General features: G+C 43.9%; 1 protein-coding gene across 1 annotated transcript; it reads right to left on the bottom strand.

Annotated features, from left to right (window-relative positions):
- Positions 1 to 32,667: 32,667 nt before the first annotated feature.
- TRIO (trio Rho guanine nucleotide exchange factor) lies at positions 32,668 to 828,858 on the bottom strand. The gene is given in 55 exon segments (XM_040431356.1): positions 32,668 to 33,735; positions 102,271 to 102,485; positions 102,994 to 103,197; positions 108,719 to 108,896; positions 120,226 to 120,312; positions 120,314 to 120,412; positions 140,975 to 141,016; positions 141,019 to 141,054; positions 143,854 to 143,904; positions 147,295 to 147,387; positions 152,736 to 152,825; positions 178,383 to 178,452; positions 188,754 to 188,857; positions 196,031 to 196,061; positions 196,063 to 196,095; positions 218,089 to 218,237; positions 230,234 to 230,326; positions 239,637 to 239,807; positions 271,744 to 272,030; positions 290,037 to 290,280; positions 320,926 to 321,022; positions 326,504 to 326,575; positions 328,403 to 328,545; positions 338,366 to 338,467; positions 341,380 to 341,570; positions 376,429 to 376,540; positions 395,758 to 395,862; positions 413,674 to 413,763; positions 425,097 to 425,166; positions 431,168 to 431,277; positions 463,047 to 463,113; positions 476,372 to 476,487; positions 481,700 to 481,894; positions 502,564 to 502,655; positions 502,658 to 502,685; positions 504,767 to 504,882; positions 512,322 to 512,436; positions 527,119 to 527,268; positions 534,630 to 534,821; positions 556,614 to 556,733; positions 565,013 to 565,179; positions 566,298 to 566,493; positions 573,140 to 573,314; positions 576,493 to 576,662; positions 599,086 to 599,277; positions 645,950 to 646,072; positions 649,067 to 649,297; positions 651,509 to 651,640; positions 654,046 to 654,237; positions 665,761 to 665,883; positions 711,314 to 711,826; positions 722,404 to 722,596; positions 774,416 to 774,530; positions 801,312 to 801,386; positions 828,356 to 828,858. Coding segments are annotated over 55 exon segments (7,560 nt in total). The 5' UTR covers positions 828,498 to 828,858; the 3' UTR covers positions 32,668 to 33,474.
- Positions 828,859 to 1,153,433: the final 324,575 nt, after the last annotated feature.

The raw sequence follows: 1,153,433 nt of genomic DNA on the forward strand, positions 1-1,153,433 counted from the left end.
TTCCATTCAGAATGCATTAGGGCAAAACGAATCCATTTTGGACCGCTTGTGAGAGCCCATGACGGACCTCACAAACGGAAAGCCAAAACGCGAGTATGAAAGTAGCCTAACTTATTGCTCTATGTTACCAATCCTGTCCTTTCTCTCCCTAATCTGTCACAAGAATTTAAAAGCTTTGGGACCCTTAGTAATTTCAAAGTCTTTAAAGTCTTTCATTGTTTGTCCAGTTATACAGATTTTAGTGAGGTGTTTAGGACCCTGGATGAATTCCCTTGGTTGGATAACTCATTGTGGGTTACATGTGACATCATGGGATTATATTCACCCATTCTTCAAGATAGGGTGCTATTAGCAGTAGAAGAATTACAGAAATAATGATGACCTTAACCACTTAAGGACCACAGGTTTATACCCCCCTAGTGACCAGGCCCTTTTTCCAAATCTGCACTCCACAATCTTTAGCGGTTTATTGCTCGGTCTTGCAACTTACCACCCAAATAAATTTTACCTCCTTTTCTCTCACTATAGAGCTTTCATTGGTGGTATTTCATTGCTGCTGACATTTTTACTTTTTTGTTATTAATCGAAATTTAACGATTTTTTTGCAAAAAAATGACATTTTTCACTTTCAGTTGTAAAATTTTGCAAAAAAAACGACATCCATATATACATTTTTCTCTAAATTTATTGTTCTACATGTCTTTGATAAAAAAAAAAATGGTTTGGGTTCTACAATGGCCAGGGCAGTACAAACACCCCCCAAATGACCCCATTTCGGAAAGTAGACACCCTAAGGTATTCGCTGATGGGCATAGTGAGTTCATAGAACTTTTTATTTTTTGTCAAAAGTTCGCGGAAAATGATGATTTTTATATTTTTTTTTCTTACAAAGTCTCATATCCCATTAACTTGTGACAAAAAATAAAAACTTCCATGAACTCACTATGCCCATCACGAAATACCTTGGGGTGTCTTCTTTCCAAAATGGGGTCACTTGTGGGGTAGTTATACTGCCCTGGCATTTTAGGGGCCCGAATGCATGAGAAGTAGTTTGAAATCAAAATCTGTAAAAAATGGCCGGTGAAATCCGAAAGGTGCTCTTTGGAATGTGGGCCCCTTTGCCCACCTAGGCTGCAAAAAAGTGTCACACATCTGGTATTGCCGTACTCAGGAGAAGTTGGGCAATGTGTTTTGGGGTGTCATTTACATATACCCATGCTGGGTGAGATAAATATCTCGGTCAAATGCCAACTTTGTATAAAAAAATGGGAAAAGTTGTCTTTTGCCAAGATATTTCTCTCACCCAGCATGGGTATATGTAAAATGACACCGCAAAACACATTGCCCAACTTCTCCTGAGTACGGTGATACCAGATGTGTGACACTTTTTTGCAGCCTAGGTGGGCAAAGGGCCTACATTCCAAGAGCACCTTTCGGATTTCACCGGCCATTTTTTACAGATTTTGATTTCAAACCACTTCTCACGCATTCGGGCCCCTAAAATGCCAGGGCAGTATAACTATCCCACAAGTGACCCCATTTTGGAAAGAAGACACCCCAAGGTATTTCGTGATGGGCATAGTGAGTTCATGGAAGTTTTTATTTTTTGTCACAAGTTAGTGGAATATGAGACTTTGTAAGAAAAAATCATAATTTTCCGCTAACTTGTGACAAAAAAAAAAAAATTCTAGGAACTCGCCATGCCCCTCACGGAATACCTTGGGGTGTCTTCTTTTCAAAATGGGGTCACTTGTGGGGTAGTTATACTGCCCTGGCATTCTAGTGGCCCTAGTGTGTGGTAAGTAGGTAAATGACCTGTGAAATCCTAAAGGTGCTTTTTGGAATGTGGGCCCCTTTGCCCACCTAGGCTGCAAAAAAGTGTCACACATGTGGTATCGCCGTATTCAGGAGAAGTTGGGCAATGTGTTTTGGGGTGTCTTTTTACATATACTCATGCTGGGTGAGAGAAATATCTCGGCAAAAGACAACTTTTCCCATTTTTTTATACAAAGTTGGCATTTGACCAAGATATTTATCTCACCCAGCATGGGTATATGTAAAATGACACCCCAAAACACAATTGCCCAACTTCTCCTGAGTACGGCGATACCAGATGTGTGACACTTTTTTGCAGCCTAGATGCGCAAAGGGGCCCACATTCCTTTTATGAGGGCATTTTTAGACATTTGGATCCCAGACTTCTTCTCACGCTTTAGGGCCCCTAAAATGCCAGGGCAGTATAAATACCCCACATGTGACCCCATTTTGGAAAGAAGACACCCCAAGGTATTCAATGAGGGGCATGGCGAGTTCATAGAATTTTTTTTTTTTTTGGCACAAGCTAGCGGAAATTGATATTTTTTTTTTTTTTCTCACAAAGTCTCCCTTTCCGCTAACTTGGGACAAAAATTTAAATCTTTCATGGACTCAATATGCCCCTCACGGAATACCTTGGGGTGTCTTCTTTCCGAAATGGGGTCACATGTGGGGTATTTATACTGCCCTGGCATTCTAGGGGCACTAAAGCGTGAGAAGAAGTCTGTAATATAAATGTCAAAATTTTTTTACGCATTTGGATTCCATGAGGGGTATGGTGAGTTCATGTGAGATTTAATTTTTTGACACAAGTTAGTGGAATATGAGACTTTGTAAGAAAAAAAAATAATAATTTCCGCTAACTTGGGCCAAAAAAATGTGTGAATGGAGCCTTACAGGGGGGTGATCAATGACAGGGGGGTGATCAATGACAGGGGGGTGATCAGAGAGTCTATATGGGGTGATCACCCCCCTGTCATTGATCACCCCCCTGTAAGGCTCCATTCAGATGTCCGTATGTGTTTTGCGGATCCGATCCATGTATCCGTGGATCCGTAAAAAACATACGGACATCTGAATAGAGCCTTACAGGGGGGTGATCAATGACAGGGGGGTGATCAATGACAGGGGGTGATCAGGGAGTCTATATGGGGTGATCACCCCCCTGTCATTGATCACCCCCCTATAAGGGTCCTTTCAGATGTCCGTATGTGTTTTGCGGATCCGATCCATGTATCCGTGGATCCGTAAAAAAACATACGGACATCTGAATGCAGGCCTTACAGGGGAGTGATCAATGACAGGGGGTGTGATCAATGACAGGGGGTTATCAGGGAGTCTATATGGGGTGATCACCCCCCTGTAAGGCTCCATTCAGACGTCTGTATGTGTTTTGCGGATCCGATCCATGTATCCGTGGATCCGTAAAAAACATACGGACATCTGAATGCAGCCTTACAGGGGAGTGATCAATGACAGGGGGGTGATCAGGGAGTCTATATGGGGTGATCACCCCCCTGTCATTGATCACCCCCCTATAAGGGTCCATTCAGATGTCCGTATGTGTTTTGCGGATCCGATCCATGTATCCGTGGATCCGTAAAAAACATACGGACATCTGAATGGAGCCTTACAGGGGAGTGATCAGGGAGTCTATATGGGGTGATCACCCCCTTGTAAGGCTCCATTCAGACGTCTGTATGTGTTTTGCGGATCCGATCCATGTATCCGTGGATCCATAAAAATCATGCAGACGTCTGAATGCAGCCTTACAGGGGAGTGATCAATGACAGGGGGGTGATCAATGACAGGGGGGGTGATCAGGGAGTCTATATGGGGTGATCACCCCCGTCATTGATCACCCCCCTGTAAGGCTCCATTCAGACGTCCGTATGTGTTTTGCGGATCCGATCCATGTATCAGTGATCCGTAAAAATCATGCAGACGTCTGAATGGAGCCTTACAAGGGGGGTGATCAATGACAGGGGGGTGATCAGGGAGTCTATATGGGGTGATCAGTGGATCATAAGGGTTAATAAGTGACAGGGGGGGTGTATTGTAGTGTAGTTTGGTGCTACTTTACTGAGCTGCCTGTGTCCTCTGGGGTCGATCCAAACAAAAGGGACCACCAGAGGGACCAGGTAGCAGGTATATTAGACTCTGTTATCAAACAGCGTCTAATATACCTGTTAGGGGTTAAAAAAATCACATCTCCAGCCTGCCAGCGAACGATCGCCGCTGGCAGGCTGGAGATCCACTCGCTTACCTTCCGATCCTGTGAACGCGCGTGCCTGTGTGCGCGCGTTCACAGGAAATCTCGGCTCACGCGAGATGACGCCAATCGGCGTTAGTGTGACCTGTTAGCGCCGCCGCGATGACACCTTTCGGCGTTAGCGTGGCGGGAAGTGGTTAAGGAGGTTATCCCATTACTAATGTCAGAAATGAAAATCCAACAGCACATGACAATCTGTTTCTATCAAAGCCCAGTACAGCACATGGATCCAGAGATGTCCCCATTCATTGCTCTACTAGAGTTATATCAAGCTGGCAGCTCAAAGGGAGTGTCTTTTCTACTGTAGCTAAGGGGGCATGTGCACAGCTCAGGAGGCAGTTGAAGGACAAAAATGAGTATGTGTGGTCGTTTCAGTGAGCAGGACAAAAAAGTAAAAACATTATTTTTGGTCAATAAGGATTTTTGTCCTATGGAGGTTATATGCTAGTACAGATATTATATACACTGCTCAAAAAAATAAAGGGAACACAAAAATAACACATCCTAGAATCTGAATTAATTAAATATCTTCTGAAATACTTTGTTCTTTACATAGTTGAATGTGCTGACAACAAAATCACACAAAATGAAAAAATGGAAATCAAATTTTTCAACCCATGGAGGTCTGGATTTGGAGTCACACTCAAAATTTAAGTGGAAAAACACACTACAGGCTGATCCAACTTTGATGTAATGTCCTTAAAACAAGTCAAAATGAGGCTCAGTAGTGTGTGTGGCCTCCACGTGCCTGTATGACCTCCCTACATACGCCTGTGCATGCTCCTGATGATTGTGGCGGGACGGTCTCCTGTGAGATCTCCTCCCAGACCTGGACTAAAGCATCTGCCAACTCCTGGACAGTCTGTGGTGCAATGTGACGTTGGTGGATAGAGCGAGACATGATGTCCCAGATGTGCTCAATTGGATTCAGGTCTGGGGAACGGGCGGGCCAGTCCATAGCAATCAATGCCTTCGTCTTGCAGAACTGCTGACACACTCTAGCCACATGAGGTCTAGCATTGTCTTGCATTAGGAGGAACCCAGGGCCAACCGCACCAGCATATGGTCTCACAAGGGGTCTGAGGATCTCATCTCGGTACCTAATGACAGTCAGGCTACCTCTGGCGAGCACATGGAGGGCTTTGCGGCCCTCCAAAGAAATGCCACCCCACACCATTACTGACCCAATGCCAAACCGGTCATGCTGGAGGATGTTGCAGGCAGCAGAACGTTCTCCACGGCGTCTCAAGACTCTGTTATGTCTGTCACATGTGCTCAGTGCGCCAGTGGCGAATTTGCCAATCTTGGTGTTCTCTGGCAAATGCCAAACGTCCTGCACGGTGTTGGGCTGTAAGCACAACCCCCACCTGTGGACGTCGGGCCCTCATATCACCCTCATGGAGTCTGTTTCTGACCGTTTGAGCAGACACATGCACATTTGTGGCCTGCTAGAGGTCATTTTGCAGGGCTCTGACAGTGCTCCTCCTGTTCCTCCTTGCACAAAGGCAGAGGTAGCGGTCCTGCTGCTGGGTTGTTGCCCTCCTACGGCCTCCTCCATGTCTCCTGATGTACTGGCCTGTCTCCTGGTAGTGCCTCCATGTTCTGGACACTATGCTGACAGACACAGCAAACCTTCTTGCCACAGCTCGCATTGATGTGCCATCCTGGATAAGCTGCACTACCTGAGCCACTTGTGTGGGTTGTATACTCCGTCTCATGCTACCACTAGAGTGAAAGCACCACCAGCATTCAAAAGTGACCAAAACATCAGCCAGGAAGCATAGGAACTGAGAAGTGGTCTGTGGTTACCACCTGCAGAACCACTCCTTTATTGGGGGTTTGTCTTGGTAATTGCCTATAATTTTCCACCTGTTGTCTATCCCATTTGCACATCAGCATGTGAAATTGATTGTCACTCAGTGTTGCTTCCTAAGTGGAACAGTTTGATTTCACAGAAGTGTGATTGACTTGGAGTTACATTGTGTTGTTTAAGTGTTCCCTTTATTTTTTTTGAGCAGTGTACATGACATCCTATTATACAGGTACAGATGTAGCATCGCTAGCGCTTCTTGTTTTCGCATATGGTTGCTAACTAATCGCGACTTCTGATTTTCACTCGGAACGAAAAGAACAGCAATACACAAGAAAGCCAGTAGATGGCAGTGCTAACTCTGCTTTCCTTGCACAGCCCGTAGAAGCGGCCTAATGCTCACAACACAACTCGCAGGAGTATCGTCCTGGTACAGGGGGGCACTGCTAGCACTCACACAAGGGGCTGACCATCGCAGGATCATATGGCAGGATCAAATGTAATAAAAATTTATGTGATGTGCAGTATCATTGGTTCCTGTAAATGGCCTTTGTATTCATATATTATATATTGCACACTATAGGATTTATAATATAGCACACGTACACAGCATACAATTGTTATAAAACCCTCAACTGGAAGAAGTATTCGGTCTCTAGGGGTTTTCAGCTTCTGAATGTAAAGAGTGACCTAATACTTTCACAGATGAGCGTTTTGTTACAATTGCATGCAATATACACAATCCTCTGTAAGCTAAGCACATCAGCGGCACAAGCCTCTCTCCTATTCTGAACGTTTGTTACAATATACAGTATCAGTCTGGAGTTACAAGTGCAGAACTTAAACTTAAATAAAATAAAAATTCCAACAGATGAAGCAGTGTTACATTTGTCAGACACAGGCAAAGCTGAGTAGGTCAGATGACATCAGATGAATGATATACTGCTAAATTACCCGATGTAGCAGAGTCAGAGGTTTTCAGATACAGCGTAGCAAATCCTCAGCTGTGAGTAAGTATTACATCTCTGTTTACAGTCAAAAGCTGAAAACCCTTAGAGACCTCATACTTGTCAGCTTTTCAATGTAAAGCAGAATGTAACAAGGAGTAGCAGATATCGCAAGTTATAACCTGGAAAAGATCTCTGCACTGCATCATCTCTGCTGTTCCAGGGATTATGTGCAAGTCATGGTATGACAGGGGGAATAAACATCTACACAACCGAGTAGGTAGAGTGTGATATATTATATATATATGCAGGACCGATATAGAGTGCGATATATTATATATATACAGGACCCATATAGAGTGTGATATATTTATATACAGGACCCATATAGAGTGTGATAACATATATACAGTACAGACCAAAAGTTTGGACACACCTCATTCAAAGAGTTTTCATTATTTTCATGACTCTGAAGGCATCAAAACTATGAATTAACACATGTGGAATTATATACATAACAAAACAAGTGTGAAACAACTGGAAAATATGTCATATTCTAGGTTCTTCAAAGTAGGCCACCTTTTTGCTTGGATTACTGCTTTGCACACTCTTGGCATTCTCTTGATGAGCTTCAAGAGGTAGTCCCCTGAAATGGTCTTCCAACAGTCTTGAAGGAGTTCCCAGAGATGCTTAGCACTTGTTGGCCCTTTTGCCTTTACTCTGCGGTCCAGCTCACCCCAAACCATCTCGATTGGGTTCAGGTCCGGTGACTGTGGAGGCCAGGTCATCTGGCGCAGCACCCCATCACTCTCCTTCATGGTCAAATAGCCATTACTTTCAAAGTTTTCCCAATTTTTCGGCTGACTGACTGACCTTCATTTCTTAACCACCTCCTGACCACCTAACGCACGGATGCGTCCTGGAGGCGGTCGATTCATTCCTCCTGGACGCATCCGTGCGTCATCTCGCGAGACGCGAGATTTCCTGTGTACGCGCGCACACAGGCGCACGCGTTCACAGGATCGGAAGGTAAGCGAGTGGATCTCCAGCCTGCCAGCGGCGATCGTTCGCTGGCAGGCTGTAGATGCGATTTTTTTAACCCCTAACAGGTATATTAGACGCTGTTTTGATAACAGCGTCTAATATACCTGCTACCTGGTCCTCTGGTGGTCCCTTTTGCTTGGATCGACCACCAGAGGACACAGGCAGCTCAGTAATAAGTAGCACCAAACACCACTACCAAACGGATCCACTGATACATGGATCGGATCCGCAAAACACATACGGACATCTGAACGGAGCCTTATAGGGGGGTGATCAATGACAGGGGGGTGATCACCCCATATAGACTCCCTGATCACCCCCCTGTCATTGATCACCCCCCGTCATTGATCACCCCCTCTGTAAGGCTCCATTCAAACGTCCGTATGTTTTTTACGGATCCACGGATACATGGATCGTGATCCGCAAAACACCATACGGACATCTGAATGGAGCCTTATAGGGGGGTGATCAATGACAGGGGGGTGATCACCCCATATAGACTCCCTGATCCCCCCCCTGTCATTGATCACCCCCTGTCATTGATCACCCCCCTGTAAGGCTCCATTCAGACTTTTTTTGGCCCAAGTTAGCAGAATTTTTTTTTTTTTCTTACAAAGTCTCATATTCCACTAACTTGTGTCAAAAAATAAAATCTCACATGAACTCACCATACCCCTCACGGAATCCAAATGTGTATAAATTTTTTAGACATTTATATTACAGACTTCTTCTCACGCTTTAGGGCCCCTAAAATGCCAGGGAGAATTTGTGAGAAAAAACAAACAAAAAAAATCAATTTCCGCCAAAAATAATAAAATTCTATGAACTCGCCATGCCCCCTCATGAATACCTTGGGGTGTCTTCTTATCAAAATGGGGTCACATGTGGGGTATTTATACTGCCCTGGCATTTTAGGGGCCCTAAAGCGTGAGAAGAGTCTGAGATCCAAATGTCCTAAAAATGCCCTCATAAAAGGAATGTGGGCCCTTTGCGCATCTAGGCTGCAAAAAGTGTCACACATCTGGTATCGCCGTACTCAGGAGATGTTGGGCAATGTGTTTTGGGTGTCATTTTACATATACCCATGCTGGGTGAGATAAATATCTTGGTCAAATGCCAACTTTGTATAAAAAATGGGGAGAAAAGTCTTTTGCGAGATATTTCTCTCACCCAGCATGAGTATATGTAAAAAGAGACCCCAAAAACACATTGCCCAACTTCTCCTGAGTACGGCGATACCCACATGTGTGACACTTTTTGCAGCCTAGGTGGGCAAAGGGGCCCACATTCCAAAGAGCACCTTTAGGATTTCACAGGTAATTTTTTACACATTTTTGATTTCAAACTACTTACCACACATTTAGGGGCCCCTAGAATGCACAGGGCAGTATAACTACCCCACAAGTGACCCCATTTTGGAAAGAAGACACCCAAGGTATTCCGTGAGAGGCATGGCGAGTCCCTAGATTTTTATTTTTTGTCACAAGTTAGCGGAAAATGATGATTTTTTTTTTGATTTTTTTTTCTTACAAAGTCTCATATTCCACTAACTTGTGACAAAAAATAAAAACTTCCATGAACTCACTATGCCCTCACGAAATACCTTGGGGTGTCTTCTTTCCAAAAATGGGGTCACGTGTGGGGTAGTTATACTGCCCTGGCTTTTAGGGGTCCGAATGCATGAGAAGTGGTTTGAATCAAATCTGTAAAAAATGGCCGGTGAAATCCGAAAGGTGCTCTTTGGAATGTAGGCCCTTTGCCCACCTAGGCTGCAAAAAAGTGTCACACATCTGTATCACCGTACTCAGCGAGAAGTTGGGCAATGTGTTTTGGGGTGTCTTTTTACATATACCCATGCTGGGTAAAAGAAATATCCTTGGCAAATGACAACTTTTCCATTTTTTATACAAAGTTGGCATTTGACCGAGATATTTATCTCAACCCAGCATGGGTATATGTAAAATGACACCCCCAATAAACATTGCCCAACTTTCTCCTGAGTACGGGCAATACCACATGTGTGACACTTTTTTTGCAGGACAGGTGGGCAAAGGGGCCCCATTCCAAAGAGCACCTTTCGGATTTCACCGGGCCCATTTTTTTACAGTTTTTGATTTCAAACGACTTCGCACGCATTTGGGCCCCTAAAATGCCAGGGCAGTATAACTACCCACAAATGACCCCATTTTGGAAAGAAGACACCCCAAGGTATTTCGTGATGGGCATAGTGAGTTCACTGGAAGTTTTTATTTTTTGTCACAAGTTAGTGGAATATGAGACTTTGTAAGAAAAAAAAAATCATCATTTTCCGCTAACTTGTGACAAAAAATAAAAAAGTTCTATGAATTCACTATGCCACATCAGCGAATACCTTAGGGTGTCTACTTTCCGAAATGGGGTCCATTTGTGGGGTGTTTGTACTGTCTGGCCATTGTAGAACCTCAGGAAACATGACAGGTGCTCAGAAAGTCAGAGCCGCTTCAAAAAGCGGAAATTCACATTTTTGTACCTTAGTTTGTAAACGCTATAACTTTTACCCAAACCATTTTTTATTTACCTAAACATTTTTTTTTTTATCAAAGACATTAGAACAATAAATTTAGAGAAAAAAATTATATTTGGATGTCGTTTTTTTTGCTAAATTTTACAACTGAAAGTGAAAAAATGTCATTTTTTTGCAAAAAAATCGTTTAAATTTCGATTAATAACAAAAAAAGTAAAATGTCAGCAGCAATGAAATACCACCAAATGAAAGCTCTATTAGTGAGAAGAAAAGGAGTAAAATTCATTTGGGTGGTAAGTTGCATGACCGAGCAATAAATGGTGAAAGTAGTGTAGTGCAGAAGTGTAAAAAGTGGTCTGGTCATTAAGGGTGTTTAAGCTAGGGGAGCTGAGGTGGTTAAAGTAATGATGGCCACTAGTTTTTCTTTACTTAGCTGCTTTTTTCTTGCTATAATACCAATTCTAACAGTCTATTCAGTAGGATTATCAGCTGTGTATCCACCTGACTTCTCCTCAACACAACTGATGGCCCCATCCTCATTTATAAGGCAAGAAATCCCACTTATTAAACCTGACAGGCACACCTGTGAAGTGAAAAACATTTCAGGGGACTACCTCTTGAAGCTCATCAAAAGAATGCCAAGAGGTGTGCAAAGCAGTAATCAAAGAAGAACCTAGATATGACATATTTTCAGTTGTTTCACACTTGTTTGTTATGTATATAATTCCACATGTGTTAATTCATAGTTTTGATGCCTTCAGTGTGAATCTACAATTTTCATAGTCATGAAATAAAGAAAAATCTTTGAATGAGAAGGTGTGTCCAAACTTTTGGTCTGTACTGTATATATATATATATATAGTGCAGACCAAAAGTTTGGACTCACCTTCTCATTCAAAGAGTTTTCTTTATTTTCACTACGACATACACGTTGGCTATTCACAATGCGATGTGCATATAATATATACCTGCTGCTCTGTTTTTTTTGTTGGTTGACATCGAACTATTGGAGGTTGTTGCTTGCAGGTATCGCTGTGTATGGCTACGATGGTGGGCATTGAAGCATTAGAGATCACTGCTTTTTAAACAATGTTACATTGAAGCATTGGAGACCGTTGTTTTTTAGAGATTGATTGTTACATTTACGCTCCTTCGGATGCAATTTTGTCTGCTTGATTGAACACAAGAATACAGAGAATCAAAAAGCACCAGTAACAAATAAACTGGAACTCTTGTGGATACCCATTACATGTGCTATATACTGTATACTATATACAACTGCTCAAAAAACGGGAAACGATTAACCACCTCCCGTCTGCCCGTTGACTATAAACATCCGGGAGGTGTTCTCTATTTCTGATGGACGTTCCAGAATGTACATTCAGAAAGTGACAGCTGCACGCTAATCAATGCAGCTGCTGATCGGGTTGCCCGCTGTCAGTGACAGCAGGGCAACCCAGAGAGAAGGCAGGGACAGTGCCCAGGTGTCCCTGCCTTCTAGATCGCTGCATACACCGCGCTCACCGAGCACTGTGTATGCAGAGCAGGAAGCGCTATGCGCTTCTGTTCCGGCCCGGCGGTCATGTGACCGCCGGGACCGGAGAGTGCAGGAGCTGTGTGAGGTCTTTAACAGACCTCGATCAGCCTGCTCTGAGGCTGTACAGCGCAGATTAATCTGTACAGCCTCTCTGGGGGGGTGTATTTCTCAACAGTGAAAAAAAAAAGAAAAAGTGAAGTAAATGTCCCCCAGAGGTCTTGTATGACCTTATGGGGGGACGAAAAGTGTAAAATAAAAATAAATAAAATAAGAGTGAAAAAATAAAATAGAGAACCCAAGATTGGCAAATTCGCCACTGGCGCCCTGTGCTCTTCACAGAATTGATGAAAGCAGGTTCACACTGAGCATATGTGACAGAGTTCTGGAAACGCCAAGGAGAACGTTTCTGCTGCCTGCAACATCCTCCAGCATGACCGGTTTGGCATTGGGTTAGTAATGGTGTGGGGTGGCATTTCTTCGGAGGGCCGCACAGCCCTCCATGTGCTCGCCAGAGGTAGCCTGACTGCCATTAGGTACCGAGATGAGATCCTCAGACCCCTGTGAGACCATATGCTGGTGCGGTTGGCCTGGGTTCCTCCTAATGCAAGACAATGCTAGACCTCATGTGGCTGAAGTGTGTCAGCAGTTCCTGCAAGACGAAGGCATTGATGCTATGGACTGGCCCGTCCGTTCCCCAGACCTGAATACCAAATGAGCACATCTGGGACATCATTGTCTCGCTCTATCCACCAACGTCACGTTTGCACCACAGACTGTCCAGGAGTTGGCAGATGCTTTAATCCAGGTCTGGGAAGAGATCCCTCAGGAGACCATCCGCCACCTCATCAGGAGCATGCACAGGCGTTGTAGGGAGGTCATACAAGCACGTGGATGCCACACACACTACTGAGCCTCATTTTGACTTGTTTTAAGGACATTACATCAAAGTTGGATCAGCCTGTAGTGTGTTTTTCCACTTTAATTTTGAGTGTGACTCCAAATCCAGACCTCCATGGGTTGAAAAATTTGATTTCCATTTTTTAATTTTTGTGCGATTTTGTTGTCAGCACATTCAACTATGTAAAGAACAAAGGTATTTCAGAAGAATATTTAATTAATTCAGATCTAGGATGTGTTTATTTTTGTGTTCCCTTTATTTTTTTGAGCAGTGTATATATATATATACACTGCTCAAAAAAATAAAGGGAACATTTAAACAACATAATGTAACTCCAAGTCAATCACACTTCTGTGAAATCAAGCTGTCCACTTAGGAAGCAACACTGAGTGACAATCAATTTCACATGCTGTTGTGCAAATGGGATAGACAACAGGTGGAAATTATAGGCAATTAGCAAGACACCCCCAATAAAGGAGTGGTTCTGCAGGTGGTAACCACAGACCACTTCTCAGTTCCTATGCTTCCTGGCTGATGTTTTGGTCACTTTTGAATGCTAGCGGTGCTTTCACTCTAGTGGTAGCATGAGACGGAGTCTACAACCCACACAAGTGGCTCAGGTAGTGCAGCTTATCCAGGATGGCACATCAATGCGAGCTGTGGCAAGAAGGTTTTGCTGTGTCTGTCAGCGTAGTGTCCAGAGCATGGAGGCGCTACCAGGAGACAGGCCAGTACATCAGGAGACGTGGAGGAGGCCGTAGGAGGGCAACAACCCAGCAGCAAGGACCGCTACCTCCGCCTTTGTGCAAGGAGAAACAGGAGGAGCACTGCCAGAGCCCTGCAAAATGACCTCCAGCAGGCCACAAATGTGCATGTGTCTGCTCAAACGGTCATAAACAGACTCCATGAGGGGTGATATGAGGGCCCGACGTCCACAGGTGGGGGTTGTGCTTACAGCTCAACACCGTGCGGACGTTTGGCATTTGCCCAGAGAACACCAAGATTGGCAAATTCGCCACTGGCGCCCTGTGCTCTTCACAGATGAAAGCAGGTTCACACGAGCACATGTGACAGATGTGTCTGGAGATGCCGTGGAGAACGTTCTGCTGCCTGCAACATCCTCCAGCATGACCGGTTTGGCATTGGGTCAGTAATGGTGTGGAGAGGCATTTCTTTGGAGGGCCGCACAGCCCTCCATGTGCTCGCCATAGGTAGCCTGACTGCCATTAGGTACCAAGATGAGATCCTCAGACCCCTTGTGAGACCATATGCTGGTGCGGTTGGCCCTAGGTTCCTCCTAATGCAAGACAATGCTAGACCTCATGTGGCTGGAGTGTGTCAGCAGTTCCTGCAAGACGAAGGCATTGATGCTAGGACTGGCCCGGCCCGTTCCCCAGACCTGAATCCAATTGAGCACATCTGGGACATCATGTCTCGCTCTATCCACCAACGTCACGTTGCACCACAGACTGTCCAGGAATTGGCAGATGCTTTAGTCCAGGTCTGGGTGGAGATCCCTCAGGAGACCGTCCGCCACCTCATCAGGAGCATGCACAGGCGTTGTAGGGAGGTCATACAGGCACGTGGAGGCCACACACACTACTGAGCCTTATTTGACTTGTTTTAAGGACATTACTTTAAAGTTGGATCAGCCTGTAGTGTGTTTTTCCACTTTAATTTTGAGTGCGACTCCAAATCCAGACCTCCATGGGTTAAAAAATTTGATTTCCATTTTTTTAAATTTTTGTGTGATTTTGTTGTCAGCACATTCAACTATGTAAAGAACAAAGTATTTCAGAAAAATATTTAAGTAATTCAGATCTAGGATGTGTTATTTTTGTGTTCCCTTTATTTTTTTGAGCAGTGTATTTTAATACTAAGTGATTGTGCATTCTACATTTCTACATCTGAAAACTAAACTATTCATTGCGGTATCTCGAATCCCTGCTGTGTCCTGTCACCCGTTGTATACTGTATGTGGATGATGTGGATCTAAAGATCAAGGATCAACAATAGCATAAAGTAAATACATCAGATATATTGCGGAGTGAACTTTAAGAGAGATCTCAAGAGGAAATATCTGTCAATTGATATGAGATTTGGAGCTTGATATTGATTTACCTTTGCCTTTTGTGTTTTCATCTGCAGTTTACCTAATTAGAACCAACTGGAGATTAACGCTATATACTGTAACTATATACTGAGAATACTAGATACTACTCAGTGTTCTCTCCAATTGAAGCCCACACTTAATATACACAAAACAGCATTGATTTAATCTTGAATCAATTGGGGAGAAGCACTGTGGATAGTAACAGTATATATTATAACGCTTATAATGTTTAATATGTCAGTGCATTTGTGTACAAACAACTAACTATCGCTCTTTGCGATATATATTTTATTGTGAAATCCACCAAGATATATACATTTTTATCTCTTTAGATTGTTTTGACTATTTTCATTATATAAAATTTTTAATTATTTTTTATTGAGATGTAACTGTATAGATTATTAATCAATTACATTTTATGCAAAGCCAGTAGAAGGTGTGCACACTCGATTTATAATTTTCTCTCTTTTCAGGACCCATATACTGTAGTGTGTGATATACACTGCTCAAAAAAAATAAAGTGAACACTTAAACAACACAATGTAACTCCAAGTCAATCACACTTCTGTGAAATCAAACTGTCCACTTAGGAAGCAACACTGAGTGACAATCAATTTCACATGCTGTTGTGCAAATGGGATAGACAACAGGTGGAAATTATAAGCAATTAGCAAGACACCCCCAATAAAGGAGTGGTTCTGGAGTGGTAACCACAGACCACTTCTCAGTTCCTATGCTTCCTGGCTGATGTTTTGGTCACTTTTGAATGCTGGCGGTGCTTTAGCTCTAGTGGTAGCATGAGACGGAGTCTACAACCCACACAAGTGGCTCAGGTAGTGCAGCTTATCCAGGATGGCACATCAATGCGAGCTGTGGCAAAAAGGTTTGCTGTGTCTGTCAGCGTAGTGTCCAGAGCATGTAGGCGCTACCAGGAGACAGGCCAGTACATCAGGAGACGTGGAGGAGGCCATAGGAGGGCAACAACCCAGCAGCAGGATCGCTACCTCCGCCTTTGTGCAAGGAGGAAAAGTAGGAGCACTGCCAGAACCCTGCAAAATGACCTCCAGCAGGCCACAAATGTGCATGTGTCTGCTCAAACGGTCAGAAGCAGACTCCATGAGGGTGATATGAGGGCCCGACGTCCACAGGTGGAGGTTGTGCTTACAGCCCAACACCGTGCAGGACGTTTGGCATTTGCCAGAGAACACCAAGATTGGCAAATTCGCCACTGGCGCCCTGTGCTCTTCACAGATGAAAGCAGGTTCACACCGAGCACATGTGACAGATGTGTCTGGAGATGCCGTGGAGAACGTTCTGCTGCCTGCAACATCCTCCAGCATGACCGGTTTGGCATTGGGTCAGTAATGGTGTGGGTGGCATTTCTTTGGAGGGACGCACAGCCCTCCATGTGCTCGCCAGAGGGTAGCCTTGACTGCCATTAGGTACCGAGATTGAGATCCTCAGACCCCTTGTGAGACCATATGCTGGTGCGGTTGGCCCTGGGTTCCTCCTAATGCAAGACAATGCTAGACCTCATGTGGCTGGAGTGTGTCAGCAGTTCCTGCAAGACGAAGGCATTGATGCTATGGACTGGCCCGCCCGTTCCCCAGACCTGAATCCAATGAGCACATCTGGGACATCATGTCTAGCTCTATCCACTAACGTCACGTTGCACCACAGACTGTCCAGGAGTTTGGCAGATGCTTTAGTCCAGGTTCTGGGAGGAGATCCCTCAGGAGACCGTCCGTCACCTCATCAAGAGCATGCACAGGCGTTGTAGGGGGGTTATACAGGCACGTGGAGGCCACACACACTACTGAGCCTCATTTTGACTTGTTTTAAGGACATTACATCAAAGTTGGATCAGCCTGTAGTGTGTTTTTCCACTTTAATTTTGAGTGTGACTCCAAATCCAGACCTCCATGGGTTAAAAATTTGATTTCCATTTTTAAATTTTTGTGTGATTTTGTTGTCAGCACATTCAACTATGTAAAGAACAAAGTATTTCAGAAGAATTTTTAATTAACTCAGATCTAGGATGTGTTATTTTTGTGTTCCCTTTATTTTTTTGAGCAGTGTATTATATATATGCAGGACCGATATAGAGTGTAATATATTATATATCTCTGGAACCAATACCCTGCACTGCCGCAGCGCTCATCTACCACAGCGATCCCCTATACTGGATATCCTGACATTACATAGCATACTGAGCATATCATGTCAGGCTTTTTATATAGCACTGTAGATCGATAGATATACAGAGATATAGATAGATAGATAGATAGATAGATGGCACTTGAGAACAGTGAGGGGACAAGTGCACTGAGGGGAGCAGGTTATGAAGAGATATGGGGACACTGGTGCAGTGGACAATATCATGTAGAAAATGGGGACACTGTGCAGTGGACGATATTATGTACAATATAGGCAGAGGTGGAAGGAGTCATACCAGGAATAGAAGGGCAGAGACTTATGGATCTAGGGAAGATCTGTGCTTGGAGGATCATGCAGAAATGGTCCTGCAGAAAAGGTGGCAGAATGGGTCAGAGATAGAGGGGATACTGGGAGGAGCAGTAGATAAAAATCTAGGATCAGCTATCAGAAATGTCGCAAGCGTTTAACTGCCTGTCCTACTATACCAGAGATGCCCAACCTGCGGGCCACGAAGCCGTGTCATGCGGCCCGCGCAGTAACAGGATGTTATCAGCGCAGGGCGCGCTGCGAACGGCACAGGCAGCAAAGCGATGCTGCCTGTGTCTTCAATCTCCCCGCCCAGCGCCGCCTCCTAGCTAATTTATTCACTTCACTTGCCTCTGTGAAATTGAAGAGAAGTGCCATAATCTCGCACAGGCGCACTGGCCTCTGCCAGTGCGCCTGTGCGAGATTACGGCGCTTCTCTTCAATTATACAGAGGCAAGTGCAGTGAATAAATTAGCTAGGAAGCTGCACTGGGTGGGGAGGAGATCTGTGGATGACACTGAGGGGGGGGGAATACCTGTGGATGACACTGAGGGGGGGTATCCGTGGATGACACCGAGGGGGGGATATCTGTGGATGACACAGAGGGGGGGATATCTGTGGATGACACTGAAGGTGGGATATCTGTGGATGACACTGAGGGGGATATCTGTGGATGACACTGAGGGGGATATATGTGGATGACACTGAGGGGGGATATGTTGTGGATGACACTGAGGGGGTGATCTGTGGATGACACTGAGGGGGGATCTGTGGATGACACTAAGGGGGGATCTGTGGATGACACTAAGGGGGGATCTGTGGATGACACTAAGGGGGGATCTATGGATGACACTGAGGGGGGATCTAGGGAGGGGTGTGGGGATATTCGGGTGGGAGGTCCTGGAGGGGTGTTTGGGTGGGAGCTCTGGAAGGGCTGGGAGGTCCGATAGGTATGTGGGGGTGGGAGATCTGGGAGGGGGGGCCCGTACATTTTTTTGCTATGAGGCCCAGTCATTTATAGCTACGCCCCTGATTGGCAAGATTGGGCGGGCACTGGAGCGATAGAGCGCCCTGCTGTAGGAGAAGCCGGCGGGAGATGAAAGGAGGAGGGGCCAGCTCCTGGTGGTGTCGGGCACACAGCTTCAAGCATGGCAGTGGAGGATCTGACTGAAGCCTAAAGACCAGACATCAAGGTAGACCTGCAGAAGGTGACAGCGCAGTATGTGATGTATACATGTGTGTAATGTACAGTACAGACCAAAAGTTTGGACACACCTTCTCATTCAAAGAGTTTTCTTTATTTTCATGACTATGAAAATTGTAGATTCACACTGAAGGCATCAAAACTATGAATTAACACATGTGGAATTATATACATAACAAACAAGTGTGAAACAACAGAAAATATGTCATATTCTAGGTTCTTCAAAGTAGCCACCTTTTGCTTTGATTACTGCTTTGCACACTCTTGGCATTCTCTTGATGAGCTTCAAGATGTAGTCCCCTGAAATGGTTTTCACTTCACAGGTGTGCCCTGTCAGGTTTAAATAAGTGGGATTTCTTGCCTTATAAATGGGGTTGGGACCATCAGTGGCGTTGAGGAGAAGTCAGGTGGATACACAGCTGATAGTCCCTACTAAATAGACTGTTAGAATTTGTATTATGGCAAGAAAAAAGCAGCTAAGTAAAGAAAAACTAGTGGCCATCATTACTTTATAAGAAATGAAAGTCAGTCAGTCAGCCGAAAAATTGGAAAACTTTGAAAGGTAAGGGCTATTTGACCATGACGGAGAGTGATGGGGTGCTGCGCCAGATGACCTGGCCTCCACAGTCACCGGACCTGAACCCAATCGAGATGGTTTGGGGTGAACTGGACCGCAGAGTGAAGGCAAAAGGGCCAACAAGTGCTAAGCATCTCTGGGAACTCCTTCAAGACTGTTGGAAGACCATTTCAGAGGATTACCTCTTGAAGCTCATCAAGAGAATGCCAAGAGTGTGCAAAGCAGTAATCAAAGCAACAGGTGGCTACTTTGAAGAATCTAGAATATGACATATTTTCAGTTGTTTCACACTTGTTTGTTATGTATATAATTCCACATGTGTTAATTCATAGTTTTGATGCCTTCATAGTCATGAAAATAAAGAAAACTCTTTGAATGAGAAGGTGTGTTCAAACTTTTGGTCTGTACTGTATGTAGTGCAGTGTGTGATCATCACATACTGCTCTACATACATTACACACATGTATACATCACATGCCCCCTCACAGTAATAATGCCAACATATGTGCCCTCTTCACAGATGTAATGCTCACACATGCCCCCTCACAGTAGTTATGCCCAGATATGTGCCCCCTCACAGTAATAATGCCAAGATATGTGCCCTCTTCACAGATGTAATGCTCACACATGCCCCCTCACAGTAGTTATGCCGATATGTGCCCCCTCACAGTAGTTATGCCCAGATATGTGCCATCTTCACAGTAGTTATGCCCTGATATGTGCCCTCCTCACAGTAGTTATGCCCTGATATGTGCCCTCCTCAGAGTAGTTATGCCCTGATATGTGCCCTCCTCACAGTAGTTATGCCCTGATATGTGCCCTCCTCACAGTAGTTATGCCCTGATATGTGCCCCCTCACAGTAGTTATACCCAGATATGTGCCCCCTCACAGTAGTTATGCCAGATATGTGCCCTCTTCACAGTAGTAATGCTCACTTGTGCCCCCTCACAGTAGTTATGCCCTGATATGTGCCCTCCTCACAGTAGTTATGCCAGATATGTGCCCCCTCACAGTAGTTATTCAAGATATGTGCCCATTTCACAGTAGTAATGCTCACACATGCCCCCTCACAGTGTTTGCATTTCTTTCTGGCAAAGCTACCTGGTTCCGGCCAGAGAAATTTATACCAAGTCTAGTGCGGCCCTCAGACGAAAAATGGTTGGGCACCACTGTACTATACTATAGCTCCATGCACCATCTGCTGGTGGTAAAACCACAAAAACTAGCAATTCTTTTACCACGATCTACTACCTAAGGGAATGCGATACTGCAACACGCTCACCCGATGTCCCTGGGAGCGCTAGCGATGCTACATCTGTATGTGGGAGACACCAGGGTCTCTGCCGGCGTGTGTCTCCAACATAAATAGTAACCCTTATAATTCAATTTTTATGTGATATTTTGGATCTTTCTATTTCTTTATTGGATTTGAAATTTAACAGGTGACAGGGATTTGGATTGGAACAGTGCATCTATGTATATAAAACCTGTAGTAGGCATTTCTTTTTTGCATGCTAGGCTACGGTAGCTGGCATCCTCGTTATGTCACAAGGAACTTACTAGTAGTAGAATATATCCAAGCTCGCAGGATTTGTATGGAGGAGAACGTTTTTGATGCAGAGTGAAAATATTATACAGAGATTATTTCAACGTGGTTATTGTAGGACCCACTTCAACAAGGCCTGATATATAGCTAAATCCAAAACTTTTCTAAAGAATTTATACAAGAAGGGAGAGTCACCCACAAGGATTCAGAGTTATGGTAATAAAGTCATGTTCATCATAGTATTGATTAGTGTTGAGCAAATCGAGCTTTGGATACAAGATCCTTAGTTGATTCACTCAAAGCTTTGTTTTAATGCTGTACTGTGACCCCTATGAAAACCAGCTTTTTTTCTGAGGAGGAAAGAGGGTAAATGCATGGGGAGCGCAGAGCAGAAAGATGCTCCTCCCTCTCCTTTCAAATATGAAGTTGGCACAGCCGTTACTACAGCGGATGATTTATGCTATAGGCACCACAGTGACTGATGAAAAGAAAAGTAATCCAGTTTCTGAATTGGCAGGTGTGAGGTTCATTGGAGTAGGACAGTTTGGTGGGTTTAGAGGATATGATAGGAATGTGGAGAACATCATAATCCATAATATGCTGCTGCAGGGGTCATGGAGAAAGCTTCTTCAGAAAATACGAGCTCAGCAGTGTGATTCCTTGTAGCCGTACTATACACTCATATTAGAATCAGGATTGCAGATCAACAAGCATGAATATCCAGCCTCACATAGAGTGCTTTTGCAAAGAGTCTCTGGTACAGATAGTATCTCCTGTGTATCAGCCATGCATAACTGGAGAGAGATGCTTAGAGAACAGTGAAGATCGATGCAGGGAAGGGGTCTGCCTAATTCCACAGAAAGTCAAATAAACTATGCAACTGTCAAGCAGGCTGCTGAAAAATATCAAATAATATGCTTACTCTATTGCTGGAAGTATTGATCCATCCAATAACAGTCCCTGGGACATAGTAAAGTCAGACAGAACCCAGGACAGCTGCTGATTGAGGGCATAGGGTACCTCCCCTGCCTCAGCAGCTCAGTGCTGATGCAACCTCTCTCTCTAAACTGTTTACATATTTGTACTTTCTGGAAATCATGGCATCGTTGCATAATTTGTGTGCTGTGTAGATAATCTTAGTACTGCAAAATCACTGTGTGTATTATCTGCCATCCCTGAATGCATTAACCTGTACTGTAACATCACTGCACATATGATCCCTGTGCTGCAACTTCATTGAGCTCATATTATTCCATTACTGTACCATGCAATGACATAACTGTGTGCATTAGCCCACTACTGTTATATCTGTATGGTGTATTACTCTGTTACTGTATTGTGGTGTTATCCATTCATGATATGTTGCTATCAGCAAATGTATAGTGTTGTTATTTAAAGTATGGTGTAGTCACGATATGGCAGGATTATTTAGTCACTGTATTTGTGATATTGTGGGTATAGGGCTTATTTTATGTATACAGAATCCAGATTACATAGTTAATACGGTTGAAAAAGACAAACGTTCAAGGGATAGGTGGGGATACGAATCCCAGAAAGAAGTGAGACTCAGATTTCTACACGTTTTCATAAGCAATTATGTTTTTTACTTTTAACCCCTTAGTGACCACCCATACGCCTTTTTACGGCGGTCACTAAGGGGCCAATTTTTTTTGCTATCTCTCTGATGGGTTTGTTTTGTTTTTTCAGCCTAATTATGGCTTGCTTCACTGATAGTGACAGCTCTTTGGATCTCATCTTGAGAGTTGACAGCAACAAATTCCAAATGCAAATAGCACACTTGAAATGAACTCTGGACCTTTTATCTGCTCATTGTAATTGGGATAATGAGGGAATAACACACACCTGGCCATGGAACCAATTGTCCCATTACTTTTGGTTCCTTAACAAGTGGGAGGCACATATGCAAACTGTTGTAATACCTACACCATTCACCTGATTTGGATGTTAAATGTTAGAATTGTGTCAATGTCCCAATATTTATGGACCTGACTGTATAAATATGGCCCTGGGTTTGCTAAGAGTCGTCTTCCAAGATCTTAAATGCTTTCTCTGTGGGATCCTTTAGGTGCTGTCTATAGTAATCCGCAAAAGATACGTGTTTTATCTAACACAACAGGAGGCTAGGAATTTCTACAATCACTGACTCTGCCTTCTTTAACCAAGGAGTAACCGAGAAGTTCTTAAAACTGGGTTCTCCAGTTATATAAAATTATTTTATTTAAGTAACCTAATTCAATAAGTGAAACTCATTATCTAGATTCATCACACACCGATGAATCTATTTCAAGCGTTTATTTCTTTTAAAGTAAATGATTATGGCTTATAGCAAACAAAAACCCAAAAGTCAGTTTCTCGGAAAATTAGAATATTGTAAAAAAGTTCAATATTGTAGACTCATAGCATCACTCTAATCAGCTAATCAACATAAAACACCTGCAAAGGTTTCCTAAGCTTTAAAATGATCCCTCAGTCTGGTTCAGTAGGCTACACCATCATGGAGAAGACTGATGACTTGACAGTTGTCCAAAACGCAGTAATTGACACTATCCACAAGGAGAGTAAGCCACAAAAGGTCACATCCTGCTGTATCCAAGCATTTTAATGGAAAGTTGAGTGGAAGGAAAAAGTGTAATAGAAAAAAAGTACACAAGCAAGCCTTGAAATGATTGTCATGAAAAGGTCATTTAAGAATTTGGAGAAGATTCACAAGGAGTGGACTGCGGCTGGAGTCATCACACAGAGATAGATCCAGGGCATGGACTACAACTGTCGCTTTCCTTGCGTCAAGCCATGCATTTCATTTGGCAATCAAGGACCCAGAGTCTGGAGGAAGAGTGGAGAGGAACACAACATCTGCTGGTGTGGTCCACTGTGTTATATTGGTCCAAAGTCAGCACAACTGTATACCTGGAAATTTTAGAGCACTTCATGCTTCCCTTTCTGGAGATTCAGATTTTACTGGTTTAATAACCAGAGTATCACTGTGCTTCATTGGCCAGCAGACTCACCTGACCAAAACTCCATACAGAATCTATGGGTTATTGTAAAAAAGAAGATGACAGACACCGGACGCAACAATGCAGATAAGCTGAAGGCTGCTATCAAAGCAACCTCAGCAGTGCCACAGGGTGATCTCCAAGCCACATGACATTTATGCAGTAATTCATGTAAAAAGAGCCCTGACCAAGTATTGAATGCGGGACATAATTTTCAGTAGGCTAACATTTCTGTATTAAAAATAATTTTAAAATTGGTCTTATAAAATATTGTAATTTTCTGAGATACTAACTTCTAGGCTTTCATTATCTGCAAGCCATAATCATTAAACATTAAAACAAATACATTTTATATCAATATTAAAATCATAATAAACATTAAAAAGAAATAAACACTTGAAATAAATCATTCAGTGTGTAATGAATCTAAACGAGTTTCACTTTTTGAAGTGAATTACCAAAATAAGATAAAAGTTTTCGATGTTATTCTAATTTATTGAAATGCACCTGTATCTTAAATAAACCAAGATGTAAAACTGCTAACCAAAGTATTGGTAGATCGCTTAGCGACTTACATGCCAGCTTTAGCGGACAAACTCCAGGTGGGTTGATAAAGTGAGATTGATGTTGCTGCATGTGATTAATGTAAGCAGGTCACTTCTATACCTTCTTGAATGGAATATATAGTAATCCCACACCACACGTAGGATCCATCCGCGTTTGGACTGACCTCTTACGGCTAAGGAAAGGTACAGGAGACAGGGATGCCCCCTTTCCCCCCTTATTATCTGATCTGACCCTGGCACCCATGGCGAGTTATTTAGATCGCAATTTATGTTCAGGAATCTCAGTGGGGAAAATGGCAGTCAAATTAGCACTCTTGGTAGATATAGTTATTCTTTTCATGGACAACCCACAGGCACATCTTCAGAAGATCTTTGAGTTGGTAACTCATGTTGGCAACATATCTGGATATTGGATAAATATAGCTAAAAAAAAAATAATATTTATATTATTTGGGTGTCAATATAGGTAGATCACTAGATGCACTTTACACACTAAATTATCTTCCACTAGTAAGATCCTTACTGAACTGAAAAATTTGCAACATTTACTCTGTATTTTCTTGGGTTGCTGTCACCTTATAAAAATGATTAGTTTCCCTAGACTGCTTTAGCCCTTAAAACAGTACTGCTCGTATTGAAACATACTGACACATCAAATTACAATCTGCTTTCACCATATTTATCTGGTCAGAGAAAAGACTGCGTATTGTGTTTAAAAAATGAATGTTGTGCAAACCAGAGGGAGGGGACGACGACTCAATTTTCCATGTATTAGAGGTATAATTTAACAAGGCTTTTCCACCATGTGGCAGATTAGTTACATGGTACAGATTTCTATTCAAACTTAAGGCTGCAAACGGAGTAGGTAGACTGGGATCTCACTGCCCTGTTTCACATGAGATACAGTACAGTCGTGGCCAAAAGTTTTGAGAATTACATAAATATTGGAAATTGGAAAAGTTGCTGCTTAAGTTTTTATAATAGCAATTTGCATATACTCCAGAATGTTATGAAGAGTGATCAGATGAATTGCATAGTCCTTCTTTGCCATGAAATTTAACTTAATCACAAAAAAACTTTCCACTGCATTTCATTGCTGTCATTAAAGGACCTGCTGAGATCATTTCAGTAATCGTCTTGTTAACTCAGGTGAGAATGTTGATGAGCACAAGGTTGGAGATCATTATGTCAGGCTGATTGGGTTAAAATGGCAGACTTGACATGTTAAAAGGAGGGTGATGCTTGAAATCATTGTTCTTCCATTGTTAACCATGGTGACCTGCAAAGAAACGCGTGCAGCCATCATTGCGTTGCATAAAAATGGCTTCACAGGCAAGGATATTGTGGCTACTAAGATTGCACCTCAATCAACAATTTATAGGATCATCAAGAACTTCAAGGAAAGATATTCAATTCTTGTTAAGAAGGCTTTAGGGCGTCCAAGAAAGTCCAGCAAGCGCCAGGATCATCTCCTAAAGAGGATTCAGCTGCGGGATCGGAGTGCCACCAGTGCAGAGCTTGCTCAGGATGGCAGCAGGCAGGTGTGAGCGCATCTGTATGCACAGTGAGGCGAAGACTTTTGGAAGATGGCCTGGTGTCAAGAAGGCCAGCAAAGAAGACACTTCTCTCCAAAAAAAAAACATCAGGGACAGATTGATCTTCTGCAGAAAGTATGGTGAATGGACTGCTGAGGACTGGGGCAAAGTCATATTCTCCGATGAAGCCTCTTTGCGATTGTTTGGGGCATCTGGAAAAAGGCTTGTCCGGAGAAGAAAAGGTGAGCGCTACCATCAGTCCTGTGTCATGCCAACAGTAAAGCATCCTGAGACCATTCATGTGTGGGGTTGCTTCTCATCCAAGGGAGTGGGCTCACTTAGAATTTTGCCCAAAAACACAGCCATGAATAAAGAATGGTACCAAAACACCCTCCAACAGCAACTTCTTTCAACAATCCAACAACAGTTTGGTGAAGAACAATGCATTTTCCAGCACGATGGAGCACCGTGCCATAAGGCAAAAGTGATAACTAAGTGGCTCGTTGACATTTTGGGTCCATGGCCTGGAAACTCCCCAGATCTTAATCCCATTGAGAACTTGTGGTCAATCCTCAAGAGGCGGGTGGACAAACAAAAACCTACTAATTCTGACAAACTCCAAGAAGTGATTATGAAAGAATGGGTTGCTATCAGTCAGGAATTGGCCCAGAAGTTGATTGAGAGCATGCCCAGTCGAATTGCAGAGGTCCTGAAAAAGAAGGGCCAACACTGCAAATACTGACTCTTTGCATAAATGTCATGTAATTGTCGATAAAAGCCTTTGAAACGTATGAAGTGCGTGTAATTATATTTCACTACATCACAGAAACAACTGAAACAAAGATCTAAAAGCAGTTTAGCAGCAAACTTTGTGAAAACTAATATTTTTGTCATTCTCAAAACTTTTGGCCACAACTGTATATTCCCTATCAGTGTGAAATATTCAGTTTTATTAAGATCCACGATAGTCAAGTGAAAGCAAATCAGTAAAGTGTTCAAGCTACTATTCTTAGTTACTGCAGGGTTATCCTGAGCATCCACAGGGTTGGACTAAAGGCTTTATTAGACAGACAGGTTGTCTGCCAGATGATCGCTATGGAGCATTCGTAGTAATGCTCATTTGCGATGATCTGGCAGTGTAATACTGTCGCTGATTAACATAGTAACATAGTTTATAAATAAGGCTGAAAAAAAGACATCTGTCCATCTAGTTCAGCCTGTTATCCTGCAAGTTTATCCAGAGGAAGGCAAAAAAACAAACTGTGAGGTAGAAGCCAATTTTTCCCACTATAGGGGAAAAAATTCTTCCCCACTGCAATCACAATAACACGACCCCTCTCTAGTAGCTATAGCCTGTAATATTATTACACTGCAGAAAAACATCCAGGCCCTTCCAGAACTCTTTTAGTGAACTCACCATCACCACCTCCTCAGACAGAGATTTCCATAGTCTCACTGCTCTTACCGTAAAGAATCCTCTTTATGTTTGTGTACAAACCTTCTTTCCTCCAGACGCAGAGGATGTCCCCTCGTCACAGTCACAGTGATAAATAGATGGTGGGAGAGATCTCTGTACTGACCCCTGATATATTTATACATAGTTATTAGATCTCCCCTAAGTCGTCTTTTTTCTGAAGTGAATAACCTTAATTTTGATAATCTTCAGGGTACTGTTGTCCACCCATTCCAGTTATTACTTTAGTTATCCTCCTCTGAACCCTCTCCAGCTCGGCTTTGCCTGCTTTGTTCACAGGAACTGTACACAGTACTCCATATGTGGTCTGACTAGTGATTTGTAAAGTGGTAGGACTATGTTCTCATCAGGGGCATGTATGCCCCTTTTGATGCAACCCATAATCTTATTGGCATTGGCTGTAGCTGCCTGACACTGGTTTCTACAGCTTAGTTTGCTATTCACTAAAAATTCCTAGATCCTTTTCCATGTCAGTGTTACCCAGTGTTTTACCATTTAGTATGTACGGGTGATTTGCATTATTCCTTCCCATGTGCATAACCTTACATTTATCAGTGTTAAATCTTATCTGCCACTTCTCTGCCCAAGCCTCCAATCTAGCCAGATCCCTCTGTAGTAGTATACTGTCCTCTTCCGTGTTAATTACTTTACACAGTTAAGTGTCATCTGCAAAAAAAAATATTTTACTGTGCAAACCTTCTACAAGATGATTAATAAATATATTGAAGAGAATAGGGCCCAAAACTGAACCCTGTGGTATCCCACCAGTGACTGTCACCTGTTCATCGGGCAACCCATATATTTCAAAAGGTTTAAAAATCACTGTTTGCCGTGGCAGATAATCCTGTGTAATCACGATCTGCTGCCAGCAAACAATATTTCAGTATAGGGAAGAGCGATGGCATAACGATCAATCCTCCCTATACTGAGGAGAAGATCGCTGCATGTAATAGCAGCAGTCTCCTCTGTTGACGAGCAGGCGATTGCCGGGAAGGATTGCTTCCCTCCTGACAATCGCCTGCCTAAGCTGGCTGTCTAATACAGCCTTAGGGAATTGATCTATTCCTGGCAGGAGAAAGGAATTAGGCAAGCCAAAGAGGTCATTAATATATTGAGGCTAACAGGTGGCTGCCTCCAGAGGAGATAAAAAGGATGTTTTACCCTGGAAGATAATTAGTTTCTCTATATTTTCAAGCAACACAGTTTCTGAAGGTCCAGAGCTATAAATCTAACTTAAAGGTGTTGTCTCATTATAAACAATGGGGGCATATAGCTAGGATATTGTCTTATAGGTGCTGGTCCCACCGCTGGGACCCGCACCTATATCGAGAATGGAGCCCTGCAAGGGGGCGGCTGCAGGATTCTGGTCGGGCCACCATCAAGCCGGCTCCCTATAGAAGTGAATGGGAGCGTACCGCGCTCCCATTCATTTCTATGGGGCCGACGGACATAGCCGAGCCAGCGCTATTTTCGCCGGCTCAATAGAAAATGAATGGAGGGCGGCTGCGAGTGCGCCCTGTTTTACTTGCCGGGCTCCGTTCTCAATATAGGTGTGTGTCCTAGCGTTGGGACCCGCACCTATAAGACAATGGGGGCATATCCTAGCAATATGCCCCCATTGTCCATGATGAGACAACCCCTTTAAGAAGCAACCACATATTCATTAAATAATATGATAGTCACTTTATGCGTGTTTGGGCCTATCTCCTAACTCTATAATGGTATGAGGAATACATTTTTAAATATTGTTCTGAAGAAGCTTTTTAAACCATGTCAAAAAAGGAATGGAGATCCAGATATTACAGAGTTGGGAGAGAGTACACAGAAACATTGTTGATGAAAGATGGAGAGAAACCTACTTCAAACTTATGCAATCAGCATTGTATGGTTTTAACCACTTCATGACTGAGTGATTTTCTGGGTTATTATTTTTTTCCATTTTTTTTATATTATCTGCCTTACTAGGGTGATAACTATTTTTATGTTCACAGAGCTGTATGAGGGCTAGTAAATTTCGTGGGACAAGTTTTACTTTCTAATGGCACCATATTATATTGCATAGGATGCAGTGGGTATGCTGGAAAAAAATTCCCACAATTCTGCTATAATTTTTATTTTCACAGCATTTTTTGTGGTACAAATGACGTTACTTTCATTTAGAGATTAGCAAATTTCAGGTTATGAAATTGGTTCAGACTTCGTTTACTGGTAAAAGGTGAATTGCGTTATGGATTCCGTTATCACGGACCATAACGCAATTCTATGATTGAATGCTTAATGGAATGCCTTTAGAGGCATTCCGTCATAATATAAGTCTATGGGCTGCAAAACTGATACGTCCCGTTTCAGTTATGCAGGACAGGACTCCCCTGCATAATGGAAACGGGCCGGATCCGTTTTGCAGCCCATAGACTTCTTTTAGGACAGAATGAATAACGAAATGCCTCTAATAAATTCAGTCATAGAATTGCATTATGGTCCGTGGTAACTGAATCCATAACGCAATTTACCTTTTACCAGTAAACGAAGAGTGAACGAATTTCAAAATATGAAATTCGCTCATTTCTAACTTCATTCTTTGAGTCAGAACACTTAAAAAAAAAATGAAAAACTATTTTTGGAGTGTGGATGAATTTTTTTAATCAGCCATTTAGATTTTTTTTTTTATCACTGTGTTCACCATATGGGATAAATATTTATTTTACGTACTTATATAGCGCTGCAATATTCACAATATACGTATCCTATCAGTATGTCTTTGGAGTGTGGGAGGAAACCGGAGTACCTAGAGGAAACCCATGCAAGCACAAGGAGAACATACAAACTCCAAACAGATGTTGTCCTTGGTTGGATTCGAACCTAGGACCCAATCACTGCAAGATGCCAGTGCTAACCAACGAGCCACCGTGCTGCCCTGAAATATGTTTATATTTTAATAGTACAGGCATTCTGGGACATGGTGATACTATGATCTTTAATTTTTTTATGCTCCATTCTGCTCTATAGAGTTGCCAGCAATAGCCGAGCATTTACACACACATGCTCCAGTCAAATATATGAGACTGCTGGAGATAGCGGAGTACGTCGCTATATTCAAATGGGGTGCACAGGCCCTTTTTTTTGGGATCAGCAGAAACCCAGTGGTTAGACCACCATTATTTGCATTACTCTTGTACTCTAAAAGCATGTGTGGATTATAATTGCATTGGAGGACAGCAATACTCTTATAATACCAGTGTTATGTCAATGAGGTTATGCCTGTACTGTGACATCATTGTCTTTATTATCTTTGTACTGTGACATTAACCCCTTGGCGACCCATGACGTACTACTACGTCAAGATGATCGGGCGGGCGTGCACAATCAATGCAGGGGCCCAGCAGTCACTGTTTACAGCGATGTCGTCGGATTAACCCCTTCTATATCGTGGTCAGTGCTGACCGCAACATAAACGGGGCTTGCCGAGTGTTTCGGCTCCCTCCCCATGGGGTCCGCGCACTGAAGTAACGGGGACCCGATGGCTGAGAAGGCAGTCTAATGCCTTACACAGGTACCGGGGCTTGCCTTCCACAGAGCCTATGATTTCCAGCCTTATTAGGCAGGGTCTCTTAGGCAACTGTGTACGCAGTGCTCACACACAATGCATTACTATACATGATGTATCAGACCCCCAAAAGCTGAATATAAATATATAAAAAAATAAACATCACCTAATTCACCACGGCCAATAAACGCCGTAATAAAAAAAATAAAATTATAAAAACTGTGCCAAAAAGCCATTTTTTTTCACCTGACATCACAAAAAGTGTAATACCAAGCAATCAAAAAGCTGTATGTACCCCAATGAAACAGTCAGCACATCCCGCAAAAAAAGAGCCCCTACCTAAGAAACGTCTGAAAAATAAAAAAAATGACTTTCAGAAAATGGAGATATAAAACATGATTTTATTTTCAAAAATGCTTATGTAAAACTGAAACAAAAAAGTACACGTTTGATATTGTCGCATCCGTAACCACTTGCTCTATAAAAATAGCACATTATCAAACCTCTAACATTGTAAAAAACTAAAAATAAAAACCTGTGCTTTTTTGTTATCTTGCCTCACAAAAAGCATAATATAGAGCAATTAAAAATCATATGAACCCCAAAATAGCACCAACTAAACTGTCACATTATCCCGTAGTTTCCAAAATGGGGTCACTTTTTGGGAGTTTCTACTGTAGGGGTGCATCAGGGGGTCTTCAAATGTGACATGATGTCTAAAAACCAGTCAAGCTAAATCTGCCCTCCAAAAACCATATGGTGCTCCTTTTCTTTTGAGCCCTGCAGTGTACCCATACAGCAATTTATGACCACATATGGGGAGTAAAATGGAAAATCTGCCAAATTGACATTTTGATATTTCATCACATTTTGCTTTAATTCTTGTGGAACACCTAAAGGGTTAAAGTTTGAACAATCAGTTTTGAATAACTTGAGGGGTGTAGTTTCTAAAATGGGGTCATTTATGGGTGGTTTCTATTATATAAGCCCCACAAAGTGACTTCATAACTGAACCGGTCCTTAAAAAGTGGGTTATGGAAATTTTCTTAAAACTTTTAAGAATAGTTTCAAAAATTATTAGGGATGGCCAACCTGCGGCTCTCCAGCAGTTGCAAAACTACAACTCCCAGCATGCCCAGTCTGCCTACAGCTATCAGCCTACAGCAGGTCATGGTGGGAGTTGTAGTTTTAAAACAGCTGGAGAGCCGCAGGTTGGCCAGTCATGTTATAAGCCTTCTAACATTCCCCAAAAATGGCATTTAAAAAAAATAATGCCAACATAAAGTGGACATATGGGAAATGTAAATGAATAACTATTTAATGAGGTATCACAATTTGCCTTAAAAACTGAGAAAATTAAATTTTTATAATTTTTATATATTTTTTAATATTTTGGATTTTTTTATTTTTATACATAAAGGTGACATCACTAACGTCATAAAGTACAATGTGTCACGAGAAAACACTCTCTGAATGGCTTGGACAAGTAAAAGCATTCCAGAGTTATTACCACATGTCACACAGTGACATGTCAGATTTGCAAAAAAAAAATGGCACGGTCCTTCAGGTGTAAATTATGGATTTTTTTATTTTATACATAAAGGTGACGTCACTAATATCATGAAGTACAATGTGTCACGAGAAAACAATCTCAGAATGGCTTGGATATGTAAAAGCATTCTAGAGTTATTGCCACATGTCACTCAGTGACATGTCAGATTTGCAAAAAAAAATAAAAAATGGCACGGTCCTTCAGGTGAAAAATGGCTCAAGAGGTTATTGGATAGGATGTCAATATTGTCACATCAAATATCAATTGACATCACTGTGTGCATTACACCTGTGCCTGTACTGTGACATCAATGTATTATTACTGTACTATGACATCACTATATTAATTATCCCTGTATTGTGACATCACTGTATGCCTGTATGCCCTAACCTTTTCTTAACATGCAGCTGAAAGTAGTTATGGTGGAATGGTGCCCGTTCCAAGTTTTTGCTATTGAGCAACATGGTTACATGTTACGTCCCTGTTGTTACAGCTTGATGGAGGCGCTAGTGCAGTGCCGAAATGCATTGTCTTACGATAAAACTTCAATAAACTGCATACAAACCTTTGTCCTTCATCCAACAGAGCACACTTTTTCTTCTAATGTATGTTCAGGAAAAACAAAACAAAAAAAACATTGGAAATTACACTACATTGTTACAACCCAATGACTTATGGGAGGGAGATGTCAGTGTATTGGGCTAGTTACTAGCCTTCCCCAAAAATAAATATTTGAAAAAAAATTACACACAGTTTTGTTTTGTTTTATTATAAAATTTAACTTTTAGTAATCCATTCATATTTGAGGCTCTGGATGAACATTTTGAAATATTTAAATAAATCTTATTTGCCTGTGTTATACAGCAAAGTCTGTGCAATTTTACAGAAACTAAAAAAAAAAAAGCTGAAAGAGACAAGATACAGCCTTAAGGTGCTTGTCCGTAATTTTTCTGAATATCTGAATAAAACAGGTGACTACCACTTATATACAGCATTCTTTTGCATTATCACTCATATACAGTATATATAAAACAATGACATTTATTGCTACCTGTATTACTCAAATACCCACTTCATTTTTCCATCAGGAATGTCACTGATGGTAGCACACGTGTGACCTAATACATAACTTGGGATCCATCCTTCAGCCGCAGGGCAGTCCTCAGTTGCAGCTCTGAATACCAGAAACATGTTTTGTTGATTACTTGCCAAAATTTGAACCACTTCTCCTTGGTAGACATTGATCTCATCCTCCTTCACTGCTGTGTAATCATGTGTCACCAGCATAGTTGAGATATTGCTACATCTACTTTCAGTCTGTCGGTAGAGAAGAGGAAAAGCAAACAAAAAAATGATGGTCAAAAATTATGAAAGGTCTGCATAGCACAAATACCAACGCTTTAACGATGAAGAATGCCGTTAGTGTTTTGTACATTAAAACAATGCCTCTACTTATTCATAATGTAAAACACTTTGCTCAGGTCTTGACGATCTCCACTGCACATTGAACACTAGCAAGAAAATATTGCCGTGGAACAATGCTCTAAGACAATAACAAAGATGGAAGACAACCCTTAGACATATACAAATGTTTACATTGGTTGTCACCTCGGCCACAGACAATTAGTTGGAATAATTAAAACATTTCTGCATGTTTCATAGAGTAAAGCTACGAAACGAAAATTTAAATCAGAAATAAAGAAGTGTTCTGTCTTCTTTCAAATTGTTAAAAATCTTTTTCAGCTCTTTGTTACATATTTGTTTCTCTTCCAAGGAAATTGCTCCCATTAGAGCAGGGCAACTTTTGGCACTCCAGCTGTTGTGAAACTCCCAGCTTGCACACTTGCTGGCTTCTCTTGTAACTCCCTGGGAGAAAGGCTGGGGTGTCTGAGGTTGCTTATCCCTGCATTAGTATTTCCATAAAGGTTTTCATTCATCTTTTCAGAATTCCGAAGATCAAGCTGCATACTTCATATTTTTTATATAGCGCCATCATATTCTGAAACATTGTACAAAGATTGTCATCATGCACATCATTTCCTGTCCCTAATGGGGCTCATAATCTAATTTCACATGTCAGGTGCAGTCTATTTTATTTAATATTTTTTAAACATAAGAAGCCAGTTTAACCTACCAGGAGTATTTGGATGAAACCGATAGAGAAATGAGAACATATTGCCTTTTTGTCATATCTGAAACCAAATCACTGGCGCTAATAGGGTGCACTATTGTTTTGGAGAGGGGGGGGCTAAATGAGCGTCATTTTCTGGGGTGTTTTAAGGGGACACAATCCCAAACAAAAGACAGATCTAGACAAATATAAAGGAGTCACTTGAACATTTCAAGCTACAGTATATAATATATATCTTGAAAGTCACAATAGACCTGGCTGCAATGTACTTCGTCCAGCAGCACACATTGGGAGGAGGGGATTATAAAGCTCTGCACTCAGTAATAATTCTAGCTCCAAAAAGTCTCAAAATAGGTCTTTTATTTGCTTAAAAAATGTTTACATATTTTGCATTTTTACTCAATTCACTCAAGTTTTGAAAAGTGGGTGTACTTAGCCTGACAAGCTTAATGTCATTTGAAGATAATGGAACAGCACTGCAGTAACCAAGCTCCCTCCACAACACAATGGACAGAACTTTGTAGTGTTCTGTGGACATCTGTGAATGACACACTGTAAGGCTGCTTTCACACAGTCAGTGTTTGGTCAGTGTTTTGCATCAGTGACTGTAAACATAAACCAGGTGTGTGTCAAAAATGACATGTACAAATATTTCCATTATACTTTATCTCTGTGTAGACTCCTCTCTTGGTTTTAGCTGATAATCACTAATGGAAATCACTGTCCAGAACATTTTTTTAACCTTCGAGTGAGTGCCATGCGATCTTCATATCTGCACACTGTTATACAAGGAGTTATGGCATTGGTGCTCCTGCAGTGTTCCTGCTCTCCAATGCACATAAAAAGGCAGTGGCCCAGCCTAAGGCCCCTTAGTGACTGCCGTAAAAAGGCATATTAGTGGGATTCATTTCTTGAGTAAGGACCATGGGGTCATGGAATAAGCTTAAGTGCCCAGATGTTTTTATCAAAGTTCTGGATATAAGGCTTTATTCACACGTCCGCAAATGGATCCGCATCGGTTCTGCAATTTTGCGGAACGTGTGCGGATCCATTCATTCTCTATGGGGACGGAATGGATGCGGAGAGCACGATATGTGCTCTCTGCATCCGCATTTCCAGAGTGCGCCCACGATCTTCTGGTCCGCAGCTCGGGAAAAAAAATAGAACATGTTCTATTCTTTAAATATAAAATAATGTCGCACTAGAATGAGGTGGGGATCCAACAGAGGTGCTCCCACTGACAGACAACACCCAGTCTGAAAAAGTAGAATAAATATAAAAATAAATATAAAAATATTGAGATATTGACCCCTTCCTTCCTGAGGAAGGGGTCAATATCTCAAATCCCCGAAACGCGTCTGGTGCGAATCCCCCCTTAAAGAAGGAAAGGACTGTGTAACTCCGGTGATCTGGACATTGCCATACGAAAAGGATTTGTTACATTTACCAACTGCGATACTAGAGACGCCGAGAACACGTGGGATACACAAACCCAATTGGCGCCATAATTCAAATCCAGAACAGCAGCCCTTGAGACCGGGATCTCACAAGTCAAGTGTGCCGAGTCGAGGGCTCATTGTCCAGCCAAAAGACTACCGGGTAAGATTACACTGATCCTATAGCGATCGCTTCTCTATCAAACACAGCGGGACGCCGCTGTATGCATTAGTAGCTTTTCTAATACTTACCGCAATCATTGAATAGCTAGATTGCTTTGAACTTTGGACAGTATACGCACATGTGTTGATACAAAGTTGCAGACGTACTGAATTGCAGCCTGTTACTCAATATTTTATATATATATCATTGTGTAATAAAGATCCCTTCACTTAAGAGAGTGCCCCACTTCCATTTTTATATGTTCTATTCTTGTCCGCAACTGCGGACAAGAATTGGCCTTTTTATGGGGGTGCCGGCCGGATGTATTGTGGATCCGCAATACACTACAAACGTGTGAATTGACCCTAACAGTTTATGGCAGTGATCAGAGCTTAGCAGTTGCCACTTGGGAGAAAACAAGGACAAATTTACTACCGCAAAGTTGTGTATCTGGGGTTTTTCAACTGTTTTCAGGGGTCAGTCATGCGCTACCCCAGTGGAAGGTGAGTGCAAGATTGAGTGAGTGGAATACCATCTTTACCAGGGATGGCCAACCTGCAGCTCTCCAGCTGTTGTAAAACTACAACTCCCACCATGCCCTGCTGTAGGCAGTGTGGGCATACTGGGAGTTGTAGTTTTGCAATAGCTGGAGAGCCTCAGGATGGCCATCGCTGCCCTATAGTCCCACCCAATGTGCTGTGAAGGTGTGCAAGTGATGACTGCCTAAATAAAAAGTTGTAAGTTTGACAGGGGTAAATGGCAATGATTTTTGTGTAAAAACCTGTTTAATACTGTACATATGTAAAGAGATTGTTATTGATACTGTATTTAAAGACAGTTTGTCAGCAGTGTTGACCATGCTAACACCACTAGGTGGGTTCTGGGGAGATTCGTACAAACATACCTTTTGAGGAGTTTTGGTTCTGGTACTATAGCTAAGTTTTTAATTTGAATCTAATACTCTATTTGTAACTAAACTTCTGTACTTAGAAAGTATGGCAAAAATGCTTTATACTCATGTACTGAGAAATTAAAAACTACAAGGACAGCTGAAGCAGACTACTGTTTTCAAACTTTATGAAAAAAAAAAAAAGGCTCTCTGGTCAACCGCTAATCAGAGGAATTTAAGAAAACAAGTTTGAACAAGACACTGCCTTGTTGATATGACTTCTAAATACCTTTTACTTCTTCATCCATTCTTTTTAAGTAGAACGTTAAAGTGCATTATTGAAGGATGCCAGTGTATTAGGCATACAGTAGCAAATGTTGGTCATAAACTTCCATTTTAAAATGAAATAAAAAAGACCTAAACTGTGTTTTATGGGATGCTTCTGTATAGAATACCATAGCTGACTAAGCCATCATATTGAGAGAAAAAACGAATAAAAACAAATACAAGCCAGATAGAGGTCTAAATGCAACTACTTTAGCCTGTCAGGTAAATGGTGGCCTATGGATAAGTTTGACATATACACTGGGAGCTTTCCCAGTGCAAATATCAAATGTACATTGCAAACGCAATGCATCATAAGCAATAGAAGATGTTTTCACCTTCAGTATTAACCCTTTCAACACTGAGCCAGTTTTCACCTTCCTACCCAGGCCATTTTTTTGCAAATCTGACATGTGGGACTTTATGTGGTAATAACTTTAAAACGCTTTTACTTATCCAGGCCATTCTGAGACAGTTTTTCGGCACATGTTGTACTTCATGACAGAGGTAAAATTGAGTAAAAAAATTTAATATTTATTTATAAAAAAAAATCCAAAATGTACTAAAAAGTTGAAAAAAATTAGCAAATTTAAAAATTTTTAATTTCTCTACTATTATAATAGATAGTAATAACTCCAAAAATAGTTATTACTTTACATTCTCCATATGTCTACTTCATGTTTAGATCATTTTGTGAATACCATTTTATTTTTTGGGGACGTTACAAGGCTTAGAAGTTTAGATGCAAATCTTTCAATTTTTCAGAAAATTTCCAAAACCCACTTTTTAAGGACCAGTTCAGGTCTAAAGTCACTTTGTGAGGCTTACATAATAGAAACCACCCCAAATAACCCCATTTTAGAAAATACACCCCTCAAGGTATTCAAAACTGATTTTAAAAACTTTGTTAACCCTTTAGGTGTTCCACAAGAATTAATGGAAAATGGATTAAATTTTCCATTTTAATCAATTTAACAAACCAAGGGTTAACAGCCAAACAATACTCAATATTTATTACCCTGATTCTGTATTTTTACAGAAACACACCATACACTGTGTGCAGAATTATTAGGCAAATGAGTATTTTGACCACATCATCCTCTTTATGCATGTTGTCTTACTCCAAGCTGTATAGGCTCGAAAGCCTACTACCAATTAAGCATATTAGGTGATGTGCATCTCTGTAATGAGAAGGGGTGTGGTCTAATGACATCAACACCCTATATCAGGTGTGCATAATTATTAGGCAACTTCCTTTCCTTTGGCAAAATGGGTCAAAAGAAGAACTTGACAGGCTCAGAAAAGTCAAAAATAGTGAGATATCTTGCAGAGGGATGCAGCACTCTTAAAATTGCAAAGCTTCTGAAGCGTGATCATCGAACAATCAAGCGTTTCATTCAAACTAGTCAACAGGGTCGCAAGAAGCGTGTGGAAAAACCAAGGCGCAAAATAACTGCCCATGAACTGAGAAAAGTCAAGCGTGCAGCTGCCAAGATGCCACTTGCCACCAGTTTGGCCATATTTCAGAGCTGCAACATCACTGGAGTGCCCAAAAGCACAAGGTGTGCAATACTCAGAGACATGGCCAAGGTAAGAAAGGCTGAAAGACGACCACCACTGAACAAGACACACAAGCTGAAACGTCAAGACTGGGCCAAGAAATATCTCAAGACTGATTTTCCTAAGGTTTTATGGACTGATGAAATGAGAGTGAATCTTGATGGGCCAGATGGATGGGCCCGTGGCTGGATTGGTAAAGGGCAGAGAGCTCCAGTCCGACTCAGACGCCAGCAAGGTGGAGGTGGAGTACTGGTTTGGGCTGGTATCATCAAAGATGAGCTTGTGGGGCCTTTTCGGGTTGAGGATGGAGTCAAGCTCAACTCCCAGTCCTACTGCCAGTTTCTTGAAGACACCTTCTTCAAGCAGTGGTACAGGAAGAAGTCTGCATCCTTTAAGAAAAACATGATTTTCATGCAGGACAATGCTCCATCACACGCGTCCAAGTACTCCACAGCGTGGCTGGCAAGAAAGGGTAGAAAAGAAGAAAATCTAATGACATGGCCTCCTTGTTCACCTGATCTGAACCCCGTTGAGAACCTGTGGTCCATCATCAAATGTGAGATTTACAAGGAGGGAAAACAGTACACCTCTCTGAACAGTGTCTGGGAGGCTGTGGTTGCTGCTGCACGCAATGTTGATGGTGAACAGATCAAAACACTGACAGAATCCATGGATGGCAGGCTTTTGAGTGTCCTTGCAAAGAAAGGTGGCTATATTGGTCACTGATTTGTTTTTGTTTTGTTTTTGAATGTCAGAAATGTATATTTGTGAATGTTGAGATGTTATATTGGTTTCACTGGTAAAAAGAAATAATTGAAATTGGTATATATTTGTTTTTTGTTAAGTTGCCTAATAATTATGCACAGTAATAGTCACCTGCACACACAGATATCCCCCTAAAATAGCTAAAACTAAAAACAAACTAAAAACTACTTCCAAAAATATTCAGCTTTGATATTAATGAGTTTTTTGGGTTCATTGAAAGCATGGTTGTTGTTCAATAATAAAATTAATCCTCAAAAATACAACTTGCCTAATAATTCGGCACTCCCTGTATGTGGTCGTAAAATGGTGTATAGGCACACGGCAGGGAGCAGAACGAAGGAACGCCATATGGTTTTTAGAGAGCCGATTTCATTGGGATAATTTTAAGCTGCCATGTCACATTTGAAGACCCCCTGATGCACCCCTAGAGTAAAAACCCCCTAAAAAGTGACTCCATTTTAGAAACTACGGGATAAGGTGGCAGTTTTGTTAGTACTATTTTAGGGTACATATGATTTTTGCTTGCTCTATATTACACTTTTTGTGAGCCAAGGTAACAAAAAATAGCTGCTTTGGCACCGTTTTTATTTTTTGTTATATACAGTGTTCATCTGACAGGTTAGATCATGCGGTATTTTATAGAGCAGGTTGTAACGGTAGCGACAATACTAAATATGACTACTTTTTTTGTTGATTGTTTCAGTTTTACATAATAAAAGATTTTTGAAAAAAATGATTTTTTATTGTCTCCATATTCTGAAAGCCATAGTTTTTTTTAAAATTTTGGGCGACTGTCTTATGTAGGGGTTCATTTTTTTTCGGTATGAGATGAAGGTTTGATTGGTAATATTTTAGGGTGCATATGACTTTTTTGATCGCTTGGTATTACACTTTTTGTGATGTAAGCTGACAAAAATGGCTTTTTTGACACACTTATTTTAATTTTTTTGGCGGTGTTCACCTGAGAAGTTCGGTCATGTGATATTTTTATACAGCAGGTTCTTATAGACGCGGCGATACCTAATATGTATACTTTTTTAAATTTATTTAAGTTTTACATATTAACAGCATTTTTAAAACAAAAAAAAAAAATGATGTTTTAGTGTCTCCATAATCTGAGAGCCATAGACTATTTTTTGGGCGATTGTCTTAGTTAGGAGCTCATTTGTTGCAGGATGAGATGACGGTTTGATTGGTATGATTTTGGGGTGTGTATGACTTTTTGATTGCTTGCTATTACACTTTTTGTGATATAAGGTGACCCAAAAATTTCTTTTTGACACTTTTTTTTACCGTGTTGTGTTCACCTGGGGGGTTAGATAATGTAATATTTTTATAGAGCCGGTCTGATCCTCTTTACAATGCATCACAATATTTCTGTATTGTGATGCATTGGCTGTAAGTGTATTTCAGACTGTATTACACTTCATCCAGCTTGCCTTTAAGATCCAGGGGGATGGATCTCATAGGCTGTCACAGAAGGCAGCCACGATACCTAAGGAAGTCATCAGGCTGCCTTCCCTGCCATCGGGTCCCCATTACAGCAGCGCAGGGACCCAATGGAAGTTCTCTGCCTCTGCACAGATCGCATGTGCTGCGGTCAACGCTGACCGCGGTACATCAAGGGTTAATGAAAACACCGGCGCATAGAGCAGGGGTCCGGCTATCAGTGACTGTCAGATCCCTGCCGCTGATCGGGCAGGCGCAGCTCCTGCACTCGCCCAATCAGCGTGCTGTAATAGTACTGCGCTGGGCGGCAAGTCACGTCCCGCTTCGCCGTACTATTACGTCGCTGGTCGGGAAGGGGTTGATATTGCTCAGGAACAACAATCAGATTTTAGCTTTTATTTTTCTACATGACTGAGAAAACAAAAGAAAATATCAAATATTTCCAAATAATATTACATAGTAACAGAATGTAAGGATGAAAAAAGACATCTGTCCATCCAGTTCGGCCTGTCATCCTGCAAGTTGAATCAGAGGAAGACAAAAGACCCCGTGAGGTAGAAGCCAATTTTCCCCACTTTAGGGGAAGAAATTCCTTCCTGACTCCAATCAATCAGAATAACTCCCTGGACCAACAATCCTTCTCCAGAAATCTAGTAACTATAACCTGTAATATTATTACACTCCAGAAATACATCCAGGTCCCTCTTTTTTAGGGAGCTCACCATCACCACCTCCTCAGGCAGAGAGTTCTATAGTCTAACTGCTCTTACCATAAAGAATCCTCTTCTATGTTTGTGTACAAACCTTCCTTCCTCTAGACGTAGTGGATGTCCCCTCATCAGAGTTCTGGGTATAAATAGATCAGTGATTGCTAACCTCCGGCACTCCAGATGTGGTGAGACTACAACTCCCAGCATGCTCCATTCATTTCTATAGAGTTCTGAAAACAGCAAAGCAATTGTACATCTTGGGAGTTGTAGTTTTACCACAGCTGGACTGTTGGAGGTTAGCCATAACAGATCATGTGAGAGATCTTTGTACTGTTTCTTGGTAGAGCTTTTGCTGTGAAATGTCATAAAAGTAAAAACACATATCCATATATATATCTATCTATCTATATATATATATATATCTATCTATATCTATATACACTGCTCAAAAAAATAAAGGGAACACTTAAACAACACAATGTAACTCCAAGTCAATCACACTTCTGTGAAATCAAACTGTCCACTTAGGAAGCAACACTGAGTGACAATCAATTTCACATGCTGTTATGCAAATGGGATAGACAACAGGTGGAAATTATAGGCAATTAGCAAGACACCCCCAATAAAGGAGTGGTTCTGCAGGTGGTGACCACAGACCATTTCTCAGTTCCTATGCTTCCTGGCTGATGTTTTGGTCACTTTTGAATGCTAGCGGTGCTTTCGCTCTAGTGGTAGCATGAGACGGAGTCTACAACCCACACAAGTGGCTCAGGTAGTGCAGCTTATCCTGGATGGCACATCAATGCGAGCTGTGGCAAAAAGGTTTGCTGTGTCTGTCAGCGTAGTGTCCAGAGCATGGAGGCGCTACCAGGAGACAGGCCAGTACATCAGGAGACGTGGAGGAGGCCATAGGAGGGCAACAACCCAGCAGCAGGACCGCTACCTCCGCCTTTGTGCAAGGAGGAACACGAGGAGCACTGCCAGAGCCCTGCAAAATGACCTCCAGCAAGCCACAAATGTGCATGTGTCTGCTCAAACGGTCAGAAACAGACTCCATGAGGGTGATATGAGGGCCCGACATCCACAGTTGGGGGTTGTGCTTACAGCCCAACACCGTGAAGGACGTTTGGCATTTGTCAGAGAACACCAAGATTGGCAAATTCGCCACTGTTGCCCTGTGCTCTTCACAGATGAAAGCAGGTTCACACTGAGCACATGTGATAGACGTGACAGTTTTGAGATGCCGTGGAGAATGTTCTGCTGCCTGCAACATCCTCCAGCATGACCGGTTTGGCATTGGGTCAGTAATGGTGTGGGGTAGCATTTCTTTGGAGGGCCGCACAGCCCTCCATGTGCTCGCCAGAGGTAGCCTGACTGCCATTAGGTACCGAGATGAGATCCTCAGACCCCTTGTGAGACCATATGCTGGTGCGGTTGGCCCTGGGTTCCTCCTAATGCAAGACAATGCTAGACCTCATGTGGCTGGAGTGTGTCAGCAGTTCCTGCAAGACGAAAGCATTGATGCTATGGACTGGCCCACCTGTTCCCCAGACCTGAATCCAATTGAGCACATCTGGGACATCATGTCTCGCTCTATCCACCAACGTCGCATTGCACCACAGACTGTCCAGGAGTTGGCAGATGCTTTAGTCCAGGTCTGTGAGGAGATCCCTCAGGAGACCGTCCGCCACCTCATCAGGAGCATGCACAGGCGTTGTAGGGAGGTCATACAGGCACGTGTAGGCCACACACACTACTGAGCCTCATTTTGACTTGTTTTAAGGACATTACATCAAAGTTGGCCTGTAGTGTGTTTTTCCACTTTAATTTTGAGTGTGACTCCAAATCCAGACCTCCATGGGTTGAAAAATTTGATTTCCATTTTTTTATTTTTGTGTGATTTTGTTGTCAGCACATTCAACTATGTAAAGAACAAAGTATTTCAGAAGAATATTTAATTAATTCAGATCTAGGATGTGTTATTTTTGTGTTCCCTTTATTTTTTTGAGCAGTGTGTGTATGTATATATATATATATATATATATATATATATATATATATATCTCTATCTATCTATCCATCTATATATATATATATATATATATATCTATCTATATCTATATATATATCTATAAAAACTAGCAGAAGGACCCGGCTTCGCACGGGTATATTTCAATTAAAGTTTTCGTGCGTTGTAAAGATATCGAAAGTTTTCCCATAACAGTGAACTCTACAGTACCTGTCCCTTTAACGTTGACCTCCACAGGGCCCGCCCCTTTAACATTGACCTCCACATTGGCCGCCCCTTTAGCATTGACCACCCTATTAACAGTGACCTTCATAGTGGCTGTCCCTTTAAAAGTGACCTTCACAGTGCCTGCCCCTTTAACAGTGACTTCCACAGTGCCCGCCCCTTTAAAAGTGAATTTTACAGTGACTGCCCCTTTAACAGTGACTTTCACAGTAAACGTCCCTTTAACAGTAACCTCTCCTTTAACAGTGACCGCCCCTTTAACCACTTCAGCCCCCAGTGCTTAAACACCCTGAAAGACCAGGCCACTTTTTACACTTCTGACCTACACTACTTTCACCGTTTATTGCTCGGTCATGCAACTTACCACCCAAATGAATTTTACCTCCTTTTCTTCTCACTAATAGAGCTTTCATTTGGTGGTATTTCATTGCTGCTGACATTTTTACTTTTTTTGTTATTAATCGAAATTTAACGATTTTTTTGCAAAAAAATGACATTTTTCACTTTCAGTTGTAAAATTTTGCAAAAAAAACGAGATCCATATAGAAATTCTGCTCTAAATTTATAGTTCTACATGTCTTTGATAAAAAAAAAATGTTTGGGTAAAAAAAAAATGGTTTGGGTAAAAGTTATAGCGTTTACAAACTATGGTACAAAAATATGAATTTCCGCTTTTTGAAGCAGCTCTGACTTTCTGAGCACCTGTCATGTTTCCTGAGGTTCTACAATGGCCAGACAGTACAAACACCCCACAAATGACCCCATTTCGGAAAGTACACACCCTAAGGTATTCGCTGATGGGCATAGTGAATTCATAGAACTTTTTATTTTTTGTCACAAGTTAGCGGAAAATGATGATTTATTTTTTTTTTTTTCTTACAAAGTCTCATATTCCACTAACTTGTGACAAAAAATAAAAACTTCTATGAACTCACTATGCCCATCACGAAATACCTTGGGGTCTCTTCTTTCCAAAATGGGGTCACTTGTGGGGTAGTTATACTGCCCTGGCATTCTAGGGGCCCAAATGTGTGGTAAGGAGTTTGAAATCAAATTCTGTAAAAAATGACGAGTGAAATCCGAAAGGTGTTCTTTGGAATGTGGGCCCCTTTGCCCACCTAGGCTGCAAAAAAGTGTCACACATCTGGTATCTCCGTACTCAGGAGAAGGTGGGGAATGTGTTTTGGGGTGTCTTTTTACATATACCCATGCTGGGTGAGATAAATATCTTGGTCAAATGCCAACTTTGTATAAAAAAATGGGAAAAGTTGTCTTTTGCCAAGATATTTCTCTCACCCAGCATGGGTATATGTAAAATGACACCCCAAAACACATTCCCCACCTTCTCCTGAGTACGGAGATACCAGATGTGTGACACTTTTTTGCAGCCTAGGTGGGCAAAGGGGCCCATATTCCAAAGAGCACCTTTCGGATTTCACAGGTCATTTTTTACAGAATTTGATTTCAAACTCCTTACCACACATTTGGGCCCCTAGAATGCCAGGGCAGTATAACTACCCCACAAGTGACCCCATTTTGGAAAGAAGACACCCCAAGGTATTCCGTGAGGGGCATGGCAAGTTCCTAGAATTTTTTATTTTTTGTCACAAGTTAGTGGAAAATGATGATTTTTTTTTTTTTTTTTTTTTTCATACAAAGTCTCATATTCCACTAACTTGTGACAAAAAATAAAAACTTCCATGAACTCACTATGCCCATCAGCGAATACCTTGGGGTCTCTTCTTTCCAAAATGGGGTCACATGTGGGGTAGTTATACTGCCCTGGCATTCTAGGGGCCCAAATGTGTGGTAAGGAGTTTGAAATCAAATTCTGTAAAAAATGACCTGTGAAATCCGAAAGGTGCTCTTTGGAATATAGGCCCCTTTGCCCACCTAGGCTGCAAAAAAGTGTCACACATCTGGTATTGCCGTACTCAGGAGAAGGTGGGGAATGTGTTTTGGGGTGTCATTTTACATATACCCATGCTGGGTGAGATAAATATCTTGGTCAAATGCCAACTTTGTATAAAAAAATGGGAAAAGTTGTCTTTTGCCAAGATATTTCTCTCACCCAGCATGGGTATATGTAAAATGACACCCCAAAACACATTCCCCAACTTCTCCTGAGTACGGCGATACCAGATGTGTGACACTTTTTTGCAGCCTAGATGCGCAAAGGTGCCCAAATTCCTTTTAGGAGGGCATTTTTAGACATTTGGATACCAGACTTCTTCTCACGCTTTGGGGCCCCTAGAATGCCAGGGCAGTATAAATACCCCACATGTGACCCCATTTTGGAAAGAAGACACCCCAAGGTATTCAATGAGGGGCATGGCGAGTTCATAGAAATTTTTTTTTTTTGGCACAAGTTAGCGGAAATTGATATTTTTAATTTTTTTCTCACAAAGTCTCCCGTTCCGCTAACTTGGGACAAAAATTTCAATCTTTCATGGACTCAATATGCCCCTCACGGAATACCTGGGGGTGTCTTCTTTCCGAAATGGGGTCACATGTGGGGTATTTATACTGCCCTGGCATTCTAGGGGCCCTAAAGTGTGAGAAGAAGTCTGGAATATAAATGTCTAAAAAATTTTACGCATTTGGATTCCGTGAGGGGTATGGGGAGTTCATGTGAGATTTTATTTTTTGACACAAGTTAGTGGAATATGAGACTTTGTAAGAAAAAAAAAAAATTATTCCGCTAACTTGGGCCAAAAAAATGTCTGAATGGAGCCTTACAGAGGGTGATCAATGACAGGGGGGTGATCAATGACAGGGGTGGTGATCAATGACAGGGGTGGTGATCAATGACAGGGGTGGTGATCAATGACAGGGGTGGTGATCAATGACAGGGGTGGTGATCAATGACAGGGGGAGTGATCAATGACAGGGGGAGTGATCAATGACAGGGGGAGTGATCAATGACAGGGGGAGTGATCAATGACAGGGGGAGTGATCAATGACAGGGGGAGTGATCAATGACAGGGGGGTGATCAATGACAGGGGGAGTGATCAATGACAGGGGGGGTGATCAATGACAGGGGGGGTGATCAATGACAGGGGGAGTGATCAATGACAGGGGGAGTGATCAATGACAGGGGGGGGTGATCAATGACAGGGGGGGTGATCAATGACAGGGGGGGTTATCAATGACAGGGGTGGTGATCAATGACAGGGGTGGTGATCAATGACAGGGGTGGTGATCAATGACAGGGGGGGTGATCAATGACAGGGGGGGTGATCAATGACAGGGGGGGTGATCAATGACAGGGGGGTTATCAATGACAGGGGGGTGATCAATGACAGGGGTGGTGATCAATGACAGGGGGGGGGTGATCAATGACAGGGGGGGTGATCAATGACAGGGGGGGGTGATCAATGACAGGGGGGTGATCAGGGAGTCTATATGGGGTGATCACCACAGACATTGATCATGCCCCTGTAAGGCTTCATTCAGACGTTCGGATGCGTTTTGCGGATCGGATCCATCTATCAGTGCATCCGTAAAAATCATGCGGACATCTGAATGGAGCTTTACAGGGGGGTGATCAGGGAGTCTATATGGGGTGATCACCACAGTCATTGATCATGCCCCTGTAAGGCTTCATTCAGACGTCCGGATGCGTTTTGCGGATCCGATCCATCTATCAGTGCATCCGTAAAAATCATGCGGACATCTGAATGGAGCTTTACAGGGGGGTAATCAATGACAGGGGGGTGATCACCACAGTCATTGATCATGCCCCTGTAAGGCTTCATTCAGACGTCCGGATGCGTTTTGCGGATCGGATCCATCTATCAGTGCATCCGTAAAAATCATGCGGACATCTGAATGGAGCTTTACAGGGGGGTGATCAGGGAGTCTATATGGGGTGATCACCACAGTCATTGATCATGCCCCTGTAAGGCTTCATTCAGACGTCCGGATGCGTTTTGCGGATCGGATCCATCTATCAGTGCATCCGTAAAAATCATGCGGACATCTGAATGGAGCTTTACAGGGGGGTGATCAGGGAGTCTATATGGGGTGATCACCACAGTCATTGATCATGCCCCTGTAAGGCTTTATTCAGACGTCCGGATGCGTTTTGCGGATCGGATCCATCTATCAGTGCATCCGTAAAAATCATGCGGACATCTGAATGGAGCTTTACAGGGGGGTAATCAATGACAGGTGGGTGATCAGGGAGTCTATATGGGGTGATCACCACAGTCATTGATCATGCCCCTGTAAGGCTTCATTCAGACGTCCGGATGCGTTTTGCGGATCCGATCCATCTATCAGTGCATCCGTAAAAATCATGCGGACATCTGAATGGAGCTTTACAGGGGGGTAATCAATGACAGGGGGGTAATCAATGACAGGGGGGTGATCAGGGAGTCTATATGGGGTGATCACCACAGTCATTGATCACGCCCCTGTAAGGCTTCATTCAGACGTCCGGATGCGTTTTGCGGATCCGATCCATCTATCATTGGATCCGTAAAAATCATGCGGACGTCTGAATGGAGCTTTACAGGGGGTTGGTCAATGACAGGGGGGTAATCAATGACAGGGGGGTGATCAGGGAGTCTATATGGGGTGATCAGGGGCTAATAAGTGACGGGGGGGGGTGTAGTGTAGTGTAGTGGTGCTTGGTGCTACTTTACTGAGCTACCTGTGTCCTCTGGTGGTCGATCCAAACAAAGGGGACCACCAGAGGACCAGGTAGCAGGTATATTAGACGCTGTTATCAAAACAGCGTCTAATATACATGTTAGGGGTTAAAAAAAACACATCTCCAGCCTGCCAGCGAACGATCGCCGCTGGCAGGCTGGAGATCAACTCACTTACCTTCCGTTCCTGTGAGCGCGCGCGCCTGTGTGCGCGCGTTCACAGGAAATCTCGGCCATCGCGAGATGACGCATATATGCGTGACTCTGCGCAGGGCTGCCACCTCCGGAACGCGATCCTGCGTTAGGCGGTCCGGAGGTGGTTAATAGTGACTTTCACATTGACCGCCCATTTAACAGTGACTTTCACAGTGACCTCTCCTTTAACAGTGACTTTCACAGGGACAGCCCATTTAACAGTGACTTTCACAGTAACCTTCACAGTGACCGCCCATTTAACAGTGACTTTCACAGTGGCTGCCCCTTTAAAAAAGTGACTTTTACAGTGACTACCCCTTTAACAGTGACTTTCACAGTGGCCGCCCCATTAACAGTAACCTCTCCTTTAACAGTGACTTTCACAAGGACCTCCCCTTTAACAGTGACCACCCCTTTAACAGTGACTTTCACAGTGATCGCCCCTTTAACAGTGACTTTCACAATGACCGCCCCTTTAACAGTGACTTTCAGTGACCGCCCCTTTAACAATGACTTTCACAGTGACAGCCCCTTTAGCAGTGACTCTCACAGTGACCGCCCCTTTAATAGTGACATTCACAGTGGCCACCCCTTTAACAGTGATTTTCACAGTGACCGCCCCTTTAACAGTGACCGCCCATTTAACAGTGACTTTCACAATGACCGCCCCTTTAACAGTGACTTTCACAGTGACAGCCCATTTAGCAGTGACTTTCACAGTGACCGCCCCTTTAATAGTGACATTCACAGTGGCCACCCCTTTAACAGTGATTTTTAGTGACCGCCCCTTTAACAGTGACTTTCAGAGTGACCGCCCCTTTAACAGTGACTTTCACAGTGACTGCACCTTTAACAGTAACCTCTCTTTTAACAGTGACTTTCACAGTGACTGCCCCGTTAACAGTAACCTCTCCTTTAACAGTGACTTTCACAGTGACCGCCCCTTTAACAGTGACTTTCACAGTGACCGCCATTTAACAGTGACCGCCCATTTAACAGTGACTTTCACAGTGACCGCCCCTTTAACAGTGATTTTCACAGTGCCTGCCCCTTTAACAGTAACCTCTCCTTTAATAGTGAGTTTCAGTGACTTTTACAGTGACTGCCCCTTTAACAGTGACTTTCACAGTGGCCGCCCCTTTATCAGTGACTTTCACAATGTCCGCCCCTTTAACAGTGACTTTGACAGTGACTGCCCCTTTAACAATGACTTTCAGGGACAGCCCCTTTAACAGTGGCAGCCCCTTTAGCAGTGACTTTCACAGTGACCGCCCCTTTAATAGTGACTTTCACAGTGGCCACCCCTTTAACAGTAACCTCTCCTTTAATAGTGACTTTAACAGTGGCCACCCCTTTAACACTGACCGCCCCTTTAACAGTGACTTTCACAGTGCCTGCCCCTTTAACAGGGACCTTCATAGCCCCTTTAATAACAGTGACCTCCACAGTGTCCGCCCATTTGATAAGTGTCCTCCACAGTGCCCGCCCATTTGATAACAATGACCTCCACAGTGCCCGCCCCTTTAAACAGTAAAGAAAAATGGCTGGGTTGTTATGGAAACCTGGAGTAAAACTGTGTTTATGGCAGTTGGGATTTTAAGAGAAAGACTTGCAGGCTTTTATTGGCTTATGAGGGTAATTTTTTGGGAATATCTCAGAAACGGTACGTCCTAGAGAGCTGAGACCCGGTCTAAAACCTTCCCGGACACCTGATGTACCTGTGTGCCAAACTTAGTGAAGATCGGTCCAGTCGTTTGGTAGCGCATAAAGAACGTCCAGACAGACCGACAGACAGAAACAAATTTTTATATATATAAGAGTCGAGTTTCTGTCTGTCTTTTTGTCTAGACGTCTGTCTGGACGTTCTTTATGCGAGACCAAACTACTGGACCGATCTTCACCAAATTTGGCACACAGGTACATCAGGTGTCCAGGAAGGACTCTAGGACGTGCCGGAGTGCTGAGGGAGAGCATGTGACCGTCTGATGTCCAATGCTGATGCTAGGCTCCGCCCCCCCTCCCCCTGCTCGCTCGCCTGCCTGCCGCCGGGATGTGTATGTTGCGGACGCCGATATCCACGACACTTGGATGGTGACTGCACCATCTCTGCTTGCTTGTCTACTTGCTGTTGTTGGATGCCGACGACTTGAGGGTGAGATTTCATCTGTGTGAGGAGCAGAGGGATCCAGCCTGGCTTTCGTTCCTGTGAGTTGAGTGAGGTTGGGACCTGGGGGACTGGACTGGTGCTGGAGAGGGCAAAACGTAAAATGACCTGTGAAGTCGTCTCTGCCTGCTGCTTGAAGTCTGCCTGAGAGCCAAGTTTGTAGAGGGAAGCCATTACCAGTGAGCAGTTGTTTAGAGGAGAGGAGTGGATGTTTTTCCGGATAAGTGGGATCCATCTCGTAATAGGGAAGCTGTGATACAGCCGCAGCGGCATGAGAGGGGTTGGAAGTCCTAAATTGGAAAATGGAGGCTGAGTGGACATTCAGCAGCTTTTGGTATATTTGTGGGGACTGAGTTGTCCCTTGTGAAGGAAAGTGAGAGAAGAGGGAAAGGAGGAAGAAAAAGGGGGTGAAGATATACAGATGGCTGTAGAGTATTGTATGTAGTGAACTGATCCATATATACTGATTTCGTACAGTCCTGATTCTGCCCTTAACCCTCTTTGGAATTTCACTTGTTGGATGAATCCCTTCTAACCCCTTGGACTAATTACGGACGAACCACTCCTAATCTCCTCTCTCAAGGCATTATGTTGGCACCTCTCATGCTGGTTTAACTATTGTGAACCTTTGGTTTCCCCGTTCCTCCCCCCTCGACCAAATAGATTCAGACTAAGGAACTGTCTCCGGAGGTGTCTTATTTGAATATCTGGAAAGATACTAACCATCTTGCTAACTGGACTCTCATTCGAACATCTGGAAATATACTAACCATTTGCTAACTGGACTCTCCCCCCCCCCTTTCTATAATATTGTTTGCCTTCGGCCGTACCGTTCCTGAGATATTCCCAAAAAATGGGGCGGTCACTGTGAAAGTCACTGTTAAAGGGAAGGTCACTGTGAAAGTCACTGTTAAAGGGAAGGTCACTGTGAAAGTCACTGTTAAAGGGAAGGTCACTGTGAAAGTCACTGTTAAAGGGACGGTCACTGTGAAAGTCACTGTTAAAGTCACTGTTAAAGGGGCGGTCACTGTGAAAGTCACTGTTAAAGGGGTGGTCACTGTGAAAGGGGCGGTCACTGTGAAAGTCACTTTTAAAAGGGTGGGCACTGTGGAGGTCTCTGTTAAAGGTGCGGGCACTGTGAAGGTCACTGCTAAAGGGGCGGCCACTGTGGAGGTCAATGTTATGAGGGAAACTGTCGATATCTTTTTAAGACACATGGAAACATAAAATGAAATAGATTAAATATACCCGTGCAAAGCTGGGTCCTTCTGCTTGTCTCATATATATAAAAAGGAGATTTTTTGTGAAACTCACCTGTAAAATATTTTTCTCGTCTTTTCCATTAGGGGACACAGACCATGGGTATAGCTTAGAGGTATTAGTAGGAGGGACACTATGCAAATATAAAAGAGCTCCTCCTCCTCGGGCTATACCCCCAGACTCCACCAGGAGGAACTCAGGCGTTGCAAAAGCAGTAGGAGAAGGAGACAAGAAAAAATAATGGAAGCCATCAGACCAAGCCCATGAGGGCCAACCATAACAGAACTGAACTGAAAACCCCTCCTGCCACAGGCAAAATGGGTGGGAGCTGTGTCCCCCAATGGAAAAGACAAGAAAAAGATTTTACAGGTGAGTTTCACAAAAAATCTCCTTTTCTCGTACTTTTTTCCATTGGGGGACACAGACCATGGGACGTCCTAAAGCAGTCCATGGGGTGGGAAAAAATATCAGCACCTCCAGGAGGAACGTCAAACTGTCAAACAGGAACCACAGCCTGCAAAACCCTGCGGCCAAAGACAGCATCAGCCGAAGCCAGCGAATGCAACTGATAAAACCTCGTAAAGGTATGTAAGGACGACCAGGAGGCCGCCTTACACAGCTGACACGCAGAGGCACGATTGCGCCTTGCCCTGGAAGCTCCCACCGCCCTAGTGGAGTGAGCTGTAATCCGAGCCGGGGGAACCTTACCACGAGCACGATAAGCCGGGGAGATAGCCGAGCGGATCCATCGCGCCACAGTGACCTTGGAGGCCGCCAGACCCTTACGAGGTATCTCGGAATCACAAAGAGCGAGTCTGAATGGCGGACGGAGGCGGTAGCTGTCAGATACACCCTAAGGGCCCGGACGACATCCAGGGAATGGAGAGCCCATTCCTTGGGGTTTGCCGGAGAAGGAAAAAAGGAAGGCAGAACAAGATCCTTGTTAAGGTGGAAGGGAGAGACTACCTTGGGCAAAAAGGAGGGAACCGGACGGAGCACAACCTTATCCTGGTGAAAAACCAGAAAAGGCTCCTGGCAGGAAAGTGCGGGCAGCTCCGACACCCGCCTGATGGAAGTTATGGCCACAAGGAAGACCACTTTCCAGGTGAGAAAAGTCAGGGAGACCTCTCTCAGAGGCTCGAAAGGGGCCGTCTGCAGAGCGTGCAGGACCAAATTGAGATCCCAAGGAGGCAAAGGGGGAACATACGGGGGAACCGAATGTGCCACCCCTTGAAGAAAAGTCCTCAAAAGGACCCATAAGAGCAAGGGACTTCTGAAAAAAGACGGCCAGAGCCGAAACCTGACCTTTCAGGGAGCTCAGCGACAGTCCCATCTCAAGCCAGGACTGAAGAAAAGAGAGCACCATAGGGATGGAAAAACGAAGGGGAGGGAACCCCGAGTTCTCACAAAAAGTCAGGAAGGCCTTCCAGGTACGATAGTAAATCCGGGAGGAAGCCGGCTTCCTCGCACTGATCATGGTTCTAATCACTGAATCCGAGAACCCCTTCTTCTTCAGGATGGCGGTTTCAACAGCCACGCCGTTAAACGAAGAGACCCTAAATTCCGGTGGAAGAGCGGGCCCTGAGACAGTAGATCCTCTCTGTCGGGAAGAGGCCATGGGGCGTCCGCCAGCATCCGAGCCACGTCTGAGAACCATGCACGGCGAGGCCACTCTGGGGCGATGAGAACGGTCGGAATCCCTTCCGCCTCGATCTTGCGTAGAACCTTCGGTAGCAGAGGAAGCGGGGGGAAGACATAGAGGAGGCCGAAGTCCTGCCATGGAGACACCAGCGCGTCCACCCCGTACGCCTTCGGATCCCGGGCGCGAGCTAGGAACACCGGGAGCTTGTTGTTGAGCCTGGACACCATCAAGTCCACATCCGGACGGCCCCATCTGTGGCAGACGTCTTCTAATACATCTGGATGCAGAGACCACTCGCCCGGATCCACCTTGTTGCGGCTTAGAAAGTCCGCTGTCCAGTTGTCTACTCCTGGAATGTATACCGCTGACAACACCGGGACGTGCGACTCCGCCCACAGCAGAATTTTCGTTACCTCCTGCATCACCATCCGGCTGCGGGTCCCGCCTTGATGGTTGATGTAAGCCACAGCCGTGGCATTGTCCGACTAAATCCTCACCGGGAGGCCCACAAGGAGAGGAGTCCAATGGGAGAGGGAGTGGAAAATCGTCCTCCGCTCCAGAATGTTGATCGGAAGGCGAGATTCCGCCGCCGACCAAACCTCCTGAACCGTGCGAGACTGGAGAACGCCGCCCCAACCTAGGAGGCTGGCATCGGTGGTGACGATCGTCCAGGAGAACAGGAGGAAAGATCTTCCCGACCTCAGGTTCATCGGGGACAGCCAGCAAGGGAGAGCTGCCCGAACCCGCTAAGACAGGCGGATGCGATCGTCCAAACCACGAGAGGTCTTGTCCCAGAGGGAAAGGATCTCCTGTTGCTACAAACGAGTGTGAAACTGGGCATATGGAACGGCCTCAAAAGAGGCTACCATAAGACCCAGGACCCGCATGCACTCTCGGATGGAAAGACACGGGAGCGCAGCAGGTGCGACACTGCCCACTGGATCTGGGAGGACTTGGAGACTGGAAGAAACACTCTGGCGGCCGAGGTATCCAAAACCATCCCCAGGAAGGATAGCTCCTGGGACGGGAGGAGAGAGGACTTTGGGAAATTTATCAGCCAGCCGAACTGTTCCAGAGTCTGAACAGTGATCCGGATGCTGTCCTCGGCCTGCGGAAGAGAGGGGGCCTTTATCAGGATATCGTCCAGGTAGGGCAGCAAAGGAATGCCCCTGGTACGAAGAAGCGCCATGAGCGGTGCCAGGATCTTTGTAAAGACCCGAGGGGCTGTCGCTAACCCGAAAGGAAGAGCGACAAACTGATAGTATCGACCACCAATGGCGAATCGCAGGAATCGTTGGTGAGATTCTGCGATCGGGACATGCAGATAGGCGTCCTGGATGTCCACGGACGCGAGGAACTCCCCTGGAAGAAGAGATACAATAACGGAGTGGAGGGAGTCTATTCAAAACATCCGCACCCGCAGAAACTTGTTGACCAGTTTTAGATCCAGGATCGGACGCACTGACCCTTCCTTCTTTGGGACCACGAACAGGTTTGAATAGAAACCTGTGCCCTGTTCCTCTGGGGGAACTGGGGTAATAACACCCCGGTCCAGAAGGGAGGAAACTGCCATCAAGAAGTCCGAGGCTCGGGCCGGATCCCCCGGAACGCGAGAAGGAAAAAAACGTTTCGGCGGTCTGGACGTGAATTCTATCTTGTAACCAGATGTTACAATTTCTAGAGCCCATGCGTCCTGAACATGAGCCCTCCAAACCCGCTGATGAGAGCAGGCGGCCCCCCACCATGAGGGGTGGGGGCGCCCCTTCATGCGGAAGACTGCTTGGGAGCAGCAGGTCGGGCTGACTGTGCCCTCGGGCGCCAGGAAGGCTGGGGCTTGAAGGAGGGTTTCTTGCGGGAGTCCTGTGACCCCCCAGCGGAGGCGGCAGGCGACGTCCTACTAGACGAGAAGCGGCGAAAGGACTGGTACCGGGAGCTGGAAGACCTGGTCCGAAAAGTGCGCTTGGACCTGGGTTGGGAAAGATGAGTGCTCTTGCCCCCGGTGGCGGCAGAGATGAACTCGTCCAGCTGAGCCCCAAAAAGCCTGGAACCCCCAAAGGGGAGATTAGTGAGGGAACGTCGGCGTCCCACACTTTTAACCAGACCTCTCTGCGCTGAATGACCGTGATGGCTGACATGCGGGCAAAGAGGGAAGCAATGTCCATGGAAGCTTCACAAAGGAACTTAGAAGCCTGAGACATCTGGAGAACCAAATCCAGTATGTCAGTAGACGCATCTTGTTCCGCCAGGTCTTGGTGGTGGCACTGTAACCACACCGAGAGAGCTCTGGCCACCCATGCTGAGGGAAGGGTAGGTCGCAGGGACGTGCCTGCCAGTGGAAAAAAAAAATGGACTTGGAAAGAGTCTATGCGTCTGTCTTCAGCGTCCTGCAAAGAGAAGCCGTCTAAGACAGGGAGGGCCGTATTCTTGGCTAGTCTGGCCACCGGGGGATCCACCTTAGGGGGAGAAGGCCACTTCTCCACACTGTCAGCAGGGAAAGGATAAAGTGTATCTATGCGCTTGGTGGCCGAGAACTTTTGATTAGGACGGTCCCAGGCCCTGGATATGACCGCGGAAAATTCCTCATGGACTGGAAACGCGGCAGCCTCCGGCTTCTTAGGCGGAAAAATCGCGAACTCCCGACTAGTGGAAGGAGGAGAATCCCCTTGGAGATTAAAGGTGTCTCGGACAGCCGCCACTAAGTCAGCCACCATGGTGGAGAGCTTAGGCGAGGGGTCCCGCTCCATGACCTCGTCCGAGCCGGACAATTCCCCTTCAGACTTGCGCTCCCTAGGGGGGGGGGGGGGTTTAAAGTCGTCCGAACGCGCCTCTAGGCGAGGGGGGGAAACGGAGTCATCCGAGGAGGGATGCTGCCGCTCACGCTGCCTCTTAGTAGTCAGGCGTCCTCTGTGGGAACCACTGAGAGGAGATGGAGTGGTTGGCGCCACAGGGTTTGAAAATGCCATACGTTCCATAAAGGACATGGCTGCCTTGGCGACTAAGGCCAAATCATTGGCCGCGCTGGACATGGCAGATGCCCAAGCGGGAACCGCAGGCTCCCCAGGGACAGGAGGGGGGCTGGACTGGGCAAGAGAAGTAGGAGAAGGATGATCCTGTCCAGGGGCAGGGCAGGAGGCACAAATACCAGAGACAGAAAGCGGCAGAAGACACCTCATACAGGACCCCATTGGGATCTGAGAAGAGGTCTTGGCCGACTGAGAGGAGGACTTGGCAGATTTAAGGGGGACCCCAGGCTTAGGCATGATGGCCGCCACAACCGGAATAGCAAGAAAAAAGGAGCTAACAAGTCCTACCACTCAGTCAATAGCACCGACATCCACCGGAGGAGCAGAGAGCAGCTCAGAAGCTTCTCAGGAAGCAGGAGAGAAAACGCCAGAGCGAAGCGCGAGGCTCTGCCCCCAGGACGCGTCATAGAGGCGCGGAAAAAAAAGCGTGCAAGCTCCTTATGAAAAAAGACGTCCGGTGCCGGGGGTTAATAAAGGTGTCCTCGGCCTCCAGTGGATGACCCCAGTGTCGGCGGCCCTTAGAATAAACGGGGGGCCCGCCGCTGGACGGGAGCTGCTGAGAGAAAAAACTCCGCCCCAAAACAGGGTCGAAGTTACAGGCATCGGCGATGATAACAGTGAGAAGGATCCCAGCAGGAGCAAGGGCCATCTCTATCCTGGTATAGTGCCTCCAAATGCCCTCATAGAGAAACATTCATCTCCCAGCACTCAGTCAGCCCATCCATTCCCTCATGAGAAAGTTGATCAGCCAGCCACCACCACATCCCATAGGAAGGGAGGGGGGCGAGGTAAGAGGGGAAGCCATACTTATCTGCTCTTGCAGTCTTCTCCCTCTATTCTGTACCAGCAGGGCTCACCTCTTCAGACATCTGACTCATCGGAGTACAGTGCTCTGGATGGAGGGCAGCAGTAGGTGACCCAGGAGCTGGTGGGATGCCGGAGCTAACAGGTCGAGCCCGGATCCACTTATCTTCTTGGGGGAACATGGAGGCAGCCAGGCAACGTTCAACAGACGGCGGCGGGCACTCCACAGGGGACCAGGAAGGCGCAATGCCGACCTGTGACCCCCTCTAGAAGGAAAATAATAAAAGGGAGTAGAATCAATAAGTGTCAACTTCCTTCACCAGACACTAAGCAAAGACTGAGTTCCTCCTGGTGGAGTCTGGGGGTATAGCCCGAGGAGGAGGAGCTCTTTTAAAGCTATACCCATGGTCTGTGTCCCCCAATGGAAAAAAGTACGAGAAAATGAGTTTCTGTCCGTCTGTCTGTCTAGACGTCTGTCTGGATGTTCTTTATGCGTGACCAAACGACTAGACCGATCATCACCAAATTTGGCACACAGGTACATCAGGTGTCTGGGAAGGTTTTAGACCGGTTTTAGTCTCAGCTCTCTAGGACATACCATTCCTGAGATATTCCCAAAAAATGACCCACATTAGGCAATACAAAATTAAACTAATAGGGTGGCTCACTCCCTATGTCTCTGGATAGGTGCTAAAACCCAGAGATTGAATCACCCTGTTCAATAAATATAGATAAATACAATAACACTGGTGGGCTAGCACTCAGAACATCATGGAGCTAACAATGTGGATAAAGCTATCAATATTTAATGCTGAAACAATGGAAATAATACACACAATAAAATACAATGCAATACCAAAAAATTGCGATTAATATGGCATTGAGGTTTCGGAAGCAAGAAAATCGAGGTATTGTCCTTATTTCCGCATCTGATGATTCCACTACTTTCGTAACAACCTATATATAGCAGCTGATTCGATAACGGCCTATATGTATCGGCTCATGCAAGCTATGATCTAGCGTTGCGATTTTTGTTCGAATTGTCTCAGAACCGTAGGCTAGAAGGATTCATAGCCGCCATAAAGTGTCAATGTGCGGGTAATAAAGTCTTGCTCACTGAGCACCAGGGTGGATTTGATTTAAATCAAAATGATTTAAATCACAATTTAAATCACTAGTCAGTAAGGCTTGATTTAAATCAGTTTTCTACATAAAGACTAATTCTTGCTGGTATAACTTATAATATGCAAGTAGATGAAGATTTAAACAACTTTTCATATTAGTTTGATTAGGTTGATTCTGCATTCATAGGTTTGTAGAAGTTAGGATTAAGGTATTTTTCTCAACTCTGTTCACGTTATAACATTTTTGCTGTGAAGAAGAGGCATGTGATCTCTGCTGAGTCAAATTCAGTTTTGAGAACTGCAAAAGTAAACCAAGCATCTGTGATAATATCTTGTAGGCAGAGAAACTGCCCAATAATCTTACACAAACCTCTGGAAGAGCATGACATTGTGAATGGATTAATGGAATTTATTTACCAAAAAAATTACACATATAGAAACATAGAATGTGTCGGCAGATAAGAACCATTCGGCCCATCTAGTCTGCCCAATATACTGAGTACTATGGATAGCCCCTGGCCCTATCTTATATGAAGGATGGCCTTATGCCTATCCCATGCATGCTTAAACTCCTTCACTGTATTTGCAGCTACCACTTCTGCAGGAAGGCTATTCCATGCATCCACTACTCTCTCAGTAAAGTAATACTTCCTGATATTACTTTTAAACCTTTGCCCCTCTAATTTAAAACTATGTCCTCTTGTAGCAGTTTTTCTTCTTTTAAATATTCTCTCCTCTTTTACCTTGTTGATTCCCTTTATGTATTTAAAAGTTTCTATCATATCCCCTCTGTCTCGTCTTTCTTCCAAGCTATACATGTTAAGGTCCTTTAATCTTTCCTGGTAAGTTTTATCCTGCAATCCATGTACTAGTTTAGTAGCTCTTCTCTGAACTCTCTCCAAAGTATCAATTTCCTTCTGGAGATATGGTCACCAGTACTGTGCACAATACTCCAAATGAGGTCTCACTAGTGCTCTGTAGAGCGGCATGAGCACCTCCCTCTTTCTACTAGTAATGCCTCTCCCTATACACCCAAGCATTCTGCTAGCATTTCCTGCTGCTCTATGACATTGTCTGCCTACCTTTAAGTCTTCTGAAATAATGACCCCTAAATCCCTTTCCTCAGATACTGAGGTTAGGACCGTATCACTGATTTTATATTCTGCTCTTGGGTTTTTATGCCCCAGGTGCATTATCTTGCACTTATCAACATAAAATTTTAGTTGCCAGATTTTTGACCATTCCTCTAGTTTTCATAAATCCTTTTCCATTTGGTGTATCCCTCCAGGAACATTAACCCTGTTACAAATCTTTGTGTCATCAGCAAAAAGACACACCTTACCATCGAGGCCTTCTGCAATATATATTAAACAATATGGGTCCCAGAACAGATCCCTGAGTTACCCCACTGGTAACAAGACCATGGTCTGAATATACTCCATTGACTACAACCCTCTGTTGTCTGTCCCTCAGCCACTGCCTAATCCATTCAACAATATGGGAGTCTACGTACAGCCTTATTCTACATAATTAAAAAACGAATCTTTATTTCATGATGGAATAACCTTTGGATGGTAATATATTTTCCTCAAAAAGCATTTTATATAAAAAAAATCCGATTTAAATAAAAAAATAAAAATTTTTTGATTGTTTTTAAAAAAATAATAGATTTTTATCCACCCTGCTGAGCACTCACCCCACCTAACATGCGGTCTTCACGCTGGCTGGTGTGCGTTCGATGTGCACAAACTTGAAGACGGTCTATGACCTGTGATGGGATCCGGCTGGCGTGTAGTTGTTCAAACCGCTCTGTGTGTGGCTCCGTATGTAATTCCCGCGAGAACTTGGATGTGAAATCACGGGCCGAATTTCTTCTCAAGTAATATTACAGTATTGCTGAGAGATCGTTTCATAAATAGCTGCACTCGTTCAAACAGTTTTCTCAATCGCATGGCTATGCTTAATGGAGTCTTTCAAAGCATCAGTATATCCTCAGACGCGTTTCGAGGTCTTACTGACCTCTTCCTCAGTGGTTATACTCCATATGCCTAGACTCCTTTATTTATACTCTGTTCAGTAGTAGACAAATCCTGGAAAAACAGATCTCAAAGCAAAACGATGGTGGAAGATAAATCCTGGAGAAACGGATTTCAAAAGGGATAAAATCGATCCAATACGATTTTAGTGCGATTCTTTCGATGCAATTTTTTTCACAGATGTGTTTTTATGGTTAAAACTTCTAGATTGGAAAAACAATTCATTTCAATGTTCTAAAAGTTCATTCTCATTCCTTGATCATTCCAAAATGAATAAACAATACAATTTTAAATGAACGACACAGTGTAAAAAAAATACCTAAATGAATAAATTAAAATTTGTAAACATAAATGTGGGGATATGAGATCTCTGTAGCAGATAATAGACAAAATACACTTCTTCCTAAAGTGTCTTCCAGATGTATTAGGATTATCTGTTGGTGCTACAGAGATCTCATATCCCCACATTTATGTTTACAAATTTAAATTTATTCATTTAGATTTTTTTTTACACTGTGTCGTTCATTTAAAATCGTATTGTTTATTCATTTTGGAATGATCAAGGAATGAGAATGAACTTTTAGAACATTGAAATGAATAGTTTTTCCAATCTAGCAGTTTTAACCATAAAAACACATCTTTGAAAAAAATCGCATCGAAAATCGCATCAAAAGAATCACACTAAAATCGTATTGGATCGATTTTATCCCATTGAAATCAGTTTCTCCAGGATTTATCTTCCACCAACGTTTTGCTTTGAGATGTTTTTCCAGGATTTGTCTACTACTGAACAGAGTATAAATAAAGGAGTCTAGGAATATGGAGTATAACCATTGAGGAAGAGGTCAGTAAGACCTCGAAACGCGTCTGGAGATATACTGATGCTTTGAAAGACTCCATTAAGCATGGCCATGCGATTGAGAAACTGTTTGAACGAGTGCAGCGATTTATGAAACGATCTCTCAGCTATACTCGAATATTACGTAAGAAGAAATTCGGCCCGTGATTTCACATCCAAGTTCTCGCGGGAATTACATACGGAGCCACACACAGAGCGGTTTGAACAACTACACGCCAGCCGAATCTCAACACAGGTCATAGACCTGCTTCAAGTTTGTGCACATCGAAAGCACACCAGCCAGCGTGAAAACTGCATGTTAGGTGGGGTGAGTGCTCAGTGAGCAAGACTTTATTACCCGCACGTTGACACTTTATGGCGGCTATGAATCCTTCTAGCCTACAGTTCTGAGACAATTCGAACAAAAATCGCAACGCTTGATCATAGCTGTTCATAGGTTGATCATAGGTTGTTACGAAAGTAGTGGAATCATCAGATGCGTAAATAAGGACAATACCTAGATTTTCTTGCTTCCGAAACATCAATGCGATTATTTCAATGATTTTTTAATGATTATTTTAATACGATTTTATTGCTATTGTGCCATATTAATCGCGATTTTTTGGTATTGCATTGTATTTTATTGTGTGTATTATTTCCATTGTTGCAGCATTAAATATTGATAGCTTTATCCACATTGTTAGCTCCATGATGTTCTGATTGCTAGCCCACCAGTGTTATTGTATTAGCCAATACAAGCCGGCAAGTCTTTCTCTTCAAATCCCAACTGCTATAAACACTGTTTTACTCCAGGTTTCCATAACAACCCATCCATTTTTCTTTACTGATTAAAGGGGCGGGCACTGTGGAGGTCACTGTTTTTAAAGGTGAGGGCACAGTGGAGGTCACTGTTATTAAATGGGTGGTCATTGTGAAAGTCATTGTTAAAGGGGCGGTCACTGTTAATGGTGCGGCCACTGTGAAAGTCACTGTTAAAGGGGCGGTCATTGTGAAAATCACTGTTAAAGGGGCAAGCACTGTGAAGGTCAGTGTTAAAGGGGGGGCCACTATGAAGGCCACTGTTAAGGGGGTGGTCAATGCTAAAGGGGCGGTCATTAAATGGGCAGGCACTGTGGAGGTCACTGTTGAAGGGGTAGGCACTGTGAAGGTCATTGTTAAAGTGGCGGGCATTGTGAAGGTTGATGTTAAAGGGGCGGCCACTTTGGTGGTCAATGTTAAAGGGGCGAGCACTGTGGAGGTCATTGTTAAAGGGGCGGGTACTGTAGAGGTCACTGTCATGGGGGATACTGTCGATATCTTTTTACGACACACGGAAATGTAAAATGCAATAGATTAAATATACCCGTGCGAAGCCGGTTCCTTCTGCTAGACTCATATATATATATAAAAATGAGTTTCAGTCTGTCTGTCTAAACGTCTGTCTGGACGTTCTTTATGCGCCAAACAACTGGACCGATCTTCACCAAATTTAGCATACAGGTACATCAAGCGTCCAGGAAGGTTTTAGACCGGGTCTCAGCTCTCTAGGACTTACCGTTCCTGAGATATTCCCAAAAAATGACCAGCATTAGCCAATAGAAGCCAGCAAGCCTTTCACTTAAATCTGAACTGCCATTTACACGGTCACATGTCCCTTATTAGCCCATAGAAGCTCGCAGGTCCTACTCCAGGTTGCCATAACAACTGATCACAGGTTTTAGCAGATCGCAGGTCCTTAAATATTCAGTCATATGACGGCACAACTACACTGCTACGTGTATGGGGGCAGGGGCCACTATTAAATGGAAGGCCGCTGGGGAGTTCACTGTTAAAGGGGCGGGCACCGTGGAGTTCACTGTTAAAGGGGCGGGCACCGTGGAGGTCACTGTTAAAGAGGCAGGTACTGTGGAGGGCACTATTAAAGGGACGGGCAATGTAGAGGTCACTGTTAAAGGGTCAGTCACTGCTAAAAAGGCGGACATTGTGGAGGTCACTGTTAAAGGGGCGGACATTGTGGAGGTCACTGTTAAAGGGCGGCCACTATGAAGGTCAATGTTAAAGGGGTGGTCAATGTTAAAGGGGCAGGAACTGTGGAGGTCACTGATAAAGGGGTGGTCAATGTTAAAGGGGCGGGCACTGTGGAGGTCACTGTTATAGGGGCGGGCACTGTGGAGGTCACTGTTAAAGGGACGGGCACTGCAAAGGTCACTGTTAAAGGGGTGGGCACTGTGGAAGTCACTGTTAAAGGGGTGTTCAATGTTAAAGGGGCAGATACTGTGGAGGTCACTGTTAAAGGGGCGGCACTGTGGAGGTCACTGTTAAAGGGGCGAGCACTGTGGAAGTCATTGTTAAAGGGGAGGGCACTTAAAGGGATGGGCAATGTAGAGGTCACTGTTAAAGGGGCAGGCACTGTGGAGGTCACTATTAAAAGGGCGAGCACTGTGGAGGTTACTGTTAAAAGGGCGGGTACTGTGAAAGTCACTGTTAAAGAGGTAAGTACTGTGAAAGTCACTGTTAAAGAGGTAAGCGCTGTGAAGTTCAGGGGCGGCCACTATTAAAGGGGTGGTCAATGTTAAAGGGGCAGGCACTGCGGAGGTCACTGATAAAGGGGTGGGTACTGTGGAAGTCACTGTTAAAGGGGCGTGCACAGTGGAAGTCACTGTTAAAGGGGCGGCCACTATGAAGGTAGGTCACTGTTAAAGGGGTGGTAAATGTTAAATGGACTGGCACTGTGGAGGTCACTGTTAAAGGGGTGGGCACTGTGGAAGTCACTGTTAAAGGGGTAAGCACTGTGAAGTTCAGTGTTAAACGGACGGCCACTATTAAAATGGTCAATGTTAAAGGGGCAGATACTTTGGAGGTCACTGTTAAAGGGGTGGTCAATGTTAAAGGGGCGAACACTGTGGAGGTGACTGTTAAATGGGTTGTCAACGTTAAAGGGGCAGGTACTGTGGAGGTCACTATTAAAGGGGCGGACACTGTGGAGGTCATTATTAAAGGGGTGGGCACTGTGGAAGTCTCTGTTAAAGGGGTGGGTACAGTGGAGGTCAATGTTAAAGGGGCGGCCACTATGATGGTCACTGTGAAAGGGGTGGTAAATGTTAAAGGGGCGGGAACTTTGGAAGTCATTGTTAAAAGGGCGGCCAATATGAAGGTCAATGTTAAAGGGGTGGTCAATGTTAAAGGAGCGGGCATTGTGGAGGTCACTGTTAAAGGGGCGGGCACTGTAAAGGTCACTGTTAAAGGGGCAGTCACTGTGGAAGTCACTGTTAAAGGGGTGGGCACTGTGGGGCTCACTGTTAAACCGGCGGGCACTGTGAAGGTTACTGTTAAAGGGGCGGACACTGTAGGTCACTATTAAAGGGGCGGGCACTGTAAAGGACGTTGTTAAAGGGGCAGGCACTGTGGAGGTCACTGCTAAAGGGGCAGCTACTGTGGAGGTCAATGTTAAAGGGGCGGGCACTGTGGAGGTCATTGTTAAAGGGGCGGGTACTGTAAAGGTCACTGTTATGGGGATACTGTAGATATCTTTTTACGACACATGGAAACATGAAATGAAACAGATTAAATATACCCGGGCGAAGCCGGGTCCTTCTGCTAGTCTCTTATCTCTTATATATATAAAAATGAGTTTCTGTCTGTCTGTCTAGACGTCTGTCTGGACGTTCTTTATGTGCGACCAAACGACTGGACCGATCTTCACCAAATTTGGCACACAGGTACATTAGGTGTCCGGGAAGTTTTCAGACCGGGTCTCAGCGCTCTAGGATTTACCGTTTCTGAGATATTCCCAAAAAATGACCTGCATTAGCCAATAGAAGCCAGCAAGCCTTTCACTTAAATCTGAACTGCCATTTTCATGGTCACATGTCCCTTATTAGCCCATAGAAGCTCGCAGGTCCTACTCCAGGTTGCCATATCAACTGATCACAGGTTTTAGCAGTTCGCAGGTCCTTAAATATTTAGTCATATGACTTATAATGGCACAACTACACTGCTACATGCATGGGGGCAGGGGCCGCTATTAAATGGACGGTCGCTGTGAAGTTCACTGTTGAAGGAACAGGCACTGTGCAGGTCATTGTTAAAGGGGCGGGTACTGTAGAGGTCACTGTTATGCGGGAAACTGTTGATATCTTTTTACGACACATGGATAAAATGAAATACATGAAATATACCTGTGCGAAGATGGGTCCTTCTGCTAGTCTCATATATATAAAAATTAGTTTCTGTCTGTTCTTTAAGAATGACCAAACGACTGGACCAATCTGCATCAAATTTGGCACACAAGTACATCAGGTGTCCGGGAAGGTTTTAGACCGGGTCCCAGCTTCTGAGATATTCATAAAAAATGCACATATGGTACATCACATAACCCTTTTCAGCTAATAGAAGCTCGCAGGCCCTTAGTCTCGAGATACACACAGCTTTACACCAGGTTTTGATAACAATCCAGCCTTTTTTTTACTGTTGTGGGTCACCTTTAAAGGGACAGGGCACTGTGGATGACACTGTTAAAGGAGCGGAGTGCTGTGGAGGTCACATTTAAGGGGGCAGGCTGCTGTGGAGTAACAGTTAAGGGGACAGTCCGCTATGGAGGTCAGTGTTAAAGGGCAGAGTACTGTAGAGGTCACTGTTAAGGGGGCGAGTTATTGTGGGAATCACTGTTAAGGAGATGGGGTACTGTTAAAGGGGCAGGGTCACTGTGGAGGTAACTGTTAAGGGGGCAGTGCCACTGTGGAGGTTACTGTTAAGGGGCAGACACTGTGAAGATCAGTGTTAAAGGGGCAGGATGTGTAGAGGTCATTGTTAAAGCAGCAACCGCTCTGGGGCTCATTGTTAAGGCAGCGGGGTACTGTGGCAGTCACTGTTAAAGAGGCGGGAGCTGTGGAGGTCTCTGTTAAGGGGCAGGGAACGGTGGGGGGCAGAGTTAAGGGGGCAGTCCACTATGGAGGTCAGTGTTAAGGGGCAAGGTGGTATAGAGGTCACTGTTAATGGGGCAGGGTGTTATGAGATCACATTATAAGCTAATGGAGCTCTATGGAGGTCACTTAAGGGGGTAGTTATTGTGGAAATCACTGTTAAGGAGATGGGGTACAGTATAGGTCACTAATAAAATGGCAGAGGTTACAGTTAACGGGGCAGGGGACTCCGCAGGTCACTATTAAAGGGGCAGCTGCTGTGGAGGTCACTGTTAAAGGGACGGGTGCTGTGGATATTACTGTTAAGGGGGTAGACCACTGTGGAGGTCATTGATAAAGGGGCAGGCACTGTGGAGAACACCGTTAAGGCGGTAGGGCACTGTGGAGGCCAATATTAAAGGGGCAGCTGCTGTGGAGGTCACTGTTAAGGCAGCGGGGTACCGTGAAGTCACTGTTAAGGGAGCGGGGTACTGCGGAAGTCACTGTTAAAGGGGCAGGATGCTGTAGAGGTCACTGTGATGGAGAACACTGTGGATATCTTTTAAACTCACAAACATTAAATAAAATACATGAAATATACCCGTGTGAAGCCGGGTCCTTCTGCTAGTTCATTATAAAAAATAAATAAAAATAGTTTAAAAAGTCCTTTCTTTACTTATGTCCTTATTTATCCTGGATAAATTATAACAACAATTATTGAGATAGGAATATGTTCTTGTTGGACCAATATATATATATATTATATACACACACACACACACATATAATAGCCATGTACACTGCTCAAAAAAATTAAGGGAACACTTAAACAACACAATGTAACTCCAAGTCAATCACACTGTCCACTTAGGAAGCAACACTGAGTGACAATCAATTTTACATGCTGTTGTGCAAATGGGATAGACAACAGGTGGAAATTATAGGCAATTAGCAAGACACCCTCAATAAAGGAGTGGTTCTGCAGGTGGTGACCACAGACCACTTCTCAGTTCCTATGCTTCCTAGCTGATGTTTTGATCACTTTTGAATGCTGCCGGTGCTTTCACTCTAGTGGTAGCATGAGACGGAGTCTACAACCCACACAAGTGGCTCAGGTAGTGCAGCTTATCCAGAATGGCACATCAATGCGAGCTGTGGCAACACAAACGGTCAGAAACAGACTCCATGAGGGCGATATGAGGGCCCGACGTCCACAGGTGGGGGTTGTGCTTACAGCCCAACACCGTGCAGGACGTTTGGCATTTGCCAGAGAGCACCAAGATTGGCAAATTTGCCACTGGCGCCCTGTGCTCTTCATAGATGAAAGCAGGTTCACACTGAGCACATGTGACAGACGTGACAGAGTCTGGAGACGCCGTGGAGAACGTTCTGCTGCCTGCAACATCCTCCAGCATGACCGGTTTGGCATTGGGTCAGTAATGGTGTGGGGTGGCATTTCTTTGGAGGGCCGCACAGCCCTCCATTTGCTCGCCAGAGGTAGCCTGACTGCCATTAGGTACCGAGATGAGATCCTCAGACCCCTTGTGAGACCATATGCTGGTGCGGTTGGCCCTGGGTTCCTCCTAATGCAAGACAATGCTAGACCTCATGTGGCTGGAATGTGTCAGCAGTTCCTGCAAGACGAAGGCATTGATGCTATGGACTGGCCCGCCCGTTCCCCAGACCTGAATCCAATTGAGCACATCTGGGACATCATGTCTCACTCTATCCACCAACGTCACGTTGCACCACAGACTGTCCAGGAGTTGGCAGATGCTTTAGTCCAGGTCTGGGAGGAGATCCCTCAGGAGACCGTCCGCCACCTCATCAGGAGCATGCACAGGCATTGTAGGGAGGTCATACAGGCACGTGTAGGCCACACACACTACTGAGCCTCATTTTGACTTGTTTTAAGGACATTACATCAAAGTTGGATCAGCCTGTAGTGTGTTTTTCCACTTTAATTTTGAGTGTGACTCCAAATCCAGACCTCCATGGTTTGAAAAATTTGATTTCCATTTTTTTTTGTGTGATTTTGTTGTCAGCACATTCAACTATGTAAAGAACAAAGTATTTCAGAAGAATATTTAATTAACTCAGATCTAGGATGTGTTATTTTTGTGTTCCCTTTATTTTTTTGAGCAGTGTATAATAGATTAAATAGATTTTTACCACCCCGCATATAACAAGTCCACTTGTTCAGTGTTGTAAGCGCTTGTAGATAATTCAGCGTTCATCTCGGGTTACAGAGGCCCATGAGCTGTAAAATAGCAGACTAACCATGGAAGGCCAGCTCTCAGCCGCACTGGTGAGCGCTGAATCGTGAAGTCGGTCTCTGACCGCTCGCTAGAGCTGGCAAGTTGCTCCCCTCCGTCCTGTATGTGAAGGACTTGTACACTAGGTCCTAGTATTATGGTGGTCTCGTGTCTTTCCAAATAATTATTGATCTTCAAGCAGGCAAGACGCTCTTTGGTGTTCCCAACTCCTTCCTCCGTGGCTGTATTAATTATTGTTCACGTCCATGTTCTTATAAATCATGAAATGGAACCATGTTTGGTAATTTATAATAGCTGGCAATTTTGTTAAAGACTGATTTCTGCATCATAGGGCATCTTTCATATCCCCAATAGATAATATACCTTGTGTTTCAATGGCATCTTTCATCTCTACATTTAGTTTTTTTGTATAGATTGAATGATGATCGTCTGCATCCAATTTTCTTGCGCTTTACATGTATTTTTTCACTATCAATGCGTTTTTTGCATTTTACCTGCAAATCATATCATCCATACAATTGATGATTTCTTGTTATTTTTTTCTTATACAAAACATATGTATAAACTTACAATAAAAGAAAATATAGAAAAATACATACAAAATAACAAACCATCTCACTTGGTGGATTCATTGATGCATCAATTTAAATTTGGATTCTTTTGGTGGTTCTATTTATATCCATTCCTTACAGCCTCAATTTCCTCTACATCTATTAAAGGGACACGGTCACCTGGATTTCCCTTATTGAGCTATTAACATCACCACATCACATCAGCATTTCCGGGGTGAGCGAATCTGGCGCATGCACACTTTGTTCTGTGAGGCCAATGCCAGGACACCGCGCGGGCGCTAACCTGTGTATTCACGGCGCATGCGTGAGATGTCGGGCGCAACAAACACATTACGCCGGCGATGAGCAGTTAATAAATTAGCAGTGGGGCGGTGCTGGGCTCCGAGATAATGGGCGGGGCTGGGCTCCAACGGCCATAGGACAGGCCCTTGGGCTCCTTATCGAGGTAATTAACATATGATTAAAGCTATTTTCTACACAAATGAAAAAGACACAGGGCAGTAATACTAGTATATTTTAATGTAAATCGTGGAGACTGACGTGGTGATGTTAATGGCTCATTAAAGTGAAATCCAGGGGACAGTGTCCCTTTAATTTAGCATTTTTTTATTTTTACTTTTTTTTATCTTGTTTTATATTTCTTATCTGTTTCTTTTCAGGTATAAAACCTCTGAACATATTCAGGGTGAAAGCCTTCCATTGAGGGGACATCAGAGTGCTAGTAATCAGCCTGACTCCGATGTCCTGCCAGTGGAGGGTACTTTGTATTTTTATGTATTTTCTTTTATTGTAAGTTTTTACATGTTTGCATATGTAGGACAAATCAAATGCATATATGTATGGATAATACTATATGATTGACGACAGACAGGGCCGTGTAGTTCGTATAGATGATGCAAAAAATGCATCTATAGCGACAAAACGCATGTAAAACGCAAGAAAAAAGCATGTAGATTATAATTTAATCTATATAAAAAATAAAATGTAGAGATGAAAGTTGCCATTGAAACACAAGGTATATTAAATATTGGGGATATGAATGATGCCCTATTAAGGTAGAAATTAGCCTTTAACAAAATCCATACCAGCTACTATAAATTACCAAACATGGATCCATTTCATGATTTGGACTGAAGAAACCAAAGAATAACATGGACAATAATTAATACAGCCACTGAGGAAGGAGTTGGGAACACCAAAGCGCATCTAGCCTGCTTGAGGATCAATAATTATTCATAAAGACACAAGACCACCATAATACTAGGACCTAGTGTACAAGTCCTTCATATACTGGACGGAGGGGAGCGACTTGCCAGTTCTAGAGATCAACACGTGCGGAGAGCACGCTGAGTGAGCGGTCACAGACAGACTTCGCGAATCAGCGCTCACCAATGTGGCTCAGAGCTGGCCCCCACGGTCAGTCTGCTATTTACAGGCCGAACTGGATGGACAGATGTCTTTTTTTTGGCCTTATAAACTATGTTTCTATATATTTAACACTGAACAAGTGGACTTGCTATATGCGGGGTGGCAAGAACCTATTTAAAGAAAATCAGAAATAACGTTATGTAGCTGACTGACATTAGCGATGGGCTAATGTCAGCAGTACATAAAAGTATGCTTTATAACTCCCTGCCTGCCGCCGTTCTCTTAAAATAAACACTTTAAATATGCTAATCAGCCTCTAGGTGCTATAAGGGCGTTGCTTCAGCACCTAGAGGCTCGGTCTACTCACCCTTTGGCACGCCCAGGTCCAGTTGATTGACTGGTGAGTTCTCCTCTTCGTCCAGTAAATCCTGCGCCATCCCGTTTAGTATTCGGCGCAGGCACAGTGAGTGAAGGACGCACTCGGAGCGCTTCCTTCACTCACTGTGCTGAATACTAAACGGGACGGAGCCTGCGCAGTGAGTGAAGCCAGTGCAGGCGCAGTGAGGGAGGCCGGCAGCAGGAGCGCATCCTTCACTCACTGCGCCGAATACTAAACAGGACGGCGCAGGCGCGGGATTTACTGGACGAAGAGAACTCGCCAGTCAATCAACTGGACCTGGGCAGGCAGAGAACGGCGGCAGGCAGAGACTTAGAAAGCATACTGTTATGTACTGCTGACATTAGCCCATCGCTAATTTCAGTCAGCTACATAACGTTATTTCTCATGACAGAAACCCATTAATCTATTATACATGGCTATTATATGTGTATATATATATATATATATATATATATATATATATAGTTAAGGCTGACATGTCAGCCTGCATTTGTGGGAGGGGCGGAGGTGCCTTTAAATAGCTAGGGCACGCGTCCCTCCTTGCCCGTGAGCTATCTGTGCAAGGAGGAGTTACTGCTGTTTTTTCCCGCCACCCGTAAGTATGCTGGGGCCGCTGCTCCCTTCAACTGACAGGCTGCTCCGTAGTGCTGCAGCCGAACGCACAGGTAACATGGCTGCCCCCCTTTTTTCCCTAGGTTCAGGCTTGCCGGTCCCCTGCCTACTGCCCCCGGTACCTGGCCACCGTCGGCTTCCCTCAGCGCTGCCCGCCTGGGTTCTGTGGCTGAGCCGGGTGTCGGATCCCACACCAGACCGTCTCCCCCATCGCTGCGTCCCTCGGTCTCCTGCGCAAGTCCCGCGATACTTCGGCACCTCCTCCCTGCATCTGCCCGGTCAGCGTGTCCAACTTTGTTCCTCTTTCTCCTGCTGCCGCTCAGCGTCCCCACAGGGTGGCAGCATGGAGACAACTCGATAAAGTTAATAAAAAAAAAAAAAAGAGCAAGCAGGACAACCATAGCTTACCCTAGGTTGTCTGTTAAAGTCCAAAAAAAATAAATTGCTCCTTTGTTTTTCCAGGGTCATTCTTCAGGTACTGTCTAGTCATTCTACTTCGGTGCGCACCTCTTTTTCACAGTACACTTCCCTCCACGGTTAAGTCACGTCATAATCACCAGCTGTCACTTTCTTTTTCAGGTCCACACAGGTAAGCGCTCACATTCCGGTCTGCACCAGCACAAAAAAAAATTTAAAAAAATAATAAAATGTCCACTATTTACTTCAGGGTCGTCCGACCTTTAATTCTGTCATCATTTCTCACTCCAACAGTATGTCCCATCTATCGGACCACGAGGATTCCTTATCCATCCCTGACTCTTCCGCTTCCGCCCACGGCAGCACCATGTCACTCAGGAGTTGGACCATTCCAAGATTAATCAAAGAGCTCAACAGCCGAGGGATTTGTTACCCTGTGTCGGCTCGGAAGGCGGAGCTATACCGACTCCTGGTGTCCGAGCCCACGGCCCCTCCAGCGGATCAAGTGCCCATGTCAACGATTCAGCTTTCATTGGCACAGTTGCATGCCATGATCAATAATATTGCCACTTCCGTCTCGGATATGCAGGCCAGACTGGTTACGGTAGAATCCAGAGGGCTGTCACCTTGTCCCTCCATCCCTCCGGTTCCATTGGTCACTGCTTCGCATTCCCATTCCCCAGGTAGGGCTTCATTCACACCTGAGGTAGCTCCGGCACACTTTGTCCCAGATAACATTAGAAGGGATATTCTAGACGGCAGGGACGTAAATTTAGCTAGCAATCTCATTGCTACCCATGACACCATCGACAATAGGACCATCGCGTGCGGCGACGTTTCCATCACTCTAAAAGCCAGGGACGTCCGCCTTAACAAAAAATTATGCATCCCCAAATTTGTCCTGGCCTTCAGCTTATTTAGGGACATCATCTGCTCCGCCTGCCCTGGAAGACGGGAGGAACTGGACACCTACCTGTACAGGGTCACGGATCTGGGCCACACGTATGGCGGCCACGCCTTCTATGATTATCATCGCTCGTTTTCGGCCAAGGCGGCCGCCACTCTGGCCCAGTTCCACCACACCACCAAGTGGGCATCCATGGACATGGAGCTCTTTTGTCGCCATTTTGCGGGTCTCAAGGCACCAGCTTGTGCGTCGTGCAATTCCATCCTCCACTCGTCAGATTGGTGCCCCAACGTGGTCCCTCCTGTCTCCCAGGGCAGGTTCCTTCCCAGCGCCTCCAGTTTCACACAAAGACCCACTCCATCCACCGACAAATTAGGCCGCCCCATAGTTTTCCTGGGTAATAGTCAATTGTGCAACAATTACAATTTGGCCATATGTAATTATAATAAATGTCGAGCCCTGCACATTTGCTCTGGTTGCTTTAGAGCCCACCCCATCACAACTTGCCCTCAGCGTTCCTCCAGGACCTCCTGACTAGTCGGAGTCAACGTACATCTCCTGGCAACTCTCCTACACAACCATCCCAATACCTGTTTTGTTCAGTTTCTCACAGTAGGGTTTTCAGAGGGTTTTCATACGGGTCTGGTCGCACTTCCCCAATCCACCTGGGAGGGTCCCAACCTCCTCTCAGCAGCCAAGGATACCGACTCGGTAGGAGGCCTCATACAATCGGAGCTGGAGAAGGGATTCCTCATAGGGCCATTTTCCACTGTCCCCTTCGATTCTTGGAGGGTCAGCCCTATCGGCATTGTGGCAAAAAAGTTCTCAAATAAAAAACGTCTCATTTATGATCTTTCTGCGCCTCATGGTTCCGTCATCCCGAGTTTAAATTCTCTGATCCCCTCCGAAGAGTTCTCCATGAGGTATTCCTCAGTGGATGAAGCCATACAACTCATTCTCCAGGTGGGCAGAGGGGCTTGGCTATCCAAGGCGAATATCGCAGACGCGTTCAAATTGCTCCCCATTCACCCGCAGCTCTGGAGGTGGTATGGCATCAAATGGCAAAATCTTTATTATTTTGCTAGCCATCTGTCCTTTGGATCCAAGAGCAGCCCCTGGCTGTTTGATCAATTCGCGCAGGCTCTGCATTGGATTCTAGTCAACTGCTGCGATTGCCCACTGGTCATCCATTACCTGGATGATTTCCTGTTGGTTGAATCCCCAGGTATCAGACCCAGCAAGCTCAGGTCCCTTCTCCGGGTCTTCTCTGTGCTCAATGTTCCCGTCGCCTCTTCAAAGGTAGAAGGCCCTTCGACGGTAATTACCTTTCTAGGGATAGTCTTGGACTCCGTTAAAATACAAGCTAGGCTTCCGGAGGAGAAGCTTGCCAAAATCCGGGAAGAGATCTCCAAGGCAGCAGGCTCCAGGCGTTTCACTAAAGTTGAGTTACAATCTTTGCTGGGTATGTTGAACTTTGCTACTAGGATCATGCCGCAGGGCAGAGCTTTCACCTCCCGGTTGCTACAGCTGCTTCCATCAGCCCCCGAGCAGGATAGTCTCATCTGCTTAGACAGCCAAGCGATCGCGGATTTAGAAATGTGGGACACGTTCCTCGACAGCTGGAACGGTGTCTCCATGTTTGTCCCACTATGGGGTCCCACATCAGCCACGATCTTCACGGACGCCGCAGCCTCTGCAGGTTACGCAGCAATCAGCGGGAATCAGTGGTTCGCTGGTCCCTGGCCCCCAGAGGTGTCTTCTGCGCAGCAAGCTTTAAAATCTTCCCCTTTACTAGAGGTGTACCCCATTGTAGCGGCGGCTCAAGTTTGGGGCACTCAATGGGCCAATTCATCGGTAGTTTTCGTCACGGATAATCAGGCGGTGGTAGACATAATCGCCAAAGGCAGATCGAAATCTCCATTCATCATGTCATTTGTCCGTAGGTTGGTCTGGCTTTCCATCCGTCACAATTTTCATGTCACTTGCAGGCATATCCAGGGTAAACAAAATATCGCCGCAGATGCCTTGTCACGATTTCGTTTTCATGATTTTTTCCAGGCAATGCCGGAGGCGGACCAAGTGGGTCTTTCCCCTCCTGCGTTCCAAACTCTGATCTTGGATTAAAATCGTTCATTGATTCAGCAAAAAGTCTGGTGAGAAATTCTTTATCGGTCAACACGTCCAGAAACTATAGAACAGGCTGGAATGTGTTCCACAAGTTCACGCTCCTTCACCCAAGATATGATACCGGCAAGACGGCGTACATCATAGCTTTCTTGGCATACTGCCATTTGGAGCTCAAACTGTCCTACAACTCCATAAAGCTATACCTGGCCGGGGTACAGCATTTCCTCTCATTAGAAGATCCGGACTGTAGGTCGATTTTCCTGTCACAGCCGATAAAAGCCACCCTTAGGGGCATTCAAAAAAGTAGCAGGGGTCCAAGCTCTCAGACAGCCGGTGTCAGGAGAGCTCTTCAGGAAGTTATCCACCTCCCTAGATGGTAATCCTTTTGGGCTCCTTGCTAGTACCGTGGTCAAAGCGGCCATGTACCTCAGCTTTTATGTTTTTTTGTGGCCAGGGGAATTCACCAGCTCCTCTGCTAAAGCCAAAGGCTTAACTAGGGGCCAGCTGGTCCGGCAGGGAGACCAGTTCATCCTGTACCTCGCTTCATCTAAGACATCTCAAGTCGGTCCACCAGTGGGGATCAGGTACTTCCCCACTTTCAACGAATGGTGCCCGGTCCAGGTCCTCCAGCAGCTCCTGGCGGTGTTGGGCGATTCGGCCCGAGACAGCCTGTTGCTTCCCTTTAAAGTCAGATCCATCACGTCATCCCAATTCATTTCACACATCCGTTCCCTAGTGGCGGGTTTAGGTCATGATCCAAAAACCATTTCGGGGCATTCCTTCCGCATTGGGGCTGCATCCGCAGCATCAAAGCATAATGTCCCAGCTCACATCATCCAAAAAATGGGTCGCTGGCACTCTGTATGCTACGGGCGCTACATTCCGAATCCACACCGGGAGATATCCAAGGCCTTCTGTAGTCTGGTTTTATGACGTTCTGCATGTACAATAAACTCCCTTTTCTACACTACCTGGCTTGTTCTTTGCCCCCTTATAGGCCTACCCGTGTTCATGGCTAAGGGCACACCACCAGCCATTAAGTTCAGGTATAAGGTAAGTAAACAGGGCAGGCCTGTCCCCCTCTTCTACTCAAGGTCTTCGCATCCGCAGCCGTGACCACAAATATATATATATATAGAAATTGGTCCAACAAAGAACATATTCCTATCTCAAGGATTTTTGTTATAATTTATCCAGTATAAATACGGATATAAGACAAGAAAGGACTTTTTAAACTATTTTTATAATGACTATGGATATGTGATTTAGTTTTTATGACATTTTACAGCAAGGGTATAACTGATAGTTTATAATAAATCTAATTCCAATTTTTAGCTTGTAGTGTGTGAATCCAGGAGGTGGTGTGCCTACTAACATTTTTCTTGCACATTTAATATCTGGCAGTGGGTTAGCGAGTTAGCAGACCACCCCCTGTGAATCCACAACCTTAGAAGAAGGGTGAGCCACTGAATATTAATAATATTTATGATTAGTAACGTGGCAGGACTATGTTCTCATCACGGGCAGGTATGCCCCTTTTGATGAAACCCATTATCTTATTGGCCTTGGCAGCAGCTGCCTGACACTGCTTTTTGAAGCTTAGTTTGCTGTTCACTAAAATTCCTAAGTCCTTTTCCATGTCAGTGTTACCCAGTGTTTTACCATTTAGTATGTATGGGTAACTTGCATTATACCTTCCAACCTTACATTTATCAGTGTTAAAGGAAATGTGTCACCGATTTTTTTCTGCCAGTTAAAACCAGATAGTGACACACATCCTTTTTTTCCTCTCTTTTTATTCTCTGATTGCAGATTTTTAAATTCTATTTTCCGAACAGGATTATGGGGGCTGCCATCTTATCTGAGCTTTTCTTAACAGCATTTGAAAAGCAATAGGAAAATTGCTTTACGATAGCCTCATGGTTTATAGACACAATGGTCAGGAGGGGACCACATTGACTTCTATAGGAGCATTTTCAAGGAAAGTACAAATATGTACAAATATTTATGTACAAATAGATAAGCTTTCACAATCACCTATTGTGAATGGTACATCCTGTCTTATCTGCCATACTAATCCTGCCTGTAATGATATTCCCTCTGTGTATAGATAATCAGGTAACTGTAGTAAAGTAATTTCCAGGTAACTGTAGTAAAGTAATTTGTACAGACCAAGTAGCGCCTCTTATTAGGCTTAGTGGCCAGTGAGAAAACTTGACATAGAAAACAAAAAATAACCATAAAAATGAATTAAAAAATATGTTAAACATAAAAATGTCATTTAAGCAAAAGGTCCTTTTCTGATGACACATTTCCTTTAAACCTCATCTGCCACTTATCTGCCCAAGCCCAAGTGTTAATTACTTTACACAATTTTGTGTCATCTGCAAAACTTTATATTTTACTGTGCAGCTCCTCTGCAAGATAATTAATACATATATTGAAGAGAATAGGGCCCAATACTGACCCCTGAGGTACCCCACTAGTGACATTGACCCAATGAGTGTCTACCTTTAATACCCACTCTGTTTTCTATCACTTAGCCAGTTACTTGCCCACATACACACATTTTCCCCCAGTCCAAGCATTCTCATTTTATATACTAACCTTTTATGTGGCACAGTATCAAATGCTTTGGAGAAGTCCAGATATATGACATCCACTGACTCACCCCTGTCCAGTCTAGAACTTTCCTCCTCATAAAAACGAATTAGTTTGACAGGACCAGTCCCTCGTGAAACCATGCTAATACGGCATTATATGTTTCTTTTCACTGATGTACTCCCGGATAGCATCTCTTAGAAAACCTTCAGTTTACCCACAACAGATGTTAGACATACTGGCCTACAGTTTCCAGGCTCTGTTTTTGACCCCTTTTTGAATATTGGCACCACATTGGCCATGTGCCAATCCTGTGGAACACTACTTGTCAATATAGATTCCTTATATACCACAAATAAGGGTCTGCCTTATGAAATTAATTATCTTAGGATACAGGGGTGTATGCCATCTGGACCTGGTGATGGGGAGTTTGCTTTTTAATTCTGCATTTCATCTGATGGTTCATTTTCCTCAGTAAATACAGTGTTAAAACTTATTACGGATTGTCTGTCTTGTATTCTAATTAATCACTCCACTTATAATTGTAGCACAAACACAAGATAACCAGTAAAAAATAGTGTGGTGTTATGTACGTCAACCCCAAATACTGAAAAAACAAAAATGCATTACATAAAAAATCCTAAAAAGGAAATACTGACAGCATGCGAGACACAGGCCTAAAGTCCTAAAAAGGAAAAAAGAGAGACCAGAGTGGTGATATCAATGGTACCTGGACATACGATTCAACGAAACGTACATCGGGGTACTATTGATGCCATCACCATGGTCTGTATTTTTCCTTTTAGGCCTATATCTGACATGCTGTTAGATTTTGTTATTATTATGCTGGTAAGCTCACTTGGGCTTATTTATTTTATTGTCATTTAATGGGATATTGATATAGATGCAGATCACTTTTGATCTGTTAGTTATTTTGTTTTGCTTTTTGTACTTTTACACATATGTTATGCCACTCCAAATACCAATTATAAATAGGTGAATTTTATTTCACTATCAATAATTATATTTATCACAGGAGAGTTGGTAGTAGGAAATGCATATGACAGTTGTTTATGTCCAATACTGTGGGAGTCCTTTTACAGTTTCTACAGGGGTCTGAATAAATGAAAGATGAGCTCTGATTGGTTGCTATGGATAGCTAAGGGCTCTTTCACACCTGCGTTCTTTTCTTCCGGCATAGAGTTCCGTCGTCGGGGCACTATGCCAGAAGAATCCTGATCAGTTTTATCCTAATGCATTCTGAATGGAGTGAAATCCGTTCAGGATGCATCAGGATGTCTTCAGTTCCGGAACGGAACGTTTTTTGGCCGTAGAAAATGCCGCAGCATGCTGCGCTTTTTGCTCCGGCCAAAAATCCTGAAGACTTGCCGCAAGGCCGGATCCGGAATTAATGCCCATTGAAAGGCATTGATTCGGATCCGGCCTTAAGCTAAACGTCGTTTCGGCGCATTGCCGGATCCGACGTTTAGCTTTTTCTGAATGGTTACCATGGTTGCCGGGACGCTAAAGTCCTGGCAGCCATGGTAAAGTGTAGCGGGGAGCGGGGGAGCAGCATACTTACCGTCCGTGCGGCTCCCGGGGCGCTCCAGAGTGACGTCAGGGCGCCCCAAGCGCATGGATCACGTGATCGCATGGCACGTCATCCATGCGCATGGGGCGCTCTGACGTCATTCGGGAGCCGCGTGGACTGTAAGTATACCGCTCCCCTGCTCCCCGCTCCTACTATGGCAACCAGGACTTTAATAGCGTCCTGGCTGCCATAGTAACACTGAAAGCATTTTGAAGACGGATCCGTCTTCAAATGCTTTCAGTACACTTGCGTTTTTCCGGATCCGGCGTGTAATTCCGGCAAGTGGACAACGCAATTTTGAAAGAGGCCTTAGACAGATTTACTATCAGGCAGTTTGTTTTGGAGATATTGGAGACAGGCTACTTTTTCGTGGGCCACCCTGTATAAATATGTACTAATAAAAAAAAGCATCAATATTTTGTACCAATTGTGTGCAGTGTTTTTCTTTTAGCTTTTGGGGTTGATTCCTATTAATCAGGCTTAAAGGGATTGTCCACGGGATATCCCATCGATATCTGATTGGTGGGGGTCCAACACCCTGAACCCCCACCGATCAGTTGTTTAAGAGTAGCTCTGAAAGTACCTGAACTACACAGCCCTGTCTATTGTGCATCTACTCTGAAACAGTTTATTGAAGGAGGTGCAGGGTGTCAGAACCTCGTTGTTAAGATACTGATGATATATCCTGATCAAAGATCAAAGGAGTGGACAAACCCTTTAATAATGGACAGGAGAGAATGGGTTAAGGAGTTAGCCCTGTCATGGCTAAGCTCTTTCTGCATTGCGATATAGCAAACAGGTCTAGTATATCTAGCTAAGCTCTCTTCTGATCTGTCTCCCTACACTGGCTGTTTTCACCCTGTCATTGCCTTCTTTTTCAGACATTTATTCAAAGCAGTCCGTACTATGGGGAGAACAGTACTGTGTACTATCTGTTGCTCAGACCTGACTGATCTGGCTAGATACTCAGCTGATAAAGCTACCTCTCATGTACTGACTGTTCCTGCCACTAATATGCAGAATTCTCTTGTATTGAATGCAACATTTTTCTGTGTCCATGCTGGTCATGGGAGGATCTTCAGAGTTATTACACCATTTAATAATTTTCCTCTGGTTGATAAAAAATGTATACAGCAGACTCTGTCCTGCCATTACTATACTAGCAGGGCAGCTCTGTCTAAAGTACAGTATATTGTTAAGACCAGTATACATACTGTACAGTTCAGTGATCACATTGACATATGATAAAGTCAGTACACTGCAAAGTGTGAATGTATAGGTATGTATGATATATGTATGATGTGTGCACATGTTAAGTTAGGGGCTAAAAGACAGGGCCATATCATGTTCATGTGTGTAAAATTACTGCATATAGGTTACAGAAATGGATTTGTAATCCCCGCGACCCAAATTCATCCCTTCTATACAGATATGTCAAAGCCAACCATTCTTTTACATACACTACAGATATTTGGCTTTCGGGTGAAATTTATGTAAAAAGTTCACTCTATAGTGATATTACATCATGGAAGTAGGGCAATTAAGTATAAGCATGCAATGTTGATTTCCTCATCTCAAACAATTTATTGAAACAAAAGGCAACATCAGTGGTGGGTATAACCCCCACAAAAAATGTCAATGTCTCAAAAACGTGTAATGTGGCCTTGAGCATCAATAACAGCTTAACAACGACATCTTATGCTGTTAACAAGTCGACTTATTGTCTGCTGAGGCATGGCATCCCACTCTTCTTGAAGGGCACCCCTCAGGTCATTGAGGTTCTGGGGTACAGAGTTATGAGCCTCTGCACAGGATCTGATCTAATAGGTTTTAAATGGGATTCAGGTCTGGAGAAAGTGCAGGCCACTCAACTTGAGGTACTCCAGTCTCCAGCGGCCATTTCCTAATGAAGCGATCTTGAAGAGCTGGCGCATTGTTATCTATGAAGATGAAATTAGGCCTATGTTGTTCATGCAGAGGCACAAGGACTGGATTAATGAGGTTATTCAAGTAGTATGGGGTTGTCACTGTACTATTCACAAAGTGTAGGGCAGTTCTGTATTGACTAGACACACCTACCCACACTGTAACACCACCACCAAAGGCTCATCTGGTGACAAAAGTGGCTGATGCATAGTGCTCTCCTTGACGTCTCCAACATCGTTGGTGGCCATCATTTCTTCTCAGCATTCATTAGTGTACAGCACTGAGGCCCACTGGTCCCTCGTCCAGCGTAGATGCTCCCTGGCCCATTCAAGACGTTGACACCTGTGGTCAGGTACCCTTGCAGGTTGTCTACCACGCAGACCACACTGATGTAAACAGTTTTGAATGGTCTGACGTGACACTTTGTTACCTCTCACCTCCCTTAAATGTGCCTGGACTTGTGTGGCATTCCTCACAATGAAGCGGTCATCAGTGTGGGATGTGGTCAAAGGACGTCCACTTCTATGCCTTTCTTTGACTCTTCCAGTCTCTCTGTATTTCTTATGCAACCTGCTGATGACACACTAAGCTCAGTGGCCACTTCTGTCTCAGAACATCCTGCTTGAAGTCTCACAGTGGCGAGGTACTGCTGATCAATTGTTAGGTGTCATCTTGGTCTCATGATGTCAAAATGTGAACAGCATGATGAGGAGTACTGTTTAAATACCAATTGAACCAGGAAACTTGTTGGGCGATTCATGGATCAGACATCTGAATTTTGCTGTTAAGCTTCTTGTTAGAGAACAGCAAGTTGTGCAAAAAGTACTGAAACATTGAATAGTTGGACATGGGCATTCAAATGTTTAGAGAAGGTCACATTAAGTTCACCTGTAAAGGTTAGAGTGCATTTTAGGTTCATTCTGAAATTTCACTCACAAGCCAAAGCCAAATATCCCTAACTTTTTGTGAGCAGTGTAGATGGACCTGCTTATTAAGAGTGGGTAATGTTATTTTGTCACTAGGCTGTTTATCCTCTTGCCCACTATGGTTGCACCGATGTCCATCATTCCTACAGGGCAATATAAACCATGATGTATTGAGGTATAATACTATTGCTTTGTATACTTATATGTGTTATTGGTCATCCTATTATTATTCATCATGTTGATTATTGGGAGCAGTATTTACAAGAAATATGAACAGTATGATATTTGCTGATTTAAGCCTAACAGTTTTGCTGTCCACATTTTCAGTATCTATTATGCCCCTTTTTGCAGAAGCACTGGGTACAGATCTCCACCTCTTGGCAACAGTCACCACATCCTTAATGAAACATCAAACTTGTGGAACTGTGGCACTAAAGCTGAATCAACTTCTTGAAATTTGTTGAATTTTTCAAAAAATTCTATTTGTGGCCAGATTGATTGTATATGAATAAAATATTCTCCAACAGGCCTGAAAAATGGAATATGACACTCTGAGGTCTCCCAGAAATCCGATTACTTTTTAAAATATCTTTTCATTATCTCTTATTACTTTTTAAAGAATTTGTGCTCTCTCTCCCACCCTTTTAAGCTCTTTATTGCATGAGAGTATGAATATGTTATTCATACTACAAAACATCTAAAAATTATTCCTTGTGGGCAGATAGTGTTTAAATACACAGTGCTATTGGGAGAAACTGTGGCTTGTTGGATCCTAGTGTCCAGAAATTATGCCTTAATGGGGGCAAATCCCTGCCCTTGTTTATACACACACATGTTAATATCAGAAGAAACAGTGGCTAGTTCTACACAAGCGTACAAAAATTTAGTGTGGATGTTGAAAGGATAAGCAGTGTAGGGGTAATAGTGGCAGCAAGAGTAGTGCCAGCAGTAGAAGCACAGAAAGGAACAGACAAGGCACAAAGTAATGTACTTGTGGTTGGGTTGTGGTAGTAATACTAGTGGCTGTATAGTGGAAAGTGGCAGCAAAGGGATTAGCAGAAGGGAGGAGCACCTGAGGCAGTGGCGGCAGCAGCCATAACATATGGAACATGATGGTAGGCAGGAAGACAGTGCATACATCAGGCGGAGATGTGTGGAAATCGTCAAGGATCCATGTTTCATTTATTTTGACAAAACGGATGTTATGTGCGCTGAAAACCCTAAAAAAGGTGACAGTGGAGACTAGACAAGACAGTACAGAGAAAGCAAACTGAGCCAGTTCTGGCCACTCTTCCAATCTGTCAGCCTAGAAATCCATGGGGTCAGGGAACATGGTGTGTGTCAGAGTAAGGCCACAGTCCAGGTAGTACTGTTACCAATTCAGTACATCTCTGTTTGCTGATTTGCATTAGCTTAGTGCGGCACATGAAAAAACTGCTTCATCAAGTTGATAATACAGGGTGGGCCATTTATATGGATACACCTTAATAAAATGGGAATGGTTGGTGATATTAACTTCCTGTTTGTGGCACATTAGTATATGTGAAGGGGGAAACTTTTCAAGATGGGTGGTGACCATGGCGGCCATTTTGAAGTAGGCCATTTTGAATCCAACTTTGTTTTTTTCAATAGGAAGAGGGTCATGTGACACATCAAACTTATTGGGAATTTCACATGTTCAATGTGCTGCCCATTGTGTTGGATTGTCAATTCAACCCTCTTCTCCCGCTCTTCACACACTGATAGCAACACCGCAGGAGAAATGCTAGCACAGGCTTCCAGTATCCGTAGTTTCAGGTGCTGCACATCTCGTATCTTCACAGCATAGACAATTGCCTTCAGATGACCCCAAAAATAAAAGTCTAAGGGGGTCAGATCGGGAGACCTTGGGGGCCATTCAACTGGCCCACGACGACCAATGCACTTTCCAGGAAACTGTTCATCTAGGAATGCTCGGACCCGACACCCATAATGTGGTGGTGCACCATCTTGCTGGAAAAACTCAGGGAACGTGCCAGCTTCAGTGCATAAAGAGGGAAACACATCATCATGTAGCAATTTCGCATATCCAGTGGCCTTGAGGTTTCCATTGATGAAGAATGGCCCCACTATCTTTGTACCCCATATACCACACCATACCATCAATGGTGCAGCACCTGAAACTACGGATACTGGAAGCCTGTGCTAGCATTTCTCCTGCGGTGTTGCTATCAGTGTGTGAAGAGTGGGAGAAGAGGGTTGCATTGACAATCCAACACAATGGGCAGCACATTGAACACATTTTATAAGTGATCAGAAACTTGTAAATAACTCATGAAAGAATAAAGTTACGTTAAAACCAAGCACATCATTGTTTTTCGTGTGAAATTCCCAATAAGTTTGATGTGTCACATGACCCTCTTCCTATTGAAAAAAACAAAAGTTGGATTCAAAACGGCCGACTTCAAAATGGCCGCCATGGTCACCACCCATCTTGAAAAGTTTCCCCCCTCACATATACTAATGTGCCACAAAAAGGAAGTTAATATCACCAACCATTCCCATTTTGATAAGGTGTATCCATATAAATGGCCCACCCTGTAGTAGCAGAGATGGTGGGAGGTGTGTGATTTGGCAGAGGCGCAGAGGGGCCAGACAAGCGGGAGGCAGGTATCTGCTTGCTGAAAGCTGTGGTAAGCTATGTACACAGTGTGTCCAACTAATAAAGCAATTTGGCCTCCCTTCCAGTAACAGGAAGACATTCCTCCAATTTGCATTGATAGGGAGGATCTAAAACCATGGCTTGATGGTAAGGATATGCCTGTCATTACGTAAGCAAGCATTCTTACAGCTTACCATTCTCACCAGCATGCCAAAGTGCTCAATTCTTTCTGGCTCCTCCCCCTATTGGGACAATTGATCATCATGGCTAGTGTCATCATCAGCCTTGATCTTCTGCACAATCGGCTTCTCCTCCTTTTCCTCTTCCTCCTCCAGTAGTAGCTCCTTATCCTCAATTTTCTAGGGAGGGAGAGGGGGTGCAAACAATGCTCTGACCTACTTTTGTTGAAGATAGGAGGATGTCCATGGAGTAGGATGTGGAGGAGGCTGATAAGCACCTAGTGTGGGAACCAAACCGACGCAAACATGAAGATGTCAATAGGACCTGGCTTCACTGCTGCAGCAAAAAACATCGATCCAGCGTGCCGTGAAAGACATGTACACCAACAGCTGCTCTAGGTGTCCACGTGGCACGCACCTTGCCGACAATTGCAAGGAGCGACCCACATATTACGCCACGTGACAGTAAAAAGCAGAGATGTCTTTTTTTTTTTTTAAATAATACCAGCTAGGTATCTTCTAGCGAGGCTCATTGCATGCCATTAGTTCCCTAAAGGCAGCAGAATTGACTAAGTGGTACGCCAGCAACCGCACTGCCGGTAACTTAGGTGGAAGTTAAAGTGTGCCTAAATCTTTAATTAAACTTAAGAAATTATTTTTTAAATGCGCTAAAATAATTTTTGCAATAAACATTTTTTTTTTTACTTTTTCTTGAACTTCCTCCTTATGGCAGTCCAACTCTGAAGCTGATGTTTCTCACACAACTCACTCATCAACAGGTAGAATCTCTTGGAGTATCTTCCATAGTGTGTGGGGTTTTGTTTCCTATTCTTAGGAATATGAAGGTGTCCCACTAGCAGGGGGCAGTGAAAGGAGAGATGATGCAAGAGAAAGGCTTTACTGGCAACGCAAAAAGAAGGAGCAGGAGGTATGCTATGACTCCTGGCTCCAAGGTACGATGTCAGACTCAGAGATGACCTGAACATTATGTTGCTGTGACTGTAGAGGAGGAGTGAGCCATCCAGTCCACAATGTCATCTTCATTAATGTGGCACCTATCAGAAGCCAGGTCGAACTGTGGCCTACTAGAGGCCAGGTGGCTGGTGCTGCTACTACTCACATTCTGCTGCTGATGAGGCATAGGTCTTTTGTTTTCCACTCTTCCATTTACCAGACATTTTGTTATGAAGCCTATACAGTGGGGCAAAAAAGTATTTAGTCAGCCACCAATTGTGCAAGTTCTCCCACTTAAAAAGGTGATAGAGGCCTGTAATTTTCATCATAGGTACACTTCAACTATGAGAGACAGAATGGGAAGGGGGGGGGGGGGGGGGGAAGAATACAGGAAATCACATTGTAGGATTTCTAATGAATTAATTGGTAAATTCCTCGGTAAAATAAGTATTTGGTCACCTACAAACAAGCAAGATTTCTGGCTCTCTCACAGACCTGTACCTTCTTCTTTAACCACCTCAGCCCCCAGTGCTTAAACACCCTGAAAGACCAGGCCACTTTTTACACTTCTGACCTACACTACTTTCACCGTTTATTGCTCGGTCATGCAACTTACCACCCAAATGAATTTTACCTCCTTTTCTTCTCACTAATAGAGCTTTCATTTGGTGGTATTTCATTGCTGCTGACATTTTTACTTTTTTTGTTATTAATCGAAATTTAACGATTTTTTTGCAAAAAAATGACATTTTTCACTTTCAGTTGTAAAATTTTGCAAAAAAAAACGAGATCCATATATAAATTTTGCTCTAAATTTATTGTTCTACATGTCTTTGATAAAAAAAAAATGTTTGGGTAAAAAAAAAAATGGTTTGGGTAAAAGTTATAGCGTTTACAAACTATGGTACAAAAATGTGAATTTCCGCTTTTTGAAGCAGCTCTGACTTTCTGAGCACCTGTAATGTTTCCTGAGGTTCTACAATGGCCAGACAGTACAAACACCCCACAAATGACCCCATTTCGGAAAGTACACACCCTAAGGTATTCGCTGATGGGCATAGTGAGTTCATAGAACTTTTTATTTTTTGTCACAAGTTAGTGGAAAATGATGATTTTTTTTTTTTCTTACAAAGTCTCATATTCCACTAACTTGTGACAAAAAATAAAAAGTTCTATGAACTCACTATGCCCATCACGAAATACCTTGGGGTCTCTTCTTTCCAAAATGGGGTCACTTGTGGGGTAGTTAGACTGCCCTGGCATTCTAGGGGCCCAAATGTGTGGTAAGGAGTTTGAAATCAAATTCTGTAAAAAATGACCAGTGAAATCCGAAAGGTGCTCTTTGGAATATGGGCCCCTTTGCCCACCTAGGCTGCAAAAAAGTGTCACACATCTGGTATCTCTGTATTCAGGAGAAGTTGAGGAATGTGTTTTGGGGTGTCTTTTTACATATACCCATGCTGGGTGAGATAAATATCTTGGTCAAATGCCAACTTTGTATAAAAAAATGGGAAAAGTTGTCTTTTTCCAAGATATTTCTCTCACCCAGCATGGGTATATGTAAAATGACACCCCAAAACACATATCCCAACTTCTCCTGAGTACGGAGATACCAGATGTGTGACACTTTTTTGCAGCCTAGGTGGGCAAAGGGGCCCATATTCCAAAGAGCAACTTTCGGATTTCACTGGTCATTTTTTACAGAATTTGATTTCAAACTCCTTACCACACATTTGGGCCCCTAGAATGCCAGGGCAGTATAACTACCCCTCAAGTGACCCCATTTTGGAAAGAAGAGACCCCAAGGTATTTGCTGATGGGCATAGTGAGTTCATAGAACTTTTTATTTTTTGTCACAAGTTAGTGGAATATGAGACTTTGTATGAAAAAAAAATAAAAAATAAAAATCATCATTTTCCACTAATTTGTGACAAAAAATAAAAAATTCTAGGAACTCGCCATGCCCCTCACGGAATACCTTGGGGTGTCTTCTTTCCAAAATGGGGTCACTTGTGGGGTAGTTATACTGCCCTGGCATTCTAGGGGCCCAAATGTGTGGTAAGGTGTTTGAAATCAAATTCTGTAAAAAATGGCCAGTGAAATCCGAAAGGTGCTCTTTGGAATATGGGCCCCTTTGCCCACCTAGGCTGCAGAAAAGTGTCACACATCTGGTATCTCCGTACTCAGGAGAAGTTGGGGAATGTGTTTTGGGGTGTCATTTTACATATACCCATGCTGGGTGAGAGAAATATCTTGGCAAAAGACAACTTTTCCCATTTTTTTTTATACAAAGTTGGCATTTGACCAAGATATTTATCTCACCCAGCATGGGTATATGTAAAAAGACACCCCAAAACACATTCCTCAACTTCTCCTGAATACAGAGATACCAGATGTGTGACACTTTTTTGCAGCCTAGGTGGGCAAAGGGGCCCATATTCCAAAGAGCACCTTTCGGATTTCACTGGTCATTTTTTACAGAATTTGATTTCAAACTCCTTACCACACATTTGGGCCCCTAGAATGCCAGGGCAGTATAACTACCCCACAAGTGACCCCATTTTGGAAAGAAGACACCACAAGGTATTCGCTGATGGGCATAGTGAGTTCATGGAAGTTTTTATTTTTTGTCACAAGTTAGTGGAATATGAGACTTTGTATGAAAAAAAAAAATCATCATTTTCCACTAACTTGTGACAAAAAATAAAAAATTCTAGGAACTCGCCATGCCCCTCACGGAATACCTTGGGGTGTCTTCTTTCCAAAATGGGGTCACTTGTGGGGTAGTTATACTGCCCTGGCATTTTCCAGGGGCCCTAATGTGTGGTAAGTAGGTAAATGACCTGTGAAATCCGAAAGGTGCTCTTTGGAATATGGGCCCCTTTGCCCACCTAGGCTGCAAAAAAGTGTCACACATCTGGTATCTCCGTACTCAGGAGAAGTTGGGAAATGTGTTTTGTGGTGTCATTTTACATATACCCATGCTGGGTGAGAGAAATATCTTGGCAAAAGACAACTTTTCCCATTTTTTTAAACAAAGTTGGCATTTGACCAAGATATTTATCTCACCCAGCATGGGTATATGCGAAATGACACCCCAAAACACATTCCCCAACTTCTCCTGAGTACGGCGATACCAGATGTGTGACACTTTTTTGCAGCCTAGATGCGCAAAGGGGCCCAAATTCCTTTTAGGAGGGTATTTTTAGACATTTGGATACCAGACTTCTTCTCACGCTTTGGGGCCCCTAGAATGCCAGGGCAGTATAAATACCCCACATGTGACCCCATTTTGGAAAGAAGACACCCCAAGGTATTCAATGAGGGGCATGGCGAGTTCATAGAATTTTTTTTTTTTTGGCACAAGTTAGCGGAAATTGATATTTTTTATTTTTTTCTCACAAAGTCTCCCTTTCCGCTAACTTGGGACAAAAATTTCAATCTTTCATGGACTCAATATGCCCCTCACGGAATACCTGGGGGTGTCTTCTTTCCGAAATGGGGTCACATGTGGGGTATTTATACTGCCCTGGCATTCTAGGGGCCCTAAAGCGTGAGAAGAAGTCTGGAATATAAATGTCTAAAAAATTTTACGCATTTGGATTCCGTGAGGGGTATGGTGAGTTCATGTGAGATTTTATTTTTTGACACAAGTTAGTGGAATATGAGACTTTGTAAGAAAAAAAAATAATAATTCCGCTAACTTGGGCCAAAAAAATGTCTGAATAAAGCCTTACAGAGGGGTGATCAATGACAGGGGGGTGATCAATGACAGGGGTGGTGATCAATGACAGGGGTGGTGATCAGAGAGTCTATATGGGGTGATCACCCCCCTGTCATTGATCACCATGACTCTATTCAGATGTCCGTATGTGTTTTGCGGATCCGATCCATGTATCCGTGGATCCGTAAAAATCATACGGACATCTGAATGCAGCATGACAGGGGGAGGGGATCAATGACAGGGAGGTGATAAGGGAGTCTATATGGGGTGATCATCCCCCCTGGAAGGCTCCAGGGAGACGCCTGTATGTGTTTTGCGGATCCGATCCATCTATCAGTGGATCCGTAAAAATCATGCGGACATCTGAATGGAGCTTTACAGGGGGTTGATCAATGACAGGGGGGTAATCAATGACAGGGGGGTGATCAGGGAGTCTATATGGGGTGATAACCACAGTCATTGATCACGCCCCTGTAAGGCTTCATTCAGACGTCCGTATGCGTTTTGCGGATCCGATCCATCTATCAGTGGATCCGTAAAAATCATGCGGACATCTGAATGGAGCTTTACAGGGGGTTGATCAATGACAGGGGGGTAATCAATGACAGGGGGGTGATCAGGGAGTCTATATGGGGTGATAACCACAGTCATTGATCACGCCCCTGTAAGGCTTCATTCAGACGTCCGTATGCGTTTTGCGGATCCGATCCATCTATCAGTGGATCCGTAAAAATCATGCGGACATCTGAATGGAGCTTTACAGGGGGTTGATCAATGACAGGGGGGTGATCAGGGAGTCTATATGGGGTGATAACCACAGTCATTGATCAAGCCCCTGTAAGGCTTCATTCAGACGTCCGTATGCGTTTTGCGGATCCGATCCATCTATCAGTGGATCCGTAAAAATCATGCGGACATCTGAATGGAGCTTTACAGGGGGTTGATCAATGACAGGGGTGTAATCAATGACAGGGGGGTGATCAGGGAGTCTATATGGGGTGATAACCACAGTCATTGATCACGCCCCTGTAAGGCTTCATTCAGACGTCCGTATGCGTTTTGCGGATCCGATCCATCTATCAGTGGGTCCGTAAAAATCATGCGGACATCTGAATGGAGCTTTACAGGGGGTTGATCAATGACAGGGGGGGTAATCAATGACAGGGGAGTGATCAGGGAGTCTATATGGGGTGATCAGGGGTGATCAAGGGTGAATAAGGGGTTAATAAGTGACAGGGGGGGGGGTGTAGTGTAGTGGTGCTTGGTGCAACATATTTACTGAGCTACCTGTGTCCTCTGGTGGTCGATCCAAACAAAGGGGACCACCAGAGGACCAGGTAGCAGGTATATTAGACGCTGTTATCAAAACAGCGTCTAATATACCTGTTAGGGGTTAAAAAAAAAACACATCTCCAGCCTGCCAGCGAACGATCAACTCTCTTACCTTCCGTTCCTGTGAACGGGCGCGCCTGTGTGCGCGCGTTCACAGGAAATCTCGGGTCTCGCGAGAGGACGCGCCGGCGCGTCCACCCAGAAGAGCAGGGCCGCCGCAAAGACGCAATCCTGCGTACGGCGGTCCTGAGGAGGTTAAGAGGCTCCTCTGTCCTCCACTCTGTATTAATGGCACCTGTTTTAACTTGTTATCAGTATAAAAAGACACCTGTCCACAACCTCAAACAGTCACACTCCAAACTCCACTATGGCCAAGATCAAAGAGCTGTCGAAGGGCACCAGAAACAAAATTGTAGACCTGCACCAGGCTGGATAGACTGAATCTATAATAGGCAAGCAGCCTGGTGTGAAGAAATCAACTGTGGGAGCAATTATTAGAAAATGGAAGACATACAAGACCACGGATAATCTCCCTCGATCTGAGGCTCCACGCAAGATCTCACCCCGTGGGGTCAAAATGATCACAAGAACGGTGAGCAAATATCCCAGAACCACATGGGGGGACCTAGTGAATGACCTGCAGAGAGCTGGGACCAAAGTAACAAAGGCTACCATCAGTAACACACTACGCCGCCAGGGACTCAAATCCTGCAGTGCCAGACGTGTCCCCCTGCTTAAGCCAGTACATGTTCGGGCCTGTCTAAAGTTTGCTAGAGAGCATTTGGATGATCCAGAAGAGGATTGAGAAAATGTCATATGGTCAGATGAAACCAAAGTAGAACTTTTTGGTAAAAACTCAACTCCTCGAATGCTGAGTTACATCCAAAGAACACCAAACGTACTGTGAAGCATGGGGGTGGAAACATCATGCTTTGGGGCTGTTTTTCTGCAAAGGGACCAGGACGACTGATCCATGTAAAGGAAAGAATGAATGGGGCCATGTATCGTGAGATTTTGAGTGAAAACCTCCTTTCATCAGTAAGGGCATTCAAGATGAAACGTGGCTGGGTCTTCCAGCATGACAATGATCCCAAACAGTAGTAAAAATACTAACACTCTAAAAACTGTGTACACATATATTTGCATTGGGGTATATTGTGTTCGATCCTATTGGGAAGTTAGATAATGACTGCAATATCAATGTTCAGTCTCTTTGTATGTTATTATTGCTGCCTGTGATCGCCACCCACAGTATAAAGTAAAGGTATGCTTATGTCTCGATATGGCAAATGTCATGCATCAATGCAGCCCCTTGGGGCAGAGTACATTACCCCTCTTGAACTTGCTGATCAAAGGATTTCTATACAGCGGTACGACACACATCGGCGTCCCGAGCGGTCAATAGGTCTCAGCGCGGCGTCCCACGTGACCAAAGCTGCGTCCTACGTGAAAGGTACGGCTCTTCAGGGAACTGCTAGATGCGCTCACTCTCCAAGTCCGGACTGTATGCTTTATTCTCACAACTTGAGTCCTGGTGGCTACCTATTAATAACGGCACCTTGGATTTTTATTGCAGATGATTGTTGCTGTCATAAACCGGATGCGTTTCGGGGATCAAGCCCCTTCCTCAGCGGTGATGACAGCTACTATGTTGACTTCTCTTTATATACCCTTCCTTTATCCCATCCGGGAATTCTGGGATTTCAGCTACAATAGAATCCCGATATGGATCATTTCTCCGGGTAAATTATCTACTCATATACAGTACAGACCAAAAGTTTGGACACACCTTCTCATTCAAAGAGTTTTCTTTATTTTCATGACTATGAAGGCATCAAAACTATGAATTAACACATGTGGAAATATATACATAACAAACAAGTGTGAAACAACTGAAAATATGTCATATTCTAGGTTCTTCAAAGTAGCCACCTTTTGCTTTGATTACTGCTTTGCACACTCTTGGCATTCTCTTGATGAGCTTCAAGAGGTAGTCACCTGAAATGGTCTTCCAACAGTCTTGAAGGAGTTCCCAGAGATGCTTAGCACTTGTTGACCCTTTTGCCTTCACTCTGCGGTCCAGCTCACTCCAAACCATCTCGATTGGGTTCAGGTCCGGTGACTGTGGAGGCCAGGTCATCTGGCGCAGCACCCCATCACTCTCCTCCATGGTCACATAGCCCTTACTTTCAAAGTTTTCCCAATTTTTCGGCTGACTGACTGACCTTCATTTCTTAAAGTAATGATGGCCACTCGTTTTTCTTTACTTAGCTGCTTTTTTCTTGCCATAATACAAATTCTAACAGTCTATTCAGTAGGACTATCAGCTGTGTCTAAATTATGGCAAATTCTCTCTTTCCACCTCAAAACCTCTTTCGTATCTGGAAAGAGTTCTATTTCTTTCCTCAGAGTGGAAATCTGGTCCGCTAACTGTTCTGTCATTTGGGATCTCCTGGTAATCACCAACTGAATCAGAGCTTGGGATTGTGTTTGTAGGAACAGATCCCACTCTTTTTGGAAATTTTCATCCACCAAATCAGAGGCTGGGTTTTTTGTGAGACTCAGTCCTCTGGGGATGATACCTTTACACAGATACTGATTCAGTGCCATAATTTCCCATTTATTGCGCAGTTGTTTTTGCAATAACTTTTCCAGTTCTCTGAAGGTGTCCTCTCTGGTTTTGCCCACATGTGTAGGGTTCTCATCCAATATATCAAACGAAAAAGATTGTATCTTTTTATATTTGGTGTCTAGATGTTCCCAGATATCCATTGGGAAAGAGACGGGGAGCTCAACTGGGGGTGAAGAAGGCAAAGAGTATAGTGGTATACAGCGGCTCACCCATGTATTTTTTATATGGCAGCGTGATCGGGAATTATTAGATATGTTTTTAATAGATATTAATTTGAACAGGAATTTGAGGTTTACCCCAGATATTAGAGATAGAGAGGCCACATTTCTGGACATCAATTTAAAGATTGAGGGGCATCAAATAATTTGCAGCACCCACTTCAAAATGGTCACCAGGAACAGTTACATCAGGTTCTCTAGCTGCCATCTACCTAGGTGGATTACTAATATACCAACCAGCCAGTTCAGAAGGTTGAAGCGTAATTGTACGCAGAGCGACCAGTTTGAAGTGGAGGCTTCAACATTAAGGGATCAGTTTCTGGAGAAGGAATATCCACCCACAATCATTATGGAGGCTATAGACAAAGTAAGGGGAATGGAAAGGGAGTCTTTCTTTAGAGAAAAAGATGCCATAGAACAAAAGGAAATCCTGAGACTCATACCATTTCATTCACAATATAAGCAGGTAGAAAGAATAGTCAGAAAATACTGGCATTTTCTACTAGAGGATAAATGTTTGGGCCCCTTTCTCACAGAATCCCCCCAAATAACATATACTAAAGCCAATAATCTGGCATCAAAGATAGCTCCCACTATTAAACAACCAAGGACAACAACGGGTTCACAGTGGTTGACAGCAAAAGGGTTTTTCAGATGTGGGAGATGTCTAAACTGCAAAAATACTTCCTTCCCCAAAAAAACTTTAAAGGTGAAATCTACCCAGAATGATTTTGAGATAGAGATTAGGGAAACTCTAACGTGCGATTCCCAAAATGTGATTTACCTCCTAGAATGCCCGTGCCGTAAGCAATATGTAGGCAGGACAAAAAGACCTCTGAAGAAGAGAGTGAGGGAGCACGTTTTGAAGATATTGAAGGGAGATGAATTACATTTACTCTCCAAACACTTCAAGATCTTTCATAATTGTGATCCAACCTCTCTTCGGTTTATGGCCATAGAAAGGGTATATCATTCAAAAAGAGGAGGGAACCCCATCATCCGTATGTCCAGGCAGGAGTCTCGTAGAATATTCGAATTTGATACGCTGGCCCCAAAAGGGTTAAATGCAGAATTAGAGTTATTTGGGTTCCTATGATCACCTGAATATGGACGAACCCATGGGGGGCTGTCCGGTGGAGACAGGGGATACAAGTCAGGCTGTTTTCCAGCACTTGGATCCCTTCTCCCCGCCTGACCGCCCCTCCGATACTTCTATGCAATATACATCTGTGCAATATACTTCTATGCAACATACTCTTGTGCAATTTTCCTGATTATTAAGATTTGTCATGTGTTTTTAATGGTTTTTATCTATTAGTTGGGCTATATTATATGATTTAGAAAAAAATCGCATAAAAAACGCACAGATAACGCAACTGCGTTTTTTATCACATCATGCGTTTTTTGTGCCATTATACCTTTTTTTGGAGGATCTATATGGGTATGAAGTTTGATTGCTGTTTAGTGAAGAATTGCAGAAAACGCACATGCGGTATTAACTATACATGGAGGACCCCAGAGCATTTTCTATAAATCTGGAAATTGATGCAGTGGAGTCACTGCAAGTTGGATTTAATGTATACCGCCCCTCCGATACTTCTGTGCAATATACTTCTATGCAACATACTCTTGTGCAATTTCCCTGATTATTAAGATTTGTCATGTGTTTTTAATGGTGTTTATCTATTAGTTGGGCTATATTATATGATTTAGAAAAAAGGATCTATATGGGTATGAAGTTTGATTGCTGTTCAGTGAAGATTTGCAGAAAACGCACGTGCGGTATTAACTATATATGGAGGGCCCCAGAGCATTTTCTGTAAATCTGGAAATTGATGCAGTGGAGTCACTGCAAGTTGGATTTAATTAATACCGTAGGTAAGATTGATTACGATATATATGAGTAGATCATTTACCCGGAGAAATGATCCATATCGGGATTCTATTGTAGCTGAAATCCCAGAATTCCCGGATGGGATAAAGGAAGGGTTTATAAAGAGAAGTGAACATAGTAGCTGTCATCACCGCTGAGGAAGGGGCTTGATCCCCGAAATGCGTCCGGTTTAAGAGAGCAACAATCATCTGCAATAAAAATCCAAGGTGCCGTTATTAATAGGCAGCCACCAGGACTCAAGTTGTGCGAATAAAGCATACAGTCCGGACTTGGAGAGTGAGCGCATCTAGCAGTTCCCTGAAGAACCGTACCTTTCACGTAGGTCGCAGCTTTGGTCACGTGGGACGCCGCGTTGAGACCTATTGACCGCCCGGGACGCCGATGTGTGTCGAACTTGCTGATCAAAGGATTTCTATACGGCGGTACAAGAGGGGTAATGTACTCTGCCCCAAGGGGCTGCATTGATGCATGACATTTGCCATATTGAGACATAAGCATACCTTTACTTTATACTGTGGGTGGTGATCACAGGCAGCAATAATAACATACAAAGAGACTGAACATTGATATTGCACTCAAATGGGTTCATTGACACCCTGTCTGATGTTGTCAGATAATTGACTTAACGAAAACGTTTGACCTCTGTCATTGACAACAAAGGGTATATAACAAAGTATTGAGATGAACTTTTGTTATTGACCAAATACTTATTTTCCACCATAATTTGCAAATAAATTCTTTAAAAATCAGACTGTGATTTTCTCAAATTTTTTTTTCTCATTATTTCTCTCATAGTTGAGGTATACCTATAATGAAAATTACAGGCCTCCCTCATGTTTTTAAGTGGGAGAACTTGCAAAATTGGTGGCTGACTAAATACTTTTTTTCCCCACTGTAAATTAAAAGTCACGGATTTCCCATAAAGTCACTGGCTTGGTACACAGATTATTAAACAGTACTAGCAAGCGTCTTTCAGACAATTTAAAGACAAAAGGTACAAAGAGGCATGTGTTCTACAAATACACTGCACACTGGTGTTGACAATTTATTTTGCCAATAACAAACTGTATATTACAGTAATAGAATGCACTCACTAACAGGTATAAAAAGGCAATTTTTGCAGTAAGATGTCTTTGAACTACATGGTATAGTTCAGTAATAGAATGCATTCACTTAGATGGGTATAAAAACACAATTTTGCAGTAAAATGTGTTTAAGCTACATGATATATTGCAGTTATAGATAATATTCACTAAAACTTTTATAACAATGAGGTTTTTACAGTAAAACGTGCAGTAATACAACATACACTTTTTTTTATTGTGTTTACTATATACAGTATGTATGTTGTATGAAACGTAGAAACTAAAAAAAAAATTAAAAAAATAATAAAAAAAAAAATTGCTGTTCATACCGAAAAATATGAGTTTCTTGCAGTATTTTGTAATTCAAAACTAGTTGCCTGGAAGCTGCATGAAACAACTGACGCAATGACCAGTCCCCTCCCCCTCTTTATATGCTTTTCTTGATTAAGCCCTAAAATATACCCAAATTATATCTCCCTATACTCTTCTTAGTGTGTCCATATCACACTAGATTAGTGGCTTGTGTTTGTACTAGTTTTTTGTCAGACACTGCCACAACACATCCTTTTAGGTCGCAAGTTGAGCACAGAATGGCTTCCTATGACGTTCTCAGCAAAAGAATCTTCCTGAATCCTGCCCACACACACTTCCTCTCAGGGTCATCTGATACTCCATCTTCTTCCTCCCTCCTGGTTTTCCCTGGAAATTCTCACAGTAAAGTGGTGCTGGGTGCTGGTTTTAGGCAATTCATCTGAAAGGAATCGCCAAAACTTTGGATTCTTTTGGTGGATGAATTTTGTGAAATTTGTAACATATCTGATTTGTTAAGAATCGATTCGGTTATTTCTAATTGACAACAAAATAAAGAAAAAACTTGGATTCCTAACATTTCTGCTGATATATGGGACAGATTTAAAGGAGCTCGTATGACGTCTGCCTTCCCTTCATTGGTTACCTGCTCGCTGTCGAAACCGCAGTGGTGAGAAGGTATAATTACAACTAGGCTGCCCCATTCCCTTCAGTGGGATGACTCCTTCCCATTCAAGTGAATAGGAAGAACACAACCCATATAAGTCATTGGGATTGCCGAGACAGTTGCGGTGGCGAGCAGGGGAACGGAATGAACAGAAGGCAGCGTTCGTATGAGTGCTGCCTTCCCTTCAGTGGTTGCCTGCTTACCATCACAATTGCAGTGGTGAACAGGTGTAATTACATCTCAGCCATCCCATTCACTTCAATAGGATGGCCCCTTGCTATTCATTTGAACAGGAAAGAGCCATCTCATAGAAGTGAATGGGGAAGCTTAGCTATAGTTACACCTGCTCACCGCTGTGGCTGCGACGGCAAAAAGGTACGTGTAGAGGGAAGTGGTATTATGCAAATATATGTCTTCTGATTATATATATATATATATATATATATATATATATATATAGGCCCTGCATGGCCAGTATGGGCCCAGGCCTGTGGATATGTGTATATAGAGATGGGTGTATGCCCCTTATATTGCACACATCTGTATATACATATATGTATGTGTATATGGCCTGGTATTGTACAGGGAGTGCAGAATTATTAGGCAAATGAGTATTTTGACCACATCATCCTCTTTATGCATGTTGTCTTACTCCAAGCTGTATAGGCTCGAAAGCCTACTACCAATTAAGCATATTAGGTGATGTGCATCTCTGTAATGAGAAGGGGTGTGGTCTAATGACATTAACACCCTATATTAGGTGTGCATAATTATTAGGCAACTTCCTTTCCTTTGGCAAAATGGGTCAAAAGAAGGACTTGACAGGCTCAGAAAAGTCAAAAATAGTGAGATATCTTGCAGAGGGATGCAGCACTCTTAAAATTCCAAAGCTTCTGAAGCGTGATCATCGAACAATCAAGCGTTTCATTCAAAATAGTCAACAGGGTCGCAAGAAGCGTGTGGAAAAACCAAGGCGCAAAATAACTGCCCATGAACTGAGAAAAGTCAAGCGTGCAGCTGCCAAGATGCCACTTGCCACCAGTTTGGCCATATTTCAGAGCTGAAACATCACTGGAGTGCCCAAAAGCACAAGGTGTGAAATACTCAGAGACATGGCCAAGGTAAGAAAGGCTGAAAGACGACCACCACTGAACAAGACATACAAGCTGAAACGTCAAGACTGGGCCAAGAAATATCTCAAGACTGATTTTTCTAAGGTTTTATGGACTGATGAAATGAGAGTGAGTCTTGATGGGCCAGATGGATGGGCCCGTGGCTGGATTGGTAAAGGGCAGAGAGCTCCAGTCCGACTCAGACGCCAGCAAGGTGGAGGTGGAGTACTGGTTTGGGCTGGTATCATCAAAGATGAGCTTGTGGGGCCTTTTCGGGTTGAGGATGGAGTCAAGCTCAACTCCCAGTCCTACTGCCAGTTTCTGGAAGACACCTTCTTCAAGCAGTGGTACAGGAAGAAGTCTGCATCCTTCAAGAAAAACATGATTTTCATGCAGGACAATGCTCCATCACACGCGTCCAAGTACTCCACAGCGTGGCTGGCAAGAAAGGGTAGAAAAGAAGAAAATCTAATGACATGGCCTCCTTGTTCACCTGATCTGAACCCCGTTGAGAACCTGTGGTCCATCATCAAATGTGAGATTTACAAGGAGGGAAAACAGTACACCTCTCTGAACAGTGTCTGGGAGGCTGTGGTTGCTGCTGCACGCAATGTTGATGGTGAACAGATCAAAACACTGACAGAATCCATGGATGGCAGGCTTTTGAGTGTCCTTGCAAAGAAAGGTGGCTATATTGGTCACTGATTTGTTTTTGTTTTGTTTTTGAACGTCAGAAATGTATATTTGTGAATGTTGAGATGTTATATTGGTTTCACTGGTAAAAATAAATAATTGAAATGGGTATATATTTGTTTTTGTTAAGTTGCCTAATAATTATGAACAGTAATAGTCACCTGCACACACAGATATCCCCCTAAAATAGCTAAAACTAAAAACAAACTAAAAACTACTTCCAAAAATATTCAGCTTTGATATTAATGAGTTTTTTAGGTTCATTGAGAACATGGTTGTTGTTCAATAATAAAATTAATCCTCAAAAATACAACTTGCCTAATAATTCTGCACTCCCTGTATGTGTATATATAGATGTGTGCGTATGCCCTTATATTTATGCACATGTCTGTGTATTATGTGTATGTTTATATGTGTGTATATATATATATATATATATATATATATATATATATACACACATATATATATATACATATACACACACACATACCCCAAATTATCTATATGTATGTATATGTACTTATGTGAACCTAAATGCGTCTAGATGGTACATATGTACCCCAGGTTTGTGTGTGTGTGTATATATATGTATATAGATATGCGCCAAGTATCTATATTAATATATATACTTCTATACACTTAGATTCCCCCCAGTTCCAGGTGCCCCATGGCTGAGGAGAGTCCGACAACTGGACAATTATGTCCAGTTTCGGCCACTTCAAAGGACAAAGAATGAATTTAGATCCTCTGTCCTTTGATAAAATCAGTGGCAAGGCCGGATGTGTTCTGCACTACAAAGGCGGGGGAACAAAGAGCTCCCCCCTCCCCTGTAGGTCGCGTATCTCCGATGCTGTAATTACAGCAGCAGGAGGTATGCGGGCGCTTCACAGGCGGAAGATTCAAAACATCTCCCGCCTGGAAGCGCGCGCGAGAGATTCCAATCATCCTCCGTGCCTGGAAGCGCGCGGTTTAAATAACCCGGCAGCGCTCTACTCAAGGCAGAAACCCGGTCACCCCCCCAGAAGAAAGAGAGCGCAGGCAGCCATGTGCTGGGCTGCGCTAGGAGAGGGAAAGCGCACTCTGCGCTGAAGATCCCCCCATTGAAAAAGGGCAGGCAGCGCTGGGGGAAGGAAGAGACGAGCAGCATTAAACTTGGATGGCTAAGAAACCCCTATACCACTAACGCATTATTCCATTAGCCCTTTATCCCACAGCCACCAATCCCATTACCCAGTCCACTCCCCTGCCATTTACTGCTGTGACTATTCCTGCCATAGCCCTGCTAATCCCTGCCCTGCAGAGCATTAACCCCTGTAATCCCCAGCAATCCCTGCATTAGCCATTGCCCTGTGTTAACTGACCAACCCTGGGTTAACCCCTTCGGTAATCAACCCTTGCAGTGCCGGATTGTGTTAATCCCCATAGGGACAGTGTGTAGCCAGTTGGGTGGGAGCTGCTGCTGCTATTGTTTAAGTGAGTGTATTGTATAGATAGTTTGTGGGGTGGAATTGTATTGTATTGTGAGTAGTGTAGTTAGGATTGTGTTTACTGTACTGTGGTGCGTGTGTTTATATGTATATATATTTATAACCATTGATATATAAATATATATAGATATAGCGTAATAGAATTTGTATTGTGTAATAAATATTTCTTTTTTCATAACATACAGTGTATACTCCTTCATTGTAGCAGTAAGTTGCACAGTTTCACACAGTCATCACTAGACGACTTACGCCTATTTATGATTATTATTAAAATTACTCACAATATCAATAATTAATATTTCCCTTAACAGTACGCAATGAAAAGAAGGCAGCACTCGTACAAGGGCTGCTGACCTTCCAAACTGCTGATTGGCGGGGATTCCGGGAGTCGGCCCCCTGCCTATCTGATATTGATGACCTATCCTAAATAAAGCAGACATATATGTAATATATGATACTGTAAATATTTTTGAAAAACAGGTCTACTTAAAATTGCACTTTGATACATGAACTTATATAAAAATGTATCACAATGACAAACTAAAATCAATAAATTAGTAGGAATAACAGTGTATATATCATGTGACCACATATGTAAAATAAAACAATAAAAGTGGTGTTTGCAAGCAGACTGAAGGAGAAAAAGAGAAAAAAAAAAACAGTAATCTAAATTGGTATTAACAGGCATCCAGGGGATGAACGAGGACAAGAGTCTATCATAGACTGGTGCAAGAAGAACAACAGGATGAAAGGAAGACACGGAGAGTTAATTACTTTAAAGCAGAAAAGCGCTTTAGAGCCAGAGGTTAGTATGGTGTAACCCAGTAGCATAGATTTTCAGAGGGCTTAAAAAAGGGATGGAGCTCAGCTCTTACCCCATTACTCTGAGTAGTTTGAATTTTCTGCTCACTCGTGGAGGAGCAGGTGCTGAGGCGATCTGAGTTCTTGATGTGTATGTGATGTCTTGGACCCTTGCGTTGCAGGAAATCACTGTTCCTGGGAAAAACACCAGAGCCTGGGATGCTAGCAGGATTTACTTGTACTGTGCTCCAAAAAGAGCCTTTATGAAGAGGGCTCCTGGTGATAGAAGCTTCCTTGCCAAAAGACAATGGAAAATTAGATGAAACATGACTGTTGATAGATGTTTTAGCACTGATAACCAGCTTCTACAGTTCACGGCAACTGCCACCCGGGTTTAATATCAATTAAATTTGCTAAACCATCATTCAACTTTTAAGCTGGTTTCACACATGCTGGTAGTGTGTCATGCCAAAAAATTGTACTATGGTGAATTGCAATGTGGTTATTTGCTACATGCTTTTTACAGGTTCAACATGTTTTACCATGTTTCACCAGGAAAACTCCATGGCCAATGATCACAGCAAAACGTAGCAATTTTTAGTAAAACAGATGTGCTGCTGCTGAATGGTAACTGGCTGTGCGACACACTAACGTTACATGTGTACCGAACCTTATTGGGGTTAATTAATTCATTATCACAAATAATTTTCTCTGCATTTGAAATAATGTTGGCTGTGTTGTTTGAATAGCTAAATAGATAGGAGAACTTAAAACAAAGGCACTATAAACGAACATACCTGATGATTTGTCTGTTTCAGACATAACAGAAGTGGAAACCAGAAGCGAAGAATAATGTCTGACTGGCTGGGGTATTCGAGATGGCCTCATTCTGCCAGAGATACCAATCCCCGTTGAATTTGTAAGACTAGTGGAATTGTTCCCACCGTTAAGATTGTTTCCATCAGTGTGGTGGTTGTGGTATTCAGCTGGAGACGCCAAGGCTAAAAAAAAAAAAAAATTACTACAATATAAAGCATATTGGGAAAACAAAGAACATTGCTATTGTTTTTTGGGTTTGTTCTCTAAAAACAACAAGACAACCTTTATTCTGCAGGTCAGTATCACTACAGTAATACATTTATAACGTTTATGTTTAACTAAAGGCCTCCTACCCAGTTAAGCCAGTACTCTCTGCTCTGCACTGATGAGAGGCAATCACCCCGAAACAGCTGTCTGCAGAGGAGGTGCTGGCTTATTTAATAACCAAGTCATGTCTCAAGGCTTATTTTAAGAGCTGAATATTTACTTATAGGATAGCTGCCTTACATCTGGTGGCATTAGAGGCAAAGTTTGTTAAGAGCTGAATATTGACTTATAGGATAGCTGCCTTACATCTGGTGGCATTCGAGGCAAAGCTTGTTAAGAGCTCATTTGCATTTCTTCTCTCCTGTCATACAAATGAAATGTGCACTGCAAAACCTCTTCAATTTGTAGAAAACTGTGTGCAGTTTTGACCATGCAGGAAAGCACCTATAGGCCATATGTACATGGCAGAAATACACTGATGAGCAAAAGGGTAAAAATGTTGTGAACTTTTGACTTTCAGGCTCCATATCTCACCATCCACTACAGCTTCGAATGCGAGATTACCATCATTTCACAGACAATCATCTTGGCTATCTCATACATAAATTGGACTGGCAACTATCTAGTGTATGATTAGTTATCCCTTTTCCTCATCAGTGTATTTCTGCCATGTAAATATGGCCTATGGGTGCTTTCCTGCATGGTCAAAACTGCACAGAGCTTTGTACAAATTGCAGAGGTTTTGCAGTGCTTATTTAAATATATTTAAAATATTTATTACCCTGTTTCTGTAGTTTACAGAAAAACCCCATTTGTGATCGTGAACTGCTGTATGGGCACAAGGCAGGGCGCAGTAGGAAAGGAGCGCCATGTGGTTTTTGGAGGGAAGATTTCACTGGGATCATTTTAAGCTGCCATGTCACATTTGAAGAACCCGTGATGCACCCCTAAAGTAGAAATTCCCTAAGAGTGACCCCATTTTGGAAACTATGGGATAAGGTGGCAGTTTTGTTGGTACTATTTTAGGGTACATCTGATTTTTGGTTGCTCTATATTACACTTTTTGTGAGGCTAGGTAACAAAAAATAGCTGTTTTGGCACAGTTTTTTTTGGGTTATTTACAAAGTTCATCTGACAGGTTAGATCATGTGCTATTTTCATAGAGCAGGTTGTTATGGACGTGACCATACCAAATATGACTTTTTTTTGGTTGTTTGTTTCAGTTTTACATAATAAAGCATTAAAAAAAAAAAAAAGTAAGATTTTTTTTAGTCTGCATATTCTGAAAGCCATAGTTTTTATTTATTTATTGGGCAACTGTCCTATGTTTTTTTTTTACGGTGTTCACCTGAGGGTTTAGGTCATATGATATTTTTATAGAGAAGGTCATTACAGACGCGGCGATACCTAATATGTCTACTTTTTTATTTAGTTTTTACATTTAACACAATAAAAGCATTTTTGAAACAAAAAAAATAATCATGTTTAAATGTCTCCATAGTCAGAGCCATATTTTTTTTTTTTTTTTTGGGTGATTGTCTTAGGTAGGGGCTCATTTCTTGTGCGATGAGTTAACTGTTAGATTGGTACTATTTTGGGGGGCATACGCCTTTTTGATCGCTTGGTGTTGCACTTTTAGTGAGGTAAGGCGACAAAAAAAAAATCTTGTTTTTTAGTACAGTTTTTTTTTGACGTTGTTCGTCTGAGGGGTTAGGTCATGTGATATTTTTATAGAGCTGGTCGTTACGGACGCGGCGATACCAAATATGTCTGTTTTTTATTTATTTTTTCCAATTTTGTGTTTTATTTGGAAAGGGGCTTTTTTTTTTTTACTTGAAACATAATTCTTTTTTATTATGGAAAACACTTTTTAAAATTTTTATTTTTGTCCCGCTCTGGGACTTCAACTTCTGGGGGTCTTATCCCTTCTGCAATGCATTACAATACATTGTGTATTGTAATGCATTGCATGTAAGCTTGTATGCTGACAACCTGCCTTTGAGACCCAGCCTAAGGGCTTAGGCCCTAGCTAGTTCACACGAACGTGTGTGATCCGTGGCCGTATTGCGGGCTGCAATACACGGCCACAGTTCCGTGTGCATTGCGCATCACGGATGCGGACCTATTCAATTCAATGGGTCCGCAAATAAAGAATCGCGAAACGGCCGCACGGGACGGGACCCCTCGGAAGCACTACGGAGTGCTTCCGTGGGGTTACATCCCGTACTTCCGTTCTGCAAAAAGATAGAACATGTCCTATCTTTTAGCGGAACGGGCGGATCGCGGACCCATTAAAGTGAATGGGTCCGCGATCCGATGCGGCTGACCTACTGCCGGCGATCGTGCATTGCGGCCCGCTATTTGCGGGCCGCAGCACGGGCACGGGTCACACAAGTTCGTGTGAACTCGGCCTAAGGCTGGATCTCACAGGCTTCCATAGAAGGGAAGCCCCGATGCCTATGTATGGAATTGGGCTGCCTTCTCTGCCATCAGGTCCCTGTCACTGCAGCGCAGGGAGCCGATGGGGAAGAGGAGGGCACGCGTACCCTCCGCAAACCCCTTGCATGCTGCGGTCAGCTTACACCGCGGCATACAAGAGGTTAATACTCCGGCATCGGTGTGTTCACTGATACTGGCATATGCAGCAGGGGTCCGGCTGTCAGTGACTGTCGGACCGCTGCCGCTGATCGGGCGCAGCACCTGCACCCGCCCGATTAGCCCGCCGTACATGTATGACGCTGGTCCTTAAGTCACGTCCACCAGCGCCGTACATGTATCGTGCAGGTCCTTAAGGGGTTAACATACTATCAGACCATTATATGATCAATGGCAATATTACTGGTAATATTAGTATTTGTATAGAGGTGAAATACTTTTGTATCTGGCGGAAAACTATACCTTTCCTTCGTGAGGGCCATGCCCAAGTAAAACTATAGTTGCTGGTAGGGCTACAGCTATCGACTATTTTTGTAATCGAGTATTCTATCTATTCTATCTATCTATTCTATCCAACGATTAATCAAGGACTCTAACAACAAAAAACTAATTAAAAGAACGTTTTTCTTTTTAAAAAAAAAACTCATTAGTCCCCCCGTGCCATCAGATGCCCCCCAGTGCCATCAGCTGCCCACATAGTGCAATCAGCTGCCCCCCCCAGAGCCATCAGCTTGCCCCCAGTGCGACCATTTCCCCCTTCTAGCCATGTCCCCAGTGCCAGTACTTACCTTTCCTGTAGGGGCGCCGCTCCACAGCTACTCCATCTTCTTCTCCGCACACTGCACTGTCGTCCTGACGTCACACAGCGTAGGGTCATAATGCGCGCTTACGTGCACTATGACCTGACGATGTGTCAGGATACAGTGCAGAGCGGTACGGGTTGGTGGGTGACCACGGAGCAGTAAGTAATAGCAAGCGCTTCATTCCTGCTCCGTGGTCAATTGACACAAATGAATCCTCAATGCGAAAAATTTGCATGGAGGATTTTTTTTGTGTCGAATTCCATCAAGTAATCGTTTCAGCCCTAGTTGCTGGATTGCATGGCACCATTTTATTAAGATACTGTATGTGGGCTGCTGGGGTGTGCGCGCCGGGGCTGCTATTTAGTTCCAGTACAGCCCGGTGGGAGGGGCTAGTTTTATAAAATAGCTGGGGATGAATGAAAAGGAAATACAGTTATAATGAAAATTACAGTTGGAGATCATGTTGGCAACCAAAACCTATATTGGAAGGAAGTGGTAGACTCTGTCTGTAGTCTCTGTTGAGGTGCCCAATTTAGATGTCAGCATAGCCTCTGTTATGTACATGGCAGGCACAGGGTGGTGCTGAATGGCCGTTTAAGTAATAAAAGGATGACTCGAGTCCACCAGAACGCTCTGTTTTTTGCTACTAGAGGGGAGGCCCAAGTGGGTCTCTCTCCTCTATTATGATGAACATATGCCCAAATAACAAATTTCAACAGGGATTGTCTTCATGAGGCAAACCTTTTCACATGCACTGAGCACTCATCACATTCGTAGTTAACCACTGCCCGTACACTGCTCTCTATGATTTCTTTTTTTTAAAGGGGTTGTCCCACAAAAAATATTCTACAGTTTTCAAACCAGCACCTGGATCTGAATACTTTTGTAATTGCATGTAATTAATAATTTACAATAGCCACTGTGTTACTGAATAAAATATATCTGTATAGCGCTGCCTGCCATTTGATTCTTTTCTTATTTCTTTGACCTGCTCACTGTGATGGCCGCACATGCTCAGTTTCATCTCTCAACCTCCTCCTGAGCTGTGATAGGGAGAGCTGAGACACACCCCCCTGAGCTGCAGCAGAAAAGACGCTCCCCTTGAGCTTTCAGCTTGATACATCTCTAGCAGAGCAATGAATGGGGAGATTACTGGATCCATGTGCAGTACAGGGCTGGTTCTAGCTTGGTTAGATAGAGATCGTTATGTCCTATATGATGTTTGATTTTCATTTTTTACATTAGTCATTGGATAACCCTTTAATCAACTATATAATTTTATTGAATAATCTGCATATTACAATACAAAATAAACAAGAAACGCACCCACCAAACATACCACCCCATCCCTTGGAATAGCCATAACAGAACTCAAAGAATGAACCATTACAAATATTAACCACTTCCTGCACCTGTAACAAGTCCTCTAAGTGCAGGAGGGATTTATGGAGCAGGCTCACAAGCTGATCCCACTCTATATGTGGCAGGTGCCAGCTGTGTAATATGAAAGCTATAACTCTAATCTAAATAATTTAACCCCCTACATGCCACGGTATATAGCAACCTCAGGATCTGAGGTGGTGTTAGAGGAAGGGTGCGGAAAAGGGTATAAACTTTGTTGCACATAGTCATTTAATTGGCACTCCATTGAATAAATCATGTAGGTAGGATGTGATTGAACTTATTTATTTTTTGTAACACCCTGGGGTGTCGGCCATGTGCTATGACATGGCGGACTCTGAGTCCCCCCGCCCATATTGTATGTGTAGGCAAGTGATGATTAATTGCTTTTTAATACTCTCTATGTGATTTGTATTTATTCACATTTACGTAAATATTCACATTAGCCTGCGTAAGCTTATTTATTCTCAAATCTTTTGAATTCAAGTTTAAACAATCACTTAATAAAAAGTGGACAACCCCTTTAAGGGATTATGGTGGAGATTTAGCAAACTGTTGTAAAGTAGAAATGGCTTAGTTGCCCATAGCAACCAATCAGATTTCACCTTTCACAGCTCCTTGGAAAATGAAAGGTGGAATCTGGTTGCTATGGGCAACAAAGCCAGTTCAACTTTACACCAGTTTGATAAATCTCCCCCTATGTTTTTATGCAGATTCCTGTGGAGCCAAATAAATAAACAACTCTCCTATTAGTTTGTCAGGGAATAGAAGCCATTGAACTTAAAATTGTTCTTACCATTCAGGAAGTTAAGCTGGTTGTCTAAGATTTTGTGTATTTCATGAATCCACAATTGTCTTACAGCAGGAGATGTAGAATTCAGAATATATCTTTCAGTAGACTCTCCAGATCTTGCCAACAGTGCAAACTTGCATGGATCACTATCAATACATTCTTCCAAGCAAAGACAACTCACCTGAAACAAAATATAGTTTAAGCAGAGGTAGGTTACTATAATTCACTAATGTGTGTCTTAAATTTGATTAACTAGTTCAATTGTCAGTATAGTAAATTAAATATTACAAGGTTTTTCCGACATTTTACTACTGATGACCTATCCTCTGGATAAGGCTACTTTCACACTAGCGTTCAGAGCGGGTCCGTCTGATGTTTCATCAGACGGATCCGCTCCTATAATGCAGACGTTTGTAGCCTGAACGGATCCGTCCAGACTTTACATTGAAAGTCAATGGGGGACGGATCCGTTTGAAGATTGAGCCATATAGTGTCATCTTCAAACGGATCCGTCCCCATTGACTTACATTGTAAGTCTGGACGGATCCGCTTGCCTCCGCACGGCCAGGCGGACACCCGAACGCTGCAAGCAGCGTTCGGGTGTCCGCCTGCTGAGCGGAGCGGAGGCTGAACGCTGCCAGACTGATGCATTCTGAGCGGATCCGCCTCCACTGAGAATGCATTAGGGCTGGACGGATGCGTTCGGGGCCGCTTGTGAGCCCCTTCAAACGGAGCTCACAAGCGGAGCCCCGAACGCTAGTGTGAAAGTAGCCTAAGTCATCATTATCTGATCGGTGGGGGTCCGACACCCGAGACCTCTGTCGATCAGCTGTTTGAGAAGGCACTGGCACTCCTGTGAGCGCTGTGGCCTTCTCCGTGCTTATCAAAGCTGTGCATTGTGTAGCGGATGTGCTTGGTATCGCAGCTCAGCCCCATTCACTTCAATGGGGATGAGCAATGCCTAGGCCACGTGACTTATGAACGTATTGTCACTGGTCTAGGAAAAGTTGTGGTGCTACCTTCTCAACCCACACCGATTAGATATTCATGACCTAACTAGAGGACCTTTAATGTTCTCCTTTTCTGACATATGCAGTAATGGTCTTCAGTAAATGGTATTTAGACCAGTAATGGTCTAAAATTCATATATAACAAAGAGGAACACTTCCAGAGATTAGTGCCACGCAATCCACAAATGCAAGTTAAAACTGTAGCATTCAAAGAAGAAGCTATATGTCAACATGACCAGAACTGCCAAAGCTCATTTAAAATAGACTGAGGCAAAACAGAAAACTGTTTGCTGGTCAGATGATTCAAACTTTTGGAAACCTCGAACGTCGTGTTTTGCGGACTTAAAAGGACAGGGAACATCCAGCTTGTTATTAGCACATAGTTCAAAAGTCTGCATCTCTGATGGTATGCAGTCACATTAGCGTGGGCTGTTTACACATATGGAAAGGCCATATCAATACTGAACAGTATATAGAGGTTTTAGAACAACTTGAGAGGACGTCTTCTTCATACCATTGTCTTGCTTAATATTTGTATATTTCAGCAAGACAACACTAAACCACATACTGAATCCATCACAACAGCATGGTTACACAGAAGAGTCCAGGTGCTGAAAAAGCCTGCCTGCAGTCCATACCTTTCACCAATAAAAAACATTTGGTCCATCATGAAACAAAAAATCTGGCAAAGACGACGCAGGACTGTTGAGCAGCTAGAATCCTACATCAGACAAGAATGAGACAACTGTCCTCTCCCAAAACTCCAGCAATTGGTCTCCTCACTTCCTAGACATTGCAGACTGTTGATAAAATATCACATGGCTGCCAAAAATTTCTAAATGAGTTATTTCATGAAATGGTAAAATGCCTCACTTTCAACATCTGATACAGTATGTGTTCTATGATCTATTATGAATAAAATATGGATCTATGAGATTAAATCGCTGGCGACACATTTTTTACTCAGCTGTCAACATTCATGGCACCCACCAGGAACTGGCCTTTGACATCAAAACATTATGATAATGGAAACTGTGCCAATTTATATGCCTAATTCATGAGCTATAACACTGACTTTGACCCGACGAACTTCCAAAATCATGGTCTCCATTTTACGGCACATTTCCTCTGAAGATGCTTCGACAGGTCGCCCTGAACGGGGTCATCTTCACTTGATTCCCTACTACATTTAAACTGCTTGGCCCAAAACTGTACTTGGTAGTAGGAAGGTGCATCATCATCATATACAGCAATCCTCCTTTCATGGATTTAGTTAAGATTCTTTTCTTCCTTTGTAGATAATTTAATCCCAGAACAAAGCTCCAAATCCCTCACTTTCTTTGTAGAACCACACAGTACTGTACTTGTCATCCTGTCACTTCCAGTGCTTTCATCAGACTGAATTGCTCTCAGCCTGCACAGACAAGCTCAGCTCTCTAAGGGTACTTTCACAATAGCGTTAAAGTTTTCCGGTATTGAGTTCTGTCATAGGGACTCAATACTGGAAAAAAACGTCATCAGTTTTATCCTAATGCATTCTAAATGGAAAGCAATCAGTTCAGTATGCATCAGGATGTCTTCCGTTCCGTCCCTTCTACGGTATTGGCCGGAGAAAACACTGCACCATGCTGCAGTATTTTCTCCGGCCCAAATTCCGGAACATTTGCCGGAATACCGGATCCGGCATTAATTTCCATTGAAATGTTTTAATGCCGGATCCGGTACCAAGTGTTCAAGAAATTGGCCCATTGCGCATCCGCAGACCTTTAAAATTAAATACTGGATCCATTTTTTCAGATGACACCGGAGAGACGGATCCGGTATTTCAATGTATTTGTCAGACGGATCCGCATACGGATCTGGAAACAAATGATCTACGTTTGCATGCGGATTTCTGGATCCGGCAGGCAGTTCCGGCAACGGAACTGCCTGCCGGATTATTCTAATGCTAGTGTGAAAGTACCCTAACACTGACAGAACATGCTGGGGTAGTTAAGTTATTGAACACTCATCTTTTTTTCTTTATTTTTATTTGTAAAATGGGGAATTTTAATATACAGTCAGGTCCATATGTATTTGTTCTGTACATTACCACAATGGATTTTGAACAAATCAATTCAGATGCAGTTGCAGTTCAGACTTTCAGCTTTCATTCAGTGGGTTGAACAAATGATTGCACAAAAATGTGAGGAACTAAAGCATTTTTTATACTCAATCCCTTCATTTCCAGGGCTAAAAAGTAATTGGACAAATTAAATAATTGTAAATAAAATGTTAATTTCTAATACTTGGTTGAAAACCCTTTGTTGGCAATGACTGCCTGAAGTCTTGAACTCATGGACATCATGATATAGCTAATGGGCTGTCCCTGATAACTTGAAACAAGAGCAGTCTCACCACAGGGCACTCGTCCTAAGAAGGGCGACTCGTCTGGAACCTTACCCTCAAATACTGGCCCTAATAAAACCCTATCCTATTCCCAACATGCATGTTTCGCTTATTCAAGACTCATCAGGGGAAATAGGAAAGTTGGGCAAAAAGAAACCCTGTAGCTCCTCTGGCTGGTCCTGCTCCTCCTCTCCTGTCACCTGTGTGTAAAAACCATCCATTTTGCTACACATTGCTTGTGCTCCAATGTCCTCCTTCAGTTCAGCCCCCACAGGGCTCACGCGGCCATGAGATCTAGGCACCATGTCTCCAGTCACCTGACCAGCCAGATTTACCAGCATCTGTTCCAGGACATGAAGCAGTGGAATGACAACGTTCATCCCGTAGCCCTGGAGACGGACAAATAACATGGCCTCCTCAAAGGGCCTGAGCAAACGGCAGGTGTCACACATGAGCTGCCATTGGCTGACATTGAAGTTACACAGGGGAGTACTCCTGTTCGCTTGAATCATCAAGAAATCGTTTATGGCCTTTCTCTGTTCGTATTGTCTGTCTAAGATATGGAGGGTGGAATTCCAACAGGTGGAAACGTTGCATATCATCCCATGTTGGGGGATGCCTGAGGGGCACTGTGAAATGTCCCCTGCAGTGGAGGCTGAGGACACGGTGGAGGATGATGAGGCAGAGGCGGACTATGTCGCAGGACCAACGGCGTGACAACGTGGAGGTGGAAGCCGCATCACCTGGCCAAGTTGCTGGTGTGACTGTGCAGGAACCACATTCACCCAGTGGGCCGTAAAGGACATGTATTGTCCCTGACCGTAGTGACAGCTTCACCTGTCAGCGCTGCCGTGCACTTTGGCAGACATCGACAGGCTCAAGGACTGGCCCACCTTCTGTTCTACATGTGTGTGCAGGGCTGGTACTGCCTTTTTGGCAAATAAATAATGGCTTGGGACTCTCCACCTCAGCTCGGCACAAGCCATCAGTTCTCTGAAAGAGTTCACCACGTGGAAAGGGAGGGACTGCAGCACCAGCAACTTGGACAGGAGCACATTCAGCTTCTGCGCCGTTGGATGATCGCATTCATAGTGTTGTCTCTTGGCAATCGCTTCGGTAACAATTGCTGACGGAATGACTGATGAGGAGTAGGAGGAGCAGGAGCATCGGGACCAGCAGATGATGGGAAGGATAGACAGCTCCCTTCGGCTGAGGTGGTGGAGCCTTGACTGCCTGAAACCGGGTGCATGCCACTGGGTGATGCAGCGGTTGCTTTAGCAGGCTGGACCACCACATCGGAGCCACGGTTGTCCCAGGCCACTTTATGGTGATGCTGCATATGTTGACCCAGGGCCGTGGTGTCAACATTGGAACCCTGGCGACGCTTCACCTTCTGCCCACAGATTCTACATATGGCCATGTTCACCTCCTCCGGCGCCTTAACAAAAAACTACCACACCGCCGAGTAGGTTATTTTACCCCCAACACTACGCACTGACTGACTGCTACCGCTGCTGCCTCCGTGAACCTGTGCACCGCTACTTCCTGGGCAGGTACGCTCCTGCAAAGTGGGTGGTCTACCTTGGGCATGATTGACTCCTGACCTCCCACCCTGCTGACTCCTGGCCACGCTAGCGACTTGCTGGCTCCGCTGCTGCCTCATGGGCAAGCTGCCACCCTCTCCTCCCGATGATTATGATGAAGCCCTTCGTCACCCAGCTCCCAAGTGCGATCAGCTACACCATCATCATCAAGTAATGTCTGCACGTCACTAATGTCCTCCTCAACCGTCTCTGGGTCAGGAGCCTGACTGCTCGCAACACTAGCTCCCACGCCACTCCCCTCATCACTACTTGGCCGCCTAATGGAGGAAGGGGCAGATGTCTCCTCCACATCTTGGTTGGCTAGTAGCTGCCGACTGTCTTCAAGTAGCTCGTCCTCACTGTAAGCTGAGCCCACAACATACAATACTTCTCTGGCTGAAGGAACAGAAAAGGACAGAGGCAGGTTGAGGACAGGTGAGGGCACAGGGCCTGCTCCGGGCCATGCCAACTAAGGGTTGTCTCTGACAAACACCGTTAAACAGCAAATATAGCACAGCACCGGTAAACAGCAATATATTTTTTCTTTTTCCACTAATACACGCCACAAAAGGCTTTACAACAGATAACTGCACCGCTGATCGTCAAATATATTTTTTATTTTACCACTAATACACGCCAAAAAGGGCTGTCACTTTCGCACTTCACCACACAACGGCTAATAAGCCATTTTTCCCACTAATACAAGGCAAAAAATGCTTTAGAACATATAACTACACCGCACAAAGGCAAATAAGACGCAGAAATATTTCCTTGTAATAAACCCTGTTAATGCCTGTATCAAACAGCACTTGCACCCTAATAAGAACGGTTTGCTGGAATTACAGAGCTGTATAATGGCAATTTGGGTCCCCAGTCAGTGCAGCAAGGTGTAATAGGATTGTTCCTAATACCCAGGCTGTAACCTCCCATACTGAGCCGTGTTCAACATAAATGTTGCGGAATGATTCCTCCCTATCCTTTCCTACACCTTGAATAATCTTTCCCTGAACTTGTAAATAGTTTTTTTTTTTTTTTGTTTTTTTTTAGCACAATGACGTTGTTTCTAACACTGTCCTAGCGCCTGCAGACATCTCTCCCTGCACTAAGTACACTGGTAAATGGCAGAATCTAAGATGGCTGCCGCCATTTATAGGGAGGGCTGTCTGGCTGCTGATTGGCTGCATGCATGGCATTGTGGGTGATCCCCGCCTTCCCAGAGTCCCTAACTCCATGTCCTCACACGTGTATCAGCCATTTTAGGAAAAAATTTTGATTCGTTACCACGAAGCGTGAGGAAATACGATATTTTTCTTGAAATTCGGATCGAATTCCACTTAGTCAGTTTCGATTCGCTCATAGATATACACTCACCTAAATAATTATTAGGAACACCATACTAATACGGTTTTGGACCCCCTTTTGCCTTCAGAACTGCCTTAATTCTACGTGGCATTGATTCAACAAGGTGCTGATAGCATTCTTTAGAAATGTTGGCCCATATTGATAGGATAGCATCTTGCAGTTGATGGAGATTTGAGGGATGCACATACAGGGCATGAAGCTACCGTTCCACCACATCCCAAAGATGCTCTATTGGGTTGAGATCTGGTGACTGTGCAACAGTCACCAGAACTCATTGGTCATGTTCAAGAAACCAATTTGAAATGATTCGAGCTTTGTGACATGGTGCATTATCCTGCTGGAAGTAGCCCATCAGAGGATGGATACATGTTCTCATTCTGTTTACGCCAAATTCTGACTTTACCATTTGAATGTCTCAACAGAAATCGAGACTCATCAGACCAGGCAACATTTTTCCGGTCTTCAACAGTCCAATTTTGGTGAGCTCGTGCAAATTGTAGCCTCTTTTTCCTATTTGTAGTGGAGATGAGTGGTACCCGGTGGGATCTTCTGCTGTGGTAGCCCATCCGCCTCAAGGTTGTGCGTGTTGTGGCTTCACAAATGCTTGCTGCATACCTCGGTTGTAACGAGTGGTTATTTTAGTCAACGTTGCTCTTCTATCAGCTTGAATCAGTCGGCCCATTCTCCTCTGACCTCTAGCATCCACAAGGCATTTTTGCCCACAGGACTGCCGCATACTGGATGTTTTTCCCTTTTCACACCATTCTTTGTAAACCCTAGAAATGGTTGTGCGTGAAAATCCCAGTAACTGAGCAGATTCTGATATACTCAGACCGGCCCATCTGGCACCAACAACCATGCCACGCTCAAAATTGCTTAATCACCTTTCTTTCCCATTCTGACATTCAGTTTGGAGTTCAGGAGATTGTCTTGACCAGGACCACACTCCTAAATGCATTGAAGCAACTGCCATGTGATTGGTTGACTAGATAATTGCATTAATGAGAAATAGAACAGGTGGTTCCTAATAATTCTTTAGGTGAGTGTATATATATTCCAAAAACACATTCACTGTCATTACATATAAAAAATAAAATGGTAGTTACACTGTAAAAATGTAACTGTCATTCAAAAAAGTGTTTCATATTTGCGAACATATCAAAACTTTTGGAAGGGATCCCTCATTCTCATTAGTAACATAGTACATAAGGCCAAAAAAAGACATTTGTCCATCAGTTCGGCCTGTTATCCTGCAAGTTGATCCAGAGGAAGGCAAAAAGAACCTGTGAGGTAGAAGTCCATTTTCCTCACTTTAGGGGAATAAAAAATTCCTTCCCGACTCCAATCAGGCAATCAGAATAACTCCCTGGATCAACGACCCCTCTCTAGTAGCTATAGCCTGTAATATTATTACACTCGAGAAATACATCCAGGCCCCTCTTGAATTCCTTTATTGTACTCACCATCACCACCTCCTCAGGCAGAGAGTTCCATAGTCTCACTGCTCTTACCGTAAAGAATTCTTTTCTATGTTTGTGTACAAACCTTCTTTCCTCCAAACGCAGAGGATGTCCCCTCGTCACAGTCACAGTCCTGGGGATAAATAGATGATGGGATAGATCTCTGTACTGACCCTGAAATATTTATACATAGTAATTAGATCTCCCCTCAGTCGTCTTTTTTCTAAGTGAATAACCCTAATTTTGATAATCTTTCAGGGTACTGTAGTTGCCCCATTCCAGTTATTACTTTAGTTGAAAGAAGCATAAGTGAAAAAAAGTGACTTGTTAAAAATACCTTTAATAAATAATCAAGTGGGTATAGGTATAAATATACCAACTGTGAAAAACTACGTTGGCCGAGATAACTCAGTAAGGGAGTAGCGGTCCCTTAGACAAAAAAACAAACATAATGACACCGTAAGCACAAAAGGTATAAAAATAGGTAAACAGAGAATAAAGGATAAATGATTACTTATAGCCCGGAGGTGCGGAGCTAAAAATAAGCACTAGCTACCCCTAGAGTCCCTAGAGGTCTGCTGTGCCCAGGGCAACCACCCCTAAGGGTGGAGGTTCCCTGTCCCCGTACCTAGTGCTAACCGGTCCCTGAAATCCCTAGTTACAAAAGTTCCAGGAAAAAAATATCCAGGAAAAAATATCTTTTAAAACAAATGACGAATAAATGGTGCTCTATATGGATGTGTGTCACCGTTATTCTCAGGCGAACATTAATCCGTTGGTCACTGTTTTGTTCCCAACAGAAAGGTGGTCACCAGTAAACCCTGACGCGTTTCACCCAATGCTAATTAGGCTCATCAGGGGGTACAATGAAGTATGGTACTTAGCTTTGCAACCGGATGTTTAAGACCAAGGTACTTTATTCCGCTGCTGGTCCCCAAGAGGAGGAAAAATGACCCTTTTTCCTGGAACTTTTGTAACTAGGGATTTCCAGGGACCGGTTAGCACTAGGTATGGGGACAGGGAACCTCCACCCTTAGGGGGTTGCCCTGGGCACAGCAGACCTCTAGGGACTCTAGGGTAGCTAGTGCTTATTTTTAGCTCCGCACCTCCGGGCTATAAGTAATCATTTATCCTTTATTCTCTGTTTACCTATTTTTATACCTTTTGTGCTTACGGTGTCATTATGTTTGTTTTTTTGTCTAAGGGACCGCTACTCCTTACTGAGTTATCTCGGCCAACGTAGTTTTTCACAGTTGGTATATTTATACCTATACCCACTTGATTTTTTATTAAAGGTATTTTTAACAAGTCACTTTTTTTCACTTATGCTTCTTTCTACAAAACTTTTGTGACAATTTATCTTATTATAAAATCTCTAATGCTGTAAATTTATTACTTTAGTTGCCCTCCTCTGGACCCTCTCTAGCTCTGCTATGTCTGCCTTGTTCACTGGAGCCTAGAACTGTACACAGTACTCCATGTGTGGTCTGACTAATGATTTGTAAAGTAGTAGGACTATGTCCTCATCACGGCATCTATGCCCCTTTTGATGCAACCCATTATCTTATTGGCCTTGGCAGCAGCTGCCTGACACTGTTTTTTGCAGCTTAGTTTGCTGTTTATTAAAATTCCTAGATCCTTTTCATGTCAGTGTTACCGAGTGTTTTACCATTTAGTATGTACTGGTGACTTGCATTATTCCTTCCCATGTGCATAACTTTACATTTGTCAGTGTTAAACCTCATCTGCCACTTATCTGCCCAAGCTCCAATCTATCCAGGTCCCTCTGTAGTAGTACTGTCCTCTTCAGTGTTAATTACTTTACACAGTTTAGTGTCATCTGCGAAATTGATATTTTACTATGCAAGTCTTCTACAAGATCATTAATAAATATATTGAAGAGAATAGGGCCCAATACTGACCGAGGTACTCCACTAGTGACAGTGCCCCAAACTGAGTATGTACCGTTAATAACCACCCTCTGTTTTCTATTATTGAGCCAGTTACTTACCCACTTACAGACGTTTTCTCCCAGTCCAAGCATTCTCATTTTATATACTAACCTTTTATCTGGTACAGTGTCAAATGCTTTGGAGAAGTCCAGATATACGACATCCATTGATTTGCCGCTGTCAAGTCTAGAACTTACCTCCTCATAGAAACTGATTAAATTAGTTTGGCATGACCGATCCCTCACGAACCCATGCTGATATGGCGTTATTTGCTTATTTTCCGTTAAGATGCTCTAAGATAGGATCTCTCAGAAAACCTTCAAACAGTTTACCCCACTGATAGCTAAAATGAAGAGGCAGCGTCACTAGGTATAGTGCTGTGTTTCCTTGCTAACTGTAGTCCCCCCGTCCTTTTAAAGGGCATCTGCCAGCAGATTTGGACCTATGAAAGTGGATGATTTGTTGCAGTGAAAAATATCATCACACCTAGCCTGTCAAAGTGCAGGAGACACAGCAGTTGCTCCTAGAGGCTAATTTGCATTATTTAAATATCATTTTTGTCAGCAGTACAAGCACATATTAACATGGGACCAACACAAATGCCTTCAGCTGCCACGTAAACATGCAACAGGTCAGCCAGTTTCATAGCTACAAATCTGCTGACAGATGCCCTTTAACAAATTTTACAGCAGGTATTTTGCATTTCGATACGTAGTGTATTCCAGACATTCACCAGATCCACATTAGTTAATCGTACAGAAAAAATTATTAATCTCTACAGAGAACTTGTTTCCACTGTTCTACAGTTTACTGGTGGCGTGCTGTTTACCAGTCAGCCTGACGCTTGGCATTGAGCAGGTGATCTTAGCCTCAACCATGGAAACACAAATCATAAAGCTCCTGTGCTCAGTAACTCTGCTGATGTCAATATCAGAGGTAGCTTGGAACTCTGCAGTGAGTGATGTAAGAGTCCTTTAGCACTTGGCGACCATGCACTGAAGACTGTGGCTGAGCCGTTGTCACACTGAGATAATTTCATTTCACAGTGATAACACAGTTGATTGAAGCCAAACAGATATTTCTTAAAACTGGCATGTGGCAAAGGTGGTATCCTTTCCTAGTGCAATGTTTAGGCTACTTTCAGATGAGCGAGTTCAATGCCAGAAACACGCTACATGTGTAAGCATGATTTTCCATTCTGACCTTTCCTTATCTGACAGTATCACACAGCATTATAATGATTTATAATGCTATGTGTCCCTGTCAGACCTGTATCTACTGTCATGGGCACACAGCATTATAAATTATAATGCTGTGTGATCCCATTGGAGAAGCAGAGTCAAAATGAAAAATCACGCTTACACATGCAGTGTGTTTCTAGCATTGAACTCGCTTCATCTGAAAGTAGCCTAAATGTTGCACTGGGAAAAGATGCCACCTTTGCCACAAGTCCGTTTTATGAATCTCTGTATTTCTCGCATTGAAATCACTCATCTGAGTCTGGCCTTAGAGTTCAATTTGACCCATACATCTACATAGATTTTGCCCAAGCTGGCAATTGCTCATACAAGTGTGGTCTGCTTTCTACAGTGCAGAATCAAAGCAAATTGGGAAAACTGTCAGGTCAGTTATTTGCACAATAGTTTCTCTAGGTACCTTAGCCAAAAGCCCTTGTTTTAATAGTGAGTCAAGTTGCAGGAAGGGTTAATATTGATTCATAAGTCTTTTTAAATTATCAAATGTGATATTACTTACCTTAATACTATTTTTAAATAAAAAGCTTGGTGTTGAAAAACCTCTTCTTTTATCTAAAGGCTCACTGAAGATAACTATTTGTTCAAAACAAAAAGACCCGTCTTTCTTTGCAGTGTAGTCCTGCATCTTGATTAGTGACAAGAAACATATCTTGAAGCAGAAGTTTTCCTTGAGCTACAATTTTGCCCTGTTTGAATAGGAACAGAAAATAATAGAAATTTGATTTAAAAAAAGTCACAACTTTTTAGGCAACATGTTTTTCTATTTGAATTTATGAAAAAAGAATAATATTAACACCTTATAACAAAAACACTAAAAAAAAAATCTCTGATCATACAAATATATTCTAAAACATATATAACAAAAGCTAGATTGTATTTACAGAAAAATAGAATTCAGCATCCATTAATCCAGCTCTTCTTTTCATAACAGTACTGTAATATAATAAGGAATTTCACAAGGGACTACTGGTCGGACCATAAACAGTATTGGAAAATTATTGTGGCAGATATTACAGATATGTCCTTCATTACTCTTCCTCTTGGCCCGAGATATTCCAAGATGAGTGGTATAAGACGACTAGCTGTAAAAAAGATTCTGTGTACTGTTACCAACAATGCCCAATTCTCGCTTTATAAGATGCACCCGATAAGACGCACCTAGGTTTTAGAGAAGGAAAATAGGAAAAAAATATTTTGAAACCAAAAGTTATACTAAAATATTAAATAAAATAACAGAGTAATATTTTACACTGTTATGGGAGATCGGTGTATAATGCATGTTATGCGACTATAATGCCCCTCATCCTAAAAAATACATCCATGTACTGCAGTACATTGGTGTATTCTTAAGAATGAGGGGGTTATAGTCCAGGGACTATACTGTAATTAGCTTGCGTTTATATTAAATATGACTGTAGCCCTCCTCATCCATAAGAATGCACCCATATACTGCAGTACATGGGTGCATTCTTATGGATAAGAGGGGTTATAGTTATTTTTAACACAGTTAATTTTTAGGTCAGCCCCTGAGCTGTCCCTCACCCAGGGTGCAGTGGAAAGCATAGGGTGACGGAAGCCAATAAAACTCCTTACTTCCTCCTAGGCGCTTATGGCCAGGCTAGAGGGAGAAAATAGCTTATTGACGGAGGTGGCAATTCCCGCCGGCTCTCCTCTTCTATGAAGCGGACCCAGTGGCAGCTGCTTATTAGGGACGTGCAGACTGGTGCATTCAGCTTCACTGAAGGATCAGGAGAAGGCTAAGTAAAAGCTACTGCAATACTGCTGCCAGCTTGATTTGGCGGTGTGTCTTATAAGCGAATAATACGGTAATCCAAAACAGTTCCCACGACAAAAGCTGACCATCTTACACCACCAAACTCAGAATAACACGAGTGAAGTGAAAAAACAAGGAAAGACACCTTAATAGGTTCTTTTTATTTTTTTTGGCACTATACAGATACATTTTATTGGATAACTCAGTGACTATACAAAAATTTTAATTACAAGCAATTACAAAAGTATTCAGATCCAGGTGCTGATTTGAAAACTGTAGAATACTTTTCACAGGACAACCCCATTTAAGTGTGCAAATGTAATTACAAAAATTCCAACTCTCACACGTGAGTGTACCTGACCTGACGTGTTGTTATGCGTCACTCACTATCAGGGCTCACCCAATAGCCCATATGTACAGGTCCGCCTCTGTTCCGCAATTCTGCGGAACCGATGCGGATCCATTCATTTCCATGGGGGCCGCAAAAGATGCTGACAGCACACCGCGTGCTGTCCGCATCCATAGTTCCCGTTCCGCAGCCCCGTAAATAGTATAGAGCAAGAATAGTAGAATAGGGATTTCTATATAGCGCTGGCCCTCTGCATTCCACAAAACACTTACGGCTGTCTGAATGAGCCCTTACACCGTAGTAGACTCTGTCCTACTGACCATTTGTTTCTAAAAGCAATGTAGAAAATGTATTACAAAAATTCCATGTAGCACAGACTAGCATGCCTGCCTTATCGTTTCTGCACCACAGCTGGCGAATATAGGGCAGTGGACGCCAATCGACCATTTATTTCTACAAAACTGTGGCTCTAGAACAGGTGGTACTGCCACTGACGATCCAGGCTCAAAAGCTATCAGGACTAGGGTAATGTCTGGTGCTGGTGGCAGAAATGTGAGTGTTGCTTGTGGTGGGTCTGTGAGTGTTCTTTAAGGCCTGTTCCCACTTGGATTGTGGTTACCATTAAAAAGAGAGGAATAAGCACAAGGAAAACTGTATAATACATTTTATTTTAAGGTTTCTGTGTAATTTTTGTAACTGTGAACAATGAACAATTGTAATTCAAAGTTGTTCTGACTAAAATAAAATGAAAGCACGGACAGTAGTTCAACAAATTATAGAGATGCAATTCAGAAAAAAAATACAGATTTGATATTTATTTAAAATATTCTTCAGGTTAAGGGTCCATTCACACGGTCCGTAGAATGTGGTCCGCACCCGTTCCGCAATTATCCGGAATGGGTGCGGACCAATTTATTCTCTATGGGGCAGGAATGGATGCGAACAGCACACCAGTGTGCTGGTTAAGAAGCCGTCCTGCACTCACTGTGTGCACGCCGCACGGGAAAGGAGCGGACCTCCAACGTGTCACCTTAAGGACCAGGCCATTTTTTGCAAATCTGACCAGTGTCACTTTATGTGTGAATAACTTTAAAACGCTTTTACTTATCCAAGCCATTCGGAGATTGTTTTTTCGTCACATATTGTACTTCATGACACTGGTAAAATGGAGTAAAAAAAATATCATTTTTATTAATAAAAAAATACAAAATTTACCAAAAATTTTGAACAATTAGCAAATTTCCAAGTTTCAATTTCTCTACTTCTATAATACATAGTAATACCTCCAAAAATGTTTGTAGCATTTTGGGAATGATATTTTATTTTTTGGGGATGTTACAAAGGCTTAGAAGTTTAGAAGCAAATCTTAAAATTTTTCTGAAATTTTCAAAAACCCACTTTTTAAGGACCAGTTCAGGTCTGAAGTCACTTTGTGAGGCTTACATAATAGAAACCATCCAAAAATAACCCCATTCTAGAAACTACACACCCCCTCAAGGTATTCAAAACTGATTTTACAAATCTTGTTAACCCTTTAGGTGTTCACAAAGAGTTAATGGCAAATGGAGATAAAATTTAAGAATTTTGTTTTTTTGGCACATTTTCCATTTTAATCTATTTTTTCAGTAACAAAGGAAAGGTTAACAGCCAAACAAAATGCTATATTTATTGCCCTGATTCTGTAGATTGCAGAAACACCCCATATGTGACCGTAAACTACTGTACGGGCACACGGTAGGGCGTAGAGGGAAAAGAGCGCCGTGTGGTTTTTTTTGAAGGCAGATTTTGCTGGACTGGTTTATTTACACCATGTCCCATTTGAAGGGACCCCATGATGCACCCCTAGAGTAAAAACTAAGGGTGGGCGATATGGCCTAAACTCTATATTGCGATATAATTTTAAGCATGTGCGATATGCGATATATATTGCGATATATTGTTTTCTATATTGGGGGAGGGGTTGTTTAAAACGTTTTTTTTTTTTTTTTTACTTTTTATTTAATAACTATTAGCCTCCTTAAGGGCTAGAACCCTTGTCTATTCACCCTAATAGAACTCTATTTAGGGGTGAATAGGACTTTACACTCTCCCTGCTGCCCTGTGCTTTGTGCACACAACAGCAGGGAGCTGACCATGGCAGCCAGCCTCTGATGTGCCCCCCCCGCCTCTGATGTGCCCCCCCCAGCCTCTGATGTGCCCCCTCAGCCTCTGATCTGCCCCCAGCCTCTGATCCGCCCCCTCTGGTAACTCAAACCCACCCCCCTCCCTCCCTAGTATTAATCATTGTGGCAGTGTGTGGGGGCACAGGTGTTCGGCGGACTTTGTCCTAACCTTACAGGAAAAAAACTAAATAAAAAAGTGGAAAACCCCAAAAAAGGCAAAAAAAAAGATTCAAACTCGCTGATCAGCCGTCTGAAGCTGATCAGCGGTGGGGTGGGCGATGCGCTAACAGTGCCGGCCATAGTCAGCTTACGCAAAAAAAATAAAGTGTGTGTAGGAGGGGGGGAAGGGGGGCAAGCTGCAGCACCCCGGGGGGGGGGGGGGGGGTCTAGGGTCACACAGACACCCGATCAGAGTGATGCAACAGTGAAACTTTTTTTTTCCCCTCCTAAACTTTCCCTGATATCCCTGCTAACCTAACCTTTCCCTAACATGTCCTAAAGTAGCTTTTAGTGCCAGATGGCACTGGGGGAGGGTCAGAAGATGTGCTGGGCAGAGATGGGGGTGCTGGGCACAGACCCGACGCCCTCTCTCCTCGCTCCCGGACACAGAATGGAGGAGGAGAGGAGACCTGGGGGAGTTAACCCCCGTCCGCCTGCGCAGCCAATAGGCAAGCGATCCTGAGAGGTGATGTCACCATTGCCTCTCAGGATCGCAGGATCTGCGCGGCTGTGATTGTAAATACACATGACGTACGTCATGTGTCCTTAAGTACCCCGGGCATCATGATGTACCGGTATGTCATGTGTCCCCCAACAGGTTAAAGATATATTATTTATTGTAATATTTTCTCAGTATGTCCTACAATCAGCCAGGATGTATGTCCTACACCTGTTGATTACCACCCGCTTTGGGCGTCTGACGTCGTGAGGGGCGGTGTAATGAACCACTTATATATGGCATGCATTTGTATTAGGAATTACCTGTTGATAAAAGCATGTTTGCCAAAACGCGTCCTGGCTGATTGTAGGACATACGTCCTGGCTGATTGTAGGACAGGCTGAGAAAATATTACAATAAAAGAATATATCTTTAAAGACACAGATGTTAAGCACACAGTGTGCTGTCCGCATCCGCGTTTCTGGAGCGCGGCCCCAAACTTCCGGTCCACGGCACCGTAAAAAAATAGAACATCTCCTATTCTTGTCCGCAATTACGGACACGAATAGGCAGTTTCTATGGGGGTGACGGCTGGGTGATTGCAGATCCGCAATACACTACGGGACGCGTAAATGGACCCGAATATATCAAGACTACACCTAAAATAAGGGACTGAATACATTTACAAACTGTGTACAACTTTTTCTACAAGGAAAAACTAATGGGATATTACTGACATGTTTATCCAATAAAAGAATTCAATTGGAAACAAACAATGTATTGTATAGCCAAGAATGAAAGAATGTTTGAGATCAAGTAAAATGTGTTTACACCTGTTTTTTTTAAATATGTTTTTATTACAGGGGTTTATCGGGACATAGATACTCAAGACCTATGCTCAGGATAAGTCATCAATATTAGATTGGTCCAGGGCAACACCCATACGTCAGGTGGGCGTATGTATAGAGATATATGTGTATCTGCCACTTTATTGATATATATGTACAGTACAGACCAAAAGTTTGGACACACCTTCTCATTCAAAGAGTTTTCTTTATTTTCATGACTATGAAAATTGTAGATTCACACTGAAAGGCATCAAAACTATGAATTAACACATGTGGAATTATATACATAACAAACAAGTGTGAAACAACTGAAATATGTCATTCTAGGTTCTTCAAAGTAGCCACCTTTTGCTTTGATCACTGCTTTGCACACTCTTAGCATTCTCTTGATGAGCTTCAAGAGGTAGTCCACTGAAATGGTTTTCACTTCACAGGTGTGCCCTGTCAGGTTTAATAAGTGGGATTTCTTGCCTTATAAATGGGGTTGGGACATCAGTTGCGTTGAGAAGAAGTCAGGTGGATACACAGCTCATAGTCCTACTGAATAGACTGTTAGAATTTGTATTATGGCAAGAAAAAGCAGCTAAGTAAAGAAAAACAAGTGGCCATCATTACTTTAAGAAATGAAGGTCAGTCAGTCAGCCGAAAAATTGGGAAAACTTTGAAAGTAAGGGCTATTTGACCATGAAGAAGAGTGATTGGGTGCTGCGCAGATGACCTGGCCTCCACAGTCACCGGACCTGAACCCAATCGAGATGGTTTGGGGTGAGCTGGACCGCAGAGTGAAGGCAAAAGGGCCAACAAGTGCTAAGCATCTCTGGGAACTCCTTCAAGACTGTTGGAAGACCATTTCAGGGGACAACCTCTTGAAGCTCATCAAGAGAATGCCAAGAGTGTGCAAAGCAGTAATCCAAGCAAAAAGGTGGCTACTTTGAAGAACCTAGAATATGACATATTTTCTGTTGTTTCACACTTGTTTGTTATGTATATAATTCCATGTGTTTAATTCATAGTTTTGATGCCTTCATAGTCATGAAATAAAGAAAACTCTTTGAATGAGAAGGTGTGTCCAAACTTTTGGTCTGTACTGTATACCTGTCCTTATATGGCCAATAGGGATATACACTGCGTGCAGAATTATTAGGCAAATGAGTATTTTGACCACATCATCCTCTTATGCATGTTGTCTTACTCCAAGCTGTATAGGCTCGAAAGCCTACTACCAATTAAGCATATTAGGTGATGTGCATCTCTGTAATGAGAAGGGGTGTGGTCTAATGACATCAACACCCTATAGTCAGGTGTGCATAATTATTAGGCACTTCCTTTCCTTTGGCAAAATGGGTCAAAAGAAGGACTTGACAGGCTCAGAAAAGTCAAAAATAGTGAGATATCTTGCAGAGGGATGCAGCACTCTTAAAATTGCTAAGCTTCTGAAGCGTGTCATCGAACAATCAAGCGTTTCCTTCAAAATAGTCAACAGGGTCGCAAGAAGCGTGTGGAAAAACCAAGGCGCAAAATAACTGCCCCATGAACTGAGAAAAGTCAAGCGTGCAGCTGCCAAGATGCCACTTGCCACCAGTTTGGCCATATTTCAGAGCTGCAACATCACTGGAGTGCCCAATAGCACAAGGTGTGCAATACTCAGAGACATGGCCAAGGAAGAAAGGCTGAAAGACGACCACCACTGAACAAGACACACAAGCTGAAACGTCAAGACTGGGCCAAGAAATATCTCAAGATCTGATTTTTTCTAAGGTTTTATGGACTGATGAAATGAGAGTGAGTCTTGATGGGCCAGATGGATGGGGCCCGTGGCTGGATTGGTAAAGGGCAGAGAGCTCCAGTCCGACTCAGACGCCAGCAAGGTGGAGGTGGAGTACTGGTTGGGCTGGTATCATCAAAGATGAGCTTGTGGGGCCTTTTCGGGATGAGATGGAGTCCAAGCTCAACTCCCAGTCCTACTGCCAGTTTCTGGAAGACACCTTCTTCAAGCAGTGGTACAGGAAGAAGTCTGCATCCTTCAAGAAAACATGATTTTCATGCAGGACAATGCTCCATCACACGCGTCCAAGTACTCCACAGCGTGGCTGGCTAGAAAGGGTATAAAAGAAGAAAATCTAATGACATGGCCTCCTTGTTCACCTGATCTGAACCCCATTGAGTACCTGTGGTCCATCATCAAATGTGAGATTTACAAGGAGGGAAAACAGTACACCTCTCTGAACAGTGTCTGGGAGGCTGTGTTGCTGCTGCACGCAATGTTGATGGTGAACAGATCAAAACACTGACAGAATCCATGGATGGCAGGCTTTTGAGTGTCCTTGCAAAGAAAGGTGGCTATATTGGTCACTGATTTGTTTTTGTTTTGTTTTTGAATGTCAGAAATGTATATTTGTGAATGTTGAGATGTTATATTGGTTTCACTGGTAAAAATAAATAATTGAAATAGGTATATATTTGTTTTTTGTTAAGTTGCCTAATAATTATGTACAGTAATAGTCACCTGCACACACAGATATCCCCCTAAAATAGCTAAAACTAAAAACAAACTAAAAACTACTTCCAAAAATATTCAGCTTTGATATTAATGAGTTTTTTGGGTTCATTGAGAACATGGTTGTTGTTCAATAATAAAATTATCCTCAAAAATACAACTTGCCTAATAATTCTGCACTCCCTGTATATTCCCTGTATGGACATATATATACTGGCCCTGTATTGCCAGTTGGGTCATATGGGTTCCCTGTATGTGGGCCCAGTATATGGGTGCATATGTGGCTTATATTCTGCCCATTTATGCCCCAGGTTTAATAATTATATATATATATATATATATATATATATATATATATATATAGCTATGCCCCAAGTATCTATATAGATACCAGTATATATATATACTTATATTATGCTGGCCAAAATATCCCCTATCATGGGTGCCCCCTCCCCTCCCTCTGTTTGTGGCATACCTCCAGTGCGGTAACTACAGCACCAGAGGTATGCACAGTCCTTAAATGCGCGTTGCAGGTGCGGTGACGTCATATCGCCGCGCCAGCCCATGTGTCCTTTCCTGCAGGCGTGCATTTAAATACCCCAGCGGCACTGCGCTCAGAGAGTTAATCACCCCCCATAGCCAGGAGAGCGCATGCAGCGCTCAGAAGTGGAAGACCCGGCCCCCCCCCACCTAAGAGAGAGCGCAGGCAGCGCTCAGCCATGCACATACCCGACCAGCCCAGCCCCAGACAGGAAGGAGGAAGAGGCTGTCAGCGCTCAGGAGAGAGGTGGAGGTGGCTGAGTCCAGAGGAGTTGAACCCCGAGCAGCCCAGAGGAGGAGAGCAGGAAAGCAGAATTGACGGAGCAGCTGAAGAGTGCCTGCAGCTGGTTAAGTATCGCTTTCCCTGCCCTACCTCCTCCTTTACCCCTGCTATTCCCCTGCCCAGCCATATTCACCCTGCATTTCCCTGTACCCCTGCTCCTTATTAACCCCTTCCTGCCATCCACCAATCCCTAACCCTGCAATAGCCCATTAACCCCTACAGCAGTAACCCCTTCACTGCTGCTGCCCTGGACTCCTGCTGCAGTAACTCCCAGCAGCAGATTAACCCCTGTACCCATGCCCTGTATATGTCCCTGGCCTGCATTGGGTTAACCCTTGCAGTGCCATAATTGTGTTATCCCCATAGGGACAGTGTGTAGCCAGGTGGGTGGGTTGCTGGTAATTACATGTTTATGTAAGTGTAATGTTTAGGTAGATTTGTGGGGTGGAATTGTGTATTATATTGTACTGTGTGTAGTATAGTTTAGGTTTGTATTGTGATTATTGTAGTGCTATTACGGTATAGTGGTGTGAGCGTCTATATGTATATATTTAAACCATTGACCTATAAATATATATAGATATAGCGTATTATTAGACTGTATACTTGCTATTGTGTAATAAATACTTTATTTCCATACATACAGTGTATACTCTTATTTGTAGCAGTAAGTCGCACGCAGTTAAGTGTAGTGTAAAGGCAATAGAGTTAGCTCCTTTTATAGTATAAATAGGCAGAGTCATCACTAGACGACTCACGCCTATTATGATTATTAATTATTGAGATTACCCAAAATATCAATAATTAATATCCCCTTTTTACAAACAGCCTTGGAAACTATAAAGTAGAGGAGGCAGAAGGTTCTATTAAATGCCACACAGCATCTATTTACTTGAGAGCTGAGCTGTAGTCCTCGTATGGCCACTGTACAATGGACACAGTCTTCTGCTTTGAGCTACGTTCACTGTATAGTTTCTCGTGCCTACCTGAGACATCTGATCTTTGAGGGTGCCAGCTGTTGGGCCCTACCAATGTGATATTATGAGGAATCACAGAAAACTCCTTTGAAAACACAAGGTGTTGTGCATTTTCATACGTATACAATATTATCTAATGACATTATAACCAAAATGAATGATCATTGCCTTTAAGAATAAAACCAGCCTGAACCAAAGTTCTATTATGTGGCTGAAGAGGCCAAGATGAGTTCATGACAAGTTCAGTTTATATAAAAAATAATTGCGAACATAAATGAACATTGTATTTAAAAGTTATTGCTAAGGATATGGGTTTATCTATGGGGAGTATACCAACTTCCTAAGACATGTCTGTCTGGAGGGAACAAGGTTGTTTCATGGATAAGCCATGACGTGATAAGGATTCATATCCTTGAGGCACACCTGCTGTATGAGGTTCAATTTCATAATTATATTATATGTATCTCTGCATGGTATATTTAGTTTACAACATATGTTAATCAATAATTCATATAATGTGTTATCTATGTGTAACAATGTATCGATTTATATATATATATATATATATGTTATACCATGTATTTATCATTTAGAAGGTATTGTAGAAGGTACAAAAACATTGAAGTTTATGTTAATTGAATTTCTGAGAAGAGTAAATGTTATTTCAAAACAATAGTTATTCATGGATGTAGATAAGTGAAATGTACAAGTTCCGATGCCAAGCATCAAAGCAGTTATATAAAATTTCATCAAGTCAACCTATATTTCAAAAAGATAGGAGAAGACAGCCAACTCCAACAAGTCCAGGATATAGGTAATTAAAAGTGTCAGGAAAAGACCTTCCTCGATGATCTATATTAAAAGGTCAAAAAGGGTCATGTGAAACGTATTATTAGATATTTAGTTTTAAATGCTTAAAAGTTGTGATGTTTTATCTGCAGTACCACAGTGCCATCTGGAGGCAGATGGACAATATTATATTATTACATTATTTGTTCTATGCCATATTAGGAGTTAACATGACATCATGGTGTTATTAGCATGCAAATACACCCACCTTACCTGATTGGGAATCCCTAATCTAAAGAGGATGATTCTTAGATAAGGGGGGGGGGGGGATAATTACTCGTGTACAGAGCGTTAGGGGAGATCCATAGGACATAGATCCATAGATACATATATCCATCCATCCATTCAATCAAAAAAAAAAAGAAAAAACTTTACCAGAAGAAACTTGGATTTATTTTTGGATTACTAGGAAAGTTCTTCAGAAACTGGTCCCATCTGAACTCTGTCTACCTTTGACCCGTAGACGTATATTTGTGTTTACTGCTCCTGATATTAATAAGATATTTCTCTTGGTATATAGCCAAGAGTTCCCATACTGTGGGAGAAATATAGTGTTAGGCGCCTCCATAATGCTGATTATTTTCTTAGCAAAGATGCATATTGTTAATGGGGAGATCTGACATTATTTGAAAAGAGGACTAAACCCTTGGAAAGTTATTTTCCATAGTCTGATTGCCGAGCTGAATATTTTATCATATTAATATCATATATTTTTGATTGGTCATAGGAAAACAGAGTCAAGGATAACAGTTATTTTCCTGTATAATCCATGTTTTATTGCTATAGCCTGTTTGATAAACAGAAGATCCTAAGTTTCTCTTGGTATAAGAGTCTGTTTGTTAAAAGTATGACACTGGTCGTCATAAATCACTAGTCACACTGTGCTGATCAGATAGGGGTGTGTTAACACCACCGTGTGGTACATTTTGGGTATTATTTTGTAACTTCATCATCGTTTGCAATTGTATTGATTTTTATATTCTTTGTTTTATAATAAATGATTATATATTATTGCATATACAATTGTCCCTTTGTTTCACTGCTTGCACAAATCAAATTAAGATACTTGACAAAAGAACTTAGAGGCTTGTTTATGTCCGCCCAAAGGATAATATAATTTTATGTTTTTTTTTTATCCTCTCTTTATATGAAGGATTCTTTATATAGAAGATATATGACAAAGGGAAGGGGGGGGGGAGGGATTTAACAAAACTGGTGTAAAGAAAAACTGGTTTTGTTGCCCATAGCAATCAATAGGATTCCACTTTTCTTTTTCAGAGCTCCTTGGAAAATGAAAGGCGGAATCTTGGCCGCTATAGCAAATAATCCAGTTTTCCTTTACATCAGTATAATGCTAATGTAATAATAAAACCAATCTGACGACCAGCAAATGCGGTGGAACAGACACACTTTGCGCAAGCCGTCACACCTCTGAACACCAATGAGGGGCTGGGGTACTCTTCACCTGCCTTCAGCAGGAAGGAGGACTTTGGCAGAGCCATTCCCAGGTGGCAGTAGCAGGGCGGCTGGGCACACCGGCTGCAGTTGGGCAAAACCCCAAAGTAAATACTGTGACACTATGCAATGGTCAATAGGGAAACAAGAGAATGGTCCGTAAATGTAAGCCATGGAACAAGAACCAGAAAACAACCAAAACCAAAGCCAGAGTCAATAACTAGAGAAACCATTCACCAGATAGCTTCAGATTCAGAACCAGGAAAGCAACTGAATAATCAGCATTAAGTGAGGGAAAAGACCAGGTTTAAATATCCCTCCACAGATCACCTGACACTGCTGAGGTCACACCCAATCTCCACCCCTCAGACCAGGGAAGCACAGGTGAGGGCTAACAGTGTGCAGAGGAAGGAAACTCCCACCACCACAGAGACATGACAACAGAGGTTCCCTGGCAACTGCTGATGACCAGCGTCAGCACTGGGAATGATGGCGTCCCGTCTCCCAGCAGTACCAAGATCCAGAGTGGATCTCAGAGAGTGACTGTTACGGTCTCTTTTATGACAGGGGTCAGAAGATCTAAGAGACTGGCTGCACATGATGTGATCTGACAGCCTCTTTGGTTTCACTTGTTTCTGTATTATTGCTGGTTATGATCACACACACCGCTTGTCTCAGGTGTAGCTTAAGTGGTCATTCCAATTCCTCTCTTTAGTCTGGTCTCACACATCATGCTATGTGGTTTGATAGCTCCTTTATGGTTGGGAAGTGCTGGTGTTTGGTTCTCCTCTGAGTTCCTGCTCGTCAGCATACTTCGGAGTTAAGTGTCTTTTCCCTATTTCTTGTTTGTTGTATTCCCTCGGTTTAGGGATTCATTAGGTGGTGACCTTTCCCTAGTTTCCAGGCCTAGTACCTTTTCCCTTCCCTCTTGTGTTCGGTGTGGAGTTTACTACCTACACCACTCCGTGCATGAGTAAAAAGCAAATCTTTACTAGCTCCGCCCTCTGGGGGAGACACCCCACTCCTCATGGCCCGCGAGGTGTGAGGGATGTCCGCCGAAGACCACCTGGGAGAAAGAGACCCATCTTCACGTAGTGACATGCTTCTGGTGAACTCTTGTCTCTCTCCCTGGCTGCCTGAGAATCAGTTTTCATAAATCTCCCGAAAGTTTGTCCATTTAAGGCTACTTTCACACTAGCGTTCTGCTGTCCGCTCGTGAGCTCCGTCCAGCCCTGATGCAGTCTGAATGGATGCGATCCGCTCAGACTGCATCAGTCTGGCGGCGTTCAGCCTCCGCTACGCTCGCCTCCGCACGGCCAGGCGGACAGCTGAACGCTGCTTGCAGCGTTCGGGGTGTCCGCCTGGCCGTGCGGAGGCGTGCGGATCCGTCCAGACTTACAATGTAAGTCAATGGGAACGGATCCGCTTGAAGATGACACCATATGGCTCAATCTTCAAGCGGATCCGTCCCCCATTGACTTTACATTGAAGTCTGAACGGATCCGCTCAGTGCTACTTTCGCACTTAGAAATTTTTCTAAGTTATTAATGCAGGACGGATCCGTCTGAACGGAGCCTCCGTCTGCATTAATATGATCGGATCCGTTCAGAACGATCCGATCAAGCGCTAGTGTGAAAGTAGCCTAATATATAACAAGAAGACAGGGCAGGGATCTGCAGGGATGGCACTGCATATGATTTACAGTAGAATATAGCAGGATGGAATCTTTCAATGTATGTAGGAAAATGACAAGAAGCTGATGGGGTTAGATTAGATCTTTAAAATCAAGAGGAAGACCCATTAAATGAGAAAAGTGATTAGTCTTCCAACAAGGCAAAAATGTGCTTTAATTTTGCCTTGAATTTCTGGAAATTACTGCACTATAAGGGTGAGTTACACAAACAGCTATTTTGGGGTCATTTTCTGCACTTTAGCAGTTTTAGGTGGCATTTCTTGCACATAAGGTTTTAGGTGCACTTTCTGTGGTAAAAACACAAACTCCAGATATTAACTGGAAATAAAAAAAAGCAAGATACACCACATTTTGTTTTTTACTTGCTACAGGAAATTTTTTGCTAATTAGGCGTCTTTTTTGGGGCCCCTGCATTATTTTTTTTAAAGTAGCAAGCTGAAGCCTTTAGTATTTTTCTGGTTTACATAGCTGTTAACGAAAAATGCTGCTAAAAAAGCACCAGAAAAGTGATTTTTTATGGCTCTTTTGGTGGTGGAAAACATGCCAAAACAAAATTCAAGGGGTTGTCCGCTTATTACTATTGACAACCTATCCTGAGGATAGGTCATCAATATCACATTGGCAACTGCGGTGGTGAGAAGGTGTATTTACAAGTATGGTGTCCCCATTACTTCTAAGGGAAGGCACCTTCCTAGTCACTTGAACAGACAAAAGCTGTCCTATAGAAGTGAATGGGGACACCATACCTGTAATTACACCTGCTCACCGCAGCAATTGCTGTGACGAGCAGGTAAACAGAGCAGAGTAAGGAGATCTTGCTTTCTCTTCAAAACAGCTGACCGTGGGGGGTACCAGGAGTTAGACCCCCGTTAAGCTGATATTGATGAGAGAGTACTGTAGCATACAGAACATAGAGAAAGTTAGGTAGCAATACAGTTGAGTAGAGAAAAGACTGGTCTAGAGGAAAATAAGTAGTAGGAGGTTGGTGGGATTAATCTTTTATGATTCTGAATTGCGTTTTAGGTTTAGTTTATGTATGTTTAAAATATGTAGTTCAGTCTTTTGGAGTACATGAAGAGAAAGTATTTTGGTGCGTTAAATAAAGTTTACTTCATCTCTGAAACTGAAGTAAATTAGGGGCACTGGCAAATGCTGATATGACAACCTCAATTTTAATCAAGGCTTGCTCTGCCCATAAAAGTGCGAACTTCTTGCCAAATAGATAAAGAGATCTACAGGTGAAAGAACGGCATGATAGTGTCAGCAGGATATACGGTAACTGGCAAATGCTGCCACTTTAGTCATTGTGTTCCCAATTAAAATCCCTTTATATTGGAGTGAATGTCCTATACAATGGTAGGTGGGGGGGGGGGGGGATGGGGTTCTAAAGACAAATTAAAAATGATGATTGATGAAAGACAGCCATATCAGGAACCTCCAAATATGGTAGGTTAATAGGTAGGCTATTTCTGCCATTAACCTCTTGGCTACATCTATTGTACATGTATAGCTCAGGAGCTTAACAGGTGCTATAGCCATTGGGTGACTACTGTGTTATAAAGCATACACCTACTGCCAGTGTTAGCGATCCAAGATAAATCGCTAACAGACATTTAACTCCTCAGACACCATAGTCATTTGTTAATTTAGACATCATTTGAACGGCCATTTGATGGGAGGGAGCTTCCCTTCGGTGACCGGCCACCACCTCTGGTAGTAGGAGATTGCATCATTAGGGGTAAAGATAGGAGCAATCTGTCACAAAGACCGGGTTTGTAAAACGATGTGTTGTCTGTTGCCCGAATTCGACATACCAGGGATCAGGCTAATGGATTACTGGGACAGACTGGTTAAGACCCAGTGGTCATAGTGCACACTGGCACCAATGACAAAGTTAGAGGTAGGTGGAGGACCTTAATGATTTCAGGGACAAAGGACTGCAATGAGCCACAGCAGAAAGGCAGCAGGAGATTAGGGGGTAAACAACTGACTCAAGAACTGGTGTAGGAAGGAGGGTTTGGCTTTCTGGAGAACTGGATGACTTCTCGGTTGGCTCTACCTTAAGGATGGGCTGTACCTCAATGGCGAAGGTGCGATGTTTTGGGGGAGAAGATGGTTAGAAGGTTGGAAGAGTGTTTAATCTAGGGACTGGGTGGGGGTTACTCCTTTATAGCAGGTGAAGATATTGCACATACTGTTCTGGGTCGAGGTAATGGAACTGGAGGTGGATAGAAGGAGGGACAAGAACAGTTCATAAGGAAAGATTTAAGGTTAAATGCACACGATCAGGATTGCATGCAGATTTTCCGGTGCAGAAAATCTGCACCGTAAGATCATGTACATAGTATACTATGAGAATTTGAAATTCTCACTGCACCAATTGATGCAGAATGACCGCACGGATTTGCCTGCGAACACCTGCGGATTTCAGTGCGGATTCTCTGCACATGAATCCTGAACATGTGCATGTACCCTTAGGTAAAAAATATCCAAAAATCTCTTAATTGTATGTATACTGATGCCAGAAGCTTGACCAATAAAATTGGTGAACTGGAATTAGTAATGTCTGAGGAGGACTGAGACATGGCTGGATAAATAGCTATGGCTGGGCAGTTTACATACTGGGCTACGGTCTGTTTAGAAGGGATTGTAAACACTGGGGAGGGGTTTGCCTTTATGTAAAGTACTGTCTAAGGGTCCATTCACACATCCGTGTGTGTTTTGCGGATCTACGGATCCGCAAAACACGGACAGCGGAAATGTGCGTTCCGCATTTAGCGGACCGCACATTGCCGGCACTAAGAGAATATGCCTATTCTTGTCCGCTATTGCGGACAAGAATAGGACATGTTCTATTTTTTTCAGGATCGGAATTGCGGACCCGGAAGTGCGGGTCCGCAATTCCGGATCGGGGCCGCACAATGTGCAGCCCCATAGAAATGTATGGGTCCGTAATTTCCGTTCTGCAAAATGCGGAATGGAATTGCGGATGTGTAAATGGAGCCTAAAGCACACATTGGGAAGATATAAGTGAGGGTAGTGAACATGTGAGTCATTGTGGGTAGACTTGTGAATGAATAGAAATGAAAAGGAGGCAAATACAAAAAGAAAGCATTTAAATTACTTAAGTAGTACGCACACAAAAAAAATGAATATATAAAGAAAAAAGTGGAGTATGTCAAAGACAGATAAAGGCAGCCAAGCGGGAGACAGAGTCCTCATTGCCAAAAAAAAATGTAAAACTAACCCAAAAACGTTCAATTATAAAAAATGGTAAAACGTTTAAACCTGAAAGTGTTGGCCCCTTAACCCCTCTATAGAACAGTTTTTTTTTTAGTTTTCATTTTCTAACCTATTTTCCTTGAGCCATAGCTTTTTTATATTTCCGTGTCACATAGCTGTATGAGGGCTGATTTTTGCGGGGCAAATTGTACTTTCTAAGGCTAGGTCTACACGACGACATCTCGAATGGATTTTCATTTTGCAGTGCGACACCATAGACTGCCATTATAAAAATTGTCGCGCGACATTAGTGCGACAAATGTCGTTGTGTAGACCTAGCCTAATGCCACCATTAATTATGGCATAAAATGTAGTGGGAATTGGAAAAAAAACGCAATTCCTCCACAGTTTCACGGGGTTTTTGTTCCCACAGCATTTTTGTTTACGGCAAACCCGACCCATGCGCTTCATTCTCTGGGTCAGTACGTTTACAACGATACCCATATGTATAGGTTCTTTATGTCTAAAATAGTGTAAAAATAAATGTAAAACTTTGAGTTTTTTTTTTTTTTTTTTTACTTTACCTTAGACCCCCCACCATTTTTTTTTTATACTTATGATACCATTTTGGAGTGTGTGTGACTTTTTGATCACATTTTATTACATTGTTTTTGGGTACGAGAAGCAATGAAAAAAATTGCCCATTTTGGACCCTTTTTTCCATTACGCCATACGCCGTATTGGAATTTTTTTCTATTTTAATAATATGGGTGTTTTCAGGTCGCGGTGATACCCATGATGTTTATATTTATTGTTATTTAGGTATTTATTTTTTTATTATATGGAAAGAGGGGCGATTTAAACTTATTCCATTAAACTCAATTTTGCTAATTGCTTATCCTGTGGCCTGCCATCTGGTGGCCAAAATAAGAATTGCAGTATGAACACTTTCAGCCTCATCAGTGAGGCTGAAAGTGTTCAGCGCAACTACTGATGCCCCAATTGGCCACACGGGCATCGGTAGTAAACTTCCGGGTTTTTGCGCATTTAGATGCCGTGGTAACGCATCTAAAGCATTAAATTACCGCGATAGGCACTATTGCCGGTCACGGTAATTAGCCGCAGGTCTCTGCTGTTTGAAACAGCAGAGATCTGCCGGCCATGGCGCCCGCTGCCACGTGCACGCCATGTTTACACATCGATCCAGTGCCGTATCAAACAGATTAAAGAGTGATGAGGGAGGAGTTGTAGAGGGGGATGAGGAGAAAGCAAAATTACTGTTCACTGAGGTAAGGGAAATGTCAGATGAAATGCAAATTGTCAAATAAACACCCCATTAAAAGTGGTCGTCAAACCCAGGAAGAAGTGCAAGCGGTGTCTTAAAAAGATTAAAATAGACATATCACCTTGTCCAGATCGCATACACCCTCCTGCATACTAAGAATTAAGTAATGTAATACACAGACCTTTATTTTTATATTTAAGAACTCTAATGACAGGCTCTGTTTCACAGGATTTGATTAGCAAACGTGGTGCCAATATTCAAAAAGGGGGTCAAAAATCTGAGTCTGGAAACTATAGGCCAGTAACATCTGTTGTGGGTTAACCTAACCGCTTGTAGTTTTCTAAGAGATGATATCCTGCAGTATCCCAATGAAAATACGTTTATAAGGCTGTGTCAGCATGGGTTTATGAAGGATCGATCCTGTGAAACTACAGTTTTTTTCGCCCTATAAGATGCACCGGCCCATAAGACGCATCTAAGTTTTTAGAGAAGGAATAGTAAGAAATAAATATTTTCCATTAAACCTCAGGTCAGACCAGCATTTAGACCCCCAATGTTAATCAGACCTCAGATCAGACCCCCAATGCCTCAGATCAGCGCCCCCGTCAGCCATTTTGCTCCCCCGTGTCGCCATCATGCTCCCCCATGTCAGCCATCAGTGCAAATCAAAATAAAAATACAAAAAATAACTTACCTCTCCTGCTCCTGGACGCCACCGCTCCTCACCACCAGCGCCCTCTCTTTTCTTCCTGGTTCTCGGCTGTCAGCTGTGAAGGCTGCACACAGTAAGGTCACATGGTGTGCAGCCCTGCACAGCAGACAGCCGGGTGGAGGACCAGGAAGCGGTGGATGGAAGCGCTTCATTAGTATCCCCCCACTTTGGGGGGAAAAAACAGTGTCTTATGGATGAAAAATACGGTAATTTAGATTAGTTTTTATGAGGAAGTTCTAGAATGAAACAGTGTTGAGTCAATAGAGTTCCTATATATTGACTTCTAAAAAAAAAAATTGATACTGTGCCTCATAAAAGGTTAGTATATAAAATGAAAATGCTTGGACTGGGAGAAAATGTCTGTATGTGGAAGTAACAGGCTCAGTGATAGAAAACATAGGGTGGTTATTAATAGTACAGTGGGTGACCGTCACAAGTTTAACCCTCTCACTAGACCATGGCTAAACATATGCAAGGAAACACAGTTGCAATACTGTCCAAATCATATCTTCACATAGACAAATTCCTAGAGACATAATGAGCAGCAATTTTCCTAGCGTATGTTTATCAAACTAGGCATACCAAAGATAAATACTAAACATTAAGCATTTTGGCCAATATTGAATTCTGGGGTTTCCCAAGGTTGAAACATCCAGGACTTGGAACCAGAGAAGCTGCTAAGTTCCTGATCATAAATAAAAAGTGGGGTTATCAAACATGGATTACGACAAAAGTGGTTTTAAAGAATTAGTTCCCTTTTATAAGATACTCCAAGCCATTTTCAGAAACACTGGAGGGGCTGAAGATAGGGAGTCTTATGTCAGAGGCATCCTCTCATTATTATTGTCAATTTGACATCACCATTTCATTCATGTAGACTTTTTGTCTGCAAACCAATTTTATCAACTAGAGGACTTATATCCAGGGATGTTTTAAATGGGTATGATTCACTGACTTAGGGTCATGCAGATGGCCGTTTTGCGGAACGGGAAACGTCATGGCCTCTATAGAACAGTCCTATCCTTGTCCGTAAACAGACAAGAATAGGACATGTTCTATCTTTTTGTGGGTGCCACGGAACGGACTATGGATGCGGAGAGCACACTGTGAGCTCTCCACATCTTTTTCAGCCCCATTGAAGTCAATGGGTCCGCATTTGACACCCACAAAATGCAGATAGGATGTGGGGGAAAAAAAATGTTTGTGGGCATGAGCCCTTAAAAGGGTTGTGCAGCAAGTTTAATATTAATGAACTATCCTTTGGATAGGTCATTATATCTGATTCGTTGGGGGTTATACACCCGGACCCCCACCGATCAGGTGTTTGACGAGGAGGTGGTGCTCCATGTGAGTGCTACTTCCAGTTCATTACACTGCCTGTCTTGAAAGTCTCGGCAGTTCACTTGAATGGTGTGAGTACTTGTGATTACAGGGGAGATGAGTGTAATGTAATGAAGAAGCAGCGCTCTCATGGAGCACTGCCTCCTCTCCAAACAGCTGGAAACAGTATTCTTAGGAACCCTTCTTCCCCATAACTGCCCTGATCATTGCACTGTATAAAGAAGCCTTAAGATATAACTCATAGCACTGGTGCCTTGCAAGCGCTGAGGTCCTAGGTTTGAATCTGACCAAGGATACCATCTGTATGGAGTTTGGATATTCTCCCTGGATTGCCTCACAAACTCCAAAGACATACTTATAGGGAACTTAGATTCTGAGCCCCCATTGGGGACAGTGTGATGCTAATGTCTGTAAAAGCGCTGCAGAATATGTCAGTGCTATATAAGTAAGCAAAAATAAACAAAATAGTAGTCATCAATTCAATTTTGCAGCAAAACCGAATTATTATTAAATACATGTCAATTTCTTGAGCTGCAAAACACCATCATAACAAAAAAACAAAATAACATTTAATGGCTTAATAAATAAATGTAATAACATTACCTCAAACCCTTGCAGTCGCCCAACATTCATCATGTCGTTACAAACCGTTTTAGTACAACACACATAACTTCAACAGCTTTCTGGTGGCAGAAAATAGGGAAAAAAACTGATTTCAATTATATTATATTTTTCAAGTGGACCTCCCTATATAAAGAGACAACCACTATTTTAAGCTAGAAACATTTTTGAATTGGTTGTCACATTCATTTAGCAACACAGCAGATATAGGAACAATGTAGCATTTAGTGACTGAAAAGCATAAAGATCTATTTAAAGGCTTCTTTCACACTGGCGTAGGCTGGTCGGGCAGGCTGTTCCATACTAACGTTTGCACGTGTGTGCTGCCGGAACAACATGCCGGACAAGCCCAACGCCAGTGTTAAAGAGCCTTAAATATGTGCACCTTAAATAGATTTTTAAGCATATATAAGTTTGATACTTCAATTTCCTTCTACAGTCGTGGCCAAAAGTTTTGAGAATTACATAAATATTGGAAATTGGAAAAGTTGCTGCTTAAATTTTTATAATAGCAATTTGCATATACTCCAGAATGTTATGAAGAGTGATCAGATGAATTGCATAGTCCTTCTTTGCCATGAAAATTAACTTAATCCCAAAAAAAACTTTCCACTGCATTTCATTGCTGTCATTAAAGGACCTGCTGAGATCATTTCAGTAATCGTCTTGTTAACTCAGGTGAGAATGTTGACGAGCACAAGGCTGGAGATCATTATGTCAGGCTGATTGGGTTAAAATGGCAGACTTGACATTTTAAAAGGAGGGCGATGCTTGAAATCATTGTTCTCTCCATTGTTAACCATGGTGACCTGCAAAGAAAACGCGTGCAGCCATCATTGCGTTGCATAAAAATGGCTTCACAGGCAAGGATATTGTGGCTACTAAGTTTGCACCTCAATCAACAATTTATAGGATCATCAAGAACTTCAAGAAAAGAGGTTCAATTCTTGTTAAGAAGGCTTCAGGGCGTCCAAGAAAGTCCAGCAAGCGCCAGGATCGTCTCCTAAAGAGGATTCAGCTGCGGGATCGGAGTGCCACCAGTGCAGAGCTTGCTCAGGAATGGCAGCAGGCAGGTGTGAGCGCATCTGCACGCACAGTGAGGCGAAAACTTTTGGAAGATGGCCTGGTGTCAAGAAGGGCAGCAAAGAAGCCACTTCTCTCCAAAAAAAACATCAGGGACAGATAGATCTTCTGCAGAAAGTTTGGGTGAATGGACTGCTGAGGACTGGGGCAAAGTTATATTCTCTGATGAAGCCCCTTTCCGATTGTTTGGGGCATCTGGAAAAAGGCTTGTCGGAGAGAAGAAAAAGTGAGCGCTACCATAAGTCCTGTGTCATGCCAACAGTAAAGCATCCTGAGACCATTCATGTGTGGGGTTGCTTCTCATCCAAGGGAGTGGCTCACTCACAATTTTGCCCAAAAACATAGCCATGAATAAAGACTGGTACCAAAACACCCTCCAACAGCAACTTCTTTCCAACAATCCACAACAGTTTGGTGAAGAACAATGCATTTTCCAGCACGATGGAGCACCGTGCCATAAGGCAAAAGTGATAACTAAGTGGCTCGGGGACCAAAACGTTGACATTTTGGTCCATGGCCTGGAAACTCCACAGATCTTAATCCCATTGAGAACTTGTAGTCAATCCTCAAGAGGCGGGTGGACAAACAAAAACCCACTAATTCTGACAACTCCAAGAAGTGATTATGAAAGAATGGGTTGCTATCAGTCAGGAATTGTCCCAGAAGTTGATTGAGAGCATGCCCATCGAATTGCAGAGGTCCTGAAAAAGAAGGGCCAACACTGCAAATACTGACTCTTTGCATAAATGTCATGCAATTGTCGATAAAAGCCTTTGAAACGTATGAAGTGCGCGTAATTATACATCACAGAAACAACTGAAACAAAGATCTAAAAGCAGTTTAGCAGCAAACTTTGTGAAAACTAATATTTGTGTCATTCACAAAACTTTTGGCCACGACTGTACATTCCATAGGTCCACAGTTTTACAGTATAAGGGCTTTTTCACATGAGCGAGCCTATTGCGGGGAATCTATGTGTGAGTTTGATCCTCCATTCTGGACTTGAAGGAGCGCACAGCATTATTATGATTTACAATGCTATGTTCCTCTGCTTGACCTTATATAAAGTTGTCACAATGATTCTGTAGTAGTAAGGTTAAACAGAGGCACAAAGCATTATAAATCATGATAAGGCCATATGCTCCCTGAAAGTCCAGATCTGAGGATCACGCTCACAAATAGAGTGTGATTCCTGCAATGGACTCACTCGTGTGAAACAACCCTTAGGCCTCATGCACACGGCCATAGTTTCGGCCTGCATCCGATCAGTTTTTTTAAGGATCAGATGTCGAAACATTCATCTCAATGGGGCTGAAAAAGATGCAAACAGCACACTGTCCTCCCCAGCAACCCCGATAAAAAATAGAACACGTTCTATTCTTGTCCGTTTTGTGGACAAGAATAGAACTTTTCTCTAGACGGGTGTTGAAGGAAGCGTGCTCTCGGCTAGGATCTGTGTTTTGCAGACCACAAAACACTTACGGCTGTGTGCATGAGGCCTTAGATGGCATTCCATGAAAGTTGCCTAAGTGTGAATTCAAAAGGCATTTACCATTTGAGGCAGACAGGAGTCAACTACAATTTTTTGAGAGAGTCCTAAATGTCTGTCAAGATATTTGTTTGGCTGATATGGTCTCCATGTGTTCATTTAGCATCCCATAATTTTATTATGAAGAGGCAGTTCAGATATAGGTTGTTTTAAGAGTTCTAATATGATGAATAAAAAACTTCATTAACAATATAGTTATAATCTGCAGAAAAGATTTGGAAAAAAATACCTCCAATTCTGCAACATTTACACAGGCTTTTTTTGAGTACTTCAGGAAATCCTACAAGAAGAATAAAAAGATCAATAATTTACAGTTTGAAACATCCGATATTAAACAGTAACAGGCTATTAAACAGTAACCGGCTCTGGTTACTGACACTTTTGGGGGGCTATTGTTACTGGCTAGTGAGGGGCAGGTGGGATTAGCCTCAGGGTGAGGGCAGTGGCGGCCATCTTAACTGAATAGTGAAATTGCAGTTTTATGCAGACTGGTTGCTAAGGGCTGAATCTTATTAAATATGGGTTAAGTCAGTCTAATAGTAACTGATTCTGGAATATCATGTTATTAGTAACTACATATATGAAAATTGAAATTAGGGTCTAAGTGTGACAGTTCTCCTTTAACAGATGCAGTACTAAATGTAGACATGTGTGGTATGTATGTATTTTTTCACATTCATACAGTTTTTTGCAAGTATTTCATTTGCACTAGGACTCTGCAAATCTGAAGCAAATTCGGAATTTAGGCCAATTATTGCAAAGTTGCATGACTGTGGTTGTGCGCATAAAGAGTAATTGAAGTTTTAAACAACTTTAAAAATGTTGGAAATGTCAATTTTTTTCAAATTCTGGTGATTTATTAAGATATATATTTTTCCGACCCATAAGACGCATATTCCCCACCCCCAAGTGTGTGGGGGAAAATTTCGTAGCACCTTGGCATCATGGAATCGCTCATTAGTACCAGAGGACCGGGAATCGGTGAAGCTCTGTAACTCACTACTTCCTGGTCCTCGGTTTGTGCTGTGGCTGCGCACAGCGTAAAGGCGCTCTGTGACCTCAAGCTGTGCGCGTCAGGTCACAGCACAGCCGACAGCAGGAGGAAGAAGATCGTTGGCGGCGAGGAGCGGCTGCGTCTGGAGCAGGAGAGGTAAGTGATTTTTTATTTTATGTGATATGAGGCATGGGGGGCTGACAATTAGCATGGGGGCTGATCTGAGGTCTGAATGGGGGAGGGTCTTATTTTGGGGCTCTTATCTGAGGTCTGATTGGAGTAATTCACATTGGGGTCTGAGCTGAGGTCTTATTAACATGGGGGTCTGACTGGCTGACAGATCTGATTGGTGGTCTGACCTGAGGTCTAATGAAATTTATTTTTATTGTCCTCCTCCAAAACCTAGATGCGTCTTATAGGGCGAAAAATACGGTACGTGTAATTTTTTACAATATCCTAGGTGTCTACTTTCAGATAGTACATGGCTATGGAGGTTAGTATAAAGGTACAAAATTGTCCCAAAAAATATATATAGAAAAGTCAGCTTTAAATGAATAAATGACGTGTTATACTGAATATATACACGGACCAAAAATATAAACGCAACACTTGCGGTTTTGCTCCCATTTTGCATGAGCTGAACTCAAAGATCTGAAACATTTTCTACATACACAAAAGACCCATTACTCTCAAATATTGTTCACAAAACCAGTCAGTCCATCTGTTGTGGCCACCATTTGCCTCACGCAGTACAACACATCTCCGTCGCATAGAGTTGATCAGGTTGTTGATTGTGACCTGTGGAATGTTGGTCCACTCCTCTTCAATAGCTGTGCAAAGTTGCAAAATATTGGCAGGAACTGGAACACGCTGTCGTATACGCCGATCCAGAGCATCCCAAACATGCTCAATGGGTGACATGTCCGTGAGTATGCTGGCCATGCAAGAACTGGGATGTTCAAGCTTTCAGGAATTGTGTACAGATCCTTGCAATATGGGGCCCTGAATTATCATGCTGCAACATGAGGTGATGGTCGTGGATGATGGCACAACAATGGGCCTCAGGATCTCGTCATGTATCTCTGTGCATTCAAAAGAAAATGTCGGACCGTCCTGAGGCCCACATTGTATGATTTTAAAATAATGAATTTGCATTTTATGGCATGAAATAAGTATTTGATCACCTACCAACCAGCAAGAATTCTCTCTCTCACACACCTGTTAGTTTTCTTTAAGAAGCCCTCCTACTCTGCACTCATTATCTGTATTAATTGCACCTGTTTGAACTCAATCGAAAATCTTTGGAGGGAGCTGAAACTCAATGTAGCCCAGCGAAAGCCCCGAAACCTGAAAGATCTGGAGAAGATCTGTATGGAGGAGTGGCCAAAATCCTGCTGCAGTGTGTGCAAACCTGGTCAAGGACTACAGGAAACATCGGACCTCTGTAATTTGCAAAGGTTTCTGTACCAAATATTAAGTTCTGTTTTTCTACTGTATAATATACTTATTTCATGCAATAAAATGCTAATAATTGTGATTTTATGGATTTTTTTTAATTCTGTCCCTCACAGTTGAAGTGTACCTACGATAAAAATTACAGACCTCTCCATTCTTTGTAGGTGGGAAAACTGGCAAAATCGCTAGTGTGTCAAATACTTATTTTCCCCACTGTATAGATTCAGTATAACTGGTCATTTATTCATTTAAATCTCTAACTTTTCTACTCTTAGTATTCATGTTGGTGGTTTTATGCAGTTACTGACATCTACCTCAGACACAATAGTGTACCTTCAATGTATGCAGGACAACGCAACTGCTACAGGGCCCGAGGGGAGAAGGGGTTCGGGGCTGAACTCCTATTATTGATGTGAAAACACTGAATTTGCATGCAGCCACCACTAAGGAAACAGTTTTCTACAGCTTCTATTTCAGTCATTGTTACTGCATAAATTCATATGAACTCCCCTAGTGGTGGCTGTAGGCAGTCAGCTTTGTAAAAGGTGGGAAGCAGATTTATTAATATATTTTATGCCAGTTGTCTTGTGTAAATACATCGAGGAATATGTTCCAGCTCCACTTTTTCCAACCTAGAAGTCACACATTACATTTTTTTTATTAAAATGTCTTCTGCTTAATTAAACTGATTGTAAATTTGTCCTAAATCCTGGGCGTTGTGGTTTGCATTCACGTTACCTGGGAAATTTTGATGCATGCATAATGGAAAATTGGTGGTGCAGAGGGCCATGCTAACTCTGACAGCTACAACAAAGTATGTACTTCCACGACACCTCATTAAACAGGTGAAATTAACGAATTGTAATATTACAATGTAAAAAAGTATAATTGCTGAGTTAGCTAAGTATATTTTGTGCAAAGTACATCTCCAATTATAAACTTCGCCCCTCAATAATCTATCCTTGTAAACCTTCTCCTAATACTTCCATTACCTCAAATGTGCAGTTTCTTTTATTCTCTCCCCGTACCCCCCAAAAAGAATAAGCATACTGCAATATGCATAATATTCTGTCACAGCCACAGGTGTCTGCTGTTTTAAATAGCAGAAACCTGGCAGCTATGATGTCTGCCTTCGCGCACCATCTTTGAAGACCGTTGAACATGTTACGGCGCTGGTTGTGAAGGTGTTAACCTCCAGAAACCATGGCATCAATTACTTACCTTTAACAGTAACTGATATTTCATTATTCTTTGTACAGGTTTATTTAGTAAATCTGTTAGCTGAAGTCGGTGGCCCAGCCGCTGTTTCAAGTCCTGAAAGGTGATAAAACATACACAAAAAATTAACACAATAATAAAAAATAAAAAAAAAGATTAAAAGTTTCTCAAAATCAATTAATTGACTAATCAACAGACAACTTTTTAAATAATAATTTAGTGTGGGGCCTTTTAAAGTGATTATCCATGACAAGTATTTACAGAGAGGTGATAAATATAGGAAGAAGCGACCCCTCTCTGAACGAAGCGATAGTGTGCAAGTTGTATACAGCTCTATTCACATCTATGGAACTGATAGGGCTATCAGTCACATATAGCAATCCCGTGAAATCATGCAAAACCTCCTTTCTGCTGTGTCAAAATCCTGTAACCATTAGCAGCAATGCATCCATGACACAATTACTGTGAGGGTTATTGTCTGTTAATCCTTAGAGTTAATCCTAAGAGCTCATTTGCATCCCTTTCTTCTCTAATGATCACACATAAGAAACTAATGGTGCCAGACAGATTCCATTGACTATAAAGTGAGTGGTCCCTTCAATATCAATTAGGGAGTCTGGCATTTTACCTGAAAAATAGTGCAGCATGCTGTGCTATTTTGTTTGGTGTTTGACAGAATCTGTGATAGAGACTTCGAATGGAACCTCCAATGCAGATGTGAATGAGCCCTTATTTACACTATAGCCATTATGAATATTAACTCCATAACAACCAGGACGAGATGCTCGTCCTAAAGGGCCAGTACTCTGCGCCCCAGGACGACATTCTCGTCCTATAATCCTTCTGTTCCCCCATGTGCGGTGCCGCAATCAGCGGCAGGAATCCGGCTGTTACTGACGGCAGGATCCCTGCTGCATCCACCAACATCGGTGATAACGTTCACACGCTCTGCAGTGGCGGGGACCCGATGGTTGCCATGGCAGCTGCAAGCCATTCCAAGGCCTTGGTGCCTCTGGCCTATAAGACCCAGTTCCCAGGCTGGGTCTCATAGGCAAACTACCATTGTATTACACTGTGTAATACACCGATAGTCAATGCAGTACAATACAGCTCTGCATTGAAACAGGGATCAGACCCTGTAAAGTTGAAGTCCCATACTGGGACAAAAATAAAAAAAAATTATTATAATATAATAAAAAGTGGAAAAAAAAGTGCTTTTAAAACCAAAAAATTTAAGTTTTAATAAAAAAAGCCCCTTTCCCATAAAAAGAGACATAAAATTGTTAAAAATATACACTGCTCAAAAAAATAAAGGGGAACACTTAAACAACACAATGTAACTCCAAGTCAATCACACTTCTGTGAAATCAAACTGTCCACTTAGGAAGCAACACTGAGTGACAATCAATTTCACATGCTGTTGTGCAAATGGGATAGACAACAGTGGAAATTATAGGCAATTAGCAAGACACCCCCCAATAAAGGAGTGGTTCTACAGGTGGTGACCACAGATCACTTCTCAGTTCCTATGCTTCCTGGCTGATGTATTTGGTCACTTTTGAATGCTGGCGGTGCTTTCATTCTAGTGGTAGCATGAGACGGAGTCTACAACCCACACAAGTGGCTCAGGTAGTGCAGCTTATCCAGGATGGCACATCAATGCGAGCTGTGGCAAGAAGGTTTGCTGTGTCTGTCAGCGTAGTGTCCAGAGCATGGAGGCGCTACCAGGAGACAGGCCAGTACATCAGGAGACGTGGAGGAGGCCGTAGGAGGGCAACAACCCAGCAGCAGGACCGCTACCCTCCGCCTTTGTGCAAGGAGGAACAGGAGGAGCACTGCCAGAGCCCTGCAAAATGACCTCCAGCAGGCCACACATGTGCATGTGTCTGCTCAAACGGTGAGAAACAGACTCCATGAGGGTGATATGAGGGCCCTACGTCCACAGGTGGGGGTTGTGCTTACAGCCCAACACCGTGCAGGACGTTTGGCATTTGCCAGAGGACACCAAGATTGGCAAATTCGCCACTGGCGCCCTGTGCTCTTCACAAATGAAAGCAGGTTCACACTGAGCACATGTGACAGACGTGACAGAGTCTTGAGACGCCGTGGAGAACGTTCTGCTGCCTGCAACATTCCTCCAGCATGACCAGTTTGGCATTGGGTCAGTAATGGTGTGGGGTGGCATTTCTTTGGAGGGGCCGCACAGCCCTCCATGTGCTCGCCAGAGGTAGCCTGACTGCCATTAGGTACCGAGATGAGATCCTCAGAACCCCTTGTGAGACCATATGCTGGTGCGGTTGGCCCTGGGTTCCTCCTAATGCAAGACAATGCTAGACCTCATGTGGCTGGAGTGCGTCAGCAGTTCCTGCAAGACGAAGGTATTGATGCTATGGACTGGCCCGCCCGTTCCCCAGACCTGAATCCAATTGTGCACATCTGGGACATCATGTCTCGCTCTATGCACCACAGACTGTCCAGGAGTTGGCAGATGCTTTACTCCAGGTCTGGGAGGAGATCCCTCAGGAGACCTTCCGCCACCTCATCAGGAGCATGCACAGGCATTGTAGGGAGGTCATACAGGCACGTGGAGGCCACACACACTACTGAGCCTCATTTTAACTTGTTTTAAGGACATACATCAGAGTTGGATCAGCTTGTAGTGTGTTTTTTCTACTTTCATTTTGAGTGTGACTCCAAATCCAGACCTCCATGGGTTGAAAAATTTGATTTCCATTCTTAATTTTTGTGTGATTTTGTTGTCAGCACATTCAACTATGTAAAGAACAAAGTATTTCAGAAGAATATTTAATTAATTCAGATCTAGGATGTGTTATTTTTGTGTTCCCTTTATTTTTTGAGCAGTGTAATATATAAAAAAAAAATGAAAAAAAAGACATTAGGTATCACCGCGTGCGTAACAACCTGCTCTATAAATATATCACATGATCCATCCCGTCGGTCAACACCGTTTAAAAAAATTACTAAAAACTGTGATTAAAAAAGCTATTTTTTGTCACGTACATCACAAAAAGTGTAATACCAAGCGATCAAAAGGTCATACACAGCCCAAAATCATACCAATCAAACAGTCATCTCAACCCGCAAAAAATTAGACCCCTACCTAGGACAATCGCACAAAAAAGAAAAAAATATGGCTCTCAGAATATGGAGACATAAACAATTTTTTGGTTTAAAAAATGATGTTAGTGTGTAAAAAATAAAAAAAAAGTAGACATATTAGGTATCGCCGCGTCCGTAACAACCTGCTCTATAAAATACCACATGACCAAACCCCTCAAGTGACCATAAAAAAGGTGTCAAAAAGCAATTTTTTGTTACATTACATCACAAAATGTGTAATACTAAGCGTTCAAAAGTCATATGCAACCCAAAAATGTACCAGTCATCTCACCCCGCAAAAAAATGAACCCTACCTAAGACAATTGCCCAAAAAAATAAATAAAATAGGACTCTCAGAATATGGAGATTTTTTTTTGGTTTAAAAAATGATGTTATTGTGTAAAACTTAAACAAAAAAAGTAACATATTAGGTATCGCCACATCCATAAGAACTGCTGTAAAGAAATATCACATGGTATAAAATAAAAACGGCATAAAAAAAAGCAATTTTTTGTCACCTTACATCACAAAAAGTGTAATACCAAGCCGATCAAAAAGTCATATGCACCCCAAAATAGTACCAATCAAACTGTCATCTTATACCGAAAAAAAAGAGCCCCTACATAAGACAATCGCCCAAAAAACAAAACAAAAAAAAACAAACCTATGGCTTTCAGAATATGGAGACACTAAAAAAAACATTTTTTCAAAAATGCTTTATTAATGTAAAATCGTAGTCATATTCTGGTATTGTCGCATCTGTAACAACCTGCTCTATAAAAAATACAACATGACCTAACCTGTCAGATGAACACTGTAACTGACAAAAAATAAAAACGGTACCAAAACAGCAATTTTTTTTGTTACCTTGTCTCACAAAAGTGAAATATAGAGCAACCAAAAATCTTGTACCCTAAAATAGTACCAACAACTGCCACCTTATGCTGTAGTTTCCAAAATGGGGTCTTTTTTGGAGTTTCTACTCTAGGGATGCATCAGGGGGTCCTTCAAATGTGACATGGCAACTTAAAATTATCCCAATGAATGCTGGCTTCCAAAAACCATATGGAGTCCTTTCCTTCTGCGCCCTGCCATGTGCCCGTACAGCAGTTTATGGGCTACATATGGGGGTGTTTTCTGTAAACTAAAGAACCAGGGTAATAAATATTGAGTTTTGTTTGGCTGTTAACCATTGCCTTGTTCCTGAAAAAAATGGATTAAAATGGGAAAAACTGGCAAAAAGTGAAATTCTGAAATGTCATCTCCATTTTACTTTAATTCTTGATTCTTGTGGAACACCTAAAGGTTTAACAAAGTTTATAAAATTAGTTTTGAATATCTTGCGGCGGACGAGGTACAGAAGGGCGGGCCAGAGGGCTGAAAGAGGTGTGTTTTTCTGGGCACATCGCCCAGTAATGCCGCCCCTGGGCACCCTCAGAAGCTCATTTGCATACGTTTAAAAAGTTTTATTTTTTTCACGACCTGGACGAGGGACACAGAAAACAAAGGTACCATTGTAATAAGGGTCAAAGAGTCTATAACCTGATCTGAGTGGTCTAAAATGCTCAGTTTAGGTGAAAGACTCCCTTTAAAGTTTATCACCACATAAAGTGAAACATGTCTGTCGATTTGCAAAAAATGGCCTGGTCTTTAAGGTGAAAAATGGCAAGGTTCTTAAGGGGTCAAAGGCGACCGTTCTCAGGCATTGTTCTGCCTGACAGGAGTCACGAGTCATCTCCCTGCTCTCATTGCCCATCTTGTTCTCCAAGATTTCCCCTCTGCGTTTCCCACACCACCCCTTTGTTTCCCGACGTCAGCACCAGCCGAGCGAAATCTCGCACCAGAGCAGAAGAGTTACATGCACTGCCACGAGAACAATGACACTGCACAGAGAACGCTTGAAGTCGAGTTGTATACACCTCCGCCCAGTGTATATGGTCTTATCGCAGCAGTGTATGGAAATCATTTCCGCCCGTGTGAGATTTCACTTGGCCAGCGCTGATCTCAGGAAACAACTGGACTGTCTGGGAGAACAAGATGGGTGTTAGAATAGGTAGATGACTCGTGACTCCCGTCAAGCAGAAAAACGCCCTGAAGATTTCATGAGTAGCTGGTCATGACGTCAGAGATATTTTCAAAGTTATTTCTTTACATGCAGACAATACTTTTGAGTATAGACAAACAGTTTAGGAATAACTGGAGGACGCTCAGTAAGAATATTTAATCAGCTCTGTATGTCAATCCTGATGACAGGTTCCCTTTAACAAATTGGTTGACAGTCCTGTAAAATCCTACCACACAGCACATTTCAATTTACAACTTACCTCAAAATAAGTGTCAATGTATTCTGAAACAATATGCTCAGAATTTGGCTTGTTTTGGCAGTAAACTATATACATATGTAATCTTCTTTCCTGTAACAAATAGAAAATAATAAAAAAAAAATGAAAATATTATGATCTCAGAAACCATAGTCTTGTCACTATTTAACTCTTTCCCTATCAAGGACATACCGGTATCTCTCATGTCCTAGCATGGTAGCACTTCAGTAGCCAAGGATTTCATAAGTCCTTGACTTCAATAGCTGGATTCTCAGGTTGTATAACAACTAGAGATAGCAGCCAGGACTTGTCTTAAAGCTGACAATCTATGTTTTAAAGGGAACCTGTCACCGGGATTTTGGGTATAGAGCTGAGGACATGGGTTGCTAGATGGCCGCTAGCACGTCCGCAATGTCGAGTCCCCATAGCTCTCTGTGTGCTTTTATTGTGTCAAAAAAACGATTTGATACATATGCAAATTAACCTGAGATGAGTCCTGTCCCTGACTCATCTCAGGGACAGGACTCATCTCAGGTTAATTTGCATATGTCTCAAATCTTTTTTTTTTACACAATAAAAGCACAGAGAGCTATGGGGACTGGATATTGCAGATGTGCTAGCGGCCTCTAGCAACCCATGTCCTCAGCTCTATGCACAAAATCCCGGTGACAGGTTCCCTTTAAGACAAGACCAAGATCGCTGCGGTACATCAGGTGTTATAGTGTTAGAAACTGGTCCCTGTGAGAGCTGCGTATACCTGTAGCTCTCATTCCTGGACCCAATTTCTAAAGGCTGCATCTTCCCGATATAGAGCAGCTAGTGCTGAAAACTTTTACAGCTTAGATTTTCAGCTTTAAAACTAGACCCTGGTCGCATCTCTAGGTGCTACACATTGTGCGATATGCCAGGATAAAGCAGCCCTTCCTTTCTTCAGCTGGCTGTGAGGAGGGGAGCAGGGCTAGTGGGGAACATGCCAACAGCTGCAGGAGGGAAGGAGAGATACAAATTATTTTCTCTTCCAGTCTACCTGTTCATAGTAGCTGGGGAAAGGGGGATGGACTTCTATGCATGTTATTAATCCCCCTTCTCCCATCAGAGGGGATACTTGTCACATATGGGGGAGCCTTTTACCATAAAAGGAGTGAGCAAAATGAGCACTTGCTTATCTAATCACCCATCTGCACATATAGAGCCAAATAAGGCTACTTTTACACTAGCGTTCGGGGCTCCGCTTGTGAGCTCCGTTTGAAGGGGCTCACAAGCAGCCCCGAACGCATCCGTACTGCCCCAATGCATTCGGAGTGGATGAGGATCTGCTCAGAATGCATCAGTCTGGGTCAGCGTTCAGCGTTCGGGTGTCCGCCTGGCCTTGCGGAGGCAAACGGATCCGTCCAGATTTACAATGGTAAATCAATAGGGACGGATCTGTTTGAAGATGACACCATATGGCACAATTTTCAAACGGATCCGTCCCCCATTGACTTTCAATGTAAAGTCTGGACGGATCCGTCTGAACTACTTTCACACTTAGAAATTTTTCTAAGCTATAATGCAGACGGATCCTTTCTGAACGGATCCAAATGTCTGCATTATAGGAGAGGATCCGTCTGTGCAGATACCAGACGGATGCGCTCTGGATCGCAAGTGTGAAAGTAGCCCTAAGTCTCAACAAACATCACAAACAGCAATAAAGTTTACCTTTTAAACAGTTCATGTATATCCTGTTCATATCAGATCTTTAGACAAAAATTTACATATCACTTTCCTCTACTGATACCTGTTGCACACAGGAATATAATATATTTCTGACAGATTGAAAAGATTTATCAGTCAGAAAATACACTTTTTGCTTACTGTAAGCAAAAATCTTTTTCAATTACCGCTTTTTTTTTGTTTTTTTACATTATTCAGCTTCTTTTCAGATGGGTGTAATATACAGTCTTTTTGTTCCCATATTGAGAACACCCAAACCTCCTGATGTTCATCATCATGTCAGAAGACACACAGTGTCCATAATTTGTGAGCAATAAAGCACCTATATTATACCCCTCTGAAAAGGAACCTTATTAATGTATTATATTAGGTTTAGGAATTTAGCATTTTTAATTAATAATTATATTTAATATATTATAATGTTATTAATATTTAGTAATTTATTAACTTTCATAGGAATTTAGAAGAGTTAAGAAATATTAATCACCAATACATTTAAATACATCATAAATACATTTTATTTTCTATGAGACTAAACAGTGATAAGCAAGGTGTTTCTATTAGTGACAGAAAATCAGTTCTCACATTTCTGTGTTCTCTCCTCTCATTCTGCTCCTTACTCTACGATCACACTAACGTCCAGCAGCCTGTTCCAACATAAGGTCCATTAATACGTCCATAGCGTGTTTGCGGATCCACAAAACACGGACAAACCGGCAGAGTGTTCCGCATTTTGCCTGCACTAATAGAATATGCCTATTCTGAACCGCAATTGTGGACAAGAATAGGACATGTTCTATTTTTTTCGGGAACGGAATTGCGGACCTGGTAGAAATGAATGGGTCCGCAATTTCCGTTCTGCAAAATGCAGAACAAAATTGCGGACGTGTGACTGGAACCTAAATTGCCGGAAGTAGTATTCGTCCAGCCGAACCCCGGAATTCATAATGAAGAGTCTGAATCACTGCGGATCCTAATCTAGTCAATGTGAGAAATGGTAAAATCTGGCTTGCTGTTCTCTGCTGATGACAGCATTAAACGGGTTGGCTAGGAATAAGTAACTTTTCACTGGTGCCAGCATCCTGCCTCTACTAGATACAATCATAATTACCTACTCCTGCCACTCTAGGCAATTTTACATATAAATATATATAAACAATAAAAGAATAAACATATCCGGTATCACCGAATCTGATATCACTGAGCCCCCCAGAAAAGTAGAGCAGTGATCAAAAGTTGTACATACCCCAAAAATGGTACCAATAAAAACAAGCACACCTCTGTAGACAAAAATATGAAAAATTTATGGCAATGCAAAGAAAATGTAAATTTTTTTTAAAAGTTTTTTTTTTAAAAGTAATTAAACAAAATAAAAACCATACAAATTTGGTATTGCCGCAATTGTATTGAGCCACAGAAAAAGGTCGTAATTTTTAGCGCAGATTGAACGCTGTAATGTCAAAACCTACAAAACCTTCCAATACAAGACATGGTAAATTTAATGGTGCCATTAAAAAAAACATGTGAATGGAAAAATAAAAAAGTTATGGCTATTGGAATGTGGTGAGGGGACCGGAAGATTGAAAAAGTGAAGACAGTGCAGAAGACCGGAGAGGCGTGGATCAGTATGAATCTTCTACTTGAGGGAGCAGGCTGCAGGCACATGCTTAAAAATCAATATTACCGGAAAACCTCTCTAAGGCACGCACTACGTATAGCAGCTGCACTGTTTATTTTATTTCCATTTAAACTTGCACATGCTTTTCTGCATTTCCATGACATACATATATAGCTTTTTGTGATTTTCTAACAAATTCCTAGATTTCTAACAATTATCAAGTGCATAACAGTGTTTTCAAGTTATTAAATGCATAGTGCGTTCTTGACTTACATACAGGAATTGCAGTTGGCAATTACGGGAGTGTAGACATGTACGGTATGTATGATCTCCTCACATCTTAGTTATTTTGCAGAATGTATTTATTTATCATAAGGACCGCAAGATTATGCATTTTAGGCACAAATTTTAATTTTCATCCAATTTTTGATCTAACCACTGCATGAAGGTGGTGGCATGTATTAATGATTAGGTTATATTTGTATGCATAGTATGCTCTGCACTCTCAGATAAATGATAATGTTGCAGCTGAGCTGGTTGCTCTGTATAGTATACATTTTGAATGCATCTGTGGATGATTTCCAAATATTGTATGGCTTGTGTGTTTTTAAGAAAACAAGCTGTTGATGTATACGTTTGTGGTATATAGGAGTTGTGCACACCATAATATATTACATTTACATTGTTTTTGTGTGTAAACTTCTGATTGGATGTGAGTTTTAGGTACATGTTTGTCAATGCATCTTTTAAATTATTCCGGTTTCACTAATTTATATGAAGGGGGACATGGTTGTCAACAGTACATCATGGCAACTGCAATCATCAGGCTATCTGCTTTCAGGAAAGATAGATTTTGGATGTGCACTTGTTTTTCAAGTAGGCAGAAGTTTGTGGCCTGTTGAACAACAGTCGAACAAATGTTCTTCTGGTGAACAATTTATTCACAGAGGCAGTCAAGAACATTTTAATTGGTATTGACGCTTACAGTTGTGATTACGATGGGCAAGTAACAGTCAACATAATTCTATAAATCACGTTTGCTATATAACTATTAACAATCTGTCAATCAAACTGTTAGGCCCCTTTCACACGGGCGAGATTTCCGCGCGGGTGGCAATGCGTAAGGTGAACGCATTGCACCCGCACTGAATCTGGACCCATTCATTTCCATGGGGCTGTGCAGATAAGCGGTGATTTTCACGCAGGCCACATAAAAGTGAATAGGGCTGCGTGAAAATCGCAAGCATCCGCAAGCAAGTACGGATGCGGTGCGATTTTCACACATTGTTTCTAGAGGCGATCAGGATAGAGACCCGATCATTATTATTTTCCCTTATAATATGGTTATAAGGGAAAATAATAGCATTCTTAATACAGAATGCATAGTACAATAGGGCTGGAGGGGTTAAAAAAATAATAATAAAAAATTTAACTCACCTTAATCCACTTGTTCGCGCAGCCCGGCTTCTCTTCTGTCTTTATTTTGCTGTGCACAGGAAAAGGACCTGTGGTGACGTCACTACGCTCATCAACATGGTCCGCCACAGATCCATCACCATGTAAAAGATATCATGTGATGGACCATGTGATGAACGCAGTGACATCATCAAAGGACCTATTCCTCAAACAAGAAGACAGAAGAGAAGCCGGGCTGCGCGAACAAGTGGATTAAGGCGAGTTAATTTATTTATTTTTTTTGAACCCCTCCAGCCCAATTGTACTATGCATTCTGTATTAAGAATGCTATTATTTTCCCTTATAACCATGTTATAAGGGAAAAATACAATCTACACAACACCGATCCCAAACTCTGTGAAGAAGTCCGGGTTCGGGTCTGGGTACCAAACATGCCGATTTTTCTCACGCGCATTGCAAAAAGCATTACAATGGGAAAAATCTCGCATTTCCCCGCGACGCACCCGCATCTTATCCGGGCCAAAAACATGACCGCCCGTGTGAAAGAGGCCTTAGACAAACATTTTAAACATGGTTTGACTTTTTTTTCCAGACAATGACTGTGTTAAGGTTGGCTAAAAGGATCATTCACTGTTAATTTCACCTAAACTTTCTTGATGTTTAAATCAAACTATGTTCATCAACTTTAGTGTAATCTTTGGGCACTTTAACATGGGTGATAATGAATGTGAGACTGATCGATCTTATCTGCTTGTCCACACTTCCATTTTTCACGGATGTGTGCTATCCACATTTTCCACAGACGGCACATATACCAACTGATTTATTTGTGTCTGTTCACACAAATGTATTATTTTACGAACTTGGTTCAGTAAAAAAAAAGTCACGGAGACATGCACTACTTTGGTCAGTGATGCAGACCAAACATGGATGGCATCCGTGGTGCATCTGTTTTTCATGGAAGACAGTTCGAAAATGCTCTTGAAATTAATTTTCAGCTGATTACAGTGGATGTCAGTGGCTTACGAATGACAAACAGAGGGTAACAGACACACGGACCCATCACAGATCCTCAAGAACATCTCCACGGATGATACACGGACGCCTTTTTCTTTTTTCCGGATGTGACACTGACACGGAAATGTGGATGCGGCCTTATGGTATAGACAGAAAATCTACATTGCAATGCAGTACCAGCAAAGTGAATAAGATATGCCCAATGTCATGCACACTGGCATATTTTCTATGTACGGAAACTGACCTGTGGTGTGGCTTTTAAACCCTTAGGAGTAGCCATAACTTTCTCCCGTTTTGCATTTTCGTCTTTCTCCCTGCCTTTCCATAGCCATTAACTTTTTATTTTTATTTTCAAATAGCCATATGAGGGATAAGTTATAATTTCTATTGGCACCATTTAACACTGCATATGATGTAGTAGGAAGCTGGAAAGAAATTCCAAATGGGGTGGAATTGGAAGAAAAAAAAATGCAATTCCACCACAGTTTTACGGGTTTTGTTTTTATGGTGTTCTCTATGTGGTAAAACTGACCTGTTACCTTCATTCTCCAGGTCAATACCATTACAATGATACCACATACAGTCGTATGCATAGTTTTTTCTCTTGTGTTTTAATACTGACATTTTTCTTTTTATTAACATATTCTAACCCCTATAAAAAAATATATATATTTGGGTCTACGGAGCTGTGTCAATGTTACCATTTTGATATCAATTGATACCAATTTTCATAAATTTTTTGGGTTCATAGGCCATTTTGAATTTTTTTTCCGTTAAGCCGTGGGGATAAGTATGGGATAAGTATTTTTATATTTTAATAGTATAGGTATTTCTGGCAAGGCTCCTTGCTGTACTCAAAGTTTCCATCCCCAGCTTATTTCAACATTCAATGGTGCTACACAGACAAGAAGAGGCCAATAGAACAGCTTGTTTTAAGCTATAATTTAATTTCTGCCTCCCTCCTGTAAGTGTAGACTCTTTGGACCACTCTGCTTTCCACTCAGTAAGCAGTGGTATGGTTCAACTTTCTGACTGCTCTATCCGACCTCCGTGGTAATTGTAGGCTCGACCTGAGTATAAGAGGCTCCGCACCAGTGTTCTTCTAAGCTAGTCTTTCCAAATAGCTGTAGGTCCAATGCTTTATATTCAACACAGGAGCCAGTTAGGTATCGTGCAGGAGTTTCCAAAATTTTTCACTGTAAAAAGCCCCTCTTGGCTTGGCTGAAGGGATGCTGACGACTTCATACTCTGCTGTTGGGCTTTTTCTCTCTCTCCCCTACAAATAAGTTGCCTGTATATCTGCAAGGAGAAGCTGTAAGACTTTCATACATACCACACGCAGGGCCGGTACAAGGCAGGGGCCGAAGGAGCGGGTGCCCTGGGCGCTACCATTTGCGGACAGGAGGGGGGCGCAGGTGAAGTGCCAGCAGTGTACAGCTTCACTGTCAGTGGCGTAACTACCAGGGAAGGAGGGGAAGCGGCTGCTTCGGGGCCCGGGCTGACAAGGGGCCCGGGAGCAGTGTCTCACACACACTTACTGTGTGTACATAATTTTACGTTTTCAGGCCGGCCCCACCCCCGAAAACAACACCTCCAAATCCCCTCCCCTTTACATTTGGTGCGGTCACATAGGGGCCGGGGCCCGCCCCCCTCCCATCCATCCTACTTCCCCATTCATTAACACAGGGCCTGCTTCGGCGGGCGACTCCGTCCATGATTATCTGCTGACTCGCTGCCTCTTCTGCCTGCATAGCGTGACACTTGCCAGAGAACAGTCGGCAGCACACTATGCAAATGAATCTCTTCAGGCAGCACAGTGGCAGCCCGCCCCCAAATGAAGTCCCTCCTCAAGGGGCGGGGAGGCTGGGAGAAGAAGCACAGCAGAGGGCGGAGGGGAGGCACAGCAGGCATGCACAGCACTCGTTTTTTCAGGTATGTGCCTGGCCCCCATGTTCCCCCCCTCCCCCCCTTGCCTGCTGCAGCTGCACCTGCACTAGTGCACAGTGGTTCTGGGGCCTCTCTGGGCATGAGGAAAGAGGAGGGCAGGGCAGAGTCAAAGTAGTTAACCCTTTCCTCCTCTCCCAGTCTGTCAAGTTCACAGACTAGGAGAGGAGGGGAGTAAGACCAGAACAGCAGCAGGCAAAGTTCTGAGTGTGCAGCCATGGCAGGCTGCAGCATGTAGCTGCCATCCCAAGTCCCACCAGCCTCCTATATAATAAAATGCATTCATCTGCTTTCTGTTATAGTACAGGAGGCTGGTAGATGCTGGGATCGCCACCTGGCAGCTGCATGTAGTTGCCAGGTAGCCAGATCACAACCTCTGCCCATGCTTCTCTGCCAGCCTCCTGTACTATAGCATGCGGGACATGGCAGCCTCCCCTCTCTGCCTCCGCTGCTCTGCCCATGTACTAGTGCTTATTATGGCACTCTCTTAAGTTACATATACACAAATGTGATGCCAGGATGGTTCTGGGCTGGCATTGGGTGCATGCATATGTGTGCCATAATAAGCACTAGTACATGGCAGAGCAGCGGAGGCAGAGAGGGGAGGCTGCCACGTACCGCATGCTATAGTACAGGAGGTGGCAGAGGAAGGAGTGGGCAGAGGTTGGGAGAAAGTTCCAATCACCCCTTTTCACAGTGTTTTAAATATAGGTAAATAAACATAAAAAAAAAAGCATTGCCATGTCCAAAAATTTCTTCACTATTAAAAATATAAAATAATTTTAATTCAAAAAGGGTACCAAAAAAAAACTACAATTCATCCACCTGAAAAAAAGCTTCAGCTCTTTAGGCAGAAATCTAAAAAAAGTTTTAGCTGTCAAAAAAATGGTGATACAAAGACAAAGAGGTTTTTTGAAAGGTTTATTTTAAGTAAGGGTCCATTCTCACGTCCGTTGTTCTGGGTCCGCATCCGTCCCACAATTTTGCGGAACAGGTGCAAACCCATTCATTTCAATAGGGCCGCAAAAGATGCGGACAGCACAGCCGTGTGCTGTCCGCATCCGTAGTTCCATTCTGCGGGCCCCTGCAAAATAAGATGGAACATTGGCCTATTCTTGTCTGCAATTGTGGACAAGAATAGGCATTTCTATCATAGGGAACTATCAAAATGCGAAACGCACGCAGCTGGTATCCGTGTTTTGCGGACATTTTGTGGACCGCAAAACACTTGCGGACGTCTGAATGGACCCTAAGGGAGGGGGGGCTCCTTTAAAAAATTTGCCTGTGGGGCCCAGTCAGTTCTAGTACGTCCCTGTTCACTGTACCACATTAGCCAAGCGCCAACTTGCTGTGCTGAGTGCGCTCCTGCAACCCGCCTACACCGTCACACCAGCCATGTCAGCGCTGCTCCTTCTCTCCCCCTATGAATTTTGTGCCGACTGCGCTCCTGGCTCGGGCTCCCTTTCCTCCTCTGCGTTTCCACCGCCCCCCCCCCCCCCATGGAGGATTTATTTGGTTGATACCACGGCGTGCGCCGTGTGACGTCACGCGGCTCACGCCGGAGGCGAGGTGTGTAGGTGAGAGAGGGAGGACTCGCGCTGCCCTACAGGGAGCTGTGTCGGCGCGTGAAGAACAAGCCACTAGGAGCCTGCCTTCACTAGCTGCTACTCCACACACAGACTGTAAAAAGTAAGAAAATAATGTAATACAAATAACAAACTAATTTTTTTCTTAAAAACGGGGGGGGGGGGGGGGGGCGCAGTTTGCCATCTTCGCCCCTGGGCACCAAATGGCCTTTCCCAGCCCTGACCACACGGGGCACATCTTAGAGAAGAAATGAGGAGAGAGAAACAGCCTAACACCATAAAGTATACCCTAAATGTGTATGTTGTTGGAAATAAATTGTGAACAGGTTATGTAATGTGCATTAACAGTGTGAATATATACCGTATAGCGTGTCAATGACACACACATCACCTATCCACTGGGGGTTAGTCTATTCTTAATACATTTGCAGTGGCTTGATTTTTTTATTTCAAAATTGGCATTAGAAAATAATGCATCAAAAAACAATCTTTGCACTATAATTCCTAAAAGAACCCCATACTCCTCACCAGACTACAGGAGGAAGCGAAAAAAACAAAAACAAACAACATTAAGACAATAAAGAAAAACATTATTCCAAAGCTCCCAATATTACAAACATCATTCTCATTCCCCCGGGGCGTATCTGATAGCATATAAACATTTATCACATTAAACAATCATATGGAATTGAATGCCACAGTACAGGCATTCACAGTTGGGACCTTTGTTAAAAAAAAGGCTTATACCTGTACAGAGGTATATACTGGTACCTTCCATCTTATGAAAAACTCCTGACATTTATGTGCAACAGAAGCCTTAACCACCTCAGCCCCCTAGCTTAAACTCACCCTGAAAGACCAGGCCACTTTTTACACTTCTGACCTACACTACTTTAAAACCGTTTATTGCTCGGTCATGCAACTTACCACCCAAATGAATTTTACCTCCTTTTCTTCTCACTAATAGAGCTTTCATTATGTGGTATTTTCATTGCTGCTGACTTTTTTACTTCTTTTGTATTAATCGAAATTTAACGATTTTTTTGCAAAAAAATGACATTTTTCCACTTTCAGTTGTAAAATTTTGGCAAAAAAAACGACATCCATATATAAATTTTGCTTCTAAATTTATTGTTCTACATGTCTTTGATAAAAAAAAAATGTTGGGTAAAATAAAAAATGGTTTGGTAAAAGTTATAGCGTTACAAACTATGGTACAAAAATGTGAATTTCCACTTTTTGAAGCAGCTCTGACTTTCTGAGCACCTGTCATGTTTCCTGAGGTTCTACAATGCCCAGGCAGTACAAACACCGGACAAATGACCCCATTTCGGAAAGTAGAACCCTAAGGTATTTGTTGATGGGCATAGTGAGTTCATAGAACTTTTTATTTTTGTCACAAGTTAGCGGAAAATGATGATTTTTTTTTTATTTTATTTTTTTTCTTACAAAGTTTCATTCCACTAACTTGTGACAAAAATAAAAACTTCCATGAACTCACTATGCCCATCAGCGAATACCTTGGGGTGTCTATCTTTCCAAAATGGGGTCACTTGTGGGGTAGTTATACTGCCCTGGCATTCTAGGGCCCAAATGTGTGGTAAGTAGTTTGAAATCAAAATCTGTAAAAAATGGCCGGTGAAATCCGAAAGGTGCTCTTTGGAATGGTGGGCCCCTTTGCCCACCTAGGCTGCAAAAAAGTGTCACACATCTGGTATCCCCGTACTCAGGAGAAGTTGGGCAATGTGTTTTGGGGTGTCATTTTACATTATACCCATGCTGGGTGAGATAAATATCTCGGTCAAATGCCAACTTTGTATAAAAAAAATGGGAAAAGTTGTCTTTTGCCAAGATATTTCTCTCACCCAGCATGGGTATATGTAAAAAGACACCCCAAAACACATTGCCCAACTTCTCCTGTGTACGGGGATACCAGATATGTGCACTTTATTTGCAGCTAGGTGGGCAAAGGGGCCACATTTCAAAGAGCACCTTTCGGATTTCACCGGCCATTTTTTACAGATTTTGATTTTAAACCACTTCTCACGCATTCGGCCCCTAAAATGCCAGGGCAGTATAACTACCCACAAGTGACCCCATTTTGGAAAGAAGACACCCCAAGGTATTTCGTGATGGGCATAGTGAGTTCATGGAAGTTTTTATTTTTTGTCACAAGTTAGTGGAATATGAGACTTTGTAAGGAAAAAAATAAATCATCATTTTCCGCTAACTTGTGACAAAAAAAAAAAATTTTTTAGGAACTCGCCATGCCCCTCACGGAATACCTTGGGGTGTCTTCTTTCCAAAATGGGGTCACTTGTGGGGTAGTTATACTGCCCTGGCATTCTAGGGGCCCTAATGTGTGGTAAGTAGGTAAATGACCTGTGAAATCCGAAAGGTGCTCTTTGGAATGTGGGCACCTTTGCCTACCTAGGCTGCAAAAAAGTGTCACACATGTGGTATCGCCGTATTCAGGAGAAGTTGGGCAATGTGTTTTGGGGTGTCATTTTACATATACCCATGCTGGGTGAGAGAAATATCTCGGCAAAAGACAACTTTACCCATTTTTTATACAAAGTTGGCATTTGACCAAGATATTTATCTCACCCAGCATGGGTATATGTAAAATGACACCACAAAACATATTCCCCAACTTCTCCTGAGTACGGCGATACCACATGTAAGACACTTTTTTGCAGCCTAGATGCGCAAAGGGGCCCAAATTCCTTTTAGGAGGGCATTTTTAGACATTTGGATCCCAGACTTCTTCTCACGCTTTAGGGCCCACTAAAATGCCAGGGCAGTATAATTACCCCACATGTGACCCCATTTTGGAAAGAAGACACCCCAAGATATTCAATGAGGGGCATGGCGAGTTCATAGAATTTTTTATTTTTTTGGCACAAGTTAGCGGAAATTGATATTTTTTTTTCTCACAAAGTCTCCATTTCCGCTACATTGGGACAAAAATTTCAATCTTTCATGGACTCAATATGCCCCTCACGGAATACCTTGGGGTGTCTTCTTTCCGAAATGGGGTCACATGTGGGGGTATTTATACTGCCCTGGCATTCTAGGGGCCCTAAAGCGTGAGAAGTCTGGAATATAAATGTCAAAAAATTTTTACGCATTTGGATTCCGTGAGGGTATGGTGAGTTCATGGTGAGATTTTATTTTTTGACACAAGTTAGTGGAATATAAGACTTTGTAAGAAAAAAAAAAATAATTTCCTGCTAACTTGGCCAAAAAAATGTCTGAATGGAGCCTTACAGGGGGGTGATCAATGACAGGGGGGTGATCAATGACAGGGGGGTGATCAGGGAGTCTATATGGGGGTATCACCCCCCTGTCATTGATCACCCCCCTGTAAGGCTGCATTCAGATGTCCGTATGATTTTTACGGATCCACTGATACATGGATCGGATCAGCAAAACCATACGGACATCTGAATGCAGCCTTACAGGGGGGTGATCAATGACGGGGGGGTGATCACCCCATATAGACTCCCTGATCACCCCCTGTCCATTGATCACCCCCCTGTAAGGCTGCATTCAGATGTCCGTATGATTTTTACGGATCCACTGATACATGGATCGGATCCGCAAAACACATACGGACATCTGAATGGAGCTTACAGGGGGGTGATCAATGACAGGGGGGTGATCAGGGAGTCTATATGGGGTGATCACCCCCCTGTCATTGATCACCCCCCTGTAAGGCTCCATTCAGATGTCCGTATGTGTTTGCGGATCCGATCCATGTATCAGTGGATCCGTAAAAATCATACGGACATCTGAATGCAGCCTTACAGGGGGGTGATCAATGACAGGGGGGGTGATCTATGACAGGGGGGTGATCAGGGAGTCTATATGGGGTGATCACCCCCGTCATTGATCACCCCCCTGTAAGGCTGCATTCAGATGTCCGTATGCGTTTTGCGGATCCGATCCATGTATCAGTGGATCCGTAAAAATCATACGGACATCTGAATGCAGCCTTACAGGGGGTGATCAATGACAGGGGGGGTGATCAGGGAGTCTATATGGGGGTGATCACCCCCGTCATTGATCACCCCCCTGTAAGGCTTGCATTCAGATGTCCGTATGCGTTTTGCAGATCCGATCCATCTATCAGTGATCCCGTAAAAATCATTACGGACGTCTGAATGGAGCTTTACAGGGGGGTGATCAATGACAGGGGGTGATCAGGGAGTCTATATGGGGTGATCAGGGGCTAATATAGGGGTTAATAAGTGACAGGGGGGGGGTGTAGTGTAGTGTGGTGCTACATATTGCTGAGCTACCTGTGTCCTCTGGTGGTCGATCCAAACAAAAGGGACGACCAGAGGGACCAGGGTAGCAGGTATAATTAGACGCTGTTACCAAAACAGCGTCTAATATACCTGTTAGGGGTTAAAAAATCGCATCTCCAGCCTGCCAGCGAACGATCACCGCTGGCAGGCATGGAGATCCACTCTCTTACCTTCCGATCCTGTGAACGCGCGCTCCTTCTCAGGAAATCTCGCGTCTCGCGAGATGACACACGGATGCGTCCAGGAGGAATGAATCAACCACCTTCCGGACGCATCCGTGCGTTAGGCGGTCGGGAGGTGGTTAAATGTGATGCGATCATAGTTTATTTTGTCAGCTTTTTTTCACACGAATTCAATTAAAGGGGTTGTCCAGGATATTTAAAATGTATCAATAGCAGGGGATGTGCTAAAGAAGTATTACTCACCTAAAAATCTGCCAGTACTTCTGCAATTGCCAATATAGTGATCTCTGTCTTCATTGAGAATTTGTCCCTACTGCATGTCCATGCAGAGGTCAATGACATTCATGTTGATTGGCTGCAGTCGTGATGGCCAGTGGTCACAATACAATCAATCCCAGACAGCAACAGAGACCAGAGGGAGCACTAGACTGTCAGCTTGGAATTTTCCAGGTAATACTTTTGTTGATATGCATTTTAACACATCCCTCACATTTTATTTTATTTTTATCAGATAATTCTTTATTATCAATTTTTCATCATTTTTTAACATCAATATGACATTGTTTATAGCAAGAGGCATGTACAGTATCAGTCATATATAAAATATACAATACACAACACATGACTACAAAAGATATGGCAGATATCCATACATAGAATCATGTAGAATATGCATCCTTAACATAAACCTTAAACCCCCCATCAAACGAGAGACCCTACAACCGCCGCCCCCCCACCCAGACCCTACAAGAGCAGGACATAAATATAGCAGCTTCTCCTCAACTCCACACTTGGTGTGTCGGCAACCGTAGTAATAATTCGCATAACTAACATCTAGCACTAGATTCAAATCACTTATTCGTCCATTCAGTATTAGCATATAATAGCCAACCTCCCATGCATCCATACCCCACTTCCATGTAGACTATACATCAGCCAGTATCTCAAGTACCCACCATGCACACCACTAACTGTGGACTCCCCCTTCTCTCTCCTCATTCTGAAACATACCTCAGACTTACAAGCAGTCTCCCCCCACGACACACTCAGCGAGCACACAGTGACTTCTCGTAAGCGCTAACCAGGGGCTACTACACCCAGAGTTATCAATCCAGCTGCCCCATATCGCCTCAAATTTAGACAGACATTTCTTTTCTGGTAAACTCCCCTTTCCAGGCAAATCACCACGTTCAATCTAGCAACGTACTCTGAGATATCAGGGGGCAGTGATTGGATCCATTTTGCTGCTAATGTTTTCCCTCGCCTGATACAACATTCTTCATATTCCAGTAACTATAACAGATTACAGATTATCCTCTGGCAGTAAGTCTAATATGCAAGTTTTGGGGTCTAACTTAAGCTTGGTACTATATATCTTATTTATAAGATGTAATACTGCCTTCCAGTAAGAAGTCAGCGTGGGGAATGACCACATCATATGACAACAGAACAGCCTCAGCACTTCCACACTTCGGACAAGCGGGCTATCCCTATAGCCTATTTTATGTAAAAACATCGGGGTCTTATAGACTCTGTGTATCAAGTACAAATGGGAAAGACGCGCAGCCTCACTAAGAGACAAAGTAGGGGTAAGTTCTATTGCCTCTGACCATTGCTCCATCCGTGATTTCGCCTAGGTCCCTTTCCCAGTGAAGCCTGCTTCTCAGTGGATACCCTTTAAGAAAGTCCTTCAATAGAGCGTGATATACCATAGAGATCGCTCCCTTTACTGATCCAGCAGCTACCACTGTACTCAGTGTTTGATTAGATTTGAACGTCACCGGAGCTATTTTGGATTGAGCTTCTAATGCTTGCCTGAGTTGCAGGTACCTATAAAACTGCGAAGAGGGCATCCCAAATTCAGAACACAGTTGTTGGTACTGTTTTAGAATCCCACCAGAGTAAATAAGACCTAAGTTCCATATCCCTTTATTATTCCACTGGGAGAATCCATTTAGGCCTTCCAATTCATGGAGCGCCGAATTATTCCATATAGGTGAGATGCTCAATAATCCCGCTATCCCCTAGGATATTCTTAGCCTTATCCCATACTTTCCTCATGAGTATCAGTATTGGAATGCGCCCCACTTCCAGCTTCACCTCTCCTTCAATAGCTGCCAGCGGAGGAGATCTATTTGACGCCCATCCATCAGCCGACCACTCTTCCCCACCTGGGTTCACCTATCACACCCCACCCCTTGAAGTGCTGCAATTGGGCCGACAGAAAGTATAGCATAGGATTAGGTAGAGCGAGACCCCAAGCATCCTTATTCCTCTGCAAGATTTTGTACCTTATTCTACCCCTATTGTTTTTCCATAAATCAAAATAACTGTTGTATCTTATGAATGTAATGCACAGGGATCCATAGCAGGGGAATTGTGCAGAATTATAGAGCAACTGAGGCATGAATATCATTTTCAGCAAGTTGCCTCTACCTACCAACGACAGAGGCAGTTTGTGCAGATGCCAATCTTGCTTTTGAACTTCCCTATCAGAGGTAATAGGTTAGTAGTAATATAGTCTGCAGGGTTCATTGATACTGTCCCTCCGAGGTATTTAAAGGAGCGCTCAGAGAAAGAATCAGAACGAGACGGCAGTCTGAGAAGATACCGGGAGAATCACGGACTTATCTCCAAGTTATACAAACGGAAAATGCAAATGTGATCGCACACTGCATCCAGCACTGCATCCAGCATTCTTAGGGAATATCACCGAGAGAACGCAGTGACACTCAAGCAATTGGTATATAAACTATTGTCTCTCTCCAATCACATTTTATACCTTGATTTATTCTATGAACTATACGTGATTTCATAATCTATTTAACTGAAAGATCAAGACATATGCACTTTATCCAGTGCTACCAGTGTGCATATTATCTGCGATTATTTTTTATATTCATTTATTTTATATTTATACTTTGGATTTTTATTGTATGTTTAGAATTGTGATTTTATATCAAATTGCTGTATTAAATTGCCACGTTCTGTGTGATCCACATAATTGAGTGCCAGTCTCTTACTATTTTTTTTAATAAACTTGTGTTTTATGTTGTTTGTGTGTTCACTTTCCCCTTTAAGTTGCTGTCTTCCCTTGTCTGGTTTTGGAAGGGTTAATTCCCTTCTCTGTTTGTGAACACTGGGTGTGTCTGAGTGTGGGTGTGGCTACTTTGGGCTATAAAGCCTTTCTGGAGACCAGATGCTGAGGGGTACTTCAGCCATGGTTGCTGGAGCATCCTCCTGGTTATTTACCATCTGCCAGTGTGGGCCACCCTTGTGGTCATTAGTTTATGTCACACATGATGTTATGAAGGTGTGTTTTTGGTATGCTTGTTTTATTGCAGCTTATGGTTCTGGGTTCCTGTGTGATGTGTGGTGTGTGCTGTGTCCGTGTGTGTCTTTGGACAGCAGCGCTTCTGCATGGGTTTCCCAGCGCTTCTGCATGGTTCCAGGCTTTGGTGTCGGTGGCAGGTAGGTGCTATACTTGTTGCATTTACCTGCCATTGCCATAAGTTGTTTATGTTTTCCCTTTATTGTACCCTGGTCTGTGAGACTTCCTGTTGCTCCGTGCCTAGGAGGAACAGGTAGTCTTACCCTGCATCCTAGTTGAGGCCACCCTGAGGGCTAGTAGAGACTTCAAGGTTCCGGAGTATGAGCCCTCCCACCATCTGGGTCGGCTCATACAGCTAGGAGTCAGGGTCAGAGTTAGGGATATGATAGGAGGTGACCTGCTCCCTGATCTCTGTCCCATGGCCTTGCAGCGACTAACATCTTCGTCATCGCACGGCTGAGGGTTTCCCCCATCCTCAGCCGTGACATATTTAACCCACTTCCAAGGTAATCAATAATGGTGAATGGTCAGATAGACTACGGAGGCAAGTACAAGATTCCCTATGTCAAGGATAAGGACCCTTGCTAAATCTATCTGGACAAGGAGCTATGTGATGCTGAGTAACATGAATACTGACCCGCTCAGGGTTTATGGTTCTCCAAATGTCACATAGATCCACCTCCGATATCAGTCGCGCCAGAGAAGTGGGAGTGTCAGTGTATGTCCCGATCCATTATGGGAATTTATCCAAGGAGCCATTAAGATACGTATTTGAAGTCTCCTACAATCAATATAGGGACTAGCGGGAATTTCGATGTAAAAGTAATAATCATTCTCATAACTTCAGCTGAATATGGGGGGGAAATATACACCGCCACTAAAATGATTCTGACGTGAAAAATATTGACAGTCTAAGCATATAAATCTCCCATCATCATCATCAATATATGATTCCTGGACAACAAACGGCACAGATCTATGCACTAAAATACTAACACCTCTGGCATGTGTGGAGTGTGTAGAATGAAATTCACACCACACCCATGCTTTATGTGCAAATGCGTTCTGTCAGCAGACAAGTGGGTCTCAGATAAACACACAATAGCTGGCTGTACATTTCTCAGGGCATGGAAGATAGCTGCACGTTTAGACGCCTGCGACATTCCTCTCACATTCCATGCTAGTATATTAACAGAAGATTAGATCCTGCCCCTATACCTCCCCCTCCCAACCCTCCCCAACTTCCCTGAACATTCTGCAAGTTATGAACCTATTAAAACAGGGTACACCATACACATACCAAAGTGAACCTAACCGTCATGGGTTAACAATAGAGACACAGGTAAGAGAGCAGTTGTCAATTGAGCATGGGCGCATCAACCTGGATATGCGAAAGGGCAGTCCCACCCACCCTCCTCCCACGACCTCATAATAACCCATACAGTGTGAAAAATAACCGACAAGAAGTCAGGATATTAAACCTCCCATCTTAGAAAAATATAGAATAGTCCCACAAAACTATGCCTAGCATTGTGGGGTGTCAATCAACAGACACAAGTAAAACAAGAACAGTCTCATCAAAAATATCACCGTCTCTTCAGGTGTTGTTGCCACGCCGATCATTTTCATGTGTGTCCAGCCACTGACATGCCTCAGCCGGATCTTCAAACATATGCGTGGATCCATTTGCCACCAACCCGAAGCTTTGCCGGGTACAACATGGAATAGGGCCACTGTAATGATCTCAAACGCTTCTTTACGTCCAAAAATTTCGCTCTCCGATTCTGTATTTCAGCAGAAAAGTCCGGAACATGAGAATGCGGCTGTCGCCAATTTAAATATCAGGGTATCCCTGGCTGCTTTAAGAATGGCGTCCCGGTCTCTGTAATGTAAGACCTTAATCAGGAGAGGTCTCAGAGGCGCCCCCGAGGCGGAGGGCGAAATGGCACCCTGTGCGCCCTTTGTATTGCAAAGAGTGGGGACAGCTTTTCTTTTCCAATTTGTGTCCACCAGCCATTTTTCCATAAACGAGGACTTGGGTCCGAGCCCTCAGTACGCTCCGGGATCCCAATAGATCGCACATTGTCTGTCGCAGACTGTTTTCCAGATTATCTGATTTCGATATGAGCAGGGACACGTTTTGTATAATACGCTGTAGATCCCTCTTAACAGGCGGTAGTTGGCCCTCCATGTCACTGACGCGACCCTCCAACTCCCCCACTCTTTCTTTAAATTGTCGTATGTCTTGTCTTATTAATAAGACTTTCCTCCTTGAGGCCTCCCATGTTAGCATTCAGGGACGTGAGGGCTGTGCTGCATTGCGCCACCATCTTATTAAACATCCGCAATAGTAGGCTCAGAAATGGGCTCCACTTCTGGCGGCAACTCCGGACCCACCTTTTGCCGTGCAACGGAGGCATAAGAGGCTGCTTCTAGGGGCTCCGCTCCCCTCACATCACCGGATACCCCATGCTTCAGCTTCGGTCATTCACTGTAGCAGCTGAGGTGTGGGCAAACTTCCCCAGCTTCATCGCTACATTGGACAGTTAGTAGCGTGTGCCGGCGCCATCTTGTTTGGACGGAGTGTCCGTGCCGCCGTCTCTGCACTCCTTCTCCCTCTGCTTCTGACGGGTCATAATGTGACCGAAGTGCTCCACCGCGTCCAGGGAGGCTTCTGGATAATGCCGGTCGTCACCGAGGCCAGGTAGGAGATGGGGTAAGCGATTAAGAGCAGGATTCTTTCCAGGAGCTCTGCTCCATGCGACTCTCTACATCGGCGGTTAGGCCACGCCCCCATCCTCCCATTTTTAAATGTACTGGACAAACCCTAGGTGTATAATCTGTGGAAGCCTGAGAATAGAATCCTATAAAAATCTGATGAGAAGTCTGATAAGGCACAGGCCTCTACATAACTTTGGTGTATCCACCACTGATCTAAATGTAAGCCAGCTTTCTTGCTAGCTTAAATTTAGACCATTTTCTATTCCTAAAGGTGTAGAAAATGCTAAATGAGACAGGCCTGCCCCCTTCCCCACCCATGCCACGCCCACTTTTTTTTTACATCTGGCAACAATGGGGAAAAGGCAATCTACGCTAGAAATGCGCATAATATAGGCGCATTTCTGATAGTAAATGACCCTCTAATTTTTCATAAAGAGACCAAATGGATTTCTACTTTAAAATTCATAAAAACTTTGTGTTTCAATGAATCCTTCTTCTTTATACCACTTATAATACATTGTGTCAGACCTTGTTGAGTTGCTACAGACAAAATTATATGCTTACATCACCATAATCTGCTAATTAACAGCCTCCTGTATAGCATGATTACCCAAGAGTGAATTTAGTATGTCAAGTCATTGCATTAGCCGCTATGCCCTTAATCCAAGCAATTCATGATACTATGTACCTAGCTGATGCCTATATTCTTGGTACTGAATCATTTTAACTAGATATGTCAGTTTTCACAAGTACACTACTATTGTGGGGTACGTACATCACAACAGCGCCTGTAACTAGGACCATGCCGGACACCAGTGTAGCACTGTTACTGTATGCCAATCTAGGTTAATCAATGATCTGAAATGATACTAAGTAGTGATACGGCAATGTTAAGGTCCGAGGCCCCATTCAAGTCAATGGGTCCGCAAAAAAATACGGAACGCACATGGAACACATCCGTATGTCATTCGTATTTTGTCGATACATACTGTAGAAATGCTATGCCCAGCCCATATTGCTCATGTGTTTGGTGATTAATAAGTTACCGTTTCCGATCTGCAAAAAAACTATCGCATATGGAAACCATACGGATAACGGAACGGAAGAGGACTTAAATCCCCAAAAAAAAACTTTGATACAGAACGGATCCGTGAAAAACAACTACGGTCATGTGCATGAGCCCTTATTCTGATTTCTACAAGTTAGGGTGAGTTCACATCCCCGTTTACCTTTCCTGTAAAAAAATGGATCCTGAATATCAGTTATGCACATCTGGCATCCGTTTGAGCCATTTCCATGTGAGATCCGTTAGACGGAAAAAAAGTCCTGCATGCCTTATTAGTACTGCCGTACTATCTTCAGTTACGGATACTTGCCATAATGACTGCACAACCAGCCATTAATGTGACCATATTACCTTATTATATATAGGTCAATAGCACTGATTATATATATATATATATATATATATATAAAGACTACACACCCCTGTTAAAATGTCAGGTTTCTGTGATGTAAAAAAATTAGACAAAGATAAATCATTTCAGAACTTTTTCCACCTTTAGGCCGTTGTTTTGGTCCGCATCCGAGCCGCCGTTTTGGCGGCTCGGATACGGACCCATTCACTTCAATGGGGCCGCAAAAGATGCGGACAGCACTCCGTGTGCTGTCCGCATCCGTTGCCCCGCTAAAAAAATATAACATGTCCAAGAAAATATGGCACAACATTGACATTACCAAGAACTGGACGTCCCTTCATAATTAATGAAAAGATGAGAAGAAAACTGGTCTGGGAGGCTACCAAGAGGCCTACAGCAACATTAAAGGAGCTGCAGGAATATCTGGCAAGTACTGGCTGTGTGGTACATGTGACAACAATCTCCCGTATTCTTCATATGTGACAACAATCTCCCGTATTCTTCATATGTCTGGGCTATGGGGTAGAGTGGCAAGACGAAAATCTTTTCTTACGAAGAAAAACATCCAAGCGAGGCTACATTTGGCAAAAACACATCTGAAGTCTCCCAAAAGCATGTGGGAAAAGGTGTTATGGTATGATGAAACCAAGGTCGAACTTTTTGGCCATAATTCCAAAAGATATGTTTGGTGCAAAAACAACACTGCACATCACCAAAAGAACACCATACCCACAATGAAGCATGGTGGTGGCAGCATCATGCTTTGGGGCTGTTTTTCTTCAGCTGGACCTGGGGCCTTAGTTAAGCTAGAAGGAATTATGAACAGTTCCAAATACCAGTCAATATTGGCACAAAACCTTCAGGCTTCTGCTAGAAAGCTGAACATGAAGAGGAACTTCATCTTTCAGCATGACAACGACCCAAAGCATACATCCAAATCAACAGAGGAATGGCTTCACCAGAAGAAAATTCAAGTTTTGGAATGGCCCAGCCAGAGCCCAGACCTGAATCCGATTGAAAATCTGTGGGGTGATCTGAAGAGGGCTGTTCACAGGAGATGTCCTCGCAATCTGACAGATTTGGAGTGTTTTTGCAAAGAAGAGTGGTCAAATCTTGGCAAGTCAAAATGTGCCATGCTGATAGACTCATACCCCAAAAGACTGAGTGTTGTGATAAAATCAAAAGGTGCTTCAACAAAGTATTAGTTTAACCCCTTTAGGACACAGCCTTATTTCACCTTAAGGACCAGGCCATTTTTTGCAAATCTGACCAGTGTCACTAAGTGGTGATAACTTTAAAACGCTTTGACTAATTATCCAGGCCATTCTGAGATTGTTTTTTCGTCACATATTATACTTCATGACACTGGTAAAATGAAGTAAAAAAAAATCATTTTATTTATAAAAAAAATACCAAATTTACCAAAAATGTGTAAAAAATAGCAAATTTCCAAGTTTCAATTTCTCTACTTCTATAATACATAGTAATACCTCCAAAAATAGTTATTACTTTACATTCCCTATATGCCTACTTCATATTTGGATCATTTTGGGAGCGTGTCATTGCCGTACTGTAAAGTGTGGTCTGGTAGAGGACGTCCCCACTCCAGTAATGCCTGACACTAGGTTTCTTGACTAGACCCATGTGCAGAACGAGGCCCCAAAACGTCCTCATCTCGGCTGCACTGACCGGGGTCCAGCCACCGGGCCTAGCCAAAAAGGAGCCCGGATGTTGAGCAACGAACTGTTGGGTGTACAGGTTTGTCTGATCCACCATCAGATTTACAAAGTAGTCACTGAAAAAAAGACTAAAATAGTCATATTCAGTGAAGCCCACTGTGGAAATCTGGATTCACGGGCTCAAATCGGTCTAAGGTACACCAGACAAGTTCACCGACAGGGGGCTCCGGTGGATTTAACTGGTGGGCCGGAAAACTAGTATGAGCCCCAGAGCTGCTCGTACTAGGTTGGGCCACAGGGTCCCTAGCATGGCGGACCCCTTGCTCCGCCTGGCGGCGTCTCCGCCGCCTTGGGGCTCATCATGATGATGAGGAGGACGATGATGACAACAGGAAAGTGGGGTCATCCTCGTTCTCACTGGGACTCTAGGACTCTGAGGTAAGCTGGGCGTATGCCGTCTCGGCCGAGAACATCCGGCGGGCCATAGGGGACTGTGTGCCTGTGCGTGTAAATCTTTATTCAGTGTGCGTGTGTGTGGGGGCACGGGTGTTCGCGATCTCCCCTTAAACCTAAAAGACAATAAAAAAAAAGGGGAAAAAATGTGAAAAATAAAAAATTAAAAATTCTAAAATCGCTGATCAACCGTCCAAAGTTGATCAGCGGTGGGGTGTGAGATGTGCTAACAGTGGCCGGACGCTTGCACCCCAAAAAAAGTTGGGGGGGGGGGGGGCAGGGGGGCAAGCTGCAAAACCCCTGGGGGGTCTAGGGTCACACAGCTTTGCTGTGGACCCCAGACACCCGATTTAGGGTGATGCAACAAAATTAGTTTTTTTTTCTTCTCACTAACTTTCCCTGAATATCCCTGCCTAAGGCCTAATGCACACGACCGTTGTTGTGTTCCGTGTCCGTTGTTCCGTTTTCCGTGATTTTCTGCGGACCCATTGACTTTCAATGGGTCCGTTGAAAACTCGGATAATGCACCGTTTCACATCCGCGTCCGTGATCCGTGTTTCCAGTCCGTCAAAAAAATATGACCTGTCCTATTTTTTTCGCGGACAACAGTTCGCGGACCCATTCAAGTCAATGGGTCCGTGAAAAAACACGGAGGCACACAAGATTGTCGTTTTACCCTTTTCATGTCTGGTGATCCTCCAAAAATCAAGGAAGACACACGGAAACAAAAACAAAAACTGATCACGGAACAACGGAACCCCATTTTGCGGACCGCGAAAAAATACTGTCACCATCACCTCTTAGGATCGCAGGATGGTGATTGGTGGTGTATTATCACACCACCGATCACCATCCTGTTCCGGATTATCGGGTCCCCAAAGACCCGAATAACCCGGAAACGCTGCGATCGCGACCCCCCGACGCATTTAGCCGTCATGTGTCCGGAAGAGGTTAAGGGTGTGCACACTTATGCAACTATATTATTTTATTTTTATATTTTTTCTTCCCTCTACCTAAAAGATTTCAGTTTGTTTTTCAATTAAGTTGTACAGTTTATAGGTCACAAATATTCCTAAGATAGAAAATGTAATTGAGATGGTTTCGAGGAATTACATAAATGAAAAAATATATGGAATATGTTTAGGGAAAAGCAATTATATAAAACAAAAGTGGGACACCTGGTTAAAGCATTATCCAGAAAAATAACGGATGGAGGAGCACTGATAAGGGCCGATCAACCTGAAGTCTCTGTTGTATGTACAGTTATATACAGTTAAGAATTACAGGTCATTTGAACCTGTAACAATTTGTAACAATTTATAACATTTTTATATGTTAAAAATGACAAAAGAAAGTTTGTAATAACAACAAAATGTTAAAATGTTTTGGTAGGTTAACTATATTCTACCTTCTTTTAAAAAAATATATATATCGACAAGATATGATATAAAATGTACCATAATGTGGGAACACTAATGTTATGCAAACAATAACATATAATGAATAATCCACATGTAATGTATATCATCTATGTTGGAATCGATGTCTACTTATGATATTTCAATAAAGATTATTCTAACTTAAAAAAAAAAAAAAAAAGTTCTGAAATGACTTATCTTTGTCTCATTTTTTTTACATCACAGAAACCTGACATTTTAACAGGGGTGTGTAGACTTTTTATATCCACTGTATATATAAATAATGTACAGTAGTTAGTTTGTTTATCAATAACCATGGCAATGGAAAAGCTTCCACCCTGTACAGGTCAATGACACCACGTCTGTTCCAATGGCTCATTGGTCCTATTGTGGCCAGGTGGACGATAGTACAGTGGTGCATCACAGGGCTGGAGGTTGGGGAATCAGCAGTCTAGCCTCTGTGTGGCTCTCAACATTGAGTTTATGATAAAGACTCCATGTCAATCGGTTCAAGTCAACAGAAAAGTCAGTAATATTAGCAGCCAATAGCATTTTTGAATCAGTGATATTTAAAATACAGAGGGCATATTATCGGTAGATGAGTCACAAGGCGATTCTCAGGGCATTTAGCACTAGTAAGTTATGATTCAGTAGTGCAAATTGAGTAATTGTTAAATACAATTATTGTAAAAGTAGTATACTGTACATGCAAGGAAAAAGTGGAGGACAGTTACTCATAGCAACCACATAGATGGCTGCTCACATCATTCATAGGCCCTCCCTCTACATGTTTAATCACAAATATTATAGTGAAATAGCTATACAGATTTTACACACTTACATGTTTCACAATTAAAGGTGCTAGCCGTTCTGGCTCTCCCAAACACTTCTGTAGTTCTCCCATAAAAAACCTGCAGGCAAGCAAAATATATTATTGGTGCCCAGTAAATAACTCAACATCATGAAATTTACCAGTTACTGTAATACAATACCTAGAAATTAGGAAACATTGTATATACATGTTCTTAAAGGTATATATATATATATATATACACACAGGTGAAACTTGAAAAATTTGAATATTGTGCGAAGTTCATTTATTTCAGTAATAAAACTTAAAAGGTGAAACTAACATATGAGATAGACTCATTACATGCAAAGTGAGATATTTCAAGCCTTTATTTGTTATAATTTGGATGATTATGACTTACAGCTTATGAAACCCCAAAGTCACACTTTTGAGGCACCCTTTGCTCAGGGGATATGGATTAGGCTACTTTCACACCTGTGTACGGGTGTCCGCTTGTGAGCTCTGTTTTGAAGGGGCTACACAAGTGGCCCCGAACGCATCCGTACTGCCCTAAAGCATTCTCAGAGGACGCGGATCCGCTCAGAATGCATCAGTCTGGCAGCGTTCAGCCTCCGCTCCGCTCAGCAAGCGGACACCTGACGCAGCTTGCAGCGTTCGGGTGTCCGCCTGGCCGTGCGGAGGCGAGCTGGATCCGTCCAGACTTACAATGGAAGTCAATGGGACGCATCCACTTGAAGATGACACAATATGGCTCAATCTTCAAATGGATCCGTCACCCATTGACTTTCAATTGTAAAGTCTGGACGGATCTGCTCAGGCTACTTTCACACTTAGAAATTTTTTTAAATTATAATGCAGACGGATCCGTTCTGAACGGATCCAACGTCTTGCATTATAGGAGCGGATCCGTCTGAGCAGACATCAGACAGACCCGCTCTGAACGGCAGTGTGAAAGTAGCCATAATTAGCTGACTAGAGTGTAACACCTTGAGCCTAGAATATTGAACCTTTTCACAAAACTCTAATTTTAAGCTGCATTAATGCAATTCCTTTTAATTTGCATTACTGAAATAAATGGACTTTTGCACGCTATTCAGTCTGGGAATTTAAAGGGAATCTGTCACCTTCAAACACCCCCCAAACTAAAAAGTGTGTAGTGTAAACGATGCAGAGTCAGATTATGTAATTTTTATCATTACACTCACTTTTATTCTGACACTGTGCTCCCACAAAACAGCTGTAAAATGAATTGAGGGGACTCCACCTTAAAGCAAACCTTTCACCTGGATTTCACTTAATAAACTATCAAAAGTACCTTATAGATCATCCTCATTGTGTTAGCACACGGTCTTGTCCCGCTTTTCTGTCATGTATATGCATGGAAAAATCGCTTTATAAAGTACTCTTCTCCAGCTCACCAAGTCACGGTAGAAGTCATGGGGGTAGCCCTTCCTCACTCCAGGCTGTAACTCCTCTGCCCTAACCCCGCCTCTAAGCAGTGTAACTTGACACCCGGCTCAGTCGCGGGACTGCGCTTGTACATGGCGGGCATGCGCCGTCGGACTCAAGCGCGATCCTGTAACTGAATCGCGCAGCGCCGTCCCCGATGCCTGCCTGTCTTCTCTCCCTCACGCGCGATTCATTTACAGGATCGCGCTTGAGTGCGACGGCGCATGCGCCGCCTGTACAAGCGCAGTCCGGCGACTGAGCCGGGTGTCAATTAGACTGCATAGAGGCGGGGTTAGGGCAGGGGAGTTACAGCCTGGAGTGAGGGAACGGGCTACCCCTTGACTTCTACCGTGACTTGTGGAGCTGGAGAAGAGTACTTTATAAAGCGATTTTTCCATGCATATACATGACAGAAAAGCGGGACAAGACCGTGTGCTAACACAATGAGGTGATCTATAAGGTACTTTTGATAGTTTATTAAGTGAAATCCAGGTGAAAGGTTCGCTTTAAGTCCTCTAAGTGATGTGCATGAGCTCAGGAGTTCTCGCAATACATTATACTACTGTACGAAAGAGCACAGTGTCAGAATGCGAGTGAATATTAAGATTAACCTCTTCTACTCCAAGCCAGTTTTCACCTTCCTGCCCAGGCCATTTTTTGCAAATCTGACATGTCATTTTATGTGGTAATAACTTTGGAACACTTCTACTTATCCAAACCATTCTGTTTTCTCGTAAAACATTGTACTTTATGACAATGGTATACTTGAATTTATATATTTCACCTTTATTTATAAAAAAAATCCCAAATTGACTAAAAATTTGGAAAAATTCAATTTTTTAAATTTGAATTTCTCTATTTTTTCATGCCTCATAAAACAGTTATTAGTCATCATTCCCCATATGTCTACTTTTTGTTGGCATCATTTTGTAAAAGGTCATTTAACTTTTTAACCTCCTCAGGACCGCCGTACGCAGGATTGCGTCTTTGCGGCGGTCCTGTTTCTCTGGGTGGACGCGCCGGTGCGTCCTCTCGCGAGACGCGAGATTTCGGGCATTGCCGGCCCGCGCACGCGCATCGCGGGCCGGCAAAAGTTAAAGAAGTATTTCGTCACCAGCCTGCCAGCCAATGATCGTTGCTGGCAGGCTGGCGATTTTCAAAAAATCAAATCAATTTTTTCACTATTATTGGCTGTTAGGTTTTAGGATAGTTTAGGCCCCTTGGTTAGGTAGTTTAGCGTCAGTTAGCGCCCAAGCCCACCGCAGTCACTGATTCGCTGATTAGCGTATCGCTAATCAGCATTTGTACTTTTATAGTATCTGTAAGTGATCAAAACTGATCACGGTCAGATCTATAATAGTATTAGTGTCACTTTAGTTCGCCCTCCACCCAAAACGCAGTGTTTGCCCGATCAGGCCTGATCGGTCGCCCACACGTGGTTCACCCACACCCGCCCCGCCGCAGTGCCAAAAACAAATTGTTTTTTGATCACTGCACAATCACTTTACACGCACTGCATTTGACCAAGATATTTATCTCACCCAGCATGGGTATATGTAAAATGACACCCCAAAACACATTGCCCAACTTCTCCTGAGTACGGCAATACCACATGTGTGACACTTTTTTGCAGCCTAGGTGGGCAAAGGGGCCCACATTCCAAAGAGCACCTTTCGGATTACACCGGCCATTTTTTACAGATTTTGATTTCAAACTACTTTGCACGCATTTGGGCCCCTAAAATGCCAGGGCAGTATAACTACCCCACAAGTGACCCCATTTTGGAAAGAAGACACCCCAAGGTAATTTCGTGATGGGCATAGTGAGTTCATGGAAATTTTTATTTTTTATCACAAGTTAGTAGAATATGAGACTTTGTAGAAAAAAAAGAAAAAAAAAAAACATTTTCCGCTAACTTGTGACACAAAAAAAAAAGTTCTATGAACTCACTATGCCCAACAGCGAATACCTTAGGGTGTCTACTGTCCGAAATGGGGTCAGAGCTGCTTCAAAAAGCGGAAATTCACATTTTTGTACCATAGTTTGTAAACGCTATAACTTTTACCCAAACATTTTTTTTTTATCAAAGACATGTAGAACAATAAATTTATCGAAAAATTTATATATGGATGTCGTTTTTTTTGCAAAATTTTACAACTGAAAGTGAAAAATTTCATTTTTTTGCAAAAAAATCTTTAAATTTGGATTAATAACAAAAAAAGTAAAAATGTCAGCAGCAATGAAATACTACCAAATGAAAGCTCTATTAGTGAGAAGAAAAGGAGGTAAAATTCATTTGGGTGGTAAGTTGCATGACCGAGCAATAAACGGTGAAAGTAGTGTAGGTCCGAAGTGTAAAAAGTGGCCTGGTCTTTCAGGGTGTTTAAGCTATAGGGGCTGAGGTGGTTAAGGACGTTAGAAAGCTTAGAATTTAGGAGGCAATTTTTCATACTTTCAAGAAAATTTCCAAAACCATTTTTTAAGCACCAATTAAGTTATAAAGTGATTTTGAGGGGCTTACGTAATGGAAACCACTCATATTTAAAACTTAAGTTACAAACTTTGTTTAACTTTGTTAAAGGAAAATGGAGGTGAGATGTAAACATTTAATTTTTCTTTTGGAGATTTTTCATTTTATTCCATTTTTTATTGCAACACAGCAAGTGTTAACAGCAAAACAAACCTCAATATGTATTACAATATGCATGATTTTGCAGTTTAAAGAAATATCCCATATTTGGTAGTAAACTGCTGTAGGGGCACATGGCAGTGGTCAGAAGGAAAGAAGCGCCATATCGTTTTTGGAGGCAGATTTTGCTACAATAGTTTATAAGCTCCATTTTGTATTTGAAGAGACTCAGACGTACCCCTACAGTGGAAACCCTCAAAAAGTAACCCATTTTGTAAACTACACCCCTCAAAGAAATTATTAAGGGGTGTACTGAGCACTTTGAACTCATAAGTGTTTTATGGAATTTAGAAACTCCTGGCTGTGAAAATGACAAGTTTAATTTCTTCCAATAAAATGCTGCTTTAGTCCCCAATTTTTCATTTTCACAAGGATTAACTGGAGAAAAAGCACCCCGTAATTTGTTACTCATTGTTTCCTGGATACAGCAACACCCCATATGTGGTGGTAAACTGCTGTGGGGGCACATGGCAAGAGTCAGAAGGGAAGGAGTGCCATATGTCTTTTGCAGCGCAGATTTTAAAAAAATGGTTTACGGGCGCAATCGTTTTTTCTTTTTTGAGCAACTGTCTTATGTGGCAGATGAGGTGATGTTTTCATTGATAACATTTTGGGTACATATGACTTTTTGATCACTTGATATTATGCATTTTGCAAGGCAAGGTGAGAGAAAAAAATAACTGTTCTGGCACAGTTTCTATTTATTTATTTTTATAGCATTCATCTGAAGGGGAATATCATGTGATATTTTAATAAAGCAGGTTATTACGGACGTGGCGATATCTAATAAGTATTATTTTTTGTTAAGTTTTACACAGTAAAAGCATTTTTGACAAGAAAAATACCTTGTTTTTGTGTTGCGATGTTCTGAGAGCCATATTTTTTTTCAGTTTTTGAGTGATTGTTTTAGGTAGGGTCTAATTTTTTGTGGGATTAAATGGCGGCATGATTGGTACCATTTTGGGATACATACAACTTTTTGATCACTTGTGAGACAAGATGACCAGAAAATGGCTGTTTTGGCACAGTTTTTATTATTTTATTTTTTTACAGCGTTCACCTGCCCTTCTAACACTGCTTCACACTTCCCGTCTTGGCTAGACTCACTGTAAATGTCAAGTAAAGCAGGCTTGGCCAATCACTGACTGACATAGAACACAAGGCTGGTGGCTGGCTAAGCAGGCCTGTCCTGGCATGAGTGTTAAAGGGAGTCTGTCACCTCTTTTTCACCAATATAACTAAGAGCACTGCCCCACAGAAGACTGCAGACACATTCCAAGCATACCTGTATGCACTGTGTGTCTGTATTCCATGTGCAGGAAAAGCACTTTAAGGGTCCATTCACACAACCGTTGTTTCTTTCCTGATCTGTTCCGTTTTTTGCGGAACAGATCTGGACCCATTCATTTTCAATGGGTCCTGAAAAAAAATCAGGACAAAAAATGGAACAGATCAGGAAAGAAACAACGGACGTGTGAATGGACCCTTATTCTGCTGGAAAACATCTAAGTGCCCAGCTCTGCTGCTCCAAGTGCCCAAAGCAAATCAGACTGAAGAGGGGAGGGCTGCTTTAGCTGCTCATATCTTAGGATTGGTACCATCTAGAAATATGTGCCTGACCTTGACTTTCAGCTGGGCACTTGGGAGATGTTTTCCAGCAGAATAAAAGTGCTTTTCCTGGACATAGAATACAGACACATAGTACACGCAGGTATGCTTGGAAAGCGTTTGCAATCTTCTATGGGGCAGTGTTGTTAGTTACAGTCAGGTCCATAAATATTGGGACATCAACAGAATGCTAACATTTTTGGCTCTATACACCACCACAATGGATTTGAAATGAAACAAACAAGATGTGCTTTAACTGCAGACTGTCAGCTTTAATTTGAGGGTATGTATATCCAAATCAGGTGAATGGTGTAGGAATTACAACAGTTTGCATATGTGCCTCCCACTTGTTAAGGGATCAAAAAGTAATGGGACAATTGGCTTGTCAGCTGTTCCATGGCCAGCTGTGTGTTATTCCCTCATTATCCCAATTACAATGAGCAGATAAAAGGTCCAGAGTTCATTTCAAGTGTGCTATTTGCATTTGGAATCTGTTGCTGTCAACTCTCAAGATGAGATCCAAAGAGCTGTCACTATCAGTGAAGCAAGTTATCATTAGGCTGAAAAAAAACACCAAAAAAACCATCAGAGATGGCAAAAACATTAGGCGCGGCCAAAACAACTGTTGCTCAGCAACACCCAAAAGACCACGGAAAACTGGATTCTTTCCCTGGTGAAGAAAACACCCTTCACAACAGTTGGCTAGATCAAGAACACTCTCCAGGAGGTAGGTGTATGTTTGTCAAAGTCAACAATCAAGAGAAGACTTCACCAGAGTGAATAGAGAGGGTTCACCACAAGATGGAAACCATTGATGAGCCTCAAAAACAGGAAGGCCAGATTAGAGTTTGCCAAACAACATCTAAAAAAAGCCTTCACAATTCTGGAACAACATCCTATGGACAGATGAGACCAATATCAACTTGTACCAGAGTGATGGGAAGAGAAGAGTATGGAGAAGCACACCAGTATGGAGAAGCACATGATCCTAAGCACACCACCTCATCAGTGAAGCATGGTGCTGGTAGTGACATGGCGTGGGCATGTATGGCTGCCAATAGAACTGGTTCTCTTGTATTTATTGATGATGTGACTGCTGACAAAAGCAGCAGGATGAATTCTGAAGTGTTTCGGGCAATATTATCTCCTCATATTCAGCCAAATGCTTCAGAACTCATTGGATGGCGCTTCACAGTGCAGATGGACAATGACCCAAAGCATACTGCAAAAGCTACCAAAGAGTTTTTTAAGGGAAAGAAGTGGAATCTTATGCAATGGCCAAGTCAATCACCTGACCTGAATCCGATTGAGCATGCATTTCACTTGCTGAAGACAAAACTGAAGGGAAAATACCCCAAGAACAAGCAGGAACTGAAGACAGTTGCAGTAGAGGCCTGGCAGAGCATCACCAGAGATGAAACCCAGCGTCTGGTGATGTCTATGCGTTCCAGACTTTAGGCTGTAATTGACTGCAAAGGATTTGCAACCAAGTATTAAAAAGTGAAAGTTTGATTTATGATTATTATTCTGTCCCGTTACTTTTGGTCCCTTAACAACTGTTGTAATTCCTACACTGTTCACCTGATTTGGATGTAAATACCCTCACATTAAAACAGACAGTCTGAAGTTAAAGCATATCTTGTTCGATTCATTTCAAATCCACTGTAGTGGTGTATAGAGCCAAAAATTTTAGAACTGTGTTGATGTCCCAATATTTATGGACCTGACTGTATATTGGTGAAAATGAAGTGACAGACTCCCTTTATGCTTGGGCAGGTAGTTGAGAGCAGAAATGGTAAAAGGTAATGTCAGGATTGGTGGAGGTGAGTATGTATGTTTCTAACCTTTTTTTTAATTATTTTTTTATTACCAATAATCTGCCCGAAACACCTCTTTAAAGGAGGTCTATCATCAGATTATGCTGCCGTGTTTAAGGTGCACTTTTCAAGAGGGCTAAAAAGTATAATGCAAATATATATATAATGCTATAATAGTTATACAGTCCATTAGTGTTCATGAAGCCCCACTATAAGCGTGTGTATACATATATATACAGTTGCAAGAAAAAGTATGTGAACCCTTTGGAATGATATGGATTTCTGCACAAATTGGTCATAAAATGTGATCCGATCTTCATCTAAGTCACAACAATAGACAATCACAGTCTGCTTAAACTAATAACACACAAAGAATTAAATGTTACCATGTTTTTATTGAACACACCATGTAAATATTCACAGTGTAGGTGGAAAAAGTATGTGAACCCCTAGACTAATGACATCTCCAAGAGCTAATTGGAGTGAGGTGTCAGCCAACTGGAGTCCAATCAATGAGATGAGATTGGAGGTGTTGGTTACAGCTGCCCTGCCCTATAACAAACACACACCAGTTCTGGGTTTGCTTTTCACAAGAAGCATTGCCTGATGTGAATGATGCCTCGCACAAAAGAGCTCTCAGAAGACCTACGATTAAGAATTGTTGACTTGCATAAAGCTGGAAAGGGTTATAAAAGTATCTCCAAAAGCCTCGCTGTTCATCAGTCCACGGTAAGACAAATTGTCTATAAATGTAGAAAGTTCAGCACTGCTGCTACTCTCCCTAGGAGTGGCCGTCCTGTAAAGATGACTGCAAGAGCACAGCGCAGACTGCTCAATGAGGTGAAGACGAATCCTAGAGTGTCCGCTAAAGACTTACAAAAGTCTCTGGCATATGCTAACAACCCTGTTAGCGAATCTACGATACGTAAAACACTAAACAAGAATGGATTTCATGGGAGGATACCACAGAGGAAGCCACTGCTGTCCAAAAATAACATTGCTGCACGTTTACAGTTTGCACAAGAGCACCTGGATGTTCCACAGCAATACTGGCAAAATATTCTGTGGACAGATGAAACCAAAGTTGAGTTGTTTGGAAGAAATACACAACACTATGTGTGGAGAAAAAGAGGCACAGCACACCAACATCAAAACCTCATCGCAACTGTGAAGTATGGTGGTGGGGGCATCATGGTTTGGGGCTGCTTTGCTGCGTCAGGGCCTGGACGGATTGTTATTATCGAAGGAAAACTGAATTCCCAAGTTTAATCAAGACATTTTGCAGGAGAACTTAAGGCCATCTGTCCACCATCTGAAGTTCAACAGAAGATTGGTGTTGCAACAGGACAACGACCAAAAGCATAGAAGTAAATCAACAACAGAATGGCTTAAACAGAAGAAAATACTCCTTCTGGAGTGGCCCAGTCAGAGTCCTAACCTCAGCCCGATTGAGATGCTGTGGCATGACCTCAAGAAAGCGATTCACACCAGACATCCCAAGAATATTGCTGAACTGAAACAGTTCTGTAAAGAGGAATGGTCAAGAATTACTCCTGACCGTTGTGCACGTCTGATCTGCAACTACAGGAAACGTTTGGTTGAAGTTATTGCTGCCAAAGAAGGTTCAACCAGTTATTAAATCCAAGGGTTCACATACTTTTTCCACCTGCACTGTGAATGTTTACATGGTGTGTTCAATAAAAACATGGTAACATTTAATTCTTTGTGTGTTATTAGTTTAAGCAGACTGTGATTGTCTATTGTTGTGACTTAGATGAAGATCAGATCACATTTTATGACCAATTTGTGCAGAAATCCATATCATTCCAAAGGGTTCACATACCTTTTCTTGCAACTGTATATATACACACACACACACATACATACAGGTAAGGTTTTTGTGGAGGTGCTGCCGATCACCAAGTAAATGAGCAAACACCCGTTCATCAGGTGAAAGCACTGTTAACAAAAACAATAAAATCATTGTTCTCGGGGTAGATAAGTCCTTAGTAAACAGGGATTTGCAGCAGTATGAATCTGTACGGAGATATGCGATCGCAGCAATCACTTGTCTCCATATATACATGAATATGTAACTCTTACCTCCTCTGACAAGCTGTTCACTCCTCATAATTGCCTGCAAAGCCAGGATGTGTAAAGGGACTTTAAAGGGGTTGTCCAGGATTAGAAAACCTGTCTGCTTTCTTCCAAAAACAGCATCACCCCTGTCCATGAGTTCTTCCTGGTACTGAAGCTCGGCTCCATTGGAGTCAACAGAGCAGAGATGCAATACTGCACACAACCTACGGACAGGAGTGATGTTTTTGGAAGAACCCCTGGAAAACCCCTTTCAGTACTCGCACATGGAATGAAAATAATTCAAAGTATTTCAGTGCTGCTTTAAGTGGTGACAGCAGGGAAATGGGAGGCAGTTTGAAAATACAAAATAGCAATTTGGAGTCATTATCTACACTATTATTGATGTAGTACTGCAGAATGTAATACTCCAAAATTGTAGTTGAAACAGTTGGCTTGAAAGGTGAGAAGTGTCCTACTTCTAGTAAAAAGCACAACTCTAGCATACAGCCTGCGAAAACGGGATAAATTCGCCACATCTTGTGACTGTCTGGTTTAAGTTTATCACACATTAGACAGAATTCTTAAACATGTGTCAATTTATTTTCAATAACGCAGGGCATACAATTCAATTGTCAACTGTTTTCTTTTACATCTGTAAACTGCGCAGATGTTCTGCTCATACCACAATCTTTCTTTGAGTTTAATCTGCAAATAGTAACAATAAAGAAGAGTAAAAAAAAAATATGTATCTATACATACTCTCTGTGCCAGTCATAAATTTGATGAATATTTCCAAATATCATTTTATCCTTTCCCTTCATGTCATCTGGAACACCATCCTCCTTCATGAGTGCCATATACCCCTGTAGCAGATTACAAAAACAAAATCAGGTTATATCCTTAAAATGCCAGTAATGGCTATACCACGATACCTCAAGTAATCCTGAAGGTTGTCTAAATTTGTATCTGTCTCAAAAGAACAATCATATCAGAAATGGGTAATTTTTAAACTGATTATTCATAGAAAACAATTTTGTTAGTCTTTCTGGCTTTTCTTAAAGTGGTTTTCCAGGAATTTTACACTGATGACCTCTGGATAGGTTATCAGTATCGGATCGCTGGAGGTCCGACAACCAGGACCCCCGCCAATCAAATGTTCAAGAAGTCACTGGTGCTCACAGTAGTGCCGCGGCCTTCTCTCTGCAAACCAAGCACAGCAACATACATTGAATAGCAGCTGAGGTGAATTGGGATGAGCAGTGCCTAGGCCAGGGCTGGCCAACCTGCGGCTCTCCAGCTGTTGTAAAACTACAACTCCCACCATTCCCTGCTGTAGGCTGATAGCTGTAGGCAGACTGGGCATGCTGGGAGTTGTAGTTTTGCAACAGCTGGAGAGCCGCAGGTTGGCCAGCCCTGGCCTAGGCCATGTAACCAACAAAAATGACGTCACAAGACTCGGGGAACGCTAAGAGAAGGCTGCAATGCCTTCTCAAACAGCTGATAGTCACGGGTCCCGGGATAGGTCATCAGTATAAAGCTCCCAGAAAACCCCTTTAATTTTGGCAGTACTACGCAATTATAAATTAAATAAACACTAAACACAGAATCCAAACAAAGAAAAAAAAAGTGAATCTTTTAAGAGGACCACCACAAAATGCAATGCATTTTGAAAGCACCATATTATAGAGCAGGAGAAGCTGAGCAGATTGATATATAGTTTTGTAGGAAAAGATTACGGTATGTAAAAACTGTAGCTTATACATTTATATCTTAGTGTTTTCCACTTCCTGTGAACAGCTATCGGTACAGGAGGGGGACGTGTGGTCTGATTTGACACTGGATCTTGTCACAAGAGGGCATAAAAGTGCTTTTCCTGTTGCCCTATAAAAAGGCTCTCAGGGGCTACATTTGGGTAGTGCACCTTTTGGAGAGATCATTGACTGCTAGACATGTCTCAAATACATTTTTCCCAGTTAACAGACTTTGAAAGGGTTTGTATCATTGACTAGAGAGAAGCAGGAAGGTAATTTCAATGAACTACATGCCTTCTAGGCAGTTCTGACCAATTGTAGCTGTTATGAGGTGTTAGAAGCGGTGGTTATGTGAGGGGGCACACACAAACTGTGAACAGGCTCTGGACAGCCCAGACAGACCACCAGTAGAGAGGATCATTTGCAGGATCTAGCGACCCAGCTACAACATCTGTGGGCAAATGTGCTGCAATATAACTAATAAACCTGTATGCCTCCAAGCCCTACAATATCTCATGTTATATACTGGCTAGAGGCAGCGTAACGGGTTACTAGAGCCTCCTTTCAACGGTACAGTTTTCTCTTTAAAAAGTATCATTTCGGTCTAATATTGTAATTACTAAGGGTACTTTCACACTTGCGTTTTTCTTTTCCGGCATAGAGTTCCGTCACAGGGGCTCAATACCAGAAAAGAACTGATCAGGCATATCCCCATGCATTCTGAATGGAGAGTAATCCGTTCAGTTTGCATCAGGATGTCTTCAGTTCAGTCGTTTTGACTGATCAGGCAAAAGATAAAACCGTAGCATAAAGACTGAAGACTTGCCTGAATGCCGGATCCGTCCTTCCGGTCTGCGCATGCGCAGACTGAAAAAAAGGTGAAAAAAATAAATGCCGGATTCGTTTTGCCGGATGACACCGGAAAGAGGGATCCGGCATTTCAATGCATTTTATCGACTGATCAGGCATTTTTAACACTGATAAGGATCCTGATCAGTCTTACTAATGCCATCAGTTGGCATAAGTTTTGCCTGATCCAGCAGGCAGTTACGGCGACGGAACTGCTTGCCGGATCTCTCTGCCGCAAGTGTGAAAGTACTTATATCATCATTACATTTTCACACAAAGTTTCATTTAATTCCAACTCCCCTTTGGTGGGTTATTTTTTTGGTCAATGAGAGTATATAGTATATACTCATAGTTATCTTGATACTAAATGTATTGTGTGGTGTATAGTGAGTGTATATTTCATGTGCGGCCTACATTATACCTCTGCAGAGTTTGCTACACTGCCTGTACAGGCTGCCTATTTCCAAATTTGTCTATTTATGTAGCGATAAAGACTAGGAATGAGCGAATTTCATATTTTGAAATTCGTTTTCGCTTCGTGTTCGGTATTTACTGAATTGCGTTATGAATTCCGTTACCACGGACCATAACGCAATTCCATGACTGAATGCATGACGGAATGCCTTTAGAGGCATTCAGTTATTCATTCTGTCATAATAGAAGTCTATGTCCTGCATCACGTCCTCTCCTGCCTAACGGAAACAGGACGGATCAGTTATCCAATCCGTAGACTTCTATTATGTCTCCAATGACAATGAATGGGGACAAAATTGAAGCGTTTTCCCCCGCTATTGAGACCCTATGACGGATCTGAATAGCAGAAAGCGAAAACACCGGTGTGGAAGTAGCCTTGGGCTACTTTCACACTCGCGTTTTGGGCGGATCCGTAATGGATCTGCAAAAACGGATACGTTACAATAATACAACCGCATGCATCCGTCATGAATAGATCAGATTGTATTATCTGTGCTAGATTTCGTCAGAGAAAACTGATCTGTCCCCATTGACGTAGATTGTGTGCCAGGACGGATCCATTTGACTCAGTTTCGTCAAGCGGAATGGAGACTGATCGGAGGCAAACTGATGCTTTCTGAGCGGATCCTTTTCCATTCAGAATGCATTAGGGCAAAACTGATCTGTTTTTGACAGCTTGTGAGATGCCATGACGGATTTCACAAACGGAAAGCCAAAACGCGAGTGTGAAAGTAGCCTTACTTGTTTTCATGGTTACTGCCACCCTGCAATCCATCAAGTGCTGTGCTAGCACACTAGAGGAAAAAGTCCAGCCTATGCGCACTCCCATGGTCCTGGCCACCAGAGAGTCTGGGGCTTTTACCTATAGTACGCAAGCACGACCACTGCCGCTGGATTGCTGGGTGGTTGTAACAATGGTTTTTATCACATCCACACAATGCTATCCTATGTAGGATGTCCATTGTGGTACTTGTGGTCCGCTGCAGGCATCCTCCATTGTATGCATTTTTTGCTGGGGATTGCCATTAGCACAACGGGCCACAAGTGCAGGATCTGCCCCCCCGGTATAGATGCACCACTGCATATGGGGTTGAGCACTTCCTGCTTTTTAATACCACGCCAATTTGTAGTTTGTATTTTGAGTTTTTGGAGGTGTAGGAAACGCCTAGTCGAATGTGCCCTCATTTCCATCCACAGGCAGCATTTCTGGTGCACATGTGAGGCCCGGGCTATATCAGCCAGTCTTGGGTGGGGCTCAGAGCTCTCTGCCTCCTCCCATTGTATGCATGGTCACATGCTGGAGGTTACTGAGAGATTGTTTTGAGTCGGACCTGGCGCACCTGTAATTCGCCCACTGGCTCCTGGTATTGCCCATACGGGCCCAGGTAGGTTTTATCGTTAGGTTCCCGAGCCTACTTGAGAAACCTTGGCGCGGTGCTCGGGCTCAGACATGTCCTCCAAGTAGGATATGTTGGCTAATTCTCAATTTTACACCAGTACGAGGGTTAGTAAGACCGCAGAGTGCACGTGTATTTGTTTTTGTTATGTTATTTTTACTGTTTATCACATCCACACAATTGCTATCCTGTGTAGGATGTCCATAGTGGTACTTGTGCTCCGCTGCAGGCATCCTACATTGTATGTCTTTTTGCTGGGGATTGCCATTAGCAACGGGCCACAAGTGCAGGATCTGCTCCCCCGGTATAGATGCACCACTGCATATGGGGTTGAGCACTTCCTGCTTTTTAATACCAGCCAATTTGTAGTTTGTGGCTGTAACAATGGAAACAAGGAGTGTATAAAGTGGAAAAAATGAATCCAGTCAGCAACGAAGCAATATAGATAACACACAGTAGTAAGTAGTAAGTGGCTTGGATAACTTTACAAAATTTACAAAAATGTATTTGCCAAGAATCTCAAATGTATTTAAAATGTATAGCATTAGCATCAGAATACTTTTTTGTACTTTATTTGGTTGCAGAGTGCTGTTGCAATGTAATTTTTTTCTTTGCGTTTCTAGCCATGGCAGAGAGCACCTGCGCATTGGGGTGTGCTGACTGACCCCCATTTTGTTTTTGCAGTTTGAACCAGAGGTGTGGCTGACTCTTCAGTCATGCACTCCTGATCAGTCTGTCAGCCCCATAGGCCGATTTTAATTAGTGTAAAAGCTAGTAGCCTGCTCTCCCTGCACTCACTGGAAGCCATATGCACAAGGAGAGGTATAGAGTGGACTCTCATTGCATTCATAATTTGGTACCAGGAGAGGTGTGGAGTGGCTTTAGCATGCATGTTGGTACCTGCATTCCCTGGATTTTATGGAGGCCATTTTGGCAAGAAAAATTATAAAAATCAGAGTGGGCCCAGCATGCATGTGTAACCTGCACACCCTGAATTTATGGTAAGCCGTTATGGCACATAACAGATAGAATTTAGTGTTAGGTTCCCATCTTAAAGGAACTCGCCTTGACGTGTGGCAGATGGGCCCAAATATTTTGTACAAAATGTATTTGCCAAGAATCTCAATGGCCCATGATAGACATTATGAAGAAAAGAATACTGCTGCACTGCATGTCTTCCTTTAGTAGTTATTTGGGTTTATTCACCAAGATAAATGCAATGTTTCGACTTTCTTCCTTTACTTGACAAAACCTTTGGTAGAAAGGTTGCATTTTATCTGGTGAATAAACCTGATAACTACTAAAGGAAGACACAGAGGTGCAGTGGTATTCTTCTCTTCATAACGTCCAACATTAAAGAAATACCAGCACAGGACGTTGCTGCCTACTTTGGCCTCAGGATCAACACTTGCACCTCATATTTTGAGGAAGATAAACTGTGAAAAGCAGCATTTCTGTTCTCCATTAAAAATTCTTAAAATAATAGAATTCAAATTAAACTGCCTAATGCCCTGTTGCTCGCTAAGTTTCAGAATGGAACCTAGCTCTGTGACTTAAAATGAATAGGAGTCCCAGGAGGCAGAGGCAGTATTCCCTCAGACTTCCAGAACTTTATGGTGACACAGACAATGCAGCTCTAGCTCTGAAAAAGAGCAATACAATTCTTGCATACTTTCATACTAAAATTGGAGGAGGTAAAATACCATTGGCCTATACCAGTACTCAGTAGCAACAAATTTGATAATATTTTGCAATCTGACCGGTTATTGATAACAAGTAAATGCCAATCAATGGCATAATTCTGAAGCATACTATATTTTTTAGTTGTTGCTTGGGTATAGTCTTCATATTTGAGAATTCTGTGCCAACTAGCACGGGGTATTAATGCTGTCCCCAGCTAGACCTAATCCTTGCAACAACTAGGAAACATCCCTGTAAGTAATTTATCTAGAACTACTGTAATTGTGGCTGGACAGTCTAAAAACGACTTCTTGGGTCTATGTAACAACATAATCTTCTATTGCAAATACCTAAACAAAATATAGATTCTAGGACTACATAGGGATTAAGTGTTGGTGCAAATTTTTGAACCAAAGCAATATTATATTATTATACATTTTTTTTTTATAAAAATGAATTAAAAAGGTCTTATATAGAAACTGTGGGGCCAGAGAGCTGGGATAGGTGATAACCTAAGTTAAGACAAGCCTCTAACCCCAACTAATCCTGTCCATACACATCCAATCCTGCCCAGTCCAATCTGAACCCCACATGATGAGGACCCCAAAAGTAGTGATGCCCCCTTGGTGTCCCCCAGCATAATAAAGGTGCTTGGTTTGATACCATAGTGCTGCTAATGAAGCCTCTATTGCAGAATCAGGATTAGATCTGATGGACAGCCATGTTAGTCTCTGGCAGGGATCTTATGTTGAAGCTCAGAAAGGGAGCTTAACTAAGGGATCAACAATCATATTGAAATGTATAGTGATGTTTTAGTGGTAGGGAGCTAGAATTTTAGTAATCGATTAAAAGGGTCATGATGTAATGGTGGGCTTTAGAAACTAGACCATAGTTGCAATAGTGATGGGTATCTTAGACATGAGCAATCAAAAGACTGTGACCGGAGACTTTATGCAGACACTGCCTTCTGCCCCTGCTGCTTTTCACTTCCATCTTAGGATACTTCACACTTGCGTTTTGTGCGGATCAGTCATGGACGGATCCATTCAGATAATACAACCGTCTGCATCCACTCAGAACGATCTGTTTGTATTATCTTTAACATAGCCAAGACTGATCCGTCTTCAACACCATTGAACGTCAATGGAGGACAGATCTGTTTTCTACTGTGCCAGAGAAAACGGATCCGACCCCATGACTTACATTGTGTATCAGAACAGATCCGTTTGGCTCAGTTTTATCAGACGGACACCAAAACGCTGCAAGCAGCGTTTGGGTGTCCGTCTCCAAGCAGAATGGAGACTGAACTGATGCAAACTGATGCATTCTGAGCGGATCTTTTTCAATGATAGATTGCAGTGAGGAGAAGTTGAATAGAACGGTGGTTATGTGGAGTGTCACTGAATTTAAAGTCAAAATGATGGAGAAATCAGAGTACAGCGTTTGGACATTTCCACTAGGCCCAAAAGACAATGAATGGAGCAGCAGTAGCATGTGTGACCAGCACTGCGTTCAATCTCCTCCTTACTGTTGTTGTGCAGTGGGGCTCAGGGATTCTCATTCTAGCGATTTGTGGGGCTATCGGTGGTGGGGCCTCAAGTTACTTACTATAATGCATCAGGTCCAGCTCCTCTATAATTTTTAAACAAGTTTACCTTGTTAAAAGTTCAATAACAGAAATTAACTAACAAAACGAAAACTGGTGGCAGCAGCAAACTGCAACTAGAACAGATTTTGGTCGGTTTTCGTAGGAAGGCTGAAATAAGAGCAGCTATTGTGTACTGCTGTGCCAGTTTTCAATATACACTTATATGTGGTATACTTCACTCTAGAAAAGTACTCAATACAAAAACAGCATAAAATGTAAAATTTGTTTTTAAATTACCTCAACAACATAACCAAGATCCTTACATAATCCGTTCTGTATCGACTAATTCCTGTAAAACATAACTGAAAAAATAATTTGATTGTAACTAACATTCATAAATTAAGAGCAGAATATAAAAAGTTAAAATTATATAAAATATACAAACCATTGACCTAGACGCATGGTATTAATTGTAACCATGTCTGAAAGTAAAGTCGTACAAAACATGTATCTACCAAATAAAAGCAACACAAAGGTCTAGTAATCTACAAGTTATAGCTAATGGACTATATTGTAGTGAAGATATGGTTAGGAAATAAGTTAAGATCGCTATGGGCCCTACCGCTGGGAGCCCCCAACAATGTCGAGATGGGGGGCCCATGTCCCCTGCAGCCCTCCTGAAATGAACCGAGTAGCCGTTGCACATGCATGCCACAGCTCCATTAATTTCTATGGAGATTCTGGAGATAGCCGAGTACAGCTCGCCACTACACTATCTCTGAAATGCTCACGGTGAAGAATGCAGTGGCCACACGCATGCCTGACTGCACACTCTGTTCATCTCAGGAGGGCTGCAGAGGTTATGGGGCACCCGTTTTTCGTGATCGGAAGAGGTCCCAGCAGTAGGAACCTCAACCGATCTAATAGTTACTACCTATCCTGTGTAGACTCCACATCCATATTTTTCAGTGTAGCCCACTGTTCTACACCCCACCAAGGACACTGTGGTAAGTAAAATGTGAGTACGGCCAGACATGGGATTCAGACGGTTCCCTCCGGTTCTCCAGATCTGGTTGTTAAAATTTCAGACGGATCGGAGAACCGTGTTACCGGCTGAATCCCGATCGGCGGGAGATGAGCGCTTGCACTGTGGGAGTGCTGATCTCCCTACATTCATCTTCAGGACGGCAATGCAGTTGAACACTGCAGCAGGGCAAGGGAGAGGCGTCTCCCTTCCCTATTCCTCTGATAGGCTGCAGACACTAGGCTGGAAGAGGCCTGCATCGCATCGCTGACAGTGTGGAGGTAAGTGTTTTTTTTCTTTTCTGTGGCGCGCTGGGGACATTGTTGGCACATGGGGGACACTATGGGGGCATTTACTGGGGCATTGCTGGCACATGGGGACACTATGGGGGCATCTACTGGCACATCCTTGGGGACACTATGGGGGGCATCTACTGGGGACATTGCTGGCACATGGTGGACACTAGGGGGGCATCAACTGGGGCAATTGCTGGCATATGGGGACACTATGGGGGGCATCTACTGGGGGCATTGCTGGAACATGGGGAACACTATGGAAGCATTGCTGGCACATCATGGGGGACACATTATACTGGCACATTATGGGGACACTATGGTGTTGGAGGGGGGGAGAACACTATGGAGGCATATTATATAGGCACATTATGAGGGCACTAAGAAGGGGCATTTATACTAGCACATTCTGGGGGACACTATGGCGGAATCTTATACTGACACATTCTGGGGGCACTATGGGGAAGAGGAGAGCAGCGCTATGTGGGCATTTACTAGGGATACTATATAGGGGTATTTTATACTTGCACACAATATAAGGACACTATGGGGACATTAGCTCAACTGGGGGCACTGAGGGAATTTTTTTGCACTGGCACACAGAACAGGAGCATTTTTGAGCTAGTGCTCATTATTATTATTGAAGGTGGCAGGTGAGTTGTTAAGAAGGTAGGAGGATGATGGAAAAGTAGGAACCTAAGATGTCTTGTCAAACTGCAGAGACGAGAGATGGGTGAAAAATCATCATGGCGGTCTGGTCTCAAAGGAGACGATGAAGAATGAGAAGGTCTGCATCAGAGAAGTCGTCACTTGATATAAGAGGTATGTGGCGCTGTATTCTGGCTAGCACAGAATATAATATGTATGCAAATAGGTCTTTAGTGATTAGGTAGCAAATGTATATAAAATGTATATGGTGTAGGTAAATCTACTGTAAGTGTAGCCTAGGTGTCATTTATATACTGTATGGTGTATATTGTATATGTGATTATGTGAGTGTAGTGTCTATATAGTCTGTTTATGTATGCATACCTCCCAACCATCCCAGATCTGGCATAACTACTATGTGGGGGGCACAATGGAGACTAAGCAAGGTTGGGACATGTACAGACAGACATTGGGAGGAGTTAGAGGTGTGGGCCAGCGCTGTGCGCTGTAAAAAAAAATAAAAAATTTGCGCGACACTGATAGTTTAGCTCTTTAGGCTTTTAAAAGTTTTGTGGTATGTGTGTGTAGTGTATACATAGTGTATTTATGTATGTGTACCATGTATATGGTGTATTTGTGTTTGCATATTTATGGAATAGTACAGTACAGACCAAAAGTTTGGACACACCTTCTCATTCAAAGAGTTTTCTTTATTTTCATGACTATGAAATTGTAGATTCACACTGAAGGCTCAAAACTATGATTAACACATTGGAATTATATACATAACAAACAAGTGTGAAACAACTGAAAATATGTCATATTCTAGGTTCTTCAAAGTAGCCACCTGTTTGCTTTGATTACTGCTTTGCACACTCTTGGCATTCTCTTGATGAGCTTCAAGAGGTAGTCCCCTGAAATGGTTTTCACTTCACAGGTGTGCCCTGTCAGGTTTAATAAGTGGGATTTCTTGCCTTATAAATGGGGTTGGGACCATCAGTTGCGTTGAGGAGAAGTCAGGTGGATGGATACACAGCTGATAGTCCTACTGAATAGACTGTTAGAATTTGTATTATGGCAAGAAAAAGCAGCTAAGTAAAGAAAAACAAGTGGCCATCATTACTTTAAGAAATTAAGGTCAGTCAGTCAATCAGCCGAAAAATTGGGGAAACTTTGAAAGTAAGGGCTATTTGACCATGAAGGAGAGTGATGGGGTGCTACGGCCAAATGACCTGGCCTCCACAGTCACCGACCTGAACCCAATCGAGATGGTTTGGGGTGAGCTGGATCGCAGAGTGAAGGCAAAGGGCCAAAAAGTGCTAAGCATCTCTGGGAACTCCTTCAAGACTGTTGGAAGACCATTTCAGGGGACTACCTCTTGAAGCTCATCAAGGGAATGGCAAGAGTGTGCAAAGCAGTAATCAAAGCAAAAGATGGCTACTTTGAAAACCTAGAATATGACATATTTTCAAGTTGTTTCATACTTGTTTGTTATGTATATAATTCCACATTGTTTAATTCATAGTTTTGATGCCTTCATACTCATGAAAATATAAGAAAACTCTTTGAATGAGAAGGTGTGTCCAAACTTTTGGTCTGTACTGTATATGTTAACATGTGTCATGACGCCGCATATCTGCCGTTGAGTAGGAAACCTGTTAAAAATTTGAATCCCACCCTGAGTACGGCAACCTGTTCAAAATAGGAGTAGTACACAGTCTGACATGAGAGTTTGCCACCCCAGTAACTCCACAGATTAGCTATTTCATAGTAACTCCAGTAATTACTATAATGGGAGCAGCACTGCGGTTACCACAATGGACACTGTGAAGTTCTGGCACTGCTACTCTGAAACTGAAGATCGGCGGGTGTGTGGTGTCAGAGCCCTCACTGATCACATACTGATAGCCTATAAGACATCAATATTAAAATCTTAAAATTTCATTTATCTTTTAAAGCAGCGGTCCCAACCGCCGGGCCGCGGCCCAGGACCGGGCTGTGGAGGATTGTTAAGCCGGCCGCGCGATCAGGGTAGTCTTACTCTGTACTAATGAAGCGCTTCCATTATGGAAGCGCTTCATTAGTACAGAAGGACCAGGGAGCGGTGAAATGATCTGTACTCACCGACTTCCTGGTCCTCGATAGCTCGGCTATCGGCTGGTTGCACAGGGCTGCGCACAGCGTGAGGTCGCTCTGTGACCTCAGCGCTGTGCGTGCCTTTATACACAGTACCAGCCGACAGCAGAATGAAGAGATCGCGATGGGTGACCAGGAGCAGGAGAGGTAAGTGTTTTTTTTTTATTTTATTTCATTTGCACTGGGTGGCTGACAAGAGGGGGCGTTATGGCTGACCAGAGGGGGCGTTATGGCCTGACCAGAGGGGGGCGTTATGGCTGACTCAGAGGGGGGCGTTATGGCTTGACCAGAGGGGGGGCGTTATGGCTGACCAGAGGGGGGCGTTATGGCTGACCAGAGGGGGGCGTTATGGCTGACATTGGGGGCTGATAGATGGCTAAAGGTCTGGGGGTTGATCTGAGCCATTTGGGGTCCTGATCTGAGGTCTGATTAACATTGGGGATCTGATTGCTGGTCTGACCTGAGGTGTAATGAAATATTTATTTTTCTTATTGTTCTCCTCTAAAACTAGGTGCATCTTATAGGGCGAAAAATACGGTATCGTGCAGCCGAGACCAGTGCAGCCGAGACCAGTGCAGCCGAGACCAGTGCAGCAGAGACCAGTGCAGCAGAGACCATAGTCAGTTTATATAGTCATTATATAGTGTTATATATTTTAATATGCACCTTGTGTTTTGTTATGCGCGTGAATCAGTCAGCCCCCCCCACCCCCTAAGCCCCGCCCAGAACCCCCGGCCCCCCCCCCCCCTAGTCCCTGGGAAAATTGTCTCGCATGAAACCGGTCCTTGGTGCAAAAAAGGTTGGGGACCACTGTTTTAAAGGGTTGACATTTTGGAGTCTTTTTAAAAATTACTATTTTAGCAGAGAGCCAGCTAATCAGAGACGATTCAGCACTGTAAGTAGTCCATAGAAACGTGTATAATCAAAATGAGACGCAGAGGAAGGAAGAAGCAGTCTAATAAGTTTAGTGAAGAAAGTTAAATGTATTCAACCATGTCTGAATGAGCAACAAGTTCTACTACTGAGCCATTTTTAAAGAAAAATTGCTCCACAGAAACATTGCTCATTTGAACTTACTGGAATGCAGATTCTTTCTTCTGCATGATAGTCTTGCATAGAGCTATGGTCTCAAGTTTTAATATTTAGGGATCACTGTGTGCAAACTCCCCTCTTTGAGGTGGCCACGAGTGCTTGGAGAGTACTACTTGCCAGCCTCTTACCATGTAATTATAGTCCATGTTGAATTGCACCGGTTTTGTGCAGAAAAGCATGAGTACAGCCAGGCCAAAGAGACTTGTACTAACTTTTGAATTCCTGGTCTAAATTCGTGCCATTTGGGATGTGTTAAATGTCTATGTGTATTGTAAAGGGTGGGGACATTGTATGTTTGAGTAAGCGATGTCTGTTCCATTGTCTCTCTGTGTGTATTGGCGATTGTCCTCTGTCCTGGAGACAACCGAGTTGTAATTCGATTGTCTCTCAGGACAGAGGGCAATGTGTATTCTCCTGCCTGTGTTGATTATGTTAACCATGGTGTACCATGATTATATCACAGGCCGAGGGGAGGAGTCTATGTGGGTTGTAACCTTTGTGTTAAGGGTTAATGTATGTTTTTTGTGGGTGTCTCCCTTGCATGGGAGCAGGGGATAAAAGCAATTGTATTTTTTCAATGTGAGACCTTCCAGTAAAGTATTTCTAGCATTCAGCTTGGGCTAATGTATAGACTTATTTGGCGATACCAGCGATAATAGAGATTTATTGCTCTGTGGATTATTTGGCTGTGCTATTTCAAGGGGAGAAGGGAATACTAGACGGTGACACGGATGATACCGTCACAACTGGTGGCAAGCAGCGGATTTTCCCTTCTTTTTCCCTGCATAGAGGATTCAAGGAAGGCACTAGTGTATGGTGCATGGAGGGCAACGCTGGCATTCGTGCAGCGACCCTGGCTTTGAAGGAGCTCAAGGACAGAGCTAGCTACCGGGCAGCGTTCCTATCCACAGCAACATGGAAGAGGAGTTTCGCTGGAGGTTGCAGCAGTACTTGGCCCAACAGGATGGGCCTGTATCAGAGGAGGGCATACTGGACTACAGAGATGCCACTCGAAAGGGGCTGTGGTATGACGCCTTGGAGGAGGTACAGCGGCAGCGGAGAGAGAGCCTTCCGGTGAGGAACAGAGGTTCCAGGTACTCGTGGCCCTGCGGTCACCCTTCCTAGGAAAGCAACCCTTGGCTGAGTGGGTGACAGAACTGTGGACCCTGATTTGGAGGGAGTTGTGGCTGGACAAAGCGTACCGGGCACTAAAGTGGTATGCCACCCAGCGCAACCCATGGATGACTAACCACTATCTGCCGGAGGGAGAGGATTATAATGGTCCGGGCTTACTGTGGGAAGCCTTTGATGAGGGCGATGACTTTGGATGCCCCACAGAATGTCGGTTCTGGGACATCCACGACATCAGGGAAACCGAGCTGGACCTTCCCCGAGCGGACGACCTTGGGCCAGACCTGATTCATCTAGTCACCATGGAGTGGGAGCTGAAGCAGAGCTACCGTCAACTGTCCAGCCTAGCTCAACCACCATCCCTCAGCCCAGAGGATTGCCTGGAAATTATACCCTCTTTTGCCCAACCGACCTCAGAGGTGAGCAACCTCATAGACTTGTCCTGGGAGGACCCACAGATGGCAGGTGGAGATGGGACCGAGGTCTCCCTACTAGCCCTACAGGGATGCTGGGCCGCCTGCCCAGATCTCCAGCGGCAGTGCATATCACAGGGAGAGGAGACAACCGATCTCTCTCCCCAGCGGCAACCTGAGTTCCAGGGGAGGAGAAGATGCCTGGGTCTCTCTGCCCTACAGCAACCAGAGTCCTGGGAGGAGAGGCAACCGGGCCTCACCTTCCAACAGCAGCCGGAGATACCGGGAAAAGGGGAACACAAGCCCCTCTGCACGGGCGCAGATGAGACTGCGGGCTCTGTGCCAGTCCTACAGGGATGCTTGATGGTCGGGTCCAGATCCCCAGCCATCTCCGCAGGGATACCAGGAGGAGGTAAGTGAGCCCTCGAGGGGCGTAGCTATAGGGGTGCAGAGGTAGCAGTCGCTACCGGGCCCAGGAGCCTAAGGGGCCCAAAGACCCTTGTGCCACATAAGAAGACACTGATATTATAGAAAGTGTATGCAAGTTACACCTCTGGCTGGACAGAAGAGGTTAGGTTAAGAATTTTTTATGGAGGAGGGGGGTGGGCAGTTTCAATTTTTGCCTCATGCAGCACGAAGGTTTGAGGGAAAGGGGGGCCCAAGCTGAACTCTTGCACCAGGGCCATGAGCCTTTAGCTACGCCCCTGGAGCCCTCCCTTCCCAGCTACTTCCCAACAGAGTTCTGGGGGGCAGGGGATGAGCCTGCGATGCCCACTGATCCCTCCAGCCGAGTTCTGTTGGTAGGGGATGAGCCCTGCGATGCATACTGATCCCTCCAACCGAGTTCTGGGGGCAGGGGATGAGCCTGCGATACCCACTGATCCCTCCAACCGAGTTCTGGGGGCAGGGGATGAGCCTGCGATGCCCACTAATCCCTCCGGCCGAGTTCTGTTGGCAGGGGATGAGCCTGCGATACCCACTGATCCCCTCCAACAGAGTTCTGGGGCAGGGGATGAGCTGCGATACCCACTGATCCCTCCAACCGAGTTCTGGGGGCAGGGGATGAGCCTGCGATACCCACTGATCCCTTCCCAGCGGAAGAGCTGGCATCCGGGCAGAGCGCCGCTAGCCTCTGCTCCACCGACCCCCCTTGTTACAGACTGGCTTGCACCCCACTCACCTCAGCAGAAGTGCTGGCATCAGGGCAGAGCGCCGCTAGCCTCTGCTCCACCGACCCCCTTGTTACAGGACTGGCTTGCACCCCCCTCGCCCCAGCAGAAGTGCTGGCATCAGTGCAGAACGCCGCTGGCCGCTGTTTCCCAAGTAGCCCCAGCGGTTTGCCCTAGCTGCACCAGGGAGACTGAGGATGCGGAAACTGTTTCACCACAACCTGGGACCTACAGACCAGTACAGTCCCTGGTGGGTGAGCTACCCTGTTAACTATTTACCGTGGGTGGGCAACTCTGCTAAAATGTTTCTTTGTGGGTGGGCTTCCCGACTAATCTAGGTACTGACCGTCAGGAGGTCAGATACCTGTTTAGTCTTAACCCCAAAGGGGAAGATATGTGACAAACTCCCCTCTTTTGTGTGGCCACGAGTGCTTGGAGAGGACTACTTGCCAGCCTCTTACCATGTGATTATGGTCCCAAGTTGAATGCACCGGTTTTGTGCAGAAAAGCCATGAGTACAGCCAGGCCAAAGAGACTTGTACTAACTTGAATTCCTGGTCTAATTTCGTGCCATTTTGGGATGTGTTAAATGTCTATGTGTATTGTAAAGGGTGGGACATTGTATGTTTGAGTAAGTGATGTCTGTTCCATTGTCTCTCTGTGTGTATTGGCGATTGTCCTCTGTCCTGGAGACAACAGAGTTGTAATTCGATTGTCTCTCAGGACAGAGAGCAATGTGTATTCTCCTGCCTGTGTTGATTATGTTAACCATGGTGGTACCATGATTATATCACAGCCGAGGGGAGGAATTTATGTGGGTTGTAAACTTTGTGTTATGGGTTAATGTATGTTTGTTGTGGGTGTCTCCCTTGCATGGGAGCAGGGGATAAAAGCAATTGTATTTTTTCAATGTGAGGCCTTCCAGTAAAGTATTTCTAGCATTCAGCTTGGGCTAATGTATAGACTTATTTGGCGATACCGGCGATTATAGCGATTTATTACTCTGTGGATTATTTGGCTGTGCTATTTCAAGGGGAGAAGGGAATACTAGACGGTGACACGGATGATACGTCACACACTGTATAGGGCATTTGCATTTGATATACTTAGTGCAACTGAAAGTAACGTAATTACATTATGCAATAGGGCATATTTGTCTTTGACTGCAGGAATTGACTCAAACTTCCCTTACTTTTTGCCAAATTGTACATGTCAAAAATTGTATTCCGGCGGCCTCTCAGCGTTGTGCTACCGTGCTGCCGCTAGAATTCCGCCCCGCCCCCATTATAGTCAATAGGGCCGGACTGGTAGTCCGAGGGCACGCGTGTAATAGCGGCAGGATGGATCCGACAGGCTGTTCACCCGCCGGAACAGCCTGCCGGAGGTCCGTGCCGCTAGTGTGAAACTAGCCTAAGTGTTCAGCGATTTCAGGAATACTAACCAGCAGCATTGATGTCAGTTATTTCAAAATGTTTTGAAAAATTGTTCTGTCTCACTTGAAATCTAGTAGATCCCCAGAGATTGACCTGTATCAATTTGCTTATCAATGAAATACAGTCACGGAGGACAATTACCACAAACATTACATATTGTACTATCTCACTTTGAGGATTGGATGATTGCTTTTTATTTATTGATTTTCGTTTATTGTTTAACAGTAAATCCCTTTAGGCTAGTTAAGAAGCTGGGTCTCTTGGTAGTTAGTCCATCTCTGTAAAAATGGATCTTAAAGGGGTTCGTAAAAGATGCACCCAATGCCCGGCCCTTCGTATATATTATACTTACCTGCTCTCTGGCATACGCGTTGCTCTGGATCCCTGCACGGCTGCCGCTGCATCTCCCCATCACGCGGAGCAAAACATCCGGCGATGGGGGAGAGGGGCAGGTCACGGCGGTGACCAGACTCAAAGGGGCTTAGACATTGGAAGGGGATCATTTAGAATTCGGATAACCTCTAAGTTTTTTTCTAACGGATAGTTTGCAGTCTGTGAAGGCAAATGGTGCCCATTGGGAACCGATAATAATCAATACAAGAGTCCCTGTGTAGCCCCTTTCTGTATTCACCATTCACTCGTGAAGTCTAATTCCTTGATCAAATTTGCAGATCATACCCACACTTGTGGGCTTGAAGCAGCATACAGGGATGAGGTGAGGCAGCTTATTAACCACCTGTTTTGCCCAGCTCGGGCAGTGGGAAAAGTAGCTAACTGGAGGGGGAGGGCTGCTTTAGATGCTGCTATATCCTGAATGGTAGCAGGGTAGAAACATGCAACTGGTCTTGTTTGAAAGCTGACAGTCCCATGCTTTCATACAAGACCAAAATGACAGTTAATGCAACAGAGGAGAAATCACTGTTAGCTACTTTTCCCACTGCTGGAGCTGGACTGGGGCAAAACAGTTAGGGGGTTAATTGGTGTCATGAGAACAATCTGGTGTGTAATGTCAAAAAGACAAAGGAAATGATTGTGGACTATAGAAAGCATAACAGCAACATCTTATTATAGAATACTTGAATACATAGTGGAGTACATTCAGGCAGGGTGTTTAACTACAGTGGTGTATAGGCATGGTAGGGAGGGTTGCCATATTACAGTAGAGTTCTGGCTTATGTAAGATACTACCTGTGGGTCTTGTCATGTTGTCTTAGGCTACTTTCACACCAGCATTTTTGCTGGATACGGAAGGAATTTAGCAAAAACTCTTTCGTTACTGATAATTCAACCATCGCATCTGTTATGAATGGATCTAGTTGTATAATCTTTACATAGCCAAGACGGATCAGTCAAACTCCATTGAAGTAAATGGGGGACAGGATCAGTTTTCTATTGTGTCAGAATTAAAGGTCCCAATTGATTTGCATTGCGGGTCATGCCGGATCAGTCTTGTTCCGTATCCCATGACGGAAAGAAACCCACAGATTTCTGCTGTTTGCTCTCCAGTATGGGAACACAACCAAACGCACGGAATGCATTTTGGAGCATTCATTCTGTTCATTTCCTTTTTGTTCCTATTGACAATAATGGGGATAAAATGGAAGCGTTTTTTTTCTGGTATTGAGGCCCTATGACGCATCTCATACCCGGAAAATAGAAACACTAGTGTGAAAATAGCCTTAGTCAGACATCTTGAATTTGCACCTCAGTTTAGCAAAGAGTTAAAGTGAAGAAATAGCTTGATTATTAAGTGAATAATTGTGATGTACTTTTGCTAAAAAAATTAATTAAAACATGTTTTCTTGATTTGGACTAGCTAGTTATGAAATCATTGAGTCTTCGTGACATATTTATGTACTCTACAAACACTTGATTATTGGACACTTGTCAGCTTCTTTAGTTATGGCAAACAAACACTTTCAAGGATAATGGAATCAGAGGCGATGGATCAAAGATTTAAAAATGCATTCGATATCAATTCTTATACGTGTTAGAAAAACTTTTAGCCAATTAACTATCATGAAGTATAAAGAGGCGTAAGGCTTGAGGATGTCACATAACATGAACTTTTAACCAGTCGAGAATGAAAAGTGTACATAGAGGCGTGACTTTTCTTACATATGGAGATCTTCTAATGTGGTCACAGAATATGAATATTAAGCTATTAATGATGTAATTTATGAAACACATTGATAAGTATAGACTTCGGTACACGGTGGAAAACTTTAATTATAATACTAATTATTCCTTTGTTCTCTGGGGTAAAAACATACAGTGTTTGGAGATATAAACCATGCACTGCCTTTTGCCACGCACTGTCAACTACCATAATCTGCCTGACTTTTATATTAATTTCAACATTGTCTTGCTGCTCTTGTAAACGTGAGAATCTTTCCAAGAAGTCATCTTAATAAGTCTCGTGTTGCTGCAAGCAACTTCCAACAGCTTACAGCTATCTAGTTTGCAACAGGATCTACTGTAATTGTGCCTCAATTAGATTGAAGATGCTTTACACTTGGTCAAAATGACATAACTTGCATCCGTTACCTGAGTTGGCAGAGCTAGGGTCACCAATGACAATACCATAATGCAGGTCCATCCTTCAACATGGTCTAATTGTACTCCTATGTAGCACAGCTGAGCGTCAAAGTGGCTTTGTGTACACCATTTTAAGGTTCTCCACTCAAGAACTTGTCAAACCATGTCTTTATGGACCTTAATGTGCACAGGGGTATAGTCCACCAAATAGACAATAGAAACTGCATTTCGGCAGGTAAATGTAGATATAGTGTCTTCAGGGCATGCCACAAACCCAGAATCATTTCAGAGTGTCAAATAACATGTTTTCACAGCTCCAGAGTCCAGTGTTGGTATGCATTAACAGCATTCCAACTAACCCCTGGCATTGTGTATGGTTATCTTGTGGACAGAAGTGGCAAATCAGAAATTTCACAAACAGACTTGAAAAGCAGGCATCCTATGATAATTGAAAACCAGAGACAAGGGTAGGTATGTAGGTTACCGTGCTCACTCTATACAGTCTCACTTGGTGGTGCTTGCAAGTAAAAAATGTGTCTGTTCCACAACATAGAATTAAAGGTGTCGTCCAAGTTAGTTTTTTGTTCTTTGTATCGTTCTAAGCAAATGTAAGGGGTTTTCAATTCACTTCCTCTACAGTAGCCCTGTTCTCCTAGTTTGCTGAGGGTCACATGACCTGTGATGTCCTCTTCATTCCCTGCTCTGACGATGTTCCATGCACAAGCCTGAGGGAGCAGGTCTACCTCTATGCATGGAATGTCATTGTGAAGGCTGTGCTGGTTGGAGCGACAGCCCACGCCCCCTCTTCTGCACCTCTTTAACCCCTTCTACCATCAGCAGAACAGACTGAGCAGCTGCAGGGTTTCCTCTTCTCAACGCACTAAGGAGATAAATGCTGTGCACAGGATCCTCACTCCCTCCTTACCCTGCAAATTTAGCACTGGCAAAGACTGCAGGAGTTCTCTCCTCTGTACTCTTCTGCTGGCTGCAAAGTGTCTGCAGAGAACTGCACAAGAACAGGTAGGGGGAGATCATGTGTGTATCAGAAATGTCATTGTACTGTACAGCTGGGACTTGTAGTCTCACACATACAACAGGAGTATACCAGCAGATAGAGCTGCAATTTTATTCACTCCCTTTGCAGAGCAGGAGGAGGGCAAAGGCAGTATTGGTTGACACCCACTAATCTTCATGAGGAAAACCTCAGATTGTTGTTTCAAGCCCTCACAGCAATGTAACTACATGTCAACAAAGGGCCAGAACAGAACTAGGAAAATGAGGAAATATATGTTTTGCCTAAAACTTGCTTTGTTTTTTTCCCACAACTTGCACAACCCCTTAGAAAGAAAAATGAAAGCTTTGGCACTTAAAGTAAAACCAACATTTTTTATTTCATTCTATTAAAATATATAGTACATAGTAGTGTCTGGACCTACACGTTTCAGATGAATCCAATCCTGCTTAGTCATGAACATATATGCTACCACAAGATTATAAATAGTAAGGGGCAGGTTTCTTCACTCCCCTCCAATACTAATCCATTGTTTGGATTGTTATTAAGTTATTTTAATGACTATTTATAATCTTGGGGTAGCATATAAATTTATGACCATGACTTAGGGTACTTTCACACTTGCGGCAGAGGATTCCGGCAGGCAGTTCCATCGCCGGAACTGCCTGTCGGTCCGGCAAAAAGTATGCAAACTGGTGGCATTTGTCAGACTGATCCGGATCAGTCTGACAAATGCATTGAAATGCCGGATCCATCTGACAAATGCATTGAAATGCCGGATCCATCTCAGGTGTCATCCGGAAAAACGGATCCAGTATAAAAAAAATGTGCAATTTTTTCGGTCTGTGCATGCGCAGACCGAAATGCCGGAACACTTAATGACGGATCCAGCACTAATACACTTCAATGTAAATTAATGCCGGATCCGGAATTCCGGCAAGTGTTCAGTCTTTTTGGCCGCAGAGAAAACTGCAGCATGTAGCAGCATTTTCTCCGTCCTGAAATGGCAAAAAGACTGAACTAAAGACATCCTGATGGGATTGCTCTCTATTCAGAATGCATCAGGATAAGGCCTCATGCACACGATCGTTCCATTTTTGGCGGTCCGCAAACCGCGGATCCGCAAAAAACGGAAGCCGCCCCGGTGCCTTCCGAAAATTGCGGAACGGGCGGCCCATTGTAGAAATGCCTATTCTTGTCTGCAAAACTGACAAGAATCGGCCAAGCTATATTTTTTTTGCGGGGAATGGAACGTTGCAACGGATGCGGACAGCACACGGAGTACTGTCCGCATCTTTTGCAGCCCCATTGAAGTGAATGGATCCGCACCCGAGCCGCAAAAAATGCGGCTCGGATGCGGACCACAACAACGGTCGTGTGCATGATGCCTAAAACTGATAAGTTCTTTTCCAGTATTGAGCCCCTAGGACGAAATAACGCTAGTGTGAAAGTACCCTAAGCAGGATTGTATTCCTTTGAAACACATAGGTCTAGACGTTACTATGTACTACATATTTTAAACGGGATGTAATAAAGAATGCTGGTTTTACTTTAGGAAGCCAAAGCTTCCATTTTTCTTTGATTCCTATGATAATGCCAAATTTAAAGCCACTGAGCTGTTTAGTACACCCTGTAATACTAACAATGCTATGGAGGTTAAAGAATGGCTATGCGCTTGATCTTATGCACCATTCTGCAATGTGTGTGGCTGAAATACCTGTACTCAATAATTGAGGGTGCTCGCACACACTTTATATATGAGTGCGTTAGGCCACTTTTAAGTCATGAAAATATAATAATGAGGAGAAACTTGAATGATGTAGTTGGATGGGTATACAGACTAAATTACACACAACTACATATATGTTCAGCACTTGTTTGTAGTAAAACAATATCTAGCTTTCAGAAATGTCACTTATTAAATCTATAATGGCTAATAAACTCCCATAACTAAAAGTTCGTTTGAGTGGCTGTATTGAGTGCCTGGTAGCTCAATAACAGAATCTAAAGATAATTTAAAGTTATAGCAAAACTTCTAACAGGGTTCTGATGCTGAACTATGTACTACATTCACACTACTACTGAAACAAAAGCCAACAAAAATGGGGGGATACCCCCACAGAAAATGTCAACGTCTCTATAACTTGTCATGTGGCATTCAGCATCAATTACAGTTTGACGACTATGTCTCATGCTGTTTACAAGTTGACTTTTATTGTCTGCTGAGGCATGGCATCCCACTCTTTTGAAGGGCGGCCCTCAGGTCATATAAAGTTCTGGGGTACGGTTACATCCTCTACACGGCGACTCAGCTGATCCCATAGGGATTTCAATGGGATTCAGTCCTGGAGAAAGTGCAGGCCCCTCCATTTGAGGTACCCCAGCCTCCAGCAGCCATTCCCTAATGATATGAGCCCCATGAAGATACAATTAGGCCTGTTCAGTATTGACTAGACACACCTGCCCACATTGTAACACCACCACCACCAAAGGCTTGTCTGGGGACAACAGTTAGCGCTCTCCTTGACGTTTCCAACAACGTTGGCAGCCATCATTTCTGGTAAACGTGAATCGACTCGACCAGCGTAGATGCTCCCTGGCCCATGCAAGACTATGACGCCTGTGCCTGGTGGTGTGTTCAGGTACCCTTACAAGTCGTCTAGCACGCAGACTGCGCTGATGTAAACAGTTTCGAATAGTCTGATGTGACACTTGGGTGGCTCTCACCTCCCTTAAATGTGCCTGGAGTTCTGTGGCATTCTTCATCCAGTTCCACGGGGCATTGTTCACAATGAAGCGGTCATCAGTGTGGGATATAGCCGAAGGACATCCACTTGTACGCCTTTCTGTTACTCTTCCATCTCTCTATATCTCTGTTGCAACCTGCTGATGACACTCTGACACTCTAAACTCAGTGGCCACTTCGGTCTGAGAACATCCTGCTTGAAGCCTCGCAATAGCAAGTTACTGTTGATCTTGGTTTCATGATGTCAAAATGTGAACAGTATGATGAAGAGGACTGTTTAACCCCTTAAGGACACATTACATACCGGTACGGCATGTTTCCCGAGTCCTTAAGGACACATGACGTACCCGGCGGGAGGTGATCGGAAAAAGGTGCCGGCTAAATGCGCGGGAGGTCCCGTGACACCCCCCCCCCCCCCCCCGTGTCGGCGATCACAGCAAGCAGCAGGTCAATTCAGACCTGAAGTTTGCTGCGCTTTCTGCAGTTTCTGATACGAAACTTTAATGTGCCGAAAATAGATTTTTCACCCCCCCCCCCTGCACCCCTGAAAGATTTTATGCTGGCGGGTGGTGCAGGGGGAGGTTGCAGGCGGTGCGGGAGGCGGGATCGCGATCCCCCGCCCGCCTCCTCTTGAATATTCATTGGCGTCCAGTGGGTATACCAGAGTGTCAGCACATTGCTGACACTCTGGTATAAACGGCTGACATCTGTGCTGTGATGTCAGCCGTTTAACCCTTTCCATACCGCGGTCCGTACGGACCGTGGTATGGAAGAGCAGAGGTTAACAGTCAGGGAGCTCCCTCCCTCTCCCATCGGGGGGCTGCTGTGCCTTTGCAGCCCCCAGACAGGATGGGGTCACAGAGGGAGCCCCACTCCTTAACCTTCCCCGTCTGCTCAGTTGTGGCCACAACTGAGCAGACGGGGAAGGTTCCCATGGCAACAGGACGTCTTCTCAGGCATCCTGCTGTCCATGGTGCTGAACAGATCTGTGCTAAAGGCATAGATCTGTTCAGACAAAGTGTAAGTAAAATACAGTACAATACACTATATAGTGTAGTGTACTGTATTATACAGACATCAGACCCACTGGATCTTCAAGAACCAAGTGGGTCTGGGTTAAAAAAAAATGTAAAAAAAAGTGAAAAAAGTAAAAAACAAACAAACACATTTATCACTGAATAAAAAAATAAAATAAAATACACTACACATATTAGGTATCGCCGCGTCCGTAACGACCTGATCAATAAAACGGTCATGTTACTTTCCCCGCACGGTGAACGCCATAAAAATAAAAAAATAAAAACTATGAGGAAATTGAAATTTTGCCCACCTTACTTCCCAAAAAAGGTAATAAAAGTGATAAAAAAATTTGCATGTACGCCAAAATAGTACCAATCAAACAGTCATCTCATCCCGCAAAAATCATACCCTACCCAAGATAATCGCCCAAAAACTGACAAAACTATGGCTCTTAGACTATGGAAACACTAAAACATGATTTTTTTTTGTTTCAAAAATGAAATCATTGTGTAAAACTTACATAAATAAAAAAAATTATATATATTAGGTATAGCCGTGTCCGTATCGACCGTCTCTATAAAAATATCACATGACCTAACCCCTCAGGTGTCCACCGTAAAAAAATAAAAATGGTGTAAAGAAAGCCATTTTTTGTCATCTTACGTCACAAAAAGTGTAATAGCAAGCGATCAAAAAGTCATATGCACCCCAAAATAGTGCCAATCAAACCGTCATCTCATCCCACAATAAATGAGACCCTAGCTAAGATAATCGCCCAAAAACTGAAAAAACTATGTCTCTCAGACTATAGAGACACTAAAACATGATTTTTTTTGTTTCAAAAATGAAATCATTGTGTAAAACTAATATAATAAATAAAAAAACTGTATACATATTAGGTATCGCCGCATCCGTGACAACCTGCTCTATAAAAATACCACATGATCTAACCTGTCAGATGAATGTTGTAAATAAAAAAAAAGGTGCCAAAAATCTATTTCTTGTTACCTTGCCTCACAAAAAATGTAATATAGAGCAACCAAAAATCATATGTACGCTGAACTAGTACCAACAAAACTGCCACCCTATCCCGTAGTTTCTAAAATGGGGTCACTTTTTTGGAGTCATGTCAAATGGGACATGGTGTCAAAAAAACCAGTCCAGCAAAATCTGCCTTCCAAAAACCGTATGGCATTCCTTTCCTTCTGCGCCCTGCCGTGTGCCCGTACAGCAGTTTACGACCACATATGGGGTGTTTCTGTAAACTACAGAATCAGAGCCATAAATATTGAGTTTTGTTTGGCTGTTAACCCTTGCTTTGTAACTGGAAGAAAAATATTAAAATGGAAAATCTGCCAAAAATGTGAAATTTTTAAATTGTATCTCTATTTTCCATTAAATCTTGTGCAACACCTAAAGGGTTAACAAAGTTTGTAAAATCAGTTTTGAATACCCTGAGGGGTGTAGTTTCTTAGATAAGGTCACTTTTATGGAGTTTATACTCTAGGGGTGCATCAGGGGGGCTTCAAATGGGACATGGTGTAAAAAAAAACAGTCCAGCAAAATCTGCCTTCCAAAAACCATACGGCGCACCTTTCCCTCTACGCCCTACTGTGTGCCAGTACAGTAGTTTACAGCCACATATCGGGTGTTTTTGCAAACTACAGAATCGAGGCAATAAATATAGCATTTTGTTTGGCTGTTAACTGGAAAAAATTTATTAAAATGGAAAATATGCCAAAAAATCTAAATTCAGAAATTTTATCACCATTTGCCATTAACTCTTGTGGAACACCTAAAGGGTTATCGACGTTTGTAAAATCAGTTTTGAATACCTTGAGGGGTGTAGTTTCTAGAATGGGGTCATTTTTGGGTGGTTTCTATTATGTAAGCCTCACAAAGTGACTTCAGACCTGAACTGGTCCATAAAAAGATTTGCTTCTAAACTTCTAAGCCTTGTAACATCCCCCAAAAATAAAATATCATTCCCAAATTAATCCAAACATGAAGTAGACATATGGGGAATGTAAAGTAATAACTATTTTTGGAGGTATTACTATGTATTATAGAAGTAGAGAAATTGAAACTTGGAAATTTGCAATTTTATACAAATTTATGGTAAATTTGGTATTTTTTTTTTATAAGAAAAAAAAAAAGAATTTTTTGGACTTCATTTTACCAGTGTCATGATGTACAATATGTGACGAAAAAACAATCTCAGAATGGCCTGGATAAGTCAAAGTGTTTTAAAGTTATCAGCACTTAAAGGGACACTGGTCAGATTTGCAAAAAATGGCCTGGTCCTTAAGGTGAAATAAGGCTGTGTCCTGAAGGGGTTAAATTCTAATTCTAATTGAACCTTTAGGATAGGCCTTATGCCTATCCCATGCATGCTTAAACTCCTTCACTGTATTTGCAGCTACCACTTCTGCAGGAAGGCTATTCCATGCATCCACTACTCTCTCAGTAAAGTAATACTTCCTGATATTACTTTTAAACCTTTGCCCCTCTAATTTAAAACTATGTCCTCTTGTAGCAGTTTTTCTTCTTTTAAATATTCTCTCCTCTTTTACCTTGTTGATTTCCTTTATGTATTTAAAAGTTTCTATCATATCCCCTCTGTCTCGTCTTTCTTCCAAGCTATACATGTTAAGGTCCTTTAATCTTTCCTGGTAAGTTTTATCCTGCAATCCATGTACCAGTTTAGTAGCTCTTCTCTGAACTCTCTCCAAAGTATCAATATCCTTCTGGAGATATGGTCTCCAGTACTGCGCACAATACTCCAAATGAGGTCTCACTAGTGCTCTGTAGAGCGGCATGAGCACCTCCCTCTTTCTACTGGTAATGCCTCTCCCTATACACCCAAGCATTCTGCTAGCATTTCCTGCTGCTCTATGACATTGTCTGCCTATCTTTAAGTCTTCTGAAATAATGACCCCTAAATCCCTTTCCTCAGATACTGAGGTTAGGACTGTATCACTGATTTTATATTCTGCTCTTGGGTTTTTACGCCCCAGGTGCATTATCTTGCACTTATCAACATTAAATTTTAGTTGCCAGATTTTTGACCATTCCTCTAGTTTTCCTAAATCCTTTTCCATTTGGTGTATCCCTCCAGGAACATCAACCCTGTTACAAATCTTTGTGTCATCAGCAAAAAGACACACCTTACCATCGAGGCCTTCTGCAATTTCGCTGATAAAGATATTTAACAGCAAGTTTTGCTAAAAGTATTGAAACATTGAACAGCTGGATATGTGCATTCAAAAGTTTAGAGAAGGTCACATTAAATTCACCTGTAAAGTTATATAAAAATAATCTAACATGGAAAAGGAATTGAAAATTTTAGTAAACATCAAACTAAGCTGTACAGTTGTGGCCAAAAGTTTTGAGAATTACATAAATATTGGAAATTGGAAAAGTTGCTGCTTAAGTTTTTATAATAGCAATTTGCATATACTCCAGAATGTTATGAAGAGTGATCAGATGAATTGCATAGTCCTTCTTTGCCATGAAAATTAACTTAATACCAAAAAACCTTTCCACTGCATTTCATTGCTGTCATTAAAGGACCTGCTGAGATCATTTCAGTAATCGTCTTGTTAACTCAGGTGAGAATGTTGACGAGCACAAGGCTGGAGATCATTATGTCAGGCTGATTGGGTTAAAATGGCAGACTTGACATGTTAAAAAGAGGGTGATGCTTGAAATCATTGTTCTTCCATTGTTAACCATGGTGACCTGCAAAGAAACACGTGCAGCCATCATTGCGTTGCATAAAAATGGCTTCACAGGCAAGGATATTGTGGCTACTAAGATTGCACCTCAATCAACAATTTATAGGATCATCAAGAACTTCAAGGAAAGAGGTTCAATTCTTGTTAAGAAGGCTTCAGGGCGTCCAAGAAAGTCCAGCAAGCGCCAGGATCGTCTCCTAAAGAGGATTCAGCTGCGGGATCGGAGTGCCATCAGGGCAGAGCTTGCTCAGGAATGGCAGCAGGCAGGTGTGAGCGCATCTGCACGCACAGTGAGGTGAAGACTTTTGGAAGATGGCCTGGTGTCAAGAAGGGCAGCAAAGAAGCCACTTCTCTCCAAAAAAAACATCAGGGACAGATTGATCTTCTGCAGAAAGTTTGGTGAATGGACTGCTGAGGACTGGGGCAAAGTCATATTCTCTGATGAAGCCTCTTTCCGATTGTTTGGGGCATCTGGAAAAAGGCTTGTCCGGATAAGAAAAGGTGAGCGCTACCATCAGTCCTGTGTCATGCCAACAGTAAAGCATCCTGAGACCATTCATGTGTGGGGTTGCTTCTCATCCAAGGGAGTGGGCTCACTCACAATTTTGGCCAAAAACACAGCCATGAATAAAGAATGGTACCAAAACACCCTCCAACAGCAACTTCTTCCAACAATCCAACAACAGTTTGGTGAAGAACAATGCATTTTCCAGCACGATGGAGCACCGTGCCATAAGGCAAAAGTGATAACTAAGTGGCTCGGGGACCAAAACGTTGACATTTTGGGTCCATGGCCTGGAAACTCCCCAGATCTTAATCCCATTGAGAACTTGTGGTCAATCCTCAAGAGGCGGGTGGACAAACAAAAACCCACTAATTCTGACAAACTCCAAGAAGTGATTATGAAAGAATGGGTTGCTATCAGTAAGGAATTGTCCCAGAAGTTGATTGAGAGCATGCCCAGTCGAATTGCAGAGGTCCTGAAAAAGAAGGGCCAACACTGCAAATACTGACTCTTTGCATAAATGTCATGTAATTGTCGATAAAAGCCTTTGAAACGTATGAAGTGCGTTTAATTATATTTCACTACATCACAGAAGCAACTGAAACAAAGATCTAAAAGCAGTTTAGCAGCAAACTTTGTGAAAACTAATATTTGTGTCATTCTCAAAACTTTTGGCCACGACTGTAGAAACAAGTGTCAGGTAGCTGCTGCCAAGGCCAATATGAAAATGGGTTGCATCAAAAGGGGCATAGATGCCCGTGATGAGAACATAGTCCTGCCACTTTACAAATCACTAGTCAGATGACACATGGAGTACTGTGTACAGTTCTGGGCTCCTATGAACAAGGCAGACATAGCAGAGCTGGAAAGAGTTCAGAGGAGGGCAACTAAAGTAATATGGGTGGACTACAGTACCCTGAAAGATTATCAAAATTAGGGTTATTCAGTTTAGAAAAAAAGACGACTGAGGGGAGATATAATAACTATGAATAGATACATCAGGGGTCAGTAGAGGGATCTCTCCCATCATCTTTTATACCCAGGACTTGGATTGTGATGAGGGGACATCCTCTGCGTCTAGAGGAAAGAAAGTTTGTACACAAACATAGAAGAGGATTCTTTACGGTAAGAGCAGTGAGACTATGTAACTCTCTGCCTGAGGAGGTGGTGATGGTGAATTCACTTGGAGTTCAAGAGGAGCCTGGATGTATTTCTGGAGTGTAATAATATTACAGGTTATAGTTACTAGAGATGGGTCATTGATCCAGGGAGTTATTTTGATTGCCTGATTGGAGTCGGGAAGGATTTTTTTTTTTTACATAAAGTGGGGAAAATTGGCTTCTACCTCACAGGGGTTTTTTGCCTTCCCCTGGATCAACTTGCAGGATAACAGGCTGAACTGGATGGACAGATGTCTTTTTTTAGGCCTTATAAACTATGTTACATTATATTCCTTACTGTCGTCTCTTTAGGGAACTAGACTTCTTTTCTTCAATCTCCTCAATTGGGGATGCTGAAGATTGTAGAGATGTATCTGAAGGATTAAAAGATGGACTGCTGCTGTCACCTTGGTCTACTTGAAGAAAACTTGGCCGGTCTTCCAAAGCCTGTAAAACGCCAATATTAAGTAAGATATTCAAGCATTTTGTATATTGGATTGTATACTGTACATTACTTCTACATTTCCACTGTACAGTTCTATATGATCCCTACCTCGATATTGCAGTTTGCTTTCTAAAAAAAGCCTACTACACATCACCATTCCACATGTTCCACCAAAGCACACAACCCTAACTGCAAGAATTTTGAGATAGATCTGTCACACATACCAATATTTTTCAATTATTTTCATTAGAAATGCTAGAAAAAATACATTGCATGGCTCCACAAATTTTAACTGACTTTATGGCAGTGCATTATAAAAATGGTGGTGTAGAATAAGGGCCCTTAACGACTTTTAGTTTTTGTGTTTTCATTTTTTAAAACCCTCTTATTCTGGAGTCATAAATTTTATATTTTTCTGTTCACATAGCCCTATACTGTTGCATACAATGCAGTGGGAAGTTGGAATAAAATTCCAAATGGGGTAAAATTGGTAAAAAAAAATATATATATATATATATTCCGCCACAGTTTTATGGGTTCTGTTTTTACTGTGTCCCCTATCTGGTAAAACTGACCTGTGCCCATCATTCTCTGGGTTAGTCCGATTACAGTGATACCATATTTGTATAGTTTTTTTGATACTGAAAAGAAAAAAAAAAAAAATTTGAACATTTTTTTTTTTTTTTATCGCAATATTTCTACGGACACCATTTTGTGGCGTGTATGACTGATGACTTTTTGTTACATTTTATGGGGAAGTGACGTGATGGAAAAAATGGCGAATTGGCCATTATGATTTTTTTCCCCCATTATGCTGATATGGGATAAATATATTTATGTTTTAATAGTACTGGTGTTTTTGCCTATGATTATTTTTTTAAGGTTATTTTACGTTTGGGTAAAGAGGGATGATTATATTTGTTTTTTATTTTTTATATTTTTAAGAACTTTTTATTCTTTGTTTTGGACTTCAAGGGCCCAATAACATGCAATTATAACGCTGCCATTTCTATTGAGTAATGGAATTTAGGGCTCATGTACATGAGCGTTGGATGTTTTGTGGTCTGCAACACACGGATACTGGATGTGTGCATTCCGTATTTTGCAGAATGGAAAGCCACTAATAAAACAGCCCTATTCTTGTCCGCAATGCGGACAATGATAGGACATGTTCTATTTTTTGCAGAACGAACATGCGGCCATCCGTTTTTCCCCATTGAAGTGAACAGTTCAGCATACAGGCGGAAAATAAAAAAAAAATAATTTCCGCGTGTATGAGCCCTTATACCAATGCACGTGAAAATTATTTATAATCCAATACCTTCGCCAATCTAAGCGAGGCGATAGTGTTCCACCCTGGGAGCATGTACTCCTAGGTGTGTGAGCTCTCATTTGAGGGGTTAAATACCTGCGATTAGCGTTAAAAGCAGCAGAAACCCTGAGGCTATGGTGCTCGCTGGGCTCGTGAACAAGCGCAATGACAATGCTGTTCACTGTGACACAAATGTACTGGCTGCTGTTGATGTGTTCCCATATATGCTGGTTACTTGTGTTGTGCGTGCTGGCTGAGGACTTCTGTAGGTGTGTGTGAACTGTTCCCTGTATTTGTTCATGCAACAAATTTTCCCTGATCTGTGTGTATGAACATTAAGGACCGCGCTGAACATGTATGGCGCAGCTGGACGTGACTTAAGGACCAGCGCCGTACATGTATGGCGCATGGTCCGCCTCGTGTTCGGGGAGGATCACTGGGGAATAGGGGCACCATGGCTGCTCTTACTGGTAGGCAGCCATGCTGGGTAAGGGCAACATGGTGCAGCACCGCCCCCCTGCAGCTCCAAGTGCTGCGATTGGCAGGTTAATGAAGACCGACACATTGCAGCGCTGGAAGCTGAAAAAAGCTACGGGGCGGGTCGGGAGTGGTTAGGGTGAGGTGACTGGTGCTGAACTGGTCAGCACTGGTCTCCACCAAGGTGAGGCAGGGGACACCGGTGTCTGGCGTCCCCCGCAAGCGCTGCGATTGGCTGAAACAACGCTCCAGCCAAAGGCAGTGCTATAGCTGCACAGGAAAGGGCTGAACCTCCCTACATGCAACCATTCTAGCTGGTGACTGCATGCAGAGAGGTTCTGTGCTGCTGTTGGCTTGCTGGAACTTGTGGTGCACAACCACTGCTATTTCACATTTTCTTGATGAAAGAAAAAGAACATCTGGAATTGCTGCACTGATTTTTTTTTTCATTTGCAGCTGTTCCAGATGCCTAAACCACCCTCCGTCACTGTCCCTTTCCGCCCCCCCATCCTTTTTTTTTTTTACAAATGCCATTTGGTCTGTGCGCTTTTTTTTTTTACTATTTTTCGGCTCTGCACCACTTTTTCTGCATGCGAGCTGTGACCGCCAAGTGCTGTTCAGTGCATACCTGCCTGATCAGCACCTGGGGATTATTCTTTGTGTTTTTTTTTCACATCTGTGTTGTTAGGTCTTTATATTAATAGCAACAAAAATATAAACGCAACACTTTCGGTTTTGCTCCCATTTTGCATGAGCTGAACTCAAAGATCTAAAACATTTTCTACATACACAAAAGACCCATTACTCTCAAATATTGTTCACAAATCTGTCTAAATCTGTTAGTGATAACTTCTCCTTTGCCAAGATAATCCACCCCACCTCAGTGTGGCATATCAAGGTGCTGATTAGACAGCATGAATATTGTACAGGTGTGCCTTAGACTGCCCACAATAAAAAGCCACTCTGAAATGTGCACAGTTTTGCCTTACTGGGGGAGGGGTCAGAAAACCAGTCAGTATCTGGTGTGGCCACCATTTGCCGCACGCATTGCAACACATCTCCGTCGCATAGAGTTGATCAGTTTGTTGATTGTGGCCTGTGGAATGTTGGTCCACTCCTCTTCAATAGCTGTGTGAAGTTGCAAAATATTGGCAGGAACTGGAACACGCTGACGTATATGCCGATCCAGAGCATCCCAAACATGCTCAATGGGTGACATGTCCGGTGAGTATGCTGGCCATGTAAGAACTGGGATGTTTTCAGCTTCCAGAAATTGTGTACAGATCCTTGCAATACGGGGCCGTGCTTTATCATGCTGCAACATGAAGTGATGGTCGTGGATGAATGGCACAACAATAGGACTCAGGATCTTGTCACGGTATCTCTGTGCATTCAAAATGCCATCAATAAAATGCACCTGTGTTCGTTGTCCATAACATACGCCTGCCCATATCATAACCCCACCACCACCATGGGCCACTCGATCCACAACATTGGCGTCAGAAAACAGCGCACCCACACAACGCCACACACAATGTCCGCCATCTGCCCTGAACAGTGAAAACCGTGACTCATCCGTGAACAGAACACCTCTCCAACGTGCCAGATGCCATCAAATGTGAGCATTTGCCCACTCAAGACGGTTACGACGACTAACCGCAGTCAGGTCCGGACCCCGATGAAGACGACAAGTATGCAGATGCGCTTCTCTGAGACGATTTCTGACAGTTTGTGCAGAAATTCTTTTGTTATACAAACCGATTGTTGCTGCAGTTCTCCGGGTGGCTGGTCTCAGATGATCATGGAGATGAACATGCTGAATGTGGAGGTCCAGGGCTGGTGTGGTGACACGTGGTCTGCGGTTTTGAGGCCAGTTGGATGTACTGACAAATTCTCTGAAACGCCTTTGGAGATGGCTTATGGCAGATAAATGAACATTCATTGCACGGGCAACAGCTCTGGTAGACATTGCTGCAGTCAGCATGCCAATTACACACTCCCACAAAAGTTGCAACATCTGTGGCATTGTGCTATGTGATCAAACTGCACATTTCAGAGTGGACTTTTATTGTGGGCAGTCTAGGGCACACCTGGGCAATATTCATGCTGTCTAATCGGCACCTTGATATGCCACACCTGTGAGGTGGGATGGATTATCTCTGCAAAGGAAAAGTGCTCACTAACACAGATTTAGACAGATTTGTGAACAATATTTGAGAGTAATGGGTCTTTTGTGTATGTAGAAAATGTTTCAGATCTTTGAGTTCAGCTCAAGAAAAATGGAAGCAAAACCAAGTGTTGCATTTATATTTTTGTTCAGTGTATATATAGAGTTCTATCATTCTCTCTCTCTCTCTCTCATATATATATATATATATATATATATATATATATATATATATATATATATATATACCACTTTAACACTGTAGTGAATTTTTATACTACAGTTTTTGCACACACGCATGATCTGTGTGCGTACGTGCGTGCAGAGCACCGATCAGTAGTGTGCTCATTTACATATGCACATTTTTGAGTTTTTCTTTTTTTTTGTGTGAAAAAAAGACCTGCAGTTAAGTGGTAGTTATATATATATATATATATATATATATATATTCTAATTTCAGTTAGTGTCGGCTTAGAATTTTGCACAAACGCATTATCTGCGTACGTGCATTTTGCAACCACTAAGCACCGATCAGTAGAATCCATTACTGATCACGTCTGCTCAGTTTGCACTGCTTTTTTTTTTTTTTTGTGCACCAAAAAAACTTTTTACAGACTTTTAAAAAAAAAAAAATTCTTCTAAATTTAATTTTTTATTTATTACAAGCCCCTTCATGTGTGAAAACACAACATAGACACCCCTCACACGAAATAAAGGTTTACACTAGTGTTGATCGAGCACCAAAGTGCTTGGGTGCTCGAGTAGGACACTTTGGGATGCTCGGGTGCTCTACAGAACACCAGAGCACAATGGAAGTCAATGGGAGAACCAGAGCGCCCCCTGCTCTGAAGAGGGGAGGGTGTCTGGTTCATATGAAAAGGTCAGAAATTGATGGAACGACCAACTGAAATGGTTCGGGAACAGAATGGGGAGGATGTCTGGATGCATCTTGGATTCCCAGGTCGCTGCTGGGAACGATGTTGTCCGAGTAGTACGCCACTTTTACAGACTGACAATAATACGCACCAAACCGAAGATAAAATCGATTTTAGAGGAAAAATTGTTAGGAAACATTCTTTCCTGTATATTTACTTGTATATAAAAGTGCAAGTGCTGCTAAAAATTACAAAAAAGAGGCACTCCAATACAACCTGTATATCACATAAAGGGGGGTCTCATTCACATTGTGGTACAATTGTTCAGGTAGTGGGACTCCTACACTCAAAGCCTATGCACTAAGGGAAAGGGCTGCCAAAAATTACAAGGAACCGGCACTCCAATACACCTTTATTACACATAAAGGAGGGCATCATACACACCCTTGAAAAATTATGATTGATGGCCTGCTGGTGACCCTCAAAAACATTAGGAGCAAGGGCCTGCTGGTGACCCTCTACAACATTAGGGGCGAGGACCTGCTGCTGATCTGACCATCTAAAACATTAGGGACGAGGGCCTCTGCTGATCTGACCATCTAAAACATTATGGGTGAGGGTCTGCTGCTGAGCTGACCCTCTAAAACATTAGGCGCAAGGGCAGCCTAATAAGCATGTTGATATGATGACGGTGGACGAGAAAAGGAAGATTGAACCATATACCCTTTTTTGTGGTGGAAGGGTTGCATGGGAATACAGTGTAATCAATACACCATAAAAGCCACATTTAAAGTATCTTTATGTTCAGCCGCTTTCCTCTGGTGGAGTAGATAAGTCAGGGGCAATACAGGCCTTGTTTATTTTGATAAGAGTCAACCTGTTAGCATTTTCAGTTGACAGGCGGATGGCGCTTATCAGTTATTATGCCCCCAGCAGCACTAAATACCCGCTCTGACAAAACGCTGACTGCAGGCCAGGCCAGCACCTCCAAGGCGTAGAACGCCAGTTCGTGCCACGTGTCCAACTTGGACACCCAATAGTTGTAAGGCACAGAGGGATCACTGAGGACGCTGACACGATCTGCTATGTACTCCTTTACCATCTTCCAAAACTTTTCCCTCCTTGTGACACTAGGCTGCGCATCAGGGTGAGGGTGCTGGCGGGGTGTCATGAAACTGTCCCAGGCCTTGAAGAGTGTTGCTCTGCCTCTGTTGGAACTGCTGTGTGTTCCCCTCGTCTCCCCTCCTCGGTTGCCCAAGGAACTACGTACTCTGTCGCCAGCGTTGTAAGCTGGAAATTTTTGGAACAATTTTTCCACAAGGACCTTCTGGTATTGCATCATTTTGCTAGAACTCTCCACCACGGGAATTAGAGATGAGAAATTCTCTTTTTAACGGGGGTCGAGAAGAGTGAACAACCAGTAATCGGTGTTGGCCAAAATGCGTATAACGCGAGGGTCACGGGAAAAGCAGCATTACATGGAGTCAGCCATGTGTGCCAGAGTCCCAACAGACAAGACATCGCTGTCCTCATCTGGAGGATGACTCCATCTCCTCATCCTCTTCGGCCCATCCACGCTGAACAGATGGAATAAACCTGCTATGGTACTACCCTCTGTAGTGGAGGCAACAGTCTCCTACTCCTCCTCCTCATCATTATCCAATTCACGCTGAGAAGACGAACTGAGGGTGGTCTGGCCATCACCCTGTGTACGGTCTTCCCCCATTTCCACCTCCTCCACATGCAAAGCGTCCACTTTCATTGTGAGCAGCAAGCGTTTCAGTACACACAGAAGAGGAAAGGCATCGCCGCTCACCATCTGTGTTGATTCCTGAAAGTTGCGTAAAACCTCATAGGTGTCAGACATCCATGCCCACTTGTCACTTGTGAAGAGCGGAAGCTGACTGGGAAGGCGACGACCATGTTGCAGCTGGTATTCCACTACTGCCCTCTCCTGCTCACAAAGCCTGGCCAACATGTGGAACGTGGAGTTCCAGCACGTTCTCCCGTCGCACAACAGTCGGTGAGCTGGCAATTTCAAGCGCTGCTGCAGCGTTGTCAGACTGGCAGCAGCTGTAGAGGACTTTCGGAAATGGGCACACACGCGGCGCACCTTCACCAGTAGCTCAGGCAAATTGGGGTAGGTTTTGAGAAACCGCTGAACAACTAAGTTGAACACATGGGCTAGGCATGGTATGTGTATGAGCTTGCCGAGCTCCAAAGCCGCCACCAACTTACGGCCATTATCAGACACATGCCTGGTTGTAGGTTGAGTGGCGAGAGCCACAGCTCAGTCTGGTCCCTTATACCCTGCCACAGCTCTGAAGCGGTGTGCTGTTTGTTACCTAAGCAAATTAGTTTCAGCACGGCCTGTTGCCGCTTCCCCACTACAGTGCTACACTGCTTCCAGCTACTGACTGATGGCTGACTGGTGCTGTAAGATGAGAATTCAGAGGTGGAAGTGGAGGAGAAGGTGGGTTGCAGCCACTAATGTAGGTGGTGGTGGAAATCCTGATGGAAGTAGGGCCCGCAATCCTTGGCGTCGGTAACACCTGTGCCATCCCAGGGTACGAATCGCTCCCGGCCTTCACGACATTCACCCAGTGTGCTGTCAGGGAAATTTAGCGTCCCTGGCCAAAAGAACTTGTCCATGTGTCAGTCGTTAAGTGTACCTTCCCAATAACTGCATTGGTCGAGACACGGGTGATGTTACGGGACTCATGCTGGTGTAAGGCGGGGACGACACACTAGGAAAAATAGTAACGAGGGACGGCCGCCGCCATCAGGTGGCGGAAAGCCTCAGTGTCCAAAAGCTTAAATAGCAACATTTCCAGGGCCAGCAATTTAGAAAGGTTCACATTTAGTGCTATGGCCTTTGGGTGGGTATTTGCGCTTTCGTTCAAAGGCCTGGGGTATGGACATATGTACACTGCGCTGGGACACAGAAATGGATGTGCTAGCTGATGGTGCTTGCGAAGGTCCGGGTGCAGGGCGGGAGGCATCCGGACCTGAATCTTAGACAGGGGATTAACCAGCACGTAACACAGGGGAAGAGAAGGCAGTGGTGTGACCTGCAGACACTGATTGTGGACCCAGGCGTTCGGCCCACCTATTAGGGTGCGTTGATGCCATGTGGCAGATCATGCTGGTGGTGGTGGTGAGGTTGCTAGTATTCACGCCCCTACTCATTTTGGCACGGCACAGGTTGCAAATGACAATTCTTTTATCGTTCGCACTTTCCTAAAAAAAAAGCGCCAGACGGCGGAACACCTACCCCATTGGCAAGGGAGATTGTCGCAAGGGGGTGCTCCGGGGAACAGTTGCGGGCCTGTTTGGTGTGGCCCGCCTTCTCCCTTTTGCCACCCCACTTCCTCTTCCAGACTGTTGCCAGTGCTGCGGATCCCTCCACTTCTGTACTGCTGTCCTCACTCGGCTTGCCACCTTCCCAGGTTGGGTCAGTGATTTCATCGTCCACCACCTCCTCTTCCACTTCCTCACTCTGGTCATCCTCCTGACTTGTTGCCCTAACAAAAACCTCACTTATTGACAACTGTGTCTCATCCTCATCATCAACCTTGTGAAACACTAATTGCCGTTCCCCACCGTCATCTTCTTCTGACTGTGAATGCTCAAGAGTCTGGGAATCAGTGCACAAGATCTCCTCATGTCCCTCTTCAAGCAGTCTTGGCAAGAGGCCTAAATCAAGGAATGGTGATGAAAAGAGCTCCTCGGAATATCCGCGTGTGGGATCACTTGTTTGTCAAGACTCTCCATGTTGGGAGGAAGGAGGATCAGGGTGAGGATTCTGTTGACCAGACTCCTTGCTACTGAGACTGGACTTTGTGAAAGACAGGGTGGTGCTTAACCGACTGGAAGCATTATCTGCTGCAATCCAACCGACCACCTGGTCGCACTGGTGTGACAGAGTGGTGTCCTGTGCTGCCCTGCAAACTGGGACATAAAGCTAGGTATCGTGGATGAGTTTGTTTCTTGTGCTCTGGCAGCAGGCACAGTTTCACCGCGCCCAGGGCCACGGCCTATACGTGCACCATCAGCAGCACGGCCACTTCCCTGTCCCTTAATGCTCACCTTGAGCATATTAAATGGTATATATTCTTGCCAGTATGTCACACGTACAGTAGCGCAGTTTTTGCAAGTGTATGCACAAATAAATTACATTGAATGTCATAGATTTTTAAGATGCGCAAACGTTATACAGGAAATGTAGCGCAGGTAATGTCGCTGTCAGCAGCGGCAAAACAATTGCGCTGATTGTCACAGCTGTTTAAGATGCGCAAATGTAACAGACCAGATGTAGCAGAGGTTGTGTCACTGTCAGCAGCGGCCAAACAATTGCACGCAATTTAGCGCAGGTTGCGCTAATAATATATATTGCAGTCAGATAAAACAATAGTCCTTAAAAGGACTTTTAGGTCTGTAACACCTTCTTAAACCCTGCAGCACTGTCCCTTCTGCTGCAGCTCGCCCTGACTAAGACTGAGCCGAACCACGTGTCATCAGGTGCTTATATAGCACCCGATGACGTGTTCCGGCCAGCCAATCGCTGTAATGCCAGTAACCAACATGGCTACGGCATTACAGTGAGTGCCAGTATTTCCCCGCACGTTTATTGGCTGCAAAGCAGCCAACAAACATGCGGGGAGGAGATGTGCCGAGCATCGTGATGCTCGAGTCAAAATGGTGTTCGGCAGAGCATGCTCACCCAACACTAGTTTACATATTAAACACATCACACCCCAATAAAATAAAAATGGCCCGTCCATCCCAACGCCATGCTTGCCTCCGATAAGAAGTCTGCCAGTGAGGGAGAAGAGGATGCCACTTTACTCTACTCCTCTACCCCCTCATCATTATCCGCTGATGATGCCCCAGGGTAGCAGCGGAGGCAGCCCCCCAGAGTGAATCCCTATGGAACCCACCCCCTAACTATTATCAGCCCCAAATTCTGGATTTTGAGGGCAGGTCCGGAATACAGATAGATAGTGCGGGCTTCTCTGAACTAGATTTTTTCAAAATCTTCTCTGAAGATATGGTAAATTTAATGGTGGCCCAAACCAATTTATACGCCAAACAATTTATTGATCAGAACCCTACATCGGCATACACTAGAACCCTAGGTTGGACCCCAGTAAGTGCAGCATAAATGATGCATTTTTGGGACTCATGCTGCATATAGGCATTGTAAAAAACAAAAATAAAAATTGGAGTTTGGACATTTTCTACCAGACTCCAAATTACAGTAAGACCATAACCAGGAAGAGATTTGAGTCCATTCGTAAATTCCTACACTACAACGACAATGCAGAGTGCCCGCCCCAAAATGACCCAACGTTTAACCGTCTGTTCAAGGTTAGGCCTGTCATTGACCACTTTAACACCAGGTTTGCTGAGGTGTACAACCCAGATAAAAATGTCTGTGTAGATGAGTCTATTACTTTTCAAAGGGAGGATTAGATTCCGCCAATACCTGCCTAGCCAACGGGCAATGTATGGTATAAAAATATACTAACTTTGTAAGAGTAGCTCTGGGTACACCAACAAGTTCCTCATTTACAAAGGGAAAGATTCCCAGATAGAACCCCCAGAATTCCCCCCCATCCTAGGAGTTAGTGGGAAGACTGTGTGGGACTTACTGCACCCACTGCTGGATAAGGGTTACCACCTCTATGTGGATAACTATTATACCAGCATACCCCTATTCATGTCCATAACTGCCAGAGGTACTGTGGCTTGCGGCAGAGTGCGCAAAAATCTGAGAAACCTCCCTAGATCCATGGGAGGGCAACACTGAGAATAGGTGAAAGTAGGGCTCTCCTCCATGAGAACATGCTGGTGGTTAAGTACAAGGACAAGAGGGATGTCCTTGTACTGACCACTATTTGCACTAACACCAGCTCCATTGCTCCTGTACGAGGTACCACAACCACTACCCCAAAACCAGTTTGTATCCTGGACTACAACAGGCACATGGGAGGGGTGGATCTTTCAGATCAACTTCTGAAGCCCTACAGTGCCACACGAAAAACAAAAGTGTGGTATAAAAAGCTGGCCGTACACATTGTACAGATGGCAATGTGTATGTACTATTTCAATTTTCAGGCCACACAGGAACTTTCCATCAGATCCAAGAGGTGGCTATCAAGGCCCTAATTTTTTAGTCAGGGCAAGGAGGGTCCCAGTACTTCTGGAAGGCATGGTGCCTGTGTTGTACCAGGGCAACATTTTCCAGGGCAAGTCGCCCAAACAGCAAGGAAGGGAAGGACCCAAAAAAGCTGCAGGGTGTGTCCCAAAAGGGGGATAAGGAAAGACACCATTTACCACTACGAAACCTGCCCTGAAAAACCTGGCCTGTGCATGCCGGAGTAGTTTAAAATCTACCACTCATCCATGGAGTATTAATTTAATTTCATCCATGATGTACCCTGTAATTTTACCTTCCATCTCTGATTTAGTCCGCATAGCTTCCACTTTTCACCAACCACTACATATTCATTTTCTGTGAAACACCTGTTAGGACAAAAGTGCCCTTTCCACCCCTTTAAATGATCGTAGGGGGGTGATCTTTCCAAAATGGGGTCACTTATTGGGGTTTTTCATTTCTGGGGACCTCAGGATTTTTTTTTATGCGACATGGCACCTAAAATCCATGTCTGCCAATTCAGGCCAGCCAAATTCACATTTAGCTGTTTGCCTGCTGTACGCACATATGTGGTGTTTCCTGAATGGGGAGAAAATGGGAAACACATACTGGGGTGCATTTTCTCCTTTAACCCCTTGTGAATTATTATTTTTTCAATAGGTCTTTATTAAACATTTTGAACCACTGTCTGTGCAGCCTTGAGTTTAGTAGCAGGATTTGAATTTTCTCTCTGTTCAGTCAGGCAGCTCCTTATCTCTGATCTCTTAAACATTCATTAAAGCTCAATTCCTATGTTACTGATAAATATTTGGCTTAAATAAGTGTTTATGACTTTTAGTAATTTACAGATGAGGTTTATTAGATGAAAAGTGAAAGTACCAGGTCACACAGCTAGACAAACAGTTAACCCTTTGTGAGAATGGCTCAATATTTTTAATAAGAAAAAAATTGAAAAAAAGGTATACCTAGCATTTAAGTATAATTTACCGTAATAAACTGGAACTTACCATTTTGCTTTTAACAAGTTCTTCTATAGCACTGACAAGTTCAGCGGCACTTGGAGTCTCAGAACTAGTTGGGCGTGCCAGCAATCTAGATGTCTGGGGAAAAAAAAACATTTAACACACCTTATTAGACAGTGCAGAAATAAACAACCACAAAAGTACAATAACTTTATTCGGGGGACACATAAAACCTAAAAATCCATGGAGCAAATTTTCTTTGCCCCAATTAAAGTTATTGGATTTTATTTCCAAATGCTGCATGCCTTCCACTTTTGCAGCTGACTTTGTACCTGGGAGCCAACCTTGCTCGTCTGTATACAGGGAGGATTGCGGGAACACCCGTGATTTTTCCGCGCGAGTGCAAAACATTGTAATGCGTTTTGCACTCGCGTGAGAAAAATCGCGCATGTTTGGTACCCAAACCAGAACTTCTTCACAGAAGTTCGGGCTTGGGATCAATGTTCTGTAGATTGTATTATTTTCCCTTATAACATGGTTTTAAGGGAAAATAATAGCATTCTGAATACAGAATGCAAAGTAAAATAGGGCTGGAGGGGTTAAAAAAATTAAATAAATTTAACTCACCTTAGTCCACTGGATCGCGATGCCGACATCTCCTTCTTCTGTCTCCTTTGTTGAATAGGACCTGTGGTGAGCATTAAATACAGTTACAGGACCTTTGATGACGTCACTCCGGTCATCACATGATCCATCACCATGGTAAAAGATCATGTGATGTACCATGTGATGACCGGAGTGACGTCATCAAAGGTCCTGTAACTGTATTTAATGCTCACCACAGGTCCTATTCAACAAAGGAAACAGAAGAAGGAGATGTCGGCATCGCGATCAAGTGTACTAAGGTGAGTTAAATTATTATTATTATTTTTTTAACCCCTCCAGCCCTATTTTACTTTGCATTCTGTATTCAGAATGCTATTATTTTCCCTTATAACCATGTTATAAGGGAAAATAATAATGATCGGGTCTCCATCCCGATCGTCTCCTAGCAACCGTGCGTGAAAATCGCACCGCATCCGCACTTGCTTGCGGATGCTTGCAATTTTCACGCAACCCCATTCACTTCTATGGGGCCTGCGTTGCGTGAAAAACACAGAATATAGAGCATGCTGCGATTTTCACGCAACGCATAAGTGATGCGTGAAAATCACCGCTCATCTGAACAGCCCCATAGAAATGAATGGGTCGGTATTCAGTGCGGGTGCAATGCAATCACCTCACGCATCGCATCCGCGCGGAATACTCGGGGCCTATAAGGAAGACTAGGTGAGCCGATCCACACACTGTTTGCTCATCTTATTTGTGGCACCTCTTACAAAAGTTAAAGGGGTTTAATACTTTAATACTGAAGACTTATCTTCAGAATATTCCATAAATATATGATTGGAGAAAGAGAGCAGAGTTGCAGTTACCAGCTCCATCCACTACAGAAATACAGCGGTGTAGTTTTGGTGTCAACCTCTAGCGCCAGAGCTACCGCAAAGCAGCTGGTCAGAGGGTGAATTTCCTGAGGATAGGCCATCAATATTAAAGCACAAGTAAAACCCCATTAAAAGAATTATTCAAAATGTTTTGGTCAGGCTGTATAATACATATAAATGTCAGAATACACGCATGAAAATACTATAATACGTTTGTGCTTAATATAAATTATTTCAATTATTTTACTACTGTTCTGAAAAAAAGAATTTGCTATAAAAATAGACATATTTAGACAATATTATGACCGAGTGTACCTAGTTGTATTTACACTTCAGAATCAGTATTGCTGAACAATATCCATACGACCACATAAACACAGCATAAACTAAAGAATATTCTTTTGGCATATGGCGGGCCAGGATGTGTTGGCATACCTTTTATCACTGTATAGGAATGCGTGGTCTAGTTAACTCTACTATAAACTCACAGTACCATGTCTTCTGTTTATTTAATGGGTGCTAAATGTGTTATCTAGGAATTTAATATTGATGGCCTATCCTCAGAATAGGTCATCAATATCAGAACATTGGGGGTCCAGCAGCCTCTTCAAAAAGCTGATCGGCAGGCATGCCAGGAGCTGGACCCCTGAGGATAGGACATCATTATCAAATTGCAAAATTAAAATCTAGACATATTTGATATTTCCACATCCATAATGAACCGCACTTCACAACTATCATGTAATGAATGCTGTAAAAAAATAAATAAAAAAAAAAAACAGAAATGCTGCTTTTTGCTTATTCGCCACAAAAAATTTAATAAAAGCAATCAAAAAGTGTTATATACCCCAAAATGATACCAATGAAAACTACAAGTCGAGCCACAAAAATCAAGCCCTCACGCCGCTCCATAGAAAGAAAATTAATAAAGTTATGGTCTTGGAAATGCGGCAATGCAAAAACATTTCCTTCTTTTTAGAAAAGTGTTTTTACTGTGCAAAAGTAGTTAAAGGGGTTGTCTCATCATAGACAATGGTGACATATCGCTAGGATATGCCCCCATTGCCTTATAGGTGCGGGACCCACAGCTGAGACCTGCACCTATATCGAGAATGGAGCCCCGCAAGGTGGTGGCTGGAGGACTCCGGTCTGGCCACCACCAAGCCGGCTCCCCATAGAAGTGAATGGGAGCGTACCGTGCATGCTCGGCTATTTTCGCCGGCACCATAAAAAATTAATGCAGGGCAGCTGCGCATGCGCCCTCCTTCACTTGCGGGGCTACGTTCTGGATATAGGTGCGGGTCCCAGTGGTGGGACCCGCACCTATAAGAGAATGGGGGCATATCCTAGCGATATGCCCCCATTGTCCATGATGAGACAACCCCTCTAAAAGTAAAATTAATTAATTACCCAGAAAGTAAAATTATTGTGTCATTTCTGTTGAAAAATGAAAGTCGCAAAACATATAATGTAAATAAACTAAGTGGCAGTATTGTTTTTTTTTTTTTTATCCATCTCCCTCCCATAAAGAGTTAATAAGAGTTATGTGCAGCTCAAAATGGCAGCATTAAAAAATAGAACTTTTCCCAAAAATTATAAGCCCTCGTTCGGCTACATAGAAGGAAAAATAAAGTTATAGCTCTTGGAAGAAGACAAAAATCGCTTGGTCATTAAGGCCCAAAACAGGTTGGTCATTAAGGCGTTAAGGGGAACTGAAGCCAGAAACAAAAAAAGAACAAGCAACACAAGATAATATCATTATGTCTTTGTTATTTGCTCGTTTTGTCAGATATTAAAATTGCAGACCATTTTGTCACACTAAATTATTATTGGAAGGAATCTCCTAGTTAGGCTACATGCACACGACAGTATGTGTTTTGCGGTCTGCAAATTGCGGATCCGCAAAAAAACAAACAACAAATGATGTCCATATGTCATCCTTTTTTTTTTTTTTCGGATCCATTGTAACAATGCCTATCCTTGTCCACAAATCGGACAAGAATAGGACATGTTCTATTTTTTTTTGCGGTGTGCTGTCTATTTTTTTTTTGCAGACCCATTGAAATGAATGGGTCCGCATCCTACCCGCAAAAAAAAAAAAACTGAACGGACACTGAACTTAGTAATAGTAAAAAATAGATATGGTAAACACCATATGGAACTATAACAGACTGCAGAATACTAAATCTACCAAGATAAATCCCCTACCCAAGGGATTGTAGTGAGTGAGAAATTGCCTGTTCTGACAGAAACCTTCCCCATCTGTCAGAAATCTATCAAAACTTCCTCTCTAGAGTAGTTATTACTCAAGTGCGTAAAGCTATGTTCACATTAAGTATTTTGGGTGCGGATTCTGTGCAAAATAATCTTAGCAAAAAACTTCCCCATTTATTTTCAATGGGGAATCTGTATGGTAAACCATGCAGGTGCACCTAGGGAGTCCCCCACTTTTTGCACATTATTAGAAAGATTTCTTTTTTGAGACATGCTTCCCCTGGACTAATGGTACATCTGCATTGGAAATCTACTGTCACATTTTTCGTCCCTTTTAAATGGATTGCTGAGATTGATAGAAATTATCTCTCTGCCCAGCTGAAAATTAGATCTGCCAGGGACTGAAGCGGCAATAATCTTGAACCCCCTTGTTGTCTTAGGAATAAGACAGTTGTCACGTGGTCTGATGGTACTTGAACATGCTACCCTTAGGAGGTGTTCTGCCTTCAGGAAGGTCTCTAGGACTGCCCTTAACTCAAAACAGGAAGTGCTGTTTTGAAGAGCCTTTCTGGACTGCAAATCTTAGGTGTGTTTGAATACTGCAAATATCGACACATGATAATTTGAGTCTCTTAAGTTCAATGTACATATTACCATTCACTAATTGACACGTTGGATTGTAGATTTTATTGATTCCATCCTAAATTTTTCGTGTTTCACCCACTGATTCAGGAAAAGTCCTGTTTTAAAAAAAATTAAGAATATGTTTGAAAAATGGCACATGAATCTCTCTTCTGGAGGGACTGGTTTGATGGCTTGGAGAAGTAGAAGCTTGTTGAGATCCTTCATAATGGCTGATTTTTGTTCTGGCCGACTGAATTCGGTAAAAGTGAATTTTCTTAGAGAATGACCTGTTATTTCGGTCCTGTAGCCTTCCTTTATTATCCTTAGGATCCAGGGACTGTCCGTAATTTATTTCCACTGTGGGAGAAAGGACTTCAATCTATCTCCAACACGAAGACAGTCATTGCTTATTCTGGGCCGAATTGGGATGAAGGAGAAAACCTCTGCCTTTACCTCCTTTCGGGTAACTCCACCTGCCAGACTTGCCTATTCCTCTGTATGCTTGCAGTTGATAACGGGGCTCAGGCTTCTGAAAGGGCTGTGTCTTCTTTGATTTCTCCTCTGGAAACCCCTTTTTTCTATCAGTTGCTTTCTATAATATAGTGTCCAGAACAGGTGCAAATACATAGGATCCAGAGAATGGTATAGTGCACAGCTTGCTTTTAGAAGGAATGTCTCCTGACCATGTCTTGAGCCTTAAAGCACGTCTAGTGGCATTAGAGATTACTTCGCTCGCTGCAAATTTGATGGATTCTGCAGAAGCATCCACAACAAAAGCTGTGGACATCTTCAAGAAGGGGATGGATTCCAGGACCCCTTCTCTGGATGTCTATAAGATGATAATCTAGTTGAGACAGCCATAAATATAAGGATCTGGCAACAGACTTAATATTGGTGTTAATTAAAACCGATGACGCTTCCCAGGATCTCTTCAGGAGGCCACCCATTTTACTATCCATGGCATCTTTAAGTGGTGAAGAGTCCTCAAAAGGTAATTAAGTTTTCTTGATTACCTTGGCAATAGGTATGTCTATTTTCGGTGTCTCAACCCATAATTTGGTGTTGTCCGTATTAAACATAGTAACATCGTTTATAAGGCTGAAAAAAAAACAGCTGTCCATTCAGTTCAGCCTGTTATCCTGGAAGTTGATCCAGAGAAAGGCTAAAAAAACAAACAAAAAAAAACACTGTGAGGTAGAAGCCAATTTTCCTCACTTTAGAGGAAAAAAATTCCTTCCCGACTCGAATCAGAATAACCCCCTGGATCAACAATCCTTCTCCAGAAATCTAGTAACTATAACCTGTAATATTATTACATGCCAGAAATACATCCAGGCCCCTCTTGAACGCTTTTAGTGAATTCACCATCACCACCTCCTCAGGCAGAGAGTTCCATAGTCTCACTGCTCTTACCGTAAAGAATCCTCTTCTATGTTTGTGTACAAACCTTCTTTCCTCCACACGCAGAGGATGTGCCCTTGTCACAGTCACAATCCTGGGGATAAATAGATGATGGGAGAGATCTCTGTACTGACCCCCTGATATATTTATTCATAGTTATTAGATCTCTCCTTAGTCGTCTTTTTCCTAAAGTGAATAACCCTAATTTTGATAATCTTTATGGGTACTGGAGTCCACCCATTCCAGTTATTACTTTAGTTGACCTTCTCTGAATCCTCTCCAGCTCTGCTATGTCTGTCTTGCTCATAGGAGCTCAGAACTGTACCCGGTACGCCATGTGTGGTCTGACTAGTAATTTGTAAAGTGGCAGGACTATGTTCTCATCACGGGCATCTATGCCCCTTTTGTGCAACCCATTATCTTATTGACCTTGGAAGCAGCTGCCTGACACTAGTTTCTGCAGCTTACTTTGATGTCCACTAAAATTCCCAAGTCCTTTTCCATGTCAGTTTTACCCAGTGTTTTACCATTTAATATGTACTGGTGACATGTATTTTTCCTTCCCATGTGCATACCATTTGTCAGTGTTAAACCTCATCTGTCACTTCTCTGCCCAAGCCTCCAATCTATCCAGATCCCTCTGTAGCAGTATACTGTCCTCTTCTGTATTTATTACTTTACACAGTTTATTGTCATCTGCAAAAATTAATATTTTACTGTGCAAGCCTTCTACAAGATCATTAAGATATTGAAGAGAATAGGGCCCAATACTGACCCCTGTGGTACCCCACTAGTGATGGTGACCCAATCTGAGTGTGTACAGTTAATAACCACCCTCTGTTAGGCTAAACGATTCCTGAATTCTCGGGACATGTGCAGTCTCTTCTTAGCATCTTTCCCCTCCTCCGTAATGAGGGTTTTAAGTTTTCATTTACATGGAAGAGTCGTTACCTTTCAGCCTTTAAGCCGCCAAACATCTCATCCTGGATAGAGCTGGGATGTGAAACCTTTTCTACATCCATGGTCTGACGGACCGCTGAAATAAGAGAATCCAGATCTTTTGAAGAAAAAAAGAACTTTTTCTCTTCTTCTGCTGAGCAAAAGGGATTTTCCTACTCCTCCTCTAGCTCCCCCTCAGACCTTGGTTGACTAACGGCTTCCAGATACGAATCTGAATCCATTTCTGTTCATGGTCTTTTCTGCTGACCTTGAGGGATGAATGGTTGCGGGATCATTTTTGGCACAGAAGACTGAACTTCGTCTCTAATCATCTTCTCAATTTCAGATAATAAAGACAGCTGTTCCTCTCATTATTTTGTCTATGTACAGCAATGCTCTAAGAGTAGGAATCTGACAACTTCTTAGAACAAGTTTAGCATCTTTTCCTTATTATTTTAGGTTCTGTAGGTGTCTTATGCACAATCCTTATCATCCTAAAAATACACAATGGGAAAAGAACCTGCTAGGTACCAAAACAACCATATATACATGATACAATGCTTGTGAGTAACACACATACATGACCCTGAGCAGGGAAGTCTGGCAACAAAGCTTCCCGACTAGAAACAGAACCTTCCATGTTGGCAAACCCTTTAGATCTACAACATACTATAGAAGCCTTAAATACGCCTACCTCCTTGCTGCTGCAATGCTCCTCCTCCAAATTTCTGGGGACTCTATCCTCCAGGTGTGTCAACTCATCCACAGAGGACTCTAGCATTGTTGCCATATCCATCTGAAAGGTTTCCGATTTCAGTGCCTGCACCTGCACCACTCAAAAGTGACGTAGTATGCAGATTATCCCCACAGGAAGAAAATGGAAAAGACATATGGAGCCCAGTGCCCCTCAGTGAATGCGAAGCAGCATCCGTAACCAGACCCAGCAGCCACAATGGGAAATGATAATGTCAGGGGACCCCAACCATGAAGGGTGGTAGCCGAGCACCAACAAAAGGGAAGGAAGGAGAGGTGAGGCTAATTTCGTGCTCATTCCCCAGCAGTCTACGTTTCTACTGATCCTGAACTGCAAAGGGAAAAGAAGAACACTGGAGGAAGGGAGGGGCTTTTTAACCTCTCTGCTTACTGTTCCTTTAGAGGTCAATAAGGACATCCTCCATGTGGTGCTTTCATGGGTGACATCCTGGAGAGAACCTTTGCTTTTTCATATCGTGCGGCAATTGTCCTGCCATGTGGACTTGGATATCCACAGCGCATCATTTTTTTGTGAGGTTCTTCTGTGTGGTTTTCACCCTTTTCAATGCAAAACAGAATCAAGTCTGCATCAAAAACTGCAAGTCACACATTTGGCACGAAAATGCACATTATCTGTGTGGACCTTCTGGTTGTAAACCTGCACCCTTGGTTGGTTTAGCTGGAAATCAGTAGCCTTTATGCCATGCTGGGGAGATTGTTGTACTACTATTGCTAGGGGCAGTCACCAAGTTTGACTTCCTGAGAGAAATCCTTTATCACAATTACATAGCGCTGCTTTTGGGGTTACCAGGAGACAGGTCCTCATGCCCACATATGGTGGACCTGACAAGTCGTATCCAAGTTCTGGTTCAAGGTATGTACTTTGGTTAGCTCTGTTATTGAGAAGAATCTCCTTCTGGTTTATTTTTAAGGAATAAACACCATGGTTGGTTTAGCTGGAAATCATAAGATCTTCAGATTAAGGATTTCAGTTCTCTGAAATGAATTAGTGGATCAAAGTTTGCTCACCTGGCATCCTTGTATTGATTATATTGGTATACTTGTCTGGAATATCTGATTTGAATATAAATCCTTGTCTCTTGATGTGTTTAAAATAATGAAACAATTATATTAATTAAATAATGTGTGGGACAAAAAGTGATGATAAATAGTGAAATCACCAAAAGTGACATGATTCAAAATGATTAAAAGTAAGTAAAAACCCCATATTGCACAATTCTAGAAGTACAGATGCCTCAATTACTGCTGACAATTCATGCTATATAATCTCATCAGATACATGCTAAATTAAGATTAAAAAGTCAACGATATATAACATGAATATAGACTATTCTACAAGAACAGGAAAAAATGGCCAAAATAAACCTAGGGGTATGAATACCACCATAAGTGATGTATTCTGAATAGAAACATAAAATCCAAAAGTAAAATACAAATTAAAAATTAAAAACACGGAGTATGCAGAACCAGGAAATCCCTACAGAAAGGATGAAAAGCCATAAGATTCATTCAAGCCATTTGGGCGCAGGGTGTTCAATATCCAATCTCTCTGGTAATTTTTTATTGGGTTTTCATTTATAGTGTATTTTACCATAGGCATATGTGTTATTTCTTTCATGGATATTATACACATGTAACTTTTTATGGTATACAAATAATTGTGGTTTGTGCATATTTTTGTTGGCTCATATTGGTTAAGTGATATAATGTATAAGCTGTGAAGAGTGCAGAAGCCCTTTGACAGAGTTTATGGTGTCAGCAGTCGGATGCCCGCTGATCTGATATTAATGACCTATCCTGACGATAGGCCCTCAATATAAAATTCTTGGACAACCACTCTAAATAATATTTTTTTTTTCTATAAAAAAATGCTCTCACCTGTGTGGGGTATATGTTATAGCAGTTTGAGCTACTACTGTTCAAATGTAAATTCAATGAAAAACATTTAAACTAAAAAACTACAAGACCATAACAATTTTTGTACTTGTGTGAAATACAGTAGTCTGAAATACCTTGTCATCCTGAGAATCACACTGAAGAAGACTATGTTGTTGAATAGCCATAGGAGGTGGCAAGGGAACGGCATCAGGCCCTTCCTCACTTTCTTCTTCTCCACAACTCTGCATGCCAGAGGATGATGATTTAGAAAGTGTGCCACTACTGAGCCCCTCATTTCGTACTCGCTATTGGGAAAAGAAAAAAAGGTAAATTATTTTGAGCTAGCTGGAAAATGTACATTATTGTTAAAACCTTCCCAATACACACACAGGTGGCTTTTTAAAGGACCATTAAATAAGGAATCTTGTATTGTTTGCTCTTACAATTCCAGACAATGAAAAATAAAATAGAAAAGCGGTAAATTTTCTTAGGCTGCAGTCATGTCTCCCCCCACCTCTAATGCTAGTGAATGTGAGTTAGTGGAGGAGGATGGGTTTAGGCTGCATAATTTTGTATACACAGTAAGCATGGCCATTTCTCTGGAATCTCCTAGTTAGAGTCTTAATACACCTGCAGATTATGCAGGCGATTGTTGGGAAGGAAGCATTTTTTCCTGGCAATCGCCTGCTTGCTAGCTGAGGAGACTGCTGCAGTGATCTTCTCCTCAGTATGGGAGGAGATCCCACTGTTTGCTGGCAGCAGAGTGCTGATTACACAGCACTATCTGACGCCGATAAACAAGGATTTTTAAACCTGCTAAAAGATTCTGATTACCCGATGAACGAACGTTTGCTCGTTCATCAGGTAATCGGCAGTAGTTTTAGACTGCTAGATCATCTCTAACAAGCATTCATTCAAACTCTTGTTAGCGATAATCTGAACGATTTTCCTCAGGTGAAATAGGGCCTTTACCAATTGTAAAAAAAACTGATTTAGTAACAGTAAGGGTCCAGTCACACGTACGTATGTGTTTTGCGGATCCGCAAAACACGGACACCGGTAATGTGTGTTCCGCATTTTGCGGACCGCACATCGCCGGCACTCTCACAGAAAATGCCTTTTCTTGTCCGCAATTGTGGTTAAGAATAGGACATGTTCTATTTTTTTTGCGGAATGGAAGTGCGGTTGCGCAAAAGCAGATGTGGACAGCACATTCCGGCCCCATTAAAAATGAATGGGTCTGCACCTGCGGAACGGATGCTGACCCATTTTGCGGACTTGTGAATGGACCCTAACAGTCAAGTAACCAGCAGTATATAGTGGCACCAGGTGCTGTACCTCACTACTGACTGTTCATGCCGGGACAGAAACAGTACACATAAACCATTCCCCCCATACTATATATAACATATAAAGTAGTGTTTGCATCCAATTGGGGCTTGATTACAGTTCTAAAGGGAAATCTACTTTTCTAAACTGAATAGCAAATCTGCCTTGTTTGAAGCTAAAGTACTCTGAAAAATGTATCGAAAGTGTGAAAACATGTCTCTTAAAAGGTACTGAGACGGAGGGTTAGTTCAAGGCCAGAATGAAGAAAAATAAAAAATAAAATTCTGGGAAGCGAAAACCGCATCGGGAAAAACTGTTCTCACACAAATTAAAAATGGATTTTCAAATCCTGTGATAAATTCTGAAGGAGGAAGGCTTCCTCACGTTAATCATAGTCTGAATCACTCCGTAAAATCACTATTCTTAGAACATTGGCTTCAATTGCCATTCCATTAAATGCAGAAAAGGTAAATTCTGGTGAAAAAGGGGGCCCTAAAAGAGCAGATCCTCCTAAAGCAGAAGATACCAATAGATCATGGGTGAACACAACGACCAGACAGTAGTACCACACTTGACGAGGCCAATCTGGAGCTACAAAAATCACGGGCAATTCCTTGGGAGAGGAAGAGGAGGGATCATAAAAAGACTTAGCTAGCGGATTGTAGGAGTGAGTGGTTTGAGATTCCTATTGAGGCTGGAAGTCATTAGAGCCACATCTGGCTGACTCCATTTGTCATAGATCTCCTGAAACACTTGGGGATGAAGAGCTCACTTGCTGCGGTCTATTCTATATGCTACTGAGGAAACCTGTGATCCAGTTGTCCATGCTGGGAATGCAAAGAGCCAACAATCCTGGAACATGTTGTTCTTCCCACTTGTGGATGTGACTCCAGGTTCCTGGTGATTGAGGCTAGGATCTAGATAGGGTGACCTACTTAAAGACTGGTTCAAAGACACAGAGAAAACGCTTGGCTCTATAATCCAGACATCTGATTGGAAGATAAGATTCTCCGTGAGACAATACTGCCTGGAGTGTCAGTTTCCAGACAATTCCTCTCCATCCATGGAGACTGGCATTTGATGTGAAAATCTACTAACAGAGGGGAACAAACGCTTAACCTACTGTCAACATTGGAGATGACATCCAGCATTGGATAGGGATGCTGGAGATGTCTCTCACCAGGTCAGAATTGATCACTGGAGAGGTCAGGTGTGGAAGTGGAATCAAGTAAAATGCCTTGATGGATGAGACGGTAAGACTGAGGACCCTCATGCACTGAAGGATAGGGGTTAGGAAAGTTGCAGAAAAGAGAGGACATTCTGCTGAAGCATTTATAGTTTCTCTAGTGGAAAAATCCTGTCCTGGTGAGTGTTGAAACACATCCCAAATTCTTTGCTGAGAGGGGATAAGGCAAGATTATGGCTGTCAAAGTCAAAAACCACAGCATGTTGTAGTTTTATTCCGGCCGCCTCCTGGCATGACGTCAAGGAGCAGTGTGACTTTCCCTTGTGAAGGCCTCTTTATGGCATTGCCTACGTGATCGCCAGACCAATCTATCGCTATCATCAGATACAAAAACTGGACTCATTAGGGATGGGGACCCGTCAGCTGATGGCAGCGGCTGAGTGACGCATGAGCTCCGCTTAGGAACCTTGTAAAAGGGGCTAGCAGCAGGTCTACTGGCTGAAGCTGTGCTCCTACGAGCTGTGGAAACATCATGCCTCGTGGCAAGCAGTGCCCCCCCCCCCCCTTACTTATCAAATCTTTCAGGAGAGGAAACATCTTCACACATTTCTCCTGTATACTTTTGAAGCGTTGCAGAGCTAAATATTATGCTATGGGAGATAAAACCATGGGTTACTTGCCAATAGAATTAAACAAATAGCAGTTAAACCTAAGATTACCTATTTAGAGGGAGGTTTTGTTGACCAGATTAAGAATCCTTGGGCTATTGCTGAGGCGTTTGCTTCATATTACTCGAGGTTGCATAATTTAAAAGATGATACTGCCACAGTTCAGCCTAGTTCCTAGTTACAGTGAATTTACCATCACATTCTGGCGACCAACTATCTATCCTCAATGTCCCAATTACTCTTCAGGAAATTGCACAGGTGATTAAATCGATTCTACTGTACTGTACATAAAGCCCCTGGCCAAGATGGGCTCCCTAGTGATTAATATAAGTTGTTTTCTATCACCTAACTCCCTATCAAACGTAATTCAGTTTTGGAAGGAAGCTGGCACCATTACTCCTGGTCAATTGACGACCACGATCACCACCCTAACCAAATCGGGGAAGCCAGAGAAATTTAGGCCCATAGCCTTAATGAATTGTGAACTTAAGCTATATGCAAAGCCGCTAGCCACACGTCTTCAATGAGCTGTGCTGGATCTGGTGGACTCGGACCTAGGTGGGATTTGTGGCTGGTAGATAGACTAGGGATGAGGCTCGGAGGATGATAGATCATCTTCACGTTATGCAGCTCCTCAAACGCCCCTGGTTCATTTCTTTCCCTCGATGATGAAAAAGCCTTTTACAGGATGCACTGTGGGTACATGGAAGCCCTGCTTCTTAAAGGGGTTCTGCAGTTTGTTTAAACTGATGATCTATCCTCTGGATAGATCATCAGCATCTGATCAGCGGGGGTCCGACACCCGGGACCCCCACCAATCAGCTGTTTGAGAAGGCAGCGGCGCTCCAGGAGCGCCGCGGCCTTCTTATTGTTTACTGCAGGCCCAGTGACATCATGACTAGTATCAACTGGCATGGGCGCGGCTGAACTCTGTTCACCTGAATGGAGCTTAGCCCCGCCCAGGCCAGCCGATACTAGTCATGACGTCACTGGGCCAGCGGTAAACAGTGAGAAGGCGGCGGAGCTCCTGGAGCACCGCTGCCTTCTCAAACAGCTGATCGGCGGGGGACATGGGTGTCGGACACTCGTCAATCAGATGCTGATCTATCCAGAGTATAGATCATCAGTTTAAACAAACTGCAGAACCCCTTTAAGTTTGGGTTCACAGGCTTCATTTTACAAGCTGTCATGGCACTGTACTCTAACCAGTCGGATAGAGTTTTGGCATCTGGTTTTCTATCCTCTCCCTTTGCCATTCGCAACGGGACTCCATAGGGATGTCCTTTGTCGCCTGTCCTCTTTGCTTTGGTGATGGAACCACTGGCTGAAGCCATACGGTCCAATCCAAATATTAGTGGGATTCGGGTAGGTTACGACTCATACCATTGGCTATATGCAGATGATCTGATCATCATCTAAGCCGGATAGGTCTTTTCCTTCTCTTATGAACGTCCTTGCTCATTTTTATCAAGTTTCTTGTTATAAAGTAAATGCCTCCAAGTCTCTTGCTTACCATTTTGTTGGATTCAGACTCTATTCAATGCCTGTCTGCTTTATATCCATTAGTGTGGTCCTCTTTCTTACCTGGGTATTACTCTTTGTTTTCCTACTGATTCCATGGCCTCAAAAAATATACATCTCATACTCAATCCCGAATTGTGCACAATTTCTAGATTGGCTGTATCTTGAAAAGCTCTCATTCACATTTGTAAAATGCTACTTTTACTGAGAATATTGTATAAACTACGTTGAATACCTCTACCAGTCTCGAAACCTCTGCTTGTAGATCTTCAAAATCTCCCCTTGTGGTTTATTTAGGTGGATAAATGCCAAAGAGCAGTGGTGGCGAACCTATGGCACGGATGCCAGAGGTGGCACTCAGAGCTCTCTCTGTGGGCACCCACACCCTGGAAAAAGTTTATGGCAATAGTGGCGAACCTATAGCGCGGGTGCCAGAGGCGGCACTCAGACCCCTTCTGTGGGCGCTCCCTCCCTGGAAAAAGTCTATGGTGTACCAATATGCCTTAGACTTTTCTTACCATTCATCAGCACAGGGTGCACTGAATGTAGGCATACTATTATAGCTTAATAATAACAAAGTACATAGAAAATATACTACAGTATATTAGACTGTAGTATTAAGGTTAACTTACCGTGTTGGCACTTTGCGATAAATAAGTGGGTTTTGGGTTGTAGTTTGGGCACTCGGTCTCTAAAACGTTTGCCATCACTGCCCTAGAGTCTCCAAGAAGTTATTATATTATTATATAACTTATTGATATCTTAAGAGAATGGATAGCTACTGTACCTCCTTTAAACAAAGGGGTACAGATCGAAGTCTCTATGGTAAGGGTGGGTTCCCTTAGACCAGTGAAGACTAACCTTTTTTGAGACAGAATGCCCAAACTGCAACCCAGAGCACACTTATTTATCACAACGTGCCAACACGGAAATTTTACCTGAATACTACAGTTAAATATGGTATATCTTTCATGTACTTTATCATTTATCAGCTCAGAGATCCCTGCTGATCTGTATAACGAGCAGTCTGAAGCACTAGGCGATTTCACTACAGTACAGAATGCTATAAAGCAGTGGTGCACAACTCGCGGCCAGAATGCGGCCCCCAGAAACAAATTTTGCGGCCCCCGTCCTGCTGGGCAGAAACACAGCTGATCGTGCGATCAGCTGTGTTTCTGCCTGAAGCGCCGCACGACGATGACACTGTAGCAGGAGCAGGTCGGGACCCCCCCGCTGGAAGTGATAGTGAAGGAGCAGAGGAGAAGGCAGAAGTGCTTTATCAGCGCTTCTACCTTCTCCTCAGATAGAGGAGCGCAGAGCTGCAGGGTCAGGAAACTCTGATCAGCTCTGCCTTCTACAAACTCCCACAGCAGGCTGGTTTCCCTTGTAACTGGGGCTCTTTTGGATGCCCCAGTTACAGTGGAAATAGTACAAAAAAAAGTATCTCATTGTCTTTTACTGACCTCTTGGGGACAAATTATGTGGAAAAAATAAGTAAAAAAAATAAAAATATTGAAAACTAAATAAAAAATATAATGAAATACAAATGAAATAAAAAAAGAAATACAATATTATGTGGCAAAATAAGAGTGTTCACTGTCCCCCAACAGTCTTTTTATGACCATTTGGGAAACATATTATGTGGCAAAAATATATTTTAAAAAATAGAGATTTCAAAAAAAAAAATTAAGAAAATATTCAAAAATAAAAAATAAAAGGGAATCTAAAAAAATACAAAAAAAAAGCAAAAAAAGGAAAAAGTGCCCCATTGTTCATTGTCCCCCAAAAGACTTATGACCTCTTGGGGGAAATATTATGTGGCAAAAATATATTTAAAAAAATAAGTAATACACCAATTATAAAAAAAATAATAATACAATATTAATAAAATACAAATAAATAATAAAAATAAAAAGGTGTAAATTTAAAAAAAGGGTCAGTGTCCCCCAAAGGTCTTTATATTAAAAATAAGTTAAAAAACAAACCAACAAAAAAAAACACACCAACCAAAACCATCAAGATTACCACCCCATTCACATGAAACTATACATATTATATAACAAAATGGCCTACACAAAATAGGGAACTAATTATGATAAATTATTTTGGTGTCAGTTTGCATATTTAATGAATAAGGAGTTATAGTTTGAAAAATAATACTTTTTAAGAATGTTTTGTACAATTTTCCCCAAATAAAACTACTAAAAAATAAATTATAAAGCCCTATGTGTCACGTAAAAAATTGTTGCAAAAATTATTTTGGTAGTTCAACAAATAAGGGCTCTTTCACACTTGCGTTGTTCTGTTCCGGCATAGAGTTCCGTTGTCGGGGCTCTATGCCGGAAGAATCTTGATCAGGATTATCCCCATGCATTCTGAATGGAGAGAAATCCGTTCAGGATGCATCAGGATGTCTTCAGTTCCGGAACGGAACGTTTTTTGGCCGGAGAAAATACCGCAGCATGCTGCGCTTTTTGCTCCGGTCAAAAATCCTGAACACTTGCCGCAAGGCCGGATCCGGAATTAATGCCCATTGAAAGGCATTAATCCGGATCCGGCCTTAAGCTAAACGTCGTTTCGGCGCATTACCGGATCTGACGTTTAGCTTTTTCTGAATGGTTACCATGGCTGCCAGGACACTAAAGTCCTGTTTGCCATGGTAAAGTGTAGTGGGGAGCGGGGGAGCAGTATACTTACCGTCCGTGCGGCTCCCGGGGCGCTTCAGAGTGACGTCAGGGCGCCCCACGCGCATGGATGACGTGATCGCATGGATCACGTCATCCATGCGCATGTGCCGCCCTGACGTCATTCTGGAGCGCCCCGGGAGCCGCACAGACGGTAAGTATACTGCTCCCCCGCTCCCTACTACTACTATGGCAACCAGGACTTTAATAGCGTCCTGGGTGCCATAGTAACACTGAACGCATTTTGAAGACGGATCCGTCTTCAAATGCTTTCAGTTCACTTGCGGTGTTACGGATCCGGCGGGCACTTCCGGCAAATGGAGGACACGACGGATCCGGACAACGCAAGTGTGAAAGGGGCCTAAGATAGTTACAGCCGTTTGAACCACTTATGCTAACTCACAAAAAAGTGTCTGGTCATTAAGGCCTTTTCAAGCCTGGTCATTTAAGGGTTAACCAATGAGCTCCTTCCCCACTAGTAACTAACTGGGGGTAGGAGGCAGTAATAACTAGTGACCACCGTCCTCTGCACTGAAGGAAAGTGCTTACTGGTTATTGCAGGGCCCGTATAATGGTAGGAGGCGGTAATTATCAGTGATCCCCGACCTCTGCAGTGAAGAAAAGAGCTTACTGGTTTTTGCAGGGCCCGTACAACGGTAGGAGGCGGTAATAATCAGCGAGCCCCGATGTAACGGGGCGCCGAAGGCGCACTCGGTCTCTCATCAGCCGCAGACCTGCTGCTTAGCTTCGGATCTGTGTTTGGCCTCGTTCCCAGGGCGGCTTTGCTGCTGGGAGGCTCCCTGCTCCTAGGTCTGCCTTGCGAGCCGAGCTGATCACTCAGTGCTCGACTTGTCTGTCGGTCATGTGATGCTGGTCACGTCACATGACCCTCACTCCCCACTATAAATACAGGCGGCCTGCTGGCTACAGGTGTCACCGCCAGACATCTGAGAAGCTCTGACAGACGTTCTTCAGAACCTCCTGCTTGAGGTTATTTTGTTTTGCTTTCGTATTGTCATCTTGTTTCCCTCTCTCAGCTGTCATCTAGTTGCACTGATTGCATCCCTTTAAATCCCCTCCCATACTGCATCACTTTGCGGTTTATACAACTTCCTGGAGTGTGTGCATGCTGGATGCTACAACTGATGCTTCTACAGATAAGTCTGTTCATTTATCTGTGTTTTCCTGTTTGCTTGATCCTAGGTGACCCTGACTCCCTTCGTATTAAAGAATCTATGAAAGGACACTGAGAACTACTAAGCTAAAAAATATTATTTTATTGAATATATGATTAAAAACATACAAGGAGATGACAGACAAATGCAAAAAGTGCAGTACAATCCTGGGAGAGTTTATGAAGTACAACAATGTGATAAGGTAAGTGACCTGAATGTAGGCGCCTATAAGTAGAAAAACTACTATATAAAATATATATTGAAAGGGTATTGTGACAAACTCCCCTCTTTTGAGGTTGCTACGAGTGCTTGGAAAGGACTACTTGCCAGCCTCTTACCATGCGATTACGGTCCCATGTAGTACAGCCAGGCCAAAGGGACTTGTACTAACTTTTGAATTCCTGGTCTAATTCGTGTCATTTTGGGATGTGTTAAATGTCTATGTGTATTGTAAAGGGTGGGACATTGTATGTTTGAGTAAGTGATGTCTGTTCCATTGTCTCGCTGTGTGTATTGGCGATTGTCCTCTGTCCTGGAGACAACCGAGTTGTAATTTGATTGTCTCTCAGGACAGAGGGCAATGTGTATTCTCCTGCCTGTGTTGATTATGTTAACCATGGTGTCTATGTGGGTTGTAACCTTTGTGTTATGGGTTAATGTATGTTTGTTGTGGGTGTCTCACTTGCATGGGAGCAGGGGATAAAAGCAATTGTATTTTTTCAATGTGAAGCCTTCCAGTAAAGTATTTCTAGCATTCAGCTTGGGCTAATGTATAGACTTATTTGGCGATACTAGCGATAATAGCGATCTATTGCTCTGTGGATTACTTGGCGGTGCTATTTCAAGGGGAGAAGGGAATACTAGACGGTGACACGGATGATACAGTCACAACTCCACTATTGATGAGAGTGCAAGTAGTAACATCAAATATAAAGTGCAAGTGCATGCTATAATATAAGCAAAAAAAGGAAGATGGCAACTCTCCAATGTGGGTCTTTTAAATATATATATATATACACATACACACACACACACACACACACTCACCTAAAGAATTATTAGGAACACCATACTAATACGGTGTTGGACCCCCTTTTGCCTTCAGAACTGCCTTAATTCTACGTGGCATTGATTCCACAAGGTGCTGATAGCATTCTTTAGAAATGTTGGCCCATATTGATAGGATAGCATCTTGCAGTTGATGGAGATTTGAGGGATGCACATCCAGGGCACGAAGCTCCCGTTCCACCACATCACAAAGATGCTCTATTGGGTTGAGATCTGGGGATTGTGGGGGCCATTTTAGTACAGTGAACTCATTGTCATGTTCAAGAAACCAATTTGAAATGATTCGAGCTTTGTGACATGGTGCATTATCCTGCTGGAAGTAGCCATCAGAGGATGGATACATGTTCTCATTCTGTTTAGGCCAAATTCGGACTCTACCATTTGAATGTCTCAACAGAAATCGAGACTCATCAGACCAGGCAACATTTTTCCAGTCTTCAACAGTCCAATTTTGGTGAGCTCGTGCAAATTGTAGCCTCTTTTTCCTATTTGTAGTGGAGATAAGTGGTACCGGTGGGGTCTTCTGCTGTTGTAGCCCATCCGCCTCAAGGTTGTGCGTGTTGTGGCTTCACAAATGCTTTGCTGCATACCTCGGTTGTAACGAGTGGTTATTTCAGTCAACGTTGCTTTTCTATCAGCTTGAATCAGTCGGCCCATTCTCCTCTGACCTCTAGCATCCACAAGGCATTTTTGCCCACAGGACTGCCGCATACTGGATGTTGATATATAAAGAGTATGGTGGCTCTCTATCGCCTTTCACTGTGGATGGGTGCTACTAAGCCTAATGACTCACCCAGTCAAATAAATTAAAAGTGTATATAGAAAGGCTGAGCACTCTCCCAATGGACCACAATACAGACCATTCAAAATTAATTATATTTATTACACCGATATATAGATCAGAAACTAAAAATACAACTTAAAAATATACAATAAAAAAATTATTTGAATAAAAAGCGTTCAAATAAAAAGCGTTCAAATAAAAAGCATTAATGATGGTATACAAAAGATTAATGTATGCAACCTGAATAATATGCTGATTGGAAGAAAAAAGGAGTCGATATCTATTCAATATGTTCAATATGAAAATAATTTTCGACCATAAGAAAATAAATGTTCGAATAAAAATAGGAACAAGTCATTTCCTTTCGGATAAATGTCCAGATTGGAATATGGTATTCGATATCAACTTGCAATAATAATGTCGATTAGATATTATTCAATCAATATTCCCTGTATGGCAATGCGAAAAGGAGGAACATTCACTCTTGCGAAATGCCGTCTGGCTATAGCTCACGGTGGCGTCCCACGTGGCTTATGGAGTCAGATTCGGCTGGTACCTGTTAATGATGATTCAACAGGAACAATGTGAACGGTGTAGCCCTCTGTATAAAGGTTCTTTAATAGGAGAGTCTTTAAATGCAGCTCTGTCACTTCAAGGGTTTAAATGTTCGCTATATGCCATATGAATCCATCAGGGTAAAAAGAAGTCGATTCCAGTAGTTGAAGTCAAAAACGTCCATCAGCTGATGTGCGGGTCTTTTGAAATAAGCCCCTTTTTATGGAGGATTTTGGGTATAAAAAGGGGCTTATTTCGTTTTGCGGGCTACCACTGAGGAAGGGGCGAGGAAAAGACCCCGAAACGCGTCTGGTTTCAAAAGACCCGCACATCAGCTGATGGACGTTTTTGACTTAAACTACTGGAATCGACTTCTTTTTACCCTGATGGATTCATATGGCATATAGCGAACATTTAAACCCTTGAAGTGACAGAGCTGCATTTAAAGACTCTCCTATTAAAGAACCTTTATACAGAGGGCTACACCGTTCACATTGTTCCTGTTGAATCATCATTAACAGGTACCAGCCGAATCTGACTCCATAAGCCACGTGGGACGCCACCGTGAGCTATAGCCAGACGGCATTTCGCAAGAGTGAATGTTCCTCCTTTTCGCATTGCCATACAGGGAATATTGATTGAATAATATCTAATCGACATTATTATTGCAAGTTCATATCGAATATTATATTCCAGTCTGGACATTTATTCGAAAGGAAAAAACTTGTTCCTATTCTTATTCGAACATTTATTTTCTTATGGTCGAAAATTATTTTCATATTGAACATATTGAATAGATATCGACTCCTTTTTTCTTCCAATCAGCATATTATTCAGGTTGCATACATTAATCTTTTGTATACCATCATTAATGCTTTTTATTTGAACGCTTTTTATTCAAATAATTTTTTTATTGTATATTTTTAAGTTGTATTTTTAGTTTCTGATCTATATATCGGTGTAATAAATATAATTAATTTTGAATGGTCTGTATTGTGGTCCATTGGGAGAGTGCTCAGCCTTTCTATATACGCATACTGGATGTTTTTCCCTTTTCACACCATTCTTTGTAAACCCTAGAAATGGTTGTGCGTGAAAATCCCAGTAACTGAGGAGATTGTGAAATACTCAGACCGGCCCGTCTGGCACCAACAACCTTGCCACGCTCAAAATTGCTTAAATCACCTTTCTTTCCCATTCTGACATTCAGTTTGGAGTTCAGGAGATTGTCTTGACCAGGACCACACCCCTAAATGCATTGAAGCAACTGCCATGTGATTGGTTGACTAGATAATTGCATTAATGAAAAATAGAACAAGTGTTCCTAATAATTCTTTATGTGAGTGTATATATATGTATATGTAAAGTAAAGTGCATGTGCAAGCTGAAAAAAGTAATGAAAAAAACATGACAAATGTTGATTCAAAAGGCAGAAACCGCAAAAAGATACATCAACCATGCGGTCTAAAAAGGCAAGGTCACATACTGTATATTAAAGGTAACGAATCCACAGGAAGACTGCACAACCCGACGCGCGTTTCGATTTGAAACCTTCCTCTGGGGGAATTACTTTTTTGCAGCTTGCACATGCACTTTACTGTTTGCTGTATCTGGCTGAATAGAGATATATATATATTTAAAAGACCCACATTGGAGAGTTGCCATCTTCCTTTTTTTGCTTATATTATAGCTTGCACTTTATATTTGATGTTACTACTTGCACTCTCATCAATAGTGGAAACCCTTTCAATATACATTTTATATAGTAGTTTTTCTACTTATAGGCGCCTACATTCAGGTCACTTACCTTATCACATTGTTGTACTTGATAAACTCTCCTAGGATTGTACTGCACTTTTTGCATTTGTCTGTCATCTCCTTGTATGTTTTTAATCATATATTCAATAAAATAATATTTTTTAGCTTAGTAGTTCTCAGTGTCCTTTCATAGGTTCTCTAGTTATTTTCTGAGTTAAGCTCTAGTTAGGGGCTTCATTGTTTCTTTAAGCTATTTCTTTGTAACCTATTTTTGTACTACTCCCTTCGTATTAAGTGTAGGGAGCCGGTGGTCGTGTCCCCTAACTATTATAGGGTGTTCAGGTTTCATACAGTCGAGGAACGAGGGTATGCAATTATCTACCATAGAGATTTTTGCATAGGCTGAGCAGTAAGGGAGAGAGCTAGGGCTGTTGCAGGGCTTACCCTTTGGTTCCTTAGTTTTGGATCAAGTCAGTCGGATCTTCATTTGTGTCTTCTAGTTTTCTGTAACACCTTCCGTGACAACAGGTTGCCTGCGATTTTCGTCCTATAGGCTGTGTACTTCATTGTTATTTAGCTACCTCTGGAATTGAACCTCGATCCGCCTCTTGACACCTCTCCTGCCTGCTCCCTGTACCTTGACGCTACCTCTCGAAATTTGACCTCGGCTTGTTTACGGATTTGTCTTTGCCTCTTCCCTTGTTCTGACGTGACCACCTGGACTGACCTCAGCTAGTTGACCCGCCTCGCCTTCCATTTTTGTTCTACCTCTTGTCCGCTTATTGTAACTTCTCAGTAGCTGTCCTCTTCCCTGCTGTCTCTTTCTCTCTGCTTGCACTTAGTAGTTTAGAGACTGTCGCCCAGTTGCGCTCCGTTACCTAGGGCGGGTGGTGCAAGTAGGCAGGGACAGGGGACCGGGTGCACCTCCGCTCTATCTTGATTCCCGTGACACCCGACCTCTGCAGTAAAGGAAAGTGCTTACTGGTTATTGCAGAGCTCCTATAACTGGGGGCAGGATGCAGTAATAATCAGTGAGTGCCAGTCTCTGCAGTAAAGGAAAGCGCTTACTGGTTATGCAGGGCCCCTATAACTGGGGGTAGGAGGCAGTAATAACCAGTGACCATCGTCCTCTGCACTGAAGGAAAGTGCTTACTGGTTATTGCAGGAGGCGGTAATAACCAGTGAGCACCATCCTCTGCAGTGAAGGAAAGCGCTTACTAGTTATTGCAGGGCTCCTATAACTGGGGGTAGGAGGCGGTAATAAACCAGTGACCACGTCCTCTGCACTGAAGGAAAGTACTTACTAGTTATTGTAGGGCTCCAATAACTCTGGGTAGGAGGCGGTAATAATCAGTGAGTGCCAGTCTCTGCAGTGAAGGAAAGTGCTTACTGGCTATTCAGCGCCCTTATAACTGGGGGTAGGAGGCAGTAATAACCAGTAACCACCGTCCTCTGCACTGAAGGAAAGTGCTAACTGGTTATTGCAGGGCTCCTATAACTGGGGGCAGGATGCAGTGAAGGAAAATGCTGATTTATGAATAGGAGGCAGGAAGGAAATGTCGTCACTTTTCCTGTAAAAATGATTTTTGACAAGTTCCTGCAGCATGGCCCCTGAAACAAAAGATTCATACTTAACTGCTCCCCTCTTCTGCGCTGCCTCCATCTTCCAGTCCCCGCACTGTTTACACCTGGCAGTGCATGGCCATGGTCACATGCACCTCTCCAGCTTACTGGTTATTGCAGGGCCCCTATAACGGTAGGAGGCGGTAAAAATCAGTGAGCCCCGATCTCACAGCAGTAGCCACGTCACTGCTGAAGCCAGTCATTGGCTGGAGAGGTGCATGTGACCATGGACATACACTGCCTAATGTAAACAACGCGGGGATCGGAAGATGGAGGCAGCGGGGGCAGTGCAGAGGACCAGAGCGGAGGGAGCAGGTAAGTTAACGCTTCAATTTAAGGGGCCATGCTGCAGCATAATATTCAGGATAATTTCTGGGAACCAGTGTTCATAGGAACGCTCATATGTTACATCTGGCCGGTATAATCGTGCCGCTGATCAGTCGATAAACAAGGAATCGCGCGTTTGATGGCTGATGTGCATATTTTATCAGGATGAAATGTTTACAATTATTGGCAGCACATCTCCCTGTGTAATCAGGAGTGTGCTACCGATAATCAATAGAACTAAATGAAGGAGGAATGACTGTGGTAGTGATCATTCCTCCCCAGTCACTTTACATTGGCTTGTGTAATAGGCCTATTCAAATGAGCGCAGATCAACATTTGTTTTTATTTGCAGCCCCTTTAAATAGAGCGATGTGACAATGCAGCCCTCAGACCAAAAAATGTTGTGCACTCCTGCAATAAAGAGCGTCTTATATATAATGGCAGTTTATAGATGTCGGGACAGGGCTTATTTAATGTATTTTTTTTATTTTACGCATTGTCTCCCCCGTTAGGACATACAAGACCCAGGAGCATTTTAACATTACAATTTTTTATTGCTGATTTTTTTTTCCATCTGGGGATGACATTAGCCGCAGTTACATGAGGAACACAGCCTCCCGAGCTTCACTGCAGAGCTGATATTGGTCTGCAGCATTTACCTGGCAATCATGTGATAGGGGAGGGGGAGGAGGTGGTGTAATGCCAGCTTTCTAATCTGTATACATGTACTCAGTGTTCGGAAAGTCAGGGACTAGGGTTGAGCGAACCCGAACTGTAAAGTTCAGGTTCGTACCAAACTTTAGGATTTTTGGAACCCGGTGATTTCTTGGCGCTTTTTGAAAGGCTGCAGAGCAGCCAATCAACAAGCGTTTAACTCTGTGCCCTTAGAAGCCATCACAGCCATGCCTACTAATGGCATGGCTGTGATTGGCCAGTGTAGCATGTGACCCAGCCTCTATATAAGCTGGAGTCACATAGCGCTGCACGTCACTCTGCTGTGCTTAGTGTAGGGAGAGGATGCTGCTGGTGATTTCAGGGAGAGAATAGGAGAGAATCTTTGCTCAAAAAGTGAATCTAACTCAGCGATTTACATACATTGTGTTGTGTGGGTGCAGGGCACAATTTTTTTATCCTGCCCTGAGCCCAGTGACCGAAAAAAATAAAAATACTTTTATAAGTCAGTTAGGTGGGCGGCGGCGGCGGCCATTTTATGCAAGCTCAGTACTGCATCTGAGCTTTTGGGACATTGAACATCACAATTTTTTTGGCAATTTACAACATCTGGATTAGTCAGTGTGCAATTTAAGCTAGAAATACAGCAATCATTTTCTGGGTTTTTAAAAACACACATTTTTGGCAAAAACCACTATTTTCCAGATCTGCAAGTGTTAAATTCAAGTTTAATACATACAGCTTTCATATTCTGTTACCAAAAAAACACATTTTTGGCAATAGACATCATCTGGATTAGTCAGAGTGCAATTTAACCACCTCCGGACCGCTGTACGCACAGACGCGTCCTGGAGGTGGTTGTTTAATTCCTCCTGGACGCGCCGGCGCGTCCTCTCGCGAGACGCGAGATTTCGGTCACAGCCGGCCCGCGCATGCGCATCGCGGGCCGGCAAAAGTTAAAGGACTATTGCATCAGCAACCTGCCAGCCAATGATCGCTGGCAGGTTGCTGATTTTTAAAAAATCGAATCACAAGCCAGATAACAGATCATATTAGTAAATATAATCTGTTATATGGCTTCTCTGCTCCTCTGCTGGTCCTTTTCGTCGGTTGGATCCAGCAGAGAAGCAGAGAAGCAGACATCACTGTGAGTACACACCAAACACTGCCCTTAGCCCCTGATCACCATCCATCACCCCCATCATCCAAATTAACCCCTTGATCGCCCCCTGTCAATCACTTAGTGAAAGACAAAAAGTGATCAGTGTAAACTGACACTTTTTTTTTTCACTAGTATTGGCTGTTAGGTTTTAGGGATAGTTTAGGCCCCTTGGTTAGGTAGTTAGCGTCAGTTAGCGCCCACCCCACCGCACCGCAGTCACTTTTATTCGCTGTTTAGCGTATCGCTAATCAGCATTTGTACTTTTATAGTATCTGTAAGTGATCAAAACTGATCACGGTCAGATCTATAATAGTATTAGTGTCACTTTAGTTCGCCCTCCACCCAAAACGCAGTGTTTGCCCGATCAGGCCTGATCGGTCGCCCACACGTGCGTTCACCCACGCCCGCCCCACCGCAGTGACAAAAAAATATTTTTTTTTGATCACTGCACATTCACTTTACACGCTCTGCGGCGATAAAAAAATCAGTTTTGATATTTTTTATCAACCGCAGCGGCCTCCGGTACTTCGCTAGCCTCCCCTTTGTAAGACAGGCTTGCTTTTTTTCTTGGGTAGTCTCAGGGAATACCCCTAAATTTAGTAGTCCAAATGTCAAACAGGGGGTATTCTTCTGAAGAGGCCTACAGGATTCTGACCCAGTCGGATGAGGAGTGGGAACCCTCATCTGACGAATCTAGCGGGTCAGAATATGAACCTGTAGAAAGCAGTGGCTCTCTGACCCAAAGTTCGGACGAAGAGGTTGAGGTCCTTGGCAGCACCAGGCGTACCCGGCCCCGTGTCGCTAGACCACAGGTTATGCAGGATCCGCTTCAAGAGCAGCAGAGTGGGGCTGTCGCTGCCGGATCACGTGGTGAGGCATACACCAGCAGCGCAGCCCTTCCTGGACCTAGTACCAGCACTGCCGTACAACATGGTGAAGTAGCGAGCACCAGAAGGGCAGTTGAAGCTGGTACGGTGGCACGTGCACTAGTTACCCCGTCGCAGCCACCGCACAGACAGGCCCGTAGAGCCCCTAGAATCCCTGAGGTGCTGGCAAACCCTGATTGGCAGTCACCAACTTCAGCCGCACCAGTAGTTCCCCCTTTCACCGCCCAGTCTGGAGTTCGGGTTGAGACGGCTCAGATCAGTACGGCCCTGGGATTTTTTGAGCTGTTCTTGACTGCGGAGCTCTTGGACTTAGTCGTGGCAGAGACCAACCAATATGCCACACAATTTATAACCGCAAACCCGGGAAGCTTTTATGCCCAGCCTTTCCGGTGGAAACCAGTCCAAGTTTCCGAACTTAAATTTTTTCTGGGCCTTCTCCTCAACATGGGCCTGACAAAAAAGCATGAATTGCGGTCATATTGGTCAACGCACCCAATTCATCACATGCCCATGTTCTCTGCTGCTATGTCCAGGACACGATTTGAGGCCATCCTGCGTTTCCTGCACTTTAGCGACAACACCACCTCCCGTCCCAGAGGCCACCCAGCTTTTGACCGGCTCCACAAAATTCGGCCCCTCATAGACCATTTCAACCAGAAATTTGCAGATTTGTATACCCCTGAGCAAAACATCTGCGTAGACGAGTCCCTAATACATTTTACCGGGCGCCTTGGCTTCAAACAATACATCCCAAGCAAGCGTGCCCGGTATGGGGTCAAATTGTATAAGCTCTGTGAAAGGGCCACAGGCTATACCCACAAATTTCGGATCTATGAGGGAAAAGATCAGACCCTGGAGCCGGTCGGTTGCCCTGACTACCTGGGGAGCAGTGGGAAGACAGTCTGGGACTTGGTGTCACCCTTATTCGGCAAGGGGTACCATCTTTATGTGGACAATTTTTACACAAGTGTGGCCCTCTTTAGGCATTTGTTTCTAGAACGGATTTGCGCCTGTGGCACCGCGCGAACTAGTCGCGTGGGCTTCCCCCAACGGCTTGTAACCACCCGTCTTGCAAGGGGGGAGAGGGCTGCCTTGTGTAACGAAGAACTGCTCGCGGTGAAATGGAGAGACAAGCGTGACGTTTACATGCTCTCCTCCATTCACGCAGACACGACAATACAAATTCAAAGGGCAACCCGTGTCATTGAAAAGCCCCTCTCAGTCCACGACTATAATTTGCTCATGGGAGGGGTGGACTTCAATGAGCAGATGTTGGCTCCCTATTTAGTTTCCCGCAGAACCAGACGCTGGTATAAGAAGGTGTCTGTATATTTAATTCAATTGGCGCTCTACAATAGTTTTGTTCTCTACAGTAAGGCTGGGAGAACACGATCCTTCCTCAAATTCCAGGAAGAGATCATCGAGAACCTCCTTTACCCAGGAGGTTCCGTGGCCCCATCCACCAGTGTAGTTAGCCGTCTACACGAGCGACATTTCCCCAGTGTCGTTGCTGGTACCTCAACCCAACCACCACCCCGAAAAAAATGTTGTGTCTGTAGCAGGAGTGGAATAAGGCGTGACACCCGCTATTTCTGTCCTGACTGTCCGGACCACCCTGCCCTATGCTTAGGAGAGTGTTTCCGGAAGTACCACACACAGGTACACCTAGCATAGGGATCACATCTCACCAGGACAGGCACACAGGGCTATTAGGGCCCTTTCTCTCACAGCTGCTGCAAACCTCTCCTTTCACCTGGGATAAAGTGCATAACGTACTTCGCCACATCTTTGGGCGATTTGCGCTTTGCACATTGTCCCATGGGGAAGGAGAGGTTTGTTCTATAAAGGTAAAAAAAAAAAAACTAAAAAAAAATTACCGGTAAGTAAAAAAGTTAAAAAAATTTAAAAAAGTTAATATGTTCTGTTCTAAAGTTAATAAAGTTATTGCTTTGCGGCCTGGTTTTTTCTTTTTTGTTTTGTTTTTTTTACCTTCCAGGTGGACCAACCGATCGACCAGCTGCAGCACTGATGTGCATTCGGACAGAAGCATTGCGCTGCTGTCAGATTACACGCAAGTCGGTGTATGCGGCGCTGCAAGACGAGATTTCTCCTCTGCAGTAAAAGATATGTTTGCCGAGGCATATGAGCTGAGGAGGTGGCGGTGTTCATATACTTTGGCAAACACTTTGTATATATAAAAAAAAAAATCCCGGCAATGATTTATTCACCCACATCGATTGATGTGAATGGAGAAATCTGGTTTGCCAGGGCATACGAGCTGAAGTGGGTATGGATGTTGGGCGGAGCTCCTATGTCCTGGCAGACGCCTTTCCCCTCCTTTTTCTTTTTTTGGCAGAGATTTTTTCATCCACATTGATCGATGCGAATGAAGAAATCTGTGCCGTTCATTTTTTTCTTTCAGCCCAGAGGCTGAACGGAAAAAAAAAATCTCCTTACCCGTATGCTCAATATAAGGAGAATAGCAGAAACTCCTAATGCTGGCCATTCATGTAATGATTGTGGAGACCCTCAAATGCCAGGGCAGTACAAACACCCCACAAATAACACCATTTTGGAAAGAAGACACCCCAAGGTATTCGCTGAGGGGCATATTGAGTCCATGAAAGATTGAAATTTTTGTCCCAAGTTAGCGGAAAGGGAGACTTTGTGAGAACAAAATCAAAAAAATCAATTTCCGCTAACTTGTGCCAAAAATTTTTTTTTTCAATGAACTCGCCATGCCCCTCATTGAATACCTTGGGGTGTCTTCTTTCCAAAATGGGGTCACATGTGGGGTATTTATACTGCCCTGGCATTTTAGGGGCCCCAAAGCGTGAGAAGAAGTCTGGTATCCAAATGTCTAAAAATGCCCTCCTAAAAGGAATTTGGGCACCTTTGCCCACCTAGGCTGCAAAAAAGTGTCACACATCTGGTATCTCCGTACTCAGGAGAAGTTGAGGAATGTGTTTTGGGGTGTCTTTTTACATATACCCATGCTGGGTGAGATAAATATCTTGGTCAAATGCCAACTTTGTATAAAAAAATGGGAAAAGTTGTCTTTTGCCAAGATATTTCTCTCACCCAGCATGGGTATATGTAAAATGACACGACAAAACACATTCCCCACCTTCTCCTGAGTACGGAGATACCAGATGTGTGACACTTTTTTGCAGCCTAGGTGGGCAAAGGGGCCCACATTCCAAAGAGCACCTTTCGGATTTCACAGGTCATTTACCTACTTACCACACATCAGGGCCCCTGTAAAATGCCAGGGCAGTATAACTACCCCACAAGTGACCCCATTTTGGAAAGAAGACACCCCAAGGTATTCCGTGAGGGGCATGGCAAGTTCCTAGAATTTTTAGTCACAAGTTAGTGGAAAATTATGATTTTTTATTTTTATTTTTTTTTCATACAAAGTCTCATATTCCACTAACTTGTGACAAAAAATAAAAACTTCCATGAACTCACTATGCCCATCAGCGAATACCTTGGGGTCTCTTCTTTCCAAAATGGGGTCACTTGTGGGGTAGTTATACTGCCCTGGCATTCTAGGGGCCCAAATGTGTGGTAAGGAGTTTGAAATCAAATTCTGTAAAAAATGACCTGTGAAATCCGAAAGGTGCTCTTTGTAATATGGGCCCCTTTGCCCACCTAGGCTGCAAAAAGTGTCACACATCTGGTATCTCCGTACTCAGGAGAAGGTGGGGAATGTGTTTTGGGGTGTCATTTTATATATACCCATGCTGGGTGAGAGAAATATCTTGGCAAAAGACAACTTTTCCCATTTTTTTATACAAAGTTGGCATTTGACCAAGATATTTATCTCACCCAGCATGGGTATATGTAAAAAGACACCCCAAAACACATTCCTCAACTTCTCCTGAGTACGGAGATACCAGATGTGTGACACTTTTTTGCAGCCTAGGTGGGCAAAGGGGCCCAAATTCCAAAGAGCACCTTTCGGATTTCACAGGTCATTTTTTACTGAATTTGATTTCAAACTCCTTACCACACATTTGGGCCCCTAGAATGCCAGGGCAGTATAACTACCCCACAAGTGACCCCATTTTGGAAAGAAGAGACCCCAAGGTATTCGCTGATGGGCATAGTGAGTTCATGAAAGTTTTTATTTTTTGTCACAAGTTAGTGGAATATGAGACTTTGTATGAAAAAAAAAAAAAAAAATCATCATTTTCCACTAACTTGTGACAAAAAATAAAAAATTCTAGGAACTCGCCATGCCCCTCACGGAATACCTTGGGGTGTCTTCTTTCCAAAATGGGGTCACTTGTGGGGTAGTTATACTGCCCTGGCATTCTAGGGGCCCAAATGTGTGGTAAGGAGTTTGAAATCAAATTCAGTAAAAAATGACCTGTGAAATCCGAAAGGTGCTCTTTGGAATATGGGCCCCTTTGCCCACCTAGGCTGCAAAAAAGTGTCACACATCTGGTATCTCTGTATTCAGGAGAAGTTGAGGAATGTGTTTTGGGGTGTCTTTTTACATATACCCATGCTGGGTGAGATAAATATCTTGGTCAAATGCCAACTTTGTATAAAAAAATGGGAAAAGTTGTCTTTTGCCAAGATATTTCTCTCACCCAGCATGGGTATATGTAAAATGACACCCCAAAACACATTCCCCACCTTCTCCTGAGTACGGAGATACCAGATGTGTGACACTTTTTTGCAGCCTAGGTGGGCAAAGGGGCCCATATTCCAAAGAGCACCTTTCGGATTTCACAGGTCATTTTTTACAGAATTTGATTTCAAACTCCTTACCACACATTTGGGCCCCTAGAATGCCAGGGCAGTATAACTACCCCACAAGTGACCCCATTTTGGAAAGAAGAGACCCCAAGGTATTCGCTGATGGGCATAGTGAGTTCATAGAACTTTTTATTTTTTGTCACAAGTTAGTGGAATATGAGACTTTGTAAGAAAAAAAAATAAAAAAATAAAAATCATCATTTTCAGCTAACTTGTGACAAAAAATAAAAAGTTCTATGAACTCACTATGCCCATCAGCGAATACCTTAGGGTGTGTACTTTCCGAAATGAGGTCATTTGTGGGGTGTTTGTACTGTCTGGGCATTGTAGAACCTCAGGAAACATGACAGGTGCTCAGAAAGTCAGAGCTGCTTCAAAAAGCGGAAATTCACATTTTTGTACCATAGTTTGTAAACGCTATAACTTTTACCCAAACCATTTTTTTTTTACCCAAACATTTTTTTTTTATCAAAGACATGTAGAACAATAAATTTAGAGCAAAATTTATATATGGATCTCGTTTTTTTTTGCAAAATTTTACAACTGAAAGTGAAAAATGTCATTTTTTTGCAAAAAAATCGTTAAATTTCGATTAATAACAAAAAAAGTAAAAATGTCAGCAGCAAAGAAATACCACCATATGAAAGCTCTATTAGTGAGAAGAAAAGGAGGTAAAATTCATTTGGGTGGTAAGTTGCATGACCGAGCAATAAACGGTGAAAGTAGTGTAGGTCAGAAGTGTAAAAAGTGGCCTGGTCTTTCAGGGTGTTTAAGCACTGGGGGCTGAGGTGGTTAAAGAGGACCTTTCACCGATTCTTACCCTATGAACTAACTATACAGATATGTAGAGCGGTGCCCGGGGATCTCACTGCACTTACTATTATCCCCGGGCGCCGCTCCGTTCTCCCGTTATGCCCTCCGGTATCTCCGCTCACTAAGTTATAGTAGGCGGAGATACCAGTCCCTAATTTATGGTAGGCGGAGTCTGCCCTAGCGCTGGCCAATAACAGCGCAGAGCTCACAGCCTGGGAGGTTATTTTCTCCCAGGCTGTGAGCTCTGCAATGCGATTGGCCAGCACTAGGGCAGACTCCGCCTACCATAACTTAGGGAACGGAGATACCGGAGGGCATAGCGGGAGAACGGAGCGGCGCCCGGGGATAATAGTAAGTGCAGAGAGATCCCCGGGCGCCGCTCCACATGTCTGTAAACTTAGTTCATAGGGTAAGAATCGGTGAAAGGTCCTCTTTAAGCTAGAAATACAGCCATCATTTTCTGGGTTTTTAAAAACACACTTTTTTGCCAGATTCCACTATTTTTTGCATTGCAGCATCAGCACGTGTGAAATTCCAGGGTTATAAACTGCCAAATTCAGTCATTAAACAAACACCCGTTTGGGCAAAAAAAAAATTGTTGGCAGCCTTTGCTGCAGATGTCATTGTGAGATACCGCCTTTACATACTGTCTTTCTATTCAGTTATTTGAAATAAAGCCATTTTGGGCACAATTCTTTGATAGCGTCCTAGTGTGGATCAGGGCGTGTGAAATTCTATTCAAGTATTTGAAACACAGACATTTTGGGCAAACACATTTAATTGCGGCCTAGTGTGGATCAGGGCGTGTGAGATACACCCTGTATATACAGGGGTATTATTCAGGTATTTGAAATACAGCCATATTGGGCAAACAAAATTAAAAGAAGGCCTAGTCTTGTTCAGGGCGTGTGAGATACACCCTTTAAATACAGGGGTTTGATTCTTTTATCAATAAAACACCTTTTTTTGTGCAAAATACACAATTTTTCAGGCCTTGCAGCATCTTGACGTTTGAAATTTCCGGGTTATATACTGCTGCCATATTCAGTTATTAAACAAAACCGTTTGGGCAAAAAAAAAAAATATTTGGCAGCCTTTGCTGCATATGTTATTGTGAGATACAGCCTTTACATAGTGTGGTTCTATTCAGATATTTGAAATACCGCCATTTGGTGCACAAATCTTTAATTGAGGCCTAGTGTGGGTCAGGCCGTGTGGGATACACCCTGTATATATAGGGCTTATATTCTTGTATTAATAAAACACCCTTTTTGGGGTAAAATACAAAATTTTTCAGGTCTTGCAGCATCAAGAAGTTTGAAATTCCAGGATTATATACTGCTGCCATATTCAGTTATTAAACAAACACCTGTTTGGACAAAAAAAGTTATTTGGCAGCCTTTGCTGCATATGTCATTGTGAGATGCACCCTTTATACATTTGGGTTATATTCAGATATTTGAAATACCGCCATTTGGTGCACAAATCTTTAATTGAGGCCTAGTCTGGTTCAGGGCGTGTGAGTTACACCCTTTAAATACAGGGGTTTGATTCAGGTATTTGAAATACAGCCATTTTGGGCAAACAAATTTAATTGAGGCCTAGTCTGGTTCAGGCCGTGTGAGATACACCCTTTAAATACAGGGGTTTGATTCAGGTATTTGAAATACAGCCATTTTGGGCAAACAAATTTAATTAAGGCCTAGTCTGGTTCAGGGCATGTGAGATACACCCTGTACATACTGTCGTTCTATTCTACTATTTAACACCCATTTAGCGCAAAATCCTAAATTTGACAAATATGAGGAGAGCGTCAAATAAGGGACGTGGCCCAGGTCGTGGTGCTGCTGGTGGAGCTCCTGTTGCAGGGAGAGGACGTGGTCGATCTGTGCCAGCTACACGCACAAGTGAAAACCCTTCCTCAGGTGCAAGTAGGCGACAGAACCTGCAGCGGTATTTGGTCGGGCCTAATGCGGCTCTACGAATAGAGGCCTGAACAAGTACAGGCGATAGAAGATTGGATTGCTGACAGTGGATCCAGTTCCTTCACATTGTCTCCCACCCAGTCTCCTGCTGAAAGACCACAGTTGGCACCTGCAGCTGATGTCCATCAGTCTTTCACCTCACCCCCTTGCAAATCAGCCAAGCAGTCTGAGCCCCAAGTCATGCAGCAGTCTCTTCTGCTTTTTGATGACTCTGTTAGCAGGGTTTCCCAGGGCCATCCACCTAGCCCTGCCCCAGAAGTGGAAGAGATTGAGTGCACCGCTGCCCAACCACTTATCTTTCAAGATGAGTACATGGGAGGACCACCGCAGCACGTCTCTGATGATGACGAAACACAGGTGCCAACTGCTGGGGCTTTCGAAAGTGTGCAGACCAACAAGGAAGGCAGGGGTGAAGACTGGGTGGAAGATGATGTGGAGGACGATGAGGTCCTCGACCCCACATGGAATCAAGGTCATGCGAGTGACCTATGTAGCTCGGAGGAAGAGGCGGTGGTCGCACAGAGCCACCAGCACAGCAGAAGAGGGAGCAGGGTGCAAAAGCGGAGCGGCCGTCCTCTAGACAGTACGCCTGCTACTGGCCACTGCAGCAATGGACCGAGCACAACAAAGCCAGCTCCAAGAAGTTCCCTGGCGTGGCAGTTCTTCAGACAATATGCTGACGACAAGAAACTAGTGGTTTGCACGCTGTGCAATCAGAGCCTGAAGCGAGGCATAAACGTTCTCAACCTGAGCACAACCTGCATGACCAGGCATTTAAGTGCTAAGCACGAGCTGCAGTGGAGTAGACACATCAAAAACCAAGAAAGGTCTCTGGCTCCTCCTGCTTCCTCTTCTGCTGCAGTCTCGGCCTCTTCATCCACCTCTGGAGTGACAGTGCGACCTGCCACCCCGCAAACAGAGGATCTTCCAGCAACACCACCACCTGGGTCACCAAGCATCTCCACAATGTCCCACAGAAGCGTTTAGCGCTCAATCTCCCAAACGCTGGAGAGAAAGAGGATGTACCCCCCTACCCACCAACGATCACTAGCCCTGAATGCCACCATTTCAAAATTACTGGCCTTTGAAATGCTGTCATTCCGTCTGGTGGAGACGGATAGTTTTAAAGGCCTTATGGCGGTGGCTGTCCCACAGTACATTGTGCCCAGCCGCCACTACTTTTCCAGGCGAGTCATCCCTTCTCTGCGCAACCAAGTGGGGGACAAAATCAGGTGTGCACTGTGCAACGCCATCTGTGGCAAGGTGCACCTCACTACGGATACGTGGACCAGTAAGTACGGTCAGGGACGTTCTATCTCCATAACAGCACACTGGGTAAATGCAGTGGTGGCTGGGCCTGAGGTGGATAGCAGCTTGGCGCATGTCCTTCCACCACCGAGGATTGCAGGGCGCTTCAGTTATCCTCATCATCTACCGGCTCCTCGTCTGGTCAGCGTAACACCTTCACTACCAACTTCAGGACAGCCAGGGGTAAACGACAGCAGGCTGTTTTAAAACTTCTGTTTGGGGGACAAACCCCACACCTCGCAGGAGCTGTGGACGGGCCTTGAACAACAGACCGATGAGTGGTTTGTGCCAGTGAGCCTCAAGCCTGGCATGGTGGTGTGCGATAATGGTCGAAATCTCATAGCAGCTCTTGGACTAGCCGGTTTGACGCACATCCCTTGCCTGACACATGTGCTGAATTTGGTGGTGCAGAGATTCCTTAAAAATTACCCCGATATGTCAGAGCTGCTGCATAAAGTGCGGGCTGTCTGTGCGCGCTTTCGGCGTTCTCATCCTGCTGCTGCTCGCCTGTCAGCGCTGCAGCGTAACTTCAGGTTCCCGCTCACCGCCTCATATGCGACGTGCCCACAAGGTGGAACTCCACCTTGCACATGCTGGCCAAACTGTGCGAGCAGCAGCAGGCGATAGTGGAGTTTCAGCTGCAGCACGCACGGGTGATTCGCTCGGCGGAACAGCACCACTTCACCACCAATGACTGGGCCTCCATGCGAGACCCGTGTTCCTTGTTGCGCTGTTTCGAGTACTCCACCAACATGGCCAGTGCCGATAACGCCGTTCTCAGTGTTACTATCCCACTTCTATGCCCTCTTGAAAAAACGCTCCTGGCGATGATGTGGCACAGGAGAAAGAGGGATCATTTCGTAGGGTTTCCGGCCATTCACAATTGGCTCCGAGGTTGGGTTCCTGCACCCACAAACCCAAGGTACACAATTGTCCAGCCAGAGCACAGTTCTGGAGGATGACAATTTTTGGGTGTGATGTACCACTGCTATACCTAGTAGACCGGTAAAAAAATAAAATTTTTATTGTCATTTACATTTTCAGGTGTATAGTACCACTGCTATACCTAGTAGACAGGCTAAACAAAAATAATAGTCAGTTACATTTTCAGTTGAAATTCACCAATTTTTGGGTGTGATGTACCACTGCTATACCTAGTAGACAGGTTAAAACAAAAAATTGTGGAGGAGGAGGAACCATGTTCACAGCAGGGTGGCACCCAGACCAGCTCATGGCCATCACTGGTGCGTGGCTGGGAGGATACAGAGGACACAGACGATACACCTCCCACAGAGGCCAGCTTTTCGTTGCCTCAGGGCAGCCTGGCACACATGAGTGATTACATACTGCAGTGTCTCCGCAACGACCGCCGAGTTGCCCACATTCTAACTTGTGCTGATTACTGGGTGGCCACGCTGCTGGATCCCCGTTACAAGGACAACGTGCCGTCCTTAAAGGGACACTGACAGGCCAAATCAGCATATTTAGTTATATATATGACATTACAGGTCTTATACAGTCTATTAAAAGCATCTAAGTATCCCCCCTGTCCACCTTATAAATACCGAAAAATAAAGTTTTATAACCTGCCTGTCTCGTCACCAATTCTTACCAAGGGGCGGCGTTTCATCTCAAAATGCGCCCAGCCAGCCGCTCCCAACTGCCGTTCTGAAGCCCCGCCCAGCTCATCAATATTCACTTCGCTGGGCGGCGGCTACAACTCTCCCCGACTCAAGTGCCCGGCGCATGCGCATAAAGCAGAGGCTGCATCGGCCTCGAAGACGCAGGCTGGGTGTGTACGCAGGCGCGATGTAACCACGGCGGGGCGCAGGCGCAGAAGATTAGACATGAACGATGCCAGGAGGATTCAATTGCCCATGCGCAGGATCGTGACTGGGGAGAGTTGTAGCCGCCGCCCAGCGAAGTGAATATTGATGAGCTGGGCGGGGCTTCAGAACGGCAGTTGGGAGCGGCTGGCTGGGCGCATTTTGAGATGAAACGCCGCCCCTTGGGCAGATTGGTGACGAGACAGGCAGGTTATAAAACTTTATTTTTCGGTAATTATAAGGTGGACAGGGGGGATACTTAGATGCTTTTAATAGACTGTATAAGACCTGTAATGTCATATATACACTCACCTAAAGAACTATTAGGAACATCTGTTCTATTTCTCATTAATGCAATTATCTAGTCAACCAATCACATGGCAGTTGCTTCAATGCATTTAGGGGGGTGGTCCTGGTCAAGACAATCTCCTGAACTCCAAACTGAATGTCAGAATGGGAAAGAAAGGTGATTTAAGCAATTTTGAGCGTGGCATGGTTGTTGGTGCCAGACGGGCCGGTCTGAGTATTTCACAATCTGCTCAGTTACTGGGATTTTCACGCACAACCATTTCTAGGGTTTACAAAGAATGGTGTGAAAAGGGAAAAACATCCAGTATGCGGCAGTCCTGTGGGCAAAAATGCCTTGTGGATGCTAGAGGTCAGAGGAGAATGGGCCGACTGATTCAAGCTGATAGAAGAGCAACGTTGACTGAAATAACCACTTGTTACAACCGAGGTATGCAGCAAAGCATTTGTGAAGCCACAACAAGCACAACCTTGAGGCGGATGGGCTACAACAGCATAAGACCCCATCGGGTACCACTCATCTCCACTACAAACAGGAAAAAGAGGCTACAATTTGCACGAGCTCACCAAAATTGGACTGTTTAAGACTGGAAAAAAGTTGCCTGGTCTGATGAGTCTCGATTTCTGTTGAGACATTCAAATGGTAGAGTCCGAATTTGGCGTAAACAGAATGAGAACATGTATCCATCCTCTGATGGCTACTTCCAGCAGGATAATGCACCATGTCACAAAGCTCGAATCATTTCAAATTGGTTTCTTGAACATGACAATGAGTTCACTGTACTAAAATGGCCCCCCACAGTCACCGGATCTCAACCCAATAGAGCATCTTTGGGATGTGGTGGAACGGGAGCTTCGTGCCCTGGATGTGCATCCCTCAAATCTCCATCAACTGCAAGATGCTATTCTATCAATATGGGCCAACATTTCTAAAGAATGATTTCAGCACCTTGTTGGATCAATGCCACGTAGAATTAAGGCAGTTCTGAAGGCAAAAGGGGGTCCAACACCGTATTAGTATGGTGTTCCTAATAATTCTTTAGGTGAGTGTATAACTAAATATGCTGATTTGGCCTGTCAGTGTCCCTTTAATTCCCTCACTGGAGCGTGATCGTAAGATGCGCGAGTACAAGCGCACGCTGGTAGACGCGCTGCTGGTGGCATTCCCACCTGACAGCGGGGGCACAGTGGAAGCACAAGGCGAAGGCAGAGGAAGAGGTGGCCAACGCAGCTGGGCACCGCCAGCACCTCAGAAGGCAGGGTTAGCATGGCCGAAATGTGGAAAAGCTTTGTCAGCACGCCACAACATCCAGCACCACCAGCTGATATGGAATATCTTAGCAGGAGGCAGCATTTCATGCCTACACGTACTGAATGACGGGTCTGCCCCCTTCAACTTCTGGGTATCCAAATTGGGCACATGGCCTGAGCTTGCCCTTTACGCCTTGGAGGTGCTGGCCTGCCCTGCAGCCAGTGTAGTATCTGAACGTGTGTTTAGCACGGCAAGGGGCGTCATCACAGACAAGCGCAGCCGCCTGTCCACAGCCAATGTGGACAAACTCACGTTAATTAAAATGCACCAGGCATGGATCCCTCAGGACTTGTCCATACCTTGTGCAGAATAGACATGTATACCGGCCCTAACCAGCCATTGTTATACTGCAGCGCAATTGCGCAGTTTCCCATTCTTGTATTTTGAATATTTCACACTCTTTTGGAGTGTACCCTAATTTAAAAAAATTAAATTAAAACTAAAAACCTGTGTTGGCTACCTCGTCCTCCTCCACCACCGCTTCCACCTACACCGCCTCCTCAAACTCCTACTCCATATGGAACTCCACCTCATAAATCAAATTTTTTATTTTTTATTTGTACGTATTTTATTTTATGTCATTTCACTACTTTGTCATTTACATTTTCAGGTGAAATTCACAAATTTTTGGGTGTATAGTACCACTGCTATACTTATTAGACAGGTTAACAAAAAATAAATAAAAAAATTGTCATTTACATTTTTAGGTGAAATTCACCAATTTTTGGGTGTGATGTACCCCTCATCTACCTAGTTGACAGCTTAATAAATTTCAATAATTTTCTTTAACATTTTCGGGTGACAAACAATTTTTTTCTGTCAAAGACCCCTGCTCTATCAAGTAGACAAGTTAATAAATTTCACAAATTTTTCTGTTACATTCTTGGGTTGACATTATACAATTTTAGACGTGAATAAACCCCTGCTCTGCATAGGTGACAGGGAATAAAATTTAATAAATTCTTCAGTAATTAATGCGCGCCACATCCTTTCATTCAATGCTTAAACTTTAAAAAGTTGTCACCCTTTTATGCTTTAATAATTTCTCCCATAATTAAACTCTATAATTTTAAATTTGAAAAAATGAATCCTCCCTTGGATGTGGTCTCTCTTTCTCATGCTCCCTCTCCGGCGTAGAACCCTGATTCCCCGCCACCCGTGATCACCATGGTAGGCGCAGAAAAGAACATCGAAAGTTGATAGAGCAGATATCCAATTGGATCGTGAACATCACGGGGAGGTGCGACATGGTGGGGCAGTAAGTTTGTCCACGCCTACACGAACTGACTGACAGGGGTCAGCCCCTGCAACTTCTGGGTCTCCAAATTGGTCACATGGCCTGAGCTTGCCCTTTACCCCTTGGAGGTGCTGGCCTGCCCTGCAGCCAGTGTATTGTCTGAATGTGTGTTTAGCACGACTGCAGGGGGTTATCACAGGTTAAATTTCCCAATGTTTTGGGGTGTACCCCAATTTAAAAAATAAAATTTAAAACAAAAAAACAGTGTAGGCTACCTACACCTCCACCACCACTTCCACCTACTCCATATGGACCTCGTCCTCCTAGATCAAGATTATAATTTTTACGTATTTTATGTTATTTAAAGTCATTTCCCTATCCACATTTGTTTGCAGAGCACTTGCCATGCTCTTAACCACATTTGATGCCATTTGCAGCCCTCTAGCCATTTCCATGACATTTTTACAGCCATTTTAGTGCTCAAAAGATCGGGTCCCCATTGACTTCAATAGGGTTCAGGTTCGGGGTCAAGTTCGGGTCCTTAACTCAAACTTTTTTCCAAACTTCAGCCGAACCCGAACATCCAGGTGTCCGCTCAACTCTATCAGGGACGGAAATAAAGCGGCTCTATGAGGAGAGTCTGGCTATCACTGACAACCAGCTGCACCATCAGCATGCTCTATATGATTTTCTGCCACTTTTGATGGTAACAATAGCACATCACACAGTGCTGTACTTGCTGACAAATCACACAAAGCTCAAAGGAACCAAATTAGAAATAAATGGGGTCTGCTGGGCACCAATTGGCTTTGAATGAAAATGGATAAGTCACAATGTCATGGTTTCTGTTTTAAAGGGAGGCGATTTGGCTAGTGTGAACAGAACTTAAATTGCACATTTAGAATTTTTTTCTTCCACCTGCTAGTTTCAGCACATGTTCATTTTCTTCAAACTTGCTTACTGTGCAGGTCGCAGGGGTGCTAGAGAGGTTTTGTGAGCTCTGATACAACTGGATATCTACACTATGCTGCCCCCTCTTACCCTCGAGTGATGTCAACAAAACAAAGAATGGGAAACTGCAGCTGCATCTTACTCCTGCTTTAGGTCTCCTATTTGCTCTATTAAAGGAGCAAAAACTGTGCACAAGTTTAGGAAATATGTGAACATTTAGACAGTCCTGCAGGAGGGAAAAGAGGACTGCATACAACAGTTGACATACAGTACACTAATTATATCAGTTCATGGTGTAAAATAGGAAACGTACCATCTATGCCAATTTACTAACCTCTTCAATGGTCTCATCTTGCGGTGTTGCTGCACTGTCATCAGAGTCCTTTTGATAGCTGGAATCTGTGTTTTTGCGCACATCTCTACTTTTTTTATGTTTATGAGCCATCTTTTTCACATGTCCATCAGCTTTTCCACTGCTAAGTCTCCTCACAGGGCTTGTTAGCCATTTCCTCAATGTGTTACCAGGTCGCTTAGGACCTGGTGAGCTTTGTGTATTCACCATATGTGGCTGTAATGAATTCAACGAAGCTGGAGGGCTAGCGTCATTAACAGAAATGGAGTCTATAGGAGTAAAAAAAAAAAATATATATATATATATTTTACAATTTTTAAAAACAGAAGGCATTTGAAATTAAACCTCATACATGGTAATGTCAAAATAGTTCACGAGCATGCAATGACCAACAACCCGTAACAGCAAATAGGACTGCTACATAACGCATAAGTGGTAATTAAATCTGCTAGTGGATACACAATATCATGTTTTAAATGCATTTGAATATAATTGTATTTTTTATTAATTCTGTTTAGTTTTCTGTTTCTGTATTAGAAGAGCAAAGCCTCATTCACACCCCGTCAGTGTTTCACGGACGTGTGCTGTACATGTTCTCCACAGACAGCACACGTCCCCATTAATTTTAATATGTGTATTCAGACATCAGTGTTTAAGCGCGGTCCGTGGGTCAGTTTTCAGCACGGATGCATGCTTAATTTTTCCGTGTTTACAAATTCATCACACTCATTATAGTCTATGGGTCAGTGAAAACCACTGATGCAACATGGATGCCATCCGCATTGCATCCGTGTTTCACGGATCATTAGGAAGAGATGCTTTGAAAATTATTTTTCAGCTGTTCAGTGTCAGTTAAACACAGATGTCACAAGGACAGCAAAAAACGGACGCACGGACCCAACACGGATCCTTCACAGATAGCTTCACGGATGCATCACTGACCACCTGCTCACGGATTTGAGCACTGAGAAGGCTTAACTTGACAGTAACAGAAGATAAGTGGGGAGTGTGTGTGTGTGGGCAACTGAGATAGGGCGGGGGTGGGAAGGTGATGAGGAGAAGAAACAGAGGGAGAGCTGAACAATTTGGACTTGAGATAGATATTGTTTTTTGAGGTCTATATATCAAAATACTGAGATATTAAACAGAATCTCACATTGAAAATGGAATCTGAGCTGCAGACAGCGGGATACAGAACAGGAGGAGCTGTGCAGACTGATATATAGTTTTCTGGGGAAAGATTTAGTAAAACTTGTATTTCATTCATTTAAATTCCTATACATTTTGGGCTTTGAAGTCAAGGAGGTGGTCCTATCAGTGCTTGACAGCTGTCAATCACTGACAGGACCGCCTCCTTGACTTCAAAGCCCAGAATTAACAGGAATTTAAATGTATAAATTACAAGTTTTGCTGAATCTTTCCCCATAAAATCATAGATCAATCTTCTCTATAACATGTTCTATAACAAGCTGCCTGCAGCTCAGACACCATGTTCAACTTGACAGGCTCCCTTTAATCCCTAATAATTGTCAGGCAAGGAAGGTCCCTAAAGGAGAGTTCCATCATCAACTAGTAGCTGATAAAGTGTAATCCTACATTTAAGGGTGCATTCACACGACCGTAAGTGTTTTGCGGTCCGCAAATTGTGGATCCGCAAAACACGGATACCGGCCATGTGCATTCTGCATTTTGCGGACCGCACATGGCCAGCGCTATAAAGAGAATGCCTATTCTTGTCCGCAACTGCGGACAAGAATAGGGCATGCTCCATATTTTTTGCGGGGCCGCAGAAAATAACAACGGATGCGGACAGCACACGGTGAGCTGTTCGCATCTTTTGCAGCCCCATTGAAATGAATGGGTCCGCACCAGTTCTAGAAAAATTGCGGAACGGATGCGGATCCATTTATACGGTTGTGTGAATGCACACTAAGGGTCCATTCACATGTCCACACTTTTGGTGCGGACCCATTCATTTTCAATGGGGATGGAAAAGATGCGGACAGCACACAGTGTGCTGTCCGCATCCGCATTTCCGGTCCGCGGCTCCGCAAAAAAATAGAACATGTCCTATTCTTGTCCGCAGCTGTGGACAAGAATAAGCACTTCTATTGGGGTGCCGGCCCGGTGTTTTGCGGATCCGCAAAACACTGCGGACGTGTGAATGGAGCATTAGACTGATTAAGAAGTTGGAATTTAAGGAGAACCCTCATGTCATTACAGTGTAATGTAACCATGGCCCACAGATTTTCACATGACAAATATGGTCAACGTGCTTGAATCATTGACAGGCTGATGGTGGGTCTTGTTTCAGCCATACAAGTGGGATCAAACATTTGGCTCCTGCCATCAGGTGTGTAAATAGTGATGTCTTTGATGATGTGAATGAGTTTGTTGAAATCCTAAAGTGACCAATTCTATGGTTGACTTAAAGTCTCTAAAACACACTGCCTGAATGTGTGATACTTTCGTCTGCCAGCAGGAAGTGGGCAGAGGGCAATGCCACCAGATATGTGATGGAGAAAACATTGCCGAGTTGCATCTCTGCTGTCAGAGTGGGCTAGCTGTACAGGAGTTCAAGTGTTCTATACTATCTAGTTAGGAGTTTTTAAAGATTCTCTTGGAGTTTGATGCACCTAGAGAAGGCATGGAAATGTGTCACAAAAAAATTATTTTTTTTAGTCTTGGATAGACTTCTCCCCAATTCCGATTCCCACAAAGTGAGGGATGGTTGGTTGAGAATTATTTGAGCAGTAAGTGGGAGTAGAGTGGCTAATTTATGTTTAGATGTTTTGTGGGTGAGAAACATCTTTTCAAACCAGGAAAGTTTTTTTAGTCACCTTCCCTAATTTTTGAGCAGGCTTTGGATTTGATGTACATCGAGGTAAGAGATTGGAAGGGAGGGAACTAGATTGTGGTTGTGGTTCTTGCTAAGGACTGTCTATGCTTCTGAAGAAGGGGATTCTATATACATTCCCCCGAAACGCATTGAGCTTGTTTATAATAAAGCACCTTATGTTTGGAAGTACCCCGGGTTATCATTCTTGTGGACGTGGTGGTTTTAACATACTACAGGCGATCTCGGCGAGGGTGTCAAGTGTCTTGAGTTTATCTTGTACACCCTCCTTCCTAGTGAAGTAAGTGACATATTCAATTCAACTGGCCTATGATGATTTTTTGTGTATGTCGTAGGGTTATAATTCGAATCATTGTGTATACCTTTTATGAGCTAAAAAATAAGATTGCTCTTTTTTTATACCAATTGTGCAGTTTTATTCTATTCACTTGGAAAACATACTGTGGCGCCCCATACACTTCTTGGTTTTATTGTTCAGACATACGGTCCACCATACCTGGTGAGTCTGTGCCACTCTTTTGGTTTTGTGGGTTGCAGCCTATCACCTCAACATCTTCATGATCTCTGCCTCTTTCAGGTGTTCCACTGGCACTCTTCCTTATCCCCTATCACCACTTGTCTTTCTATTCCACCACTATTCCCTTCCTATTTTTTTTTCCCCCCTCCTTTTGTGTCTCACTCCGTTTTTTGCTTTCTGTTCTTGAGGTAAGAGATTGGAAGGGAGGGAACTAGATTGTGGTTGTGTTCTTCGCCAAGGACTGAGTTAAGGTGCATTATCTGCAATTGCAATCCGGTTCCACAAATTACCAGATGTGTTAAGACTGCTGGTCTTATAGACAAGGCAAGAGAGAGACTAAAGTTAAGGGAGAGGGTGTGGGGAACACATTTAGTGAATTGGTGATATTAGCCCACGCAGTTAAAGAGTACCTGTCGCCACTCTTGACATGCCTGTTTTAATAGCCTCATGCATTCCCCATGTAATAACAATCCGGCCACATCTATTTTTATGGCTCTATTTTGTGCCATTCCTCTATTATTTCTACTAGAAGTTATGAATGAATTGCTAGCAGTCTGCAGTAAGAGTACAGAGGGGTGGTAACAAGTTAGGGGTGTGTCCCTGCACAGACTTACTCTATCCAATCAGTGCTTCCATTTTCAGACTGTGCAGGTACACCCCCCCAACTTGTTACCACCAGTTGGACATATTATAGGCCTCTGCCTGCTTAGAGATCCAAAGGAGTCTAAGGAATTCCTCTCTTAAATAAGCAACTTACAGCTTTACCTCCAAAATACCTTTGCTATAAGATGCCATATCCAGCTATCGTTGAAGATGAATGTCTTTGCAATAGGTTTCCACATCTATTCTCAAGAGTTTTTGAATGATAGGAATACAATATTGTCATATTGTTTCCCATCAAGAAAAAAATACTGCAAGGGATATGGGAGGAAAAAGATATCGATAGAATCTATAATTAAGAAGAAAAATAAGTTCCAGCAACATCTTCTAGATTCCCAACATACTGTGAGTTTTACAAGTGTGGAAACTTCACAAGACTCTTTGTTAATAACATCTGATGAACTAACGGATTTCACTGTCATATCATCTCATAAATCCAGAAATAAAAATCAGGAAAATAAAACACAACACAAAAATAAGAAAAGAGATGATAAGTATGGAAATCAAAGAGAAAGTGGAAATGATAGAAATAAATCTAAAAAACATAAAGCACTCAGTTTTGTTATGTATGATCTGAAACACATTACTGAGCAAGGGACTCAAGTTTGTCCCTATGACTGACCGATGTTTTCCATACAATCAAGAATGTGAATTAATTAGCTCGTTACCTAACAGTTATACTTTAGCTTAATAGCGAATGAATTTAATAATCAGGAGATACTGAATAAACAAGATGTAATGCATATTTCTCTATGGGATGATACAGTGGACATTAGGCCTTTGAATTTGACAGAAAAAAAATAACCACCTGATGTTGCAGGGTTTACACTTTGAGGCAGTTGAAGATGATGATAGTCTCAAAACCCAGTTTGCTATCCCAATCCAGACTTTTACCCCAGGAATTCCTGCTGCAGTTAGATAGAATTAAAAGTGAGTGCCATTTTAAGGACAATATGTCCATGGAGGAAAGGAAGGCACTACGGGAATTGAAGGAAAACTCTGATCCTATCGTAAGAAATGCGGACAAAGGGAGATTGTAGTTTTGCAAAATGGGGGTCTATACAAACAAGTCAATACAGATATAGTATGTTAAATGATACATTGCAGATCAGAATGTGACTCAACTAATGTTTGAGTAAATTATTACAAGAAGGGGTGACATTAGGTGTTCTGGACCAGAATACAGCAGATCATCTTTTAGATAAGTATCCAACCCCAATCTTTCAATCGCTCCCAAAAGGTCCACAAGAGTGTCCGTTCGCGCCCCCCCCCCCCCCCCCCCCATGAGAACCATTCTGGCAGGTATTGGAGGCCTTTGTGAAAATGGGTGTATGTCCGGGTTCAGCTCTGAACCGAGACAACCAGTTTAATTAAAGGAAAAACGGACCGACACTCGCTGTTAGTATATAATCTTTTGATTTATTGTCACATTCCAGTGACGCGTTTCGGCATACAATCTGCCTTTACCAAACTGATTGTATGCCGAAACGCGTCACTGGAATGTGACAATAAATCACATTATTATATACCAACAGCGAGTGCCGGTCCGTTTTTTCCTTTTATCTACATGGGACGCCTGCCCTGGAAAACGCGTACCGCCACTCTATTTCCCGCAGTGCCGATCGATATATTGTATACAGCCCCTTTAATGAGTGATTAGAATGTCTTTCTGCAATATTTGCAACTTGCAATTATAGAAAAGAGGTAAGGGGGAACACTATGCTACTGGCATCATCCACGATATGTGGTGAACAATATACTGTACTGTATGGAGAATTAATTAGAATTCACAGGAACTGTTCAGATGATGCATTTTTTAAGGTGCAATGTGGGAATGCAATTGAGAGCTTTAGAGAAGAGGATATTCAGAAAGTATTCTAAAAGGATGCTTTAAATAAGATAAAACAACTAAATAGGGTGGATTTAACTGAGGAAAATAATAAACAGAAGCTATTAAAAATAAGAATAGGAAAAATACATCAGATCAGGTTACATTTGTACCTACATATAGTCGTCAATTTGGACAAGTTAATAATTAAATGATTTACTGCCTGAAAAGGAACAGTATTAGTATTAGTCTTGCTTATATGGGATAATCAAACTCCTCTGTATATGTCCCCAGATTGTATAATCTATAGTATGACAAAGTAATACTTTCACACTGGAGCATATTGCTGTATACAAAAGGCGGGGAGGATGGAGGACTTACCACTCCTCACCAGTCACCTGCTCCCCGCCGCTCTAGCTCTGCTCAGTAGGCGTGGTTCCATCTAATTAAACAGCGGTTATTCACGGCCGCGCTATGGCCGATACAGCGCTGGTGGCTTGTACACTACCATTGCTACACGCCCACCATCAGAGGTGTACCTGGACCTGTGGATGACGCACTGTTATGGGGGACCTGTGGATGACGCACTGTTATGGGGGACCTGTGGATGACGCACTGTTATGGGGGACCTGTGGATGACGCACTGTTATGGGGGACCTGTGGATGACGGACACTGTTATGGGGGACCTGTGGATGACGCACTGTTATGGGGGACCTGTGGATGACGCACTGTTATGGGGGACCTGTGGATGACGCACTGTTATGGGGGACCTGTGGATGACGGACACTGTTATGGGGGACCTGTGGATGACGCACTGTTATGGGGGACCTGTGGATGACGCACTGTTATGGGGGACCTGTGGATGACGCACTGTTATGGGGGACCTGTGGATGACGCACTGTTATGGGGGACCTGTGGATGACGCACTGTTATGGGGGACCTGTGGATGACGCACTGTTATGGGGGACCTGTGGATGACGCACTGTTATGGGGGACCTGTGGATGACGCACTGTTATGGGGGACCTGTGGATGACGCACTGTTATGGGGGACCTGTGGATGACGCACTGTTATGGGGGACCTGTGGATGACGCACTGTTATGGGGGACCTGTGGATGACGCACTGTTATGGGGGACCTGTGGATGACGCACTGTTATGGGGGACCTGTGGATGACGCACTGTTATGGGGGACCTGTGGATGACGCACTGTTATGGGGGACCTGAGGATGACGCACTGTTATGGGGGACCTGTGGATGACGCACTGTTATGGGGGACCTGTGGATGACGCACTGTTATGGGGGACCTGTGGATGACGCACTGTTATGGGGGACCTGTGGATGACGCACTGTTATGGGGGACCTGTGGATGACGCACTGTTATGGGGGACCTGTGGATGACGCACTGTTATGGGGGACCTGTGGATGACGCACTGTTATGGGGGACCTGTGGATGACGCACTGTTATGGGGGACCTGTGGATGACGCACTGTTAGGGGGGACCTGTGGATGACGCACTGTTATGGGGGACCTGTGGATGACGCACTGTTATGGGGGACCTGTGGATGACGCACTGTTATGGGGGACCTGTGGATGACGCACTGTTATGGGGGACCTGTGGATGACGGACACTGTTATGGGGGACCTGTGGATGACGCACTGTTATGGGGGACCTGTGGATGACGCACTGTTATGGGGGACCTGTAGATGACGCACTGTTATGGGGGACCTGTGGATGACGCACTGTTATGGGGGACCTGTGGATGACGCACTGTTATGGGGGACCTGTGGATGACGCACTGTTATGGGGGACCTGTGGATGACGCACTGTTATGGGGGACCTGTGGATGACGCACTGTTATGGGGGATATGTGGATGACACTGTTATGGGGGACCTGTGGATGACGCACTGTTATGGGGGATATGTGGATGACACTGTTATGGGGGATATGTGGATGACACTGTTATGGGGGATATGTGGATGACACTGTTATGGGGGATATGTGGATGACACTGTTATGGGGATCTGTGGATGACACTGTTATGAGGGATTCTTTGGATGGCACTGTTATGAAGGATCTGTGGATGGCACTGTTATGGGGATCTGTGGATGGCACTGTTATGAAGGATCTGTGGATGGCACTGTTATGAAGGATCTGTGGATGGCACTGTTATGAAGGATCTGTGGATGGCACTGTTATGAAGGATCTGTGGATGGCACTGTTATGAAGGATCTGTGGATGGCACTGTTATGAAGGATCTGTGGATGGCACTGTTATGAAGGATCTGTGGATGGCACTGTTATGAAGGATCTGTGGATGGCACTGTTATGAAGGATCTGTGGATGGCACTGTTATGAGGGATTCCTTGGATGACACTGTTACGGGGGGGGGGGGGGGGGGGAATCTGTGGATGATGCACTGTTATGGGAGATGTGTGCTATGACACATAGAGCCATGAGGGGGGCCAGCATAAGATGCTATATGTGTGAATGGACACACATATAGCATATTATGCTGGTCCCCATCATGGCACTATGTGTCACAGCATTACTTTATTAATGCCCCCACATGTGTCCTAAACCGCGCACATAACTGTCTTTGTATGTAAAGTTTTTCTTTACTGCTGAAACAATCGCTCTCCTATTGATAAAATCACGAGCCTCTGTACTCACTATGAATGCACTGCAGCGAGCGGGCTGGCCTGAAGTCATGCGCCGGCCGGCCCGCTCGCTGCAGTGCATTCATATTGAGTACAGAGGCTGGTGATTTTATTAATAGGAGTTTATCAATAGGAGAGCGTTTGTTTCAGCAGTAAAGAAAGACTTTACATACAAAGACAGTTGTGTGTGTTAGGGGCCCGCCGCGACTTGCCTCCAGCCCCTCCCCGCACTGTAACTGATGCATCGCCGGCCACGCTGTGCAGCATAGCGCCCGGCGATACATCAGTGTCAGCCAGTGTCGATTATCGCAAGGGTTTATGTGCAAACCCAGTGTCGATTATCGTGATACGATTGCTTTGGCGATATATCGTGCAGGCCTATTATTTGCACAAGTAATGCCTTGAAAGTTTGTATGAGGAAAAACAAGAAAGCAGTTAATATATCAATGCTGTCAAGACACTTTAAAGAAGAACATGATTGTGATTTAACAGCTCTAGTTATATCAGGCATTGAAAGGGTGTTTAACTTTTCCAGAAGCAGTGATCTGAAAAGGAAATTCTCAATCAAGAATCCTATTGGACCTTTTTTCTGGAAAGTAGCGCAACCAGGGATCTCAATCACAGAAAAGATCTGATTTATGAATACTCATGTTTTTTCCCACTGTAAAATTCAGTTATACCTGTTAAGTGTTTGTGCTTTTATTTTTATATGCTTTTTTTTTTTAAATCAGGGATACATTAACCCCTTAAGGACCTAGGACGTACCGGTACGCCCTATTTCCCGAGTCCTTAAGGACCTAGGACGTACCGGTACGCCCTATTTCCCGAGTCCTTAAGGACCGAGGACGTACCGGTACGTCCTGACTTAAAATCGGAACTCCGGCGCCGCAGGGGTTAATCGGAACGGGATTTCGGCTGAAATCATTCAGCCGGCATCCCGTAACAATGCAGGGGGGGGTCATTTGACCCCCCCGTATCGGCGATCGCAGAAAACCGCAGGTCAATTCAGACCTGCGGTTTTCTGCGTTTCCGGTCCATTCGGGTGTCCTGTGACCCGATGAACCGGAAAAAGACTGCGATCGGTGGCGTAATTATACACCACCTATCGCAGTCCGAGGATTTGGAGAGGCGGTGCTGGCCCTGGTGCTGAATGCCGCTGTCCAGGGTGCTGATTGGTGCAGGGGAGAGAGGCGCGAGATTCAAACTTCCTGCGCTCCTCTCTCCCCTCCTCTTCCTGTCCAGCACCCTGACCGTGCAGCACCGTCCAGAACGAGCTCCTGTGTCCCCCTAATCGGCATCCATCACCCTCCTGCACCCATCGCCACCCAGGTAGGTTAGGGTCAGTGAGGGAGAGGCACCGTTAGGCAGGGAAAGAAGGGAAAAGTAAGTTAGAAAAAAAAAAAAAAAAGTACTTTTATTCCAAACTTCCAAACTTCCATCTAACCCTAACCCAGACCCCTCCTGCCACTTGCCCCCCCACCCACCCCCCACCAGCCACTTCCCCACCCCCCACCTGCCTCCCCCCCCCACCCACCCCCCACCAGCACCCCCCACCCCCCACTCACCACCACTTTTTTTTTTCTGCGTGCGCTGACTGGCCGGCACTTTTTAGCGTCCGTCCACTGTTAGCGCATCGCCCGCCCCACCACCCCACCGACCGCTGATCAGCGTTGTACCGCTGATCAGCAAGTTTTAACTTTTTTTTTTTCTAACACTTGCCCATTTTTTTGCCTGGACTTTTTAGTACGCGAACACCCGTTGCCCCCACACACACGCACATATAATAAAGTTTGCCACACACGCACACCTACACGCACACACACCCATGGCCCACCGGATGTTCTCGGCCGAGGAGGCATAGGCCCAGATTGCCTCCGACTCTGAGAGCCCCAGTGAGGATGAGGATGACCCCACATTCCTTTTGTCATCCGCATCCTCCTCATCATCATCTGATGACGATGAGCCACCAAGGCGGCGGAGACGCCGCCAGGCGGAGCCAGGGGCCCCACATGCTAGGGATCCTGTGGCCCACCCTAGTACGAGCCGCCCTGGGGTTCGTACTGGTTTCCCGGCCCACCAAATAAGTCCACCGGAGCCCCCTGCCGATGAACTTAGCTGGTGTCCCCCAGTGGACTTTGAGCCTGAGATTCCGGATTTTGCTGGCAATCCTGGAATCCAGATTCCCACAGTGGGGTTTACTGAAATAGACTATTTTAGTTTTTTTTTCAGTAACTCACTGGTGAATCTGATGGTGGAGCAGACGAATCTGTACGCCCAACAGTTCGTCGCTCAAAACCCAGGCTCAGTTTTGGCTAGACCCGGTGGCTGGACGCCGGTCAGTGCAGCCGAAATGAGGACATTTTGGGGCCTCGTGCTGCATATGGGTCTAGTCCAAAAACCCAGTGTCAGGCAATACTGGAGTGGGGACATACTCTACCAGACCCCACTGTACAGTATGGTCATGACACGTCACCGGTTTGAGGCCATCCGGAAATGTCTGCATTATTCCGATAATGCAGCATGTCCCCCCCGAAGTGATCCTGCCTATGACCGGCTGTATAAGATACGGCCGGTCATCGATCACTTTGGGGCCACATTTCAGCAGGCCTACGTACCTGGAAGGGAGGTCGCGGTTGATGAGTCTCTCGTTGCGTTCAAGGGGAGACTCAGTTTCCGCCAATACATTCCCACAAAGCGGGCGAGGTATGGCGTGAAGCTATACAAAATTTGTGAGAGTGCCTCAGGGTACACTTACAAATTTCGTGTGTACGAGGGGCGAGATTCCCGTATTGAACCCCCAGAATGTCCCCCCACTCTGGGTGTTAGCGGGAAACTCGTGTGGGACCTTATGTACCCACTGCTGGATAATGGTTACCACTTGTACGTGGATAACTTTTATACCAGCATTCCCTTGTTCAGGTCCCTTGCCGCCAGATCCACGTTCGCTTGTGGGACCGTGCGGAAAAATCAACGCGGCCTCCCTGCCTACCCCCTCCAGGTACCTATCCCCAGGGGTGAGACCCGTGCCCTTACCAGTGGAAACCTGTTGCTGGTCAGGTATAAGGACAAGAGGGATGTCCTTATGCTGTCCACAATCCACGGTAACGGCACCACCCCTGTCCCTGTGCGAGGTACCGCGGCAACGGTCCTCAAGCCCGATTGTATCGTCGACTACAATCGGTATATGGGAGGAGTTGATCTCTCTGATCAAGTCCTCACGCCATATAACGCCATGCGCAAAACCCGGGCATGGTACAAAAAAGTTGCGGTCTACTTGGTACAGGTTGCCATGTACAACTCTTTTGTACTATCCCGAAGCGCTGGCAGCACAGGGACATTCCTCCAGTTCTATGAGGCAGTCCTCAAAGACCTGATCTTTTCGGACCGGGAAAGAGCAGGCCGGAGTACCTCGGGAATTGGAGGCGCCCGGATCGTCCCTGGCCAACACTTTCCAGGTGTGGTCCCCCATACTGGAAAGAAGGGACGAACCCAAAAAAAGTGCAGAGTGTGTCACAAGAGGGGGATACGGAAGGACACCACTACTCAATGTGACACTTGCCCCGATCATCCGGGCCTCTGCATTATCAATTGCTTCAGGGAGTATCACACTTCCATGGAGTACTAAATTTTTATAATCCTCAACAGTCCACTAGAGAACATAAAACACTATGGCTCTCAGACTTTGGAGACACGGAAACAATTTTTCTTTCCCCAAAAAATATTAGTTTTAGAGCAGGCATCCTCAAACTGCGGCCCTCCAGATGTTGTAAAACTATAACTCCCAGCATGCCCAGACAACCTACAGCCATCAGCAGGGCATGGTGGGAATTGTAGTTTTACAATATCTGGAGGGCCGCAGTTTTAGGATGCCTGCTTAGTGTCTCCAAAGTCTGAGAGCCATACATATTGGGCATCGTCGCGTGCGTAAAAGTCGTCGCTATAAAAATAACTTTTGACCAAACGCCTCGGATGAACGGTGTTAAAAATATAAAATAAAAACTGTGCCAAAACACCAATTTTTGGGCAAAATTTCAATTTGAATCCATTTTGCCGGTAATAAAGCAAGGGTTAACAGCCAAACAAAACTAAATATTTATTGCCCCGATTCTGTAGTTTGCAGAAACACCCCATATGTGGTCGTAAATGGCTATATAGCCGCACGGCAGGGCATAGAACGAAGGGAACTCCATATGGTTTCTGGAAGGCAGATTTTGATGGACAGTTTTTTTTTTGACACCATGTCCCATTAGAAGCCCCCCCTGATGTAGCCTAGACTAGAAACTCCAAAAAAGTGACCCCATCTAAGAAACTACACCCCTCAAGGTATTCAAAAGTTACTTTACAAACTATGTTAACCCTTTAGGTGTTCCACAAAACCAAATAGTGAATGTAGAAACAATTTTAGAATTACATTTTTTTGTTACATTGCCTCAAAAAAGACTAATATAGAGCAACCAAAAATCAAATTTACCCCAAAAATAGTCCCAAAACAACAACCACCTTATCCCGTAGTTTCCTAGATGGGGTCACTTTTATGGAGTTTCTACTCTAGGGGTGCATCAGGGGGCTTGAAAGGGTACATGGTGTCAATAAACCAGTCCAGCAAAATCTGCCTTCCAAAAATGACGTTCCCCTTCTTCTATGTCCTGCCGTTTAGCCAAATAGTAGTTTACGACCACATATGGGGTGTTTTTGCAAACTACAGAATCAGGGCAACCCATTTTGAGTGTTGTTTGGCAGTTAACCCTTGTTTTACTCCTGGAAAAAATTGATTATATTGGAAAATTTTCCAAAAAATAGAAATTTCAAAATTGTTTCTCCATCTGCCATTAACTCTTGTGGAACACCTAAAGGGTTAACAAAGTTTGTAAACCCAGTTTTGAATACCTTGAGGGGTGTACTTTCTTAGATGGAGTCACTTTTTTGAAATTTCTATTCTAGGGGTGCAACAGGGGGCTTCAAATGGGACATGGTATAAACAAAACCAGTCCTGCCAAATCTGCCTTCCAAAACCCATATGGTGTTCCCCTCCTTCTATGTGCTACCGTTCGGCCAAACAGTAGTTTACGACCACATATGGGGTGTTTTTGCAAACTACAGAATCAGGGCAACCCATTTTGAGTGTTGTTTGGCAGTTAACCCTTGTTTTACTCCTGGAAAAAATTGATTATATTGGAAAATTTTCCAAAAAATAGAAATTTCAAAATTGTTTCTCCATCTGCCATTAACTCTTGTGGAACACCTAAAGGGTTAACAAAGTTTGTAAACCCAGTTTTGAATACCTTGAGGGGTGTACTTTCTTAGATGGAGTCACTTTTTTGAAATTTCTATTCTAGGGGTGCAACAGGGGGCTTCAAATGGGACATGGTATAAACAAAACCAGTCCTGCCAAATCTGCCTTCCAAAACCCATATGGTGTTCCCCTCCTTCTATGTGCTACCGTTCGGCCAAACAGTAGTTTACGACCACATATGGGGTGTTTTTGCAAACTACAGAATCAGGGCAACCCATTTTGAGTGTTGTTTGGCAGTTAACCCTTGTTTTACTCCTGGAAAAAATTGATTATATTGGAAAATTTTCCAAAAAATAGAAATTTCAAAATTGTTTCTCCATCTGCCATTAACTCTTGTGGAACACCTAAAGGGTTAACAAAGTTTGTAAACCCAGTTTTGAATACCTTGAGGGGTGTACTTTCTTAGATGGAGTCACTTTTTTGAAATTTCTATTCTAGGGGTGCAACAGGGGGCTTCAAATGGGACATGGTATAAACAAAACCAGTCCTGCCAAATCTGCCTTCCAAAACCCATATGGTGTTCCCCTCCTTCTATGTGCTACCGTTCGGCCAAACAGTAGTTTACGACCACATATGGGGTGTTTTTGCAAACTACAGAATCAGGGCAACCCATTTTGAGTGTTGTTTGGCAGTTAACCCTTGTTTTACTCCTGGAAAAAATTGATTATATTGGAAAATTTTCCAAAAAATAGAAATTTCAAAATTGTTTCTCCATCTGCCATTAACTCTTGTGGAACACCTAAAGGGTTAACAAAGTTTGTAAACCCAGTTTTGAATACCTTGAGGGGTGTACTTTCTTAGATGGAGTCACTTTTTTGAAATTTCTATTCTAGGGGTGCAACAGGGGGCTTCAAATGGGACATGGTATAAACAAAACCAGTCCTGCCAAATCTGCCTTCCAAAACCCATATGGTGTTCCCCTCCTTCTATGTGCTACCGTTCGGCCAAACAGTAGTTTACGACCACATATGGGGTGTTTTTGCAAACTACAGAATCAGGGCAACCCATTTTGAGTGTTGTTTGGCAGTTAACCCTTGTTTTACTCCTGGAAAAAATTGATTATATTGGAAAATTTTCCAAAAAATAGAAATTTCAAAATTGTTTCTCCATCTGCCATTAACTCTTGTGGAACACCTAAAGGGTTAACAAAGTTTGTAAACCCAGTTTTGAATACCTTGAGGGGTGTACTTTCTTAGATGGAGTCACTTTTTTGAAATTTCTATTCTAGGGGTGCAACAGGGGGCTTCAAATGGGACATGGTATAAACAAAACCAGTCCTGCCAAATCTGCCTTCCAAAACCCATATGGTGTTCCCCTCCTTCTATGTGCTACCGTTCGGCCAAACAGTAGTTTACGACCACATATGGGGTGTTTTTGCAAACTACAGAATCAGGGCAACCCATTTTGAGTGTTGTTTGGCAGTTAACCCTTGTTTTACTCCTGGAAAAAATTGATTATATTGGAAAATTTTCCAAAAAATAGAAATTTCAAAATTGTTTCTCCATCTGCCATTAACTCTTGTGGAACACCTAAAGGGTTAACAAAGTTTGTAAACCCAGTTTTGAATACCTTGAGGGGTGTACTTTCTTAGATGGAGTCACTTTTTTGAAATTTCTATTCTAGGGGTGCAACAGGGGGCTTCAAATGGGACATGGTATAAACAAAACCAGTCCTGCCAAATCTGCCTTCCAAAACCCATATGGTGTTCCCCTCCTTCTATGTGCTACCGTTCGGCCAAACAGTAGTTTACGACCACATATGGGGTGTTTTTGCAAACTACAGAATCAGGGCAACCCATTTTGAGTGTTGTTTGGCAGTTAACCCTTGTTTTACTCCTGGAAAAAATTGATTATATTGGAAAATTTTCCAAAAAATATAAATTTCAAAATTGTTTCTCCATCTGCCATTAACTCTTGTGGAACACCTAAAGGGTTAACAAAGTTTGAAAAAACAGTTTTGAATACCTTGAGGGGTGTAGTTTCTAGAATGGGGTCATTTTTGGGAGGTTTCTATTATCTAAGCCTCACAATATGACTTCAAACCTGAACTGGTCCATAAAAAGTGGGATTTTGAAGATTTCTGAAAATTTCAAAATTTGCTTCTAAACTTCTAAGCCTTGTAACATCCCCAAAAAATAAAATATCATTCCCAAAACAATTCAAGCATGAAGTAGACATATGGGGAATGTAAAGTCATCACAATTTTTGGGGGTATTACTATGTATTACAGAGGTAGAGAAACTGAAAATTTGAAATTTGCTAATTTTTCAAAATTTACGGTAAAAATTGTATTTTTTTATGCAAAAAAATTAACTTTTTTGACCCAATTTTAGCAGTGTCATGAAGTACAATATGTGACGAAAAAACAATCTCAGAACGGCCTGGGTAAGTCAAAGCGTTTTAAAGTTATGAGCACTTAAAGTGACACTGGTCAGATTTGCAAAAAATGGCCTGGTCCTTAAGGTGAAAATGAGCCTGGTCCTTAAGGTGAAAATGAGCCCGGTCCTTAAGGGGTTAAAGGGTTTCTATCACTTCGTTTCACCTATTTAGCTTTCAGACACTAGCGATCCGCCAGTGTCTGCTCTATCTAACCATCCTAATATAAGAGCTTATTGTCCTGCCGTTTAGCTAAAAAAATAACTTATATAGATATGCAAATGAGCCTCTAGGTGCTATGGGGGCGTGATTAGCACCTAGAGGCTCCGTCTACCTTAACAAACTGCCGCCGCCCAGCGCGTCCCTCCAGCCCGCCCATCTCCTCCGGAATGCGATGCTCCTCGTATTCGGCGCATGCGCAGTGAATGTCTGATCGCTTCCCTGCTCAGACATCTCCACTGCGCCTGCGCCGATGACGTCATAGTGCTCCGAGGAACAGGCGCAGTGGAGATGTCTGAGCAGGGAAGCGATCAAACATTCACTGCGCATGCGCGGAATACGAGGAGCATCGCATTCCGGAGGAGATGGGCGGGCTGGAGGGACGCGCTGGGCGGCGGCAGTTTGTTAAGGTAGACAGAGCCTCTAGGTGCTAATCACGCCCCCATAGCACCTAGAGGCTCATTTGCATATCTATATAAGTTATTTTTTTAGCTAAACGGCAGGACAATAAGCTCTTATATTAGGATGGTTAGATAGAGCAGACACTAGCGGATCGCTAGTGTCTATAAGCTAAATAGGTGAAACGAAGTGATAGAAACCCTTTAAGGAGTTATTTAATGTATGCAGTGGCACAGGGCGATTTAAATTAGGGTTACGGCTAGGAACCCTGTCAAGATATGATTAAGGCGCATAAAATGAGTTTACTGCACTGCTTATCGGACATGTGGCTATACATGTGAATGTTTTAAAAAGACGGTAATAAAAAGACGCTTTTAATTGGATGGTGGCTGGTGATGGAAGTTTGTTAACAAAGCTTTACACATGTGGCAGTCCAAAGCCTTCCCTCATTTTGCCCTTTCCTTTGATTTTGTGGAAAGTTATCCATAAGACGAACCAGCCATAAACAATATTGGGGACATAAAGATACGAACTGTGAGGTACTCTGAGCAGTTGCTGGGGGGCATTATTATGGTTCCGTTTTAGGGCTCTTTCACACCTGCGTTATTGTCTTCCGGCATAGAGTTCCGTCGTCGGGGCTCTATGCCGGAAAAATCCTGATCAGGATTATCCTAATGCATTCTGAATGGAGAGAAATCCGTTCAGGATGCATCAGGATGTCTTCAGTTCCGGAACGGAACGTTTTTTGGCCGGACAAAATACCGCAGCATGCTGCGCTTTTTGCTCCGGCCAAAAATCCGGAACACTTGCCGCAAGGCCGGATCCGGAATTAATGCCCATTGGAAGGCATTGATCCGGATCCGGCCTTAAGCTAAACGTCGTTTTGGCGCATTGCCGGAGCCGACATTTAGCTTTTTCTGAATGGTTACCAAGGCTGCCGGGACGCTAAAGTCCTGGCAGCCATGGTAAGTGTAGTGGGGAGCGGGGGAGCAGTGTACTTACCGTCCGTGCGGCTCCCCGGGCGCTCCAGAATGACGTCAGGGCGCCCCAAGCGCATGGATCACGTGATCGCATGGATCACGTCATCCATGCGCATGGGGCGCTCTGACGTCATTCTGGAGCGCCCGGGGAGCCGCACGGACTGTAAGTATACCGCTCCCCCGCTCCGGAAGTGCATGCCGGATCCCAACAACGCAAGTGTGAAAGAGGCCTTAGAGAATGGTTTCAAGAAGCAAACAAACATTTTATACAGTTTGGATAATAAGTAATTACAAGTGCAAATGTATACATTAAAACTGCATCCCTTGCATAAAAATAAGTAAACCTCAACTGTACAGTACAAACAGTGTGACGAGTGAAGTCCTCAGTAGCGCAATTTTTCTGCTTGTATGCATGCACAACAAATGTGGAATGCAAGTCTTTATTTTGCAAACCTGCCACTAATGTGTGTCTACTATGGACCACTTACCTTTATGATTAAATATCCCTTCCATTTCCATACTACTTCTTGAGTGGGCAATGCAGAGAGAACTACAAGGAACTAATCCTTCTGATGCTGGCGATTTGTCAGTTGTCCGGACTAAGCACCAGTCAGGTCTATCGTGCTGTCTCTCAAGAATCTCTACAGTTTGTCCTCGTCGCACTGTCAATTCATTTGTGTTGCATGCAGTAAAATCATGTATGACCACTGTCAATTCACAACCTCCTGAAAGCTGTAAATGAATACAGAGAATAGTTTAATTAAAACAGAGTTTAAGAAAAGCAATATAAAAAAACTTAACTTTCAAACAGGACACATTTTACAAAGTCTCTCTCAAGCTATTTTCACACCTAAACTCTGGATTATTTGGAACAGAGATTTACCAAAGTTGGCACACATGTAGCCATCACCCTGGAGATGTTCCATGTTAAGTTTGTTCTCACTACAGAGGAAATGTTCCAGGTCCCTAGGCAAGGGACAGGACTTTAGGCATGGCTCTCTGTGATTTTGTGGAACATTTACTGCTGTTTTCAAACATGCTCTCACTGAGACAAAACCCAGAGTTAGTGCTAGGGTCCTGGAGAGAAAAAGGCTGGGTATAGTCTGTTTGCCTTTACATATATAGCCCCTGCGGGTAAACTCCAGAAAATGTCTGGATTCCACTTTAAGTGTGAATTGGGCTATAGTAATTAAATTCAGTAAAGGGGTTATCCTCGAAAAAATCATTATCACATTGGGTGGGTGCAGGGACCTCCGCCGATCAGCTGCCTCAAGGAGCCACCGGTGTTCTGGGGAGCACGGTGGGCTCCAGGCAGCTTTCCAAGCACAGTGCCATACACTGTACAGCACTGACTTGAATGGGGCTGAGCTGCAACTAAGTCATGTGACCTATGGTCTCTTCTAACAGCTGATCTGTGGGGCTCCCAGGTATCGGACCCTTGAAGTTCTGATACTGAGGACCTATCCTGAGGATAGGTCATCAATATCTTTTTCCAGATAACCCCTTTAAGTATGGGGAGTAAGACACAGTCACTTGGATCCTTTTTCCAGGACCTGGTTTTATAGCATTTTTTTTATCGAACTTAAAAGGGGTTGTTTCAATTCAGCAAATAGGATTCATCTTGAAGACAAAGTTATTACAAAGCACTTACTAATGTAGTTATTGTCCATAGAGCCCCTTTGTTGGCTTGATTAATTTTTCCATCTATTATACACTTTGTTTCCATGGTTACAATTATCCAGCAATCTAGCAGCAGTGGCCGTACAGGCACAGTATAGGAAAAAGCAACAACCTCTCAGTGCTTTTTCCTGTAGTGTGCAAGCATGGCCACCACTGGTGGATTGCAGGGAGGTCATAACCATGAAAACGAGCAGTGTATAATTTGGTGGAGGAATGAATCAAGCCAGCAAAGGAGGCAATATGGACAATAACTACATTAGTAACTGTCTTGTAATAACTATGTACAGGATAAATGTCATTTGAGGAAGCGAGACAACCCCCTTAAATGGAAATGTTTCAATAATATTAGGAAAAAAACTGAAACATGACTCAGGTGAGAACACAGGAAATGAAGAGGAGAAAAATTAATGGATACAAATAAAATATATATTTCATCAGAGTTTCAGGTTCGGAGCTGAAGAGGCATCCAGTTCTGAGCAAAGCAAACATCGAACAGCTGCAGATTGTCGTGAAGAAAGCGTTCCTTCCCGACAGTCGGCTGCTCACTCAGTGAGGTAAAGCACTGCAGTGGGGTGACGTGCTGCATTTACTGCTCTTGATAAATAACCCGTCAGATGCTGTGGTCACAACTGATCATAGCATCTGAGGGGTTAAATGTCCATGATTGAAGATGGGGTGTAACACAGCAGTCACCCGCCAGCTATAGTGAGCTCCTACTGAGCAGGAGCTATCTTTAAAGACCTGACATGCACCGTACATACCCCACCAGATGTTGGGAAGGGGTAAAACATGTAGGACGTGAGGGTTAGAAAATTTGTATATTTTATTTTAATAGTACACACTGAACAGTCCATTTGGACCAGAGGATTTCAGTAATTTAACCTGAACACTGTTTGGGCTGGCAAATAAAGCCTGTATTACACCTGCTGATTTTTCACCAGATGATTGCTAAGGCACGTTCGTATGAACACTCAATAGCGATCATCTTGCAGTGTAATACTGACTCCAATTGCCCGATAAACAAGCAAACAATCGATCATCTGGCAATCCAAATATTTTGACATGCAAAAAAAAATATCATTTGACGGCTGCCGCTGGCAGTTCACTATACAGCATGGTAATGAGTGAAGGCATAGCGACCGCTCCTCCCCATGCCGAGGAGATCGCTACATGTAATAGCAGCGGTTTCCTCCGCTAGCGAGCAGGTGATTGCTGGGAAAGACAATTGTTAAAGATGTGTGAATTTTATTCTATATTTTTTGTATATCTAGGACTGTAATGAGTTAACTTTTTCTTCTCCAAGTGCCCGCCCACCCACCCCCCTCTTTGTTTCAAGACTGGAGAAGAGAGGGGGGGCAAAGAGCTGTGCTGTGGGAAGTGTCTGATTTCTTATCCTTGTACAGGTGTCCCAAGGGAGGCATATATAGAGTGTGGTGGAATGCGTAAGCCAATCATATGGCTTGATGATATGTATATATTATTCACTGCCTATAGAGAAGCACCTCTTTGAAGTGTCACATATGACGTATGCAGTATTATTGTTAGAATAGAAGCCATTACAAAATGGCGATGGTAGCCAGATGTTTACATTAGTTCACATTACTAAGTAGGGCCCAGTGCGCAGATGCCAGGGTGTTATCTCCTCTCTCTCATCTCTTCTTCCTTTTGACCAATGAAACATGTTTAAGCCTCAGTGAGGACTGGCCCTCTTCTGAAGATTGTATATTACGATTGACCCCATGTAATTAAAAGTTAGAGATTGCATTGACCATCTATGTGTCAGCGTCTAGTCTCTCAGCCACGCGTGGATATTAACCCCTTGATGTGAGGGGGGGGGATTAATTGATTTGGGCATCTTCATCAAATGGCGACCACGAAGGGGTCTCTGAGCGAAAGTAGCATCCAACAGATGACAAGAACGGGCCCCTGAGCTTGACGAACGGCAGAGGGGAAGAGGACTGCAACCTCAAAGAAAGGTGAGAAAACTTTTTATCTCATCTGCTTTCTGCTATTTTACTTTCGCCATGCTCAGATAGCTCAGTCTGCTGTGAGGTGGTACCGATGTAAGTATAGTAGTCGGCTGTAATGCTGAAAGCTTGGAGTCTATAGAACCAATAGTCTGAAATCATAGATCACTCTGGTGTGTATATGTTTTGTGTGTGTCTGTGATTTATGTGAGGAGTGAGTTGAGCACAGACGGTAAAACCACAGACAAAGGGAGGGGACAGTAACCTCCTGGTTTGGAAGGGGGCGCTGTAGCGCCGGGGTGTGGGACAAAGTAAACTCCGGCTGACCTGGCTAGGAAGACGCGTGGAGCCACATGACCCGAAAGGGAAGACAGCGGAGATATTCTCCACCTGACCTGACCCCAGGAAGACGCGACGGCGCCGCCTGAGACGTGCGGGGAGTCCCAGCTGACTAGTCAGACGTGATAGTCAGATTTGAGCCAACCAGAGGGGAGGGTGAATCCTTTATCTGTGGAGGAAAGAGGTTAAAGGTGCCTCTTTACTCCTCTGTTTTGTGTGTGTCAGTCTGAAATACTGCTATTGAAATGGGTCAGTCCCAGTATTATGAAGAAGGAGAAAATACAGCCCTTAGCTAGTATCGAGGGAAGAGGGAGATTATAGGATGTGATATTAAGAATTGAAAGTTAAAATGTGACAAAAAATGTTAGAGAAAGTGTGGCCCCTGTCAGAACTATTGGGTATAAATAAAGTCCATAAGTATAAGGCCTATATAAGATGTATGGACATGAGCCTAAAAGACAACCATTTTGTCTTATTTTAAAAGTGCAGGGTGAGTTCAGGATTTTAACTCAGAATTACTAACCTAAGATTAACAACCTGTACCAAAGTGTTTACCCAAGTCTGTTTTTGTGAGAAGGAGACGTCCCAAGGTCTGATGAAAAGTAATTGCCTAGATAAGACAATGTATTAGACATGTGCTGAGTCTTGATGATTTTTTGTGTATAGAAAGACTCTAATCTTTCTTTGGGGTTTTTATATTAAGCAATGTATGAGTGGAGTTTGATTTTTATATCATCAATTTAAATACGTATGCTGTATATATAAGAGTGTGGTCCTTATAGATATATTCAGTTTTAAGGTTAGAAATGAGGTACAGATTCCTCTGTCATTTTTAGAATTTCTCTCAGTATAAAAGACAAGTTAATTATTTCTTTCCTTGAAGTTTTCTTGAATGGAGAAATGTGGACACAGGTGATCATAAACAAACCCTGTCTTTTCCCAAGACAATGTCATGTGTATCTTGATTTAATTAGGTCTGGTCAAAAAATTAAGGGATATGCGAGGTGTTTGACTAAATACAAAAGTCATTGTCTATTCAAGATCTCCTCAAGGTTGTGTCTGAAACCTTAGTTAAAATGTAATGCTAGTAAATAAATGAGAGAAATAATAAGTGCCTCGATTTTTGTATGGAGTACTAGTGCCATCTAGTGTTAGGGTAACATAAAGATCTAGGGTGTATTTTCCCTAGAGGGAGGTTCTATTAATTATAAAGTGAGGTCACTAGTTAATGATAAAACTTGGCCAAGCCCTTTCTAAGAGAGGATAAAAAGATAGTATGGGCTGACAGATGGGGCTCTAGCTCTCTCTCTAACTATCATAAAGGGACGATCATCAGGAAACCATCAAAAGGGAGAAGACCAGGTCCAGCCCTAACCACCTTTTCAGTCATTGGGGGCAGCCATCTTAGAACCACTGAAACTGATTTCTGCTAGCTGACATTTTGGTATAGTATAACCTTACCTATATTTTATAGGATAATTAATATAATATATATATATATATATATATATAAAACAAGAAAGGACACCGCAGCACATCCGTAGGTGAAAAATAGTGGATCTTTATTCACCCTTGCGACGTTTCAGTCCACTTGCTGGGACTATTATCAAGGCTTGATAATAGTCCCAGCAAGTGGACTGAAACGTCGCAAAGGTGAATAAAGATCCACTATTTTTCACCTACGGATGTGCTGCGGTGTCCTTTCTTGTTTTATACTACACACCTTGGTAAGGTGTTCACACCGCTGGCACCCATCGTTTTGTTACAAGGAGTGCTGCCCTGATCCTACACAGTCTATATATATATATAGAAATAGAAAGGACGGGCAGCACTCCAAAATGTAAAATATAAAAAAACTTTATTTACCCCAGTGGGAAATGCGCGACGTTTCGGCTCCAAACCAGAACCTTTCTCAAGCTTTAAGAAAGGTTCTGGTTTGGAGCCGAAACGTCGCGCATTTCCCACTGGGGTAAATAAAGTTTTTTTATATTTTACATTTTGGAGTGCTGCCCATCCTTTCTATTTCTGTATTTTTGGATTGATCCATTTTGGGCCTGCTGCACCCACCAGCTTACATCTAGGACCGTGCTGCCATTGTTTTTTCATTTTTATATATATATATATATATATATATATATATATCTATATTCAATTAACCATACCTTGTGTATAGTATCTGTTTTGGAATAAGATTGGGGTGTACCTGCAGCATCATCCTGAAAATTAATCCAATACAGGGAGATTGAAAATATACTGGTGAAAACACGGTATTATCTCCAAGGAATTGAATTCAGTTCTAGACCGTTATGTTTGATTATATATATATATATATATATATATATATATATATATATATATATAAAAATATCTGTATAGATAAAAGATAAACCAGATTTGGGTTTAATCGGACATTTGTCGGCTGAGAGAAATCAAGTATTAAATTGATTTAAAATATAATTGAGGAATATCATTATAAGAAGGCATAATTGTGTAGATATATATTCTCAATTATCTTTGACTTTCTCACTATTTTGCATATCATTGATTGAATTTTATTATCACTAACTTTATTATATATATTATTTCGTACTAAAAATTGCATTAATAAATGACATATATATTTTGTCTGTAACTGGGTTTTGTCTTCAATTCAACGCAGATCACGAGCTTGTTTTAGCTTGATATTTATGATAATAAATTAGAATCTCCTTTATTATAGATTTTAATTTATTCACATAAATAATATAGACTGTCAATCGGAGACAGCATAAATATTCTGACACCCCGGACAGAAGGTCGCCCGGCTGGCAACAGGGATGAAAATCTGTAAGAAACTGTGAAGTTAGAGCTTACAGACTGTGGGCATCAGAACTCCTGTGATGTTGAAGGGGGGGGGTTCTAATGAGTGAGAAAACAGAGCAGTGTCAGGATGTTAATTGATGGCATTAGCAAGAAAGAGCCCCAGTGTCTGCAATCAGAAAGGCGCTTGTGTTAAATGTTCAGAAATGAACTGGTTAAGTTTTGTTACCCTAATGATATGTGTGTGTTTAAATAGGGAAGATCCTAAAAGATGGTCAGTTAATGGAAGTATTGTATCCAGTGTGAACTATAGAGATTCACTTTCCCCTGCCTTCAAACAGAAACATTCCTGAGATAAGAGGAGCGGGGAAAGGGGGGAGGGAATCATGGGGGCAGGGAATCATGCAGAGTAAGTGATCTGTAATATATTATACAAGACAAAGAATTGTTCAATAATTTTCTTTCTTCTTTCCCAAGCAGTGTACTGTGGGAATCCAGCTTTGAACAAAATGACTGTATGATTATAACATGCATATTGTCTTACAGCGACAAACCATCAGCAATTCTGGGTGTGGTGTGGCTATCTGTTTCCAGGAAAGCTGTGTTTGTCTGTGCTGCAAGTTTTGGGATGAAAACAGTGTGGCTGGGTTGGAAGACATAAATGATTCAGTGGAATGTGAATGGGTGTGGCTTTGAGTTGTAGTGGAGTTGAAAATGTGAAGACAAATGGATGCTTTTAGCAGAGCTGTGTGTGCAATTCAGTTTTTATGTATGAGGGCGTGGTTATGAGCTGTTGTGAAAATGAGTACATGAAAATATGAATGTGTATGGAGTACGGTATTTGTTTTTTTAAATAATATGCACATTGAAGATTTTATTTTCCTTAGAAGATTTTTGTTTTTTTTTATTGGTGCCAACAGTGTTGATTGAGCTGTACATTTATTTTTTTATTGAAGTCAATGAAAAGTTTCTTATGGTCCCTTTGTGTGTTCATGTCTGTATTGTCAGATCTGTTTGTTTCAATGTTTGAAGTTACGTGTTACATGTTAAGTGTTGTGCTAAACATCAGAGCTCTGTTCTAATGGACAGCTGGCACATTACTGACGGACAAAAGGAGGACCACAGCGTCCGACTGAAAGGGGTGGACTTAGATGACTCCGAGCGGAGGGAGGAGGATAGGGGTGGACGTTACAGACAACGACAGCCCTTTTGACCATCCCCTAGTTATAAGACACTCCCATGGAAGATGAGAAGTCCTGTTTTGTTTTCCAGTCTATTAATTCCGCGATAGGAAAAGTTGGATACTTCTGTAAGCCAAAATGCAGAGTAACATCAAGCAGCATTGGGTGGTTCAGTGGTGCCAATCATAGGTAGTGTTCCTTTGGCATTGCTTCAGCCCTGATGTCAAACACTTCATTGAAGTGAGGAAAAAGTAAGTCTGCCACCCTATGATGGGCCTGCAGAGTCTGTGGGACCCAGATCCCAGAAGAGAGAGTGTTGTGCTGTGTTTGGTACTCCTCGTCCACACCACACGAGAGGATTGTATTCTATGTTGACCATGCCCAGATCACTGTCCGTCCCCACAGACACCCATGTTTTTTTTGTCATAAAAAGAACACAAAGACAGGAAAGGGGGAGTTAGATCAAGATTAGGAAACAAGAAATCCAGTATCGGCTCTACTTTTAAACATTTTTAGCAGATTCATTCTGGCCCAATGATATCCCTCACTCAGTGTGATAAAGAAGTAGTCCTGTTTTTAAATGATACTGGAGCAGCCAAGACAGTTGTGCACAGCAAACATGGCCTCCCCTGATTTACTCCCCAAGGACACCAGTCTTTGGGTAGAAGTGGATGGGAAAGTAGTACGCTCCCTTTTCAACAGAAACCATCCATATTAGATTTGCCCTAACCAAGATGCGCTTGCCCGTTTGCTGGTCAGTGGTAAACACCCCTTGTTGCCTCCTGGTGCAGATTTGCTTGCAAAAGTACATGCTAGTATCTCATATCAGGAGGACGGCACTGTGAAGCTTACAGGTGCCCTCAACGACCAGGAACTTTGTTTGTTGGCCATTAGTGATAAAATTCCCTGGTCCATGTTTGTATCAGTACTCCCAGAAGCTGAGAAAAGCAAAACCACTCACCATTGGATGGTACATGATCTACATGACGTTAATGAAGCCACAGTTTCTAACACCCACATCGTGCCCAATACACACACCTTGTTGGCTCAGGTTCCCATTACCGCCACTCACTCCACTGTGATTGATTTGTCCTTTAGTCCCTACCGCCTCACAGATGATGTGGTAGATGCTTTTTATGCATAGAATGGCAATTTTGTGTTCCCCCACACTGGGCCTATCAGATTATTAAATTTAGATTGTATTGTTATGAAGTGAGTGGCCATGACTCAGCTGTCCTCACCCAACTGCATGGCCAGCAATAACGCCCCGTAGCATATTATTCAGCCAGACTTGATCCCGTGGCCAGAGGTGCCCCTTTCTGCATCAGAGCTGTAGTAGTTGTACTAGCTATGCTTGATGAAAGCTCTGAGATAGTTCTGAACCATAAAGTGATGGTGATATTACATCTATCCTGATGAATGTACAATCCAAATGATTGTTTTGTTGCCCGTTATTTGAGAATGAAGTGTTCCATTTTGTTGCCTGACAATGTTGTTCTCCAAAGGTGTAATACTTTGGACCTAGCCAACCTGTTGCCTCTGGATCAAGGGGGGGAGGGAAGAGTTAGGGCACCGCACTTTAAACTTTTCTTCCAGATTCAAAGGAAGAGGCTCCTGACTGTTTGCAGATGAGGTCACAAGAGGTAGTGGGATTTGGTAAATCAGCCATTAGGTAATCTACAGGGTGGGCCATTTATATGGATACACCTTAATAAAATGGGAATGGTTGGTGATATTAACTTCCTGTTTGTGGCACATTAGTATATGTGAGGGGGGAAACTTTTCAAGATGGTGGTGACCATTTTGATGTCAGCCATTTGAATCCAACTTTTGTTTTTTCAATATGAAGAGGGTCATGTGACACATCAAACTTAGTTGGGAATTTTACAAGAAAAACAATGGTGTGCTTGGTTTTAACGTAACTTTATTCTTTCATGAGTTATTTACAAGTTTCTGACCACTTATAAAATGTGTTCAATGTGCTGCCCATTGTGTTGGATTGTCAATGCAACCCTCTTCTCCCACTCTTCACACACTGATAGCAACACCGCAGGAGAAATGTTAGCACAGGCTTCGAGTATCCATAGTTTCAGGTGCTGCACATCTCGTATCTTCACAGCATAGACAATTGCCTTCAGATGACCCCAAAGATAAAAGTCTAAGGGGGTCACTGGATATGCGAAATTGCCACATGATGATGTGTTTCCCTCTTTATGCACTGAAGCTGGCACGTTCCATGAGTTTTTCCAGCAAGATGGTGCACCCACCACCACATTATGGGTGTCAGGTCCAAGCATTCCTAGATGAACAGTTTCCTGGAAAGTGGATTGGTAGTCGTGGGCCAGTTGAATGGCCCCAAGGTCTCCCGATCTGACCCCCTTAGACTTTTATCTTTGGGGTCATCTGAAGGCAATTGTCTATGCTGTGAAGATACGAGATGTGCAGCACCTGAAACTACGGATACTGGAAGCCTGTGCTGGCATTTCTCCTGCGGTGTTGCTATCAGTGTGTGAAGAGTGGGAGAAGAGGGTTGCATTGACAATCCAAAACAATGGGCAGCACATTGAACACATTTTATAAGTGGTCAGAAACTTGTAAATAACTCATGAAAGAATAAAGTTACGTTAAACCAGCACACCATGTTTTTCTTGTGAAATTCCCAATATGTTTCATGTGTCACATGACCCTCTTCCTATTGAAAAAACAAAAGTTGGATTCAAAATGGCCAACTTCAAAATGGCCGCCATGGTCACCACCCATCTTTAAAAGTTTCCCCCCTCACATATACTAATGTGCCACAAACAGGAAGTTAATATCACCAACCATTCCCATTTTATTAAGGTGTATCCATATAAATGGCCCACCCTGTAGATCATGTGCTCTTTGTGGATGGATCGAGGTATGGCCAGGATGGTAGGTACTACACAGGTTGGGCAGTGGTGATTACACGTGAACTACCACACATGTCGGCTCAAGAACTGGAGCTAAAAGACTCTGAAGATGGCTTGCAGATTGCAGATGGAAAAACAGCCAACATTACACTGATTCCAGGTGTGCTTTTGGATAGCCCATGACTATGGCCCATATGGAAAGCCAGAGACTCCTTGATCACTTCAGGTAAACCCATCAAAAATGGGGAAGCAAAGAGGTCTCTGATGGAAGCCCTCTTGTCACTAACATGAGAGGTGATGATAGCAACGAAAGGCCACTGTAAACAGATGCAGAGGAGGCAAAGGGGAGAGCCACGGCGGATCAGGCGGCAAAAATGGCTGCCAAATTACCTAAGCAGACCCCTGTCCTAAGTGGCCACAGTTCAGGTCTCTGAAATAACTCCTCCTGTCTCCCGAAAGTTCTTAAGACCTTACAGAACCAGATGGGGAAGGAGGAAAGGGACTGGGGATGGAAAAGGGGGGACTACAAATAAGAAGGGAAAAACTTTGCCTTCCCAGGTCCCTCTACTCCACGATGGCACAGGCAACCCATGGAGTGATGCACCAGACCAAAAACTGCTCTGTGTGATTAGTACGTAGCATATAGTACGCCCCAGGGTTCAGCACTGTAACAGTCAGACATACTCAAGGATAAATGGTTTGTGCCCAGAACAACGTGGGCAAGGTGGTTAAGGTACCCAAGAAACACGTCTTGCTTTTGTATCTGTTTCAACGTTTGCAGACTACCTTCAACTACACAAGGTGGGGCATGTATGAGTATGTATTGATATGTGATGACTTGTTTTCAGGATGGCCAAAACCGTACCCAAAGAAGTAAAGAAGATTATGGCCGAAGTTGTGTGCAGGTATGGGGTACTTTAGATCATTGAAAGTGACACAGGTGTTCACTTCACCTGTGAAGTGAACAGGAGATGATGAAGGTTTTGGGTGTAGGACAGGCCTTACATGCTTCGTACCATCCACAAAGCAGCAGTAGAGTAGGGAAAAGGAACTGAATGGGACACTAAGTTAAAAGATTCAAAAAGCCTTAATAGAGTGCCTGCTGGTAGCCCTCTTTTAGTAAGGTATACGCCTAACCCGTGAGACAGGCCTTTGTCCCTATAAGGTCCTTTTTGGGTCAGCCCCTAGGATAGGATTTTATTTCCCACAGCAGCTTCAGATGCAACATGGTTGTCTGGCAGATTATGTGATCAGCTTTGTACAAGCATTTGACTAAAGTACATTTTCAAGTTTAGCTCACTTACAGGTTTTGATAAAGTACCAGGAACCCTCCCAATTGTGTCTGGAGATTGGTGGTAGAAAAAGACACATTAGGAAAGTCCTAAAACCCTGGTTTGATGGTCCATTCCGAGTGTTGTTGACCACATGCACAGTGAAGCTCAAAGAAAAGCATAATTGGATTGATTTCAAGGAAGTGTTGAGACTGGTTTTCCCTTGTGTGACTGTTGATCATGACTCAAAAGAATATGGGAAAATTGTATGAAAACATCGATCCAGAAAATCAGGAGCATTGATGACCTCCAGTCCCCCCATATAATGTCAACGCCAGTTAGGGAAAGATCATCTGACTTCCCCGTGCTCAAATCCAGTGTCACGGGAGGTTGTTCGCTAGGAATGGCTTGTCGTGGAAGCTGGTGAAGAGGAGGCAGATTTTAATTAGTGTCAGTACATAGTCAGGCCTGCTCCACTTCACTCACTGAAACCATTGCACCAGGAGAGAGATAGTTTGTGGACTCTCACTGCAACCCTTGGTATCCATTGGCGGCGGTGATGCTGTGGAGTGGGCCTACTGTGTAACCTACACTCCCTGAAGTGTATGGTAGCCGTCATGGCGCCTAACAGGTAGAATTTAGCGTAGGAACCCGTCTAATAGAGATTGCCTTGACGTTCGGCAGACGGGCTCAGATTATTTTGTACAAAACGATTTGCCAAGTATCTCTCACTTATAGTGTAAGCACTTGTAATTTTTATGCAATTTTGTACTTTATATTGCAGTGAATTGTCGCATTGCATGTTCTCGTCTTTTCAGGAGGTGGAGCATTGGGACAGATGTTTAGGTTTAGGGAGAGAATGAAATTCAAGCGGGGACTGTTAAAGATGTGTGAATTTTATTCTATATTATTTTTGTATATCTAGGACTGTAATGAGTTAACTTTTTCTTCTCCAAGTGCCCACCCACCCCCCTCTTTGTTTCAAGACTGGAGAAGAGAGGGGGGGGGGGGGGGGCAAAGAGCTGTGCTGTGGGAAGTGTCTGATTTCTTATCCTTGTACAGGTGTCCCAAGGGAGGCATATATAGAGTGTGGTGGAATGCGTAAGCCAATCATATGGCTTGATGATATGTATATATTATTCACTGCCTATTGAGAAGCACCTCTTTGAAGTGTCACATATGACGTATGCAGTATTATTGTTAGAATAGAAGCCATTACAAAATGGCGATGGTAGCCAGATGTTTACATTAGTTCACATTCCAAAGTAGGGCCCAGTGCGCAGATGCCAGGGTGTTATCTCCTCTCTCTTATCTCTTCTTCCTTTTTGACCAATGAAACAATATTTAAGCCTCAGTAAGGACTGCCCTCTTCTGAAGATGTATATACGCTTACCCCATGTAATAAAAGTTACAGATTGCATTCACCATCTATGTGTCAGCGTCTAGTCTCTCAGCCACGCGTGGATATTAACCCCTAAGGGGGGGGGGGGGGTTTAATTGATTTGGAGCACCAGAGTGCATCTCAAATGCTCTGATTTAGGGAGTCTTCATCACAATCATCTGCCATATTGGGCTATCTAATACAGCCTTAAAAAAAATACTGTTTTACCCAAATGTTGTTTGGGTATTGTGGATGTAGGATGGATGGGAAGCGGGGAATGGGTGCTTCTGAGGCCTTTTTTTTAAGGCTACAATTGATAGGGGCAGGGGGGCCATAGGGGATGTGTTGACAGGCTGCAGGAAGGAGAAACTTCATATGTCCCTAGGGAAAGGGTAACATGGACATGTTAAAACTCCACCAACCATCAATCAGAGAGCATACTTGCTCTATGTCACATATGTGGACTCTTATTTTCACAAAAAAGGATAAAAAATAAATTAAAGTCCAGAGAACCCCTTTAATTCTAAGTCTACATAAAAAAAAAAAAAAGTAACAGGAGGGTTTTACCCATTTAAGAGAAAAGAGAACTTTAGGATTTCATTGGCAAACATTTGTGAAGTCTGATCAGTAGACAGACCTGGAAGTTTAATATGGGACAAAAAAAAGATGAGATTTCTTTCACAGATGGTTGATAAAACTAATAATTTAGAGATTATACAACTCATAAAAGCTGTCAAATTAGTGATTTTGTGATGGCAAAACATTTTATTACCTAGGTTATCAATATAGGAATAATTTTTTCTTCTTCTTAGGCTACTTTCACACTACCGTTCAGAGCGGGTCCGTCTGATGTCTGCTCAGACGGATCAGCTCCTATAATGCAGACGTTTGGATCCGTTCAGAACGGATCTGTCTGCATTACAGTTTAAAAAAATTTCTAAGTGTGAAAGTAGCCTGAACGGATCCGTCCAGACTGTACATTGAAAGTCAATGGGGGACGGATCCGTATGAAGATTGAGCCATATTGTGTCATCTTCAAACGGATCCGTCCCCATTGACTTACATTGTAAGTCTGGACGGATCCGCTTGCCTCCGCACGGCCAGGCGGACACCCGAACGCTGCAAGCAGCGTTCAGGTGTTCGCTTGCTGAGCGGAGGCTGAACGCTGCCAGACTGATGCATTCTGAGCGGATCCGCGTCCACTCAGAATGCATTAGGGCAGTACGGATGCATTCGGGGCCGCTTTTGAGCCCCTTCAACGGAGCTCACAAGCGGACACCCGAACGCAGGTGTGAAAGTAACCTTAGTCTTAGGCTATATTCAAGTCTGTATGTATTTTGTGGTCCATAATATACGCATACCGTCCATGTAACATAGTAACATAGTACACTGCTCAAAAAAATAAAGGGAACACAAAAATAACATACTAGATCTGAATTAATTAAATATTCTTCTGAAATACTTTGTTCGTTACATAGTTGAATGTGCTGACAACAAAATAACACAAAAATAAAAAAATGGAAATCAAATTTTTCAACCCATGGAGGTCTGGATTTGGAGTCACACTCAAAATTAAAGTCGAAAAACACACTACAGGCTGATCCAACTTTGATGTAATGTCCTTAAAACAAGTCAAAATGAGGCTCAGCCTGTGCATGCTCCTGATGAGGTGGCGGACAGTCTCCTGAGGGATCTCCTCCCAGACGTGGACTAAAGCATCTGCCAACTCCTGGACAGTCTGTGGTGCAACGTGACGTTGGTGGATAGAGTGAGACATGATGTCCCAGATGTGCTCAATTGGATTCAGGACTGGGGAACGGGCGGGCCAGTCCATAGCATCAATGCCTTCGTCTTGCAGGAACTGCTGACACACTCCAGCCACATGAGGTCTAGCATTGTCTTGCATTAGGAGGAACCCAGGGCCAACCGCACCAGCATATGGTCTCACAAGGGGTCTGAGGATCTCATCTCGGTACCTAATGGCAGTCAGGCTACCTCTGGCGAGCACATGGAGGGCTGTGCGGCCCTCCAAAGAAATGCCACCCCACACCATTACTGACCCAATGCCAAACCGGTCATGCTGGAGGATGTTGCAGGCAGCAGAACGTTCTGCACGGCGTCTCCAGACTCTGTCACGTCTGTCACATGTGCTCAGTGTGAACCTGCTTTCATCTGTGAAGAGCACAGGGCGCCAGCGGCGAATTTGCCAATCTTGGTGTTCTCTGGCAAATGCCAAACGTCCTGCACGGTGTTGGGCTGTAAGCACAACCCCCACCTGTGGACGTCGGGCCCTCATATCACCCTCATGGAGTCTGTTTCTGACCGTTTGAGCAGACACATGCACATTTGTGGCCTGCTGGAGGTCATTTTGCAGGGCTCTGACAGTGCTCCTCCTGTTCCTCCTTGCACCAAGGCGGAGGTAGCAGTCCTGCTGCTGGGTTGTTGCCCTCCTACAGCCTCCTCCACGTCTCCTGATGTACTGGCCTGTCTCCTGGTAGCGCCTCCATGCTCTAGAAACTACGCTGACAGACACAGCAAACCTTCTTGCCACAGCTCGCATTGATGTGCCATCCTGGATAAGCTGCACTAACCGAGCCACTTGTGTGGGTTGTAGACTCCGTCTCATGCTACCACTAGAGTGAAAGCACCGCCAGCATTCAAAAGTGACCAAAACATCAGCCAGGAAGCATAGGAACTGAGAAGTGGTCTGTGGTCACCACCTGGGAACCACTCCTTTATTGGGGGTGTCTTACTAATTACCTATAATTTCCACCTGTTGTCTATCCAATTTGCACAACAGCATGTGAAATTGATTGTCACTCAGTGTTGCTTCCTAAGTGGACAGTTTGATTTCACAGAAGTGTGATTGACTTGGAGTTACATTGTGTTGTTTAAGTGTTCCCTTTATTTTTTTGAGCAGTGTACATAAGGCCGAAAAAAGACATTTGTCCATCCAGTTCGGCCTGTCATCCTGCAAGTTGATCCAGAGGAAGGCAAAAAAAAAACTGTGAGGTAGAAGCCATGTGATGTCCATATTTTTTTACTTCAATGGGTCTGTGTTTCGCATTTGCGGCCAAGAATAAGACATATGGATGAGGACAGCACATGGATGATATCCATATGACTGTTCAGCAAATTATAAAACATTTCCTATCCGCAAATGCTGACCATGGACCCATTGATGGTATCCATATTTTGCGGAGCCGCGTTATGCGGACTGAAAAATACATATGGACTTGTGAATTTAGCCTTAAGCTGTTGGGCCAGAAGCCTAGATAAATGCACAGAAATGTATCTTCATACATTGTAGGAATGGTTAAACTGGGCTGCCAGAATAGATGGTAACTCAAAGAAAATATCTAAATTCTGAAGTTCCAGCAGATTTCTGAGATTCCTTGTTCTGGGAATCTAACTGGTAGATACGTTTACTGAAAGTCAATTGCCATGCCTCTTTCTATTGCCAATAGAAGAATATTTAATAGAGAGAGGTTTCTTAAGAAAACATAATGTGCATATTACAAATGTATCTGATACAGAATGAGAATTTAGGACAAAAAAAAGGACTTGAATTTGTCTTGGAGTGTCTATAAATTCCACATGTGACATAATTAAGTACAAGGGTAATATTTATACTTATCGGCCATATTTGTGTTAACAGTAGAATAGTCTGGCCAAGTAATTGTTTTCATTTTAATGTTTTGAACAAGATGCTGACCAGATCTTGCATCCAACAAAATGTCAATTCTATGAAGTATGAAGACTGGGAGGTTGGAATAAAACATATAGAGGGACATTTATGAAATTTGGTAAGCTAGTTTTCTGACATGAAAATGTTGCAAATGCTGGTGTATGTGATTTCGTGCACAACATTTTGGCCTCCTGCACCACCCCTATGCCACTTTCAAAAGTGCTGAGATTGAGGCCAAGTTTGCAGATTAGAGCAAAATTTAAAGTATAACTGTCGTATTTTTTATTTTTTTTGTATTGGATTGTGGTGATTATCATCACCTTGGTGGCCCTATTTCAACTTTTCACTGTGCATTCAATTACCCCTTAATTACACATTTTTGTTCCCTGTACTGGCTATTTTTACCTGTGCTTAAAGTAGGGTTGCTAGGCATGGTCTGTTCAGATAGACGGAGGATGCAGAAGCAGGCTGCGTGCAAGGTCAGATTACTGACAGTCAGGGACTGTAAGTAAATGATTAAAGCCAGGTCCTCCCCAGCAGCTGATAACAGTGTCTGGGCTGTGTGCACTTCTCCCTGTCCCTGCACTTGTCAGACGCTCCCTCACTCAGCAGAGCTGAACCAGCACACAACAGGGGAGGGAGATCTGCCATCTGCTCAGTGTATAAATGAAAACAACATGTGGTAAGAGGACCCTTTTGTGCTGCAGGAGATTAACCCTTTAGGTGGGGAGGGCTCTGGTTACTGACACTTTTGGGGGGCTATTGTTACTGGCTAGTGAGGGCAGGTGGGATTAGCCTCAGGGTGAGGGCAGTGGCGGCCATCTTAACTGAATAGTGAAATTGCAGTTTTATGCAGACTGGTTGCTAAGGGCTGAATCTTATTAAATATGGGGTAAGACAGTCTAATAGTAACTGATTCTGGAATATCATGTTATTAGTAACTACATACCGGTATATGAAAATTGAAATTAGGGTCTAAATGTTACAGTTATCCTTTATGTCTCATTTATCTTTTAAGACATTCACAAAAGTTGCAAAAATGTCACCCCACGTCAGGCAAGCCTCAGGCATACTTTAAAATGCAATATATAGGCATAAATCACATCACGCTTATCCCAAATTCATTATTATTGTACACCATTTCATAAATTAGGCTCAATGGCACAAACCAAAGACAGACTTAAAAATGACACAAAAAACACCACAAATGATAAATTCTTCCATAGTCCCACCTCACTGCTCTCAGATTAATAAGGAGGCAAGGGAAGGGGGCGAGAGGTCAGTTGAGAAATGTCAAATTTAACAGGGTCTGGTTAAGTTAATGTCTGTAGCATATTCATCTTCACAAAAACAAACTAAATGTACATGTTTCGAAAAGTGTTTTCTATGGGATTCTAACACTCTGTCTGGGATTCCGTCTACTGCTCATCAGGAAGCCATGACAGGCCCGGGAACTTTGCCAAGACCCCAGGCTGTCATGGCAACTGATTGAAGTCCTGTGGTTTTTAGCAGACAAAGTTAATATACTATACTTACTAATATATTGTGATTGTCCATGTTGCCTCCCTTGCTAGCATGATCAATTTTTCACATTATTCACGACTTATAATGTAATGAAAACTGAATCAAGCCAGCAAAGGAGGCAATATGTAATTTGCCAAAGTGAGACAACCCCTTTAATAGATTTTGCATTCTGCAGTCTGTATTACAGTTCCACATGATAGTAACACAAGATCCTGAAAGGTAAATCTGTCTGGCTATGGCACTATTTGGGAGTGTGCAGAGGGATTTATTTAAGTAGACTTAGGGGGTCATTTACTATACTGAAATATGCCTAAATTAGGCGCATTTCAGGTACAGATGGCAGTGCCACTATTAGTTGTGCAGCCATCTGCGACTGTCTTACATTTAGAACTGGCGTTGGATGCGCCAAAGTTTTGGAGAGGCCTGCCGCCAGCACAGGCCTTTATTAAGACCGGCATCTAAAACACCAGTCTTAATAATTGTGCCTCTTAGTTTTTAACTGTTTCTATTACAGCTCCACATTATCTGTTACCCACCTTTCCAGGGACTCTAAATAGTAAATAGGTCTAGCTTTACTACAGTATGGAGGACAAGTCTGAAGTATCAAACCTGCAAATATTCATAGAGCAACCCATCAGCGTTATTTATTTGCCTTTCTCTACTCCTATGGAATATGAGGTGGACATTTTTGGGGGTCATTGGTGGAGGGGGAAGGACATGAGACCGGAAGGTTCCATTTAAGCTTTTCTATACTGTATTCTAGCTCAGAAATTATGTAGTTGGCACTTTTATATTTGATTTTTGCATTTCTGAGGGCCTTTGTAGGTGGGGTAAACGGTCGTCTCATTTGCAGAGTGACAGGTGAGAGATCTGGATATGTATATGGTCAAATGATGCAAGTAGAGTTCCTATCCACTGAGCCTCTGACAGCAGCCTGGAATTTTATATTGTTGCAACATGTAAAGTCCTCTAGGTTTACTACTTTGTCAAAAGGCTGCTAACATTCCTCTTCAAATGTATACTGGGCATCAGAGAATTCACCTGCTTTTGTTTCTATATGGGAAGAATGGGCCCTTAAGCCATGGATATTGGAGTTATGATGTCAGCTTGTTCAGCAATGTCCTGCTCTTCTGCAGAAAACGCAGCATATTCCCCATATTCTTAGTCTTGAGACGTTTATTTACATTAGGGTGTGAAGCTTAAAGCCTCTTTGCGTATTTGGATGCGTTCAGTGAAACTCGCACCATTTTGCAAGCAAGTTCAGTCAGTTTTGTCTGCAACTGCATTCAGTGTTGCAGTTTTTTCTGCGCAGGTGAAATTAGTTTTGATGCGTTTTTCATGTGTGTGAAAAAAAAAAAAAACAGAAGCTTTACAAACAGCATCTCCTAGCACCCATCAGTGAAAATCCAGATGCAATGAGTTTTTCACTAAATCTATGGGGTCAGGACTGTGTGAAACACGCAGAATATAGAACATGCTGCGATCCTCATGCAACACAGAAATGATGCGTGAAAAAAATGCTCATGTACACAGACCCATTGAAATTAATGGGTCAGGATTCAGTGTGGGTACTATAGGTTTACTTCACGCATTGCACCCGTGCAGAAAACTCGCTCGTGTGAAAGGGGCCTAACAGTTATCAGTGGAGACTGACTGAGGGAGAACATATGTCCGTTTTTATTTGCAGGTCTTTTCCTGATGGGGAAGTTTAGCAGAGATGCTGCTGCAGCAGGGTTTCCCTCTCCTTTAGATTAATATCCACTGGTGTAAGGAGACACAGGGGGGCTCTTTGGGAGGAAAACTCGTTCCCAGGATGATATGGAGCTGGAAGAACTTAAAGGGGTTTCCAACACTTTTATATCTGATAAGTCGGGGTCTTACACCCGGGACCCTCGCCCCATGAGCTGTTTGAGCAGGAAGTGGCACTCTCAGTAGCACCATGGCCTTCTCTAGCTTTTCCTAGGCAGTATACACATACATATACACACACACACACACACACCTTTACCTTGGAGTGCTGCCTGCTTTTTGGATTATATATATATAGATACAGTACAGACCAAAAGTTTGGACACACCTTCTCATTCGAAGAGTTTTCTTTATTTTCATGACTATGAAATTTGTAGATTCCCACTGAAGGCATCAAAACTATGAATTAACACATGTGGATATACATAACAAACAAGTGTGAAACAACTGAAAATATGTCATATTCTAGGTTCTTCAAAGTAGCCACCTTTTGCTTTGATTACTGCTTTGCACACTCTTGGCATTCTCTTGATTAGCTTCAAGAGGTAGTCCCCTGAAATGGTTTACAGTTCACAGGTGTGCCCTGTCAGGTTTAATAAGTGGGATTTCTTGCCTTATAAATGGGGTTGGGACCATCAGTTGCATTGAGGAGAAGTCAGGTGGATACACAGCTGATAGTCCTACTGAATAGACTGTTAGAATTTGTTTTATGGCAAGAAAAAAGCAGTAAAGAAAAACGAGTGGCTATCATTACTTTAAGAAATGAAGGTCAGTCAGCCGAAAAATTGGGAAAACTTTGAAAGTAAGGGCTATTTGACCATGAAGGAGAGTGATGGGGTGCTGCGCCAGATGATCTGGCCTCCACAGTCACCGGACCTGAACCCAATCGAGATGGTTTGGGGTGAGCTGGACCGCAGAGTGAAGGCAAAAGGGCCAACAAGTGCTAAGCATCTCTGGGAACTCCTTCAAGACTGTTGGAAGACCATTTCAGGGGACTACCTCTTGAAGCTCATCAAGAGAATGCCAAGAGTGTGCAAAGCAGTAATCAAAGCAAAAGGTGGCTACTTTGAAGAACCTAGAATATGACATTTTCAGTTGTTTCACACTTGTTTGTTATGTATATAATTCCACATGTGTTAATTCACAGTTTTGATGCCTTCATAGTCATGAAAATAAAGAAAACTCTTTGAATGAGAAGGTGTGTCCAAACTTTTGGCCTGTACTGTATATACAAACATCGCGTCCACATGGGTGTATAATCTTTTTCCTATTTTCATCTAAAGCGCGGTTGTTTTGCTATATATATATATATATATATATATATATATATATATATATATACGTGCGTGTGTGTGTGTGTGTGTATATATATATATATATGGAAAAAAAGGTTTGGCAGCACTCCCTTCTGGTTCTTTACGAGGTGCAGGGTGCCCGCGGTGATCCCTCGATTCAGGACGGTAGGTAAATAATTAAAATCCGCAGCACTCCTTAAAAATAAATGTGCTCTTTATTCACACATATCAAAGTGACAACGTTTCGGTTCTCTCACAGAACCTTTCTCAAGTCAGGTGAAACAAAGTGCAATAGTGCCAGTATAAATACATGATAAGGTTACTATCAATTAAATAATTAACCAATACAAAAACATACACTCCCCTTTATGGGGATGTTACAAATGTACAGATTACCACCACATATCAGAGTGAATAAGGACTACACAAAATTCAGTCATATATGCCATGTCATAATAGCTGTGAGATTACAAACATTCCATAATCATAGTGCGTATGATAAAGTGCATAGTGCTATTAAAATCAAACATACAACTGTACCTAGAAGTTGAGGAGTGAACGAGGAGGATGGGCGTCTTAGTCCACGGAGACACACGCTGGTTCTGCGCGTTTATGTCTCACTACTGCGCATGTGTACACATTTTGTGCAGTCCTTATTCACTCTGATATGTGGTGGTAATCTGTAAATTTGTAACATCCCCATAAAGGGGAGTGTATGTTTTTGTATTGGTTAATTATTTAATTGATAGTAACCTTATCATGTATTTATACTGGCACTATTGCACTTTATGTTTCACCTGACTTGAGAAAGGTTCTGTGAGAGAACCGAAACGTTGTCACTTTGATATGTGTGAATAAAGACACATTTATTTTAAGGAGTGCTGAGGATTTTCATTATTTATATATATATATATATATATATATATATATATACACATACATACACACACATATTTATTTATACACAAAATATAACACAAGTGTTTAATATATTTATATACATTGCAGTCCGCAATGCATGGGCACTGACCGTATGTGTATATATATGTGTAGTATCTATATGTATGTGTGTGTGTGTATGTATTTTATGTCTAAGGGGTTCATTCACACATCCGTGTGTGTTTTGCGGATCCACGGATCCGCAAAACACGGAAAGCGGCAATGTGCGTTCCGCATTTTGCGGACCGCACATTGCAGGCTAAGAGAATAGGACATGCTCTATTTTTTTCAGGATCGGAATTGCGGACCCGGAAGTGCGGGTCCGCAATTCCGGATCGGGGCCGCAAGTCGTGCGGCCCCATAGAAATGTATGGGTCCGCAATTCAGTTCCGCAAAATGCGGAATGGAATTGCGGATGTGTGAATGGAGCCTAAGTATGTGTACATATAAATATATATATATATATATATATGAATATACATACACATGTATATATACATATTTATATACATATATTTACACGTGTGTGTGTGTGTGTGTATACATTGCAATGCATGGGCGCCGACAGTGTGTCAACTGTCTGCAGACATGAACCCATTCAATTAAATGGGGTCTGCAATCTGATTCCGACAGTACTTTTTCGCAGTGCGGAGGCACAGACAGAAAAAACCATGGATGCCGTCCATAGGTTTCCGATCTGTGCTTCCATTCCAGACCACACCGTATATTGCAGACCCCCTGTTCGCTGGCCACAATACAGGCACAGGCAGGCTATGGTCATGTGCATGAGGCCTAAAGCCATACCTCCTTTCCAGTATCCGGCAGGACAGTCCCGGATTTCAGTGGCGGTCCTGGTACGGGGGAGGTATGTCGAAAATGGATCAGTTTTGCCCTAATGCATTCTGAATGGAAAAGGATCCACTCAGAATGCATCGGTTGGCCTCCGATCAGTCACTATTCCGCTTTGGAGGCGGACACCAAAACGCTGTCTGCCTGATGAAACTGAGCCAAACGTGCCCAAGGCTACTTTCACACTTGTGTTTTTGCGGATCCGTCATGGATCTGCAAAAACGGTTCTGTTACCATAATATAACCGCATGCATCCGTCATAAACGGATCCATTTGTATTAGGTCTTCTATAACCATAACGGATCCATCTTGAACACCATTGAAAGTGAATGGGGGACGGATCCATTTTCTATTGTGCCAGAGAAAACTGATCCGTCTCCATTGACTTACATTGTGTGCCAGGACGGATCCGTTTTCTCTGGCACAATAGAAAATGGATCTGTCCCCCATTCACTTTCAATGGTGTTCAAGATGGATCTGTTATGGTTATAGAAGACCTAATACAAATGGATCCGTTTATGACGGATGCATGCGGTTATATTATGGTAACAGAACCGTTTTTGCAGATCCAGGACGGATCCGCAAAAACGCAAGTGTGAAAGTAGCCTTGGGCACGTAGTGTCCCTCTTCCTTCTATTCTAAAGTTAGGTATGATAAAGCACTGATGAAATGACACCTAATGTGCTGTTGTCACTATGGTATCACAAGTAGGCAGAGATGTCATGTGACTGCTCCCCTGGAGACGCTTTGCTGTGATGCATGCTGGGATTTTTACTTTTACTTTGCAGCTGCTCCGCCCACACTAGCCTCTCATTAATGGGAGCATGCTATGCCGAATGCAGTAGAAAAATGATATATATACAGTATATCTATCATGATACAAATTCCTCTTGGCTTAGTTATTGTCTGGGGCACTTTATTGTTTTATATACTTATGGATGTGCCAACCCCTTTAAGGGCCAGCAATTGAATACATGTACCGAGCTTAGATATGCACCGGGCTTCATCTATACTGTATATATGTATTGAGCAGAGATATATACCGGGCTCTGAGGCTACATCTCTTTATTTGTCCTGAGCCATGAATCAAATATATGTACCCAGCTTAATTATATACCGGGCTTCATCTATATATAAGTATTGAGGCAAAATATACAAACCGGATTCCCAAAAAGTTGGGACACTAACAAATTGTGAATATAAACTGAATGCAATGAGTGGAGATGCAAATGTCCAATATTTTATTGTAATAGAACGTAGATGACAGATCAAACGTTTAATCCGAGTAAATGTATCATTTTAAAGGAAAAATATGTTGCTTCAAAATTTCACGGTGTCAAGAAATCCCCAAAAAGTTGGGACAAGTAGCAATAAGAGGCTGGAAAAAGTAAATTTGAGCATAGCGAAGAGCTGGAAGACCAATTAACACTAATTAGGTCAATTGGCAACATGATTGGGGTATAAAAAGAGCTTCTCAGAGTGGCAGTGTCTCTCAGAAGCCAAGATGGGTAAGAGGATCACCAATTCCCACAATGTTGCGCAGAAAGATTGTGGAGCAATAATCAGAAAGGTGTTTACCCAGCGAAAAATTGCAAAGAGACTTTGCATCTATCATCATCAACTGTGCATAACATCATCCGAAGATTTAGAGAATCTGGAACAATCTCTGTGCGTAAGGGTCAAGGCCGTAAAACCATACTGGATGCCCGTAATCTCCGGGCCCTTAAACGACACTGCACCACAAACAGGAATGCTACTGTAAAGGAAATCACAGAATGGGCTCAGGAATACTTCCAGAAACCATTGTCAGTGAACACAATCCACCGTGCCATCCGCCGTTGCCAGCTGAAACTCTACAGTGCAAAGAAGAAGCCATTTCTAAGCAAGATCCACAAGCTCAGGCGTTTTCACTGGGCCAGGGATCATTTAAAATGGAGTGTGGCAAAATGGAAGACTGTTCTGTGGTCAGACGAGTCACGATTCAAAGTTCTTTTTGGAAATCTGGGACGCCATGTCATCCGGACCAAAGAGGACAAGGACAACCCAAGTTGTTATCAACGCTCAGTTCAGAACCTGCATCTCTGAGGTATGGGGTTGCATGAGTGCGTGTGGCATGGGCAGCTTGCATGTCTGGAAAGGCACCATCAATGCAGAAAAATATATTCAGGTTCTAGAACAACATATGCTCCCATCCAGACCTCATCTCTTTCAGGGAAGACCCTGCATTTTTCAACAAGATAATGCCAGACCACATTCTGCATCAATCACAACATCATGGCTGCGTAGGAGAAGGATCCGGGTACTGAAATGGCCAGTCTGCAGTCCAGATCTTTCACCTATAGTGAACATTTGGCGCATCATAAAGAGGAAGGTGCAACAAAGAAGGCCTAAGACGATTGAACAGTTAGAGGCCTGTATTAGACAAGAATGGGAGAGCATTCCTATTTCTAAACTTGAGAAACTGGTCTCCTCGGTCCCCAGACGTCTGTTGAGTGTTGTAAGAAGAAGGGGAGATGCCACACAGTGGTGAAAATGGCCTTGTCCCAACTTTTTGGGGATTTGTTGACACCATGAAATTCTGATTCAACATATTTTTCCCTTAAAATGGTACATTTTCTCAGTTTAAACTTTTGTTCCGTGATTTATGTTCTATTCTGAATAAAATATTAGAAGTTGGCACCTCCACATCATTGCATTCAGTTTTTATTCACGATTTGTATAGTGTCCCAACTTTTTTAGAATCCGGTTTGTATATACCGGGCTTTCAGGCTACACCTTTTTATTTGTCTTGAGCTATGAATCAAATATACCAGTATGTACCCTGCTTAATTATATACCGGGCTTAATTGATTGAGGCTTTCTTGACCATACCTCAGGTAATCTGGCACTGTATACATCTATACCTGAGGGTTTCTCCATTTGTCTTGCACCATCTATCATTTCTATGTGTATAGTTTTGAGTATTGATGTCAAACTATCAATAGATTGTCTCACGGATGCGTATTAACTGCCTATGGATTAACATCTACACGGTCTACTGGGTTATTACACATTTTTCTATCAGATTGGGAACTGTTACAATCAATGTTTGTTGAGTTTTAGTCCTGATCACGTGTATTGATTGGTGTGCGTGCAAATAGATGGTTCGGATATTTAATGTATTACCAACCAGATTTAACTGTATCGTTAGCTTTTTATGGTTTGTTAGTGTGTATTATTTTTTTGGACCAATTTGTTTAGTACTTTCACTTTTTGCCCCATTTTTTCCCCTGATGAACCAGTTACTGGGGAAACGCGTTTAGGGTATTGCGAGGGTGAGATAGGGCAAGGCACGGGACCACAGGCCACCCACCATCAGGGTGTTCCTGTGGTTGAGGCATTAGTTAGGGACATATTAGGGATTTTTTTCCCCCCCTAGCGCACATTACCCGCCCTCCCCTCTATCATGATCAATGTTTGTTACACTTTGGAGGTATATGAAGTGATTTCATATTAATGTGGTGATTAAAATTTAAGTTTTAATTCCTAGCTTTCTGTGACTCCTTTGATATATAGCAGGAATTTTCTACATGAGTATCTAATTAGTATTGAACATTCAAGTTAGTTTTTTTGCCAGATTCTACCAATCTCTACCTCATTAATATAACTGTCATCCTGATTCAATGTTATCTTTAATAGGCCCCTATGAAAAAAAATAATATTATTTTATTAACGATTTTAAAGAGGCATCCTTGGGGCACATATGTAGATATTTTATCCATCACCTACATAATATTCCTTTCATACTTAATGGAGGTATCTCTATAGTATATCATACATGCAGTTTTATTATCCCACTCAATATTCAAGCCCGCAGGCTGCAATGTACTCATGTTGTATAACCATTCCACTTCCCTTTTATTTATCTGTTTCACTGGATCCCCTCCTCTCCATTTTTTATGCACAACTTCTACACCCATAAATTTCAGACCTGCTGGATTTTTTTTATGCATTTGTTTAAAATGTGCAGGAACACAGTTTCTAAACCTTTTTTGATGTTTCTAATGTGTTCACTTATCTTTACTTTTAATTTTCTTATTGTTCTGTCCACATATTGGAGTTTACACGGGAACTCCAGAACATAAATAACTCCTATGAGAGAATATTATGTAGGTGATGGATAAAATATTTACATATGTCCCCTAAGGATAACACTATACTAATCGTTAATAAAATAATAAAAACATTTTTCATAGGGGCCTATTAAACATAACATTGAATCAGGATGACAATTATATTAATGAGGTAGGGATTGGCAAAATCTGGCGCTTGCCTTGGTATTGCCATTCTGGGCATGTATGCCTTTGTGAGTGGCATCTGTGCTCTCCCGGAGTACATCTGAAGAGAGGTAGGATCTATTAGAGGATATACGGTACACAGTGGAGGGTGCGCACGGGTATCTGTTTCTTCCTTTGGTTCAAGCTAGTCTTATGAATGACTGTATGTGCGGAAGGAATGAGATACATACCGTGATGTATCCCTCCTATTTTTCGTATACCAACTTCTGTAGTGAACATCGGACCGATTATTAGATGGAATACGGCGCTCCTCCGAGTGAAAGTTTAAATCTCGAGAGGATATAAATGCGTCTTAATATGCCATAGAAGGATATAAATTAGTTTTGTTGTAAGATGCCTAAACCTTAGTGTGTAAAGGAGATCCTGTATAAGATCCAAAAGGACAGACAGAGTAAACAAGCGTGCATTTCAATAACTGTTTTAGAGAATGAGCATTGTAAAGTTTTATATTTTTTTATATTTTTAGTTTTAAATATTCGCCGCTATTAATAAAATATAAGAGATTGTGGTTTAAAAAATATACAGAAATTGTTAAAATGCCAATAAGGTATCGATAACCAATCCTCGATCAACTGGGGGTTGGGAAGTAGATGCGAACATGTGATCAGTGTGATGGAGTAATAAATGCCACCCTAATGAAAGCAAAAAAGGTGATGCCCCAGACGAAGCAGGTAGCAAAACCTGCGTCGGGAAGGAATACTACTTTTTTTTTTTTATGTGCGATGTCAAAAAAACAGATTTTGTAAGTAGAATAAAATACTGAGAATCCTTTTACTTGCGGGTCTGCAAAAAACTTGTGGGAAAACTGCAGGTGCTGTCCAACCCTCCCGTGGACCCTGATGCAGCCATCATTAGTACAAAGGAAGAAACCTGTTTTCATCACTGAACACTACCGTTTGCCATTCGTACCTCCAATTGGCTCTCTGGTGGCACCAGTTCAGGCACTTAGATGAGAAATCTTTGACGAATAAGAAAGTGGAGTGCATGAATGAAATCCTGTCTCAAGTAGACTACTTTTTATGGTCCACATGGTCACTACAGGGGCTGCTGCAGAACTAATTCCTAATGTTGTCCTTGGAGATGGAGCAGCTATTCTTATATGGTAATCTTAGCATGCATCTGTATCTGTCTTGACCATAAAGAACCCTCTCTACATGTTGTGAGTGCCCTCCTCTGGCCATTGTTGACACTATTGATGTGCTACTCAACTCTAAGATTTGATGGGGGGGACCATCCAGCTTCTCGAAATCCCACTATTCGGACCTTTTCAATGTCCATTAATTGCATAAATGGTGCACCATAAAAGAGGAAAAACCGTGCAATCAGACAAAAGCAACAACAGTGATGTCAGACAAAAAAAAAAGTCTGAAGCATCTGTAGGGATGTAAGGTAAGAATCCTCGAACTTCGACCACTACACGCAACACCCTCCAGTACTGCCATAATGTAAAATAGACTTTTTATCTTGAAGGGGTTGTGCCATCTCATACATTAGGGGAACATCGCTAAGATATGTCCGAATGTCTGAGGTGGAACTGGTACCTATCTGTAAAATGGAGCCTGCAAACAGAAGGCGAGTGGACCATGCATGTGTGACCGCCCCCTATTCATTTCTATGGGATTGCCGAAAATAGCCAAGTGAGGTCACTGCTCCATGCACTTCTATGAGGCTGACCATTTTCGGCAGTTCCATAGAATTGAATGGAGTGCGACAACGCATGCACGGTCTGCTGTCCTTCTGTTTGCGGGCTCTGTTTTAGAGACGTCTGGGACCATACCCATCAGACATTGGGGGCATATCCTACCGATAAATATCATACATTGGGGGCATAACTCCTTTTAGGCATTCTTGTTCATTTTTCGGGAGTGTAGTAATGCAGAGTTATATTATAGTCCCAGTGTATTCAGGCTGTGCAGTGAATATGAAGGCAGAAACGAATCCAATGACAAACCTCTTCCTCTGCCCTCTTCCCCTGCATTCATACCAGTGTGTCATATAGCTCAATAGTACAACAGAGTCTGAGAGTTAATGAAGTGTGCAAAGGTTCTGCCTGTCCCCCACATTATCAGTAGCACCAAGACCTCAGTATACAAAAGTTCTAACCAGCCAGCCATCACTTACAGTACTCGTCAGACTCCCCTCCTCCACTGTGCACCTCCCACCATAAAGGTTTATATCACTAACCTTCTGTTGCTGTGTCTGAAGCATCTTGTATATGTTTGCGTGGCCGATCCTAAAACACCAGCGGTATCACAAACATTCTGGGGATACATTCCCAAAGGTAAAGACTGCAGAAAATCATAATTATGTGCGCACGGTGGCCATTTTGTTAAATGGCATCTATCAGCAGATTTGCACCTATTAAACTGGCTGACCTGTTACAAGTGCACTTGGCAGCTGAAGGTATCTGTGTTGGTTTCATGTTCATCTGTGCCCACAATACTGAGAAAATTTTTGTTTTTAAATATGTGCAAATGAGCCTCTAGGAGCAACGGGGACGTTGTCATTACACCTAGAGGTTCTGCTTTCTCTGCCACTGCTGCCCCCACTGAACTTTGATTGACAGGGTTAGGCGATAGATAGATAGATAGATAGATAGATAGATAGATAGATAGATAGATAGATAGATAGATAGATAGAGGGAAAAGATTGAGTAAAACTTGTACACATTTAAATCTCTGCCATTTCTGACTTCATTGTTCATATGGAAGATGTTATGAGTGATAACAGCATTCTATGTGTAGGTACGTATACAAAGAATGCTGTTGGTCACTGATAACATCTCTCCCATCAAGAAAGAAAAAATAGCAAATATTTATATGTATAAATTACAAGTTTTACTTAATCTTTCATTAAGGTAGCTAGTATGTACTACACCACAGAGGTTAAAAAGAGTGTCACCTACTTTTAGCATTCTAGACCGTTCATATCGCGTTATTGTACATTTACCCCTTATTTAAACAATATCTTTATTGTATATGTTAAACGTAGAGAAGCTGTAAAAAACAAGTTTGCAGTGATATAATTAGGTTTCGTAAGTGCCCTGCCCCTCGGCAATGTGACGGCCTAACCACTCCCATTGCAGTCCCCTGGCCCGCCCTGCAGGGCAGGCCATAGGACTGAAGAGGGAGTGGTTAGGCCGTCACATTGGCGTGGGGCCTGGGCACTTGCTGCCATAAAGCAACCCCTGAGCACTTGCGAGACCTAACTAACATATCGTTATAAACTAGTTTTTACAGCTTCTCTACCTGGGACAAATACAATAAAGATACTGTTTTAATGAGGGGGAACTGCGCAATAAAGCGATATGAGCGGTTTAGAACGCTAAAAGTAGGTGACAGACTCCCTTTAAGGCTGCTTCTTTGGATGGGCTTTATGGCACCCACCAAGTAATGCCACACAAAGTAACCTTCATTGTTTGCAGTGTGGAGCCCTTTGATTTCGACCAGCAGGTGAGTGTTGTAGTAAGGCTTATATAATTGCTTACCTTATCACTGTCTAATGTATTTTGTGATGTTCTGGATGCAATTGATATTGTATCAGGTTGACTGCCATCTCCTTGACTGTCAAAGTCTTCAGGATCTCTGCAATTCAGAAAATATTGGTATGTAACAGTCTGCTCAAAGATCTAGGAGCAGCCAAAAAACATTAATGAAACAATATGTTTTGAGTACATATCCCATCCTATTTAATAAAATCGCCCCAAGTGATTATATGCATATTGCTTTTGGTGACCTGACAAATATCCTGTTGAAACTTCTTTTCAGTAGACTATCCATATTGCAGAGACAAATGTCCTTCTAGATTTGTGGTATTCTCAAAGAAAAGGGTCAATTTTAATTATTGATCATTATGCGTGTGGTCATCTCCAGACCTTAGGTATAGTGTCTATAATATGAAATTCAAATTTTAGCTATTGTATTTTAAAAGCAGTGGAAACTAGTGGAAATGTGGCACTCTGTAACATACACAAAAGATTATTACTAGCCAGATAATAAAGGATGCTGGGTTTGGTCAGAAAATCAAACAGAAAGCTGATGAGAACAGAAAGGTATGCCTGTAAACATCTTGCCAGGATGCAGTGAAGTTGAGAAAATAGAAGGAAAGAGCTGACATGAAAAACGGGGCAAAAATATCCATGTTTCGAGTACTCTGGGCAGTAAAAAACAAGTTCACGAAGAAAACAGAGAAACTATTTAAAGAGGACCTTTCATCGGTCCAAACATTGTAAGATAAACAGCCAGATGGTTATGGTCAACTTAAAGAGGACCTTTCATCGTAAGATAACTATTGGGCTGTGTAGAGCGGCGCCCCAGGATCATACTGCACTTACTATTATTCCGGGGCGCCGCTCCGTTCTCCTGCTATGTCCCCCGATATTTTTGCTTATTTGGTTATACTGGGAGGACCCTGCCCTTTTTCTTCTGGGCATCTCTTTCTCCCAAGCTGTGAGCTCTGCGCTGCGATTGGCCAGCGCTACAGCCTGGGAGAAGGAGACGCCCAGGAGAAAAAGGGCAGGCTCCTCCCAGTTTAACCAACTCAGCGAAAATACCGGGGGACATAGCAGGAGAACGGAGCGGCGCCCCCGGAATAATAGTAAGTGCAGAAAGATCCTGGGGCACCGCTCTACACAGCCCGATAGTTATCTTACGATGAAAGGTCCTCTTTAAGTTGACCATAAACACTAGTTTAATATTCAAAATGTATAATTTAAACCAATACCAGGCAAATATTAATAACAAACATTTTAGTCAACCAATGACAGAATACCATTATATGATAAGAAGCTGGCCATCTATAAAATTTTTGTCAAAAAGTCGCTATTCCACAAAAGGTCTTTCTCTGAACTTGCTAATCTACGAAAGATCTTTCTCTGAATGTTCCCAGAAAAATCCTCTGACCTTTGCCCAAAGTCAGTGAAATACATGTACACATTTGAACTACTGGGACTGCCAACACCAACTAAAACTATTGCTGTGTCTGCAGTACAATCAACCACCATTCACCAGACAATTATTCAACACTTGTTGAACCAATATGTATGACTACAGTTACTATAAATCAACATTCTACCATAAATCGTCAGAGATAAAGATGAGATGAAGGTATGATTGACTTACAATTTTTGTGATTGCTTGATATTACACTTAGTGATGTAAGGTGACCAAAAAAATAGCTTTTTTGGTACAGGTTTTATTTTTATATTTTTACGTGGTTCACCTGTGGGGGAAGATCATGTGATATTCTTATAGAGCAGGTTGTTTGTCTACTTTTAAAAAAAAATATATATTTCAGTTTCACACAATAAAAGCAATTTTGAAAAAAATTATGTTTTTGTGTCTCCATTTCTGAAAGCCATAATTTTTAGGCGATTGTCTTATGTAGGGGATTTTTTTGTGGGATCAGATGACTGTTTGATTGGTACTATATTGGGGTACATACGATGTTTGGTATTACACTTTTTGCGATGTAAGGTGACAAAAATTTGTTGTTGTTTTTTTGGCACAGTTCTCATTAAAACATTTTTAAGGCATTCTTCTGACGGGGTGGATTATGTGATTTTTTTGAAAGTTTTTACAAACTTTATATGTGTTTTATTATGGGAAAGGTTTTGGGGGGTTGTGATCCCCTCTACAATACATCATGTATTGTAATGCATTGTCTGTCAGCGCCAGTGGCGGATTACAATAGGGACGTTCGGGTCGGCAGCCCCGGGCCCAGCGCCGACCCGAACGCCCACATACTGCCGGCCATGCTGACAGCGAGGAGGCTCCTTGGCTGGTGCAGTATATTACACAGAGTGACTGACAGACAGAGAGAGGAGCCCATCCCCCGGCCCCGCCCCCAACAGCAGGCTCCAGCACAGACATTGCCCGGAGCCTGACTCCTCCCACACATGTGACTGATCACATGATCATGACATCACGGAAGTTCCTTTAGCCTGCTAGCTGCTGCTTGTGCAGAGCTGTCATCCGGCTGTTCAGGGCTGTGTGTCAGGTAGGAGGCTGAGTACAGAGGCTGGTGATTTTCAATATCAATAGGAGTTTCAATAGGAGAGCGATTGTTTCAGCAGTAAAGAAAGACTTTGCATACAAAGACAGTTATGTGCGTGGTTTAGGACACGAGGGGACATTAATAAAGTAATGCTGTGACACATAGGGCCATGAGAGGGGCCAGCAAAATATGCTATATGTGTGTCATTCACACATATAGCATCTTATGCAGGCCCCCTCATGGCCCTATGTGTCATATCACACATCCCCTATAACAGTGCATCATCCATAGGTCCCCCATAACAGTGCCATCCACAGATCTCCATAACAGTGCCATCCACAGATCCCCCATAACAGTGCCATCCACAGATCCCCCATAACAGTGCCATCCACAGATCCCCTCCATAAGTGTCATCCACAGATCCCCTCCATAAAGTGCCATCCATAGATCCCCTCCTTAACAGTGCCATCCATAGATCCCCTCCATAACAGTGCTATCCACAGATCCCCCATAACAGTGCCATCCACAGATCCCCTCCATAACAGTGTCATCCATAGATCCCCTCCATAACAGTGTCATCCACAGATCCCCTCGATAACAGTGTCATCACAGATCCCCCATAACAGCGCCATCCACAGATCCCCCATAACACTGCAAATAGACCTCTACCACAAGTCCCTTAAAATATCGCATCGCATATCGTTATCGCATCCTGTTTGGGAAAAGCTGGTCTACTGTGATAATATAAACAATGGGGGTTCTACAAAAGAGCTATTGTGGGGCAAAATTCATATTTGTGTTTACACACGTGTTTTAAAATGAATGCTTTCGCCTTTTAAAAAACAAGTTAATAAGGACACAATGCTGTGGGGCTGGTATGCAACTTTTTCCAGGGCTGGTTTTTTATCCCCAGTCCGGCCCTGCGCATAGCTCCCTGTCCCGTCGCCTATCACCGCCATAGGCTTCAGGCCTAGTAGGCCTGAGGCCTATGCGGTAGTTAAATCCCGGCGCAGGCGTGCGTGATGACGTCATCACGCGCCTGTGTCGGGACACAGCACATTGACGTGTGCCTGCCTCATCCCGCCTTCGTCTGCGATCAAGTGCCTGGCCCTGGACGGTAAGTATTTAGCTTTTAATTTTTTTTTCCAATTTTAATATTTTTTATTTCATGTGCCTACTTTGGGGGACATGTGGGGGACGAGGCACAGAGGAGGACATATTAGGGAAGGGACCTCGAGTACATGGGAGGGGGAATGTGGGGCTGTGTGGGGCTAAATTTTTATGGGAGGGACTACTATGTGGGGGCAAATTATTATGGGAGCCGGACTACTATGTGGGGGCAAATTACTATATGGGGCAGTGTGAGGGCAAATTACTATGTGGGGGCAAATTACTATATGGGGCAGTGTGGGGGCAAATTACTATGTGGGGGCAAATTACTATGTGGGGGCAGTGTGGGGGCAAATTACTATGTGGGGGCAGTGTGGGGGCAAATTATTATGGGAGGGACTACTATGTGGGGGCAAATTACTATATGGGGGCAGTGTGGTGGAAACTATTGTGTGGGGTAATTACTATATGGGGCTGTGTGGGGCCAAATTATTATGGGAGGGACTACTATGTGGGGGAAACTATTGTGTGGGGACAGTGTGGGGGAAATTGCTATGTGGGGGGCAGTGTGGGGTAATTTCTATGTGGGGGGCAGTGTGGGGAAATTGCTATGTGGGGACAAATTACTATGTGGGGGAAACTATTGTGTGGGGGCAGTGTGGGGTAATTTCTATGTGGGGGCAGTGTAGTGGAAATTACTATGTGGGGGCAAATTACTATGTTGGGGCAAATTACTATGTGGGGGCAGTGTGGGGGGAAACTATTGTGTGGGGGTAATTTCTATGTGGGGGCAGTGTGGTGGAAATTACTATGTGGGGGCAGTGTGGGTGCAAATTACTATGTGGGGGCAAATTACTATGTGGGGGAAATTACTATGTAGGGGCAGTGTGGGGCAAATTACTGTGTGGGGTCAAAGTCCTATATGGGGCAGTTTGGGGGAAATTACTGTGTGGGGGCAAATTACAATGGGGGAATTACTATGTGGGGGCAGTGTGGTGGAAATTACTATATGGGGGTGTTGCTATTGGGGAGGCACTGTAGGGGCAATTCTATTATTTTTGGGGACACTATACAGGGATTATTACCTGGAGCACGATATAGGGTGTTATTATTACTGGGGGTCTCTAGGGGACATTATAATTGCTGTGGACACTATAGGGACATTTGGGGTAATTTATCAAACTGGTGTAAAGTAGAACTGGCTTAGTTGCCCATAGCAACCAATCAGATTCCACCTTTCATATTTGACAGCTCTTTTGGAAATCCAGTTCTACTTTACACCAGTTTGATAAATGACTCCAATTATGTCTATTAGGGTAACTATTTTTTCAGCAGTATAGTACCTTGGACATTGGGGGGCACAACGGGCACAGTATTGGGAGTGGCAGCAGGATGACGCTGTGGGGACACCAGGATGAGGAGGAATTGAGAAATCTAACGTGTCTGTTCTACAAACTGTAGAGACGAGATGCGGCTGAAAGAATTTGCCATGGTGGTCTGGGTCAAATGGAGGAGAAGAGGAAAGAGAAGGTCTACATGACAGGAGATGTCACTGGATGTAAGAGGTATGTGGTGCTGTATTCTCCTCCATGTCTTTTTTATTATAATTATATGTATTTTAAATTTGGCGACCAAATTTTTCAGTTTAGGACCCAATTTGGGGTATTTTTTTTTGGTCTGAAGATGTCATATGGCCTAAGAAGAGACTGTGGCGCTCATGAAGCACCGCAGCCTCTTCATACAAAAAAACCCACTAAACTAAAATGGGGGGGGGGGGGGGGGGGGGCAAGTTGGTTAGACAGCCCCGGGCCTATCATGCACTTAATCCGCCCCTGGTCAGCGCTACACTGAAGTTGCCTAGGAGACCCAGTCTGTCATTTATTATAAATATCTTTTGATAACTGAGGCCCACTATGACTAGATTAAAACAGTCTGTGATTTTCAAACCTTTTACCACATACATTTTGGTGCCTGTGCCAGAATGAAGGCCAGGTTCAAGGCTTCCCTCGCCTGTTTCTTCTCCCCTGCTGCACCTTAAAAAACATAGAACAGAAGAAAAAGTATGGTGAAGCATTTGTACACTGGAAATACGACACAATGGAAAACATGCCCAACCGCTTGTAATATCTACTACTCTTCCTTTAACAATTTTTTATTCCATATATCTTTCTGATAATGGATGTTGATATATTCCTAAAGAAAATATTAAACAAAATGTGCAAATGATAAAAAACTGATGTTAAGTTCAAAACAAAAAAATATATATGAAAACTGGTAGATGTTTTTTAGAATGGCCTTAAAGAGGACCTTTCATCTGGCAAAACATTGTGAACTAAGTGTCATGATCTGTACAGCAGCGCCCAGGGATCTCACTGCACTTACTATTATCCTTGGGCGCCGCTCCGTTCTCCTGCTATGCCCTCCAGTATCTTCAGGCACTTGGTTATAGTAGGCGGAGACTTAGGGCACTTGGTTATAGTAGGAGGAGACTACCCTTGTTCTCCTGGGCGTCTCCTTCTCCTAGGCTGTAGCGCTGGCCAATTGCAGTGCAGAGCTCAAAGCCTGGGAGAAAAAAAACCCAGGCTGTGAGCTCTGCGCTGCGATTGGCCAGCACTACAGCCTGGGAGAAGGAGACGCCCAGGAGAACAAGGGCAGTCTCCGCCTACTATAACCAAGTGACCGAACATACCAGAGGGCATAGCAGGAGAACGGATCGGCGCCCAGGGATAATAGTAAGTGCAGTGAGATCCCTGGGTGCCGATGTAAAGATCATGACACTTAGTTCAAAATGTTTTGCCAGATGAAAGGTCCTCTAAGGAGAACCTGGAACCCAAAAAAATGCACTGTAATCTGCAGGCAGCATGTCAGAGCAGGAGAAACTGAACAGACTGAACATTTTGTAGGAAAAGATTCAGTAATTTTTTTAATTTATACATTTAAATCTCAGTTGTACATAGGGGAGGTCATATCAGTGACTGATAGCATTCACTATGTGTGTGCACAAAGATAGCTGTCAGTCAGTGAGGGGGTGGTCTTAAAAGATTTACATTTATAAATTACAGGCTATACTGTATCTTTTCCACAAAACTATATACCAGTCTGCTCAGCTCTTGCTCTATAACATGCTGTCCACAGATTGCATTGCATTTCGTGGTGACAGGGTCTCTTTAACCCCTTAGTGACCACTAATACTCCTTTTTATTGACATAAACTAAGGGGGTTTAAGCTAAACAGATGGGTTTAATAAATCATTACATGTACCCAAAATGGTGCATTAAAAACAATAACTTGTCCTGCAGAAAATAAGCCCTCATACAGGTACATTGAGGAAAATACAAAAATAGTTATAGCTCTTGGAATGTGGTTTTGAAAAAAAAAAAAATCGGTGGTCACTAAGGAGCAGATGAAATACTGATTGGTCATCCCATAAAACATTTGTCTAGAAGCTATGTTAACATATGAACATGGACAAACCCCACCCCCAGAAATACAGAATAATTCCTGCTCTCTCATAGCAACAATCAACCAATCAAGTAATTACATTCAGATCACCACTGAATAGCGGTGAAAATATCAAATGCAGAAGACTAGCAGTCAAAATGTTCAAAAACCAGACGGTGACCATATAACGGATAAGAAATGGGATAAATTAGAATTGTATGTTTTTTTAACATTCCCCGTAACGTAATGGGTAGTTTTATTTATTTTCTTGGACTCTGCTACGAATCACTGCATTTGTAACAAGTGCCTGAATACAACTCTAAGCAGACATTTTTACACCAATTCTATTAACTTTACAATTTATTATGTTATTTAAACAAAACTATCTAGTTAATGTGCAAAAATATCTCAGCACCTACCGTCTAACAGATTTTTGTTTTGTTGATACTGTCTTGGGTATATGAATAGGTTCTTTCAAAGCACCTCTCAAGTGAATTGTTCTGTCTTGTATAACTTCTCGTATATGCTTAATCCAGTCTTGCTTGTTCTCAATACTGGAACCCTGAAAATAATGTAATAACTAAATAAGTTATCTAGCTTTTGAAACTTTAACAGACACCTATAGTGTCTTGTACTTGTTGAAAAAAACACCTTGCTCTATTCAGCGAATATCCCATAAGAAGGGGTCATGGGCACCACTGCAGCCAATGACTCAGTGGTGACATTTCCAATACTTTAGAAATCAAAGCAGCAATGTGCCATTTGAAGGACACGTCATTTGTTACAGCAGCACACGTGCCACCTCCCACCTAGAGTTTTAAAGGTCGGGGGACCAGAACAGGGAAGCAGAGAGAAGGAGACTATGATTTTCTCAACTCCACACTGCAGGAGTCTGCCTGTTAAGGTTGATCATGCTTATTAAAACAATACCAGGGAGTTATTCTGATTGCCTGATTGAAGTCGGGAAGGAATTTTTTCCCCCCCTAAAGTGAGGAAAATTGCCTTTTACCTCAGAGTTTGTTTTTGTTTTTTTGCCTTCCTCTGGATCAACTTGCAGGATAACACGCTGAACTGGATGGACAGATGTCTTTTTTTAGCCTTATAAACTATGTTACCTTACTTTTGTCTGTATGTTAAAGGGCTTCTGTCACCCCACTAAAGTCTTTTTTTTTTTTTTGGGCTCGTTAAATTACTTATATTGCGATATATGAAAATATAATGGTCTTACTTACTTTGATTCAGCAGTTTCTTCTAAAAACGAAGTTTTATAATATGTAAATTAGGTCTCTACCAGCAAGTAGGGCGGCTACTTGCTGGTAGCAGCTGCAGAAAACCGCCCCCTCGTCGTGTTGATTGACAGGGCAAGCCGAGATCTCCTCCTCCGGCCAGCCGTGTCGGCATTTCAAAAATCGCGCGCCTGTGTTCATTCGGCGCAGGTACTCTGAGATGAGGAGGCTCGCCTCCTCAGCACTCCCTCAGTGCGCCTGCGCCGATGACGTCTTCTATTTCGGTGATGTCATCGGCGCAGGTGCACTGAGGGAGTTCTGAGGAGGCGAGCCTCCTCATCTCAGAGCGCCTGCGCCGAATGAACACAGGCGCGCGATTTTTCAAATGCCTACAGGGCTGGCCGGAGGAGAAGATCCCAGCTGGCCCTGTCAATCAACACGACGAGGGGGCGGTTTTCTGCAGCTGCTACCAGCAAGTTAGCCGCCCTACTTGCTGGTAGAGACCTAATTTACATATTATAAAACTTTGTTTTTAGAAGAAACTGCTGAATCAAAGTAAGTAAGACCATTATATTTTCATATATCGCAGTATAAGTAATTTAACTAGCCCAAAAAAAAAAAAATGACTTTAGTGGGGTGACAGAAGCCCTTTAAACAGCTGCAGAGATATTGATGTTTTTATTCATATGCAAATTAAAACTTTGAAGCCCTGGGGACAGGGCTGAATCCTTGGCCGTCTCCTTGACTAAAAGGGCTATACATCAGCATGCTGAGGGCAAAGCCGTGTTCTAGCTTGCAAATGTAATATACACTATCTACTATAGCCTTACCATGTTGAGAATAGATGTTTTCTATGCTTAAAAAGCTAATCAATACTAATAGTTTATTCACAGGCACAATATAGGATTATAAAAACACCAGTAATTTATTCACTTTTAAAGTATAGAAAATTACTCTTCTTAATATGCTATACCCTGGAGGTAAGTGATCACCCTTGCATGTACAGTCGTGGCCAAAAGTTTTGAGAATAACACAAATATTAGTTTTCACAAAGTTTGCTGCTAAACTGCTTTTAGATCTTTGTTTCAGTTGTTTCTGTGATGTAGTGAAATATAATTACACGCACTTCATACGTTTCAAAGGCTTTTATCGACAATTACATGACATTTATGCAAAGAGTCAGTATTTGCAGGGTTGGCCCTTCTTTTTCAGGACCTCTGCAATTCGACTGGGCATGCTCTCAATCAACTTCTGGGCCAATTCCTGACTGATAGCAACCCATTCTTTAATAATCACTTCTTGGAGTTTGTCAGAATTAGTGGGTTTTTGTTTGTTCACCCGCCTCTTGAGGATTGACCGAAAGTTCTCAATGGGATTAAGATCTGGGGAGTTTCCAAGCCATGGACCCAAAATGTCAACGTTTTGGTCCCCGAGCCACTTAGTTATCACTTTTGCCTTATGGCACGGTGCTCCATCGTGCTGGAAAATGCATTGTTCTTCACCAAACTGTTGCTGGATTGTTGGAAGAAGTTGCTGTTGGAAGGTGTTTTGGTACCATTCTTTATTCATGGCTGTGTTTTTGGGCAAAATTGTGAGTGAGCCCACTCCCTTGGATGAGAAGCAACCCCACACATGAATGGTCTCAGGATGCTTTACTGTTGGCATGACACAGGACTGATGGTAGCGCTCACCTTCTCTTCTCCGGACAAGTCTTTTTCCAGATGCCCCAAACAATCGGAAAGAGGCTTCATCAGAGAATATGACTTTGCCCCAGTCCTCAGCAGTCCATTCACCATACTTTCTGCAGAAGATCAATCAAGTGGCTTCTTTGCTGGCCTTCTTGACACCAGGCCGTCTTCCAAAAGTCTTCGCCTCGCTGTGCGTGCAGATGCGCTCACACCTGCCTGCTGCCATTCCTGAGCAAGCTCTGCACTGGTGGCACTCCAATAGCGCAGCTGAATCCTCTTTAGGAGACTATCCTGGCAGTTGCTGGACTTTCTTCGACGCCCTGAAGCCTTCTTAACAAGAATTGAACCTCTTTCCTTGAAGTTCTTGATGATCCTATAAATTGTTGATTGAGGTGCAATCTTAGTAGCCACAATATCCTTGCCTGTGAAGCCATTTTTATGCAACGCAATGATAGCTGGACCCGTTTCTTTGCAGGTCACCATGGTTAACAATGGAAGAACAATGATTTCAAGCATCACCCTCCTTTTAACATGTCAAGTCTGCCATTTTAACCCAATCAGCCTGACATAATGATCTCCAGCCTTGTGCTCGTCAACATTCTCACCTGAGTTAACAAGACGATTACTGAAATGATCTCAGCAGGTCCTTTAATGACAGCAATGAAATGCAGTGGAAAGTTTTTTTGGGGATTAAGTTAATTTTCATGGTAAAAAAGGACTATGCAATTCATCTGATCACTCTTCATAACATTCTGGAGTATATGCAAATTGCTATTATAAAAACTTAAGCAGCAACTTTTCCGATTTGCAATATTTATGTAATTCTCAAAAGTTTTGGCCACGACTGTAGATGTTCGAAGTTGAAATCCCAGGAGAGACTTCTAGATTTTTTATTTCAGTAATATTTTTTTTCTCCCTCATTTAACCCATAACAAAGGCTAGAGCCAGGCTATAGAGTGGTTTTCTATACTAAGAAAGCTAATACATATTACTGGTTTCTTTATAATCATATATAGTGACTGCGAATAAACCAGTGATATGTATTTAGCTCATGCATCGCGAGATTACGGCACTGTAACTTTGTGAGCAAGGAGGAGATTCCTGGATGCAGGAGTGGCTGGGCTTCTTCACAGGGGGCGTGGCTGGGCTCCTTAACCATAAGTAACCACGCCTTGAGCACCTTACTTGGCTAATTTACATATCTATAAAATCATTTTTTAAACGAAATAAAACCACACAGAGCTATGGGACAGGTATATTGCGGACATGCTAGCGGAGATCTATCCGTGCATGTCTGCAGCTCTATAGGGTAAAACCAGGTGACAGATTCCCTTTAAGTTCTCTGGACATCAGGACAAAATTATGCAGAGTAAGGGTTATACCATGGTTTAGTCTCTGGAGGATCTGCTGACTTGAGGCTGGAAGTTACCTTGTCACTAGTAGGGGGCAGTATGTGTTGCTGTGTGGGTACTAGGTTTGGGCAATATCGAAAATATTCCCACGATAACGTTATTAAGAAATTTATCGCCATATGATATATATCGCGATAAATACCCGTTTAAATGAAAAATAAACACTTAGGGCCACAAGGAGACATTATACTGTATGGGGGCAGCCGCAAGGAAACATTATACTATATGGTCAAACAGGTTTTGAAGCCCCCTCCCCCCAGTATAATGATGTCTTGTGGCCATTGTTGCTCATGTATGGGGGACTCATGACGACTCATTATTCCCTAATGCCTGCTATTATAGATCAATGTGCAGACTGCAACTTGTAGCCAGGAAGGAAGGACCAAGCCACAGGGCTGCAGAAGACATAGACAGACATACCACCTTTATGTATGACACCCGGGCTGGTTCTATTCAATTCTATGTTTAGGATCTCGTCTCGCTCACTCCTTGCAGGCCAGGAGTCAGCCGAAGTGGCGAACTCGGGGAGTCGGAAAGACTTTTCAGTGTGCTCGCCTCAGCCGTTATCTGATTCCAACGTCAGTGGGCGGTAACATGAATATGGGAGCAAGGAGGAGCCGGTGGCGACCGCTACTGACACTAATGTGTTTGTGGGTACTGATATGCACAATGCAAGGGTGGGCGGACACATATTTAAAAGCGGTCAGCGCACATGTGACCAATCTTATGACGTCACAAAATACAGCTGTTATTCGGAAAACTGTGATATTGCTATATCGTGTGTTTCTTAATATTGAGGTATATCGCTGACACCGGTATATTGCTCAACCCTAGTGGGTACATCCATGTAGTAGATTGGAAAGGGTGCCAGCAGTGCAACTTGAAAGTTTCTGTCTTTACTGGAAGTTTCTGTCTTTTTATTGACATGTTATTATGCTTCGGATCAGAAATGGTACTGTCTCTAATATAGAACTGCAGCTTGCTCACAAACTATGCATGTGCAAGCAGATGATGTAGACTTAGGATTCCTTTGACTATTCTGCCACTGATTTACATGAGGAAAGTCTCTAGTAAACTCACTATAATCATTCCCCTAGTGAAATTAGTGGCATGTGGAATTCCAGTGAGCTTGATGCAAGGCATATGCCTTTAGATAAGTTATCGAATGTACCTTGAGAAATGAGAGGTCAAAGGAAAATCAATTTTGTAGCACTGTGAAACATGTCTGATAAACAAGAAACACTAAAGAATACAGGAAGTGTGCTCACAGAAGGGGAGGAGTTACCAGATGAATGACATAAAAACAACCATAGATAAGTTACACAAACCAAATAAAACAATGGCCACCAGATGGCAACAAAGTACACTAAGTAAGTGGTTAACAGACATAACACAATACAATTATGTACTTTATGGACTTTAAAGTGCACATAGTGAACGTGGCTCTGCCCACTGCTGGAGCTGTACCACCAGTTTAAGGAGTGTGAATTATGGTTGTCTGTTGTGCTGGAGCTCAAAAAAAAGGAGTAAGGAAAGACGAAATGCTAATCAACTGCATAGCAAAGTTCAAGTTCACAGTAAATACTACAGTATATTTTACAGTAGAATTTTTTTTCTGTACATGTTAAAAACACCAATTGAACCAAAGGAAGACCAGAAAAGCCTAGTACTATGGGCCGCCTTGGAGCCTAGGGCTCTTGGACACATGAGGGAAACAAAGGCTTGCCTATCTTGTACAAATTCACAGAAGAGTACAAGTTAAAGGGCTTCTGTCAGCCCACTAAACCGTTTTTTTTTTGCTTAATAATAACCCCTACACTGCGATTTATCCATACATAAGTAAAATAATAATTTTGGATCAGTAGAATTTGCTAAAACCCTATTTTAATAATATGTAAATTACCTTGCTACCAGCAAGTAGGGCGGCTACTTGCTGGTAGCAGCCGCATCCTCCGATGGTAATGACGCCCCCTCTGCTTGTTGATTGACAGGGCCAGCGGATGGGATCTTTCTCCGCTGGCCCTGCCTGTTTTCATTCAATATCTGGCACCTGCGCCGCGGCCGTACCTATCTTTAATCGGCGCAGGCGCACTGAGAGGCGGCCACTCACTCGGCCGCTTCATCCTCAATGCGCCTGCGCCGGGTGTAGATGTGACGTCATCGGCGCAGGCGAATTGAGGATGAAGCGGCCGAGTGTATTATTAAGCAAAAAAAAAAAAAACGGTTTAGTGGGCTGACCGAAGCCCTTTAATACCAAAAAAATAAAAAATATATAAATAGTTAATGCTAGCCATGATAGCTATAACAGAAAGGTATCAATACACAGGGCATTGTAGCTTGCTGAGAATTGGGCTGCATAGTCCTAGACTAGTCAAGAGTACCACCAGCTTACTGCTAAAACGGTCTACAATGGGCATATGAGGATCTAGAAGAAGGTGGCCTATTCTGATGAATCTTGTTTTCATTAGACCAGGAAATGGAGTTGCCAAGCTGATGGCACTATATAAATAATAATTATAACACTCATTGGGTCCTCACCAGCCTCTCGATCTGTCAACCTCATTTACCGTACTACAAATGAAAGCACTTTGACAGAAGCAAACGAAAAGAAATGTCTATCACTGTGAATCAGGTAAAAGCAGGATTTGTCTAGCCTTTAAAATTTTAAAATGCCCTTTCTTATTGGAGCAGTAATTTCCCTTGTTGGTAAGGAAAGTGTCCAGTTACTGCAGGACCTACTGAACTGACATCTCCCTTATTCTCCAACTCCCAACTTAATAAAAGGTGTTCAAGATCAGGACTATTGACCCCTGCCACTCTTCCATCTATCTCTATTTCTGTCACCCAGCTAGCTGTTTCACCTTGCAATACCTCAATGATTCCATCCCCACCCCTAAATGCCCCAATGAGTGCTTGCTTGATGAGCAGAAAATTTCTCTCTCCCTTAGAGGCATTGGCCACTTCAGAAGAATATTTCTGAAAAGGCCATACAGTGCATGCTGTGGCAGAATAAACCCACAGCATGCTTTTATGTCACCTAATTACTGTTAAGACATCCTCAGCTGTCCATCCGTTCCCTATGTAAATACTCCAGTTCCACAACCGCTGTGTCTCTGGTGGCGACAGTCACGTGATTTAATCACGTGAACACTTAGGCCTCATGCACACGACCGTTGTGTGCATACGTGGCCGTTGTGCCGTTTTCCTTCGCCGGACCAATTGACTTTCAATGGGTCAGTGGAAAAATCGGAAAATGCACCGTTTTGCAGCCGCATCCGTGATCCGTGTTTCCTGTCCGTCAAAAAAATAGGACCTGTCCTATTTTTTTGACGGACAACGGCTCACGGACCCATTCAAGTTAATGGGTCCGTGAAAGAACACGGATGCACACAAGATTGGCATCCGCGTCCGTGATCCGTGGCCGTAGGTTACTTTCATACAGACTGATCCGAAGATCTGTCTGCATAAAAGCTTTTTCAGAGATGAGTTTTCACTTCGTGAAAACTCATATCCGACAGTATATTCTAACACATAGGCGTTCCCATAGTGATGGGGACGCTTCTAGTTAGAATATACTACGAACTGTGTACATGACTGCCCCCTGCTGCCTGGCAGCACCCGATCTCTTACAGGGGGCAGTGATCCGCACAATTAACCCCTCAGGTGCTGCACCTGAGGGGTTAATTGTGCATATCATAGCCCCTTGTAAGAGATCAGGGGCTGCCAGGCAGCAGGGGGCAGACCCCCCTCCCTCCCCAGTTTGAATATCATTGTGGCCAGTGTGCGCCCCCTCCTCCCTCTATTGTAATATCATTGGTGGCCAGTGTGCGCCCCCCCCCGGCCCCCCTCTATTGTATTAATATCATTGGTGGCCAGTGTGCGGCCTCCCCTCTCCCCCCCCGATCATTGGTGGCCAGTGTGCGGCCTCCCCTCTCCCCCCGATCATTGGTGGCAGCGGAGATTCCGATCGGAGTCCCAGTTTAATCGCTCTGGGGCACCGATTGGTAACCATGGCAACCAGGACGCTACTGCAGGCCTGGTTGCCATGGTTACTTAGCAATATTACAATATTAGAAGCATCATACTTACCTGCTGGCTGCTGCGCTCTCTGTGTCCGGCCGGGAGCTCCTCCTACTGGTAAGTGACAGGTCTGTGCGGCGCATTGCTTAATGATCTGTCACTAACCAGTAGGAGGAGAACCCGGCCGGACACAGACAGCGCAGCAGCCAGCAGGTAAGTATGATGCTTCTAAAATTGTAATATTGCTAAGTAACCATGGCAACCAGGCCTGTAGTACCATCCTGGTTGCCATGGTTACCGATCGGAGCCCCAGCGCGATTAAACTGGGACTCCAATCAGAATCTCCGCTGCCACCAATGATCGGGGGGAGAGGGGAGGCCGCACACTGGCCACCAATGATATTACAATAGAGGGGGGGGCCGCACACTGGCCACCAATGATATTACAATAGAGGGAGGGAGGGGGGGGGGCCGCACACTGGCCACCAATGATATTCAAACTGGGGAGGGAGGGGGGTCTGCCCCCTGCTGCCTGGCAGCCCCTGATCTCTTACAGGGGGCTATGATACGCACAATTAACCCCCTCAGGTGCGGCACCTGAATGGTAATTGTGCTGATCACAGCCCCCTGTAAAAGATCGGGTGCTGCCAGGCAGCACGGCCAGGCGGACACCAAAACGACATTTTTTTTTCATGTCCGTGGATCCTCCAAAAATCAAGGAAGGCCCACGGACGAAAAAACGGTCACGGATCACGGAAAAACAGAACCCTTTTTTGCGGACTGCAAAAGAAAAACGGTCGTGTGCATGAGGCCTTACTCTGCTGTCCATGGCTACTGCATCTTTTTCTGCACAGACGCTGGATTGATTGCTGCCCTGCACCAGCATAGGAAAAGATGCAGTAGTGTTTTAAGTTTGGCGTCTAAAGTTCGGATTATCGAAGAATCGCGTTATGGATTCTAAATTACATTATGGTCCGTAGTAGCGGAATCCATAACGCGATTCTTCGATAACCAGAACCCAAACTTTAGACGCCGAAATTAAAACACAAGTTCGCTCAACACTAGTGGTGGCCAAAGCACTGCGATATTTACACAGGCAGCGGACATGTAGTGAGGAAATTCCAAACAGGAGTTCAGGTGCCAAAAAAGCACGCTGAAGCTTTATTCTGTCACACATTGCACTGTATGGCCATTTCAGAATTATTATACAGACGTAGCCAATCCCTTTTATCCCTTCAGGACCAGGCAATTTTTCATTTAAGCCTTTTTCATTTTTTCCTACACACCTTGATAAAGTCTACTATATTGAAAATCAGGAAAAAAAACATTATATTTTGGGTTTTGTTTTCACAACGTTCACTGCTTGCTGAAATGACATGATGACCGTATGCTGTGGGTCAGTATGAATACAGTGATACAAGATGTGTAGTTTTTTATTATATTTTACTACTGAAACCAATCATTTTCTATATTTCCATCTACAGAGCTGTGTGAGGGCTTGTCTTTTGGGGGCAAGCTGTAGTTTGGTACCATACAACATTTGATCACTTTTTATTCTATTTTCTTGTGAGGTTGAGGTGATCAAAAAATGTCATCAGCTTTTTTTTTTTGCTACATTTTAGGATACAGCAATTCAAATTATATTTATTTTTCTTATTTTTAGATGTGAAAGGGCTGCATTTGTTTTATACATCTGTGGGTTTTTAATTTTTTTAAGAACTTTATTTTTTAACTTTCATTTTTAGTCCCCTTAGATCCTTTAATCGCTTAGTATATGCTTGCACTCTATGGGATTTTTACAGGCTTCCTATTAAGCCATGTTAAAAGCCCAGCTGGCTCTTAGAATTCACAAGGACCATAAATATGTATGCCATGAAAATATCTTCAAACCAGTAGTGAAGATCTTGATCATCTTCAAACCAGTAGTAAAGCCTAAACAGAACACGAACAATTGCTCAAGTAAACCACTAGCTGAAGTTTACTTTGCAAACCTTCTAGTAATACAGAAAGCACAGAAGTGAACGTCACACAACTAACCTTGAGAACAATTTTGTTGTCCGATGATGGAGTCCTGCCAACCCAGAGTGCGAATTTACAAGGGTCACCTTCTACATGTTCTGTGACTCCTAATTCTGAAGTCTAAAAAAAATGTGTAAAAAATAAATAATTACTTAACTAAACATTTATTCATTCATTTGTCGGAGGTAGATGGTGGGCTGTCACTACCTTTTTTTCAAGGTTATTTTTTTTGTGCACAGATCCAGCGTTGTTGTTATTGGAAAGAGAGTTTACTTTCACGATACCTGAATAAAGTCACTGACAGGTCAATAGAGAATGTTTTTGCATGTTTGGAAACTGGGATTATGGGAATGAGGAGGTCCTTGCTGATCCCTTGCTCACTACAGAGGGTATGGAACAGGCTGAAGGAGATCCTTAAAGTCTCCGGTCCGTTTGGCTTCACCCCTCTGTGGGGGAACGGGGGGCTGGAGGAGTTCCTCAAAATTACAGATTTTGGTTATTGGTTACGAAAGGGCATCTATACGGTGTCTCACCTTTTTTATTTAGGACGGTTTAAATCACTTTTGGAATTCGGTTTTAATCAACATTCACTACTAGATATATTTATGTATGCACGTTTGAAACATGTATTTGAAGCCTCTAGGAATAGGGGCCGTATTTTTCCACGAGAGAATATTTTTTTTGATTATTGTGACGCCCAGAAGGTGAAAATATCTAGACTATATACTAAACTCCGAATAGCACTGGCAACTGTAACGCCTTTTAAAAGCCCAAGCAAATGGGAGCAAGAGTTGAATTGCCCTCCTTTGCAGTGGTCTACTATCTATAGGAGCGTGAGGAAGGCGACAGTCTCCAGTGCACATAGACTAATTCAATTTAAGATCCTCCATAGGTTGTATTACACGCCCAAAATCCAAGGGAAATTCCCCCAAAATAGGGGCCGGGACTGTTGCTGCCCTAAATGTGGATATGTTAATGCGGACTATGTCCATTTGCTTTGGAGTTGCAGTAAGATAAGAAAATATTGGGATGAGGTTTTCTTTGCTTTACAAAAGGAATCCTCAATGAACTACAACCCGGGGATCTTGATAGTGATCTTTGGTCACTATGGCTCAGAAATGGAAGTCCCCCCCCAGATTAGATGGATTTGGATGAGAGGTTTGATGGTGGCGAAGGCTATATTGGTGAAGTACTGGGGCTCTGTCTCTCAGCCCTCTTCTAGGAAGTAGGATCTTTACCTTCAACAAATTAAAATCTATGAGGATATTGAAAGGAAGCGGAGAGTGGCATGCAGGGCCACGTAGATATCTTTAATGTATGTATTGTCTGTTGTATTTGAATGAATTGAGGGGAACGACAGCCAATGGGGGGGGGGGGGGGGGGGGGGGGGAGGTTATAAGGATATTTATGATTGTTATACTATATACATTGATCTGTTTTGAACTGGTCTATGTACTAATTGTATGTCTTTTTCAAAAAAAATAAATAAATAAATAAAAAATAAAAAATAAAACATCTATTCATTTGTTTTCATTAGACACAACACATTATAGTTATAATAACAACTAAAGATTGATCAGAAAATTTAATTTCATAACTTTTTAGGTTTACATTTGCAGTAAAAGTTTTGGCAGGAGCTTTCATCGCAGACTCCAGCAAAAAAAAAGAAAAAAAAAAAGAAATGCTGCATGAAACAGCATTTTGTCCAGTAAAAAGCCAGAATCTACACTAGAAACCCGATGGACCCATTTAAGTCAAGGACATCTGTCAAGCGCCATTAGTGTCTAGCATATGTCTGATGTGCTCTTCTGCTTCTCTGTTCCTATATCAGAACAGAAAAAAATTCTTTTCACAATGAAGATGTGAAAGGGACCTAAAAGATACCTGTTTACCATTTTGAGTGATTAGCTGAAAAAAATCCACGCAAACAATCTAATTACTTAATAACTGAGCATGGAGTTATGGAAAGCGTATTTTTTTTTATGGGCTTAGAGGAATGACAGTTCAAATCACACAACATATAACGCGACATATGAATGCTTTATGTTTACACTAAAAGTCTTTGTGTACACCACATACTGAGACATATTTCAACCATAGGTTTTCATTGTATAAATTAAATATTAAAATTACACAGCTTGGAATACCTTTTAAAAAAAAAATTATGAGTGCGCACGTCACGTCCCTGTTTCCTATACAGGCAAAAAAAAATAAGAAAGAAGAGTACACTGACCACATGTCCTAGGAGAATTACTCAGTGCTCATGCTGAACATGTGATACCTTTTTATTGGTTAAAGAGGTCGAGTCTTTAAAAAATATTGTACATTACAATACTTTTGTAATTGCATGTAATTAAAAAATTTAGTATAGCTGCTTAGCTATTCAATAAAATATATCTGTATAGCGCCACCTGCTGTTTGTTCTTTTTATTATTTCTCCATACACCTCACTAAGGGGGTGGCATGTGCCTACTTTAAATCTTCAACTGCCACCAGCCATATCTCCTGTTAGAAGCTGTGACAGTTAGGCCTCCTGCACACGATTGTGTGCTTCCCGTTGCCGTAATGCGCACAAGCAGGGCTTATTAGGGTCTTCTAGGAATCTGAAGCTCTCTTATGCCCGAGAAACCCGGTGATCACATGATTGATGGGGTCAACAGAAGAGGCAGCTGTGCTATGCATGCAGCAGAGGAGAAAGTGAAGCTGTAATTAACTCAACCGGCACCTGCTAGAGTGCTGGAGCTTTAATCCGGCGCCGAACATGTATAGTGCTCCGGATTAAAGTCATGCTTAAAACATTTAAATACATGCTGACTGCATGAGGCATGGACAGTCAGCAAACATATACTGCAGTCGTGCAAGGGTTAAGAATACAAGATTTGTTACTTTTGACATGGGCCTACCTATTATTACAGTGTAAACAAAACTCTAATTGACTGGGAACATCGTTAACTCATGATCCAACTTAATAACGATAATAATGATAAATTAATAACTTTGCATTGTGCACTAAACAAAAAGGAGCTACTTACAAATAGTTTCATCTTGTAAATGTACTTGCTTCTTCCAGTGGAATCTTTCACCTCTTTGCTAAATACTAAAGACATCTCAAAGAGAAAAATATGTCTTTCTCTGCCTTTTCGTATTAATGTTTTAGGGTCCCACACTTGGAAAGAATCTTGCAAAATCAGTTCCCCCTGAGAATCAATGTTCTCCTCAAAACCTGAAAATGAAAACAGATAGAGGTTAAACTAAAATGGAGATAGCTAACTGTGGGATTGCAAACACAGATGACTAGCAATGTATGCTGTACATTTGTAGGGAAATATTTAGTTATCCAATCATTTCACATTTGTAAAAAAAAAATAGTGCACACAATTGACAGTTATTTGTTTTATTTTAAACCTTAAAAAAACCCAAAAAACACTTGACTACAAGTCAGCTTAAAGTTGTCGCCTGTTCCCGCCTCCCCATAATGAGTTTAATGAAAGCCCCTCAATTCCAGTGAAGAGGGTCCCATCCCTGCTGCTACCATCACTAATCGGCATGTGATCACAAAAAAGTAATTATATATTGATATATTGACATCAGTGTTCGGTCAGTGATTTTTCATCAGTGATTTTGAGCCAAAACCAGGTGCGGCTCTAAACACAGAACAGGAGCAGATCTTTCCCTTATACCTTATTTCTGTGAAGCCTCCACTGCTGGTTTTGGCTCACAATCACTGATGGAAATCACTGACCTAACACTAACGTGTGAATAAGGCTTAAAGGGGTTGTCCGGGATTGTGGACATTGCTGTAAGTGAACACCAAGCACATAGATATTACATACATTCCTGTCCTACCTTTGCCAGACTTTTCTGATGCCCCTTTTTCTTGTCATAAATTTTCTGCCGGAAGTGCCGCTTTTCAAAGATTCAGTGACGTACCGGGTCCCTTTCTGCAGAGCGAAGCGTCTGCTTCGGCTTCGCAGGGAGCCCAGTGACGTCACCGTCAGCCTCAGTGATTATGCAGAGCACACTGAGGGGCGGAAACTAGGCGGCAACACATTGCGCTAAGCCCCGCTCCTCTGGTACGGTGACGTCACCGGGTAGGACATATTCTTAGCAAGGAAGGAGGGACTGAGCCAGGAAGCATTTAGAGGTGTGACTAAGGGGGAGGAATACTTGCGGCAGGAGGCGGCATATGAATTAGGGGGGAAACTGCACGAAGGAGGAAACACACACTTAAAAGGTAAACAATCAGTGGGGGACTGTAGGAGCCCTGCTGAAGTGTAAAAATACCTAAAACATCTGGGGGGACCTTCAATCCGATATTAATAGTGATCTAACAGTTTTTCTGCAGAGCGAAGCGTCTGCTTCGGCTTCGCAGGGAGCCCAGTGACGTCACCGTCAGCCTCAGTGATTATGCAGAGCACACTGAGGGGCGGAAACTAGGCGGCAACACATTGCGCTAAGCCCCGCTCCTCTGGTACGGTGACGTCACCGGGTAGGACATATTCTTAGCAAGGAAGGAGGGACTGAGCCAGGAAGCATTTAGAGGTGTGACTAAGGGGGAGGAATACTTGCGGCAGGAGGCGGCATATGAATTAGGGGGGAAACTGCACGAAGGAGGAAACACACACTTGAAAGGTAAACAATCAGTGGGGGACTGTAGGAGCCCTGCTGAAGTGTAAAAATACCTAAAACATCTGGGGGGACCTTCAATCCGATATTAATAGTGATCTAACAGTTTTTTGTTTTTTTTAAATCTTGATCCCGGACAACCCCTTTAAGGCACTGTTCACATAGTCGCTTTTGACATGGTAATCTTGTAGTGGATTACACACCAAACAACCAACAGCAGCTGTGCAGGTGATATCTACCACTGAGAGGCAGCGTAGCCATTCATGAGACCGGTGGTTTATAACTGCGACCATGCCAAGAATGGACACCCAAATCTGTCCATCAAGATAACGGATACCACTTTTCAAAACCTTCCCAGGTGTTCGGTTTAGATACATTTTTCTATAACTGCCAATTTAGTTGACATCCTCTCTCTCACTATTATATATGAGCTGATAACCCCGATTATCATTTGTATACTATGCTGGGCCCTAGTTAACAATCAACCATCTCCCAAAATCCAAATCCCTGTAGAGAAAGAGAGAGGAATCTGACTTTTCTTGCCACTTTTTCAAAAATTTCAGCCCAGAAGATATTTATTTTTGAGCACCACCATAAAAGATGTAATAAATCTGTGTCAGGGACAGAACACCTTGGACATCGAGAGTTGTCTCTCCATTGTATATTTTCTAAGAATCTAAGGGAGTAATACACACCATGAACAATGTTAAATTAAACACTTCTTAAAAGAGGTTGTCTCAATTCAGCAAAAGTCATTTATCATGTAGAGAAAGTTATAACAAGGCTCTTACTAAAGTATTGTGATTGTCCATATTGCTTCCTTTGCTGGCTGGATTCATTTTTCCATCAAATTATACGCAGCTTGTTTCCATGCTTACGACCACCTTGCAATCCAGCAGCAGTGGTCCTGCTTGCAAACTACAGCAAAAAGCACTGGCCTCTCTGGTGGCCAGGACCGTGGGAGCACACATAGGTCAGCACTTTTTTCCAATAGTATGCAAGAATGTCCACCGGTGATGGATTGCAGGGTGGTCAAAACCATGGAAACGAGCAGAGTATAATGTGATGGAAAAATGAATATAGCCAGCAAAGGAGACAATATGGAAAATCATAATACAGGAGGCAGGGACCGCTAACATTAGCCTTGGACATCTGTTGTTTAAAACAGCAGAAAACCAGCGGCAACATAGCCCGCTGTGCTTGCAAATGGGCATCATTTTTAAAGATTGGACTTCTGCCAAACATGTAAGGTGTGGGTCAAGGAAAAGGTGAAAGATCCTCTCCTCGACCAGACCGCGGCAGAATCTAACGCATAATTAAACTGTTGCACAGTTACCATTCTAATCAGAGCAATTTTATCTACCCGTAATACACTGCTCAAAAACATAAAGGGAACACTTAAACAACACAATGTAACTCCAAGTCAATCACACTTCTGTGAAATCAAACTGTCCACTTAGGAAATAATACTGAGTGACAATCAATTTCACATGCTGTTGTGCAAATAGGATAGACAACAGGTGGAAATTATAGGCAATTAGCAAGACACCCCCAATAAAGGAGTGGTTCTGCAGGTGGTGACCACAGACCACTTCTCAGTTCCTATGCTTCCTGGCTGATGTTTTGGTCACTTTTGAATGCTGGCGGTGCTTTCCCACAAGTGGCTCAGGTAGTGCAGCTTATCCAGGATGGCACATCAATGCGAGCTGTGGCAAGAAGGTTTGCTGTGTCTGTCAGCGTAGTGTCCAGAGCATGGAGGTGCTACCAGGAGACAGGCCAGTACATCAGGAGACGTGGAGGAGGCCGTAGGAGGGCAACAACCCAGCAGCAGGACCGCTACCTCCGCCTTTGTGCAAGGAGGAACAGGAGGAGCACTGCCAGAGCCCTGCAAAATGACCTCCAGCAGGCCACAAATGTGCATGTGTCTGCTCAAACAGTCAGAAACAGACTCCATGAGGGTGATATGAGGGCCCGACGTCCACAGGTGGGGGTTGTGCTTACAGCCCAACACCGTGCAGGACGTTTGGCATTTGCCAGAGAACACCAAGATTGGCAAATTCGCCACTGGCGCCCTGTGCTCTTCACAGAGGAAAGCAGGTTCACACTGAGCACATGTGACAGACGTGACAGAGTCTGGAGACGCTGTGGAGAATTTTCTGCTGCCTGCAACATCCTCCAGAATGACCGGTTTGGCATTGGGTCAGTAATGCTGTGGGGTGGCATTTCTTTGGAGGGCCGCACAGCCCTCCATGTGCTCGCCAGAGGTAGCCTGACTGCCATTGGGTACCGAGATGAGATCCTCAGACCCCTTGTGAGACCATATGCTGGTGCGGTTGGCCCTGGGTTCCTCCTAATGCAAGACAATGCTAGACCTCATGTGGCTGGAGTGTGTCAGCAGTTCCTGCAAGACGAAGGCATTGATGCTATGGACTGGCCCGCCCGTTCCCCAGACCTGAATCCAATTGAGCACATCTGGGACATCATGTCTCGCTCTATCCACCAACGTCACGTTGCACCACAGACTGTCCAGGAGTTGGCAGATGCTTTAGTCCAGGTCTGGGAGGAGATCCCTCAGGAGACTGTCCGCCACCTCATCAGGAGCATGCACAGGCGTTGTAGGGAGGTCATACAGGCACGTGGAGGCCACACACACTACTGAGCCTCATTTTGACTTGTTTTAAGGACATTACATCAAAGTTGGATCAGCCTGTAGTGTGTTTTCCCACTTTAATTTTGAGTGTGACTCCAAATCCAGACATCCATGGGTTAAAAAATTTGATTTCCATTTTTTTATTTTTGTGTGATTTTGTTGTCAGCACATTCAACTATGTAAAGAACAAAGTATTTCAGAAGAATATTTAAAGGGTTTCTATCACTTGGTATCACATATTTAGGTGTCAGACACTAGCGATCCGCTAGTGTCTGCTCTAACAAACCATCCTTATATGATAGGTTTTGGGGCAGCCGTTTTGCTAAAATAACAACTTATATCTATATGCTAATGAGCCTCTAGGTGCTATGGGGGCGTCATTAGCACCTAGAGGCTCCGTCTACCTTCATAAACTGCCGCCGCCCAGCGCGTCCCTCCAGCCCGCCCATCTCCTGCTGAATGCGATCCTCTCCGTGCGCGTCTCTGTTCTGCGCATGCGCAGTGAATGTCTGACCGCTTCCCTGCTCAGACATCTCCACTGCGCCTGTTCCTCGGAGCACTATGATGTCATCGGCGCAGGCGCAGTGGAGATGTCTGAGCAGGGAAGCGGTCAGACATTCACTGCGCATGCGCAGAACAGAGACGCGCACGGAGAGGATCGCATTCAGCAGGAGATGGGCGGGCTGGAGGGACGCGCTGGGCGGCGGCAGTTTATGAAGGTAGACGGAGCCTCTAGGTGCTAATGACGCCCCCATAGCACCTAGAGGCTCATTAGCATATAGATATAAGTTCTTATTTTAGCAAAACGGCTGCCCCAAAACCTATCATATTAGGATGGTTTGTTAGAGCAGACACTAGCGGATCGCTAGTGTCTGACACCTAAATATGTGATACGAAGTGATAGAAACCCTTTAATTAATTCACAGCTAGGATGTGTAATTTTTGTGTTCCCTTTATTTTTTTGAGCAGTGTATATAACTATATTGATATAAGGCACTGTTCACACAGTGGCTTTTAACATAGGACTCTTGTACTGAATTATGCACCAAATAACACCCGCCAGCCATGCAGGTGATACTAAACATTATTCTCAGAGGCTGCCAAGTAGTTCAAGCAACCTGTTTATAGCAGCATCCGCCCCAGGAATGGTCTATTCTTGGCATGGTCGCAAGCTACAGTCCTAATCAAAAGTTTAAGACCACTTGAAAAATGGCAAAAAATCTCATTTTACATTGTTGGATCTAAACAAGGTTCCAAGTAGAGCTTCAACATACAACAAGAAGAAATGAGAGTGAGACAAAACATTTTTTGAGCATTCAATTAATTGAAAATAACGATTAAACTGAAACAGGCTGTTTTTCAGCTGATCCAAATTTTAGGACCACATGCCTTTAAAAGGCCAAATCTGTGCAAAGATGTGGATTCATTGTCATTTTCTGTCAGGTAGTCACACATTGTGATGGCAAAGGCAAAAAAACTCTCCCTATTTGAACGTGGTCAGGTTGTTGAACTGCATAAGCAGGGTCTCTCACAGCGCGCCATCGCTGCTGAGGTGGGACGCAGTAAGACAGTCATTTGGAATTTCTTAAATGATCCTGAGTGTTATGGAACAAAAAAGTCCCAAAAAAATTTCATCCGCACTAAGCCGGAGGATCCAGTTGGCTGTCCGTCAAGACACTGGACGATCCTCGACCCAAATTAAGGCCCTTACTGGTGCTGACTGCAGCCCCAAAACCATCAGACGCCATCTGAGACTGAAGGGCTTCAAAAACAAAAAACGTCTTCAAAGACCTCGTCTCCTTTAACGCAACAGAACTGCTTATTTAGACTTTGCAAGAGAGCACCAAACATGGGACATTCAAAGGTGGAAGAAAGTTTTATTCTCTGATGAGAAAAAATTTAACCTTGATGGTCCTGATGATTTCCAATGTTACTGGCATGACAAGCAGATCCCACCTGAGATGTTTTCTACGCGCCACAGTGGAGGGGGTGCCATAATGGTCTGGGATGCTTTTTCCTTCAGTGGAACAATGGAGCTTCAAGAAGTGCAGGGGCGGGGGCGTGGCCAACTGCCGTAATGGACGGCCGCATCTGAGTGAAGCTCCGGCTCCCGCCAACTATCCTGAGCCATCCTGATCCCCACATCTGCTGAAATTTGCCCCATCGAGCTTACCTAAACCAGCAGCCAGCGCTCTACCTCTGACATGAGCCCCAGCAAGGCACAGTTGGCGGCGGAGCGACTAAAGGAGTTTGCCAGGCAGGACTCCCAACATGGCGCCGCGGCTCCGTCTCCGACACGTGCGGCCAGCACCAGGAACCAGTCGTCACAACAGCCACTCACCGAGGCGGAGGCTGAACCTGAATTCACCCTGCAAGCCTCTCACCAGCAACTCATGGCAGCCATTACTGGGTGCCAGGTCTCCCTGACCGGGAAGATAGATGAGGTAAGGGTGGACCTGGGCCTATTACGCCAAGACGTGCAGCAGCTGCGCGAGCGGGTCCGAGTGACCGAGACCAGAGTATCAGACCTGGAGGATCTAACCAATCCCTTACCGGCAAGGATCACTGCAGTGGAGGCGTCTGTGGAGCTATTTCGCCAGAAATGTGACGACCTCGAGAACCGTGCGCGGCGCAATAATGTGCGCATCATTGGCATGCCTGAGCGGGCCGAGGGCCCAGATCCAGCGGTCTTCCTGGAGGGATGGTTCAAAGAGATATTTCCCAATGCTGCTTTCTCAGCTGCGTACACGGTGGAAAGGGCGCACCGGGTACCTGCCAGGCCGTTACCTCCTGGTGCCCCCCCAAGACCTCTACTAGCTCGCATGTTAAACTGGCGGGACAGAGATCTCATTCTGGCACAGGCCAGGGTCGCACAGAAGATATCATTAGGCTCTGCGAACATTTCACTGTATCCGGATTTTTCTGCTGACCTTCAAAAGAAACGTGCTACCTTTGTCTCTATCAAGCGACGCCTCTGGGAGCTGAACCTCAAATATTCCATGGCGTATCCTGCTCGCCTGAGAGTTGTAGATGGCGACAAGTCACTTTTCTTCTCCAATCCTGCCGAAGCGGAGGACTGGTTGGCTGTGAGACGCCGACGTTCCCCTCCCAGATGATTTGGCTTGCATCTGAAGCTCTTCATGGACATGCCTGAGAGATGAAAAAGTTGCTGCGTGGACTGTACCCTGCTTGCCCCTATACCTATACATGACTTTTACTTTATTGTTCCCCTATGCTTCTGCTTTCCAACAATGATCCAAGTCAGAGCTGGGTAAAGTATTAATTCATATGGTTAACTGGCCTCAGGGTCATTGAGGGCTAATTGCGGGCAGTTCCTCATGCCAAGTTTTCATATAATCAGCAGATATAACTTCAAATGGGGGAGCCAGCTACTCCACCTGCATTGGGTTTTCACCTATATTCACCGTGCAGGTCCCCCAAACACATGGCCACTTGTTCACATAGATGTGATTATGTTTACCCCCTGTTGGGGTGGTTTAGTGTATTTGCAATATTTTTCGCTATTGATGCAATGTCTAACAAGCAAGATGTGAGAGTCCTACACAGTGCACGTTATTCCTGCCTTGGTGAACCCCAGGAGAGGGGTGATTATCCTTGTGTCTTTACCTGGTGTTTATCATGGCGGGTTTAAGAGTGATGTCCTGGAACGTCAGAGGTTTAGGCGGACCTAGGAAACGAATGGCTGTGTTTTCACATATCCGCAGCTTCGTGCCGCATATCTTGGGTCTGCAGGAGACGCACCTCACCACGGACACAGGAGGGAGAGTTAGGAAACCATGGGTTCAGTGGGTGGAAAGTGCATATGGCAACTCGTATTCTAAAGGGGTGTCATTATTGATCCACAGGGCGGTCAGATGGGAACCTCATCACACGTCTGTTGACCCTGAGGGGAAGTTTGTTTTTGTATACGCCCACATTAATGGTATGCCTTATGTGATTCTAAACATGTACAATCCCCCCCCTGCCAATCTTTCCCTGCTACAGGCTGCGGCAGGATTTGCAGCACAGTTCCCGTCGGCCGGGGTGCTTGGCATGGGGGACCTCAACTTGACCTTAGACGCTGTGAAGGATAGGTTTTGCAACCCGTCCAATGACTCCTGCAGACGGACTCCGGGTAAAACTGCCTTGGCTCGCCTGTTAGATGAGCTTGGGTGGTTGGACATTTGGAGGGAGAGATACCCAGACAGAATTGAATTCTCTTGCTTCACTCCTTCTAGAGGAGCCTTATCTAGGATTGACTACCTCCTGGGCACCCCTGGCACCTTTATGGCTACTCGAGAGATACATTACGGATCCCAGGGTCCATCTGACCATGCACCTATAATGGCCTCAATCACTGATCCCTACTGTGCTGTCCGTGTGCCCAAACAACGCATACACCCGTTCTGGTTATCTTTAATGTCCCTGAATGATAGGATACCTGACCAACTCCATTCATTCCTCGCTGTTAACTCAGCTGACACTCATCCGGCCCTGTTATGGGAGACTCTGAAAGCCTTCCTGCGTGGGTGCCTTAAGTCATCCATCTCTTACATTAAGAAAATCACTCGCCGTAGGGAGGAGGACTTGGGCACGCAGTGCAGGAATGCAGAATCTGCATATGTCTTAGACCCCACTGAAGAGAATAGGAAGGATTGGATGATGAAGGGTAGACAGTACATGAACCACTTGCAAGAAAAAAGTGACCGTAGGATGCTTTTCATGCAGCAACAAACCTTTGAACAGGGCAGCAGGGTGGGGAAGGTGCTGGCGCAGGTAGTGAGGAGGAATAACATGTCTCCGCCAATATTACGCATTAGCGACAGGGAAGGGGAGGTGGTGTCTGAGCCTGAGGGTATCTTGGATCGGTTCAGGGAATTCTATCAAGACCTGTATGGCTCTCGTGCTCAGTATACCACACAGATACTAGAGGACTACCTTCAGGAGGTTTCCCACCCGCAACTGTCTGCTCTGGATAGGGAAATGCTGGATGGGGAATTCACCCTGGAAGAGGTAGAGGAGGCGATAGCGGGACTTAATTTAGGCAAAGCCCCCGGGCCAGACGGGATTCCATTGGAGGTGTATTCTAAATATAGGGATATTCTGGCACCACAGCTTCTGCGCATGTATAACGCCTCCCTGGATGCTGACGGTCTTCCAGAATCGTCGTACGAGGCCTCTATTGTAGTCTTGTTAAAACCTGACAAAGACCCTACAGAGTGTGGGTCGTACCGCCCTATATCGTTATTAAATCTAGACTACAAAATCCTCACAAAAATTCTGGCAAACAGATTGAACAGAGTAATATCGTCCATTATACATGAGAATCAATCTGGGTTTATCCCTGGTAGATCTACCTCCAGCAACATACGTAGGGCGCAGGTTATTGCTCAGCTGGGTTGCGCGGACAGGAGACTGTGGGCGTTGGCTGCGCTTGACACAGCCAAGGCGTTCGACTCTGTAGAGTGGCCTTATCTGAAACACGTCCTTGGATGTTTTGGTTTTGGTCCTAGTTTCATTAGGTGGGTCAATATCATTTATAAATCCCCATCCGCGAATATTCTGATCAATGGCTCTCTATCGTCAACGTTTGCACTATACAGGGGGACCAGGCAGGGATGTCCCTTGTCGCCTCTTTTGTTTGCGGTAGCTATCGAGCATTTAGCATTACGAATCAGGCAGGATAGTGTTTTTAAAGGCATAGCTATGGGAAATAGGGAGGATAGACTGGGCCTATATGCTGATGACCTCATTTTGTACATGGACTCAGTGGAGGTTACCTTGCCCCGAGCAATCACATTGATTGAGCAGTTTGGGGTCTTCTCTGGTCTATGCATAAATTGGGCAAAATCGGCCATAATGCCGCTATGGGCCGCAGAGTGGCCATCGGTATATCAGAATCTAATGGTAGTTGACAAATTCAAATACTTAGGAGTCAACATCACTAAAGACCCTGCCACCTCACATGACCTAAACACGAGCCCCTTGGTGTCATATTTCATAGATAAATTTAAGTCTTGGAATACCCTACCGTTGTCTATCATGGGACGCGTAAACCTAATCAAAATGATACTTCAGCCCAAAGCTTTGTACCTATTGGAACATGCGTGTGTACCCATACCACGCAAATTCTTCGATAAACTTCACTCTCTCATGGCAACATTTATATGGGGTAAGAACAGACGTAAATTGGCCGTGAAATCCTTACAGAGGAGCTGGGACGAGGGCGGGGCAGCCCTGCCGGATCTATTCTTGTATTTCCTTGCCGGCCAGTTGCGCTATTTGGTGCCATGGGTGACCCAGGATGTGCTTCCTAACTCAGAATATTACTTGCAGGAGTATTTGCACCTCTCCACCCTGTGGCCGGTTTTGGAGGGCCCGTTATCTCTAACAGGTCCACCCGTACTGATTCACAAGCTGGCGCATCAGGTGTGGAGGGCTGCAAAGATGCAGCAATACAGTGACTTACCAGATGATATACAACTATGGAACAACCCATTATTTCCACATTTGTTACACTGTGAAGGAGAGAGGATATGGAGAGGGTACGGTGTTTGCTATTTGAAAGATCTTTATGAGAATGGCATTCTGTTCTCTTTTACTCAGTTACAGACCACAGCGGGTGTCTTAAGGCCACACTTCTTTAGGTATTTGCAGTTGAGACACGCCCTTCAGGCCCAGATTAGAGATCTTAAAAGACAAGTATCTCAATATCCGCTCATTGGGGTCTTCAGAACACAAGGACCGAGGGGACTGATATCCGCCTTATATACACATCTGCTCAACCTTAAAATTTCAGCTTCTCCACTGAGTGCAGAATGTAAATGGAGAGGGAATATACCCACATTGACAGATGGTGAGTGGAGTGAGGCCCTTGAAGCTCCGATAACTGTATCCCCGTCCCTTACTAACAGATTGATTCAGTTATTTATTCTGCATAGGTGTTACCTCACCCCTACTAGGCTATATAAAATGGGTAGAAGATCACACACCGGATGCCATAGATGTGCTCAGTTGGGCGCGGATTTTTGGCACCTGATGTGGGACTGTAGTTACATTCAATCATTCTGGAGGGGGGTAGTGGAGCTCATTTCTTCCCTGATCCCAGATACTTTGGCGGTTTGCCCGAAGATTTGCGTCTTGGGAATTTTAGACGAGGATTCGAGACCACGCTACACACTCACCTTCATTAGGGAGGTCCTGTTTTTAGCCAGGAAAGCTATTGCTCTTAGGTGGATGGCGGACAGGCCACCCACGATCACTCAATGGAAGACCCTTGTTAATAAAATAATTCCCTTTGAGAAGATTATGTATTCCCGTAGAGGATGCTCACAGAAGCACCAAAAGATATGGGGACCCTGGTGCGACTCTCCTCTGACTGCCACGGCAGATCATCTGCACTCTATAACCTAATTGTCTCATCACGTTCTGTTACCTGCTGCGGCTATCCGGATCAATGTTCACTGTAGAGAATTAACCATGTGTCATCGTTTTTGGTATGGATGCTTACTGCTAAGTGCACTACTGATACGTCTTGACCATCAATGACTTAAATAGGACAACCTTTATTGCTGTATTACACCTAGGCATTGTGATGTGTAATTGATTGTACTTGAATGTGACTGTTTTATTGCATTTCTTGCTTGTTACTTTTCAATAAAGCGAGTTTAAAAAAAAAGAAGTGCAGGGGCGTCAAACGGCCGCTGGCTATGTCCAGATGTTGCAGAGAGCATTCCTCATAACTGAGGGCCCTCGCCTGTGTGGTTACGACTGGGTTTTTCAACGGGACAATGCTACAGTACACAATGCCCGCAGGACAAGGGACTTCTTGTCACTCTTTTGGCCCATCCTGCATGTTCCCCTGATCTAAATCCAATTGAGAACCTTTGGGGATGGATGGCAAGGGAAATTTACAAAAATGGACAACAGTTCCAGACAGTAGATGGCCTTCGTGCGGCCGTCTTCACCACTTGGAGAAATGTTCCCACTCACCTCATGGAAACGCTTGCCGAAACGAATTTTGGAAGTGATAAACAATAACGGCGGAGCTACTCATTACTGAGTTCATGTTTGGATATTGGATTTCTGTTTTGGGGGGGTTGTTTTTATTTGGAGGTGTGGTCCTAAACTTTTGATCAGCTGAAAAACAGCCTGTTTCAGTTTATTCATTGTTTTCATTAAATTGAATGCTCAAAAAATATTTTGTCTCACTCCCATTTCTTCTTGTTGCATGTTGAAGCTCTACTTAGAACCTTGTTAAGATCCAGCCATGCTAAATTTAATTTTTTCAATTTTTCAAGTGGTCTTAAACTTTTGATCAGGACTGTATAAACCACTGACTGAATGAACAAGCTGTGCAACCTGGGAGGCAAAGTCCACACGTGAATGACGACTATAGAAAAATGTATTATATACATTTATATATGTTAAGCTACTTTCACACTAGCGTTTTAGTTTTCCGGTATTGAGATCCGTCATAGGGGCTCAATACCGAAAAAAAAAACGCTTCAGTTTTGTCCCCATTCATTTTCAATGGGGACAAAATGGAACTGAACAGAATGTAATGCTCCAAAATGCATTCGGTTCCGTTTAGTTACGTTCCCATACCGGAGAACAAACCGAAATATGTTGTAGTTTGCTTTCAGACCTGGAAACATAGAAACATAGAATGTGTCGGCAGATAAGAACCATTAGGCCCATCTAGTCTGCCCAATATACTGAATACTATGGATAGCCCCCGGCCCTTATCTTATATGAAGGATGGCCTTATGCCCATCCCATGCATGCTTAAACCCCTTCACTGTATTTGCAGCTACCACTTCTGCAGGAAGGCTATTCCATGCATCCACTACTCTCTCAGTAAAGTAATACTTCCTTATATTACTTTTAAACCTTTGCCCCTCTAATTTAAAACTGTGTCCTCTTGTGGTAGTTTTTCTTCTTTTAAATATGCTCTCCTCCTTTACCGAGTTGATTCCCTTTATGTATTTAAAAGTTTCTATCATATCCCCTCTGTCTCTTCTTTCTTCCAAGCTATACATATTAAGGTCCTTTAACCTTTCCTGGTAAGTTTTATCCTGCAATGGAATGCAGAGCAAGACAGATCCGGAATGACCCCAATGCAAGTCAATGGGGACGGATCAGTTTTCTCTGACAAAAGAAAATTGATCCGTCCCCCATTGACTTTCAATAGAGTTCATGACGGATCCGTCTTGGCTATAGAAGAAATAATACAACCGGATCTGTTTATGACGTATGCATGCGGTTGTATAATAAGTAACGGAAGCGTTTTTGCTGAACCCTGCCGGATGAAGCAAAAACGCTAGTGTGAAAGTAGCCTTATGTAGTTCTGCAGATTTTTTTAACTTATATTAACCCTTTCAGGACCGGAGTTTTTTTTTTTCGTTTTGTGCTCTGAGCAAAAACTTTTTTATTTGTCTGTTCACATAGCCATATGAGGGCTTGATTTCTGCTGGACAAGTTGTACTTTTCAATGCCACCATTTATTATTGCATATGATGTAGTGGGATGCGAGAAAAAAATTTCAAATGGGGTAATATTACAAAAAAAAAACTAAACCAAACAATTCCACCACAGTTTTAAGTCTTTTTTTTAAATTTATTTACGACGTTCGATGTACGATAAAACTGACCAGTTACTTTTATTCTACAGGTCAGTACGAATCCGGCAATACTTTATATGTATAGTTTTTCTTGCATTTTGATAAAAAAGTGGACAAAAAAATCATTTAAAATTTTTTGTCGCCATACTTTGACCCCTACAACTTTTTTGTAATTATGTGAATGGAGCTGTATGGGGGCTCATTTTTTGCAGGGCGATCTAAACTTTTTATTGATACCATTCTGGGTTGTGCATGACTTTTTGATCACTTTTTATTAAACAATTTTGCAGAAAATGAAGCAACCAAAAACGGCGAATCGGCCATTTGGACGATTATTTCTGTTTTGCCGTTTGCCATATGGGCAAATATATTTTTATACTATGGGCGCTTTTGCATATCGTGACATCCATGATGTGTATTTTATTAAATTTTTTTATTTTTTTGGGGAAAAGGGGGGTAATTTGTTTGTTTTTTGTTTAAAAAATTTAACACTTTTTTTTATAGTTCTAATTGTGCAAAAGTCCATTTATTTCAGTAAGGCAAATTAAAAGGAATTGCATTAATGCAACTTAAAATTTGAATTTTGTGAAAAGGTTCAATATTCTAGGCTCAAAGTGTCACACTCTAGTCAGCTAATTAATCCATATCCCCTGAGCAAAGGGTACCTCAAAATTGTGACTTTGGAGTTTCATAAGCTGTAAGCAATAATCATCCAAATTATAACAAATAAATATCTCGCTTTTCATTTAATGAGTCTATATCATATGTTAATTTCACATTTTAAGTTGCATTACTGAAATAAATGAACTTCGCACGATATTCAAATTTTTCAAGTTTCACCTGTATAACATGCAATCATTAGTTATGCGAAATACTATGCAGCAGCCTCCTGTCATTAACAAAGACAGGGACTGCTGCACACATGCTTCGGCTCCTCCGATCGCCGCCTGGGGGAGCCAGAGCACCACCGGAAGCAAGCGCTTCCGGTGTTTCACGTGCTCAGATGCCATTTTCAGGATTTACCACAGCTAGTGTTGAGCGAACTTCTGTCTTAAGTTCGGCGTCTAAAGTTCGGCTTCCGGTTAGCGGAGGATCCCGATATGGATTCCGAATTCCGTTGTGGTCCGTGGTAGCGGTATCAATAATGGCCGATTATTGATTCCGCTACCACGGACCACATCGGAATTCGGAATCCATATCGGGATCCTCCGCTAACCGGAAGCCGAACTTTAGACGCCGAACTTAAAACAGAAGTTCGCTCAACACTAACCACAGCATCTGAGGGGTTAAATGTCCGCAATTGGCAATACTGCCGGTCGTGGACATGAGCCGTGGGTGTATGCTATAAATAGCAGGCGGCCACCCGCGGCTATGGCGCCCGAAGCGCTCAAGAGCGAGCGCCATCTTTAAAGACCCGTACATATATGGCGTTGGTCGTTAAGGGGTTAAAGAGGTTGACTGGGATTTAGACACTGATAGCCTATTCTCAGAATAGGTCATCAATATATGATCGTTGCAGGGTTGACTCCTGGCACACCTACTATTTAGCTGTTTAACTCCTTAAGGACACAGCCTTATTTCACCTTAAGGACCAGGCCATTTTTTGCAAATCTGACCAGTGTCACTTTAAGTGCTGAAAACTTTAAAATGCTTCGACTTATCCAGGCCATTCTGAGAATGTTTTTTCGTCACATAGTGTACTTCATGACACTGGTAAAATGAAGTAAAAAAATGTAATTTTTATTTATAAAAAAATTGCAAATTTACAAAAATTTTGAAAAAAATTGCAAATTTCCAAGTTTCAATTTCTCTACTTCTATACATAGTAACACCTCCAAAAATAGTTATTACTTTACATTCCCCATATGTCTACTTCATGTTTGGATCATTTTGGGAATGATATTTTATTTGTTGGGGATGTTACAAGGCTTAGAAGTTTAGAAACAAATCTTGAAATTTTCAAAAACCAAATTTTTAGGGACCAGTTCAGGTCTGAAGTCACTTTGTGAGGCTTACATAATAGAAAACACCCAAATATGACCTCATTCTAGAAACTACACCCATCAAGGTATTCAAAACTGATTTTACAAACGTCGTTAACCCTTTAGGTGTTCCACAAGAGTTAATGGCAAATGGTGATAAAATTTCAGAATTAAAATTTTTGGGCAAATTTTCCATTTGAATCCATTTTTTCCAGTAGCAAAGCAAAGGTTAACAGCGAAACAAAAGGATATATTTATTGCCCCGATTCTGTAGTTTGCAGAAACACCCCATATGTGGCCGTAAACTACTGTACGGGCACACAGTAGGGTGTAGAGGGAAAGGTGCGCCGTATGGTTTTTGGAAGGCAAATTTTGCTGGACTGGTTTATTATGTCCCATTTGAAGCCCCCGTGATGCACCGCTAGAGTAGAAACTCCATAAAAGTGACCCCATTCTGGAAACTACGGGATAAGGTGGCAGTTTTGTTGGGACTATTTTTAGGGTACATATGATTTTTGGTTTATCTATATTACATTTTTGTGAGGCAAGATTGCCAGAAATAAAAAATTCTGAAATTTCATCTCCATTTGCCAATAACTCTTGTGGAACACCTTGAGGGGTGTAGTTTCTTAGATGGGGTCGCTTTTATGGAGTTTTTACTCTAGGGGGGCATCAGGGGGGGCTTCAAATGGGACATGGTGCCAAAAAAAAAAAAAAAAATGCCATCAAAATCTGCCTTCCACAAACCATACGGCGATCCTTTCCTTCTGCGCCCTGCCGTTTGGTCATACAGAAGTGTACGACCACATATGGGGTGTTTCTGTAAACTGCAGTATGAGGGTAATAAATATTAAGTTTTGTTTGGCTGTTAACTGTTGCTTTGTTATTGGTAAAAAACGGATTAAAATGGAAATGTGACAGACTGAACCGTCACTGGGGCTGCTGGAGGAGCCTGAGGGCTAGCCTCCTTCCTACAGACTATGGACCGAGAACAATGGAGACCCCCTCAGACCTTTTGGGGTTACAAGGAACTATGTACCCTGATTTATGTGTGTAATTTATATGCCACTGCTGGTTCCATCCTGCTGCTGCCAGGAACGCTGTACGGATACTAGCGTTGTCCTCAATATACTCCACGAACGGTGTCTCCGAGCTGCTTCTCCTCACACTAGGACGCCATCCCATTGATGCCACCAATGTAACGAATCTCCTAGCACCCCGACCGGGTACCTCCGTTGATGGATGCTCCTAGTGCTTCCCGAGGACTCCAAGCACTCCACTCGACACTGTAAGCAAAATTTGCCCAAAAATTTTTTTTGGCCATTTTTTTTTTTTAACCGTGTTCATCTGAGGGGTTGGGGGTATATTTATAGAGCAGATTCTTACGGACCCGGCGATACCTAATATGTCTACTTTTTTTTATTTATTTAGGAATGTCCCTGTGTTGCCAGCGCTCTGGGACAGCACAAAAGAGTTGTACAAGGCAACCTGCACCAAGTAGACCGCACCATTTTTTTGTACCATGCCCGGGTTTTGCGCATCGCGTCATATGGCTTGAGGACTTGATCAGATCGATCAACTCCTCCCATATACCGATTGTAGTCGACGATACAATCGGGCTTGAGGACCGTTGCCGCGATACCTCACACAGGGACAGGGGTAATGCCGTTACCATGAATTGTGGACAGTACAAGAACGTCCCCTCTTGTCCTTATATCTGACCAGCAACAGGTTTCCACTGGTAAGGGCACAGGTCTCACCACGGGGTATAGGTACCTGGAGGGGGTGGGCAGGGAGGCCGCATTGATTTTTCCGCACGGTCCCACAAGCAGACGTGGATCTGGCGGATAAGGAATGGAACAAGGGGATACTAGTATAAAAGTTATCCACGTACAGGTGGTAACCCTTATCTAGCAGTGGGTGCATAAGGTCCCACACAATTTTCCCGCTAACACCCAGAGTGCGGGGACATTCTGGGGGTTGAATACGGGAATCTCGCCCCTCCTACACACGAAACTTGTAAGTGTACCCTGAGGCACTCTCACAAAGTTTGTACAGCTTCACACCATACCTCACCCGCTTAGAGGGAACATACTGGCGGAAAATGAGTCTCCCCTTGAACGCAATGAGAGACATCAACCGCGACCCATAGGCCTATACAAATTTGACCCCAAAGTGACCGATAACCTCCCTGATTTTCTACAGGCGGTCATAGGCAGGATCACCTCGGGGGGGGGGGGGGGGGGGGGGACATGCTGCATTATCTGAATAATGCAGGCATTTCCGGATGGCAGCAAACCGGGAGCGTGTCATGGCCGTACTGTAAAGTGGGGTCTGGTAGAGGACGTCCCCACTCCAGTAATGCCTGACACTAGGTTTCTTGACTAGGCCCATGTGCAGCACTAGGCCCATGTGCAGCACGAGGCACCAAAATGTCATCATCTCGGCTGCATTGACCGAGGCCCAGCCACCGGGCATAGCCAAAAAGGAGCCCGGGTGTTGAGCAACAAACTATTGGGCGTACAGGTTTGTTTGCTCCACCATTAGATTTACAAAGTGGTCACTGAAAAATACTAAAATAGTCATATTCAGTGAAGCCCACTGTGGAAATCTGGATTCCTGGTTGGCCTACAAAATCAGGAATCACGGGCTCAAATCGCTCTGGGGTAAACCAGACAAGTTCACCGGCAGGGGGCTCCGGTGGATTTAACTGGTGTGCCGGAAAATTAGTACGAGACAGAGAGCTGCTCGTACTAGGGTGGACCACAGGGTCCCTAGCATGGCGGTCCCCTTGGGGGCTCATCATCATCGCTAGATGATGAGGAGGACGCGGATGACAACAGGAAAGTGGGGTCATCCTCGTCCTCACTGGAACTCTCGGACTCTGAGGTAAACTGGGTGTATGCCTCCTCGTCCGAGAACATCTGGCGGGCCATAGGGGGGTGTGTGTGTATATGTTAAACTTTATTTGGTGAGCGTGTGTGTCGGGGCACGGGTGTTCGCGAACTCACCCCAAACAAACAAAAAAAATAAAAAATAAAAAAATTCAAAAATCGCTGATCCGAAGTTGATCAGCGGTGGGGTGTGCGATGCGCTAACAGTGGCCAGAAGCTAAGAGTGCCGGCCACAGTCAGCGTACGCAGGAAAAAAAAAACTTTTTAGGGCCCACAGGCAAGACCAGTACAAGTATTGTACTGAGTACGCATCAGAAAGGAAAAGGCCTTCCGTGATGACATTCCATCAACTGCTGAGGCCCAAAAGAAAGAAGCCACCTTCTGGGCAGAAAGACATAAAAAGAAGCCTGGAGAGGAGATCACGTGACATGGCTGAAGACATAAGAATCGTCAGGGCAGAGAAGAGCAAGTACTACTCTCACAATCTTCCTTTCACAGGTTACAGCTTGAAAGGCTCTTTAGGCTAGACTCAGACAATGGAGTTCAATTCGAGAAGCATGCTGCGTGCTTTCCCATTCTGACCTCTTCGCCTCTGACTGGTTCTCAAATTATAATGATTTAAGATACACTGCTCAAAAAAATAAAGGGAACACTTAAACAACACAATGCAACTCCAAGTCAATCACACTTCTGTGAAATCAAACTGTCCACTTAGGAAGCAACACTGAGTGACAATCAATTTCACATGCTGTTGTGCAAATGGGATAGACAACAGGTGGAAATTATAGGCAATTAGCAAGACACCCCCAATAAAGGAGTGGTTCTGCAGATGGTGACCACAGACTACTTCTCAGTTCCTATGCTTCCTGGCTGATGTTTTGGTCACTTTTGAATGCTGGCGGTGCTTTTACTCTAGTGGTAGCATGAGACGGAGTCTACAACCCACACAAATGGCTCAGGTAGTGCAGCTTATCCAGGATGGCACATCAATGCGAGCTGTGGCAAGAAGGTTTGCTGTGTCTGTCAGCGTAGTGTCCAGAGCATGGAGGCGCTACCAGGAGACAGGCCAGTACATCAGGAGACGTGGAGGAGGCCGTAGGAGGGCAACAACCCAGCAGCAGGACCGCTACCTCCGCCCTTTGTGCAAGGAGGAACAGGAGGAGCACTGCCATGAGCTCCAGCAGGCCACAAATGTGCATGTGTCTGCTCAAACGGTCAGAAACAGACTCCATGAGGGTGATATGAGGGCCCGACGTCCACAGGTGGGGGTTGTGCTTACAGCCCAACACCGTGCAGGACGTTTGGCATTTGACAGAGAACACCAAGATTGGCAAATTCTCCACTGGCGCCCTGTGCTCTTCACAGATGAAAGCAGGTTCACACTGAGCACATGTGACAGAGTCTGGAGACGCCGTGGAGAACGTTCTGCTGCCTGCAACATCCTCCAGCATGACCGGTTTGGCATTGGGTCAGTAATGGTGTGGGGTGGCATTTCTTTGGAGGGCCGCACAGCCCTCCATGTGCTCGCCAGAGGTAGCCTGACTGCCATTAGGTACCGAGATTAGATCCTCAGACCCCTTGTGAGACCATATGCTGGTGCGGTTGGGCCTGGGTTCCTCCTAATGCAAGACAATGCTAGACCTCATGTGGCTGGAGTATGTCAGCAGTTCCTGCAAGACGAAGGCATTGATGCTATGGACTGGCCTGCCCGTTCCCCAGACCTGAATCCAATTGAGCACATCTGGGACATTATGTCTCGCTCTATCCACCAACGTCACGTTGCACCACAGACTGTCCAGGAGTTGGCAGATGCTTTAGTCCAGGTCTGGGAGGAGATCCCTCAGGAGACCGTCCACCACCTCATCAGGAGCATGCACAGGCGTTGTAGGGAGGTCATACAGGCACGTGGAGGCCACACACACTACTGAGCCTCATTTTGACTTGTTTTAAGGACATTACATCAATGTGCTGGCAACAAAATCACATTTTTGTGTGATTTTGTTGTCAGCACATTCAACTATGTAAAGAACAAAGTATTTCAGAAGAATATTTAATTAACTCAGATCTAGGATGTGTTATTTTTGTGTTCCCTTTATTTTTTTTGAGCAGTGTATTATGTGTCCCTGCCAGACCTGTATCTACTGAATTGTTCTCACATAATGCTGTCAGTGTAATTCAGTAGATATAAGTCTGGCAGGGGCATGTAGCATTATAAGTTATTAGAATGCCTTGCGATCCTGTCAGAGGAGCAGAGCATGTCAAGCGTCAACAACATGCTATGAAGAGCTTTTAGTGAAGCTGAGGGGGCACAGGCAGAAGCAGTGATGTGTGCTCATGCCTGTACAGCATTCGCTGCAGCCCCTATTCCACCAGTTCCACAGTGTGAAAGTAAAGTGATTCTAAAGCACAATAGGCACCCAGGTCTTTGGGTGCCTCTTTGCCTAGTCAAACATAAAAATCTATTAACCCTTTCAGCTCAGAATTTCTATGTTTGAATTTCCATTTTTACTACCTGCTTTGCTGGATCCATAACTTATTATGTTTACATACTGTAGCTGCATTAGGGCTTTTTTTGTGGAACGAGTTGTACTTTGTATTGGCATCATTTAATATTGCATGTTGTTCGTCCATCGTTTTCGATGAGGACCTTGACATCTAATAGATAGATCTTCAGCCATTAGCAATGTATCATTAGGTGGCTAATAAAGCCTATGTTAGCATTAAATGTTTTGTTACATACTGAACAGACAAATAACGAGATTTTTGTATAACTTACCAGTAAAATCTCTTTCTCACTCTTCCTTGGGGGACACAGGAGACCATGGGTATAGCTCAGCTCCCTAGGAGGCATGACACTAAGTCAAAACTGTTAAGCCCCTCCTCCCGCAGCTATACCCTCAGCCTGGAGAGAGAGACAGCCAGTTGCGTGTCCAATTAGTGAGAAAAGGCAATGACCAACAATGTGGAACCAACCAGCCAACTACCCAAGGGGGTAAACCAAGTCTGTAACCGTGTATTAAAATCAAATGAATGGGTGGGTGCTGTGTCCCCCAAGGAAGAGCGATAAAGAGATTTTACTGGTAAGTTATACAAAAATCTAGTTTTCTCGCCCATTTTCCTTGGGGGACACAGGAGACCATGGGACGTTCGAAAGCAGTCCAAGAGGGGAGGGACCACAGCTCCAAGGCGAAGCACCCGTAGGCATCAAAGAACTGCCGCCTGCAAAAAACAGGGGCCCAAGGCAGCATCCGCAGATGCACGAGTATGCACCCTGTAGAACTTGGTAAAGGCATGCAAGAAAGACCAGTGGCCGCCGTGCACAAATGTTCGGCCGAAGCCCGATGTCTCTGGCCCAAGAGACACCGACCGCTCTGGTGGAATTAGCGGCGACACCGAAAGACGGAACCTTGCCCCTGGTGCGGTAACCTCAGCAATAGCCAATTGATGAAGCGGGCGAAAACCAACTTAGAGGCCAGCAACCCTATGCGCGGACCTGCCGTTACCACAAAAAGAGTCCGAGCGCTGAAAGGAGTCTGTGATCTCCAAGTAAATCTTCAAGACCCGAACAACGTTCAAGCAGCACAGTGTCCGTTCCCAGGGGTGGGAAGGGGAGGAGAGGACGATGGCCTCGTCGAGATGAAAGGCAGATACCACTGTCAGAAGGAAGGGACAGGATGGAGAACAGCCTTGTCGTGGGGAAGGACAGAAAGGCTTGTTACAAGGGAAAAAAAGGCCGCCAATTCAGACACCAGTCTGAGAGACATGATGGCCACAAGGAACAGGACCTACAGGACAGAGGAGTAGAGAGATCTTCTGTAACGGCTCGAAGGGGGAAGCTTGGAGCGCCGAGAGCACAGTATTTAGTTCCCAGGGCGGTACCGGGGGACGGTACAGAGGAACCAATGAGCCACCCCATGGAGGGGCCAGGGGACGCCGGAGGAGGATGGAAAGCGCCGACACTTGACCCTTCGAGGAACAGAGTCCCAGTCCCAGGCCGGACTGGAGAAAGGACCGAACCATGGGGGGAGAAAGGCTGAGTGGGGGAACGCCTAGCTTCCCACAGAACCGGCGGTAAGATTTACAAGACTGATAATAGACCCTGGACGAAGCACGTGATCAGGCGCAGACCAGTAGCACAGGCGGAAGAGTCCGGCAAAGCTGGTTCATCGGCCCACGAGCAACTCCGTCCCGTTGCCACCCGGAGAGGGGGAGCAAAAGATCGGACGGAAGGAACCGAAGGGGTCCATCCATTCCTTGAGGAAGTTTTATGGATAATAATTGACCAAAGAGTAGTCCTCAAGCAGAAACAACAGCAGGAAGGGATGAGGATGGCCTTGCTGTAGAACGCAATGCAGCTACCCCCAATACAACAAGATAGTAGTCGCGGAACAAAAAACGGCAGGTAAGGCAGAGACAACTAACCTCGAGATGTATAATTGAGGGCACCATCACTACCTCAGACCCGAGCGAACGGATTACCAGTACAGGGAGTGAGAGGCTATGGCCTACCAGTTAAGGGCCAATATGGCAAGGAATAGAAGGTAAGTGCCGGAAGCGCTACCGTTACCACTGTAGAGACCCAGATTCAAGCCTGGGGGTCAACTTACCAAGAAGGTAAGTTTACAGCAGGACCCCTGCCTAGAACGGAAAAACGCAATCTGCCACAAGCGTGAGGACAGAACGCGGTAGGTACGGTAAGTGGGCACACGGCCAATACAGCTTGTGTGAACGAGGGAGACGGTCCGAGGTCACAACAGGAACTCCGGAACAATCCAAGACAACAACCATACTCTCCAGAGGAGAGGGCTGTGAATTAACGGCCTCTGAAGCCTGACCAGGGCAGAAGTCACATCGGAGGGATATGCCCTGAGCAGGAGCCAAAACAGAGCTGGCGAGAAGCAGCAGTCGAGGCAGACGCCGGCATAACCCCTCCAACCGAAAGGAGGAGTGGGTAACAGGGTAGTCAGAGTAGGACAGCTCAAAAGCAGAACACCCGATACTCTGTGCGTCGCCCGGCTCACCGCCTCGCAGAAGGCGAACACCCTGAAGAATCCAAGGTGGAGGTCCCCCGGACCTGGCACAACCTAAGCACCCAAGAGAAGTTGGGTGACCCTCCAAAGGAGAGCGGCCCGAACCTGACAGCAGAGCGGCACTAAAGTGCAGAGGGCGCCCATAGGAAGGACTCATATCACACAACATCCGAAGAGGAGGGAATGGTAGTAGGCGGGGGAACCGTAGTCCCGCCAGAGCCAACGTAGAATTCGAAGGGGGCGCTGCAGACAGCCCTCTTGTCCATGAGACCGCTTGCGCAGGGAAACAAAGCAGCAGGAGGACAAAACGGGTACGCATCCAGGAGCCATGAACACTCCACAGGTGGAAGGGCCAACGAGCATGGTGGATACTGCCACAAGCGGAACCGCAAAATACTGTCCAAACCCGAGAATGAGCACCGCCTAGCTCCGTGCAGGCAGAGAGCAAGTAGACCACGTCCGGACCAGGTGGAAGAAGAATGATCTCTTCGGAGAAGAGTGTAAGGCGTGCGGCTAGTATTGTACCCCAAGAGAAACACGTATGTCGCGGAAGAAAGGGGGACATACATACGGTCAGCCCCGTAAGCAGTGAGAATGCCAACCCACCTACAGGATGAGAAGGCATATATGGCCCATACAATGCACAGAGCGCACATGAAAGTTCACCCACTGTAAATATTCACTCTGGGAAGGGGGGCCATCGACAGAGCTCCACAGTAGCTACAGAAGTGCAATATGCCGTCTGGAAGGGAGTCATGCACAAGACTAGTACAGTATGCGATGGAACGCAAGCAGACCGCCTAGAAAAAGGAGAATATGCACCTGGCAAACACTGCATTCGGCAAGAGTGTAAAGGCCCGCCTAAGAAGGGGGTGATGCCCAAGACCAGTACCGACTTCAGAGAAGTAGGGCATACCATATTCCGCCCAGAAGGAGGTCATGCACATGGCCGCACTGTATCCAGTAGGAACGCAGGAAGTCCGCCTAGGGAAGGGGGACATGCACATGGATACCATTGCATTAAGTGATAGTGCAATAATCCACCTAACACCATATCCTGTGAGAGTGCAACTACCCCGCCAATGGAAAGGGACATGCACGAGGCCAGCACAGCACGTACAAGGTCAGCCTTGTGTCCCTTGAGCGTGCAAAATTCCGCCTATGGAATGAGGGGCGGTCATGTACATGGCCAGCACCACATCCAGTGGGAGTGCAAGTATTCCACCCAGGGAAGGGGGTCATGCACATGGCCAGCAACGTATCCGGTGAGAGTGCAGTATTCCGCCTAAGGAAGGGGGTCACGCACGTGGTCAGCACCACATCTGGTGAGAGTGCAAGCACCCCGCTGATGGAAGGGGGTCGTGCACATGGCCAGCAACGTACCGGCGAGAGAACAACCACAGGCAGTGAGAGCGCATTATGCCACCTAAGGAAAGGAGGCATGCACATGGCCGGCATCGAATCCAGTGAGAGTGCATAATTCCGCCTATGGAAGGAGGTTGTGCACGTGGCCAGCACCTCCAGTGAAAATGCAGTATTCTGCCTATGGAAGGGGGGCATGCACATGGCAGGCAGCGGATCCAGTGAGAGTGCAGTATTCCGCCTATGGAAGGGGGGCATGCACATGGCCGGCAGCGGATCCCGTGAGAGTGCCCAAATTCCTCCTATGGAAGGAGGTCGTGTACATGGTTAGCACCGTAGCCGGTGAAAGTGCAATGTTCCGCCTAGGACGGGGGGTCATGCACAAGGCCAGTACCGTAACCGGTGAGGGTGCGGAATTCAGTCTGTAGAAATGGGTAATGCACCCGGCAGACACTGTACTCGGGGGGGGGGAGACTGCAAGATTCCACCCAGGGAAGGGGGCATGTACACTGCTCAAAAAAATAAAGGGAACACAAAAATAACACATCCTAGATCTGAATTAATTAAATATTCTTCTGAAATACTTTGTTCTTTACATAGTTGAATGTGCTGACAACAAAATCACACAAAAAAATAAAATAAAATGGAAATCAATTTTTTTAACCCATGGAGGTCTGGATTTGGAGTCACACTCAAAATTAAAGTGGAAAAACACACTACAGGCTGATCCAACTTTGATGTAATGTCCTTAAAACAAGTCAAAATGAGGCTCAGTAGTGTGTGTGGCCTCCACGTGCCTGTATGACCTCCCTACAACGCCTGTGCATGCTCCTGATGAGGTGGCGGACGGTCTCCTGAGGGATCTCCTCCCAGACCTGGACTAAAGCATCTGCCAACTCCTGGACAGTCTGTGGTGCAATGTGACTTTGGTGGGTAGAGCGAGACATGATGTCCCAGATGTGCTCAATTGGATTCAGGTCTGGGGAACGGGCGGGCCAGTCCATAGCATCAATGCCTTCGTCTTGCAGGAACTGCTGACACACTCCAGCCACATGAGGTCTAGCATTGTCTTGCATTAGGAGGAACACAGGGCCAACCGCACCAGCATATGGTCTCACAAGGGGTCTGAGGATCTCATCTCGGTACCTAATGGCAGTCAGGCTACCTCAGGCGAGCACATGGAGGGCTGTGCGGCCCTCCAAAGAAATGCCACCCCACACCATTACTGACTTAATGTCAAACCGGTCATGTTGGAGGATGTTGCAGGCAGCAGAACGTTCTCCACGGCGTCTCAAGACTCTGTCACTTCTGTCACATGTGCTCAGTGTGAACCTGCTTTCATCTGTGAAGAGCACAGGGCGCCAGTGGCGAATTTGCCAATCTTGGTGTTCTCTGGCAAATGCCAAACGTCCTGCACGGTGTTGGGCTGTAAGCACAACCCCCACCTGTAGACGTCGGGCCCTCATAGAGTCTGTTTCTGACCGTTTGAGCAGACACATGCACATTTGTGGCCTGCTAGGGCTCATTTTGCAGTGCTCCTCCTGTTCCTCCTTACACAAAGGCGGAGGTAGCGGTCCTGCTGCTGGGTTGTTGCCCTCCTACGGCCTCCTCCACGTCTCCTGATGTACTGGCCTGTCTCCTGGTAGTGCCACCATGCTCTGGACACTACGCTGACAGACACAGCAAACCTTCTTGCCACAGCTCGCATTGATGTGCCATCCTGGATAAGCTGCACTACCTGAGCCACTTGTGTGGGTTGTAGACTCCGTCTCATGCTACCACTAGAGTGAAAGCACCGCCAGCATTCAAAATTGACCAAATCATCAGCCAGGAAGCATAGGAACTGAGAAGTGGTCTGTGGTCACCACCTGCAGAACCACTCCTTTATTGGGGGTGTCTTGCTAATTGCCTATAATTTCCACCTGTTGTCTATCCCATTTGCACAACAGCATGTGAAATTGATTGTCACTCAGTGTTGCTTCCTAAGTGGACAGTTTGATTTCACAGAAGTGTGATTGACTTGGAGTTACATTGTGTTAAGTGTTCCCTTTATTTTTTTGAGCAGTGTACTTTGGCCAGTGCTGTGTGCGGGGAGCACAACATGCCGCCTATGGAAAGGAGGCATGCACATGGCCGGCATCGAATCCAGTGAGAGTGCATAATTCCGCCTATGGAAGGAGGTTGTGCACGTGGCCAGCACCTCCAGTGAAAATGCAGTATTCTGCCTATGGAAGGGGGGCATGCACATGGCAGGCAGCGGATCCAGTGAGAGTGCAGTATTCCGCCTATGGAAGGGGGGCATGCACATGGCCGGCAGCGGATCCCGTGAGAGTGCCCAAATTCCTCCTATGGAAGGAGGTCGTGTACATGGTTAGCACCGTAGCCGGTGAAAGTGCAATGTTCCGCCTAGGACGGGGGGTCATGCACAAGGCCAGTACCGTAACCGGTGAGGGTGCGGAATTCAGTCTGTAGAAATGGGTAATGCACCCGGCAGACACTGTACTCGGGGGGGGGGGGGGGGGGGGGGGGGGAGACTGCAAGATTCCACCCAGGGAAGGGGGCATGTACACTGCTCAAAAAAATAAAGGGAACACAAAAATAACACATCCTAGATCTGAATTAATTAAATATTCTTCTGAAATACTTTGTTCTTTACATAGTTGAATGTGCTGACAACAAAATCACACAAAAAAATAAAATAAAATGGAAATCAATTTTTTTAACCCATGGAGGTCTGGATTTGGAGTCACACTCAAAATTAAAGTGGAAAAACACACTACAGGCTGATCCAACTTTGATGTAATGTCCTTAAAACAAGTCAAAATGAGGCTCAGTAGTGTGTGTGGCCTCCACGTGCCTGTATGACCTCCCTACAACGCCTGTGCATGCTCCTGATGAGGTGGCGGACGGTCTCCTGAGGGATCTCCTCCCAGACCTGGACTAAAGCATCTGCCAACTCCTGGACAGTCTGTGGTGCAATGTGACTTTGGTGGGTAGAGCGAGACATGATGTCCCAGATGTGCTCAATTGGATTCAGATCTGGGGAACGGGCGGGCCAGTCCATAGCATCAATGCCTTCGTCTTGCAGGAACTGCTGACACACTCCAGCCACATGAGGTCTAGCATTGTCTTGCATTAGGAGGAACACAGGGCCAACCGCACCAGCATATGGTCTCACAAGGGGTCTGAGGATCTCATCTCGGTACCTAATGGCAGTCAGGCTACCTCAGGCGAGCACATGGAGGGCTGTGCGGCCCTCCAAAGAAATGCCACCCCACACCATTACTGACTTAATGTCAAACCGGTCATGTTGGAGGATGTTGCAGGCAGCAGAACGTTCTCCACGGCGTCTCAAGACTCTGTCACTTCTGTCACATGTGCTCAGTGTGAACCTGCTTTCATCTGTGAAGAGCACAGGGCGCCAGTGGCGAATTTGCCAATCTTGGTGTTCTCTGGCAAATGCCAAACGTCCTGCACGGTGTTGGGCTGTAAGCACAACCCCCACCTGTAGACGTCGGGCCCTCATAGAGTCTGTTTCTGACCGTTTGAGCAGACACATGCACATTTGTGGCCTGCTGGAGCTCATTTTGCAGTGCTCCTCCTGTTCCTCCTTACACAAAGGCGGAGGTAGCGGTCCTGCTGCTGGGTTGTTGCCCTCCTACGGCCTCCTCCACGTCTCCTGATGTACTGGCCTGTCTCCTGGTAGTGCCACCATGCTCTGGACACTACGCTGACAGACACAGCAAACCTTCTTGCCACAGCTCGCATTGATGTGCCATCCTGGATAAGCTGCACTACCTGAGCCACTTGTGTGGGTTGTAGACTCCGTCTCATGCTACCACTAGAGTGAAAGCACCGCCAGCATTCAAAATTGACCAAAACATCAGCCAGGAAGCATAGGAACTGAGAAGTGGTCTGTGGTCACCACCTGCAGAACCACTCCTTTATTGGGGGTGTCTTGCTAATTGCCTATAATTTCCACCTGTTGTCTATCCCATTTGCACAACAGCATGTGAAATTGATTGTCACTCAGTGTTGCTTCCTAAGTGGACAGTTTGATTTCACAGAAGTGTGATTGACTTGGAGTTACATTGTGTTAAGTGTTCCCTTTATTTTTTTGAGCAGTGTACTTTGGCCAGTGCTGTGTGCGGGGAGCACAACATGCCGCCTATGGAAAGGGGGGCATGCAACTGGCCAGCTCTACAGAGATCAGGCTGCAGCGTCCAGCGCAGCCCACAAGAATTCCATAGCGTACAACTTTGACACAAATTATATTTTTTTTTAAATGACACAGCCTGAGAGGCAGGAAGGGGCCACCATGCAGGCCCATGGAGATGGCCGGTACCTAAGGTGTTAACTGGGATACGGCCAGGGGGCGGCGCAGCGATCCCCTGGGGGAGGAGGAACCTCCAGGCGGGAAGAATTAGCGCCTGGGAGAAGTTCCCTCCCCCTGCAATTAAGGCCGGAACTGCGGCCTAGTAGGCTGCGAAGTCGGGGCATAAATTTGGTGCGCTCAGCCGACCGGGATGTACCAGCGGTCGACCCGGGCATGGAGAGCCCCGGAGCGGGGAAAAGCGTCCGCAAGTACATGCCGGCCGCGGGTGCCCACCCCGCAGGCCGGAAGAGTTAGGGGCCCGGAGAAGAAGAGCCGGAATTGAGGCCTTGTACGCCGCGAAGCCGGGGCCTAAATTTGTAGCGCCCGGCCGACAGGGAAGTACCGACGGTCGGCCGGGGCCAGGAGGGTCCCGGAGCGGCGCAAAGGCGTCCGCATGTACATGCCGGCCGCGGGAGCTCACCCCACGGCCGGAAGAGTCAGGCGACCGGGAGCTCGTGAATCCCCAAGCAGGGGCGGGCAGAGGAGGGTCTGGGGCAGCTCTCGGCCCTGCCGCAGGGAAAGGAGGCAGAGCGGCTATACCATGGCTGCGGCGGAGGAGCGGTGAGGTGACCGCCAATGTCCCAATGGAGGTAAAAGGCAGGAGGGAAGGAGAGGGGGGGCTTGTTTGCATGGATTGCAGCCCTTGCGACACCCCAGGAGTCAGCCTGCCCGAGTTAGCCCCCTGTTATCAGCCATTTCAGGTGAGAGTACTGAGGCCGGGGCCAGGGATGATTGTAGGACAGGAGACACCCAGGAGTCAGCCTGCCCAAGTATGGGAGTCAGTCACGCAGGAGACCGGGGTGGTGGTGGGGAGGGGGGACGTAGGGCTGGAGAAGCCACTCTCTCACCATCAGCCATCTTCACCCTCGGTACGTTCCAGCAGGGTCGCCCATTCAGCTACTGGCACCGTAGTGGCAGGACGCTGGAAAAGGGACTTGGCGTGCGGGCGACCCTTGCACTGGCAGGATGCAGGGGAGCTAGGCTGCCCTGGTCCACCTTGCCTTTTGTGGGGGAGGCAGCAGTGCGGGTGACCGGCACTGGCGCAGCTCAACCCCGGGAGAAACAGAGAGGTCTATTGCGTCTCTCTTGTTCCCGATGGTCTGGAAGAAAAATAGAAAAGTAAAAATCTAAATTTAAACAAGGAGAAAACAGCCCTGCAGAGCAGGGAGTGTCTTGCCACCTTAGACACTAAGCAAAAACTGGCTGTCTCTCTCTCCAGGCTGAGGGTATAGCTGCTGGAGGAGGGGCTTAACAGTTTTCACTTAGTGTCACGCCTCCTAGGGAGCTGAGCTATACCCAAGGTCTCCTGTGTCCCCCAAGGAAAATGGGCGAGAAATAAGTGTTTTTGTTTCAGCGCCTGCATTTGTAGCTTTGTGTTTACGAAGTGTACGCTTCTCCTGTGCTAGGATTGTCCTTCTGCATTCGTATGTCTGGCAACCCTGATGGATCATGTTGATATCCAGGGACTTGAGAGAGGCTTTCAGTGTATCTTTGTATCGCTTCTATTGCCCCCATGCGATCACTAACCCTGGGACAGCTCACCATGGAACATCTGTCCATGAATGTGATGGTCTGGCATCCTTACGACGTGGCCTGCCCAGCGCATCTGGGCTTTTATCAATAAGGTGTTAACTGATGATAATCCTGCTCTGTGGTGAATAGGAAAAAAATGCAATTCTGTAACAGTTCTATGGGTTTTGTTTTTATAGTGTTCCCTGTGAAGTAAAAGTCCTCTGGGCTTTTCATTCTCCAGGTTAATACAATTACAACGTTACCACATTTATATAGTTTTTCTTGTGTTTTTAGACTGAAAAAAATTTTTTTTGATCGCCAGAGGAGCAGAACGGGAAATCATGCTTACACACGGAGTTTGCTTGTCGCATTGAAATCACTCTTCGGAGTCTGGTCTCAAACTGCTGTGAGCTGCTACTGGTGGAATGTATGCTTGGGAGAGCTGCATTCCTGTTCCTCAGCCGCAGAATCCTCCAATATGGAAACAGGCAGCAATGGAAAGTTAAAAAGGAAAACGTTGCAAGCCTCTACAGCAGTGGTTCTCAACCTTTCTAAAGCCGTGACCCCTTAATACAGTTCCTCATGTTGTGGTGACCCCCAACCATTACATTTTTTTCCTTGCTACGTCATAACTAATTTTTCTACTGTTATGATGACCCACCAAAAACACGCACAGACACCAATACACCAAATGTTAATTCAAATACACAAGTATTCATTCATAACCACAGAACTTTAGCATAAATACAAAATATTTGTAAACCAAATAAATAACTTTAAAATAAATAATAAACAAATCCCCCCTAAAAAATAAATCAGTGGTGCGCACAGTACCCCTCAAATAAATAACTCAGTGGTGCTCACAGTACCCCCCCCCCCCAAAAAAAAAAATCAGTGGTGCTCAGGGTACTCCTCAAATAAATCAATCAATCAGTGGTGCTTCAAGTCCCCCCCAAATAAGGCTACTTTCACACTAGCGTTCGGGTGTCCGCTCGTGAGCTCCGTTTGAAGGGGCTCACAGGCGGCCCTGAACGCAACCGTCCAGCCCTAATGCATTCTCAGTGGACGCGGATCCGCTGAGAATGCATCAGTCTGCCAGCGTTCAGCCTCCGCTCCGCTCAGCGAGTGGACACCTGAACGCTGCTTGCAGCGTTCGGGTGTCCGCCTGGCCGTGCGGAGGCAAGCGGATCCGTCCAGACTTACAATAAAAGTCAATGGGGACGGATCCGCTTGAAGATGACACCATATGGCTCAATCTTCAAACGGATCTGTCCCCCATTGACTTTCAATGTAAAGTCTGGACGGATCCGTTCAGGCTACTTTCACACTTAGTTTTTTTTTTTTCAAACTATAATGCAGACGGATCAGTTCTGAACGGATACAAACATCTGCATTATAGGAGCGGATCCGTCTGAGCAGACATCAGACGGACCCGCTCTGAACGCTAGTGTGAAAGTAGCCTAAATAAATCAGAAGTGCTCAGGGTCCCCCAAATAAATAAATCAGCGGGGCTTCAGGTCTCCCCCAAATAAATAAATCAGCGGTGCTCAGGGTACCCCCAAATAAATAAATCAGCGGTGCATCAGGTTTCCCCCAAATAAATAAATCAATGGTGCTCAGGGTCCCCCAAATAAATAAATCAGAAGTGCTCAGGGTCCCCCAAATAAATAAATCAGCGGTGCTTCATGTCCCCCCAAATAAATTAAGCCTTGCTCAGCCAAATAACTAAAGCCAGGCTCAATTAAATCATTGGTGGCAGTGGTGCTCAGCGGCGGTGTCATTAACGAAAAAACTCGGACCTCAGCAGACAGGCGGCCCGACTAACCCGTCCAGACGTTAGGCTCCTTCAAGCACAGGCAGTGATAGGACATCACTTCATGTGCGCGAGGATAAGGGGCCGCTGCCGTTGTGCGGGCAACCCACAATAGGAAGCCTCAGGCGACTCCCCGGAAAGGGCCGATCGACCCCCAAAGGGGTCGCGACCCCTAGGTTGAGAGCTCTACAGAGTGCCCCTAGAAACTCTCTGTCCTGCCCAGTCATTGACTGGTCTTGTTGGAAAAAAAGGTGTTCAGGCTAAACATAGTGTGTTTACTAAGCTCTCAATAATATAATCCAACACTTACTAAATGTTGAGAAAAGGGGCATATAGCTCATACAGACATGTACTGCCGTGTATTTAAAACTTACTACATGTAAGATCCTGTTGTGGCACATGGTCACACTGCATAGAAATTGCATAAGACTTTTCTGACATGTCCTATGTACATTAGCAGCTATTGGCATGGCCCTTGTGTAATTAGCATGGTAATTTATGTGTTCTGCGTGCAGTTGCAGGACTAGGTTGGTACAGTGACAGCCTGATGTCGCACTGTGACAGGAAAGTGAAATAATAACAGCGCTCACATTAGTGCCATGTACTCACATGAAAAACCAGCTCCTTATGCACTCAGAATTATCTGGATTTAGAGACAGCAAGAAACACAAAGGTCATGTGTCTCTATAGCAAAAAATAAAAACATGAAAAACATAACTGCACACTATATACAAAAATATTGTGACACCTCTTAATCATTCAATTTAAAGGGACTCTGTCACCAGGTTTCACCCCTGTCAGCTAAACATATGCTGATGTTCAGGGCCTCATCAGGATTCCTAATGTGGGCTTCTAAATGTGATCCGTAGCCTTATTTTGCTAAAAAAACAGGTTTTACTAACCTGTCACTCAAAGAAATAAGGTGCCCAAGGGGATGTCAAGGGATGCAAGGTGCCGGCCGCACCCACCGCCGTTCGTGCCCAGCGCCGCCTTTCCAGACTTCTGCACCGCCTCCTAATCCTCTGTGCCGCCTGTCGCTCTCCCTCCATCCCCCCTGCTCCTGCTGCTGCTGCTGTAAGATCTCGCGCGGGCGCACAGGGCTCTGAGTGATGCGCCCATGCGGACTTCTCGATTTGGCTTCTTAAAGCGAAGTGCGCATGCGCCGGCACTTCGCTCAACCCAGGTATGACCTGCACTCTGGCGCCAGCCTCTCACAGCCCTGTGCGCACGCGCGATATCTTACAGGAGGAGGGGGGGAGGGAGAGCGAGAGGCGGCACAGAGGATTAGGAGGCGGTGCAGAAGTCTGGAAAGGCGGCGCTGGGCACGAACGGATTAGGAGGCGGTGCAGAAGTCTGGAAAGGCGGCGCTGGGCACGAACGGCGGTGGGTGCGGCCGGCACCTTGCATCCCTTGACATCCCCTTAGGCACCTTATTTCTTTGAGTGACAGGTTAGTAAAACCTGTTTTTTAGCAAAATAAGGCTACGGATCACATTTAGAAGCCCACATTAGGAATCCTGATGAGGCCCTGAACATCAGCATATGTTTAGCTGACAGGGGTGAAACCTGGTGACAGAATCCCTTTAAATGTTTCATTCAGTTCCATTACTGTAGTTATATATAATCAAGCACATAGACATGCAGGCCGCAGTTATAAACATTTGTGAAAAGATGGGTTGTTTTAAAGAATTCTAGTATTTTACCAAAATAGGAAGCAGACAAGTCAGTTAATGAAATGTCTTCTCTTCTAGATATTCCACTATAACTGTGAGTGTTATTATTGCAAAGTGGATGAGTTTAGGAACCACAGCAACTGAGCCATAAAGTGACAGACCATGGACAGTTACAGCGCTGGGGTCACCAAATGCATAGCGCATAAAAGTCGCCAACGCGCTGCTCAATAATTGCCCAAGTTCCAAACCTCCTCTGGTATGGATATCAGATAAAAAACAATTGTACACATGGAGCTTCATTAGCACTTAAACAATGAAGAGAAAGCAGCACTCATATGATTCAATATTGGTCTGATATTTGGTGACCTGTCCTGAGGATAAAAAAGTGCACAAACCCTTTAAATACGTGATTAAACAGTTTGAGTAGGTTTATACAGGATATTTGCACAAAAATGTCAATTGGTTGAAAACGGTAAACTCCCCCCCCTTTTATCAGCAAATAATGTCAGGATTCTATATTCATGTGGCTTTGATGGATGTTACCTTCTAGCATGCTAAGATGCATGGCATCATTTGCTCTTTTTGGAACACTCAGCATGACCTCTAAACCATCCTTAATTTCTCCTTTCCCTTCTTCACAACACGTCAAAAGCTCCTGAATTTGAAAAGAGAGAAAACAACTTTATTGAAATATACATGTGGGGGTAGTTTATGTTCATGATGCGGGGTGTACAAATGGTTTGATCATCAATTATCCCTCAGTTGCCAAGGGTCAACAACATGCTATGAAGAGCTTTTAGTGAAGCTGAGGGGGCACAGGCAGAAGCAGTGATGTGTGCTCATGGCTGTACAGCATTCGCTGCAGCCCCTATTCCACATGTCAGCAGTGTGAAAGTACAATAGGCACCCAGGTCTTTGGGTGCCTCTTTGCCTAGTCAAACATCAAAATCTATAAACCCTTTCAGCCCAGAAGATTTTCTATTTTTGAATTGCTGTTTTTTACTACCTGCTTTGCTGGATCCATAACATTTTATTTTTATGTTCACATACTGTAGCTGTATGAGGGCTTTATTTGTGGAACAAGTTGTACTTTCTATTGGCATTATTTAATATGGCATACAATGTAGTTGGAAGCGTGAAAAAAATTCCAAATGAGGTGAATGGGGAAAAAAAAAAAATGCAATTCTGTAACAGGAGGAGTTTGGTTTTTATAGTGTTCCATGTGAAGTAAATGTAACCTGTGCCCTTCATTCTCCAGGTTAGTACGATTGCAACGATGCCACATTTATATAGTAGTTTTTCTTGTGTTTTAATACTGAAAAATACGTTTTTGATCGCCATATTCTGACCCCCATAACTTTATAGTTACATCTACAGAGATGGGTGAGGGCTCATTTTTTGCATGGAATCTGTACTTTTTATTGATACCATTTTGGGGTGTGTATGTCTTTTTGATTACTTTTTGTTAGTTTTTTGGGGGGAGGTGAAACCATTAGAAAATTGTGAATTGGGCATTTCGATTTTTTTTCCATTACAGCTTGCTCCGTATGGGAAAAATACGCTTATATTTTAACAGTTCGGGCATTTTAGAAAGCAGCAATGTCTACAATCTTTATTTTTTGGGTTGATAAAATTTATTTATGGGGAAAGCAGGGGTGATTTTAATGTTTACATTGTTTATACTTAAAAAACTTTGCAGTTTAAAAAACACTGCAATTTATTGCAGATTCTCTATGTTCTAATGGAGACATCCAGGGCCCAGGAACACAGCACTTACCAAAAAGACACCTTAGATGCACAATTCTCCACGGTATCCGAGGGATTGTCTGATCACAGAAATTAGTTCCAGGTGTCTGCTATTTAAAACAGTTATAAAGCTTGTTGTACCTGTGAGCAGGCTCCATCTTTAAAGACCTGACATGTAAGGTGGCGGTCAGGAAGGGGAAATCCTGGTATTGATACTGAAGACCTATCCTCAGAATAGATTATCAATTTTAAAACAGCGGGGATCTGACTCCCAGGATCCCCACCGATGAGCTGTTATAAGAGGCTGTGGTGTTCCGTGAGCACTCAAGCCTCTTGTTAGACCACCGTACATTAGTCACATGGCCTATTTACAACTCAGTCCCATTCAGTGTACAGCTTTTTTTTTAATCAATTAAGAAAATGCTAAATGAATGAACAGGATAGAAATCTAAATCAAATCTATATTTGGGGTGACCACCCTTTGCCTTCAAAATGGCATAAATTATTCTAGGCACAGAGTTTTTGAAGAACTTGGCAGGAACATTGTCCCAGACATCCTGGAAAACTAACCACAGATCTTCTCTAAATGTAGACTTGAACAATTCCTTCTCTCCCTTCATGTAATCAGAGACAGACTTTATGTGGAAATCAAGGCTATGTGGGGGCCATATTATCATTTCCCAGATTTATTGTTGTTCTTTACACTGAAATTCTTAATGACATTGGCTGTATGTTTGAAGTCCTTGACCTGCTGCAGAATAAATCTGAAGACAATCTGACGCATCCCTGATGGTATTGTGTTATGAATAAATATCAGTTTTTTTTCAGCAGTGAGAACACCTTAATCCAAAACAAATCCACAAAACCATTTGCTGAAAAGCAGCCCCAAACATAGAGCAGCAGATGAAAGACACATCATGCTTATCTCAATTCGAAATTGGAAGATGTCTAGCAGTGCAATCAGCTCAGAACTGGCAAAAAACAGTGGGACCCAAGTACACCCCCTCCCCCACACCCCCCATATACAGTTAGGAAAAGTCTGGCCAAATGTGGTCTTCATGGAAGAATTGCAGCCAAAAGTCATACCTTCAAAGTACAAACAAGGCCAAGTGACTCAATTATGCACAAAAACATCAGAACTGTGCTGTAGAAAAATGGCAGCACATTTTCTGGCTGATGAGTCAAGCTTTTAAACATTTGGCTGTAACAGAAGGCAGTTTGTTTGGGGAAAGGCTGGAGAGTGGTACAGAAATGAGTTTCTGCAGGCAACAGTGAAGCATGGTGGAGGTTCCTTGCAAGTTTGGGGCTACATTTCAGCATATAAAAGGTGATTTGGTCAGGATTAAGGCTGTCCACAATTATGAGACTACAGGCAGATACGTATCCATCATTCAATACTATCAGGGAGGTCTGATTGGCTCCAAATTCATTCTGCTGCAGGGCAGTGACCCCAAACATACAACCAATATAACTGGGGCTTGTTTCGCATTTGCGCTGGACAGATCCGGGAACAGCTGCCAGATCTATCACGGTCACTCCCAGGATGCTGTCTGGCCCCATCAACTATAGTGGGGACCAGTGGAGCTTCAGCCGCAACCCGGAAAATATGCTGAGAAACAGCTGGATAAACGTATCATTCAGTGTGACCCTTTTCCCTGAATTCTTTGCAAAGACGATCCCGCTAGGGTTGGTATGAGGTAACTTTGGGCACAGCCCTCAGAATGGTCTGCAGTAAGCCTGCATCATGAGGGGCAGAGGATGCCATTCATATGTGAGAATATCTGCTCGCACAAATATCTCGACATAAAGACTAACAGAATTGCAAACTTCTTCAAATAGTCAAATTTCTCAGGAAGTGATGTCCAGCACATGACAAGGGACTGTGCATTCTGAATGAATGTTTCAAGTGATGTGCTCAGCATGTCATTGCCCCTCTGAATACGCATAAGGGACCAATATGTGGGCCCCACCAACCATACATACACTTACTGACAGTGGTGGGGGATGGCAACCCTGAAAATCTTTTAAAAACGACCACCCCACAGTCAGCAAGTGTATGATTAGTGGGGCCCCAAACATTGGTCGGTCACCCCCCCCTTCCCTCACAGTAACAATCAGTGCTCAGCAACCTTGCACTAATCACAAAAATATCTCGACCACCCACACAGAATAATCACATGCAGGCTCCATATCGTCCCCCTCTTCCAACAATCACATGCAGGCTAACCATCCTCGCCCACCCCCAAAGTACTTAGAAGCCATAGTCCCCACATCCCCCCAGCAATAACATGCAGGCTCACCATCGCTCACCATCCTCCCCCACATCCCAAAGTTGTTAAAAGTTTGCTCCTGATTGTCCCCAAATCCACCCAGCAATCACATGCAGGATAACCATCCAGCTCCATCATCAGTCACAATGCTCGTTTCCCCCATCATCAGTCACAATGCTCGTTTCCCCCATCATAAGTCACAATGCTCGTTTCCCCCATCATAAGTCACAATGCTTATTTCCCCCCATCATAAGTCACAATGCTTATTTCCCCCCATCTAGGGCTGCAGTAAACGATTATTTTAGAAATAGAGTATTCTATCGAATATTTTTTTACAATTAATCGAGTAATCTAATAAAAAAAATGAATTAATAAACTGTTTTCCTTTATAAAAACTCATCAGACCCCCTACCATCAGTCCCGAACACCCTTCGTTCCCCCCGTGCGATCAATCCAAGTGCATCATTTCCCCCAGTGCCATCAGCTCCACTCCCCCAGTGCCATCAGCTCTCCCCCACCCCAATGCATTCAAGCTCTCCCCCCTTGTGCCAGAAGCTCTGCCCCCTTGTGCTTTCTGACACCCGGAGTGCACAGCGTCATTGGTTGCTATGACGCTGTGCACTCCGGGCGCCCGGCCTTAGTCGCACCAACTTAACTTTCCAGCAGGGGCGCTGCCGACACTCCATGGTTCCGCGCTGCTCTGCGCCTAACGTCACACAGCGCGTCAGGTCACGGCGTGCGTATGTCAGAATGTCAGTGCAGCGCGGGACCATGGACGTGCTGTGGAGTGTCCGGAGGCCCCCTGCTGGAAAGGTGAGTATTCCGAGCGCAGTGAGAGACCACGGAGTGGAATTAATAGCAAGCGCTTCACTCCCGCTTCGTGGTCACGTGACGCAAACACATCAGTTTCCAAAAATTTGCGTTAAGGATTTTTTTTTGTGTCGTATTACTCTATTTAGTCGAGTACTTGTAGCAGCCCTACCCCCATTATAAGTCACAATGCTCATTCTTCCCACCTATCAGTCACAATGCTCGTTTACACCACCATTATTCACAATGCTAGTTTACACCACCATCATTCACAATGCTCATTTACACCACCATCATTCACAATGCTCATTTACACCACCATCATTCACAATGCTCATTTACACCACCATCATTCACAATGCTCATTTACACCACCATCATTCACAATGCTCATTTACACCACCATCAGTCACAACGCTAGTTTTCCCGATCATCCCCCCAATCTCACCATCCTCCTCCCCCCAACCCATCACATACTTTTAATCTGATTATGCCATATGCCTGTGCAGAGCAACAGTGGTATGCAGCCAGCCAGGTCATGAGGTAGTAGTCTGGTGGCTGGCACAATGGGAAGCATGGCACTATGGGTCTGTTTTGCACGTCTGAAGTTAGTAAAGGCACAGCACGGCACATTGTAGCACACAGCAGCATGGCAGTAAAATACGGCCTATGTGCCATTTTCGAAGCTATTGACTCCACTGTAGGCTACTAGTTTTTGAGCTTCTCGCCACTTCTAAGAAGTGTCAAGAGAAGGCTGGGGGTTAGCAGGAGTCAGGGGTGGGATTGGCCATAGACCTTAAAGGAAAATTTCCAGGTGAGCCTATGCCCAGGGGGCCGGCCAGTGGAAGTTTTTGGGGTTGTACTTTGTGCTGCTGGCAGTATTTTGTGATGGACTGTGGTATTTGGCTCTGTTGGGGTGGTATAATGTGCCACAATATGGTATTGCTGGCCCTGCCTTCCATCAATCTGGACCCAACTACAAAACAGGGCCACTTTTAGTGTATTTTCCAGGGCCACTTTAAGTTCCCAAATGGGGATTTGCATGGATATAGAATTGTCTATATGTTCAATGGGCAAATAATTAGATTTGCTATTTGACTTTTGTGACATCATCGGTGGTGATAATGTCAACACTTCCCATATAAATGTGCACTCACTGTTTGTATGTATGATTGACAAAACTGTGTTAAGCCCAAACAACACATCTGGAATAAAAAGGATCACTTAATTTGAATCTAGAAGTGCTGTCTCAATCTTGTAATACTGTGGATTATCCATTTGTTTGTTTGGATGCGTGCAACCATTTCCTGCCCACATAGAGTTCTGTAAGTTTCAAAGTTTGGTCTCTTAACGGGGCAGGGGCCTGCATGGCGCAAGTCCGGAGTCCCAATGTCAGACCAGTCAGAAGAGGAGTAGTAAAATGGTCTATGACCCTTCAGGGCTAGGAATCAGGCCTCAGCCTGGAATAGGCCGCTAGACATGTCACTGTGAGGCCACTGAAGTCACAGCCTTAAAGGTCTTCTGTCAGCCCACTAAACCGTTTTTTTTTTTTTTTTTGCTTAATAATAACCCCTACACTGCGATTTATCCATACATAAGTAAAATAATAATTTGGGTTCAGTAGAATTTGCTAAAACCCTATTTTTATAATATGTAAATTACCTTGCTACCAGCAAGTAGGGCGGCTACTTGCTGGTAGCAGCCGCATCCTCCGATGGTAATGACGCCCCCTCTGCTTGTTGATTGACAGGGCCAGCGGACGGGATCTTTCTCCGCTGGCCCTGCCTGTTTTCATTCAATATCTGGCGCCTGCGCCGCGGCCGTACCTATCTTCAATCGGCGCAGGCGCACTGAGAGGCGGCCACTCACTCGGCCGCTTCATCCTCAATGCGCCTGCGCCGGGTGTAGATGTGACGTCATCGGCGCAGGTGCATTGAGGATGAAGCGGCCGAGTGAGTGGCCGCCTCTCAGTGCGCCTGTGCCGATTGAAGATAGGTACGGCCGCGGCGCAGGCGCCAGATATTGAATGAAAACAGGCAGGGCCAGCGGAGAAAGATCCTGTTCCCTGGCCCTGTCAATCAACAAGCAGAGGGGGCGTCATTACCATCGGAGGATGCGGCTGCTACCGGCAAGTAGCCGCCCTACTTGCTGGTAGCAAGGTAATTTACATATTATAAAAATAGGGTTTTAGCAAATTCTACTGAACCAAAATTATTATTTTACTTATGTATGGATAAATCGCAGTGTAGGGGTTATTATTAAGCAAAAAAAAAAAAAAAAAAAACGGTTTAGTGGGCTGACAGAAGCCCTTTAAGAAGTGAAAAGGGCTGGGGTGGGATGGGGACTGTTGAAATGGAGGCCTGCTCATAGAAACAGAACAGGGGTGGGGGCCCTACTCAGTGGTTACCCTGGATAATGGGAAAGAGTGGGACAGGGTAAGAAAGAGTTACGGAACCCAAAAATACTCTTCACTTTGGCTCCCCCACGGTACGGTTACCCCATTAAGCGATTAGCACACAGTGGTGGTAGTACGCTGGTGGAAGGAGCAGACACAAATAAGGGGTGACCCCATGGCTGGCAGGCAACAAAGCAGCTGGGCTGATCTGTTTCACTTTGTCTTCTTGGAGGAGGGTGGAAAGAAAAGGAGGACCAACATTATTCGACCTTCCCTCTGGGATCAACAGAGAAGCACAGCTTTCCTTCAGCAGGGAAAACATCAGAAACAGTAAACTAAAAGAATAAAAGCAGAGAAAGCCCAGAATAAGCACAGAGGTGTGCTTTCTATGGACACTAAGCTAAAACTAATTAGCTCACCATCTGCAAGAGAGGTATAGCTGATAGGAGAAAATACTTTTCTGATTAATGTCTGTCTCAGTGGCAGTAGCTATGTCATGGTCTTCTGTGTCCTCAATAGCCTTTGTTTCAGAGTTTTTGAGAATACCTGTTGCTTGTGGGACATAAGAACTTTGCACATACCATCTATTTTTAAATAGTTTAAACCTCTGCTAGTAGGCAAGTTTTAGGCGCAAAATATGTTTTAAACCCTTCTAGCGATTTTCTGTTTTGTACTTCCTCCCTTCCCGAAGCCATATTTTTATTTATTTTTCTATTCGCATAGATGTATGAGGGCTTCTTTTCTGCAGGACAAGTATACTTTCTAATGGCACTATTTAATATTGCATATGATGTAGTGGGAAGCTAAAAGAAATTTCAAATGGGATGAAATTGGAAACAAATGCAATCCTGTGAATGTTTTCTGGGTTTCATTTCTTTTTTTTTTTTCCCTTTAAAGAGGACCTTTCATCTGAATCAAGTAAGTAAACTGAATATACATATATGGAGAGCGGCGCCCAGGGATCCCCCTGCACTTACTATTATCCCCGGGCGCCGCTCCGTTCTCCGGTTATAGGCTCCGGTAAAGTCACAGTTAGGCTCCACCCATTTGAGCCTGCCGGCGTCTCTTTCTCCTATGCTGTAGCGCTGGCCAATCGCAGCGCTCAGCTCTTAGCCATTGAGTGACTAGAGATGAGAGAAGTTATAAAAAATTTGATTCGGCTGCATCGCCGAATTTCACAAAGAAATTGTATTACCTGATCACAAATCGCATTCCATTGTATGTAGTAGGGTTGTTGCGGGTATCGAAATTTCGATACCCAATCGATATTTTTGTCCCGGTATCGATACTGGGATTTCCATTTTTTCAGTACTGGGCTGCGCAGTCTAGTATAACGGTACATGAGCACGCTCTCAGCAGCACAGGGGAGAAGGAAGCAGTCTCTCCCTCCCACCTGTTCTGCTGCCACCAATGAGAAGAGAGGGGCAGGCGTACTGCGCCACCAATGATAGGACTTTTCCTGGGTTCAGACTTTAAGTAGCAGGCTACATAGAGCGGCACCCAGAGATGTCCCAGCACTTACTATTATTCCGTTCGCCAGCTGTGCCCCATTACTGTCTACTGCTCCATATGCTAATTACTATTGGCGCAATTGGGAGGAGACATCAGCTTCTCTAGTGGGCGTTCCTTCTCCCTGCGCTGCGATTGGACAGCGCTACAGCAGGGAGAAGGAACGCCCAATAGAGAAGCTGATGTCTCCTCCCCATTGCTCCGAAAGTAGTAATTAGCATATGGAGCAGGAGACGGTAACTGGGGCATAGTGGACAAACGTAGCGGAATAATAGTAAGTGCTGGGACATCACTGGGCGCCGCTCTGTGTAGCCTGCTACTTAACCCCTTTAGGACACAGCCTTATTTCACCAGGCCATTTTTTGCAAATCTGACCAGTGTCACTAAGTGGTGATAACGCTTTGACTTATCCAGGCCATTCTGAGATTGTTTTTTCGTCACATATTGTAAAAAAAAATACCAAATTTACCAAAAATTTGTAGAAAATTGCAAATTTCCAAGTTTGAATTTCTCTACTTCTATAATACATGGTAATAACTCCAAAAAGAGTTATTACTTTGCATTCCCCATAAGTCTACTTCATTTTTGGATCATTTTGGGAATGATATGTTATTTTTTGGGGATGTTACAAGACTTTAGAAGTTTAGAAGTAAATCTTGAAATTTTAGGGACCAGTTCAGGTCTGAAGTCACTTTGTGAGGCTTACATAACAGAAACCACCCAAAAATGACTCCATTCTAGAAACAATAGTCGTGGCCAAAAGTTTTGAGAATGACACAAATATTAGTTTTCACAAAGATTGCTGCTAAACTGCTTTTAGATCTTTGTTTCAGTTGTTTCTGTGATGTAGTGAAATACACTGCTCAAAAAAATAAAGGGAACACTTAAAGAGGACCTTTCACCGATTCTTACCCTATGAACTAACTATACAGATATGTAGAGCGGCGCCCGGGGATCTCACTGCACTTACTATTATCCCCGGGCGCCGCTCCGTTCTCCCGTTATGCCCTCCGGTATCTCCGCTCACTAAGTTATAGTAGGCGGAGCTACCAGTCCCTAAGTTATGGTAGGCGGAGTCTGCCCTAGCGCTGGCCAATCGCAGCGCAGAGCTCACAGCCTGGGAGGTTATTTTCTCCCAGGCTGTGAGCTCTGCAATGCGATTGGCCAGCGCTAGGGCAGACTCCGCCTACCATAACTTAGGGAACGGAGATACCGGAGGACATAGCAGGAGAACGGAGCGGCGCCCGGGGATAATAGTAAGTGCAGGGAGATCCCCGAGCGCCGCTCCACATGTATGTATACTTAGTTCATAGGGTAAGAATCTGTGAAAGGTCCTCTTTAAACAACACAATGTAACTCCAAGTCAATCACACTTCTGTGAAATCAAACTGTCCACTGAGTGACAATCAATTTCACATGCTGTTGTGCAAATGGGATAGACAACAGGTGGAAATTATATGCAATTAGCAAGAAACCCCCAATAAAGGAGTGGTTCTGCAGGTGGTGACCACATACCACTTCTCAGTTCCTATGCTTCCTGGCTGATGTTTTGGTCACTTTTGAATGCTGGCGGTGCTTTCCCTCTAGTGGTAGCATGAGACGAAGTCTACAACCCACACAAGTGGCTCATTAGTGCAGCTTATCCAGGATGGCACATCAATGCGAGCTGTGGCAAAAAGGTTTGCTGTGTCTGTCAGCATAGTGTCCAGAGCATGGAGGCGCTACCAGGAGACAGGCCAGTACATCAGGAGACATGGAGGAGGCCGTAGGAGGGCAACAACCCAGCAGCAGGACCGCTACCTCCGCCTTTGTGCAAGCAGGAACAGGAGGAGCACTGCCAGAGCCCTCCAAAATGACCTCCAGCAGGCCACAAATGTGCATGTGTCTGCTCAAACGGTCAGAAACAGACTCCATGAGGGTGATATGAGGGCCCGACGTCCACAGGTGGGGGTTGTGCTTACAGCCCAACACCGTGCAGGACGTTTGGCATTTGCCAGAGAACACCAAGATTGGCAAATTGCCACAGGCGCCCTGTGCTCTTCACAGATGAAAGCAGGTTCACGCTGAGCACATGTGACAGACGTGACAGAGTCTGGAGACGCCATGGAGAACGTTCTGCTGCCTGCAACATCCTCCAGCATGACCGGTTTGGCATTGGGTCAGTAATGGTGTGGGGTGGCATTTCTTTGGAGGGCCACACAGCCCTCCATGTGCTCGCCACAGGTAGCTTGACTGCCATTAGGTACCGAGATGAGATCCTCAGACCCCTTGTGAGACCATATGCTGGTGCGGTTGGCCCTGGGTTCCTCCTAATGCAAGACAATGCTAGACCTCATGTGGCTGGAGTGTGTCAGCAGTTCCTGCAAGACGAAGGCATTGATGCTATGGACTGGCCCGCCCGTTCCCCAGACCTGAATCCAATTGAGCACATCTGGGACATCATGTCTCGCTCTATCCACCAACGTCACGTTGCACCACAGACTGTCCAGGAGTTGGCAGATGCTTTAGTCCAGGTCTGGGAGGAGATCCCTCAGGAGACCGTCCGCCACCTCATCAGGAGCATGCACAGGCGTTGTAGGGGGGGTCATACAGGCACGTGGAGGCCACACACACTACTGAGCCTCATTTTGACTTGTTTTAAGGACATTACATCAAAGTTGGATCAGCCTGTAGTGTGTTTTTCCACTTTAATTTTGAGTGTGACTCCAAATCCAGACCTCCATGGGTTGAAAAATTTTATTTCCATTTTTAAATTTTTGTGTGATTTTGTTGTCAGCACATTCAACTATGTAAAGAACAAAGTATTTCAGAAGAATATTTAATTAATTCAGATCTAGGATGTGTTATTTTTGTGTTCCCTTTATTTTTTTGAGCAGTGTATAATTACACGCACTTCTTACGTTTCAAAGGCTTTTAATCGACAATTACATGACATTTATGCAAAGAGTCAGTATTTGCAGTGTTGGCCCTTCTTTTTCAGGACCTCTGCAGTACGACTGGGCATGCTCTCAATCAACTTCTGGGCCAATTCCTGACTGATAGCAACCCATTCTTTCATAATCACTTCTTGGAGTTTGTCAGAATTAGTGGGTTTTTGTTTGTCCACCCACCTCTTGAGGATTGACCACAAGTTCTCAATGGGATTAAGATCTGGGGAGTTTCCAGGCCATGGACCCAAAATGTCAACGTTTTGGTCCCCGAGCCACTTAGTTATCACTTTTGCCTCATGGCACGGTGCTCCATCGTGCTAGAAAATGCATTGTTCTTCACCAAACTGTTGTTGGATTGTTGGAAGAAGTTGCTGTTGGAGGGTGTTTTGGTACCATTCTTTATTCATGGCTGTGTTTTTGGGCAAAATTGTGAGTGAGCCCACTCCCTTGGATGAGAAGCAACCCCACACATGAATGGTCTCAGGATCCTTTACTGTTGGCATGACACAGGACTGACCTTTTCTTCTCCTGACAAGCCTTTTTCCAGATGCCCCAAACAATCGGAAAGAGGCTTCATCGGAGAATATGACTTTGCCCCAGTCCTCAGCAGTCCATTCACCAAACTTTCTGCAGAAGATCAATCTGTCCCTGATGTTTTTTTTTTAGAGAGAAGTGGCTTCTTTGCTGCCCTTCTTGACACCAGGCCATCTTCCAAAAGTCTTCGCCTCACTGTGCGTGCAGATGCGCTCACACCTGCCTGCTGCCATTCCTGAGCAAGCTCTGCACTGGTGGCACTCCGATCCCGCAGCTGAATCATCTTTAGGAGACTATCCTGGCGCTTGCTGGACTTTCTTGGATGCCCTGAAGCCTTCTTAACAAGAATTGAACCTCTTTCCTCGAAGTTCTTGATGATCCTATAAATTGTTGATTGAGGTACAATCTTAGTAGCCACAATATCCTTGCCTGTGAAGCCATTTTTATGGAACGCAATGATGGCTGCACGCTTTTCTTTGCAGGTCACCATGGTTAACAATGGAAGAACAATGATTTCAAGCATCACCCTCCTTTTAACATGTCAAGTCTGCCATTTTAACCCAATCAGCCTGACATAATGATCTCCAGCCTTGTGCTCATCAACATTCTCACCTGAGGTAACAAGACGATTACTGAAATTATCTCAGCAAGTCCTTTAATGACAGCAAGTACATTTTCATGGCAAAGAAAGACTATGCAATTCATCTGATCACTCTTCATAACATTCTGGAGTATATGCAAATTGCTATTATAAAAAATTAAGCAGCAACTGTTCCAATTTCCAATATTTATGTAATTCTCAAAACTTTAGGCCACGACTGTACACCCCCTCAAGGCATTCAAAACTGATTTTACAAATGTCGTTAACCCTTTAGGTGTTCCACAAGAGTTAATGGCAAATGGAGATAACATTTCAGAATTTAAATTTTTGGGCAAATTTTCCATTTTAATAATTTTTTTCTAATAACAAAGCAAGGGTTAACAGCCAAACAAAATGCTATATTTATTGCCCCGATTCTGTAGTTTTTCAGAAACACCCCATATGCGGCCATAAACTACTGTACGGGCACACAGTAGCGCATAGAGGGAAAGGTGCGTCGTGTGGTTTTTGGAAGGCAGATTTTGCTGGACTAGTTTATTTACATCATGTCCCATTTGAAGCCCCCTTGATGCACCCCAACAGTAGAAACTCCATAAAAGTGACCCCATTTTGGAAACTACGGGATAAGGTGGCAGTTTTGTTGGGACTATTTTTAGGGTACATATGATTTTTGGTTTATCTATATTACATTTTTGTGAGGCAAGGTTACCAGAAATATAAATTTTGAAATTTCATCTCCATTTGCCAATAACTCTTGTGGAACATCTAAAGGGTTAACGACGTTTGTAAAATCCGTTTTGAATACCTTGAGGGGTGTAGTTTCTTAGATGGGGTCGCTTTTATGGAGTTTTTACTCTAGGGGTGCATCAGGGGGGGCTTCAAATGGGACATGGTGCTAAAAAAAAAAGGCCATAAAAATCTGCCTTCCAGAAACCATATGGCGTTCCTTTCCTTCTGCGCCCTGCCGTTTGGTCATACAGCAGTTTACGACCACATATGGGGTGTTTCTGTAAACTGCAGTATGAGGGTAATAAACATTAAGTTTTGTTTGGCTGTTAACCCTTGCTTTGTTATTGGAAAAAAACTGATTAAAATGGAAAATTTGCCAAAAAATTGCTTTTTTGGCACCGTTTTTATTTCATTTTTTTGACCGTGTTCATCTGAGGGTTTGGGGGGATTTTTATAGAGCAGATTCTTACGGACGCGGCGATACCTAATATGTTTATTTATGTTTTACACTATATTATCTTTTTATAAACAAAAAAAAGTAATTTTAGTATCTCCATAGTCTAAGAGTCTTTTTTTTTTTTAGTTTTCAGCCGATTATCTTATGTAGGGGCTCATTTTTTGCAGGATGAGAGGACGGTTTTATTAGCACTATTTTGGGGGGCATATGACTTTTTGATCGCTTGCTATTACAATTTTTGCTATTACAATTTTTGTGATGTAAGGTGACATGCTGCATTATCTGAATAATGCAGGCATTTCCGGATGGCCTCAAACCGGGAGCGTGTCATGGCCATACTGTAAAGTGGGGTCTGGTAGAGGACATCCCCACTCTAGTAATGCCTGACACTAGGTTTCTTGACTAGGCCCATGTGCAGCACGAGGCCCCAAAATGTCCTCATCTCGGCTGCACTGACTGGGGTCCAGCCACTGGGCCTAGCCAAAAATGAGCCCGGGTGTTGAGCAACGAACTGTTGGGCGTAGTGCTCCACCATCAGATTTACAAAGTGGTCACTGGAAAAAAAGACTAAAATAGTCATATTCAGTGAAGCCCATTGTGGAAATCTGGATTCTTGGTTGGCCTACAAAATCAGGAATCATGGGCTCAAATCGGTCTGGGGTATACCAGACAGGTTCACCGGCAGGGGGCTCTGGTGGATGTAACTGGTGGGCCGGAAAACTAGTACGAGCCCCAAAGCTGCTCGTACTAGGGTGGGCCACAGGATCCCTAGCAGGGCGGTCCCCTGGCCTCATCATCATCGCTAGATGATGGGGAGGATGCGGATGACAACAGGAAAGTGGGGTCACTATTAAAATAATTGGTGGCAGTGGCCACAGGGTTCCCTCCTCCTCGTTGGTGGCAGTGGTAGCTTCTGATTACCGCTTCTGGAGAATGAATTTTTTATTCTCCAGTTGGAGGCAGTGCCCCCCTTGTCTTTTGAGGGCATTTTACATGGAACAAATTTTCACCGTATTTTTTTTTTTATGGCCTATTTATATATTGGTATAGGTTTAATCATGTCCCCCCTTAGACATCTCTTCTGAAGACTAAATAAATTCAGTTCTTTTTATCTTTCTTCATAACTAAGACCTTCATGCCCCTTATCAGTTTAGTTGCTCTCCTCTGTACTTTTTCCAGCTGCAGTGCGTCCTTTCTATGGACTGGTGCCCAGAACTGAACTGCATATTCCAGATGAGACTCTTTGTAAAGTGGTAATATTACATCCTTGCTCTGCGAGTCCATGCCTCGTTTAATGCATGACAATATCCTGGTGGCCTTAGAAGCAGCTGATTGACATTGTATGCTGTTATTTAATCTACCATCTACAAGGACACACAAATCCTTTTATATAAGTGACTCTCCCAGTGTTACATCACCTAGGACATATGAAGCACAGAGATTATTACTACCAAAATGCATAACTTTACATTTATCCACATTGAACCTCATTTGCCAAGTTGATGCCCAATCACTCAGAGTGTTCAAGTCAGCTTGTAGTATATAGACATCTTCCATAGACTGTATAGTACTACATAGCTTGGTGTCATCTGCAAAAATAGAAATGGTGCTATTAAATCCCATACTCTATATCAGGCATGCTCAACCTGCGGCCCTCCAGCTGTTGCAAAACTACATCTCCCAGCATGCCTAAACAGCCTACAGCTATCAGCAGGGCATGGTGGGAGTTGTAGTTTTACAACAGCTGGAGGACCGCAGGTTGAGCATCCCTGCTCTATATCATTAATAAATAAATGAAATAATAGAGGGCCCAGCACTGAACCTTGGGGTACACCACTTATAACTCAGGACCATTCTGAATAGGAATCATTGACCACAACTCTGGACACGGTTCTTCAGACAGTTTTCAATCCAATTCCAAACTATACTTTCTAAGCCTATAGACCTTACTTTACCTATTAAACGTCTATGAGGGACAGTATCAAAAGCCTTCGCAAAATCCAAGAAACACTACCTCCACAGCCACCCCTCTGTCCAGGCTACTACTCACCTCCTCATAAAAACAAATCAGGTTAGTCTGACAACTTCTGTCCTTGGTAAACCCATGCTGGTTATCACTTATAATATTATTTATAGTCACATACTCCTGTATATAGTCCCTTAAGAGTCCTTCAAACATTTTTTTCCACAACAGAAGTTAAACTAACTAGTCTATAATTACCTGTGGAGGACCTTGATCCTTTTTTCAATATGGGCACCACGTTTGCCTTGCGACAATCACTTGGCACTGTACCAGTACCTAGAGAATCTTTACAAATTATAAACAGGGGCACAGCAATGACTGAACTGAGCTCTTTAAGCACTCTTGGGTGTAATCCATCTGGACCCAGAGCCTTGTTCACATTTACCTTATTTAATTTATCTTGGACCATATCTACAGTTAGCCAATTGAGAATATTACTGGATGTACTAACAGCCCCAGCACCACAGATATCAGCTTCTTTCTCTTCTTTTGTATAAACAGAGCTAATAAAAACATTTAGTAACTCTGCCTTTTCCTTATCTTCAGTGACTACCCCCCCCCCCCCATTACTATTATTTAGGAGACCTACCTGCTCAGACCTTGGTTTTTTAGCATTTATATATTTTAAAAAAAATTGGGGATTTGTTTTGCTCTGTTTTGCCACCTGCTGTTCGTTTTGCATTTTTGCTTATTTTATCTCCTTTTTACAGATTTTATTAAGACCTTTGTAATCTTCAAATGCTACAGCTGACCTCTCAGATTTGTATTTTTTAAATGCTCTCTTTTTGTCTTATTGCACTTTTATACAGTAGCTGTTAGCCATGGGGGTTTTAATTTTAGCCGTTTATACTTGTTACCTAAAGGGATACATTTTTTAGTGCAATTACTCAATGTGGATTTGAAGCTCTCCCATTTATCCTCTGTATTATTATGTGACAGTAGCTGCTCCCAGTCTATACCCTGAAATGCTGCCCTCAACCCAGGGAAATTAGCCTTTTTAAAATTCTGTGTCTTTGCTCTGCCTGACTAAGTTTGCTTCTTATAATTTAGGGAGAATATAATTATATTGTGGTCACTATTAGGTACCTAGTGTTTCTCGAACACTAACATTACCAACAAGCTCTGCATCATTAGAAATTACCAGGTCCAACAAATCATTGACCCTAGTGGGAGCTTCTACAAACTGGCCCATAAAGTGGTCCTGCAGCAAGTTGAGGAATTTTCTCCCCTTTGTGGTTGAGGCAGAATCATGACCCCAGTCAATATATGGGAAGTTAAAATCTCCCATTATAACCATTGTCCCAGCCTGTGCAGCCCACTCTATTTAGTTATACAGTTGCATTTCTATCTCCTCTGTGATGTTAGGGGGTCTATAGATTACACCAAGTATTATTTTTTCAGTGTTTATATCCCTTTGAACTTAGGTTGCCACATCCTCACCATCTGCACCCACAATTGCCTCTTTCACACTTGTCTTCAGATCAATTCTCACATACAGGCACACACCACCGCCTTTTCTTCTGGCCCGGTCTTTCCTAAATAGTGTAAAACCCTCAATATTTACAGCCCAGTCATGCGAAGAATCCAACCATGTCTCAGCCACACCAACTACATCTATGTGTTCTTCTAGTACCATAGCCTCCAGCTCCCCCATTTTTCTAGCTAGACTTCTGGCATTTGTGAAAATTCATTTTAAATTACTATTACCTGTAAAGTGAATATCTAGGATTTTTGGGTCACCTTGGTTGATGTTTGTATGTAACAGTTTCCTGTTACCAGCAGTTCTATTTTACATCGGTGTATAGTTCTGACCAGTCTTCTCCCTACTTTCCCCACTAACCCCAGCCCCCACTAAATCCCCACTGTCCTCTCCTATATCCCACACTCTATCTACCCCTTTATTAGTATGACCCCCCACGCTCCCCCAGATCCTAGTTTAAAAGCTCCTCCAGCCATCTAACCATTATTTTCCCCCAGGGTAGTTGCACCCTCCCCATTAAGGTGCAGCCCATCCCTAATGTAGAGCCTGTAACCGACAGAAGTCGGCCCAGTTCTCCATGAACCCAAACCCTTCCTTCCTGCACCAGCTTCTGAGACACTTATTTAACTGGTGATGCTCGTGGCTATGGTAGTATTTATGAAAACACTACCTTGGAGGTCCTGGAATTGAGGACCGCCGGGTCTTCCCCAGCCACATCCAGCAATCTGTCAATCTGATCCGCAATATGCCGAACCTGAGCACCTGGAAAACAACACACTGTTGGCATTCATGGTCTCGGCGACAGATGACCCTCTCTGTCCTCCTAATAATAGAGTCCCATACCACCAGCATCTGTCTAACCTTTGCTGCACTCCTTTTCCGATCCTTCCTGCAGGGGACATCTTCCTGGTTGCTAGGAGAAATGCTTTGCTGCAGTGTTGCTGGCCCTGGGCTTTCATCCCTAAAATCAGCCAAACAGGCATATTTACTAGGGTGCTCCAGCTCAGGACTAGCCTCCCTGGCGCTTTTCCCTCTACCCCTTGTTCCTACATTAACCCCACTGCCTACTTGATAGTCCTGATCTTGCCCTCCTCCTCCCACCTCCATTTCACTGACCCCAGTCAGTGCCTGCACAGTGAGGTCTAAGCCTCTCTCCAGGTCTGCAATGCCCCTAAGTATTTCAAGCTGCTTATTTAGATACAAGATCTGGGCTTCCAAATATGCAACATGATTGCATCTAGTGCAAATGTATTCACCCTCGAATGGCTCTACAAGGCATGCATACATTGCACAGGACACACACTTAGTAGCATTGTCCATGGAGCACATGTTTAGATGGGGATGAACAGTAACGAAGGAAAACAGTAAATACGAGTTAGAATTGGACCCTGTCTGCTGTAGTTGGAGGACTACCTAGAATCAAGCCAACAATACACAAGGAAAATCTATCACACCTTAGTTTCTTGCTCCTTGTCTTAAACTCCGGTTCTTTAAACTCCACTTATTAACAATCCCACTTAGGCTTCATACACACGACCGTTGTTGTGGTCCGCATCCGAGCCGCATTTTTTTTGCGGCTCGGGTGCGGACCCATTTACTTCAATGGGGCCGCAAAAGATGCAGACAGCACTCCGTGTGCTGTCCGCATCCGTCGTTCCGTTCCGTGGCCCCGCAAAAAGGACAAGAATAGGCATTTCTACAATGGGCCGCTCGTTCCACAAATTGAGGAAGCCCAGGTAGAGCGAGCTCAGGATGAGTTCAGTGGTGCAATTAATAGCACCTGGAAGCACAAACCACTCCCCTTAACCAGGTAAACAGCAGAGAAAAAAAATGGGTTTAAATGTCAGTACCAAAATGCAAGCACTTAACTCACAAGGACCTTTGCTATAAATTATATTCAGCTATTTGCAATCACTCCCCACAGAATCACACTGGCCACCAGCACTCCGGTTCATTAAACTCCACTTATTCACAAGCCCCTATAGTACAGCAAGCCCAGATAGAGCGAGGACAGGTCAACAATACACTAGCACCGCACAACCCATTATGTCTAGGTTTGTCTGACTGTAAAGGGAATGTTCTGCTTCAGCTTTGGATGAACACATTAGTCATATGTCATATGCTGAGCTTTTCGACAGTTGGTTTAGTTAGATTTTCAGGGAAAACTACCAGTACTCTACTGCCAAAGAAAGTGGAGTAACACTGATTGTAGAACCAGACTACAAACGTGGTTTTCTTGTAATGTGAAATCATTTTGGCAGCTGTGCACAGGAGTATGTAGAATATTTTTAATCTAGTCTGTTTCACAGTAATTTTAGATGCAATTAACGAATAAAAAATGGTTGAAAAAATACACACAGGTATGTCAAAACAAATAAAATAAGAGACAGAAAAACTGCCTTTAACAGAAAGCTGATATTTTGTTATCCGTTGCACTGGTTTGATAAGATAAGAAGAAATTGAGTTTGCCAATTCATGACGCTGCTGAATTTCCTGTGAAATATAAAAAAAAAAAAACGCAATTAAGGGAGAAAATGGAAAAAAAATTAATAAAAAAGACAGTTGCAAAAAAAAAAAATTGTGTATATGAAGGGCACTTAGTTCTCAGTTATGAAATTTTTCAACTACTTAAATAATGTCTACACTAAATTAGGGTTTCAGGAGCATAATTACCACCATAGTGGCTTGCTTGGCCCAGGTCGGGGCAGCAGCCAGGCAGTGCGGGGAGGATACACTTACAAACCGATTCCAAAAAAGTTGGACACTAAACAAATCGTGAATAAAAACTGAATGCATGATGTGGAGGTGCCAACTTCTAATATTTTATTCAGAATAGAACATAAATCACGGAACAAAAGTTTAAACTGAGAAAATGTACCCATTTTAAGGGAAAAATATGTTGAATCAGAATTTCATGGTGTCAACAAATCCCCAAAAAGTTGGAACAAGGCCATTTTCACCACTGTGTGGCATCTCCCCTTCTTCTTACAACACTCAACAGACGTCTGGGGACGAGGAGACCAGTTTCTCAAGTTTAGAAATAGGAATGCTCTCCCATTCTTGTCTAATACAGGCTCTAACTGTTTCAATCGTCTTGGGCCTTCTTTGTTGCACCTTCCTCTTTATGATGCGCCAAATGTTCTCTATAGGTGAAAAGATCTGCACTGCAGACTGGCCATTTCAGTATCCGGATCCTTCTCCTACACAGCCATGATAGTTGTGATTGATGCAGAATGTGGTCTGGCATTATCTTGTTGAAAAATGCAGGGTCTTCCTGAAAGAGATGACGTCTGGATGGAGCATATGTTGTTCTAGAACCTGAATATATTTTTCTGCATTGATGGTGCCTTTCCAGACATGCAAGCTGCCCATGCCACAGGCATCATGCAACCCCATACCATCAGAGATGCAGGCTTCTGACTGAGCGTTGATAAACAACTTGGGTTGTCCCTTGTCCTCTTTGTCCGGATGACATGGCGTCCCAGATTTCCAAAAAGAACTTCGAATCGTGACTCGTCTGACCACAGAACAGTCTTCCATTTAGCCACACCTCATTTTAAATGATCCCTGGCCCAGTGAAAAACGCCTGAGCTTGTGATCTTGCTTAGAAATGGCTTCTTCTTTGCACTGTAGAGTTTTCAGCTGGCAACGGCGGATGGCACGGTGGATTGTGTTCACTGACAATGGTTTCTGGAAGTATTCCTGAGCCCATTCTGTGATTTCTTTACAGTAGCATTCCTGTTTGTGGTGCAGTGTCGTTTAAGGGCCGAGATCACGGGCATCCAGTATGGTTTTTACGGCCTTGACCCTTACGCACAGAGATTGTTCCAGATTCTCTGGCACCTGGAGTTGGAACAATTTTAATCACTCAGCGACTACTAAACAACTTTAACCGCCTCCGAACCGGTCGATTCATTCCTACTGGACACATATACGCGTCCTCTCGTGAGACGCAAGATTTCCTGTGAACGAGCGCACACAGGGCGCGCGTTCACAGGATCGGAAGGTAAGCGAGTGGATCTCAAGCCTGCCAGCGGCGATCGTTCGCTGGCAGGCTGGAGATGCGATTTTTTTTAACCCCTAACAGGTATATTAGAGCTACTGTTTTGATAACAGCGTCTAATATACCTGCTACCTGGTCCTCTGGTGGTCCCTTTTGCTTGGATCGACCACCAGAGGACACAGGCAGCTCAGTAATAAGTAGCACCAAACACCACTACACTACACCCCCCCTGTCACTTATTAACCCCTTATTAACCCATATAGACTCCCTGATCACCCCCCTGTCATTGATCACCCCCCTGTAAGGCTCCATTCAGACGTCCGTATGTTTTTTACGGATCCACGGATACATGGATCGGATCCGCAAAACACATAACGACGTCTAAATGGAGCCTTACAGGGGGGTGATCAATGACGGGGGTGATCACCCATATAGACTCCCTTATACCACCCCCTGACATTGATCACCCCCTGTAAGGCTCATCAGATGTCCGTATGTTTTTTACGGATCCACGGATACATGGGTCAGATCCGCAAAACACATACAGACGTCTGACTGGAGCCTTACAGGGGGGTGATCACCCCATATAGACTCCCTGATCACCCCCCTGTCATTGATCACACCCCTGTAAGGCTCCATTCAGACGTCCGTATGTTTTTTACGGATGCACGGATTCATGGATCGGATCCGCAAAACACATACGGACGTCTGAATGGAGCCTTACAGGGGGGTGATCAATGACAGGGGGGTGATCACCCCATATAGACTCCTGGATTAGTAGAACTACAGGTAACAGCACTCCGCTAGTCAATTGCACAAAGATATAAGCAAACACTGAAAAAATAACTGCTTGGTGGCCATACTTACTGCAAATGCAGCTAGAAGCTCTTTGCGAATATAAATTGATCAAAAATATTTCGGGCCCATCTACCGTCGTCAAGGTCGCTTCTAATCAGATGGGTCCTACTCTAACATGCCTCTCCTGGGCTTACAGCTACAATCTATATAATCAATTATATTCGCAAAGAGCTTCTAGCTGCATTTGCAGTAAGTATGGCCACCAAGCAGTTATTTTTTTCAGTGTTTTGCTTATATCTTTGTGCAATTGACTAGCGGAGTGCTGTTACTGTAGTTCTACTAATCAAGTGTGTTTTAGCCAAGGTAGCGTGCACCTGCGTTCTCATATTCACTTATTGTGGAGGTGCTGGTTCGTTTATTTTTTCCCATTGTCACTGCCACTAGGGGAGTGGCTCCCCCTGGTGGTGAGATTGAACCGTGCACCCACCAGCCCATTTACCATGTGCTTTTAAATCAGATAGCTTTTACAGCTGCATTCTACCAGCCCATTACTGCAGGCTCACAGCCTGGAGAGGCATGCGTAGGATGCAGCTTGGTACTACTTTGCCCAGATTGTAGGCTGTAAGCCCAGGAGAGGCATGTTAGAGTAGGACCCATCTGATTACCCCTGTAAGGCTCCATTCAGACGTCCGTATGTTTTTTACGGATGCACGGATAAATGGATCGGATCCGCAAAACACATACGGACGTCTGAATGGAGCCTTACAGGGGGGTGATCAATGATAGGGAGGTGATCACCCCATATAGACTCCCTGATCACCCCCCTGTCATTGATCACCCCCCTGTAAGGCTCCATTCAGACATTTTTTTGGCCCAAGTTAGGCTACTTTCACACTAGCGTTCGGGTGTCCGCTCGAGCGCTCCGTTTGAAGGGGCTCACGAGCGGCCCCGAACGGATCCGTACTGTCCCAATGCATTCTGAGTGGATAAGGATCCGCTCAGAATGCATCAGTCTGGCAGCGTTCAGCCTCCGTTCCGCTCAGCAGGCGGACACCCGAACGCAGCTTGCAGCGTTTTGATGTCCGCCTGGCCGTGCGGAGGCGTGCGGATCCGTTCAGACTTACAATGGAAGTCAATGGAGACGGATCCGTCTGTCCTGGCTCCGCTTTGACACGGATCCGTTCGAAAACGTTCACGTCTCTGCGCATGCCCAGTAACTTCCTGTCCCTCCCCCTCATCGTCGGCCATTTTGGATTATCGACTTGGTGAGACTGGTAAGTATGAAGTTTTGTCTGTTTGTCTATCTTTCTTTTTTTACTATCTATCTATCTATCTCTCTATTTCTATGGTGGGGGGGCTGCTGGCACTTGGTAAGGGGTGTGTGTCTGGAACTGTGGGAGCCGCTGGCACTGGTGGTGTGGGCTGCCTTTATGGGGGGGCTTCTGTCACTGGGGCTTCTGTCACTGGGGGGGGGGGGCTGTGTGGCTGGAACTGGGGGGGGTCTGCTGGCAATGGTATGATGTGTGTGGCTGGAACTGTGCGGTGCTTCTGACATTGCGGCAGTGTTTGTGGCTGGAACTGTGCGGTGCTTCTGACATTGCGGCGGTGTTTGTGGCTGGAACTGTGCGGTGCTTCTGACATTGCGGCAGTGTTTGTGGCTGGAACTGTGCGGTGCTTCTGACATTGCGGCGGTGTTTGTGGCTGGAACTGTGCGGTGCTTCTGACATTGCGGCGGTGTTTGTGGCTGGAACTGTGCGGTGCTTCTGACATTGCGGCGGTGTTTGTGGCTGGAACTGTGCGGTGCTTCTGACATTGCGGCGGTGTTTGTGGCTGGAACTGTGCGGTGCTTCTGACATTGCGGCAGTGTTTGTGGCTGGAACTGTGCGGTGCTTCTGACATTGCGGCGGTGTTTGTGGCTGGAACTGTGCGGTGCTTCTGACATTGCGGCAGTGTTTGTGGCTGGAACTGTGCGGTGCTTCTGACATTGCGGCGGTGTTTGTGGCTGGAACTGTGCGGTGCTTCTGACATTGCGGCGGTGTTTGTGGCTGGAACTGTGCGGTGCTTCTGACATTGCGGCAGTGTTTGTGGCTGGAACGTGCGGTGCTTCTGACATTGCGGCGGTGTTTTGTGGCTGGAACTGTGCGGTGCTTCTGACATTGCGGCGTGTGTTTGTGGCTGGAACTGTGCGGTGCTTCTGACATTGCGGCGGTGTATGTGGCTGGAACTGTGCGGAGCTTCTGACATTGCGGCAGTGTGTGTGGCTGAACTGTGGAGCTGCTGGCATTGGGGGGGCTGAGGGCATTGTGGGGAAGGTTGTTTGGAACTGGGGGGCCTGATGTCATTGTGGGGTGCTGCTGTCTCTGGGGGTGTTTATGGCAGTTGGGGGGGGGGATCATGGCTTCCTGTCGGATTCATTTTTTTGTATCATTTTATTATTAGGGTCGTTCCCAAAAAAGAAAAAAAAAAAAAATTATCTGCGGTGGGCAAGCCCAGACCTATATTTTTAAAAGTAAGTAATTAAAAAACAAAAATTGTTGATATATGAGAAATAGTGCTCTACAAGTTTCCTTTAACGTATCTGCATTTTGTCTGGTATTCTGTTGCGTACAGATGTCATCAAAGAAGACATCCATAGACTGGAGTGACCCACCCAGAAGGCGCCGCCGCCGTATTCAGTGGCCGGTAAGTATATAATTAACACTTGGAGTTTTTACTGTTTGATTCCTTGCATTAATCAGTATGTGCTCTTATTATAGATTTCATCATCATCATCTGCGGAGGGCTCTCCAGCAATGGCCAGCTCACCTGCCGAATCGCCAGCGTCCAGGGGAGGTGGACCAAGCCCGGACCGGGGCTGTCAAGAAGTAAGTATATATATATATATATATATAGATATCGTAATTTTATATTTTTTTTTAAGTACAGTCTTCTAAAAAAAAAAATATTTGTTTTTAGCAATCTGCACCTAGAGCCGCCAGCGAGGATCCCCCAGTCGCCTCCAGAGTCCGCGGGAATGAGCGTGGCGGTCGTAGACGTGTAAGTATTGAATTAAGTAGTTTTAATTAGCATTTTGTATTAGGATTTACATGAAATTTTGTATTTCCTTTTTTCAGGTTCCGTAGGCTCCACCAGGGGAAGATGAGGAGTTCGGGGTTCCGAGCATAGATAACCTGCTCCTCTCCGACTGGTGGAGGCGCGTCCAGCATTATGGGAGCCACTCCGACCGCCACCACGCCGATCATCGTCTACCCAGCGGCTCTGGAGGGGACATCTCTGCTTCAGTTTTGAGACCTGGGGGGATCTAGATGCGGCGGCTCAGGAGAAATATTGGTAAGTAAAACAATATGTATTTTAATACTTTAAAATATTGTTCTTTTCTTCATCATGCTGATTTTAGGTTTTTATTGTTTTTTTCGATAGTCAAACTGGTTACAACGCGTGTTGGCGATCTATCCGGGACCGCTTCAGGAGGGATTACAACAAGGAGGTTCAGGCCCCGAGTGGCTCCGGAGGAACCTCAGGGGCCACCTACATCCATACGGCGGCCCTGGGTTCCTACGAAGGGCAATGGCACCGAAAAGGTAAATATTTATAACAACTGTTCAAAAAATAAATTGTAAAGGGGCTGTCTGAGACAGCGGAGCGTTTGGCTCCCCTGTTTTGGCCAGCCCCCCCCACAGTCAGATGGACAACTGTTCTCTCCGTCTGACTGTAAGGGGCTGTCTGAGACAGGGTAGCGTTTGGCTCTCCTGTTTTGGCCAGCCCCCCACAGTCAGATGGACAACTGTTCTCTCCGTCTGACTGTGAGGGGCTGTCTGAGACAGGGTAGCGTTTGGCTCTCCTGTTTGGCCAGCCCCCCACAGTCAGATGGACAACTGTCTCTCTCCGTCTGACTGTAAGGGGCTGTCTGAGACAGGGTAGCGTTTGGCTCCCCTGTTTTGGCCAGCCCCCCACAGTCAGATGGACAACTGTTCTCTCCGTCTGAATTTAAGGGGCTGTCTGAGACAGCGAGGCGTTTGGCTTCCCTGTTTGGCCAGCCCCCCACAGTCAGATGGACAACTGTTCTCTCCGTCTGAATTTAAGGGGCTGTCTGAGACAGCAGAGCGTTTTAGCTTCCCTGTTTTGGCCAGCCCCCTATGGTATACGGTAGACATAGCATAGAACAGTGTTTTCCCAACCAGTGTGCCTCCAGCTGTTGCAAAACTACAACTCCCAGCATGCCCGCACAGCCAAAGGCTGTCCGGCATGCTGGGAGTTGTAGTTTTGCAACAGCTGGAGGCACACTGGTTGGGAAACACTGGCATAGAACATGGATGTTTTATTTAGAGAACAATTCCTAACTTTCATTTTTTTTTTTTCTACAGAAGGGCCAGCAGCACTCGGGAGCCTGACCAACCTCCTGAGGCGGAACCGGAACGGATCGCCAGCGCCAGCCCTCCTGTCCCTCATGCACGGCTCAGGATAATCCGAGTCCCCTACCGGGTCCCTCCGCTCAACAGAGGGCTCTTAGGTTTTCGTCAAAATTTGAGAGCCCTGTGAGCAGGCAGAGATCCGGTAGGCCAAATCGAGCTGATTATGCAAACCTTGTAGAGGTCGTTTCCGACGCTCTAGAAGGTTTTGCCCAACATCAGATGGAGTTTGGTGCTGACTTGATTCGCCGCTGGGAGGGGGCGGAGTCGGCGTTTCAACGCAGCCCAAACTACCATTATGGGCTAAGCATGATCAGTTTGATGGACTCAATGACGCCCGAGCAGTTGCATGAGTACAAGATCATGCTAGAGAACGGGTCATGGGAAATCATGCACCGCCCCCAACCACCACCCCCACCTACCCCCCATCCCACACCTACCCCCCATCCCACACCTACCCCCATCCCACACGAGTGGCCAGTACCCCCTGCCAACCTTCCTCCCTTCCCACCCCCCCGAGCATGTGTTTCCTTCTGCTTCTTTTCTTTCTCCTGCCCCGTATTTTCCTCCTACTTCTTTTTCAAACTCCCTCCACCTCTACACATGCTCGGGCTCCTCCTCCTCAGACCTTCCTTTCTCCACACCCCGCAATTACGCCCTGCAATCCTTTCCTGTGGCCCGTAGTTTTACCTCAGTGGATCGCCAGGACAGGGGGGCTACCATTGCCAGCCCCCGACCATCAACCCCACGACAGTCCACCTCCCCTCACCGTTATGAACAATTGTAAATATAATTTTTGGTTATATTTATTTTATTTATTTTCTGTAAAAAAAATAAAAAAATGTTTATACTTTACTGCACTGTGTCTGTGTTTTATTGTCCTGTACAGGAACCTCGGCACTATAGCTGTGTTGAAATAAAACTACCCTAGTCTCACTACTGTGCGTTTATTATAACACCCTTGGTAGTTTTTATATCAAAACAGCATTAGTGCCAATGTCGTAAGATCCATTAAAACCTGACCATCAATATTGAGCTATCTTTTGGCTCTTTATTGATCGTAGACCCTATGATTGGCACATGAACAAGCAAATGCTTGTTCATTGTTCAATCTTGTGCCCTTTCATATGAGCCCTTGTGGGAGTCACGGTCCATGAGCATCAGGAATTCATTAATAAATTGTGAATTTAACGTTTAATGATTTCCCGATGACGCTAATATAACTAGTGTGATTACCACAAGGGACACGCAAGGGACATACAGTTTTTAAAGGGGTTATTCACATAGACAATGGGGGGATTTCACTTGAATATGTCCCCATTGTCTGATAGGTGTGGGTAAACATTGGTAGGACCCGCACCTATATCGAGAACGGAGAGGGGAGCACTGTTGCTGTAGGACACATTTCCCATGGTATGTCCACCACCAAGCGCTAATCCCCGCCTCTCACATAGAAGTGAATGGAGGGCGGCAGCGCAGTGCGACCTCATCTACTTTCTTGGCTTCGTTCTCAATATATGTGAGGGTACCAGCCGTGGGACCCGCACCTATAAGACAATGTAGGTATATCTTAAAGTGGTATGCCCCCATTGTATGAGATGAGAAAACCCCTTTAAGGCCTCTTGCACAGGACTGTATGCCCCAAGAGACATACGGTCCGTGAGCGGGCCATATGTCCCGTAGTGGCATTGATCGTGCGCACGAGAGCACACAGCATCATAGTGTACAATCATCCTGTGCAAGTTGAGCTGCCCGCGGGGATATAGTCTTGCACTAATAGATCATATGAGTGCGGGACAATAGCCCAGTTTGCGGCACAACATGGTCAGCATCATGATGCTCTGTACTCCTGTACGCACGATCAATGACGATCAGGGACATATGGCCCGCTAACGAACAATATACATCTTTAAGTGCATGTAGTCATGTACAAGAGTCCAAAAGGTGTGGTCCATTATCAAAGCCGGACCAGCTTTGGAACTTCAACAAGATAGCCCTGGAGAAATGTAGGAGCATTAAAACCCTATAGATCTGAATACATGAAGATGGAACCTAAAGATACTTTTCCTTCCAAAACGGATCCGCTAAACGGATGACAAAACGGAAACCAACGTGACAAACGGATCCGTAAAACAGACGGATCCGTACAAACGGATCCGTCTGAATGGCTTCCGTTTGGCTCCGTTTAGTCAGTTTATTGACGGATCCGTTTGAAATGCCCTTCAAACGGATCCGTCAAACGCTAGTGTGAAAGTAGCCTTAGCGGAAATAGTTTTTTTTTATTATTTTTTAGTTTTTTTTCTTACAAAGTCTCATATTCCACTAACTTGTGTCAAAAAATAAAATCTCACATGAACTCACCATACCCCTCACGGAATCCAAATGCATAAAATTTTTTAGACATTTATATTCCAGACTTCTTCACACGCTTTAGGGCTCCTAAAATGCCAGGGCAGTATAAATACCCCACATGTGACCCCATTTCGGAAAGTAGACACCCCAAGGTATTCGCTGAGGGGCATATTGAGTCCATGAAAGATTGAAATTTTTGTCCCAAGTTAGCGGAAAGGGAGACTTTGTGAGAAAAAACAAAAAAACAAAAAATCTATTTCCGCTAACTTGTGCCAAAAAATAAAAAATTCTATGAACTCGCCATGCCCCTCATTGAATACCTTGGGGTGTCTTCTTTCCAAAATGGGGTCACTTGTGGGGTAGTTATACTGCCCTGGCAATTTAGGGGCCCTAATGTGTGGGAAGTATTTTGAAATCAAAATGTGTAAAAAATGACCTGTGAAATCCTAAAGGTGCTCTTTGGAATGTGGGCCCCTTTGCCCACCTAGACTGCAAAAAAGTGTCACACATGTGGTATCACCGTACTCAGGAGAAGTTGGGCAATGTGTTTTGGGATGTCATTTTACATATACCCATGCTGGGTGAAAGAAATATCTCGGTCAAATGCCAACTTTGTATAAAAAAAAAAATGGGAAAAGTTGTCTTTTGCCGAGATATTTATCTCACCCAGCATGGGTATATGTAAAATGACACCCCAAAACACATTGCCCAACTTCTCCTGAGTACGGCGATACCAGATGTGTGACACTTTTTTGCAGCCTAGGTGGGCAAAGGGGCCCAAATTCCAAAGAGCACCTTTAGGATTTCACAGGTCATTTTTTACACATTTTGATTTCAAACTACTTACCACACATTAGGGCCCCTAGAATGCCAGGGCAGTATAACTACCCCACAAGTGACCCCATTTTGGAAAGAAGACACCCCAAGGTATTTCGTGATGGGCATAGTGAGTTCATGGAAGTTTTTATTTTTCGTCACAAGTTAGTGGAATATAAGACTTTGTAATAAAAAAAAATAAAAAAAATAAATAAAAATAAATCATCATTTTCCGCTAACTTGTGAATAAAAAATAAAAAGTTCTATGAACTCACTATGTCCATCAGCGAATACCTTAGGGTGTCTACTTTCCGAAATGGGGTTATTTGTGGGGTGTTTGTACTGTCTGGCCATTGTAGAACCTCAGGAAACATGACAGGTGCTCAGAAAGTCAGAGCTGCTTCAAAAAGCGGAAATTCACATTTTTGTACCATAGTTTGTAAACGCTATAACTTTTACCCAAACCATTTTTTTTTACCCAAACATTTTTTTTATCAAAGACATGTAGAACAATAAATTTAGAGAAGAATTTATATATGGATGTCGTTTTTAAAAAAAAAATAATTTACAACTGAAAGTGAAAAATGTCATTTTTTTTGCCAAAATTTTGTTCAATTTCGATTAATAACAAAAAAAGTAAAAATGGCAGCAGCAATGAAATACCACCAAATGAAAGCTCTATTAGTGAGAAGAAAAGGAGGTAAAATTCATTTGGGTGGTAAGTTGCATGACCGAGCAATAAACGGTGTAAGTAGTGTAGTGCAGAAGTGTAAAAAGTGGCCTGGTCATTAAGGGTGTTTAAGCTAGGGGAGCTGAGGTGGTTAAAGGGTACTATAACCTTTGGGGGGGGGGGGAAATAAAATAAACACAACACGAAGGGGCAGAAGCTTGTTCAGCTTTCATCTGCTGTGGTTGGCTTTTCTCAAGTGTAGAGTACAAATCCATAGAAAACTTATGTGATCCTTAATCCACACACTCGAAAAAACAAGCGGAGTCAATGAAAGACAAAGGGGCAAATCACTAAGCAGTGCTTCTACAACTTTGTTTTTCTTTCAAAGGTATAAATACCCTTTAAACATAACAGTACCCTGTTATCTCTTCAGCACCATTTACAAAAAGGTTGCTTGAGATTATATGTGCCGACACTGCTGGACCATATGAACCCAAGGGAAGGGACGTTACAGAACAGCTCTGATGGATTAACACTTTAGATGCCAACATGGCACCGAGGGGGTTACACAGCATGAGGGGGGCTACCTCTGTCACTCTATTGATGCCCTACCATGATTGCCAGGTGTCTATGGTTGTCATGGCAGCTACAGTCCTAAAAAAAAAAAAGCCAGCCATGATTATATATGTCTAATAGTCTATACTACACTGTGCGCAGAATTATTAGGCAAATAAGTATTTTGACCACATCATCCTCTTTATGCATGTTGTCTTACTCCAAGCTGTATAGGCTCGAAAGCCTACTACCAATTAAGCATATTAGGTGATGTGCATCTCTGTAATGAGAAGGGGTGTGGTCTAATGACATCAACACCCTATATCAGGTGTACATAATTATTAGGCAACTTCCTTTTCCCTTTGCAAAATGGGTCAAAAGAAGGACTTGACAGGCTCAGAAAAGTCAAAAAATAGTGAGATATCTTGCAGAGGGATGCAGCACTCTTAAAATTGCAAAGCTTCTGAAGCGTGATCATCGAACAATCAAGTGTTTCATTCAAAATAGCAACAGGGGTCGCAAGTAGCGTGTGGAAAAACCAAGGCGCAAAATAACTGCCCCATGAACTGAGAAAAGTCAAGCTTGCAGCTGCCAAGATGCCACTTGCCACCAGTTTGGCCATATTTCAGAGCTGCAACATCACTGGAGTGCCCAAAAGCACAAGGTGTGCAATACTCAGAGACATGGCCAAGGTAAGAAAGGCTGAAAGACGACCACCACTGAACAAGACACACAAGCTGAAACGTCAAGACTGGGCCAAGAAATATCTCAAGACTGATTTTTCTAAGGTTTTATGGACTGATGAAATGAGAGTGAGTCTTGATGGGCCAGATGGTTGGGCCCGTGGCTGGATTGGTAAAGGGCAGAGAGCTCCAGTCCGACTCAGACGCAGCAAGGTGGAGGTGGAGTACTGGTTTGGGATGGTATCATCAAAGATGAGCTAGTGGGGCCTTTTCGGGGTTGAGGATGGAGTCAAGCTCAACTCCCAGTCCTACTGCCAGTTTCTGGAAGACACCTTCTTCAAGCAGTGGTACAGGAAGAAGTCTGCATCCTTCAAGAAAAACATGATTTTCATGCAGGACAATGCTCCATCACACGCTTCCAAGTACTCCACAGTGTGGCTGGCAAGAAAGGGTAATAAAAGAAGAAAATCTAATGACATGGCCTCCTTGTTCACCTGATCTGAACCCCATTGAGAACCTGTGGTCCATCATCAAATGTGAGATTTAGAAGGAGGGAAAACAGTACACCTCTCTGAACAGTGTCTGGGAGGCTGTGGTTGCTGCTGCACGCAATGTTGATGGTGAACAGATCAAAACACTGACAGAATCCATGGATGGCAGGCTTTTGAGTGTCCTTGCAAAGAAAGGTGGCTATATTGGTCACTGATTTGTTTTTGTTTTGTTTTTGAATGTCAGAAATGTATATTTGTGAATGTTGAGATGTTATATTGGTTTCACTGGTAAAAATAAATAATTGAAATGGGTATATATTTGTTTTTTGTTAAGTTGCCTAATAATTATGTACAGTAATAGTCACCTGCACACACAGATATCCCCCTAAAATAGCTAAAACTAAAAACAACTAAAAACTACTTCCAAAAATATTCAGCTTTGATATTAATGAGTTTTTTGGGGTTCATTGAGAACATGGTTGTTGTTCAATAATAAAATTAATCCTCAAAAATACAACTTGCCTAATAATTCTGCACTCCCTGTAGAAACTAAAGACTATTATACTTAGTATACCAAAGAATTTTAAAGCATTACAGGAGATTGTGACGTCCCCTAATGGGACTAAGAAATAAGAGTTAAGGTTCTTGAAATGAGGCAACATAAGAACATTTTTCCATGAAATCTGCTATTATTGCACAGAAATAGTAAAAAAAAAAAAAGTATACAGGATAGGTCATCCGTATCTGATCATGGGGGAAGGTCTCGCACTCGGTACCCCGTCAATCAGTTCTCTGAAGGGGAGACAGTGCTCCATGTGAGCACTGCTTCCTCGTCATAACATTGCGCACCTCCCTTGAAGAGGCGGCGCAGTGTAATTACAAGTACTCGCTCCATTCAAGTGAATCGAGCGAGTACTTGTCATTACACTGCACTGTCGAGACTTCTTCCGAGACAACTAGAGCATGGTGGAGAAGATCAGCAGGGGTGCTGTGTCAGACCCCCGCTGATTGGATATTGATGACCTATCCTGAGGATAGGTCATCAATATATACTGCCTGCACAACCTCTTTCTAAGTTGCGAAAAATTTATATAAATAAAAAATACAAGTTTCAAGTTAAAGTGCACCCCTTTCCCTCCATCAAGCCATTTACTAATGTAAACAAAATGCTAGAAAAAAAAGAGGCTGTTTGAAAGCAACATTGCAAAGCCAATTCATCAAAATCTATGCCGCAAAACCCAAAAGGTAGTGTTTACCTTCTGTGCCCAAACAGCAACTTAGATCCACATTTATGGCATTTCCGTAACCAGTAGAGGTGTGGCATTTCTCAGATGGCACACACTGGGGACAACATATTGGGCACTGAAATGCCATATCTGTGGAAAATTCCCATTTTCATTTTGCATGGCTCGCTGCACATTAATTTCTGCAAAGCACCTGTGGCGTCAAAATGCTCACTCAACCCCATAATAAAAACTTTGAGGGGCGGAACTTCCAAAAAGGGGTCATTTCTCAGGTTCCATTTATTAATTCACCCCAGAACCTCTACAGTTGTCAGCACAATTAGTGTAATTCACCGGACTGGGCCACAAAATGCTCATGGTGGTCTTATTTCCGAATGTTGCAGTGTGCCCAAACAGCGGCTTGTGACCACCTAGGGCTGTGATGGCTAACCTCCGTCACTCCAGCTGTGGTAACACTACAACTCCCAAGATATACACTTGCTTGGCTGTTCTCAGGCCTCCACAGAAATTAATAGAGCAGGCTGGGAATCGTAGTTTCACCACAGCTGGAGTGCCGGAGGTTATCCATCACTGACCTAGGGGGCATTGTCACAGAGTGAACAAAAACCAGTCCAGCAAGATCTGCCCTCCAAGAACCATATGGTGCTTTTTCCCTTGTGAGCCCTGTGGTTTGTTTTACCACAGATACCTCGTAAAGTAGTTAATATTTGGCATAATTTTGTAAATATATTTTTTAGGATGTTAGAAGGCTTGGAATTTTAGAAGCAACTTTTCAAAAATATTTCAAAAACCAACTTTAAAAACCAGTTAAGTTCTGAAGTGACTTTTAGGGGCTTATATAATATAAAGCCAATTTTAGAGACCCCTTAAGGACCCTGCCATTTTTCACCTTAAGGACCAGGCCATTTTTTGCAAATCTGACATGTGTCACTTTATGTGCTGATAACTTTAAAACGCTTTTACTTATCCAAGCCATTCTGAGAATGTTTTCTCGTCACATATTGGACTTCATGTCAGCGGTAAATTTGATTAAAAATATTTCATTTTTATTCATAAAAAAATACAAAATTTACAAAAATTTGGAAAAATTCACAGTTTTCAAAATTTTAATTTCTCTGCTTTTAAAACAGGTTGTGATACCTCCTAAAATAGTTATTACTTTACATTTCCCATATGTCTACTTCATGTGTAGATCATTTTATAAATGCCATTTTCTTTTTTTGGGACGTTCGAAGGCTTAGAAGTTTAGAAGCAAATCTTGAAACTTTTCAGAAAATTTCCAAAACCCACTTTTTAAGGAACAGTTCAGGTCTAGAGTCACTTTGTGGGGCTTTCATAATAGAAACCACCCATAAATGGGATGAAATTTCAGAATTTCACTTTTTTGGCAGATTTCCCATTTTAATCCATTTTTTACAGTAACAAAGCAAGGGTTTACAGCAGTGTTCTCTCCAAGCTGTGCGGGTGAGCGGCCGTGCAGCAATTATTGTGCCCCCGCTCACAAGTTTAATAAGTCCGCTCAGTGCCCGCTCAGCCTGCTTGCAAAATGCCCACACTTGACGCTTTCTAAGCTAGACTCTGCCTGCTACATAGTATGCTGGGGAGTCTGGGGACAGACCTGGAGGGAATGCTGCTGCAGAACACAAGGGGTTAAACCACTGGCAGGAACACACCATCCCAGTGATAGTCTAACACTGGGATGGTGTGCTCCTGCAGGTGGTTGAACCCCTTGTGTTCTGCAGAAGCATGCCCTCCACCTATATACAGTCTACACCTATATACAGTCTACACGGTGTAGACTATACATAGGTGTAGCCTGTGCATAGGTATAGGCTGTATATAGGTATATCTATCTATCTATCTCATATCTATCTATCTTATAGTCAACAATAGGGACGCTCCCCAGATCTCATATGTACTATACACTGGAGCACTGCCTAAGCTCTACCATAAAGCCTAAAAACAATGTATCAATACAAAAAGTGGCTGGCTCACAGTATAGGTATATATTTAATAAACGCAATAAAATTATCTAAAAGCTAATACAATATATACAATCACATACCAAAATTATAAAAAATAAATCATTAAAAGAGTATGGTATATGGTCACGGTTTTACTCTTGGTATATTATTGCCCTTTGTGCCACTATGTGTCCGTAGCCGCCTTTTTAGATAGATATATATTGGAAAGGTTGTAAAGGTTAGTTTAAATGCCACCTGCCAATGGAGGAGCGCTGTAGACACAGGTATGATGGTTAGCTTAGATATACCAGCAGGCTTAGATATATCGCTTGCCATTAAGCTTGTATAGTCACCTACACTGTGGGTATAACATATAACTATATAACATATAATGTTATATATTGAACGGCATGGTGTATGGATTATAATGTATACTGTACAGCATGGTGTACGATTATACTGTATATTTTACTGTATGGTGTATGGCTTATAATGTATATTACACAGAATAGTGCAGGGATTATAATGTATTCTGTACCGCATGGTGCAGGGATTACTAATTGTATATTACACAGCATGGTGTAGGGGTTATACTGTACATTGTATAGCATGGTGTATGAACTACACTATATATTGTACGGCATGGTGTAGGGATTATACTGTATAATACACAGCATCGTGCAGGGATTATACTGTATTGTACGAGATGGTGCAGGGTTTACACTGTATGCTCTTTTAATGTGACATTGTCTTAGGTTTTACTATCACCCACTTTTGATGGTGCTGTGATTCCGTAGTTTACAGAAACACCCCATATGTGGTCGCTGAACTGCTGTACGGGCAACGGCAGGGCGCAGAAGGAAAAGATGCCGTATGGCTTTTGGAGGGCAGATTTCACTGGGATAATTTTACGTTGCCATGTCACATTTGAAGACCCCTGATGCACCCTAGAGTAGAAACTCCCCAATAAATTAACATTTTGGAAACTACGGGATAAGGTGGCAGTTTTGTAGGTACCATTTTAGGGTACATAGGATATTTGGTTGCTCTATATTACACTTTTTGTGTGGCAAAATAACAAACAATAGCTGTTTTGGCACCATTTTAGTTTTTGTTATTTACAATGTTCATCTGACAAGTTAGATCATGTGGTATTTTTACAGGTAATCCCCATATTATGAAAGCCATATTGTCTTTTTATTATTTTGGGCGACTGTCTTTATGTAGGTGCTCATTATTTTCGAGTATAGGATTGACGGTTTGATTGGTACTTTTTTAGGGTGCATATGACTTTCGGTCGCTTGGTTATTACACTTTTTGTGATGTAAGGTGACAAAAAAAAATAGCTTTTTTGACACACTTTTCATTTATTTTTATTGAGTTCACCTGAGGGTTTAGGTCATGTGATATTTTTTATACAGCCGGTTATTACGGACATGGCAATACCTAATATGTATACTTTTTTTTAATTTAAGTTTTACACAATAACAACATTTTTTTTTTTTTTTAAATCATTTTTTAGTGTCTCCATATTCTGAGAGCCATAGTTTTTTATTTTTGGGCGATTGTATTAGGTAGGTAGGGTCTCATTTTTTGTGGGATGAAATGATGCATATTGGATTTCGGGTGCATATGACTTTTGACTTGGGCTGCCTTCCCTGCCATTGGTTGCCCGACACAGCAGCGCAGGGACCCGATGGCCACCCCGCACCCGGAAGGATCCCTCACACTGCCGCGGTCAGCACTGACTGCGGCAGTGTGAGGGTTAATGTTAATTGTTTTCACAGATGCCAGCGCATAAAGCAGGAGTCCGGCTATCAGTGACTGCCGGGCCCCTGCAGCTCGATCAACCCACCGTACATGTACAGCGCTAGTCCTTAAGTCACGCCCACCAATGCCGTACATATACGGCGCGGGTCATTAAGGGGTTAAAGAGATTGTCTCACTTCATCAAATTGCATTTACCATGTAGACAAAGTGAATACAAGGCACTTACTAATGTATTGTGACTGTTCATATTGCCTCCTTTGCTGGCCTGAGTTGATTTTTCCATCCCAATTATAAACTGCTTGTATCCAGGGGTTATGACCACCCTGCAATCCATCAGCCATGGCCGCGCTTGAACACTTTCCTATATTGGGCGAGCACAGCCACTGCTGCTGGATTGCCCATTTAAGAACATTCAAAAGACATGAGGGTTGACTATAATATTTAAACATTTTATTTGATCTCGTTTATACCTTAAAAATAAATAACTAATCAAGTATAAGATTTTTATGAGAGAAATATTATTTGACAGTAATACATAGTTGCACTTACATCAAAATAAGATCCTGCTTGCTCCAAGATGAGTTGTGTGGAATCAGGTTTATTTTTGCAGTAAGACACATACATCTGAAATTTATCAGCCTGCAAAGAAACATCAGACATGGATTTACATTAGTTTCATTACATTTGTAAATATACAGTACAGACCAAAAGTTTGGACACACCTTCTCATTCAAAGAGTTTCTTTATTTTCATGACTATGAAAATTGTAGATTCACACTGAAGGCATCAAAACTATGAATTAACACATGTGGAATTATATACATAACAAACAAGTGTGAAACAACTGAAAATATGTCATATTCTAGGTTCTTCAAAGTAGCCACCTTTTGCTTTGATTACTGCTTTGCACACTCTTGGCATTCTCTTGATGAGCTTCAAGAGGTAGTCCCCTGAAATGGTTTTCACTTCACAGGTGTGCCCTGTCAGGTTTATTAAGTGGGATTTCTTGCCTTATAAGTGGGGTTGGGACCATCAGTAGCATTGAGGAGAAGTCAGGTAGATACACAGCTGATAGTCCTACTGAATAGACTGTTAGAATTTGTATTATGGCAAGAAAAAAGCAGCTAAGTAAAGAAAACGAGTGGCCATCATTACTTTAAATGAATAATGAAGGTCAGTCAGCCGAAAAATTGGGAAAACTTTGAAAGTAAGGGCTATTTGACCATGAAGGAGAGTGATGGGGTGCTGCGCCAGATGACCTGGCCTCCACAGTCACCGGACCTGAACCCAATCGAGATGGTTTGGGGTGAGCTGGACCGCAGAGTGAAGGCAAAAGGGCCAACAAGTGCTAAGCATCTCTGGGAACTCCTTCAAGACAGTTGGAAGACCATTTCAGGGGACTACCTCTTGAAGCTCATCAAGAGAATGCCAAGAGTGTGCAAAGCAGTAATCAAAGCAAAAGGTGGCTACTTTAGAATATTACATATTTTCAGTTGTTTCACACTTGTTTGTTATGTATATAATTCCACATGTGTCAATTCATAGTTTTGATGTAGAGAACAAGATGCAAAGATAAGCCGCACTCACCATTCGTGTTCACGCTTCTTTATTGCAGGGCATGTTGCGGGGGTAGACTCACATGGAGTATCAATCCACAGTGACGGCCGTTTCGCGGTAATGACCGCTTCCTCCGGCTGTTTGATCCACTCTGGGAATCAAGTGTGTGCTAGTTATAGCCTCATATGGGGGAGGGTCAGCTGACCCATCACTCAAACACCCTTGAGGCTACACCACCTGCACACACCTGAAACACAGGTGCATTGATACATTAGTGCAAGTTTAAGTTTTAAAAACAATACTGGACACAAATGAAACAATAGTTACAAAAAATGACACATAGTCTGCGAATAGTATCTACACACATGGAAGGGTACATAAATATAAATGGAAGGGATGCAAAAGTTAATGCAATAATATATAAATACAAAAACGTATAAATATACGTACAGTGACTAAAGATAATCTAAGGTGTATACATAGGAGAATCATATTTATATAGCGTCCTATTCAATGAATGCTGCCAAATCATTGCGTTCGTTTAAGCCTAAACAACCTGTGGCATCCGTTTTAATAATATACCGAGCTTCCTTTTGGAGCAGGGTGCGGTGTCTATCACCTCCCTGAACTGGTGGGGGGACATGTTCTAGGCCCGCAAATCGCAAGACATTTGCGTCTCCCCCATGTTGGCACCGTACATGCTCAATTAGGCGAGTACGTCCCTTGCCTGTTTTAATTGAGTTACGATGTTCTCGTACCCGCTCCATTAAGGATCTCTTGGTTTTTTCCTATATAGAAGGATCCACATACACAAATTAACACATAGACTACGTGCGTTCGTTCTGCAATTGATAAATTGATGCACACAGTGTTCCAGACCTCCAAAGAAAAAATGGCGGCCTCTAAACATGTATCCGCCACAGGGAGCAGTCACCACAGCGATGGTTGCCAACCGGCTTACCGAGTGACAACCAATCGTGCGGTTTTTGCTCGCTGTAACGGCTACGCACCAGAATGTCCCTAAACGTGCGACATCGTTTAAAGGCTAATATGGGTTTTGATCTGTGAATTCACCCAAATCATCCTCTGCCTTTAGGATTTCCCAGTTATTTAATATTGTTTTCTTTATATAGTCTGCCATAGGTCTATGCTTGAACACGAACACAAATCTGTCCTTCTCTGACACCACTGTCCCCACTCCCACTTTTTCTTTTCCTGCGTTTCATTAGTAATTGCTGTGTGTGGGTTTTAGCCCTCTCTAGGGCTGTATCTAACTGCTCTGGTGGATATCCGCGCTGGTTCAATCTGTTCCTCAGTTCATCCGCCTCGTCTCAGGAATATTGTATCCTGACTGTTAATACGTCTAAGTCTTATAAACTGTCCATAAGGGACTGCTTGGTTACGCTACGTGGATGATAGCTCTCATGGTGCAGCAGGGTATTTGTGGCAGTGGTTTGCCGATACCCTTCGGTATATAAGGCACCATCTTCTACAACAACACGAACGTCCAAGAACTTGATGGTCGCCCCCCCCCAAAATTGAGGGTGAACATCATGTTCATGTCGTTCGCGTCGTTAAGATGTGCCACAAATGCTCGCACTGCTCCTGTGTACCGACCACACCATGAAGATATCATCCACGTAGCGCAAAAACAGAGTATGTGACAGAGGAAGGGGTTAGATGTTGAGAATATATACCTATCTTCAAATCTGCCAGGAATATATTTGCAAAGGTACATGAGACAGGTGTCACCCATGGCGTTCCAAAGATTTGCCATATACCACAGGTCATTGAAGAGAAACGTATTGTTTTCCAAAATGAACAAAGTGATTCTTCTACAATTCACTGAACTGACAGTCCCTTCCCCAAATGTTCAATAAGTTCAAGAACTGCGTTTACACCTCCACGTTGTGGGGATTCGGGTTTGTAAAGATTAACCACATCCAGGGGACACCAAACTCCAACCCTCCTGCACTGGAGCCAAAGGGGCCAGGAGGAAGTCGTTGGTGTCACCGAGATACGATGGGAAACCTGAATAAAACAGGACGCAGTAACCAATCTAGGTACCTCGACAAGGGTTCAGTCACTGACCCAACCCCCCGCCACAATAGGACGCTCCCAGGGGATGGGCTCACGTGACTTGTGCACCTAGGGAGAAAATACTAAGAGGGTCTATTCGGAAAGGAAGGAAACAATTTGTCAATGGTAGATCCATCGGAGGACACCTGCCTCAATGATACCTCTGCAACAGGTCCACCAATTTGGACCTAATTTCGGGAATGGGATCAGAGAGTAATTTTTGTATGTCTCAAACCATCATTCAACTGTCTTTCCCGCCTCAGTGGCATAAAAATCACGTGAACTAACAACAACGTTACCACCCTTGTCCGCCGGCTTGATAATGAGGTCCCGAGTTACGCAGCATTGTATGGCATTGAGTTGCCTCTTATTCAAATTCTCCTCACCCTTTTGGATATATTAAGGCCTTTGTATCTCTCAGAATTCCTCTTATAAAATACATCAATTATCGAGCCGGCGGGCATAGGGGGGCAAAAAGAGGAATGGAATACCTCTCTGTGAAACTGCTATGTGGGGTGGGTGGTGCAGAGTCCGGGCTTAGATCCGTGTCTGCCATAAATTCCAGACAGGCTACTTCTTGTGCATTAAAGGGTTCAGAGATATTGTAACCCAGAGGATGTCCCCCCACCAGTTCAGGAGGGTGATAGACACCCGCACCCTGCTCCAAAAGGAAGCTCTGTATATTATTAAAACGGATGCCACAGGTTGTTTAGGCTTAAACGAACGCAATGATTTGGCAGCATTCATTGAATAGGACGCTATATAAATATGATTCTCCTATGTATACACCCTTAGATATCTTTAGTCACTGTACGTATATTTATACGTTTTTGTATTTATATATTATTGCATTAACTTTTGCATCCCTTCCATTTATATTTATGTACCTTCCATGTGTGTAGATACTATTCGCAGAACTATGTGTCATTTTTTGTAACTATTGTTTCATTTGTAGTCAGTATTGTTTTTAAACTTAAACTTGCACTAATGTATCAATGCACCTGTGTTTCAGGTGTGTGCAGTGGGTGTAGCCTCAAGGGTGTTTGAGTGATGGGTCAGCTGAACCCTCCCCCATATGAGGCTATAACTAGCACACACTTGATTCCACAGAGTGGATCAACAGCCGGAGGAAGCGGTCATACCGCGAAAAGGCCGTCACTGTGGATTGATACTCCATGTGAGTCTGCCCCCCGCAACATGCCCTGCAATAAAGAAGCGTGAACACGAATGGTGAGTGCAGCTTATCTTTGCATCTTGTTCTCTATTTCATTCTGTTCAAGCCCTGCACCCCGATTTCTTGGACGGTCGGATTAGGCCAGGATGGCGTTCCTTCAATTCCAGGTGGGAGGACGGTGCCCTCAGTACCTACTTGTTATGTGCTGTCATAGTTTTGATGCCTTCATAGTCATGAAAATAAAGAAAAACTCTTTGAATGAGAAGGTGTGTCCAAACTTTTGGTCTGTACTGTATATAAGTATATATAACTATATAGCAATATATATTAGTATCTGTATAACAACATTCAAAACCCGAATTTAAAAGGGGTCACATCATGGCAAAAAACTATTTATTAAAGAATAAGAACAGTTAAAAAACCTAGATTGTTTCAGTAATTTCACATGTGGCCAATAGAGTACCAAGTTAGGAATTTTTGGAGGCATGCTATCGAAAAAAAAATTTGGATTATTAAATGCTAATTATGTACACAAGGCCAACCCTTTTAAAAGGCATTGTCTTGTCTGATAATATACTAGTTATACAGTGCCTTAAGTATTCACACCACATTTTTTCATGTTACACCAACAATCTTAAATGTATTTTATTGGGATTTTATGTATAGAACAATACAAAGTAGCATGTACAGTTGTGTTCAAAATTATTCAACCCCCACTGAAATTGATTGTTTTAGGCCAGTTTGACATTGATTTTGATCATTTCAGTCATCTTGTTTACAATTAAATCAAAGAGGCACCTGTAAGGGTACTTTCACACTTGCGGCAGGACGATCCAACATGCTGTTCACCATGTCGGATCCGTCCTGCGGCCATTTTGCCGTAGTCCCCGGGCCCGCCGCCTCCGTCCCCATTGACTATAATGGGGACGAGGGGCGGAAGCTCCGGCGCAGCACAGGCGGTGCACGGCGAAAGCCGCCCGGACTAAAATTACTTTATGTCATAGCCACAGGACAGGATCCCGACATGGTAGACATGCATGTCGGAATCCGTCCTGCCGCGCAAGTAGTGCAAACTAGCCTAAGTCAGACAAATATAACATAACAATTTATAATGAAATAAGCACAATATGTCCTTTTCTGTGCTCACATCATTAATCAGGTTTTATATCAACCCCAAGTGACATTCAATCTTAGTACTAGTACAACATACCTTTTCCAGTTTTTAACAGCTTTTAAACGTGAAGCATAGCTGATACAAGCTGTCTTGCACGCGATCTACGGGTATCTTCGCCCCATTCTTCATGGGCAAAAAGCCTACAGTTCAGTCACATTCTTAGGCTTGTGCGCTGCAACTGCTTTCTTTAAGTTCCACCAGAGGTTCTCAATCGGATTTAAGTCTGGTGACTGCGATGGCCACTTCAAAATGTTCCAGCCTTTAATCTGCAACCATGCTCTAGTGGACTTAGAGGTATGCTTGGGATCATTGTCCTGTTGAAAGGTCCAACGTCTCCCAAGCCTCAGGTTTGTGACGGACTGCATCACATTTTCATCCAATATCTCCTGGTACTGAAGAGAATTCATGGTACCTTGCACACGCTGAAGCTTCCGTGTACCTGTAGAAGCAAAACAGCCCCAAAGCATGATTGATCCCCCGCCATGGCAGTAGGCAAGGTGTTCTTTTCTTCATAGGCTTGTTCTTCCTCCTCCAAACATAACGTTGATCCATGGGCCCAAACAGTTCTAATTTTGTTTCATCAGTCCACAGAACACTATCCCAAAACTTTTGTGGTTTGTCCACATGACTTTTGGCATACTGCAGTCAACTCTTATTCTTTGGAGACAGCAAGGGGGTGCGCCGGGGAGTTCTGGCATGGAGGCCTTCATTACGCAGTGTGCGCCTTATTGTCTGAGCTGAAACTTCAGTACCCACATCTGACAAATCTTTTTCCAGTTCCTCAGCAGTCACACGGGGACTTTTCTCCACTTTGCGCTTCAGGTAGCGCACAGCAGTCGAAGTCAGCATCTTCTTTCTGCCACGACCAGGTAGCGTTTCAACAGTGCCCCTTTGCCTTGATTTGCGAAATGATGCTTCCTATGGTGTCTCTTGGTATGTTTAACATCTTTGCAATCTTCTTATAGTCATTGCCCTTCCTGTGTAGAGAATCACCTCTTCTCTTGTCTTCCTGGACCATTCTCTTGACTTCACCATGTTTGTAAACACACCAGTAAATGTCTAGAAGGAGCTGAGTATCACATTCCTTTTAAATCTGCCTAATGGTGCTTATTATGCTTGATTGCTGCTCCTTGACATCCACAGGTGTTTCAATACCTGATCGAAAACACTTGAATGAACCTCTGTTCTTAAGAGTGGTAGTCTTTAAGGGGTTGAATAATTGTCGTCAATGAAGAAATAACAGAAAAAACATTTAATACTGTATTACAAAAACAATTGATGTCATTGTAGTTGCATTGGTTCTTTAAAAGTCCTTGTAAGATTTCATTCTGAACACAATTACAAATTTACACTAAATTCCCTAAAACCCTTTACAGCATTGGGGTTGAATAATTTTGAACAACAACTGTTATGTGTGAAGTGAAAAGAAAATTATATATGCATTTGTATTCAGCCCCCCTGAGTCAATACTTTATAGGACCACTTTTCACTGCAATTACAGCTGCAAGTCTTTTGGGGGTATGTCTCTACCAGCTTTGCATATCTAGAAACTTTTTTGAAAAAGAGCTCAAGCTCAGTCAGATTGGATGACGATCGTCTTTGAACAGCAAAGTCTTGCCACAGAATCTCAATGGGATTTAGGTCTGGACTTTGGGTCATTCTAACCATGGCCAGGAAAATGCTTTGATCTATACTATTCCATTGAAAGCTCAGGCTGTGTGTTTAGGGTCATTGTCCTGCTGGGAGGTGAACCTCTGACCCAGTCTCAAGTCTTTTGCAGCCACTACCAGGTTTACCTCCAGGATTGCACTGTATTTAACTTCATCCATCTTCTCATCAACTCTGACCAGCTACTCTGTCCCTCCTAAAGAAAAGCATCCCCACAGTATGATGCTGCCACCACCATGTTTCAAGGTGGGGATGATGTGCAGTGTTAATTTTTCACCACACATGGTGTTTTGCATTTAGGCCAAAATGCTCAACTTTGGTCCTCATCTGACCAAACTACCTCCTTCCAATGTTTTGCTGTGTCCCCTACATGGCTTGTGCAAACTACAATTGGGACTTCTTATGGCTTGCTTTCAAAAATGGCCAGGTCAGATTTCTGAAAGTACAAGAATAATAGTTGTCTTGTGGACAGATTCTCCCAACTGAGCTGTGGATCTCTGCAGCTCCTCAAGAGTGACCATGGGCCTCTTGGCTGCTTCTCTAATTAGTACTCTCCTTGCCTGTGATGTCCGTGAGATGTTCAGAGCTTGGGATATTTTTTATAACCCAACTTACATTTCACAACTTTATCCCTGACCTGTCTGGTGTGTTCCTAGGATTTCATGATGCCGTTTAATCACTAATGTTCACTAACAAACCAGTGAGGCCTTCACAGATCAGCTGTAGTTCTACTGAGAATAAATTGCACACAGGTGGACTATTTACTGATTGGGTGACTTCTGAAGGCAATTGGTCACACTGGATTTTATTTAGGGGTATCAGAGTACAGGGGGGCAAATACAAATGCATGCCATACTTTTCTGATTTTTATTAATTAAAAATGTTGAAAACCATGCATCCTTTTCTTTTCACTTCACAGATACTTGCTACTTCATGTTGGTCTATCAGATAAAATCACAATAAAATACATTTAAGTTGGTTGGTGTAAGTGTACTTTCACACTTGCGGCAGGACGGATCAGACATGCTGTTCACCATGTCGGATCCGTCCTTCCGCTATTTCATCGTGCTGCCGCTCCGTCCCCATTGACTATAATGGGGACGGGGCGGAGCTCCGGCGCAGCACGGCGAAAGCCGCCGGACTAAAAAGACCTGCATGTCCGACTTTTTAGTCCGGCGGCTTTCGCCGTGCACCGACGTGCTGCGCCGGAGCTCCGCCCCCGTCCCCATTAAAGTCAATGGGGACGGAGCGGCGGTCTGGCGGCACGGCGAAATACCGGAAGGATGGATCCGACATGGTGAACAGCATGTCGGATCCGTCCTGCCGCAAGTGTGAAAGTAGCCTAACAGGCAAAATGTGGAAAAGTTCAAGGGGTACAAATAATTTGACAAAGCACTGTACATTATGTGGCAGATGTACAATGTGAACAACCCAGGACAGAACATGGACATGCAGTCAGCCAGCAAGGAGGACGGAGTGGTGGGGAGCAGGTAAGAATTAATCTTCTATTTACGGAAACAGGCTGCTTTACATAAAAAAAATCTTTATTCCAAGAAAACAAGTTTAAAGGGGGTTGGCTTAAAGTAGCACTCTCACATGATTTTTTTATTCTCTGACCTGCTAGAAAGGTACATTATATAATCTGTAGTGAATGTAATCTTCTCATCAATAACTATTTGTGAGCTATCCCCCCCCTTCAAATTTTTAGCTGTCATGTGACCAACTCTGATCTCCAACTGACACAGGAAGTCCGTTACTTCTCTATTCATTCCTATTAGACTGACATTGAGGCTCCCATAGGATTACATAGGAAAACTGGCATCCTGTCCACATATAAGATGCTGTGTTATTTGTAAAGTTTGATTGCTAATGCTGACACAGCCGAGAGGCAGGAGGGAGAGGATAGCTCACAGACACTGGTAAGAAGATTACATTCACCACAGATTATATCATGAACCTTTCTAACAGGTCAGAAAAAAATAATAATAATTGCGGGAGTTCTCCTTTAAGTGTCTCTGGGAAAAAAGCCAAGACAGATGTGCACTTCCGAGTCTGTATTATTGGATATATGGGATTTGAGATATCGTAAATGCGTTGGAGGTTGCATCGATCTGTGGGAGTGGGTTACTGATTTTCTCGATTTTGGGAAAAAAATAAATCTGAGGCTGCCACTGAATGCCAATAATCAGTACGTAACCAGAGTGATAGCAACGCTGGTCTTATCAATATTAACTGCTGTGGCCGTATCTACACTCTACTGTAATTTACACCAAAATTTGGTATCTCATTTTAAATATTTATGAAGAAAATAAGCTAATAATGTTATAATCCCATGTGCCTCATTTGTCAAGTTGTGGCTTCACTCCTTCCCAAACATGCCATGTAAATATACAGCAGGTTGCAGAGGGCATTACAAAACTAAATATTTGTGTACTTCCTTTGCCGCTCAATTGCGTGGCACCTGGAACTATGGCTGCATTATCAAAGCGTTCACTAGTATGTAGCATGTTCGGGAAGTGAACCAAGAGCCAGTACTCAACCTCCCTGGTCTTCTTCCATGGGGCTGCGCTGCACTGTCCTGACTGTGTACAGTGTCAGGGTGTAGTGTGTGCACTATAACCTGACGCTGCACGCAGTCAGGTGACAGTGCAGCGCAGGGACAGAAAAAATCTGAGAGACACTGCAGGGGAGACCTCCAGACCTGGGAAGTCTGATCTGAGGTCTGATGGGGGTCTGCTCTGAGGTCTGATCTGATGTCCTCATATGGGGGTCTGATAGATATTTTTTTCCTCTTCTAAAACCTGTGGTGCGTCTTATCAAGCGAAAAATAGAGTAGTCCTCTCTACAAAAAAAAAAAAAGTCTATTTGAATGATTAGAATCAGGGATGAGCGAATAGACTTCGGATGAAACATCCGAAGTCGATTCGCATTCAATTTCGTTAGAATACTGTACGGAGCGGGAGCTCCGAACAGTATTCTAATGTTTTGGCTCCGATGAGCCGCAGTTATTACTTTGCGAAATCTCCTGAGACTTCGGGTAATAACTTAAAAAATCTACTGCAAAAAACCTTTCACGGAACTCGGGTTCGGTTCCAAGGTACCACCTTGGACCAAAACACCCCAGTCATGAAAAGGTTAAGATGTGCCATTTTGCATCAAAATTTTTATACAAATTTTTGATACAAAGTAAGCCAACTATAAAGTTACATAGTTAATACGGTTAAAAAAATACATACGTCCATCTAGATCAACCAAGGGATAGGTGTGGACGCGAATCCCAGAAGGAAGTGAGACTCAGATTTCTACATGTTTTCATAAGCATTAATGTCATTTACTTTTAAGAATTCGTCTAAACCCTTTTTGAAACTGTCCACTGTTCCTGCTGTGACCACGTCCTGAGGAAGTCTATTCCACAGATTCACAGTTCTCACAGTAAAGAAGCTTTGACGCTTCTGGAGACTGAACTTTTTCTTTTTTAGTCGGAGGCAGTGCCCCCTTGTCTTTTGAGCACATTTTACATGGAACAGCTTTTTGCCGTATTTTTTGTATGGCCCATTTATATACTTGTACAAGGTAATCATGTCCTCCCTTAGACGTCTCTTCTCAAGACTAAATAAATTTAATTCTTTTAATCTTTCTTCATAACCAAGACCCTCCATGCCTCTTATTTTAGTCGCTCTCCTCTGTACTTTTTCCAGCTGCAGTGCGTCCTTTCTATGGACTGGTGCCCAGAACTGGACTGCATATTCCAGGTGAGGCCGCACCAGCGCTTTGTAAAGTGGTAACATTACATCCCTGCCCTGCGAGTCCATGCCTCGTTTAATGCATGACAATATGATGAATCTAGTAGATTTTTTACACCTGCTTTGATTTTTTGGGGAACTGAGGAAGGAGATTGCATCACATTCCACCAAATACGATATATTACAATTTTATCTAAACACATACTAAATTGTGAAAAAAAATATATACATACAGGATAAGTCAATATCTGATGGCCGTCCAACTCCTGGCACCCCTGCTGATCAGCAGTTTGAAGAAGCCAAGGTGGTCTGATAAGCACTGCCGTCTCCTCATAGCATATCAAGCACAGCATCATTCATTGTGCTTGGTACTGCCGTTCATGTCCATTCACTTCAATGGGACTGAGCTGGACCTGGGCAACATGACCAATGAACCTAATGCTACTGGCCTAGGAAAAGGCAGCAGTGCTCACTGAAGTACAGGGGCCTCTTTAAACTCTTATCATATATTGATGACTATCCTGAAACTCCTTTATACCAGCAAATATGCAATCATCATCAGAAATTAATAAATTACCCAGGTGACAAAACAATGTCCCACATCTTCTGGCAATTGTTCATACTTTTCAAGCTCCTTAAGAAATACACTTTAAAATAAAAAAATAAAAAAATACATTAGCATCACGTTAACTTACAACATACTTTAAAATATTACTTTACAGTTGACTAAACATGTTAGATAAATATCAGACAATAACTGAATGTGTATGGAGGAGGATGGGCCATTCCCAGAAACCTGCTGTGGGGGAAAACAAGCATAAAGGACATTGTTTTCACCAAATAAAGGTACTTTCACACTAGCATTATTCTTTTCCGGTATAGAGTTCCGTTCTAGGGGCTCAATACTGGAAAAAAACGCTTCAGTTTTATCCTAATGCATTATGATTGGAGATGCATTCCGTTTCAGTATGCATCATGATGTACTTCAGTGCAGTCTCTTACAGGTATTTGGCTAGGATGAAAATATCTGCAGCATGCTGCAGTATTTTCTTCCCGGCAAAAATTCTGGACGTACGGACACTGCATATATTTCCACTGAAATGTAATTAATGCCGGATCCCGGTACAAAGTGTTCTGGCAAACTGATCCAGTTTCCCCGGGTCTGCCCATGCCAGCCGCAGACCTTATAACCCCTTAAGGACCGGGCTCATTTTCACCTTAAGACCTGGCCATTTTTTGCAAATCTGACCAGTGTCACTTTAAGTGCTCATAACTTTATAACGCTTTGACTTACCCAGGCCGTTCTGAGATAGTTTTTTCGTCAAATATTGTACTTCATGTCACTGCTAAATTGGGTCCAAAAGTTAGTTATTTTTTGCATAAAAAAATACAATTTTTACCAAACATTTTGAAAAATATGCAAAATTTCAAAGTTTCTGTTTCTCTACTTCTGTAATACATAGTAATACCCCCAAAAATTGTGATGACTTTACATACCCCAATGTCTACTTCATGTTTGTAGCATTTTGGGAATGATATTTTATTTTTTGGGGATGTTACAAGGCTTAGAAGTTTAGAAGCAAATTTTGAAATTTTCAGATAATCATTCAAAATTCCACTTTTTATGGACCAGTTCAGTTTGAAGTCATATTGTGAGGCTTAGATAATAGAAAACCTCTCAAAAATGACCCCCATTTCTAGAAAACTACACCCCTCAAGGTATTTCAAAACTGTTTTTTCAAACTTTATTTTCCAATATAATCAATTTTTTCCAGGAGTAAAACAAGGGTTAACTGCCAAACAACACTCAAAATGGGTTGCCCTGATTCTGTAGTTTGCAAAAACACCCCATATGTGGTCGTAAACTACTGTTTGGCCGAAAGGTAGCACATAGAAGGAGGGAAACACCATATGGGTTTTGGAAGGCAGATTTGGCAGGACTGGTTTTGTTTATACCATGTCCCATTTGAAGCCCCCTGTTGCACCCCCCCCCCAGAATAGAAATTTCAAAAGTGACTCCATCTAAGAAAGTAAACCCCATCAAGGTATTAAAAACTGGGTTTACTAACCTTGCTTAACCCTTTTAGGTGTTCCACAAGAGTTAATGGCAGATGGAGAAAACAATTTAGAAATTTCAATTTTTTGGAAGATTTTCCAATATAATCAATTTTTTCCAGGAGTAAAACAAGGGTTAACTGCCAACAATAACTCACAATTGGTTGCCCTGATTCTGTAGTTTGCAGAAAACACCCCAATGTGGTCATTAAAATACTATTTGGCTAAACGGCAGGACATAGAAGAAGGGGAACACCATATGGTTTTTGGAAGGCAGATTTGCTGGACTGGTTTATTTACACCATGTACCCTTTCAAGCCCCTGATGCAACCCTAGAGTAGAAACTCCATAAAAGTGACCCCATCTAGGAAACTACGGATAAGGTGGTGTTGTTTTGGGACTATTTTTGGGTAAATTTGATTTTTGGTTGCTCTATTTTACTCTTTTTTTGAGGCAAATGTAACAAAAAAATTAAATTCTAAAAATTGTTTCTACATTCGTGATTTAGTTTTGTGGAACACCTAAAGGATTAACATTAGTTTGTAAGTAACTTTTGAATACCTTGAGGGGTGTAGTTTCTTAGATGGGGTCACTTTTTTGGAGTTTCTAGTCTAGGCTACAATCAGGGGGGGGGCTTCTAATGGGACATGGTTGTAAAAAAAAAACACTGTCCATTCAAAATCTGCCTTCCAGAAACCGTATGGAGTTCCTTCGTTCTATGCCCTGCCCGTGTGGCTATATAGCCATTTACGAGCACATATGGGGTGTTTCTGCAAACTACAGAATCGGGGCAATAAATATTTAGTTTTGTTTGGCTGTTAACCCGTTGCTTATTTACAGCAAAATGGATTCAAATTGAAATTTTGCCAAAAATGTGTGTTTTGACACAGTTTTTATTTAATATTTTTAAACACCGTTCATCCGAGGCGTTTGGTCAAAAGTTATTTTTATAGCGACGACTTTTACGCACGCGACGGATGCCCAATATGTATGGCTCTCAGACTTTGGAAACACTAAGCAGGCATCCCTAAAACTGCGGCCCTCCAGATGTTTGTAAAACTACAATTCCAACCATGCCCTGCTGATGGCTGTAGGTTGTCAGGGGCATGCTGGGAGTTATAGTTTTACAACATCTGGAGGGCCGCAGTTTGAGGATGCACTGCACTAAAACTAATATTTTTTGGGGAAAGAAAAATTGTTCTCCGTGTCTCCAAAGTCTGAGAGCCATAGTGTTTTATGTTCTCTAGTGGACTGTTGGGGATTATAAAAATGTAGTACTTCCATGGAAGTGTGATACTCCCTGAGGGAGCAATTGATAATGCATGAGGCCCGGAATGATCGGGGGCAACGTGTCAAATTGAGGTAGTGGTGTCCTTCCGTATACCCCTCTTGTGGGACACACTCTGCACTTTTTTTGGGTTCGTCCCATTCGTTCCAGTATGGGTGGGACCACACCTGGAAAGTGTTGGCCAGGGACGATCAGGGCTGCCCTCCAGTTTCCCGGGAGGTACTCCGGCCTGCTCTTTCCCGGTACGAAAAGATCAGGGCCTTGAGGACTGCCTCATAGAACTGGAGAATATCACTGTGCTGCCAGCGCTTCGGGATAGTACAAAAGAGTTGTACATGGCAACAGTACCAAGTAGACCGTAACTTTTTTGTACCATGCCCGGGTTTTGCGCATGGCGTTTTTTTATGGCGTGAGGACTTTGATCAGGAGAGATCAACTCCTCCCATATACCGATTGTAGTCGACGATACAATCGGGCTGAGGACCCGTTGCCGCGGTACCTCGAACATGGACATGGGTGGTGCCGTTACCGTGGATTGTGGACAGCATAAGGACATCCCTCTTGTCCTTATACCTGACCAGCAACAGGTTCCACTGGTAAGGGCACGGGTCTCACCCCTGGGGATAGGTACCTGGAGGGGGTAGGCAGGGAGGCCGCGTTGATTTTTCCGCACGGTCCCACAAGCGAACGTGGATCTGGCGGCAAGGGACCTGAACAAGGGAATGCTGGTATAAAAGTTATCCACGTACAAGTGGTAACCATTATCCAGCAGTGGGTACATAAGGTCCCACACGAGTTTCCCGCTAACACCCAGAGTGGGGGGACATTCTGGGGGTTGAATACGGGAATCTCGCCCCTTGTACACACGAAATTTGTAAGTGTACCCTATAATTTTGTATAGCTTCACGTCATACCTCGCCCGCTTTGTGGGAATGTATTGGCGGAAACTGAGTCTCCCCTTGAACGCAACGAGAGACTCATCAACCGCGACCTACCTTCCAGGTACGTAGGCCTCCATGAATTTGGCCCCAAAGTGATCGATCACCGGCCGTATCTTATACAGCCGGTCATAGGCAGGATCACCTCTGGGTGGACATGCTGCATTATCGGAATAATGCAGACATTTCCGGATGGCACTTGACATTTCCGGATGCCACTTGCCCCCCCCCCCCTCCTTGGTGGGGGGGGCAAGTGGCAGGGGGGGGGGTCTGGGTTAGGGTTAGATGGATAGATGGAAGTTTGGAATAAAAGTACTTTTTCCTTTTTTTTTTTTCTAACTTACTTTTCCCTTCTTTCCCTGCCTAACGGTTGCCTCTCCCTCACTGACCCCTAACCTACCTGGGTGGCGATGGGTGCAGGAGGGTGATGTATGCCGATTAGGGGGGACGCAGGAGCTGGTGCTGGACGATGCTGCACGGTCAGGGTGCTGGACAGGAAGAGGAGGGGAGAGAGGAGCGCCAGGAAGTTTGAATCTCGCGCCTCTCTCCCCTGCACCAATCAGCACCCTGGACAGCGGCGTTCAGCACCAGGGCCAGCACCGCCTCTCCAAATCCTCGGACTGCGATAGGTGGTGAATAATTACGCCACCGATCGCAGTCTTTTTCCGGTTCATCGGGTCACAGGACACCCGAATGGACCGGAAACGCAGAAAACCGCAGGTCTGAATTGACCTGCGGTTTTCTGCGATCGCCGATAAGGGGGGGTCAAATGATTTCAGCCGGCGTCCCGTTCCGATTAACCCCCGCGGCGCCGGAATTCCGATTTTAAGTCAGGACGTACCGGTACGTCCTTGGTCCTTAAGGACTCGGGAAATAGGGCGTACCGGTACGTCCTATGTCCTTAAGGGGTTAAAAATGCGAAAAAAATAAATACCGTATCAGTTTTTCCGGATGACACCGGAGAGACGGATCCATCTAAAAATTATATCTGTTTGCATACGGATTTCTGGTTCCGGCAGGCAGTTCAGGCAACACACAACGCAAGTGTGAAAGTACCCTTAAAGGGCATTTGTCAGCAGATTTGTACCTGTGAAACTGGCTGACCTGTTACATGTGCACTTGGCAGCTAAAGGCATCTGTGTTGGTCCCAGGTTCATATGTGCCCGAATTGCTGAGAAAAATGTTATATATTTAATTATATATAAATAATGAGGGGACGTTGCTATTACTCCTAGAGGCTCAGCTCTCTCTGTAACTGCTGCGTCCTCTCCACTTTGATTTGCAGGGCCAAGTCTGATAATATTTACACTGCCTGGCCCTGACAAAGTGAGGAGGGCGCGACAGCTGCAGGGAATTTGGAGCCTCTAAGTGTAATGCATACATTAAACATAATTTTTGTCAGCAATGCAGGCACATATGAAGATGGCAACAACAAAAAATTAGCAGTGAGCCATGTGTGGATCTTGCTGTTGGAGCCACAATATGTATAGGTAGCCTTACAAGGGCCAGTTATCAAAATGATTGTTTCACTTATCCCTGATAATTTCATGTAAGGCCTAGTTCACACTTCAGTTATTTGATCAATGATTGTCACCAAACCCAGGTGCAGGTAAAAAACACAGAACTGTACCTTATCTCTGTGTAGGCTTCACTACTGGTTTTGGCTGATGGAAATAACTGTCCCTGTTCCCTGCGTCGCAGACGAAATCCCGTGCCTGCGCTGTTTACTTCTGTATTCGGCACAGGCACAGTAAGTGAAGGCCGCTCTCCTGCTGCTGGCTTCCTCACTGTGCCTGCGCCGACTACGTCACAGTGAGGAAGCCGGCATCAGGAGAGCGGCCTTCACTCACTGCGCATGCAGGTGACAGGTCCTCTTTAAACTCCTTCCCAGATTGACAGGCATTGGTTTATCGACTCATGGCTAAAATCCTTTTGGCATGATCTAGACATACCTCTGTGTGCTTTAGAATGCCAAACGTTTTGTGTTTAGGGTAGTTCTACATCTTGACTTTTTTGTTGAGATGTTAAGGTGATTTTCACATTAACACTACGCAGGAAAAATGTCCTGCCAATTTACTAATTTTGTCAATTTGATTAGTAACACCTGGATGCCAATAAGAGTGAAGTCATATGGGTGGGCTAAAACTGTGGTGGATGTATTTTTTATAATTGACTGTGAGATGGCCGCAAACTTCCAAAAGAAAATCTCTATCACTTGTCGCAGTAATTTGGCATGGCACCTACACAGTGTGCGGCGATGTCTCGCTCCAGTGCCTGGTTCCAGCCAACAGCAGTTCTTGCAAACAGATCAACGTGAAATGGTTTATGAATTACATTAAAAAGGTAGTAATCTTAAACAGTACTCACTTATTATGAAACTCATAAATGTCCTGCATGTTTCCAAAAATGATATGCTCTTTATTCACAATGCCAGGTGGAATTTCTTCAACTCCGCTAGTTATTTCCCACAAATAAGTCTGCAATACATCACAGAAAGAACAGAACTATTTACTAAGTCTTAGACAGATTGAGGTATTGCGGTACAGCCAAATGGGGTGAATTTACTGCAGCAAAATAGTAATGCGTTAGATGCATAATTATCTCAGATTTTGCCAGGTATGTGCCACAATATTCACCCTATGCATGGCAGTTATAAGTACTTAAAGGGGTTGTTCGGGGTGAAAGCTGAACCCGGACATACACATATTTTCACCCAGGCAGCCCTCTGATGTTAGCACTGGAGAATTTCATGCACCGATTCTCTCCCTTGCCCTGCGAAATAACACAATACAGCAGTGTGTTCGGTGGCGTCACCGGCTCTGATGGGCTGGCTTTAGCGCTGCCCTAGCCGTTTTACGACCATCAGTGCCGGTGACATCACTGGGCTCACTGCTGAGAGGAAGCCTCCGCCTCGCATCCCTAAGGAGTAACCGGTACGTCACCGGATCTCCTGAAAATGCCTTTGCCCTGCGCGATTCAGCGTAGGGCAAAGGAGAGCATCGGAGCATGAAATGCTCCAATGCTCTTGTCAGAGGGGATGCCTGGGTGAAAATATGGGTATGTCCGGGTTCGGCTCTGAACCCGGATAACCACTTTAATGCAAAACCTTTGCAGTCAAAAGTTTGGAACAATAATTTTGTAATATATCAATACAGAATTCAGAGCTCGATTTTTCTGGTATAGTCACAATTCCCCTGAACACAATTCTGTCTCCCTCAGGAACTTATTAAATACAGTTAACATGTTGAACTAAGCAATATGTAGTAAGCTGCTAAACTCCCCTTGAAAAAAGCACTTCAGCTTTATTTTTCCTTAACTAATCCCAATATGTTGACAATGTTACATGGGATAAGAAAGGTGTAGCGTCACGTCCTACTTTTTCTCTGAGAAAGTGGTCCAAAGGGAGGATCCGTACATTTGTAAGATCGGTGTCAAGGTATTGGCGCACACCCAGAAGTGGGTAATGTCAGCAGGTTGTGACATCTGAATACAGAAAAACCAGACAGACACTCCCAAGGGAGTCATTATTGAATTCAATGGCCCAATGGACTTAAAATGTACGGCAGGAAAGAAAAAAAAAAAAAAAAAAGGAGGTAATACTAGCATTAATTGATATATATAATGGCACAGTAGGAGTCTAACCATTAAAGGGGCTTTCCAGCACTTTTTAACTGATGACCTAACCAGAGGATAGCTAATCAGTATCTGATCAGTGGCGTCCAACACCCAGGACACCCACGGATCAGCTGTTTGAGAAGGTACTGACTGAATGTTTAATACTCACAAGAATCAGTGACAATCCCTGACTTCCATGTTAAGTCAACTGAAAGGAACAATATACTTAAGTTTGAGAGTCAGCACACTGTAATATGGTGAATTCACATTTAGCCAGCTACTGAGTAGAAAGGTAGTTCAGGATGAGGAATGGATTAATAAAAGATTGGCTGAGATGTGTGATAAATTCTTGGATTGGAGATACCCGAAACAGTTGATTCATAGAGGGTGAAAGTGCTAGATGGTTAAGAATTATTACGCAATGAATATAATGAGAGAAACGAACTGTAAATCCTGTTTGTCTATATTTTCCTATTTATGTAATTAAAGAATTGAGGGGTAATTGGCCTATTTTACAACAATATTTTAATCTAAACCTAATGTCCTACAGAAAGCAGAGGAACTTGAAGGATCATTTGGTATGAACTGATGATATGTCACATGGGATATTATGGGACTCCTACAATAATTGCAGCAAGATGTGGAAGGGTGATGTTTTTATCCGAAAATGGGAAAGATCACATTAAACAATTTTTTACCTATTAAGTTGATTTTGTAAATAATGTGTTGGAGTACCCTTGCGGGCTTTTATATATATAGGAGAGACCACACAAGAATGTAGAAATAGGTTGAACCAACATAAAAATTCTATACAGAGGAATATTATAGTAACAGTATAGTTACAATATCACTTGTTGTTACCTCTGGCAAAATGCCAAGCATACACAGTTGCAGCACTGGAGACAAACTAATACCATACAGTGTTGGTAAAGCTAAGTAAGTCCCTACAAAATCCCATAATAACTTGACACTCGAACATCACATGTATCAAAGGCAACCTGTCACCTACAAAACACGTATCAAAGTCTTTAGTGTGATTCTGATGCGCCTAATCCATGAAAAAAGACTTAATCCCTGGCCGGTGGTATATAAATTAGGATCTTGAAGTCAAAGGGGTAGCAGCTTTTTTGGTTGAAGTCAAGCTTGCCACGCTCTCCCTTTCCCACCTCTTAGCGTTTGTTTGATTGTTTGATGGCTCTTGTGTTCTTATGTTGGATTCTAGCCAAAAATCTCACATGTGTGCCACATTCCCCTTATGCCCAGGGATTAAAAGTCTTTTTTCATGGATTAGGTGCATCAGACAACAAGAATAAAAAGAACTTTAGAATCACAGTAAAGACTTCTGCAAGGTAATGCTGGCTGTTTAATACATGTTTTGTAGGTAGATAAAAGATTATCAGTCCATTGCTTTTCTGAGGGGGCCAAAATACAGTTTCCACGTTGCCCTAACCAGGAACAGAAATTTATGGTGATAGGTTACTAAGCTTTGGTAAAACAGGGAAATATGTCCACCAGGAATTACTATATTATCTACAAAAATGAAGAGTCAAGGGACCTTTCAGATAAGTGTGTCCTGTGCGGGAATCACAGTCAGTGTATGAGCTTGATTCTGAGTTATGGACACTGCTGGTTTCGCAGGAGCGCACACCATTATAAATGATTTATAATGCTACACGTATGCGTCTCTGCATAACCTTACTTTTACTGACAGCATTATTTCAGTACGATTCTATATCAGAAAAGTCATGCAGATACACACAGCATTATAAATCAGTATAATGCTGTGCACTCCTAGGAAAAGAGCAGTGTCCATAACGGTAATCACACTCATAGAGAATGATTCCCACACAGATAAAATAAAGAATGTAATAGATCAAATTCTCCATTAAGTTGATCAAAACTTTGATACCCTTCAAATATAATTGATTAATTCTGTTAATACTTTCCCGTTCCCATGTGGTGTAAGCCACGTGCAAGCAGGCATGTTAAACATAACTTTAATTTTGTTCCATACTTTTAAGAGCCGTAATAATGTTGGGATAGTCTTCGGTGCCTAGTAACAGATCAGTTTCCAGCGGGTGGTCTACCTCCTACCATAGAGTATAGGCAATCAACTTCCCCACCGGGCCCAGGGATTCTAAGGAAATTCAATCCTTTAATTGCTGGGCATGAGATGCCAGACAGCATAGCCATGGATTTACAACAACAAGGCCACCATTATCCTTACTCCTCTGTAGGGTTTCGATTGTAATACAAAGGATCAATTTATTCCAGATGAGGCTTCAAAAAGACATTGAATAAAAAATAAATAAAAAAAAAAACGACACCTTAAAACCCACACAGGGATGTTTTTCAAAATGTAAAGAATTTGGGGCGTAATGATCATTTTAAACAGATTAGTTCTTCCTATAAAGGAGGGCTAACTTATCTTTTCAGCACTTCTCCGCAACATAGGAGCTATATTAAGGTCAGCATAATCTACAGGTCGAGCCGAAACTTGCACACCCAAGTATTTAAATGTAGGCACAATATGATGTGGGATGGAGCGGGCCAAGAAAGAGAGGGTCAAAGGGTCCAGGGGCAAAAAATTAATTGATCCCAGTTTATACTGTAGATGATTCCGAATACATACGATAATTGGCCAAAAGGGTAATGACTGGGTCTAAGGATTGTCCAAAGCCACCCCAAAATAGCAGCATATCATCTGCATATAAAGCAATATGTTAAACAGAGCCTTAACCCCTTCAAGACCAAGCTAGTTTTCACCATAAGGACCAAGCCACATTTAGCAAATCTGTCATATTTCACTTTATGTGGTAATAACTCAGGAACGCTTACACTTATATAAGAGATTCTGAGATTGTTTTCTCGTGACATATTGTACTTCATGTTAGTGGTAAAGGAGTTAATATGTTTCACCTTTATTTATAAAAAATTCCAAAATTTACAGAAAATTTAGAAACATTCACAAAATTCTCTAACAGACAGTGGTAACTTACAAAATAGTTATTACTTTACATTTACCATATGTCTATGTCACGAGGGTGTCAAGAGCCACGCCTGACTCCGTTATACCCGGGGTCAGGAAGTCGCAGCGGGTGGCTGCGCGTTCTATGTCTAAAGACAGTGCTGTTTATTAATGGTAGCTTTCTGGGTTTGCCTTGCAAGCCTTTTTGGCTCACTCAGGGATCCGTAGCTTCTCCTCCTCAGCTGTTTCTTGTCCAGCAATCCCAACCTCCTTATATTCCCATCTCTCACTTCTCTGGTTGCCAGATATAGAGCTTCCTGCCTGGACTTCTATACTGAGCCACTGGAGCTGTGTGGCTGTGTTCCCTGGTTGTTGTTCCAGAACATTACCCTCCGGATCCCTGTTGGGCCTTCGTGGTCTGCTGTTGTCGCCCACCTGGGATTATATGTTTGTCTGTATTGTCTGTCCTCTCCTTGGTGTTTTCCTCTTCGTGTCAGTGGTGCGGACTAGTGATCCCACCGCCCCGTTCACTACATAGGGCTCATCTTAGGGAAAGCCAGGGTTTAGGCACGTGATCGGCGTACGGGTGACGAACCTGTCTAGGGACGTCAGGGCAGTCAGGTGCCAGCCGCAAGGTGAGTCAGGGGTCACCATCTTTCCCGCTCCCTTGGACAGGGCCTTCCCATTTCCCTCCCTTTGCGTGACGCCGGTCATTACAGTCTACTTCATGTTTGCATCATTTTGTAAATGTTATTTTATTTTTTTGCGATGTTAGAAGGCTTAGAAGTTTAGAAGCAAATTTTAAAAATTTTCAGAACATTTCCAAAACCCACTTTTTAAGGACCAGTTCATGTCTGAAGTCACTTTGTGAGGCTTATATAATAGAAACCACCCAAAAATGACCCCATTTTAGAAACTACACCCCTCAAAGTATCCAAAACTAATTTTTAAAACGCTTTTAACCCTTTAAGTGTTCCACCAGAATTAATGGAAAATGGAGGTGAATTTTTTAAATTTTACTTTTTTTGCAGATTTTTCCATTTAGAGCCATTTCTCCTGGAACCCAGCATGGGTTAACAGCAAAATAAACCTCAATATTTGTTACCCCGATTCTTAAGTTTACAGAAACACCCCATATGTGGTCATAAAATGCTATATGGAGGCACAGCGGGGCTCAGAATGAGAGGAACACTGTGTGGCTTTTGGAAGGCAGATTTCGCTGGAATAATTTTCATACACCCTGAAGCACCCCAACAGTGAAAGAACTCCCAAAGTGATCCTATTATGGAAAATACACCCCAAAGGAATTTTTCAAGGGGTGCACTGAGCACTTTGGCCCAATAGCCGTTTCATAGAATTTAGAAAGACTTGGCAGTGAAAATGAAACATTCCATATTTTACAAGAATATCTCGCTTTAGGCCCAAATTTGTCATTTTAACAAGGGGTATCAGGAGAAAATGCACCCCATAATCTGTTACCCATTTTCTCCTGAGTACGTCAACATGTGGTTGTAAAGTGCTGTATGAGCACACAGCAGGACTCAGAATGGGAGGAACACCGTGTGGCTTTTGGAAGGCAGATTTTGCTAGAACAATTTCCAGGCACCATGTCGCATTTGAAGACACTCTGAGGCACCCCAAAAGTGAAAACCGCAAAAACGAGGCTCTAGGGGTGCCAGAACATAAATGGAAATTGAAAAATTGCCTCATTTAAAAAAATGACACCTTTCAATGTATTCATCTAGGTGTATAATGGGAATTTTTAAGGTTTTTATTTAATTTTTATAAAAAATTTTGGGGGGAGCCATTATTGGATAAATGCTCAACTGAAAATGTCTAACCATGGATTAATTAAGAAATTAGTGAAATGGACTTAATGGATATCAGTGGAGGTGTGAAAAACTTGAAAGCACTCTCCAATGCAGAGGCCCGATTTAGAGGGGCAGGTCTGACAGTAGTGAGTGGTGTCTTTCATAATCCCTTCAACCCTTTCAGGACCAAGCCATTTTTCACCTTAAGGACCAGGCTATTTTTTTGCAAATCTGACCAGTGTCAGTTTATGTGTGAATAACTTTAAAACGCTTTTACTTATCCAGGCCGTTCTGAGATAGTTTTTTCGTCACATATTGTACTTCACGACACTGGTAAAATGGAGTAAAAAAAATTCATTTTTATATATAAAAAAATACCAAATTTACAAAAAAATTTGAAAAATTTGAAAATTTCAAAGTTTCAATTTCTCTACTCAAAAAATAGTTATTACTTTACATTCCCCATATGTCTACTTCATGTTTGGATCATTTTGGGAATGACATTTTATTTTTTGGGGACATTACAAGGCTTAGAAGTTTAGAAGCATTTTTCAGAAAATTTCCAAAACCCATTTTTTAAGGACCAGTTCAGGTCTGAAGTCACTTTGTGATGCTTACATAATTGAAACCACCCAAAAATTACCCCATTTTGGAAACTACACCCCTCAAGGTATTCAAAACTGATTTACAAACGTTGTCAACCCTTTAGGTATTCCACAGGAGTTATTGGCAAATGGAGATGAAATTTCAGAATTTCAATTTTTTTGCAAATTTACCATTTTAATCAATTTTTTCCAGTAACAAAGCAAGGGTTAACAGCCAAACAAAACTCATTATTTATGGCCCTGATTCATTAGTTTACAGAAACACCCCATATGTGGTAGTAAACTGCTGTACGGGCACACGGCAAGGAGCAGAAGGAAAGGAATACCATACGGTTTTTGAAAGGCAGATTTTGCAGGACTTGTTTTTTTGACACCATGTCCCATTTGAAGCCCCCCTGATGCACCCCTAGAGTAGAAACTCCCAAAAAGTGACCCCGTCTAAGCAACTACACCCCTCAAGGTATTCAAAACTGATTTTACAAACGTTGTTAACCCTTTAGGTGTTCCACAAGAATTAATGGAAAATAAAGATACAATTGCAAAATTTCACTTTTTTGGCAGATTTTCCATTTTTATATTTTTTTTTCCAGTTACAAAGCAAGGGTTAACAGCCAAACAAAACGCATTATTTATGGCCCTGATTCTGTGGTTTACAGAAACACCCCATATGTGGTCGCAAACTGCTGTACGGGCACACGGCAGGGCGCAGAAGGAAAGGTGCACCATATGGTTTCTGGAAGGCAGATTTTGCTGGATTGGTTTTTAGACACCATGTCCCATTTGAAGCCCCCTGATGCACCCCTAGGTTAGAAACTCCAAAAAAGTGGCCCCATTTTGGAAACTACGGGATAAGGTGGCAGTTTTGTTGGTACTACTTTAGGGTACATATGATTTTTGGTTGCTCTATATTACACTTTTTGTGAGGCAAAGTAACAAAAAATAGAAATTCTGAAATTTCATCTCCATTTGCCATTAACTATTGTGGAACACTAACAAAGTTAGTAAAATCAGTTTTGAATACCTTGAGGGGTGTAGTTTACAAAATGGGGTCACTTTTTGGAGTTACTACTCTAGGGGTGCATCGGGGGGGGCTTCAAATGGGACATGGTGTCAAAAAACCAGTCCAGCAAAAACTGCCTTCCAAAAACCATATGGCGCTCCTTTCCTTCTGCGCCCTGCCGTGTGGCCATACAGCAGTTTACGACCACATATGGGGCATTTCTATAAACTACAGAATCAGGGCAATAAATATTGAGTTTTGTTTGGCTGTTAACACTTGCTTTGTTACAGGAAAAAATGGATTAAAATGGAAAATTTGCCAAAAAATAGCTGTTTTGGCACGGTTTTTATTTTTTATTATTTACAACGTTTATCTGACAGGTTAGATCATGTGCTATTTTTATAGAGCAGGTTCTTACGGACGCGGCGATACCTAATATGTGTACTTTTTTTAAAATTTATTTAGGTATTACAATAATATCATTTTTGAAACAAAAAAAATCATGTTTTAGTGTCTCCATAGTCTGAGAGCCATAGTTTTTTTCAGTTTTTAGGCGATTGTCTAAGGTTGGGTATAATTTTTGCGGGATGAGATGACTGTTAGATTGGTACTATTTTGGGGTGCATATGACTTTTTGATAGCTTGCTATTACACTTTTTGTGATATAAGGTAACAAAAAAATAGCTTTTTTGACACCGTTATGTACTATGTTTATATTTAAAATTTTTTACAGTGTTCACCTGAGCGGTTAGGTCATGTGATATTTTTATAGAGCAGGTTCTTACGGACGTGACAATACCTAATATGTCTACCTTTTTTTTTATTTATCTAGGTTTTACACAATAATAATTTTGATACAAAAAAAAAATCATGTTTTAGTGTTTCCATAGTCTGAGAGCCATAGTTTTTTCAGTTTGTAGGCGATTGTATCATGTAGGGGCTCATTTTTTGCGGGATGAGGTGACGGTTTAATTAGTACTATTTCGGCGTACATGCGACTTTTTGGATCAATTTTATTACCTTTTTTGGGAAGTAAGGTGGGCAAAATTTCTATTTCCTCATAGTTTTTTTTATGGCGTTCACCGTGCGGGGAAAGTAACATGACTGTTTTATAGATCAGGTCGTTACGGACACGGCAATACCCAATATGTGTAGTGTATTAAATTTTTTTAATTTTTATTCAGTGATGTGTTTTTTTTTTCCTCTTTACTTTTTTCCCTTTTTGAACAATTTTCAGGCACCATGTCGCATTTGAAGACACTCTGAGGCACCCCAAAAGTGAAAACCGCAAAAACGAGGCTCTAGGGGTGCCAGAACATAAATGGAAATTGAAAAATTGCCTCATTTAAAAAAATGACACCTTTCAATGTATTCATCTAGGTGTATAATGGGAATTTTTAAGGTTTTTATTTAATTTTTATAAAAAAATTTGGGGGGAGCCATTATTGGATAAATGCTCAACTGAAAATGTCTAACCATGGATTAATTAAGAAATTAGTGAAATGGACTTAATGGATATCAGTGGAGGTGTGAAAAACTTGAAAGCACTCTCCAATGCAGAGGCCCGATTTAGAGGGGCAGGTCTGACAGTAGTGAGTGGTGTCTTTCATAATCCCTTCAACCCTTTCAGGACCAAGCCATTTTTCACCTTAAGGACCAGGCTATTTTTTTGCAAATCTGACCAGTGTCAGTTTATGTGTGAATAACTTTAAAACGCTTTTACTTATCCAGGCCGTTCTGAGATAGTTTTTTCGTCACATATTGTACTTCACGACACTGGTAAAATGGAGTAAAAAAAATTCATTTTTATATATAAAAAAAATACCAAATTTACAAAAAAATTTGAAAAATTTGAAAATTTCAAAGTTTCAATTTCTCTACTCAAAAAATAGTTATTACTTTACATTCCCCATATGTCTACTTCATGTTTGGATCATTTTGGGAATGACATTTTATTTTTTGGGGACATTACAAGGCTTAGAAGTTTAGAAGCATTTTTCAGAAAATTTCCAAAACCCATTTTTAAGGACCAGTTCAGGTCTGAAGTCACTTTGTGATGCTTACATAATTGAAACCACCCAAAAATTACCCCATTTTGGAAACTACACCCCTCAAGGTATTCAAAACTGATTTACAAACTTTGTCAACCCTTTAGGTATTCCACAGGAGTTATTGGCAAATGGAGATGAAATTTCAGAATTTCAATTTTTTGCAAATTTACCATTTTAATCAATTTTTTCCAGTAACAAAGCAAGGGTTAACAGCCAAACAAAACTCATTATTTATGGCCCTGATTCATTAGTTTACAGAAACACCCCATATGTGGTAGTAAACTGCTGTACGGGCACACGGCAAGGAGCAGAAGGAAAGGAATACCATACGGTTTTTGAAAGGCAGATTTTGCAGGACTTGTTTTTTTGACACCATGTCCCATTTGAAGCCCCCCTGATGCACCCCTAGAGTAGAAACTCCCAAAAAGTGACCCCGTCTAAGCAACTACACCCCTCAAGGTATTCAAAACTGATTTTACAAACGTTGTTAACCCTTTAGGTGTTCCACAAGAATTAATGGAAAATAAAGATACAATTGCAAAATTTCACTTTTTTGGCAGATTTTCCATTTTTATATTTTTTTTTCCAGTTACAAAGCAAGGGTTAACAGCCAAACAAAACGCATTATTTATGGCCCTGATTCTGTGGTTTACAGAAACACCCCATATGTGGTCGCAAACTGCTGTAAGGGCACACGGCAGGGCGCAGAAGGAAAGGTGCACCATATGGTTTCTGGAAGGCAGATTTTGCTGGATTGGTTTTTAGACACCATGTCCCATTTGAAGCCCCCTGATGCACCCCTAGGTTAGAAACTCCAAAAAAGTGGCCCCATTTTGGAAACTACGGGATAAGGTGGCAGTTTTGTTGGTACTACTTTAGGGTACATATGATTTTTGGTTGCTCTATATTACACTTTTTGTGAGGCAAAGTAACAAAAAATAGAAATTCTGAAATTTCATCTCCATTTGCCATTAACTATTGTGGAACACTAACAAAGTTAGTAAAATCAGTTTTGAATACCTTGAGGGGTGTAGTTTACAAAATGGGGTCACTTTTTGGAGTTACTACTCTAGGGGTGCATCGGGGGGGCTTCAAATGGGACATGGTGTCAAAAAACCAGTCCAGCAAAAACTGCCTTCCAAAAACCATATGGCGCTCCTTTCCTTCTGCGCCCTGCCGTGTGGCCATACAGCAGTTTACGACCACATATGGGGCATTTCTATAAACTACAGAATCAGGGCAATAAATATTGAGTTTTGTTTGGCTGTTAACCCTTGCTTTGTTACAGGAAAAAATGGATTAAAATGGAAAATTTGCCAAAAAATAGCTGTTTTGGCACGGTTTTTATTTTTTATTATTTACAACGTTTATCTGACAGGTTAGATCATGTGCTATTTTTATAGAGCAGGTTCTTACGGACGCGGCGATACCTAATATGTGTACTTTTTTTAAAATTTATTTAGGTATTACAATAATATCATTTTTGAAACAAAAAAAATCATGTTTTAGTGTCTCCATAGTCTGAGAGCCATAGTTTTTTTCAGTTTTTAGGCGATTGTCTAAGGTTGGGTATAATTTTTGCGGGATGAGATGACTGTTAGATTGGTACTATTTTGGGGTGCATATGACTTTTTGATAGCTTGCTATTACACTTTTTGTGATATAAGGTAACAAAAAAATAGCTTTTTTGACACCGTTATGTACTATGTTTATATTTAAAATTTTTTACAGTGTTCACCTGAGCGGTTAGGTCATGTGATATTTTTATAGAGCAGGTTCTTACGGACGTGACAATACCTAATATGTCTACCTTTTTTTTTATTTATCTAGGTTTTACACAATAATAATTTTGATACAAAAAAAAAAATCATGTTTTAGTGTTTCCATAGTCTGAGAGCCATAGTTTTTTCAGTTTGTAGGCGATTGTATCATGTAGGGGCTCATTTTTTGCGGGATGAGGTGACGGTTTAATTAGTACTATTTCGGCGTACATGCGACTTTTTGGATCAATTTTATTACCTTTTTTGGGAAGTAAGGTGGGCAAAATTTCTATTTCCTCATAGTTTTTTTTATGGCGTTCACCGTGCGGGGAAAGTAACATGACTGTTTTATAGATCAGGTCGTTACGGACACGGCGATACCCAATATGTGTAGTGTATTAAATTTTTTTAATTTTTATTCAGTGATGTGTTTTTTTTTTCCTCTTTACTTTTTTCCCTTTTTTTTGCATTTTTTTGACCCAGACCCACTTGGTTCTTGAAGATCCAGTGGGTCTGATGTCTGTATAATACAGAACAGTACACTATATAGTGTTTTGTACTGTATTTTACTTACACTTTGTCTGAACAGATCTATGCCTTTAGCACAGATCTGTTCAGCACCATGGACAGCAGGATGCCTGAGAAGGCGTCCTGTTGCCATGGGAACCTTCCGTGTCTGCCACAACTGAGCGGAAGAGGAAGGAGGGGGGCTGTCTGGGGGCTCCCTCCCTCTCCTATCGGGGGGCTGCAAAGGTACAGCAGCCCTCCGATGGGAGAGGGAGGGAGCTCCCTGACTGTTAACCTTTTCCATACAGCGGTCCGTACGGACCGCAGTATGGAAAGGGTTAAACGGCTGACATCGCAGCACAGATGTCAGCCATTTATACCAATGTCCTGACACTCTGGTAAACACAGTGGCCACCAATGATTATTCAAGAGGAGGCGGGTGGGGGATCGCGATCCCGCCTGCCGCACTGCCCGCAACACCCCCCTGCACCACCCGCCGGAATAAAATCATTCAGGGGTGCGGGGGGGGGGGGGGGGGGGTGTGAAATCTTTATTTTGGTAATTTTAAAGTTTCTGATCCCCGCGGATCAGAAACTGCAGAAAGCGCAGCAAACCATAGGTCTGAATTGACCTGTGGTTTGCAGCGATCCCCGATAGGGGGGTGGGGGGGGGGTGGGTGGGGGGGGTCACAGGACCCTTCCCTCGGCATTGACCCAAGGTGCCTGGCTGTGTGTAACAGCCGGGATCTCAGCGCTGTCACCATGTCTGCAGACATAGTGACAGTTTAATGCCATGACGTGTATACTCGCCATGGAGCGCTAAGTAGCAGTGCTCCATGACGAGTATACTCGTCATAGGTCGGGAAGGGGTTAACCGAGCAAACTCAACACCTTTTTTGGGGTCGACTTTTTTTTCTGTGGATGGGGGGGGGTTGGGGGTTTTACTCCAGGGAAATGCTGCCCACGTATTATTCTTGATACCCCAGAAGTACTGCTGCCCTCTCCTTCCTGAACGCCAAAAATCTATTTTTTTATTATTTTTTCCTGAAATTCCAAGAAGGTCCCCCCATGACCAGCTGTTCTGTGGATGACAAAGACCATTATATAGTGACACTTGGGTTAGGTACACAGAATTTTTTTTGTACCACACCTTAGATTTTCTTAAGGCACTGTAGGGCTGTAGTACCTGGTCTGAAAGATCCACTCCACCCATGAACTTGTTGTAATTCTGGATACACACAGGCTTGATGTTCTGCTCTGTGGTTCTTCAGACTGGGACTGGGGTGGACTGATCTGCATGGATGATAGTCAACACAACATCATCCCGTTTGTCCTTATATTTTAGCAGCATCAAATTTTCTGAGCAAACAGCCCTGCTTTCCCCTGTCTGATCTATAAAGGATTTAGGGAGCCCTTTTTTATTTCTTCTAATTTTGCCACATGTGCCTATGCCTCTGGCAGCAAGGCACTTCAGGAGAGGGACACTATTGTAAAAGTTGTCCAAATACAGATGGTATCCGTGGTCCAGCAGGAGGTGGACTAAATCCCATACTATCTTCCCACTTATACCCAGAATCGGGGGACAATCGGGTGGCTCAATTTTGGAATCTTTTCCCTCGTAAATACGAAAGCGCAGTGTATACCCAGATACACATTCACAGGCCTTATACAACTTCACACCATACCTAGCCTTTTTATTGGGCAGGTACTGGCAGAAATGTAATCAGCCTTTGAAGTGGACCAATGATTCATCCACTGAGAGACCTTTTTGGGGGGTATATACTTGACCAAAATTGGAATTGTAGTGGTCAACCACTGGCCTAATTTTAAAGAGTCTGTCATAACTGGGGTCGCTTGGGGGTGGGCATTCATTATTATTGCTGAAGTGTAGGAATCTTAGAAGAGCTTTGAAACGGGCCTGGGGCATGGCAAGACAGTGAAGAGGGGTGTGATAAAAAATATCTTTGTTCCAATACGAACGTATTATTGTTTTTTTTATAATGCCCATGCTTTGGAGAAGTGCCCAAAACCTTTGCATTTCAGTCGTGTTAGTAGGGGTCCATTTGCGGGGCCTTGAGAGATAACTGTCTGGATGGGAGGCAATAAATTGCTCTGCATATATATTTGTTTGTTCCACCATCAAGATAATTAGGTCATCAGTGAAGAATAATTTGAAAAAATTAATTTCACTGAAACCGGTTGTATCTACATTGATGCCTGGAGTGGCTGTAAATTAAGGCACCTGGGGCACAAAGTTATCTGCGGGGATCCATGAAGAGTCACTTGTACAGGGCTGCGACTGCGTACTACCCCTAGGACGCCTACGAGGGGGTTCATCATTAGATGAATTATCTGAGGAAGATGAAACAAAAAATGTCACTTAATCTCCACTGTTGGAGTCAGTGTCCTCAAAAAGTACAGCATATGCCTCTTCGGCAGTGAAAAGCCGTTTAGTCATTTTAAACTGTAAACTAACGTAGATTTTTTTGTCTTTTTATATATATATATATATATATATATATATATATATATTTTTATTTTTTTTTTAAATAGAACAGCAAACTAAAAGGGTTAATTACTCTTACCGGTAATTGAATTTTCCAAAAGCCTCCCCAACAGCCCTCAACAGGAGGGTGTCACCGCCCCAGGACAGGAAACAACACGGAAGCTTGAAGCTTAAAAGGCCTCCTCTCCTTACCTAAGTCAGTAAATAACAGAGTACACGGTAGAGATGCCAAACAAAAGATTTATATATTTATTCATATACAAACCACAAGACACAAGCCGTTGAGGAGGCTATTGGAAAATCCGATTACCGGTAAGGGAAATTAACCCTTTTCCTGGCGCCTCCCCAACGGCACTCAACAGGAGGATTATCAGAGGAATAAATCTAGAGGGGGGGGGGGACCACTGCAGAAAGGATTCTGCGTCCAAAAGAGAGGTCCTGGTTATGGACCACATCCAATTTATAATGTTTGAAGAAAGTCATCGGATTTGCCCATGCTGCTGCTCTACAGATCTGTTCGATAGAGACGGAGGCAGATTCAGCCCAAGAAGCTGACACGGCTCTTGTTGAATGGGCTTTAAGGCCTGCTGGAGGATCTTGATTCTGCTGAGTATAACATAAGGAGATAGTGACGCTGATCCATCTGGCAATTGAAGCTTTACTGGCTGCTTTACCTTTATTAGGTCCCTGGTACTGGAAAAGGAGATGGTCTGAATTCCTGAATTTATCAGAATATTTTAGGTAGGCCAGAATGCATCGTCTTACATCTAAGTTATGAAACTTTAGCTCTTGATCTGATGAAGGCTTGGCACAAAATGATGGTAAGGTAATTTCTAGGTTACAGTGGAAACTAGATACCACCTTTGGGAGAAAGGACGGGCAGTGCTTCAATATGATGCGATCGTCAAGAATCTACAGATAAGGAGAACGGCAGGAGAAAGCCTGGATTTCCCCAATTCTTCTGGCTGTAGTGATTGCAAGAAGGAAGGTAGTCTTCAGAGTCAGGAGCTTCCTCAATGGGCTCGAAAGGAGGATTCATCAAGACCGAGAGGACTAAATTTAAGTACCAAGGAGGGACAGAAGCACGGATAGTAGGAGAGTCTCTGATTGCCCCTTTACTGAAACGTTTGATTAAGGAGTGCTCCGATAACTTAGTGTCCAGGAAGACCCCTAGAGCCGTAATCTGGACTTTAAGAGTTGAAGGCTTGAGACCTTTCTCCAGGCCCGAAAATCTAGTATCTTGGGGATATTCTCTAAGGCTTCCTGGTGAATTTCATCTCCTGCAAACAATAAAAAGGCCTTCAAAGCCCTGAGGTATATTCTAGAGGTTATTTTCTTCCTGCTTTTCAATAAGGTGGATATTACAGTGTCAGAGAGACCTTTGTTCTTCAGACTTAAGCCTCATGCACACGACCGTTGTTGTTTTCCGTGATTTTCTGCGGACCCATTGACTTTCAATTGGTATGTTGAAAACTCGGATAATGCACCGTTTGTCATCCGCGTCCGTGATCCGTGTTTACAGTCCGTCAAAAAAATATGACCTATCCTATTTTTTTCACAGACAATGGTTCGCGGACCCATTCAAGTCAATGGATCCGTGAAAAAACACGGAGGCACACAAGATTGTCATTTGCGTCCGATTTTTTCCTATCATTTGCAAGGCAAACTTGACTTAGATTTTTTTTCACTTTCCTTCATGTCTGGTGATCCTCCGAAAATCAAGGAAGACACATGGAAATAAAAACGGAAACGGATCACGGAACAACGGAACCCCGTTTTGTGAACCGTGAAAAAATACTGTCGTGTGCATGAGACCTTAGCCGCTCAATTTCCAGGCAGTCAATCTCAGATGAGCGACCTTTGGATGAGGGATCGGGCCTTGGTGGAAGAGACCTGGACTCACAGGAAGGGTTCAGGATATTCTGGACGATAGACTCAGAAGCAGCGGAAACCATGCCCTTCTGGGCCAGTAAGGAGCAATCAAAATTATTTGTGCATTTTCTTCTACCACCTTCATCAAGGTCCTCGGAATCAGGCTGAAGGAAGGAAATGCGTACAGGAGTCCCTGAGGCCAAGGGCAAGACAGAGCGTCTAAGATATCCGGATGGTCCTGAGGAGATAGGGAACCGAACCGTGCCACTTTCCGATTGACTTTGTTTGCGAACAGGTCTATAATTGGCATGCCCCATTTCTCCGTGATCTGAAGAAATACCTTGGTGTTTAAGGACCATTCACCCTCTTTCAGAGTCTGCCTGCTGAGGTAGTCTGCTATTAAATTGTTGCTCCCTTTTAGGTGAACCGCCGTAAGAGAAAGCAGGTGGCTTTCTGCCCATAGAAATATTTTTCTTGTTATCGATGCCAGAGCTTTGTTTCGGGTACCGCCCCGTTTGATTAGATAGGCCACGGTGGTAGTATTGTCCGAAAAGACCTTTATGTGACCAAGAGGCCTTTTTGCTTGGAGTGCTAGAAGGACCTTGTGAACCGCTGTTAGATCTCTGAAATTTGAAGAGGCGTCTGCCATAGAATGGTCCCAGATGCCCTGAACTAGGGGTGGGCGATATGGCCTAAAATCTATATTGCGATATAATTTTAAGCATGTGCGATATGCGAAATATATCGCGATATATTGTTTTCTATATTTGAGGGGGGGTGGGATGTTTAACCCCTTAACCACCTCCCGTCCGCCCATAGGATATAAACGTCCTATGGGTGGATCTCTATTTCTGAACGCACGTTTTAAAACGTGCTAATCGTGCAGCTGCTGATCGGGTTGCCCGCTGTCAGTGACAGCAGGGCAACCCTTAGAGAAGGCAGGGACAGTTCCCAGGTGTCCCTGCCTTCTGGATCGCTGCATACACAGCGCTCACCGAGCGCTGTGTATGCAGAGCAGGAAGCGCTGTGTGAGGGGCCGGAGAGTGCAGGGGACAGGAGAGTGCAGGGGCTGTGTGAGGTCTTTCACAGACCTCGATCAGCCCTGCTCTGAGGCTGTACAGCGCAGAATTATGCTGTACAGCCTCTCTGCGGGGTGCATTTCTTCTGTAACTGGGGCTACTATGTCAGCCCCAGTTACAGGAGAAATCAACTGTGAAAAAAAAAAAAGAAAAAATGAAGCAAATGTCCCCCAGAGGTCTTGTATGACCTTATGGGGGACGAAAAGTGTAAAAAAAAAAAAAAAAAAAAAAAAAAAAAAGTCCCCAAGTAAGGAATAAAATATAAATGTTAAAAATAGAATAAAATAAAATAGACATATTTGGTATTGCCGCGTCCGTAAAAACCAGCTCTATAAAAATATCACATGACCTAAAAAAAAAAAAAAAACGGTGTCAAAACAAGCAATTTTTGTCACCTTACATCACAAAAGGTGCAACACCAAGTGATCAAAAACGCGTATGTCCCACAAAATGGTACCAATAAAACCGTCACCTCATCCCGCAAAAAATGAGCCCCTATATAAGAAAATCTCTCAAAAAATAAAAAAACTATAGCTCTTAGAACATGGAGACACTAAAACATCATTTTTTTGGTTTCAAAAATGCTATTATTGTGTTAAAGTGAAACAAATAAAAAAAAGTATACATATTAGGTATTGCCGCGTCCGTAAAAAACAGCTCTATAAAAATATCACATGAGCTAACCCCTCAGGTGAACACCGTAAAAAAAAAACTCAAAAAATAAAAAAAAACTATAGCTCTTAGAACATGGAGACACTAAAACATCATTTCTTTGGTTTCAAAAATGCTATTATTGTGTTAAAGTGAAACAAATAGAAAAAATTATACATATTAGGTATTGCCGCGTCCGTAAAAAACAGCTCTATAAAAATATCACATGAGCTAACCCCTCAGGTGAACACTGTAAAAAAAAAAAACTGTGTCAAAACAAGCAATTTTTGTCACCTTGCATCACAAAAGGTGCAACACCAAGTGATCAAAAACGCGTATGTCCCACAAAATGGTACCAAGAAAGAAAATCTCTCAAAAAATAAAAAAATATATAGCTCTCAGAACATGGACACATTAAAACAGAATTTTTTGTTTCAAAAATGCTATTATTGTGTAAAACTTTAATAAATGAGAAAAAGTATACATATTAGGTATCGCCACGTCCGTAACAATCTGCTCTATAAAAATGTCACTGGACCGGACCCCTCAGGTGAACGCTTAAAAAATAAATAAATAGAAACTGTGCTAAAACAACCAATTTTTTAGGCACCTTGCCCCATAAAGTGTTATAATGAATGATCAAAAAATCATATGTACCCAAAAATAGTACTAATAAAACTGGCAACTTATCCCCTAGTTTCCAAAATGGGGTCACTTCTTGGGAGTTTCTACTGTAAGGGTGCATCAGGGGGCTTCAAATGGGACATGGCATCTAAAAACCATGTGGAGTTCCTTTTCTTCTGCGCCCTGCCGTGTGCCCATACAGCAGTTTATGACCACATTTGGGGTGTTTCTGTAAACCGCAGAATCTGGGTAATAAATATTGAGTTTTGTTTGGCTGTTAACCATCGATGTGTTAAAGAAAAAATTGGATTAAAATGGAAAATATGCCAAAAAAGTGAAATTTAAAAATTTGATCTCCATTTTCCTTTAATTCTTGTGGAACGTCTAAAGGGTTAACAAAGTTTGTAAAATCGGTTTTGAATACCTTGAGGGGTGTAGTTTCTACAATGGGGTCATTTATGGGGGTATCCACTATGTAGGCCCCACAAAGTGACTTCAGACCTGAACTGGTCCTTAAAAAGTGGGTTTTGGCAATTTTCTTAAAAATTTGAAGAATTGCTTCTAAACTTCTACGCCTTCTAACATCCTAAAAAAATAAAATGACATTTCCAAAATGATGCCAACATAAAGTAGACATATGCGGAATGTTAAGTAAAAATTTTACGAGGTATCATTTTCTAAATTTCAATTTCTCTGCTTTTAAAACAGAAAGTGATACCTCATAAAATATTTATTATTTAACATTCCCCATATGTCTACTTTATGTTGGCATCATCTTGGAAATGTAATTTTATTTTTTTAGGACGTTAGAAGGCTTAGAAGTTTAGAAGCAATTCTTTAAATTTATAAGAAAATTGCCAAAACCCACTTTATAAGGACCAGTTCAGGTCTGAAGTCACTTTGTGGGGCCTACATAGTGGATACCCCCATAAATGACCCCATTGTAGAAACTACACCCCTCAAGGTATTCAAAACCGATTTTACAAACTTTGTTAACCCTTTAGGCGTTCCACAAGAATTAAAGGAAAATGGAGATCAAATTTTTAAATTTCACTTTTTTGGCAAATTTTCCATTTTAATCAATTTTTTTCTTTAACACATCGATGGTTAACAGCCAAACAAAACTCAATATTTATTACCCAGATTCTGCGGTTTACAGAAACACCCCACATGTGGTCATAAACTGCTGTATGGGCACACGGCAGGGCGCAGAAGAAAAGGAACTCCACATGGTTTTTAGATGCCATGTCCCATTTGAAGCCCCTTGATGCACCCTTACAGTAGAAACTCCCAAGAAGTGACCCCATTTTGGAAACTAGGGGATAAGGTGCCAGTTTTATTAGTACTATTTTCGGGTACATATGATTTTTTGATCATTCATTATAACACTTTATGGGGCAAGGTGACCAAAAAATTGGTTGTTTTAGCACAGTTTCTATTTATTTATTTTTACAGTGTTCACCTGAGGGGTTCAGTCAAGTGATATTTTTATAGAGCAGATTGTTACGGATGTGGCGATACCTAATATGTATACTTTTTCTCATTTATTAAAGTTTCACACAATAATAGCATTTTTGAAACAAAAAAATTATGTTTTAATGTGTCCATGTTCTGAGAGCTATAGTTTTTTTATTTTTTGAGAGATTTTCTTATGTAGGGGCTCATTTTTTGCGGGATGAGGTGACGGTTTTATTGGTACTATTTTGTGGGACATAGGCGTTTTTGATCACTTGGTGTTGCACCTTTTGTGATGCAAGGTGACAAAAATTGCTTGTTTTTTTACGGTGTTCACCCGAGGGGTTAGGTCATGTGATATTTTTATAGAGCTGGTTTTTACGGACGCGGCAATACCAAATATGTCTATTTTATTTTATTTTTTCTATTTTTAAATATTTTTTTTTATTCCTTACTTGGGAACTTTTTTTTTACATGTGAAACTTTATTTTATTTTATTTTTTCAACCCTTTATTTTTTTTATTTTATTTTACACTTTTTGTCCCCCATAAGGTCATACAAGACCTCTGGGGGACATTTGCTTGACTTTTTCTTTTTTTTTTTCACAGTTGATTTCTCCTGTAACTGGGGCTGACATAGTAGCCCCAGTTACAGGACAAATGCACCCCTATAGAGGCTGTACAGCAGCAATCCAGCGCTGTACAGCCTCAGAGCAGGGCTGATCGAGGTCTCTGAGAGACCTCACACAGCTCCTGCACTCTCCGGTCACGGCGGTCACATGACCGCCGGGCCGGAACAGGAAGCGCACAGCGAGTCAGTGCTGTGTCTGCAGCGATCTAGAAGGCAGGGACACCTGGGCACTGTCCCTGCCTCCTCTCAGGGTTGCCCTGCTGTCACTGACAGCGGGCAACCCGATCAGCAGCTGCACGATTAGCGTGCAGCTGCTATTTCTGAAAGGACGTTCTAAAATGTGCTTTCAGAAATAGACGTCCATCCATAGGACGTTTATATCCTATGGGCGGACGTGAAGCGGTTAAGGACTTGGCCATTTTTTGCAAATCTGACCAGTGTCACTTTAAGTGCTGATAACTTTAAAACGCTTTTACTTACCCAGGCTGTTCTGAGATAGTTTTTTCGTCACATATTGTACTTCATGACACTGCTAAAATTGGGTCAAAAAAGTAAATTTTTTTTGCATAAAAAAAATACCAAATTTACCAAAAATTTGGAAAAATTAGCAAATTTCAAGCTTTCAGTTTCTCTACTTCTGTAATACATAGTAATACCCTCAAAAATTGTGATGACTTTACATTCCCCATAAGTCTACTTCATGTTTGTAGCATTTTGGGAATGATATTCTATTTTTTGGGGATGTTACATAGCTTTAAATTTCAGAAATTTTCCAAATCCCCCTTTTTATGGACCAGTTCAGGTTTGAAGTCACTTTGTGAGGCTTACATAATAGAAACCATCCAAAAATGACCCCATTCTAGAAACTATACCCCTCAAGGTATTCAAAACAGTTTTTACAAACTTTGTTAACCCTTTAGGTCTTCCACAAGACTTCATGGCAAATGGACATAAAATGTAAGAATTTTGATTTTTTGGAACATTTTCCAATATAATCAATTTTTTCCAGGAAAAAAACAAGGGTTAACTGGCAAACAAAACTCAATATAGGTTGCCCTGATTCTGTAGTTTGCAGAAACACCCCATATGTGGTCGTAAACTACTGTTTGGCCAAATGGGAGGACATAGAAGGAGGGGAACGCCATATGGGTTTTGCAAGGCAAATTTTGCAGGACTGGTTTTGTTTATACCATGTCCCATTTGAAACCCCCCTTGCACCCCTAAAATAGAAATTCCAAAAAAGTGACTTCATCTAAGAAAGTACACCCCTCAAGGTATTCAAAACTGGGTTTACAAACTTTGTTAACCCTTTTTGTGTTCCACAAGAGTTAATGGCAGATGGACAAATAATTTAGAAATGTATATATTTTTTAAAATTTTCCATTTTAACCCTTACTTTATAACTGGAAAAAATGGGTTAACAGCCAAACAAAACTCAAAATGGGTTGCCCTGATTCTGTAGTTTGCAGAAAGACCCCATATGTGGTCGTAAACTACTATTTGGCTAAACGGCAAGACAAAGAAGAGGAACGCCATATGGGTTTTGGAAGGCAGATTTTGCTGGACTGGTTTATTTACACCATGTACCCTTTCAAGCCCCCTGATGCACCCCTAGAGTAGAAACTCCATAAAAGTGACCCCATCTAGGAAACTACGGGATACGGTGGTTGTTGTTTTGGGACTATTTTAGGGTAAATATGATTTTTGGTTGCTCTTTATTACACTTTTTTGAGGCAAGGTAACAAAAAATTTAAATTCTAAAATTGTTTCTACATTCGCTATTTAGTTTTGTGGAACACCTAAAGGGTTAACAAAGTTTGTAAAGTAACTTTACCTTGAGGGATGTAGTTTCTTAGATGGGATCACTTTTTTGGAGTTTCTAGTCTAGGCTACATCAGGGGGGGCTTCTAATGGGACATGGTGTAAATAAACCAGTCCATCAAAATCTGCCTTCCAGAAACCATATGGAGTTCCCTTCGTTCTATGCCCTGCCGTGTGGCTATATAGCCATTTACGACCACATATGGGGTGTTTCTGCAAACTACAGAATCAGGGCAATAAATATTTAGTTTTGTTTGGCTGTTAACCCTTGCTTTATCACCGTAAAAAAGGATTCAAATGGAAATTTTGCCAAAAAATGTGTGTTTTGGCACTGTTTTTATTTTATATTTTTAACGCTGTTCATCCAAGGGGTTTGGTCAAATGTTATTTTTATAGGGCAGATTCTTACGGACGCGGCGATACCTAATATGTCTACATTTTAAAATTTATTTTGATTTTACACTATATAATCATCATTTTAGGAACCCCCAAAAATATTTTAGTATCTCCATAGCCTGGGAGCTACAGGTTTTTTAGTTTTTTGTTGGGCGACTAATGTAGGGGCTAATTTTTTGCGGGATGAGATGGCGGTTTTATAGGCACTAATTGGGGGTGCATATCACATTTTGATCGCTCGCTATTACACTTTTTCTGATGTAAGGTGATAATTTTTTATTTTTTTTATGCTGTTCATCCGGGGGGGGGGGATTGGGTTAAATGTTATTTTTATAGAGACGATTTTTACACATGCGACGATGCCCAATATGTATGGCTCTCAGACTTTGGAGACACTAAGCAGGCATCCTAAAACTGCGGCCCTCCAGATGTTGTAAAACTACAATTCCCACCATGCCCTGCTGATGGCTGTATGTTGTCTGGGCATGCTGGGAGTTATAGTTTTACAACATCTGGAGGGCCGCAGTTTGAGGATGCCTGCACTAAAACTAATATTTTTTTGGGGGAAAAAAAATTGTTTCCGTGTTTCCAAAGTCTGAGACCCATAGTTTTTTATGTTCTCTAGGGGACTGTTGGGGATTATAAAAATGTAGTACTCCATGGAAGTGTGATACTCCCTGAAGCAATCGATAACGCAGAGGCCCGGATGATCGGGGCAAGTGTCACACTGAGTTGTGGTGTCCTTCCGTATGCCCCTCTTGTGACACACTCTGCATCTTTTTTGGGTTCGTCACTTCTTTCCAGTATGGGGGACCACACCTGGAAAATGTTGGCCAGCGACGATCCGGGCACCTCCAATTCCCAAGGTACTCCGGCCTGCTCTTTCCCGGTCCGAAAAGATCAGGTCTTTGAGGACTGCCTCATAGAATTGGAGGAATGTCCCTGTGCTGCCAGCGCTTCGGGATAGTACAAAAGAGTTGTACAAGGCAACCTGTACCAAGTAGACCGCAACTTTTTTGTACCATGCCCAGGTTTTGCGCATGGCATTATATGGCTTGAGGACTTGATCAGAGAGATCAACTCCTCCCATATACCGATTGTAGTCAACGATACAATCGGGGTTGAGGACCGTTGCCGCGGTACTTTGCACAGAGACGGGGGAGGTGCTGTTACCGTGGATTGTGGACAGCATAAGGACATCCCTCTTGTCCTTATACCTGACCAGCAACAGGTTTCCACTGGTAAGGGCACGGATCTCACCCCTGGGAATAGGTACCTGGAGGGGGTGGGCAGGGAGGCCGCGTTGATTTTTCCGCACGGTCCCACAAGCGAACGTGGATCTGGCGGCAATGGACTTGAACAAGGGAATGCTAGTATAAAAGTTATCCACGTATCTAGCAGTGGGTACATAAGGTCCCACACGAGTTTCCCGCTAACACCCAGAGTGGGGGGACATTCTGGGGGTTGAATAAGGGAATCTCACCCTCATACACACGAAATTTGTAAGTGTACCCTGAGGTACTCTCACAAATTTTGTATAGCTTCACGCCATACCTCGCCCGCTTTGTGGGAATGTATTGGCGGAAACTGAGTCTCCCCTTGAACACAACGAGAGACTTATCAACCCTTCCAGGTACGTAGGCCTGCTCAAATTTGGCCCCAAAGTGATCGATGACCGGCCGTATCTTATACAGACGGTCATGGGCAGGATCACCTCGGGGGGGACATGCTGCATTATCGGAATAATGCAGACATTTCCGGATGGCCTCAAACCGGGGACGTGTCATGACAACACTGTAGAGTGGGGTCTGGTAGAGGATGTCCCCACTCCAGTATTGCCTGACACTGGGTTTTTGCACTAGACCCATGTGCAGCACGAGGCCCCAAAATGTCCTCATCTCGGCTGCACCGGGTCTAGCCAAAAATGAGCCCGGGTGCTGACCAACGAACTGTTGGGCGTACAGGTTCGTCTGTTCCACCATCAGATTCACAAATGGGCTACTGAAAAAAAAACAAAAAAAGTCAATTTCAGTAAACCCCACTGTGGGAATCTGGATTCCTGGATTGCCAGCAAAATCCAGAATCTCGGGCTCAAAGTGGCAGGGGAAGGGGGGGGGTCTAGGGTCTGAAAGTTGAAAAAAAAGTTTAGATAAAAGTGCTTTTTTTTTTCCCTAACTTTCCCCTTCTATCCCTGCCTAACGGTGCCTCTCCCTCACTGACCCTAACCTACCTGGAGGGCGATGGGTGCAGGAGTGTGATGGATGACGATTAGGGGGACTCAAGAGCTGGTGCTGGACGGTGCTGCAGGGTGCTCGTGCAGAACAGGAAGAGGAGGGGAGAGAGGAGCGCAGGAAGTTTGAATCTCGCGCCTCTCTCCCCTGCACCAATCAGCACCCTGGACAGCAGCATTCAGCACCAGGGCCAGCACCGCCTCTTCAAATCTTCGTACTGCGATTGGTGGTGTATCACGCCACCGATCGCAGTCTTTTTCCGGTTCATTGGGTCACCGAAGACCCGAAAGGACCGGAAATGCAGCAAACTGCAGGCCTGAATTGACCTGAGGTTTTCTGCGATCGCCGATATGGGGGGGTCAAATGACCCCCCCCCGGCGTTGTTACAGGATGCAGGCTGAATGATTTCAGCCGGCATCCCGTTCCGATTAACCCCCGCGGTGCCGGAATCGCGATTTAAAGCCACGACGTACCGGTACGTCATAGGTCCTTAAGGACTCGGGAAACATGCCGTACCGGTACGTCATGCGTCCCTAAGGGGTTAAACTTTTTTTTTTTTTTACTTTTTATTTAATAACTATTAGCCTCCTTAAGGGCTAGAACCCTTGTCATATTCACCCTAATAGAGCTCTATTAGGGTGAATAGGACTTTACACTCTCCCTGCTGCCCTGTGCTTTGTGCACACAACAGCAGGGAGCTGACCATGGCAGCCAGCCCCTGATCCACCCCCCAGCCTCTCATGTGCCCCCCAGCCCCTCATGTGCCCCCCAGCCTCTCCCTCTTATCAGCCCCCTCTGGTAACTCAAACCCACCCCCCTCCCTCCCCAGTATTAATCATTGGTGGCAGTGGCCTCAGGGTCCCCATTCTCCCCCCCCCCCCCCCCCATCATTGGTGGCAGTGGGCAGTTCCGATCGGAGTCCCAGCAGTGTAATGCTGGGTCTCCGATCGGTTACCATGGCAGCCAGGAGTCACACTACTGAAGTCCTGACTGCTATGGTATGTTAGTGAGCAGCATTATACTCACGTGCGCCGTGGCCGCTCCTTCTTCTCATAGGTCTGTGTGGCGCATTGCTAATGTTATAAGTATTAGCAATGCGCCGCACAGACAGAAGAAGGAGCAACCGGCGGCCACGGCGCACGTGAGTATAATGATGCTCACTAACATACCATGGCAGCCAGGACTTCAGTAGCGTGACTCCTGGTTGCCATGGTACCCGATCGGAGCCCCAGCATTACACTGCTGGGACTCCGATTGGAACTGCCCACTGCACCCGACCTCTGACAGGACGCTGTGATCTGCGCGATTAACCCCTCAACTGAGGGGTTAATTGCGGCGGATCGCAGCGTGCAGTCATAGGGGCCGGGATATGGCCGGCACATTCCCCTCCTCCTCCTACTCTGTTCTTATTGGTGGCCAACGGCAGCCGCACACAGTGGGGAGGAAGGGACTCCCTCCTTCTCCACTGTGCCGGCTCAGAACATGGCGCGCGCCGAGAGCGCGATCATTCACTACCGCTCCGTGGTTATATCGCGGCCCGGCGATATAGGCAATATACAAAAAATCCATATCGTGGCACAAATTTATATCGCATATCGCCCAGCCCTACCCTGAACCACCAACAGTTGGGTATGACCTCCCTTGACTCGACTGCTGGCGTCTGTAGTGATCACAAGCTGATCTTCCTGACGCCAAAAGACTCCCATTTGAAGATTTTTTTTTTATTTTCCACCAGGCCAGAGAGTACTTCACATGGGGGGGAATAATGATTCTTTTGTCTAAGGTACCTTTCTCGCCGTTCCATGTATCCAGTAGGAAAGCCTGTAGAATTCTGGTGTGGCTTTGTGCCCACCTGACTGCAGGAATTGTTGCTGTTAGTGATCCCAATAAGGTCATGACGTCCCTGATGGTCGTGGTTCTTAAATCGCAGAAACGACTTACTTTCTGATACAGGGCTGTCTGCTTTTCTTCGGGGAGAAAGGACATTAGTGAGCGGGAGTCGAGAAGGACTCCTAAAAAAAACTTTCGCTGAGAAGGAGTGAAATCCAATTTTTTAAAATGTATTACCCATCCCAGATCTGTGAAGGTAGCCTGGACCAAATTTAGATGGGAGATGAGACGGTCTTCCGAGTCTGCTGCAATTAAAAAATCGTCCAGGTATGGGATGATTAAGATACCTTGTAGATGCAGATGAGCCGTTACTTCTGCAATAACTTTCGTAAAAATTCTTGGGGCCGATGCTAGGCCAAAGGGGAGAGCCTGAAACTGAAAATGACTGAGGTGGCCTCTTAAAAAGACTGCAATTCTGAGGAATTTTTGATGATTTTCGGATATGGGAACATGGTAATAGGCATCTTGCAGGTCCATCGTTACCATTTACCAAAATTGAGGAAGAAGATTTTCTGTCGATCTGATGGTTTCCATCTTGAACCTCATGTAGGTCAAGGATTTGTTTAGATTTTTCAGGTTTATGATTAGCCTGAAGGAACCGCCTGGTTTTTGGACCAAAAAAACTGGGGAATAAAATCCCTGTTGATGTTGGTGCTCTGGAACAGGAAGCATAACTTATTTTTGGATCAGGCTCATTATTTCGGGTTCCAGACACAGTTGTTCTTCTCTTCTGGGTAATGGACTGTTTATAACGAAATGCTGCGGTGGGTAAGAATTTAATTCTAGTATGAAACCTTCTTGAATGGAGGCAAGTATCCAAGGGCAGGTTCCGATTTATTCCCAGCTTGGGGCGAAACTTCTCAGTCTTGCCCCTACCTGACCTTTGGAGTCATTGGGAGGATTTGGATGATTTGTCTGGATTGAAAAGGAACCCCTTTCCTCTTCCTTTTGAAGCCTGCCATGTTCCTGAGGATTCTCTCCTTTTTTGGTCCCCTCTGGGCTTGTTTTGGGAACGAAAGGACCGTCTCTGGTGGAAATACTTTGGCTCTGAAGGGAAACCTTTTTTCTTGTCAGACGTTTTTTCCAATATGTCGTCCAGGACAGATCCGAAAAGTCTATCCCCCTCACAAGGGATTGAGCAAAGGCGATTTTTTGAACCTGTATCACCTGACCAGGATAGGAGCCATACAGCTCTGCGGGTGGCATTTGATATAGCTGCGGATCTTGCGGAAAGCTTTACAAAGTCAGCTAAAGCATCCGCTAGGAAATTTGAGGCTTGTTTGAGTACGGAGAGGGACGCCAGGATCTCTTCTCTGGGGGTGCCTGCGGCCAAATGATCGTCTAGTTGAGATAACCACACAGATAAGGATCTTACGGTACAGGTGGCTGAGATACTAGGCCTGAACATGGCTGTATTCGTCTCCCAGGCTCTTTTTAGCAGACTCTCGCAATTTTTATCCATCGGGTCCTGTAATAGACCCATGTCTTCAAATGGTAGTTAGGATTTCTTTGAAATTCGAGCCACAGGCACATAAATTTTGGGGGTTTTGTCCCAAAGGCTGGAATCAGACTCAGCAAATGGGTATTTTATTTTAAAGGAACCTGAAACAGGCATACGCTTTTCAGGGTCCTTCCACTCTCTGGATATGAGTGATTTTATATTAGTGTGCACTGGAAATACCTGCCTTTTCCTCTCCCCCAGAACTTGGAACATCTGGTCCTGTAAGGAAACACTTTCCTTGGTATCTTCCAGGTTCATAGTGGCTCTTATGGTTTTCAAGAGACCCTTGGTGTCCTCTGGGAAAAATAACAGCCTGCCCGATTCATCTTCTGAAGAGTCAGAATTATCACTGGAGGTAATCTCTCCCTCGTCTAACTCCGGCCCATAACAGGATACTAGAGATCTACGGGAAGTAGAGGCCTGGGGGGATGAAGGCGGCAGCCTGGATTCTACTGCTGCATTCACTTCTTCCTTAATAATATTGCGCATAGATCCCAGAATGGAAGGGGATTCTTCTGACACAATTTTCTCAGTACACTTTGAACATAATGATTTTTTGCCTTTAGAGACAAAGGATTTGCGGCACATTGCAAATTTTTTGCGGTTTGACTCCGACCCTGGTGCCTTGGCAATGGAGGTTTCTCTGCCCTAAGAGAAATCACAAGGGTTAAATGGCAATATAAGAGATTTCCTCCAGCACCAGGCACCCAGGGTGAAAGAGTATAATTCAGACATAGAGAGGAGGCTTACCGGGCTAAGGGCGACTGAGGCTGGATCCATTGGCCCAGACCTGGAACACCACAGGGAGGAAAACGCCAGGTTCCCGGTCTTTATTTGAATGCCGGCATCACGTGACGCTGTGCCGACGTCATCACGCATGCGCCGCCGCTCTGCAAATGGGAAAGTCTCACCGCCGGCCACAGGGAGACTCCGCCCCCAGACGCCACTGCTGACTCCTTGTTCCGCTTCAGGGACCAAGCGACTTGAGCCCGGGGCTGCCTTATAAGGAAAGGACTTAAGACGAGGATGGAGAAGGGAGGCCAATGCGTCCCCGAGGCCCCCTATCCCGTGCACAGTCCTCCCAGACTGAGGAAGAGACCAGACCGTGCACCAACGCTAGGTTCCTGGAACGAATCAGGAGGAGCTTCCGCGCGACCCGGGGACAGGAAACAACACTGACTTCGGTAAGGAGAGGAGGCCTTTTAAGCTTCAAGCTTCCGTGTTGTTTCCTGTCCTGGGGCGGGGACACACTCCTGTTGAGTGCCGTTGGGGAGGCGCCGGGAAAATACTGTATATCCTTTAGGAAAGGATAAAAACTCCCCGAGTCACTTGGAAATTATTGACAGGTGTCACAGGTAGCACAGATGGCTGGCGATGAGCCAAGAGTCTAGTATGGGGCACAGAGTAGTGCCAATATCCTTACTGGGGTAGAAAAGGGGCTAATTAATGTATTATTTTACAGTATTAGGTGGCACAAATCCACATGGGGCATAAGAGACTTATATTTTACAGAATGGTGCCACTCAAGCACAGGACACGAGTATATACACACAGGAGGATGGCACACCTATTATTGGACAGGACTAATCTCACTTAATGGGGCAAATCAGGCACAGAAGAGTGGCAAATCGGTACTGAAGGGGTTAATTATGTACGAAGCAGGGGATGAGGCACAGAACTGACTACAGATGACAGGCTGTTGATGAGGCACAGAACGGGATCTGTGTCACTGACTAGGGCACAGAAGCAGCTTTTTGGCACAAAAGGGGTTAATTCGATCTCGTAGGAATGTACAGCAGCTTTTCACACTCTTTCCTTCTCTGATCGCTTCCCTGACAAGAATTGGGACGATCAGAGAAGGCGAAGCACATAGTCCCTCCCTAACCCCCCCCTTACCTGCCCCGATGCGCTGCGATTGGTCCCTCTGCAGTATTGGACCAATCACAGCAATCGCGGGCGGGTCAGAGCTCCGATGCAGTTCCCGCCGGCGTCTCTGGTTGCCTAGCAACCCCAGCACGGCGGCTTCACTGAACCTTCAGCGCTTCGCTCCCTGCGCTGACAGAGAAAGCCGATCACGTACATGCACGTGGGGATGCAGTGAGGCACCACATTCCCCCACGTACATGTACGTGATGTTGCATGAAGGGGTTAACATACACCATTAAAATGTGTCAAAGCTCTAATTCGCCTAGCCAATGGCAAAAGCAGGGATAGAGGAAATTCTTGTCAGGTGTACCAACCCACAGAGAAAGAGTCTGATAATATGCCATTCATTCTGACCATGGCTCAGAGCCAAGTATACAGCAGCTTTGTCCAAGCCAAGTAATGAGGCCCAAATCCTATGCCCGTAACCAATGCCTATAAAAACTTCCATTCGATGCTGTTGAAAGCTTTTGCAGTTTGGAGTGAAAGAATGGCCAACAGTCAGAAGTATCGGGTCCCAATCTGTAAGTTTAAAGGGGTTGTCCAGCTTTTAAAGGGGTTATCCAATCATAGACAATGGGGGCCTATCGCTAGGATAGGCCCCCATTGTCTGATAGGTGCTGGTCCCACCGCTGGGACCCGCACCTACAAGCAGAACGGAGCGGAGAAACTTGAGGAGGGCGCACTGCGCATGCGCAGCCGCCCTCCATTAATTTCTATGGAGCCGCCGAAAATAGACGAGTGCTGGCTCGGCTATTTCCGTCGGCCCCAAATAAATGAATGGGAGCAGTGGCCGCGTATGCGCGGTGCGCTCACATTCACTTCAATGGGAGAAGAGGGGAGTTCCGCCTGGTGGTGGACAGACCCCGGGAAACACGGGGTCCTCCAGCCACAACTCTCCCCGGCTCCGTTCTCCTTGTAGGTGCGGGTCCCAGCGGTGGGACCCGCACCTATCAGACAATGAGGGCATATCCTAGCGATATGCCCCCATTGTCTAAGATGGGATAACCCCTTTAAGTGATGGACTATCTTCTGGACAGGCAATCAATAACCAATTGGCTGGGGTCTGGCAACCCGCACCTCAGCGATCAGCTATTCTATGTAGCGCAGACAAAGCACCCTCAACATTGTAGACACAGCTCAGTACTACAGCGCTGCACCCATTGAATTCAATGGGGAATCTGAGGAATGCAGTATCTTTAAGTCAAATTGGGTTCAGCTTGTCCATCTAGCCTTGATTCGGACACCATAGTACAATCTAATGAAATAAAAAGACTAAACATGAACAACAGCATGAAAATGGAAAGAAGAAATGTATAAGTTAAATATGACTGCATATAAAGTAACTTACATCCAAACATTCTCGCAGATCTCTGACATATGTCTTTTCTGTCTGAATAAGCTCAGCCATAATAAACCTTAAAGATGGAGAAAGACAAAAAATTAAAATAAATACCCAAATATTACCATCAAATCCCTGTCAATGTTATTTATTTTATACATTTACACAGACACATTATTATGGCCACTTTCTACTTTAGGCGTTGGCAGCGCATATCTCATGAAGGAAGTCAGGTGGTGGGAGCTGGCTTGGTGGGCACATAAGGTGGGCGATAGGCTTTTTGCATACATATATACCTCGTTGCTATTTGTATACTATATACATATTATTCAAGACGTTCATACATTGCGATTACATTCATCTAACATTGGAGGACATTTAGTCAAGGGGTACTCAGTTACAGTCAGAAGCTTTGTCATGTGTAGAGGTGAGCAGAAAAGGATAAAGGTCTTTTTGTATAAATCAAATGCAAAAACTTACAACTCAGGGATTGCTATGCCAATGGATAGCGTTTTCTGCACAAGAGTCAATGTTTGTTTCCATTGGATTTACAGTTTACAGTAAAAGTTATTATTGCATGTGACCTAGGCCTATACAAGCTCCCAGACAGGTCATTTTCCCTCCGCATTCCAAATGCAATCTAATTAAAGCTTCATCTCTGGAAAAGAATTTAGGGTTGTCATCATTCATCATTATACACTGCCCAATCAAAAATAAAGTCGCCACCAAAAGTAATTTGTTGGACCGCCTTTAGCTTTGATTACGGCACACATTCGCTGTGGCATTGTTTCGATAAGCTTCTGCAATGTCACAAGATTTATTTCCATCCAGTGTGGCATTAATTTTTCACCAAGATCTTGCATTGATGATAGTAGAGTCTGACTGCTGCGTAAACCCTTCTCCAGAACTCCCCAAAGATTCTCAATGGGGTTAAGGTCTGGACTCTGTGGTGGCCAATCCATGTGTGAAAATGATGTCTCATGCTCCCTGAACCACTCTTTCACAATTTGAGCCCGATGAATCCTGGCATTGCCATCTTGGAATATGCCCGTGCCATCAGGGAAGAAAAAAATCCATTGATGGAATAACCTGGTCATTCAGTATGTTCAGGTAGTCAGCTGACCTCATTCTTGGAGCACATACTGTTGCTGAACCTAGACCTGACCAGATGCAGCAACCCCAGATCATAGCACTGCCCCCAAAGGCTTGTACTGTAGGCACTAGGCTTGATGGGTGCATCACTTCATCTGCCTATCTTCTTACCCTGATGTCCTGCATGTCCGACTTTTTAGTCCGTGGCCTCTCACCGCAAACTGCCGTATTGCGGCAGAGCTCCACCCCGTCCCCATTATAGTCAATGGGGACGGAGCGGCGGTCCGGCGGCACGGCGAAACAGCGGAAGGACGGATCCGACAGGGTGAACAGCCTGTCGCAAGTGTGAAAGTAGCCTAAATCTGGACTCCTCAGACCACATGACCTTCTTCCATTGCTCCAGAGTCCAAACTTTATGCTCCCTAGCAAATTGAAGCCTTTTTTTCTGGTTTGCCTTACTGATTAGTGGTTTTCTTACGGCTACACAGCTGTTCAGTCCCAATGCCTTGAGTTCCCTTCGCATTGTGCGTGTGGAAATGCTCTTACTTTCATTAAACATAGCCCTGAGTTCTACTGTTTTTCTTCGATTTGATTTTAACGTTTAAGTGATCGCCGATCACCATCATTCAGGATTTTTTTCCCCGACACATTTCTTCCTCGAATACGATGGGTCCCAACTATCCTTCCAGTTTTTAATAATGCGTTGGACAGTCCTTAACCCAATTTTAGTAGCTTCTGCAATCTCCTTAGATTTTTTTTCTCTGCTTGATGCATGCCAATGATTTGACCCTTCTCAAACAGACTAACATCTTTTCCATGACCACAAGATGTGTCTTTCGACATGGTTATTTAAGAAATGAGAAGCAACTCATTGCACCAGTTGGGGTTAAAGAACTTATTGCCAGTTGAAAGATAATCGCACATGCAGTAATTATCCAATAGGAGGCTCATAGCTATTTTCTTAGTTAAATCCAGACAGGGACAGGCAGTGTATTTACCAACAACAGCTGCTGTTATGAATAAAAGGGAAGAGTCATAAAAGTTCCAAGACAGACTGATTATTGGCTCTTGGGCCAAGGGTGGCAGTATTTCTGATACTGTGCAGTTTGTGTGGACAAATGGCACCCACTACAAAAAAGTGATGTGGAAACTGCAGAGCACCACTTGCCACTGATGTAAGAGGTGAACGTTGGCTACAAAAGTGCACAAGGGTGGACTGACACACTACAGTGGAGCAGTTTCACTGTCAAAATGAACCAGGGGGCTACTAGACATGTGTCTAAAACAACAGTTTAGTGAACCCTACTGCGTACGGGGCTCTGAAGTAGACAGCAGAAAAGTCTTTGATTTTCGCAGCTGTATTGGAATTGGACCTCCGCTGACACATTTTCTGCTTCATCAAACGGATGGACATTGGCGTGTTAGGAGAGATAGAGCAAAGAACAAACACCCTACAACCATTGCTGGAATAACAAAAGCTGGTGGTGGCAGTGTTATGGTCTTGGAAACGCTTTCATGGTATTCTCTGAGCCCACTCATCTATGTGGAAGGACCTCTCAACCGATTTGGATATGAATCCATCTTTGCAGGTCATGTACACCAATACATGCCGAATATCTTCCATGGGGCAGATGGGATATTCTAACAAGACAATGAGACATGTCACATAGCTAGAAATGTCCGACACTGGTTGTAAGAGCATGACCAAGACTTCCAAGTACTACCCCCAATTCCCCAGAATAGAACCCAATTGAACATTTGTGGGACTACCTCGATTGTCATGTTCCCTCTATGAATCCTCCTCCAGCAGCTGGGGGATGCACTACAGTCAGCATGACAACCTACAAAAACCTTGCAAAGTCACTCCCAGCTCATCTAGCTGCTGTCCGTGCTGCATACAGTGGTTAGTCTGAATAATAGCTGGTGGTCATGATAATGTGACTTGACTGTGGTATATGGCGATTACAAATTCTGCAATGCTGTACAGAGATCACAGTTACTCACATCAGTCTCACTCCCACCCCATAGGTTGGGGATCACAACCTAAAAGTCTAATAACATAGTGCATGTATGTTTCCTTTGGGCATGTGGGAGAAAACTGGAGCACAAAGAGGAAACCCACAGGGAAAACACACAAACTCCATGCATATTTTGCTCTTAGGTCAAAACACACAATAATAAATGCAACATAAAAAATAAAAAAAACACACAGGATCTTCCAATTACCAATAGATCATTCTTAATCTACACATAACAGTTACATCACTACACTTTGTTGAACTGCGTCAGAGGCAGCTCTTACAGCAGGAGTGATACCAAATCATTAAGTATATTAGGGAACAACATTCAATGCCATTCTCTAATATGACAGCAACTGTAATTCAATCCCATTGGCAGCATGGTGGCTTAGTCAAGTGGTTAGCAATAATGCCTTGCTACACTGGGGTCCTGTGTTCCATCTAATGGCAACAGCTACCTGAAGTATGCATGTTCTCTCTATGCGAGTTTTCCTTCAAGTACTCCAGTTTCCCACAAACACAGTGATAGGCTAAATGTCCACCCATGAAAACGGTTTGTTAAATTACCGTATACTGTGAGCTCTGTTGAGGACAGGACTGATGTGAAAGATAATCTCTGTATAGCACCGCAGAATATGATGGTGCTATATAAGTACATTTTGAAAGAAAAAACGTTTATGCCAAGAACTAACAGATAATACAGCACAAATGTATGGGAAAATGTATGAAAAGAGTTAATAAAATATGTTAACAACAAATACAAAAATGCATGCACTAAAATGATTATCTTATACACAACAGCATACATTAGAAAATGATAGTGAGGGTCTACGGAGCCCTCGTAATAGATTTAGGCACATCTTACGCCAGTCCGTGTACCTGGAGTGAAATCTACTTCAGCCACTTAATGCAGTAGATGTAAAGAGTAATTTATGCCAGTTTCCAGGCCTAAATGTTCGTGAATTTGTCGTTTGTCGGGGCTGATGGCCCAGCCCCTGCCACTCAAATGGGTCGAGGGCAGCGTGAAAATACAGCATGTGATAAAATGTTGTTGCATGGCACTAAGAAGTCGGAAAACAGGGTCTTGCAACTTTTTTATGCCTCAAACTGGCATAAGCACTTCTAGTAAATGACCCTCCCTATACAAAAGTGTTCATTGTTTCTAATAGTATTTTGTAGCTAATGTTGCATAAATCAAATGCATGATGCAAAAACCATATAGCCACCTCTCCATTTTGTGTGAAGCAGTTTTCTCTTTTTCATTCTTGTTGAATTAGTGGTACATTTAAAGGGGTTTTCTTATTACAGCTAACCACTTTTATATTGCAGCTATTTTTGCCAGCAGTAGAAATGTTGTATTACATGGTGGACATTTATATGTCCACAAAAGTGGCTGTCCATTCTGACTTTTGGTCCTGGGCAGGACGAAATCTATGATGTTCATATGTCCCAATAGAGAATATGGACAGGGGTTGTGTATATGAAAGAACCCCATTAAAAGTAGCAGGGAAAGTGGGAGGACATGGTCTTGTCCAGATTTATCATCTTTAAGCCATAGTACAAAACCGCTACAAAAAGCATCTCTAACTTTGGAGGACCTGTCGCTCCTGTAATTCGCCCACTGGCCCCTGGTACTGCACATACGGCACAGGTAGGTTAGGGTTAGGTTTCGTGCAACCCGAGATACCTTGACGTGGTGCGCGGGCACCGGTATGTCCTTCATATAAGGATATATTGGCTAAAGTCTCATTTTAACATTAGTGTGAGGGTTTAGTCAGATTTTGTTGATTGCATCCACCACAGTAGTGCACCTATTCGCGTAAAAGTTTATTTCATATAGTCAATTACATCCACACATTTTGTTATCTGGTGTATGATGTTTTTGTGGCACTTGTGATCTGCTGCGAGCATCCTCCATTGCATTCATTTTTTGTCTGGGGATCGCCATTAGCAACAGACCACATGTGCAGGATTTGCTCCCCCGGGTATAGATGCATAACTGCATACAGAGTTGAGCATTTCCTGCTTTTGAGACCACATTATTTTATCATGTAGTTTGACCTGTCATATTCTGCATTTTAATTTTCCCTTATGGGGCTCATACAGGAAAACTGCATATTTACTGTCTAGTTTACTCTTTGTAATTTTGAGAACTCCCCTTAAAAGTACTGTCAAATGGGACAAAATGTTTAGTGCTCAGAATAGTAGGTAAAAAGAAAAGACTTGATAACACACCCTTACCAATTTTGGACCTTCTAACGATTACTGGGCTCTGCTGAGTTCACTTCCTAGTGCAAGCTTGATACACAGGTAATGGCAGGAGACCACTCACCAAATAACTGATGTGGCCAGTGATTTTATAACAAGACACGGAGGCTCATATTGCATCTCTTCCTTTACTAAATTCCATAGCAGCAAGAAGAGTAACCATGGTAACAAAGAAACACCCCAAAGGGTAACCCCTCCCACCAACCAGTCCATAGATAGGCCCTCCTCAGTGAACGCTTCTTCTTTCTTTGCTGCTCCATGGCAGATAAGTAGTCTGGGGTTATAATATCGTGTGGTTTTATATACTGCATTTTGTATTCTTCCCATTTTATTCTTTCCTTTTGTCTGGGTGGTCTCCCCCACCCCCTCTTTGCTGGGTTTGTTGGTTCCCCTTATTGTGTATTGTTTTATTCGTATATATATATATATATATATATATATATATATATATTTTTTTTTTTTTTTTTTTTTTTTTTTTATCAGTGGCCGCGTTCCCATTATTTCCGCCAAGCTCTTCCCCCTGCGGTATCTCCGCGGGCACCTTGGCCTTTCCCTCACCCCCCTTTTTCCCCACGCTCCGGTTTTCTTACAGCCTGGTCTTCCAGTTGCGTCCGAGATCTCGCGAGCCGCGAGATTTCGGGCGCCATCTTGGATTTTCTCAACCGCACTCGGGAGTTTCTTCCCGGGGCGGTGTTCTTCTTGGGGGCGGCGCCGATCTTTTCTACCTCTGATTGGCTCTTCGTGTGGGTGGGGGCGTGTCCCCCTGCATTTCGTGGACTCTCTCTCTCCTTACCGGTCGCCATTTTGTCCTTACCTGTGCTGCGGTTAGGTGTCCCTAACTCCCTAACTCCTGTTATCTTCTGGAGTGACTAACTCCTAACGGTCAGACAATGTCTCATCCTGCCCAGGATTCGATTCCCTCAGTGGTCAGTTCTCTGGTCCCCATAACCCAGAGATCTTCCCCTGCCCCGGGTGCTCTTGCTATGCCCCCTGCAGATGCCCAGGCTTTTGCTTTGCAGCAGTCAATATCCCAGGCCATTGCTTCTGCTATGGGATCTATGTCCTCTATAATCACTCAATCCATTTCTCAGGCCTTGATCCCTCTGGGCTCCCCCAGCTTTCCCCCACCTGCTGCTGCTGCCTCCAGAAACCCAGTTAATGATAGCGCAGTTCTATCACATGAGAGTGTGCCTAGCACACGCAAAAGAGCCTGTCCACGCCAGGCAGAAAAGTCGCGTCCGTGGAAGTCTGCTCGCACTCAGCACGAGCCTAGTTCTAACTCTGAAATTGAGTCTGATGAGGAGGCATTGAGTTACCACCTGGGTGGTTCAGATAATGAGATTGAGGGCGTTATGGTGGACCCTGATGTGGACCATGACGTCCCTTTGTCCCGGCCTTCTACTAGTGCGGCCACGGGTGCTGCCCCTTTAGGCGATGCTCCCCTTACTGATCCTACAGGGGAATCCCTATTTGATCCTGATAGTCTGCACCATCCTAGGTCTGCGGAGTGGATCCCCGCCCCACATGTGGCCCATTATCTAGAGGCCAGAATTAGAACACCCTTATGTAAAGAGACCCGTAACAAATTAAGGGCAGAATGCCCGCGCCCCGTGATACCTAATAAGGTATGTGAGACCCCTAATGTGGACCCTAAAATGGTTCAATTTCTAGCCAAGACAGGCTTTGACCCCCGCAGGGGCCTAGATTCGGCGCTTCGCGCTTGCCAAGATAAGCTCTTGGATATCTTAGGACCGCTTACTAAGATTTTTGATCTAGCAGAGTCGGCTAGGGCGGACGGCACGCAGATTGACCCAGAGGAGCTCAGGGGATGGGTGCAGCATGCTATCTGTATTGCAGGGAACGTAAAAACTTCCCTAGCGATTGAGAGGAGAAAGGCAATCCTCATGAAGATCGAGCCAAAACTGGCCAACATGGCATTATCTGAAGCCGGCAAGGATGCGCAGGGTCTCCTTTTTGGCGATTCATTTATCAAGGAGTTAGGTAAATTTGTGGGGGCCTTCACGGCCTTGGATAAGGCGCAATCGTCTATGCGCAAAGTCTTTCATGGTAGGGTCTCTACCAGGGCCGGCAGTACTAGGGGCCGACTGTCCGGCCGAGCGCACTTTCAGACCCGTAACACCGGTCGAGGTCCCTTTAACTAACGCCAAGCGTTTCAAGACCAGAGACAGCAGTCTTCTTTCTTCCCGTCCAGAGGCGCCTTCGGAAGGTCCAGAGGTTTCAGAGGAACTCCGGGTTCCCGACGTCCTTTTGTTAAGTCCTCAAACTCTCCCTCTGTCTTCTTCCCTTTGCATAGGGGGCAGGCTCCAACATTTTTTACATGCCTGGTCTCTCATCACCTCCGACCCGTGGGTCCTGTCCACCATCAGGGGTTTTCAGATCGAGCTTGTAGACGCCCCACTTTGTCTTCCTCCATCCAGGCCGCGGGAGTTCTCACTGGAGTCTCGCCAGCTCATAGACACAGAACTCATGTCCCTTCAGGAAAAGGGGACCATAGAAAGAGCCCCGTTTCCCCATGGGGGGGTTGTCAGCGACATTTTCCTAGTGGAAAAGAAAGGACGACAGTTTCGTCCGGTGATAAATCTAAAAAATCTAAACGTTTATGTGCGATACCGCCATTTCAAAATGCAGGGTATCCACCTTCTCAGTGACCTTCTCCTCCCGGGGGAGTGGATGGTTAAGCTCGACTTGAAAGATGCCTACCTCACGGTACCAGTTGCCAGGCAGTCCAGGGACCTACTTCGTTTTCTTTGGAGGGGGCAGATATGGCGTTTCACCTGCCTCCCGTTTGGCCTTTCCTCAGCTCCATGGTGCTTCACCAAGCTCATGAAGCCGGTGGTGTCATGGCTTTGAAGTCAGGGTGTCCGTTTGATAATTTACCTGGACGACATGCTACTCATTGCCCAGGATCCGCCCACTCTTCGGGCTCATCTGCGTTTGTCCGTCTCCCTTCTCACCGGCCTCGGTTTTGTGATCAATCAAGAGAAGTCTTGTCTTCAACCGTCGAGATCCATGGAATTCTTGGGGTTCAGAGTGGACTCCACGGCTCGCATTCGATGCCTTCCGTTGGCCAAGGTTCGGTCCATCCGCAAGGAGCTGCGTCACACTCTACGGCTTACTCAGGTTTCCCTACTGCACTTGGCCCGTATTTTGGGTCTCCTTTCTTCCTCGATTCAGGCAATTTTTCCGGCCCCGCTCCATTACCGGGCACTTCAAAGGCTCAAGATTGCTCACCTGCAGGCGGGTGCCTCCTACGCGGAGTCAGTGGTCCTGGATCAGGACACCAGAGACGAGCTGACGTGGTGGATTCACAATCTCGACGTGTGGAATGGCAAAGCCATCGTTGGTCCTCAGCCAGACATGGTTATAGAGTCGGACGCCAGCCTGCTGGGGTGGGGTGCTCGCTGCAACGGCATCTCCACCGGAGGTCCTTGGTCAACGTCGGAGTCATCTCTACACATCAACGCTTTGGAGCTTTTGGCGGGATCCTTCGCGATTCGAAGCTTCGCCAACGACAAAGTCAGTGCTTGCATACGGCTCAGGATGGACAATGTGTCAGCCGTGCGCTATGTGAACTCCATGGGCGGCACTCGTTCGGCGATGTTGACATATCTGGCGAAGGAGTTCTAGTCTTACTGTCTGGACAGAGGATTCACGGTTGTGGCAGAGTATATTCCAGGTCTTCTCAACGTCCACGCAGATTGGAGTTCTCGTTACATCTCGGACTTCAACGACTGGAGGTTGGAATCGACTGTGTTCTCCTCCATCGAATCCCTCTGGGGTCCCTTTTCCTTGGACCTGTTTGCTTCTCGATGGAACGCCCAGTTGGCCAGGTATTACAGTTGGAGGCCGGACCCTCAGTCGGAGGCGGTGGACGCACTTCTCCAGGATTGGTCAGGCACCCTCTCTTATGCTTTTCCACCCTTCGCTTTGATGCCCCGGGTGCTATCTCAGGTACGTTACCAAGCGGCGGAAATAGTTCTGGTGGCCCCCTTCTGGCATGCCCAGGTGTGGTTTCCCCAGCTTCTGGAACTGTTGATTGCGGACCCGTATCTTCTTCCGCCACTGCCGGATCTTCTTTTGGGCCCGATGGGTCAGCACCATCCCCTCTTGATGCAGGGCTCCAGACTAAAAAAAATATCAAGGAGCCATTGGCTCCGAACCTGAAAAATTTAGGAGCCAAATTGACATTTTTAGTCACCAAACTTAAAATACATATAATTATGGTATAATAAAAAATAAAAACACACATGTCTAGGGTTGTCACGATACCAAAATTTTGACTCTATACCATAAAGAATTGCGATACTCGATAAATAAAAATAAAAACACCAAAAAAATCCACGTGCATTCCAGATTTTATGGAACGTCTGGACCATAATAGAACAGTCCTAACCTAATTTTAGGGACAAGGTGACAAAAAAATGGCAAATTGCACGTTTTTTATTTTTTTTTATGTTACGGCGTTCACCGCATAGCAGATATTTTTAAATATTTTAATAGTTTGCACTTTTTCGGGTTTGGCAACATGTAATTTTTTTCTATTGTTTATATATTTTATATGTAAAATTGGGCAAGGGGGTGATTTACTATTTTGGGGTTTGTTTTTCTTTTTATTTAATAACTATTTCCCCCCCTTATGGGCTAGAACCTGGGATCTTTCATCCCTTGTCCTATTCACCCCAATAGAGATCTATCAGGGTGAATAGGACTTCATGGTAACTGATCGAAGGCCCAGGGCTCCGATCGGAACTGCCACTGCCACCAATGATTATAATACTTTGGGAGGGGGGGGGGGGGTTGGGGGCGCACTGCGCCACCAATGAATATAGTTCATGCTTAATACAAACGCAGGCTGCGCTACGGGTGCCAGCCATGTCCCATACCCGGCACCCAGCCTCTATGACTGCGCGTGCCTATCTGCCGCTATTAACCCGTCAGGTGAGAGTTAGGTAGGCGGGGGGATACTGGGCAGCAGCAGTAATTAGCAAGTGGCGAGGTGATCATCAGTCATCTCGGCACTTACTAATGTTAAGTATGTAAAGGGTTAATAGGAGCCCTGCGCTGGTCAAGACACTAAATATCTAGTGAACCATATATCTCTTTCAAAAGTCCGTGCTGAGTAGGAGGGGAGGTTATCTCCTCCTACTAAGCACGCACGGACTATTGAAAGAGATATGGTTCACTGGCTTTTTAGTGTCTTGACCAGCACGGGGCTCCTATTAACCCTTTTCTTCCCTTATTAAGATAATTTTTGTGAGCCCAGGCAGGGAGCTCACACGGAGCACCAGCAGCGGCCCCGTGAGTGTTATCAGGGTCGTAAAAACATAAGGAGTAGCCTTTAGCAGCGGCAGCGCAGGGGTGACTGTGACTGTTTGTGGAATGTTAGGTATGCACTGAAAAACTTCTCAAGCTAACCTGTTCTATGGAGCAGTCGGCATGGAGCGGCTCCCTGTTTTCATGACTGAAGAGCAAGCTGCTACTGTGTTCAGCGTGGGAGAATGGGGGTGGTGTGAGAGGAGCAGCCAATGGCAGGGCAGCCCGGGGATACTATGACCAATCAGCAGGCTCCTCACTAATAACAGAGCTCTGTACTGTGCAGAGCTTTGTTATTGGATTGCCGTCTGCCTGCTGTATAAAATCCCGTTCTTCTTAAAGCGGCAGAGCAGCGGAGGGTCTAGGCGCAAATGGCGACAAGACTACAAAGTCTTGTCGCCATTTTGCAATTCTAAGTCGCATTGGCGACCATTTTAGTCGCCATCTGGAGCCCTGTGATGGATGGCTCGCTTCGTCTTCTGGCGTGCAAGGTCTCGGGGGTCGCTGGGACATCGCTGGAATATCGGAGACAGCTAGATTTCTCCTGGAGAGTGCTTGGGCCCCCGATACTGGGGATCTTGGTCTCGCTGGTGCTTGGAACGGAACCTGGGTTCCGTTGCGGCTCCTGTAGAGGATGTTTTACAGTTTCTGTCCTCTCTTTTTGAGGACGGCAAGGCGTATCGTACTATTAATTTGTACAGGTCTGCTATTTCCTCCCGTCATCAGGGTTTCTCGGGTTGCCCGGCAGGTCAGCATCCACTGGTACGCCGTTTGCTCAAAGGTTCTAGTCTCTCTAGACCCCGATTCTCCTCTTTGTGGGATGTGTCTTTGGTCATTGACTTCCTTTCTCATTGGCCTCCTAATTCAGATCTTTCGCTACGCCAGCTTTCGGCGAAACTCTTCACTTTATTTTGCCTGGTGTCTTGTAAACGCGTTTCTGACTGCATCCCTGCGTCCCACGGACTCCACAACTCTTCATTTCCTTTCGCAGGCCTTTTGCACCAGTTACCAGTGTTACCCTGTCTCGCTGGGTCAAGTGGATTCAGTCTCTCGCGGGCATCGATACTTCTGTCTTCACGGCCCATTCTGTTCGGGGCGCTTCTGCCACGTCTATGGCAGTCTCGGGGGCCCATCTGGAGGATATTTTGAGACTAGCGGACTGGTCCAGGGCCTCTACGTTTAGGGATTTTTATTTTAGACCTGGTCCTCATGCCTTTTTGACGGTTATTTCTCCGCTTTGAACTTGTAATATGAGCCTCCGTGTCTTGTTAAAAAATTTAATGATTTTCCTAGTTTATGACGTAAAGTCATGATTTTATTAAAGACACGGAGGCGAGTATTGCCCTCCCGGGGGTTGTTGGGTTCCTGCTATTTTTTATTTTTGGACTGTGTATTGCTAGTTTTTATTTATGGTGTGATGTTTCCTTTTAGAATATGTAATTATATAAAAGTATATTTTGCAAATCCTTGCCACTGTCATGGTATTGTTTATTTTACTTGATTTTTTACTCTGAAATTACCACGCATTTTTTGTTCTCCATTTTCCCTTAGGTTGACTCCCCTGATCCTGGAGCATATCCATACAGTTCTATGCAGTCATGTTTCATGTCGATCTCCACAGTTTGGATCGGAGTTATGATTGTCTCCCGTTGGAGTGCACCAGTTTGAGAGGTTCCAGTGGCTCGTTGGAAGTCCGTTAGTGCTACAGTTGGACAAAGAAAGAGGAAGAGTTCACTGAGGAGGGCCTATTTATGGACTGGTTGGTGGGAGGGGTTACCCTATGGGGTGTTTCTTTATGTTACCATGGTTACTCTTCTTGCTGCTATGGAATTTAGTAAAGGAAGAGATGCAATACTCGCCTCTGTGTCTTTAATAAAATCATGACTTTACGTCATAAAACTAGGAAAATCATTCAATTAGCTAAATGGTCATCTCCTGCTATTTTCTTGGTGAGGCTGTTCTCTGAAGTCCCACAAAAACTCCATTACAGTGCGCAAATTCTCCAGGACTGGCGCAAACAGCACTATGAATGAAAATGGATACAAAGCTGCAGAACCATTCATCATGTACTTGTACAACCAAATCCTAAATGTGTTTCTGTCACCAATTTTGGGGGGTTTAATCAGGATAAAATTATGATATTTTACTTTGGGAGCACTCGGTTAAGTGATATTCTTTCATGGAGTTTTTGACGTCTTTTTTCCATTGTATACTAACAATGACCAACTGATAGGAGTGGGTACCAGAGATGGGACACCCACCTATCTAAAGAATGATGCTCGCACGATGACTATGCAATAATCTGGCCAATACAATCAAGACAGAGAGGGTGTACGAAACAGGTTTACAGATAACTAACTGAAAAGTATCATTACATTAAAGGGGTTATCAGAGATTAAAAAAATGTCTCCCATATGCCCGGGTCCCCTCACACTGAATATACTTACCTGGCTTCCCACGTTGCTCCTGGTCCCCGCACCGTCGCTTCTCCGCGTGCACAAATGAAAACATCCAGTATCAGGAAGGGATCCCCACCTGCCATTGGCTTTCATGGCAACAGACTCATTTACACAGGAGGGTACAGACAGAGATGTAAAACTGATAAAAGAATGAATATATTACTCTTTTCTACGAGCAGATTTCCTTTTTTCTTCATTAAGTTCATGTGTTGCATCTCGGAGCTTTACTTCACATCCTGGTGCAGTGCCTGGAATTATGTCTAACTGTAGACTTTTACTCTGCACAGAAAAATTGTGTGTAAACATAAATTGAAAATGACAAGTTTTATTTTGGGTTGTATTACTATAGAGGTCACAGAAAAAAAAAAGAATAAAACATTCAAGAAATATACCAAACCCTGAAAAACATTAACAACACAAATACATTTGATCCATAGTGCACACACAGCTATGTCTACAAGGTGTTCCCCAAAAAGCAACAATAAGCAGTTTAGGACAGACTTTTGCAGACGATGAACTTTCTCCTTCCTCCAGTCCTTTCCACCTACGGCTACAGAAAGGCTAGGTGCACGTACATGATCTCACACATTTAAAAGGAAATTAGGGAGAGGGGCAGGGCTTACACCTCCTGCACAATGAAATGCCTGCAACCTCCTACTCCATATATAGATCAGGAGTCTCTGCTCTCTGGATGACTCCATATATGTCGGCACTATGACTATGAGGGAGGAGATCCTCAGGCATTCTTTGGGATATCCCGGTATATTTAAAGGGGGTTTCCAAGATTTTTTTTTACTGATGACCTATGCTCTAGATCTGGGGTCAGCAACCTCCGGCACTCCAGGTGTTGTGAAATCATGCATACTAGCTTGGCTGTTCTCTGAAATCCCACAGAAGTGAAAGGAGCATACTGGGAGTTGTAGTTTCACAACAGCTGGAGTGCCGAAGGTTGCTGATCACTGCTCTAGATAGTACTAAGCAGAATAGATGGCAGCATGTCCTTCAAGGGTTCTTTCTTATGGACCCAATTAGAATAATGTACAAAAATTGCCACAGATAGTGCAACGTTTCGACTACAGTTAAGTCATAGTCTTTCTCAAGCATAATATAGAGTGAACCTTATTCTCATATATAGTATAAAAAACATCTCCCCTACATGGGATGCGTCCTGAGAGGCAGGGTCAGGGGAGAATGACATTTTTTGATCACGTGGTTGTGGTTGTGAGTTGGTCACATGATGAGAAGACGTCTGTGGAATACTGAAGAATAGAGATCAAGGGGTAGTATTAGGAATGAGAAATGCGCAGTTACATCCTGTGAACGTTGAATCCATGTGCGCGATGTTGGAGACCTTCAAAGATTGGCTATATGCCATGTTGATCACTTGTATGAGGTATTTGATTGGTGAATACACAGCTACGGTACTTGAGATTAAGTAATTACTGTATGTTGTGCAAATGATTGGTTATATGTGGTAGGGGAGGTGTTTTTTTTATATTATATGAGAACAAGGTTCACTCTATATTATGCTTGAGAAAGACTATGAAAGACATTGCACTATCTTTGGCAATTTTTGTACATTTTTATGAACTTAATTTGAATAAATACCCTTGAAGGACATGCTGCAGTCTATTCTACTTGGTACTGTATATAAAGCGACCGCTGGGGATCTATGGTTGATGACTGGCTGAGGTATTCGCGAGGGAGTCTAGAGGGAACATTGGTGCTGCTTTCACTTTATATTTCTACTATTCTATCCTCTAGATAGGCCTTCAGTATCTGATTGGTGGGGGTCCAACACCCAGGAACCCCATCGATAGGCTGTTTGAGAAGGCCTCCTGTGAGCGCTGCGGCCTTCTCTCTGCTTTTTATAGGCCTGAGATGACACATTCATGTGTCATGAGGCCTAGGAGCAGCTCAGCCCCATTCAAGTGAATGGGGCTGAGCTACAATACCAAGCACAGCCGCTATACAATGCACGGATCCCAGGTGTCAACCCCCACCGATCAGGTACTGATGACTTACCCAAAGGATAGGTCATCAGTAAAGAAAAATCCTACTACTTTTAAACCGTCACTGTGGGGTCTTAAACCCAAAACTTGTTATTTTTTGGGGTAACTTGTACAAGTGTCCTGTGAATTTATGTGTGCACCTATATCAATATAAGTTCAGCTTTGCCGTTATTGTTTAATCATCATGTTTCAAGACACAGAAACGCTAACATATCTGCCTGGCTAAGGTAATATTTAGGAATGAGAAGGGGCTTATTTCGGCCACAGCATCTAAGGCCATAGACTGGAAGAGGGAGAACGGGACTCTGTATTCGTTTTTTTTTTTCCCTTCCCTGGCACTGTGGTGGACATTACTAGGGAAAAACTAATATGGACATTATTGGGGGGTCATTGTGGGGGACATTACTGAGGGGCACTGTCGGGAATTTTATTGGGGACACTGAGTGGGCCATCAGTGGCAACAATATAGGGGGCACAAATGTACATAGCTACGGCTATTTGGGAATGAAAAGGATTTATTTAGGTAGACGTATTATTTAGTAGTCCCTAATACATCTCCAAATAACGTGTTACTCAGATTTTTAAAGACTATGAATGACAAATCTGTCTAGCTATGCTACAGTATGGAGAATATAAGACCAAACAAAAAAAAACACACATTTAATAAAAAGACCTTCTTTATTGTGTCATATCCAAAAAGACATACAATACATAAATATAGAAAATAGTAAATGAAAATCAGTGCAAATCAACCCTGTCAGAATGTAGTAGTTAGTAATATTGAATTATCCTAAACATCAATTTGTAATAGGGAAATGATCAGACCAAACTACTATCATAATAATCCGAAAATCTGGAAGGCCATCCTGATTTTCAGATTATTACGATAGTAGTTTGGTTTGATCATTTCCCTATTAGAAATTGATTGATTAAAGTGTTGGGGATTGGATTTTTGTACTACTTTTTAGTTAATATGGCACTGATGTTAGTGAGCGATTCAGTTTACATCTCTGTATTACTGGTTGAATATTCAATATTACTAACTATATATTTTTAAGTGAGATGGACTAATATAATACATGTGTACGTAGAGCTCGGTGGGGCTATCATTCTCACAGCGTTGATTTGCACTGCTTTTCATTTACTATATTTATGTATTTTATGTCTTTTTGGATATGACACATTTGTAGTTTTTGTAGTTAGGTCTTTTAGTTATGTTCCCACACATAATTTTTTATTTTATGGCTGTTTTTGTTTGGTTTTCTAGTATGAGGATATGTTACAAGGAATCTTACCTTGCTTTTCTTGGCTACTGACTAATGCTACTTTCACACTGGCGTTTTGGCTTTCCGTTTGTGAGATCCGTTCAGGGATCTCACAAGCGGTCCAAAATGAATAAATTTTGCCCTAATGCATCCTGAATGGAAAAGGATCCGCTCAGAATGCATTAGTTTGCCTCCGTTCAGTCTCCATTCTGCTTTGGAGGCGGACACCAAAACTCTGCTTGCAGCGTTTTGGTGTCCGTCTGACGAAACTGAGCCTAACGGATGCGTTCTGACACACAATGTAAGTCAATGGGGACGGATCCGTTTTCTATGACACAATCTGGCACAATAGAAAATGGATCCATCCTCCATTGACTTTCAATAGTGTTCAAGACAGATCCGTCTTGGCTATGTTAAAGATAATACAAACGGATCCGTTCTGAACGGTTGCATACGGTTGTATTATTTGAACGGATCCCTCTGTGCAGATCCATGACGGATCAGCACCAAACGCGAGTGTGAAAGTAGCCTAACAAATCCAGATAGATATTTTACAATACTGGGATTACCAATTCATATACAGGCTGATGTGGCATTCTGCAGTCTGGGAAAGCTGGCTAACAACCACTGAGGAGTGGTGATAGGATTATACTGGTTATATAAAATACACAGAGAGCTGCCTTGATATATTGTGTGAAGAAAACATGGTAGCAGCCTGAGAGAACAATCCACTGCTTTTCAAGTTTTTTTTCCTATGGTCTGCAATTGTGATATCTTACAAAACAAGAGTAAATAACAGACACATGAGGAGATTATATTAGGTTTACCATGATTTTTTTTTTTTATCGTAAAAGAAATGTGTCACCAAAAATGTTATCTGTCAGTTAAAACCAGATAGTAACACATCTCTTATTTTTTTTTTTAAACATTTTTGAACATGATTATGGGGGGGGCCATCTTGCCTGAGCTGTTCTTAAAAGGGAATTCCCATTGCAGACAATGGGGGCATATCCATTGTCTGATGAGCGCGGGTCTCACCTCTGGGACCCGCACTTACAAGGAGAACGGAGCGGGGAGAGCTGTGGCTGGAGGTTCCCGGATTTCGTGGGGTCCGTCCACCACCAAGCGCTGCTCCCATAGAAGTGAATGGTAGCACACCGCACACACGCGCGGCCCCTGTTCCCATTCATTTCTATGGGGCAGACAGAAATAGCCAAGCCAGTGCGCTCTCTGTTCATTTCCCTGCTCCGTTCTCATTGTAGGTGCGGGTCTCACCTCCTAGCGATATGCCCCCATTGACTGTGATGGGAATAACCCTTTAACATCATTTACAAAGCATTAACAAAAATGGCTTTATGGCAGCTCCATGGGCCATAGACACAATGGTCTGGAGTTGACCCTATTGACTTCAATGGGAGAGTTTTCTAGGCATGCTCTGTGACCGGTGAAGAGGACATTGTACAAGGAAAGAATAGACAAGATCTGACAATCACCTATTGTGAATGGTGGATCCTGACTTATCTATCCACAGAGTTGATATCATTACAGGCAGGATTACAATGAGTTAACTGCAGTAAAGTAATCTGTACAGACCAAGAAGTGGAGCCAATTATTAGACATAGTGGCCAGTGCAAAAGCTGCAGCATTTTTTGTTTTAGTTTAAATAAAAAAAATAAAAAATAAAAATCACCAAAAATTATTTTTATATATTTGAAACATAAAAAAGTGATTTAGACAGGAGGTCATTTTCTAATGACACATTCCCTTTAAGCAAATGTAGGGTTTGTCCAAGATCTTAAAGAAGGTTGTCCGGGCTTTTTCATATTGTTGACCTATCCTCAGGATAGGTCATCAATATCAGATCAGTGGGGGTCCAACACTTGACGATCAGCTGTTTGAGGAGACGGCGTGCATTGTGCGCATGTGCCATTTTCCTTCTCTCTTCCTGCTGCTGTAAGGGACAGCAGCGGTGAGCAGGAAGAGAGAATGGAGACTGCACATGTGCACGCCTTCTACTCCTAAAGCTGTTCAGAGGGGGTGCCGAGTGTCGGACCCCCTCTAATCTGATTCTGATAATCTATCCTGAGGGTAGGTCATCAATATGAAAAAGCCTAGTCAACCCCTTTAAATGATCTCAGCCATCCCCTTTAACTAATAAAAACAAAAACTAAATATCAGGTATCACAAATCTACTCTATTAACTTTAACGCTTACCGATTTGTTGGAGTCGTTATAAATTCCTAATGCTTTTTCTAAACTTGTACGGTACTTCTCCATTCGCACAGAGAAATCTCGATACCTTTTGTCCAGCACCGAAATACATTTTTTTATTTCTGACGAATGAGCATGCCCTTTCTCACAAAAGCCATCAGCAAGCTGTATCAATAATTTTACCCTTTCTTTAGTTTGCTAAAAAAAAGAGAAAAAATTAATTATTTTCACTTTTTGCTAAAAGAAAAAATAAACACTAGCTTTAAAAAGCCATTAACAGTACAATATGTCACATCATCAAGATACCTTCATTCAGAGTACAGGGATTTTAACATCCTGACTCCTTCAACATTGTCATGTACTCCTGATGAACTTCTGGTACAAGCACCAAAGACCAAACAGAAGATTAAGGCCTCATGCACACGGCCGTGTTCCGCGGCGAGTGTATTACTGTACAGCAGCGGTGGCATGAAGCGCACGGCGTCATAGCAACCAATGACGTCGTGCGCTCCTGCTGTCAGCAGAAATCCCGGCCGGGTTACCACGGACCGCTCTCGGCCGCGGAACACGGCCGTGTGCATGAGGCCTAACAAAGAAAAGCCATAATTCACTCCATAGACAGGCAGTGCGTGCAGGGAAAACCTTGCTGGCTTGGTTTTGGATGTCGCATGGACTGCAAAAAAAAGGGCACACAGACCAAACAAGAATTGTTTATGGACTTCTTCACGGATGAATGACTGACCATGGCACCTGAGTAAAATATTTATTGTAGGTGTAAAGGCAAACCTTAGGAGACTGTGATTGAGAGATATTTTACACATTAATAAATGGAAGCATTAGACCCAAATAATGTGGATACCAATACAGGATGAATTTTTATTTTATTTTTTCATTTTACATTTTAGAAGCCTTTTATTATCCATTTTACTTATTTTTATTTATTTTTTTACTATGTAATGTCTGCATATCTCAGTATGCAGGTGGCTCTTGACCATCAATGTCAGCACTGATCAACATGTCCTCCATGTGACAGCAGAAAGCCTGTGATGTATCTGCGACCTCAGATCTGTGAGAGGGCGGAAACTTCATTCACGCTCCAGTGTTATACACAGTCATACTCATTACTTTTAAAGCAGTGATTAGGACTTCTTGTGACATGGAGCTGTTATACAGCTTAATCTGCTATTAAAAGGAACCTGTCACCATTAAAACAGAAATTTATATGCAGGCTACATGTTAAAGGGAAGATTGATATATAGTTTTATGGGAAAAGATTCAGTATAACTTTTGTATTTTATTCATTTAAATTCCTGCTCACTCTGGGCTTTGAAGTCAAGGACATGGTCCTATCAGTGATTGACAGCCTTCTCTCTATGGAAGTTATTGACAGCTATCTCTGCATACACAGCCATAGAGAGAGCTGTCAATCACTGATAGGACCATGTCCTTGACTTCAAAGCCCAGAATGAGCAGGAGTTTAAATAAAATAAAATAAAATACAAGTTAGGGTCTATTCACACGTCCGTTGTTTCTTTCCTGATCTGTTCCGTTTTTTGCGGACCAGATCTGGACCCATTCATTTTCAATGAGTCCTGAAAAAAAATCAGACATTGAGCTGTCCGATTTTTTTCAGGACCCATTGAAAATGAATGGGTCCAGATCTGGTCCAGATCTGTTCCGCAAAAAACGGAACAGATCAGGAAAGAAACAACGGACGTGTGAATGGACCCTAAGTCTACTTTCAAGCTTAAAGGGTTTCTGTCATGGGAAAAATAGTTATGTAGCTAACTGACATTAGCGATGGGCTAATGTCGGCAGTACATAACAGTATGTTTGTTAAAGGGTTTCTACCACCAGAAATACTGTTATGTAGCTGACTGACAATAGTAATGCGCTAATGTCAGCACTACATAACAGTATGTTTTTTACATTTCTCCCTGCAGCCGTTTTGGTAAAAAAAAAAGCACTTTTATAATATGCTAATAAGCCTCTAGGTGCTATGTGGGCGTAAAATCAGCACCTAGAGGCTCCGTCTACTCACCCTTTATCCCGCCCAGGTCCTCTGTTCTGCCCGCCCCTCTTGAATGATGCCACTGTTCCCTGCGTCGCAGGCAAAATCCGGCACCTGCGCTGTTCACTTCTGTATTCGGCGCAGGCACAGTGAGTGAATGATGCGCTCCTGGTGCCGGATTCCTCACTGCGCCGACTACGACACAGTGAGAAAGCTGGCATCAGGAGAGCGGCCTTCACTCACTGCGCCTGTACCGAATACAGAAGTGAACAGCGCAGGGGCGGGATTTAGTCTGCGACGCAGGGAACAGTGACATCAATCAAGAGGAGCGGGGAGGGCAGAACAGGGGACATGGGCAGGATAAAGGGTGAGTAGACGGAGCCTCTAGGTGCCGATTCTATGCCCACATAGCACCTAGAGGCTCATTAGCATATTATAAAAGTGCTTTTTTTAAATTATTTAAACCAAAACGGCTGCAGGGAGAAAGGTAAAAAGCATACTGTTATGTAGTGCTGACATTAGCTAATGTCAGTCAGCTACATAACAGTAATTCTGGTGGTAGAAACCCTTTAATTCCCTGCCTGCCGCCGTTCTCTTAAAAAACTGACTTTTATAATATGTTAATGAAGCCTCTAGGTGCTATGAGGGCGTTGCTGCAGCACCTAGAGGCTCGTCTACTAGCCTTTTGGCACGCCCACGTCCACTTGATTGACGTCCTTCTCCGCATCGTCCTCATAATCCTGCGCCTGCGCTGTCAAGTTTAGTATTTGTCGCAGGCGCAGTGAATGAAGGATGCTCAGCTGCTGCAAGCTTCCTCACTGCGCCTGCACCAATTACGTCACAGGCCTCCCCGGCAGGCCTGCCTGGCAGTAGCCAAGCGTCCTTCACTCACTGCACCTGCGCCGAATACTAAACTGTTGAACAAAGTCCCTTTTAGAGACCCTCGGGATATTTTTATTAATGCAACAATGGTCTTTTGAGACCTAGAATCCCTATAGGGGTCCCTAACTAATGTTAAAATTATATCTTTATTGATTAATTGTTTAAAAGTTTATTTGCAAACACACACTCTAAAGAAGAAAACTCAATTTAAAATTATCAGTGTCTAGTGTTATATGGGATTATTCCGGTTGGAGCAGTGTAATTACATTCACAATTGTTTGGTGAGGGTCCCTTAATTGGTGTATCTCATCCTACCTTTTCATTAGGGTGGTATTCACACTGGTAGTTTATTAAGCTGGTTGTTATCATGTGTTCACATGCAAAGCACTAGTGGAGGTGTCACTCCTGCTGAGATTCTCTACTATTTTACCCCTGTATTCAAGGTGACCATACAGCTAACAATGTTGCTGTCCTTAAATTATTTGTAGCTACTTGTCTCTACTGCAGGGCTACCTCTAAATTCCTAGTCTCTCTCTCTGCTAATCTCCCTAACTCTCTCCCTCTACCAAGGCTATGCTAAGTCCTCTATTACTGTTCATGGAGGTCTCAGTAGCGCTGTGAATGCCAATTTCCCTCACTCTAACACTCTCTGCTACGCTGCTGCTGCCTCGTGCTTGTAACAATAAATCCCTGCTCCTAGACACTGTTTAAAAAGTATCACACTATACCACCCCTCCCGACATGTTTCGCCACATGCTGTGGCTTCGTCAGGGGATGTGGGGTATATGTGTGCGCGCGCTTACTATGACCTTTCTTTATGCTTTTACAGGTCCCGCCCACCTGTCAAGACTCTCACTTGCGACCAATCACAGTCGCTTCCTCCGGTCACCTCCACTGTGCGCGGACTGAACCCGTCCGCCGACGTATATCCTGTGCGCTCCCCTCTTCCTCCTCGTCACCTGTAACGCCAGGTAAACAAGGTATATTGCATGAATGAATGGGGGGGGGGATGTTGCGGTCTATCTATGACGAATGCGATCGTCACAAATCTCCACCCCTTCTACTCATCGCACCCCCTCCTCCTCCTCGGTCAAGCTTTAACCCATTCATGCCGCCCAGGCACGTCAGTCTGCCCATATAGTATATTATCCTACAGCTATTGTACATAATTCATCTCTGGGTAGGGACAAACGTCAAAGGGGGCAAGTGAGGTCACTTGTAGTTGGGGAGAGATCTAAAGACTTTTTTATTTTATTTTTTATCAGAGTTAACAGGGTATAGTCCATCCACCATACTTTATACTATTCCATGGAAGTGACACTATTGCTGGCTTCTATCGAAGTAACACTGTGGCTGGCTTCTTTTTTGGCTATGTGACTATCCTACGGTGGTGTGAATCTTTATTTAAACCGAGGTCTATAGTAGTGTTTCTTCTAGTTTGTTGTTTTACTATAATGTTTTTTACTTTTGGATTTTTATGCTTTCTTGTTGTGCTATGTTAGATTTAAATGAAGGCCGTATATGAAAAACCCTTATTTAGGCCTCCTGGACTCAGGGTCTGTAATTTGTATATCCATCTGGCCTCTTCCTGCAGAAGTTTAACATCTAAGTTACCTCTTCTTGGTCCCAGAGTTTTTTTCTCCAGTCCCCAGAATTTTAGAACCTCCAGATTTCCACCATGGGCATATGTTATATGCCTATATAGTGACGTGTCTTTGCCCGTATTTATGGCACTTATGTGACCAGATATTCTGCGCCTCAACTCCTGTGTGGTTTTGCCCACATATAATTTGGGACAATTGCATGAGGCGGTGTAAATAATGCCACTGCTCCGACAGTTGAAGAACTCTCTGATCACATGTTCACGTCCATCTATGGGGTTTTTAATTTTTTTTACTCTAGGTAAATATTTACAAAAGGTGCAACTTCCGCAAGGGAAAGAGCCAGTAATACTGGATTTTAACCAGCTCGTATTTATCATCTGTCTTTCAGGAAGGAAGCTATGAACAAGCTTATCCCTAAGATTTGGTCCTCTCCTATATGTGACGCTAGGATATGGTGGCAGTACAGCTCACAATTGTTCATCGCTGGTAAGTACCTTTCAATGCTTCTTTAGAATCTTCATCACCTGTTGATTGCCACAATCATAGGTCCCTATGCATCTAATCCTTTTGTCTTTTCCTTCTTTCCTCTGATTGGCTTTGTAGTCCTGAGATATTATTTCATCCCTATTTATGCTTTTGACACGGTTAAATGCCTTTTTTAGGCATTTACGTGGGTAACCCCTGCTCCTAAATCGATTATAGAGCTCATCAACCTCTTTCTTAAATGTCTCTTCCGTGGCGCAGTTCCTTCTGGCTCTGAAGTACTGCCCCACTGGTATTCCTTTCCTCAATGCCACTGGGTGCCAGCTCGTCCAGTGGAGAAGACTATTTGTTGAGGTGGGTTTTCGGAATATTTGTGTTAGGATTTGCCCATCCATGTCCTTCTGGATCAACAGATCCAAAAAACATATTTGACTAGGGTGGATTTCGAAAGTGAAGTGCATGCCTATTTCATTGTGGTTTAACCTATCAACAAAGGTGACGAACTCCCATTCCTCCCCCTCCCAAAATAACAGAACATGTACAATAGCTGTAGGATAATATACTATATGGGCAGACTGACGTGCCTGGGCGGCATGAATGGGTTAAAGCTTGACCGAGGAGGAGGAGGGGGTGCGATGAGTAGAAGGGGTGGAGATTTGTGATGATTGCATTCATCATAGATAGACCGCAACCCCCCCCCCCCCCCCATTCATTCATGCAATATACCTTGTTTACCTGGCGTTACAGGTGACGAGGAGGAAGAGGGGAGCGCACAGGATATACGTCGGCGGACGGGTTCAGTCCGCGCATAGTTGACCGGAGGAAGCGACTGTGATTGGTCGCAAGTGAGAGTCTTGACAGGTGGGCGGGACCTGTAAAAGCATAAAGGAAGGTCATAGTGAGCGTGCGCACACATATACCCCACATCCCCTGACTAAGCCACAGCATGTGGCGAAACATGTCGGGAGGGGTGGTATAGTGTGATACTTTTTAAACAGTGTCTAGGAGCAGGGATTTATTGTTACAAGCACGTGGCAGCAGCAGCGTAGCAGAGAGTGTTAGAGTGAGGGAAATTGGCATTCACAGCGCTACTGAGACCTCTATGAACAGTAATAGAGGACTTAGCATAGCCTTGGTAGAGGGAGAGAGTTAGGGAGATTAGCAGAGAGAGAGACTAGGGATTTAGAGGTAGCCCTGCAGTAGAGACAAGTAGCTACAAATAATTTAAGGACAGCAACATTGTTAGCTGTATGGTCACCTTGAATACAGGGGTAAAATAGTAGAGAATCTCAGCAGGAGTGACACCTCCACTAGTGCTTTGCATGTGAACACATGATAACAACCAGCTTAATAAACTACCAGTGTGAATACCACCCTAATGAAAAGGTAGGATGAGATACACCAATTAAGGGACCCTCACCAAACAATTGTGAATGTAATTACACTGCTCCAACCGGAATAATCCCATATAACACTAGACACTGATAATTTTAAATTGAGTTTTCTTCTTTAGAGTGTGTGTTTGCAAATAAACTTTTAAACAATTAATCAATAAAGATATAATTTTAACATTAGTTAGGGACCCCTATAGGGATTCTAGGTCTCAAAAGACCATTGTTGCATGAATACTAAACTGGACAGCGAAGGCATGGGATTATGAGGACGATGCGGAGAAGGAGGACATCAATCAAGTGGACATCGGCGTGCAAAAAGGCGAGTAGACCGAGCCTCTAGGTACTGCAGCAATGCCCACACAGCACCTAGAGGCTTCATTAGCATATTATAAAAGTCTGTTTTTTAAGAGAACGGCGGCAGGCAGGGAGTTAAACATACTATTATCTACTGCTGACATTAGCACATCGCTAATGAATGGGTCAGGATTCAGTGCGGGTGTTATGTGTTCACATCATGTATTGCACCCGTGCGAAAGGGGCTTTATACTGAATTTTTTCCCATAAAATTATACAATAACCTGCTTAGCTCCTCTATCTCTATAACCCGCTGCCTTCAGCACAAAACACCACGTTCAACGTGACAGGTTCCGTTTAAAGATAAGATTGCAAATTTATGCCACATCTGCATAGAGACATCAGTGGCTAGAACATACATCTATAAATTAGCATTAGAAAGGTGTTAAAGGGCTTCTGTCACCCCACTGCGCCGATCGCCTGCGCCGATGGCATCACCGAAATAGAAGACGTCATCGGCGCAGGCGCACTGAGGGAGTTCTGAGGAGACGAGCTTCCTCATCTCAGAGCGCCTGCGCCGATTCAACACAGGCGCACGATTTTTGAAACGCCGACAGGGCTGGCCGGAGGAGGAGATCCCGGCTGGCCCTGTCAATCAACAAGAGGAGGGGGCGGATTTCTGCAGCAGCTACCAGCAAGTAGACGCCCTACTTGCTGGTAGAGACCGAATTTGCATATGATAAAACTTCGTTTTTTGAATAAACTGCTGGATCAAAGTAAGGAACAGAATTATATTTTCATATATCGCTATATAACTAATTTAACTAGCCCAAAAAAAAAAAAAATCACTTTAGTGGGGTGACAGAAGCCCTTTAACCACCTCAGCCCCCAGTGCTTAAACACCCTGAAAGACCAGGCCACTTTTTACACTTCTGACCTACACTACTTTCGCCGTTTATTGCTCGGTCATGCAACTTACCACCCAAATGAATTTTACCTCCTTTTCTTCTCACTAATAGAGCTTTCATTTGGTGGTATTTCAATGCTGCTGACATTTTTACTTTTTTTGTTATTAATCGAAATTTAAAGATTTTTTTGCAAAAAAATGACATTTTTCACTTTCAGTTGTAAAATTTTGCAAAAAAAATGACATCCATATATAAATTTTGCTCTAAATTTATTGTTCTACATGTCTTTGATAAAAAAAAAATGTTTGGGTAAAAAAAAATGGTTTGGGTAAAAGTTATAGCGTTTACAAACTATGGTACAAAAATGTGAATTTCCGCTTTTTGAAGCAGCTCTGACTTTCTGAGCACCTGTCATGTTTCCTGAGGTTCTACAATGCCCAGACAGTACAAACACCCCACAAATGACCCCATTTCGGAAAGTACACACCCTAAGGTATTCGCTGATGGGCATAGTGAGTTCATAGAACTTTTTATTTTTTGTCACAAGTTAGAGGAAAATGATGATTTTTTTTTTTTTCTTACAAAGTCTCATATTCCACTAACTTGTGACAAAAAATAAAAAGTTCTATGAACTCACTATGCCCATCACGAAATACCTTGGGGTCTCTTTCCAAAATGGGGTCACTTGTGGGGTAGTTATACTGCCCTGGCATTCTAGGGGCCCAAATGTGTGGTAAGGAGTTTGAAATCAAATTCTGTAAAAAATGACCTGTGAAATCCGAAAGGTGCTCTTTGGAATATGGGCCCCTTTGCCCACCTAGGCTGCAAAAAAGTGTCACACATCTGGTATCTCTGTATTCAGGAGAAGTTGAGGAATGTGTTTTGGGGTGTCTTTTTACATATACCCATGCTGGATGAGATAAATATCTTGGTCAAATGCCAACTTTGTATAAAAAAATGGGAAAAGTTGTCTTTTGCCAAGATATTTCTCTCACCCAGCATGGGTATATGTAAAATGACACCCCAAAACACATTCCCCGCCTTCTCCTGAGTACGGAGATACCAGATGTGTGACACTTTTTTGCAGCCTAGGTGGGCAAAGGGGCCCATATTCCAAAGAGCACCTTTCGGATTTCACAGGTCATTTTTTACAGAATTTGATTTCAAACTCCTTACCACACATTTGGGCCCCTAGAATGCCAGGGCAGTATAACTACCCCACAAGTGACCCCATTTTGGAAAGAAGAGACCCCAAGGTATTCGCTGATGGGCATAGTGAGTTCATGGAAGTTTTTATTTTTTGTCACAAGTTAGTGGAATATGAGACTTTGTATGAAAAAAAAATAATAAATAAATAAATCATCATTTTCCACTAACTTGTGACAAAAAATAAAAAATTCTAGGAACTTGCCATGCCCCTCACGGAATACCTTGGGGTGTCTTCTTTCCAAAAAAGGGTCACTTGTGGGGTAGTTATACTGCCCTGGCATTTTCCAGGGGCCCTAATGTGTGGTAAGTAGGTAAATGACCTGTGAAATCCGAAAGGTGCTCTTTGGAATGTGGGCCCCTTTGCCCACCTAGGCTGCAAAAAAGTGTCACACATCTGGTATCTCCGTACTCAGGAGAAGGTTGGGAATGTGTTTTGTGGTGTCATTTTACATATACCCATGCTGGGTGAGAGAAATATCTTGGCAAAAGACAACTTTTCCCATTTTTTTATACAAAGTTGGCATTTGACCAAGATATTTATCTCACCCAGCATGGGTATATGTAAAAAGACACCCCAAAACACATTCCTCAACTTCTCCTGAATACAGAGATACCAGATGTGTGACACTTTTTTGCAGCCTAGGTGGGCAAAGGGGCCCAAATTCCTTTTAGGAGGGCATTTTTAGACATTTGGATACCAGACTTCTTCTCACACTTTGGGGCCCCTAAAATGCCAGGGCAGTATAAATACCCCACATGTGACCCCATTTTGGAAAGAAGACACCCCAAGGTATTCAATGAGGGGCATGGCGAGTTCATAGAAAAAAAAAAAATTTTGGCACAAGTTAGCGGAAATTGATTTTTTTGATTTTGTTCTCACAAAGTCTCCCTTTCCGCTAACTTGGGACAAAAATTTCAATCTTTCATGGACTCAATATGCCCCTCAGCGAATACCTTGGGGTGTCTTCTTTCCAAAATGGGGTCATTTGTGGGGTGTTTGTACTGCCCTGGCATTTGAGGGTCTCCGCAATCATTACATGTATGCCCAGCATTAGGAGTTTCTGCTATTCTCCTTATATTGAGCATACAGGTAATGAGATTTTTTTTTTCCGTTCAGCCTCTGGGCTGAAAGAAAAAAATGAACGGCACAGATTTCTTCATTCGCATCGATCAATGTGGATGAAAAAATCTCTGCCAACAAAAGAAAAAGGAGGGGAAAGGCGTCTGCCAGGACATAGGAGCTCCGCCCAACATCCATACCCACTTCAGCTCGTATGCCCTGGCAAACCCGATTTCTCCATTCACATCAATCGATGTGGATGAATAAATCATTGCCGGGATTTTTTTTTTTATATATATACAAAGTGTTTGCCAAAGTATATGAACACCGCCACCTCCTCAGCTCATATGCCTCGGCAAACATATCTTTTACTGAAGAGGAGAAATCTCATCTTGCAGCGCCGCATACACCAACTTGCGTGTAATCTGACAGCAGCGCAATGCTTCTGTCCGAATGCACATCAGTGCTGCAGCTAGTCGATCGGTTGGTCCACCTGGAAGGTAAAAAAAACAAAACAAAAAAGAAAAAACCAGGCCGCAAAGCAATAACTTTATTAACTTTAGAACAGAACATATTAACTTTTTTTTAAACTTTTTAAACTTTTTTACTTACCGGTAATTTTTTTTTTGTTTAGTTTTTTTTACCTTTATAGAACAAACCTCTCCTTCCCCATGGGACAATGTGCAAAGCGCAAATCGCCCAAAGATGTGGCGAAGTACGTTATGCACTTTATCCCAGGTGAAAGGAGAGGTTTGCAGCAGCTGTGAGTAAAAGGGCCCTAATAGCCCTGTGTGCCTGTCCTGTGAGATGCAATCCCTATGCTAGGTGTACCTGTGTGTGGTACTTCCGGAAACACTCACCTAAGCATAGGGCAGGGTGGTCAGGGCAGTCAGGACAGAAATAGCGGGTGTCACGCCTTATTCCACTCCTGCTACAGACACGACATTTTTTTCGGGGTGGCGGTTGGGTTGAGGTACCAGCAACGACACTGGGGAAATGTCGCTCGTGTAGACGGCTAACTACACTGGTGGATGGGGCCACGGAACCTCCTGGGTAAAGGAGGTTCGCGATGATCTCTTCCTGGAATTTGAGGAAGGATCCTGTTCTCCCAGCCTTACTGTAGAGAACAAAACTATTGTACAGCGCCAATTGAATTAAATATACAGACACCTTCCTATACCAGCGTCTGGTTCTGCGGGAAACTAAATAGGGAGCCAACATCTGGTCATTGAAGTCCACCCCTCCCATGAGCGCATTATAGTCGTGGACTGAGAGGGGCTTTTCAATGACACGGGTTGCCCTTTCAATTTGTATTGTCGTGTCTGCGTGAATGGAGGAGAGCATGTAAACGTCACGCTTGTCTCTCCATTTCACCGCTAGCAGTTCTTCGTTACACAAGGCAGCCCTCTCCCCCCTTGCAAGACGGGTGGTTACAAGCCGTTGGGGGAAGCCCACGCGACTAGTTCGTGCGGTGCCACAGGCGCAAATCCGTTCTAGAAACAAATGCCTAAAGAGGGCCACACTTGTGTAAAAATTGTCCACATAAAGATGGTACCCCTTGCCGAATAAGGGTGACACCAAGTCCCAGACTGTCTTCCCACTGCTCCCCAGGTAGTCAGGGCAACCGACCGGCTCCAGGGTCTGATCTTTTCCCTCATAGATCCGAAATTTGTGGGTATAGCCTGTGGCCCTTTCACAGAGCTTATACAATTTGACCCCATACCGGGCACGCTTGCTTGGGATGTATTGTTTGAAGCCAAGGCGCCCGGTAAAATGTATTAGGGACTCGTCTACGCAGATGTTTTGCTCAGGGGTATACAAATCTGCAAATTTCTGGTTAAAATGGTCTATGAGGGGCCGAATTTTGTAGAGCCGGTCAAAAGCTGGGTGGCCTCTGGGACGGGAGGTGGTGTTGTCGCTAAAATGCAGAAAACGCAGGATGGTCTCAAATCGTGTCCTGGACATAGCAGCAGAGAACATGGGCATGTGATGAATTGGGTTCGTGGACCAATATGACCGCAATTCATGTTTTTTTTGTCAGGCCCATGTTGAGGAGAAGGCCCAGAAAAATTTTAAGTTCGGAAACTTGGACTGGTTTCCACCGGAAAGGCTGGGCATAATAGCTTTCCGGGTTTGCGGTTATAAATTGTGTGGCATACTGGTTGGTCTCTGCCACGACTAAGTCCAAGAGCTCCGCAGTCAAGAACAGCTCAAAAAATCCCAGGGCCGAACCGATTTGAGCCGTCTCAACCCGAACTCCAGACTGGGCGGTGAAAGGGGGAACTACAGGTGCGGCTTAAGTTGGTGACTGCCAATCAGGGTTTGCCAGCACCTCAGGGACTCTAGGGGGTCTACGGGCCTGTCTGCGCGGTGGCTGCGACGGGGTAACTACTGCACGTGCCACCGTACCAGCTTCAACTGCCCTTCTGGTGCTCGCTACTTCACCATGTTGTACGGCAGTGCTGGTACTAGGTCCAGGAAGGGCTGCGCTGCTGGTGTATGCCTCACCAAGTGATCCGGCAGCGACAGCCCCACTCTGCTGCTCTTGAAGCGGATCCTGCGTAACCTGTGGTCTAGCGACACGGGGCCGGGTACGCCTGGTGCTGCCAGGGGACCTCCACCTCCTCGTCCGAACTTTGGGTCAGAGAGCCACTGCTTTCCACAGGTTCATATACTGTCCCGCTAGATTGGTCAGATGAGGGTTCCCACTCCTCATCCGACTGGGTCAGAATCCTGTAGGCCTCTTCAGAAGAATACCCCCTGTTTGACATTTTGGACTACTAAATTTAGGGGTATTCCCTGAGACTACCCAAGAAAAAAAGCAAACCTGTCTTACAAAGGGGAGGCTAGCGAAGTACCGGAGGCCGCTGCGGTTGATAAAAAATATCAAAACTGATTTTTTTTATCGCCGCAGTGCGTGTAAAGTGAATGTGCAGTGATCAAAAAATAATAATTTTTTGTCACTGCGGTGGGGCGGGTGTGGGTGAACGCACGTGTGGGCGACCGATCAGGCCTGATCGGGCAAACACTTCGTTTTGGGTGGAGGGCGAACTAAAGTGACACTAATACTATTATAGATCTGACCGTGATCAGTTTTGATCACTTACAGATACTATAAAAGTACAAATGCTGATTAGCGATACGCTAATCAGCGAATAAAAGTGACTGCGGTGCGGTGGGGTGGGCGCTAACTGACGCTAACTACCTAACCAAGGGGCCTAAACTATCCCTAAAACCTATCAGTCAATACCAGTGAAAAAAAAAAAAGTGACAGTTTACACTGATCACTTTTTTTCCTTTCACTAGTGATTGACAGGGGCGATCAAAGGGGTGATCAAAGGGTTAATTGGAGTGCAGGGGGGTGATCTGGGGCTAAGGTGTAGTGTTTGGTGTACTCACAGTTCAGTCTGCTCCTGTGCTGGATCCAACCGACGAAAAGGACCAGCACAGGAGCAGAGAAGCCATATAACAGATCATATTTACTAATATGATCTGTTATCTGGCTTGTGATTCGATTTTTTAAAAATCAGCAACCTGCCAGCGACGATCATTGGCTGGCAGGTTGCTGATGCAATTCTCCTCGAACTTTTGCCGGCCCGCGATGCGCATGCGCGGGCCGGCTGTGACCGAAATCTCGCGTCTCGCGAGAGGACGCGCCGGCGCGTCCACTCGGAATGAAACAACCACCTCCAGGACGCGTCTGTGCGTACAGCGGTCCGGAGGTGGTTAAATAACCTTGGCTATGAGCTGTGCGCTACGATTGGCCAGCGCTGCAGCAAGGGACAACCCTAATACAAAAACTCTGCCCCGTACAAAAGAGGGAGCTGCACACACCGGAGCCTATACCGGGCGAACGGAGCGGGGCCCAGACATACTAGTAAGTGCAGGGGGACCCCTGGGCGCCGCTCTGCCCACTGATATAGTTAGTTTTTAGACTAGTGAAAGGTCCTCTTTAAGGACACAGGGTGTACCTGTACGCCCTATGTAGTTCCGATCACTGCCGCACGGCGGGCGGTGATCGGAACAAGGTGCCTGCTCAAATCAAGGAAAAGGGACAAAAAAATAAAAAGAACTATGGCTCAGAATATGGAAACACTAAAACATCTTTTTTTTGTTTAAAAAAAAAGCTGTTATTGTGTAAAACTTAAGTAAATTTTAAAAAGTCAGTACCAAATAGTACCAAACTCACAGTCATCTCATCCCGCAAAAATCATGTCCTATTCAAGATAATCGCCCAAAAACTGAAAAAACTATGGCTCTCAGACTATGGAAACACTAAAACAAATCATTGTGTAAAACTTACATAAATAAAAAAAAGTATACATATTAGGTATCGCTGCGTCCGTAATAACCTGCTCTATAAAAATATCACATGACCTAACCCCTCAGATGAACACCGAAAAAAAAAAAAAAAAGGTGTAAAAGAAGCCATTTTTTGGTCACCTTACATCACAAAAAGTGTAATAGCAAGCAATCAAAAAGTCATACACCCCCCAAAATAGTGCCAATCAAACAGTCATCTCATCCCGCAAAAATCATACCCTACCCAAGATAATCGCCCAAAAACTGAAAAAAGGAGATTTTTTGCGAAAGTCACCTGTAAAATCTTTTTCTCGATTTTTCCATTGGGGGACACAGACCATGGGTATAGCTTAGAGGTATTAGTAGGAGGGACACTATGCAAATACAAGAGAGCTCCTCCTCCTCGGGCTATACCCCCCGACTCCACCAGGAGGAAATCAGGCGTTGTACAAGCAGTAGGAGAAGGAGCAAGAAAAATCATGGAACCATCGGACCAAGCCATAAGGTCCAACCACAAACAGAAACTGAACTGAAGACCCCTCCTGCAACAGGCAGAATGGGTGGGAGCTGTGTCCCCCAATGGAAAAGTCGAGAAAAAGATTTTACAGGTGAGTTTCACCAAAAATCTCCTTTTCTCGTACTTTTATCCATTGGGGGACACAGACCATGGGACCTCCTAAAGCAGTCCATGGGGTGGGAAAAAAAATCACAGCACCGCCAGGAGGAACGTCCAACAGTCAAACAGGAACCACAGCCTGCAAAACCCTGCGGCCAAAGACAGAATCAGCCGAAGCGAGTGAATACGACTGATAGAACTTCGTAAAGGCATGTAAGGATGACCAGGTGGCCGCCTTACACAGCTGAGATGCAGAGGTACGATCTCGCCTTGCCCAGGAAGCCCCCACCGCCCTAGCGGAGTGAGCGGTAATCCGAGCCGAGGGAACCCTACCACGAGCACGATAAGCCGCGGAAATAGCCAAGCGGATTCATCGCGCCACAGAGACCTTGGAGGCCGCCAGACCCCCACAAGGTCCCTCGGGAATCACAAGGAGGGAATCCGAACGGCGGACGGAAGCGGTAGCCGCGAGATACCCTTCAGGGCCCGTACGACATCCAGGGAAGGTAGAGCGCGTTCCATGTGGTTCGCCGGGGAAGGGCAAAAGGAGGGCAGAACAAGATTCCCGTTAAGGTGGAAGGGAGAGACCACCTTGGGCAAAAAGAAGGGAACCAGACGGAGCACAACCTTGTCCTGGAGAAAAAAGGCTCCTGGCGGAAAAGCAGTCAGCTCCGACACCTGTCTGATGGAAGTTATGACCACAAGGAAGACCACCTTCCAGGTGAGAAAAGTCAGGGAGACCTCTCTCAGAGCCTCGAAGGGGGGCCATCTGCAGAGCGCGCAGGACCAATTTAAGATCCCAAGGAGGCAACATACGGGGGAATCGAAAGTGCCACCCCCTGAAGAAAGGTCTTCACAGGACCCATAAGAGCAAGGGACTTCTGAAAGAAGACGGCCAGCTCCGAAACCTGACCTTTCAGGGAACTCAACGACAGTCCCATCTCAAGCCCGGACTGAAGAAAACGACAGCACCACCGGGATGGAAAAACAAAGGGGAGGGAACCCCGAGGTCTCACAAAAAGTCAGGAAGGCCTTCCAGGTACGATAGTAAATCCTGGAGGAAGCCGGCTTCCTCGCACTGATCGTGGTTCTAATCACTGAATCCGTGAACCCCCTCTACATCAGGATGGCGGGTCCAACAGCCACGCCGCTAAACGAAGAGGCAGTAAATTCCGGTGGAAGAGCGGGCCCTGAGAAAGTAGATCCCTTCTGTCGGGAAGAGGCCATAGGGCTTCCACCACCTCTGAGAACCACGCGAGGCCACTTTGGGGCGATAAGAACGGTCGGAATCCCTTCCGCCCTGATCTTGCATATGTAGTAGAAAGAGCGGAGGGAAGACATAGAGGAGACTGAAGTCCTGCCATGGAGACACCTTGTACGCCTTCGGATCCCGGGAGCGAATCAGGAACACCAGGAGCTTGTTGTTGAGCCTAGACGCCATCAAGTCCACATCCGGACGGCCCCATCTGTGGCAGATTTCTTCGAATACATCTGGATTCAGAGACCACATGCCTGGATCCACCTTGATGCGGCCTAGAAAGTCCGCTGTCCAGTTGCCCCCTCCTGGAATGTAAACTGCTGACGACACCGGAACATGCAACTCCGCCGACGTCAGAATTCTCGTCACCTCCTGCACCACCATCCGGCTGCGGATCCCGCCCTGATGGTTGATGTAGACCACAGTCGAGGCACTGTCCGATTGGATCCTCATCGGGAGGCCCGCAAGGAGAGAAGTCCAATGGGAGAGGGAGTGGAAAAAATTGCCCTCAGCTCCAGAATGTTGATCGGAAGGCGAGATTACGCCGCCAACCAAACCCTCTGAACCGTGCGAGACTGGAGAACGTCGCCCCAACCCAGGAGGCTGGCATCGGTGGTGATGATCGTCCAGGAGAATGGGAGAAAAGATCTACCCGAACTCAGTTCATCGGGGACAGCCACCAAGGGAGAGCTGCCCGAACCCGCTGAGACAAGCAGATGCTATCGTTCAGACCCCGAGAGGTCTCGTCCCAGAGGGAAAGGATCTCCTGTTGCCACATGGAGTGTGAAAACTGGGCATCTGGAACGGCCTCGAAAGAGGCTACCATAAGACCCAGGACCCGCATGCATTCCCGTATGGAGAGGCACGGGGAGCGCAACATATGCGACACTGCCCCTGGATCTGGGAGGACTTGAAGGCTGGCAGGAATACTCTGGCGGCCGAGGTGTCCAAAATCATCCCCCAGGAAGGAGAGCTTCTGGGACGGGAAGAGGCAGCTGTTTGGGAGATTTATCAGTCAGCCGAACTGTTCCAGAGTCTGAACAGTGATCCGGACGCTGTCCTCGGCCTGCGGTAGAGAGGGGGCCTTTATCAGGATATCGTCCCGATAGGGCAGCAAAGGAATGTCCCTGGTACGAAGAAGCGCCATGAGCGGTTCAGGACCTTGGAAAGGACCCGAGGGGTGGTCGCTACCCGAAGGAAGGGTGACAAACTGACAATGTCGACCCCCAATGGCGAAGCGCAGGAGGTGGTTGGCATCACAGGATTTGCAAATGCCCTATAATCCAAAAAGGACATGGCTCGTCCGAGCCGTCCTCATGGACCGGAAAGACAGCAGCCTCCGGTTTTTTGGGAGGAAAAAGGGCGAACTCTCTCCTAGTGGAAGGAGGAGAATCCCCTTGGAGATCAAAGGTGTCACGGACAGCCGCTACTAGATCAGCCACCATGGTGGAGAGCTTTGGCGGAAGATCCCTCTCCATGACCTCGTCCGAGCCGGACAATTCCCCTTCGGACCTGCGCTCCCTAGAGGGGGGAGAGGAGTCTGAGCAAGCTTCTAGCCGAGGGGGAGAAGCGGAGTCATCCGAGGAGGGATGCTGTCGCTCACGCTGCCTATTTGTAGTCAGGCGTCCTCTGCGGGAACCACTGTGAGGGGACGGAGTGGTTGGCGCCGCAGGATTGGAAACTGACATACGTTCCATAAAAGACATGGCTGCCTTGGCGAACAGGGCCAAATCAGCGGCCGCGCAGGACATGGCAGATGCCCAAGCGGGAGCCGCAGACTCCGCAGTGAACGGGGGGGGACTGGACAAGAGAAGGGGGAGAAGGGTGATTCTGTCCAGGAGAAGGGCAGGAGGCACAGGTACCAGTGACCGAAAGTGGGAGCAGACACTCCATACAGGACCCTATTGGGGTCTGAGAAGAGGTCTAACGGACTTAGGCTTAGGCATGATGATCCCTCACAAAAAGTGATGAAAAAACCTACCGCTCAGGTAACAGCGCAAGCACAAACCCAGAGAGGAGCGGGGGAGCAGCCGTTCAGTGAGAGAAGCCTCTCAGTAGCAGCAGGAAGGAGCCGGAGCGCCGATTAGGCTCCGCCCCAGGCTGCGATTAGGCTCCGCCCTCGGCCGCAGCAGCAAGGAGCCGAAGCGCTGATTAGGCTCCGCCCCCGGGCACGATTAGGCTCCGTCCCTCTGTCGCGCTCCGCTCTCCGTTTAAAGAAGATGAATAAAATGGCCCCCGGCGAGGCGGGGGAGTAACAAAGATATGGCATCCCCAGCAAGGGGGTTGTAAGGCCCAGAGAGAGCGGAGACCGGAGGGGGAAGTGCGCTGCCTGCAGAGAGTAGCCGCTTCATAGAAAATGATATGCTGCCAAAGAAAGCCGTAAGGAGCAGGAGCGTCAAGAGACGCCTGCCCAGCTAAGTGCCTCCAGACCCTTGCGCCCCAGACAGAACAAGCAATGACACCCAGATCCCCTTCACCCAGGAGGCGCATAGGTCTTTAGTGCAGAGGGAGGGAGGGGGACACAGAGGATGCAGCTTCATACTTATCTGCTCCTGCAGAACTTCTCCCTCGACTCCAGGACCAGCAGGGATGCACCTCTTCAGACTTCTGACTCCTTGCCCAGGAGAGCAGTGCTCTGGTGGAGGGTGGCAGCAGGTGACCCAGGAGCTGGTGGGATGCCGGAGCTAACAGGTCGAGCCCGGATCCACTTGCCTTCTTGGGGGGATAATGGAGGCAGCCTGGCAACGTCCCACAGACGGCGGCGGGCACTCCATGGGGGACCAGGAAGGCGCCATGCCGACCTGTGTCCCCATCTAAAAGAAAAATAACAAAAGGGAGACGAATCAAAAAAGTGTCAACCTCCTTCACCAGACACTAAGCAAAGACTGAGTTCCTCCTGGTGGAGTCTGGGGGTATAGCCCGAGGAGGAGGAGCTCTTTTGTATTTGCATAGTGTCCCTCCTACTAATACTTCTAAGCTATACCCATCGTCTGTGTCCCCCAATGGATAAAAGCACGAGAAAACTATGGCTCTCAGACTATGGAAACACTAAAACATGATTTTTTTTTTGTTTAAAAAATGAAATCATTGTGTAAAACTTACATAAATGAAAAAATAGTATACATATTAGGTATCGCCGCATCTGTGACAACCTGCTCTATAAAAATACTACATGATCTAACCTGATGAATGTTGTAAATAAAAAAAATTAAAACTGTGCCAAAACAGCTATTTCTTGTTACCTTGCCGCACAAAAAGTGTAATATAGAGCAACCAAAAATCATATGTACCCTAAACTAGTACCAACAAAACTGCCACCCTATCCCGTAGTTTCTAAAATGGGGTCACTTTTTGGAGTTTCTACTATAGGGTGCATCAGGGGGGCTTCAAATGGGACATGGGGTCAAAAAACCAGTCCAGCAAAATCTGCCTTCCAAAAACCGTATGGCATTCCTTTCCTTCTGCACCCTGCCGTGTGCCCATACAGCAGTTTACGGACACATATGGGATGTTTCTGTAAACTACAGAATCAGGGCCAAAAATATTGAGTTTTGTTTGGCTGTTAACGCTTACTTTGTAACTGGAAAAAAAATATTAAAATGGAAAATCTGCCAATTTTGAAATTGTCTCTCTATTTTCCATTAATTTTTGTGGAACACCTAAAGGGTTAACGACATTTGTAAAATCAGTTTTGAATACCTTGAGGGGTGTAGTTTCTAGAATGGAGTCACTTTGGGTGGTTTCTATTATGTAAGCCTCACAAAGTGACTTCAGACCTGAACTGGTCCTTAAAAAGTGGGTTTTTGAAAATTTCAGAAAAATTTCAAGATTTGCTTCTAAACTTCTAAGCCTTGTAACATTCCCAAAAAATAAAATATCATTCCCAAAATGATCCAAACATGAAGTAGACATATGGGGAATGAAAAGTAATAACTCTTTGGTGGTATTGTTGCATGTTTGAAAGGAGTTGCTTGAGGTAAGAAAATTATTGTTGATTTAGATGGGTACATTATGAATGCTTCCCTGTACAGTGTTTGTGCTACAGAAGCTTACGACAAGTTTGTTGCATAACAAGAGCCATCAACTATTTCTACTCATCTCCAAGATCTACAAACAAATAAAGAGGAAAGTGAAATATGTCTAAGAACAATTAGCACTAACAGCACCATACAACTTGCTTGTTATGGGCTGACTATTGACAAAATCATAGGCATTCTCAAAGCCAACCAGTATTATGCCATTAAATAGAACAACTTTCCATACAATTTGCATGAGAGAACTGCCTGTAAGATAGTTTGAGGATAAAGAGTACCCCCAGAGCCAATTCAGTGCCTGAAATGTCAAACGGCATAAGTGTGACCACTGACGCCAAGGATTGGCTGTAGAGGTCAGGTGAGAGATGCACATGATGTAAAGGTTGCAGTCCCAGCAGGGACCAGAGCACTGAAGCCTGACTGAACAGAATAAAGATTATAACTTATTTTTATATCACTGTCTACTGTTTGCCAACTTCCAGAGAACCCCTTTAAATAACTGTACAAATTATAGAATAAATATCAAGTATGGGTGTTACTACTTACTATTTGCTCTTTTGGTTGTACAAAACAAAAACTTGCAATAAAATTTGGACTGTATTTGAAAAACAAAACATTGAGCATGCATGCATCAGTTTATAGCTTACAGTAGGGATTTTAGTTAGGAGACTGCACAGGTAAAATAAAAAATAAAAATATGATCGTGATTGTAAGATGTTTATCTTACAATCACTATCATATTTTTATTTTTTTTTTATTAAGGACAATTTTCTGGGGGAGAGAAACAAACATAACATAACATTTATATGTACCTTGGCAGTAATTTGAAACTCTTCATGTTCTTTTAACAGCTCCTGAGTATGCTGTACAGTAGAACCTGTTGATGTATGAGTGGATAAATAAATTCACCACTGTCATGAATCCATTCAAGGGCCTAAAAATAGCAAAAATAATTTGTGTCAAATAATAAAGCGACTGAGAGACAGAATTAATATAGTGTTTGAATATTTGGGCAGTTAACAAGAGCTATATAAGAGATAAATGTGTGAGATTAGAATAGCTGTTTAAAACATACCTAATAGAAGAAAACATAAAATGTGGATTAACATCCAGCCATTATTGCCCTTAATTTTGTTTTTGCTTTTACACATTATGTCACAGTTTTACCCTGGTTTTTGAAATCTCCTGCATTGACCGTGAAGCCTGGTCATAAAATAAGACATATATTCCGGTTAGTCCATGCGTCTAGCAGAGTGCTGGCATTACCTAGCCTATAAGACTCATCGAACCGTTTAGGCCACTCTCCATAATGAGATATAAGATCCCCTGAATCCTGATCTAAGCCTCTCATCCAGTTAAGCCAGTGCCCTCTGCTCTGCACTGATGGGGACAACCAACCAGAAACAGCTGTCTGCAGATGGGGTGCTGGCTTAATTATTATCCAAAAAGGTTGAGAAATGACTTATAGGATAGCTACTTACATCTAGTGGAATTAGAGGGCAGAGCTTGCCAGGAAAACATTTGCATACCCTCTTTCCAGAAATCCCAGAGGAACATTGCCTGACTACATGGATAAAAAACAATTCATCATATTTCCCCCATCTTGCCTCAACCTCCCCCCCCCCCAACAGACCTATCTATCACGATCAATGGCTGCACACTCTCCCCGGTCAAACCAAGTCCGCTGCTTTGGAGTGACCTTGGATTCTGCCCTCTCCTTCAGACCGCACATTCAAGCCCTTTCCACCACCTGCCGCCTCCAACTCAAAAACATTTCCCGCATCTGTGCTTTCCTTAACTTTGAATCTGCGAAAATGCTTGTACATGCCCTCATCTCCCGCCTAGACTACTGCAACACTCCTCTGTGGCCTTCAATCTAGCACTCTCACACCCCTCCAATCTATCCTCAACTCTGCTGCCCGACTAATTCACCTCTCTCCTGTGCATCCCCCATACTCTGGAACTCGCTACCCCAACATATCAGACTTTCACCTACAGTGGAATCCTCAAAAGAAACCTGAAACCACCCACCTCTTCAGACAAGCCTACAACCAGTGACCCTGCTGCCTCTATACCGCCACGACCAACTTCACCCACACCTACTGTGTCCTTCTCCCATACCATGTAGATTGTAAGCCCTCACGGGCAGGGCCCTCTCTCCTTCTGTACCAGTTTGTAACTCGTCTTGTTTATGCTTAGTGCAATTGTCTGTATTATGTATGTATACCTCTTCTCATATGTACAGCGCTATGGAATGAATGACGCTTTAATAATAAATAATAATAATAATAATAATAATAATAATAATAATATGTAGTACCCCCTGAACCCTATCACTATACAAATCACTAATGAGACTGCGCATGGAATATATTATGCAGTTTTGGCACCATTGTATAAGAAAGCGAAAGCAGAGACTGAGAGGCAACCAAAAGTAATAAATAGAATGAACTACAGTATCCAGGAAGATTAGGGTTATTTTGTTTTCCCCCTTACGCTACCAGGGAAATAAATTCATATGTATCTCATTAAAGAAGATATCAAAATACATTTTAATGTGTAATAACGAGTCTTGTTTATTATTCTAGTCTCATTTATGCCAGAATACACTATATTTTGCATTAGATGGACATTTTGCAGATTCTACACAAACAGCAGTTAGCACTGTTGTCTTGCTGCACTTGGGTCCTGGAATAGTTTTTACCAACTACATATGCACCGCAATTTGAATGTTCTTCCTATGTTTGCATGGGTTTCCTCCGGCTGCCCTGGTGTTCTTACTCTCAAACCCTACTGTTGGATTAATTAGCTCCTAATTGTAGACAGAAACTGATACACATGGTGATGAGATGCAAACAGCACTGCAGAATATATTGGTGTTACACAAGCAACAGAGAATAAATAACGTGATATAAAAATACAATGCAACAATGTTAAGTAATTATATATAATTAAATGCCAATAAAATCAATTCCGCATTCAAAAAAAATGCATAAAAGACTGAGGACAGCAAACCTGTTTTGCACTTCTTTCAAATACTACATATTGTTGACAGTGGTCAAGTCGTCTTTTCCTTAGTGTCCAATAATGTAACACTCTATTTTCTCTTTGAAACAACTCATTTAAGATATCTGAAAAATATTAATTGTAGCAATATTATGACAATATACTGCATAAACAGCAAAAGAGCATAAATAATTATGCACATAAAATGGTCTACTCTCTTGCAGTACTGATATCTACTGCAGGCCACAATACTTCATGGAAAATAGTCATCGAGCAAATGCATACATTAATATTACACTAACTAGTGATGAGCGAAGTTCTAAAAAAATTCCATTTGGCTGCCTCGCCGATTTGAACAAAAAAAAAAAGTTTAAAAATTAGTCACGAAGCACATTTCTTTGTAAATAGCAGATACAATAAGCAACGGCGATTGCTCCACCACACATAATTTAACCTCTCAGATGCTGCTTTCATCGCTGATTGCGCCATCTGAGATGAATATTATCATTTTATGGGGTACTCCGTAAAACAAATAAATAAATAGTACTTACCTCATCCATTTCATTGTGAAGAAGCCGCCGCAGCCATCTTGCTTGATGATCTAGTGTGAAATCTCGAGTGCCAAGTGATGATGTCATACAGTGCACAAGATTTTGCATGGGATCTTCAAGCAAAATGGCCGCGGTGGCCCATTCACGCTCAAACGGATGAGGCAAGTGGCAGAACAAAGTGTGAAGAACTGAATGGATCGCAGATCCTGGACCAACTTTCCTCAATTGTGGAAAAAGGGTTACGAGATATATATATATAAAAAAAAAAAAATCTAAGAAAAAAAATATATAAATGCACCAAGCCCATCCTATGTCCTGCCACTAGCCACTATGGACTCCGCTTAGCCTGCAGTGATAACATCACGTCCATTTTTCAAATAACCTCCAAAGCCAATCACCGACCTCATCGGTCACTACAAGCTCAGAAAAACATTTAGAGGGTGAGTAAGGATTTTAGTTTTTTCCTGCTGTCCTTGCTGGGCTCCCACTTTTAAATATTCTTGTACCACCACTTTAAAGGGGTTCTCCGTCTTTTGATATTGATGACCTATCCTGAGGATAGGTCATCAATATCAGATCGGCTGATCAGTCAATCAGCTGTATGAGGAGAAGGCACTAAGTGTTCATCGTTCCATCTCTCTTCCTGCCGCTGCTTCTATGTCTATGGCTATGGCTAGGCAGCAGTGAGATAGGTCATCAATATTAAAAGCCTGGAGAACCCTTTTAAAGAGGGATTTCAGGATAAAAACATTGATGGCCTATCCTTAGTATAGACCATGAATATAGGATTGGTGGGGCTCCGACTCTCAGAACCCCCGCCAATCAGCTATTTGAAGTTGCCATGCTACTTGGGCAAATGAGACAAAGCTACAATACCAAGCACAGCTACAATTAAATATATGGCATGTAGTTGTAAGGAACAAAATAAAGAAGTGGTTGACCGATCGCTGTGGATTCTTTAAATAGATAATCAGCACAGGTGTCGAGAGCTGAACCCCCACCGACACTATAAAGACGGCCTTTCACCATCAATATTGCAATCTCAGAATAGCAGTTTAGGAAAAATAAATGTTTGAATCAGGATTTTCCCCAGACATATCACTTCTAATAAACCCTGTGGCCCCTATTATGGGGTTATGTCTTCTCGTAGTCTTCTTGATCCACTATTCTAAGACTACAGATAAAATACAGAAAGATGATGGATCAAAACAACCAAAGTAGGTGTGAATAGAGTCGTAGAAAAATAATGGATGTTGATGTTAAATTATATCTTCCATACATTATATGACTGCAATAGCCTGTGGTCAAAATAAAGCTAAACAGCTAATTGTGTGAACACAGTACCTGCTACTGCACCAACTTCATATACTAGAAATTAATTGTCTGCAATGTATACTAAAAGAGTTCAGGAGGGGCCTGGATGTATTTCTGGAGTGTAATAATATTACAGGCTATAGCTACTAGAGAGGGATCGTTGATCCAGGGAGTTTATTCTGATTGCCTGATTGGAGTCGGGAAGGAATTTTTCCCCCTAAAGTGGGGAAAAAATTGGCTTCTACCATCACTTTTTTTTTTTTTTGCCTTCCTCTGGATCAACTTGTAGGATAACAGGTTGAACTGGATGGACAGATATCTTTTTTTCAGCCTTGTAACCTATTTTACTATGTTACTTAATGGAGTTTCCTGGGGATATCTGATCAGTGGAGATCAAATGCTGGCACTACTGCTATCAGCTGTTTGAACAGCTGCAAAGCTTGACCTCTTCATTTCATAAACCAAGCACTGTGACTTACATTGTATGGTGATTGGTATTTCAGCTCAAACCAATTTACATGAATGGGGACTGGACTTGCAAAAAGGACATGTGACTTGATGCCACTTGGACCCAAGTGAACAGGCCACATTGCTCATCCAAGCCATAAGCAGGGGTGCCTAGAGTCGGACCCCAACAATCAGATATTGAGGACCTATTCCAAAGACAAGGCCATCAATATTTAATCCAGAAAAACCCTTTAAAGGGATTGCCCACTTTTGACAATCCACTTTGTTTAATGGGTCCCTTATTCATATGCTAATCAAAGCGTACTGTGTTCCAGACCCAGCAATAAGCTGTAATCAATGTGAAAACGTACAGAAAGTGTCACACTATGTACAGTCATTCCCTATTGACAACGGCAATAGATACATCCAGTTGTCAATGTATTCATAGATTTCTAGAATAAACAGCTGTGGCACAGCAAAATGCTCCAGAATTGTTACAGAAAATATATTGAAGGGTTTCTCCGGGTCATTTATAAAAATAAATAAAAATATGTTCTTTCTATTGACCTCTGGTAGGAAGATCGCTACTGTAGGTTAATACATACAAGTCCCTCGACCCACCAATGCCGCTTCCCTAATACACGCCCACAGGCTGAGGGCTGCTCCGTCCGGGTCACAAACAGATGTGTGCACTTCTTTCCTGTTCAGCTTCATAGCAGTAAATAGAGCTGAACAGGAAAAAAGTTGCACACATCTGGTTGGAACCTGGGCAGAAAAGCCTGCAGCCCGTGTCAGCACAACAGGGACAGTGGCATCGACAGAGCAAGAGACCGGTATGTATTATGATCTTACTTCCAAAGGGCATTAGAAAAGAACCGTTTTATAAAAAGCTGCAGAACCCCTTTAAAGGGAACCTGTAATGTTGAACATGGTGTCTGAGCTGCAGTCAGCATGTTATAGAGCAGGAGGAGCTGAGCAGATTGATGGCAACATTTTTCTGTAAACCTTGTATTTTATACATTGATATCCATGCTCATTCGGGGGCTTCGAAGTCAGGGAGGTGTGGTCCTATCATTGACTGACAGTCTTCCCCCCTATGGCTGTGCATATAGAGATGGTCCTATCAGTCACTGATAGGACCGTCTCCTTGACTTCAAGCCCAGAATAAGCAGGGATTTAAATGAATAAATACAAGTTAGGGCTACTTTCACACTGTCCGTTGGTGCGGATCCATTCAGATAATACAACCTTCTGCATCTGTTCAGAACGGATCAGTTTGATTATCTTTAACATAGCCAGACGTATCAGTCTTGAACACCACTGAAAAGTCAAATGAGGACGGATCAGTTTTCTATTGTGCCAGATTGTGTCAGTGAAAACGCATCCGTCCCCATTGACTTACATTGAGTGCCAGGATGGATCCGTTTGGCTCAGTTCATCAGACGGACACCAAAGCGCTGCAAGCATCGTTTGGGTGTCCGCGCCTCGAAAGCAAATGGAGACTGAACTGATGCAAACTGATGCATTCTGAGCAGATCCTTTTCATTCAGAATGCATTAGAATGCAAACTGATCCATTTTGGACGCTTGGAGAGCCCTGAACGGATCTCACAAACTGAAAGCCAAACGCGAGAGAAAAATCACCTTTAGAACCTAGCATTCCAAACATGAAAATGTTGGCTCTCAGCATGAAGGACCAAAACAGTGCTAGTTTTGAAAGGGTTACAACTGCTTTGAAACGCTTTATTTTTGGTTCTTTCCACTGAAATTAAATTTATATCTAAAAATGCCAGCATGAAGTGTTTTCATTGCCAAAGTTTGAGCTGGGCTCAATTTCACCCTGATAGTGGTGCCAAGGTTTCCCAAAGGCAGGACCAAAGCATTTTTGGAGATCCCAGTGACGTACCCGGGGCTCTCCTTGGGCTGCCAGGAACCCCGGTGACGTCACCCGGCACTGATGGGCGGGATTTAGCTCTGCCCTAGCCAGTAAAACGGCTAGGCAGGCTAATGCCCGCCCCTCAGAGCCGGTGACGTCACCGAACACGCTGCCGGGTGGAAGTTACACCGCCCACAGTGTGTTATTAAAAAGAAAAAGAGCCCTGCCCTGCGCGATTTAGTGTAGGGCAAGGGAGCGCATCGGAGCATGAGAAGCTCCGATGCTAGCCTCAGGGGGGCTGTCTGGGTGAAAATAAGGTTATGTCTGGGTTCAGCTCTGAACCTGGACAACCCCTTTAACGTCACACAGATTATTGCTGTAAAAAAAAGGTCTGGGAGGACCAAAATGTTGGAATACAGATGCATCTCAATAAATTAGAATATCATTAAAAAGTTAATTATTTCAGTAATTCAATTCAAAAAGTGAAACTTATATTATAGAGATTCATTAAACACAGAGTGATCTAGTTCAAGTGTTGTTTTAAAGGGTTTCTACCACCAGATTTTCACCTATTTAGCTGTCTGACGCCTACTTCTCTCCATCTCGGCCGAATTTTTTGCGCCTGCGCCGTGTGCTTCTGTATTCGGTGCAGGCGCAGTGACTGTCGAACTGCTCCCTGCGCCGTAATCGGCGCAGGCACAGGGAGCGGTCCGTGCGTGAGAATTCGGCCGAGATGGAGAGAAGTAGGCTGTCAATCTAGAGGAGAGGGGCGGGCTGGAACATGGCTAGGTACAGCAGACACTAGCAGATCGCTAGTGTCAGACAGCTAAATAGGTGAAAATCTGGTGGTAGAAACCCTTTAATGTTGATGATTATGGCTTATAGCTAATGAAAACCCCAAAAAGTCAGTATCTCCAAAAATTTGAATATTATATAAGACCAATTAAAAATTATTTTTAAATCAGAAATTTTGGCCTACTGAAAAGTATGTACAGTACACGCACTCAATATTTGGTCGGGGTTCCTTTTGCAGTGTGTTATGGCGGTGATCAGCCTGTGGGACCGCTGAGGTGTTATGGAAGTCCAAGTTGCTTTGATAGTAGCCTTCAGCTTATCTGCATTGTTGGGTCTTGTGTCTCTCATCTTTCTCTTGACAATAACCTATAGATTCTTTATGGGGTTTAAATCAGGCGGGTTTGCTGGTCAATCAAGTACAATGATACAGTGGTGCACTCCCAGAGTAAAGGAAAGACAGTATAGCCGTCTACCAGGAAATTTTAGAGCACTTCATCCTTTCCCTCTACTGACGAGCTTTATGGAGATGTTGATTTAATTTCCCAGCAAGACATGGCACCTGCCCACACTGCCACGGTATCACTATGCTTGATTGGCCAGACACTAGCCTGACTTAAACCCCTACGGGCTATTGTCAAGAGGAATATGAGAGACACCAGACCCAACAATGCAGACGAGCTGAAGCCCTATATTAAAGTAGCCTGGATTTCCAAAACACCTCAGCAGTGCCACAGGATGATCACCTCCATGCCATGCCACATTGAAGCAGTAATATGTGCAAAAATAAGTCCGACCAAATATTGAATTCATATACTGTACATGCTTTTCAGTAGGTCAACATTTCTATGTTAAATATCCAGTTCGGGCAGAAGGAGAAGGGGGGTGCCTGCTTTAGCTCCTCATATCACCTTACTGGTAGCAGCTAGAGACATGGGCCTGGTATTGTTTGAAAGCTGGCACTCCATAAAACATGGCTTTCATAAAAGACCAAAATGATAGCATTAGCAGATCATCAGCAGGAGATATAGCTGTTAGAAATCGAGACAGGAATAAAAAGCTTTTACTTTCACTTTCAGCTGCATTCACTGCCTCCCGATTTCTAACAGCGACATCTTCCCATGTACTAAGATTTTGGTATGGTTAAAAGCTTGGAATGCCTCCAATCCAGAGATATGAGCAGTTTAAGCAGCCCCCCCCTCCCCCATCTCCGTCTGGAGTAGGAGGGAGCAGCTATAGAGCTGACAGGAAGCAGGAGGAAAGGAAAAATAATAAAACCATATAGAAATGTCATTATCATGATTGTAGTGACTGACTTTTTTTTTTCATCTTTCTCCCTAAAATGATATAATAAAGTTATTTAACACACTATTAACCCCTCAAAAAGGTTCCTAAAAAAAAGACAACTCATTGCGCAAAATAAAAAAAAAAAATTTAATGGGAAATTAAAAAGTTATGACTGCTGAAACACAAAGGGGGAACATGTTACTGGTCCTAAAGATAAAATTAAATTATGCGAATAAGGGCTTAAAAATGCAATTGTGTCCCCTGAGTGTGCTGGCAAGAACTGCGTCCTCAATGTGACTGCGAGAAGTTTAAGGCTCCATTCACACTTCCGCAAAATGGGCCCGCATCCAGTCCGCAATTTTGCAGAACGGGTGAAGACCCATTCATTTTCAATGGGGCCAGAATGTGCTGTCCGCATCCGTGGATCCGCACTTCCGGATCCGCAATTCCGTTCCCGAAAAAAAAAATAGAACATGTCCTATTCTTGTCCACAATTGCAGACAAGAAAAGGCATTTTCTATAAGAGTGACGGCGATGTGCGGTCCACAAAATGCAGAACGCACATTGCCGGTGTCCGTGTTTTGCAAAAAACACACGGACGTGTGAATGGACCCTTAAAGAAATAAATGCATGAAATATGTCACTATGTATGTAATGAATCTATATAACATATGAGTTTCACTTTCTGAATTGAATTACTGAAATAAAAGTTTTTGATGAGATTCTATTCCATTATTGAAATGCACTTGTATTTTATAGGTGGTATAACTCCATGTGTTGAATCCATTTGGCAAATACAAAACAGTGGATCTGCAAATTATCATCTTGCATGGAAGAAAAGGTTCTGTGGTCTTATGCATAAGGCTTTAAGTGGGAGACAATGGCCACAATGCAAAAAACAAAACAAAAAACAAAACAAAAAAAAAACTATAAACCATGTGCTATACTTTATTTGTGGTGGTTCACTTTATAGGAATGAATACTCTGCGGCGCTTTCCTGTACAGTAAAAAGAAGGAATGCCGGAACATATCACAGTAACAAAGGACTATAAGGACACATTTTTGACCTCGGTCGGGTGAATCACGGATGTGGCACACTCCTCCATTTGGCACATGTGCCGGGAGTTTTGCACCAAATGCATTCAACTGATTGGGGTATTAACATAACCTAACTATTTTCCAAAAGATATAGTAAAAGAAATGGCATATATTTTTTTTAGAAGGAATTGCGTTATCAATATGAATAGCCCTGGAAAGTAAACACTAGCATAAACAAAGTCAATTGGAAGGAAACTTGCTTTTTACTTGTTGCTCCGGAGCTTTGACATGTGAAACCATCCCTGGCATGTTTACACTATTTCTGTGTAAGTATTTCAAAAAGACATCAGCGTTCCTTCGAGCCAAAGTGCAAGCCTAAAAAAAAAAAAAAAAAAACTGTCAGCATAATAAAACAGAGGTACTTAACCACTTAAGGACCACAGGTTTATACCCCCCTAAAGACCAGGCCCTTTTTTACAAATCGGCACACTCCACAACTTTAGCGGTTTATTGCTCGGTCATGCAACTTACCACCCAAATGAATTTTACCTACTTTTCTTCTCACTAATAGAGCTTTCATTTGGTGGTATTTCATTGCTGCTGACATTTTTACTTTTTTTGTTATTAATCGAAATTTAAAACGATTTTTTTTGCAAAAAAAATGACATTTTTCACTTTCAGTTGTAAAATTTTGCAAAAAAAAAAAAAACGAGATCCATATATAAATTTTGCTCTAAATTTATTGTTCTACATTGTCTTTGATAAAAAAAAATGTTTGGGTAAAAAAAAAATGGTTTGGGTAAAAGTTATAGCGTTTACAAACTATGGTACAAAAATGTGAATTTCCCGCTTTTTGAAGCAGCTCTGACTTTCTGAGCACCTGTCATGTTTCCTGAGGTTCTCCAATGGCCAGACAGTACAAACACCCCACAAATGACCCTCATTCGGAAAGTAGACACCCTAAGGTATTCGCTGATGGGCATAGTGAGTTCATAGAACTTTTAATTTTTTGTCACAAGTTAGCGAAAATGATGATTTTTATTATTATTTTTTTCTTACAAAGTCTCATATTCCACTAACTTGTGACAAAAAATATAAAGTTCTATGAACTCACTATGCCCATCACGAAATATCTTGGGTCTCTTCTTTCCAAAATGGGGTCACTTGTGGGTGTAGTTCTACTGCCCTGGCATTCTAGGGGCCCAATGTGTGGTAAGGAGTTTGAAAATCAAATTGCTGTAAAAAAATGACCAGTGAAATCCGAAGGTGCTCTTTGGATATATGGGCCCCCTTGCCCACCTAGGGCTGGCAAAAAGAGTTCACACATCTGTAGCTCTGTATTCAGGAGAAGTTGAGGAATGTGTTTTGGGGTGTCTTTTTACATATACCCATGCAGGGGGAGATAAATATCATGGTCAAATGCCAACTTTGTATAGAAAAATGGGAAAAGTTGTCATTTGCCAAGATATTTCCTCTCACCCAGCAAGGGTATATGTAAAATGACACCCCAAAACACATTCCCCAACTTCTCCTGAGTACGGAGATACCAGATGTGTGACACTTTTTGGCAGCCTAGGTGGGCAAAGGGCCCACATTCCAAAGAGTCACCTTTCGGATTTCACTGGTTATTTTTTACAGAATTTGATTTCAAACTCCTTACCACACAATTGGGCCCCCTAGAATGCCAGGGCAGTATAACTACCCCACAAGTGACCCCATTTGGAAAGAAGAGACCCCTAGGTATTCGCTGATGGCATAGTGAGTTCATGGAAGTTTTTATTTTTTTGTCACAAGTTAGTGTGAATATGAGACTTTGATTATAAAAAAATTTAAATAAAAAAAAATCATCATTTTCCACTAACATGTGACAAAAAATAAAAAATTCTAGGAACTCGCCATGCCCCTCACGGAATACCTTGGGGTGTCTTCTTTCCAAAATGGGGTCACTTGTGGGGTAGTTATACTGCCCTGGCAGTTTCCAGGGGCCCTAATGTGTGGTAAGTAGGTAAATGACCTGTGAAATCCGAAAGGTGCTCTTTGGAATATGGGCCCCTTTGCCCACCTAGGCTGCAAAAAAGTGTCACACATCTGGTATACCCATGCTGGGTGAGAGAAATATCTTGGCAAAAGACAACTTTTCCCATTTTTTTATACAAAGTTGGCATTTGACCAAGATATTTCTCTCACCCAGCATGGGTATATGTAAAATGACACCCCAAAACACATTCCCCAACTTCTCCTGAGTTACGGCGATACCAGATGTGTGACCACTTTTTTGCAGCCTAGATGCGCAAAAGGTGCCCAAATTCCTTTTAGGAGGGCATTTTAGACATTTGGATACCAGACTTCTTCTCATGCTTTGGGGCCCCTAGAATGCCAGGGCAGTATAAATACACAACATGTGACCCCATTTTGGAAAGAAGACACCCCAAGGTATTCAATGAGGGGCATGGCGAGTTCATAGAAATTTTGTTTTTTGGCACAAGTTAGGGGAAATTGATATTTTTTATTTTTTTCTCACAAAGTCTCCCTTTCTGCTAACTTGGAACAAAAATTTCAATCTTTCATGGACTCAATATGCCCCTCACGGAATACCCTGGGGGTGTCTTCTTTCCGAATTGGGGTCACATGTGGGGTATTTTATACTGCCCTGGCATTCTAGGGGCCCTAAAGCGTGAGAAGAAGTCTGGAATATAAATGTCTAAAAAAATTTACGCATTTGGATTCCGTGAGGGGTATGGTGAGTTCATGTGAGATTTTATTTTTTGACACAAGTTAGTGGAATATGAGACTTTGTAAGAAAAAAAAAACAAAAAAAAAAATCATTTTCCGCTAACTTGTGTCAAAAAATGTCTGAATGGAGCCTTACAGAGGGGTGATCAATGACAGGGGGGGTGATCAATGACAGGGGGGTGATCAATGACAGGGGGTGATCAATGACAGGGGGGTGATCAATGACAGGGGGGTGAGTCAATGACAGGGGGGTGATCAATGACAGGGGGGTGATCAGGGAGTCTATATGGGGTGATCACCCCCCTGTCATTGATCACCCCCCTATAAGGCTCCATTCAGATGTCCGTATGTGTTTTGCGGATCCGATCCATGTATCCGTGGATCCGTAAAAATCATACGGACATCTGAATGGAGCCTTACAGGGGCATGATCAATGACTGTGGGGGGTGATCAGGGAGTCTATATGGGGTGATCACCCCCCCTGGAAGGCTCCAGGGAGACGCCTGTATGTGTTTTGCGGATCCGATCCATCTATCAGTGGATCCGTAAAAATCATGCGGACGTCTGAATGGAGCTTTACAGGGGGGTGATCAATGACAGGGGGGGTAATCAATGACAGGGGGGTAATCAATGACAAGGGGGGTAATCAATGACAGGGGGGTGATCAGGGAGTCTATATGGGGTGATCACCACAGTCATTGATCATGCCCCTGTAAGGCTCCATTCAGATGTCCGTATGTGTTTTGCGGATCTGATCCATGTATCCGTGGATCCGTAAAAATCATACGGACATCTGAATGCAGCCTGACAGGGGGGGAGATCAATGACAGGGGGGTGATCAGGGAGTCTATATGGGGTGATCACCCCCCCTGGAAGGCTCCAGGGAGACGCCTGTATGTGTTTTGCGGATCCGATCCATCTATCAGTGGATCCGTAAAAATCATGCGGACGTCTGAATGGAGCTTTACAGGGGTGTGATCAATGACAGGGGTGTAATCAATGACAGGGGGTGATCAGGGAGTCTATATGGGGTGATCACCACAGTCATTGATCACGCCCCTGTAAGGCTCCATTCAGACGTCCGTGTGCGTTTTGCGGATCCGATCCATCTATCAGTGGATCCGTAAAAATCATACGGACATCTAAATGCAGCCTGACAGGGGGGGTGATCAATGACAGGGGGGTGATCAGGGAGTCTATATGGGGTGATCACCCCCCCTGGAAGGCTCCAGGGAGACGCCTGTATGTGTTTTGTGGATCCGATCCATCAGTGGATCCGTAAAAATCATGCGGACATCTGAATGGAGCTTTACAGGGGGTTGATCAATGACAGGGGGGTAATCAATGACAGGGGGGTGATCAGGGAGTCTATATGGGGTGATCACCACAGTCATTGATCACGCCCCTGTAAGGCTCCATTCAGACGTCCGTATGCGTTTTGCGGATCCGATCCATCTATCAGTGGATCCGTAAAAATCATGCGGACATCTGAACGGAGCTTTACAGGGGTGTGATCAATGACAGGGGGGTAATCAATGACAGGGGAGTGATCAGGGAGTCTATATGGGGTGAACAGGGGTGATCAGGGGCTAATAAGGGGTTAATAAGGGGGGGGGTGTAGTGTAGTGTAGTGGTGCTTGGTACTACTTTACTGAGCTACCTGTGTCCTCTGGTGGTCGATCCAAACAAAGGGGACCACCAGAGGACCAGGTAGCAGGTATATTAGACGCTGTTATCAAAACAGCGTCTAATATACCTGTTAGGGGTTAAAAAAAACACATCTACAGCCTGCCAGCGAACGATCGCCGCTGGCAGGCTGGAGATCAACTCTCTTACCTTCCGTTCCTGTGAGCGCGCGCGCCTGTGTGCGCGCGTTCACAGGAAATCTCGGCTCACGCGAGATGACGCCAATCGGCGTTAGTGTGACCTGGGAGCCCGGCAGAAATGACGCCTTTCGGCGTTAGCGTGACGGTAAGTGGTTAAATAAAACATCTAAACAAAATAAAAAAATAAAAATTGTAAAAGCATTTCCAGTATCTTATTGTCAGTGTAGGCCACCATTAAATGAATAAATGTTTTGTTTTTTGTTTTTTTGCTGTACTGCATTTGGGTGGGAAGAGGGGGAGCAGTGTCATTACATTATTCGATAATGCCTACAATCAAACTTATTTCAATCATAGTTAATAATAAATATGCATCTGGAAAATATGCAAAAATACCAGCTTAATTAGGGTACATTCACAAGACCATATGCATGTTACGGTCCACAAAATGCAGATTCCCAAAATACAGATGACATCCCTCCGTGCTGCATCTGTCTTTTTGGTCGTTTTTTTTGCGTGCCTATTAAGCTCAATGGGGCGGTGAACCACAATTTGCACCCAAGTATAAGAAATGTTCAGTCTTTTTGAAGAACAGACATATGGAAAGCACACATATGGTTTGTGTGCTTTCCACATCCACATGTTGGTTACCCAAAAGATAGAACATGCCCATACCTGGCCACACAATGCAGTTCAAGAACTCATTGAAGTAAATGGGTGTACAAAAAAAACTGATGCAACACGGACATCACATAGAAGTCATCAATATTTTTGGGATCTGCGTTTTGGGGACCACAAAATACACTGCTCAAAAAAATAAAGGGAACACAAAAATAACACATCCTAGATCTGAATTAATTAAATATTCTTCTGAAATACTTTGTTCTTTACGTAGTTGAATGTGCTGACAACAAAATCACACAAAAATTTAAAAATGGAAATCAAATTTTTCAACCCATGGAGGTCTGGATTTGGAGTCAAAATTAAAGTGGAAAAACACACTACAGGCTGATCCAACTTTGATGTAATATCCTTAAAACAAGTCAAAATGAGGCTCAGTAGTGTGTGTGGCCTCCACGTGCCTGTATGACCTCCCTACAACGCCTGTGCATGCTCCTGATGAGGTGGCGGACGGTCTCCTGAGGGATCTCCTCCCAGACCTGGACTAAAGCATCTGCCAACTCCTGGACAGTCTGTGGTGCAACGTGACGTTGGTGGATAGAGCGAGACATGATGTCCCAGATGTGCTCAATTGGATTCAGGTCTGGGGAACGGGCGGGCCAGTCCATAGCATCAATGCCTTCGTCTTGTAGGAACTGCTGACACACTCCAGCCACATGAGGTCTAGCATTGTCTTGCATTAGGAGGAACCCAGGGCCAACCGCACCAGCATATGGTCTCACAAGGGGTCTGAGGATTTCATCTCGGTACTTAATGGCAGTCAGGCTACCTCTGGCGAGCACATGGAGGGCTGTGCGGCCCTCCAAAGAAATGCCACCCCAGACCATTACTGACCCAATGCCAAACCGGTCATGCTGGAGGATGTTGGGCTGTAAGCACAACCCCCACCTGTGGACGTCGGGCCCTCATATCACCCTCATGGAGTCTGTTTCTGACCGTTGAGCAGACACATGCACATTTGTGGCCTGCTGGAGGTCATTTTGCAGGGCTCTGGCAGTGCTCCTCCTGTTCCTCCTTGCACAAAGGCGGAGGTAGCGGTCCTGCTGCTGGGTTGTTGCCCTCCTACGGCCTCCTCCACGTCTCCTGATGTACTGGCCTGTCTCCTGGTAGCGCCTCCATGCTCTGGACACTACGCTGACAGACACAGCAAACCTTCTTGCCACAGCTCGCATTGATGTGCCATCCTGGATAAGCTGCACTACCTGAGCCACTTGTGTGGGTTGTAGACTCCGTCTCATGCTACCACTAGAGTGAAAGCACCGCCAGCATTCAAAAGTGACCAAAACATCAGCCAGGAAGCATAGGAACTGAGAAGTAGTCTGTGGTCACCACCTGCAGAACCACTCCTTTATTGGGGGTGTCTTGCTAATTGCCTATAATTTCCACCTGTTGTCTATCCCATTTGCATAACAGCATGTGAAATTGATTGTCACTCAGTGTTGCTTCCTAAGTGGACAGTTTGATTTCACATTAGTGTGATTGACTTGGAGTTATATTGTGTTGTTTAAGTGTTCCCTTTATTTTTTTGAGCAGTGTACTACTACTGATGTTAGGAAAGCTACAGCAGGTCTCTTAAATTCCATGTACAAAGAAGCTGCAGGTGAGGCAGTAAAGTAGTCTTTCTTGGCTCACCTGTCTCTCCAACTCCTGTCAGCATGTCTATTTCTAGAAACCTTCACCTTTACCTCACTCAGCATGCCTCCTGAACTATTGCTCTTTATTATGAAGATTTATATATGCTCCCACATTGTGAGATGTTAGATATACATTCCTTTTTAGACTCTTACTGAATATCTGGAAGGCTTTTTTCATAACTACCATATTCTTTAGACTATAAGATACTGTTTTAAGAAAACAAGGCACACATCTTTTGCTTCCACATCCCCTAAAAGCTTGGTCAATGACTTGGCAGTGCACTGGTACTCTATGATCAGCAAAGGGTAGGAAGGGAAGTTTAATACAAGTACATAGAGGTAATTAAGGGCATGTTTAGCAGTAAATAATTTCTCACCCAGAGGTACACTACCCAAAAGTGGCCTCTGAGAGCCTTTGTATATCACCCTGAGAACTGGCGCCAACGTTCCCTGCAGGAATACATTTATTGGGAAAGCACTGGTGGGTGGTCATGTGATGGGGACTTTCAACCTGTCCCACAGGTGCTGTGTATTTAATAAGCAATCAAAAGATCACATGTTCTAAGTCTCCTTGTGAGACTAATAAATATTGTTAAACATATACTCTTAAGTACTGAAAAATTAAAACTAATAGTGTTATTAGGGGGGGAAACAAAAAATTTGTATTGTCATATTCATATTAACACATACTTCAAGATTATGAGGATGCATGCTACTCTGTAAAAAACAAGGCCCTTTTTGTTCTTCCTGCCTCCCAAAGATGATAAGTAGTGAAAACGTATGCACCACAAAATAGTACTTATGTCCACAATGCAGTGTATAATGTTCAAGTAGCCATGATGCTTCTTACTCTTGTCCCAGGGATTACAAAATTGCTTGACGCTGGGGAATAGCAGGAGCTACTGGATATTAACAGATATTAACAGATCAGCCCAGCATGAAGTCTCCAGAGTTTTAAGTCACGTAATTGGGGATAATGTGTCAGGGGAAATCCACAATTAAAAAAACAAAATTTATGTTAAAATGCCTCATAAAAAAGGTCTTGCGTGGACTTGTTCAGAGCAGAATGTCTAAAATAAAATAAAAATTTTAAAAAAGACAAAGAAATTGAAATGACGTCACTATTGGCCCACACAGTAGCTTCTAGTCCACCCCCATAATGACCCGTACTTTAAAATTATGAGACTATTAATACTGCACAATATGCAGTAATAGAAAAATGCCCATAACATAAAAAACATGTAGAACAAAAACAAGGAGTGCTCCATGTGAAGGTTGAAAAATAAAACTGGTACTGCACTCAGCTAGGGGTATTGTCCCAACTGCTGTTTTGGATCAGAACCATCAAGGCCCGGGCAAGCGTCAGAGGACATGTGGAAGGGATATGCAGAGAAACACAATACTAAACTGGCTCTGTAATCGAGGGGCAGAGGGGATTACATTCATGCATACTATTTCCCAAAAAATAGTAAGTAGGCCAATTAGTCTTTGAAAAGCATCGTTTACATTAGTGATGCTCATTTTGGAAGAAATGTACACTAAAGTAATCTGCCCCTTGATGAAAGTGCCAGTTCAGGACTGACTTGCTCTGCAACTCTCTTCCATGTAACAGAAAAGGGACATAAAAGGGGACACAATTTAAAAAGTAAGGTAAAAGTAAGAAAAAGTTTAAAGTTTAAAGAGGCAGGGCTTCAGACTAAAAAAAAAATATCAAGGCTCCTAACCTGAAAAATTTAGTCGCCAAATTTAAAATACATATAATTACAGTATAATTGGGGGGGGAGAGAAACTGTCTTACCTAGGGTTGTCACGATACCAAAATTTTGACTTGATTTCGATACCATAAAAAAGTATTGCGATACTCGATACCATGTGAAAAAATTAAAAACGCCCAAAGAATCTGCGTGCATTCCACATTTTATGGAACGTCTGGACCATAATAGAACAGTCCTAACCTAATTTTTGTCGGGACAAGGTGACAAAAAAAAATAAAAAAGGCAAATTGCCCGTTTTTTTTTTTTTTTTTTGTTACGGCGTTCACCACATAGGTGCCACTGCCACCAATGATTATAATACTTGGGGGGGTGCACTGCGCCACCAATGAATATAGTTTATGCCTCATATAAAGGCAGGCTGCGCTGCCGGCCATATCCCATACCCGGCACCCAGCCTCTATGACTGACCGCTGAGATCCGCCGCTATTCACCCCTCAGGTGCCACACCTGAGGGGTTGATAGCGGTGGATCGCGGGGCGCAGTCATAAAGGCTGGGTGCCGGGTATGGGATATGGCCGGCACCCGCAGCGCAGCCTGCGTTTGTATTAAGCATAAACTATATTCATTGGTGGCGCGGTGGCGCAGTGGCCACAGCCCCTCCCCTCCTCGTCAGCCCATTGGTGGCAGCGGCAGCAGCGGTGCAGGGGGGAGGGACTGCCTCCTTCTCCCCTGTGCTGTTGAGAAGAACATGGCACGCGCTGACAGCAGCACGTGCCATGTCAGTTTGTGAAAAAGCAGAGCAGCTGCGGGTCTAGGCGCAAACGGCGACAAGACTACAAAGTCTTGTCACCATTTAGCAATTCTAAGTCGCATTTGCAACCATTTTGGTCGCCATCTGGAGCCCTTAGAGGACCTTTCATGGGTCCAAACATTATAAACTAAGTATCAGGATATATAGGGCATAGTAAAGGGATCTAACTGCACTTACTATTTTTTCTGGGCGCCGCTCCGTTCGCCCGATGTGGCCCCCATTGTATTCTCCCGCCTGGTATGCTATCATGTGCAATCGCAGCAGAGAGCATCACAGTCAGGGAGAAAAAAACAACAACTCACCTTCTCCCTGGCTGTGACGCTCTGCGCTGTGATTGGACAGTGCTACGGCCAGAGAGAAGGAGACGCCCACGGAGAAAGACTCAGTCTCCTCCTCATTGCTCCGATGCAAAAATTTGCATACTGAGCGGGAGAATACAACGGGGGCCACAGTGGGAGAACGGAGCAGCGACCAGAAAAAATAGTAAGTGTACTATGCCCTACGTATCCTGATCGTTTATAATGTTTGGACCCACGAAAGGTCTTCTTTAAAAAGCGTGAAACGTAAATAATAAGCATTTTTCCTTTTTTTTTTACTTATTCCTAGGCAAAAACTAAATAAAGAATGCTAACAAAAATAAAGTCAAATAAAAAAAAAAAGCCATTGCTTTCAAGCCTGCATGCACTAAAAGTCAAAACTGTGACTGAGTAGCTAGATATGGATACAGACAGGCCTTACATAGGATGGATACGTTTAGGATTTTGTTGACTATTTGATGATAAGAGAGAGATCACTGAACATAAACTGGTATAATTAGTAACGTATCCAAAAATAATCTAAAAGTTCACTGCTTGTGCGGATACTAAAAAAGAAAATAATAAATCTTTATTGGTGATATGTATTAAAACCTTCACATGGGCAAAAGTACCCTTTGTATCCCAGGCTCTAGCCTCTAGAATGCTGTTAACCCTTTATTTTTGTTTGTCAGAAGTACTGTCATATCCATGCAATCATCCTGACTGGGTATTGTTCAGCATCTAGAGGTCTAGACAATTGTAGATCTTATTAGGACTATTCACTAGTTTCTAAATAAGTGTTGATCTAAATGTTGTTAGGTCATTTCTATCTAAATTGCTCAATGTGTTTCTCCAGCAACTGCTGGATCATCAGGAGCTCAAGATGTACTCAGCGACCAGCTCTTATTGTGTAGGATCAACAAACTGTGTCCAATAATGCCCCAATAAGAATATTGTTGCTATTTTGTGGACACACTGTATCAAATATTACAGATGCCCCAATAAGAAACAAATTTAGCCCCCTTTGGTGGTGTGATTTCGCAACCAAACTGCTGAAATAGGCATATGTGCGATAAGCGCGGTCGCTTCTGAGGGCGAGAGGCCACGCGTCTTATCGCATTATTTGCACGTGAAGCCCAAGCGCAAACCTTTTCTGATGCTGAGTGGCCGCACGCCTGGCACAGGAATGGCCATGACGCGCGCTCTCTCACGTAACGTTTAAAAAGTCCTACCCCGCCCATTGAGGAAAGCAGCCCAATCTTGCTGTAGAGGCATACCATACCAGGACCTATCTAACAGGCTGCAGACTGGCAGGGAACGGGTTACATACTTCTATTCCGGTTCTCCTGACCAGCCTCTACAGTAAGATTGGGTTGCTTTCCTCAATGGGCGGGGTAGAGGCTTTTTAAACGTTACGCGAGAGCACGCGCATCATGGCCATAACTGTGCTAGACACGCCACCACTCAGCATCAGAAGTGGTTTGCGCTTGGGATCCACGTGCAAATAACGCTAAAGGACATGCGGCCTCTCACCCTTCAGAAGCGACCGCGCTTATCGCACATATGCCTATTTCAGCAGTTTGGTTGTGACCTCACACCACCAGAGGGGGCCACATTTGATTCTTATTGGGCGCATCTGTAATTCCTAAAAAAAATGATAGAGTGTGTCCACATAATAGCCACAATATTTTCATTGGGGCATTATTGGACACAGTTTGTTGATCCTACACAATAAGAGCTGGTCGCTGAGTACATCTTGAGCTCCTGATGATCCAGCAGTTGCTGGAGAAACAAGTCGAGCAATTTAGATAGGAATGACCTAGCAACATTTAAAAACTAGTGAATAGCCCTAATAAGATCTACAATTGTCTAGACCTCTAGATGCTAAACAATACCCAGTCAGGATGATTGCATGGATATGACAGTCCTTCTGACAAACAAAAATAAAGGGTTAACAGCATTCTAGAGGCTAGAGCCTGGGATACAAAGGGTACTTTTGCCCATGTGAAGGTTTTAATACGTATCCCCAATAAAGATTTATTTTTATCTTTTTTAGTATCCGCACAAGCAGTGAACTTTTATTTGATAAGTATGATGAGGTGTGATACTTCTGTTACACTTGGTGGACCGTCTCTTCGTTAGGGGGTGGAGGGGATTGGGTGGGAATTTTGCGGCCTCGCTTAATGGCTCTGAATATCATATGTGCTGCTACAATATTACTTGTAATGAAGGAGTCCCTATTGTTTGTACAATTTTGAAAAAGGTGTTTAATAAAAAAAAAATGAAAAAACTGTGCCAGGGGAAAATGATTTGGCCTTGAACTGATTAGGCTGCATTCACATTTTCATTCTCTGCTTCCATTGTTCTGTACCTCAACCTATAAAAAGAACCTGTCCGTAGTCAAAATGTCTGTTTTAGGCTCCATTCACACGTCCGCAATTTCGTTCTGCATTTTGCGGAACGGAATTGCTGACCCATTCATTCCTATGGGGCAGCATGATGTGCTGCCCGGACACGGAATTGCGTATCCGCACTTCCGGGTCCGCACTTCCGTTCTGCAAAAAAATAGAACATGTCCTATTCTTGTCTGCAATTGCGGACAAAAACAGGCATATTCTATTAGTGTTGGCAATGTGCGGTCCACAAAATGCGGAACGCACATTGCCGCTTTCCGTTTTTTGCGGCTCCGTGTATCCGCAAAACATGTTGCGGACGTGTGAATGGAGCCTTAGTAAACATTTGTATTCTCCACAACACCATTTTTGAACACTATTACTTAGAAATTTTAATTCTGCAGTTCTATTATGTATACTAAAATGAAGAAATAAAGTGACAACTGGGTATTACCAGTTGGTGGTTTGCCCCTACATATTATGACTATGTCTAGTCAGTGCAGAGCTACATCCTTTACACTAGTTATTTATTAACACATTTGTAGGAACAATTACAGAGGGACAGCACACAATGCAGAGTTCTAAAAATATGCCACCAAATGACTTAAAGAGGACCTTTCACCGATTCTTACCCTATGAACTAACTATACAGATATGTAGAGCGGCGCCCGGGGATCTCACTGCACTTACTATTATCCCCAGGCGCCGCTCCGTTCTTCTGCTATGCCCTCCGGTATCTCCGCTCACTAAGTTATAGTAGGCGGAGATACCAGTCCCTAAGTTATGGTAGGCGGAGTCTGCCCTAGCGCTGGCCAATCGCAGCGCAGAGCTCACAGCCTGGGAGGTTATTTTCTCCCAGGCTGTGAGCTCTGCAATGCGATTGGCCAGCGCTAGGGCAGACTCCGCCTACCATAACTTAGAGAACGGAGATACCGGAGGGCACAGCAGGAGAACAGAGCGGCGCCCGGGGATAATAGTAAGTGCAGAGAGATCCCCCGGCGCCGCTCCACATGTCTGTATACTTAGTTCATAGGGTAAGAATCGGTGAAAAGGTCCTCTTTAACAGAGAATACAAATTTTTACTAAAACAGAAAAATCCAGGGAGCTGACATGCCGACATTAAGGCACCTTGCAGATGAGTGTGTGCGGATTAAGTCCGGATGCATTGCGTTCAGTGAAAAATGCGCGATTTCGCAAACAAAGTCATTCAGTTTCGTCTGCTATCATGTTCAGTTGTTATCGTGTGGGTGCAATGCGATTTAATGCGTTTTGCATGCGTGTGATAAATAACTGAAGGTATACAAACAACATCTCTTAGCAACCATCCGTGAAAAACGTATTGCATCCGCTCTTGCTTGCGGATGCGATTTTCACGCAGCTCCATTCACTTCTGCGATTTTCGTGCAACGCTATCCCCATAGAATATAGAACATTCTGCGATTTTCACGCAATGCACAAGTGATGCGTGAAAACCAACGCACATGTACACAGCCCCATTGAAGTGAATGGGTACAGATTCCGTGCAGGCACAATGCGTTCACATCACACATTGCACCCACGCGGAATACTCGCTCGTGTTAAAGCGGCCTAAAGGGGTATTCCGGTTATAACAAGTTATCCCCTATCCACCGGAGATAGGGACTGATGAGCAGGGGTCACGCATGCATGCCGGCGCTCCATTCAACTCTGTACTCTGCTATATCTGGAAGCACTACAAAGAGGAAACATGAGCACCTGTTTTAGTGATGATCTGGGGCCTCAGCGGTTGGACCTCCTGCCAATTAGCAACATATACCCTTAAGGCCTCATGCACACTGAAGTTTTTTTCTGCGGTCCACAAAAACGGTTTCCGTTGTTCCGTGATCCGTGTCCGTTTTTTTTTCCGTGGGTCTTCCTTGATTTTTGGAGGATCCACGGACATGAAAAATGAAAAAAAAATCTAAGTCAAGTTTGCCTTTGAAATGATAGGATAAAACGGTCACGGATCACGGACACGGACGCGGATGACAATCTTGTGTGCATCCGTGATTTTTCACGGACCCATTGACTTGAATGGGTCCGTGAACCGTTGTCCGTAAAAAAAAATAGGACAGGTTATATTTTTTTCACGGACTGGAAACACGGATCACGGACGCGGATGCCAAACGGTGCATTTTCCGATTTTTCCACTGACCCATTGAAAGTCAATGGGTCCGCGAAAAAAAAACGTAAAACGGAACAACGGCCGCGGATGCACACAACGGTCATGTGCATGAGGCCTAAGGCACATGACCATATGTATTTTGTGATCTGCAAAGAATACAGACGTCGTCTGTGTGCATTCCGTACTTTTACGGAACAGCTGGCTCCCAAAAGAACAGTACTATCCTTGACGGTAACGCGGACAATAATAGGACATGTTTTATTTTATTTGCAGAACAGAAATACGACCATACAGAAACGGCATGCACACAGAGTAATGTCTGTTTTTTTGCTGACCCATTGAAATGAATGGTTCCGGGGGAAAAAAATATAAAATAAACGGAACGGACACAGAAAGAAAATACGTTTGTGTGCATGTGGATAAGTTCTTGTAATGGGACGAACACCAGATCAGGCAAGATGTCCACCTCATAATGATGTACAGAAAACAGAAAGAATATGCAATAGCATCTAATATTCATACATATAAAATAGGTGCAATACAATTTAATATCAAAATAAGGGGGAAAAAAGTAGTATTAAGTAGAATCAAGATTTGATAAGTAACAATTCTTAATGGAAAACCGTTAAAGGAAAGGCAATTAAAATGTATTGATTGAAGTCTAAAATGAACATTTCATAAATACAAAAAGTTGAGTTAATTTTGGCTGCACATTTGACGACATTGCTGTGTGCTTTGTGGCTCTTTTGACATTTCAGTGCATTCTGTCAACAGAAGTCACGGGATTTTTCCAGTCTATGACCAATAGATGCTGTCAATGGGCCATACCTTTAGGAAGGCTTCTTTTTGTTCAAGATGCTTGCTAATCATTGGGGTGACATGATCAGTTTCTGAGTTTGGTCCAAGTTTATCAGCCCCTCCACACCAGTCTTCTTCTCTCTTATATTCCTGCTCTAAACTTTCAAGAACACTACAAACCTTACAAAAAACACAAAAAAAAAAGATTAAATAAATGCAACTTAAAATAGGTGTATGCTGCCTTAAGGCTACTTTCACACTAGCGTTTTTACTGCATCCGGCAGGGTTCAGCAAAAACGCTTCCGTTACTGATAATACAACCATCTGCATCCGTTATGAACAGATCCGGTTGTATTATCTGTAACACAGCCAAGACCAATCCGTCATGAACTCCATTGAAAGTCAATGGCGGATGGATCCGTTTCTATTGTGTCAGAGAAAACGGATCCGTCCCCATTGACTTGCACTGGGGGTCATGACAGATCCAGTCTTGCTTTGCATCCCAAAACAGAAAGCAAACCGCAGCATGCTGCGTTTGGCTCTCAGGTATGAGAACGGAATGCATTTTGGACCATTCAATTCTTTTCAGTTACATTTTTTCCCCATTGACAATGAATGGGGACAAAACAGAAGCATTTTTTTCCCGGTACTGAGACCCTATGATGGATCTCAATACCGGAAATTATTAATGCTAGTGTGAAAGTAGCCTAACGTGGTTGTGAAAGAATTGGGAGTTGTTTTTGCAAATCCCCCACTTATAACGGAATCATGACTTTGTTTTCCAGCATCGGCTCCGCGCTCCATCTCCTCCAGGCCAGTGATGCTCCGCTGTGCTCCGACAATGTCAACATCTGGTTTGACATCCCTGCAGCCAATCGCTGGCCACGGCAGAGACTGGATCGCCTTGCGTTGTGTGACCATTTTTCATGACGTAAGGGGAGCCGGTCACGGCCGCAGCCAGTGATTAGCTGCAGTGATGTCAAACCAGATGTTTACAGAGAGGGAGCCCAGGAGGAGCATCGCAGGCCCAGAGAAGAAGGAGTGGAAAGCTGGCTCCGGGAAGGCAAGTCATTGTTCCTTTACAGATCCGGCCATGTAAGGGGTTTTGCCAAACCCCATTCTTGTACAACACCTTTAAGGACTTTATTTTATGGGAACAAGAATAGTCCAATATGCATGGTGTCCTCTTGCCTCTTCCCAATGTTTGCTAGCAGGGAAAGATCACAATTGGGTATGTTGGATTTGAACTGCCTGATTTGGCCGCTTTTCAGCAAATATGCTGAGATTCGGTCAGAAGAAAACTGCAGCGGATCGCTGACACTTTTTATCTCGGCTTTTTCTAACTTAAGACCACCGTCAAAATCAGCTCTCAGTGCACAGGGGAGGTGATATCAGTGACTGACAACTATATGTGCATAGACAGTTACATATAGAATGCCATCAATAATTGATATGACCTCCCCGTGTACTGAGAGCTGCTCATGGGGGGGGGGGGCTATTCTTAAAGGGGTTCTGCAGTTTTTTTAAACTGATGATTTATCCTTTGGATAGATCATCAGCATCTGATCGGCGGGGGTCCGAGACCCGGGACCCCTGCCGATCAGCCGTTTGAGAAGGCAGTGGCCTTCTCGCTGTTTACCGCAGGCCCAGTGACGTACCGACTAGTATCAATGGCCTGGGCAGGGCTAAGCTCAAGTGAACAGAGCTTAGCCGCGCCCAGGCCATTGATACTAGTCGTGACGTTAGTGGGCCTGCGGTAAACAGCGAGAAGGCCGCGGCGCTACTACCAGCGCCGCTGCCTTCTTAAACAGCTGATCGGCAGGGGTCCCGGGTGTCGGACCCCTGCCGAACAAATTCTGGTGATCTATCTAGAAAATAGATCATTAGTTTAAAAAAAACTGCAGAACCCCTTTAAGTTAGAAACAGACAGCATATAAATGTATAAATTACAGGTTTTACTGAATCTTTATTGACAAAACTATATACCAATCCGCTCAGCTTCTCCTGCAATATAACATGGTGCTTGTAGAGTGCATTATGTGGTGACAGGCCCCATGCAGTAAATGATTGTTTAGGGACAATCATTAATATAAATCATATAGCCCTTATATAGTTTTCATTTGTGAGCAGCACATCTCCCGTTCAAACACATAAAAGATGTGATCAGTGTCAAGCCAATCGTCAAGTGTTCTTCGTTCCAAATCATTGGCTCACAAGAAAGGGTGCTATATTTTTTGTGCCATTTGGTCTAATCTGTACCCATATTATGCTCATTTGTGTGACAGATCCACTTTATGCTCTTTACACATTGCATTGTGCGTTGGCAGTCCAATGTTTCTGTCTGAGGGATATCTGGACAGAAACCTAGGGCACATGTTTTTAATGCATCCCAATGAGTGACTTGACACCCATAGACGCCCATGTTAAATAAATATACACTGCATGGTATACATTTTTTATTTACTGAATGTCTCTATATTGAATAGCATTTAATGTGTGCACCCAAAGCTTTCCCTACCACATACAGTAGATATAGAAAGTCTACACACCCCTGTTAAAATGTCAGGTTTCTGTGCTGTAAAAAAAAATTGACAAAGATAAATCATTTCAGAACTTTTTCCACCTTTAATGTGACCTATAAACTGTTCAACTTAATTGAAAAACAAACTGAAATCTTTTAGGTGGAGGAAAGAAAACAAAAAAAACTAAAATAATGTGGTTGCATAAGTGTGCACACCCTCTTATAACTGGGGATGTAGCTGTGTTCAGAATTAAGCAATCCCATTCAAAATCATGTTAAATAGGAGTCAGCATACACCTGCCATCATTTAAAGTGCCTCTGATTAACCCCAAATAAAGTTCAGCTGCTCTAGTTGGTCTTTCCTGAAATTTTCTTAGTCGCATCCCACAGCAAAAGCCATGGTCCACAGAGAACTTCCAAAACATCAGAGGGATCTCATTGTTAAAAGATATCAGTCAGGAGAAGGGTACAAAAGAATTTCCAAGGCATTAGATGTACCATGGAACACAGTGAAGACAGTCATCATCAAGTGGAGAAAATATGGCACAACAGTGACATTACCAAGAACTGGACGTCCCTCCAAAATTGATGAAAAGACGAGAAGAAAACTGGTCTGGGAGGCTACCAAGAGGCCTACAGCAACATTAAAGGAGCTGCAGTAATATCTGGCAAGTACTGGCTGTGTGGTACATGTGACAACAATCTCCCGTATTCTTCATATGTCTGGGCTATGGGGTAGAGTGGCAAGACGAAAGCCTTTTCTTATGAAGAAAAACATCCAAGCCAGGCTACATTTTGCAAAAACACATGAAGTCTCCCAAAAGCATGTGGGAAAAGGTGTTATGGTCTGATGAAATCAAGGTAGAACTTTTGGCCATAATTCAAAAAGATATGTTTGGTGCAAAAACAACACTGCACATCACCAAAAGAACACCATACCCACAGTGAAGCATGGTGGTGGCAGCATCATGCTTTGGGGCTGTTTTTCTTCAGCTGGAACTGGGGCCTTAGTTAAGCTAGAGGGAATTATAAACAGTTCCAAATACCAGTCAATATTGGCACAAAACCTTTAGGCTTCTGCTAGAAAGCTGAACATCTTTCAGCATGACAACGACCCAAAGCATACATCCAAATCAACAAAAGAATGGCGTCACCAGAAGAAGATTAACCCCTTAACGACCCATGACCAGAATGCTCGTCCTCAAACGCCGGCACTTAGCGCTCGAAGTCGTTCCTCTGCCCGCGTGCGACCCCCGGTCAGCAGCAGAGATCTGGTGGTTACTGACCGCCGGATCCCTGCTGCATCCACCAGCATCGGTGATAACGCCGATGCCAGTGGATTAACCCCTCATATGCCGCGGTCAGCGCTGACCGCGGCATATGGGAGGTTTGCGCTCCCTCACCTCATGCATCGGGTCCCCGCGCTGGGGCAGGGACTCGATGGTTGCCATGGCAGCCCCAAGCCATTCCAAGGCTTGGGGCCTGTCATGTACAGAAGCCTAAGAGGCCCAGCCACCAGGCTGGGTCTCCTAGGCAACGGTTAGCGTCTTACAGTGTAAGACACTAACAGTTCAATACAGCACAATACAGATGTATTGTGCTGTATTGAAACAAGGATCAGACCCTGTCCCATAGTGGGCCAAAAAATAAAGTGAAAAAAGAAGTTAATAAAATAAAAGTTTTATAAAAAAAAAATTAAGTTTCAAGTAAAAAAAAAAAAAAAGAAAAAGCGTCCTTTTCCAACAATAAAGTAAAAAAAAAAATTGTGAAAGAAAATAGGGAAAAGACATAGATATATTAGGTATCGTCGCGTCCGTATCGAACAGCTCTATAAATATATCACATGACCTAACCCCTCAGATGAACACCGTAAAAAATAAAAACTGTGCTAAATAAAAAAAAATAGTCACCTACATCACAAAAAGTACAACAGCAAGCGATCAAAAAGGCGTACGCCCACCAAAATAGTACCAATCTAACCGTCACCTCATCCTGCAAAAAATGAGGCCCTACTTGAGACAATCGCCCAAAATATAAAAAAAACTATGGCTCAGAATATGGAGACACTAAAACATCATTTTTTTTTGTTTTAAAAAAGCTGTTATTGTGTAAAACTTACATAAATAAATAAAGTATACATATTAGGTATCGCCGCGTCCGTATCGACCGGCTATATAAAAATATCACATGACCTAACCCCTCAGGTGAACACCGTAAAAAATAAAAAAAATAAAAACTGTGCTAAATAAACCATTTTTTGTCACCTTACATCACAAAAAGTGTAATAGCAAGCGATCAAAAAGTAATATGCACCCCAAAATAGTGCCAATTAAACCGTCATCTCATCCCGAAAAAAATCATACCGTACCCAAGATAATCGCCCCAAAACTGAAAAAAACTATGGCTCTCAGACTATGGAGACACTAAAACATGATTTAATTGTTTCAAAAATTAAATCATTGTGTAAAACTTACATAAATAAATAAAAAAGTATACATATAAGGTATCGCCGCGTCCGTGTTGACCGGCTCTATAGAAATATCACATGACCTAACCCCTCAGGTGAACACTGTAAAAAAAATTAAAATAAAAACTGTAAAAAAAAAGCAATTTTTGGTCATCTTACATCACAAAAAGTGTAATTGCAAGCAATCAAAAAGTCATATGCACCCCAAAATAGTGCCAGTCAGTCATCTCATCCCGCAAAAAATGAGACCCTACCTAACATAATCGCCCAAAAACTTAAAAAACTATGTCTCTCATACTATGGAGACACTAAAACATGATTTAATTGTTTCAAAAATGAAACATTGTGTAAAACTTACATAAATAAAAAAATTGTATACATATTAGGTATCGCCGCGTCCGTGACAACCTGCTCTATAAAAATACCACTAACATTCATATAACCTGTCAGATCAATGTTGTAAATAACAAAAAAAAAAAAAAAACGTTGCCAAAAAGCTATTTCTTGTTACCTTGCCTCACAAAAAGTGTAATATAGAGCAACCAAAAATCATACGTACCCTAAACTAGTACCAACAAAACTTCCACCCTATCCCGTAGTTTCTAAAATGGGGTCACTTTTTTGGAGTTTCTACTCTAGGGGTATTTTTTTATAAATAAAAATGAATTTTTTTGACTCCATTTTACCAGTGTCATGAAGTACAATATGTGACGAAAAAACAATCTCAGAATGGCTTGAATAAGTCAAAGCGTTTGAAAGTTATCACCACTTAAAGTGACACTGGTCAGATTTGCAAAAAATGGCCTGGTCCTGAAGGTGAAAATGAGCCAGGTCCTTAAGGGGTTAAAGTTTTGGAATGGCTCAGCCAGAGCCCAGACCTGAATCCAATTGAAAATCGGTGGGGTGATCTGAAGAGGGCTGTGCACAGGAGATGCCCTCGCAATCTGACAGATTTGGAGTGTTTTTGCAAAGAAGAGTGGGCAAATTATGCCAAGTCAAAATGTGCTATGATAGACTCATACCCCAAAAGACTGAGTGCTGTAATAAAATCAAAAGGTGCTTCAACAAAGTATTAGTTTAAGGGTGTGCACACTTATGCAACCATATTTAATTTTTACGTCCCTCTACCTAAAAGATTTCAGTTTGTTTTTCAATTGAGTTGTACAGTTTATAGGTCACATTAAAAGGTAGAAAAAGTTCTGAAATGATTTATCTTTGTCTCATTTTTTAACATCACAGAAACCTGACATATTAACAGGGGTGTGTAGACTTTTTATATCCCCTGTACATATACTAAATGAGCACCGCAGAAGCAGTGTAAAAAAAAAATAAACCCTATTTATTTCAATTCATTTATTTTCCATGGAAATAGGAAAAAACTATTCTTATAAATAATTGTTCCCTAAAAAGAAAGTCACATCTGTGGGATTGTAACAAAAATCCTTGTGATGTATGTTTATACAGTCCAGGAGTTTAAAGCACGGGCAACATTTTTTATGCACTGGACAACCCATTTAATATTGAAGCATATAATAAGAGAATTTAAGGGTACTTTCACACTAGCGTTTTTCTTTTCCACATAGAGTTCCGTCCTAAGTGGCTCTATACCGGAAAATAACTGATCAGTTTTATCCCCATGCATTCTGAATAGAGAGAAATCAGGATGTCTTCAGTTCAGTCACTGAACTGCGTTTTGGACGGAGGAAATATTCGGATCAGTACCTGGAATGCCGGATCCGGCATTAATTTACAGTGAAATGTATTCGTGCCGGGTCCAGCGTTAAAAATACTGCAATGCCAGATCCGTCCACCCGGAGAGACAGATCCGTTCTTGCAATGCATTTATAAGACGGATCAGCATCCGGATCAGTCTACAAATGCTGTCCGACGACGGAACTGCTTGCCGGATCACTCTGCCGCAAGTGTGAAAGTAGCCTTAGGCTACTTTCACACTTGCGGCAGTGTGATCCGGCGGGCAGTTCCGTCGTCGGAACTGCCCGCCGGATCCGCCGATCTGCCGCTGACTGAAAGCATTTATGAGACGGATCCGGGTGCGGATCCGTCTCACAAATGCATTGCAAGGACAGATCTGTCTCTCCGCTTGTCATGCGGACAGACGGATCCGTCTTGTACATTTATACCGATCTGCGCATGCCGGAACGACGGATCCGGCATTCCGGTATTCTGAATGCTAATTCACTCCTATGGGAAAAAATGCCGGAAAAAACGACTGAACTGAAGACATCCTGATGCAAACTGAACGGATTACTCTCCATTCAGAATGCATGGGGATATGCCTGATCAGTTCTTTTCCGGTATCGAGCCCCTGTGACGGAACTCTATGCCGGAATAGAACAACGCAAGTGTAAAAGTAGCCTTAGTGGTTTCAAACATACAGTTCTGTTTAGCCTCCACAAAACTAAAGAGAAAAGGCAAAACTATTTACTGGATTACTTTGTCAAAGAGGCATAGTAATTATCAGAAATTGACTACAATTGCCCTGTCAAGCCTCATTCTCTTCATACATACTAATTTAATTTTTTCAATACATACCTGTTCTGAAGTTTTATAAAAAGCTACTGAGGCATTTACTAGCTTCAAACGATCTTCCATCTTCAGCATTAACTGTTGCCAGTGTGAAGCTACTTTTTCTGCACAATCCCTAATCATTTCCATGTCATAATGATTGGCTTGAAGCATAGCCTCTGCTTTATGCTGGACCTGCAGCGCACTCTGGTGAGTTTTCTGAATTGAACAATGAAAAACATACGATTGTCATAATAAGACATAAAACATAAGCAACAGTTTAAGCTTCCATTGACTTTAAAATGCATTTCCATAAAATAAAATAAAAAATCAGACTAAACAAAGAAGTTAAAGGGGTTCTCCGGCCTAAACCTAAAATTGGGGCATAATACTAACCTGTGGAGGGAAGAATGTTGGTCTGGTACTTACCTTCCATAGCGCAGCCCGTTACAAGATCCCCCACCCTGTCACGTGACTGCTCCTGTCGGGCTTTCTGGTTTTCCGGGGAGTCTCAGTCTTCTCCTCTTCCTGTCTTGAGCAGGAGACGGATCGTCATGAATGACATCACTGCCTCCTGCAAAAGAAAGCTCCGGCCGGCCGTCCTCACTCACAATGCAAGTGCACCATGCAGAATGCTAACGCGCATGCGCAGGATTGCCAGCCGCTCTCTGCAGTGTACAGGCTTCTATGTGAAGCCTGTACTGACTCCTGCACAGCGCGATGTAAGCGCTGTGCAGGAGTGTTAGCATAGCGATCATCCACAGTGGCTGATCGCTATGTTGTGGATCTCACTGGGGGAACTGACTGGGGCATATTGGGGGGCACTGTAAATGGAAATGGAAGCACTGTAGATGGCACATGGGGTCACTGGAGCACTATTGATGGCACATGGGGGCACTGGATGTCACTGGAGCTCTATTGATGGCACATGGGGGCACTGGATGTCATGGGGAACTGTGGGGGGCACACTGGGTTGTTGTACCTTTTCATACGTAAATGCATTGATATCCAATTTATTCTAGTCAAGATGGATGTTCATTGCCTTTGAGAGCCATGCTCGACTATATTTACAATTTTGTATGTCTTGAGTAGGCCGAAGTAAGATCACACAAACGTTTCTACTTTTTAGTGTTATTCTTCTCATGAATGTACCAGTCTGAGAAGAATACTCCTTGTCCACTTATAAATTTATGACGGGAGATAAAGATAAGCTCTATGCAGCTGGTGATAATTACCTATACAATTAGGTATTTATTAATGAAGCAAAATATATAATATGTATGTATTCATTTAATGACCTTAAGTTAGTCGTTAGCATAAGACAATCAGTAGGATATACACACACACATATACATATATATATATATATATATATATATATATATATATATATAAATAAATAAATAACTTTATATTATATTGTTATATGTTATGAAGACAAAATGTATCCAGTATATTATATATATTTCTCATAAGGAAAATATTAGTCTCAAAAAGAGTGTCTGTAAAGATGTGTGTTTTGTAACAATCAATCACATCTTTGGTATGACAGGAGGTACTGATATCTCTGTGAGAAAACAAGGCCATTCATATTATTATAGTACATAAATCAACAATGTAAGAAACATTCAGAGAGACGCCTAGAGGTCTGTTTCTAATTGCTACAGGTGTCAGAATTAATCCCTATAGCTTTGAATTAAAGCTTTTAAGGTCAAATGTATAGAATACATTTTATTCAGACTTACATAAGTTAACCCTTTATACAATGATGCAAATAGCTTATACAGCAGTGCCACCTAGGTATCAGTAGGTGACATTACAACAGTAGCAAAAGTGCATTCTGAGTAAGGTTATGATGTCACATTTTTTATCAATGGTCACGCCCATCCGACAATGATTGGAAAGTTCCAAACTATGAAGATGTGTCTAACTGATAAGTTTGTGATCATAAACCATACACAGAGAGAGGAAAAGGAGAGAGGAAGGAGACAAGTAAAGCTCTCTAGAGGGCTCTATCAAGATGAAAGCCATGGTGAGATGCGCTATGATGGACCACCCAGCTTTCCTAGGAGCAGAAGTGAGATTCCTACTAGGACTTGGTAAGAGACACAGAAAATGATATTTCATTTTATTAAGACTAATTTGATAGTGTGGTTGAAATTATACCATCTAGATTGGCGAATAAATAAATAATTAAATGAATTGATTATCTCCATGTTGAGATGTAGTCTTAGGATATTGTGAGGCTCATTCTACCTGCAGAAGAATCATGACTCATAATTTAGCAAAGCATTAAATGATTGCATGTATATGTATATATGTATATATATATATATATATATATATATATATATATATATATATATAGAGAACATTCTTCACCAAGCTAAGTGATGGATTCCCACAGGAAAGACTTGTTTCAAGTCCTTCCCATTTAAGATATGATCTAGCAAAGATCCTAGATCCCTGTTATTTGTCTTAATATTTTAATATTCTTACCAAAGTCATATATGTGAAAATAGTCCAGGATGGGGCGGAAGGATACAGTTATCTCTTCTAAGTTATATCCTTGGATGGAACTGCCCATGCCTGAGGTCATGTGATGTGTAGTTGGTTAGAGGGGAAAAGAATGTATTTAGCATTCCATATTGATGTCTAGAATTAAAGGGCTTCTGTCAGCCCACTAAACGGTTTTTTTTTTGTTTTTTTTTGTTTAATAATAATCCCTATACTGCGAGCTCTGCATACATAAGTTAAATAATCATTTTGGTTCAGTAGAGTTTGATAAAAAGCTATTTTTAAAATATGTAAATTACCTTGCTGCCAGCAAGTAGGGCGGCTACTTGCTGGTAGCAGCCGCATCCTCCAATCCTAATGACGCCCCCTCCGCATTGTGATCGACAGGGCCAGGGAACGGAATCGTTCTCTGCTGGCCCTGCCTGTTTGCATTCAAAATCTGGCGCCTGCGCCGCGGCCGTACCTATCTTCAATCTGCGCGGGCGCACTGAGAGGCGTCCACTTGCTCGGCCGCCCCATCCTCAATGCGCCTGCGCCGATGACGTCACATCTACACCCGGCGCAGGCGCATTGAGGAGCGAGCGGCCGCCTCTCAGTGCGCCTGCGCAGATTGAAGATAGGTACGGCCGCGGCGCAGGCACCAGATATTGAATGCAAACAGGCAGGGCCAGCAGAGAACGATTCCGTTCACTGGCCCTGTCAATCACAATGCGGAGGGGGCGTCATTAGGATCGGAGGATGCGGCTGCTACCAGCAAGTAGCCGCCCTACTTGCTGGTAGCAAGGTAATTTACATATTTTAAAAATAGCTTTTTATCAAATTCTACTGAACCAAAATGATTATTTAACTTATTATTTAACCGTTTTTTTTTGTTTTGTTTACTAATAATCCCTACACTGCGAGCTCTGCATACATAAGTTAAATAATCATTTTGGTTCAGTAGAATTTGATAAAAAGCTATTTTTATAATATGTAAATTACCTTGCTACCAGCAAGTAGCCGCCCTACTTGCTGGTAGCAAGGTAATTTACATATTTTAAAAATAGCTTTTTATCAAATTCTACTGAACCAAAATGATTATTTAACTTATGTATGCAGAGCTCGCAGTGTAGGGATTATTAGTAAACAAAACAAAAAAAAAAACGGTTTAGTGGGCTGACAGAAGCCATTTAAGCTTGTAATGCTTTATATTAACGCTATATATATATATATATATATATTCATTTGCATGTATCAGTGTTTATTCACTTATATATGTTTATAACCTTGTAACCAATAAACCTGTTTATTATTGTATAATGCAGAACTACATGTTTATCATTAACGTCATCTCACGTCAAAAATAACTTATCTGAGGAAATAGTCAGACTCAGATGAGAATTGTATTGATTAGTTAGTCTACAATTCACAAGGTCATGATTTAAAAAAAAATTATGACAAAGTTTATCCAAATTATTTTTTTATGGTTAATTATTTTTATGACCATAATTAATAATTCTTAATTGAATTATTACCGGCACACTGGGTGGCACATGGGGCATACTGGGTGGCACTGTGGATGGGTCACTGTTAACAGGGGGCACTGCGGATGTCACTGTTAACAGGGGGCACTGCAGATGTCACTGTTAACAGGGGGCACTGCAGATGTCACTGTTAACAGGGGGCACTGCAGATGTCACTGTTAACAGGGGGCACTGCAGATGTCACTGTTAACAGGGGGCACTGCAGATGTCACTGTTAACAGGGGGCACTGCAGATGTCACTGTTAACAGGGGGCACTGCAGATGTCACTGTTAACAGGGGGCACTGCAGATGTCACTGTTAACAGGGGGCACTGCAGATGTCACTGTTAACAGGGGGCACTGCAGATGTCACTGTTAACAGGGGGCACTGCAGATGTCACTGTTAACAGGGGGCACTGCAGATGTCACTGTTAACAGGGGGCACTGCAGATGTCACTGTTAACAGGGGGCACTGCAGATGTCACTGTTAACAGGGGGCACTGCAGATGTCACTGTTAACAGGGGGCACTGCAGATGTCACTGTTAACAGGGGGCACTGCAGATGTCACTGTTAACAGGGGGCACTGCGGATGTCACTGTTATGGGGGCACCAGGAATCCATGTCACAATTTCCATGCCAACCGCGGCTCCCCGACCAGATAAGAAACTGGCTGTATCATACACTGCTCAAAAAAAATAAAGGGAACACTTAAACAACACAATGTAACTCCAAGTCAATCACACTTCTGTGAAATCAAACTGTCCACTTAGGAAGCAACACTGAGTGACAATCAATTTGACATGCTGTTGTGCAAATGGGATAGACAACAGGTGGAAATTATAGGCAATTAGCAAGACACCCCCAATAAAGGAGTGGTTCTGCAGGTGGTGACCACAGACCACTTCTCAGTTCCTATGCTTCCTGGCTGATGTTTTGGTCACTTTTGAATGCTGGCGGTGCTTTCACTCTAGTGGTAGCATGAGACGGAGTCTACAACCCACACAAGTGGCTCAGGTAGTGCAGCTTATCCAGGATGGCACATCAATGCGAGCTGTGGCAAGAAGGTTTGCTGTGTCTGTCAGCGTAGTGTCCAGAGCATGGAGGCGCTACCAGGAGACAGGCCAGTACATCAGGAGACGTGGAGGAGGCCGTAGGAGGGCAACAACCCAGCAGCAGGACCGTTACCTCCGCCTTTGTGCAAGGAGGAACAGGAGGAGCACTGCCAGAGCCCTGCAAAATGACCTCCAGCAGGCCACAAATGTGCATGTGTCTGCTCAAACGGTCAGAAACAGACTCCATGAGGGTGATATGAAGGCCGGACGTCCACAGGTGGGGGTTGTGCTTACAGCCCAACACCGTGCAGGACGTTTGGCATTTGCCAGAGAACACCAAGATTGGCAAATTCGCCACTGGCGCCCTGTGCTCTTCACAGATAAAAGCAGGTTCAAACTGAGCACATGTGATAGACGTGACAGAGTCTGGAGACGCCGTGGAGAACGTTCTGCTGTCTGCAACATCCTCCAGCATGACCGTTTTGGCATTGGGTCATTAATGGTGTGGGGTGGCATTTCTTTGGAGGGCCGCACAGCCCTCCATGTGCTCGCCAGAGGTAGCCTGACTGCCATTAGGTACCGAGATGAGATCCTCAGACCCCTTGTGAGACCATATGCTGGTGCGGTTGGCCCTGGGTTCCTCCTAATGCAAGACAATGCTAGACCTCATGTGGCTGGAGTGTGTCAGCAGTTCCTACAAGACGAAGGCATTGATGCTATGGACTGGCCCGCCCGTTCCCCAGACCTGAATCCAATTGAGCACATCTGGGACATCATGTCTCGCTCTATCCACCAACGTCACGTTGCACCACAGACTGTCCAGGAGTTGGCAGATGCTTTAGTCCAGGTCTGGGAGGAGATCCCTCAGGAGACCGTCCGCCACCTCATCAGGAGCATGCACAGGCGTTGTAGGGAGGTCATACAGGCACGTGGAGGCCACACACACTACTGAGCCTCATTTTGACTTGTTTTTAAGGACATTACATCAAAGTTGGATCAGCCTGTAGTGTGTTTTTTCCACTTTAATTTTGAGTGTGACTCCAAATCCAGACCTCCATGGGTTGAAAAATTTGATTTCCATTTTTTTATTTTTGTGTGATTTTGTTGTCAGCACATTCAACTATGTAAAGAACAAAGTATTTCAGAAGAATATTTAAATAATTCAGATCTAGGATGTGTTATTTTTGTGTTCCCTTTATTTTTTTGAGCAGTGTACATTACTGTCAAATCGTCAGTTCGGTCAGGAGAGTGTGGTCGGCCTGGCAGATCATGGTCTTATCTCTAGTGTATAACACATGCTGTCCCAAGATAAACCCTTCAGCAGTCAGGACCAAAAAATATAGGATTAGGCCTCATGCACAGGACCGTATCCGTTCTGCTTTCTCCAAGTAGCAAATCTGCTAAATGAGGACACTGCCTGTGTGAGATGTGCATTATTTTCCAGAGCCATTGAGTTCTATGGGTTTTAGATCTGCATTATGAGGACCAGAATAAGACACGTTCTATCTTTTGCTGTACTGATATATGGATGTGGAATGCACACTAGTGAAGTCCATGTGCTTTCCGCATCTGTATGTCAGTTCTGCAAAAAAAATAAAAAAAAATATTCTGGTCCTCATAATGCAGACCTGAAATCCACAGACAGTATCCTTATTTAGCAGATCTGCGTCTCGCAGACCGCAATATGGATACAGTAGTGTGCATAAAGATTTAGATACACAGCTCAGCAGGCTGTATCATGCAAAATGGGATTAGATACACAGCTCAGCAGACTATCATAGAAGATGGGATTAGATACACACTTCAGCAGATACACACTTCACACAGGATAGGATTAGATACAGATGTGTTTGCTGTTTATCCATGGTGAGGGCAAAGCCTATGGACAGTCAGTAATGGGATTTAGACACTGAGTGAGAAGTAGATTCATGTCTGGGTGTAGAAAGATGGACACAGGAGTTGTAGTGGGTGTAGCCGCTGCAGACAGAGCAGTATGGGGGGGCGTGGCCAGCCTGTGACTCATCTATGTGCAGTGCAGCTAGGCTTATGTATCAATAAAGTTATGTATTCAACAAAACAAGAAGGGGAGAAAGTAAACAGATCTGCCAGGATAATGTGATGTCTTCCAGGGGGAAGGAAAGCTCAGACATGAAAAACAGGTATTGGGGGCATATGTATGCATGGTGGGGGGTGTTAGGAGCACATAAAAATAATTTTGATTTTGGGACCGGACAAACTCAGGGTTATCTGACTTCAGCAATGTCATTTATCATATAGAGAAAGTTAATACAAGGCACTTTTGTTATTATCCATATTGCTTCCTTTGCTGGCTTCAATCATTTTCCCATTCTATTATTCACTGCTCGTTTCCATGGTTATGGCCTCCCTGCAGTAGTGGTCGTGCTTACACACTATAGGAAAAAGCACCATCCTCTCTGGTGATCGGGACCGTGGGAGTGCACATAGGCTGGTGCTTTTTCCTATATTGTGCAAGCATGACCAGCCTGCTGGATTGCAGGGTGGTCATAACCATGGAAACAAAGTATATAATGTGATGGAAAAATCAATCCTGCCAGCAAAGGAGGCAATATGGACAATGTCGGCAGATTATGCCACAAAAATAGCAACAGCTATCAAAGTATACAATGGACAGTTACAACATATTTTTGTGTTGTTTGGGCATTTGGAGGGGTAGTACCCTTAAAGGAAATCTGTCCCCACGATAACGGACTAATATCTGTAGTAATATATGAGTAGTACTGCACATATAGAGTCCATATCACCATTTTTTATTTTTTTTCCTATTGCCCCCCATTCCTCTGATGTCCACACTCAATGCATTGCTGAAAAACACTGTCCAAATGCTGTGTTGTGCCAACATAATGAAGAGGACTCATGCACAGCAGTCATGACAATGTAATTCAATGCACCGCTCTGTAGCCCCGCAAAAAAATTAGAACATGTCCTATTCTTGTCCGTTTTAGGCATTGTTACAACGGATCCGTAAAAAAAAAATATATAAAATAAAAATGAATGGATGGCATACTGATGTCATCCGTTTTGTTTTTGTTTATTAGGATCTGCAATTTGCGGACCGCAAAATACATACGGTCGTGTGCATGTAGCAGTAATGCAATTGAATGTTCTCTGAAAATCAAATTATTGTACAAAACATCTTTAAATTGCCATTTCAGGTGGCTTTTCAACACTATACCTGGGCATTATGTGACATGTAGCAAATTTTTTATTTCCCCTCTGAGAACTCCACCAGTTTTACCTGACTTAGGGTACTTTCACACTAGCGTTTTTTTATTTTCCGGCACCGAGTTCCGTCATAGGGGCTCAATACTGGAAAAGGACTGATCAGTTTTATGCCCATGCATTCTGAATGGAGAGTAAACCGTTCAGGATGCATCAGAATGTCTTCAGTTCAGTCACTGAACGGCGTTTTAGACGGAGGAAATACCGCAGCATGTATTCGTGTCAGATACGGCATTAAAAATACCGTAATGCCGGATCCATCCTTCCGGTTTGCGCAGACCGGTAAAAATGTGAAAAAAATATATTTAACTGATCCGTTTCTCCGGATGACATACGAAGAGACGAATCCGTTCTTGCAATGTAAATGCTTTCAGTTTGCATGCAGATTGCTGGATCCGGCAGGCAATTCCGGCAACAGAACTGCTTGCCGGATCACTCTGCCGCAAGTGTGAAAGTAGCCATAGTAGGAAGAAACTAGCTGATATGTTGTCTCCCATACACTACACACACACACACACACGAGGGAATTCTGCTCTTATATCACTTTGTAGCTCATTCTCAAAGGCAGCAGCAGGAAACATACTATATAGCACTACTGTTAATCCAGCATTGGGGAGAGGCAGAACACTTAGTAAATGCTGCAGCAGGATCTGTATGGGTTTGGCCGTCTCTTTTCAGGAGCAGCTACTCCACCTCTCTCCATAGGTTTCATCTAGAACCTGATCTCTCAGTAGGCTGCTAACACGTCTTTACAGACAGATTTCAGCAATAACCAAGAGTGAATGATTAGCACAAAAGAGACAAGGGAGCAGAGTAAAAGTCTGGTAAGTGGAAAAAGAGCAATTCTTCACATTATTATAACATCCCTTGTATTCATTTTAAAAACAACTTAAAAGCTTTGGGCATCTTTAGGTTTAGGAGGACCTGTCACCACAAAATGTGGAGCAATCTAAAGGCAGCATGTAATTGAGTAATAATTTATACATTTTACGCTGATTTTTCTGAACTCAGGCTAGGCTACTTTCACACTAGCGTTTTTTGCGGATCCGTCATGAATCTGCAAAAACGCTTCCGTTACAATAATACAACCGCATACATCTGTTATGAACGGATCCGGTTGTATTATGTCTTCTGTAGCCATGACGGATCAGTCTTGAACACCATTAAAAGTTAATGGGAGACGGATCCGTTTTCTATTGTGCCAGATTGTGTCAGAGAAAATAAATCTGTCCCCATTGACTTACATTGTGTGCCAGGACGGATCCGTTTGGCTCAGCCTCGTCAGGCGGACACCAAAACGCTGCAGGCAGCGTTTTGGTGTCGCCTCCAGAGCGAAATGGTGACTGAACGGAGACAAACTGATACATTCTGAGCGGATCCTTTTCCATTCAGAATGCATTAGGAAAAAAATTATCTGTTTTGGACCGCTTGTGAGAGCCCTGAACAGATCTCACAAACTGAAAGCCATATGCCAGTGTGAAAGTGGGCCATCATTAGTGATTGACAGCTATCTCTGTATATAATCCTGCACAGAATAGATGAGTAAACAACTAATATTTACCATATGTCTATATAAAATATAGACATATTGTATGACTAAACATGACATAAAATATAGACATTTTTCGCTTCCTAGAATGCATGGATAGAGATGCTGCCAGGTGTAACTTTTTTCAATTTTCAAATATCAAGTGAACAGAGCTTAGCCCCGCCCAGGCCATTGATACTAGTCGTGACGTTACTGGGCCTGCGGTAAACAGCGAGAAGGCTGCAGCGCTACTGCCAGCGCAGCTTCCTTCTCAAATACCCCCGCCGATCAGATATTTACTTTATCCACTTTAGATCGGCATCATTTTTTTAGGGACGTGAAAAGGCTTAGGCTGGGTTCACACGGGCATTGCGGGAAAATGTGCGGGTGCGTTGCAGGAACACCCGCGATTTTTCCGCGCGAGTGCAAAACATTGTAATGCGTTTTGCACGCGCGTGAGAAAAATCGCGCATGTTTGGTACCCAAACCCGAACTTCTTCACAGAAGTTCGGGCTTGGGATCGGTGTTCTGTAGATTGTATTATTTTCCCTTATAACATGGTTATAAGGGAAAATAATAGCATTCTGAATACAGAATGCAAAGTAAAATAGGGCTGGAGGGGTTAAGAAAAAGAAAAAATAATTTAAATCACCTTAGTCCATTTGATTGCGTAGCCGGCATCTCCTTCTGTCTCCTTTGTTGAATAGGACCTGTGGTGAGCATTAAGTACAGTTACAGGACCTTTGATGATGTCACTCCGGTCATCACATGATCCATCACCATGGTAAAAGATCATGTGACGTACCATGTGATGACCGGAGTGACGTCATCAAAGGTCCTGTAACTGTACTTAATGCTCACCACAGGTCCTATTCAACAAAGGAGACAGAAGGAGATGCCGGGCTACGCGAGCAAGTGGACTAAGGCGAGTTAAATAATTTTCTCGCCCAGTTTCCTTGGGGGACACAGAAGACCTTGGGTATAGCTCATCTCTCCAGGAGGCGTGACACTAAGTGAAAACTGTTAAGCCTCTCCTCCAGCAGCTATACCCTCAGCCTGGAGAGAGAGACTGCCAGTTTTTGCTTAGTGTCCAAGGAGGCAAGACACTCCCTGCTCTGCAGGGCTGTTTTCTCCTTGTTCAAATTTTGTTTAAATTTTTGATTTTTACTGTTTCCTTTTCTTTTTCTTTTTGTTCCAGACCATCAGGAACAACATAGACGCACTAGACCTCTCTGTTTCTCCCGGGGTTGAGCTGCGCCAGTGCCAGTCACCCGCACTGCTGCCTCCCCCACAGAAGGAAAGGTGGATCAGGGCAGCTTAGCTCCCCTACATCCCGCCAGCGCAAGGGTCGCCCGCACGCCAAGTTCCTCTTCCAGCATCCTGCCACTACGGTGCCAGTAGCTGAAGGGGCGACCCTGCTGGAACGGACCGAGGGTGAAGACGACTATGGTGAGAGATTGGCTTCTCCAGCCCTACGCCCCTTCCCCCCACCCTGGTCTCCTGCGTGCCTGACCCCCATACTGGGCCTCTGGACCCTTCTGTCCCTGCTAGACCTAGGCTGGGGTGGGGGGAAGGGGCGTAGGGCTGGAGAAGCCAATCTCTCACCATAGTCGTGGTGTGGGCACCCGCGGCCGGTATGTGCCGCTCCGTAGGCCCGGCCGGTACTTTAAATACTGTGCGGCCCCGGCTTCACGGCCTACTAGGCCGCAAAATTCAGGCCTCTGTGGAGGGGGCTGGAACTTCTCCAGGGGCGAATTCTTCCCGCCTGGAGGTTCCCCCGCCCGCAGAGGATCGCAGTGCCGCCCCCCAGGCCGGATCCCTGTTAACCCTTTGGGTACAGGCCGGCTTCCGATGGGCCTGTATGGCTGGCCCCCCCCCCCCTTTTTTTTCCTGCTTCTCAGAGGATCTGTGCCCCTGTAGGTGGCTCCCCTTTCTGCCTCAGTGAGGCTGTGTTATATAAAAAAAATTAAAATAATAATAATAAATTATTTATTATATATATGACTTGTGGGCTGCGCAGGACGCTGCAGCCTCATCTCAGAGTGCTGCCTGTATACATGCCCCCCTTCCATAGGCGGCATGGTGTCGCGCTCCCCGGCTGCGGCGCTGTCAGGGTCATTTTCCCCTTCTAGGCGGTTTCTTGCCCTCTCCGCGCTACGGCGCTGGTCAAGTGCATGCGGCCCTTTCTGTAGGCAACATTCGTCACCCTCTCCAGTTATGGTGCCTGCCATGTGCAGGACCCCCCTCCTGGGCGGGATACTGCACTCTCCCTAACTGCGGGTTGGCCTTGTGCATGATCCCCCTTTCATTGGCGGCCTACTGCAGTTTCTCCGGATACAATGCTGGCCATGTGCACGACCCCCTTCCATAGGTGGAACACGGCACTCTCACTGTATTCGCTGCCGGCCATGTGCGTGACCCCCTTCCATAGGCGGAACGCTACACTCTCACTGGATTCGTTGCCGATCATGTGCATGACCCCCTTTCTTAGGCGGAATACTGCACTCTCACCGGATACGGTGCTGGCCATGTGCACGACCCCCTTCCTTAGGCGGAACGCTGCACTCTCTCTGGATTCGCTGCCTGCCATAGGCATGACTCCCTTCTGTGGACGGCATTCGGCACTCTCACTGGATTCACTGCCAGCCATGTGCATGACCACCTTCCATAGGCGGTATGATGCACTCTCATTGGATTCACTGCTGGCCTTGGGCATGTCTCCTTCCCTGGTGGCGGCATACATACACTCCCTCGGTCAGTGGTTGTTCTCTCGCCGGTACGTTGTTGGCCATGTGCATGAACCCTATACATGGTGGGGTGCTTGCACTCTCTCTGGATCCGCTGCCGGCCATATGCATGACCCCTCTTCCGTAGGCGGTGTACGCACTCTAACTGGATTCGCTGCCGGCCATGGGCATGCCTCCTTCAGGTGACATACACACATTCTCACCGACTGCTCGCACTCTCCCTGGATGCGATGCTGGCCATGTGCATGACCCCCCCTCCCCCCCCTTCCTTTTCTGGGCGGCATACTACACTCTCACCGGATACGTTGCTGGCCTTGAGCATGGCTCTCTAACATGGGTGGAACGCTTGTGCTCCCATTGGATACGTTGCTGGCCTTGTGCGTGACCACTCCTCATTCCACGGGCGGAATTTTGCACGCTCACGAGATTCAAGGCTGTCCTTGTATGTGCTGTGCTGGACTTGCACATATTCCCCCTTCATTGGTGGAGTAGTTACACACTCACGAAATTTCGGTGTTGGGTGAATTGTTGTACACTCACTTAATGCTAGGAGAGCCCTGTGCATGTCCCCCTTTTCATTAGGTGGACCTCCTGCGTTCCTGCTGGATACTGTGTGGCCATGTGCATGGCGCCTTTCTGGGCGAAGTATGGTATGCCCTACTTCTCTGACGTAGGTACGGCCTTGGGCATCACCCCCTTTTTGGGGCGGGCCTTTGCACTCTTGCCGACTGCAGTTTGCCAGGTACATTTCCCCCCTTTCGGGGCGGTCAGTTTGCGTTCCATCGCATACCATACTAGTCTTGTGCATAACTCCTTTTCAGTTTGCACTTCCGTAGATACTGTGGCACTCTGTGGCTGGCCCTTCGGTTCCTGTCCGTTTGTCCTTCTGCTCCCCCACTCCGGGTGGATACGGGACAACTTTGCTCGGGGGCCGACGGGACCAGTTCTACCTGTGTTACTGGTCTGCGCCTGATCATTGGGTTTTCACCCGCTTGCCCAGGCGACTCAAGTGGGCTTGCTAGTGTTCGCTCCTGCCCGTGTTTCGTACAGTATCTGTTGTAGGACATAGGTTTTTACCTGGGGTTCTGTGGGAAGGTGGGCGTTTCCCCACTCTACCTTTCTCTCTCTATGGTTCTGTCTTTCTCCAGTCCAGCCTGGACCTGGGACTGGGACTCTGTCGCTTGACGTATTAGGTGTCAGCGCTGTCCTTCCTCTTTCAGCGTTCCCCGGCCCTCTGGGCCTGTCTGGACCTTCTTCCGTGGAGCGGCTCTTGGGTTCCTTTGTACTGCCCTCCGGTACCGCCCTGGGAACTACATACTGGGCTCTTGGCGCTCTAATCTTTCCCTTGGAGCCATTACAGAAGTTCTCTCTACTCCTTCTGTCCTGTACGGTTGTGTGTTTCTGTAGCCATCGTGTCTCTGACGGGTGCCTGAGTGGCGGCCCTTCTTGTTCCGAGCCTTCTGTCTTTCCCCAGGACAGGGCTGTTCTCCATTCCGTCTCTTCTTTCCTTCTGTAGGTGGTGTTTGTCTTTCATTTCATCGAGGCAGTCGTCCTCCCCTTCCCACCCCCGGGAACGGACACTTCACCGATTTGGACGTTGTTTGGGCCTTGCAGTTTTTACTTGGAGATCTCAGACTCTTGTCGACGTTCGGTCTCTTGTGTTTCCAGGAGGTCCGTGCAAAGGGTTGACGGCCTCCAGGGTGGCTTTCCTCCGCCTTCTCAGAGTGGCTATTGCTGTGGTTGCCGCACCAAGGGCAGGGTTCTGCCTTTGGTGTCACCATTCATTTCACCAGAGCTGTCGGTTCCTCCTGGGCCGGAGGCATTAGGCTTCGGCCATGCATTTGTGCAAGGCGGTCACTGTCTTCCTTGCACACCTTACCGAGTTCTACAGGGTGCATACTCGGGCTTCGGCGTATGCTGCCTAAAGCCGCCTGGTCTGCAGGTGGCTGTTTCTTGATGCCTTCGGGTGCTTCACCTTGGTGCTGTGGTCCCTCCCCTCTTGGACTGCTATTGAACGTCCCAAGGTCTTCTGTGTCCCCCAAGGAAACTGGGCGAGAAAACGAGATTTTTGTATAACTTACCAGTAAAATCTCTTTCTCGCTCTTTTCTTGGGGGACACAGCACCCACCCTTTCTTTGTTCTTCTCTGCACGGTTTCAGAGTTTGTTTTACTTGTTGGGTAGTTGGCTTGTTGGTTCCACATTGTTGGTCATTGACTTTTCTCACTACTTGGACACGCAACTGGCAGTCTCTCTCTCCAGGCTGAGGGTATAGCTGCTGGAGGAGGGGCTTAACAGTTTTCACTTAGTGTCACGCCTCCTAGGGAGATGAGCTATACCCAAGGTCTTCTGTGTCCCCCAAGGAAAGAGCGAGAAAGAGATTTTACTGGTAAATTATACAAAAATCTTGTTTTTTTATTTTTTTTTAACCCCTCCAGCCCTATTTTACTTTGCATTCTGTATTCAGAATGCTATTATTTTCCCTTATAACCATGTTATAAGGGAAAATAATAATGATCGGGTCTCCATCTCGATAGTCTAGCAACCGTGCGTGAAAATCGCACCGCATCCGCACTTGCTTGGGGCCTGCGTTGCGTGAAAAACGCAGAATATAGAGCATGCTGCCATTTTCACGCAACGCATAAGTGATGCGTGAAAATCACCGCTCATGTGAACAGCACCATAGAAATGAATGGGTCGGTATTCAGTGCGGGTGCAATGCGTTCACCTCATGCATCGCATCCGCGCGGAATACTCGCCCGTGTGAAAGGGGCCTTATAAATTTAGCAGCGGGGGGGGGGGGGGGGGGCGTGGCCAACTGCCGACATGAGAGCACGCGTTTGAGTGCAGCTCCGCTTACCCTCTGTAATTCTGCATCATCCTGACAAACTGCCGACTCCAGGCACAGAGTGGACGGTGTGTAAACGCAGGAGGAGACCCCGCACACTGACGATGGGGCCTAACAAAACACAGACTGCCGCGGAGAGGCTGAAAGAATTCGCCTGGTCTGAGGCCCAAAATCGCGCCGCGACCGCATCACCATCGCGCGCGGAGGTCACCCGTGGGCAGGCCGCTCAGCAGGCAGAGGCCGAGGAACCCACCGAGCCTGAATTTACTCTTAAGGCTGCCTATGATCAGCTCCTGGTGGCGATCTCATCATGCCAGTCATCGCTCACCAGGAAGCTGGAGGAGGTGAGGGTTGCCGTTAGCCTGCTCCGCCATGACATGCAGCAATTGCGGGATCGGGTCAAGACCACCGAGGACCGAGTATCTGCCCTGGAAGATCTGACCAGACCGATAGAAGAGAGAGTGTAAGACCTGGAGAGATCTGTGGGTCAGTGGCAACAGAAATGCGACAATCTGGAAAATAGATCGCGTCGCAATAATGTGAGGATCCTGGGCCTACCTGAGAAAGCTGAGGGCAGAGATCCAGCGGCATTCTTGGAGACTTGGTTCAAGGAACAGTTCCCTGAGGCACCCTTTACTCCTGCCTATGCAGTGGAGAGAGCCCATCGTGTTCAAGCCAGACAACCACCACCTGGGGCTCCCCCAAGACCACTTCTGGCGCGACTTTTGAATTGGAGGGATCGTGACCTCATTCTTAGCCAGGCCAGGAGAAAGCAAGATATCAGGCATGACAACGCAAGGGTCTCCCTTTTCCCGGATTTCTCGGCTGATCTCCAGAAGAGAAGGGCCACGTTTGTTGCGGTCAAACGCCGTCTCCGAGAGCTAAATTTACAGTACTCTATGGCTTACCCAGCTCGCCTAAGAGTAATAGATGGCGACAAAACAGTCTTCTTCAGCGACCCCAGGGAGGCTGAGGACTGGGCCTCGAGGATGGCTGCGCGTCCTCCCCCGCGCTGATTTGCTCATCGTCTACATAGCAAGTATTACCTGTCCCTTCATGTCTACCATGGGTGGGATTTGTTCAGAGACTCCCTGACTTTATTACGAGTTATAGAGGCTTTCTGCCATGTTATAAAAAGGCTGCGTCCTCTTGCTGGCCTCCGGAGAGGGGTCGCTCTGCCCTCAAGGGCTTCTATGATTTGACCTGTGGACGATATATTAACATGTCCCATTTTCTTAAGTTAATGTTGGCAGTTTTCATGATCTAGACGTAATGAGGGAAGGAGCATTACCTGTGTGGTATTAACAACCATCTACACCATACAGGTCCCTGAGTTTAGGACCACTCAGTTAGTCGGTCCTGCACCTGACACACTCAGGTTATTCATGTTATTGTTATAAGCTGTGTTATTGTATGTTCAAGTTTACTCGTATCAAGTATGGCCAAATTTCTACAACTTATTCACAGGGAGGCTGTTTTATTGGGGGGTTCAGGTGTCTGAACTGACGGTACACGTACTGTATGAGGGGTTATATGTCCTTGATTCAACAATAGTGTTATTATGGCCCCCTTGAGAGTCATGTCATGGAATGTCAGAGGTTTGGGAGACCCTAAAAAGAGGATTGCAGTATTCTCCCAGATTCAGTCCTTTAATCCTCATATATTGGGACTTCAGGAGACTCATCTCACCCCGGAAACGGGAAACAGGCTAAAAAAAAACCTGGGCCCAGCACTTATTTAGCGCCTGCGGTAGTTCACACTCCAGAGGAGTAGCACTCCTGTTTCATAGAAGCCTTAGGTGCGAGATTCATCACTCGGTGGTGGACCCAGGGGGTCAGTACATTTTCATATTTGCTCATATTGACGGTGTCCCCTATGTGATTGTCAATCTGTATAACTCACCCCCTGCATCTCTCTCCCTGCTGCAGGCAGTCGTGGGATTTATGACTCATTATCCCACTGCTCGCTTCCTGTGTATGGGAGACTTCAATCAGGTGATGAGTGAAGATATGGACAGATTTAGTGGCAGAGCTGACAGGGGTGGGATGGGAAGTGAAAGCACGACCCTTACTAGAATTTCTCAGGAGATGGGATGGATAGGTATATGGAGGGCTAGGAATCCACATACTAGAGAATATTCTTGCTTACACCCTCCAGAGGTGCTCTATCTAGAATAGACTATTTATTCAGCAATTCCATAGTATACACAGATTTGGAGGACATTCACCATGGACCGCAGGGACCCTCTGATCATGCCCCGGTGTTAGCTGAGCTGGCAATCTCTAACTCTCTTAGCTCTGGCAGTAAAATGCGTGTTCACCCTTTTTGGCTCACCTTATTTGGTTTAACCGACAGAGTCCCTGATCAACTGAAAGTGTTTTTTGAGGTCCAGAATGCCTCCACTGATCCCTTATTATTGTGGGAAACATTAAAGGCGTATCTCAGAGGTTGCCTTAAGTCCTCCATATCATATGTCAAGAGAGAAGCGCAGCGTAAAGAGGAAGATTTACACGCTAGTTGCAAGGTGGCAGAGAGGGCGTTTACAGAGTCCCCCACGGAGGAGCGCAGAGTGGAGTGGATGTCTAAAGGTAGACAATACATGTTGCACTTGGAAGAAAAGAGCAAGAGAAAACTTTTTTCCTTAAGCAGCAGGCGTTTGAGACAGGCAATCAGGCAGGGAAACTACTTGCGCATATAGAACGTGCCAATACTATGGCTCCACCAGTACTTCGCCTAAGAGAGACTGATGGACGCATTGTGGAGACGATTCAAGATATATTGAAGTGCTTCCATGTTTTTTATGCGGATCTATATAGGTCAGCGGCTAAATTACACAGAGCAGGAATTAGAATCATATTTTAGTGAAGTTTCCTACCCTAAATTAAACGAACTGGACAGGGGTATCATCGAGGAAGATATCACCTTGGAAGAGGTGGAAAGAGCTATTATGGACTTGCCAACAGGAAAGGCCCCTGGACCGGACGGCATCCCGGTGGAGGTGTATTCTAGGTATAAGGAGAGTTTGGGCCCACAGTTGCTGAAGCTGTATAGAGCTGCGCACTCCGGCGGATCACTGCCGGAATCGATGTACGATGCCTCCATCGTTGTGATTTTAAAACCCGGCAAGGATCCGCTGGACTGCGGATCTTATCGTCCAATCTCGCTTTTGAACTTGGACTATAAAATTCTGACTAGGATTTTAGCCAACAGATTGAACAAGGTGATAACGTCTGTGATACACACTGACCAATCTGGTTTTATGCCTGGGAGATCCACCTCGGACAATATCAGGAGAGTGCAAGTGATTGCGCAGGTGGGAGTTGCTGAGAAAGCGAGGTGGGCATTAGCCTCTCTAGACACGGCTAAAGCTTTTGACTCCCTAGAATGTCCCTTCTTAACAGCTGTGCTGAGGAGCTTTGGCTTTGGTCCCAATTTCATTAGCATACTCTAATAATCCCTCTGCACGTATTCAGCTTAATGGCTCATACTCTGAAAAGATTTCTCTACTTAGGGGTACGAGGCAGGGATGCCCGCTCTCGCCTCTTTTGTTCGCAATAGCGATAGAACACCTGGCAATAAGAATTAGACAGGATCCAATCTACACAGGGGTGTCTGCGGGAGGCAGAGAGGATAGAATAGGATTGTATGCGGATGACTTGATCCTGTTTATGTCTGATCCGGAAGCGTCCCTCCCGAGAGCGATTGAAGTCATTGCGTCCTTTGGGCGATATTCTGGACTGCACATAAACTGGGGCAAGTCTGCCATCATGCCTCTATGGGCAGACGACTGGCCGGATTGTCATTACAATTTGCCTGTAGTTGACAGGTTCAAATATCTAGGGGTAATGATCACCAAGGTACCGCAGCTCTCCTACACTTTGAATATTGAGCCCCTAGAAACAGTGTTTCAAGATAAAATAAAAACGTGGGAATCACACACATTGTCAGCTATGGGAAGACTGAACCTGGTGAAAATGGTTCTGTTACCCAAGGGTTTATACCTGTTGTCTCATGCCTGCACACCGATTCCCCGAGGATTCTTTAAGCGCATTCACGCTCTGATCACGGCCTTTGTCTGGGGTAGGTCCAGAAGGAAGCTCTCGCTCCCGGTTCTTCAAAGGTCAAAACTGCAGGAGGGTGCTGCCCTTCCTGACTTTTTTCTATACGTCATAACAAGTCAGTTGAGATTTTTGAGGTGCTGGGTCACTGAGGCTCCACGGCCCAATGCAGAATCTTATCTGTATGAACATCTGCAAGTATCTATGTTATGGCCCGTCCTAGAAGGCTCTGGTCATTTACAAAAGTGCACCCTTCCAATCCACAAATTAGCCCATCAGATATGGCAAGCGTCCAAGTTGAATACGTATAAAGATTTACCTAGTGAGATTCCCATATGGGACAACTGCATGTTTCCCCATTTATCACGGCTAGAAGGGGTGGCAGAGTGGAGGAGATATGGGATTCGAATATTGGGGGATATATATGAGGGAGGTCAGCTGATCACATTCTCACACATCCAAGACAGATTTCTGGTGCCACGCACCCTCTTCTACAGGTACCTCCAGCTGCGACATGCACTACAGGACCAATTTCGAGGTGGAAATAGATGCATATCTAAGTATCCTATCATTGGAGTTCTGAGATCCCAGGGTCCTAGAGGGATAGTATCAGCCCTCTACACACATTTGCTTGACTGTCGTATGCTGGTGACCCCGTTGGCTGTCGAGAGCAAGTGGAAGATGCTCATACCCTCTCTAACTGCTGATGAGTGGGAGGAGGCTTTAATAGCCCCAACTAGAGTGTCCCCCTCTATTAACAACAAGATGATTCAGCTCTTTATCCTACACTAATCTAACTCCCACTAGACTTCAAAAGATGGGTAGGATTGATCACTCCAGGTGCCATAGATGCAGTGCAGAGGGTGCTAATTTTTGGCACATGATCTGGGATTGCCCAATCATCCATCAGTATTGGGTATCGGTACTGGAGGTTCTCAAGGCTCCGGTCCCTCCGACATTGCAGCTGTGCCCTAAGATGTGCATTTTGGGTATAGTAGATGAGGAGTCTTGGTCACATTACCACAGAATTTTCTTAGAAAAAACACTGTTTCTAGCTAGGAAGGCGATTGCCCTGCGATGGATGGGAGATTCTCCCCCCTCAAAGGGACAATGGCTCTCCTTAGTAAATATTACGGTTTCCATGGAGAATATAGTCTATAAACATAGAGGATGCCCGCAAAAATTTGATAGGGTTTGGGGTGATTGGTGTTCATCTCCACTTACTCTGCATACTTTGCGCCAGCACTCGACAGCTGGCGATCCTTAAGGGTTCTCTTAACATATGAGGTGTTATCTGTTGGACAGTGCTGCATTCACTATTAACTGTTCATTTGAGTATGTAATGAGCCTGTATCGTTCTGTTTTATAATTGCATCATCTGTGCAATTATCATGTAAAACTCACATATGTGACTCCAGCTACTTGTTATATTAGCCTCTAAAAAGCATTGTATCTGCATTTCTGACTGGCCCCTGTGCGGGTAAATATGATGTCATGTGTGTGCCATACTTGTCTTATTCTCCTTTAATAAAACGAGTTTAAAGGGAACCTGTCACCAGTTTTATGGTGTCCTAAGGGCAACATAAATAAGTGACTGATTCTCATAGCACAATGCTGGGTCACTTTCTTTAATTGACCCAGTCAATCTGCCAACATCTTGTATTGAAAAGCTCCAGCTCATAATTATGAGTCATGAATATTCATGAGCTGCTGACTCTCCCCGCCCACCTGCTGCTGAATGACAGTTTGTTTCCATATGAACCAGCAGCAGGTGGGCAGGGGAGTGGCTATTGCTCTGAATTAAATATACGCTGGACTCAATGACATCACGCTGGACTCCAATCAGCTCATTAGCATGCGGCATCTTTGTGTGTATATTATGAGGTAACCATCTGTCACACCAGTAAGTGAATACATCTAAGGCACTTTTTTTTAGTTAATGATTGTATATAATTAGTTAGATTATAATCAAATATCCACATGACAGGTTCCCTTTAAAAAAAAAAATTTAGCAGCAGTTTTTCAAACTTCCACTGGTCTGCCTCAATTTTTGGCCGATTTTCAATTTTAAACCTTTTTTGGAACATAGGTGTTAACAGAGAACTAAAACTTAATATTTACTACCCTAATTGTAAAGCTTTTATAAATATCTCATAAGTGGTCATATTGTACTGAGCGACTCAAATAACAGCCTCAGAAATGGGAGGTGCAGCTTGTTGATTTTGGGAACTCCATTTCTAGGAATTTTTTTCAGGCACATGGTTCAGGTTTACAGAAGCCATGAAGTGGCAAAACATTAGAAACACCACTAAAAGTCCCCATTTTGAAAACGACACCCCCATTCAAAATAGTCAGAATTTTAAGCCAAGTAATTATATTTTTCCAATAAGTTTTAACAGGAAAAAAGCATCTCAAACTGTTACCCAATTTCTCAAGAGTATGGCAATACCCCATAGGAGGTTGTAAAGTGCTCTTTCAGAGGACATGAGCGATGCTTACCTCTATTGCATGTTGAAACTGCTCATGTTCCCTTTGGAGCTGCTCTGCCTCTTGCAGTGAACTGGCCGTTATCAGGCCAGCATTTAGCATGGATTCACCATTTCTGATCCAACCAAGAACCTGAAATATTTAAGTTGAAAACATTATATACTGTGGGAGATTTAGTAAGATAAATGTGTAACTCTGACACAAAAAGTGGCATATAATTTATTATTTTACAGTTTAGGTACCGGAATTAAATGGATTCGGTTTGAGTCCTAATGCATCATGAACAAATCTTTTTCCATTCAAAATGCATGTGTGAAACAGGCCTAACAACATAAACCATTTGTGGGGTGGATATTATTAGTTAGAGTCTGGTAAGGAAGAAACGTGCGTCTTAGGCTTCTTTCACATCACCGTTCAGCGGAACCTAAGGACCCCATAGACCAGGGGTACTTAACTAGTTTTATTAAAAAGTCCACATACCTGGGTCTGCAGTCAGGCAAAGGTCCGAGCTGAATGCCAATAGTTAAGATGAATGCCCCCATTAGTGCCCCCAGTAAGAATAATTCCCCACCTCCTCCATTTGTTTGCACCGCGGTGAACACTCTGCTGAGTGGAAGCTCAGGACAGGACCTGGGCTCCAGTGTGATCTCACAGATATTGTCCTGTACATCCAGTCAGCAGTGAGCGTTCCCCTACAGCACAAGCTAATGGAGGAGGTGAGCTCTTTTTTTTTTTTATTAACACAAGTGGTGGTGGAGGTAAATGCTGTACTAATGAGCGTCCCACAATGGAAGTGCTCATTAGTAACAGTACTTTCAGGAAAATACCGGCAATTAATATTGCCAGTAGAAAAAAAATTACCGCCACTGGCAGGGCCACTAAAATACCGGCCTTGCCGTTGAGATACTGGCTGGGTGGCAACTCGAGCCGCAGAACAGAAGTATGTATTTTTGTTCCACATCCAATCCCCATTATTGGTGGATTGGATGTGGACCCCTTCATTTCAATGGGGCCACAAAAGATGCACACAGTACATATTGTGCTCTCTGCATCTTTTGCGGCCCCATTGAAATGTAGGGGTCCGCATCCAATCCACCAATAATGGGGATTGGATGTGGAACAAAAATATCATGGTGTGAATGGAGCCTTATCTTTATGTCACCATTACAGAGAGACACACAGGCAAGATGGGAATATGCCACTGACACTGTGGAGTCCTTTCCTGCAGTCAGTTCCCGCCCTGTCTGTACCCCTCAGACATCACTCCCTCCCCCCCCCACCACCACAAACTGTGGACTTTATTCGATTGGTGGCAGTGGTGATGTCCAGCTTCATCTCCAGCATCATGTAAGTGCCCTTTGGAGTTTGAAGCTTCCTTATGTGCCGCTGCTGCAAAAGAGGAGGGACTGAGCGAGCCGAGGAAGACAGCTTCCTCCACGTGCAGGCGCTGGATGAAAGCGCTGAGAAAGACAAGTCCCGGTGCCTGCATGTGGAGGGACCTGTCTCCCTCAGCGTGCACCTCCCCTTCCATCCAGCTCCTGCATGGGGAGGAGCTTGTGCCCCAGCACTTTCCGGCGCACTAGCAGATTAGGAAGCACCCTAAAGAGCTGCTTCCTATGGAAGGGATGGCAGGGGTCCGGACAGCTGGTGTCCGTTAGTTGAGTACCCTGCCATAGACTATAATGGGGTCCGTTAGGCTTTCGCTCAAGAAGTTTTTTGAAGCGGAGACAAAAGTCCTGCATGCACTACTTTTGTCTCCACTCCAAAATCATCTGAGCGGAAACTTAAAAAACCCCATTATAGTCTATGGGGTCCTTAGGCTCCGTTCGGCTCAGTTATGTGCCGAATCTGTCCTTTCCGTTTCCTGCTCCTAAACGGAGCAGGAGAACAGAAAGGCTGAACGGTGATGTGAACGAAGCCTTAGACACATAGCAAGTTGTATTATATTTATCATACAGCATGGTACATTGTGACAAATTTGGGCAATTGCTGATTGCCTGGTCTAGTTTTATCTTTACAGGAGTTATGCCATGACTAATGTAAAAAATAAAAATCAGACGACATCATATAATACACAACAATCTTTTTCTAACAAATTATAACCAGTCCTGTATCTCACATAGATCCAGAGATATCTCCATTCATTGCTTTGATAGATTTATATTACTCTGGCAGCTCAAGGGGAGTGTCCATTCTGCCACAACACTCTCCCTATCACAACTCAGGAGGCAGTTGAAGCATGAAATTGAGCATGTGCGGCCATCTCAATGAGCAGGACAAAGAAATAAGAAAAACAAAAACAGCCGGTGGCGCAATAGCAATACATTTTAATGAATAACTCAATGGCAATGCAAAATTTTTAATTACATGCAATTAAAAAAGAAATTAGATCTAGGTGCTGGTTTGAAAACTGTAGAATATTTTTTGCAAGAGAATCCCTTTGAGACTATAATGTTTTACAAATGGAGAAGCATGTTGTAACAATAGATAAAATCATTTTTATGGTATGTAATGGGTAATAACATAGTTAAATTCTTGGCTAAGATGAATAAATCAATAGCATTAAACAAACTGGCCATGATTTCATACTGGAGCTGCATACGATCACAAATTATAGAAGTCGACAGAACTTAGGACCTGTCACTAGGAAAATATAGTGTAATTTATAAAAATACTCTATTTGTCCAATTAGGCACAAGGACTAAAGATGCCCATACACATGAGGAAAATAGTCAATACTGCTAAATTTGGTGGGCCCGATCAACTAGCTTATATGCAGACACATCTTTTGGGTATGCTGAAGTGAGATAAGCTGCTAGACACTTTCCTCTCTCCAATGAGAACACATGCACACTCAGGCTAAACTGAGCATGCATGTGTATAAGGAAGCTGAAAAGAATAGCTGTTGGACAAATGAGTTGATGTTTGTCTAATGCAGGTTTATGGGCACCTTAACACCTTAGGGACCGGGCTCATTTTCACCTTAAAGGGGTATTCCCATTTTAATGATCATATTTTATTTAATTATATAACCTCCAGGGAACATTTGGCTAAATATATTGTTTTAAAAAAAAAAAATACTGTTCGCTTTATATTTGAAGTCTCCAATTCGATTGTTTATTTTCGCTGCCCATGGATACGGCCACAGCTCGCCTGCCGCATCCATGGGCCGCGCTTGCGCAGAAGAACTCTGGGGATCCAGTGGCCGGCCTCCCTTGCAAGCGCGAACAAGCATGGCTCTGGACTTTTATATAAAATGGCTGCAGATAGAGGGTCTTGTTGTGACCATCAATCAGCAGCCATCTTATGGACAGTACCTCTATGTGGTGGAATGAGACAAATACCATATGTACTAAAGGGGTTGTCCCATGAAAAAGATTCTAAATTTTTCAAACCAGCACCTGGATAAGGGCTCTTTCACATGAGAGGATGCCGTGCGTGGAATCCACTGCGTGAATGACAGCCAAGGCCCGCTCTGGCCAGCAGAGACACGGAGCGTTAACTTGACGGATAATGCTCTGTGCCTCTCTTTACTACAAAATCACAGTGACAACTTTATCTCACCATGATTTTGTAGTAAAAAGATTGTGTGATAGGGAGAGCTGAGACACGCCCCCTTAGCTGCAGAAGAAAAGACACTCCCCTTGAAGTGTAAGCTTAATATAAATCTAGCAGAGCAATCTGAACAAGTAGTGTGGAGATATTTGGATCCATGTGAAAATAACCGCTTTAACTAATCGATCTTCTTGCCACAGGGCAGAAGGGCAATTTTAAAAAAAAAAAAAGAGAGAACCCCTTTAACCCCTTAAGAACTCAGCCCTATTTCACCTTAAGGACTTGGCCATTTTTTGCAAATCTGACCAGTGTCACTTTATGTGGTGATAACTTTAAAACGCTTTTACTTATCCAGGCCATTCTGAGATAGTTTTTTCATCACATATTGTACTTCATAACACTGGTAAAATGGAGTAAAAAAAAAAAAAAAACATTTTTATTTATAAAAAAATACCAAATTTACCAAAATTTTGCAAAAATTTGCAAATTTCCAAGTTTCAATTTCTCTACTTCTATAATACATAGTAATACCTCCAAAAATAGCTATTAGTTTACATTCCCCATATGTCTACTTCATGTTTGGATCATTTTGGGAATGCCATTTTATTTTTTGGGGACGTTACAAGGCTTAGAAGTTTAGATGCAAATCTTGAAAATTTTCAGAAATTTTCAAAAACCCACTTTTTAGGGACCAGTTCAGGTCTGAAGTCACTTTGCGAGGCTTACATAATAGAAACCACCCAAAAGTGACCCCATTCTAGAAACTACACCCCTCAAGGTATTCAAAACTGATTTTACAAACATTATTAACCCTTTAGGTGTTCCCCAAGGGTTGATGGCAAATGGAGATGAAATTTCAAAATGTAAATTTTTTGCCAAATTTTCCATTTTAATCAATTTTTTCCACTAACAAAGCAAGGGTTAACAGCCAAGCAAAACTATATTTATTGCCCTGACTCTGCGGTTTACAGAAACACCCGATGTGTGGTCGTACACCACTCTACGGCCCCACGTCAGGGCGTAGAGGGAAAGGAACGCCGTGTGGTTTTTGGAAGGCAGATTTCGCTGGACTGGTTTATTTACACCATGTCCCATTTGAAGCCCCCGATGCACCCCTAGAGTAGAAACTCCAAAAACGTGACCCCCATTTTGGAAACTACGGGATTAGGTGGCAGTTTTTTGGTACTATTTTAGGGTACATATGATTTTTGGTGTCTCTATATCAGTGTTTCCCAACCAGTGTGCCTCCAGCTGTTGCAAAACTACAACTCCCAGCATGCCTTTGGCTGTGCGGGCATGCTGGGAGGTGTAGTTTTGCAACAGCTGGAGGCACACTGGTTGGGAAACACTGCTCTATATTACACTTTTGCTCTATATTACATTGCTCTATATATAACACTTTTGCTCTATATTACATTGCTCTATATATAACACTTTTGCTCTATATTACATTGCTCTATATTACACTTTTTGTGAAGCAAAGTAACAAAAAATATCTCCATTTGCCATTGACTCTTGTGGAACACATAAAGGGTTAACAAAGTTTGTAAAAATCAGTTTTGAATACCTTGAGGGGTGTAGTTTCTTAAATGGGGTCACTTTTTGGAGTTTCTACTCTAGGGGTGCATCAGGGGGCTTCAAATAGGACATGGTGTCAAAAGAAAAGTCCAGCAAAAACTGCCTTCCAAAATCCATATGGCATTCCTTTCCTTCTGCGCCCTGCTGTGTGCCGGTACAGCTATTTACGACCACATATGGGGTGTTTCTGTAAACTAAAGAATCAGGGCAATAAATATTAAGTTTTGTTTGGCTGTTAACCCTTGCTTTGTTACGGGAAAAAATGGATTAAAATGGAAAATCTGCCAAAAAAGTTTTTATTTTTTATTATTTACAATGTTCATCTGACAGATTAGATCATGTACTATTTTTATAGAGCAGGTTGTTACAGACGCAGGGATACCTAATATGTTTACATTTTAAAATTTATTTAAGTTTTACACAAGAATATCATTTTTGAAAAAAAAATTATATCATTTTAGTGTTTTCATAGTCTGAGAGCCATAGTTTTTTTATTTTTTGGGCAATAGTCTTAGTTAGGGTCTCATATTTTGCAGGATGAGATGACTGGTTTAATGGTATTATTTTGGGGTGCATATACCTTTTTGATCGCTTGCCATTACACTTTTTGTGATGTAAGGTGACAAAATTATGGCTTTTTTTTACACCATTTTTTATTTTATTTTTACGTTGTTCACCTGAGGGGTTAGATCATGTGATATTTTTATAGAGCAGGTTCTTACGGACACGGCAATACCTAATATGTGTACCTTTTTCTATTTATTAAGGCTTTACACAATATCATTTTTTAAACCCAAAAAACTTGTTTTAGTGTCTCAATAGTCTGAGAGCAATATATTTTTTTATTTTTTGGGCCATTGTCTCATGTAGGGGCTCATTTTTTGCGGGATGAGACGACGGTTTGAATGGTACTATTTTGGCGTACATATGACTTTTTTGATCACTTTTTTTGGAAGTAAGGTGAGCAAAATTTCAATTTCTTCATAGTTTTTATTTTTTATGGCGTTCACCGTGCAGGGAATGTAACAAGACCGTTTTATAGATCGGCTCGTTACGAACTCGGTGATATATAACATGTGTAGGGAATTTTTTTAATTTTTAATCAAGGAAAAATGTTTTTTTTTTATTTTTACTTTTTTTAATTTTTACTTTTTTTTTTTTTTTTTACCCAGACCCACTTGGTTCTTGAAGATCCAGTGGGTCTGATGTCTGTATAATACAGTACAGTACACTATATAGTGTACAGCACTGTATTTCACTCACACTTTGTCTGAACAGATCTCTGCCTTTAGCACAGATCTGTTCAGCACCATGGACAGCAGGATGCCTGAGAAGGCGTCCTGTTGCCATGGGAACCTTCCCCGTCTGCCACAACTGAGCAGACGGGGAAGGGGAGGGAGGAGGGCTCCCTCCCTCTGTCACCCCATCTTGTCCGGGGGCTGCAAAGGCACAGCAGCCCCCTCCCTCTTCACCTCTTCCATACAGCAGTCCCTACAGACTGCGGCATGGAAGGGGTTAAAACGGCGGACATCTGCACAGATGTCTGCCATTTGAATCGGAGTGTCAGCAATGAGCTGACACTCTGATTCAACCGCTCGGCCATTCTGAAAATAAACAGGAGGGCGGGCGAAAGATCGCGCACCCGCCCCCCACACTGCCGCACGCCTCCCGCGCCGACCGCAAGGGATCAGAAACTTGCATAAGCGCTAAAAAACGCAGGTATGAATTGACCTGCGGTTTGTAGCGATCGGCAATGCGGGGGGGGGGGGGTGGTCACAGGGTGGCTGCTGAATGATTTCAACAGGCACCCTGTTCCGTGCGTCAGTGATCAAAACTACACAGGACGTACCGGTACGCCCTGGGTCCTTAAGGACTCGGGAAACGGGGCGTACCGGTATGCCCTAAGTCCCTAAGGGGTTAAAATTTACACCAAAATTTTACGTAAGTAATTACGTACAAATGTGGTCGAACTACAACTGTGCCAAGAAAAGTGTGACAAATTCCTACAAAGCAATATAGGACGTTGATATCTAGCTATTACAAGTATTTGGCTGCAGTTGTTACACACAACATATAAAGCAAACCTCTCACCATGAAAACGCAGTCTCATCTGCCAGCATAAGGTTACACAGCAAGATGAGCTGAGCAGACTTGATATATAGACTACCTGCATGTCATGGCTGCAGCCAACTACTGTCTGCTGATTACCTACCAGGATCAGAAATGTGCACGTAATCTGCAAAACAGCTGAATGACCAGAGGGGGCATCAGAGCGCCAGCGGATATTCCAAGTAAGTAACAAGCATTCCCATTTCTATCACAGCAATTTATTAATCTTAATGACACACCCCTTTAAAGAGGTTGTCTATGATTTCCATCTATATCTGATTGTCGGGGGTTTGATAACCCACACCCTCGCTGATCAGCTGTTACAGGATAGCCCCTGCACTGGAAATATAAAGCTCTGTCTACTTCTGTAGTGGATGGAGCTGGTTACTACCATTCACTGTAGCACTGCTCCCAGTTATGTCCTCTACACGAACTGTGCAGTTCTAGAGCTACCCTGAAACAGCTCATTGGTGGGGCTGCTTGAGTACAGGTCATCAATAACAAAATACTGGACAACCTCTATTCACTTGAACAGGAAATAGCTGTCCCATAGAAGTGAATGGGACGGCTGAGATATAATTACACCTTCTCACTGCTGCGGTTGTGACACGGAGCAGGTAAATAGTGAAGGAAAGGCTGTGCTCAATCTGATATTGATAACCCATCCTGAGGATAGGTCATCAATATTAAAAAAGCGGACAACCCCTTTAAGTCTGCATATGCAGACTGTATGTACATAACCAGTCTAAAGCTGTCCAAACTGTCAGCCAAACACCTGCTCATTTAACAGCTATTCTTTCTGACTCCCCAATACAAATACAAGCTTGGTTCAGCCAATTGTGTTCTGAATTGGGAGAGGGGAGTAAGCGGCTGCTAGATACCTCTGACATCAGCTTGCCTCATCTCCATGAACAAGCAGTTCGGGAGTAGAACATTATAACGCCAGAGTCCTTTCTAGTTTCCGACATCACCTGCTGGGGGAGAGTCAGGAGGCTCCATATTAACAAGCCGGCTGGTCCAGCTGACTTTATTGTAATAGGACTGGGCAACTTAAATCCAAGAACGTTCACCCACTTGCAAAATCCACTGCAGATGAATCTATAAAGTAATAATCTTTTAAATGTAATTGTAAAGTTAAATATTTTACTTCATTACTATAGGTGTTATACCTGTTTTACTTCAGCTTGAAGATGGCGAAGCTGAACACATTGCTCTAGATGTTTTCTGTGTTGCTCTGCTGACAGATCCAAATCCTGTTGTTTTTCATGCAGAAATTCAAGTAAATCTTGCACTCGTGTTGCCATATCCACATCTCTATCACAGAGAAGATCAACTCCTATACAAAAATGAACACAAAACAAGTATATAGCTGCACTATGGCCAGAGATTTGACAAAGTAACTACCGTAATTTTTCAAACCAGCATATTAATGACACTATTAGGGAATGTTGGAACAGTGCACTGTCTGAAAAATCTGAATGTGAAAAGCTGTACATACATAACATTTTCCTTAGGGCAGTCAACCACAATATCTCAACCATGCAGGCTGCAAACATATTGTGGAAAGTGAAGAAATATTTCAGATTTGTTTAAAAAAAAAAAAAAAACTTCCAGAATGCACGCTTAACTCAACTGTTCTTGAAACTCCCGTATAAGTAAAATGATTCTGGGAGTTGTAGTTTCAGAACAACTGGAGTGCCAGAGGTTGCTGATCCCTGGGCTAGAAGAACGTTAAACATAGAACATGCACACACAAAAAACAGACCTTGTCTGTATTGAGGTCCGCAAACCACAGATCCATAAAATACGGCCCCCTTCTGTGTGTAATCCAAGTTTTTCTCACTCCCATCACTAGATTAGACTATTCTTGTCTGCAATACAGACAAGAAGAGAACATGTTCTTTAATTTGAGGAGTGAACACTTGGATGCAGACAGCACATGGATGATATATTACGTTAAAGCAGCCCACCTTCAGCCGACTGTGATCTCCGCCTTTCTAAGCAGTTAGAAATGTGAACAAGTTGTTTTAAATCCGGCAAAATAAGGTTTAAAACAAGAACAGGACCGCAGTGCTAGTTGCTCCAAGAGAGCTACAGCCTTTAGAATTCACATTGGGAATGAAGCTGCAGGTATATACAGCTCTCACTGGGACATGTTTCTAATAACTGATACAAGGTGTCTAGAGCTGCAATCTTGTTCTCATTTTAAAGCTTAGATTGTCAGCTTTAAAACAAACCCTTGCTCACAACCATCAGTAGCAAGGGCGTGTGAGATACGTCCTTGGCTAATAAAGTGCCACCATGCAAATACATATAAGTTATATACTTAACAGGGAAAGGGTTAAAGAAAGACCTTGCCTATATGCTCTGCTAGGGCATAATGACATGATAGAATGAGCTCTACCCTTTTAGTGCTACAGCTGGATCCCAAAGATGTCACAAATGACTAAATACCTGAAGCTTGCACCTCATTGACATACTGTAGAAGTTCTTGTCCTTGGTGGATAACATCAAATGTCAGATTATTAATAGTTAGTGCTTTATCGGCATGGTGCTGTAACCGCTGCTCTGCGAGAGTGAGGTCCTCTGTGTCAAAGTTGTTCATTTGTAAATTAAGTTCTTCATTCCAGGATTCCAAGTCTGATATTATCTACAACACAGAAAGAGGGGAACGAGAAAAGGAAGGTGAAGTAATGTTCAATAAATGATTAAAGGGGTTATCCGAGCCTGGAAATCCCCCCCCCCTCCCCCATATACCCAGGCCCCTCACACTGATGCTACTTACTTGGCTACCCGCATGGTCGCCACAGTTCTCCCTATGCACGGATGAAAACATCCGGTGTCGGGGGCAGCCAATGGCAGGTGGTGATCACAGCTTGACACCCCAATCCCTCCCCCCAAAAACAACACCCCCCCCCCCCCAAAATATTATTATTTTTTTAAATAGAGAGTTGTGCCTCTTATGCCACCAGATGTAAAGTTAATGCTCCACCCTTTAAGCAGGCCCTAAGACATAATATAGGATAATAGTTAAGTACCTCATCTGCAGCCAGCTGTTTTGGGGTGATTGCCCCTAATCAGTACAGAGCAGAGAGAACTGGCTAAGGATACTTTCACACTGGCGTATCTGAGTCCGCTTGTGAGATCCGTTTAAGGGCTCTCACAAGTGGCTCCAAATGGATCCGTTCAGCCCCAATGCATTCTGAATGGATAAGGATCCGCTCAGAATGCATTAGTTGGGCTGCGTTCGGTCTCCGTTCCGCTTTGGATGCGGACACCAAAACGCTGCTTACAGCGTTTTGGTGCCCGCTTGACGATGCGGAGCCAAACGGATCTGTCCAGAAACACAATTGAAGTTAATGGGGACGGATCCGTTTGTACTGGCTCCGCTTTGAGACGGATCCGTTTCTAAACGTTCAGGTCTCTGCGCATGTCCAGTAGTTATCTTTCCCTCCCAGCATCGTCAGCCATCTTGGAGGAGCGACTTGCTGAACACTGGTAAGTATTGGAAGTTTGTCTGTCTTTATTTTTTTTCTATCTATCTATCTGGAATTGGGTGGGGCTCACTCTGGAGTGTCTTGTGAAGCAGAGTCCTGGTGAGGCTCTGTGTGAGTGGTCTCAGCCGGGTGGGCTGAGAGGCCACGAGGCTAGGCGATAGCCTGAACTTTGGGGGACGCGGTGACGCCTGTGAAACAAGGATCACGAGGCCAGAGTCGGGAGGACTACTGGGCCACAATCCCCCAAAAGGTATTGAAGTGTTCACTTCCCCTTAAAATTTTGCACATTTGTCAATTTTATATATATAATTTTTTTGGGGGTTAATTTTTGTTTTCTAAAAAATAAATATAAATATATATATATATATATATATATATATATATATATATATATATTTTACTTCACTGTGTCTGAGTTTTCATTGTCCTGTACAGGGGAACAGAAACCTTGGGCACTCCAGCTGCGGTGAAATTAAAACTACCCTAGTCTCACTACTGTGCGTTTATTATAACGCCCTTGATAGTCTATTTTTTATTTTTTTTAAACAGCATTAGTGCCAAAGGTGGCTGAACCATGAACATGACCATCAATAATGAGCTATCTTTTGGATCTTTATTGATCGTATACCCTCTGATTGGCACATAAACAAACAAATGCTTGTTCATTGCTCAATCGTGTGCCCTTTCATATGAGCCCTTGTGGGAATCACGGTCCATAAGCATCAAGAATTCATTAATAAATTGTAATTTTATAGTTTGATTAATGATTTCCCGATGATGCTCTGAAATAACTAGTGTGATTACCACAAGGGACACGCAAGGGACATACTGCGGTTAAGGCCTCTTGCACATGACTGTATGCCCTCCGTCAGCGGGCCATATGTCCCGTAGTAGCATTGATCGTGCGCACGGGAGTACACAGCATCATAGTTTATAATGATGCTGTGGAAGTCGGGTTGCCCGGGGGGTTATTGTCTAGCACTAATAGATCATATGAGTGCGGGACAATAGCCCAGTGTGCGGCACAACATGGACAGCATCATGATGCTATGTACTCCCGTACACACGATCAATGGCGATCCGGGACATATGGCCCGCTAACGAACATTATACATTTTTTAGTGCATATAGCCATGTACAAGAGTCCGAAAGGTGTGGTCCGTGATCATAGCTGAAACCGGACCGACTTGGAATTTCAACCAGACAGCCCCCAAGAGATTAGCAATGGAGCCTTTAACCCCTTAAGGACTCAGCCCTATTTCACCTTAAGGACTTGGCCATTTTTTGCAAATCTGACCAGTGTCACTTTAAGTGCTCATAACTTTAAAACGCTTTGACTTACCCAGGCCGGTCTGAGATTGTTTTTTCGTCACATATTGTACTTCATGACACTGCTAAAATTGGGTCAAAAAAGTTAATTTTTTTGCATAAAAAAATATAATTTTTACCCCAAAAATTTAAAAAAATAGCAAATTTCAAAGTTTCAGTTTCTCTACTTCTGTAATACATAGTAATACCCCCAAAAATGGTGATGACTTTACATTCCCCATATGTCTACTTCATGTTTGTAGCATTTTGGGAATGATATTTTATTTTTTGGGGATGTTACAAGGCTTAGAAGTTTAGAAGCAAATTTTGAAATTTTTCAGAAATCTTCAAAATCCCACTTTTTATGGACCAGTTCAGGTTTGAAGTCATATTGTGAGGCTTATATTGTGAGGCATTCTAGAAACTACACCCCTCAAGGTATTCAAAACTGTTTTTTCAAACTGTATTAACCCTTTAGGTCTTCCACAAGAGTTAATGGCAGATTGAGAAACAATTTTGAAATTTCTATTTTTTGGAAAATTTTCCAATATAATTAATTTTTTCCAGGAGTAAAACAAGGGTTAACTGCCAAACAAAACTCAAAATGGGTTGCCCTGATTCTGTAGTTTGCAGAAACACCCCATATGTGGTCGTAAACTACTGTTTGGCCAAACGGGAGCACATAGAAGGAGGGGAACACCATATGGGTTTTGAAAGGCAGATTTTGCAGGACTGGTTTTGTTTATACCATGTCCCATTTCAAGCCCCCTGTTGCACCCCTAGAATAGAATTTTTTTTAAAAAGTGACTCCATCTAAGAAAGTACACCCCTCAAGGTATTAAAAACTGGGTTTACAAACTTTGTTAACCCTTTAGGTGTTCCACAAGAGTTAATGGCAGATGGAGAAACAATTTTGAAATTTCTATTTTTTGGAAAATTTTCCATTTTAACCCTTACTTTATTACTGGAAAAAATGGGTTAACAGCCAAACAAAACTCAAAATGGGTTGCCCTGATTCTGCAGAAACACCCCATATGTGGTCATAAACTACTATTTGGCTAAACGGCAGGACATAGAAGAAGGGGAACGTCATATGGTTTTTGGAAGGCAGATTTTGCTGGACTGGTTTATTTACACCATGTACCCTTTCAAGCCCCCTGATGCACCCCTAGAGTAGAAACTCCATAAAAGTGACCACATCTAGGAAACTACGGGATAAGGTGGTTGTTGTTTTGGGACTATTTTAGGGGTAAATATGATTTTTGGTTGCTCTATATTACTCTTTTTTGAGGCAATGTAACAAAAAAAAATTTCTAAAATTGTTTCTACATTCGCTATTTAGTTTTGTGGAACACCTAAAGGGTTAACATAGTTTGTAAAGTAACTTTTGAATACCTTGAGGGGTGTAGTTTCTTAGATGGGGTCACTTTTTTGGAGTTTCTAGTCTAGGGGTGCATCAGGGGGCTTGAAAGGGACATGGTGTAAAAAAAAAAAAAACTGTCCATCAAAATCTGCCTTCCAGAAACCGTATGGAGTTCCCTTCGTTCTATGCCCTGCCGTGCGGCTATATAGCCATTTACGACCACATATGGGGTGTTTCTGCAAACTACAGAATCAGGGCCATAAAAATTGAGTTTTGCTTGGCTGTTAACCCTTGCTTTATTACCGGCAAAAAGGATTCAAATGGAAATTTTGCCCAAAAATGGGTGTTTTGGCACCGTTTTTTTTTTTTTATATTTTTAACACCGTTCATCCGAGGCGTTTGGTCAAAAGTTATTTTTATAGCGACGACTTTTACGCAAGCGACGATGCCCAATATGTATGGCTCTCAGACTTTGGAGACACTAAGCAGGCATCCTAAAAACTGCGGCCCTCCAGATGTTGTAAAACTACAATTCCCCCCATGCCCTGCTGATGGCTGTAGGTTGTCTGGGCATGCTGGGAGTTATATAGTTTTACAACATCTGGAGGGCCGCAGTTTGAGGATGCCTGCTCTAAAACTAATATTTTTTTGGGGAAAAAAAATTGTTTCCGTGTCTCCAAAGTCTGAGAGCCATAGTTTTTTATGTTCTCTAGTGGACTGTTGGGGATTATAAAAATTTAGTACTCCATGGAAGTGTGATACTCCCTGAAGCAATCGATAACGCAGAGGCCTGGATGATCGGGGCACGTGTCACACTGAGTGGTGGTGTCCTTCCGTATCCCCCTCTTGTGACACACTCTGCACTTTTTTTGGGTTCGTCCCTTCTTTCCAGTATGGGGGACCACACCTGGAAAGTGTTGGCCAGGGACGATCCAGGCGCCTCCAATTCCCAAGGACCTCCGGCCTGCTCTTTCCCGGTCTGAAAAGATCAGGTCTTTGAGGACTGCCTCATAGAACTGGAGGAATGTCCCTGTGCTGCCAGCGCTTCGGGATAGTACAAAAGAGTTGTACATGGCAACCTGTACCAAGTAGACCGCAACTTTTTTGTACCATGCCCGGGTTTTGCGCATGGCATTATATGGCTTGAGGACTTGATCAGAGAGATCAACTCCTCCCATATACCGATTGTAGTCGACGATACAATCGGGCTTGAGGACCGCTGCCGCGGTACCTCGCACAGGGACAGGGGTGGTGCTGTTACCGTGGATTGTGGACAGCATAAGGACATCCCTCTTGTCCTTATATCTGACCAGCAACAGGTTTCCACTGGTAAGTGCACGGGTCTCACCCCTGGGGATAGGTACCTGGAGGGGGTAGGCAGGGAGGCCGCGTTGATTTTTCCGCACGGTCCCACAAGCGAACGTGGATCTGGCGGCAAGAGACCTGAACAAGGGAATGCTGGTATAAAAGTTGTCCACGTACAAGTGGTAACCGTTAACCAGCAGTGGGTACATAAGGTCCCACACGAGTTTCCCGCTAACACCCAGAGTGGGGGGACATTCTGGGGGTTGAATACGGGAATCTCGCCCCTCGTACACACAAAATTTGTAAGTGTACCCTGAGGTACTCTCACAAATTTTGTATAGCTTCACGCCGTACCTCGCCCGCTTTGTGGGAATATATTGGCGGAAACTGAGTCTCCCCTTGAACGCAACGAGAGACTCATCAGCCACGACCTCCCTTCCAGGTACGTAGGCCTGTTCAAATTTGGCCCCAAAGTGATCGATGACCTGCCGTATCTTATACAGCCGGTCATAGGCAGGATTACCTCGGGGTGGACATGCTGCATTATCGGAATAATGCAGACATTTCCGGATGGCCTCAAACCGGGGACGTGTCATGGCCATACTGTACAGTGGGGTCTGGTATAGGACGTCCCCACTCCAGTATTGCCTGACACTGGTGGGGGGGGCGGGGGGGTCTGGGGTCTGATAGATGGATCAAAGAAAGTTTAGTGTAAAAGTTTTTTTTTTTTTTCCCTAACTAACTTTTCCCTTCTTTCCCTTCCTAACGGTGCCTCTCCCTCACTGACCCTAACCTACCTGGGTGGCGATGGGTGCAGGAGGGTGATGGATGGCGATTAGGGGGACGCAGGAGCTGGTGCTGAACGGTGCTGCACGGTCAGGGTGCTGGACAGGAAGAGAGGAGCGCAGGAAGTTTGAATCTCGCGCCTCTCTCCCCTGCACCAATCAGCACCCTGGACAGCAGTGTTCAGCACCAGGGCCAGCACCGCCTCTCCAAATCCTCGGACTGCGATAGGTGGTGTATAATTACGCCACCGATCGCAGTCTTTTTCCGGTTCATCGGGTCACAGGACACCCGAATGGACTGGAAACGCTGAATTGACCTGCGGTTTTCTGCGATCGTCGATACGGGGGGATCAAATGACCCCCCCCCCCCCCCCCCCCCCCTGCATTGTTACGGGATGCCGGCTGAATGATTTCAGCCGAAATCCCGTTCCGATTAACCCCCGCGGCGCCGGAATCGCAAATTAAAGCCATGACGTACCGGTACGTCATGGGTACTTAAGGATTCGGGACCCATGCCGTACCGGTACGTCCTAAGTCCTTAAGGGGTTAAATTCTTCAAAGCTAATGACAACCCTGGGGATCTGAAAACATGAAGTGGGGGGACACTTTGAGATGCTACTCAATACAAAACGGATCCACTAAACGGATGCAAAAAAAGAAATGTGACAAACGGATCCGCATTACAGACGGATTCATTTGTACGGATCCGTCTGAATGGCTTCCGTTCGTCTCCGTTTAGTCATTTTATTGACTGATCCGTTTCAAACGGATCTGTGAAACACCAGTGTGAAAGTAGCCTTAGCTGGGTGAGAGGCCTTTGTCAAGATTCGGGGTTACTATTTATCCTTATAAAAAGTACCTAGTATGCTAATTTGCATACCCTTTTGAAGTAATTTTGCAGTACCTCTGGTGCATCTGCAGTGAAGGTGTCAAAGCAGGAACAACCGCAATAAATCTTCACTGCGGTGGCGCATGTTCAAGATTACAGGGCAAGGCATCAGAACAGGGCAGAGCCAAGGAAAGAAGATAAAAACTCACATCAATTGCATCTCTCTCAAAAATTCGCAGCTGCAGGAAAAGTTCAAGTTTCACTTTTCTTTCTTGGAAAAGCTCCTCCATCTGCGATTGAGCTTCATCCAGTTGCTGAAGAACACTTTCAATGTGATTAATTGAGCTGTTGTGTGGGGTCTTATTACTGGAAATTGCAGAATCCCTAAAAAGAAAACAGAGGAAATAAAAGACTGTTTAGATTGTTTGGTCAACAGATTCCTAATAGTCAAATTCAATAAAAAAATATTAAAACAGAGGAGCACCACCTGCATCCCACTATGCCATTTTTTTTGCAAACCACAATCATAAGGTTGTAACTTTGACACTGCAATGGTTTCATTTTAAATAACTCAAAGGGACAATTCAAGCCTAGTGCAAAATAGGATTGGTATGTTCTCTTCGTTGCTTCTTTAATCCATGTGTCATGTACTGAATGGCTAGGCCCTGAGCTAGGCATAGCACAAAGTATGGCAATACCAGTTATTTAGAAAGGATGTGTGGCTATCCCCATTGTAATTTATGGGAGCTGTGAAATTACATTTCTGCAACTTCCAAAAACTACAATAGAGATGACCACATCCATGTCCAGTCACCTCGTATTCTCTTTCTGGAGTGAGCAGGGGACCCACATTCTCCCAATCAGTGGGAGTACCACAAGGGATCCTAACCTACTACCTTTTCACAAAATGTGCAGTTGAATTATACGCTGATGATATCCCTCTCCTCCCCCCATTCATCTCTAGTAGCTGCCCTATCCGTTATAGAAAGATTCGGCCGTATATCTTACTACAAAATGAATGAAAACAAATCCCAACTCCTACCCTTTAATATCCCTTCCCAACAAATATCTGAATTAAAGTCAAAATTTCCATTGGACTGGCAAACTATTCATATAAAATACCTGGGCATTAATCTAACATCTTCTATTGCCTTATTGTTTCAACATAACTACCTCCCTCTTTTAGATACCATCAAAAACTATATAGCTTCCTATGGTAAATTTGAAATCTCATGGGTAGGCCGTATTGCTACTTTTCAAATGATGACCCTACCTAAGCTTTTATTCATTTTCCGCACAGTCCCCATCAGAATACCTTCTCACTTCTGTTTGGGCAGGGAGGAAACCATGAATGTTCTCCTTCTCCCTAAACAAAGCTAAAAGGGATGGTGGACTGGGATTACCAAATTTGGCAAATTATTTCCTGGCAACACAGGTCAATCAGCTTTTTAGGTGGTGGGAGGGGGATACTTCCATTCCATGGATTCAAATGGAATCCTCCTTAGCCAAACCTTACTAATCGATTGTTTAAATCCTTCCCCAACTAAGCTCTCTAACATACCCTACTTTATAGACCCCATACAGACGGCAGCAGAGTCTGTTTAGACAGCACGATCTGCTGTCGACAAATGATGATTTAGGTGCCTGCACAAACAATCCAGTTACCCATCGAACAAGCGTTTCTCTTGTTCATTGTTACACCAGCAGATAATTGCTATCGAGCGTTCCTCAATCTGTGTAAAGAGCCCTTTATGCTTACGCCTGTCCCGGGTAAACAGCACACACTAGAGACTTATTGCACATTGTTTATATTCATTTTCTGCTGCTGACTGTACTTCTGACTGGAAAGGTGGGGTGGGTGGGTTTATGTTGTTTTACTTGTGTTTTTCAATGTAAAAATCAATAAAAAAAATATAGCTAATTAAAACCGTGGACGTGGTTAGCTATGTTAATGAGTTTTACTTGAGATTTATCACAGAGGCGTTCATCAGCTATCTCCCCATATTACAGGTTTCTTAAAATTTCCAATAAAGCTGTGATGTCTCCAGTAACCAAGCAAGGCACTTGCATTAAAACTCTGGAGGGAGGCTATTTGCCCGTTGAGGTAGTCATTTTCCATTTCTACTTAATCTCACCTATTAGAAATTTATGTCAAATACTGTAGACATACCTAAATATCATAATAGCTGTAGGACTAGATGAAGATGCTTTGATTAATGCATTGCATTAATCAGTGTAATGTGTAGTACTCTAATTGAGTCACTATGAGGGGGCTCTCTCTGCCTCAGTGATGGTCTGACTGAAAAGTTAGGCAAAATTGTTTGCCGTGGTCAAAGTCCCCCTCTTTGTATAGCAGCAACATAGTACAGTGTAATACACATGCGAAAGTACAATACACATTATAATCAAAATCAATACCCCAATATCTGAGTTAAGGGGTTGGCCAATTTCCCGGAACATTCCTCAAAATGCCACAAAGTTATGTATGCTCCGTACATGACTGCAGCTGTCCTAATGAGTCCCCGGGCTGCAAGATGACATCTGGTCCTGGATACCTGTAGCTCTGCACAGGCGATGAAAGGCAAATGGATACATCTGGCAAATACACAGATTTCCAGTTCTGCCACCTGTATCTGCACGTGCACTGGATGCGTCCATTTGCTGTTCAGCTCCTGTGTGGAATTACAGGTACCCGGTATCTTTCTTCAAATCCATCAGAGAACAAACTTTGTCAGAATGTCACATATAATTGGGGGGGTTGGAGGATCCTTTTTTTTTTATCCCTAAAAGAAGTAGGAAGATGAGCATTTGGTCATCTAATTACTTGTGTACATAATCAGATTCTGCGTTCAATGCTAAGGGCTAATTCACATGACCGTGCTTGGTCTGGGAAACACAATCTGTGTGTCGGCCGCATCTCCCAGACCAACCATAGCTCCCCTGACCAGAACAGACTGCATCATAGTGTTTTATAATACAATCAGTTCCATGTGGGTCTATTGTGCCATATTCACATAATCAAGGGGAGCTGTGGTTGGTCCAGGAGATGCAGCCGACACACAGACCGTGCTTACCGGACCAAGCAGGGTTGTGTGAAGAGAGTTTCTCTCATATACAATGTTTTATCATTGAAAGAAATTAATTGCCACATCTGTACTACAAATTTATCTGTCAAAAAAAAAAAAAAAAAAAAAAAAAAAAGGGTCATCTCCAACAAAAAAATTATAAAACAAAGTTTTCCCACAATAAACAAGCCCTCTGAGTTATGTCATTTGAATAATAAAAATGTTATATTCTTGAAAAACAGACAGAAAAACAAATTATATTGTGAAAAAAAGTGTTTTAAATGTGTCAGTTGTAGAACATGAACTTGATATCATTGTAATCTTACTGACCTACAGAAAAAAGTTACCTAGTGAATATCACAAAGTAAACGCTGAAAAAAAATATATATATCTAAATCGGGCACTGGAAACTAAAAAGTGTACAAAGCGGAAGCAGAAACCTCTGCACACTGTAATTTCAGGCATTTCTTCTATTGCAGATTTTGAATTTTACTTACCTTAATTGTTGGATAAGATCTTCACCTTCTTTAATTATATTGACTGTAAACTGGAGAGTTGTTTGCTGTTGCTGCCCAAACCTCTTTATTAAATCCTGAACAGCTTCCACCGACTCTGCATAGACATCATCCAGTAGTTCCTTTTGCAAATCCTCCATCCAGGTCCACAACTACAAGTGAATAAAAAGTATACAAATTTTTCTTCTAAATGAAATACTGATTTAAGAAAATTTGCCACTGAATACTTAAATCCCATCATGAATTCACTTAAAATATATTCTGTAGATGATAGGTGATTCTCAAACTTGTGAGGCACACCTCAGAAAGATCCCTACACAACAAACCAACTGGCAGGGATCGATTAAAGTGACGTTACAAGCAACTCCCCCTGCCCCTTCTGTCTCTCCTACTGAGTCTTCCTCATTCCATTTGAGGGTAGAATGTGGAAGGAGACAGTGCAGTTCATAAGAACAATAATGCACAGACCCCTCTAAAGTCAGTACTGGGTTGGTGCAGTGAGGCTGCATTTCTCCCCCATTTTCTTTTTTTTAGACAACTGGGGGAAAAAGAGAACAGAACATGGCAAATTATACTGGACTCCACAGAGGGGAAGCGTTATAGGCAGCAGCACGCACTCCAGACTGTCCACCAGTGTTGTCATCATTCATGAATGATGTAGTAAAGCAGGTAATGTTCTCCTGGCATTTGTTAAGCCCAGACAGTCCATTAGGCTGCTAGATAGGCAAGCGTGATTTGTCACTTCACAAAACACCTATCCACTTCTGCAGGGTCCAGTGGCGGCGTGCAATCTGACACTTGTCATTGTGGTTGGTTATACACTCACCTAAAGAATTATTAGGAACACCATACTAATACAGTGTTGGACCCCCTTTTGCCTTCAGAACTGCCTTAATTCTACGTGGCATTGATTCAACAAGGTGCTGATAGCATTCTTTAGAAATGTTGGCCCATATTGATAGGATAGCATCTTGCAGTTGATGGAGATTTGAGGGATGCACATCCAGGGCACGAAGCTCCCGTTCCACCACATCCCAAAGATTTTCTATTGGGTTGAGATCTGGTGACTGTGAGGGCCATTTTAGTACAGTGAACTCATTGTCATGTTCAAGAAACCAATTTGAAATGATTCGAGCTTTGTGACATGGTGCATTATCCTGCTGGAAGTAGCCATCAGAGGATGGATACATGTTCTCATTCTGTTTACGCCAAATTCGGACTCTACCATTTGAATGTCTCAACAGAAATCGAGACTCATCAGACCAGGCAACATTTTTCCAGTCTTCAACAGTCCAATTTTGGTGAGCTCGTGCAAATTGTAGCCTCTTTTTCCTATTTGTAGTGGAGATGAGTGGTACCCGGTGGGGTCTTCTGCTGTTGTAGCCCATCCGCCTCAAGGTTGTGCGTGTTGTGGCTTCACAAATGCTTTGCTGCATACCTCGGTTGTAACGAGTGGTTATTTCAGTCAACGTTGCTCTTCTATCAGCTTGAATCAGTCGGCCCATTCTCCTCTGACCTCTAGCATCCACAACGCATTTTCGCCCACAGGACTGCCGCATACTGGATGTTTTTCCCTTTTCACACCATTCTTTGTAAACCCTAGAAATGGTTGTGCGTGAAAATCCCAGTAACTGAGCAGATTGTGAAATACTCAGACCGGCCCGTCTGGCACCAACAACCATGCCACGCTCAAAATTGCTTAAATCACCTTTCTTTCCCATTCTGACATTCAGTTTGGAATTCAGGAGATTGTCTTGACCAGGACCACACCCCTAAATGCATTGAAGCAACTGCCTTGTGATTGGTTGACTAGATAATTGCATTAATGAGGAATAGAACAGGTGTTACTAATAATTCTTTAGGTGAGTGTATAAGGCTTGCATGCAAACCATACAAGCCCGAAATAAATACTGATCCAAATAGCAGCTGCATCCCAATGTATATTTCCTTTAGGTAGCTTTCTCCAAGGGTGTACATAGACCGCTCTCTCATTTAACTCTGTCTAACTATCGCTCCAGCTTTATAGGCATTGCTACCAAAGAATAAGATGTGTGTAGCTTTCTGAATGCTCAGTGTTTGTATAAACATCATGCACACGCTTGTATGCATTCACTATGACTGACGTAGTTTATTTTAAATTACTATTATAAAGATATAGAGTTACAACAATTACTATGGTTTTCACAGATATGCTCATGTAGTGGCTTACCTCATGTACATCTTCCTCATGCTTTATTTCAGTGTGGACTTTCCCAACCTGTTTTCCCCATGTACATAAATCTCTCTGGCTGTTTACATTCTGTATGGAGCACTGCCTGTTGCTGTATCCAATGAAACCCATGATGCACTTCTACTTTCTCAATACTTTCACTGATTAACCCTTTCATGACCAAGGGTCATTGATGCCCTAATGTCCAGGTCAAAATTTACAAATCTGACATGCGTCACTTTATGTGGTAATAGCTTTGGAACACTTTTACTTATCCAAACGATTCTGAGATTGTTTTCTCGTGACATATTGTACTTCATGATAGTCATATATTTCAGTCAATATATCTCACCTTTATTTATGAAAAAATCCAAAATGTACCCAAAATTTAGAAAAATTCACAATTTTCCAAATTTCAATTTCTCTGCTTCTAAAACAGAAAGTCATACCTAATAAAATATTTATTACTTAACATTTCCCATATGTCTACTTTATGTTGGCATCATTTTGGAAATGTCATTTTATTTTTTTAGGACGTTAGAAGGCTTAGAAGTTTAGAAGCAATTCTTAAAATTTTTAAGAAAATTTCCAAAACCCACTTTATAAGGACCAGTTCAGGTCTGAAGTCACTTTGTGGGGCCTACATAGTGGATACCCCCATAAATGACCCCATTGCAGAAACTACACCCCTAAAGTTACTCAAAACTGATTTTACAAACTTTTTTAACCCTTTAGGTGTTCCACAAGAATTAAAGGAAAATGGAGAAGAAATTTCTAAATTTCACATTTTTGGCAGATTTTCCATTTTATTGCATTTTTTTATTTAACACATTGAGGGTTAACAGCCAAACAAAACTCAAAATTTATTACCCTGATTCCGCGGTTTACAGAAACACCCCACATGTGGTCGTAAACTGCTGTACGGGCACACGGCAGGGCGCAGAAGGAAAGGAATGCCATACGGTTTTTGGAAGGCAGATTTTGCTGGATTGGTTTTCTGAACGCCATATGTTTTTTATTTTTCTGCCGATCGTCTTGTGCAGGGGCTCGTTTTTTGCAGAAAGTGTTGAGGTTTTAATTGGTACCATTTTTGGGTACATAGGATTTTTTGATCATTCATTATTACACTTTATAGGGCAAGGTGACCAAAAAATTGGCTGTTTTGGAACAGCTTTCATTTATTTATTTTTACAGCGTTCATCTGAGGAGTTAGGTCATGTGATAGTTTTATAGAGAAGATCGTTACGGACGTGGCAATACCTAATATGTATACTTTTTCTTATTTATTTAAGTTTTACACAATAATAGCATTTCTGAAACCAAAAAAATTATGTTTTAGTGTCTCCATAGTCTGAGAGCCATAGCTTTTATATTTTTTGGGCGATTGTCTTAAATAGGGTATCATGTTTTGCGGGATGAGGTGACGGTTTAATTGGTACTATTTTGGGGGTCATAAGCCTTTATCGCTTGCTGTTGCACTATTTGTGATGTAAGGTGACAAAAATAGCTTTTTTTGGCACAGTTTTTTTTTTTTTTTTTTTATAGTGTTTATCGGACTGGGTCTATCATGTGATATATTTATAGAGACGGTCGTTACGGACGCGGTGACACCTAATATGTGTATTTTATTTTTTCATTTTTTTTATAGGAAAAGGCAATTTCTTTTTTTAATTTACATATTTATTTATTTATTTTTCATTTTTATTATTTTCACTTTCCTTTTTTATCAAGTCCCTCTTGGATCATGAAGATCCAATGGGGCTGATGGCTGTACTATACTTTGCAATGCTCTTGCATTGCAAAGTATAATACTATTAGATGCCCTGTAGGTGGCAGCACCGGATGCCTTTGCCATGGCAACCGGACGCCTTTGCAAAGCATCCGGTTGCCATGGCAACCATCGGGCGCTATCAGCGCTGCAGCCCCGATGGTTCAGAGAGGGAGCTCCCTCCCTCTATTAACCCCATGGATGCTGTAACCGCGCTGACACTCGCAGCCCCGATGGTTCAGAGAGGGAGCTCCCTCCCTCTATTAACCCCATGGATGCTGCAACCGAGCTGACACTCGCTGCTGATGGCGGCGGCTTAGGAATGGAGCCGCCGCCATCACACACAGCGGGGGCACAGGATCGGGGGCAGCGCTGGATGGGAAGGGGGTACTGGGGTACGGCGGCTAACCTTGAGGGTGAGGGAGGCTGGGGCAGGAGGGGCGGGGAGACAGCATGGGGCGGATCGCATCAGGGAGGGACTACATGGATCGGGCGGGGGAACTACTGCATCAGGGGCAGGCGCGCACAGGGGGGTGTTGGAGGAGCACAGATCGGGGGGCACAGGAAGGGGGCACAGATTGGGGGCCACAGAGACACTACCTGATTTCAGGCTGTGATCTGCGGAGCACAGATCAGAGCCTGAAACCGGCATTTTTTCCACTGCCGCGATCCGATTGGTTAGTCTGCACAGACTAACAAATCGGATCGATTGTCGGCAAGGGGCCACTCTGATTGGTCCCTTGCCGACATTACTGCACTGTATGCTGTCCGTGACAGCAGCAGGGCAGGGGCAGAAGCTTTAATCAAAGCGCTTTGCAGCGCTTGGATTAAAGAACTGTCTTGACGTTTATAGACGTGATAGCTGCACGGGGCATGTGCAGCTATCACGTATATATACAGATTGCAGTCGGGAAAGGGTTAACAACAAACTAGGACACTGCTATAAAATTGTATACAAAATATTCTTTACTAACCCCTTCCCGACATATGATGTAATAGTATGTCATGGCGGCAAGTCACTTGCCGCATTTTGACGTACTATTACGTCATGGTGATCGGACGGGCAACGGACACCCCAAAACACATTCCCCAACTTCTCCTGAGTACGGCGATACCACATATGTGACACTTTTTTGCAGCCTAGGTGGGCAAAGGGGCCCACATTGCAAAGAGCACCTTTCAGATTTCACAGGGCATTTTTTACACATTTTGATTTCAAACTACTTCTCACGCATTAGGGCCCCTAAAATGCCAGGGCAGTATAACTACCCCACAAGTGACCCCATTTTGGAAAGAAGACACCCCAAGGTATTTCGTGATGGGCATAGTGAGTTCATGGAAGTTTTAATTTTTTGTCACAAGTTAGTGGAATATGAGACTTTGTAAGAAAAAAAAAAAAGAAAAAAAAATCATCATTTTCCGCTAACTTGTGACAAAAAATAAAAAATTCTAGGAACTCGCCATGCCCCTCACGGAATACCTTGAGGTGTCTTCTATCCAAAATGGGGTCACTTGTGGGGTAGTTATACTGCCCTGGCATTTTAGGGGCCCTAATGCGTGAGAAGTAGTTTGAAATCAAAATGTGTAAAAAATGCCCTGTGAAATCCGAAAGGTGCTCTTTGGAATGTGGGCCCATTTGCCCACCTAGGCTGCAAAAAAGTGTCACACATCTGGTATCGCCGTACTCAGAAGAAGTAGGGCAATGTGTTTTGGGGTGTCTTTTTACATATACCCATGCTGGGTGAGAGAAATATCTCGGCAAAAGACAACTTTTCCCATTTTTTTATACAAAGTTGGCATTTGACCAAGATATTTATCTCACCCAGCATGGGTATATGTAAAATGACACCACAAAACACATTCCCCAACTTCTCCTAAGTACGGCGATACCACATGTGTGACACTTTTTTGCAGCCTAGATGCGCAAAGGGGCCCAAATTCCTTTTAGGAGGGCATTTTTAGACATTTGGATCCCAGACTTCTTCTCACGCTTTAGGGCCCCTAAAATGCCAGGGCAGTATAAATACACCAAGTGACCCCATTTTGGAAAGAAGACACCCCAACGTATTCAATGCGGGGCATGGCGAGTTCATAGAAATATTTTTTTTTTGGCACAAGTTAGCGTTTCTTTTTTTTAGTTTTTTCTCACAAAGCCTCCCTTTCCGCTAACTTGGGACAAAAATTTCAATCTTTCATGGACTCAATATGCCCCTCAGCGAATACCTTGGGGTGTCTTCTTTCCAAAAGGGGGTCATTTGTGGGGTGTTTGTACTGCCCTGGCATTTGAGGGTCTCCGCAATCATTACATGTATGGCCAGCATTAGGAGTTTCTGCTATTCTCCTTATATTGAGCATACGGGTAATGAGATTATTTTTTTTTCGTTCAGCCTCTGGGCTGAAAGAAAAAATGAACGGCACAGATTTCTTCATTCGCATCGATCAATGTGGATGAAAAAATCTCTGCCAAAAAAAAGGAGGGGAAAGGAGCCAAACATCCAAACCCATTTAGCCCGTATGCCCTGGCAAACCAGATTTCTCCATTCACATCAATCGATGTGAATGAATAAATCATTGCCGGGATTTATTTTTTTTTTTTATATATATATATACAAAGTGTTTGCCAAAGTATATGAACACCGCCTCCCCCTCAGCTCATATGCCTCGGCAAACGTATCTTTTACTGCAGAGGAGAAATCTCGTCTTGCAGTGCCGCATACACCGACGTTTGTGTAATCTGACAGCAGCGCAATGCTTCTGTCAGAATGCACATCAGTCCTGCAGCTAGTCGATCGGTTGGACCACCTGGAAGGTTAAAAAAAAAAAAACAACAGGCCGCAACGCAATAAATTTATTAACTTTATAATAAAATTTGAACGGAACATATAAACTTTATTTTACTTTTTGAACAGAACGTTAACTTTTTTGCTTACCAGTGATTTTTTTTTTTTTTTTACCTTTATAGGACAAACCTCTCCTTCCCCATGGGAAAATGTGCAAAGCGCAAATCGCCCAAAGATGTGGCGAAGTACATTATGCACTTTGTCCCAGGTGAAAGGAGAGGTTTGCAGCAGCTGTGAGTGAAAGGGCCCGAATAGCCCTGTGTACCTGTCCTGTGAGATGAAATCCCTATGCTAAGTGTACCTGTATGTGGTACTTCCGGAAACACTCCCCTAAGCATAGGGCAGGGTGGTCAGGGCAGTCAGGACAGAAATAGCGGGTGTCACGCCTTATTCCACTCCTGCTACAGACACGACATCTTTTTCGGGGTGACGGTTGGGTTGAGGTACCAGCAACGACATTGGGGAAATGTCGCTCGTGTAGACGGCTCACTACACTGGTGGATGGGGCCACGGAACCTCCGAGATACAGGAGGTTCTCGATGATCTCTTCCTGAAATTTGAGGAAGGATCCTGTTCTCCCAGCCTTACTGTAGAGAACAAAACTATTATATGCAGCCAATTGAATCAAATATACAGACACCTTCTTATACCAGCGTCTGGTGCATCGGGAAACTAAATAAGGAGCAAAATCTGGTCATTGAAGTCCACCCCTCCCATGTGAAGGTTATAGTCGTGGACTGAGAGGGGCTTTTCAATGACACTGGTTGCCCGTTCTATTTGTATTGTGGTGTCTGCGTGAATGGAGGAGAGCATGTAAACGTCACAGCAGCCAATCTGTTAAAAAAACAAATGCCAGAAGAGGGGCACACTTGTGTAAAAATTGTGCACATAAAGATGGTACCCGGTGCCAAATAAGGGTGACACCAAGTCCAAGACTGTCTTCTCACTGCTCCCCAGGTAGTCAGGGCAACCGACCGGCTCCAGGGTCTGATCTTTACCCTCATAGATCCGAAATTTGTGGGTATAGCCTTGTGGCCCTTTCACAGAGCTTATACAATTTAACCCCATACCGGGCGCGCTTGCTTGGGATGTATTGTTTGAAGCCAAGGCGCCCGGTAAAATGTATAAGGAACTCGTCTACGCAGATGCTTTGCTCAAGGGAATACAAATCTGCAAATTTGTTGTTGAAGTGGTCTATGAGGGGCCGAATTTTGTGGAGCTGGTCAAAAGCTGGGTGGCCTCTGGGACGAGAGGTGCTGTTGTCGCTAAAGTGCAGGAAACGCAGGATGGTCTCAAATCGTGTCCTGGACATAGCAGCAGAGAACATGGGCATGTGATGAATTGGGTTCGTGGACCAATATGACCGCAATTCATGCTTTTTGGTTAGACCCATGTTGAGGAGAAGGCCCAGAAAAATGTTAATTTCGGAAACTTGGACTGGTTTCCACCAGAAAGGCTGAGCATAAAAGCTTCCCGGGTTGGCGGCTATAAATTGAGTGGCATACCGATTTGTTTCTGCCACGACTAAGTCCAAGAGCTCCGCAGTCAAGAACAGCTCAAAAAATCCCAGTGCCGAACCGATCTGAGCTGTCTCAACCCGAACTCCAGACTGGGCGGTGAAAGGGGGAACTACAGGTGCGGCTGAAGTTGGGGACTGCCAATCAGGGTTTGCCAGCACCTCAGGGACTCTAGGGGCTCTACGGGCCTGTCTGTGCGGTGGCTGCGACGGGGGAACTATTGCACGTGCCACCGTACCAGCTTCAACCGCCCTTCTGGTGCTCGCTACTTCACCATGTTGTACGGCAGTGCTGGTACTAGGTCCAGGATGGGCTGCGCTGCTGCTGTATGCCTCACCACATAATCAGACAGCGCCAGCCCCACTCTGCTGCCCTTGAAGCGAATCCTGCGCAACCTGTGGTCTAGCAACACGGGGCTGGGTACGCCTGGTGCTATCAGGGACCTCAACCTCCTCGTCTGAACTTTGGGTCAGACTGCCACTGCTTTCTACAGGTTCATATTCTGACCCGCTGAATTCGTCAGATGAGGGTTCCCATTCCTCATCCGACTGGGTCAGAAGCCTGTAGGCCTCTTCAGAAGAATACCCCCTGTTTGACATTTGGACTTCTAAATTTAGGGGGTATTCCCTGAGACTACCCAAGAAAAAAAAGCAAGCCTGTCTTACAAATGTGAGGCTAGCGAAGTACCGGAGGCCGCTGCGATTGATAAAAAAATATCAAAACAGATTTTTTTTTTTTTTCGCCGCAGAGCTTGTAAAGTGATTGTGCAAGGGATCAACAAAAATAAAAAATGTTGTCACTGCGGCGGGGCGGGCGTGGGTGAACGCACGTGTGGGCGACCGATCAGGCCTGATCGGGCAAACACTGCGTTTTGGGTGGAGGGCGAACTAAGGTGACACTAATACTATTATAGATCTGACTGTGATCAGTTTTGTTCACTTACAGATACTATAAAAGTACAAAAGATGACCCTTGAGCCGCTCCTGAGGACAATCCGACAGAACCCGAATATATCGGGACTCTCGGTGGAGGGTAAAGAATTTAAGATAGCGGCATATGCGGACGACCTGTTGTTTACTTTAACTAATCCCAAGACTTCCTTCGATATTAGATGGCGGAATTTCATACGTTTCATGGTCTCTCGAATCTGAAGATTAATTTTCAGAAATCAGAGGCCTTGAATGTCTCCCTCCCTGCCTGGCTCGTGGCCGACCTAGTGGCCTCCTTCCCTTTCAAGTGGGCTTCTGGGGCAGTGAAATACTTAGGTACATATATCCCCACAAATCTGAAAGAGGTATACCACAGAAACTTTATCCCTCTCCGGGAACGGATTAGGGAAGATCTTAAGTAGTGGTCGAAAGGACTGCACACATGGTTTGGAAGATGCGCCATTTTCAAAATGAATATTCTCCCACGAGTGTTGTACCTCTTTCAGACCCTCCCCATCAAACTACCCGCTAGCTTTTTTAACAAGATGCATGGAGACATATTTAGGTTTATTTGGGCAAAGGGTAGCCCGAGACTTGCCAGATCTCTCTTACACATACCGAGGGACAAAGGAGGGCTAGGAGTACCTGACTTACGTAAATACCACTCAGCTTCCCTGCTCCAGAGGATAGCGGATTGGTGTAGGCATTCACAGTTCAAGCAATGGGTATCAATTGAACAACTATGCTCAAACTACCCATTAGAGTTTCTGCCCTGGGTGGCTTTTAAACTACCTTCAGCCCTAGCTAATCATCCCACAATTGGACCCACTATCTCACAGTTCCATAGAATCAGAGATAATCCTCTGATCTCCCCCTCCCCCTCACCTTTATTTCCCATCTTGGGGAATCCCACTTTCCCAGCGGGATGCAAGGGCGGTCCGTTCCTGCAGTGGAGAACTAATGGTAGGTCCCGAGCTCCCTTCTTCAGAACCTCAGGCAGATGGCGCACTTATGACGAGATTCTAAGTATAACAGATCCCTGCTCTTTGGGCTTCTGGAGAGCTAGGCAATTGACGCACTTTCTTTCTTCTATTCCGACCTCCACGGGATATGACAGGGCTCTCACATCGTTTGAAAAAACCTGTGTTGGGGTAGGCACCTATAGACATTCCCTTTCTGAATGTTATCAGTCCTTGATAGCCCCTCGTCAGGACTACCTTCCACCGTTTGTGGCTAAATGGTCACAAGACCTAGGAGTTAACATCCCTCCCGACCACTGGTTAAAACTCTTCGTTCTACTGTACAAGTCATCCATAGCGAGTAGGTTCCAAGAGGCGGGCTACAAGATAATGTCCAGGTGGTACTATGTTCCAACTAGATTGCAGAAAATGTTCCCATCTGCGTCTCCTAATTGCTGGCGCTGTGACTCCGATATGGGCTCCATGCTACACATTTTCTGGGATTGCCCAAAAATTCGTCCTTTTTGGCAGTTAGTCCATAAGACCTTGTCTTCAATTTTCCGATTTACGATTCCACACACCCCTGGTTTCTTTTTATTATTTTTCTCGGATCTGCCAATGAGTGTTCTCCGGAAATCTTGTCTGTGCTCCCTGGTGATAGCGGCTAGGTCATGTATCCCCGCGAGGTGGAAGCTCTCGGTGCCTCCGACTATCAGTTTTTGGATCCAAAAGGTGGAGGAGATCCGGAGAATGGAGGAACTTACTTCACAGCTGAGAGCCAAGCATAAAGCCTTTCTTGATTCATGGGCCCCCTGGTTTTCTTTTCAGGAGTCTCAGGACCTTCTGGTCTAAGCTGCGGATTCTACTTTATACTTTTGATTCACCCCATATTCAGTACCCATCCCCCCCTCCCCCTTAGTGTCTATTGTCTGTGTGTATTGTCATCCTCCTACTGTTGTTATTGTCTAAAAACGGCTCTTCCTAGTCTGTGTCCATTTATGCACTTTACTTATACTGGTAATGTTGTTTTAATGCTAGGATTATGTTCTTATTTGGTTTTTCTTTTCTTAAGCCTGATATGGTTATGGGCCAGTCGAAAAGGGTCCTCGCTCCGACGAGGTTCCTTTCATTATACCACAAGTGCCATAAGATATTATTATGGGAATTGATGTATGATGGGATATCATTGATGTCCTATATGTCTGATACAAGGATTGTATTGTATGACTTTACTAATGCATAATTGGACTTTTGTATTTATTTAAATAAAGAATTAAAAAAAAAAAAAGTACAAAAGATGATTAGCGATACGCTAATCAGCGAATCAGTGACTGCGGTGCGGTGGGCTGGGCGCTAAACGATCGCTAACTACCTAACCAAGGGGCCTAAAACTATCCTAAAACTATCAGTCAAGGGGGCGGAGCCTAGCAGCAGAGCCGGATGCACGCACCCGTGTGAGCTCTGCAGAGGATCGCTGGTGTGCAGGCATATTAAAGCCATTTTATAGCCCCAACATGGGTAAATCTTCAAATGATAAAGCTAAAGAGACCCCTGGGACCGGCAAAACGCTGCCAGGCCAGGGAGATTTGGACCGATTCGTCAGAAAAGCGGGTCCCCAGAGTGTGAGGCGGGCGGACAAGATGGCGCTGAGGGCAGAAACGCCAGAGGCTTCAGACTCTGATGATGGAGAAGGCAGTGAAGCGGCTGCTCCTGCTGTTAAAGAGGACTTGCCTGTATCTAGGGCTTTTATGAGACAGCTTCTAGCGGAGGCGCTTGACCCACTGGTCCTGGAACTTAAAGAGCTGAAGCAGGATCTTAAGCAGCAAAACGAACGAGTGGAAGTGCTGGAAAATGCACAAGCGTCCAGAGTGGACTTTAGCACTGCAATCTCCCATAATATGGATCAGACACAGGCTCACCTGAACTCTCTATATAGCCAGCTTGAAGATCAGGACAACCGGGGCAGGCGGAATAACCTCAGACTTAGAGGTTTCCCGTAGTCCATACAAGCGGACGCCATTACGTCCACATTGGCGGACTTTTTCAAAAGCTTAACACAGGGGGGAGAGAACTTGGACTTCACATTAGAGAGAGCCCACAGGGCCCTGCGTCCACCGCCAGGACCATCTGAACCCCCAAGAGATATAGTGTGCAAACTGAATAGCTTCCAGACTAAAGAATGCATACTCAAAGCAGCATGATCTATGCCGCAGGTCTCTTTTGACGGTTCTACTATCCTGATATACCAGGACCTCTCACCGCTGACCCTGAGAAAGAGGAAAGCACTCAAGCCACTGCTAGATATATTGAGAGAGCGCAAGGTGACTTACCGCTGGCTGTACCCTTTTGGGTTGCTGATAAATTTCCCAGATAGGAAGATTACGGTCAGATCACCAGCAGACCTCAGGAGAATCTATGATAAGCTGGACATCACAGACCTGCAGATAGAGGACTGGAACCCAGTTCAAGAACTCACCCAGCTCCCAGCACTACCGTTGGTTACCCCCTGGACACCGGTAAGATTTGAGAAACGTCGTTCCTGCAGTCCTTCACTTGGAAAAGACTGAGTATAAAATGCACTAGTCTAAAGTTTAATAACTTATGTGCCTTATGTTGAATCTATAAAGCACTTTGGTTAGAATATTGCCTTTTAACCCATTTTCCATACCTGTGTTGCATTAGCTGCCTGCACACCCATTTAGATCCTCTAGGTGGCAGCCTACGCCCACGATTCTCATAACTACTCATGAGAACCACCAGTTGTTCCTATTAGGAACTATGTTGTTGCTGTTCTTGTTAGACAAAGTTTGTACTAATATGCTACCGATTGCACATATGAAACCCACACATGTTTCTGAGAATGCTGTAACAGTCAGGATACGTGCAACTTTTCAGATGCCGGTACCTTTTAGTTTTGTTATTAGCGACAGGATTGATTCAGTAATTTATATGCTAGATCTGCCTTTTTATTTTTATTTTATTAGCGGAGATGGGGAAATACTGAGATGTGAATGGCGGCAGTAAAAGCATGTTCATTTAATGTGAGAGGATGAACGCACCTACTAAAAAGGGTCAGATTTGTGCCTTAATGAGGAAGCAGAAAGTAGAAATTTTGCTTCTTCAAGAGACCCATTTCAGAACGAAACATGTGCCCAAACTGAGCCACACGACCTATAACCAATGGTTTCACAACACCTCACCAGCTTCTGCCTCCAAGAGGGTCAGTATAGCTTTCCACAGACATGTTCCCTTTGAGGTGCGGTCATCCCTTGTTGACGTAGAGGGAAGGTATATTTTTGTTAAAGGAGTAATAGGACAGCAGATCTATACATTTGGGAGTGTTTATGTACCAACTACAGCCCAGGCGGCCTGGTTGAGCAGCACTCTGGCACTACTCCAGGGGTTTGCAGAAGGCCCAATGATTTTAGGTGGAGACTTAAATGTGGCTTTTGCTCCAGAAATAGATACTTCCCTCGGGAGATCATTGATTCCACAAGCAGCGCTAAGATCCATCAGGAGAAATATCACCAACGTAGGACTAGTAGACAGCTGGAGAGCCCTTCATCCGGGACAAAAAGATTACACGTACTATTCACCGGCTCACAAATCCTACCAAAGGTTAGACTATGTCCTGGTGTCCACCTCACTGCTGCCTTGCTGCACTAAGGCGTCAATAGGCTCCATTTTATTGTCAGACCATGCACCAGATTTCATGAGTTTCCATCTACTCAATATCCCTAAAAGAGAAATGATTTGGAGACTAAATGAAACCCTCCTGCACACTCCGCAAAATGTGGAGAGCATAAGGGAGAAAATTGAAGAGTATTTTGCTCTCAATGACTCCCCAGAAATATCACCTGGAACGGTGTGGGAAGCGCATAAGGCAGTGGTGAGGGGACACTTAATCTCTCTTGGCTCGTATCTAAAAAAAAAACGTAGAGAGGCGGATATAGTTACAGAGCCAAATATCTAAGGCGGAGTCCTTACACCTGAGATACTAGGAAACCTTGACCTCCTTAGATCGCAAATGAAAAATCTGCTGAACTCTAGATCGGCAAAATTATTTTTGTCAGCCAAGTTTAAGTATTATGCCCATGGCGACAAGGCCTCTAAATTCATGCTGTCCCAACTGAAAAAACTTAAAGCCCTTGCATCCTCACATGTTAGCTGCCCAAATAACAATTATCCCTAAGGAAGGGAAGGATCCCTCATTATGCGCCAGTTATAGACCAATATTCTTGCTCAATACGGACCTAAAACTACTAGCTAAGTTGGTTTTGTGGGTGGCCGTGAGGGGAGAATGAATATAAGTCGCCTGATTAATATTATCCACCATGCTAACTCTACTTCCACTCCATTAGTTCTTCTCGGCACAGATGCCGAGAAGGCTTTTGATAGAGTGAATTGGTCTTTTATGTGTGCTGCACTGAAGACCTTTGCAATACCAGATAGCTTTATAACGGCAGTAATGGCTATGTACGGCAACCCAAGCGAAAGAGTCCTGGTGAATAACACACTTTCCCCCCCTTTCACAATTAGTAACGGCACTAGACAGGGCTGTCCCCTCTCCCCACTCCTTTTCATTCTGTCAGTGGAGCCATTATTACAAGCTGTACGGCAGGATCAAAGGATCCAGGGAGTGACCATAAAAGGGAGAACCCACTCTCTTGCTGCGTTTGCAGATGACCCCCTCTTCATGATCACGAATCCCAGAGAAGCTTTCCCAGCGATCCATACTCTATTGGACTACTATGGAGACCTATCAAACTTCAAAGTCAACCTCTCCAAATCGCAAGTTTTGAATGTTTCGCTGGATTCACAAACACAATCCCAGTTAGAACAGAGTACCCCTTTTGCCTGGTCTACTAGTAGTATCCCTTTCCTGGGTGTGAATATCACTTCCCGCTATTCAGACGTGTACGAGGAAAATTTTTAAAATATTCCACGAAAGTTTAAGGAACTTATGACATCATGGGACCTGCCGTTCACCTCCTGGTTCGGCCGGAGGACTTTAATCAAATCGATGATTCTCCCGAAGGTGCTCTACTATTTACAAGCACTGCCAATAGGTGTACCTAGAGCTTTCTTCTTGCAGCTAAAGGGAATACTGACGCGCTTCCTCTGGAGTAGTGCCAGACCTAGACTGCCCTACAGCCAAGTGATTAAGAACCAGAAATTAGGGGGTTTAGGTGTACCAGACTTTCTCCTCTATTACAAATCAATCCAGGGCTTAAGAGTTTTAGAATGGATACGTAATCCGCCAGAGAGGCTAGATGTGGGGTTAGAACAGGATTTAACGGTTATCCCATTGCGATCCCTAGCGTTACTTTCGAGCTAAAGACAGGAGACCATGAGACAGATAACCAACCCTCTTACACGCAATACCCTCAAAGTTTGGTTCGCGGATGTGTCCAAAAAATTGACATCAGAGCGAACCACGCCTTTATTACAGGTTAGAGATGTTTTGTGGGATTCCACCCCAGAGTTTAGGTCAACGATAGTTGAGGGGCCTAAGACGATTTCCACCCCGGTACACGATTTCATTTGTACCAGCCATGAGGGAGAGAATGCAGCCTTAGATTGTCTTCAGCTAGGGAATCTATCCTGTTTTCAGTATGCACACATTCTGAAAGCCACCTCAGGAACATTGCCTCAGTGCCAAACTGAACCCACCAGGTTTGAACAGATGGCCCTAGGAAGGAATGAGCCTAATAAAAAAAAAATCTTCAAAATCTACGCCTCACTACTTGAAACAGCCCAAACAACCACTCCCCCTTTTATTAAGAGCTGGGAGAAAGATCTGATTACTAAGTTCACGCCTGGCGAAATAAAATTATTGCTGTCTCAAACTAATAAAATATCTAGATGTGTACGCCTGCAAGAGAATTATTACAAAATGATTACTAGATGGTACTACACCCCGACGAGATTACATAGGATCTTTCCTTCCTCCCCATCGTAGTGCTGGAGATGTTTGGATGCTGAGGGTTCATTTGTTCACATTTGGTGGGACTGCCACTTACTGGCTCCCTTCTGGAGGGGAGTGTGTGACACTATTTCTAAGCTGCAAGGCGAAACTCTTCCACTTTTGCCACAGTATTGTCTTATAGGTCTAAAACCGACGACCTGTCATTCTCCTTATGCCAATCGTTTACACCAGCATCTTTTAGCAGTAGCTAGACTCCTTATAGCCTCAAACTGGAAGTCGACAATAGTGCGCAATATCCCGCACTGGCTGGCCCGTTGTGACCAGGTGTTCCGGATGGAGCAAATAGCCCATTGGGAGATCAACAATACCCCCATTTTTGAGAGGGTGTGGGGGCCTTGGAAGAAATTCTGTGACTTTACTTAAAAGATATAAAAATGATCACGAGTTGTTCTATCAAATTGTGCGTCCCCGCTCTTCATAGGAGGATGATGTGCGGACCTCCGCTATACTACATTATTCAGGCAGATTAAATCTAGAGGTATTACGCTTACTTTAGGTTTTCATTTAATGTCGCTTTTTGATGTTGATTTTGTTTTAATTGCTGTAAAACGAATGCAAAATTGTCCATGTAAATGTCGGAATCTTGACGTGCTATGTTTGGATACGACCCGATGTACTTTATATGTCTAAGATGATGACATCTTTCATTCTTTTTACAATAAAATATTTTACAAACTAAACTAAAACTATCAGTCAATACCAGTGAAAAAAAAAATGTGACAGTTTACACTGATCACTTTCACTAGGGCATTGACAGGGGCGTTAATTGGGGTGATGGGGGGGTGATCTGGGGCTAAGTGTAATGTTTGGTGGCTACTCACTGTGATGTGTGCTCCTCTGCTGGGACCAACCGACGAAAAGGACCAGCAGAGGAGCACAGAAGCCATTTAACACCTTATATTTATAAATATAAGGCGTTAGATGGCTTCTGATTTGATTTTTTGAAAATCGCCAGCCTGCCAGCAACGATCATTGGCTGGCAGGCTGGTGCCGAAATTGTTCTTTAACTTTTGCCGGCCCGCAATGCGCATGCGCGGGCCGGCTCAGACCGAATTCTCACGTCTCGCGAGATGACGCACGGATGCGTCCAGGAGGAATGAATCGACCGCCGCCAGGACGCATCCGTGCGTTAGGCGGTCGGTAAGCAGATAAATTAAAAAAATAAAAGTTTCAAGTAAAAAGAAAAAAACGCCCCTTTCTCCCAATTTCATATAAAAAAAAAAGGAAAAGACACACATCACAGCGTCCGTAACAACCAGCTCTATAAATATATCAAATGATCCATCCCGTCCGATAAACACCATACATTTTTTTTATGAAAACTGTGTCAAAAAAGCAATTTGTCACCTTCCATCACAAAAAGTGCAACACCAAGTGATCAAAAATATATATCTTCCCCACAATGGTACCAATAAAACTGTCAGCTCATCCCGCAAAAAATAAGCCACTACATAAGAAAATGACTCAAAATAAAAATAAAAACTATAGCTCTCACACAATGAAGACACTAAAATATGATTTATGTTTCTTTAAAAATGCTATTATTGTGTTAAAGTGAAATAAATTAATAAATAGACATTAGGTACTGCCACGTCTGTAACAACCTGCTCTATAAAAATACATCACATGACCTAACCGCTCAGGTGAACACCGTTAAAAAAAAAAAATACCAAAAAGCCATTTTTGTCACCTAACATCACATAAAGGGCAACGTCAAGCGATCAAAAAGGCCTACGCCCTCCCCAAAATAGTACCAAACAGTCACCTCATCCCGCAAAAAAATGAGACCCTAATTAAGACAACCGGTCAAAAAATAAAAAAAGCTATGGCTCTCAGACTTGTGTAAAACTTAAACAAATAAGAAAAAGTATACATATTAGGTATTGCCATGTCCGTAACGACCTGCTCTATAAAAATGTCTCAAACCCTCAGGTTAATGCTGTAAAAATAAGTAAATAAAAACTGTACCAAAACAACCAATGTCCCCATAAAGTGTAATAATGAATGATCAAAAAATCATATGTACCCAAAAATGGTACAAATAAAAAAAAAGTCAACTCTTCCTGCAAAAAATGAGCCCCTGCACAAGACTATCTTCAGAAAAATATAAAAATAAGGCGTTCAGAAAAGAGACACAAAAACAATTTTCTTTTCAAAAATGTTTTATTATGTAAAACTGAAACAAACAAAGAAAGTAGACTTATTTGATATCATTGCGTCCGTAACAACCTGATCTATAAAAATAGCACATGATCTAACCTGTCAGATGAAGGTTGTAAGAAATATAAACTGTGCCAAAACAGCCATTTTTTGGGTTACCTTGCCTCACAAAAAACTTAATATAGAGCAATTAAAAATCATATGTACCCCAAAATAGTACCAATAAAACTGGCACCTTATCCCCTAGTTTCCAAAATGGGATCACTTTTTGGGAGTTTCTACTGAAAGGGTGCATCAGGTGGGCTTCAAATGGGACATGGCAACTAAAAACCAGTCTGAATCAGCGTAATAAATATTGAGTTTTGTTTGGCTGTTAACCCTCGATGTGTTAAAGGAAAAAAAATTATTAAAATGGAAAATCTGCCAAAAACGTGATATTTAGAAATGTCATCTCCATTTTCCTTTAATTCTTGTGGAACACCTAGAGAGTTAAAGTTTGTAAAATCAGTTTTGAGGTGTGTAGTTTCTACAATGAGGTCATTTATGGGTTTCCACTATGTAAGGCCTCATGCACACGACCGTTGTTTTGGTCCGCATCCGAGCCGCAGTTTTTGCGGCTTGGATGCAGACCTATTCACTTCAATAGGGCCGTAAAAGATGCGGACAGCACTCAGTGTGCTGTCCGCATCCGTTGCTCCATCCCGTAGCCCCGCAAAAAAATACAACGTACTATTCTTGTCCGTTTTGCCGACATAAATAGGAATTTCTAGAATGGGCCGCCCGTTCCGCAAATTGCGGAAGGCACATGGGTGGCTTCCATTCCATCACAAAGTTACTTCAGACCTGAACTGGTCCTTAAAAAGTGGGTTTTTGATTATTTTTTTTTAAAATGTTAAGAATTGGTTCTAAAATTCTAAGCCTTCTAACATCCTAAAAAAATAAAATGACATTTACAAAATGATGCCAACATAAAGTAGACATATGGGAAATGTTAAGTAATAAATATTTTATGAGGCATCACTTTGTTTTAAAAACAGAGAAATAGACATTTTGAAAATTGCGAATTTTTCGAACTTTTTGTTAAATTTTGGATTTCTTTTATAAATAAAGGTGAAATATATTGACTAAAATGTACAATGTGTCACGAGAAAACAATCTCAGAATGGCTTGGATAAATAAAAGTGTTCCAAAGCTATTACCACATAAAGTGACATGTCAGATTTGCAAAAAAAAATGGCCGAGGGTGAAAACTGGCCCGGGGTAGAAGGGGTTAAATCAGTCAGCAGAGCAGCAGGGGAGACTAGTCTCCCCTGAGGAAGCACACGAGAAACACATGTTGGGGTGCTCTGCGTAGGTGCTTGTCCTTTGGTCTGTATACTGTGTTGTGTTTTTGCAGTACAACAGATGACAAGGACTGTCGTGGTCTCATGTGGTTTCGACTGTTGATATTATGTACTCATTTCTTTTATATTTAATAAAGAATATTTTGCATACAATTTTATAGCAGTGTGCTAGTTTGTTGTTTATCGTTGTTCTGTATATTAGGATTGCACCTGGTAATGTATATGTATTAGCCCTCTTTTTTATAGGTGTATTGACTTCTACTTTCTCAGTCACAGCCCCAGCACCATCCTAACAAGCCCAGGTAGTTTATATCTCTTTCGACCCAACTAGTTACATAGACACATTTCTATCACCGCCTGTTGATGCTTTGACACCCCTATGAACATAACATCCCAGGAAATAAGAAAGAGCTGCATGGACACTGCCATGTGACCACAGATCAGAATTGAAGATATGAACAATAAAGGTAAAAATACATTACAAAATGGTAGCTACCTTCATAAATAATTATTTTAAGGGTGTTAATGTAAAACCTCTAAGTTTACAAATACCATAGACACCTCAAACCCTTTCAGAAATGGGCCATTTTCCTTTTTTTTTTTTTTTACTCCCGGCCTACTGAAAGCCATAACTTTTTTATTTTTCAGTTAACATAACTGTATGAGGGCTTGTATTTGGTGGGACAAACTACTTGAAAATGGCATCATGCATACACTAAAGTGGGAAGCTGGAAAAAAAAAAAAAACAGTTCCCTTCATTATCTAGGTCAATATGATTACAGCAATACCATAATTTGTAAACTTCTTCTTGTGTTGTAATACTTAAAGAGGACCTTTAACCAGAATAAAACATCTAAACTAACTATACAGCCATGTAGAGCGGAGCCCAGGGATCCCCCTGCACTTACTGTTATACCTGGACGCAGCTCCGTTCGCCCGGTATAGCCTCCAGTATCTTCATAGTTAGACTCCACCCAGGGGAACCTGACGGCGTCTCTTTCTCCTATGCTGTAGCGCTGGCCAATCGCAGCGCTCAGCTCATAGCCTGAGAGTTTTTTTTTTCTCTCAAGCTATGAGCTGAGCGCTGCGATTGGCCAGCGCTACAGCATGGGAGAATAAGACGCCGTCAGGTTCCCCTGGGTGGAGCCTAACTATGAAAATACTGGAGGCTATAACGGGAGAACGGAGCGGCGCCCAGGTATAACAGTAAGTGCAGGGGGATCCCTGGGCGCAGCTCTACATGGCTGTATAGTTAGTTTAGATGTTTTATTCTGGTGAAAGGTCCTCTTTAAAAAGAAAAATGAAAACTTTGGAAAAAAAAAAATTTGCATCGCTATATTCCGACGCACATAGCTTTTTTTTTAGATTTACATCTACGGAGTTGAGGGCGATGTGTAGTTTTCAGTGCTTTTGTTATGTGTATGAGTGTTTGAATAATTTTTATGAAAAAATTGGTGGGGGGGTGGTAAAGGACAATGCCTATGATCTTTATTTTTTTATTGTTTAGTTTTATTATGCGTTCTTCATATCGCTTCTCCATTACACTGCAAAGAAGTATTATTGTAGTGCACGGGGGATTCGATAATTTCCTATGGAGACCTGCCACTTGCATAACTCTAGCTGTAATAGCCTGAGTCCCTTAAGAGAGACCCAGGCTATTACTGAGAACTTATGGCTTGCCCCATCTCCACGTGGAAAGGTGATCAGGTCTGGGAGCCTAGCACCGATTACAAACGTTAGCACTAGGTGTGTGGTGTTTAAAACAGCAAAAAAACTGGCAGCTATGGAACCCACTCTGCTTGTGAGCGGATGCCATCGTTAAAGACCTGACTTCCGCTGGACATTTACGGAGGGTGGTCAGGAAGGGGTTAAATGTAGTTTTCCACAATTCCTGACAATGAATCCTAGTACTAAGGACAGTTAGGAATACTACTGTGTGAAATGTCACATGTGACATCATTTGAGTTAATTGGAGATGTATCTGTGGCAGTATTTAAGAGCGGGTTCAGCTCGTGAATTCTCTCCATCCTATTCTCCCACACAATTGATGTATATTTACATGGAGTGGTTGGGAGAGTTTAAAATGTGCCATTGTTACCCCTGCCAAAAAAAACCTGTAAAAATGTCACTATTTTTTGCAGTTAATTAAGCCAACAAATTGGGGGGTGGTATAACTTCTTATAAATCAGGTCTGGCCAGAAGGGGGGAGGGTTTTCCAAAATTGGCCAACCCCTTTAACTTTACACTGTATTACACAGTATTCATAAATCTGCCCAACTGTGTCAGGAGCCTACATCCATAAAATATCTGACTATAGCCCTTTACATTGAAACAAGATAATGGTTAATTCAGGAACATCAATCAACCAAGTTGGTTCCTGGTGCTGGATTGATCATTGGTTTCATTTTTTCATCTCATTATACACTTCTCTCATCAATGGTTTGACCACCCTGCAATCCATCAGCGGTGGCCATGCTTGCACACTACAGGAAAAAGTGTTTACCTATGCACACACTTGTGGTCCTGGCCCTAGAGAGGCCACAGCTTTTTCCTATAGTGTACACACATGACCACTGCTGATGGATTGCAGGGTGGTCGTAACAAAGGAAATGAGAAGTGTATAATGAGATGGAAAATAAATCAAGCCAGCAAAATAAACAATATGAACAAAGTACATTAGTAAGTTCCTTGAATTAATTTCATCTACATAATACAAGCCATTTGCTGAAGTGAGACAATTTAAGTATTCCAGTCAGTGAAATATATATATATTCAAGATTTATCAGAATAGTGAACATTGCCCCTGCTACCAAAGGTGCAAAATGTCTAAGCAAAGCTAGGAGAAAAAGGGATAAACTTACCTCCTTAACATGTGAATGGAGTGATACCGACATATCCAACAAACCCTTTCTCTGTTCAACTCGTCGAACAAAGTCTTGGATTCGGTCTTCTAACTGATGAGCTGCCTGATAAATTTCTTCAGGGTCACACTCTCCTGTTTGTGCCAACTGTTCTGCAGCTTCCAATAACTTATCTGCATTAGTATAAGTATTCTGACCATGCAAAAAACAAAACAATAAAAGGTCAACAACAATTTTTTTTCACTTCCAAAGTAAAGTTAGTCATACACATTAAATGTATGTGAATTTATGAGAGTCACCATCCAATATGAAAGGGGACTCAATTCTCTGGCCAATATCAAGGGACATATATCAGATTTCAACTGTCCAATCCTTTTGTTTTCTGAGGTAAACCTCTGCTAGAGGAGTATAGCAGAAGTTTTCTCCCCCTCCCCAGTCACTACATATGCATGCTTGGCCGAGCATACTATATGGAAGTATAGGGAGAGAACTCTTATCTAATGCCTAAGGCCATCTTAAACTGGTTCTCAGGGAATGAATTAAAATGGCTGTCAGCAACCTGTCTTAGTATGAAAACAGGACTGGTTGCTGAGTAATACTGCATCGGAAGTATCACGTTCCTCCATCATTCTGTACATTTACAGCATAGCAATGCCGACACAAGTAGCAGGTGTCAGTTATCTAGCCATTATTAACCCTTTCTACCCGTTTCCACCTTTTTGCCCAGGTCATTTTTTGTAAATCGGACATGTGTCACTTTATGTGGTAATAACTTTGGAACACTTACTAATCCAGGCCATTCTGAGATTGTCTTCTCGTGACACACTGAACTTCATGACAGTGGTAAATTTTAATCAATATATTTTTCCTTTATTTATAAAAAAAAAAGCCCAAATTTACAAAAACTGGAAAAATTCACAATTTTCTAAATTTGAATTTCTCTACTTTTAAGGCCTCATGAACACAGCAATTGTGTGGCCGTTCCGTGCATTGGGGACCGCAACTTGAATGGGTTTGTGATCCGTTCACACTGCAAAAAAATAGAACATGTTATATTTTTTGGCTGTGCAGAGGCATGGACAGAAACACCACGGAAGCACTCTGTACTGCTTCCGTAGGGTTCCGTGCCTCCGTCCCACAGCACAGCTCCAGATTGCGGACCCATTCACAGCCGTGTGCAGGAGGCATAATAGAGATAGTAATGCCTCAAAATAGTCATCAATCATTCCCCATATGTATACTTAATGTTAGCATGATTTTGTAAATGTCATTTCATTTTCTTAGAACGTTACATAGCTTAGAAGTTTAGAAGCCATTTTTCAAATTTTCAACCAAATTTCCAAAACCATTTTTTTAAGCACCAATTCAGATATAATGTGATTTTGAGGGGCTTAGATAATGGGAAACAGCCCAAAAATTTCCCCATTTTAGAAACTACACCCCTCAAATGAATCAAAATCGATGCTACAAACTTGGTTAACCCTTTAGGTGTTCCACAAGAATTAAAGGAAAATGGAGACGAAATTTCAAAATTTCATTTTTATGCAATTTTTCATGTTAATTTTTTATTGCAACATAGCAAGGGTTAACAACAAAATAAACCTCAATATGCATTACTCCAATTCTGCAGTTTACAGAAATACCCCATATATGTTGGTAAACTACTCTATGGGCCGTGGTCAGAAGGAAAAGAGCGCCATAAGGATTTTGGAGGCAGATTTTGCTAGAATGGTTTTTAGGCACCATTTTGTATTTGAAGAAATACTGATGTACCCGTAACATTCGAAACCCTAAAAAAGTGACCCCATTTTGGAAACTACACCCTTCAAAGAATACAGTTAGGTCAATATATATTTGGACACATACACATTTTGTTTTTATTACCTGTTTACTAAAACATATTCAAGTTATAGTTCTATAATGGACATGGACAAAGTTCAGACTTTTTTTAGCTTTCATTTGAGGGTATCCACATTAAAATTGGATTAAGGGTTTTAGGAGTTTCAACTCCTTTACATGTGGCACCCTGTTTTTAAGGGAACAAAAGTAATTGGACAATTGACTAAAAGGCTGTTTCATGGGCAGGTGTGGGCAATTCTTTCACCATTTCATTCTCAATTAAGCACATAAAAGGCCTGGAGTTGTTTTGAGGTGTGGTGCTTGCATTTTAAAGATTTTGCTGAGAAGTAAACATGCGGTCAAAGGAGCTCTCCATGCAGGTAAAACAAGGCATCCTTCATCTGCAAAAACAGGAAAAAACCCATCCGAGAAATTGCTACACTATTTAGGAGTGCCAAAATCTACAGTTTGGTACATCCTGAGAAAGAAAGCACTGGTGATCTCAACAATGCAAAAAGACCTGGACGCCCATGGAAAAGAACAGTGGTGGATGATCGCAGAATAATTACCATGGTGAAGACAAACCCCTTCACAACAGCCAACCAAGTGAACAACACTCTCCAGGATATAGGCATATCAATATCCAAATCTACGATAAAGAGAAGACTGCATGAAAGTAAATACAGAGGGTTCACTGCACAGTGCAAGCCACTGATAAGCCTCAAGAATAAGAAGGCTAGATTGGACTTTGCTAAAAAAAAAACAACAAAAAAAAACAACATCTTAAAAAAACAGCACACCTCTGGAAGAACATTCTTTGGACAGATGAAACCAAGATCAAACTCTACCAGAATGATGGAAAGAAAAAAGTATGGTGAAGGCATGGTACAGCTCATGATCCAAACCATACCAAATCATCTGTAAAACACGGCAGAGGCAGTGTAATGGCTTGGGCATGCATGGCTGCCAGTGGCAATGGGTCCCTAGGGTTTTTTGATGACACAGGACAGAAGCAGCCGGATAAATTCTGGGGTTTTCGGAGACATACTGAGTGCTCAAATCCATACAAACTGATTGGTCGGCGTTTCATAATACAGATGCACAATGACCCAAAACATAAAGCCAAAGCAACGTAGGAGTTTATTAAAGCAAAGAAGTGCAATATTCTTGAATGGCCAAGTCAGTCACCTGATCTGAACCCAATAGAGCATGCATTTCACTTGTTACAGAATAAACCACAGACAGAAAGGCCCACAAACAAACAGCAACTGAAAACTGCTGCAGTAAAGGCCTGGCAATGCATTAAAAAGGAGGAAACAGCGTCTGGTGATGTCCATGAGTTCAAGACTCAGGCAGTCATTGCCAACAAAGGGTTTTCAACCAAGTATTAGAAATAAACATTTTATTTGCAATTTAATTTGCCCAATTACTTTTAAGCCCCTGAAATAAAGAGATTGAGTTTAAAAAAATGTTACTCACATTTTTATGCAATCATTTTGTTCAACCCACTGAATTAAAGCTGAAAGTCTGAACTTCAACTGCATCTGAATTGTTTTGTTCAAAATCCATTGTGGTAATGTACAGAACAAAAATTAGAAAAATGTTGTCTCTATCCAAATATATATGGACCTAACTGTATATTAAGGGGAGAACTGAGCGTTTTACAGAATTTGGAAACGCTTGGCTGTGAAAATAAAGAGTTAAATTTCTTCCAGTAAAATGCTGCTTTAGCCCCAAATTTTTCATTTTCACAAGGGGTAACAGGACAAAAAGCATAATTTGTTACCCATTTTCTACTAAATACAGCAACACCCCATATGTAGTGGTAAACTGCTGTGGGGGCACATGGCAAGATTCAGAACGAAAGGAGCGCCATATGGCTTCTGCAGCAAAAATTTTGATGAATTGGTTTGCGAGTGATTGTGTTATGTAGGGGCTAATTTTTTGCCGGATGAGGTGATGTTTTCATTGGTACCATTTTGAGGTACAGTACAAAAGACTTTTTGATCGCTTGGTGTTACACTTTTTGTGAGGCAAGGTGACAAAAAATGGCCGTTTTGGCATTATATATATTTTTTTTACTGCGTTCACTTGACGGGGTGGATCATGTGATATTTTTATAGAGCCGGTCGATACGGACGCGGCGATACCTAAAATGTCTACTTTTCTTTTTTTTACCTTTTTTTGATTACTTAATTATGGAAAAAACACTTTTTTTACTTGAATTTTTTTTTATTATGCCACACTTTATTTTAACTTTTTTTTTGTCTGATCCCCTCTCCAATGCATTACATCTGTATTATAATGCATTGGCTGTAAGTGTATTACCAGAGTAATACACTTACAGCCTTCCTGCCTGTGAGATCCAGGGGGCTGGAACTTACAGGCTAAAGCCTTATTCACACGCCCCCTCTTTCTGGGCGCAGAGGAGCCGCATCTGCTCCTGAAGGGGAGGATTGTTCCCCAAAACGCGTTGAGCCTTGGTACCCTGGAATTAAAGTGATTGATCAAAAGCTTGCTCGTCTCTGCTGCCATCAGTCTCTGCCACTCTACATGCGACCCTGGCCGGGGGGTTTAAAGTCACAGTTGTTACGAGCTTATCCTCGTGACTACCCCCCAGTGAAGTGAGTGCTTATTATAATTTTATGGCCTTTTTTTTATAGCGATTTTAATGTCTTTTACGACCTTTGTAAAGCCAAGGTGTCGTAAATCCTAGGTGGTCTGCCCCCCAGAAATCCTGGGTGACCTATAAAGGGCTTAAAGAAAGTGTGTGTTCTATCTAGTTTGCTGAGTTTCATTACTTTATGCCAGGCCTGAACAGTATTCCATAAAACAGGGAAATCAAGTATGTTAGGAGGATGTGTAGCTTTTGGTAGGTAAAGGAGTGCTAAAAAGGGAGATGTGGGGGAAATATTGTTTTTCCTTATCTACATTCACAAAATGTGTTTTACCTCGCATCCAAATCGATAACATATCGAAAGTTGGCAGCCAGGTTATATAGTGAAATGTCAGGGAAATTAAGACCTCACATTATCCGTTGCTGAAGTTTATAAAGGCTAATACAATTACAATTCCTCAAGGAAGAGCTCCAGATGAATCGTCTAAAAGTTTTCTGAAGAAGTTTGACGTCTGATGAGAGGAGCAGTAGGGGGAGAGTTTAAATTAGAGTAATTCAGGGATGGCCACCATTTTAAGTAGGTGACATCTGCCAAAGGAGGACAGTAAAATGATGCCAGGATTGAGTTAAAGGGAACCTGTCACCAAAAAAACGCTTACTTAGCTGTTAATAGTACCTTATAGTGCTGCATAGTAGTTTCCTAATGCACTTTTTCATCGTTTAGCCGCATCTAGCCTCCTTGAGAAATCGATGTTTTATTCAGCCGCTGCCCCCTGCTTCAAGTCAGGTTTGAAGTCAAGGGGGCAGCGGCCTAGGCGTCTCCAATGCTGCTCTCCCCGCCTCCCGCCGCCTTTATTGACAAGCCGGATCTCAGTGCCGGGACCGCGCTCACAGCCCGCATGCGCAGTAAAGGGCTGCTGTAGCGCGATCCCGGCTCCGGCTCGTACACTCAGCCGGCTTCAGTTTCGCTACTGCGCATGCGCCCGCCAGCCTTACATACTAGCACAGTTACAGAAGATGCCAGGCGCATGCGCAGTAGCGAAACTGAAGCCGGCTGAGTGTACGAGCCGGAGCCCGGAATCGTGCTACAGCAGCCCTTTACTGCGCATGCGGGCTGGGAGCGCGGTCCCGGCACTGAGATCCAGCTTGTCAATAAAGGCGGCGGGAGGCGGGGAGAGCAGTATTGGAGACGCCTAGGCCGCTGCCCCCTTGACTTCAAACCTGATTTGAAGCAGGGGGCAGCGGCTGAATAAAACATCGATTTCTCAAGGAGGCTAGATGCGGCTAAACGATGAAAAAGTGCATTAGGAAACTACTATGCAGCACTATAAGGTACTATTAACAGCTTAGTAAGCGTTTTTCTGGTGACAGGTTCCCTTTAAGGAAATGATTGAGGCAATAAGGGGACGGTAATTCAGTTTATATAGTTGGGCTGGGTTGGCTGCTAATTTAACCCCCAGATAAGTAAAGTTTTCGGGATGCCATTGAAATGGAAATGAGGTACCCCAATGTTTCCTGGCTGTGCGGAAGACTGCCTCTGATTTATGAAAGTTAACCTTGAATCCAGAAATAGCGCCAAAGGATGCTATAACTGACATTATCTCTGGTATTGCTTGACATGGGTTTGAGATGAATAATGACATCAGCAGAGGCCAGTAGTTTATTTTCAACTGAACCTGTATGAATACCACGGAATGGAGAGTTTGTAAAATTCTAATTAGGGGATCTAGTGCTAAATTAAACAGTAGAGGAGATGGTGGGCAACCTTGTCTCGTTCCTCTGCCTACTTTGAAGGAGGAGGAGCAAACAGAGTTCACCCAAATTGCAGAATAGGGATTATGGTACATCATCTGAACAGCAGTACAGAACAAAGGGCCAAAGTGTTTTAACCTAAGAATTTCCTTAAGATAATTCCAGGACACTCGATCGAAAGCCTTGTCCACATCTTGGCTGACTAGGATATTCTTAGTTTAGCGATGTACTCTGCTGGATGATATTGCCCCAACTGCCGTTCTAATGTTGTATGTGATGGATTTCCCTAACAAAAAAAAACAGTTTGTGAATGGTGTATAATATCAGAGAGAATGGTTTGAAGCCTGTTTGCCATTATTCTATTGAATATTTTAAAATCAGCATTTAAAAGCGATATAGGGCGGTAACACTACCAGTAGATTATCTTTATCTGGTTTTGGGATAACTGTTATGCATGCATCATTAATCCGTTGGGAAAAGTGGTGGAAAAAATAATGTGATTATGCAAGGAGTGTAAATGAGGGCTCAGTGTGCGACTTAGAGTTTCTGTCACCAGAATTAACCCTATTAAACTGGCTGACATTAGCGATGTGCTAATGTCAGCTGAACCTAAATAGCCTATTCATACTTTTATCTATGCCCCAGTTACTGCAGAAATATAACTTTTATAATATGCTAATTAGCTTCTAGGTGCAGGGGGGGGCGTTGCCCCTGCTTCTAGAGGCGCCATTCTTCCCCCTCTGGCCATGCCCTGCTACACTAGATTGACAGGGCCAGGGGCCTTAGAGAATTTGAGGGATTTTTATAGAGGCCTTAAAGGGGGTATTCTCATCTTAATGATCATACTGTATTTCATTAAGTATGTGCCAATGATCATTTTTGCCAATATAAACTATTATTAAATTTCTACCTTTCTAGGTCAAATATTGTGGATTGTACCCCAGTGTTTGATTTGGTCTTCCCTAGAAACGTCCACCTCCTCTGGAGCGAGTCCCTGGGCCGCGCTTGTGCATAAGCTCCTCTTCTTTCTTCTTGCCTGCCGCTCAGTCATCACATGAGCGCGCACCCCGATGCTCTGTATGCAGCGGACATAGAGGGAGAGAATGGTGGAGGCGGAGGGGAGCTGTCAGCCTTCAGCAGCGCAGCCCCGATCAGTGAATGGTGAGGAGAACAGGGCTGCGCTGCTGTGTTCAACTGTCCCGACCCCCCCCCCCCCTCCTGCTGTGGATAACTGGCCCGACCCCCTCCCTTACCTCTCTTTCAGTGCAGCTGATGTCAGCTGTTAACCCCTTCCAGGGATGGAGCTGCGAAGCTCTGTTACAGTGCCGACCCCCCTGCTGTGGATAACTGTCCCTACCCTCTTCCCCCCCTACTGTGGATAACTGTCCCTACCCCCTTCCCCCCCTGCTGTGGGTAACTGTCCCTACCCCCTACCCCCTTCCCCCCCCCCCCCCCCCTGCTGTGGATAACTGTTCCTAACCCCTTCCCCCCCCCCCCTGCTGTGGATAACTGTTCCTAACCCCTTCCCCCCCCCCCCCCCCCCCTGCTGTGGATAACTGTCCCAACCCCCTTCCCGCCCTGCTGTGGATAACTGTCCCTACCCCGTCCCCCCCCCCCTGCTGTGGATAACTGTCCCTACCCCGTTCCCCCCCCCTGCTGTGGATAACTGTCCCTACCCCGTTCCCCCCCCCTGCTGTGGATAACTGTCCCTACACCCTTCCCCCCCCCTGCTGTGGATAACTGTCCCTACCCCCTTCCCCCCCTGCTGTGGATAACTGTCCCTACCCCCTACCCCCTTCCCCCCCCCCCTGCTGTGGATAACTGTTCCTAACCCCTTCCCCCCCCCCCCCCCCCCCCTGCTGTGGATAACTGTTCCTAACCCCTTCCCCCCCCCCCCCCCCCTGCTGTGGATAACTGTCCCAACCCCCTTCCCGCCCTGTTGTGGATAACTGTCCCTACCCCCTTCCCCCCCCCTGCTGTGGATAACTGTCCCTACCCCGTTCCCCCCCCCTGCTGTGGATAACTGTCCCTACACCCTTCCCCCCCCCCCCTGCTGTGGATAACTGTCCCTACCCCCTCCCCCCCCCCTGCTGTGGATAACTGTCCCTACCCCCTTCCCCCCCCTGCTGTGGATAACTGTCCCTACCTTCCCCCTCCTGCTGTGGATAACTGTCCCCACCCCCCTCCCCCCTCCCCTCCTTCACAGGCATCCGGCTTGCCATGGCATAAAGGCAGTGCGGGGCGAGAGGCCGCCGTACGAAAAGTACTGCAGGTCCAACTTTTTCGTCCGGCGGCCTCTCACAGCGCACTGCCGTACTGCGCCGGAGCCCCACCCCCCTCCCATTATAGTCAATAGGGACGGAGAGGCGACACGGCTAAATAGCGGCAGGACGGATCCGGCAGGCTGTCCTGCCGCTAGTGTGAAAGTACCCTAAGGCCGAATGCACGCGGCCGAGAGCGGTCCGTGGTATGCCGGGCTGGATTCCTGTTCAGAGCAGGAGCGCACGGCGTCATTGGTTGCTATGACGCCGTGCGCTTCATGCCGCAGCTGCACTACAGTAATACACACGTATAGTGAATTACTGAAGTACAGTGGCAACATGAGGCGCACGGAGTCATAGCAACCAATGACGCCGTGCGCTCCTGCTCTGAACAGGAATCCAGCCCGGCATACCACGGACCGCTCTCGGCCGCGGAACACGGCGGTGTGCGTTCGGCCTAAGCCTAATCAGGCTCTTGCTGGGAAGAAAGGAGCCTGACCAGGCTAAGTGTAATATAAAATACACTGCAGTACACTATACAGTACTGCAGTGTATTATAGAGGCATCAGACCCATTGGATCTTCAAGAACCAAGTTGGTCTGAGTAAAAAAAAAAAATATGAAAAAAGTATTAAAGGGGTATTATCATCTGGGTAATCATGTTTCATGTTTCTGCTTTGGGGGCAGATGGGCGGCTATATGAGGCTAATGGGCGGCTTTGGGGGCTGATGGGCGGCTATATGAGGCAGATGGAGGCACTTGGGGGCAGATGGAGGCACTTGGGGGCTGGTGAAAGAGAAACCGATGTAGTAGAGCTGAATATGCGGCTGTTCTGACAGTGCTAGTTGAAGACAAAAACAGATGTAGCAGATCTGTATATGTGGCAGGTCAGCATCAATGCTGGTGAAAGAGAAACAGATGTAGCAGTGCTGAATATGCGGCTGTTCTGACACAGTGCTGGTTGAAGAGATAGACAGATGTAGCAGAGCTGTATATGAAGCTTTTCAGACACAGTGCTAGTGGGGGAGTAGAATAAAGATGTAGCAGGGCTGTATAGGAAGCCATTCAGCCAAAGTGATGTTAGGGGACTGGAGAAGACATATGTAGCTGAGCTGTATATGCATCTATAAAGATACATAGTGTGAGGTTTATACACAACTGGAGTACAGCTGTAATGGAAACAAATCTGCATCAGTGCTGGTGGGTGGGGGTTGGTCAAGCTTTTGGGCTAATGTATAATATGGAATTATAGTTTTTGATGCACAGAATGGGTTTGTAAAAGATCAGACAGAGATTTTCTCTGTAAAACTGCAGAACAGCCATGTGTTACTGTACACTGAGCTCACTTCACATGGCTCTCTGAGTGACCATTCCCCTCACAGACACTGCAGACTGATGAGTCATACTTTTCACATGAACTAGCAGTGTGATGTCATAAGGAGGCGTGGCCGGCCTTCACTCTAGCTGCCTAAGCCTGCCCAGCCTTAGCTGCAGAAAAACCAGGAAGTGACCAGCTTGCTGGCAGCAATTGAGAATGAAGTAGCAAGATGGGAATACCCCTTTAATTTCATTTTGACTAATAGGTGCGTTTAAAATTAGTCGATGATCATCTGTTAGGGTGGGAAGAAGGTTAGTATTAAGAAAACGGGACCCTGGAAATATGTCTTCTCAGGTAGCGGTATATAAAGATTCAAAGAAGGATTTCAATTGTTCCCCAATTTTCATAGGATGAGATATGAAGGAACACGTTTGTAGCTTTAATTTAGAAATTTTTGTGGCTGAACGAAAAGGTTTGGTGAGAGATGCTAACAGTCTGCACGCTTTATTACCGAACGGAAATATCTGTGGTTTTTCATAATTCACATCTAATAATGCTCGCTCATGAGCAACTGCTTCCGCCTCCACTTTAGCATTTAAATATTGTTGTTTTGTTTGAGGAGTATTGAGGAGTTTAAACATGCCTGAGTAAGGGTAGTCAATGAGGCCATCAACTTTTTTAGATTATGGGAGGCATAGGAAATAATCTGTCCTTGGATAACTGCCTTTTAGGCGGCCCAAAAAAGATTAATGTCTTCCCTATGTCTCTCATTGTCTGAGGTGTAATTCAACCAGAAACCAGTAAGCATGGATTTAAAATCTTCAGAGCGGAACAAGTAGGAAGGGAAACGCCATCTTTTGGAAAGAGGGATAAGCGTAGTTAGGGCCGATTCAAAAATGACAGGGGAATGGTCAGATCTAAAAATATCCATAATTCTAGATGATTTCAGAAGGTGAATAATAGTATGTGCCATCAACCAGTAATCAATTCTCGTATGAGAGTTGTAGACATAAGAGTAATGCGTGTAGTCAGAGTCTGTGGGGTTCAGTAATTGCCAAGGGTCTATCAGGTCAAAATGATCCATGAGCATTTGAATGGCGTTAGTGGCCATAGTGTGAGAAGGAGTACGCTGTTGAGATCTATCTAATAACATGTCATGAACTTCATTAAAGTCCCCTCCCACTATGACGTTATTTACATCCCAGCCGGCTATAGCTGTCAGCAGTGATGCAAAGAAGGCCCTATCGGAGGCATTAGGGGCATAAACATTTACTAAACTGTAGATTGTAACATAGTAACATAGTACATAAGTCCATCCAGTTCGGCCTGTTATCCTGCAAGTTGATCCAGAGGAAGGCAAAAAACCCTGTGAGGTAGAAGCCAATTTTCTCCACTTTAGGGGAATAAAAAATTCATTCCCGACTCCAATCATGCAATCAGAATAACTCCCTGGATCAACGACCCCTCTCTAGTAGCTATAGCCTGTAATATTATTAAGCTCCAGAAATACGTCCAGGCCCCTCTTGAATTCCTTTATTGTACTCACCATCACCACCTCCTCAGGCAGAGAGTTCCATAGTCTCACTGCTCTTACCGTAAAGAATCCTCTTCTATGTTTGTGTACAAACCTTCTTTCCTCCAGACGCAGAGGATGTCCCCTTGTCACAGTCACAGTCCTGGGGATAAATAGCTGATGGGATAGATCTCTGTACTGACCCCTGATATATTTATACATATTAATTAGATCTCCCCTCAGTCGTCTTTTTTCTAAAGTGAATAACCCTAATTTTGATAATCTTTCAGGGTACTGTAGTTGCCCCATTCCAGTTATTACTTTAGTTGCCCTCCTCTGAACCCACTCCAGCTCTGCTATGTCTGCCTTGTTTACAGGAGCCCAGAACTGTACACAGTACTCCATGTGTGGTCTGACTAGCGATTTGTAAAGTGGTAGGACTATGTTCATATCACGGGAATCTATGCCCCTTCTGATGCAACCCATTATCTTGTTGGCCTTGGCAGCAGCTACCTGACACTGGTTTTTGCTGCTTAGTTTGCTGTTTATTAAAATTCCTAGATCCTTTTCCATGTCAGTGTTACCGAGTGTTTTACCATTTAGTATGTACGGGTGAATTGCATTTTTCCTTCCCATGTGCATAACTTTACATTTATCAGTGTTAAATCTCATCTGCCACTTATCTGCCCAAACCTCCAATCTATCCAGATCCCTCTGTAGTAGTATACTGTCCTCATCAGTGTAAATTACTTTACACAGTTTAGTGTCATCTGCGAAAATTGATACTTTACTATGCAAGCCTTCTACAAGATCATTAATAAATATATTGAAGAGAATAGGGCATATATTGTACCTTCAATAATAACCCTGACCAGGATATACCTGCCCGCCAGGTCCTCGATAGTCTCCAATATTTCATGTTGAATAAGAGATCTAAACAAGATAGCTACACCTCTCATTTTACTATAGAAGGAAGCTTCAACGCAAGTTGGGAACCTTTTGTTACGTAAAGGAGGATTCCCTTTGACCCAGTGGGTTTCCTGTAAAAATACAATGTGTAATTTAAGCTTATGCAGATGATCCAATCCTTTTTTATGTTTTATTGGAGAATTAAGTCCATTAACATTCCAGGAACACCAAGTTAAGGTGGAAATGGTGGACGCAGTAACATTATTATTGCTCGCCATTTAACCAATACCAGCGAGTGGCCAAAAGTAATATAAATGCGATGAGTAAAAGAAGGAAGAGAACCTGTCCCAGCGAGCAGGCATTCCCCCCCCCCCCCCCCCCCCCCAGTGACTCACGAAGCTCCCCTAAGTGATACGCACAGTTATCCCCGCTATATAAAAATCCAAAGAACAACCAGTTGCCACCGTGCTGCTCGTCAACCCGTGACAGCAGCACTATGGTAACATGGAATAAAACATACTCTAATACAGACCCCATTACCGGAGTGCAGATTAGGTAGTCTGATCAAGAGAAACAAAATATCAACTAGAAACAAAAGTCCCTGGTGACTCAGCATTCAAGTAGGTGCTGTAGGAGAGGGCGAAGCTCGACTTGAAGCGTGAAGATAATCTAGGGCTCTCTGAGGGTCATTGAAGACCAATACTTAGTCTCCCATGGAAAATCGGAGTGTGGCAGGATATTGAAGAGCAAATCGGATCGATTTATCCAATAGTAGTTTGCAGACAGGGTTGAAGGCTCTTCATTTTTCTGCCACTGTTGAATAAGTCCTGGAATAGAAGGAGCTTGAATTGTTCATAGCTGACTGTGGGAGCTTGGAAAAAGGCTGTCATGAGTCAGATTTTATCCTGGTAGTTGAGGATTCCAAAAAATGACAGATCTTGGTTTTCAGGAGAAGTCAGCACGTGGGGGGCCAACTCTGTGAGCAAGTTCTAGCAGTATTTTATATGAGGCGTCCCCCAACTTGAGGTAGCCATTCGGATGTGAACCATAATAGTTTGTTGGGACGGACAGATTCATGAACTCTAATAAGGTGCAAAATATTGTGCCGGGACCGGTTTTCCAGGTCATCCACCTTATTATGCAAAGTGACAAGTAATTGCTCCTTTTCTTCTAATTGTTCGCAGCATGCGTGGACTGTATCCTCTAGATCAGAGACTCTGCTAACCTTCAGATAGACTAGGATTATGAGCAGTTACTTGAGAGACAATGAGGTCCAAGGAGGACTGAAAGGCCGCCAGCCTGGTACCATTAATAGATCAGAGATGGCTTGGGCTGTCGCCTTTGATGTATCCATAGAGGGGTCCTCAGACAGGTGACTTGGAGAGGATGGCGTTTGGCTGTGGGTTAGGGTTCGTGGACCCTTAGTAGTAGCTGTATTTTTCCCGACAAACTTATCCATGGTGCTACAAGATGGCGATGATTTGCTGTATCGGTCAAGCAATTTAAAGAGACTAGCGAAATCACTTTTTCGATTGTATTACATGAAAAAAAAACTAAACAAGAGTGTCCCAAACGGAGAGCATGGGTGCTGGACAAATAATGCTTATATCACATGTGGAAGAAAGTTCCTCTATACGAAGATCCAGTAAAAGGAGAGCAATCTTAGCCTGTATAGTGCCAGTAAAATGTGGGTAGTGAACTGCCCGTGGCTGTACAAAAGAGAATATATGATATAGATCAGAGACCAGTCCTGCAGCACTGCTGTAATAGTGAGTCTCGCAGACTGCACTTTATGGTTAATGGCACGTGATTAAAGGTGCGCCTGCTAGTATGATTTTTTTTATAGCAGCGGAGGGTGTGATTGTGCCTACTTCACACTTTTTTAATCCCACTCGGTTCTGAGTGTAACCAGAGGGAATTATTTGTTCTGTGGTGGGGAGAGAGCAGCAGCACTACACACCGGAAGCTGCGCTTGCCTCCACGAGGCATCGGCGGGCGAGTCAGTGCAGGCTGCCACGAGGTAGAAGGTCTCTGGGCTTCCAGGAATACAGGAGAGCCGGGCAGGTAAGTATCTGCCATTGTCCTACCCTTATCCAGTCCCCGTGCCACCGGTTGCGGTCAATGAGTGCGTGGGGCAATTTTCAGAGCAAGGAGACCAGAGCTCTGTTAAAATGAGACCATAGCGAAGCACCGCCTCCCGGAAGTCCCATTCATAATTTCTAGCAGGAATAGGGAATGGTACAACACAGGTATCCCAGGAGAGGTTAAAGGTAGTCTTTGAACCAGGAACAATGCATTGTAGGGCTATCTCAGCTGAACATATTGATAGCTTTCATTTAGTAATCCTTTGCTTTATTCTGGAAAACAAAATACTTTTGATCCATAAGCATATGCCATTAACTGCACCAAGCCACTCTGTGCACTCTTGCTTCTTCTGGAGACCCTTTTTCTTGGTTAACAAAATGACTATACAGAAACCTGGTCTTATCAATTAAGAAGAGGGGCTGATAGAGAAAGCATGAGGAAAAAGGGTTCAGAGTCTGACTGGGAGGTAAAAGTTGAGCTCACCCTACAATGCACTGTGCCTGCATTCACAGTGAATATCCTGGTGATCGTTTCCCTTTCATTTCCCCACCATCACTGATGACTATAAAGTGTCACAGCCCCAGAGTCTCCGCTCTCCCCTACAGCAGAGACACCAGGAAAGCCGGCAAGGGAACAATCAGAGTGGTGCCTTGCCGACAAGCGATCCGATTGGCTAGTCTCTGCAGACTAACCAATAGTAGCGCTTCATTGAAAAAAAAATTTAGGCTGTGATCTCCACACTGGTGATCGCAGCCTAAAATTGGGTAAGACCCCCTGTGTGCCGCCAGTGCCCCTATCTTTATGCCCCCTCAAAGCGAGGTCCTCTGTCCAGCTAGCGATGGCAGCGGCTCAGGAATGGATCCGCTGCCATCAGCAGAGTGTCAGCTGTAACTTACAGCTGACATTCTGCTGCAAAGGCAGAAATCGGTGCTGGCACCGATCTCGGCCGTTTAACCCCCATCGATGCCGCGGTCAGGAGCCTCCGGCGGCATCCATGGTGTTGAGAGGGAGGGAGCTCCCTCTCTATCATCAGGCTGCTGCTGCGATGGCAGCAGCCCAATGGTTGCCATGGCAACCAGACACCTTACAAAGGCGGATTGCAATGCACTGTATAGCCATCAGATCCAAATGGTTCTTGATAAAAAAAAAAAAAAGGAAAAAAAGGGTAAATAAAAATTTAAATAAAAAAAAAAAAACACAACTACACATAATTGGTATTGTCAAGTCCGTAACAAACTAACCTATAAAAGTGTCATGTAAGTAAGCCCACGGGGTGAACGCCATAAAAAATATTGTTAAAAACAATGACGGAATTGCTGTTTTTGTCACCTCACCACCACAAAAATATAAACAAGTGATCAAAAAAGTGACAAGTGATCAATGTACCTAAAAATGATACCAATAAAAACTACAGCCCGTTCCGCAAGAAAAAGAAAAATAGCCCTTACACAGCTATTTTTACTAAATAAATTAGACTTATGCTGTTATCCCACTGTTCTGGTATACAAAGATGGATCTGTGGATAACAGTGCATTGTACAGAAATACCAGTGAAGGTTTTTAGTTAGAGAAATTCCACCCACAGAAAGCTGTGACGCCTTTGGCTCAGCTAGTAAAGCATTTGCCTCTGATACAGAAAGTCCCTGGATCGAGACCTACCAGTGACTATGTGGATAAAAGTGCACAGGGGTGTTCTCAATTACTATAATGTTCAAGTCCCTAGTTATATGGAGGAATTACTTAATTTAATCCCTTTCCAACCACCGCTATACATTCTATGGGATCAGTGATCAAACAATTGCATATGTTAGAGTCCCCTAGGGTGACTCAAAATAAGTAAAAGTTTTTAAAACTATAAAAAAAAAATATAAAAATTGAAATCAAACCCTTTCTCCATATTAATAACAAAACTAAACAATAAAAAATAAAGATCATTGTTGTGCACAAAATGTCCGTACTATTGAAATATATGTATACAATTTTTTCCAGGGTCACCGAGTTCCCAATCCACCCCTGTGTCAATGTAAAATGGACAGTTACGATTCATTACAATATAATAGGTATTGTACTATAAGTAGTTAAAGTCCCAGCTGTGCGGTAAAAAAAATAAAAAAGGGTTTTATAAAAATAAACATTTTCAAGTAAAAGAAAAAAACAACAACAACTCATCAAGCCTGGTCGTATTGAAAATAAACTGGAAAGAAAATAAACACTTGGAATTGATGAATCCGTAATGACCTGCTCTATAAAAATATCACGTGATCTATTTCAATCAGGTGAACATTGTAAAAAAAATAATTATAAAATACAATGCCAAAAAAGCATATCAAGGGATCAAAAAGTGACATGTACCCCAAAATAGAACCAATGATAATGGCAACTCTGCTCAGTTGAGGGAAAACTTAAAAAAAAAAAAAAAAAAAAGATGGTTGTTAGAAAATGGCTGTACTGGCACCCCAGAGGCTGTTTGAAAGCAACATGGCGCCTGTAAACCAATCCATCAAAATCTGTTTTGCAAAACCCAAAAGGTGGACTTTCCCTTCTGAACCCTGCAGCATACCCAAACAGCAGTTTACATCCACATTTATGGCATTTTCATACCCATGCCTAACAATTTAAGGGGAATAGTGTGAGTCTCAGATGGCACAAGCTGGGCACAACATATTGGAAACTGAAATGCCACATTTGGAAAACTTTCCATTTTTATTTTGCACAATCCCCTGCTCATAAATTTCGGCAAAATACCTGTGGTATCTAAATGCTAACTCCACCCAATGACAAATAACTGAGGGGTGGAAATTCCAAAACTGGGTCACTACTCTGGGTTCCATTTATTATTTCACCCCAGAACCTCTACAGTTGTCAGCACAAGATGCGTAAATCACCACACTGGTGCTCAAATGCGTATGGGGCCCTTATACTCATGAGCTGTGTCCAAATTAGGGCCACATGTAGGGCGTTTATAAAAATCAGGAAGCACATAATAATAGGGCCTACTTTTCAGATAGGCACACGCTGGGCACAACATATTGGGCATTGAAATAGCAGATCTGTGGGGAAAATAATTTTCACTTTGCACTGCTCTGTAAAACACCTGTTGGGTCAAAATGCTCACTACACCCCTTGGTAAATACTGTGAGTGGTGTGGTTTCACTTCATGGGGGATTTTTTTTTTTTTTTTTTATTAACCTCAAAGCTTCTGCATTTGTTGGCCAGTGCTGTATAAATCATCAAACTACAGTAGGCCAGAAACGCACATGCACTTTCCCTTCTAAACCCTGCTGTGTTCGTCCATCAGCAGTATTGTTGTACTCGGGGGGGGGGGGGGGGGGGAAACTGTTTAATAAATTTTTTTTTTTTTTTTATAAAAAAATATCCAAATCTTTGGCGATTCCCAGGAGCACCATCAACTTTATCATAACCAAATGGGAAGAACATGGCACAACAGCAAACCTGCCAAGAAACGGCCGCCCACCAAAACGCACGGACCGGGTAAGGAAGGCATTAAATCAGAGAGGCAGCACAGAGACCTAAGGTAACCATGGAGGAGCTGCAGAGTTCCACAGCAGAGACTGGAGTATCTGTACATAGGATGACAATAAGCCGTACGCTCCATAGAGTTGGGCTTTATGGCAGAGTGGCCAGAAAAAAGCCATTACTTTCAGCTAAAAACAAAAAGGCACGTTGTGAGTTTGCGAAAAAAAAATGTGGGAGACTCACAAAATGTATGGAGGAAGGTGCTCTAGTCTGATAAGACTAAAATTGAACTTTTCGGCCAAAGAAAAGGCTATATCTGGCGAAAACCAAACACAACAAATCACCCAAAGAACACCATCCCCACAGTGAAACATGGTGGTGGCAGCATCATGCTGTGGGGATGTTTTTCAGCAGCTGGGACTGGGAAACTGGTCAGAGTTGAGGGAAAGATGGATGGTGCTAAATACAGGGATATTCTTTAGCAAAACCTGTACCACTCGGTGCGTGATTTGAGGCTACGACGGAGGTAGGGATGAGCGAACCCGAACTGTATAGTTCGGGTTTGTATCGAATTTTGGGGTGTCCGTGACACGGACCCGAACATTTTCGTAAAAGTCCGGGTTCGGTGTTCGGCGCTTTCTTGGCGCTTTTTGAAAGGCTGCAAAGCAGCCAATCAACAAGCGTCATACTACTTTCCCCAAGAGGCCATCACAGCCTTGCCTACTATTGGCATGGCTGTGATTGGCCAGTGCAGCATGTGACCCAGCCTCTATATAAGCTTGGGTCACGTTGCGCTGCACGTCACTCTGCTGATTCAAGCTTAGGGAGAGGTTGCAGCTGCGACGTTAGGGCGAGATTAGGCAGATTAACTCCTCCAAAAGACTTCATTCTGTGATCGATCTGCAGCTGTGGATCATTGAAGTGCTAATATTGACTTGCTCACTTTTTTGAGGCTGCCCAGAGCGTTTTTAGATCACTTTTTTTCTGGGGTGATCGGCGGCCATTTTGTGACTTGTGGTGCGCCAGCACAAGCTATCACCAAGTGTATTTAACCATCAATAGTGTGGTTATTTTGTGCTATATCCTACATCAGCTGCAGGCTGAGCCTGTGTCACCGAAGTGCATTTAACCATCAACAGTCTGGTTATTTTTTGGCCAAATACTACATCTGGTGCAGGCTGAGCCTGTGTCACCCAAGTGCATTTAACCATCAACAGTGTGTTTTTTTTTTGGCCATATACTACATCAGGGGCAAGTTGAGCCTGTCACCCAGCGCCTAAAAAATAGACCTGACATTTCTATTCAACCAAATCTGTAGTGTTTTAGCTGGTCAAGTTATTTGTAGTGACCGTAAAAGCAGACTTTTTGTTCTGGGTTGAAAAACTATTCCCAAATTTGCCATTCTCAAAATAACTCGTTTCTGGTATTTGAGGCCTACTTGAAATCTATCCCAAAAAGGATATCTTACATTGAAGGTGCTGATAGTGTCGTTCAGAAAAACCTAAGACACACGCTATCGTGCAGATAGAAGTCTGATTCTGTGATTAAACCTATACCTGTCACATAGCGCAAAAAAAAAACAGCCTGACATTTCTATTCAACCAAATCTGTAGTGTTTTAGCTGGTCAAGTTATTTGTAGTGACCGTAAAAGCAGACTTTTTGTTCTGGGTTGAAAAACTATTCCCAAATTTGCCATTCTCAAAATTGTGGTGAACGGGAACAATGAGGAAAACATCTAATAAGGGACGCAGATGCGGACGTGGACATGGTCGTGGTGGTGTTAGTAGACCCTCTGGTGCTGGGAGAGGATGTGGCCGTTCTGCCACAGCCACACGTCCTAGTGAACCAACTACCTCAGGTCCCAGTAGCCAGCAGAATTTACAGCGATATTTGGTGGGGCCCAATGTCATTCTAAGGATGGTAAGGCCTGAGCAGGTACAGGCATTAGTCAGTCAATTGGGTGGCCGACAGTGGATCCAGCACGTTCACATTATCTCCCACCCAGTCTTCTGCAGAAAGCGCACAGATGGCGCATGAAAACCAAGCCAATCGGTCTGTCACATCACCCCCATGCATATCAGGGAAACTGTCTGAGCCTCAAGTTATGCAGCAGTCTCTTATGCTGTTTGAAGACTCTGCTGCCAGGGTTTCCCAAGGGCATCCACCTAGCCCTTCCCCAGGGGTGGAAGAGATAGAATGCACTAACGCACAACCACTTATTTTTCCTGATGATGAGGACATGGGAATACCACCTCAGCACGTCTCTGATGATGACGAAACACAGGTGCCAACTGCTGCGTCTTTCTGCAGTGTGCAGAATGAACAGGAGGTCAGGGATCAAGACTGGGTGGAAGACGATGCAGGGGACGATGAGGTCCTAGACCCCACATGGAATGAAGGTCGTGCCACTGACTTTCACAGTTCGGAGGAAGAGGCAGTGGTGTGACCGAGCCAACAGCGTAGCAAAAGAGGGAGCAGTGGGCAAAATCAGAACACCCGCCGCCAAGAGACTCCGCCTGCTACTGACCGCCGCCATCTGGGACCGAGCACCCCAAAGGCAGCTTCAAGGAGTTCCCTGGCATGGCACTTCTTCAAACAATGTGCTGACAACAAGACCCGAGTGGTTTGCACGCTGTGCCATCAGAGCCTGAAGCGAGGCATTAACGTTCTGAACCTTAGCACAACCTGCATGACCAGGCACCTGCATGCAAAGCATGAACTGCAGTGGAGTAAACACCTTAAAAACAAGGAAGTCACTCAGGCTCCCCCTGCTACCTCTTCTGCTGCTGCCGCCTCGGCCTCTTCTGCTGCTGCCGCCGCCTCGGCCTCTTCTGCTGCTGCCGCCGCCTCGGCCTCTTCCTCTGGAGGAACGTTGGCACCTGCCGCCCAGCAAACATGGGATGTACCACCAACACCACCACCTGCGTCACCAAGCATCTCAACCATGTCACACGGCAGCGTTCAGCTCTCCATCTCACAAACATTTGAGAGAAAGCGTAAATTCCCACCTAGCCACCCTCGATCCCTGGCCCTGAATGCCAGCATTTCTAAACTACTGGCCTATGAAATGCTGTCATTTAGGCTGGTGGACACACACAGCTTCAAACAGCTCATGTCGCTTGCTGTCCCACAGTATGTTGTTCCCAGCCGCCACTACTTCTCCAAGAGAGCCGTGCCTTCCCTGCACAAACAAGTGTCCGATAAAATCAAGTGTGCACTGCGCAACGCCATCTGTGGCAAGGTCCACCTAACCACAGATACGTGGACCAGTAAGCACGCCAGGGACGCTATATCTCCCTAACTGCACACTGGGTAAATGTAGTGGCGGCTGGGCCCCAGGCGGAGAGCTGTTTGGCACACGTCCTTCCGCCAAGGATCGCAGGGCAACATTCTTTGCCTCCTGTCTCCTCCTCCTACTCAGCTTCCTCCTCCTCTTCTTCCACCTGCTCATCCAGTCAGCCACACACCTTCACCACCAACTTCAGCACAGCCCGGGGTAAACGTCAGCAGGCCATTCTGAAACTCATATGTTTGGGGGACAGGCCCCACACCGCACAGGAGTTGTGGCGGGGTAAAGAACAACAGACCGACGAGTGGTTGCTGCCGGTGAGCCTCAAGCCCGGCCTGGTGGTGTGCGATAATGGGCGAAATCTCGTTGCAGCTCTGGGACTAGCCGGTTTGACGCACATCCCTTGCCTGGCGCATGTGCTGAATTTGATGGTGCAGAAGTTCATTCGCAACTACCCCGACATGTCAGAGCTGCTGCATAAAGTGCGGGCCGTCTGTTCGCGCTTCCGGCGTTCACACCCTGCCGCTGCTCGCCTGTCTGCGCTACAGGGTAACTTCGGCCTTCCCGCTCACCGCCTCATATGCGACGTACCCACCAGGTGGAACTCCACCTTGCATATGCTGGACAGACTGTGCGAGCAGCAGCAGGCCATAGTGGAGTTTCAGCTGCACCATGCACGGGTCAGTCGCACTGCGGATCAGACACACTTCACCACCAATGACTGGGCCTCCATGCGAGACCTGTGTGCCCTGTTGCGTTGTTTCGAGTACTCCGCCAACATGACCAGTGGCGATGACGCCGTTATCAGCGTTACAATACCACTTCTATGTCTCCTTGAGAAAACACTTAGGGCGATGATGGAAGAGGAGGTGGCCCAGGAGGAAGAGGGGTCATTTTTAGCACTTTCAGGCCAGTCTCTTCGAAGTGACTCAGAGGGAGGTTTTTTGCAACACCAGAGGCCAGGTACAAATGTGGCCAGACAGGGCCCACTACTGGAGGACGAGGAGGACGAGGATGAAGCATGTTCACAGCGGGGTGGCACCCAAAGCAGCTCGGGCCCATCACTGGTGCGTGGCTGGGGGGAAACTCAGGGCGATGACGATACGCCTCCCACAGAGGACAGCTTGTCCTTACCTCTAGGCAGCCTGGCACACATGAGCGACTACATGCTGCAGTGCCTGCGCAACGACAGCAGAGTTGCCCACATTTTAACGTGTGCGGACTACTGGGTTGCCACCCTGCTGGATCCCCGGTACAAAGACAATGTGCCCACCTTACTTCCTACACTGGAGCGTGATAGGAAGATGCGCGAGTACAAGCGCACGTTGGTAGACGCGCTACTGAGAGCATTCCCAAATGTCACAGGGGAACCAGTGGAAGCCCAAGGCGAAGGCAGAGGAGGAGCAAGAGGTCGCCAACGCAGCTGTGTCACGCCCAGCTCCTCTGAGGGCAGGGTTAGCATGGCAGAGATGTGGAAAAGTTTTGTCAACACGCCACAGCTAAGTGCACCACCACCTGATACGGAACGTGTTAGCAGGAGGCAACATTTCACTAACATGGTGGAACAGTACCTGTGCACACCCCTCCACGTACTGACTGATGGTTCGGCCCCATTCAACTTCTGGGTCTCCAAATTGTCCACGTGGCCAGAGCTAGCCTTTTATGCCTTGAAGGTGCTGGCCTGCCCGGCGGCCAGCGTTTTGTCTGAACGTGTATTCAGCACGGCAGGGGGCGTCATTACAGACAAACGCAGCCGCCTGTCTACAGCCAATGTGGACAAGCTGACGTTCATAAAAATGAACCAGGCATGGATCCCACAGGACCTGTCCATCCCTTGTGCAGATTAGATATTAACTACCTCCCCTTAACAATATATTATTCTACTCCAGGGCACTTCCTCATTCAATACTATTTTTAATTTCATTTTACCATTATATTGCGGGGCAACCCAAAGTTGAATGAACCTCTCCTCTGTCTGGGTGCCGGGGCCTAAATGTGTGACAGTGGCCTGTTCCAGTGGTGGGTGACGTGAAGCCTGATTCTCTGCTATGACATGAAGACAGATTCTGCGCTGACATAAGGCCAGATTCTCTGTTACGGGACCTCTCTCCTCTGCCTGGGTCTAAATGTGTGACAGTGGCCTGTTCCAGTGGTGGGTGACGTGAAGCCTGATTCTCTGCTATGACATGAAGACAGATTCTGCGCTGACATAAGGCCAGATTCTCTGTTACGGGACCTCTCTCCTCTGCCTAGGTGCCTGGGCCTAAATATGTGACAGTGGCCTGTTCCAGTGGTGGGTGACGTGAAGCCTGATTCTCTGCTATGACATGAAGACAGATTCTGCGCTGACATAAGGCCAGATTCTCTGTTACGGGACCTCTCTCCTCTGCCTGGGTGCCTGGGCCTAAATGTGTGACAGTGGCCTGTTCCAGTGGTGGGTGACATGAAGCATGATTCTCTGCTATGACATGAAGACAGATTCTGTGCTGACATAAGGCCAGATTCTCTGTTACGGGACCTCTCTCCTCTGTCTGGGTGCCGGGGCCTAAATATGTGACAGTGGCCTCTTCCAGTGGTGGGTGACATGAAGCCAGATTCTCTGCTATGGCATGAAGAGACTGATTCTCTGCTGACATGAAGCCAGATTCTTTGCTATGGCATGAAGAGACTGATTCTCTGCTGACGTGAAGCCAGATTCTCTGCTATGGGACCTCTGTCCAATTGATATTGGGTCATTTTAATTTTTTTTATTTTTATTTTAATTCATTTTCCTATCCACATGTGTTTGCAGGGGATTTACCTACATGTTGCTGCCTTTTGCAGCCCTCTAGCTCTTTCCTGGGCTGTTTTACAGTCTTTTTAGTGCCCAAAAGTTTGGGTCCCCATTGACTTCAATGGGGTTCGGGACGAAGTTCGGTTCGGGTTCGGATCCCCAACCCGAACATTTCCGGGAAGTTCGGCCGAACTTCTCGTTCCCGAACATCCAGATGTTCGCTCAACTCTAGACGGAGGTTTACCTTCCAGCAGGACAATGACCCCAAACACACTGCTAAAGCAACACTTGAGTGGTTTAACCACCTCAGCCCCCATAGCTTAAACACCCTTAATGACCAGGCCACTTTTTACACTTCTGACCTACCCTACTTTCACCGTTTATTGCTCGGTCATGCAACTTACCACCCAAATGAATTTTACCTCCTTTTCTTCTCACTAATAGAGCTTTCATTTGGTGGTATTTCATTGCTGCTGACATTTTTACTTTTTTTGTTATTAATCGAAATTTAACGATTTTTTTGCAAAAAAATGACATTTTTCACTTTCAGTTGTAAAATTTTGCAAAAAAAACGACATCCATATATACATTTTTCTCTAAATTTATTGTTCTACATGTCTTTGATAAAAAAAAAATGTTTGGGTAAAAAAAATAAAATGATTTGGGTAAAAGTTATAGCGTTTACAAACTATGGTACAAAAATGTGAATTTCCGCTTTTTGAAGCAGCTCTGACTTTCTGAGCACCTGTCATGTTTCCTGAGGTTCTACAATGCCAGACAGTACAAACACCCCACAAATGACCCCATTTCTGAAAGTAGACACCCTAAGGTATTCGCTGATGGGCATAGTGAGTTCATAGAACTTTTTATATTTTGTCACAAGTCAGCGGAAAATGATGATTATTTTTTTTTTCTTACAAAAGTCTCATATTCCACTAACTTGTGACAAAAAATTAAAACTTCTATGAACTCACTATGCCCATCAGCGAATACCTTGGGGTGTCTTCTTTCCAAAATGGGGTCACTTGTGGGGTAGTTATACTGCCCTGGCATTCTAGGGGCCCAAATGTGTCATAAGTAGTTTGAAATCAAAATCTGTAAAAAATGGCCGGTGAAATCCGAAAGGTGCTCTTTGGAATGTGGGCCCCTTTGCCCACCTAGGCTGCAAAAAAGTGTCACACATGTGGTATCTCCGTACTCAGGAGAAGTTGGGCAATGTGTTTTGGGGTGTCATTTTACATATACCCATGCTGGGTGAGATAAATATCTTGGTCAAATGCCAACTTTGTATAAAAAAATGGGAAAAGTTGTCTTTTGCCAAGATATTTCTCTCACCCAGCATGGGTATATGTAAAATGACACCCCAAAACACATTGCCCAACTTCTCCTGAGTACGGTGATAGCAGATGTGTGACACTTTTTTGCAGCCTAGGTGGGCAAAGGGGCCCACATTCCCAAGAACACCTTTCGGATTTCACTGGCCATTTTTTACAGATTTTGATTTCAAATCATTTCTCACGCATTCGGCCCCTAAAATGCCAGGGCAGTATAACTACCCCACAAGTGACCCCATTTTGGAAAGAAGACACCCCAAGGTATTTCGTGATGGGCATAGTGAGTTCATGGAAGTTTTTATTTTTTGTCACAAGTTAGTGGAATATGAGACTTTGTAAGGGAAAAAAAAATAAATAATCATCATTTTCCGCTAACTTGTGACAAAAAATAAAAAATTCTAGGAACTCGCCATGCCCCTCACGGAATACCTTGGGTGTCTTTCCAAAATGGGGTCACTTGTGGGGTAGTTATACTGCCCTGGCATTTTCCAGGGGCCCTAATGTGTGGTAAGTAGGTAAATGACCTGTGAAATCCTAAAGGTGCTCTTTGGAATGTGGGCCCCTTTGCCCACCTAGGCTGCAAAAAAGTGTCACACATGTGGTATCGCCGTATTCAGGAGAAGTTGGGCAATGTGTTTTGGGGTGTCTTTTTACATATACTCATGCTGGGTGAGAGAAATATCTCGGCAAAAGACAACTTTTCCCATTTTTTATACAAAGTTGGCATTTGACCAAGATATTTATCTCACCCAGCATGGGTATATGTAAAATGACACCCCAAAACACATTGCCCAACTTCTCCTGAGTACGGCGATACCACGTGTGACACTTTTTTGCAGCCTAGATGCGCAAAGGGGCCCACATTCATTTTATGAGGGCATTTTTAGACATTTGGATCCCAGACTTCTTCTCACGCTTTAGGGCCCCTAGAATGCCAGGGCAGTATAAATACCCCACATGTGACCCCATTTTGGAAAGAAGACACCCCAAGGTATTCAATGAGGGGCATGGCGAGTTCATAGAATTATTTTTTTTTTTTGGCACAAGTTAGCGGAAATTGATATATATTTTTTTTCTCACAAAGTCTTCCTTTCCGCTAACTTGGGACAAAAATTTCAATCTTTCATGGACTCAATATGCCCCTCACGGAATACCTTGGGGTGTCTTCTTTCCGAAATGGGGTCACATGTGGGGTATTTATACTGCCCTGGCATTCTAGGGGCCCTAAAGCGTGAGAAGAAGTCTGGAATATAAATGTCAAAAAAAATTTACGCGTTTGGATTCCGTGAGGGGTATGGTGAGTTCATGTGAGATTTTATTTTTTGACACAAGTTAGTGGAATATGAGACTTTGGAAGAAAAAAAATTATAATTTCCGCTAACTTGGGCCAAAAAAATGTCTGAATGGAGCCTTACAGGGTGGTGATCAATGACAGGGGGGTGATCAGGGAGTCTATATGGGGTGATCACCCCCCTGTCATTGATCACCCCCCTATAAGGCTCCATTCAGATGTCCGTATGTGTTTTGCGGATCCGATCCATGTATCAGTGGATCCGTAAAAATCATACGGACATCTGAATGCAGCCTTACAGGGGGGTGATCAATGACAGGGGGGTGATCAGGGAGTCTATATGGGGTGATCACCCCCCTGTAAGGCTCCATTTAGATGTCCGTATGTGTTTTGCGGATCCGATCCTTGTATCAGTGGATCCGTAAAAATCATACGGACATCTGAATGCAGCCTTACAGGGGGGTGATCAATGACAGGGGGGTGATCAGGGAGTCTATATGGGGTGATCACCCCCGTCATTGATCACCCCCCTGTAAGGCTCCATTCAGACGTCCGTATGCGTTTTGCGGATCCGATCCATCTATTAGTGGATCCGTAAAAATCATACGGACATCTGAATAGAGCCTTACAGGGGGGTGATCAATGACAGGGGGGTGATCAATGACAGGGGGTTGATCAGGGAGTCTATATGGGGTGATCAGGGGTTCATAAGGGGTTAATAAGTGACAGGGGGGGGTGTAGTGTAGTGTAGTGGTGTTTGGTGCTACTTTACTTATCTACCTGTGTCCTCTGGTGGTCGATCCAAACAAAAGGGACCACCAGAGGACCAGGTAGCAGGTATATTAGACGCTGTTATCAAAACAGTGTCTAATATACCTGTTAGGGGTTAAAAAAATCACATCTCCAGCCTGCCAGCGAACGATCGCCGCTGGCAGGCTGGAGATCCACTCGCTTACCTTCCGATCCTGTGAACGCGCGCGCCTGTGTGCGCGCGTTCACAGGAAATCTTGCGTCTCGAGAGATGACGCATAGATGCGTGACTCTGCGCACGGCTGCCGCCTCCGGAACGCGATCCTGCGTTAGGCAGTCCGGAGGCGGTTAAGGGGAAACATGTAAATGTGTTGGAATGGCCTAGTCAATGCCCAGATCTCAATCCAATAGAAAATCTGTGGTCAGACTTAAAGATTGCTGTTCACAAGCGCAAACCATCCAACCTGAAGGAGCTGGAGCAGTTTTGCAAGGAGGAATGGGCAAAAATCCCAGTGGTAAGATGTGGCAAGCTCATAGAGACTTATCCAAAGCGACTTGGAGCTGTGATTGCCGCAAAAGGTGGCTCTACAAAGTATTGACTTTAGGGGGGTGAATAGTTATGCATATTGACTTTTTCTGTTATTTTGTCCTAGTTGTTGTTTGCTTCACAATATATATATAAAAAAATAAAATAAAAAAAAACATCTTTAAAGTTGTGGGCATGTTCTGTAAATTAAATCATGCAAATCCTCAAACAATCCATGTTAATTCCAGGTTGTGAGGCACCAAAATACGAAAAAAGTCAAGGGGGGGTGAATACTTTTGTAATGCACTGTATCAGGGTGGATTTGATTTAAATCAAAATGATTTAAATCACGATTTAAATCACTAGTCAGTAAGGCTTGATTTAAATCATAGTTTTCTACATAAAGACTAATTCTTTCTGGTATAACTTATAATATGCAAGTAGATGAAGATTTAAACAACTTTTCATATTAGTTTGATTCTGCATTCATAGGTTTGTAGAAGTTAGGATTAAGGTATTTTTCTCAACTCTGTTCATGTTATAACATTTTTGCTGTGAAGAAGAGGCATGTGATCTCTGCTGAGTCAAATTCAGTTTTGAGAACTGCAAAAGTAAACCAAGCATCTGTGATAATATCTTGTAGGCAGAGAAACTGCCCAATAATCTTACAAAAACCTCTGGAAGAGCATGACATTGTGGATGGATTAATGGAATTTATTTACCAAAAAAATTACACCCAAGCATTCTGCTAGCATTTCCCGCTGCTCTATGACATTGTCTGCCTACCTTTAAATCTTCTGAAATAATGATCCCTAAATCCCTTTCCTCAGGTACTGAGGTTAGGACTGTATCACTGATTTTATATTCTGCTCTTGGGTTTTTTACGCCCCAGGTGCATTATCTTGCACTTATCAACATTAAATTTTAGTTGCCAGATTTTTGACCATTCCTCTAGTTTTCCTAAATCCTTTTCCATTTGGTGTATCCCTCCAGGAACATCAACCCTGTTACAAATCTTTGTGTCATCAGAAAAAAGACACACCTTACCATCGAGGCCTTCTGCAATATATATTAAACAATATGGGTCCCAGAACAGATCCCTGAGGTACCCCACTGATAACAAGACCATGGTCTGAATATACTCCATTGACTACAACCCTCTGTTGTCTGTCCCTCAGCCACTGCCTAATCCATTCAACAATATGGGAGTCTACGTACAGCCTTATTCTACATAATTAAAAAACGAATCTTTATTTCATGATGGAATAACCTTTTGATGGTAATATATTTTCCTCAAAAACCATCTTATATATAAAAAAAATCTGATTTAAAATCAAAAAAATCAGAAAAAAAAAAAATCATTGATTTTTATCCACCCTGCACTGTATATACACATCCAACACGTGTGTGTGTGTGTGTGTGTATATATTATTATTTTTTAAACAAGTTGAAAAATCCAGCTTCCCATAAAAGGCGAAATTTATTTACTTGCGGTAAAAAATCCATGTACAGTCTACGCGTTTCGGACCCTCACATAATGGTCCTTCATCATGACATACACAAATAGAAATGCGCTCCCGTCTTTTATGGGCATGGGTTAAGCAAGAAGCAATTACATTATTCCATCACCTGCTCATCAAAAAGAAGCTCTACACACATGAAATGACAAACAAATCCAGGGATCCAAAAATCCAACTCACTAAAAAAAATTCATTTGTATTGGAGAACTAATTCATGTTTTTTATTCAGACCATTCGGTACACAACTTCCCAATTTAAACATCCAAAAAGCTGCTCTGCTTAATAACTTCTGTCTATGATCACCCCCTCTAATAGGGTAACAAACTCTTTCAACCCCTTGTCCCGCAAACGCTGCTGTATTGCCTTTGTCAATAGCGGCAAAATGTAAACTTGCCGCTGAAACATTGAGTGTATTAAAGTGGGGGATGTCAGATAGAGGTTTCCCAATTCTGACCTTGATCTGCTTTGTCCTACAATCCACATACTGCAAATGGCATTCCTTGCCTGTAATAACATATATTGCAAAGTCTGTATTGCAGTTTATATAATGTTGAATCACATGACTGCCACCATTCGCCGTAGAAGTAACGGTCTGGCTGACAGTCATGTGACTACAGCATATACATCTTTTGCTTCCACATTTATAATTACCCTTATACGTAAGCCAAGTAGATTGTTTTACAGTATGATCGTAAAATAGGCTAGGACTGATCTTTTGACCTATAGTGGGGGCTTTTCTCGGCACACATTTCACTCATGCCAGGACTATGTCGCTCCATTCTTTATCATAATTCAATATTGGTAAATACTGTTGAATGATTTTACAAACCTCTGCATATTCTTCACTGTATCCCGTAACAAAGGTAATAGACTTCCCTTTTTCTTACTAGTAAAAAAATACTAGTAAGAAAAAGGGAAAATCTATACGAAATAGTGAATACGCAGAGGTTTGTAAAATCATCCAACGGTATTTAGCCTATTTTACGATCATACTGTAAAACAACCTACTTGGCTTACATATAAGGGTAATTATAAATGTGGAAGCAAAAGATGTATATGCCGTAGTCCCATGACTGCCAGGCAGATTGATAACACGAACTACAGAAGCTTTTCCAGACTTTAGAATAAATCTTGGAAGCAACCTTTTTCCTGCTAGCTGCCATGGTGTTAATTATGGCGTCTGATAAACCCTTGGACCTCAATGTCACCCTTTCAGGTTCCAAGCCGCCAGATGTAATTTTTCCACCATGGGATGGTAGACCGGGCCCTGCGACAACAGATCCTGCCTCCAGGGAAGAATCCATAGGCTCTGAACTGAAAGGAGCTTTAGAAGAGGGAACCATGGCTTTTTCGGCAACAATGGAGCTATTAAAATCACATGGGCCTTGTCTAGGCGGATCTTTTTTAGCACCCTGGGAACTAGCTGAAGAGGAGGAAAGGAATATACCAGCTAAAAAGTCCCATTTTTGCAACAATGCATCTACTCCTATGTTTCCGTCGAAGGGGTTTAGGGAAAATAAATTTTCTAGCTTTGTGTTTTCTGCTGAGGCAAACAGATCCACTTGGGGAGTACCCCATAGGTTCATAATCTGGAAAAAGACCTGCTTTTCTAGGCTCTATTCCGTTGACCTCAGCGAAACCCTGCTTAAGAAATCTGCTCTTGTATTTAGGGACCCTTCCGCCCAGAAAAATATTTTTTCTGTCAACAGACTCAGCCCTACACTTCTTGTTTCCCCTTTATGGTTTAGGTAGGCAACCACCGTAGTGTTGTCTGTTCATATTTGAATGGCCTTTCCATTTATATTCTGGGAGAACGCCTTCAGAGCTTCCCAAACTGCGGACAATTCCCTAATTTGAAAAGATCCTTGGACCATTGTCCTTAAAAAGAGAGATGAGAGCAATGCGCTCCCCATACCCAGAGGCTTGCATCTGTCGTAATAACCTGCAGGTGCTCGGGATTCCAGGAATCATCAGATGGTCTGGACATTCCCACCACTGTAGGGACTGATTTACCCATAAAGGATTTGTAATTATTTCCTCTAATGAGTCCTGACTTCTGTTCCAACACCCTAGCAACCATTGTTGGAGTATCTGCGCATGAAACTGTGCCCATTCTACCGCCAGGATGCATGTGTTAACGTTCCCAGCAGCTTCATAGCCTCCCTGATTGTGCACTCTGAATGGCTTTTGAATTTTGACTCTTTCAGGATTATGCCGGTCATCTTCTGGGCCGGAAGAAAGGTTTTCTGGAGAGTGGAATCCAGACGGACCCCTAAAAAGGTTAAACTTTGGGATGGACAGGGGTTTGATTTTTTCCAATTTATTACCCAGCCTGTTTGATAAAATGTCTAACACGTTAGAAACAGATTGCTTTCTAGCTCTTCTTTTGAGCTTCCTAAGATTAGGAGATCGTCCAGGTAGGGAATTATTAAGATGTTCCACCTCCTTAAGTGAGCCACTACTTCTATCATTACTTTGGCAAACACCCTCGAAGCTGAGGTGATTCAAAAGGGGAGGACTTGGAACCAAAGTGATGCAGCTCTTTCCCCAGGAAGACTGCTATGTGGAGGAATTTTTTAGCTTTCTCGCATCCCGGAATATGGTAATACGCATCTTTCAAATCTATTGATGCTAAATAGTCTCCTTCTTTTAACAGGCTTATGGTGGATCTTATGGATTCCATCTTGAATTTCTCGTATTTTATGAATCTGTTCAAGCGCTTCAAGTTTATTATCAGATGGAATCCCCCATCTGGCTTTTTTACCAAAAAACTGTTGAAGAATAACCCTTTTTTTGCTGTAGGGGAGAGACCGAGACAATAGCTTTTGGAGCTAACAAATTCATAATACCTTCTTTAGTTTTTCCTGTAGAAGTGCTGATTTTTTAATTGGGGTTACTCTGAAGACGTTTATGGGTGGAGGAAGACTAAAGGAGATATCGTAACCCCTTGGGTTCACTGTAATTTCTTCCCATTCTTTTATGAAGAATCTTAGTCTTCCTCTTACCTGAAGCCTGGCGTCATTGTTTGGAAGTTTCCGCATTTTTGGGGTTGAACAAGAACTCTCTGCTACCACTATTCTGGCTTTTCCCCCTGGACCACTGACTGAAAGGAACTTCCTTTTTTAACTCTCCGAAAGGTATATTTCCTTTTATTTGTTTCTCGCGGGAAAGATTTTTTTTACAATCGGACGCCTTTTCAAGAATACTTTCCTGGCCAAACATCAGATTTCCATGAAAGGGCAAACTACATAGCTTCATCTTGGAAAAGAGGTCACCTGTCCAATATTTTAACCAAAGTGCCCGTCTGGCCACGACCGCTAACCCCGTAGTTCTTGCCGCTATCCTAACCGACTCTGCAGTGGAATCAGACAAGAAGTCGACTGCTTTTAAAAAAAAAAAAAAAAGAGGGAAAGAGTCTTTAAAGAAGTCATAAGGAGAACCTTCTTTTATAAGGGATTAGAACTGCAATAACCATCTTTTAAGGGATCTAGCAACGGACGTGGCGGCTAGATTTGGTTTGAACAGGGCTGCAGCAGACACCGAGGTTTTTTTCTAGACCTGAGTCTACTTTCTTATCCATGGGGTCTTTTAGGGACCCAATATCCTCAAAGGGAAGGACATTTGCACCTTTAACCAAATATTATAGTGACACATCTACTTTTGGGAATGAAGTTAATAAGGCCTCATCCTGTTCACTAAAGGGAAGGCAACGTCTAATAGTTTTTGGGATGAATAACTTCTTATCTGGAGTCTTCCATTCCCTTTTTATTAATTCATGCATGTTTTTGTGGACTTGAAAAACTTTTTCCTTTGTTCCAGCCCACTAAGCATCTGATCCTGGACAGACCTATGGACTCATCGAAAAGATCCATGGTCGCCTTGACCGTTTTGATTTAATTCTTTTGTATCCAAAAACATTTGAATTCAGTATCAGATCCAGAAATATCAACAGAGTCAAGACTTTCTGTATCTGAGGACGAGAAACTAGAGTCAACCATTTTAGGTTCCCTATGTTTTGAGGTAGTTGGATCGGGAATAGCCATAGGATTTTCAGATAGGGCAGCACGCATCTCCTCTCTGATTACATCCCTTGAATCTTCTCTGATAGAAGGAACCAGGTCCTTGGCCATATTAGTAGTACATTTCTTGCAGAGTGTTTTACTGTGTGTATCAGGCAATTTTACCGAACATACACTGCTCAAAAAAATAAAGGGAACACAAAAATAACACATCCTAGATCTGAATTAAATATTCTTCTGAAATACTTAGTTTTTTATATAGTTGAAGGTGCCGACAACAAAATCACACAAAAATAAAAAAATGGAAATCAAATTTTTCAACATACGGAGGTCTGGATTTGGAGTCCCACTCAAAATTAAAGTGGAAAAACACACTACAGGCTGATCCAACTTTGATGTAATGTCCTTAAAACAAGTCAAAATAAGGCTCAGTAGTGTGTGTGGCCTCCACGTGCCTGTATGACCTCCCTACAACGCCTGTGCATGCTCCTGATGAGGTGGCGGACGTTCTCCTGAGAGATCTCCTCCCAGACATGGACTAAAGCATCTGCTAACTCCTGGACAGTCTGTGGTGCAAGGTGACGTTGGTGGATAGAGCGAGACATGATGTCCCAGATGTGCTCAATTGGATTCAGGTCTGGGGAACGGGCGTGCCAGTCCATAGCATCAATGCCTTCGTCTTGCAGGAACTGCTGACACACTTCAGCCACATAAGGTTTGCATTGTCTTGCATTAGGAGGAACCCAGGGCCAACCGCACCAGCATATGGTCTCGCAAGGGGTCTGAGGATCTCATCTCGGTACCTAATGGCAGTCAGGCTACCTCTGGCGAGCACATGGAGGGCTGTGCGGCCCTCCAAAGAAATGCCACCCCACACCATTACTGACCCAATGCCAAACCGGTCATGCTGGAGGATGTTGCAGGCAGCAGAACGTTCTCCACGGCGTCTCCAGACTCTGTCACGTCTGTCACATGTGCTCAGTGTGAACCTGCTTTCATCTGTGAAGAGCACAGGGCGCCAGTGGCGAACTTTCCAATCTTGATGTTCTCTGGCAAATGCCAAACGTCCTGCACGGTGTTGGGCTGTAAGCACAACCCCCACCTGTGGACGTCGGGCCCTCATATCACCCTCATGGAGTCTGTTTCTGACCGTTTGAGCAGACACATGCACATTTGTGGCCTGCTGGAGTTCATTTTGCAGGGCTCTGGCAGTGCTCCTCCTGTTCCTCCTTGCACAAAGGCGGAAGTAGCGGTCCTGCTGCTAGGTTGTTGCCCTCCTACGGCCTCCTCCACGTCTCCTTATGTACTGGCCTGTCTCCTGGTAGCACCTCCATGCTCTGGACACTACGCTGACAGACACAGCAAACCTTCTTGCCACAGCTCGCATTGATGTGCCATCCTGGATAAGCTGCACTACCTGAGCCACTTGTGTGGGTTGTAGACTCAGTCTCATGCTACCACTAGAGTGAAAGCACCGCCAGCATTCAAAAGTGACCAAAACATCAGCCAGGAAGCATAGGAACTGAGAAGTGGTCTGTGGGCACCACCTGCAGAACCAGTACTTTATTGGGGGGGTCTTGCTAATTGCCTATAATTTCCACCTGTTGTCTATCCCATTTGCACAACAGCATGTGAAATTGATTGTCACTCAGTGTTGCTTCCTAAGTGGACAGTTTGATTTCACAGAAGTGTGATTGACTTGGAGTTACATTGTGTTGTTTAAGTGCTCCCTTTATTTTTTTGAGCAGTGTATAACACTCTACCTAATTTTAGGGCTAGATTTAGCTCTCTGAGCCCCATCCTTATCACTCTGCATGCATACAGGAAGAGAAAAGACAGAGGTACAAGGGGGTTAGCATAAGTAAATATATACAGCATTCCCCCCCCCCCCCCCCCCAGTGGAAATAACTTACAATAGTAGGCCCCAGAGACTGCTCCATCTGGCTTGCTCTCTGGCCTCTTAACCTCTGACCCCTTTAAATACCTACCTGCAGACCTCAGATCAGAGGGCAACATCTGCCTTGATCCTGAGCGCCAATTTTAGCTCTGCCCCCTCAGCGTGCGTTACGCAAGCAGGAAGTACCTGCTGGAGCGCAAATGGACCGCATCCACTTCCGGTGACATCATCGCAAGTGCCGAAAGTATCGGGTTGCGATGAGGTGCTCTCACATGACCGGAAGAACTCTCCTGTCCGCACATGGACCTCCACACCCGGCGCGCAGAGCGGGAGGTAAGGAGCAGTGTCTCCCATAGACTTACCAGCACCTCAAAACCAAACTATGGCACAGGTGCTGCCTGCTTCCCTCATGTGGAAAGGCATCCAAATTTTAATCCAGCCGCCTCTGCCTGCCTTACACTGAGGAGTAGCCAGAGGAGGGTAAATTTATTCTTCCTGTCCCTACCTGGTTGGAGGCAGGTCATCTCATGGTATGCTGTCATGAAGGATGTAAAGGAAAATGAAATATTTGAGGCTAAAACTACATATAGTTGAAATACACTGCTCAAAAAAATAAAGGGAACACTTAAACAACACAATGTAACTCCAAGTCAATCACACTTCTGTGAAATCAAACTGTCCACTTAGGAAGCAACACTGAGTGACAATCAATTTCACATGCTGTTGTGAAAATGGGATAGACAACAGGTGAAAATTATAGGCAATTAGCAAGACACCCCCAATAAAGAAGTGGTTCTGCAGGTGGTGATCACAGACCACTTCTCAGTTCCTATGCTTCCTGGCTGATGTTTTGGTCACTTTTGAATGCTGGCGGTGCTTTCACTCTAGTGGTAGCATGAGACAGAGTCTACAACCCACACAAGTGGCTCAGGTAGTGCAGCTTATCCAGGATGGCACATCAATGCGAGCTGTGGCAAGAAGGTTTGCTGTGTCTGTCAGCGTAGTGTCCAGAGCATGGAGGCGCTACCAGGAGACAGGCCAGTACATCAGGAGACGTGGAGGAGGCCATAGGAGGGCAACAACCCAGCAGCAGGACCGCTACCTCCGCCTTTGTGCAAGGAGGAACAGCAGAAGCACTGCCAGAGCCCTGCAAAATGACCTCCAGCAGGCCACAAATGTGCATGTGTCTGCTCAAACCGTCAGAAACAGACTCCATGAGGGTGATATGAGGGCCTGACGTCCACAGGTGGGGGTTGTGCTTACAGCCCAACACCGTGCAGGACGTTTGGCATTTGCCAGAGAACACCAAGATTGCCAAATTCGCCACAGGCGCCCTGTGCTCTTCACAGATGAAAGCAGGTTCACACTGAGCACATGTGACAGATGTGACAGACGTGACAGAGTCTGGAGACGCCGTGGAGAACGTTCTGCTGCCTGCAACATCCTCCAGCATGACCGGTTTGGCATTGGGTCAGTAATGGTGTGGGGTGGCATTTCTTTGGAGGGCCGCACAGCCCTCCATGTGCTCGCCAGAGGTAGCCTGACTGCCATTAGGTACCGAGATGAGATCCTCAGACCCCTTGTGAGACCATATGCTGGTGCGGTTGGCCCTGGGTTCCTCCTAATGCAAGACAATGCTAGACCTCATGTGGCTGAAGTGTGTCAGCAGTTCCTGCAAGACGAAGGCATTGATGCTATGGACTGTCCCGCCCGTTCCCCAGACCTGAATCCAAATGAGCACATCTGGGACATCATGTCTCGCTCTATCCACCAACGTCACGTTGCACCACAGACTGTCCAGGAGTTGGCAGATGCTTTAGTCCAGGTCTGGGAGGAGATCCCTCAGGAGACTGTCCGTCACCTCATCAGGAGCATGCACAGGCGTTGTAGGGAGGTCATACAGCAAAGTGGAGGCCACACACTACTGAGCCTCATTTTGACTTGTTTTAAGGACATCAAAGTCGGATCAGCCTGTAGTGTGTTTTTCCACTTTAATTTTGAGTGTGACTCCAAATCCAGACCTCCATGGGTTGAAAAATTTGATTTCCATTTTACATTTTTGTGTGATTTTGTTGTCAGCACATTTAACTATGTAAAGAACAAAGTATTTCAGAAGAATATTTAATTAATTCAGATCTAGGATGTGTTATTTTTGTGTTCCCTTAATTTTTTTGAGCAGTATACAATGTTATTTTTCATTTCAAGGCCCAATTTTAAAAAATTCTATTAAACACCTGTGTGGTTCCAGCCAACCACTATAACCCTATGTGAATTCCTTGGAGGGTTTAGCTTCTGAAATGGAGTAACTTGTTCAGGATTTACTTTGAACTGGTGCCTCAGTGACACGGCAACAAGAACCGTTCCAGCTAAATCTGCCCTTCAAAGCCAATTGGCACTCCAACCCTTCTGAGCCCTGCTGTGTGCCCATACAGCAGTTTACGACCACATATGGGGTGTTGTCTTATTCAGTAGAAAATGGCTAACACATTGTGGGCTGCTTTTTCTCCTGTTACTTCTTGTGAAAATAAAAACATTTTTGCTAAAGAAAAATTTTATTAGAAAAAAAAAAATACCACTTTCATTTTCACGGCCAACTGTTTCTAAATTCTATGAAGCACCTGTGGGGTTAAAGCATTCACTACACTTATCAAATTCCATGAGGAGTTTAGTTTCCAAAATGGCGTCAATTTTGGGGATTTTCATTGTAGGGTTACCTCAGGGTCTCTTTAAATGCGATATGGCACCTAAAGCCATTCCAGAAAAATCTGCCCTCCAAAAGCCATATAGCGCTCATTCCCTTCTGAGCCTGTGTGCCCATACAGCAGTTTACGGCCACAAATGGCATGCTGCTGTAAACTGCAGATTCAGGGTAATCAATATTTAGGTTTGTTCCGCTGTTAACCCCTGCTAAAAATAAATTTAATTAGAAAATCTCCAAAAAAAAGTTTTTAAATTTCAACAACATTTTGCGTTAATTCCTCTGTTAACAAAGCTTCTGAAATTAGTTTTGAATTATTTGAGGGGTTTAAAATTCTAAAATGGGGTGATTTGTGGGTAGTTTCTATTATGTAAGCCCCTGACAGTCACTCCAGAACTGAACTGGTTCTTAAAAAATAAATTTACTGTCTAAGGTTAAAAAGCTTCTATCATTCTAAAATGACATTTACAAAATTATGCCAACATAAAGTAGACATATGGTAAATGTTAATTAATAACTACTTTGTGAGGTATCACTATCTGACATTTACAAAATGATAACATAACATATGGTGAATGATAATTAACAATTATTTTGTCAAGTATATGTCTTTAAAGCAGAGAAATTCAAATTTAGAAAATTGATAGTTTCAAAACTTCCTTTAAGTTTTACCTTTTATTTATAAAACAATAATCAACCCAAACTACTTTATGATGTATCACTGACATATACAAAATGACAACAAAGTAGACATACAGTGAATGATAGTGATACCTGACAAAACAGTTAATTATCTGTCTGAAAAGCAGAGAAATTCTAATTTAGAAAATTGTTATTTTTTCCAAATTTTCTCTTTAAATTTTTTACTTTTTTATAAATAAAGGGAAACATATGAACTAAATTTTACCATGAACCTAAAGTATGATGGGTCATAAAAAAAAAAAAAAGTCTCAAAATCGCTTGGATACATAAAAGCGTTCCAAAGTTATTACCACATAAAGTAACATGTCAAATTTGCAAAATTAGGCTGTCAAGAAAGTTAAAATTGGCTGGGACTAAAGGGACTAAAATAAATGTAGAAAAAGTGTGTCTTTTACCCTTTTACCCACAAAAAAAAAAATATACATATACCTATGTGAATAAAAAAAATAAATTATAAATAAAAAAATGCTTAAATTCACTTTAAAATTGAATTTGTCATTAGAAAACTATTCTTTAACCACCTCCGGACCGCCTAACGCAGATTCGCGTTCCGGAGGTGGCAGCCCTGCGCAGAGTCACGCATATACGCGTCATCTCGCGCGAGCCGAGACTTCCTGTGAACGCGCCCACACAGGCGCGCGCGCTCACAGGAACGGAAGGTAAGAGAGTTGATCTCCAGCCTGCCAGCGGCGATCGTTCGCTGGCAGGCTGGAGATGTGTTTTTTTTAACCCCTAACAGGTATATTAGACGCTGTTTTGATAACAGCGTCTAATATACCTGCTACCTGGTCCTCTGGTGGTCCCCTTTGTTTGGATCGACCACCAGAGGACACAGGTAGCTCAGTAAAGTACCACCAAGCACCACTACACTACACTACACCCCCCCCCCCCCGTCACTTATTAACCCCTTATTAGCCCCTGATCACCCCATATAGACTCACTGATCACCCCCCTGTCATTGATCAACCCCCTGTAAAGCTCCATTTAGATGTCCGCATGATTTTTACGGATCCACTGATACATGGATCGGATCCGCAAAACGCATACGGACGTCTGAATGAAGCCTTACAGGGGCGTGATCAATGACTGTGGTTATCACCCCATATAGACTCCCTGATCACCCCCCTGTCATTGATTACACCCCTGTCATTGATCAACCCCCTGTAAAGCTCCATTCAGATGTCCGCATGATTTTTACGGATCCACTGATAGATGGATCGGATCCGCAAAACGCATACGGACGTCTGAATTAAGCCTTACAGGGGCGTGATCAAAGACTGTGGTTATCACCCCATATAGACTCCCTGATCACCCCCCTGTCATTGATTACACCCCTGTCATTGATCAACCCCCTGTAAAGCTCCATTCAGATGTCCGCATGATTTTTACGGATCCACTGATAGATGGATCGGATCCGCAAAACACATACAGGCGTCTCCCTGGAGCCTTCCAGGGGGGGTGATCACCCCATTCAGACTCCCTGATCACCCCCCTGTCATTGATCACCCCCCCCCTGTCATTGATCACCCCCCCCCTGTCATGCTGCATTCAGATGTCCGTATGATTTTTACGGATCCACAGATACATGGATCGGATCCGCAAAACACATACGGACATCTGAATGGAGCCTTACAGGGGGGTGATCAATGACAGGGGGGTGATCACCCCATATAGACTCTCTGATCACCCCCCTGTCATTGATCACTCTCTGTAAGGCTCCATTCAGACATTTTTTTGGCCCAAGTTAGCGGAATTATTTATTTTTTTTCTTACAAAGTCTCATATTCCACTAACTTGTGTCAAAAAATAAAATCTCACATGAACTCACCATACCCCTCACGGAATCCAAATGCGTAAAATTTTTTAGACATTTATATTCCAGACTTCTTCTCACGCTTTAGGGCCCCTAGAATGCCAGGGCAGTATAAATACCCCACATGTGACCCCATTTCGGAAAGAAGACACCCCCAGGTATTCCGTGAGGGGCATATTGAGTCCATGAAAGATTGAAATTTTTGTCCCAAGTAAGCGGAACGGGAGACTTTGTGAGAAAAAAATAAAAAAAAAATCAATTTCCGCTAACTTGTGCCAAAAAAAAAAAAATTCTATGAACTCGCCATGCCCCTCATTGAATACCTTGGGGTGTCTTCTTTCCAAAATGGGGTTACATGTGGGGTATTTATACTGCCCTGGCATTCTAGGGGCCCCAAAGCGTGAGAAGAAGTCTGGTATCCAAATGTCTAAAAATGCCCTCCTAAATGGAATTTGGGCACCTTTGCTCATCTAGGCTGCAAAAAAGTGTCACACATCTGGTATCGCCGTAATCGGGAGAAGTTGGGGAATGTGTTTTGGGGTGTCATTTTACATATACCCATGCTGGGTGAGAGAAATATCTTGGTCAAATGCCAACTTTGTATAAAAAAATGGGAAAAGTTGTCTTTTGCCAAGATATTTCTCTCACCCAGCATGGGTATATGTAAAATGACACCCCAAAACACATTCCCCAACTTCTCCTGAATACGGCGATACCACATGTGTGACACTTTTTTGCAGCCTAGGTGGGCAAAGGGGCCCATATTCCAAAGAGCACTTTTAGGATTTCACAGGTCATTTACCTACTTACCACACATTAGGGCCCCTGGAAAATGCCAGGGCAGTATAACTATCCCACAAGTGACCCCATTTTGGAAAGAAGACACCCCAAGGTATTCCGTGAGGGGCATGGCGAGTTCCTAGAATTTTTTATTTTTTGTCACAAGTTAGTGGAAAATGATGATTTTATTTTATTTTTTTCCATACAAAGTCTCATATTCCACTAACTTGTGACAAAAAATAAAAACTTCCATGAACTCACTATGCCCATCAGCGAATACCTTGGGGTCTCTTCTTTCCAAAATGTGGTCACTTGTGGGGTAGTTATACTGCCCTGGCATTCTAGGGGCCCAAATGTGTAGTAAGGAGTTTGAAATCAAATTCTGTAAAAAATGACCAGTGAAATCCGAAAGGTGCTTTTTGGAATATGGGCCCCTTTGCCCACCTAGGCTGCAAAAAAGTGTCACACATCTGGTATTGCCGTACTCAGGAGAAGTTGGGGAATGTGTTTTGGGGTGTCATTTTACATATACCCATGCTGGGTGAGAGAAATATCTTGGTCAAATGCCAACTTTGTATAAAAAAATGGGAAAAGTTGTCTTTTGCCAAGATATTTCTCTCACCCAGCATGGGTATATGTAAAATGACACCCCAAAACACATTCCCCAACTTCTCCTGAATACGGCGATACCACATGTGTGACACTTTTTTGCAGCCTAGGTGGGCAAAGGGGCCCATATTCCAAAGAGCACCTTTAGGATTTCACAGGTCATTTACCTATTTACCACACATTAGGGCCCCTGGAAAATGGCAGGGCAGTATAACTACCCCACAAGTGACCCCATTTTGGAAAGAAGACACCCCAAGGTATTCCGTGAGGGGCATGGCGAGTTTCTAGAATTTTTTTTTTTTTGTCACAAGTTAGTGGAAAATGATGATTTTTTTTTTTTTTTTTCATACAAAGTCTCATATTCCACTAACTTGTGACAAAAAATAAAAACTTCCATGAACTCACTATGCCCATCAGCGAATACCTTGGGGTCTCTTCTTTCCAAAATGGGGTCACTTGTGGGGTAGTTATACTGCCCTGGCATTCTAGGGGCCCAAATGTGTGGTAAGGAGTTTGAAATCAAATTCTGTAAAAAATGACCAGTGAAATCCGAAAGGTGCTCTTTGGAATATGGGCCCCTTTGCCCACCTAGGCTGCAAAAAAGTGTCACACATCTGGTATCGCCGTACTCAGGAGAAGTTGGGGAATGTGTTTTGGGGTGTCATTTTACATATACCCATGCTGGGTGAGAGAAATATCTTGGCAAAAGACAACTTTTCCCATTTTTTTATACAAAGTTGGCATTTGACCAAGATATTTCTCTCACCCAGCATGGGTATATGTAAAATGACACCCCAAAACACATTCCCCAACTTCTCCTGAGTACGGCAATACCAGATGTGTGACACTTTTTTGCAGCCTAGGTGGGCAAAGGGGCCCATATTCCAAAAAGCACCTTCCGGATTTCACTGGTCATTTTTTACAGAATTTGATTTCAAACTCCTTACCACACATTTGGGCCCCTAGAATGCCAGGGCAGTATAACTACCCCACAAGTGACCCCATTTTGGAAAGAAGAGACCCCAAGGTATTCGCTGATGGGCATAGTGAGTTCATGGAAGTTTTTATTTTTTGTCACAAGTTGGTGGAATATGAGACTTTGTATGGAAAAAAATAAAATAAAATCATCATTTTCCACCAACTTGTGACAAAAAATAAAAAATTCTAGGAACTCGCCATGCCCCTCACGAAATACCTTGGGGTGTCTTCTTTCCAAAATGGGGTCACTTGTGGGATAGTTATACTGCCCTGGCATTTTCCAGGGGCCCTAATGTGTGGTAAGTAGGTAAATGACCTGTGAAATCCTAAAAGTGCTCTTTGGAATATGGGCCCCTTTGCCCATCTAGGCTGCAAAAAAGTGTCACACATGTGGTATCGCCGTATTCAGGAGAAGTTGGGGAATGTGTTTTGGGGTGTCATTTTACATATACCCATGCTGGGTGAGAGAAATATCTTGGCAAAAGACAACTTTTCCCATTTTTTTATACAAAGTTGGCATTTGACCAAGATATTTATCTCACCCAGCATGGGTATATGTAAAAAGACACCCCAAAACACATTCCCCAACTTCTACTGAATACGGAGATACCAGATGTGTGACACTTTTTTGCAGCCTAGGTGGGCAAAGGGGCCCATATTCCAAAGAGCACCTTTCGGATTTCACTGGTCATTTTTTACAGAATTTGATTTCAAACTCCTTACCACACATTTGGGCCCCTAGAATGCCAGGGCAGTATAACTACCCCACAAGTGACCCCATTTTGGAAAGAAGAGACCCCAAGGTATTTCGTGATGGGCATAGTGAGTTCATAGAACTTTTTATTTTTTGTCACAAGTTAGTGGAATATGAGACTTTGTAAGAAAAAAAAAAAAAATCATCATTTTCCGCTAACTTGTGACAAAAAATAAAAAGTTCTATGAACTCACTATGCCCATCAGCGAATACCTTAGGGTGTGTACTTTCCGAAATGGGGTCATTTGTGGGGTGTTTTTACTGTCTGGGCATTGTAGGACCTCAGGAAACATGACAGGTGCTCAGAAAGTCAGAGCTGCTTCAAAAAGCGGAAATTCACATTTTTGTACCATAGTTTGTAAACGCTATAACTTTTACCCAAACCATTTTTTTTTTTACCCAAACATTTTTTTTTTTTATCAAAGACATGTAGAACAATAAATTTAGAGCAAAATTTATATATGGATGTCGTTTTTTTTGCAAAATTTTACAACTGAAAGTGAAAAATGTCATTTTTTTGCAAAAAAATCGTTAAATTTCGATTAATAACAAGAAAAGTAAAAATGTCAGCAGCAATGAAATACCACCAAATGAAAGCTCTATTAGTGAGAAGAAAAGGAGGTAAAATTCATTTGGGTGGTAAGTTGCATGACCGAGCAATAAACGGTGAAAGTAGTGTAGGTCAGAAGTGTAAAAAGTGGCCTGGTCTTTCAGGGTGTTTAAGCACTGGGGGCTGAGGTGGTTAAGATCAAGCTATGTCAAACATTTTAAAGGGAAACTGTCACATAGGTCCTTTTTAAATAGAGAGAAACTTTCATGGGTCCAAGCATCATAAACGAAGTAGCAAGATACTTAGGGCATAGTGCAGGGATCTAACTGCACTTACTATTTTTTCTGGGCGCCGCTCCATTTGCCCGCTGTGGCCACCGTTGTGTTCTCCCGCCTGGTATGCTAATATTAGCATCAGAACAATGAGGAGGAGACTGAGTCTTTCTCCGTTGGCGTCCTTCTCACTGGCTGTGATGCTCTTCACTGCGATTGGACAGCGCTACAGCCAGGGAAAAGGAGACGCCCACAGAGAGACTCAGTCTCCTCCTCCTTGTTCCGATGCTAAAATTAGCATACCAGGCGGGAGATAAAGGGGGTCACAGCGGGAGAATGGAACGGCGCCCAGAAAAAATAGTAAGTGCTGTTAGATTCCTGCACTATGCCCTATATATCCTGATAGTTTATAATGTTTGGACCCATGAAAGGTCCTCTTTAAGCCTGGGCAATGCTATGTACTGTGCTTAAAGGGAACCGGTCATCGACTTTATGCTGCCCATACTAACGGCAACATAAAGTAGAGACAGGCGAGTTGATTTCAGCGGTCTGTCATTTACAAGTTAAAAGTAAGTGGTTGCCGAGAACCAACTTCACAATCATTGCAGACTAGGTCTGGAAAAGAGTCAGGGCCACCTGAGAAGAGTCGTAGTTATTCATGAATTCTTGCTCTCCCTGCCCACCTGCCTAGTTTTCTCCCTTTCTCTCTAGGAGAGAACTGCCAATAGTAGGCAGGGAGAGCAGAAGATATATAAATAACCATGACTCTTCTCAGGTAGATTTCACTCTTTTCAAGGCCTGTGCTACAATCATTAAGATGCTGGTTCTCGGCAACCACTTACTTTTAGCTCATGAGTGACACACCGCTAAAATCTGCATTTCTGTCACAAATTTATGCTGCCCTCAGTCATTGTTTACAACCCAAAATTCCAGGTTGTGGCCATAGATGAGCTGCAGTCACAACACTTCCCATAGTGCTGTGTGCAGTAAGATCGGACAAAAATGTAAAGGCAGACTACATCCTTCCCTGGGCCAAAAAACTCATTTGCTGCCTCTTCCTAACGTTTCTTCCCAGACAGCCTAGATATAAGAAGCAGTGGACTCCAGCCTACCCTGCTGGTAGATCAAGATGACATGGCTCTGACATCACAACCATTCTGACAGAGGGCATCAAAGGAGGCCTGGTCATGACATCAGAGGAAATTCAGTCTCCTCAAAGTGCACAGACATATCTCAGAGGCAAAAAAAAGTAGCGCAAGTGGATCAGTAAGTTGCAAAGCCTTTACATAATCAAAAATATACTTTTGTTAGTATTATCCTTAATTTAGAACTCCAGAAATCTGTTTGATCGGTGTGCTAATGAGGCCTCAAAGTGCTCAATGGTGCATGAATAATGTTCAAGTGCCCAAGTCTGCCTCTTTATTTGATCCCTGTACCTCCCCTTGCACCATCCAGCTAGCCTCCTCCTCTGCGGCATCATGATCAGCATAGAACTCCTCCTGCCTGGTCACAAACGTCACATGCACATTAAGTACCATGAATTTCATGCCCACAGCAGGATAGTCAATGCACAAGCGCAGAGAGTTTCCTGTTCTATGCTTGTGAGAGACTTCACCAAGGGACACAATGACCAAGCGGTAAGTGTTTCATGCCCAGTGGGACACTTTGAGGCCTCATTAGCATACCAGTCAAACTGTGATTTCTGGAGTTCTAAACTAATTATAAGGTTGTTTTCACATGAGCGAGTTGTACACTCCGGACTCAGGCGTGAGTATAAGACCGCTCCCGTCCTGAACTCCCAGCACTGCCGGGGTCACATAGCATTAAAATAAATTTATGATTCTATGTAACCCTTTAAGGTCTGGAATGTATTGGATAACAATGACATAATGCTGTCACTGCTATGCGATCCCGGCAATGCTAGAAGTTCAGGATTGGTGCGGTCTTATACTCACGCCCGAGTCCGGAGTGTACAACTCGCTCGTGTGAAAGTGGCCTAACTCAAAAAAAATGCATGTTTTCATTTATGTTAAGTAGCTCTACATAGCAATGTCATTGTTAAATTGAGTCAAACTAGATAGATTATTTTCCAAAAAATTTTGATGATTCCGTTTTGTTTTTTTTTTGTTTTTTTTTAGGGGGTTGGGTGGTGTTTCTTTTCTTTAATTCTTCATGTTACTACAATTTTAAAAAAATCTTGAATCTTCTTCTTGAATCCATGCCTGTTCTGTAGAGATCTTTTTTCAGTAGTTTTCTCACAATCACATGCAGAATTACAATTAAAAGGTAAGACTTTTTTTATTTATGAAAATGTATGCAGATAACACAGGATCCACCACTAACAGTAAGTAGCAGTAAGTAGTTACCTCTGCACGTCACAAAATATGTTCACAATACTCTTCCTGATCAATGTCAATAAGTCATCTAAAGACTTAATAGCTCAAGCAAGGTGGCAGCCCCCCCACACTAATTATCATCAGTATGTGGTTTTAATTAGAAAAAAAATAGGAGTGATACATTCCCTTTAAATTCTTCTCACCTGTGCAACCTCCTCAAAATCTTCATGCCGTTTTTGCAATGCCCTTGCTCTGTGAAGAGACTTCCCTACACCTGTGTGTTTACTAAGAAAGGCTTCTCCATGGTTTTCAATCCAATCTAGCACCTACAAGAATAATAATGAAACAAGCGGGAAAAGGCATTGCAGTTACCTGTACATATGTATGTTACACGGCTGAAACAATGGCACATTGTGAGCACTGGGCACTTAATGCTCATCAATCAGGCACTTGCTTCAAGTCCCGAAATACTCCGTCTAACGATGTATGTGGAATATAATTACACACTGCTAGGGCACAGACGCTTTTATTTTCAATTATCTATTTTATGTGCCCATATTAATATTTGTTTCCAGTATTTAACCGCACCTTTTTTTCCTTATATTCTACTGTTCCAGGAAATAATTATTTACATTTATTGTACATCAGAAAGTTATTTTGAAGTAAAATGTTTACATTTCGTAACTGGGCAATATATTTACTGTTATGCCTACAGAAGCAGTTGTTTGGCATATTTTGCTATACCATGCGCTGTGAGATATCAACATGAAAGCAACTACAGCGACAGTAATAGAGGTGTTTGTCCAATTATTTATCATGTGAACACAGCAGTGATATGCTCCACTAGTGCAAGCACAGAGAGAATATACTGCTAAAATAAGTAAATAACCCAATGTAAGATAGGCTGTCAAGAAAGACAGTCTATCTAATAGCTCAGTAGTCTCAATAAATGTTATGTCGTGAACTGAGTGTACCTTGTGAGATATAATAATACCTAACTTTTTTTAACCTCTTTAAAATAAGTGAGACAGTGTTAGTAAAATTCTTACACACGCACTTTGGTGCGAATGACTCTTTGCTAGGAGAGGGGTATAAAGGTCTTTTGCCCTTGTGGAGGCTTGGCAGTTTATGGTGGGGGTTGCTTCTAGGCGAGATCTGCAGATATTGCTCAGTATTGAATATACAGCTAAGCCTACTTATCACTGACCCAAACTCTAGTCTTGAGTGGGGAGATAGGCTAACTGGCTGTAGTCGGAGCACTCGCCCTGAAAAGAGCGAACCCCAGCCGCTGGAACCTTGGGCCTGACCTAATTATCCCTTCCTCTAATAGCTGACTGCAAGTTCCAACTGACGCGTTTCGCCATAATACAATGGCTCATCAGGGAGCGATCAGTGCAGTGGAAGAGCTTCTTCATATAAAATGGTAATGGCCAACGTATTATTATATCTCACAAGGTACACTCAGTTCACGACATAACATTTGCTAAGGGTACTTTCACACTTTTGAGGTGCAGCTCTGGTCACAGACCTTGGGTTCCGGCATACCATGGGTAATTTGTGTTTTTGTTTCATGCATTGTTACTTTGTTAATTCAGTATGATTTATTGCTTACACACAGCATTCCTGCTCTGCCCTTGATTGTGTTACTATTTGGTAATTCGCATTTATCGGATTACCACCTATGTTACCATTGGGGGATAGGTGTGCTGTGTGTGACCACATTGACTTTTTTGTATTATTGTATGTAGCATACACATGGTTATAGGTTACTTTGGGTGAACTTACAGCTCTCCCATAAGTATGCAGCTTTATACCCAATGTCTGTGACCCCCTTTTCCCTGTTAGTCCGGAATATGTGAGGGAGGTTGATTTTGGTCCCACCACATGGGGCGCACCACCACCCCCTTTACTTTGTGCCTTTATGTTATATTTATTGTCATTTAATGTGTCTTCAATAAACTACATATATTTTATATGTGTGCTCTCTTATTCTATATGGGGTTATTGTTTTTTTTTCTTGTTGGTTGGCTACTTTCACACTTGCGGCAGGACGGGTCCGGATGGCTGTTCACCCTGTCTGATCCGGCCTTCCGCTATTTCGCCGTACCGCCGCTACGTCCCCATTGACTATAATGGGGACGGGGGTGGAGCTCCGGTGCAGCACGGCAATGCGCGGCAAAAGGCCGCAGGACTAAAAGTACTGCATGTCCGACTTTTTAGTCCGGCGGCCTCTCACCGCGAACTGCCGTACCTCCACCCCTTCCTCATTATAGTCAATGGGGACGGAGCGGTGGTCCAGCGGCACGGCGAAATAGCGGAAGGACGGATCCGACAGGGTGAACAGCCTGTTGGATCCGTCCTGCCGCAAGTGTGAAAGTACCCTTAAATAAGTAGTCTCCTCGCATTCAACCCCTTCCAGTCAGATGCCACAGGCTAACCTCCATGGCTTCAGACAACATGGCGAGCCAAATTTTCCCTTGCAGCAGCAAATAGATGGACTTCTGAACTGCACTAGAGCGAGAAACACTGGTTGTTAACAGCTCTACACTGTGGATGATAATAAGTGGTCCTGAGAAGGCTAATCCCTCAGTTAGCGCATTTACAAGTATTTGTCTATAGTGTCCCTTGAATGCAAAGGTGCCATCATCATCCCACGGCATATTTTACAGATTAGGCTACTTTCACACTGGCGTTTTGGCTTTCCGTTTGCGAATTTCCGTTCAGAGCTCTCACAAGTGGTCCATAACGGATCAGTTTTGCCATAATGCATTCTGAATGGAAAAAGATCTGCTCAGAATGAATCAGTTTGCCTTCGTTCCGTCTCTATTCCGCTTTGGAGGCTGACACCAAAACGCTGCTTGCAGCGTTTTGGTGTCCGACTGACGAAACTGCGCCAAACTGATCCGTTCTGACACACAATGTAAGTCAATGGGGACGGATCCATTTGTTATGACAATAGAAAACGGACCCGTCATCCATTGACTTTCAATGGTGTTCAAGACGGACGTCTTGGCTATGTTAAAGATAATACAAACGGATCCGTTCTGAACGGATGCAGACATTTGTATTATCTGAACGGATCCGTCTGTGCAGATCCATGACGGTTCTGCACCAAACGCGTGTGTGAAAGTAGCCTTATCCAAAAAGCTGCCTTTTTCCTCTTGGCTTCAATGTTCAGCAAACAAGTATATAGAGTTCCACTGTAATTGGATGTAAAAAATGACAGGTTTACTGAACCTCAAGACTGAAGGTTTTTGAACATTGAAGTGATACAAATTGACAGATCCGACACAATAAAGCTACTTATTAACATAACCTACCTGCTGAACATCTTGCTGAAAAACGCAGAGTTGCAATCGCTGATGTAATCGAACCTTTCGATGTTGCCATATATTTTCTAGTTGTCGCTGATGGTGCAAAACCTCATGAACAGCATCTAAGACATGGTGAACAGCCTTTGAATAGTTGGCAGAAGCAGTCAGGGAATCAGAGCTACCAGGAGTTAATGGCCGCTGAAGTTTGTCCAGGAGAGATTTTCCTTCTTGACTGACCTTTACATAAAAGTATACATAAGATTGTAAGATTTATCATTTTATTTTTATCAGTACTTTTACCAGCCCCATATACAAATCGTATCAAAAGCTATGTTTCAGGGCTAAAGAGGTTTCCCATGAATAATGTTTAATAATAATATTTAATGAGGGGAATATATCTGGAAAATCCTTCTTTTATGGACCCGATAAACTAATAGGGAGTACAACATATACAGAAATAATACAGCTATAAATAATACATGAAAACATATTTAAACAGTAACTTCTAAAGCTAGCATTTATTAAAAGGGGTTTTCTGAGACTTCAGATACTGATGAAATAGCACTCTGCAACCAGCACTCTGCCCTGCCTCTATGCTGGATGTTGAATGAGGCATTGGTGTACATTTTGGCCAAAGCGTAATAAGCCACTCACCACGTCAAAGTCGCCTCTATGAGTGGTCCCCAACACTAGTTCCTACCTGTTTATGGGCCATGATAGCCACACATGATAGCTCCCTGGACTTTGTGTGGCTATCATGGCCCATAAACAGGTAGGAACTAGTGTTAGGGACCACTCAGAGGCGACCTTGACGTGGTGAGTGGCTTATTACGCTTTGGCCAAAATGTACACCAATGCCTCATTCAACATCCAGCATAGAGGCAGGGCAGAGTGCTGGTTGCAGAGTGCTATTGCATTTGTGTTTTTGTATGTGTATTTCGCCATAGCGATGTGCACCTGCATACAGGGTTGTGCTGACTGAATCCCCCACATTTTTTCAGATACTGATGACCTATCATCAGGATAGGTCATTAGTATTAATCGGCGGGGATCCGACACCTGGGACTCCTGTGCATGCCGCTGCCTTCTCACAGCTTTTTCCAAGGCCAGTGACGACATGTTCATCGGTGACGTGGCCTAGGAGCAGCTCAGTCCTATAGACGTGAATGAGGCTGAGCCACGATCCCAAGCACAGCCACTACACAATGCATGGCACTGTGCTTGGTGAGCACGGAGAGTTCACAGCGCTCACAGGAACGCCAGTGGATTCTCAAACAGTTGATAGGCGGGGTCCCTGGTGTCGGACCCCCACCGATCAGATATTGATGACCTATCCAGAGGATAGGTCTTCAATATTAAAGTCTTAGAAAACAATTTTAGGATTGAGACTAAAAAGAGCAATTGGTGTTATTCCCAAAAAAGTTCCATGCAAAACAGTCATTATGGAATTCACGTGGCATTTTGAATTACCTTTCAGTCTGTGTGGATCTTCTCACCAGGAGTCACCAGGATCTTCTCACCATTGCAAACTACCACAGAGCAGTTTTCATTTCTATTAGGGCTCTTGAAAAATGAAATCTGTGCTGTGGTTGCTATAGGCAACAATGAGTTTTTTCTGTAGTTTTCATGAATCTCCTCACTCTGTTTATATCACATTGACTTTCTACTATTAAACAGTTTTATTTTGTTTGTTTTTATAAGCGATGGAACTGCTTGCCGGTGTTCTGCCAAATCTCTATACCTTGCCAAAAAGTCTATACCAGAAGTGACACGGCCGCACAGGAAGTGACAAAGCCGCCAAGGAATCAGCTGGAGGAGGGTGTGCGCGGCGCTTAGCAAAGAATTATTGCAGCGCCGCGATAGAAGTACTTCGTACACCGCGCGTGCGCACTTAGGGGTATAGAGATTTTGCAGCGCAAAACGTTTCATCAGATCTCCCTACCCCTGAGTACGCATGCGCCCACAAATCATCAGTTGCAGTTCATCCTTACCGCAGAGCTGAGTGCTGGATACCGAGCTCAACACATAGTAGAGCTGAACTGCATTTGTGGGCGCCTGCGCACTCACGGGTAGGGAGATCTGATGAAACATTTTGCGCTGCAAAATCTCTATACCCCTAAGTGCGCATGCGCGGTGTACGAAGTACTTATATCGCGGCACTGCAATAATTCTTTGTTAAGCCGGTGGATGTGCGTTTGCGCAGCGCTTACCCTTCTCCAGCTGATACCTTGGCGGCCTCGTAACTTCCGGTGCGGCTGCGTCACTTCCGGTATAGACTTTTGGCAAGGTATAGAGATTTGGCAGAACACCGGATTACTCTGCCGCAAGTGTAAAAGTAGCCTTATACTGAAAAATTGTTAACCTCACATCAAATCAAAACTTTTTTTTTTACACTAATTCATTGCAAAATTGTTAATGCAACCATGGGAATTGCATGCAGAAATATACCTCAGAGTAAGCCACTGTGATGTGCTCATAAATTCCTTGATGATGATGTATGGCATCTTCCAAATCCTGCAGCTCTGATGGAAGTTCTACTTTACCACAAGCCTTACACCATGAATCAACATTGCTCATGTACTGTTGAAATAAAAAAAATGATAAAATAAAAGAAAATACATAATCTTTTCTTTCACAAATAACTTTGTAATTAATCTGGAATCTTAAAGGGAAACTGTCACCGGGATTTTGGGTATAGAGCTGAGGACATAGGATGCTAGATGGCCGCTAGCAAATCCACAATACCCAGTCCCCATAGCTCTTTGTGCTTTTATTGTGTAAAAAAAACGATTTGATACATATGCAAATTAACCTGAGCTGAGTCCTGTCGCTGAGAGGAGTCAGGGACAGGACTCATCTCAGGTTAATTTGCATATGTATCAAATCGTTTTTGTTTTTTTTTACACAATAAAGGCACAGAGCTATGGGGACTGGGTATTGCGCTTGTGCTAGCGGCCATCTAGCAACCCATGTCCTCAACTCTATACCCAAAATCCAGGTGATAGGTTCCCTATAAGTGATATTACAGAATTTTATTTCTGTTTCTTGAACAAAACTGTGACTAATGCGGGTCCATTAGGGGTTTCCCTGTGCCGCCCCCAAACCCCTTAGGGTATGGGCACTACACGGTGCAGTAGTGTATTGTAAAATTCTGCAACTGATGGGGTTGTATGAGGTGCCCCTCATACACCAGGATTAAAGGGGTTGTCAGAGTTCTGAAAAAAATATATAGCACTGCAAATCTGATGGGCAGCAATATACAACTAAGCTAAGCAAGTTTTATGCAAAAAAATAAAATAAAATTCATCATTTCCCTGGTTCTCTTCTGGCCCTTTGTTTACCTGCAATAACAACAATCTCTGCCCCTCCAACGGCTCTGCAAAGGGATACTCAGCAACATGTTATGTGTGTAGGACTACAAGTCCTAGCTGTACAAAGACACTGCTGATACACACAGGATCTTCCCCCTACCTGTTCTTGGGCAATACTCTGCAGAACTCCTTTGTCAGCTCCTGTGCCCATCATTTGTCTCCTTACTGCCTGCAGCTACTCTGTAAAGCCTTCAGCCCTGAGTCTGTGCTCCTTAAGGGGTTAATCTTTCCTGAAGTATCCAGTGGGAGGGAGACACAGGGCAGAGAGCAGCAGCAGACGGCAGAACAGGGAGTTGTGGCCAGCACAATGAGGTCTCCTGTACAGACACAGATGTGCTCTCTCAGGCTTGTGCACGAAACATTATCAGAGCAGGGTGAGAAGCTGACATCACAGGCCATGTGACCCTCAGTGAAATCTGAGAAAGGAGCAACTACAGATGCAGTAAGTGCATGGTAAAGCTGTTACATTTGATTAGTTAGAAACATACAAAGAACAAAAAAAAAAACACTGAACACCTTTTCCTACACCTTTTGTGGTCTTTCATTTAATTTTTTTCATATCTATTCAGAAATTATTTTTTGTTTTAAAGAGAAAAACAAAAGTAATCATGAAGTGTCACTAAGTCAGACAAAATCAAGGGGGTACATAAAAATAAATAAACTCAGTAGCAGCACAACAGATCCATGAGCATCAGTTACATAAGAAGATCAATGTGATGCTAGAAGAGGCAGGGATAATTAAATAGTTGAATACATAGCCAGGAGACAGCGCATGAAATGATGACCAGAAGACAAGTGCATTGCCAGTCAGACTCCGATACAGTAAAATAAATTGTCAAAGAAGTGTTCCCAAAAGAAGATGAATGATCTATGGGCGAGATATAACAAGAAACGATGATCTAATTGAATCGTAATCAGTACTGGTTTTTGATGTGACTGCCTTTTGTTCATGTAGAAGTTATTATAGAGCTTAAGACCTTCATACAAACGCCGGTGTTAATAATTGTCCTCCAATATTGTTATTTGATTGGTGACTGGAATGTCCTGTGGTGATGTAATTAAAATAGACAACAAGGTCTCTCGATAGATACAAACAGTAAGCTGCAATCACCAAATACTGAGGAGAAAACCTGTGAATGAGATGATTTACCTCTGTTCTAAGAGATCATCAGAAGTAGTTTCTTCTCCTTTACTGTGCTCAATAAAAATAATTAGAAAAATAATGTTCTACTTCTGCTAAAATAACTTTATTGCATGAATACTCTGAACACTCAAAATAACTGGGATGTTGTTTTATTCATGGCATAGGATAACCCAATAAGGTGGCTAATATTTTGGTTATGCAACCTTCAAACCATCAGCTGTGTTACATGTTTTGGAGACTACTCTTTAAAGAGATTGTCCAATGGACAAACCTTTTAGTAAAGTGCAGAATGGTGTTCAAATACCCCTCACTGACAACTCGCAACTGCCGATCCGTTACCTGGTCTCCACTGGTTCGGGCTCAACTAGCAAGAAATGGCATGATATAGTTGCTTAGCCAATACCTGGGTGAGGCGAGTGAGACAATGTTGTAAGCAATATACAGGAACTTAAATACTGTTTATCACCAACCTGTTCAGCTTTCTGGTGAAATACAGCAGACATTTCCAGAAGTGTGCTTCGTTCATCTAGAGCAGCTGCAAACATTTTCCACTCTTGCTCAAGCTGGCTGGCAATCTGCCTGATTTGTAGTGAAGCATAATGTCCAGACTCCACAAGTCTATTGGATACCGACACAATTCGATTTATGTTCACATAGACATTCTATAAGAGAAAGCAATGAGAGATCTTTACGAATCATACCACTTTATCTACTATATTAATCTCATGAAAAATTTTATTGTTAGATTGTTCTACTGACAAAGAGCAGATTTTAAAAGTGCCTCCCTGATAATGGCCCAAGAAATCAGTTGTAATTTGAAGAGAAGCCTGATAGAAAGCAATAAGGAAACGAATAAAATAAAGCACTGCTAACAATTGCCAATATTACATACAGTCCTGATCAAAAGTTTAAGACCACTTGAAAAATTGCAAAAAATCATATTTAGCATGGCTGAATCTTATAGAAACATAGAAACATAGAATGTGTCGGCAGATAAGAACCATTTGGCCCATCTAGTCTGCCCAATATACTGAATACTATGGATAGCCCCCGGCCCTTATCTTATATGAAGGATGGCCTTATGCCTATCCCATGCATGCTTAAACCCCTTCACTGTATTTGCAGCTACCACTTCTGCAGGAAGGCTATTCCATGCATCCACTACTCTCTCAGTAAAGTAATACTTCCTTATATTACTTTTAAACCTTTGCCCCTCTAATTTAAAACTGTGTCCTCTTGTGGTAGTTTTTCTTCTTTTAAATATGCTCTCCTCCTTTACCGAGTTGATTCCCTTTATGTATTTAAAAGTTTCTATCATATCCCCTCTGTCTCTTCTTTCTTCCAAGCTATACATATTAAGGTCCTTTAACCTTTCCTGGTAAGTTTTATCCTGCAATCCATGTACTAGTTTAGTAGCTCTTCTCTGAACTCTCTCTAGAGTATCTATATCCTTCTGGAGATATGGCCTCCAGTACTGCGCACAATACTCCAAGTGAGGTCTCACCAGTGTTCTGTACAGCGGCATAAGCACTTCACTCTTTCTACTGCTTATACCTCTCCCTATACATCCAAGCATTCTGCTGGCATTTCGTGCTGCTCTATTACATTGTCTTCCCACCTTTAAGTCTTCTGAAATAATTACTCCTAAATCCCTTTCCTCAGATACTGAGGTCAGGACTGTGTCAAATATTCTATATTCTGCCCTTGGGTTTTTACGCCCCAGGTGCATTATCTTGCACTTATCCACATTAAATTTCAGTTTCCAGAGTTCTGACCATTCTTCTAGTTTTCCTAAATCCTTTTCCATTTGGCGTTTCCCTCCAGGAACATCAACCCTATTACATATCTTTGTGTCATCAGCAAAAAGACAAACCTTACCATCGAGGCCTTTTGCAATATCACTTATGAAGATATTAAACAAAATCGGTCCCAGTACAGATCCCTGTGGAACCCCACTGGTAACATGACCTTGTTTTGAATGTTCTCCATTGACTACAACCCTCTGTTGTCTGTCACTCAGCCACTGCCTAATCCACTCAACAATATGGGAGTCCATGCTCAATGACTGCAGTTTATTGATAAGTCTTCTATGTGGGACAGTGTCAAAAGCCTTACTAAAATCTAGATATGCGATGTCTACTGCACCTCCACCGTCTATTATTTTAGTCACCCAGTCAAAAAAATCTATAAGATTTGTTTGACATGATCTCCCTGAAGTAAACCCATGTTGTTTTTCATCTTGCAATCCATGGGATTTTAGATGTTCCACAATCCTATCCTTTAATAGGGTTTCCATTGATTTGCCTACTATTGATGTCAGACTCACTGGTCTATAGTTGCTCGATTCCTCCCTACTACCTTTCTTGTGAATGGGCACGACATTTGCCAATTTCCAATCTTCCGGGACGACTCCTGTTACTAATGATTGGTTAAATAAATCTGTTAACGGTTTTGCCAGCTCACCACTAAGCTCTTTTAATAATTTTGGGTGTATCTCATCAGGCCCCTGTGACTTATTTGTCTTCACCTTAGACAGCAAACTTAGAACATCTTCCTCTGTAAAGATACATGCATCCAACGATTTATTAGTCATTCTTTCTAGTGGAGGTCCTTCTCCTTTTTCTTTTGTAAAAACTGAACAGAAGTATTCATTAAGGCAGTCGGCTAGCCCTTTATTCTCTTCTACATACCTTCCGTCCTTTGTTTTTAATTTAGTTATTCCTTGTTTTAATTTCCTTTTTTCATTTATATATCTGAAGAATGTCTTATCCCCTTTTTTCATAGACTGAGCTAGTTTTTCTTCTGCCTGCGCTTTAGAAGTTCTTATAACTTGCTTGGCCTCTCTCTGCCTAATCTTGTAGATTTCCTTATCTTCATTGCTCTGTTTTTTTTTTATAATTACAAAATGCTAGCTTTTTATTTTTAATGATTTGGGCCACTTCTGCTGAGTACCACAGTGGTCTCCTCCTTTTTTTGCTTTTACTGACAAGTCTAATGCAATTTTCTTAACAAGGTTCCAAGTAGAGCTTCAACATGCAACAAGAAGAAATGGGAGTGAGACAAAACATTCAATTTAATGAAAACAACGAATAAACTGAAACAGGCTGTTTTTCAGCTGATCAAAAGTTTAGGAGTGGACCACACCTCCAAAGAACAACTAAAACCCCCCAAAACAGAAATCCAACTTCCAAACATGAACTCAGTAATGAGTAGCTCCGCGGTTATTGTTGACCACTTCAAAAATTCGTTTCGTCATGCTTGATGCAAGCGTTTCCATGAGGTGAGTGGGAACATTTCTCCAAGTGATAAAGACGGCCGCACGAAGGCCATCTACTGTCTGGAACTGTTGTCCATTTTTGTAAACTTCCCTTGCCATCCATCCCCAAAGGTTCTCAATTGGATTTAGATCAGGGGAACACGCAGGATGGGACAAAAGAGTGATGTTATTCGCCTGGAAGAATTCCCTTGTCCTGCGGGCATTGTGTACTGTAGCGTTGTCCTGTTGAAAAACCCAGTCGTTACCACACAGACGAGGGCCCTCAGTCATGAGGAATGCTCTCTGCAACATCTGGACATAGCCAGCAGCCATTTGACGCCCCTGCACTTCCTGAAGCTCCATTGTTCCACTGAAGGAAAACATACCCCAGACCATTATGGCGCCCCCTCCACTGTGGCGCGTAGAAAACATCTCAGGTGGGATCTGCTTGTCATGCCAGTAACGTTGAAAACCATCAGGACCATCAAGGTTAAATTTTTTCACATCAGAGAATAAAACTTTCTTCCACCTTTGAATGTCCCATGTTTGGTGCTCTCTTGCAAAGTCCAAACGAGCTGTACTGTGGCATTCAAGGAGACGAGGTCTTTGAAGACGTTTTTTGTTTTTGAAGCCCTTCAGTCTCAGATGCCGTCTGATGGTTATGGGGCTGCAGTCAGCACGAGTAAGGGCCTTAATTTGGGTCGAGGATCGTCCAGTGTCTTGACGGACAGCCAATTGGATCCTCCGGCTCAGTGCTGGTGAAATTCTTTTGGGTCTTCCACTTGACTTTTTTGTTCCATAACCCTCAGGATCATTTAAGAAATTCCAAATGACTGTCTTACTGCGTCCCACCTCAGCAGCGATGGCGCGCTATGAGAGACCCTGCTTCTGTAGTTCAACAACAGACCACGTTCAAAAAGGGAGTTTTTTTGCCTTTGCCATCACAACGTGTGACTACCTGACAGAAAATGACAATGAATCCACATCTTTGCACAGATTTGGCCTTTTAAAGGCATGTGGTCCTAAACTTTTGATTAGCTGAAAAACAGCCTGTTTCAGTTTATTCGTTGTTTTCATTAAATTGAATGCTCAAAAAATGTTTTGTCTCGCTCTCATTTCTTCTTGTTGCATGTTGAAGCTCTACTTGGAACCTTATTTAGCATGGCCGGATCTTAAGATTTTTTTGCCATTTTTCAAGTGGTCTTAAACTTTTGATCAGGACTGTATTATGCAGTATATTTGACTTACTAAAAAGAAGGTTTTCATATATCTATTCAACAGACAACATATTCTTGTTGTTAATAATATGCTAATTCTTACTGTAAGTGTGCAAAATTTAGGGAGAACGCCCACATGTCAGGTGATTAGGAAAATATATTGACAGCCTCTTGTTTAGGAAAAGAGGCAGAATCCATTACCATCTTGCAGGCTGGGGCCTCTCTGAGCACATCTCCTACTTATTTCTTATTTTTCACGCTTAATCTCTTTACTACCTTTGTAAATCTCTTATACTCCATAAAGTCTCCAAAAAAAACTGTGATTTATTTACAGAAGCACCTCAAGTGCCAGACTTCTTTTTTAAAAGTGTTCCTTACAGCAGCACCACAGAAGTCACGGCCCCCATTCAAATAAACTGCTGTTTCTTAGAATTAGGAAAGGTCCTCCAGACTGAGATAGAACAAACAAAATGGGGTTTGTGAGCTAAGGAACCCACTTTATCAACTCAGAATGGTTTTTCTACACCAGAGAATTTGGATAGATGAGTACTATTTCAGGAAAATATAAGCAATCCTGCAAAAAATCTATTGTTAATTAGGAAAAGGTGAAAAAAACCTGATGTTACCAATTTTACTACATAAAATTTGTTGTTGTCTTAATTACTGGTCATTTATGAAAGCACCAGAGTTGGTGCTGGAGTCAGAAATGTGGCTTACCAACTCCACAGTGCTGTCTATTCCTTTGCCTTGTATGAATGTAATTACTGCTTGTGCATAAATAAACAGTCAATAACAAAGTAGGAAAATGATACATGGTTGGGTAGACCAAGACAGATTTTAACATAGTTGAACCCCGAAGAAACTTCAACTGAAATCTAGGTTTCTCTAAACCAAAATGGTATGGCTGTCTCAGCATGTACAAAAATGGATAACTGAACGAAAATGGGCTGCATGGTAAAGTTATAAGAAAAAAATAAAAAGTAATTACAACACCAATGACATAAAACTTTAACTTACGCTACTTTCCCACCAGCGTTAATATTTTACGGTATTGAGATCAGTCATAGGGTCTCAATACCGGAAAAAACGCTTCCGTTTTGTCCCCATTTATTGTCAATGGGGACAAAACGTAACCGAACAGAACAGAATGCTCCGAAATGCATTCCGTTCTGTTCTCATACTGGAGAGCAAACCACAGCATGCTGCGATTTGCTTTCCGTCCTGGGATGCAGACCCACAATGCATGTCAATGGGGACGGATCCGTTTTCTCTGACACAATAGAAAATGGATCCGTCCCACATTGACTTTCAATGGCGTTCATGACTGATCAGTCTTGGCTATATTAAAGATAATACAACCGGATCCGTTCATAACGGATGCAGATGGTTGTATTATTAGTAACGGAAGCGTTTTTGCTGAACCCTGCCGGATCCAGCAAAAACGCTAGTGTGAAAGTAGCCTTAACAACAGGGTGGATTTGATTTAAATCAAAATGATTTAAATCACGATTTAAATCACTAGTCAGTAAGGCTTGATTTAAATCATAGTTTTCTACATAAAGACTAATTCTTTCTGGTATAACTTATAATATGCAAGTAGATGAAGATTTAAACAACTTTTCATATTAGTTTGATTAGGTTGATTCTGCATTCATAGGTTTGTAGAAGTTAGGATTAAGGTATTTTTCTCAACTCTGTTCATGTTATAACATTTTTGCTGTGAAGAGGCATGTGATCTCTGCTGAGTCAAATTCAGTTTTGAGAACTGCAAAAGTAAACCAAGCATCTGTGATAATATCTTGTAGGCAGAGAAACTGCCCAATAATCTTACAAAAACCTCTGGAAGAGCATGACATTGTGAATGGATTAATGGAATTTATTTACCAAACAAATGACACATATAGAAACATAGAATGTGTCGGCAGATAAGAACCATTCGGGCCATCTAGTCTGCCCAATATACTGAATACTATGGCCCTATCTTATATGAAGCATGGCCTTATGCCTATCCCATGCATGCTTAAACTCCTTCACTGTATTTGCAGCTACCACTTCTGCAGGAAGGCTATTCCATGAATCCACTACTCTCTCAGTAAAGTAAGACTTCCTGATATCACTTTTAAACCTTTGCCCCTCTAATTTAAAACTATGTCCTCTTATAGAAGTTTTTCTTATTTTAAATATTCTCCTCTTTTACCTTGTTGATTCCCTTTATGTATTTAAAAGTTTCTATCATATCCCCTCTGTCTCGTCTTTCTTCCAAGCTATACATGTTAAGGTCCTTTAATCTTTCCTGGTAAGTTTTGTCCTGCAATCCATGTACCAGTTTAGTAGCTCTTCTCTGAACTCTCTCCAAAGTATCAATATCCTTCTCGAGATATGGTCTCCAGTACTGAGCACAATACTCCAAATGAGGTCTCACTAGTGCTCTGTAGAGCGGCATGAGCACCTTCCTCTTTCTACTGGTAATTCCTCTCCCTATACACCCAAGCATTCTGCTAGCATTTCCTGATGCTCTATGACATTGTCTGCCTACCTTTAAGTCTTCTGAAATAATGACCCCTAAATCCCTTTCCTCAGATACTGAGGTTAGGACTGTATCACTGATTTTATATTCTGCTCTTGGGTTTTTACACCCCAGGTGCATTATCTTGCACTTATCAACATTAAATTTTAGTTGCCAGATTTTTGACCATTCCTCTAGTTTTCCTAAATCCTTTTCCATTTGGTGTATCCCTCCAGGAACATCAACCCTGTTACAAATCTTTGTGTCATCAGAAAAAAGACACACCTTACCATAGAGGCCTTCTGCAATATATATTAAACAATATGGGTCCCAGAACAGATCCCTGAGGTACCCCACTGGTAACAAGACCTTGGTCTGAATAGACTCCATCGACTACAACCCTCTGTTGTCTGTCCCTCAGCCACTGCCTAATCTATTCAACAATATGGGAGTCTACGTACAGCCTTAGGCCTCATGCACACGAACGTTTTTTTTCACGGTCCGCAAAAACGGGGTCCGTAGGTCCGTGATCCGTGACCGTTTTTTCGTCCGTGGGTCTTCCTTGATTTTTGGCGGATCCACGGACATGAAAAAAAAGTCATTTTGGTGTCCGCCTGGCCGTGCGGAGCCAAACGGATCCGTCCTGAATTACAATGCAAGTCAATGGGGACGGATCCGTTTGACGTTGACACAATATGGTGCCATTTCAAACGGATCCGTCCCCATTGACTTTCAATGTAAAGTCCGGAGTCCCTTTTATACCATCAGATCGGAGTTTTCTCCAATCCGATGGTATATTTTAACTTGAAGCGTCCCCATCACCATGGGAACGCCTCTATGTTAGAATATACTGTCGGATATGAGTTAGATCGTGAAACCTCATTTCCGACAGTATATTCTAACACAGAGGCGTTCCCATGGTGATGGGGACGCTTCTAGTTAGAATATACTACAAACTGTGTACATGACTGCCCCCTGCTGCCTAGCAGCATCCGATCTCTTACAGGGGGCCGTGATCAGCACAATTAACCCCTCAGGTGCCGCACCTGAAGGGGTTAATTGTACTATCATATCCCCCTGTAAGAGATCAGGGCTGCCAGGCAGCAGGGGGCAGACCCCCCCCCCCCCTCCCCAGTTTGAATATCATTGGTGGCCAGTGCGGCCCCCCCCCCCCTTCCTCCATTGTAATAAATCGTTGGTGGCACAGTGTGCGCCCCCCCCTTCCTCCCTCTATTGTAATAATTCGTTGGTGGCACAGTGTGCCCCCCCCCCCCCCCCCCCCCCCCCCCCCCCTTCCTCCCTCTATTGTAATAATTCGTTGGTGGCACAGTGTGCGCCCCCCCCTTCCTCCCTCTATTGTAATAATTCGTTGGTGGCACAGTGTGCCCCCCCCCCCCGCCTCCCCCCCCCTTCCTCCCTCTATTGTAATAATTCGTTGGTGGCACAGTGTGCGCCCCCCCCCCCCCCCCTTCCTCCCTCTATTGTAATAAATCGTTGGTGGCAATCATTGGCCCCCCTCCCTCTATAGCATTTTCAACATTGGTGGCCAGTGTGCGGCCTCCCATCTTGCGCCCCCCCCCCCCCCCCGATCATTGGTGGCAGCGGGTTACTAGCAATAGTACAAGATTCATACTTACCTGGGAGCTGTGATGTTCGTGTCCGGCCGGGAGCTCCTCCTACTGGTAAGTGACGGTTCATTTAGCAATGCGCCGCACAGACCTGTCACTGTCACTTACCAGTAGGTGGAGCTCCCGGCCGGACACGAACATCGCAGCAGCAGGTAAGTATTAATCTTCTACTATTGTACTATTGCTAAGTAACCATGGCAACGAGGACTGTAGTAGCGTCCTGGTTGCCATGGTTACCGATCGGAGCCCCAGCGAATAAACTGGGACTCCGATCGGAACTCCGCTGCCACCAATGATGATGGGGGGGAGGGGGGGGGGAGATGGGAGGCTGCACACTGGCCACCAACGTTGTTAATGCTATAGAGGGGGGGGGGGCAATGGGGGGCGCACACTGTGCCACCAACGATTTATTACAATAGAGGGAGGAAGGGGGGGGGGGCGCACACTGTGCCACCAACGAATTATTACAATAGAGGGAGGGGGGGGGGCCGCACTGGCCACCAATGATATTCAAACTGGGGAGGGGGGGGGAGGGTCTGCCCCCTGCTGCCTGGCAGCCCTGATCTCTTACAGGGGGATATGATAGTACAATTAACCCTTTCAGGTGCCGCACCTGAAGGGGTTAATTGTGCTGATCACGGCCCCCTGTAAGAGATCGGGTGCTGCCAGGCAGCAGGGGGCAGTCTTGTACACAGTTTGTAGTGTATTCTAACTAGAAGCGTCCCCATCACCATGGGAACGCTTCTGTGTTAGAATATACTGTCGGTTCTGAGTTTTCACGAAGTGAAAACTCAGCTTTGAAAAAGCTTTTATGCAGACGGATCTTCGGATCCGTCTGTATAAAAACTAAACTACGGCCACGGATCACGGACACGGATGCCAATCTTGTGTGCATCCGTGTTCTTTCACGGACCCATTGACTTGAATGGGTCCGTGAACCGTTGGCCGTGAAAAAAATAGGACAGGTCCTATTTTTTTCACGGCCAGGAAACACGGATCACGGATGCGGCTGCAAAACGGTGCATTTTCCGATTTTTCCACGGACCCATTGAAAGTCAATGGGTCCGCGAAAAAAAACGGAAAACGGCACAACGGCCACGGGTGCACACAACGGTCGTGTGCATGAGGCCTTATTCTACATAATTAAAAAACTAATCTTTATTTCATGATGGAATAACCTTTGGATGGTAATATATTTTCCTCAAAAAGCATTTTATATAAAAAAAAATCCGATTTAAATCAAAAAAATCAATTTAAATAAAAAATATCTTTTTTTTTTTTTTTTTTTTTAATCATTGATTTTTATCCACCCTGCTTAACAATAAGCCAAGAACTAAAGAACGTATCAAAACTTCTGGAAAAAATTATTTGAAGTGATGAAACTGAACTTTACAGTTACAATCACATACATTAATTTAGGAGAAGAGTCAACAAAGCCTAAGAAAAGCACACAATTCAATCTTAATACATGGGGTTGAATCCGTTTTTGGGGTGTTATAGGGGTCTGACCTACAATGATGCAGGTAACTTAGTCAAACTTGATGGCAGGATAAATGCAGCATCATCAGAAAATACTGGCGGTAAATATGCTTTTATAAGTCTCACAGCTGCATATGGGATACACCAGGACTTTTACAGTTACAAAGCCAGGTCAACCATTCTGTGGCTGTCACAAATAGATGAGGGGTTTCTGGAATTGCCATCACTGTCTCTTAACCTCAACATCATTGATAAATTTTGGGGAAAGCAGATAACGCACTACAATCAAACATTTTCCAGGCTCTGAATTACATTACATGGGCAGCTTTACAACATGAAAAAACCTAATTCACAAACATAACAAAAGACTGCAATACATAATACAAGAAAAACTACAATTTCTGGGGAGATTGTGTGAAGTGTTCTTGCCACCACCAGTAGTCTACAACTGGAGTTGGCGGAGTAACTGGGTGGAGTGGCTTGAGTAACTGTTGTGTGGCTGGAGTAACTGTAGAAAGGTTGGCCTGGGCAGAGTAACTGTGTGGAGAGTTTGGAGTGAGTAAAGATAGTAAACATTACACTAACCAATTGATTGATCAAATTTAAAAAGTGCTCATGGCAAGCTTGATAGAGTGAGAAATGCATTTCAACTTTTATTTATTTATATAGCACATTTAATTGCAATGTTGTTGCCCAAAGTGCTTCACAGTTACATTAAAACATACATTTATAAAAACATTAGCAGCCGATTTGTGTAGGTGGACTTGAAAATGAGGGAGTGGTGGCAGTTTAGAAACTATGTCCTGATTTTTCAGCTCGCACTCTAGCTTTTGTCACTCTGCTGGCTGCTCACACACCTGGGTTCCTATGGCAACTCACTCTACAGCAAGGGCAGAGAAGAGCGGTTTAGAAATTATGTCCTGATTTTTCAGCTCCCACTCTAGTTTTGAATATTCCACCATTCATTTCTATGGGACTAATTTCGCCACAAAAAGTCCGATATTTCGTGAACCATTCGGCGAAAACGTTCCACAAATAGCACACCAATCGGGAACAATCGGCACGTTTCGGTATATTACTGTCTGTAGTGTAAAAACTGTGGGAGGAGTGGTAAATTTGGCTATAATAAGAATATATATGTGAGATAACAGTAAGTGGTCTTGCCATGCAAGAACACTTAATTAAAGGGATTGATGGTCTCTGCTTGGACGTGGAGAGATGCAAAGGCAGACTATGTGGAACAGTAGGATATCAATGTAGCAATATTTTACTAAATTAAAATCTCCATCCCTTTGTTCCAATTACTTTACATTTCATGCTTAGACATTAGAAACTATGGTAGAACATATGACTTTTCTCAGAAAAATACAGTACAAAAGTAATAATTAAAAGTACTATTTAGGCTCCATGCACCTGTGTCTGTATTTTGGTCCACAAAGGATCCATAAAATGCAGATGGATACCTTGTGTGCTTTCCTATTTGTACTGCTTACTCCTGTCAGTTTGAAATTTTAAAGTGGTTTTCCAAAAATCAACTACCAAAAGTTATTCAATGGAGTCTCGTGCGACTTCGCGAATAACTGACTTCGGCTCATCGGAGCCCGTACATTTTAATACTGTACAGAGACGTATCTCCGTACAGTATTAATCCAAAGTTTTGAACAAAGCGACTTTCGGATTTGGCATTCGAAGCTCACGTCGTTCCTCACTAAATAAGATAACTGCTGAGAAGTAATCTCTACAGAACGGGAAGTGTTAACCTATTATTATGCTTAGTGGTCAGTGTGCAAAATGCAGGTTGGGGAAATAATAAAAATATAAACACAAAATTCTTTAACACCTTAAGGACCCGCACCGTACATGTACGGTGCTGGTGGACGCAATTTAAGGACCAGCGCCGTACATGTACAGCAGCTGATCGGGCAGGTGCAGGAGCTGCGTCTGCCCAATCAGCGGCACGGACCCGGGAGTCACTGACAGCAGGTCCCCTGCTGCATATGCCAGCATCAGTGAAAACACTGATTCCGGCTTGTTAACCCCTTGTATGCAGGTACTAATACAGGTACTAATTCAAAGATTAAAAAGAAAAAGCAACTTACCATACAATTCATAGCGAAATGATTGTGCTGCGTTTGTAGCTCCAGAGCTTGGTTGTGGCCGACACCTATGTCGGAGTAACTTGTCAAGAAAAGTCCTTTGTTATGGGCAATCCAGTCAAACATCTGAAGAATAAAAATAAACAGGAACGTTACTAAAACTGGTCACACACGTTAGACAGTTGTCAAGACAGCAATTTCTCCTGATCATCCATACAACGCATGCTTAACTTATACTTCTCTCATGTACATCTGCCCCATGCTTTTTCCAAATTCAATTCTCCTGGCCCAATTTCACTAAGGAAATAAATCAGTTTTTTTTTTGCTTCCCGTATGTAGCATTTCCTGTGGCTGTATCCAATAATACCCATGATGCACTTCTCCTTTCTCTGCCACAACTCCAGCACTGCCCGAAACAACTTCCAAGTCGTTTAAAGCCCCTCCCACCCACCTAGTCACATAGACACTACCCTATCACGGCCACTAACACCACCAGACTAGTTTACGGCTCCTCCCACCCACCTAGTTGCATAGACACGCCCCTATCATTGCTCCTGTTACTGCACTGGCATGTCCATGGACATAACATCACAGGAAACAGGAGAGCTACATGGACATGGTCATGTGACCACAGCCCAGAACAGGAGACACAAGCAATAAATGCAGAAATGCATTACTTCTTTGAGGACTGTTAAAGATTTTAACCTCTATTCTTTTGCTTTGCTGGGCTTGACCTGCCACTCCAATGGACCTCAGATCACAACAGTCGGACCCCTACTGTATAGTTGGGGGTCAGTTATCCACTATCCTTGAATAGGGGTCACTTTAACCACTAAAATACTATTTTGGGGTTAAGGCTACAAGAATAGCTAAAACTTTATTTATCAGTTTACATAGCCGTTTAAGGGCCTGTCCTTTTTAATAACGATGGTATTTTAAGTGACACCATTTTGGGATACATTTACAGAATACTATTTACAGATAGTTTTGCACTGTTTTACAGGTTTAAATTTTACAGCCTTCTCTATGCAGCAAAAAAGAAAGGTTAACTTCATTCTGTAGGTTAGAACAATTACAGTGATACCACTTTTTTATAATTTTGCTTGCGTTTTAACCCCAGTGACCACCAATATGCCTTTTTACGGCCATCACAAAGGGGCATTCGGTCACCTGTGCAGTGGAAAGCGAGGGCTCGGCTCTCACATAAGAGCCACGCTCCTGCTCTAACAGCCCAGGCCGGCCGGAGTGCTGATTCAGGCTTTATAACCCTTTACATGCTGTGGGCAATGGCCCCTGCCGCATAATAGTGGTGACAGAGAGAGGGGAGTCTCTGTTTCCCATCGGCACCCCGCAAATGCGATCGCGGGGTGCCGATGTGTGTATAGTCTGGGAACTGGTGTAGGCTCCAAGCCTGCCTTGAATGCACCTCTCTGGTGTAGCCTTATGGTCAATGTCAGGATAGCACCAACATTAAAATACTATGAACTATAGGGATAGTGCATTGTATTTTAGAAGCAATCAAAAGATTGCCTGTTATATTCCCCTTGTGGTACTATTAACCACTTGCCGCACACGTAACGCCGATAGGCGTCCGGGCGGCGGCAGTCTCAGGCTCAGCGACGCCTATTGGCGTCATCTCGTGTGAGCAGAGATTTCCTGTGAACGCGCGCTCACAGGATCGCGCAGTTCAGATGTTGAACTACAGCCTGCCAGCAGCGATCATTGGCTGGCAGGCTGAAGATTTTTAAAATAACCAATGAAATGGGTATGTCAGACGCTATTTTGTAAATGGCGCCTGATATACCTGCTACCTGGTCATCTGGTGGTCCCTTTTGCTTGGATCGATCACCAGAGAACACAGGCAGCTCTGTAAGTAGCACCAATCACCACACACACACACACACACATTACACCCCCCCCTGTCACTTATTAACCCCTGATCACCCCATATTAGACTCCCTGATCACCCCCCTGTCATTGATCACCCCCCTGTAAAGGTCCCTTATCACCGCAAGTTACTTCGCTACTTGTTAGGTAGTTAGCGCCCAGCCCACCGCAGTCACTGATTAGTCGCTGATTAGAGTCATCACTGTCGCTAATCAACACTAGTACTATATAGTATCTGTAAGTGATCAAGACTGATCGCAATCAGATCTATATAAGTACATTGGGGTCACCTTAGGCTCTACAAAAAACGCAGTGTTCGCCCGATCAGGCCTGATCTTGTGCCCACACTTGCGTTCAGTCCGCCCCACCGCAGTGACAATTATTTTTTTTTCTGATCACTGCAAAAACACCGTAAAAACGCTACGGCGCTATAAAGATCACTTTTGCGCTTTCTGGATCTTTATTAGCGATCGCAGCTTTACTTCGCAAGCACTCCTTTTTACTAGGCAGGTTTTCTCTTTTTCCTGGGTAGTCTCAGAGGAATACACCCTAAATTTAGTTAGCCCAAAATGTCAAACAAGGGGTATTCCGCTGAAGAGGCCTACAGGATTCTGGCCGTGATGGATGAAAGCGATGGGGAGGCCTCACCCACTGAATCCAGTGGTTCAGAATATGAACCTGTAGACAGCAGTGGCACTCTAACCGCTAGTGAAGATGGTTGAGGTCCCTTAACAAAATACGTTCGTACCCGATCCCATGTCAGTGTTCTGCATACCCCGCGTGATGAGCCTCATTTGCAGCAGAGTGGTGCTAGCGCTGATCTTTTTTATGGTGCGGCATACACCAGCAGCGCAGCACATCCTGGACCTTCTACCAGCACTGCCGTATTCCCTGGTGAAGTGGCAAGCACCAGAAGGGCAGTTCAAGCTGGTACGGTGGCACATGCAGTAACTCCCCCGTCGCAGCCACCACGTTCACAGGCCCGTAGAGCCCTTAGTCTCCCAGAGCCCCCTTTCACCGGCCAGTCTGGAGTTCGCGTGGAGACAGCTCATTTAGGATCAGCCCTCAAGTTTTTTGAGCTGTTCTTCACCGCGGATCTCTATGACTTACCGTATTTTTCGCCCCATAAGACGCACTTTTTCCTCCCCAAAAATGGGAGGAATCTGTGGATGGCACAGTTAAGGGGTGGAGGTCTGTGGATGGCAATGTTATGGGCTGGGGGGGGGGGGGGTCTGTGGATGGCACATATATAACAGTGCCAGCCACAGATCCCCCCATAAATGTCCGTCATCCACAGATCCCCCCATAACAGTGTCCGTCATCCACAGATCCCCCCATAAGAGTGTCCGTCATCCACAGATCCCCCCATAACAGTGTCCGTCATCCACAGATCCCCCCATAACAGTGTCAGTCATCCACAGATCCCCCCATAACAGTGTCAGTCATCCACAGATCCCCCCATAACAGTGTCAGTCATCCACAGATCCCCCCATAACAGTGTCCGTCATCCAGAGATCCCCCCATAACAGTGTCCGTCATCCAGAGATCCCCCCATAACAGTGTCCGTCATCCACAGATCCCCCCATAACAGTGTCCGTCATCCACAGATCCCCCCATAACAGTGTCCGTCATCCACAGATCCCCCCCATAACAGTGTCAGTCATCCACAGATCCCCCATAACAGTCCGTCATCCACAGATCCCCCCATAACAGTGTCCATCATCCACAGATCCCCCCCATAACAGTGTCCGTCATCCACAGACCACCATTAGTTCCAAACCCACCAAAAGCACATCTTTTGGTTAAAAAAGTTTTTTTCTTAATCTCCTCCCCAAAAACCTAGGTGCGTCTTATGGTCCGGTGCGTCTTATAGGGCGAAAAATACGGTAGTTGTGGCAGAAACCAACCGCTATGCCACACAGTATATAACCGCCAATCCGGAAAGCTTCTATGCCCAGCCTTTCCGGTGGAAACCAGTCACAGTTTCCGAATTTAAATTATTTTTGGGCCTTATCCGCAGCATGGGTCTAACTAAAAAAAATTTATTGCAGTCCTATTGGTCTAAAGACCCAATACATTACATGCCAATGTTCTCTGCTGTTATGTCCAGGGCACGTTTTGAGGGCATCATGCGCTTTATGCATTTTACTGACAATAAAAACTGTCATCCAAGAGGCCACCCTGCTTATGACCGGCTCCACAAAATTCGGCCCCTCATAGACCGTTTGTCATCCAGGTTTGCAGATGTGTATACCCCCAATCAGAACATCTGCATAGACGAGTCCCTAGTACATTTTACCGGGCACCTTGGCATCAAACAGTACATCCCCAGCAAGCGCGCCTGGTCTGGGGTCAAACTGTATAAGCTCTGTGAAAGGGCCACAGGCTATACATATCGTTTTAGGGTCTATGAGGGAAAAGACTCAAAACTGGAGCCGGTCGGATGTCCTGACTACCTGGGGAGCAGTGGCAAGATTGTCTGGGACTTGGCGTCACCCTTACTCCACAAGGGGTACCACTTATACGTGGACAATTTTTACACAAGCGTGGCCCTCTTTAGGCACTTACATCTAGTTGGAATTCAATGCTGTGGCACCGCGGCCACAACGGCTCATTAATACCCGACTTGCACGGGGGGAGAGGGCTGCCTTGTGTGACCAAGAACTGCTTGCGGTGAAGTGGAGGGACAAGAGGGACGTTTACCTTCTGTCCACCATTCACGCAGACACGACAGTACAAATTGAAAGGGCAACTAGAGTCATTGAGAAACCCCTCTCTGTCCACGACTATAACCTTCACATGGGAGCCAGATGTTGGCTCCCTATTTAGTGTCCCGCCTCACCAGACGCTGGTATAAGAAGGTGTCTGTTTATTTAATTCAATTGGCTCTGTATAATAGTTTTGTTCTCTACAGTAAGGCTGGGAGAACGGGATCCTTCCTAAAATTCCAGGAAGAGATCATTTCGGAACTCCTGTATCCAGGAGGGTCCGTGCCCCAAGTCCCTGATGTAGTTAGCCGGCTACATGGCAGACACTTCCCGAGTGTCTATCCTGGTACCCCAACTCAGCGTTCCCCAAGAAAAAGATGTCGTGTCTGTAGCAGGGCTGGAATAAGGCATAAGGCGTGACACCACCTTTTTTTGTCCTGACCAGCCTGCCCTATGCATAGGGGAGTGTTTCCGCAAGTACCACACACACAGGTACACTATTAGTGTAGGGATCGCGTGACACAGGACAGGCACACGCTTTGCACATTGTCCCATGGGGAAGGAGAGGTTTGTCCTCTAAAGGTAATGTTTCAAATGTTATATAAAGTTTATAAAAGTTGATGTTAATAAATTTATTGCGTTGCGGCCTTTTTTTTTTTTTTAGCTTCTAGGTGGACCAAGCGATCAACTGCAGCACTGATGTGCATTCTGACAGAAGCATTGCGCTGCTGTCAGATTACACAAAGTCGGTGTATGCGGCGCTGCAAGACGAGATTTCTCCTCTGCAGTAAAAAATATAAGTTTGTCGAGGCTCATGAGCTGAGGGGCGGTGTTCATATGCTTTGGTAAACATTTTTTATAAAATTTTTTTTATAAATTCTGCCAATGATTTATTCATCCACATCGATTGATGTGAATGGAGAAATCGGGTTTGCCAGGGCATACGAGCTGAGTGGGTTTGGATGTTGGGCGGAGCGCCTATGTCCTGGCAGACGCCTTTCCCCTCTTTTTTTTATTTTTTTTGCACATTTTTTGGCAGAGATTTTTTCATCCACATTGATCGATGCGAATGAAGAAATCTGTGCCGTTCATTTTTTCTTTCAGCCCAGAGGCTGAACGGAAAAAAAATATCTCATTACCCGTATGCTCAATATAAGGAGAATAGCAGAAACTCCTAATGCTGGACATACATGTAATGATTGTGGAGACCCTCAAATGCCAGGGCAATACAAACACCCCACAAATGACCCCATTTTGGAAAGAAGACACCCCAAGGTATTCGCTGAGGGGCATATTGAGTCCATGAAAGATTGAACTTTTTGTCACAAGTTAGCGGAAAGGGAGACTGTGTGAAAAAATAAAAATAAATAATTTTCCGCTAACTTGTGCCAAGAAAATAAATCTTCTATGAACTCGCCATGCCCCTCACGGAATACCTTGGGGTGTCTTCTTTCCAAAATGGGGTCACATGTGGGGTATTTATACTGCCCTGGCATTTTAGGGGCCCTAAAGCGCGAGAAGAAGTCTGGAATACAAATGTCTAAAAATGCCCTCCTAAAAGGTACTCATTGGAATTTGGGCCCTTTTACGGACCTAGGCTGCAAAAAAGTGTCACACATGTGGTATCGCCGTACTCAGAAGAAGTAGGGCAATGTGTTTTGGGGTGTATTTTTACATATACCCATACTGTGTGTGAGAAATATCTCTGTAAATTGCCAACTTTATAAATGACAACTTTTAAAAAAAAATATCTCATTTTCCGCTAACTTGTGCCAAAAAAAAAAATCTTCTATGAACTCACCATGCCCCTCACAGAAAAACTTGGGGTGTCTTCTTTCCAAAGTTGTGAAGTGCCGATTTGTAAAAAAAAAAAAAAAAAGGGCCTGGTCACTAGGGGAGTATAAACCTGGGTCCTTAAGTGGTTAAGTGGCTATAAAAAAAAAAAAAGTAAAATAAATAAATAATTCCAATAAAAAAATGAAAAATAAAATAGCAAAAATAAAATCTCCCCCATGTTTGGCATCGCCGCTTCCGTAACAACTCGCATTACACAAATATCATGTAAATTATCCCCTATGGTGAACGCTGAAAAAAATAAATAACTGAGTTGTTCATTTACTCAAGTGATCAAAAAGTATTATTTATCCCAAAATGATACCAATGAAAACTACAAGTCGTCCAGCAGAAATCAAGCCCTTAAACAACTCCACTATAGATGTATTTGGTATTGCTGTAATTGTACTGACCCAGAGAATAAAGATATTAGGTTATTTATGCCGAAAAATGAACGGCGCAAAATTTATAACAAAAACTCACTAGCAGTATTGCTGTTTTTTCCAATCTCCTCCCAGAAACAGAGTTAATAAAAGTTAATCAGAATGTTATATGTACCCCAAAATGGTATCATTGAAACTTGTCCCGCAAAAACACAAGCCCTCACACGGATACATATACGGAAAAAAAAGTTATAGCTCTTGGAAGACAACGGTGGAAAAAAAGGAAGAAAACCACTTGGTCAGTAAGGCCCAAAACGGCTGGTCACTAATTAAAACTTTTTACTTAAACCATTTGCCTTGCCATATTATGACCCCTATAACCTTTTGTATATTTATATCTACGGAGCAGGATTAGGATTTTTTGTGGGGCAATCAGAATTTCATGGGGAAATCTGACATTTAAATTTTTATTTTTTTCATTACATGGTTCTCTGTATACAGGACACAAACTCATCAGTTCACCTGCCAATCCAGAACTTGTATGCCCAAAACTTTTGAGTGCGGTCAAAGTGATATTAGAAATAATTTCTAATATCATTTAGGATACATTAACACTCGTGTTTTGGGCGGATCCGTCATCGATTAGCAAAAACGGATCCGTTACAATAATACAACTGCATGCATCCATCATGAACGGATCCGTTCGTATTATCTGTAACATAGCAAAGACGGATCCATCATTAACTCCATTGAAAGTCCATGGGAGACGGATCCATTTTCTACTGTGCCATATTGTGTCAGAGAAAACGGATCTGTCCCCATTGACTTACATTGTGTGACAGGACGGATCAGTTTGGCCAAGTCTACTTTCACGCTGGCGTTTTGGTTTTCGGTTTGTGAGATCCGTTCAGGGCTCTCACAAGCGATCCAAAAAGGATCAGTTTTTGCCCTAATGCATTCTGAATGGAAAAGGATCAGCTCAGAATCCATCAGTTTGCATACGTTCAGTCTCCATTACGCTGCTTCCAGCTTTTTTGTGTCCGTCTGATGAAACTGAGCCAAACGGATCCGTCCAGGCACACAATGTAAGTTAATGGGCACGGATCCGTTTTCACTGACACAATCTGGCACAATAGAAAACAGATCCGTCTCCCATTGACTTTCAATGGTGTTCAAGACGGATCAGTTTTGGCAATGTTAAAGATAATACAAACAGATCCGTTCTTAGTGGATGCAGACGGTTGTATTATCTGAACGGATCCGTCATGGACAAAAAACGCGAGTGTGAAAGTAGCCTAAGGCAATTAGCTGAAGCATGCTACACTGCTTTGGAAGATTTTAAGATGGATCTAATAAACTTATTGTATCAACTGGACATCAAGTCGTGCTGGAAATTGTTTCTACTAACAGTACTCCGGATGGGATAAACACTTTTAGGCCTCTTTCACACTTGCGTTGTCCGGATCCGGCGTGTACTTCACTTGCCGGAATTACACGCCGGATCCGGAAAAACGCAAGTGTACTGAAAGCATTTGAAGACGGAGCAGTCTTCAAAATACGTTCAGTGTTACTATGGCAGCCAGGACGCTATTAAAGTCCTGGTTGCCATAGTAGGAGCGGGGAGCGGGGGAGCAGTATACTTACATTCTGTGCGGCTCCCGGGGCGCTCCAGAATGACGTCAGAGCGCCCCATGCGCATGGATGACGTGTCCATGTGATCACGTGATCCATGCGCTTGGGGCGCCCTGACGTCACTCTGGAGCGCCCGGGAGCCGCACGGACGGTAAGTATACTGCTCCCCGCTACACTTTACCATGGCTGCCAGGACTTTAGCGTCCCGGCAGCCATGGTAACCATTCAGAAAAAGCTAAACAACGGGTCCGGCAATGCGCCGAAACGACGTTTAGCTTAAGGCCGGATCCGGATCAATGCCTTTCAATGGCATTAATTCCGGATCCGGCCTTGCGGCAAGTCTTCAGGATTTTTGGCCGGAGCAAAAAGCGCAGCATGCTGCGGTATTTTCTCCGGCCAAAAAACGTTCCGTTCCGGAACTGAAGACATCCTGCTGCATCCTGAACGGATTTCACTCCATTCAGAATGCATTAGGATAAAACTGATCAGGATTCTTCCGGCATAGAGCCCCGACGACGGAACTCTATGCCGGAAGAAAAGAACGCAAGTGTGAAAGAGCCCTAAAATAACCACAAAGGCATTTTATTTTTAAAAGAGAAGACATTGATCATTTGTTAAAAACTTTTCTTCATTTCTCATTTTTTGTCCTGCTGCGATCATCTGATCGCTCTTCCAGCAATGATTTAACTTTCTATAGCCTATAGAGAATTCACTGTGTTCCTATCAAGCCCTGCCATAGGAAGGATTTGATATGAACTTCGCTATGACAGCCCTTGGAGCCACCAAATCTCCTGAGGGGGCACCATCTTTAAAGACCCAACATCCGCTGTACATATATGTTGGTTGTAGAGAAGGGGTTAACGTTTGTTTTTTAGGGGGGAGGGAAATGGGGAAAAAAGCACGCATGCACAGCTTTCTCCACTCACTGCGAGGGGACTTCTCAGGAATAGCTGACATAATTGACACTGACAGAAATATTGCAGGGTATTATATTCGTGATCAAAGGATTACATGCTCAAGTCCCCTATACATAATTTATATCACTGCATCAGTAACAATGCATACAAATAAAAAAAAAGTGATAATTTTTACTCATTTGATGAATGCTGTAAAAAACCAAAACACAAAAATACCAAAATTGCTTTTTTTTTTGTTCATTATACTTCCCAAAAATTAAGTCAACAGTACCAAAATGGCACAAATAAAAATGACAAGTTGGCCTGCAAAAAAAAAAAAAAGAAGCCCTCAACACAGCTACGTGAAGGGAAAAATAATGTTCCCAGTCTTCGAATGCAGTGACACAAAAACTAAACTAATCTCTCTTTAAAAATAAAGGCCCTGATTTATCAAGACCGGCATGGGCTTGGCTGGTCTTGACTGGCCCTGCACTGCCAGAACAGACTTTATGAGGAGAAGCAGGCCTTGTCAAAAATAAATAAAAATCTCCCTCCAAGACTCACTGAAAGATACTCCAGCTCGTAGCTGGCATAAATGATGATGAGTGTGTCAAGGCCGATGGACCCACACACCATCGCCCTATTTTCAGAAACCAGCCAGGGCAGCGTAAAAATGCCAGCTGCAACTAAATTTAGTCGCAATGGCATTTAAAAATCCCCAAGACCAGGGTTATGCAACACCGAATACCTGACTTAGGCCTCATGCACACGAACGAATTTTGTTTCCGTGTCAGTTCCGTTTTCTTTTGGGGATAGTATGCGAACCCATTCATTTCAATGGGTCCGCAAAAAACGCGGACAGCACACCCTTGTGCTGTCCACATCAGAATGTCGCCGTTGCCCCGCAAAAAAAAATTGTGCATGTCCTATTTTTTTCTAGTTTGCGGACAAGGATAGGCATTATTAGAATGGATCCACAAAAAAAAAGGATCCACAAAAAAATGAATAAATGTAAAAAAATGGATGCCATACGGAACGCCATCAGTTATTTTTTTTTGCGGATCCGCAATTTGCAGACCGCAAAACACATACGGTCGTGTGCATGGAGCCTTAGGCTACTTTCACACTAGTGTTAATATTTTCCGGTATTGAGATCAGTCATAGGGTCTCAATACTGGAAAAAAAAACGCTTCCGTTTTGTCCCCATTCATTGTCAATGGGGACAAAAAGTAACTGAACGCTTCAAAATGCATTCCATTCTGTTCTCATACCGGAGAGCAAATCGCAGCATGCTGAGGTTTTCTTTCCGTCCTGGGATGCGGAGCAAAACTGATCTGTCATGACCCCCAATGCAAGTCAATGGGGTCGGATCAGTTTTCTCTGACACAATAGAAAATGGATCCGTTCCCCATTGACTTTCAATGGAGTTCATGATGGATCCATCTTGGGTATGTTAAAGATAATACAACCGGATCCGTTAATAACGGATGCAGATGGTTGTATGATCAGTAATGGAAGAGTTTTTGCTGAACCCTGCCGGATCCAGCAAAAACACTAGTGTGAAAAAGTAGCCTTAGGGGTATTATAAGTGTCTCTAATACTAGCTATTACTGGCTAATACTAGCCACAAAATGGATAATGATGACCACAAAAGATATCAATGTTGTTCTATGTAAACTATCAACCAGAGAATCAACTCCATTCAGAACAACTATATGCCCTTATTCACACAACATTGTTTTGGTCAGTGATTTCAAGCCAAAACCAGGAGTGGAGGTTACACTGAGAAGGTATAAACGCAAACATTTGCACCTGTTCTGTGTGTTTTTTATTTTTTTTTTTGTAAAATTATTTTTTATTATTTTATGTCAAAGACAAAACATTAGGATCCAAATAATACTTGTATAAAAGTGCTATTAGGCAGTCAAGAGCCTTTTAAACATGCGCAAATATTACAATAAAAAGTTCTGTCACACCTAAATGCTCAAGTTTTAACAGATCGGTATAAACTTGTACATGTTTCTATATTGAATACAATCATAATTGTCTTAAGGAGTTAAAACATAGGGTAGACTTAAACAAGGAAGGGGGGGTAAGGTAGAAGGACAACTGTAAATCAGGATGGTCTTATGGTAGATTATCTATATCTATATCTATATATATCTATATATATAAAAAAAGAAAATAATGGCGGCACCGGAAGAATGACACAAGTAGGGTGCTATGTCCAGGGATGTAGCAGCTTACCCCGTCAATGGAAGATGAAAAAACGGACAGCACTCCAGGTAAAAGTTAGTGGTGTTTATTCACCCATGTGGATGGCAACGTTTCAGCTCATACAAGAGCCTTTGTCAAGCAATGAACACAATACAAAAGGGGGTATATATAGGCCAACCCCTATGACATCACAGTGTAATCAATTAACAGCCAAATACAATAAAGTGCAAATAGTGCATGTATAATACATAAAAATGTAGATATAGCAGTGTAAAATATAGAGATGAATCGATAATATATATCAAATACATTATACAGGGAGTGCAGAATTATTAGGCAAGTTGTATTTTTGAGGATTAATTTTATTATTGAACAACAACCATGTTCTCAATGAACCCAAAAAAACTCATTAATATCAAAGCTGAATATTTTTGGAAGTAGTTTTTAGTTTGTTTTTAGTTTTAGCTATTTTAGGGGGATATCTGTGTGTGCAGGTGACTATTACTGTGCATAATTATTAGGCAACTTAACAAAAAACAAATATATACCCATTTCAATTATTTATTTTTACCAGTGAAACCAATATAACATCTCAACATTCACAAATATACATTTCTGACATTCAAAAACAAAACAAAAACAAATCAGTGACCAACATAGCCACCTTTCTTTGCAAGGACACTCAAAAGCCTGCCATCCATGGATTCTGTCAGTGTTTTGATCTGTTCACCATCAACATTGCGTGCAGCAGCAACCACAGCCTCCCAGACACTGTTTAGAGAGGTGTACTGTTTTCCCTCCTTGTAAATCTCACATTTGATGATGATGGACCACAGGTTCTCAATGGGGTTCAGATCAGGTGAACAAGGAGGCCATGTCATTAGATTTTCTTCTTTTCTACCCTTTCTTGCCAGCCACGCTGTGGAGTACTTGGACGCGTGTGATGGAGCATTGTCCTGCATGAAAATCATGTTTTTCTTGAAGGATGCAGACTTCTTCCTGTACCACTGCTTGAAGAAGGTGTCTTCCAGAAACTGGCAGTAGGACTGGGAGTTGAGCTTGACTCCATCCTCAACCCGAAAAGGCCCCACAAGCTCATCTTTGATGATACCAGCCCAAACCAGTACTCCACCTCCACCTTGCTAAAGTCTGAGTCGGACTGGAGCTCTCTGCCCTTTACCAATCCAGCCACGGGCCCATCCATCTGGCCCATCAAGACTCACTCTCATTTCATCAGTCCATAAAACCTTAGAAAAATCAGTCTTGAGATATTTCTTGGCCCAGTCTTGACGTTTCAGCTTGTGTGTCTTGTTCAGTGGTGGTTGTCTTTCAGCCTTTCTTACCTTGGCCATGTCTCTGAGTATTGCACACCTTGTGCTTTTGGGCACTCCAGTGATGTTGCAGCTCTGAAATATGGCCAAACTGGTGGCAAGTGGCATCTTGGCAGCTGCACGCTTGACTTTTCTCAGTTCATGGGCAGTTATTTTGCGCCTTGGTTTTTCCACACGCTTCTTGCGACCCTGTTGACTATTTTGAATGAAACGCTTGATTGTTCGATGATCACGCTTCAGAAGCTTTGCAATTTTAAGAGTGCTGCATCCCTCTGCAAGATATCTCACTATTTTTGACTTTTCTGAGCCTGTCAAGTCCTTCTTTTGACCCATTTTGCCAAAGGAAAGGAAGTTGCCTAATAATTATGCACACCTAATATAGGGTGTTGATGTCATTAGACCACACCCCTTCTCATTACAGAGATGCACATCACCTAATATGCTTAATTGGTAGTAGGCTTTCGAGCCTATACAGCTTGGAGTAAGACAACATGCCTAAAGAGGATGATTTGGTCAAAATACTCATTTGCCTAATAATTCTGCACGCAGTGTATAGTGAATGCATAATCGCAAACAAAGTGTAAAAAGATAAATTGATTAATCAATACATATCAGGTGTATACCAGAGTGTATATTGAGTGGGAGGGACCGAAACGATGCTGCCAAAGGGAGGAGGAGCGATGACATACCCAGTGTCGCCATCCGTGCCACACATGTCGAACACCGCCACGTCCGGCGTTCAGGTGGATGCAGTGCGCATGCGCCAAGTCGCGTGAGGAGCAAGATGTAACTTCCTCATGTGACGTAGCCGGAGCATGCGCATAAGTGTAAAAAGCTATGTCGGCCATCTTTGAAGTGGTAAAAACCTCAGATGAAAAAAAACGCAGACAATAGACCGCATCATAGACGCGATATAGTGTAATAACCTCACAAATAACGGTGAGAATATGCGCAAGATGACAGGACACTTAAATCAAACAGGGAGAAAATAAATAATGTTGATCACTGTGTGTGCGCATAGCCTGATAATAAACAGAGTAGCGCAAAACGGAAATGATGCCGTTTACCTGATTGTGTATCCATAAGGGACAGAGAGAAGAGAATGCATACACAAGATGCAACTCGTCTCCCAAATGTGCCATTTGAAGCAATGCACCAAGCCACAAATGCTACGGGCATGCCGCAAAAAAGGCCCACAATTCCCAGTGGATACACACACACAATATAGGACACACAATAGACAGCGCAATGCACCAAATATAAAAAAAGTATGAAGAAAGTGTAACCAAAGCAAAAAACAACATAAACACTGCATGAAAGCATGTAGGCAAATACGGAACACATCGGGTACGTCTCACTTCTCCAACGCGCAGCATCATTCTGGTCTGTGCAAGAAACTGGCTTAATAGTGTTCATAATACACTAGGTACCCTCAAAAAGTAGACACATATCGCACACATAACAGTTGTGGGGCAAACCGCTCCTCTAAACATATAGCCCCAGATTGTAATCCGCATTAAGCCCATTTGGTCTCAAGCTGTTGAGGGTATAAATCCAAAAAAGCTCTCTTTTTCTCTAAGGATCAACACCCTGTTGCCCCCACGTCTAGGCATGGGAATGTGGTCAATAACCCAACATTTGAGATCTCTTTCGGAGTGTTGAAGCTCCGTAAAATGTTTGGCAACAGGGAGGTCCTTTCTTTTTTTGCGTATGGACAATCGATGATTGTTCAACCGCGTTCTGAGATCCGTTGACGTTTCACCCACATATAATAATTTACACGGACAGATCAAAACATAAATTACATAGTTTGAATTGCATGTAAGGTGAAATCGAATTGGGTAAGAAACTCCAGTGGTGGGATGGACAAAGGTAGAACCCCTACCCATATATTTGCAGTCAATACAACAAACAGGGAAAACTACCCTTGCCATGTGTGGTTAAGGAGGTTTAAACAGACTTGGACCTAGGCCCAATGTCTGCTCTGACAAGTTGGTCACGCAGATTTCTAGATCGGCAGAAAGAGAAGAGGGGAGGGGATCTAAATTCTAAGATCTCACTATGACAACCACCCAGGATCCCCCAATGTCGCTTGATGATGCGATTGATGGCCTCACTTTGCTCCGTATATTTGGAGATGAAGGGTATCCGATTGATGGACCTATCGGACACTCTCCTCTCCAATGTGCTGCTCCTATCTACACTACGGACCTTTTGTATGTGAGAATCAAGGAGCTGGGTGGGATACCCCCTATTCTGAAATTTCCTGGACATGTTGTCCAAAGCCAGGTCAACCTGTTCAGGTTCAGAAACAATGCGTTTCACTCTAAGAAACTGAGAAAAAGGCAAACATTTAAGCATACTTCGGGGATGCCCACTATTAAAACAAAGAAGGGTATTTTTGTCCGTGGGCTTGGTGTATAGCCGTGTATGCAGCTTACCCTGATTGTAAATGACCGTGGTATCTAAGAACTGTAATTCAGTCTCAGAGTGGACCAAGGTAAATTGAAGGTCCCTATTGACACTGTTGAGAAACAGGTGAAAATCATCAGGTTGGGCAACACTACCTGTCCATATGAGGAAGATGTCGTCGATGTATCTCCACCACCGCAGCAATTGGCTGCGGTGGTGTGATACAAGGACGACATCTTCCTCAAAGCACCTCATAAAGATGTTTGCATACGTAGGTGCTACGTTAGAACCCATAGCCACGCCCCTTTGTTGTTGAAAAAACGTGTCCTGAAAAAGGAAATAGTTGTGTCTTAAGATAATCTGTAGTAGATCAATAATAAACTGTCTAGCAGCCGTGGAGTAAGATGAAGAACCCAACACACGTTCAATGGCACCAATACCCAAATCGTGATCAATCGAGGTATATAACGAGGTGACATCGAAGGATGCCAGGTGGACCTCATGGACACCAGTAAAATCAATCTTGTCCAGCCTACACAGGAAATCAGTCGTATCCTGTATATACGACTCCGCCCCTGTAGCGAAATCATGCAAGACTTTATCAAGGAAGATGGCGATGCAACTAAAGATGGAGTCCGAACCGGACACAATAGGGCGTCCGGGTGGATCCACAAGCGACTTGTGCACTTTGGGAAGAATATACAGAACAGGTGTGACCGGATGGTCAACAGTAAGAAAAGTGCACAAGTCCTCATCAATAGTGCCAGCCAGCCTGGCATCAGCCAAGCATTCCCTGATAAGTCTAGCTATTCCAAATTTGGGGTCAGTCTGAAGGACCGAATAGACATCCTTGTCATCCAGCTGACGTAGAATCTCACTGATATATTTACTGGTGTCCATGATGACGACAGCGCCACCCTTGTCCGCAGGTTTAATAGTCAAAGAAGGGTCCTGTCTAAGTTGGTCAAGTGCCTCAACCTCCACCTTGGAAAGATTAGGATGTTTGAAAACATGATCCCTACATCTCAATTTATATGCATTTATATCAGATCTAACAGCAGTGATGAATGCATTAGCAGAGGCCTCATTGACAATGGGAGTAAAATGGCTCTTAATGGACAGATCGAGGAGTCTCAGGGAGAACTCGCTAACCTGAGGCGCCGCGATCCGTGCCCTAGTGTTGAACCATACTTTTAACTTGATTCTGCGAAAAAATGCAGATAAATCTGAGTCCAGAACAAACCAGTGAGGGGAAGACATGGGACAAAAAGAAAGTCCTCTATTGAGAACACTCACTTGTGCTGGGGTGAGCATCCTGCTGGATAAGTTAATGACCGTCACTTTCTCTTGTTCACCAGAGATTTGCTGGTCTGAGCTCTGGTTTTGTTGATTCTGGACACAGTTGGTTCTACGATGTCTGCGACCCCCTCTCCTGGTCCGGCCTCGTTTTTTCTTTGTGTGTCCACATTGTTCCCTAAAAAAGGAGTAGATGCTGCAGAAGTAGCTGGTGTATTCCTTTTTCTCTTTCTTGGATCTTTGTAGTTGGAATTCATGGTGTCAGCCTGCCAAGTATAAACCGCATCCCTTTTGTAATCATTGGAGTCACGATTCCATTTAGATCTTTTGCCTTCCTCCAATTCGGTTTTGGCACGTGCCACATGAGCCAATACGTTATCGCTGAACAATGCATATTCCTCAGTGGACAAAGATGTCCGTAATGTGAGGTCAATCTCAGCCGTATCATTGGCAATAGTGGATAATTCCTGTTGCAAATACTGGATATTTAGCAGGATAAAATCAAGTGAATACCGATTGGAAAGCATTTCAAACTTCTTGCAGAATAATGCATTATGTGAAAATAAATTAGGTCTCAAATTAGACCTCATGCCACGTGGAATTCTCTGCATTTTAAAATATTCACCAAGTGTGGTCATGTGTAGTCGTAGTGAAGCCGTCTTTTTGGACAGAAACTCAAACTTCTTTTTGAGCTCATGGATAGAGGGGGTGTTCAAAAAAGCAGCATCTCCCCCAATGTCATGCAATATGCGATCGGTCTCCTCCTGGGAGTACATAGAGCCATGTGGATGTCTATTCGGTCCTTCAGACTGACCCCAAATTTGGAATAGCTAGACTTATCAGGGAATGCTTGGCTGATGCCAGGCTGGCTGGCACTATTGATGAGGACTTGTGCACTTTTCTTACTGTTGACCATCCGGTCACACCTGTTCTGTATATTCTTCCCAAAGTGCACCTCGTTATATACCTCGATTGATCACGATTTGGGTATTGGTGCCATTGAACGTGTGTTGGGTTCTTCATCTTACTCCACGGCTGCTAGACAGTTTATTATTGATCTACTACAGATTATCTTAAGACACAACTATTTCCTTTTTCAGGACACGTTTTTTCAACAACAAAGGGGCGTGGCTATGGGTTCTAACGTAGCACCTACGTATGCAAACATCTTTATGAGGTGCTTTGAGGAAGATGTCGTCCTTGTATCACACCACCGCAGCCAATTGCTGCGGTGGTGGAGATACATCGACGACATCTTCCTCATATGGACAGGTAGTGTTGCCCAACTTGATGATTTTCACCTGTTTCTCAACAGTGTCAATAGGGACCTTCAATTTACCTTGGTCCACTCTGAGACTGAATTACAGTTCTTAGATACCACGGTCATTTACAATCAGGGTAAGCTGCATACACGGCTATACACCAAGCCCACGGACAAAAATACCCTTCTTTGTTTTAATAGTGGGCATCCCCGAAGTATGCTTAAATGTTTGCCTTCCTTTTTCTCAGTTTCTTAGAGTGAAACGCATTGTTTCTGAACCTGAACAGGTTGACCTGGCTTTGGACAACATGTCCAGGAAATTTCAGAATAGGGGGTATCCCACCCAGCTCCTTGATTCTCACATACAAAAGGTCCGTAGTGTAGATAGGAGCAGCACATTGGAGAGGAGAGTATCCGATAGGTCCATCAATCGGATACCCTTCATCTCCAAATATACGGAGCAAAGTGAGGCCATCAATCGCATCATCAAGCGACATTGGGGGATCCTGGGTGGTTGTCATAGTGAGATCTTAGAATTTAGATCCCCTCCCCTCTTCTCTTTCTGCCGATCTAGAAATCTGCGTGACCAACTTGTCAGAGCAGACATTGGGCCTAGGTCCAAGTCTGTTCAAACCTCCTTAACCACACATGGAAAGGGTAGTTTTCCCTGTTTATGTTGTATTGACTGCAAATATATGGGTAGGGGTTCTACCTTTGTCCATCCCACCACTGGAGTTTCTTACCCAATTCGATTTCACCTTACATGCAATTCAAACTATGTAATTTATGTTTTCATCTGTCCGTGTAAATTATTATATGTGGGTGAAACGTCAACGGATCTCAGAACGCGGTTGAACAATCATCGATTGTCCATACGCAAAAAAAGAAAGGACCTCCCTGTTGCCAAACATTTTACGGAGCTTCAACACTCCGAAAGAGATCTCAAATGTTGGGTTATTGACCACATTCCCATGCCTAGACGTGGGGGCAACAGGGTGTTGATCCTTAGAGAAAAAGAGAGCTTTTTTGGATTTATACCCTCAACAGCTTGAGACCAAATGGGCTTAATGCGGATTACAATCTGGGGCTATATGTTTAGAGGAGCGGTTTGCCCCACAACTGTTATGTGTGCGATATGTGTCTACTTTTTGAGGGTACCTAGTGTATTATAAACACAATTAAGCCAGTTTCTTGCACAGACCAGAATGATGCTGCGGGTTGGAGAAGTGAGACGTACCCGATGTGTTCCGTATTTGCCTACATGCTTTCATGCAGTGTTTATGTTGTTTTTTGCTTTGGTTACACTTTCTTCATACTTTTTTTATATTTGGTGCATTGCGCTGTCTATTGTGTGTCCTATATTGTGTGTGTATCCACTGGGAATTGTGGGCCTTTTTTGCGGCATGCCCGTAGCATTTGTGGCTTGGTGCATTGCTTCAAATGGCACATTTGGGAGACGAGTTGCATCTTGTGTATGCATTCTCTTCTCTCTGTCCCTTATGGATACACAATCAGGTAAACGGCATCATTTCCGTTTTGCGCTACTCTGTTTATTATCAGGCTATGCGCACACACAGTGATCAACATTATTTATTTTCTCCCTGTTTGATTTAAGTGTCCTGTCATCTTGCGCATATTCTCACCGTTATTTGTGAGGTTATTACACTATATCGCGTCTATGATGCGGTCTATTGACTGCGTTTTTTTTTTTTCATCTGAGGTTTTTACCACTTCCAAGATGGCCGACATAGCTTTTTACACTTATGCGCATGCTCCGGCTACGTCACATGAGGAAGTTACATCTTGCTCCTCACGCGACTTGGCGCCTGCGCACTGCATCCACCTGAACGCCGGACGTGGCGGTGTTCGACATGTGTGGCACGGATGGCGACACTGGGTATGTCATCGCTCCTCCTCCCTTTGGCAGCATCGTTTCGGTCCCTGCCACTCAATATACACTCTGGTATACACCTGATATGTATTGATTAATCAATTTATCTTTTTGCACTTTGTTTGCGATTATGCATTCACTATATAATGTATTTGATATATATTATCGATTCATCTCTATATTTTACACTGCTATATCTACATTTTTATGTATTATACATGCACTATTTGCACTTTATTGTAGTTGGCTGTTAATTGATTACACTGATGTCATAGGGGTTGGCCTATATATACCCCCTTTTGTATTGTGTTCATTGCTTGACAAAGGCTCTTGTATGAGCTGAAACGTTGCCATCCACATGGGTGAATAAACACCACTAACTTTTACCTGGAGTGCTGTCCGTTTTTTCATCTTATAAATATATATATATATATATATATAGAGTGTTTTGAAAAGTATGTTAATATTACCAGAATGCTTGAACCGAACAAATATCTCATGGAAAAGAGGCTTATTATAACCAAAGTACCTAATGTAAAATGATGTCTCCTGTTGATGTGGTTGTACTTAAGTAGAAGATCTACACTATATTCATTCCAGACCGCCCTTTGGGTGCTTTACTTCTAGGCCAAACTATCTTTTAGGAAGTAGAGAACCCCCTATACCTGCTCCAGGGTCCCCAGATTTCTTCAAATTTATGAATGGATCTAGAGTCCCAGTGAGCCATCTGCTCAAGTCGGAATATCTGATCACATCTCTGAATCCACAGATTTTGTGGGTGGCTCAGTAGATTTCCAGCTGACTGCAATCAGTAGTCTAGCAGCTGCAATCAGGATACCGCAGAGGGATCGGTGAGTTCTTGAGCACTGGGTATCATTGAATAATCCGAAAAGGCACACTTTCGGGGACACTGCAATTGTAAAACCGCTAAGATCAGAGATAGTTTTGCATACCAGTTCCCAGTAGGGTTTTATTTTGGGACAGGACCACCATATGTGATCATGCGTACCAATTTCGGCCCGGCATCTCCAACATTCTGGGTTGCAATCTTGGAACATACCGCTGAGACGGTGTGGTGTATAATACCATTGTGATAGTACTTTGTAGCTATTTTCCTGTAGTTTGGCACACCTGGATACCCTGGACGGATTCAAAAAAGCATTTTTGACTTCACTGGGGGTAAAGGTGATAACTCATTGGGAATAACAGAATATCATATATCTTCGATATCTTGCCTTTTGGATCTTTTTTTTTTGAAAAGCTAGTTTTTCAAATGGAGAGTGTTCAAGGGGATCAGGCAATTTTACAAAATGTTGTTTCAAATATTGGGTGAGGTGCATCAAGTGGAACGTAGATAAACTGTTCAACAAAGGGTGTTCTTTTAGTGTCTTAATCGTCGGGACATCATTGTCAGGGCACAAGTCGAGGGCAGGGGAAGAGAGATTTATGACTTTTTCTGCTTTATTCATGTGGTTACGTTTTAGAAATAGTAGGGATCTGACCGGCAGAGGAGATGAGCTGTTTTCCACCACTATATCTAGTCTCTTCCCAGCCGGTCTCAGCCAATCTAAACATCTCGAACATATTATTGCTTTATGGTACGTATAGAGATCTGGAACACTCAGACCGCCCCTTGCTGAGCGCTGAATTGTTTGTTTGTATGGTAATCTGGCTTTCTTTCCTCCCCAAAGGAACTTCGAGAAATTTTTTTGAAGTTTTGTAAAGTACTCCCTTGGCATTGGTATAGGTAAAGCTTGGAGGTAATAGAGGATAGTAGGCATGAGAATGGACTTAATCAACACCCTACGTCCAAACCATGAGATAAAGGGAATATCCCATGAACTTATCATATCTTCAAGCCTTTTGAGGAGTGGGAGAAAGTTTTCTTTATACAAACACGAGAATTCAGGTGTCAGTTTGACCCCAAGGAAGGTGACTGAATGTGATGTCCACTGAAAGGATGAGAGATTTTTTAGCGCATTTAAATCTTTTCCTGGGATAGACACATTTAAAAAACTGTAGATTTCGATATATTTACCGAAAAATTGGAGAGTGTATGGAACTTCTTCAGGGTTGTCTCAACAGCAGGAAAAGCAATCTTGGGATTGGTGATCAGTAGCAATACATCATCTGCGAACGCAGCCGTTTTATGGGCTGTGTCCCCTACCGACATGCCTACAATATCATTGTTTTGTCTAAATGATTGCAAGAGAGTCTGAATCACCAGTACAAATAGCAATGGCGACAGAGGACATCCCTGTCTCGTGCCGTTTGTTATGGGGAACCTCTGGGAGAGGGTACCATTTATTAGGATGCGTGCTGTAGGTTTTTGGTACATCGCCATAACTCCTGCAATGAAAGAGTCCGGAATGCCAAATTTACTCAAAGCCTGAGCCATAAATAGCCAATCAACTCTATCGAAGGCTTTTTCACCGTCCATACTAAGTATGGCCAGCGGTACTTTTTTTTGGTTAAAAATTGGCAAATTGCATAAGCTGAATGGTTCTGATTATGTTGTTTTTCCCCTCTCTGCCAGGTATAAATCCCACTTGCTCTGGTGATATGAGATGCCGTAAGTATACTTTCAGTCTGTTAGCTAGTAATTTGGCGTATAATTTTAGGTCATTGTTTAAAAGTGAAATTGGTCTGTAGTTTGAGCAAAGTGAATGGTCTTTGTTAGGTTTAGGTATAACAGTAATTTGAGCCGTCAACATATCATTGGAGAAAGATGCTCCATCCCTTGCTTTGTTACAGACTTGCAATAATCTGGGTAGTAGTATTTCTTTAAAGGTGGAGTAATAAATGACCGGTAAACAGTCAGGGCCGGGGCTCTTATTTAGGGGGGAGTTTTTCAAAGCTTCTTGCAGTTCAATCAATGTGAATGGGGAACTAAGTTTGTTTACTTGGGCTGCGGTCAGGGAAGGTAAGTCTAGTGTACCTAGCCATGATTGTGTGTGTTTTTTTCTCTCCGCTGTAAATTCAGGTGTTACGTCATTTTGAAGGTTATAAAGCGGTGTGTAGTATTTGCAGAATTGTTCTGCTATAAGATCGGTTTTGTGAACTAACTTGGACTCTTGTGTCTTGATACAAGATATGTAGGAAGCAGCCTTCCTTTTTTTAAGTTGAGAATACATTCGTTTTGAGGCTTTGTTGCCATGTGCATAGTGTTTATATTGTGTTGAGAGGAAGAGCTTGGCCGTATTGGCATTTAATATATTTTTTAACTCTGATCTTAGGGTATCCAGATGTGCCAAATCCGCCACACTCAATGAACTCTTGTGCTGTTTATCCCATTTGGAGATTTCCAGGGTGAGGTCCGCAATTTTTTTCTGTTTTTGTTTTTTAACATAAGCACCTAGTGCAATCAAATGACCTCGGACTACCGTTTTATGGGCGTCCCAGAGCGTCATAGGAGAAATATCTGCATATTCATTCAATCGGAAGTATTCCTCCATCAGATCCCTTAATTTTGTTTTGTGGGAGTTGTTTAAAAGAGTCTTATTCAGTCTCCATCTAAATTCCACTTTCAACATATTTGGAATAGTAAAGGAGATGGTTACTGGTGCATGGTCCGATAGGAGAACACTTCTGATTTTTGAGGAAATACAATTGCTGAGATGCTGATGTGGAGTGAATATATAATCCAATCTATGATAAGACTGGTGAGCTGCTGAAAAGAACGTAAAATCCCTTTCTGTAGAGTGCATAGCCCTCCAGATATCCATTAACCCGTATTGGGGTAAAGCAGATTTAAGTTTATTTAAAGCTAATTTTGACAATGTCGATGCGCCCGATGAGGAGTCTATTTGGAGTACCAAAGCAACATTAAAGTCACCCCCAAGAAGGATTATGCCTTCTGCAAAATCTACAAATTTGTTGATGACATCTAATAGCCATGTAATCTGTCCAGTGTTGGGTGCATACACATTGCCAAACGTAAACAGTTGTGGGCCTACTGTCCCTTTCACAAAAATGAACCTACCAACGTCATCTTTTAATGTGTCATGATGAGAAAATAGTGTATTCTTGGAAAGGCTATACTAACCCCTTTTGAGTGTGGGGGAGGGGTTAGTATAGCCTTTCACAAGAATACACTATTTTCTCATCACGGCACATTAAAGGGGTAGTGGAACCATTGGTTGTAGAGTAAGTGGGACAGGGGACCATTGGTTGTAGAGTAAGGGGAGGGGTTGTGGAACCATTGGTTGTAGAGTAAGTGGGACAGTCTAGGGATGTGATTAATGCGGAAATTAGTCTCCTGTATCATAGCTAACTTGTGTAGGTGTTGACATATTTGGCTTCTTTTTATAGGAGCGTTCATCCCCTTAACGTTGAACGAACATACATTTATATTAGCCATGATCATTTATACCTTTGGATGGTACATGTCGCCATACTTGTTCTATCAGTCTCCTGAGTTGACCAACCTGATATTGGATGGAGGGAAAAATGTGGATAAGGGGGGAACCTTACGAAACAGGGGGAGAGAGGGTAGGAGAAAAGGTCATAACAAATAAACACAACAAAGTACTTATCATTATAGGAAGTACTCTTAATAAGTACATATAAGTGTAAATGTAAGTGTAAATGGGGGAGGTGTCCAACCTGGGTGACCACAAGCCCCCATGAGCTCCCAACGTGGGAAAAATTAAGGATGATTCTAGGAACCTTAAGATAAGAATAGGACCAAAGTACCGCTAGGTTATAACCAAACAAGTGGGGAAGGGTAGCATTAGTCGAGGTTATAATCGCATCAAGGTAAGTCAGAGGGTCATATCGCGATCCCTGACTGAAACACTAGGTGGAGCTCTATACCCGTAGTCACTACTTCTACTTGGCCGCACCGGTCTATGTAAACTGTACATTACCCGCTTAAGCTATAGTGACTCACTAGCGACAGGGAAATAGAAGAAAAGTGATGTCAGAGAGCGATCTATAGTGAGAAGGGATGGAAAAACAAAATTAGCAGTAATGTATAGTTAACGGTAATAAACGGGTAGGAGAAGAGGGAAGATTAAAGGGAATAAGACAGGGAATTAAAATCGCAGAGGCCCGTCTCATATGTATAACTAACCCTCATGCCAAATTTCAGAAAGGCATTGTTGCCTCACAGAACAAAATAGAAAGATACCCATGAGTTCTTAATTTCACGTGGCAGTTTGGCGAGGAATCCTCTTGGATTTACGCTGCTTGGTGACGGTTTGCCAAGTGTCTCTGTCTTGTAATAATGTGAGGTCGGACACATTTTGCGCCGGGCACCAATCTGGAATGTCCAGGTCTTGTATGTCTAGGGCCTCGTATATTCTTGTTAAAGCCGCATGGCTTCTAATCACTTGTTTACGTTGTGGCGTATTAATCAGAAGTCCAAATGGATGGAGCCAGCGGTAGGTTAACTTTTTCTGATGGAGTACATCCAAGAGTGGTTTAAGGTGTCTTCTTTTCTTCAGGGTCGTGGGTGATAAGTCCTGAAATAATGCAACTGTCGACCGCTCAATCTCCACTGTTTTGTTCGTTCTTGTGGCCAGCATAATTTTATCTTTCACCGCGAAATTGGACATGCGGCAGATGACGTCCCTGGGGGGATCTTGAGGATTTGGAGGAGGCCGGAGGGCTCTATGGATTCTATCTATTTCAAAGAGGTCTGTTTGGCATTCTGGTAGTAAGCGAATGAATAACTGGACGACCTCATGCTGCAGAACTTCCTGCGGCACCGACTCTGATATGCCTTTCAGCCGTATGTTATTACGGCGGCCTCTATTGTCCTGATCCTCCACCAGGGAATACAAATAATTTATGTGGGCTTGTGCATTGTCCAGATTATGGGAGACTTGGCTACTGACCTCTGTGATGGCATTTTGTGCGGCGTCTATTGCGTCCACTCTGGAGCTAAGATGTCGCATGTCTTTTTTAATGTTAGACAGATTCTGCCGCAGCGGACCCAGCGCCTCTTGCAGCAGATCCTTCATGAACGCCCTGGAGAGGGGTAAGTCGTCCGCCGAATTTTGCTGTTCTAAGTCGCTATCTCCCTCACCTTCTGATTCAGCGTCTTTATCATCGGCAGGGAGCGCGTTGCGCGCCGGCGCCATCTTGGATTCGGATCTCATGTCTGTTCTTCTGACGAATCTATCCATATCGCTCTGATTTGTGGCGGCTTTTGTCTTCCCCGGGGTCTCCTTAGTCCTCTCCTTGCTGAGCTTTCCCATTATGAGGCTTTGAAAATAGCTAAAAATTGCTCAGGAGGACTCGGTCGGCGACGGAGCTCTTCACCTAGCCTGCATCCAGCTCGGCCGCTAGACTCCGCCCCCCTGTTCTGTGTTTTTGACCCACGCTTGGTATCGGCTCACAATCATTGATGGAAATCAATGACCAAACACTGTGTGAATAAGCCCTAATACTTAACCTTTAATAGAGAAATTCATTAAAATATATTTCTGAATTGTCAGATAAATACTTCAAGTATATAAACCCTAAAATCAAACCAAAAAAGAAGAAAAGAGCAGTGTGGGGAAACTATCCCTAGTAATCTCTACTTGGTTAATTCTAATCTAAACAACTGGTGAATGAAGGACTTCCCTGACAAGGGCGATCCCAGCAGATCATCCCTAAAAGCTGATTAAAATCGCCCTAGATATATATAGAATGATAAATGACTCAAGGGTTTCTATTGTGCAAATGTAGAAAATATAAAAAAAAAAATATATAAAAGTATAATACTGTCAATTGTAGTGATCTGCAAAATAATGTTATACCACACTGTGTGTACCTTAAAACAAAACACGAAAGACAATGGTGGAATTGCTGTTTATGTGGTCACCCTGCAAAAATTAATAAAGTTATACAAAACATTAGATGTACCTCAAAATGTTGACATCTAAAAATACAAAATATGGTCTGATACTGCTAGGTCGACAGAAAAGTAAAAAAAAGTTATGGCTTTTGAGTCCAAAATAGCGCACATCCTTACGGTTAATTGAGCAGGTACTCCTATCTTGACATCTATGCTATATCCGCAGGATGTGCGGCCTAACTTCCGAAAGACATTTAAGAAGAAGCTACTAAAATAAGCGTTATATTGTCTTTTCCAAAATCGCTTTGCTCTCATGATACCAATCAGATCATCCCCACTGCTGAAGCCAAGTCATGCTTTTGGCTGCAGCAATGAAGTGTCCGTATAATACATGCGACTTCTGCAGCCAATCACTGGTCTCTGTGCTACAAGGCATGAGACTGCTGAGGACAGAAATGTGAAGGCACTGCAGTCGTGAAAACAAAGCCCGGTAGTGTCGAATAATCCCTTCCAGATATAGCCAGATTTTACAGGTTTGGTAATATTTTGGAATGCTTTTACTTATCACAGAGTTTGAGATTTATAACAAAATCCAAAATGTAATTTTTTTTTTTATTACCACTTTAGGAATTTCTCAGTTTTTAAGCCAAAATGAAATAAACTACACTGCTCAAAAAAATAAAGGGGACACTTAAACAACACAATGTAACTCCAAGTCAATCACACTTCTGTGAAATCAAACTGTCCACTTAGGAAGCAACACTGAGTGACAATCAATTTCACATGCTGTTGTGCAAATGGGATAGACAACAGGTGGAAATTATAGGCAATTAGCAAGACACCCCCAATAAAGGAGTGGTTCTGCAGGTGGTGACCACAGACCACTTCTCAGTTCCTATTCTTCCTGGCTGATGTTTTGGTCACTTTTGAATGCTGGCGGTGCTTTCACTCTAGTGGTAGCATGAGACAGAGTCTACAACCCACACAAGTGGCTCAGGTAGTGCAGCTTATCCAGGATGGCACATCAATGCGAGCTGTGGCAAGAAGGTTTGCTGCGTCTGTCAGCGTAGTGTCCAGAGCATGGAGGCGCTACCAGGAGACAGGCCAGTGCATCAGGAGACGTGGAGGAGGCCGTAGGAGGGCAACAACCCAGCAGCAGGACCGCTACCTACCTCCGCCTTTGTGCAAGGAGGAACAGGAGGAGCACTGCCAGAGCCCTGCAAAATGAACTCCAGCAGGCCACAAATGTGTATGTGTCTGCTCAAACTGTCAGAAACAGACTCCATGAGGGTGATATGAGGGCCCGACGTCCACAGGTGGGGGTTGTGCTTACAGCCCAACACCGTGCAGGACGTTTGGCATTTGCCAGAGAACACCAAGATTGGCAAATTCGCCACTGGCGCCCTGTGCTCTTCACAGATGAAAGCAGGTTCACACTGAGCACATGTGACAGACGTGACAGAGTCTTGAGACGCCGTGGAGAACGTTCTGCTGCCTGCAACATCCTCCAGCATGACCGGTTTGGCATTTGGTCAGTAATGGTGTGGGGTGGCATTTCTTTGGAGGGCCGCACAGCCCTCCATGTGCTCGCCATTAGGTACCGAGATGAGATCCTCAGACCCCTTGTGAGACCATATGCTGGTGCGGTTGGCCCTGGGTTCCTCGTAATGCAAGACAATGCTAGACCTCATGTGGTTGGAGTGTGTCAGCAGTTCCTGCAAGACGAAGGCATTGATGCTATGGACTGGCCCGCCCGTTCCCCAGACCTGAATCCAATTGAGCACATCTGGGACATCATGTCTCGCACCACAGACTGTCCAGGAGTTGGCAGATGCTTTAGTCCAGGTCTGGGAGGAGATCCCTCAGGAGACCGTCCACCACCTCATCAGGAGCATGCACAGGCGTTGTAGGGAGGTCATACAGGCACGTGGAGGCCACACACACTACTGAGCCTCATTTTGACTTGTTTTAAGGACATTACATATAAGTTGGATCAGCCTGTAGTGTGTTTTTCCACTTTAATTTTGAGTGTGACTCCAAATCCAGACCTCCATGGGTTGAAAAATTTGATTTCCATTTTTTTATTTTTGTGTGATTTTGTTGTCAGCACATTCAACTATGTAAAGAACAAAGTATTTCAGAAGAATATTTAATTAATTCAGATCTAGGATGTGTTATTTTTGTTTTCCCTTTATTTTTTTGAGCAGTGTATTTTGTGAGATATTATTAACATTCGCCACATGTCTAATTCAGGGTGTTAGAAGGCTTATAATTTTAAAAGTAAGTTTTCAAGGAAATTTTCAAAACCACCTTTAAAAGGACTAATTCAGTTCTGAAGTTATTTTGAGGAGCTTACATAATACAAACCACTCATAAAAGACCCAATTTTAAAAACGAAACCTCTCAAATTATTCAAAATTGAATTAAGACATTTTTAATCCCTTAGTTGCTCTGCAGGACAAAGCAAAATGCAGGTAAGGCTACTTTCACACTAGCGTTCAGAGCGGATCTGTCTGCTGTCTGCACAGACGGATCCGCTCCTATAATGCAGACGTTTGGATCCGTTCAGAACGGATCCGTCTGCATTATAGCTTAGAAAAAATTCTAAGTGTGAAAGTAGTTCAGACGGATCCGTCCAGACTTTCAATAGTCAATGGGGGACGGATCCGTTTGAAGATTGAGCCATATTGTGTCATCTTCAAACGGATCCGTCCCCATTGACTTACATTGTAAGTCTGGACGGATCCGCTTGCCTCCGCACAGCCAGGCGGACACCCGAACGCTGCAAGCAGCGTTCAGGTGTCCGCTTGCTGAGCGGAGCGGAGGCTGAACGCTGCCAGACTGATGCATTCTGAGCGGATCCGCGTCCACTCAGAATGCATTAGGGCAGTACGGATGCGTTCGGGGCCGCTTGTGAGCCCCTTCAAACGGAGCTCACAAGCGGAGCCCCGAACGCTACTGTGAAAGTAGCCTAACATTTCAAAATGTCTTTGTTTTTGCAAATTTTCCATTTTAATCAATATATTTCAACAACAAAGCAAAGGTTAACAGCAAAACAAACCTCAAGATTGTAATTTGCAAATTAGGGTAAATCAGACACACCCCATACGTGGTTAACAACTGCTGTATGGGCACACGGCATAGCTTAGAAGAGAATGAGCGCCATATGGCTTTTGGAGGGCAGATTTTGTTAGAATGGTTTTCAGGCAGTGGTGTATCTTGGTTTTGTGCTGCCCTAGGCGAGACTAAACTCGGGCACCCCCCTAATAGAAATTTTACCCACCCCACCCTGTCAAGGCCAAACCCCTTCCTCTCTAAACCCCACCCCTTCCTATGTGCCATCCACAGATCCCCCTCCCCGACGCTCACAGGAGTACATTTATAAACTGTAATCAGTAACTTTAACTTTAATCATTGCTTATCTCTTTACTTGGATACCTTACTCTGTCTTAGCTTCGGTAACAGCAGGCAGTACGGGCGGCGCTCACTCACTGACGTCACGCGCCTGCGCCGCCTAGTGGGAGGAGCAGACGCGTGACGTCAGTGAGTGAGCTCCGCCCGCACTGCCTGCTGTTACCGGAGCTAAGAGAGTAAGGTATCCAAGTAAAGAGATCAGCAATGATTAAAGTTAAAGTTACTGATTACAGTTTATAAATGTACTCCTGTGAGCGGCGTGGCCCTGTATATTCTAACCCCCAGGCAAGCGTCCCTGTCACCATGTGAACGCCTGGGGGTTAGAATATACCATCGGATGTTCTGAGTATACCGGCATATAAGACGGATGGGACAAGGGGCAAAGAAGGCATTTTGCCGCCCCATTGGCAAGTGCCGCCCTAGGCAAATGCCTAGTTTGCCTCGTGATAGATACGCCACTGTTTTCAGGTACAATGTTGCATTTGAAAAGATTTTACCCCTACAGTTGAAACGCTCAAGTAGTAACCCCATTTTGCAAATTGTACTCAATGAATTAAGGGCATAATCCAAGGGCATAGTGAGCGGGTTCACCACACTGGTGTTTCATACAATTAGACTTGGGCCATGAAAAATTACATTTTTTCCAATAAAATGTTGCTTTAGCCCCAGATGCTTCATTTTCACAATGGGTAATGGAAGAAAATGCAGCCCAAAATCTGTTGCATTTTCTCTTGAATACTGCAACACTCTATATGTGTACATAAATTGCTGTATGGGCATATAAGCAGGGCTCAGAAAGGAAGGACTCCATTTGGTTTTTGGAGGGATGATTTTGCTGAAATAGCTTTTGAGTGCCAAGTTGCATTTGCAGATATCCTGAGGTGTCCGTACAGTGAAAACCCCCAAGAAGTGAACCCATTTTGGAAACTATACTCAAGGAATTTTTCTAGGGGTGTAGAGAGCAGTTTGTTCCCATAATTGTTTCATAGAATTTTTTAAACACTGGGCTCTGAAAATGAAATATTAAATTTTTTAATAAACTCTTGCTTTAGCCCATTTCATTTTCACAAGAGGTAATAGGAGAAAGCATCCCGAAATTAGTTATGCATTTTTTCCTGAATATGGCAACACTCCATGTGTGGTCGTTAAAGGTATTGTCAAAGTTATTTTTTGGGTTTTTGTATATTTCTAACTAAGGCTACTTTGACACTCGCATTTTGGCTTTCCGTTTGTGAGATCCGTCAGTTTGACCCTAATGCATTCTGAATGGAAAAGGATCCGCTCAGAATGCATCAGTTTGCCTCCGATCAGTCTCCATTCCGCTCTGGAGGCAGACACCAAAAGGCTGCCTGCAGTGTTTTGCTGTCAGATTGACAAAACTGAGCCAAACGGATCCGTCCTGGCACACGATGTAAGTCAATGGGGACAGATCCGTTTTCTCTGACACAATCTGGAACAAAAACGGATCCGTCCCCCATTGACTTTCAATGGAGTTCATGACGGATCCGTCTTGGCTATGTTACAGATAATACAAACGGATCCGTTCATGATAGATGCATGCGGTTGTATCATTGTAACGGAAGCGTTTTTTTGCAGATCCATGACGGATGCGCCCCAAACACAAGTGTATTTAAGGGGTTTTCAATTCACTTACTACATCTACAGTGACCCTGTTCTCCTAGTTAGCCGAGCGTTACATGACCTGTGATGTCAGCTTCTTTCCCTGCTCTTATGATGTTCCATGCACAAGGCTAGTGGAGCAGGTCACCCTCTGAAGGCTGTGCCGATTGGACCAAGCAGGCCAAGCCCCCTGCACTACCAGATCTGCTGGCTTAGCTGTCTGCCCTGTGTCTCCCCTCTGGATTCTTAAGGAAAGTTATACCATCATGTCTACCATGATCAGAGACTCAGGGTTGGAGGCTCTGCATCAGGTACTGAGCAGCTGCAGGGTTTCCTCTTCTCCAGACACTATAGAGAGAAATGCTGTGCACAGAATCTTCCCTCCCTCCTCAATATGTAAACATAGAGCTGACAAAGACTGGAGATGTTCTCTCCTCTAAACTCTTCTTCTGGCTGTGAGGAAGTGTCTGCAGAACATTACACAAAAAGAGGTAAGGGGAAGATCCTGTGTGTATCAGCAATGTCATTGTACTGTGCAGCTAGGACCTGTAGTACTACACAAACAAAATGATGCAGAGTATCCCAGCAGTCAGACTGCAGACAGGGCAGCAATGTTATTCACTACCTTTGCAGAGTAGGGGGAGGGGAAAGGCAGTCTGAGGTTTGGTTTATGAATATTTGTGAGTGTCAGCAGAGACAGCTCTGCAACTACATGTCAACAAACAGCCAAAACAGAACTAGGGAAATGACTAACTGTAATTTTCTTTTGCTTAAAGGGGTTGTCCGGGTTCAGAGATCAACCCAGACGTCCCTCAATTTTTCTCCTTTGCCCTGCGCTAAATCGCGCAGAGCAAAGGGATTTTTTGGGCGTTCCGGTGACGTACCAGGGCTCTCCATGGGGAGGCCAGGAACCCCGATGACGTCACCGGCACTGATGGGCACGATTTAGCGCTGCCCTAGCCAGTTAAACGGCTAGGGCAGCGCTAAAGCCTGCCCATCAGAGCCAGTGACTTCCCCGAAAACACTGCCGGGCGGAAGTTTCCGCCCGGCAGTGGGTTATTGAAAACAAAAGAGTCTTTGTCCTGCGCGATTTAGCGCAGGGCAAGGGAGCGCATCGGAGCATGAGTGAAAATAAGGGTATGTCCGGGTTCAGCTCTGAACCCGGACAACCCCTTTAAAACTTGCTTAGCAAACTGCTGGGTACAGAAAGGAAAGCGTATTATGTGCATTTGAGGCCTAGTTTGGCGATTTATTCAGAACTGGCCTCAGGATCCGAGGTTAAGTGAAGTAAAAATAAATAAAACCCATAAAATAACCACATTTTAGAAACCACACCCCTCATAGAATTTATCAAGGTGTGTAGTGAATCTTTTGACCCCACAAGTGCAAAAATAAATGCACATCAGTTTGTTCAAAGTAAAAAATTGCAATTTATCCACAGATATGCCATTTCAGTGCCCAATATGTTGCACACAGTATGTGCCACTGTGAAAAGTAAGGCCTCTTTTTATTATACTGTGCTTTGTGGTTTCAAATAACCTTACATGCGGTACTTTTGTTTTAACCTGGACATATGAGAAGGCCCAGGTGTAAAGCCATGTGCATTTGAGGCCAAATATGGTGATTTACACAGATTGTGCTAACTGTATAGGATATTGAGTTAAATAAATGGAACCCTCAAGAAGTGACCATATTTTGGAAACTAAGGCCCCTTTCACACGTACGATACGGATTGGCTCAGGAAGCCTTCAGGGAAACTCGCACCACTTTGCAAGCAAGTTCATTCAGTTTTGTCTGCGATTACGTTCTGTTTTTTTCTACACAGGTGCAATGAGTTTTGATGTGTTTATCGCGTGCGTGATAAAAAACTGAATATTTACAAACATCATCTCTTAGCAACCATCAGTGAAAAACACATTGTATCTGCACTTGCTTGTGAATGAGATGCGTTTTTCACGCAGCCCCATTCACTTCTATGGGTCCACGGCTGAGTGAAAAACGCAGAATATAGAACATGCTGCGTTTTTCATTTCAGAACTGGTGTGTGAAAAAAACGCTCATGTACACAGACCCATTGAAATGAACGGATCCAGATTCAGTGCAGGTGCTATGCATTAACGTCACCGATTGCAACCGCGCGGAAAACTCGCTCGTGTGAAAAGGGCCTAACTCTCAAGGTATTTACTAAGGGGTGGAGTGAGAATTTTGTAGCCACAGGTACTTTACAAAAATTAATGCACAGCCAACCGTGCAAAATGAAATTTGCAATTCTTCCACATACAGTTGCAAGAAAAAGTATGTGAACCCTTTGGAATTATATGGATTTCTGCACAAATTGGTCATAAAATGTGATCTGATCTTCATCTAAGTCACAACAATAGACAATCACAGTCTGCTTAAACTAATAACACACAAAGAATTAAATGTTACCATGTTTTTATTGAACACACCATGTAAACATTCACAGTGGAAAAAGTATGTGAATCCCTAGACTAATGACATCTCCAAGAGCTAATCGGAGTGAGGTGTCAGCCAACTGGAGTCCAATCAATGAGATGAGATTGGAGGTGTTGGTTACAGCTGCCCTGCCCTATAAAAAAACACAAACCAGTTCTGGGTTTGCTATTCACAAGAAGCATTGCCTGATGTGAATGATGCCTCGCACAAAAGAGCTCTCAGAAGACCTACGATTAAGAATTGTTGACTTGCATAAAGCTGGAAAGGGTTATAAAAGTATCTCCAAAAGCCTTGCTGTTCATCAGTCCAAGGTTAGACAAACTGTCTATAAATGGAGAAAGTTCAGCACTGCTGCTACTCTCCCTAGGAGTGGCCGTCCTGTAAAGATGACTGCAAGAGCACAGCACAGACTGCTCAATGAGGTGAAGAAGAATCCTAGAGTGTCCGCTAAAGACTTACAAAAGTCTCTGGCATATGCTAACATCCCTGTTAGCGAATCTACGATACGTAAAACACTAAACAAGGATGGATTTCATGGGAGGATACCACAGAGGACGCTACTGCTGTCCAAAAAACATTGCTGAACTTTTACAGTTTGCACAAGAGCACCTGGATGTTCCACAGCAGTACTGGCAAAATATTCTGTGGACAGATGAAACCAAAGTTGAGTTGTTTGGAAGAAACAACACAACACTATGTGTGGAGAAAAAGAGGCACAGCACACCAACATCAAAACCTCATTCCAACTGTTAAGTATGGTGGTGGGGGCATCATGGTTTGGGGCTGCTTTGCTGCATCAGGGCCTGGACGGATTGCTATCATCGAAGGAAAAATGAATTCCCAAGTTTCTCAAGACATTTTGCAGGAGAACTTAAGGCCATCTGTCCACCAGCTGAAGCTCAACAGTAGATGGGTGTTGCTACAGGACAACGACCCAAAGAATAGAAGTAAATCAACAACAGAATAGCTTAAACAGAAGAAAATACGCCTTCTGGAGTGGCCCAGTCAGAGTCCTGACCTCAACCCGATTGAGATGCTGTGGCATGACCTCAAGAAAGCGTTTCACACCAGACATCCCAAGAATATTGCTGAACTGAAACAGTTCTGTAAAGAGGAATGGTCAAGAATTACTCCTGACCGTTGTGCACGTCTGATCTGCAACTACAGGAAACGTTTGGTTGAAGTTATTGCTGCCAAAGGAGGTTCAACCAGTTATTAAATCCAAGGGTTCACATACTTTTTCCACCTGCACTGAATATTTACATGGTGTGTTCAATAAAAACATGGTAACATTTAATTCTTTGTGTTTTATTAGTTTAAGCAGACTGTGATTGTCTATTGTTGTGACTTAGATGAAGATCAGATCACATTTTATGACCAATTTGTGCAGAATTCCATATCATTCCAAAGGGTTCACATACTTTTTCCTGCAACTGTATATGGCATTTCATTGCCCAATATGGTGTGTCCAGTTGGTGCCATCTGATAATCAAACCCCATTTCTTAAATTGATAACTGGGTTCGACTGGGTACCGAAATGCCATAAATGTGGACACTGCATTTGGAAAGTTTTCAGAACGTTTCACATTTTATGTTGTGGCCTTGTGCTAAAATGAAAAAAAAAAAAATAATACAGTTTTCCCAGTCAACCTGCATTCATTACTCCATAAATGAGAAAGTGAAAACAGAATATTAGAAACGTTGCAAATTTATAAAAAAAAAACGAAAAACTAAAATGTCTTGTTCGTAAAATAAGTATTCAGAGGGCCTCCCATTTCTCTTGATCATCTTTTAGCTGTTTCTACACTTGTGGAGTCCACCTGTGGTAAATTCAGTTGATTGGACATGATTTGAAAAGACACACCCCTGTCTATGTAAGGTCTCACAGCTGGTTACCTTATCAGAGCAAAAACCAAGCCAAGAGGAGGAAAGAACTGCCTTTAACGCTATGGATACGTTCACCGTGGCATTCAGATATCCGGCCAGGCTGTTCAAGTAGCATGTTCTGACATAAATGCCGGCTGTCGGACAGAAGAAAAAAACCTAAAAACTGTATGCATGGATACGGTGCGATCAGGCTGGCTGTTCTCTGCCAGAAAAGCCTGTATGGAGGCACAGATCTGGAGAAGGGTACAAAAAAAAAAAAAATTCTGCTGCCCCAAAAGTTCTCAAGAGCACAGTGTTCTCAATAGTTCTTAAAGAGGACCTTTCATGCAATGTTATTAAGGGATATACACTCACCTATAGAATTATTAGGAACACCTGTTCTATTTCTCATTAATGCAATTATCTAGTCAACCAATCACATGGCAGTTGCTTCAATGCATTTAGGGGGGTGGTCCTGGTCAAGACAATCTCCTGAACTCCAAACTGAATGTCAGAATGGGAAAGAAAGGTGATTTAAGCAATTTTGAGCGTGGCATGGTTGTTGGTGCCAGACGGGCCGGTCTGATTATGTCACAATCTGCTCAGTTACTGGGATTTTCACGCACAACCATTTCTAGGGTTTACAAAAAATGGTGTGAAAAGTGAAAAACATCCAGTATGCGGCAGTCCTGTGGGCGAAAATGCCTTGTGGATGCTAGAGGTCAGAGGAGAATAGGCCGACTGATTCAAGCTGATAGAAGAGCAACGTTGACTGAAATAACCACTCGTTACAACCGAGGTATGCAGCAAAGCATTTGTGAAGCCACAACACGCACAACCTTGAGGCGGATGGGCTACAACAGCAGAAGACCCCACCGGGTACCACTCATCTCCACTACAAATAGGAAAAAGAGGCTACAATTTGCACGAGCTCACCAAAATTGGACTGTTGAAGACTGGAAAAATGTTGCCTGGTCTGATGAGTCTCGATTTCTGTTGAGACATTCAAATGGTAGAGTCCGAATTTGGCGTAAACAGAATGAGAACATGTATCCATCCTCTGATGGCTACTTCCAGCAGGATAATGCACCATGTCACAAAGCTCGAATCATTTCAAATTGGTTTCTTGAACATGACAATGAGTTCACTGTACTAAAATGGCCCCCACAGTCACCAGATCTCAACCCAATAGAGCATCTTTGGGATGTGGTGGAAGGGGAGCTTTGTGCCCTGGATGTGCATCCCTCAAATCTCCATCAACTGCAAGATGCTATCCTATCAATATGGGCCAACATTTCTATAGAATTCTATCAGCACCTTGTAGAATCAATGCCACGTAGAATTAAGGCAGTTCTGAAGGCAAAAGGGGGTCCAACACCGTATTAGTATGGTGTTCCTAATAATTCTTTAGGTGAGTGTATATACCTGTACTTGCTGATGCTGCCACCCTGCTTGATTTTTTAAAATGACTCCTATGCCCCGCCGGATTTCTCCCGCTCAGTATGCCAATACTGAGCATCAGAACAATGAGAAGGAGACCGAGTCTTTCTCCGTGAGTGTCTCCCTGGCTGTGACGAGAAAAAAACCTCCCTGGCTATGAAACTCTGCGATGCGATTGGACAGCGCTACAGCCAGGGAGAAGGAGACGCCCACGGAGAAAGACTCAGTCTCCTCCTCATTTCTCAGATGCTCAGTATTCGCATAATGATCGGGAGAAATTGGCGGGGCACAATCGGCATAGGAGGCATATTTCAAAAATCAAGCAGGGTGGCAGCATCACGGGGGGTACCCCGCAAGTACAGGTATATATCCAACACATTGTATTGCCCCCCCCCCCCCCTTCCCCCGGTTTGTCTCAAGTGGACGTAGATAATCATCACTATTGAGTCCATATGTATGGTTTATAATATAGCCTATAGGGTTTCTCTGTATATGTATATACAGCTGCCGGTATTTGTTATCTGAATCTCTTATATGCGGTACTCTACATAGCATTATTCTCCTGTATCCCTTCTGTCCTTCTTCCATTTAGGGATTCACCAGGGATTCAGTCAATGAGGATTACCCACGTGATGCTGATAGTTCCCTTCCCCCTAGCGATGCATAGTCCAGGACATGGTACACATTTTTTTTATCTAGCCCAACATTAGCCTGTGATTGTATCGCGCTACAGTAGCTTTTTTCACAGGAGCTATATCCACGTTAGGTTACCATTACTCTCCCAGAATTTTTTAATACTTGTCTGGTCACTAGCCGATTATTTTTTGTATGTTTATTTAGGGACCTGCACACCTTTCCCTATTTTAGTGCAGATCCAATAACTTATTTAAGTTTCACTTTATCCACAACGTTTCTTCTAGCTTTGACTCCCTCTACAGGTATACATCTCCCTTAATAAAATCGCATGAAAGGTCCTCTTTCAATGGAATACGTTTGGAACAACAAGGGCTTTTTCTATACAATATCAGATCAGAAGGGTTCCAACTCCCATCGCCCCTATGGTTAGTTGTTTGAAGAGAAGGCCGTGCTCGTACGATGATCAAGTGAACAGGAAGGAGCTGTCCCAAAGAAGTGAATGGGGCAGCTGAGATGTAATTAACACCTGCGCACTGCTGCAGTTGCGACAGCAAGCAGGTAAATATTAAAGTGAAGGCAACGCTCGTACGGGTGCGGACTTCTCTTCAAACAGCTGATTGGCGGGGTTGCCGGAAGTTGGCACCTCGCTAATCTAATATTGATGACCTATCCAGAGGATAGGTCATCAATACAAAATGAGGCTACTTTCACACTGGCATTTCTTTTTCCGATTGGGAGATCCGTTTCAGGGCTCTCACAAGCGGCCCAAAACGGATCAGTTCAGCCCCAATGCATTCTGAATGCATAAGGATCCGTTTAGAATGCATCAGTTTGGCTCCGTTGCACCTCCATTTCGCTCTGAAGGCGGACACCAACACGCTGCTTGCAGCGTTTTGGTGTCTGTTTGACAATGCAGAGCCAAACTGATACATTCAGAGTTACATTGTAAGTCAATGGGGACGGATCTGTTTTCCCTGACAATATGGTGCAATTGAAAACAGATCCGTCCACCATTGACCTTCAATGCAAGTCAGGACGGATCCGTTTTGACTTCGATTTTTTATTTGTTTTTTAAAGAATAATGCAAACGGATCTGATCAGATACAAGCATTTGCATTATCGGTGCGGATCCGTCTGTGCAGATACAAGATGGATTCGCACCGAACGCAGGTGTGAAAGTAGCCTAAAGCGGACAACCCCTTTAAGTACTGAGAAAAGGGTCTCTACACATATCAATATTTTAGTTTTTCACATCGTTTTTACTTTGTCATTATGAGTTATTGAGCGCAGAATGATCAGGAAAAAACCTTTTTTGGAACAAGGCCACAACACAAGAAAATATGAAAAATGTCAAGGGTCTGAAGACTTTCCTAATGCACTGTACGCTGCTGTAGGGGCACATGGAAGGGCTCAGAAAGATGGGAGCATCATTTAGCCTTCGGAGCACAAATTTTGCAGACCTGTATTAGTGTAAACCCCCAATAAGTTATTTTTGAAACTATACTCCTCAAGGTATTTATCTAGGGGTGGAGTGAGCATTTTGACACCACAGGTATTTTGCAGAAATTAATGAGCAGAGGACGGGACAAAATTTAAATTGAAAGTTTTTCACAGACATGGCATTTCAGTTACCGTATTTTTCGCCCTATAAGACACAATCCCCCCCCCCCATAGCAGTGCGTCTAATGGGGCCAATGCTGCGCCCGTCCGGTGAATATACTGAGAGGGAGGGGGGGCTGGGGGCCAGCATCCGTTTCTGTAATGGTAGCAGGGACCGGTGCAGTCACTGTATTCTACTACACCGGGCCCAGCTCTCTGTAGTATACGGTAATCATATATAACTTGTGGCTATTGATTAAAGTATTCCAATCCTCTTAAACCTAGCACTGTACTACTTACAACTAACTTCTTGGCAGCCAGGAGGCCGGGCGGGCGCTCGTAGCGTAGCTCACTACACCTGCGCCGCCCACTTTATGAATGAAGCAGGCGGCGGAGGCGCAGTGAGCGTAGTGAGCTACGCTACGAGCGCCCGGCCTCCTGACTGCCAAGAAGTTAGTTGTAAGTAGTACAGCGCTAGGTTTAAGAGGATTGGAATACTTTAAACAAGAGCCACAAGTTAGATATGATTACAGTATACTACAGAGAGCAGGGCCCGGTGTAGAATACAGTGACTGCATCGGGCCCCGCTGCCATTACAGAAACAGATGCCGGCCTCCATTCACTACACAGGGACACTGTTATGGGGGATCTGTGGATGACACATAAGATGCTATATATATGTGTCATCCACAGATGCCCCCATAACAGTGCCATCCACATATGCCCCCATAACAGTGCCATCCACGTATGCCCCCATAACAGAGCCATCCACAGATCCGCCATAATAGTGTCATCCACAGACCACCATTACGGTAGTTCAAAACCCACCAAAAGAACACTTTTTGATAAAGATTTTTTTTTAAATTATTTTCCTCCACAAAAACCCAGGTGCGTCTTATGGGCGAAAAATACGGTACCAATATGTTGTGCCCAGCTCGTGCCACCGGTGTTTCACAGCACCCTCCTTAAATTGTTAGGCAGGTTCTAGTGGGTACAGAAATGCCATAAATGTGCATGTAAACTGCTATTTGGGTAAACTGCAGTGTTTAGAAGAAAAAGACTATCTCTTCACTTCTGCAGCTTAGATTCGGATGGATTGGTTCACAGACGCCATATTGCTTTCTCGCAGCCTTTGGGGTACCAGTATAGCTATTTTCTGAGAACCATACTTTTGTTTTCTATTCACAGAGCTGTGCGGGGGGTCATTTTTTAGCTGAATTAGTTGCCATCAGGGCAGTTTCTCGGGGCGGGGGGGCCAGGCAGCCGCCCGGGGCGCTGTCAGAAGGGGGGCACCGGCAGGGCACAGCAGGAGATGAGCGCTGCGCTTCCATTGTGGAAGCGCTCACTCATCTCCAAAGTCATCTCATCTGTATCGCCGTCCTCAGGACGGCGATACAAATGTCTGTAAGGCGGCAGGGCAGGGAGAGGTCCCCTCCCGGTTCCTCTGATAGCCTGCCAGCACTAGGCCGGCAGGCTATCAGAGGCCGATGCAGGCGGCGCGATGACGTCATCGCGCTGCCTGAGCCAGCGAGGGACACAGGCCGGAAGAGGCCTGCATCGCATCCTGGAGGAGGTAAGTATAAGTTTATTTTTATATTTTTTATATGTAAAAATTACAATCCTGGCACATAGGGGGGGCTGCTGGCACAGACATAAGGGGGGCTGCTGGCACAGACATAAGGGGGGCTACTGGCACATGATAGGGGGGCTACTGGCACATGATAGGGGGGCTACTGGCACATGATAGGGGGGCTACTGGCACATGATAGGGGGGCTACTGGCACATGATAGGGGGGCTCTCAGGCTACTGGCACATGGTGGGGGGGCTCTTATTACTGGCACATGATTAGGGGGCATCTATGGGGGCACATCTTACTGGCACATGATATGGGGGCACATCTTACTGGTACATGATTGTGGGGCATCTATTGGGGCAATTATTACTGGCACATTATCGGGTGGCACTATAGGGACATCTACAGAGGCTAAAAAGAAGGGGTATTTTATATGGGGGCTCTGTATAGGGGCATTTTATACTGGGACACATTATGGTGGGTACTATGGGGAAGGGGGCAGAGGAGCACTATGGGGTCATCTACGGGGCCACTGAGAAGGGGTATTTTATATTGGCACATTATGGGAACATTAGCTCAACTGGGGGCATTACAAGGGGGTATGTTTTGCACATTATAAGGAGAATTATTACTACTGGGAGGGCATTATGGTGGGCTTTATTACTCCCCCATGGTATGACCCCCTAGTAGCAGCACCAGCCTCTCTCTGCTCTGCTATCCCTCTGCCCCTTAATCCTTATTATGAAATCTTTCTCATTAGGATAAAACACAACATCAGCTCCGCCGAGCCCTCGGCCAAGTGTTGAAGTGGTGTCTGAGATCCACAAGGGCCAAGCAAAGTAATTGTAAGTTTTCATGTGAAATATGTTTATGTTATACACACATAGCATACATAACATACACTGTGCCACACAATATACAGTATACCTCTACACTGTGTAGGGGTTAGGCTCCATTCACACATCCGCAAAATGGGTTTGCATCCATTCTGCAATTTTGCGGAACGGGTGCGGACCCATTCATTCTCTATGGGGACGAAATGGATGCAGACAGCACACATTTTTTTTTGACACTCGCCCTGAGAGAAATTTTACCTAGAAACTGCACTGGTTGCCATTATAGTTGGAACCAGTTGAGGTACATACTACTTTACCATTTTTTATTTTTTTTTTCACTTTTTGGAACAGACTGTGTTCAAATGCAGAGCACTGAGATTAATGGATTAAACCGCAGACAGCAAAAATGTGGTCAGATTCTGGGTCTTTGACATATCTTTAAAATGAGTAATTTGCGATCAAATTCTCCCTACACTCTGTGTCCCTTCCTAACAGCAGCTCTCCCTGACTCGCAATGAGCCAAACCCGCGTGACCGGGTGCTATATAGCACCTGACGACGCGTTCCGGCCAGTCAGTCAATCACTGTAATGCCAGTAGAAAACATGGCTACTGCCATTACAGTGATGGCAATACTTACCAGCACGTTTATTGGCTGCTTAGCAGGCGCCAAATGTGCGGTGAGGAGACTCTAGCATGGCGCTCGAGCACATGTGGTACTCGGCCGAGTACCGCCATGTGCCAAGCATAGCAATGCTCGAGCCGAACAGGTACTCGGCCGAGCATGCCCGCTCATCACTAGTAACTAGCAAATTTCTAAATCACTTCATTTAAAAAAATAAATGCCTATATCCCCCTGAAAAAGATCTATTGTCATGGTCACTAGGGGTCTCGCTTTCACCTAAGTTGCAGTCGACTGCCTGTTACCAGAGACAGATCTTGCCTGACAACAGAGACTCAAGAAGGGTGAGAGGATGTGGCGACGTGTCAGAGCTAGCTGGGATTGTGAGCCTGATAAAACTGCTTTTATACTACTTCTGAACATCTGGAAGTTATTACCCCCTCCTTATCGGTTCTGTAAGCTCCGGAGCTGAAAACAAAACATAGTGGGAAGTACAGCAAAAGATGTACAGCGATGGCAGAAGAGAGTCACCCACTGCTTCTGAGTGAAATGCATCTAGCTTAGCTGAAACAGGCAATAATATGGTGGGTTGGATTATATAGTGTGGATTGCATATTGAGGACGGTAGTTCCCTTATACTATATGCTTGCAACAGTATAGACAACCTGCTAGGCATTATATGCGATATGTGGCATGGTGTATTAGCTAAATATGGGACAATTGGGTTTGGATTACAATGTGTAATATGTAATTGAAATCAGGATTTACCATTGCCTACTGTCTCTTGGTGATATTTTTTGGACTAAGAGTATCTTGAGGATACACCTATGTGGATCAGTATCTCCAACATTGCTGCTTATTTTTATATTTATTATTGTCTCTGATAATGAATTGATTTGTAATAATAAAAATATGTTCATTTACTATTCATGTGTGTCTTGTTTTTGGTGATTGTTGATGTTGTGTAGCACACATTCAAACTTGGTAGTTTGTCTACTTCTTTTTGGTTAGGCAATAATATGGCTAAAGCAAAAAAATAATTAAACCTACAACAACCCACAATTGCAACACATCAATCCTCAGAAAAAAACTAAGTAAACACCAAAAACGAGGATACTGTTTAAAGGGCTTCTGTCACCCCACTAAAGTAATATTTTTTTTTTTGGGCTAGTTAAATTACTTATATTGCGATATATGAAAATATAATAGTCTTACTTTGATTCAGCAGTTTCTTCTAAAAACGAAGTTTTAGAATATGTAAATTAGGTCTCTACCAGCAAGTAGGGCGGCTACTTGCTGGTAGCAGCTGCAGAAAACCGCCCCCTCGTCGTCTTGATTGACAGGGCCAGCCGGGATCTCCTCCTCCGGCCAGCCCTGTCGGCATTTCAAAAATCGTGCGCCTGTGTTCATTCGGCGCAGGCGCTCTGAGATGAGGAGGCTCGCCTCCTCAGAACTCCCTCAGTGCGCCTGCGCCGATGACGTCTTCTATTCGGTGATGTCATCGGCGCAGGCGCATTGAGGGAGTGCTGAGGAGGCGAGCCTCCTCATCTCAGAGCGCCTGCGCCGAATGAACACAGGCGCGCGATTTTTGAAATGCCGACAGGGCTGGCCGGAGGAGGAGATCCCGGCTGGCCCTGTCAATCAAGACGACGAGGGGGCGGTTTTCTGCAGCTGCTACCAGCAAGTAGCCGCCCTACTTGCTGGTAGAGACCTAATTTACATATTATAAAACTTAGTTTTTAGAAGAAACTGCTGAATCAAAGTAAGACCATTATATTTTCATATATCGCAATATAAGTAATTTAACTAGCCCCAAAAAAAAAAAAAATGACTTTAGTGGGGTGACAGAAGCCCTTTAAATAAAAATAAATACTTTTATTGAATTACATCAAACCATAAATAACACTTGTAGTCAAAATGAATGGGATATAGAGAAGCGAGCCTCTGAAAAATGGGCTCAACAATGCGGAGAATCACATTGGAGGAGGATTGCACCTTAAGCAGCCACAGTTACCAAAATAATGACGAGTTAGGGGACAATGAAATTAATAATGGATAACAGTAATAATAACCTATCACATCAGGCATCTAACATAATTATCCAAAAAAATCCTTACACCCTCCTCAGTCTAGGACTCAGGTTGAATGTCAGACTGCAGCATTATATAATTGTGTAATTAGTGGACAGAGCCTATAATCATGATGACTACTTGACACTAAATAGTTCCGTCAGTCAAGACATCAACTGAGTCTCATATTACATACCCATATTGCTGCTGCTCGCGGTGACAATGGATCCCCAAATGCCTCAACCTGGACACGTGTTTCGCCACATAGGCTTCGTCAGGAGGTACCTCAGTTGATGTCTTGACTGACGGAACTATTTAGTGTCAAGTAGTCATCATGATTATAGGCTCTGTCCACTAATTACACAATTATATAATGCCGCAGTCTGACATTCAACCTGAGTCCTAGACTGAGGAGGGTGTAAGGATTTTTTGGGATAATTATGTTAGATGCCTGATGTGATATGTTATTATTACTGTTATCCATTATTAATTTCATTGTCCCCTGACTCGTCATTATTTTGGTAACTGTGGCTGCTCAAGGTGCAATTCTCCTCCAATGCGATTCTCCGCATTGTTGAGCCCATTTTTCAGAGGCACGCTTCTCTATATCTCATCCCTTTTGACTACAAGTGTTATTTATTGTTTGATGCAATTCAATAAAAGTATTTCTTTTTATATAAACAGTATCCTCCTTTTTGGTGTTTAAAGCAAAAATATAAACACATTAGGGAAGCCAAAACATAAGTGTTCCTTCACAGTTATAATTGTACAAAAAAGCACAGCCATTATGCAAACATTTTTTTTTTAAACGTAAGTACACTTTAATAACATGGCTAGAAATAAAACAATTGCATTACTTAGATAGTATCCATAAACCACATACGGTATTACCTTATCGGCATCTTGCTCAAATAGTCTAAGTTGAAAGCACTGGTCCAATTTTAGCTTTCGATGGTGCCAAACTTGATGCAGATGTTGTCTTGTGGAATGTAGTCTATCAAGCATTGTTGATACTTTAGGTAAAAAATTCTGAAGGTCAGCATTGCCAGAGCTAGAAGTTTTTTTGGGAAAACTTTCACTGTTTTGGATCCTTTCCATGAGTTTTTGTCCTTCTATATCAAGGTCTTCAATTGGGGCTTTAGTAACCCTTTTTTTTAATTGACAATGTGAATCTATCATGCTTCGGGCACCTTCTAAATCCTGAGGCAGTTCTTTGTTACCAAGCATCTCTTGTAGCTCTTCAAGTCGTGAAAGCATATGAGTAGCTTTACCAATGAAGTCCTCAAATGCCAACCTGATTTCTATCCATTCTTCATGGTTATACTCCAAGCTACCATCAAATTCATATGTTAGCTGAGAAGGATCAACAACTTTGGTAAGGCCTTCTAAAGAAACCATATTAGTCTAAGGAAGGAACAAAAAAAATTAAAAAAAGTTAAAATCTGGCAAATAAATCTGTCCTAATGTAATATACTTTGTAAAAATACTTCCAGTTCAGCCTGTTATCCTATAAAGGTGATCCAAAGGAACGCAAAACAGCCCATTAAGTAAAAGCCAACTTTCATCATCTCCCTATATATTGATGCATGTGCAGTAAACTGGTTTTCAGCCGATACTATAGGCTCTAAAGTGCATGCGCTGATGTGCAACTGTATGGAGATTGCATGAGTGGACAGGACCAGTCAAGATGGCTCATCTAATGCCTAGCCCTGTAAATCAACATTTGGAGGTAGGGGCTGCAAGGCTGGAGGAGGGGGATCTCTACTGCATATAGGGTAAAGGCAACATACCGGGTGCACGGAAATACTAATTTCATAATGATTAAAAATACTAAACCTTTTCCACATGTCAGTGAATCACGGACATGTGCTGTCCATATTCTCCACAAACAGCACTTGTATCCACTGATTTGAAAACGTTTATTCACACATCCTTGGGTCAGTGGAAAAACAAACGGAGACCTGCACTATTTTGGTCCATGGATAAGGACCAAACACACCCACAAAAAAGTCTAGGGAACACAAATGCCGTCCGTTTTCTGTCAGTTGTTTTCACCAACCAATGATAGGAGATACTCTAGAAATCTCCTTTTCAGGCAAAAAAAAAATGACAAGAACCAAACATGAACAAAGCAAAATTAGCATTTGCTTCAGGTGAGCTATTTGTCACTGCTTTTGGTTTCCTAAAACTGTTCCTGATGACATACTCCCTTTAAATTCAAAATGGTTCTACCTCTTGTGGGGTCCTGCACTAGTTGGGAAAGGTAGTTACTGAAAAGTAACTGTTTATGAGATCCACTTCAAATACATCATATTAGCTACCTAATTAACAATTTGCCAACTCATCAATTTCCCTTGGCAGTGAACCCTGTTAATCAGGTGGCTTTCTCCCAGGCCTGTCATAGTGAACCTGCCTGAAAAGCTGGAGCCTGTAAATATGTATTTAAAAAAAAAAAAGGGAAATTTGTTATTTTTTTCTTGGTACCCTTGTGGCCCGATTTCCAGTAGTTGATAATGCCATCTAAATAAGGTTCACCAATAATTTTTTTTATACCACATATTTTTTTTCATCATGGCATTACAAGATCTTAAAATTTTAAGATTAAGAACGACTCCCGCCTCCTCCCATAAATTTATTATACACCTGGACACAAAAATGTTTCAGTGTGGAAGATGTGGTGCCACGTACTCTGATGGTGGTGCTGTTGGCATCATGAGTTGATGACAACATTATGACATCTATTTTGTCTTGGTGTTTTAGACAAAGCACCCCTTCATTATGCAATGCTCCGCTTTCGCCAATTTGCAGTTATTGGCTTATAAGGGTTTTGGGAATGTGCTTTTTATTTTTATATTTTTATATTTTTTTTTTACTCTGACATGCCACAGTTTTTTTTCCCCTCACACATTTTAACGGGGGTAGAACTTGAGTACCACTAGTCTACATACAGCTGGTATCCATAATTAAATAGATCCAACACAATCTTCCCAATGGTGGTTACGAAGGGGGGGGGGGGGGGAATAGTCTGGGGGCTGAATTTTGCCGTCTTTCTCCTCATAGATCCGGAACGATTGTGTCTATAAAGTCTCTGATTAAACACAATTTATACATTTTGATGCTTTATCTGGCACATTTTGTGGTGCAAATATTGTCAACGAAATTTTTTTTTGAAGAGTTGTAGATTTCAGAAAAAAGTTGGATCAAAATATTAGTTAGGTGACAAATTTTAAAAAGATTATTAAAATTGGGCATTATCAATGAAATTAATAAATTTTTAGGTCCTCAAAATTTGGCTTGGTCATTGTATTACTGTACGATGGACAGAAATGTCCATGGACCAGTAGTCTCTTACTGTGGGTTTTTCAGTGAGGCCTATGTTGAGGATGAATCCCTAGCATTCCACTGCTCTCAATGGGATGCCACCTGTACGGCTTGGCCAATATAAATTGCTGAACAAAGAAACTGGTTTAGGTCCACCATTATATGGACCAATTTGTCCATAAAAAAAATATATTTGAAAAATCCAAGTTTAGACAGGCCTTCTGTCTGCACAGATTCCTCCAAAATCAAGGAGATTCCTATTCAATCAGTAGATGAGGAGGCTTTGCCTATATCAGAAGCAAACATGGAGTATGTCTCTTCAGTGGCGTGTTTTCTCACTACCATTTAGTTTTTATTTATGTTTGTTTTATTTATATACATAGCTCTGTAACTGCCAATAATACCACTTTATAAAAGCCAGTCTTTTAGTTACAATGTTGACCATGTATTCTGTAATATAAACGTTCTTCGGTTGTTATGTGCGTGATTAACCGCCCTTAGCCCACCCCACTCTACGGGAAAACTGTCTCACATGAAACAGAACCCTGCTGCAAAAAAACGGTTGGGGACCACTGCCCTAAAGGACTGACACTGGCGCCACAGACTGATGCCGACATATTAATAATGCAATGGATTGACATTGACGAACTGACAAGATAATGGACTTGCACTGATAGACTAACAACTGTCTTGACGTATTGACACAATCTACTCAACACCACAAACTGATGATGCTGGCATGCCAACGCGACGGATTGACGCTGCCAAACTGACACAAACTAACAACTGATGCTGACACAGTATCTAAGGGTACTTGCACACTCGCGGCTGCCGGATCTGTCAAAACCTATGGAAACTGATGGCATTTGTCAAACGGATCAATGCATTTATTAATTTTTTTTCACATTTTTTGCGGTTTGAACATGTGCACACCGCAATGCCAGAACACTCAGGGCCGGATCCGGCATTATTGCATTTCAATAGGAAAAAAATGTCGGATCTGGCATTCCGGCAAGTGTTCCGGAATTTTGGGCGGAGATAAAACGGCAGCATGCTGCGGTATTATCTCCGTCCTGAAAAGGCAAAAAAAAGACTGAACTGAAGACATCCTCATGCATCCTGAACGGATTGCACTCTATTCAGAATGCATTAGGAAAAAACTGATCCGATATTGAGCCCTTAGGACAGAACTCTGTGCCAAAAAAGAATAACGCTAGTGTGAAAGTACCCTAACACGACGGATTAAAGAGGATGCACTACCTAATACTTAAAACTTTTTTTTGTGATTTATGACAGAATTATTATTTTTTGTTTATACAGTGGAAGGTGGTGGGGGTCAGACAGTGTGGACACATGGGAGGCAATTGAAGATAATCATGGGGTTAACGTGTTTTTCGCATTGAGGGGACATCTCAGCACAGGTTCTAATCTCCACTGCTTTACTACAGTATTTGAGGAAATCAGAGCCCAACACAGAGATTCCAGTCTGCCTAGCTACTGTACAGAAATGTATTTGGTGGTTTTGTACAGACCCACCTATCACAATGATCACCAGCAAGATCTGCTACAATTGGCCGATTGCCAATCACAAGGGAGCCTCAGCTGTCAGGAACAGTTGATCTCCCGTTCCAAAGCTACCATCAGTTAACTCCGAGAGATATACCTTTAACTGTACGTCGTGGGTTCGCCCTCAAAAAAGGTACCTAAACTTTTGTATAACTATTTAAAAACTTCCCTATAACTTTTGTATTTTTTTTTTTTACTGTTTTACTGACAAAATAGTCACCTGAAATTCAGCATTTCTACAGGGCTTTGGAATCTGTACAGCTGACATGTATGCGGTGTATAGGTGCCCCAGTACTGCAGGCATAGAGACCGCAGTGAGCTCTGTATGGAAGCACACATGGCTGCTCATGCCTGTCATAAGATCTCAAGCCAGAGAAAAACAGTCGGCACTACCTAATACAGCACAGAATGCAGGATTCACTAAAGGACTCCAGAGACTTAGGTTCTTCACATATCGAGTGGTTCTCAGCAACACAGTCTCATTCAATCCGTACTACAAGTGTCAAATGTGGCGCTTAGCACTTGTAAAACTGGCTCTCTATTCACAGCCAACACAATAAGTCTTACAGAGGGTGCAGCATGCGGCAAGGTCGAGGCGATAGGTGTTTCGAGTCACTACACTTCAGTGGACGTAAAACAGTTGCAAGAAAAAGTATGTGAACCCTTTGGAATGAAATGGATTTCTGCACAAATTGGTCATAAAATGTGATCTGATCTTCATCTAAGTCACAACAATAGACAATCACAGTCTGCTTAAACTAATAACACACACAGAATTAAATGTTACCATGTTTTTATTGAACACACCATGTAAACATTCACAGTGCAGGTGGAAAAAGTATGTGAACCCTTGGATTTAATAACCGGTTGAACCTCCTTTGGCAGCAATAACTTCAACCAAACGTTTCCTCTAGTTGCAGATCAGACGTGCACAACGGTCAGGAGTAATTCTTGACCATTCCTCTTTACAGAACTGTTTCAGTTCAGCAATATTCTTGGGATGTCTGGTGTAAATTGCTTTCTTGAGGTCATGCCACAGCATCTCAATAGGGTTGAGGTCAGGACTGGGCCACTCCAGAAGGCGTATTTTCTTCTGTTTAAGCCATTCTGATGTTGATTTACCTCTTTGCTTTGGGTCGTCGTTTTGTTGCAACACCCATCTTCTTTTGAGCTTCAGCTGGTGGACAGATGGCCTTAAGTTCTCCTGCAAAATATCTTGATAAACTTAGGAATTCCTTTTTCCTTCGATGATAGCAATCTGTCCAGGCCCTGATGCAGCAAAGCAGCCCCAAACCATGATGCCCCCACCACCATACTTCACAGTTGGGATGAGGTTTTCATGTTGGTGTGCTGTGCCTCTTTCTCCACACATAGTGTTGTGTGTTTCTTCCAAATAACTCAACTTTGGTTTAATCTGTCCACAGAATATTTTGCCAGTACTGCTGTGGAACATCCAGGTGCTCTTGTGCAAACTGTAAACGGGCAGCAATGGGTTTTTTTTGGACAGCAGTGGCTTCATCTTTGGTATCCTCCCATGAAATCCATTCTTGTTTAGTGTTTTACGTATCGTAGATTCGCTAAAAGGAATGTTAGCATATGCCAGAGACTTTTGTAAGTCTTTAGATGACACTCTAGGATTCTTCTTCACCTCTTTGAGCAGTCTGCGCTGTGCTCTTACAGTCATCTTTACAGGACGGCCACTCCTAGGGAGAGTAGCAGCAGTGCTGAACTTTCTCCATTTATAGACAATTTGTCTTACTGTAGACTGATGAACAGCAAGGCTTTTGGAGATACTTTTATAACCCTTTCCAGCTTTATGCAAGTCAACAATTCTTAAATCGTAGGTCTTCTGAGAGCTCTTTTGTGGGAGGCATCATTCACATCAGGCAATGCTTCTTGTGAAAAGCAAACCCAGAACTGGTGTGTGTTTTATATAGGGCAGGGCAGCTGTAACCACCTCCAAGCTCCTCTCATTGATTGGACTCCAGTTGGCTGACACCTCACTCCAATTAGCTCTTGGAGATGTCATTAGTCTAGGGGTTCACATACTTTTTCCACCTGCACTGTGAATGTTTATATGGTGTGTTCAATAAAAACATGGTAACATTTAATTCTGTGTGTGTTATTAGTTTAAGCAGACTGATTGTCTATTGTTGTGACTTAGATGAAGATCAGATCACCTTTTATGACCAATTTGTGCAGAAATCCATATCATTCCAAAGGGTTCTTTTTCTTGCAACTGTATATGGATCGCTGGTGCCATCACCATAGTTACAATGCACATATGATTACAAATACACACATATTAAATCAAATCCCACAAAGTAATGATTCGAGTTACAAAAACAGACGAAAAGTCTTCTTATCATTGAGACCCGATGGTCCCATAGCATTAGAATAAATAATTCAGCCAGTTTCCTTCTTAACAAAACCCTTTGACAATCATCCCCTCTTAAAAGGTATCTGAACATGTTCAATTTACACAAATGTCAACTCTCTGGAGTCCCTTTTATGAATCTGTTTCACATGCTGTATTAACCCCTTAAGGACTTGGCCATTTTTTGCAAATCTGACCAGTGTCACTTTAAGTGCTGATAACTTTAAAACGCTTTGACTTATCCAGGCAATTCTGAGATAGTTTTTTCGTCACATATTGTACTTCATGACACTGGTAAAATGAAGTTAAAAAAAATTCATTTTTATTTATAAAAAAAAATTGCAAATTTACCAAAAATTTGTAAAAAAAAATTGCAAATTTCCAAGTTTCAATTTCTCTACTTCTATAATATATAGTAATACCTCCAAAAAGAGTTATTACTTTACATTCCCCATATGTCTACTTCATGTTTGGATCATTTTGGGAATGATATTTTATTTTTTGGGGATGTTTCAAGGCTTAGAAGTTTAGAAGCAAATCTTGAAATTTTTCAGAAATTTTCAAAAACCCAATTTTTAGGGACCAGTTCAGGTCTGAAGTCACTTTGTGAGTCTTACATAATAGAAACCACCTAAAAATGACCTCATTCTATAAACTACACCCCTCAAGGTATTCAAAACGGATTTTACAAACTTTGTTAACCCTATAGGTGTTCCACAAGAATTAATGGAAAAGAGAGATACAATTTCAAAATTTCACTTTTTTGGCAGATTTTCCATTTTAATAATTTTTTTCCAGTTACAAAGTAAGGGTTAACAGCCAAACCAAACTCAATATTTATGGCCCTGATTCTGTAGTTTACAGAAACACCCATATGTGGTCGTAAACCGCTGTACGGGCACACGGCAGGACGCAGAAGGAAAGGAATGCCATACGGTTTTTGGAAGGCAGGTTTTGCTGGACTGTTTTTTTTTTTTTACACCATGTCCCATTTGAAGCCCCCCTGATGCACCCCTAGAGTAGAAACTCCAAAAAAGTGGCCCCATTTTAGAAACTACGGGATAGGGTGGCAGTATTGTTGGTACTAGTTTAGGGTACATATTATTTTTGGTTGCTCTATATTAAATTTTTTGTGAGGCAAGATAACAAGAAATAGTTTTGGCACTGTTTTTATTTTTTGTTATTTACAACATTCATCTGACAGGTTAGATCATGTGTTATTTTTATAGACCAGGTTGTCACGGATGCGGCGATACCTAATATGTATACTTTTTTTTATTTATGTAAGTTTTACACAATGATTTCATTTTTGAAGCATAAAAAAAAAATCATGTTTTAGTGTTTCCATAGACTGAGCCATAATTTTTTCAGTTTTTGGGCGATTACTTTGGGTAGGGTATGATTTTTGCGGGATGAGATGACTGTTTTATTGGCACTATTTTGGGGTGCGTGTGACTTTTTGATCGCTTGCTATTACACTTTTTGTGATGTAAGGTGACAAAAAAAAGGTTTATTTAGCACAATTTTTATTTTACATTTTTTACAGTGTTCATCTGAGAGGTTTGGTCATGTGATATGTTTATAGAGCCGGTCGATATGGACGCGGCGATACCTAATATGTATACTTTTTTCCCCCTATTTTTTACCAATTTTCTTAACTTTATTTGGGGAAAATGACGTTTTTGTTTATTTTTACTTGAAACTAAAAAAATTTTGGGGAAAACTTTATTTTTTCACTTTATTTTTTGTCCCACTTTGGGACTTGAACTTTTGGGGGTATATTCCTTTACAATACTTCTGTATTGGAATGCATTGGCTGTATGAGTAATACTGTGTGTATTACTCATACAGCTTCTGAGGCCTGTGAGATCCAGGGGTCTGGATCTCACAGGCTCTTCACCGGAAGGCAGCGCAGATGCCTCAGGAAGGCATCGCGCTGCCTTCCATGCCATTGGGTCCCCCCCCACAGCCCCATGGGGACCCGATGGCACCACCGCCGCACCAGGTAAAAGCCGCAAACCGCAGGTCTGAATTGACCTGCGGTTTGCGGCGATCACCGACACGGGGGGGGTCACGGGACCCCCCCCACACACGCATTTAGCCAAGGTGCCTGCTCAATGATTTTAGCAGGCACCTTGTTCCGATCACCGCCCGCCGGTGATCGGAACACCACATGACGTACCGGTACGTCATGTGTCCTTAAGGACTCGGGAAACATGCCGTACCGGTACGTCATGTGTCCCTAAGGGGTTAATTGTGGTCAACTTTTTCAAAACCAACAGAATTAAAATGTTGGCTTACCTGTTCAAAGAGGCACCTGATAGTTTTGCCTATATAGAAAAACCCACAGGGGCAAGCCACCATATACACTACAAGCTGTATCCCTCAAATATTCACCGTGCACAGATATTCTCACTTCATAGGCCTGAAGAAGAGTAGTGACACGAAACAGTCATCGCTTCGAGCTTGCCGTCATGCTGCTTTTTCTGTGCGCCTTAAGTTTGATGCGAAGAATAAAGAAACAGTTTTACGAGTGGCGAGTGCCAAATGTGCCTCTCTTTTATTGTGCTGCTCCTGCCTGTGCCTGCCCAGCTGCACTAAAAGCTCTGCATAGCACATGGGTGCAGGAGACCTGTACAGATGTGCTCTGACAGGCTTCAGCTGAGCAGGCCAGGCATTGGCAGTGACAGTAGAGAGTTCACTGTGGCCCTATGCACACAGTACAGTGAAATCTATACACTGCATACATGTGGTGTATGGATTCCCAAGTGCTATAGACACCCTGGACTTCGGGTGCAAGTTTTGACTGAAAAATGGTTACAAAATATAAATTAAAAAAAATGGAAAAAAAAGTTTACAAAAAATTTAGCATATGAGCATTAAGAAGATTTTTAAATAAAGTTGTTCAAAAGGTTATGTACCATTTAAGAGCGCAGAGGTTTTTTTTTCATCTCTGCATTTCAAATAACTTCTGTATTTTTTTTCTGTCATCATATCATGTCTTTTTTTGTAGGACCAATTCTGTGTTTTAATGGCATTTTGGAGTACGTATAAAATAATGTTAAACTTTAAAAATTTAGGGTTGGGGAATTTGCTGGTGGAAAAAAAAACAGCAATTCTTCTACTATTATTATGGGGGCGAGTAGGATTACGGCTATACAATATTAGTTTTTTTTTTTTTTTTGTATTTGTAGTATTGCACAATAAGGCCCCTTTCACACGGGCGAGATTTCCGCACAGGTGCAATGCATCAGGTGAACGCATTGCACCCGCACTGAATCCGGACCCATTAATTTCTATGGGGCTGTGCACATGAGCGGTGAATTTCACGCATCACTTGTGCATTGCGTGAAAATCGCAGCATGCTCTATATTGTGCCTTTTTTTACGCAACGCAAGCCCCATAGAAGCGAATCGGACTGCGTGAAAATCGCAAGCATCCACATCTGTGAGGAAAAGGACCTGGTGATGGATCATGCGATGGACCATGTAATGAGCGCAGTGACGTAATCAAAAGGTCCTTTACCCAGCTCCTGAAGAAATAAGACAGAAGAGAAGCCGGGCTGCGCGAACAAGTGGATTAATGCGAGTAAAAAAAAAATATTTTCTTTTTTTAGCCCCTCCAGCCCTAATTTACTAAGCATTCTGTATTCAGAATGCTATTATTTTCCCTTATAACCATGTTATAAGGGAAAAATAATACAATCTACACAACACCGATCCCAAACCCGCATTCGCGGGGAAAAATCGCGCATTTTCCCACGATGCACCCGCATCTTATCCGGGCCAAAAACATGACGCCCGTGTGAAAGAGGCCAAAGACTGTCGCTGCATTCAAAGACATTTCAAATTTTCTGTTGACAGAGCTGTATGCTTATTTAATGTGGCACAACACAATTTTCGCTGGCGCCATTTTGGGTGTACACAATCTTTTGATCTGTTTATTCCATTTATTTCTGTGAGGAGGAGGGATGAACAGAAAATAGCAATTCTGGAATTTTTATAGTGTTAACCACTTGTGTTAGGCTACTTTCACACTAGCGTTCTGCTGTCCGCTCGTGAGCTCCGTTTGAAGGGGCTCACGAGCGGAGCAGAACGCTTCCGTCCAGCCCTGATGCAGTCTGAATGGATGCGGATCCGCTCAGACTGCATCAGTCTGGCGGCGTTCAGCCTCCGCTCGCCTCCGCACGGCCAGCTGAACGCTGCTTGCAGCATTCGGGTGTCCGCCTGGCCGTGCGGAGGCGTGCGGATCCGTCCAGACTTACAATGTAAGTCAATGGGAACAGATCCGCTTGAAGATGACACCATATGGCTCAATCTTCAAGCGGATCCGTCCCCCATTGACTTTACATTGAAAGTCTGAACGGATCCGCTCAGGCTACTTTCGCACTTAGAAATTTTTCTAAGTTATTAATGCAGATGGATCCGTACTGAACGGAGCCTCCGTCTGCATTAATATGATCGGATCCGTTCAGAACGGATCCGATCAAGCGCAAGTGTGAAAGTAGCCTTAAATGTATTCATACAAATGTGGTGCTAAAAATTGTGCATAGACCTAAATTACTTTCTATTGGAAGGGGCAAATTTTTTTTAGATTTTTTTTTGTAAAACCCTTAGATCCACTAGGAGACTTGAACAACTCATACAAATCCAAAATATGACATATTTAGAAAGCATGTAAATGAACATGTGGAAAAGATCAGAATTGCAAAGCTTACCTCAAATTCAAATTTGGAGCTTCCAAAATTAATTCTTTGCTTCTGCCAAAAATTATCTGGCTTTATGATTAGTGCAATGTGAATAAAACAAGGAAATGATTCTTGCAAAATCTTCAGTAAGGGCTTAATCGAGTCCCACTTAGAGCCACGCATATCTACAATTACTGTAAAACCACGCTTGCAAACTTCCTCGCTGCAGGTAAAAGAAAAAAACAAAAAGCATGAAGATTTGTTAAAGTGTAACTGTCATGTTTTCATGAAAAATACATTTTAGCATATGTTACTGCTGCAGTAGTATTATGCATAAAGCTATCTTTAGTTTCTTCATATACCACTGTTTTCCTTGAGTTTTTCCATTAGTTAAAGGGGTTGTCCGGGATCAAACATTTTTTTTTTAAAACTGCTTACTCACTGATAGTAGCCAAATCTATCTTCCAAAGATGTTTTTAGGTAGCTTTTGCACTGCTGCATGGCTCCTACAGTCCCCAGCAGACTGCGTACATACATGTTTTTATGTGCCATCACTTCCTGCTGCAGTGCATTGTGGCTCCCAGTGCAGATCAGCAGCTCCTGGTTTCTACAGTGTAAGATCACCACCCTGCACCCGCCCCCCTCATACATATTCAGCCTCCTCCACATTATCCACTCCTCCATAGATCCGCCCCCTCATACATATTCAGCCTCCTCCACATTATCCACTCCTCCATAGATCCACCCCCCTCTTACATATTCCTCCCCCATAAACTCCTCCCCCCTCTGTCTCTTGCACAGGGAGCAGCTCCATCTTTCCACAATGGTATCTCATTTTTAGTTTTCTGTGTGCATTCATCATTACAATAAGCAATTATTAGTAATATATCTTAGCATTGCTAATGTTTTACAATTTCCCTAGTTTTGCTCTGCTACACAGTAAGGCTATTTTCACACTCACGTTTGGTGTGGATCCATCATGGATGGATCCGCACTGATAATACGAATTGCTGCATCCGCTCAGAATGGATCAGTTTGCATTATCTTTACCTTAGCCAATATGGATCCATCTTGAACACCATTAAAAGTCATTGGGAGATGGATCCATTTTCTATTGTGCCAGATTGTGTCATAAAAAACAGATCTGTCCCCATTGACTTGAGCACTTGGCAGCTGTAGACATCTCTGTTGGTCCCATGTTCATATGTGCCCGCATTGCTGAGAAAAGTGATGTGAGGAAGGCCTAACATTGTGTGTCAGGACGGATCCGTCTGGCTCAGTTTGGTTATGCAGACACCAAAACACAGCCAGCAGCGTTTTGTTGTCTGCCTCTAATGTGAAATGGAGGCAGAACGGAGCCAAACTGATGCATTCTGAGCAGATCAATTCAGAATGCATTAGGGCAAATGCAAATGATCTGTTTTGGAGACCTCTTGTGAGATCTAAATCTCCTGTCTGAAAGAAGTCTTAGGCTACTTTCACACTTGCGTTCAGAGCGGGTCCGTCTGATGTCTGCTCAGACGGATCCGCTCCTATAATGCAGACGTTTGCATCCGTTCAGAACGGATCCGTCTGCATTATAACTTAGAAAAATTTATAAGTGTGAAAGTAGCCTGAACGGATCCGTCCAGACTTTACATTGAAACTCAATGGGGGACGGATCCGCTTGAAGATTGAGCCATATTGTGTCATCTTCAAACGGATCCGTCCCCATTGACTTCCATTGTAAGTCTGGACGGATCCGCTCGCCTCCGCACGGCCAGGCGGACACCCGAACGCTGCAAGCAGCGTTCAGGTGTCCGCTCACTGAGCAGAGCGGAGGCTGAGCGCTGGCAGGCGGATGCATTCTCAGTGGATCCGCCTCCACTGAGAATGCATTGGGGCCAGACGGATGCGTTCGGGGCCGCTCGTGAGCCCCTTCAAACGGAGCTCACGAGCGGACACCTGAACGCAGGTGTGAAAGTAGCCTTATTGAGGATCGCATTGGTGGATCCGCAATATATGAGCACTGTTCCATTTGCATTATGATTCACCGATGCAGACCCAATCCGCAAATCATGAGATTTGGAATGGGGCACTACGGAGTGTTTCCTGGGGTTCCATTCGATTCCTCTGCACAGAAAAAGGATAGAACTTGCTCTATCTTTTTGCTGAACGGATGAATCTTGGACCCATTCAAGTGAATGGGTCCATGATCTGTATGTGGCTGGCCCACGGTCGGTGCACGTGCATTGTGGACCTCAATTTGCGGTCAACAGCACGGGCACGTGAATAAACCCTTATGCGGCAGTTAAAAAACACGAATGCTGCCTGTGTGCTGTCATAAATTTGTCTAAAAAAACAGTCCATCAGGGCTTATGTAGATATAATAAACATTGGTGGCTCAGTGCACCCCCCCTCAATATAATAAACATTGGTGGCTCAGTGCGCCCCCCCCCCCCCTCAATATAATAAACATTGGTGGCGCAGTGCACCCCCCCCTCTATATAATAAACATTGGTGGCGCAGTGCGTCCCCCCCTCAATAGAATAAACATTGGTGGCGCAGTGCGCCCCCCCCCCCCCTCAATATAATAAACATTGGTGGCTCAGTGCACCCCCCCTCAATATAATAAACATTGGTGGCTCAGTGCACACCCCCTCAATATAATAAACATTGGTGGCTCAGTGCGCCCCCCCTCAATAGAATAAACATTGGTGGCGCAGTGCGCCCCCCCTCAATAGAATAAACATTGGTGGCGCAGTGCACCCCCCCTCAATATAATAAACATTGGTGGCTCAGTGCGCCCCCCCCCCCTCAATATAATAAACATTGGTGGCGCAGTGCGCCCCCCCTCAATAGAATAAACATTGGTGGCGCAGTGCGCCCCCCCTCCATAGAATAAACATTGGTGGCGCAGTGCGCCCCCCCTCAATAGAATAAACATTGGTGGCGCAGTGCACCCCCCTCAATATAATAAACATTGGTGGCTCAGTGCGCCCCCCCCCCCCCCCTCAATATAATAAACATTGGTGGCTCAGTGCGCCCCCCCCCTCAATAGAATAAACATGGGTGGCGCAGTGGGCAGTGCCAATGAGGGTTAAAAAATAAAAAAATAATTCACTCACCTCCTCCAATTGATCGTCTCCTGGTCTTTCTCTAGAACCTGTCAAAGGACCTGTGGTGACATCACTGTGCTCATCACATGATCCATCACCATGGTAATGGACCATGTGATGAGGTCAATGACGTCACCACAGGTCCTGAAGAAAAAAACAGGAGATCGGCAGCTACGCGATCAACTGGAGGAGGTGAGTTAATTTTTTTTTAACCCTCATTGGCACTTCCCACTGTGCCACCAACGTTTATTATACGGGGGGGGGGGGGGGCGCACTGTGCCACCAACGTTTATTACACTGGGGGGGGCGCACTGTGCCACCAACGTTTATTACACTGGGGGGGGGCGCACTGTGCCACCAACGTTTATTACACTGGGAGGGCGCACTGTGCCACCGTTTATTATACTGGGGGGGGGGGGGGGCGCACTGTGCCACCAATGTTTCTTATACAAATACAGAAGGCGGGTGCCGGAATCAAATAGCCGGCACCCGACCTCTATGACAGGGAGCTGCGATCAGCTACAATTAACCCCTCAGGTACCGCACCTGAAGGGTTAACTCAACTGCAGCTGATCGCAGCTCCCTGTCACAGAGGTCGGGTGCCGGCTATTTGATTCCGGCACCCGCCTTCTGTATTTGTATTACAGGTCATTTTTCTTCAGTGGTGGCGCAGTGGTCACAGCCCTCCCCTCCCGTCTCTTCTTATTGGCAGCGGCGAGGGCAGCAGCACAGGGGGAGAGAGAGACTTAGGTCCATAGCAACCAGGACGCCTTTGTTAGGCGTCCGGTTGCCATGGCAACGATCGCGTCGTTGCAATAGCAGCAGCAGGGGAGCGATGGTAGAGAGAGGGAGCTCCCTCCTTCTCAACCACATAGATCTGGATGCAGCGGGTGTTAGCTGTTACAGTTACAGCTAACGCTCTCTGCTGATGGCAGCGGCTCCGTTCCTGAGCCGCTGCCATCAATATCGCCACCGGACTGGAGGGGCGGAGCTTAGCCAGGAGAGTTACTGCCCCTCCTAGACTTTTGAATAATTAATGAGGCTGTCAGTGACGTCACCGGGCTCCCGGAGCAGCGGAAGAGGAAGCTTTCCTCCTCTGCAAGGGACCCGGTACGTCACTGACTGAAAGAAATCTGTTACTTCCTGCCATAAAGGTTTTTGGTAAAAAGGGTACTTTAGAAACATGCTGAAAAGGTAGAACATGGGTGTATGTAAAGTGTGTGCATGTGCAATTTTATTAAACAATGGTCCCTAATCCCGGACAACCCCTTTAAGGCTGTTTAAACATTTACAATATGAGGACCTTCTCAAGATGGCTCCTCTGCCAGTTCTCTGAGGCCAAAACTGCTTTCCCTCACTTCACATACACACTTGCTTTAGCCAGCAGCTCCCTGCCAGCCAATCAGATTGGATTACTGAGAGACACGCCTCCTCACTCTGAATCCTAATGCAGTGTGAAGGACTGCCCCTCCGTCTTCCTGTCTTCTTAGCCAGAGACAGACAAGCTATAGCAACTGTCTTTTAAAGGGAGCAGTGGAAAGGGACAGGGCACATTAATGAAAGCTATTATAAGGTAATTACAGACCTTTTGACAATCATTGACATACTAATTCATGTATACATGCCTAGCAAATAAAAAAAATAAAAAATATGACAGTTACACTTAAAGTTCAACTTTTTTTAAAAAAAAAAATACAATACATTCTTTTTATTAAATAGCAAAATGCGGATTTCTAACATATACTGAACTTGAAATCTCATGCACAAAAAGTAGATGTAGGATCCGTATTGTTCTGATCCTAAATACATAGCCAAAATATCCTATAGGAGTCTGTACATTCTAACATGTGGGAAGTATATTATTTAAAAACTTTAGGGGAAAAAAAATATAAATAAATCTATACAGCCACACTATGCCACTCCGTGATGTCTGGCCAAGCAACCCTGAGGATAGAATCAGAAACACTTTATTTGGGCTAAAGTCAGTGGCACACCCATAAGGAAGGGAAGTATGATTCCAGCCGTACAGTGTGTATACATATCCTATTGGGATGCCCTCACACACATTACAGATTTTGTTGTAATTTCCACAACTGAAAATCAGTTCCATTCACCTGAATGGGGCTTGCAGAAATCCATGTGCTTGCCGACCCGTTCAAATGAATGTATCGTAACAGATTTTGAATTGCAGAAATTTACGCAACAAAAGCCTCAGCATGTGGGTGCACCCTTATGTGCAATAAGTCACCCAGGTACTGCTGTGTGATGATAAGCAGTCTGTTCAGAAGACAGCTGGAGAAATATAATCATATACACTGAACTGAAACAGAAATTCATTAGCAGAAAGTAAGGAAATAATTGCTAATCTTGATTCCTAGAAAAATATCATCTAGGTTATTTTCAACTCTGAACACAGTCTCAATATTTTCTGAAATACCTTATTCTAGGTTAGCAAGCTGAACTACTGTACAACCTTATCAACTATGTCATTTTAAAGGCGTCTGGGTCTGATGGCCTATCTTTAAGATAGGTCATCAATATCTGACCTGCAGGCGTCCAACACCCTGCCGATAGGCCATCAATATTTAAACTCTGGTCAACTGCGTATGTGTCAATCTAGTTTACCTTATTCCTCATGATCAGCCTGCAGAGACTGTGCAAGAGGATTAAATCAGCAGAAGCACCACTCATTAAAATGGGAGCTAAACAGATTGCAAAATGAAAGTCCACAATCCGCTGATGATAAAAAAAAAATATATAAAAACCAATAATGTGCAGCTCAACCCAATTATCGCAAATCACGTTGCAAGACAGACACACTAAGGCTACTTTCACACTTGCGGCAGAGTGATCAGGCAAGCAGTTCTGTCGCCGGAGATAACACCGCAGCATGCTGCGGTTTTATCTTTTGCCTGATCAGTCAAAATGACTGAACTGAAGACATCCTTCTGCATCCTGAACAGATTACTCTCCATTCAGAATGCATGGGGATATACCTGATAAAGTTATTTTCCGGCATTAAGGCCTCTTTCACACTTGCGTTGTTGGGATCCGGCGTGCACTTCCGTTGCCGGAGGTGCCCGCCGGATCCGGAAAAACGCAAGTGTACTGAAAGCATTTGAAGACGGAACAGTCTTCCAAATGCTTTCAGTGTTACTATGGCACCCAGGACGCTATTAAAGTCCTGGTTTCCATAGTAGGAGCGGGGAGCGGGGGAGCAGTATACTTACAGTCCGTGCGGCTCCCCGACGCGCTCCAGAATGACGTCAGAGCGCCCCATGCGCATGGATGACGTGATCCATGCGATCACATGATCCATGCGCTTGGGGCGCCCTGACGTCACTCTGAAGCGCCCTGGGAGCCGCACTGACGGTAAGTATACTGCTCCCCCGCTCCCCACTACACTTTACCATGGCTGCCAGGACTTTAGCGTCCTGGCAGCCATGGTAACCATTTAGAAAAAGCTAAATGTCGGCTCCGGCAATGCGCCGAAACGACGTTTAGCTTAAGGCCGGATCCGGATCAATGCCTTCCAATGGGCATTAATTCCGGATCCGGCCTTGCGACAAGTGTTCCGGATTTTTGGCCGGAGCAAAAAGCGCAGCATGCTGCGGTATTTTCTCCGGCCAAAAAACGTTCCGTTCCGGAACTGAAGACATCCTGATGCATCCTGAACGGATTTCTCTCCATTCAGAATGCATTAGGATAATCCTGATCAGGATTCTTCCGGCATAGAGCCCCGACGACGGAACTCTATGCCGGAAGACAAGAACGCAAGTGTGAAAGAGCCCTAAGCCGTTTTGACGGAACTCAGTGGCGAAAAAGAAAACCGCTAGTGTGAAAATACCTTAACATTCACACTGTGCAGGTCTTGCCACTTGGCTCCTTCATCCTTAATCTCCCCATATTATTCATAAATGGCAGACTGGAAAGGAGTCAAAGTAGATATCTGGTATGTTACCGCTTTCACCATTTTAGGAGAGTAACAAAAGACAACATCAGATCAACTAATTTCCAAAGGATAAAAAAAAATTGTTTATTAAACTCACATTTTAAAAACATAAAGCGCTTTTCATATTTATAATGAGGCTTGCTGCAAGCACCTGATTTAGGGTTCAGCTTCCATTCCTTTCTCCGGGGTGTGTGCAGCATGTCAAGGCTCATATTTGTTATTCCATATTATATAAAAAAAAAAAAAATACATAGTACAGTCTGATAGGCACTAATATTTCCATAAACATCACCATATACACTAACTAAAAAAGGGGAATAATTTTAGCATGTATCAATACCAACTATACACAATATGAGTTATTTTGCAGATCAGGTCCTACCCCAGAGTACCCACTATCCACTCAATCTTACTGAAATCCAAGAAAAATACTCTATTATTTATTCTGCCTTATTTACCCTAACCCTTACACGATGTGTAAACATGGTGCCCCCAATGGCTGGCGGATCTCTGCGGTTTCAAACAGCAAAGACCCGCGGCTAATGATCACGCCTGGCAATAATGCCAATCTCGGTCATTAAAACCTTTAGATGCTGTGGTCAAGTGTGATCATGGCATCTAAACAGTGAAAAATTATTCTGGCATATCAGAGCTGCAATTCTTATGCTGGCCAGCCTGTATGGAGTGTGGTAGAATTAAAAAAAATAATAATAAAATAATTTGTGAATGTTGATGACCACTACATTGACTTCAAAAAGATTAATATAAAAAAATGTTTTAAAAAATTATATTATATAATATATAATAGAGATTATTATATCGCTATCTACTATATATATATATATATATATATATATATATATATATATATATATATATATATATATATATATATATATATATATATATACACACACACATACATATATACACATACATATATACATACATATACATACATATACATACATACATACATACACACATACACACACACACACACACATACAGTGGCGGAAATAATTATTTGACCCCTCACTGATTTTGTAAGTTTGTCCAATGACAAGGAAATGAAGTCTCAGAACAGTATCATTTCAATGGTAGGTTTATTGTAACAGTGGCAGATAGCACATCAAAAGGAAAATCGAAAAAATAACTTTAAATAAAAGATAGCAACTGATTTGCATTTCATTGAGTGAAATAAGTATTTGAACCCCTACCAACCATTAAGAGTTCTGGCTCCCACAGAGTGGTTAGACACTTCTACTCAATTAGTCACCCTCATTAAGGACACCTGTCTTAACTAGTCACCTGTATAAAAGACACCTGTCCACAGAATCAATCAATCAAGCAGACTCCAAACTCTCCAACATGGGAAAGACCAAAGAGCTGTCCAAGGATGTCAGAGACAAAATTGTAGACCTGCACAAGGCTGGAATGGGCTACAAAACCATTAGCAAGAAGCTGGGAGAGAAGGTGACAACTGTTGGTGCGATTGTTCGAAAATGGAAGGAGCACAAAATGACCATCAATCGACCTCGCTCTGGGGCTCCACGCAAGATCTCACCTCGTGGGGTGTCAATGGTTCTGAGAAAGGTGAAAAAGCATCCTAGAACTACACGGGAGGAGTTAGTTAATGACCTCAAATTAGCAGGGACCACAGTCACCAAGAAAACCATTGGAAACACATTACACCGCAATGGATTAAAATCCTGCAGGGCTCGCAAGGTCCCCCTGCTCAGGAAGGCACATGTGCAGGCCCGTCTGAAGTTTGCCAATGAACACCTGAATGATTCAGAGAGTGACTGGGAGAAGGTGCTGTGGTCTGATGAGACCAAAATAGAGCTCTTTGGCATTAACTCAACTCGCTGTGTTTGGAGGAAGAAAAATGCTGCCTATGACCCCCAAAACACCGTCCCCACCGTCAAGCATGGGGGTGGAAACATTTTGCTTTGGGGGTGTTTTTCTGCTAAGGGCACAGGACAACTTATTCGCATAAACGGGAAAATGGACGGAGCCATGTATCGTGAAATCCTGAGCGACAACCTCCTTCCCTCTGCCAGGAAACTGAAAATGGGTCGTGGATGGGTGTTCCAGCACGACAATGACCCAAAACATACAGCAAAGGCAACAAAGGAGTGGCTCAAGAAGAAGCACATTAAGGTCATGGAGTGGCCTAGTCAGTCTCCGGACCTTAATCCAATCGAAAACCTATGGAGGGAGCTCAAGCTCAGAGTTGCACAGAGACAGCCTCGAAACCTTAGGGATTTAGAGATGATCTGCAAAGAGGAGTGGACCAACATTCCTCCTAAAATGTGCGCAAACTTGGTCATCAATTACAAGAAACGTTTGACCTCTGTGCTTGCAAACAAGGGTTTTTCCACCAAGTATTAAGTCTTTTTTTGTTAGAGGGTTCAAATACTTATTTCACTCAATGAAATGCAAATCAGTTGCTATCTTTTATTTAAAGTTATTTTTTCGATTTTCCTTTTGATGTGCTATCTGCCACTGTTACAATAAACCTACCATTGAAATGATACTGTTCTGAGACTTTTCATTTCTTTGTCATTGGACAAACTTACAAAATCAGTGAGGGGTCAAATAATTATTTCCGCCACTGTACATACATACATAGAAACATAGAAACATAGAATGTGCCGGCAGATAAGAACCATTTGGCCCATCTAGTCTGCCCAATATACTGAATACTATGGATAGCCCCCGGCCCTATCTTATATGAAGGATGGCCTTATGCCTATCCCATGCATGCTTAAACCCCTTCACTGTATTTGCAGCTACCACTTCTGCAGGAAGGCTATTCCATGCATCCACTACTCTCTCAGTAAAGTAATACTTCCTTATATTACTTTTAAACCTTTGCCCCTCTAATTTAAAACTGTGTCCTCTTGTGGTAGTTTTTCTTCTTTTAAATATGCTCTCTTCCTTTACAGAGTTGATTCCCTTTATGTATTTAAAAGTTTCTATCATATCCCCTCTGTCTCTTCTTTCTTCCAAGCTATACATATTAAGGTCCTTTAACCTTTCCTGGTAAGTTTTATCCTGCAATCCATGTACTAGTTTAGTAGCTCTTCTCTGAACTCTCTCTAGAGTATCTATATCCTTCTAGAGATATGGTCTCCAGTACTGCGCACAATACTCCAAGTGAGGTCTCACCAGTGTTCTGTACAGCGGCATAAGCACTTCACTCTTTCTACTGCTTATACCACTCCCTATACATCCAAGCATTCTGCTGGCATTTCGTGCTGCTCTATTACATTGTCTTCCCACCTTTAAGTCTTCTGAAATAATTACTCCTAAATCCCTTTCCTCAGATACTGAGGTCAGGACTGTGTCAAATATTCTATATTCTGCCCTTGGGTTTTTACGCCCCAGGTGCATTATCTTGCACTTATCCACATTAAATTTCAGTTTCCAGAGTTCTGACCATTCTTCTAGTTTTCCTAAATCCTTTTCCATTTGGCATTTCCCTCCAGGAACATCAACCCTGTTACATATCTTTGTGTCATCAGCAAAAAGACAAACCTTACCAGCGAGGCCTTTTGCAATATCACTTATGAAGATATTAAACAAAATCGGTCCCAGTACAGATCCCTGTGGAACCCCACTGGTAACATTACCTTGTTTTGAATGTTCTCCATTGACTACAACCCTCTGTTGTCTGTCACTCAGCCACTGCCTAATCCACTCAACAATATGGGAGTCCATGCTCAATGACTGCAGTTTATTGATAAGTCTTCTATGTGGGACAGTGTCAAAAGCCTTACTAAAATCTAGATATGCAATGTCTACTGCACCTCCACCGTCTATTATTTTATTCACCCAGTCAAAAAAATCTATAAGATTTGTTTGACATGATCTCCCTGAAGTAAACCCATGCTGTTTTTCATCTTGCAATCCATGAGATTTTAGATGTTCCACAATCCTGTCCTTTAATAGGGTTTCCATTAATTTGACTACTATTGATGTCAGACTCACTGGTCTATAGTTGCTCGATTCCTCCCTACTACCTTTCTTGTGAATGGGCACGACATTTGCCAATTTCCAATCTTCCGGGACGACTCCTGTTACTAATGATTGGTTAAATAAATCTGTTAACGGTTTTGCCAGCTCACCACTAAGCTCTTTTAATAATTTTGGGTGTATCTCATCAGGCCCCTGTGACTTATCTGTCTTCACCTTAGACAGCAAACTTAGAACATCTTCCTCTGTAAAGATACATGCATCAAACGATTTAATAGTCATTCTTTCTAGTGGAGGTCCTTCTCCTTTTTCTTTTGTAAAAACTGAACAGAAGTATTCATTAAGGCAATCGGCTAGCCCTTTATTCTCTTCTACATACCTTCCGTCCTTTGTTTTTAATTTAGTTATTCCTTGTTTTAATTTCCTTTTTTCATTTATATATCTGAAGAATGTCTTATCCCCTTTTTTCATAGACTGAGCTAGTTTTTCTTCTGCCTGCGCTTTAGAAGTTCTTATAACTTGCTTGGCCTCTCTCTGCCTAATCTTGTAGATTTCCTTATCTTCATTGCTCTGGGGTTTTTTATAATTACAAAATGCTAGCTTTTTATTTTTAATGATTTGGGCCACTTCTGCTGAGTACCACATTGGTCTCCTCCTTTTTTTGCTTTTACTGACAAGTCTAATGCAATTTTCTGTTGCCTTCAATAATGCACCTTTTAAGTAGTCCCATTTCTCCTGGACTCCATGTAATCCGTTCCAGTCTGATAAGGACTCATTTATGACTAATTTCATTTTTGAAAAGTCTGTTTTTCTAAAATCTAAAACTTTTGTTTTTGTGTGGTGGGACTCTTTCACAGTTCTTATATTAAACCACACTGACTGGTGATCACTAGATCCCAAGGTTTCGCCTACAATGACATCATATACCGAATCCCCGTTTGTGAATACCAAATCCAAAATGGCCTCCCTCCGGGTTGGCTCCTCAACCACTTGTTGTAGAGATAACCCCAGTAGGGAATTTAGAATATCTGTACTCCTGGTAGAACTTGCTATTTTGGTTTTCCAGTTTATATCTGGAAGATTGAAATCTCCCATAATGATAACTTCTCCTTTCATTGTCATTTTAGCTATTTCTTCAACTAGTAGATCATCTAGTTCTTTAACTTGACCAGGTGGTCTATATATCACACCTACACGAGTTACTGCATGGTTAGCAAACTGCAAAGTAACCCAAACTGACTCTATGTTGGCCTCACCAACTTGTATTAGGTTAGATTTAATGCTATCTTTCACATACAGGGCCACTCCTCCTCCTTTCTTGCCTTCTCTGTCTCTTCTGTATAAAGAGTACCCTGGTATGGTTATGTCCCAGTCATTTCTTTCATTAAACCATGTCTCCGTAACAGCCACTAAATCTACATTCTCAGATGCCATTATTGACCCAAGTTCATTGATTTTTTTTACCTAAACTGCGAGCATTTGTAGACAGGACTCTGAGCTTATCATTTCTTAACCTCTGTGCTTCTGACCTGTTCTGGCATTGTTTCGGGGGGCAATTGGACTCTTATTTTCACTCTTTTGCCCCCCCTTCCTAGTTTAAATACTCTTTCGCAAATTCTTGGAGTTGTTCACTAAGTACATTTGTTCCTTTGAGAGAAAGATGCAAACCATCTTTTTTGTACAGTTCCTTTCTATTCCAAGTAGAGCTATCATGAGAAACAAAGCCAAATCCTTGCTCTTGACAGCATTTACCAAGCCATATGTTGAACTCCTTTATGCGCCTCTGCCTATCATTCTGAACATTATGCACAGGCAGAACTTCAGAAAATGAAATGGTGGATGCAAAATCCTGTACGTCATTACCAAGTGTGATAAAAGATTTTTTCACCTCTGACACTTCATTGCAAGCCAGGTCATTTGTCCCTAGATGGACAAGAACATCCACGTCACCTTCCTGCTTTGCTTGCTTAACAATAATAATAATACGTCTTCTATCTCTTCTAGCAGTAGCCCCAGGGAGACATCTCACATACAGTACAGACCAAAAGTTTGGACACACCTTCTCAAAGACTTTTCTTTATTTTCATGACTATGAAGGCATCAAAACTATGAATTAACACATGTGGAATTATATACATAACAAACAAGTGTGAAACTGAAAATATGTCATATTCTAGGTTCTTCAAAGTAGCCACCTTTTGCTTTGATTACTGCTTTGCACACTCTTGGCATTCTCTTGATGAGCTTCAAAAGGTAGTCACCTGAAATGGTCTTCCAACAGTCCCCAGAGATGCTTAGCACTTGTTAGCCCTTTTGCCTTCACTCTGCGGTCCAGCTCACCCCAAACCATCTCGATTGGGGTGGAGGCCAGGTCATCTGGCGCAGCACCCCATCACTCTCCTTCATGGTCAAATAGCCCTTACTTTCAAAGTTTTCCCAATTTTTCGGCTGACTGACTGATGGCCACTCGTTTTTCTGTACTTAGTTGCTTTTTTCTTGCCATAATACAATTTCTAACAGTCTATTCAGTAGGACTATCAGCTGTGTATCCACCTGACTTCTCCTCAACGCAACTGATGATCCCAACCCCATTTATAAGGCAAGAAATCCCACTTATTAAACCTGACAGGGCACACCTGTGAAGTGAAAACCATTTCAGGGGACTACCTCTTGAAGCTCATCAAGAGAATGCCAAGAGTGTGCAAAGCAGTAATCATAGCAAAAGATGGCTACTTTGAAGAACCTAGAATATGACATTTTCAGTTGTTTCACACTTGTTTGTTATGTATATAATTCCACATGTGTTAATTCAGTTTTGATGCCTTCAGTGTGAATCTACAATTTTCATAGTCATGAAAATAAAGAAAACTCTTTGAATGAGAAGGTGTGTCCAAACTTTTGGTCTGTACTGTATATGTATATATATATATATATATATATATATATATATATATATATATACACACACACACACACACACACACACACACACACACATACACTCACCTAAAGAATTATTAGGAACACCATACTAATACGGTGTTGGACCCCCTTTGGCCTTCAGAACTGCCTTAATTCTACGTGGCATTGATTCAACAAGGTGCTGATAGCATTCTTTAGAAATGTTGGCCCATATTGATAGGATAGCATCTTGCAGTTGATGGAGATTTGAGGGATGCACATCCAGGGCACAAAGCTCCCCTTCCACCACATCCCAAAGATGCTCTATTGGGTTAAGATCTGGTGACTGTGGGGGCCATTTTAGTACAGTGAACTCATTGTCATGTTCAAGAAACCAATTTGAAATTATTCGAGCTTTGTGACATGGTGCATTATCCTGCTGGAAGTAGCCAGAGGATGATACATGTTCTCATTCTGTTTACGCCAAATTTGGACTCTACCATTTGAATGTCTGAACAGAAATTGAGACTCATCAGACCAGGCAACATTTTTCCAGTCTTCAACAGTCCAATTTTGGTGAGCTCGTGCAAATTGTAGCCTCTTTTTCCTATTTGTAGTGGAAATGAGTGGTACCCGGTGGGGTCTTCTGCTGTTGTAGCCCATCCGCCTCAAGGTTGTGCGTGTTGTGGCTTCACAAATGCTTTGCTGCATACCTCGGTTGTAACGAGTGGTTATTTCAGTCAACGTTGCTCTTCTATCAGCTTGAATCAGTCGGCCCATTCTGACCTCTAGCATCCACAAGGCATTTTCGCTCACAATACTGCCGAATACTGGATGTTTTTCCCTTTTCACACCATTCTTTGTAAACCCTAGAAATGGTTGTGCGTGAAAATCCCAGTAACTGAGCAGATTGTGAAACACTCAGACCGGCCCGTCTGGCACCAACAACCATGCCACGGTCAAAATTGCTTAAATCACCTTTCTTTCCCATTCTGACATTCAGTTTGGAGTTCAGGAGATTGTCTTGACCAGGACCACACCCCTAAATGCATTGAAGCAACTGCCATGTGATTGGTTGACTAGATAATTGCATTAATGAGAAATAGAACAGGTGTTCCTAATAATTCTTTAGGTGAGTGTGTGTGTGTGTGTATGTGTATATATATATATATATATATATATATATATATATATATATATATATATAGATAGATAGATAGATAGATAGATAGATAGATAGAGAGAGATATATATACACCCTACGGCTGCTAGGCAGTTTATTATTGATTTATTGCAGATTATTTTAAGACACAACTATTTCCTGTTTCAAAATACGTTTTTCAAACAAAAAAGGGGCGTGGCGATGGGGTATAATGTAGCACCCACCTACGCAAATATCTTCATAAGGTGCTTTGAGGAGGATGTCGTCATTTGCTGCGGTAGTGGAGATACATTGACGACATCTTCCTCATTTGGACGGGTAGTGTTGCCCAACTTGATGAGTTTCATTTGTTCCTCAACAGTGTTAATAAGGACCTCCAATTCACCTTGGTCCATTCTGGTAGTGAACTACAGTTCTTAGATACTACAGTTATCTACAATCAGGGCAAGCTGCACACATCAGTTGTACACCAAGCCCACGGATAAAACAAAACACTCTCCTTTGCTTTAATAGTGGTCATCCACGTAGTATGCTTAAGTATCTACCGTTTTCCCAGTTCCTTAGGGTTAAACGCATAGTTTCTGAACCTGAACAGGTTGACCTAGCTTTGGACAACATGGCCAGGAAATTCCAAAAAAGGGGGTATCCTACCCAACTTCTTGATTCCCACAAACACAAGGTTCGCAGCCTAGATAGGAGCAGTATTTTGGAGAGGGGGACGTCCGATAGGTCCACTACTCGGATTCCCTTTATCTCCAAATACACAGAACAAAGTGAGGAAATCAATCGCATCATTAAGCGACATTGGGGATCCTGGGTGGCTGCCATAGTGAGATCTTAGAATTTAGATCCCCTCCCCTTTTCTCTTACTGCAGGTCCAGAAACTTGCGTGACCAACTTGTCAGAGCAGATATTGGACCTAGGTCCAAGTCCGTTCAAACTTCCTTAACTATACATGGCAAGGGCAGCTTCCCCTGTCTTTGTTGTATTGACTGCAAATATATGGGCAAGGGTAGTGCTTTTGTCCATCCTATCACTGGAGTTTAATACCCGATTCGATTTCACTTTACATGTAATTCCAATTACGTTATTTATGTCTTGATTTGTCCATGAAACGTCGACGGATCTCAAAACGCGGTTGAACAATCATAGATTGTCTATACGCAAAAAAAGAAAGGACCTCCCAGTTGCCAAACATTTTACGGAGCTTCAACACTCCGAAAAAGATCTTAAATGTTGGGCCATTGACCATATACCCATGCCAAGACGTGGGGGCAACAGGGTGTTGATCCTTAGAAAAAGAGAGCTTTTTTGGATCTATACCCTCAATAGCTTGAGACCCAATGGGCTCAATTTGGATTACAATCCGGGGATATATGCTTAGAGGAGTAGTTTGCCCTACATTGTTGTTTATGCGATATGTGACTCTTTTCTGGTACTATGAACACTATTAAGCCATTTTTCAATTTTCTTTATTCTTACAGACAAGAATGATGCTGCGGGTTGGAGAAGTGAGACGTACCCGATGTGTTCCGTATTTGCCTACATGCCTTCATTCAGTGTACATGATGGTTTTTTGCTTCGTCTACACTTTTTAAGTTATGCCTGCTACACTATGCCACCTATTGTGTATCCTATATTGAATGTGTCCCCATTGGGGAATGTTGGCCTTTCCTGTGGTATGTCCGCTGCGTATTCCGCGGCGTGCATTGCTACATTTGGTCCATCTGTGAGGTGAGGTGTATCTTTGATTAGCTACATTCTCTCCTCTGTCCCTCTTGGGTACATAAGGTACACAGCACTATTTCCGTGTTGCGCAATCCTGTCTACTACTAGGCTATGCGCACGCACACTAGTGAAGTATTTTCTATTTCTCATTTCTTTTCTATTTTTCATGATGGTTGGCTAAATATGTTTTTTTCCTTTTTTTTCTTCTTTTTGGTTTGAGAATATTCTCGCCATTACATGTAAGGACAATACACTATATCGCATCGTCGATGCGGTTCAGTGTCTGCGTTTCCTTCCATTTGAAAGTATCTGTACCTCTTTCAGGATGGCCGATGATGCTGCTCCACACTTGTATGCATGCTCCGCTGATGCGGTTCAGTGTTTGCGCTTCCTTCCATTTGAAAGTAGGTGTACCTCTTTCAAGATGGCCGATGAAGCTTTTCCACACTTGTGCGCATGCTCCGGCTACGTCATTTGAGGAAGCCATATCATGATCTGTATGCGACTTGGCGCCTGCGCATTGTCTCCATCTGAACACCGGATGTGGCGGTATATGACATGTGTGGCACTGATAATGGCACCGGGTATGTCATCGCTCCCCCCTCCCTTTGGCAGCATCATTTCTTCTCGCCCCTCCCACTATTTGTGCACCTGGTTTTTATTAATTGATTAATACACTTATGTCATAATGGATTCACTTTACAATGTATTTTGTACACATTAGTGATGTATCTTGTTGCTGATTCATATGACACTGTTACATATATTTTGATATGCACTATTTGCACTAGGGCTGCAGTAAACGAATATTTTAGTAATAGAGTATTCTATCGATTATATTTCTCGATTCATCGAGTAATCTAATAAGAAAAACCTTCTTAAAATAATGTACTGCTTTATAAAAATGTCCCCCTTTCCCAGTGCCATCAGTTCAGCAGCCCCTCCATGGCATGTTCCCCAGTGCCCCCATGATGGCACTGCCATCAGCCCCTCTATCCAGATTGCCATGATGTCCCCCTTCCCCAGTGCCTCCTATGCCATCCACCATGTCCCCCAGTGCCATCAGATCAGCAGCCCCTCCATGCCATGTCCCCTAGTGCCCCCATGATGGCACTGCCATCAGCCCCTCCATCCAGATTGCCATGATGTCCCCCTTCCCCAGTGCCTCCTATGCCATCCACTATGTCCCCCAGTGCCATCAGATCAGCAGCCCCTCCATGCCATGTCTCCTAGTGCCCCCATGATGGCACTGCCATCAACCCCTGCATCCAGATTGCCATGATGTCCCCCTTTCCCAGTGCCTCCATGCCATCCACCATGTCCCCCACTCCCCCAGATCAACCTTCAGAGTGCCTAATCACAGGTGCCCCCTTTAACCCCTCTACCCCCCCAATACTTTTATACATGGCAAATCATAGGTGCTCCCATTAACCCCTCTAACGCCAATAACGTTATACATGCCAAACCACAGCTGCCCACATTTCCCCATGCCAAATCACAGGTGCCCCCCGCCAATAACTTTATACATGCCAAACCACAGCTGCCCACATTTCCCCAATCCAAATCACAGGTGCCCCCGTTTTCCCCACCCCATGCAAAAATCACAGGTGCCCCCATTTCCCCATGCCAAATCACAGGTGCCACCAATTTACCAGCCCCCCCCCCCCCCCCCCAAACTTTATACTTACCTTTGCAGAGTGCGCCGACACACGGAGTCCACAGGAGACGCGTCTTCATCCCAGCATGCACTGGGGACCTGACGTCACACACAGCGTCATCCAGCGCGCTGACGATGTGTGAACGTAAGGTCCTGCAGCGCTGTGCTGACGGGAGGCCATAGAGCAGTGAGTGAGAAGCTTAATTTCACTCACGCTCCGTGGTCATGTGATTTAAACAAATCCTCGATGCAGAAAAACTGCATCGAGGATTTTTTGGCCTCGATTACATCGATGAATCGTTTCAGCCCTAATTTGCACTTTATTGTACATGTTTGCTAATTGATTAGACTGTGATGTAATAGGGGTTGGACTATATACCCCACTTTTGCACTGTGTTCATTGCTTGAAAAAGGCTCTTGTATGAGCTGAAACGTTGCCATCCACATGGGTGAATAAACACCACTATCTTTTTACTTGGAGTGCTGTCCTTGATAGATAGATAGATAGATATCTATCTATCAAGGACAGCACTCCAAGTAAAAAGATAGTGGTGTTTATTCACCCATGTGGATGGCAACGTTTCAGCTCATACAAGAGCCTTTTTCAAGCAATGAACACAGTGCAAAAGTGGGGTATATATAGTCCAACCCCTATTACATCACAGTCTAATCAATTAGCAAACATGTACAATAAAGTGCAAATTAGGGCTGAAACATCCTCGATGCAGTTTTAAAGGGGTTATCCCATCTTAGACAATGGGGGCATATCGCTAGGATATGCCCCCATTGTCTGATAGGTGCGGGTCCCACCTCTGACCCGCACCTACAAGGAGAACGGAGCGGAGAAAGTGGAGGAGGGCGCACTGCGCATGCGCAGCCACCCTCCATTCATTTCTGTGGAGCCGCCGAAAATAGCCGAGCGCTGGCTCGGCTATTTCCGTCGGCCCCATAGAAATGAATAGGAGCGGTGGCAGCGCATGTGCGGTGCGCTCCCATTCACTTCACATCTAAAACCTAAACATATGTGGTATCGTTGCAATCGTACTAACCCAAAGAATAAAGGGCACAGGTCAGTTTTGCAGCAAAGGCAACGCTGTAGGAAAAAACCCTGCTAATTCTGGGGTTTTCGTCTTTTTTTTTTTTTTCAATTTCATATGTTTTGGAATTTTTCCCCCCCCCCCCATTTTCCACTACATCGTATGCCATATTCAATGGTGACATTAGAAATAAGATATGTGAACGGGGGGAAAAAAAAATAAAAATGTATGGCTTCAGGAAGATAGGGAAGAAAAATTAAAACACAAAAACCTCCAGTATCCAAGGGGTTAAAGGAGTTGTCAAAGTTATTTTTATTGATAACCTACCCTCAGGATAGGTCATCAATATCAGATCAGCCGGCACCCCCACCATTCAGCTTTATTGTTTACCTGCTTGCAGTAACAACAGCAGCGGTTGCGACGGCTTGTTCCTACACAAGCGTATAGGAATGAGCCGTCCCATTGAAATGAATGAGATGGCTTAGGTGTAATTACACCTGATCACCGCTGCAGTTTACCCGCTCGCTGTATCAACAATGAAGACGAGGTAGCGCTGGCACGGCGCACACCTTCTCTTTTAAACAGCTGATCAGTGGGGGGAGCCCGAGTGTTGTACCCTCACCAATCTGATACTGATGACCTATCCTGAGGGCAGGTCATCAATAAAAATAACTGACAACTCCTTTAATGCTACCTGCAGATTACATGTGTTTTTTCCATGTGGGAAAAACCACGGAGTAATACAGTAACAGCAAAGTGAATAAGCTTAGACAAATCTCATGTACACTTTGCTTATTTTCTTTTTCCTGTGCAAAAATAGACCTACTGTGCTGATTAAAAAATCTGGAGCATGTCAATTCTTTGTGTGATTTTTATTTTTTGTGTGTGGATTTCACCCTTTTCAATGCAAGACTGAGATAAAAAAATAAAATAAAAAAAATAAAAAAATTTAACGCACAGAAGTCCACATGAAAAACTGTTAGGAAACATACACCAATACAGGTACCCTAAAAGCTCCTTAACCCCTTCTCGACTGCCCACTATACGAAAATATAATAATATTATATTATATATATACACACACACATGTGTCATGGCCGTAAATGTTGGCACCCCTGAAGTATTTCTCATAGAAAAGTATTGCAGTAACACATGTTTTGCTATACACGTTTATTCCCTTTGTGTATATTGGAACAAAACCGAAAAAGAGAGGAAAAAAAAGCAAATTGGACATAATGTCACACCAAACTCCAAAAAAACGGTCTGGACAAAATTATTGGCACTCTTAACTTAAAGGATAACTGTCATATTTGGACCCCAATTTCAATATTCATATATGTAGTTACTATTACTATGATATTACAGAATCACTAACTATTAGACTTACTTACCCCATATTTCAGAAGATTCAGCTCTTAGCAAACAGTCTGCATAAAACTGCAATTTCACTATTCAGTTAAGATGGCCGCCACTGCCCACAGCCCTGAGGCTAATCCTGCCTGCCCTCACTACCCACAATGCATTGAGCTCCTCGTGCACTAGCTTCTGCACATCAACCAATGGTTGCTCTCCACACTTAAACACGCCTTCCTTCTCCTTCTATCACATACACGTTAGGAACATCCCCCTCCCCTAAACAGTGCCACCCACAGGAGTACATTTATAAACTGGAATCCGTAACTTTAAGGCCCCTTCCACACGGGCGTTGCGGGAAAATGTGCAGGTGCGTTGCGGGAACACCCGTGATTTTTCCGCGCGAGTGCAAAACATTGTAATGCGTTTTGCACTCGCGTGAGAAAAATCACACATGTTTGGTACCCAAATCCGAACTTCTTCACAGAAGTTAGGGCTTGGGATCGGTGTTCTGTAGATTGTATTATTTTCCCTTATAACATGGTTATAAGGGAAAATAATAGCATTCTGAATACAGAATGCATAGTAAAACAGCGCTGGAGGGGTTAAAAAATAATTAAGAAAAATCATTTAACTCACCTTAGTCCAATTGATTGCGGCCCGGCATCTCCTTCTGTCCCCTTTACTGAATTCACCATGGTAAAAGATCATGTGACGTACCATGTGATGACCGGAGTGACGTCATCAAAGGTCCTTGACCTATAATTAATGCTCACCACAGGTCCTATTCAATAAAGGGGACAGAAGGAGATGGCGACATTGCGATCAAGTGGATTAAGGCGAGTTAAATGATTTAATAAAAAAAATTTAACCCCTCCAGCGCTGTTTTACTATGCATTCTGTATTCAGAACATTATTATTTTCCCTTATAACATGGTTATAAGGGAAAATAATAGCAATCGGGTCTCCATCCCGATTGTCTCATAGCAACCATGCGTGAAAATCGCACCGCATCTGCACTTGCTTGCGGATGCTTGCGATTTTCACGCAACCCCACTCATTTCTATGGGGCTTGCGTTACGTGAAAAAACGCACAAAGAGGAGCATGCTGCGATTTTCACGCAACGCACAAGTGATGCGTGAAAATCACCGCTCATGTGAACAGCCCTATAGAAATGAATGGGTCAGGATTCCGTGCGGATGCAATGCGTTCACCTCCCGCAACGCATCCGCGCGGAAAACTCGCTCGTGTGAAAGGGGCCTAACTTTAATCATCGCTTATCCCTTTACTGGGATACCTTATTCTCAGCTCCGGTAACAGCAGGCAGTGAGGGCAGCAGGCGCGTGACGTCAGTGAGTGAGCGCCACCCGCACTGCCTGCTGTTACCAGAGCTGAGAGTAATGTATCCAAGTAAAGAGATGAGCGATGATTAAAGTTAAAGGGCTTCTGTCACCCCCCATTGTGCAATTTTCCTTAGCCGACATTAGCCATTTGCTAATGTCAGCTGAGTGCAATCATACATGTCCTACCTTTGTCTGTGGCTTATTTCTTGTAAAAATAGTACTTTTATCATATGCAAATTTCTTCACTACCAGCAAGTTGGGCGTGTATTTGCTGGTAGCCGTGCATCTGCCGCTTCTAGACACGCCCCATCTCCTCTTGATAGACAGGGCCAACGAGCGCTCTCCTCCCCCCGTTGGCCCCGTCAGCCGCTGAATTCCCGCGCCTGTGCCTTGTTCGGCGCAGGCGTACTGAGTGAAGGACGCGCGCTTGCCAGCTCCTTCCTCAGTGCGCCTGCGCAGATTACGTCACACTACACCCGGAAGAGAAGACTGCCGATTATCGCTGATGCCGGCAGTCTTCTCTTCCGGGGGAAGTGTGACTTAATCGGCGCAGGCGCACTGAGGAAGGAGCTGGCAAGCGCGCGTCCTTCACTCAGTACGCCTGCGCCGATCGAGGAACGTTACGGCGCAGGAATTCAGCAGCAGACGGGGCCAGCGGGAGGAAAAGAGCGCTCGCTGACCCTGTCTATCAAGAGGAGATGGGGCGTGTCTAGAAGCGGCAGATGCGGCGGCTACCAGCAAGTACACTCCTAACTTGCTGGTAGTGAAGAAATTTGCATATGATAAAAGTATGATTTTTACAAGAAATAAGCCACAGACAAAGTTAGGACATGTATGATTGCACTCAGCTGACATTAGCAAATAGCTAATGTCAACTAAGGAAAATTGCACAATGGGGGGTGACAGAAGCCCTTTAAAGTTACAGATTACAGTTAATAAATGTATAATCCTTTGAGCTGTATATTCTAACCCCCAGGCAAGCGTCCCCGTCACCATGGGAACGCCTGGGGGTTAGAATATACCATCGGATTTGAGTTTTCACGATCTCAGTGAGATCGTACTCGGCTGTACAGCGCTCTCACTTCCAGGAATGGATGTGAGCGCGCACGCACGTAGCAGGGCAGCCTGCTCGTGCGTCTCCCGTCCTCCAGCGCAGCCAACAGATAGACGGACCTCTCCTAGCAACGCAGTTTTAGGGTAAGGTGAGAATAGGCACTATGGGGAACAAATTGAATGATTTTAATGGTTTAGGAAGAATTTATATAAAATTTGAAGATGGCCACTAAGGTGATACTATATCAAAATATGGAAGAAAAAAAAAATATGACAGTTATACTTTAATATTTGGTTGCACACCCTTTGGAAAAAAAAATAACTGAAACCAGTCGCTTCCTATAACCATCAATAAGCTTCTGACACCTCTCATCCGGAATTTTGCTCCAGGTCTCTCTTATTGGAATGGCGCTCATGACACGACATTGAGAAGCAACTCATTGCACCAGTTGGGGTTAAATAACTTGTTGCCCATGCAGTAATTATCCAATAGGAGGCTCATAACTATTTGCTTAGTTAAATCCGGGTGGCGACAATTTTTTGGGGACAGGCAGTGTATATTCAGTCGTGGCCAAAAGTTTTGAGAATGACACAAATATTAGTTTTCACAAAGTTTGCTGCTAAACTGCTTTTAGATCTTTGTTTCAGTTGTTTCTGTGATGTAGTGAAATATAATTACACGCACTTCATACGTTTCAAAGGCTTTTATCGACAATTACATGACATTTATGCAAAGAGTCAGTATTTGCAGTGTTGGCCCTTCTTTTTCAGGACCTCTGCAATTCGACTGGGCATGCTCTCAATCAACTTCTGGGCCAATTCCTGACTGATAGCAACCCATTCTTTCATAATCACTTCTTGGAGTTTGTCAGAATTAGAGGGTTTTTGTTTGTCCATCCGCCTCTTGAGGATTGACCACAAGTTCTCAATGGGATTAAGATCTGGGGAGTTTCCAGGCCATGGACCCAAAATGTCAACGTTTTGGTCCCCGAGCCACTTAGTTATCACTTTTGCCTTATGGCACGGTGCTCCATCGTGCTGGAAAATGCATTGTTCTTCACCAAACTGTTGTTGGAAGAAGTTGCTGTTGGAGGGTGTTTTGGTACCAGTCTTTATTAATGGCTGTGTTTTTTAGCAAAATTGTGAGTGAGCCCACTCCCTTGGGTGAGAAGCAACCCCACACATGAATGGTCTCAGGATGCTTTACTGTTGGCATGACACAGGACTGATGGTAGCGCTCACCTTTTCTTCTCCGGACAAGCCTTTTTGCAGGTCACCATGGTTAACAATGGAAGAACAATGATTTCAAGCATCACCCTCCTTTTAACATGTCAAGTCTGCCATTTTAACCCAATCAGCCTGACATGATGATCTCCAGCCTTGTGCTCGTCAACATTCTCACCTGAGTTAACAAGACGATTACTGAAATGATCTCAGCAGGTCCTTTAATGACAGCAATGAAATGCAGTGGAAATTTTTTTTTGGGATTAAGTTAATTTTCATGGCAAAGAAGGACTATGCAATTCATCTGATCACTCTTCATAACATTCTGGAGTATATGCAAATTGCTATTATAAAAACTTAAGCAGCAACTTTTCCAATTTCCAATATTTATGTAATTCTCAAAACTTTTCGCCACGACTGTACACTGGTGCGCCTGCGTGGTTGCACAGAAAGAAATGGGGATCTTGCACCCCGTGGCATGGACTTGTTTGATACATCACCATTAATGACAATGGGGGGGCCTGCGAGACTGCATACAATTAGCAATACAATGTTTCGTAATAAAGGTTGGTAATGCAAATGTGTTAAGATCTTTGGGGGCTCAGGTTCCAGATCTCATGCAAAAATCTATAAAGTATGGTATGTAACAGGATTAATTATATTTGATATAACTAACCTCATTGAGTGGACAGTGGGTACTCTGAGATAGGACTTGGCCTGTAAAATGACGCATACGGGGTATATTGAGATATATACTGTACGTTAATTACATATCTCCCTTGTTTCTTCCTTATTTGTAGCTTAAGAAGAATGAAATCAAAATGTATGGGCAAGTTTATGGAAATATTGTTGTTTATAACACTGCATGATAATGTGATTTTTTATTGTGGATATAGGAGAATTAATTGTATGAGCCTAGACCTGTTGTACACATCCCAGAAAAAGGCAGAGAAGATTAAACTTATTTCAAGCGGTCGCAGCATGCCACGTTTCTAACCATGAAAAGCACTTTTGGGGAGATTTATCAAAATTGATGCAAAGGAAAACTGGCTTAGTTGCCCAAAGAAACTAATCACATTCCACCTTTCATTTTTATAGAGCTCCTTTGGAAAATTAAAGGATCGATCAGATTGGTTGCTATGGGCAACTAAGCCATTTTCCTTTACACCAGTTTTGATAAATCCCCCTCTATGTTTTTAAATATGTGCATGTAATAAAAACGTTCCTTTTATCCCCTGGAAAGCTGTCTACATGATGCAGTCTTCATTCCATCCCTAAAAAAATTAAAGCAGTAACATACCAGCAATCTAGTTTCAATCCTCAGGATAGGCGATCGGTAACTGATCGGTAGGGTTCTGATACCCCACCGATCAGCTGTTCGGTTGACTTCAATGGGAGCAACGCCCTCAATGTTGACAGTGCTCTGTAGCTTCAGCATTGACTTCTATCGACAGAGCTACACAGAACAACTGGTAGTTGGGGGTGCGGTGCGCTGTACCCACACCGATCAACAAGAGACTGTCTATCCAGAGAAAAGGGCTTTACAACCTTTCTGGGGGAGAATGAAAAACACGCTTTACTGGTCTCAAACTTCAGGATTTCTTGCCTTAGGAAAAGATTAATATATCTTACTCATGTTTAGTATGCCTTTGTTGTAAAAAATTTATGGTAAAACATATTATGCTTCTCAGAGAGGCCTTTGTTGTTTTGGTTCAGATTAGAATTATGCCATACAACTTTCCACTTGTTGCATGCAGCTTCCTCTTACATGAGGAAGGGAGATGTGGGCCAGCTAACGTGCATGTCTCGTCAACTTTCAACTGTTCTCCCAACATGGATCCCACACCAATCTAATTGGCACGTTTGCGTGTACATTAAATCTTGAATTTAATAAGTTGTTCCTTGCTGCTCTAAACATAACCACACCCTCTAAGTACCGCTTTGAGGTGTTACCATCGAAGGACATTGTGCTAGGTGTGCTGCACATTTGTAACGGAGACATTCTGTCAGCCTCACTGCCGAACAGTGGCAGTATTGTGGCTGGATGTATGGACGTGTTGGGTTCACTTGCTAAGCGAGTGTGAATGCTAGGGTGGATGCGGAGTTCCCACATCCAAGATCACGAGTGCTGTGAATACCAGAGTAATGTTATAATTGTATCGATCAAATTGTTACAGCTGTGGAGACACCAAATATGTAGAAAGGGATTTTATTATTTCCCCCCCCCCCATTTAAAAACTTTTTTCAGGTTTAAAGGGAACCTGTCACCGGGATTTTGTGTATAGAGTTGAGGACATGGGTTGCTAGATGGCCGCTAGCACATCCGCAATATCCAGTCCCCATAGCTCTGTGTGCTTTTATAGTGTAAGAAAACAGATTTGATACATATGCAAATTAACCTGAGATGAGTCAGAGCTTGAAAATATGACTCTTCTCTGGTCACACAAATAAGATATTTTATGTTAATTTTCATATGTATCAAAGTTTTTTTTACACAATAAAAGCACACAGAGCTATGGGGACTAGGTATTGCGGATGGATTTTTTTAAACTAATTTTCCCTCGTGGTGAGAGGTGATCATTTGTATTAGGGTCCATTCACACGTCTGTAGAATGGGTCCACATGTGGACCCATTCATTCTCTATGGGCAAGCAATGGATGCGGACAGCACACAGTGTTCTGTCCGCATCCGCATTTCCGGAGTGGGCCCCCAATCTTCCGGTCCGCGGCTCCGGAAAAAAATAGAACATGTCCTATTCTTGGCCGCAATTTTGGACAAGAATAGGCAGTTATATGGGGGTGCCGGCCGGGTGTATTGCGGATTCGCAATACACTACGGACGTGTGAATAGACTCTTATGCTGTCAGTGGCAAACCGACAGGAAATTTAGCAGTTCATGCCTCTGGCTTTGGATGCAATGCAAATTCATAAAGATACCCGCTGCCCTGTAAAGACATCAGCACCCCATGATTGCATTTGTGGGAGAAGGCAGCCTTCTCCATCAGAAACCACTCAGCTGCCATGGTTGCTATCGACTGCAGCATCTAACAAATTAAAACAACAGGATTGCCGGTTTCTCTGATCCTGGGTATTAAAGCATGTGTCTAGCTGTCACTAGATATCCAGACACCTGCTCCACCTGGCACAAGACTAACTTGCCAGGCTAAACCTGGTGTATGTGCAGATTTAAAATCCATTAGTTAAACACATACTGTCAGTCACTAACAGGTTAACCTCATAAGCAATGTATAAAATAAACTTCAGCACAAAATCCTTGTTGCGATTGATTGTAGTTTATTTAATTGATCTTGCGGCTGCAATAGTGTGACGTTTCGGTCGAATGGCCTTCTTCAGACTAATGCCGCTTGCAAAAAGGGAAAAGAAGGTACAGAGAATGAGCGCTGTGGTTAGGCAGTGTTGTGCGCCCTTCTCCTATCACGCAGCACAACACTGCTGTTAGATATAACACTGTCAGCTGTTAGAGAAGGCACCAGCACTCCAGTGAGCGCCGCGGCTTTCCCACAGCTTACCAAGCACAGCTCTGCACATTGTATAGTGGCTGTGCTTGGTATCGCAGCTCAACCCCATTTACTTCAATGGGCCTGAACTGCACATAGGCCAAGTGACCGATGAACGTGTCGTTACTGGCATAGGGAAAGCAGTGAGAAGGCCGCAGCGCTATTGCAAGCATTGCTGCCTTCTCAAACAGCTGATTAGCAAAAGCCCCAGGTGTCAGACCCCCACCGATCAGAAACTGATGACCTATCCTGAGAATATTTTATCAGTATTAAAACCTCAGAAAACCCCTTTAAGGTTGCATATAAAGTAGTGGAAAGCAGGAAAAAATTTCAAGCGTGGCAGAATTGAAAAACAAACAAAACGCAATTTCACCCAATTTTTATGGGTTTTGTTTTTACGGTGTTCATTATGCAGCCAAACTGTTCCCTTCATTCTCTGGATCAGTAAAAAAAATTGTAGTGTTCACCGTACAAGATAAACTTGTATATATTTTAACAGTTCAGGTATTTTGGGACGAGGCAATGCCTTTAAGGTTTATTTTTATTTATTTGGAAAATGAGGTAAATAGAATTTTTATATTTAAAACAAAATAATAATAAATATAATATATATAAAAAATTATTATATATATATATATATATATATATATATATATATATATACACATACATATATACACACACATATATTATATATATATATATATATATATATATATATATATATATATATATATATATATATATATATTTTTTATTTTTTTATTTAAAAAGTAAAATATATATAAAGGAGTTATCCAAGACTATAAAATGTACCGCATATGCCTGGGCCCTTCACACTGAATATACTTACCTGACTCCCCGCTCTGCTTCTGGTCCCCGCACTGCTTCTCCCAGTGTGCGGATGAAAACATCCGGTGTCAGGGGGGAGGGAAGAGCAGCCGATGGCAGGCGGTGACTGGCACGAGCCTCCCTAGCATCACCCGCAATGCTGGATGTTTTCATCCGCGCACAGGGAGAAGCAGCAGCGGTGGTGCCGGGACCAGGAGCATCGCAGGGAGCCAGGTAAGTATATTCAGTGTGAGGGGCCTGGGCATATGGGATGCATTTTATAGTCTAGGAGAACCCCTTTGAGTTTCCTTACAGAGCTTGAACATGCAATCTTCAGATCGCTTCACCCATAGACTGAAATTAATTACTACTGCAGTCTACGGGAGATTTGCTCTTTTCCAATGGAGTCCTGCCATCTGCAAGCCTCCATAGGAACTACTACTGTGGTAGTCTCAGAACCTTCAGAGGGACTGAGGCTACCACAGAGAATGAACAGCTTAAGGGTCCATTCACACGTCCGTTGTTTCTTTCCTGATCTGTTCCGTTTTTTGCGGAACAGATGTGGACCAGATCTGGACCCATTCATTGTCAATGGGTCCTGAAAAAAAAATCGGACAGCTCAATGTCAGATTTTTTTTCAGGACCCATTGAAAATGAATGGGTCCAGATCTGTTCCGCAAAAAACGGAACAGATCAGGAAAGAAACAACGGATGTGTGAATGGACCCTAACTGATCTTCACACCTCATCTGAGGAGTTAAAAAAACGGCTGGTCAATTGCAACAGAGAAATTCCCCAGACATCATGGAACCGGGAGTTCATAATTAATTATTAAATAAATGCACATCTTAGCCATACACCGTTTACAACTTTCAGACCACTATGACCTTCTGGTGAAGAGCTATGATCCATATTGGGGTTTTGGATTTTCAGCTACCATAACCAAAGGAAAGGTAAGTGGTATCCTCCCAGGGGGGGGGGGAGAGGCGTCACAAACTTTGGGTTAACTGCCCGTGCGAGGCAACAGCCATAGTCTTACTCTGAAGGGAGGTCACGCCATGTATCGCGTTTGGAGAGACCTGGGAACCCCGCTGATCTCACTGCCTCCAATGTGACTAAAGCATCAAAGGACTATACCCATATCCGGTAAATGGCTTTCATATTATCTGTTGACTCTGACTGTACCATAGAAACATAGAATGTGTCGGCAGATGAGAACCATTTGTCCCATCTAGTCTGCCCAATATACTGAATACTATGAATAGCCCCTGGCTCTATCTTATATGAAGGATGGCCTTATGCCTATCCCATGCATGCTTAAACTCCTTCACTGTATTTGCAGCTACCACTTCTGCTGGAAGGCTATTCCATGCATCCACTACTCTCTCAGTAAAGTAATACTTTCTGATATTACTTTTAAACCTTTGCCCCTCTAATTTAAAACTATGTCCTCTCGTAGCAGTTTTTCTTCTTTTAAATATTCTCTCCTCTTTTACCTTGTTGATTCGATTATGTATTTAAAAGTTTCTATCATATCCCCTCTGTCTCGTCTTTCTTCCAAGCTATACATGTTAAGGTCCTTTAATCTTTCCTGGTAAGTTTTATCCTGCAATCCATGTACCAGTTTAGTAGCTCTTCTCTGAACTCTCTCCAAAGTATCAATATCCTTCTGGAGATATGGTCACCAGTACTGCGCACAATACTCCAAATGAGGTCTCACTAGTGCTCTGTAGAGCGGCATGAGCACCTCCCTCTTTCTACTGGTAATGCCTCTCCCTATACACCCAAGCATTCTGCTAGCATTTCCTGCTGCTCTATGACATTGTCTGGCTACCTTTAAGTCTTCTGAAATAATGACCCCTAAATCCCTTTCCTCAGATACTGAGGTTAGGACTGTATCACTGATTTTATATTCTGCTCTTGGGTTTTTACGCCCCAGGCGCATTATCTTGCACTTATCAACATTAAATTTTAGTTGCCAGATCTTTGACCGTTCCTCTAGTTTTCCTAAATCCTTTTCCATTTGGTGTATCCCTCCAGGAACATCAACCCTGTTACAAATCTTTGTGTCATCAGCAAAAAGACACACCTTACCATCGAGCCCTCCTGCAATTTCGCTGATAAAGATATTAAACAATATGGGTCCCAGAACAGATCCCTGAGGTACCCCACTGGTAACAAGACCTTGATCTGAATATACTCCATTGACTACAACCCTCTGTTGCCTGTCCCTCAGCCACTGCCTAACCCATTCAACAATATGGGAGTCCAAGCCCAAATACTGCAATTTATTGATAAGCCTTCTATGTGGGACAGTATCAAAAGCCTTACTAAAGTCTAGATAAGCGATGTCTACTGCACCTCCGCCATCTATTATTTTAGTCACCCAATCAAAAAAATCTATAAGATTAATTTGACATGATCTCCCTGAAGTAAACCCATGCTGTTTTTCATCTTTCAATCCATGGGATTTTAGATGTTCCACGACCCTCTCTAAGTATGGTTTCCATTAATTTCCCCACTATTGATGGCAGACTTACTGGCCTATATTTGCATCTCGGACCATTGTATATAACTTGTGTGTATATAGTGTTGTGTCTAGTTCAGTAGTTATAAAAGTAGTTTTCTTCCTCTGCTACCCACTGTGTTTTCTCATAAATTACCATGGCATCGACCTGTAGTTCTGAGCCTTTGTTAGGTCGAGCATGCTCAGTGTGTCCACTTGGCATAGGGAGTGAGAGAGAGTGGTCTACGCGACCTCCGGTGTGGCACAACACTCGCTCACAACCATGACAGGCTGAGAGAGCCCTGCCAGCCCAGTAGACTGCCACCAGTTCCTCGTTAGATATAAGCCCTGGACTAGTCTGGCAGCCAATTAATAAACAGCAACACTCACAGCAGGAAAGCTAGGGATTGTGGGGAATGTAGTATTTGAAGTTTTGTGAGGGCAAGCAGCACACCTTCTACCAGCCTCTTCTCCGTTAGCTACAGTGAGACCTGCAGAAACTATACACTGCACATCGACACCTGAAGTTTTGTGAGGGAAGATCAGGCGCCATGATACTCTGTGTGTTGCAGGACCACACAGGAGCTAGACAAATGGATTGCAAGGTTAATTAAAGCTCTGGTTATATCTGTAGGTATGGGTTCTGCCTGGGTCTTAGCTTGCAGCCTTAATGCCGTTTTACAAAAATTAAGTTACTTTACCAGAATACCCCTTTAAGGCTACTTTCACACTAGCGTTGTTTTAATCCGGCGTTCCATTCCGACACCGGAACTGCCCGCCGGATCCGGAAAAACGTGTGAAAACGGATTACATTTGAATCCTGATCAGGATTTTGATCACAATGAAAAAATGCATTGGAAAAAACGGATCCGCCATTTATGGACTTTAACTTTTTTTTCACATTTTTCGGGTTTAACATGCAAAAGCCGGATCCGTTTTGACTGAACACACAGTGCCAGATCCGGCGTTAATGCAAGTCAATGGAAAAAAGGCCTGATCCGGCGTTCAGTCAAAGTGTTCAGGCTTTTTGGCCGGAGGTAAAAATACTGCATGCTACGTTTTTCTGAAAAGCCTGATCAGTCAAAAAGACTGAACTGGAGACATCCTGATGCATCCTGAAGGACTGACTCTCCATTCAGAATGCATGGGGATAAAACTGATCAGTTCTTTTCCGGATTTGAGCCCCTAGGACGGAACTCAGCGCCGGAAAAGAAAAACGCTAGTGTGAAAGTAGCCTTAGGCGATTAAATATCATTTAATTTTGTGCTGTTCTTTTGTTTCCACAAGTTCAAATCCCACAAGTTCATCTCTCAGTATTACATTACACGCTACCCGAGCTGGTTTCTGGCCCGATATAACCCAGTTAACGGACCGGGCTTATATCTAATGAGGAACTGGTGGCAGTCTACCGGGCTGGCAGGGCTCTCTCAGCCTGTCATGGTTGTGAGCAAGTGTAGTCACACCGGAGGTCACACCCTCTCTCACTCCCTATGCCCAAATGAACAGGGGGTGTCTGTGTAAAACTTTGCCAAGCTGACCTTACATATTTCCAGAGAGCGCAGAATGTCACGTCTTAGTAAAAGTGGCGAGGCCATACCAAAAAGTTATATTACCCTAAAATAGTACCAATCAAACCTTCATCTCATCCCTCAAAAAAAAGCCCCTACAAAAAAGGCTTACAGATAATGGGGATACAAAAACAATTTTTTCCCCCATAAAAAGCTTAGTGTAAAACTGAAATAACATTTAAAAAAAGTAGACATTAGGTATCGCTGCACCCGTAACAACCTACTATATAAAAATATCACATGACCACCGTAAAAAAAAATAAAAAATACTGTGCCAAAACCACGAATTTTTTGTCACCTTGCACCATAATTTGTAATATTGAATGGTCAAAAAATCATCTACCCAAAAACGGTACCAATAAAAACGTCAATTCTTCCCGCAAAAGACGAGCCCCTACACAAGATGATCGACAGACAAAAAAATAAAATAAATGACTTTCAGAAAATGGAGACACAAAAACATGATCACCCTACAGAAAATAAGCCCTCACATGGCAGAAAAAGAAAGTTATTGATGGCAGAATATGGAAAAACAAAGCACTTTTTTTTTTTTCTTCTAAATTACATATAACTATTGATTTATATATTAAGGTCCCAGTGCTATACATCGTACATAAGATAGAAAAAATTAGCATCATGATAGTTTGAATGGCAATATGAATTGGACACATAGGGTAGGATACAGATTAGCAGAGTTCATGTAGCAGGAGATCATTAAGGCCCCTTTCACACGGGCGAGTATTCCGCGCAGATGCGATGCATGAGTTGAACGCATTGCACCCGCACTGAATCCCGACCCATTCATTTCTATGGGGCTGTTCACATGAGCGGTGATTTTCACGCATCACTTGTGCGTTGCGTGAAAATCGCAGCATGCTCTATATTCAGCGTTTTTCACGCAACGCAGACCCCATAGAAGTGAATGGGGTTGCGTGAAAATCGCAAGCATCCGCAAGCAAGTGCAGATGCGGTGCGATTTTTACACACGGTTGCTAGGAGACTATCATTATTATTTTCCCTTATAACATGGTTATAAAGGGAAAATAATAGCATTCTGAATACAGAATGCATAGTAAACTAGCACTGGAGGGGTTAAAAAAATAAAATAAAATTTTAACAAACCTTAATCCACTTGATCGCGCAGCCGGCATCTCCTTCGGTCTTCATCTTAGCTGTGTGGAGGAACAGGACCTGTGGTGACGTCACTCCGGTCATCACATGGTCCATCACCATGGTAAAAGATCATGTGATGACCGGAGTGACGTCACCACAGGTCCTGTTCCTCCACACAGCTAAGATGAAGACCGAAAGAGATGCCGGCTGCGCGATCAAGTGGATTAAGGGGAGATAAAATAATAATAATAATAATATTAATAATAATAATAATTATTATTATTCCTCCAGCCCTATTGTACTATGCATTCTGTATTCAGAATGCTATTATTTGCCCTTATAACCATGTTATAAGGGAAAATAATACAATCTACAGAACACCGACGCAAAAGCCCGAACTTCTGTGAAGAAGTTCGGGTTTGGGTACCAAACATGCACGATTCCAGGCAAGTGCAAAACGCATTACAATGTTTTGCACTCGCGCGGAAAAATCGCACGTGTTCCCGCAACGCCCGTGTGAAACCAGTCTAATAGTCAGTGAATGAAGAGTCTCGTTGCAGAGACTTATTGCCGTTGGAAGAAACAACCCCTTCAGGACAGTCTTCAGTACATCGCAGATGTAGGAGTCTTCTGCCGAGCCTGCGTCTCTGTTTGTGCACAATAGTGTACAAGAAGTGTGAGGTATTATCCATCATGGGAACAGCTTATTAAGTGTCCATTTTTCTGCCACGACCTCCAGAGTGTCCAGTTTGACTCCTACCACAGAGTCAGACTTCTTTATCAGTTTGTCCAGCTTGTTGATCCTGTTGTCCCATCATACCACAGCATAAAAATAGCACTAGCACAGTGGTGGCGAACCTATGGCACGGGTGCCAGAGGCAGCACTCAGAGTCCTCTCTGTGGGCACCCACACCCTGGAAAAAGTATATGGTGTACCAATATGCCTTAGACTCTTCCTGCCATTCATCAGCGCAGGGCGCACTGTGAACAGCGCAGGCAGTGCATGTAATGTAGGCAGGCTATTACAGCTACATGATAAAATACGGTACATGGAAGATATACTATACTGGACTGTAATATTCAGGTTAAATTGCTGTGTTAGCACTCTGCAATAAATATGTGGGTTTTGGGTTACAGTTTGGGCACTCAGTCTGTAAAAGGTTCACCATCACTGCACTAGCACAACAGACTGATAGAATGTCCAGAGGAGTTTAGTTGACACTCCAAAGACCTCGGTTTCCTCAAGCAGTACATAAGGCTCTGACTTTTTTTGAACACAGTACAGGTATTAGTACTCCAATCCAAAATTGTCATCTAAGTGCACTCCCAGGTACTTGAACATGCTAATCACCTCTACTTCATCAACGGAAAGGGTACTTTCACACTAGCTTTATTCTTTTCCGGTATAGAGTTCCGTCCTAGGGGCTCAATACCGGAAAAAAAAACGCTTCAATTTTATCCTAATGCATACTGAATGGAAATCATTCCGTTCAGTATGCATCAGGATGTCTTCAGTTCAGTTCCTCTTACGGTATTTGGCCGGAGAAAATACTGTAGCATGCTGCGGTATTTTCTCCGACCAAAATCCTGGAACACTTATCGGAACGCCGGATCTGGCATTAATTTCCATTGAAATCCGGTACCTAGCGTTCCGGCAAAACTGATCCGGTTTCCTGGTCTGCGCATGCGCAGACATTTAAAAAAAGGGGGGGGGGGGGGAAATAATACCAGATCTATTTTCCCGGATGACACCATAGAGACTGATCCGTAATTTCAAAGCATTTGTCAATGCCTACAAATGATATCTGTTTGCATACGGATTTCAGGATCCGGCAACTGAACTGCCTGCCGAATCCTCACAACGCAAGTGTGAAAGTACCCTAAGGCCTCTTTTTTTCCATCCAGGTGAGATGCATGAAGCAAACACATAGCATCCGGACTGAATACTGACCTATGCGTCTTTCATACATCATTTCTGCATTCAGGGTGGAGAAAAAAAAATTATAAAAATCGCATCATCTTTTATATTCTGCATTTTCCACGCAGTTTCACAGAAGTGAATGGGGCTTTAGTGAAAAACAGATGTAATGAGTTTTTCACTTATGGTTTCTAGGAGTCGTAGATGGTTATTCTTCAGTTTTATTCACGCACGTGAAAACACATCAAAAACTGATTGCACCCGCACGGAAAGAACTGAAATACTGAACTTGCATGCAGAACATTCAGTTTTTCTTTACTGAACGACCCTGAAAGAATCCGTAACACTCATGTGAAAGAGACCTTACCGATACAGAGTTGCAGCTGGTTCAGCTCACAACAGCTGTCAAAGTCTGACACCAGCTCCTTGTATTCAGCTTCCTGACCTTTCTGAATACACCCCACATTGACAGTGTCAAAGAATTTCTGCAGAAGTTAGAGGCATCAATATTGAACAGGAACACAACCCAGTAGCCAAACAAACTGAGGTCAACCAGTCAGGGAGTCCTTTATCCATGAGATGATGCAGCTTCTCCCCCAGTAAGGTACAGGCTGTAAAGTATTAAATGCACTGGAGAAATCAAGCAAGATGATCCTCAAGTGGGAGTACACTTAGTCAAGCAGGTAGATGACTGCATCTTTCACTCCAATGCTGTCCAGGACAGTACCAACTAGTGGATTCAGGTGGTCTTTCCTGGACGAAAGTTATTCAAGGCAGCTAGGTTGTTATTCTTGGGGACAGGAAATATACAGCACGTTTTCGACAGGGACTCTCACTTGATGGCAGCTTAGACTAGACTAAAGATGTGCTGAAGGATTTGCAACTGCTCAGCACAATGGTAAAACATAAATTAATCGTACTGACTTTGAATTTGAATTTCTCTGCTTTTAAGATGGATAGTGATACCTCAAAGTAGTTATTAAATCAACATTCACCATCTGTCTACTTTATGTTAGCATCATTTTGTGAATACAAAGGGAGAGGAAAAAAAAGGAGAGAAGACAGCGCCTCATGTGTGGTGTTGCTGAAAACAATATGGCGTATAAATATGTAGTTCGCCTACTAGGGTTGCACGATAAATCGAAAAAATAATAGAATCGCTATAATCGGCAAATGCGATATGGCGATTTAGCCGACCCGAAAATGCCGCGATTATATAACGGCAGCAAGCGGGACGGCCGGCGCGTGACTGACGTCACTTAGTAACGCTCCTGCTTCCTGAAGTGGGAGGAGCGTTACTAAGTGACGTCAGTCACGAGCCGGCCGGCCAGCTAGCTGCCGCTCGCTGTAGTGCATTCATAGTGACAGTGAGTACAGAGGCTGGCCATGTTATCAATAGGAGAGAGATTGTTTTACACACTAGTAAAATACTTTACACACAAAGCCAGTTATGTGCACAGTTTAGGACACATGAGGGGACACATAGGGCCATGAGAAGGACCAGCATAAGATGCTATATGTCTTATGCTGCCCCCCCTCATGGCCCTATGTGTCATAGCACATATCCCCCATAACAGCGTCCTCCACCGATCCACCCCATAACAGCGTCCTCCACCGATCCACCCCATAACAGCGTCCTCCACCGATCCACCCCATAACACAGCGTCCTCCACCGATCCACCCCATAACACAGCGTCCTCCACCGATCCACCCCATAACAGCGTCCTCCACCGATCCACCCCATAACACAGCGTCCTCCACCGATCCACCCCATAACACAGCGTCCTCCACCGATCCCCCACAACACAGCGTCCTCCACCGATCCCCCACAACACAGCGTCCTCCACAGATCCCCCACAACACAGCGTCCTCCACAGATCCCCCACAACACAGCGTCCTCCACAGATCCCCCACAACACAGCGTCCTCCACAGATCCCCCACAACACAGCGTCCTCCACAGATCCCCCACAACACAGCGTCCTCCACAGATCCCCCACAACACAGCGTCCTCCACAGATCCCCCACAACACAGCGTCCTCCACAGATCCCCCACAACACAGCGTCCTCCACAGATCCCCCACAACACAGCGTCCTCCACAGATCCCCCACAACACAGCGCCATCCACAGATCCCCCACAACACAGCGCCATCCACAGATCCCCCACAACAGTGCCATCCACAGATCCCCCACAACAGTGCCATCCACAGATCCCCCACAACAATGCATCATTCACAGATCCCCCACAACAATGCATCATTCACAGATCCCCCACAACAGTGCATCATCCACAAATCCCCCACAACAGTGCATCATCCACAGATCCCCCATAACAGTGCCATCCACAGATCCCCTATAACTATGTCATACCCAGCCGCGTCAGCGGCTCATATGGGATAATCCAAGCAAATAGACCTCTAGCACAAATCCCTTAAAATATCGCATCGCATATCGTTATCGCAATTTATTTTATTTTTTTAAACTCGTTTTATTACATGTTAAAAGTTTACAAGCATGGCACATATACAAGAAAAAAAAATTACCTTGACCCTCATAGGGGCCATACATAAAAGCAGAAGCAGCGTATGAAGAATCTTACATACAGTTTTAAACAGCAGTGGATATCAGAATGTCAATGTCAATAATAACATGTTCAGCAGCGGTCAGGGGACATAAACATGTGGATGCATAATAGAAATAGGTTAGAACCACTTGCCTCAGGAGGCCAATCATCCAGGCTCACAAGCTTTCATACATGCTCACAGAAGGACTATCCAGTACCATCAGCCTCCTGATGCCGACTCCCGTCGTACGTAGTAAGTGAGGAATCGCACCAGGCTCCCCACACCCTATCAAACTTTTGCGGGCAACCCCTATGCTTATATACTATGTTTTCCATTGATACCGTAGCATTTACTAGAGACAGCCATAGACCCCTGGAAGGTAGATTGTCCCCCATCCAGCACATGGCGATTGCTTTTCTAGCCATAAACAATGTTCTTTCAAGGAAGATTTTATGATAGTGTGTCCAAGATTCCTCATCAACTACACCCAATATACACATTTTGGGACACAGTTGTAATGGTGAAGGCACCAGGGCTCTAAGGATCTCCAGTACAGATACCCAAAACTGCCGGATGTATGAGCAGTCCCACATCAGGTGCCAGAAGTCTGCATTCTCCACCCCGCACCTATGACATCTGGTATTATCCATCCTGCCCATCTTATGAAGCCTAGTGGGGGTTAAATAGCTATAATGCAAAATGAAGAGCTGCGTCATCCTGTTATTAATGGAAGGGGACACTAGTTGGTGCCAGTAGAGCCTCCTCCCACTCTTCCTCAGACAAAGAGGGTATGAACCCTTTCCATTTGTCCTCTACGGCCAGCGGGGACATCAGCATTCGGCGGTCCAGCAGGTGGGTATAAAGGGCCGATACTATCCCTCTAGGTCCCTGAGATCTGAGTATACCGATGGTGGGGTATTTGGATATGCTTCTACCGCTGTCTCTGAATTGAGTTTGAAGGGCATGTCGAAGCTGAAGATACCTAAAAGATAGGGTACTTGGCACTTGAAACCTATCCTGGATTTGCGCGAAATCTAAAAGCTTGCTATCCTCGTATAAGTCCCCCAGCGTTTGGATCCCATTTCTCCTCCACTCCCCTGCACCCTCTAACCTCAACAGGTGTGGAAACATGCAGTTATCCCATATAGGAATATTGCAAGGTAAGTCTTTATAAGCATTCAGCTTGGAAGCCTGTCATATCTGATGGGCTAGTTTATGCAACGGAAGGGTAGCTTTCTGTAAACGTCCCATTCCTTCTAACACCGGCCACAAAGTCGAAACCTGCAGATATTCATGCAGATAGTATTCCGAATTAGGTCTTGAGGTCTCGGTTACCCAGCTCCTCAGGAATCTCAGCTGACTAGCAATGAAATAGAGGAAAAAATCAGGCAGGGCCGCACCGCCTTGCAGCTTCGATCTCTGGAGGACCTGGAGCGAGAGCTTTCTTCTAGCTTTTCCCCATACAAAAGCAGTGACCAAGGAGTGTATGCGTTTAAAGAAGCTCCGAGGGATCGGCGTGCATGCATGAGACAATACATATAATCCTTTAGGTAACAGAACCATTTTCACTAGATTCAGTCTGCCCATAACAGACAAAGGGAGAGCCTCCCGTGTTTTCATTTTATCTTTAAAAAGAGCTTCCAGAGGCTCAACATTCAGGTCGTAGGCAAGCTGAGAAGCCCTAGTGATCATCACCCCAAGATATTTGAATCTATCCACTACTGGCAGATTATGATGGTAAGTCCCCCAGTCATGATCCCACAAAGGCATGATGGCGGATTTACCCCAATTTATGTGTAGGCCAGAATAACGCCCAAACAAGGCTACTACTTCAATCGCCCTTGGCAGGGACACCTCCGGACCAGACATAAAAAGTATCAGGTCATCCGCATACAAGCAGATTCTCTCCTCCCTACAGCCCATTGAAATTCCTGCATACACTGGGTCCTGCCTGATTCTAATTGCCAGGTGTTCTATCGCAATTGCAAACAATAGGGGGGAAAGCGGGCAACCCTGCCTGGTGCCTCTGTGCAAGGAGATCTCCTCGGAGTAGGAGCCATTAAGCTGAATACGAGCAGCTGGGTTATTATAAAGTATGTTAATCCATTTAACGAACTTGGGACCAAAACCAAAGCTTCTCAGCACAGCTATCAGGAAGGGCCATTCCAGGGAATCAAAAGCTTTGGCCGTGTCTAAAGAGGCTAGGGCCCACCTTTCTTTCCCCGCCGAACCTATTTGCGCGATCACCTGAGTTCTCCTAATATTATCCGAGGTGGATCTACCCGGCATAAATCCTGATTGATCAGGGTGGATCACTGTGGTTATCGCCTTATTAAGCCTATTGGCTAATATTCTAGTCAGGATTTTATAATCCAAGTTCAGCAATGAAATTGGACGGTAAGATCCACAGTCCAGCGGGTCCTTGCCAGGCTTCAGTATCAAAACTATAGAGGCGTCATACATAGAAACTGGCAATGAGCCGCCGGAGTGCACCGCCCCATACAGCTTTACGAGTTGTGGCGCCAGTACCTCCCTATACTTTGCATACACTTCCACCGGGATGCCATCAGGACCCGGGGCTTTCCCAGCGGGGAGATCCGTGATGGCCCTCTCTACTTCCTCCAAGGTGATGTCCTCCTCCATAATACCCTTATCCAGGTCACTAAGTTGGGGGTAGGCGATTTCATTGAGATACGCCTCTAAATCCTGCACAGTGTAATTTACCGCTGACTTGTATAGATCCGCATAAAAGGAATGCATACAACTTAATAAGTCCCTAGCCGTCTCGACTATGCGACCATCGGCCTCCCTAAGGCGGAGTAACGGTGGAGCCATAGTGTTCGCACGGGCTATATGGGCCAGCAATTTCCCGGCTTGATTGCCCACCTCGAACGCCTGCTGTTTCAGAAAAAAGAGTTTCCTTTTACTCTTTTCTTCCAGGTGCATTGCGTATAGTCTGCCACTGGTCAGCCACGCCCCTCTATGTTCTTCCGTAGGGGATTCAACGAAACTTCTCTCTGCCTCTTTGCAGCTGGCGAGCAATTCTTCCTCTTTACGCTGCGCATCCCTCTTAACATAAGAAATGAAAGACTTAAGGCAGCCTCTAAGGTACGCCTTCAGGGTCTCCCAAAGTAATAGGGAGTCGGTGGAAACGTCCTGTGCCTCAAAGAAGACCCCCAACTGATCTGGAACCCTGTCCGTCAAACCAAATAAAGTGAGCCAGAACGGATGGATGCGCATCTTACTACCTAATCCAGAGGAATCAGGGGATCCCAGCACGGCGAGGACCGGTGCATGATCAGAGGGGCCCTGCGGTCCGTGGCGAATGCTCACCAAATCAGTATAAGCTGCGGGATTACCAAGCAAGTAATCAATTCTAGAGAGGGCGCCCCGGGAGGGTGTAAAACAGGAGTATTCTCTGGTATTCGGGTTCCTGGCCCTCCACATATCTATCCACCCAATCTCCTGTGAAATCCTAGTCAATGGCGTGTCATCACTCCCCATCCATGTATTATCACTCCTACTTCTAAATCTATCCATGTTCTCACTCATGACCTGATTGAAGTCCCCCATACACAGTAAACGGGCATTGGGATAGTGAGTTACAAAACCCACAACTGACTGTAGTAGGGAAACAGAGGCAGGGGGTGAGTTATACAGGTTTACTATCACATAAGGGATACATTCAACATGTGCATATAAGAAAATGTATTGCCCTGCTGGATCCATCATTGAATGATGGATCTCGCATCTCAAGCTTCTGTGAAGCAAGAGCGCCACTCCCCTAGAGTGCGAATTACCATAGGCGTTAAATAGATGCTGAACCCAAGGTTTTTTAAGCCTATGTCCCGTTTCCGGGGTGAGATGGGTCTCCTGGAGGCCTAGAATGTGGGGATTGAATGAGCGTATCTGGGAGGCCACAGCTATCCGCTTCTTTGGATCACCCAATCCCCTGACATTCCAGGACATGAGTCTCAAGGAGGCCTTAAGGGCGTGAGATCAATATCCAGGCCATCTAACCCCTTAATCACTCCATTCCTCAAAATAAATTGCATCTGCTTAAAACAAAACATCAATCCTACTACAGGAAGATAGTAGACATTAGGCCATGCTTGATACGAGTGTGCATATACATGAACTAAAATAACATATAACAACATCTTGAAAGACCTGAGGTTATCAGGTACAGGACCAGAGAACGTACTGATCCTAAACTCGGGGACCTGCATGGTGTAAAAGGTTGGTATTACCACACAGGTGCCGCTCCAACCCTCATTGCCATATACTCATGTAAACTGCCACCTTTGGCCTAAAGGAGCCATGCTCAGTGACACAGTGTTCCTTCTTTAGGATCTGAAGCTCCACTCCGTTATCGCAATTTTTAGGGCCCTAATCGCAATCGCACAAAATTCCCATATCGTGCAGCCCTATCGCCTACCAGAGTCTGTTATGAAGGAGTCACAACAGCTATATGGGCTCCTGCTGGTGTATATCCCGACCAGCATGCGGGGGCTTGGCTGCAGCCTAGGTTCCTGCCTGTACCAAGATGGGGGTGCTGGAGCTGAAGTCAGACATAGGTAAAAAACCAGATGAACCTCTTCTGTGGGCGCCCGCAGAAAAGATTCATCTGGTTTTTTACCTACGTCCGATCATTTTGTGAATGTCACTTTATTTTTTTAGGGCGTTAGAAGGCTTAGATCTTTCACATTTTAAGGACATTTCCAAAATCAACTTTAAGGACCAATTTACTTTTGAAGTCACTTTGTCGGGCTTGCATAGTAGGAACCACCCATAAAAGACACAGGCTTTTAACCCCTTAGTGACCACCCATACGTGTTTTTACGGTGGTCACTAAGGGGCCTTGGGTTGGAGCGCCGCCTTATTACGGCGGCACTTCAGCCCAAGTTAGCGATAAAATCAATCGCTGTAGCTCCGTGCCCGCAGCTACCAGAGGTAGCTGAGGACTCGGGGCAGTGATCAGAGACCGTGACAAGCGGTCTCTGATCATGTGATCACCGTGATACACTTTATCACAGAAAATGCACTAAACTTTGTTCCTCCTCTCATGTAAGAGGAGGGAGAAAGTCTCCGGTGCAGCAATCGGGTCCCCCAGTGCTCTTCTGGCTCTAAGCTGGGTCCCGATCCCCCCCCCCCCCCTCAAGAAAGATGGTGGAAAGGGTCCTTTTTTTTTTTTTTTTTTACTTTATACTTTGTTTTTCATAATAAAAACATTTCTTTTGTACATTTTTGTCCCACTGAAGGACATTAACTTTTGGGGATCTCATCCCCTCTACAATGCAGTACAATAATTAATAAATAATAATAAAGTTTAGTGCATTTGAGGAAATAGCTAAAATGACATTGAAGGGGGAAGTTATCATTATGGGAGACTTCAATCTTCCAGATGTAAACTGGAAAACCAAAATAGCTAGTTCTGCCAGGAGTACAGATATTCTAAATTCCCTACTGGGATTATCTCTACAGCAAGTAGTGGAGGAGCCAACCCGGAAGGAGGCCATTTTAGATTTAGTATTCACAAATGGGAATTTGGTATCTGATATTACTGTAGGGGAAAGCTTGGGATCTAGTGATCACCAGTCAGTGTGGTTTACTATAAGTACAGTGACTGAGTCACACCACACAAAAACAAAAAAGTTTTAGATTTTAGAAAAACAGACTTTTCTAAAATTAGATTAGTGGTATACAAGTCCCTATCAGACTGGAACAGTTTCATTGGAGTCCAGGAGAAATGGGACTACTTAAAAGTGGCACTATTGAAGGCAACAGAAAATTGCATTAGGCTTGTCAGTAAAAGCAAAAAAAGGAAGAGACCACTGTGGTACTCAGCAGAAGTGGCCAAAATCATTAAAAACAAAAAGATAGCATTTAGGAATTATAAAAAAAAACAAAACGAGGATGACAGACAAATTTATAAGATTAGGCAGAGAGAGGCCAAACAAGTTATAAGAGCTTCCAAAGCACAGGCAGAAGAGAAATTAGCTCAGTCAGGAAAAAAAGGCCAGAAGGCATTCTTCAGATACATAAATGAAAAAAGGAAACTAAAACAAGGAATTACCAAATTAAAAACAAAAGAAGGAATGTATATAGAAGAAGATAAAGAACTAGCTGACTGCCTCAATGAATATTTCTGTTCAGTTTTTACAAAGGAAAATGAAGGAGAAGGACCTCAGTTAGGAAAGAAGTCTAATGAATCTTTTGATGCATGTGTCTTTACAGAGGAAGAGGTTCTAAGTCAGCTGTCTAAAATTAATACAAATAAGTCACAGGGGCCTGATGGGATACACCCAAAGCTATTAAAAGAGCTCAGCGTTGAACTAGCAAAACCATTAACAGATTTATTTAACCAATCGCTGGCAACAGGAGTCGTCCCAGAAGATTGGAAATTAGCAAATGTTGTGCCCATTCATAAGAAAGGTAGTAGGGAGGAATCGGGCAACTATAGGCCAGTAAGCCTGACATCAATAGTGGGGAAATTAATGGAAACCATACTTAAGGAGAGGATTGTGGAACATCTAAAATCCCATGGATTGAAAGATGAAAAACAGCATGGGTTTACTTCAGGGAGATCATGTCAAACTAATCTTATTGATTTTTTCGATTGGGTGACTAAAATAATAGATGGAGGAGGTGCAGTAGACATCGCTTATCTAGACTTTAGTAAGGCTTTTGATACTGTCCCACATAGAAAGCTTATCAATAAAGTGCAGTCTTTGGGCTTGGACTCCCATATTGTTGAATGGATTAGGCAGTGGCTGAGGGACAGGCAACAGAGGGTTGTAGTCAATGGAGTATATTCAGACCAAGGTCTTGTTACCAGTGGGGTACCTCAGGGATCTGTTCTGGGACCCATATTGTTTAATATCTTTATCAGCGAAATTGCAGAAGGCCTCGATGGTAAGGTGTGTCTTTTTGCTGATGACACAAAGATTTGTAACAGGGTTGATGTTCCTGGAGGGATACACCAAATGGAAAAGGACTTAGGAAAACTAGAGGAATGGTCAAAAATATGGCAACTAAAATTTAATGTTGATAAGTGCAAGATAATGCACCTGGGCCGTAAAAACCCAAGAGCAGAATATAAAATCAGTGATACAGTCCTAACCTCAGTATCTGAGGAAAGGGATTTAGGGGTCATTATTTCAGAAGACTTAAAGGCAGGCAGACAATGTCATAGAGCAGCAGGAAATGCTAGCAGAATGCTTGGGTGTATAGGGAGAGGCATTACTAGTAGAAAGAGGGAGGTGCTCATGCCGCTCTACAGAGCACTAGTGAGACCTCATTTGGAGTATTGTGCTCAGTACTGGAGACCATATCTCCAGAAGGATATTGATACTTTGGAGAGAGTTCAGAGAAGAGCTACTAAACTGGTACATGGATTGCAGGATAAAACTTACCAGGAAAGATTAAAGGAACTTAACATGTATAGCTTGGAAGAAAGACGAGACAGAGGGGATATGATAGAAACTTTTAAATACATAAAGGGAATCAACAAAGTAAAAGAGGAGAGAATATTTAAAAGAAGAAAAACTGCTACAAGAGGACATAGTTTTAAATTAGAGGGGCAAAGGTTTAAAAGTAATATCAGGAAGTATTACTTTACTGAGAGAGTAGTGGATGCATGGAATAGCCTTCCTGCAGAAGTGGTAGCTGCAAATACAGTGGAGGAGTTTAAGCATGCATGGGATAGGCATAAGGCCATCCTTCATATAAGATAGGGCCAGGGGCTATCCATAGTATTTAGTATATTGGGCAGACTGGATGGGCCAAATGGTTCTTATCTGCCGACACATTCTATGTTTCTATGTTTCTATGTTTCTAAATACTAAATACCAGTGTAATACACTGACAGCTTGCCTGTGAAACCCTGGGGGCTGGGTCTCACAGGCTTCTGTAGAAGTGTAAGCCCTGATGCCTATGGAAGGCATCAGACTGTGTTCTCAGCCATCGGGTCCCCGTCACCGCAGCAAAGGGAACAGATAGAGAGGGGAAGGGAGCCCCTCCCCCACAAACCCTGTACATGCCGCAGTCATACAAAGGGCTAAAGTGCCGTAATTGGTGTATTCACCGATGCCGGCATACACAGCAGGGGCACGGCTGTCAGAAACAGCCGGAATCCTGCCATTGATTGGCCAGGCACGCTCCTGCAGCTGCCGGATGAGCATGCTGTCATTTCCTGATGCGCAGTACTTGTACAGCGAATGTCTGAAAGAGGTTAAAAACTACAACTTGCCCCGCATACAAAAAGGCCGCATGTGGAATGTCAACTGGTAAGGAAAAAAATAAAAATAAAGTTATGGCTTGAAATGCAGGGATCAAAAAATGAGAAAACAACATTACTTACCGGTAATCGTTTTTCTCGATACCCATGACGGCACCCAGTGCGACTCAGGACCTCCCATCAGGACAGGAAACCTGAGAAGATAAAAAGGACACACCTCCACCCAACACCAGTGGAAGAAATAAATTGTACTCCGGAGAGAAGTGATAAGGGATTAAAGACCCTCTTTTTTTTTTTTTTTAAATCTATATTACTTCATATAGACCTGACTGATACTTTATATATTTTTATAAATGTATCCGTATCTGTATCTATATATGGGGAGGGAACTATCGGGTGCAGTCATGGGTATCGAGAAAAACGATTACCGGTAAGTAATGTTGTTTTCCCCTCACCCATGACGGCACCCAGTGCGAGATAGACTATAAGTAGAGTCTAGGGGGGGGGCCACAGCCTGCAGGACCTTCTGCCCAAATGAGGCGTCAGAATGGAGCTGCAACCTATAATGTCTGAGAAAGGTATGTGGGGAACTCCATGTAGCTGCCCTACAAATCTGAGCTAAGGACACGTCAGCTCTTTCAGCCCATGAAGTAGACACTGCCCGAGTAGAATGGGCCCCGAACCCAGAAGGAGGGGAAAGACCCAAGGAGATGTAAGCCCTTGTTATGGCCTTCTTTACCCATCTGGCAACAACCCCGCAGGATGCTTTTTTACCCCTATTCTTCCCTAAAAACTGGACAAGAAGGTTCTCGTCTTTCCTCCATGAAGACGTAACATCCAGGTAAACTAACAAGCATCTTTTAACGTCCAAGGAATGCAAACTTTTTTCCCTGCTATTGGAGGGGTTAGGAAAAAAGGAAGGCAACACAATGTCCTGGCTCCTGTGAAAATCTGAGACAACTTTGGGAAGGAAGGAAGGCAGGGGCCTAATTACTACTTGATTGTCCTGGATGACAGTATATGGTGGATGTGCAGAGAAGGCTTGGATCTCCGAGACCCTCCTAGCAGAGGTGATTGCCAGTAGAAAAGCCATTTTAATGGACAGGATGTCAATTGGGATCTCTAACAAGGGCTCAAATGGCTTATCGGTTAGGGCTGTCAAGACCCTGTTTAAATCCCATGGAGGGGAAAGAGGCCTTACAGAAGGATGGATTCTGGCCGCGGCAGAAAGAAAACGTTTGACCCAAGGATGCATTGCTAACTGATAGTCGAAAAAATAGCTCAAGGCGGATACCTGTACTTTTAGGGTGGAGGCTTTGAGTCCCTTGTCTAACCCTGCCTGCAAGAAGTCTAAAACTTTAGGTATTTCTGGAGGTTTAAATGGATCAGGGCTAGACCCTAGAAAGGAAGCAAAGGTATTCCACACTCTATTATATTTCCTGGCTGTTGTAGCTTTCCTACTGCCTAAAAGGGTGGAAACAACCTTGTTAGAGAGCCCTCTACTCAACCAAGATGCCCCTGTCAAACTCCACACTGCCAATTGTAGAATCTCCGGATTGGGGTGGCATACAGGCCCCTGGAGAAGGAGGTCCTCCCTTGGAGGGATCGTCCAGGGGGGGCTTCTGGTTAGATTTAACAGGGTGGAGTACCAGATCCTTTTGGGCCATTTCGGGGCTACCAGGATTATAGAGGCTCCCTCCCTCCGTACCTTCTTCAGTACGTGAGGAATTAGGGAAATAGGTGGGAAGGCATAGCCTCGTTCTCGGCTCCAATCCTGGGCCAGACTGTCCACGGCCGTGGGGTTCTCTGTGTGATTTAAAGAGAAGAACCTCTCTGTCTTCCTGTTCTTCCGGGTAGCGAAGAGGTCTATAGTTGGAGTCCCAAACCTTAAGACAATCTGGGAAAAGACTTCTTCGTTCAGACTCCACTCTGCCTGGCTGAGTTCCACTCGGCTTAAAAAGTCGGCCACCGTGTTCTCTTTTCCCTTTAGATGTATTGCAGATAGGAGCAGGTTCCTGTCTTAGGGAGATTAGGGATGGTATTTTTGTTCCGCCCTGGTGATTTATATAGGCCACTGTTGTTGAATTGTCCGAGTAAAAGACCAGTTTTTTGTTCAAGACATCTGGAACTGCCACCCTTAGAACTCTTTCTACTGCCCTGAGTTCCTTGTAATTTGATGTGCAGGCTCGGGTTCTTAGATCCCATCTTCCCTGCCAATATTTCCCATCTGAATGAGCCCCCCAACCCCACGGACTGGCGTCTGTTGTTATCCGTATGGGTTCTATGAAGGACCAGGGCATCCCTGCCGAAAGATTCTTCTCGGATGTCCACCATAGGAGGGAATACCTTGCTCTGGAGGAGAGATGAAATTTTTCCTCTAGTGTTTGTGGAAGACCATTCCATTTCTTTAAGATATCCCACTGTAACGATCTTGTGTGAATCTGAGCAAACGGCACTGCGGGAATCGTAGCCGTCAGGTGCCCTAATACTGCCATCGCCTTCCTGATGGAACATCGGAAGGAGCGGAAAAGGATCCAAACATGTTTCTTTGTTGAAACTATTTTCTTCTGAGGAAACCCCCTTTTTTTGTCAGAGGCCTTCTCCAGGATGTCATCTAAAGATGACCCAAATAATCTGTCGCCTTCACACGGAAGGGCACAGAGTCTGGCCTTAGATCCCTGGTCACCCTTCCAGGATCTAAGCCAAATAGCTCTTCTAGCCGCATTTGTCATAGCAGAGGCTCTGGCGGAAAAGCGCATCACATCAGTGGAGGCATCCGTTAAAAAATCTGCTGCTTTTGAGAAGGTGGGGAGAGAAGCTAGGAGCTCTTCTCTAGGTCTTTTTTCTTTAAGATGTGACTCTAGCTGGTCAATCCATAGTCTCAGCGACCGGGAAACCCAGGTGGCTGCGACTGCCGGTCTGAGACAGGCGGCCGATGTCTCCCAAGCCCGTTTAAGATATATGTCAGCTTTTTTATCTAACGGGTCAGAAAGACAACCTAAATCATCAAATGGGAGGGCAGACTTTTTTGCAATTTTGGCGACTGGTGCATCCACCGTAGGGGCCCTATCCCAACTTGAGGACACTTTTTCTTCATAAGGGTATTTTCTTTTAACAGAGGAAGGTATGAAGAACTTTCTGTCAGGATTTTTCCCACTCTTTTTTAATAATCGCCTGCATGCTTTCATGCATAGAAAAAACCCTATGCTTTTTAGGGCCTAATGCCTGGAAGGCCTGATCCGCAACTGATCTGGTCTGCTTAATGTCTTCCAGCTGCATAGTTGCTCGGACCGCTTTTAATAATGGCTGCGTATCCTCAGGGGAAAAGAAGGACTTCCCTGAATATTCCTCGTCCGAGGAATCTGAATTACTGGAATCTAGCTGCCCGGATTCTCTGGCCTCACTATCGGATGAGTCCATTTCCATACTATCACATTCTGTGGCTTTATCCGGGGATCTGGCACGGCCTTTACTGAATGTCTTGAAGGATGCTTTAATTAAGGACCTCATAGATCTTGTAAGGGTCTGGGACTGCTCCGCTACCAGTTTGTCTATACATGCCGTACACAGAGGTTTCTGATAGGATGCAGATAGAGTCGTCTTACAATCTGCACACTCTTTGTGTTTGACTTGGAAGACGACTTTTTTGGAGGCTTTGGGATCTAAGACAGAAACACCTTATTAGTAAAAAAAAAGGAACGTTCTCACCATGTGAATTTTTCCTTCCCCATCCTTAGGACCAGTACCGGACTTGCAGGCCTCAAGGGGTCCAGGGGTTCAGCGCGTCCATCTGTAGGCTCCGACATGCTTGCTAGCTGGATCCTACCTCAGCACAAACACACTGTGCCTCCGCTGGCTGCCTGCACCTGCTGCCGCATTTATAGATTCAAAAGACGCGCCTCGGCCCTCACTTCCGGGTCCTGCGCGTCGAGGGAGAAGCCCCGCCCCCCGACGTCATCGGCCAGCCCTGAAAGATGGCCCCGCGCATGCGCATAAGCGCTCAGACGCGCGGGCACCATTCTCAAACTGGGCAAGCCGGCATGGGGAGCCGCCTGAACACGGCCACAGCGGCTCCCCGCAGGACCGGCAGCGAGTGCGGGCGCAGGCAGACTTGTGGGGAGCGGCTTCCGGCACGGCCACAGAACTACCGCTCCCCAGGGATAGGTCTTCCCACGGCATAGCCACAGACCCCCCCCAGCGCTGGTGCTTCTTCTTCTGAGGTATGTCGTGCAGTACTACTGCTGCTTCTCAGGAACTCCCATCCGGAGGACAGGAAACCTGAACTGGTGTTGGGTGGAGGTGTGTCCTTTTTATCTTCTCAGGTTTCCTGTCCTGATGGGAGGTCCTGAGTCGCACTGGGTGCCGTCATGGGTGAGGGGAAAAAAAAAATATATATAAATCCCCGAGCCTTAGGGCTCATGCCCACTAGATAAGGGCCTGGGCCTGTGCTGCAGACTGCAAATTGCGGTCCGCAATGTACCAGAACTGGCCGTGAGATCTCCATTTGCAGATCCGGACCCATTAACTTGAATGGGTCCGCAATTCGCAACATATGGCCAAAGACAGAACATGTACTATCTTTGTGGGTTGAGGAGGCACCCAGTGCTTTTTAGTGCTTCCGTGGGCTTCTGATCAAAAGTCCTATCTTAGGTCGTATGTTGCGTATCGCGTACACATTCAATTCCATGGGTCCGCATCCGCAAACCGAGTTCACACAGCCTATGCCCGTACATTCCAGTCCCCAATTTGCGGTCTGCAGCACAGGCCCCGGCCCCTTACGCTCGCGGGCATGAACCCTTAAGTACCAATCTAAGCCACACCCTTAACATGAAAGTACAGCATTTTAACTTCATACAATTTCTTCCCTTTAGGGCTCATTCACACGATCGTATGAGTTTTTGCGGACAGTAAACCGAGGATACGCAAAACACAGATAACGGTAATGTGAGTCGTTCCTTATGATACAAATGCCTATTCTTGTCCACAAAAACGGACAAAAATAGGACATGTTCTATCTTTTTTTGCGGGGCTGCAGAACAAAAGTACGGTGTGCTGTCCGCATCGTTGAAATGAATGGGTCCACAAAATTGCAAAACGGATGCAGACAGAAAAATATGGTCGTGTGAATGGGCCCTTAGCCAATTTTTTTGTAAAATGAAAACTCCTATAATATATTGAAAAACAGTGAGGACCTGACACACTTTTATACAATTTCTCATTTATATACTAATTGTCATTTATTTACTGTATATAAAACCAGAAAACCTCTTTATAGTAAAGTATAAACAGATACATACCTAGGTATACAGGCAAGATATGACAGAAGCCTTCTGAGATCTTCTTGTCTTATTCTTTCATGATTGCTTCGAGCAGGAAAAGTTAAAATTGGACCTCCTCTTTTATCTCTACCACCTGCATAAAAACATACTTGAAATGTTTATTGTGAAAGGAAACCTTGTAACATTAAAGGTCTCCCACAAAAAATACTGCTTATAGTTAAATCCAGCCTATAACTAACATTTTTTTGTATTTTTATTTTTTTACAAGAATGCTCACATTCCCCAGATATTTCTGGAATTACGTTAGAATAATGTCGGCTGCAGGTTCTACTGAATATCCTGTGTGTGACAACCTCAGGAAATATTCTAGAAGTGGACACACATACTGAGCCGCACATCTCTCCTGGGTATACGGAGGGATTCCTATTGCTGATGATGATACTCTGCTTCTCAGAGGAGATACTGAGCAGGGCAACTTACAGTAAATAATCAGGTCATCAGTTTCTGATCAGTGGGGGTCCGACACCGGGGACCCCTGCCAATCAGCTGTTTAAGGCTACTTTCACACTAGCGTTCGGGGCTCCGCTTGTGAGCTCAGTTTGAAGGCTCTCACAAGCGGCCCCGAACGCATCCGTACTGCCCTAATGCATTCTCAGTGGTCGCGGATCCGCTCAGAATGCATCAGTCTGGCAGCATTCAGCCTCCGCTCCGCTCAGCAAGCGGACACCTGAACGCTGCTTGCAGCGTTCGGGTGTCCGCCTGGCCGTACGGAGGCAAGCGGATCCGTCCAGACTTACAATGTAAGTCAATGGGGACGGATCCGTTTGAAGTTGACACAATATGGCTCAATTTTCAAACGAATCCATCCCCCATTGACTTTCAATGTAAAGTCTGGACGGATCCGTCTGAACAACTTTCACACTCAGAATTTTTTCTAAACTATAATGCAGACGGATCCGTTCTGAATGGATCCAAACGTCTGCATTATAGGAGCGGATCCGTCTGTGCAGACACCAGACGGATCCGCTCTGAACGCAAGTGTGAAAGTAGCCTAAGAAGGCAGTGCCTCTCGCAGCACCGCGGCCTTTGCTTACCAAACAGTGATGTACATTGGATAGCGGCTGTGCTTGGTATCACAGTTCAGCCCCATTCTCTTCAATGGGGCTGAGCGGAGCCTAGGCCATGTGACCAATGAACATGACGTCACATTGCTTAGGAAGACATGGCCTATGAAAAGCTACTGAGACAGCCGCTGCCTACTCAAACAGCTGATTGGCCCCCCAGGTGTAAGACGCCCACCAATCAGATAATGATGATCTATCCAGAGGATAGGTCATCAGTATAAAAAATTTTTTTTTTAAAAGTATAGAAAGCTTAAAGTAATAGGAGTACAGCATGGGACTGCTGCAGCCAAACATTATCCTGAGTGAGATAAGGACAGCGATCCCAGACTGACAGTATAAAATTTTCATTCCTACCGATCGGAACGCTAGGGCTGGTGACAAAGGGAACCCCCTCGATTAGTCGGCACTGATCTGTAGTGATGAAGGCAGAAAGGCTTAAAACAGTCAGGATGAGCTTTTCTTCAATGCTGCCACTTAGTGCTAGAGGGCGTCTGTCAACCAAAACAGGTGATCGCGTGCACGGTTTCTATGCCCCATGTGATCACCAGTATGCATGCAGGACTATGGGAAAGCAATCCTTCCCATGACGTACATGTATGTACTAAAGCAGGCAGAGGTCAAGCCTGATTATCCAGACAGACTCAAGACTAAGCAAGGGGAGCAAAATTGGAAGTATACTAGTAAATCAGGTGTTGCAGTAGAAGCAAAAGTTGGTAATTACCCAAGTAGCAGGCGTTAAAGCAACTCCTTAACACATAAGCGTATAGCTCTGGCTTAGTTTTACAATGTGCAAAGTCTATCACGTCAACATGTTAACCCACGGATGTTGGCTCTTGTGAGATCTATATGTTTGCTGTACTTACAGATACCGCTTATAGTGATAAAGGCAGACAACTTAATTCTCAGTTTTCAATTACTTTCTTAGGCTACTTTCACACTAGCGTTCAGAGCGGATCTGTCTGCTGTCTGCCCAGACGGATCCGCCTCATATAATGCAGACTTGGGATCCGTTCAGAAAGGATCCGTCTGCATTATATTGTAGAAATAAATTCTAAGTGTGAAAGTAGCTTCAGACGGATCCGTCCAGACTTTACATTGAAAGTCAATGGGGGACGGATCCGTTTGAAGATTGAGCCATATAGTGTCAAATTCAAACGGATCCGTCCCCATTGACTTACATTGTAAGTCTGGACGGATCCGCTTGCCTCCGCACGGCCAGGCGGACACCCGAATGCTGCAAGCAGCGTTCAGGTGTCCGCTTGCTGAGCGGAGGCTGAACGCTGCCAGACTGATGCATTCTGAGCGGATCCGCGTGCACTCAGAATGCATTAGGGCAGTACGGATGCGTTCGGGGCCACTTGTGAGAGCCTTCAAACTGAGCTCACAAGCGGACACCCGAACGCTAGTGTGAAAGTAGCCTTAGACACCAAAAAGTTAAAACATGTAATTCACTGATCAAACATTCTGCCATGTTCAATGAAAATGTACAGCGAATTACAAAGTGCCATCCATTATCCGAGAAATCTGCCATAAAAATGCAAAAAAATAAAAATACCATTTGTTAGCTATTACTCTTTGTATGAACATAAAAAAATTTCTGTTAAAAGGCAGTGTCACACACAGCTTTTTATGGCAGTTTTTGATGCAGTTTTGAGCCAAACAGGACAAAAAAAGGATCCAGCTGTCCTTCCTCAGTAGTTCTCATTACCTTCCAAACCACTTCTGGATTTTGCTCGAAAACTGCTACAAAAAGCTGTGTATGACGCCACCCAAAAGGGTCTTCACTCAGCACTGTGGCATTTGTATGTAGGCAGTTTTTGTACATGGCTTTTGGTACCATTTAGCTTACTAACGCCGCCTCCAGATGTTAGCTGAAACAGAGGATTATAAATTATGAAAGGCAGGACATATTTTTTCCTTTTGACTTTTTTTTTTGGGTTGCATCTGGCATTTTTTTTTTTTTTTACGCAGCATGTTGAAGTAATGGAATTCATATTTAAAAAGCATTTAAAAGCATTATTAGACATTATAATTATTTAAAGGCATTTTTATTTTCTACTCTAGAGGCAAACAAGGATAACACTAAAAGCTATTTTTAACAAAACTGTTTATATAGTGCCTTATAGCGTTAAAAATATAAAAGACCATAAACGTCTTCTTGTGTCTCGTCATGGTAGGATTAGAGCATCCAGCAAGTCTAAGCGGGAAGCAGTTATAGGTTATGTATCCACAGAGAAATGGGAAGAAGTCCATATGGTCCAGGAGAAAACTGGTACTAAATACTCAGAAAGCTTATTTATCTACAGATAGGATTCCTAAATATTGTCCGAAAAGACAAGATATCTGTCCGAAATGTTAGAACCAGGCATGTTCCAAAACTTGATATGGCAATGTCCATATATTCAAGGCTACTGGGTTCAGGTAATTAGATTTTTGAATGACCTCTTGAGAATCCCACCCCCTCTGACCCCATTGATTTGCCTCCTTGGGCTTACAGATGTATTTCTGGTATGCCCTCTCACTCCTAGATGCTGCAGAAGATGCTTTTTTTTTTTTGGGCTAGAAAGTTGATAGCCAGACATTGATCGAATTATCAAAAATGTAAATAAGACTGGCACTCACATCTATGTGTACCATATGGAACAGCAACAGTTTATTAACCCCTTAAGGACTCAGCCCTATTTCACCTTAAGGACTTGGCCATTTTTTGCAAATCTGACCAGTGTCACTAAGTGGTGATAACTTTAAAACGCTTTGACTTATCCAGGCCATTCTGATTGTTTTTTCGTCACATATTGTACTTCATGACACTGGTATAATGAAGTAAAAAACTTATTATTTTTTGCATAAAAAAAATACCAAATTTACCAAAAATGTGGAAAAAATTTGCAAATTTCAAAGTTTCAGTTTCTCTACCTCTGTAATACATAGTAATACCCCCAAAAATTGTGATGACTTTACACTCCCCATGGGTCTACTTCATGTTTGAATTATTTTCGGAATGATATTTTATTTTTTGGGGATGTTACAAGGCTTAGAAGTTTAGAAGCAAATCTTAAAATTTTTCTGAAATTTACAAAAACCAAATTTTTAGGGACCACTACAGCTCTGAAGTCACTTTGCGAGACTTACATAATAGAAACCACCCAAAAATGACTCCATTCTATAAACTACACCCCTCAAGGTATTCAAAACTGATTTTACAAACTTCGTTAACCCTTTAGGTGTTGCACAAGAGTTATTGGCAAATGGGGATGAAATTTGCGAATTTCATTTTTTTGCCTAATTTTCCATTTAACAAATTTTTTCCACTAACAAAGCAAGGGTTAATAGCCAAACAAGACTGTATCTTTATTGCCCTGACTCTGCCGTTTACAGAAACACCCCATATGTGGCCGTAAACTACTGTACGGCCACACAGCGGGGCATAGAGCGAAAGGTGCGCCGTTTGGTTTTTGGAAGGCAGATTTTGCTTGACTGGTTTATTATTTACACCATGTCCCATTTGAAGCCCCCTGATGCACCCTTGAGTAGAAACTCCATAAAAGTGACCCCATCTAAGAAACTACACCCCTCAAGGTATCCAAAACTGATTTTACAAACTTTGTTAACCCTTTAGGTGTTGCACAAGATTTAATGGAAAATAGAGATACAATTTCAAAATTTCACTTTTTTGGCAGATTTTCCATTTAAATTTTTTTTTTCCAGTTACAAAGCAAGGGTTAACAGCCAAAACAAAACTCATTATTTATGGCCCTGATTCTATAGTTTACAGAAACACCCCATATGTGGTCGTAAACTGCTGTACGGGCACACGGCAGGGCGCAGAAGGAAAGGAATGCCATACGGTTTTTAGAAGGCAGATTTTGCTGGACTGGTTTTTGTGACACCATGTCCCATTTGAAGCCCCCCTGATGCACCCCTAGAGTAGAAACTCCAAAAAAAGTGACCCCATTTTAGAAACTACGGGATAGGGTGGCAGTTTTGTTGGTACTAGTTTAGGGTACATATGATTTTTGGTTGCTCTATATTACACTTTTTTGTGCGGCAAGGTAACAAGAAATAGATTTTTTGGCACCGTTTTTTTTTTGTTATTTACAACATTCATCTGACAGGTTAGATCATTTTATAGAGCAGGTTGTCACGGACACGGCAATACCTAATATGTATACAATTTTTTTTATTTATGTAAGTTTTACACAACGATTTCATTTTTAAAACAAAAAAAAAAAATGTTTTAGTGTCTTTATAGTCCAAGAGCCATAGTTTTTTCAGTTTTTGGGCGATTATCTTGGTTAGGGTATGATTTTTGCGGGATGAGATGACGGTTTGATTGTTACAATTTTGGCGTACATCCGACTTTTTTGATCACTTTTATTACCTTTTTTGGGAAGTAAGGTGGGCAAAATTTCTATTTCATCATAGTTTTTTATTTTTTATTTTTATGGCGTTCACCGTTCTGGTAAAGTAACATGACCGTTTTATAGATCAGGTCGTTACGGACGCGGCGATACCAAACATGTGTAGTGAATTTTATTTTTTTCATTTTTAATCAGTGATAAATGTGTTTTTTGATTTTTACTTTTTTAATCACTTTTTTTTTTACCCAGACCCACTTGGTTCTTGAAGATCCAGTGGGTCTGATGTCTGTATAATACAGTACAGTACACCATATAGTGTTTTGTACTGTATTTTACTTACACTTTGTCTGAACAGATCTATGCCTTTAGCACAGATCTGTTCAGCACCATGGACAGCAGGGTGCCTGAGAAGGCATCCTGTTGCCATGGGAACCTGCCACAACTGCGCAGACGGGGAAGGGTAAGGAGGGGGGCTGTCTGGGGGCTCTCTCCCTCTCCATCGGGATACTGCAAAGGCACAGAAGCCCCCCGATGGGAGAGGGAGGGAGCTCCCTGAGCTGTTAACCTTTTCCATACAGCAGTCCGTACGGACCGCGGTATGGAAAGGGTTAAACGGCTGACATCGCATCACAGATGTCAGCCGTTTATACCAGGGTGTCAACAATGTGCTGACACTCTGGTATACCCACTGGCCACCAACGATTATTCAAGGGGAGGCGGGCGGGGGGATCCCGCCTGCCGCAACGCCCGCCTCCCGCAACACCCCCTCTGCACTTCCCACCGGGATAAAATCATCCAGGGGTGCGGGACATATGTATTTTAGGAATACTAAAGTTTCTGATCCCTGCGGTCAGGGACCGCGGGGATCAGAAACTACAGAAAGCGCAGCAAACCGCAGGTCTGAATTGACCTGTGGTTTGTTGCGATCACCGACATGGGGGGGGGTCACGAGACCCCCCCGCGCATTCAGCCGAGGTGCCTGCTCAATGATTTGAGCAAGCACCTTGTTCCGATCACAGCCGGCCGGGCGGCAGTGATCGAAACACATGACGTACCGGTACGTCATGGGTCCTTAAGGACTCGGAAAACATGCCGTACCGGTACGTCATGCGTCCCTAAGGGGTAAATACATATAATCCGTAGGAAATGTGACAATAAAAATATTAAGAATAAAATACAAATAAAATGACATAAAACACTAGGTAACTCTAAATGGATCCAAATGGTGGGTCACAGAGTGGCTTCAATGGTTTGTGCCCATAGTGATGGCTAGTACAGACATAATTCTAAAATATGGTAATTATATACCTAAAAAGGGAAACAAAAATTAACAATGTCGCTAAAAGGAAGAGTGTAGATCGCAGGATGCATCTCCCTTAAACCGCATGGAAAGTCCCTTTATTAGCTATAGAGAAGAGGGAGGTCCAGATAGTTGAGTGGATTAAGCCCCCTCTGGATTCTGGGAATACCGTTTTGCAAAGGCAAAAACGATCACATTAACTAACATTAGATAAGTCATATTTTATCGGCTATTGTACTGTGTATCACCCTGCTGCATATTATTGGTATACTTGACATGTGTTCCATCTTTTGGCGGGTAGCAGTGACACCAGCCAGTGGATTGCGGCATCCAGTTTTTCTGCTGATTCTTCATACTCTTTTCTTGTTATCTCTAATATTTTAGTAATCATGATAGGTTTATTATAATTAAATAAAGTATATATTTTTTGAATACATTGGGCATTCTTTTGTTGTTTGTTCAACCACATTATAGGTTTATATGGTCGGCTCTTCCCTGCCCTAAATTACGGCTTTATATTGAGGCTTTTTTGTTTGGTTCTATACTCTGTATCATCTGACTAACCAAGTCCATTCCTTGTACGATTTGATTAACAAAGTCCAAACTGTGCACCTTTGGACTAACTTTTTTCAAGTTGAACATCTGGACTTTTTTTAGGAATACATTTTTGCCTTTGCAAAACTGTATTCCCAGAATCCAGAGGGGGCTCATTCCACTCAACTATCTGGACCTCCCTCTTCTCTATAGCTAATAAAGGGACTTTCAATGCGGTTTAAAGGGGTTCTGCACTTTGTTTTAACTTGGTTTTTAACTTGTTTTAACTTTGTTTTAGCTTCTGATCAGCAGGGGTCCGACACCCGGGACCCCCGCCGATCAGCTGTTTGAGAAGGCAGCGGCGCTCCAGAAGTGCTGCGGTCTTCTCACTGTTTACCGCTGGCCGAGTGACGTCACGACTAGTATCAACTAGCGTGGGCGGGGCTAAGCTCTGTTCACTTGAATGGAGCTTAGCCGCGGCCACGCTAGTTGATACTAATAATATGCAGCAGGGTGATACAACTGATCGGCGGGGGTCCCGGGTGCCGGACTCCCGCCGATCAGAAGCTGATGATCTATCCAGAGGATAGATCATCAGTTAAAACAAAGTGCAGAACCCCTTTAAGGGAGATACATACTGCGATCTACACTCTTCCTTTTAGCAACATTGTCAATTTATGTTTCCCTTTTTAGGTATACAATTACCATATTTTAGAATTAGGTCTGTACTAGCCATCACTATGGGCACGAACCATTGAAGCCACTGTGTGACCCACCATTTCGATCCATTTAGAGTTACCTAGTGTTTTATGTCATTTGTATTTTATTCTTAATATTCTTTTTGTCACATTTCCTACGGATTATATGTATTTAATAAACAGTTACTGTTCCATATGAAGTAGAAATACCAGCTCACTATTTCTGAGGTTGAGATGTATCCGCGTGCTCGGTGTCTTGGTTTTTCAACCTCCTTAGACAGGTACAGAGAAATAATGGGAAGATTCAGACTCCAGCACTCACTTTTTTTAAGTGTCAAGTTCTCCGTCTTTATTTAGCAATTGTGCACAGACAATACAGGACTCAAATTCTCTCTGGTGTAGGCTGTTGACGCGTTTCGAAAGATTCTTATTCGTAACAGTAGTATGCGTCTGGTGTTCTCAGGTATAAGTAGGAGCTCAAATGTGTGTAATTAGCGCTATAGTCACTCCCACCTATGACTATGCAGAGGGTGGAGAGAGAGAATAGCATGGGGCAATTAGAATTCCTCCCCTTTGCGCAACACATGTCTCTAATAGTTATCACCTGGAGCATCAGAATCATTCCATTCGAATATCTGACATGCAGAGATTTACATAAACTTACTTTAAAAACAAGCTTGTTTCTATACATACAGATTAGGGCCCTTTCACACTTGCGTTCTTTTCTTCCGGCATAGAGTTCCGTCGTCGGGGCTCTATGCCGGAAGAATCCTGATCAGGATTATCCCCATGCATTCTGAATGGAGAGAAATCCGTTCAGGATGCATCAGGATGCCTTCAGTTACGGAACGGAACGTTTTTTGGCCGGAGAAAATACTGCAGCATGCTGCGCTTTTTGCTCCAGCCAAAAATCCGGAACACTTGCCGCAAGGCCGGATCCGGAATTAATGCCCATTGAAAGGCATTAATCCGGTTCCGGCCTTAAGCTAAACGTCGTTTCAGCGCATTGCCGGATCAGACGTTTAGCTTTTTCTGAATGGTTACCATGGCTGCCAAGACACTAAAGTCCTGGCAGCCATGGTAAAGTGTAGTGGGGAGCAGTATACTTACCGTCCGTGCGGCTCCCCGGGCGCTCCAGAGTGACGTCAGGGTGCCCCACGCTCATGGATGACGTGATCGCATGGACACGTCATCCATGCGCATGGGGCGCTCTGACGTCATTCTGGAGCGCCCCGGGAGCCGCACGGACTGCAAGTATACCGCTCCCCTGCTCCCCACTACTACTATGGCAACCAGGACTTTAATAGCGTCCTGGGTGCCATAGTAACACTGAACGCATTTTGAAGACGGATCCGTCTTTAAATGCTTTCAGTTCACTTGCGTTTTTCCGGATCCGGCGTGTAATTCCGGCAAATGGAGTACACGCCGGATCCGGACAACGCAAGTGTGAAAGAGCCCTTATTTCTTCTAACATAGTAAAAATTGTGTAACATTCAAGTAAAATAATCGAAAAATAAGAAAAGAGGGACAAATGCGGAAAAAACTCTGCTAACAAGTCCGCTGCGTTAGATAGGTATCCATTCACATTATGATCGCGTTACTTCTCAGTTTGATTTTTCAGAGAGTGTTGCTGAATATTTTAATAGAAGATATACATAATTATTTGGCATGCATGCCATAAACAATAAGGGAAAAATTATAAAGCAACATTTAATAAAAGTGCATAATTTCCCTTCTCAAATTTAAACCTTTTGGATATCTTGTTTCCAGTTTAAATATCCAAAAGGCCTCTCTCAGATTGACTTGATGTTTTATATCCCCTCCTCTAATAGAGGTTTTAACCTGTTCTATGGCATATGTTTTGAAATACTTGGGGCTGCAATTGTGTTTTTCAATAAAATGTCTTGCCACATTTGATATGTTAGTATAGGAGGGATTGTCTATATAGTTTAGGTGTTCCAAGATCCGGTTTTTGAATTTTCTTCTAGTACACCCTATATACATTTTGTCACATTGTTCACACCAAATTACATAGACTACTGCTTTTGTATTGCAGTTGATATAAGAATTGATATTATAAGTCTGTGTGTGATCTGTGTTACAAAAGGTTTTTGTATTTTGTACATAATTACAGGTGCGGCAACGCTGGCTACCGCAGCGTGTGAACCCCTTGTATGTCAGCCATGTATCTGTTTGTGGGCAAATTTCCCGTACAAACATGGACGGGGACAGAGAGTTTCCTATTGTTTGGGGTCTTTTTGATACTATCCTGCAGCCCTCTTTGAGTACCGTATTAAGTATATTATCCTCATGTAATACTGGAAGGTATTTTTTGATAATATTTTGGATTATATTATATTGGCGGCTGTACGCAAGTACCAGAGTGGGTTGTATTATTTTGTTCTTATTCTTATTATTTTCCCTTGATTCTTCTTTTGTACTTCTAGGTTCAATATTAATATTTTTTCTGACAACATGTTTAGTTTGTTTGTATAGTGTTTTATTTTTGGGGTTGTTTTTATCATTTTTATTTTTAAATTTTATTTTTAAAAAGCAATAATTCCCTAGGTTTGCTATTTGGAAGCCTCTTGAGATCATCCATTCAGGATATTTTCTATCCAAGAGGCGCTGCCATATCACGTGACATTCCCGTTTGAAAGCTTCTATTGTATTGCAGTTTCTCCTGGCCCGTATAAATTCTCCCACTGGGATAGATTTAATAGTGTGATGACAGTGATGACTGTCTGCCCGTAGAATTGTATTCCCTGCAATCTCTTTTCTGTATGTTTCTGTTTGAATAATTTTATTTGGAATGCCTATGAGCTTTAGGTCCAGAAAATTCATCATACTTGAATCCTCACTGTATGTGAATTTGAAATTGTAGTTGTTGTTTTGTAAATACTGTATGAACTTGTGTACGGCAGGCACATCGCTACTCCATATTATGAGCAAATCGTCGATGTACCTGCCGTACCAGTTCAAACAGTGAGCAAAGGGATTATCAACACTGTATATGTATTTTTGCTCCCAGTAGATCATAGTTAAATTGGTGAGGGCTGGAGAATATTTGGCCCAGGGGATCTGTTGTCGTCCTAGATAGAGATGTATATTACAATCAAATAATGAAAATCCTGGGAGAGGAAGATATATATATCAAACTTCCCTCCAATCCTATTGCAAAATATCAAATAGAGTATACACAAATCCTAAAGATAGGTTTAAATCATGCATTTATAACACAAAAGCAGTATGACTATATGAATGTAAACTATCCAATCACCCCAATTATGCATGCAGTCCCAAAGATTCATAAAAAACTAAATCCGCCACCCCTGCGCCCTATAGTTAGTGGCATAGGGTCTCTAACAGAAAGACTTGGTAATTGGCTGGACTGTATAATCCAACCTATGGTCAAGAGGACACCGGGTTACATCAGGGACACATCAGAGGTCCTCCGGTCATTCTATAACAAACAATGGAAATCCCATTATAGATGGCTCACGGTAGAAGTGGTAGCATTATACCCCTCTATCCCACATTCCATTGCACTAGAAGCATTGGAGTATCATCTCCACAAATGTAGTGGATATGGGGATGACTTCATAGATTATGTCCTTGATGTAACCCGCTTCCTCATGTGCCATAATTATTTTTTATTTGACAATGCGTTTCATCTTCAATCACAGGGAGTTTCAATGGGGGCCAAATATTCTCCAGCCCTCGCCAATTTAACTATGATCTACTGGGAGCAAAAATACATATACAGTGTTGATAATCCCTTTGCTCACTGTTTGAACTGGTACGGCAGGTACATCGACGATTTGCTCATAATATGGAGTAGCGATGTGCCTGCCGTACACAAGTTCATACAGTATTTACAAAACAACAACTACAATTTCAAATTCACATACAGTGAGGATTCAAGTATGATGAATTTTCTGGACCTAAAGCTCATAGGCATTCCAAATAAAATTATTCAAACAGAAACATACAGAAAAGAGATTGCAGGGAATACAATTCTACGGGCAGACAGTCATCACTGTCATCACACTATTAAATCTATCCCAGTGGGAGAATTTATACGGGCCAGGAGAAACTGCAATACAATAGAAGCTTTCAAACGGGAATGTCACGTGATATGGCAGCGCCTCTTGGATAGAAAATATCCTGAATGGATGATCTCAAGAGGCTTCCAAATAGCAAACCTAGGGAATTATTGCTTTTTAAAAATAAAATTTAAAAATAAAAATGATAAAAACAACCCCAAAAATAAAACACTATACAAACAAACTAAACATGTTGTCAGAAAAAATATTAATATTGAACCTAGAAGTACAAAAGAAGAATCAAGGGAAAATAATAAGAATAAGAACAAAATAATACAACCCACTCTGGTACTTGCGTACAGCCGCCAATATAATATAATCCAAAATATTATCAAAAAATACCTTCCAGTATTACATGAGGATAATATACTTAATACGGTACTCAAAGAGGGCTGCAGGATAGTATCAAAAAGACCCCAAACAATAGGAAACTCTCTGTCCCCGTCCATGTTTGTACGGGAAATTTGCCCACAAACAGATACATGGCTGACATACAAGGGGTTCACACGCTGCGGTAGCCAGCGTTGCCGCACCTGTAATTATGTACAAAATACAAAAACCTTTTGTAACACAGATCACACACAGACTTATAATATCAATTCTTATATCAACTGCAATACAAAAGCAGTAGTCTATGTAATCTGGTGTGAACAATGTGACAAAATGTATATAGGGAGTACTAGAAGAAAATTCAAAAACCGGATCTTGGAACACCTAAACTATATAGACAATCCCTCCTATACTAACATATCAAATGTGGCAAGACATTTTATTGAAAAACACAATCGCAGCCCCAAGTATTTCAAAACATATGCCATAGAACAGGTTAAAACCTCTATTAGAGGAGGGGATATAAAACATCAAGTCAATCTGAGAGAGGCCTTTTGGATATTTAAACTGGAAACAAGATATCCAAAAGGTTTAAATTTGAGAAGGGAAATTATGCACTTTTATTAAATGTTGCTTTATAATTTTTCCCTTATTGTTTATGGCATGCATGCCAAATAATTATGTATATCTTCTATTAAAATATTCAGCAACACTCTCTGAAAAATCAAACTGAGAAGTAACGCGATCATAATGTGAATGGATACCTATCTAACGCAGCGGACTTGTTAGCAGAGTTTTTTCCGCATTTGTCCCTCTTTTCTTATTTTTCGATTATTTTACTTGAATGTTACACAATTTTTACTATGTTAGAAGAAATAAGGGCTCTTTCACACTTGCGTTGTCCGGATCCGGCGTGTACTCCATTTGCCGGAATTACACGCCGGATCCGGAAAAACGCAAGTGAACTGAAAGCATTTAAAGACGGATCCGTCTTCAAAATGCGTTCAGTGTTACTATGGCACCCAGGACGCTATTAAAGTCCTGGTTGCCATAGTAGTAGTGGGGAGCGGGGGAGCGGTATACTTGCAGTCCGTGCGGCTCCCGGGGCGCTCCAGAATGACGTCAGAGCGCCCCATGCGCATGGATGACGTGTCCATGCGATCACGTCATCCATGAGCGTGGGGCACCCTGACGTCACTCTGGAGCGCCCGGGGAGCCGCACGGACGGTAAGTATACTGCTCCCCACTACACTTTACCATGGCTGCCAGGACTTTAGTGTCTTGGCAGCCATGGTAACCATTCAGAAAAAGCTAAACGTCTGATCCGGCAATGCGCTGAAACGACGTTTAGCTTAAGGCCGGAACCGGATTAATGCCTTTCAATGGGCATTAATTCCGGATCCGGCCTTGCGGCAAGTGTTCCGGATTTTTGGCCGGAGCAAAAAGCGCAGCATGCTGCAGTATTTTCTCCGGCCAAAAAACGTTCCGTTCCGTAACTGAAGGCATCCTGATGCATCCTGAACGGATTTCTCTCCATTCAGAATGCATGGGGATAATCCTGATCAGGATTCTTCCGGCATAGAGCCCCGACGACGGAACTCTATGCCGGAAGAAAAGAACGCAAGTGTGAAAGGGCCCTAATCTGTATGTATAGAAACAAGCTTGTTTTTAAAGTAAGTTTATGTAAATCTCTGCATGTCAGATATTCGAATGGAATGATTCTGATGCTCCAGGTGATAACTATTAGAGACATGTGTTGCGCAAAGGGGAGGAATTCTAATTGCCCCATGCTATTCTCTCTCTCCACCCTCTGCATAGTCATAGGTGGGAGTGACTATAGCGCTAATTACACACATTTGAGCTCCTACTTATACCTGAGAACACCAGACGCATACTACTGTTACGAATAAGAATCTTTCGAAACGCGTCAACAGCCTACACCAGAGAGAATTTGAGTCCTGTATTGTCTGTGCACAATTGCTAAATAAAGACGGAGAACTTGACACTTAAAAAAAGTGAGTGCTGGAGTCTGAATCTTCCCATTATTTCACTGTTCCATATGGTACACATAGACGTGAGTGCCAGTCTTATTTACATTTTTGCTATTTTGTTTCTTTCTGAAAGGGTCATCAGTATAGACTAGAGCACCTATCCCACACTGAGAAGGCAGTGAGCTATTCACACTAATAACATTGAGTGAATGTTATTTCAACGTGCACTGACCCAAACTGACTGAATCGTAGTGTTTTATGATGCAGTCAGTTCCTATCTGATCGCAGGTCTATTGTTTTGTATTCACATCACCAATACAATAGACCTGCATTTCAGACAGGAATTGACAGGAGATGCAGCCGACACACAGAGCGCGTTTTCCAAACTGGACACGGTCATGTGAATCAGCCCTAAACCTGACAAGAGAAGGCTGACCAACAAAACTCACAGACCAGACAAGGATTGCATTAATCAGAGATTCAAAGCTCGCAACAAGCATACGGAGCTCCAAAGACCCACAGCAGAGATGGGTGTATCTGCCCATAGGACCACTATTATAAGCCATACACTACAAAGAGCGGGGCTTTATGGAAGAGTGGCACAGTCTGCGCTCCCCCCTTGCGCCCTCCTCCTGCACAGAGTCATTGGTTGCTACAGTCGTGCCCCCACCCCCTCAGTGTCCTCAACTTACGTTTCCAGCAGGGGCACCACCGACACTTCATTGTTCCACACTGCTCTGGGCCTGACATAACACAGCACGTCAGGTCACAGCGTGCGTACGTCAGTGCAGAGCGGGACCATGGACGTGCTGTGGGGTGTCTAGAGGCCCCCTGCTGGAAAGGGGAGTATTCCAAATCCACTGCGGACCAGCAGGAGACCACGGAGTGGGAGTAATAGCAAGCACTTCACTCCCGCTCCATGGTCACGTGACAAACGAATCCTTGATGCAAAAAATTTGTATTGAAGATTTTTTGGTGTCAAATTAATAGAGTACTCGTTGCAGACCTAGTCCACATGGACAAAAAAACAAACAAACACACACACACACAAAAGTGATCCATCATACAATGTAGGAAGACAAAAATGTTTATTACATTTTGTAAATTTTTTATAGCTACTAAAGGCATTTTACGCTATTAAAGTAAAATAACATCCAAACTAAGAAGAAAAAAAGGAAAAAAATAAAAAAAATATCCTACTAAAAGTGGCTGGTCTCCAGGCAAAGATTGAGGAGGCTGGGAGGAAGGGGCTCCTCCTTCAGAAAAACGTTTTTTTTTTTTTTGCAGTTTGTTGAAATTCTTGCAGATTATCTAAAGCCTTTTAACCACCTCCGGACCGCCTAACGCAGGATCGCGTTCCGGAGGTGGCAGCGCTGCGCAGAGTCACGCATATACGCGTCATCTCGCGAGACGCGAGATTTCGCTCAAAGCCTGCCCGCGCATGCGCATCGCGGGCCGGCAAAATTAAAAGAAGTATTTCGTCACCAGCCTGCCAGCAACGATCATTGGCTGGCAGGCTGGCGATTTTCAAAAAATCCAATCAAAAGTCATATAACAGATCATATTAGTAAATATGATCTGTTATATGGCTTCTCTGCTCCTCTGCTGGTCCTTTTCGTCGGTTGGATCCAGCACAGGAGCAGACTGAACTGTGAGTAGCACCAAACACTACACCTTAGCCCCAGATCACCCACCTGCACCCCAATTAACCCTTTGATCACCCCTTTGATCGCCCCTGTCAATTATCAGGGAAAGGAAAAAAAGTGATCAGTGTAAACTGTCAATTTTTTTTTTTCACTGGTATTGGCTGTTAGGTTTTAGGGATAGTTTAGGCCCCTTGGTTAGGTAGTTAGCGTCAGTTAGCGCCCACCCCACCGCACCGCAGTCACTTTTATTCGCTGTTTAGCGTATCGCTAATCAGCATTTGTACTTTTATAGTATCTGTAAGTGATCAAAACTGATCACGGTCAGATCTATAATAGTATTAGTGTCACCTTAGCTCGCCCTCCACCCAAAACGCAGTGTTTGCCCGATCAGGCCTGATCAGTCGCCCACACGTGCGTTCACCCACGCCCGCCCCACCGCAGTGACAAAAAATATATATTTTTTGATCACTGCACATTCATTTTACACGCACTGCGGCGATAAAAAAATCAGTTTTGATATTTTTTATCAACCGCAGCAGCCTCCGGTACTTCGCTAGCCTCACCTTTGTAAGACAGGCTTGCTTTTTTTCTTTGGTAGTCTCAGGGAATACCCCTAAATTTAGTAGTCCAAAATGTCAAACAGGGGGTATTCTTCTGAAGAGGCCTACAGGATTCTGACCCAGTCGGATGAGGAGTGGGAACCCTCATCTGACGAATCTAGCGGGTCAGAATATGAACCTGTAGAAAGCAGTGGCTCTCTGACCCAAAGTTCGGACGAGGAGGTTGAGAGGTCCCTGGCAGCACCAGGCGTACCCGGCCCCATGTCGCTAGACCACAGGTTGTGCAGGATCCGCTTCAGGAGCAGCAGAGTGGGGCTGTCGCTGCCGGATCACGTGGTGAGGCATACACCAGCAGCGCAGCCCTTCCTGGACCTAGTACCAGCACTGCCGTACAACCTGGTGAAGTAGCTAGCACCAGAAGGGCAGTTGAAGCTGGTACGGTGGCACGTGCAATAGTTACCCCGTCGCAGCCACCGCACAGACAGGCCCGTAGAGCCCCTAGAGTCCCTGAGGTGCTGGCAAATCCTGATTGGCAGTCACCAACTTCAGCCGCACCAGTAGTTCCCCCTTTCACCGCCCAGTCTGGAGTTCGGGTTGAGACGGCTCAAATCGGTTCGGCCCTGGGATTTTTTGAGCTGTTCTTGACTGCGGAGCTCTTGGACTTAGTCGTGGCAGAGACCAACCAGTATGCCACACAATTTATAACCGCAAACCCGGGAAGCTATTATGCCCAGCCTTTCCGGTGGAAACCAGTCCAAGTTTCCGAACTTAAAATTTTTCTGGGCCTTCTCCTCAACATGGGCCTGACAAAAAAGCATGAATTGCGGTCATATTGGTCAACGCACCCAATTCATCACATGCCCATGTTCTCTGCTGCTATGTCCAGGACACGATTTGAGACCATCCTGCGTTTTCTGCATTTTAGAGACAACACCACCTCCCGTCCCAGAGGCCACCCTGCTTTTGACCGGCTCCACAAAATTCGGCCCCTCATAGACCATTTCAACCTGAAATTTGCAGATTTGTATACCCCTGAGCAAAAGATCTGCGTAGACGAGTCCCTAATACATTTTACCGGGCGCCTTGGCTTCAAACAATACATCCCAAGCAAGCGTGCCCGGTATGGGGTCAAATTGTATAAGCTCTGTGAAAGGGCCACAGGCTATACCCACAAATTTCCGATCTATGAGGGAAAAGATCAGACCCTGGAGCCGGTCGGTTGCCCTGACTACCTGGGGAGCAGTGGGAAGACAGTCTGGGACTTGGTGTCACCCTTATTCGGCAAGGGGTACCATCTTTATGTGGACAATTTCTACACAAGTGTGGCCCTCTTTAGGCATTTGTTTCTAGAACGGATTTGCGCCTGTGGCACCGCGCGAACTAGTCGCGTGGGCTTCCCCCAACGGCTTGTAACCACCCGTCTTGCAAGGGGGCAGAGGGCTGCCTTGTGTAACGAAGAACTGCTCGCGGTGAAATGGAGAGACAAGCGTGACGTTTACATGCTCTCCTCCATTCACGCAGACACGACAATCCAAATTGAGCGAGCAACCCGTGTCATTGAAAAGCCCCTCTGTGTCCACAACTATAATGCGCTCATGGGAGGGGTGGACTTCAATGACCAGATGTTGTCTCCATATTTAGTTTCCCGCAGAACCAGACGCTGGTATAAGAAGGTGTCTGTATATTTGATTCAATTGGCGCTGTACAATAGTTTTGTTCTCTACAGTAAGGCTGGGAGAACAGGATCCTTCCTCAAATTCCAGGAAGAGATCATCGAGAACCTCCTTTACCCAGGAGGTTCCGTGGCCCCATCCACCAGTGTAGTTAGCCGTCTACACGAGCGACATTTCCCCAGTGTCGTTCCTGGTACCTCAACCCAACCGTCACCCCGAAAAAGATGTCGTGTCTGTAGCAGGAGTGGAATAAGGCGTGACACCCGCTATTTCTGTCCTGACTGTGCTGACCACCCTGCCCTATGCTATGGAGAGTGTTCCCGGAAGTACCACACACAGGTACACCTAGCATAGGGATCACATCTCACCAGGACAGGCACACAGGGCTATTAGGGCCCATTCACTCACAGCTGCTGCAAACCTCTCCTTTCACCTGGGATAAAGTGCATAACGTACTTCGCCACATCTTTGGGCGATTTGCGCTTTGCACATTGTCCCATGGGGAAGGAGAGGTTTGTTCTATAAAGGTAAAAAAAACTAAACAAAAAAAAAAAAATACCGGTAAGTAAAAAAGTTAAACGTTCAGTTAAAAAAGTTTAAAAAAAAGTTTCTATGTTCTGTTCAACAGTTAATAAATTTATTGCGTTGCGGCCTGTTTTTTTCTTTTTTTTTTTTTTTTTTTTTTACCTTTCAGGTGGACCAACCGATCGACTAGCTGCAGCACTGATGTGCATTCGGACAGAAGCATTGCGCTGCTGTCAGATTACACGCAAGTCGGTGTATGCGGCGCTGCAAGACGAGATTTCTCCTCTGCAGTAAAAGATACGTTTGCCGAGGCATATGAGCTGAGGAGGTGGCGGTGTTCATATACTTTGGCAAACACTTTGTATATATAAAAAAAAAAAAAATCCCGGCAATGATTTATTCATCCACATCGATTGATGTGAATGGAGAAATCTGGTTTGCCAGGGCATACGGGCTAAGTGGGTATGGATGTTGGGTGGAGCTCCTATGTCCTGGCAGACGCCTTTCCCCTCCTTTTTCTGGCAGAGATTTTTTCATCCACATTGATCGATGCGAATGAAGAAATCTGTGCCGTTCATTTTTTTCTTTCAGCCCAGCGGCTGAACGGAAAAAAAAAATCTCATTACCTGTATGCTCAATATAAGGAGAATAGCAGAAACTCCTAATGCTGGGCATACATGTAATGATTGCGGAGACCCTCAAATGCCAGGGCAGTACAAACACCCCACAAATAACACCATTTTAGAAAGAAGACACCCCAAGGTATTCGCTGAGGGGCATATTGAGTCCATGAAAGACTGAAATTTTTGTCCCAAGTTAGCAGAAAGGGAGACTTTGTGAGAAAAAAATTAAAAAAATCAATTTCCGCTAACTTGTGCCAAAGTTTTTTTTTTTCTATGAACTCGCCATGCCCCTCATTGAATACCTTGGGGTGTCTTCTTTCCAAAATGGGGTCACATGTGGGGTATTTATACTGCCCTGGCATTTTAGGGGCCCCAAAGCGTGAGAAGAAGTCTGGTATCCAAATGTCTAAAAATGCCCTCCTAAAAGGAATTTGGGCCCCTTTGCCCACCTAGGCTGCAAAAAAGTGTCACACATGTGGTATCTCCGTATTCAGTAGAAGTTGGTGAATGTGTTTTGGGGTGTCATTTTACATATACCCATGCTGGGTGAGATAAATATCTTAGTCAAATGCCAACTTTGTATAAAAAAAAAAAAAGGGAAAAGTTGTCTTTTGCCAAGATATTTCTGTCACCCAGCATGGGTATATGTAAAATGACACCACAAAACACATTCCCCAACTTCTCCCGAGTACGGCGATACCAGATGTGTGACACTTTTTTGCAGCCTAGGTGGGCAAAGGGGCCCACATTCCAAAGAGCACCTTTCGGATTTCACAGGTCATTTACCTACTTGCCACACATTAGGGCCCCTGGAAAATGCCAGGGCAGTATAACTACCCCACAAGTGACCCTATTTTGGAAAGAAGACACCCCAAGGTATTCCGTGAGGGGCATGGCGAGTTCTTAGAATTTTTTATTTTTTGTCACAAGTTAGTGGAAAATGATGTTTTTTTTTTTTGTTTTTTTTTTTTCATACAAAGTCTCATATTCCACTAACTTGTGACAAAAAATAAAAACTTCCATGAACTCGCCATGCCCATCAGCGAATACCTTGGGGTCTCTTCTTTCCAAAATGGGGTCACTTGTGGGGTAGTTATACTGCCCTGGCATTCTAGGGGCCCAAATGTGTGGTATGGAGTTTGAAATCAAATTCTGTAAAAAATGACGAGTGAAATCCGAAAGGTGCTCTTTGGAATATGGACCCCTTTGCCCACCTAGGCTGCAAAAAAGTGTCACACATCTGGTATCTCCGTATTCAGTAGAAGTTGGGGAATGTGTTTTGGGGTGTCTTTTTACATATACCCATGCCGGGTGAGATAAATATCTTGGCAAAAGACAACTTTTCCCATTTTTTTTATACAAAGTTGGCATTTGACCAAGATATTTATCTCACCCAGCATGGGTATATGTAAAATGACACCCCAAAACACATTCACCAACTTCTACTGAATACGGAGATACCAGATGTGTGACACTTTTTTGCAGCCTAGGTGGGCAAAGGGGCCCATATTCCAAAGAGCACCTTTCGGATTTCACAGGTCATTTTTTACAGAATTTGATTTCAAACTCCTTACCACACATTTGGGCCCCTAGAATGCCAGGGCAGTATAACTACCCCACAAGTGACCCCATTTTGGAAAGAAGAGACCCCAAGGTATTCGCTGATGGGCATAGTGAGTTCATAGAACTTTTTATTTTTTGTCACAAGTTAGTGGAATATGAGACTTTGTAAGAAAAAAAATAAATAAAAAAAATCATCATTTTCCGCTAACTTGTGACAAAAAATAAAAAGTTCTATGAACTCACTATGCCCATCAGCGAATACCTTACGGTGTGTACTTTCCGAAATGGGGTCATTTGTGGGGTGTTTGTACTGTCTGGGCATTGTAGAACCTCAGGAAACATGACAGGTGCTCAGAAAGTCAGAGCTGCTTCAAAAAGCGGAAATTCACATTTTTGTACCATAGTTTGTAAACGCTATAACTTTTACCCAAACCATTTTTTTTTTTACCCAAACATTTTTTTTTTTATCAAAGACATGTAGAACAATAAATTTAGAGCAAAATTTATATATGGATGTATTTTTTTTTGCAAAATTTTACAACTGAAAGTGAAAAATGTCATTTTTTTGCAAAAAAAATCGTTAAATTTCGATTAATAACAAAAAAAGTAAAAATGTCAGCAGCAATGAAATACCACCAAATGAAAGCTCTATTAGTGAGAAGAAAAGGAGGTAAAATTCATTTGGGTGGTAAGTTGCATGACCGAGCAATAAATGGTGAAAGTAGTGTAGGTCAGAAGTGTAAAAAGTGGCCTGGTCTTTCAGGGTGTTTAAGCACTGGGGGCTGAAGTGGTTAAAGGGGTTGTCTCACTTCAGCAAATGGCATGTATCATTTAATACAAGCCACTTTCTAATGTATTGTTATAGTCTATTTTGCTTCTTTTGCTGGCTTCATTCATTTTTTCATCGGATCATACACTGCTCGTTTCTATGGTTACGACCACCCTGCAATTCCGCAGCGGTGGTCGTCCTTGCACACTGTGGGAAAGATGATAATTACTTACCGGTAATTGGATTTTCCATTTAGCCTCCACAACAGCACTAAGCAGGAGGATACAACGTGGAAAACAATTAAAAAGCCTCCTCCCCTTTACCTTCTCCAGTAAGTATCCGAGAAACTCAAGATGATGCTGAATAGGTATATTTATACTTCCTTTAGCTGATGAAAAGGTATAGAACATAGTAACAAAAAAACAAAGGATTATTAACAAATCAACATAAGTTTGGGTGGGAAATCCCAGTGCCGTTGTGGAGGCTAAATGGAAAATCCAATTACCGGTAAGTAATTATCTTTCCCATACGCCTCCCCAACAGCACTAAGCGGGAGGATTAACAGAGGAAACAAAAAAACTTAGGGAAGGACCACTGCAGACAAGACATTACGCCAAAAAGAAAAAAGGTCCCTATTAGAGATAACATCCAGTCTGTAGTGTTTGAAGAAAGTACTTAGACTGGAGCAGGTGGCAGCCCGACATATCTGGCCCAGGAAAGCAGAGGCACCTTCCGCCCAGGAGGTACAAATTGCTGTAGTTGAATGGGTTTTTAACTCCAAGTGAGGAGTAGCATCCCTCTCTGTATATGCTATGGCAATGATCATCTTAATCCAGCGGGAAATAGTAATTTTTGAAGCCTCTTGACCTTTGTTTTTTCCTGCATACTGGACTTTCTTATATCCTTAGTGGCTTTAAGATAAGTCAAAACGCACCTCCTGACGTCTAGATTGTGGTACTGAATCTCCTTGTCGGACCTGGCCTGTGGACAGAAGGTAGGTAATTACATTTCCTGCTGACAATGGAATTTTGAAAATACTTTTGGCAAAAAGGAAGGCTCATGTTTTAAAACTAGTCATCCAGAATGGTTAGATATGGTGGACGACAAGATAAGGCCTGGATCTCTCCCACTCTCCTAGCCGAGGTGATCGCAATTAAAAAAGCCGTCTTTAGGGAAAGTAACCTAATAGGGATCTCAGAGGTTCAAAAGGAGGATCCACAAGTACAAAAAGTACTAGATTAAAGGTCCCAGGGAGGCACCTTAGATCTAACTGCTGGGTTTAACCTATGGGCACCCTTAAAGAAACGCCTGATTAAAGCTTCATCAGCTAACTTTTTTTTTCCAGGAAAGCACTGGAGGGCCGCTACCTGGACCTTCAGAGTACTGACCCTTAATCAGTCTTCAGTAGCAAGTCAAGAATTATCCTGACATCTGGTAAGACAGTGGGATTCCAGGCATTTTTTGTGAAACTGAGCAAAGCATTCCAGATCCTAAGATAAATCTTCGACGTGACAGGCCTCCTACTATTTAGTAGGGCGTTAATAACTGGGTCTGACAATCCTTTGGCTCTCAAGATGGAACGTTCAACATCCATGCTGTCAGATTCAACTGGCACACATCCGGATGTTGGACCGGGCCCTGAAGAAGAAGGTCCAGAATCTGAGGGAGAAACCAGAACTCCCCGCCCGAGTGGCTTAGTAGAAACGGGAACCATGTTCGTTTGGGCCAATATCGGGCTATCAGGATTACCCGGCATTTGTCCTCCATTATTTTTGTCACGACTCTGGGAATCAGGGATATTTGGGGAAACGCATATAGCAGGCCCTCCCGCCAAGGCTCCGAGAATGCATCTACTCTTAGTGGTCTATCCTCGTAAGATAGGGAGTAGAAACGATCTGCCTGTCTGTTTACTCTGAAGGAAAAGAGGTCCAGGACTGGAATTCCCCATCTGTCGCATATTAACCGAAATATCATTTTGTTCAAGGACCACTCTCCTGATTTTAGAGGTTTTCTGCTCAGAAAATCTGCCAGAGCGTTTTCTTTTCCTTTCAGATGAAACGCTGAAATTGAGTTTCTGTGGTTTTGGGCCCAGGAGAATAACGAACTCTGTCTGACATCGTTTTATGCTTTTTGTGCCGCCCTGTTTGTTTATATAGGCTACAGTTGTTCTGTTGTCGGACAGAATCTTCACATCTCTGTGATGGATGTCTGGGCGAAAGGCTTTTAAGGCTAGGAATACTGCTATAAGTTCCTTCGAGTTTGAGAATAGAGGATGCAATTCCTGACTCCAAACTCCATGGACTAGCTGATGTCCGCTGTGAGCCCCCCAACCTGACCAGCTTGCATCCGTTGTTATAACAATTGGGTCTGAAGATCTCCACTGAACTCCTTGGTTCAGATTTTCCCTTCGTAGCCACCACTGTAGAGAGGCTCTCACCTGAGGAGGAAGAGACAAATTCTTGTATAGGGATAAGCAACTTTTGTTCCAGGTGGAAAGGAGAAAAACCTGCAGCATTCTGCTGTGGAACTGCACCCACTTGACTGCTGGGATGGCTGAAGTCATTAAACCTAGGACTACCATAATTTTTCTAAAGGACACCCTTGGGCGAGACCAGAAAATCGAGATTTTTGCCATTATATTTTGGATCTTTTGTCCCGGGAGAGAGGCAGTCATAAGGTGGGAATCTAGAAGTATCCCCAGGAAGATGATCTTGGTGGGGAATAGGTCAGACTTCTCCAGATTTAATGTCCAGGCTAGGGACTGAAGGACATCTCCGACTATCTGAAATTTTCTGAGCAGAATCTCTGATGAATGAGCCGTAATCGGGAAATTGTCTAAGTAGGGAATAAATAGGATATCTTGCTGATGTAAGAACCCCGAAACGTCTGCCATGATCTTTGTAAAAACTCGGGGAGCAGAAGAAAGACTGAAAGGGAGGACTTGAAGTTGTAGGTGGGTTAGGCGATTTCCTGTGTAAAGGGGTTGTCCGGGTTCAGAGCTGAACCCGGACATACCCTTCTTTTCACCCAGGCAGCCCCCCCCCCCCCCGAGAATAGCATTGGAGCATCTCATGCTCCGATGCGCTCCCTTGCCCTGCGCCAAATCGCGCAGGGCAAGGTCTCTTGTTTTTAATAACACACTGCCGGGCGGAAACTTCCGCCCGGCAGGGTGTTCAGTGACGTCACTGGCTCTGATGGGCAGCCATTTTACTGGCTAGCACAGCGTTAAATCCCACCCATCAGTGCCGGTGATGTCATCGGGCTTCCTGGCAGCCCCATGGAGAGCCCCGGTATGTCACCGGATCTCCAAAAAATGCCTTTGCCCGCGATTTAGCTCAGGTCAAAGTAGAGCATCGGAGCATGAACTGCTCCGATGCTCAAGTCAGGGGGGCTGCCGGGGGGGAAATGGAGTTCTGTCCTTTAATAAGAACCTTTTTGGAGGGGGGGGGAGAATTCTATTCGGTAACCATAACGTATTAGACGTAGAATCCAGGGAGATTTTGAAACCCCTTCCCAAGCTAGAAGAAAATGATTTAGTCTTCCCCCTACAGGTTCCCTGGCATTATTGATTTGTCAGGGTTAAATAATAAACCCCTACCTCTGCCCCTTGAGGGCTGCCAGAAGCATTTTCTTTTTTTGGTCAGTCCTGCCCTTTCCTTGGGTACGAAAGGAGCGGCGATGTTGAAAAGATCTGGATACTGATGGGAAGCATATCAGATGCCTTGTCTAGGATGTCATCTAATACTGATCCAAAGAGCCTGTCCCCCTCGCAGGGAATACTACATAGCTTGCTTTTAGAAGTGTACCCAGACCAGGACCTTAGCCAAATAGACCTTCTGGACGAGTTCGACAGGGCCGCTGATCTGTAAGAAAGCTTGACTAAGTCAGCTGAGGCATCTGATAAGAAATTAGTAGCTTGCTTCAACACTGGTAGGGAGACTAGGATATTCTCTTCAGAAGTACGTGCAAGTAAATGTTCCTCTGACTGAGATAGCCATAAAGACAGGGTCCTGGCAGTGTAGGTAGCAGCAATACTGGGCATTAACATGGAGGCACATGTTTCCCAAACTTTTTAATAGGGGTTTCTTTATGTGGCCGGCAAGTGTTTTTTTACAGATGGCACACTTTTTCTTTAATGAAGGTTCCCCACTTTTGCTGGGTCCACACTGCAATAAAAAAAAATTACCCCTTTTAAGAAGAGCTTCTGAGTAATTGATTTAAGTGGGAGTCTTCACCATGAAAACCTCAATGGTGTACAAAATAAAATTGCAAACAAAGATGCATCCATAAGGAGGAGGCTTACCAGGCTTAGGGCCTTTGGACATTTCAGCAGACAGGGACATGGCTGCTCCAACACCCAGATGCTTCCACGCTGATGAGCGACGCCATTCTTTGTCCGGCCGGCATTATCTAGTACTTCCGCATCACATGGTACAGTGCGCATGCCGACGCATGCGCCCTTTGTGGATCTATTCTCACGAGACTCCAGCCCCGAGTCTCGTAATGCCGACTTCCTCCTTTAGCATCCCCGCACGGAGGCACAGTATCACACGGGGCTGCCTGCGATTCGCAGGGCTTATGCCTAGACGTCAGAAGGGCCTGTATCTTGCCCCGGATACCGGCGCCCTGCTGCAGCCCTCCTGACAAACTTAGTCAGCGAAAAGGACGGACCCAGAAAAAGCTGAGCGACATCTTTCCAAAGCAGGAGGGAACCCCTGCTATGTTCTCCACTTCATCCTGGAGTGACAGGAAACAACTGGAGAAGGTAAAGGGGAGGGGGCTTTTTAAGGATTGTTCTCCACATTGTTTTCTGTCCCTGGGAGGCAGGGTATCCTCCTTAGTGCCGTTGGGGAGGCATATGGAAAAAAGCGCTTTTTCATATAGTGTGCAAGCACAGGGTGGTTGTAAACCATGGAAACAAGCAGAGTACAATGTGATAGAAAAATGAATCCAGCCAGCAAATGAGGCAATATGGATAATAACAATACATTAGTAAGAGCCTGGTATTAACTTTCTCAACATGATAAATGCCACTCACTGAAGTAAGACAACCCCTTCAAGGTTTAGTGGACTTATCAAAGCACAATATACTAGCTATAGTTAGAACTTACCAGACAGGTAGGCAACTTTCTCCTTTAATACAGGTAGCACTTCCATAGCTTTCAAGGTCTCATTTCTTTGAATTCCTAAAAGAAAAACATAAAATTAAAACCATATGCTTCATAACTTGTTCATCCCTCTTTAGCAGATATGCAGTTCTTATGTAATTTAAAACCAACACAATACTTAACCAAAGTCAGGAAAATTACATTTCTGATCAGCGATAACTTGAATTACATAAATTTAAATTCCAAATTAAGGGTACAATTTGATTCAATGCAATACAATTTCCAGTCACAGTCTAAAAAGGTGCATTATTTTCCTTTTACAACAGTCACTGTACATGTAGATAACATTATACATTGTTACTAATTGAAAAAATATATATAAAAATGGATGCAGGCGGTGACTCCCCTTTTCTTCTTATTTGCAGGGTAGTAAATTGGCTACTGAATGTTGGTATTTGCTGCATACTGAAATCAATGAGTTCCATGTAGACTTCCAGAGTTTAGCAGCTCATGCTATATTGCAGTGAAAGAACTTTAGAGCAGAACTTTAGATCCTGTGGTGCGACCCACCAAAAGATGCTGGGTAGTAATTAAGTAGGGATGTCCCGATACCATTTTTTTAAGACTGAGTACGAGTACCGATACTTTTATTTAAGTACTCACCGAAACCAATTACCGATACAAATTTTAACAATAAAATACACACACATGTATTTTCTGACCACTGACCAACCAAAAGGCCCAAAAACAGAACTATAACATTCCAAGGAGACGTTATATACTGTATGGGGGCGGCCACAAGGAGACGTTATATACTGTATGGGGGCAGCCACAAGGAGACGTTATATACTGTATGGGGGCAGCCACAAGGAGACGTTATATACTGTATGGGGGCAGCCACAAGGAGACGTTATATACTGTATGGGGGCAGCCACAAGGAGACGTTATATACAGTATGGGGGCAGCCACAAGGAGACGTTATATACTGTATGGGGGCAGCCACAAGGAGACGTTATATACTGTATGGGGGCAGCCACAAGGAGACGTTATATACTGTATGGGGGCAGCCACAAGGAGACGTTATATACTGTATGGGGGCAGCCACAAGGAGACGTTATATACTGTATGGGGGCAGCCACAAGGAGACGTTATACTGTATGGGGGCAGCCACAAGACATTATACTGTATGGGGCAGCAACAAGGAGACGTTATATACTGTATGGGGGCAGCCACAAGGAGACGTTATATACTGTATGGGGGCAGCCACAAGGAGACGTTATACTGTATGGGGGCAGCCACAAGGAGACGTTATATTGTATGGGGGCAGCCACAAGGAGACGTTATACTGTATGGGGGCAGCCACAAGGAGACGTTATACTGTATGGGGGCAGCCACAAGGAGACGTTATACTGTATGGGGGCAGCCACAAGGAGACGTTATACTGTATGGGGGCAGCCACAAGACATTATACTGTATGGGGCAGCCACAAGGAGACGTTATACTGTATGGGGCAGCCACAAGGAGACGTTATACTGTATGGGGCAGCCACAAGGAGACGTTATACTGTAGGGGGCAGCCACAAGGAGACGTTATACTGTATGGGGCAGCCACAAGGAGACGTTATACTGTATGGGGCAGCCACAAGGAGACGTTATACTGTATGGGGCAGCCACAAGGAGACGTTATACTGTATGGGGGCAGCCACAAGGAAACGTTATACTGTATGGGGGCAGCCACAAGGAGACGTTATACTGTATGGGGGCAGCCACAAGGAGACGTTATACTGTATGGGGCAGCCACAAGGAGATGTTATACTGTATGGGGGCAGCCACAAGGGGACGTTATACTGTATGGGGGCAGCCACAAGGAGACTTTATACTGTATGGGGGCAGCCACAAGGAGATGCTATACTGTATGGGGGCAGCCACAAGGAGACGCTATACTGTATGCGGGCAGCCACAAGGAGACGTTACACTGTATGGGGGCAGCCACAAGGAGACGTTACACTGTATGGGGGCAGCCACAAGGAGACGTTACACTGTATGGGGGCAGCCACAAGGAGACGTTACACTGTATGGGGGCAGCCACAAGGAGACGTTACACTGTATGGGGGCAGCCACAAGGAGACGTTACACTGTATGGGGGCAGCCACAAGGAGACGTTACACTGTATGGGGGCAGCCACAAGGAGACGTTACACTGTATAGGGGCGGCCACAAGGAGATGCTATACTGTATGGGGGCAGCTACAAGGAGACGCTATACTGTATGGGGGCAGCCACAAGGAGACGTTATACTGTATGGGGGCAGCCACAAGGAGACGCTATACTGTATAGGGGCAGCCACAAGGAGACTCTACTGTAAGGAGTCAGGACAACAATTTTTGAAGCCCCCCTCCTCGGTATAATAGTCTTGTGGCCATCATACAGTAATGTATATTTCTTCTTGCCCTAATGCCTGCTTTTAGAGATCAATGTGCAGCTTGCAGGCAGGAAGGGAAGGACCAGGGCCATAGAGGACAGACACTATCACCTTTAGAGGGACTCGCTCCTGGCAAACACAGCTCTGCTGCAGTGAATGCAGTGGAGCAGACTGATGTAATTACAATGTATAGTTATTGCAGGGACTCAGAGAATCATCTGAGAGTTTATTAGTTAAAATAATCTAATGAGTCACAGACTGTGTCACCGAGTCCCTGCCAGGCTTCCTGCTCTGCTACATGCACCCTGTACACACACAGCTCCACTACATGCTATGCTAATAATGCCCCCCCTGTTCTATTATGGGCCGGACATTGCATAAAATACGGAACGCACACATCCAATAACCGTGTTTTGCAGATCTGCAATTTGCAGACTGCAAAAACAGTTACGTATGTGAGCCCTTACACAATAAAAAGCATTATGTGTAATATATACACACACACACACACACACACACGGTATTGGCTATATGATATGTGCCACGATATTATATCGCTGCCCCGCGATATGACCACGGAAAAGGATCTTTTTGCAAAGGATGGCCAATTTGTTTTATCACCTCAAAGTGAAGCACGTTTTGGAATACAAAGATAACCAAAAACTGCGCCCTGGAAAAATTTCTTGCAAAGTTTATTAATCTGTATTTTTTGTATACATACAGAAGAAAATAATATATTGCAATATATAACGCACATGCTTCAAATTATATCGCAACATAGGTTTTAGGCCATATCGCCCATAGATTTTTATATATATATTATATATATATATATATATATATATATATATATATATATATATATATATATATATATATATATATAATTATTTTTTTTAAAGAAAAAAATAAATAAAATCGCCGTATTCTGAGAGACATTTTTTTTTTATCATTCAGGTAATGGTCTTGTGGGGGCTTTTTTTTTTTTTGCAGGATGAGGTGAAGTTTTCATTGACACCTATTTTAGGGTGCATACAACTATTTCATTGTGTGATATTATGCAGATGCCGGCAGTTACAGCAGGGGCAACAGCCAGGTCCTGCGCTGATGGGTCAATCGCAGCTCCTGTGCCTGCCTGACCAGTGTGCCACAATAATACGAGCGGGCCATTAACCCCCTTCCTGCTGCGCCATACATAGCCCCTTGGTGCAATGAGGGCTGAGCTGTTGCCCCTAGACTCATTCTCTTCCAGGGAACACCCCACCACTTTGGCAGGAATATGTTGGTGTCATATAAGTAAAATAAATTAATATTAAGCATGTATCTGCGCTGAGCTCATGGGACTGCCGGGACTGGATGCAGGCTCTTCTGCTCAGGACCTGACCTAATTGGTTAGGCTGAGTTCACATCATCTGTTAGGCTACTTTCACATCTGCATTTTAAATTCCAGTTTTGAGATTGATCAGTATGCATTCGTTCTGTTTTGGTGCCGGACACAAAACCGCTGCAAGCTGTGGTTTTGTGCCTGGTTGCGAAACAGAACAAATCAGATCCTGCATGAAAATCAAGGCAAGTCAATGGTGCCGGGTCGGTTTTTTTGTTAGCGAAAAGCTGGATTACACTTACAGGTAATTTCCTTTTCATGAATCCTCCATGACTGCATACCATGAGAGATGACTATCCTTCAACCAAGTAGGGACAGGAAGCATAAAATTAGCCCTCCTCCAATCCACCTCAGTGTATTTCTGGACTGAAGCCTAGAGAGAGTCTTAATATCATTCATTCCACAAACAGACTTATTACTAAAATTATATTTATTTAATATATATATATATATATATATATATATATATATATATACATACATACACACATATACATACATACATACATACACACACACAGTTGTGGCCAAAAGTTTTGAGAATTACATAAATATTGGAAAAGTTGCTGCTTAAGTTTTTATAATAGCAATTTGCATATACTTCAGAATGTTATGAAGAGTGATCAGATAAATTGTATAGTCCTTCTTTGCCATTAAAATTAACTTAATACCAAAAAACCTTTCCACTGCATTTCATTGCTGTCATTAAAGGACCTGCTGAGATCATTTCAGTAATCGTCTTGTTAACTCAGGTGAGAATGTTGACGAGCACAAGGCTGGAGATCATTATGTCAGGCTGATTGGGTTAAAATGGCAGACTTGACCTGTTAAAAGGAGGGTGATGCTTGAAATCATTGTTCTTCCATTGTTAACCATGGTGACCTGCAAAGAAACGCGTGCAGCCATCATTGCGTTGCATAAAAATGGCTTCACAGGCAAGGATATTGTGGCTACTAAGATTGCACCTCAATCAACAATTTATAGGATCATCAAGAACTTCAAGGAAAGAGGTTCAATTCTTGTTAAGAAGGCTTCAGGGCGTCCAAGAAAGTCTAGCAAGTGCCAGGATCGTTTCCTAAAGACGATTCAGCTGCGGGATCGGAATGCCACCAGTGCAGAGCTTGCTCAGGAATGGCAGCAGGCAGGTGTGAGCGCATCTGCACGCACAGTGAGGCGAAGACTTTTGGAAGATGGCCTGGTGTCAAGAAGGGCAGCAAAGAAGCCACTTCTCTCCAAAAAAACCATCAGGGACAGATTGATCTTCTGCAGAAAATATGGTGAATGGACTGCTGAGGACTGGGGCAAAGTCATATTCTCCGATGAAGCCTCTTTCCGATTGTTTGGGGCATCAGGAAAAAGGCTTGTCCGGAGAAGAAAAGGTGAGTGCTACCATCAGTCCTGTGTCATGCCAACAGTAAAGCATCCTGAGACCATTCATGTGTGGGGTTGCTTCTCATCCAAGGGAGTGGGCTCACTCACAATTTTGCTAAAAAACACAGCCATGAATAAAGAATGGTACCAAAACACCCTCCAACAGCAACTTCTTCCAACAATCCAACAACAGTTTGGTGAAGAACAATGCATTTTCCAGCACGATGGAGCACCGTGCCATAAGGCAAAAGTGATAACTAAGTGGCTCGGGGACCAAAACGTTGACATTTTGGGTCCATGGCCTGGAAACTCCCCAGATCTTAATCCCATTGAGAACTTGTGGTCAATCCTCAAGAGGCGGGTGGACAAACAAAAACCCACTAATTCTGACAAACTCCAAGAAGTGATTATGAAAGAATGGGTTGCTATCAGTCAGGAATTGGCCCAGAAGTTGATTGAGAGCATGCCCAGTCGTATTGCAGAGGTCCTGAAAAAGAAGGGACAACACTGCAAATACTGACTCTTTGCATAAATGTCATGTAATTGTCAATTAAAAGCCTTTGAAACGTATAAAGTGCGTGTAATTATATTTCACTACATCACAGAAACAACTGAAACAAAGATCTAAAAAGCAGTTTACCAGCAAACTTTGTGAAAACTAATATTTGTGTCATTCTCAAAACTTTTGGCCACGACTGTACACACACACACACATATACTCTCACACACACACACACACACACACACAGTACTCCAAAAACGGGCTGGACAAAATTATTGGCACTCTTTCAAAATTGTGTATAAATAAGATTGTTTTAAGCATGTGATGCTCCTTCAAACTCACATGGGGCAAGTAACAGGTGTGGGCAATATAAATATCACACATAAAATCAGATAAAAAGGAGAGAAGAGAACTGTCTGAGGACTTGGGAACCAAAATTGCGGAAAAATATCAACAAGGTATGTATCAAGGTTACAAGTCCATCTCCAGAGATCTAGATTTGCCTTTGTCCATAGTGCGCAACATTATCAAGATGTTTGCAACCCATGGCACTGTAGCTAATCTCCCTAGGCATGGATGGAAGAGAAAAATTGATGAAAGGTGTCAACGCAGGATAGTCTGGATGGTGGATAAGCAGCCCCAAACAAGTTCCAAAGATATTCAAGCTGTCCTGCAGGCTCAGGGAGCATCAGTGTCAGCGAGAACTATCCGTCGACATTTAAATGAAATGAAACGCTATGGCAGGAGACCCAGGAGGACCCCACTGCTGAGACATAAAAAAGCATGACTAACTTTTGCAAAAATGAACTTGAGTAAGCCAAAATCCTTCTGGGAAAACGTCTTGTGGAGAGACGAGACCAAGATAGAGGTTTTTGGTAAAGCACATCATTCTGTTTACCGAAAACGGAATGAGGCCTACAAAGAAAAGAACACAGTACCTACAGTGAAATATGGTGGAGGTTCGTTGTAGTTTTGGGGTTGTTTTGTTGCCTCTGGCACTGGGTGCCATGAATGTGTGCAAGGCATCATGAAATCTGAGGATTACCAACGGATTTTGGTCGCACTGTAGAGCCCAGTGTCAGAAAGCTGGTTTTGCGTCCGAGATCTTGGGTCTTCCAGCAGGACAATGACCCCAAACATACATCAAAAAGCACCCATAAATGGATGGCAACAAAGCGCTGGAGAGTTCTGAAGTGGCCAGCAATGAGTCTAGATCTAAATCCCATTGAACACCTGTGGAGAGATCTTAAAATTGCTGAGACCTGGAGCAGTTTGCTAAGGAAGAGTGGTCCAAAATTCCGGGTGAGAGGGGTCAGAAGCTTATTGATAGTTATAGGAAGCGACTGGATTCAGTTTTTTTTTTTTCCAAAGGGTATGCAACCAAATATTAAGTTAAGGGTGCCAGTTTGGTGTGACATTATGTCCAATTTGCTTTTTTTCCACCCTTTTTTGGTTTTGTTCCAATACACACAAAAGGAATAAACGGTGTATAGCAAAAACATGTGTGTTACTGCAATACTTTTCTGTGAAAAATACCTCATTTTCTTGAAAAATTTCAGGGATGCCAACATTTACAGCCATGACTATATATATATATATATATACACACACATACACACAGTTAGTGAGCACTTCTCCTTTGCCGAAATAATCTATCCCACCTCACAGGTGTGGCATATCAAGGTGCTGATTAGACAGCATGAATATTGCACAGGTGTGCCTTAGACTGCCCACAATAAAAGCCCACTCTGAAATGTGCACAGTTTTGTCTTACTTTGGGGAGGGGCGCGCACCATTTGCCTCACGCAGTGCAACACATCTCCATCGCATAGAATTGAGAGTTGATCAGGTTGTTGATTGTGGCCTGTGGAATGTTGGTCCACTCCTCTTCAATAGCTGTATGAAGTTGCAGAATATTGGCAGGAATTGGAGCACGCTGTCGTATACGGCGATCGAGAGCATCCCAAACCTGCTCAATGGGTGACATATCCGGTGAGTATGCTAGCCATGCAAAAACTGACCAGTATGTTTTTAGCTTTCAGGAATTGTGTACAGATCCTTGCAATATGGGGCCGTACATTATCATGCTGCAACAGGAGGTGATGGTCGTGGATGAATGGCACAGTATCTCTGTGCATTCAAAATGCCATCACTAAAATGCACCTTTGTTCGTTGTCCATAACATACGCCTGTTCATACCATAACCCCACCGCCACCATGGGCCACTAGATCCACAACGTTGACGTCAGCAAACCGCTCACCCACATGCTGTATGCCATCTGCCCTGAACAGTGAAAACAGGGACTCATCCGTGAACAGAACTCCTCTCCAACGAGCCAGACGCCATCGAATGTGAGCATTTGCCCACTCAAATCGGTTACGACAACGAACTGCAGTCAGGTCCAGACCCTGATGAGGACGACGAGCATGCAGAGGAGTTTCCCTGAGACTGTTTCTGACAGTTGGATGTACTACCAAATTCTCCGAAACCCCTTTGGAGACGGCTTATGGTAGAGAAATGAACACTCATTGCACAGGCAACAGCTCTGGTAGACATTCCTGGAGTCAGCATGCAAATTGCACGCTCCCTCAAACTTTGCGACATCTGTGGCATTGTGCTATATGATCAAACTGCACATTTCAGAGTGGTCTTTATTGTGGGAAGTCTAAGGCCTCTTTCACATGGGCGTTGCGGGAAAAGGTGCGGGTGCGTTGCAGGAACATGCGCAATTTTTCCGCGCAAGTGCAAAACATTGTAATGCGTTTGGCATGCTCGTGAGAATAAACGCGCATGTTTGGTACCCAAACCCGAACTTCTTCACAGAAGTTCAGGCTTGGGATCGGTGTTCTGGAGATTGTATTATTTTCCCTTATAACATGGTTATAAGGGAAAATAATAGCATTCTGAATACTGAATGCATAGTACAATAGGGCTGGCGGGGTTAAAAAAAAAAAAAGAAATAATTAAACTCACCTTAGTCCACTTGATCGCGCAGCCCGGCTTCTCTTCTGTCTCCTTCTTTGCTGATTGCAGGAACAGGACCTGTGGTGACGTCACTCCGGTCATCACATGATCTTTTACCATGGTGATGGACCATGTGATGACCGGAGTGACGTCACCACAGGTCCTGTTCCTGCAATCAGCAAAGAAGGAGACAGAAGAGAAGCCGGGCTGCGCGATCAAGTGGACTAAGGTGAGTTTATTTTATTTTTTTAACCCCTCCAGCACTATTTTACTATGCATTCTGTATTCAGAATGCTATTATTTTCCCTTATAACCATGTTATAAGGGAAATAATAATGATCGGGTCTCCATCCCGATAGTCTCCTAGCAACCGTGCGTGAAAATCGCTTGCGGATGCTTGCGATTTTCACGCAACCCCATTCATTTCTATGGGGCCTGCGTTACTTGAAAAACGCACAAAATAGAGCATGCTGCGATTTTCACGCAACGCACAAGTGATGCGTGAAAATCACCGCACATGTGCTTAGCCCCATAGAAATGAATGGGTCAGGATTCAGTGCGGGTGCAATGCGTTCAACTCACGCATCGCATCCGCGCGGAATACTCGCCCGTGTGAAAGGGGCCTAAGGCAGACTCGTGCAATATTCATGCTAACTAATCATCACCTTGATATGCCACACCTGTGAGGTGGGATGGATTATCTCGGTAAAGGAGAAGTGCTCACTAACACAGATTTGGACAGATTTGTGAACAATATTTGAGTAATGGGCCTTTAGTGTAGGTCAGGCATCCTCAAACTGCAGCCCTCCAGCTGTTGTAAAACTACAACTCCCACAGTGCCCTGCTGTAGGCTGATACCTGTAGGCTGTTCGGGCATGCTGGGAGTTGTAGTTTTGCAACAGCTGGAAGGCCGCAGTTTGAGGATGCCTGGTGTAGGTAGAAAAAGGTTTCAGATCTTTGAGTTCAGCTCATGTAAAATGGGAGCAAAACCGAAAGTATAGATTTTTGTTCAGTGTGTATAATTGTATTTATTCTAAAGCACAGATTTATCTAATTTTCTTAAAGGGGTTGGCCACCATAAGTATGAAAACAAAAAGTGCCCCAGACAATATGCTCCCATTAATGAGAGGCTGTGTGGGTGGAGCAGCTGCAGAGTGAAAGTAAAAATCCCAGCATGCATCACAGCAAGCATCTTCAGAGGAGTGATCACATGACATCCCTGGCCAACTGTGATACCATAGTAACACAAAAAAGGCCAATCCGGATAGAAAATAATAAATCCCTTTATTCATACATAATTAATAAAATACAGCTTAAAATCAGTTGGTGATACAGACGCACATAAGGCAGCAAATTGCCCTCACAGGATATAACAAACAGTATATGTGCCAGAATGTAGGTCAGTCATACATAAATAGGATATGAAGCCACCACATAGGGTTTCACAGAATCATAACAAAGTGCCAAGTGCCTCACCACAAATGGATATATAGTCCCGACCTCTTACAACCCCACATGGTCACATAGGTATACCTGCAAGGAAAATCTCCCGCATCCCGACACACGTTTCGCTCAATGCTTCATCGGGGGTAGTGCTCCTTCACCATATATACCCACCCTCATCAAAACCCATATCACCCACCTGAGAATATGTGGCCCAAACAACGCCTTGCAGCCAAACCCAGACCCGAAGTGATGCACGTGCGCTCCAGCATGGAGCGCACGCATCATAACATGTGATCGGAAGTATGTATGGCCAGTGTGAGGTGCCAGAACTCCTCCTACCGCGTCATCAACGCTCGCTGCGCTCCAAACCAGATCAGCTGATCTGCAATGGAACACAGCACAGGAGCGAATGTTAAAACAAACCATCTGGGGATAGCCATCCATATCAGATACTGGAATTTATCTCTGGCATGAATACATTATTTAATGCATCAGGATCCCATCATTATAAAGTGATATCATAGTAACAACAGCACCTTAGGTGTCATTTCATCAGGGCTTTAGCATACCTCCCAACTTTAGAATAGAAGGAAGAGGGACACTATGTGCCTAAAACTACTTTCACACTCATGTTTTTTGAGGATCCGTCCTGGATCTGCAAAAACGGTTCTGTTACCAGAATATAACCGCATGTATCCGTCATGAACGGATCCGTTTGCATTAGGTCTTCTATAACAGTCTTGAACACCATTGAAAGTCAATGGGGGACGGATCCGTTTTCTATTGTGCCAGAGAAAACTGATCCATCCTGACACACAATGTAATTCAATGGGGACGGATCAGTTTTCTCTGGCACAATAGAAAACTGATCCGTCCCCCATTGACTTTCAATGGTGTTCAAGACAGATCCATAATGGTTAGTTTCATCAAGCTGACACCAAAACGCTGCTGTGTCAGGACGGATCCGTTTGGCTCAGTTTCATCAGGCGGACACCAAAACACTGCTTGCAGCGTTTTGGTGTTCGCCTCCAAAGTGGAATGGTGACTGATTGGAGGCATTCTGATGGGATCCTTTTCCATTCAGAATGCATTAGGGCAAAACTGATCCATTTTGGACATACCTCCCCCGAAACACGGACCGCCACTGAAATCCAGGACTTTCCTGCCGGATACTGGAAGGAGGTATGGCTTTAGGCCTCATGCACATGACCAGACTGTCTGTGCCTGTATTGTGGCCAGCGAACAGGTGGTCGGCAATATACAGGCACCAGCCATGTGCGCACCGTATCAAGTGAATGGGTCTGAAATCTGAAAGATATGGTGTGGTGCGGAATGGAAGCGCAGATCGGAAACCTATGGAGTGCATCCATGGGTTATCTGTCCATGCCTTCACACCGCGAAAAAGTACTGTAGAATGCATATTGCAGACACCATTTAAGTGAATAGGTTCACGTCTGCAGACAGTGGACACACTGTCGGTGCCCATGCTTTGCATATATATTTATATATACACACAATGCATGGGCACTGTGTGTGTGTGTGTGTGTATATATATATATATTATATATATATATACACACATACATACATACACACACACACACACACACACACACACACACATACATATATATCTATCTCCATCGGTGGGCGTGGCTTAGCGGGTCGGCTGTGTGGCGATAGTGCAGGGGGAAGATGGGGATTGACGAAGTAGCTACTTCAGTATGGACTCTGAAGGTTTTTATTACAGCCAGCTTCTGACAGGAATCAGCTGTTTGTAGAGATCGGGAACAAGCAGCTGATTCCTGTCAGAGTTGGAGCGGGCAGCAGGGAGCCGACTGACAGGAGCAGACTGCACATGCGCATGGACGAGCTTCCTCTCAAGCTCCTCCATGTAGTGTGCAGCCATGGACGAACTCAGCTGCAAGGTAGAGCAGGACCTAGGGGACATGGCTTATAACAAAGAAAAGCAGGCAGATGCGTTTAATGAAGTAGATTAGGAACTTCATTTTTTCCCTGCCTGTCACACTGTAGTGGAAAGTATTTAAACAGTGGACAACCCCTTTAATGATCTGACAAACCCTATTTAACTGGCAGCCTAACTTTCCAGTTTTCACTGACTTTGCCAAAATGGTGTGCCGTTCCAAAGTGACTGAAACCCTCCGGCAACAGGTTGTCCAGATGAAGGTGACCCTTATCAGCCATAGCAATAGAAGTTGGTCATTCCAAGTCTGTGATTTCTAGAATATTGCATCTTTACATCACAAACTTGTTCAAAGTCCCCCAAGAAGGTTGGTCGCCCTTGAAAGAAAAATTCAAGAGAGGACAGGATAATGTGGAGAATCTCCATGGGTAATCGTTTCAACACTGCAGCTGGAATTGCTCACCAGTTCAGCACTGAACAGGGTAAGGATCTGTCTCGTCATACAGGTTCTCCACGTTTAACCCCTTAAGGACTCAGCCCTATTTCACATTGAGGACTTGGCCATTTTTTGCAAATCTGACCAGAGTCACTTTAAGTGGTGATAACTTTAAAACGCTTTGACTTATCCAGGCCATTCTGAGATTGTTGTTTCGTCACATATTGTACTTCATGACACTGGTAAAATGAAGTAAAAAAAAAAATGATTTTTATTTCAAAAAAAAAAAAAAATTACCCAAAATTTGTAAAAAATTGCAAATTTCCAAGTTTCAATTTCTCTACTTCTATAATACATAGTAATACCTCCAAAAATAGTTATTACTTTACATTCCCCATATGTCTACTTCATGTTTAGATCATTTTGGGAATATTTTATTTTTTGGGGATGTTACAAGGCTTAGAAGTTTAGAAGCAAATCTTGAAATTTTTCTGAAATTTTCAAAAACCCAATTTTAGCGACCAGTTCAGGTCCGAAGTCACTTTGCGAGGCTTAGATAATATAAACCACACAAAAATGACCCCATTCTAGAAACTACACCCCTCAAGGTATTCAAAACTGATTTTACAAACTTTGTTAACCCTTTAGGTGTTCCACAAGAATTAATGGAAAATAGAGATACAATTAAAAAATTTAACTTTTTTGGCAGATTTTCGATTTTTTATTTTTTTTTCCCAGTTACAAAGCAAGGGTTAACAGCCAAACAAAACTCATTATTTATGGCCCTGATTCTGTAGTTTACAGAAACACCCCATATGTGGTCATAAACTGCTGTACGGGCACACGGCAGAGCGCAGAAGGAAAGGAATGCCATACGGTTTTTGGAAGGCAGATTTTGCTGGACTGGTTTTTTGACCCCATGTCCCATTTGAAGCCCCCCTGATGCACCCCTAGAGTAGAAACTCCAAAAAAGTGACCCCATTTTATAAACTACGGGATAGGGTGGCAGTTTTGTTGGTACTAGTTTAGGGTACGTATGATTTTTGGTTGCTCTATATTACACTTTTTGTGAGACAAGGTAACAAGAAATAGCTGTTTCGGCACAGTTTTTATTTTTTGTTATTTACAACATTCATCTGACAGGTTAGATCATGTGATATTTTTATAGAGCAGGTTGTCACGGATGCGGCAATACCTAATATGTATACTTTATTTATGTAAGTTTTACACAATGATTTCTTTTTTTAAACAAAAAAAATCATGTTTTAGTGTTTCCATAGTCTGAGAGCCATAATTTTTTCAGTTTTTGGGCGATTACCTTGGGTAGGGCATGATTTTTGCGGGATGAAATGACGGTTTTATTGGCACTATTTTGGGGTGTGTGTGACTGTTTGATCGCTTGCTATTACACTTTTTGTGATGCAAAGTGACAAAAAATTGTTTATTTAGCACAGTTTTTTTTTTTTTTACGGTGTTCACCTGAAGGGTTAGATCATGTGATATTTTTATAGAGCCGGTCAATACGAACGCGGAGATACCAAATATGTATACTTTTTTTATTTATGCAAGTTTTACACAATAACAGCTTTTTTAAAACAAAAAAAATGATGTTTTAGTGTCTCCATATTCTGAGACATCGTTTTTTTTGTTTTTTTTTGGGCGATTGTCTCAGGTAGGGGCTAATTTTTTGCGGGATGAGGTGACGGTTAGATTGGTACTATTTTGGTGGGCAAACGCCTTTTTGATCTTTTGCTGTTGTACTTTTTTGTGATGTAAGGTGACAAAAAAATGGTTTATTTAGCACAGTTTTTATTTTTTATGGTGTTCATCTGAGGGGTTAGGTCATGTGATATGTTTATAGAGCCGGTCGATACGGACGTGACGATACCTAATATGTACACTTTTTTTACCATTTTTTTTTTTACTTTATTTGGGGAAAATGACGTTTTTGTTTATTTTTACTTAAAACTTGTAATTTTTGGGGGGGGAAAACTTTATTTTTTCCACTTTTTTTTTCACTAAAATTTTTGTCCCACTTTTGGGGGTCTAATCCTTTACAATGCATTCCAATACTTCTGTATTGGAATGCATTAGCTGTATGAGTAATACTGTGTGTATTACTCATACAGCTTCCGGCCTGTGAGATCGAGGGGGCTGGATCTCACAGGCTCTCCACCGGAAGGCAGCGTGATGCCTTCCTTAGACATCGCGCTGCCTTCCATGCCATCGGGTCCCCCCCCACAGCCCCATGGGGACCTGATGGCACCACCGCAACTTAGAAAAGCCGCAAACCGCAGGTCTGAATTGACCTGCGGTTTGCGGCGAGCGCATTTAGCCGAGGTGCCTGCTCAATTATTTGAGCAGGCACCTTGTTACGATCACCGCCCACCGGGCTGCGGTGATCGGAACAACACATGACGTACAGGTACGTCATGGATCCTTAAAGGGAACCGGTCACCAGGATTTTGTGCATAGAGCTGAGGACATGGGCTGCTAGATGGCCGCTAGCACATCTGCAATACCCAGTCCCCATAGCTCTCTGTGCTTTTATTGTGTTAAAAAAACGTTTTTATCCATATGCAAATGAACCTGATATGAGTCCTGTGTCCGGAGAGGAGTCCAATTTTCTGAGCGCAGCACCGCCCCGCATCCTCCGAATCTCCTCCTTGCTGTCTGACGTCATAGAGCTGGAGCGCCGAAATCTAGCTAGCGCATGCGCAGTGTTGGCATCATGTTCATTCCCTGTGCTGGCATCAGCACAGGGAACGAACTACGCATGCGCTAGCTCGCGCATCGCGAGATTTTGGCGCTCCAGCTCTGTGACGTCAGCCAGCAAGGAGGAGATTCGGAGGACGCGGGGCGGTGCTGGGCTCCTTTCCGCTGGACTCATCTCCGGACACAGGACTCATATCAGGTTCATTTGCATATGGATCAAAACGGTTTTTTAACACAATAAAAGCACAGAGAGCTATGGGGACTGGGTATTGCAGATGTGCTAGCGGCCATCTAGCAGCCCATGTCCCCAGCTCTATGCACAAAATCCTGGTGACAGGTTCCCTTTAAGGACTCGGGAACCATGCCGTACCGATACGTCATGGGTCCCTAAGGGGTTAAGAGCATTTGGACTGAAAAAAAAAAAAAAAAAAACGCAGAATATAGAACATGCTGCGATTTTCACACAACACACAAGTGATGCATGAAAAACATCGCTCATCTGCACAGCTCCAATAAAAAGAATGGGTCAGGATTCAGTGTGGATGCAATGCGTTCAAGTCACGCATTGCACGCGCGCGGAAAACTCGCCCGTGTGAAAGGGGCCTTAGACTCCCTCCTTTTTGTACAATAAGAGGAAGAGGGCTCAGGCACAGAAAAACCATCAAGACAGACCGTATTTCCTGCTTAATTACCTCCCTTAATTCGTCTTTAAGGGAAGGGACAATATCTTTAGCAATGTTACTCGTACACCTTGAACATAACTTAAAGAGGACCTTTCACTAGTTTAAAAACTAAAAACTAACTATATCAGTGGGCAGAGCGGCGCCCAGGGGTCCCCCTGCACTTACTAGTATGTCTGGGCCCCGCTCCGTTCGCCCGGTATAGGCTCCGGTGTGTGCAGCTCCCTCTTTTGTACGGGGCAAAGTTTTTGTATTAGGGTTGTCCCTTGCTGCTGGGAGTCCCAGGCTATGAGCTGTGCGCTACGAATGGCCAGCGCTGCAGCAAGGGACAACCCTAATACAAAAACTCCGCCCCGTACAAAAGAGGGAGCTGCACACACCGGAGCCTATACCGGGCGAACGGAGCGGCGCCCAGACATACTAGTAAGTTCAGGGGGGCCCCTGGGCGCCGCTCTGCCCACTGATATAGTTAGTTTTTAAACTAGTGAAAGGTCCTCTTTAAAGGGTTTCTACCATCAGAAATACTGTTATGTAGCTGACTGACAATAGCGATGTGCGAATGTCAGCACTACATAACAGTATGTTTTTTACATTTCTCCCTGCAGCCGTTCTGATAAAATAAGCACTTTTATAATATGCTAATGAGCCTCTAGGTGCTATGTGCGCGTAAAATCAGCACCTAGAGGCTCCGTCTACTCACCCTTTATCCCGCCCCTCTTGATTGATGTCACGGTTCACAGCATCGCTGACGAAATCCCATGCCTGCGCTGTTCACTTCTGTATTCGGCGCAGGCACAGTGAGTGAATGATGCGCTCCTGGTGCCGGATTCCTCACTGCGCCGACTACGACACAGTGAGAAAGCTGGCATCAGGAGAGCGGCCTTCACTCACTGCGCCTTTGCGGAATACAGAAGTGAACGGTGCAGGGGCGGGATTTTGTCAGCGATGCTGCGAACCGTGACATCAATCAAGAGGAGCGGGGCGGGCAGAACAGGGGACCTCGGCAGGATAAAGGGTGAGTAGATGGAGCCTCTAGGTGCCGACTCTACGCCCACATAGCACCTAGAGGCTCATTAGTGTATTAGAAAAGTGCTTTTTTTTTTTAAACGCCTTCTCCCTGGCTGTGACAGCGGTACAGCCAGGGAGAAGGAGACGCCCATTGAGAAACAGGGCAGTCTCCTCCGGCCTGTACCGATGCTATTCATTAGAATACCAGGCAGAAAAAGTGAACGGGGGAGCACAGCGGGCGAACGGAGCGGCGCCTAGACAAACTAGTAAGCGATATTACATCCCCGCACAGTGCTCGACAGAACCTGCTAGTTATTTCATAAAGTCTGGACCCATGAAAGGTCCTCCTTATGGATGATTCTGACAATTTAGAAGAACATACTGCACACTTTCTAACTTTAGCAGCTGTCTTAGTTTTGTGAGAACTGTCTCCATCACTCTACACATACGAAGGGAGAGACAGAAGAAAAAGTAGATATGCTATTAGACCATTCACATTAGCAGGCAAAGCAACCCACTTCTTTTAAGGTCACACCAGAAGGGCCCAGAGGGGTCTCCATAGCTTCAGCCCCCAAATCACTCATCATGGTGATGGATTAGAAGCTTAGAACCTGCAAAGCTTTTATATCCCTTACTTACAGACCTCAAATCAGCACGCCTTTTTTCAACTTTAGCTCCGCCCCCACACTGGAGGACGCGGCAGGCCGGAAACCACATGGCACAGTTCACCTGCATCCCTCCGGCGAATCCCTGCTAGCGCCAAGCCTAATGGATAGCAGGGAGGGCTTGGGCTGCAACCGAAGGGACTCCGAGTATTAAGCACCTATCAAATGTATGTATGTATACTAATGCCAGAAGCCTGACTAATAAAACTGGGGAGCTGGAATTAGTGATGTGTGAGGAGGACTATGACATAGTGGGAATAGCTGAGACATGGCTGGATGATAGCTATGACTGGGCGGTTAATGTACAAGGTTACAGTCTGTTTAGAAAGGATCATCAAAACCGGAGAGGGGGAGGGGTTTGCCTTTATGTAAAGTCTTTTCTAAAGCCCACACTCCGTGAAGATATAAGTGAGGGACATGAACATGTGGAGTCACTGTGGGTAGAGATACATGGAGCTAAAAACAATAATAAATTACTAATAGGAGTTTACTATAAACCACCTAATATACCAGAGTCCACAGAAAATCTACTACTAAACGAGATAGACGAGGCGGCAAATCATAATGAGGTGGTTATTATGGGGGACTTCAACTACCCAGATATAGACTGGGAAACAAACTTGTATATCTCATAAAGGAAACGGGTTCTTGGCAATAACCAAAGACAATTACCTCTCCCAACTGGTTCAGGACCCGACTAGAGGGACGACCATACTGGACTTCGTATTAACCAATAGGCCTGACAGAACAACAGACGTGCAGGTTGGTGGACACCTGGGAAATAGTGACCATAAAGTAATAACCTTCCAATTATCATTCAAAAGAGCGTTTCTACAGGGAGGAACAAAAATACCAAACTTCAAAAAAGCTAAATTTAGCCAACTAAGAGGAGGCCATAGGCCTAACTAAATGGGATAAAGTCCTCAAAAATAAATATACAGCCACAAAATGGGATATCTTTAAAAACATCCTAAAATCTCATTGTGAGAGAGGTACATACCGTATGGGAATAAAAGGTTAAGGAACAAAAAGAAACCAATGTGGATAAACACAACTGTAAAGAAAGCAATAAATGACAAAAAGAAAGCATATAAATCACTAAAACAGGAGGGTAGCACGGAAGCACTGAAAAACTATAAGGAAAAAAACAGAACATGTAAAAAACAAATAAAAGCGGCCAAACTAGAGACCGAGAGATTAATTGCCAAAGAGTAAAATTAACCCTAAAATGTTCTTCAATTATATAAATATTAAAGGGCTTCTGTCACCCCCCCAACACTCATTTTTGGGCATATTAAAATCCTTATTGTACGACTATTCCCTATATAGGGCTCTTACCTTGTTCTGTGGCTTTGTTTCATTAAAAATCAAGCTTTTAAAATATGCAAATGACTTCACTACCAGCAAGTAGGGCGGTTACTTGCTGGTAGCCGCCGCATCCTCTTTTTAAAAAAACACCCCCTCCTCCTGTTGATTGACAGGGCCAGCGAGCGCTCTCCTCCTCCGGCTGGCCCTGTCTGCAATTCAAATCCCGCGCCTGCGCCTTACGTGTCTTCAATCTTCATTCGGCGCAGGCTCTCAGAGAAGGACGCTCGCTTCCTCAGCACTCCCTCAGTGCGCCTGCGCCGATGACGTCACCTCTAAACCCAAAAGAGAAGACGTCATCGGCGCAGGCGCACTGAGGAAGTGCTGAGGAAGCGAGCGTCCTTCTCTCAAAGCGCCTGCGCCGAATGAAGACACGTAAGGCGCAGGCGCGGGATTTGAATTGCAGACAGGGCAATCAACAGGAGTAGGGGGCGTTTTTTTAAAAGGAGGATGCGGCGGCTACCAGCAAGTAACCGCCCTACTTGCTGGTAGTGAAGTCATTTGCATATTTTAAAAGCTTGATTTTTTATGAAACAAAGCCACAGAACAAGGTAAGAGCCCTATATAGGGAATAGTCGTGCAATAAGGATTTTAATATGCCCAAAAATGAAAAATGCGTTTTGAGGGGGTGACAGAAGCCCTTTAAAAAGTATAAATCTGAAGGTGTTGGCCCTTTAAAGAGTAATGAGTGGGGAGTCGCAGAGAGCGACGAGGAGAAAGCAAAGCTGTTAAATATTTTTTTCTCCAATGTATTCACTGAGGAAAATAAACTGTCAGGTGACATGCAGAATGTAAAAATAAATTCCCCATTAAAAGTGTCCTGTCTGACCGAGGAAAAAGTACATCAGCGACTTAAAAAGATTCAAATAGACAAAATCGCCAGGACCGGATGGCATACACCCCCGTATCCTAAGGGAATTAAGTAATGTCATAGCCAGACCCTTATTTCTGATATTTGCGGACTCTATGCTGACAGGGAATGGCCCACAGGATTGCCGCATGGCAAATGTGGTGCCAATATTCAAAAAGGGGCCAAAAACAGAGCCTGGAAACTATAGGCCGGTAAGTTGAACATCTGTTGTGGGTAAACTGTTTGAAGGTTTTCTAAGAGATGCTATCTTAGAGCACCTCAACGGAAATAAGCAAATAACGCCATATCAGCATGGCTTCGCGAGGGATCGGTCATGCCAAATTAATTTAATCAGTTTCTATGAGGAAGTAAGTTCTAGACTTGACAGCGGCGAATCAATGGATGTCGTATATCTGGACTTCTCCAAAGCATTTGACACTGTACCACATAAAAGGTTAGTATATAAAATGAGAATGCTTGGACTGGGAGAAAATGTCTGCATGTGGGTAAATAACTGGCTCAATGATAGAAAACAGAGGGTTATTATTAACGGTACATACTCAGATTGGGTCACTGTCACTAGTGGGGTACTTCAGGGGTCAGTATTGGGCCCTATTCTCTTCAATATACACTGCTCAAAAAAATAAAGGGAACACAAAAATAACACATCCTAGATCTGAATTAATTAAATATTCTTCTGAAATACTTTGTTCTTTACATAGTTGAATGTGCTGACAACAAAATCACACAAAAATAAAAAAAATGGAAATCAAATTTTTCAACCCATGGAGGTCTGGATTTGGAGTCACACTCAAAATTAAAGTGGAAAAACACACTACAGGCTGATCCAACTTTGATGTAATGTCCTTAAAACAAGTCAAAATGAGGCTCAGTAGTGTGTGTGGCCTCCACCTGCCTGTATGACCTCCCTACAATGCCTGTGCATGCTCCTGATGAGGTGGCGGACGGTCTCCTGAGGGATCTCCTCCCAGACCTGGACTAAAGCATCTGCCAACTCCTGGACAGTCTGTGGTGCAATGTGACGTTGGTAGATAGAGCGAGACATGATGTCCCAGATGTGCTCAATTGGATTCAGGTCTGGGGAACGGGCGGGCCAGTCCATAGCATCAATGCCTTCGTCTTGCAGGAACTGCTGACACACTCCAGCCACATGAGGTCTAGCATTGTCTTGCATTAGGAGGAACCCAGGGCCAACTGCACCAGCATATGGTCTCCCAAGGGGTCTGAGGATCTCATCTCGGTACCTAATGGCAGTCAGGCTACCTCTGGCGAGCACATGGAGGGCTGTGTGGCCCTCCAAAGAAATGCCACTCCACACCATTACTGACCCAATGCCAAACCAGTCATGCTGGAGGATGTTGCAGGCAGCAGAACGTTCTCCACGGCGTCTCAAGACTCTGTCACATGTGCTCAGTGTGAACCTGCTTTCATCTGTGAAGAGCACAGGGCGCCAGTGGCGAATTTGCCAATCTTGGTGTTCTCTGGCAAATGCCAAATGTCCTGCACAGTGTTGGGCTGCAAGCACAACCCCCACCTGTGGACGTCAGGCCCTCATATCACCCTCATGGAGTCTGTTTCTGACTGTTTGAGCAGACACATGCACATTTGTGGCCTGCTGGAGGTCATTTTGCAGGGCTCTGGCGGTGCTCCTCCTGTTCCTCCTTGCACAAAGGCGGAGGTAGCGGTCCTGCTGCTGGGTTGTTGCCCTCCTACGGCCTCCTCCACGTCTCCTGATGTACTGGCCTGTCTCCTGGTAGCGCCTCCAAGCTCTGGACACTACGCTGACAGACACAGCAAACCTTCTTGCCACAGCTCGCATTGATGTGCCATCCTGGATAAGCTGCACTACCTGAGCCACTTGTGTGGGTTGTAGACTCCGTCTCATGCTACCACTAGAGTGAAAGCACCGCCAGCATTCAAAAGTGACCAAAACATCAGCCAGGAAGCATAGGAACTGAGAAGTGGTCTGTGGTCACCACCTGCAGAACCACTCCTTTATTGGGGGTGTCTTGCTAATTGCTATAATTTCCACCTGTTGTCTATCCCATTTGCACAACAGCATGTGAAATTGATTGTCACTCAGTGTTGCTTCCTAAGTGGACAGTTTGATTTCACAGAAGTGTGATTGACTTGGAGTTACATTGTGTTGTTTAAGTGTTCCCTTTATTTTTTGGAGCAGTGTATTTATTAATGATCTTGTAGAAGGCTTGCATAGTAAAATATCAATTTTCGCAGATGACACTAAACTGTGTAAAGTAATTAACACTGAAGAGGACAGTATACTACTACAGAGGGATCTGGATAGATTGGAGGCTTGGGCAGATAAGTGGCTGATGAGGTTTAACACTGACAAATGTAAAGTTATGCACATGGGAAGGAATAATGCAAGTCACCCGTACATAGTCATACTAAATGATAAAACACTCGGTAACACTGACATGGAAAAGGATCTAGGAATTTTAATAAACAGCAAACTAAGCTGCAAAAACCAGTGTCAGGCAGCTGCTGCCAAGGCCAATAAGATAATGGGTTGCATCAGAAGGGGCATAGATGCCCGTGATAAGAACATAGTCCTACCACTTTACAAATCATTAGTCAGACCACACATGGAGTACTGTGTACAGTTCTGGGCTCCTGTAAACAAGGCAGACATAGCAGAGCTGGAGAGGGTCTAGAGGAGGGCAATTAAAGTAATAACTGGAATGGGGCAACTACAGTACCCTGATAGATTATCAAAATTAGGGTTATTCACTTTAGAAAAAAGACGACTGAGGGGAGATCTAATTAATATGTATAAATATATCAGGGGTCAGTACATAGATCTCTCCCATCATCTATTTATCCCCAGGACTGTGACTGTGACGAGGGGACATCCTCTGCGTCTGGAGGAAAGAAGGTTTGTACACAAACATAGAAAAGGATTCTTTACGGTAAGAGCAGTGAGACTATGGAACTCTCTGCCTGAGGAGGTGGTGATGGTGAGTACAATAAAGGAATTCAAGAGGGGCCTGGATGTATTTCTGGAGTGTAATAATATTACAGGCTATAGTTACTAGAGAGGGGTCGTTGATCCAGGGAGTTATTCTGATTGCCTGATTGGAGTCGGGAAGGAATTTTTATTCCCCTAAAGTGGGGGAAATTGGCTTCTACCTCACAGGTTGTTTTTTTTTTGCCTTCCTCTGGATCAACTTGCAGGATAACAGGCCGAACTGGATGGACAAATGTCTTTTTTCGGCCTTATGTACTATGTTACTATGGGCGCCCTGTCGGCGCGCACCTCCAGGGAGGAAGGAACAAACGCAGAGTACAGCACTACAGCTCTTGCAGCACCAGGTACCCAATTTAGGGGATGGGGCAAAGTCTGCCTCCATGCATGTAGGCATATTTTCCTTTATCTTTTCTCCACCCAGTAATGCCTCCTGAGTAGTCCCATAGTAAATGCCATGAGAGATGGCTTCTCCCCACCTGGAAGTACAGGAAGACACTGAGGTGGACTGGAGGAGGGCCTAATTTTTTTTTATTTTCCTGTCCCTACCTGGTTGTAGGAGGGTCATCTCTCATGGTATGCCGTTGTGGAGGATAAAATGGAAAAAAATGGATCCAGCGCCCATTGACTTACAGCAGGGATGCCCAATCTAAAGCCCTCCAGCTGTTGCAAAATTACAACTCTCAACATGCCCTTATATCTGTAGGCATGCTGGAAATTGTAGTTTTTCATTAGTTGGAGGGCCGCAGGTTTGGGATCACCGACTTACAATGATTTTTATTAAGGATACGGTTTGTTCTACCGGATCTGGTTAAAACAGATGCATCTAAAATTGCACGGATCTGTTTAATTCCAATTTTGAGATCCTGTGCTGGATCTCAAAACTGGAATTAACAACGGAGATGTGAAAGTAGCATTAGCTTTCCCTTCTTCTGATCTGTCAGAAGGACAGAGAAAAAATAAATAAAAAAAAAACATCTGTTACTTTGAGCATCAGTTATGCTGAAACTGATGCTAAAAATAACGGATCCATTTTTTTTCTTTATTTTTCTATCCTTCTGACAGATCAGAAGAACAGAAAGCTCACCCTAAGGCCTCTTGCACACGAACGTGTGCTGCGGACCGCAACATGGGCACCGACCGTGGACCAGCTGTATGCGGATCGCAACACTATTCACTTACATGGGGTCCGCGACCCGTCTGTTCCACAAAAAGGACAAGCTCTATCTTTTTGCGGAACCGAAGTACGGAATGAAACTCCACGCAAGCACTCCGTAGTGCTTCCGTTCCGTGGTTCCATTACGCACCGCATCTCACTTGAATGGGTCCGCATAATGCCGCATGCAGGCCGCAATACAGCCATGGGGAACGCATGGTCGTGTGCAAGAGGCCGGAGTCTTAATGTTCGGCTGCATACTGCCTAACGGGAAGACTCAGGCTACTTTCAAATCTGCAGCACCGAAACTCAGCGAGTTTTGGCAGAGGCTTGTGTCTGGCAAACTCTATGCATTTTTGCCAGATCTCTGCCAGACCCAAATATATTTCTTGGGGCCAATGGGCATTCTTGTTACATCCGGCAGTGCCAGATCCAGAGAACAGCCTGCCAGAATACATGCTGCAGATTTGAAAGTAGCCTCAAAAACACATCTAGTCGGGACCTGAGCAGCAGAGCCCTCATCTAGTCCCATGAGCGCATGGGAGACACCAGAAAAAGTGGAGTGACAGAGGGGCAAGAACTAAGTAGACTCCCTTCCCTTTACAGGTCAGCACACAGGAGGATTTTTACCAAAGCCCAGAGAACCCTTACATGCATACCAAGACATTTTGGACTATCTGCATGACTGTGCCCCAGTACACAAGGCAAGGTCCATAAGGGCATGGTTGGGTAAGTTTGGTGTCCTGACCTCAATCCCATCATTGTGATGAGCTAGAATGGAGACTGAAAGCCAGACCCTCTCTTCCAACACTGGGGTCTAACAAATTCATGGGCAAAACTTCCCAGACAACATTCAATAATCTCTGAGGAAAGGGATTTAGGGGTCATTATTTCAGAAGACTTAAAGGTAGGCAGACAATGTCATAGAGCAGCAGGAAATGCTTGAGTGTATAGGGAGAGGCATTACCAGTAGAAAGAGGGAGGTGCTCATGCCGCTCTACAGAGCACTAGCTCGGCCGCTCCATCCTCAATGCGCCTGCGCCGATGACGTCATCAAGTACACCCGGAAGAGAAGACGCCGGCACCGCTGGAAGGAGGCGGAGAGTCTGGTGACGTCGCTGGATGCTCGAATCAGGTAAGTATGTACGTATTAAGCATGCTGCCACAAAAACCACCAACGAAATGGGAATAAATAATTTTATAAAAATGACAGTTATTAACACTATACCACCAACGATTATTAATAATAAATCTCTTCCAGGTGTACTTGATGATGTCATCGGCGCAGGCGCATTGAGGATGGAGCAGCCGAGCGAGCGTCCTCCTCTCAGTGCGCCTGCGCCGACTGAATACCGTTACGGCGCAGGCGCGAGATCTTGATAGCAGACAGGACCAGCCAGAGGACGATCCCATCCATTGGCCCTGTCAATCAACATGCGGAGGGGGCGTCTTTAGGATAGGAGGATGCGGCTGCTACCAGCAAGTAGCCGCCCTACTTGCTGGTAGCAAGGTAATTTGCATATTTTAAAAGTACGTTTTTAACATAATCTGCTGAACCGAAATGATTAATTACAGTATGTATGCATAAATCGCAGTATAGGGATTATAACTAACCAAAAAAAACAGTTTAGTGGGGTGACAGAAGCCCTTTAAAAGAAGAAAAACTGCTACAAGAGGACATAGTTTTAAAAGTAATATCAGGAAGTATTACTTTACTGAGAGAGTAGTGGATGCATGGAATAGCCTTCCTGCAGAAGTGGTAGCTGCAAATACAGTGGAGGAGTTTAAGCATGCATGGGATAGGCATAAGGCCATCCTTCATATAAGATAGGGCCAGGGGCTATTCATAGTATTCAGTATATTGGGCAGACTAGATGGGCCAAATGGTTCTTATCTGCCGACACATTCTGTTTGTAGAAAACCTTCCCAGAAGAGTGGAAGCCGTTTTATCTGCAACTCCATAATATTAGGTTAAAGTTAAGAAGTCCACAGGATAGGGGATAACTATCAGATTAGTGGGGGTCCTACCGATCCTGAGAACAGGGGCTCCATGCTGCAGCCAGTCACACATACGCGCGGCCTCTACATTCATTTCTATGGGAGTTCTGGAGATAGCCGAGCGCTGTACTCCGAACCTCCCGTAGAAATGATCGTGCATGTGTGACTGGCTGCGCTGTTGATTTTAGGAGGGCTGCAGGGAGTATGGGGCCCCTGTTCTCATTGGGGGTCCCAGCGGTAGGACCCTCACCGATCTGATAGAAGTTATCTGCTGTACCAGGAATGATCAACCTGCGCCCCTCCAGCTGTTGTAAAACTATAACTCCTACTATGCCCTGCTGAAGGCTGATAGCTGTACGCTGTCCAGGAATGCTGGGAGTTGTAGTTTTACAACAGCTGGAGGGCCGCAGGTTGAGCATGCTTGCCCTGTACTATGGATAAGGGATAACTTCTAACAACAGGAGTACCCCTTTAATGTCATAAATGCTCCTCTAGGTGTAATGTGTAGGTGGCCCAATAGCAGGGTTGCCAACTATCCCGAAATTTCTGGACAGTCCGTAAAAATAGGTAATTGTTTTTTTTTTAGGCCGACAGTACTGGATTATTTTGGTGGTAATTGTCATTATTTTACATCTCGCAGTAAATGCTGGCGATTTCTTAGCAGTATATTGAGCTATAGAGATGGATTACCACCAAATTAATTGTCATTTATTACAATTTTCCAATTTGTCTGTGAAAAATGTTGGTTGTCAGTGATTTCTGAATAAGCTGTCCAAGAAAAAGAAAGATTCTGGTTGGCACCCCTGCCCTATACATATATACATAGCAGCTGTGGGTATGGTGTGCCCCACCCCCCTCCCCTCCCTGTTGCATCCATTCCCTTTCTTCTAGACGATGTATCATCTTTACTCTTGTCTTGGTTGCCATGGGCAACACCAGCGCTCGTCCGTGAAATGCCGCTCTGTGGGGCGGATACTGACAGGTCTAGTCGGTGAGAACCGCCGCACTGTACGATGTGCTCATGACATGACATCATCGCGACTAATCACGATATAAAACGCTGTCACGCGGCCTTCCAAACAATGACAGGCGGTATACCTCTGACATTGACAGCCATTGCTCGAGTGAACGCCGGACCCCTCCCAAAAGTGCTTACCAGATCTGTAAAAAGCAGCAATGTCTGCCGAGTCCTTGGCCGTCTCCTCCAGTGCCTCCCCCGCGCCGGCCTCGCCGCTGCCCGCCGCACTGACGGGAGCGGCGGACGTGGAGCACGGGATAACATTACTAGAGCTGTTCATTCTTCCGGAACGTTTGCTGCCACCGACTGGATTGTCCTCCCTCACGCCGTCATCTGCCTCAGGCTCTTCCTCCTTTGTCCTCTCCACGTTCTACCAGTCCGCCACGTCCGTGACAAACGTAAAGGAGAGCTATGCGACCAGCGATCAGAAAAGCCAGCAGCACCCCATTTACAGAACGAAGCCTAGTCATGCACTAAAAACAAAGACAACACCTATGGCCCCCGGTGCCGGAGCGCAGACCTCGCCGAGCAAGACGAAGACCGAAATAACGGTACAGAAACCGCAAATCACTGCTCCGGTAATCACAACAACCAGTGTCACAGGCGGCGACGGTGCTGGTGGTTGCGGTGAATGTATAAGTGGGTGGAGCAAGCCTACGGGAGTGTGAGAGGCTGATCTCGCGAGAAGTGTCCTCTCCCAGTCACTACAGCTGTTCCACCACAATAGTGCAGACCAAATGTCGGATTTTTCCTGCGACACAAAAGTCGTGCGGTTCTCAGGCTGACTGGCCGCAAACCAAAGCTTTTGCAGTCTGCGTATTTCTGCCGCTATCGCACTTACTAAGCAGAAAAGCGCTTACCTTTATTAGACCGTTTCCACAATGCAGCTAGAGGATTTTTTTTTTTTTTTTTTTTTTAGGTTTCAATAGCGTCTGCCTTTGTTAGTGCGAAACGTCAGCCAAGAGGTGGCATTAGGAAGAGGGTTGTGGCACCGTGTGGCACTGTGACAGCACTGATTATAGATCCCACTAGTAACATTTATTTTGGGGGCCCACCGGATGGATACATTCAAATATAATAAATAATCTAACAAGTTTTTGTATATATATGTAGTGCAGTAAATCGAATGTGTTATGTGCCACTTATGCAGGGAATGGGAGACTAGAGGCCCACCTTGCTAAGGGGCCCATCGGGGGATTCCCCTGTACCCCTGTGGGGCAGTCCGAGCCTGACCACATGTGTTTTAGACTAGTTTCACATATACAGGAAGAGATCCGGCAGAACACCCTGCCGGAGCTCTCTGCATCTGTCATTGCCAGACGGTTCCAGAATGCCCGCCGGCCTCATTAACTATAATGGGGTCTGGCGGAGATCCCGCTGCTACCTGGCAAATATACTGAGAGTCAGCCAGACAAAAAACACCTGCTGATTTCCAGCATATTTGGCAGCAACCGGATCTGCGCAAGACCCCATTATAGTTATTCAGACCGGTGGGCATTCCAGTCATGCCTGGCAAGGCCAGACCCCGATAGCTCCGGTAGGCTGTTCTAAACAGATTCCTTCCCTCGTATGTAAAACTAGCCTTAGGCCTCTTGCACACGAACGTGTGCGCCCTGTGGCAGTGCTGCGGCCCGCAATGCACGAACACCCATCGTGGGGCAGCTGCAGCGGATCGTGGCCCCATTCACTTTAATGGGTCCGCGATCCGGCCGTTCCGCAAAAAGATAGGACATGTTCTATCTTTTTGCAGAACGGAAGTAAGGGACGAAACCCCACGAAAGCACTCTGTAGGGTTCCGTTCGATGCTTCCATTCCACATCTCCGGATTTGCGGACCCATTGAAGTGAATGGGTCTGCATCCGTGATGCAGAATGCACACGGAACGGTGCTCGTGTATTGCGAATCCGCAATACGGCCACGGGGAGCACACGTTCGTGTGCAAGAGGCCTTAGGTATTAAAGACCACACTTTTTGTTCTCATAATCACACTTTAAGGGCTCATGCACACAAACATGTGCTGCCCGTTGCCATATTGTGGACCGCATTTCACTTCAATGGGTCCGCAAACCCGGAGATGCTGAACGGAAGCACGGAACACTACGGAAGCACTACAGAGTGCTTCCGTGAGGTTCTGTTCCGTACTTCCGTTCCGCAAAAAGATAGGAGGTTGCCCGTGCATTGGCGACCGCAAATTGCAGAGGTCTTGGAGCACGCTATTCTAATGCCTCCTCTCAGTATTCACCACTTCCCTTTGATTGTCAGAGGTAGATGTCTCATCTAGCCCTGTATTCTCTCGACTCATCCCAATAGTGCATCACCTAAATGACATTACACCATGCCCACTTAAAGAGGTTGTGCAGGCCATTTATATCGCCAGGATAGGTCATCAATATAAGATTGGTGGGGGTCCAACACCTGGCACCCCAGCCAATCAGTTGTTTGAAGAGGAGGTGGAGCTCCATGCAAGCACTGCTTCCTGTTCATTACACTGCCTGTCATCTCAGAAGTTTCAGCAGTGTAGTGTAATGACAAGTACTTGTGACTACACTACACCGCTGCTCCAGACGAGGCAACGCACAGTGTAATGAATAGGAAGCAGCGATTGCATGGAGGTTAACCCCTTTAAGTACTCCCGTTATTCTCAGCACACACCCACAATCAATATGTAAATACTTCATGAGCCTCTCCAAAGGAAACATTGGTGACATAGTGGTCTTATAATTCTAATGTAACAGAGAGAATAAGAGCGCAGCTGCCGATAGGATCACAAAGTAAGTATTCTCTCCTCACCTGTACAGCGCTCACTCCGCTGCGACCAGTGAGTGCTGGGACCCGCATATAATCAGCGAGAAATTAATGCACGATTCACCAGTGTGCTGATGATTACATGCGGGCCTTGGCACTTATTGGTGGTGTTATCGGAACTTAAAGAGAACTTATTAAATTAAATATATATAAAATCGTTTATTTTTTTACACAATAAAAGCACACAGAGCTATGAGGACTGGAGATTGCAGATGTGCTAGCGGCGATCTAGCAGCCCATGTCCTTAGCTCAATACCTAAAATCCAGGTGACAGGTTCCCTTTAACCTCTTGGAGACACAGGGCGTACAGGTACGCCCTGATATCCCGGTACTTAAGGACACAGGGCGTACAGGTATGCCCTGTGTATTTCCGATCACCGCCGTGTGTCGGGTGGTGATCGGAACAGAGTGCCTGCGTTTCCAGGTTATTCGTGTCTCTGGTGACCCGATAGCCCGAAATAGGATGGTGATTGGTGGTGTGATAATACACCACCAATCATCATCCTTAGATCCTGAGAGGTGATGTTGACATCACCTCTCAGGATCGCTTCTGATTGGCTGGACAGGAGGGTGGGGGTTAACTTCCCCCAGCTCTGCTCTCCTCCTCCACACTGCTTCCTGGAGTAAGAGAGAGAGCAGCCCATCGTCCAGCTCCTGAGCTCAGCACCCCCACTGAGCCACCATAGTGCCATCTGGCACTAAAAAGGTACGTAGGGACAGGTTAGGGAGAGCTTAGATTGGGCAGAGATACTCAGGGAAAGTTTAGGGGGGGGGGGGAGTTTTATTTTTGCATTACCCTGATCGGGTGTCTGGGGTCCACAGCACACTCAGCTGTGTGACCCTAGACCCCCCCAGGGGTGCTGTAGCTTGCCCCCCACCCCCTTCACACACATTTTTTGGGGCGCAAGCACTTTTTTTTTTGTGTGTCTGTGTGCGCTCACTGTGGCCGGCACTCTTAGCGTCCGGCCACTGTTAGTGCATCGCCCACCCCACCGCTGATCAGCTTCAGACCAGTGATCAGCGAGTTTGAATCTTTTTTTTTTTTTTTGTTAGGTTTAGGGTAAGTACGCAAACACCCGTGCCCCCACACACACGCACACTAAATAAAGTTTTACACACACACACGCACACACTCCCCTATGGCCCGCCAGACGTTCTCAGCCGAGGAGGCATGCGCCCTGCTTGCCTCCGACTCAGAGAGCCCCAGTGAGGACGAGGATGACCCCAACTTTCCTCTGTCATCTGCGTCCTCCTCATCATCTAGTGATGATGATGAGTCCCCAAGGCGGGGGAGACTTTGCCAGGCGGATCAAGGAGATCCCCATACCAGGGACCCTGTGGCCCACACTAGTATGAGCCGCCCTGGGGCTCGTACTAGTTTTCCGGCCCACCAGATAAGTCCACCTGAGCCCCCTATCAGTGAACTTGTCTGGTGTACCCCACAAGATTTTAAGCCCGTGATTCCTGATTTTGTTGGCCAACCAGGAATCCAGATTCCCACAGTGGGCTTCACTAAATATGACTATTTTATTTTTATTTTTTCAGTGACCACTTGTTCGCCCAACAAACTAACTTGTTCGCCCAACAGTTCATTGCTCAACAACCGGGCTCCTTTTTGGCTAGGTCTGGTGGCTGGACTCCGGCCAGTGCAGCCGAGAGGAGGACGTTTTGGGGCCTCGTGCTGCACATGGGCATAGTCAAAAAACCCAGTGTCAGGCAGTAATGGAGTGGGGACGTCCTTTACCAGACCCCACTCTACTGTATAGCCATGACACGTTCCCGTTTTGAGGCCACCCGGAAATGCCTGCATTATGCAGATAATGCAGCATGTCCCCCCCCCCACCCCCAAGGTGATCCTGCCTATGACAAAATCAGGCCAGTCATCGATCACTTCGGGGCCAAATTTTGGAGGCCTATGTACCTGGAAGGGAGGTTGCTGTTGATGATAAGTCTCTCATTGCTTTCAAGGGGAGAATCATTTTCCGCCAGTATCTTCCCTCTAAGCGGGCGAGGTATGGCGTGAAGCTGTACAAACTTTGTGAGAGTACCTCAGGGTACACTTACAAGTTTTGTGTGTACGAGGGGCGAGATTCCCGTATTCAACCCCCAGAATGTCCCCCCACTCTGCGTGTTAGCGTAAAACTTGTGTGGGACCTTATGCACACACGATAAGGGTTACCACCTGTACGTGGATAACTTTTATACCAGCATCCCCTTGTTCCAGTCCCTCGCCGCCAGATCCACGTCCGCTTGTGGGACCGTGCGGACAAATCAACACGGCCTCCCTACCCACCCCCTCCAGGTACCTATCCTCAGGGGTGAGACCCATGCCCTTACCAGTAGAAACATGTTGCTGGTCAGATATAAAGACAAGAGGGATGTCACAATTCACGGTAACGGCATAACCCCTGTCCCTGTGCGAGGTACCGTGGCAACGGTCCTCAAGCCCGATTGTATCGTCGACTACAATCGGTATATGGAAGGAGTTGATCTCTCTGATCAAGTCCTCAAGCCATATAACGCCATGCGCAAAATCCGGGCATGGTACAAAAAAGTTGCGGTCTACTTAGTACAGGTTGCCTTGTACAACTCTTTTGTGCTCTCCTGGAGCGCTGGCAACACAGAAAAATTTCTTCAGTTCTATGTGGCAGTCCTCAAGGCCCTGATCTTTTGTGACCAGGAAAGAGCAGGCCGGAGTACCTCGGGAACTGGAGGCGCCCGGATCGTCCCTGGCCAACACTTTCCAGGTGTGGTCCCCCATACTGGAAAGAAGGGACGGTCCCCAAAAAAGATGCAGAGTGTGTCACAAGAGGGGGATACGGAAGGACACCACCACTCAGTGTGACACACTGATTGGAGTCGGGAAGGAATTTTTTATTCCCCTAAAGTGAGGAAAATTGGCTTCTACCTCACAGGGTTTTTTTGCCTTCCTCTGGATCAACTTGCAGGATAACAGGCCGAACTGGATGGACAAATGTCTTTTTTCGGCCTTATGTACTATGTTACTATGTTACATGCCCCGATCATCCGGGCCTCTGCATTGACGGTTGCTTCAGGGAGTACCACACTTCCATGGAGTGTGGTACAAGGGTTAACAGTCAAACAAAACTCTATATTTATTGCCCTGATTCTGTAGTTTTCAGAAATGGGGTATATGTGGTCGTAAAATGCTGTATGGCCAAACGGCAGGGCGCACAAGGAAAGGAGCGCCATATGGTTTTTGGAACGCAGCTTTTGATGGACTAGTTTTTTGACACCATGTCCCATTTGAAGCCCCCCTGATGCACCCCTAGAATAGAAACTCCATAAAAGTCACCCCATCTAAGAAACTACACCCCTCAAGGTATTCAAAACTGATTTTACAAACTTTTTTAACCCTTTAGGTGTTCCACAAGAGTTATTGGCAAATGGAGATGAAATTTCAGAATTTTAATTTTTTGCAACCTTGCCTCACAAAAATCTAATATAGAGCAACCAAAAATCATATGTACCCTAAAAATAGTCCAAACTAAACTGCCACCTTATCTCGTAGTTTCCAAAATGGGGTCACTTTTGTGGAGTCTCTACTCTAGGGGTGCATCAGGGGGGCTTCAAATGGGACATGGTGTAAATAAACCAGTCCAGCAAAATCTGCCTTCCAGAAACCATATGGTGTTCCTTACCTTCTGCGCCCTGCCGTGTGCCTGTACAGTAGTTTATTACCACATATGGGGTGTTTCTATAAACTACAGAATCAGACAATAAATATTGAGTTTTGTTTGGCTGTTAACCCTTGCTTTGTTACTGGGAAAAATTTATGAAAATTGAAAATTTGCCAAAAAATTTAAATTCAGAAATTTCATCTCCATTTGCCAATAACTCTTGTGGAACACCTAAAGGGTTAACAAAGTTAGTAAAATCAGTTTTGAATTCCTTGATGGGTGTAGTTTCCAAAATGGGGTCACTTTTGTAGAGTTTCTACTCTAGGGGTGCATCAGGGGAACTTCAAATGGGACATGGTGTAAATAAACCAGTCCAGCAAAATCTGCCTTCCAGAAACCATATGGTGTTCCTTTCCTTCCTTTCCTAAGGGTTAACAAAGTTTGTAAAATCAGTTTTGAATACCTTGAGGGGTGTAGTTTCATTTTTGGGTGGTTTCTATTATGTAAGCCTCACAAAGTGACTTCAGACCTAAACTGGTCCTAAAAAAGTGGGTTTTGGAAAATTTCAGAAAAATTTCAAGATTTGCTTCTAAACTTCTAAGCCTTGTAACGTCCCCAAAAAATAAAATGTAATTCCCAAAATGATCCAAACATGAAGTAGACATATGGGGAATGTACCGTATTTTTCGCCCTATAAGATGCACCTGCCCATAAGACGCACCTAGGTTTTTGAGAAGGAAAATAAGAAAAAAAATATTTTGAACCAAAAGGTGTGCTTTTGGTGGGTTTTGAACTAATTGTGGTCTGTGGATGGCGCACTGTTATGGGGGATCTGTGGATGGCTCACTGTTATGGGGGATCTGTGGGTGACGCACTGTTATGGGGGATCTGTGGGTGACACTTATGGGGGATCTGTGGGTGGCTCTTATTGGGGTCTCTGGATGGCACTGTTATGGGGATCTGTGTATGACACTGTTATGGGGGGGATCTGTGGATGACACATATATAGCATCTTATGCTATGTGTCATCCACAGATCCCCTCCATAAGTGTCCCTGTAGTGAATGACCCTCAATACAGGGGGTGGGGGTCGCATCTGCTTTTATAATGACAGCGGGGCCCGTGCAGTGACTGTATTCTACTACACGGGCCCCGCTCACTGTACAATCATATCTCTAATAGTTAATTGTTATGTATATAATCGCATAATCAGCGCCTGTATACTTACAACTACAAGCGCTCGGTAGGTAGCAGAGAGGAGGAAGGAGGCAGGCCGGGAGGACGGTCGCTCGCAGCGTGAGTCACTACGTCACGCGCCTACGCCGCCTGCTTCATTCATAAAGTGGGGGCGGTGCAGGCGCGTGACGTAGTTACTCACGCTGCCAACGCCCGTCCTCCTGGCCTGCCTCCTCCCTCCTCTCTGCTACCTACCGAGCGCTTGTAGTTGTAAGTATACAGGCACTGATTATGCAATTACGGTATATACATAACAATTAACTATTAGAGATACCATTATACAGTGAGCGGGGCCCGTGTAGTAGAATACAGTCTTAGAAACAAAGAAATATACAGATGCTCACACAGCTGGTTAGCTGCCACCTTGTGGACAAAAAATTGTACTACAGGATGTTCACATTATATATAAAAACCTATCTCTCAGAGTGGCAACAGAGGAGAGGGCTGTATAGGGGAGGAGAGCATACAGCCACTGCTCTCTGTGACACTGCTGGTCCACCAAGGACTTCTTGTTACATTACAAGACCACTATTTATTTATTTTATGCACTTACATAGCGCTACTATATTCCATAACTCTTTACAGACATTAGCATCAAGCGGTCCCCAATGGGGACTATCAGTATGTCTGGAGTACCTGGAGGAAACCCACACAAACACAAGGAGAACATACAAACTCCATGCAGATGTTGTCCTTGGTCAGATTCAAACCTAGGACCCCAGCGCTGCAAGGCACCAATGCTAAACCACTGAGCCACCATGCCAATGGTTTCTTTAGAGAGGTTAATGAACTATTTACATATTGACGATATTGGGGGTGTATGCTGAGAATAAGGGGATATATAAGTGGGAAGGGTATAATGTTATTTAGGTGATACACTATTGGGATGGGTGGCAGAGGCACGAGAATACCGGGCTAGATGAGATGTTTTGCCCTGTCAGGGTGCATTCACATTATGTATTTTGATGTCTGAAAAACATCGAACCACAAAAAAAATGGACGGCATCCATGTGATGTCCATGTTGCATCTGTTGTTTTGTTTTTTGCTGACCCATTGTAACAATGGCCATCCTTATCCTCAAATAGGACAAGAATAGAACATGTTCTTTCTTTTTTTTTGCGGGGTTGCTTAAGTGAAATACAGATGCAGACAGCACATGATATGCATTCAAATAAATGGGGATGTGTGTGATCCGCAAAGAATGCAGCGGATGCGGACCAAAAATACAGTCGTATAAATGGGGCCTCAATCAAAAGAGAGGTGGTCATGCCCACAGGAGATGGGCGTTAGAATAGTGGTGCACCAAGGCTTCTGCCTGCCTCTTGGTGGTCAAAAGAGCTATTTTGCATAGTGAAAATGCTCATATCTTGGGAATACTGCTATGTAGATAACTAACTGGTACTGTTTTAATCAGCATTGTCAACCCTACCAGGCAGTATGCCTGGTTTAATAGGTTTAATTATGCTGACAGAGGCTCTTTAATTTTACTAAATTTAATTAAACCTTTTTTGTACCGCTAGGAGACTGTCACGGACGTTCCCGCGACAGGTGGCAGGAGATCGGTGAGGCTACTTTCACACTGGCTTTTTAGCTTTCTGTTTGTGAGATCCGTTCTCACAAGCGGTCCAAAACAGATCAGTTTTGCCTTAATGCATTCTGAATGGAAAAGGATCTGCTCAGAATGCATTAGTTTACCTCCATTCCGTCTCCGTTCCGTTTTGGTGTCCGTCTGACGAAACTGAGCCAAACGGATCCGTTCTGACACACAATGTAAGTCAATAAGGACGGATCAGTTTTCTATGGCACAATCTGGCACAATAGAAAACGGATCAAGACGGATCCGTTGTTAAAGCAGCCCTAAATTACGGCATTTTAGATACACTCTGGTGTTCCAGATCAATGTACCCCCCCCAGGGGGTTAATATCCACGCATGGCTGAGAGACTGAACACTGACACAGAAGTTGGTCAAAGCAATCTCTAACTTTTATTACATGGGGTAAGCCGTATATACATCTTCAGAAGAGGGCAGTCCTCTCTGAGGCTAAAACATTGTTTCATTGGTCAAAAAGGAAAAAGTGATAAGAGAAACAGAGATAACACTTCAACATCTGCGCAGTGAGTACCACTTTGGAATGTGAACTAATGTAAACATCTAGGTGTTCGCCATTTTGTAATGGCGGACAATCTAACAATAATACTGCATACGTCATATGTGACACTTCAAAGAGGTGCTTCTCTATAGGCAGTGTTTAATATATATATCATCAAGCCATATGATTGGCTTACGCATCTCCACCACACTCTATGGGACACCTGTAGAAAGATGAGAAATCATACACCTCTCACAGCACAGCTCTTTGCCCCCCTCTCTTCTACAGTCTTGAAACAAAGAGAGGGGTGGGAGGAAGGCACTCGGAAAAGAAAAAGTTAACTCATTACAGTCCTAGAGATACAAAATATAGAATAAAATTCACACATCTTTAACAGTCCCCCCTTGAATTTCATTCTCTCCCTAAACCTAAACATCTGTCCCAATGCTCCGCCTCCTCTTCACCAGCTTCCACGACAAGCCATACCTAGCGAACAGCCTCCGGTGACACTGGATTTGAGCACGGGGAAGTCAGATGATCTTTCCCTAACTGGCGTTGACATTATATGGGGGGACTGGAGGTCATCAGTGCTCCTGATTTTCTGGATCGAAGTTTTCATACAATTTTTCCATATTCTTTTGAGTCATGATCAACAGTCACACCAGGGAAAACCAGTCTCAACACTTCCTTGAAATCAATCCAATTTACTTTTCTTTGAGCTTCACTGTGCATGTGGTCAACAACACTCGGAATGGACCATCAAACCAGGGTTTTAGGACTTTTCTAACGTGCCTTTTATTACCACCCAATCTCCAGACACAAGTGGGTGGGTTCCTGGTACTTTATCAAAACCTGGAAGTGAAGCAAAAACTCGAAAATGTACTTTAGTCAAATGCTTGTACAAACTGATCACATAATCTGTCAGACAACCATGTTGCATCTGGAGCTGCTGTGGGAAATAAAATCCTATCCTAGGGCCTGACCCAAAAAGGACCTTATAGGGACAAAGGCCTGTCTCACGGTTAGGCGTATACCTTACTAAAAGAGGGCTTCCAGCAGGCACTCTGTTAAGGCTTTTTGAATCTTTAACTTAGTGTCCCGTTCAGTTCCTTTTCCCTACTCTACTGCTGCTTTGTGGATGGTATGAAGCATGTAAGGCCTGTCCTACACCCAAAACCTTCATCATCTCCTGCATCACTTCACCTGTGAAGTGAACACCTGTGTCACTTTCAATGATCTAAGGTACCCCATACCTGCACACACCGGCCATAATCTTCTTTACTTCTTTGGGTATGGTTTTGGCCATCCTGAAAACAAGTCACATATCAATACATACTCATACATGCCCACCTTGTGTATTTGAAGTTAGTCTGTAAATGTTGAAACAGATACAAAAAGCAAGACGTGTTTCTTGGGTACCTTAACCACCTTGCCCACGTTGTTCTGGACATGAACCATTTATCCTTGAGTATGTCTGACTGTTACAGTGCTGAACCCTGGGGCGTACCATATGCTACATACTAAATCACACATAGCAGTTTTTGTCTGGTGCATCACTCCATGGGTTGCCTGTGCCATCGTGGAGTAGAGGGACCTGGGAAGGTAAAGTTTTCCCTTCTTATTTGTAGTCCCCCCTTTTCCATCCACCAGTCCCTTTCCTCCTTCCCCATCTGGTTCTGTAAGGTCTTAAGAACTTTCGGGAGACAGGAGGAGTTATTTCAGGGACCTGAACTGTGGCCACTTAAGACAGGGGTCTGCTTAGGTAATTTGGCAGCCATTTTTGCCACCTGATCTGCCGTGGCTTTCCCCTTTGCCTCCTCTGCATCTGTTTACAGTGGCCTTTCGTTGCTATCATCACCTCTCATGTTAGTGACAAGAGGGCTTCCATCAGAGACCTCACTGCTTCCCCATTTTCAATGGGTTTACCTGAAGCGATCAAGGAGTCTCTGGCTTTCCATATGGGCCCATAGTCATGGGCTATCCCAAAAGCACACCTGGAATCAGTGTAAATGTTGGCTGTTTTTCCATCTGCATATCTGCAAGCCATCTTCAGAGTCTTTTAGCTCCACTTCTTGAGCAGACATGTGTGGTAGTTCACGTTTAATCACCACTGCCCAACCTGTGTAGTACCTGCCATCCTGGCCATACCTTGATCCATCCACAAAGAGCACATGATCTAGATTACCTAATGGCTGATTTACCAAATCCCACTACCTCTTGTGACATCATCTGCAAACAGTCAGGAGCCTCTTCCTTTGAATCTGGAAGAAAAGTTTAAAGTGCGGTGCCCTAACTCTTCCCTCCCCCCTTGGTCCAGAGGCAACAGGGTGGCTGGGTCCAAAGTATTACACCTTTGGAGAGCAACATTGTCAGGCAACAAAATGGAACACTGCATTCTCAAATAACGGGCAACAAAACAATCATTTGGATTGTACGTTCATGAGGATAGATGTAATATCACCATCACTTTGTGGTTCAGAGCTATCTCCGAGCTTTCATCAAACATAGCTAATACAACTACTACAGCTCTGATGCAGAAAGGGGCACCTCTGGCCACGGGATCAAGTCTGACTGAATCATATGCTACGGGGCGTTATTGCTGGCCATGCAGTTGGGTGAGGACAGCTGGGGCATGGCCACTCACTTCATAACAACACAATCTAAATGTAATAATCTGATAGGCCCAGTGTGGGGGAACACAAAATTGCCAGTTCTAGGCATAAAAAGCATCTACCACCTCATCTGTGAGGCGGTGGGGACTAAAGGACAAATCAATCACAGTGGAGTGATCAAGGGTAATGGGAACCTGAGCCAACAAGGTGTGTGTGTTGGGCACGATGTGGGTGTTAGAAACTGTGGCTTCATTAACGGCATGTAGGTCATGTACCATCCAATGGTGAGTGGTTTTGCTTTTCTCAGCTTCTGGGAGTACTGATACAAACATGGACCAGGGAATTTTGTCACTAATGGCCAACAAACAAAGTTCCTGGTCGTTGAGGGCACCTGTAAGCTTCACAGTGCCGTCCTCCTGATGTGAGATACCAGCATGTTCTTTTGCAAGAAAATCTACACCCAGGAGGCAACAAAGGGCATTACCACTGACCAGCAAACGGGCAAGCGCATCTTGGTTAGGGGCAAATCTAATATGGATGGTTTCTGTTGAGAAGGGAGCGTACTACTTTCCCATCCACTTCTACCCAAAGACTGGTGTCCTTGAGGAGTAAATCAGGGGAGGCCATGTTTGCTGTGCACAACTGTCTTGGCTGCTCCAGTATCAATCAAAAACGGAACTACTTCTTTATCACCCAGAGTGAGGGATATCATTGGGCCAGACTGAATCTGCTAAAAATGTTTAAAAAGCCAGGGTTTAGGCAAGTGATCGCCGCACGGGTGAGGAACCCGTCTAGGGACGTCAGGGCAGTCAGGTGCCAGCTGCAAGGTGAGTCAGGGGTCACCACCTTACCCTCTCCCTTGGGCAGGGCTTTCCCTTTTCCCTCCCTGTGCGTGACGCCGGTCATTACAACAACACTCTCTCTTCTGGGATCTGGGTCCCACAGACTCTGCAGGCCCATCATAGGGTGGCAGACTTACTTTTTCCTCACTTCAATGAGGCGTTTGACATCAGGGCTGAAGCGATGCCAAAGGAACACTACCTATGGTTGGCACCACTGAACCACCCAATGCCGCTTGATGTTACTTTACATTTTGGCTTACAGAAGTATCCAACTTTTCCTATTGCGGAATTAGTAGACTGGAAAACAAAAACAGGACTTCTCATCTTCCATGGGAGTGTCTTATAACTAGGGGATGGGCATAAGGGCTGTTGTTGTCTGTAACGTCCACCCCTATCCTCCTCCCTCCGCTCTGAGTCATCTAAGTCCACCCCTTTCAGTCGGACGCTGTGGTCCTCCTTTTGTCTGTCAGTAGTATGCCAGCTGTCCATGAGAGCAGAGCTCTGATGTGAAGCACAACACTTAACATGTAACACGTAACTTCAAACATTGAAACAAACAGATCTGACAATACAGACATGAACACACAAAGGGCCCATAAAAAACTTTTCATTGACTTCGATATAAGAAAATGTACAGCTTGATCAATGCTGTTGGCACCAATAAAAACCAAAAACTTCCAAGAAAAAGAAAATAAAATCCTCAATGCACATATTATTTAAAAAAACAAATACCGTACTCCATACGCATTCATATACATTTTCATGTACTCATTTTCATTAACAGCTCATAACCACGCCCTTACACATAAAATATGAATTGCATTCACAGCTCTGCTAAAAACATCCATCAGTCACAAAGCCACACCCATTCACATTCCACTGAATCATTTATGTCTTTCAACCTAGCCACACTGTTTTCATCCCAAAAACTTGTAGCACAGACAAACACAGCTTTCCTGGAAACAGATAGCCACACCACACCCAGAATTGCTGATGGTCTGTCGCTGTAAGACAATATACATGTTATAATCATACAGTCATTTTGTTAAAAGCTGGATTCCCACAGTACACTGCTTGGGAAAGAAGAAAGAAGAAAGAAGATTATTGAACAATTCTTTGTCTTCTATAATAATATTACACATATAACATCACTTACTCTGCATGATTCCCTGCCCCCATGATTCCCTCCCCCCTTTCCCTGCTCCTCTTATCTCAGGAATGTTTCTGTGTGAAGGTGGGGGGGAAATGAATTTCTCTATTTCACAGTTCCTGACCATCTTTTAGGATCTTCCCTATTTAACCAGTTCATTTCTGAACATTTAACACAAGCGCCTTTCTGATTGCAGACACTGGGGCACTTTCTTTCTTGCTAATGCCATCAATTATCATCCTGACACTGCTCTGTTTTCTCACTCGTTAAAACTCCCCTTTCAACATCACCGGAGTTCTGATGCCCTCAGTCTGTAAGCTCTAACTTCACAGTTTCTTACAGATTTTCATCCCTGTTGCCAGCCGGGCGACCTTCTGTCCGGGGCCACACTTTCTCTAACATTCTTTGTCACATTTTAACTTTCAATTCTCCATATCACATCCTATAATCTCCCTCTTTCCTCGCTACTAGCTAGGGGCTGTATTTTCTCCTTCTTTATAATACTGGGACTGACCCATCTTAACAACAGTATTTCAAACTGACACACACACAAAACAGAGGAGTGATCAGCACCTTTAGCCCTTTCTTACGCAAACAAAGGATTCACCCTCCCACTGGTTTGCTCAAATCTGACTATCACGTCTGACTAGTCAGCTGGGACTGCCCCGCACGTCTTCCCCAAAACCAGCGGTCAGGTGGGCTCCGTCGCGTCTTCCTGTGGTCAGGTCAGGTAGAGAATATCACCGCAGTCTTCCACTAGATCAAAAGGTCATGAGGTCTACCGTCTTCCTAGGGTCAAGTCAGGTAGTCTCCGCAGTCTTCCCTTAGATCAAAAGGTCATACTGCTCTATGCGTCTCCCTGGTCAGGTCAGCCGGAGTTTCTTTGTCCCACACCTCGGAAATACAGCGCCCCCTTCCAAACCAGGAGGTTACTGTCCCCTCCCTTTGTCTGTGGTTTTACCGTCTGTGCTCAACTCACTCCTCACATAAATCAGAGACACACACAAAACATATACACACCAGAGTGATCTATCAATTCAGAATATGGTTCTATGGACCCCAGGCTTTCAGCATATTAGCCGACTACTATACTTACATGGGTACCACCTCACAGCAGACTAAGCCAACATGAAGTGACGAACTAAATGGCAGAAAGGCAAGTAAGAGTATTCTTACCGTTCTATTAAAGCCGGCCATCTCCTCTCTGCCGTTCGTCAAGTCCTGGGGCCTCTTGTGTGTCGGCTGTTGATGCTCCCTTCGCCTTGGGGCCCCACGTTGGGGGCGCCATTTGTTAAAGCAGCCCTAAATTAGGGAATTTTAGATACACTCTGGTGTTCCAGATCAATGTACCCCCCCCCAGGGGGTTAATATCCACGCATGGCTGAGAGACTGAACACTGACACAGAAGTTGGTCAAAGCAATCTCTAACTTTTATTACATGGGGTAAGCCGTATATACATCTTCAGAAGAGGGCAGTCCTCTCTGAGGCTAAAACATTGTTTCATTGGTCAAAAAGGAAAAAGTGATAAGAGAAACAGAGATAACACTTCAACATCTGCGCAGTGAGTACCACTTTGGAATGTGAACTAATGTAAACATCTAGGTGTTCGCCATTTTGTAATGGCGGACAATCTAACAATAATACTGCATACGTCATATGTGACACTTCAAAGAGGTGCTTCTCTATAGGCAGTGTATAATATGTATATCATCAAGCCATATGATTGGCTTACGCATCTCCACTACACTCTATGGGACACCTGTAGAAAGATGAGAAATCAGACACCTCTCACAGCACAGCTCTTTGCCCCCCTCTCTTCTACAGTCTTGAAACAAAGAGAGGGGTGGGAGGAAGGCACTCGGAAAAGAAAAAGTTAACTCATTACAGTCCTAGAGATACAAAATATAGAATAAAATTCACACATCTTTAACACCGTCTTGGCTATGTTAAAGATAATACAAACGGATCCATTCTGAATGGATGCAGACGTTTGTATTATCTGAACGGATCTGTCTGTGCAGATCCATGACGGATCCACACCAAACGCGAGTGTGAAAGTAGCCTGAGACTGGCAAAACGTGGTTTCATTGACAGGTTTTCCTTGTGGATCAATAGGCGTCTGTGTTGTTTCTGGTAATGGCACACCCCTTGCCTCAGGTGTCGCTAATGTGGTCATTTAACCTTCCTTATTTATAGTTGCTTCTCCCACAATGCTGTGCGGTTTATAGTTTCAAAATAATAGCAAAGACAGGTGCACTCTGCAGTCTTACTAAACCCTCAAACTGATTTTAAAATTGAGAGATTAGCCAACATGTCACGGTGTAGAACATGTCTAAGCCCGGGCACCACGCCAAGGTTACTCAAGTAGCCCGGGACCTAACACTCTCCTAACTGAGCCGTATGGGCAATACCGGGAGCCAGTGGGCAAATTACAGGAGCGTAAGGTCCAACTCACAAACAACTCACCAGTTCCCTCCAGCATGTAACCATGCTTGCAATGGGAGGAGGGAGGAGTCTGCGAGTCCCACTAAAGACTGGCTGATATGTCCCAGGCCTCACAGGTGCACCTAAATGTGGCCTATAGATGAAAAACAGGCACATTTAAATTGGAGTTTATACATCTCCAGGAATCTCTATATATACAAACTGAAAAGACTAGCGTGGTATTAGCAGGAGGTGCTCAAACCCAGTCGTGCATATATATATAGGGGAGCATCTACAGGCCACATTTAGGTGCACCTGTGAGGCCTGGGACATATCAGCCAGTCTTGAGTGGGACTCGCAGACTCCTCCCTCCTCCCATTGCAAGCATGGTTACATGCTGGAGGTAACTGGTGAGTTGTTTGTGAGTCGGCCTCATGCTCCTGTAATTTGCCCACTGGCTCCTGGTATTGCCCATACGGCTCAGTTAGGAGAGTGTTAGGTCCCGGGCTACTTGAGAAACCTTGGCGTGGTGCCCGGGCTTAGACATGTTCTACACCGTAGGACATGTTGACTAATCTCTAAATTTTAAAATCAGTTTGAGGGTTTAGTAAGACTGCAGAGTGCACCTGTCTTTGCTATTATTTTGTTATATTGTTATATCGATTATGACATCCACACAATTACTACCTTGTGTAGGATGTCTATTGTGGTACTTGTGGTTTGCTGCGGGCATCCTCCACCGTATGCATTTTTGCTGGGGATCGCCATTAGCAACGGGCCACAAGTGAAGGATTTGCTCCCCTATATATATGCACGACTGCATGTGGGTTTGAGCACCTCCTGCTAATACCACGCTAGTCTTTTCGGTTTATAGTTTCAGTTTGGGATTGCTGGTGTGTGGATCTCGGCGGAGTTCCTGGTGCTTCCATTGCTTCTTTGAAGTTAAGTCTTTCCTTTCCCTTTTGTATTTTGTTTGGGTTCTGTGTGTTGCATTTCCCTATTGTTTGTATTAGGCCTGAAGGAGACTCCTGTTCATCCTTCCTTTTGGAGGAACAGGTAGTCTCATCGCTGCCATTAGTACCAGGGTCCTTATAGGGCTTGATAGGACTCTAGGTATTCCTGTGTATGAACACACCTACCACTTGGGTCTGTTCATATGGATAGTCAGTCAGGATTTTGGTTAGGGTTTTACTAGAAGGTGTCTATCTTCCTTCCTTAGTTCTCACGCCTGATTCCCGATCGGTGAGCTACAGGCTGGGCATTGGGATGAAAGTCGATCGGAACAGTAGGGCTAGTCTGGCTGGCTAGTCCTTTTAAAGAGGACCTGTCATCGCTCCTGACATGTCAGTTTTAGTAACTACTTGCATTTCCCATGTAATACCAATTCTGGGGCATCTATTCTTATGACTGTTTGTTGTGCCATTCCTTTATTATTCCTGCGAGAAGTTTACAAATAAATTGCCAGCAGTCTGCAGTAAAGGTATGGCTGGGTGTTACCAGTAGTGGCTATACAAGGACACACCCCTAGCTGTACCTTTACTGCTAGCTGCTGACAATTCATTCATAAACTTCTGGTAGAAATAACAGATGAATGGCACAACATGGAGTCATAAGAATAGATGCTCCAGAATCTTTATTATATGGGGAATGCAAGTAGTTACTACAACAGAGATGTCAGGAAAGGTGACGGGTCCTCTTTAAAATTATCCTATGTGACCAAAAGTGTGTCTTTACCCATTCAAATTATTTAGTTCAGGTGTTTCAGCCACACCCATTGCGAACATGTAGACAAACTTAAGTACACAGCCATGCAGTCTCAGCTATGCGACTACAGAAGTTCTGATCCTGACAAGCTGGGCAGTGAAGAGAGTATCACTTTGCAGAGAACTGACAGTGGGGATGCTGAGCATATTGTCCCCCAGAACACAGCCCATGAGGTGGATGTTCACATTGCTATGCGCTTTGAACACCAGGTGGTGCCATGCTATGTACGTAAATGTCACAACCCTTCACTCAATCAGTTGTCAAACAGCATGTACAGTACAGACCAAAAGTTTGGACACACCTTCTCATTCAAAGAGTTTTCTTTATTTTCATGACTATGAAGGCATCAAAACTATGAATTAACACATGTGGAATTATATACATAACAAACAAGTGTGAAACAACTGAAAATATGTCATATTCTAGGTTCTTCAAAGTAGCCACCTTTTGCTTTGATTACTGCTTTGCACACTCTTGGCATTCTCTTGATGAGCTTCAAGAGGTAGTCCCCTGAAATGGTCTTCCAACAGTCTTGAAGGAGTTCCCAGAGATGCTTAGCACTTGTTGGCCCTTTTGCCTTCACTCTGCGGTCCAGCTCACCCCAAACCATCTCGATTGGGTTCAGGTCCGGTGACTGTGGAGGCCAGGTCATCTGGCGCAGCACCCCATCACTCTCCTTCATGGTCAAATAGCCCTTACTTTCAAAGTTTTCCCAATTTTTCGGCTGACTGACTGACCTTCATTTCTTAAAGCAATGATGGCCACTCATTTTTCTTTACTTAGCTGCTTTTTTCTTGCCATAATACAAATTCTAACAGTCTATTCAGTAGGACTATCAGCTGTGTATCCACCTGACTTCTCCTCAACGCCACTGATGGTCCCAACCCCATTTATAAGGCAAGAAATCCCACTTATTAAACCTGACAGGGCACACCTGTGAAGTGAAAACCATTTCAGGGGACTACCTCTTGAAGCTTATCAAGAGAATGCCAAGAGTGTGCAAAGCAGTAATCAAAGCAAAAGGTGGCTACTTTGAAGAACCTAGAATATGACATATTTTCAGTTCTTTCACACTTGTTTGTTATGTATATAATTCCACATGTGTTAATTCATAGTTTTGATGCCTTCAGTGTGAATCTACAATTTTCATAGTCATGAAAATAAAGAAAACTCTTTGAATGAGAAGGTGTGTCCAAACTTTTGGTCTGTACTGTATATGACAAACATTGTTAAAGAGGTTTTCTGGGCTTTTCAGAAAATGCTGCAGTGTTCTGGCCATTAGTGTTGAGTGAATTGGGTTTGAATTGCTGTATCTGAACCCAATTTCTTTGTAAACTTTGTTAACCACATAGCCTGCGGCCTACCATGGTGTGTATGACATGACACTTTGTATATTCGCATAAGTTACAGTGTCAAAATCCGAAGCTGAACTCGGCTTCGTTAATGAGGCAGGAATCCGAGTTCAGCTTCGGATTTTGACACTGTAATAAACTCACAAACATAGTGTCACGTCATCGATGCGAGACAAAGCAAGTCTCCTGATATTTACCGCAATTTCGCAAAGACCTCCACAGAGCCCATACATTTTACAATAGGATGGTGGCTATATTGTTAATGAACTTTTCAAACAAATCGGGTTTGGATATAGCAATCCAAGCCCAATTCGCTACTACTGTCCATTTGTGGAGGAGAGAATTTCCTGAGTACTTATCCCTCCTTTATGCCACCGTCTCCCCTGCGTTTGTGTGACCTGATGGGACTGGATGCAGGCTCTTCTGCACAGGTCAATAATGTGTTTCTGAGTCTTCCTGTTCAACTGCATAAAGGAAATCAGGAACACATCCGACCGGGACCTGAGCGGAAGAGCACGCAGCCAGTCTGAGCACAGTGGAGGAGAGGTAATCACTGAGGAAATCCTCTTTAATACTTTACGATTTATACCAGGGCTGTGGAGTCGGTAAGCCAAAGCATTTTATCACACTTCAACTCCATAAATGGCCAATAATTTAGTAATAACAAATTTACTGTAGCAAAATTATAACATTGGGCTTTGTCTCACCATCATGGAAGTAAGGCTACTTAGAAGATGAAACATATTTATTGGAATATATTTTGTGAAAAGTAAATTCGCAATGCACTATGCATTTAATAACTGTAAGAAATCTATGAATTTGTCCTAAAAAAAAGTTAGAAAAGCTTCATATGTGTTTCCTAGAAATGCAAGGAATCATGTGCTATATTCAGTGCTTGTAATACAAGGGTTGTTTGGGAATAAATAATTTAGCAGGAGCCCGCAGCCTTCTTCTACTATGGAAAGAGTTACACTTACCTTCTACCCATGGATCTAGTCCTGCGCACTGGCTTCAATGTGTCCACCTTCCGGTCCACAGCTTGTTTACTTCGTCTCCGCCATGGGCATGATCATCTGCTCTGCTGCAGAGACACATGGGAGCCAGTGCACAGGAAGAGTTAAACAAACCGTGAACCAGAAGATGGACACACATGAGCCGACACGCAGGACCAGTGCGGTGGGTAAGTATGATTCTTTCCATAGTGGAGGCAGGCTGTGGGCTCCTGTGTAAAGTTACTTATTCCTGGACAGCCCCTTTAATCCTGACTTCCTGTTCTGTATAAGGCCTTTTTCACACGAGCGATACGTATTGTGTCAGAATCTGTGCAGTGCAAACCTGATGGTTTTACACACAAGATGAATCAGTTTAGTCTGCGATTATGTTCAGTGTTTCCGTTTCTTCCGTCTGGATCGTATCTGCATTGCATGCATTTTTCACATGCGTGAAGTATAATAATCTACATCTAGCAGCCATCAGTGAAAAATGCATTACATCCGGATGCGTTCTGTTCTTCACACAAGCCCCATTCACTTCTTTGGAGCCAGAGCTGCGTGAAAAATGCACAATATAGAACATGCTGCGATTTTTCCTGACTGCAAAGATGATGCGTGAAAACTACACTGATGTGCACAGACCCATTGAAATGAATGGGTCAGGATTCAGTCCGGATGCTATGCGTTCGCTACACACATAGCGACGGAAAAACACAGGAGAGGTGGAACTGGTTTGCTATCACAACTAGAACCCCTTGCTTATCACTGTTTCTGATAAATAAGGGCCTTCAATTGATAGAAAATAAGCTAGATTTATGATTAACATTTCTAAACTAAAAGTTAATAAATTAATTACAAAATAGTAATAACAAATAATATTTTTGTTAAGCTGGAGTCAGTACATTTCTACCGACTCCACAGCCCTGATTTCCCCTACCTTCTAACCAGCAGCACAATAATGCTAGGGCTACACAGCGACACTGGTTGCCCAAATTGTGTCGCGGCCAGGATCGCTGAGTAGCGTTGATCCCATAGAAATGAATGGGATCACCGCAACAGTCGCAAGAAATCCAGCCGAGTTGGATTTCTTGCAACTGTCGAAGCAATCCCATTAATTTCATTGGGATCACCGCTTCTCAGTGATCCATGTACCCTAGCGTACTAGTGTGTACTAGTAGAACAGATGGAATTTTTAATTTAATCAAAATAATTACTAGTTAATTAGAGACCCCTGAACCTACATAAGGATACCAAGCCCCTCCTACCATATGTTTTTTTTCTGTCCTGTGTGGACTTGGACAGATGGTTTGCTTTGCTTGTGGATTTATTGTCATGTTTCTGTTTTTATTCTTTATTCTGGGCTTCCTAGGTTGTTCTGGGAGTTGTATAATGGGCTGCATTAACCTTATACTGGTTTCCGAACCTTGGAAGCTGCTGCAGCTCCTGCTATTTAGTATTTGCACTAATGCTCTTCCTTTTCCTCCCCTCTAGGCAGCCTGACTTTACACATGTTAGGGTGGAAGCACCCTTCATTTTCAGCATTTCTCAGATAAGTATTCCTGAATATCAATGTATATATTGTTAATAATGTCTATCACTCTGGGTACTCTGTTCCTTTTGGTGGGCATGTTACAGGTGAAGCTTTACCTCTCTGTCTCCTGTTCACACTGCCTAGTCTGAACATAGGGCTTCTTTGAAGAAGTTTATACTTCATTACATAATTTTATATGTATTTTTCCATTCTTATTATACTTTGTTAATTAATGTAGTGACTTCAGCAGGTCCTGGCAACAGAGGGTCTGAGAGAAGGAAAGCAACTTCCAAATGATAGCACCTTGCTTCAAGGATTCTGATATATGTCCTTGTCTGATGGCTATGAATTACTAAGGTGCCAGAATGTCGCCTTTGTGACCTTGCTGTGAACCATCTCTGCATTCTTGACTGATTTGAAGACCCAGCTGACAGGAGTCAGTGGGGGGGAGATTTATCAAAAGAGGTGTAAGGCTACTTTCACACTGGCGTTTTTGCTGGATCCGGCAGGGTTCAGCAAAAACACTTCCGGTTGTATTATCTTTAACATGGCCAAGACTGATCCGTCTTGAACTCCATTGAAAGTCAATGGGGGACAGATCCGTTTTCTATTGGGTCATGACGGATCCGTCTTGCTCCGCATCCCAGGACGGAAAGCAAACCACAGCATGCTGCAGTTTGCTCTCCGGTATCGGAACGGAATTCATTTTGGAGCACTCCGTTCTGTTCAGTTATGTTTAAGCATTTTTTTCCCGGTATTGAGACCCTATGGCGGATCTGAATACCGGAAAATATTAACGCTAGTGTGAAAGTAGCCTCAAGGAAATCTGGATTAGTTGCCCATAGCCAGGGGTATTACTAGGGTCTCAAAAGATCTGGGTCCCAAGCCCCAATGTATATGTCCTAATTCTCTAAGTCGACCAACCGCCCCCCCAAACACTAGCACTAAAGACGTTTTACTGTATTTGCTATACAGCAGCACATACCTCTCACATCCAGGGCCTCCCAGGTGACGTCTCCTTTGATGTAGATCTTAGGTCATCATCTTCTCCATTCGGTCCAGACAACTTCTCTCAGCCGCCTCATCGCTGCAGAGTGTGACACACAGACATCTTAGCTTCCTCACTTTTCTGTACCCCCAAATACTATCCTGAAGAAAAATGAGTGCCATACAGATAATCTTCCCCATAGTAATAGTGTTCCTCATAGTCCCACCAATAGTAATTCCCTTCTAGAATACCCTCATTAGTAATACTGCCCCTACAGTGCCGCCAACAGTGATAGTGCTCCACAAGAGTGCCTCCATTAGTAGAAGAGCCCCCCAGTATTAATAATGCCCTTACAGAGCCCCCAGTAGAAATAGCGGGTATTGTTCCCCCAGTAGTAATAAAGCTCTCTACAGATCCCTCAGTAGTAATAAGGCTCCCGATAATGCTCTTAGTAGAAATAATGCGGATCTATAAGCCCCTCCTATAGTGCCCCCAGTAGTAATAAAAATGCCTAATGTCCCCTGGATTTAAAATGCCCCCACAGTGCCCTCAGTATTTATTAAGCCCCCTACTGTCATAATGCTCACCCTGAAGTGCCCCTACTAGTATTTATAATGCCCCCTGCAGTGCCCCTTGTAGTTATATTCCTCTGTTTAGTGTCCTCAGAAATTATAATTCCTCAGCCCCTCCACCATACAGTCCAATGTAAATAACATTATTTCCCTCTCTCCGCCATAGAGTCCCATGTAAATACTATCTCTCCAGCTCCCTCCAATATACAGTCCCATGTAAATAACATCCCTCTCTATCTACAGCCCCTTACAAAATACAGTCCCATGTAAATAACATCACACCATCCCTCCCTCCTGCCCCCTTCAATATACAGTTCCACGTAAATAACCTCAGCCCCTCCCCAGCCGCCCTCAACGTACAGTCCCATGTAAAGAACATCACCTCCTCCCCAGCCGCCTTCAACATACAAATATTCAGGCATTTGTTCACTAAATAAACAAGACAGGGTGCACCATAGGGTGAAAACGTATGGGGAAAGGTAAAATAAACTCCAAATTGGAGGCTCACCTTAGATTGTTGTGCAAATAATAGGCACAACACTAATGATGGCGTGTAGGGATTAAGATCAATCCCCAATAGAGAAGTAGGTATGCAGCTACGGATGCAGGTCTCCTCAGATGAGCGTGCCTGTCCCCTTATGGAGGATTAATGCAGAGTAGAAGGAAAAGACATCCCTCGGCGCAAAGAACCAACCAGATGCAGATGAAGAATCTTCAAAAATGTTTACTGCAGAATCACTACACGTTTCAGGGACCACTTCCCCTTCAGGTGAATAGTGTTGCATAAAAGACTTATCAAACAGACTGGGTATATATACACATACACACACATACAAACAATCAGGGTCAAAGGGGAGGTGGGTGGTTTCCAAAGGCAACCCCATGACTTGATAATGGGGACAATTAAACAAAACTGTAGCAGACATATGACTGTAAAGTGCCACATAGGGTCTATAGAACATGGGCTACATTTAAAACTGATATGATGAAAAGCGCCGCTACCAGAAAGCACTCAAGCGGCAACCTTAATATCGGAGGATCACTGACATCACCAGGGGTCACACGTGAACCAGCGATGCAACCGCCTGCATCGCTGGGTCACGTTGCGGTCACATGATGGATCTGGCATTGCGGTCACATGATGGATCTGGGTTGCACTGATATTTTGGAGGTTGGTCTGATACCTTCCCTGTTGGAAGTGATAAGAATTACTGAGACAGACCTGATCTGACAACCATAAATATAATTTCATGTTCTGTGAAGTTATATTTGTACCTAATAATATTATTCACAGACACTTCAATGTATTATTTGCGCCATCAGCCATCTTATAACACCTTGCACCACACTAACAAGTTTTATATTGAACACAAAAAGTCCATACTCTCTGCTCTTTCATACACTTGTGACCACCACTATTATGCAACCTCACACTGTTCCTTTGAGGCTCCTTCTGATCATCTGCTAGGATCTCACTTGACTGTGCTTGTTCCTTTATTCAGTGCTGCTCACACCATTTAGTCCATCACAGAAAGCACAATTTGCAGGACAAATTTTTTTGTTCGCTGAGGCACTGGTGTTGGAGGAGTCACTATTCAGGTTGGAGTAGAAATGCAAACATATTCACATATGACACAACACATGACACATGGTGCAATATAACTCTAGATACTAGTGGCTTTAGTTATTACTAATCTAACCCAAATTAGGATATTGTACTACCATTGCTAAGGTTGGCCATGTCACCTTTGTCTCAGCACCTCTATATCAGCTCCAAGTTCTATCATAAAAACACAAAACACAAAGCATCCGCCTTCACATTCTTACTTCTTGGCCTGAAAGTAATAGAGACGTTAAATTGTGTGAAGAATAATGCCCATCTAGCTTGCTTAGGATTAAGACATTTTGCGGACTCGAGAAATAATACATTTCTATAGTCAGTAAGAACAGTAATACAATGTTTGGCCCCCTCCAAAAATTGTCTCCACTCCTCGAAAGCACACTTAATGGCCAGCAATTCACTATTTCCAATGTCGTAATTCCTCTCAATGGGAGAGAACTTACGTCAAAAGAATGCACAGGGTCTTAGGTCTATGGCCTGTTAACAAGATCTGCGTCCTTCTTAGTTAGGTCGGTTAAGGGTCTAGCAATTACAGAACATTTTTTTAAAATAAATTTACGATAATAGTTGGAGAACCCTAGGAAGCGCTGTAATGCTTTAAGGGAAGATGGCCTCACCCATTCTTGAATAGCCTGTACCTTTCCCGGATCTATCTTAAACGAGTGTGGAGTAAAGATATACCCTAGATACAAAATTTCTTGTACCCCAAAAATATATTTCTCTAACTTGGCAGACAATTTATATTTTTTTGAATTTCGAGCACTTGTTTGATATAAGTAACATGGGAATCCCAACTCGAAATAAAAATCAAAATATCATAAATCTGCTGGAGCATTACTGAGCCCAAAAGGCATGACTGAGCATTCAAAGTGTCCCTCAGGAGTATTAAAAGCAGTTTTCCACTCATCCCCTTCCTTAATTCAAATTAAATTATTTTCGAGGGAGGGCGGAGCTTGACCGCGGACTGGATGGCAGCTTGAGAGAGCTCTCTCCTGCCAAGTACTAGCACTAGCATTAAAATACACCATCAATTCGTCAAAATTATGGGCAAAGTTGGGAGATATCAGCCAGGAGAAGGTGAAGGAGCCGCTAGGTCAAAGATGAACCAAGCAGCGGTAACGAAACTCTTTGCAAAGAGAAATACGCAATCTCCCGCCTCACAAGCTAAGATGGTGCCGGAGCCTTCTGAGCAGAGAGAATCGGAGGAGGAACGTCACTCTAGCAGTGAAGACGAGCAAGCCCCAGATGAAACACTCACCGCGGCTGTGCTAAAAAGAACCCTGGCCCAGGCACTGAGACCGGTAAGGGAAGATCTTGCTGACATAAAGACTGACCTGCATGCTCTTGGCTTCAGAACGGAGGCCCTTGAGACGACGTGCTCAGAGCTCACTGCTCACGCCACAGGTTTAGCTACCAGAACAGAGCAACTGGAAGCTCATGTGAACACGGCGTACACATTAATAGAAGACCAGGAGAACAGAAGCCGTCGTAAAAACATCAGAATTAAAGGGTTGCCTGAATCATGGGCTACTGAAGCGCTCCCTAAGGTGGCAAAATAAATATTTACCGAGCTACTGGGGCCAGATCGAGGCCTAGGAGTAGTAATAGAGCGTATACATAGAGCCCTTCGCTCAAAACCAAAACCCAGTGACCCACCGAGAGATATAATCTGTGGACTACTCTCATTTGTGGACACAGCAGCGATACTAAGATCGGCCAGAGAAAAGAGTCCTATCTCCTATGAAGGAACCGAGATCTTTCTATACCAAGATATCGCTCCCTCTACCCTCCAGAAGCGGCGAATGCTGCGGCCGTTGTTGAAAAAACTACGAGCTAAGCACCTACAATACGCCTGGCTGTTTCCATTTGGGATCTCCATAATGAAAAATGAGAAGCGAGTGATCATAAAAACGTCTGCTGACCTAGAGAAAGCGTGGTCTATTCTGGGTATAGAGCCCATAGAGATTCCATCATGGTCGCCGGCAGCAGATTTGATACGCTTACCTCTTTTACCTCAACTAGAGGATTGGCACACATCTTCTCGCCCGAAACCCCAGAGAATGAAGAGATCAACATCTCACAACAAGTCACCACATCGCTGATCCAAGGACATACTATACTATACTATATTATCTCTTTCACCCTGAATTGGTATCGGTCGATCCACAGGCAGCTCAATCGGAGCTGAATCGGTTCCAGTTACACCTGATGGAATAGACACTACACTCCGTTTAGGAGAAGATCTTCTGAGGCAAAATTCCAGATTACTGTTGGTTTGGTTTACTAATGCTGATTTGTGCTCTCCCTCTCCTTCTTCCCTTCTTCTTCCCCTTCCCCCCCTTTTTATTTTTCCTTTTTGATCTTTTCTACATTACTGGACGGCAGTGCATGAGAAATGGACCCTAATCCGACTTGATAATTAATAACGCATAAGTAGAATTGATATCCTTCATTGTTAAGTTGTATAATGTGTTTGATCGCAATGAGGTTTCGTCTGCCCCATCCTCCAGTCCCCCCCCCCCCCACTCTACTCTCATCACTCCCTTAGTCTGCACAGGCTGTTGAGAGACAGCTGTATGATATAGGCTCATGGATAACTGTAAGATATAGGGGATTTGTGATCACAAAATAATACAACTAGATGGCTCAGACGAGATTTCATTTCATTGTCATGTACTGCTGCAGGTTAATGTCTTATTTTACTGTATGTCACAGAAATCCCCTCACACCCCTATTACTCTATTTGACATATAGGAGATTCATCTATAGCTTTATTTATCTGCTTCAAGACCGGATTTGGTAGCCGACTTTCTAAATTAATACTCTGCTAGTCTTTAGTCGCTAGATAGGTCAAAGAATATACTTGTGAAACCATGATAAGTCTGGGCATATACCAACCATTCAGTATGCAAAGCGATTACCCCTTCCCCTCCCTTTTCCCCCCCCCCCCCCCTCCCACGATTTTCCTATCCAAATCAGTTTATACTTATATTCCTGGATGATGCTGGTACCAAATACTATAGTCAGGGTATACATTAGTTGGCGAGTTGCCTTTTTGATTAACATAATGTTAAGTGCTTGTACACCACAGGTCAAGAATTGTTCACAATTTGAACACTTAGTTTCCTCCACCCTGAGTATTACCTCACACAAAAACTCATTTACTTGCTTCAAGTTTTGAGGCTCATATTCTACTTTGCCCCTCGTACCCGATTTCCCTTCTTTTCTCATAGCCTTATTGGCTTTTATACTAAGTGTACTGAGAGAGGTGAATTTTGTTCACACGTTGCTATTATTATTTTTGTTTTATTTTCCCTCCCCTCCCCATTACTATTTCTACACTCTCCCTGTATAGATATTGGTAAAGTTCAGGACTATGAGTGAAATCAAATGTGCAACCTTTAACCCCTTAAGGACACAGCCTTTTTACACCTTAGGACCAGGCCATTTTTTGAAAATCTGACCAGAGTCCCTTTAAGTGCTGATAACTTTAAAACGCTTTGACTTATCCAGGCCGTTCTGAGATTGTTTTTTCGTCACATATTGTACTTCATGACACTGGTAAAATAGAGTCAAAAAAATATTTTTTTTTGCACCAAAAAATACCTAATTTAACAAAAATTTGGAAAAATTAGCAAATTTCAAAGTTTCCGTTTCTCTACTTCTGTAATACATAGTAATACCCCCAAAAATTGTGATGACTTTACATTCCCCATATGTCTACTTCATGTTTGAATGGTTTTGGGAATGATATTTTTTTTTTTGGGGATGTTACAAGGCTTAGAAGTTTAGAAGCAAATCTTGAAATTTTTCAGAAATTTACAAAAACTCAATTTTTAGGGACCAGTTCAGGTCTCAAGTCACTTTGCGAGGCTTACATTATAGAAACCACCCAAAAATGACCCCATCTAAGAAACTACACCCCTCAAGGTATTCAAAACTGATTTTGCATACGTTGTTAACCCTTTAGGTGTTGCACAAGAGTTATTGGCAAATGGGGAGGAAATTTGAGAATTTCATTTTTTTGTCAAATTTTTCATTTTAACCCATTTTTTCCACTAACAAACCAAGGGTTAACAGCCAAACAAGACTGTATCTTTATTGCCCTGACTCTGCCGTTTATAGAAACACCCAATATGTGGCCGTAAACTACTGTACGGCCACACAGCGGGGCGTAGAGTGAAAGGTGCGCCGTTTGGTTTTTGGAAGGCTGATTTTTATGGACTGGTTTATTTACACCATGTCCCATTTGAAGCCCCCTGATGCACCCCAAGAGGAGAAACTCCCTAAAAGTGACCCCATCTAAGAAACTACACCCCTCAAGGTATTCAAACCTGATTTTACATACGTCGTTAACCCTTTAGGTGTTGCACAAGAGTTATTGGCAAATGGCGATGAAATTTGAGAATTTCATTTTTTTGCCTAATTTTCCATTTTAACCCATTTTTTCCACTAACAAAGCAAGGGTTAACAGCCAAACAAGACTGTATCTTTATTGCCCTGACTCTGCTGTTTACAGAAACACCCCATATGTGGCCGTAAACTACTATACGGGCACACAGCGGGGCGTAGAGTGAAAGGTGCGCCGTTTGGTTTTTGGAGGGCTGATTTTGCTGGACTGTTTTTTTGGCACCATGTCCCATTTGAAGCCCCCCTGATGCACCCCTAGATTATAAACTCCATAAAAGTGACCCCATATAAGAAACTACACCCCTCAAGGTATTCAAAACTGATTTTACAAACTTTGTTAACCCTTTAGGTGTTGCACAAGATTTAATGGGAAATAGAGATACAATTTCTAAATTTCACTTTTTTGGCAGATTTTCCATTTTAATATTTTTTTTCCAGTTACAAAGCAAGGGTTAACAGCCAAACAAAACTCATTATTTATGGCCCTAATTCTGTAGTTTACAGAAACACCCCAGATGTGGCCGTAAACTACTGTACGGGCACACGGCAGGGCGCAGAAGGAAAGGAGTGCCATACGGTTTTTGGAAGGCAGGTTTTGCTGGACAGTTTTTCTTTACACCATGTCCCATTTGAAGCCCCCCTGATGCACCCCTAGAGTAGAAACTCCAAAAAAGTGACCCCATTTTAGAAACTACGGGATAGGGTGGCAGTTTTGTTGGTACTAGTTTAGAGTACATATGATTTTTGGTTGCTCTATATTACACTTTTTGTGCGGCAAGGTAACAAGAAATAGCTTTTTTGGCACCGTTTTTTTTTTTTGTTATTTACAACATTCATCTGACAGGTTAGATCATGTGGAAATTTTATAGAGCAGGTTGTCACGGACGCGGCGATACCTAATATGTATACAATTTTTTTTATTTATGTAAGTTTTACACAATGATTTCATTTTTAAAACAAAAAAAATGTTTTAGTGTCTCCATAGTCTAAGAGCCATAGTTTTTTCAGTTTTTGGGCGATTATCTTAAGTAGGGTCTCATTTTTTGCGGGATGAGATGACGGTTTTATTGGCATCTATTTTGGGGTGCGTATGACTTTTTGATTGCTTGCTATTACACTTTTTGTGACGTAAGATGACAAAAAATTGCTTTTTTTACACCGTTTTTATTTTTATTTTTTTACGGTGGTCATCTGAGGGGTTAGATCATGTGATATTTTTATAGAGCCGGGCGATACGGACGCGGCGATACCTAATATGTATACTTTTTTTTTATTTATGTAAGTTTTACACAATGATTTCATTTTTGAAACAAAAAAAATCATGTTTTAGTGTTTCCATAGTCTAAGAGCCATAGTTTTTTCAGTTTTTGGGCGATTATCTTGGGTAGGGTATGATTTTTGCGGGATGAGATGACGGTTTGATTGTTACAATTTTGGCGTATATGCGACTTTTTTGATCACTTTTATTACCTTTTTTGGGAAGTAAGGTGGGCAAAATTTCAATTTCATCATAGTTTTTTATTTTTTATTTTTATGGCGTTCACCGTTCGGGTAAAGTAACATGACCGTTTTATAGATCAGGTCATTACGGACGCGGCGATACCAAACATGTGTAGGGAATTTTATTTTTTTCATTTTTTATCAGTGATAAATGTGTTTTTTGATTTTTACTTTTTTTTCACTTTTATTCACTTTTTTTTGACCCAGACCCACTTGGTTCTCGAAGATCCAGTGGGTCTGATGTCTGTATAATACAGTACAGAACAATATATATTGTACTGCACTGTATTTTACTTACACTGAACAGATCTATGCCTTCAGCACAGATCTGTTCAGCACCATGGACAGCAGGATGCCTGAGAGGCGTCCTGTTGCCATGGGAACCTTCCCCATCTGCTCAGTTCTGGTCAGAACTTCGCAGACGGGGAAGGGTAAGGAGGGGATCTGTCGGGGGGCTGTCTGGGGGCTCTCTCCCTCCCCATCGGGGGGCTGCAAAGGCACAGCAGCCCCCCGATGGGAGAGGGAGGGAGCTCCCTGCGCTGTTAACCTTTTCCATACAGCGGTCCGTACGGACCGCTGTATGGAAAGGGTTAAACGGCTGACATCGCATCGCAGATGTCAGCCGTTTATACCAGGGTGCCAGCAATGTGCTGGCACCCTGGTATACCCACTAGAAACCAACGATTATACCAGGGGAGGCGGGCGGGGGATCGCGATCCCGCCTGCCGCACCGCCCGCCTCCCGCACCGCCCACACCGCCTGCAACCCTCCCCCTGCACCTCCCGCCACCATAAAATCATTCGGGGGTGCAGGGGGGGGTGAATAAAACGTTTTTTTAGGCATATAAAGTTTCTGATCCCCGCGGTCAGGGACCGCGGGGACCAGAAACTGCAGAAATCGCAGCAAACCGCAGGTCTGAATTGACCTGCGGTTTGCCGCGATCGCCGACATGGGGGGGTCACGGGATTCCCCCGCGCATTTAGCCTAGGTGCCTGCTCAATGATTTGAGCAGGCACCGGGTTCCGATCACTGCCAGCCGCACGGCAGTGATCGAAAATACACAGGGCGTACATGTACGCCCTGTGTCCTTAAGTACCAGGGCACAAGGGCGTACCTGTACGCCCTATGTCCTTAAGAGGTTAATGTAAGGGGCCTAAATACCCCTAACAAGCGACATCATGTACTGGACATGCTCAAGAAACTTAAAGCTTCTATCCTCTTCTTACAAGAGACTCATTTCAAGAAAGATAAAATTCCCAAGTTGCCCTCTAAATATTTCACAAACTGGTATCACCCCTGTCACACCACTTCAGCTTCTAAAGGTGTGTCTATAGCAGTACACAAATCTATCCCTATAAAAATTGTGAAACAGTACACAGATTTAGAAGGTAGAATACTGTTTTTGAGAGCGCAAATTTATAATACAAAACTTACTTTAGCAAATTTATATGCTCCCAACCACGGTCAAGTTCCTTGGCTTCTAGACGCCTTGGACAAACTTAAATTATTTGCAGACGGACCTATAATTTGGGGGGGGGGGGGACTTGAATGTAACTCTGAATCCTTTATTGGATTCCTCTACAAATAAGTCGGGCGTATCCCATCATGCTTTAGCTAGATTACGTTCTAAACTTTCTGAACTTTCTCTTTCAGGCATTTGGCGGCTACAGAATCCCTCCGCTCGGGACTACTCCTATTTTTCTTCAGTTCACAACTCGCATCAAAGACTGGATTACTTAATGGTCCATGCTTCTCTATTGCCATGGGTAACGACCACAGGTGTCTCGAACATAACTATCTCAGACCATGCACCAGTCCATTTTTCCCTTACATTACTGGATGTTACTCCCACAACTTGGAGATGGCGCTTGAATGAGCAAATTTTAGAAAATACTAATGCATTCCTAGATATACAATCGCAACTTAAGATCTTTTTCGAAATAAACAAAAATTCAGGCCCAAAGAGTAGAGATGGCCCGAACTATCCGACGGCGAACAGTTCCCGGCGAACATAGCTTGTTCGCGTTCGCCTCTGCCGGGCGAACACATGCGATGTTCGGTCCGTCCCCTATACATCATCATTGAGCAAACTTTGACCCTGTACCTCACAGTCAGCAGACACATTCCAGCCAATCAGCAGCATACCCTCCCTCCCAGACCCTCCCACCTCCTGCACAGCATCCATTTTAGATTCATTCTGAAGCTGCAGTCTTAGTGAGAGGAGGGAGACTGTAACTGCTGCTGATTTAATTGGGAAATCGATAGCTAGGCTAGTGAATTCAGTGTCCACTCCAGTCCTGAAAGACTCATCTGATCTCTGCTGTAAGGACAGCGTCCTGACAGCACCCCAAAAAGCCCTTTTTAGGGCTGCAACATTAGTCTGCTTTTTTTTTTTCCTTTATATACATATTGCAGTTGCCTGGCCTGCCTGTGTGTGAGGAGCTGCAGGCCCACAGACTGTAGTGTGCCCACTGCCAGTGCTCACCCCTGTCATTCCGTGTGGCACAGGACTTTGCTTAAAAAAAGGCACTTAATTTTTACACTTTAATCTAAGGTTAGTTGCCTGCCAGTGTGTGTCAGGCTGACTTCCACTGACTGTAGTGTGCCCACTGCCAGTGCCCACCACTCATACCGGCTGGCACAGGACTTTGCTTAAAAAAGGCATTTAATTTTTACACTTTAATGTAATTTCAGCTGCTTGCCTGCTGCTAGTGTGTGTCAGGCCGACTTCAACTGACTGTAGTGTGCCCACTGCCAGTGCCCACCCCTGTCATACCGAGTGGCACAGGACTTTGCTTAAAAAATAGGCACTTAATTTTTACACTTTAATCTAAGGTTAGTTGCCTGCCAGTGTGTGTCAGGCTGACTTCCACTGACTGTAGTGTGCCCACTGCCAGTGCCCACCACTCATACCGGCTGGCACAGGACTTTGCATAAAAAAGGCATTTAATTTTTACACTTTAGTGTAATTTCAGCTGCTTGCCTGCTGCTTGTGTGTGTCAGGCCGACTTCAACTGACTGTAGTGTGCCCACTGCCAGTGCCAACCACTGATACCGGGTGGCACAGTAGCTTGCCGATAAATAAGGCATTTAATTTTTAGACAGTAGTCTAAATTCAGTTGCTTGCCTGCTGCCAGTGTGTGTCAGGCCCGCTTCCACTGACTGTAGTGTGCCCACTGCCAGTGCCAACCACTGATACCGGGTGGCACAGTAGCTTGCCGATAAATAAGGCATTTAATTTTTAGACAGTAGTCTAAATTCAGTTGCTTGCCTGCTGCCAGTGTGTGTCAGGCCCTCTTCCACTGACTGTAGTGTGCCCACTGCCAGTGCCAACCACTGATACCGGGTGGCACAGTAGCTTGCCGATAAATAAGGCATTTAATTTTTAGACAGTAGTCTAAATTCAGTTGCTTGCCTGCTGCCAGTGTGTGTCAGGCCCGCTTCCACTGACTGTAGTGTGCCCACTGCCAGTGCCAACCACTGATACCGGGTGGCACAGTAGCTTGCCGATAAATAAGGCATTTAATTTTTAGACAGTAGTCTAAATTCAGTTGCTTGCCTGCTGCCAGTGTGTGTCAGGCCCTCTTCCACTGACTGTAGTGTGCCCACTGCCAGTGCCAACCACTCATACCGGGTGGCACAGTAGCTTGCCAATAAATAAGGCATTTAATTTTTACACTTTAGTGTAATTTCAGTTGCTTGCCTGCTGCCAGTGTGTGTCAGGCTGACTTCCACTGACTGTAGTGTGCCCACTGCCAGTGCCCACCACTCATACCGGCTGGCACAGGACTTTGCATAAAAAAGGCATTTAATTTTTACACTTTAGTGTAATTTCAGCTGCTTGCCTGCTGCTAGTGTGTGTCAGGCCGACTTCAACTGACTGTAGTGTGCCCACTGCCAGTGCCAACCACTGATACCGGGTGGCACAGTAGCTTGCCGATAAATAAGGCATTTAATTTTTAGACAGTAGTCTAAATTCAGTTGCTTGCCTGCTGCCAGTGTGTGTCAGGCCCGCTTCCACTGACTGTAGTGTGCCCACTGCCAGTGCCAACCACTGATACCGGGTGGCACAGTAGCTTGCCGATAAATAAGGCATTTAATTTTTAGACAGTAGTCTAAATTCAGTTGCTTGCCTGCTGCCAGTGTGTGTCAGGCCCTCTTCCACTGACTGTAGTGTGCCCACTGCCAGTGCCAACCACTCATACCGGGTGGCACAGTAGCTTGCCGATAAATAAGGCATTTAATTTTTACACTTTAGTGTAATTTCAGTTGCTTGCCTGCTGCCAGTGTGTGTCAGGCCCGCTTCTACTGACTGTAGTGTGCCCACTGCCAGTGCCAATCGTATACACACACTGGATGTTTTAAAGCACGTTATTCCAAACAATTTAGGAATGTTAGTTGATTTATGCCCTTTATGGATTAAAACCCGACTCTGCGTCCACTACGTAATTTTCCATGGGAGTTTTGCCATAGATCCCCCTCCGGCATGCCACAGTCCAGGTGTTAGACCCCTTGAAACAACTTTCTCATCACTATTGTGGCCAGAAAGAGTCCCTGTGGGTTTTAAAATTCGCCTGTCTATTGAAGTCTATGGCGGTTCGCCCGGTTCGCCAGTTCGCGAACATTTGCGGAAGTTCGCGTTCGCTGTTCGCGAACTGAAAATTTTATGTTCGCGACATCACTACCAAAGAGTCCAATAATATGGGAATCTCATAAAGCTTTTGTCAGAGGGTTATTTATTTCCTGGGGTTCTAAATTAAAAAAGGAAAGGCAAAAAGTCACGGATGATTTGTTAGAACAAATATCCATATTAGAGAAAGAACATAAAAACAGCAGTTTACGGGATACGCAAGAGAAACTGAGAATCTTGAGAGAAAAGCTCCTCACTCATTTGCAAAATAAATCTGCCAAGGCATACTTACATTTCAGACATAAGCTATATGCACATGGAAACAAAGGGGGGAAGCTTATGACGGCACTGCTTAAGAAAGAGAAAGCTAAGCAGCACATTCATAAAATTAATGATCATACGGGGAAAGTAACTTCATCTCTCCCAGAGATGGCAGCAGCGTTCCATAAATATTATTCAGCACTATACAATATAGATAAAACTAATACTACACATAGTGACAAACAGAAGAAAATCCTAATGGATAACTTCTTACAAGACATTTCCTTACCGAAATTAGACCAAGCAATGATCAACTCCCTTCTCACTCCTATAACACAGAAGGAAGTATCTATGGTCCTCGCCTCCTTCCCCCCAGGAAAAAGCCCAGGTCCGGATGGGCTCCCTTTGCTTTATTACAAAAAATTCCAAGATGTAATCATGCCTCATCTTGTGGATCTCTGTTCTTCACTGTATGAGGGTGTACCACTGCCTAGACAAGCTCAAGAAGCTCATATCACCCTTATAGCAAAAGAAGGGAAAAACCCAGAAGAATGTGGGAGCTATAGACCCATTTCACTTCTAAATTTAGACTTAAAAATCTGGGCTAAGCTTCTGTCCTTAAGAATAAAGAAACTTTTACCTCATCTGATAGGTGAGGAACAATCAGGTTTTGTCCCGGGGAGGGAGGGGAAGACCAATACGATTAAGCTTCTCACCGCAATACACCAAGCACATGCAGAAACTAGACCATTGGTTCTTCTCGGAGTAGATGCCGAGAAGGCCTTTGATAGAGTGAGTTGGATCTTTATGCGCTCCACTCTCATAAAGTTTGGTTTCCCAAATAACTTCATAGAAGCTATATTTTCGCTATACTCTCAACCTTCGGCTTCTCTGCTGGTAAATGATTATTTATCATCTCCCTTTGAGATAGCGAATGGCACCAGGCAGGGCTGCCCTCTCTCTCCCACTTTATTTGTTCTGGTAATGGAGACATTGCTTCAAAGGGTGAGACAACACTCGCGCATTAAAGGATTCCCTACTCCTGAAGGAGAATTAAAGGCTTTAGCTTTTGCGGACGATCTGCTTTTTCTGTTGCCCGAACCGGAGGTAGGGTTGCCCTGCCTGGTGGATCTGTTTGAAGCTTTTGGAGTAATCTCAAATTTTAAAGTGAACGTTACGAAATCGGAACTACTAAATATTTCCCTCACTAAACAAAAACATATCAAAAAGTCAAAGATATCTCTCCTTTCATATGGGCCTCCTCCTCACTTAAATACCTAGGGATACATATTCCTTCGTCCATACACAAATTATATGACATGAACTTTCGCCCGCTCCTTACGGAAATTCAAAAAATACTCTCAGAATATGACCTACCTCTAATCTCGTGGTTTGGCAGAAAAAATGTCATCCAAACGTATATTCTCCCCAAGATTCTATATAAAATGCAAATGTTACCGATTGCTTTGCCACAAATCTTTTTTACCAAATTAAGATCACTGTTCTCGAGTTATATATGGAAACAGAAACGCCCTAGATTGGCACATGAACTTCTAGTTAAAACTAGAGAGAAGGGAGGGATAGGTTTACCAGATGTGCATACACTATATAAAGCGATTCAATTGAGAAGATGGACCAATTTGGCTGGCTTCTCTGAACCGCAGAACATGTTCAAATGGTCTAAGAGAGCTTACAAAGGAGATTTATTGAGAGATTTATGGATACCAGCCAAAACACGTAAGAAGTTTAACCCACTTGATAATAACTTACTCTTCAAAGGCGCTATGGTAGTCTCGGCATTTTTGTCACCCTCTCTAGCCCCTAAGGTCTCGCCGTTATTACCTTCCAGTTTAATACCTGTGGTCGTTGGTAAGGACTCTTTGACCTTCAAACCCATGTGGGATCAACTAGGACATCTGACAGTCTCAAAACTATTCCCGAACGGAGGGATTCCAGACCTCACAGAATTACAAGAGCTACTTCCAAACTTTGCTCTCACATTTTTGCATATTTCACACTTTAACAGATGTAGTGAGAACTTTCTACAAACCAACTATCCCTTTAGAGAACTTACTGATTTTGAAGGGAACCTATCTTCTACGGTTCCAGGATTTGGTAAGCTTTCTGGATTGATATCAGTAGTGAGAGAGGCTAAAAATCTGAGTGACCCTGGGTACATTTCGTCCTGGGAAAGGGAACTGGGTCTATCTTTTTCTGAGATTGAAAAGCGTCAAATCCTTCAGAAGTCCCATGGCCATTCTAGATGTGTACGCTTGCAAGAAACACATTACAAGATTTTAGCTCGTTGGTATAAAACGCCTGAGTTTCTTTATGCACATGGATTATCATCATCAAACCTATGCTGGAGGTGTAACTCTCAGGTTGGTACACATGCACATATATGGTGGGAATGTGTGCTCATACGCCCCTTTTGGTCTGAAATTGAACGTAAAATAACAGAAATCCTGGGTGTACAACTAACATTGACCTCGGCCCTGGTTTTACTTGGGCTTCCTTCATCGGATAGAAGTCAGCAGCCCTTAGTTTTAATTAATCACTTTCTCGCAGCAGCCAAATCTCTAATCCCCTTGAAATGGCTAAATATTGCTCCCCCTTCTACTAATGAATGGATTTAAAAGTACATCAAATCTGTAGATTTGAAGAGATGTCCAGTAGATCATGTCGCACACATCATAAGTTTCTTAAAACTTGGGATGCTTGGCTGAACTCATCATATTGTGGAGAAACACGAGCCAATCTTTCCTCCTAATACCTGAGCTAATGCCTGTAGAAATAGCTTATTGAAACACACTTACCACCCCCCTCCCTCCCCATCACCCCTCCTCCCCATTCCCCCCCCCCCTCCTCCCCATTCCCCCCCTCCTCCCTTTTTATTTTATTTTAAACTTATATACCTATGCATATTCTCTACTAAATACACATCAACTCCTTATCTAGTTTATAGATATGAATAAGGCTGTTGTTCTGTAGGCTGTTATCAGAATATGTAACCTATAGTATGCTGTAATACTAGTCATATACTGTATCGAGAACGTGTCATGTAAACCATTGTCATTTTTGATCCCGGTTGGGAATGTTTGTAACTTGTCATGACATTGTTGAATAGCTTCCTTTAGCTATTCAAAATAATAAAAAAGAGATGATAAAAAAAAAATTAAATTATTTTCCCCTCTCAGTTTAGAAAACCAAAACTCCCCCAGAACCTGATTGAACAAATCTGTAATTAATGGAAGGGAATATTGATTTTTAATAATGAAGCACAACTGGACGGCGGTCCCTAACTAACGTAAGTGAAGTGCGGGAAGGACAAACAAGACAGACAATACAGAAATTCCAGGTAGCTAAAGTCACCAGCAAATCACAGCAGAACCAAGGAGCAGGCAAAGTGAGTCAAAACATGAGCCAGGAGATAACAGCCAGATACAAGGAGCAGGCGAGGAAGAGTCAAAACACGATCCGAGAGTCAATACCAAAACAGAGGAAATCACGCAGAAGTATACACAAGGGTAAGGACTAATCACAGGCAACCTGTGGACAGCAGGCTGCCTGTTAAATAGTAAGGAGTAGGAGTCATGTGACGTGGCCAGCGTCACATGACTTGCTCTCCTGCATCCAGCTGAGCGCCGAGTGCCCAGTTTGGCACTCAGACTCAGCCCTGTTACTATGGGAGCGGAGGACGCCAGCCACGCTGGAGAGACGTGCGCCGGCGAGTCCTCCCTGCCCCTTGTTACTCTGGAGACGAGGATGCCGCGCGTGTCCTCGCTTCAATCTCACTGCAGGGCGCCGGCGATGCTGGGGAGAAGGAGCGCCTCGTCTGTGCCCTTCTACAAGATCATTAATAAATATATTGAAGAGAATAGGGCCCAATACTGACCCCTGAGGTACCCCACTAGTGAAAGTGACCCAATCTGAGTGTGTACTGTTAATAACCACCCTCTGTTTTCTATTACTGAGCCAGTTACTTGCCCACATACAGACATTTTCTCCCAGTCCAAGCATTCTCATTTATATACTAACCTTTTATGCGGTACAATATCAAATGCTTTGGAGAAGTCCAGATATACGACATCTATTAATTTGCTGCTGTCAAGTCTAGAACTTACCTCCTCATAGAAACTGATTAAATTAGTCAAATTGGATCAAATATATTTGATGGAGGAACTGGCGAGCTGGGCTACTAGATCGCATCACAGATTCCTTAGATTGTGGGCACCCTGGAAAAAATTCAGAGAGAAGCAACCGATACTTGGTTAGTAATAGGCACTTCAGGGTTATCTACACTGAGTTACATAGCTCAAGGAAGCGGAAGGAGTGGGCATCTGTGGCTTGACATTCGAGGCAGGGTTCAAACACACATATCCAGCATCCATATGGCTGACTATGGTGTGATGTTAAAATAAATAAATAAAACAACCGAGAACCTTTTGTCCCCTAACATGTTTCATGTTCCTCTCCATGTTCCCCCCTTTCCCCTCTATTAGAAGGTGGATATACTTTGCCTCTCAATCAGAGCTAGAAATTTACCTTGTGCAACCTTTGCTATAATGCTATGTGGTTATCATCATTATGCGTAATACCAACATTGCTGGCTCAAGACGCGATGTCATCAGTGTCATATACACTATGATTTTTTGATTTTTGATGTTACAATGTAAAAACAAAAAATTGTCTGATTTTATAATGATTGTCATACACTTTGCTTCATCAATAAAAAGAGATTTGTTAAAAAATTAGTTTGACATGACCGATCCCTCATGAAGCCATGCTGATATTTGCTTATTTTCCTTGAGGTACTCCAAGATAGCATCTCTTAGAAAACTTTTAAACAGTTTATCCACGACAGATGGTTAACTTACTGGCCTATAGTTTCCAGGCTCTGTTTTTGGACCCTTTTTGAATACTGGCACCACATTTGCTATGCGCCAATCCTGTGGAAAACTCCCTGTCAGTATAGAGTCTGTAAATACCAGAAATAAGGGTCTGCCTATGATATTACTTAATTCTCTTAGGATACGGGGGTGTATGCCATCTGTTCCTGGCAATTTGTCTATTTTAATCTTTTTAAGACGCAGCTGTATTTCTTCCTGGGTCAGACAGGTCACTTTTAATGGGGAATTAACTTTTACATTCTGCATTTCATCTGACAGTTTATTTTCTTCAGTGAATACAGTGGAGAAAAAAATATATTTAATAGCTTTGCTTTCTCCTCATCGCTCTCTGCAACTCCCCCCTCATTACTTTGTAAAGGGCCGACGTCTTCAGATTTATACTTTTTACCATTTATATAATTGAAGAACATTTTAGGGTTAGTATTACTCTCTTTGGCAATTAATCTCCAGGTCTCTAGTTTAGTTGCTTTTGTTTGTTTTTTACATTTTTTTTTTTTTCGTATAGTTTTTCTGTGCTTCCTCGCTACCCTTCTGTTTTAGTGATTTAAATGCTTTATTTTTGTCATTTATTGTTTTCTTTACAGTTCTATTTATCCATATTGGTTTTTTATTGTACCTTAACCTTTTATTCCCATAAGGTATGTACCTCTCACACTTAGATTTTAGGGTGCTTTTAAAAATATCCCATTTTGTGGCTGTATTTTAATTTTTGAGGACTTTGTCCACGTTAGTTAGGCCTATGGAATCTTAGTTGGCTAAAAGTAGCTTTTTTGAAGTTTTGGTATTTCTGTTCCTCCCTGAAGAAACACTCTTTTGAATGACAATTGGAAGGTTATTACTTTATGGTCACTATTTCCCAGGTGTCCCCCAACCTGCACATCTGTCAGGTGTATTGGTTAATACTAAGTCCAGTATGGGTGTCCCTCTAGTCGGGTCCTGAACCAGTTGGGAAAGGTAATTGTCTTTGGTTATTGGTAAGAACCTGTTTCCTTTATGAGATGTACAGGTTTCAGTTTCCCAGTCTATATCTGGGTAGATGAAGTCCCCCATAACAACCTCATTATGATTTGCCGCCTTATCTATCTCGTTTAGCAGTAGATTTTCTGTGGACTAGGTGATTTAGAATAACCTCCTATTAGAATTTTATTATTGTTTTTGCCTCCATGTATTTCTACCCACAGTGACTCTACAGTCGTGGCCAAAATTTTTGAGAATTACATAAATATTGGAAATTGGAAAAGTTGCTGCTTAAGTTTTTATAATAGCAATTTGCATATACTCCAGAATGTTATGAAGAGTGATCAGATGAATTGCATAGTCCTTCTTTGCCATGAAAATTTACTTAATCCCCCAAAAAACTTTCCACTGCATTTCATTGCTGTCATTAAAGGACCTGCTGAGATCATTTCAGTAATCGTCTTGTTAACTCAGGTGAGAATGTTGACGAGCACAAGGCTGGAGATCATTATGTCAGGCTGATTGGGTTAAAATGGCAGACTTGACATGTTAAAAGGAGGGTGATGCTTGAAATCATTGTTCTTCCATTGTTAACCATGGTGATCTGCAAAGAAACGCGTGCAGCCATCATTGCGTTGCATAAAAATGGCTTCACAGGCAAGGATATTGTGACTACTAAGATTGCACCTCAATCAACAATTTATAGGATCATCAAGAACTTCAAGGAAAGAGGTTCATTTCTTTTTAAGAAGGCTTCAGGGCGTCCAAGAAAGTCCAGCAAGCGCCAGGATCGTCTCCTAAAGAGGATTCAGCTGCGGGATCGGAGTGCCACCAGTGCAGAGCTTGCTCAGGAATGGCAGCAGGCAGGTGTGAGCACATCTCCACGCACAGTGAGGCGAAGACTTTTGGAAGATGGCCTGGTGTCAAGAAGGGCAGCAAAGAAGCCACTTCTCTAAAAAAAAAAAAACATCAGGGACAGATTGATCTTCTGCAGAAAGTATGGTGAATGGACTGCTGAGGACTGGGGCAAAGTCATATTCTTAGATGAAGCCACTTTCCGATTGTTTGGGGCATCTGGAAAAAGGCTTGTCCGGAGAAGAAAAAGTGAGCGCTACCATCAGTCCTGTGTCATGCCAACAGTAAAGCATCCTGAGACCATTCATGTGTGGGGTTGCTTCTCATCCAAGGGAGTGGGCTCACTCACAATTTTTCCCAAAAACACAGCCATGAATAAAGAATGGTACCAAAACACCCTCCAACAGCAACTTCTTCCAACAATCCAACAACAGTTTGGTGAAGAACAATGCATTTTCCAGCACGATGGAGCACCGTGCCATAAGGCAAAAGTGATAACTAAGTGGCTCGGGGACCAAAACGTTGACATTTTGTGTCCATATTCTGGAAACTCCCCAGATCTTAATCCCATTGAGAACTTGTGGTCAATCCTCAAGAGGCGGGTGGACAAACAAAAACCCACTAATTCTGACAAACTCCAAGAAGTGATTATGAAAGAATGGGTTGCTATCAGTCAGGAATTGGCCCAGAAGTTGATTGAGAGCATGTCGAATTGCAGAGGTCCTGAAAAAGAAGGGCCAACACTGCAAATACTGACTCTTTGCATAAATGTCATGTAATTGTCGATAAAAGCCTTTGAAACGTATGAAGTGCGTGTAATTATATTTCACTACATCACAGAAACAACTGAAACAAAGATCTAAAAGCAGTTTAGCAGCAAACTTTGTGAAAACTAATATTTGTGTCATTCTCAAAACTTTTGGCCACGACTGTACATGTTCATGTCCCTCACTTGTATCTTCTCGGACTGTTTTGACATAAAGGCAGACACCTCCCCCTCTCCGGTTTTGGCGATCCTTTATAAGCAGAAACGAGACCCCACTGTCCCGAACCACTAAAAAATGAATTAACCCTGTCATTTATCATTTATTCCTTATCTCAATTACAATATAACACTGAAACAGACCACTGCTCAGTGTGCTTATACTGCAATGTCTTCTTATTTCTTATTTTTTTCCTTCTCTTGTGTTAAGGGAAATATTAATTATTATTTTGGATAATACCAATCATTAATATTCATAAATAAGCATCAGTCATCTATTGATGACTCCACCTATTTATACTTGAAATAATAAATACAATTTGCTCAATTGCCTTACTCTATACTAAACTAAATGCAAATTACTACTACTATACTACGGCGGTCACCAAAAACACTATACACTGTATGTTATGAACAAAGAATATTTATTACACAATACAATTATACAGTCTAATTATACGCTCTATATACACTGCTCAAAAAAATAAAGGGAACACAAAAATAACACATCCTAGATCTGAATTAATTAAATATTCTTCTGAAATACTTTGTTCTTTACATAGTTGAATGTGCTGACAACAAAATCACACAAAAATTAAAAAATGGAAATAAAATTTTTCAAACCATGGAGGTCTGGATTTGGAGTCACACTCAAAATTAAAGTGGAAAAACACACTACAGGCTGATCCAACTTTGATGTAATGTCCTTAAAACAAGTCAAAATGAGGCTCAGTAGTGTGTGTGGCCTCCACGTGCCTGTATGACCTCCCTACAACGCCTGTGCATGCTCCTGATGAGGTACTTAGTGAACAACTCCAAGAATTTGCGGAAGAGTATTTAAACTAGGAAGGGGGGGCAAAAAAATATAAATAAAAGAGTCCAATTGCCCCCCGAAACAATGCCAGAACAGGTCAGAAGCACAGAGGTTAAGAAATGATAAGCTCAGAGTCCTGTCTACAAATGCTCGCAGTTTAGGTAAAAAAATCAATGAACTTGGGTCAATAATGGCATCTGAGAATGTAGATTTAGTGGCTGTTACGGAGACATGGTTTAATGAAAGAAATGACTGGGACATAACCATACCAGGGTACTCTTTATACAGAAGAGACAGAGAAGGCAAGAAAGGAGGAGGAGTGGCCCTGTATGTGAAAGATAGCATTAAATCTAACCTAATACAAGTTGGTGAGGCCAACATAGAGTCAGTTTGGGTTACGTTGCAGTTTGCTAACCATGCAGTAACTCGTGTAGGTGTGATATATAGACCACCTGGTCAAGTTAAAGAACTAGATGATCTACTAGTTGAAGAAATAGCTAAAATGACAATGAAAGGAGAAGTTATCATTATGGGAGATTTCAATCTTCCAGATATAAACTGGAAAACCAAAATAGCAAGTTCTACCAGGAGTACAGATATTCTAAATTCCCTACTGGGGTTATCTCTACAACAAGTGGTTGAGGAGCCAACCCGGAGGGAGGCCATTTTGGATTTGGTATTCACAAATGGGGATTCGGTATATGATGTCATTGTAGGCGAAACCTTGGGATCTAGTGATCACCAGTCAGTGTGGTTTAATATAAGAACTGTGAAAGAGTCCCACCACACAAAAACAAAAGTTTTAGATTTTAGAAAAACAGACTTTTCAAAAATGAAATTAGTCATAAATGAGTCCTTATCAGACTGGAACGGATTACATGGAGTCCCCGAGAAATGGGACTACTTAAAAGGTGCATTATTGAAGGCAACAGAAAATTGCATTAGACTTGTCAGTAAAAGCAAAAAAAGGAAGAGACCACTGTGGTACTCAGCAGAAGTGGCCCAAATCATTAAAAATAAAAAGCTAGCATTTTGTAATTATAAAAAACCCCAGAGCAATGAAGATAAGGAAATCTACAAGATTAGGCAGAGAGAGGCCAAGCAAGTTATAAGAACTTCTAAAGCGCAGGCAGAAGAAAAACTAGCTCAGTCTATGAAAAAAGAGGATAAGACATTCTTCAGATATATAAATGAAAAAAGGAAATTAAAACAAGGAATAACTAAATTAAAAACAAAGGACGGAAGGTATGTAGAAGAGAATAAAGGGCTAGCCGACTGCCTTAATGAATACTTCTGTTCAGTTTTTACAAAAGAAAAAGGAGAAGGACCTCCACTAGAAAGGATGACTAATAAATCATTTGATGCATGTATCTTTACAGAGGAAGATGTTCTAAGTTTGCTGTCTAAGGTGAAGACAAATAAGTCACAGGGGCCTGATGAGATACACCCAAAATTATTAAATGAGCTTAGTGGTGAGCTGGCAAAACCGCTAACAGATTTATTTAACCAATCATTAGTAACAGGAGTCGTCCCGGAAGATTGGAAATTGGCAAATGTCGTGCCCATTCACAAGAAAGGTAGTAGGGAGGAATCGAGCAACTATAGACCAGTGAGTCTGACATCAATAGTAGGCAAATTAATGGAAACCCTATTAAAGGATAGGATTGTGGAACATCTAAAATCCCATGGATTGCAAGATGAAAAACAACATGGGTTTACTTCAGGGAGATCATGTCAAACAAATCTTATAGATTTTTTTGACTGGGTGACTAAAATAATAGACGGTGGAGGTGCAGTAGACATCGCATATCTAGATTTTAGTAAGGCTTTTGACACTGTCCCACATAGAAGACTTATCAATAAACTGCAGTCATTGAGCATGGACTCCCATATTGTTGAGTGGATTAGGCAGTGGCTGAGTGACAGACAACAGAGGGTTGTAGTCAATGGAGAACATTCAAAACAAGGTCATGTTACCAGTGGGGTTCCACAGGGATCTGTACTGGGACCAATTTTGTTTAATATCTTCATAAGTGATATTGCAAAAGGCCTCGATGGTAAGGTTTGTCTTTTTGCTGATGACACAAAGATATGTAACAGGGTTGATGTTCCTGGAGGGAAACGCCAAATGGAAAAGGATTTAGGAAAACTAGAAGAATGGTCAGAACTCTGGCAACTGAAATTTAATGTGGATAAGTGCAAGATAATGCACCTGGGGCGTAAAAACCCAAGGGCAGATTATAGAATATTTGACACAGTCCTGACCTCAGTATCTGAGGAAAGGGATTTAGGAGTAATTATTTCAGAAGACTTAAAGGTGGGAAGACAATGTAATAGAGCAGCACGAAATGCCAGCAGAATGCTTGGATGTATAGGGAGAGGTATAAGCAGTAGAAAGAGTGAAGTGCTTATGCCGCCGTACAGAACACTGGTGAGACCTTACTTGGAGTATTGTGCGCAGTACTGGAGGCCATATCTCCAGAAGGATATAGATACTCTAGAGAGAGTTCAGAGAAGAGCTACTAAACTAGTACATGGATTGCAGGATAAAACTTACCAGGAAAGGTTAAAGGACCTTAATATGTATAGCTTGGAAGAAAGAAGAGACAGAGGGGATATGATAGAAACTTTTAAATACATAAAGGGAATCAACTCGGTAAAGGAGGAGAGCATATTTAAAAGAAGAAAAACTACCACAAGAGGACACAGTTTTAAATTAGAGGGGCAAAGGTTTAAAAGTAATATAAGGAAGTATTACTTTACTGAGAGAGTAGTAGATGCATGGAATAGCCTTCCTGCAGAAGTGGTAGCTGCAAATACAGTGAAGGGGTTTAAGCATGCATGGGATAGGCATAAGGCTATCCTTCATATAAGATAGGGCCAGGGACTATTCATAGGATTCAGATATATTGGGCAGACTAGATGGGCCAAATGGTTCTTATCTGCCGACACATTCTATGTTTCTATGTGGCGGACGGTCTCCTGAGGGATCTCCTCCCAGACATGGACTAAAGCATCTGCCAACTCCTGGACAGTCAGTGGTAAAACGTGACGTTGGTGGATAGAGCGAGACATGATGTCCCAGATGGGCTCCATTGGATTCAGGTCTGGGGAACGGGCGGGCCAGTCCATAGCATCAATGCCTTTGTCTTGCAGGAACTGCTGACACACTTCAGCCGCTAGCATTGTCTTGCATTAGGAGGAACCCAGGGCCAACCGCACCAGCATATGGTCTCACAAGGGGTCTGAGGATCTCATCTCGGTACCTAATGGCAGTCAGGCTACCTCTGGCGAGCACATGGAGGGTTGTGCGGCCCTCCAAAGAAATGCCACCCCACACCATTACTGACCCAATGCCAAACCGGTCATGCTGGAGGATGTTGCAGGCAGCAGAACGTTCTCCACGGCATCTCCAGACTCTGTCACGTCTGTCACATGTGCTCAGTGTGAACCTGCTTTCATCTGTGAGGGTGCGCTAGTGGCGAATTTGCCAATCTTGGTGTTCTCTGGCAAATTCCAAACGTCCTGCACGGTGTTGGGCTGTAAGCCCAACCCCCGCCTGTGGATGTCGGGCCCTCATATCACCCTCATGGAGTCTGTTTCTGACCGTTTGAGCAGACACATGCACATTTGTGGCCTGCTGGAGGTCATTTTGCAGAGCTCTGGCAGTGCTCCTCCTGTTCCTCCTTGCACAAAGGCGGAGGTAGCGGTCCTGCTGCTGAGTTGTTGCCCTCCTACGGCCTCCTCCACGTCTCCTGATGTACTGGCCTGTCTCCTGGTAGCGCCTCCATGCTCTGGACACTACGCTGACAGACACAGCAAACCTTCTTGACACGGCTCGCATTGATGTGCCATCCTGGATAAGCTGCACTACCTGAGCCACTTGTGTGGGTTGTAGACTCCGTCTCATGCTACCACTAGAGTGAAAGTACCGCCAGCATTCAAAAGTCACCAAAACATCAGCCAGGAAGCATAGAAACTGAGAAGTGGTCTGTGGGCACCACATGCAGAACCACTCCTTTATTGGGGGTGTCTTGCTAATTGTCTATAATTTCCACCTGTTGTCTATCCCATTTGCACAACAGCATGTGAAATTGATTGTCACTCAGTGTTGCTTCCTATGTGGACAGTTTGATTTCACAGAAGTGTGATTGACTTGGAGTTACATTGTGTTGTTTAAGTGTTCCCTTTATTTTTTTGAGCAGTGTATATATACAGTAGATCAATGGTTTTATATATATATATATATATATATATATATATACACTGCTCAAAAAAATAAAGGACCGCTACCTCCGCCTTTGTGCAAGGAGGAACAGGAGGAGCACTGCCAGAGCTCTGCAAAATGACCTCCAGCAGGCCACAAATGTGCATGTGTCTGCTCAAACTGTCAGAAACAGACTCCATGAGGGTGATATGAGGGCCCGACGTCCACAGGTGGGGGTTGTGCTTACAGCCCAACACCGTGCAGGACGTTTGGCATTTGACAGAGAACACCAAGATTGGCAAATTCGCCACTGGCGCCCTGTGCTCTTCACAGATGAAAGCAGGTTCACACTTTGCACATGTGACAGACGTGACAGAGTCTTGAGACGCCGTGGAGAACGTTCTGCTGCCTGCAACATCCTCCAGCATGACCGGTTTGGCATTGGGTCAGTAATGGTGTGGGGTGGCATTTCTTTGGAGGGCCGCACAGCCCTCCATGTGCTCGTCAGAGGTAGCCTGACTGCCATTAGGTACCGAGATGAGATCCTCAGACCCCTTGTGAGACCATATGCTGGTGCGGTTGGCCCTGGGTTCCTCCTAATGCAAGACAATGCTAGACCTCATGTGGCTGGAGTGTGTCAGCAGTTCCTGCAAGACGAAGGCATTGATGCTATGGACTGGCCCGCCCGTTCCCCAGACCTGAATCCAATTGAGCACATCTAGGACATCATGTCTCGCTCTATCCACCAACGTCACGTTGCACCACAGACTGTCCAGGAGTTGGCAGATGCTTTAGTCCAGGTCTGGGAGGAGATCCCTCAGGAGACCGTTCGCCACCTCATCAGGAGCATGCACAGGCGTTGTAGGGAGGTCATACAGGCACGTGGAGGCCACACACACTACTGAGCCTCATTTTGACTTGTTTTAAGGACATTACATCAAAGTTGGATCAGCCTGTAGTGTGTTTTTCCACTTTAATTTTGAGTGTGACTCCAAATCCAGACCTCCATGGGTTCAAAAATTTTTTAATTTTTGTGTGATTTTGTTGTCAGCACATTCAACTATGTAAAGAACAAAGTATTTCAGAAGAATATTTAATTAATTCAGATCTAGGATGTGTTATTTTTGTGTTCCCTTTATTTTTTTGAGCAGTGTATATACAGTCTTGTGAAAAAATTAGGACACCCTTTGAAAGCATGTGGTTTTTTGTAACATTTTTAATAAATGGTTATTTCATCTCCGTTTCAACAATACAGAGAGATTAAAGTAATCCGACTAAACAAAGAAAACTGAAGAAAAGTCTTTTCAAGATCTTCTGTAAATGTCATTCTACAAAAATGCCTATTCTAACTGAGGAAAAAGATAGGACACCCTTGCCCCTAATAGCGAGTGTTACCTCCTTTGGCTGAAATAACTGCAGTGAGACGGTTCTTGTAGCCATCTACCAGTCTTCGACATCGGTCTGAGGAAATTTTACCCCACTCCTCAATGCAGAACTTTTTCAGCTGTGGGATGTTTGAGGGGTTTCTTGCACGTACAGCCCTTTTCAAGTCACCCCACAGCATCTCAATGGGATTCAAATCTGGACTTTGACTTGGCCATTCCAGGACTCTCCATTTCTTCTTTTTCAGCCAATCTTTGGTTGATTTACTAGTATGTTTTGGGTCATTGTCATGTTGCATGGTCCAGTTCCGCTTCAGCTTTAATTTTCTAACTGATGGTCTCACATGTTCTTCAAGCACCTTCTGATACACAGTAGAATTCATCGTGGATTCTATGATGGTGAGCTGACCAGGTCCTGCTGCAGCAAAGCAGCCCCAAACCATGACACTTCCACCTCCATGCTTCACAGTTGGTATGAGGTTCTTTTCTTGGAATGCTGTGTTTGGTTTACGCCAAACATGTCCTCTGCTGTTGTGTCCAAATAATTCAATTTTGGACTCATCTGTCCAAAGAACATTATTCCAGAAGTCCTGGTCTTTGTCAACTTTATCGCTGGCAAATGTCAGTCTGGCCTCGATGTTTCTCTTGGAAAGCAAAGGTTTCCTCCTTGCACACCTCCCATGCAAGTTAAACTTGTACAGTCTCTTTCTGATTGTAGAGGCATGTACTTCTACATCAACAGTAGCCAGAGCCTGCTGTAGTTCTCGAGATGACACTTTAGGGTTTTTGGATACCTCTTTTAGCATCTTGCGGTCTGCTCTTGGGGTGAACTTGCTGGGGCGACCAGTCCTGGGCATGTTGGCAGTTGTTTTGAAAGCCCTCCACTTGTAGACTATCTTCCGGACAGTGGAATGGCTGATTTCAAAATCTTTTGAGATCTTTTTAAATCCCTTCCCAGACTCATAGGCTGCTACAATCTTTTTTCTGAAGTCCTCTGACAGCTCTTTTGCTCTCACCATGGTGCTCACTCTCACTTCAACAGTCAGGAGCACACCAAACTAAATGTCTGAGGTTTAAATAGGGCAAGCCTCATTCAACATGCAGAGTAACGATCTACTAATTATGTGCACCTGGTGTGATATACCTGTGTGAGATCTGAGCCAATTTAAGAGGGAATACATGTGAGGGTGTCCTATCTTTTTCCTCAGTTAGAATAGGCATTTTTGTAGAATGACATTTACAGAAGATCTTGAAAAGACTTTTCTTCAGTTTTCTTTGTTTAGTTGGATTACTTTAATCTCTCTGTATTGTTGAAACGGAGATGAAATAACCATTTATTAAAAATGTTACAAAAAACCACATGCTTTCAAAGGGTGTCCTAATTTTTTCACATGACTGTATATATATATATATATATATATATAGACGCACAAACCACAGTACAGTAATATCACTACAATAAACACAATACAATCCTAATTACACTACACAATACACAATTCCCATTCCACCCAACACACTATCTATACATTACACTCACACACATATAAATACCAGCAACCCACCCGCCTGGCTACTCACTGTCCCTATGGGGTAAAACACAAATGGTGGCACTGCAAGGGTTAATACTTTCAGGCCAGGGATGTAGCCGAGGGTTACAGGTTAGTGTAATACAGGGGTTAAGCTGCTGCTAGGAGTTACTGCAGCATGGGATCAGGGCAGCAGCAGTGAAGGGGTTACTGCTGTAGGGGTTAATACAGGGTTAATACAGCCCAGCAAGGGAATGCTGGTGCTGCACAAAGGGAATGCAGGAGAACTGGGGTGCAGGGATTGCAGGGGTTAATGCTCTGCAGGGCAGGGAATGCAGGGGTTAAGGATACCTGCAGCCAGGTCCACGTGGGCTGGCGCAGTGATATGACATCACCGCACCATCCCGCACTCCCAGGCGGGAGGGGGGGGATCCTTTGATCCTCCCGCCTGTGGAGATATCGCATACCCCTGGTGCTGTAATTACAGCGCCGGAGTTAAGCGGCATACAGGGGCAGGGAAGCTCTTTGTTCCTGTCCCTGTTATGCATAACATCTCTGGTGCTGCCGGAGATGTTATCAAAGGGCAGAGGATCTTTATTGATCATTTGTCCTTTGAAGTGTCCAAAACTGGACATAATTATCCAGTTGTCGGCCTCTCCCTCCTTCAGGTACATACCAGGGGGGGGGGGGTACCCGTGACTGGGGGGGACTATGCTGGCCGCATTATAAATATATATCTATATGGATGCTTGGGGCATATATACACATACACACCCAGACATACCTGTGGCAATGCATGGCCACAACCTGGGGGAAGGAATGGACAATAATAAGCCCACATACAGTATATACCAATATACTGGGCCCACATACAGGGGACCCATATATACATGGCCATACAGGGAATATATATCCCTATTGGCCATATAAGGGGCCAATACATATACAGATATACATATACAGTTGCAAGAAAAAGTATGTGAACTCTTTGGAATGATATGGATTTCTGCACAAATTGGTCATAAAATGTGATCTGATCTTCACAGTGTAGACAATCACAGTGTGCTTAAACTAATAACACACAAATAATTAAATGTTACTATGTTTTTATTGAACACACCATGTAAGCATTCACAGTGCAGGTGGAAAAAGTATGTGAACCCCTAGACTAATGACATCTCCAAGAGCTAATTGGAGTGAGGTGTCAGCCAACTGGAGTCCAATCAATGAGATAAGATTGGAGTTGTTTGCTACAGCTTCCTGCCCTATAAAAAAAACACACACCAGTTCTGGATTTGCTTTTCACAAGAAGCATAGCCTGATGTGAATGATGCCTTGCACAAAAGAGCTCTCAGAAGACCTACAATCAAGAATTCTTGACTTGCATAAAGCTGGAAAGGGTTATAAAAGTATCTCCTATTTGTAAGACAAATTGTCACGGATGTAGTAGGGGAGAACACCAAAAGACAATCAAGAAGGAAGGGAAAAGACACTAGGCCTCATATCTAGGGAAGGAAAAGGGTCACCACCTGTAAAACCCTGCTCCTAGCCCTAACTCCTATCCGTATGGGCACCTCTCGATGGTAGAGATACCCATACACGGGAACCTAGAAAACCCTGGTGACCCTCAGATGCCCTAAATATAATGACAGGGCAGAGACCACCTGTTCCTTCCCTGGTGAAGGAACTAGCGTCTCACTGAGGCCTAGTAAACAACCGGGGGGGGATACAAAACACGACAAGCGGAACACTTAACTTCAGAGGATGAAGGATGAACAGGACTTCAACACGAACCACACACTCCAGCTCTTCCAAGACCAAATAAGCTATCCCAAGCAAGGAGTGATGGGAAAAGTCAGACTAAATAGGGCGAGGTAAAGGTCACATGATTCACACCTGAACAGGAGGTGTGGACATACCAGCAACACACAGACAAAGTGAAACCAAAAGAGGCTGTCAGATCACTAATGCGTAGATAATCTTTCAGACCTTCTGAGACCTGTCACAGATGTGACAGTACCCCCCCTTCTACGGGCACCCAGGACCGACCTTATCAGGATGAGCTCTGTGGAATGCTCTCACCAGACGACTAGCATTAACATTGGTCGCTGGAGCCCACATCCTCTCCTCTGGTCCGTACCCTCTCCAATGAACGAGATACTGGAGGGATCTCCGGAGAACTCGGGAGTCCACAATCCTGCTGATCTGAAATTCTAAATTGCCGTCCACCATGACAGGAGCGGGAGGCAAGGAGGATGGCTCAACAGGTTCGACAAATTTTTTAGCAACGATTTATGAAATACGTTATGGATTTTCAATGCCTGAGGAAGTTCAAGACGGAAGGCTACAGGGTTAACAATGGCAGTGATCTTATATGGACCAATAAATCTTGAGCCCAACTTCCAAGAAGGTACCTTAAGTTTAATGTTTCTTGTAGACAGCCACACAGAATCACCCACTCTCAGGTCCGGAACACTCATACGTCTTCTGTCAGCCACACGCTTATACCTGTTGCCCATCTTTTTTTAGGTTATTTTGGATTTTCCGCCAAATAGAAGACAAAGAAGAGGAAAATCGTTCCTCAGGAATGCCGGAATTTTGAGCACCAGAAAATGTACCAAACTGTGGATGGAACCCATATGCCCCCCAAAAATGGCGACTTATCAGTGGATTCCTGTCTACAGTTATTTATAGCAAACTCAGCTAACGACAAAAATGAAGACCACTCTTCCTGATTCTCTGAAACAAAACATCTTAAGTAAGTCTCCAGATTCTGATTAGTGCGCTCCGTCTGTCCATTCGACTGAGGATGAAAAGACGAAGAGAAGGACAATTGTACACCCAGACGAGTACAGAACGCTTTCCAGAATCTGGAAACAAACTGAGTCCCTCTATCGGACACCACATCAGAGGGAATGCCATGTAGTTTCACGATGTTGTCGACAAACACCTGTGCAAGAGTTTTAGCATTGGGTAGACTAGGTAATGCAGTGAGGTGTGCCATTTTACTAAAACGATCTACAACCACCAGAATCACAGTTTTTCCCGAAGAATTCGGTTAATCCGTGATAAAATCCATGGACAAATGGGTCCAAGGTCTGGACTGGATGGGCAATGGAAGCAGAGATCCGGAAGGCCGAGTATGTGTCACCTTAGCACGTGCACAGGTACCACAGGCTGACACATAGTCGTCAACACACTTAAGCAACCCCGGCCACCAAAATCTGCGAGAGATGAGATCGATCTGTTCCCAGGGTGCCCAGCAAGCACCGTACAGTGATGTTCCTCAAACACCTTGTGACGTATTTCGGAGGGAACAAACAACTTCCCCGGAGGACAAGAGTCCGGAGCATGCTCCTGTGCCTCCAACACCCTGGCCTCAAGATCAGGATAATATATTTACAAATGCCTATACAGGCGTTGAACCTATCTTGCCCCAGGGGAAAATTAATACTTCACTTTTATTAATGATTAGATTAAAATTCTAAACATGTACTAAATGTCTTTATTGTGGTTTCACTTATAGAACCAAAGCAACAAAAAGGGTTACAAATACAGTCACAACTCCACTGTGATATCAGGATTTGATCAGTGAATCAGGAGGGAGAGCATGCGCGCTCTCACCCTTGTCACTTTCTAAAGTGACAAGGGTGAGAGCGCGCATGCTCTCCCTCCTGATTCACTGATCAAATCCTGATATCACAGTGGAGTTGTGACTGTATTTTTAACCCTTTTTGTTGCATACAATGTAAGGACATAGACGATCCATTGAGAGTCATCAACCTTTCAAGTTTTCTGCTGGAACCTAGGCACCTCAAGATACTTAGTAAGGGTCTGTCCTTCACACCCACCCCACCATTTGAATGTTTTGACTGGGTTAAAGACATTAATTTGTTCGCGAGAAAACTTGCCCTTCACAAATCTTTTAATCAACAGTCCAGAGATTTCCAGCGGATGCAGGCCAAAGAAAAAGAGGCCTTGGCCATTTTAGAATCATTGGACACATTTAATGAGGATGCCCAAGATCTAGTTGAGGCACCTCTGTCATCACTAAGACCACAATCTAAATACACGCCTTCATTCTCTCAATATGGGAATATAGACACCTTTGTCCAATTAGTGACAAGGGATCTTAAAAACCTTAATACTAAAATTCCCACCACACAGCTCAATCTTGAGGAGGATGAACAACAGGCGTTGGATGAACTTAGTAAAAATGATGACCTGGTAATAAAACCCTCTGATAAGGGTGGAAATGTTGTCCTTATGGACAAACTGGACAACAAAAAGATGGTTGAAGATTTGGTTAAACAAACAGACACCTATCAAAGGTTGGAACACAATCCAACGGACAAGTTTCTGGGTGACCTGAAAGCTATACTCTCTGCAGCAAAAGAATAAAAACTCATTTCTAAAGAGGAATACAAATACCTCTTCAAAATGCACCCAACAACGGCCACGATTTATACCATTCCAAAGGTGCATAAGCGGAGGCGGCCGGTGCCAGGCAGACCGATAGTTTCTGGCAACAATAGCATGACTGAGAACATCAGCCAATATGTGGATGAGTTTATAGCACCATTTGTACCCAGCTTACCCTCATACATTAGGGATACCAAGGATGTGGTCATCAGGCTCTAGGATATACAGGTCACATCACAAACGAAGCTAGCAAGCCTCGATGTTGAGGCCTTGTACACCAATATCAGGCATGACCTAGGGATTAAAGCAGTTTCTACGTTCCTTTCCACTAAGAGCACACAATTTAGTGCACACAATGAGTTTATTTTAACTCTCCTCAAATTTTTACTCACGCACAATTATTTTCTTTTTGATGGTCATTATTATTTACAAGCGGTTGGAACCGCGATGGGCAGTAAATGTGCACCAAATTATGCGAATCTGTTTTTGGGGTGGTGGGAGGCCATATTGTTTTTACACATGATATTTCTGATTTCACACAACACATACTTTTCTGAGGTAGGTACATCGATGATGTGCTGATACTCTGGGAAGGTACCACTGATAAGTTTCACCAGTTTGTTCACAGCCTCAACACCAACTCTATTGGTATGACATTTACCTCTGAGATTCATGATAACACAATCACGTTTCTGGATCTCAAGCTTTTCCTGGACCGTGATGGCCACATCCAATCCGAAATACATCGGAAACCCACAGCGACGAACAACTTACTACAGTGGAGCAGTTATCACCCGAAAGGGATACCTTTGGGACAGTATATTAGAGCCCGCAGGAACTGTTCAGATGATGCCAGCTTCATTAAAGAGTGTAACACCCTATATGACCGGTTCCGAGCAAGGGGATACCCCAAAAAGGTTTTGCACCAGGCATTTGCCAGGGCAAGCAACACCAACCGAACGGAACTACTAAATTCTGCACCCAAGGCTCCCGGTGCACATGTTGTCAGATGCATCGGCACCTTTGATGCTCAAAACAATCAGGTGTTCCGAATACTGAAGAAACACTAGCATGTCCTGTGGGCGGACAATGATCTAAAGACTGTTATCACGCAGAATCCTAGTGTCACCTACCGTAGAGGTAAAAACTTGAAGGACTCACTGGTCCATAGTTTCTACGTCCTGTACCGCCTAATACCACCTGGCTAACATCTAAAATAGTGGGCACTTACCCGTGTGGTGACTGTGTGTTTTGCCCTCTTGTGAGAAGGTGTCGATCATTCACCAACCCTGTAGATGAAAAAGAATATCACATCAGACAATATATAAATTGCAAGACCAAAGGCATAGTATATGCAATTCAGTGCTCTTGACCCAAGATCTACGTTGGCAAGACGTCTCAAGAGTTTAGGAGAAGGATCTGCCAACATATTAGCAGCATTAACACCAAGGCAGATACGTCCATCTCCAGACATGTAAGGGCCTACCATGATGGAGACCATAAGGTACTCAAATTCTGGGGAATTTGTAAAAAAAAAACCCAGGTGTCAGAAAAGGTGATCTTGATGCCATCCTTCTGAAAGAAGAAACAAGATGGATCTATCGACTTGACAGCCTTAGTCCAAAAGGGCTCAATGAGGTATTTGCATTTACTGCTTTCCTCTAAGAATGAGGAAGAATATTTGTGTGGCAATAACTGTATATTTTTATACACTTCGATACATTTCTACTTCTACCATTTTTTTTATCTTTCAAGTGTCAGTTGACACCTATATATAAATAACCTATAGAGAGACACTGAGAACTACTAAGCTAAAAAATATTATTTTATTGAATATATTGTTAAAAGCACATACAAAGAGATGACAGACAAATGCAAAAAGTGCAGTACAGTCCTGGGAGAGTTTATCAAGTACAACAGAGTAATAAGGTAAGTGACCTAAAATGTAGGCGCCTATAAGTAAAAAAGCTCCTATATAACATATACATTGAAAAGAGTATCCACTGTTGGTAAGAGTGCAAATAATGACATCAAATATAAAGTGCAAGTGCATGCTATATTTTATAAGCAAAAAAACAAAAATATCAACACTCGAATGTGGATCTTTTGAATGTATAGTTGTATCTATTCAGCTAAATACAGCAAACAATAAAGTGCGTGTGCAAGCTGCAGGAGATAATAAGCAGAAGACATGACTAAGGTTGGTTCAAAAGTCAAGGAACCGCAACAAGTAACATCAAACATGCGGTCCAAAAAGGCAAGGTCACATACCATGTATGAGAGGTAACAAATCCACAGGAAGACTGCACACCCACGACGCGCGTTTCGATTTGAAACCTTCCTCTGGGGGACACCTATATATATAAGAGCCAAAATCGTGGGAACCTCTATCACTGGATGTGATCAAAAATACATCTCCTCTTGTTAATATAGTTTTTGGCCTACATCAGCAACAATGATATGAATGCATTCCTCTAGTCCCTATGGCAGATTTATTCTGCACCATCACCTTATGTGATTCCCTTCAAATCATATAGCTGAGACACTGTAGTTGATACTACTAAAGTAGATTCATGGCATATTTTTGGCAGACTCATTCTGCACCATCATCTTATGTGATTCCTTGTAAATTACATGGCTGAGGCACTGCAGTTGACACTGCTCTAGAGCAATGGCTGCCTGTGTCATACAACATTTAAGCAGGGAGCCATACTCAAGTATCATATGGACATATGTGACCTACAAGTATTACATATGCCCATTAAATGATTTGCAGGGTCAATTGCCAGCTCATCCTATATAAATTTAGGCTTAAGTAAATTATCAGTATTGAATTCTGCTGCATATGCATCTACAAATGCATTATACCCTCATATATGCACTGTCTGTGCCCAGTGTTTGCGCAGCCGTTGATCGCGCAGCACTTTCTTGGACTGGAGTCAAAGTCTGTGAGCATGCGCAGTTTAGCAATACGATATCTCCGGCTTTAACTGTTTGCGCAGCCGCAGACTGCGCAGTACTTTCTCTGATTGCAGTCAAAGTCTGTGCGCATGCGCAGTTCAGCAACATCAAGTCTCCAGCTCTAAGTGCGGGCGCAGCTAGTGAAAGGACAGGACGTCACTGATGACGTCCTCACTATGCAACCTGCATGACGGCGGCGCGCCTATGATAAGGAATCAGGTAGATGGTGCGGATTGGTGTTTCAATCCTCCTTAGGGGGAAGGACTCCTGACGCTACCTGCTGACAGGTATTGTGTCACATAGATTATAGGATGTAAAGCCTGCCAATCACAATATGACGTATATATACCTCCAGCTAGATAGGGTTACTCATTGCTGCCCAATTTCCCTGAAGAAGCCAGTAATATGGTGAAACATGTCAGGGGGCAGACTTAGTTTTTAAACTCAGTTTTTCACTCCACTGCAAGTTAGATAGTAGTAGTCCGGCTGGCCTACTTATCAATGCTAGAATATCTCAGCAGTTAGACACGGCATCAAAACCGTGAAAGGTCCGTTTATAGTGGTCACTATCAATGGGATAAATGCGGATGATAGCACACGGCTTAATCAGTGTGCTGTGTTCGTAGTGGGTTGACGGCTCACCGCTCCCACAAACCATCCTAGTTGATAGTGGCACCGCAATTGACCCAATGGCAGCACATTGCCTCTAAAGTGACAAGGGAGAGAGATAGCGCGCATGCTCTCCCTCCTGATTCACTGATCAAATCCTGATATCACAGTGGAGTTGTGACTGTATTTTTAACCCTTTTTGTTGCTTTGGTTCTATAAGTGAAATCACAATAAAGACATTTAGTACACGTTTAGAATTTTAATCTAATCATTAATAAAAGTGAAGTATTAATTTTCACCTGGGGCAAGAAAGGTTCAACGCCTGTATAGGCATTTGTAAATATACTATTAATAAACCTTACCCAGGTTATGTCCCAATCATAAATAAGATCAGGATAAAGAGCGGATATGACTACCCCTTCAGATAAAATGGGACTGGGGTCATTAGACTCACCCCCCCCCCAGGAAAGCTACGCGACAAAGCATCCACCTTGACGTTCTTACCCCCAGGGCGGTAAGTGACGATGAAGTTAGATCTGGTGAAAAACAATGACCATCTGGCCTGCCTTGGGTTCAGTTGCTTAGCCGACTCCAGGTAGGCCAGATTCTTGTGATCCGTAATTACCGTAATAGGGTGAATTGCTCCTTCCAACCAATGCCGCCATTCCTCGAACGCCAACTTAATGGCCAGCAATTCCCTATTCCCCACATCATAATTCCTTTCAGCAGTAGAGAGTTTTTTAGAGAAAAATGCACATGGGCGCCATTTACTAGGTGAAGGACCTTGCGACAAGATTGCTCCTACCCCTACCTCGGACGCGTCAACCTCAACAATAAAGTCACGTCCGGTTGCATCAGAATAGGGGCCAAAGCAAAACATTATTTCACAGCAGAAAAGGCCTGTAATGCCGCATCAGACCAGACAGAAATATCCGCACCCTTCCTAGTCATGTCTGTTAAAGGTTTAACCACTGATGAATAGTTCAAGATAAATTTACGGTAGTAGTTGGTAAACCCCAAAAACCGCATAAGCGCTTTCAGATTTTCGGGTCGATCCCAGTCCAACACGGCATGGACCTTCTTGGGATCCATACAAAAACCTGAGGATGAGAGCAGGTAACCCAGAAATTGCACTTCCTGTACAGCAAATACACCCTTTTCCATCTTAGCATAAAACTTATTCTCTCTTAGGATCTGCAACACCTGTCTCACATGATCCTGATAAGTCTCCATATTAGGCAAATAAATTAGTATGTCATCAAGGTATACAACGACAAACCTCCCCACCAGATGATGAAAGATGTCATTGACAAAGTGTTGAAAAACTGCAGAAGCATTGGTTAACCCAAAGGGCATGACCAGGTTTTCAAAATGACCCTCAGGGGTATTAAATGCAGTCTTCCACTCATCCCCCTCCTTGATCCTTACCAGATTATATGCCCCCCTCAGATCCAACTTAGAGAACACCTTGGCACCAACAATCTGACTAAACAAATCTGGAATCAAAGAAAGGGGGTAAGGATCACGGACGGTAATACGATTGAGCTCACGGAAGTCCAGGCATGGTCTCAGGGTACCATCTTTTTTCTTTACAAAGAAAAACCCAGCAGCCACTGGGGACTTGGATGGTCTAATATGTCCCTTTGCCAAACTCTCGGTAAAATACTCTCGCATGGCCTTTCTTTCGGGTTCCGAAAGATTATACAACCGAGATTTGGGCAATTTAGCTCCGGGAATAAGATTGACGGGACAGTCATACTCCCGGTGCAGAGGCAACTCCTGATTACCACTCTCAGAGAAAACATCAGAAAATTCTGAAATGAACGAGGGTACAGTTTTAGTGGTCACCATAGAGAATGATGCCTCAAGACAGTTGTCCATGCAAAAATCACTCCAATCGAGAATCTGTCTCGCTTGCCAGCCGATGTTAGGCCTCATGCACACAACCGTATTTTTTTGCGGTCCGCAAAACGGGGTTCCGTTTTTTCCGTGATCCGTGACCGTTTTTTCGTCCGTGGGTCTTCCTTGATTTTTGGAGGATCCACGGACATGAAAAAAAAGTCGTTTTGGTGTCCGCCTGGCCATGCGGAGCCAAACGGATCCGTCCTGAGTTACAATGCAAGTCAATGGGGATGGATCCGTTTGACGTTGACACAATATGGTGCAATTTCAAACGGATCCGTCCCCCATTGACTTTCAATGTAAAGTCAGGAGTTAATATACCATCGGATCGGAGTTTTCTCCAATCCGATGGTATATTTTAACTTGAAGCGTCCCCATCACCATGGGAATGCCTCTATGTTAGAATATACCGTCGGATTTGAGTTACATCGTGAAACTCAAATCCGACAGTATATTCTAACACAGAGGCGTTCCCATGGGGATGGGGACGCTTCAGGTTAGAATATACTAAAAGAACTGTGTACATGACTGCCCCCTGCTGCCTGGCAGGTGCTGCCGGGCAGCAGGGGGCAGCCCCCCCCTGTAGTTAACACATTGGTGGCCAGTGCGGCCGCCCCCCCCCTCCCCTGTAGTTAACACATTGGTGGCCAGTGGGCCCCTCTCCTTCCCCTGTAGTTAACTCGTTGGTGGCCAGTGGGCCCCCCCTCCCTCCCCTGTAGTTAACTCGTTGGTGGCCAGTGGGCCCCCCCTCCCTCCCCTGTAGTTAACTCGTTGGTGGCCAGTGGGCCCCCCTCCCTCCCCTGTAGTTAACTCGTTGGTGGCCAGTGGGCCTTCTCCCCTCTCCCTCCTAATTAAAATCTCCCCCCTATCATTGGTGGCAGCGGAGAGTACCGATCGGAGTCCCAGTTTAATCGCTGGGGCTCCGATCGGTAACCATGGCAACCAGGACGCTACTGCAGTACCGGTTGCCATGGTTACTTAGCAATTTGTAGAACCATTATACTTACCTGCGAGCTGCGATTTCTGCGTCCGGCCGGGAGCTCCTCCTACTGGTAAGTGACATGACCTGTCACTTACCAGTAGGAGGAGCTCCCGGCCGGACGCAATACATAACAGGAGATAAATTCCTGATGCAAATCACCCACTCTTAAATGAATATCATTCACTACCTGCGACAGGCATTTTTGGGTGAGAGGTGGTGAGTCAATTGCAAAGACAGAAATACTTTTCTTTAATGCATTAGTAGTCAAACCCATGAATGCGTACAAACTGTCCAACAATCAAGTTAACTCCTGCCCCACTGTCGGTAAATGCTTTGATTTTCACAGTTTTGGACTCTAGCGCCACCGCGGCAGACAGGAGAAAGCGGGTACTACCAGTAAAAGACAAAAGTAGGTTTTCTTGCTCCCCATCCACACCACCAATAGTAATTTGAGGATTAAAAGGTTTTTTCTTTTTATTTACACCTTGATGCTGCAAGTACGGACAAATATTCACAAAATGTCCCTTCTTGCCACAATAAAAGCAGACTCCTTTCACATGACCCAAGGTTTTGCCAGGAGTAGCTCCTCCTAACTGCATAGGCTCATCACAAGGCGCAACTACCAGTGTCTCTCCAGCATAAGTGTCAAAGGAAGCAGTACCCTTATTGGACAGTATGTCCTGAAGGTGAGGACCCCTAGATCTCTCCCTCAGGCGTCTATCTAAACGTACAGCAAGGGACATAGCTGCCTCCAATGACACAGGATTTTCATGAAATGCCAACGCGTCCTGCAGTCTCTCAGAGAGATCCTGACAGAATTGGCTGCGGAGAGCAGGATCGTTCCACTCAGTATCGGTAGCCCATCTCCTAAATTCAGAGCAATAGGTCTCCGCGGAACGATCTCTCTGACGCAAACTCCGTAACTTGGTCTCGGCCTGAGAGATCCGATCCGGGTCATCGTAGATGAGACCCAAGGCTCTGAAAAATTCATCTACCGACAAGACAGTTGTGCGGAGGTCTGCTACCTCCAAAGTCAGATTCTGCATCTGTTCGACCAGTGCAGACATAGTATCCATAGCTGCACAGATCAGAACACAAATAATGGTATCGGCTTGGGATAATGTCACGGATGTAGTAGGGGAGAACACCAAAAGACAATCAAGAAGGAAGGGAAAGGACACTAGGCCTCACCGCTAGGGAAGGAAAAGGGTCACCACCTGTAAAACCCTGCTCCTAGCCCTAACTCCTATCCGTATGGGCACCTCTCGATGGTAGAGATACCCATACACGGGAACCTAAAAAACCCTGGTGACCCTCAGATGCCCTAAATATAATGACAGGGCAGAGACCACCTGTTCCTTCCCTGGTGAAGGAACTAGCGTCTCACTGAGGCCTAGTAAACAACCGGGGGGGGGGGGGGGGGGGGATACAAAATACGACAAGCGGAACACTTAACTTCAGAGGATGAAGGATGAACAGGACTTCAACATGAACCACACTCCAGCTCTTCCAAGACCAAATTAAGCTATCCCAAGCAAGGAGTGATGGGAAAAGTCAGACTAAATAGGGCGAGGTAAAGGTCACATGATCCACACCTGAACAGGAGGTGTGGACATACCAGCAACACACAGACAAAGTGAAACCAAAAGAGGCTGTCAGATCACTAATGCGTAGATAATCTTTCAGACCTTCTGAGACCTGTCACAGATGTGACACAAATTGGCTATAAATGTAGAAAGTTCTGCACTGCTGCTACACTCCCTTGGAGTGGCCGTCCTGTAAAGATGACTGCAAGAGCACAGTGCAGACTGCTCAATGAGGTGAAGAAGAATCCTAGAGTGTCAGCTAAAGACTTACAAAAGTCTCTGGCATATGCTAACATCCCTGTATGCGAATCTACGATACGTAAAACACTAAACAAGAATGGATTTCATATAAGGATACCACAGAGGAAGCCACTGCTGTTCAAAAATAACATTGCTGCACTTTTATAGTTTGCACAAGATCACCTGGATGTTCCACAGCAGAAAATATTCTGTGGACAGATAAAACCAAGGTTGAGTTGTTTGGAAGAAACACACAACACTATGTGTGGAGAAAAAGACGCACAGCACACCGACATCAAAACCTCATCCCAACTGTGAAGTATGGTGGTGGGAGCATCATGGTTTGGGGCTGCTTTGTCATCATTGAAGGAAAAATGAATTCCCAAGTTTATCAAGACATTTTGCAGGAGAACTTAAGGCCATTTGTCCACCAGCTGAAGCTCAACAGAAGATGGGTGTTGCAACAGGACAACGACACAAAGCATAGAAGTAAATCAACAACAGAATGGCTTAAACAGAAGAAAATACGCCTTCTGGAGTGGCCCAGTCAGAGTCCTGACCTCAACCCGATTGAGATGCTGTGGCATGACCTCAAGAAAGCGATTCACACCAGACATCCCAAGAATATTGCTGAACTGAAACAGTTCTGTAAAGAGGAATGGTCAAGAATTACTCCTGACCGTTGTGCACGTCTGACCTGTAACTACAGGAAACGTTTGGTTGAAGTTATTTCTGCCAAAGGAGGTTCAACCAGTTATTAAATCCAAGGGTTCACATACTTTTTCCACTTTGTTTTAAAATTCTTTGTGTGTTATTAGTTTAAGCAGACTGTGATTGTCTATTGTTGTGATTTAGATGAAGATCAGATCACATTTTATGACCAATTTGTGCAGAAATCCATATCATTCCAAAGGGTTCACATACTTTTTCTTGCAACTGTATATCAATGAAAGGGCAACTGTCACATGGGACAACCCTCAGATGCTGTTCTATGGCGGTTTTTCTGTGTTTATAAACCCATGTGCGCACCATTTCTCCATATGAATATACTTACCTGATGAAGGGGATTTGAGTTCCCGAAATGCAGTGTTTTTACTCTGAAACATTCAACAATAACTAAGAATTATTGATGCACAATCCGAATACACAGGTGTTCTTTGCGCCAAAGTCATAACGACCGTCTTCGATTAAATTTCCTTGAGGGATTGGGCCTCTTTTCACCAAGGACACATACCTGCGGCAGCATACCCGGTATACATATTGTCATCACCTTAGAAGCCTACAATAGGGTTGTGCCTATTCGTAGCACAACCTCCCAAGGTGAGCCTCCATTTTACATTTAATCACTTTATTACTGTACAGGACATACTACCCTATTGTGCACTTCTTTTTATGCTTAGAACAGCCTGCACATGCCTACAATTATTCACAATAGTGGCCCAGTGACAGAGAGTGGTGAAGTGGCAACAGCAAGAGGCGTCAACACAGTGGCACAGTGACAGAGTGGTGAGGTGCCAACAACATGAGGAGTCAATACAGTGGCCCAGTCCCAGAGTGGTGAGGTGGGGGGCAAAATCAGTGGCAGTAACAGCACAATATGGTGGGTGGCAGCAGGTATGTGGCATCAGTCGGGTGGCAACATTCGAATAGTGACTGAAGCAAGTGGCCAGAAGAAATTGGTCTTTTCACAAAATTTGGATGTGGCACCGAGAATGATCTAGTCTGATTCATCAGGCACTGGCATGTGGAAATCCTGTCTGATCCATGTCTGATTCATCTTCACAAAAGGTCAGTCTCTCCACATTTTGAGTGGAAAGGCAAGTTCTCCTTGGGGTAACTATGCCCCCAGCCAAACTAAACACCTGCTCTGATGCCACACTACTGGCCGGGCAGGAAAGCTTGTCCAGGGCAAACTTGGCTAGTTGCGGCCACAAATCAAGTTTGACTGCCCACTAGTCCATGTGGGATGACAGGTCGAGTTCAAGTATGCTACCACCTGCTGGTTCAGGCTCTGCTCCACGTCTTGCTGCTGGTGGGTGGTTTCTACTCTAAGCAGGTAAAGAAAAGTGCTCATCAGAGACTTTAGACTTAAGTTGCTGCTGATGGAGCTAGTACTACTCCTTCCCCCCCACCCCCTCCAGCAGCCATGGCAGTGGAACGTGAGCACAGAGGGTCCTCATAGTCAGACCTACGTGAAGACGGGCGATGGCAGCGGCCAATAAACTACATAGTGTGTCAATATTAGTTCAGCTTATCCTCCCTCTCAGCGGATGTAAAAAAAAAAAGCCCCCATTTTGGACTGGTAGCTAGGGTCTAACATGGTGGAGAGCCAGTAGTCATCCCTTTGCCGAATTGTGACAATTCGGCTGTCAGTACGCAAGCAAACGAGCATATATCGGGTCATTTGCGCAAGGGACTGGAAGGGACTCCCTGCCTCCATCTCTACTGCATACTGCCACTGTGTCTCGGGGTCGTCTGCCTGGTCTTCCTCATAGCCCTCTACCTCCTCCTGCTCCTCCTCTCCTGTCACTTCTGCAGAAAAAACACCCATTTCTGTATACATTGCTTGTGCGTGAATGCCCTCCTCCTCTAGTTCAGCCCCCACAGGGCTCATGCGGCTGTAAGATGTAGGCACCACGTCTCCTGTCTCCTGGCCAGACAGATTTAGCAGCATCTGTTCTAGGACATGAAGCAGTGGAATGACCTCTTTCTTCCCGTAGTCCTGGCGACTGACAAATAAAGTGGCCTCTTCAAAGGGCCTGGGAAAATGGTAGTTGTCACACATAAGCTGCCACTGGCTAACTTCAAAGTTACACAGGGGAGTGCTCCTGTCCACCTGCATCATCAAGAAATCGTTTATGGCTTTACTCTTCTAATATAGTCGGTCCAGCATGTGGAGGGTGGAATTTCAACGGGTGGAAACGTCGCACATGAGGCGATGTTGGGGAATGCCATTCTGCCTTTGCAGCTCAAGAAGGGTGTGCTTTCCAGTGTATGAGTGGCTGAAGTGCATGCACAGTTTCCTGCCAATTTTTAGGATGTCTTGTAGATGGGTGGATGACTTCAGGAAACGCTTTTACAACCTGATTAACCACCTGCATAGCTGAGCCCTCCTTGGCGCAGCGCCGACATGATTTTGTTCCCTTTGGAACACACCCCAAAACTGGTTGTATCAGACTGCACTTTTACCCCAGAAGCAAGGATGAATGGAAGTACTTTTATACAGTCAGGTCCATAAATATTGGGTCATTAACACAATTCCAACATTTTTGGCTCTATACACCACCACAATTGATTTGAAATTAAACGAACAACATGTGCTTTAACTGCAGACTGTCAGCTTTAATTTGAGGCTATTTACATCCAAATCACGTGAACGGTTTAGGAATTACAATAGTTGTCATATGTGCCTCCCACTTGTTAAGGGACCATAAGTAATGGGACACTTGGCTTCTCAGCTGTTCCATGGCCAGGTGTGTGTTATTCCCTCATTATCCCAATTATAATGAGCAGATAAAAGGTCCAGAGTTCATTTCAAGTGTGCTATTTGCATTTGGAATCTGTTGCTGTCAACTCTCAAGATGAGATCCAAAAAGCTGTCACTATCAGTGAAGCAAGCCATCATTAGGCTGAAAAAACAAAACAAACCCATCAGAGAGATAGCAAAAACATTAGGCGTGGCCAAAACAACTGTTTGGAACATTCTTAAAAGGAAGGAATGCATCGGTGAGCTCAGCAACATCAAAAGCCCCGAAGACCATGGAAAACAACTGTGGAGGATGACCTAAGAATTCTTTCCCTGGTGAAGAAAACACCCTTCAGAACAGTTGGCCAGATCAAGAACAGTCTCCAGGAGGTAGGTGTATGTGTGTCAAAGTGAACAATCAAGAGAAGACTTCACCATAGTGAATACAGAGGGTTCACCACAAGATGTAAACCATTGGTGAGCCTCAAAAACAGGAAGGGCAGATTAGAGTTTGCCAAAAGACATCTAAAAAGCCTTCACAGTTCTGAAACAACATCCTATGGACAGATGAGACCAAGATCAACTTGTACCAGAGTGATGGGAAGAGAAGAGTATGGAGAAGGAAAGGAACTGCTCATGATCCTAAGCATACCACCTCATCAGTGAAGAATGGTGGTGGTAGTGTCATGGCGTGGGCATGTATGGCTGCCAATGGAATTGTTTCTCTTGTATTTATTGATGATGTGACTGCTGACAAAAGCAGCACGATGAATTCTGAAGTGTTTCGGGCAATATTATCTGCTCATATTCAGCCAAATGCTTCAGAACTCATTGGACGGCTCTTCACAGTGCAGATGGACAATGACCCAAAGCATACTGCAAGAGCAACCAAAGAGTTTTTTAAGGGAAAGAAGTGGAATGTTATGCAATGGCCAAGTCAATCACCTGACCTGAATCCGATTGAGCATGCATTTCACTTGATGAAGACAAAACTGAAGGGAAAATGCCTCAAGAACAAGCAGGAACTGAAGACAGTTGCAGTAGAGGCCTGGTAGAGCATCACCAGGGATGAAACCCAGCGTCTGGTGATGTCAATGCGTTCCAGACTTCAGGCTGTAATTGACTGCAAAGGATTTGCAACCAAGTATTAAAAAGTGAAAATTTGATTTAGGATTATTATTCAGTCCCATTATTTTTAGTCCCTTAACAAGTGGGAGGCACATATGCAAACTGTTGTAATTCCTACACTGTTCACCTGATTTTGATGTAAATACCCTCAAATTAAAGCTGACAGACTGCAGTTAAAGCACATCTTGTTCGTTTCATTTCAAATCCATTGTGGTGGTGTATAGAGCCAAAAATGCTAGAATTGTGTCGACGTCCCAATATTTATGGACCTGACTGTATATTTAAAATTAACACACCCCATGAATGTAGGTATTTTTATATACTTAAAATAAATACACCCCAAAATTGGTTGTATCAGCACTTTCAACCCAATAACAGATGCTAGGATTACTGCAATTACTGTTTAAAATAACCTAAAATCTGTAGTAATAGATTACTTTTAGTAACCCCTAGTGCAGAAAGGTGTAATAGAATAACTCCTATTACCCAGGTTTTACACTCTCCGATTGGTCCCTGATCTCTCCCTGCAGTGTCGATAACGTCTCCCTATCCTTTCCCTACAATTTGAATAGTCTTTCCCTTAACTGCTCAATGTTTTTAGTTTTTTTTTAATAAAGTCTTTCCAAATCACTGTCCCTAGTGCCTGAAACATCTCTCCCTGCACTAAGTTCACTGTAAAATGGCGGAGACCGGGCATGAGGAGACTTTTTATAGGACTGTGACATCACAGGGGCTGGCTATCTGCTGATTGGCTGTCTCCATGGCATTGTGGGTGCTCCCTCATTTCCGGGCTACTTACTTTAACTTTGTAACATGTGCAGCAGCCATTTTAGAAAAAATGTGATTCTTTACCACGAAGCACGAGGAAATTCGACTTAAGGACAAATAAAATGTTCCAGAAATACTTCGCTCATCTCTAAATATTACACTCACAAATGGACCTCACTACTACACTCCAACCTCCTACCTGACTCGCCAAATTATGTAAGGAATATGATTATTAACAATATTAATATTAAATAAGATGATAATGTTGAGCAATAAAAATATTCCTACATAAGTTCTAGAGAATATATATACAGAGTCAATTATTCAGCATTAATATTGATAAGACATAAACCAATTAGTATATATAGTTTTTTTTGGGGCGATTGTCTTAGGTAATTTTTTACGGAATGAGGTGACGGTTAGATTGGTACTATTTTGGCGGGCATACGCCTTTTTTATCGCTTGGTGTTGTACTTTTAGTCATGTAAGGTGACAAAAAATGGTTTATTTAGCACAGTTTTTATTTTATTTTTTTGACTGTGTTTAACCCCTCAAGGACTTAGCCCTATTTCACCTTAAGGACTTTTTGCAAATCTGACCAGTGTCACTTTAAGTGCTGATAACTTTAAAACGCTTTGACTTATCCAGGCCATTCTGAGATTGTTTTTTTCGTCACATATTGTACTTCATGACACTGGTAAAATGAAGTAAAAAAACAAACCATTTTTATTTATAAAAAAATACCAAATTTACCAAACATTTGTAAAAAATTGCAAATTTCCAAGTTTCAATTTCTCTACTTTTATAATACATAGTAATACCTCCAAAAATAGTTATTACTTTACATTCCCCATATGTCTACTTCGTGTTTGGATCATTTTGGGAATGATATTTTATTTTTTGGGGATGTTACAAGGCTTAGAAGATTAGGCAGTGGCTGAGGGGCAGGCAACAGAGGGTTGTAGTCAATGGAGTATATTCAGACCAAGGTCTTGTTACCAGTGGGGTACCTCAGGGATCTCTTCTGGGACCCATATGGCCTCGATGGTAAGGTGTGTCTTTTTGCTGATGACACAAAGATTTGTAACAGGGTTGATGTTCCTGGAGGGATACCCCAAATGGAAAAGGATTTCGGAAAACTAGAGGAATGGTCAAAAATCTGGCAAGTAAAATTTAATGTGGATAAGTGCAAAATAATGCACCTGGGGCGTGAAAATCCAAGAGCAGAATATAAAATCAGTAATACAGTCCTAACCTCAGTATCTGAGGAAAGGGATTTAGGGGTCATTATTTCAGAAGACTTAAAGGTAGGCAGACAATGTCATAGAGCAGCAGGAAATGCTAGCAGAATGCTTGGGTGTATAGGGAGAGGAATTACCAGTAGAAAGAGGGAGGTGCTCATGCCGCTCTACAGAGCACTAGTGAGACCTCATTTGGAGTATTGTGCTCAGTACTGGAGACCATATCTCCAGAAGGATATTGATACTTTGGAGAGAGTTCAGAGAAGAGCTACTAAACTGGTACATGGATTGCAGGATAAAACTTACCAGGAAATATTAAAGGACCTTAACATGTATAGCTTGGAAGAAAGACGAGACAGAGGGGATATGATAGAAACTTTTAAATACATAAAGGGAATCAACAAGGTAAAAGAGGAGAGAATATTTAAAAGAAGAAAAACTGCTACAAGAGGACATAGTTTTAAATTAGAGGGGCAAAGGTTTAAAAGTAATTTTAGGAAGTATTACTTTACTGAGAGAGTAGTGGATGCATGGAATAGCCTTCCTGCAGAAGTGGTAGCTGCAAATACAGTGAAGGAGTTTAAGCATGCATGGGATAGGCATAAGGCCATCCTTCATATAAGATAGGGCCAGGGGCTATCCATAGTACTCAGTATATTGGGCAGACTAGATGGGCCAAATGGTTCTTATCTGCCGACACATTCTATGTTTCTATTTTTCTAGAAGCAAATCTTGAAATTTTTCAGAAATCTTCAAAAACCCAATTTTTAGGGACCAGTTCAGGTCTGAAGTCACTTTGCGAGGCTTACATAATAGAAACCACCCAAAAATGACCCCATTCTATAAACTACACCCCTCAAGGTATTCAAAACTGATTTTACAAACTTTGTTAACCCTTTAGGTGTTCCACAAGAATTAATGGAAAATAGAGATACAATTTAAAAATTTCACTTTTTTGGCAGATTTTCCATTTTAATATTTTTTTTCCAGTTACAAAGCAAGGGTTAACAGCCAAACCAAACTCAATATTTATGGCCCTGATTCTGTAGTTTACAGAAACACCCCATATGTGGTCGTAAACCGCTGTACGGGCACACGGCAGGGTGCAGAAGGAAAGGAATGCCATAGGGTTTTTGGAAGGCAGGTTTTGCTGGACTGGTTTTTTTGACACCATGTCCCATTTGAAGCCCCCCTGATGCACCCCTAGAGTAGAAACTCCATAAAAGTGACCCCATCTAAGAAACTACACCCCTCAAGGTATTCAAAACAGATTTTACAAACGTCGTTAACCCTTTAGGTGTTCCACAAGAGTTATTGGCAAATGGAGATTAAATTTCAGAATTTCAATTTTTTGGCAAATTTTCCATTTTAATCAATTTTTCCCAGTAAGAAAAGCAAGGGTTAACAGCCAAACAAAACTCAATATTTATGGCCCTGATTCTGTAGTTTACAGAAACACCCCATATGTGGTCGTAAACCACTGTACGGGCACACGGCAGGGTGCAGAAGGAAAGGAATGCCATACGGTTTTTGGAAGGCAGATTTTGCTGGACTGGTTTTTTTGACACCATGTCCCATTTGAAGCCCCCCTGATGCACCCCTAGACTAGAAACTCCAAAAAAGTGACCCCATTTTAGAAACTAAGGGATAGGGTGGAAAGTTTTGTTGGTAGTAGTTTAAGGTACATATGATTTTTGGTTGCTCTATATTACACTTTTTGTGAGGCAAGGTAACAAGAAATAGCTGTTTTGGCACCGTTTTTTTTTGTTATTTACAACATTCATCTGACAGGTTAGATTATGTGGTATTTTTATAGAGCAGGTTGTCACGGACGCGGCGATACCTAATATGTATAAAAAATTTTTATTTATGTAAGTTTTACACTATGATTTCATTTTTGAAACAAACAAAAATCATGTTTTAGTGTCTCCATAATCTGAGAGCCATAGTGTTTTCAGTTTTCGGGCGATTATCTTAGGTAGGGTCTAATTTTTTGTGGGATGAGATCACGATTGATTGATAGGCACTATTTTGGGGTGCATATGACTTTTTGATCGCTTGCTATTACACTTTTTGTGATGTAAGATGACAAAAAATAGCTTTTTTTACACCGTTTTTAATTTTTTTACCTGAGGGGTTAGTTCATGTGATATGTTTATATAGCCGGTCGATATGGATGCGGCAATACCTAATATGTCTACTTTTCTTTTTTTCCTTATTTAAAAAAAAATATTTATATTTTTTACTTTATTTGGGGAAAATGACGTGTGTGTTTTTTTATTTTTTTACTTGAAAATGTTAAATTTTTTTAGGTGAAAACTTTTTTTTCACTTTTTTTTTTGGTCCCACTTTGGGACTTCAACTTTTGGTGTCTGTTCCCCTTTACAATGCATTCCAATACTTCTGGACTGGAATGCATTGGCTGTATGTGTAATACAGTGTGTATTACACATACAGCTTCCTGCCTGTGAGATCCAGGGGACTGGATCTCACAGGCTCTCCACTGAAAGGCAGCCCAGATGCCTAAGGAAGGCATCGCGCTGCCTTCCATGCATCGGGTCCCTGTCACAGCAGCACGGGGACCCGATGGCAGCACCGATTTCCGTGAGGACATCGTATTCCGTGATTTCACCGATGCCGGCGCATGCAGCAGGGTCCGGATATCAGTGAATGCCGGACCCCTGCCGCGGATCGGGCAGGTGCATCTCCTGCACCCGCCCGATCACAGCGCCGTACATGTAATGCACTGGTCCTTAAAGGGCTTCTATCACCAGATTTGGTCCTATTTAGCTGACTGACACTAGCGATGTGCTAGTGTCAGCAGTCCATAACAGTGTTCTTACTTATCATGTCTGCTGCCGTTCACCTTAAAAACGTACTTTTATAGATATGCTAATGAGCCTCTCGGTGCTATGTGGGCGTCATTAGCACCTAGAGGGCTCCGTCCACTAACCATTTCAGCCGCCCATCGTGTCCCTCCAGCCCGCCCCGCTCCTGTTGATTGACGTGAAACTTCTCAGTATCTCGTACCAATTCCCGCGTCTGCGCCATGCTCTTCTGTATTCTCCCGGCGCCAGCTTCCTCACTGCACCTGCGCCAACTACGTTACAGTGAGGAAGCCGGCACCAGGAGCGCGGCATTCACTCACTGCGCCTGCGCCGAATACAGAAGCGCATGGCGCAGGCACTGGAGTTGGTACGAGATACTGAGAAGTTTCACGTCAATCAACAGGAGCGGGGCGGGCTGGAGGGACGCGATGGGCGGCTGAAATGGTTAGTGGACGGAGCCCTCTAGGTGCTAATGATGCCCACATAGCACCTAGAGGCTCATTAGCATATCTATAAAAGTACGTTTTTAAGGTGAACAGCAGCAGACAGATGATAAGTAAGAACACTGTTATGAACTACTGACACTAGCACATCGCTAGTGTCAGTCAGCTAAATAGGACCAAATCTGGTGGTAGAAGCCCTTTAAGTCACAGACATCAGCGCTGCACATGTACGGCGCGGGTCCTCTACGGGTTAAATTAGAACACTATTTCACAGATTCCTGGCCTAAAGAATCCTAGACATAAATCACAAAAACAAAACCAGTTAACAAAACAATATTACACAACCTAAAAACAAGGCATAATAACCATTCAATTATGCAGAATCATTCATATAGCTACCAGAATTCGGTTCCTTTTGGCCACACTTCTCACAGGCCACCTCCTTCCCAGAAAGGCTCCTTAGGACCTACTCTCTATGCCAAATTTTGCCCATGTTTTATACAATTTTTTTTTATCTTGGAACTCACTCCCTCTCCCATCCACAAATATTTCCTGCTTCAGAGGCTGGTTTTGATCTTTGTGTGTGTTCCCTCCCAATATGCACCAGGAGATTAAAAGGTGTCACATTTTCCTACAACTTGCATATTATGACAACTTCCTTCTCCCGTCATTTGCACCGACTGGAGACGTGACGACCAGTTGTTATCCAATCTAGTATTCGTATTTGAATAGGAGTAGATCGTTCCTCAGGGTGCCTTAAAAATATAAGTTACTGTAAACACTTTTCTAGACTTCCTGATTACCAACACAGAAGACTTCTCATTCTCTAAACATCCTGATTACCAATACAGAAGACTTCGCTACAACAATTGACCCCAAGAATATTAATTAGAAACCAATGACTCTACAAATCTGATATAGTTCAATCAATACCGTACATTATATTATAACCCAGACATTTTATATGACCATATCTTATAGCCTGATGATGCCGCAATAGCCGAACCGCACGCAATCCCCCGCCTGAAGTGCACAGAGCGGGGGAGAATGAGAACCTCTGTTTACTAAGTGGTTTACCAACTATAGGCCTGTAAGTTTAACATCTGTCATGGGTAAACTGAAGGTTTTCTAAGAGATGCTATCTTGGATTACCTCAATGCAATAAGCAAATAACGCCATTTTATATTAAAAAAAAAGGGTTGGTATCTGGTCATGGATGAGAACTTAAGATCAAGTGAACACCACAGTATTAAATAGTATGTATAAATATAATTTTATATATATATATATATATATATATATATACACTGCTCAAAAAAATAAAGGGAACACAAAAATAACACATTCTAGATCTGAATTAATTAAATATTCTTCTGAAATACTTTGCTCTTTACATAGTTGAATGTGCTGACAACAAAATCACACAAAAATAAAAGAATGGAAATCAAATTTTTCAACCCATGGAGGTCTGGATTTGGAGTCACACTCAAAATTAAAGTGGAAAAACACACTACAGGCTGATCCAACTTTGATGTAATGTCCTTAAAACAAGTCAAAATGAGGCTCAGTAGTGTGTGTGGCCTCCACGTGCCTGTATGACCTCCCTACAACGCCTGTGCATGCTCCTGATGAGGTGGCAGACGGTCTCCTGAGGGATCTCCTCCCAGACCTGGACTAAAGCATCTGCCAACTCCTGGACAGTCTGTGGTGCAACGTGACGTTGGTGGATAGAGCGAGACATGATGTCCCAGATGTGCTCAATTGCATTCAGGTCTGGGGAACGGGCGGGCCAGTCCATAGCATCAATGCCTTCGTCTTGCAGGAACTGCTGACACTCTCCAGCCACATGAGGTCTAGCATTGTCTTGCATTAGGAGGAACCCAGGGCCAACCGCACCAGCATATGGTCTCACAAGGGGTCTGAGGATCTCATCTCGGTACCTAATGGCAGTCAGGCTACCTCTGGTGAGCACATGGAGGGCTGTGCGGCCCTCCAAAGAAATGCCACCCCACACCATTACTGACCCAATGCCAAACCGGTCATGCTGGAGGATGTTGCAGGCAGCAGAAAGTTCTCCACGGCGTCTCCAGACTCTGTCACGTCTGTCACATGTGCTCAGTGTGAACCTGATTTCAGCTGTGAAGAGCACAGGGCGCCAGTGGCGAATTTGCCAATCTTGGTGTTCTCTGGCAAATGCCAAACGTCCTGCACGGTGTTGGGCTGTAAGCACAACCCCCACCTGTGGATGTCGGGCCCTCATATCACCCTCATAGAGTCTGTTTCTGACCGTTTGAGCAGACACATGCACATTTGTGGCCTGCTGGAGGTCATTTTGCAGGACTCTGGCAGTGCTCCTCCTGTTCGTCCTTGCACAAAGGCGGAGGTAGCGGTCCTGCTGCTGGGTTGTTGCCCTCCTACGGCCTCCTCCATGTCTCCTGATGTACTGGCCTGTCTCCTGGTAGCGCCTCCATGCTCTGGACACTACGCTGACAGACACAGCAAACCTTCTTGCCACAGCTCGCATTGATGTGCCATCCTGGATAAGCTGCATTACCTGAGCCACTTGTGTGGGTTGAAGACTCTGTCTCATGCTACCACTAGAGTGAAAGCACCGCCAGCATTCAAAAGTGACCAAAACATCAGCCAGGAAGCATAGGAACTGAGAAGTGGTCTGTGGTCACCACCTGCAGAACCACTCCTTTATTGGGGGTGTCTTGCTAATTGCCTATAATTTCCACCTGTTGTCTATCCCATTTGCACAACAGCATGTGAAATTGATTGTCACTCAGTGTTGCTTCCTAAGTGGACCGTTTGATTTCACAGAAGTGTGATTGACTTGGAGTTACATTGTGTTGTTTAAGTGTTCCCTTTATTTTTTTGAGCAGAGTATATATATATTAGAAAAAGTAAGGCAGCAACAACCTATAAACAATACTGCTGGTGCAAGCTCAAAATGGCAAGCTTACCCAAAAATACAGTCCAAAAAATAGAGCAGCACTCCAGGATAATGTGCAAAATAGTTGTTTGTTCACCCATTGGTGATGCAACGTTTCGGCTCCAACATGAAGCCTTTCTCAAGCCTTGAGAAAGGCTTCATGTTGGAGCCGAAGCGTTGCATCATCAATGGGTGAATAAACCACTATTTTCCACATTATCCTGGAGTGCTGCTCTATTTTTTGGAATATATATATATATATATATATATATATATTGTGAGGGATTAGCTCTTTTTTGGGGGTCATTCTCACAATTCTCTCCACAATAGCCAGATTGCAGGTCCAAACGTGAGGTTTATTTTCACAACAGCCAAAAAAAAAACAAAAAAAAACAAACCCCTTGCCCGTCTGGGCTCTAACTAAACAGGAATAATCCTACCTCACTTGTAGCACCCGTTCACACACGGTACCAACATGTGCAATAGAGCAGGATACGTGTATACGCTGACGCCAAATTATGCAATGACTGGGTCAGGTGACGCAAAGGGAGGGAAATGGGAAGGCCCTGTCCAAGGGAGAGGGAAAGGTGGTGACCCCTAACTCACCTTGAGGCTGGCACCTGACTGCCCTGACGTCCCTAGACGGGTTTCTCACCCATACGCCGATCACGTGCCTAAACCCTGGCTTTCCCTGAGATGAGCCCTACGTAGTGAATAGGGCGGTGGGAACACTAGTCCGCACCACTAACACTAAAGGGAAACACCAAGGAGAGGACAGACAATACAGACAAACATATAATCCCAGGTGGGCGACAACAGCGGACAAAAAAAGCCCAACAGGGATCCGGAGGGTAACGCTCTGGAACAACAACCAGGAATCACAGCTACACAGCTCCAGTGGGTCAGTATAGAAGTCTAGGCAGGAAGCTCTATATCTGGCAACCAGAGAAGTGGGAGATGGGAATATAAAGAGGTTGGGATTGCTGGACAAGAAACAGCTGAGGAGGAGAAGCTACGGATCCCTGAGTGAACCAAAAAGGATTGCAAGGCAAACCCAGAAAGCTACCATTAAGAAACAGCACTATCTTTAGACATAGAGCGCGCAGCCACCCGCTGCGACTTCCTGACCCCGGGTATAACGGAGTCAGATGTGGCTCTTGACACCCTCGTGACAGTACCCCCCCTTTCCACGAGGGGCCTCCGGACACTCAGGACTAGGTCTTTCAGGATGAGAGGCATGAAAAGCTTGAACTAACCTGTCGGCGTTTACCTCAGACGCTGGGACCCACATTCTTTCCTCGGGACCATAACCCCTCCAATGCACCAGATATTGAAGAGAGCGGCGGACCCGACGAGAATCAACAATTTTGGATATTTGAAACTCTAGATTACCACCAACAACAACAGGAGGGGGTGGCAGCGGTGACGGTTCTAGAGGTGGAACATACTTTTTGAGTAACGACTTATGGAAGACGTTATGGATTTTAAAAGTTTGAGGTAGCTCCAGGCAAAAAGCCACGGGGTTAATGATGGCTACTATTTTGTAAGGACCAATGAACCTAGGACCCAGTTTCCAAGAGGGAACCTTTAACTTAATATTCCTAGTAGATAACCACACATAGTCATTCACTCCTAAGTCCGGACCTGGCGACCGTTTCTTATCAGCCATGCATTTATATTTACCTCCCATATTTTTCAAGTTAGCTTGCACCTTCTGCCATACAGATGAAAGAGATGACGAAAACCGTTCCTCTTCGGGAACCCCAGAAGACCCCCCCTCTTTGAAAGTACAGAATTGGGGATGAAAACCATATGCACCAAGAAATGGTGACTTGCCAGTGGATTCCTGACGGCGATTATTTAGAGCAAACTCGGCTAACGGTAAATATGATGACCACACCTCTTGGTTTTCAGACACAAAACACCTTAGATATGTCTCAAGGTTTTGGTTGGTACGCTCAGTCTGTCCATTCGACTGAGGATGGAAAGCTGAGGAAAAGGACAAGTGTACCCCCAAACGGGAACAAAAAGCTTTCCAAAACTTAGAAATAAACTGGGTTCCCCGATCCGAAACAACATCGGAAGGGACCCCGTGAAGCTTCACGATTTCACTGATGAATACCTGAGCAAGAGTCTTAGCATTAGGTAGTGCGGGTAACGCAATAAAGTGTACCATTTTGCTAAACCTGTCTACTACTACCAAGATAACTGTTTTACCCGCAGACAAAGGTAAGTCAGTGATGAAATCCATTGACAGATGTGTCCATGGCCTATTGGGAATGATAAGTGGCAATAAAGACCCTGTAGGACGTGTATGAGAGACTTTCGCGCGTGCACAAGTAGACACAAAATCCATTACATCCTGACGCAACCTTGGCCACCAAAAACGATGAGACAATAGCTCCAAGGTTGCTTTACTACCCGGGTGCCCAGCAAGTGCCGAATTATGATGTTCCTTTAATAATTCGAGACGCAGGTTTAACAGTACAAACAATTTCTCTGAGGGGCAAGAGACCGGGGCGTCCCCCTGGGCCTCTAACACCCTCCCCTCCAGAACAGAGTGTACAGCCGAGACAACCACTCCTCTTTGTAAAATGGGTACCGGATCACCCACATTAGCCCCTCCAGGGAAACTACGAGATAATGCATCTGCCTTGGTATTTTTTGCCCCAGGACGATAGGTGATGAAAAAGTTAAACCTGGTAAAAAATAGCGACCACCTAGCTTGTCTAGGGGTGAGACGCTTAGCTGATTCGAGGTACAGAAGGTTTTTGTGGTCCGTAATCACCGTGACGGGGTGGATTGCCCCCTCTAAAAAGTGACGCCATTCTTCAAACGCTAGTTTAATAGCTAATAGTTCCCTATTGCCAATATCATAGTTCTTCTCTGCTGCAGATAGTTTTTTAGAAAAGAAAGCGCAAGGATGCCATTTGCCAGGAGACGGACCCTGAGACAGTACAGCCCCCACTCCAACCTCTGACGCATCTACTTCAACAATAAAAGGCTGGGAGACATCCGGTTGGATTAGTACAGGTGCCGAGGTAAACCTCTCTTTTAGAGAAGAAAATGCAATTTTAGCGGCGTCAGACTATTTAGAAAAATCTGTCCCCTTCCTAGTCATGTCAGTAAGGGGTTTGACAATCACCGAATAATTTTTAATGAACTTTCTATAGAAATTTGCGAAACCCAAGAACCGTTGCAGTGCTTTAAGGTTCTCAGGAAGATCCCAATCTAAAATTGCCTGGACCTTCCTAGGATCCATACGGAAACCTGATGTCACGACCGCTATCCCAGCAGCAGTCGTGTCGCACCAGACGGAGGGGAAGGGGGACCCTTATCTACGGATGGGAAATAGAATGGCCACCCCTGACTAACCCTAAGCTGGCACCTGTCTGCCCTGATACCCTAGACGGGGTGTGAACCCGTGCGGCGAGCAGGATGCCTAAACCCTCAGTCGCCCTAACAAGACTGGACTGGGGAAAGGCCGATGGGAGCGCTAGTCACCATCACTCACGTCTAGGAAAACAACAGGGGAAGACAGCAACAAACAAACAACAGCAGAGATAGACTTATCCAGTCACGAGCAGAGAAGGCGATCCCAAACAAGACAGTCCACGCCGGACAAGAGCTCCACAGCAACACCATCAAACGATCTCCTTCCAAGGTCAGAGTAGCACTGGAAGTAAGGACTATATCTGGCAATGACTGCAAGTGAAACTGAAACTAATATAGTAGCTGGGAGTGGCAGACAGGACTCACCTGAGAAGGATGCCTACAAACTCCCAGTCAGGACAAAAAGGTTCACAAGGCAAAACCCAGATGACATACCCTGAACCACGGAGCAAACTCACAAGCTATCGCGAGTAGCAAGTCGCTGCGACCTTCTCCTCCCAGACCTGTCTGGATCAGTCACAGTCGTGACACCTGAAGCAGATAATAGATATCCCAGGAACTGTATTTCCTGAACGGCGAAGACACACTTTTCAATTTTCGCATATAATTTATTAGTCCGTAGGACCTGCAGTACCTGTCTGACATGTACCTCATGTGTTTTCAGATCAGACGAATAAATTAAAATATCATCTAGGTATATCACCACAAACCTGCCGATAAGATGACTAAAAATGTCATTAACGAAATGTTGGAAGACAGCAGGAGCATTGGTCAGACCGAAAGGCATGACTAGATTTTCATAATGCCCCACAGGGGTGTTAAAAACTGTCTTCCACTCATCCCCTTCCTTGATACGAATCAGATTGTAGGCCCCCCTAAGTTCAAGTTTGGAGAACCACCTAGCACCCGCAATCTGATTAAACAGGTCAGGAATGAGAGGAAGAGGGTATGGGTCTCGGATGGTTATCCGGTTTAGTTCGAAGAAATCTAGGCAAGGACGCAGGCCTTAACAAAGAAAAACCCTGCAGCCACGGGTGATGAAGAGGGTCTGATGTGTCCCTTAGCCAGACTCTCGGAGATATAATCTTTCATGGCTTGTCTCTCGGGACCCGAAAGATTATATAACCTGGTCTTGGGTAATTTTGCCCCGGGAATCAGGTTAACCAGGCAATCATAAGGACGGTGAGGTGGTAACTTCTGATAACCCTTTTCAGAAAACATGTCCTAAAAGTCCGAAACAAATGTAGGTAGAGTAGCTATGGAGGCGACTAAGCAATTGCTATTTAAGCAATTTTCTCTGCAATGCTCACTCCACTCCAATATCTCCCTGGCCTGCCAATCCACCATTGGATTGTGCGCTACCAACCAGGGAAGACCCAATACCACAGGAGTGGGAAGGCCCTCCAGAACATAACATGATAGACACTCGTTATGGTGGTCCCCTACCCGAAGGTGTAAGTTATGGACAATGTGAGTGAGGTTTCTCTGAGACAGAGGAGCAGAATCAATAGCGAATATGGGAATAGGTCTCTGTAGCGTACAGAGAGACAAACCCATAGTGCGGGCAAAATGGGCATCTATCAAATTTACTCCTGCTCCACTGTCTAGAAAGAAAGAAATAGTCTCCGTCTTAACACCAAAAACAACAACCGCTGGCAACACAAATTGAGATGTTCGTATGGAGGAAACGTATACCCCCCGGCTGACATCCTCCACACAGCCTGGGGTTAGTAGTTCTGACGGTCTTTTGTTTTTGAGAAAGGAAGGACAGACATTAATGAAATGACCCCTCCCCCCACAGAAAAAACAAACCCCACGCCTACAGCGAGCCTCAGGAGGACGGACCTGACGAGTAGTTCCTCCTAGCTGCATAGGCTCGTCTAGGTCCGTACAGACTAACTGCTGCTTCGGAGGGGTTACCAATTGCTCAGGATTTTTCAATCTGTCCCTAAGACGTCTATCTATTCTGATAGAAAGGGACATAGCATCCAGGGAAAAGGGGGTCTCATACAGCGCAAGCGCATCCTTAACCCTTTCGGATAACCCAGAGCAGAACTGACTCCTGAGAGCCGGGTTGTTCCACTGGGTATCCGTAGCCCACCTACGAAACTCTGAGCAATACTCCTCTGCTGGCCTCTCTCCCTGTAGGAGTCTCCGTAATTTCGACTCAGCCAGGGCGACTCATCATATATTAGACCCAAGGCCCCAAAAAATTCATCCACTGACCGGAGAGCCTGGGAATCAGTGGGTAAAGAGAACGCCTAGGATTGCGGGTCCCCCTGAAGCAGGGAAATAGCAATCCCCACCCGCTGTTCTTCATTACCAGAGGTGTAAGGGCGCAGCTTAAAATATAACTTACAGGCCTCACAGAACGTCACAAATTTGTCCCTTCCCCCAGAAAATCTGTCAGGAAGAACAACCTTGGGTTCCGCAGCAACCTGGTTACCCATAGCAACCGCTGGGCTTGCGGTCTGTTGCAATTGCTGCTGTTGCTGGACATACAAGCGGAATTGCGGCACTGCCCAATCTTAGTTTTTTTTGCTATATTTTGAAGGATTAGCTCTTTTTCGGGGGTCATTCTCTCAATTATCTTCACAACAGCCTGATTGCAGGTCCAAAACGTGAGGTTTATTTTCACAACAACAAAACATAAAGTAACAACTTGCCCGTCTGGACTCTAACTAAACATGAAATATGCCTACCTCACTTAAAGCACCGTTCACACACAGTAATAACATGTGGCTTTTCCAGCCAATAGTCCAGCTCACTTCCAGGCTGTAACAAAGTCAGTCCAGTACCTTTGGGGCAGTCCTGCCGACTCTGACCTTGCGACCGTCGTTTCCCAGACCTCGCGGAGTCCCCCAAAGTTCAAGCTAGTTCAGGCATCACCTAGCCCCATGGCCCCTCAGCCAGCCCGGCTGAGACCACTCTTACAGAGCGTCCAGCAGGACTCTCAGTCTGGGCTGGGCTCTTATCCCAGACTGATTGTCGCACCTGGTGCCGCCTCAGAGCAAATGACTGACGGGGAGGACATTGAAACGCCTGCCATAAATCTCCCCTAGCAGCCATGAGGCCTGTCACTGCCTCACATACCCCCCTTTGTTCAAGCCCGTAGGGGTGAAATCCAGATGCTCGTGAGCGGGCATCAACCTGGCCTACAGTCTTCTCCTTACTCTGCCAGACCCTGGACAACAGCGCTTGGTTTGTCACAAATATGAATTTATACCAGAGCAGATAAGACCTACGGGATTTTTTTTGCCCATCTCATGAGCAGGTACTCTCTTTCACGAGCAAGGATGATGTGCTTTCTTACCCGTGGCCTCTTTCTTTTTTCTGTTCCTCTCCACATTTGTCATTCGGTCTCTGGAACTTCCCTCAGAAGATGTTTTTATTTGACCGGCAGGCTCTCTTTTTAGATTTTCTGGCTTCTGCACATGCTCCTCATGTCCTTTCTTGGACTGCTGCAACTCTTGACCGAACTGTTCCCAGTCATGGTTGTGTCCCGACCCTTTCTCCTTTGCCTTGCGGGGCTCATTCAGCAGAGCAGGCTTATCCCCGCTCGCTTCTTTCACTTTTTCCTTCTATCCAGCAGTGGTTTCCCCCGCTTTGGCAGCAGTTTCAGAGACCTCCTGCTTCTTTAGTGTTTTTTTCCACTTCGGTAGCCGATCCTTTGGTCACTGCAGCACCTGAGGACTTCAAGTCCTCCAACACCTCGGCCTTAACTTCTTCAGCCTTGATTTTCTTTGACCCGGCATCATATACTTGCCCTCTTAAGTCCTTTTTCTCTTTCTCATCGAGATAGGAGGTACCGGGGACACCTGGATGTTCACCAGACTCGTCGACTTCTGGTATTTTCTCCAGAGGCTCACTTAGGACACTGTTCTTCTTTCGGGAAGAATTCAGGAGAGCCAGCCCACAGTTGTAGACAGGATCCGCATACTGGTCGCCCATCTCCTCGTATTCCTTCCCCAGCAGTCTGCTAGTTACTTGGACGGCCTTGCAGGTGGAGGGGACGTCTTTCGGGACCAGGTCCTGTCTACCCACTGTATTCACATCAGCCCCATCAACAGGCTCAGCAGAAAGATTTTCCGTCTTCTCTGCCCCGGTTGGCACCGCAGCACCACCATCTCCAGACCCCTTATTAACAGGCTCTGGCTTAGACTTCTTGGCCTCTTGTAGGGGATTCTCCTCTTCGGTTTTCTCATTTTCCTTTGAGCCAACCTGCCATCTCGAGAAGCTCTTGCCTCTAACTCTTCAGGCTTAGTCTTCTCCAACTCATAGACGTTCTTTTCGACGTCATCTTTTGAGCTCATGAGATCCTCCATCTCTGCTCTGAGTTGCTTGTTCAGCCTCTTAAACTGATTTCGCTCTTCTTGCACTTCTTCAAGGGCTCTAGCCAAGAAGAGGGCCTTGGTCTCTTTTTCCCGAACATCTGCTTTTGCTCGATCATGCTCTTTGGCATATCGGGCCAAGATGTATTTCTCTTCAGCTCGGGGCCAGTCAAACTTCTTCTGTTTCTTCTTTGTTTTTGTCACCAGTTTGTTGGAAGCACCCCGCTCTTGGGCCTCCTGGTCCAGCTGCTCCTCGCTGGGTTCTGTTGCAGCAGATATAGGAGTATCACGATTCTCTTTTGGAGACCCTGTGGGGGTTCCACCCAGAGTCCCTTTAAGCAATTTATCGGTGTCTACCGCAGTTTTCTGTATTTCTTTGGAGCCTTTGCTCTTCACCTGGATATCAGGCCGTAGACCCTTTAGCTTACTCATTTCTTTCGGGGTCTCCTACCTTGACCCCTCTGCAGTCTTCTTCGGTGACTCTGTTAAGACAGCTAGTCGTTTCTTTATCATATCTAGGGACCGCGTAGAGAGGGAGAAATCGTCTTCCTAATTGCAGCTGTACCGACATGTCAGGTCATCTACCACGTCCTGGGTATGGGTCTCAGACACTAGGCTGAAGTCTCTCCACTTAACTCTCATCATGTCAGGTATAACCCTTGTCTGGTCGCTACCAGTAACCACCTCAATTTCGCAAGACCTCGACATGGTAGCTTCCCTCTTGCTAACGGTCACAGCATACAAGTCACCTATACCGCTCGGGTCATTATTAACCCTGACTTCTAGGGGCACCGATAGGCTATTCCCCACCTGGGACACCTCTCCAGCAGCCATAGAACCCTGTGATACGTGTAGTACCCCCTCTAGTAGTACCACACTTTCCTGTCCGTTCACCACCTTGGGTTCACCCAGCTGTAACTTCTCAACATTTATCAACCCTTCTGCTTTTTTTATAATTTTTCCTCCAGGGGGCGCTATTCCCCCAACCACATCCTGCAACGGAAAAGGCATGTCATTATCATCACTTATTTCACAAGTCGTCACATTTTCATTTTGTTTCTAATGGTCACTTCATTTAAAGGGCTAGAAAGTTTTGTCCCTGACTGCAGAAGTGTTTCCACCCCTCCACAAATCACGGATCAACATTCCCTCATGAAAATAAGACGGGATGTCCAGCTTTCCAAAAAAGACGTTGTTCTTTATTCCAAAATAACACAGGATAAAATTTAGAACAGATAGATGTTTAGTGACTATGGCGCAAATTTGTGAAAATTCCAAACTATAGTTGGTGACAAAACAGGGAACATTTTTTGCGGTTGCATTGGTTTGTCTATTTATACATGAGAGTGCGTCGGGTTGCGCTTTTTCCGGAAAAACAAGTCTGTCTCTGGGTCTATTAAATATGTTGGCCCTAGCTCGATCTAGGGTCCAAGGAGGGTACCTGCGCTCCGCAAGTCTCATGGCCACTGTCTCCATCTCCATTTTTAATTTGTCATCTTTAGAAGAATTTCTTTTGGCCCGAATAAATTCCCCTTTAGGGATATTACGGACCACATATGGAGGATGTAGCGAGGTTTTGCTTTTTGTAAATGTAACTATCCAGGACCTCCACAGCCCCTCACAGGCTATTGCTCAGAAATGTGACAATTTGTCTCACAAAGAAAATAGGGCTCTTAAAGAGCTGATGCTTCTGAAGGATATTGTCATTAAACAGGCGGACAAGGGTGGGGCTGTGGTGGTCCTGGATAGTTACATTTACAAAAAGCAAAACCTCGCTATGTTAGAGGATAATAGTACATACCTAGAGCTCGACCACAACCCCACCCCCATTTATCAACAGGAGATGCTGCGACTATTGACTCATGGCTTGGAACATGGTTTCATTAACCAAAAACAACTGGACTATATATTTATCCCACATCCAGTGGTTCCAATTTTCCATTCCCTACCAAAAATTCATAAGGGAGGTTTCCCTCCAGCCATGAGGCCCATAGTCGCTGGCATAGGCTCCTTCACAGAGAGATTGTCCGCCTGGGTAGACAGTATCCTCCAGCCGCTGGTTCAATCCATACCTGGCTATCTGCAGAATACTAGAGCAGTGCTGCAAGCATTTTATGATTTTAGATGGGAACAGCACTTCTCTTGGATCACAGCGGATGTTACATCCTTATATACGGTCATCCCTCACAATTTGGCTATGGTTTCCTTAGTTTGGTTTTTGAATGTCTATTCTGACTTTTCTCCTACTTTCCAGGATTTTGTTTGTCGGGTTGTGCTTTTTCTGTTAAAACATAATGTCTTTATGTTCTCGCAACGTTACTTCTTGCAATTGACAGGAGTTTCCATGGGGGCGAAACTTTCGCCCTCCATGGCAAACATTTATATGGCATGGTGGGTATGTCACTTTTTATTTTCAGCTGATAATCCTTGGAGTGGCTCCCTGAGATGGTACAGTCGCTATATCGATGACCTGTTGTTCGTGTGGTCAGGCGATTCTGCGACCGTGCCATCTTTTGGGACCTTTCTCAATAATAACCATTGCTGTCTAAAATTCACTATTTTACACGACATTACCACCATTGCCTTCCTTGATCTTTCTTTGGAGGGTGACTCTGCGACTCACCAAGTCCACTCCAGCACCTATCGCAAGGACACGTCAGGTAACACAACTCTCATGGCCACATCTTGCCATCCTCCATATGTGGTCTGTAATATCCCTAAAGGGGAATTTATTCGGGCCAAAAGAAATTGTTCTAAAGATGACAAATTAAAAATGGAGATGGAGACAGTGGCCATGAGACTTGCGGAGCGCAGGTACCCTCCTTGGACCCTAGATCGAGCTAGGGCCAACATATTTAATAGACCCAGAGACAGGCTTGTTTTTCCGGAAAAAGCGCAACCCGACGCACTCTCATGTATAAATAGACAAACCAACGCAACCGCAAAAAATGTTCCCTGTTTTGTCACCAACTATAGTTTGGAATTTTCACAAATTTGCGCCATAGTCACTAAACATCTATCTGTTCTAAATTGTGACGAACAGTGGTCTGACATCAGCTCAGCAGGTGTCAGATGCATTGCACGTCGCACACCGACTATTGCGCAAAAAATTAGCCCAAGTCTTTTCACTGATAGTGACACCAGTAAAAAAGAAAAAAGTGCTTGGCTGAGACACAAAGGCACATTTAAATGCGGCCACCGCATTTGTACGTGCTGCAATTACATTAAAACAGGTTCAGTAGTTGTTTCAACAGCAACTCACAACTCCTTTAATAACAAGCAATATGTAAATTGCAACACGAACCATGTGGTGTATTGCATTACTTGCTCTATATGTAGTTTGCAATATATTGGATGCAGAACCAATAGTTTTAAAAGTCAGAATCTGCAAACACCTTTCAGACATTCCACATACCAGAGAGAGAAATGTTTCAGCGGCCAGTCTACATTTCGCGGTCTCCCATCAGGGAGATACCGCAGGTTTTCAGGTTCAGGCCCTAGAAAGGGTTAATCCTCCTGCCAGAGGTGGTGACTATAAGCGTAAGCTCCTTAACAGGGAGTCCTACTGGATTTTTTGTATGGGATCCCGAGTCCCAGCAGGGTTAAATCGCAAACATGATTTAATCCTGCATTACTGATCTTTGCTCAGATATACTTTTAAAACAGTTTATGTGTTTTTTGACATATCCAACTTTTTATTTCTATATGTATCTTTGCTCCTACACTCACATGGCATTTGGATAGTAGGCAGAACCCAATTTCTGTGTCCACTCCTGCTAATCCAAACCACCTGCGAGTGCTAGGAAGTTCAGCTATTTAAGTATGTAGCCATTCAGCAACCATTGTGTCATGAATAAGGATCAGTATTAGAGCATCCGAAACATGTGACCTGCTTGCCGTGTTGGATTGTCTTTTATCCTGTGTTATTTTGGAATAAAGAACAACGTCTTTTTTGGAAAGCTGGACATCCCATCTTATTTTCATACAGTTTGCAACTGGTGTTCCTTCCAAGCACCGTCCGTGCTTTCACTACAAGACTGACCAGGTGAGCGCCGCCTACGGAACCTTTATACCTTTGAACATTCCCTCATGTATGAGTGTATTTATATTACCAACAAATCCATCAGTCCCAGCTGTCACTACCTGACAGTCTTCATTAGCCACATGTCTGTCCAGCGTATTTATTCCTTTGCCAGTCTCCAGTTTCAATATCGTGCTACCTCTTACCCGGGCAGCATAGGGTCTCTAATTTTCACCACCCCAAGCTTAGCCTTGGTCACGGGCATTTTGGGCAACACCATAACCTTCTTCCCTGCAGATTCCTGCGAGGGAGAAACCCCAACAGGCTTACCCGCCTGTTCAAACACTGTTTTCAACATAGTCACATCCCCTTGCAACAGTTCCTGACCTCTGCGACTTATCACCTACCGGCCCAGAAGGTAGCAACTGTTGCCAGCTCACGGTCACGGGGTCTGCCAGACCAATAAACACAGGAACATTCTTGCAGCCTGACATCGTGGATTTGGTAGTCTCGGGAGACGAAGATATTCCCAGGACGTCTCTATTGAGATCACCAGCCTTTTCTTGGTTCCTGGTATCCCGAACACCGGCAGACTCCTCACTGCAACCGTTGCCACCGGAAACAGCATGACCTGGAGTCCCGACTTTTCCTGGATGGTCACCCCAGCCGCACCTTTTAGGACTCTGTGCACAGTTGCAGGTAATATAGGAACTCCAGAAAACCGCACTGTTCTCCATCTTCTTGTCATCCTGATGGTTGCCCTTGGCAACGACATAATCTGCTTTTCCACCAAAACTCCGCTCTCAGCCAAGTTCAGAGCAGCCTCTCCAAGTGAAGAACTCGGCTTCCTTAACAAGGAACTAGTTTCCCACACCAGCTGTTCCATTACTTCCTTTGTAGCCTTGGTTTTCTGCCAAACCAGGACACTTCCGAGAGATGACATCACCTTTGGTATGAGCGACACCGGACCATCTTTCACCCAGGTCGCCATTTTGACCAAAAATTTCCACAGGTCAGTCTGTAAATTAGGGCTACTGGCCCTTTAAATACCCGCACAGTTTGCACCACAGAAAAAAAAAGTCCAGATTATCACCGGCAGCACCTGCTCCAACGAACAAAAAGGCTCCTGAGTTGTCGTTGCCTCTAGCAACCACATTGCAAACGTTTATCTGGAAAGGTAAAAATACTGACGTGTGAACGGAGCCTATATCACAGCAAAAAAAACAACTTTTCTTATAAAACATAACTTTTACTTATTCATAGATAAAATTAATGAATTCATCCCAAATATGGTAAACGAAACAAATAAAAATGTGTTGTTTCTCACATCATCAGGAGCCTTAATAATAACTGCTATATGCAGGTATTTTACTGTTAATCATCGTGTATTTACATAGAATGTGTCGGCAGATAAGAACCATTTGGCCCATCTAGTCTGCCCAATATACTAAATACTATGGATAGCCCCTGGCTTTATCTTATATGAAGGATGGCCTTATGCCTATCCCATGCATGCTTAAACTCCTCCACTGTATTTGCAGCTGCCACTTCTGCAGGAAGGCTATTCCATGCATCCACTACTCTCTCAGTAAAGTATTACTTCCTGATATTACTTTTAAACCTTTTCCCCTCTAATTTAAAACTATGTCCTCTTGTAGCAGTTTTTCTTCTTTTAAATATTCTTTCCTCTTTTACCTTGTTGATTCCCTTTATGTATTTAAAAGTTTCTATCATATCCCCTCTGTCTCGTCTTTCTTCCAAGCTATACATGTTAAGGTCCTTTAATCTTTCCTTGTAAGTTTTATCCTGCAATCCATGTACCAGTTTAGTAGCTCTTCTCTGAACTCTCTCCAAAGTATCAATATCCTTCTGGAGATATGGTCTCCAGTACTGAGCACAATACTCCAAATGAGTAGAGTTGAGCGAACACCTGGATGTTCGGGTTCGACGAGTTCGGCCGAACTTTCGAAAAATGTTCGGGTTCGGGATCCGAACTCGACCCGAACTTCATCCCGAACCCGAACCCCATAGAAGTCAATGGGGACCCGAACTTTTGGGCACTAAAAAGGCTGTAAAACACACCCGGAAAGGGCTAGAGGGCTGCAAAAGGCAGCAAAATGTAGTTAAATCCCCTGCAAACAAATGTAGATAGGGAAATGATGAGTTAACATAAAATAAATAAAAATTAAACAATATTAATTGGAGTGAGGTCCCATAGCACAGAATCAGGCTTCAAGTCACCCACCAATGGAGAAGGTCACTTACTATTATTTTGACCACAGCACCCAGACAAAGGAGAGAGGTCCCACAGCAGAGAACCAGGCATCATATCACCCACCACAGGAGTAGGCCACCATTTAGTTACTTTGACCCCTACACCCAGACGGAGGAGAGAGGTTACACAGCAGAGAATCAGGCATTTAGATCACCCACCACAGGAGTAGGCCACCATTGAATCAGACCCCGGCAACCATGTCAGATGGCACAAGCATAAGCTTTATATCAATCAGCACAGGAGAAGGCGACTTTGACAGACTTTGACCCCTACACCCGGACGGAGGAGAGAGGTTTCAAAGCAGAGAATCAGGCATTTAGATCACCCACCACAGGAGTAGGCCCCAATTTAATGGGACCCCGGCAACCATGTCAGATGGCACAACCATCAGCTTCATATCAATCAGCACAGGAGAAGGCGACTTTGAAAGACTTTGACCCCTACACCCAGACGGAGGAGAGAGGTTTCACAGCAGAGAATCAGGCATTTAGATCACCCACCACAGGAGTAGGCCCCCATTGAATCAGACCCTGGCAACCATGTCAGATGGCACAACCATCAGCTTTATATCAATCAGCACAGGAGAAGGCGACTTTGAAAGACTTTGACCCCTACACCCAGATGGAGGAGAGAGGTTTCACAGCAGAGAATCAGGCATCATATCAACCACCACAGGAGAAGCCACCATTTAGTTACTTTGACCCCTGCACCCAGGAAGAGGAGAGAGGCACCACAGCACATATTCTGGCATCATATCAGCCACCACAGGAGAAGCCACCATTGAGTTACTTTGACCCCCGCACCCAGGAAGAGGAGAGAGGCACCACAGCACATATTCTGGCATCATATCAGCCACCACAGGAGAAGCCACCATTGAGTTACTTTGACCCCCGCACCCAGGAAGAGGAGAGAGGCACCACAGCACATATTCTGGCATCATATCAGCCACCACAGGAGAAGCCACCATTGAGTTACTTTGACCCCTGCACCCAGGAAGAGGAGAGAGGCCCCACAGCACATATTCTGGCATCATATCAGCCACCACAGGAGAAGCCACCATTTAGTTACTTTGACCCCTTCACCCAAACAGAGGAGAGAGGTTCCACATCAGAGAATCAGGCATCATATCAACCACCACAGGAGTAGGCCACAATTTAATGGGACCCCGGCAACCATGTCAGATGGCACAACCATCAGCTTCATATCAATCAGCACAGGAGAAGGCGACTTTGAAAGACTTTGACCCCTACACCCAGACGGAGGAGAGAGGTTTCACAGCAGAGAATCAGGCATTTAGATCACCCACCACAGGAGTAGGCCCCCATTGAATCAGACCCTGGCAACCATGTCAGATGGCACAACCATCAGCTTTATATCAATCAGCACAGGAGAAGCCACCATTGAGTTACTTTGACCCCTGCACCCAGGAAGAGGAGAGAGGCCCCACAGCACATATTCTGGCATCATATCAGCCACCACAGGAGAAGCCACCATTGAGTTACTTTGACCCCCGCACCCAGGAAGAGGAGAGAGGCACCACAGCACATATTCTGGCATCATATCAGCCACCACAGGAGAAGCCACCATTGAGTTACTTTGACCCCTGCACCCAGGAAGAGGAGAGAGGCCCCACAGCACATATTCTGGCATCATACTAACCACCACAGGAGAAGCCACCATTGAGTTACTTTGACCCCTGCACCCAGGAAGAGGAGAGAGGCCCCACAGCACATATTCTGGCATCATATCAGCCACCACAGGAGAAGCCACCATTGAGTTACTTTGACCCCCGCACCCAGGAAGAGGAGAGAGGCACCACAGCACATATTCTGGCATCATATCAGCCACCACAGGAGAAGCCACCATTGAGTTACTTTGACCCCCGCACCCAGGAAGAGGAGAGAGGCACCACAGCACATATTCAGGCATCATATCACACACCACAGGAGAAGGCCTCTTTCAGTGATTTAGGCCTTTGGACCCAGACAGAGGAGAGAGGCACCACAGCACATATTCTGGCATCATATCAGCCACCACAGGAGAAGCCACCATTGAGTTACTTTGACCCCTGCACCCAGGAAGAGGAGAGAGGCCCCACAGCACATATTCTGGCATCATATCAGCCACCACAGGAGAAGCCACCATTTAGTTACTTTGACCCCTGCACCCAGGAAGAGGAGAGAGGCACCACAGCACATATTCTGGCATCATATCAGCCACCACAGGAGAAGCCACCATTTAGTTACTTTGACCCCTTCACCCAAACAGAGGAGAGAGGTTCCACATCAGAGAATCAGGCATCATATCAACCACCACAGGAGTAGGCCACAATTTAGTTTATTTGACCCCTGCACCCAGGAAGAGGAGAGAGGCCCCACAGCACATATTCTGGCATCATATCACACACCACAGGAGAAGGCCTCTTTCAGTGATTTAGGCCTTTGGACCCAGACAGAGGAGAGAGGTCAGAGATTAGCTTCATATCCCCCAGCACAGCAGAAGACCGCTTTATTTGACTTAGGCCTCAGCACCCAGACAGAAGACAGAGGTAGCATGGCAGAGGTTATGGCTTCATGTCACCCGTTAGTTTAACCGGCCACTTTCATCTGGTTAGGCCCCGGCGCCCAGACAGAGAAGAGTTTCATTCAACTGTGGGTTTCATAAAATTTGTATCAAATAAAGAAGTGGCCCGTAGCACAACAAGACATGTTTTAGGCAGTTAATAAGGACTACTCTGCACAAGGGAGGGACAGGTCCTGTGGGATCCATGCCTGGTTCATCTTTATGAAGGTCAGCTTGTCCACGTTGGCTGTGGACAGGCGGCTGCGCTTGTCAGTAATGACGCCCCCTGCCGTGCTGAATACGCGTTCAGATAAAACGCTGGCCGCCGGGCAGGAAAGCACCTCCAAGGCATAACATGCTAACTCTGGCCACGTGGACAATTTCGAAACCCAGTAGTTGAATGGGGCCGAACCATCCGTCAGGATGTGGAGGGGTGTGCAGACATACTGTTCAACCATGTTAGTGAAATGCTGCCTCCTGCTAACACGTTCCGTATCAGGTGTCGGTGCAGATAGCTGTGGCGTGGAGACAAAACTTTTCCACATTTCTGCCATGCTAACCCTGCCCTCAGATGAGCTGGCCGTGACACAGCTGCGTTGGCGACCTCTTGCCACTCCTCTGCCTTCACCTTCCACCTGTTCCCCTGTGACATGTGGGAATGCTCTCAAGAGCGCCTCTATCAGCGTGCGCTTGTACTCGCGCATCTTACGGTCGCGCTCCAGTTCAGGAATTAAAGTGGGCACATTGTCTTTATACCGGGGATCCAGCAGGGTGGCCACCCAGTAGTCTGCACACGTTAAAACGTGGGCAACTCTGCTGTCGTTGCGCAGGCATTGGAGCATATATTCGCTCATGTGGGCCAGGCTACCCATGGGTAAGGACAAGCTGTCCTCTGTGGGAGGCTTATCGTCATCGTCCACCGTATCCCCCCAGCCACGCACCAGTGATGGGCCTGGGCTGCCACCCCGCTGTGAACTTGCGTCATCCTCGTCCCCCTCCACCTCCTCCTCCTCATCCTCCTCGTCCTCCAGTACAGTGCCTTGGCTGGCGACTTGTGAACCTGTCCTCTGCTGCTTAAACAAACCTCCCTCTGAGCCACTTCGAACAGACTGGCCCGAAAGTGTTAGAAACGAGCCCTCATCCTCCTCCTCCTCCTCCACCTGGGCCACCTCCTCTAACATCATTGCCCTAAGTGTTTTCTCAAGGAGACATAGAAGTGGTATTGTAACGCTGATAACAGTGTCATCGCCACTGGCCATGTTGGTGGAGTACTCGAAACAGCGCAGCAGGGCACACAGGTCTCGCATGGAGGCCCAATCATTGGTGGTGAAGTGGTGCTGTTCGGCAGTACGACTGACGCGAGCGTGCTGCAGCTGAAACTCCACTATGGCCTGCTGCTGCTCGCACAGTCTCTCCAGCATGTGCAAGGTGGAGTTCCACCGGGTGGGCACGTCGCATATGAGGCGGTGAGCGGGAAGGCCGAAGTTCCGCTGTAGCGCAGACAGGCGAGCAGCGGCAGGATGTGAACGGCGGAAGCGCGCACAGACGGCCCGCACTTTATGCAGCAGCTCTGACATGTTGGGGTAGTGGTGAATGAACCTCTGCACCACCAAGTTCAGCACATGCGCCAGGCAAGGGATGTGCGTCAAACCGGCTAGTCCCAGAGCTGCCACGAGATTTCGCCCATTATCGCATACCACCAGGCCTGGCTTGAGGCCCACCGGCAGAAACCACTCGTCGGTCTGTTGTTCAATACCCCGCCACAACTCCTTTGCGCTGTGGGGCCTGTCCCCCAAACATATGAGTTTCAGAATGGCCTGCTGACGTTTACCCCGGGCTGTGCTGAAGTTGGTGGTGAAGGTGTGTGGCTGACCGGATGAGCTGGTGGAAGCAGTGGAGGAGGAAGCCGAGTAGGAGGAGGAGGCTACAGGAGGCAGAGAATGATGCCCTGCGATCCTAGGGGGCGGAAGGACGTGCGCCAAGGAACTGTCCGCCGGGGGCCCAGCCGCCACTACATTCATCCAGTGTGCAGTTAGTGAGATATAGCGTCCCTGGCCGTGCTTACTGGTCCACGTATCTGTGGTTAGGTGGACCTTGCCACAAATGGCGTTGCGCAGTGCAAACTTGATTTTATCGGACACTTGCATGTGCAGGGAAGGCACGGCTGTCTTGGAGAAGTAGTGGCGGCTGGGAACCACATACTGCGGGACAGCCATGGCCATCAGCTGTTTGAAGCTGTCTGTGTCCACCAGCCGGAATGACAGCATTTCAAAGGCCAGCAGTTTAGAAATGCTGGCGTTCAGGCCAAGGGCTCGAGGGTGACTCGGGGGGAATTTGCGCTTCCTCTCTAAGGTTTGAGATATTGAGAGCTGAACGCTGCTGTGTGATATAGTGGAGACGCTAGTTGACGGTGGCGGTGGTGGTGGTGTCGGTGGCACATCCTCTGTTTGCTGCTCGGCAGGTGGCAACATTCCTCTCGAGGCGGAAGCCGAGGCAGCAGCGGTAGAGGGAGCAGGGGGAGCCTCAGCGAGTGCCTGGTTTTTAAGGTGTGTACCCCACTGCAGTTCATGCTTTGCATGTAGATGCCTGGTCATGCAGGTTGTGCTGAGGTTCAGAACGTTAATGCCTCGCCTCAGGCTCTGATGGCAGAGCGTGCAAGTCACTCGGGTCTTGTCGGTAGGACATTGTTTAAAGAAGTGCCATGCCAGGGAACTCTTTGAAGCTGCCTTTGTGGGGCTGGGTCCCTGTTGGCGATGTCCAGTAGCAGGCGAACTCTGGGGGCGGCGGCTCGTCTGCTTTGGCCCCCTGCTCCCTCTTTGGCTTCGCTGTTGTCTCGGTCTCACCACTACCTCTTCCTCTGAACTGTGAAAGTCATCGCCACGACCTTCAGTCCATGTGGGGTCTAAGACCTCATCGTCCTCTGCATCGTCTTCCACCCAGTCTCCCTCCCTGACCTCCTCCTGTTCAGTCTGCACACTGCAAAAAGACGCGGCAGTGGGCACCTGTGTTTCGTCATCATCAGAGAGTCGGTGACTCTGCTGTGGTGGTATTCCCATGTCCTCTTCATCTGGAGACATAAGTGGTTGTGCGTCAGTGCATGGTATGTCTTCCTCCACTGGGGAAGGGCTAGGTGGACGCCCCTGGGAAACCCTGGAAGCAGAGTCTTCAAACAGAAGAAGAGACTGCTGCATAACTTGTGGCTCAGACCGTTTCCCTGATATGCTTGGGGGTGATGTGACAGACTGATGGGCTTGGTTTTCAGGTGCCACCTGTGCGCTTTCCGCAGAAGACTGGGTGGAAGACCATGTGGTGAACGTGCTGGAAGCACTGTCGGCCACCCAATCGATTAATGCCTGTACCTGCTCAGGCCTTACCATCCTAAGAGCGGCATTGGGCCCCACGAGATATTGCGGTACATTCTGCCGGCTAGTTGAGGGAGTTCGTTCCCTACTGTGTGCGCCTGGGGCCGAACGGCCACGTCCTCTACCAGCAACAGAGGCTCCACGGACACCACCACGACCGCGTCCTCGTCCCTTAATAGTATTTTTCTTCATTGTTGCGATTCAACTCGCACCACAATGAAATATATTATTTTTTATAAGCAAAATCCCCTCACTGGAATACTTTCAGTCTTTTGACTGTATGGATTACAGATGGAATGACTGTTATATGTGAGTACCGCTTTCTTTGACAGATTCTAGTATGGGTACATATATGTTTTCCCAACCCCAGCACATTAGTTTGCTAATTCCAGATGTATGGAAAACGCAGGCCTAACTGTATCTAGTATATTGAACGCCAGATAAACTAACTTGGCCTTTTTTAAATAAAAAAAATCCCCTCACTGGAATACTTTCAGTCTTTTGACTGTATGGATTACAGATGGAATGACTGTTATATGTGAGTACCGCTTTCTTTGACAGATTCTAGTATGGGTACATATATGTTTTCCCAACCCCAGCACATTAGTTTGCTAATTCCAGATGTATGAAACGCAGGCCTAACTGTATCTAGTATATTGAACGCCAGATAAACTAACTTGGCCTTTTTTAAATAAAAAAAATTCCCTCACTGGAATACTTTCAGTCTTTTGACTGTATGGATTACAGATGGAATGACTGTTATATGTGAGTACCGCTTTCTTTGACAGATTCTAGTATGGGTACATATATGTTTTCCCAACCCCAGCACATTAGTTTGCTAATTCCAGATGTATGAAACGCAGGCCTAACTGTATCTAGTATATTGAACGCCAGATAAACTAACTTGGCCTTTTTTAAATAAAAAAAATTCCCTCACTGGAATACTTTCAGTCATTTGACTGTATGGATTACAGATGGAATGACTGTTATATGTGAGTACCGCTTTCTTTGACAGATTCTAGTATGGGTACATATATGTTTTCCCAACCCCAGCACATTAGTTTGCTAATTCCAGATGTATGAAACGCAGGCCTAACTGTATCTAGTATATTGAACGCCAGATAAACTAACTTGGCCTTTTTTAAATAAAAAAAATTCCCTCACTGGAATACTTTCAGTCTTTTGACTGTATGGATTACAGATGGAATGACTGTTATATGTGAGTACCGCTTTCTTTGACAGATTCTAGTATGGGTACATATATGTTTTCCCAACCCCAGCACATTAGTTTGCTAATTCCAGATGTATGAAACGCAGGCCTAACTGTATCTAGTATATTGAACGCCAGATAAACTAACTTGGCCTTTTTTAAATAAAAAAAATCCCTCACTGGAATACTTTCAGTCTTTTGACTGTATGGATTACAGATGGAATGACTGTTATATGTGAGTACCGCTTTCTTTGACAGATTCTAGTATGGGTACATATATGTTTTCCCAACCCCAGCACATTAGTTTGCTAATTCCAGATGTATGAAACGCAGGCCTAACTGTATCTAGTATATTGAACGCCAGATAAACTAACTTGGCCTTTTTTAAATAAAAAAAATCCCCTCACTGGAATACTTTCAGTCTTTTGACTGTATGGATTACAGATGGAATGACTGTTATATGTGAGTACCGCTTTCTTTGACAGATTCTAGTATGGGTACATATATGTTTTCCCAACCCCAGCACATTAGTTTGCTAATTCCAGATGTATGAAACGCAGGCCTAACTGTATCTAGTATATTGAACGCCAGATAAACTAACTTGGCCTTTTTTAAATAAAAAAAAAATTCCCTCACTGGAATACTTTCAGTCTTTTGACTGTATGGATTACAGATGGAATGACTGTTATATGTGAGTACCGCTTTCTTTGACAGATTCTAGTATGGGTACATATATGTTTTCCCAACCCCAGCACATTAGTTTGCTAATTCCAGATGTATGAAACGCAGGCCTAACTGTATCTAGTATATTGAACGCCAGATAAACTAACTTGGCCTTTTTTAAATAAAAAAAATTCCCTCACTGGAATACTTTCAGTCTTTTGACTGTATGGATTACAGATGGAATGACTGTTATATGTGAGTACCGCTTTCTTTGACAGATTCTAGTATGGGTACATATATGTTTTCCCAACCCCAGCACATTAGTTTGCTAATTCCAGATGTATGAAACGCAGGCCTAACTGTATCTAGTATATTGAACGCCAGATAAACTAACTTGGCCTTTTTTAAATAAAAAAAATTCCCTCACTGGAATACTTTCAGTCTTTTGACTGTATGGATTACAGATGGAATGACTGTTATATGTGAGTACCGCTTTCTTTGACAGATTCTAGTATGGGTACATATATGTTTTCCCAACCCCAGCACATTAGTTTGCTAATTCCAGATGTATGAAACGCAGGCCTAACTGTATCTAGTATATTGAACGCCAGATAAACTAACTTGGCCTTTTTTAAATAAAAAAAATTCCCTCACTGGAATACTTTCAGTCTTTTGACTGTATGGATTACAGATGGAATGACTGTTATATGTGAGTACCGCTTTCTTTGACAGATTCTAGTATGGGTACATATATGTTTTCCCAACCCCAGCACATTAGTTTGCTAATTCCAGATGTATGAAACGCAGGCCTAACTGTATCTAGTATATTGAACGCCAGATAAACTAACTTGGCCTTTTTTAAATAAAAAAAATTCCCTCACTGGAATACTTTCAGTCTTTTGACTGTATGGATTACAGATGGAATGACTGTTATATGTGAGTACCGCTTTCTTTGACAGATTCTAGTATGGGTACATATATGTTTTCCCAACCCCAGCACATTAGTTTGCTAATTCCAGATGTATGAAACGCAGGCCTAACTGTATCTAGTATATTGAACGCCAGATAAACTAACTTGGCCTTTTTTAAATAAAAAAAATTCCCTCACTGGAATACTTTCAGTCTTTTGACTGTATGGATTACAGATGGAATGACTGTTATATGTGAGTACCGCTTTCTTTGACAGATTCTAGTATGGGTACATATATGTTTTCCCAACCCCAGCACATTAGTTTGCTAATTCCAGATGTATGAAACGCAGGCCTAACTGTATCTAGTATATTGAACGCCAGATAAACTAACTTGGCCTTTTTTAAATAAAAAAAAAATTCCCTCACTGGAATACTTTATGGCTTTTCACTGTATGGATTACAGGTGGACTGGTATTAGTAGGGGTGACACAAGCACACCCAAGTCCCTGATGTAGGATTTCTATGGCACAGACCACTATTACAAGTGATTAATGGACGTTGGGAGAGATTGTGCTGCAGCACTAGTCCCAAGATGGCCGCCGCCTATCAGCCCAGTAACATGTGCCACAAAATGGTCTGCACAACCTTTAAAAAAAATAGCCTTGGACTGTGCTGCTAAATCGCTATTGGTCTGAATCCCAGGTGTAGATGTCTGACTTGTTTGGAGCTTTGGAATGCACACTGTGGCAGCTTCTGCTGCAGCACTACAAGTCGCAAAATGGCGGCCGGCGGTCAGCCCAGGTACATGTGGATGGAAAAATCACTCTGGCCACTCTAAAAATAGCCAATCCCTATCAAAAAAGCAGCTCAGCTGCAGTTGTTCAGATGAATCACAGGTGGAGGAGAGAAATTTGCTTCCAGTTATTCAATTATCCCTGCCTATTCTCGCCCTAGCATCAGCTGCGTCTATCCCTGTTCTATTCACATCGGGAGTGAGCACGTCCCGACGTGCGCACAAGCTTATAAAGAGGCTGAGTCACATGCTGCACTTGGCCAATCACAGCCTTGCCAATAGTAGGCATGGCTGCGATGGCATCTTAGGGCAAGTAGTATGATGCATGTTGATTGGCTGCTTTGCAGCCTTTCAAAATGCGCCAAAATACATGCCGAACGACGAACCCGAACCCGAACTTTTACGAAAAAGTTCGGGTTCGGGTCCGTGTCACGAACACCCCAAAATTCGGTACGGACCCGAACTATGCTCGAACTGTTCGCTCAACACTACAAATGAGGTCTCACTAGTGCTCTGTAGAGCGGCATGAGCACCTCCCTCTTTCTACTGGTAATTCCTCTTGCTATACACCCAAGCATTCTGCTAGCATTTCCTGCTGCTCTGTGACATTGTCTGCCTACCTTTAGGTCTTCTGAAATAATGATCCCTAAATCCCTTTCCTCAGATACTGAGGTTAGGACTGTATCACTGATTTTATATTCTGCTCTTGGGTTTTTACGTCCCAGGTGCATTATCTTGCACTTATCAACATTAAATTTTAGTTGCCAGATTTTTGACCATTCCTCTAGTTTTCCTAAGTCCTTTTCCATTTGGTGTATTCCTCCAGGAACATCAACCCTGTTACAAATCTTTGTGTCATCAGCAAAAAGACACACCTTACCATTGAGGCCTTCTGCAATTTTGCTGATAAAGATATTAAACAATATGGGTCCCAGAACAGATCCCTGAGGTACCCCACTGGTAACAAGACCTTGGTCTGAATATACTCCATTTACTACAACCCTCTGTTGCCTGTCCCTCAGCCACTGCCTAATCCATTCAACAATATGGGAGTCCAAGCCCAATGACTGCACTTTATTGATAAGCCTTCTATGTGGGACAGTATCAAAAGCCTTACTAAAGTCTAGATAAGCGATGTCTACTGCACCTCCTCCATCTATTATTTTAGTCACCCAATCAAAAAAATCAATAAGATTAGTTTGACATGATCTCCCTGAAGTAAACCCATGCTGTTTTTCATCTTTCAATCCATGGGATTTTAGATGGTCCACAATCCTCTCCTTAAGTATGGTTTCCATTAATTTCCCCACTATTGATGTCAGGCTTACTGGCCTATAGTTGCCCGATTCCTCCCTACTACCTTTCTTGTGAATGGGCACAACATTTGCTAATTTCCAATCTTCTGGGATGACTCCTGTTGCCAGTGATTGGTTAAATAAATCTGTTAATGGTTTTGCTAGTTCACCGCTGAGCTCTTTTAATAGCTTTGGGTGTATCCCATCAGGCCCCTGTGACTTATTTGTATTAATTTTAGACAGTTGACTTAGAACCTCTTCCTCTGTAAAGACACATGCGTCAAAAGATTCATTAGTCTTCTTTTCCAACTGAGGTCCTTCTCCTTCATTTTCCTTTGTAAAAACTGAACAGAAGTATTCATTGAGGCAGTCAGCTAGTTCTTTATCTTCTTCCATATACCTTCCTTCTTTAGTTTTTAATTTGGTAATTCCTTGTTTTAGTTTCCTTTTTTTATTTATGTATCTGAAGAATGCCTTATCGCCTTTTTTCCCTGACTGAGCTAGTTTCTCTTCTGCCTGTGCTTTAGAAGCTCTTATAACTTGTTTGGCCTCTCTCTGCCTAATCTTATAAATTTGTCTGTCATCGTCGTTTTTTTTTTTTTTATAATTCCTAAATGCTATCTTTTTGTTTTTAATGATTTTGGCCACTTCTGCTGAGTACCACAGTGGTCTCTTCCATTTTTTGCTTTTACTGACAAGCCTAATGCAATCTTCTGTTGCCTTCAATAGTGCCACTTTTAAGTAGTCCCATTTCTCCTGGACTCCAATGAAACTGTTCCAGTCTGATAGGGACTCGTATACCACTAATCTAATTTTAGAAAAGTCTGTTTTTCTAAAATCTAAAACTTTTGTTTTTGTGTGGTGTGACTCAGTCACTGTACTTATAGTAAACCACACTGACTGGTGATCACTAGATCCCAAGCTTTCCCCTACAGTAATATCAGATACCAAATTCCCATTTGTGAATACTAAATCTAAAATGGCCTCCTTCCGGGTTGGCTCCTCCACTACTTGCTGTAGAGATAATCCCAGTAGGGAATTTAGAATATCTGTACTCTTGGCAGAACTAGCTATTTTGGTTTTCCAGTTTACATCTGGAAGATTAAAGTCTCCCATAATGATAACTTCCCCCTTCAATGTCATTTTAGCTATTTCCTCAACTAGTAGATCATCTAATTCTTTGACTTGGGTAGGTGGTCTATATATAACACCTACACGAGTTACCTTATGATTATCAAGCTGCAAGGTAACCCAAACTGACTCTAAATTGTTCTCGCTAACTTGTATCAAATTCGATTTTATGCTATCTTTCACATACAGGGCCACCCCTCCCCCCTTCTTGCCTTCTCTGTCTTTCCTGTATAGAGAGAACCCTGGTATTGATATATCCCAGTCATTACTCCCCTTGAACCACGTCTCAGTAACAGCCACTACATCTATATTCTCAGATGCCATTATAGCCTCAAGCTCATTGATCTTATTCCCTAGACTGCGAGCATTTGTAGACAAGACTCTGAGCTTGTCATTTCTTAACCTTTGTGCTACTGGCCTCTTCTGGCATTGTTCCGGGGGGCAGTCGGACTGCTGGATTATCACTCTTTTGCCCCCCTTTCCTAGTTTAAATGCTTATTAGCAAATACTTGGAACTGTTCACGGAGGACATTCGTTCCCTTGAGAGAAAGATGCAAACCATCTTTCTTGTACAGTTCTTTTCCATTCCAACAAGAGCTATCTTGAGACACAAAGCCAAACCCTTGGTTCAGACACCATTCACCAAGACATACATTGAATTCCTTAATGCGCATCTTACATAACAGTAAATTGGTCCAAAGGTGAAAAAAAAGTTTATAACTTACAGTTTGATGACATTCAGGAAAAGAGTAAGGATCAGCACAAGTGAGGCCGGGACTGGGGGAAAGATATATCCCTAATACGTCCTTCGGGCTACCCCCTAAAAGCAGAATACCTGCCTAGAAAGGGGCGACCCCACTTATAGGTGGCTAAACCCTCACCTGTTGCTTGTAAGGCCCTGAAAATGAGGCGATGTATCTCTTCAAATGAAATTGACCCGATGCGTTTCCCCAGTATTCAGATAGCTTTGGTTCATCAGGGGACTATCATGTGGTAGGTATGGAAGAAGATAATGGCATCCTGATTATGTAAGGAGCACTGAAATAAAGCAAGGTCCTGCAATAAATACCTGTTCAAATTCTGGAGTGCTTGGGTTAACATTCCGCCCAATTCCGGTATGTGAATTTGGGCATCACTTCCAGTATTTGAAACGCATTTCCAGTTATAGACCGAAGTGACGTTCCATACAGGCTGAAATGAAGTAAGGAGTTTTTTTTAAATTAAAATCAAGATATAACAGTGGCAGTTAGTATCCGCTTTGGCAGGAGCAAATAAAATGTATTTTACAAAGACCAAGTACAAAACAAAGCTGCGAGTGTGACTGCCAAGATCCCGCATGCGTTACAACGGTGGAACGCAAAAGTCGTGCGCAGTGTTCCACAATAGAACCCAAAAAGTGATAGCATCATTTAGAACAGGGAGAGATATTAAATCAAATTATAGGTACCTTATTGAAAAAAACATTAGGTTATACAGCAATGGTGATGTGTTGTGCTAATCACCAGAGTCATATCTGTGAAGGAAAGTGATCCGGCAATGGCTGGACTGAGGCGGAGCCCATAAGGGGAGGCCAATTTGACGGGGAGTTTGGTTTAGGGAGCCCCGGGGGGTCTTAGATTGGTGAGCTGGAAGAGGGGTTGGTTAAAGGAAAAGGAGGGGCAATGCAGGAGGATCCGGATTGGTTCAGTTGCGGGAGGGGGGAGGAGCGAAGGGGTTAAATGCATCAGGGAGGTGAAAGACGGTGGCCATTTTAGTTACTGAAGGGAAGCTGGCAGTACCTGTGGAGCGATGGAGCAGCTTGAAGCGGCGATTCGTCAGTTGCGGGCGGCAGCGGAGATGCGTGGCTCACAATGGGCCCAGGAGCAAGTGCAGAGGCTGCTGAAGGGGGAGGCTGAGGCTCCTGTTATGCCTCAGCCATCTGTGATCCAGCAACGGTGAACGAGGCCGCTGGCGCGCTATAGCCCTACTTCCCCCTCGGGCTCAGCGCCGCATCAGGAGCCCTTCACAGGACCCTTCACAGGACCCGCCATTCCCAGCTCCCTCCAGCCGGCCCCGACGTGGAAGGAATCCAAACAGTAGGCGGAGCCCAAGGGGTGGCCGGGCCCGGCCATCCCTTTCAACTAACGGAGGCGGCGTGGGATCGGGACCTGGCACGGCAGGCGCCTCCTCAACTCCTGGCGGGAGGGCGGCCTCTCGGCGAGGGAGGAATATGCTGCAGTATGGGGCTGCTATGTGTGAAGATGCAGGAAACAGCAGACCCTCGGCGCTAAATGTGATGGGAAGCCCCGCCCCCTGTGCTACCAGCAGTGAGGAGGTTAACCCGGGCGTCCCTGGCCTTCGTGTGGTCAGGGGACAGGGTGAAGAGAGCGGTTGCCGCAACAGGGAGCCTGTTTCTGAAGGGGAGTCTTACCTGGCCTCCGGTCCCAGCTCTGCCAGGAGGCAGAGTGAATATAGAAGCTCCGCCTCCCGGGATCTGGCTGTGGAGCTGTTCAACTTCGGCGTCCCTGGTCCCAGCACTTCCAGGGGATAGGGTGAAGTGTTAGTAGCTGCAGGATCCGATGACATACCCCAGAGGAGAGGACGTCTGTATTCAGGAGTCGCAGCTGATGGGAACACAGCACCCAGGCAGCCAGGTGAGCTTTTGTGGGGACCGTTAGCTCAAGTAGTGCAGGAAGGAGGGGGTTAGTGGGCCCGAATTGGATTTAAGCAGGAGTCTGGGGAAGTTTTTGGGGGGTTTGGCGGGGTTAGTGGCGAGCTGGGCAATGGGAGAAGAATTACAAGCGTGGGGGGTACAGGGTTTGCCGGGAGGTCCTGGGTCAGTGGTGGAGCATCGGCAGGGGTTACCAGGTGTTGGGATGTCTGTGCAGACGCAGGTGGGGGGGGAGGCGGAGGTGGATAGTGGGCAGTTGGATGATAAGGCCAAATGGGAGGTTTACGTTTGCTTTGAGGGGCCATTGGGGGCTCATTTGAAGTCTGAGGTTCGGGTGCGGATCTGGAAAGGGGGGTATGTGGAGATATTCTCTCTGCTTCCCCTTGAAAGATTCCAATTGGATAGAGCTCGAAAGGACGAGGGGAAAAAAGAGGACTAAGAGAAATGCCTTTTCAGATTAATACCGCGGACGTTTGCCAATTGGTTGCAAGCGTTTGCGATATTGGCAAGTGTTATTGGGGAGAGGGCACCAGAGAATTGTTTGGCGCTGTTTTGTTACTTGGATGCTATAGGGGAGGCGTATCGGGTATTTGGGTGAGTTGCTTGGCTGCAGTATGATGAGCAATTCCGGCAGCGGAAGGTGGTGCGTTCGGAAATGAGGTGGGACCACAAGGACATAGCCTTGTGGTTAAAAATTATGGCACCTGTTCGATCAGGGCAGCCCTTTCGGGGTGAGGCTGGCAGTGGGGGTCCTTTAACACACCAACGGCATCAGCAAAGTTGGAAAAGATGGAACCTTATCTCGCTAGGTACCCTGATAGGGAAGCAGTGGCTTAGATTTTTTTTGGGGGGGGGGGGGGGGGGGTTCCGAGGGTTTTAGGATTTCGTATGTGCCGGGGAGGCCGTGTTATTAAGGAAGAATTTGCGGTCGGCTAGGGAGCATCCGGAGGTGGTGACAGAGAAACTAAATAAGGAAGTTTTGCTGGGGCGGATGGCGGGTCAGTGTCAGGAGCCGTCGTTTACGGATCTACGGGTGTCACCGCTGGGGGTGGTCCCCAAGAAGGAGGCGAATAGTTTCACCTTATTCATCACCTGTCATTTCTGAAGGGCTCTTCAGTCAATGACGGTATTGACCCTGCATTATGTTCGGTGGTTTATACTTCATTTGACGCGGCGGTTTCTTGGTTGAAGCGTTTTGGGAAAGGTGCGCTGCTGGCGAAAACGGACATCGAGGCAGCGTTCAGGTTATTGCCCGTGCACCCAGAGTGTCAGCATTTGTTGGGTTGTTTTTGTGAGGGGGTGTTTTTGTTGATCGTTGTTTGCCCATGGGGTGTTCTTTGACGTGCGGCTATTTCGAAACGTTCAGTTCGTTTCTGGAGTGGGCCGTCGTGGACTCATCAGGTTGTGCATCTCTGATTCATTACCTGGATGATTTTTTGTGTATCGGTCCCCCGGGGTCGCGGGTTTGTTCATTGTTGTTAGAAACATTAAGTTCGCTTTTTGATTCTTTTGGGGTTCCATTGGCGGCGGAGAAAACTGTGGGTCCGGTTACGGGTTTGAGTTTCTTAGGGATTGATTCGGTAAAGATGGAGTGTAGATTACCTTTAGATAAATTGGAAGATTTGCAGGGAGAGGTGGCAAAAGCTCAGGGGAGGAAGAAGTTACAATTACGGGAGCTTCAGTCACTGCTTGGGAAACTCAATTTTGCTTGCCGTATTATGCCCATGGGTAGGGTTTTTTGCAGGCGGTTGGCGTGGGCAACCGCGGGGGTACAGTGGGATGCGAAAGTTTGGGCAACCTTGTTAATCGTCATGATTTTCCTGTATAAATTGTTGGTTGTTACGATAAAAAATGTCAGTTAAATATATCATATAGGAGACACACACAGTGATATTTGAGAAGTGAAATGAAGTTTATTGGATTTACAGAAAGTGTGCTATAATTGTTTAAACAAAATTAGGCAGGTGCATAAATTTGGGCACTGTTGTCATTTTATTGATTCCAAAACCTATAGAACTAATTATTGGAACTAAAATTGGCTTGGTAAGCTCAGTGACCCCATACCTACATACACAGGTGAATCCAATTATGAGAAGGAGTATTTAAGGGGGTCAATTGTAAGTTTCCCTCCTCTCTTAATTTTCTCTGAAGAGTAGCAACATGGGGGTCTCAAAACAACTCTCAAATGACCTGAAGACAAAGATTGTTCACCATCATGGTTTAGGGGAAGGATACAGAAAGCTGTCTCAGAGATTTCAGCTGTCTGTTTCCACAGTTAGGAACATATTGAGGAAATAGAAGACCACAGGCTCAGTTCAAGTTAAGGCTCGAAGTGGCAGACCAAGAAAAATCTCGGATAGACAGAAGCTACGAATGGTGAGAACAGTCAGAGTCAACCCACAGACCAGCACCAAAGACCTACAACATCATCTTGCTGCAGATGGAGTCACTGTGCATCGTTCAACCATTCGCCGCACTTTACACAAGGAGATGCTGTATGCGAGAGTGATGCAGAGAAAGCCTTTTCTCCGCCCACAGCACAAAAAGTGCCGCTTGAGGTGGGCTAAAGCACATTTGGACAAGCCAGCTTCATTTTGGAATAAGGTGCTGTGGACTGATGAAAATAAAATTTAGTTATTTGGCCATAACAAGGGGCGTTATGCATGGAGGAAAAAGAACACAGCATTCCAAGAAAAACACCTGCTACCTACAGTAAAATATGGTGGTGGTTCCATCATACTGTGGGGCTGTGTGGCCAGTGCAGGGACTGGGAATCTTGTCAAAGTTGAGGGACGCATGGATTCCACTCAGTATCAGCAGATTCTGGAGACCAATGTCCAGGAATCAGTGACAAAGCTGAAGCCGCGCCGGGGCTGGATCTTTCAACAAGCCAACGACCCTAAACACTGCTCAAAATCCACTATGGCATTCATGCAGAGGAACAAGTACAACGTTCTGGAATGGCCATCTCAGTCCCCAGACCTGAATATAATTGAAAATCTGTGGTGTGACTTAAAGAGAGCTGTCCATGCTCGGAAGCCATCAAACCTGAATGAACTGAAGATGTTTTGTAAAGAGGAATGGTCCAAAATACCTTCAACCAGAATCCAGACTCTCATTGGAACCTACAGGAAGCGTTTAGAGGCTGTAATTTCTGCAAAAGGAGGATCTACAAAATATTGATTTCATTTCTTTTTTGTGGTGCCCAAATTTATGCACCTGCCTAATTTTGTTTAAACAATTATAGCACACTTTCTGTAAATCCAATAAACTTAATTTCACTTCTCAAATATCACTGTGTGTGTCTCCTATATGATATATTTAACTGACATTTTTTATCGTAACAACCAACGATTTATACAGGAAAATCATGACGATTAACAAGATTGCCCAAACTTTCGCATCCCACTGTATTTTCAGAATTGCGAGCGGACTTGGAAGTCTGGAGTTGTTTTCTGGAGCGGTATAACGGTCGCTCGTTATTCATGGGGGAGGTTGTTAATTCGTTTGATTTCGAACTGTTTACTGATGCGGCAGGTGGTTCCGGTTTTTGGGTGTTCTGTGGAGGTCAATGGTGTGCTGGATGTTGGCCGGTCGAGTGGTTTGAGTGCGGCTGGGTAAGGAATTTGGCTTTATTAGAGATGTTCCCAATTGGTTTTGCGGTTTTGCTGTGGGGGGATCGTTTTCGGAATAGGAAGATACGGTTTCACTGTGATGAAAATGGGTTGTCGGCTTTGTTGCCTTTAGTGGTACGACTCCTTCAGCGCTTGGTGTTGGAGTGTGTTGAGGAAGGGTGGCAGGTATACATATATATATATATGCATGCATACTGGGGCATGCATATATGTATGTATATATTAGCGGTGCATAATGTTCCCCTCAGAGGGCGATGTGCGCAGATGTGCCCAGCACCTGCGCCCATCCGCCTCTGATATTCCCCAGGGGCTCATTCATTCCCCTGTGGGAATTCATATGTATGTGCCCCCTTAATATATGCCCCTTATCATATAGATTTATATGTATGTGCCCCCTTAATATATGCCCCCTTATCATATAGATAGATATATATATATCTGCCATTCATATATGTTTATGGATGTGCCTCAAGCATCCATAAACATATATGGCAGTTGCTGGTGCCCCAAATCCCCGCTCAGATGCGTCTGCTGGGGGTGGCGGAGGAGACCGACAGTTGGACAATTATGTCCAGCGTCGGCCTCTACAAAGGACAGAGGATCAATAAGATCCTCTGCCCTTTGTCAACATCTCCGGCCGCGCCGGAGATGATGCTCCTAACAGAGACATGGGAACAAAGAGTTCCCATGCCCCTGTGAGTGGCTGACCTCCGGCGCTGTAATTACAGCGCCGGAGGTAGGCGTCCGCTTCACAGGCGCTTCACAGGCAGGATCCCCCCTCCTGGAAGCGCGCTTTAAGATCCTCGGGCCGGCGCGGTGACGTCATATCACCGCGCCGGCCAACGAGTTCAGGCCGGCGGGGCGCATGCGCACGGCGGCAATGGAGGGACTGCGAGCGGGCGCTGCCAAGCTTAAATAGGCCGGCGGCACTCCGCTCAGCAGTCCAGCAGACCACCGGCAAGAAGAATCATCCCCTGGACCAACGAGCCCCCCTGGACAACGAGCATTATACCCTAAGTATCATATCTTGCTTGATATCCCCTGCTATATACCCCCCTGATCCTATCTTGATATCCCCTGCTATATACCCCCCTGATCCTATCTTGATATCCCCTGCTATATACCCCTCTGATCCTATCTTGATATCCCCTGCTATATACCCCCCTGCTCCTATCTTGATCCCCTGCTATATACCCCCCCTGCTCTATCTATATACCCCCCTGCTATATACCCAACCTGCTACTCCCCTGCTACACACCCCTGGTAACCCTATACACCCCTGGTAACCCTATACACCCCTGGTAACCCTACACACCCTTGGTAACCCTACCCTGCATACCCCTGGTAACCCTCTGTATCCCTACCCATTTACCCCTATTACCCCTGATAATCCTACACCCCTGGTAACCCTTTACACCCCTTGTTGCCCTGATCCCTGATTTACCCTAATCACCTCCCGCAGTATATTTATGCTTTGTGGTTGGCTTACACCCTTGTAAGACCACCGTCAACCTTCGTCTACCCCATAGGGATAGTATATAGTACTAGGTGGGTGGGCTGTTAATATTGAAAGTGTGTATCGTATAGATAGTTTGTGGGTGGAATTTGGGAACGTGTAGTGTAGTTTAGTACTGTATATTTAGTGCTGTATTGTTAGTGCGCTGCGTGCATAGTGTATTGTTTAGTATTATAAAGGCATAAATAGGCGGAGTTATCACCCGACAGCTCCTCCTATTTATGAATATTAATGATCGATATTTGCATAAATATTGGTGATTAATATTCCCCTTTACATTGGCGAGCCAGGCCCACTGCGTGGATTTTGCGTTTGTTTTTGGTCTTAAGGCTGAGGGTCGCTGGTACTGTGAATTAGCGGGCAGGAGAGACGCGGTCAGCAGAGTGTCTGAGCGTCTAGGACCCGATAATTCGTAAAGGAGAAGCGATACTTCCCTTAGAGTACCAGAAATAAAACAAAATCTTTTGCAGAGAATCTATAATCTATCTGTGTATTAATATTTTTGTATTTGCGTTACACGGTCACCGTCGCTGGGGTAAGAGAAGAAGGATACGTCACGGAAAGAGATCCATCTTCGTTGGAGGTACATAAAAGTCCAGCTGGTCGGGAAGAAGTGATCCGGAAGAAAAGGACTTCTTTCAAGTAGCTGCAAGGGAATGGAAAGTACAGCACCAACAAGAAGATGGAGGCTCAGAAAAATGTGAGTATGAACTTCTCCACACTCCAACACTTAGCCAAAAACAGCACTTTTAATCCCATTGTTCCTACTACATACAAATCCGCTGAGCTGCTGTGGTCCGCTTTACTGGACCAGGTGTACGCTCATGACCAGGTTTGTATTAGTAGGAGTGTCTTTAACAAGACCACCAAACGCCTCCAAATGCTAGCCAAATTGGTTCTTTCCTATGAGGATACCATTTGGAGGGCGGAACACACAGAGACACTTGCCAGCACAAGAAAGGCAGGGGAGGTTGCGGACAAAGCAAACTTCCACTGCAATTGTTGTGTTGATAACTATAGAAGAATTCACACACTAGAGGCTCAATTACAAGAGGAAGCCCAGTGTACAGTCGAGAGGGGCAGAGAAATCTGTGTGTTAGAGTCGAGACTCTCGGATAAGGACAGTCTCTACTCTGACATGGACAGAGAGCTACTCCGGCTGTACACTGAGATTAATCAGTACAGGAACAATACGGTATCTACGGATTCCCTGATTGTTCAGATGAGGGAGGACCTGGCTGCAAAGACGCAAACCATTGCAGACTTGCAGCGGGCAATCTCCAATTTGTCCAGGCCTAGTACCAACGGTATGGTGCCCACGAAACAAGTTTGTGTTTCGGGAACGGCACAGGGGGAGACAGCGGTGACATCGCCAAAGTCTTCGACGGATAATACATCCGCAGTGGTAGACACTAAGGAACAGGTGGAGCGGTCTCTACAATTCACCCCGTCACCCGGGGAGAATAGGGGTAGCAACCGTTACCAGGAAAGAGACAACGGTTGGGGAGAGGAAAGTGGAGGGGTACATTCCGCTTCCAATCCGCCAACACTTCCGGAGAAACAGGAAGAGGTGTATCCTAATCATTCCAGTATGGAAAGGATAAACTTCCTGTTACGGATCTGCAAGGAGATCCCGAAATATGATCCCCATGTAGATCCGTTTGCTTCATGCGATATTTTCGAAGGTCACTGTAACAAATATTCAGTGGCTCCGGAATATTGCATGGAGCTGTTCAGATTATGGTTACCAACACACCTTAATCAAAGGTATGAGGTAACGGGGAGGATGCGACCCACAAATGGCCAGTTTCATGATAAGGAGGAGCGCCTCTCCATACTCACGAGACTGGCCACGGGTCATTGGGATGTCACTCCAGAGGTCCTGTCAAAGTTTAAGCCTACTATACATGATGAACCCTTGTCATTGTGTAGTCGGTTTGAAGCGATGTACAGGAGGGTTACCAAAGATCAGGGTATTGGGATTCCACAAGGCATGGTGCGCATGTTTGTGGAAAAATTCCCATATCTTGATACTGCAATCCGGCTGAGTGCAGCTAGGGAGCCATCCCTCACGGACGCAGCCATGATTATTGAGCAGTGTAGACAAGACATACTGCTCAGTAAGAAGTCTGTGAAAGTGAGGGAGCGTGTGCCTGTATACGGTAGGTCGCAACACGAACGGGTACAACACACAAGGTATGCATCAACTGTTCGCCCCACGGCCCCACCGTTGGAAAGGGCAGGAAACTTTCGTTGTTTCCTGTGCTTACAAGAGGGGCACATAAAAAGAAATTGTCCTCAGTGGTTAAAGATTAACTGGACAAATTCGGAGAAAAATGGCAATAATAACGGTTTCAGGATGAAACCTAATTTTGCCAGGCCTGTGGGGGAACAGGTTGATATGAATCTGAGACATTCATCAGGTCAAGCACCAAAATGCTTGGCGGTCATGAATGTCCCAGGGGGCGTGGAATCAAGAGATTCCATACCTAAGGATCAGGAACAGAGCGCAAGAGTGGCAGTATGTACCACACAAATACCTACTGGGAGTCTTGTGGATATCGATTGAAGATTAGGGGTCCCTGAAGAATTGGCACCAGTATGTCCAATCATACTGGATCCTTCAGGGAGACCCCATATAAAAGCCACGATAAAAGACAAAGAAACGGAAATCATGTTTGATACTGGGGCGGAAATTTCCATTACCAATATCAAACATGATCTACTCCCCAACAGCCCTCAGTGTGTGGTGATCGGATTTGATCACCAACAAGGGGGGGTGAAGGCCCACAGAATTGATGAGGTAATCGTTCAGATTACCAGGTGCACTACCCTCAGGATACCCATGTGGTATTACCCCGGTTCTGATAACATTATCGGAACCGATGTAATGACACAAAATGGGTGGATCCTGGATCTGGCAAATTGCATTGTGTGGAAGGGTCCCAGACGAGCCAAGGTGTTTGTCATTCAACGCCAGTGTCTGGGACCACCTTTGCCAGCAGTAGATAACTCTACTGATGTGCTGGAACACAAGTGGCCTGAGGTCTCACACAATCCAGACCTTGAGCCAATTGTGTACAAGCACCCTGATCTGTGGGCCCAAAATAAGAATGACTGTGGCAGATTGATTGGCGTTTTGGTGGACATACAGGGTCCTGACCCTCCACCTCAACGCCAATATCGATTTCCACCAGAGGCCACCCATTCAATTATGGACACTGTCCTTGAATTGAAGACTAGGGGTGTGGTCATTGAGGGCAACTCGAAGTGCAACAATGCCCTCTGGCCAGTTAAGAAAAAGGACACAAACGCATGGAGGCTGACCATAGTCCTCTGTGTCCTTAACAAATACACCCCAATGTCAGCCCCAGTGGTGGCACAGACTCCCGACATCATGGCCAGAATAAGTGGCGAAAGCCGCGTATTCTCGACCATCGATGTTGCCAACGGGTTCTTCTCCATCGAACTCACGGAGTCGTGTCGATACAAATTTGCTTTTATGGTGGGGGACAAACAGTACATGTTTGCTGTACTGCCCCAGGGGTTCCATAGCAGCCCCACGTATTTCCATCAGGCATTGGCGGCTGTGCTGAGTGTGTTCTCACGGCCGGAATGCCTCCTACAATACGTGGATGACCTGCTTTTGCATACAGAAACCATGGAGGAACACTTGGTTCTGTTGAAAGAGCTGCTGGGACTCCTGGCAAAGTCAGGACTCAAACTGAGTCCCCATAAGGCAAATTTGGCTAAAGCGGAGGTAACTTTCCTTGGGGTCCAAATTTCCTGTGGAACCAAAGGAATCATGACGTCCCGTGTGGAAGCCATGGTAAAGTTACCCAGGCCTGGCACCCTTCAGGATTTGAGAAAATTCCTGGGGGTTGCCAACTTCATGAGGGAGTTCATAGAGGATTTCGCGGCCAAAGCGAAACCTCTCTACGAACTCCTTCGAGGAGAGGAACCCTCAATCAAAGGGTGGTCCGATGCACAGGAGGAGGCCTTTTCAACCCTGAAAAGGGACCTCTCCTCGGCGCCTGTGTTGGCCACTCCGCATTCAGATGGGGAAATGGCCATACAGGCGCATGCAGGGATGGAGTCTATCTCAGTGGTCCTTGTACAGAAAGTAGGTTACGAGACCAGACCGCTGGGATATTTCTCCAGGCTGCTTTCGCCCGTCGAACGAGGGTTCGATGAATGCACCAAGCAATTGGCAGCCATACACTATGCTGTTAAGACCACAGAGCATATTGTTGGCTTCCGGCCCCTCACTTTGCAGACTCCACATTCACCGCTGACCCTTTTGCTCCGTGATACTCTCCCTGGAGTCTCCCAACAGAGATTCGGGAGATGGATCATGGATCTCAGCGGCCGGAATCTGCAGGTGGACCACAAGGCCAAATATGTTCTGTCCCAGTTACTGAACCTGACTGGAACTGAACATGACTGTGGCCAACCGGTAATGGACGACTCTCCACAGATGTTCAGGACTGACAAGCATCCAGATGACAGAGTCATCTTTGTTGATGGCTCTCGGTTCTATCTGGATGGGGAATATGTCACAGGTTTTGCTGTGCTGGATGAGACCACTGGTACCCAGAGTCTTGTCCGGTTACCAGGTCACATGTCAGCACAGCGGGCAGAGCTGGAGGCTGTTAAAGAGGCTCTGCTTCTTCACCCTCCAGGGAAACGAGTTATATATAGCGACAGCGCATATGTAGTTTGCTCCCTCACATTGCACCTGGACGTTTGGAAGAGAAGAGGATTTGTGGACAGCCAAAACAAACCTCTGGCTCATGTGTCAGTCCTGAAGGAGCTGTGGGAGTGGGGTATGGCACACGTGGCGGAAGCAGCCATCATCAAAATCCCGGCGCATCAAAAAGGGGACGAACCTTTGACAGCAGGTAACAACCAGGCAGACGAACTGGCAAAACTAGCAGCAGTGTCTGGGACCTTTAGGGAACCAGGCACTGAGCCACTGCCCGCATACCGGATTACAGCGCATACCCATCTGAGTGACAGCCCGGTGTCATTCGAGGAGGAACAAGCTAAGGATCCTCTTCTAATGACACACATCCAAGTACCACAGCATCCCTGGTCCTTACAACAGGGGATCCTGTGTTACGACACCTGTACACAGTCGCTTCCTCTCCCGGTGGTTCCACAGCATCTGCAAGCAGAGCTAACGCGGTTGAACCAACAAATGTTTGGACATCTTGGCCGGAATAAGCTCTTGCCTCTCCTGAGAGACAAATTGTACTGGCCTGGAATGTCCAACACAGTAGAGGACGTTACGCAACAGTGCCTGGTGTGTGCTCAGGTTAACCCAAGGGCGTCTGCCCTGAAGCCAGTGTTACAGCGGGTTCCTCCTGCTGATGGCCCATGGTCCGCTATCCAAATTGATTTCATCGGACCTTTGCCAACTGGGAGTCGTAACTGTCTTTACGCCCTGGTGGTAGTGGATGTCTTCTCGAAATGGGTAGAAGCCATCCCTACGGTCAATGATTCGGCCTCCACCACTGCCCGTGTTCTCTGGGAACAAGTTCTGTCACGATGGGGGATCCCCAGATTGATAGAATCCGACAGAGGGACTCATTTCACGGGTAAGGTCATGAAAGCGCTTTGTGGTCTCCTAGACATAAAGCAAAGGTTTCATGTCCCTTACCACCCTCAGTCAGCGGGCATCGTGGAGCGGATGAACCGGACCATCAAAACCCGGCTTTCCAAGGCACTGCTGGAGAAAGGTTCCTCTTGGGTAATCTCCCTTCCAGCTGTGCTAATGGGTATCCGAGCCACAGAGGCCTCTAGTACCGGTATCTCCCCATTTGAACTCATGACCGGACGTAAGATGCCCCTATGTCTACCAAACGAACCCCAAGTGTCGGAGCCCACGAAGAACGCCATCGCCAGAGACTTGTTTCTTCAACAGGTTCAGCAGAACCTGAAGGAGTTACTGCCTCATGCAGCTATACGGTTACACAAACCGTATCTACAGGGGGAAACACCTATGCCCTCTGTAGGAAAAATGGTAATGGTGAAAGTCTTTCGTCGGGTCGGCCCATGGGACGCAAACTGGGAGGGACCGTACAAGGTCCTTGAAGTGATGGGGGACACCATGCTGAAGGTACAAAGGCCTATCACAAGCAAGAAGAAATCCTGTAGACGCCAGGAAGTTTTTTGGATTCACATCGACCAGGCCAAAGCCACCCGAGCCTCCCCAACTCAATAACGCATACCGTTCCGAGTTGGGTGGGGGGGGGGGGAAAGGCCTTGGTGGGTCGAGTGTGAATCCAATCCACTTAACACATTCCATCTCATTGCAGAACACAAGAGGGAGACGCTCCATGGGACCACACTGCCAGGGAAGAGCTAGGCATCCTCTGAATGAGATACGTATCCAGCTTGTGACACTAGTGGTAAGCATATTGATGGCGGGCTCAGCCTCTTCAGGGGAGGACCTGGGGACTAATATTGGTATGGCCAGCATATCACTTGATGGACCCGGCCTTTTAATGGTGGAATGTTTGGATGGCAAAATCCTGGAACCATACAAGAACGTTACCTTTACACCAGGTCAATGGTATCTGTATGGTTTCCAGAGAGAGGGTTTTGCCAACGGTGTAATTCAGCATTATACCCCGGTGGAGAATGTGTCTGCCATACAACATGACTTGCACGCCCTCTGTCTCAAGGAATACAGGCATTTTCAGGACTTGGACCCTGTACCTATCAAATCCTTAAGATGGGTGTCTAGGAATCCACACTTGCACCCTTACCAGCAAGTGAGAGCCAACACTACCACAGTGTTGTGTACCAAGGAGGGTTTGCTGAGTCCTGAAGATGTCACTGGGGCAGAGTACAGCGGTTGGTATATCCTGAAAGCTACCTTCCTAGGGAAGGATAGCAGAGACGGGTTGAGGGTTAGGACATATTTCGATAGGCCCATTCCGGTAAAAGGCACCCTGAAGGCTTATTGTATGTTGAGGGATTCCCAGATGATTATCACCAGGGAATCCAGTTATGTACAGGGACATGTATCCACAGATTACTTGCGAACCAGCATAATGATGTTAAAGTTAAACTGCAGTGACTCTGATCAGGCCATTTGGAATGATCAGAGTGGTCCTGTAAAACTGGAGGGTTTGTATCGAGCCACAGTTTTAAAGGTACGGACCGATGCCAAGGACCCAAGGTATGCGCAGTTAAAGGGGTCTCCATCCATACGGTCTTTCATGATCACGATCATGAGAGACAACTGCGTTCCTGAGGTGACGGGATACTATTTCGTCACCTATGCCCACTGGGAACAGGATACCCAGATGGTGATGTTGGACACTAATCCCTGGAGGTGGGATTTAGTGTGCAATGGGGTGGACACCCCTACAGTGGAGGTATGGATGGATGGTACCCCTATGACTGAGGAATACCGGGGTAGGTATGTGTCTTCCGATTGGACAGACCCCAGGGGCAGGGACATTAACTTTGACATCAATATAGATGGTTCATTCAAGTGGCCTTTTTGCGAGGCAGCCGACGAAGGGTGCTGGACCTTTACTCAATGGGTCTATCTGTCTCAAACCAAACCTGTAGGGAAACTAGTGTTACAGGCTGGAGAAGACGAACAATGGTATCCATTCAAAGGACGGGGACGGGTCTGTGTTACTATAGTAAGGGTCCCCTACGAAACAGAAGGTCTCCAACCAGTAAGACCACATTCGGACTCTTGCACCACCCCTATCCATCAATTGGAAGACCCTGTAGCTCCTCAACTGTCATCCCCTTGGAAGATCATCACGGATGCAAAATTCATCCTGTTTACCTGGAGAATTTCCGTAGATGACTTCCGAGTTGATCACTGGGATCACAGGTGTGAGGAGTTCGTTAGGAACCAAATTGACATTGTAAGAGGTTGGATAGAGGCGGGGCAAGAGGTCAGGAAAGACGACTCTCGAAGAACAGGGGGAAGAGAGACCTGGTGGCTATGGGACTTGGCGGAGGTGCTTTGGGAGTGGGTGCCCTGAACACTATGGACATGGAAGTCCTGAGAAGTAAGCTTGGGGAGGTTGCGCGACACGCCGGGGAAGGATTCAAGACCCAGATTGATGTAGACTACGTCTTAGAGGGTTTACAACACTCGCACATTGATGCCACTACCTCTCTATCTTCTGCTATACGTGAGAAGTTTAAGAGGTTAGTTGTGGGTCTTTTGGAGGAGCAGGATCGGGCTCAGCTTGCTCTGGCGTGTACGCAGGTCCAAAGTGAACTCTCGGACAACCTTAAACATATTGTCACGGCACTTCACAACGGCCACTTCCCATTCAACCTCCGTCAGCGAATAAGTCCACTGATTTCTCCTTTTGCCATTAATCACACCAACTGGTGGGTGGTTCAGTGGCATGGATGTCAAAATTTAACCTGCACTGCTTCGTCCCTGGCACCTGTATCCGGTCGCATCAGACAAGGATACAGTGTCATCAATCTAGGAACGATGATTAACAACCAGACGGTGCTTCATCCCCAGCTCCCCTCGGGCGTTCTAACCTATGAGGAGGGCCATCCCTCTTTGTTTGATACAGAGGGATGTCGGATAAGAGAGAATGCCATCCTCTGTCAGGGTAGTCGGGAGCGGATGCTCAGACACCAGTGTTGGAACACCGAGGGGTCCTGTGAGATGAAGGCCAACCCAATGCCCTCATCCTCTTTGAAATATTTGGGGCAGGGGTATTGGTGTTGGTACCAAGGGAGTGGGCTTTACTGTACCGAACGAGGAACACTCCGCCCCGGAGCGTACTGCACCCTTAGTCCCGTTTTAGGTTTGTACGTCGCAGAGCAGCAGGGAAGAACCCCGATTACCCCAGAGAAAAGACTTGACATCCGCCCCGATGTTCCTGTAAGACTTCAGAAGATTCCTCTTGGCTTCGGCAAAGAACTTAGACATCTCCTGATGGATTTCAGCCAAGAGGAAGAGATCATACAACGTCTTCGGGAGACGGAGAAGCAAGCCACCATTCAACTCACCCATGACCGAACAAAGATTATCGCGGTTGCCACAGCATTGGACAAGGACTCAAAGGTTTCGTGGTGGGAGAGTCTTTTCGGATACAGTCCTAAGGCAACGTCATTTTTCAATTTATTGATACACCCGGTGATAGTGCTTCTGGTTCTGGTTGGACTCATGTACCTTGGACTATGGTGGATGTATCGGAGAGTCAAGAGACTAACGGACCAACTAAACCAGAACCAGACGGCACTTCATGAAAACAACCGCCGAAGGCTCAGGACTTGACTTCACAAAAAGTCCTGAGGCCTAATCGCCCAAAGAACAAGACAATTGGTCTGAACTCTTGGATTTAGGGGGGTTGGGGGTTATTGTGTAAATAGGTGGTGTGAATGGGGATAAGATTAGGGCACGATAGGGATAGGCCCCCTCTGGTTGCCATTTGCCACTTTGCCCCCTGAACGGTAAGGATCATAAGGGAATAACCTGGATGTGTAGTGTAACGGAGGTATTCCCGTTGTTAGAATTTAGGTACCGGGACATCACCTCTATTGAAAACCTGCCTTGTAAAGACCGATTCAGCTGTCCATGGGAGAACCGCACCCATCCTTCGATCAAGATGGAACAAGACATGCTTAAGGGAAGTTGGCGCAGAATAGAGACTGAGACTGTAAGGGTGGACCCACTCCAGATTCCTTGGGCGTGGACGACACCTGAAGATCGACAGCAATGCCGAGAGACAGCGAGGTTGTGGTCATTCTAAACTTATCAGGAGTGACCGACACCGGAAGAGTGAGAGAAAGACCAGTCAAAGACTGCGAGGGTCAAGCCACTCCGGAAGTCCAGAACAGTAGGAGGGGCTGACACTGTAACAATCAAGGCAGAAGAGAGTTCCTGGGAAACAAAGACGACGGTGTATCCTGTGGATGGAGGAGTCGGTTACGGTGAAGGGCAGGTCAGAGGAAGTCGTTGGGTTAGATGATGTCTAGGTACCTAAGAGACAGGGTGCACTCCGGTTTTCCTGGACCATCACCGAGGGTGGGGTTGAGGGGGGCAAAATATGCCTCCACCCTTCCCCCCAAGATATTGTCGTACTACCGACAACAGGGGGATTGTTGAGGAAGGGTGGCAGGTATACATATATATATATGCATGCCTACTGGGGCATGCATATATGTATGTATATATTAGCGGTGCATAATGTTCCCCTCAGAGGGCGATGTGCGCAGATGTGCCCAGCACCTGCGCCCATCCGCCTCTGATATTCCCCAGGGGCTCATTCATGCCCCTGTGGGAATTCATATGTATGTGCCCCCTTAATATATGCCCCTTATCATATAGATTTATATGTATGTGCCCCCTTAATATATGCCCCCTTATCATATAGATATATATATATATATATATATATATATATGCCATTCATATATGTTTATGGATGTGCCTCAAGCATCCATAAACATATATGGCAGTTGCTGGTGCCCCAAATCCCCGCTCAGATGTGTCTGCTGGGGGTGGCGGAGGAGACCGACAGTTGGACAATTATGTCCAGCGTCGGCCTCTACAAAGGACAGAGGATCAATAAGATCCTCTGCCCTTTGTCACCATCTCCGGCCGCGCCGGAGATGATGCTCCTAACAGAGACATGGGAACAAAGAGTTCCCATGACCCTGTGAGTGGCTGACCTCCGGCGCTGTAATTACAGCGCCGGAGGTAGGCGTCCGCTTCACAGGCGGGAGGATCAAAGGATCCCCCCTCCTGAAAGCGCGCTCTAAGATCCTCAGGCCGGCGCGGTGACGTCATATCACCGCGCCGGCCAGCGAGTTCAGGCCGGCGGTGTGCATGCGCACGGCGGCAATAGAGGGACTGCGAGCGGGCGCTGCCAAGCTTAAATAGGCCGGCGGCGCTCCGCTCAGCAGTCCAGCAGACCACCGGCAAGAAGAATCATCCCCTGGACCAACGAGCTTCCCTGGACAACGAGCATTATACCCTAAGTATCATATCTTGCTTGATATCCCCTGCTATATACCCCCCTGATCCTATCTTGATATCCCCTGCTATATACCCCCCTGATCCTATCTTGATCCCCTGCTATATACCCCCCCCTGCTCTATCTATATACCCCCCTGCTATATACCCAACCTGCTACTCCCCTGCTACACACCCCTGGTAACCCTATACACCCCTGGTAACCCTACACACCCCTGGTAACCCTACCCTGCATATCCCTGGTAACCCTCTGTATCCCTACCCATTTACCCCTATTACCCCTGATAATCCTACACCCCTGGTAACCCTTTACACCCCTTGTTGCCCTGATCCCCGATTTACCCTAATCACCTCCCGCAGTATATTTATGCTTTGTAGTTGGCTTACACCCTTGTAAGACCACCGTCAACCTTCGTCTACCCCATAGGGATAGTATATAGTACTAGGTGGGTGGGCTGTTAATATTGAATGTGTGTATCGTATAGATAGTTTGTGGGTGGAATTTGGGAACGTGTAGTGTAGTTTAGTACTGTATATTTAGTGCTGTATTGTTAGTGCGCTGCGTGCATAGTGTATTGTTTAGTATTAATAAATACTGTGTTTTGGTTTATAACTATCTGTGTGGCGTGTAGTTATTGGCGATAGTTAGTCTAGTAAGGCGCATGCAGCTAGTGTAGCGATCAGTGTAAAGCATAGCGAAAGTATTGTTATTATTATATAAAGGCATAAATAGGCGGAGTTATCACCCGACGGCTCCTCCTATTTATGAATATTAATTATCGATATTTGCATAAATATTGGTGATTAATATTCCCCCTTTACAGAGTGCTTGGAGCTCAACGCTTGGGTGGTGGCGATGCATGTGCCGGGGGTTAAAAGTTGTATTGTTGACGCCCTTTCTCGTTCGCAGTGGGATCGTTTTCGGCGATTGGCCCCAGAGAAGAAGCGTTTGGACTGCCATGTCTGGCTTGCCTGTGGGAGTTGTTGGAGGAACTGTAACCCGGCTCATTCAAGCATCATTGGCACCCGGTACATGGGCTATGTATTTGAGGGCTTGGCATTGGTGGGAGGCTTGGTGTAGGGATCTGGGCAGGGGGTTGGAGGATTTGGAGTTTTCATTATTAATGTTCTTGGGTCACTGTAAGGAGGAGGGATGGTCGGTGAGTAAGATTAATGGTTATATGGCAGGGCTGGCGTTTGGTTTTAAATTGAGACGGATGTCCGATTTCACTAAATCGTTTCTGGTTTCGCAGGCACTGAAGGGTTGGCGTAGGGTGCGGACAGGGAAGGATACCAGAAGGCCGGTTTAGTTCGCTTTACTGTTGGAGTTGGGTGGCCAGCTGAAGGGGTTTTGTACTTCGGAGTGGGAGGTCCGGTTATTTTGGGCTTTTTCTCTGGTGTTTTTTGGAGAGTTTCGTGTGGGTGAGCTGGTGTGTCCGTCGGTGCGCAGATTAGGCGGGCTCATGAGAGATGATGCGGACTTGTTTCCCGACAGGGTGGAGTTTGTGATACAACGTTCAAAGACTGATGTGAAGGGTAGGGGACGTAAAGTTGTTTTGTTTCAAATTGCGGAGTGTGTTATGTGTCCGGTCCACTGTCTTTGAGATTATGGGGCGAGGGTTGTGGTGGAGTTGTCTCCACTGTTAATGCATTGCGGATGGATCCTTCTTGTCCCGTTTCCAGTTTTTCGGTGGTGTTTTACAAATGTTTACAGCAGTTGGGGTTGGATCGAGGGGGGTACTCCAGCCATTCGTTTAGGATTGGGGCGTCAACTGAAGCGGCAAGGTTAGGTTTGGGGGAGGAGGTCATAAAGCGGATCGGGCGTTGGGAATCAGTGTGTTTTAGGTCTTATGTGCGGCTGAATCAATTGTAGGCGGTTTCGTTTGAAGAAGGGAGCTTGTGGGGATGTTTTTTTGTTTATGGCAGTGTTGTTCTTGCATTATTTTCTCATTACAAGTGCAGCACCTGCCCTGGTGTGAATATTGGGGCATTCGTATGTCTTTTGGGGAGCCGACCGGGCAGAAGTTCGGACGGTTGGACAGCAGTTGGGGTTTGACCGGGAGTCGGTATTGGTAAGATGGATAGGGCGTAGAGGCATGGTCTGGAGGGGGGTGCTGCCAGAGGTACATCGTTTTCTACGGATGGATAGAGCGCCCGATGTGTTGGTGGTCCATGCGGGTGGTAATGATTTGGCGGCAAGGCCTATCAGGGAGTTGGTGAGGGATATCAAGTGGGATATGATACAGTTGTGGTCGTTGTTCCCGGGATTGGTGACTGTGTGGTCTGATATAGTCCCGAGGTGGGTTTGGAGGGAGGCACGGTCGGTGGAGGCTGTGAACAAGTCCCGAGTAAAAGTTAATTGGGCAGTGGGGCGCTTTATGGCTAGGAATGGGGCGGTGGTGGTCAGACATAGGGAGTTGGAAAATGTAGTTGGTGCCTTTTGGAGGTCAGATGGGATGCATCTGAATGCAGTGGGGCTGGACATGTGGTGCTTGGCCCTGCAGCAGGGAATTGAGGTGGCTCTGAGGATGTGGATGAATACGCAGAATTGAGGGGTCAAATCTGTGCGTCGTTGACGGTGGGGGGTCCTTGGAGTTGGTTACGGTGGAACTTAAGGACATTGGGAGGGCCCCACGGTTGGAGCTGGACTCCCATGGTGAGCGAGCTGTTGTGGTGGATCGAGGGGCGGGGCCGTTCTGTGGTGCTTCCGAGCTGGGTGTTACGGCTGGAGGCAAAATGACTCACCCCGGTGCCACAGCTCGGGGTTTTTGGGGCTTCAAGCACCTCCACCGTTAGAGTTAATATTGTTATTATGGTTACTTATATACACTGCTCAAAAAAATAAAGGGAACACTTAAACAACACAATGTAACTCCAAGTCAATCACACTTCTGTGAAATCAAACTGTCCACTTAGGAAGCAACACTGAGTGACAATCAATTTCACATGCTGTTGTGCAAATGGGATAGACAACAGGTGGAAATTATAGGCAATTAGCAAGACACCCCCAATAAAGGAGTGGTTCTGCAGGTGGTGACCACAGACCACTTCTCAGATCCTATGCTTCCTGGCTGATGTTTTGGTCACTTTTGAATGCTGGCGTTGCTTTCACACTAGTGGTAGCATGAGACGGAGTCTACAACCCACACAAGTGGCTCAGGTAGTGCAGCTTATCCAGGATGGCACATCAATGCGAACTGTGGCAAGAAGGTTTGCTGTGTCTGTCAGCGTAGTGTCCAGAGCATGGAGGCGCTACCAGGAGACAGGCCAGTACATCAGGAGATGTGGAGGAGGCCGTAGGAGGGCAACAACCCAGCAGCAGGACCGCTACCTCCGCCTTTGTGCAAGGAGGAACAGGAGGAGCACTGCCAGAGCCCTGCAAAATGACCTCCAGCAGGCCACAAATGTGCATGTGTCTGCTCAAACGGTCAGAAACAGACTCCATGAGGGTGATATGAGGGCCCGACGTCCACAGGTGGGGGTTGTGCTTACAGCCCAACACCGTGCAGGACGTTTGGCATTTGCCAGAGAACACCAAGATTGGCAAATTAGCCACTGGCGCCCTGTGTTCTTCACAGATGAAAGCAGGTTCACACTGAGCACATGTGACAGACGTGACAGAGTCTGGAGACGCCGTGGAGAACGTTCTGCTGCCTGCAACATCCTCCAGCATGACCGGTTTGGCATTGGGTCAGTAATGGTGTGGGGTGGCATTTCTTTGGAGGGCCGCACAGCCCTCCATGTGCTCGCCAGAGGTAGCCTGACTGCCATTAGGTACCGAGATGAGATCCTCAGACCCCTTGTGAGACCATATGCTGGTGCGGTTGGCCCTGGGTTCCTCCTAATGCAAGACAATGCTAGACCTCATGTGGCTGGAGTGTGTCAGCAGTTCCTGCAAGACGAAGGCATTGATGCTATGGACTGGCCCGCCCGTTCCCCAGACCTGAATCCAATTGAGCACATCTGGGACATCATGTCTCGCTCTATCCACCAATGTCACGTTGCAACACAGACTGTCCAGGAGTTGGCAGATGCTTTAGTCCAGGTCTGGGAGGAGATCCCTCAGGAGACCGTCCGCCACCTCATCAGGAGCATGCACAGGCGTTGTAGGGAGGTCATACAGGCACGTGGAGGCCACACACACTACTGAGCCTCATTTTCACTTGTTTTAAGGACATTACATCAAAGTTGTATCAGCCTGTCGTGTGTTTTTCCACTTAAATTTTGAGTGTGACTCCAAATCCAGACCTCCATGGGTTAAAAAATTTGATTTCCATTTTTTAATTTTTGTGTGATTTTGTTGTCAGCACATTCAACTATGTAAAGAACAAAGTATTTCAGAAGAATATTTAATTAATTCAAATCTAGGATGTGTTATTTTTGTGTTCCCTTTATTTTTTTGAGCAGTGTATTTATATTTAATAAAACGGCTGCTGTGGCCAATACTTTCCAATCAGTTGTCTGAGTTTTTTTATTTGTGTCGGTGGGTTGTATTGGTGTTGGTGAGGGGGTAAGGCATGGAAGGAGTAGGTAAGGGTAGAAGGGGCGAGCGATATATAACCAATACCCCCATCATGATACTTAGGCCTCATGCACACGACAGGTTCCGTTGGTCCATGATCCGTGACCGTTTTTTCGTCCGTGGGTCTTCCTTTATTTTTGGAGGATCCACGGACATGAAAAAAATGTCTTTTTGGTGTCCGCCTGGCCGTGCGGAGCCAAACGGATCCGTCCTGACTTACAATGCAAGTCAATGTGGACGGATCCGTTTGACGTTGACACAATATGATGCAATTGCAAACGGATCCGTCCGCCATTGACTTTCAATGTAAAGTCAGGAGTTAATATACCATAGGATCGGAGTTTTCTCCAATCCGATGGTATATTTTAACTTGAAGCGTCCCCATCACCATGGGAACGCCTCTATGTTAGAATATACCATCGGATTTGAGTTAGATATTGAAACTCATATCCGACAGTATAATCTAACACAGAGGCATTCCCATAGTGATGGGGACGCTTCAAGTTAGAATAGCCTACGAACTGTGTACATGACTGCCCCCTGCTGCCTGGCAGCACCCGATCTTTTACAGGGGGCTGTGATCCGCACAATTAACCCCTCAGGTGCCACACCTAAAGGGTTAATTGTGCGTATCATAGCCCCCTGTAAGAGATGAGGTGCTGCCAGGCAGGAGGGGGCAGACCCCCTCCCTCCCCAATATTATCTTCATTGGTGGCCAGTGCGGCCTCCCCTCTCCCCCCCCAGTTAAAATCACATTCCGAATCCCCCATCATTGGTGGCCAGTGCGGCCTCACATATCCCCCCCTTGTTAAAATCACGTTCCGAATCCCCCATCATTGGTGGCCAGTGCGGCCTCACATCTCCCCCCCCAGTTAAAATCACGTTCCCCCATCATTGGTGGCAGTGGAGAGTTCCGATCAGAGTCCCAGTTTAATCGCTGGGGCTCCGATTGGTAACCATGGCAACCAGGACACTACTGCAGTCCTGGTTGCCATGGTTACTGTCACGACCGCTACCCCAGCAGCAGTCGTGTCGCACCAGACGGAGGGGAAGGGGGACCCTTATCTACGGATAGGAATCGTATGGCCACCCCTGACTAACTCTAAGCTGGCACCTGTCTGCCCTGATACCCTAGACGGGGTGTGAACCCGTGCGGCGAGCAGGATGCCTAAACCCTCAGTCACCCTAAAGCCTAGAGTGGGGAAAGGCCGATGGGAGCACTAGTCACCATCACTCATGTCTAGGAGAACAGCAGGGGAAGACAGCAACAAACAAACTATATCAGAGATAGACTTATCCAGTCACGAGCAGAGAAGGTGATCCCAATCACGACCGTCCACGCCGGACAAGAGCTCCACAGCAACACCATCAAACGATCTCCTTCAAAGGTCAGAATAGAACTGGAAGTAAGGACTATATCTTGCAATGACTGCAAGTGAAAGTGAAACTAATATAGTAGCTGGGAGTGGCAGACAGTACGCACCTGAGAAGGATGCCTACAAACTCCCAGTCAGGACAAAAAGGTTCACAAGGCAAAACCCAGATGACATACCCTGAACCACGGAGCAAACTCACAAGCTATCGCGAATAGCAAGTCGCTGCAACCTTCTCCTCCCAGACCTGTCTGGATCAGTCACAGTCGTGACAGTTACTTAGCAATTTTTAGAAGCATTATACTTACCTGCGAGCTGCGATGTCTGTGACCGGCCGGGCGCTCCTCCTACTGGTAAGTGAAAGGTCTGTGCGGCGCATTGCCTATAGCACAGACCTGTCACTTACCAGTAGGAGGAGCGACCGGCCGGTCACAGACATCGCAGCTTGCAGGTAAGTATAATGCTTCTAAAAATTGCTAAGTAACCATGGCAACCAGGACTGCAGTAGCGTCCTGGTTGCCATGGTTACCGATCGGAGCCCCAGCGATTAAACTGGGACTCCGATCGGAACTCTCCACTGCCACCAATGATGGGGGAACGTGATTTTAACTGGGGGGGGGGGAGATGTGAGGCCACCAATGATGGGGGATTCGGAACGTGATTTTAACTGGGGGGGGGAGATGTGAGGCCGCACTGGCCACCAATGATGGGGGATTCGGAACGTGATTTTAACTAGGGGGGGAGAGGTGAGGCCGCACTGGCCACCAATGATGGGGGATTCAGAACGTGATTTTAACAAGGGGGGGGAGATGTGAGGTCGCACTGGCCACCAATGATGGGGGATTCGGAACGTGATTTTAACAAGGGGGGGGAGAGGTGAGGCCGCACTGGCCACCAATGATGGGGGATTCGGAACGTGATTTTAACTGGGGGGGGGGGGAGAGGGGTGGCCGCACTGGCCACCAATGAATATAATATTTGGGAGGGAGGGGGTCTGCCCCCTCCTGCCTGGCAGCACCTCATCTCTTACAGGGGGCTATGATACGCACAATTAACCCTTTAGGTGCGGCACCTGAGGGGTTAATTGTGCGGATCACAGCCCCCTGTAAAAGATCGGGTGCTGCCAGGCAGCAGGGTGCAGTCATGTACACAGTTCTCAGTATATTCTAACTTGAAGCGTCCCCATCACTATGGGAACGCCTCTGTGTTAGAATATACTGTCGGATATGAGTTTTCACGAAGTGAAAACTCATATCTGAAAAAGCTTTTATGCAGACGGATCTGTGATCCGTCTGTGTGAAAGTTGCCAACGGCCACGGATCACGGACGCGGATGCCAATCTTGTGTGCATCCGTGTTTTTTCATGGACCCATTGACTTGAATGGGTCCGTGAACCGTTGTCCGTCAAAAAAATAGGACAGGTCATATTTTTTGGACGGACAGGAAACATGGATCACGGCCGCGGATGAACAACGGTGCATCTTCCGAGTTTTCAACGGACCCATTGAAAGTCAATAGGTCCGCAGAAGATCACGGAAAACGGAACAACAGCCACGGATGCACACAACGGTCGTGTGCATGAGGCCTTAGTTTTGGTTCATAAGTTGGAGCTTGTATCTAATGATCACTGTTAATAAAGCTTGAACAGTAACCTACAATATCAAATATATATCCCGTATATGGCCGAGAAATAAGGATGCTTAAATTTTGAAGGGTGAAATAAATGGGACCGGAGTTGAGAAACGCTGCTGTAGAACATGGCGTGCGATGGGTTTATCCCTTTTTTTTTTTTTTTTTTATAAATAAATCTTTATTACAATTTTTCCAATTCTTACATAGTTTTTCACAAATCATCTTATTCTTACATGATTATATAAATTAAATACATATATTTATTTCCCCACCCCCCCCGCCCTTAGTATGTCGGTTGCTGAAGAAGAAAAAAAAAATAATTACTACCATCTTCACTCCATTGCCCCTCCCCCCTGCCAACCCTCAGTTTTTATTGAGCCATTTCTGCCAAGTCCTGGCGAATCTGTCTTTTTTCTTAAACCCGATCAGATGGAACTCCTCACTGGCTAGCATCATCGATTTCGATGCGATTTTCCCATTCTTTAACTGTAGGGACCTCGCTCCCCCCCAATGCCCAACTATGCATTTTCTGGCTTGGAACAGTAGCTTAGTTGCAATTTCCCTATGTTGGGGCACTTCCACACCGTCCATCACCCCTAAGATGCATTCCTCAAAATGTCTGGGTACTATAAAATGGTGATATTCCTCTATTTTTTCAGTTATCTTTGCCCAGTAATTCTGGATTTTTATGCACGTCCATAATATATGTTTATCGTCCACGCCTATCTCTCCACACTTCTGACAAATAAAGATTTTAGTTCTATAGTACTTCATTAACTTTTTTGGAGAGTAGTAGAGATGATACAATATATTAAATTGGATTATTCTATAAGAGAAATTCCTTGAAACCCTTATCTTTGCCTGTATAGTGAAAATTATTACCTGGAATTTTGCTTTCCATGAGTCTGAAGGCAGCACATGAAGGGTTAACTGAGTCCTATTCTCGCCCCAGGACCGCCCACCTAGATAACAAAACAAGATAATTGATTAATTAACAATCCTATAGGCCCCTATAAAGCACTCCCTCTGGCAAACCTCCAATGTGTATAAAAAATAGATTCAGGCAAAATGCAAAACAAAAGGATTTATTAGGGAGGGTATGTATGTGCTGCCTTCAGACTCATGGAAAACAAAATTCCAGGTAATAATTTTCACTTTCCCCTGTCGTCCTCGGCAGCACATGAAGGGATATGCATAGATACTAAAGGGAGGGAATTACTGAACTGCTGCACTCAACACCGCAGTGCCAAAGGCTGAGCTCTTATTTTCTATGTCCAGCCGGTAGTGCTTCATAAAGATAGATGGCGTAGCCCATGATGCTGCTCTACAGATCTCTTCTAGGGAGACATGCGCTTGTTCAGCCCAAGATGTTGCTGTGGCCCTAGTTGAGTGGGCTCTAATCGGAGAATGAGGAGAGATGCCCTCTATGGTGTATGCCTCCAAGATGATAGACTTGATCCATCTTGCCAGGGAACTCTTAGATGCCTTGTGACCTTTATTAGGACCGGAGTATAGCAAAAACAGATTTTCATCTAGTCTAAAATTCTCCGTTCTCCGAAGGTAGATCTCAACTGCCCTCTTGACATCCAAGGTGTGCCAGTGAGCTTGTTCTTCATCTGAGGGGTCTGGGAAAAAGACTGGTAGAAACTCTTCTCGGTTGACGTTAGCAGAAGAAGGAACTTTTGGCACAAAGGAAGGTAGAGTGCGCAGCAGAACTCCATTCGGCAGGATTCTTAAATACGGCGTCTTAACCGATAGGGCTTGCAATTCCCCGAGTCTCTTAGGCTACTTTCACACTACCGTTCAGAGCGGGTCCGTCTGATGTCTGCCCAGACGGATCCGCTCATATAATGCAGACTTGGGATCCGTTCAGAACGGATCCGTCTGCATTATATTGTAGAAAAAATTCTAAGTGTGAAAGTAGCTTCAGACGGATCCATCCAGACTTTACATTGAAAGTCAATAGGGGACGGATCAGTTTGAAAATTGAGCCATACAGTATAGTGTCAAATTCAAACGGATCCGTCCCTATTGACTTACATTGTAAGTCTGGACGGATCCGCTTGCCTCCGCACGGCCAGGCGGACACCCGAACGCTGCAAGCAGCGTTCAAGTGTCCGCTTGCTGAGCGGAGGCTGAACGCTGCCAGACTGATGCATTCTGAGCGGATCCGCGTCCACTCAGAATGCATTAGGGCAGTACGGATGCGTTCGGGGCCGCTTGTGAGCCCCTTCAAACGGAGCTCACAAGCGGAGCCCCGAACGCTAGTGTGAAAGTAGCCTTAGCCGAAGTGATGGCAATAAGAAAGAGAACTTTGCAGGAGAGCCAATTAAGTTCTGCGTCTACTAAGGGCTCAAAGGGGGGTTCAGCCAATCTTCTGAGGACCAATGACAGATCCCAAACAGGCATAGGGTGTCTTACCACCGGTCTAAGCTTCTTAATGGCCTTGAAGAAACGATTAATTAAGGGATGATGTCCGAATCTGCTCTCTGTCATCGCATTAATGGCTGTCATGTGCACTTTCAAAGTGTTCGGAGTAAGACCCTTCTGGAATCCATCTTGCAGGAACTGGAGGATAACAGGGACTGTAATATCTGAACATTCATTCTCTGACATCCAGGATGAAAATTTCCTCCATATCTTTTCATACTTGATATTTGTAGAAGTTTTCCGGGATGAGAGTAGAGTATTGATGACAGGGACAGATAGACCTTTTCCTTCTAGTCTGGACCTCTCAGTCTCCAAGCTGTGAGATGAAGTTTGTTCAGATGTTGATGAAACAGGCCATTCAGAACTAGTCGGGATGAGATGGAAGCTTCCAGTAGACTCCTCTGGATAACTGGAGTAGAAGTGGGAACCATGGCCTGCGTGGCCAAAAAGGAGCAATCAATATCGCTTGAGGTCTCTCTAATAGAATCTTCTGCAGGACTCTTAAGTTGAGGGGCACCGGAGGAAAGATATAAACATACTGGTCCTTCCAAGTTATAGAAAAAGCGTCTACTGCTGCTGGATTCTGGAATCTGTTCAGAGAACAGAACTTGGGAAGTTTGCTGTTTTCCCTGGAGGCCATCAGATCTACAGACGGAGTACCCCATCTGGCTGTAATCTGCAGGAAGTATTTCTAGTTCAGTTCCCACTCGGTTTGTCTGATCTTCCTCTGACTCAGAAGATCCACCTGAGTATTCAACGAGCCTTTGATGTGTACCACCCTTAGATTCTGTAAGTGCCTCTTTGCCCATGCAAAGATCTTCTTGCATAATGCAAGGAGTAGAAGGCTCCGGGTGCCTCCCTGCTTGTTTATGTAAAAAACTGCAGGGAGATTGTCCGTCTGAATTAGGACTGATTGGTTCTCCAAATCTGTCCGAAAGTGTTGTAACGCCAGCTTGTTTGCCTTCAACTCTCTGAAGTTCGAGGACAGCTGTCGTTCTGTGCAGGACTAGGAACCTTGAACCCAACTGTTTCCGAGATGGGCTCCCCAGCCCTGGGAAGAGGCGTCCGTTGTAACGGTCACCGTAGGTGTTAGCTGGAAGGGTCTGCCCCTGGATGAATTCCTTCCTCTTAACCACCATTTCAGCTCTGTGATTGTGGAAGATCTCAACCTGACACGGGCTGAAAGATTGTGGTTGTGCTTCCAGACCTGAAGCAAGTCCTGCTGTAATTCCTGTATGTGGGCCTGAGCCCATGGAACTGCATCTATTACCGATGTCATATGACGCAGGGTTTTCATCACCCTGTGGACTGTAGGTCTTTGGCCCGCAATTAAGGTCTTTATTGCTGATGTGACAGAGCTTATCCTGGAGGTCGGGAGATACAGGGTCATGGTGCAAGTGTCTATCCTGAAGCCTAGAAACGTTTTGGATGTTGCTGGCTGGATGTCGGATTTGTCCCAATTGATCAAGAAACCCAGAGACTGAAGCAGCTTGATGACTTTCAGGAGATGAGAATTCAGTAAGTCCCTGGTGGATGCCACTACAAGCCAGTCGTCCAGGTACGGAAACACCTGTAAGGCTTGTAGGCGTAAACTTGCAACAGCAATTACGGCTAATTTCGTGAAAATTCTGGGTGCTGATGAGAGGCCGAAGGGCAGGGCTTTGAATTGAAGGTGTTTTATTTTTCCTCCCATGGCAATTGCAATCCTCAGAAAGCGTCTGGATGAGTTCTCTATTGGGACATGGAGATAAGCGTCTCTCAGGTCGATGGATGCCAAGAAGTGACCTTCTTGAAGCAGAGACGTGATAGATCTTATGTTTTCCATCTTGAAATGAATTTTTGTGATAAATTGATTCACGTAGCGGAGGTTTATGATTATGTGCCACTTTCCCTCTGACTTGGGGACTGGAAACACTCTGGAATACACTCCTGTTCCTTCTTGATGTTTTGGTACAGGTTCCAGAGCACCCTTTTGAATGAATTCCCTTACGAGGTCTATGACCCGAGGGTCTTCTCTTTGATTTAAGAGAAAACGGTCTCTTGGACGGCGGATAAACTCCAGTGAGTAACATTCTCTTACGATCCTCAGGGCCCAACTGTCTGAGGAAATTCCCTGCCATGCTGCGTAGAATCGAGTAAGCCGACCTCCTACCCCTTTGCTTCTGGCGTCAGAAGTCCTCTTTGGAGGGTTTATCTTCTGGTTTCTTCCTACTCTTATATGTTCTGGCAAAATACCTTCGGTCAGATCCTCTCCTGTCCGAACGCCCGCGTAAATCGGATCTTTGAAAGCGCTGTCTTCTAAAGGGCCGAAAGCTTCTGGGTTGAAATCTGCGCCTGGAAAGGGGAAATTCCAGTGCTTTATCTTCTTTATTGGTTTCCAATAGAGTGTCTAGCTGAGAGCCAAACAGACGCCCTGGTTCAAATGGAAGAGAACAAAGGTTGTTCTTGGAGGGGACATCACCCGACCACAATTTTAACCAGATTGACCTCCTGATAGAGTCGGAGAGAGCCATATTTTTTGCTAAGCCTTTCAGGGTATCCACGGGAAAGTCACACAGGAACTCCGCCGCGATCTTCAAAGAAGGAAGTTGCTGAAGTAAATCTTCTCTATCAACGCCATCCTCAATATCCCTTCCTAGTTGACTCAACCACACTCTCAGGGCACGGGCTACAGGCACTGCGGCCATGGACGCCTTCTTCAGGGAGGCTATATAAGAATGAAGCCGCTTTAGGAGATTATCTGCCTTTTTATCCATGGGATCCTTTAACAACGTAGAGTCGTCAGAGGGAAAAAAGGACCTCTTTGCTAGTCTGGCCACTGCAGGATTGACCTTGGAAGGTGCCCCCCACTTCTCACATTCAGCAGGGTCTATTCTGTACATAGCCTTAGCTCTTCTTCCTGAATCCATCTTCCTTAATGGATGTTTCCATTCTTTCTGGATGATAGATTCAAGCACCGGATGACTGGGAAAGACCCGCGCTTTCTTTTTAGGAAAGTAAAACAGGCTCCCCTCATCTTGGTCGGCACGCGTCTCCATCTTGGATTCAATTATATGCTTCACATCCTTGATGAGACGGTTAATATCCTCCTTCCTGAACAAAAAGTTCTCCTCTGTGGCTGGTTCTAGATCTGAGCTAGAACCAGAGGACACCTCCCCTTCCGAGTGAGAAAACCTCTCGGGAGACGTAGAAGGGCTAGGGTCAACCCGTTTCCTCTTATGCATCTTCTGTCTCTTAGATTGAGACAGAAAGGATTCGAGTAATGAGATTAACTTTTTAGTATTATCTTCAGAGACAACCTCCGGCTGAGTACAGGCTGCGCAAATGTTAGACGTATAACTCTCAGGAAGCGGTTTAATACAAGTGATACATAAGGGCTGCTTTTTCTTATGTCTCTTCACACGCCTGGGTGAGGATTCCGGGGAATGGGAAAACACCTCTAATCCACAGCTTCCACAATAATCGTCCTGGTGGTCATCAGGGAGAGGCTGGTCGCAGGATTGGCACAGCCTGTGCCTGTGCTTCCTGGATCTTTTTCCTCCTTTACTGTAATGGCTGGACATCTGGGAAGAGGAACAGATTAAATATATAAAAAATGTATAGAGACTTAAGGTACCAAATAAAATAAAGCCAGAACAAACTGGCTGTAATCAGTCATGACCAGAGAGCCTGGATCAGGGGTACCTTAAAAATAATAGAGCTCGGCTGCCAAGGCACAAGGGCAGTAAGAGCATGGACTATACCACCTTAAATACAGGAGATCCTTTGAATTCGCCGCCGGAATCCCGGGGGCGGGCGCCCGCTGATGACGTCAGACGCAGCCGACGCTGCGTTCCACGATGCGTTCCACTGAAGCTTGCAAGCGCCGCCATTGCCGCCCAGTGAAATGAAGCGCTGGTGCGGCATATTGCAGGCCCCGCTGCACACCCGAACCTGGCTAACTCTTTTAGAGCGGCAAAGGAGAATTCCACAGAGCAGCGCCAAGGCACCCCCATGGCTTGCTGGACTCTCAGCCTAAGCCTGGGACACCCCCCAGGCATGAGGGCTTCCAGATGAGGTGGGCTATGGAACCTGTCCAGAATAAGGACATGAAAAAAACACATTGGAGGTTTGCCAGAGGGAGTGCTTTATAGGGGCCTATAGGATTGTTAATTAATCAATTATCTTGTTTTGTTATCTAGGTGGGCGGTCCTGGGGCGAGAATAGGACCCTGTTAACCCTTCATGTGCTGCCGAGGACGACAGGGGAAAGCTGTATCCCAAAAACCTTCCCGCACAGGTTCCAGAATGCCCTGCCATTTATGAATCAGGTTATCCACTGCTCTTCTGTTATTCTTTTGATGCGACAGCCATTGGTATATTCTTGAGATCAATTTCTTTCCAGGTGTTAGCTTAATAATATTCTCCAAGGGCTGTGGCAAAGTGGTTATTTGTATGCCTTTCCCTATCATCTTATACAGTGCATGTTTTAGTTGTAGGTAATAGAACCTCATCCCTATATTTTTAAGTTGGTATTTCATTTTTAGCTCTTCATAAGGTATTATATCCCCCACCTCCAATACCTGTCCTAGTTTGTATATTCCGAGTTTCCACCAGATCTTCTGGTCAATTAACTTTAATTCTGTGAGGCCAGTATTATCCCATAGTATGGTATCTGCATAGAACCCAGTTTGGGACCATAATTCTTTTACCGTCTCCCAACTCTTGGCCATCAGCAGAATCAAAGGTCTATATTTACCTCCCTGTTGGGCCAGAATACCTGTTTCCATAACTTGAAAGATATTAAATTTCTCCAGTTTTTTATTTATCCCTGCTATGAAATTTTTGTAACTTTGCGTGTTACTCCATGTTATCATGTTTTTTTATAATCCCTGCACTAAAATACAGTTCCAGGTCTGGTACGGATAATTAAATCAGTTAATAGGCTAGCCATTTTTTTTTAATATCTTTTGGGGATTATCACAGGATGTAGTTCAGAGCGGGTAATACACACATCTTAACCAGTGAAATACGTCCTGCCATCGACATGTACAATTTTTTCCATACCTCTATTTTCTTCCTAATTTCCTGGATTTTCGGGATCACATTTAATTTAACATAGTCATTGGGATCCGGAGAGATCTGAATTCCCAGTTATTTAACTGGTTCATCAATCCTCTTAATCTCCAACTCTCCCGGTCTAAACTCATTCAGAGGGTCAATCGGGACACACGCCGATTTGGACCAGTTTATCCTAAGTCCCGCATGTCTACCAAATTGCTCGAATACCTGAAATATCCTATTTAGTGATCCGTGTGAACCCACCAATAACATGATATCATCTGCATATAAAGCAATTTTTTCCTCATGGGTGCGATATCTGAACCCCACAATTTCCGGATCCTGTCTGATCATATCTGCAAGCGGTTCGATAGCTATAGCAAAGAGCAGCGGGGAGAGAGGACATCTGACCTGAGTGTTCTCCATTTACTATCACCCGTGCAGTGATTTCCGTATATAATAGTTTTACCCATGTAACAAAGCGATCCCCGAATCCCATTTTCTTCATTGTGTTAAACAAGAAGGGCCATTCTATCGTATCAAAAGCCTTTGAGGCATCTATAGTCACAATCAACCGTTCTCCGCAATTTGTGGGTTCAAACTGGGTATTCACAAAGTATCTCATGATATTCTCTGTGGTAGTTTTGCCCAACATGAATCCCAATTGATCCTCATGAACAAGCTCCGGGATTACACATCTAAGTCTGTTTGCCAAAATCTTAGCTAGTATTTTATTATCTGTGGTAATCAATGAGATAGGGCGGTACGAATCCATCAGGGCTGGGTCCTTGCCTGGCTTTAAGATGAGTGTGATCAAGGCTTCTCGCATAGAATCTGGCAGTTTTCCCACCTGCACCGCTGACTCCCAGATTTTAAGCAGTTTCGGAATTAATATTTCTTTATATTGGGCGTACACCTCAAATGGGATGCCATCTGTTAAAGGGGATATTAATTATTGATATTTATGTAAATCTCAATAATTAATATTCATAAATAGGGGTGAATCATGTAGTGATGACTCCGCCTATTTATGCCTAAATCATAATATAAATAACTAACCTATTTAGCTATGTTAACTAGCTAACTACCTCTGTTACCTATACACTCCACTGAACTACACTATGGCTATTGCTGTGGCGCCTACTACAACAAAAGACTACACACTGTGCTTAAATAAAAGGTATTTATTAACACACTATAAGTAACAGTCTAATATTTGCTTATAATTATATATATCTATATCAATGGAATATATATATATATATTTATAGTAGCATACAGCAATATAAGTAAACACACTATAACAACACACTAATACGGTTCTAACTACACTAACACAGTCCCAAGTCCTCCCCAGGATCTAACTACAATTACAATAATACACCTACATACACACAAATATCAGTAACCCACCCGACTGGCTACTCACTGTCCCTCTGGGGTTACAAGGGGGTTAACACAGGGTAGTAACTATGCAGGGGTAACCCAAGAAAGGGTAAACAAGGCAGCAGCAGTAAAGGGGCTACTGCTGGGGCTACACACAGGGTAATGCGGGGGTTAATGCTCTGCAGGGACTTGCAGGGCTGCATGTAGTGAAGGGGTTAATGGTCAGGGACAATCCCAATTCCACCCCACACTCTAGCCATACAATACACTTACATACATTCCTTAGCAGCCCACCCAACCTGGCTCTAAGTTATCCCTATGGGAGGAAAAGGGTTAACACACACTCAGCTGCTACTGGGGTAAGCAGGCAGCAGTGAAGGGGTAGGATTACAGGGCAGCTACAGGGGTAACTGGGGCTGCCTCAAGGGTACAGGCTCATCAGGGATTAATGCTGAGGCAAGGCAGTATGCAGTGAAGGGGTTAATGGTAGAATAGGGGTAAATCAGGGCAGGAGTATTAGGGGTCTGGAGGGAAAGGGTTACTCAGCCCTCTCCAGGGGCATGTGGCCTCTCTTCCTTCAGGGAGCTGTTCCCATGTGTCTCTGATTGAAGTCTGGTTCCAAAAGGCCGCCCCTTTGTCCTGCTTGGGCTAATATAGCCCAAAAGCAGCCCCCTCCTCCTTCTTCAACAGGAGGGTGATGACATCATCGTGGGCGTGTGACGGAATGCTTGAACTGAAACAAAGGACTTCCTGCCCAACATCACACACTCCCATGTCATAACAGAACCAGTCTGATCAATATATATACTGTATATGTACACATATACACACTACACAACCTGGGGATCATATTAGTATATACATATATATCCACCCAACCTGGGGGCACTTAGGTATACATGTATATACAGGGTGGGCCATTTATATGGATACACCTTAATAAAATGGGAATGGTTGGTGATATTAACTTCCTGTTTGTGGCACATTAGTATATGTGAGGGGGGAAACTTTTCAAGATGGGTGGTGACCATGGTGGCCATTTTGAAGTCGGCCATTTTGAATCCAACTTTTGTTTTTTCAATAGGAAGAGGGTCATGTGACACATCAAACTTATTGGGAATTTCACAAGAATAACAACGGTGTGCTTGGTTTTAACGTAACTTTATTCTTTCATGAGTTATTTACAAGTTTCTGACCACTTATAAAATGTGTTCATTGTGCTGCCCATTGTGTTGGATTGTCAATGCAACCCTCTTCTCCCACTCTTCACACACTGATAGCAACACCGCAGGAGAAATGCTAGCACAGGCTTCCAGTATCCGTAGTTTCAGGTGCTGCACATCTCGTATCTTCACAGCATAGACAATTGCCTTCAGATGACCCCAAAGATAAAAGTCTAAGGGGGTCAGATCGGGAGACCTTGGGGGCCATTCAACTGGCCCACGACGACCAATCCACTTTCCAGGAAACTGTTCATCTAGGAATGCTCGGACCTGACACCCATAATGTGGTGGTGCACCATCTTGCTGGAAAAACTCAGGGAACGTGCCAGCTTCAGTGCGTAAAGAGGGAAACGCATCATCATGTAGCAATTTCGCATATCCAGTGGCCTTGAGGTTTCCATTGATGAAGAATGGCCCCACTATCTTTGTACCCCATATACCACACCATACCATCAATTTTTTTGTTCCAACAGTCTTGGAGGGATCTATCCAATGTGGGTTAGTGTCAGACCAATAGCGGTGGTTTTGTTTGTTAACTTCACCATTCATATAAAAGTTTGCCTCATCACTGAACAAAATCTTCTGCGTAAACTGAGGGTCCTGTTCCAATTTTTGTTTTGCCCATTCTGCAAATTCAGTGCGCCGATCTGGGTCATCCTCGTTGAGATGCTGCAGTAGCTGGAGTTTGTAAGCGTGCCATTTGTGAGTAGCTAATATCCGCCCAAGGGATGTTCGACTAATGCCACTCTCCAGTGACATGCGGCGAGTGCTACGCTGTGGGCTCTTGCTGAATGAAGCTAGGACAGCCACTGATGTTTCTTCATTAGAGACAGATTTCATGCATCCACATTTTGGCAAATCCAACACTGAACCAGTTTCACGAAACTTAGCAAGCAGTTTGCTAACTGTTACATGGGAGATGGGTGGCCTCGTAGGGTGTCTTGCATTGAAATCTGCTGCAATGACCCGGTTACTGCGTTCACCAGACATCAACACAATTTCTATCCGCTCCTCACGTGTTAACCTCGGCGACATGTCAATGGCTGTAAACAAAGAGAAACTTGTAAATATCTCATGAAAGAATAAAGTTATGTTAAAACCAAGCACACCATTGTTTTCGTGTGAAATTCCCAATAAGTTTGAAAAAACAAAAGTTGGATTCAAAATGGCCGACTTCAAAATGGCCACCATGGTCACCACCCATCTTGAAAAGTTTCCCCCCTCACATATACTAATGTGTCACAAACAGGAAGTTAATATCACCAACCATTCCCATTTTATTAAGGTGTATCCATATAAATGGCCCGCCCTGTACACACACAAAACCTGGACAGATCCATATCCATATAGATGTTTGGGGCACATCTACCTGCATGTACATATACACAATATAATTCTGGGGCATAAATGGGCAGAAATAAGCCCACCTGCCTATGGATATATTATACATAGAGATGTATGCTGACAAGGGGGCATACATACATCTCCATGTATTCACCCATACCACCTGAAGCGGCCCATGCAAAAGGGCCAATATACATGCATATATGTAAGGGCATATATACATATATATTTAAATCCAACACTTCCCTCAACACCATCTATTCCTGGGACCTTGTTCTTTGTTATCCCTTTTAACATCTCCTTCACTTCTATCGGGGTTAAGGGAGCTTCCAGGGGCTTGCATTGATCTATTGTTAACCTCGAGATAGTAATTTGATCCAAAAACTGTTGTATTTGCTCTGAGTTTTTATTTATCTTGCTTCTGTATATATCTGCAAAATATTTTTGGAGTAGCTCTATTTTAACTGTTTGCTCCGTATTTTTATATCCCGTTTCATTCATTATACAATGGATATACTTATTCTTTTTTGTTTGGGTTGCTACCAGGGTGTTCTGTCCCCACATGAAGGCGAATGAAGGTGTAACTGATAATGACTTTGTGACTGTCCTACCTTCGTATCCAAGCAGTGGAGCAGACCGGACCGGCAGATGCTCAGGTTAGATGGATCCAGACGTAGACATGAGGATGCAATCAAACGTGGGTTTATTTGATCCAGAGCAGTGACATACAGTGATGGAATACAGGAATGCAATAGATGCTGTCATGTGGATGTCTTTTCTGAGGCTAACTGCTGAGGCTACTGCTGAGGCAACTGCTGGTCAAAAACTGATGCCTTCACAAGCCAAGGTGTGTGTCTCCAGTCACAAAGAATGCAGCACTGAAAAAGGCTACAGGAAGTGACCAGGCCCAAGGCTGCTAAAACTACGCCCAGAGATAAAACTTTATAGACAACGAACGAGGCGTGCAGCATACAAATTCCGGCCAGCAGATGGCAGCAGAGAACAATAGACTTAAACAACATAGGTAAAACAAGAAATAATACAGTGCAGAAATTCAATATGAAAGGAACAGCACACTCCCCGTCTGAAATTCACTTAGGGGATTTCACTATGACAAATGTCCATAAAATATAAACAACCTGTAAAAGAAAAAGATGTTAGAATGCAAACATAGATTAGTCCTGTGTTCCAACTTGGAATGGAGAAGATCTGGCGAAGCTAAATACAGTCCTGTTCACCCATCAGGGACGTTCTCGATGGGTCTCATCCAACTGGAGAAACGTTCAAAGCGCTGACAACTGAAGCTGGCGGTTTGCTTTGTTCCAGTGACTAATGCACTAACTTCAGTGCGGATTTCTGGATCATTATCCGGATCCTGGATGCTGAAAACTTCCTGTACACATTCGTCCGCCTCTTCAAGCAGAAACTCTGGACCTGTAAGCCAAGTAGAGTTAATAAAGGAACCTATAGACATAGGCCTAGTGGCGTGATCTGCTGGATTAAGTTCGGATGGTACATAGTGCCATTGCTCAGGTTTGGAGGACCTCCTGATTCTCTCTATGCGGTTACTAACGTACACATAAAATCGCTTGGTCCGATTGTGGATGTAACCTAAAACGACCTTACTGTCTGTGTAATACTGGACTTCAGCTATGTCGACACCCAGTTCTTGTTGTATGAAATCCGCAATCTCCACTGCCAACACAGTCCCACAAAGTTCCAGTCTGGGAATAGTATGATCGGGCTTGGGGGCTAACTTAGCCTTACCAAAGACGAATCCAACGTGATTTTGGTTGTTGGGTTCTGTCACCTTCAGATAGGCAACCGCTGCGATGGCCTCCGTGGAGGCGTCCGAGAACACGTGGAGTTCTTTCTTTATGCTAGAGGAAAGTGAAGTTTTAATATAGCATCTCGGGATGTGGATCTCATCCAAGGCACACAAAGATCGCTTCCAGGCTTCCCATTTTTGCTCTTTCTCGGAGGGAAGTGGGGTATCCCAATCCTTGACTGTTTCAGAAAACTGTCTCAGTAGAGATTTACCTTGTATGGTAATGGGCGCTACAAATCCCAGCGGATCAAATAGGCTGTTTACTACTGATAGGACTCCTCGTTTTGTGAACGGCTTGTCTGCACAACTTATCTGAAAACCGAAGGAGTCAGCCGAGAGATCCCATCTGAGGCCCAAGCTCCTCTGCACAGGTGGACTGTCCAGTCCCAAGTTAATGTCCTTGAATCCTGGTGCATGATCGCCTGATTCGAAGGCCCTCATAACAGCCAGGCTGTTTGAAGCAATTTTGTGTAGTCTAAGTTTAGCTTGGTACAACATACTTTGAGTCCTTTTGAGCAGATCGATAGCCGCTTCTTCAGTCGGTAGTGATTTGAGTCCATCGTCTACGTAGAAGTCCTTTTCTACAAAGTCTCTGGCGTCTTTACCGTACTCGGATTCTCCCTCTAATGCAGTTCGCCGAAGGCCGTAAGTTGCCACGGCAGGTGAAGGGCTGTTTCCAAATACGTGTACCCTCATTCGATATTCTGCCATCTCTGCGTTGGTGTCGTTATTCTTGTACCACAGAAACCTGAGGAAATTCCGGTGGTCCTCTCTGACTACGAAACAGTGGAACATCTGTTCAATGTCAGCGGTGATGGCAACGAGCTCTTTTCTGAACCTCATCAGCACTCCAACTAGGTTATTCGTCAGATTAGGACCTGTGAGAAGGACATCATTAAGAGATACACCTTGATGTTTGGCACTTGAGTCGAAAACGACCCTAATTTGATTAGGTTTCCATGGGTGATACACTCCAAATGAAGGCAAGTACCAGCACTCGTCATTCTTCCCTAAGGATGGAGCTGGTTCTGCATGGTTGTTGCGGAATATTTTGTCGATAAAGGCAATGATGTGTTCTCTCATCTCAGGCTTACTGTTCATGGTACGCTGAAGAGAGTTAAATCTAGACAGAGCTTGTTCCCTATTGTTCGGGAGTCTCACCCTGGTAGCTCGGAAGGGTAATGGAGAAACCCAGTGATTGGTTTCGTCTTTAAGGAACTCATTGTCCATTATCTTGATAAATTCTCTGTCCTCTACTGACAAAGCTACTTTATCATCGTCCTTGCTGGTATGAAAGACTAATCTTCCCAAGTTGTCGTCAAAGGGAGGAATGTCGTCAGGTGGTTGTATGAGGTCTGGAGGCTTCTCTTTCACCTCATAGTGATGAGGGCAAGGATTAATGCAAGTTGTGCGTCCATCTCCACGAACGTACGTTTTGAATGAGCGGATTTTTGGTTGATCCAAGCATACATTTCCTATGACTACCCATCCCAAGTCCAGTCTCTGGGCGTATGGTGCATAGTCGGGACCATTACACTGTTGACGCACCTTGTGTACCCTTAGATTGTCTCTGCCAAGCAGGAGTAGAATCTCGGCGTTGTTGTCCATAGGTGGGATAACGTTGGCTAGGTGCCTTAGGTGTGGATGGTGAAATGCAGCTTCCGGGGTAGGAATTTCCCTATGGTTGGGTATTTGATCGCATTCGATCAGCGTCGGTAGAGGTATTTCCGTGTTTCCACTGACAGAACAAGCAATGAATCCTTGTGCCCTCCTGCCGCTAGTTTCTATGCGACCCGAGCAGGTGTTTAAGATGTAGGGTTCTGACGGTCCCTTTATTCCAAAGGCTTCAAAGAATCTAGGTCCTGCTAGCGAACGGTTGCTTTGGTCGTCAATGATGGCATACATTTTTACTGCCTTTTCTGGTAGCCCCTCCGGGTAGACCTTGATTAGGCATATGCGGGCACAACATTTCTCACTCTGGCCCTCCCCACATACGTCCGAGCATGAGCAGGAAACAGCAGTGGCTGTGTTAGCGTGGTTCTGGGGCTCCCCGCCATGACTTTGAGCAGGACTGGTGGTGACAGCAGCAGGTGAATCCCTTGTGAGTGGAGTTGGGTGCATAGCTGAGGCATGTCTTTCACTATGACACTCCTCACACTTGATAATGGATTTACAGTCCTTAGCCATGTGCTCCAATGAAGCGCAGCATCTGAAACATACCCCAAGCTCGGTGAGGACTTTCTTGCGCTCCTGTATGGGTTTGGATCTAAATCCTCTGCATTTGTTCAGTGAGTGTGGTTTTTTATGAATGGGACATTCACGATTGAAGGCCTTGTCTCCTGATGAGGTAGTGTACTGTCTACCAGTAGGTACTGCGGATGATGGTAGGTTAGTCTTTCTAACATTCACGCTGCTCTTAAAGTCTCTGTGTTTATGTACAATACTTTCATACCTTGATGATGGTGTCACTGAGGCTGTAGTATTGAACTCCAGGAAGTCGAGGCCGGGGTCATTCCTCATCTGGGACTGTTCATCGATGAACCTACAGAAATGAATAAATGGGGGAAAAGTGACGTCATGCACTCTTTTGTACCTTGAGACTGATGCCGCCCACTTCTCTTGCAGGCTGTATGGTAACTTCACGACAATTGGGTTCACCCCATGGACTGTATCCAGGTAGCACAGCCCGGACAGACGAGGGTCTCTTTTGGCAAGCTCCAGTTCCATGAGCAAATCACTTAAATCCTGAAGCTTGTGGACATCCTTGAGACTGATCTTGGGGACGTTCTGCAGTCTCCTGAATAGTGCCTTCTCTATTGCTTCTGCACTGCCAAAGGTGCGTTCGAGTCTCTGCCAGGCTGCAGCGAGACCTGCTTCTGCTTGTCCCACATAGACAGTTCTAAGGCTCTTGATGCGATTTGTGGAGCCTGGGCCCAGCCAGTTGATCAAGAGGTCAAGCTCCTGCTCTGCAGTTAGGTTGAGGTTGGCGATGGCGGCTTTGAAGGTTACCTTCCAGGCTCTGTAGCTCTCCGCACGGTCATCAAATTTTGAGAGACTGGTGTTAATTAGCTCTCTGCTCACCATAAACCTGGCAAACTCAGACATATCTGATTTCTCACTGCTTGTTGCCATGACAACTTGTGATGCCCCTGGGGCGTATAGGCTGCGTGGCGTGAAAGGGTGAGATGCTTCCGGGTAGAATGATGTTGCTGCAGGGTTGAGCTGTGGACTAGCCTCTGTAGATTTCGATGACTGCTGCTTGAGCTGTGGAGGTAGGCCAGGAAACACCTGGTAGCCATCTTGCTGTAATAACTGTCCTTGAGAGGGCGCGTCTGGGCGACTGTTATTGGATTGCTCGGGTGCTGTGGGTGTCACTGGCACTGCGGGTAGAGCTGACTTGGAGGTTTCAGTGTTGTTGGCTTGGACAGTACTGCAAACTGGGGGTGGTGCAGATAACTGTTTCAGTACGTAGTTGCTGGTGCGATCAGCTGGATCGTCCATCTCCTCTGGTGGTAAGCAGGCTGAATCAAGACCTTGGCTCAATGCTTGCTCAAGTAGTCTTACTTTTGCTAATGCAATTTCCTCTTCCCTCTCTGATCCAAGGATCTTTATTCGAGCCTCTGCTTCTGCCCTCTTGGCTTCTGCCTCTGCTTCTGCCCTCTTGGCTTCTGCCTCCGCTTCAGCCCTCTTGGTCGCCGCCTCTGCTTCAGCCCTCTTGGCCGCCGTCTGTGCTTCTGCCCTCTTGGCTTCTGCCTCCGCTTCTGCCCTCTTGGCTTCTGCCTCCGCTTCAGCCCTCTTGGCCGCCGCCTCCGCTTCAGCCCTCTTGGCCGCCGTCTGTGCTTCTGCCCTCGCAAGGACTTCCTTTTCGGTGAAGGAACGCCTCACTTTGGATTGCTCTGCATTTATACGGGCCTCTAGTAATCTGTCGCTCAGGGTGGAGCTTCTAGAGCATGATGATCTGTAGGACCGCGAGGAATGTTTGGATGAATGTGATCTGTGTGATCTAGTTTCTTGCAAATGAGAGATGCGGAGTTCCACTTTATCTTTAGCATCCAGCACCATGGCGTCTCTTTGTCTGTCTATTGATTCTGCCTTGCACAATTCTGACGGGGCTTCTTCAATATTAGAGTCTTTTAGAAAGGTTATATACCTTGTGGACAGTCTCTTGTATCTTTCATGGGCTGCGTTCAGCCGCCCGACGGCAACTTGTAAGCTGGTGGCATCGCCTGAGGAGGACTTAAGTCCTGATATGAGGGAGGAAACTCGTCCCCATAGCTCTTCCAGGTTGTCACATAGCTCATCTTTCATGGTGTGATAGTTTTCTGTGATCTTTATAGTTGGTTTGAGAGAGCGCCTTGGTCGTGTGACTTGGTCTGCTGGAAGTGTGGGTTCTACCTCCAGCTCCTCATAATGATCAGTATCAGTATCATGATCAGGATCAGTATCATGATCATCACTGGGGAACTGTACGAGGTCCTTTTCGGCCATTTTGATTTAAGGTGCGCTGTCTCTTTAAGAAATCAAACTTTTGAATTGGGGGTTGAAAATTGCTGTGCGGCTCAGATGAGGCAACCCGATGAGTTTCCCAAGGTGTCTTGAGTGAATTGCGGGGTTTTGGTTTGAGGGAGGCCCCGCGTGCGTGAACAGTTCTTATATCATGCAAGCAAGGGTTAATATAGGATGTAGAAAGTGGCTTGGCGAGTAGTGGAGGACTTCCAGGCGAGAGTATATCTACTGCGGACACGCCGTGCTTCCCCTTAGGCTTATGGGACGTGCACTGTTGCTGGGCAGATTTGCTGGGAGTGGGCCTGTTGCAGGGGAGGTTCCTGAGTGTGGCACTGGGCTCTGAGGGAACCTGTAGCCGGGCATTGGACATTCAGACGGATATTGATTGGGGTATAAGGCTTTAAGGCAGTTTTTGACTGTTCTGTCCCCACATGAAGGCGAATGAAGGTGTAACTGATAATGACTTTGTGACTGTCCTACCTTCGTATCCAAGCAGTGGAGCAGACCGGACCGGCAGATGCTCAGGTTAGATGGATCCAGACGTAGACATGAGGATGCAATCAAACGTGGGTTTATTTGATCCAGAGCAGTGACATACAGTGATGGAATACAGGAATGCAATAGATGCTGTCATGTGGATGTCTTTTCTGAGGCTAACTGCTGAGGCTACTGCTGAGGCAACTGCTGGTCAAAAACTGATGCCTTCACAAGCCAAGGTGTGTGTATCCAGTCACAAAGAATGCAGCACTGAAAAAGGCTACAGGAAGTGACAAGGCCCAAGGCTGCTAAAACCACGCCCAGAGATAAAACTTTATAGACAACGAACGAGGCGTGCAGCATACAAATTCCGGCCAGCAGATGGCAGCAGAGAACAATAGACTTAAACAACATAGGTAAAACAAGAAATAATACAGTGCAGAAATTCAATATGAAAGGAACAGCACACAGGGCCGCAAATTTTTTCCCGGGGATGTGTGCATAGATATAGTTGTCCCTTACGTTGTTTTCTTTTTGTTGTTCTGCCAGTAAAAACAATTCATCCTTTAGTTCAGAGGCCTTCTCTACACAGAGAGTATAGTTTTGATCTGTAGGGTTTGCAGTGTAATTTTTTTCACTTTTTTTTGCCTCGCCTTCCAGTTTTGTTAATTTCTCCCTTATTCCTTTCTTATATAACACTGTATACTTGGTAATGATCCCTCTAATAAAGGCCTTGGCAGCCTCCCATACCATATTAACTGTCGTTGATCCATCGTTTATCTCAAAGAATTCTCTTATCTCTCACAAGATCTTGTCGTGTGTATCCATCATATTTATCCATACTATACTTTTTTTATTTTTTGTGTTTTAATATCTATATTAACTGGATTGTGGTCCGAAACACCCCGTTGCCCATATTTCACCCCTGCAATTTCCAGTGAACTTTTCTCATTTGTGAAAACTAAATCAATCCGTGATAGACTCCTATGAGTCTTTGAAAAACATGAGTATTTCCGTAAATTAGGGTGCATGACCCTCCAAATGTCAACCCAACCCATCTCTTTGGATATTGGCTATTAGTAGCCGTTGGTTTTCGGTAGGTTTCAGTCTGTAATTCTCCCTGACTTTTAATTATACGAATATCTAGGAACGAGATACTTTCTTTATTGATTTCATATGTGAACCTGAGACCTATTAAGTTCTTATTGAGTTGTACCACAAATCGAGTGAAGGATTCTTCAGTACCATCCCATAAAATGAAAACGTCGTCAATATATCTCCCCCAGAACATATCAATAGGGTTTAGGACTGGAGACATGCTTAGCCAGTCCATTACCTTTACCTTCAGTTTCTTTAGCAAGGCAGTGGTCGTCTTGGAAGTGTGTTTGGGGTCGTTATCATGTTGGAATACATCCCAGTTTCCGAAGGGAGGGGATCATGCTCTGCTTCAGTATGTCATAGTACATGTTGGCATTCGTGGTTCCCTCAATGAACTGTAGATCCCCACAGCCTGCAGCACTAATGCAGCCCCAAACCATGACACTCCCACTACCATGCTTGAATGTAGGCAAGACACACTTGTCTTTGTACACCCTCACCTGGTTGTCTCCACACATGCTTGACACCATCTGAACCAAATAAGTTCATCTTGGTCTCATTAGACCACAGGACATGGTTCCAGTAATCCATGTCCTTACTCTGCTTGTCTTCAGCAAACTGTTTGCTGGCTTTCTTATGCATCATCTCTAGAAGAGGCTTCCTTCTGGGATGACAGCCATGCAAACCAATTTGATGCAGTGTGCGGCGTATGGTCATAGCACTGAAAGGCTGACCGCTCACCCCTTTAACCTCTGCAGCGCTGCTGGCAGCACTCATACGTCTATTTTGGAAAGACAACCTCTGGATATGACGCTGAGCATGTGCACTTACCTTCTTTGATTGACCATGGCGAGGCCTGTTCTGAGTTTCAGGGTTTTGGCAATCTTCTTGTAGCCTAGGCCATCTTTATGTAGAGCAACAATTATTTGCCATGAGGTGCCATGTTCAACTTCGAGTGACCAATATGAGACAATAGACTATCAGAGCGATAACACCAAATTTAACACACCTACTCCTTATTCACACTTGAGACCTTGTAACACTAACGAGTCACATGACACTGGGGAGGGAAAATGATTAATTGGGCACAATTTGGCTGTTTTAAGTTTTGCTGCCAGCGGTTTAGACATTAATGGCTGTATGTTGAGTTTTTTTGGGAGCACACCAAATTTACACTATTATACAAGCTGTACAATGATTACTTTGCATTATATCAAAGTATCTTCAGTGTTGTCTCATGAAAAGATATAATAAAATATTTGCAAAAATGTGAGGGGTGTACTCACTTTTGTGAAATACTGTATATACAAACATAGAAATATATACATTTATATATATTGTAAGGATCTCTCTGTCTGGGGTGGTGATGAAAGACTGCTCATCAAACAGTGCTTTATTTGTCACACAGCACATCAAACTTCCAAGTTTGACATCACTTGGCACTGTGAAATTGCAGCTTCACATCACAATGTGTTACATCAACACAAAACAAATCCTTGCCCAGCTAGGCGCTCACTATATAGAGGTTTTCCCTAACTCACCTCTAGATCAATGTTCATACTGCGGTATTCAGCTTCACTCAGCCATGCACTCAGACAGTTTCCTAGCTGTGACCAATGCAACCCATTGGGGTATTGGTCCACCAGTCCTCCTGGTGGTGACCACGCAATACATTGGGGGGATATGGTCTAGCAGTCCTCCCAACTCTGACCATGTGACGTCCCTCTTCTCCAGGCATCACCAGGCCCCCAAAGGCTTGTGGCTCCCCAACCCTCCTAGCTGGAACCACATAAAGCCTCTGCAGGTTTCCTTCTCTCCCCTCTAACTGACACACTAAGGTCTGCTTTATCCCCCAGTGATTATCTGAGCTTGCCTCAGCTGAGATTATCTTCGGCCAGGGGAAATTCCTATAGTGGAATAAAGGTGTGGACTGTCAGGTTCCCACTGCCTCTAGTACTGCACTGTACACATCACGACTATATATATTGTGGGGTTTTTAACTCAGTCACTGTTCACACACACAGGCATCAATTTAGTCTTCACCACAAGCAGAGTTTATTCCAGTAAACAATAATAAACATGTCTAAGCTTTAGCTTTAAGCTTTCTTCAGTCCACACATATTTGATAACATAAAGTCCCACACTCTGGGTTCCGTCCAAGCAGGGTAACAAAACAGTAGATTCTCACCACTCTTTGGGATCTTTCCCACCCAAACTCTCTGCTCACTCCTAAAACCCGGACCCAAAATTCACTTTAATCAAAACCTCCCAGTAACCTAATGTTACTGGCGTACTACTTCCCGGGTATTACAGTCAGGTTCATAAATATTGGGACATCGACACAATTCTACGATTTTTGGCTCTATACATCACCACAATGGATTTGAAATAAAACAAACAAGATGTGCTTTAACTGCAGACTGTCCACTTTAATTTGAGGGTATTTACATCCAAATCAGATGAACAGTGTAGGAATCACAGCAATTTGCATATGTGCCTCCCACTTGTTAAGGGACCAAACGTAATGGGACAGAATAATAATCATAAATCAAACTTTCACTTTTTAATACTTGGTTGAAAATCCTTTGCAGTCAATTACAGCCTGAAGGGTTTCATCCCTGGTGATGCTCTGCCAGGCCTCTACTGCAGCTGTCTTCAGTTCCTGCTTGTTCTTGGGGAATTTTCCCTTCAGTTTTGTCTTCAGCAAGTGAAATGCATGCTGAATCGGATTCAGGTCAGGTGAAAGACTTGGCCATTGCATAACATTCCACTTCTTTCCCTTAAAAAACTCTTTGGTTGCTTTTGCAGTATGCTTTGGGTCATTGTCCATCTGCACTGTGAAGCTCTGTCCAATGAGTTCTGAAGCATTTGGCTGAATATGAGCAGATAATATTGCCCGAAACACTTGAGAATTCATCCTGCTGCTTTTGTCAGCAGTCACATCATCAATAAATACAAGAGAACCAGTTTCATTGGCAGCCATACATGCCCACGCCATGACACTGCCACCACCATGCTTCACTGATGAGGTGGTATGCTTAGGATCATGAGCAGTTCCTTTTCTTCCCACATACTCTTCTCTTCCCATCACTCTGGTACAAGTTGATCTTGGTCTCATCTGTCCATAGGATGTTGTTCCAGAACTGTGAAGGCTTTTTTAGATGTCGTTTGTTAAACCTAATCTGGCCTTTCTATTTTTGAGGCTCACCAATGGTTTACATCTTGTGGTGAACCCTCTGTATAAACTCTGGTGAAGTATTCTCTTGATTGTTGACTTTGACACACATACACCTACCTCCTGGAGAGTGTTCTTGATCTGACCAACTGTTGTGAAGGGTGTTTTCTTCACCAAGGAAAGAATTCTTCGGTCATCCACCACAGTTGTTTTCTGTGGTCTTCCGGGTCTTTTGGTGTTGCTGAGCTCACAGGTGAGTTCCTTCTTTTAAGAATGTTCCAAACAGTTGTTTTGGCCACGCCTAATGTTTTTGCTATCTCTCTGATGGGTGTGTTTTGTTTTTACAGCCTAATGATGGCTTGCTTCACTGATAGTGACAGCTTTTTGGATCTCATCTTGAGAGTTGACAGCAACAGATTCCAAATGCAAATAGCACACTGGAAATGAACTCTAGACCTTTTATCTGCCTATTGTAATTGGGATAATGAGGGAATAACACACACCTGGCCATGGAACAGCTGAGAAGCCAATTGTCCCATTACTTTTGGTTCCTTAACAAGTGGGAGGCAATATATGCAAACTGTTGTAATTCCTACACCGTTCACCTGATTTGGATGTAAATACCCTCAAATTAAAGCTGACAGTCTGCAGTTAAAGGGCTTCTGTCACCCCCCAAAAGTCATTTTTCTTTTTTCAAAAAAAGCCCCCTCCTCTTGTTGATTGACAGGGCCAGCGAGCGCTCTCCTTCCCTGGCTGTCCCTGTCTGCGTTCTAAATCTTGCGCCTGCTGGTATTCCCAACTTCTTTTGGTTCAAAATTTTCTGTGGATACAAGTTGCTCCCACCATAGTGAAGCTCCGATAACAGTTTTAAAAGGTTTATTAGCACATACTTACAAACATGCCGTGTAAGTACAATCTGTGCATCACAGGGCAGTACAACCATACGGATCTACCCTATTGTTTTTCTTTGTAAGTTGCAGGATATCCATCAGTAGGAGATCTGCAGACCTCGGTACCTTTTTGAAGGGAGGAAGAGAAAATAATCTGTTTTATACCTTATATTTATGATACGCGCGGTCCGAACCTTTTATGTACATTCTTTGAAAGTGTGATCGACCCCACAACACTCCTCGGACCTGCAGCAGTTTTTTTGCGGACTGGTGATTAAGTATATATTAATCCACTTTAGTGGTGCATGATCAGAAACTAATCTTAACTTCCTACCAAGTAGATAATATCTAAGGGAGTCCAGTGCCCACTTTATCGCCAAGCATTCTTTTTCCACAATAGAATAATTTTTCTCGCAGGGGGTAAGTTTTCAGCTCAGGTAGAACACAGGTTGTTCTTCTCCCCCCCCCTCCAACCTCTTGGGACATTACAGCGCCTAGGCCTATCTCTGAGGCATCTGTCTGAACTATGAATTCCACACTAAAATCTGGGACCACTAACACTGGCTGCTGGGACAACCGTAGCTTAAGCTTTTTAAAGGCCTGTTCTGCTTCCGGGGTCCACCTAGCTATGACTGACTTTGTACCTTTTGTAAGCTACAAAAGGTACAAAGGCAGTCATAGCTAGGTGGGACAGCTTTTGTGGCAGAATTCGGTAAAAATCGTCTGTAATAGCCCACTATTCCCAAAAAAGCTTTTTTGAATCTGTTTCTTCGTAAGTGGACGTGGCCAGGTTTGAATTGCTTCAACTTTGTTGATTTGAGGTTTAATCAGACCTCTTCCTACTACATAACCCAGATATTTGGACTCTTCCATACACATGGCACATTTTTGGGGGTTTATGGTGAACCCTGCTGTTCTTAGGGAATCTAGTATGGCTTGGACTTTACCCAAGTGGCTCTCCCAATCTTGGCTAAAGATGACGATATCATCCAGGTATGTAGCTGCATACTTTTTGTGAGGGCCTAAGATCCTGTCCATAGCTCTTTGGAAGTAGCTGGGGCACCTTGTAAACTGAAGGGCATCCTCACATATTGAAAACACCCCTCAGGCGTGGAAAAAGCAGTTTTTTCTTTAGCGTCCCTTGATAGAGGGATTTTGCAATACCCTTTTGTCAGGTCTAACGTAGTGATATACCGAGCAGGACCTAACCTTCAATGAGTTCTGAAGGGTTAAATAGAATAAGCTATATTATCTGTATGAAGGACAGGATGCTGGGTGACATCATACTAGAGGGTTAATATATTTACATTGACCTTCTGTCCATATAAGGAACTGTTCCTCGTCAGCACTATTGTAATGTAAGCCGTAGCTGTTTTCTGTATGTATGGATGTATGTATAAGAGGCCGTATGGTCAAGATTAAAACAGAGCTATTTCTGACATCATACTGTGCGTGTCATTGATAGTTCTCCAGGCCTGTCTTTGGAGACGGAGGAGGAATCAGGGTGCATTCAGAAGCAGATTACTTTCAGCTGGGGGCTCTGTCCAGGATAGAACATACAGGAACTCGGTAAGTACGGAACATTCCTGTCTTTAAGGACTGGGGACATTCCGATGCTTTCCGAAAACTCACTGTTGTTTCTATCTTGAATCCACTTTAGACACACTGAAAGGAATAGTATCTATCTTTAGGCAAGATAGACTATAAATAGACTACTGGCCAAGTCTAACAGATAAATTCTTTAGGGAAGCATTTAAAATAGGAATTCTTTTGGGAAGAATTCAAATAGTGTCTGCACCCTGATTTCTCTTGTCACCCAATTTCCATTGCTTTTTATCAGTAGCTTTCTTCTGCTTTCTTTTATGTTATGATGTTATGAAGCATTAAGTAATTTTATTTTATGCTGAAGGTAAGCAGCAAATGATACTGTGAAAACTGTATCGTAAGACGCCCCACCACTCTGGCGAGGGGAGACCTGCTAACCCAGAAACTGGTGAACGCAAGTGATGGTTTTAAGGGATAATACTAACAGACAGTTAAGAAGGAAGTTGAGCATAGACATAAGTCCTCTGACCCAGTTGACAGGAATTGTCGGATCCTTTACGTTCAGTGCAGCCAGTCCTGGGGAGAGTTTTGCTCTGCCTCCGTCTCAATTAAGTTATAAAAAATAGGGGCAAAGCAAGGAAAGGTGTCACGGATGGTGTTGCAGGAAACAATAAGTAACAGATAAATATCCGACTGACTTGATCCCAAACTAAGGAACATAAGGGTGAGCCCTGTAAAAAGTCCTAGTGCTCTCCCTGACTGCTCAGCCCATGCAAAGATCTCTATGATAGATAATTGCATGCCCTCGTGCCTCGACTGTATGACACCTGAACACCCTATAATAGTGAGGGGACACGACCACCTGCTCCCTACACTTAATACGGAGGTCAGGGTCACCTAGGATCAAGCCAACAGGAAAACACAAATAAATGAACAGACTTATCTGTAGAGGCAGCAGTTGCAACATCTAGCATGAGGACAATCCAGGAAGTTGTATAAACCGCAAAGTGATGCAGTATGGGAGGGGATTTAAAGGGATGCAATCAGTGCAACTAGATGACAGCTGAGAGAGGGAAACGAGATGATAAAACTAAAGAAAAACAAAAGAACCTCAAGCAAGAGGTACTGAAGAACATCTGTCAGAGCTTCTCAGAAATCTGGCGGTGACAAAAGGTCTCTCCACCCCCTCCGTATGTAGGAGAAACATGTAAGGATTATGTAGCCCGGGTCTGTGGGACTGATTATTATTTAGTTACTCCCTGGGTGGATAATATGGCAGGATGGACATAGGGGATGAAGAGTATAAATTTGTTCCCTCGGGAAGGGGCTAATGACACCTTCCATATGGATATGGTAAAAGGGTTATGTTTGGGTGACACTGAAGCTTACCCATATTATGGTCCAGACCTCCAGTGGGACATGCAGTATATGAAGTTGGGAGGGGAAAATTGGCTTACTCATGCACCATATTGGTATGATAGACCAAATAAAAATGTTAACAAACAGAAGCAGAGGACCAGGAGGAATATAAAAAGAAACATGAGTTAGAAAAATAATTGACAAGGGGTTCACTTCAGAAGCCCCCTCCTCTCTATTTAGGAAATATCCCACAGATATATCCATCCCTTTCAAAAGATGACTTAGATTTACTGGCTGGATATACTGCTACCAACATCCAACCACCTACAGCTCCCCAGGTCCCCCAGCCACCTCCGCAGTTACCCCAACCTATGCCTGATCAGAGTGGTCAGGATCCAGCGGCTGGTGCTGTTGGTGATGGGGATGCCATATCTCCTAGGCGCTTTAGATCACAAAAGTCTTTTCCCAAACCTGAACATATACCTCATCCTGATGAGGACAGTGACCTTGAGGAACAGTTCCCTTTTATGACTGTAGGGGACACCTTGTTAAAGAAACCTATTGAAGTAGATGATATTAATAAGATTGTTATCATACCCATAGTCCCTGTTGTTCCCGACGTACCATCTCTGCTATCAGCTATTCCTGCCCATGCAGTTTTTCTCTGTTATTGATTTAAAGAATGTATTTTTTTCTGTCCCAGTGGACAAGGAGACATGGCCACTTTTTGCCTTCACATTTAAATTTCGCCAGTATACTTGGTGTAGAATGCCTCAGGGTTATGTAGACTCCCCAGTAGTCTACTCCATTGTCCTCCAAGTTACACTGCGCCCTTGGACTGCCCCTCATGGTTCTGTCCTTCTACAATATGTGGACGATCTCCTCATATGTATTTCTACTCGGGAGGCCTGCCAGGCAGACTGTTAGTTTATTACTGTGGTTATGTGAAAGTGGTCACAAAGTTTCTAGGAAGAAATGACAATGGTGTATGGAAAGTGTTGAGTATTTGGGCTTTGTTCTCAGTAAAGGTGAGAGGAAAATCAGCCATGCCAGAATTACCGCCGTACTGGGTCTGCCCCGCCCACAAACAAAAAAAGTCATGTTGACCTTTATTGGCATGATTGGTTACTGCCGCCAATGGATTGCTGATTGTTCCTACTATGATAATATTCTGAGACAAGCCACTAATACTGAGATGCCTGACTTCATTAAATGGTCTGATGAAATGTTACAAGCTTTTAGTCATTTGAAATGTGCAATGGTTTCCAGTCCTGGTTTGAGCCTACCTGACTATGGCGTGATGTTTCACTTATTTGCCAGGGACAATTGTAAAACCATGGCGGGAGTCCTGCCGCAGATCATGGAGGCAAATTCCGCCCTGTTGCTTTTTTCCTCAAAAGTGGTTCCCGTACAGGTTCAGGGCATGCCTGCGTGTCTCAGGAGTTTGGCAGCCTGTGCTATGGTCGCTGAGATGGCCACGCCTATCACCCTAGGTCATCCCACTACTCTGCATACCTCACACAATGTTCAGGTCCTATTGAAGAACATACATACACAACATATGTCAGCACAAAGACTGAGTGGATATGAAGTTTTGTTGCTATCTAATCCTCAACTTCATATCAAATACTCAGCACCCACATTCAGTCCAATGTCTATCCTGAATACCCTACTTGGCTACAAGGGAGAGCAGGATGATTTGCCTCCTCCCCATGCATGTACTGAACTTATACATGAACATACCTCACCTAGGCCTGACTTATAGTCCACACCCATTGAAGGAGCACCTGATATTTTTGTGGATGGATCCTGTTCCCGCCCTAATGACAACAGGATACGCTGTGGTTCAACTCCCTGATGTTATACTGGAATCAAATCCTATACCTTTTCAGTCAGCCCAAGTTGCTGAACTGATTGCCCTCACTAGCGCTTGTTGTCTTTTTGAGGGGAGAGATGTAAATGTATATACCGATTCCAAGTATGCCTTTGGGGTTGTACATGATCATGGGATAATCTGGCAGAGGAGAGGCTTCATAGCTGCAGATGGGAGACAAATCTCACATTCCACCCTAGTACATGATCTCCTGGCCACCATCCAATTACCAAGCAAAGTTGCTATATTATCCATTGTAAGGCACATAGCTAAATGGAATGCCCTAGCTGATCAGGCAGCAAAAGAGGCTGCTATTAGAACGACAGCAACAGTTCAAATGCCCTCCCTAGTTCCAGACATTACCCTTACTGACAATCTATTGCTCAGCCTCCAGGATTTGGCTAGCGGTAGTGACAAAATAGAATGGCAGTCAGTAGGTGCAGTACAAGACCCTGATACGGGTCTTATCTGCAAAGAGGGGAAACCATGTATCCCAGTTGAAAGCACCCCGATTTTAATTGCACAATATCATGGTCTTGGCCATAGGGGAGCACAGGCAACCACTGACCTCATTCGGAGAGATTTTTTTATACCAGGTCTTAGATCAAATTGAACAAGATGTTGCTCGTGCCTCTCCTTTCTCTCCACAGGAACCTAAGCATCCTTTCCAACCAGAAGACGTGGTGATAGTCCAGTGCCTGGCAAAAGGACGAAAACAGACTGAGTTCCCGTTGGGACCACCCACCCGAGTGGTAGCAGTCACGAGAAAAGCGATTCTCACAGAAGAGGCTCCAATCTGGATTCACGCTAGCAGAGTGAAAAGGGTCCCTGAGGCTTTTTCTCCGGTAACGGACAAAGACAAAGAGGGTGAAGCAGGTGTGAAACAAAGAGGGGAGCTCAGAAAAAGTTTCCCTGAAAAGTGCCTTGCCACAGGCTGAAGATGATGACCCCACAATATTCTGGGAGATTTGTTTGTCTGCTGATAATTATTAATCTTTGTGTTTTCTTGCCAGTCTGGCTATTACTACATGTATTTATCACCCAGAGGAGCTGAGTTTCTTCTGCGGTGCACCAAATAATCAGTCAGTATTTAAAAGAGCTCAGGAGTAAGATCCCTTTGCTCCCGTCCCCTTTTATTCTGAACAGAATAGTATAGTCAGGATGGCAAATGCCCCAAAATGTTAGTTCATTGTGCCTTAAAGACTTACAGAGTCCACGGGATCTTACACAAACATGTGTTATTGCTGTGCCTACTGTCACCGCCAGTTCTGTGAGAAGGTCTGTTAGACGTTCTTCTTTACCTCTTGCATGACGTTCTGTGTTTTGGTTTCACTTTGTCATCTCCTTTCCTTCTCCCAGCTGTCACCTATTTACACTAATTGTCTCCCTTTATATTCCCTACCATACTGCCTCACTTTGCGGTTTATACTTCTTCCTGGATGATTTGTTCACTGCTGGAGGCTGCTACTGCTGATTCCTCAGATAAGTCTTTTTAGTTTATTTGCGTTTCCTTGCTGGCTTGATTCTAGGTGACCCTGACTCCGTCCGTATTAAGTGCAGGGAGACGGTGGTCGTGTCCCCTCACTATTATAGGGTTTTCAGATATCACACAGTATTAGGTACGTGGGCATGCAATCGTCTACCATAAAGACCTTTGCATGGGCATAGCAGTCAGGGAGAGCTCTAGTGGTTTTATAGGGCTCACCCATATGCTTCTTAGTTTGGGATCAAGCCAGTCGGATGTTTATTTATATTCCAGCTTTCTGCAACACCATCCGTGACACCTACACCCGATGAATCCCTCCTTGAAGTCTTGTCGAAGGCTAACAATGCACAATCTTTTATTCCCTTGTATGACTTCTGTGGGGAGTGTCAGAAATTAGGAAATAGCACGGATAATATTAGAATAATTACTATTAATGTGACTACAGCAGAGATTTGTTTTACCTTTTCCCAGGATATGACTTTATATTGTGATTGTAGAGACATAAAAAGTGGATTATCTAAGAATAGTGTATATGATTATATCGACGACACTTGTAAAAAGAATAGTAGGCTTGCTAGCTCCCTGAATATTACATGAGTTGGTTAAGAACATTATTTGTCAGTATTATAATTATAATTGCTTCTTTGATTGTCATATGTTGTTGTATCTAATGTATCCCTTCCCTCATACAGATGTTTTGTGTAATGTGTCCAAAACCCACATGATACTTACCTCTCTATGAAAGAAAGAAGATAAGTCATATTCATGACTTAAGAGGGGATTGAAGGGTTAAATAGAATAAGCTATATGATCTGTATCATATTCATGACTTAAGAGGGGATTGAAGGGTTAAATAGAATAAGCTATATGATCTTTATGAAGGACAGGATGCTGGGTGACATCATACTAGAGGGTGAATATATTTACATTGACCTTCTGTCCATATAAGGAACTGTTCCTCGTCAGCACTATTGTAATGTGGGCCGCAGCTGTTTTCTGTATGTATGGATGTATGTATAAGAGGCCGTATGGTCAAGATTAAAACAGAGCTGTTTCTGACATCATACTGTGTGTGTCATTGATAGTTCTCCAGGCCTGTCTTTGGAGACGGAGGAGGAATCGGGGTGCATTCAAAAGCAGATTACTTTCAAGTTCGTCCACTCTATTCTCCAGATGGTTTTGGTACCAATACAATCGGACTGGACCACCCACTCCCGGACTCCTCAATCACTCCTAGCTCTAGCATCCTTTTGATCTCTTGTGACATAACTTCCTTACGAGCCTCAGGGATTCTATAGGGTTTTATGTTTACCCGAACATGTGGTTTTGTTGGAACCTCATGCTCAATAATATTAGTGAGGCCTGGCAAATCTGAGAACAGGTCCCTATTCTGTTGTAGCAGTTCCTTGCATTGCTGTTTTTGTGATTTGGACAGGGTCTCTGCAATTGTGACATCTTGACTGTTTACTTTTTGCCTCTACCACCAAACAGGTTGTTTCAAGGGAGTTTCTATCTTTCCATGGTTTTAACAAGTTCACATGATACAGCTGGATAGTTTTTTTTCCCCCAGGTTGGTGAACCCTGTAGTTAACTTCCCCAACTTTCTCAACAACCTCATAAGGCTCCTGCCATTTAGCTAGGAATTTGCTTTCCACAGTGTGTACTAAAACTAGCACTCTGTCCCCTGGACTGAACTGCCTGACCTGGGCTGCCCTGTTATATACTCTGAGCTTGGTTATCTTGAGCCCTCAGGAGATGTTCTTTTACTATGGGCATGACCTTAGATATCCTCTCCTGCATTTGTGCAATGTGTTCAACCACACTTTTATAACGGGTAGTCTCATTTTCCCAGGTTTCCTTCGCCACATCCAGCAACCCCCGAGGGTGCCGAGCATATAATACTTCAAAAGGTGAAAACCCAGTAGAGGTTTGAGGAACCTCTCTAATAGAAAAAAGTTGGTACGGTAGACAGTCCCCATTCATGACCATCCTTCTCTACCAGCGTTGATATGGACCAGGTACCAGCAGTTGTTCCACTACTTCATCCCTACTTTTGGTCACTCTATATAACAGATAATTTTTTATGGCGAAGTGGGGAAACTGATTATCAGCCCTGGTACTTTGGGCAACCCCATTCAGTACTGATACATTTTCCCGGGCACCTTTTAAGGTAAGATCCCTGAGCTGTGCGGCTCCAAAAGTATCCTGAGACACCTCAAGATCAAGAACATTGGTTGCAGGGGTTAATTCCTCATCCTCATCTCCTAACATTACAGCCAGCGGAGACTCCGATATCGCCCCAGGACACACCGTTACCTTTCCCAACACACCACTACTAGAAAACTCAGTACTTGTCAGTCTCATCGGGACCTCAGCTTTAGCCCAAAGGTCCCAGAATAGCGGAAAGTCTTTTCCCAGTATCATCGGATGCAGTAAGTCCTTCACGACTCCCACCTCATGCTGTATAGTACCACACACAGTGTTTATGGATACCTGAGCAACCGGATAATCCCTGGTGTATCCATGGATACACAACACTCCCACATGCATTTCAGGGTTTAATACGTGAGGCACCATGGACGTCATCAAAGTGACCAAACTGCCGGAGTCCAGAAGGGCAGTCACCATGACACTGTTCACGGTCACTTGACACACCTGGGGTTCTTTCTGGGCTTGGATAACTGCACTGCACACAGGATATGCAAAAAGGGAATAATGTTGGCCCACACTGCACTCCATGGACTCGGTAGACAAAGGGCAGTGTGCTTGTAACGGTCACGTACACACACACAGGGGGGAGGATAGTGACCACTGCGCTCCACCCTCACCCCTGGCCCTGCCTACTTGCCTCACGAGTCCTGATGACAGGGGACAACTGGACGGCAGTCCCTAACTTAGTATACATGCGGGAAGGACAGACAAGACAAATAATGGATAGTGAACGGACCGGGTCAAAACCAAGAGGACAACGCAGTACAGAGGGATAAGCAAAGAAAGGTCAGGAGAAGCCGGGGTCATAAATACCAGGAGAGTCGAGAAGTACCAAAGGAGTCCGCAAAGAATAGTCAGGTGGAAGACGAGGTCAATATACCAGGAAGGATGCGTAGTACAGGAGGAGCAGGCAAAGGATCGTCAGGGAACAGGATCAGGTAAGTACACAGGTATCCAACAACTGCCAGGAACCTAAATTAACAGGCAACCTGTGGCCAGCAGGCTGCCTGTATATATAGTGGGGAGTGAGGGTCATGTGACGTGGCCAGCGTCACATGACCGACAGACCGACCAGTCGAGCACCGAGTGATCAGCTCAGCGGGCAAGGCAGACCTAGGAGCAGGGAGCCTCCCAGCTAGCAAAGCCGCCCTGGGAACGAAGTCAAACACAGATCCTCACTCCCGAAGCTAAGCAGCAGGTCTGCGGCTGATGGGAGATCGAGTGTGCCTTCGGCACTCCGTTACAGTGCTGCTATATGTCCTGGAGCCTGACACTTCCAACAGATAATGGGGCCGGCCTTGACTCTGGTTCCAGGGTTCCAACTTCTCCTTGAACTGGGTTTTCCAGTTGGGAGTGGATTGTAGTCCTTTCTTGGGAAACCCTGTTCCGTTTTTAGAGCCATGATATGGCCGTCTCAAACTCGCCAGATTTTCCAGGGAATCCTCCATGCTGATATACCTTTCTACGAGGCTCACCAATACGTCCGCAGTCTGGGGGTTTCCCTGGGCAACCCAACATTGTATGAGTTTTGGCAGCGTATGGAGGAACCGATCTATCACCACTTTTTCTACCATTTGAGCTGGGGAGGATGAGTCTGGCTGCAACCATTTTTGTATGTGGTGGAACAGATCGAACATATGGGACCTTGGAGGCTTGTCTTGGCAAAACTCCCAGTGGTGAACACGCTGTGCTCGGACTGCGACAGTCACACCCTGCCGAGCAAGAATTTCCGCTTTTAACTTACTGTATTCTTTAGTATCTTGCAGGGTTAAATCGTAATATACTTTCTGTGGTTCTCCCGTTAAATAAGGCGCCAACACTTCTGCCCACTGCTCGGGTGGGAGACTCTCCCTTTCCACCACCCTTTCAAATATGGAGAGGTACGCCTCAACATCGTCCATAGGCGTCATTTTTTGCAAAGTCTCCCTCACAGCTTTCTGGGCTTTTACACTGCCGCTTTGACTGGGAAGGCTCACACCCTCCTGGGATTGGACGGCCTCGGTCAATACAGACATCTGTCGTATAAAGAGCTGATTTGTCTGTTGCTGGGCTTGCATAGCCTCCATATGGGCTTTCTGTTGTTGAGCAGTAGCCTGTTGCTGCAGCAAATTAGCCCGCACCAAATGCTTTACTAGATCCTCCTTGTTTGGAAGTTCAGACTGTAATCTGGCTGCTGTTTTTACCCAAGAAATTCACCTCCTACAACAGCCTGTGGCTATGATTTCTAGGGGCGTTCTGCGCACATCCTCCACCAATTGCGGGGGTTTTAACTCAGTCACTGTTTAGACACACCGGCGTCAATTTAGTCTTCACCACAGGCAGAGTTTATTTCAGCAAACAATAATAAACATTGTAACGGATCTCCTGGCACCCCGACTGGGTACCTCCGTTGATGGATGCTCCTAGTGCTTCCTGAGGGCTCCAAGCACTCCGCTCGACACCGTAACCACCACAGGAACCAGGAACAGCTCTTACAAAAGCTAGGGGTTATAGCCAGGGGAATATACAGCGTATAGCAATCCCCACACACATGAGACAAAGCTCTATGTTGAGGGCAAAACAGGAACTCACTTTATTGAAGACCAACTCAAAATATATACAGTTCAAGAAGTCTAACGCAATCAACCATGAACAACATGCAAACAGACATCTCCCCCTCCACTCAATAATGAATGAATAGGGAGAGAGGAGACACATGTGATGGGATTATCTTCTGAGTGTATCATAGGGTGATCTACTCATCTAGGAGTCGGCTGCTCCTAGAGATAGCTATCTTAATCCCATCACTAACACAATCAGTGGGAGTCTCAGTGCAGAGTTAACCCCTTTTTGTGTTGCTGAATTCACACCCTGCACCTTTAATGGGCAATAGGAAATATGTATCATATAAATTCCACACATAAATCAGGGTTCATAGTTCCTTGTAACCCCAAAAGGTCTGAGGGGGTCTCCATAGTTCTGGGTCCATAGTCCGTAGGAAGGAGGCTTGCCCCATGCTTCTCCAGCAGCCCCAGTGACGATTTAGTCCGTCACAAACATGTCCAAGCTTTAGCTTTAAGCTTTCTTCAGCCTATACATATTTGATAACATAATGTCCCACACTCTCAGTTCAGTCCTGCAGGGTAACAAAACAGTAGAATCTCACCACTCTCTGGGATCTTTCTGAGACCAACTCCCAGCCCAGCTTGTTCAACTTTCAGATAGCCCATCCACACTTGATCTCCCTAGCTGAGATCTCCCTTGCCTCTTTAACCACACCTTTAGGAAAAAACCCTGGATGGAGTACGGGAGTGACCTGTTCCACCCAAACTCTCTGGTCACTCCTAAAACCCGGACCCAAAATCCACTTTCATCAAAACCTCCCCCCTCAGAGACAGGTGGCAATCATGCAAAATCCGTAAAATCGAGAAGCAGGGTCCGGTACACAGAAAAGCGGAAACTTCCAAACACCTTCACACAAAGAACTAGACTAGCTAGTGACCAAGATTGCTCAGGTGCCTTCCTGGGGAAGGAAGCGCCTTCAAATACTTCCTGCAACCCAGCCATAGGCTGGAGAGACAGAGGGCATGTACGTGCTGACTCACAAGGGAGGAAAGACACACCCGTGCATGCCCTAATAACAGTACAGGTGTAACAGCAGCTGCTGTCCGCAGATATCCCCCTGCTTACCTCCATGGTCCCAGGCTCCGTGTTCAGCAGTGATCTGCTGCCGTTGTTTCCATTCACCGCTGTACTCCTGGGCTCTGTCCTTTCTGGCATTATTTGTTCTGTAATCCGCTCCACTGTTTCCTTTCAGCCCTGGCCACAGCATGCTTGCTGATTGTTCCCTGTAGCACTTCCTTAAGGGCCAGCATGCATCACTTCCTGTGTTTTATGGGTTAGTTCATGTGACCTTGCTGACCAATCCTAGCCCTCCTGCACATATATAAGTGGCTCAGTCTCCTTCCCAGGTGCCTTAGCGTCAAGGTCTTTGTGTCCTGCAAAGGTTGCTGATATCGCTACTTGTGTTCCTGTTTATTTGACCCATGCTTCCTGCTTGCCTCCACTCTCCTGTTGCTGACTCAGATTGCCTGACCTGTACCTGTGCCACCTGCCCTGACCTATTGCTTGTTTGACTTCACCTCTGCCTTATGCTTCGGTCCTGCACTGTTGCTCCTGGTTATGACTTGACCTGCTGACTACGTCTGTAACTCTGGTACCTGCTCTGGTACTGTCACGACTGTGACTGATCCAGACAGGTCTGGGAGGAGAAGGTCGCAGCGACTTGCTACTCGCGATAGCTTGTGAGTTTGCTCCATGGTTCAGGGTATGTCATCCGGGTTTTGCCTTGTGAACCTTTTTGTCCTGACTGGGAGTTTGTAGGCATCCTTCTCAGGTGAGTCCTGTCTGCCACTCCCAGCTACTATATTAGTTTCAGTTTCACTTGCAGTCATTGCCAGATATAGTCCTTACTTCCAGTTCTATTCTGACCTTTGAAAAGATCGTTTGATGGTGTTGCTGTGGAGCTCTTGTCCGGCGTGGACTGTCGTGATTGGGATCGCCTTCTCTGCTCGTGACTGGATAAGTCTATCTCTGCTATAGTTTGTTTGTTGCTGTCTTCCCCTGCTGTTCTCCTAGACATGAGTGATGGTGACTAGTGCTCCCATCAGCCTTTCCCCACTCTAGGCTTGTTAGGGTGACTGAGGGTTTAGGCATCCTGCTCGCTGCACGGGTTCACACCCCGTCTAGGGTATCCGGGCAGACAGGTGCCAGCTTAGGGTTAGTCAGGGGTGGCCATACTATTCCCATCCGTAGATAGAGTCCCCCTTCCCCTCCGTCTGGTGCGACACGACTGCTGCTGGGATAGCAGTCGTGACAGGTACCTCCTGGTCCGTCTGGTCCAGCTGCCTCGTGTGTCAATCCTCCTCAAGTGGTAGCGACCTGGTGTTCCCCTCGGGAAAATCTATCCTCACCATAGTGAGGGGTTCTTTTAGACAACACCCTTAGAGGAGGTAGGACACGTAGCACAGTGGGTTCACACCCGTTGTTTTGTGACAACAGGACTCAAGCAGAAAGTAAGCTCTGGCACAGGGCACAGATACAACATTTTAAGCTAGTAGCAGGAGGGAATGAGGGAGCCCAGCGCCCATGTCCATGTGTCGGGCCAGCAGCGCAGGCACGAAGCACTGGGCTAACACTGAGAGACTGGAAGAGTCACAGAAAGCCATAGAAGTGGACATCCTTTGGCCACATCCCACACTGATGACCGCTTCATTGTGAACAATGCGAAACCACTTCCAATCCACAAGAAACAGTGTTTTACCTATATTATTCTTCTTTATTTCCAGAATACCTTTCACCTCATAGACATTGTCTTCACCAACCGCAACAGAAGCTGAGACAGGTTTCTTGACTAAATGATTCAGGATGACAGGTTTGAGCAGGGAGACGTGGAAGGAATTCAGTACCTGGAGAGAGGCAAACAGCTTAAGCTTGTAGGAAACATCATTAATTTTCTCAAGGATCTCAAATAGACCAATGAAGCGTGGACCCAATTTGTAAGAAGATATTCTGAGCCTGATGTATTTGGAGGCAAGCAACATTTTATCACCAGGGTGGAACTAAGGAGAATCTCTACGTCTTTTATCAGCAGCCTTCTTCATGCGCAAAGAAGCTTCTCTCAGAGCTGCCCTGGTCTCCTCACAGATTTTAGAGAACTCATTTAAAGTTGCATCCACTGCAGGGGTACCAGAGGTAGAAGACACTGGGAGAGAGTGACTTCTTGGAAGACTCGCTGACATGGTTATTATATGAAAACTCATCCCAGGGTAATAACTCGGCCCAGTTATCATGATGGAGGTTGGTGAAATGTCGCAAAAAAGTGGTCAGGATTTGATTGATATGTTCCTTTTGACCATTAGACTGCAGATGATAAGCCGAAGACAAGGAAAGAGATACATTCAAAAGCTTACAAAGAGCTCTCCATAAATTAGATGTGAACTGCACACCTCTATTTGACACAATATGGAGGGGAAAACCATGGAGGCGAAAAAAAAATTCGATACATTTTCTCACCAACTGAGGAGCACAAGAAAGACCAGGCAGAGGGATGAAGTGCACCATTTTGGAAAAATGGATCACCAGAACCCAAATCACAACCCGATGACAAGGGTAGATCAGTTATAAAATCCATGGCTATCTGTTGCCAAGGAGCCTCAGTAAATGGTAGAGATAGTGGCCTGCTGGACGTTGCTTGTAGTTTGTAGGTGCATATGACGGACAGGCAGCGACAAATTCTTGGATGTCTTGCCACATGGATGGCCAGCAGTACCGTCAAGCAATAAACTTGAAAATATTTTGTTGTCCGGGTTCCTGAGGTTCTGCGCAACAAAAGTCTTTCTGGGCGGAATCTCAGACAACTTAGAAGAAGTAAGGCACGAGCTGGCGATAGTAGTTGGCGAATACCAGGAACTGCTGGATTGCTTTTAAATCTGAAGGATGAGGCCACTTTAAAATCACTGACAGTTTCTTGGGATACATCTGCAGGCCAGTATCGGATATTATGTATCCTAGGAATGGAAAAGAAGACTGCTTAAAGGAACATTTCTCGAACTTGGTGTACAGACAATTTTCTCTAAACCTTTGAAGAACCTGGCAAACCTGCCTCCGGTGAGTAGCCAAATCTGGAGAAAAAACAAGGATATCATCTAGGTACACCACAACACAGGAATAGAGCAACTTTCTAAAGATGTAGTTTACAAATTCTTGGAACACAGAAGGGGCATTGCTTAGCCCAAAGGGCATCACCAGGTGTTCGTAGTGACCGTCGTGGGTGTTTCCCTGGCGAATCCTGATCAGGTTGTAGATTTAAATTGGAGAATACTTTAGCTGCCCTGAGGCGATCAAACAATTCAGGAATTAGGCGAAGAGGGTACTTATTTGTTACGGCGATCTTGTTAATACCCCTGTAGTCGATACATGTACGTAGGGAGACGTCTTTCTTCTTCACAAACAAGAAACATGCACCAGCCGGAGAGGAAGATTTGCGTATAAATCCTATGTTGAGGTTCTCCTTGATGTACTCAGGCATAGATGAGGCGAGAAACCCAGAACCAAGTCAGTGGGGCAGTATTATGGCCTATGAGGAGGTAGTGTCTCTTTCCTGTCAAAGCAGTAATAAAAGTAGTTGTAGAACAGCACAAAAATGGACCTTCTGGCCTGTATGGAATGCACCAGCCGTGGAGGGACAGCCAATCCAACGCCGTCCCATGGACATAAACGGTTCAAAGAAGGTAGCACAGCAGCATATCCAGTGTGACTTTTATTGGGGACCAGAGTGCACACACAAATACAACGTTTCGGCTATGCAGTAGCCTTTCTCAAGTATACTGGTACAGACACAATCAAGCATATAAATAGTATAGACGGCCACCCACATGTGACAACATCTAACCAATGATCGCATACTATCAATCAAAGGCACCTGTGTGCTAATTAAAATGATCTCTGCTGCCAATAGAAATAATGCTCAGTCAATCAAAAGTACCTGGTATATACTAGATCTGTGTCACGGAAGATGTTGCAGATAGCTGGAAGTTATGGATAAACATCCGACTGGCTTGATTCCAAACTAAGGAGCATAAAGTTGACCCCTATAAAACCCTAAGTGCTCACCCTGACTGCTAAGCACATACAAGGGTCTCAGAGGTAGACGATTGCATGCCCTCGTACCTAGACTGTGTGACACCTGAAAACCCTATAATAGTGAGGGGACACGACCACCGGCTCCCTACACTTAATACGGAGGGAGTCAGGGTCACCTAGAATCAAGCCAGCAAGGAAACACAATACATGAAAGGACTTATCTGAACAAGCAGCAACAGAAGTCTCCAGCAGTGAACACTTCAAATCCAGGAAGTAGTATAAACCGCAAAGTGAGGCAGTATGGGAGGGAATATAAAGGAAAGAGGATTAGTCTAAATAGGTGACACCGTGGAGAAGGAAATGAGATGACAAAGTGAAACCAAAACAAAGAACATCATGCAAGAGGTAGAAAAGGACATCTGTCAGACCTTCTCACAGAAGTGGCAGTGACAGTACCACTCCCTCTACGGGTGGACTCCGGACACTCAGAACCCACCTTCTCAGGATGAGACCTATGGAAAGCCTTGATGAGAGGAGTGGCCTTAATGTCCACCACTGGGACCCACATCCTCTCCTCAGGACCATAACCCTCCCAATGAACAAGGTATTGGAGAGAACCGCGAATAATGCGAGAATCCACAATCCTAGAGACCTGGAATTCAAGATTACCATCAACAAAAATCGGAGGAGGAGGCAAAGAGGAGGGTACAGTGGGTTGGACATAAGGTTTTAATAGGGACCTATGAAAAACATTATGGATCTTCCAAGTCTGAGGAAGATCAAGATGGAAGGCAACGGGATTGATGAAGGACAAGATCTTGTAAGGCCCAATAAACTTAGGACCCAACTTCCAGGAGGGAACCTTCAGTTTGATATTCTTTGTAGACAACCACACCAGATCACCCACATTCAGGTCCGGACCAGGCACACGTCTCTTATCCGCCACACGCTTATATCTCTCAGTCATCCTCTTCAGATTACCCTGAATCTTTTGCCAAATAAATGACAAAGACGAGGAAAATCTCTCCTCATCAGGTAAACCAGAAGACCCCTCTCCAGAGAATGTCCCAAACTGTGGATGAAACCCATATGCACCAAAAAATGGTGACTTATCAGAGGACTCCTGGCGACGGTTATTTAAAGCAAACTCAGCAAGGGACAAAAAAGAATAGCAATCCTCCTGATTCTCAGCCACAAAACAGCGCAGATATGTCTCCAGATTCTGATTGACGCGTTTGGTCTGACCATTCGACTGCGGGTGAAAAGCAGAAGAAAATGACAACTGAATCCCCAAGCGAGAACAGAAGGCATTCCAGAATCTGGAAACAAATTGCGTGCCCCTATCAGAAACAATGTCTGAAGGAATGACATGCAATTTAACAATGTAATCAACAAACGCTTGAGCCAACGTCTTAGCATTGGGTAACCCAGGAAAGGGAATACTTGATACTAGAAAAGGCCTTAAGCACATCTACTGACCAGGAGGAAAAATCTACCCCCTTTTTAGTCATATCAGTGAGTGGCTTAACAACAGAGGAATAATTCAAAATGAACTTTCTGTAATAATTGGCAAAACCCAAAAACCGCATCAGCGCCTTCTGATTCTCAGGAAGCTCCCAATCAAGCACAGCGCGGACCTTCTCAGGGTCCATGCGAAAACCAGAAGCGGTGAGAAGAAAACCAAGAAATTGAATCTCCGGAACCGCAAACACACATTTTTCCAGTTTAGCGTACAATTTATTCTCCCGCAGAATGAGCAAGACCTGACGTAGGTGGTCCCTATGAGTTTTGAAATCAGGAGAAAAAAATCAAAATGTCATCTAGATACACCAGTACAAATTTCCCCATTAAATGATAAAAAATGCTGTTCACAAAATGTTGGAAGACGGCCGGAGCATTCATCAAACCAAAGGGCATAACTAAATACTTGAAATGACCCTCAGGGGTATTGAAGGCCGTCTTCCATTCGTCCCCTTCCCTGACCCTAACTAGGTTGTATGCCCCTCTTAAATCAAACTTAGAAAAAACTTTAGCCCCAACAATCTGGTTAAACAGGTCTGGGATCAGAGGAAGCGGATATGGGTCACGAATTGTGATACAGTTCAACTCCCTGAAATCCAGACAAGGTCTTAAAGAACCATCTTTTTTCTTTAAAAAAAAAAACCAGTGGCAACAGGTGACTTCGAGGGTCGGATGTGTCCCTTTCTCAGGCTCTCAGAGATATAAGTACGCATAGCGACTCTTTCAGGTTGGGAGAGATTGTATAAACGTGATTTTGGCAGCTTGGCGCCTGGGATGAGATTAATAGGGCAATCGTACTCCCGGTGAGGGGGCAGCTCCTAGACACCACTCTCGGAAAACACATCCGAAAATTCAGAGAGAAAAGATGGTACAGTCTTGGTAGAAACCTCTGAAAGAGACGCCGTGAGGCAATTCTCTCTGCAAAAGTCACTCCAACCATTTATTTGCCTTGCTTGCCAATCAATGGTGGGGTTATGTTTAGTGAGCCAGGGTAGCCCCAACACTAGAGGAGTAGGTAATCCGCTTAGGACGAAACATGACATATCCTCAACATGAGCATCACCCACAGTCAAACTGATATTGTGAACTATGCCTTTTAACGATTTTTGAGAAAGTGGAGCGGAATCGATAGCAAAAACAGATATATCCTTTTCCAAAGTGCATACCTGGAAACCATGTGTTATAGCAAATTGTTTATCAATGAGATCGACAGCTGCTCCACTATCTACAAAAATCTCACAAACAATGTTCTTGCTGTCTAGCGTCACCCTGGCAGGAAGGAGAAAACGGGAACTACAAGTAAATGGCAAACCTTCAATTTCCGCATCAACCTTGCCAATAGTAGCAAATGGAAAGTTTTTAGAGGTTTTCTTTTTTTTTTTATTACCCTCAGAAAACTCCATGAATCTCCTAGAGGGGCAAACATTAGCCAAATGATTTATACCCCCACAACAGAAACAAACCCTCTTCTGAGAGCTGAATCCTCTACTATCAGAGGCAAGCAAACCCAGCTGCATGGCCTCCTCCTCAGAGGGGATTGAGAGAGACTGAGACCCCTGCGCACTGAATGAGACAGCCCCACTGTCCTTGGACTGAATATGACAGGAAGGAGTAGTCTCCTCTCTCTCTCTAAGACGCCTGTCAATACGAACAGCTAGAGACATGGCAGATTCTAACGAGGCTGGTCTCTCATGAAAAGCAAATGCATCTTTCAATCTTTCCGAAAGACCATGGCAAAATTTACTTCGGAGTGCATCATCATTCCAACCAGAATCAGCTGCCCATCTCCGAAATTCTGAACAATATATCTTTGTTTACCCTGGCATAAAAGACGCAGTTTAGATTCAGCCAGAGCAATACGATCCGGGTCCTCAAATATCTGCCCATGGGCTATAAAAAATTGGAGGGGCCGTGCCCCGACCGGCAGCGAAAAGGCCCAAGACTGAGCGTTATCCCTGAGCAGCGAGATGATGATCCCCACCCTCTGCTCCTCATCACCAGAGGAATGGGGAAGTAGGCGAAAATGGAGTTTGCAAGCCTCTCTAAAGCGAACAAAATTCTCACTACCCCCGGAGAAGGTATCCAGAAGCGAGATCTTAGGCTCGGAACAAACTCCATGAACGCAAGCAGAACCGGTTACCTGAAACTGAGACACAGTTTTACGGAGATCTGCTACCTCCAGTGAAAGACCTTGCGATGCGGTCAATCAAGGCTGAAACCGGATCCATGCTTAAGACGGTTATGGCGGAGTCAGGGTCACCTACAATCAAGCCAGCAAGTAAACACAAATAAAGGAAACAGACTTATCTGAGGAATCAGGAGAAGGAGCATCCAGCAGTGAACAACTCATCCAGGAACAAGTATAAACTGCAAAGTGAGACAGTATGGGAGGGAATATAAAGGGGGACAATCAGTGCAAATAGATGACAGCTGGTAGAAGGAAAGGAGATGACAAAGTGAAACCAAAACAAAGAACTTCATGCAAGAGGTAGAGAAGAATGTCTAACAGACCTTCTCACAGATCTGGCGGTGACACCTACACAGTGGCCTTCCTTTAACCGATTCATTCCTACTGGACGCATCTGTGCGTCATCTCGCGAGACGCGAGATTTCCTGTGAACGCGCGCACACAGGCGCGCACGTTCACAGGATCGGAAGGTGAGAGAGTGGATCTACAGCCTGCCAGCGGCGATCGTTCGCTGGCAGGCTGTAGATGCGATTTTTTTTTAACCCCTAACAGGTATATTAGACGCTGTTTTGATAAGTAGTAATAAGTAGCACCAAACACAACTACACAACACCCCCCCTGTCACTTATTAACCCCTTATTAACCCCTGATCACCCCATATAGACTCCCTGATCACCCCCCTGTCATTGATCACCCCCCTGTAAGGCTCCATTCAGACGTCCGTATGTTTTTTACGGATCCACGGATACATGGATCGGATCCGCAAAACACATACAGATGTCTGAATGGAGCCTTACAGGGGGGTGATCAATGACAGGGGGGTGATCACCCCATATAGACTCCCTGATCACCCCCCTGTCATTGATCACCCCCCTGTAAGGCTCCATTCAGACGTCCGTATGTTTTTTACCGATCCACGGATACATAGATCGGATCCGCAAAACACATACAGACGTCTGAATGGAGCCTTACAGGGGGGTGATTAATGACAGGGGGGTGATCACCCCATATAGACTCCCTGATCACCCCCCTGTTATTGATCACCCCCCTGTAAGGCTCCATTCAGACGTCCGTATGTTTTTTACGGATCCAGGGATCGGATCCGCAAAACACATACGGACGTCTGAATGGAGCCTTACAGGGGGTGATCAATGACAGGGGGGTGATCACCCCATATAGACTCCCTGATCACCCCCCTGTCATTGATCACCCCCCTGTCATTGATCACCCCCCTGTAAGGCTCAATTCAGATGTCCGTATGTTTTTTACAGATCCACGGATACATGGATCGGATCCGCAAAACACATACGGACGTCTGAATAGAGCCTTACAGGGGGGTGATCAATGACAGGGGGGTGATCACCCCATATAGACTCCCTGATCACCCCCCTGTCATTGATCACCCCCCTGTAAGGCTCCATTCAGACGTCCGTATGTTTTTTAAGGATCCACGGATACATGGATCGGATCTGCAAAACACATACAGACGTCTGAATGGAGCCTTACAGAGGGGTTATCAATGACAGGGGGGTGATCACCCCATATAGACTCCCTGATCACCCCCCTGTCATTGATCACCCCCCTGTAAGGCTCCATTCAGACGTCCGTATGTTTTTTACGGATCCACGGATACATGGATCGGATCCGCAAAACACATACAGACGTCTGAATGGAGCCTTACAGGGGGGTGATCAATGACAGGGGGGTAATCACCCCATATAGACTCCCTGATCACCCCCCTGTCATTGATCACCCCCCTGTCATTGATCACCCCCCTGTAAGGCTCCATTCAGACGTCCGTATGTTTTTTACCGGTCCACGGATACATGGATCGGATCCGCAAAACACATACAGACATCTGAATGGAGCCTTACAGGGGGGTGATCAATGACAGGGGGGTGATCACCCCATATAGACTCCCTGATCACCCCCCTGTCATTGATCACCCCCCTGTCATTGATCACCCCCCTGTAAGGCTCCATTCAGACGTCCGTATGTTTTTTACCGATCCACGGATACATGGATCGGATCCGCAAAACACATACAGACATCTGAATGGAGCCTTACAGGGGGTGATCAAGGACAGGGGGGTGATCACCCCATATAGACTCCCTGATCACCCCCCTGTCATTGATCACCCCCCTGTAAGGCTCCATTCAGACGTCCGTATGTTTTTTACGGATCCAGAGATCGGATCCGCAAAACACATACGGACGTCTGAATGGAGCCTTACAGGGGGTGATCAATGACAGGGGGGTGATCACCCCATATAGACTCCCTGATCACCCCCCTGTCATTGATCCCCCCCCTGTCATTGATCACCCCCTGTAAGGCTCCATTCAGATGTCCGTATGTTTTTTACAGATCCACGGATACATGGATCGGATCCGCAAAACACATATGGACGTCTGAATAGAGCCTTACAGGGGGGTGATCAATGACAGGGGGGTTATCACCCCATATAGACTCCCTGATCACCCCCCTGTCATTGATCACCCCCCTGTCATTGATCACCCCCCTGTAAGGCTCCATTCAGACGTCCGTATGTTTTTTAAGGATCCACGGATACATGGATCGGATCCGCAAAACACATACAGACGTCTGAATGGAGCCTTACAGGGGGGTTATCAATGACAGGGGGGTGATCACCCCATATAGACTCCCTGATCACCCCCCTGTCATTGATCACCCCCCTGTAAGGCTCCATTCAGACGTCCGTATGTTTTTTACGGATCCACGGATACATGGATCGGATCCACAAAACACATACAGACGTCTGAATGGAGCCTTACAGGGGGGTGATCAATGACAGGGGGGTAATCACCCCATATAGACTCCCTGATCACCCCCCTGTCATTGATCACCCCCCTGTCATTGATCACCCCCCTGTAAGGCTCCATTCAGACGTCCATATGTTTTTTACGGATACATGGATCGGATCCGCAAAACACATACAGACATCTGAATGGAGCCTTACAGGGGGGTGATCAATGACAGGGGGGTGATCACCCCATATAGACTCCCTGATCACCCCCCTGTCATTGATCACCCCCCTGTCATTGATCACCCCCCTGTAAGGCTCCATTCAGACGTCCGTATGTTTTTTACCGATCCACGGATACATGGATCGGATCCGCAAAACACATACAGACATCTAAATGGAGCCTTACAGGGGGATGATCAATGACAGGGCGGTGATCACCCCATATAGACTCCCTGATCACCCCCCTGTCATTGATCACCCCCCTGTAAGGCTCCATTCAGACGTCCGTATGTTTTTTATGGATCCAGGGATCGGATCCGCAAAACACATACGGACGTCTGAATGGAGCCTTACAGGGGGTGATCAATGACAGGGGGGTGATCACCCCATATAGACTCCCTGATCACCCCCCTGTCATTGATCACCCCCCTGTCATTGATCACCCCCTGTAAGACTCCATTCAGATGTCCGTATGTTTTTTACAGATCCACGGATACATGGATCGGATCCGCAAAACACATACGGACGTCTGAATAGAGCCTTACAGGGGGGTGATCAATGACAGGGGGGTTATCACCCCATATAGACTCCCTGATCACCCCCCTGTCATTGATCACCCCCCTGTCATTGATCACCCCCCTGTAAGGCTCCATTCAGACGTCCGTATGTTTTTTAAGGATCCACGGATACATGGATCGGATCCGCAAAACACATACAGACGTCTGAATGGAGCCTTACAGGGGGGTTATCAATGACAGGGGGGTGATCACCCCATATAGACTCCCTGATCACCCCCCTGTAAGGCTCCATTCAGACGTCCGTATGTTTTTTACGGATCCACGGATACATGGATCGGATCCGCAAAACACATACAGACGTCTGAATGGAGCCTTACAGGGGGGTGATCAATGACAGGGGGGTAATCACCCCATATAGACTCCCTGATCACCCCCCTGTCATTGATCACCCCCCTGTCATTGATCACCCCCCTGTAAGGCTCCATTCAGACGTCCGTATGTTTTTTACAGATCCACGGATACATGGATCGGATCCGCAAAACACATACAGACATCTGAATGGAGCCTTACAGGGGGGTGATCAATGACAGGGGGGTGATCACCCCATATAGACTCCCTGATCACCCCCCCTGTCATTGATCACCCCCCTGTAAGGCTCCATTCAGACGTCCGTATGTTTTTTACGGATCCAGGGATCGGATCCGCAAAACACATACGGACGTCTGAATGGAGCCTTACAGGGGGTGATCAATGACAGGGGGGTGATCACCCCATATAGACTCCCTGATCACCCCCCTGTCATTGATCACCCCCCTGTCATTGATCACCCCCTGTAAGGCTCCATTCAGACGTCCGTATGTTTTTTAAGGATCCACGGATACATGGATCGGATCCGCAAAACACATATGGACGTCTGAATGGAGCCTTACAGGGGGGTTATCAATGACAGGGGGGTGATCACCCCATATAGACTCCCTGATCACCCCCCTGTAAGGCTCCATTCAGACGTCCGTATGTTTTTTACGGATCCACGGATACATGGATCGGATCCGCAAAACACATACAGACGTCTGAATGGAGCCTTACAGGGGGGTGATCAATGACAGGGGGGTAATCACCCCATATAGACTCCCTGATCACCCCCCTGTCATTGATCACCCCCCTGTCATTGATCACCCCCCTGTAAGGCTCCATTCAGACGTCCGTATGTTTTTTACAGATCCACGGATACATGGATCGGATCCGCAAAACACATACAGACATCTGAATGGAGCCTTACAGGGGGGTGATCAATGACAGGGGGGTGATCACCCCATATAGACTCCCTGATCACCCCCCTGTCATTGATCACCCCCCTGTAAGGCTCCATTCAGACGTCCGTATGTTTTTTACGGATCCAGGGATCGGATCCGCAAAACACATACGGACGTCTGAATGGAGCCTTACAGGGGGTGATCAATGACAGGGGGGTGATCACCCCATATAGACTCCCTGATCACCCCCCTGTCATTGATCACCCCCCTGTCATTGATCACCCCCTGTAAGGCTCCATTCAGATGTCCGTATGTTTTTTACAGATCCACGGATACATGGATCGGATCCGCAAAACACATACGGACGTCTGAATAGAGCCTTACAGGGGGGTGATCAATGACAGGGGGGTTATCACCCCATTTAGACTCCCTGATCACCCCCCTGTCATTGATCACCCCCCTGTAAGGCTCCATTCAGACGTCCGTATGTTTTTTAAGGATCCACGGATACATGGATCGGATCCGCAAAACACATACAGACGTCTGAATGGAGCCTTACAGGGGAGTTATCAATGACAGGGGGGTGATCACCCCATATAGACTCCCTGATCACCCCCCTGTCATTGATCACCCCCCTGTAAGGCTCCATTCAGACGTCCGTATGTTTTTTACGGATCCACGGATACATGGATCGGATCCGCAAAACACATACAGACGTCTGAATGGAGCCTTACAGGGGGGTGATCAATGACAGGGACGTAATCACCCCATATAGACTCCCTGATCATCCCCCTGTCATTGATCACCCCCCTGTCATTGATCACCCCCCTGTAAGGCTCCATTCAGACATTTTTTTGGCCTACGTTAGCGAAAAAAAATTTTTTGTTAGTTTTTTTTTCTTACAAAGTCTCATATTCCACAAAAAATAAAATCTCACATGAACTCACCATACCCCTCACGGAATCCAAATGCGTAAATTTTTTTAGACATTTATATTCCAGACTTCTTCTCACACTTTAGGGCCCCTAAAATACCCCACATGGGCATGGCGAGTTCCTAGAATTTTTTATTTTTTGTCACAAGTTATTTTTTTTCTTACAAAGTCTCATCTGGTATCGCCATATTTAGAAGAAGTTGGGCAATGTGTTTTGGGGTGTCTTTTTACATATACCCATGCTGGGTGAGAAAAATATCTTGGCAAAAGAATTTTTTTTATACAAAGTTGGCATTTGACCGAGATATTTATCTCACCCAGCATGGGTATATGTAAAATGACACCCCAAAACACATTGCCCAACTTCTCCTGAGTACGGCAATACCAGATGTGTGACACTTTTTTGCAGCCTAGGTGGGCAAAGGGGCCCACATTCCAGAGAGCACCTTTCGGATTTCACCGGCCATTTTTTACAGATTTTGATTTCAAACTACTTCTCACGCATTCGGGCCCCTAAAATGCCAGGGCAGTATAACTACCCCCCAAGTGACCCCATTTTGGAAAGAAGACACCCCCAGGTATTTCGTGATGGGCATAGTGAGTACATGGAAGTTTTTATTTTTTGTCACAAGTTAGTGGAATCTTAGACTTTGTAAGGAAAAAAGAAAAATTTATAAATCATCATTTTCCGCTAACGTGACAAAAAATAAAAAGTTTTATGAACTCCCTATGCCCATCAGCGAATACCTTAGGGCGGGGGTCTCAAACTCGCAGCCCGCGGGCCATTTGCGGCCCTCAGTACAATATTTTGTGGCCCGCACCAACGGCCGGCCTGCGCAAAAATGAATGAAAAAAAATAAATCATCTGACTTACTGTAGTACTGCTGCAGCGCCGCGCCACCCGCCCAGCCTGCGAGTGCCGTCATGGCAACACACGGTCACATGGGCTCAGGGCAGGCCACGGGGGTGTGACAGGGTGAGTGAGCAGCGCCGCGGCCGCGGGAAGTAGCCAGAGCAGAGGGACTGTCAGAGGCGAGCAGTCTGACACAGCCACAGCGGTCAGAAAAAGATTGAATTGAAGAGTCGCAGGCACCCGGCAGGAGAGTCAGGACAGGTCAGGTTGTGTTATGTTAGGGTAGCGAGTGTGATGTGAGTGACAACACAACATGGATGGCATGGAGGGGGAGAAATATGATAACATGGATGGTGGGGAGAAATGTGACAAGATGGAGGATGGAGGGAGCCAGAGGGGGAGAAATGTGACAACATGGAGGGAGCCAGAGGGGGAGAAATGTGACAACATGGAGGGAGCCAGGGGGGGAGAAATGTGACAACATGGAGGGAGCCGGGGGGGGGGGGGAGAAATGTGACAACATGGAGGGAGCCGGGGTGGGGGGAGAAATGTGACAACAGGGGGGGAGAAATGTGACAACATGGAGGGAGCCAGGGGGGGAGAAATGTGACAACATGGAGGGAACCAGGGGGGGGGAGAAATGTGACAACATGGAGGGAGCCGGGGGGGGGGGGGGGGGGCGGGGGAGAAATGTGACATTTAGGGGGTGAAATCTGACATGGGGGCATGATTGCTGACATGGGGGGTTGATGGCTGACATGGGGGGTTGATGGCTGACATGGGGGCATGATGGCTGACATGGGGGCATGATGGCTGACATGGGGGGCTGATGGCTGACATGGGGGGTTGATGGCTGACATGGGGGGTTGATGGCTGACATGGGGGGCTGATGGCTGACATGGGGGGGCTGATGGCTGACATGGGGGCTGATCTGAGGCATTGGGGGTCTGATCTGAGGTCTGATTAATATTGGGGGTCTGATTGCTGGTCTGACCTGAGGTGTAATGGAAAATATTTTTTTCTTATTGTTCTCCTCTAAAACCTGCATCTTATAGGGTGAAAAATACGGTTCTCAAGCCATCGATTGTCTGAGGCAGAGCGAAGATACCACATAGGAGAAGCCAGCTGCTGCAGACGGGACCAGGGCCAGGTGAGCTGCGGGGCGGAAGGGGGGGGGGGGACATGTGTCGTGACTTAATGATGATCATCTTCAAGCCATACTGAGGGTCTCAACTGCTTCCTATCTAAAGCCAAATGTGGTTCAGATTTGTGAGAAGAAGCGCTGTCGTCTCTGGCAGCAAGGAGTAGGCAAAAGATGCCATGTTCAGAAGAACTGTTCATGATCTTCACTCAATGTTCTATTCATGTTCAGGACACTTCATGTTCAGAAGAAATAATTAAAACTGTTAATAATGACATTTGAGGACTTTTTTTGTGAAATCCCTTATGCGGCCCAGCCTCACCCAGACTCTGCCTCCTGCGGCCCCCAGGTAAATTGAGTTTGAGACCCCTGCCTTAGGGTGTCTACTTTCCGAAATGGGGTCATTTGTGGGGTTTTTCTACTGTCTGGGCATTGTAGAACCTCAGGAAACATGACAGGTGCTCAGAAAGTCAGAGCTGCTTCAAAAAGCAGAAATTCACATTTTTGTACCATAGTTTGTAAACGCTATAACTTTTACCCAAACCATTTTTTTTTTACCCAAACTTTTTTTTTTATCAAAGACATGTAGAACAATAAATTTAGAGAAAAATTTATATATGGATGTCATTTTTAAAAAAAAAATTTACAACTGAAAGTAAAAAATGTCATTTTTTTGCAAAAAAAACATTAAATTTCGATTAATAACAAAAAAAGTTAAAATGTCAGCAGCAATGAAATATCACAAAATGAAAGCTCTATTAGTGAGAAGAAAAGGAGGCAAAATTCATTTGGGTGGTAAGTTGCATGACCGAACAATAAACTGTGAAAGTAGTGTAGTGCAGAAGTGTAAAAAGTGGCCTGGTCATTCAGCCCCCCTACCTTAAACACCCTTAATGACCAGGCCACTTTTTACACTTCTGACCTACCCTACTTTCACCGTTTATTGCTCGGTCATGCAACTTACCACCCAAATGAATTTTACCTCCTTTTCTTCTCACTAATAGAGCTTTCATTTGGTGGTATTTCATTGCTGCTGACATTTTTACTTTTTTTTGTTATTAATCGAAATTTAACGATTTTTTGGCAAAAAAATGAAATTTTTCACTTTTAGTTGTAAAATTTTGCAAAAAAAACGAGATTCATATATAAATTTTTCTCAAAATTTATTTTTCTACATGTCTTTGATAAAAAAAAATGTTTGGGCAAAAAAAAAATGGTTTGGGTAAAAGTTATAGTGTTTACAAACTATGGTACAAAAATCGTTAATTTCTAACGATAATTTGTTTTCCCTTAGTCCTAACAGCAGCACAGATGGGGGTAACTGCCCCTGTGGACTGGTAGGACCGGCGGAATTTTTAATGAGCCCAAGAACCAATAAACGATCTTCAGCTCCCTGAAAGGGAGGAGATCGCCCCCCAGCCCACCGTGTTTTTAACAAGCATAATGTACCTAGGGTGGGATATTTGTGTGCTGCTGTTAGGACTAAGGGAAAACAAATTATCGTTAGAAATTAACGATTCCCTTACGTCCTACCAGCAGCACAGATGGGGAGATAGCAAGAAGAATCCCCTAGGGAGGGTCCTCATGCCTGGCAGAACTAAGAACTGTCTGCCCAAAAGCCAAAAACTCTGCCATCCTAGCATCTATCCTATAATGGGAGATAAAGGTTGACTCAGAACTCCAGGAAGCCACCTTACAGATCAACTCTAAGGGGAGAAGTCTTCTCTCCGCAACAGAGGTGGAGACAGCCCTAGTAGAATGGGCTCTCACAAACTCCGGAGGATCTAGAGATTGGGAGACGAAAGCCTCCCTAATGGCTTCCTTGATCCAGCGACTAATGGTAGCTTTAGACGCTTTACGGCCTTTAGACTTACCGGCAAACAGGATGAGGAGATTCTCATCTATCCTGAACTCTCTGGATCTATCCACATAGACCTGGAGGCACTTTGAAATATCCAGCGGGTCTCTAGCTGGAGTATCAGAGGAGGAGGCTGAAAACAAAACTGGTAAAGAGATTACCTGGTTAATATTTTGGAAGGTTGGAACCTTAGGCCTGAAGTAGGGTAAAAACTTCAGGAGTACTCTGTCTTGCAAGAAGATGATGTAAGGGTGAATTGCAGAAAAAGCCTGCAATTCAGAGATCCTTTTGGCTGAAGCTACAGCCAGAAGAAAAACCATCTTTAAGGTCAAAAATCTGAATTCCACCTCCTCCAATGGCTCGAAGGGGGGAGATGCTAGCCCCCTGAGCACTACTGAAAGATCCCACTGGGGAATAGGTTTCAGTATAGTAGGCTTTAGTCTTTCAGCTCCCTTCAGGAAGCGTTTGATGAGTGGGTCCCGAGAATGTGGCCTGTTAAGACAGGCCGAGATGGCACAAATCTGTACCCTCAAGGTAGCTGGAGAAAGACCTTTATCTAATTCATCTTGAAGGAATTGTAGTATCGCAGGAAGGGGCGGATCTGCAGACGCCACCTGTTTGGAGTCACACCATGACACGAAGATTCTCATGATCCTGGAGTAGGCCTTCTTTGTAGACTCTGCTTTGGAATGCGACAAAGTTCTCAGGACCGACTCGTAAAGCCCTTCTATGTTGGGAAGGGACTGATCAACCTCCAGGCTGTCAGGTTGAACCTGTGCAGATCTGGGCAGAGGTGAGTGTCCCACGACACCAGGGTCTGCTCCGGGGGGAGTCTCCAGTATTGTCCCCGACTCATCTGAATGAGCTGGGTAAACCAGGATCTCCTGGGCCAGAACGGTATGATGGCTATTACCGAGGCCTGATCCTGACGGATTTTCGTCAATACCCTCGGTATCATGGAAAACGGAGGGAAGATGTAAGCCAGCCTGAACCTCCACGGTATCGACAGAGCATCTATCGCCAGGGGGTTGTCTTCCCTGTACAGGGAACAGAACCTCAGCACCTTGGCATTGAACCTGGTCGCCATGAGATCCACCTCTGGCATAACCCATCTGTGAACTAACTGCCTGAAGATCTCCGGATGCAGAGACCACTCCATGGTCGGTAATCCTCGACTTAAGCGGTCCGCTATCATATTGAGGGAGCCTCGAATATGAGTGGCAGATAGATGGGAAAGGTTTGTCTCTGCCCACCGAAGAATTACCCCGATCTCTGAAAGAAGGGGCAATGATCTTGTGCCTCCCTGCTTGTTTATATAGAGAACCGCAGTCATATTGTCTGACTGGACTTTCACTGCTTTGCCCCGGATCTGAGGGGCGAAGTGAAGGAGGGCTAGCCGGATAGCTCGCATCTCGCAAAAATTGGAAGAGAGACGCTGCTCCAGAGGAGACCAAGATCCCTGTACTGGGGATCCGTCCAGGTGAGCGCCCCAGCCTACAAGGGACGCGTCTGTAGTCAATATGAGCCAAACTGGTTGGGTCATAGACTTCCCTGCTGGTAGCTGGAACCACCATCTGAGGGAATTCCGGGTTTGACCGGTGTCACGGCTGTATGTGAGCAACAATAGTATACACAGTAAAAGAGCTACTGACCGGACCCAAACTAGGGAGGATAAAGGGTGACCCCTGTCAGACCCTCAAAGCTCTCCCTATGCTGCTAAGCACATGCCCGGATCCAAATGGTGGAACGAGGCATGCCCACGTACCTAAGACTAATGACCACTGTAACCCCTACAATAGTGGAAGGGGCACGGCCACCGGTGCCCTACTCAGTATATGGAGGGAACCGTGGCCACCTCAGATCCAGTCAGAAAATGATCTGGTACACAACAATGTCTGTACACTTAGCTGAAGGTGTTGCAGCCGCAGAGAAGACGGATCCAAGGACAGCTGGCAATATCCGGAGTGCTTGCTGCAGCAGAACACAGGTCCAGTGAACTGATAGCTACAAGTGAAGATACTAAAGCAAGAGCTACAACTGAAATGAGAACTATAATCCACGCCCTACAATAGGAGGAGGGGTGATGTAAAGAGAGGGAAATCAAACGCATGAGGAACAGCTGGGAGGAAGGAAACCAAAAGTAAACAGAGCAGTGAGAACTCCTCCCAGCTCTAGTAGTGACATCATCACAGGGGTGGAGAAACAGAGCTGTGAGAACGTCCCAAAGCTCTGGTAGTGACAACCGGACAGGGAGCACAGGGAATCTAGCCCCGCAGGGCTGCCGTTCCATAAGTGTAAGACCTCCGACTGAAGGGGACGGAGGTGCCATAGCGCCCAAGGGACTGCGTCCGCAGCCGCTGACATGAGCCCCAGCATCTTCATGAGAGTCCGGATGGAGACTCGACGAGGGACATAAAGGACCCTTGCCAGGTCCTGAATCCGCGCTCTCCTTTCTAAAGTCAACTGGAGGGACATCTCCACAGAGTCGACCACGAATCCTAAATAATGGATTGAAGTCGATGGGCTCACATTCGACTTCTGCCAGTTGATAATCCAGCCCAGGCGGAGGAGAAAGGAGATTGCGATCTGAAGATGGTGGGTAAGGATCGGAACTGAAGAGGCTATGAAAAGCCAATCGTCCAGATAAGGAATAATAGTCAGTCCTTGAAGTCTCAAAGCTGCCACCACCGACACCACCACCTTGGTGAAGATAAGAGGGGCAGAAGAGATTCCGAAGGGAAGCGCGGCGAACTGAAAGTGCCTGCGAACCCCTGAAATCTGGACTGCGATCCTGAGGAACTTCCGGGAAGCGGAATGGATCGGGATGTGAAGGTAAGCATCCTTGAGGTCCAGAGTAGCTATGACGTCCCCGGGGTTGAGGATATGGCTGACTGATCTTATGGTTTCCATCCGAAACCTGGTTTTCCTTATAAATCGATTGAGGAATCTCAAGTCGATGATCATCCGGAGATCTCCCGTCTTCTTGGGAACCAGGAACACTGGAGAATAAATCCCTAGGCCTCTCTCCCCTGCCGGCACCTCCTCCAGAGCTCCCTTGGAGATATAGTCCTGAATGTAAGACTCTAGGATCTTTTGTTTAGCAGACCCGAAGTTTCGCGTGGCGATGAATCTCTCTGGGGGGAAGGGAGATGAGATCTACCCGGTAAACGGCAGAAATTATACTCTGAACCCAGGGGTCTGCAATCTGCTGGGCCCAAATGTCTTTGAAGTGGGGGAGACGGCCCCCCACGGGAATCTGGGGGAGGGGTTCGGGAAAGTCGAGAGGAGATACTGCAGGGGTAGCAGGGCTTAACCAAGAGCCTCGTGGAGGCCCATAGTCAGGAGGGTTTCGCCTCCTTAGTGGGTTTGCAGGGGCGTCTCGAGGATCTACGAGACGGCCCCCCCCCAATCTCTGCACCTAGCCTGCTGCCCTGAACGGCCTTCGCCTTTTTGATCCTGTCTGGGGCGTTCCCGAAAGGGCTGCTGGGGGAGACTCTTCCCTTTCTTGTCGGAGAGTCCCTCCATAATCTTGTCCAATTCGGACCCGAACAGCCTATCAGGCTCGAAGGGGAGCCCACATAGATTAAATTTGGACGCTTTGTCCGCATTCCACGGCTTCAGCCATAGTGGTCTGCGGGCAGCTGAAACTAGAGCCATTGTTTTGGCTGCCAGTTTCAATTGCATCTGGGTGGAATCACACAGAAAATCCATAGCCAGATTGACTGACTTGAAGGCGGTCAAGATGTCGTCTCTGGAAACGCTCTGGTCCACGTCTGTCTGGATCTGATTCAGTTTAGAGCGTAGGAAGGAGGCTACTTCAGTGGCCGCAATGGATGTCGATGCGGAGGCAGCGGCCGCCGCGTAACCCCTTATAAGGGTGCACTCTGCCCTCCGGTCTAGAGGGTCCTGCAGACTAGACCCATCGTCTGCAGGGACCAGAGTGCGCCTGGACAACTTGGCTATTGCCATGTCCACCTTGGGAACGGAACCCCACGATTCCACCAAGGGTTTAGCCATTGGGTACATCAGCTTGAACTTCCTGGTGAGGACTGGAGCTTTTTCAGGCTTTCTCCACTCTGTGCGCATCACAGAGAGAAGGGTCTCATCCGCTCTAAAGACACGCTGTGTCCGTCCGGCGGGATCGGAGGACTCCCCCATGTCAACATCCTGGTCCCCCGACCTGATGGACTTCAACAACTTCTGTGTTTTCTCTGGAGGAAAAAAACAAGAAGTTAGTTCTTCTTCCTCAGAAGAAGACCCCACCGAACAGGGGGTGGGTCTCTCGACTGGTGCCGCCACTTCCATGGGGGTCTGGGAGGATCCTGGTAGCCTCTCATTAAGAAGGCGCACAACTCCCTTTATGGAATCATCCACGTAGGTTTTCGTCCACTGGAACATCTCCTGCATCGTGGGTTCCGTGGATGCCTGTGTGCGACAACCTTCACACCTTGAGTAAGGGCAGTTGTCGTCCAAGGGTGTGTTACAGTCGTAACAGGCCAAGTGCTTTCTTTTGGCCCCGGACTTCCGCTGTTGATCAGAATCCCTAGGGGAAGCCATCACTGTAACAGAAAAAGAGAGACAGGTCATAACACCTACAAACACCTGGGGAGGTGAAAGAGAGACCATATGGGCGCCCACCAGCACTTGAAGCAAATAGAGCTGGAAGAAAATACCCAAAGCAAAGCAATATACGGTACCCTGTTTAAATTATAGCCGCAATTAAGCCTAAAATAAAGGCAAAAGGCAACAAAAAAGGGGCAATTTCTTTAGATAAAACCAGAGCCCCCTCAGCACTCTTCAGCTCCCTGAAAGGGGAGCGACACGCCAGTCCACCTGTCCAAAGGACAGAAAAAAACACGGTGGGCTGGGGGGCGATCTCCTCCCTTTCAGGGAGCTGAAGATCGTTTATTGGTTCTTGGGCTCATTAAAAATTCCGCCGGTCCTACCAGTCCACAGGGGCAGTTAACCCCATCTGTGCTGCTGGTAGGACGTAAGGGAATGTGAATTTCCCCTTTTTGAAGCAGCTCTGACTTTCTGAGCACCTGTCATGTTTCCTGAGGTTCTACAATGGCCAGACAGTACAAACACCCCACAAATGACCCCATTTCTGAAAGTAGACACCCTAAGGTATTCGCTGATGGGCATAGTGAGTTCATAGAACTTTTTATTTTTTGTCACAAGTTAGCGGAAAATGATGATTTTTTCTTTTTTTTTCTTACAAAGTCTCATATTCCACTAACTTGTGACAAAAAATAAAAACTTCTATGAACTCACTATGCCCATCAGCGAATACCTTGGGGTGTCTTCTTTCCAAAATGGGGTCACTTGTGGGGTAGTTATACTGCCCTGGCATTCTAGGGGCCCTAATGTGTGGTAAGTAGTTTGAAATCAAAATCTGTAAAAAATGGCCGGTGAAATCCGAAAGATGCTCTTTGGAATGTGGGCCCCTTTGCCCACCTAGGCTGCAAAAAAGTGTCACACATGTGGTATCTCCGTACTCAGGAGAAGTTGGGCAATGTGTTTTGGGGTGTCATTTTACATATACCCATGCTGGGTGAGATAAATATCTTGGTCAAATGCCAACTTTGTATAAAAAAATTGGAAAAGTTGTCTTTTGCCAAGATATTTCTCTCACCCAGCATGGGTATATGTAAAATGACACCCCAAAACACATTGCACAACTTCTCCTGAGTATGGAGATACCACATGTGTTACACTTTTTTGCAGCCTAGGTGGGCAAAGGGGCCCACATTCCAAAGAGCACCTTTCGGATTTCACCGGCCATTTTTTTTACAGATTTTGATTTCAAACTACTTACCACACATTAGGGCCCCTAGAATGCCAGGGCAATATAACTACCCCACAAGTGACCCCATTTTGGAAAGAAGACACCCCAAGGTATTCGCTGATGGGCATAGTGAGTTCATGGAAGTTTTTATTTTTTGTCACAAGTTAGTGGAATATGAGACTTTGTAAGAAAAAATCATCATTTTCCGCTAACTTGTGACAAAAAATAAAAAATTCTAGGAACTCGCCATGCCCCTCACGGAATACCTTGGGGTGTCTTCTTTCCAAAATGGGGTCACTTGTGGGGTAGTTATACTGCCCTGGCATTCTAGGGGCCCCCCTAATGTGTGGTAAGTAGTTTGAAATCAAAATGTGTAAAAAATGACTTGTGAAATCCTAAAGGTGCTCTTTGGAATTTGGGCCCCTTTGCCCACCTAGGTTGCAAAAAAGTGTCACACATGTGGTATCGCCGTACTCAGGAGAAGTTGGGCAATGTGTTTTGGGGTGTCATTTTACATATACCCATGCTGGGTGAGATAAATATCTCGGCAAAAGACAACTTTTATACAAAGTTGGCAGCATTTGACCGAGATATTTCTCTCACCCATCATTGGTATATGTAAAATGACACCCCAAAACACATTCCCCAACTTTTCCTGAGTACAGCAATACCACATGTGTGACACTTTTTTGCAGCCTAGATGCGCAAAGGGGCCCACATTCCTTTTAGGAGGGCATTTTAGACAATTGGATCCCAGACTTCTTCTCACGCTTTAGGGCCCCTAAAATGCCAGGGCAGTATAAACACCCCACATGTGACCCCATTTTGGAAAGAAGACACCCCAAGGTATTCAATGAGGGGCATGGCGAGTTCATAGAAATTATTATTTTTTTGCCACAAGTTAGCGGAAATTGATTTTTTTTTGTTTTTTCTCACAAAGTCTCCCTTTCCGCTAACTTGAGACAAAAATTTCAATCTTTCATGGACTCAATAGGCCCCTCAGTGAATACCTTGGGGTGTCTACTTTCCGAAATGGGGTCACATGTGGGGTAATTATACTGCCCTGGCATTTTAGGGGCCCTAAAGCGTGAGAAGAAGTCTGGAATATAAATGTCTAAAAATGTTTACGCATTTGGATTCCGTGAGGGGTATGGTGAGTTCATGTGAGATTTTATTTTTTGACACAAGTTAGTGGAATATGAGACTTTGTAAGAAAAAAATAAAGAAAAAAATATCCGCTAACTTGGGCCAAAAAAATGTCTGAATGGAGCCTTACAGGGGGGTGATCAATGACAGGGGGGTGATCAGGGAGTCTATATGGGGTGATCACCCCCCTGTCATTGATCACCCCCCTGTAATGCTCCATTCAGATGCCCGTATGTGTTTTGCGGATCCGATCCATGTATCCGTGGATCCGTAAAAATCATATGAACGTCTGAATAGAGCCTTACAGGGGGGTGATCAATGACAGGGGGGTGATCAATGACAGGGGGGTGATCAGGGAGTCTATATGGGGTGATCACCCCCCTGTAAGGCTCCATTCAGATGTCCGTATGTGTTTTGCGGATCCGATCCATGTATCCGTGGATCCGTAAAAATCATATGGACGTCTGAATGGAGCCTTACAGGGGGGTGATCAATGACAGGGGGGTGATCAATGACAGGGGGGTGATCAGGGAGTCTATATGGGGTGATCACCCCCCTGTCATTGATCACCCCCTGTAAGGCTCCATTTAGATGTCCGTATGTGTTTTGCGGATCCGATCCATGTATCCGTGGATCCGTAAAAATCATATGGACGTCTGAATGGAGCCTTACAGGGGGGTGATCAATGACAGGGGGGTGATCAATGACAGGGGGGTGATCAGGGAGTCTATATGGGGTGATCACCCCCCTGTCATTGATCACCCCCTGTAAGGCTCCATTCAGATGTCCGTATGTGTTTTGCGGATCCGATCCATGTATCCGTGGATCCGTAAAAATCATATGGACGTCTGAATGGAGCCTTACAGGGGGGTGATCAGGGAGTCTATATGGGGTGATCACCCCTGTCATTGATCACCCCCCTGTAAGGCTCCATTCAGATGTCCGTACGTGTTTTGCGGATCCGATCCATGTATCCGTGGATCCGCAAAAATCATATGGACGTCTGAATGGAGCCTTACAGGGGGGTGATCAATGACAGGGGGGTGATCAATGACAGGGGGGTGATCAGGGAGTCTATATGGGGTGATCACCCCCCTGTCATTGATCACCCCCCTGTAAGGCTCAATTCAGATGTCCGTATGTGTTTTGCGGATCCGATCCATGTATCCGTGGATCCGTAAAAATCATATGGACGTCTGAATGGATCCTTACAAGGGGGTGATCAATGACAGGGGGGTGATCAGGGAGTCTATATGGGGTGATCACCCCCGTCATTGATCACCCCCCTGTAAGGCTCCATTCAGATGTCCGTATGTGTTTTGCGAATCCGATCCATGTATCCGTGGATCCGTAAAAATCATATGGACGTCTGAATGGAGCCTTACAGGGGGGTGATCAATGACAGGGGGGTGATCATTGACAGAGGGGTGATCAGGGAGTCTATATGGGGTGATCAGGGGTTAATAAGGGGTTAATAAGTGACGGGGGGGGGGGTGTAGTGTAGTGATGTTTTGTGCTACTTATTACTGAGCTGCCTGTGTCCTCTGGTGGTCGATCCAAGCAAAGGGGACCACCAGAGGACCAGGTAGCAGGTATATTAGACGCTGTTATCAAAACAGCGTCTAATATACCTGTTAGGGGTTAAAAAAATCGCATCTCCAGCCTGCCAGCGAATGATCGCCGCTGGCAGGCTGGAGATCCACTCGCTTACCTTCCGATCTTGTGAACGCGCGCGCCTGTGTGCGCACGTTTACAGGAAATCTCGCGTCTCGCGAGAGGACGCGTATATGTGTCCAGGAGGAATGAATCGACCGCCTCCAGGACGCGTCCCTGCGTTCGGCGGTCCGGAGGCGGTTAAGCTAGGGGGGCTGAAGTGGTTAATCAGTGAATTTGACAAACCACCATTGATGGCATACAAACGTGGAACTAATTTACATGACAAGTTGATCCACACAGATACAGGTGAAGTTAGCAAAGGCGGGCAGACATTTTTGAAACCCCAACAGATGGGTAATTTCCCTTGTTTGGGATGCTGCAATTGTGGCAATATGCTGAAAGGCAATACCTTTGTTCACCCATATAGTGGTAAGAAATTCAACATCAGAGAGTATTATACATGCCGCTCCAAGTACGTCGTCTACATGATCGTCTGCCCATGCAGTTTAATCTATGTGGGCGAGACGACCATGGAGGTGAGGGAACGTATTAGCAAACACAAAAGCACCATAAGGAAAAAAATGCTAGACAAGCCAGTGGCAAAACATTTCGCTGACTGTGGACACTCTGTCAGCCAACTGAGATTCCGGGTCATTGACTCAAGAGAGGAGGTGACAGGGAACGTATGTTAAAGAAAAAAGAGCTGAAATGGATCTTTACCTTACAAGCTCTACAACTCCAGGGATTGAATATTGAATTTAATGCTAATAATGTAGATGGATAAAATACTTCCTTACATGTCAACGTCCTTTTCAGTGTATTTTGGTTTTACTGGGATTTTAAGGTCTATATATATACATTTGTATGTAATACACCCCCTTTTTCACTTTTGTACTATTATCAACCTATTTATTTACACCTTTTATATGATCGCATGCTCCATAATAGATCTTAATGCTCCTTTTCTTTATTGGATGGCTCCCTGTATATAGTCCTCTGTTGTCCATATCATGTATCAGTGCTATATGGCTCGGTCAGGTTTCGACATATGGGTGATTGGTGACATTAATTTGCTGCCTCTGCCGTGTGTAGTCCTGGCCTCGTTACATATGGGACATATTTGCACCGTCTCTATATTGTTTTTATATATATAATTGCGGTTTACAGCAATGATTTGGTGCATTTTATTTTGTGGTGTTCTAGGACCTGTTGCGAGTCAGGTGACCATCACATGGTCGATGATGCATCGGACATGTGACCCAGAATACTGATTTTCATTGGTTCACATGCGATGCTTACTTACAATTGGAGGCTGTCCGTTTGCTGTCTGAGGTGACGTAGCTCCGCCCCCACACCGACGTGATGACGTCACTGACATGCGCAGTACACCTAGGGAGACGCCGACATGTATGGACAACATGAGGATGCAGCTGGAGCCGATCTAGTATATACCAGGTACTTTTGATTGACTGAGCATTATTTCTATTGGCAGCAGAGATCATTTTAATTAACACACAGGTGCCTTTGATTGATAGTATGTGGTCATTGGTTAGATGTTGTCACATGTGGGTGGCCGTCTATACTATTTATATGCTTGATTGTGTCTGTACCAGTATACTTGAGAAAGGCTACTGCGTAGCCGAAACGTCGTATTTGTGTGTGCACTCTGGTCCCCAATAAAAGTCACACTGGATATGCTGCTGTGCTACCTTCTTTGAACCGTTTCTTTCCTGTCAAAGACATCCACATATGCAGGATAGGCTGCTGGAGATTGAGTGGTATCCGAGGCGCCCGAGCCAGCTGAACAGAAGAAAGACACCTCCCAAGACAGGACTGTCCCCAACGAAACACCTCTCCGGATCTCCAATCAAGAACAAGTTCATGAACACAAAGCCACAGAAGTCCCAGGAGGAGAGGATGAGACAGACTAGAGAGGACCAGGAATGAAATCTCTTTAATATAAAATGCTCCCAACTGTAATTTTACAGGTTCAGTGATGAACTGTGTGGACTCAAACACAGCCCTTCTATAGACGGACAATACTGTCAGAGAACTCTGCAGGCGCCAAACAGGTAGCTGATGATGATCCACTAGGCCTGTTTGCAGGAAGTTCCCTGCTGCTCCGGAATCCAGAAGCCTCGTCTCTGTGAATCGAACATCTCCCAACTACAGGGTTACCAGCAGAGTCAGAGGGGGAGAGAAATTGTTTTCACCTAGGGTCACCATCCCAACAGATCCTAAGCTCGGGAGTTTCCCAGCTTCAGACGTCAGGAACGGAGATGTCCAGCACCGCCACAATAGAAGCAAAGCCCCTTGTATGACAGTGATCATGTTCTTGCTCAGTCAGTCCTACTTGGTCAACATGCATGGGTTCTGGCAGCAGACTTGGAAGCCTGAGGGACTGAAGACCGCTGGAAATAAGACACTGTATGATACGGTCTACTCTCATGTGCAACCTCCTTAGCATGTTACTGGAAGCACAGATCAATCCGGGTGGCTAGGGAAAGGTCGTCCAGTGTGGAGGGGACATCCCGACCGGCCAGGTCATCCTTACTTTTCCCGGAGAGACCCTCCCAGAAGGCGGCTACTAAAGCCTCATTATTCCAGCCAGAGGCAAGGGTCCCGAACTGGACTGCATACAGGCCCACGGACCGACTTCCTTGGCACAGCCATAGTAGAAGGCATGGCTGAGGTGGTGCGTCCTTGCTCGTCAAACACCCTACAGAAAGCCTCTAGGAAGGCCTCTAGATTTATAACGACCGGGTCATCCTCTCCCGCATGTCTGGCCAGCAGCTTAGGCACCGAGCGCTTGCCTAACACCGAGAGACTGGAAGAGTCACAGAAAGCCATAGAAGTGGACCTCTTCTAGCCACATCCCACACTGATGACTGCTTCATTTTGAACAATGCCCTGCGGAACTGGATGATGAATGCCACACAACTGCAGGTACATTTAAGGGAGGTGTCATGTTAGACCATTCGAAACCATTTACATCAGCATGGTCTGCATGCTAGATGACCTGCAAGAAAACCAGACCACACCACCAGGCACAGGCGTCATCATCTTCCATGGGCCAGGGAGCATCTACGCTGACAAGAGACCAGTGGGCCTTAGTGCTGTTCACTGATAAAAGTCGATTCACACTGTGCCTTGAGTTGTGTGGCATTCATCATCCAGTTCTACAGGGCATTGTTCACCAGTGTGGGATGTGGCCAAAGGATGTCCACTTCTCTCTGTTATTATTCCAGTCTCTCTTTATCTCTGTTTCAACCTGCTGATGACACTCTGTGACACTCTAGGCTCAGTGGCCGTTTACGTCTGAGAACATCCTGTTCGAAGCCTCCCAATGGCGAGGTACTTTTGATCATTTGTTAGGTGTCGTCTTGGTCTCATGATATCAAAATGTGAACAGCACGATAAGGGGGACTGTTTAAATGCCAATTCTAATTGAACCAGGAAACTTATTGGGTGATTCATGGATCAAACACCTGTTATGAATTTTATTTTGCTGTTAAGCTCCTTGTTAGAGAACAGTAAGTTGTGCAAAAAGTACCGAAACATTGAACAGTTGGACATGTGCATTCAAATGTTTAGAGAAAGTCACATTAAGTTCACCTGTAAAGGTTAGAGTGCATTTTAGGTCCATCATGAAATTTCACCCACAAGCCAAATATCCCAAACTTTTTGTGAGTAGTATATATGTCTGTGTGAGTATATTGATATATACACACAGAAACATAAATATATATATATATATATATATATATATATACACAGTATAGCTAATATATAAAGCTGAGTGTATGTGTGTGTGTGTGTGTGTGTGTGTGTGTGTCCGCTAAAGGAATCCGCACCGTTGAATTTACAATCACAAAATTTGGCACACAGGTACATCAGGTTTCCGGGAAGGTTTTAGACCAGGTCTCAGCTCTCCAGGACGTACCGTTCCTGAGATATTCCCAAAAAATGCATTAGCCAATAGAAGCTTGGTCACATGACCCTTATCAGCCAATAGAAGCTCGCAGGTCCTCCAGCCTCCACATACACAGTTTTACTCCAGGTTTCCATAACAACCCAGCCATTTATCTTCACTGCTGTAGGAGAGCTTTAAGGAAATCTGTCACCAGGATTATCGCTATTGCAGTAAAGCCATGGCCTAATAGCACTTAGTACCTTATTTCAAGATGTGCCTTTGTTCCAGCAATAGATGTTTTTATCCTCTGAAAATCCTGTTTATTTGGTATGCAAATGAGCCAGTAAGGTACCCAGAGGGGCGTCACTCTTGCAGGAAGGAGCCCAGACACGCCCCTGCCACAATGTGTCCACCTTCAAAAGACTTAAAACCCCACCCCCAGGTCCCTCTAAGTCACGCCCCTGATCTGGCTAAGCCACGCCCCTCTACTCCTCAGCTGACAGGGATTAAAAAAATTAAGGTAAAAATCAACTTCTGTCAGCTGCAGGGGTGGGAGGGAGGGTTATTTTCTCCCTGCAGCTTACACTCAGACAGCACAGTACTGCTGTCTTAGAGTAGGCTGTTCAAAAGGACACGCCCCTGATCCGGTTAGGCCATGCCCCCTCCCTCTCCTCAGCCGACTGAGATTGAAAAATGAAATTAAAAATCAACTTCTAGGTCCCGCTAAGCCACGCCCAGATCTGGTTAGGGCATGCCCCCTCCGGTTCCTGAGCTGACGGGGATTGAAAAAATGGAGGTAAACTTTCTCCCTGTAGCTCACACTCAGACAGCACAGTGCTGCTGTCTTAGAGTAAGCTGTTCAAAAGGACACCCCCCGATCCAGTAAAAGACACTGTTAAGGGGGTGGGCCCCTGTGGAGGTCACTGTCAAGGGGGTGGTATGCTGTGAAAGTCACTGGTAAAGGGGAAGGCTACTGTAAAGGTCAAAGTTAAGGGGGTGGGCTGCAGTGGAGGTCCAATTTTAAGGGATGGAGCACTGTGGGGGGGGTCACTGTTTTGGGAGCGGGGTGCTGTAGATGTCACTATTATAGTGGATAGTGTTGATATCTTTTAACGACACATACACTCACCTAAAGAATTATTAGGAACACCTGTTCTATTTCTCATTAATGCAATTATCTAGTCAACCAATCACATGGCAGTTGCTTCAATGCATTTAGGGGGGTGGTCCTGGTCAAGACAATCTCCTGAACTCCAAACTGAATGTCAGAATGGGAAAGAAAGGTGATTTAAGCAATTTTGAGCGTGGCATGGTTGTTGGTGCCAGACGGGCCGGTCTGAGAATTTCACAATCTGCTCAGTTACTGGGATTTTCACGCACAACCATTTCTAGGGTTTACAAAGAATGGTGTGAAAAGGGAAAAACATCCAGTATGCGGCAGTCCTGTGGGCAAAAATGCCTTGTGGATGCTAGAGGTCAGAGGAGAATGGGCCGACTGATTCAAGCTGATAGAAGAGCAACGTTGACTGAAATAACCACTCGTTACAACCGAGGTATGCAGCAAAGCATTTGTGAAGCCACAACACGCACAACCTTGAGGCGGATGGGCTACAACAGCAGAAGACCCCACCGGGTACCACTCATCTCCACTACGAATAGGAAAAAGAGGCTACAATTTGCACGAGCTCATCAAAATTGGACTGTTGAAGACTGGAAAAATGTTGCCTGGTCTGATGAGTCTCAATTTCTGTTGAGACATTCAAATGGTAGAGTCCGAATTTGGCGTAAACAGAATGAGAACATGTATCCATCCTCTGATGGCTACTTCCAGCAGGATAATGCACCATGTCACAAAGCTCGAATCATTTCAAATTGGTTTCTTGAACATGACAATGAGTTCACTGTACTAAAATGGCCCCCACAGTCACCAGATCTCAACCCAATAGAGCATCTTTGGGATGTGGTGGAACGGGAGCTTTGTGCCCTGGATGTGCATCCCTCAAATCTCCATCAACTGCAAGATGCTATCCTATCAATATGGGCCAACATTTCTAAAGAATGCTATCAGCACCTTGTTGAATCAATGCCACGTAGAATTAAGGCAGTTCTGAAGGCCAAAGGGGGTCCAACACCGTATTAGTATGGTGTTCCTAATAATTCTTTAGGTGAGTTTACAAACATTTAATGAAATAGATAAAATATACCCGAGCAAAGCCGGTCCTTCAGCTAGTGTGTATATATGTGTATATATATAGTTATTTATTAAACTGGTGTAAAGTAGAACTGTCTTAGTTGCCCAGAGCAACCAATCAGATTCTACCTTTCATTTTGGACAGCTCCTTTGGAAAATGAAAGATGGAATCTGAAGCCAGTTCTATTTTACACCAGTTTGATAAATGACCCCAATAGTGTATATATGTAAGCACATATATACAGATCTAGCATATATTTACTCAGTATAATGCATGTAATACAAGATATCTCACCTGTTGCACACTGTGGTGTGTGGTGCAGCTTGTTTGGGAAGACAAAATGTCCACTTGGTGAGGAGTCTTTATACTGAACATGTGATCTCTTCTCTAGAGTTGATATAATTGAAGTATTGGGCTTCAAGAAAGTGGCACTCGCGCATGTGCACATCAATAAAAAAAAGAAAGAAAAACCAGATCCAGAAAAATGTAATGATGCCGGACGATTTTTATTCAGTCCGATACCCACGGACTATAATGATTATTTTTGCCAGATCCGGCATATCCGTTGAAATCTGGTATTTTGACTGTACATGCTGCTTTTCCGGGCAAAAACCAGATTTACAACTGAATGGATGCAACCTGATACGTCCAAATTGAATTATATACCTATTGAAAATCAATTGGGCTGAAATCAGATTTTAAAAAATCTGGTGTTCTGATTCTGTGCATTATGGAAGCGCTCACTAGTATGCATTATTAGGTGCAGGGAGCGGTGGTGAGCGGGGTCTGGCATGGAGGTCTGATCTGAGGTGTGATAGGGGTCTGGCATTAAGATCTGATCTGGATACTTCCGGTTCCGGCGCTGGGATGCAAGCAGCGGAGTGAAGGAGCTCCGACACTCGCCCGCCCTCAAACAGCCCTCATTTCCCCTATACACTGCGTGCAGAATTATTAGGCAAATGAGTATTTTGACCACATCATCCTCTTTATGCATGTTGTCTTACTCCAAGCTGTATAGGCTCGAAAGCCTACTACCAATTAAGCATATTAGGTGATGTGCATCTCTGTAATGAGAAGGGGTGTGGTCTAATGACATCAACACCCTATATTAGGTGTGCATAATTATTAGGCAACTTCCTTTCCTTTGGCAAAATGGGTCAAAAGAAGGACTTGACAGGCTCAGAAAAGTCAAAAATAGTGAGATATCTTGCAGAGGGATGCAGCACTCTTAAAATTGCAAAGCTTCTGAAGCGTGATCATCGAACAATCAAGCGTTTCATTCAAAATAGTCAACAGGGTCGCAAGAAGCGTGTGGAAAAACCAAGGCGCAAAATAACTGCCCATGAACTGAGAAAAGTCAAGCGTGCAGCTGCCAAGATGCCACTTGCCACCAGTTTGGCCATATTTCAGAGCTGCAACATCACTGGAGTGCCCAAAAGCACAAGGTGTGCAATACTCAGAGACATGGCCAAGGTAAGAAAGGCTGAAAGACGACCACCACTGAACAAGACACACAAGCTGAAACGTCAAGACTGGGCCAAGAAATATCTCAAGACTGATTTTTCTAAGGTTTTATGGACTGATGAAATGAGAGTGAGTCTTGATGGGCCAGATGGATGGGCCCGTGGCTGGATTGGTAAAGGGCAGAGAGCTCCAGTCCGACTCAGACGCCAGCAAGGTGGAGGTGGAGTACTGGTTTGGGCTGGTATCATCAAAGATGAGCTTGTGGGGCCTTTTCGGGTTGAGGATTAAGTCAAGCTCAACTCCCAGTCCTACTGCCAGTTTCTGGAAGACACCTTCTTCAAGCAGTGGTACAGGAAGAAGTCTGCATCCTTCAAGAAAAACATGATTTTCATGCAGGACAATGCTCCATCACACGCGTCCAAGTACTCCACAGCGTGGCTGGCAAGAAAGGGTATAAAAGAAGAAAATCTAATGACATGGCCTCCTTGTTCACCTGATCTGAACCCCATTGAGAACCTGTGGTCCATCATCAAATGTGAGATTTACAAGGAGGGAAAACAGTACACCTCTCTGAACAGTGTCTGGGAGGCTGTGGTTGCTGCTGCACGCAATGTTGATGGTGAACAGATCAAAACACTGACAGAATCCATGGATGGCAGGCTTTTGAGTGTCCTTGCAAAGAAAGGTGGCTATATTGGTCACTGATTTGTTTTTGTTTTGTTTTTGAATGTCAGAAATGTATATTTGTGAATGTTGAGATGTTATATTGGTTTCACTGGTAAAAATAAATAATTGAAATGGGTATATATTTGTTTTTTGTTAAGTTGCCTAATAATTATGCACAGTAATAGTCACCTGCACACACAGATATCCCCCTAAAATAGCTAAAACTAAAAACAAACTAAAAACTACTTCCAAAAATATTCAGCTTTGATATTAATGAGTTTTTTGGGTTCATTGAGAACATGGTTGTTGTTCAATAATAAAATTAATCCTCAAAAATACAACTTGCCTAATAATTCTGCACTCTCTGTAGTGACCGGAGGGGACAATCCTCGAGCGACCGAGACCCCTGACTTACCACAGTATTCCTTCCATGGATCGATACCTCCTGCGCAGCGGTGGTCAGAGCCTCATTTCAAACAACAGTGCAGGAGAAGCACAGAGCAAGATGGCGGATGCGCGCCCTCCCTCACCGGAGCCAGTGCTGGAGACATAGGAAAGGGGTGAGTCATCTGTGCAGCCTTCGGTGACTTCTGCTCCCCCTAATATAGATTATAAATCCCTAGCCATTGAAGTGGCCACCCACCTGGCTCCAGATATCAGGGAGACTTTAACTAAAACGCTGTCAGCCTCATTACAACAACTTCATGAGGCCATTGCGCAGCACGATGTGGAAATAGAGCTGACCAAACAAAATGGTATACTGTTGGATCGGTTGGAAGACCATACAAAATGGTATACTGTTGGATCGAGTGGAAGATCTAGAAAACCGGTCGAGGCGAAACAATCTACGCCTCCTGGGCCTCCCTGAATCTATTAAACCGCAGGCTTTAAAAGGTCTTTGTGAACTGGACCTCCCGCGGGCTTTGGGACTGGAAGGGCGCCATAAGGTGGAGCAGGCTCATAGGATTGGACCCATGCCTGAGTCCCGATCGAGAAGACATAGTGAGCCGTCTAGTGATGCTCCGAGACCACGCCAGGTGATAATGAAGTTCCTAGACTATGGTGACAAGGAGACTATCCTTAAAGCATTTAGAACCAGGAAGGGCCCACTAAAGCTCTTGGGCTATGCCGTCCTGCTATTTGCGGATTATTCATCAGCGGTGGCGAAAAAAGGAGAGAATTCAGTCATGTCTGTTCTAGAATGCATAAGAGGCAAATAAAATTCCAGCTTATGTACCCAGCTAAACTCCGGGTCACTCACGCAGATGGCTCTACTATTATCTTTCATGAACCGTCGGCAGCGGAAGAGATGGTGGACTCTCTGCAAAATCGAAGGAATGAAGGAGACCCGGAGCAGACCAGGAGAACCGGTTTGCCATGCCGTGATAGATCTAAAGGGGAGCGTCGCAGACAGGAGTCCAGCCAAGACAAAGTCCGTGGAACTGGGACTGTCATTTTTAACAAACAAATGGATCCCACAGGAGGTTGCCACGCTACTAATTCAAACAAAGAGAAAAAAATCATCAGGTGGTCTCTAGGACCTTAGCGTGTTTATGAAGCCTCACCGGCAGTACATTAAAACTAGTCTTTATTATTTTTACTACTAAGAGAACATATAAGTCTAGGGATCAAAAGGATTAAAACTATCAGGAAGTGGTCATGATCGGGATGTCAATCTCTGTGGCTAAGGTGTGTTTCACTTCTTACACCTATGTGACCCTATGGATTTGGATCTCATACTCAGTGCCAACTTGTATACATATAGGATCCCTGCACGGCCTTCCTGCCTAAAAACTGAAGCCTGCTTCCCTACATGTTTCGCCGAGCAATTCGGCGTCTTCAGGGGAAACTCACAGGTTCGATTGTTGGGGGCAGGGTCTAGGTATTTGACTCCTCGGTTTTCACAAAGCTAGCGCCGTCAGCCAATCACAGTGGCTGTCTCTCATGAGACGCTCAGCGTCATATGTGCCTCACTTAATCGGGGCTAGGATTTGCTGTAGACGTTTGTGATGTCTATGACATCACACTTGGTGCGTGGCGCATGCGCCTTGCAGGCGCCGATGCCCGTAACTTATCCCGTTCTTTCACGCATGCGCAGTACTTCTTGTTGTCCCGATCCTGTTCCCAGGTCATTGCGCATGCTCCAGGTAATAGACCTTCGTATCATGTAAGTGCTCTATACTTCATCCGGACTTTGATTCTTCTGTTGGTCCATGCATATCTTTGTTCTATATATTAGGTTGAAACAGGGGCATGTTATGCAGTAGGTAGGGATGGATGGATTATTTATTACCCTAAACTCAATGTCTATTATGTGGAGATTACGTTATACTGGACAAGGTGTACATCATATCTTTTTCAGAATATATATTATATTACTGGATCGATATCTCTATGTGGTTTTGACCCTAATGAAGAATGGTATGCTGGTGCACCTTGTCTGACACAGTATGCATCTTAACCTGGGGCATATTCCTCTCCTTATGGGTATGTAGGAGGGGGTAATAATCCATGACCCCCCAACTCCTCTATTACTCCATTCCCCACTAGTTGTTAACATGCTTATATATGCCAGTTTTGCATGGTTTTCTTAGATCTACCCTTTGTGGTTGGTCCGTATTCATTTATTTATTACAGCTGTTCCCATTGGATCCTAATTTCATAGTTATTACTGTACTTGCTTTCTTTTACAGATCGACCCCTGTCTCGCCACGGAACCAGCGACCAAGACACAGCACGTCCGACGCCAGATGACCACCCGCGAAAGGAGCCATACCGCACCAGGTAAGAAATGACAGATCTAATGTCTAGACAGTTGTCCTTATTGTATATTCATATCCCCTTAGTTTAGCACAATATGTCCCCCACCCCCAAACGGATTATTTAGGGAACAAATTAATCTGATCCCTATTCTTGACTCAATTTCAGCATGATTTGTGTTATCTCAATTCTATATAATGACAGAGTAGCCAGTAATTCTTACATTTACAGAAAAGATGTGAAGGTAAATCCTTCATTTAGCCCATTCGGGGCCAAAGAACGGAGACAGTAAATCCACCGCGCCTCCTCTTGCTGTAGTTTGCGGTCCACACTGCCCTGCCTGGGAGAGCTCCGCACCTTCTGTATCCCCCAAACCTTTAGGCCTTGTGTCCTCCCACTGTGACATTCCTGTAGATGTCTAGATAGTGGCGTCTCCTCGGAAGTATTGAGGATGCTAAAGTGTTTGGAGAGCCTTCTCCTCAATTCCTGAACAGTCTTGCCAATATACAATTTGTTGCACTCACATTGTATACAGTATACTACTCCAGTGCTTTTGCAATTTATGAATTCCCGGATTTTCCGGAACTGGGACTGGGCGCAAAAGATCCCCCACGAGAGGCGACTCCTCAGACCCGAGGAGATGACTGGTTAGTTTATGGCAGGTGCCGGTGTCTGGCACGAATATCATTTTTCCATCATGGGGAGAATAACGTGTTAGAATGATATCCACATGATAGATGGTTCCAATCTGTCGTCCTAGGAGACGGAGAGCCTGATGATACTGTTAGTTGACTCTGTTAGTGTCACGGATGGTGTTGCAGAAAACTGGAAGTTATAAACAAACATCCGACTGACTTGATCCCAAACTAAGGAACATATGGGTGAGCCCTATAAAACCCCTAGAGCTCTCCCTGACTGCTCTGCCCATGCAAAGATCTTTATGATAGAAAATTGCATGCCCTTGTACCTAGACTGTGTGACACCTGAAAACCCTATAATAGTGAGGGGACACGACCACCGGCTCCCTGCACTTAATACGGAGGGAGTCAGGGTCACCTAGTATCAAGCCAGCACGGAAACACAAATAAAGGAAAAGACTTATCTGAGGAACCAGCAGTTGCAGCATCTAGCAGTGAGCACAATCAAGGAAGTAGTAAAAACCGCAAAGTGAGGCAGTATGGGAGGGGATATAAAGGGAGGCATTCAGTGTAAATAGATGACAGCTGAGAGAAGGAAAAGGGAAGACAAAGTGAAACCAAAACAAAGAACATCATGCAAGAGGTACAGAAGAACGTCTGCCAGAGCTTCTCAGAGAGCTGGCGGTGACAGTTAGGAGTTCTATGTTCTTATTCATATGCGGTTGAATTATTATGGTTGTTGGCCATTTCCTTGAGAGGTTCTGGGTATCTTAGTTTCAAAGTTAAAGCTCAGAAAGGTGGGCGAGGGTCGCAACCCAGAATAAAGGAAGTTCTATTTAAGAAATTGAAGTTAGGTGCTGCTCTAACTTAAGGGGAAAGTAATTTGAGTGGGTAGGGTGGGAAAGGTTACACTAGAAGTAGGGAATAACATTAACAGTATTTTTACCTCTCTGATTGTTATATAGATAATTGGGATGCTAGTGGGTGTGTGATAAGAAACGCAACATGAAAATAGTCTCATGGAATGTCAAGGGCTTGAGATCGCCCCATAAATGGGGGATGATCCTCAGACATTTCAAAAAGCTCAAACCTGATGTTGCTCTCCTGCAGGAAACCCACCTAGGGGAGAATGATTTTGCTAGGATGAAGAAGCTATGGGTAGGCACAGTAATAGGATCTTCGGCAAATCACAGGAAGGCGGGGGTACTAATATTGATCAATAATCAACTGAATTGTACTGTTGTACAGCAATCTATTGATGCACTGGGTAGGTGGGCACAGGTACTTTTACAAATTCAAGAAACTCAGTACAGCATTTACAACATATATGGCCCGAACTCCAACAATAGTCTTTTTTTCAGGGACTTGGAGACGTCTTTGCTGGGTGACACATGTATAAACAAGATTATTGGAGGAGACTTTAACTCTGTGGTTAAAGGGGTGGAGGATCAGAGACGGTTAGGTGACAGAGTGGGGGGTGATGGACCTCAGGATAATGTTCTACTGCCATTGATGAGGGGCGCTGGACTGATCCATGGCGCCAACTTCATCCGGATGACCGGAGCTTCACATTTTACTCGACTCCGCAATCTTCTTGGTCTAGAATCGACTATATATTCCTACCTCACTTCCTGATGCACAGGGTGGAAATGGCAGAGATTGGGGACATTGTCATTTCTGACCATGCACCGGTTTCTCTGACTTTAATGGATAAATATCAAAGGGGGCCAGTCTATATTTGGCGTTTTCCCTCTCACTTGTGCTTAAGGGAGGAGTTTGTAGAAAAGCTTAGTATATGGTGGGAGGAATACAAGGCTGATAACGAAGCTCATATGAATACCCCGGGCCTGTTCTGGAGCGCATCTAAGGCGGTAATGCGAGGGAAAATAATGGGATATGTGAATGGTATCAAGAGGAAAGCCCAACTCTCCTTCAATCAGGCGAGTCTAAAAGTTAGGGAGGCTTATCTTGTTTATACTGACAACCCGTCTGAAATTAATAAAAAGAGATGGGTTGAAGAACGCCAGATATTTGAGAACTGTTTGAAAGACAGAGAGTCCTTGAGGCTTACTGAAATGGAAACCAGGTTGTATAAATATGGAAACAAGTCTGGGAAATTATTGGCTAATCTGGCAAAAGGGATGAGACCTCCCCAGTATATCGCGAGTCTGAAGGATTCTAGGGGTAACATAACCCATGACCCAGCAAAAATTAACTCTATGGTGGGAATGTATTACGAAGCCCTATATAAAGACGAGGCGCAATGTGATTTGACGGGATCTCTCCTCACCAAGGTCAAATTACCTAGACTTACAGACGAACAACTCCAAAATTTGAATTCAGAGATATCCTTACAAGAACTGCAGGGGGCCATTAAGCACTTAGGTAACTCGAAGGCACCAGCCCCAGACGGATTTACCGGGGAATACTATAAGGCACTGATAATTCAGATTTCGCCAGTTATTGTTGAGCTGTTTAATGGAGTCTTTCAAGGTCGAATGGCATTAGACAATGAAAACATGTCCTATATTAAACTACTGTCCAAGCCAGGGAAAGACCCCTTGCTTCCAGGGTCTTATAGGCCATATCACTGATAAACGTTGATGCCAAGCTTTTGGCTAAGATTGTAGCAGATCGTCTAGCCAAAATAATGCCCCAACTGATAGGGAAGGTACAAGTGGGGTTTGTCCAGGGTAGATCTGCAGTGACGAACATTAGGACGGTCTTAACAGTTCTGGACAGGGTGCTTCATTTGCCCAAGAGGGGGGAGCTCCCAGCCATGCTCACCATAGACGCCGAGAAAGCGTTTGATAATGTCCAATGGGCATGGCTGGGAGCGGTACTGGACAGGATGGGGTTCTCTGGGGCTTTCAGGACATGCTTATCTCAGATGTACCAAAACCCGAAGGCAAGGGTATATACCCAGGGTTTTTTATCTAAACCCTTCAATCTCCAGAAGGGAACTCGCCAGGGCTGCCCCTTTTCGCCCTTTCTGTTTAATCTAGCACTAGAACCAGTGGTAGGTTGTGGTGGCTCACTAGCAAGTAGTTAAGGTATGGTGCTGCAAGCTCATATAGAGGGAATCACCCCACCCTCTCTTAAAGGCAAATGTAGTAATAGAATAATGAGCGAGCACTCATACACTTGGCAACCAGATTGACATGTGCAGAAAATATTTATTAAATCCCCATAAAATACAAGTAATAAAATTTATAAGAACAATGTAGCAATAATATACAACATTACAGTCACATATATTGTGGTAGATATGATCGATACTATATTCATATGACTCAAGAGTGTCGATAGATTCAATAATATATATCTCACCAAAAAACTTCAAGTATATGCTGTTATTTGGGAAAGAGGGGGCGCTATCTTCTAGCGCTCTATCCCAATTTGGGAAACTGAATGTCACTGAAAATGTTGTAGGTGTATTCACTGGGAGCGCAATATGTTCATAAAGTGTCCACAGGAATCCTGATAATGTGAAAAGTCTCTTATAGCATATCCTTTTAAGCTTGATATGAGCTTTGGATTGAAGAAAACTTTAAATCAATGTTTGGCTTACCGTCTAGCGTCTGCTGTCTCCCTATTGCTTCAATGGAGCTTTAAATATTTGCCGGCTTATTCAGTCGCTCCATACAGCAAGCTGGTTTGAATTTCACGGGAGTTCCAAAGATCGCGGGAGTCGCCACTCTGTTCCGCAATTTTCTTTGGTGCAGCTTTCGACGATAAGAATAGGTAATCCTTTACTGTAGAGATTTTCTTCTGTATGGCCATACAGTGTTATCGGAGGCTTTTCAATGCAGGTACATCACTTGTTTCACCATACGCGTTACGGGTAGATTCACTCTCCCTTCCTCCACTTATTTTCTGCAATAAGCCGGCAAATATTTAAAGCTCCATTGAAGCAATAGGGAGACAGCAGACGCTAGACGGTAAGCCAAACATTGATTTAAAGTTTTCTTCAATCCAAAGCTCATATCAAGCTTAAAAGCATATGCTATAAGAGACTTTTCACATTATCAGGATTCCTGTGGACACTTTATGAACATATTGCGCTCCCAGTGAAAACACCTACAACATTTTCAGTGACATTCAGTTTCACAAATTGGGATAGAGCGCTAGAAGATAGCGCCCCCTTTTTCCCAAATAACAGCATATACTTGAAGTTTTTTGGTGAGATATATATTATTGAATCTATCGACACTCTTGAGTCATATGAATATAGTATCGATCATATCTACCACAATATATGTGACTGTAATGTTGTATATTATTGCTACATTGTTCTTATAAATTTTATTACTTGTATTTTATGGGGATTTAATAAATATTTTCTGCACATGTCAATCTGGTTGACATGGTGTATGAGTGTATGAGTGCTCGCTCATTATTCTAGCACTAGAACCGTTAGCTAGGGAATTGTGTAGCTCTAACGTATTCAAGGGGATTAGGGTTGGGGAGGCTCAGGTGAAGGCAGCATTATTTGCAGATGATGTCATTTTATTTCTCTCCAAACCAAAAGACCATCTGGGGAGAGTGATGGAACTGCTGAAGGAATTCGGAAATTATTCCAGGAACTCGATTAATATATCCAAATGTGAATTGTTACCATTAACACAGGGCGACGACGGGTCTTATATTAGATCCCTGGGACTTGGTATCACTAAAGCCTCGTCATAAATCACCTATCTAGGGATCAAAATAGGAAGATTTCCTCACTCTATTTACCAGCTAAATTACCCTCCATTGCTATCCAAAATAAAAGGTGATTTAGAAAGATAGCAGAACCTACCCCTTTCTCTGATGGGGCGTTGCCACCTGATCAAAATGATGGGGGCGGCGAAGCTGATGTACCCTCTCCAAACTATACCATTGCTCTTACGCCATGCAGATGTGACGGAACTAGAGAAACAATTTGTCCGTTTCCTTTGGGGTGGGAGGAGAGCTAGAATCTCTTTAAAGAAACTGAAGCTACATAAGGGACAGGGTGGCCTTAACGTCCCAGACTTAAGAGGATACAACCTGGCGTGCCTCAGTAGGGATGGAGTATGGATAATGTGTCCCCAACAGGGATTCAGGAGACACGCTTAATTATCACATTTAATGAGGCCTCCGCAGGCATAAGAGAAATAATTGCCAAACACTTGCATGTACTCAGGCTGGACCCTGACCTCTGTACCACCATAAAAGAACACCCAAGTATAACATATAGGAGGGGAAAGAGTGTACGAGACTGGACGGTGATGGCGTCACCAGGGGGGGGCCAGAGGGGGCCACGGCCCCCCCTACATCATGCTGTGCCCCCCCAACTAAAATGACCCCCCCCCCCCCCCCCCAAGTGAGCAGCCGCCGCCGGGCACAGGGAGATGAGCGCTTCCATTGCGCTCATCTCCATTGTAAACTGTCTGTGCCAGCGGAGGTGCAGGGGAGGGAGAGGCGTGTCCCTTCCCTTTCCTCTGATAGGCTGCAGGCAGGCACCGAAGTGGAGGAGAGGCCCCGCCCCCTAATTACTCCTGTTTAACTTTCTAAAGCTAAAGGACCTTTGATGATGTCATCACAGGTCCTGTAAGGAAACTGCACAGTGTAAAGTGTAGTTCCCAGGTTAGAACAGTGCATCTGCCAGGACCTGTGATGACATCATCTTCAACATCACAGGTCCTGCAGAATCTAGCAAAGGAACTGCACCAAAAATGGTGTAGTTCCTAGGTTTCAAAGGTACATCTGCCAGGACCTGTGATGACATCATCACAGGTCCTTCAACCCCTAACAGCAAGTATTAAAAGTTCACAAGCAGCTCTGTATTGATCCATACAGACTGGAATGGAGAGGTAAGAGGAGGTCCTCCACTTTTCATCATTTACCCCCCCCCCTCCATGCCCTGTTTTTACTCATTGCTCACTCATGTATACTACTTCAGACAGTTACCACTACCTCATGTACCTCACAGTGACTATAATGCATAACTGACCACATATTTCTATAAACACTGCATCTACAGTATTATACCTTCTATGTGTCACATCAATACACTGCTCTGTGTATATATATAGTATACATAGTGTATATATGTATATAGTGTACAGATATATAGTATATACCGCAGTGCACTGATATGTGAGGTATGAGGTATAATAGATGCTGTGTGTACAGATATCAGTACACTTCTGTATATACTATATATGTGAGGTACGAGGTATAATAGATGCAGTGTGTACAGATATATAGTATATACAGCAGTGTACTGATATCTGAGGTACGAGGTGTCAATACACTGCTGTATTTACTATATACCTGTACACACTGCATCTATTATACCTCGTACCTCACATATTACACTACTGTATATACTGTATACACTGCATATATTATACCCCGTACCTCACATATCAGTACACTGCTGTATATACTATATACCTGTACACACTGCATCTATTATACCCTGTACCTCACATATCAGAACACTAGGGAATATACTATATACCTGTACACACTGCATCTATTATACCGCGTACCTCACATAACTGTACACTGCTGTATATAATATACATCTGCATCTATTATACCTCTTTTGTGTGCCAGGGCTGTTTTGTAATCCCATTCCGGCCCTGATGGCATAAATTATAAAACGCAGCAGCAAGAATAGTTCATGGAACAAAGGGAGGGGCTATAAAAGGGGAATGGGGGCCCAATTTAGATTCCTGCTATGGGGCCCAGTGATTTTTATGTACGCCCCTGGCTGCAGGCACTAGGCCGGCAGCCTATCAGAGGCCGGCGCAATGACGTCATCGTGCCGCCTGAGCCTTACATTACAGCGTGGGACACAGGAAGAGGCTGCATCGCATCGCTGACACTTAGGTAAGTATAAGTGTTTTTTTTTTGTTTTTTTTTTACAATAGTGTTACTGGCACATTGGGGGGGCTTATTACAAAACTGGCACATGATGATGGGGGGGGACTTTATACTGGCACATGATGATGGAGGGGAACTTTATACTGGCACATGATGATGGGGGGGGACTTTATACTGGCACATGATGATGGGGGCTCATTACTGGCACGTGATGGGGGGCTCATTACTGGCACGTGATGGGGGGCTTATTACTGGCACGTGATGGGGGCTCTTGTTACTGGCACGTGATGGGGGCTTATTACTGGCACATTGGGGGGCTCTTGTTACTGGCACGTTATTGAGGGCACTTATTACTGGCACATTATTGGTGGGCACTATAGGGGCATCTACTGAGGCCACAAAGAAGGGGTGTTTTATATGGGGGGCTCTGTACAGTAGCATTTTATACTGGGACACATTATGGTGGGTACTATGGAGAAGGGGAGAGAGGAGTACTATGGAGTCATCTACGGGGGGCACTAAGAAGGGGTATTTTATACTTGCAAATTATGGGGGACACTGAGGGCATCTACTGGGGCACGATATATGGGACATTTTATACTGGTACATTATGGGGGGCACTAGCAGGAAGGGGGGAGAGGAGCACTATGGAGGCATTTACTGGTGCACTATATAGGGGTATTTTATACTGGCACATTATGGGGGAAATTAGCTCAACTGGGGGCATAAGGGGGTATGTTTTGCACATTATAAGGAGAATTATTTCTACTGGGGGGCATTATGGTGGGTTTTATTACTCCCCCATGGTATGACCCCCTAGTAGCAGCACCAGCCTCTCTCTGCTCTGCTATCCCTCTGCCCCTTCTCCAAATCCTTATTATGAAATCTTACTCATTAGGATAAAACACAACATCAGCTCCACCGAGCCCCAGGCCAAAGTGTTGAAGTGGTGTCCGAGATCCCCAAGGGCCAAGCCAAGTAACTGTACGTTTTCATGTGAAATATGTTTATTTTATATATGTACACTCCTGTGAGAGGCGGGGAGGGAGATCTGTGGATGACACTGTTATAGGGAGGGAGATCTGTGGATGACGCTGTTATGGAGGGGGAAATGGGGATGACACTGTCATGGGGTGGATCTGTGGATGACACATATAGCATAAGATGCTATATACGGTATGTGGCATCCACAGATCCCCCCCATAGCAGTGTCATCCACAGATCCCCCTCTCTATAAAAGTGTCATCCACAGACAGCTGGACTTTTCTTCCCTGTTGCGGTTTTAGGTATTGGGTAAAGTATTGCAGCATTTCTAAGCGTACTTGTGTAAATGTATCGTTGTTATAGCTGCCCCCCCTACTTTTGTCCTGGCCCCCGGTGTGCCCCCCCAAAATTTGAAAGCTAGAGACGCCACTGACGGTGAATAGTCATTTCTCTCCTAAACCGGCACAAAAAACCTGGCTGGAAAAAGGTGTTCATGGTATTTACAGATGTGGGGGGGGTGCATAGCCTGTAAGTACATGCAGTGCGGAAAATCATTCAGGAGCTGCAATACAGGAAAAACATATATTATCAGGGATCTGATAAACTGTAAAACTACGGGGGTTGTCTATAAAATCACATGCACCTGTAACAAGGAATATGTTGGCAAAACAAAAAGGGAGCTGAGAAGAAGAATAGGTGAGCACATAAATGATGTCCATAACAGCAGGGACACCGCGGTCTCAAGCCATGTACGTGCTGAACACAGCGGGGACCCAAGGTGCCTTTCCTTTATGGGAATTGAAAAAGTGAGGCCACCTTTAAGAGGTGGCGATTGGGATAAGAGAATCCTCCAATGTGAGGCGAGGTGGATTTTTTATTTGAAGACACTATATCCCAATGGCCTTAATGAACAACAGAGTTACACATGTTTTATTTGAATGGCCAGCTATTATGATGGCCGCAACATAGTGACCTGATGTAAACCTAACTGTACGATCCAATTGATTGAGATCTAATATGTTTCGGGAATTAGTCCCTTTGGCCCATATATCGGATGATATAATTGTTAAAATCAGAATACCCCTCTTAGGACATAAATTGATAATCTTTGTTTTGGTGTAAGAACAGATGTTTATGTCTTATATATTCTTCCTATCTGCATCGCCTGACCAATTGCATGTGGGAATAAGTATGGATGAGAACCTGCCAGAGAAATCCATCTTTAAATGATTGTATTCTTTAAAGTTGCCGTCCGGCATCTGAGACGGCTTATCAGCGTGCAGTGCCTGCACGTCATCTGGTTGCTAGGCGACGGGTGACGCTCAGGCACATTTGCATGTGACTTCCGGCAGCCCGAGCCATCCCGTGACACCAACTTCCGGTGGAATGGAGCGCATGGAAATGTGTTCCATGTGCGTTCCACGGTAGGGGGGTGGAGCAGGAGGGCGGAAACAGCTGGAGGCGCTGATTTTAAAAGGTTAGGCAGCTGAATGGGCTGTGTTCCCACACTGCTGGCATTCAGCAGTGAGGTGAGGCGAGGGTATTGTTGGGGACACTTCTCCATACCCTGGCAGGGACGTGCACCACTGGCCGTCCACGTCGCTTTGTACTTACAAGAAATTTTTCTACTGAAATAGTAAGTTGAAACTACTTACTTGATAATGTTGTCTAAATGTATATCAAAAAAGGCACATTGTAGTGACCACGCGTTGTATATCTTTTTCTGTGTATTTTTATAGAAACCTTCTGATTTCAATGAGCCCCTGATGAGCTCCATTTTTTATGGAACGAAACATGGCATGTAGGGCCATACAGTAAGGGACTTACAGGGAATAGGCCCCATTTAGGGACAGGTTCCGTATGGGGTCGCCCCTGTCGGGGCAGGTGCTCCGTGTTGTTGAGGCAGGTCTGTGAGGATAGCCCCCGACCATCCATATAGGGAGGGCTCTAGACCAGGGCATTAGAGGAGTATCCAGATTGCCACACCAACTTAGCAATTGGACACCAGTGCCTGTGACCACACTGGAGCATTGACGCCACCCACCAACCCTGGTCGTGTATCTACAGGAAGGGGTAAAACCCACCCATTATCACCTTACCGCGGTCTTAGATGGTAGTAAAATAAGTGTTTACATGTATGTATGTTATTTTGTCTTTGTCTCACTGCTACCACCAACGTCTTTTAAGTGAAATTATAGTAAAAGTTAAATTTTATATATACTCAGTCCACATGTGGTAAATAAGTTTATAAGAGGTGTGATATATCTCTGCACACACGCACCTGGTGCATTGAGATAATTTCTGTATATACGTGCATCAGTAGGCACATAATAGACTGGGCCAATGCACGCGTCCTACTACTCCAATTTGCATATAGAACGACAGCTTGCAGCTCCATGGGACCTGATGGCCCTGTTGCATACTGGGATATCTAAACTCCCTTGTATGGCAAGGAGGTCATTGATTTTGCGTGACACAATTATCACTTGGAAAAACATTAGGAAATTGTACGGTCTTTCCTACCAATTCTATAAACACCTCCCTATACAGGGCAACCCCAATTTCTCCCCTGGGAATAGTGATCAACACTTTAAATCCTAGGCGACCAAGTGGGTGAATAAGATAGGAGATCTGTTACATGAGCGGGAGGCACGATGGGCAACATTGAGCGAATTAGAGGAGAGATGGAACCTCCAGGAATCAAACTTATTCCCTTATATGCAGGTGAGGAGCTATGGTAGGAGTCTAGTAAAAGATCTATCTAAAAAGAATGGCAACAAAATAAATTCGATGCCCTTATCAAGAACAAAAATAAAACCTCCATCTCGTTGTGCAATTCACTCAGGAACACCTGGGAAAACCAAATATCTGCAAGCTTATTTAAAAAGTGGGGGGACCAATTAGGGGTGACAGAGGTTGGACCAGTAGCTCGTTCCGCCCTTCAGGGTGTGTATAGGGCAGTCTTAAACAAAAGATGAGGGAAACTCAATTTAAGATTCTACATCATGCAATCTATGGATTTGACTTACCAACATCAACAGCTAGGCCTGACAGAATTACTGCATGCCCCAAGTGTAACACCCCAAAGACTGACCTGTTTCATGGCCTGTGGCAATGCCCCAAACTTGGAGATTTCTGGCACCAGGTATCTGAACTCCTGAAGCGAATTAGTAACCGACAATCAGCACTAACACAGATGTTAGTGGTGCTCCAGGCAGATGGGGCAGAGGAATCGGACGATAGGGGGGGGGCATGGACGAAAAGAAATTGACCATGATAGAACATAAAGTGGTGTTGGAGGCTAAGAGATGTTTATTAGCAAATTGGTTGTCTACAGAGGTACCTAGCACAGATATTTTACTGTGACGTCTTCGACATATTTTCCAATTAGAATGGCGGGATGCCATTACCAGGAAAGAAACCCTGGGGGGGGAGGGGGGGAAGGGGGGAGAGGAATGGTGAGGTTTGCCATAGTTTAACTGTTGCTGTTAACAAATGAAAAATATGCAACTGTACTTAAAATGTAATGTTTTATCATCGTTACTCTGATTATGATGCTTAAATGTGGCATAACAACAATAAAAATAAATAAAAAAAGATCTGATCTGAGGTCTGAAGGGGGTCTGGCATGGAGGTCTGATCTGAGGTCTGACATGTGAGTCTGATGTTGTCTTATCTGAAGTCTCATGGGGGTCTGATGTGAGGTTCTGATATAGGGATCTGATGTGAGGTCTTGATATGAGGGTCTGATCTGATGTCCAGATATGGGGGTCTGATCTGGGTTGCTGATACAGGGGTCTGATGTGAGGTCCTGATATGGGGGTCTGATTGGAGGATTTAATATGGGGGGCTGATCTGAGGATTTGATATCAGGTCTAATGAGAAATATTTTTTTTCTTATTTTCCTCCTCTAAAACCCAGTCTTATCAACAGGTGTGTCTTATAAAGTGAAAAAAATATGGTATTTTTTAGATACATTTTTAAAAACTTTTTTTTTTACTCCACAAGTGTATCCCAACCTGCAATCATTAGATTGCAATTTGTATATTTATACAGTATATTGTTTTTTCCTTTCAGATGCTGTGGTTGCATTTGACTATGGCATCTGACGGGTTAGATGTCTGCAATCAGCATCACCGCTCATTGCAGACATTAGCCCCAGGTGTCTGCTCCGGAGCAAAGTGAGCACCATCTTTAACCCCTTAAGGAACGGGCTCATTTTCACCTTAAGGACCAGGCCATTTTTTGCAGATCTGACCAGTGTCACTTTATGTGCGAATAACTTTAAAACGCTTTTACCTATCCAGGCCATTCTGAGATTGTTTTTTTTCGTCACATATTGTACTTCATGACACTGGTAAAATGGAGTAAAAAAAATTCATTTTTATTTATAAAAAAAATACCAATGTCTACTTCATGTTTGGATAATTTTGGGAATGCCATTTTATTTTTTGGGGACGTTACAAGGCTTAGAAGTTTAGAAGCAAATCTTGAAATTTTTCAGGACTTTTCCAAAACCCACTTTTTAAGGACCAGTTTAGGTCTGAAGTCACTTTGCGAGGCTTACAAAATAGAAACTACCCAAAATAACCCCATTTTAAAAACTACACCCCTCAAGGTATTCAAAACTGATTTGACAAACCTTGTTAACCCTTTAGGTGTTCCACAAGAGTTATTGGCAAACAGAGATGAAATTTACGAATTTTTCTTTTTTGCCAAATTTTCCATTTGAATCCATTTTTCCCAGTAACAAAGCAAGGGTTAACAGCCAAACAAAACTCAATATTTATTGCCCTGATTCTGTAGTTTATAGAAACACCCCATATGTGGTCGTAAACTGCTGTACGGGCACATGGCAGGGCGCAGAAGGAAAGGAACACCATATGGTTTCTGGAAGGCAGATTTTGCTGGACTGGTTTATTTACATCATGTCCCATTTGAAACCCCCTGATGCACCCCTAGAGTAGAAACTCCAAAAAAGTGACCCCATTTTGGAAACTACGGGATAAGGTGGCAGTTTTGTTGGGACTATTTTTAGGGTACATATGATTTTTGGTTGCTCTATATTAAATTTTTGTGAGGCAAGGTTACAAAAAATTTTAATTCTGAAATTTCATCTCCATTTGCCAATAACTCTTGTGGAACACCTAAAGGGATAACAAAGTTTGTAAAATCAGTTTTGAATACCTTGCGGGGTGTAGTTTCTTAGATGGGGTCACTTTTATGGAGTTTCAACTCTAGGGGTGCATCAGGGAGGCTTCAAATAGGACATGGTGTCAAAAAAACAGTCCAGCAAAATCTGCCTTCCAAAAACCATATAGCACTCCTTTCCTTGTGCGCCCTGCCATTAGGCCATACAGAATTTTACGACCACATATGGGGTTTTTCTGTAAACTACAGAATCAGGGCAATAAATATAGTTTTGTTTGACTGTTAACCCTTGCTTTGATAACGGAAAAAAATGTAATAAAATGGAAAATTTGGCAAAAAATTGCTGTTTTGGCACCGTTTTTCTTAAAAATTTTTTTACTGTGTTCATTTGAGGGGTTAGATCATGTGTTCTTTTTATAGAGCAGATTCTTATGGATGCGGCAATACCTAATATGTCTACTTTTTAAAATTTATTTCGATTTTACACTATAATATCCTTTTTTAAACAAAAAAAAATACATTTTAGAATCTCCATAGTCTGTGAGTCAGTTTTTCTTTAGTTTTTAGCCGATTGTCTTAGGTAGGGGCTCATTTCTTGCAGGATGAGAGGACGGTTTTATTGGCACTATTTTGGGGTGCATATGGCTTTTTGATCGCTTGCTATTATCACTTTTGTGGTGTAAGGCGACAATAAAATGGCTTTTTTTACACTGTTTTTATTTTATTTTTTTGACTGTGTTCATCTGAGGGGTTAGGTCATGTGGTATTTTTATAGTTCAGGTTCTTACGGACGCGGCGATACCTAATAGAGTTGCAAGAAAAAGTATGTGAACCCTTTGGAATGATATGGATTTCTGCACAAATTGGTCATAAAATGTGATCTGATCGTCATCTAAGTCACAACAATAGTCAATCACAGTCCGCTTAAACTAATAACACACAAAGAATTAAATGTTACCATGTTTTTATTGAACACATCATGTAAACATTCACAGGTAAGGTGGAAAAAGTATGTGAACCCCTAGACTAATGACATCTCCAAGAGCTTATTGGAGTGAGGTGTCAGCCAACTAGAGTCTAATCAATGAGATGAGATTGGAGGTGTTGGTTACAGCTGCCCTGCCCTATAAAAAACACACACCAGTTCTGGGTTTTCTTTTCACAAGAAGCATTGCCTGATGTGAATGATGCCTCGCACAAAAGAGCTCTCAGAAGACCTATGATTAAGAATTGTTGACTTGCATAAAGCTGGAAAGGGTTATAAAAGTATCTCCAAAAGCCTTGCTGTTCATCAGTCCACGGTAAGACAAATTGTCTATAAATATACGGAGAAAGTTCAGCACTGCTGCTACTCTCCCTAGGAGTGGCCGTCCTGTAAAGATGAAAGCAAGAGCACAGCGCAGACTGCTCAATGAGGTGAAGAAGAATCCTAGAGTGTCAACTAAAGACTTACAAAAGTCTCTGGCATATGCTAACATCCCTGTTAGCGAATCTACGATACGTAAAACACTAAACAAGAATGGATTTCATGGGGTCTGTTAGAGGACATCCCCACTCCAGTACTGCCTGTTTTTTTTTACTAAGCCCATGTGCAGCACAAGGGCCTAAATCATCCTCATCTCGGCTGCACTAACCGGAATCCAGCCACCGGACCTAGCCAAAAAGGAGCCCGGGTGTTGAGCAATGAACTGTTGGGCGAACAAGTTTGTTTGCTCCACCATCAGATTCACAAAGTGGTCACTGAAAAAAAAACTAAAAAAGTCATATTCAGTGAAGCCCACTGTGGGAATCTGGATTCCTGGTTGGCCAACAAAGTCAGGAATCACGGGCTCAAAATCCTCTGGGGTACATCAGACAAGTTCACCGGTAGGGGGCTCAGGTGGGCTTATCTGGTGGGCCAGAAAACTAGTACGAGCCCCAGGGCTGCTCATACTTGTTTGGGCCATAGGGTCCCTGGCATGGGGGTCCCCTGGCTCCGCCTGGCGGCTTCTCCACCACCTTGGGGGCTCACCATCACTAGATGATGAGGAAGACGCGGATAACAAGAGGAAAGTGGGGTCATCCTTGTCCTTACTGGGGCTCTCAGAGTCAGAGAGAATCAGGGCGTATGCCTCCTCGGCCGAGAACTTCCGGTGGGCCATAGGGGAGTGTGTGTGTGTGCGTGTGTGTAACACTTTATTTAGTGTGCATGTGTGTGGGGAGACGGGTGTTCACGTTCACTTATACCTACCCTAACCCACCCTAAACCTAACAGAATTTTTTTTTTAAATCAAAGCCCCAAAAATTTGAAAAAATAAAATAAAATATTCAAACTCGCTGATCAGCAGTCCGAAGCTGATCAGCGGTGGGGTGGGCGATGCACTAACAGTGGCTGGACGTTAAGAGTGCCGGCCACAGTCAGCGCATGCACAAAAGGGGAGGGGCAGGGGGGCAAGCTGCAGCACCCTTGGGGGATCTAGGGTCACACAGCTGAGTGTGCTGTGGACCCCTAGACACCCGATCAGGGTGAAGCACAAAAAAAAACATTTTTCCCCCCTAAACTATCCCTCAGTCTCCCTGCCTAATAACATTTGAGTTTTGGTAATATGGTGGCCAACGTGGGGGTGCTGGGCTCAGAGGTGGACGGACGGGGTCCTCTCTCCTCTTTCCGGAATGACCAGGAAACGCAGCAAACTGCAGGTCTGAATTGACCTGCGGTTTGCTGCGATTGCCGATACGGGGGGGGGGGGGGGGGGGGGGGACTCGGACATCAGGGCGTACCTGTATGCCCTGTGTCCTTAAGAGGTTAAAGACCCAATATCTGCCATACATGTTGGGAAGGGTTTGATGTCAATTGATTAATAATTTTTTGTTTTTTTTATCGTTTTTGTGTTGGTGGAAGGGAGAGCCAGGCGCCATAACTTTGGAGTCTGGAAGGTGTGATCATGACCTGCAGCCTACACTCAACATGAACTGGGCATTTAAATGGATGAGGGGGTTGCTCACCGTTGGTTTTTTATACACACTTGCTCCAGCCAAATTCTTTGACGGGGGAAATTTAACAAAACTGGTGTAAAGTAGAACTGGCTTAGTTGCCCATAGCAACCTATCAGAATCCACCTTTAATTTTTCAGAGCTCCTTTGGAAAATGAAAGATATAATCAGATTGTTTGCTATGGGCAACTAAGCCAGTTTTACTTTACACCAGTTTTGATAAAGATCCCCCAATCTTCTCCCCCACCATCAATGCTCTGCTGCCAGAATTATTTCATTTTGCAAAGGAGCTCTGAAAAATTAAAGGTGGAATCTAATTGGTTGCTATGGGCAACTAAGCCAGTTTTCTTTACAACAGTTTTGATAAATCTCCCTCTATCTATTCCCCTCTAGAAGTCTAGAGTAATAGATTAACCCTTTCATGACCAGTCCCAAAAGAGGCCTGAATGTCTAGGTAACTTTTTGTGATTTTGTGCACATGGTTTAGTGACCCTAGCTTTTTTATTTGTTTAAAAATAGGGTAAAAATTATACATAAACCTCCTAAATGTATGTATACTAATGCCAGAAGCCTGACTAATAAAACTGGGAAACTAAAATTTGTGATGTGTGAGGAGGACTATGGCTAGATGATAGCTATGACTGGGCAGTTAATGTACAGGGTTACAATCTGTTTAGAAAGGATCGCCAAAACCGGAGAGGGGGAGGGGTCTGCCTTTATGTAAAGTCCTGTTTAAAGCCCACACTCCGGGAAGATATAAGTAAGGGACATGAACATGTGGTGTCACTGTGGGTAGAAATACATGGAGGCAAAAACAATAATAAAATACTAATAGGAGGTTATTATAAATCACCTAGCATACCAGAGTCCACAGAAAATCTACTACTAAACGAGATAGACGAGGCAGGAAATCATAATGAGGTTGTTATTATAGGGGACTTCAACTACGCTGATTATAGACTGGGAAACTGAAACTTGTATATCTCATAAAGGAAACAGGTTCTTGGCAATAACCAAAGACAATTACCTTTCCCAACTGGTTCAGGGCCCGACTAGACGGACGGCCATACTGGACTTAGTATTAACCAATAGACCTGACAGAACAACAGATGTGCAGGTTGAGGGGGGACACCTGGGAAATAGGGACCATAAAGTAATAACATTCCAATTATCATTCAAAAGAGTATTTCTTCAGGGAGGAACAAAAATACCAAACTTCAAAAAAGCTAAATTTAGCCAACTTAGAGAGGCCATAGGCCTAACTAACTGGGACAAAGTCCTCAAAAATAAAATGCAGCCACAAAATGAGATATTTTATAAAAGCATCCTAAAATCTAAGTGTGAGAGGTACATACATTATGGGAATAAAAGGTTAAGGAACAAGAAAAAAAAAAACAATGTGGATAAAAAGAACAGTAAAGAAAACAATAAATGAAAAAAAGAAAGCATTTAAATCACTAAAACAGGAGGATAGCGAGGAAGCACTGAAAACTATAAGGAGAAAAATAGAATATGTAAAAAACAAATAAAAGCAGCCAAACTAGACACTGAGAGATTAATTGCCAAAGAGAGCAAAACTAACCCTAAAATGTTTTTCAATTATATTAATGGTAAAAAGTATAAATCTGAAGGTATCGGCCCTCTACAGAGTAATGGGGGGGGGGGGGGGGGGGGAGGGGATTGCAGAGAGCGATGAGGAGAAAGCAAAGCTATTACATTTTTTTTTCCCACTGTATTTACTGAAGAAAATAAACTGTCCCAGGAAGAAGTACAGCGGCGTCTTAAAAATATTAAAATAGACAAATCGCCAGGACCAGAGGGCATTCACCCCCATATCCTAAGAGAATTAAGTAATGTCATAGCTAGACCCTTATTTAAGGACTTTATACTGACAGGGAGTGTTCCACAGGATTGGTGCATAGCAAATGTAGTGCAAATATTCAAAAAGTGTCCAAAAACAGAGCCCGGAAACTATAGGCCGGTAAGTTTAAAGGGGTTCTGCAGTTTGTTTAAACTGATGATCATCATCAGCATCTGAAAGGCCGGGGTCCGACACCTGGGCCCCCCGCCAATCAGCTGTTTGAGAAGGCAGGAGCGCCGCAGCCTTCTCCCTGTTTACCGCTGGCCCAGTGACATCACGACTAGTATCAACTTGCCTGGGCTGGGCTAAGCTCCATTCAAGTGAACAGAGCTTAGCCGCGCCCATGCAAGTTGATACTAGTCGTGACGTCACTGGGCCAGTGGTAAACAGTGAGAAGGCCGCGCCGCTGCTGGAGCACCGCTGCCCTCTCAAACAGCTGATCAACGGGGGCCCGGGTGTTGGACCCCCGCCAATCAGATGCTGATGTTCTATCCAGAGGATAGGTCATCAGTTTAAACAAACTGCAGAAACCCTTTAACATTTGTCATGGGTAAACTGTCTGAAAGTTTTCTAAGAGATGCTAATTTGGAGTACCTCAATGAAAATAAGCAAATAATGCCATATCAGCATGGCTTTATGAGGGATCGGTAATGTCAAACTAATTTAATCAGTTTCTATGAAGAGGTAAGTTCTAGACTTGACAGCAGCGAATTAATGGATATCGTATATCTGGACTTCTCCAAAGCATTTGACACTGTACCGCATAAAAGGTTAGTATATAAAATGAGAATGCTTGGACTGGGAGAAAATGTCTGAATGTGGGTAAGTAACTGGCTCAGTGATAGAAAACAGAGGGTGGTTATTAACGGTACACACTCAGATTGGGTCACTGTCACTAGTGGAGTACCTCAGAGGTCAGTGTTGGGCCCTATTCTCTTCAATATATTTATTAAAGGGGTTGTCCGGGTTCAGAGCTGAACCCGGACATACTCATATTTTCACCCAGGCAGCCCCCCTGATGCTAGCAAGCTTCCGCACGGCAGTGTGTTCGGTGACGTCACCGGCTCTGATGGGCGTGCTTTAGCACTGCCCTAGCCGTTTTACTGGCTAGGGCAGCGCTAAAGCCTGCCCATCAGTGCCTGTGACATCACCAGGCTTCCTGGCAGCACCATGGAGAGCCCGGTTCGTCACTGGAACTCCTGAAAATGCCTTTGCCCTGCGCGATTTAGCGCAAGGCAAAGGAGAGCATCGGAGCGTGAACTGCTCCAATGCTCAAGTCAGGCTGCCTGGGAAAATGGAGGTATGTCCGGGTTAAGCTCTGAACCCGGACAACCCCTTTAATGATCTTGTAAAAGGCTTGCAAAGTAAAATATACATTTTTGCAGATGACAGTAAACTGTGTAATGTAATTGACACAGAAGAGGACAGTATACTGCTACAGATGGATCTGGATAGATTGGAGGCTTGGGCAGAGAAGTGGCAGATGAGATTTAACACTGACAAATGAAAGGTTATGCACATGGGAAGGAATAATGCAAGTCACCCGTACATACTAAATGGTAAAACACTGGGTAACACTGACGTGTAAAACGACCTAGGAATTTTAGTGAACAGCAATCTAAGCTGTAGAAACCAGTGTCAGGCAGCTGCTGCCAAGGCCAATAAGCTAATGGGTGCATCAAAAGGGGCATAGATGGGATAGGTGATGAGAACATAGTCCTACCACTTTACAAATCAGACCACACATGGAGTACTGTGTACAGTTCTGGGCTCCTGTGAAAAAGGCAGACATAGCAGAGCTGGAGAGGGTACAGAGGAGGGCAACTAAAGTAATAACTGGAATGGGGGAACTAGAGTACCCTGAACGATTATCAACATTAGGGTTATTGCTTTAGAAAAAAGACGACTGAGGGGAGATCTAATTACTATGTAGAAATATATCAGGGGTCAGTACAGAAATCTCTCCCATCATCTATTTATCCCCAGAACTGTGACTGTGACGAGGGGACATCCTCTGTGTCTGGAGGAAAGAAGGTTTGTACACAAACGTAGAAGAGGATTCTTTACGGTAAGAACTCTCTGCCTGAGGAGGTGGTGATGGTGAGTTCACTAAAAGAGTTCAAGAGGGGCCTGGATGTATTTCTGGAGTGTAATAATATTACAGGCTATATCTACTAGAGATGGGTCATTGATCCAGGGAGTTATTATGATTGCCTAGTTTTTTTTTACCTTCCTCTGGATCAACTTGCAGGATAACATGCCGAACTGGATGGAAAAATGTCTTTTTTCGGCCTTTATATACTATGTTACTATGTTACTATGTGGGGACTCACAGATTGAACATAACCCTGTTCAAGGGACTATAGTAGAATGTGATCATTAAGGTTGGATTCACAGGAACACCACTCTTCTAAAACATAACCTTTAATGATATAATCTTAAAAGCCAATGCACCCTTATTACAAATGAAAAGAAAAGAAAAATAATCCAAAAGAAAATCAAAACCTCATGCGAGATGACTATTTCACTTTCTGATAATTGCAGAAGGATTGGCAGACAAGTCATAGGCCTTGAAAGGGGGCAATATCCTGCTGTTGCCCTGCCTGCAAACGGAATAGCCGCCCGATAGGGGCGATCCCGTGTCTCGTGCCTCCTGATAGCCCTTAGATGACCCTGACACGGGGGGGAAGGGGGGAAATTCCAACCATGTGGAATTGGGGACCTAGGTAAGGACCTAAACTAGTCTAAATAACAAAAATAACAAACAAGTACCATGCCCCAGGTGGGGTGACAAGAACCACCCAATAAAGGATATGAAAATAATAATAGTGCAACAAAATAGAAGAAAGTGTCCGTAAAAAATGTCCTTGTTGGTGCTATATATATAGTACCATGTATGTGTCATTTAGAATATATTTTTTATGCCGTGTGTATAGCCTTAGAAGGTCTAGAAAGTATTGAAGTTGTCTTCCTACTAATTGGATTTCATGAGGAGAGCTGAATGTTATTAGTCATCCATATGGACAAGTTAAATATATAAACCCGGATGCCAAGTAAGAAGGCCCATTGTCCTGTTGTCCATTATCATGAATTTAAAAAGACAGTAGAGGATAGTGACTCCAACATGTCTAGATTATGGGTAAGTAAAAATGTCAGGAAGAAACCCTCATTACTGATGTATATTGGAGAGGTTAAGAAGGTCATGTGAACGTATTATTAGGTATTTAGAATTAATGTTTAGAGTTGTGATATTCATCTGCAGTGCAACAGATGGACAACATCCCATTTAGCATATCAAGGGTTAAGATGACATCATAGTAGTATTAACATACGTTGCACCCTCCTCAGTTGATTGGGAGATCATAATCCAGGAGGAGGTAACGTAAGATATCAGGGAGGATAAGTACTGCTGGGGAGGAACATAGGGGGATCAGAGCATCAGAAGTTCAGATCATCAAATCATCTCGAGGAACAGGGTCCTCACAAGAAAGAAAAGATCCATAAAGGAAGCTGATCATAAGAAAGATATACCAGAAGAAACTTGAATTATATTTTGACTACTAGAGAACTCCTGAGAACTGGTCCCATCCGAGACTCTGCCCATCCTTGACTTGGTAACCTATGTTATATTTATTGCTTGTGATATTAATAAGATACTTCTATCGGTATATAGATAAAAATCCCCATATTGTGGGAATATATAGTGTTAAGAGCCTCCATAATGTTTAGTATTCTATTAGCAAAGATGCATATTGCTAATGGAAAATCTGGCATTATTTGAAAAGAGGACTAAACCTTTGGAAAGTTATATTCCATAGTCTGATTGCCAAATTGAATAAATTATCATATTAATATCATATATATTTTTGATTGTCATAGGCTGAGACAGAGTCAAGGGATAACATTTATTGTTCCTGTATTAATCTGTGTTTTGTTATGTTATAACCTGTTGGTAAACAGAAGATCCTGAGTTTCTCTTGATATATTAATTATTGGTCTGTTTGCTAAAAATATAGCATTTGCATTTTACCATATTTAACTTTAAGATTCTGTATTAGTGAAGTGATGGTGTTTGGTTACAGCACCATCTAGTGGTGGTGAGTGGTATCACAGTTTAAAATCTGTATGTCTGAAAATTGTCGGTATTTTTATTGGATTTATATGCATTCTGTAAATAAATTTTATATTTTTGCAAAATTGATTGCCCCTTTTTATTTTTTTTCCAGTTCTTTTTATTAAGAGGAAATCAATCAAGTGGCCATACATAGTCCATATAAAAGCAAGACATATATAACAATAAGTCAAGTACTAGAAATAAAATCGGTACAGTGTATGGTTATACAAAGTCCATATAAAAGCAAGACATATATGACAATAAGTCAAGTACTAGAAATAAAATCGGTACAGTGTGTAGTTGACCGTGAGTCTCATAAATCTTGTCAGGCCATGCTTTTTCACACATATGAGCCACCATTAGAAACATGTCTCAAAAACATAATGGGGAGGGGAAGGAAAGAGGAAAAAGGGAAGAAAGTGGGGTAGGGTGGGCGGAGCTACACTGCTAGAGAACCTAAAGTACCTCGTAGAGAGGATTTGAGATACCATGATGTATACTGAAAAGGTTTGACTAACTCAGTGATGTCTGCGGGATTAACCACCTCAGCCCCCATGGCTTAAACACCCTGAAAGACCAGGCCACTTTTTACACTTCTGACCTACACTACTTTCACCGTTTATTGCTCGGTCATGCAACTTACCACCCAAATGAATTTTACCTCCTTTTCTTCTCACTAATAGAGCTTTCATTTGGTGGTATTTCATTGCTGCTGACATTTTTACTTTTTTTGTTATTAATCAAAATTTAACGATTTTTTTGCCAAAAAATTACATTTTTCACTTTCAGTTGTAAAATTTTGCAAAAAAAAACGAGATCCATATATAAATTTTGCTCTAAATTTATTGTTCTACATGTCTTTGATAAAAAAAAAATGTTTGGGTAAAAAAAAAATGGTTTGGGTAAAAGTTATAGCGTTTACAAACTATGGTACAAAAATGTGAATTTCCGCTTTTTGAAGCAGCTCTGACTTTCTGAGCACCTGTCATGTTTCCTGAGGTTCTACAATGCCCAGACAGTACAAACACCCCACAAATGACCCCATTTCGGAAAGTAGACACCCTAAGGTATTCGCTGATGGGCATAGTGAGTTCATAGAACTTTTTATTTTTTGTCACAAGTTAGCGGAAAATGATGATTTTTTTTTTTTCTTACAAAGTCTCATATTCCAGTAACTTGTGACAAAAAATAAAAACTTCTATGAACTCACTATGCCCATCAGCGAATACCTTGGGGTCTCTTCTTTCCAAAATTGGGTCACTTGTGGGGTAGTTATACTGCCCTGGCATTCTAGGGGCCCAAATGTGTGGTAAGGAGTTTGAAATCAAATTCTGTAATAAATGGCCTGTGAAATCCGAAAGGTGCTCTTTGGAATGTGGGCCCCTTTGCCCACCTAGGCTGCAAAAAAGTGTCACACATGTGGTATCTCCGTATTCAGGAGAAGTTGGGGAATGTGTTTTGGGGTGTCATTTTACATATACCCATGCTGGGTGAGATAAATATCTTGGTCAAATGCCAACTTTGTATAAAAAAATGGGAAAAGTTGTCTTTTGCCAAGATATTTCTCTCACCCAGCATGGGTATATGTAAAATGACACCACAAAACACATTGCCCAACTTCTCCTGAATACGGAGATACCAGATGTGTGACACTTTTTTGCAGCCTAGGTGGGCAAAGGGGCCCATATTCCAAAGAGCACCTTTCGGATTTCACTGGTCATTTTTTACAGAATTTGATTTCAAACTCCTTACCACACATTTGGGCCCCTAGAATGCCAGGGCAGTATAACTACCCCACAAGTGACCCCATTTTGGAAAGAAGACACCCCAAGGTATTCGCTGATGGCCATAGTGAGTTCATGGAAGTTTTTATTTTTTGTCACAAGTTAGTGGAATATGAGACTTTGTATAAAAAAAATAATAATAATAATAATCATTTTCCACTAACTTGTGACAAAAAATAAAAAATTCTAGGAACTTGCCATGCTCCTCACGGAATACCTTGGGGTGTCTTCTTTCCAAAATGGGGTCACTTGTGGGGCATTCTAGGGGCCCAAATGTGTGGTAAGGAGTTTGAAATCAAATTCTGTAAAAAATGGCCAGTGAAATCCGAAAGGTGCTCGTTGGAATGTGGGCCCCTTTGCCCACCTAGGCTGCAAAAAAGTGTCACACATGTGGTATCTCCGTATTCAGGAGAAGTTGGGGAATGTGTTTTGGGGTGTCATTTTACATATACCCATGCTGGGTGAGATAAATATCATGGTCAAATGCCAACTTTGTATAAAAAAAATGGGAAAAGTTGTCTTTTGCCAAGATATTTCTCTCACCCAGCATGGGTATATGTAAAATGACACCCCAAAACACATTGCCCAACTTCTCCTGAATACGGAGATACCAGATGTGTGACACTTTTTTGCAGCCTAGGTGGGCAAAGGGGCCCACATTCCAAAGAGCACCTTTCGGATTTCACTGGTCATTTTTTACAGAATTTGATTTCAAACTCCTTACCACACATTTGGGCCCCTAGAATGCCAGGGCAGTCTAACTACCCCACAAGTGACCCCATTTTGGAAAGAAGACACCCCAAGGTATTCTCTGATGGGCATAGTGAGTTCATGGAAGTTTTTATTTTTTGCCACAAGTTAGTGGAATATGAGACTTTGTATGAAAAAAAAAAAAAAAAAATCATAATTTTCCACTAACTTGTGACAAAAAATAAAATATTCTAGGAACTTGCCATGCCCCTCACGGAATACCTTGAGGTGTCTTCTTTCCAAAATGGGGTCACTTGTGGGGTAGTTATACTGCCCTGGCATTTTCCAGGGGCCCTAATGTGTAGTAAGTAGGTAAATGACCTGTGAAATCCGAAAGGTGCTCTTTGGAATGTGGGCCCCTTTGCCCACCTAGGCTGCAAAAAAGTGTCACACATGTGGTATCTCCGTATTAAGGAGAAGTTGGGGAATGTGTTTTGGGGTGTCATTTTACATATACCCATGCTGGGTGAGAGAAATATCTTGGCAAAAGACAACTTTTCCCATTTTTTTATACAAAGTTGGCATTTGACCAAGATATTTATCTCACCCAGCATGGGTATATGTAAAATTACACCCCAAAACACATTCCCCAACTTCTCCTGAATACGGAGATACCACATGTGTGACACTTTTTTGCAGCCTAGGTGGGCAAAGGTGCCCAAATTCCTTTTAGGAGGGCATTTTTAGACATTTGGATACCAGACTTCTTCTCACGCTTTGGGGCCCCTAAAATGCCAGGGCAGTATAAATACCCCACATGTGACCCCATTTTGGAAAGAAGACACCCCAAGGTATTCAATGAGAGGCATGGCGAGTTCATAGAAAAAAAAAAATTTTGGCACAAGTTAGCGGAAATTGATTGTTTTGATTTTTTTCTCACAAAGTCTCCCTTTCCGCTAACTTGGGACAAAAATTTCAATCTTTCATGGACTCAATATGCCCCTCAGCGAATACCTTGGGGTGTCTTCTTTCCAAAATGGTGTTATTTGTGGGGTGTTTGTACTGCCCTGGCATTTGAGGGTCTCCGCAATCATTACATGTATGGCCAGCATTAGGAGTTTCTGCTATTCTCCCTATATTGAGCATACAGGTAATGATATTTTTTTTTTCCGTTCAGCCTCTGGGCTGAAAGAAAAAAATGAATGGCACAGATTTCTTCATTCGCATCAATCAATGTGGATGAAAAAATCTCTGCCAAAAAAAGAAAAAGGAGGGGAAAGGCGTCTGCCAGGACATAGGAGCTCCGCCCAACATCCATACCCACTTAGCTCGTATGCCCTGGCAAACCAGATTTCTCCATTCACATCAATCGATGTGGATGAATAAATCATTGCCGGGATTTTTTTTTTTATATATACAAAGTGTTTGCCAAAGTATATGAACACCGCCACCTCCTCAGCTCATATGCCTCGGCAAACGTATCTTTTACTGCAGAGGAGAAATCTCGTCTTGCAGCGTCGCATACACCGACTTGCGTGTAATCTGACAGCAGCGCAATGCTTCTGTCCTAATGCACATCAGTGCTGCAGCTAGTCGATCGGTTGGTCCACCTGGAAGGTAAAAAAAACAAAACAAAAAATAAAAAACCAGGCCGCGACGCAATAAATTTATTAACTTTTGAACAGAACATATAAACTTTTTTTAACTTTTTTAACTGAACGTTAACTTTTTTACTTACTGGTATTTTTTTTTTGTTTAGTTTTTTTTACCTTTATAGAACAAACCTCTCCTTCCCCATGGGACAATGTGCAAAGCGCAAATCGCCCAAAGATGTGGCGAAGTACGTTATGCACTTTATCCCAGGTGAAAGGAGAGGTTTGCAGCAGCTGTGAGTAAAAGGGCCCTAATAGCCCTGTGTGCCTGTCCTGTGAGATGCAATCCCTATGCTAAGTGTACCTGTGTGTGGTACTTCCGGAAACACTCACCAAAGCATAGGGCAGGGTGGTCAGGACAGTCAGGACAGAAATAGCGGGTGTCACGCCTTATTCCACTCCTGCTACAGACACAACATCTTTTTCGGGGTGACGGTTGGGTTGAGGTACCAGGAACGACACTGGGGAAATGTCGCTCGTGTAGACGGCTAACTACACTGGTGGATGGGGCCACGGAACCTCCTGGATACAGGAGGTTCTCAATGATCTCTTCCTGGAATTTGAGGAAGGATCCTGTTCTCCCAGCCTTACTGTAGAGTACAAAACTATTATACAGCGCCAATTGAATTAAATATACAGACACCTTCTTATACCAGCGTCTGGTTCTGCGGGAAACTAAATACGGAGACAACATCTGGTCATTGAAGTCCACCCCTCCCATGAGCGCATTATAGTCGTGGACACAGAGGGGCTTTTCAATGACACGGGTTGCTCGCTCAATTTGTATTGTCGTGTCTGCGTGAATGGAGGAGAGCATGTAAACGTCACGCTTGTCTCTCCATTTCACCGCGAGCAGTTCTTCGTTACACAAGGCAGCCCTCTCCCCCCTTGCAAGACGGGTGGTAACGAGCCGTTGGGGGAAGCCCACGCGACTAGTTCACGCGGTGCCACAGGCGCAAATCCATTCTAGAAACAAATGCCTAAAGAGGGCCACACTTGTGTAGAAATTGTCCACATAAAGATGGTACCCCTTGCCGAATAAGGGTGACACCAAGTCCCAGACTGTCTTCCCACTGCTCCCCAGGTAGTCAGGGCAACCGACCGGCTCCAGGGTCTGATCTTTTCCCTCATAGATCCGAAATTTGTGGGTATAGCCTGTGGCCCTTTCACAGAGCTTATACAATTTGACCCCATACCGGGCACACTTGCTTGGGATGTATTGTTTGAAGCCAAGGCGCCCGGTAAAATGTATTAGGGACTCGTCTACGCAGATGTTTTGCTCTGGGGTATACAAATCTGCAAATTTCTGGTTGAAGTGGTCTATGAGGGGCCGAATTTTGTGGAGCCGGTCAAAAGCTGGGTGGCCTCTGGGACGGGAGGTGGTGTTGTCGCTAAAATGCAGGAAACGGAGGATGGCCTCAAATCGTGCCCTGGACATAGCAGCAGAGAACATGGGCATGTGATGAATCGGGTTCGTGGACCAATATGACCGCAATTCATGCTTTTTAGTTAGACCCATGTTGAGGAGAAGGCCCAAAAAAATTTTAAGTTCGGAAACTTGGACTGGTTTCCACCGGAAAGGCTGGGCATAATAGCTTCCCGGGTTGGCAGATATAAATTGTGTGGCATACCGGTTTGTCTCTGCCACGACTAAGTCCAAGAGCTCCGCAGTCAAGAACAGCTCAAAAAATCCCAGGGCCGAACCGATTTGAGCCGTCTCAACCCGAACTCCAGACTGGGCGGTGAAAGGGGGAACTAATGGTGCGGCTGAAGTTGGTGACTGCCAATCAGGGTTTGCCAGCACCTCAGGGATTCTAGGGGCTCTACGGGCCTGTCTGTGCGGTGGCTGCGACGGGGTAACTACTACTGCATGTGCCACCGTACCAGCTTCAACTGCCCTTCTGGTGCTCGCCACGTCACCATGTTGTACGGCAGTGCTGGCACTAGGTCCAGGGAGGGCTGCGCTGCTGGTGTATGCCTCACCACGTGATCCGGCAGCGACAGCCCCACTCTGCTGCTCTTGAAGCGGATCCTGCATAACCTGTGGTCTAGCGACACGGGGCCTGGTACGCCTGGTGCTATCAGGGACCTCCACCTCCTCGTCCGAACTTTGGGTCAGAGAGCCACTACTTTCTACAGGTTCATATTCTGACCCGCTAGATTCGTCAGATGAGGGTTCCCACTCCTCATCCGACTGGGTCAGAATCCTGTAGGCCTCTTCAGAAGAATACCCCCTGTTTGACATTTTGGACTACAAAATTTAGGGGTATTCCCTGAGACTACCCAAGAAAAAAAGCAAGCCTGTCTTACAAAGGGGAGGCTAGCGAAGTACCGGAGGCCGCTGTGGTTGATAAAAAATATCAAAACTGATTTTTTTATCGCCGCAGTGCGTGTAAAATGAATGTGCAGTGATAAAAAATAAAATAAAAATTGTCACTGCGGTGGGGCGGGCGTGGGTGAACGCACGTGTGGGCGACCGATCAGGCCTGATCGGGCAAACACTGCGTTTTGGGTGGAGGGCGAGCTAAGGTGACACTAATAAAATATAGATCTGACCATGATCAGTTTTGATCACTTACAGATACTATAAAAGTACAAATGCTGATTAGCGATACGCTAAACAGCGAATAAGTGACTGCGGTGCGGTGGGCTGGGCGCTAACTCACGCTAAACTACCTAACCAAGGGGCCTAAGCTATCCCTAAAACCTAACAGTCAATACCAGTGAAAAAAAAATAGTGACAGTTTACACTGATCACTTTTTTTCCTTTCACTAGTGATTGACAGGGGCGATCAAAGGGGTGATCAAAGGGTTAATTGGGGTGCAGGGGGGTGATCTGGGGCTACATGAAGTGTTTGGTGCTACTCACAGTTCAGTCTGCTCCTCTGCTGGATCCAACCGACGAAAAGGACCAGCAGAGGAGCAGAGAAGCCATATAACAGATCATATTTACTAATATGATCTGTTATATGGCTTGTGATTGGATTTTTTGAAAATCGCCAGCCTGCCAGCCAATGATCGTTGCTGGCAGGCTGGTGACGAACTTGTTCTTTAACTTTTGCCGGCCCGCGATGCGCATGCGCGGGCCGGCTTTGAGCGAAATCTCGCGTCTCGCGAGATGACGCGTATATGCGTGACTGTGCGCAGCGCTGCCACCTCCGGAACGCGAATATGCGTTAGGCGGTCCGGAGGTGGTTAAGATGGGCCCTGAAAGGAATCCATGTTTTTTATGTCAAAACCAATTGTGCTTTTTGCTGAAGTTTCGTTTCTCTGTTAGGAACCAACTCTGATTGCTGTGAAAATAATTGCTGTAAGGTTTCTATTCTCTGTAACCCTGAATCTTATCTCTTTGGCACTACTCCCGGACAATATTCCTAATATGGAAGTTCCGTTTTTGTTTCTCTTTTTCTGTCTGTAGAATGAAACGTGTTAATATGATAGGTTGAATACATAACTTACGATGATATGCTAATAAAGGGGGTAAAGCCCCCTCTATATAACCTGTGTGCATTAAAAATTAAACCTCAGAGTGTTCATTCAGTACATCACTGTTGTGTCTTTTATTACCTACTGAGTGAAGCGCTCTCCTGACGTCAGAAAAGGACTCAAACCAAGCCGATACTAGAAGTTTGGTGCCAGGGGTACCAAGTGGGACGTTGAGATTCCTATCAGTTTGGGGGCTCGTGTCCGGGATCGGGAAGGTTTTCCTCGTGTTCGGTAAGAAAGGCATCTGTTATTGTCCTCTGGCCGATCCGAGAACCACGTCTCGATCTAGTAAGTAGAACCTACAACTTCTAGTATAATTACTGTATCAGGGATACAGGGAACAGACTCCGGGAGTCTGCGGGAGTGACCCGGGAACTCCGGGAGTCCGCTGTGAGGATCACTCAGAGAAAATATAGTGCGCACTAGATAATATTGTCTCAGGGAGACAAGGATGGAGCTTGGTTTGACTCTTTTAAAGCGGTTTTAAACTATAAGAATATTAGAGTTGATATAAGGATACTGATGTCCGGGTGGTAAGTGTACGGACTGAAGTTCACTATTTGCAAAGAGTTTTAAGGATATTGCATTGTTGTTTTACTGTGTTGCGGAGGTCTGCAATACGCCCCACCCCCGGCTAGGAGCAATCCATTAACCCGGGGATAGGTGAACACAAGTGGCAGACCAAAGCAACAAATTATATGTTTGATGAAACTCTGATATTTTGTGATCAGACCTGAGTCCTTTGCCTAGTTGACAGGATTAATTTGTCGAATCCTTAACGCTTCAGTACAGCCAGTCCTAGGAAAGTAGCATCATTAAAATATCAGACGGAATGGGGTCACAAGGGTCTAAAACAAATTATCCCAAACCTGAGACGGGAGAAACATGCAAAGTTTATGTTGCACGGTGTAGTCCCACAAATTACTTCCTAGGTGACCCATGGGTGGATAACTTAGCTGGATGGACTGAGTTCATGCAAGCTGCAAGCCCCTTTTCCCAGGGATGGCGATAATAGCCCGTACCACATGGACATGATAAAGTGTCTTTGTCTGGGAGACAAAGAAGCATGGCCACATTTTGACCATGACCCGTCCTAGGATATGGATTACATGATACAAAGGGGTAGGGAATCCTGCAGAGTAAGTGATGTTATATGTGTAATATTATTATAGAAGACAAAAATTGTTCAATAATTTTCTTTCCCCAGCAGTGTAATGTGAGAACCCAGCTTTTAACAAGAATTATTATATATGTACAACATTAACTAAGAACACCTGACATATAAAATGATTTGGGTTTAACAAAATGACTGTATGATTATAACATGTATATTGTCTTCTTATAAGAGTTGATTAATCACAGAGTGAAGATCAGAAAACATTGGAAAACAGCACAACAGCGAGATATACTATTAGCAATTCTGGGTGTGGTGTGGCTATCTGTTTCCTGGAAAGCTGTGTTTGTCTGTGCTGCAAGTTTTGGGATGAAACAAAGACAATTGTGTGATTAGGTTGGAAGACAAATGATTCAGTGGAATGTGAATGGGTGTGGCTTTGAGTTGTAGTGGAGTTGAAAGTGTGAAAGAGCCCTAATGGATGCTTATAGCAGAGCTGTGTGTGCAATTCAGTTTTTATGTGTAAGGGCGTGGTTATGAGCTGTTTTGTGAAGATGAGTACATGAAAATGTATATGAATGTGTATGGAGTACGATATTTGTTTTCATATAATATGCGCATTGAGAATTTTATTTTATTTTTCTTGGAGGTTTTGGGTTTTTATTGGTGCCAACAGCATTGATCAAGCTGTAAAAAAATTTATTATTGAAGTCAATGAAAAGTTTTTATGGGCCTTTTGTGTGTTTATGTCTGTATTGTCAGATCTGTTTGTTTCAATGTTTGAAGTTATGTGTTAAGTGTTGTGCTTCACATCAGAGCTCTGTCCTCATGGGCAGCTGGGACACTAATGACAGACAGAAGGAGGACCACAGCGTCCGACTAAAAGGGGTGGACTTAGATGACTCAGAGTAGGATTCATGGTAGATAGCAGTGCAACCTCAAGTGTGTTAAGTAAAGATTTGTTCATTAAGCTTGACTTACAAGTGTCAGCCAAAAATCAGGGCATAAGAGTACACTCAGATCTCATTCCAATCTATACACCAGTGCCACTGATTCTTGCAAACATACAGAACCACCCAGAACTTAACAACATTAACCCTGCATTATGGTCTTCAAATGAATATGACACAGGATTCATAGATTGCACCCCTTACAAAGCTACTGTAAAACCAGGTGTCATTTCAGTGTTCCAGAAACAATACCTACTGGGATATGCTGATTCACCTGTAGTGTACAGCATAGTCCTCCAAGCCACGTTAGAACCATGGTACCCCCCCCAAGGTTCCGTGTTGTTGCAATACGTGGATGATTTACTGTTGTGCAGTATGTCAGTGGAGGCCAACATTGAGGATGGTATAACACTGTTAAAATGGTTGTTTGAATGTGGACACAAAGTGTCATTAGGGAAAATGCAATGGTGTAAACAGCAAGTCGAATACTTGGGGTTTGTCCTCACAAAGGGGGAAAGGAGGATCAGTCCAGGGAGAGTTAAGTCTGTAGCGGGCCTGGTCACCCCGCTCTCCAAGAAGGAAATGCTATCCTTCCTTGGAATGATAAACTACTGCAGACAATGGATCCCAGACTGTTCCTACTATGACAATATCTTGAGGCAACACTACAGGACAAACCTGATTTAATAAAATGGTCTTCAGAAATGTACAATGCATTTGATTATCTGAAATGTTCATTAATGTCAAGTCCAGGATTGGGCCTCCCTGACTACAAACTGCCCTTCCACATGTTTGCACGACAAAATTGTAAAACCATGGCGGGTGTACTGACACAAGAACACGGAGGCAAGTTGCGTTCTTGTGTATTTTTCTCAAAGGTAATGCCCACCCCTGTTCAAGGGATGCCGGCATGTCTGTGTTCTCTTGCAGCCTGTGCTATGATGGTAGAGTTGGAAACTCCTTTCACAATGTGACGTTACACCATTTTTGCACACTACACATGATGTTGTAGGCCTACTCAAGGGCATCCACACTCAACACAGCAGGCAGCTGAGCTCATTGCACTCACTAGAGCATGTATTCTACATGCTGGCAGACCTGTCACCATCTATACTGATAGTAGATACGCACATGTGGGACCATGGTATGAATTGACAGAGGAAAGGATTCACGGCAGCAGATGGTAAGGATCATGTCTCACAGGGCAATGCGCTGGCAGATAAGGTGGCTAAACGAGTGGCCAAATGCAACCCCACAGGTTTGTGTAACCATTGGGAGATGCCATGTCCAACCCCTGAGATGTCGCAAATGCTTAATGATCTTCAAAGGTATGCCACTGAACAGGAACAGTAAGACTGGTGTTATCCAGTATTGCAGAAAAATCCTAAGACAGGATTAGTCTGCGAAGAGGGGGTAGGATATAACAGCATTGAGATACTCATGGGAAGGCCTTTCCCCACCCGCCCAACAATAGTGCAGGAAGGAGACCTTGATTTTATAAGGGAAGAATATGTCACCAAATTGATACAGGTTCTTAATAAAACTGAGGAAAAAGTTGCTTGTAAGTCTCCCTCTCTTCCACAGGAACCCACCCACCCATACAGGGTGGGGGATGAGGTAGTGATCAAAACACTGAAGAAAGGAAAATCCCAAGGTGACTTCGCATATGGCCCACCCACTACCGTGGTTGCAGTAACCAGAACAGCTGTGCTGACTGAACAGTCTCCAACTTGGATCCACGCCACCCGAGTGAAGCTTGTGAGAACAAGAGAGGAGGCAGGAACGGAGGCAGACAGCCTTGGCCTTGAAGAAGGACAAGAGGTACTAACGGGGGCAGACAGCCCTGACCTCCAACAAGGCCCAGAGGTACTAACGGGGGCAGACAGCCCTGACCTCCAACATGATGAGCTCCTCACTCTTTTCTGGAAAATGGTTGAATGTACTGACTAAGATTGCTTCAATAATCTTGCTGATTTTACCAATTAACAGTATGGGAGAAGTAGCCGCAACTAGCAAGGGTGGCGTCATCACCTTTTGGTATAATTCATCTAACACTCACGTAGCTACCTACACCTTTTGTCTTTGTGATATATTGAAAACATGTTCATATTATAACTACTGTTCCAACAACTATGTAGAAGGACAGGCCTATATATGTGTAACAGACTCATACTGGGGAAAAGGTTGTGCATACTGGGGAACAGTGGGATGGAATACAGGGACTGAATGGGGATACAAGCCAGAAAGCGCCCTCAAAAGGAGGGATAAAAATTCTAAGTCCCTTTTGACTAGAATGACACTCCTTGAGAGAGGGACATGTTATGTGGACACTTCCTCATAGAATTATTGCAACAACAAAAAAAAGGTCAGCGGAAATGAAAATTGTATTGACAATAGAAAACCCTGGTAAATATGATGAAGGAGGTTATGTATTGGGATGGTACTTCCATAAAATGTGGGGAGCTGAGACTTCTCGGGTAACACAAATGTTCAAACTTAGAGATATGTATAAGTCTAAGGAATACCAACCAATCACAGGTGTCCCCAAAAACCCACTAGCCCCACATATAGTTTCTTTAAAAAACCTAAGGGCCATATCTGATCCCACATATGAGGATACTTTGGCCATGGAGACAGGTTTTTCTGATGTTAATTTGTGGCTGGAGTGGATGAAGTATAGTGCAGCCTCTGTGAATAAAAGCAACTGTTACATATGCGGTGCTGCCAAGCCACACCTAGGTACCGTACCCCTAGTGTTACCAGAAAGTGTTGAAGAATGTTTTTTGACTCTTTTTGTTAATATGTCTTATAACCACAGTGTATGTACAGAATAGAAATCAAAATACCCTCTGTTGTTAAAAAATCCTCGCCCTGGGGCAGAATCCAGGTATATCCAGGTAACTACACATGTTACAAAGGGAGTACACATGGGAGGAATGTACAGAATTTCACCAAAGGTTATTGTCACAAATACAGCAATCTGAACATATCCCTCACTCAGAACCAAGTATACTCCATAGGAGATGTGTACTGGATCTGTGGAGATGGAAAAATAAGATCCAGACTGGAAGGTGCCTGGAAAGGTGAATGTGCGCTTGCCAAAGTTATAATGAACATGCACATTTTTACTGAATCAGATATTATAGAAAAAGGGGTGCTAAAGATAAACAAAAGAAGCAGCCCCCTTTCAAGTTTTGATCCCCATGTGTATATAGATGCAATAGGTGTTCCAAGAGGGGTCCCAGATGAGTTCAAAGCTAGAGATCAAGTAGCCACCGGATTTGAATCAATATTTCCCATCATTACTGTGAATAAAAATGTGGATTGGATAAATTACATATACTACAATCAGCAAAGGTTTGTAAACTATACTAGATATGCATTTCAAGGGGTAGCAGAAGAACTACAAGCAGACTCAATCATGACATTCCAGAATCGAATGGTGTTAGATATGATTCTTGCAGAGAAGGGCGTAGTGTGCCGAGTATTGACTGATCCAACCTCCTGTTGCACATACATACCAAATAATACTGGCCCCACTGGTAAGGTCACAATAGCTTTAAAAAAGCTTGAAGATCTGTCAATAGAACTGAAAAAGAACTCAGGTATAAATAATCCATGGGATCAATACTTTGGGTGGTTCACAAGTTGGAAACAAGGTCTCATGCAACTAGGGATTGTCATACTAATAGTAATTGTAGTAATAGGTGTAGTAGCATTATGTGTTATTCCTTGTGTTAGGCGAATGCTAGAAAAAGGGCTCTCTAATATGTCATTATATCAGACTACTCTACCCCAGGAAGATCGAAGCCCAGATGGGTATAAGAATTACCTAATATCATATAGAGAGAAAAAGGACAAGAAAGGAAAGAACCATGTAGTGTGATCCACTAAAGGTTCTTAAGAGGGGATTTGAAAGGAATCCATGTTCTTTTTTATGTCAAAACCAATTGTGCTTTTTGCTGAAGTTTCGTTTCTCTGTTAGGAACCAACTCTGATTGCTGTGAAAATAATTGCTGTAAGGTTTCTATTCTCTGTAACCCTGAATCTTATCTCTTTGGCACTACTCCCGGACAATATTCCTAATATGGAAGTTCCGTTTTTGTTTCTCTTTTTCTGTCTGTAGAATGAAACGTGTTAATATGATAGGTTGAATACATAACTTACGATGATATGCTAATAAAGGGGGTAAAGCCCCCTCTATATAACCTGTGTGCATTAAAAATAAACCTCAGAGTGTTCATTCAGTACATCACTGTTGTGTCTTTTATTACCTACTGAGTGAAGCGCTCTCCTGACGTCAGAAAAGGACTCAAACCAAGCCGATACTAGAAGTTTGGTGCCAGGGGTACCAAGTGGAACGTTGAGATTCCTATCAGGCCCCGATAAAGGTCTGCCATTTGTTGAAAAATTTTGAGGCTGAGCATTCCTTGTGTTTTACTGCCTCCACTCTCTCAAATCCCATCAGAACCTTCAATTCAGAGATCACCACATCAATGTCTGGCATAGTGTTTACTAACCATCGTTCCAGTAAAACTCGCTTAGCTATCAGCAATATAGAATGTATGATAATCGGGATCTTGGTAGTGTGACCGGACTGGTCCTTTTCGAGGCGTATGTAATGAAACACTAAGGCCTGTGACTCCAATGGTAAGTCCAAGGACCAGTGTTTCTTGATATAGGATAACACACTGTCCCAGAAGTGAGATACCTTGGCACACGCCCATATGCCATGCCAAAAGTCAGTTGCCTGCATGTTACAGTTAGGACAATGAGTGATGCGATCCGGAAATCGGGGACAGGCTGGAAAATTGAAGCCATATATTGCGTGGTGCAATATTTTGAAATACGTTTCTCGCCATGTTTCACTTATCACGCACTGGCGGACTTTGCTCCAACCCTCTAAGATTTTTACCCTGATCTCATCATCCATTGTAATATGTTCCCATCTCCGAAACAGAGTGGAAGGCTTAGCTTTCGTCAGATTCCCAGAAAGTGCCCTGTATAACCTTGAGAGCGACACTGTTTGAGGTGAGTAATTAAGAATATCATTGAAGGGATTAGTAACTGCCTCCCTCGATAAGTTCCTTAATCTCGGCTTACAGAATCCCAGAGTCTGCATAATCAACAAGAAATGAGAATCTGGTAAGGCATATTTTTCTTTCAATTCTGAAGGAGTCAACCATCGTTTCTCCTCTAGGTGCATCAGATGTTTCGCTCCGACCACCCCTCTGGATACCCATAGCTCAGAAAGTCCTGTCTGATACCCCTGAGGGAACTCCGGATGTTCCCACAGTGGCATTAGCTTGGAGATCGAATGGGATAGACCATAAGTCTTCCTTATCGCCTTCCAAGCTGCGATCATGTCCCTTATCAATACTGAGGTTTTGATGTCCCTAGGAAGCGAGGCCAGATTCAAGTGGAGGCATGCCACCAAATTCCACGGGGCTACTAGATTTTGCTTTAGCTCTCTATTAGAAAAATGGTCAGTGTGGTGTACCCAATCTGAAATGTGCCTCAGAAGGCATGAGAAATTGTACCCTCTAATGTTTGGGAATTTCACCCCTCCCTCTGGTTTCCAGAGCATGAGCTTTGAAAGGGAGATGCAAGGTCGTCGGCCGGACCACAAAAAAAGTTGTAAACGCCCTATTTAAAGCAGTTACGTCGGCATGTTTCAGTAGGATCGTGAGTGTTTGGAGGGGATAGAGTAATTTAGAGTAATCATTTTGATGAGCTGGCATCTTCCTAACAAGGAAAAGGGAAGCGAGTGCCATCTTTTCAGTTCAGATATTATTTTCGCAATAAGGGGTGGGTAATTAAGCTGATACAATGAACCAGGGAGCCTACCTATCTTCAACCCCAGATAAGTGATATGTCGTTTTACCGTTGTGGAAGAAAGACCATGGGAAGGCCAAAGATGAGGGGAATTTGTGGTGTGTAGCTCCAGGACCTCACTTTTAGAGGAGTTTATTTTATAGCCCGAGAAAGATCCAAAAAGATGGAGGAGATCCATCAAAGGTCCCAAATGCTGCTGGGGATTAGACATGAAAAGCGATAAGTCATCAGCGTATAACGCCATCTTGACCTCCTTTTTCCCTACTGTGATTCCCGAGTAAAGCTTAGAATCCTCTAGGAATCTGGCCAGAGGCTCAATGGCTAGGTAAAAAAGGAGAGGGGAGAGCGAGCAACCCTGTCTGGTCCCTCTCTGGAGGGGGAAAGTGTGAGATAGAAACCCTCCCGTCTGAACTCGTGCAGCTGGACTCTTGTAAAGCCCCTGTAAGAAGCTGCGGATGTCCCCAAAGATGTTGAATTTGTCAAGCACCGATCCCAGCCAGTCCTATCAAAGTGAGTCAAATGCTTTTTCCGCGTCTAAGGCTAGTAATATGGGGGTTGTGTCTGGCTGAGGGCGGCACCGTACCTAATCCAAGGCTGCTAGCACCTTTCTGCTGTTTTCCCACCCCCGAACGACCTTTTATAAAAACCCACTTGCGAGGGACCTATCAAGGTGGGCATCAGGATGCTCAGTCTATCAGCCAAGATCTTGGTTAAAAGTTTGAGATCCTGATTGATGAGTGAGATCGGGCGATAGGAGCCCGAGTCCTGCGGATCCTTATTAGGCTTCAATATCAATTTTATGTAGGCCACATTGACATGGGCGGGAAAATTACCCGTACGCAAGAGGTGATTAAAGTACTCAACTAGGGTGGGGGTGAGATCTTCTTGTAACAGCTTATAGAACTCTCCTGAAAACCCATCAGATCCTGGCTCATTCCCATTATGTAACGAGCTTATGGTGTATAGAATTTCCTCAGCAGATATTTCAGTGTTCCGGATCCCCTGCTGTTCCACTGTCAGGGGTGGGAGATTAATCTTGGATAAGAAACATTTACCCTCCCCCTTCCCCCCCGGAGTGTCCTGATAGAGCCGTTCATAATACTTCCCTAGCAGCTCGTTAATTAATTTAGGGTTCGTCTGCGATACTCCACCCTCATCTTTTAATGACGTGATGACTGAGGGAACCCTTCTGCCCCTGGCTAGATTTGCTAACATTTTGCCTGACTTGTTCCCAAAATGAAAAAGATCAGTCTGGTACTCTGAGCGATACATGGCCTCCCGCCTATCAAGCAGCAGTTCAAAATTACTTCTAGCTGCCTGCCATATATCTTTTAGCTGAGTCGTGGCCGTCTGAAGAAAATTTGTGTATGTGCAGTAAGCCGGATTGGGACAGATGCACACTGGCGCAATATTAATAGTTTTTAGTTTGTGACGCCAATTGCAGCTTGCGCAGGGACTGTAACAGGGCCCTTTAAGATGTTATAGCTCACGTACCAAGTGAGGAATGCCAGAGGGGGATAATGTCTCTGTGTAGTAGGTATTGTGTCAACGGTGTCTCCTACCTTGGTACGGCTGGACTCCTGGATCCTGGCTCACATGCAATAAATTGAGTGTGGTCAGTAGGAGTAAATGAGATCCAGACTTGAGATATAATCCAACTTGTCTTTACTTAATGCAGCTTTGAATCCATACAAGATACAGCAATAGTCTGGGGTCCCAGCAGGTAGTGGCAATATGTGACAGGAATCTATATCTATTCTGCTTCTTGACATATGCCTAAAACATCTAGCAGGTATCTGTCTTCTGCTCTGTCTGTAGTCTGCTTGCTTTGGGCCTGACTAGCTGAAGGAGGTATTTGGCTTCTCCTGGTCTTTGGATTAAACACTCACAGTTCTGCTCGCAGGGAATGGCTTCCTGGAGATCTGTAGATCAGGAGGTGGCTGCTTGCTTGTCAACCAGCACTGAGGTAGATGATTCAGGCTAGAAAGAGGATCTTTGGGCCTCAACCGAGGCTGGATCCTTGGTTGGGATCCCTGTAACTGGGAGCTCCTACCAACACAGCCTTCCCCAAGAGGGGGGCTGGTACACACTGGATCTAACTGGTTTCTTCCCTCCCTTGCTGCAGGGCGTGCGACCAGCCCACTTCTGCTCCTAGAAGAGGGGGAGCTAAACACTGGAATGAACTATTCCACTCTAGCTATGCTAAACTGAACTAAACACATTGCTGCCACCTGCTGGTGTATATAGAAATTACAGCATAATATATGAAACAGGCATAGAAAATACATATAATGGAAAATGCAATGTTAGACTACACAAGATGACAATACATATGCACCTGACATGTTGTAGCAGGGAGAAAGAGTTTAGTGACATACTCCAGGATGTTACATACCCGCTTACTTTAAGTGAAGCCGTCCTCGGTGTATGCTTAGAAGGGTGAGAAATCAACTCTGGGTACCCATTAAAATACAAAGTGCTGCGTGAATTACATATAAAGACATACGTAGAAAAAACATGAAACGGCTTTCTCGAGGTTCCTGCCCGCTAGAGTAAGGTGTCCAACACACAGTTTCCTTCTCTTGGTATAACCAGGTAACCTAATACTGCACAAAGCAAAACCTTTACTGACTGACTTCGTATGTCCTGAGCTCGGTAGACATCAAAGAAAGTATGGGGGTGTCTTTACTCCGTAATCCCACCATTGTGTAATGCAAAGCCCGCAAATGAAAGGGTGGCTTTATCCTGTATTCCCTTCCCTGCACCATAGCCTGAAGAAATTTGGCTTGTAGCACGATCACTATGATGACTAAGAGGAAGCTAAATATGGCTCTAAGGTTTGAGGCGCCTTACCTTAGGCAAAAGGCTCAGAAGGGGAGGTATTTATCATCTCCGTATCTTCTGGCAAGTCACAGGAGGAGGGCCTTTAATCCTGTGTGCTCCTGGAAATGAGACACCTCCGGATGGGAACAATCCGGAACATTTAACAAGCGGGAAGGAGCAGCCTAGGGCTTCTAACGATTCCCGAAGCAGCAGGGGTACCTGTGAAGTAATCTGGACCTGCCTGGACTTACCACTTGGTCCTACCCTGGGTACCTATGGGTATAAATCACCGGGTGTAGGCCATTAGTATTCAACGTCCCTATGAAGACAGTCCGTGTAAAGGGGGAGAGAACAAGAGCTGTAAAAAGGCATACTTTAAGTAAGTTGCTACATTTTTGTTAAGTGCAATCATCACAAACAGTGCATAAATTCACATTGCGGTACCTAGAAGGATAATACACACAATGGGCATGTTATCTTAAACGTTGCATAACAGGTAAACTGGAAAAATTAGTGCAAAAACATTATGCAAATATCAGTGCAATCAATATTATTACTATAGTCAATTGTAATCCAATGGAACAGTAAAGTTAATTATACTCTACACAAGGTAGTGGTTAATTTGCACAATGGGTAGTTTTCCTCACAGGAAAGTCTGGAAAACATCCTCCTGGATCCCATATTTGAGGAGACAAAAGTTCTTTCTTAACCTGGGTGCTCCCAGCAGCTGTAATGGTGCACCACTGCCCTCTTGTGGTGTCTTTAGGAATTGGCTGAGCAGTCAGCCTGGTGAATGCAGCTGTGACATGCTGCAAGCCGGGATCCCTTGCCGGTGCAGAGGTGGACAAAACCTCCGGCTGAAGAGGCTCTGGTAGGCAAACTGAGAGTGCCTGTGGCAGCTTCCAGGGCAGAATGTAGGGTTGCACTCTGGGATTGAAAGTCAGGACAGAGTTATTTATTTGCCCCACCTTTAGAGTTGGAGCCGCAGGGATTTCAGGGCTCACTATGGGGACCTCAGGATTGAGACGTCCCGCTCTGGCGGTATTAGCAGCTGTGGGCGGCGGAGTGGAAGTTCCGCCCGCCTCCGCCGCACCAGTAAGTGTCCTTGGCGGAGCAGGCCTAGGCCTGTTTGAGGTATCGGGACCCTCAGGGAGCGGTGCAGGGGCAGGTACGGACCGGGCCTGGGCCTCAGGGAGCGCGTCTGCTCCTACCTGATGTCGCGGCCGGGCGGCCAGTTCCGGTGCCTCCTGGTGGTCATCACAGGGTCCAATCACTGTCTGCGGTGCAGGCTGGTCAAAAGCCTGGGCAACTGTATCAGCGGCATCCTCTGCAGGAGCAGGCTCAGCATCGGCGGCCATCTTGGTTTCCGGGTTGGCGGCCATCTTCTTTTCCGTCATGGTGCATGCAGGAGGTGAGGGTGGAGCCTGCACTCCCTTGATTCACAATACAAAGTTCATGGTGGGCAGTCTTTAGTTTTCCCGCTTCCAGGGGGGCGTATTCAACAATTTCGCGCTCTTGAGAGGGCGTTCTTGTCTTTTCCCACCTCCGACAAGCATGGAGAGGCGGCGCCATCTTGCGATTACGGCGAATCAACCCCCTGAGTACTCGTGGGCACCGCATGGTGCTTTCTTACACAGCAACAAGGCAATAAAGTTAATAAAGTCACTTTTCAGGGTTTTTGCACAATCTGCAGCCCTTGCAATACTGTGAAATATGCGATGGGATCCATTTTAACACAGAATTGGTTCCGATTCTGTTGGACAGGGATGGCACACAATTCAATCCGATCCTGTTCACAGTGACACCAAAATATGCAGTAAGCCGGATTGGGACAGATGCACACTGGCACAATATTAATAGTTTTTAGTTTGTGACGCCAATTGCAGCTTGCGCAGGGACTGTAACAGGGCCCTTTAAGATGTTATAGCTCACGTACCAAGTGAGGAATGCCAGAGGGGGATAATGTCTCTGTGTAGTAGGTATTGTGTCAACGGTGTCTCCTACCTTGGTACGGCTGGACTCCTGGATCCTGGCTCACATGCAATAAATTGAGTGTGGTCAGTAGGAGTAAATGAGATCCAGACTTGAGATATAATCCAACTTGTCTTTACTTAATGCAGCTTTGAATCCATACAAGATACAGCAATAGTCTGGGGTCCCACCAGGTAGTGGCAATATGTGACAGGAATCTATATCTATTCTGCTTCTTGACATATGCCTAAAAGATCTGGCAGGTATCTGTCTTCTGCTCTGTCTGTAGTCTGCTTGCTTTGGGCCTGACTAGCCGAAGGAGGTATTTGGCTTCTCCTGGTCTTTGGATTAAACACTCACAGTTCTGCTCGCAGGGAATGGCTTCCTGGAGATCTGTAGATCTGCTTGCTTGTCAACCAGCACTGAGGTAGATGATTCAGGCTGGGAAGAGGATCTTTGGGCCTCAACCGAGGCTGGATCCTTGGTTGGGATCCCTGTAACTGGGAGCTCCTACCAACACAGCCTTCCCCAAGAGTGGGGCTGGTACACACTGGATCTAACTGGTTTCTTCCCTCCCTTGCTGCAGGGCGTGGGACCAGCCCACTTCTGCTCCTAGAAGAGGGGGAGCTAAACACTGGAATGAACTATTCCACTCTAGCTATGCTAAACTGAACTAAACACATTGCTGCCACCTGCTGGTGTACATGGAAATTACAGCATAATACACTGCTCAAAAAAATAAAGGGAACACTTAAACAACACAATGTAGCTCCAAGTCAATCAGACTTCTGTGAAATCAAACTGTACACTTAGGAAGCAATACTGAGTGACAATCAATTTCACATGCTGTTGTGCAAATGGGATAGACAACAGGTGGAAATTATAGGCAATTAGTAAGACACGCAAAAATCTTGAACAGGACGCTTAAAATGGAGCAAAATAATAATGTTTTATTCGTGCTCATATAGGAAAGGGGGTGAAACCTATGTAAATCAACTAGGACTGATCCGTCTGTCCTGAATGGTCTAACCTCATGTAAATCATTGACACTACCTAAAGGGTGTATAGGAGGTCTATTGTGAATATTATGAGGGGATAGACGGACTAAAATATCTAAAATCCACCGCACTGACACTCGGATATGGTGCTCCGAACGGCAAGGTACTGCCTGACCAGTTATAATGTGCTGACGGAGATAGATGCTATGTGTTATAATCCCTGGGGAACCTGGATCAGAGTGCCAGATAAATCACAGGAACTAACACACATTGCAACCAATTGAACTGACCAGTGACCAAAGTATCACTGAACAGCGGTGGCAAGTGTGAGGAGCGGCTGTGCACTATGCCGACTCACACACTCTAACCACCATGTAGGTGAGTAAACCACATAGACCAATACTGATGCTGGCTAACGTTAAATGCCAACAACCAGCAGGTCTGTACACACTGAGCTACGGCTCTACGCGTTTCTGTGCAGATTGTTACATGCACGTCATCAGGAGCCAAGTAGCCACTACACCTAGACTGCCTACAGCCGATCACAGAGGTTTGAAATCGGCTTACAATACAGTATTACAAGCTGCACCGAATCCTAGTGTGGGAGACGGTGTGCTGATTGTTGCATATGGTCTCGGCTCTGTACTGGCCGCAAGCGGCCAGGCAGACGCCGCGATTTAAAGAGGAACACCACGCCCCCAAGAACACGCCTCCTGCCGCCGGCCAATCCACCAGATGAGACAACCATACTGGGCTGGTCCGCTGACGGCTGTGGAGGAATCAGGAAGTGTTCAGGGGGTCAGCGTACAGCGCTGTATCATAACATAATAACAGGGAAATATCGGCGGCTTACTGCATGACAGGCAGCGGTACTTAAAAAGCAAAATCGGAACCCTGAAGGTAAGTAAACAGTATCAAAACCATATATATGGATGTATTATACATTTTCCAAACCAATTTTCCTAAAATGTAGAACTATATGACAGCCCATTAAAACCAAATTCTAATAACATTGTAGTCACTGAACCAGTTCCCAAAACATTATTCTGGCCATGATATTAATTTCAGAATTTTTCCCATCAGTTCATTTGATAAAGTTCATCAGTTTCTTCAGATCCTTGGTGATCCTTCCATCAGTTTCTTCAGATCCTTGGTGATCCTTCCATCAGGGGCAGTGTTGTCCGGGATGTAGATGCAGCAGTTCCTGTAGACCTCTCCTTTTTCTGCTGTCAAGGACCAGTCGGTTCTGTGGAGTCATCACTGGAAAAGAGCTCAGTTGTTCCACCATTCCCTTAACAGCATCACAGATACAGATATAATTCACAAATCTCTGTTGATGACAATACATATGTTAATCCAATCAAAAAAAAATTATTATTATTATTTTTATTTTTACTAATCATGGGAATTAATGACTCGAATCCTGCAACTATCTGACTTTTTGCTTTAAATTAATCAGAAACTCTTCTACAGATTCCTATGGCATCCATGTATAAACGTGAGTCAAAGGATGTAGGGATTGACCTCCTTAGTCGTGACCGGACATTGTTTTCTGATTTGATCCTACTCAGGAGGTGAGAATAGAACAAATGGCATCAGTACCCGATCAGGACTTGATCAGGGTACATTGGCCACTTCATTCTACCTGCATCCTGGGTCGGAGTTTCAAATCTCCACACAATCACCAGATATCTGCGTTTTGATCATTTTGGTTGATAAACCAACTGTCAGAGTAAACGTTAGAGTCACTACTTGTCTTCTTCAGCTGAATTATGTAAGAACAATATCCTGGAGGGAAAACACCAAAGGGCTTTCCTGTATAAATCCTGTCTCTAAGGTCAGTTTGTCATTATATTTTAAATTTGGCCAAATATTTAATGCCAACTATAGGTAAGGATGTAGGAGCCACAGATGCAACTGAACTTTGAGATTTCTCCCTTACCAACATTCTAAATTTGCCTAGGGGATCTTGGTCACTTACACATGCTCCTAACACATATATCCCCAAATCCTGTTGTATAGGATTTCTAATGGACAGGAACAGAGGATTACACTCATCATGTTTACAACTGTTTGGTGGGGTTCCCTTCAGGATAGTCATTCTTTGGGACAAACCTTCGCCTTTACTGACTCTAGAGGTAGTTTCCACTGGTATATATTCACAACATTTCAGATTAGTACTCCATTCTGTTAATTTCCAATATTCACAGTTGGTCTGGTCATATTTAAACACAATTACCATAGACTGGGTCAGTCCCCGTCACACAGATGTACTTATCAGACCAAAACCAAGTGTCCTATCTGTCATCTGTCTTACAGTCCACTAAACTGCAAAAGTCAACTTAGTTGTTCCTGACTCATCTTGATAATATAACACCGTTGGAATTTGATTTGACTGTGATTTCCCCTTTGTACAATATGGAACAAACAATAAGGCATGAAACAACATTATGGCTCTTATAGTCCTGGCACTTGATTGCAATACGATCAGTTTCTCCTTGCAATTCGACAGCAGTGGCGGCGGTTATCAGGACTTGATGTAGATCTTCAAACCGTAGCTCTAGGACTTTCCACACGTCTCTTGTTTCACCACTATCCAATCTCCTGATTGTGAAGAATGAATCGCTTCTATACAGTCTGGATTCTAGGAAACAACTAAAACTTGGAAATACACATTAGACAATAAATTGTGCAACAGACAACATAATTTGGAAAACTACTATGCTGCATCTGGAACTATTGGGGAAATAGACACCTAATCCAGGAGCATTCCCAAAGATTACTTCATAAGGATTTAGGCCTATCTTCCGGTTAGATGTATATCGGAGGAAGAAAAACCCCAGGGATAGGTACTCACACCTCAGTCAGTATCTTTTAGCTGTAGCCTTTGCTACAGGCCAAATCTCTGAATATCCTGGAAAGAGATCAATATAGACACAGACATATTCACACTGTTCCACCTTTGTTCTGAATGTAGTCAATCCGCAGTCTCTGAAATGGGTAAGATGACCTTGGCATATGCCTTCCTGGAACTCCCATAGTTCTCCCATCATTATTACAGCATTCACCTAGTGGCAGCATTGTTGAACCCAGGAGTCATCCACCACAGAACCCAATCACACCTTCTCTCTCTCTCGATTTGCCCATGTTCTAAATCGATCCTCTTTAGGTAGAGTGCCCTCTGAAGGAAGAGTTTATTACCAACTCTCCAGAGTCCTATTATCACTTCTACCTTTATCCTTTGATGTTTCCTTTCAGCCTCTGTAGCCTGTATCTGAAAAAGGCAAACTTTTTGGAAGTCCACTGGCCATAAGCCATCCTATATCACACAGATTTCCACTTAGCATAGACTTCAGGTAATAATGTAACCTATACCTTCTCAGGCAGTATCAGGGCATCAAACATCTTTCATACACTCAGCATTCATTATTGATGGGCTTAGCCATGGATCAAACAAAATCTCTGCTTCACTAGATTAGACCATAACAATGAGTGATACCGAAGGCATACCTGGATGTTAGTAGTCTTACCCTCAGCCATCTTACCAACCTCAGCGAGTGTCTTCAGCTCTGTCTCCTGCACTACCATTGCTGGAAGGAGTGGTTCTTTCTTGACAACATCAGATTAAGTAGGAACAGCATATCCTGTCCGAAATGATCCATCTTCCAGGAACCTGAAATGATCTACCAGAAACTCAAAAATGTGGTTATTAATTGGATGGAGACATTAAATTTGAATTTGAATATTTATATTTACTACTCCCAGAAAGCACTTTTTATTTTTATTTACAGAGGTGGGAAAAAGTATTTGTATTTACTACTCCCAGCCTCCCCCCTTCCAGATGCAGCAGAGTGATCGGATCTAATTTTGCACACCCTTAAGACGGTGATTAATTGGTGAGAGGAGTAGGAATTGTATTACTAGATGCTCCTACACATGTGATACTACCCTCAGTCATGAGAGATCATGGAACATGTTTGCTATGAGGCAATGTAATTAGATCCCAAGGATTATATAAATAATAGGGATCCAGTATTAGATTCTGGGTTGTTAATTTCCTATGGGTGTTTCATTTGAAGGGGCTGAACATTTGTCTTCCTCCAACGTCCGAGGAAGTGGGCAAGTACATACAAAGTCTTCCCCCCCCCCCTTGTGGGGAGGACTGATAGGCAGCCACGCCCACCTTAGGTCTTTGTTTGATTTAACTTTAACAATATGACAAAATAGGGACAAAATTAACTTCTCTCAAGCCTAGCCAACACTAGACCTTTCTAGATGATTCTCAAGATCATACACAAAGGCAGCACTTAGGATTTTCTCATGCATAGATAAGGTAATCTCAAAAATCCAAATCCACCCAACTTTTCTGGAGTCTAGTGAAAACTTTCTCCACACTCTCTGTCCTGAGGACAATGTGACTGACTGATGATCTAAACACTTCATCACAGACTCACTGATCTTCACTATGCATTAAATCCCCAGCTCTACATTGGACTCAATTTTCCAAATCTCATAAATAATATGAGAAAACTCTCCATATTTTAACTAATTTTCTATAAAGCAGCATAAGTAAGTCCTCTGAATTGGGAATTCTATTCATCATGGCAAAATTGATGTCACCACTGGGTGTAATATATGTCATATATCATATAATGATGCAGATATCCCTACACTTTCACTCATACCTGAATAAGGACTTAGAATGAGTGCAATCTAGATTGAGTAGACTGGCCTGGAATATTTCTAGTAGTCATCATAGGGGCAATTACTGCAGGTACCTTTTTAACTGATGGGACATACAATTGGGAAGGGTTATTTTCAGACATCACTGGATATAATCCTGTGTTGGAACTATGATAGGATTGTGTAAAGTCTTTGAGATCCACAAACACACAACATGTTACTTGCACACACACTTATCCCCCATAAGGCCTAAGGAAAGAGTAGAAGGCACAGTGGGTGGTGCTGATTAGCACATTCCAGCACCTGGTGTAGAGGAGTGGCTGACAGAAAAAGCAATAGGTAGTCTTTGATGGACCACAAGACCCAGGATTACTTAGTTACAACACATGTGGTGGGGGGAAGGGAATGCCGCATGGCCAACTCTCTTTGTTCCCTTACCACACCCAAATCCTCCATTTTACTATAGCCATATTGTCCATTCTTCTCAATTACTTTCAAATTTCCCTCTACACTTTTCCACAACTTTAATTTAATCTATCTCCTACTGCATTTGCAACATCTAGTGGGAACTTTTACACAAAACTGCATATTTACGGATAATACCGGAAATCGCTGCTACTTAGTATGACAGAATGCTTTCAACTTTTATTTCTAACTGAAACTTTTCCTTTCTTTTCTCGCATCAACTGAGTCGCCGTTAATATCTCTTTACTCTGTCCTGTAACATTAGAATTTCCCATTATTGTAGTTGCACAAAGCTCTAACAATTGCTACTTATCAAACCCGCAAACTTAAGCGTAGTTGCACAAAGATCAAACGGAATCCGATTACTTAAAGTAATCGCCACCGAACCCACAAACTTAAGCGCAGTTGCACAAAGATCAAATGATATAATAGTATTGAGCCCACAATCTCTCAAAGTGAAGACCCCTCGTCAATTCACCGGGATACAAAATCTTAATAACTTCCAATTGCCTATGGCAATTGGTATTAACCCTTTTCCCAAGGTTCTCGTCAGAACCTTGACTGGGAACTAATTCTACGTCACAGGATATCCGGCTCAGCTGTCTAACAATTTCCGTTTAGTTTCAGCACGTTCTACCACACAAAGAAGGAATATTTCAATAGGTTCTTTCTAACAGACAGATCAGCTATAATTTGAACCCTTATATCGCGATAACACCAATTCAACTCTTGAGAACCCACAAAAGCGGAAGTTACAGAGGAGATTTGTAAGAAATAAAGCTTTCTTACCTTGCCGGCATGTGATCTCGTCTGATGGTTCCGTTTAAGTCGCTCTCGTGGCGTTTGAATCGGAAGTTACGTAAGCTATCTGCCCCAAGCTCGGCGCCATTTTGTCGTCGCAATTCATGCGACTCTCCTTCTTCTTTGTGTGGTGCCAAATCAATTAGAAGAATAAGTATGTGTACAGCATACTGCTTTATAATGAGACCAGACACTAGGTGGTTTCATGAAAGCATCTTCTCATCCTCTTTGAGCCATGGTAGAAGAGAGCAGGCGAGAGAGCCTTTTATTCACAGTACATTCACTTAAATAGCAGACATGACATCACAAAAGGGGTGTTCCTTAAGAAGAGACTATTGGCTCCTTAACCTGATAGGAGTGGTTTCAGAATCCCCTCTTCCCCCTCCCTCATTGACCTTCTCATACATATGGTTTGCAGCCATCTAGTGGACAGAAATGTGTACTACAGAATATTCTAATTATATATTCATAAAATAATAAATCCTTCTCTCACAGAAATTGCTTTCTAGGTCGCGTGGAAGATATGAAGAAATAAACATAGAATTTTTCACAATGTCAAAAGAGAAACATATTATAAGCGATTTGTATAACAGCTTGTATTGTGAAGAAACGATTGTAACCAAGAAGTATGGGTCTCCTTCAGGAGAACTATATCAGGCTGCAGGCGTTTTAGATGTCGCAAAATTTTGGAACGTTTCTGCGGTGAACGTTCCAGGAGATAATCTTCATTAAGGCTCCAGTGACCCCCGGATCCCCGGGCAGAGAGAGCAACTGGTGAGTAGGGAGGGAGGAGGTGAGGAAAGAGGGGGAGAACACAATAAACTAAATAACTGACAGAAACACTGCCTGTAGATACTGCAGGTGATACCCGCCAGGCACTAAGGCTAGATTAATTTTGCCTATCCTAAATCTAGGTGTTGACTTCTCTTTTTTCTGACGTGGCGGAACTCCCTTATACACCGCCTAGTAGGGATAACAACTAGTGAGGTTAACTTTACTATCACATGTAGACTAGAAAAATAAATTCCTGACTACATACAAGAATATCACTCCTGTAGACATCATGAGACAAACAAGGCACATTTGAGCCAGAGTGCTACTACCACATTTCAGAGGTTAATGCAGTAGTCCCCAGGTTCGCTCGTGCTTAAGTCCTGGCAGCTTCATCCTTTACTTCTGGAATGTCTTTTCGTGCCATTTCGCGAACGGCTTCTCCGCCGACGATCCATGCGTTCCGCGGACATCCTTGGAGAAGACCTTTGAGGAGAGGAGGCAACCTGCAGTTGCTCCGAGCTGAAAATCCCACTGATAGCCTTTTCCGCCTCCAAAGGGGAGCAAAAGGTAATTGTGCTTCCCTGTGCACGGTGGATCCTCAGCACCGCCGGGAACATAAGTTGGAAGCGAATGTTCTGATGGTAAAGCTTGGTGCAGATAGGGCTGAAAGCCTTAAGTTTTTTCGCAACCTCTGTCGAAAAGTCCTCAAATAGTAGAACTCTGTGACCTCTGAGGGTAATCGGGTGCTGCCTCCTGTGAAAGCTGCATAGCATGGCCACCTTATCGTTAAAGTCCAAGAGTTTGAATATAACGGCACGGTCTTTCATCTCCATTACGAGGAGACGTTGCAGTGGTGTCCTTGGTCAAGACTTTGTCTGGGCCTACCCTGTGGGCGCGTTCCACCCTGCAGAAGAAGTTTAAACCCCGGGCTTCTGGCAGTTCCCGTTCGCATAAATCTAGGAGCTCTGGTTGTTTGATGGATTCAGGTAATCATACCATCCTCAGGTTATTGCGGCGGGACCTATTCTCTAGGTCATCAACCTTGGAGTGCAAGTAATCCAGAGCCTGCTGTTGCGTTTGAATAACTGAGTCAGAGTCCCCAACTTGTTGCTGGAGAGAGCGCAGCTCCCTTTCCAAGTTTCCAACTTGAAGACTGGTCTGGCTGACCTCCTCTCTTAGAGAATTAATGGAGGCCATTATGGTGGTCTCCAATGTCTTTTGGATGTCTGGCATAATGCGCAGCGGCACATCTATGGCCAGCTTTTTGTAATTCAGAGGGTCGGAGCTTCCCATTTGAGTCTCTGCGCCCTGGGAGTTCTCAGAGCTCTCCTCTTGAAATAGCAGCGGCTGGCTATCCGCCATCTTAGCCGCGCTCTGAGAGGCTGTCTGGTGTGTGCCTGTAGATTTCTGACCGCTCCGCAGGAGGTATCGGTCCATCGACAGCCAGGAGTAAAACAGCGATACTTGCCTCACATCCCTCGGGGGTATCAGATGTCTCCCCGCGCCACAAAATGGTCAGTAGAGTTGGCGGCAAGAGGGAGCTCCGAGCGCTGCTACTTCACATGGCAGCGCCGGAACCGGAAATCTGCCCCTTTTTTTTCATTAATTGCATAAATTAAATTTAGAGTCTCAAGATAAAAGAAAAGGCGTTTTTATGTCCGCCTAGTGGATTTCTTGACTGATTTCCATATTTTATTGACATTTTATCTCTTAAAGAAAATTTATATTCATGTATAATCACTCGCATAAATCATAGAAATCGGTAATAAGTGGTCTGGATTGTTTAATACTTAACTTTTACTTTTTAATATAAAATAGATGGGATATATCCCTCAAAATAACACAAGCTGAATACACAATACCGTTTCCAAAGCCCCACAATCAAGAAGGGGTGCTTGATGAAAACGGCAGCAAATGTGTCCACACCTAATCAGATAGTGTCGGACACGAAAGGTAACAAGTGCTGGTATGCACTAATACCCAGTCAATTGAACGGGGCGGCAATAGTCAGTAAATGCTGGCACCACATGTGCGTGGAAAAGCTGAATACACAATACCGCTTTCCCCAAGATAAAGAGAAGCTGAGGGGGAAGCGGTAACAGCAACAGTTGTGTCCTCACTTGTTCGTCAAATGTGGGACACTGTAGGTAACAAGAACAGTTGTGTACTGGTACCTAAACCGCACAATAATTCCACATGTGCGTAAAAAAGCTGAATACAAACTACCGTTTTTCCGCTACCCCAAGATAGAAAGGGGCTGTAAGAGAACGGCAACAGCTGTGTCCTCACTTATTCGTGGAGTGTGGGACACTGTAGGTAGCAAGGACAGATGTGCACTAGTACCTAAACCGCACAGAAGTTGAGGTATCAGCAATAATATACACTGCTCAAAAAAATAAAGGGAACACTTAAACAACACAATGTAACTCCAAGTCAATCCCACTTCTGTGAAATCAAACTGTCCACTTAGGAAGCAACACTGAGTGACAATCAATTTCACATGCTGTTGTGCAAATGGAATAGACAACAGGTGGAAATTATAGGCAATTAGCAAGACACCCCCAATAAAGGAGTGGTTCTGCAGGTGGTAACCACAGACCACTTCTCAGTTCCTATGCTTTCTGGCTGATGTTTTGGTCACTTTTGAATGCTGGTGGTGCTTTCACTCTAGTGGTAGCATGAGACAGAGTCTACAACCCACACAAGTGGCTCAGGTAGTGCAGCTTATCCAGGATGGCACATCAATGCGAGCTGTGGCAAGAAGGTTTGCTGTGTCTGTCAGCATAGTGTCCAGAGCATGGAGGCGCTACCAGGAGACAGGCCAGTACATCAGGAGACATGGAGGAAGCCGTAGGAGGGCAACAACCCAGCAGCAGGACCGCTAGCTCCGCCTTTGTGCAAGGAGGAACAGGAGGAGCACTGCCAGAGCCCTGCAAAATGACCTCCAGCAGGCCACAAATGTGCATGTGTCTGCTCAAACGGTCAGAAACAGACTCCATGAGGGTGATATGAGGGCGCGACGTCCACAGGTGGGGGTTGTGCTTACAGCCCAACACCGTGCAGGACGTTTGGCATTTGCCAGAGAACACCAAGATTGGCAAATTCGCCACTGGCGCCCTGTGCTCTTCACAGATGAAAGCAGGTTCACACTGAGCACGTGACAGATGTGACAGAGTCTGGAGACGCCGTGGAGAACGTTCTGCTGCCTGCAACATCCTCCAGCATGACCGGTTTGGCATTGGGTCAGTAATGGTGTGGGGTGGCATTTCTTTAGAGGGCCGCACAGCCCTCCATGTGCTCGCCAGAGGTAGCCTGACTGCCATTAGGTACCGAGATGAGATCCTCAGACCCCTTGTGAGACCATATGCTGGTGCGGTTGGCCCTGGGTTCCTCCTAATGCAAGACAATGCTAGACCTCATGTGGCTGGAGTGTGTCAGCAGTTCCTGCAAGACGCCCGTTCCCCAGACCTGAATCCAATTGAGCACATCTGGGACATCACGTCTCGCTCTATCCACCAACGTCACGTTGCACCACAGACTGTCCAGGAGTTGGCAGATGCTTTAGTCCAGGTCTGGGAGGAGATCCCTCAGGAGACCGTCCGCCACCTCATCAGGAGCATGCACAGGCGTTGTAGGGAGGTCATACAGGCACGTGGAGGCCACACACACTACTGAGCCTCATATTGACTTGTTTTATGGACATTACATCAAAGTTGGATCAGCCTGTAGTGTGTTTTTCCACTTTAATTTTGAGTGTGACTCCAAATCCAGACCTCCATGGGTTAAAAAATTTGATTTCCATTTTTTTATTTTTGTGTGATTTTGTTGTCAGCACATTCAACTATGTAAAGAACAAAGTATTTCAAAAGAATATTTAATTAACTCAGATCTAGGATGTGTTATTTTTGTGTTCCCTTTATTTTTTTGAGCAGTGTATGTCAACACCCCAGACACTAATGGCAAACATATAATGTAGACAAGTATTTCACAGCATGAACAAAAATGCACAACGACACACAACAATCCAACAGAAAACATATAATGATATGGGTGTGAAAGCGAGCCGTGCGACACGGTATACACAGTCACACCCGAAACCATATGGTGCACGGCGGCACCGTTGGATAACCAGGTGTCCTACCCTACAGATGGTGGATACTCCGGACACCTCCGTTTTGATGTTGATGCTTCTGATCAGGGTGGTCCGCTTGGGTGGTTGAAGAGTCAGCACACTGTAAAAGGGATCACAGGACGATATTCTTTACTATCCCTAGTTGACCCTCGGACCCTACAATAACCCTTTAAACTAACCACTGGGTATCCCACTAGTTGGGCCCCCGTCTGGAACCTAACCCTGGAATTGCGGTCCCTGTTTGGCCCTGAGAAGATCCCTACATGCACGTTTCTGAGGCAAAGAAAAAAACAATCCTCTCATCAGGGGAGTAAATATGGAGTGGGCCAGAAGGTATGAATTGTTTGCTGGGGATGATATTGTCACCAGCAAATGCAGGAGTCACCAGGAGCAATGGTTCACAGGTGAAATGCAGTGCACAGATAGGTGCACAGCATACAGGGGAAAAGAAGGAAAGGGGAACAGATGAGAAAAGCCCCCTCTCTTCTTGCGGTACGCAGGTTGAGGCCGCAGGCATGGATGTTACCTGAATAGCTTTCACACCCATATCATTATATGTTTTCTGTTGGTTTGTTGTGTGTCGTTGTGCATTTTTGTTGATGCTGTGAAATACTTGTCTGCATTATATGTTTGCCATCAGTGTCTGGGGTGTCGACATATATTATTGCTGATACCTCAGCATCTGTGCGGTTTAGGTACTAGTGCACATCTGTCCTTGCTACCTACAGTGTCCCACACTCCACGAATAAGTGAGGACACAGCTGTTGCCTTTCTCTCACAGCCCCTTTCTATCTTGGGGTAGCGGAAAAACGGTAGTTTGTATTCAGCTTTGTTACGCACATGTGGAATTATTGTGCGGTTTATGTACCAGTACACAACTGTTCTTGTTACCTACAGTGTCCCACATTTGACGAACAAGTGAGGACACAACTGTTGCTGTTACCGCTTCCCCCTCAGCTCCTCTTTATCTTGGGGAAAGCGGTATTGTGTATTCAGCTTTTCCACGCACATGTGGTGCCGGCATTTACTGACTATTGCCGCTCCGTTCAATTGACTGGGTATTAGTGGATAACACCACTTGTTACCGTTCGTGTCCGACACTATCTGATTAGGTTTTGACACATTTGCTGCCGTTTTCATCAAGCATGCCTTCTTGATTGTGGGGCTTTGGAAACGGTATTGTGTATTCAGCTTGTGTTATTTTGAGGGATATATCCCATCTATTTTATATTAAAAAGTAAAAGTTAAGTATTAAACAATCCAGACATTTTATCTCTTATATAAGATATTTATATTTTATATAAAAGATATAGTTTTGACATATGTAACTCCCAAAATAATTTTTGCGATTTATTAAAATTTTTTACTTGACACATCAGTTTTTATTAGAATTTTTTTTAGAGATTTTTTTAATTATAGCTTTTTATTTCTTAAATATTAAAACTGACACAAAAAATAATTATTGCAATGGGTTCCCTATTTTGTGACGATCGTTTTCATCTATAATATATATAGGTTTGAGCGAACGGGGCGACTATGGTGACGGGTTCTGTTAGCAAGTGAATTTTGAATTTTGTTTCTTACATTTTATTAGTATTTTTTTTTCTTACATTTTATTTGTATTTTTTATTATTATTATTTTTTACTTATATTTTTATTTATTTTTGGCACATAATATGTTCCCCAGGACGTCATTAAAATACCTCTGGAGGACACAGACTTTTTTTTTATTTTTACTTTTTTATCACTGTTTCCACTATAACTGAAGCATCCACAGGAGCCCCAGTTATAGCGGAAAATAGCCCCCTGAAGCCAAAGTTCCTCCCATAACACCTGTACTTAGCGTGCGCTGGAGGAAATCAATGACACAAAATTATTACAAAATCAGCTGATTCAGTAGTTAGAACGGACAATATACTATTTGAAATCCACGCTTAGCCGGCAAGCAGGAAAAAAGAGACTCTCAATTGGCCGATTCCCATCACGTGACCGACTGGAGGAGGAGTCGACAACAGGAGGGACGCCGAATTCCGACGGAAAATATCGCTCACACAAGAATAGAGGTGATACTCAACTAAATAAGGCTGGAAGCGGAGGTAAGCGATAAACACCCACACTGAAGATTAGTGCGGTAACGCTTTTTATATACATACCTCGCAGAGACCGACTGAACAGTGAGTACCTCTGGAATATAATTGTGTAATACTGAATATATATATACCGCTAGATCGATATGATCTTTTAACCGTCTAAGATTTAATACTATAATTTCGAGAGAAAAAGGTTCGATTAATCGAAACTACATATAACAAAGGAGAACTTTTCCAATGAACTATTTGTTTTGAACTTCCTCATCGATTTTATAGTGGATGGACTATATAATGAAAAGCACTGAATAGTAGGAGGATTGATATGTACTAATGGACTAAATACCTTTCCATACCATGGTGGAGCAAATCTTATATGCATCGAATTTATGGATTAATCTATTACTATATCACATTATTTATTTATTTATATATTTATTTATTTCATATCTTATCCATCATTTTAATTGTTCTTATAGATTGTTGTTTTAATATTGTGAATAAAATTGTGTGCGCTCCATGAACTCTAGATGTCGGAGTGCCTATCTTAGAAATATTAATTATATCGTTGGTATAAAACCCCGGAGTTTACTTTCACTCACAAACTCTTATAATCTAAAAACTGCTGGAGATGTGGGACACATGTTGGCCTCCCTTTCCCCCATCTGGTATGAATGCCCCCTTATCACTATTTACTGGAATCAGATCGAGTAGACCATTAAGAAAATTTGTGCCACCCCGTTTACTCTTGGGATTGACCAAATCATTTTAGCTAGAGCAAACTTGGCCTACAAGCCATCTAAGAAAAACTTAATCACATATCTATAGGGCAGCTAAGGCCCTAATACCATTACATTGGCTTAGCCAATCCCCTCCATCCTTCCAGGAATGGGTAGCGAAGGTGAACCAGATTTGTCAATTTGAGGAACTCACCAGCCTAGCTAATAGGACTAGAGACAGTTATCTTAGGCTCCATTCACACGTTCGCAACGTGTTTTGCGGATCCATGGAGCCGCGGATCCGCAAAACATGGAAAGCGGCAATGTGCGTTCCGCATTTTGCGGACCGCACATTGCCGGCACTAATAGAATATGCCTCTTCTTGTTCGCAATTGCGGACAAGAATAGGACATGTTCTATTTTTTTGCGGAACGGAAGTGCGGCACCGGAAGTGCGGATCCGCAATTCCGTGTGCTGCCCCATAGGAATGAATGCATCTACAATTCTGTTCTGCAAAATGCGGAACGAAATTGCGGACGTGTGCATGGAGCCTTAAAGTGTGGTCCCCCTGGCGACAATTTCAGGCACAACGCTGATCATTAACCTGTTAGGGACATATGACGTATCGGTACATCATCATTTTCACCTTAAGGACTAGGCCATTTTTTGCAAATCTGACCAATGTCACTCTAAGTGGTGATAACTTTGAAATGCTTTGACTTATCCAGGCCATTCTGAGATAGTTTTTTTGTCACATATTGCACTTCATGACATGTCAAAAAAATAAATTTTTATTTATTAAAAAAATAACAAATTTACAAAAAAAAATTAAAAATTAGCAAATTTCCAAATTTCTATTTCTCTACTTTTATAATAGATGGTAATACCTCCAAAAATAGTTATTATTTTTCATTCCCCATATGTCTACTTCATGTTTGGATCATTTTGGGAATGACATTTTATTTTTTGGGGATGTTACAAGGCTTAGAAGTTTAGAAGCAAATTTTCAAAAACCCACTTTTTAAGGACCAGTTCAGGTCTGAAGTCACTTTGTGAGGCTTACATAATAGAAACCACCCAAAAATGACCCCATTCTATAAACTACACCCCTCAAGGTATTCAAAACTGATTTTACAAACGTCATTAACCCTTTAGGTGTTCCACAAGAGTTATTCGCAAATGGAGATGAAATTTAAGAATTTAGCTAATTTTCCATTTTAATCAATTTTTTCCAGTAACAAAGCAAGGGTCAACAGCCAAAACAAAACTCAATATTTATTGCACCGATTCTGTAGTTTGCAGAAACACCCCATATGTAGACGTAAACTACTGTACGGGCACACGATAGGGCGTAGAGCGAAAGGTGTGCCGTGTGGTTTTTGGAAGGCAGATTTTGTTGGACTGGTTTATTTACACCATGTCTCATTTGAAGCCCCCCAGATGCACCCTAGAGTAGAAACTCCATAAAAGTGACCCCATCTAAGAAACTACACCCCTCAAGGTATTCAAAACTGATTTTACAAACGTCGTTAACCCTTTAGGTGTTCCACAAGAGTTATTGGCAAATGGGCTAATTTTCCATTTAAATCAATTTTTTCCAGTAAAAAAGCAAGGGTTAACAGCCAAGCAAAACTCAATATTTAATGCAAGGTTACCAAAAATAGAAATTCAGAAATTTCATCTCCATTTGCCATAAACTGTTGAGGAACACCTAAAGGGCTAATAAAGTTTGTAAAATCAGTTTTGAATATCTTGAGGGGTGTAGTTTCTTAGATGGGGTCACTATTATGGAGTTTCCACTCTAGGGGTGCATCAGGGGTTCTTCAAATGGGACATGGTGCCAAAAAAAAAAGGCCATCAAATTCTCCCTTCCAGAAACCATACAGCGTTCCTTTCCTTCTGCGCCCTGCCGTTTGGTCATACAGCAGTTTACAACCACATATGGGGTGTTTCTGTAAACTGCAGAATCAGGGTAATAAATATTAAATTTTGCTTTGTTACTGGAAAAAACGGTTTAAAATTGAAAATTTGCAAAAGAATTGCTGTTTTGGCACCGTTTTTTTTTTTTTTTTGACCGTGTTCATCTGAGGGGTTAGGTCATGGGGTATTTTTATAGAGCAGATTCTTACGGATGCGGCGATACCTAATATGTCAACTTTTTATTTATTTATTTTTGTTTTACAAAATAATATTTTTGAAGAAAACATTCTTTTTTTGTTTTAGTGTCTCAAGTCTGAGAACCATATATATATTTTTTCGATTGTCAGTGTCTAAATTGGGGAAGGGGAATATAAATTTAGTACTCCATGGAAGTGTGGTACTCCCTGAAGCAACCAATAATGCAGAGGCCCGGATCATCGGGGCACGTGTCACACTGAGTGGTGGTGTCCTTCCTTATCCCCCTCCTGTGACACACTCTGCACCTTTTTTGGGTCCGTCCCTTCTTTCCAGTATGGGGTACCACACCTGGAAAGTGTTGGCCATGGAGGATCCGGGTGCCTCCAGTTCCCGAGGTACTCCGGCCTGCTCTTTCCCGTTCAGAAAAGATCAGGTCCTTGAGGACTGCCTCATAGAATGAAAGGAATTTCCCTGTGTTGCCAGCGCTCCGGGACACAGAGTTGTACAAGGCAACCTGTACCAAGTAGACCGCAACTATTTTGTACCATGCCCGGGTTTTGTGCATGGCATTATATGGCTTGAGGACTTGATCAGAGAGATCAACTCCTCCCATATACCGATTGTAGTCGACGATACAATCGGGCTTGAGGACCGTTGCCGCGGTACCTCGCACAGGGACAGGGGTGATGCCGTTACCGTGAATTGTGGACAGTACAAGGACATGATAGAGGCTATAGCGGCTCACCTACACACTCCTATGAATATGGTGCACTCCTCAGGAATCACCCAACTCCGTAAAATCAATAGTCAAAAAATCAATAGTCACCGTTTCTTCATTGTTAGCCCATTCACCTGATATGGAATACGATTGAGGAAGAATAACCTGATTATATATATGCCTTCTGTGAAGATTATCTGTATTTATATTTATATTTACATTCTAACAGGTCTATCTATTTTAAGTTGTTTTTATTAACATTGTTTTATATATAAGTTGGCTATCATACTGAGATACCACTATTATTGCATCCTGAGGTCATTGCTCCATTCTACATTTTGGAAGCTACCTTTATCCCATTATCCCCTTGGATCAAGTTTGGTATAAATACATGGCATTTTTTGCTTGCTTGCACTGCCACTGAGGAAGGCGAGTTACCCTGAAACGAGTATGGTGGAAGTGTTTTAGCAAGCATTTATACCATCTGGAGACTTATGCTGTAATATATACCAGTTACACAGCTTTTCTCCATCACATACGGACGCCCGAGAGAGCTCTCATCGTCTTATTTCAAGTGGAACGCGGAAGTTCCCCATTGGAGCGCGTCGTGGAACGCATAGTCCATCACTTCCTATACAAGCCGGTCACGTGGTCACCATTTGATCACGTGAGACACCGCTGGGTCACGTGGGACCCCGCTGTATGATCGCGAGACCACACGGGACGCCGTGGTAGGTCCTGAGCGGCAGATTAAGAAGTTGTACAAACGCCGGCTAGAGAGTGGTAACGTACCAATGACTATCTATTCATGTTGTATGGAATGTACCATTTGAACATCCAAACATTGATTTGGTTATCTAAACATTGACTTTGCGATTTGTGGTACCAACGGACCTGTACCCCATCAAGTCAACTTACAGTGGTCATTTGGCCGATTTTCTATTGGGATGGATATTTAGATATCTACTTTTTTATACAATATATTGTATGGTGCTTATCTATGTGTATATTTTCTAACATTTTATCATTTGACATTTTATACCAATAAACCATATATATCCGTTACTACAGATATTTGAGTACAAGGACATCCCTCTTGTCCTTATATCTGACCAGCAACAGGTTTCCACTGGTAAGGGCACGGGTCTCACCCCTGGGGATAGGTACCTGGAGGGGGTGGGTAGGGAGGACGCGTTGATTTTTCCGCACAGTCCCACAAGCAGACGTGGATCTGGCGGCGAGGGACTGGAACAAGGGGATACTAGTATAAAAGTTATGCACGTACAGGTGGTAACCCTTATCTAGCAGTGGGTGCATAAAGTCCCACACAAGTTTCCCGCTAACACCCAGAGTGGGGGGACATTCTGGAGGTTGAATACTGGAATCTCGCCCCTCGTACACACGAAACTTGTAAGTGTACCATGAGGTACTCTCACAAAGTTTGTACAGCTTCACGCCATACCTCGTCCGCTTAGAGGGAACATACTGGCAGAAAATGAGTCTCCCCTTGAAAGCAATGAGAGACTGATCAACTGCAACCTCCCTTCCAGGTACATAGGCCTCCAAAAATTTGGCCCCAAAGTGATTGATGACCGGCCTGATTTTGTACAGGCGGACATAGGCAGGATCACCTTGGGGGGGACATGCTGCATTATCTGCATAATGCAGGCATTTCCGGATGGCCTGAAAGCGGGGGCGTGTCATGGCCTGGTAGAGGACGTCCCCACTCCAGTAAAGCCTGACACTAGGTTTTTTGACTAGGCCCATGTGCAGCACGAGGCCCCAAACCGTCCTCATCTCTGCTGCACTGACTGGATTCCAGCCACCGGCCCTAGCCAAAAAGGAGCCCGGGTGTTGAGCAACGAACTGTTGGGCGTACAGGTTTGTTTACTCCACCCTCAGATTTACAAAGTGTTCACTGAAAAAAAGACTAAAGTAGTCGTATTCAGTGAAACCCACTGTGGAAATCTGGATTCCTGGTTGGCCTTTCAAAATCAGGAATCGCGGGCTCAAAATGCTCTGGGGTACACCATGCAAGTTCACCGGTAGTGGGCTCCGGTGGACTTAACTGGTGGGCCGGAAAACTAGTACGAGCCCCAGAGCTGCTCATACTAGTGTGGGCCATAGGGTCCCTAGCATGGCTGTCCCCTTGCTCTGCCGCCTTGGGGGCTCATCATCATCGCTAGATGATGAGGAGGACGCGGATGACAAAAGGAAAGTGGGGTCATCCTCGTCCTCACTGGGGCACTCGGACTCGGAGGCAAGCTGGGCGTATGCCTCCTCGGCCAAGAACATCCGGCGGGCAATAGGGGAGTGTGTGTGTGCGTGTGTGCGTATTAAACTTTATTTGGTGTGCGTTTTGTGTGGGGGCACGGGTGTTCGCGGACTTACCCTAAACCTAACAGACAAAAAATAAAAAATTAATTAAAAAAGTCCAAAAAATGTGAAAAAAAATTAAATAAAAATTCAAACTTACTGATCAACCATCCGAAGTTGATCAGCGGTGGGGTGTGCGATGCGCTAACAGTGGCCGGACGCTAAGAGTGCCGGCCACAGTCAGCGTACGCAAAAAAAAAACAGACACCCGATTTAGGGTGATGCAACCAAAAACTTTGATTTTATTTTTTCAACTAAACTTTCCCTGAATATCCCTGCCTAACCTAACCTGTCCCTAACCTTTCCCTAAATACCTTGGTAAAGGTAAAGGGGGTGCTGGCTCTGGAGATCCGATTCAAAAGGAGGAGGAGAGGAGCACTGCAATAATTTGAATGGCCCGCCTGCCCCTGCAGCCAATGAGAGCCAATCCTGAGAGATGATGTCACCATCACCTCTCAGGATCGCAGTATGGTGATTGGTGGTGTATTATCAGACCACCGATCACCATCCTGGTCCGGCTTATCGGGTCCCCAGAGACCCGAATAACCCGGAAACGCAGCATACCGCAGGTCTGAATTGACCTGCGGTTTGCTGCGCTCGCCGACACGGGGGGGGGGGGGGGGGGCTGTCACAGGACCTCCCGCACATTGTCTCAGGGTGCCTGCTCAATGATTTGAGCAGGCACCCAGTTCCGCCAGGTGTCTTTAAGTACCAGGACATCATGCCGTACTGGTACGTCATGTGTCCCAAACAGGTTTAGGACACATGACATACCGGTACGTCATGTGTATTTCTAATCACCGTCGCGCGGCGGGCGGTGATCAGAACAGAGTGCCTGTTGAAAACATTCGGCAGGCACTCTGTCACAATGCCGAGGGGGTTCCTGTGACCCCCCGCACAGGCGATTGCCACAAACCGCAGGTCAATTCAGACCTGTAGTTTGCGGTGTTTGCTGTAATGAAAACCCAATGGCATGGAAGGCAGCCCGATGCCTTGCTTAGGCATCGGGGCTGCCTTCCGGTGAAGATCCTGTGAGATCCAGCCCCCTGGATGTTACAGGCAGGAAGCCGTAAGAGTAATACACACTGTATTACTCATACAGCCAATGCATTCCAATACAGAAGTATTGGAATGCATTTTAAAGTGGATCAGACCCCCAAAAGTTGAAGTCCCAAAGTGGGACAAAAAATAAAGTGAAAAAAAAGTTGAAAAATAAATCCCCCCCCCAAAAAAATTAAGTTTAAAGTAAAAAAAAATGCAATTTTCCCCAAATAAAGTAAAGAAAAATTGGTAAAAAATAGGAAAAAAAAAAGTTGATATATTAGGTATCGCCCGCGTCCGTATCGACCGGCTCTATAAACATATCACATGAACTAACCCCTCAGATTAACACCGTAAAAAATAAAAACAGTGCTATATAAACAATTTTTTTGTCACCTTACATCACTAAAAGTACAATAGCAAGTGATCAAAAAGGCGTATGCCCACCAACATAGTACCAATCTAACCGTCACCTCATCCTGCAAAAAATTAGCCCCTACCTAAGACAATCGCCCAAAAAAAAAAAAACTATGGCTCAGAATATGGAGACACTAAAACATCATTTTTTTTTGTTTTAAAAAGCTGTTATTGTGTAAAACTTAAGTAAATAAAAAAAGTATACATATTAGGTATTTACACATCCGTAATAACCTGCTCTATAAAAATATCATGTGACCTAACCCATCAGGTAAACACCGTAAAAAAATAAAAATAAAAACGGTATAAAAAAAGCCATTTTTGGTCACCTTAACTTACAAAAAGTGCAATAGCAAGCGATCAAAAAGTAATATGCACCCCAAAATAGTGCCAGACAAACAGTCATCTCATCCCGCAAAATATGAGACCCTACCTAAGATAATCGCCCAAAAACTGAAAAAACTATGGCTCTCAGAATATGGAGACACTAAAACATGATTTTTTTTTTGTTTCAAAAATGAAATCATTTTGTAAAACTTACATTAAAAAAAAAGTATACATATTATGTATCTCTGCGTCCGTAATAACCTGCTCTATAAAAATATCACATGACCTAACCCCCTCAGGTGAATACCGTAAAAAAAAGTGTAACCTTACATCACAATAAGTGTAGTAGCAAGCGATCAAAAAGTCATACGCACCCCAAAATAGTGCCAATCAAACCGTCATTTCATCCCCAAAAAAATGAGCCCCTACACAAGACAGTCGCCCAAAAAATAAATAAAACTATGGCTTTCAGAATGTGGAGACACAAAAGAATCATTTAACCAAAAAAAATGCTTTGTTATGTAAAACTGAAACAAACAACTAAAAAAAGTAGTCATATTTGGTATTGTCGTGTCCGTGACAACCTTCTCTATAAAAATTACACATTATCTAACCTGTCAGATGAATGTTGTAAATAACAAAACATAAAACGGTGCCAAAACAGCTATTTCTTCTTACCTTGCCTCACAAAAAGTGTAATATATAGCAACTAAAAATCATATGTACCCTGAAATAGTACCAACAAAACTGCCACCCTATCCCGTAGTTTCTAAAAATGCGTCACTTTTTTGGAGTTTCTACTCTAGGGGTGCATCAGGGGGGCTTCAAATGGGACATGGTGTCAAAAAACCAGTCCAGCAAAATCTGCCTTCCAAAAACTGTATGGCATTCCTTTCCTTCTGGGCCCTGCCGTCTGACCGTACAGCAGTTTTACAACCATATATGGGTTAAATTTTGAAATGTTATCTCTATTTTCCATTAATTCTTGTGGAACACCTAAGGGGTTTACAAAGTTTGTAAAATCAGTTTTGAATACCTTGAGGGGTGTGGTTTCTAGAATGGGGCAATTTTTGGGTGGTTTCTATTATGTAAGGCTAAGTTCACACGAACGTGTGTGATCTGTGGCCGTATTGCGGCCCGCAAATCGCGGGCCGCAATACACGGCCACAGTTCCGTGTGAATTCCGCATCACGGGTGCGGACCCATTCACTTCAATGGGTCCGCAAATCCGGAATCGCGGAACGGCCGCACGAGACGGGACCCCTCGGAAGCACTACGGAGTGCCTCCGTGGGGTTACGTCCCGTACTTCCATTCCGCTAAAAGATAGAACAAGTCCTATCTTTTAGCGGAACGGCCGGATCGCGGACCCATTAAAGTGAATGGGTCCGCGATCCGATGCGGCTGACCTACGGCCGGCGATTGTGCATTGCGGCCCGCTATTTGCGGGCCGCAGCACAGGCACGGGTCACACACGTTCGTGTGAACTCGGCCTAAGCCTCACAAAGTGACTTCAGACCTTAACTGGTCCTTAAAAAGTGGGTTTTTGAAAATTTCTGAAAAATTTCAAGATTTGCTTCAAAACTTCTAAGCCTTGTAACATCCCCAACAAAATAAAATGCCATTCCCCAAATGATCCAAACATGAAGTAGACATATGGGGAATGTAAAGTAATAAAATTTTTGTAGGTATTACTATGTATTATAGAAGTAGAGAAATTGAAACTTTTTTACTCCATTTTACCAGTGTCATGAAGTACAATACGTGGCGAGAAAACAATCTCAGAATGGCCTGGATGAGTCAAAGCTTTTTAAAGTTATCACTACATAAAGTGACACTGGTCAGATTTGCAAAAAATGGCCTGGCCCTTAACCCCTTAAGGACATAGGGCGTATAGGTACACCCTGGTGCCCTGGTACTTAAGGACACAGGGCGTACATGTACGCCCTGTGTATTTCTGATCACTGCCGCCCGGCCGGCTGTGATCGGAACAAGGTGCCTGCTGAAATCATTGAGCAGGCACCTCGGCTAAATGCCCGGGGGGGTCCCGTGACTCCCCCATGTCGGCGATCGCAACAAACCGCAGGTCAATTCAGACCTGCGGTTTGCTGCGCTTTTTGCAGTTTCTGATCCCCATATAATATATGTTTCACCCCCCTGCACCCCTGAATGATTTGATGGCGGTGGGAGGTGCAGGGGGGAGTTGTGGGCGGTGCGGGCGGTGCGGCAGGCGGGATCGCGATCCCCCGCCCGCCTCCCCTTGAATAATCGTTGGTGTACAGTGGGTATACCAGGGTGTCAGCACATTGCTGACACCCTGGTATAAACGGCTGACATCTGTGATACGATGTCAGCCGTTTAACCCTTTCCATACCGCGGTCCGTACGGACCGCTGTATGGAAAAGGTTAACAGCTCAGGGAGCTCCCTCCCTCTCCCATCGGGGGGCTGCTGTGCCTTTGCAGCCCCCCGATGGAGAGGGAGAGAGCCCCCAGATAGCCCCCCTCCTTACCCTTCCCCATCTGCGCAGTTCTGGCCACTACTGAGCAGATGGGGAAGGTTCCCATGGCAACAGGACGCCTTCTCAGGCATCCTGCTGTCCATGGTGCTGAACAGATCTGTGCTAAAGGCATAGATCTGTTCAGACAAAGTGTAAAATACAGTACAAAACACTATATACTGTACTGTACTGTATTATACAGACATCAGACCCACTGGATCTTCAAGAACCAAGTGGGTCTGGTAAAAAAAAAAGTGAAAAAATGTGAAAAAAATGTAAAAATAAAAAACACATTTATCACAGATTAAAAATGAAAATAATAAAATTCCCTACACATGTTTGGTATCGCCGCGTCCGTAACGACCTGATCTATAAAATTGTCATGTTACTTTACCCGAGCGGTGAACGCCATAAAAATAAAAAATAAAAAACTATGATGAAATTGAAATTTTGCCCACCTTACTTCCCAAAAAAGGTAATAAAAGTGATCAAAAAAGTCGCATGTACGCAAAAATAGTGCCAATCAAACCGTCATCTCATCCCGCAAAAATCATACCCTACCCAAGATAATCGCCCAAAAACTGAAAAAAATATGGCTCTTAAACTAGGGAAACACTAAAACGTTTTTTTTTGTTTCAAAAATGAAATCATTGTGTAAAACTTACATAAATAAAAAAAAGTATACATATTAGGTATCACTGCATCCGTATCGACTGGCTCTAAAAAAATATCACATGACCTAACCCCTCAGGTGACCACCGTAAAAAAAACCATAAAAAAACAGTGTAAAAAAAGCCATTTTTTGTCATCTTACGTCACAAAAAGTGTAATAGCAAGCGATCAAAAAGTCATATGCACCCCAAAATAGTGCCAATCAAACCGTCATCTCATCCTGCAAAAAATGAGACCCTACTTAAGATAATCGCCCAAAAACCGAAAGAACTATGGCTCTTAGACTATGGAGACACTAAAACATTTTTTTTGTTTTAAAAATGGAATCATTGTGTAAAACTTACATAAATAAAAAAAAATTGCATACATATTAGGTATCGCCGCGTCCGTGACAACCTGCTCTATAAAATTACCACATGATCTAACCTGTCAGATGAATGTTGTAAATAACAAAAAAAAAAAAAACGGTGCCAAAAAAGCTATTTCTTGTTGTCTTGCCTCACAAAAAATGTAATATAGAGCAACCAAAAATCATATGTACCCTAAACTAGTACCAACAAAACTGCCACCCTATCCCGTAGTTTCTAAAATGGGGTCACTTTTATGGAGTTTCTACTCTAGGGGTGCATCAGGGGGGCTTCAAATGGGACATGGTGTCAAAAAACCAGTCCAGCAAAATCAGCCCTCCAAAAACCAAACGGCGCACCTTTCACTCTACGCCCCGCTGTGTGGCCGTACAGCAGTTTACGGCCACATATGGGGTGTTTCTGTAAACTACAGAATCAGGGCCATAAATAATGAGTTTTGTTTGGCTGTTAACCCTTGCTTTGTAACTGGAAAAAAAATATTAAAATGGAAAATCTGCCCAAAAAATGAAATTCTCAAATTTCATCCCCATTTGCCAATAACTCTTGTGCAACACCTAAAGGGTTAACGAAGTTTGTAAAATCAGTTTTGAATACCTTGAGGGGTGTAGTTTATAGAATGGGGTCATTTTTGGGCGGTTTCTATTATGTAAGCCTCGTAAAGTGACTTCAGTCCTGTAGTGGTCCCTAAAAATTGGGTTTTTGTAAATTTCTGAAAAATTTCAAGATTTGCTTCTAAACTTCTAAGCCTTATAACATCCCCAAAAAATAAAATATCATTCCCAAAATAATTCAAACATGAACCAGACATATGGGGAATGTAAAGTCATCACAATTTTTGAGGGTATTACTATGTATTACGGAAGTAGAGAAACTGAAACTTTGAAATTTGCTAATTTTTCCCAATTTTTGTTAAATTAGGTATTTTTTTGTGCAAAAAAAATATATTTTTTTTACTTCATTTTACCAGTGTCATGAAGTACAATATGTGACGAAAAAACAATCTCAGAATGGCCTGGATAAGTCAAAGCGTTTTAAAGTTATCAGCACTTAAAGTGACACTGGTCAGATTTGCAAAAAATGGCCTGGTCCTAAGGTGAAATAAGGCTGTGTCCTTAAGGGGTTAAGGTGAAAATGAGCCCGGTCATTAAGGAGTTAAATAGCCTAGTCACTAATCTAGATATCCATCTTACCATATCCTAACCCCCTTTCCCACCTCCTAGCCCTCCCTTTCTGTTCCAATTACTTAATATGTATTTATATACTTGAATGATCTTATGTTATTTTACTTATGTGTACATCCTTTACAGTCAAAACAACTGTCTTTGGCTGAATCATTTTATTCACTTTGCAAAGAGATTTTGTGCATTGTTACTGTTTACTGCTTAATTTAAAAAAAGAAAGAATAAAAAAAAAAATAGTCATTTACATTAAGAAACTGGAGTAAATGTTAATGAATTTGCTAGTGCTGAGGACCCATCTCCCATGCTCCCACCATGCCCTCAACACTCCCCAGAGTCTAGGGCAGTGTAAAAACACCATGCACGCCTAAATTTAGGCTCACGGTTATTTGAAAGGTTGAAAAAAGGTTTGCGACTTTTTAACGTAGGGAGTCATGAAAAATGACCCATACTGTACTGTGTATTTTACACAGAACAGCTTAGATACACCCCACACTGTGTATTTTATTGCTAACAGCTTAGATATTTCCTTCACTGTCCTGAATGAGTATTCTTAAGAAAACAGCTCAGATACACTTCACACTGTGCTCTGCATTATAGGGAGAACAGCTCTGAAATATTTCCACACTGTCCTGAACATTCAGTGTACTTTACTGCTGTGCAGACACCAATAATTTGGTGCTGCACAATGGGGTTGAAAAGAACCTACTCCCCCCTCCTTTTGAAAACAGTCAAAAAGGGAAGGTAGGTGTGAGGTCACCAGCAAGGAGAAGGGACAGGTCAATTTTGCAATAGCCAGTTTATAGGTACAGTAGCTTGAATTCAATATTTTTCATGTTAGCTCCCTCTGCTGGCCAACTGTCACAGCCAGACAGCTGAGAAGCGCTCACAGGAGCTTCTCAGATCCTCCTCCTTGAATTTCTTTGCTTTGGTTTAGTTTCTCATCTCGTTAGTCTATCTCAGCTGTCATGCAGTTGGACTGATTGCTACCCTTTAAGTTCCTCCCCATAATGCAGTAGTGTGCGGCTGATACAACTTCCTGGAGTGTGTGTGCATGCTGTTCCCAGTTCCCAGTTCCCAGTTCCCAGTCCTCAGTCATCTGCAAGATAAGTGCTGTTTATGTATTTATGATTTTGTCTTTTCTGGATCCAGGTGACCCTGACTCCATCCGTGTCAGTGTAGGGAGCCGGTGGTCATGTCCCTTCACTATTGTAGGGTCTTCAGGTAATAGATAGCCGAGGAACGTGGATATGCGGCCATCCACCTTTGGGGTGTTCGCATAGGCTGAGCAGTGAGGGAGAGCGGCAGGTCTATTGCAGGGGTCTCCCTTTGTTCCTTAGTTGTGGATCCAGAGAGACATTGTTTATATGGTATTGTCTTGTTTCCTGTACACCATCCGTGACATTATCAGCCGCCAAAACCGTCTCAAGCATGGATCCGGTTTCACTTTTGGCTGAACGCTTTCAGGGTCTTTCTTTGGAGGTAGCAGATCTCCGTAAGACTTTTTCTCAGTTTCAAGTGACCGATTCAGCTTGCGTTCATGGAGTTTGTGCTGAGCCTAAGATCTCGCTCCCGGATACGTTCTCCGGGGGTAGTAAGAATTTTGTGCGTTTTAGAGAGGCTTGCAAACTCCATTTTCGCCTTCTTCCCCATTCTTCTGGTGATGAAGAACGGAGGGTGGGGATCATTATATCGCTGCTCAGGGGTAACGCTCAGTCCTGGGCCTTTTCGCTGCCGGAGGGGGCACGGCCCCTTCGTTCAGTGGATGAATTCTTTTTAGCCCTGGGTCAGATATATGATGATCCGGATCGTATTGCTCTGGCTGAGTCTAGACTACGTCTGTTATGCCAGGGTAAACAATCCGCAGAGATATACTGTTCAGAATTTCGAAGATGGGCAGCAGATACGGGTTGGAATGATGCTGCACTGCGAAGTCAATTTTGCTATGGTCTTTCAGAGGGATTGAAAGATGCATTTGCCTTTCATGAAAGACCTACCTCCTTGGATTCTGCTATGTCTCAGGCTGTTCGTATTGACAGGCGTCTTAGAGAGAGAGGAGAGATCTCTCCTTCCTGTCATACTCAGTCCCGGGACAGTGCAGCGGTCTCATTCTGTGCACAGGGGTCTCAGTCGCTGTCAGCCCCTTCTGAGCAGGAGTCCATGCAGCTGGGGTTGATTGCCTCTAACAATAGAAGATTCAGCCCGCAGGGGAGGGTTTGTTTTTGTTGTGGAGGTATAAATCATCTGGCAAATGTTTGTCCCTCTAGGAGATTCAGGCAGTTTTCTGGGAGTAATAAAGAGACAAAAAGGAAAAAATCTTTTAAAAATGTTCCGTCTGTTACTATTGGCAGGGTTGAGGCGGAAATTGAAGGTTTTCCGTTTGCTTGTAGTTCCCGTTTTGTCCTGCCTGCTAGGGTGGCGCTAGAGAGCAAGAGCATTTTTTGTGAGATTTTTGTGGATAGTGGAGCAGCTGTCAACCTCATTGATAATCAATTTGCAATAACTCATGGTTTCCAGGTATGCACTTTGGGAAAGGATATTCCTGTTTTTGCTATTGATTCAGCTCCACTTTCTCAGAAATCATTAAAGGGCATAGTTCACAATATCCGTTTAATTGTGAGTGATGCTCATGTTGAGGATGTGTCATGTTTCGTCCTTAGCGGTTTGCCTACTCCTCTAGTGTTGGGGCTACCCTGGCTCACTAAACATAACCCCACCATTGATTGGCAAGCGAGGCAAATAAATGGTTGGAGTAACTTTTGCAGAGAGAATTGCCTCATAACATCTGTTTCTGAGGTTTCTACTAAGACTGTACCACCTTTCCTCTCTGAATTTTTGGATGTCTTCTCTGAGAGTGGAGTTCAGGGTTTACCTCCGCACAGGGAGTATGATTGCCCTATTAATCTCATCCCAGGCGCCAAGCTGCCTAAATCTCGTTTATACAATCTCTCCCAACCTGAGAGGGTCGCTATGCCGGCTTATATCTCTGAGAGTCTGAGAAAAGGACACATACGACCCTCGAAGTCACCTGTTGCCGCTGGTTTTTTCTTTGTTAAGAAAAAAGATGGTTCTTTAAGACCTTGTCTGGATTTCAGGGAGCTGAACAGTATCACTATTCGTGATCCTTATCCGCTTCCTCTGATCCCGGACCTGTTTAACCAGGTTGTTGGGGCTAAAGTCTTTTCCAAATTAGACCTCAGAGGGGCATACAACCTGGTTAGGGTCAGAGAAGGAGACGAATGGAAGACGGCTTTCAATACCCCTGAGGGCCATTTTGAGAATTTGGTTATGCCTTTTGGTTTGATGAATGCCCCAGCCGTTTTTCAGCATTTCGTCAACAGCATTTTTTATAATTTAATGGGAAAATTTGTATTAGTGTATTTGGATGACATTTTGATTTTTTCTCCTGATTTCAAGACTCATAAGGAACACTTACGTCAGGTCTTGCTCATCCTGCGGGAGAATAAATTATACGCGAAACTGGAAAAATGTGTGTTTGCGGTTCCAGAAATCCAATTTCTGGGGTTTCTTGTCTCCGCTTCTGGTTTTCGCATGGACCCCGAGAAGGTCCGCGCTGTGCTTGAGTGGGAGCTTCCTGAGAATCAGAAGGCGCTGATGCGTTTTTTGGGCTTTGCCAATTATTACAGGAAATTTATTTTGAATTATTCCTCTGTTGTTAAACCACTCACTGATATGACCAGAAAGGGGGTAGATTTTTCTTCCTGGTCGGTAGAGGCGCGTAAGGCCTTTTCTAATATCAAGGAGAGTTTTGCTTCCGCTCCCATCCTAGTACAACCTGATATTTCGTTACCCTTCATAGTTGAGGTTGATGCTTCTGAGGTAGGGGTGGGTGCGGTCTTGTCTCAGGGTTCCTCTCCTGCCAAATGGCAACCGTGTGCCTTTTTCTCAAAGAAACTCTCCTCCGCAGAGAGAAATTATGATGTGGGAGATAGGGAATTGTTGGCCATCAAGTTGGCTTTTGAGGAATGGCGCCATTGGCTAGAGGGAGCCAGACACCCTATTACCGTGTTTACTGACCATAAAAATCTGGCCTACTTGGAGTCAGCCAAGCGTCTGAACCCGAGACAGGCCAGATGGTCTTTGTTCTTTTCAAGGTTTAATTTTGTTGTTACGTTCCGCCCTGGGGTTAAGAATGTGAAGGCAGATGCCCTGTCACGTTGTTTTCCGGGAGGTGGGAATTTTGAAGACCCGGGTCCCATTTTGGCTGAAGGTGTGGTGGTCTCTGCTCTTTTTCCTGAATTGGAGGCAGAGGTGCAGGCAGCCCAGTCAGAAGCTCCTGATCTTTGTCCTCCTGGGAGGTTGTTTGTGCCTCTCGCTTTGAGACACAAGATTTTTAAAGAACACCACGACACGGTCCTTGCTGGGCACCCGGGGGCAAGAGCCACACTGGATCTCATCGCTCGGAGATTCTGGTGGCCTGCGCTTCGTAAGTCGGTTGAGGGTTTTGTGGCAGCTTGCGAGACTTGCGCTCGTGCCAAGGTCCCTCATTCACGGCCATCAGGTCCTCTCCTTCCTTTGCCCATTCCTTCCCGTCCTTGGACACATCTGTCCATGGACTTCATAACGGACTTGCCTCGTTCCTCGGGGAAGTCTGTGATTCTGGTGGTGGTGGACCGTTTTAGCAAAATGGTGCATTTTATCCCTTTTCCTGGTTTGCCCAATGCTAAGACGCTGGCGCAGGCATTTATTGACCACATTGTCAAATTGCATGGGATTCCTTCAGACATAGTCTCTGATAGGGGCACGCAGTTTGTTTCCAGATTCTGGAAGGCTTTCTGTTCTCGCTTGGGGGTTCGGTTGTCATTCTCTTCTGCTTTCCATCCGCAGTCGAATGGCCAGACAGAGCGCGTCAATCAGAATCTGGAGACATATCTGCGCTTTTTTGTGGCGGAGAATCAGGAGGATTGGTGTTCTTTTTTGTCCCTTGCTGAGTTTGCTTTAAATAACCGTTGTCAGGAGTCCTCTGATAAGTCACCATTTTTTGGTGCATATGGGTTCCATCCGCAGTTTGGGACTTTCTCGGGAGAGGGCTCTTCTGGTTTGCCTGATGAGGACAGATTCTCCTCGTCTTTGTCATCTATTTGGCAAAAGATTCAGGATAATCTAAAGAGCATGAGTGAGAGATATAAGCGTGTGGCGGATAAGTGACGTGTGCCTGGTCCGGACCTGAATGTTGGTGATCTGGTGTGGTTGTCTACCAAGAATATCAAATTGAAGGTTCCCTCCTGGAAGTTGGGTCCTAGGTTTATTGGGCCTTACAAGATCCTGTCTGTCATCAATCCTGTTGCCTACCGTCTTGATCTTCCTCAGACTTGGAAGATCCATAATGTTTTTCATAAGTCCTTATTGAAACCTTATGTTCAACCTATTGTACCCTCGTCTTTGCCTCCTCCTCCGATTATGGTTGATGGAAATCTTGAATTTCAGGTCTCTAGGATTGTGGATTCTCGTCTTGTCCGCGGTTCCCTCCAGTACCTCGTTCATTGGGAGGGTTATGGTCCTGAGGAGAGGATGTGGGTCCCAGTGATGGACATTAAGGCCTCTCATCTCATCAGGGCTTTCCATAGGTCCCATCCTGAGAAGGTGGGCTCTGAGTGTCCGGAGTCCACTCCTAGAGAGAGGGGTACTGTCACAGCCAGACAGCTGAGAAGCGCTCACAGGAGCTTCTCAGATCCTCCTCCTTGAATTTCTTTGCTTTGGTTTAGTTTCTCATCTCGTTAGTCTATCTCAGCTGTCATGCAGTTGGACTGATTGCTACCCTTTAAGTTCCTCCCCATAATGCAGTAGTGTGCGGCTGATACAACTTCCTGGAGTGTGTGTGCATGCTGTTCCCAGTTCCCAGTCCTCAGTCGTCAGTCATCTGCAAGATAAGTGCTGTTTATGTATTTATGATTTTGTCTTTTCTGGATCCAGGTGACCCTGACTCCCTCCGTGTCAGTGTAGGGAGCCAGTGGTCGTGTCCCTTCACTATTGTAGGGTCTTCAGGTAATAGATAGCCGAGGAACGTGGATATGCAGCCATCCACCTTTGGGGTGTTCGCATAGGCTGAGCAGTGAGGGAGAGCGGCAGGTCTATTGCAGGGGTCTCCCTTTGTTCCTTAGTTGTGGATCCAGAGAGACATTGTTTATATGGTATTGTCTTGTTTCCTGTACACCATCCGTGACACCAACAGGGGAAATATGAAATATTATTATTTAACCCTTAGGCTCCCAGCGTCGTACATGTATGGCACTTGGAGATTCTTTAAACATAGCCGGTGGGTCTATGTCAATCAGTCATTTAAGCCTTTTTTAGATGCCGTGGTCAAGTGCGACCACAGCATCTAAATAGCCAAAAACCCAGAAGCACACTCTTCCGGTTTAAGACTGGCTCCCCCGTGCGGCAATCGGGAAAGCCAGTCACTCATTCTAATATGCTGAGTCTCTCTGAAGAGTATATTAGCAAATTCAGCTTGCACTTTCATTCTATGGGAATACAGTATAAACTGTAATAAATCTATACTGCATATTGTAGCCTTCTAGAGGGCTATAAAAAAGTTTTAAAAAAAAGGTTACAATTTATTTTACTTTTTTTAAAACATAAAAATGAAATCACCAACTTTAAAGAGGCGTGGCGGCATGATGTGAGGTCATAGGCGTGCTGCGGCTCCTGCTCCCCTACTCTCCACGCTTTTGATTATATGCTCTGCTCCGCTTCTGTGCACGCCGCTCCACGCCTGATTTCCCGGCCGGAGTTCACTGATCGACGGAGACCGGGAAACTGTAGAGCGCTAGCCTTTGCTAGGAAGCGCAGAGACAGCGGGAATGGTGCAGCCTACCTGCAGGATTAGAGGTGTTGCGATACCGAGCTGCTGCCAGTTTGGGGGTCGGAGTGGCGACATGATTGGACAAATAATCGCCCACCCCTAATGGAGTGAAAGGGTCTGATGGCTTGTGTATGCGGGTGTCTGACAGTTTTTGCTGCCGGGTTTGACGTTGTTTAATTTCAGGGGTGAAGAAAACTGGTCTGGCTGGAGCCCCTGCATCCATTTCAGAAGTGGACCTGACGTCTCCTAAACCCAAAGTACGGTGTGTGTGGGTCCCGAGATCGGGAGAGGCCTGGTGTTTCAGACGAGCTGACGTGCTCGGTGGTGTTCATGCTTCCCTTGTATGAGGTGCGGTGCGGGAGCGGCGCAGCCCCCCTGCAGGACTGAGGGCTCTGTGATATAGAGTGGCTCTGGTTTGGGGGTTGGAGTGGCTACATGAATGGATAAAGAATCGTCCATCCCTTGATGGAGTGAAAACTCAGCGTTTGGTGATCTGTGTGTGCGGGTAACTCACAGATTGGTCTGCTGGGTCTTACGTGGTTTCATTTCAGGGGTGAAGAAAACCTGCCTGGCTGGAGCCCCTCTACCCTTAATTAGAAGATGACCCGATGTTTTCTCTGCCTTGAAGTACTGTGAGTAACCACCAACGCGATATCTTAACCGTACTGTCACTAACCCGACTAATTGACTTACCTGGTTCAAGCTCACCTTTAAGATACAACGGTTTAGTTACCTAACTTTTGTTAATCTGACCCTGGTGTGTTTCATCCACCCGGGATTTGCTAATATTTCTATATGAGGATTTGTGATATATTGCCCCGAGGAGAATAATCTGCATTTGGTTGTGATATGATCTCAACTCGATCCTGTTCCGGACAAAAATTATTTAAATTTTCCTGCCTTTTATCTCTCAGGCCTTGGGGAACAACAGCCGGGATGGACTTAACATGTTATTATTTCGGGGAATTGTATTATTAGTGATTTAAGTATTTGGGGGTTTGTGTGATAAATCTAGGGCTTGCGTATTGGCAGGGTATTACCCACTAGCTTGGCAGCAGCCCTCTACAATATAGCTATTGTGAATGGAGGAGAGCGAGTTAAGGAAAGGAAAAAGGGTTGGGGAGCATACGAAGTGGGGAGGATGCCCCCTAAGACCCAGAATAGGAGGTCTGCTGGACCCGCATCCCCTAGGGGAGCTCGATCAAGCAGCCCTCTAACACAAATAGATAGATTCTTCAAATCTCCCCAGCCTAAGACTAGACAAGCCTTGCATGCTCAACCATAATCAGCTCCAGAGACTGGTGATAAACCTGGCCTGTCTTTGGAAGACCACAGCTCAGGGGGTAATCGCTGTACTGAAAAAAGGATGGAGCTGATTGATGAGAAACTAGCTGAGATTTTGGAAATGGTGTAAGTATCTAAACAATATTTGATAGATCTTTCCATAAAAGTGGCCGTTGTCCAATCTGATATGTCAGTCATTAAGGATGATATGAATAAGATCCAGGATCAATTTAAGGATTTACTGGGATTCGTGCAGGAGATGAAAGAGGATCTTGATAAAATAGGCGAGAAAGTTAATCGCATAGATCTTGAGAATAAATAATTAAAGACTAGACTAGCGGACTTAGAGGATAGATCTAGGAGAGCTAATCTCAGGTTAATAGGGTTCCCTGAGGGGGTAGAGGGAGAGTCAGTAACTGGATTTATCCAAAATTGGCTTCTACAAAATTTAAAGCTAGAGGAACTCTCCCCTTCTTTCTCTGTAGAAAGGGCACATAGGATCCCAGGTATAAGACCTCCCCCGGGCGCCCCCCCTAGGACCATTTTGGCCAGATTATTGTCTCAAATAGATAGGGATCCTATTCTGAGGAGGAAAAGTGATATTAAAGAAATGAAGTATCAAGATAAAAGGATAGATATTTATCCAGACTATTCTAAAATCACCCAAGACAAACACAGGGAATTCTGAGGATTAAGGTGGATAACTCGCTGTCTCAGGGCCCACACGGTGCAGATGGACGAGGTGAAGCCGGTCTGGTGATTATACGGTATAGCTTTTGGAGATTCGTAGTTACATGACAGAGAGGATATTGAACATGGAATTTTAGGTGCCTGGCGAACAGGAATAAAAGGGTAGTTGTCTCGGATCTGATTACTAAACATCTCTCGGCGATAGTTGGATTAGTGGAGACCCATCTGACTCTGGAAAAGATCCCTTATATGAAAAAAATATGGGCATAAGCAGAATATCACTCATGTTTCTCGAGGCGTTAGCATGTATATCCATAATAAAGTACAATATAAGTTGATTAGCCATAAAATTGACAAAGAGGGTAGATATGTATTTCTCCACTGTCGGTGGTACCAGGAAACCTGTATACTGGCATTTGTCTATATCCCTCCCCCTTTTGCATTGAACATTTTTGCCCACCTCTTTGAGTTTGTTAGTCAAAGATATACCTGCCCGGTTATATTACTGGGGGATTTTAATAATGTAATGAATGGTGGATTAGACAGGATCTCTTCTGCCTCAGGAAACAGTACTCGAGCAGGCGGTGATACGTTATTATTCAATGTCTGCCAGGAGATGGCCCTAATAGATATTTAGCGCTATTTATATAGAGATCTAAAAGCATTTTCTTGCCGCTCCTGTACTGCCCTATCCAGAATAGATCTTGCTTTTACCACCGTTAATTTTGTCAATAGGATTGTGCGTATGAAATACGAAGCTCACTCGGTTTCAGACTATTCTCCAATCCTCTTAGTAATAAAAATACAGGAAAAATCCATTGGGTGTTGGAATTTTAGACTTAATCTGTATTGGCTTAATATAATTAAGGACCAGGACAAAAAAGTGATGAGATAGTTGAATTTTGGTCAATGAACCTTGGTTATGCACAGGTTCAATATGTCTGGGATGCTCTAAAGGCCTTTCTCCGTGGGATTCTTTTTTTTAGACTCAAAAAGGCCAAATCTGCCTATGCTGAAAAAGAGACCGTACTTGAGCGTCGGTTAAATATCCTACAAAGAGAAGTTATTTCTAATAAAAGTATAGATATACAGCAGGAATTACTAAAAGCAAGAGAGGAACTTAATCGACACCTCCTAGAGAAAAGCCAACATAAAATCTTTTTTGCAGGGCAGAAACAGTTTTGTGAGGCAGGTAAGCCAGGGCGACGTTTGGCCTCACTTATACAAAGTCAACAAAAACCTACTATCATTAAAGGCATTAGATTGAATAGCGGAGGGCTATGTACTGACTTGGAAGAAATTAAAGGGCTTTTGAATCACTTCACATCCTTATATAAAACGGGGGTTGATGGGAGAAGGACTGATGTTGGATCTTTCCTGGACAAAATAGTTCTGCCTGCTCTTTCAGTGGGGGACAGGAGCAAGCTAGAATCACCCATCCATCTGTGCGAATTAGAAGAAGTGCTTAGTTCCACCAAAAAAAATATAATAAAAAAAATATCAAAAAAAATTACTGGACAATAGGTTACAAAAAAACCTGTTTAAATTGGAAGAGACTTTGATTTCAGTAAAACAGGAGAAGTTCAACCGCGACCTGCAAGATTATAAAACCAATGTGGTGCATAAAACAACAGAAAATAAATCAAACACACCGCGTTCAATCATGAGGAAATCACAGCGCAATAGAAAATTCAAAGCGCCGAAAGTGGGCTTCAGTTCAACGGAACCAGATTCGTCTGATTCCGCACCTGAGGGTGCCACAAGTGATAATTCAGCCACAGCTCGGTTCACATCGATCGCCCAGAATGATTCGACAGCAAGACCTACAAAAAACGGCGAGCTGGCCGCAAACACCCGAAAAAGTATGCGGTATCCGTCGCGACACAAAAAGATGTAGAAACTTTGCAAGTTGTGAATATCTCTGCTAAAATTTTGTCTCAGCAGCAATTGGATTTACTTTCCAGGGGTCTGTCATTTTCTCCCACAGTTCATTTTGACATTTATAAAACCATTCTTGACGTAAATAAATTTGCCAGAGATTTGACAGTCAAAAAACATTTTTTGAATTTGGAATGTGATGACACTGTAACTGTGAATAATCAGCTCTCATCCAGGGGGGGTTTATTACCCGAAGGTCCCTCACGGGGAAACAATAGTTTACTCCACACCATGTTCAGTTTTCAGGAACTCAGTGTCACATCCCAACTTCAAGAATGTCGCTCAAGGTGCAATGATACTGATACTCTTGTTAATTGTTCTGATGATTTTTTGACACATAATCCTGACTTTTATTCGATTCAGTCGCGCTCACCTGCATTGGATAATTTCCAAGAGTTGGTGGAGCGCCATTTGTTCCGGTTAAAGGATAATGTCAGCAACAATACAGGCAGGCACAGAAATAATTTAACTGTTGAGGAAAGACTAGCTCTATCTAAATTGGAGTCTATGCCAGATATTTCTATTAGACAGGCAGATAAAGGGGGTGCGGTGGTGGTCTTGGATCGCTCCGTGTATAGGTCCCAGAATCTCCTTATGTTGGGGGTTCCGGACACATACACGGAGCTATCCAGTGACCCCACCCCCCGCTTTCAGGAGGAATTTCTGGAGTTGTTAAGTGTTGGAGTGAGTGGAGGGTTCATTAATCAGAGACAAGCAGACTATATTTATGTTCCTTTTCCTATCACTCCGATATTTCACTCACTCCCGAAAATACATAAGCCAGTGTTTCCTCCTTCGATGCGACCAATTGTTGCAGGCATAGGCTCATACTCTGAAAAAATGTCAGAATGGGTAGATAGTCTATTACAACCATTAGTGCAAACCTTGCCTGGTTTCTTGCTGGACACTAGGTCAGTGTTACAATCCTTTTATGACTTCAAATGGAACCCGGATTTTGTTTGGGTAACAGCCGATGTCACATCACTTTATACAGTCATCCCCCATGATCAGGCTATTGCTGCAACCAAATGGTTTTTAAATGCATACTCAGATTATAGCCTGGAATTCATTGCTTATATTTGTGATGTGATTTGGTTCTTGCTCAAACATAATGTGTTTATGTTCGACCAGAAGCTATACTTACAATGTACTGGAGTTTCGATGGGCGCAAAATTTTCGCCCTCACTGGCGAACATATACATGTCTTGGTGGGAGTCTCGTTTTTTGTTTTCCTGTGATAACCCGTGGTCTTCCTCCCTGCAGTGGTATGGCCGTTACATAGATGACCTGTTGTTCATCTGGTCGTCGGATGTGACGGCCATACCACTGTTTGAGAGATATCTCAATGATAATCAAATGAATCTGAGCTTTACGGTTGATTTTCATGTGCACACTATTCCATTTTTGGATCTTACTCTCCATGGTGATGTGGAAAAATCTGAGATAACCACTTGTACTTATAGAAAAGAGACAGCTGGCAACACCACTTTATTAGCCCTGTCCTGTCATCCGAAACACGTGGTTAAAAACATCCCTAGGGGTGAATTTATCAGATTAAGGAGGAACTGCTCAGATGATTCCACCTTCCTCAGAGAGGCAGAAAAGTTGACAGCTCGACTGCAGATCAGAGGTTACGGCCAGTCTTTAATAGACACAGCTAAAAAAACAGCTCTTGCATTACCCAGACGAGACCTGGTTTTTCCTAAATATAAAAAATACAAAGGTTCTAAACAAGGAGGCCAGACTGCAATGCCATTCTTTATAACTAACTATAGTCTTGAATATCTGGATGTCTGCAAGATTGTCAGAAAGAATCTGACAGTTTTGCGCACAGATGCCGCCTGGAAACCGATTGTGGACAAGGGAATAAAATGTGTTGCCCGCAAGGCGCCAACACTTTCTCAAAAACTCAGTCCGAGTCGGTTTTCAGATGGTACGGTACCACAACAATGTTGGCTTAGGTCCAAAGGGATGTTCAAATGCGGGCACCGCATTTGTACGTGTTGCAGTGTCGTACAAACAGGACGGAATGTGGCCTCTGTTGCAGCCCAGCAGTCATTTGAGATACAACAATACATTAACTGCAATACCACACATGTGGTGTATTGTGTGTTTTGTTCTACATGTCAATTGCAATATGTGGGATGCACGTCCAATGCCCTCAAAGTTCGGATATGCAGACATATCTCAGATATATCTCATGCTTTTGTAAAAAATGTGTCAGCAGTCAGCCAGCATTTTGCCTCCTGCCACCAGGGCAATATTGCTGGCATGAAAGTTCAGGGCATTGAACGAGTTAATTTTCCTAAACGGGGCGGAGAACATAGGAAAGCTCTTCTCAATAGAGAAGCCTATTGGATTTTTAGATTTCAGTCCTGTATGCCTTTGGGCCTTAATCAAAGACAAGATTTAATATTGCATTATTAGATGTATCTTCTTCTCTTGTCCTTTAGGGGCGGTTCTTGCGTGGGAGGAAGAGAGGGGTGAAAATTAAAAAATTTTATTTGTTTTTTTTCCCTCTCTTCTTCTCATGCAGTTCTGTTCCTGTGTCTCAGTGGTATATGCTGTGGGTGGGGTGAAAGCAGTCTAATTGCCAATCAATAATCCACAGCTGAATCACTGCTTTTACTCTGTATATAAGATTTGTCAGTCTTATTCTCTGTATCATGAGGAAGGATCTGTAATATATGTTGATCCGAAACATGTTGATGATATGAGCCTGATGTTTGGTTTTTAAGCACGTTTCCTAATAAAACACGCACTGCGAGGTGAAGCTGGACAATATTTTTTTTGCTACTTCTCATCCTTGGTTCCGGTTCTGTGTCCGTGCTCCTCGGTGGTGTATGGTGAGGTGAGCTCCAACTTGGTTTTTTTTTACGTTTAGTTCCACCAAAGGTATTCGGCACTGGCGGCTGATGGTCTGCCTTTTGAATTATATAGGCGATATAGTGGGGCTTTATTGCCTCAGTTGCTATATCTGCTAAATGCCTCTTGGAGTGAGGGATGCCTTCCTCTGTCAGTGATGGAGGCCATCATCACTCTGGTTCTGAAAAAGGGCAAAGATGAAAGGGAAATAGGTTCTTATAGACCCATCTCTTTACTGAACACAGATAAAAAAATCTGTGCAAAAGTTCTGGCGAATAGGGTTTTATCCCGAAATGTACGGCTCAGACCAACATCCAACTAATGATGATAAATATTCATTTGGGGGAAAGGGAGGACCGCTCCATCCTGCCATTGGACGCCGCCAAGGCCTTTTACAGGGTGGAGTAGAATTTCCTTTGGGAGGTAATGGATAAAATGAATTTTGGCCCCATCTTTATTAAATGGATGAGGTTACTATATGCCAATCCCAAAGCGCGGATAAACATAAATGGTATACGGACGGACACGTTTGACCTGCAGTGGGGCACTAGACAGGGCTGTCCCCTATCCCCTCTCCTGGTCGCTATTTTTCTAGAGCCTCTTGCTTGTAGAGTCAGACAAGACGATCAGATCTGTGGGTTTGGAAGGAAGGACCCCCAAGACAAAATTAGTCTTTACGCAGATGATGTCCTTATATATTTAAAAGATGGATATCAAGCTCTCCCATATGTTATTGCGATCATTAACAAATTTGGAATATTTTCAGGCTATGAAGTGAACTGGTCAAAATCAGACTTACTTCTCTTAAACAAGATCCCCCCCAATTAAAGTTTTGGAGGTAAGGTGTCTATCCTTAACAGACTCATTGGAATATTTGGGAGTTAGGATTGGCCCTTCGCTGACCGATTATATTAAACTGAACATCAATCCACTGATAGAGTTAAAAATAAATCCGGGTGTGGGAGAAATTGATGTTGGGACAAGCCAATAGAATTGCACTAATCAAAATGGTACTTCTTCCACAGATTCTTTATCAGGTCACTCCGTGCCCAATTTGGATTAAGGACTCCTTTTTTAAAACATTGGATAAACTGTTAAATGAATGTGGGGCAGAAAGAGAGTACGTATTAAACAAAAATATCTCTGGCCCGCTGTGGAGAATGGGGGATTAGCACTACCATTTGTTCGGGGCTACTATTTTGCAGCCCAGTTCCAATGGTACCTAAATGGATTAGATAGTACATTTCCACAGTTGACTAGAGATTATAGGGGAGGACAGAGGGATGTTTTTAGCATACTAGAAACTTGATATTTGGGAGTAAGAGGGGAAAAATGTATTATAAGTTATACAATGCAATAAGTTTGGAATACATTTAAATCAATTTGTGGGTTCACTGGTACACTTAAATACACGCCCCTATGGTATAATCTCAATTTAAGGGAATTTCAAGATTCAGGACGTTAGGTTCTGGGAAAAGTATGGAATTATTACAATCCCACATCCGATAGATGAGGGAAATATTAGGAAGATAGAGGATATTTTTGGTGACACTGGTCTTAGTTTTTTGGTAAAATATAAATATCACCAGATTAAACACGCTTTTGATTCCACTAGAGACAAAACTTGTTTTTTAGTCACACCACATGATTTTTTGGATTGGTGTTACAATGTGAATCAAAACAGGGTCTCTATCTCAAAGATTTATAATAAATTCAGAATAGAAAGGAGTAAGACTAATAAGTTTAAAAGTGAAATAAAATTGGTTCAAGATATAGGGAATATTAGGTCACTTGATTGGGCACCTATATATAAAAATATTAGGAAAACATCAATTTCCTCGAATCATAGATTCATTCAGTTTAGAATTTTACATCGGCTATACTATACCCCGTCCTCCCTTTCAAGGTTTTATAGTAATGTGTCAGATAGATGCCGAAGATGTTATCGCCAACAAGCAGACTTGTTTCACCTTATCTGGTTATGTCCCATGATTCAGGCCTTTTGGGTAAATGTTTTTTCTGAGCTGGAGGGCTGCTTACCTTCCAGCTACGACAGAAATATTACAATTGCGGTCCTAGGTATTTCTCTTACTGACAGACTCGGACGTGAAAACTTATTATGGATGAAGGCTTTGATGCTGGCCAGAGTCATAATTACCAGAAAATGGGTCTCGAGTAGCCCTCTGAATATTAGAGAATGGAGACAGCTAGTATCAAAAGTGAAGTCCTATGAGTATTTTAGTATCCAAGGGTATAAACAGAGATTAAAATGGGAAAGAACCTGGTCAGCTTGGCCAAAAGAAAATAGCGAGCTCTAGCTGTTATGAAGTCCCCTCGTCTCACACATCATGTGTGTGATCCCAGAGACAGCGAGGTTGGGTGTGGGTAGGGGGGGGGGGGGGGGGATTGGAAAAAGGGTTTTGCTTAGATTGTGAAATGATTTATGAATTTGTGAGTACTGAATAATTTATTGTACTGTATTTATGAACAGATAAGAGACCGAAATGGTGATTTTATTGTTTGTTGATATATAAAAGAGAAAAATAAAGCAATAAAAAAAAAAAATCACCCACTTTCCCTAGAATAAAAAATAAATACATAAACAATAAAAAAATTAACATCAGGACCATTGCCGTTTCTGAAAATGCCCATACTATTAAAAAATACAAATATTTATCCCATACGGCAAATGGCATTAAGGAAAAGAGTATTAAAATTGTAGATTCACAATTTTTTATTGCTTCTCTTACCCAAAAAAACGGAATATAATGTGTTTAAAAAGTCACACACACACACACTCCGAAATGGTATCAATAAAAACTACAGATTGTCCTGCAAAAAAGAGCCCCCACACAGTTCAGAAGACAGAACTATAAAAAAGTTATGGGGGTCAGAACATGGTAATGTAAAAAATTTTTTTTATTAGTTTTTCATTATTAAAACACAAAAAACCCTACACATATGTGGTATCATTGTAATCATACTGACCCAGAGAATGAAGGGCACAGGTAAGTTTTTCCGCATAGAGAGCGTGGTAGGGAGAAAACCCATAAAACTGTTGCGGAATTGCATTTTTTTTCAATTCCCCCCCATTTGGAATTTAAAAAATCAAGCCCTCATACGGCTATGTGAACAGAAAAATAAAAAAAAATTATGACTCCAGGAAAACGGGGAAGAAAAACTAAAACACCTGTAACCGCAATAACCAAGGGGTTAATAATAATTTTAATAATTTAATAATGATTTAATATTATTTACAATTTCACATTTCCGAACAAGTGAAAAAAATCCACAAATATCTAAAGAAATATGGACAAAATCATATATATATATATATATATATATATATATATATATATAAATTGAATGACATACAGTCAGGTCCATAAATATTGGGACATCGACACAATTCTAATATTTTTGGCTCTACACACCACCACAATGGATTTGAAATGAAACTAACAAGATTTGCTTTAACTGCAGACTGTCAGCTTTAATTTGAGGGTATTTACATCCAAATCAGGTGAACGGTGTAGGAATTACAACAGTTTGCATATGTGCCTCCCACTTGTTAAGGAACCAAAAGTAATGGGACAGAATAATCATAAATCGAACTTTCACTTTTTAATACTTGGTTGCAAATCCTTTGCAGTCAATTACAGCCTGAAGTCTGGAACGCATAGACATCACCAGACGCTGGGTTTTATCCCTGGTGATGCTCTGCCAGGCCTCTACTGCAACTGTCTTCAGTTCCTGCTTGTTCTTGGGAAATTTTCCCTTCAGTTTTGTCTTCAGCAAGTGAAATGCATGCTCAATCGGATTCATAACATTCCACTTCTTTCCCTTAAAAAACTTTTTGGTTGCTTTTGCAGTATGCTTTAGGTCACTGTCCACCTGCACTGTGAAAGGCCATCCAAATAGTTCTGAAGCATTTGGCTGAATATGAGCAGATAATATTGCCCGAAACACTTCAGAATTCATCCTGCTGCTTTTGTCAGCAGTCACATCATCAATAAATAGAAGAGAACCAGTTCCATAGGCAGCCATACATGCCTACACCATGACACTACCACCACCATGCTTCACTGATAAGGTGGTATGCTTAGGATCATGAGCAGTCCCTGTTCTTATCCATACTCTTCTCTTCCCATCACTCTGGTACAAGTTGATCTTGGTCTCATCTGTCCATAGGATGTTGTTCCAGAACTGTGAAGCATTTTTTAGATGTCGTTTGGCAAACTCTAATCTGGCCTTCCTGTTTTTAAAGCTCAACAATGGCTTACATATTGTGGTGAATCATCTGTATTCACTCTGGTTAAGTTTTCTCTTGATTGTTGACTTTGACACACATACACCTACCTCCTGGAGAGTGTTCTTGATCTTGCCAACTGTTGTGAAGGAGTATTGGATTGTGGTGATTAATATCACCTTAGTGGCCCTATTTAAACTTTTCACTGTGTATTCAATTACCCCTTAATTCCACATTTTTGTTCCCTGTACTGCCTACTTTTACCTGTGCTTAAAATAGGGTTGCTAGGCATGGTCTGTCTATCTGTTGAAAGATGGAGCACGCAGGGTCACATTACTGACAGCCAGGGACTGTAAGTAAATGATTAAAGCCAGGTCCTCTCCAGCAGCTGATAACAGTGCCTGGGCTGTGTGCACTTCTCCCTGTCCCTGCGCTTGGCAGACGGTCCCTCACTCTGCAGAACTGGAGAATGCAGAGTTGAAGCAGCGCAGACCAGGGAAGGGAGATCTGCCATTTGCTCAGTGTATAAATGAAAGCAACATGTGGTAAGAGGACCCCTTTGTGCTGCAGGAGATTAACCCTTTAGGGGGAGGGCTCTAGTTACTGACACTTTTGGTGGGCTATTGTTACTGGCTAGTGAGGGCAGGCGGGATTAGCCTCAGGGTGAGGGCAGTGGCGGCCATCTTAACTGAATAGTGAAATTGCAGTTTTATGCAGACTGGTTGCTAAGGGCTGAATCTTATTAAATATGGGGTAAGTCAGTCTAATAGTAACTGATTCTGGAATATCATGTTATTAGTAACTACATATATGAAAATTGAAATTAGGGTCTAAATGTGACAGTTATCCTTTAACAATGTTCCAAACAGTTGTTTTGGCCACGCTTAATGTTTTTGCTATCTGTCTGATGGGTTTGTTTTGTTTTTTCAGCCTAATGATGGCTTGCTTCACTGATAGTGACAGCTCTTTGGATCTCATCTTGAGAGTTGAAAGCAACAGATTCCAAATGCAAATAGCACACTTGAAATGAACTCTGGACCTTTTATCTGCTCATTGTAATTGGGATAATGAGGGAATAACACACACCTGGCCATGGAACAGCTGAGAAGCAAGTTGTCCCATTACTTTTGGTCCTTAACAAGTGGGAGGCACATATGAAAACTGTTGTAATTCCTACACCGTTCATCTGATTTGGATGTAAATACTCTCAAATTAAAGCTGACAGTCTGCAGTTAAAGCACATCTTGTTCGTTTCATTTCAAATCCATTGTGGTGGTGAGTAGAGCCAAAAAATGTTATCTGTAAATTTCAGCAGTGGCCATCTGAACATTGTGAAAGCACTATAACCATGCCTTCAGAGGTCTGCGATGTTTAAAGGGAACTTGTCACCAAAAAAAACGGATACTAAACTGTTAATAGTACCTTATAGTGCTGCAGAGTACTTTCCTAATGCACTTTTTGATAGTTTAGCCGCATCTAGCCTCCTGGTGAAATCGATCTTTTATGCAGCCGCTGCCCCCTGCTTCAAGTCAGGTTTGAAGTCAAGGGGGCAGCGGCATAGGCGTCTCGAATGCTGCTCTCCCTGCCTCCCGCCGCCTTTATTGACACGCCGGATCTCAGTGCCGAGACCGCGCTCCCAGCCCGCATGCGCAGTAAAGGGCTGCTGTAGCACGATCCCGGCTCCGGCTCGTACACTCAGCCGGCTTCAGTTTCGTCGATGCGAATGCGCCCGCCAGCCGTACATACTCGCGCCCGCGCCTGGCATCTTCTGTAAGTGCGCATACAGAGCGTGATCTCGGGCACGCTGCTAAGGATATTCAGAAGAGTCACGCTCCCCCCCCCAGAGCGCACCAGCATCTGGTATTCCTATAAAGTGTAGAAAATAATATACTTGGCACCTCCAGATGCATGTGTTATCCCCCTAAAACCTACTATAAAGGGGGCACTTTTTTAGCCCTGTCACTTCCAGCACCATATATGCCAATAAAGCCACTAAAATGTGGCACTTTTTTTACCCCTGTCACTTCCAGCACCATATATGCGAATAAAGCCACTAAAATGTGGCACCTTTTTACCTCTGTCACTTCCAGCACCATTTATTGATATAAAGCCACTAGAATGTGGCACTTTATTAACCCTGGCACCTCCAGCACCATTTATTGCCATATAGCGATTAGAATGTGGCACTTTATTAACCCTGGCACCTCCAGCACCATTTATTGCCATATAGCGACTAGAATGTGGCACTTTATTAACCCTGGCACCTCCAGCACCATTTATTGCCATATAGCGATTAGAATGTGGCACTTTATTAACCCTTGCACCTCCAGCACCATTTATTGCCATATAGCGATTAGAATGTGGCACTTTATTAACCCTTGCACCTCCAGCACCATTTATTGCCATATAGCGATTAGAATGTGGCACTTTATTAACCCTTGCACCTCCAGCACCATTTATTGCCATATAGCGACTAGAAGGTGGCACTTTATTAACCCTTGCACCTCCAGCACAATTTATTATGATATAACAGACACTGTAATGTGCCAAAAATTGTACCCAGGCATTCTTGGGGACAAAACTGTACCCAGGCACAAGGGAATTTGGCTGGAAATATTCGCAGAGGCCCGACCGTACTGTCCATGGAGTATTGCCACTGTCTATGTGTGTATAATCTGCAGCATCCCCACTATACTGTCCATGTAGAAAAGGGACATCACAAAAATCAACATTTACATTTTTTTTTTACATTATTTTATAGAATAAATTTTTTTGAGAAAGAAGCAAGAGATGGAGCAGGTGAGTATCTAGATTAAAATAAATATAATCAATGGTGTAATATGCAATCTGTGGATTATTATGAATATTTTACAGAACAATGACGTTATTTCAGACGAGGAACCATGTACCCTAACTATAAAAGATCTGACAGATTCCAGTGTGTGGATTGAAAGTAATTACGACGTTGTAGGTTGCTTTGAAGAGGAGTACATAGATGGTGAAATAGTCAATATCAAGGTAATGCAACATTTCAGTATAGGTTAAAAAAATAATGTTCTTTCTAAGTTTTAATTAAAAGGCTATTTTTATATCTAATTATTTATATATTATATGTTTGTTTAATTAGTCTCTATTCGAAGAGAATTTGGATATTGATATTCAAATAATGAATGAGACAGTCGCTGACACATCTGAAGAAATTAGCGGAGATGTTGCCATAAATCCTAAAAATAATGAAAACGAGGTAAATTTTTTTTTTAATTAATAGATTAAATAATTTATGAAAATTATATTTTCATTCCTCTTTATTTCTAATGAGCAAAGCTGGGGAAAGAAAGGGGCAGTCCTGCAGGGCTGGTGTTGGCAGAGTGAATCACTAATTCACGTGTAGGGACAGAAGTGTTAGGTATTGAGTCATGCAGCCTGAGCCCGGACTGCCACTCCCGGCCTACCTCCTCCTCCCACCTTTATGGTTGTTAGTAAACTGGGGCTTGGTAAAATGGGGGAGGGTGGGGGCGATGCGGATGGCACAAGGGGCACTGGGTATATCGTATGTCATATTCTTTTTTGGTATTTTTGCATCATCCTCATATTTCCCCAAAAAATAAAATTTTTAGCTGCCCTAGTATGTATGTATTGTTCTGCATTCATAACACAAACACAGTGTAATTAGTATTTATAACTCCCTTTGGCCCCTTTCACACAGGCAAGTTTACCGCGCGTTTGCAATGCATGATGTGAACGCATTGCAGTCACACTGAATCCTGACCCATTCATTTCAATGGGTCTTTGTAAATAAGCGTTTCTTTTCACGTATGACTTATGCGGTGCATAAAAATTGCAGCATGTTCTATATTATGCGTTTTTTGCGCAGCCTTGCACCCATAAGTGAATGGGGCTGGGTGAAAAACGCAATGCATCCGCAAGCAAGTGCGGGTGCGTTCTGTTTTTCACTGATGTTTGCTATGAGATTTTTTTTTTAAAGTTTCAATGTTTTAACACGCGTGTGCAAAACGCATTAAAACGCATTGCACACACGCGGAATAAAATGAACAATTAAACGCAATCACAGGCAAAACTGAATGGATTCGCCTGTGAAATTGCACAGTTATCACTAAACACATCTGCAACGCATCCGGACCTAGTCCGCACACGCACGTGTGAACCCAGCCTTAGGGCTCATGCCCACAACCGTGTGCCCGCCGTTGCCGTATTGAGGCACGCTAACGGCGTGTCCGCAATACACGGGCAACGACCCTGTGCAGCCCGCTTCACGGATCACAGACCCATTCAATTCAATGTGTCCATGGATCCGTGAGATGCGTTGCGGAAATGAGGAACGGAACCCCACGAAAGAAATACATAGTGCTTACGTGGTCTTTCTGGCCGTGCCTCCCCACCGCAAAAAAAATTGTAGTTGCGCTACTTTTTTGCATTGCGGACAGTTAGATCTGTATCGCACACCACATTCAAGTGAATAGGTCCGCGATCCTCATGTGGCTGCACCACGGTCTGTGCTCGTGCATTGTGTACAGCAATTTGCGGTCCACAGCACGGGCACGGAGCCCTTACGTTCCTGGGAATGAGCCCTTACAGTGAACAAAATTTGATACCTTAAAATTCCTTAGATAATGGGCAAAATTCATTAGCCATATAAAGTTATAATTGTATATCCACTATACTATCAAATTATAAATGACCATATTCTGCGCCAGACAGTTCACATAACCCTATTACCCTAACTTAGACATGAAGTGCAATGTAAATGAAATTTTGCAACAACAGGCCTATGCACCGGTTTAAAAAACTATAACAGAAAAAGAAAAAAAAATTACCATCGGTAGCTTTTTCCGAATTAAATTTATGTTTACATAGTACTATTCCAATGTCGATTTCTACATTTCATATCAATTTATCACTATATTAGATTCATTTTTTGATATAAAAAAAAAGGATACACATTTTTTAATTTAAAACATTATAAAAATAACTTGAATAATAAATTATCCAATAATTTTTTTTAATAATAGATGGACGAGTTATTGCAAGAACTTCGATTAAAATTTGGATTAGATTCCGGTGAAGAAGAATGTTTCCAAAATAATCCACTAAGAAATGAGAATTATGGTTATGAAGATTTTTTACCAGTTTTCCCAGAGAGCCGAATTGGAAGAGTCGACTGGTGTGAATGTGAAAATTGTGTGGAGATGCCCACCAATCTCGAAAGTATATGTTGCAAAGAGGTTGACAATGCAGCTCAGTTCATGTGTGGTTTCCACTGTATCGCACAGCATGAATTTTTTTCTATTTTTTGTCAAAGAGAAGACACAGTAAACGTTGTATTACGAATTGTGGGACAGTTACTTAGACCACCACCAAAAAAGACAGAAAATAGGTAAATTATGAAAAAAATATTCAATAGTTCATATTTACCTTTATCAAGGTCCACCATCATTGGGTGGACAATCAATCGCACAGTAGGGGGCCACTAGTGGTTGTGTTATTGTACGTTCTAGAGACTTTATTACCATTTTGTGTGATCATATCCGTGGGAGGGAGTAGGCAGTAGGGCTGCAGTACACAATTATTTTTTTAATAGTTATCGTGTTATATAATAAGAATGTTACCATGGCAACCATGGCTTCAGTAGCATAATGGCTGTAATGGTAAACGATTGAAGCCCAATGATAAAGCTGTCATCAGATGTCCTTGAAACCCCGACCTGAGAAGTCTGTGGTAACCCGGCCTGGATTTCTGCTTTCAGCAGGAACACACGGTGTCACTGGTTACAATGACGCTGTGCGCTCCCGTCCGCCACTGCACTACAGTAATACACAGGTCATACCAGTGTATTACTGTCTTGCAGCGGCGACATGGAACGCGCGGCGGCATAGAAAACAATGTGACAATCTGCGCTGCAATTGGACAGCGCAGGTAGAAGGAAATGCCACCAAGAAGGTGATGTCTCCTCCACCTTTGGTACGATATTAGTAATTGTCACATGGAGATGGAGACTGTAACTGGTACACATTAGGAAGGAGACCGGAACTGCGACCGTGGATAATAGTAAGTGCGTGGACATCCATGGGCACCGCTCCATGTAGCTGCTATTTAGTAAATCCGGACAGTTTTCCTTGGAGGTGCAGTGTGCCCGCCACTCCTCCACCACCACCTCTCCTAACAGGAAGCGCAGTACAGGTAGAGGGAGAGAGCGACTCCTTCTGCCCTGTGCGACCTGTCTCCTCTGCTGCCAACTGCACTGCACAATGTTGGGTCATAGTGCCCGCCTACGTGAACAATGACTTGACGGGGGACCAATGAGCAGTGAGAATAGCAAGTCATGCCCTCCTGCTCCGTGGTCACATTACACAAATTAATCCTCTATCCGCAAATATTGCATTGTGGATTTTGTGTAGTCGTATTACTCTACTAATCGCTTGGGCCCTAGTAGGCTGCTCTTTAGGATTGGTGGTTCGCTATACTGACTCAGGACAATGGCCCCGACTTCACTCCTCTCAGCCCAGCCGCAGCTCTGTTCTCTCGTAATCCTTAATTGCCCAAAAGAAGAGCCCGCATTCTACACACCTTCCTCCTCCAGTACATCTGCCCTCAACGTGTATAGTCGACAGCTGTTGATGTTATGCAGAGGAGCAGGCACAAGGATCTCCCTCATAAACACGCCCGCTCTACCTTGAAGTTCTGAACATCTTGCTAGAGCAAAATTGCAATTTCAAAATGCAAATGTCTCTTTCGAGAAATGTGGTGCCGCTATATGATGATTGTGCGGTGCCTAGAGGGCCCGGAACAGCGGGTAGGCCAATAGGGTATTAAACGCATAGTCCGAAACTCAATGCTGACTCCCGTGCTCTAGTGATTTGTGTCCCATTCTTCAGGCACAATAATATTATGATTTCACATTGTTACAATTCAAAAATCATGTAACTTCATTGATAATTATTAGTTGAACGCTATATTTTTTAAAAAGTTGTATAAAAAAATGGAATTTCAAAAACATAATTTAATTTTTTTTTAATCTTTTCAGACACCATCATAAAATTGCCTACAGATCTTTCACAGCCTGGGTTCACGGATACCTGGGCATTGGTAATCGCAGACCAATACCTTCTTGTGTAGTTAGCAAAGTGCGTACTTGTTTTCCGGACCCTGATAGTGAATATACTGGATTTAAGGAATGCAACGATCACCCTGCTGAATTTATGGCATTTGAGTAAATGTGAAATTGTGTTATATTGTCATTGAATAAATGTTAAAAATAAGTTTAATAATTTTGATTTATTAATTTATTATAAAAATCTGGACAAAAAATACTGTTTATTGTTAAAATAAATTAAAATTTGAGTTACAAATTGTCTGTTAAACAAAAATTGGACAACGCTATTCAAATACACTGAACCTTTCTTTGCAAAATAAAAAATGGTTTACAAACATATTAGTCTAATTATTTAATTATAAAAAATAAATATATATATATTTTTATATATGCGTTATATACACATATATAGATATACATATATATTTTTTTTAATGGCCTCCAACCATCCCCTTCTAGCCATTCCTTTCACTCATCAAATAATGTTACTATTGGTATACTGTATTTTATGAACCTGTCACCTGTGAAATCTGGACTAAGCCACCGGCAAGGCCAGGTAGTGTGCAGCGAGAGCATGTCTACAATAATCCAGTAATAATTTTTGACAAACAGTTTTATAGCGTTCAAAATAATATTTTACACTAGTCCGCTACGATCCAGGATTTAGGCTATAAGTCAAGGAGTCAGCGTCCTAGTTGCAAAAATTTATACATAGAAAATACGTTTGAATGACACTTTTTAAAGGAAGTCTGTCACCTCCGTATGGCCATATACAGTGCTTACATGGCTCTGTAGCACACCTATACAGGATTGTAACGGTACCTTTGTTTTACGACTTGCACCAGCAGGAAAAACGAAGTTTAATTCATATGCAAATGAGCACTCCAAGTGCCCAGGGGCGGCGTTCAGTGTGTAGGTGCCCAGGCTGCTCTGCCTTTTTTTCACTTTACTCCTCCTCTGCCAAAATTTTTTTTTTTCTATGAACTCGCCATGCCCCTCATTGAATACCTTGGGGTGTCTTCTTTCCAAAATGGGGTCACATGTGGGGTATTTATACTGCCCTGGCATTTTAGGGGCCCCAAAGCGTGAGAAGAAGTCTGGTATCCAAATGTCTAAAAATGCCCTCCTAAAAGGAATTTGGGCACCTTTGCCCACCTAGGCTGCAAAAAAGTGTCACACATGTGGTATCTCCGTATTCAGGAGAAGTTGGGGAATGTGTTTTGGGGTGTCATTTTACATATACCCATGCTGGGTGAGATAAATATCTTGGTCAAATGCCAACTTTGTATAAAAAAAATGGAAAAAGTTGTCTTTTGCCAAGATATTTCTCTCACCCAGCATGGGTATATGTAAAATGACACCACAAAACACATTCCCCAACTTCTCCTGAATACGGAGATACCACATGTGTGACACTTTTTTGCAGCCTAGGTGGGCAAAGGGGCCCACATTCCAAAGAGCACCTTTCGGATTTCACAGGTCATTTACCTACTTACCACACATTAGGGCCCCTGGAAAATGCCAGGGCAGTATAACTACCCCACAAGTGACCCCGTTTTGGAAAGAAGACACCCCAAGGTATTCCGTGAGGGGCATGGCAAGTTGCTAGAATTTTTTATTTTTTGTCACAAGTTAGTGGAAAATGATGATTTTTTTTTTTTCCATACAATGTCTCATATTCCACTAACTTGTGACAAAAAATAAAAACTTCCATGAACTCACTATGCCCATCAGCGAATACCTTGGGGTCTCTTCTTTCCAAAATGGGGTCCCTTGTGGGGTAGTTATACTGCCCTGGCATTCTAGGGGCCCAAATGTGTGGTAAGGAGTTTGAAATCAAATTCTGTAAAAAATGACCAGTGAAATCCGAAAGGTGCTCTTTGGAATATGGGCCCCTTTGCCCACCTAGGCTGCAAAAAAGTGTCACACATCTGGTATCTCCGTATTCAGGAGAAGTTGGGGAATGTGTTTTGGGGTGTCTTTTTACATATACCCATGCTGGGTGAGATAAATATCTTGGTCAAATGCCAACTTTGTATAAAAAAATGGGAAAAGTTGTCTTTTGCCAAGATATTTCTCTCACCCAGCATGGGTATATGTAAAATGACACCCCAAAACACATTCCCCAACTTCTCCTGAATACGGAGATACCAGATGTGTGACACTTTTTTGCAGCCTAGGTGGGCAAAGGGGCCCATATTCCAAAGAGCACCTTTCGGATTTCACTGGTCATTTTTTACAGAATTTGATTTCAAACTCCTTACCACACATTTGGGCCCCTAGAATGCCAGGGCAGTATAACTACCCCACAAGTGACCCCATTTTGAAAAGAAGAGACCCCAAGGTATTCGCTGATGGGCATAGTGAGTTCATGGAAGTTTTTATTTTTTGTCACAAGTTAGTGGAATATGAGACTTTGTATGAAAAAAAAAATAATAAAAAAAAATCATCATTTTCCACTAACTTGTGACAAAAAATAAAAAATTCTAGGAACTCGCCATGCCCCTCACGGAATACCTTGGGGTGTCTTCTTTCCAAAATGGGGTCCCTTGTGGGGTAGTTATACTGCCCTGGCATTCTAGGGGCCCAAATGTGTGGTAAGGAGTTTGAAATCAAATTCTGTAAAAAATGACCAGTGAAATCCGAAAGGTGCTCTTTGGAATATGGGCCCCTTTGCCCACCTAGGCTGCAAAAAAGTGTCACACATCTGGTATCTCCGTATTCAGGAGAAGTTGGGGAATGTGTTTTGGGGTGTCATTTTACATATACCCATGCTGGGTGAGAGAAATATCTTGGCAAAAGACAACTTTTCCCATTTTTTTTATACAAAGTTGGCATTTGACCAAGATATTTATCTCACCCAGCATGGGAATATGCAGGGCTTTTTTTCTCAGACAAAGGGTGGTGGAACTCACCCCCCCCTCCCCTGGCCACGCCCCTACCCACCCCTAGGACGGCCCCCTAAAACCACCCCTCAAGAGAACAGGGATGCAAGTAAAATTTGGGGGGGGGGGGGCAGGTCTGGCTGGCTCTGGGGCTGACTGTCTCTGGGGCTGGCTATAATTAAAAATATAAATACCTAAATAACAATAAAATATAAACATCATGGGTATCACCCCAACCGAAAATGCCCATACTATTAAAATAGAACAAAAAAATTGGAACTTGGTCTAGGGTCTTCACTCACAGAGGTCAGCAGGGAGAACATGACCGGTCTGTGGGCTATATAGCCCCATCTACAGCAAGTCATGATGCCTTGTGTGTTCTTAGGTGGCCGTGGCCTAAGAAGAACACATCACAAGTAGAGATGAGCGAACTTCTGTTTTAAGTTCGGCATCTAAAGTTCGGCTTCCGGTTAGCGGAGGATCCCGATATGGATTCCGAATTCCGTTGTGGTCCGTGGTAGCGGAATCAATAATGGCCATTATTGATTCCGCTATCACAGACCACAACGGAATTCGGAATCCATATCGGGATCCTCCGCTAACCGGAAGCCGAACTTTAGACGCCGAACTTAAAACAGAAGTTCGCTCATCTCTAATCACAAGGCATCATGACTTGCTGTATGGGGCTGTATAGCCCACAGACCGGTCATGGTCTTTTGCGGCCCCATTCAAATGAATGGGTCTGTACCCGTTCCGCAAAATTGCAGAACGGGTACAGATCCGTTCATACGGCCGTCTGAATGGGCCCTTAAATGCAGGCAGTGGCCTAGGGCAGCCATGAAAATGTACCAAGGGCAGGCATAGCAGCATCCAACTAAGTGGCCTAGCACTCATCTTCTCTGTTCTCTGAGAAGATGAGCGCTAGGCCACTTAGTTGGATGCTGCTGTGCCTGCCCTTGGTACATTTTAATCATGGCTGCAGCCTGCTAGCTAGGCCTTCCTGCCTGCATTTAATGGATGCTGGATGCTGCTGTGCCTGCCCATGCCCTTGGACCCCTTGGTACATTTTCATGGCTGACGTCACCACCTACCCAGTAACAGCTGTCTGGCTGAGTTGACTCTCCGTCTCCTGTCCAGGCGATGTCTCCTGCTGCTGCTCCTACTTCAGCGTCTTCAATCTGGGGCTCTGGGCCCTGGCTGAGGGCGGCTGACACACAGTCAGTCAGCTCACCTCTGCACTAGGACCTGCACTCCTGTCTCCTGCTTGAATGCTTCCCGCCGCCGCGGCACTGCGCGTCACGCCCCCGGGGCCGTGGCCTGCTCTGAGCTCATGTTGCTGTGCTGACAATGCTTGCTGAGGCACAGGGCAGTGCCAGTGACGGCCGGGCTGCGCAGCCTACTTATCACAAGCAGCAGGCTGGGGATAGGCGGGACTACTCGGGCTGCAGGCGCGCCGCGTAACGGCGCAAGGCAGGTAAAGGAAAAAAAAAAAAGGTCATTCATTTTTTTCCTGTTTGTGGTGGCGGGCGGACGCCCATGAGGGGGGCGGGGCGAGTCAGAGAAAATAGGTGGCGGAACGCCGTTCTGGGGCGTTCCGCCAGAAAAAATGGCCTGGGTATATGTAAAAAGACACCCCAAAACACATTCCCCAATTTCTCCTGAATACGGAGATACCAGATGTGTGACACTTTTTTGCAGCCTAGGTGGGCAAAGGGGCCCATATTCCAAAGAGCACCTTTCGGATTTCACTGGTCATTTTTTACAGAATTTGATTTCAAACTCCTTACCACACATTTGGGCCCCTAGAATGAAAGAAGACACCCCAAGGTATTCCGTGAGGGGCATGGCGAGTTCCTAGAATTTTTTATTTTTTGTCACAACTTAGTGGAAAATGATGATTTATTTTTTTTTTTTCATACAAAGTCTCATATTTCACTAACTTGTGACAAAAAATAAAAACTTCCATGAACTCACTATGCCCATCAGCGAATACCTTGGGGTGTCTTCTTTCCAAAATGGGGTCACTTGTGGGGTAGTTATACTGCCCTGGCATTCTAGGGGCCCAAATGTGTGGTAAGGAGTTTGAAATCAAATTCTGTAAAAAATGACCAGTAAAATCCGAAAGGTGCTCTTTGGAATATGGGCCCCTTTGCCCACCTAGGCTGCAAAAAAGTGTCACACATCTGGTATCTCCGTATTCAGGAGAAGTTGGGGAATGTGTTTTGGGGTGTCATTTTACATATACCCATGCTGGGTGAGAGAAATATCTTGGCAAAAGACAACTTTTCCCATTTTTTTATACAAAGTTGGGATTTTGACCAAGATATTTCTCTCACCCAGCATGGGTATATGTAAAAAGACACCCCAAAACACATTCCCCAATTTCTCCTGAATACGGAGATACCAGATGTGTGACACTGTTTTGCAGCCTAGGTGGGCAAAGGGGCCCATATTCCAAAGAGCACCTTTCGGATTTCACTGGTCATTTTTTACAGAATTTGATTTCAAACTCCTTACCACACATTTGGGCCCCTAGAATGCCAGGGCAGTATAACTACCCCACAAGTGACCCCATTTTGGAAAGAAGACACCCCAAGGTATTCCGTGAGGGGCATGGCGAGTTCCTAGAATTTTTTATTTTTTGTCACAAGTTAGTGGAAAATGATGATTTTTTTTTTTGATTTTTTTTTCATACAAAGTCTCATATTTCACTAACTTGTGACAAAAAATAAAAACTTCCATGAACTCACTATGCCCATCAGCGAATACCTTGGGGTCTCTTCTTTCCAAAATGGGGTCCCTTGTGGGGTAGTTATACTGCCCTGGCATTCTAGGGGCCCAAATGTGTGGTAAGGAGTTTAAAATCAAATTCTGTAAAAAATGACCAGTGAAATCCGAAAGGTGCTCTTTGGAATATGGGCCCCTTTGCCCACCTAGGCTGCAAAAAAGTGTCACACATCTGGTATCTCCGTATTCAGGAGAAGTTGGGGAATGTGTTTTGGGGTGTCATTTTACATATACCCATGCTGGGTGAGAGAAATATCTTGGCAAAAGACAACTTTTCCCATTTTTTTTATACAAAGTTGTCATTTGACCAAGATATTTATCTCACCCAGCATGGGTATATGTAAAAAGACACCCCAAAACACATTCTTCAACTTCTCCTGAATACAGAGATACCAGATGTGTGACACTTTTTTGCAGCCTAGGTGGGCAAAGGGGCCCATATTCCAAAGAGCACCTTTCGGATTTCACTGGTCATTTTTTACAGAATTTGATTTCAAACTCCTTACCACACATTTGGGCCCCTAGAATGTCAGGGCAGTATAACTACCCCACAAGTGACCCCATTTTGGAAAGAGGAGACCCCAAGGTATTTCGTGATGGGCATAGTGAGTTCATAGAACTTTTTATTTTTTGTCACAAGTTAGTGGAATATGAGACTTTGTAAGAAAAAAAAAAAAATCATTATTTTCCGCTAACTTGTGACAAAAAATAAAAAGTTCTATGAACTCACTATGCCCATTAGCGAATACCTTAGGGTGTCTACTTTCCGAAATGGGGTCATTTGTGGGGTGTTTGTACTGTCTGGGCATTGTAGAACCTCAGGAAACATGACAGGTGCTCAGAAAGTCAGAGCTGCTTCAAAAAGCGGAAATTCACATTTTTGTACCATAGTTTGTAAACGCTATAACTTTTACCCAAACCATTTTTTTTTTACCCAAACATTTTTTTTTATCAAAGACATGTAGAACAATAAATTTAGAACAAAATTTATATATGGATCTCGTTTTTTTTGCAAAATTTTACAACTGAAAGTGAAAAAATGTCATTTTTTTGCAAAAAAATCGTTAAATTTCGATTAATAACAAAAAAAGTAAAAATGTCAGCAGCAATGAAATACCACCAAATGAAAGCTCTATTAGTGAGAAGAAAAGGAGGAAAAATTCATTTGGGTGGTAAGTTGCATGACCGAGCAATAAACGGTGAAAGTAGTGTAGGTCAGAAGTGTAAAAAGTGGCCTGGTCTTTCAGGGTGTTTAAGCACTGGGGGCTGAGCTGGTTAAGTAGCCGATCCATGACAATTCCAAAACCATGTTTCTCCATTGCAACCGAAGATGAACACTGACTACGTTGAACCACTTCGAAATCCAGTATAGTATCCGTGACACAGTCCATCATTGTGTACACACAGTATTTTGCACTGTGGCCGGGACTGTCACATTGACCGTCTCCAGATATGCTCAATTTCTTATTTTTGCGGGAGTCAAAGTTAGACTGCTGTTTTTTTTTCCATGCCCTGTCAATTGATGGAAAAATAAAATAGGACTGATACTGGTAGTATGATTTTTCTGATATACTTACCATACCAAATATGTTCATAAATTCTTTTATTTTTTGAAAATTTGAACCGCTAACTAAAAGAGAAGCAGCTAGCTGAAGATTACCTGACGTCACTCTGAAGCGACCCGGGAGCACCACGGACGGTAAGTATACTGCTCCCCCGCTCCCCACTACACTTTACCATGGCAAACAGGACTTTAGCGTCCTGGCAGCCATGGTAACCATTCAGAAAAAGCTAAACGTCGGATCCGGTAATGCGCCGAAACGACGTTTAGCTTAAGGCCGGATCCGGATTAATGCCTTTCAATGGGCATTAATTCCGGATCGGGCCTTGCGGCAAGTGTTTAGGATTTTTGGCCGGAGCAAAAAGCGCAGCATGCTGCGGTATTTTCTCCTGCCAAAAAACCTTTCGGTCCTGAAATGAAGACATCCTGATGCATCCTGAATAGATTTCTCTCCATTGAGAATGCATTGGGATAATCCTGATCAGGATTTTTCCGGCATAGAGCCCAGATGACGGAACTCTATGCCGGAAAAGAACTACGCAAGTGTGAAAGAGCCCTTAGAATTTTTTCTACAATATAATGCAGACAGATCCGTTCAGAACGGATCCCATCGTCTGCATTATATGAGCGGATCCCTCTGGGCAGACCCAAGATGGATCCGCTCTGAACGCAAGTGTGAAAGTAGCCTAATATCATTCAAATTACAAAGTTGGTTTACAGAACACCAGTTTAATTTTCAACTATAGTTGGTGCAACCAGACTCAAGACACAAATAAGAATTATTGGATCGCTGTTAGATGTAACCGGAGCATTCAAGAATCTCCTTTTTAGTGATAAAATCGTTGTGTCCATGTCAACAATTGTAAGAAAATTTGTATGGACCAATAGGGTGTAGAATGGTTGTTGTCCCGATGCGCAAGAGAACAACAAGGAGGTTTATTTATTAGGTACATAAATAGTCAAAGCAACGCCAGTGAATCACATCCTAAAACAGCGGCCAAGAGAAATGCCTCAACGAACCGTAACAATCGTGGGAGAAAGACAGTACATTGTAGACATAACTCTTGTTGTGTTTTTGTGACTATCGTCCATACCCATACTGTAATATCTTTGTCCTGTTACAGTTTATAACTATTTATAGATTATACAAAACTATAAAGATCCAAAAGGAACATAATTTTTTCCTTACCATCTTTCATATTGTGATCTATGGTTTTTGATGATGACAGTATAAAACTTACCTATTTAACACTTACCTTTCACTAAAAGAAATATAGTATTACCTACAGTTTTATTCCTGTGAACCTATCCTATAAATTATGAAAAATAAAAAAAATATAAATTTTCATTTCTATTATTATAAAAAATATGACTTAGGGCGGCTTCACAAGGGCGTAAGCCTCCCGTGCCCGTATGGTTAACCACAATTGCATAGCCGCAATAAACGTGCATGGGTCCGAAGCCCTTTCACATCACAGCAGCGGAACCATTCATTTCAATGACTCCAAAATGGGTCCACAAATCCAGAGATGCGCAACAGAAGGATGGAAAGAACAGTACTGAAGCACTATGGAGTGCTTTCAGAGGTTCCGTTCTATACTTCGTCTTTATCTTTTATCGGAACTGAGGGATCGAGGATCCATTCAAAGGAATGGGTCTGCAATCCCATTGCCGCTTCCACATGTCATGTGTCCATGCCTTGCGCCCCACAATTTGTGGGACACTGCACGGGCGACCTGCCGTGTGAAGTCGCCATTATAACAATGTTATATTAATTGTACTAGTAATTACCTGCAAACACTAACATGAAGATATAACTCCTGGTGGATCCAAGTTTACAACACTAATCATCAATCTGTATTAATTATAATGAAAAATATTAAATAAATATTAGAAAAAATATTGTGCTACTCCATGGACAGTATAGTGGGGCTGCTGCAGATTATACACACAGACAGTGGCGATACTCCATGTACAGTACGGTGGGGCTTCTGTGGATTTTTCACGCAAAAACCCCTTGTGCCTGGGTACAGTTTTCTCCACAAGAATGCATGGGTACAATTTTAGGTACATTACAGTGTCTAAAAATAAATGGTGCTGGAGGTGCAAGGGTTAATAAAGTGCCACATTCTAATCGCTATATGGCAATAAATGGTGCTGGAGGTGCCTGGGTTAATAAAGTGCCACATTCTAATCGCTATATGGCAATAAATGGTGCTGGAGGTGCCAGGGTTAATAAAGTGCCACATTCTAGTCGCTATATGGCAATAAATGGTACTGGAGGTGCAAGGGTTAATAAAGTGCCACATTCTAATCGCTATATGGCAATAAATGGTGCTGGAGGTGCAAGGGTTAATAAAGTGCCACATTCTAGTCGCTATATGGCAATAAATGGTGCTGGAGGTGCCAGGGTTAATAAAGTGCCACATTTTAGTGGCTTTATATCAATAAATGGTGCTTGTAGTGACAGGGGTAAAAAGGTGCCACATTTTAGTAGCTTTATTCGCATATATGGTGCTGGAAGTGACAGGGGTAAAAAAAATGCCACATTTTAGTGGCTTTATTGGCATATATGGTGCTGTAAGTGACAGGTGCCAAGTGTATTATTTTCTACACTTTATAGGAATACCTGATGCTGGTGCGCTCTGGGGGGGAGCGTGACTCTTCTGAATATCCTTAGCAGCGTGCCCGAGATCACGCTCTGTATGCGCACTTACAGAAGATGCCGGGCGCGGGCGCGAGTATGTACGGCTCGCGGCGCATGCGCATCGACGAAACTGAAGCCGGCTGAGTGTACGAGCCGGAGCCGGGATCGCGCTACAGCAGCCCTTTACTGCACATGCGGGCTGGGAGCGCGGTCCCGGCACTGAGATCTGGCGTGTCAATAAAGGCGGCGAGAGAAGCATTCGAGACACCTAGGCCGCTGCCCCCTTGACTTCAAACCTGACTTGAAGCAGGGGGCAGCGGCTGAATAAAAGATCGATTTCACCAGGAGGCTAGATGCGGCTAAACTATCAAAAAGTGCATTAGGAAAGTACTCTGCAGCACTATAAGGTACTATTAACAGTTTAGTATCCGTTTTTTTGGTGACAGGTTCCCTTTAATACTGTCCTCCGATAGTCAGATAAAAGATCCTTAGTTCAAGAAATTATTGTTCGTAAGTGAAAGATCTTTCTTTAAAAGAATGTTCCCAGAAAAATCTTTTGTCTATCAACAGTTTTGTCTCTTTTGTTAGTCCATAGTGTTAGTTAGTCCTATTGTGATTGTCCATATTGCTTTCTTTGCTGTCTGGATTTATTTTTCCATCATATTATACACTGCTTGTTTCCATGGTTATGACTAGGCTTGTCACAATACCAAAATTTTGATTAGATTTCGATACCATAAAAAAGTATTGCGATACTCGATACTATTCGATACCACGTGGAAAAAAAAACACACCAGAAAAGCCGCGTGCATTCCTGATTTTATGGAAAGTTCGGCCCATAGTAGAACAGTCTTGGCTACATTCACACGTCCGTGGTGTGTTGCGGACCCGCAAATTGCGGGTCCGCAACACACCAGCCCGTCACCCCCATAGAAATGCCTATTCTTGTCCGCAAGCTGCGGACAAGAATAGGACATGCTCTATCTTTTTGCGGAGCTGCGGACCCAAAATCGGGGCCGCGCTCCGCAATTGCAGCTGCAGACAGCACACTGTGTGCTGTCCGCATCCATTCCGTCCCCATAGAGAATGAATGGGTCCGCAACAATTCCGCAAAATTGCGGAAAGGATGCAGACCCATTTTGCGAACGTGTGAATGGAGCCTAATCCTGTTTTTTGGGGGGACAAGGTGACTAAAAAATGGTGAATCGCGTGGTTTTGTTTTTAGTTTGGACTTTTCGGACGTGCCGATATGTATTATGTTTATTTATTTATTGTTTATGTATTTTATATGTAAAATTGGGAAAGGGGGTGATTTAACCCCTTTTTTTTTTACAGTATTTATCGGACGGGGCGGATCATGTGATATTTATAGAGCCGATTGTTACAGACGCGGCGTTACCTAATATGTGTGTTTGTTTTTTGTTTGTTTTTTCTATTTTTTATTCTAAAATCAGGGGAAAGGGAATTTTTTTTTTTTTTTTACTAGAAACTTTATTTTTTTATTTAAACACTTTTTTTTCAAACTTTATTTCTGTCTGATTTTTGGGGGTATGATCCCCTCTGCAATGCATTACAATACATCTGTATTGTAATGCATTGTTGTTAGTGTATTACACTGAGTAATACACTAACAGCAGTGGCGTAGCTATAGGGGTCACAGCAGTCGCAAGTGCGACTGGGCCCCTAAGTCAGGGGGGCCCACAGGGTCCCCCAGGAGATAAGGAGTAATGCCTTGGCCCGGGTGATTTACAACACCTGCGAGCTGCGGGCGGCGCTGGCAACTAAGTTCATGGGGGGGGGGCAGAGGCAGAGCCATGCGTGCAGGCGCAGGCTCAGCCAGGGGAGGGAGTGGTCCCGCTTCCGTGGCAGTGCAAGCCGGATGTGGAGGAGAAGCTGCAACTCGCGAGTGAGTGAGGTGAGGGCGGTGGCGTGACGAGCAGAGACTCTGAGATCTCTCTGGGTCACGGTCGGCAACCTGTGCATGAGGAGGGGTCTCTCTGTGTGTGAGGAGCTGTCTCTGTATATGAGGAGCTGTCTCTGTATGGGGAGCAGCGCGTGGTCACATCTCTTCCCATAAGTTCCGTTCCCTGGATAGCTGACACCTATTTGGCTGGGACTGTACTGTGACTTCATATGTGCTCACCAGTTCAGTGGGAGCCTTTGATGCAACTTGGTCCTGCATGTTCTGTCCTTGTTAATGCTGGAAGCATTGCCCTATTAACACATTGCTGTGCCCCACACACATTATAACTGTTGCTCACAGTAAGGCTGACTCAGTAGTGCCCTCCTCACAGTTTTGCTTCCTTTTAGTAACCGCCTTGCAATAATGTTGCCCCTTTAATGCCCCTTACAATAGTGTTGACCCTTTGTGCAGCCTTATAAGGCCACATTTACAATAGTGTTGCCCCCTTAGTGCCCCCCTTACAGTAGTGTTGCCCTCTTAGTGTCCCCCACCATAATGCTGGCCTGTAGTTTTAATAAAATAAAAAAGTAATACTCAGCTATCCCAGTCCCCAAGATGATTGGAGCACACCTTCCCCCTATCCTGTGTTCTCCGCTGCTCAGCAGGCACCATGACGTTACTGCATTGTGCCTGCCCATGGGCGTAGATATAGGGCAGGGGTGGCCAACCCGCGGCTCGCGAGCCGCATGCGGCTCCTTCCAACTTCATTTGCGGCTCCTGCTCTCTGCCGCGCTCTGTCTACAGATGCGGCTCGCAGGGGAGTGTATGCAGCTCGCAGGGGAGCGTGGCGGATTATAATAGTAGTCGGCAACCTTTGGGGTCACAAAGTGTTAACAGCAGGCCTACAGTGATAACGTCCTGGCGCTTGAGGACCTTCTGCGTGGGACTTAACCAGCACCGCCTCCTTGCTGTGTACAGGAGCAAGAACAGAAGACCGAAGCTGCTGGAGGTGAATTTGAGGGTGAGCTCACTGTACTGGACTCTCACTGGGCAACTTCTGCAACCACAAGCTAATTGCATGTCATCAGTGCTGCCTGCAGATTGTAAGGGGCAATGTGCGGCTGGTAAATCACCCAGTCACAGTGGTTGGGAGGGACAGTCAGCCATATTTGTATTTCTGCAGTTACATAACCATAACGACTGCAATGCAAAATGGCCACAAAAATTCACTGGCTATGACTGTAATTGCCTCCAAATGATAATGACACTGCTGCACTCGTATTTTATGCTGCAAAATAAAATAAAAACTTATGTGAAGTATTATATACCCCTTTTTAATTATCCTCCCAATAGTTACACTTAATTTGCATAATTAACTCTACCACCGTATGACTCGTTGGCGATATTGTCTTTTAACCTGCTCAGGACCGCCGTACGCAGGATTGCGTCTTTGCGGCGGTCCTGTTACTCTGGGTGGACGCGCCGGTGCGTCCTCTCGCGAGACGCGAGATTTCGGGCAAAGCCGGCCCGCGCATGCGCATCGCGGGCCGGCAAAATTTAAAAGACAAGTTAGTCATCAACCTGCCAGCCAATGATCGTCGCTGGCAGGTTGATGATTTTCAAAAAATCGAATCAGAAGCCACCTAACACATTATATTTATAAATATAATGTGTTAAATGGCTTCTGTGCTCCTCTGCTGGTCCTTTTCGTCGGTTGGTTCCAGCAGAGGAGCACACATCACTGTGAGTAGCCACCAACACCCCACTTAGCCCCCAGATCACCCTCCATCACCCCAATTAACCCCTTGATCGGCCCTGTCAATCACCTAGTAAAAGGGAAAAAAGTGATCAGTGTAAACTGTCACTTTTTTTTTTCACTGGTATTGATTTATAGTTTTAGGATAGTTTAGGTCTCTTGGTTAGGTAGTTAGCGTCGGTTAGCACCCAGCCCACCGCACCGCAGTCACTTATTCGCTGATTAGCGTATCGCTAATCAGCTTTTGTACTTTTATAGTATCTGTAAGTGATCAAAACTGATCACAGTCAGATCTATAATTGTATCAGTGTCACCTTAGCTCTCCCTCCACCCAAAACGCAGTGTTTGCCCGATCAGGCCTGATCGGTCGCCCACACGTGCGTTCACCTACGCCCGCCCCGCCGCAGTGACAAAAAACTTTTTGTTTTTTGATCACTGCACAATCACTTTACAAGCGCTGCGGCGATAAAAAAAAATCAGTTTTGATATTTTTTATCAATCGCAGCGGCCTCCGGTACTTCGCTAGCCTCCCCTTTGTAAGACAGGCTTGCTTTTTTTCTTGGGTAGTCTCAGGGAATACCCCTAAATTTAGTAGTCCAAATGGCAAACAGGGGGTATTCTTCTGAAGAGGCCTACAGGCTTCTGACCCAGTCGGATGAGGAATGGGAACCCTCATCTGACGAATCTAGCGGGTCAGAATATGAACCTGTAGAGAGCAGTGGCAGTCTGACCCAAAGTTCGGACGAGGAGGATGAGGTCCCTGATAGCAGCAGGTGTACCCGGCCCCTTGTTGCTAGACCACAGGTTGCGCAGGATCCATTTCAAGGGCAGCAGAGTGGGGCTGGCGCTGTCGGATTACGTGGTGAGGCATACACAAGCAGCGCAGCCCATCCTGGACCTAGTACCAGCACTGCCGTACAACATGGTGAAGTGGCGAGCACCAGAAGGGCAGTTGAAGCTGGTACGGTGGCACATGCAGTAGTTACCCCATCGCAGCCACCGCACAGACAGGCCCGTAGAGCCCCTAGAATCCCTGAGGTGCTGGCAAACCCTGATTGGCAGTCACCAACTTCAGCCGCACCATTAGTTCCCCCTTTCACCGCCCAGTCTGGAGTTCGGGTTGAGACAGCTCAGATCGGTTCGGCCCTGGGATTTTTTGAGCTGTTCTTGACTGCGGAGCTCTTGGACTTAGTCGTGGAAGAAACAAATCGGTATGCCACTCAATTTATATCCGCCAACCCGGGAAGCTCTTATGCCCAGTCTTTCCGGTGGAAACCAGTCCAAGTTTCCGAAATTAAAAATTTTCTGGGCCTTCTCCTCAACATGGGTCTAACCAAAAAGCATGAATTGCGGTCATATTGGTCCATGAACCCGATTCATCACATGCCCATGTTCTCTGCTGCTATGTCCAGGACACGTTTTGAGACTGACCAAGGAAGAGCAGAGAAAGAACCATATAGTATATATATATATATAAGGTTCTAAGAGGGGATTTGATGGGATATATGTGACTCCATTTTGTCTCATTCAGCCACGTGTATTACATTTGGTTAGTGCACTACAAAACCTCCGTTCCCCTTAAGGAATGTGTGTGACACATCCTGGGCTGTTTCAAGAAATCCATACATTCCTTAGGTTGTAAGTCTGAACACTCCTACCATATAAAGCCATCTGGCTCAACTGTATGCTAGCCCATGTGTATATACCTGATTGGTCAAATGCTGTTACTAGGAGTGATCTATTATGTTAATGCAGAGCTTATGTGTGACCATACTATTGGTCAAATACTAATGCTAACATATGATTGGATGTCAAGGAAGCTCAACCCCCTCTATTAAAACTGTTTGCCAGCTGTGAATAAACCAGAATGGATTAGAAACTACACACGTTTCAGTGTTATCTTCTTCATTCTCTCGGTACCGGTTAAGACTTAATTCAAGCTGGCTACTGAAATCATGTGTCAGGGACACACCGTTAGGCAAGAGAGTAAATTTTCCTAACAGCTTGGGGGCTCAGTTTCCGGGATTGGGAGGGTCAACTCTTCAGGTCTACAGTGAAAGACATCAATTTTTGTCCCCTGGACCTGGGAGCAATGACCAAAATCCCATTCAAGTAAGTCGAACCATCTATTTATGATTTCAGTGGACTGCGATGTCTGGGACACGCAAATGTTGATTGTAAGCGGCTCATATCATTGAGTCCATATCGTTAGGTATAAAAATGTTGATTATAAGAGGCTTAGTAAGTCCATATCGTTAAGAGATAGTGCACTATATAAGGATATCTGTTCCGGGAACAGAAGGATACAAGCTTGAATTAACTCTTATGTATATATAGTATAAGTATTTTAGAAGTATTAAGATTATCTGTCTGTGTGAGATGTTGGCCGGGTGGTAAGTTTATGGTCGCATCCCGCTTTGAAATCATTCTGTTTCTATCACTGCCAACATGTAAACTTTGTTGCACGGTCTAGTCCCACAAATTATTTCCTAGTTAACACATGGATAGACAATTGGGCAGGATGTGAGAATTGACAGTTAAAATGTGAAACAGAATGTTATGCCCGGCTGGCAACAGGGATGAAAAGCTGCAAAAATCTGTTAGAAGCTTACAGACAGTGTACATCAGAACTCCCGTGATTGTGAAAGGGGGCTAGGGTGAGTGACAAGACACAGCAGAGTCAGGAAGTTAATTCATGGCAAGGGTAAAAGTGTTTCAGTGTTTGCAATTAGAAAGGGCTTGTGTTAAACGTTCAGAAATGAACTGGTTAAGTTTTGTTGCCCTAATGATCTGTGTGTGTTTAAATAGTGACGATTTATAGTCCCAGGATTAGAGATTACAGCACTAAAAGATGGATAGTTAATGCATAAGTGTATTGATAATTGAAGTTAGAGAAATGAAATGAGCAGCATTTCTTATTTCAAGATGGAGGATTTTGAATCCTATAGAGAGAACAAAGGTTGCCATGAGGCATCCCTCCCCCCACCACATTCCAAAATGTCACTTGTAGTCCTACAAGAACTTCTTCCTGTTCTGTCTGAGATGTGTTTTCAGAGAGAACTCCCTCCCATCTCATACCCCCCCTCCTCTGCTCAGGAATTTCATATGGGGGTTGAGGGGGGAGGGGGGCTGCTAATTGGTAATGCATAAGCAGCAATGTGAAGATGCTAACCTGTGTTATCTATAAGATATTCCAGACAGGGCTCCAGTATTGGATTAGATCTTTCCCAATTGTATGTTCCAATGGTTTAAAATGTGCCTGCAGTGATGATGCTAATTGGAAGTGTCCACTCCTATCAATCTAAGGTTGCACCCATTCTAAGTCCTTATTCAGATATGAGTAATAAGTAACGATGTGTATAACACTAAACCAAAAACTACATGGCATATAAGATGATTTGTTAATTTTAACAAAATGACTGTATGATTAACATGCATATTGTTTTACAGTGACAGACCATCAGCAATTCTGGGTGTGGTATGAATATCTGCTTCCCGGAAAGCTGTGTTTGTCTGTGCTGCAAATTTTGGAATGTAACAAAGAAATTGTGTGATTGGGTGAAAGATACATGATTCAGTGGAATGTGAATGGGTGTGGCTCTGAGTTGTATGTACGTAGCAGAGCTGTGTGTGCAATTTATATTTTATGTGTAAGGGCGTGGTTATGAGCTGTTTTGTGAAGATGAGTACATGAAAATGTATATGAATGCGTATGGAGTATGGTATTTGTTTTCATATAATATGCGCATTGAGAATTTTATTTTATTTTCTTGGAAGTTTTGGGGTTTTTATTGGTACCAACAGCATTGATCAAGCTGTACATTTTTATTTCAATGAAAAGTTTTTTTTTGGGGCCCTTTGTGTGTTCATGTCTGTATTGTCAGATCTGTTTGTTTCAATGTTTGCAGTTACATGTTACACGTTCAGTGTTGTGCTTAACATCAGAGCTCTGCTCGTATGGACAGCTAAGATACTAATGGCAGAACAGAAGACAGACCAAAGCGTCCACTAAAAGGGGTGGACTTAGATGACTCAGAATGGGAAGAAGGAAATGTGAGCCCTCTATTGGAATAAATGGGGTACTGACAAGGACATACAGAACAGATTCCTTACCAGTAGAAACCATGGACAGGGAATACATCATGTCATGTCTTCAGCATTATACTAGATTGCCCAGTCAGCCTGTTAGGGAGAGATTTGTTCATTAGGCTTGACTTGCAGGTATCAGCAAAGACTCAGGGCATAAGAGTACATTCAGATCTCATTCCAGTCTCTACACCAGTGCCACTGATTCTTGCAAACATACAGGACCACCCAGAACTTAATAACATTAACCCTGCATTATGGTCCTCAAATGAATATGACACAGGATTCATAGATTGCACACCCTACAAAGCTACTGTGAAACCAGGTGTCATCTCAGTGTTCCAGAAACAATACCTGCTGTTAAAAGAGAAACTTGATGGATTTAGGCCAATGATAAAGGAATTCCTACAAAAGGGGATTCCTGGAAGAGGTGATTTCACCCTACAGCACGCCCGTGAATCCAGTGACAAAGGCAGATGGTGCTGCCCGCTTTGTACAGGATTTAAGGGCCATCAACAACATCATTGTGCCTATAGCCCCTGTTGTACCTGATGTCACTTAATTATTATCTGCCATTCCAGCAGACGCTGTTTGGTTCAGTGTGATAGATCTGAAAAATGCTTTCTTTTCTATCCCAGTTGATAAGATAACCAGACTACTTTTTGCTTTTTCCTTTGACAGACGCCAACTGACCTGGTGCAGAAATGCCCCAGGGATATGCTGATTCACCTGTAGTGTACAGCATAGTCCTCCAAGCGATGTTAGAGTCATGGTACATCCCCCCCAAGGTTCTGTGCTGCTGCAATATGTCGATGATTTATTACTATGTAGCATGTCAGCGGAGGCCAGCATTCAGGATGGTTTATCACTGTTATAATGATTGTCAGGATGTGGTCACAAAGTGACACTTAAGAAAATGCAATGGTGTAAAATGCAGGTTGAATACTTGGGCTTTGTCCTCACAAAAGGTGAACGGAGAATCAGCGCAGAAAGAGTCCAGTCTATTGCGGGTTTGGTCGCCCCGCACACCAGGAAAGAAATGTTATCTTTCCTTGGTATGATAAACGGTAGACAATGGATTCCTGATTGCTCCCACTATTGACAATGTTTTGAGGCAAGCCACTCTGGATGGAAATCCAGATTTGATTAAATGGTTTTCTGAAATGTACAATGCATTTGATTATGTGAAATGTTCGCTCATGTCGAGTCCAGGGCTGGGCCTCCCTGACTATAATATGCCCTTCCACATGTTTGCACGCCAAAATTGTAAAACCATGGCGGATGTACTGACACAAGAAAACGGAGGCAAGTTGCGTCCTTGTGTGTTTTTTTTTCAAAGGTAATGCCCACCCCTGTTCAAGGGATGCCGGCATGTCTGTGTTCTCTTGCAGCCTGTGCTATGATGGTAGAGTTGACAAATTCTTTCACAATGTGACATTACACCATTTTGCACACCACTCATGATGTTGTAGGCCTACTCAAGGACATCCACACTCAACACAGCAGGCAGCTGAGCTCATTGCACTCACTAGGACATGTATTCTACATACTGATAGACCTGTCACCATCTATACTGAGAGTAGGTACACACATGAGGTAGTGTGGGACCATGGTATGATCTGGCAGAGGAGAGGATTTACAGCAGCAGATGGTAAGGATCATGTCTCACAGGGCAATTCGCTGGCAGTTAAGGTGGCGAAATGCAACCTCACAGGTTTGTATAACCATTGGGAGATGCCATGTTTGGCACCTCCAACCCCTGAGATGTTGCAAATGCTTACTGATCTTCAGTGGTATGCCACTGAACAGGAACAGCAAGACTGGTGCTATCCAGTATTGCAGAAAAATCCTGAGATAGGATTAGTCTGCGAAGAGGGGAGGTTGTGTATTCCCCAACACAGTGCTTCCATCTTAAGTAGCACATTTCCACAGAGTATGACATAAACAGCATTGAGATACTCATGGGTAGGCCTTTCCCCACACCATGGGCAAGACGCCCCCTGGTAGTGCAGGAAGGGGACTTGGACCTGATCAGAGAGGAGTAATAATATGATCAAGGTCCTCAGTAAAACTGAAGAATAAGTTGCTTGTAAGTCTCCTTCTCTTTCACAGGAATCAACCCGTCCATTCCGGATAGGCGACCAGGTGATGATCAAGATCTTAAAGAAGGGAAAGGAACCAGGAAGTTTCACCTACGGACCACCCACCGAGGTAGTCGTGATCACCAGAACAGCAGTCCTCACTGAACAGTCGCCCACGTGGATCCACGCCACAAGGATTAAGTTGGTGAAGAAAAGAGAGGTACTAACGGGGGCAGATAGCCCTGACCTCCAACGAGGCCCAGAGGTACTAACGGAGGCAGACAGCCTTGACCTCGAAGAAGATACAGAAGGGGTACTAACGAAGGCAGACAGCCTTGACCCCCAACGAGATGACGCAGTCGGGAAATTCCTCGAGATGGCTGAGATGCAGTGCCTTAATAATTGTAGTTTTGTGTCTCCTACTTACTGTTCATGGCTGTGGAACAGACAGATATACTTGAAAACAGAATGCAGAGGGGAAGACAGTCTATGGAAGACAAAGGAGAACTTATGGCTGTACCTGGCCAAAACTCTGAACTTAACTGACTTTTGTCTCCAAACCACTTTATCGGCATCTAACATTTTGGAGACATGTCTGGTAGCGGTCCCCACCCCACTAGATGTATGGACGGAGCTCCTACGTTCCCAATGGAATGACGCAGATATGGAGCATCATGATGTTAAATATGGATAAGTAAATCCTTATCATGCTTGTTATGACTGTCCTACATATGAGACTCTGCAAAGTAATATGATAGAAGTAATTACAGGTCTTGTCACAGCAGCAGAAATATGTTATAACTTCACCTGTGATGAGACACTATTGCCTCCCTGCATACAAGCAAAAATGCAGAATAAGACTAAGCCAAATATTTGTGATAGAGATTTAGGTAGTTGTAAAAAGATAATATCAGGAAAGAATATGCAATGTAATATTACAAAAAACAGTACCATCCCTAGACAAACATGTACCTCTACCAACAGGATGGGTATTGGCCTGTGGGAATACTAGTTACACATACATACCGGCCAATATTACAGAGGGACCCTGTACAATAGCCAGGTTGACATTAGCAATGATACCACTATTCCCAGCAGTGCAGACACGACTCACGAGAGACACTTCCCTACAGTTACCAGAAAATTGTGATTATAATGTGAATCTCCTCTCTAGATTAGAATATATGAGTTTAGGGGTATCTTTGATAGGAGTACCAGGGTTGGCCATATATAACCACAGGACAATATCAAAACTTGCCTGTTATATGGTAAAACAGATGAATGTCACTAGTGCAGTTCTGCAAGATATGCTGCTGGATATACAATCGTATGAAAAGGCTATCTTGCAGAATAGGGCAACTATTGACTATTTATTGCTCCAACATGGTATAGGATGCTAAGCGTTCTAGGGATGTGTTGTTTCAATTTATCAGATCACTCCCGTGGAATAAAAGATAAAATAGGCCAATTAGAGGAGATGAGAAAACATATAAAACAAGATGTTGACCAAGATTGGTGGGACTGGCTTTTTGGCTGAATACCTGACTTTGGTCAAATAAGGTATGTTTTAGGAGTGGCATTTGCCGTGGTCGCTGCAATAGTGGGTCTCTGCTGCTGTCTACAGTATGTGCCCTCCCTTCTTGTCATATGTAAAAAATGTGGCCGAAAGAGGGGTACACTCAACATTCCTCTATACACCGGTAGAGGTAGAAGAGGCAAACACAACCTCAACAAAGCCTGAGGATTATACTCCTGAAGGGTACATGGAATACCTAAAGGCTTATAAGCAAACCAAGGAAGAGCAGAGAAAGAACCATATAGTATATATATATATATATATATATATATATATAAGGTTCTAAGAGGGGATTTGATGGGATATATGTGACTCCATTTTGTCTCATTCAGCCACGTGTATTACATTTGGTTAGTGCACTACAAAACCTCCGTTCCCCCTTAAGGAATGTGTGTGACACATCCTGGGCTGTTTCAAGAAATCCATACATTCCTTAGGTTGTAAGTCTGAACACTCCTACCATATAAAGCCATCTGGCTCAACTGTATGCTAGCTTATGTGTATATACCTGATTGGTCAAATGCTGTTACTAGGAGTCATCTATTATGTTAATGCAGAGCTTATGTGTGACCATACTATTGGTCAAATACTAATGCTAACATATGATTGGATGTCAAGGAAGCTCAACCCCCTCTATTAAAACTGTTTGCCAGCTGTGAATAAACCAGAATGGATTAGAAACTACACACGTTTCAGTGTTATCTTCTTCATTCTCTCGGTACCGGTTAAGACTTAATTCAAGCTGGCCACTGAAATCATGTGTCAGGGACACACCGTTAGGCAAGAGAGTAAATTTTCCTAACAGAGACCATCCTGCGTTTCCTGCACTTTAGCGACAACACAACCTCCCGTCCCAGATGCCACCCAGCTTTTGACCGGCTCCACAAAATTCGGCCCCTCATAGACCACTTCAACCAGAAATTTGCAGATTTGTATACCCCTGAGCAAAACATCTGCGTAGACGAGTCCCTAATACATTTTACCGGGCGCCTTGGCTTAAAACAATACATCCCAAGCAAGCGTGCCCAGTATGGGGTCAAATTGTATAAGCTCTGTGAAAGGGCCACAGGCTATACCCACAAATTTCGGATCTATGAGGGAAAAGATCAGACCCTGGAGCCGGTCGGTTGCCCTGACTACCTGGGGAGCAGTGGGAAGACAGTCTGGGACTTGGTGTCACCCTTATTTGGCAAGGGGTACCATCTTTATGTGGACAATTTCTACACAAGTGTGCCCCTCTTCAGGCATTTGTTCCTAGAACAGATTGGCTGCTGTGGCACCGTGCGACCTAGTCGCCGGGGCTTCCCCCAACGGCTCGTTACCACCCGTCTTGCAAGGGGGGAGAGGGCTACCTTGTGTAACGAAGAACTGCTCGCAGTGAAATGGAGAGACAAGCGTGACGTTTACATGCTCTCCTCCATTCACGCAGACACGACAATCCAAATTGAACGGGCAACCAGTGTCTTTGAAAAGCCCCTCTGTGTCCACTACTATAATGCGCTCATGGGAGGGGTGGACTTCAATGACCAGATGTTGGCTCCCTATTTAGTTTCCCGACGCACCAGACGCTGGTATAAGAAGGTGTCTGTATATTTAATTCAATTGGCTGCATATAATAGTTTTGTTCTCTACAGTAAGGCTGGGAGAACAGGATCCTTCCTCAAATTTCCGTGGCCCCAACTACCAGTGTAGTGAGCCGTCTACACGAGCGACATTTCCCCAGTGTCGTTTCTGGTACCTCAAACCGACCGCCACCACGAAAAAAATGTTGTGTCTGTAGCAGGAGTGGAATAAGGCGTGACACCCGCTATTTCTGTCCTGACTGCCCTAACCACCCTGCCCTATGCTTTGGAGAGTGTTTCCGGAAGTACCACACACAGGTACACTTAGCATAGGGATTGCATCTCACAGGACAGGCACACAGGGCTATTAGGGCCCTTTCTCTCACAGCTGCTGCAAACCTCTCCCTTCACCTGGGATAAAGTGCATAATGTACTTCGCCACATCTTTGGGCGATTTGCGCTTTGCACATTGTCCCATGGGGAAGGAGAGGTTTGTCCTATAAAAGGTAAAAAAAAAAAAAAAAAACACCAGTAAGCAAAAAGTTCAAAAAGTTCAAAAAAGTTTAGATGTTCTGTTCAAAAGTTATTATAAAGTTAATAAAATTTATTGCGTTGCGGCCTGGTTTTTTCTTTTTTGTTTTGTTTTTTTTTACCTTCCAGGTGGACCAACCGATCGACTAGCTGCAGCACTGATGTGCATTCTGACAGAAGCATTGCGCTGCTGTCAGATTACACAAAAGTCAGTGTATGCGGCGCTGCAAGACGAGATTTCTCCTTTGCAGTAAAAGATACGTTTGCCGAGGCATATGAGCTGAGGAAACGGCGGTTCATATACTTTGGCAAACACTTTGTATATATATATATAAAAAAAAATAATAATCCCGGCAATGATTTATTCATCCACATCGATTGATGTGAATGGAGAAATCTGGTTTGCCAGGGCATACGAGCTAAGTGGGTATGGATGTTGGGCGGAGCTCCTATGTCCTGGCAGACGCCTTTCCCCTCCTTTTTTTTTTTTGGCAGAGATTTTTTCATCCACATTGATCGATGCGAATGAAGAAATCTGTGCCGTTCATTTTTTCTTTCAGCCCAGAGGCTGAACGGAAAAAAAAAATCTCAGTACCCGTATGCTCAATATAAGGAGAATAGCAGAAACTCCTAATGCTGGCCATACATGTAATGATTGCGGAGACCCTCAAATGCCAGGGTAGTACAAACACCCCACAAATGACCCCATTTTGGAAAGAAGACACCCCAAGGTATTCACTGAGGGGCATATTGAGTCCATGAAAGATTGAAATTTTTGTCCCAAGTTAGCGGAAAGGGAGACTTTGTGAGAAAAAACAAAAAAAAATCAATTTCCGCTAACTTGTGCCAAAAAAGAAAAATTCTATGAACTCGCCATGCCCCTCATTGAATACCTTGGGGTGTCTTCTTTCTAAAATGGGGTCACATGTGGGGTATTTATACTGCCTTGGCATTTTAGGGGCCCCAAAGTGTGAGAAGAAGTCTGGTATCCAAATGTCTAAAAATGCCCTCCTAAAAGGAATGTGGGTCCCTTTGCGCATCTAGGCTGCAAAAAAGTGTCACACATGTGGTATCTCCGTACTCAGGAGAAGTTGGGCAATGCCAACTTTGTATAAAAAAAATGGGAAAAGTTGTCTTTTGCCAAGATATTTCTCTCACCCAGCATGGGTATATGTAAAATGACACCCCAAAACACATTGCCCAACTTCTCCTGAGTACGGAGACACACATGTGTTACACTTTTTTGCAGCCTAGGTGGGCAAAGGGGCCCACATTCCAAAGAGGACCTTTCGGATTTCACCGGCCATTTTTTACACATTTTGATTTCAAACTACTTACCACACATTAGGGCCCCTAGAATGCCACAGCAGTATAACTACCCCACAAGTGACCCCATTTTGGAAAGAAGACACCCCAAGGTATTCGCTGATGGGCATAGTGAGTTCATAGAAGTTTTTATTTTTTGTCACAAGTTAGTGGAATATGAGACTTTGTAAGAAAAAATAAATAAAAAATCATCATTATCCGCTAACTTGTGGCAAAAAATAAAAAGTTCTATGAACTCACTATGCCCATCAGCAAATACCTTAGGGTGTCTACTTTCCGAAATGGGGTCATTTGTGGGGTGTTTGTACTGTCTAGCCATTGTAGAACCTCAGGAAAAATGACAGGTGCTCAGAAAGTCAGAGCTGCTTCAAAAAGCGGAAATTCACATTTTTGTAACAGTTTGTAAACGCTATAACTTTTACCCAAACCATTTTTTTTTTACCCAAACATTTTTTCTTATCAAAGACATGTAGAACAATAAATTTAGAGAAAAATTTATATATGGATGTCGTTTTTTTTGCTAAATTTTACAACTCAAAGTGAAAAATGTCATTTTTTTGCAAAAAAATCGTTAAATTTCGATTAATAACAAAAAAAGTAAAAATGTCAGCAGCAATTAAATACCACCAAATGAAAGCTCTATTAGTGAGAAGAAAAGGAGGTAAAATTCATTTGGGTGGTAAGTTGCATGACCGAGCAATAAACGGTGAAAGTAGTGTAGGTCAGAATTGTAAAAAGTGGCCTGGTCATTAAGGGTGTTTAAGCTAGGGGGGCTGAGGTGGTTAAAACAGCAACTGGCCAATTTTCCATTTATCTCTTCATCTGCCTAAGGCCTCTTTCACACGACAGTATGGCCTTTTCAGTGTTTTGCGGTCCGTTTTAAACGGATCCGTTGTTCCGTTTTTTGTTTCCGTTGTGTTTCAGTTTCCGTTCCATTTTTCCGTTCCGTTTTTCCGTATGGCATATACAGTATACAATAATTTCATAGAAAAAATTGGGCTGGGCATAACATTTTCAATAGATGGTTCCGCAAAAAACGGAACGGATACGGAAGACATACGGATCCATTTCCGTATGCATTCCGTTTTTTTGCGGACCCATAGACTTTAATGGAGCCACGGAATGTGATTTGCGGCCAAATATAGGACATGTTCTATCTTTCTACGGAACGGAAAAACGGAAACGGAATGCATACGGAGTACATTCCGTTTTTTTTGCGGAACCATTGAAATGAATGGTCGTGTGAAAGAGGCCTAAGCCTCATGCACACGGCCGTTGCCCGGCTGTGGCCATATTGCACCGGCTGTGTGCTCCCTGCATCACGGATGTGGACCTATTCGCTTGAATAGGTCCACAATCTGGAGCTGCAGTGCTGAACGGAGGCACGGAACACAGAGTTTGCGGTGCGGACGGATCACGGACCCATTCAACTTGAATGGGTCTTGATCTGTCCTGGCCGCCGTACAGACGTTGCCCGTGCACTAGGGACCTAATGCATTGCGGTCCCTAATGCACGGAACGGCCGCACAACGGCCGTGTGCATGAGGCCTAAAAAACATGGAAAAAAATGTGATACACACCAAATTGACACAAAATTGGTATCAATAAAAGTTACAGTTCACCCCACAAAAATGAGCCCTAACACGTAACTATAAAAAAAAGTTATGGGGGCCAGAATATAGTGATAAAAAGAATTATTATTTTTTTCCTAAGCTTTTATTTTTTTCAAGTATAAAAAAAACAAAAAAAAACATACAAGCTTGGTGTCGCTATGATAGTTAGTACGTACTGGCCCGCGTTCTGACCTGACCCTGTGAACGTCAGGTCACTGTGGATAGGGCGCCACAGTGCTCAGAGCAGCAGCAACAGAGGTATGGCAGGATAAGCCTCCTACACATGGAGAAGAGCCCTCAGTTTTTTATTGAACTACTGATCATGGGGGTTTTATCTGACATGGGGGTAGTATGAGCTCAGATAAGACCCCCAAATCCTCATCAGACCCACAAAATAAGCCCCCCAGTGCTCACATAAGACACCACAAATCAGGCACCCCATCATGCTTATAACTACCCCCATGTCAATTCATCTCAGCATAGGGGGGTTGTCTGAGCATTGTGGGTGATCAGAGCATGGAGGTGTCTGATTTGTGATGTCTCATCTGAGTATTAGGGGTCTCATTTTGGAGGTCTGATGAGGATTGGTTCTATTTCTTTTCATATTTTTCTCCTCTAAAACCTAGGTGTGTCTTACATAAGACGAAAAATAGTTTGAGGAAACCAAACAAAACTAGGAATCCAAACAAAACGTCAGGTCACTGTGGAGAGAGCGCCACGGTCCTCAGAGCAGCAGCACCAGAGGTACGGCAGGATAAGCCTCCTACACATGGAGAAGAGCCCTCAGTTTTTTATTGAACTACTGATCATGGGGGTCTTATCTGACCTGGGGGTAGTATGAGCTCAGATAAGACCCCCAAATCCTCATCAGACCCACAAAATAAGCCCCCCAGTGCTCACATAAGACACCACAAATCAGGCACCCCACCATGCTTATAACTCCCCCCATGTCAATTTATCTGAGCATAGGGGGGTTGTCTGATCATTGTGGGTGATCAGAGCATGGAGGTGTCTGATTTGTGATGTCTCATCTGAGTATTAGGGGTCTCATTTTGGAGGTCTGATGAGGATTGGTTCTATTTTTTTCATATTTTTCTCCTCTAAAACCTAGGTGTGTCTTACATAGGATAAAAAATAGTTGGAGGAAACCAAACAAAACTAGGAATCCAAATAAAATCAAAGCCAGCCTCCACTCCTCAGTAAGGAGAACGCTGCAACGTCACCGCACTAAACATGGCAGTGTCTGGGAAACATAAAGCCAAGCGTAAATATGAAGATGAACACAGAACATTTCTACCGGAGTGGGAGGATTTGTATTTTTTCATTGAGAGGAAAGGGAAGCCATTCTGCCTGATATGCCAGACATCAATATCACATTTTAAAGCTTCAAATCTTCAGCGCCACTTTGCCACACAACATGCTAAATGGACCACGACTTTCCGGCTGGTACAGAACACAAGCTAAATGCATTGAAATGCCACTCAGAACAACAGACTCAGTTCTTTAAGAAACTTATAAAACATTCAGAAACTGTCACTCTTGCATCCCATCAACTGGCATGGAATATTGCTTGAGCCAAAAAACCATACAATGAAGGGGAATTTGTGAAAAGTTCCCTTAGTGACGCCATTGCAATCTTGTCTCCAGAAGATGAACGTTTGAAACTAATGGTATCAGACCTCCAATTGTCACGACATACAGTTGAACACAGAATATCAGACATTAACAGTGCAGTTGAAACACAGCTGTACTCTGACCTTGAGAAATGCCAGTATTTCAGTATTGCACTGGATGAGTCTACTGATATACAAGACAAGCCTCAGTTGGCAATTTTTGTACGGTCTGTATCAGACAACTGTACAATAAAAGAAGAGCTACTTGATATTGTCCCGTTAACTCGTGGCATCGATATAAAAGAGACCCTGATGACTGTAGTTGAAAAGGCAAATTTGCCATTATCAAAACTCACAGCCATAACCACAGATGGAGCACCGTCTATGATAGGATCTGTGAATGGCCTTGTCGGGCTATGTAAATGTGATGACCGATTTTCCAAGTTTTGGACATTTCATTGCATCATTCATCAGGAGCAGCTGGTGTCTAAAAAGCTAAATTTAGACCACGTCATGATGCCTGTTCCGGAAATTGTCAATTTAATTCGCACTCATGCACTTAATCACAGACAGTTCAGAAATCTCATTGCAGACCTTGATGAGAACCTTCCCAGTGATTTGCCACTTCATTGCTCTGTAAGGTGGCTTTCAAGAGGTAAGGTGATATCTCATTTTTTTAAATTTTTGAGTCAGGTAAAGTTGTTTCTGGAAGAAAAACACAAAGACTATCCTGTGCTTTCTGATTCCCAGTGGATTTTGGACCTGGCATTTCTGGTGGACATGCTGCACCACCTGGATAGACTCAACCTTGACCTCCAAGGTAAATTAAAGATGCTGCCCGATCTAGTGCAAACAGTTTTTGCATTTATTAACAAGCTTAAGCTTTTTAAAACTAATCTGAGAAAGGGAGAACTAA

This window comes from Bufo bufo, chromosome 5 (genome assembly GCF_905171765.1).
Source record: "Bufo bufo chromosome 5, aBufBuf1.1, whole genome shotgun sequence".
Taxonomy (NCBI): domain Eukaryota; kingdom Metazoa; phylum Chordata; class Amphibia; order Anura; family Bufonidae; genus Bufo; species Bufo bufo.